Genomic DNA, 1,153,433 nt, shown 5'->3' with positions numbered 1-1,153,433 from the left:
AAGGGAAAACAAATGAAAATTATTCTATAGTCGAATCCTCCCCTTCAATATACTTCCCTCCCCTTGCCACACACCTTTCCATATGTTTTTTCCATTGGTAGAAGCAGTGCTGGAAGTCTTCTTTGGTGATGGCGTTTAGGAGCCTTGCCGTTTTTTGCTTTACCGCTTTCATCGATTAAAATCGGATCCCTGAGCTTTTTATAACCTTTCCAACTTTTCAAGGAAATTTGAGTAGACCCTTCAACGCAAGAGCTTGGTTGATTTTGGCCACTGTTTTCGGAATTGAAACAGTCACAGGGCGAGCTGGGCGCTGGTCATCACCAGTGCTCTCTCGGCTCCTCACTAAAGCTCTCACACCAATTAAAAACACGCGCACGAGATAGAGAACTGTCCCCATAGGCATCTTGTAGCAATTTATAGCAATCGGTGCTTTTCTCTCAATTTAACGAGAAATTTGAGATTGATACGTTGCTACTGTTTTTCGTCTCACATGGTTTTCGGCACGAGAAAAAAATACGTTATTTGCAAACCGCTATTGCACAAATACTATAGTAGTGACGGAAACATATTTTAGGAAGTGCACAGACAAGATATCGAGATACCCAACGCACTACTCGCTTTTTACCCCACTCGTCTAGTACACCCTTTAGACGCGCAGACTCGTTATTTAATAGCCAGTCCTCGTATTATCAAAAAAGTTCGAATAGTGGTTAAGATTATTCGAGATTCGCCAACCAAAGATGGTATGTGTTTGCAAAAATATGTGTTAAAAGATACAGGGGAAGAATTAAACTTGATTCTAGACTTCCGCACTCGCTGGAAAAGCTTATATGTTAGACAGGTCTTACAGTTTTAAAGCCTGTATTGAGAAAGCTCTCATCGACTTGGCATCTCAGATAAAATTTACAGATGAAGAATGGTAGAAAATAAAAAATATTGTTGACAGCCTACAGCCCTTTGAATTGAGTGTTGAAGCACTATGCAGAAGAGAGTCTACCCTATTAACTGCAGACACTTTTCGATTTATTTTGTAGAAGTTAAATTACTGCTATGTTGATCTACTTAGACGTAGAAATCTCTGGAAAATAATTTAACTTCACAAAATGAATTAGGAATGTATCTAAGAAAACCAATGAAGATTACACTAAACAGACGGCAACTACAACAGAGCAAAACTGATGAAATATTGAAGAAAGAAATAGCAGCATTTGAAACTGAGGGAGTGAGAAGAAAATATTTGTCTTTGTTGCACGACTATTTATGTAGTTCTATAAGAAGTAGGTTGGGAGATGAAATCATTGATGCCATTTGTTTTTTAAGATAATATTTTCAAAAAGAGAAGTGACTGATTATTCAATTAATCCATATATGTAACTGATTAGTTGATTATTTCATATTTGTGAATACGAAAGACTGATTATAACTATTACCAATTACCTTAAAAAATATTAGAAATATTATTTCTAGTTAACTGGTATTCTATATTCTATATTCTATCAAATATTGATATTTTTTATGTATCTGGACCTTTTATTAATAAATGATTAGCCGAACTGGTGAAATAATTAGCCAATTATTAGTAGGTAGGCGTTATTGATTTTCAATAAAAAGTTGATTATAACCATAATAAAGTTTATTATTTTAAATTCCATAAAAAAGCTATAAACTACGCGGAATTCTACAAAATAACAACGGGCTATTATGAAGTCAATCCAGCAAAAATCCCGCAGGATTAGAAACAGTGCGCGGGATTGCAATCCCTAAGAACATTGTATAATATTCATTTAGAGAATGTACAATATATTCTGAGGAATCGAAAATTTTGTATCATATGAATTCTAGAATACTAGGTAGTGAATTCAGTTTAGTAGTTCAATTAGTACGATCAAAAACGAATTGATTGACAACGAAGATTGTTTCAAGAGAAATCGAATACAGTAGAGTCTCGATTAACCGCTAATCGGTTATCCGCCATTCTGTGTTATCTGTTGCACTCGCGGTACTTATTTAAACTAATTAATATAACAAAAAACTTTGAAAATAGTATGCCGATAGCTGGAGATGACCAGTATGAAATTACCGACGAAGAAATTGTCACACTTGTTAACAGTGACGATGCTGAAGATGTTGAAGAACCTGAGACTGTTGAGCCCCATAAAGTAGTACATAAATAAGGGGTGAAAATTTTTGAGGCAGCCATTAGATAAGCTGAACAGCAAGAAAAAGTCAGAGTTGTCGACATTATTATGCTCCAGAGATGGTGAGACTTGGCAACAAAGAAGAGGGATACATCAGGACGGCAGTCAAAAATCATTAGTTTTTCAATTAATCCTGAACTCTCTTCTAAATTGTCTATAGAGAACATAAATCAATAACATTAAATTGGTTCAGTATTTTATATTCCATTATTGATATTTACAGGCCTGTATGTAATTTCTAGATCTGTAGATTTAGCGTATACGGTAATGTATACATTCTTTTTTTTCTAATTACTTCAGGAACAGTACTTTTTATGTACAACTGTTTTTTGTCCTTGTACTTTATTTGTTTTTTTTTTCCTTTCTATTGTATTGTACTGCTGCAAAATATCATGTTTACTCATTAAATGTACAATAAAAATAATACATTAACAGTGCAATACATTAAATCTATTTTTTATTGAGCCCTCCCTATTATCTGCCATTTTAGCTTATCCGCCCTCCCGCCGGCCCGTTTATGGCGGATAATCAAGACTCTACTGTATACTCAAAAATAATACGAGGATGTATTGATAACTAGCTAGCCTAGACCAGTTCCATGCATAAACAAAATATGATATACAAGAGAATATATTGAGTAATAAAATTTCTGACATTGAAATTTTGTTTGGTTCTATAGTAGGCTGGTAATTTTTCAATATATCCTCGTATTGAACAATTTATCTTCGGATTAAACTGGATTTTCGTTGTTTTCCAAGGTTTGAGATTGGTTCCAGGGTTAGAATACCTCGCGTTCGATAAATACGAGTATTCCGAAATGTGAAACTGGATAATTGATTGAAACATTGACAACATAAATACGGAATACTGAATTCAAAAGGACTGATAACTTTGAAAATAATAGAATTTACAGTGAACAATATGATGCAATGAGACTTTGAGAGTTCAACGAAAAAAATTGAAGTAGGACTTGAAATAGGCATATCGTAAAATGCCATACATACAAAATTGGAGATGAGAAAACGTGGATATTTTCAATTTGACTCTAACAAGAGTTGTTCATTTTTTGTTTTAGTATTTACGAATGTAATGTGCCATTGTATTGGAGAGAATAACTAAAAAAACTGTGATGATATCTTTATGTTGGGAATAAACTCAGGGGCAGTAACAGAATATAAGTTTTCAAAATTTCTGAAGTTTGTGGATTTTGTTGAGACATTACCTTATCAAAATCAGTATATATAGCATTTTGTGGGTAGTAAATCATTCAACTTACTTTGATTGATGATAATAGCTAATAGATGTTAATACATTAGGAATAATAATTCATGTTTCTATATCATTAATACATCTACGCTAGAACAGGATTATAATATCATGAATGAACTTGTTAACACACGTTCTATAGACTAAACACAGATTGATCGATTTAAGATGACGTGTTTTCCCAGGTGCGTCACCAATAATCAATTTCTATTAAGACAAATGAGTTGTCAACAATAGTAATTCGGATATAATCCAACATAATTAGAAGAGACAGATAGAGGTATGTTTAAGTCAAATGATTTAATTAATGATTCAATTAAAACGCACCGTAGAAATAGCCAATAGAAGATAGTTGAAAATTCATTTAGAACGAAGGTGTCAAACTCAATTTAGCAGACGATTAAATTTTGAATTCGTAGTTGAGTCAGATTGAAAATAGAATAAAAAAAATGAACCGATTTATTATAACATTTTATTTATTGAATTATATAAGTATGTAATATACGGTTGTTAAAAATCATATCAAAGTTATAAAAGATCGTAGGTAATTATGTTCATTCGTAAGTCTTGTGCGATGTTTATTCTTATTAATTTCCATGACAGAAAACATCTACTCACATAAATAGGTTCTACCAAATATGCAGAGAATGTAGCATGCTTTTTTAATTCCGAGTAATTATCCAAACTCTTGAAATATTATGTATAAAATGTGAGAGCGTTAATCTCATTGAATTTTTGATGAACTGGTACCTGTAAAGCTTCAAAATTGGAAGGATTGTTGAAAATTGGAAATTCCATTTCATTCACTTAGTGAAAATCTTCAAAAAGATTGTTAAATTCCGTCATCAAATTTTGCAGAAACTGAGAATATTCATCCAATTGTTCAGGTTCCCTAATGTTAAATGATTTTAAATGGGGTAAATGGTCAAAATTTTCATTTTTTACTTGATTCTCCGACAGCTTCAACTTTATTTCAAAGGCTTGAATATATGAATACATTTGAGTGATAATTAGATTATTACCCTGTAACTTTATATTAAAATCAGTCAAGTACTCAGTACCAAAAAGGCACAATAAATCCACTAGTCATTGTCATAATCAATTGATTTGCCTTTTTCTAACATGAAAGCTTGAATAGGATCACGTGAAGCAAGAAATCTTCCTAAGGCAGGTTTCTTCACTTCCTAATAAAGTCCCTACTAAGTATTATTTACCGAATAACCAAAAATTAGTTTTTCCACTTTCCGATAAATTGAACCTCCGAATAAATCGAGTTATTTGCCGAATAAGTTATTAGTCATTCAGAACTGTCAATTGAAGAGTTTGGTAGAAACTTAACCTAAAATATCATACATAAAAAGTGGTTTGTTTGTTTATCATATCTATATTTAATTAGTTTATTTTTGGAAATATTCGACAAATACAAAAAATTGAATATTTAATATGAATGCTTTCCAAGATTTAGAAGATTTGTTTGATGAGCAATTGATTGAGGAAATACAGCAAATTCTAGAAGAACGAGTTTATTCCTTTCGTACTAAAATTGATCATTACAATTTTTGGTCCGATAATGGAATTTCTTTATCGTCTTCTTTCTCTTTTTCTATCAATTATTTTCAATATAAACTATAATTTTCGGACCAATACAACTTTTTCCAACCAGCGACTACTTCAACATTAACCTTAACAAAACACGTACAAATCATATATGACTAAGTGAAACAAATAGAGTATCATTCTTTTTCTGTCCTCCGAGCGCTTCAGTTAATTCTGTGCATCTTTTGCGCGCATGAAGCATGCGCAGTATAGTTAAAACGTCTCGGCACCAAAACCAACTGGCCATATAGGAGTCTTAAATATATTAAGCAGAGATCATGGTCACAAACACAGATCATAGGAAACCGTCAATAGTAGGTGGGTTTTTCGATTATTTTTTTCCTTATTCAATACATAGACGATTGATATATAGGCATCTTTCATGGTGTTACCGACAGTATACTAATGGTTGAGTACATAATAAAGTGACAAATATTTATTAGTTGGTTCGGATTTAAGCAAACTAGGGTGAAGGAACGATAAACATTTATTCGACAATTGAAAGTTTATACTAAAGTTATGTGGCTAATAATTATTTGATACTTCATTAGAACGTCCTTTAGTGTTTTAAGTGTTCTATGGACAGAAGAATACGAATTTTCATAGAAGAAAATTGTGGTATTATTACTTTCATTACGTTTATGTAAAAAACAAAACTCGTCGAACTTTATCAAGGAAAAAAACTAGTTCTTTATTACTGTAGTTTAATTAAGATTTTATTGCCATAATCTTCCATTCGATTAATCCGCTTTGTAATCATAATAACCGTATGCATTCAATTCGACGCCACATGTACAGTAATTCATTTTTCCGTGGAGATTCTTTTAAAATAATTGAATGTTCTATATATAAACATAGATATGTAAATTGCGATGTAACTGAGAAATGAATTTCAATTAAAAATGACATAAAATTCGCTGAGACCCCATCATTGAATTCATTACCAAAACGATCCAATGATATCAAACCCTCATCACTTCTGTCCGTCTGAATAACAATTTACCTTCCATCAAAAGAAAATATTGATATTAATAATTAACGAACGAATATCATTTATGGAACAGAGCTCTGTAGGATTTCGCTGAAAATTGTTTAACGGGAACAAATTATATCTTTTTGGTTGAAATGTATTTGATAAAAAAGTAGATCAGTCATTTTTACAGTTTAATACTCCTCATTGTAGGTTGCTGCTATATTTGGAATCACAGGGACATGTCGTAGAATCAATATTAATTATAAAAATACCACCATCAACTGATAAAGAGCGAAATTTTTCCATCAGATGTGAGGTATGAGAAGAATTGAATTCGATCGAAATAATCATACAATGAATACACGAAATAACATCCACAGTATAATTCACATGAAATTAATTACTAAAATACCTAACAGTTCGCCAAAATGCCATATTAAATTACAACATATACACATTTGGAATATCAGCATATTGCATGAGAAGATTTTCTTCAACAAATCCTATTGGATAATAAATATTATATCGAAACAATTAACGGTAAAGAAATAACAAATATTAATTCAAAATCATTTACGGTGTATAACTACCAAGTACTATCATATTTAGAGAAGTTACAATAAGTAGAATCGAGAAATTATTCATTACGAAATAATAATTCGGAGATTTGCACATTGCTACGGACTCGCCAACGGTATAAACCATGAAGCCGATCCTGTTCGATTATGTTAATGGCATCTAAAATTTGGTGAATGCGCCGGTACACATTTCCTAGAACAGCAAATATTTGAATTCTTTTCATAACTTATTCACTATATGTTATGGCCGTTGCTTTAGATTCAATTTCTATGGAGAATCGAAATAGTTGGATGTGATAGTGAACGGATCAGAATAGTGAGATGAGAACAATGAATTTAATTTATATTTATATGAGTTAATGCATAGTTTAGTGTTTAGTGAGTAAATATACAAATAAACGGGGTGAGTGAGAGACACTGAAACACCTCACCGTTAAAAACAGTTTAAATAAAAAAGAAACTATAATATTAGTAGTTGAAATGAGGATAATCAATTATGATATAAGTCTTGGCTTTTTTTGACGATGCGCTCTATACTGACGTTCTAGAAACGCTTACAGCTCCATACAATTTCTCACATGGATGTTATGGTGAATAATCAGGGTATTCAATTATCTATAAGAAAGTCCATAGTGAAGACAACTTGTATAATTCGAATTCAACATTCATCGTTAAGACAGCGTCTGTTGAGTCAGCTAGAGTAAAAAATAAAATTTCTTCTAAATACTGAAGTGAGATGGCTCAGCAGAGGTAAGATACTTGAGCGGTTTATCATGCTTTTGCCACAAGTAAAGGAATTTATTGCACCAAGAGGTCAATTTTACGAGCAATTAGAAAATAAGGAATGGTTAATCGACCTCGGATTTGTGACAGATATAACGGCAAAGTTGAATGAATTAAATTTAAAAATACAAAGGAGAAATCAGCATATCGCTGACATGATTATTGCAGTAAATCCATTCAAATGCAAGTTAGCGTTGTTGAAATCCAATCTATTGAAAAAATCACATTTACCAAATATAAAATATACTGTTGAGAGTTTAAATTTGAATAATGAAAATTTTACTGCTACATCATATGTAGAAATGTAGAGTTTTGTTTCGAGATTTGAGGATTTTGCAGCATTAGAATCCTTTCTAATATTTTTCATAAATCCATTCAATGTTACTGAAGATGATGTCTTTGAAATAGTTCCAGTGTATTTCGAGGTTCATAATAGCAGAAGACCTAGAATTAGAATGAATAAACTTGCAAAGAGTTTTGGTCAATGAAAATAAGTATCCTATTTTAAGGAAATGTGCACTGAAAATTTATTCATATTGTGCGGCAACATACAATTGCCAGTCTTTGTTCTCAAATATGAAATCAAAATACCGAATAAAGCCGAATAACTCAAATTTAGATTGTTTAAGGACCGGGAACTCTAAATATATCCCCAATTATAAGAAATTAGTTGAAAATATGGATACCCAAGCTTCACACTGAATTATGTGTACAAACAGGTTGCCGACCCCTGTCTTAACTATCACCTTATTTGAAGAAACAGGTTAATTCCACCAGGAAAGTTGGTTTAATATTGTTAAGTGGAATGGTCGTTACTTGTTCTATTTAATTATACCTGTTCTCATTCAGTTGTTAAATTTCAAGCCAGGTTAGTTGTAATTGCACTTTCAAAACTTCCTAAAAGTTGTGAATAACCGAACACAATTGGAGAACAACTGAACCGATCCAGTTCCGCTAGCCACTTGGAAGCAGTGCTCTCGAGAAATAAAACTGGCTGATTATTTCACAAATAGCCCTTGCAGTAATTAGCTTTTCCCTCTAATTATGTTAACCTGTTCGTTTTTATTTGAACAAAAGTGTATTTTCAACTCTTCTGGACAAAATGTACAAGATATTTTCGTCGTACAGTGAGTGTACGAAGCCGATGAATAAAACAAATGAATCACAGCTAACAGTCCAAGTAAAAATTTGGTATTAGATTATGAAGAAATACTGGAACTTTCGACTTTAATTCTAATGAGGATTTAATTTTACCTCACACACATCTGTTATTTTTTTTAATAGGAAGTATATTATTTTTGTATATTAAGAACAACCTGTTGACAATTGATGCAACAACTAGAGTTTGCTTACGAGGATGTATTGATAACTAGTTAGCCTAGACGATTTCCATGCATAAATAAGATGTTGCGTTACCATAGCAACGAACAATAACTTATTGGAAGTGTCAGTGTAAAGTTTGACGTCAAAAAAATAAACCAGAATTACGCAAAAGATTAAAAGGAAAAAAATGCTCACCAAAATTGTACAAATCTAAAAATTGGAATATCGAGCCATCATCATGTACCTGTATTTAAAAGGGTTGAGAGGTAAGCAGATTTACGAAGATGCTCAATACCCTTAGTGATCAATGTCCTTCGTATGAAGCCGTCAAAAATTGGGCTGCAATCTTCAAAAGAGGTAAATTTTCCATGGAACATGATGACCGATTGGGAAGGCCGGAAAATATCGTTGCAGCTCATGACATAATTTTATCAGACCGTCGAATTGGGCTGAAACGAATATTTGAAGCACTGGCATTTCATACGAACGCATACATCATATAGTTCACGTCAATTTGGACATGGGAAAAATTGCTGCAAAATGGATCCTCAAATGTTTTAATGTTGACCTAAAGCGTGCAAGGGTAGAAGCATTGCGTTCGAACTGTGCTAGATTTAAAACGATGTAGACTTCTCAAACCGAATTGTTACTCAGGTATATTTCTACGATCCAGAAACAAAGCAACAATCGATGGAATGGCGACACTCTGGTTCTCCAAGACCTAAGAAGTTTCGTGTTCAAAAATCTGAAAAGTTCTTGCTCCAGTTTTTTGAGAGTGCCAAAGAGTAATCATGATTGATTTTTTGGATAAGAGTAGAAAAATAACTGGAGATTACTATTCGACATTATTGACCACTCTAAGGGAAAAATTGGGGAGAAAAGACGCGGAAATCTATTCAAAGGTGTTTTGTTTTTGCAGGACAATGTCCATGCACACAAATCTTATGTTGCCATGCAAAAAATTCATGATTTAGGGTTTGAAATAATAGAACGCCCTCCTTATTCACGAGATCTGGTTCCGTCCAACAAAGTTTAAAAGGTTGTAAATTTTCTTCCAACGAGGAAGTAATAGAAGCTGTGGAGGTCTGGTTTGCAGAGCAAGAGGAAACATTTTATTTTGAAAGGTCTAGAGACGTTGCAGGTTTGCTGTAATAAATGTATCAAATTTAGAGGAGAATATGTTGAGTAATAAAATATTCTGACATTGAAATTTTGTTTGGTTCCATAGTAGGCTAAGAATTTTCCATTATATCCTCGTATGTGTTCTCAAAATAAATTACTCTTATGAAAAATCTTGCTGACATAGTCGCAGTAAAAATATCTCAGATCTACATCATCTTGAGCCCAATATTCTTATAATATTTTCTTGTCTAGTTCGTACATTTCTAGGAGGTGTATGTCTGAAATTGTTTGAAGCATCCCATATTTTATGATATACTGAACTTCATCATCCTAGATTATAGTCATGTGAATATTTTGGGGTTTCTCATATATTATTGTCTAGTCCTATTTACCAACCAAACGTGGCTTTAACTTCTAGCCGCCAGATGGAAGTTACAAGACTACATGACAGTGGTCAATTACGATGAATTTATCGAAAATCAAAGTTTCTGTTTTAAAAAAATATTCACAAAATACTTTTTTCCATGGTTTTGACAGGTACTGGAAACCCTAGATTTCTATAAATCATCTGTTTATATAATACAGCCCTACGGCCAGTATCTAGTTATGACAGAATATCGCCGTGCATCGGAGTGTTATCGATTTTGCATAAACAAATCCACTTTGTGATCCTTCTTCAAGGTAATTCTATAGTTTAGTTGGATGGACATGATATATCATACAAAATATCGCCATTATATTTATATTAAGCCTATGATGATATATTTTGGAATTAAACGGAAATTGATGATAAATAATTGAAAGAAAACAGTTTCTATCGTATAGAATCTACCTAACACATTTTGTTTGTGAAATTTTTTTAGTAATAAGAGTGCTTTTCATGATGGATAGAATAGAACACCATATTAATAATTCAATACATTATTTCACATACTTTTTATTTGAATAGAAATATCGCGAGAATGAGAGTTGCTATTCAAAGGATCCATTTTATGCTTAGATTTTCTTTACCGCGATATCTTTGTGTTCCCATATTTATTTCTGATACTTCAGCATCGTAATTTTTACCCTATCTTGTAATACACGGTCTATAACCATATAAATGGATTCGACTACAGTCATGTGGAAGTATGAAGCCAATAGAGAAGATTGCATTTTTGTTGAATACCTCTCAACGACCGACTACAGCTATAGCAGTCAATTTATAAAATACATTTTTCGTTTTCAACAATAAAATTCTTTGAAATTGTTGTTTTTCTAATTATGTTTAAAGAGCTTGTTGGTCTAGCAAAAATAATTTGATACGAGGTATTGGCAATTGAAAAAAAATTAATAGCACTTCGCCCATATCTCTCTATCTTAGGTGGTTCCGTTTATCAGTTTATAATAAATCAGATTTAAGATCAAAAACACGTATGCTAAATTAGTAGATTCGATTAGTATGACATATGACAAGCAATGTACGTCTGAATCTAGCTAAATTCGCTCGAAAATCTTCCATAAACTGCAGTTGATGTATGAGAAAACAATTTAATAACGAGGAAGTGAGTCATTAGGTAAGAGTACATCAATTTGGAATCTTGTAACCACTCATATCGATATGAATGTCACCAGTTTGGGAACATCCATTATTTGATGGGCAACTAACCATTCGTCTCTCTTCTGATCAATTTGGATTTCGAAAAAGAAGCCGTTGACTAGCTGTTAAACGAGAAAAGAAATATCTATTAAAATATCTAACACTGGACTTAAAGCAAATGCGAAATCGGAATGTGACGATTGAAAGCAGTGTTAGGAGTTGAATGAATCGGTTCTGGATATTAGAATATGATCCAAAGATTTGTAAACAGAAACACTATGTATGTAGGAATGTATGTGCGGGTATTGGGATATCATATACACTGCGACCCAAATAATCAATTGTGTTCTTCTTGCTCCAATACTGGAAAACACATTGTTTACAGCTGTTCTTTAAACCCTCTTCCTATTAGTGAGTTCCGAATGTGGGTTGGCTATAGCTGAGATTTTCTATTTCATATACTTCCAGGAATAGTGCTCTGGAGTTCCGTAGTATTTCACACCTGCACCTGCACCTGCATCCAAACCTGCACGCTGCATTATCGGCTAAGTCTTCAGGTGTCTATTGAAGACTCCTCTTAGTATTCGTAGATTGTTGTTACGTAGGTTTATACTTCTCTGGTTATAGCTCCCCAGGAGAGTCTTTGCCCCAGTAGGTTGACCCAATAATTGGTTTTCAGGGTTTGGTTTTTTCAGGGCTCGTCTGACCCGAATTGAACGAGCTTATCATTGCCGTTTATCCCGAAATCCATTGTAGGGTAACTCTATTTCTCTTACCTAGCTTGTTCAATTTTTCTAGACAATCACGAAGGGGTTCGGATTCCATGATATTGAAGCTTATAGCTCTAACGACTGCTTTGCTATTGGATGCTGCCCGTTTGCGATAGTTTCTCTCTAGATTGAGCAAGACACATTTTTCAATTGCATAAATTCCTGCTTGAGAAATGCTTGATGTGATGTCCAGGATTTAAGAGTGTTCGATTGTTTGTCCGTACATTTCTATTTATAGAGTAGTAGGTAAAAATGTCCAACGACATTTCAAATATAACAAAACAAGATAGATCTGCAACTTCAAAAACGCACATGCTCATAATCCACCTATTTTCCGAAAATATTTGGCATTCTAATTACGTCCGTAGTCCCTGCAACTTTTTCATTTCTCTCGATGAAATGAAGTAACTCACGTTAAATAGTGAATATTTATGATAACCGTTGTCTACTTTTCCACCTTCTATTGTTTATTATCATAAAGAACAAATCAACAACAAGGAAATTTCATGAGACAACTCTGAACATATCGCCATGAGTTGTTGATATGAACTAAGTAATTAAACTTCAGAAAATATCATTTTAGAGCAAAGTTATTATTATATATGAAGATCAATCTTATAATTTGTGTCATACTTTTGAAATATACGAGGGTGGGTGGATAATTTTTTCCAGATCTGCTACCTTACTAGTTTTATTGAATAATAACTACAACAGAATAACTGCAAAAACTCATTGAGAGGAAAGAAAAACTTCTTTGGCAACCACAATATATCACATTTCTATTTGAAACGCTAAGTTGGAAATATTCTTTCCACAACAAAGAATATTTTTCAGTACTTCCCTTAGAAACCATATGAAGTTTAGTGGTTTTGACAGGATCTTGAGTGGAATAAAAAAATGATATAATATCTCCGGGAAAGTTTGAAAGTATTGCTCTGCTAGACCCCAAGAAATTTTCGGAAAGTAGAGAGAACATGTGAAGTAAAATAGCCATTTATCAGAAAAGTCCACAAGACCATTTGAATTGTCGAATTGTAAATCCCACCCTAAAAAAATAACGCATGAAAAAAGAATATTGACAAAGAATATTTTTCAATCTAGTTAACAATATTGGATGATATTTTTTATCAGCCTCTTCGAGATTATGGAGATGGAATTTGTCCAGGAAATTTAGGAAAAATCGCTTAGTTTTTCACGATATGTTTGAAACTTTGTAGTTCAGCGGTGGAAAGTGTGTACAATGACATATCTTTACCCGTGGTCTGAAATAATTTTTTATCATTGTTAAAATCACCTATATGTGTCGAATTTTAAGGCAATTTCCCATTTTTTGCTTATAGTTTCGTTCCTGGCGACTTTTCATAAAAAAAGTTATCGATTTTTTCTTGTCATTAAAAGATCTATAAAAGTAGATGTTGCACGTTGAAAAATATTAATTAGTTCGAAAGATAAACAAAAATAACATTGACTATTGTTGTTTTCAAATAAACAATTATAAGGGAGTTTAGTTATTGTCATTGAGTCATGTAAATGTGGCAAAATATTTTGCAAGATCGAAAAATGGTGTGTGCAAAAGCTGGAGATTGTACGTTTAGTGGTTCATGACTTATGACCTTATAAACAAATTAACAGCAATAACAAAAAATATGGTCTATACGTTGAATGTGGTTGTGCTGATTTTTTGATGAGTAGATTTCATTATTTTATATAGGATGTCGCCGTTCATTTATGAGAAAATGGAATTTTGCAATCAAGGGAATTTTTTTTCGAAATCCCCGAAAGCTACGTTCTACATACATGTCTGTGATCAATTAGTTTCTCATATTGAGTAGTTTTTAGCTATGCAACTCGATTGAAAAAAATTATCCTTTTATCGCAATTAGTCTCCGAGAAAAATACGGCTAAACATTTTTCATGCAATGATAGTACTGGAAATGAAAAATTATGGTTGTTTTTTTTTTAAATGAAAGCTATTTTTATGCACTTTCGCTCTATGTAACAGAAAGTTATGAAGAAAGACGTATACGCACGAGATTTCATTTTGCAACTGAGGGGATTGCGAAAAATTCCATTGATTGTAAAATCCTATTTTTTCCTACATATTTCGACTTCCTACATAGAATAATGAAATCTACTCATCAAATCAAAATGACCACAACCACATTCAACCCTTTTTTTGTTATTGCTTTTAATTTGTTTATAAGGTAGTAGGTCATGAACCATTTAACGTGTAATCTCCAGCTTTTGCAAACGCCATTTTTTAATAGTTCGGAATATTTTGGCACAATTACAAGACTCAATGACAATAACTAAACTCCTTCATAATTGTTTATCTAAAAACAACAATAGTCATTGTTATTTTCCTCTATCTCTTGAACTAATCAATATTTTTCAACGTGCAATGTCTACTTTTATAGGTTTTTTAATGACATGAAAAAAATGATTCAACTTTTTTCATGTAAAGTCACCAGCAACGAAACTATAAGCAAAAAATGATAAATTGCCTTAAAATTCGACACATAAATGTGTTTTTTACAATGATATAAAATTATTTCAGACCACGGAAAAAGATATGTTTTTGTACACACTTTCCACCACCGAAGTACAAAGTTTCACACATATCGTGGATAACTAAGCAAAATGATGATTTTTGAGCTATTTCCCCTGGACTATATTACTAATTTCATATCCGTATCGACTCTTGGTAACCACAACGCTCCTGTTAACTGTTAACTAACCCGAAATTTTTATTTGAAACCAACGAATTATCGGTGCGATTGATATATTTGTTGTTTTTATTAATTCTTGCAAAGTGTTCATAACAAAAGATCAAAAGTCGTTTGAAGGAAAAAAATTTCGTAGTTTGGGAGCGAAGATGAAAAAAATATGACAATTTTCGATGTGAAAAATGATTCACCCGACAATAATATTTTATGTGGAAGTTAAAATAGAGATTTTGTTTTGCTTTGTTTTTTCAAGAGTAGCACCGAAAAATTTAACCTTGTGTCTTCTCATAAAAAAAACTGAAGATGAATAATAAGTGGAAATGTATTCTATTTATGATTAATGTTCAGAGGAATGAGCTAAAAATTTCAAACGAAACTGTAAAAGAATCAACGACATCGGGGGAAGCCGAGATTCCTTTGGAGCTAGGAGTTCCTGTGTATCTTTTTATTTGATCCAAGATAATCTTAACAGGTTGTTAAAATGAGTGGCGATTTGTTCAAGTTCCTTTGAAACCTGAAGAGAAAGTTTATAATATGGTTGAACATCTCATAAAATCAATCCAAAGCAGCAACCTTCGGGTCAACACCAAGATAAATTTACAACACCCAAAACTCTCTCGAAGATAATTAAACAAAAAATTGTGTACAAACGGAAATTGGGGAAAGTTTAATAAAGAGCAGACGACAAGAACAAGTTGAATCAGGCGACTTTAGAACTGAAAACCTTACTAAACAATAATAAATATGGTGAAATACAGAACTACCTCAGGAATTTAACCGCAACAGAAGCAACTAATTCGAACTTCAACTTCAACTAGAGCCTACCCTCGAAAAATTTTGTGTGAACCAGGTAAAAAAATACTACAGCTGAATCCCAAAAAATCTCCCAGATATAATCTAATTACTGCCACAATCTTGAAGGAAGTATCAAATAAGGGGCTGAAGTTACGAACACAATTGTTCAATGCAGTATTGATAACGGGTTATTTTCCATTTTTTGTATGAGATAGACCAAATTATACTCAGCCCTAAGCTAGGAAACCCAGTTATGTCAAAACTTCTTGAAAAACTACTGATTGAGAAAAAAAATCCTTTTCTAAAATCCAGCAGACTAATATCTAACCACCAATTTGGATTTAGAGAACAATGTGCCTCTGTAGAACAAGTTAATAGAGTCACAAAAAAGTGTACCAATTTTTTTATGATCCAGAATACTGTTCGGCTGCCTTTTTAGATATTGCATAGGCTTTCGTCAAGGTCTGGTGCACTATCATAAATAATCAGTAAAAACCTCCCGCACAATCTTTTCCAAATCCTTCATGGAGAACAGACACTTTCAAGTCAAAATCCAAGATCACAGAGAAGTGCACTTGACCATATCATGAATTTTATATACACAGCTGATATTCACACATACAAAACAATGTAACTACCGCAAAATAAGCAGATGACACTGCCGTACTAGAATGTCACCAGTTCTTGGACGCCATTTCCTTACGGCTAAGAATTAAAGAGAATGTAAATAAATTTGTGTGTAAAACTCCCAATCTCCTTATTCTATTATGATCAATATTTAATAAATCTGAACAGAAATACAACTATAATTATACAATGTTTCGGTCTTCCTATTCCAAAAATTACAGCATTCCAAGGGTTACCATGAAAACAGTTGGGAATTATTTCTCAGAATAATGCCAAATATTTCTCACTGAGTGGAAAATTCTCCATTTTTAACGGAAGGAAACGATGAGAGTGGTGGAAGATTTTATAACATCGGTGATAGCATTGTATAAAGAATAGGATAGTAAGTTAACCTTATGAGGATATCATTTGACGAGGTGGACGCCACCTATAGATGGCAGTGGAGAGTTGGCGTACACAGCACGTCTTTTCTTACTGTACGTGATAACTTGAATCACGTGTTTTTTTTTTCATGAAAAGTGTAGTTATTATTGTTACTTTATTCAATATTTCTGTTCGATATTTTCTAATAAATTCATTTACTGAAACTTTGAGTATTTTATTTAGTTACCTAATATGAAATATGCAATTATCTCAGAGCAAAAATCCGTGATTCCTGACGATTATGCCAAAATTTAACATTTTTTTCATTCACATTTATTTCAATTTATTCATAATGTACTTCATAACTTCACATTGTATTGAAAATACAAAATTTTAACTCCGTCTGTTTACAATTTAAGTGAAAATCCAAGCATTAAGTAATGCCATAAGATGTTTGCCCAACCGACCTCTGACCTGTTAGAACCTTCCTGCTAAAAAATTATCATCTAGGTATCTTTAGAATTATAAGCAACAAATCGATTTAGTAAGTTTCGAATATCGACGACGGCATTTCTTCAAGAAAGGACACATTGCACAATTGAAAAATTCTACAATGTCATTAATTGAATTATTAGTACGATATGATACATTTAGTATATTTCATCTCGTTACGTTTAAAATATTGGTATAGTTAGAACTTTTTACAAGTTATCGTTTTTGATTTTATCAAATATATTAATACAGTAGGAAAGCGGAATAAAATCAAAAATATTTTTCCCAGGAAGAAAGGGGAAAATGGATAAATCACATAAATCAACTGAAAGTAAAAAAAACCATACAAAATAGCCAGGACTTATTTTTTCGCCTCTTCAGAATATGAATGTTTAAAAAATACATTCATAACCGAGGTTTCGAAATCGCAAATTCATATTATTTCAGTCACCAAAAGAAAGTATATATATTTTATATACCTTTGTGTAAGGATCCTTCTTTTTGTCCCAAATTTAAGGAATTAACAGATTAATGAAATTATTTGTTTCATTTGCTACTGCTACACGAACTCATTACAAAAATCTTTTTTTATACCTTGAAAATGGTGACAAATAATTAGTACTGAGATATAGTTAACAAAGACGCTAAGCGGGGTTAACTATCTCGAGACAGGAATTGAACTATCTATCGAGGTTTTTATACTATTTCATTCACAATTATCATATTTCGATCGAAATTAATGAATCTTTGATTCGTTCTGAACATACCTGAAATATTACATTTAATAAAAAATTACCACACATATTGTTACTGTTGCTGAGTGGTAAACAACTGTCATCAATATAAATAAATGTTAAAGTCGGATGGACATTAAATTTGCGAATAATAAATTGACAAAAAACCCTTCGATGAAGAATTTATGGATTGTACATCTCGAAAAATATGCCAGACTGCTGACTTATCAGCATACGGGTTGGTGCTAGAAAAAAGTACCCATCGCTATCTAAAAGCTATTTAATTATATAGGAAGTGGTGCTAAGAAAAGAAAAAGGTGAAGAACACCAGTTCCGGAAGTGTACTCCTGCATATTTTGGAGAAAAAACCAAACAAAAGAAGCCTTCAACTTTGTGGGTAATGTACAGTATGATTCGAACAGTATGATTTGAACGATGCTACAAATTGAAAAAACTGATATTTCGAAACATAGGAAATTGTTGGCCTTCCTAAAATGACAAAATGTGGGCTTCACGCGCAAGAAATCGAACGTATTTTCCAGGAAAAGTATGGAGGATTTTTTAAACAAAGCTTCAAATGAATTTCTACCGATGAAGTTGCACAGTTATTATGGTATTTTATTTTTCTTGTTGTTTTATATCGCTTTAATAATGTCGTCGTCGTCTTCAGGCGGACTTCGTCAATAGAAGATGACACTCTTCTTCGTGCTAAAATGGATGCAAACCTCTTGGGGTGATGGGAAAGGCTACTTGCTCTAGTCTCCATTCTAAATAAAGTGTCATCTGGTGTCGGAGGTCTTCCAGGAACGATATCTGACATTTAACGAGCTCAATTCGCAGGTTCTTATTCGACAAAGTGAACCAGACTGCCGAAGGATCGATTCGGTCACGTATTTACGCTATTCCGCCTCTCTGGCTTCCCGAACGAATCTACCAATGGCACAACATCCTCCCTGCCGGACAAATCTGCTTGGATTGGAGTCTAGTGGATCATTCTTTCTTAGGTCTGGAACCCTCCGACAAGCTCAGTGGTCTGAGTCTGGTATTCGCCTTCTCCTTCGGGAGATGGTTGATATTCCATTAGTTGAGCGCCTTATCGCCGTTGTCTTCAGGCGGACTTCATTAATAGAAGATGACACTCTTCTTCGTGCTAAAATGGGTGCAAACCTCTTGGGGTAATGAGCAAGGCCACTTGCTCTAGCCTCCATTCTAACTAAAGTGTCATCTGATGGCGAAGGTTTTCCAGGAACAATGTCTGACTTTTAAAGAGCTCAATTCGAGAGAGCTCTTGTTCGACGAAGTGAACCAGACTGCCAAGGGATCGATTCGGTCACGTATTAAGGCTATTCCGCCTCTCTGGCTTCTTGACTGAACCGACCAATTGCGCAACAATGATAGGCGTATCTGGAGTTTGTCGGAGCTTGTCGGACGAATGAATGGAAATTTTCATTGTCGCTCCTTTTTGAAGAAAAAATTTCGGTTGAAATTCAAGATTCCAAAACACATACAAGTGGATCATTTTTCATTACTGATCCAGTATGGGTGAAGATTAATCGAGACTACATAAAATTGAGAAAAACATAGAAATCAATAGATTTTTTGTTAAGCCTAGAGGAGGAATAGTGAGAAATCAACCAATTGAGCACAATACGATAGCTAATTTTTCCCAAAAAATTGCTACTTTTTCAAATTTAGAGGCCTCGAAAGGCTTTACAGGCCATGCTCTAAGAAGAACCGCCGCTACGTTACTCACCAACAAAAAGGCTGGAAGGATGAAAATCTAGTACTGTAGCAGAAGGTTATTTGGCTACCTCAATGGAGAATGAAACCAAAACTGCCAATATGCTGTCCCAATGTGCCATGTCTTCTGAAGCTGTTGCAAGTAGTTCTCAAACCTTAGTCATTCAACAGCAAAGTAATTTGTCGACTAAACAGATAACTGTTGGAGACGCCAGTGCTGGTACTGGTTTAAATATTTTTATAAACTCTTATAATAATTCTAATTCAACCATTAATTTCAATAAGTACTCGTAGTTTATTGTATTTATTTCAATTCATTGTTAGCTTTTATTGTTTGTCATTGGATAGGTATTATAAGATTTGTCAATTTTTTATAATTCTAAAGATTAAAAATATTCATCTAGAATAGACGAGAAAAATTTTAACGATCACAATATTTTAGAGAGCGGGAAATTAGAACGGGAATTAAACATTAATAATGACAGAATTGCATATATACTTGTGCATAAAGTTCTTTTTTTACTCGTGTGTTCACTTACCTTTCAGATTTATGCTTCTCTTGCTGCACAATTCAAATTGAATTTATATTGAAATCATTTGCTAATAAAATTTTCGACGAATTATTTTCATAATACCATTTCCGAGGACGTATCCAAGTCACATATAATTTCTCTTTTTTTCAAACAAAACTGAAACTGAAATAGGGAATGCCATATATCGCTTTCCACTAGGGTCGTTATAAGGGATTGCTGTATTGTCTTGACTCTAATTCGTCTGGGGACTGCTCTGGTTGTGAGACCCATTTAATAATGGCCAGGTCATTTCATATGAATCCCTCACAAATATCGGTCAAACAAATGTACTTTTGTATTGAGTATTTGAATGAAATTTGCACATGGGTATTCTGAATTTGTATACCAACGAAAATAATATCCTTTAGCTTTTAATGAATTACTACAATTTGTTTCAAACCTGGAAAATGATTCAATTATCTACACAATCTAAATATGAATAGTATTCGATTTCATTTTTTGATTCTCAATTCTTATGGCAAAATATGTCATGACGAAGCTTTGGACAGTAATTTCATCATTCTTATTTCAGATTCTGAGAATAATAATCTTTCTTTGTAAGTTGATCGTCTCAGTTTGTTTCCCAATTGATGGATGTATTATTGCACCAAATTATAAGCTTCCATACCTCATATCTATGAGTTCGTATATCCATTCTTTCAAGAAAATTAATTAAACTCAGGTGCATTTCGGTGTCCCAAACATATTAAGATATTTCATAAACTTCGCTTTGGATTATAGGAGGATATGGGTATGTGCCGCATTCTGCAAGGACTTCTCTAAACGATTAGAAATTCTGACTCTTTCTTCCTTAATTATCTTTGAATCTGTTTTCCTAATTTGTAAGCACGCTTCTCTAATTTCAGAAAGATCGTTGCACGGCTATCCACTTAGGAATGCGTAGCACGACCTTTACCTACCTACTCACGCTCAGAATTATTTAAGGTCTCAATATTTTACATTGCAAGAAAATCCACACTTACTTGCCAATTGAAATCAAATCGATATCATATTTTCCCGCATACTGCAATAATTTGAAAGTGGAAAGTGCCTTTTAGTCTATATCAACTTCTATTCTAATATTAATATTTAATTCCGGACATGCTGCATGTTTTCTTCTGCGTATTGAATTTTCATTGTTTTTTTGTATCTTCATTAAATTATTTTTATGTTTGTTTTTCAGTTTTTACAAGCTTTTGTCCACAAATTGTAACAATTTTTTGAGAATAAAGCATATCTCTCTCTTTTTCTCTGGCACCGGATCAAAAATACACTAGTATGCAACTTTTTACCAAACATATAACGCTTCAGATAGGATAAAAAAAATTTTGTGTCGTTCTATTACTACAGATGAGACTTGTGGGTACCATCATACTGAATCCAAACAAGAGGTTAACAAGTGGTACTTCGACTACAATTCTAGTTACGGTGCAGTTTTCTTAAATGTAATAGTTAAGTTGGAATATCTAACCTAACTGTTGGTTGTTGTTGGTGATATTCATAGTGAACACACTGTTTACACTACTACTACACCAACACTCACAATTGCACTGTCTGACGCGCGTTTCGATAACCAAGTTATCGTCTTGTTACGTGACCAATATCTACAAATATGCCAATTTACGTTTCCATTAATACAAAAAGTGGTCTCATCGCAAAACATAACATTACCTAAATAATTTGTATCGCTTTGATTGTAACATGTTCAATTCATATAATTATGATATAAATAATTTAATTACCTGTTCCGTGAAATAAGAGACTATTTAAAATATGATTAGCAAAATTATACAATTATTCAATTAAATAATATTGAGTATATTCCAATTATTGCTTCAAGCAAATCCTATGTAGATGAATTAACAATAATCTTAACCTAGACACTTTTCATTATATGGAACTATCATCTTCGAAATAAATGGAACAAACGCAAGCTAAAATTAATAACAAATAAATAAGGGGTATTGTATCCAAATATTTCCAGCCAGACTAAAGCGGATTTTGTTAATAATTCTACAAGTAAATCGACAACAACATGAAATAAGTATAATTATTAAAAAAAAAGAGGAATTGTTTCTGTTTCTTTGATATTTCGATTATTGTCTTTGCATATAGCGACGGCATTATGTACTAATAATATCAAATACTATATTTCAAAACAACATAATATAAGATATGTCAAGTCTATAATAGCCGCTACACTCAAAAAAATATCACAAATACCCAGTAAATACGTTCAATTACAACCTAATCTCAAAGAAAACATTCTGATTCCAATGTGACGTCATGCGCGAAGCGTGTCAAATTTCAATCAACAATTCGGCATACCAATGTTTATGTATCGTGAATAATATTGAATATATTCTAATCCATAACATCGTATTCGGCGACAACACTTCTTTAACATCCTGTTATAGATATTTGTTAAGTGTGAAGAGAACTCAACAGCATTATATTGATGTTCTATCATCAGTTCCAATTCAGGAGGACTGTTTTCTTTCGACTGAATGTAAAATACGTATTTAAATGCTTTGAATTTAAAATGTTGTTGTAGATGAAAGTATGTTATGTAATGGAAAGTGGTAGTAGCACGTGATTGAGAATGTTTACGTATAGAATCGTGTAAAGGCTAAAGCGTAGATAAATTCCACAAGGTCGTTAATGGCGTATAACTCTATCTATACCCAATCGATAGTGAATAAAGGAATTGTAGTTAGTCAAGGAAGGTTGTTGAATTGCGTGTTATTCGAGTGTTCCTTGTAATCTGCTTCTTGTCTATATGATTTTGTTGGTAATTACTATAGTGTTTTGAAGTATAATTAAATGTTTGGATACAATTCAAATCAACCTTCGAGACCGAAGGATTGGTTATAAAAGGATCGTACTACAGGTGAAATAATTTCAGAAAAACGACAAGTCCAAATATACAATTATGAACATTGGGTATATTGATCATTTATTTCTAGAATAGTAAATTGGAACGGTTACTACTATAATCAGTGAATCCAAAATGTTATAATAATAATGATAATAGATAATAACGAATTGAGTTAAAACTATACTTAAAAGTTTTAAATGAGTGCACGGAACTTTATTCGATGACAAAGCTCGATTTCAGTCCATTGTTCATTAGTTCAATTGCATAAAAGAGGAGAAAGTAGTTATAAGGGCGTGTCAACTTCCATCAATAAAATTTTATCTCGTTTGTATGTTATTCAGTAATAATTTATACAATTCCCTAACCATTTGATGATTATATCTAACTAAATAACTAAAAGAGCATTTATTGGACACAGGTAGAATTTTCATGTAACAATGTAACAAAAACAGTCCATTAGGATGTTATCCGGGAGTGAAGAAAACCCAGAGACTTCGTAACAGATTTTGTTGGATGTTCCGGCAATGTGAAGAAATGATGAGAAGTAATGTATGATTTTTGCTACGAGTAATGGACCACATCACAAGAGAAATGACCCATGGAAGTCCTTTCAAAAGAATTGCTGGACCATTTCCAATAACAGAAAGCAGATAGATACTAGTCGTAATAGATAATATTTTAAAGTGGGTTGGAACTCTCCGATAAAAAATTAAAAATAGTCCTAGACGGAGAGGTAGAGCCAAAAAAAGTCCCCAAATTTATTAAGCCTGGTGTTCCCTCAGGTGATCATAATCATAATATACAATACAATGCTGCTGTCAGTCAAGCGGATATTAGAACAGGTGCCTCAGGTGCGCGGTCAAATATGTCGTGAGCACTGACATAAAAAAATCAATTTACTGAGGCTGAAACTTTATGAACTTTTGGTTTCTGTTATGTAAATAAACATTATGATAGTCAGTCAACGTCCTACGGGGATACAGCTGGTAAGTCAGTTGTAATGTACAATGTACGTAGCGTAAATTTTTTTATGACTACTATTGACTATATTATTAACAAATAAAATAGTCATTCTGTAGAACAACGCCGGTCAGTCAGTGAATAAGAAATTGAATTTTTTCGTTCTCTATGGATATGAATAGGTGCTCAGACCCAGACATTCTCATTATTTTCTTAGAAAACATGGAAAATCTATCAAGTTCATCAACAATATGGATAGAAGTTGGGACAGAAAATCATTGGGACATTCTGTTTGCAATGCTCTTCCAGGATTACACGCTTTGACCGGATTTGATGTTAACCTTTTTACAAGAAAGGTAAAAAAACCTTTGCAGTTAATGAAGCAAAGCGAAGATTTTAAAAAAACATCCTCTCACCTTGGATTTGCAGATGAAAGCAACCAAAATAATATGTTTAATAAGGTTCAAGAATTTGTTTGCCATTTATACGACTTGAAAAAAATAAAATCAATCGAAAAGGCAAGATTCGTTTTATTTTCCAAGACGTATAAATGTTTTAGCACCACAAACGATTCATTTGAAATTAAAATGAAGAATATAGATGGGTCGAGTATGCCACCATGCCAATCAGAATTGATGAAGCAGTTCTTAGGAGCGATCTTCATTACAAATATTTGGCGTCATGCTCGCCGTCAAATTCCAACGTAGCTATCTCCTACTGACTATGGCTGGAAATTAGTTGATGAAAAATATGAGTTTGAATGGTCCATAACAGAAAACAAAAGTTCATAAAGTTTCAGCCGTAAGAAATTGATTTTATTATGTCAGTGGTCACGACATGTTTGACCGCGCACCTGAGGCACGCGTTCTAATATCCGCTTGACTGACCGTAGCATTTTATTTTATATCATGATTATGATCACCAGAGGAAAAACCAGGCTTAATAAATTTAGAGACTTTTTTTGGCTCTACCTCTCCGTCTAGGACTATTTTTGATTTTTTATCGGAGAGTTTCAACACACTTTAAAAAATTATCTATTACGACTAGTATGTATCTGCTTTCTGTTATAGGAAATGGTCCAGCAATTCTTTTGAAAGAGCTTTCATGGATCCTTTCTCTTGTGATGTGGTCTATTACTCGTAGCAAAAGTCATACATTACTTACATCATTTCTTCACATTGCCGGAACATCCAACAAAATCTATTACGAGGTCTCTGGGTTTATATGATTATAATCACCTGAGAAAAAATCAGGCTTAATAAATTCAGCTCTGTCTCTTGGATTATCCGCCAAAATCGACTAGCGCAAATTGAATGAAGCCATGATCTATAGGAGAGAGTAAGCTATGTCCAAGATGGTTTGACCTAGCCTTTCGGGAAAACTAAATATGCAGTCACTACAGAGTAACGACAAGATTTGTTCACCATGCCGGAAGATCATTCACTGAGATGTATGGAAAGCACTTCAAAGCCTCCGATACCATGTGTTGAAATCCAATGTGAAGAAATGGGCTTTAACTACAATAGCTGGCTACCAGTTGGATTGACGAGTCTTTGAGAACACGGTAGAGGTGATTTTCCAAGATACCGGTACATATTAATTTGTATTTATACACCTCGTCATCAGTACCTAACGATAATAAGGCCTTGATACTTTAGGTACTTGATAGGTACGATTCAAACATCTAGTCCATGCTATACAGAAGTTTCAGTAGGGTCTTCCCTCTGAGGGGGATTGATGTTACGAATTACGATGTTCTTTTGGTTTATAACCTTCTCATATTATATTATTCTGTAATCTGTTTTTATAGAGACGATTTCAAGAAGGCTTATATGTTTGTTAAAATTGTATGTTTCCAGGAATCGACGATTCTAGAATTTGATAATAATATATAAAACGAGTCCCTAGCAGTCAATGAGTCAATGAAATTTTGATGTTATAATGAACAGGTCAAGATAATGACGAATAGATTGAAGGATGTATTTAAATAAACTATATCAAATTAATAGTTTAAGGCTTAGGGATTAGTGTGTAAATTAATTCCAGTGAAGTAACATTTATAGTGAGTATATAGTTGTATCTTAAGTGTTTTGTATATACTGTTTAATGAGAATAAGATTACAGTACTACAAAATCAGAAACATGTATTGACATGATAAATGTGTCCATTGGAAGTATTCTGTTTCAACTAATGTTATATACATTTCGGAATGTGAATGTGAATCTAAATCGAATACTATATGGTAAGGATACAACCACGGCCCACATTTTCACATTAAGATAAATTAATTCATTCAATGGTCTTAATGATTTCTTCGAACATCACTTATTAAAATAATTTTTCAGTTTATGTCTTCTATATTTATCACAAAATAAAATAAGGGAATAGCCATAATTTGTATTCAAAAGAGCACAGATATTTGATAACATTATGATCAGTGATTATAAAGGATTATTTCATGAGGTCAACTTCAGGATCAGAATATGCGTAAATTTTATTATAACAAATACTTACTTATCAAGATTAGTACTATGGAAAACGAGCTTATGAATATTATTTGAAGGAAAAATAGAACAAAACACAGGATATGATCACTTTATGTTTAAACTTCAACTCCAACTTTTACTAAAAATAAAGGCTTATCGAAGAAGTTAGCAACAAAGGGTGAATAATTCATTTATGCACCAAAAGATGCAGCTAATCTTTATTATGTGAAAGAGCAAATAGTTTACTATCCGCCAAATTTTTCTAAATCATTTCACAGTTAGCATTGCTGTACTACTTCTATCTCTTACAAGTTATTTCATAATAAAAAAGTTTTTCAATATGGTGTCGAGAAAAACACTAATGTCATCAAATCAGAATATCCAGGCGGCTATGATATCAATGTTTCCCAAGTAGCTCTTGATAGTAGACAAAAAAATGAAACAAAAAAAATTTAACAGATGTATGGGACAAAATGCGACATTTTAGACCATATTCTGTGCGCCCAGGTAAAAAGATTGACTTATCACAGGAAAAACAGCGGCTGTAGTAGTATTATTTCCATTAGGTTTATGTCCATCAGTAGAAATCTGGCAGTTAGTTAAGATGAAAGGATAAAAAGATGGGCATGTCGGGGAGCTAATTTCCATTTATGATCTCCTCCGAAAAAATTCGAGCTCCAGAGCTAAGTGTATTGGAGTCATTGTGAGAAAAAATAGGATGATAAGAAAAACTTTGTCAGTTCTATAGTTCATGGAAATACCCTACACATTGCAATAATTTACCAGAAAGCTTGTTATAGACCTTTAAATTGGAAGAGAAAAATTGTTTTTTGATTGAAGAAAATTCTTTGACCACTTGGCAAAAAATTTTCTTTTTGTAATATTCTCCCGATCTTTAAATTTGGTTTTCAAAAAAATATATAAGATCCTTTATGTTGAAACTAATTCCTCCCGGAAACCCTTCTTCTGTTGATGATCAACAGAACTTAGCTCCTGAAAAATATTATTCACGTGTCGAAATATGAATCCGTAAATGCAGGAAGCAATGATAAAATGCCGCTCATATTTTTAGCCCAAATAGCGGCTAAAGATAGCTAAAGTATAAATTAACTACATTATTTTCTTTTTTCTTTAAAATTTAATGAACGTATGATTTTCTAGATTACTAGAAAAATGGAAAACAAGTTAATTTGAAAGAATATCTCTCGGTAATCAATATTTTATATGATATCTGGCATCGCATCTAATAATTTGGCCAGGAACTGTATGAGTCAGTCTTCTCTCCTGGAATACTTTTTTTATTCAACTTAACTTAAAGGAAGTATCTAAAATGACATTATAAAACGAGATATTTCCACTCTATATACATCTCTCTGCCGCAAATATTAAGCATAAATGAAGTCAATATAATGTTTTTATTTTTGCTGTCGTGGTTTTATTTCCATCTATTGCAACAATATTATCAATTATTCCATTTCGAAAATGCTTATAAATTTCAATTGGAAATACTAGAGATCTCGTGACATGAATCATGTTGAAAATAAAGAATTTGTAGGGTATTATATCATTTGTGTATCAATTAATAACGAATTTATGTTTAGCTAATAACTCTCATTTTGTACAATGTCACTGTGGTGTTCTTCACGCTCTTTATAATCTCACTTAGATATTCCCACTGGAGTCGCAGACTCTGTATCGGATTAGTCGCACTAGTGTGATAGACTGTTTTACCTACCAAGACATAATTAATAATACCTAATCCTTGATCTATTTAACGGGAACATAGCCGCAGCACCCCAGTACGTTGAATAATATTTGTAATCTCATGCCGCACAATGGTTTCAAACACCGGAGACGTGATGAAAAGTTAAAAAAAGTTCGGGGACTTTTGAGTCATGAGATAGTTGTAGTAGTATGTCTGGTGTATAAAAAGACTGTTAGAGAGGAGAGGGGGCCTTTAACTGGGTTGGTATAGTACTTCTAATATCAATTGCAGATTATAAAAACCCTTGCCGACAACTTTGTTTGATCTACCATAGGCGTAGATACCTCATTTTATAAATTTATTATTATTATAATACTTTTAAAAATATGTATATCTTATCGTTAAAAGGCAATCAAATCATTATAAATTGAACGGCTTCACACGCCGTTATTTTGACAGATGTAGTTAATTGTAGCCCTACTTGGAACTTGGAAAAAAATCATTATTTTACCTCGTTAACTGAGTACAACTGAATATTAAATTATCAAACGTGAGTAGACAAGTGAATTGTACCTCCTTGCAAGGGAGTTTGGTTTAAACAAAAAATTTGACGCAATGTTTCTAAACTGGTATAATTGTATTCTGGATAATCTGCCTTCTTTTGCTGTATTACTTCTAATGTCTCCTTATATAAACTATAAATTGTCCTACGTATGAAATCTTCATTAGCTTGCTTTATCAACTGATTTCAGTTTTCTTTACATGCTTTTCGGTTCTGTGAATGATCCACAGCAACACCTTTCGCGACTAGTCAATAAATGAAGAATTACTTACTCTAGTTAATTCAGCAATTCTTATTATGATTGAATTATAGGTTCGCTGAATATTTTCCTTTTTTAAACATTCGAATATATTATAAATATGTTTATAAAATAACTTGCTATGTTTGTATATCTAAATCTTTATTATTAAATTCATACTTGTCTTTATTCTCAATACACTGTGCAATTCCATTGTCTCCCATCGCTCATGGTCTAAAGAACGCCATTTTTCTATTTATTTGAAGAGATTATATTAAATTGATCTCACCAAAAGAATCCACTGCTTATCGCAGATTTTGAATGGAATATTTCTAAGAAATTGTGTACATACGCCTTCAGACAGCTTCGGCCAATAGAAATGCATTTATGTTCACGATTCGATGTTTTCATTGGGGAGATAGTGGAGATGATGAGGCCACGTAGGCTGATTGTTTGTTCGATGTTTACCGAATTTTATACGGGCAGTAAACAGTGCCGTACGTATTTATAAAATATTGATTGAAATAAAGCATTCTTCCTCTCCTTTTAGGCGTTCATATTAATGTGTCTGGCCATTCACAATTCTAAAATCAAAGGTACTGAGGAAGCTGGTTTTCATTAAATATGTGTTGTATCTGAAATATAGCATTCTACAAAAAGCCAATAATTGGAATTGGAATATATCATTGTACGAGTTTTGCCACTCAAGTTTCAAGATATGGCAACAAGGATGTGAATATATCACATCTCACATTTCCATGATTGAAATTATTAATGGTGAACGTACTCAAAACGACGTGGATTGAACCAACAGCAGTGTGCCCTCAACTCGCTTCGATTTTTGGAGATGTAGTAACATCTCGAAATAGGTGTTTCGCTGGTTTTTCGAATCCAATCGTGATAGCACTTCGCTATAAAGTTCTTTCATTACGGCCGTACAAAATCGGCCGTTGTGCCTGAAACTAGATACTGTGAATAAACTGCTATTGTAAGATCATCATGTGACATACTTGGGTATTAGTTCTACTTCCATGCATTCGATATTGCAGGATCATTTGACTGTAAAAAGGTTTGTTCGCATTGGATACCGCATAATTTAACAATCTCCCAAAAATAGAATTCAATCGCGAGGCTTCGAAAGGCTTTTATAAGATCATGACAAACAAAGAATATTGGATATATGTATATGAACCCGAAACTAAGCAAAAAGACAGGGGAATCCATCACAGAAGACGAATCATTCTCCACTACGACAATGCGAGCCCTCTTTACACAACAATTCAAACAAAAATCTTAATAGTCAAAACATTGGATTGATGGCTCATCAGCCGTACAGTCCATGTTTGGCAACCAATGATTTTGTCTTATTCTCGCAGATCAGAAATGAATTGGGAGGTCAACGTTTTTGTATACCTGAGGAAACAGTTGATGCGTTCAAATCACATATTTTGAAGGAAAAGAAAAAATGATTCGCCAATTGGTTCAAACAAAAGTGTATTTATCTCAATAGAGAATATTTTGCAAAATAATTAAGCCATATCGAATCTGAATATTTGCTTGTGTCTATCTCTAAACTTAAGTATAATTCTGGGTATCTAGGTGAGCGGACTCTTTACGAACATAAGACTCAAATATAAAGTATCCTCAAAATTATTTTTCATCACCTGCTTACACTAGCTATTAACTGGAGATTCATGAGAGTTTGCAAAGTGTTGTATTTTTGTATATGATTCATATATGGAAATTGGTCCTATTATTAATAAAGTTAAACTTGATTCTAAAAACTTTCTAAGAAACTTTTGGTTTCTGAATTTCTATCAGAGATCAAGCTTTAGTTGAAAAACCGCGTATGTCGGATATGCTTACTATTATTATGATCTGTAATTGATGAATGGAAACATTCTTCATAAAAAATAAAAATAATCTATCTTCATATCTGAGAAAACGAAATTGATATATTTTCCACGTTCCTTGAAAGTTAGTGAAATATAATATCAAGGTTGATCACTCTAGTGAATAAATATAGGGCATCAACTACAGCGAGAACCACGAATGAGGATATTTTCACTGAATTCTTAAGATAATTACCTCGTTTAATTAAACGTCGTCTGCGGTTCTCAAAGTTATGATCGCGTTATTATATTTTCATGAAATTATTGAGCTACGTCCTGGTGAAAGTCCATCTAACGCAATATTTAAATCTAAATATTTCATCCTCGAAAATTCCAACCAACAAAATAAATATTTGATATGCATTGAAATGACAAAGCTTTTCAATTTAGAGAATGACACTTTTGATTATATCTTCTGTTCCTTAAAATATGATAATGTAAACATACACAATATCTCCTATTGCAAGAAATACTCTAAACGTAATAGTCGTCAACATAACATAGGCGGAACCAGTTTTAACTGAACTTGGGAAAGTTATTTAATTTAATCATAAATAGATGAGTGAATTCTCAGTATTGCTGAGAAATCACGTACTTGCGTGTACCACGAAACCGATCATGCCTAATAGAGTATTTCGAATGTTGAAATTTCAGCGAACGGGTAAATTCCCGTGAATATTTGGGTATAAAATGCAGCAATGAGAAGAGTAGAATATTGGAATCACATCATAATACTACAGAGGTCTTACGTGCAACTATAAGAAAAAGCTGTTTGCAAGTTTGCAAGATATATTTTTAATTCTAAATACTAAATATCAAGAACGAATATCAAATATTTTTCTTGTCTTTGAATTCTGGAAATTCAATGAAGTGCTGGCATATTATAATAAATGGGGAGATTTTATCATAGAACTTTCGAGAAAAGAATATTTAAACAACAGCTATTATTCTGAGTGACCTCCATTTGCATGCATCACATCAGCATGTCTTTAACAAAAGTTCTGGAAGAATATTTCTATAGTTTTTGTCACGGATTGTGGTCCTCAACAGCTTTTTTAATAGAGTCAAAGTGTGGCAGTGTGTTCGCCAAAACTTACATTCATTGAAATTGAAATTAAAAAGCTGTTTGCAAGTTCAGAAGTTGAAGACATATTTTTAATTCTAAATACTAAATACCAAGAACGAATATCAAATATTTTTCTTGTCTTTGAGTTCTGGAAATTGAATGAAGTGCTGGCATATTATAATAAATGGGGAGATTTTATCATAGAACTTTCGAGAAAAGAATATTTAAACAACAGCTATTATTCTGTGTGACCTCCATTTGCATGCATCACATCAGCATGTCTTTAACAAAAGTTCTGGAAGAATATTTCTATAGTTTTTGTCACGGATTGTGGTCCTCAACAGCTTTTTTAATAGAGTCAAAGTGTGACAGTGTGTTCGCATTCATTGAAATTGAAATTACATTGATTAAGTCGTCCTTTCGAATCACATTTCTCTATCACGCAGGAGTTACAATTCATAACAGATTTCTCCAGAATATTATGAAAGAGATAAATATTTTATTGTCAAAAAATTTTTCATAATTTGCAGATGAATAAAAACAATGTAAGTTTTTTGCAGCATGTGTTCAAATCTAAAAAATTGAATTTCCACTGAACCCTTCCTTCTCTCGTCTTTAAACAAAAGTATGCTATTAAGAGTGAATTGATTGAGAGATTTTCGATTATGTATCGTTGAAGTTTTATTTCTTCACATCTTGGTAAATAATTTTTTTCTAGTACTCTTATATGTGATTACAAAGAGCGTTTTCACATATCAGCAATGTTAAAAATTGAGTCCTTTTAATGACTTCACGGTAAGAATTATCACTTTTGTGGATAAATTTAAAAAAAGTAAAATGTTTATACTACACATGCTTGAATTAGCAAAAATATCATATAGATTTATCACGTAATCCTGATTGTATGTCACAACAAAAATCTGATAAATAATTATTTTCGAGAGCTTCGAAAATTTTTTTTCTATACCTACTCATTATTCATCCTTCTCAGAAACGCCTCTGTTTGTGGCGTTGTTATGAGACAATATTCCACAAGTCGTGGTGAATATTAAAACCTGAAGAAGTGCCTTTATTAGTTTTAGTTAGCGTTCAGGGTTTATTCAGATTAATGTTGGTAGGGTAGGGTAAAAGTGAAAGCAGGAAAAGTAGGACATAAAACACCAAACAGTAAGCACAATATTCACTTCGTGAATGCGTGAATGAGCTAATGGATCGTCCATTTTTCAGAAAGGTTCCCATCTGCTTATTTTATATTCATCATTAACTACCCACCTCCTATTTATCATCGTAGACAAATGTACAAGGTTACATTATTATTGAAAGGTATGGATTTTTTGCCATTCATTCATCTGAAATATAAACTTCATTCACTTATTTATAATTTGAGTTGTGACTAAAAGGAATGTTGAATTTATTGAGATCATTATTATCATGATTGTAAGTATGTATATGTTACAGACCGTGAAAAATAGATCATATATAAAAGGTCTAGTCCGTATAGAAAAGGACTGAGGATATTAGTCTATATGTGAACTGTCTAGTACGTTTGTGAAAGGTCTAGTCTATTTATATACGGCCCAGCTGCACCTACGCCATCTGTATATTTTATAGATATTTAAACACAATTTTTTTTTATTTGTTCATTCTAGAAATGAGTTATACATAAAAATACGTACGTAAAGAATACAAATCAGGACATTTCATTTTTTTTATTTGTTTATACAACTGAAGTTATTATGGCAGTTAGAATTACATAATACATCACCTTTTCGACAAGCACATTTCTTTGATTGACATTTACCTTTATAATTACACTTTTTAAAACCTTGCCCATGTCCTGTCGATTGAGGAGTAGCCACCGATCTAAGAGGGATTTCCCTGTCCTTGGAAACTTCTTTATTTTTCAAAATGTTAGCAGGGCACGTACTAAATTCTGAAAGGCTAGAGTATTTTGAAATCACTCCTTGTATTGTTCCAAAGCGGTAAAACCCATCTTCTGTGGCTTCCAGTACTACAGCTAAAACTGACCTAGCATCTCCTCTGCCTCGATCGACGTCTGGATCAGGAATTCTTATAGTTGATACAATTTTCGGTTTTGGATGAGTGCTATCTGGTATTACTTTCATTCGTTTTGGATGAGTGCTATCTGGTATTACTTTCATTCGTTTTGCCTGTAGCTGTAATCGTCCTGTACATCACAGAGTCTGCAGTTTCTAAGAATAGCGTCTTCAGGTGACAATTGGGCGGCATGGCCCTGACAAGAATCCTGTTATTAATCGTAGATTATAGTTGCATTGGTTAATATATTCTACAAATATCTCAGATTGGATCATTTTTTGAGAGGTGTCGGTTTACCCGCGGTAATACAATCTTTCAACATTCTATGTGAGGTTCATTCATTTCATATGCAAGTTGGGAGTTTTAACATAAGCGATTCAGTTTGGTACCTTCGAAAGATTAATTTGAGAAGTGTTTAGACCAGATCCTGTACTCCAGACCACTACCTCATAAGTGATGACTGGTTTCAATAATACCATATCTATACACCACAAGATTTTCGTCTACTACGAGGCTCCTCACAAGTGGGAATGCAATTCCCTCTTCGATATACTTTCATTTATATGTTCTAGTGGCTAGTAGATGGTACATTCATCTAGAGATTGTCCTGTTGCTTATAATGCTTTTTTATTGAAGGCGCCTTTCAAGACGGTCTCCGTATATTTCCCTATTTGAGATTGTAATTTTTTTCTTATTATATTCCTCACACATGCTCAACTATTCACAAATAGTCATGTACACACTAAAAATGTATTCATTTAAATGCACTATTTAGTTCACTTGTCCATTGTCCCGATGTATTCACTATGACCACTAATTGTTTACTGACCTTCAGCTGTTAGACTATCTCTTTATATATCAAAAAGCACATTTTAGATCGTCCTATTTAAAGGTTTAGGTTCACCGTAATTTAACATCTTAGATAACATATTAGAAAAAGACCATTGTCCACACAACAGTATCCATATTGACAGGGAGAGAGTGGTTTCCTCTTCAGAGTCTCTGTTCTAATGAATCAGTATGGAGACCAAAACTCTATGCACACTTCGTGTTTTTTTGTTCTCTCTATGAAACAATAACACAGGCATTTTCCGGCATTTACTCAAAATTCTCTTGTTCATGTATAGTTTTCGCGCAAATTTTAGAATACACGTTTTGTTTCCAAATTCTCCAAAAACGTCCAATTCGCTTCGGTTGAGGCACATTATGAACATTCCTAGTCTTCCTAATAAATGAAATATTCAATCAACTCTTCAAAAGCTCCGACAACGTTTTTCACGTAATGAGTAGTTGCCACATATGCCAAAATATGAAACTTTCTTATGGATGCTTTTTCTTCATGAGCTGCGTTAGTTTTTTCCATATATTTTGGCGGTAATGAAAGTTCCAGAAGGACAACTATATACTGAAGAACGACTACGAGAAGATTTCGCCAACCATACCAATACTTTCGAGTTGAACATTGTGTGTCCTTTCAAATACATTTCTGAATTGACCTTCTCGCTTTTCTGAAATTGATTAGTTTGATTATTTACCGCTTCACTCCTGTCAAAAATAAAATATAACTCGTCGATTCCCAATCCTTTAGTGGGCAAAAACTAATTATCACTAAGACTTCCAGTTTCTTATAATATTTGGGTGCAGATTTTCTTGATTTGTTAACTATAACATTTCTCTAGAATGTTCCTTAAATATTTATTATCAATTTTGAATTTTTTGCCTAATTGTCGCAAACTGACTCCAAGTTTTCCTTAAGCCGCTTTAATCAAAGCTTCTCTTTTTTGGCGTTTTTTGTTTTTTTGCTTGATTTTTATTCTATTCGTAAAACTTGGGAATTATTTTACATCGTTTGTTTTCTTTCAGACTTTCCATACTTGAAACTGAACTTCTACTTGGGGCATTTGACAACTGGAACATTCTCAGTCAACGACAATTTTCCTAGTTAAGCTGTCTGAAATTGTATAAATTTTTGGTCCTCACACCCTTAGTTATCGACAGCTTTTTACATCTTAGTGTAAATAAAAACTACGCGAGGTTGATTGATCTGGAAAACTGGAATGTATGGTGACTCTTTTTCCTACTTTTCATATAAAAATAAATCTGTCCCTTCTCCGGAGTTCAGGTGTATATCCGACTAATGCGGCTTAAATGGGATCGGATTCCTTTTTGTCCTTTTTAAGAAGGGGTGGGAAGATTCTATCCACTCCTGGCGACTTGAACGATTGAGAGGTATTCATAGCCCATTTTATTCGTTCACTACTGCACACGTGCTTACGCATTGTTGCTTTGTCGTTCTTACTTTTCGTGAAGCTGCCATTTGGCTTCCTAAGTGCCATTATTTTATTGTTTATCACGAATAAAATTTCATTTTATTGATAATTCATTGAATTTTGGATGCAAACCACTTATTTTATGTGCGGTCAGTATAATCTGATTATTTATCACTTGCAGTCATACAGTATTATGTTATTAATGCATTTTCTATAATTCTATCGATTATAACGATACTTTCTTTTAGTTGTTTTGTGAAGGTTGGAGAATAAGTTAAGAGAGATATTTTCTTTTATAGATGTTAATGTGATATTTCCATTCTTATTTGCACATTAATATTTAACACAATTTACAAAACATCTGCTCTATAAGAGACTTAGTTTCACCTTACTGATAAATAGATGCATGTTTCATTGAGTGTATTACCACATTATTTAAATTTACTCCCTGTTTATTTATTTGTCTGTAGAGTAAGAAAGAAACTTAATAATTGAATTCCGTTCTCACGAATTTTATGAGAATTATTTGTAATATAAAATATTGATACGACCCGTTGGCTAAATGAGGTTTCAAATGTGAGATAGCTCAATTATTCGTGAACGCTCTTTGTAATTCTCAGGTTGGTAGAACAAATATTAGAGACAGATAATTTAAGAACAAACTTCTCTCAATCTACGGACACATATTTAACACATGTCGTGTTATGGAAATTTCTACCTCGTTATTTCGAATAGACCCATACATATTACCATGATACGTTATTAAATATCGAAAGCACGCTCAATCAAGTCACAACTCATGTTTTTGAAGTGACCAGAATTTCATTAGTTATTGCGTCAGCTCATATATTTCTGAGTGGCATAAAAAGCAGAAAAAAGAAGAAGGTTTTGTTTGATCTCCCATAGGCGTAGTTACCTCATTAGTTTTTTTAATAATTTTCGTAACTACTAGTCCAGTTCCCAGAGACCAAAAAAGGGGTTCACCTTACAAAAGGTAGGGTAGAAGATTTTATTTTTTTATTCCGTTTCAATAGGTATAAAAAGTAAAATATAAAAAATGTGACTAAATCTGGGCTCGACACAACTTTTGGTAGCCGAAAAACCTCGAAATTATCGGAAATTTTTTGGTTTTTTCGCAATATCTCGAAAAGGAATGGTTTAAGCGAAAACAGTTCCTATACAAAGCTATACAGCATGAGATTCCCTAAAAATTTTTCTTCTACGACCAATAGGTAACGAGCTACAGCATATCAAAGATGGACCATTTCTCTCAAAATGACAAAAAAGTCAAGTAACGCCTTCTTTTGTGTTTGCTATTGCAACCCATGCATTCTTTTATTCTATTTTTTAATTAGATTTTTTTCGAATAAGATTCTCCAGACCTCCCCCCCCCCAAAAAAAAAACTTCTATTGAACAAGTGAAATATTACAATTAAAACATTGAAAAATTGACCAATGAAAAGAGAAGTCAACAAAGAAGTTTTTTTTCATTTGTTTAAAAATTATTTGTAATAACCTCCCCTTCAAGAAAGCTCCTTTCACTTCATTTCCTTCTTAGGCGTTTCGACGGTGCTTGTTCCTCACGAATAGGTGCCATGATGGGTGGGACCTCATAGAACTCATCCATGGTTGATGAGGTGAATATATGTTCGAATTTCTCACCATCTGTGTCCAGATCGGAGGAGTACAGTGGGAGTACATTGTCGCAGTCGGTGCCTCTGCATTCCTTGCAGATGCTGGAGCATCTCAACCCGACTTTGACGCACGAGTAGGCTCGCTGACATCCAGATCTGCAAGTGCACGAGACACTTTCAAGTAGGCTTTTGGGTGCGTTATTTGGCTTTTTTACCATTTTGATAAAGATGGTCCATCTTTGAGATGCTGTAGCTCGCTCTCTATTGGTCGTAGAAGAGAAAGGTTAGTATAAATATTTGTAGGGAATTTAATTTTGTAGAGAAATTTGTAGAGAAACTGTTTTTCGCTAGAACCACTTCTTTTCAAGATATTGTGAAAAATCCCAAGAAGTTTTTTCAGCTACCACAAATTGTGCCGAGCCCAGAATTAGTCATATTTTCGATATTTTACTTTTTAAACCCATTAAAACGGATTAAAAAAATAAAATCTTCTACCTCACCTTTCGTAAGGTGAAATCCTCTGAGAACTGGACTATACACGGTAAATAGAAAATTTATTTACTTTAGTTAATTCAGCAATAAACATTCGAATATATTCAATATTAATGTCCCGAGTGCATGTCAAATTGTCGATAATTTAATTTTCTCGGGTGCGCGAATGCGCACTCGAAGAAATTATGAGACAATTTGACATGCACGAGAGAGCATTTTGGCAGACTATTTCCTGAGAAAAATTTAATTTAAAATAAACAATAATTGTTCTTTTTCTTAAAATATAAAATTAAAACCAAATGATGTTTATTAATCCTAGACGAAAATTTGGCACTAGTGCAAATTATCGATAATTTGCACTTGTGCAGTATTATCGCTGAAATTTGATCGTTGCTAGATAAACATAAAATATTACAGCTTTTTGGTTGACTTAAATTTTTCGGAGGAAATAGTCAAAATAACTTGTTGTGCTTGTATATCTAAATGTTTATAATTGAATTCATACCTGGCTTCATTCTTACTTCACTGTGCAATTTCATAGTCTTCATTCATGGTCTAAAGAATGCCATATTCCTATAATTCGAAGAAATTGTGTGGTGCATTGACCTTCGCCTGTTTCGACCAATAGAAATGCGTTTATATTAACGATTCGTTGTTTTCATTGGTAAACAGTGGAGATGATGAGTCCACGGGGACTTTGTAACATTTTTACCGAATTTTATACTGGAAATGGACATCATTATACATAACTGTCTTTTGCAATTGATTTGAATGAACTATAAATAATTCTCAAGTACTAATTCTATTGTGTTAAAAATGTTTCAATTAACTTTTTCAAAAAAATAAAAATAGTACAAATCTAGCGACACATTTATAACACGTGTCTTGTTAACAAGTCACGTCATAATGTGACATATCACATATGCCGGATCTATATGTTTGTTATGAAACATGTGTTGAGCGCTGAAGTTCATTTTTTCGGAAAGTTGAAGAGAGAAGTTGTTTGGTATGCGTATTAGCTACTATTAGCTACGGGTATATATTTCTGCTTTTTAATGGAGCCCCGATAGGAGGACATAAATACATCAAGTTATTTCAAATATATTCGAATCTTTAAAAATATTCAGCAATCTGATAATGCAATCATAATAAGAATTGCTGAATGAACTAGAGTAAACGAATTTTCCATTCTTGGAATAGTCACGAAAGGGGTTGCTTGCCGAAAAACATATAAAGAAAAAGTGCAATCAGCTGACAAAGCTACTCAAGATCGTGAAAAGGGCCCAACAAACAAAGAATTACTTAATGTTATTAAAGGTATAAAGTTAGAGGAAATTTATTATATCGACAAACTCTGCTCAGACTACCTCCTTACTATTGCTTATTTAACCCTATAGAGTTAATATGGGCAAACGTAAAATCAGATACGAAAATGTGATCAGTCTCCAAAACTGAGTAACACTTGTAAAACTCGTAAAGAAAGTTCTGCAGAGCGCCAAGAGCTTTTGGAAAACTGTGTTGAACATTTATCAAAGAACAAAATATAAGTATAAGGTATCACCCTCTCTAAAACCCTCAATATTTCAATCAAATGATGACTCTAGTTCTGACGATTCTGACTATCATTATTATTTATAAAGATATTTTGGAATTAAAATGTTTTTTTTCTTTTATTATTTTTAGCGGCCTGATCTGGTAGATCAAACAAAATATTGTCGGCAAGGGTTTTTATAATCTGCAATTAATATTGGAAGAACTATAATTTTTTTGAAAGCCTGTATTAGTTCTGTCATTTTATACTGCTGAAGCGCCCAAGGGGTCGGTAACGATCCACATCAAATTACTCAAATTACATTTGTTCCGAAAAATGTGGCGTAGCCTGATTGTTTATGGAAATTTGAAAATTATCTTGTTGTTTCGAAATGTTTGTGATCAGTTTTGTTCAATTTTAGTTTTTATTGTTAAACTTCTCCCATATTTCAATGTCTGCTTCTTATGTTTGATTACAATATAATTAAAGATTATTATGTAATGTAATGCGTGAAGAACTTGGGGTGATTTAAACGACAATCAAAACCGGTTGATTAATAGAGAAATTTGATGTATGAATTATCTGAAAAAACACGATTTCCATCATATTTTCTATTAAATACGTATTGCATTTATTTTACAGAGTTCTTTGTTCTTATCATGATGTACCTAGAAAATATGCAAGTTTTTGTGAACAAAAAAGATAAATTTTCAAATATATATAGCTTGTTCTTTGGTTTTGACATAGGAATTCGTAGATTAATATTGAAATTCGCACAACTTATAGAATTCAAATATAACAGTTTTTTCTGAAATATGTTAAATCAACAGTTGAGGCTTAATCCTCTGATTTGGATAGAAAAAATAACACTGTCTACGTACAGTGGTACCCAGACATATTCAAAAACGGGTATTATTTGTTTTATTCTTCTTCTGAATAACTAAATAAACTTTTCCCTTCTTCAAGCGAAAATAAGCTTTATTTTCATGTTAAAAAATTAGAACAATAGAAGATATCAATGCTCATTAATTTTTATAATTTATTATGTTTATCAATGAAAAAAGCTTCTAGAAATATCAAGTCGTTAAGAAACCGATAGGATATCCTATTTTTTGCTTTTGTAACGAAAATCCCGGCAACAGAAAAAGCCTGTCGGCTATTTGTAAAAGCTGGTATTATTGACAGATTGTAAGCTGTTTATAAAATAGGCAAATAATTACGTGAAATTATTTTTTCATTAAATTTTCTTTGCTGTAATATATGTATCTTCGGGCTAACCAATGATGGTTGACCATATTCTTTGTATTAAAACATTATAATCTCTTTGAAAAAAACTATTTATTATGCAAGAAAATAATTGATCAAACTTGGTAACAATAATCCGGCTACCGTACTCGACGAATGACAAATTATTAAGAACCTCGTATCTGATCACAAACCACTACAAATACCAAAATCCTATTGTAGACAAAAGTTATAGATAATTAAATTTATGGTAGCTAGAGTCACATCAATAGAAAATAAAACTAAGTAATTTGATACGTTAATTGAACTGTGTTCAAGTGACCCTTGAAAACGCTTAACTATGATGTTGATTCCCATTAAGAGTGGTCAGTGTACAATAAACCTTTTATAGCATTAGACAATTCAGTCGATGTGATGATGACAGGATTTTGTGAAAATTTGCAAAGTGGAAATAGTCTTCTATCTCTTCTGATCGTTTTGAACCGACACTATAGCGTCGTGTGTAAGTGATATTGATTTCTGCGTCCACAGCCAATTTAACGTAATTTAATATCTGCACCTAGTTATGCAGTATTTTTCGATCTAGGGATATTACATTTGGTTCACGTTTTCAAATTCAATCAAATTCAATGGAAATTTTTTGCAAATGATGTCTTGAACAGCTGAATAAACGGTATAATTCACACTCAATAATATTGTAGATGAGCTGTCCCTCTCAAATGTTTGCCTTAATGCCGTCTGATATTATCAACACAATGTTATTCTCGAAACTCCAAGCTGATGAGATGCTTTTCAAACATATCATTCTAATGTATGTATGATTGTAGATATTGGCCAATCATACACACTGCGACTCTATCTATTCTATTCCCTATCTTGCTGTGACAATGGGGAGCCCAGTGTTTACAACTGTTATTTCATTTTGAAGGTAGCTAACAGAGAAATTTATTGTGGAAAGAGGTTTCGTCCTCTGTGCATCAAAGTCTAGTGCCTTCAGGTGTCTATTGAGACGACAGTGCCACGATAGGACTCCTGTTAGTATTCGTAGACTGTTTTTACTTAAGTTGATACATTCAGCAGATCTTCTCTGGTTATAGTTTCTCATGAAAGTCTTTGCCTGTCTCAGCTCCTGCACGTTATTCCAATAATTGGTTTTGCTCCTATTTACCTTCTTTTCTAGTACTTCTTCCATGGTTCTGTATCTAATACCACAGAAGGGCTCAGGTCACATGCCGCTTTGGTGAGCTTATCAGCTATTTCATTTCCCTTCATTCCGGTGTGTCCTGGATTACATTGTAGTGCTTCATTTTTCTTGCCTTGCTCGTTTATTTTTCTAGGTAATCCCAAACTAATTTGGATTTTATGATATTGGACCTTTAAGCTCTAATGATACCCTGGATATCGGACAGGATGATGAACTCTTGTTTGTGATAGTTATTCACTAGATTGTACTTCTGTTATAGAAATGCTGGCTGTTGCCCATACTTTCAGCTAAGTATTTAGGTGATTTTTTTCTTAAAGCTAAACTTTTTGATTATCCAGAGGCATGTCCCAAGTTTGAAATTTGGTCATTATTTAGAGACAGTTTTTTTTGGTGATTCCGTTTCTTAACATTCTAAGTGATTTTTTTTCTGCCAGGCTTTCTACTACTATGTGGAGAGGTGGAAGATTAATAATTACCCCTAGTGCAGCTTTTGGACATAATTTCATGGCCCTAGTTACACATATGCAAGCCAGTCCTTGTACCTTGTGTACATCTGTACTAGGATCTTTGGGAGCTATCAGAAGTGTACAAGTTGATATTCAAATAACTCTATTTTTACACTGGCCCATTCATCCACAACTAAACCGTATATCAGGCTTCATCAGTATTTATTAATCATCATCATTTATTAAAATGTAGTTTAGTCTCACTTACCAATTCACTTAACCTGCCATGTCCGTACGTCTTCTATTCGTACAACCTATAATACAAACAGAAACAATATAAATATATCTAAGAACATAACCTCAATCCACAATAAACTGGTGGACTTACTTTTTCATAAAATTTTAAGGCCTGGTCACTAGAGTCACTGTTTTTGAACGCATTCGCTATTTTATATTTTTAAGGCGTTACATATAACGACGAAAATAATTATTTTTGAATAATATCCGGTTACCCGAGTTTTTCTTTGAATATTACTCTGATTTGAATACTCTGTTATACCCGGTTATAACTGACCCGGGTACCGTAGCCCGAAAGCTCTAGTAACCACAAATAAAATAGCAAAAAACATTGATTAGAACTACCAATTTGCTTTTGTTTTTATGTCATTGTGTATAATCTTTGTCAAGGTCTAAACTCATATATATTTGTATATATCTTCATGATATCGGTATCTACCCTCTTTCATATTTTTAGGACCTGATAATACTTTTCCAACTAATTATTCCAATTGTATTTTCTTCTTTTAAATCAATTCGCGGATTTGTTCTCATAGAAACTGTCGTTTGAAAGCGAGAACAAAAAATATAAAAACTAGTCTAATTAGACAACCAGTAAGATACGTCCATATTTCTGGGTTTAAGAAGGAATATAAAATTTTGAATTATTTGTTTATGATATTCCTAGAACTCGTATATTGTTAGAAGGTTCTAATTTCACATCATCTATTCAGTGAAGTCAAATTGTAATATTCATTTCTGGAACGAAATTCACCACACGTGTGTGAACAATATATTAAAACTTTCACGAAGAATTTCCCTCGGCATCGATTTGGCGGTTGAGCTATGAAACCAATAAAATATTCCATCCACCAGTAAATGTTATGATACGAGCTCTGTATGTCGATCAGCATCAAATACCTTCCTAAACTCCACTTTATTATCGTACGTCCAGTAAAATACTTCGATTTTCAACGGTAGAGATTTATCAGATTTGCGAATTACTCAGATATGGAACTTTGATATTAGTTTAGTAATTGGATATTATTAGCGTTTTTAATATAGTTAAAATTTTACGTTAGCTGGAAAATGCAAATTAGATAGGATAATGTTAAGAATTTCTGCTTTTTCCCGTTTTTCCTTTCTCTCCCTCTCAATTCACGCTTTGGCCCTCACCACGTACAGTTATTTGAATTCAATCTCATGGGCTCTTTATGCACAAATTCGTTTAGTTTTTAGTTTAATTTTGAAGTTGAGTTCGTCAAACTAATTTCCTGAGAATGTTTCCATTTTTCTTAATGCAAGACTAAATAATACAAAAGATATAGAATATTTTGTGGGGGAGACATACATTGATCACTCTGGACTATCAGACACCTTAAGTCCTAGTCCGTAATCATTTTAATTGTTTTGTAATATTGGTAATATTTATCCATCTTCATTTCTTTTCAACTCACATACTGTTAAGAATTCCTCTCCGCCCTGGAGTCACTCCTGCCTGGATATAGTAGAATTCAAAAAGTCGACGAATGCGCCAGCTTTGATGAAATACTCGAAATTAATGCAATTATATTTTTTAGATTTTAGTTCTCTTCTGTTTTAAAATTAGTTTTTTGGAAGAAAGATGATTGTTTTGACTTTTCTTTATAAAAATATGAAATTAATTAAAAAGATTTTCGGTGGTTTTGAATCGTATTATTTCTTGTAAAAATTTTAAATTCATTAGGTTTCAAAATTCAATAATCAAAGGGCTTTGATTCTTTGAATTTGGAATTAAAGATTGAGAAACTAAGTCGAAGGAGTTTGATAACAGTTGGTATGTCTACTCAGCTCTAAATGAAGCTGAAAAAAGGAATTGAGAAAGGACAAAATGACCCTCGAACAGCCTATGTAAGACGATGATGCTTAGCGTGCAGCCCGGAGACCTGCTTGCGAAGACTGACTATTGACGGCTGTGAGAAATGTATGGCACTTACCATTTACGAGGTCTGGATATTAAATAACGAGACTGGTTATGAAAAGAGATTTTATTATAAAAATCATTCTACATTCGGAGGCTCTACTTCAATATACTACCCTCTCCTCGCCACACAGTTTCCATACGTTTTCTCCATTGATCGAAGCAATGCTGGAAGACTTTTTTGGTGAGGGTCTTTAGGAGCTCTGCCTTTCTTGCTTCACCGCTTCCATTGACTCAAATCGGGTCTCATTGAAAGCAAATTTAATCTGTCAAATATGGTGAGTACGGCAGGTGTTCGAGTACTGGAATGTGCTTACTGGCTCAAATACTTTTGGTTAGGAGTCAAATTTTTGGCCCCGACTTTTGTCATATGTAATTCCTCGTGTAAAATTTTTCTAACCGTTTCTTTATCGACGTCTACAGCCTCGGCATTCCAATAATTGATAAATCATTAAAGTACATCGTTATCAAGCTGACAATATCGGACTTCTGTAATTTCTAAAATATACATTGCAGCTATGATATGCAATTCTATAGGTAATAATTTAAGGAAGGACATAAAACTTGTAGCATATTAAATGAATGTAGTCCATAAAATTACTCAGTGGAATTCCAAACGTACTTCCTTATTTCGTTCATTTATTTCACAAAATTCTCACAACAACTGGGGTATTATTATCTAAAATAATTTAATTTCTACTACTGTCTCTGGAATTCTCTATAGATTATTTAAATGGGAGTGAATTATTTAAACAAGCCTTCTCGTTGTGGGATTTTTAGTAACACCCTAAAGGAATTATTTCTAATTGGCAAAACTATCATCGTTTACCTGATGTAGGGAATACATTATTACTAAAGATGATTTATGAATTGAGAAGCCAGAAAGTGGAATTTCTTTAGCGTACACTTTGAGTAATGGTCTAATATGAAATATTATAACCTAAATTGTACAAACATTACAAGTTGGCACTCGTTTTGAATTTAGTGTAAGAAAGTCTAGAAACTAGAATAGTTCAAACTTATTCATCTTATTGTTGTCGCTCATCAACACTTCTATCGAATAGATAATAAACAAGTGATATTATTAAACTATCTTCATGTTTCTTTCAACGTGTGGTTGATAATTTTTTGATATATTATGGGTTGGGTGGACATTTTCTATAATTCTCACGGTTTATATTGTCAGGTATCTCATTTTGTGGAAACATAATATTTGTTATTTAAAATGGATCACCCTGTATTTTTTCCATATAAAAATTCCACAGCTTCTTCCTTATAGCCACATTTGAATTATCTTGAAATGATACATAAAGTTAGCGCATGATGAAATCTACTATCAGTATGGTAGTGTGAAAATTCGACAGTAGTAATAATACGAGAGTTGCTACTTGAAATTGGAGATATGGTAACTCTGATGTGAATTTGTCAAATTTTTATGGTGAACGTACTCAGAACGTGTTGTCATAGGAGTATTTACAGATATTTAAAACATTCATCTTCGTTAAAAAATGGGATTGAATCACGAATCGTGCGATGATTTTCTATGACTTTCGATGTGGATTAAACCAACAGAGTTCCAATCAACGTACTTCTGTTGGTGAAGCACTATCTCAAGCCACCGTATTTGACTGATTTTGCAAATTCAATCGTGGTCGCACTTCGGTACAGGACGAATTTCGTGAAGGTTGTCCAAAATCGACTATTGTGCCAGAAAACATCGATTTTGTGCATTAACTGATATTGTAAGATCATCATACGACATACCATGAAATTAAGGCATACCTGGGCATTAATTCTACTTGCATATATTTAATATCACATGAACATTTGACTGTCAAAAAGATTTGTTCTCGTTGGATACCGCATAATTTGATAATCGCTAAAAAAAACTCGTGGTAATAAATGGTTGCAGAAATTCAATCGCAGTGTCTCAAAAAATGACTATGAGATCAAGACGGGCAATGAATCATGGATCTATGCTTAAGCAACAAAATTTGTTCGAGCACTTCGAAGCAAATGGACGCCAGATTTTTTCAGAAAATTTGGACACTTTGTCACTGTTTCATTATAGCATCGTAAAACAGTCAATTTAGAAAAAAACATCATCATTTATTTGCCAGAATTCTTCGAAAAAAGCCTGGGAAAACTATCGAAGAAACGGTTTTGAACAATAAAAACATCGAAGTGATAGGTCAACCGCCGTACAGTCCTTGTTTTGAACTCAATGATTTCTTCTCATTCCAGAAGATCAAATTATATGTTTTTGAGGTACCTCAATCGCAATGGAAAAAATGATTCGCTTATTGGTTCAAGATCCTCGTAGAATTATTATAAATAATTATAAAACATAAAATGGAAGCGGTTTCGCAAATGCTGAAAACTTTGTCCGTTTACATCAACGTATCGAAAGATTTTTTATTTCTCATCGTTCAATTCCTGAATATAGGCAGACTCAACAGGAAATAATCTGGACGACTGAAATCGGGTAATCGCAACAATCATTCAATAACACCACGTCGTTCAATTATTATTCTGCGTAATAAATTATTTAGGCTTCGTGCATATTAAAGTGGAACTCCAATATTATTTGAAATATTGTTTCTTCCCATATGATATGAAAAATGTAATTTCTGATCTAAAAGACAATTTGAAATGACGAAAATTTGTTTTCTCCTATTGGAATAACTTTCGCGTTAAGCCTAGGTATCCGGTATCATTTTTTTAAACTTCAGGTAGACCGGGGTACCCGGGTATTCCCCAATATGAATAAAAGGTCACATTATCCACATGTTAATGTAAATAAGTATTCCTATATTGTATTCAATTAATCAAATATCTGGTATTCTGGACACGGCAACAAATAAATAATTTGTGCTATGTTTTAAAACTTTACGATTAACATGAAACTTATCGATGTTTGTTCCAATTAATTCTTGTTAGTCAATCTCATGAGCATCGATCTCACGGGTTTCGTGAACAAAGTGCTTGATAAATTCGAAATCAACTAGTATGTGAATCATGAATAGATTTGGGGACCCGGTAACTAACTGTATAATTTAGTTTGGCACTTGGATGTTATGGTCGATAAGTGAAGATGTTGATTATCAACAAAATTGTTATATTCTTTAACCTGCGAGAAAAGTGTATACACAAAACACAAAATATGAACTGGTCCTTCGTAACAGATTCAGTGGACAATAAAGTGCAACTATGAATATTTAACTATGATAAACTATTGAACAAGTACAAATATTATCGAAAATTCAAACCAGTGGCAATACAGTAACCTAAACCGAATATCATCGATACTGCAATATATTATTCAAAAATCAACAACACAACTTGATAGGAAAATTATTCGAAGCTTCTAAGGATCAAGGACAAGTCAAGTAAAACCATAAGGTTGTCCCAATTCCTTTATCCATTTTAAACAAATTATATAAATTTTATGTATTCGTTTTTTTTGTGGTGATTTACTTCCAATTTACAAAGCCCTGACATCGTCCTAAACGTAGACGAATTAAACGGAACCGAATTTATGGTATTAGTGAAAAAACGAGCTAATACAAAAAGTTCAAAACATTCGTTCACTGTTTTTTTGAGGTAGGCGGAGACCGATCGTAAATGAAGTCGATAACACCAATATAATAGATTTAGGAGGTCTTTGAGAATGATTTAAGAATTTTTTAGTTGAATTTAATTGAATACAGGGAGGAATAGAGTTAATGAGTTAATAATTTTTTTCTGTTTAACGTGCCTCGACAGGCACACAAAAAAATCATATGATACATAAGTTGAATGAAGAACTGTTACAAAATCTATTACAATACGTAAATTATTTATATTTTCTCATACAGCTTAGTGGCTTTAAGAAACTATGATTTCCGTCGGGCAATTTATTGTCTCATTGAGGTTGGTTTCCATATCAAACTGCTGGTATGCGCCAGAGTATTCTCTGCAGTTGGTAAGGATGTGATTAACAGGCACAGGAACTTTAGCAGACAGGACGACTTTCTGACGACATCAAATAGCCATGTGTAAGTTTTGTGTGGTTGATGTGGAGTCTTCTTATTGTAACAACTTCTCTCCAATTCAAAAAGTTTAGTGAAAACTGAGATATAAATGTAGAAGATTTTTAAAAGAGAGGTTCTTGAAGTCTTCAGATCATTGGCAGGCTGAACTGAGATTTTAGGAGGATTCTTTGCGGCTTCTTTGGTATGGTGAGTTGCAGATTCGTTTCCAGCAATTCCAGTTAGCGATGGACTATTGGATGGTTGGTGAATATGGTTATAATTGACTGTATGGATGGACCAGAATCGGTACATATGGCGATATGTTTATGGGGAGGAGAGATAGATATGAAATCTTGAAGGATACTGTATAGTTCACGTCTAGGGTAACTGGAAAGAGCTTATAAGTTCGTGGTATGTAGTGACTTGGAGGCATCCTTATAGAGAATTTGGTAGAAAGATTTTTTATGCAGAATTTCTAAGAATGCTTTCTCTACAAGGACGCTAGGGGATTCATCTTTATTTTAAATGGTGAGTGAGGTATCTATCTTTTGGTCCAAGCGGGAGAAAAAGGCAAAGAAAATGTAAAGGTCAAAGAGAGACTGGTATTTTGGAATAGAAGTGCGAGCAATTGAGGGATAGATTTACTGTTGTTCGTGAGTTAGTAGTTTCGGACGTGGTGGTAAGTAGCTAATGGACAGGATTAGTATTAGACATTTTTAATATGAGGAAAGAAAACAATTTTAACACGTATATTTTGAAAATTTTAGCAGGTACAAACGTTTTATTGCAGATTATTATGATCACCTGTTCAATTTATTTCGTCCTCAATTTATTCGAAAAATGCGAAATTAATAATAAATCAACGATAAACAATTTGCAAATGTAAAAAGGTCGCTAGGAGTGATAAAAAAAGTTTTCCGGCCATTATGAACATTTCCTAGAACCCAAATTTGATTCTCCAACAAATCAAAATTCAGTTTTAAGCAATTCTAATAAGTTTCACTACTTAAATGATAGCACATAAGTGCTATCGAATTTTCTTCAGAAAACTATTCAGATGATAGATACACCCTAATACATAGATAGAATAATGGCGGTGTACTGGTTAATAATCATGTTAAATCTATTTGCGAAACTTCGACAGAATGAGAGTGATAGATACAAAATGCAAAATATGATTGCAGGGCGATCTGCAACAATAAGCAAAAATTCTAAAGATTTTAATCACATTCGGGCCTTAAATGAGCAATGAACGTTTTGTAAAGATACTAACCAGGATATAAAATCTTGTTGCAAGTTTTTAGATTCATCAGTTGCGACAGGTTTAAAAAAATTGTTGGTCTTAATTTCTGCATTAATTATTTCCACTCCCAACATATGAGTATACTTTTTTTTCAGAAAATTGCAAAATATTTTGCATAACACACTGTTACAAAAGCAAAATACAAATGCAACAACCATGACAAGCCTTCAAGGTATCCACCTACTTCAGTTCAACCGGAAGTTGATTTTGTAATTAAATTGTTTAACTTTTTAAACCGCGAAAAATTTCTACAGACTGAGTTTTATGTGTGGAACGCTTCAATTTTCTCGGAAACTTATACGATTTTTATAAATTGTTTTGCGCAAAATTCTTGTTATACAGCCGGTATTATGGTGGTATCTACATTGTTGTGATGTTGTGGTGTAATAACGGCCACACCACACCACAAGTTTGTTGCCCACAACAATTTATAAAAATCGTACAAACTTGTTTTGTATTTAGATCACACACAACAATGATCTAATTGCAATTATTTCTAGAAGAAATTATATTACTTATCAGATTTTTTGCGATCGAGACTAAATGCTCTGTTATTTGAATGTATAAGTCCTTTTGGTTGTTATAAGAATAGAAACGTTAAAGTTCGTCCGTACCCAAAAAAAAACTACTAAGGCGATTCCTCTGCAATCGCTAGTCACTGGCGAAAATTCACCATTGTATTTTCCTCAGTAAAATCTCAAAACTAATCGTTTTATCTTCAAAAATATTATAATGTTTCTTGCTCTTACAGTTCAACAATATGTTAACAGTAACTAGGGAGTGATTTTAATGGCTGATAAAGTAGAGGAACCTTCTATCAATTTAATGAACTCTGAAATAGTTTCTCATAAGGATACGTTTAAACGAGAATCGTATTTCACAATTGCCTTGAAACTTGTAACTATGACTACTTGAAGTATTTTGAACAAATTTTCAGCCCTCTAATATTACACTGACAAAATTTAGCGATCCCGCGATCGAGCTACAAGAAACTCACTAATCTCGTATACATACAAAGAACGGAGAAGCTTTGTCAAGCAGTCCTTTGTTAACCATAACAAAATCAGCTTCGGGTTTAAAGCTCATTCCGAGAATTTGTTTATCTGATCCTCGATTCCTTCTCATCTATTTTTTCCTGTGAAATGTGTCTTGAACACTACTTCGACGCTCTTAGTGTTCGAGCGTTATCTTGTAACGTATCTCAAGGATTATTATCCATTTTACTTGCTTTATTTACACTTTCTACCTACGTATTTTTATATGGGAGAAAAAGTAGAAATATCTTACGGAGAAATAGAAAATCCACAAAGTAAGAAATTCTCATAAAAGGATTAACAAAATTTTACGTGGTTTCATTTGAAATTTATGTAATTCAAGTACGATAGGTACAAATTATTATAAATAAGGATGTAATAATATTGACTCAACTATAGGTTGCCATAGAGAGTGATTTTAAATTGATATTTCGATCTATATTGTATCGAATCACTGTTATCTGGAAATGAGAGTTCTATGAAAGCGGAATTTCACATTTAGTTCAATTCAATTATACGAGATGTGATCAAAGTATAAGTATATGAATTGTTCTAAAATAGTTAAGATACAGTCACCATACAGATATCGTATTGAAAAGCATCTGTCTAAAAAGAAGCATCTCGATCTACATATTAATACAAAGTCTTTTTTATGTTGAAACGCTTTGGAGACTGTTCACAAATTATATGAGCAGTTTAAAAAGGGTGTCAGAGTGTGCCTCGAACAAAACCAAAACATTAATGTCAGTATTTTTCCGATTATACGTGCAATCGAAATTTGATCCAAAGAAACAACGTACGCCAACCGAATTACATAAAAATACGTAACGTTATTCTATGAAGTCTAAGATTTTCCTACAGAGCTATACTTGTCGCAGAACTATCAAAGGTCTCGCTGCGATTCTAAAGTTGTAGCACACTCCAGTTTAGGGATGTTTTCAAGGTCTTCGCTCCTAGTAGCTTCTAGATCTTAGTATATTTTGTGCTGGTCTAGGATATATCTGAAATCATTTCTCTGCTTTATAGAAGCTGTACCGGTCATTTCGCTATGTTACGAAATACCTAGTGTTGTCAGATGTTTCCTAAAGGATCAGTGTCCCCTAAGAAGGCCAGCTAAAAGGATTAGCATTAGCAGTATGTTTAGGTAGTTGCAGCTCACTCCAGAAGAGATTTTTGTAGTGATATGAGATGTTGATGAGATGTTCTGAGTTGAACAGAACACCATTATAATTTTATAGTAGCTTCCTCTTATATTTTAGCTGAGACCTTATCTTCTCATTAAAAACTTAATTGTGAACAAGGTTTTTGTGAGTGTATTTAAAAAATAATATAAAATAATAAAATATAAAATAATAAAAATTCTTTCTGTGATCTTTCTGTGACATAATTAGTATCAAAGAATTGTTTTTATTTCTACAACTTATACATACATACATATATATATATATATATATATATATATATATATATATATATATATATATATATATATATAATGTATGATGATGGTGTCTGTAGCAGACTGGAAGAATCGAATCGGTTGTACGTTTTAGGTACCTCAAACCTACCTGTATGGGTAGGACTTATAACATCGCTCAGGTCATCAGGTACCATTGCCTTGACTTTTATTTTGCGATTTTCTATAAAGCAAAGTCGCGGTCACATTGCAGAAAACTATGACCACCAACTAACAACTTGTGCTCAATTGTTTCAAATAGTCCACAGCTTACTAGGAAAAAATAAACTAAAACCATCATACTGTTTGGAATACATCAAGTCACGTCGTGTAGGTTTTGACATTGAAATAAAGGGTGATGCGTTATTTACAGCCACGAGTTTACGATGTAAATGAGAAAGGATGAGGGTTAACGAAGTGTTTTGGCTTAAAAATTAGCAAAGCGAGCTGCAGAGCATGGAGAAAAAAAATTGATTTCTTACAGCAACGCTAGTAAAGTACAAATTCGCCCGATCCTTTTATTCAAACGGCATAGGCTAAAGCCAGAGTGGTGCGAACTCTTACTTCTCATAGCGGAAAAGCAAGCATGAACGTTAAATCATTCAATAAATGGTTACAAGACCTAGGAAAGTATTAAATATCAGAAAACTGTTCACTAATATATCTATTGTAGAAACAGCTGACACATACGACATCTCACCGTTTTGTCTACCAAGTAACACGACCCACGACATCCAGCTTATGGACAAAGCTGTTTTCTAGGATTTTAGAATATTTCTGGGATGAGCAAGTGCTTTTATACTGGACACATCATATGAAAGAAACATGGTGAGATTGAGACTTAGCAGTTTACACCAAAAAATATTTCCTTGGTCCTAAAGCGATTTCCAAGTTCCAAGTACTTCAACAGAATTACCAATTGTAGACTTTACTCCAAAAATAAACAGCCATGAAAATATTTATAATAACTAATAAAAATAATTGATAACTTTTATAGATATGTCACCACAACCAGGAACCCTAAGATCATGTCAACCAAAGAACAATCAACAAGGTTTATAAAAGAAATATCTCCAAAGCTAGCAAGACCACCAAAACAACAAAAACTGAAACCTAAGAAAATGTGGACATTAGAAGCGATAACATATCTTTGTATAGTGACACGTTATATGGAATTGTTACCTCAGAGAAAGAAGGACAAGTGGAAGGTAGGAAGCAAAATGTTAACAAGGAAGAAATAACCCGAGATGAAGATGAAGTACAAGAAAGAATCCTAGTACAAGTGGCACAATCCTTGAACAAACCTAATAAGAATGATTTTACGAAACAACATTTTAAAATGAGAAATTACAAGAAGAAAGTAGGACTGAAAAGGAAGAACATGAAGTACATATATAATTCTTATAAGGAGCGAGCGAAGGGAAGAAAAATGCCAAGAATAGCAGAACATTTGTGGTTAAAAGAGACCTTTTTGTACAAAATAAGAATCCCCATGGAAAAAGTTTAATACAGGCCAAATAAATGCGGAAGAACAGAGACTCTTGGTACTACAAACTATGTGATGAAGATGACCAAAATGTTATGAGGCTGTGCATAGTTTACTTCATCTATGTTAACAAAGAATGCCTAGGTATTGCCAAGAATGATAAAATCAAGTTTGTTTGTCCAGACAGTTCGTAATAAGATTGAGTTAGTTTAAAAAAAATTCCACCTTTAAAGGAGCCACAAAAATGTCCAGTTTTGTTTTGAAACTTTGTTATTTTTACAGTTATATGATTTTTAAAGACCGGAGAATCATTTTGTTTGTCAATAAAAAATGGAAAATACTTACTCTCCTTAACTTTATACAATTGGAATTATCAATGAGCATAATAATAATAGACTTTGAGCATATTACCAACCTATGCTAGAAATATGCTCAGTTGGAAACATTAAAAAAAATACGAATAAATATTCTACTATTTTCATTGAGAGTATATCATGCATTAAGCAGAAAGAGAACTAGATTTTTTCTGTGTTTTATGGAGGGATCATATTCCCTGAACCTATTCTATTGCAGCCATTTGACAACTATAAAGAAATCTCAATAGTACTATGGATAAGAAAAAGGATATAGTATATAAAATATTCAAAAACAGTAACTTTTATTTCACCTTTTCAAGTATTTTATACCATATCTTTCGACTTCGCCTCAAAGTAATATAGAAACGTATCTTATCCCGTTAACAAAAAGATACACAGAACATTATTATAATCTGTACTTAAGAGAAACTGGTGTATGAACTTTCATTCATTAATTTCAAAAGACTGAAAGACTCTTTTGAAACTAAAGGTGGGTAAAACGAACAAACTTCTGAATAGAAATGTTCTCATATAATTACTTTATAATTGAAGGCATGACGATTGAAAATTATAACTGTGATAATTACTGCTTACTTTGAAACTTTGAGAAAAAATAAGAAGCCTATATTTGAACTGAAAACTCCATCAATTTTTTATTAGAGTGAATATTCAATTATCAACATCAAAACCTGATATATTTGTACGAAAGAACATTCATAATCATTAAATTCTAATAATATGATAAAACTGTTGTAAATGATGCGCAAATTCTACAGTGTGTTTATGAAGAACCCTCATTTACTTAAAATGTTTAATAGAGGATCAAACAGAGGAGAAGACTTTCTTCTTTTTTAGTGATCTATGACATCGGTTATCCTGAGTACTTGGTCTATAGTGGAATGGTTAACCCTGGAGCTAACCTAATGTTAAGGTATTAGTCTCCTAACTTCAAGTATGGGACTTAATCTTCTCGGTAGTATTTTTCAAATACTTTTGAAACCATTGGTGAAAGTGATATTGAACTATGATCATTATGACTTCAGCTATTTTCCACATGGTAGGTACATACTAAAGTCGAAAGGCTGCGTTAATTTGATTATAGGTTTTTCAAGCTTTAAAGCAAAGTCAAGAGCTTTCTTCAGGTTAATATTTATTTTAATCATTGTGGATATTTCCTTTGCAGTAATATAAGTTATTTTCAAGCTGTCTTGATTTTATATAAACTGTTAAAGTTGTTCTTCTCCTTCAGTAGCTGTAAAAGTATGTGCTTAATGTTCTGCACATCTATTTGCTTTCTGTTGATTTTTTCTAGTCCAGATACTATCTTGGTTTCTGATTAGAGGATTTTGCGATTTTTCAATCTTTTCGTTACCTTCCATAGTAAGTATTCCGTAGACATACCGAATGTCAATTTTTCGTTACTCACTCACTCAAAGTCCTCCTGTTTTTCTTTTTGTTGTCCAATGAGTACCTGGCTATAGGTCCTGTTTCCATTTTCAGGTTGAATTGTATTTCTATCCACTTTTTCTTGTTATCTTTGTGGTTATTTCGACGAGCTCTTATCATTAATTTTTTTGTTTTTGTTATTGTCATCAATTTTTGCATCTCTTTTTCTGGATGACCTCCACCACAAGGTACACATTTTGGTTCTCCGTTTCTTGGTTTGTCACATGCGACTGTTAAATGTTTTGGAGTGCATCTAACGCATTTCGGTTGTTTTCTGCAGTAGCTAAATACAAATATGAACATATTTAGTGGTTGTTTTATTTTGTATTCCAGCTTTGGGATTACATCAAATATTTTGTATACTTTATTTGTAAGCTTCCTTTCCGGCAGTGACTATTATTGGTCGGTTCCGCTTATTTTCATACAAGTGCTAAAAGAAATTATCATCATTCAATTCCCTAGTTATTACTATGTAGTCTTGGTCGTTTTCGACGTTAATTTATGCGCTGGCATCACTTAGCACTTATGTTGAACTTATTTGAATTATTTCCAATCAATTTATATAATGTTAGGAATCCGAATATTTTTTGAACTGGTTTTTCAGTGGTTTTTCCACTTTTTAAAGAACGCTTTGCGTTGCATCAAATTGACTTATGCAGATAACCTGATTCATTCAGAATAAATGCTATTAATCTATTTTGTCAACCTAGCACAATACGGAATATAAACATCACTTAGAAACCACACTGTACATCGTTAGAAGATTATATCGTTGCTTATTCTTGGATAAAGTAAAAGAACTTCAGTTTTTAAACATTTACATTCCATCTTTGTGAATAAAGATCCTTATATAAATATAGAAAAAATTGAATTTTTTAATATTCAATCCTTTTTTGAAACCAACAACATCCAAATTATGAAATAGTGTGACAGTTTTGTGAAATTCTAATTGCATTGCATTGTCGGCATACCGTTTGAAGTGAATAATGCCTGGAAGACGCGAAGTGCACATATGCATAGGAAAAAAGCAACAAATATTCGAAATTGGAGAACAGAAAAAGAAATTAAACAAGAATATGTGTTTGAGTATGTGATAATTGCGTGCATCTCCATCAAAAGAGGCATCCTCTAAATGAACTCTACAACAATTGGAAAGAGAGGAGCGTTCCAGAGCAAATGACCAATATCCACAAAAAATACAGCGACCCGGCTCGTTTCTCGGTCTCACAATTGAGTACAAGCTATATATTGAATATTTTTCTTATCTGCAATTGCTGATTGTTGCTCTGAACACACATTGATTCAAATCCAAACATTATTTTGATATATTTTGTAATGCCAACGAAGTTATGAATTGTTAAACAGAGTTTTTGCACTAGAATCTTGATTTCCATCAACAGAATTCGTAATAATGTTGTTCGATAGTTTCCGAGACAATACATTTTGTTAATACATAAGCACAATCTTGTCAGCAAATACTAGAAAAATATCGAAGCGGATTTACGCTGGAGCTATAATAGGGATTTCGCTTCAGAATTAGAGACAAAAAGCTAAAAACTCGCATAAACTTCCATTTTGATATTTTAAATGTCGTGAAATCTCGTTTCGATGTCTTAAGAAGGAGAAAAGTTTGAAAACATTGGTTTATTGAAAACCTTCCTATGACCAATTCATGAGAAAATGAATATACTGAACAAAAAAATTCTCTGTTTCTTGTTGCAACATTATTTCATAAATTTCATTTATGAGATAGAGGGCGGATAATGTGCAGAATTTAATTACTTCCTGTATAATGCAGGGTGAAGCTTTAATTTCTTAATGTAATAGAAATATCTTATGTTTGTTTTCCATCAACTATTACATTATATAATATCATATCATCCCACTAATCATATAATGTATTTTAAATGTATATTAAGTTCATACGACACCTCATTTCTGAGTTATAGGCCTGTGAAGTTACGAAATCAGAACTTATACTTGAGAATATTTTCAAAATTATATATTCCAACATTGCGAATTGTAAATGAAATAAATAATTTCACTGAGGGCCAGGGGCGACTCATACCCAATGATTAACAATCTGTAACTTTTACAGGGACAACCTGTACCATTTAAGGATACCAAAAATTAATTTAACAATTGATTTTCTAACAAAAAGGTACTCTAGGAGATGTAGAGTTCTAGATCGTTGTACATGCCAAAGAAACCGTTCGTCATAAAGAGACATTCTGAAGAAAATTATCATGAATTGTAATGATTCATTGGAAATACTTACAAGAGGTATTAAAACACAATAAAACATTTCTTGGAGAAGTATGAAGTATGAATACACTAGTTACTATATACAACTTATAAGTTTTAAAAGATATTTTTTAACACGTGAATAAATAGACAATAAAGAATGCCGTTTCTTGTTTAAAAACTCATCATGTGTTTCACGTGTTTCCAACATCCACTGCAACAACTGTTTATATTTAAAAAACAAATGGTTTCTATCAACAGAAGACATGAAAGCAAAGTTTTCAAATTCTCAAAATAAGAAAGAAATACCTTTTCGCTGATGTTCTTTTTATACGCTAGGGCGTATCTACTTCATTTTTAAAGTATTAAACTACCCACTGCAAGATTTTATGTCCTCTTACTTCAAATGGAATGTTTGATTCAATATCTGAAGACATTTCAAGTGATTACTTATGACTTATTTTGAAAAATCGTTGTTTGCTTCCATAGTACCAATACAAAAGTGGATAAGAGCGAGTCTCGCTGGTTTCATACTACTACTGCGTGCTACTGCGATTCCTGATGATGAAATCAGGTGATAGCTTCTTGTTATTTTCACTAGAAAATCGTGATGCTAACACCATTTGTACTATTAGTATTATCGAGTGAACAGCCCAGCCCGAAACAGGGATTTGAAATAACAAATAATAAAAAAAGTTGTAACGTGAGGTTTCCTATGTCAAAGGTGGAGCAGAATTGAGAACAATTCAACACGAAAACAGCAAACTTAAATTAAATGTTGTACGTGGCCTACTCCGACTTCTATACCTTTTGTAATTCTAGTAATAAAAAACTTTCGGTTGTAAAAGAAGACATTATTCTGTCCCTTCATAAAATTAGTTGTATTCTGTATTTTCCTCGGGAGTTTATTGCTTGAATTAATTTCATTTGCATAAACTTAGAAGCTGATAAGTCCCCAAACATAAATAGCAAGAGTAATTATTGTTGGCTACTCAAAGTGACTCCCATAGTTGAAAAAATATGCCAAAGCCTGGCTATTTCCATTAGTGAAAATCCCTCAGACACTATGAAACTCATTTTTCAAATGGTAACAATAGATCGAATAGTTTTTCGAGGTTTTCTTGATAAATATCAACTTTTAATATACTGGGTGAGTCATGAAAAACTTTACATACTTCTATGATATGTAAAGGGTATCTAGGGGCTACTAAAAAGTGTCAACTCCTCTTTTTATTAATTAACAGGGTGATTTGTGAAGTTGACCATAAATTATAATTGTCTATAGTGTTTGTAAAACTCATTCGATTTATAAAATTTTTTCATGATACAGTACTACAGCCAAGCATTCAACTGGTATAAGCTAAGCTCAAAATTCTAGGACCGGCTGTGGAAAAATCAATTTAGGTATTTGTATTGAATATTGCACCCTGTGTAATATTTTTTAATGCAATAAGAGATATAATGAGATATTAATTTATAAAGACTTCATAAATTTTACGAACTTTGACTGAAATGAGTTCCTACAACATAACCATGTATAAATTCAGCTACATCATAACTGTCACTTTGTATTTTATCCAAAGTTAGAATAAATTGTTCTTCAGCCATGGATATCTAGACAAAAATCCCATTGAGGCATTATTTTTGATAAATAATGAATTTAATTTATTGAAAAGTCAAACCTCGTGTATGTGTTAATGTGTGTTGATTTTAAATGTTTATGTCCAATGAGAAAAAACATTGTAACAAGTGTACAAAATAAAAATAACTCTAAAAAGTTTTAAAATCAAGATTTGCATAGACCGTTTGACGTTCCTTGATATTTTATAGCCATTGTCATTATCCAGAATTATTTATGTGATCAAGAATACATATTTTCTTCTGTGTGTATCTGATTTACTCCTAGTAATCTGGGAGTATCGCTAGACAAATAAGTCGAGAAATCATCTGTACCATTATCATATTCCAATGGTTCCTGGAGATAAAATGGAAATTTGTAACTTATTAATAATCATTGGCGAACTCTGAACAGGACACTAAAGATGAAACCGAATTTTAAAAAAACATGATAAATAATTTCCGTGATTTATATGTGTGAGCGCAAAAGAAAATCCCAATGCTATTCGAGAATGTCGTTTCGAGTTGAGGTTTTCGGTTAAGGTGTGGATTGGTGTCATGGATAACCAATTAGTAGGTCCTTAATTTTTGATGGTCCTTCAAAAGCACAGGTGTATTTGGATTTTCTCTAAAATATTTTGCCGAATTTGCTTGCAAACGGTCACTTTGTTATCCAAGGGATGTCCTTACAGCATGATGGGGCATACTCCCATTTTTAAGTGGCAGTAAGATATCTCAATAATGTTAAAGGCGATAGGTGGATAAGACGTGAACATCCTATTCCATAGTTTTCAAGACCCCATGATTTCAATTTCATTGATTACCATATTTGAGTGAAACGACTTGTTTAGTTACTTTAAATACTCCAAATTTATAACATTCGTTCAAATTCATACCTTATTATGTGATATTTTTATAGTTGTTCTGTTTTGATTTGAAAATAGAATAAAAATTCGACATCTTTGTCGAATATGTCGTTTTCATCACTTGCATTAAAAGGAATATCATATACAGGGGGCAACAGGAATCCTTAAATTGATTTTTGTGAAGCCCGTCCTAAAATTTTATAGTTTATATTATACCAGTTGCATGCTGTATAGGACTGTACTGCTCTACTGACTACTGTCACAAAATCGCTAAGAAATCCTGGTCCACCAAACTTTTGTTTATTGCTACTTCCTTCACTTTAAATTCAATCCAATACTGCTTCCGTTGAAAAGGAGGCGCCAAATCCAACGTTAACTATTTATAATAAAGCGGGACAAAACAATAATTGGTGGATTAATGAATTGTATCAACTATTTATGGAAATTGTTGTTGAAAATGTTGAAATTGCTTAATATGTAAAGATTTGAACGAAAAGATGAAATTATTTGATACAAAGTTATCATATTTTCCATAAATTGGTCTGCAGTCTGAGACACCACTTTTTTGTATAAAAAACAACTATGGATGAATACTCTATTCCATGAAAAAAATAAGAATTCATTAATATGGAATGCGTTAGTTATGAAAACAGTCCTCTTACTAATAATCGCATAAAGTTACAAAATGTTACAAATATAATTATATATATAGTATTAAGAATCATCCTGTATTTTCATTGGATAAGCTTGAGAATAGGTATTACTAGATATAGTAAAAATGGGGTGGTTTCAAGTTTCACGAACATTTTTGCACCCTTTATACCCGTGTAGAATTAAGTTGGAACGGAAACGTTGGTGATATTTAAACAGAACAAAATATTCACTACCATTACACCAACCCTCAAAATTACACCATCGCGTTTCGATAACCAAGTAAGTTAAACTAAGTCATGTTATTGGAAAGCGAGTCACCTAGTCTACCTAATTGTATTATTGAAATGTAGTAAGAGGTGTCTTCATGTCTTCAGTATAGTAAAATGACTGGTATAAGTCGCAATAGATAAATCTGCACTCAAAGCACTTATAGTTCTTCCAATATCAATTGCGGAAGACAGTTATGCGGGAAACAATATTTCATAAACATGCACGGCACTCATACCAAATTAAGAAATGAAAAATAATGTTTATTTCCCGTATAAAATTGCGTCAATCCACTCATTGTGAATTCATTATCTCCACTGCTTACCAATGAAAACATCGAATCGTGAGCATAAATGCATTTCTATTGGCAGAAGCTGTCGGAAGGCGTATGTACACCATCTCTTCGAATTATTCCTGGCACACAGTTGCGTTTTAACGAATACTTTCTCGCATAAGATAAAATATTTTTGAAAGTATCTATAGAAATAATAAATTTATAAAATGAGGTATCCACGCCTATGGTAGATCAGACAAAATGGTTGGCAAGTATTATTATAATCTGCAATTTATTTTGAAAGAACTATACTACATAAATATGTATCCCGTTTTCTAAAACACAGTCGCATGCGAATTTCTAAGCTTTTATTTTGAATGCAGGAAATTATATTGATTTGGAAGATACGATTGTCGTTAAATCTATAGAATTTGTTTCCAGCTTCTGCTTTGTTTGTGGATCTTCTTCCGTTACAAACTAGTAATTCCCAATTTGATATTAACTGTTAACGTGATTATTCGTTCTATATATTTCAACTTTTTCTAGTTTTTCCTCTTCCATTATACTTACAGAAATATTATATGTCCCATCGGTTTTTATATTAATTTAAATTTTTAATTTAACTTGGTGGTGAGCGTTAACCAGTCATACTAACTCAGACAAAGCGCAAAGGTCTAAAATAATTATTGAATTTCGGAATCAAATCGGAACACGATAACCTTTGTTATTTATTGGCCTGAATAATTTTAAAAGTTTTTATTGGAATAAAGACTTAAACTCCAGTGACCCATAAAAAATTCCATTGAGATTGGAGTCCAAAACTATATACAGAGTTGTGAGGAAGTTAAAATATTTTTTTAGCTTGATACACTTTCTCCAGAGATGTTCAAACGATAACCTTTTTATAATTAGGATCGTAAAGCTCCTCAAAATAGTAATCAACTGCCGACATCACCTATCCATTGTTGAAAAATACTTGACTACCCGGCCATTTTTTAAAGTCTCAAAATAGAAAATAATCTGAGAGGACTGAATGAAAATTATCCCAGGCGCATCCCAAAAAAAATTACGCCATGACCTTCCCTGCAGATGGAACGGTTTTTGTCTTCTTTTGCGTTCTTTGAGCCGGTTCTCACTCTCCAGTCTATTGTTTAAATTGTTCTTCTGTTATGAAATATCTTGATGACGCTGTTTTGTTCAATTGTGAGCACCCATCTTACGCACAGCTTTCTCATGTACAAATTTTTAGTTAATATGCGATGTATCGCACTTTTTGGAATGTCTACTATGTCTGCTAGCTCGCCACTTTCAGTCCATGATCATCCAGTACCACTTTGTGGATTTTCTTCTTTCTTGGAGTCGTCACCTCATTTGGTCGACCTCTGCGATTCTGGTCTTCGCAGGTCGTACGGCCTCGTTTAAATTCTGTTACCCAATATTTTACTGTTGATAACGAAGGAGCAGTCTCACACAGAGTAGAATCTAGTTTAGATTTTTTATTGGATGGGCTAAGACCTTTCAAACAAAAGTATTGTATCACATTTTCACATTCTCACATCTCGAGGTAAGATATTGATCATTTTGATTTTGATATTGAGCTACGTTAGAACAACAACGAACAATACAGAATCTAGAATAACATTGCTAGAAATAAGGAGAGTTATGCTTTATTATGCTTCTACCAGTCTTCTCCTCAAGGTTAAACAGTATTCAATGCAGAATTTGAGAGAAGAAGACAAAACTAGAGTACGTACCTCTTCGTAGCCGACTTCCAACTGCGGTAAACATCCGAAGATGGTCGAGAAGAATTTAGAGTGTTACAGACAATTGTTGAAAAATTCTTGATGAGTAGTGCACGGCCACACCAGAAAATCAAAGAAGAGTTATTATTAAATGGTATACCACGGAATGTGTCACAAAATTTTCGATGAAATTGAGAGATAATATCCAAAATAGGTCTTGTTCAAATTACTACAAGAACTCTCAACTTCTTTGCTGAAAAATTGCCACACAATCCTTTTTATTCTCCAGATCTAACTTTGAGTGACTTTTTAATATCCTATCATTGAGAAAGATCCACGTGGTATTTTGTGTGTGTCGTGATCGATTAGGAAGAAATTTGATATTTTACTAATTGTCTTGATAAAACAACACTTTCTTTTAAGCTAAAAGCGACCATTTCAGCTTGATTTATTTGCTCAAACGTTGCATTGAGTTCGTATAATGCTCACCGATGATAGTTTTTCCTTTTTTAAGATAGTCAATGAGAATTGTTCCACGCGCTTCTCAAAAAAATGACGCCATAACTGTCCCTGTAGATGGAACGGTCTCTTTCTTCTTTGGCCGTCTTTGAGCCGATTCTCCTTTTTCAGTACATTCTTTCAATTGTTCATTTGTTCAGGTTGTAAAGAATGGACCAACGTTGCATCCATGGTTATGAAACATCTTGACGACACTGTTTTGTTCCATTGTGAGTAAAAGCGGCACCCATCTTACGCACAACTTTCTCATGTCCTAAGTTCCAGTTAATATGCAATGTATCTAAAACTTCCCACGCAATACTTTTTATTCTCCAGATCTTACTCTGAGTGGCTTTCTAATATCCTATCATTGAGAAAAATCCATGTGGTATTTTGTGTGTGTCGTCATCGATTAGGTGGAAATTTGATATTTTGATAATTTCACTACAATTTGACATTCGTCAGTTTTATATATTCGATTGGAAAAATATCTCAAGAGTTAATTAAGTTCATACCCAGAATTTGACATAACTCAAGATTCATTCAAATCATATACGGTTGATCGAAACGAAAATATATACACAAATAGCAGAGGTATATATAAATTCCTTTATTTTTTCTCACATATAACTTGGATTAGGCTGCCGCGTGTAGAAAAATGCGTATATATTCATTTGGAACACGAATAAAAAGCTGAAATAAAAAGATGAAAATGGAACCACACTTGTTGATTAAGTTTATATTAGTTTATATTGTAGCAGATGGGAAGGCTAGTGTTTTAATTCTGTAGTATTTAAATCCAGAGTGAATATTCAGGTGGAGACTATAGAGACTATACGGATTCGGTGAAATAAGAAGACGACAATGTTGGATCATTTAAGGGTAGATATAACAGTCTATGGAAAATGCGGTTTTTCCAGCTCAATTATTATTGATTTAGATTAAAATTATTGCTCCAATTTAGATTCTGAATTCTGACACACAGTCAGCTTCTCGTTGACGATGTGAGGGGTTTTGTCATGTAATTATTTATAATATTGTATCTGAGAATAATAAATAAGCAAACTTTGAAGCCTTATCTTTCGTTGTCCATTAGAAGAAAAAACTGGTTGATAACAGAAACTCTGATTGGTTGATCGTTCAGCTTATGTTGATTCAGCTATAACTATGAGTTATTTTCAAAAATTTTTCATTGAAAATAACTTCCTTAGCTCATAAAAATTTACATAATATATATCCAGAAAAATATTCCTGAGAACCTCAAGTGAAACAATCTTCAAGTTCTTTGTCAATATCGTTATCATACGATGGTTACAACTCATCTTATGAGATATATGAATGAAAGAAATATTTGTAGTTGTATTTGGCTGTATTGTTCTTCAAAATATTCTCCATTAAGAGTAATACACTTCTGCATGCTTTTAAACCAATTGAACGGTGGCGATTTTTCACTTACTCCGAAAAAATAGACGACTAGTAGCTTCGTACGTGAACAACTTTTGTTGGATTTGGGTTGTCTTGAAAGATCAATACAGTCGATTTTTGTTTGTTGTGAGGCTCATATGTATAGATCCATGATTCGCCCTAATCGACACGAGCTTCTTTTGAGCGATTGTCAGATATTGTGCAATATTTAGGTATGCGATTGGAACTATTACCCAAGTATTTCTCAATCTCCCGGTATATTACATGACGATCTGCAATAGCAATGTGCACAGCATCGATTTGTTATGGCACAAAAGCTGATTTTGGACGACCTACACGAAATTTATCCTGTAGCGAGTGCTAACACTATTGAATCCGGAAAACCAGTCAAACACGAGTTTGTTATGTTATGATGGCAATGTCAGAATTGACATATTCACATCATTGTTGCCATATCTCAAAACATAAATAGAAACCCTCGTAGATTGTTCATGTGGTACATCCCAATAATCTAATAAGCTAAACTTAGTAATTTTTGTTGCAGTGTTTGAATAAATCCAATTCATTGGAAACAAATTCATATTTTACTTCGCTAAATTGTTTAATTTAATGAGAATATAACAAATTGCGCAATTTTCAATTGGAATAATTTCGAATTTGAATGAATTTCTGTTGGAAATTTTCATTATTTCATGATATTTGTAGTACTGCTGTTTATCATTCTTTTCAATTGAAAATTTATGCATAGAACTTCTATTGGTTCGATTCAGTCAAGATTATCAGTTATTCCAGATCCTTTTTACAATGGGAATAGGTAGTTCTTAGTAACGTTCTTTGACGAATTAGTCTGTAGAATGGATTTCTCCAGCTTTAAGAAATATTCTCTGCGTTGAAAACATCACATCACGATCGATCTTAACGGATTTCAACTTGAGTTTTGAAAACATGACCTGTTTCTGCATATTGACAAAAGCTAGAAAGCATAAGTAGTGGGATCCAAATAAACTGCATAAAGAGTGAGTTTTATGCATGGAGCGTCTCAATTATCTCGGAAACAGCTTGTACGATTTTTATAAGTTTTTGTATACAAGCGTCTTGTTATAAGGGAGCTATTATGGTTTTGTTTACATTGTCAGATCTCTCCTTTTTTCAGAAAAATGATGAACTTTGTTATTTCAATATCCCTGACTGATCAATCTCTGTGGTAATCCTACCTTTTAATTCCTGAATATTGGCAGGTTTTGTTTCATGAACGATTTTTCTTAAGTGAACCTACAGGAAATAGTCTGAAGGATTCATGCTGGGTGATCACGAGGCCATTCGATAAAACCACACCTTCCAAAACTACATTTGATATTTTCGACGACACTAAAGCGACAATCCAAATTTCAGAATGCTACAGGAAAAATCCAATTTAATTTATCGATATATCAATAAGATTAAGACGAAAATTGGATGTTACAAATTCAAAAAACGAGAGAGAAAAAGGAAGGAACCGTTAAGTCTTTTTGATTATCAAATATTTATTGAGATTTTTAAAAATGGAATATTGACAGATAGTAAAAATCTAGTGCAGCTAATAGTTATTTTTTGTTATTGGTATGGTGCTTCTAGAAGATATGTCCAGTAATTGCCACTATAACTATGTGTTTTAATTGAAAGAAATGATACTCTTTCATTCCACCTTAGTTTATCTGGAAAAATATTTATAACACTCCGTTATGAGAGTCCTCTACAGGGTATTGTGATTATAACAAAAAAATTCCTTCTACGAAGGATCGTTGGTGATGTAAGTCAGATACGGACGGCTTGCCTTTAACATAATGATAAATATGGTCACCACTCGAGGGATATTGCTACTAAACCTTGAACATATACTATAATTTACCGTTCTCTTGATACTACTTCCCTTGTCGACTTTGATTATGATTATATATTAATATATGAAACAGAGTTGCGCGAAAATATGAAAAAAAAATTGGTGCTGTTTATTCACTAAGTAAACTTTCCGCGTGTTTTCTCTTTAATTTTTTCCCATAGAGTGGCCAGTTAATGTCGAATTGCAATCTCCAGTTATTGTTTTACCCTTATCCAAAAAATCAATCATGATTGCCATGATCCCAAAAAACTGAAGCAAGTGTCACTATTCCATCGATTGTTGCTTTGTTTTGTTATCGGAAAATGTACCCAAGTCTCATCCATAGTAACAATTTGGTTCAAGAAATCTAGATCGTTTTCAAATCAAGCACATATTGAACGTGATGCTCCTACCCTTGCACACTTTTGGTCAACAATCAAACATTTGAGGATTCATTTTGCAGCAATTTTTCTCATGTCCAAATTGACGTGAACTATATGATGAAAACGTTCGTATGAAATATTCAGTGCTTCAGACAACCGGTTCAGCCGAATTTGACGGTCTGATAGTATCATGTCATGAACTGCATTGTTATTTTCATTGACTGACACAGAAACTGGCCTTTCCGATCGATCATCATCTTCAATGGGAAATTTACCTCTTTTGAAGCTTGCAGTCCAATTTTTCACGGTAGCGTACGAAGGACATTGATCACCAAGGGTATTAAGTATATCTCCGTAAATCTGCTTACCTCTTAACCCTTTCAAATACAGGTACTTGATGATGGCTCAATACTCCAAGTTTTGGATTTTCAAAATTTTGGTGGAAATCTCTTTTCTTTAATTTATTGCGTAACTCTGGTTTGTTTTGACGTCAATCTTTACACTGACACTTCTAATAAATTATTATTAGTTGTTATGGTAACGCAATATTTTGTTACTCATGGAACTTCTCTAGGCTAGCTAAATATCAATACATCCTCGTAATTAACAAATTTCATTACTACTGTCTCGGGTTGAAGTATTTCTTTACCAACAGAAGCCAATTTGTGAAGGTTGATACAATGATGTCTTCTTGCAAGCCAATAGAATGTTGAGTGCCCCAAGGCTCAGTACTAGGCCCTATTTTGTTTCTTCTGTTTATAAACGACTATCTAGACATCAGTTGCAGATGATACTAGTTTATCTTGGAGCAACCCTCACCTTATAGCACTGCATAGCACCATATCTAGTAACCTAATTACCCTTAAATCATAATGCGATTCTAATCCAGTTATTTTCATGTTTGTTTTTAGTTTTTACAAGTTTATGTATAAAAATTGTAACAATTTTTAAACAATAAAAAATCTCTCTCTCTATCTAATATATAATAATACATTAGTACAGTAATTGAATTTTGGAACAAACCCTTGACGATGCTATGTATCGTTTCTCACGAAATACTCATGTAAATCAGGGTCACCGTGACTCTAAACTATTTGACGCCTGCGATATCTGAATTTTACCGTTAGTCGAAGAAGTAGGCGATACTGGCAGTTCCGTCGCGGCGCTCGTTTCAGCCACCACGCGCACAGCGTATTATATTGTGATTGTCAAGATTTATACGCGGATTTGCCGAGTTGCTGAAAGTTTTTTATTGGATCGGAAAAGGTAGTCGTAAATTTTTTTATTCCTGAGTTTATTAGAGGACGTAGCACGTTTTCTTGTCAGTACGATTTATTATTTACAAATGAAATGACCCATGACATATGTGTACCACAGAAAAATTGATGGTTTCAGAGCGGTTGGTTTTGGCTGCCTGCCATTAACAAGCTAAATTTGAGGAAATTTCGTTCGAATGCTATTGATCATCGAGAAATTTCGATTTTATAACTATTTGGGATCCAAAAATTTCGAAAAATATCGACATACAAAAATAGTTCTCTCGGAAGAAAATGTTACTTTTCCGGATAAGAAAATGTTAGTTTTTTAGAAAAATTTCATGCATCTAGATATTGTCCACTTAATGAATCTATATTTTTATCTGTTGTTCTTGATAGTTTATTCTTAGTTGAATATAAATCGAAGTTTTCAAAACTTTTCATCCACTGATATTCAACTCGAAAAGAAGTTTTTGATATTGTATTACTCGAGAAGTTGAAAAGTAAATATCATTAGAGAATATCAAAAATATTCTGATCCCTGTTGATGGTATTACCTTAAAACTTTCGCGTACGAAACTTTATTATTGCATTCATAATTTGGTTCCATTTACTGATATGGCAAGGTTAATATTCTTTGAATTCTGCTAATTTTTCCCATTCATTTCGTTATTATTCCAAATCTTTTCAAAATATGTCCATTCTTCGAATATAGATTTTCTCTTATGAATCTACTGTTTATGGGAGTACTGTAAGTGGTTATGGCAAATATTTGAGGAACTAATGAAGTTACTATTAAAATGAATATTATCTTTCAGTGAGTTAGTTAGTAGGACACATTGTTAGATCATAAGTAGGTGAATAAGATTAGGTTTATACATCAATTTTGAGAACCCTACGAATGAGAAGTGATGAAATGAGTGAAATATGAAATATTAATTTAGAAGGAAAAATCCTAGTGCTTATTTTTATTGATGATTATATTTATGGTGAGCTTTTTATATCAAAATAGAATATAAGGAAAACATTGAACATCCATTTTAAGTGTGTATTTGAAGTTTGAGCAGGATTTGAGATGTTTCAGAAATTCAAATAAAAAATTTGTCACTGAATTGTTATTCCAATCATAACCAAACGAATACAACAGAATGATTAGAAGAATGCAATAATAAACTGGAATTGCTCGGAATATTTGCATTCAATTCAATACAAAGAGATTGATGGATATACAAACATAAATATAGAATTATCTGCTATAGCCCAACATTTTTCTGCATACACATTCGATTTTATTTGCTCAAAAATTGATTTTGAATACCTGTATAAGAGAGTTTGTTATCCTCCCTAATTTTCTCCCTTACGTAAAATTCTCCTTATAATTGATGCTCCAGTACTTTCTATATTACTGAAGTACAATAATGAATATTTTTTTTCATGATACTATAGCGGAATACATTATTATGATAATTTATCAGATACAAATCCATCATCAGTTTTGACACATTGACTCATCATCGATTTTATTAAATTGAAATGTGAGTCGTCTAATACCTCATTTGGAAGGTCTTCCAGTTATATAGTCATCAATATCACAATTAACTGCTTTCACAGGGAAAAGAAAAGTAATTCCATTTATGCAGAGACCAATTATACAACGAACAATATTTGCTCGAAGTGCCATTCATCGGTCTCTTGATACTAAAAAAATCTACATATTTTTCTTGCGAATTAAGGGAAATTTCCGGAGTAATTCAATAATCCTTTTCTCTAGTTCGCCTCTTAAAACTCTGTAGATGTTTCGATTAACCCTATACCAAAAAATTTGTGAGATGTGAGATCTTGGGGCCACTCTGTCTGGTCTGCCAATTCATTATCTAGAAAAACACTAGCTAGAAGCTTGTAAACCTCATAATGCAGGGTGCATCCACATGATGCAACAAGATACTGTCATGTGGATTAGAATAGATGGAATTTGGAAACATTTTTGCTAGTACTGCTGTAACTTCACAGAAATTGTAGGTAACGTTTCCCTGCAAGGTAATCTATGAAAAATGGAGACCAATAATTGATTTACCTATTGTATTGAATATGACCTCAGTCATTCGGTGAGGATTATCAGAATCACCATTACTTTGATTATTACCGCTCACGCAGAACGTAACCTCAGTAGAAAACATAATTTATTCAATATGGTGTGCGAAAAGTCACAAAACTGTATAAGGAAACCGGAGTTTCAAAGTCATATATAGTGATTAATATCAAAGAGTTTTCGATAGATGGCATTTGCTAGGCCGTTTGCATTAACACCACTTACGCCTCTTACTCTCAAGCAAAATCACTAACTCTTTAAATAAAGGGGAAAGATTTCAATTTTTTCTCAAAAACTTAAACAAATATTAATTCCTGAACACATAAGATCCTCAAAATAAGAGAAAGTTATCTTGTTGGGAAGGATAGTTTGTTGAAATAGTAACTCAATTTCGTACGGATGGTGATTTTTGTCTTTGAGAATGTATGATTGAGATATGCTTTCTCTGCGCTGTTATTTGGTAAGGCACATATGGATTATCTTCAACATTTAATTCATCAAGTTTCACGTTTTCAAAAACCTTAGGATGCCCAGCATTATTAATATTCCCAATTCCTCTTCTTTTTACTGACTGTGTCTAGATACTTTGGATTGAACAAATCGCATACTTGTTAATTAAGTTAGGATCTATCAAAATTTTGGTGATATTCATAGTGAACACACTGTTTATCCTACCACTACACCAGCACTCACAATTATACTGTCTGACGCGTGTTTTGATAACAAAGTAATCGTGTTCGGAGACCGAAGGTAAACTATTTGAAGACTTTTTATATAATATATTACAATACCTATATTTCGATTTTAGGCAATTAATAACTTCTTCACCACGTGAGAAATTGTGAAATGATGTTATTTAGAAAATTCAAACTTAAAATTTGAAATCGATTTTTTCCAGTCATTGTCTGAAATGTGAACTATGTTCACTAGTGGTGATAAATTATCTATCTATTTTTCTCATTAATTCGGAATACAGGAAAAATCTGAATTGTCCATTTTTATTGCTAAAATGAAATGACTTATTAATTGACGGTGATATACTTAATAATCAACTATCACATTATCTTTGGATTGTAAGTATACTGACTTTTTGATTGAATAATATTGAAAATTCTACAGAAAAAAAATTATTCAAAATTGAAGATATAGAATATCACAATGGAGCTCCTACAGTGAATTTACTTATCATCAATATTGAAGAGCTCGTACAGTCAATATACCTGTTACCAAAACAAAGACATCTACATCATTTACCGTATAAGGTGAATTTATGAAATTTGTAGAAAATATTTTTCACTGTGACTATCTCTTGTCACATTACACTCTCTATTTTCTCATTAACAGAATAGTAAATTGGAATTAATATTAACATTATTATTATGGGTTGGCCACTAAATACTTTCGGTTTTGTAGTATGAAATAAAACACATTTTTGTAGCAAAGAATAGTTTTTAATCAATTATTTATTTTCAATTTTGCTCAATGACTTCTTGCCATCTTTCTTTCATGATTTCGAGCTCATGAAATTTCTGGTTTTTATCAACAAAAAACTGTATCAGGTGCGATTAACGGTCATAGTCGTTTTGACCATTCAAATAATTCTGCAAACTTCGAAATAAATGGTAATCAGATGGTGCCAGATCAGGGATGTATAGGATCGCATATCACTTCCCAGCCAAGCTCCAATAGTTTCTCACGAGTTGCCAAATATGTGTGAGGTCTTGCATTATCATGGTGAGACACTAAACCTTTCGTATTTTATAATTCCTGTCGTTTTTATTTGATTGCTTTATCCAGTTTCATTGATTGTTGACATTAAAAATTAGAATTGATCGTTTGGTTCCTTAGGAGCAGGGCATAAAACACAACACCTTTAGAATCCCACCAAACTTACAGCATGAGCTTTTTTTGTTGTTTTTCAGCTTTCGATGTGGTTTGTGCTGGTTCATCGTGTTTGCTCCATAATCGTTTTCGAAATATGTTACTGTATAGGACCCATTTTTACTTCTTTACTATCCCAAGACATTTCAAGTATTTTTTAATTGTTGTATGCTTCTTCGCAACCTCTCGATGACGATTCTCTTCAATTATGACTTTGATTCGGTCATCATCAATTTCAGTAGACCGATAAGAACGTTGTTCATCTTCCCTTTACGGGAATGAAAGCGTAAAATATACCGAAAATGATCGTTTCTGCACTTCATTTAAAATTAACTTGCAACTAATAGCTTGACTAACAACTTGATCGAATTTGAGGATTGTATTAAGTGATTGTTTAGTTCTAGAGGTTTTAGAGCTCCGTTTTCTCAGTGTTTAAACAGAAACCTTTTGCGTCAGACCAAGACTTAATACTTAAAAAATCATTGCTTATTGTCGAATGTAGAGCTCGTACATCTGGACCACCATCCGCGAATAAAGTGAATTTACCAATTCGTAAGTATGTGACATTGTTAATGAACACTAAAAAAAGAGCTGGATCCAAAATTGAGCCCTGAGGTACAACACTGCGAACTAGCAATTCACTTGAAGCTTCACCATTAGTTCCAACCAATTATTTTCGACATTCAAGATAAAATACAAACCATTTTAAGGGAACACCTCGGATACTACAATACTCTAGTTTGTTAATCAGAATTTCATGATCTACTTAATCAAAGGCATTAGCGAAATCGCAAAAAACGAAGCCGTACAAAATGTATTATTAAGTGAGGTATATATTTCATTGAGAACAGAAATTAGGTAGAAAACCAAATTGTTGAGATAGCAAGATTTTATATTTCAAAAGAACGAGTATTTAATTAGTCCTTGAATTATCCTTGATAGGATTGTTAATGATGCAATAGGAGGTTAGTTACTAGTGCTATGTTTCTCGCCACCCTTGTGCATGTGGACAATTTTCAAAAGATTCGTTGATTGAAGAACATAAAACGTTAATCATTACTTCTAGAGAATTCGAGAATATTATTGATAAAGTGGATTTCCCTTTCCCATCACCCCTGCTCAGGTTCTATATAAATTAAATTCAGTTGTGGAAGCGGCTGGTCGATGATCGTTTTTGCTTAATTTAGCATACTATAGTCTCTCATTTCATATTTTCAATCATAAATTCTTCGCATGCTCCATTTATAACCGCTACAACTGATATTACGACCATGCCATAGGCATAGACGTTAGCCTACACGTGCCCTTAGATCCCTCGTAAACCAATTTGGTTCGAAGGTGAATCAAACTTTTCTAGTAGAAGATATTCTTAAGGTAGAAGTAGATGAAGTAGAATGTAATGAAAATGATTATATTAATAACAAAACATATGAAGATAATGATAATGATTATAATGACGACATTGATAAAAACGATAAGAATAATAATAGTAACAGTATTTATATTGTACCAAGTACAATGATACGTATAATAATTTTCACTAAAATTTTGTCAGTAACGTATAATCTTTCCTTTTTCGTAAGGGTGAACCCTTTTGAAATCAAGTGATGCCCGCCGTATGGAGATGCCTGTGGATATTGATCTGGAACTTCTGTGGGTTAAAGTCTTCAGAAGAGACGTGCCCGAGTAGCTGATTTCACAGGCTTGCACTAGTCCAAAGAAATGGGTCCCGATAAATTGAAGTTCTGGGCATCTACCCTCGGTGTTCGTGAGCCTGTCAAGTGGGTATTGCAAAAGTTACTCTAGGCGGGTTTATGTTCCATTTGGTTTATATTAGACAGCTCGAAAGAGCATTTGCCGTGGAAGTATCGATGAAACTGCTTTAAGTCAGCGACTTTCTTTTATGATCTAAATGTTTGGTCAACTCTTGATCGCCTCTTAGTCTAACTGCTCTCTTCTATATCGAATCGAACAATCGTTATGCTTGGAAGCAGTATGCGAGTAATATTGTAAAGATGGACGAATATGAACCTTGTAGGGGATTAAAAACTGTTGCGGGGTATATACTTGCATACATCCCTTCTGGGGTACGTGTAGTGCGACTCAATTTGAGCGAATCTTCAAACTACTGCTCACTGCAGGGACTTCTTTAAAAGTTTAAGAATTCTGACTCTTTCTAATTCGTAAGCACGCTTCTCCATTTTCAAAAAGGTCGTTACATGGCTATCCACTTACAGACGCAGAGCACGACCTTCACCTACCTATTACACGTTCAGAATTAGTTGTGGGGTTAATATTTTACAATGCAAAAAAATGCACAATCACTTGCCAATTGAAATCAAATCGATATCATCTTTTCCCGCATTCCGCAAAAATTTGAGGGCATGTTTTCTGGAAAGTGCATTCTACTCTGTGAAGGACTGGTATTCTAATAATAATATTCAATTGCATACTGGTTTAATTTTTACTATGGACTTATATTCGACTTATATACTAATTGATACCTATTACTATTACCTATAATTTAGTTACTTATTATGGTTTTATTCTGTATATTGAAATATTATTTAATTTATATCTTTATTTAGATATTCTTATGTTTTTTTTTAGTTTTTACCATCTCTTGTGTATAAATTGCAACAATTTCTTTGACGACAAAGCATTTTTCTCTTTCTTTCTCTCATTACAAAGTGAAAGAAAAATATTCAAAAGAAAAAATGAGTGAAAATACATTTTATCATTTGAATCAAAACACCCTACTCTTGAATATTACAAATATTAATTTTTTTGCTTAGGATTTTCTGTATGAAATATTCACACTTTTGAAAGAATCATCCTGTATGTGTTTACGGGTGTAGCAACTTCCAGAATGAGTAAAGTAATAGCTCATGTTGTTGTTAGGGTTCAGGATTATTTAGACGTTACATTTCCCAAGAGAAACATTGGCGGAAGAGGTAGTATTTAATGGCCCCTTTGATCACCAGAATCCAATTTAAAGATGATTTTTATGGGGAGAGTTTCAGTAATAGTTTCTATACAGAATTCAACAGACGACATCTTGCTAGATGCATTATTGATGAATTTATATCCGTATTTACTGGATCAATCATAAATGTAATAGACTCAGTTAACTATCGATCAACTACTGTCGAATTAACTACGGATCGCACTTTCATCACTCAACTTGGAACTTTCCTTAATTCAAATATAGATTCCGACTGTAAATTTTAGAAAATATAACGTATGATATGTTGACGTTCACGTTGCTCATAGCACTGAAATAATATTTATTCTCATAAATATTCCAGAAGTACATTGTAGTGTAATGAGGAAATTGATTATTTATGAATTATAGTTAATTTTTATTACTAACAAGATCTAGCGTATTCACATACAAAAAAAAGCATTTACATATGTAGTTTGTTTTTTGTTATTTGTTCCATTATGAAAGCATAAAAACTTAATAGGTTTTATTAGAGAAGTTGATAAATTGTATGTGTTCCGATATGATAACATTGTCGATTTCACATAAAATTATAATTTAAATATGTAAACAGTAATTAGAATATATTTTGCAAATACAATCTTAAGAGTGAACTGTCTTTCAAGCACACATAAACTAAAGTATAGAAGGATGCCATTGATCTTAGGATATTTTGACTTACGTAGAAATCCTAGAATATGCCTGAAATTGACAGGTGTATGGGACACAAAGGTTAATAATCAACCAAGAATTATATACTGTGTCCCCGACTCATGGGGGGTCATCCATAAATAACGTCAAACTAATTCCATGATTTTTGCCTCTCCTACCGTTCTTATCACATATTTTGCAAATTACATTTAGAAATTATTATATGAAAACGGCGGTTCAGAAATCAGTTTTATTTAAATTATTTTTTGATACAATAAACCTCAAATCAAACTATCAATGAAACAAAGTTAAAAAAAAACAAAAAATACTAATCAAATATAATAATAATAACATATAAACTTAATAATCCATGGATTTAGAATCCACATCTTTGAATTATTATAACTGGCATATCAGCCACTTCGTTATCGTTTGAGTTGTTATTGTCAGGAACTTTAGTTGTGTCAATATATTTTTCAACCACACAAAGAAGCTTTCTAGTACGTCTAGCAGCAATTCTTTGACGACGAAACTTCGCGATAGGTAAAACTTGTTATAGCCTCTTATGTAATTGTTTGATTAGTGACATTGTATAATGCAAAATATAGTTTACTCTTTTTGTCTATTTTAAACTTTTCGTTTCGCAAGTTGAAAATCACAAAAACTAAGAACTGAGAACGACGTTGTTTTATCCGAGAAAGTAAATGGTCACAGTGCTAAGTGCAATGGATTTATTAAAGGGCGCCTAGGCTGCCGTTGCGTATAACTAGTGGAGGGAGTTGTTGCTAAAACAATTGGTATCTTATATTTACACAGATTTAATTGTATGTCTTTTTGAGTTTATCGTGAAGTAAAAGTTTCAAATTCGTGTTTTAATATTTAGATTATAATAAATTTTGAAATGGGACGTCACGAAATTTAAGACCATTTCCACCCTCTTGTCACACAATGCAATATTTCGTCGACCTCTTTCACCCCCTTAATATGTGACGTAAATTATGTATGGCCTATTCTGAGGAATAAAAAAGGTGATTTGATACTTTTTATTCCTTCTATTTTATACTAATTTTTCTATAAATCTTTGTTTTTACGGCGCATTCACAAAAAAAATTGAGGGAATAAAAAAAATGAAAACTGATATTTGTTTCAGGTCTCATAAAAACACACTCATTCACGTATAATTATTAATAACTTTTTTCCAAATAATCAAATTGAGTTGTCATATTTTTTTCATAATTTACACACAAAAAACGAGTAAATTGAGAGAAAAATTTGTACCAAAAAGTTGATTTATGATGTTTCTACGATTAAAAATATTAATAATTTCTCTTAAAATTGACCTTTTCTCACATATAATCGTTTGTACCTTTTTTATTAGGTAATCATTAAGGTAATATGAACAAAAACATTCTTAAAATCACACTGTCAAGTGTATAATATTGAAAGTTAACTTTGAAAAATTGAAACTTTGATTTTCTGGATTGTTTATGTTAACATTTAAAGTCGGAAAACCATATGAAATTTATAATTGAGATAAAAAATGAATAAACAAACATTTTTCTAATTATTTTTTCCAAAATGTTCGTTTTTTGTGTAGATTAACAGAAAAAATATATGAATTGCGATTGATCCTTTGTAAAAAAGTTATTAACGATTATATGCCAAGAAGTGCGTTTATAAAATCTCAAGGTGATATATTTCCCATATTTTTTTCCATAAATCCAGCGAAAAATTATTCCAATGTTTATTTTCTGATATTTAGCTCTTATTGAGAATTTCTAGCATAATTTAAGTTATTTAATGAAACTATAGTCAATTGAATGTTTGAAATTTTTCTATATATTGCGATGCTCGCAAATGGAAAGATGAAACTATTGGAATGTGCTGCTCCAGTCGTAAAGTTTCACTTCCATTACTTGGTGAACCAGAAGAGCCTTTAAAAACTTAAAAACCTAAACTCATTAAGTGTTACAGATGAGTCAAAGCAATTTTTAAGCAAAATAAGAAAGTATAACTCTTGCTTTCAAATGACATCCTTTGGAGTTGATAAAGAGATAAGAATGCTCGGACTTTCACCAACTTTTACAGTACAAGGGCAAATATATCATGGTTTACAGAAGTCAGGTCTAACTTCCCAGCCTCATGAGATAACAATTAATCTGAATGATGTAGTTAAATATTGAAAATGTATTTGTTCATATAAGTAAAGGGAGAAAGAGACTTGCATATAGACACGAAACTACCAAAAAGAGACACATAAGTTTTATAGGCCATTAGAATATAGAATTTGTAACAATACAATTTTTACCACGTTTTTATTGTTTTCGAAATGTATCTTATAGATGTGTGGTTGTTTTTCTATCATAAGAGCACTTTAACACTTTCTATTGTTCATAGAACAACAAAATTTGTTGTTTTTCTGACTTTATTGTTCACCTCTATTGAAGTTTGAAAGAAAATCAACAGATGTCGCTCACTTCGTAATTTTCGCGAATAAATCTATTTGAATTTTTGAGGTTAGACGTCATTCTCCAATTCCAATTATTCCCTCTGAACTTCCATTCCAATTCAAAACCTAACAAAGCACAAGGGCAGATATTACAGGTTTCGGGAGTACATTTAGAAAATCTCCTTTCTCTCATAGTCAACTATATTTAGCCTATTCTCGTGTGTCTAATGTCCGGAATATACACATATTTGCACTCGTCGGAAAAACTTCTAATATAGTCTACAAAAATATTCTAGATTAATATTCTGCATTTATATCTTTGAAATTGTTAAAATTGAATATTATTTATTTGTTACAGATAAATATGTTTCAATGTTTGTTGTTATATTTTATTAAAGTTAAGTTTTTGAAACTTCATGGTATGTTGTAATTTTTGAAAATTGATAATCCCAGCCAAGCAATAAAATATACTTATCATATTGATTGATTTATCTCTATAATTGCTCCAATGCGATCGAAGCCGCGGGTAAAAGCTAGTCCAATATAAGCATTTTGTTTTCTCTAATCTCATATATCTGCGCATTTTTGAATACGTTCCCGGCAAAAAGTTGTCCAAAAGCTGCCTGTAACTGTTTTCTTCTAACGATCGAACCACGCAAATGATTTTGGTTATCAATATTTCACAATCATTCGGAAGGTGTTGCTGATAAAATATTTGTTTCAACTTTCCCCATACAAACAATCGATTACCGTGAGATCTAAAGATCTAACAGGTCAACACGATCATTCTCCAAAACTATTTCCCTCCAAATTATGCAGCCAATTAGTAATTATTTGTTTAGATTTTTGCAGAATTTGTTAGTTAGTTTACTTAACCAACATTCCTTCAATAAAGAAAGGTCTGGTGATTCTTAGTACTGCCTAGCTTCAATTACGTAATGGAGAATGCCTTTGTTCCAATACCGAAATTTTGGGAAGACGCGAAACCATTTTGGTGTAAGTATTTTTGTCAGAGAAATTATTAATTTATGAAAATTTCTGTTTCCTAAAACTATCTACTCTGAAGTGAGATACAACTACAATCTTCTTGTTTAGGATATGAAAAATCTTTACTTAGTACGAATAAATTCGGTTTGTTTCATATATTCTCTGAAAGTGAATGTTTCTATTTCTGAGTGAAATTGAGCAGCTTATCAGTTTCATCACTTCATTATAAGTTTAATAAAATAGTGTTCAACAGATTAATATTGTCTCAATCTGAATAACATTTTGTCTTTCCACTACATAAAAGGTTCTTTAGAGGAAAATGGATTTTCTGGATATTACAAATGACTTGATCCAAGGATTGCAGTAAATGGAAATTTTAATTGAGAAACTATTTGTTTAATTAGAAGAGAAATAATTAGAAAATTAGTCTTTTTTAAGAGAAGAAGATAAAAGTTCTAGAAGCTGTTCTCTATCAGTAATATTACAGAGGCTTCAAATGAAATCGATTATTTTACAAGTAACAAGATGTAAATTGCGAAAAATCACGAAACCGTAACTAGTTATATTTTTGAGGGATTAGGTCGGAAATTTTCGGAAAGGAGTTAATTGGGTCGTAATTATATTATGGCATCCTTTGTACTCTGATAGTCCAGTGGGTGAATGCGACCAGCTGGATTGTTTCATTTGTTTATGGTTGTTTGAACATATTGAATCATTCATTTCATCATAAAAATTGCTTATTGGTTTGGAATCTCAGTGCATATGCAAATCCATGTGAGTGGGTAAATCGTTGATAACTGCTCAATAATAATTATTAAACATCTATAATCTATTTTATAACTAAATAAATATCATGTAAGAATTGACGCCCAAAAAAGTTGTATTAACAAAAGTTCTTGTGAATAATTTTTTAAATAAAATTTGATGTGATTAAAATCTCGTTCTGGACTAGGATCTCCAATTCAATAGGTGATCTATATGACCCAAGAACATAGTTTCCAAAAAGCTCTACCGAGCTAGGAGTGAAAAATGGTAATCGATTTATTCCCATTGCTATTCTAGTATTCGTTACGATGTTTAGTATTCATATTAAACTCACAATTATTGTAATTATCAAACATAGTTATCTGTCGATATTGTTAGTGCACGACAGCGTTTTTTCTCTCAACCATGTACAGCTGATGCTCATTACTTAGCTTCAAATATAGCTTGGAAGACTTGGTTGAGGAATGACCAGTAATTTGAATTTATTCTTGTAAGTCGTTTCAGACTGTGTCAAATTGCTTACAGTGGAGAGGCGAAGACACCAGTCTCAAAAAATACCTTCCAATTTATTTTTTTTCAAGTTTCTTCAAGAAATTCATATTTTCCTTAATCACAAATACTGTTTCCAAATATATTTCTATCTTATAAGACATTGTTGAACCCAACGCCTAAACTAACTAATACTCTAACTTAACAATACTTGATTTCTTTTAGTCAATTTGATCAATAATTCTATAGTCAATATGTACTATTGTGATTTTTTTTCTATACTACACTATATTCAAGTTTATCATTGAGTAGATCAGAGAGAAGAAGAAAAGACAAGAAGTTCGGATCTACTTCACATCTTCTATCAAATCAAAAATTGCTGAAATGACTCATATTTGAATAAGTGGCTTCATGCAATATTTTACTTACTTATTAATATTACATTCTGACAAGAAACTGATTAGTTTTTGACAAAGAAAGGTAGATAGTTATTTCATGGGTAAATATTTTTTCAGTTACAACTGGGAGTGAACCCAAATCTCATAACATATTTCCTAGCACTGTCAACAATTATTTGAAACTTTGGTTGTTTGCTAAATTAAGCAAAAAAAAGATGAAGTTTTCAATCGAATACTTCACATTGAGTTTAAAACATTTCCTAATGGTAAGAAATTATGAAAAATTGTGAATTTAATTTGCAGCTTTGGGATGGCCATTTGAACAAAATCAATATCAACTTACGCCTTACCTCATCATTCATGGAAGAAATTGAGGGGGTTGATACAAGCACATCCCCAAGTTTTTGGGGTTTCCACCCTTGTTCCATGGCCACCATCTTGAAAAAAGCGGCGATACCTCGAAAAATATGAATCTTACAAAAAATTTTTTCACACATATTTTGTAGCAAATCGCTTTGCCTAGAATTATTCTATGTGACGACTTTTTGTCATAAATTCAAAATTTGAAAAGTTATAAGTGAAAAAATTTCCCAACTTTCTTTCTTTTGATTATACCAAAAAATTATGTAAAAACAATTTAGTAGAAGCTCTTTTCACGAAGATTTTCCTCTATAATTTCTTCAATTTTTATTCATGTAAAACACTGTTACAGTGCTCCAAAGTTCACCGGGTTCGTCAATGCTCATAACAACCCAATCAAAACGACATGTTTACCTTACTTTTTTTTTAAATTTTACTGACTCTTTTCCTCACCACAGAAGTTATTATTGTTTCTTATAATAATTTCTAAGAGGCGTGTACATAACTATATTATAAAATTTGAGTATGACATTCATTTGTGTTAAAAGACATGTAGGAATACATGGTAATGAAACAACTGCTCGATTTTCAAAAGATTCAGTACTAAGTGGAGGTTTTTGTAACATATATACAGGAAGATATGCGATCAATTCAATAAAAGATAAAATGTACGTGTCCTGGCAGAAACGCCGGGATACTGCCTCACGATCTTCAAATAACAACTATTTTCAAGTTTATCCTACTTTACCTTACCCAATAACTATATTTTCAAATACACAACTTCGAAATTTTATTCAGCAAGTCTAATTAGAATAAAGACTGGTCATGGGAGATATCCCGCCCATCTTGCTAGGCTGGGCATTATACAATCATCAGTCTGTATCTCCGATGATAATTCTTGTGATGATCTGAATCACTTCTTTTTCGGATGCAGCAATCACACTCATAAGACAAAAAATTTGTTGAAGTTACTTGTTAAATAAAACTACTCCCTACCTCTAAACCCCACTCACCTTTTAATCATAGATAACCGACAAATTTTAGATCTATCAGAAAACACACACACACACACACACACACACACACACACACACACACACACACACACACACACACACACACACATACTACGACTATTATTAGAATCATTATTATACGTAGCCATCGAAGGATCAGCTGTTTCTTTTTCCTCGTTATATTCTTTTAGTTGTGCTACATAGAGAATCGGCGGGTGCTGGATGTTTGGATTAGCATCGAAATGTTTCCATGCTTTTTCCAGCCAAAATCTTCAGGATTATAGTATTTTCCAAGCCATGATTGGACCTGGTGCTAGAATCGGAGAATGAAAAAATAGACTGCATTCTGTGTTGGAGGAAGCGATGATAAAATGAATGAATTTTTTTATACTGTCTAGGAGAATCGTTTGTATCTCGTAGTGTCTAGAGAATCGTCCTTGTTCCCACCATATCAAGAAATGAGAAAACGTTCGCCAACGAGACTGTGCAAAGGTGGATCAACATTTTCATTCAAGAATACCGCTGTACCACCAGCTAACTAACTAACCAGGATGTTTTTCCAGAATTTTTATGTAGCACAACTAAAAGAATCGAATGAGGAAGAAGAGAAAGCTGAACACGAAGATTTTACAAATATGTTCTGGAATCTTCTAAATTGACAATTTAACCGGACAATAACATCATATAATATTCAGGTCATCAAAGTAGCCAAGATTGGTGAGTAATGGTAGAAGAATTGATCATGAGCACAGATGAGAAATTTGAAAAGAAGTTCCTTAAAGGCTATCAGTTCCATTTGCAGAGCAACAATGAAAAGTGATCGCTGCTCAATTTTTCATCTTCACTTCCTTCAATGTTTACTCTTGAAATATTTTTTTTCAATAATATGGCTAGGGACGTCTAACATATTAGTTCAATTTGTAAAATATCTTAAGAATTCTCATTCCAGATATTGATGAAAATTTGTCATTATTGACTTTTGTTCATTTGTATTATGCAATGATAAAATCGATAGATGTTAGATTAATTTATTAATTTACTTCAGTTATTATCTCCGCTGACTGAAGTGAGATTATTAGAATTGAATTCTAATAATAAGCAACTTCTCCCTGAATTATTACTATAACCAAGAATTGGCAGACTTTATCGCTTCTAATAGCCTGAGTAATCATTTTGCAGTACTCTCGTTTCTTTTCCTTAACCTGGGCACCGATGGCCTTGAAAAAAGATTCTCTCACTAGGTCATAGTTACCTACTCAATTCCAAGAAACTAGAAGTCTGGATCGGCTCCTCTACTTTTCTTTTGCCGCCCAGTCCCCAGAGTCCCCAATAGTCAGAAGTTCACAGTAGCTCTTTGTTCTGTAAGTGTTTTATGTGTTTTGTAGAATTCCAGAACCAGCTTCAATTCAGTTACTACATTTTGCATCGCTATTAGTGCTGCCTTCACAAATATGCACTAATGTGGTTACTATGTCTCCATCTGAAAGCAAATTTATTTTATTTTGGTTCCATTCCTTCTTGCTGAAAAGTTCGATATTTGTGATTTGGTAGTGCAACCTAGAATTCAGCACGCTAATGCTAGTCTAAAAAATTTCATCGAAAATTTAAAACCGTTCCAATATTTAATCACATGATTATTAATTGTGGTCATCATACTGAATACACTGTTTACACCAACACTCACAATTACACTGTCTGACGCGCGTTTCGATAACCAAGTTATCGTCTTCAGGGACTGAAGGTAAACGCGCGTCAAACAGTGTATTTGTAAGTTTCGGTGTAGTGGGGGTGTAAACATAAACAAATATCGCCAACGGTTCCAGAAATTCCAACTTAGTTGTAGTCATCATGACAACAATATGAACAAACTGTAATAGTTTCAATAAAATCACGATTATTGATTGGTATTGAAATCAAATACTAATTAAGTGATTATTGTTAAAGAAGGGGCAATTTATAATTCCGCTTCTGTACTAATGCGAAGAAGTATTCATGAATTATTTTTCCATACATAAATGGAGAACATTAATGCTTTTAGTCATAGTTTTGCAATGTGAAAAAATTTATATTATAATTTGTGTAGTAATTCATGTTAAAATTATTTTATTCAAGAAAGGATGTAGTGCAAAGTGCAGTACATTGCAGTTCATATAATTATCCGGAAATTTCAAATTATATAATGCAAGCTGCATATATTACCATATTTGCATAACAATCTTTTATAACCACCATTGTAATTTTTTTAACTATATAAATCAGTCATTTCTGTCATTTTTCTTCAACTTTATGATTCACGCACCGTTTCCATTTGAGTTTTTTATATGATTAATATATTTAACTATCCAACTAACAGTTGAGGCGCATGAATCAAAAATATAAATGAAGATCTTGAATACGACAACAAAATTTTATAATAGAGAAGTTAATAAAATAAAAATAAAGAATCTGCATCCATAGTTAAGTTATTGAGCGCTAGGGAATCATTGTGCACTACCAAAGGCTGATGTCCTTGCTAACCAAAATCTTAACTTGAATATTTTATCTGGACCTGCCTATATAATGAAGATGACGTCCTAGATAATCGAGACCGGCTAAACTACGAATCATTAGTCGAATTTTGTTTGTGTTCAAGTGTAACAGTTAAATTGTAGCACGTTGTCCCATGACAAGTGTTTCCATGCATCTCTGGGCAGACATTCTGGCGATGTGATAGCTACATTTTGACTAAAATAATCATAGGTTCTGGGGAAGTTTTGTTAATCACAGTATTCGTATAGCGATTGAATCAGCCTTATCATTGCAAATGTTGCCTGAGTGAACAGGCACCTTATAGAAGTGAACCGTAGATATTAATTGCCAGTTCATATAGGACTTCACTGCACTTGAGTACAAGCCTACATTACATCAATTTAGCCGTTATTTTGTCTAAAACAGTATTTTCTATTCAGTATATTGGTTAAGATAGGACATCAAGGAGAATTCTTGATGCCGTATGCATGGACCCTGTGAACTATCCAAGTATATATTCAATGAATGATTTTCAGTGGAAGACTCCATGTATACTCGAAGGCACTTCTGTAAAATAAACAACATGTTGAGCATCTAGTTCGAAGTCGCAATGTACTGAATATTTCGTTTCGTTCTTTATTATGCATGAATACAGCCCAATGAGATCCGTCATTTCAAAGCATCGCACTATTTGATACATAACTATATATTAGTCTTCTGAATAATTTTTGATGCCACCACGATAATCTATGATAATCTACCCAGTGTATAGAAAGAGAAAGAGGGATTCGATGGATAGAATTTGGTAGGATGAAAAAATTTTAATAGGAGAAGGGTTTGTTGGAGTGGATCCTGATATAGGAATTGCTCCTATGCAGGTCTGGTGTTAAGGTGGTTGCATGGGGTTGTGTGTGTCAACTTTCCTGGAGAAGGAAAAGCGAAGATTCGGGATTTTTGGATAAAAGAAATCGAAAAGAGAGCGAATATCATCGGCTGAAGAACCGGTTCACCAGATTGCAGGGAAACCGCAGAAAAAGTACAACACCGACGATCGACTTAGAGTGTTTGGAATGGATGTGAAGGTTGGGTTTCATCCTATGGATATGGGAGAGCCGGCGAGAAGTCTGTCGACAAGGTTGGTTTAAGTATCAAAAAGGGCATTCCTGGAGTTGTGCTCAAGTATGAGGTACTTGCAAAATGTTGATCACGAAAGTGATTGTATCCTATCAACTCAATCTTTTTGCTGTCCCAAAATTTAATTGTTTGAACAGCGGTATAAGAGTTATCATTAATTGAAAAGGACACTTCGTCCATATTTCAATGTTTTATGAACTTCTCTAATTACTGCTGGCAAATAAATGGTCGTGTAAGATTAGGAGACGACCGTTTGACATTCTTCTAATAACATTGTAACTAAACGACAGATGATTCAAGAAAAATTAGCAACAATAATCTCTGATTTTATTCTTCCGTGAGACTCATCTCGGAGACCCACTCTTTGTCTTGTTTTGGGGTGTAGATCCATGATCTTTTAACTGTGGAGATATTATACACAGATTTTAATACACCTCCAATGATTCATTTCATACATTTGAATGCAACAGCTTTCTTTATACCATTGCCCACACCATACGGGATGGAACGAGAACATTTGCATAGCCTAAAAGTCTAACTAAATGTCGTGTGGTATCACATAACGCTTTTATGTAGATACGTTTCTAGGCACGACACATTTTGTACGCCAAACAAGACTTTCGTCCTGATAAGAATATTGGCCATATTTTAGTTCTTTCAATTCAGTTTTTACCTTGGTGTAGAACGGGGCCGCTTCATAATTTATTCATTTAATTGATGCACTTTTGTCGTATCAATCAATCACAAAATTTATGGGAAAAAATTGCACGAAATGTTCACCATGTTTTACTGGGGATTGCACTTTTCAATTAACTTCGACCAACCCGAATAGCATTCAAATGAATAAATATTCACCAACGTACACCAAACGACATTCAGTGAAGCCAAGGCTGAAAATATAATCTTATTCCTGAAACACAACTAAATAACATTTTTTTTTGAAACTTTTTTTTTCATTCTTCGAACTAATATATTCTTTAATGTTTTCAAATGAGTTTTGGATTTTTCATTTACTTTATACATGTATATAGTCTTTCAACTAACAACTGACATTATTCGGAAAATTTTCATAGCATGTATTCGTTAGTTTTATTGACCGGCTCTCGCATATCCATCGGATAAAACCCAACCTCCTACACCTATTTTCTGCGGTTTATCTTCAACGTGGTGAGCCTCTTCTCCAAATAGCCGACGATATCCGCCCGCCCCACTCAAAAATTTTTCAAAAAAAATCGCAAATCGAGAAGATTTGTTTTTACTTGAAAGCTCTTTTTCGATTTCTTTTATCTAAAAATCCTAAATCTTAGCTTTTCCTCCTACAGAGAAGTTAGCAAACACAACCCCATGCTACCACCACATAACCGGCTCTGCATAGGAGCAGCTACTATATGAGGGCCCACTCCAACAAACCCTACTCCTATTAAAAATTTTCCTTATCCTACTAAATTCTATCCAACGAATCTTTCTCTCACTCTCTATTCTTTGGGTAGATTTTTATTGTAAGATCACACATAATATCATATTTGAGAACATTTCTGTACATTTGTGCAACAATCGCTTGTTGTAAACACCATTTTCAATTAAACGTTTACGTTGTTGGGTTTTAAATTTCGATGTGATGGTCCTGAGAAAATGAACTCCAGCTCTCGTACCACCTCTTTGGTGGTCTGCCTACAGGTCTGCGTGTGTTCGGTATCTGACTTTTAGCCTACTTTGCCCATCTGTCTTCTGGAATTCTTTATACGTGATCCCTCCAGAATCGTTTTCGTGCCCTGACCCATCTCACCACATCCTATACGCCCAATTCTTCTCTTATGTCTTCACACCTTATTCGGTCCCTGAGGGTGACTCCCTTGATGGTTCGCAGTATTTCCACCTCGGTGGTCCTGATTATTCTTTTTGTTGTTGATGTCTCGTCTCTGGTTTCTGAGGCATATGTGAGAATAGGTCTCACACACGTTTTATAGATTCTGGTCTTGCTCTGTGAGCTCATCACTTTGTTTCTCCACACTATATCTCTCAGACAGCCGCTGACTTTTGATGCTTTCATCGCTTGTGTTCATGCCTCCTCTGTCAGGTTTCTTTCACTAGATATATTTACTCCCAGGTAATTTAATCTTGATACCTGCTGTATTATTCTTTGTTGACTTCCTCGATAATTTGGTCCATTATAATGTTGAATAGGGTTGGGCTAGAACTGTCTTCCTGTCGAAAACAAGTATTAATCGGAACTTCTTTAGGGAGTCCTACCTTAGTTTTAATTCTTGTTCTGGTTCCTGTATAAAGTTCTTTAATGACATGGGTTTATTGAATTCTATCGACGTTTCTGCCAACTGAAGAACTGTGAATATTGCGTTCACTGTTGATCTATTAGAACTGAATCCTTGTGGTTGTTCGGAAGTTGGTACCTTATTCCTTATTCTATTTGCCAAGTTATATTCCTAAAATTATTCGGATCTCTTTTTTCTCCTTTTTTGTATATTGGTAGGGATATACTCGATTTCCATTCATCTGGGATTGGGCGCACCACACATGTTTTCGAAATATCTAACCATATCTCCTGTGTTATCTCATTCACCTGTACTTCCTCCTTAGCCGGTTTCCTTCTGTTTCATAGCATATCCCATATCTTCCTCTGGTCACCATATAGATCTTCCTCCATTTCAACCAAGAATTTTTCCCAGGACTCCTTTTTTAGTTGTTTCATCCTGTTGTTTATTTGGTTTCTAACTCTTTCATAGTTCTGGTATTCGTTGATATATTTGATGTACGCTTTATTCTTTTCTCTTGCGAGTTCCTTAATTTCGCTGATGAACCAAGCTTCTTAACTCTTTATATTTCTGTACATATATCTATATGAGTTTATTCCAAGTGTTGAATACTGTTTCTCCAGTTTTCGGCGGTTACATTATTATTATAGTATTATAGCTTTCGATATATAGGTCATGTTTGCACAAAAAATATTATATTTCACTTTTTCTATTACTGGAACCTGGTACCTTATTCTTTTGGCGACTATGGTAGTATGCATTATCCATCACAATACAACAATTATTAATTTTGAATCTTCGATAACTATCGCAGTTCTATTCTTCTTCTGACTGTAGAGTAGTTATACTTTCACCTTTAAACAAAGCTTTTTATTCCGCATAACTTCCATGAAGATTGCTTTGAGATAGGTCTTCTTGAAAGGGATCCTTGCACTTTGGCAAACCATTGTCTTTTCATGTTTTTCCAGGAGTTATCGAATGAATTATTCACAATTTCAGGGATGCTCGTTTTCAATGAAAAGTATTTTCCGTGGCCTCCACCTACTAACTTCATGTAAACAATTTTAACTATTATTTTTGCCTCAACCGGAAAATATTTGCGCTGTTTGGTAGACTTTATAACATACACTGTTTCATGCCTCGAAACGAAGCGTCAAAGGTATTGGGACTATACATAATTCGACCCTGTTATGGTCAGGGGTAAATGCATCTCATATATAACTGGACGCTAGTCACTGTCTTAGATCGTGCTTGCTATTATCGGATGTACGTTCATACGAAAAAATTAACATGTGAATCCATAGTAAACAGTATTCGTAGTTATCTAATTGTTAATTAAAAAACTGATTTTAGTACTCGCCTAATATTACTAGACCATTTTTTCATAAAGTAACCCTTGTTATTGATGTTTTATGTGGTGAAATAACAGAAAGTTTAGTTGGCTTCTTACTTTCTTATTTGCTTTAATCTTAATTTTGAGGATGTTATATTCCCGGGCTTAAAACATTTATTCCAGTACATATCGTTATATTTCGTAGTATGATGAGATCATTAAAAGTTCGCTTATCGAAAGGTTTAACTATTCCAAAGATACGCTACTTCGTAATAGTTTGTGTTTGGGTTGTTTCAAACCGGTAATTACAAGGGCTCCGTAAATACGAGAACAAAGGATATTTTGGATATATGGATATATGAGTACATCATACATAGTTTCGAGATAATTGAATCATTTATTTCAGAAACCACCTAAGTACGCTTTTTTCAGCTTTCGGAATACTACTTTTTCAGCTTAAGTCTACTCATCTTCAAATATTTTTTCAACAACTCAAAATATGCTATTGGGACAATTTCTTTTAATTCTGTTTTTGCTTCTAGTTTTTGTTATAAATTCTTGACAAAAATGTACATAGGTGGTTTCTGCAATGAATAAGTGTATCCATAGTGATTTTTTTTTATAATAATTGAAATTGAGTCAAACCATTAATTTTTATCTGTTTTGGTATCAAAGGCAAGTAACAGACACTCTTATGTATGAAAAACTGTTTCCACTAGGCCTAGATAAAAAAACCGTAGTCCTAAGGAGTATCGTGTCCAAAAATCTGCTGGAAAAGTTCTTCAGTTTTTTGGGATTGCTATAGAGTAATCACTGGAGATTACTTTTCGACATTACTAACCACTCTACGGGAAAAAATTGCAGTGAAAAGACGCGGAAAGCTATCTAAAGTTGTTTTGTTTTATAGGACAACGCCCCTGCACATAAATCTCTTGTCATGTCAAATTCGTGATTTGGGGTTTGAATTACTAGAATATCCACCATATCCACCAGATTTAGCTTCGTCTGACTATCATTTCTTTCTTAACTAAAAAGCAGTTCGTTGGGAATTTTCTTCCAACGTGGAGCTGATAAAAGCTGTGGAGGTCTGGTTTGTAGAGCAAGAAGAAACATTTTTTTTTTTGGATTATCTAGAGACGCTGCAGGTTCGCTGTAATAGATGTATCCAATTAAGTGGAGAATATGCTGAGTGATAAAATATTTTGACATTGAAATTTTGTTTGGTTCTATATTTGGCTAAGAATTTTTCAATATATCCTCGTATGTCAAAGGTATACAAATATTCGTTAGAATCTTTAATGCAAACGAGCCCTTGATTAGCATTAAAAAAGCTTAGCACCCCTTCAAATTTTCGATCTAATTTTCTTTATGAGCTAGTTGACGTAATTTTATTTCGCAATTGCTTGGTACAAAAGCAAGGAGCTCTCAATAATTTCTATATGTTATGAGTAGTAAATGAACTAAGTTCAGTGATCATATTTTCACTAGTTAAAGTAGAGAATATTCACAAGAACACACTTTTCCGTTAATCTACCTTGTATATGACATTACATGATTATCCTGGAATTTTCTCTTATACAATTCCACGTTTCGAAACTGACAGTTACATGCGAAAAGAAAAAAAGAATGAAAACCCAACGGGGCATTCCATTCATTCTATTTAATCAGAGGCGTAACTCACTGTTTCTATCAAATGTGGAAATCTGTCAAAATATGCTATTCTTCCCAACTTTATGCAATAATCAGGTCATCCATTTTTTGTCAACCTTTTAGTTGTTTTTGTATTATTATCATATTATAAATCGTTTTTGCCAAACGACCAAAACTCTCAGTTCTAATTCAATATTATTAAAAATAAAATTTCCTTGTTCTATGTTTTTCAATTATCTGAAGTCCATTTCACCAAATTAGATCGATCATTTCCTTGTATAAATTATTATAATTCTGGCATTCAAGAAAAAGAGAAGAATATATTTTTCACTATGGCTTTCAAAATTGACACCATACTTTCAAATACTTGGTATTATAATCAAATGCACATTATATAATTTTATACTCCAAAACAGATTCTAATCCTCTACAAGGCTCAGATTCGTCAATCTGTGGAGTATTGTTCGCACATTTGGACCTAGACTTTTATCTTTAGGGTTCTCGACTTAATGCAGAAGACTTGAAGGACGACCCAGAGTTGACCAGAAACTTGGACAGCTTAGACCAGGAATGGGCAAATACTTTTAAGCTCGGACCATAATGAGATTTTCCACAATTTTCCCGGACCGGAGACTTGTTGAAATGAATATGGTCCCGCGAATATTTTTTCCCTGTCCAAGGAATTTCTTTAACAGAAACTCTACATTTGTCATTTTGAAGCATTCGGATAAAGAAATTCAAGAGGTAATAGATGATAATAAAATAAATTAACTTACATACGAACAATTTGTGCCCTGCATTATATATATGAAATTTTTAAGGAAAGTTGATGCACTAAAAGTAGTATTTCAGCCGCGGCGTACACAACATTTTTAAGACGACGCATAAGATCCAAAACTCTTTCAATTACACTGAGAAAAGAAAATAAATAGAAGAGAATAATAACCATTTCATTTCTTGAGCAATAGAATGTACTTATGATGTTTGCAATGTCAATATTAATTTATAAACTATTTGCAAAAAGTAATGTTGATTGTACCTCCAGGACAATTATTAATATTTATTGGATTGGATGCAGATGGAATATGTATTTCTCTACTAGATGTTGATGGAATCTCTATAGATATGTTTGTGATATCGATACAATTTGTTGATTGATTAATATTTGAGGTGGAAGAAGTATTCTGCTAGCAATTCCAATCTTATTTGTTATTGAGTCATCTATATAAGCTTCTGCACTGTGCTTTAGCACTGTGGTCATAGACAATTGTTTTTTTATGCTGCACACTGCATCTGAATTTCTCTAGATGTCCAATGGCAGCTTAAATGCCGAATGAGCTGTTCTGCCTCCATCTAATAAAGTTACTGCAATGCCAGTAGTAGACGAATTTGTGTTGTTTGTGCAGTTTAATGATGCTTTAGCAAGCATACTGTCCCAATGATTGTCGTCTTCTAGCAAGCCTAGTGCAAGGCATGCATCTTTATACGTTTGATACTGTTGTCCATCTACATTGCGTGTATCTTGAAATGACAATAGTCCGGTGACATTAACCAATAGCAGTTGAAGACAAAAGCACTTAGTCTGCCTTGGATTAACTGTATATACACGACCCAAACTATTTGATTTGAATAAGTCGGGGAACGCATCAACTGGTGTCCCTTGAAAAAGATCGCGATGGAAAAATAGGAGTTGATCGTAGAGGGGTGAAAAATTCAGAGTAATATAATATTTTTTATCCTTAGTCATGACAAACAAAAATAAAATCTTGCCAAAAAAATTAGAGCTTCTAATTGACAAATAAAAAATATGGGTTCATCGTAGAGGATTGAAAATTTAGGGTTTTATGTATAGATGTTGTTCAATTCCCAGATCTACCTGATATACACACAAAATTTCATTAAAATCGGTCGAGCCGTTTCGGAGGAATTCAATTACAAACACCGCGACACGAGAATTGAATATATTAGAAGATGAAAAAAAGTATTTAATTAGTTTCCTATAATGCAGAATATACAAAAATACCTAAAATTGCAAAATTTAAATTTATTAAGTTTTATTTTTCGTCTGTAACTTCGGGTCAAAGTGCATTGCTGTAGGTTTACACTCTTAGCCGACGAGATTGATGATAATGTATACGGGATTTCTCAACGGGCTGAATAAAGTAAGCGAAAAGGCTAGGTCCGGCTCATTGGCTGCCTTCTGCTCAACCCTAGTTTAGACCATAGATCTGAATCTGTTTTAACGATACTAGCACGGCAGATGCTCTTCCGAGCTGTCGAACATAATCCTACCTAAAGCGGTGTTTGCAATATCTACTCGACGGGACTATTTTCTATGAAGAACTTGCTAGAATAAGCTACCAAGACACGTCTTTCCCGAACACTACAACCTACAAAAGTTCCAGACCACTATTTACAGTCAGCTTCAAACGACAAGCACCATTCAAACTACTGGATTATAATGCTATTCACATAAAGGAAATGAATAGATTAGTTAATAGAAATGCAGAACCGATTATTCCAAAATCACGAAGAATTACTTCTGAATAGCATCAAGTTTAGGAAAAATTGAATCTTTGATTCATTTATCTTGTGATCATATCGAGTAGAGTAATCGGAAATAATCAATTATTATTTCTCACTCGATTTTATTCTAGATTTAAGCTATCGTAATTTTATACTGAGTACGTCTCGTTACTCGTGAAATAATCGATTATTTTTAATTTGTGGTGATATAAGAACTGATTATTTTTACTCAGATCATGAATTGTGTGCAGCTCTGATGTTGAGTGTAGAAACAGATGATATAAAAGATACGGAATTTACTTGGATCCATGCTTTCAAGATGCAAATGTTCCATCTTTCCCTTATAATGTTGTTCAAGACATAAATTACTTTAATTTTCTGTTTCCGTCAACATGTTTTCAAGTACAAAGATATAATCCCGTAGAGTATCATCAATTCTCTTCAGATTTGCGGACTGGACGTTTTCAGAATAGTAGAAAGTCTTGTATTTACATAGGAAACGTTAAAAAATCTACAATCGTGTTTTGTTTGAAATTCTCCGACTGGAAATAGAACGTAGATGTTTTGTGCTGGACAGTTAAGTTGGTTCTTGAAATTGTGAGGGTATTATCATGTTAAATATAATTGTTATACTAATTTATCACTTTTTATGTAAATTTTTTCTTATACGTTAATTTTATAATCCAACCTCATTAATAAATGAAATTTGTGCTACTAATGAATAACAATGAAATTGGATTTTGAAAATTGCAGTGAATCCTTATAATGTTCTTGTTTCTGAGTTTCTCTCATTGATATACACAGGTTTAGTATTTCAGGTTGGCGACAAAATAATTTCGGTTTTGTACTATAAAATAAAACAGACGTTAATCAATTATATATTCTCCATTTTGCTCAATGACATTTTGCCATCTTTCTTCCAGCTTCATGATTTCGTGCTCATCAAATTATTTGTGAAAGTGTGACCATTCAAAGAATTCTGCAAACTTGGGAATGAATAGTGATCAGAAAGTGCCAGATCAGGGATGTATGGGGGATGTGGCATCACTTTCCAACCAAGCTCCAGATTAATATTTTGTGTTTGACACTACATAATTTATAAATAAAACAAAATAACAGGATAATTGATTAGTGGGATAAAGTTTAAAGTTTCCTTTGTCGTTTGAAATATAAATTTTAAAATTCGACACTATATGACCATCATTCACCTTCATATTTTAAAATTCTCCACAAGTTTACAGGGTATTCTAGAATGCTACACCATATCAAAGTTATACTTTTTTAAATAAAACATTCTATATTTTATTGCAATTGGAATAAGCTCTCATCGACATTATAATAATATAGGGTATTCGTAACAAGTTCAATACACTGTACAATGTATAAGAGAGATTCAATAGTGAAGAACTGTTGCGACCAAAGCATTCAATAATAGTAATAAAACTTCTAGAAAACTATTTATTAAGTCCATATTCATAGAATCTGATTCAGGGTGAACCAAAATACTAATACATTATTTTCTTAGTGTTTTCAAATGAATCATACTGTATTACATATATCGAAAAGTACTGCCACCATATTTTTTTTCTATAAAGCATACCTAAAATTATTGGTTCTTGAGATATTTCAATTTATTTTGTAAACCAATGATTATATACCTATATTTATTCCTTTAACAATCAATTGTGAGTAGGCTATAATTTATTTTTCAAAAAATTATATTTGACTATGACATGGCATAGCAATATTTACATGATTGTTCTTTGATTTAGTGGTTTGGTATATTTTTGGTGATTTGAAGAATTTTAACTACGCAAAACTGAATGTTAACACTGATTAAATAATTGATATGATCTGGATATTGGGACAACGTTGAAGAAACACCTTACTATCAGTAAGAGTATACCATTAACGTTTTCCTGAAAGGCGGCAACCTACAAAAGCAAATTCGGAGAGATTGATAAAGCGGTTCAATCGCACGAGGTCAGTTAATTATGAGAATAATTGAAAATTTTCAAATTGATATTTCAAAGGCCAAAAGAAGGCACTGAACTCTATCTCACTAATGAATTACCCTTTATTTAGTCTTGTTATAAAAATGTGAACCATCAGTCATCAGCTGCAAGGACACTGGACGTCTGCACTACAAAATTAGTTGATTCCGCAACTCAGAGAATGATATCCAAATAGGAAACAATTCACTTTCATCATGCATAATGGAGCTTTCTGATGCACTACTCGGTCTGTTAAAGATTTCGGCAGAAGAAAATATCTCTATGTTGGATTGGCCCCGATATGAACCCAATTGAAAATTTGTGGAAGTTGATGAAAAGAGCAGTAGCTAACGAGGTGTTTCTCGTCGAAACCCAGCTCCTAGAAGAAATTATTCATGTGTGGAATCAACATCATCAAATGCATAAGACAGAAAATCTCGCATGACAGCATGCCGAGCCCAATTGAAACTTCAATACCACCAACAAATAATTCTAAAACTATAATACGGTAATATAGCTCGGTTACATGAAATCTTGCAGTGCGTCTAATAATTTGGCCAGGGACTGTATTATTTTCAATCCGAGAATAGCAACTTCAAAGTTTTGTTTGCTTGGTTTTCCAGTTGCTGCTATGTCGTTTTTTTGAAACGCAGAATGTTTGAGTCATACATCAAACGATGCGGAAACTATACCGAGTACAAAACTACCGTCATTATTTCAAAAGAATGCCTTTATAATAAAAGTCTCTTTCTCGCCCGATCACATTTCAACGATTACTTAACGAATTCGTAGGTGTTTCAGCGTGATGTCGCCTGACCTTTCTACTTTTCTGTCATGAAACGAAAGAATAGTACGGGACAAATAATTTGTGGTAAATGAATTTATTCATATGCTAAATCAATTACAAGCAATACAAGCTCTAAAATACCCTGTAGTAAAATGAATCAATGTGAATAAATCCTATATTTTTTTATCATCTTCTAATATGAATTATATGAGACAATATGGTATACAAATGTACTAAGGGGTGTATGTTTATTCATCTGGTAATTTTAATCTTATATTAATCCACTATTAATTATTCTTATAATCTTGGAGGTGATCTACAGCAATTAGTGTGAAAAGGTGATATTCCAAGAATGTTTTTTTTTCCTAGAAAATTATTATGAAAAATTTGTCAATGATTATTCGAACTTATTTTCTATCTTGTAGGAATGTTCCCTTGCTATTTATTTCCCTATTTATTAGATTCATATGTTGTATATTAATCAAATTAACACCTGTAGATATAGAACTTGTGTTCGTAAAATGAAATTTCCAGTCATCAAAGATATATACGATATATCCATGAAGCTTACCACTACCGTAACTTTTCGCAAAAAAGTTTTCGAAACTTCTAGCAACGTTGTCATACAACTGACATGAAAATGCTCTCTGGTGATGTGGACTTTGAATGTTCTATATCAATAACTAATCTGGCATCAAATTATTTTCCCATCAGACGTATTAAAAATAAACAAAATAAACTCTGATCCACTAAAAACCTATCACTACACTGCAACAACTTTTTGTGATTTTTTTAAGGCTTCCGATTGTGTTAATCATGATATTTTAATGAACAAATTGCTGTACTACGGTTTCAGGAGAATACCTCTCGTATGGTTCAAGTCATATCTTACCAACAGAAGTCATCTTGTAAGGATTAATACAACGATGTTCTCTTGCCAATAGAATGTGGAGTGTCCCAAGACTCATCCTTATTTTCTATTTTCTGTTCATAAACAACATCGCCTATCTAGACATCAGTGGTGAAATATGTCTATTTGCAGGTGATACTAGTTTCTTTTGAAGGAGCCCTGATCTCACAGCACTTCATACGACCATACCTAGTAACCATTCACTATTCACTATTCACCGTTAAATCGGTGCGATTCTAATCTTCTTTGTCCCATCGCTCCTAAAACCAAAATTTTATCATATAAAAATACATTGCAGCCTTTTTTTATTAGATAACACCATCATTGACGTCGTTTAATCGTTAAAATTCTTAGGGCTACCTACTCCTCGCTCAGAATTAGTTAAGGGCTTAATATTTCACAATACAAAAAATGCACAATCACTTGCCAATTGAAATCAAATCGAATTATCACCTGTTACTATTACCCATAATTTTGTTACTCATTGTGGTTTTCTGTATATTGAAATTTTATTTTATTTGTATCTTTATTCAGGTATTTTTATGTTTGGTTTTTAGTTTTCACAAGCTTTTGTCTGCAAATTGACAGTGTTAACAAGAAAAACAAAGCTAAATATTTGTTTCTTTATATCACTAAGTGATGATCCAGGAATATAACATCGATTTTTTTATAGAAAAACTGTCAAATCAGAAAGATATACTTGCAACTTAAATATTTAAGCAGCTGCTCAAGATTACCATCCGTGTTTCTATTCAACATGTGTATGGTTTTCAATCAGATATTTCTGAATAAATCTCAAATGGAAACTTCGATGTTACGAAACATTCTTACATATCGGAGAATCTGCTCAACATATATATCACTACACGGTTGATACTCGACCAACTAGAGTCGATATCATTTTTTTAATCTCAGTTTGACACGTAAGACTAATATACTTATCTTCTGAAAATGGATGTCTTTATGCATATATTTCTGTCACTATTATTAGTAATTAGCAAATATATTGACAGAGAAGCTCATAAACCACTACTAAGCACAATAATTCCGTATTATTAGAATTTTTATGGTGAGATTGGCAGCGATAAACTCGGCATTGCTGAAAAAGAACTTGTGAATACCTTTGCAGATAAGGTGAAGTAGTTTGTAATGTGAGAGAGTTTTCTTATAACTTTCTGACTTAATCAGAACCAAGACATTTTTCACAATAATCATTTTTATATTTTCATAGTCTCGTTTTAGGTCTATACAGTTCAGTGATGGTCTAACCTTTTTAACGATTCCAAATAATAGTTTTTTTCAACACAATAGGTGTTTGCGTATGCAATTCGTTTGATGCAAATATTTCTCCAGCAAATAAATTTTCAAGGTTAGGTGAAACAGAAAAAGTCACAAGGATTCTGTTCTGGTGAATAAAGTGGGTGGTGCACAAATTCGAAATGCATTTCGTGAACTGTGAAATGGTGCGTTGGCTTGTTGGAAAAGCACATTTTAACAAGTAAGAATGGGTTATACTCTCTTGGTTTTGTTTCACCTTCCTCAAAATAATTGATGATTCACAAAAAAGCGTTGCCATTTATTTTCCGGCTTTTGAAACTGTTTTTTTCTTATAGAGCAGGTTCTTTTGAGAAGTTTAGTGGCTTGGGAGATACTCATTCTAATTTGCTTTTGGTTCAAAGTACGCTAAAGCGGCACACTACGGGCAAATCTTGCAATATCAGTTTACGCACAGCATCGATTTTTTCTGATGCATCGGCCAATTTTTTACGACCTTCACAAAATTAATACTGTACGACCACGATTGAATTCGGTAAACCAGAGGAAAACGTTGGCTCAAGATGATGCTTCATCACCAAATGTCGAATGACGCTCGTACATTCGGACATTTAAAATGTCAAACACTATGATGGTATTATCAGATTTTACATATTCACATATAGGAGTCTCCTGCAACACCCATTTATAGTATAGACCACCTTTTTTAGTTAGACCTCCAAAAAGTTAATAGAATTATGAACCATCCTCAGGATAACTTACTGGCTTCGAATGTAGAGGTCTAATGCTTATATTATGAGAAAGCAGGAGATTTTGGTGATGGTGTATTTTGTTAGGCTTCAAAGTTACACAAATTTGAATTAAGTTGAAATAGACATATATGTTGAACATTAATATACAGGGCTTCATTGGGCAGGATAATCTAAAACACAAATTCTTACAAATTTCCTCGCAGTATGCGTATTTCGCTATTCTAGTTGTCTATGGTTTAATGACGTAGACAAGTGACTTCCTTTGTCTTCAATTGAATTGAGAGCTTGTCGGCCTAGATCTTTTCTAGAATCTCTTATAAAGTGCAAGGACACAATCCCAGTTGTCGTGAACGACGCGAATTGATTGATTCGAACACAGCTTCTTCAGTGTGCACTGTTGGCCGTGTCAATCATCAATAAGTGTGAAAACGATGTCAACTGAAACTTGTGAATCTCAACAAAACAACAGATTAATTTTTTGATATATTGAATATTTCAACTAGATCTACAAAACTCTTCCAGTATAACAACTTTCATAGTATAAACGCAAGTGCATACCAAATAGAAAGTATACACAGATAGGGTAATGTCTTATGAGTTACAATTTAATTTTTCAACACAATGAAATATCTGGAATCTTGAGAAACTACAAGTTGTATCATACAAAAGTCGCTATACGTAACACATTCAAACTAAATTAGCTTTCCAAGATTGGAAAGTTTCCAGAGAGCTTCAGTTCGTTTTATCAACGTACGCGTGTTGTTGACTATATCAGGTATTGCCCCAAGTCAACAGAATGATTATGTAATCACTTTGTTCTTGGAAACTTTTGTTGAGTTTTGTTTCTTCCATTAAATAGAATTGGAACATATAAAGAGGATTCTCTAGTGTGTAGTGGCTGAACTCTTGATTGGAAATAAAGAAAATATGAACAAGATCATTTCAAAAAAACATTCAACGATATCAGATACACGAACACATTTTTGTGCAAAGTTACTTAAATAATGAGTATTTTGAACATATTAGATGAGAATTAGCAATGAAAAATAAATAGCAAGGATATCCACGATTAAAATCAATGAGGGTAGTTGTGAATGAAAGAAATTGAAATTAACCGTATTTGATCACATTATTAGCAAAATATTGAGAATAGTGTCATAAAAATAATAACATCAAATGAAACTATGAGAGAAAGAGCTTTAATTGTGATAATCCAACTAGAAATCAATGAATCATCTCATAAGATTATTTATATTCAATATAAAAAATTATAAGCCGTCGCGGAACACCTGGTAGATGAGAAATATCGAAACTGTTGTGTATAAGCAATAAACATAAAAGAACCGCGAATAAATACGGCATAATGGTAAATAAAACAAAAAATTTCCATACATTATTAGTGCATTGGAAAAGGTAGACAATTCTATATTATATCTACTCTGCTTTTTCTGAAGACCAGTCTTGCCTTTAGATTGTTGTTTTTTTAATGATTGAGAAATATCTGCCATCATTTGTATGTAATGAAAATTTTCGGAACAAGTTCGTTGCTTTCAATTTAATTCTAAGTAATTTAGAAACTAGTTGCTATAAAACAAATTTTCATATGTTATTTCAATATTTGTCAAATTTTAACTTGGTGTGGTGTACAAGCAAGTTATCCGAAAAAGTATACACAGTGTAGTATTCTATTTTTGATCAGTTATAAAACAATAAGTGAATGTGAACAAGTGGAATAGCATCAATTTAATATTTTAAATCATGTTACCGATTAATCTCAAGGATGTGTATTGTCTCCCCTACTATTTAACCTCTACTCTGTGGCAGTAATCAGCGAAGCACTCGAGAATACAACTGTAGGCATAAAGATCAATGGAAACATTATAAAAAATCTTCGTTACGCAGATGATACCGTGGCCAGTAGCCTATCAGAACTTCAATCTCTTATGGATGTTATATGATACGTTCAAGACAAAACTATTGGTATTCTCAAGAATACAAGGAAACGCCACCCTTAGACTTCATGAAGAGATCATTGAACAATTGTCACATCTAAGATACCTGGGCACGCTCGTCAACCAGCTGTGTTACCCAAAACTCGAAATCAAATCAAGAATTGAGCAAGCGCGGATAACTCTGAACAACATGAGAACACTTCTGGCAAACCGCAACATCAGCCTCGAACTCCGGACCTGTTACATCTTTTATGTTCTTTTGTACGGATTTTGGACCATGAATACGACCATAGAGAAGAAAATTGATTCGTTCGAAATATACGTCTACAGGAGAAAGCTGCACATATCCTGGACAAACATAGAGGTCCTACAGCAAATGGGTAAACATGAAGAATTTCTCACGACTATCAAGGAGAGAAAGCTGCAGTACCTACGATATATAATAAGAGGCGAGCAATTCTCCGCCTGATAATAGAAGGGAAGATCGAAGGAAAACGGTCGGTCTGCCGTAGATAAAATTCATGGCTGAAAGACTTGCGCAGATGGCTCGGACTGACGTCTACAGAAATTTTCAGAGCTGCGGTTTCTCGTGCGACAATAGCCATTTGGATCGTCTTACCATGCCGTAGGGAGACGGCGTCGTAAGGAAATTAATGTATGTTTGATTGCCCCTGAATTGAATACTTTAAACTAGTTACCAGTTCTTCGACTATATCATAGGATTAATAAGAAAGGTAAAGATTTTAGCGGTATGTCTAATATTTAACTGATCTTGGTCATGTGTTATATAAAAATTGATTTATAAAACATTGAGTGAATGTGAATAACAAATATCATGTTTAAACCTTCCGAAAAGTGGGCGCCGGGAAGTTTCAACTAATGCCCGGTAAAATAGATTAGTGAATTGTGCAAAAGACAAATGAGGAACATCAACTCGAAGGTTGGCTCGCCGGGATGGGGTTTCCCACATGACCAGTCGAGAACTAAAAAGAAATGGAGTTAAACATCCATCAAATTCATAAATTGAAGACAATCATGGAAATTTAACACATAACATAGAAAATTGTCCCAATGACGTGAAATATGAATCCAAAAAGGAATTTGAAGATAAAGTTTCGATCTGGTGTGACATATCCCATGCTGATCAAAATCTCGCTGGTATTCAAAACTCACACATGTTTGAATATTTCCAAATGTGATTTCTCACAATAAATGAAACTTGGGTACAGCGTTATCAACCAGGAATACAATTACAGTTAAAATAATGTTCATGTGAAGAATATCCACCGAAAAGGTGAAATTCCTGTATTATGATGTTTTACTTTTAGTGTTTTGTTCCATCACGACAATGCACCTGTCCGCTATTGTTGGTTTTATGATTTATTGTCTCATCCCCCACATTCACCCGATTTAGCTTCCTCCAGTTACTTTCTAATTCAACACTCTAAAAATGATATAATATAATTACAGAGACAAACGTAGATTTTGCGTAACTTCTGAAAAATGATTTTTGCAGCACAAAAACTATTCTATTGAAGTCACCTCGTATTTTGCTTGAAAACATTTGTTGATATCTCTAAGAGATATGCCAAACTTTATTTTTTATCCGTTGAAGACAATTTAATTACTTAAAATTGCGTTTACTATTCTATTCAAATGATTTCAATTTATTAATGATTTTAAAAACGATAACATTTCTAAATAGTGTATCATACAAAATAATTTTTAGAGCAATGGAGTTTGATTTTCAATTCGTTTGGTATCGTTTATTAAAGACTTTAGCTGTTATCTGATATAGAATATTAGAGAGAACCGTCAATAAACAAATCCACTTTAGGTATTGAGAACGAAACCTTTAAAAAGATAAAAGATCTAAAGATGAGGTTCTCATATAGAACAATTTTACGAAAGTCTCGATTTATTTTTGGAGATGCCATTTTATGATATAATTATTGTTGTGGAAAGTATATAATAAATTGCAGTTCTGGAGCTTGAATTATTGAATTAGGTGGACTTTTATTTCTAAAATTGCCTCCACTGGAACATCCTCTAGAATATTTGAGTCACGTTGAATCAAACATAATGGTATTGGAAATCGATGCAGTCTTATTCTCCAGGTAGACGGAAGAATATTTGTTAAACAGAATTTCGTGCCAGAATGCAAAATTTATTGATTTCCTCGGACTTGTTCCAGGACTAGAGACAAAGTGATAATATTATTCGAATATAAAAATGTATAACTACTTAGAACTATTCACACATAAAAGAAAATAACTACATGAGATATACAAAATAAATCCTACAAGTACGAAAGAGAATTTTCGTTACTAATGTACATACATTGAAGTTTGTGAACAGCAAAACTATGATAATGAGGTTGTTAAGACGTTGATATGACCATATAATGTTGGAAGTTGAATATTGTGATGTCCTTCTCATTTATTGAAACAGCGGAGTGAATTTATACACGCGATGTATCTTACTTATGGAATTTATTCATACACCTAATACACTAAACTATGGAGGATGTCGTGGCTCCTCAATATCAGAAGCTGGACAGGAATAAAAGCCACAGGAGAATTAATTCATACCACCAGAGATAGTATAAAATGGTCAGAAGTGATCGCAAAGATGAAACTGAATACGCATATTATCAGGTATAGAATATTACTTTTTTTGTTCAAACCCAATAGACGAAACGTGTTTCTTTATAAGATTTTAGTTGATAACTTTCGTATAAAAAATATTTGCAGGACCCGGATGTGATTCCGTTCAATAGTCTCCAAGATCCCCAAACTTAAATCCAGTAGATAACTTTCTTTAGGGATAATTGAAAGGCCATATTCATCAAAATAGTCCAGCTAATATCTGTTACGTTAATTTGAATAAATGATGGTATTACAAACTTTACAGTGTCATTATATTCCTCACGCCCTTTCCGTTGACCCTTGATCCTATAGTATATCTTTGATATTAAACAAAAATTAGGTAATTGCTGAGGTGTTGAGGAAAAAAAATCATTAGAAGCAAATACGTTCAACATCAATTCACGTATTTCTGAACCACCCACAATATTTGAAAGTTATCCACATATTTTGGAGTTAAAGAGAATAACGATAAATAGAACGTTCCAACTTATATCTCACCTAATAATTCATCCAATCCATAGGGATTGGATGTTTTGTTAAAGCGATAGATTTTCGGGTATTGCAAACTTGCAAATTGAGTGCTAGTGCTTCCACAAGATGGAGAAAATATACCCTACGCATCCGCCAAATTTTATATTCGATTAATATACTAGAACAGGATCGACTTCACGGTTTATAACAATGGGCGATTTTCTAAAAATAGCCTTACATCTGTCACATTAAGTCACGGCATTGATTGGATGGAGTCAAATTCACGACGTTCAGATTTTCATCATATTGTCTGATAGAACTCTTAGAACTCGGACTTTCTTTTCAAATATTGTTTTCAGGGATACTAGTCGTAAATATAAAATTTGAATTAGAAATAAAGGGCTTCTAAAAAATCACGTAGAATAAATCTTAAAATATCAAAACAAAAGAAGATTTTGATTCACAATTTTGCTCAACTTTGTATTTATCGATACGGAAAATTTTTTTCTTTTTTTAGTTTTCTATCCACCTTTATTGAATATGTCATTTTGATTATTCCCTTTCAGCTTCCTGTCGTTTGTATGCATGTATAAATTAAAATTACTATTCAAAGTAACTGACAGTCACGAAAGCAAAGAATTTATTCTCACTAATCCATTTTCTTCAATAAAAATGTATCACCCTCAAGTTAATAATTGCGAGTATTTTCCAGGTGATGGAAAAAGGCTGAATACATAATAACTTCTATGAAAATTGCTAGACATATTATTTATTTCACAATTTTACAGTTCAAATTTCTGTCAAGAGTGATTCTTTCCGTCATGATTGGTAGAGCACTAAAGTAGACAAAGTCTTGTAATACTGTTGTGAGATTAATTCCACTAGCTCAAGATTGAGCACAAAAAAGGTGAAAACAGCTGGGTTTAAGCTGCCTCAATAAACATGGGAGGTGATCACTCATGTTTTCTATTCTTCTGACATTCTATAACCATCGTGTAGCCATAAGCTAAATAAGATGTCTTTAGCGGTTGAAAATCTGTATCTTGTGGCCAAAAGTCTTAAACTACGTTCTTTGCAATCTATAATGATGTTGTTGTACCCCTTAGATAACTAGGTTTCACCCGCGGCATCACTGGCATTAGAAGCATTAAATAAGTATCAGAGATCTTTACAAAAGAAATGAATCAATATGATACAAAGAATGAGTTATAATTACTCATTCTGCTTAAAAATTACTTTGACTCATCTAAAAACTTAACAATAAAGTTTTTAAAGGCTCTTCTGGTTCACCAAGTAATGGAATTGAAACTTTACCACTGGAACAGCCCATTCTGATAGTTTCATCTTTCCAATTGAAAGCATGGCATTAGTGACATTTATTCATTCATCGAGCCAATAATATTCAAAGAATAATTATGATATCAAATTGAAGGATCATATTCAAACCCAGTACCATTAAATAGTGACCAATCCTTGCGCGTCAGAGTTCGATAACGCGTGGTCTGCATTTCTGCATTATGAATTTTTCTCGAGTGCGATTTTTCTGGCGTTTCTCTCGCTCTTCTAGCAGCCTGAAGCATAGCTTGTCTTTCTGAACGAACTCGTACTTGAAGAGGAGTTTCAGCTGTAAGATCTGAAATAATAAATAGCATGTAACCACAGAACTGACACCTACCCTCAAAAATTCAAATACTTTTATACTGCATATATAATGACAAAAGAAACAATAAATGAAAAAATCCAAAGAGCTGAAACTAAGTATAGTCAATTGTATTGGATATTGACGTTAATACAGTACCCAAGGCTGGTGCTCCATTACTGGAATGCTATATGGCGTTGAGAAAGCTATATTTTCAGATTTTTGACAGAAATTGGTTTTAAATCTCGTGAAAAAAATTTTTCTTCATAGAAAGTATCCTATGTTATTTCTCATAGCTCCAAGAATATGTGTACTAAGTTTTGATAGTAGCTTGAAGTAGCTTTCGCGTGAAAGTCTAACAAACAAATCTACATTCCAATTTATAATATTAGTAAGGATAAGGATCACTTAACATACTCAAGGTTCAATTCAATAACTTCTTGATTCAAATGGGGACTAATATATTTTTTCATTTATGGTTTATTCGAACTCTTAAGAAATCTTGCGATACAACTAAAAAGAAAGGTTCCTCCTCCACATTTCTCATTTGCCATGCTTGATTATATGAATGCAACCTTGCCTTCTGATGGGATTGGTGGATTTCAGTAGCTACCTTGCTGTGACGAGTGAGATGCATATAATTTCCTTGTTTGTTTTTACATGAAATCTATGTTTTTTTCTAAACCTATAGTATGATGTTATTGGATAAAATTACAGTTGAAGCAATTGCAATAAAAAAATAACTGTGCCCCCTTTTTGAAAGTAGAAAAATACACACATGAGAGATAAATACGTGTAGACCTTTTGGTAGAGGTCATATTGACAATGCTTTGCAGAAGGAAAGGAAGTAATTGAATTCAAATGTTATTAATTACTTCAATCTCACACTTTAATATGCAGGTTAAGGATGAAATACTGAAGAGTACTATTCTGTTTTACTGTATCTTAATTAACTGACATGTCGTTTTTTATGAATATAGATAAAATAATATTTGTATCATTCAATTGTAATACAGCGTGAGTTTTAAGTATGGAACACCTCAGTTATCTCGGAAACGGCTTGTACGATTTTCATAAATTTATGTGCGCAAGGGTCTTGTGATACGACCGGTATTATGGTGGTATCTACATTGTTGTCAGATGTTTCCTATTTCCGGAAAAATAATTTTAGTGCTAATACAAAATTCGTAACAAGTCTAGCGTCTAGGGTCAATAAGTTAGAAAAAAGTTTAGTGGATTCGTATTTGTAAAGTAGAAAAATCACGGATTCTAGAAAACATATATTAAAGGCTATTACATCAGATGCTCAAAATAATGTCCAATTACTTCAATACAACAAGCCATGCGATTTTTAAAACTTTGCAAGACCAAAAAGGGACCAATTATTTTGTCGTCTGTTATTCCAGCCCCTATATTGAGTTTTACTTTAAACACACCTTAAAAATTACTCTCCATATAGATGTAAACTTGATATTTGATATTTTCGTGAACTTATTACCATGATTATAATATTGGTGAGAAGAGTTAGCTTGATAATACCATTTTGGATCAAATTCCATCTGCCCTAACAATCGTTAAGAGATGGAGTGCCGATGAAGGTCTGAGCATAATATATTCCAAAGCCTCTCAAGATTAACGGATTTGAACTAGATCTTGTGTGAGATATTAAATATCTCGATGTGACCTCCGATCAGGGAATAACTTAGAGAGAATACCTTTAAACAGGGAACCACAAGGCACGAAGTGCTTCATACAACTGCTGCAGAATGGTCGGAAGAAAACGAGGCCTGAAACCCAAAATGATTGACTAGATGTACAAATCCATTGTGCGGCCTATAATAAGCTATGCAGCTTTCGTATGGTGGTCAAGAACAAAACCCAACAATAATCCTAGAAGAGCTAGCAAAACGGCTTTTTTTGTTACAACAGAAGTCATGTCCTCAGCATCCCTAATGTGAGATGCCCATTGATATGATTTCAAATCTTCCAAATTATTCTTCATCAAAAACTATGAAGTCTTAATAATGAGTCTACAGCAATGACCAAATAGTTAATGAACATGCGAGGAGGGCAAGTGGAACGAAGTCATTGCCAATAATTTTTTTTCATGCTAAAAGCAAGAGAGTAAACCTTTCACCCTCGAGTAATTCGAGTGGTGCTTGCCGTGTAGAGACGCCTGTGGATACTGAGCTTCTGTAGGGATAGCTGATTACACAGACTTGTACTTCTCCAAAGAAATGAGTCCCGATAAATTGAATTTGGTGTTCAGAATTCGGTTCAATTCAATCATCAGGATAATGTGTGGTGATAAAATAGTAGTCGCCCAATAATTTTTGTTATAATTCTAAGGAAGTCTAGTTTGATGATAACTTTAGGCTTCACTTCCCCGATATTTTATTTCTTAGGTACTTTGAAAAATATCACTTACAAAACTATGCTCCTACGATGTATTTGTGAATTTCATGATTGAAACAGTGATATTATTGCATCCAATGTTCGAAAAAATTTTGTCATTTAATGTGGGAAGTATAGAGTCAAATCGTGGGAGTCACAAAATAATATTGTGGATTAAGTAATAATCTATAATTATCAGTATGTTCAGGAACGCCGCTAAAACTATGAGACTAACAAATATGAACAAAGAATAACTAAGGATATATGAGAGAAGAATAAATAGTGAAAGAAAATCCAATGGAAGCAAAAGGAATACAAAGATACGGACACATTGAAAGAATGGAAAAACTGCAGGGTACAATTACAGAATAGAGACACAACAAGAAAAGATTGCCTGGCTGACCAAAAAATAGATAGGAAGATTAGTTTGTGCAATATATGCAAAATGTGGAAGTACGTCACTGGAAAAAACAGATGCAGGGCAGAGAAAAATGGAGAACAATAGTCGAGGCTTCAAAAATTTGTGGCGAGATGTAAACAGTTTGTTACCAGCAATTATCTATATCTTGAAATATTCCTCTTCCCTTCAGTACAAATTTTTTTCTAGCGATCCTTTAAGATTAATATTCTCTCAATCCTATATAAGTCAATATTTCGTGTATGAAAACTGCTACATGGAACTATAACAAAAAGAGGTGAATAACCTCCATATAATATAACAAAAATTTGATTCATCTTTCGTACTTTGAATTTGGAATCTATTTATTTCTCTGAAAATGAGTAATTGAATGTATACGACTATATACAGCAAATGTGAATTATTCATTGTTTAAGCAACAAACCTTCCAAAAGTTCACTTGTAATGATGCAACTCCATGAGTATTTTGTTCGGAGTTTCATCTTTGCTTCTTAATTCATGTAATCCAGAATGTAGATAACATCTATGAATTTACTACAATCGTTTTTAAACTGAATGCATGGGTTCATGTTCTTTTTCAGTGTGTTCACTGAGATGTGTAGAAGCATTTCCATGTTATTTTCTAACAAATACAAAGAATACACTTTACTTGGCAGATTAAGCGTTTCGAATTAACATTGTTTGTGATAGTGATATATGTATTGGTCGACGTGACTAGAAAAAGATATATTTCATATAAACACCATTCCGTTCTTTGATTCCATCTATTTTCATTTGAGAAACAATTTTATAGAGAAATGATATTTTCCCATCTATCATAATTCGCCTTTTTAATCTTGTTGGTCACTTTGAGAAAATTGAGAAAATCATGAAAATATTTCAAAATTTTATTGAAAAAAATGGTTTACTCTCCCACAAACTAGTCTTCGAATTTGGTACTCAACTAGTATATTGATTGTATGAGCAATTTTTATTTGTCAGGTTTTTATGAAACTGTGATAGATGAGACTAGAAACATGCTGGAAACTAACAAAATAGACTGAGGCAGGTCATGTTGGGGCTGAATCTGCCACTTAACTAGGTGAGCCAAGCCAAGCAGTACTTCGCGCCTTATATCACACATGAAGATGGTAACTTCGGGACCACTGAAATACCCTTATCCCAAAAAAAGGATGTCGCTGCCATAAACAAAATTGGGTTTTTTCGTTTTTTCTTGGCAGTAATAGACTTATATCTACATGGAAGCTTCTGCTGATGTGTCAGATCCGAATAAAGTTCAAATCTTTCTGAAGAAAAATGATATTTTGACATTTCTCATTTTCAAGTCATCTAGGTTCAACAATATGGACTATGAGCTTCTTCTAAAATTATCTTTTTTCAATTTAGACTTCAGATCAAAAATAAATATTCAAGAGTTTGGAAACTGAATTTTATCAAAAAGTTGTATTTGTGCAATATCTTTCCCAATTAAAAACCTTAATTTGTTTTTGAAAACTGTTTCTTTCAAAATCGCCTTGACTCAACCATCATCATATGTCTTTGGAAACTGACTTTTCTCAATAGCATCGTTTGTATTTGCGCGTCTTTCTCAAATACCCCTTCATACAATTACAGGGAGGCCATCGCCCCAGTAGCAGGAGGTGCCATCTCTACAGGTGAACTTGCTGGTGCCTAAAAAATATTATAACATATTTTTATAGCGAAGACGGGACATTTCATTATTGACTCAATTGATTACTCTCAATAAATTTGTAAATGGATCTTAAATTGATGATCGTAGTACATGCTCGGGTCATGCGTTCGTCCAGATTTTGGAGAATAATGGGATGTCGATAGATCAACGACATTGTTGATATTATTAATATAGTGCAGTGATAAAAATGATTTAAACATCGTTGGATGTGCAACTTCACTGATGTCGTAAAATGTTGGCATTATAAATTTGAACTGCAATTCTTTTGATTTTGAAAAACCGAAAGATAATTACTTCATACAATATTATGTATACTTTTTACATTGTCGATTTGATTAAAACTTTCGAGCATTTGTTTATAATTTCATTTATATTACAGTGTAAAATCGAAGAATTGGAAAATTGACTTTGAGAACAGAGGTCAACTATTTAAAACACTCTTGTTTCTGCGAACATAATTTACATACGCTGCAGTGTACTAAGAACAAACAGAAAACCAATGAAAAAATCATACAATGCGCTCAATTGATAATTTACAGTATGGAAATATCATATCCCCCCAGTACCCCTTTTGAATTTTAAGTATCCCCTTCAAAATTTTGAATAAGGAAAGGAGTCGAGTGGTACCAAAGTTGGAAGAGGCATTTTGTTCCTATGTTTTTATTTCAAATTTAGTGCAATCATAACTGAGATTTCAAGATGTAAAATTTTCATTATTGTCTCTATTACAAAATTTTATTTAGAATGAAGATTATGATGTGGCATAATATTTAGAATATATCTTCCAATGTACTTTACAATCAAATTAAACGTTCAAAATTACCACCTTTCACTTATTGACATTAACTAAGGCGATTTTGGAATTCTCGTATATTTTGTATGACCTCAGGAGTTATTTTGTTAATTTCTCCCATTATCAGTATTTCTTCATATCAGCAATATTGTTTGGTCTCTAAAAATCTTAAAACTTACTTTAGATTCCAAACAACTATATAACAAGTAATTGAGAGGATCTAGCTGGATCCATTAAGACATTCGATCGTTCTATGTCTTCCAATCCACATTACGAAAAACCTAGTTAAAATTAAATTAAATTAATAATTTCTATCAATACGTGCAAAATGTGGTGGAAAAAGCCTTTGTGATATTTCCTTGAAAATTGTAAAGAACAGTTATATTTGAGCAATTTTGAAAAATAATTCCTATCATGTCGTTTTCGTCCAATTCACATAATAACTGAGATTAAAGATGAAGTTGATGGGGAAACGTATTGGGCTTCTACAGTATTGTTGCATTCCGGTTATAATGCCGCTGGAGGAAGCATCTGTTCTTTTACACGTTCTTAGATTTCCAATCCGTATGGCATTTCAGAGTTGATTGTGCCTCTAAATTAAGTAAAATAGTTGCAGATTGCTATATGCCGCTCTATCTTTTACTAGGTTGCCAAATTTATCCATTCTCACAGGCAGTTGTATATTTGCCATTATAGTGTCTCGTCCGTGCATTGTCTGGCCTTAACATTTTTCTTGTGAATTTTATCTTCTAGGAATTGTTCCTTCACTATTTTGAAAAAATTCTCGTAGACTTGCAATTCTGATATATTGAATAGCTTTTACTAATTATCTTATGGTACTTCTCAGCATAGAAGACTGGGGTCAAAATGTTGATGGTGGTCATTTTCTTAATAAGGTATTTTTAGTAAAAGAATTCACCATGCCTTATATACTCTAGTTGCTTCAAAGTATTCCATATTTTTGTCTTTATGCGGTTGATGGCAAACTATTACGAATGAAGTAAACTTATTGAATATGTGGATATGAATATTACATACAACTGTTTCACTATGAAAAACAACAATGAAACTAGTCATATTTGGAAAGCTGAGAGCAATAATAATTGTGCAGTGACGTGTGATTTGTGTTGGAGCTACTTACCTCGTTTTTGGTCAAACACAAGACAACAACAATGGACTTACCATCTAAATATTGATTACACGGAAACGTTTTTGTAATTATTTATTTTTTTCTTGGCATTGAAGTTCAATTTGTATATGTAGTCGTTTTTAATAATACTATCAAAAGCTCTATTTCTTTCTCAATTCCAATTTAACCCAAGAATTTGATTATATTGTTGTAGAAAAGTCAACAAATATTTCCATTGCTTGACTACATATTTCGCACAAATCGTTTGCGTTGAGTGAATAAAATGTGTGATATTAATTTGATATGTAACAACACACTATTAACTTGGATTATAATAATAACAGTGAGTTTCTGATTACAATAGCGTAGCAAGTTCTCCGTTTTGAACGTATGAGAATGATGGGAAAAATGGAACATTCCATATCATCTGCCCAAAAATAGTTTATTGATGTCTCTATTTTATACCGATTGAAAGTGTTTGTCATAAACTAATATACTCCGAAGAAATTGCTCTAACACCTTGGAAAGTAGGACGAAAACCTAAACCTTCATTGGGAGGCCGAACAATGAGATGCAGGGTCAAGCATAAAATATCTTTTTAGTTAAAAGTGCAGAAAGGCTAGAAATATGGAGCGACTGTTCAAAAAACATAATATAATCTTGTACCTTTTTACCATTCTGAAGAAATATTCTCAGATTATTCGTTACATTGAATATTATCGACAAATAGTAATTCAATCCATCCAAATAGTACAAGAAATTAATACCGTATCAAAATTAGTCCAATATTTATGAAAAACACATTTTTGTTTGGAAATGATAAACGGCAGAACAACCTAGTAAACAATGAAAAAAAAAACAATTGTCAGGGTTTATATTGTGATATATCAAATTCGACCAGAGGAAAAACACTGTTAAGTGGGAGATAATACTATTAGAGTTGTTTTGTGTAGATGAAATTCATGATGTAACTTAGCAAACATGAATAGATTGTTATTCTAAGCAGTATAATGATACATTTTTAAAATTTAAGTCAAATTTTGGTATAATTTTGTCTGAAATCTTTCGAAAAATGCATACTTTTTGAGTTATTAATTTTTTTTTAAATTTGACCGTTTCGGAACCGTATAAATTATTTTTTTACGAAAATACTCTTGAAGATATGAAAATTACTTCTTTTGGGTTGCTTTTAGGAAAGTGAGACGTATTTTAATATATGTTGAAAAATTCTTCATTTTATACAGGATTTGTATAAAAAGTCTTCAAAGTTTAACTTCATAAATATCTTCATTTTTTTAAATATAACCACCGTTTTTTTCTATTTTTTTCTATTTTGATGCATTCAAGGGTGAAAAATAAGACAAATTCATTCATACTTTCCTATATCCAAACCTTACCGTCCACATATTAAATGTTTTCTGTAAATTTTTAGAGATGCAGGTGTGTTTTAAATTTTGATCCGTTAACTTTTGCTTCAAATGAACCGTATAGCTTCAAATTGTTGAGGATTCTTTTAGCAGAGTGCGATTTTGGTCGTGGTCTATCTAAATATCTTACAGCAAATTAAGTACATTTTCTTGTAACAACTTTGTCACATTCACCATGTACGAAGATTATGTGAGCAAATTTTCATAATCTTCAATACTAAATTGAGCCATTTTAACGATTTTCGAAAGTACCAACAATTCACCAATGATGTTAAATAAGTGTCATTAATTACAAAGCCTTCTAAAAGTATACACAAAAAAATAAAACTTGTTCAAAAATACAATAATAATTTGAAACCTCAAATATCTTGGATTTTTTATTTCTTAGTACTTGTATCAACGGCTCAACGTAAAATTTAGACCACACTTGCATCGCTAAAAATTTACAGAAATCATTTAATATCTGGATAACGGTAAGGTTTAGGTATATGAAAGTAAACATGAATTTTCCTTATTTTTTACCCTTGAATGCATTAAAATAGAAAAAACAGGGTAGTTTTATTTAGAAAAAAATGAAAAAAATTATGTTAAGTTAAACTTTGAACACTCTTTATACAAACCCTGTATGGAATGGAATTTTTTTTAACATATATTTGAATACGTCTCATCCTGCTAAAAACGATCGAACATAAATTATTTCAATATCTTTAAGGGTATTCTTATAATTTATAAGGGTCTGCAACGATCACATTTTTTACAAAAGAATCAATAACTCAAAATGTATGCATTTTTTGAAAAAAGTTTTCAGACAAAAATATACTAAAATTTTACGTAGATTCAAAAAATGTACCAATATTTAGGGTGTTATTTTCAAAATAAGAAAGTTACAGTCAGTTACATTAGAACCGGAAGTCGGCCATCTTGGAAAATATTTTAGTTAAAAAGATCGTATCCGAAAACCCAAACTAGAAATTTTCATGGTTTTACTATAAGTATAGTTTTAGCTCATCGTGGGTCACCCTATTTAGAATAATAGTTTTCTTGTATAGTTATTCTGAAATTGAGCCGTTAAGGGAAATTAATCGCAGAGCTTGGTTAGTGGGAAAGGAAATCAGTGGAATGAACAAAATATTCCTGAAAATTGTTACCGCGTTTATGAAATGTATTAAAACGTGATAAAGTACGTAGAGAATTTTGTGTTAATAATTATCTGTGAAAGCTAATATTTCATTGGGACGGTAAAAGTAATCCAGCATGCGGAGATTAATACATAACCCTGAAAAAAGGGGTGTGCAAAGTCACCATATCGAAAACAAAATAAAGCGAAAATATAAAAGATCGTAAACCTTCAAGAACAGAAGATACCATCTTGCAAAGTTAATTAACTAAGATAATCTATCATGAACACATCACTGAATATGTCTTGCGACTAATAGAGAAAAACGCATTTTTCTCTACCAAAAATCGATTTTATCCAACAATAAACCTTTTTCAAGACAAATGCAAAATTCCAACGCTTCTCTAACTTCTAGATGCCTTGAAGAACTATTTGTCTTTTGCCTCAAAATAGGCTTCAGTTTTAGCAATTGCTTCTTCATTTGAGCTGAATTCCTACCGGAGATCATTTTTTTGGGTTCAGCGAATAGTCAGCAGTCACTGGGCTAGATCTGGACTATATAGTCGATAAGGAAGCAATTCTAAGTGTAATTTATTTAATTCAAACATCGTTGCCATCGACTTGTGAATCGGTGCATTGTCTTGTTGAAACGGTGTTTTTCCTTGACTTTCGAATTGAAACGATTCCATGCGCATCACAAAATACTGAAGTTATAACCTTTCCAGCTGACTGTTGTGCTATTGGACGCTTTGGATGTGGTTCAACGGCTGCAGTTCACTCAGACAATAATCGTTTTGATTCCGAAGTGAAATGATTGATCCATGCTTCATCCATTGTACATATAGACGCAAAATAACTGATTTATTACGTGTAATCTGACCTGAATCATCAACACGTTGTTGTTTTTGATCGATTGTGAGTGAACGCTGCACCCAATTTGACAAAAGCTTTGTCATAGTCAAATGTTCATGCATAATTGTCAACACACTGCCTTCTATATCTTTACGGCCTCGACTACCTCAGGCAATATCAATTTACGATTAGATATAACCAATTTGTTGGTTTCTGGAGTTCAATATCATCGGTGTCTGTACGATCACGTTTAAATTTAGCAAACTAATAACAAATGGGTCTGAAACAAAGTATGTATAATACTTTCGAAGGCATTGCTGAGCTTGTACAGTATTTTTTTCTAACACCCGAAATTGTTTTAAATCCATTGTTTTCTGACTAATCTTCACATAGTCGTTGGCACGTCATATGGATTTGACAATGGCAGCGCCATCTATATGTCAGTCACACTTATTGAGTGGTGGTATAAAAGGACGAAAAGAAGTAACGCACTTTTTTCATCGGAAAGAGAAATATATAGGAGGGTTTTCCTATTTATATGGAAATCAGATATAAAATATAGAAAAAACGTGATAATAAAGAAAAAAAAAATAGATAAGAGAGAATATAAAAATGAGTTCCGAATTATGAATTATGTGAATAAAAAGCTAATATTAAGAATTTATTTTTTCAAAAACAATATGGTATAATAATTGTATTAGATTCTACTCCAAATAAACAGTTCGCTCTATTGATATCAGAATACGATGTTATTGATTATAGTCACGTTCATATACCATGTACACAATTAATGTGTAGTTATTGTGAGTATTTGAAAAAGTCAGAATTCTCTGAACGGATATCCTATTAATACGAGCGACTCAACAAGCGTTATAATTGGAAGCTGCTTTCCGTATAATTAGTTTCCATTTTATGATTTGCTTGTTTTGTTATCAACTAAATAAACGAAATACGAAAGTAGCATCATATAATTAAATAACCCAATTCACCAACTTGATTTTTTAAAAACAATTTATTTAGCAAATTGAGAATTTAATAATATAAAGTTACAAATAGTTACACTAATCTGACTAACGTACTAGACGAATGTCAAATTGAATGAACTAAGAATTTAAAGTTCTAAATGGTTACACCAATCTGACTGGCGTACTAGACGAATATCAATTGAATGAACAAAATATTTCTCTTTTTATATTAGTTCTTATCTTATACCATAATAATTATAAAATTAGATAAATATATTTATGGTTCATTATTGTCACATTAATAATAATTAACTGAAGACGATACTTCAATGTGGTTGAAGTGGAAACTATAAAACTTACAGACATACTAAACATATTCAAAATTTATAGCAAGTTATAAAGGTTAAAGTTCATAATAAGTAATTGATGATGATGCGACGCTGTGAAGAGGATTGTTTTGGATAACTTTACTATATCATGAATTGAAGGAAGGTCATTAGGTTATTTTGAAGGTATTTCTCAAATTAGCAATCTGACACACATATATTTCCACTTGGGTATCAACGGCTAACAACTTATTTCTCTTTACTTCCTTGAGAGATGAGGTTCCCATTGAATTGAAAACTAAAAGATGTTAACGAAGACAATCGGAAGAGAATTCTGTTCTGTCGTCTAGCTCAAGAAGTTAAAAAACGCGAAAAATAAAGATTCAACTCTGAAAATATGAGATATGTTAGAGGGAATGAACAATTACGTTATAGTCCGGGAGCCAACAATCTCAAAAGACCCGTGATCGCGGAATTGCGGAATTTTTATATAAATCGATAGCTATTAATTAGAAGAATAAAATGCACTCGGTAAGCGTCGATTTATCTGGCCGAAAGTAAGGTAAAAAATAATTATTTGAAAAAAAGCAAAAGTGTTTTCCTGTCATCGCGATAAAAAACTGTCTATTCGATAGGAAATTTTGTGAATTAATGAAATCATGGAACCAATCATTCCGGAAAACTTTTTTTTTTAATTTGCTAATTTCTATGTAAATTTTGAAAAATGCAGATGTCCTGTCACGGCTAGTTACTGCGTGTAAAAATAGTACATGAATTTGACATTTTGCAAAAATAGATAAATTGTTTGATGAATTTTCGATTGATGTTGAGCTTTTCCTATTTTTAATAAGGAAAAATTTTCTTCAGTTGGAGTTCGAACAGTGAGTCATACTAGTAAGTCTACATCTTCACCAATAATAATAGGTTACGAAGGCGTATAAATTAAGGGGCTGGGTTTTATTCCATCGAATATTCTTATAGTTATATCTTTTGTATATTCCATATTCAAAGTGTAAGCTACAGTGACCAATAAAAAATGTTATAACATATCGTCTTCACAAACTTAATGTATACTAAAATCTAATGACTTTACTTACCTGCTTTATACTAAATTTTTCCACCAATAAACCTTCTCCCGCGAAAATTAATTCCAGTGGGAAAAAACTCCTTGGCGGGAATCTTCACATTAATACCTTGACTACTAAACTATACAGTGGGCTCTTTGTCTCTATCTAGCAATGCTTCCAGATGCAATCAACAATTTATTATTAGATACATTTCTTAACAATTTCACATAATTAATATTTATATCATGATTGTGACTGGCAGCGTCATCTGCAATATCGGATTTTCCGTGCGTCCATATTTCAAATGACCTATGTGCTCTTTAAACCCGACAAAAACGGATCTTCTAGTTTGCCCAATATTCTTTCCGTCGCTATCACCAAAGCTAATTTCATATATACTATTTTTTTCCAAATTTGGTATTTTATTCTTAGGATTGCCCAACAATTTTTTTAATTTATTGTTGGATTTATAAACCATTGTGAAACCCACTCTGCTATATATTTCTTCCAATCCTTTTGTACGAGTATAAAGTGGATTTAAAGGTATCATAACCGTAGAGTACAGCTACATTCTCAATGAAGGTTTGCATCTGAAGGTAACGGTGTTTTTTCTAAATAGATCAAATTCTAGCCTATTACTATTCTCAATTACTAAAGTATCTAAAATTGGAAATTTTGAGTTGAGTTCCAAAATGAATTCGTCTACGTTTGCCTTCTTCGAATTGAAAATGGCGAAAATATAATCCAAATACCTTTACCATAACCTGGTATGAAGCTCTTGACTGATTTGCTTTTCAAAATAACTCGGGAACAGTTCAGCCATAAACGGTGATAGACAGTTTCTTATTGCAGTTTCTTCGTCTTGCTTGTAGAACTCGTTTTTGTACTGCAAATAGTTTTGTTCCATACATATTTTTGTTAATTGTTATTATTCTTATTTTACCATCTATTAAAAAAATCGATTAATTTCATATACGAATACAAAATTTTTATTTTCGACGTTCTAACATTAAGACAATGTCAATAGCCTAACATATTGATAAGATATACGAGCAGGGAGAGAAAGTAGATAAGATGGGTACAATAGAAAGATTTGATTACAATTGCAAAATAGTAATTTATTCAACAAGTACATAAAATGGAATGGGAAAGCTTGCAGTCCTATGAGTGAAAAAAGACACTATGTACATGCTGAATACATTTTTTTCTGCATCCCTATACATAAAAATTAAATCTAATAAATATTTCGAATATTTTGATCAAGCTCCTTCGAAAAATTACAATTAATAACAAACACATATTGATTTAATTGAAAGTTACAACGATAGTAGACACGTAGATAACGATATGGAGAAAAACTGATAACTAAATGAAATATTTTTGTTTCACTTCGCAATGTGAATATTGAAAACAGACCATTGCTGAATTGACCGATGTGAATTCTCAATTCAGTCACGCTTGTGTCTTTCTTATGACCAGATAAAGCTTCATTTAAGTAGTACATATATAGTAACATTCAAATTGGTCTCTAGATGGTCATATGAGACGGTTGGTTTAAAAAACTGTTGATGGAATTGCTGACATACCCTTCGGTAACAGCAGTGAATTTTTATCCTTTATGTTGTTTTAATTGAAGAATATCTTCAACTGAATCAACTATAACTGATGCCGAAGTACGTCGAAACGTATGATATGTATATTCTTCTAGATGCGGTAAACTCAAATATTGCGCAATTAAAAAAGGAATTGTCAAAAAATTGTTTATATCAAGAACTTGTTATGTATATTTGATATACTTATATATTTGATAAGGTGATTGCTAGTTGCGTTATAGGGTCTCGTATTAGCATATTTTTGATATAAATTTATTGAATTCATGTTTGAACTGGTTTCTCCAATAACTATAAAACGCCGACTTGTATGCGTTATTGTATCTGGAATGGTGATGAGTAGAAACTCTCTCTAATTTTTAATGTCATCACTTTTCATTTTTCACGACTTTTCTCTTCGGCAACCTCCAGCTATTCTCAGCATTAATGTAACCTAAGAATTAATGAATAAAATCACAAAAAACTGATTAAATATTCAAAACTTTTACTTGACACATTAAATATTTGTCGCCTCGAGCATCAAATAAAAACTTCTTTTTTTGTTTCTTTTCTTCAAAGTGTATTAGATTTTTTAGGTATTTACTTAATTTTTGTTCCAGAAATACTTAAATCTATTCTATCACTTATAATTAAGATTGCCTTCCGCTGAAAATAGCTGGACCATAGTGAAGAGGACTTGAATTTTTTAGATCTTTCTTCAAAATATTCTAATAGAGCGCGTACTGTAAAGCTGTGAATATTATTCTGGTTCCGCCAATTCATAAAAGTGTTCTTCTGGATAGTTCTCGTACGATTTTTTCTGCAAGAGCCTTGCCTTTTCTAGGATTTCTTCAGGAGTTCATATTTCGAAGTCGGAATCTTTCCACAATTCCTATCTTAACAATATATGTACCATCACTCAATAGGTCGTGTAACTGACACACAAGTGGCGCTTTCATTGTCAAATCCATATGAAGTATATGAAGTATGAACTTTCAAAAGACTCTGTGTAGAATTTCCTGACATTTCGATTAGTCAAAAAAATGACAGTTATTTAAGTGAAGGTACTTTTGTTATTTTTAAAACAATGGATGCAAAACAATTTCGCGTGTTACTTGATCTTTGCCTCTTGGAAAAAAATATTGTACAAGCTCAGCAATGCCTTTAAGAGTATTATACAGATTCTGCTCCATCGAAAAGAACCATTTGTTATTGCTTTGGTCCTACAATTGATGTGGTTACTCCAGAAAGCATCTAATAAAGTCCTCAAATTGGTTATCTCTAATCCTAAATTGAAATCGCCTGAGGTAGTTGAGGCTGTTAAGAAATCGGAAGGCAGTGTGTTCACAATTATGCATGAGCATTTGTCCATGAGGAAGCTTTTTTCAAAGTGGGTGCCGCGTTTACTCACAGATGATAAAAACAAAAACGTGTTGATGATTTAGACCAGGTTTACATATAATAAATAAGATTTTTTGCATCTATATGTGATAATGGATGAAGCATGAATCCATCATTCCATTCCGGAATCGAAACCATATCCAAAGTGTCCAAAGGCACAACATTCAGCTTGTGAGGTTATGGCTTCAGTATTTTGGGATGCGCATGGAAAATTGTTCATAGATTATCTTCAATAGGGAGAGACAATCAGTACTACATAGAGTTTTTGAGTCATTTTAATGCAAAAATGAAGATAAATTGGCCTCATATGTTGAATAAAAAACCACTGTTTTACCAAGACTATGTACCGGTTCACAAGTCGATGGTAACGATGGTGAAGTTGAACGAATTACACTTCAAATTGTTTCCTCATCCACCGTTTAGTCTACATCTGGCCCACAGTGACTACTAGGTACTCGCTTATCTCAAAAAATGCTCGTCGGAAAGAAATTCAGTTCAAATGAAGACGCAATTGCTGAAATTGAAGCCTATTTTGAGGCAAAAGTTAAATCCTCCTAGAAGCACGGCATCTAGAAGATAGATGAGCGTTGGAATGATAACATTGCTCTTGAAAGAGATTACATTGATGAATAAAATCGATTTTTGTCAGAAAAAATCTATTTTTCTTAGTCACGCGACTTATTGAGTGATGTTTCTAATAATAACATAATGCCACTATTAAATTGAGACACATCGTATTACTTTTTGAAGTCAAATCAGTTCTTGTGCTATCATATGAAAACCAAAGGTGACTAGATATTTGTTTCGAATAAAGGTGTGGACGAATTGCACTTGTCAATTATGCTAGCTTATGGAAAGCGTAAAATGACGTTAACGCTATGGCATCTTTTTTAACGCTTTTTTACTTTTCTAACCATGAACAATCGCTAAAAGCGCTACAAACCGGCGAAATTCGAATACTTTAAAGGTAGGGCGTAGAAAAAATTAAATCTTTCAAAGATTCTTAGAGAAAGCACTGAAGAACATGCTAGATACCTCTTGGTACATTCGTTATAGTGGACTCCATAGGGACAGTAAACCATGAAAAAACTAGGCTATACAGCTCCTTAATAATACTGCGTGTAAAAAACAAATCCATTCAGAAAACTTCAATATGATGTGAAGGATCCGTGTGGAAGATTATTGAAGTGAATAAGTTCGATCTAACTGGTATATATTACACATGTTAGTTTTTAATTCTTTTTACGTGAATTATGGCATTTCCCCAATTCTCTGTGCTGATATTTGTGCATTCTTTCATCATCAGTTCCAAAACGAAGAGGGACTTTTGGATGAGGTGACATCAGTTTTTGTCTTTTTTTCTAGTTGGTACCATATTGATTTAATTAGATTCAAAACAAAATAGCAAGAAAGTGATTTAAACGAGTGTGACCATTCTTCTTGGTCATTTAGTCAACATTATATTGTTTGGCAAATATTTAAGTTTTTAAAATTTAATCTTGTTCAATTAGAAATTCCTGTATCTCTGTTTTGAAAGAATATTTAGTTGGAGTTTCATGAATTTGTCTTGACTGATACGAAGTGTTATCTAACTTAATTACAATGTTTGCATGGAGAGCTGGTAACAGTTTTTTCAACCAAGACTCGAAAAAGGTCGCTCCAATATCCTGGTGCTAACCGAAATAGCTATTCTTAACATGGTTCAAACTAATAATAATACATAATTCACCCAATAACCCACCGAAATGTGATACGCATATGCGTTCACCTCTAGAATGCAGTGCTTTTCGTTTTATGTGTAATGTTGTTAATTACTATACTTTACACTGATTCTGAAAATTCAATATTGTAATTCAGACACCAAAGGTAAACTGTTTATATTTAGTCTCTGAATACTAAGATACCTGAAATTACCGTCTTTAGAGACCAAAGGTACACTGTTAACCTTCAATTTCTGAAGACATCTTCTATGAAGACAATAATTTGATTATCAAATCTTCTATCGAATATTGTAACTGTAAGTGTTGGTATAGTGGTAATATAAACATTGAATGACTGAATTACTTCCTAAGAGAGTGTTCATAAATTACGTAACGCTGAAATTTCATAATTTAATGGCCGGACTGTCTGTCTGTAACGCTACCGTAACAATCATACTCTTCCCTGTCCGTCTGTCTAAAATAACGTAACAACCTCTCGAAAAAGAAAATAAGTTATATAGACCATAATAAAGCTATTTAAAAACGATGCTTTATTTATACATGTTTATTTAACTTAAATATTGCAAACTAAATTATCTAATATCGTATTATATGATTGTTGAAATTATATTTGCTCTGATACATTTTGTGTCTTATTGAAAATAAATGAATTTTGGGCATATCTTAAGTTATACACTCATTTTAGATTAATCAGTACAATTATAAAAATCATTTCGTATCCTCGATAAAAGGATTTTCCAACAATTCTTCAAGATTATGAATTTCTGGAAAAGAATTTTTCTCAATTTCACAATAATTGATTATATTCAGATTTTCTATATCAACGTTCCCTTCGTCCAACCACTCGACTTGCTTTTTTCTTTATTAATATTTCTTCGCCTCGTTTTGCAATAACTTGAAATGGTTTGACTCTTTCTGATAACGACACAGATGAACCATGTATGCTTTGCTTATGAAGTTTGATTTTTTTTTGTAGCGAAATACAAGCCACACGAGCGCAAGTTCTTCCCAACAAATCTTTTTGCACGCTTGGGTAAAAATAGTCATAAGGCATGCTAGTGAATCCTGGATGTTCTGGTTTAATGTCAATACGGCATGGCAATGGTTACGCCGAATTGCCCCAAATCCGTAATTTTCAGGATTTTACGATTGTTCAATTCAAATTTAAAAAATGTTTCGTTACATTTTAAGAAAATCCCCCCTGTCTATCCGTAACACTACCGTAACAGTTCTTCTTAGTCTTTCTGTCTGTCAAGGCGTTACGTAATTTGTGGACAGTCCCTAACTACAATGGATAAATATATGTTATGTTGTTTTTTAAAAAAAACATGTAAACTTTGATTTAACGACTTATTGTTAGTGGTTCTATTTGAATGTTTGAATGTTTTCAGCCTTTATAATAACTAAAATATCGAATTTTGCGAACGAAAATTATGTGATATAATATTTAACTTATCATTTCATCTCAATATTATCAATAATTACGATCAGGTCGGTTATACCGAAGTGACAGGGGCTGTTGGATTCGGGGTCAGCGTGAACGCATAAGTGTGAGATTATCAACGTATTTTTTTATATTTCATGACCAATTTTGTCGTTATCGCTTCAGTGCATGCTATCAGTGGAGAATTCTATTTTCAAAGTATCATACAGATTCTAGTATTAATGTGAGGTACCTTCGCGAGTTTATATCTTGACAATCCAATTCCTCCGGCAACAACTATAAGTAGAGTACAAAATAGAAACAAATACGGATCGATATTTGTTACACGCAGATCTTGAATGGAAAAAAATTCAGCTGAAGAGCGACAGGAACCGAGAGAAATAAGGAAGGAAATGTACTCGCTGCTACATTATGACCGCAGAGTACATATTTCCGGGTCGAATATACTCTTTAAAAGTGTCCTCAAATAATTGAGAAAACACAAATACATTTCGTATGAGATCAAGAATATTTGTTTCTGCAATGAATGTACATTTAGCTAAAGTTATGAAGTAACGATGGAATTATTTGTAGACGATCATTTCGCAGACTGGAATGTTGAATTGTTTGAGGATGATACTAGAGAAATTGAAATATTATTAAGTTACGGTTTTTTACGAACTCATGTATTTTCACGATCTAAATTGTTGATGAAAAGTATTTTTTACAGCCTACCCCTATTCATTCTAAATTGAACACTCACTACAACTTTTGAATTGTACTTTGTATCGTTTCAATCCACTCTACATTTAAAAGGCTTTAAAATGTTTTAGCCTTAGGGAAGGTACAAACCATTACATTATTTTCCCCCAACACTAGTAGCGGACTAAATGCTACTTCGACTTTTGTATATCTTTTTTTGTGACACATTTCAAATAGTAGATAAATCTCCCTGGATTGGGTGTCGCGTAGCACATTTTACAGATTTGTTTGGCAATTGTAAACACTCAAAATTACTTTCATCTTTTTTCCGAGATGTGAATATTTGAAATTGTGATATAGGTGTGAAAACATGAATGTAGGATAAGGTAGTATTTTCTTCGATTAATTATTAAACCTTTTACTGTCTTTGCTTTGTTTCTCGTGAGGAATAGGAATGAGTTCAAAATAATAGAGGGATCTGTAAAATTTTCAATTTCGCTCAGTTGGCTGCAAATTTATTGATAACTATGAAATTTATTCACAATATAACAACGTTCCGTGAAATTTTTTTCAGCAAATGTTTTCAAAAGTAGAACTTTGTGAGCTTTCATATCAGCTTAAACTTCTGCTGGTTGAAAAACATCAGAAACTCCAGCCAATCAATTTATTTTCTTGTGTGAAGGCTTGTTTAGAAATTATTCTATTACTATTTCATCATTTTTATAATGATTTCCAATGGAATAGTGTCCTGCCCTAATTAGATGAGGTAGAGTGAAAAGGCCATGAATCTACCTCGCTAACACTTTGATCTACCCTACCCACCCCAAAATACACAGTTCCTTCCACAATATATATCATAAATGAAGGACTGTTAGGAGTATCAAATAATTCCTACTGGAAAACTGAGGAACTGGAATGATTTTAGTAGAAGCGTTCATAATACTTATCCTCACGACAAAAGTAGTAACATTAACTAACCCTTGTGATGTTGATTTTTTTAACATTGTGGTTTTATTCTGTATATTGAAATTTTATTTTATTTGTATCTTTATTTAGTTATCTTCATGTTTGTTTCTCAGTTTATACAAGCTTTGTCTACAAATTTGGACAATTTTTTGACAATAAAGTATTTCTCTCTCTCTCTCTGCCTCCCTCGAAATTTTTTTTACGAAATAAACTCAACTTTCGCGAAAAAAAGTTAATAGAGGGGGCATATTGTTACGAACAAGTTCGCGAAATGGATCTTTTTGCCGGCCCTGATGGGCTAAAATGGAATTTAAAATTTCGGCGAAGGCGCAGTTTTTTTATACATTGCGGAATTGATCTCAATTTTTTTTGCAAACGGTTTACTTACATTGTTTCTTTTGAACCAATTTCTATTTATTCATATATTTTCTTCAAGTTTGGAGAGTTCTTTTGGAATATTCGGTATTCATATATAAGGAATTTTGTGGCGACATTTAAAATGAAAAGTCGCAGTAAACTTAACTTACTTAACTGCATGAATTTTAGAAAATCGCAAAAAAAATTGAAAAATTCAAAGTAGCTGATCTCACCCTACCTAAACAGATAAAATTTCTTAAAAAATTCTGATTACATTTTTGTCATAATCAAAATAGTTTGATCAATACTTTAGAGCTATCATATTTGCATCTATTTCCTCAAATTCTGGCCAATGCTCGAATCCATCAATACGAACAGCTGTTATTTGTTGGTCAAGGGGCAGCTAAATCTATTCGAAATTATTTCTGAGACACTATTGCTTTGATATTTATGTAACTCCTAACTTGTAACAACTAATTTGTGGCTCCATTTTTTGGGTTTTCGAGGATTGTATTGTCTTAATTTGTTCATCTACTGAAATACTCTCACCCATGGGTACACTAGAAAATTCATTATTCACATGGTCTATGATTATACGCAATTTGAACAGTAGATCTCTAGCAAGATCATTAAGTTGTAATATGTTAGTGTTATCGTTGAAATGAAGAATTGATCGAATGGCTTCAAACTTGTCGATTCCTATAGCTGCTTTCACTAATGCTAATGCTCGAAACACGTGCCACAGATGAAAATATGTATTTTTGCAGCAAATTTAGGGAAAGTGTTATTAGGGTCTTTCTGTACTGAATATAATATAGACTGTTGTACTATTACGTTCATCAAATCATCAGCAAAACAGTATTTGAAAAAATTATATGGATACTGTAACTGTAACAAATCATTGGGAATATTTGAATTTCCTTCAATTTTTTTATGATTGTCTGAAATTCTGAAAGATCCTTTTCTCCAACGAATTCACTCCTCTAATGCTTTCTTTCTATTAATTGTCGGTTTTGAAGGAATTGATTTTGCAGAAATACGTGATTTTGGAGGAATATTTGATTTTTGTTATGCAGAAATTTTTGATACAGGATCCTCTGAAATCGCATCTGAAGACCTAGAAGGGCTAGGGAAATCAAATGGAATTTCTGACGTGCTAGGAATGTCAGCTGCAACTTTCGAAGGGCTAGGAAAACAATTTGAAACTTTGAAATGCTAGACAAGTCAGCTGGAACCTTTTAAGTGTAATCTTCTATTCAATTTTGGATTTCAATTGAAATTTCAATCATTTCATCATCTGAATCGTTCAGGAATTGTGATAATTCATCTCCACTTCCGTGAAGCATATGTAATAAGCGAAAAGCATCTTTACTGTCTTCGGAATTTTTATAGTGTTCCATCTAAAGACAAGAAAATTTTGTAATATAGAATTTTCATTATGAATATATCCACACATTTTTATATAACTGCATTGCATTATGTATCAAATGCGATATCACGTAAATAATGAATTTTTATAAACTTCTTGATCATAAACGGTAACACTGAATATATAAAATCAAACTACATACCTTAAATACCAGAAAAATAATTTTTGATCACTTCTACGATTTTGCACAGCAGAAATTATTCTTAAAAGCACTTCAAAAAACCGGTACATCACAACATACGTAATTGTGCACATCTTCTGTCATAGAAATAAATGATGGTAAAATTCTATATTATCTTCTAATACATGATGTCTTAGCCGCACAACACAATGAAATTCTCACACAAGCCGACAGATGTCAGTGGCAGTATTATAAATGCGATGTATTATATACGATACGCGATGAAGTTAGAGGTTAAGTGATAGTGATAAGTGAGGAAAAAAAAATAATTGATAAAATTGATGATTGTACGATAAGTGTATAACTTTTATGAAGACAATTTAGTGTCAACATTGGATATAGTTTAGAACAAGCTGCCTACGTACCTTAGTAATGACTTTTAATAATGTTTATAGACGTTTAGGTATGGATACTTATCAAGAATTAAGAGGAAATAATATGTAGTGTATTTGGAGGCTGAGTTAATAATTCTTGAAATTATGTCTCAAATACGCTTTGTTGAAGCGAGTATTTTATTATTTTCCTATTAGAACATTTCCCTGTCTGTCTTGCTTTTCAAATTACGTTGCTTGTTTTTTATAAACATCATATTCTTTGAGTATGAATATAACTACTATAACTCTACCAAAAAACTACGCGTCTTTATGCAATCGGTTATAGGTTATCGGATAAGGTTGAGTATGAATTAAATAGATCAAATCTAGCGCAATATTTTTAGAAAACTTAACTGACGAAATTGTTTGTTTTTTTTATGAGAAAAAATCGTTAAATGTGTCTCTAGCTACATGTGTATGGTATAAGTGATATTTGTTGTGAAGAAGATAATGACGATGCGACAGCAGATGCAGATAACAAATTTTTTTTTTCAGAGCCCCCTTCTAAAAGACGTAATGTGTTCACTCCAGAGCCACATATAACCAGGTGAGACATATATACACAAATTTTTAGCGGTAGAGTGAATCTGTATGGATATCCCAATATCAGAAATTAGAAACAAAACTTGTTTCAAAAAATGACATGAAATTGAGATATCATTTCGAAAGGTCAATGAAAAAACATTTGAAATAAGCTCATTCCAAATGCAATTAAACTTTGTGCTTAAATATCTTGTAAATTTAGTAAAATTATTTATTTATGTCAATATGGCGTTTTTCTGATGATTGCAACGAAAATAATTGTGACCCTATTTTATAGTTTTTTGGAGTTTATACCGTCAAAAATCAAATTTTTTTTCCTCGCCAAAATTGGTTCAATTTCTTTTTTACAGTTCGGATGAAATATATTTCAAAATCATTACTTCACATTAATAAAATATTTTATTTGGAATTTGTAACTATTAACTTACTCCCACTTTGTAAACAAGGGCTAGTTAACCCCAAACTTTGCCGCTTTTTTCAATTTATATCGCATGTTCTGTAACAGTTATTTTTGAAAGTTTTGTTTCAGATAAAGTTTTCAGGTTTTACTTCCTCAATTTTTTCTAGGCGAATAAAATATTTTTTACTTATCACAATATAAGCAATGCTGTCATTACTAATGCCATTAGAAGTTAGAAAGAGTTATATTACACACCTCTACTTACCGCCCTCATTTCCCGCCCGCAGTTCTCTCTCCATAAAATATTGTGATCGTTAAAATTTTTCCCATCTATTCTAGATGATTATTTCTTATGTTTTAAAATATAGCACATTGACAAATCTTATAATACCTATTCAATGGCAAACAATAAAAACCAACAATGAATCAAAATACAACAAACTTTTTCTTCTTGGCGTGACGTATCAAGTTTCCTTGACATTGGCGATCAGCGTGGCAAAACTTTCTCTATCTTGAGCTCGTCTAAATAACTGTCCTGCTTCTCTTATCCCAGTCCATTCTCTAATATTCTTCAACCAAGAGGCTTGTTTCGTTCTAATTTCTCTACGACCTTCAACTTTACTCATCATAATCAACTGGAGTATACTAAACCGACTACCACGCATTATGTGTCCCAAATAAGCAAGATTCCTGCATTTAATTTTATCCACCAACTCACGAACCGCATTTGCTCTGTTAAAGACTGCATCGTTTGTTTGCATACCACGGTATCTTTAGCCACATTTCAAAAGCCTCTAAGAGAATAATGGTAGATATTTTTAAAGTCCATGCTTCGGCACCATATAAGAGAACTGATCATATGTAACATTTGATCATCAGTGTCCGGATTTGAAATTTTCAAATTATAATTAGAGAATAGTGATCTCATTTTAAAAAAATGTTGTACCAGCTACGTCTATTCTACATTTTATTTCCTTATCGGGATCCCGTTGATCAGTAATGTAGCAGCCAACATCAGGAATGGAGAAACTACGGCCCGCGGGCCGTCTTCTGCCCGCAAATCGTTGAAATCCGGCCAGCAACCATCAAAAAGTACAGCTTTCTTATTATCAGAAATTACATCCTTTTCAATTGACAGTAATGGTAGTGCACGTCGCCCATGAAACAGCATGTTTATATTTTTCCCTAATATTTTTCTGTCGTCTTCTTTGCTCTATTAAGTCTAGGATATTGTCAATCATTCGTTGTTGTTTTTTTGTCTTAGACTCGTTTTAATGTGTTTTTCTATTAACTTCGAAATGTGATCTAAAATAATTCCAGATTTCTGTACTGTCAACTTCATGTTTTATTTGCCTCTTTGGATGTAAATATCGTTTTCAATTTGTGTTTTATTGTTCTCTGCGATATCCAGTTTCAATTTTATTGGACGTTTTTGTACTTTTTTGAGCTTGATTTTAATATCGGCTATCAGAGGATTATGACGCAATGTCTGCACCAGGATGTTGTTACTTTCCTGACACCATTTTTCTCTTGTTTACTAGAATATAGTCAATCTGGGTTCTAATTATGTGAGGTATGTTATCTCATGGTTCTTTACATGTACAATAAATTACTTATTGAAATTAATGGTTGAAATTGAATTATTATAAGCGTTTATAGAAAAATATTTAGGCCAGTACCAGCGCTGGAGTTTCCAACTGCGAACTACTTGCAATAGCTTCAGAAGACATGGCACATTGGGACAGCATATTGGCAGTTTTGGTTTTATTCTCCATTGGAGTATCCACATAACCTTCAGCCACAGTATTAGATTTTTATCCTCCCATCCTTTTAAATTGGAGTACAATTGCACTGCTGTTGGTAAGTAGCGTAGCGGCGGTTCTTCTTGTAAAGCCTTTCGAGTCCACTAAATATAAGAGAGTAGCAATTTTTTTGGAAAAAATTGGCTATTGTATTGTGTCCAATTGGATTTCTTTCTATTCCTTCTCTAAGCTGAACAAATCCATCAATTTCTATGTTTTATCTTCATGTATTCTTGAATTATTTTCACCCATACTGGATCAATAATGATTATTGATCTACTTGTTTGTGTTTTGGAATCTTTGATTTCAACCGAATTTTTTTTTAAGGAAGCAAAATATAACATTTTCATTTCCACTAATTCGTCCGTCCGATAGGCTCAAGATCATAGATCATATCTAACCTTGACGGTTTGCATCTTGGTAAACTAAATCTAATCTCTTGATAGTAATGAAATTCTCCCCACCTCGGTGTGTAATATACTATTGGATGTTTCCGACTTTTATATTGTTTTTCTTCTCGTGATAATTGCATATAATGTTCCGGTACGTCTTGAATTTTTAATCTAGAAGTCCTATTTCATGCTGCCTTGATTGTAGTTTCTATTTTTTTTTTCATTTCCCTGGTTGCTTGTTTATTCCCAATTTATCTTTTTTCTTAATTCTGGAAAAAGCTTTCGCGTGCTACAACTTTTATGTGGCAATTTTTTAATTCATAGTAAGGTCAATCATTCGGATTTATGTAAGTACTTATGTACTGAATTTATAATACAATTGTGGGTGAGGTGGAAATATTGATTGAGATCAATAATGCAAATAAATGGAACTAAAACTACAGCCAAAACCAATCAAACAATGTCTATACTTGGAAAAAGATTAGATAATACTACGAAAAAGATTTTTCAGGAAATAATATGAAAAAGTCTCCAGTCAATACCGGGTCTGATAATTTTTAATATAATTGTCATAAGGCCGTTAGACATCATGCAATACAACGTGCAATTCTTGATCTCTTGATCAAAAGCGTGAGCGAATGAAGTTCAACAGTCTAGTTACTTCTTTATAGCTCATTTCACTTAACATTATTATTTTTAAATTGGTTTAAACTGGTCAAAAATATTAAAAAAAATTTAAAATTACCAATTTGTTTGGTTTAATTATGTATGTTTTGTTAGTGGCAGTCATCATACTTTGGTAAGAGACGTGTCAAACGACGTCCAATATTAATCTATGGAATATTTTGACTTATAATTTTTGCACGTTCTTTTGCACCATGTCAAGCTGTCTATAGGAATTGAGATACGAAAGTGATCTTAGAAATAAATTTTTCGTTTATCCATTTGTTCAAAAGCTTACATTTTTTTCAAAAATTCCATAATAAAAACGCATGCAACTTATGCCATGAGAATTATATAATACCAGCTTTTATCCGCGGCCTCGCTTGCATCGAATCCATTAAATAAGTATCAGAAATCATAGAAATATATCAATATGATCACTTAAATTTTATTGCTTGGTTGGTATTATCGATTTTTATAAATTACTACATACAATGATGTTTCAAAACATGCTTTATTGAAATACAATAACAAATGTTAAAATATAATTTCCTGCAAGCTACGACAAGTGCTATCGTTTTTCCGGTTCCTCCTGGTGCGTCGAGAAAGAAGAGTCCACCATTGCCGGAATCTATTCTATGTAAAACTTGATGGAAAACATAATTTTGCTCTGGAAGTAATTGAGTGACTAATTCTGTCACTTTATGTTGTAGTCCTATGATATCATAATCTAGCTCTCGTGCAATTTCATTATTATTGACATTTTTTATTCATTGAGCCAATAACAATTAGAGGATCATTGTGATATTCCATTGTAGGGTCATATTGAAATCCAGTATCATTAAATACGGACCACTCCTAACACATGAAATTTCGAGAACGCGTGGTATCTATTTCTGCTCGAACAATTCTCCTAGCCTGTGACTGTTCTGGCGTTTCTATCGCTCTTCTAGCTTCCCGCTGCTGAGCATATCTTTATAAACGACTTTGGGTCTGAAGAGGTGTTTTAGCAGCTCTCAAATCACTTTGTTGCCTTGCTTGCTAATGTCTTCTCAGCTCTGCATTAACCAAAGATTCTTGATTTCGTGCAACTTGTGCTGCACGAGCCCGTGACAAATTTCTAGATAATGTAGATTCACGCTTCCGAGACATACGCTTTCAGTGGCAGACAATTCCAAACAGCTGAAACTATAGTCAATTGAATTGGGTGTTTGAACTTCATTACTGTATGCTAGATTGCGCTGAAGTAGCAAAATGATAATGTTTGTTGACAAATTTCTTTTTATTTCTGTAAAAAATATTTTTTTATATAAAAAGTATATCATGTTATTTCTAGTACCTCCCAGATTATGTGTACAAAGTTTCATGATGATTCGTCACCCATAGAGGAAAGTTCTAAGGGCACAAGCTTGACCCGGCCTTGGCCCTTGCCAATTTTTAAGTAAAACATTACTTACCAGACTGGTTACCAGACTTTGTCATATGTTACAACCTTACTTTCACCAAAAACTAGTTAGAACTATTAGACTAGAGTAGAAATTCTTAGCATCTTAGCACAGCGCACTGTTCAATACAGTTACTGAGCATGAGGGATCGTAACTGAAGTTGAATTCCGAGAAAAAACGATAAACATGAATGTAGAAATGCAAAATGGCGAAAATTTTTTGAAAGCAATTCCAATTTCTAAATTTTTCACACGATACCTTTTTCCTATTTTTCCATGTTTTTGGTAGTGATATATATCTCTAAATAATAATTTTCCATTAAAAAAAGTATATCAACATTTTTAATTCGAAAGTTTCCAAAGGTATGCTAAACTTAACCTACATTTAAAAATGCCATCTTGCCTTCTGGATGGTAATTGTGTTCTCCATTTCATAGGACTAAAACGGATTTCAGCTGTGATAAACGTTCAATTTCACTTGATGAATAAGTCTACTCCAATTTACAAAAACTTATGAATAATGGAATGTTTCCAAGAAACAGTATTTCCATACAAAGGACTTTCTTTTATGAACTGAACAATATTTTTGTGTACTTAAATAGAAACTGAGATTGTCGTGAAATATGTAATATGAACCAGGTAGAAACTTTCATTTATTGAATGGGGATATATTCAATTTCATGGATCAAAGTGAATACAGAAATTGAAATAACAGGAAAAAACCTCTCCAAAAGCCATTTCCATATATTTTGTTGAACTTAGACATAACGTCCTGTCAAGTACGTTCAAGGCTCGAAAATAGTTTGTTAAAACTATTAATTTTTATTTTATTGAAAAACAAACCAGCAGTATATTTACATCTCTACTTCCAGCACTTTTAGATAATTCAAATACCCAAATTCATACTCTTATCTAGACTTGTTCCTATGTTACTTCGAATATTATTCCTGACAGGCACATGAAAGTTTTTTTGCTTCACTCACTTCCCTTAAATTAAACCATGTAATTATTGCTTGAACTTAGTTGCCACCCTTCATACTTAGTCTTGTGCAATCATCATTTTTATTTGAATTATTGGTCGCAATAGATATTTTACACCTATACCTTTGTAAAATATAAAACCGGTCTAATATCAGTATGCAGTATCTTATACTCAGTAGATACATCAAAACGATTGATGAGTTGGTCAAAAATTAATATTTCACAATATCTTCTTCATAATATCAGAATATTACAATTATGTTCTTTTTGGGAAATCGAAGATTAGACCCAAACACTGATTTATACTCTGTATGAATGTAAAAAGCAAATTGTTTTGTATTATTTATATGAAATACTTTCACGAATTTCGTGGACAGATGAGGCTACTTTTCATAGTAATGGTAGAGAAAGTCGCTATAATATGCACTACTGGTCCGAAACGAATTCCCGTTGGATGCAGGAGATCCAACATCCGAGTCGTTGGTCCGTAAATGTGTGGTATGGGATTCTGGACGAACAAATAACTGGGCCATTTGTTTAATGGTTATTGAGCAGAGATATTTAGACTTTCCAAGAAACTAATTACCACTTCTTTCAAAAGTGATGATTCGTAATTATAAATATAAATACACCTGAAAAAGTGAAAATAAGGAAATTTATCAACCAAATATATATTTCTTGAATTTCTTAGACCTTTTATATATATTTATCTTTCTAAATCTTTTTGATTGTAGGTCTCTTCTGTTTTAAAATTAGTTTTATAATTTTTGGAAAACAAATAAAAATTTGACGTTTGGACCACTTTCAGTCTTTATCAAAATATGGATATTGACACTAACAAGTTGAGTATTCAAATTAATAAATAGAATTTGACATTTCGATCTGTTGCGCTCTAATTTTAAATCGGAAGAGACCTGAAATCAAGACGATATCGGTATAATAGATATAGATAAATCTTATTGGGAACGTGGTAATGAAACACCAAAGTGAACTAAGTTTAATATATTTTCCAAGCTTTCGAATACTTATGTATTCATTGTCTGGGAAATAATTAATTAAGATTTTAGGTGGATGGATTTAGGTGGTATTAAACCTATGAATTTGAAATATATATATAATATACAACATACTTCAAATATGAAAATGAAATATCCAAAAAAATTAATGCTTGTGCTATGGGAGCTTCCGTTTCAAGTGTTATAGCACAATTAGTGATGGAAGATTTTGAGAAAACTGTCCTAAGCAAACTTGATATAAATATTGCATGTAGATGCTTGCATTACTGTCGTATGAAATAATCAAATTAAAGACACATCAAAAATTCAAATCTTATCATAGAAAACTTCATTCTACAACATTCTACTACATTCGAAGTTGACGAAATAATAGAATAAATGTTTTTGATATCACATTATATGAAATTACAAATAACATAAGAACAGAATGGTATACAAAACCAACTTGGTCTCCAAGATATTTGAACTTCAATTCCTATGTCACAAAAAAGATCAGTGATAATAAGTTTGGCTGATAGATCTATTCAACTATCAGATTCCCAATTTATATGCTCAGCAATTCAAAAAGCAAAAACTGTATGGAAAGAAAATAATTACCGGAAAAAAAGGGAAGATAACATATTCAAGAAAAGGAGAAACAGATACTGCAATCAATTAAAAATCCAAGCAGAAACGAAGCATCAAAAAATTCTTCTCAACAAATATCGAATTAATACAATAAATATGATATTAGTATAAGTCATAAAAGACATAATACATTATCCAAATATTTCACTAAGTTAGTATCTAAAACACCATAGACCAAACAAGTGAAATTATAATTATATTGAGTGCCTTGTACTAATTGTGACGCATATACAATACGTCTACATAGGGCAGACATCTCAGTATTTAGAAAATAGACTAAAAGCTCATCAATACGATAAAAAAAATAAAATTGCTTCAGTGAACCATGAAATATCGAAAAACATAACTTCAATTATGAAGATTAATTAAAAAATTGTTAGGATGGAATCGAATATACGAAAAAGAAAATTTTTAGAAATGGTCGCATTCATAATAATGAAAAAGCTATAAATGATAAAAAAAAATTCTAAATGTTTTTGATTTCGTAATTTCAGATAAAAATTGACGTTTCGACTAATCGGAACAAACAAGAAAATCGAGAGGTTAAAATATGATTGGACATTACACATACAAAAATAAATTTCTATTTCGAAAATATAACCATACCAAAATTTGTTGTCATCCAAATAAACATGAAATACAAATACAAAAGATATACTAGAAATACAAAATTACTTCATTATTGTTGCCTACGGTAAGTAAATGAAAGAAAACGTTTCGATTTTGCAACTTTCAACTAATCAAAACTGGAATCGAACATGGAATATTTGATGAAAATATAACAGGTAGATTGACATATTGAATATTGTACTTGTCATCCAAAGCTGGTCGAAGATAGTAATTACCTTTTTAGTTTGATTAATGTGGATTTAAACGTGTTCAGGCATATCTCATAAATATATATAATAACTAAACTTTTTAATTCATCTCATTTGAACTTTCCACACTGCGTAAGATCAAATCAAAGGAATTATAAAACATGTTCAAAGGCACTAGATAAGCATGAAGACATAATTATGATCAATCATAAATTCTAGGAGATATCCTTGAAACTAAACAATGTGATGGAGACGATCTATCTGAGAAATGGAGATGATCTTCAACGATATTATGAAATTAGTTAATGCAATCTTTAGGTAAGATTTGTAGAGACAATTCACACTAAACTGGAAAGAAGTGGCTTTTGAAATACTTGGAAAGAAGAAAGAATGAGAAAATTATGGAAATTTAGATTTTCATACAAAAATAACTCTTCGAATAAAATGATATATTGTCATTCTTGGAAATGACCACGAACTGAGTGATGCAAAAAATAGTTTAATAATAAGGTACCAATTTATTCTTAATTTTGACGTATAAATCTCCTTTCGTACAGTAGTAAACTGAAGTTCCAAGTGAAGTTACTGCCTACATATTCTTTTAAAATCTTCTAGTAACATATAAAAGATTTAGTAATTATATATTAAGCTGGTTAATATTTCAATATAGAGGGATAGTTACTGACGTTCAAAGAGATTACGAAAGTGGTGTAATTGATTGGTTTTGTGTTCAAGCGAGGGATATTAATCGTTTTCTTTTAGAAAACTGAATAAAGTTGGTAACCTGGATCGTTGCCCAAACTGCGGGAGTCATGGTTATTACAATGCAGTGCCAGCGGCTCTGTATTATGGATCATAATCATTTTTCAATCAAATGAAGCTAACTGTGAGTATAGTACTTCTTGAAGTATATATCTCTCTGTTGAATCTCATGGGGCTTATGACGTTTATTATAACTACTCATTTAATAATGATAGTAGTTCAATTTGTGTCATTGTGAATAAAAACGAAAGATTATATTCATATTTACATGACTTTCATAATTAGTTGTCTTTGCATATTTTTTCATCACACATTCTCTTACTATGACTTTTCTCCTGGTTGGAGCATTGCATATAGTTAAGTAGAAAGAATGACAACTTTATGTGACACGGCATTAATGGGTCCTAATACGATTTATTTTAGTTGAAAAACAAAATTCCATAGCTGAACTATCACATTATCAGTCATATGGAGAGGTAAGTAATATGGTGCTTTGATTACTGACCAAGATGATTTGGATTCATTTTGTCCTCTGTCGAATATATGCAATCTGATGGATGAATGAACAGTTTTCATACCATCTGTGCTAATCACAGCAGCACATAGTTCAGTGGGTTGAAAGGGTTGAAAAGAGAGTCAGATAATACACTGCTGCTATGTTCATGTATATAAAAGTGTTCTGTGAATCCCATCCTCACTCAAAATCCTAGTTATTTTTGATAAATTACAAAGTCTATGTCTAATTGCAGCGCTAGATATCAAGAAACCATGTTCGAAAAAGTAACCTTGAGAAAATTGAAACTAGGGCTTCTACTTCAGCTTTGAGATCTGGCAACTCTGATGTGAATATGTGAAATCTGACATAACTTCATAGTTTTCAAATCAAAATATTCGGAAAACGGCATACAGTATCGGATTTTATCAAAAGTAACTTTTTAGTGTAAAATTAAATGACGAAGTTCAGTACTACTTGGTACGAACCGTGTAACCAGCACCCTCTATGGAAGTCAGACATAACAACAAATTAATTGAATGTATCAGCTTCCAAAACATATTCGTATGAAATTTCAATACAATGTTTCTAGTAGTTGCGGTAAAATCGTAAGAAATGTGTAGGAGATCACCTTCTCCTGATACACCCTGTAGATTATGTTCTATTTTTCCTAAAAATTTCTTCAGAACAATTAGTGGGAATTTTTTTGGCAAAGTTTTTCAGACTTATAAAATTGTTGTGAAGTATATGAATTATTCATTCTCTAAAATATATTTTGTGAATTTTCAAAAATTAGCAAGTGGAAAACCAACTACGAACCTATTTTGGCAAATTTTAAATGAGAATGATTATATAGGATTATATATATGAGAACATACAAAAATCACTTATACTGATATACTTTTGAAAAGTATTGCACCTGTTATACCAGAGCGTTACTAAACCAACCGCGAATGGGTTTATTTCCACCACATGAACAGCGAGCATATGAAAAGATACATTGAAAAATATCATATTTACTTTTCACTGACTTTTGAATTAATTATAACGGACAATGCAAGTTACCAGACCAGGTAAATACAATCGTCACACCTATATGCAAATTTTTAGGAATATAAATTCCAAATGCTACTCGTATTTCCGAAAATTACTTAAAAATATTATCGAAGCTTTTGGAATATTCAAAATATTTTATGCATTGCAATCTATCATCCATTAAGATTCGTTGCACTTATAATTCTAATTAACCGGGACCAAAATGGTAGATACTCCTTTGTTAAGTAAGATACTGGTCCGCCTTATTAGCAACTGGACTATAAGATTACATTCAGATGACGATCCCTCGAAGAGAACATTTGATAATTATTTGTATTGTACCCATGGAGCACGCTTTTCGGGCGATAAACACGCGCTATTATTGCCTCCCTGTTTCGCAATATTGAAATTGTAGCATACATGAATCAAAAGGCTTGTTCCATTCCATCAAAAAACCGTCTCTGGTACAATGACGATTCTGCGCAATAGAAATTACGTGTTCCAGCCGACCAAGGTATTGTTTCCGAGATGGTCTTTTCGATACTTGGTTCATAGCAAGAATCATGAATAGCCGGAGGTTGCGCAGAAAATATCATTTAATCGTTTCCAAGAACGGTCCAGATTAGCAATAATTTTAACTTGACTATGTTTTGAGTAGACAAGGTTTTTGCGAAATCGGATTTTACAGAGCATTCAATAATTTAAAGTAATGGTGTATCATGAGATCTTCAGCAGTTCTACGTCAAAAATGTTTGATTGAGAAACTGGGTGTTTGTGTTTTGGCGGTTCAATGCATTGTTAAAAGGATGAAAGACGATGGAGAATGAACAATGCAACGTAAAGCTTTCAATTATAAGAACTGATGGTATTGATGAAGAGCACTAAGAACTTGTCCATTAAAATTATAGGTTGTCGACGGATCAACAAGAAACGATCTCATAGACGTCTTTTGAAGCCCCGCGATTCGACTTTACCGCTATATCTTCACACCAATTAATGCGAGCGATTGTCAAATTATGCGTTGTCCAGCGCGAACAAATCTTTTTGTCAGCCATGTTTGCAAAAGGAACTGATTCCTACGTATACCTCAATCTCACGGTATGTCACATGACGATCTTGTGATGCACAGCTTCGATGTATTCTGGCAAAATAGTTGATTTTGGACGTAGCGAAGTGCGACTACGAGAGAATTTTGAAAACCAGCGAAACATGGTGGCTCAAGATGGTGCTTCAAAACCAAAAATCGAAGCGAATCGAAAATCATAGAAAATTTTAGCGATTTTATTCCACATCAATATTCCGAGTAACTTTGAACAAGTTAAATAACACTCGCTTAACAACACATTCTGAGTACGTTCGCTATTGATAATGTCAAACTTATTGGCATGTCATATTTGACATATTCACATCAGTGTTGCCATATGTCAAAGCCGAAGACCTAATACTGAATTCAATCTAATCTAACTTTGTAAAACATTAAAAATGTCGAATTGTATGATGAGAATTTCAGATTTGACATATTCACATGTGTGACTATATCTCAAAACTTAACTAGCTACCATCGTATACATCGATTTAATATGTAATCATGTCGCACTAGCAAAAAATCATAATCTGTTGTTCAATATTGATAAGCTCATATAAATTAATAATTAATTTGTTGCTGAAATGTCTTAATTTCAGGTTTCTTCTGAATGGAAATTACGTTTTATTGATTATGAAAATATTTTGATAAAATGAATTTAAACTCCACCTATAAACAAGATAATTGAGAAATATTTACAAAACTATCTAGCAAATAAAAATCCAGAGACTCATAAACTCATAAAAATAGTTATATATCTAAGTCATAAGTCGTTTTCTCTAGAGAAAGAGTCATTATCATCAGTTTCCGCGATTCTCTAATAATTACTTCTATTGTTTCCATTATTAACATATCAAAGTTCTGGAATTTATCTTTCTCTGCTTATAGCATGAGCCAATTGTCCGGTGTGTTTCACGCGACCTACCGCTTCATTTAAACCGAAATTAGTTCAAGAAGGTTAAACTTAACAGTGATAAGATAACCGCTCCACTTCAACTACATGTTCTTTCGCTATTTAATTTAAACCATATTTTAACATTTTTGTGACTGTTGTTTAAATGACTTTTTTCAGTAAATCTCGGTTTATTAGACATTTAGCGAGTTCTTGCATTTTCCTGGTAGCGTTTTATAATGGTTCCTCCAATCTTGAATAGTAAATGGCATTGGAATATCTATAACATAATTGATCGTTAATAAATCTATTGTTTATATCTCTCAAAAACATCAGCAATCATATTTTTGTGGTATTCTTTCAAAAAATTCTTTACAATACCTAACAAGCCTCTATCAACAAATATATTATCCCTTCCAATATGAGTGATAACTAATCGGTGACCTTCACTATTTGGAAATATCAATCTATCAATCTAGTGAACTTACTATAGCATTAATAACTAATAACTAATTGATCGTCTCAAACATTCCTTACTAAGTTTTTTCCTTCTTTTAGATTTTATCTAAGTGCAAAAAATGATTTCACGCCTGATAATATGCAGAAACTTTGAAAGGAGGAATTGGGGCTGTAACCCAATGATCCTAAGGATGTACATTGTACATGGTAATTGTGAGACTAATCATCACATATGGGGTAGTGGCTTGGAGTGCTGAATACCACAAGGAACAATTTCTCAAAGGTACAAAGACTGGCTTGCTTGTGTGAAATAGAAATCTTGCCCAACAGCTGCACTAGAAGTAATTCTAGAACTCTCACCTCTCCACATAGTACTGGAAAGCGTGGCAAAGAAATTATCACTTAGAATGTTCAGAAACGAACATTAGGACGTTGTATCGTAAAAGTTCAGCTTTGGGAAAAACTTCAACTTAATAACAAAATATGAACACAAATGTCATTGAATGGTATACGGACGGATCAAAAACAGCAGACGGAACTGTACTAGGAGTCTACAGGCTCAGAACCAAACACTCTGAAAGCTTGGGCAGCATAACAAGCATTTCTCAAGCAGAAATCTTTATAATTCTGTCAAGTTCAATCTAGAGAGGAACTATCGTAAACAGGAGATTCTCATCCAAACTCGTTTGGGATTGCCAGGAAAAATTAAATGCTAGGCAAGAAACATGAAATTATCCTAGCTTATAAGCTTGCTAAATCGGAAGCAGACGAGCCCTTCATAAGACCCGAACCCTTAAGTGGTATCAGCTACAGAACAATGAAGAAGGCACTAGAAAAGAAGATAGATAGGAGCAAAACCAATTGTTGGGAAAACTTATAGGAACTGTGACTTCAGTACATTGTTTCAAAAGATTATAAATAGTTCCTTCTAAAATTCGTAATCATATTTGAATACTTTATAAAGTCGTACAAGAGTATAATGTACACTGTACATCTAACAGCGAAGTTGCCATTCAATTAGATATAATGAAATTAAGTTTAAGAAAGTTTAGTTTCACTTTAATGGATATCGATTGTTTTCTAACGCAACTTCGTATCTCAAAAATTACTACTTTTCAAGAATGACAAAAACGTTTTATAATTTTTTGAAACAATTTTCTTATTAGATTAAAAAATGTTCACTCCCTTGATAAATTTTCAAGTTTAGTATTTAAAACATTTAATCATTATTGAGAATCGTGTTTGAAGCAGAGGAAAAAACGTAACATCGTGATTGCGTAGTATTATTTACAAATATGAGTACATGAAAAAGTTTGAAAAATATCATTTTCAATTTTTATTATTCACGTATTTTGAATTTGCATAAAAAAAGTTATAGTCCTTAAGAATTACTACTTTAAGAGATAATGAGTCCATGTATTTTTGCTTAGTTAACGGGATTTCTTTGGAATATAAATCCTTAATTTCAGTATTGACAGAAAATTTCTTGTTCATACGTTGTGGAAGATCCTCCCATTTGTTATCAAGGGATAATTTAAACATTATCTTGTCTTGACTATATGTTAATCCTATCAATTTTAATACTAACTAAAAGACACTGCTGAGAGGGAACTTATTTTTGCGCCATATTGAATTTTAAGATACGAGGTTGCGCATGACTCAGTTTTTGAATTGAGATACGAGATTGTATTTTTTTAAGTGAAAAAAATTGAATGAATATTTTTATTTATAACTTTACACATCGAGGCGACGATATTTAACTATTAATTTTCCGTTCAAATCCCAAAATCGTTAAAAATCGAGTTACGAGGTTGTGTTAGAAAACCATCGATATTGAGTAAATATTTTCTATCAGTAATATTTTATTATCTTTGATCAAAATATCTAGAAAATGTAAGACGAGAATCGAAATAAATTGCTATTCACATGATAAGTAATTAAAAAAACAAAGATGTTGTCTTCAAACAAGTAATGCTAATAATTTTCCTTTGTCCATTATATTGAGGCTTGCTTCGTAAGTTTCATGGATCATGCTATCATACATTTTCACGAACTAGACCTAGAAAATATATAATTTCCAAATCCTTGTTTGCCTTCGCACGTTCTCTTTGGACTTTTCACCAAACGGTTTAATCATCATTTTTCATAGTAATTTATGTCCTTCAGAAGATAAAACATTATACGTTCTATATTCTATATTCGTTCTGTGTAATCGGAAAAATAGAAAATACACACATCAATTACTCAACCAGACATTCTCTTGGTGGAATACAAATCCTTCAGGAACTAGAACTTTCCCCATTATTCATGAAAAAATTGAGAATATTTAGTGTCACTCGAAAATATCCCTGAAATTTGGTGACGACGGAACAGGGTTCCGACTCAGTGTTTCCTCATTTCTTTTCCCTGTTGTGGTCAATCCAAATTAAAGAAATATTGAGAATAAGCTCAAACCTAAAAGTATACTAAAGAAGAAGAAACGTGAGAGAATACTGAAAGCAGTCGCTCGGCGGTGATGCGAGAAATTGAATTCTCCAACGATTGTCACCGTCCGTATCATAGACAGTACTCGAGAATATCGTGATGCGAGCGTAGTGCGGATATGTGTTTCACAACTTTTAAATCTTCCTTTACTTCCAATTCTAAGTATTCAGCTCCTGAGTAGGTATCCTTAAGACACAGTATTCGCTTCTTCAACTCGTTCGTCTACAGATGATTCAGCTTTATTAACTAGAACAAAGAAAGAAAGGTTAAGATCATTCTGTAAATTAAAAGAGGTTGCAAAAAATTATGAATCAAGTATAAATTTGGAGAAAACAAAGAATATAGTGCTAAAACAAAATGGAAATGATTAAAAAGGAATCTATAGGGATTAGAGCCAGAAGGAACAAAACATATTAAATAGAAAAAGTTCGTGATTTCGAAGGAGCAACAATGTCAAAAAATGAAGAACGGGTAGAGGATAGCCAAAGTAACTGAAGCCTTGAGATTATTGAGTAAATTGATAAATTGAAAGGAGATATTTAGAGCAACCAAAATAAGAATATACCGAACAATAATATGACCAATAGTTACATAAAGAAGATAAACATTGGTCTTAACAAATGCTGAAGAAACAAGACTAGTTGTGTGAGAAATGAAGGTGTCAGGGAAACTTGGAGCGAACAAAAACAGGTACAGGATTATGGAGAAGAATGGCCAACAATATTAAGATACATAAAAGCTTAAAGAGTAAGATAATTTGGGCATACTAAAATGATGCCGGGATTGGCAAAAAGGGCTATTGAAGAAGTGGAAGGGGGTACAAGTAGGAGAGGAAGTTAAAAGAAAAAATCATTGGATGCAGTTCTGAAGGATACTAGAGAGGTAGAACCGAATTTGTACGCAAAATAACAGAATCACAACTTGTGGAGAAGTATTGTGAAATCAGTTGAAGACCGATGAGAAAAGTAAAATAAGTCATGGGCCTGAAATGTTTATTGTTGATTAATTGAAATATATAGAAGGAGGCGAATATTTCAATTGATCAATATTTCTATCAACGTCATTTGTATATTAAATTGTGAATCCTATAAATTCAAAGTTTTCACAAGAATACATACAACTCAAAGTATTTACTTTGGTGTTTCATTGCCACGTTCCCAATAGGAAAACGCTCATAATATAGCTGGCAAAGACTTTACGTTACAATTCATTAGTAACTTCAGTTACCTATCAAAGACTTTGCTCATGAGAATTAATAATAGACAGCTATTTAGTTGGGAATAAATAATTTTCAATGTTCAAAGAGTCATAGACAAATGAAATAACCTGTCATCTGATCGCATGTGCCCTCAGGTTTACCAGGGTAGAAAAAAATCCTTATGACTACGATTCGATTAACTCGATCAGTTTTCTAACAATGAACGTAACCCGGGTTAGTTTCCAAATATTCAGATCATGATGAGGTTAAACCGATTATAGTTTCGGAAAAGTCCTGATATGATATGTATAAATTATTATGAATGTTCCAAATTTCAACGATGGCTAGTTTTATAGATTTAGAAAACTCCATATTAATATATAACTTAGTTGGATACGGCTGTTTCTTTGAACCGTTTTCCTAAAAAATGCGAAGAACATAATCAATTTTGAGAGAACAAGGAGAAAAAAGTAATACCATTCCAACAGGCAATGCTTTGAATAATATAATGATGCTGCTGTTTTTTCTAATATTTTCGTTTACAGCCTACAAGAAGAAGAGTATCTTTATAAATCCCTAGAGCCTTGTTACTTGTTCGTTCAGATAATGAGAAATATACTTGAATAATAGATGAAGTTGATGGAAAAAATTGCTCTTTATAAGCAGAAAGAGACTTCACAAATTATTCATCGAATTTGATATTAAAATGAGATAGTTCCGTCTATTTTTGTATATATTATTGCTACTTTGAAAATAGGTGAATACATCTATGGGTTCGAGAAAATTGTAAAACAAACACCCGAAGAAGGAAAAAATCCTATGTAATGGCATCACGATATCTTCGTAGTAACCCATCACATTGCAGAATGGTTATATGGAGAAATCTCTATTACGACTTACGTGCACATGATTTAGGCAGAGGTATTTAAACACGCCTTCATTAGTCTAAATCCTTCTATTGAAACTGTTATGTTAAATCTCCTCTTTGTTAAATATAATAACGATAACAAATTTTATTATTGCAACAAAAATGAGGCTGAATCGTATTATTGTAAAATAAAAATAGAAATTTAGTACTCCGTAACTAGGTGGACTGATTTTGACGAACAAATGAGAATGTTACATCTATTAACTAGGTCAATAATCATTTTGAAAAAATAAAATATGTGAGGGAACCAAAAACTCTAACAGTAGTAACAATTGTACGACTACTCAAAGCCATTCAAAATCAAATCTACCTCATATGGAGAACATTGTTAGTTGATGTTGTCTTCACTTCGGATTAGGCTTCGCACGAGAGGTTGTCTCAATCTGATTAGATACAATAACATTGGAACCAATCAGCTGTTATACATCTCTTCTTGTACGAAGGCTGCTACTCAAGTTTTGAGATATGGCAATACTAATGTGAATATATCAATTCTAACATCGCCATCACAAAGTTAGATATTTTTGGTGAACGTACTCAGAACGTGTTGTCATTAGTCTTGGTCAAAATAATCAAAAAACATCTTCGTGCGATGATTTTTTATGACTTTCGACGTAGTTCAAACCAACAGCAGTGTTTCGCTGGGTCGCACTTCGCTACAGGATGAATTTTGTAAAGGTCATCCAAAATAAGCTGTTGTACCAGAAGACATCTTGCTGTAAGATGTTTATAAGATCGTGACGGGCAACGAATCATGGATTTATACAATTGAAATTGATACTAAACACCAATCGCCTCTACGGGTCTTTCAAAATGAGCGAAATCCAACAAATGGTCGCTTGGTTTTTTGGAATAAATAGGTATGTCTTCACTGTTCCATTAGAGCAAAGAAGAACGGTCAAGCTTTCAAATATCTGGGACGATAACTCGTAGATATGATGCAAGCGTGATGCAGTACAAAAGTCAAACAATGAATTTAGTTAGATGTGCAGGAAAGCGACTGTGATGATTCGAATGCAATATGTCATAAAGAAAATATCTCGAGATTCGTGCAGGATTAGGTAGTACATTTGTCTGTTCAGATAGTTAAGTTATGTAGCACGAATCATATACTCTCAAATTACTGAGAAGATACTGAAACAGGAAACGAAAACCAGATTAAACGAGTTAGAAAACAATTATAGTTGCTTAAAAAACATATACCACACATATAAATTGATATTGACTCTTCGACAATAACCCTCCCATCATTATAAATGATATAATGTATCAAGTATCATTTTGATGATAGCTTTATTAATGTGAAGAAAGAGTTAATACTTTGAATATTCTACAAAAGTTCCGGCAGTTGAGTCCTACTATTCAGTCTGAGTGAATATCTAAGAGCTCTCTTTTGTAGTTTCAACATTTACTCAAATTGAGTGGCACAACACGTACCCCTGAAGGGATAGGAGTATCGAAGATGCGACTTAAAAAGGGCGTAATAAACTGTTGTAGAGGTTGATGACTTTAGTTTCTCAATTCTTAGTTTCAAAGATGAAGCGGTGATATATAACTCCCTTTTAAAAGAATTGTTTAAAACAAGCCCTAGGGATTCTACAGATTCAGTGACGTCAATGTTGGTGTTATTTGTATGTACAGAAGTTTGTAAGCCTTATTTCTTATATAATTCGAAATTGTACATGTTTCTTTTGCAAAAATACGAGAATGGCGTCTATAATTATAGTAAATATCTAAGGCGGCTTTTATTGTCTTATGCTGAAAATTTTCTTAGGTTAGATAAAGATCGCTACATAAAATTAATTTGTTTTTCAGACGCAAGGACTCAGGTAAGGTCAATAAATCATGACAGAAAGTATACACTTCATGTTTTCTATGACTAGAAACAATATAGAGGTTATGGTAGACGATAAAGAATTCGAATACTTTCTTAGACATTGAATATTGAACTGTGTTTTTTCGGAAAAGACTTTGTTTGTGGACATTATCACAGTACTTCCATGACTTATATTAATTCTATCCAATCTGGCTGCTGTAGTATAGTTTTTGACAAAAACGGGCTCATTATTATTTGACCAGTTTCAAGTGAAGCAAAATTGAGTTCCTTTAGTAAAAGATATAATGAATTTGTTTTGTGTCTTGTGGACTGAATAATAAGAAGAAAAGGCTGAGCTTGCTATCGACTAGTTTTTCAGAGTGTGATTGCTCATCTGATCGAGTCATTTCCACTAAAAATTTTTACATTTAAATGGAAAGTTATTGTAACCAAATTTGATGCGACTTTAGCTACAAGTTTTGTATATTTTCTATTGATTTCTGCCAATTTGACGCTACTACCTTGATAGAGCTGTAAATAATTTTTATTTATTACTATTTATTCCTGATTATTCAATAATTTATATAAATGACATTGTTTCTGCCATGAAATTATTATTAAATAATGTAATTGGAAATTAGAGTGAAGCCCAGATGTATAGAAATTTGATGAAATGTATGAAGATTATTCATATGAAACAAATTTATATAAGAGTGTAACACGCTTTTAGATTTTATTCACCTATTTCTATCTAAGATTATTTGAATTTCTTATTCCATATTCAGGATACGCTTCAAGTTATGCTCTAACAAGGATATACATAAAATAAGCTGAGATTATTTTTATCATATATAAAAGGAACAAATGTAGATGGAAAAATGTGACAAACTGTAAAGGAACTTAACATAAATGGAGTCTGTCATAAAGGTAGAAAAATCGTCGAAACACGTCTTGATTAATCCACAAGAAGCCGTTTTAAGTTTTACATATTCAGTGTGTCGGGACTCTCGAAGAATAAAAATAGATACTTTCCACCGTTGTTTCTAGCATGTTCTAGAATTGTTTTCTTGGATTAACATCTATATACCTTTCACTAATAGCATTAAACACATATAGAAAGAATAAAGTCGGTTTAGAAACTGAGGAAAGTTAAACTGTCTTTATTAATTTTATTTTTATTCCGCTCATTTTTCGAACACCATCTTTATATCCGTTTCGAGAATCGGTGACAATTATTTGGTGTGCGAAATATTCAATTAAAAACAAAATAACATCAAATATAAATTTACTACTCATCTCAACGTTAAAAGCATTTCAGGAAAGATTCATTGGGAATAATTTTCACTCGCTTTGTCGTGGCCTTTTCAGTTGTATAAAAATGTTGATTTTCCAGTAGTTGGTATTGTTAGAAACAAAATCTGGAAGTCGCATAGTGGTAAATCTAGTGAGGAAGTTGGATGTGAAGGAACACGAAGTCTCTTGCAATTTCGAAGCCACTTGTTGCACTATGCGTTGTAATGATTGAAAACAGCTGTTCGCCCATTTTGAGGTACTCAAGGATATAGAGAGTATTTACAAAATAAACCAAAATACGACTGGAATATACAGGAAACATTGAATTGGGGCATTATCATCATTCAACTCATCTGAATGGATATTAGCCTCTCGTAATTTTATCCATCGGTGTAGGTTATGAGTGGCATTCATACGCTTCAATTGCTCAATTGCATTTTCTTAATCTTTTGTAGGTGAGGTGAATTCTTATACTCGTACATGTAGTAGAAGATCCGACCCTAAATCGACCTTCACCGGGTTGATAATAGAATCATATTTCATAATAAATTTAGTATATTAGAAAATATGTTAAATCCTGAAAATAATATTTTTAATTATTTTTACAAAAATGATTTTTCACAAAATGTAGCAACATGAAGATAATAATAAAATTTTATACTAGACTTAATGTTTAAAACGTATAGAAAATGGAGACGTAGGGTTGATTAGTTAATATAAATCAGTATGTGTTATTCCAGAGCAAGTGAAAATATGTTGCAAACAAATTAATTAATTAAAAACATTACAATATAATATATTTAATATAAGACAAAAATATTAAATAATATAACATAAATTCAACAAATAAGTTACAACAAATAAACTAACTTATAAGTATAATAATATATCTGAAGAAGAAATTAGTTTGTAACTCAAAATATAATAACGTAATCATTAGAAACATTATTCATATACTTTGAAATGTTTTTGCTCGTTTTGGAAAAAATTAAAGGGAAACAAAGTTGACTGCCAAAAATTCAAATAGAAAAATAACAAAAAGATATACTAAAGATCTTGTATGATATTAAAAAATTTTGTTACAGAACAGCAAAAATACAAAAATAATATTAAAAAAAAAAAATTTAATAAATATTTTCTATTCAATATCTGATTGATCTGAACTTAAATTACGATTCTCAGATTCATCTGACCCTTCAGGATCTTTTTCATTAACTTCCATTTTAATAATGTCCTGGATTTTTGGAGGAGTTTGATCTCCGTCAAAATCTTTTGGTTTTAAAAAACTATCTAAATGCCAACCTTGGCTTAGAGGGTTTAACTTCGCACATATAGAATCAGTTGCATTAAGCCACATAGAATTTACATATATTGTTCTTAAAAGTGAAAGTTACTAGTATTGACATACCTGTTAACCCAGTAATTCGTCCTGGTAAATAATAGTCAACCCTACGTCTTTATGTTTTATACTTTGATTCCAGTATAAAATTTCATTATTTATTTTATGAGAAATCATTTTTTAAAACTTAATTAAAAATATTCTGTCAAGGATTTTTGTTGTCTACCTATTTTTAATATATTTTCTAATATACGAAATTCATTATAAAAAATTTTTGATTCTATTATTAACCCGGTTAAGGTCGATTTATCGTGGGATCACATCCGACCCGCTATTTTCAAAAATAACTTTTTTTTACAGATAATTTAAATATGCATATTATTTTATATTATCATTCAAAATAATAGTTAATAACAGAAAAATAGACATTTTGATTTATTCAACTGTTGATAAATTAATTAATATCGCTTAGGGACAAATAATCTCTAACGAATGAAAAATAAATCAAAATATAAAAGGTAAAAAATTTATTCAATAATCAATATTCACTAAAATAGTTAAATCGAGAAGCATATACGCTTGTTCAGATGCTATTTTTTTGAAACATTGTGTGCTCTTTTAAGGTTTTAAGCATCGATTACTTTCCATGCAAAATGCATTTCCTTCTCTGTCTTTTCTTCGAAGGCATAAGTCTCCCTTTTGATGGTTACTGGGGATCAGCTACTATTTTAGGCTTCTCTATTGTGCCTAAAACCGTGTGTATAGTATTTCTTAGCTCCTTTGGAATTGTAAATTATTCATCACTTGAGGCTTGAAATTGTCGATCTTGATTTATTTGATTTATACTCAAACTCAAGTTCACAGTTTCATTTATATCTCACGAATCTATTCACAGGTAAAATATCTGAAATAAACGCAAAGTCAACGTCGACTATATCATTCAGTCGTTTTATCCAAGTTTGTCGAGCACATCCACTCCTCTTTTGGTGATGTTATAAAAGTACATTTCATCTGGCAATCTTGATTTGCGGTCAATGTATCCCATCGAATACATTGAGGAGTCATAAGAACTTTTTGTCATCTTGATATTTGAAGACTGGAGCTTCCTTTAGACCACGTACTAGCATCGATGGTGGAATATGTGGCTTCTTTTACCAACAAAAGTAAGTTATATTTTAGTCAGTTCATAAGATGCAAGTAAATTGTCAGATCTGGTGTTTTTGTTTGTTCCATGATATGGTTTATTTAGTTCCAATGTGAACTGGGTAGGTAATGATATTCCACTTATTGTTTTATGCTCTTCTTCTCCAACATATAGTATCCCGCCTAAGAAGGAAAAAAGTACGCACTTGAAGATGTTCAGCCCATGCTTATCCATATTACTAGTATTATAAATTTTGAAGTAGCACAGCCCTAGGAAGCTAATAAGGATTTTTCATCTACAGTAATGTATTCTGATAAAGTGTACCATTTGAAACAGTTGAAAACGGAAATGTCCCATAATTCGCGAAAAGCTGCAAACTTATCAGATGATTGACTTATTTCTCTTATAATTTCATTGTCAAACGAAGGTTACTCAGACGGAAATGGAAACGCTTTCTTGGTATGGTACTTCTGAATATTGAAGGACCATATATAGAGGAGAACATCTCTTCAGTGTTCAACCCTGAATCCTCTAGCACTGTACTCACATACAACAATATTATCAAAATGAATATAGTGTCGTTTTTAATTTTTTTCTTTTTTTTTTCGTTCTTTCGATGACACTGTGTCTGGTTGACTTCTTTCAGTCGGAGCCTATTCCATCAGCCATAAATACATAAAAACCATGTTGATATTCCTGTTCTGGCCACTACAGTTATCGATCCAGACAGTTAAGTTTACAACAGGTTTCTCAGGATTTCTAAGTTCTTCATTATTCTTCTTCGACCGGCTATAGTTTCATCCCAGATCATACACCAAGTTTCATTCAAGATGGCGTCATAAATTGTGCTATTTAATGTCCAAAGTTGTCTTGAATAAAGGCTTTGGGAATTCTTCAAATCTGGAGCTGGAAGGCATTTTTGGAGATGAGACATAACAACTCTAAAGCCTTCAGTAGCACAAGCTTTTACTTTGTCTTCTCTTTTTAGTGCAAACCTAAGTAAAGCTTCTTTCAGATGATTTTCTTTTTGTAATTTGAGCTCATTAAGATTTGCTTCATCTTTTTCACTTTTAATTTGGCAGTCCAGTTCGACACAAACATCGTAAGTGTCGTTGTCTGGCAAGTGGAATGATAAGTTAAAGTCTTCATTGAACACTTTGGAATAGACCCATATCTTCTTTGGTTTGATGCTTTCTTCCTCGCATTCATATACATATATTGAGTGCATTATAGAAATATTTAGATGATTCCTTTGTAATATTTGAAACTGGATCTTCCTCACCATTATTATTATTCAAGTTGTTATTATTTTGTAGTACAGATAATATTAATATTGGCTCAATAATAGGTGAGAACTTATGTTCTTAAAACCCTTTCAAAATACAAAAGGGGATTTTTCAGAGGACAACAGTTGTTATGGCTTAATGTAAAACCAAATTTTACATACAATGGTGTATTAGCCTGAAAATTGTAATATATGGACTTACATTCGTCTGGTTCTGAGGTACAGATTTGTTAATGATTTCTTCGCTTATAAAGCTTCAAAATGATCAAAAAATTTTAGACTCTCTTTTGAGAGAAAGAGAAATGTTTTATTGTCTAAAAAATTGTTACAATCTATAGAAAAAAGCTTGTAAAAACTAAGAAAAAACATTAAAAGAACTAAACAAAAATACAATTAAAATAAAATTTCAAGAAGAAAAGCACAATGAGAAACAGAATTATAGCTAATAGTAATAGGTAATAATCAGTATATAAGACGATAGTAAAAATTGAAACCAAAATGCAGCATGCCCGAAATTAAATATTATTATAAGAATAGAAGTTCTTTTACAAAGTAGAAGGCACTTTCCAGTAAATATGCGTGAGGCAAAGATCGCATGTTCTTTGCAGATAGATGTAAGCCTTTAGTGGACCAGGGTTTATTTTGCCTATTTTCAATACGTCTGAGGGGAGAAGAAATTGATTCCACGTGTTTTCTCTTCCGTTCCTGGTAAATGAAGAACAGTATTTTCTGGAGAAGTCCTAGAAAATTTTGGACGTAAAGGTTTATCCGACCAAATTATTTCTTAATCATTTCGTAACTCGAAACTTACAACACCATCTGGTTTTTTTTTTTTGGAGTGAGTTGTGAATCATATTTACTGTCACATTCCAGTGAAGAGAAAATAACTTTCCGATTATCATCATTTATACGAACTAAATCTTCGTCTTTGGAATTTGACTCATCAGACAGAAAAGCGTCATTGTCTGATCTCCAAAACATCTCTATGGGCTAGGAAATATTGAGAAACATTATACTTGTTTTGTGATTGAACAATATCTTCATTTGTAGGATCAACAGTTTTATGAATAATTTCTTCGCTTAAAAAGCTTATAAATAATGAGAAAATTCCTCACTCCAACGACTCACCTCTGATTCCAAGTGCTTTCCCTTTCAGTCCTGGTAAATGAGGAACATTGGAGTTGAGAAATACGTTTTCCTCTCCATTATAGTTCAAATAAAACAAGATCTAAACACTCAAAGCTACTGTCAATATTCAATAAGAAATAATTTATTTAATAATTCAAGAATTTCGCATCTATGACCAATAGAAGCTTGTTACAGGGAAGTAACTTTTTTGAAAATCCGTTCCAGTAAAATGAGAAATAAGTATGACTCATAGGTTACCTGAAGTGCAGTGACCTTCAAAACTTTTGCTTTTGCTATTAACAGAAAACTGAAGGGTCAATATGGTCGGACCATCTTGATTTCCTCTACAAATATTTAATGGAATAATTTATGCCTTTAATAGCTTTTCACAAATATAAGAAATTAACGGAATCAGTATCTTTAACAAACAGTCGTTATACCTAGAAGAATATTTATTTCAATGTTTTGAAGAATCAACAACTCCCATGAAATATTTTATGAATAATTGGCCTTACAAAAAAATTTACTGGACTATTGCCCAATTCAATCCTACGAGTTTCAGTAGTGATAAATTTATTGATTGAAAAAACAAAAATCGGCACAAATGGCATAAAACACGGCGAAAACAAAGTAGTTTTATTTTATATAATTATAATGAAAATAACTTTATAGCTCATTCAAAAATCAATGAGAACAACATTTTTATGACCCGGGAGATAAGCCCGTTTATAACATCTTAAATCATTGAAAAAGAGTTTCTGAAATAAAATGTTTAGTTTTATTTGGTCCAAAATAATATCTTGAGCTATAAAAAGCGATAAGGAGCGATTGAATTTGTGCAATAGAATAATAAAGAATGAAACAATAGGCATCAGAGTGTAAAATAACCGTGCTAAGAATAAAAATTGGAGAGCAAACCATTTAGATATTTTTGAAATAACTTTAGTATAACATCAGCACCTAAAACTTCAACCGGAAGCAAACCGATCCAAATAGACGGTACTATAAAACAACTTAACCAAATGGCATGCAATTCATTTACAATGCTTTGGATAAACTTTCTGTGAACATAAATGGAGGTAGAGCTGTGCCAAAATTGAAATAAATAAACAAATATAGCAAAAGTACACGAAAAAGATTTCATTCGAAAGTTGAACAAGAAAATAAACTGGTCAAAAATACTCGTCAAACATTGCCAGGTCTACTTATTGATTCAAAATTTCCATATAGTGGAGATGGCTGTTCATTTGTCGCTCAATTTTGCTAGAATTTGTTCGTAGAGACTTGTTTGAATTTGTAAATTTCATGGTTCATTCCCGATAATTTATGTAGCAGTGGACACTGTCAATTTCTATTCAGAATTAAAGGAAACAGTACCTAAGTGTGAATGGAAATAGCAACATTTCCTTGAGTGACTGGTAGCCAATAATTTAGTTAAAGTAAAAAAGTTTTTCAAGCCGTGCAAATTCACTTTACTTCACTTTAGTTTAGTCTTTTGACAATATCTTTGAAAACGTGGCATATAAAGATAATAAAAATCAGTCCATTTTCTATGAAAATTGTAACCAATAATTTTAAAATTTAGATATCTACTGAGAAAAATTTTTTTCAGTTTTAACTTCTTTAATAGGCAATAGGCGTTTGATATGAATAGATTTAACACTCGTGGACTAACCTTTCAAATAAAACCTAATCTAAGTCTTATTCTGTAGTTTTTCTTCTATTGTGTCGTTTTTTTTTTGATGTTTCTATATGACTAGCAAATATGTGTTCTTCAATTAGAAGAGCAGCAGGTGTTTCAATCTCTACACTTCACTATTGTCGCACACATTTAATTGATTGATTAGCACATTGGATTGACCTGTCACTATATTTGGCACTAAAATGATGTATGGTTTCTTCTACCGATTCCAGGGGGATATTATGGTGTTACCTCGCTAGAGACATAGTGCGTCGACTATTGCACGTAGTACATTGTCGGAGCGTCTGAAAGACAGTTTCAATTTTCCGCCAATAAGCCAGAATAATTGAAGTAGTTTGATTTCTGGTTGCTTATGCTTTGCATACATATGTTTCCTCCAAGTAAGACGTCTTTCCATGCATGCCTAATCATTTTGCATTCTCTTCTGGTGCAATTTTACAATTTTTTATAGATGCTTGTAAACACTAAAAAATAACTAAATCAAGATAGAAATAAATTAAAATTTCAGAATTCAGAAAAAAACCACAATAAATAACAAAATTATAGGTAAAAGTACTAGGTAATAATTAGTTTATAAGTCCACAGCAAAAATTAAACCGGTATGCAGCATGTCCAGAACTAAATATTATTATTAGAATAGAAGTCGTTTACTGGCGGCGGCAGAATGCTGGAAAAGACGATTTGATTTTAATTGGCAAATTATTGTGCATTTTTTTTGTATTGTAAAATATTGAGCCCTTAACTAATAATGAACGTGGACTAAGTAGGTAAAGGTCGTGCTCCGCATTCCCAAGTGGATAACCGACAACGATTTTTCTGAAATTGGGAATATTTACTGGTGAACATGTATATCGATTTTGATTCGTTGTCTTCAGTCCGCTATGTTTTCAGCCAGCACTGGAGATTATTTGGGCTAACTTGTAGGATGTTGTAGGCCATTGTTCAATAAGTGTGAGATGATACCATATCAGTATTACCAGAAAATGCTGGTACGAGTATCTTGAAGTAGTGAACCTTATGTCTCTTATGACTCTCGTTTGTGGAGCATTTGTTTGTATTGGTTGGATATCATCCAGTTTATTGTCATGTGTAACAGTTAAGTGTTTGTTGATTATGTATGATTTAAGGAGTTGATATTGGGGCGAGAGTTGTTTCTGATGTTTAACTTGCAGTCCGTTATGCGAAATTTTATCAAAAGTTTGGAATATATCAGGGAAGGCTGCAGAACTATATCTTTCATATTCCTATTAGTGCGATTAATTAGCCTATAGATTTACTCTACCGTCTCATGCTAATAGCGAAATCCAAATTGATCGTTTAGTAGTATTATGTAGGTTATCCGATATTTGTATAACCCTTGTAAAATTTGGGATCTTGCAGCTTTAAAAGTATACCAATTTATTTGTCCATATTATCAACCATAATTCAAAATAGTTTGTAATTGAGAGACTTTAATGTAGCATGAAGTTATCCAAGTTATCTTAGTAATATGATAAACGATCTTTGTTGTCTTCTATACCTAAATTTCTTGAAATTTAACTAATTGGTTCGACAAGCCCATGATTAATGGAATTTGTTCAACATAGGTACTTTTAGAAAAGTGTAAAAATTTTTTTTGGTGACTCATTCAATCAGTTCTATCGGTGTAAAAATCGTGGTTTTTTTTGCAGCTCTTGCAGCTTCATATAATTTACCAGATGGATGTTATGGTGACTATTAAGGGTACCTTTCAGCATTAAGTGAAAAACTCAACTTGTAAATCTTGTTCAAATTATTTTGAGTGCGGGAGTACCTTAAAGTTCATTTTGGAGAATTCATAAACAGATGAGGATTTGTTGAGTGGCCTGGACGGTTATATGACCTGAAACTCTGTGATTTCTTCCTGTGGGAGTTTCTCAAGGATCGCGTTTTTGCAAGTACACCACGCACCCTTCTTGACCTCCGAACTGCAATTGAAGAAGAGTTTGAAACAGCTTCACAAGCTTCGCCAGACCTGACTTTCCGTTCAAAAACGTTGCTGTGAAAACGTTGATCGATGGGCATCAATTTTAATATTTACAATTACCCTTTTTCGTATCCTTTTTGTAATTTATTTTCAATAAATTCATTTTTACGCAACACTTTTTTCTATTAGTGCAAATTTGTTGCCTAACTTATACCGACCTCTTCACATAAAATACAATTTTATTTAAAAAGCTGACAAAAGAGTCCCCATATAATCTACAATGATATGACCACAATTTTTAAGGTTGTCAGCAAACAAGTGTAAATATTCCATTAACGCCATAATTAACATTTTCATGTTATTTAATTTTAGTTTACTCAGCATTTTTCTCATTTCATAATACAACAAAAAACGTTTTGTTCTGTCACCATCTGTTGTAGTCATCGCGTTGAAATAAAATATTTTCACTAAAGTATATTTTTACTTTGATTTCGAGTCTCGCCGCTGTAGGAAGGATTTAACATTTAACAAAATATTGCCAAGGATAAAATGTTTCGTTCGTCACTAGATTGATTATTGTGTTCCGAAGGTCTAATATAATAGAAGACTCTTTCTAAATGAAACTGTGAAGGTTTATCCAATATTGTAATCTGATCGTAAGAGCAACCATTAACAATTTCACTCTATCCTAAATGACTATTGAAGTCTTGAAACTGGAAATCTCATTCAGTTTCCGAGTTGTCTTAGCCCTAACACTAAGATGTGGTATTTTGCTCTTTGATAGGTTGTGTTGACCTGTAGTATTGTCTCGAAATCACGTGTTTTGAAAACCGCTGCTTGTGACTCTTGGAGGTAACCTACTTTAGAGGTTTCTATTCTGATTCCGATGGAGGTCGCTATTTCGACAGCAGGAATATTGAAAGTGTGATCTATTGTTTATCTATGGGATGAAAATAGGATTGGATGTCAGATAAAATGAGAAGCAAATATTCCAATTCCTAAAATATCCCTGGCATCCAAAATCATCATCTTGAATACACAGAATCTAGAGAATGAAATGTCATTTCAGGTTTTTCCAGTTTTGTATCGAAACTATCAACGATGTGGCTTAGCAATTTATTTTGGAATCCCAATAGGTGAATTCCGTAGGATCAAACCGGGCTCAGGATTTGTTCATAGTTTTTATATTATAAATTATATATAAAAGAGTGGATTTTTTTCCCAGCAAACATAACATTTTCTTATATCCAATACCTTTTTTTATTTGAGGAATGTTGCATTTGTTAATAGTCTGTTTTCATTGATACATCTGGGTCCATTTTATCTGCAGCATTGATTAAATAAATGAACCAAAAAAGTATAACGTTGATCAAAATAATACAAAAAGTGAATAATAAATAAATAGTTAAAAATTGCTATTCTACGCGACAAAAAATATTTGGGAAGAGTCAGATAAACTTCATAGAAACTTTCTGATGAGCATGATCTTCTAGCTATCGGATTTTTTCGATAGGTAACTCAATAACTAGAAATGATTGACACTCAACACCACTGTCAGAATATAAATGTTCAAGACGCACTTCTTGTTAAATTAAGAAAAAAACGTGTTGAATCAGAAACACAGAGAAATTAACAAACCAAGTTTGTTAAGAAATATTGCTGCTATGTGGGATTAAAATTATATTCTGTACAAAGGTTTTGATATTTGGTTACTAGCATGAATCAAAATTACACAATTGACAAATTACACAATTTGTCAATTGTGTAAATTCAAAAGGGTCTTAGTGCCGTTTCCACAGACATTTAGATTCACTTTCTTATTTAAAATTTTGCCTATAATTCGGAGTGGGTGCTGGAGGGTGGTAATATTTTCATACTGTAAATTGTCAATTCAAGAATAATATCACTAAAATTGAATTTATTCCATACATTTGAACCGCATTGCATAGCTTAATACACCGATTAAAGCGTTCGAATTATGAAGAAAGGAAGTTCATTGCATGATATGTTCAATTAGTCTTTTCTACATTCGGTGGCAATTCAACATTAATAATGACAGAACATTTTATATGAGATACTTTGAATAGCTGCACGCAAAACTACAGAAACTTTACAATGCCATAGAAAAGATTAGAATCAAAAACCTGTATAATGACAGTGAAATATCATTTATATTAAAAATAAATAGCATAACCATTTGAGTTCTGGTTCCGCTCAATCATTCATGTTAAGCATTCCACCTGTCACTGTTATTGAAACCGGATATACAGCTCTGAACTGAATTTAACTTGACATTTTAGGGAACTAATTCAATTTTATGAATATTGATTCCTGAAACTCTTTGTTTTACAAGGCAGTAGAATTCACCGGGCTGTGGTATAAAAATGAAACTATACAGGTTTGACAGTTTGACAATTTGGTAATTCCTACAAGTGAAAAAATGTTACTTTGCTCACGAGTTTCATACAAAAATTTTTACATTACAACATTTAACGAGTTGTTTAAAGAACTAACATCGTATATAGTTATATTAGTACTTATTGGATTGTTGGTAGCATCATGAACATTTACAATGTTGCTTGAAATCGAACTAGTTGTGGGAAATTTTCAATCGGAATCTATTTTGTTTTTTACTGTGTTAGGTACTGTGATAATTGAAACATTTCCGGTATTATTGATAACGTTACACTTCATTTTATATAATTTCTCCCTCTGCAGAGCTCCTGCGATTCCGAATATTAAAGCAACCTGTTACAAATAATATCTAAGCTTACATTGAAATTTTTTGCTGTCATACCTTATGCATGAGATAATGATGGTCTGGAGCTTGCAACAGCAACTTATTAATTTCTTCAAGGACAGATGTTTTAGATTTTTTGGTCTATAGCACTTTTTTTCACGCTTTTGGACTGATTCAGAAATTACACTTTTTATGAATGCAAATGAATGAAAAAAAAAAACGTGAATATTATAACGGACGTAGAAAAACATATTTTTTGAAATTCACCTCCTTTGTTTATCAGTGTTATCACCCATTCATAGACACAAAAACTTTTACAGTATAATATTTAAAGAACTTTTTAATTTGTACAGAACAAGTAAAAAAGTCGTCGCACTCTTGGCGCGATAGACTATAGCGCATTTTATACCGTTAGCAATCAGTGAATATTAACAAAAATCTCAATTTATAAAACGAAATTTCTATGAAAAATAAAACACGGAAAATATCAATAACTTCATTTACTTGATAATTTTGTCCTCATTATTTCTTACGGAATGAGAAATGACTTCAAATGACATGAATTGATGTCCATTGAAGCCAATTGACGTCTATTGTCATTTGATATTGATTGATTTCTTATGATGTCAATTGATGTCGATTCACGTCAATTCATTTGAGGTCATTTGGCCAAAGGTATGAATGGGATCGCATTTTGTTCAATTTAATTGAGTTTTTTCTTAAAAATGCTTGAAATTTCTTAGTTACGGCACATCTACACTATACAGAAATTAAATGCAAAAAAACTCGAGCTAGCTGCATATCTCTTGCTGCTGCTACAGTCTGACGGACGGACGAAAAAAACCCTAGTAGAAGCGCATTTTTTGGTGTGGAGTTTTACAAAGAATGAGGTTAAGCAAACACAGCAGAAAACTAAATCCAATAAAACCTTGTGTTGTCCGAACATATTTACTTAGTTTCTTGATGTACAAAAGAGTATAAATAATTTCTTAATTATGCATCATATACAGGGTGTTTCTATGTTCGACCGACAACGCTCTACCACAGAGAGATCTCATTTCTATTTAGTAATACAAACTCTAGTGGCTGAAATATAGGGTTTTGAAAATTTTAAATCAAAATCAAAAGTTTGCCATACATCAAGAACGCCTTTAAATTTTTAAATTTGGTGACCAATATGAAGGAATATTTTGACATAATCAAATTTAACCAGTAGAGCGCTGTCAGGGTTGCTTGTCACTTTTATCCCCCTATTTTCTACACCACTGAAGCAAATTCTCTTTCTAATTTTGTTTTAAATTGCTTGATTATTTTTAGTTGGAAAACTAATAACTTTTTATGGAGCTAAAATGAACGGTGTCGTAGAAATTTGCCTTTAAACAAAAGTCTGCCACGACGTAAGTAATTTACAAATTAATTAATTATTCATTAAATTTCGAATAATGATTAAGAGTAAGTAGTTCGAAACAAATAAAAATTAATCATAATCTCAATTTCAAACAAAAATATATTACAATAATAACAGAATTGGCAATGAAAATAAAAATAATAACGCAAATTAAATTTAAGCAACGCTGTATTACAACAATAACAAAATTGACAAAGTTACAGTAGTTGTTCAAAGTGATGATGGCTTACTTCATTACACTTATTACACCGTTTTGTTATTGAAAAATGTTTCTTTGAGAATAAATTTGGATGGGATTGAATGATTTCTGCTGCAGCTTGAATACTAGCTATTAGATTCGATGATTGTTTCGTAGACTAAGGACTTCATACAGCCCCATATAAAAAAATCGATAGGACTCAAGTTAGACGATATTGGAGGTCAACAATTTTCCTCTAAAATGTCTGTTTAAGTAATTTCTTGCCGTTGATCATTTACATAAGTGTATTTTTTCACTTCATTATTGCTGCCTATTTTTTCAGTGTAAATTTAAGTATGCTTCAATCTCACTGTACGTCACATGACCAAAATGTAATATCAATTTACGTACAGCATCGACATTTTCTGATACAATAGCCGATTTTGGACGCCCTTCGGAATACCAACGCAACAAGATGGCTCGAGATGATACTTCATTATCAAAAGTCAAAGTGAGTTTATCGAATCACTGTTGTTAGTTCAATCCACGTCAAAAGTCATCGCTCGAAAAGTTCGCGATTCAATTCCATTTTCTGACCAAGAAGAATGTTTCAAGTAACTGTAAACAACTCAAATAGCACTTGTATAACAGCACGTTCTGAGTACGTTCACCATTGTAAATGTCAAACTTTATGATCCCAACACTTAAGTAACAACCCTCGTATGGAGATAAAACAGTGGAGATTAAACAAAGATTATAAGTGGAATGAATAAATATCTATTTCTATTGAAGCTACCAGATTTAGGACGTGATTGACTCATAAAATTATCATGGTCTTTTCTATCACAAATTTCCTCATCGGAGATATTATTTCTACGAGCTAATGAGTAAAATTGGGCTTTAAACTTGAAATCTTATCAATTCTGTAATACTATAAGGGGTTAATATTCTCAACACCTCATTTTTCATCAATTTTTTTTCCAAACTTAATTTTATAAAATAAAAGTATCACTTTAAATTCCCGTTTATTGAAAAAAATTTCAACCTCCAATTTCCATTGTTCTGAATCATTCAAGGCCGCTTGACATAATGCAATAAATTGCATGCAAGTCTCTGTAGAAAGTGAAAATAAACAAATTTCTAACCTCTAATTTCATCTAATATTTTGTACCTAGGTTAACAATGAAAATATTGAAGCTAAGTTTCACGAGCGTCAGCTGATCTTTTAAGCCAAAGTAATTAAATTTCAAATTGCATGAAATAAAAATGACACAAAACCGTTAATGTCAAGATCTTGCATGAAACTATCAGATGAACTTATGTTTTACATTCTTCTTATCTCAATTTATAGATATTCTTGACAAGATAGTTAATTTAATGCATTCACAGCGATTATTTCACTCAATCAATTTTCCATGAATTTTTAAAAAAGAAGTGTTAATACCCTATGTTTATAATTTTAATTTATTTGGGATATCAATATTTCTGGAGACCAGTATTAACGAGTCCAATTTAATGAATGGAAATTAGGTTTTTTTTACGCTCGGAAAATCACTGTCTTCATGTTACAAAAAGAGAAATATAAAGAAATCTAGTTTCCTACTTTGCATAGGAATGATATCAACCAATTTGGGATATGCAATAAAATAAATTCCAACGTTTTATATTCCGATGCAGCATTGTGATATATATTTTTGTGAAATATTGAATTTACGTTCGATGCTTATGTATGCATTCCAAGATCCGTAAACAGCATGTATGGAATATTATCTTTACGATAACTTTTATTCGAAAATACTTGTAAGCAGCTTTAATACAATTTGAAAATATATGCTGAATCAGCTTGGTACGTAAAAAATGATTTCACAACTAGTATAAAATCAGGAATGAGCAAACAATGTCAATAAACTAGTTTCAAACCGAGCTAACAAAACAACGAGTTAGATTCCATGTAGTATATTGGCTCATAAAAAGAAACAACATTTAAACAAAAAAATTCATTTTATTATATCAGCAATAATTCAGTACTTCAATCCTCAGAGGTTGTCTTTGATTTATTACCACTTTCTTTGCGTTATTTCCTTGTTTTAATTTGTTTCGTGTTGATATAATGCCATTTTTTTTCAAATATTGTAATCTTTTTCGTATTTATTCACACTCATTCTACAATATACAATACACTTACCTGCAACAGATCACTTATCACTATCACTTAACTAACTCGAATAATTTAATTGAATTCTTCGATTATTTTCTATTTCGGTTTCTTCACCACGACTATTTGTTATAAGTTGAACTAAACTACGCTACACAAACGCATATATATCCCAAAATAGATTCAAAATTCTCAGAAAAATAAAGAAACATAAAAACTGATATGAAAACAAAGATTAAACAAATTCAGGGAATTTCCTCCTTCGTTAAATTTTAGAATATTTTCTATATCCCAGCAGGACCGGCTTTAGGGCGGAAATGAATTCATAACAATATTCTACCAATGAAATATATCAATAAAAGTGTGCTTATGGATATAAGGCAGTGCCTAGATTGATATGAGATATTTATACAGAAACTTATGTACCTCAAACCTTCTTCCATCATCAACTTTTTCTTGATTAATAGGAATAATGGTTGATAATTTTTATTATATAGTGTATGGTTATGGTTTTTCTAACTTGAAATATGTTGACAACGTTGATTTTGATAAATATCGACACTTTCGTTGTGATAGCTATTTTTATAGGGGATGGTATATTTTATATAACCACAAGATGAACGCTAACAGATTGTGAGTAACAATTTTCCAGAGTTTATGATGAAGAAACGCAGAAAAGTCATAAAACTCACAACAAAAACACAGCGAGGATATATATCATGTTTTGCTGTCACTAGAAGACAAACTTCACGTAACTACAGAGAGAATTGATAGATATAAAAGTTCGAGTGGTTCAAGACGTGAGATATTCATGAGGCATTCTCATGAAGATCCAAATATTCCAATAGTTTCGCTTTTCCAGACAAGGCAACGTTTTCTTTGAGTGGTACAGTATAAATCGTCACAATTGTCGCTACTAGGCTCGAAAAAATTATCATTGGAGACAGTACAAACACACCCAGCGCCTCATAATATATATCTTGATTGAAAAATTGTCAAGGGAAGTTCATTGATCCTTATTTATTTCGGAACATTTTCGTATGGTAGTGCTTCCATACTTAAGTACAACCAAATAATATGGAAACCCTGGATACCTTTATTTCTTCCAGTAAGATGTAGATCATTACACCATGGTCCTAATCTTGGAGGGTTTCTGGTCAACCAGTTTAGAGGAAGGTGGATTGGAAGACGTAGATCATTGGAATGTCCGCCTAGGTCAACTGATATTACTCTTCTTGTTTTATTTTCTGTACAGGCAATCAAAGAGGGGTATACGTTAACCAACCTGACAATTTCGAAGACTGCAGATGATCATGTCTACCATGATTTAATTGGCCTATGTCAGATAGCTGAGCAATTTTTATAAGAAATAGTTTTTGATTCATAGACTGTTCAATTATCACTAAAACTGAGTTTAGATCGATTTATATTGTGACCCATATTTGAACTATTTTTTTAAAATCCAGAAGCTCTATCAAATATTGCTAAAAAATGTAGTTTCATATTAAGAAAAATAATACTGATGACTACATAGCTGACAAATTTTACGTTTATTACTTTTGACTCATACATATATGCATTAACAATTTGATGTGGCTTCATTTTTTTTAAAGCACATCGTTTTATGAGTTTTCCACATTAGTTTATCATAACAATATTCCAATTTATTCGTAGATTCATCAATTAAAAGGAAACGCTCTCTACTAGATTGCTATTACTGTGTAGTTATCTATAATTTCTTCACCAAACTAATATTTAATTGAGATCATTCTCTAGTAATTTATACGAGTGTTATTTGTGTTGTCTACAGATACTGGAAACTTGGTCAAAAATTTTGACCATGACCAAGATTATGACATGGATCAAACCAATAGCAGTATGTCAATAAACTCGCTTCGACATTTGGTTATGAAGCACCATCTTGAGCCACAATGTTCGTGAAGGTCATCTAGAATCGGCAGGCAAAAATGGATGCTGTGCGTAAAATAATATTGCAAAATTCTCATGTGACATTGAGACATATCCGAGCATTAGTTCTACATGTATACAATCAATATTGCGTGAACATTCGGCTATCAGAACAATTTTTCCGTATTTGACAGTTGCTCAAAAAAGATCGTGTGGATTCAGGGTAATAAATGCTGAAAAAATTCAATTGCGGTGAATGGATCTATGTATATGAATCCAAAACTAAACAACAATTGATTGTAGGGGTTTATGAAGACAAGACAAATGCAACAAAAGTTGCTAGCACACGAAGTACTTACCGTTCCATTAGAACAACGTAGAATGATGACACATGGATGATATACCAGCAATTGTTCACCAGAAGTGTCCCAAAAATCAAGAAATGGAATTGATACATCATCCGCCATACAGTCCTTATTTCTTTTTTTTTCTCACAAATCAAAATAATTTGCGAGGTCAACGTTTTTCTTCGTCTGAAGAAGCAATTGATGCGTTGAACCCACATGTTATTGTTTTGGAAGTTTTTAACAATTAGTTCAAACGCATTCAAAAATGTATCGTTTTTGATGGAGAATATTTTGATAAACAATGAAGCTATGTCCAATTATAAATATTTGTTGCCATTTAGCAAAACTTAAGTAGCAACCCTTAAATGTTTGTATTCCCTTCAATTACAGTACCATTGTACGATTTTTCCAAAATAATTAACTTTGCTTATAATCATTGTTCAAAGCTACAACAATAACATTCAATATAAAAACAGCTAATCTAAATATAACCACACATTTTCTCCGCTAACATGTTGATATATTGAGTAACCCTGACAGTTTACCAATCAGTAAGTTTTCAAAGTACCTGTTTAGGGGCTAGGCGGATTTCTTTTGGTTTCTTTCGAAACGACAACAGCAGTCCAGTGATTATACCAATAGCTCTTTTTGGCTCTGCAGTGACTTCTTTAAAAGATTAAGAATCTGACTCTTTTTTCCTTATTCATCTCTGAATCCGTTTGACCAATTCGTAAGCGCGCTTCTCCAATTTCAGAAAGATCGGCTATCCACTTAGGAACGTAAAGCATTTACCTATTCACGTTCAGAGTTAGTTCAGAGTTAGTTAAGGGCTCAATATTTTACAAAAGAAAGAATGCACAATCAGTTGCCAATTGAAATCAAATCGATATCTTTTTCTCTCGCATTCCGCAATAATTTGAGGGCATATTTACTGGAAAGTGCCTTCTGCTCTGTAAACGACTTCTTGATTCCGGACATGCTGCACACTGGTTTAATTTTTGCTATAGACTTATAAACTAATTATTACCTATCACTATATACTATATACTATATCACTGATAAAGACCCATGTCATAGAAACGTAGACAGAAACCTTTTTTTTTAATTAGGTTCTTGAGAATGGTACATCTGTAATTGACCTATTTAGATACAGTGTCATCTGACATACAATTATTTACGTTACTTGTCATTGTGAAAAAGCACTACTTTGGCAATCCAATTATCGTTTGTGATGAAATATATTTATAATGAGTAGGTATTCAAATATGTGGTTGATATCTAAACATCTCGAAATTGAGAATACTTTCCTCAGGTTTAGTCTAATTGGATAGATATAACAGTGAACTACTGTAAATTGTACGTTTGAAAAGCCAGTTGAAAGGTATGTTATTGTCGGTAATTTTCATCATACAACTATAACTTATTTTGTTCATACCTCATTTAATGTACGATAAGGGTCTTTAACTTAATTCGTGCGGTTTGATAAGAGATGGCGTAACTTGTATAATATTACATTGTTCCAATATTCCGAACCTACGTTGGAAAGCCACTGTTATTGAAAAAGTGTTTTTGCGGGAAGTTCTTCATTACTTTAATATGAAGAAAAATGCTGCCGAAAGTTATCGTATTTGGTGGAAGTTTATGGTGAATATGCTCTAGCTGAGCGAACGTGCCAAAAGTGGTTTGAACGATTTAAAAGTAGTGGGCAGCCAAAAAAATTTGAAGATTAAGAACTGGAAGCATTGCTCGATGAAGATTGTTGCCAAACACAAGAAGAGCTCGCAGAATCTTTTGGTGTCACTCAAGCTGTCATTTCAAAACTTTTAAAAGCAGCTGGATATATTCAAAAACAAGGAAATTGGGTTTCTCATGAACCTGTCTAAAATGCTACTGGAACGCCACAGCAGGAAGTCATACTTGCATCGGATTGTTACAGGTAATGAAAAATATATCCATTACGACAACCTCAATCGTAAAAATCATATCTGAAATCAGTCCAATCAGCCATTTCAACTGCAAAGCCGAATATCCACGGCGCGAAGATAATGCTATCTTTTTGGTAGGATCAGAAGGGTTTACTGTATTATGAGCTACTGAATCCGGGTGGAACCATCAATGGAGAACACAATTAATCTGTTTGAAGAGAGCAGTAGCCGAAAAACTCCCGGAATAATAATTTTCCATCATAACAACGCTCGGCCCCACGTTGCTATTCCGGTTAAGAACTATTTGGAAAACAGTGGGTGGAAAGTTTCACTTCACCCGCCTTATAACTCAGACGTTGCTCCTTCTGGCTACCATTTGTTCCTGTCGATGCAGAACGCCCTCACTTGAATAAGGTTCACATCAGAGCAAAATATAAAAAATTGGCTTGATTAATTCTTTGTTGCAAAGTCGGCGCAGTTATTTTGGAATGGGATCCACAAATTGCCAGAAAGATGGGAAATAGTCATAGCTTCAGAACAGCAAAACTTTGAATAATACTATTGTACATGTTTTTCTCAGATAACCGTTCAAATTTTGAAAAAAATTGAGTTATAGACTGATAACTGGAATTTGTTTTATGGTTGAGGGAGACTAATTTGTGTATAAGCCGAGAATGTTTTATGAAGTTGAAGATTGATATAATTTTAATTATCAACGAGAATTGCAGAATTTACTTGAAAAATGGTCATATTAAATAATTTTGTTGGAAAGTGAATACTTTATTAAGAATAATTTTACTTTCATTTGAAAAAGGAAAGTAAATTGAACTTCTGATTAAGAAAATTGTGAACTCGTCACCTTCATACCTTATTATCTAAGAAAGCTGTTGATGTGAATAAACTTGAAATGAAAAAGTATTTGTCGATATCCGTTCTTTTCCTTTCTTCACTCAAATTATCATTTATTTCTTAAATTTTTTATTTCTTAGACCTTTATATATATATATATATATTATTGCATCTATATGTTCTTGATTTTAGGTCTCTTCTGTTTTAAAATTAGTTTTTTTTTCATAAATTTATAAAAGAAAGATGAATTTTGACGTTTCGACTTTTCTTTAAGTCTTTATCAAAATATGATATTCACACTGACAATCAATGAGCAAATTGTGGATTTGCGATTTTTCCAGAATGATTTTCTCAATAATTCACTCAAATTCGTTACAGTAAGTAAGTGTGCAGTTGTGTTTTTATATATTTTTCTCACAAAATGGACGCAATGATTATTCCGAATATACCAAGTGTATGTCCAGAGGTGCTACGAAGAGATTTGGCTCAGCTTAATGTATTTAAATGAGAATATCTAGTATTTCATGTTATATGTGAATTATATAACATTCAACAAAAATTTTTAATTGTATTATCATGGGGATGTACCTACGATAATATAATATATACGATTCTCTGGTCGAGTAGTTAACTACGTTACTCCACGTTACAATAAAGTTCAATGCAAATATTGTGCGTTATCATAACAACAATAACAAACAATGCAGTTTGCAACAATGCAATTACCAAATAGTGATGATTTTCGTGGTATCAACAACTCATTGTCACTGATAGCTAGGAGTGATTCTTTTCAGGGTATTGTGTAATTCATTCAACTATAAAAATTTCTTTCATACTACAGCGTTGGTACAATAAATATAGTTCAGTAGAACAATATAAGGTGGAGATCACATTTTATTCAGTTAAAACCACATAATTCTATATGTAATATTTTTAACGTTACATTTTTTTGAAATTTAAGTTATAAGATAATTAATTTATTAGTATACAGAGTGAGTTTTATGTATAAGAAACGTGTAATATCTTTAATAGTTCATATCCTAACCGAAATCCCATAATAAGATCTACTGGTAAAAAAGTTCAACGAAACTGGTTCAGTAAAAGATTTATCCAAATGAGGGCGCAGAAAAATTGCATCAATTGAAAACCTAAATAATGTGTTTCCCAGAAGATGAATTGGAAGGCGTGGTTTTATCGAATGGCCCCCATGATCACCCGACATGAATGCTTTTAAAAATTGTATGGCTTGTTGTATGAATGAACAACATTTTAAGCACCTGCTCTAATAACATTTACTGTATGTTCTCTAGAATTCGTAATTTTCCTATTTCACAAATATGGATGTACTTTAAACATTTTAAATTTTAGCTTTAATATTTTATTGAACCAGTTTTGTTAAACTTTTTACCAGCTTACTGGCCCTAGACCTTCTAACAATATTTGTATTAGCAGATAAATTATTAAAGAATAATCAAATCAAACGAGTTTATTCAATCGTAGTCATCTAAATGTACAATATTTATTGTAACTTTGGTGAAGATACTGTATATGTAGCTATAATAATCAGTATCTCTTAAAAATTTCTAAAAACAAATTTCATTATTTTTCCGGAAAAAGGAAAGATCTGACAACAATGTAGATACCACCATAATTCCGGACGTATCACAAGATCCTTGCACACAAAAATTTATAAAAATCATGAGATATTTGAGGCGTTCCATATATAAAACTCATTCTGTACATATTATAATCTTCTGTCACGTCTGGTGCGTCTATTATTTGAAAATAAGAGAGAAAAGAACGTTGAGCGCCAATCGTAACGAATTATCGTTACGATATGATACAAAGTAAATTATAAACAAACCAAATGGGAGTATTAAAATAGATAGAGAAATGAAGATATCCTTTAATTTTGGAAAAAAAGGATGGCCATTTGGATTATCTAGGTAACCACTTACATTTTAGTACGGTCAATTATGCGAAAAATATATCTCTGTCCAGTTACTTATTTATCGTTGGCATATTTAAATATTCCAAATTTTGGACGTAATGAACCGTCCTAAAAATTTCAGGGTTGTGCATTTATGATGAGCATTTCTTACTCTACGCTCATTCCAAATAGAGTATATGTATGCCAAATATTTGCTCACTATTCCTATACAAAATAGCAATACTAGAAAAACGTTTGATGGGAACACTTTTTCTCTCCGTGAGTTTTAAAAATAATGTCAAAACTTCATAATAGAATTTTGATTAATGATCCTTAATAGTTATGTTTACTCGAAATGATAATCTAAATCAAATATAAGAAAAATAGTTATAAATTGTCGTTGTTATTGGTGATCTGTTGTCGATGACAGATATTGGATAATAGCATTAAAAATTGACATATTTGTAGATATTATTTCATCAATTATAGAAGCTCTTTACATAAGATAACGACAATTTGTGAAATCAAGAAGAATTTTATCCAAACTCTCATAACTATTATCATGATGTAAATAACAAATGTTTATATTTACGTCGACAGATGAGTCCAATTTGTTTAATTAGGGATTCACTAGTCCATTTATCTTTGATATCTCGAACTGAATCCTTAACGAGTCCATCACATTTAATGATTCGTTTAAAGTCCTTTAATCAATATATTCCGAAATTTTCCTTTCAATTATCTCGTCACTATTTGCGGACTTGAATTTTTTTATTTGGTTCACCAATTACTAATAATACTTCTGAATCCTTTAATTAATTTCGTAACTCTGTTTGGTTTTACGACTACTACCATCTATAGGTCATATAAATATAGAGTTCCACACTATATTAACTTTGCTGAAATAGTGTTCTAATTATGTAAAGGATGCTGTAATATATCTTCGGACTAACCAATGATGATTTACTATATGCTTTGCATTAAAATATTGTGAAAAACTATTTATTATGCAAGAAAACGATTAAAATTATTGCAATCCAGGTTCAACTACAGTTGGATAAAATAACAACAATGCACGAGATTATCAAGGAATTAGAAAAAAAAACATTGCAAATTCAAGAACAGAAGACATTCCAATAGAAGAAATGAACAGTGAACATATAAAATCATACAATCTACAAGCACAACTCAAAACAGAAGTCATGGGCAGTTTTTCTCGAATCAAGACCTCAATGTATAACCGCAAGACACCCTTGACCAATAACGTTAAACAGTTTGAGGCAGTCGCTAGAGTGCAAAGCAATGAACTTAATTATCTCACTGCAACGAGGTGCCTTAGATGTACTCCAGACGATACCACTTGAAGAAACTGATGACTTTGATTAGTTGGAGGAGAGTTTTTGAATGCGATATTGTGACAAACATCTAGAACACCTGTACCAATCGCAGCTGAAGTAGATATTGACCGACTCGTCCAATTTGCGTATCCATCGGCACCAGATTGAATATTTTGGCATCCGGGCCCATTCATTAATGACCTGCGCAATCACGACATGCAAATGACGCTCCGTTAGCACGTCCGAATATATCGATAATCTAGATAGGTGAGACTTGGTACATTGGTGATGGATTCAGTAGAGGATGGGTTGATGGTTCAAAAAATGTTACACTAAAGCACCGTCTTAGTTATTGTTGAAAAATAATTCTACATGCGGGGTCAGAAGAAAAATGTATACCAGAATGTCTGTTTTTATCAGCCATTCCAGATTCCAGCCTAGATTATCATTGCGATACAACTGCGGTAGTTTTCGGAAGATTGGTTTTGAACCAAATTAATGTCGATTATACCATCGAATGGCTGTATTGTGATGGGTAAATGCATCCGTCTTAGTCGCCAAAATAATAAGATAAGGTTCTAGTAATACGGAAAGTGGAATATCAGATTTCTTATGTCAATGTGACTTAAATATCCGCGAAGTTATAATGTTCAATAATTGTTGACACTGTAAAAAGTTCTGATTTATCGAAGGATAGAGTGAGATAATTACAAAGAAAGCAATTCATATAGTAATTCGGCTGCCACCATATTATTGTATTTTTTGATATATGATGATATAGATATAGATGTATATGAACAAATATTAAAAGTTGAAAACCTGTAAAAAAACTTATCGATAATTTATAAGATAGTTATCGAAGAAATTGAACTAAATGATATCTAGTGATAAATGATTGGAATATATATTAATATTTCTGGAGGAGAAGCGTAGGTCAACCCCGGGAAAGATGGAGCGATAATATAACTTAAAAACACAATAAAAGAAAGAAACATGCAGGTTTACCTATAGAAAAGATAGAAGAAAAAGGAATTTTTTGGGCATTGAATTATAATTATATGACACTTGCCTGACAACATCCCTTTTTTAATCAGAGGGGCTAAAAAAATTACACAATACGATTATATTTTTTCTTCAATTACAAACAATAACTAAATAAATTATGATACATTCGACTTCAAAATTACCATCCCTAGATGTACCTACCCGAAACATAAAAAATGTAGAAAAATCAGCGATGAGAATTTACACATAAAGACAGTCACCAGTACATCCTGGATCTCTCTGAGCTGGTTAATTATTTTGCGGATCTTGCACTTTACACAGTTCTTTCAGTCGCATTCTGGGATATATCGATTCAGATATCTATTATTTATGGTTATACGTCAATTAACATTGTTACAGTTATTATTACAGAAAGCGTTCATTTTTGTAACATTCAACAAGCTATAAAATATCACCATGAGCCATCTTCTGAAACAATGTGCTGCATTGTATTGTGCACAAAATTTTTCCTCTTATCGACAAATTTCTCATTAAATTATACTGTTTACTAGATTCGTCATCAACATAATCACCGTGATGCTTAGTTGCGTACATGATAACGTTTTTATTTTCTTCTCGGTTTATATGACACTGAGGTTCCTCTGCAGTCAAAAGCACTAAAACTAATTAGTAAACTTTGAGCTTGGTTATCCTTTTTGCTGTTTCAACTAGGTTAGGCAATTTTATTTAGTTCTATACAGAGTGTACTAGTGACGCTCATGTTCGAATTAAGCCCACAGGTTTTTTTCAGTTTTTAGTTGTAATTACAACTAGTTTGTCCAAAATAGTTCTTCCAGTTCTAGTAGGTATGTCGTTTGTTTAAAATAGTTCTTCCACTTCTAGTATGAATATTTCGTGTGTCATTTCAATTTCAAATCCAATAATGTACATCAAATACTAAAATGTGGCTAATGTTATAAAACTCATATCTCTCTTCAAACTTTACGGAAAATACCAGGTACTATAATATAATAGTGCGTCCCTGTACAATGCCCTTCTATTAAATAGCCATAAATTTACATCTTTTGGGTCTTATCGAGTTTTATATAGGTAGAATATAGTATATGGTAGAAAATTTGTATCGTCGCGTTCTGATAATCTTCCGTAGGGCGCATTCAATCTGCGAAATGAGTAGAATGGCCTATCAAGTTTCAGTATTCCACAACAGAAAGCAGAGCCTCCAGCTCTCTTCCCAACCTTTTTCTAAGTGCGAGAGCTCAAAACTTACAGATGTAGCTGAATTCAAGCAATTTATCGGATTACTTCACCTGGCTGAGTTACTGAGGAGTGATCGGCAATTCTTGGAAGAATCGAGAGGTTAAGAAGGTTATATAGTGAAATGGTTTAACTTTGTTATTAATTATCAGAGAATAAAATTACTTGTGATAATATTAACATCAGACAAGCTCAAGAAAAAGGGTTAGCTGTATACGATATGGTTCAATCATTTGTAGATAACTAGAAAAAATTTTCCCCAGTATGTGAGCTGGACTAAGAAACATTGCTATATGAAGATGTTCCTAATATAGCTCAGCTGTTAAATTCTCACTAAAGAAATATCACAAATAAGTCTTCCCCTGACCATTCCTTTTCGAATAAATTTTTTTCGGTGCGCTCGATGTATTTTGATTGAATTCAGTAGCGAGAATTGTGTCGATTCACTTAAACTAAACGTTGATTCATCTGAAAATACTATTTGTTTTCTAAAATTTCGTAAGTTGAACTTAGCATCCGGATGATTGTCGAGGCTATAAACGATAAAGAAATAGTTAGAAAAATGTTACAAGAGGAATTACACATGACACAAGTCGCAGTTGGAGCCAAAAAATCTTACTCTTGACCAAAAGCTCTTGCTTCAACGGGTCTGCTCAGATTTCCTTGAAAGGTTAGAGAAAGATCTGCTTTGAAATGGACCTGATTTGAATCGATGAAAGCGGTGAAACAAAAAACGACAGAGCTCCTAAAGACACTCACCAAAGAAGTCTTCCAGCACTGCTTCGACCAATGGAAAAAACGTATAGAAAGGTGTGTGGTGAAGGGAGGGAAGTATATTGAAGGGGATTTTTATAATGAAACCCTTTTCCGTAACCAGTCTCGTTATTACCCAGACCTGTATATTTCTCTATGACTTCGAAGTCTTATGTATACCTTTTCTCTTTCGCATAAGATAATAATAAATGTACTTTATCTCTCAGATGAATTGAGTCCGTCCAGGCTACGAATCATAATGTATCTTTTGTATCTTTTTTCTCTTACAAACAAAATAAAATGTCAAATCAATCTAGAATGAAAATCTTGTAAAAAACCGAATACAAATTTTAATAAAACCTAGCGAAAGTATTAATCCCGGACGGGACAACTACAAACAATTCAACATCTGTCAGTGGATTTATATGGTGTAACTGCAGCTTTCTTCTGTGTATTTGCAGACTAATATATTTTAACACCATATTATATGATCAATTTTGTCATTGTATAACAACAACTCATAAATGCTTATAATAACATGTAGTAATAAACAGTCCTAACCGCAAAGCTTTGAACATTCCGTGACGTAGAGATCTGTCTGTATGTGGCGAAAGTTATTACAGTATGATTAGTTTACTCAGTATTATTTGTATGCAGAACGCTTGAAATCACGTACCCAACAAATTACGTTGTATAAATATACAAATTGATACAAAGCAAATAGAAAAATAAATAAACATAGAATTTCCGTTTCTAATAGTGTTTAGTTATTTGTGAATATCTGACTGTATCTATCTAGTACAAACTGATAATAATTGAATACCGAGACTTTTCCGTTTATTTCGTCTTATTTCCTTCATAAGGTAAATCTATCTTCGTTTATATTTGCACAAGCATTATGATCTATCCTGAATTTCTGCCCACAATAAATATTTGTTTTCAAAAGACAAGACACTATGTATGGAGCCTGACTCACTTAAACTTAGAAATATAATTTTTTTAGTGGAGGGGTGCATGTATACAAAAATTTTGAAAATGTGAAATAATTAAAAAATAGTGGACTTTAGGTATACTATGCCTCATATAATGCATAGTATTCCGTTCAAATTAACGAAGTTTGGGTGCACTTCCGGTATAACTGAAAATTTAAAAAAACTGAAATTATTTTAACTGAAACGACCATTTTGGAAAACCCATGCAAGCAAATTTTCAGAACACTAGTCGCAGTACTTTCCCATGTACTCATCGATTTAGCTCGTCGTGAAGGACCCTGTATGTATACGCTATAAACGCGAATAGGTAACTAAGCACTGTTCATCCAATCACTGTATTCTAACTCACTTTATCTAAATTTATAATTATCTTTTGATTTTCTGCAATGATTTAGTGAATGAGTATATCATAATACAAGCTCCAACGAATTTCGGAAAGCAAATTAACTTGATAAAAGTGCAATTGAGGGGTTTTTGAGCGTACTGACCAAAATTCTTACTATTCAACTAGGTACTTAAAAAAGTAACACTAGAATACTGTTACGACCGCGTCTCCACACTAGAACCTACCCTGCTTGTTTCTTCATTTTCAAGAACTTTTTAAATTCTTTCATGATGTATATATGGGAGTTACAGTAGCGCAGTTTCGTTCTGTTTATAATGAATAGTCGTAGTAGACAGATCGAAATAGGAAATAATCGGAGAATTCACATAAATTACATAAGTTAGTTAAGTGATAGTGATAAGTGAATATGAATTAGTTGAGTGTAGTGTGAGGTATTTGAATAAATTAAGAACGTGAGGGACAGTGTCTACTAAGTCACCCTACGAATAGAAATCGTACAAATAGAGGTAGAAAAAAATTACAAAACGTTAATTAATTTCACGTTTGGTATACTTGTTGGTAATAAAATGAGGTTTTGCAAAGTTATATCGTTAGTAGAATCATTTAAAAACCCGTGAAAACTGGAGTCTCACTCTACTTTTAATAATTTGGCTATCGAGATTTTACGAGAAAATCGTGACTTACCGACGCATTAATATAAACAGATGTTGAAAATATTCTCCACATTCCACTTTGCAGTTTACAAGAGTCAGTAAAATCTAATATCGGTAGGTTATTTTCAATTCTGAATTACGGTTTTATTAAAATCACCCAATCCTGGACGTTCATTGAACCAAATTTAATTGATTTATGACATTCATATTTTCTTAGGAACAAATTCCTTGCATGAAGTCCATTGCTTTGTTTCGTTTAAAGATATTCAAACAATTTAATGAGAGCTTTTGATAAGCATTGCAGAATCGCAGCTCTACAGGGATAACCTTTCATGCAAAATATTGCAGACTCGTTCGGTGGAAATATTTACTTTATTAGCTTATTAGCTCACGTACTTTCAGTCGACGATACAAGGACATGGGTTTCATTAACATTTTCTGGCTACTTTTAAAAGCAAAGAACCACTTCAATTTTAACATATTAAAAATATTCCTCTAGGGAGTAGACACATATTACAATTAGAAAAGTTAATAAATTTTGTACCTTAATTAATGATAGCTGGAGAGCTAGTGAAACCTTCGAGTAACGTTCTTTCTATAAGGTTAGAAATTTGTATATTTTCTCTTATAATTTATAGCATGCTAAGGACAATAGCCATGACCTGAGTGGCGTCAGCCCTGCACGTCCTCAGTCCCTTTATTTTTTGAATTTTGAAATAAATAGAATTTAAAATCTTGTTCGAGTAATGTTGAAGATTTATTAGTAGTATAGTTAGTTGAATAGAAATTGATAGACGATTACAATTAGCAAAAGTATGTAACAGGTGAATTGAAATGAGCACAGTTGAGGTAAAAAAAACTTTCTCCTTTAGAGTTGTGACGTAACTCCTTCTACTCGAACACCATTAGCAGCTTTCCTCTCTCCTATCAAAGTCTTACGCTTTCAAAAACCGCCTGTCATTGTACATATTTATTCCAAAACGTTTTCGTAGAACTCTTTTCAACAAGCCTCCTTCCAAGACAAGTAAGCCCAACCAAGCCCAATATGCCTTGAGAGTTGGTGAAAATCTTGACACTTCTTGTCAGGTAGGTTACTGATTTTTTCTTTTCTATTCTGCAGCTTTTTTAGAATCTGCCTTGTTGCAGTGTATGTGCCTTCAAGACAGGAAGTTAGCATTTCGTCGATTAAAGTAGTAGAAGGCAATGCTATGATCCTGGCCTAGCCCAGTCCCTTCGTAGCCGAGCCGACCTGTTCCAGCTTCCCTGTGACTATAGTACTCTGTTTGTGAAAATCCTGGGACGCTAACACAAACTATGTTAACGCCCTAAATTCGCACAATTCCAGCATCTAATCTATTTAAGCTTTTTGTCAAACTTTTATCAACTTGACGATTTGGTCAATTTTGTTTTCATCACTTTGTTTCTTGTATGGTTCCATCTTTATTATGTACCGAAGCCTTGGTGGCTGCATCGTATTTAAGAGCAGGGCATCTACGGTTTCCTAGTTTTGGGATGGACTAAACAAAGCGTGTGGTGGTCGCGGTTGCTTCAAACAAAATTTAATCCTAATTTTCCAATCAAGTCAAAATATTGAGTTCAATGCCAAAGAAGACATAGATTACTTTTTAACTGAACTCTAATATCATCAATGTCATCAAATTTCCTCTAGGAATTTAGTTTTTTTTTTAATATAGTTACCAGTGATGGTTACAAAGATTCAAAGTCAAAAAAGAAAATTGAAGAAATAGTTCAATGTTTGTCGTGATTATAAAAAAAGTGTAATATAAAAATAGGATTGCACCATCTTATTTAATTGTTACGAACTCATTTCTGCCCTGGAGCCGGTTCTGCTTGGATATAGTGGAATTCTGAAGTTTGGCGAGGGGTTGTCTTTGTTGGAATACTCAGAATTAGTTTGATGTTTGTTTATCTACATTTTTTCCTTCGAATAATTTCTAGGAATGTCTATTCATTCATTTGTTTTATTTCTTCATTTTTGTAAATCTTTTAAGAATTATTTTGAGAAATATAAGGAGTTTATGTAGCGCAGTTTAGTTTAGATTATAATAAATAGTCGTAGTGAATAGAACAAATTAGCAAAATAATCGAAGAATTATATAAGTAAATTATTTAAGTTAGCTGAGTGATAATGAATTATTTCATTAGTTAGTATAGTGTCAAGTATGTGGATAAAGTAAAAACGTAAGATACAGTGTTAATTAATTCACCCCACGAATAGAGATCGTATAAATGAATGAGAAAAACATTAAATTATGATAGGTAGGTACCTTGAAATAAATATCGAAAGCTTTCTGCATAATTTTTTCGATTACAAATAAAATTTTTGAAATGTTATGGAAAAAAGAACATTATCTTGACTTATTGATTACATTAAAGTTGCGAGCTTTGAACGCCTAACACAACGGAAAACATACAGTGCTTTTAAAAAAAGTATTCCATCAGCTACAACAGGGATCCAATAATTAATATGTATTTATGAAAATGCCTTAATCTATCAACTCCTATTGAAACTTTCGGAAAAAAATATGTGTAGGTAGCTTCTTCTGCAAAAAATTCACATTGTTCATCGGAAATGTAATTACGAAATACCAATCTGTTGCAGTAAATTCAATGTAATACTCAACAACAACAATTTTAGGAATATGTAGGTATAATATTGTGAATAACTTCTTTTACATTTTAATCACACCACCAATATGCGGCAAAGCGTGTGTTGTATTGAGCGCGTCCAATATTTCCCAGAAAATAAAGTCAAAAACATAAGAAAAAAATCATTCGTTCGGAAATTTATCAATGAAAATTCCAGGATCAGCTCGAATATTTATGGTGTAGAGATGAGAGAAATATGACGATTATTTGCATAATTTCTTGGATTTATAGATCGTTAATTTGATATCGATTTTATAAAATAGTTCAGTAAAAATCAGGAGTGGCAAAGGGCATATTCAAAAAATAGTATGGAATGTATAGTTAGTAGATAACTTATGTTAATATTAACCAAAAAAAAATTGAATATATATATATATATATATATATATATATATATATATATAGTTAGAATATTTCATATCATCTTTTAAATATTTGGAAGCATCTTCTTCAATGGGCAACTGGAGCTTTCGTTTTGTGTTCAACTACGTAATGTGGAAATCAATTTCATCTGAAAATCTTCATTAACTTATATTCCTTTGGCGAAGTTTTGTAAAGATTTTCATTTGCCGTATAAAGTAGATTAATTGTTTACATTTTCATTTTATCTGTTTTCTCTGACATCAACTTCAAAAAGCAGTTTCCAGAACATGGTAGAGTATTAATTAATAATTTTCTCAGAGATCGTAGTAGAAATTTGTTCATACTTCATACAACGTATTATGATTACTCGATTACATACTTTTTACAAAAGAATAATTGACATATATATATATATATATATATATATATATATATATATATATATATATATATATATATATATATCATCCAAAATTTACTCTTGATAAGTATGATGTGAAAGAAATATTGTAATTGAAACAATTGATGAATATACTAAGAGTGAAATTAGTCGGCACGCATTTTGAATAAGATAATATTTAAATTACTAGTTGTAATTTGATGCTGAAAATAAAAGACTTCATGTTTTACGTAACTCAAGGTGAAGGCTGGCGAATATGCGAAATCATTTGAAAATTGATATTGGGCAACTGGATAAAACTATTTCGAATCAGTTTAATTAGATGATGGCAAAATGAAGAAATAGGTATTCATACTGAGATATCTATAAGTTTTGTGTGAATTATTGAGTCTAAAGTAAAACTCAAACTTATATAAGTAATGTGAGCACTGCATCATTTTAATGAGAATAGTAAAATTAGCTTTAACTAAATAGGTACATACCAACACATAAAAAGTTACCTGAAAGTCCCCAATAGAATTAATTTTTTGTTGAACTGCAATTCTCCCCAATTATCTTAGATTCAAGTGTCTGTCGTTCCTTGATAGTTTTTCTCCTTTTATGGATATTGGGAAACGGATTTCTCTTAATATTGAACATGTGTTTTTTACTTGACAGACTTTTAGGCGATGATGAAACGTATCTATGAAATTCCAATTAGCATCAGCAAAATCTTATTACATTCCTTGCAAATTCTGTTTCAATATCGTCAATATATGCAGGCCAATGTTGATTAAATTTTTCTTCCCTATATTCCCAAACAAAGCAATCTAATGGTGTGAAGTCGAAGTTTGTTGGAAGCCATCCAATTCATCATTTTGGTCAAACCAACCAGTGGTTTGTTGAAACCTTTGTGTTTTATTGGGTATATATGGATCAACAACTTTGGAAAACATAACAGCTGGAACAGGTACCAATTCAAATTTCACTATGAAGTGTTAATCTGAAAAGTCTTTCTTGAAGAAAGCCGATATTCTCTTTTAAACGGTAATTGCCTATATATTTAGTTTCTTAGGACGTAGCATTTGTACTTTATATATCCAGTATGGCTTATTCTGACTCCAGAAACAATAATTTACCTACTCCGTTGGCAATCCATTATTGTCAACTAATAACCTCATCATTTCCCCACAAAATTTTATTTACACTTCCAAAATAGTCATTTTTCAGAATCTATTGGATAAATATATCTTGTATAAATAGCGTGATAAATGATGGATCAGGTTGTAATGTATAGAGCTGGATGATCTGTTATTATGGAGAATTTTCATATTTCTATGACGATAAAATGAAGGGCTTAGAGAAATCTGGAAACATTAAGATTCAATAATATATTAGTGATGCTTTTAATTCATCAGTTACTTCTATTACTTCTTCTGGGATTTTGAATGAAGTATATTTCTTCGTCAGTTTTGCTAACAGTGCTGCTAGTACCATTATTTTTGGTATGAAACGTATGTACCAATTCACTCAACATAGGAAGCCTATTATTTCTTTTTCATTCTCTGGTTATGGGTATTTGAGTACCGCTTCTAGTTTCTGAGGATCTGGTGCCACTCTTTGTGCCAAATATTTCACCTTTCTCAACATAAAGTTGCATTTTGTCGGTTTTAGCTTTATTTCAGCTTCTGACTAACGATCAAATACATCTTCCAATTTGTATAAGTAGTTCCCTGTATAATTGAATATATGAAGTAAGTATACCTTGCATTTTATATCTGGTAAACCTCCAAGGGTTGCATTCATAGACCTTTGGAATGTTGCTGGAACGTTCACTAGACCGAAAGGCATTTTTTGTACTCGTAATGTCCTTGGTATGTAATGAAACCTGTCTATCATTGAAAATAACGTTTCGCCTCCTGTTTTGTATCGTTGTAATAGATCTGCTATCTGATAGTCTATACATATTCTTACTTTTTCTCACCCATCTGTTTTACTACAAGCACTACTGATGCTGATCATGGGCTGAAAGATGTCCTGATCACCTTGGTCACTAGTAACTTGTCTATTTATTTTTAAAGTACGTCTCGTGGATTGTAGGATATCATATATGGAGCTTTACAAATGGTTCGACTGCCTGGTTCTGAATCTAAATGATGTTTAACTTTTATCATGCTTCTCAGTATTTCACCATAGTCTGTGAACAGATGGTGGTATTTGTGAATAAGTTTGATCAATTGCTCTTTACAATTCGTTGTTGTATGATTTACATATGAATATGAATATGAAATTTTCCAATGGTAATATGTATTTTTTCGTTTGATACTCAATGTTCTGTGTATTCGTATGCGTTCTCTAGCTTGATGCCTTTTCTCAGAGTCACTTCTTGAGGAGATGTGTTTACTAACCTAATGGGGATGCTCTTAGCGTTTCTTGATATGTTGTTCTCTAATCTTATTGTGGGTTCTCCACTTTCTTTAGTTTCACAAGGAATAACTCTACCTTTTATCGAGTGTCGAGTTTTCTATCCTATGAACTTCACTCAATGCTGATATAACTATATCTGTATACTTTCTCATATAACTTGTTTCTTTCTGGTCTGCGTCGGCTTGTTTTGAAATGCTTGTTGTCTCCGGTATATTTTTCATCAATATAGCTTCATTGCTGCGGAATTTTCTTCTCATATTCCCTATTTCGAGGCTTTCCAGTATTATTTACTTAATCTTTTTCCTTATGATCGAATTCGGTTTCTTTTATTTTTATGCTTCAACGTATCTCCATTATTTCTTCTGTTCTTTATTCTGTGTTATATTTATGCCCTTTTTTAATTGTAGCACGTTCCGTTATTCGTAGCTTATTTATTTTCATTATTATCTGTATTTGTATTTTTGTTCTTTATGTGATTGAAATGTTTACTATCCATTGCTATCAAATTTTCGTCCTGTTCTGCCATTTTGATTTGTTCAAACTTATATTCCACAATTTCTAACCATTTTTACCAATTTTCGTTTTCGGTGTAGTCTTCTTCTCTTCCTATTGTCGCTTGTTGGTTCGCTTCTTCTGTCTGAATTATTTTCCTTTCGTTGTTTAGCATATTTCTAATTTAATTTGTATGAAATTACTGCTGCTTGCTCTTCTACTTAGTAAAATACACATTATGCCATCTTTTATGCAATGACTTCAGTGTAAACATTGTGCTTCATTTCCGTTTTAACTATAGCGAAACACATGGTTTGTTTACGCCGTTTATTCTCAATATTAATAATAAACTGTACTTCTTTGTTCACTCTGAATACTGTTTCATTATATTAAATCGTCCCTGCTTCTAGAATTCTCCCATTTCCTAGATCTTGTTTTATTCCGTGCCTGTAGGCTGTTCTGTGTTTTGCTTTCTGTTTTGTTTAGTCTCCAAATTTTCGCGTTCTGTCGTATCTTGCTTCTATTTTTCTGTTTGTTCCTTGCTTTTTGTCTAGTTTAGTATCTTTTTCTTTATTTACTTAGTTTCCCACTTCTTGCGTTGTTTCGTATTTTATTTTTTGCTTTGCTTCGTCTCTCACTTTTTGCCCATTAAATTTATTGTGACCACGATCATAATATTTCACTAAACTTGTATCCGAGGCACTTTGGAAATTCTGAATAATTCGGGTTTGATTGTCGTCATTTCTGACAACGGCTACATTTGGTCGTTATCAATTTTTCCACTTAATTGGAGAAAATCAACCCAAGACAATTCACTCAAAAAACTAAAGTTCTCGTTTTATTAAAAATATCAGGATCACAGTTTTTTGCCACCTAGTGTTACATTAAATGATAATTTCAGAAAGGAAATAAATACAAAATCGTTTTGTAATGTCAAGAAGGACTTTCTTATGAACAAAAATTGTATTACAACAGTTATATGTATGCCAAGGACTGAAAGTGCTACTTTGTTGGATGAGTTCTATTATGTTTTCTCCGGTTAAAGTATTTGATTTTTTTTGCAGTGTACCCTCTGTTTTGTTTCTTTAGAAAATTGATGACATTTGGATATTTGTTGATGTGAACGAACATCTTGCTTTATTGCGATAATAGTACTTTTAATCATCGAGAAAGTAGACTATAAAGTACAAGTTTCCCAGATTTTTCTGAAAAATAATCGAGCGCTATGTTTGCCAATGGGTTTTTCACCTTTTTCTGGTGACACCACTTTCTCGTACCTTGCACGAGATTTATCCGGCAACGAATTAAGAACGGCTGCATTGTTTTCTTCGGTGAGATGAGGTGGCGTGGAAAAAACTTCGGAAAAACAAATAATTTTAGAAAATTAAAAATCTAAAGATATGCTTAATCATCGAAGTGAAACTGTCAACATTGAATTGGCTAGAGTCACATTTAAAGAAGTTGAAGTTATCTACTCCAGAGCGTCCCGAAAATGTTTTGCAGTACGGAATTGTCACATTCACGAGTTGTTAGCTATTATTATGGTATAGAACGTTTCATCATTGAACTCTATCCTTCTAAATAAGTGCTTTCCATGGAAAAGTTTTGGAATCATACGTCTAATGATGCCCAAATAGAAATGTATGCTAGATAATCCAGAGAACGACGCTGCTACAGAGTTCACTAGTGATTTTTAATGTGTTCAAATTCTTTTAATTTGATGTATCATGTAAACATGAAGGAAATTATGCTGATGGTTTAGATCTCTCTGAAGAAAACATTTGAGCTACTTATTTTTCTTGATAGAATTGTCAATGTAGCCCTCCGATTAAATGTAACCATGTGCAAATGCCAAATGAGTGACACTGGTTCTCTGAAGCCAGTGATTATTATCAATCTCAAAATCTGGCAGTTTTAGATATAATTGAATACTTACTTTTATTGACAATTGAACAATAAAACGATGAATGTCATCGGATTCCAAAACTTTGTACTTCTTAGTTCATAATTTTGCCAAAATATCAGGTAAGCGTGAAGTCTTGAATATTTCGAAATATCAACATTTTTATATAAACACAATCGAGCCTTCAACTTTGAATGAGTGGACCAAAAGGTGGATAATTTTTTGTATAATACGGATTCGGAATTTCAAAACAAGCAGGCATAATATTTTCGGTTATTGTATGCACATTGTTAGCGAGGTAAACGATTTTTTTGAAAGCAAATTATTTATGGTCTTTTAGCCACATAACGTAATTCTAGAAGGATGCAATTGAATTCTTCACCCATTGTTTGTATAAAGAAAATTTTGAATTATTTTATATTTGACGTGTCAATATATAAAAATTCTCAACATTTTCTATTATCCATCTAATTTCTTTATCAGTGTTACTACTCATTTAAAATAAAAAATAGAGAAAATTTAGTATCACACATTTTTATAAGATTTTTTCGTACTCGTTGCTTCATATTACGTCTCGCTGCAGTCGTCGTTCTCTAAAAACGCATGCGACTAAATATTGTTTTATGAATAAATATATAAAAATAAATAGTTATTACGAGAATTAGCCGTCCACATCGTTGTCAACCATGACATACATCCTTCTCTCCTTTACGCACATTTCCATTAATCATTACAACTTCACAATGAACACGCTGCTTATGATTTCAGCAGAACGAGAATTTTTCAGGCTTTGAACTCTAATAAATTCACAGTCGGTGGAATTTCCGATTATTATGGAGTAAGCCGCAGGAGTTCAATTATAGAACCATTACTGGAAAATATGTGAAACAGAATGATGACATTTTGAATAACCAGTAAAAAGCGGCTTTGAAAATGACCCTCGAAATATAATGTTACAGACACATGATTTTTGACACTCCCACTCGTTTCTAGCTGTATCATACTTTTCGAAGTTAGTTGGTTTGATGTATGCATTGAAGTTTAATTAACTTCAGTATTTCTATATTTTTCAATGATGATTGCAATTGTAATTAATTATTTACATATTAGTAATCATAATCAAAATAATCATTCAAAATTAATTAATCAAAAATTGCTACATTATATGTAAAAATGGATTTACAGCCGTGCATCATGATAAAATTCAAAATAAAGTATCACAGAGATTCTACTTGGTGTAATTATTTATTTTTGACTATTTATTGTTTCTAGCGGCAAACCTATATAATACTTTTTCATTAATCTGCATTCATAAAGAATGTAATTTCTGAAGGGGTCAAAAAGCGTGAAAAAAAGTACCGCAGCGGTTCATTTTTTTCACGCTTCTGCGTTACCAATAGTAATGTAAATTCTTCCTCATTTCAAATCAATAATGCTCAAATTGTACTTGTAATAATACTATTACAAAATAAAAATTGATAAAAGTTTTGTCGAATTTTTGTGAGTTTACCAACGTAGAAAATTTTTTGTATAAAACTCGTGAGTAAAGTAACTTTACTCACTTGTTACATAAATAACTATAACGCATGTTTATTAACCAAAACTGAAAAGATAAAATAGTGAATGTAGCACTCCAAACTATGCTGGACAATTTATTAAATTGATGGTGGATGTAATTTCTTTCCCCAGTTTCACACATGGAAATCCACGTTTCTGAATTGTACGTGCTATGAGAAATTTTTAAGAAACCATAAGCTCACGAATAACGAAAATTTGTTACACAGTCAAATAGAATATAATAGTACATATTCATCTATCAATGTTTGTAACTTGGAAGAAACGCGACTTCTGTGACGGCTGGAGATTTATTACGTTATGTTTTCCGAAAGTCCTCATAACTTGAGCTTCAGAGAATGAGTCCGAATTGAAAATGATAGAACAAGCTATACAGTTAGCTGCTCAGATAAAAACACAAAAACGTTGAATGTTGGAAGTAGAAGATGAATTGATTTAATAATAAAGTCACTATGAGTATAACAATAACAAATTGTTTACTATATAAAACAACTACTATGCACTTATGTTCTCGATCTTGAAACATACAGAGTGAGTTTTATGTATGCCTCATCGCAAAACATAAATTTACAAAATTTGGATCGATTTGATTGTAACATTGTTCCATCATTAGGTTGGCTTTTCACGTCTATCAAAATCATCATCTGACATTTCTTGAACCAACGTTACTTTGTATGTAAGTTGGAATTTCTGGAACCAACGTTACTTTGTATGCAAGTTGGAACTTCTAGAACCGTTGGCGATATTCACACACACACACACACTGTTTTCACAACCACTATACTAACACTCACAATTACTCTGTCTGACGCGTGTTTCGATAACCAGAGACTGAAGATAAACTGCCTATCAGTTACTTTGTATGGATGGAATTTAATATCACGTGAAATTTTTATTAAGGACGTTTGTGTAATAACAAGTTCACTGGATATTTTTTTGTACTTAAGTGTGGATTTGGATGAATCTTTTACTGAACCAGTTTCGTTAAACTTTTTTACTAATTTACTGACAGTAGATATTGTTATGGGATTTCGGTTAGGATATGAATTATTAAAAATATAACACTTGTTGACAACTCATTGAAACGTCAAATTTGTTATTGTAGCAGTCATAGCCACCTAAATGTCATATTATAACTTCAGCGGAGATAACGCAAATGTACCTATAACTCAGAAATCATGGCATTTAGGTATGAAGGACAGATCTAACAACAATATAATCGTACAATCCAATACAATACAAGCCGTTTCCGGGATACTTGAGGCGTTCCATACACAAAACTCACTCTGTATATACCGTAAATTTTATCACGGAACTCTTCAATTGCTAGAAATTCCACAAAAAATGCTGCTATGTCTTGTTGAAATATATATATATATATATATATATATATATATATATATATATATATATATATATATATATATATCTTGTTGAAAAAGGTTCAACCAAACAAGTACCGTAAAAACCTTAACTAAATCAGGGTGTAAATTTTTGTCAAATGAAAATAAATCTTTAGTGTTTGTTCGGATTAAGATCCTATTTGAAATCCGATTTTTGGTGTATACAAACTCTATTTCATGTCTTTCACGACCAATCGAATCTCAACTTCGTTGTTCCAATTAGCCTCCTCCGAAACTATTCAAGAGTTCTTACGTTCCTCGAGTGTATACTCCTTTTTATCTTACCCACCAGAAACACGACCTCATTGGCTTCTTTCAATTATCAGCTTCCTACGGACATACAGAGAGATAGAGTTAGAGTTTTGAACGCTATCGAAAAATGGTGAGATTATTATTTTATACTGATGTTTGGGTTTGTTAGGAATGGATTGGAGCATTGCTGACAGCCTTTAGCGTCAGCTAGTTGGAGAATGAAGATTAAAGTTGCATATGAAACATTACAAATGTCAGCAGCTTTCACATTATTCATTGGGTAGTTCAAGATGACTAAAGCTGTACGGCAAGGTCGTAATAGCTTACCTGCTGTACTAATAGGCTACATGCAAAAATACGTATCACTCGATGGTCCTTTGAAATAGTATATTATATATAAGCGTTTTTTTCCTTGTGATTGTGGCGTAATTGAACAGAAAGTGAAAATTTATGCTAGATACTCTTGAAAAATGTGCGCTACGGTATTTTGGTTAGAGGTAGTAGTTCCCATCATTTATTAGTATTTAATTTCACATATTCACTGTTTTCCACTGAATTTTTTGAAAAAGTTATAACTTATGGTGTATATGTATATTTTTTTCTTGCAGCTTTTGATTCTGTGGAAAAAATTTAAAAGTAGAAGACTTCAAGTTTCATATAACTTCATCTTGGAAAAAGTTGCTAATTTTAACCCCGTATAATGTAACAGAAAGATTGAATAATACCCGTGGTTAGTCCTTTGCGAGTGCACGAGAATTACAGAATTTCAAGTTCCCTGCATTACTGCAATTTTAGAACAAAAAACTGGAAACTCAATTTCAGTCCCCACATTTTAAGGGTGATATCTAGGAAAGGGATGAGGAAAGATCCATCTTAATTTCTAAATCCTTTAAAATTTGACGCATTAATTCAAAAACACCCTATATATAATACGTATAAAATAAACTCATCAATACGTTAGAAAAAATAGATCAACAGACCAAGAAATATCCAAAAACACACTTTCAACGAAAAGGAATCCACATCTGGGTGATACGAGGACCTTTTTTTTCAACATCCGATCGATCCGTGCAGACGCTACGCGGGCAGAAGAAAGCCGGCATGCGCTGTATGCGACTGCGAAGCTCTCGCACTACACACTCCGCCATTGTTAACATTCAGGTGTCAGTCGGCGTTGTGCTACAGCCACGTAAACATGTCTGCCATTATTGATGCTCCAGTCAAGTGTGATTTGCGAAGTGTGATTCGTTTTTTACAGGCTGAAGGCCATAATGCTGCAGAAATCCATCGGAGAATGAGTCGTGTGTCTTGAGCGTGAATGGTGTCGAAAGTTTAAAGGGCATGATGTGAATGATGAAGAGGACTAAGAACGCAAATCTGTCGTTTCAGATGACCTGGTTCAACGAGTTGACAGAATAGTTAAAGAAAACCGCATATTTACCATTACTGTTTTGTCTACGTAATTTCCAGAAGTTTTACGGTCTGTTTTGTAATCTATTGTTACTGAACGGTTAGGCTACATTGGCGGCAATTTTCTTTGAAGAGGGTAATGAATAACTTGTTCACAGATATGATAGATATGTTTCAATCTCTTAAGACCAATCTTTTGGTAATAAAATTATTGTTTTATGTGAACTTGTTTTTCATTTATAGACTATCGGAGGTTGAAAAAAAAAACATTATTCATTGGAAGATACCTGAAATTTATTCACAAGATCGTTTGAATTCAAAAATTATACTACTCGGGAAAATTTCTGAAAATCACTACATTTTGATTTCCCACAGTATCATATGACCATGAAATGTCAACCAAGTACTCAAGACCATTTTTATAGATATTTTATTTATTTATATGTGGAAATGGGGCTTCCAGATTGCGATTTATAACATTTCACTATATTTGTGGTAAGTAAATGTTAGAGCCGCATTTCATTTCAACATCGAGGAAGCTTCTATTCCCTTTAGTGAAATATTTCAGTATTTTGAAATGGAAAGTCGTAAGAATCATGCCGCATCAAGGGAAAATAACCATTCGTTGAAGTGACCTGGAAATAAATAAGATTTTCTTCTCGCTTTCTAATAATAATTAATTGTGCTGTTGGCTTTACTAAGGTGAAACTCAAATAGAATACAGAATTATTTTAGTGCTCAATTGACAAAATTAATTTGTTAAAAAATAGTTTTTCTCATGCTATGATGCTTGTAGAGGGACTAGAGATAAGATATTTCACTAACCGGAATTTTTGCAAAATCAATTCATAATTAAACTCACAAAAATACACTGGTGAGTTTTAATTTTAGATTTTTTAATATGAAATGTCATACCTCATATTTGAAAAACAATTTTGGCAAAAACTAGAGAAATATTTATTGACGTTATCAGGTATTTTCGTATCTGTTCTGCCAAACATGAGATTGGGGAAAATCTGCACAAGAAACTCGAGAACTTGCCGCCAAATTGATGTAAGTTAATTATCTATTTTGAAAATTTTGCATAAAGAAAGTACAACCCTTACAACGTTCAGTAAAAAAACTCTGTAAATTGATGATGGACAGGATGAACGCAGATTTGCAGTTCGTAAACAAAATAGTTTTTGCTGATGAAGCGACGTTTCATTCAAACGGAACGGTTAACAAACATAACTGTAGATATTGGAGCAGAGAATATCTTCACTAGATGTGTGAGGCTCACACTCAATATCCTATAAAAGTGAACGTTTGGGCTGGTATCATTAACAATAAAATTATTGGCCCTTATTTTTTTGAGGGCACAGTTAATGGTGAGGTTTGTCTAGATTTTATGATTAACTTCTTAGTGCCTACATTACAAAAATTATCTATTCACTACTAAGCGGAACTCCACCCCATTTTGCACGTAGAGTTAGAAATTATTTAAACGAGGTTTTTCCCAATAGGTGGATTGAAAGACGTGGAACGATCGAATGGTCGGCTAGATCTCCTGATTTGACTCTTCTCCATTACTTCTAAAGTTTTAGTATATTTCAATAGACTAGACAATATTGCTCATTAAAAAGTTAGGATAATGGACGAAATTAACAGAATAAGCCCTGAGGTCGTACAAAATGTTATACGAGAATTGTCAAGAAATGGATTGTGGTCATTTAGCACATTTAATTTAATCGGAAACTACATTCTAAATATCATGCGACAATATTATCTTCATTCTACGTAAAGTTATGGATAGAGATATCATCAAGATTTCTCATCTTTTGGTTATAATTACACGAAGTTTGAAAAACTGAACAGAATCCCTTCCTAACAAGTTCTCACACGACCACATTTATTATTTAAAATTTTTGAGGTAGTGCTGGAGGGGGATGATATTTTCATATTGTAAATTTTCAATTCAAAAATAAAAATTGCACTGTTCCAGGTTTTATCACATACTACATAATAACGTTAAAATTGAATTTATTCCGTACATACAAGCATTTTATAATCCAATTTGGGATTACCGCAAAGAAATTTATTTATACAATTTGTTATACGCGATATGATTTGATAAATTTATTTGTGAAAATAAATGGGATATGAACCTTATACATACAAAAATTATTTTGAGATAAACTTTCAAAATCATTGAAGTAATATCGATTTAAGTATAATTTAGGTGAAAAATAGGTTTTTAAAAAGAAAGTGCTTTTTTCTTAATTTGGAGCTTATTTTCCAAGGTCAAGACTTAAATTTTAAAAACGTGCTTATTTTGAACTTTTTTTTATATACATCAACGCTTTTTTTTCTAACGTTACCTAATCTCAATCATCGTAGTACGAAGTACCCTAACGCAAAATTTATATTTTTTCTGTATATCGCGATACAACTAAAGCGATAATTGGAAGTAATTATATATGGTTTACGGTTGATGTAAATAGTTGTGGGCGGTATATCGCATTTATTGGTAGAAGCTCCTACAAACGCATATATAATTAATTTAGAAGAATTTGGCAAAACAAACAGTCACACTTTATTCAAATTTGTACATGAAGGATTAGCCAACTTTTTTTACCCGAAGCCGTACCAAGTGGAGAAGTACTATTTATGATCTAACCTGTAGCTTCTTAAATGGTCAAGACGTCAACAAATTTGGAAGTTTTTACGGCAATTTAATTCACTGCACTCATGGCATCGTAAATCGGGGTCATATTGGCAGTTTCATTGAAAATAACATGAGGGAGGTATTTGAAAAAAATATTGGATCTCAAAAATTGGTTAAAATATCGTCAATTTCAAGTGTCGCAAGTATTCCAGAATTAAATTTTGATCCAGATGTCATTTCAAACTTTAAATACGTGTTTATGTAGAAAGAAGTTTGTCCAAGTATAAATATCTTTTAAAAGATAGAAATCATAGTTTGACAATGGAGCATTTGAGACAGTATTTAGTAATAAGTTGTTGTCAGGACGATCAGATTGTATTTAGTAATAAGTAACTTTTTTTGTATCCATACAGGAAACCCCAGAGTTGACATAATCTTGTACATAACAATACTACGTGCTGTGCTGCGTCATCTCACACGTACTGTACGTGCCCCAAATAGTACCTTGCCTAAAGATATTATTGTCTTCATTCGCCCATGGTCTGAAGATTGCCATCTTTCTATATATTTGAAGACATTTATGATTTAAATGAATCTCACCTAGCGACGCCACCAGTTATCGCACACTGTCTAGTAGTAATATTCCGAAGAAATTGTGAAATACGCCTTCCCATAGCTTGGGCTATATAGAAATGCATTTATGTTTTCGATTCGATGTTTTCATTGGCAAACAGTGGAGATGATGAGTCCGCGTGGACTAGCGGTTTTTAAGATGTTTACCGAATTTTATATGAGGAGCGCACATTATTTTTCATCTGTTAATTTGGTATGAGTGCCGCGCGTATTTATGAAATATTGATTGTTCCTCGCATAACTATCTTTTGCAATTGATATTGGAAGAACTATACATGAAAAGTGATCAAAATTCAACTGATAATTTTAAACTATATAAATACCTTTGATGTTTTTGACATTACATATTTGATCTTCATTTTCTTTGTTTGTTCATTTGATCTTAAACAATGATACTAGAGCTACTTGAACAGTTTTCTCAATACTTTAAAATGAGTTGCTCAAATGTGAATGTGAATATTGGATGCAGTTAGTAAATATTGTTCATCAAACTCTGACTTTTGACAGTTTCGCTTAACCCTAAAACTTGGGAAGTTTAATACAGTTTGTACCAAATTAAACTTATACTAAATGTTAAAATTGTTTCTCTCGATTCATTTTATGTCTCCCACGATAATCAGACTGTATTTATACTAGGAATGTCACGGAGATTCGATTCCGAAAACTCGGAACTTTGGATATTAAATTTTCGATTTCGACTTCGGGTCCGATACTTTTAAATCAGGGGTTAGAATCGGATGGCAAATTAGGCAGCGCATAGTAAATGAACAGGTTCATACTTGTCACTTTTTCTTGAAACAAATAGTACAGTTTTGTTTTCTTAGAAATTTGAGTTTCTGCTACGAGTTGTGTTTTTATTCAATGCGTGACATTTTATTAGAGTAATAATAATAAAACCAAAAACAAACGTTATTTGGAACTTCTTTAATGAAGTGTCTGCGAATACAACAAAGTGTGAACTTTGTTATAAGATATATCCACGAAAGAGGACACAACTATATCTTTAAAAGATAATTTGAAGTGTGTACATTCTTCTCAATACGGAGAATTAAATAAACAGCCTTCGACTGCAACGCCTTTCCAAGAAGCCTAAGATTAAATTAACTCTTAAAGATACTTTGATGAAGAATCAAAGAAGGTGTAGCTCCAATTTTTAATCAATAGGAATTGATATATTAATTTCTGAAATGATTTCTCTGCAAGATCTTCCCCTTAGTTTTGCAAGGCATTGGATTCAGACGTCTTATGTAGTTCGTAGTGCCGAATCACCAGTTTAGGGAAATACAGTTTTCCAACAATATAACAAACAACAGACATTTGCAGTGATAAAAGCTCAAATGTTTTGTTATTAAGTCAAACAGTCCCTTAATCAATGTAAGACATACCTACAGTACACCTGATTTCAGAAAAAATTTATGGAATGTCTTTTGGAATCTCTTCATGTAATTCAATTCTCAATTTGTATAAGATTCAATTTTTCATTAATCTCTCAGTACTGAAATCGAGAAGGCTAAAAAATATTTGTATATCTTATTTTATTGAACCTGCTCCTAAATGTATAGTCAAAGAAAATTGTTGTTGAGCCGTTCAACATCATTTCCAAATAGATCTTGTTACTATTTGCCGATAGTATAAATCTTAATTTTGTTGAATTTTGTTATTATGAATTCATAATATCTATTAGAATACAAGCAAATAATGAGGACGACTAAGCTGCTAAATATTAAAAAAAAAGTCACATTCTAAGGTAGCTGGCAAATAGATAATAAACCAATGGACAAAGTACATCAAATCTCTCATCTGCCTTCAATGCCGGTTTCAACTCCGACAACTCAAATTTAAAAAGTTCAACTTCGACTTTAGTTCCGATATAACCAATTCCGTTTCATCCCTAGACCCTTGTATATCCTAGATCTCAATTTCATGTAAATAGAGCATGATTGGTGCGATTTTTAGAAACTGTTGTATAGAACGTTTTCTATTTGTTCCGTTCGAATATCAACGGGCATTATGCATATCTGATTCAATTCGTTTTTGAGATGGAGTTCTCTAACGAAACGTAAACTCTCATGTTTCATCGATTTCTTACTTCGTTGCAGCTACTGTTTAGTTTGTAGTACATAAATATCTATTGAATCTTATCAGTCGTTATTTTTGATTCTGTTGTCCGGCTGATTTTATTTTATCGATAAACAGAATGTTCTTTGACTTCAGTAAGATTATTTGCTTGATACTTTGTACACAACATCTTTAGAATTATTATTTTCCATCTTTGAAGTCTAGCTTCATGATGTTCCTTACTTCAAATTGCAATTGTAAAACGAAATTACCAATTTGAAGTAGTTTGATGTGAAATACAGATTTAGTGGTTTAATATGAAGTGGGTAGAGAAGGACATAATCTTGATAGAAATAAAGAAAATGTGAACTATCAGAAAAAATAATTATATCAATACTATCACTCGATCTGCAGTTTTGAAATTTTGAAAATCATTAACTTTAAAGGACGGATTTTTTTTTTGTTTTCGAATAATGCATGATTATTGGCAGTTTTATTCTATGCATATGTATCAAATATTGAATATCAATCCTTAGTTTCTTTGAACCAGGTGCTGCCATATGGGAAAGCTAGTCTCTAGCGATTTCAGAATATTTGATATCTGTCCAATGTAATAAATTGTTCACTTTTAGAGAAATATTATTTATTTAAAACAAAGAACGTTTAAAATTGGGAATGAGAATTAATATTACAATTCAAGTGAAGACCTACATTATATTTGATGCACATAGTACGCATTATTGAATTGAATCTTCTCCAGCACGCTGCTTGTCTCCATTTGGAATAGCTGTAAATGAATGCCGAGTATTGTCAAATCTGATGTCATCTGATATTCTAGAAAAAGAACTGTTAGAATTATTTATACATGGACGGAACACAGGATTGGAGGAATTTCGGGCTCTCTCTGAATAGATTTTTACAATTTTTCTTCTAAATTGAGGCTATATCGAAATAAAAGGAGATGCGGACTTGATATGTAGATCAGTTTACAAGGCTGCTCTTTGTATTAACACTCCATATTTTTTATTCGAATCTTTTGGGTTTCAAGTTTTCTTTCAATTTATCCATATGGGATCGCAATTTAGAAAACTTATCGGGGTACAAATCATCGCTATTTGCGCAATGCAAATATTGAAAAATGGTTAAGAATCGGTCCAGGCGCATAGCATCTTTTACTAGCATGCTTCTACACAACCTTGTCCCAATAAAATTTATTTCGTTGGTTGTGAGATTTGAAGGTGAAGTATTTTTCTGTTGGACATACCTCTCTGTCTCAACAGCCAAGAATTCAAAAATGTTGTTATCAAAAAATAATTGAAAAATTTCGATGGGAATCAAACATTTGAATTTGTATGAAGAAATGGCTTCTCTCCAGCGACCATTCCAGCCTGTGTCAATTCTAAAACATCTATGTTAATTTTGTAAGAATCCTTTATATTATCGGTATGATTCTCAACTGTGTGAGGTACTTGTTTGTGTATGTTTGTATTTTCTTCAACTTCTTGCTCACTTTCGTTCGTAGTGACAAGCCGTCCTCCTTTCCAGAATCCTCTCTAATATCACTGCCATCCGGAGGCTCAATGTAAAACAAAAACACAAAAATCTAATTATCATCTCTAAAAACTACGGCATGTGAAAAACATGGTTTTTTTTTTCTAAATCCACAGTAAGAAGTCCTAGCGTTGCCATATGATAACATGGAAGTTCAGATCATGTATTTAACAATTTGGTTAAAGCTTACAATAATTTTATTAAAAATGAAAACTAATATACTCATTTAAAAGTACAACTTCAAATTATGAGGTAATGGAACAAACTTATTTTACTTACCATATTTTATAAAACTGAAACGAACCATATTTTAAGCGGTAATTCACAACACAGTAATAAACCCCCACTGGTCACAAACAAGCGATTTACTAAAACAAGCCACGTACGGTATAACAGTTTTAAGGAAAGTCCGCAGAGCCATCTCTTAGATACTATTCACAAACTTCACAAACAGGAGCTGATCTACAGAGGTGTTGAGGGTTGAATGAGATAGCGACGATTCCATATATGAATTTTCAATCACTCAAAAATTTATAACAAAAACTTGAAGGTCCAGTGGTTAGGTTGTCATCTTACTGTCAGTTTGACATGAAAATGTGCATTTTTCTCATTTTTGTCGATATATAATAGTAAATTTCTTGTAATTTCTTATTTCTTAGACCTGTTTATATGTTTATGTTTCTTAATGTTATTGATATTAGGTCTCTTCTATTTCAAAATTAGATTTTTTAATAATGTTTTAAAAGAAAGATAAATATTGACGTTTCGACTAATGTTTTGAGAAAGACTTGAAATTAGTCGAAACGTCAATATTTATCTTTCTTTTAAAAAAATATTGAAAAAAACTAATTTTGAAACAAAGAGACGTAACATCAAGAACATTTAGAAAAGTAGTTTTTAACTTTCAAACTATTCTTGGTTTCATATAAAAAATTGTTTTAAAAATTGAAAACAAAAATAGTTTAAGTAGATTGCACTAATAAAATAATTATGTTAAGTTAGATTATATATTTTGATGGAAATATGTTAAAACGTAAAAATATTTATCTATTTAAAAACCAGCTTCAATTCTAATAGCATCAAGAATATATAAATTAAATAAATTAAAATCTGTATCGACTCCCATGAAGATTATAAGTTCAAGACGCTCTTCTGGGTTAGTCCCATGAATTTGGAGTCCCATTATAATGTATATTTCCACTACGACCACGTAGATATTGGTATCGGAACGTGGAACAAATATTTTACTATACTAGTTCCTCGAGTTTCATTGACTAACAGATGTAATTGTACTTTGTGGCTGATCATACTTTTCATTTTATATAACTTTTCTTTCTTTCCATCTGTTAATCATAACCTAGCTTGGATAACATGTTCACATCACTAATATATTGAATATCGTTTTGATACAATTCTAGACGTTCATTTTCTTTGGCTACTGCATATGACATTTTGTGGAAAGTCGCTGATTCTCAATGCTCCAGTAGCTTATTAACATATTATCAAGAAAAAACGCATAAGCTTTCATGTAAGTGAAGATAATTTCAGCTGTTTGTTTAAACAGCAAAAACTATTTTATAAAAAACTAATTTCGCTACACAAAATGATCAAGTATAACTTGTATTCCTGTCCAATTAAGATTATACAGATGTAGCTCAGATGGAAAGCAACCTACACTAGATCTATATATATTCACAGTACTTTAGACTTTTAAAGCACATGATTTATTTTTCTTTTCTCATCGGGATTCAACTATTCTCACAATTTTACTCCATGGGTTGCTATTATTTACTTTTGCGATCCAATTTGATTCTACATCTCTAATATCCTTCAAAACTACAATCAACCATTTTTATAGTTATTCCAATATCAATATCTTCCATCATAACAAGAAGACAATTATGCGAGGATTAATCAATATTTAATAAATACGCACGGCACTCATACCAAATTAAGATATGAAAATGAATTTTTACTCCCCGTATAAAATTCGTTAAAGATCTAACAAATCGTCAATCAACTTGGACTCATCATCTCTACCGTTTACCTAAAAAAACATCGAATCCTAAACATAAATGTTTTCCTATTGGCCTAACCGGTCGGAAGGCCAATGTAGACAATGTCCTCGAAATACTCCAGTCAAAATATCTGCGATAAGCAGAGTTGTGGCTTGGTAAGATTAATTTGAGTCATAAAATCGAATAGTAATGAAAGGGGCTGCCATAGATCATTCATAGAACCGAAAAACATGAAAAGAAAAATCAAAATCAGTTGACAAAGCTACTCAAGATTTTATACGTGGAAAATTTAAAGTTTATATAAGGAGATCAGGGCTGCGACATTATAAGTAATGAAGCAAAAGGTAGCAAATTATTAAGACTACAATTATACCAGTTTTGAATCATTGAGTCAAGTTTTGTGAGAATGTGGTTATAAACACAAAAAAATGAATAAACTAAAAGCAATAACCGAGTGGTTAAGAATAATTTGATGACATCAAGATTATTTGCGTCAGATAAAAGACTACCGAAGTTCTAATAGACAAATGGGGTACAAAATGGCTCAGTTCACGTCTGGTACCCTGTTCAAACCAAACTCCCTTACAGAAAGGTACATTTAACTCGTCTATTCACGTTTTATAATTTAAGATTCAATTGTAGCAAGTTAACGATGTATAATAATGATTTTTTTCCAAGTTCCAAGTAGGACTGCAATTAAGTACCAATTTATAATGATTCGTTTGCCTTCTAACGAATACTTCCTAGCATAAGATATTTCCAAAAGTGTATATATAAAAAAATTATAAATTCATAAAATGAGGTATCTATGCCCATAGTAGATCAAATTAAATTGTCGGAAAGGGTTTTTGTAATCTGAAATTAACACTGGAAGAAATTTTCCCGGCATCCTTTTAATATGTTCTAACCATCTCATTCTCTGAGCATTTATATATCTTGTTATTGATGGGTATTCATACAAATCCCTAAGTGCTTCTCCAAATTCCTCCACTTGTTTTTAGCTCCTCAAAAATTTTCCTCGATACGGTGCTTTCTTGTTGTTGTTCGGTATATTTTGATTTTGGCAGCTCCAGATAACTCTTCCGATCTTCTCAATTTACTTAATGTTCTTAAGTTTTACTTCCTCCGGACATTCTTTTATTTATTTCAGTCCGCTCTTCATTTTTGTTTGACAGTTTTGCTACCAGGTGAACTTCTTCTATATGTTTTGTTCTTTCCCGAAAATCCATGTATTCATTTCTATCAATCACTTTTTGTCTTAGCAGCATATACTTCGATTTCTCTAGGTTTATTCTGAATCTATGATTTTTTATTTATTTTGGGGTGTTATATTTTCAAATTGACACTATATAGAAGGAGTTAACACAAATTACCATAATTTTATTGCATTTTTATGCCTAATATTCAAGTAAAGCGGCAAAAGTTTCCTGATAAATCTGTATTCTCCACACTTTTTTTTGCTCCGTATGTTTAACGTGACGAACAAACTCTCCGAAATACTCTCCCGGGTTTAATGAGATCTCTATATAGAAATCTAGGTGGTTTAAAAGTTTGTAGACAAAAAAACTTTTTCGCCTCGAGAGAAAGTCGATTCTTCAGTTACGAAACGCCAAATCGAAGGGATGAGTTTCGGTTAAAGAATGTACGATATCAGGTAGTTTCCTGTTTAATCAATACAGTGATGTAACGATACACGATGTTACTGTACTTCGTTGTCTTGAGAAGTTATGTTCTTCTCTGTAGCCGAAAGCTGAAAAGCATTTTCTATTGAAGGGGAAAAGTGTTTGAGAAAGAATCTTGGAAAACGTTGCTCAATTTGATAAAAATCGATTAACAAAACTGTATAGAATGTTAATAAACTTGTAAATAATGTCTCTTTATATACAATCCTGGACGTTTGGTTTTTCGTAATGTATACAGATAATTTATTTGCCTTACTCACTTGGGAGAGAGCAACGTTTAGTTGACCGTGTGAGTAGCACCAAGGTCCACCCCTGAAACGCATAGAATCTGACTCTGTGCTTTGTTAATAGTCATTACATAAAAATTTACCGGCAATTAGACTCATTTGTAACGAAATGGTAAGTTGCTTGGAATGAGAGAGATTCTTGGTATAAACACATATTACATATTACCATTGGCATTAGGTAAGCCATTCCCCCCATGGCTTACCTAAAATGGAACAATTACCAATTTACTTTCCACCTATCGAACTTGATATGATATTACAGGCAGTGTAACATAAGACATAATCATTTATGTAAAATTAGGCAACATTGCACGAATGTAACCCAGACAGATATACAACCTCTTGTGTTGGGAACCATTAGAATCTGTTAATCATCTAGTTAAATGATTAAAGGTGTCCCTTGTTTCCCCTTCAATTAACGTATCGTCTCGGATAACTACTTAAGTCTGTGAGGAATCATAAAATCACCTCACTTCATTTTATTATTGTATTCGGTGAATTTATTGTACACTGACTGCTCTTAATGGGAACCAAAGTCATAGTTTAGCTATTCAAAGTGTCCCTTAGACACTTTAAGTTCCATTAACGTATAGAACTACTTACTTTTATTTTATATTGATGTGATTCTAATGATCATAATTTTAATTTTTTATAGCTTTTGTGTATTATAGGATTTTAGTATTTAAAGCGGTTTTTAAACAGATAGGAGATTCTTAATAGTTCGGGATTCAATTTCGGGAATTTCAATATTTTGATGCGAAGAATATGGTCAATCCTCATTGGTTAGTCCGGAGATATATTACAGGCACTTTCTCTAAACGGGAAAAGTTTGAAACGACTTTTAAGAAAAAATAACATTATCAGTATCTCGCAGGTAATTTCTTTTTATGCTCAATAAAATCAGTTGTCCCTCGTATATTTGCTTTCCAGGAACATCTGCCTACGGATTCTCGGACGTTTCGGTAACGTTTATATATTACTCTAAAGGTTGAAGGGCCAAAATCTAGAATCAACGTTGAGAAGCTTTATCACGTCCCGTTGTCTGTTTTGATAAATATCTTTCTCGGAACAACTTGATAACCAGTCAAGTTTAGCATGTAATATATATTTCGAACGATCTGGGAATGAAATTGGATCTTCATATTTGTTTGGTGTTTATGTGTTATGATTCGCAGATAAGTGAATTTCCTGAAAATTTATTTGTTGTTTCGGTTCAACTTCATTCAGAAAAATAAATATATTAGAAGCTAACCACTTGATGAGACTATGTATCTTTAGAAAATATTGTCCTTAAGTGGACGTTAAACATTATTCAACAATTTAAATACTCTTGAATAGATTATAACTGAATAGAATAGAACAAGGATATTATTGGTAATCAGTTGAGCAGTTTCTTTCTCCGCCCTCAATGCAATTTCACTTCATGTGTTGAATGAAATGACAACTATGGAAAAAGCGTATTTTCATATATTCAACTTAACTTTTGACACTCGGACAAAGCTTTTTTGAGGATTATTTATTTAAGAAAGCTACAACTACTTAGATCAGAAATGAATTCTTGACTCACAATATAAAGTGAATAACTGAAATGATTAAAAATACAATACTAATAAGAACTAGTTCTAATGAAAATAATAATGTCTGGTGATTACAAAGCATGACGATTAAGCAGTTTATTTAATGTCTATCGAGGAATTCAAACTATATAACACTTTTCCCATTAGATCGAGGCACTTCTTGGGAGTTGAATTTTATTTTCTTCTAGTTCCACTGGAGTTCCTTCAGTTTTTCTCTTTTTCTGTATTTTTTCAAAAAATATGCAAATAATCAGTACTCTTCAAGCAAACAGAAATACAGTCCAAATGTTGGTAATATGGAGATTTCATTTTCCTTCTATTTATGAAGATTTGAATATTTTTTTTTCAAATTTATTTCCAAAGGCTAGGTGTAAATTTTGTTAAAATGTCTTTGAAGTTCATTAAGTACCAGTGATTGGCCAAAAGTTTTATCTTAAAATATCAATTCTTGATTTTCAAGAATTATTTTTGTTTCGATTTCTTTGTGTTTCGTTCATTTTGATGTCATTTTTTTTCTTCTGGAAATATTCCACGGTATTGGTTTATAGCTGATATAATTTCTAAATGTGTGGTGTTTTCAATTGAAAGTATTAGTTCTTCACATAATTGTGTAGTATTGTCTTGAAAGTTAGAAGCACATTGAAAAGTCTCGCTTCTAGTACAAATGTAGTTTGGAGGATTTATCTCTGTATTAGATTTTAGCGAATACTGAGAAGATTAATTATACAATATAAACAAAAATTAGTTCTAAAGGAAATAACAATGTCTGGTGATTAAACATGTATCGATCAAGCAATTTCTTTAATATCTCTACGAATTTGAACTATGTAACATATATTAACGCATAAAATTTGTTGCACTAACTTGTAACCATGAAAATTCTGAAATTAATAGTATCCAGAAATTATTCTTAGAAATAAATTAATACGAGTATGTGAATTAATTTTCTCACAGTGTTGTTTCATCTTAAGCAATTGAAGAAAATGTTTCTCTCTCTGGATCTTCCACTAACCTATTAAATGAACTAAATCTTAGAGAGATAAGAAACTTCATTAGTTGGAAAAGACCAAACTTCTACTGAGAATTGAATGTAGGAATCTCCTCGATAGCCGGAATAATGTGAATTATTGAAACAACTAGAAGTTTCTGAAAGTTTGTAATTTTATAAAATAAAATGTACAAATTTGAGAACCAAAAATGTATATTTTTTTTGATAATGAAGAAATACGTATGCTAAAAGTCTTCACATCTCTGATGCTTGTGCGTGAAAGAAGGCTACTACTTTTTCTTTAATGATTGTACTTAACTGAACATGTAGCACTTTTCTACTTATCATGCAGCCTGTTAGTTTGACGATACCACTTAATTGGAAATGTGAGAAGGTTTCATCTTCAATTTTTCTCGCTAATTAGCAGATCGAGTTCATTGATTTGAATTGAAACTACCCTGGTTAATTTTTGTTCTTAAACACTCTGTGTCTGAGAATACTTCAAGCCTTCAATAAACATACCATCTCAGTATTAATCCCAATTCACGGGACATTTGTAAAATTTATCGTGACACTTGTTACCTTCTTATTTAATTATCAACTATACTTCGGTGTAGAAACATCGTGTAGTTGTCAAGCGTAATAGAAATTTTGTCCTTAACAAATCAATTTCACGTGTTCCTGTTTGTTAGTGTTCAGGAAAACTGATAGTTGTCAGAAGCGGTTTTGTCGGCATTCATTTATGAGGTAAATGACTCTAAAACAGTCCATTGCTCCGAAAGATATATAAGAAGTAGTGGAAAGATAGTAATCTATATCAATTTAAAGATAGTGGCAATAATTGAAAGCAAAATAATCGGATGATTCAACTGATTAATTGATTTTAATAAATTTCTTACACATGAAACTTATATTACTATTTTGGAGGAAGAACGAAACAAGGTCATCTTTGAGGGAGAAAAAATCACTTTCTATTTGAACTGACATTATGAGTTTTATAGGTAAAAATGATCACGAAACAACATTAGAACGGAACAGCAGAACTAGGAAAACAGCTTCATCTTCCATGTTATTCAAAGATTTTTTCTTACATTCCTCCTCTAATCGTATTCTTGATATAATAATAATGTAGATCAATGAAAGATATGTTCAAGCTACAAAAGCTACAAAACAGTATACGGTTTATCACTTAAGCTACATGTATATACCCGCCAGATATTTAAATAATACGGTAACTTACGGTTCTTATGAAGAGCTTGCAGAATTCATGACGAGATTACAGCAATACCTGTTGATATCCTACGAAGAGTTATGCAGAACTTGGCTCGACTCCATAAGTATTTATGTGTCAACGGAGGACATTTGGCAGATGTAGTTTTCAAAAAAAAGTTTTATATTGTACGTCAAACAGCTACTCTTGTATTTCTCATCAATGTATTATTAATTACAAAAAATATTTTTGCAGCAATAAAATTATTCACGAATTCTTCCTGTTTCCGAACTCTTTATCAGCTGAAACATAAACCAATATATCAAACAAATATCGCATTTTGTTATGATGATTTTGAAGACTCCAATATCTTCTCTAAACTTAAATAACCATTTTAAGATAATTTTCCGGACGATATAAGATTGAATGCTGTATTCTTTGGTGAATTGTTTTGAAAATTGTCTACTCTTGAGGCGATACTATAGATTCGTATGAATAATACATATTTTTTCAACAATAGTCTAGAAATAAAGTTATCGATATGGAGGCGGTTTGGATAATAATATGCATTCGTAATGTAATATTCTTGTCTATGATGGTAGTTCAACCAACTTAAAAGAACAAAAAGGATGCTTCTATAAATGCTGTAGAAAATTCTGAAATATCCACAAATTAAGGAGAGCCTTAACAAAGTTATAACCTTGAAAACTACTATATAATCACTTTCAAATTCACAGCTGGAGAATAGGTGAATAACCTCCAAGTATACTGATATTGTCTCATGAAATCTAGTACCAGGATCCGAGTCAAGGAATGATTGGTTTCGCCATACAATTATAATTGCACCAGAGAAGCTTTGACAAAAATTCTAGTCTTTTCAGAGTTAGGTCTAATTTTACATGCAAAGTTTAAGCCTCAAATGTCACTTTAAGCTACAGATACCGTTTTGTTCACGTGTTATAGATGGCGTTTACCGAAAAACTTCGCTTTAAACGTTACCGGCTTTCCGGTGAAAATTTAAACTTCAATTTAACATGAAACGGAAGATCCTAACCCAACTTTTCCAAATTGTGTCTATTTTGATGATATTAGAGAGGGTGTCGGTAAAAGTATTGAAATTTGCACTTTATATTTGTTAAATTTGACGAGGAAGATGAAGAAATGATCAATATTATCGACGCACCAATAAAACAAACGGTGTCTATTTTGACGATATTATAAAGGATGTTGGTGAAATTATTGAAATTAGCACTTCATATTTGATGAACTTGTCGATGATGATGAAGAAACTATCAATATTATCGACGCACCAATAAAACAATCTGTCTATTTTGATGATATTATAGAGGGTGTAGGTGAAATTATTGAAATTTGCACTTTATATTTGATGACCTATTACACTCGATAGAAGGTAAACACATCAATGAGGTGGAAACAGAGCAGATATAGCGGCTGCGCTGTCAATTCAATGGACACACTTGAATGGTCTGAAAATCGCCACACACAAAACCGAAGTACTAGTGGTTAATGCCCCCCCCCCCAAAAAAAATAGAACCGGAACGTTTAAAGTGGCCATCGCAGGAACGAGAAATAAAATAAAAAGCTCAGAGAAGTGCCTTACTTAGGGTAATAGCTGCATATAAAACAACAGAACTGGCTCAAGTAATAGCCGGTTTCCCACCAATAGACCTAATGATCAAGGAAATATGTCTTTTATATAAAATAGTAGGTAGACTGGCGGGAAACAAAAGGATGGCAAGGCAGAGAACTATTTTATAACTTTGCCCCCATATGTCATTTTCAAGGTCATTTATAAGCTGTTCCCAACAGGTATTTTTTGCAACTAATATTTTATTTTTCAGTCTTCTGGTTACTTCTTCTATATCTTGTCTTTTTTCGGTTTTTTTTTCTATAGTTAGACTTCTGGTTTTTTTATATTCCTCGCTAATCGTTCCACCAATAAGACTTTACTATACTTTTTTCATATTTCGAAGTGGCTTGTAAGACCTCCTGGTAAGTAGCGTTACCTTCTTTAAGATTTTTGACAAATGTTTCTATGTCTAAATATGTAATTTTTTTTCCATTTGGTTTTTTATTGATTCCTTGCGTCTTGATCTTATACTTAATATGCCAATGATATATGAAGGGATTTGTATACACTATTGCCCACTTTGTTACTTTGTTTGCTTTTGTTTCTTGACGCTTGACGCCTCTATATGAGACCTAGAATTCCCCCTTTCAAAGGTGTAATGTCCACTATTCTTAGGTATTCGTAACCTAGTTAGATTTATTTGAAGCTAATTATGATCAGGGCTTTACTCCCGGTTTTACCTAGCGTATTGTCGATTAGAAAATTTGTCACTTGTTTTACACTTTTGACTTTATATCATTCTGCACTGCCGCCTGTCCGTCACTCGCGGTTTTACCAATCACTGCTAGTGTTTTACCTCAATTGTTTTTATGTACAATGTAAATTCCAGTAGAATCTGGAGTGCTATTGGATGAGTGGGAAAAGTTTTATGAATTAAATGGATCAAGTTAAGAGAGCGTGCTGGGAATTTAACTTTTGTTTTTATGCAAATCAATACTTGTAGTGTGCTGCTACGCCTACGTCGTGATTTTGGATGTATCTGTTTATACGGGGTGAAATTGTGAAACCTTATCAACTTTAGAGGCAATTTCTATCCTAATTAGGGTATTGAGAGCTGCTAATTTATTAAATAAGCACATGGATATGTTGGTAGAAGGGATATTGATCTATCGTGAAAGAAGAGTTTTAATTTTGTTGGATATAAGATTGGGCCGTTCTATTTGAATTTCTGTGAGAATTTGAGTGAATATTACAGAAAATTGCTATTCTGTTTTGAAGTTTGTCGAAGAGTTTTTGGCGTACAATATGTTGGAGTAGATTGGATTCTGATAATGGATAGTGCATATGAAGAGGCGCAGTATTTTTTGAAAATCCTGATGACAAATTAAGTGCTGTATTTTCAATGGGCTCGAGTTGCTTTGGGGTTCTTCCTTGTTAGTGGCATATACTCAAGAGCTTCATATATGTTCATAAGGTAGATTCCAAGAATCAAAGTTGAATTCAATGCTTGATGTATAACAATAATTCTAACAGAAACAATAGTTGAGAATAAGATTACGGATTACAATAACTTTGTACAAACCTGATACCTCTTCCTGAAATTCACATTTTTTGAACAAAAGAGAACCATAACTTGATTTGTTATATATCCTCTAAACTGTAGCCACCGAAACCCTGTAAGTATCAGTGAAAAATAGAAGTTCGGAGTAGCATTTTCGAGTAGAATTTTAATATCTAGAATTTTGAGCTACAGTTTTCCAAAGATTAAAGAAATATTTAAACTATTTTTCCATTCCTACTCAGATGATCCCAAAACATTATTGAGAGACCTAATCGGTACACTTCAGAACAATATTAATTGAATATCCAGGAACTCACCTCAGAACCGGTATTTGAAGGCTCATTTTTCTTTCCCAAACTAGTTTGTTCCTTTTCTCAAAGTATATTTTCCTTAGGAGTGTTATAAGTCCAGATATATTTCTTGAAATTGAAGTATTGAACAATGTGAAAATTTACGTATGTATTATTGAATACAAGTATTTGAAAACATATAGAAATGTTTTTGAAATTATTCCACATTTGTAAAGCGGATTACCAATATACAAAACAATTCAGTCAACTTCCGTTTCATTTATCAAATATTGTCACTATTGATTGACAAGTATTTGAACATCAGTTGTGCTAACTGTGGAATATATACCAATGGTGTATTTTTTATGTTTGATCGAGTGAATTCAATTCTATCTATTTATTTTATTCCCGTGAGCTAATTAGATATCAAATTCGTTTAGATAGAATCATCCTAGTATAAAACGAATGTAGCTTCGGTCGTATATTGACATATGGAAGAGAAAAATGCAAACTGCAGTCCTAATATCCTATGGTAGATGTAGGTACATCGCAATCATGAGACATCGAACTTGATAAATAAAAGGAAGGGACTCGACAATGCTCGAAGGCAAGCAAAAGTGTGTCCAAAATTGTAAGAAGGAGAACACCTGATTGTAGGATCCCCGTCTTTCTCTTGAACTTCTAGTTAATGGCGTTATTCGTTAATATTTCATATGATTTCATATTACATACAAAAATTAGTAAAGTAATTGTTGAGAACTTTTTCTTCTTTTTCTTTTAATGTAGATCCACTAATGGATGTTCGCGGTAATATTTTCCATCGCTTCTCTATTTCTTTCGGTGTGTATTAAGGAATGTATATTCTGTCCTCTGCCTGATGTTTCGCAGCCAAGATATTTTCTTCTTCTAAATTCAAATAATTCACGTTGTTTGCCTATGCGTCTGAGAATGTCTTCGTTTTTCAATCTAGCCGTCCAAGGTACCTTAAGAATTCTGTGGTGCAGCCACATCTCGAAAGTATATTTTATCGTATTATTAGCACATATGCAGCTGTTATAAACTTGGGAGTGGTGTTATTTGAAGCTAAAGTACAGTTTTGAGTGTGTGGACATTAGAACTTTCTAACTTATAATGGTGTTGAACTGTGTTGGATATAATAGCAATAATGTGCATTACACAAACAAGGTTCTTTCTTTTCATACGTAAATCAGTTTTTGTAGTTTCCCTTTTGAACGTCCTGAAATTTGAAAACTTTGGATAAGAACAATACGCAGGGAGGATTGGAATCCGTCGGAAATAACTAGATTATGTTGGGAACATTTCCTATCATCAGGTTACAGAGATATACCTGGTAGAAAACGAAAAGTCTTAAAACTTGATGCCGTTCCGAGTGTGTTTAATATTTTAAAATATACACGTAATTAGGTTCATATATTGATTGGAAACGTTTTAATTCTCCAAAACATCTCAACATATCACGGAATCTCGAAAGGAACAAGCACGACAAGCAATATTTTGAATGATTTTCAATGAGGTTCATTTATATTCTTAGTTCTTGCCATTTGTGCAATGAGAAAGTGTGCGACGGGTATACTACAATATAACTATTTCAGCCTCACTTTCGCAGCGCTACGTGCCTGTTCCATTTAATTATCGAGATCGATGTAGTGAGACAACCACATCTGAATTCAAAGATTAACCTGAAGATTGAGTGGAATAGTTAAGCAAAGATTGTCTTCAAACTCAATGCGAGACTGAAAATTTCAAGCAATGCATTTGTTTTGAGTTGTATCATCAAGATGGTTAAGGAGACGTTTTATGCTCTACACGCTAATATGGTCTGATTGTCGGTTTCGTATTCGGAAGATGACTAGAACTGTATTAATTGATCGATCCATACAGTAAATTTTATTGTCAGGCAACAATTGTCATAAAAATTGATGCATAATCAAATTTGAAAAACAAGCTCGCAAAAATCTTGCAACTAATACTTATTGAAATGAGTGATAAAATTTGAGAACTTGTAGTTATTTCCTCATAATCTTGAAACCGATGTGCTACACTGAGCAATGAAAGAGACCAGCATTTTCACCAAGAGTAAAAAGCTTGAATGAGCAAATCAAAATTACAACCACCCATGAGCTATTCTTCTTGTAAGTAACAAATTATTACTTTCACGTTAAAGTTTGTGAAAAAAATAACGATTAGAAATATGGGAAGAAAAGTTAAGTCATTCGGAATTATCTATCAAGAGGTTAAAGTCAAGTCCAGTGTCTTAGTGAATATTATCCTTCAAGTTTGCTGAATCATGTGCCGTGTGATATCTGTCTTTTTTTTACGTAAAATATATATAAGTAGGATTTAGTCTATTGAAGCTGTGAAAGAGGAAACGTTAGACGACCAAAAGGCTACCATCATTTTTTTAAATAATGGGATTTCGCAAGTTTCATTATAAATTTCATAATAACTCAAATAATGAAATGAAATAAGTACATTGTGAGTCCCGTTTTCACACCTCGTATATCTATTACTTGCATTGTACGAGAGATTTTCGTTAAAATAAAGTTATGGTTAGTTGGTGGTACCTAGGACTACTTCAAATGACTGATTTGTAGAAGATGATACGACAGACGATACCACAGACGATACCACGCTAAGTGTAAATGATTTCTGCATTTGGTTCTGAGAGATATACCAGAGCCAGATATTGACATTTTAAGTAATTTTTCACCATATTTTCAAACTCCAAGCTATTAACTAGGCTGTAGTTATGTAAATTCGTTTGTTCAAAGTCCATCCTTTCAACATTGATCATGATATTGTTATAATAAAGAGTTTCTTTCCTTTTTTATATATTTAGTTCTTAATTTTGAGCACTATATTTACCTTAGTGATTTCGTATGAATGAAATAAATTTTCATTTATATATTATAACTCTTTTGGGGAACCTCACGTTTTAAATAGTGATTTTTTTCTATACTAAAAAAACGTATTAAGTGACGTACGATTTCAACCAAGCTTGCTCCATATTCAATGCGACGGGAAAATTTCAAAGCTTTATCAAAATAGAATATGTTGTCCCATCTGTCGGATGTTTTCAGGGATATCACAAGATGATTCATGTGAAATGTGTTAACGTTGGGTATGTCACAAATTCGTTATGAATTATGAAATATCCAGAAATCACTCAGTGAGGATCATCAACTCTAATTGAGAGGAGCGGTTGGATTAACCCACATTACATATTGAGACGTTCTTCATATAAATATTTTATAGGATCATCCATATTATTGTGGTACTTTTAAAAAAAATCATGAATTTCAAATACATTTTTTTTTCTGTTAGATTAACAATAAAAGGGATGAATGAACGTTTTCCCAAATAATTACGGTTGAGTGCATAAGTCGATTAGGGGTGGATTCTGAAATAGCCTTATTTCAAATCTACATTGAACAATTTCGGAATCTGTTAACATATTTGTTAACACTGATACTATAACTTTTAAAGACGACGATTCAGTTAATGAATACGTTCATTATTTTCCCAATTAATTTGGAGTATTAAAAATTATTTTACAATATTTCATTATTATCAACAATTTACGTAATGCGAAAGGATTCTCAAATAATTTCAACTGACATGGCGATCCTGCCTTGAAATTAGAGAATTTCAGGAGGTACAAGATAATAGTGCATGTGGTATAAGTGAAGAGAGGAAAAATGAAGAAATTTAAAAGATGCTGTAGTCAACTTACAACTTGATATAGCAAGATGTTTTGCGGTTAATCCTGCTAAAGAAGTTGCAGATACATAGGAGAAAATTTGAGAAGCGTTGGCAAAATACCTTTACCACTTCTAGAATCACCGTTACAGCAGTCTAGTGGTAAAATTTTCCCCGAATCTTGTGGAACTGCTGTGTATACACAAATAATTAATAAAACGAATAATGCCATTTTGTATGGGTGAATACTTTTTCCTACTCTAGTTGAAAATTATAGAAAGTGAGTTTTATTGATAAAAAGTCTCAATTATCTGGGAAACAGCTTGTACGATTTCTATAAATATTGATGTACAAGGGTCATGTGATACGGCCTCTTTGCAGTGATGAAATTTTTTATTTCAAATGGATCACCCTGTATATTTTTCGCTTTTCGGAATTCTCAAGAAATACATGTTATTTTTCATCTGATTTTATATCACATTAAAAAGTTTTTCCCTGAGAAAAATCAACTTCCATCCATAATTTCGACGACTTTTCCATTATCATTATCACCAGAACCATCAACCAACAGTTTTGATTCGAACCTATTTAAATGTCTAATAAAGATCGCATTAATAGTAGTTTTGTATTTCGTTGTGCTAAGATTGCGATCATTTGACATAGTTAAACCAAATTCATTATTTAAAAATTCAATTAATAGTTGATTTATATCATCTACAAAGTTTATGCTGAAATCTCCACTCCAAATCATTGGCAATTCATTCATTCAAGTTTGTTCCAATTTTTTTATCTCGATACCGCTTAGAATATTCTTTGTTTTTTTTACATTCATTTTCTTTCATCTCTTTCTTCTTTTCATCATCAGAGAAGTAAGGCGTAAAGTGCAGTTCACGAAGATCAATATGAATCCAATTATGTGTATCATTTGCTTCAAAATGACAGACGCGAGTTAGCGAAATTACATTGAAATAGTGGTAATGCACACAAATATTTTGATTGTAAATTTTTGCAAACAATTATAAACAATCCAAATCTTCATATTCATTGTTAGTTGAGAGTATGTTATATGCTTCCTATGGATTGTGGTAGGAGTTTAAATAAGATACTGCTGAGGGGGATACTTCCTCTCCTACCCTGCGCCGGCTGTCTACTCTCCATCCGTCTTACGAATTTTCTATCAGGTCACGTGTCCTGACGCGAGTTTAACATTTTTTACCCATTACAAAAAAAGTGTACAACGCCGCTAAAGAAGTTTTCGCTTCAAAAATAACTTTTTCATTACTTCAAATCAATTATTTATTACAAAAAATTCAATCATCATCAGAACTAGAGAAAAGAGGAGAACAATCTAGATCATCATTATCTTCCTCTGACAAATTCTCTCTGCCTTCACTTTCTTCCGAGGAACCCGTATTCACCGGAAATTTAATTTAGGGCGTCATCAAAGAGATTCTCTTTTTGTATAAATTTATCCTCATTATTTTTGGAAATAGTCTTCTTTATACCTTTCAGTGTTTCGTCATACCAACCCTTTTATTTAACATGACTGCTTCGTATGTATGTTTCATCCGTGTAAATTATGTTTCATCATAACGAAATTCTAATAGTTTTTGAAGAAACCTTATTCTTTTTAGGCTAATATCGTGAGATTCACACAAAACTATTCTTCTATCTGGTATTGACCACCTATAGAGTAAAGTACATATATTATGAAATAACTAAAGGGTATATATGACACTGTCAAGTTGGTACGTAAATAATTATGTATGCTTATTACCTAAATCAAATTTGTTTAAGAAATCGATTCAAGATGGATGATCTTATTGGTTCTGATAATATTTGGCGGTCATTAATTTTTTGCAAAACACCTAAAATTACATATTTGAGCTAACATTTTATAATATATTACATTATTAACAAAAATTTCTTACATTGAAGTCATAGATAATTTCTTGAATTATCTTAATCTTATCAGGAGAAATAAGATCAAGTTTTCTTTTAATCTCGAGTCTTCTTCGGCGATTTAAATGACGTACTTGACCCACTCCATTCAACTTTTTGAGCTTCCTTACTAATTTTTTGATAAGCAGATTGGGAAACACCTGTAGCAGCTAGTATTCTTTCTCTGCAATATTATTCCATACTTTTCAACAAAATGTGAAATTTTCTTATATAAAACTTGAAACACCTCTAGATCAGCTCAGTTCTACTACTAAAAAAGTGCAAAAAATACTAAAACCATTTTTTAAATGCCATTTAAGTTGGCCAAGTAGTAATCACAAAGTGCCCTGTTTATTTTTTAGAAAGCAGGTAAAAAGGAAAATGAGTAATATATTTTAGGGTTTTAGCCTTACATTTGATTACTCTATGCTAAAAGCCTGCCTGCTTATCTAGTAAATCTAGGTGTTTACCTGATATTTTTTGAATTAATGGTAATTCCTTCCTCTGTTTCTTTTTTCATAAAGTTACTAACGTTATGTACAATTTCTCGTCCCTAGCTATGTACAACAACACCTTGTTTTCCGACTTTTTTCAGCGACATTATTCAATTAAAAGATATTATTGAAGTATCCTAAAACTTTTTTTTAACAAATGGTTACTCATAGTAGCAAAAAACAAAACACAAACAAACTCTAAACCACTTCAAGTAGGACTAATAATTGATACCGAACAACAGGAAAAAGACTGCCAATAATAAAGTATTCATGTGAACGAGACCGCTTCTGTTAAACTTCTAATTTAAACCATGCAAAAACCACGCACGTTGCCACTTCATTTAGCAAAATATGTTCCATACAATAAGAATACGGAAAACTTGTGAGCACTCCAATGTAATAAAAATGCAGTACACAAAATGGGTCAGAATATTCTCACGCTCTTTGTCTGGTATGACGGCTTGTGTTTTCCTTATTTGATTCGTACTGTATATGCTTGACGACGTGGTTAAATCACTCAACTTTTCAGTGGATTCAACAAAATCTTAATCTCTCAGTTTATGACATTATCAAGAAAATGAGAAAATACCGCTATCGTGCACTATCAACATAGCTCATCGATAATGTTTCACTAATTACAATAGTTGTTCAATATCAGAACAAAATAAAAGATTCATCATTATCGGTCCATTCATTAACGAATTCCACTGGAGCAATCGATTATAATTTTTCACTCGTTACTCGATGTGATTCTCATGAAAGAAATCTCGTTATTTTTCGTGTATCTTATTTACTTTTATATCCGTTAAATTTCAATTTTTTATTTCAACAATAACATCAAACTAATATGATTCATATAAATCGAACAATATTGAGTAATATGGATATCAATGTTTTCTTTCAAGTTGCAGTAGCACTCTTTGTTTATCTCTATTTCTTGAAATATTGAGACGCTGCTGCATACTTGTTCGCATGTTCAAAAACCTTCCAATTCAAAAATCTTCCAATTTCTGTTAATCAGCACACAGCTTCACGTAGTCGATGGAATAACAAAGCTTGTGATGCTATAGAAACCGGTCAAATCTCTCTATAATTTGATGCGAAAAGTGTGGAATCAAATTAACAGTAAATTCTTCGAAAATAAGGAGGAATTTGATATACCTCACGGGATGTTAATATATCTATGTTCCTTACATTGGTGCATGTAAATGTTTTCGATTTTAGATCTCTTCTGATTTAAAATTGGTTTTTCAATAATTTTTGGAGGTTAAAATTATTAATAGAGCTAATTTTAAAATATACAGAGGAGATCTAAAATCAAGAACATTTATATGCAATCACATATCAAAAAATCTAAGCAATAAGAAATTGAAAAAATTTATTCCTTACATTATAAATAACGAATAAAAGTTATAGTTGAATAAACTAATGAAATCAGTGAAATTCACTTAGTTACAACATATTTATTGAGTTAATTAACTATTTATTTATCCCTTTCGTTCATTGGTAAGAAGTCTCAATCTGCCTACTCCACGCAACAAATCACCTTTTTTTGGTTTATTCCAACGCCTAGATCTGCATACTCCTTGGAATTTGACCGAAGAAATGAAAAGCATCAAGAACACAGTTAGCTAAAGAACTACAGTGATTATGTTAGTGTTCTCGATGGAATTCCAAGACGTAATCAGATTAAGACCACAGAATCGCATCACTTTTTACGAATAACCACCATATCCTCACCCTAGTCTTGTATGATTTGGAACGATGTGTTTGTCAGAAAATAGTTTTTGAGCGTTTTATTTTTCATAGAGATGAAGCTAGGAAGAAATCTCATTGACAAATCAAGCAAAGAAGTTTTATTGAGTTGTTTTGTACATTGAGCAAACTACTAGTCCTGCAGTACGATTCATGTTATACACAATATCATATCATGTATTGCCCCTCGCTCCAATCTGTCGAGGACTCCACCACAAGAAACAAAATTATATTTATGGACATTGAAGCAACAAATACTAAAACTCTTCTTTTAATATGAACTTTTTCCATTTGATCATTAATATCTAGCCACCCGTCTATGCTCTTCACAAGACACTGAACTCCAACTCTCATACCATTCTTTTGGTGCATTATCTAGTGGTCTACAAGAGTTTCGTTTCCACCCATTTTGTTTATCCGTTTTCTAACAATGTTTCTACATAATTCTACATAATATGCTTTCTACCCCATCTCCTTAAATCCTGAATTCCCTATTCACTCCCTTAATTGTTATCAGAGACTTTATTCCTGTGTTCTTTATTATTTTTTTTTCATTTGCTGATATTTCGGCTCCCGTTTGCATTGCATAAAGAAGAATAACTCACGTATTTTTGTAGAATCTTATCATACTTTATGTAGTTATAATATTGTTTTTCCATATCATTTCTTCCAAATATCAGCTGACCCTTTATTGAATTCGTGTTTCTCCTTTCAAATCCCTCTCATTTGATCTTGCTATTCCAAATTGATTGAATTTCGTTGTTTGATGTATTATATTCTTATCGACAGCTAGTATATTTCGAAATCTATTCTTTTTTTGTTATCCTATATTTATTTTCAACTCGTAAGCTTTTCTATAAACTAGCTGTTACCGTTTATATAATATCTTTTCATAATGTAAAACAATATCTGGTAGGAAAGGATATTATATAAACGGGTAATATATTGTCAGAGACAGCAATAAATGCTTAAATGGAACTATTTTCCTGTTGAATAACAGAGTTAATATGAGTGTTTCTCCAAGTATATGATTTTTTATAATCCATTTGCATTTGAATTATATATTTCTTGTGGTCACTAGTTTTTCATTAATAGTTTAACGCAAAGTACTAAAATTTTATATAAAACATATATTTGTTTGTGGTAAAGAGTTTTTCATCACAAATTTTCTTAAATTATTTTATTTCATCAATTCAACACCTTGACATATATTTTTCAAACCGGTCCTGATTGGATATAATAGAACTTTAAAATTTGGTGTTGAAATTTCTGGGAAAGTCTATACATTTATTTGTTTTGTTTTTTCATATTTCTGAAATATTTGGGGAGTTTTTGTAGCGGAATTGAGTTCATTTCATAAGAAATAGTGGTGAACAAATCAAATTATCAGAGTAATAATAATAAAATTCAATTTCTTGATAGTATTTTAAATGAAATTAATAATAACATCAAATCAGAATAGTAACTTGGTCTTCAAGATATTCAAACTTCAATTTATGTCATCACTTGACACAGAAGAGATCAGTGTTTATGAAATTGAATGATTAAGCTATCCAACTATCAGATCCGGAATTAAGATGACTAGCAATTCAAGAAGCAGAAACTGCATCAAAAGAACATTTTTATCCTGAAAATTACGATGAATAACATATTCAATAAAAGGTTGAGCAGTTACTTTAATCAAACAGAAACTTAACATCGAGACGTACAACATTTTTCTTTACCATATTCACAAGGACTTTCAACAACTATCGAATTATATTACTATATTTATTATATATTATAAGTTTTGAAGGACATAATACATCATCGAAATATTCCACTTCATTTTCAATTTTTCACTTGTATTAAAAAACTAATTGTATAGAATTACTTTTTAACAATATTTACTTACACAAACAACAAAAGCAACGTTCTTTATATCAGCATTAAAATCGTCAATGTAAACGCAACTATAATTTTCCACCATTCTTTCAGTTTTTTTTATTGAACGACGACAAGACTCTGTATGATAATGAAAGTACGATGGAAACCGTGCTCGTATCTTGCAGGGAATATAATATAGCCTTCAGAAATGATGATATAACCAAATATATAATCCACTGGGACACTCAATGTTAATTTTACTCAATATTTACTACAATGAAAATTATTTCCTAGTTTTATTTCACATAATTTTTCCTATTTGCTCTGGCTAATCCTCTAACCTCGTCTTCTACATCTCCATAACTGGTTATATTATTACTTCCCACTTCCAAGGTATTTCACTCTCTGTTGAATAATGATCCTTTCAGTTCTAATTTACATCTAATAGGCTCTTTTTTGTGTTGTCATGCATATTTACCTATTCCATATCCTTTGCCAAGCCGAACCTTTTTTAGGATTTAATCTTTTATTATGATGAATAACATGCAACTAAGTGAATATTCTTATCCAATACCTTGACTGGTATGGATTTTGTTTGTTTATCATGATTGTATAAACCAAATAATAGAAAATACAACAAGGACAAACGTCTGCAAAGCTTACTGATGCCAGGCATGATTTGAATCTTGTTAGTTTGTTACAATAAACTTTCGCCATTACTAGTCTTCTTGACAATTGATAAAAGTATGGTAAAATCTGCAAAGGAGTCAAACTATTACGAGGCCTGACTATTAAATAAAGAGACTGGTTACGAAAAAGGGTTTTATCATAAAAATTATTCGAATGCCCCTCATGAATATACTCTCCTCCCCTCACCACACCTTTTCATACGTTTTCTCCATTGGTGAGGGCCTTTAGGAGCTTTGCCGTTGTTTGCTTTACCGTTTCCATCGACTCAAATCGGGTCTCTTTCAAAACAGATCTTTTTCTAACCTTCCTAACCTCTCAATGAAAGCATGACCTTTAACGCATGAGCTTTTGGTCAGGAGTTAGATTTAGTGGCAATAACTTCGAAACAGACTGTGGCATGTGTGATTCCTCGTGTAAAATTTTTCTAACCGTTTCTTTATCGGCGTATGCAGTCTCGACAATGATCCGAATGCTCATTCGACTATCTGCAAACACAGTTTCGTTGATTTTGGTCACTGTTTCCGGAATTGAAAAAGTCACAGGCCGACCTGGGCGCTGATCATCTTCAGTGCTATTTCGGCCCTTACTAAAGCGCTTACACCACTCAAAAACCCGCTTACCTGATAAAGAATTGTCCCCATAAGCCTCTTGCAACAATTTCTAGCATTAAGTAATAGTTTTTTTTTAATTTAATGAGAAATTTGAAATTGATAAGTTGCATTTCGTTACACCTAGTTTTCAAGACGAGAAAAAAACTCATTCTTTTCAAACCTTTCGTTATTCAATAACAAGACCTCGTATCTGTAAAAAACTTTTTCTATCGATAAATTTTGGTATAATTTCGAAATTTGAATTTGAATAATGCAGGTAATATTGAAGTTATGACACCTTCAAAGTGTCATTTTTAAATTCTTCTGCTGGAAGATACTTAGAGCCACTACAGGAACCGAGGAAAATTATGTTAGCGACGTATACCAAAAGGTGCTAAAATTCGTAGTGAATTCAGTATATCAATGCGAATATATTCAAAACCAAAAATACATAAGCGTGTTGGATGTAAATGGGCCGAGGTCGGATTTTCATCAGGCAAATGACATAATAATCAAAGAAAAAAATGTATGACTGGTGGAATCTCACGTGAAGACGTATATGTTTTTTTCTGAGGTTATCAACGTACAAGCTGCATTTTATTTCACCCACTCCAATTTGAATGATGCCTCATTGATATTCAAAACGACCCAGTCTTACATCGAGTATAATTAACGAACGTGCATCGTACTAATTGCGTTAAGGTTTATAATGAATATTATAATTTTTTGGTCACTTCTTTACCCCTTGAATAATAAACGCCTATACATGCTGCGACCCCATCTAATGAACGAACACCTTTTTGTCCTTTTAGTATAAGACTTTACGTGATTGTCCACGTGCTTTTTTGTCTATCTCAATTAGTAAACCTAACATCATAACGCTTTTTTCACGCCTTTTCATCTGTTTCAATAACTATACGCTCTCATGGCTCCACAGGGGCTGCTTCCCCTTATAATTACTCCAATTTCCCTTTCCGTTTTTGTAATGTTGATTGTCCGATGCGATGCGAAAACCAGTTATTATTAACGTAACTTTTGCGAAGATAGATTGACCACTAATTGACCAGTTCCGTCGTAGTATCCAATTTGCTTATCCATCAAGCTGTAAGTTGACAATCACTACAAATACTCCTTCGAAATACGAAAGTTTTGTTGTATTTATGATTGATTGCAACAAACATTAATTGTGTATAAGGGATGGAACGCAAAACTGGTTTAGTAAATTATTCATCCAAATCAGGACGCAGAAAAACTGCATCAACTGAAAACAATTATTTAGATGTTTATATTCTGTAAGAAGTCGATCAACACTTGAGTACTAGACAAGTATCCAGGGAACTTGATAATTGAAAACATCCTTAATGAAAATTGTACGTTATAATAAATTCCATCCATACAGAGTAACGTTGGTTCAAGAGTTGTCAGATGACGATTTTGATAGATATGAAGGGCTTGCAGATCTAGTGATGGAAAAATGTCACAATCAAAACGAAATCCAAATTCCGTTAGATGCGTGAATCTCACACCCACCACGAAAAACTGAATGTATGGGCTGGAATAATAGGCGACAAAATAATTGATCCCATTTTCATTGAGGGTAACTTAAATGGTCCAGTGTATTTAGATTTATTGTAAAATAGTCTTATACCTGAGTTGGCTCGAATATTTCCACATCCAAGTAAGTATTCTCAATCATATTTCAAAAAACCATTATTGGTTATTATTTTCAGACAATAACAGTATTTCAAACGACAATATTTGCCTACAACAAGATGGTGCGTTTGTGGTAAAGCAATATCTAAATAATGTGTTTCCCAGAAGATGGATTGAAAGGCATGGTTGTATAGAATGGCCCAATCACCTGTGGGTTCACTTGAAAAATATCGTTTTTAAATTAAAATCTGCCAATATTCAGGAATTAAAAGATAGGATTACAAAATAACAAAGTTCATTATTGTGCCCGAAAAAGAAAAGATCTAACAACAATGTAGATACTACCATAATAACATTTTCATCACAAGACCTTTGCGCACAAAAATTTATAAAAATCGTACAAGCCGTTTCCGAGATAATTGAGGCGTTCGCTACATGAAACTCACTCTGTAGATCCGATAACAATCACATAAAATATGCATTCGAAACGATTTTAGAGGATAACTTGTTGTTAACGTCCCAAAGTACACGACGTGATTAAATTAAGTTCCAACTAGAGCAATAGAAACCGCTACGGAATTCTAAATATATACGTAAATTACAATAACATCTATATCTAAACATTTGAAACACTACAAATTCAATCAAACTACATTATGAACTTACGATTACCTTCTGTTTATTTATTTGCATCTGTATATTGAAATAACTATAAAACATATATCAGACAAAAAAATTATATGAGATAAGCAGTACATTATTCGAGATAAATTGAATAGTTACTATTTTTTTGTTGAAAATGAAAATATCGCAATCTCTCACAAACAATAATCAATTTCGTATCGGAATTGCGTTGGGTTTAGGATAGGAATTGAGCACTTTGTTTTCAAGTTGAGATAAATGGCTCTATATTTGACTTCAATACACAACAACGTGAAACACCGCAGGGATCAGTAATTAGTTCAAAAAATTTCTTATAGCTTTCAACAACTTCACCACTAATATACAGACACCAATAATCTATGAAACAGAATCTATGCAGATGATCTGGTAATGTACAAAAAAAGTAACAATATGGTAACAATTAAATTAATTCTACAGTCACATATAAATACACTAGAAAAACGGTCCGGTGACTCTCTGCAACGAAAACCGAATGTTCTCTAAAAAAAGCATAAGGTAGAAACCACTGCTACAACTGAATGGTATTTCTCTCGATTATATGTCAAAATTTAATCTGGGAATGATCTTGGACTCACAATTAAACTGGAACGAACACGTTAAGTATCCTGTCGTCAGATGGAAGAATGGACTAAACTTATTAAAAGTTTTTTTAAACATATGGTGGGCATCTGACTTTACTCTCAATCAGTAGGCATCTCATAAGATCCAAAATCGATTTTGAGTCCATCGTCTATGCCTCCGTTAAATAACAGGTACTAAAATATTTAGATGCTATGGGCTAAGCAAGCATTGCGTATAATTACTGGAGCTTATAGAACATTTCCTATAGAAAGTAGAACTAGGATAACAGTCATTAGCTAGAAGAAGACAATAACCAACATTGTTTTATGCCAATACGATTATGAGAAACCAGGTACATCCAAACTACAATAGCACAGTTAAATATATATTAAAATACATTCGAATTCGGGGGGAGAGTCGACTATCTCTTTTATCCGAGAGTTTCTAAATATTACATCAGACAACTAGATATGCAGATTCTCACCCTTCTTCAATTGATATTGATGTACCTGCACCACAGCTGATTAGAACTCCAAGCATTGACACAACTTTTACTACATGTATTTCAGCTTCCATTAATCAAAAGGATTTGGGGTTGCAGTAAACACTTCTCATAAACCTCATTTGAAATATAAATTGCCTAACACAAGCTACACATACACCGATATGCTGACTTGTCACGCACATGACGTCACGCTGGAATCAGAATGTTTTCTTGGTAATTCAGATTGCGCTAGAGTTGTATTTAGTTACTGGGTTTTTGTGTGATATTTTGGTAATTATCTTGAAATATGTTGTAGGATATGTCGCACATGAATTTGGAAATAAATATTCTCTAGGTATTCCCACAAAAACAAATGAGAACTCTGAGGTACCTGACTGGCGGAGAACAGCTTCCAGAGGCTCTATTCGAATGAAGAATTAGGGCAGGTGGCTCAGATATTAGAATCAGAATATGCATGCGGGCATGCAAGAATTTTTCATGTATTGCTTCAAACAACTGTGAGTTTATCAACAAACACATCTATAATAACTAAGTTAGAATTTCTAGCACCGTTGGCGATATTCATACTGAATACACTTTACACAACGACTGCATCAACACTCACAATTATATTGTCTCACGCGCGTTTCGATAACCAAGTTATCGTCTTCAAAGACTGAAGGTTTACTTTCAATATGGACATCTAAAATAAACTTAACAAGATTAGAAAATTCATAAATGTTAAAAACTAAACAGTTTCCTTGGATTATGTTCCAATTCTTGCAATTTTTTTGTAACTAAATTACTTCAACCATGAATATAGTTCAATTAAATAGTTACTAATTTTTCTCGTGCTTTTTTTTAAATTTATTATCTCTTTAACTCCATATAATGCGAAGTGTTTGAAACATTGTTTATTTACCTAATTATGATTCGCTCAAAGAAATAAATGGAATTATACCCATAATACCTATATCAGATATAATATTGAATGAATCCATAATTTTGTTGATAAGATAATATTTTTGAAGAGTCTCTCATTCACGGAGAAGGCAGGAAAGTATATTTTTTGTAAACAACAGGCAGCCTTAAGAATGTGGAATTTAACTTTAAATAATTAAAGTAAAATTTATAGCTCTACTTTGTAAATTCTAATAAAACTACAAATAATTTAATTAATTACTGCTATATATTTGAGATGTGAGGACTAAGGAAAAATTCATTTTTCTTATCACAAGAAAGTTCTAGTTTGATTTTATTCTTATTTTGATATTCATGATGAAGATTATGTATAGATCAATATAAATAAGCAAATTATCAGTGTCAATATCATATTTTGATAAAGACTCAAAGAAACAATTACCAAAAGAATAAATTAATTTTAAACAGAAGAGACCTAAAATCAAAAATATTTAGAAACATAAACATATCAAATGGTCTAAGAAATAAGAAATTGAAGAAAATATGCTTACGTACAAAATAAAACTGTGTACATCAGCAATATCACTTAAAGGATTATAATCAACCGATATGCTAAGCGGTTGAACCTTGTATATATAAAGTTCCTATTACTGGACTTATCTTCTGAGGAAGTTTCAGGAGAGAAATTGATATTACCTGGCTGTCACAAATATTTCAACAGTTTGAAAATGTTTCTACCTCGATACCCTTCAATTTATTTTATTCAATTTATTTTATTCAAAAAAGTTAGTTATGCCGATGGATTCGATTGTAAAGGAATGAATTCAGTACCCTGTATGTCACGATCTAGTTGGGTTAAAGTGGAGGAGATATTGGAGTTTCCTACAAATACCAAGTGTTCCTCCACCAATGAGCGAATGCCACCTTCATTCCAATCATTTTCTGTTGACGACGCCTTCTTCAAAATTGAAGCCGAAACATCGATAAATTCCAAATTATAACGCCGTTCAAGTTATGAAACAAATTAATTTTCTAATTATTCTAAGCGCAAAAACTCACTAATTCAGAGATTTTGAAATTCGGGACAAAACATATGATTGACCAAACATTATAGGAAATCTGAAAATCGGATATTTACATACTTTAATTTTAAAGCAAAAAATATTTTCAGTAAATTTGCTGAGTTGCGTTTCCACTCCTAATTCCATGATGGTAAAAATTCTTGGAAAATTCTCAAAATAAATATTGTCTTAGACAAAATAGTTTATTAATATGTCATTGATGATATTATTGTCCTTCCTAGTATGTAATTTCGAATGGTGTTGCGGGTTAAGGACTCAAAATAAAACTATCCAAGTATTTTTCAGAATGTCAACGTTTCGATCTTTTATTTGATCTTCATCAAGGCTTTTGATTAGACGATGAAATACATATATACATATTTCTTACAGAGACATTTTTCTCCTGTTGAGATAAATCTATCAGTAAATGAATGTTTATTTTTATATTAAGTGGATGAACACGTCTATTTATTTCGAATGTAAATCTAAATCTAAAAGTAGGCATTGTTTTCAGATCAGCAATGTTTGCTTGACTCTGCATGTACACAGTCTCTGGTTTTAATGAATTTAACATGATAACATCAAACAGAGAACACTGCCAGACCATAAATACAGATCTGAATTTCCCATGGGACCCTTATTCGCAGAGTATGTTACACTTGACAATAATTCCCAAGTTAATGCCTACAATTGATCTACTCTTAGTTAATTCATTTTGGATCATCCATACCAAACAACATTTATGTATTTATAAGTCTTCAAATGAAGGAAACATCATATTCATGTAAAGTTTTAATATTAGTTGTTGAGTAAAAATTGAATTGAGATAACTCAATCAATTGCAGAAAATATTGAACAGAAAACTATGATGGGGCTAAAAAATTTAAGGTTACATTTTTTATGATTTGTTTGTGTAAATTTGTTATCTTAGTAGAATACAACACTTTTTTAATGAAAACGTGAGGTTCAACGAACAAATATCATTTTATATGACACCATCAACCAATAGATGTAAGTGGATTCAGAAGAAACTGTTTTGTTTTCTTTTAAATAATCACAATAGCGGTCACAAAATGTTTTTCCTTAAAAACGGTTAATTTCAGTAAATTCAAATGTTATTACTTTTCTATTAAGAAATAATGGTAAAATTAAAAGATTGAAAAAAAAACATTCTATCCAATGGCGGAGATTTCAGGGGTGGAGAAAGGGTTCTTGATCCCTGCCACCTGCCTCTGGAAAAAAACTAGAAATCATCTATTTATCTGAGAGCAAGTAGTTTATCAACCTGATAATCGTCAAAAAGTTTCAATTACAATCGATCACAGTTTTTAGAATCAATCGGCAAAAAATCGGTTTATTTTTAAATATTTAAGACCCTGTACCTTAAAAAGGATAATGAGTATGCAGACTGAAGTTCCCTATCCTGATAGGCATAATTTGGCCCTTGAAGCGTTGGCTGTCGAATTTAGGGACATATATGCAGAATGCTCCAAAAATTTGGCAAAAAATAACTTCTTCTAAAATAAAGCTGATAAAATTCAGATACAAATTCGTCGTTGCGTTGATTAGAGAAGAGACGCAACAGAGCTCCATTATTTAGAGAGTCTACCACATTTAAAAAACAGCGTCCAACAAAACCATGTACCCAAGCAAAAAAACGAGGAGAAAACCATTATTTCTGTCAAGTTTGTGTGGAAGATTGTTTGAATAAGCTCCACAAATAATGAAATATTATTTTATTCCTTTTTTATTTGAATATTCCAATTACTTCTCCATTCTTATCCCAGAAGCCATCTAGCGATATTAGCCCTGATATATTACGAGACTATTTGTAGTTGCACAAAAACAGCAACTTCTAAATGATTGTTACTGTGTTGTTCCTCAAAATAGGTGTTTACGTAGGTAATAACACCTTTGTCTGATGCAAATCTTTCGATTGTGAGTGAAACCACTCGGCTAGGAAACTGCAGAAGGTCCTCAAGAATCAGACCCAGTGAATACGCTAGATGGTCAACCAATTCGAAGTGCAATTCGTAAAATTCAGACATAGCCATATTCAACTGTTTTTTTAATACCAATGAAAACCAACTTGGCATTACCGTCATTTATTTGTAGCTCCTGGGGTTAGTTTTACAGCTCCACTTAAATTTTAAGGTTCAGTGAATTCAATTTTAATTTAGTTTATAATCAGATATTATCAGTTTCTAGCACTGGTTTGACGTTTCGATTTACTTAACTGCGTTTTATTTCAAGAAGATGACGAATAAAAATTTTCAGATCTTGGGCGTATGTTTTCCAAATTCCTGTATCTTTTTCATATATTTTCTTCATCTTCAGCAATGAAGCAAGATTCGATTATCATTGTACTATAATAAATATAGTACTTTCAAATGCTATAAAACTGTAAAATTTAGTAGACTTAGAGTAATAAAAATTCACGTAAACAAAACTAAATTTGAGAAAGAACTGAAACACTCAAGGTTTCTCAATTACATTACAAAAACATTAAAAATTGTAACAAAAATGACAGACTTGACACTACCCATAAAAGATTGATGTTTTTTTTTCATTTTTACCAACCAGTACAGTTCTGAGCCATGATCTCAAAGTTTAATGAATAAAGAAGAAAACGTCTGTTTTTAGAAGTCGCTATAATAATAACGGTATAATAAACAAACAGTAGCTGACAATGGCAAATCGAGAACGGGGTAGGAATATCCAATTGACGTATATTTGCGTCATTCCCTCTTTCCATTGCATAATATGCAGATATAAATTTGACATGTGTAGGTTTTAATGAAATAATTTCCATTAGTTGGATATTTTGTTGATGTCATTTTCACTATTCATTGATGTATCCTTCACTAAAATAAGTAATGGAATGAATATTATGTTTCAAACTGTTGATTGATAAGATCTAATAAACACAATTTCATTATCCTGATTCCAGATAAAATGAGGGAAGGAAAATTCTACGAAAGAAGAGATTGTAATGACTCTAAGGAAGTACAAAAACTTTCCATTGTATCTTATTTCTGAACACTAATGAGAGTAACTGAGAACACCGTTTAAAACTGTTTGTTATTTATCTAGAGAGAATAATTCCTGTACAGAGTAGATTTCAACATTCACATGGTTTCCCTATTTAGTAAATTTATACGGGTTTGTTGTAGCTTTGAATAACAATGAATGTCGTTGGAACTCCCAATTATTTGTTGCCACCTAGGCAACTAATTTGTGTATAATAGTCGATACCTCGGAATTATACGCTTGTTCAAGCTTTCTATATATGGAAAGTACTGAAATGGAATGGAGATAAAATCTTCCATCATTTAACAAAATCTTTTTCAATTAAGAAAGGTCACAAGATGGTAGCATAATTCTAAAATAAAATATGTTTTTTGTAGATAAGATAAATCTGACTACTTTTATGTAAGTTAGAGAGAGAAATGCTTCGTTGTCAATTTGTGGACAAAATATTGTGAAAACTGAAAAACAAACATAAAAATAACTGAATAAAGATACAAATGAAATGAAATTTCAATATACAGAAAAAAACCACAATGAGTAACAACATCATAGGTAATAATTAGTATTTAAGTACATAGCAAAATTAAATCAGTACGCAGCATGACCGAAATTAAATATTCTTATCAGAGTAGAAGTCGTTTACAGAGTAAAAGGCACTTTTCAGCAAATATATCATTAATTTATTACGGAACGCGGGAAAAGATGATATCGATTTCATTTCAATTGGCAAGCGATTTTGCACTTTTTTTGCATTATAAAATATTGAGCCCTCAACTAATTCTGAACGTGGAGTGGGTAGGTAAAGGTCGTGCTCCGCATTCCTGACTGGATAGTCGTGCAACGTCCTTTCTAAAATTGCTTACGAATTAGGCAAACGAATTCAGAGATGAATAAGGAAGGAAGAATCAAAATTTTTTATCTATTACGTCCTAGCAGTGAGCCCTACTGTTCAGTCCGAGTAAATATCTAACAGCACTCTTTTGTACTTTGAGGATTCACTCAAATTGAGTCTCACCATACGTACCCCAGAAGGGAAGGGCATATCGGAGATATGACTCAATAAGGACATAATACACTGTTGAGGAGCTATAAAAGCAGGAGGAACTGATTTTTTTAGATAAGGTGGCAGTATGTAACTGCCATTCGACGGTGGTATCGTTTATAAACAGAATAAACATTTATTTGTTGATTAAAACATGATTATCACAATCGAAAGCCAGGGAAAAATAAAAAAAGGTTGTTGCAGTGGAGTAATGGCTGTTTAGGCTAAAGTACACATTATTAAGGAGGGAGAATATAGCATCATTTGTGCATCTGTTACTCCAAAACTCAAATTGATTGGTACTTAGTAATTCATATTTGAATGGATATGATAAAATCCTCTTTTTTAACCAATCTTTTAATGATCTTAGATAACGTAGAAAGGAGTGTAAGTGGGCGATAATTCTATGCTTTATTTTTATTTCCTCCCTTATGCAAAGGTATAATTATAGCCGTCTAGGCAATTGGAAAAAAGAAAGCTACTGGAATAATATTTACTATTGCTTTCACTAGTATTTTGAATCTGTAGACGTTTCTCCACTGAAAAGAAAGACCTGAAGGCGGAACCGTATGCGTTGTGGAAGCGATAATATTACTCACGCAAGAATCCAAGTAGCTAAGGAGTCCCTATGATACTAGCCTCTGTTTAAGGCTGGTATTCGTGTGCCCTTTGAAGGGTGTTTTCCTATTGGGAACGTGGCAATGAAACGCCAAAATGAAACTAATTTTAATATAGTTTTCGAGTACTTCTGTATTCATCGTCTGGGAATGAAATTATGGTCAAGTACAATATAAGAAGTATGAGTAAATGTATAACAATAATAAAATATCGCTCACAATAATTAATTGAGATTTGTGATGACTTTGAGATGTATAAATTCTTGTAAAAATTTTATATTCATAGGATTAAAATTCAACTTTCAAAGTGAAGTTGATAGAATTATTGATTAAATGAAATATTAATTCCGGTTACTATAAGAATTTCTGTCAATTTTGAATTGATTAGATTATGAAATACGTTGAATTTTCATAGGTTATCCTTATCCTACCTATGAAAATATAACGTCATTCATAATCTAACCAATTAAAGATTACAAAAAATTCCTATAGTAACCAGAATCTATATTTAGTTTAATCAATATTTTTATCAACGTCACTTCGAATATTCTACATACACAGACAGTTTTCCTAACTAGGATTAATATCACCATACTACCTAATTAAGGGGGAGATAACGCAAGATGGCGGTTTAGTGGGGAGATTACAGGAGATCCACATATTCAAGGGTGGTCCTCTATTTCGTAAAAAAAGGTTATGCTTGGTATTATTGATAACGCAATACCTATTTTGGTTATTCTAATTTTATAACAAATATCTAAGAATAATTGAATCGATTATTATCCATAATCTTGGTACGAAGAATTGGTCATTATGAATTCTGAAATTACTTAAACAAAAAGATGTCAAGTAGTTTTAAGCGTTTTTGAAATTTCGAATAGGAGCATTGAAAATTGGATTCAAGCAAAGCCGAAGGTGACGTACTAAAAGTTCTGGCTGAAAAGGTAAAATTTGTAGCATTTTTAAGAAATCAAAAGAGCCGTGAGCTGTGGAACTCAATGAAAAAAATTTTGTTTCCAAACTATTCAGGGATGAAGTCATTAAAACCTGCAAAACAATATAGTCAGTATAGTTGAGACACGTAATGTATGGATTCAGTAAATCATCATCATCATAACAGAAGAGATTTATTCGATCAAAATTTGAGATGAGGAATGTATACATAAGCACATTCAGATATTAATCAATCCAGTAGTATTGATAATTTCAATGGCCTTCATTCTATATAAAGACACTTTTTTCATTCCATTCTTTTCATACAATTGCTCACTGCTTCCTTTCTACTGATTTATTTTTGGTTGTGAGTACTGCAAAATCCCTCCAGTCATCATTTCGTTGTTGTTTGCTGTCAGGTACAGCTGGTTGATCTACCACTTCCCTATAATGTGAAAATAGCTTCATATATTTCACGCAATATTTCTCTTGTAGTGCTTGTTTTGCCTTGAAAGAACCACGGTAAGTTAATATAGAATTATATCTTCCCATACTCTCGATTCAATATTGCTCTAATTTTACATAAAGCGAACAAAGCATTTAGAGCATCCGCTCAAGATTCTTCAGCGTCAAGTATTCAAGGATTGTAGCATATCTAGAGATATCTTCCATCAATTTGGTGATATTATTGGTAATGAAACTATCCAAGGAAACCACTTTCTTGTCTATAATAACCAATAATATTGTCTCCTTCCCAATTATCCCTCCATTGAACTACTCATCTAGAATTTTTATTTCCAAAGATCTCAAAGTTATCAACGTCAATTCACATTCGCCAAATCTTTTGTAAAATATATTTACAAATCTCTTGATATCCACAAAGTAGAATTCAAAGATTGGTGAAAAATATCAGTTGTACACATATTGGTTTATGCAAAATGGAAAGAGTAGAGATAGAAAACCTTTTGGTGGGATAAACTCAGTATCCAACTTACATGAACCGTGATGTCATTAAGTTATAAGAGAGTCGATTCCTTTGATAAGAGTAACGGTTTTGAGTTTTTTTTGCACCTTAAATAGTCCTGTAGAAGAAACTAATGTCGATTGTTCATTTGTATTCATTCTTTTCGAATTTTTATGTATAAGTATAACTATTTTGATAGATACTTGTAGTAGTAGTTGTGCTTTAAGGAAATAACTTCCTATTAATTAACTCACCTCGTTGTTAAACTCCTTAATATATTTCAATTATTCTCGACTACATATTCATACTTGTGGACAAATTCCATACAATCTCTATTAACTATATTCATAACACTGTTCAGTACAGGAGTATAATCATGCACCGCAATTATTTAGACCGCAATGTTATTGTTTAAAACTATATTATAAGTTTATCGGGCACTTTGTTGCTTGTTGGTGGAATAATCTGAGAGAACTTTGAAATGTATATAACAGAATTTAACTCAATGATAATAGTGATAGTAATATATCAATCGGTGATTCACATATCCCAGGAACTCATCTATATCATAATTTCAAGCTCAAATAAATGTTAATCATACGAACATGCCTTTCAACACTGAATCATACATTGGAATGTATATAAAATTGAGGAACTGTAAAGGGTCCTTCTCGACGAGCTGAAAGTACTGGGACTAGTGTTCTAAAAATTTGCCTGCATGGGTTTTCCAAAATGCTCGTTTCAGCTAAAATAATTTCAGTTCTCTGAAACTTCCGGTTATACGGTTAGACGGTTATAGTGGACCCTAACTTCGTTATTTGAAACGGAATGCTATGGTTTTTATTAAATTTTTGAAACCTACGCAAAATATCAAAACAACTTTATATAAGTCATAGTATGCCTAAAGTCAAGTATTTTTTAATTATTTCACATTTTCGACACAAGCAGCCCTCCACTAAAAAAATTATTTAGTTTAAGTGAGTCAGGTCTAATATTTTTGAGATATGGAAAATAACACTTACAGCTTTCAAAATCTATGAAAACCTTGACAAAAACATATAAAGGGTGTTCAGAAAATAGTGTCGAATTTCGCTATCTAAAAACTTTGTTGGAATGGCAACCCCCATTTTCCTCCTTTCCATTGGATTCTACCCTTTAAATTGAGAGAAATTCGTTAGTAAATTCATATATCTCAAATCAACGGTGTCTGTAGAAACTTGAAAAAACTGAAATCTTCATGGATTTTAATTTCATTTCGAACATTTACTTCAGTTCAATTTTTAGTTTTGTTATTTGTTGTTCGCCATTGGCAGGTGACAATTAAAAACCATGAAAATTTCAGGTTTTTCAAATTTCTACAAAACCGTTAATTTGAGATATGTGAATTTACTAACAAAGTCCCCTTAATTCAAAGCGTAGAATCTTATGGCAAGGAGAAAAATGGGGGTTGCTATTTGAAAAAATCTAGTTTTCGAAGTTTTTAGATAGCGAAATCGGCACCGTTTGATGAACACCCTATGTACATTTTTGTCAACGTTTCTACAGATTTTGAAAGCTGTAAGTGTAATTTGTCCAAATCCCAAAAATAATAGACCGCAAATTCTGGAAATTTGATGAAACCATAGCATTCCGTTTTAAATAACGAAGTTTGCATATTTGGAATCAGTTTGGGTTTATACAAAGTATTATGGAAATTATGGAAAATTATTCATTTCGTCAATATTATTTCAAATAAATCTCCCGGTACTTCATTTGAGTATCGAAAAGTACTACCAACATCGTCAACATTTTTGTCAAGTTTTCCATGTACCTAAAATTATTAGTTTTTGAGATATTTTGATATCTTATCATATAACAATTAATTGTGTTACCTATGATTCATTTGTCATAAACTTTAACAATAAAATGACATGACAAGAGGTAAAGTTTGGCAAATACTGGAAATACTGGAGTGAATATCAAGAAACGTACAGGAGGCACGAATTTAAAATGAGAAAGGGACAAAGAGGGTAATATGCTCTTGGTGAATTAGTAGGGTAGATAATCAAAAATGTTTATACACTTCTCTTGATCAACGGCAGTTAGACATACTATTCACTTGGGTAACACAGAGCTGCAACGGCTGCATTTTTACAAGTTTCACTCGAAAGAGGGTAAAACTCTCAAATCTGTTCTCTACGCTTTGTAGATATTTTGCAGCAAGTGGTTCACAGTATATCAGATTTAGAGTCGTCGTGATCTTCTGTAATTTTTTTAGTGCATGCAGACAAGGTAATAATATTCCATAAAATGAGTCATCCCCCTGAAATATGTCCAAAGCGGTTGCAACTGGAGCAGCGCATTGGGAGTATTCCTCATTTTTTATACCAAGTGCTCTAGCTAATTAAGAGTAACTATTTCTGCTATTCAATATATTTTTCAAAGCGTCATAGTAACTATTCCATCTAGTTATGCCAGGTCGTGTTAACTTATATCCAAGTATGTCTCACCTCAGGTGATTTTGGGCAAGCAGCAGCACTCCATAAATAGTTACATTTTTCCATTATTGTGGAATGCATTTTTCCAAGACATGTCGATTTATCAATCAACAAGGCTTGGACGTCCTCACTACCAAGCAGATTTAAAGTGTATTATAACATTACACCTAAAGTGAAATGGTAACAAACTGATTTGTGAATGGTCGTATACTATATTTCCTCCTAACAGAAGATCATCATGTTCGAGCTCCTGTCTTATGCCGAACTCTCCTTCAGTCACTTCGAGTTCTTCTTCACTTAAATCGTTCTCGCTGCTACTTGGACTTGGAAATTCATTATCTTCATCATATTCGATTGAGTATTTCGTATTTACTCCAAATACCTTGAACGCTTTCACAAAATTTTACCCATTGTCAGTAACAAAGCATACTATTTTAGTGGGATCAATATCAAAATCTGGATATATTTCCAGAAGCAAATCTTTTATGTAGTCAAAGGTGTGTGCCCCTTTAAAGCTCCAGAACGCCTCTTATAGTTATTATCAATCCACAGTTTACCAGTTACAGTGCACTGTAACACCTAAAAAACTTCTTTTTTTTCCATTACCATATATCAGCGGTGGTGCACGAATATTTCATTGCAGCTAGGTTTTGTTTTATTTCGAAAATCTGATCGAATGATTGTTTAGGTACTTTTTTTATAAGAGAACATCGCCCAGGTATCTTGATTGCACTATTTGTAACGTTGTCATGTAGATCTTCCATCATCTTAATGAAGTACGGGTCTTCCACGGGTCTAAAAGCAATCATTGAGTTAACGAAATATTTTACTAAGTTACGATTTTTCTTTTGCTTATTGTCTTTCATATATTTTTCACAATCCTTTTCTCTGTCAGCGCCATGTTTCCGTTTTAAGTGTCCTAAAAAGTTGGATGTCGTTTTGCCATAACCCTTAACGTCTTTTCTCTGCTGGTCCGAGCACTTCATACAAACTGCTACTGTCTTCTTGTCTGTGCATTTTTCTAGTAGAATCTTATAATAGGTACCGTCATAAAGCAGAAGAAGAAAGATCCGATTGCAATACCACTGTTGAATTCCCGGAATTATTTGACGACACCGACGGATCATTTGAAACACACTACTATTAGAGTCATTATCACAATTCATGTTTGTTTTTAAGTTAATCACTAAGTGAAACAATATCACAAAATTTTCCAAAATCTGAAAAAACTATCGTCAACCGAGCGTGAGCGAGCGTGTGTTTAGCCAGATAGTTTTAAGACGTGACTAATAGTAGTTTAGTGTTATAAAGTATAAAGTAAATATGCAATAAAAGTATATTCTGTGAATTTCACAGTGTGCAATTGGAATAAGGAATATCAAGATCAACTTTGGGCCCACACTGGTACCAAACACCAAAACTAAAATGTTAGTTTTTGATCACTAAATAATAGAAACTCACAATTAATTGTTGAATTGATGAATTGATTCATCATTGTTTTGCACATAAAAATCAAAATATCTCAAGAACTAATAATTTTAGGTATAGGAATCCTTCATAATATCTTGATGATAATGAATAATGTATTAGTATTTTGACTTCTTAATTTGTAGACTAGTAGTGGCTATAATCCCTCAAATTTTCAATGGAAGAAAGAATAACTTTATCATACTGGTCAATTACCGTCTATTCACAAAAAAGCTAAAAAAGGCGTTTTTATAGTTAAGCAAGCTAAAAAATATGAAAAAATAATATAGGAATAGAATGAATGAACTAATATCACTGTTCTCGAAACGTGGTATATTCAATATTAATCGGTATAAGTCCTTAATAGTTTTAACGCGTGAACCAAAATTTGTTTTTGGATAAAAATATGGTATAAATTCCCCGTCGCTTTTAAACAGTGTCATTAATTTTCTTGTTATTTTATTCTTATATCCAGAACTATTCTTGACGTGTTTTGAATTATTTCGCAATCTATTCATTTCAGTCAATGCTTCATATAATTCTCAGCAACTTATTTGAAAAGCAAAATGTCCACTATTTTCTATTTTTTAAAATATAACTAACGTTCTACCATTGGCCTAAAAATCCACTAAAGAACTAAACACTGTTTAATGATAGGTCAATCATCTCAACAAAACACGGAGACATCTAAAAAAGCAACTACAAAGATTTTCGCTAAGATTCGACGATTGGACATCTCATAAAAACCACCGATATTTGATTCGAAATATTCATCACAAAGAAACTCATTTCAATCTTGGTCCGATTCAAATACACGGTTCATGTAGTGCTGAGCATTGTAGTAAATTAGTTAAAAAGCGCTTAGCGAGTTTTGGTCTTGAATTTGAAATTTATAGGCATGACAACTAACGGTGCAAGTTACCGTTAGAAGTTAACAAACTTGTATCCTGTTATCAATAGTTTTTTTTCACACGATTTACAATCAGCTGTGGTTGATTTTCTATACAAAATAAGGGTCGAAGGAGAGAGACAGCTCACAAGAATGTCGTTGACCAATTTGGATATTGATGATAACGATAATGTGGAGGAAATAAATGATGAACTTCGTTTCACAACTACTATCGATAGACAACCCGCTGAAGTGATTCTTGACTATAGTGATTGAAAAATTTCGAAAAGGGGTTGAGATTTTCCGATGATCGCTAACTAAAATTGTTGCAAAAATATGCGAAAGAATGTACTGGAGAAGAATTAAGCTTGATTCTAGACTGCCCCACACGCTGAAACAGCTTGCTTTATATGTTAGATAGGGTTTACAGTCTCAAAGAATGTATTCAAGAATGAATCAAGAATGGTACAAAATCAAATATGTTGTCGACAGTCCACAGCCAATTAAATTGGGCGTTGAAGTATTATGCAGAAGAAGGTCTGCCCTAATAACTGCAGACATAACATTTCGATTTGTTTAGGAGAAGCTGGAAAAGCAAGATACAGTTTTAAGTGAAGAACTTCCCGTGGCGCTACATGCAAGAATGAAGGAAAGTATGAAAACGCCAAATCTTACATTTATAATAACAAAAAAGAATAAGTTACGGCAAGAAATGGAGAAAATTTTATGCATAGTCATTGGAGACGACGCTAAGAACATAGAACTTGTAGATAACGTAGACGTAGGTGCAGAGAATAGCCAACAATCTTTGGAAAATAATTCAATTTTACAAGAAGAATTAGAAGTTCAGTTGAAACAAGACAATGAAGATTACACTGAACAGACAGAAACTACAAAAGAGTTATACATTCATAAAATATTGCACAAAGAAATGGCTGCATTTGAAACCAATGGAATGAAAGGGAAATATTTGATTCTGTTTGTCTGTGATTATTTATTAAATATCAAACCAACAAGTGTAGAAGCAGAAAGAGACTTTTTGGCCGCTGGCTACATATGAAGTTCAATAAGAAGTAAGTTGGGAGATACAACAATTGATGCCATTTTTTGTTTTAACATCATATTTTTATAAAGAGAAGTGGCTAATTATTTTATTTTTTCATATTTCTAACGTTACGCTTATTTATGTGAATACGAATGACTGCTTATAACTATTACCTATTACTTCAGATCAAAATTAGAATTAATATTTTTGTTAATTAGTATGGTGCGAAAGTACCTACAAAGTTCTACCAAACATTGATATTTTTTATGTTTCTGGATCTTTTACTAATAAATGAGCAGCCGAACTGGTGAAATAATTGGCCAATTATTACTTAGTTAGGCATTGTTGATTTTTGTATTTTGATAAGTTAATGAATTTGATTATAACCATAATAAAGTTTATTATTTTAAATTCCATAAAAAACCTATAAAGCACGCGAAATCCTGCAGGATCTCGTTGTTACGATGTCAATCCAGCAAAAATCCCGCGAGATTGAGAACAGTGCATGATTGCAATCCCTATTTGGAATAGAATAATTATTCAATTTGGTGTCGGGTATATTGCAATAAGTGAAAACATTAATTTGAGTGATTGAAAACTAGAGATTTTAGCATCTATCAGAAGCTTGAAAATACGTACATTAGAAAAATCGTTCCATTGTTAGAACATGATAACTCAATGGTCTTTTGATTGTAGTTATGAAATTCATCAACAATCAAACTCGACTTTTACTCAGCAATTAACAAAGAGACTCCCCTTTTCAATCAACGTCAAATTGATAATTTATTTCCAGATATAAATCAACATTTCTTTGAGTGAATATTTTTGAATAGACGTGAAATACGATTTTCACTAATTATTTAGTAATTCAAACAGAATTTCACTCTTTCATGGTTTCTTTGAATATTTCATGAGATCTGATTATTTCTATCAACTCATTTTTTATTGTTAAATTGTATGTACAAATAAACGTAAAAATGATTCTTTGATTTTCTACTTCTTTGACCTTCTTATATATCTACATAAATAATTGTCTTCGATGTTTGATCTATTTTAATAAATGTATTTCTTCAACTCAAATATTGACCCTTATGAAAACATTATTTAAGAGTACAACCCTGATACACAATATTCTATTTGAAATTCGACCACTCCAGAAAGGATTTTTCAAAAATGGGATTAAATACGTCAAATTTCATAGAGGAGGAAAACAACGTTTACACAAAATTCATAGCCAGAAATTTTATTTCAATTGTGTGGTCGATTGACACGTCATTTGAAAGGTAATTCATTTTTCTTGAAAACAATTCAGATTATTTTATAATTCTTGGGATAACTTCGGTATTTCCAATATAACTAGTTTATTTGTTTAATATTAGTATTAAAAAAAAGGAAATTTACCAAATTGGAGGATAGAGTTGATGTCACTCATCTCCATAATAATCATAATAATGACCATAATGGGGTTGCGCCGAAAACATGCTCTATAAATCCTCTTGTTGGCTTGGATTAGTCCCAATGATCCATGTCTTCACCTTGTGGGGTATGGTTATAAAGATAACGTCTACTTCCTATGTGAACCCCGGTGATTAATGTAAATAAAGACTTATGTTAATCGGAAATACAATGATCGACATGTTCTAGTTTATAGGGTACATAATTACATACTTAATAACAATTTATGGTTAACTTCAACATTGAATTGAATATATTGATTACAACTATCAACTACCAGTATATACGTTATTTCTTAATACATTTGTGTACACGATTATATACAATTCTATATATAACTGTATAAATTTATTAAATTTCTGATTTCTTAGACCTTTTAATATGTTTTTAATTCTAAATGTTCTTGATTTTAGGTCTAACCTGTTACAAAATTAGTTTTATCAATAATTTTCAAAAGATAGATGAAGATTGACGTTTCGATTGTTCTTTAAGTCTTTATTAATTTTTATTTATCTTTTAAAAATTATTTAAAAACTAATTTTGAAGCAGGAAAGACCTAAAATCGAGAACATTTAGAAACATATATTTTTGTATATAACTATTTTGATTAACTCTGACTAGTAGTAAAAAATGCACGCTTTGTTTACTCATACAGGATGTTTGTTCTTATACTTTCTTGTGAATGTTTAACAATATTACGAAGTATTTTGGTTCATATCAACCTTGTCCTAGCGTAAGTTAAAATTAGTTCACATTGGCTGGTAACCACCACAACCTTCTCGCTTATTTCCCTCCAAAACTTCTTATTTCGTATCTTTATTTACCCTTTTATAACTTCTACTTTGCTTAAGTTAAATTGTCCTTGGCCTGTCACGTCTTTTTTATACCACTAAGATTCCATTGCATCGTATTATATGCTGTAACTTGTAACTGATTTTTTTACACCACCTTCGCCGCTGAGTTTGTCAGTAATTTTTCGATTCGTTCTTATCCTATATGCCTCTTCATTAATTTTCACTTGCCCCATTATTTTTTTGATTATCTTTCCGTTCTTCTCAATTTTTTCTCATCATTTCTTGTTAGTGTTATAGTTTCAACTGAGTACATTATTACTGGTCTAATCATCATTTTATATGAATCGATCTTCGTTAGTTTTGTTAGTAGTTCACTTTCCAATAATTTTCTATTAGCATGAAAGGCTTCATTGGTATTAATTATATTCTCCTTGATCTCAATATTCCTCTTCTATATCAGGTGCTGAGGATCTTATATTTCTTATATTCTTTTTCATTAATTCATACTCGCCAACTTTCATCTTCCTCCCTTGACATTGCTTTCCAGATCTCATTAATTTGTTCCGTTTTCATTTATTGTTAAACCCATTCGCTTTCCTTCTGTTACTATCTCATTTAAAATTATCTTCGGAATATATATTCTTTTGGTTACAATAATTATCATCAGTGTAGATCATTGTTTGTTCATCACTTGGTCTTAAATCCTCTTTCTGAGTTTTCCTCATTATATATTCTCCTTTAGGTGTTTGTATGCTGACCCTAGTTACGCTTATAGTCCTATTGATTAATCTTCACAATTTCCATCTATACCTTGTTCTTTCAGTGCAGTAAATGAATAATTACTTTTTATAGATCTTCATAAACTCCTAAAAGCTGCTTTCTTCATATACGAAAACACCTCAATCAATCAATCAATTAGAAATCATTAGAAAAATCGATTATTCTTTGTGAAATATGACACAGAAGATATTATCCAAGCTAGAAATAACTAAAAATAATTATAATCATATTCTAGATTTGCCTATACAGCTAATTAGAAAGACTGAGAATCACAGATTGGATAAGGATTCTAATTTCATTATTATGAACTAATTGTTATATGATCTTCTAGCATTACTCTTTTCTGTATCATCAAAAAATTCTCTTAACCATTCCTTTGATCTAGATCGTTTATTTTTATATTCTACCATGTTTTACCGTTGTGAATAGGATTTAATTCTGTTTCATCATTTCTAGTCCCTCTTAAACATTAAGTTCCATTTCCTTATCTTAAAGTGACTATTCGACATACTCGAATGGTTTTACTATAAAAGCGCCTGAGCTCTTAGAAAGTTCAATCATTTTGTTCACATACACATACCCACAGCGAAAGTTTTAAATGCTTAAGACCACAATGTTATAATGTTGGCCGCCATTTTCTTATTTACTGTCGCTATATTATTTAAAAATTCATGCTCAAGTCTTATTTGCCAAATATCTCTTATTTGTATTCAATTCTATTCTACAATAGAGAAAAATATTATTTTTCAGCACTTCGTCTCATAAAAGTATTTTCAAAAAAAAAAACAGTTTATCTTGTGAGAGATTTTCTATCTTCCATCTATGATTTCCACTTTCATTCTGTATTGAACATAATATAAATTGTAAAGTTCCCATTCCAATGGAAAAAATTCAATAGTGCATGTGAATGTAACATATATAAACTTTTATTTATTTTTAGGAATATCATTGTTTGCTTAAAAACAAACGATGTTTATTAAGAGGAATGAATGAAAACAATAACCGCTATTTCATAGGTAAATTAATGGAAACTGAATGAAACTTTTGTTTTTTTTTCTAATATTGCGGATGAAATGGGAAAACTAATCAAGTGAAAATTGAATATTTGTAGTTTGTTCATTTCGCTGATTGTGAAACACATACAATAATTTTTAACATAAATCCTCAATAAATTCAGAATAATATCAACCACATTGATTGTCCGTCGATAATAATTGAAAAAATTGAATAACGCTCCGAGTATTCGTGAGATTTTGAAATAATTCTGTTGATTTTTGTATTAATGGTAAATATTTTTAAGACACAGATATTTGTAAATCCCATTTGAGAAACTTTTTATGTTCAATATGGAATATAATATGTGTGGAAGATCATTAAAATATTATTTAGAACAAGTAATGAGACAAAATGAATGTCCACAATTTATTTCAATATTCATGCTGTCATTACAACAGTCTCAGGTGCATAATTCTAGTACAGAGAAAGAGAAGCAATTTTCTAACGAAAATATTAGAGTATATGAATTGAACGTGTAGCTGAAATTTATGAAGATTGTATAGTTGGGTCATTATTTTCCACGAAAGTAGACATAATTGATTTCGCTCTAATACGAGACTTCTTTTTTCTTCAACCACCGATGGGCTGTAAAGAAAAGACGGATGAATATACAATTAAGATCTTATTACCATTACAGCTTATTTCTCTACATAATCGACAGTTGATTAAGGCATTTAGCATATCGGTGAACAACCTTTACAGTATTTTCTTCATAAATTGAAATCACCAATGATTGAAAGTGGTGGTGACAGTTTTGTTGACCGTTTGGAAGCGTCGCCCTACACGCCACTGCTCCTGTTCAGTGGAAAGAAGGAAATCACTCGGTGCTAGATTGGAACTGTATACTCGGTACTCAAAAATGTATTTCTTTTCTTCACTTGCTTTTTATAAAGCGTTTCTAGCATCTTTGTAAAACTTCTATCACATACTCCTTTCTACAACTTTTCTTCGCTACTTCTTCCATGTAATTTCTCATTCTCATCTTTTTGTTTTGTCAAATCTTCTTTACTTTGTTTGTTTTGCGACTTGTTCTAGGTTTCTTTTTTGAACTTTATCTTCCCCGAGTTATATCTTCCTTGTTATTTATATTTTCCTCCTTCTTAAGTTTCCGCTTCTGTTGTCTGGATTATGGTAGCTTTGGAAGTATATTTGAAATCACGTTAGTAGTTCCTTCGCTGATATGATCCTGAGGGCAATGGTTGTGCTGGAATATCAAAAAATCCCCTGCTATTGATTTCCGTTGTATTACCGTTATGTAATATCAACCCCCTAATATTGCCTTTTGGAAATATTTAAGCATCGTGGCATACTCAATTCACCTCATTTGCATATGTGATATAAGTGTATCTTCTTTTTCACTTGTCAGTATCGCAATATACTTTCAAGATATAAATACGTCGTCATTATTCCCCTTGTTATTTCTGTTACAATTTATTGCATTTATATGTTTATATATTTCATGATCATTTAATTGGGTAATGGAATTCATATCCATTCCTTCTCATTTCTTTAGTCCATATATTGGAGACTTTCCGCTTTTAATTTCTGATATTTACTATCAATTAATTAATCCATTTCAATTGGCTTAGAATTTTTTTAGATAATCTCATGATATGTACAATATTATTTCAGGTTTTTGTCCATTTTAGTGAAACGTGTCTTCTATGACTTATTCCAATATCACATTTATTGAAATTGTGTGATAATTGTTTATATTGTTGGGAAAAATGCTAGACATCTTGATATTTGTGATCTGTTTCGTTACGTTATTGATTATACAATTTGTAAAATCTTCTTTTAACCTCCTGTCAGGCGTGCCCGAAAAATTTTACAGTCGGGCGCGGTTTATCAAAAGGATCAAAATGTTTGATAATTCAAATTCTGAGGCAATTATTGGAATTATTTAAATTTAAAAAAAAATATTGAATTCAGTCCAGGCAATAACAAAAAAACACATCATAAAACACTCACACAGGTGTTATTGATAATAATATCAAAACATATCATTCAAGTTCTTCCTCTGTTAGTGGTCGTAAACGAGGAAAGTTTTGACTACATTCTGAACAATAGCACTCGATATGCGATAAACAAATGGGTTTGTTGCAGTTTTTGCAACTACGAGTATATATAGTTAACTTTCGATTCTCTTGACACGGTTCACATCTTACTCGTGCAATTTCGTTATTTTCATCCGTTCTTCTACCTTTTTTATCTGCAGTTGCGTATTTTTTCAGGCGTTACTTAAGATCCACAGCATCCCTGAATTGTTAGAACTCCTAGTTGAATAAGGTGCAGTTAGTTCGTGGGATAAGAGTTTCAGGAATGATTTTCTGCGAACAACACTTTCATTTTTTCCAAAATTAATAATTGGGCATTGATACCACTCATGTTAATCATGGAAATCAATGTGACTATAGGCCAGCGTTTAATATTTCTTGCCACATTATACGCATTATATACATTTTATACGCAACGTCTACAGTGCTCTTGATTATAAAACGTGATAATCGAAGGTTTTATCTTAACACCCGCATCAGGATCAATAGAATGATCTTCCTCCATACTTGTTGCCAAAAGCACATATTCACCTGGCTTAGGTACATAGGAAACCAAGGTGTAACCATCTGTGAACCCGAAAAGGCTACTATGAGGGACTCTGTTTTTAGTTGTAATAAACTCTATTTGAAGTTGAGGCTTAGTGTATTCACAGATACAATATATGACAGTTTCTTTTTTCGAAACTCTTCTATCAGCTCAGAACTGTGAAATCAATTCTCGGTAAGGACCTTCGGGCTGCAGTCCAGCGTATATTTCCAAATTATATAAATAAAAGACTTGAGCATCAACAATCGCATGAAACATGAGTGCAATTTTCTCGATTCATTCGGGATGTATTAAACAAGGCTTTCACGAAATACCTGCAATTTTCGTCTACTTTTACGTTTTCTTCTAAATGGAAGGACAATTTTTTTCGAACATATCAAAAACTTGTCGAATGGATGCAAGTTTGTCTGTTAATTTTCTTTCATTGCGATTCATCCGATCGTCAAATTTTCTAAACTTTATTCCTATACAGCTTCAGCATTATAAAACAGTTTTGGCTGATTCAACCCCATCTATTATCCCTGGCAATTTGGGAATAATATTTTCTGATGATGACATTTTTCTCCACTTGAAGTTATTTTTATCTCTTTTTCCCTTACCTTTTCCAACAAAGTAACTATTCGCTCTCACGATCTGAATCTTCCTCATCTGCAGTAGCTTCTCATTCAATTTCTGAATCTCCTTCGCGCTCCTCAATATTATATTCCTCTTCCGTATCTTCTTCATCATCGATATCTTCTTCCCTTTCAGCTTCATCCTCAAATATCAATTTTTGATGTTTTTCATTGCCTTTGAGATCACTGAAATTATATTTCTCATTATAGCCTGCCATATGTGACGTATTTCGGCCGTAGAATGGAAATACAAAATTATTTTCTCATCGAGCGTGAAATATCAATTTGATATATGTACAATAAAATAAAAATTTTTTACTTGAAAAACTGTGTCATATATAAATATTTTATATTAATACTCAACAAAAAAATACGAAACTTGAAAAATTAAATAAACATATTCGGCTTATGAATTTCTTTGTACAAATCATTTTTCTTCGAATGTTTATTTAGGCTCGCTTAGGTTAGTATATCTGACTATTACATTATTTCCATGTTATAGCTATGCAGAATCAACCCCCGAATATTGTTTTTACTGAATTGTTAAGCTTATGCGGCACCCAAAACTTTAGCTCACATTCCGTATATTTTTACAGAACAAGATCAATTGGAAGTATATGAATGATGACCAAGCTGAAAGCTATCACCCACTAATATTGGTTTTATTTAAATTGAAACAAGATTTGAAAAAAAGACATACATCATAGTAGATATTGGTTTATCACTTATACATTAAAAATCTATTGTTAAAATGATTTGATTAAAGAATGAAGATTTCTCATTACCTCCATTTTTCGATATTTTGTAGATCATCTTCCATAGCCTGACTCATTAAAAAGTCTAATACTATTTTATGATACTTTCTGCATTCAAAACTTCTAGTAGATCATCCAAATTCATGTCATAATGAAATTTAATAGTTTGTGGAAATCATAAGTATTCGAAAGTTAAGTTTCTGTCATAACAAAATATTTTTTTATCTCTAATAGACAGTGTGATCAATTAAAGAGTATGAATTCATTCTGTTATGAACTTTTATTTTCCTTAGTAGTGGAAAGCGGAATGAATATCAGCTTTTTTGTTAAATTTCATCAGATAGTTTTCAGAACCTTTTTTGTTCACACCAAACAATTAATTGACAGAAATGACTCGCTCATACAAGATTCAAAATTTGCTTGCATTTTTTGCTTTTCCAAGTCTCAACTCCATTTATAATTATTTATATGAACAGAAAAAACCTCGAAATACTACTTCTCGAGATAAGAGGCGACAGAAATATGAATTTTTTCTTTCCCTATGTAACTGAAGGCTTTTTCTTGTAATGATAATAGCACAAATTAATTATAATTATTCATAATAGAATCTTTTCTTGACTCATATCGTGTGAGTTAAAAAAAATATACACATTTTTCAGGATTTTGTCGCAGCTAATGACAACATTGTATGAAAATTTTATACAAATATGTTTTGGAAGCTGTTACATGCAATGAATATGGTTTTATTCCTAATTTTCATATAGGGCGCTAGTTACAAAGAATACATTCTAGATAACCTAACCTAGCTTTTTTTGAAACACCATGTATAGGATAACAGAGAATTGCTGAACTATCACATTATAACTGAATTTACTGACCTAAATAACCTCAGCATCATGTGCATCGTCTCACATTGCTATTTGTAACATTATAACATCCATTTTCTTTTTGTTCTTTTCAGTCACCTTGGAATTCTGGAACCAATAATGGATCAAATGTATCTCTGCGGTATACGATTCGAAGCTGGAGTGGGCGTTTGTGAATAAAAATGAAAGCTCCCCATATCTCTAGGAACATCATTCACCATTTTTTAGAAAAAGCGGCTATCAATAAACAAATATGCTAAGGAGTGTTCGGATAGAAACGTCTCTTAAAAGCATGCCAAGCGACCTGAATTACTCTGAAAGCTATTGAGTGCACAAACTCCAAAAGTACTAGCTAACAAAAACAAAGTAACCCTAATGTGGCTACCAGGGTATTCTAGGAAATGAGAAAGTAGATAATTTCGTCAAAAAACCGGCAACGACTCCATAACTTTAACCAGAGCCCAACTTTGGCCTCATGAGAGGCCACACCAATAACGAACTGAACTGATGATTAAAGAATCAGATGGAGTCTAACTGAAGAAATACTTCAGGCTTAAGACAATCTGAAATCATTATATCAGCTGAGAAACTTCTCGTGATGACCATAATCGACATGAAATTGATAGTCGGTCTTCTGACAGATCACCGCTCTGTCAAATACCATCTTAAGACAATGGTCATGGCAGAGGACGACAACTACAGATTCTGCGATCAAGTTGTGGGAACAGGAGAGCATCTACTCTGCGAATATCCTATTTTGCTCAAGTACCTTGAAAGAGTGGTAGTAACACCTTGTGATATGGAACAAACCCCCCCCCAAAATAGCTTTTTTGAGAGGAGTCTATATATTTTTGAAGTAGAACAATATGATGTAGTCTTGTACAAAATATCTTCTAGGTATAGGTGCAGACTAACTGTTAAGCCAAAACAATATAGAATCTACAATCTTTTCATCCTTCTGTTCTGCATCTGAGTTTTCAGATAAATTTTTCATTTGAGATTCCTGTTTTTCTTCGTATTTTTTCATATTCTATGAACGTTTCATGTCAATTTATCGGTTTTATTTTCTGTTTTTCCCTCAATTAATCTCATTTGCATATGTAATTATCAGTTATTTTAACCCGTGAACGGTCGTTATTGTCTTCATAACTCGATAGGTCGCGTTCTATATTTTATCTAAGAATTAGAGTTAAAGTCATTAATGTGAAAAAATAAATTTTTGATAAGTTTATTTATGAATATTATTGAGAATCAAACTTTCTAAATAAATTAAAAAAAAATAGTTTACAAAATAAAGCTAAAAAATGAAATCAAAAAGATTCTTTAACAGAATAGAATATATACTAATAACTATTTTCAAGAACAGTTATATATAAAAATATATATAAAAATATAGATTTAAAAAAAATATAAACTACAAAGATTCTTCAGTAGAATCATTACCACATTGAAATACAAATAAAAGTAATTGTTTGATTGTGTTCTTTACATAGTGGAGAGACAGGAGTTGCACACTGATGTTGTGTAAATCGGTTCTTTCTTTTGGGGCAATATTTACATCTTACTTTTTGCTGATTTTCTATAGTCGGCGTTAGTCTTTTGCCAATAATGTTAGATATTTTTTGTCGATAGAATAGACAAGTTTGGAATAGAAAAGTGCCTGATTAGATGAGGTAATGCCAACTGTTTTGAGAGATCTGAAATAAAAAGTCTCCTTGCTTTCATCCCACTCGGGTTATGTTTCTGAATTATTTGAGAATTTATTGTAGTAATATTTAATAGAGCATAAAAAACTGTTAATGGTCAACGATTACTAATTCGTGCTATGGAATATTCGGACTTTAGTCGATATACATCATCTACCCCACCTTTCGTGGAGTTATAGAATGTTATAATTTCTGGCTTGTTTGCTTGTTTGATAGACGGATCTATTGAATCATCATCATGGAGAGTAGATAGCATCAGAACTTTTTCATTACTTCTTTGAATATACGACGCAAGAATACAGTTATTGTCATCTTTCCTGTAAGCAAACATAGTACTGCATACTGGACGATTTTTTACTTGAACAAACTCTCCCGCTTATTCTTTCGCAGTGTACCAACTAAATTTTTCTATTACTCAACTTATTCTCCTCTTAATTGGATACATTTATCACAGTGAAGCTGCAATTTCTCTAGACTTTTTAAAAAAATGTTTATTCTTGCTCTACAAGACAAATCTCCACAGCTCTTATTATTTCCTCGTTACGACCTTTTAAACTTTTTCCAGTTGAGGAAAGAGATGATAGTCGAACGTAGCCAAATCTGGTGAATAAGGATGTTCTAGGGTGTTCTAGTGATTCAAACCCTGAATCACGAATTTTTTGCATGGCAACATGAGATCTGTTATCTCCAGTTATTGCTCTACCCTTATTCAAAAATCAATCATGATTACTCCATGGCAATCCCAAAAAACTGAAGCAAGAACTTTTCCAGCAGATTTTTGGACACAAAACTTCTTAGCTCTTGGAGAACCATAGTGTCGCCATTCCATCGATTGTTGCTTTGTTTCTGGATCTCTTATATCATCGTCTGAATCCATGGGCTCCGAGTCAGTTGGAATTTCGTTATACCATTTCGTCAAACGCCAGTCTGCCATGCGCTAAAGAGGGGAGAGTATTTTAAGCAAACTTGTCAAATTTTATGAGCAAAATATCGAAATTGTTAGACTTTTCCTATGATAGCGACCGATCGCGGGTTAAGGTGTATCTTCAACCCTTCTTTATCTCGGTGGGTCTTCCAACATATCAAGTGTTTCCTTTTTATTACAATTGCATTTTCATAATTAATAATCATTGAATTGGTTGTATTAGAATTCATCTCCATTCTAACGTTTCCTATTTCTTCAGTCAATGTATTGAAAAACTTTCGCTTCTTATTTCTGGTATCCATTATCAATACCACATCTGACTGAATTAGTGAATTCATTTCAACTGGCTTAAGATTGTTGTAGCCAATATTATGACAAGAAACCTGATATTTGAATTTTTTTTCAAATTTTATTCTAAAGGAAGATGTCCTCTATGACTTATTCCAATATCATATTTATTAAAATAATTTGATAGTTGTACGTAGGGCTAGAAACTGTTCTCCACATTTTGATATTTACAATTGTTTTGTTTCCTAACTAATTATTCTATTTGTTTAATCTTCTTTTGAATATGTTAATCATGTTTTCGGAAAGATCATTTTCCCTAAATTCAATTTTTGCTTTTCCGAAAACTCCCCATGTAAATTCAAGATATGATAGTTTTATAGATCTATTAACCAAAGGAATAATCATTGATTCAGTGTTTGGCTGTCACTTATAATTCATCGTAGATTCTTAGTCAGGATGTGATAAATAAGAATAAAAACTTTTCGTATCATGATAGAAATGATGAAAACAAAAATTGAATAAGCGTTATTATGAATATAAATATTTTGTTGTTGTGTTGAGTATCTTTGAACGTAATTTCTGGAAGCGAAATTCATAACAAGTTCACCCTTACTTCCCATGTATTTTTGAATATTTGAATAAATTGAAACTTCACAATCCTTGTTGTATCTGAAACGTTTGTTAAATGCGCTATTCATAAAACGAGCAATATATTCCAGATGTCTCCGAAAGGGTTAATAAAGGACGCTGTTGCCCACAATTCAGAAATTCGACGCAATTTTTTTTTGGAAACAACGCTGATCCAAGGCATAAATTTCTAGGATGCTTTCCTCCGCACCCGTTATCAGACGGTTTCTATTCCTATTGTTTCTCGCAAGTTGATTGTAGTATAAATTCAGCGGATACGCCAAAAATGCTAATATACAAAACTACAACGTCGGATTAAATTGTCTCATAATTTTTCGAGGTGTAAAGGATTCTAAGATGGTATGACTTATAGCTTTTTATTCGTTATACAGTTTACAAATAACAACACCAAGGAGAAAAATAACATTTTTGATTTATTACTAGCAGTAGTTTGGGTTTGGTAACAAAAAAACCCGTCTTACTAAATATATTAGTGACTGATATCTGTAAGAAGATTCAAAGAATAATTCAGAGACGCTTCGTATTTAGACATATATTTTAAAGTAAATCGACATGGAAATAAAGAAATTCTACTTGTAGAATATCAAATATTTTTATGAATATTTCTTTTGTCACTAATTTGTTTTTTAGAAATTTTTTTGTGACGAATTGATTTGGTGACTTATATGAACAATTTTCAAAATTAATCCAAAAACTCTGTACTAAAATACAGAAATATATAATATTACATTTTGTGACTTGAAGAGCAACTCTTATATTAAGATGAGGTGGCTGATAGAAAAGATTTTTCTAGTCACCCTAGGCCCAGGAAACATGTAGATCACAACCAGTAGCATAAAGAAAAAAAAGAGGGTGACCACCTACTCGAGATAAAAGATCAACAGTTGACTCATGAAAAAATAAAGAGAAAAGTGACCCAATCGTAAGTGAAGTAAGGAATCCATTCTAGAATTTACTGTTATTTAAGGTATGTGTTCAAGAAGGAACTAGTTTGGTCGAATACGATTGTGAAGTATACTGATAGAAGAACTGGAATCAACAACAGGTCTTCACTATCTAATCACGGTGATAAACGCTTTAATTAGGGTTTCTTCGAGTACCCAATAGGGCAATATTTATCTACCTACATTAGACAATGAGATGATAGTAAAACTAAAATGAAAATATTGATACGAGTAAAAATATTTGGGTATATACTTTAAAAATTTCTACTTGTTCCCTTTATATGCATTTGGATTCCTCTGTCTCTTCTTTGCTTGTTATGCAGACATTGTATCAACGAATTTTCATATTTTTAAAAGATATAACATTACACACCCCTCCTTTATACATATTTTCCATCTGCAACAAAGGATGATAACATCTTCAAGACGTGGTATAATTAATTTTGAACACTAGCGCTACCTGGTGGATTTGTAGAAAAACACTGAAGAGTGGATATTTGTTGATTTCTCAGCACATTGAAGTTGCCAATTTATGAAAATGCTAATAAAGTCTCAATAAATTGAAACATCTGCTTTTTGAAAATTGACGAATTATTTTTGAAACCAGGCAACACAATTCTTGCTTCAATTTACTTATGCGATTTGAAATTATCAATTTATACAATATATTTCTCAACATGATGCGATCTTGGGCATTTTTGTTTTGAAAAGTTGGATGTAACGTATAGAATACGAGAGATATCACGTTTTCTGCATACCCGGAGAAGAAAAATCTCTCATAAAACACGTCAAACGAAAAAGAAGTGAAAGTTGCCCGTACTGGAGAGTTCTCAGCATTTAAACATATCATTTTACTCGGTTACGCTCGTTTAACGACCTCTAAACATCACGTTAGATAAACGTGTTGGAGTGATATATAGGTGGATACTTCTCCAACAGTCATAAATCTCAAGAAGAATGATCCTAAAAAACTAATACATTGTTTCAAAGTATTTGATTTTGGAAGTGGAATCTTGGATGGTAGTAAAACTGTAGTAAAACTATTTCTCATTGCAATTCAAACCAAATTGGAAAACAGGGGAGAATAAAAAAATGTGATATTTCTAGAAGTATATGCAATGCGGTTATGTATGGAATAAATTCAATTTTAGCATTTTTATTTACTATGTGAAAAGAATCTGAATCAGGTCAATTTTTATTCTTAAATTAACAATTTAAAGTATGATATTATCCTTCTCCAGCACCTCCTCGAAAATTTTAAAAAGAAATGGTGTCGTGTAGCACATTGTTGGAAAGGGATTTTGAGATTCCCATACATTTTGTATTACCTCACAGATTTTGTTGTTAATTTCTTCCTTCATCCTTACTTTTAAATCAGCAATATTCACTGATCTATTGAAAGATACTTTTCATCTCAAATAACTCCAAAAGATGTAATCGAGAGGAATCAAATCGGCCATTCGATCGCTCCACGTCTTCCAATCCATTTATTGGAAGAAATCTCGTTTAAATAATTTCTAATTATATGTGCAAAATGCGGTGGAGCTCTGTCTTGGTAGTAAATAGAACGATCTACCTTTGGATGATTAACATTAGGAAAACGTCTTTGTAATGTAGGCACTAAAGAGCTAATCACAAAATCTCGATAAACCGCAAAATGTCAACTACTTTTATTTATCTTATTTGTGAAATTGTCCATAAATTTTTATTTGCTATAAAGTTGGAGTTCATTTGGTTTCTTGAATTTTCTCATGACTGGTAATAGCAGCAATCTCAGAAATTCCAGGACCGGCTTTGAAAAATCATTTTAGTGATTCGTATTGAAAATTCCACACTGTATAATATCTTTGTCTGTATACAATGACTGATTTCCAGACTACATGAATAACCAATGAAAACGACATGTATAACAAAATAGTCGTGTTCTTATTCAATTTTAGTAAACGATCAAATCTTAACAAAACACGATTACATAATAAAGTGATAATTTAAACAAATTTCATGAATTTCAAGTATTTCCAATGAAATGAGTACCTACAATATAATCTATTTTATTATCACTTTGTATTAACTCTAGAGGCAGAATGAGTTAGTTTTCAATTTTGACAAAACCCCCATGGGGGCATTATTTTCGATAAATAATGAATTGAATTGATTGAAAAGTCATACCTCATGTCAATGTGTGTTGATTGTGAATAATCGAAATTTCATGTCAGATATTAATATATTGTATAAATTGTACATTTTGAGCCACAGCCACTTTTGCAGTTACAAAATATTGTATTGAATTATTCATCTGATACAGCTGGTAAAATAGTCATGATAGGTTCCAGGAATTCTTCAGGCATTGTCCAGCCCCATTCATGGAGTTCTTAATCAGGTTCTCAGATAATTCTCTGACCGTGCGCTCTGCGCTCTATATCTCGTAAACTATTTTTAAAAAATTGAATTCTCTACAATATTGATAGGAAATACAAATAGCGTAAAACTTATATAAAACGAGATATTTGCAAGAAATGTAAAAAAATGGATTTTTGTGACCTCTGACTTTAAAACTTGCAACCATCCAATTATATGTGAATTTTGAGAATATTTTGAGGATGCTATAATACAAGTTTTTACTTGGTAATATACAGGATATGTCGATTTTCTGAGGTCCACCTGGTATAATGATTAGACTATAGGCACTCAAAGGCGACTTTACCCCAAATTTCTATCGACCAATCGGCATCAATGTTTTACTTTACTGCCAATTTCGAAGAACTTCATTTATCTACATATATAACACTTGAATATATATTTCAAATCAACTGGGTGTACTAGGTCTGCTATGAAAATTTTTATTTTTGCCGCTCTTTTAATTCAAGTACTTTCCCTCTAGTCCAATCGAATAATTACAAGGCACGGTTTTTCTGAATTTTTCCGAAATTTCATATATAATCAACGGCGTTCTAGCAGAAAATAATATTGAAAACGAATTGAAAGTTTTTTGAGTGTAATAATCCATCCCCAGTATTAGTATCCAGAGGTGATCCATGATTTACTGAAAGTTGATTCAATATTTCAAACGAAGCGTACCGCTTATTTTCAGAAATTCAAATTTCATGTTCAATTTTAGGTTAATTTTCCCGGATGAATCCCATATCAATATTTAATCGTTCACGAGGTATTTAGCTTTTCATGATATTTCTTCGAAAATTCATGGTGAACTCCCAGGTGACATGAGCTCAGTTAAATTTATAATTAGAAAGCATCTGTTACTGAATTTGATGATGTAAAGTTAATAACCGAAGGCACTGTTACCAATTAATCATGATGTATTCGTTCAATTATACTTTGTGTTCCTATCAACTTGAATAATCAATGCATAAAAAAACTTCGTACATAAAACATTTATTCTTGATTTTTATCAAACTAAAAAAGTTATTCTATGAACTCTTAAGAATGATTTCAATAATATTTCTCATAGTTAGAACTCCCTTTCACATGTTTCAAGAAGTTGTACCTTCTATTGGAGATTCCTTGATTCATATTTTACAATTCGATACAAATAATTATCATTTTATGGGCCTCGGTCTTCCATTAAATCCTATATGTGGCGTAAACGTTCCGATCGACGTCTGAACGCCAGGCACAGCTTCAGCGGACAATACATCTCATACGCGAACGACGACGTCCCGTTCACAACAGTAGTCGACAAACAGTGCTAGCGTATAGTCGTATGATATAAAATAGAAATAAATTTGACACTTTTCATGGCATTTGAAGATGAAGCACACGATAACCGTATACGAAGAAAAATTAGAACAACAAAGCACCGATTATTTATGAAGAGGAAGAAAGAAATAGGTTTCTAGATTTTGATAATGAAACACTCACAAGACAACAAAACTAAATTTATAGAATCGATTAAAACCAATTCAAACATTTTGTACAACCTTTGCGGAAATATTTAAAACAAATGCCATCCAAATGGCGTCCTAGCCCATATCATCTGAAGAAAAAGTTGCTTGTCTACTAATTTTATTGTAAAATGTGTGCTGACGCCAAATATGACGTTTACTATGGTTCGAAATAACTAGAAACGCGGCACAAAGCATTTGAATAGCAACTACAGTGTCCATACTCCAAGGTCAGCGTGTTAAAGAGACCACAAACGTACGTTTCCATAGTAAACATCGTGATTTCAAATTCGAGAGGGTTCAAGTCCGAGCACTGACAAGGGTTCCCGTAGACCTTTATGGGTAGCCACGAAAAAATGGTTGATGTTGATGAAATATTTCTTGGCCTGGAGAATATATTTTTGGGGGTTGCGAGGCCGGCACCCTGGTCAGTTTTTTGTTATTAACAATTTAATTGTTAAAAGGGCCATAATTTATCATCTACCATAGTTACGGGGTTTCTGGTTGAAAATCTTTCCGTTTTTCCGTTTTTGAATATTGAAAATTTCTTTCTCTTTCAATCGGTCGTATAATGGCCTGGGCAAATTCAATTAAAACTTTCGAGAATAAACATCAAAGAAAATACTTCTCCCTTCAAAACGAGCCCATCATACGTACATTTTTAAGCATTTGGAACAGTTTTATAGCACTTGGGAAACAAAATTTCAATAGTAAAATGACACTTTTATTTGTTTATAGGCAATTCGTGCAAAACATTTTCGATAAAAAAAAACAACGCCATTTTATTCCGCATAGTTAAAGACAAGTTTAAAGTCCAACAATACCTAAATATATTACAAAATAATATGCCAGAGCTTCTAGAGGACATACGTTTGGCACAGTGACATCAGATATACGAGGGTCTTTTTTTTCAATCTCCGATGGGCTATAAATAAAATAATAATTTTATCACCAAAAGATTGTTTCACTTACGGTTACTTTTCAACATAATCACCGAAGAGATTGAGATATTTGTCATATATGTGAAAAATCTTCTCAATACCCTCTTTAAAGAAAGTTGCCACCAATGAATTCAAGTAGAGTACAAAGCAGACTTTGAAATTTCTGAATTTCTGAAAATTCCGTAGACAAAACAGTAATGGTGAATCTACGGTTTTCTTTAACCATTCTGTCAACTCGTTGAACCAGCTCAAATGAAACGACAGATTTGCGTCTTTCGCTCTTTTCATCATACACATGCTCTTCAAATTTATTTACGACACCATTCACGCACAATATCATTACTCATGAAGTTTTCCCCATATACACGACTCATTATCCGATGAATTTCTGCAGCACTATCGCCTTCAGCCAGTAGAAAACGAATCACGCTTCGCAATTCACACCTGGCGAGAGCATCAATAATGAAGGACATTTTTACGTTGCTGTAGCACAACGCCGACTGACATCTGAATGTCAAAAATAGCAGAGTGTGTTTTGCGAGAGCTTCGTAGTCTTTTCTGCCCGCGTAGCGTTTGCACGGAGCGATCGTAGGTTGCAACAAAAACGGCCATCGTGTTTCTAGAAAGATGGAGAGCCTGCTCATAATTCAAAGGGTAGTTAAAGAATATTTGAGTGCTAATTTTGGTAGACGCTGGATTGGCACACACGAGCCAATCAGATGGCCCCCGAGGTTACCGGTCTAAATTTAAGCAAATCGGCATAATAATATAGATGAACTCCGAGGCTCAACCGAAGAAGCATTCAGAAACTTATAGGCAATCCTTTCTGATTTCAAATGCCTTAAGGCGAATTGAAACTGTATGTGGTTTATGTGTAAGACAAAATGGACGACAATTTGAACAATTTCATTATATTTATATGTTCTTTTCTTGGTTTTTGTAATTCATTTGATTTTTGTTTTTAATCTGTATCGATATATTTTTTTGTTCTAAGAATTTTAAAGTTTATGCTAAAGAGTGATATTTTGAGTTTATGTTTAGAATATGATTAAATTAATAGGTTTAAATCGTATGGCGGTTTAAGACAGTAATAATTGAATGCATGTGAGAAACAATTTATTTGCCTACTAATGAATAAACGAACATAAATATGGATATTTCTGTTTTTGAAGCCGAAATTTATTAAGGATTAGGTTATGATACATCCAAGTATTCAGAAAAAAAATTACGTTAAAATATATAGGGTGTCATATGCATGTGTGCAATGAACAAAACAGTTTTTCATGCATGTTCCACTTTTATATAATATGTGAGGAAGAATTTATGGCCTTCTATTAAATAAACGGACAGAAATAAGGATTTTTCTAATTTTTGGAATACGAAGTTTGTGCTCAATCTTGGAAACAGTGCTCTGAAATTTTTTTTAAAACGCCACTGACTTTTATGTAAAAATATCTATTATAAGCAGTTTTCATTTTTTTATCTCCAAAATTGAATATTTTTGTTTTCGCCTTGTATTTCAGGAGCAAAAGTAGTAATATTTTTATTTATGGATTCTAAAAATGAGACACATGAGACCTCTAAATTTCTTTTCATTATGTCCTATTTTAGTAGGTTTTCATCGTTACCTAAGACGCCTTCCATGTAAATTTTAATTTTCCATATCAAGCCTCTACTTATTCATCGAAAGCTTCGATTTAGTTATGGTATACTTGCCAATGTTATACTAATAATGTTATGTCATTGTTGATATAATTATCCTTCCTAGTATGAAATTTCGAATGATTGCGGGTTGAGGACTCAAAATAAAACTGCCAAGAGCTTTTTAAAATGCCAATGTTTCAATCTTTAATTTGATCTTCATCAAGGCTCCAACATTCAAGCTACTTCTGTGTTATATGTGTCGTCAATAGTTTAGAGAAACCCAGTTAAAGATGTCATTGTTGATATTGTATTATCAAATTGAAGCCTTGATAAAGATCAAATAAAAGATCGAAACGTCGGCATTTCAAATAACTCTTGGTCAGATTTATTTTGAGTCCTCAACTCACAACACCATCAAAATTTATTTATTATATTATGTTATTTTATCATTTAATACCATGACTTGCGTTGCATTGCGTTGACTTATGTACACTAAAGTACATATTCTCCTCTCCCCTAGACGACATATGAGAGTTTGGAATTAAAAATTAACAAAGGATTGCAAAAGCTGGTTAAGAAATTAACAAAAAAAAATAATTTCACTCTAATCACAAAATTAAAACTAAGATCTTTTGAAGTAGCAGCGAATGGATAATTACTTCTTCAGTAGAAAGACGCCGTAATTTCACACCTCTTTATAACCGAATAAGATTAATCTCACGACAAAAAAGCTGACTGATTTCAAGCTTCTTCGGAAAATCGATTTTTATTTAATATTAATAAAAAATTTCCCTTTGAACTTTAGACAAGCCATGTAAAAACATTATTAGTAGCTCAGTTCAAAGCTACTCCATTCCTATACAACATTGTTATAATTTTTTTGTTGGAGTTTTTACATACGAGGGCTGTTTGAAGGGAATGTAATTATTAAATTAAAAAGTCACGTTATTACAAAAGGAGTATATTTCCAACATCCTTTCATCTCCATAAACTTAAGAAATTTCTTGTTTCTTCATACCTCTTAAAGAATGATCTATCGGAAGTTCTACAAACTACTCGTTTGTCGCTTTCCATTCCGCATCAATATTGAACAGATATCGTTTATCCGCTTTTTAAATAATCAATAACAATTATACCTTCAGAATTTTAAAACACTGTGGCTATTAGATGAAAAAGCGGTTATTGCTGTCTTTTGAATTTTAATTTTCATCTACTGTGACAAATCGACAAAAAAATTTATACAGATTACGTTCAATTTTTTCCGGCGATCTTTTGCATCAAGAAGTCCCTATACAGATTTATTTTTCACATGTAAACTTTCATGTCTATTCAGTAGAAACATTTATTTTATCATATATCTTACTCAGACTCCCTTTTATTCAACGATCAACTAGTGGAAAAGAACGATCCCGGACGTTCAGCATCATCCATGACCACTAACATTCCAGGAAATGATGCTGTTTTAGAATAATATTTACGTACTTTTTTACGGTTTTTTCATTATTTTAAGACGTAAAATGTATTTTCTAGATCTGATAAGTCGCGCTCTCGTCAAAAACTAACTATTAGTCTAGTTATATATGACACAAACAACTAAAGGTCAACTTTGGAAAGGGAAATAATAAGCTGAGATTCATAAACATTTTGACATTTTAAATTTGTTCTCGAGAAGATATTCAGGTTCAAAGAATCTCACCACAATTATCAGTTTTTTTTTTTTCAGGTGAGTTTGATATGTTTCCGATGCACCTATTCGATTGGCTGAGCTGAATTGAGAAACTATCAATTATGGTGGAAACTTGTGAGGAATGTGTATGAAAATGAATTGGCAACCTGTATGTATAAATTGAATCTAGAATAAGCTATTATTTGAAATCATATCATGACAAAAGTGATATTTAAAAAAAAACAATGTAATCTAATTTACTTAGTATTTCCAAAGCTCAGTAATCAGATTGCCTCGAGGGCAAGTTTTCTATCAAATAAGTGAAGAAAATAAAATTCTTTAGGGGTCAGTAATGTAATGACAAATACGCTGAAGCCAGTAGAACAGATTTCACTTGCCTTTCCTGGATTGGTAATCTGGGTATTTGCTGCTAGGGTTACTTACCATGCTCCTGAAGTACGGATTCGAATAGGAATGCGAAACAATGGTTAAAAACAATTTCCTTTATTCGAAATCTACTCTTGGTCTTGTCTTCGCTGTAGACTACGTTGTGGAGGAACCGTTGGTTCTATGAGAACTGCTTTTTCTGTTCTAATTATTAAGATGGCTTCCTGTATTTGACTTCTACCAATCCGCTGGACCTGCGCCGATTTCGGTTGTGAATAAATATTTCTACTTACAATGCTGTTCCTTGGTTGGATTTTTACTTCGAAGAGGAAGGCGGAACGACTTCCCTCTACGAATCCGTACCATCTTTTATATTGCTGCAATCGCCTAACTATGTCTAGCGGTCCAAAAGATGGAGTCACCTACGTTGGCTACAGTACCTTGAGCTGTCGAGCTTGGGGGAGAACACAACCCTTGTAAATAGTAATTTTGGGTGAGAACTATATTCTATCGAGAAAGACTTACATTTTTACGTTGGTGAATAACGAAGATATAAATTTCCACTAAAAATCGATAATATCGTTGCTTTTATCTTTTAGAAAAACAGTAACTTCGTTACAAGATCTCATTCGATTCGTTAATATGGTGAAAATATAAGTTTTTTGTGTTATGTATTCATAGTTCCAGCAAAGCACACCAATAAGTGTGTCTACTTTCAGTTCTTTAAGTTCTATGAATCGGTAGTTATGTCGAAGTCGAAACATCAATATACTTTTAAGCGGAATTTTAATTTATAGATACCTGTAATCAAAATAGTTTATTAACAATCAGTTTTTTAATAATACTGCAGCAACTTCCAAATCATTTTCAATTATAAAACAAATAATAGAAGGTTTCCACTTAATGATGAGATATAAAAACGTCAATACTTTTACCTGTGTGAAAAACCAATTTATAACAAAACAGACCTGAAATCAAGACGATTTATCAACAGAAATGAATATACGCAGTCCCTAACTCAACTTGTTATTCCAACAATTTATTCAAATCACGGTAGACATTATACTTATTTTTGTACGTTTACGATTAGACCCTAAGTTCTGTTTTTTTAAACACGGTGAAACATATTCCTTTTGAATACCTAAAATGCACGTCAAAATTCTCGTAAAAGAAAATATACGTAAATCTTATTTATTGTGGTATAAAGCAATTTTATAGCCGACATATACATTCCGTTATATTGGAAAGTCATCAGTAGAGATAAATGGGAGCGGATGTGCTAGCCCCTTCAGACCAAACTATGCAGACGTAGCGACCTGTGCAGGCTACCGGAGAATAATCGAATTCAGATCTTTTAACTGCGCATATGTGTGTCACACCAGTCTGGTTGATCATTTTTCTGGATAGATCTGGTTAAATAAATTGTCTCTGGAATCATTTCAACAAGAGCTTGTGGTGTTGTTGCGGTAGAAAATACTTCATACTATCGAAAAGTTGCGAAGAACTGTTAATTATTTCTGTTAAGAACTTTTGGTAGACTCTTCCACTAATTCACAAATAATTACATGATCTATAGGATTTGCAATTGAATCTTTCATTAATCATGAATATGTTTATTTCTCTTTCCTTGTGAGGCTTATCTTAGCACTAAGATTTATAATTTTTTTGCACCTAACGGTCACTAATGACAAATCAACTGAAACTATCGCGTCGTTGTTTAGTTTGCTTGCCTTTTCTCTTCTGAACCAAAATTTTTCAGTTTACCATAACGTGTGTGAGTGCTATCCCACAAATATATTCGTTAGATTCACCAACTTGTATTATCATATTGTTACTATTGGACCGTGAAGCCAATCATGTCCGGTTATTATGAAGAGCAATAAGTTTGACGAATGTTTTGTTGTTTTTTCGCAAGTTTTTTATATTTACAGCGAAATTTGTTTATATTTCTCTTAGAACTAATTTCTAGGAAGAGCTTATAATTTGTTTGTTCACTTTATAAAATGATTCGAGAAATTTTTCTGGTATAAATGCGTGCATGTTTAGCAGCAAGAAGTCAGTAAATAATCTGATGTTATCACGAACACATCGGAATAGATAAACAGTGGATTTGAACTAATTAATGTTAATAATCGAATAAGTGTAGTAATGAGTCTTAGCGTATAGTTTAGTGAATAGTAAATAGTGCACTTAGTGTAAGTGTACAAGTTAAACAAGAAAGTAATTGATAAATGTGAGTATAAATCCACCTTATTGTTGGAAATAGCTTGAATAAATTGAAAGATAAAAAAACCATTGCAATATGATGAGTTTTTCTTTTACTACAAGATGATGATGTTTGGTTCAATGAGAATCCAAAAATATTACTATATAGCTTCAATGTAATGTAATATAATATTGAATTTCAAATTTTTCGAATCGATTCTGCGAAAAATGTCGTCAGCTATTAACCTCTTTTTAAATTCGAATGACTCAAGCAAGAAAAGACATGATATAGTATTCGTAATAAGATTCTGCATCACAGCTGATTCTATTCGGGTATATATCCTCAAAGGATTTGATTCGATTATCAGTTTGAATGTATTTGTTTTACATAGGAAAAGAAAAAGATAAATTGATTGTTAAATCTCGGAGGGCTGCTGGTGCCGCACGAGACAAAATCAATTTCCATCCAAGTAAATAAAAGAATGTTCATGCCTCGTTTAATTCACTTATATGAAAGAAGGGCTTTTCTTTTGAGCTATAAAGAGAAATAAATTGTTTATATTTCTCCTTTGAAAAAACATCTGTGAGAAAAATGAGGGTATATTATATTAGAAGCAAAGGGGAAAGTTTGCATATCCCAATTTCTTTCACAAACATTTCCTTAGATAAGCTTTGAAATCATATTTTTACTACTATATGAGATTTTGGAGAAGAATCCATGAAAAAAACTTCCATAGCTTCTAAATTCATGTAGACATCAATCAACATGTGACAATCGATCTTAATCAGCTACTCCTCCTCCCCCTCTTTATATTATTTTCGAAAGGATGAAGTGACACCATTTATATTTGATTCAGCTGTTGTTTTCAAGCTTGCCTATCGTGTGAAATCTTATCGGCATGATGAAATCTCATATATATTTAGGGTTTTCTTTGGTCTCCCTATCTAGTTGGAGATCTGCCCCTTGGGTAAATAATGAACTTATATTGATTGAGATTAAAATTTCATCTTTAATTTCTCTATTCTTCACTCTTTTGGTGAAAAATTTGCTAGAATTTATCAACAAAGTGGTTCAATGGCTATGTTCTCAAACTCCCTGGATCACCATCTGGAAATATTATAATAAGGTTAACAAATGGTTGAAACTATAGGTCTTATAGTTTTCCCAGTTTTGTGAATTTTGAGAAGTCACGGAGCTCTTATAATTTTTGAGTCTTTCTTTCACTTTTCTGATGATTTTATTCAAGATTCTGGTGTTTGTCCTGTTTCGATTAAGCTAAAACTATCCTGGAATAAACCTGTTTGTACATTAAGTACATTTTTCCCTTCATCTGCTTATAAGTAAAACAAGCATTCCTCCTCAAACTCCCGACAATATCCAAATCAAATGTTTTTCTAAATCTTACTCCTGCACGCCTCCTGGACGAAACTCCTAGAATCATAAGAAAGATACTGAATAGAGTTATCATTATATCAAATTAATTCGCCATAGGCATAAACAATAAAACCTAAACTCTTCTTCAATAAGTCCATCTCTTCTGTGTCCAAAGTATAGGAAAAAAGATTTGTTTCGGACGGCGGTTTCAATTTCTCAAATTTCTTATTTTAAATGGACATCTTCTACTTGAATTTAGTTAGCATTCATGACCCTGAGCTTGTTCTGGTTAGTTGGTTTGCAGGAAATCCTCCTTGGCGGAAATCGTTAATTCCTTAAATTACTAAACTCTATATTTCTCGCGCTGCTGTTATATTTATTGGTGGGAAAACTTAATATACAATAGGTGGGTCAAATTATAAATTTTAGTTCATTTTCAGACTCACAAGACGATAACTTGGTGATCGAACCGCGCGCCAGGCAGCTTAATGGTGAGTGTTGGTAGTTTACAGTTTATAGAACGTTGATAGGACGAGACCCTACACTAGGGGAAGATATTTCATACTTTTGCGAGAATACTAAGTGCTGCAATAAAAAAATATGTTTGTAAGAAGATGGGGTACCTGCCCACTTCACATGAACAATTCTTGTGTATCACGATGATGCTATATTTTCAGGCAGATGTAGAGCTAGTAGAGATCCATTGAATGAACACCGAAAATCCCGGATCTCAATCTTTTGGACTTTTTTGTGGAGGTAATGATGAGAAACGAAGTTTTTGAATCTGAATCATCAAATGTTCAGGAATTAAGAGCGTGGATGAGAAATAGTGTAGATTATTTCACCCGAATCCATTACAAACTTCATAATGATTGGCTTTGATGAAATCATTGGAATGGAGCATTTGACTTGTTTGTTTCTTATAAAATATTCCATAATATGTTTCTTATACTAATATGATGTTTGGCAATTGGGTAAAACCTTAAGCAACATCAAATCATTCAACAAAATCAATAATGACGATATATATCTTAGTGGGTCCATACTGTATACATTATTATTGAATAAAGTGTTTCCCAACCACAAATTCTCTGTTTATTTCCTAGATATTTTATCAGTTTGTTCCAAGTAGATCACTTTTATTATTAATCACTACACACAGTTTGTAATCCAGTAATCCCATTCAAATTATCCGTTCGCTAATGATGGTTTGAGGTTCATTATAAATAAAAAGCACTTGAGCAGTTATGAAATTATCGAATAATATATTCAATGGCACTTCGTGTTATCGGATCCCCATTTATACCAATTGCCATAACCGACTATCAGTTACAGCTCTACAAAATTCATTGAGAACAACTCTGCTGCATTAATTTAATGAAATTGACAATTAGACAGGTTGTTATCCTCCCACAGGTGACGCGTTTCTACAGATATTACCATAAAGTTGAATATTTGGGACGGGATGAAATCACTTGGCTGTATTAGACCATTTCAAATAAGGTAACTCATGACCGAGTTTCTCACCCTTTCATAACGTCAGAGAGTCGGTATTAGGCAAGTTACTTACTGGAATATTTGAACTGAAAATGAGTTGTATTCGGAAAAGGGTGGTCGAGAACAAACATTAGAAAAATAGGTCAAACTTCTTTTAATTTTCATAACTTATGACAAATAAATAATTTTTGATATTTTCGATTTCCGATATTTGTATCTCAAACGTAAAAATCAATCTTATAGTCCAACGTTTGTCTGAAAGGTTTACATACAGGTTCACATACATACAATACTTAATTGTTTTGATCTTCTCACCTATACAAACTTCATATCATCCCATTACTTTTGGTTTTTTTGCTGTATGTGTTTTTGTGTAACCTCCTTCTACAAATTCTTTCCAAATGGTATAAACTGCAATACGATGACTGATAATAATGTGTAAATAATAATGTTGTTACCAGCTAAAACAATGATTTCCTCTTATTTCACAGTCCTAGTATATCCTACCTACATTCTATCTTATAGAGTGTGTTTAAAAAAAGTGATTCCGTTTCTGGGATAGATAGATAGATTCATTAGGGAAAATTTCAAATGAACTTGAATATAACTTAATTTTACACTAAAAAGGTACTCTTGGTAAACCTCGAGGTAATTTTTCTTTCGCGGTCCTCTCGTATTTTGGCTCTAGAAAATCGAAAAATCATCCGATTTCGATATGTTTTTTCTTCAAAATCTCCGTTATTACAGCAGATTTATGAAAAAAATATGGGAAATGTCTCACCTGGTAATTTCCTGTAGTTTTATGACTTTAAATGTGATCATAAAAGCACTTCTTCGCATATAATCGATCATAACATTTTTACAAAGCATCAAACGCAGTTCATATCTTTTTTGTCTTAATCTACAAACAAAAATAAATATTATGTATAAAAAAAAAGTTGAAAAATGTTTGCTTATTCATTTTTTATCTCTTACCCTCAAACTTAGTGAGATACTATTTTTTTAATAGTGAAAATTTCCCAATTTTCAAAGTTAACTTTTTATAATGTACAAAGTGATTTTGAGAATGTTTTTGTTTATATAACTTTAATGATGACTTGATAAAAAGGTAAAAATGATTTTATGTGAGAAAAGATCAGTTTTGAATGAAATTGTTGATTTTTTTAATTGTAAAAACATGATAAATCTAAATTTTTGTATAATTTTTTTTCATTTTGTTCCATTTTTTGTGTATATTATGAAAAACATATGTAACGACTTAATTTGATTATTTGGAAAAAAGTTATCACCAATTATACGTGAATGAGTGCATTTTCATGAACATTTGAAGCCCTGAAACCAATGTAAGTTTCCTTTTTTTTTAATCTCATAATTTTCTTCCTAAATCTGTAAAAACGAAGATTTAAAAAAAATTCATCGAAATTGGATGATTTTTCGATTTTCAACAGCCAAAAAACGAGGGGGCCGCGAAAGTATAAAATTACCAAACTCGATAATGTGTACCGTTTTCGAAATATTTTGTTTTGAAATTTGTGAAGTAATAATCCATTTTCACAAATACACAAGTCTATCCGTTCTTCAGAAAAATCCATTAATATTCTTAATGGTTGAGAGTCAGCTTTGAGGTCATTAAATTGATTGAATTTTGTATTTCAAATCTCGAGATGAATTTACTTCAGTAGCATAAATATTTTCTTTAAAATGGGACCAAACTGTGTAAGCATCACCGGCGAGGCCAATGAATCGGACCTTCTTTACCTCTTTCAATCCATCAATTCAAAAAATGGTTACTCAAACAATCACGACACCTTTTATCGAAGTGAGGTGTAGCTCCATCGTGCATAGAAACTAGAGAACTTTGCTCATTTAGCGTTGCATCTTCTAATATCTCGAATAAATTATTACTTAAAAAAACCAGGTACATATCTTCATTTACATTTCCCGATAGAATGTGATAACCTTTTAATTTGATACCTAAAGTAACTTCGAATGAGGGTGGTAATGTGATACCCTTTTGACACTAGACCTTGTTAGTTAGCACTTTGGTGGAGATACTGTAAATGTATCAATAACTGCAAAATTATGATATAAAGAATATTACATGAAAAATAATCTTGAAAGTATGTCTTGAGAATTTCTAAAAAACACAAAATATATATGGTGATCCAGTTGATAAAGCAAAGTTCATTATTTTCCCAGAAAACGGAAAGATCTAAAAACAATGTAGATACAATCATAACACCGGCCGTATCACAAGAACATTTCGCACAAAAATTTATGAACATGGTACAAGCCGTTTCCGAGATAATAAGTAACTTTTTGTTTTAGAGTTTGACATTTAAGTATTAAACATTGATTTGTCGTACATAAAAAAACTCTATGTAATTTTAATTCAATTAAAATATCAATACATTAATTTCCAAAAAAAATGAAAGTGCGAGAAGTTCTTCTGGAAAGAAAAATGTTCAAATATTGAAAAACTCAAAAGCTAGAATATTTGTGAAAGGCTTGTTGACACAAAAACGAATTTTTATATCATTAGATTAAACGTTTGTTTAATACACAAGTAATTTTCTAAAAACTTTCGTAATTGAGTTGAATGAGTACCTTCCAGCCCCTATTCTGGAGGCTTATTATATCAGAGCGGCTCCCCTTATTCAATTACGAACAATTTTAATAACACAATGTTTTCCAATCTGGCCCTCGCTAAATAAACTTCATAGTTACCACGGAATAAATCAATTATAAAGTTTAATCGAAAGTAATTAGTGATTAACAAACTCGTCAAATAGTTTGGAGACTTTGAATGGTATTAGAGAAAACACTTTCATTTAACGTTGTATAAAAATAATTATTGCAGTTGAAATATGAATCGTGCAAATTCAATAATATTTTTCAAATGAGAAATGTTAGTTGTATTTGTTGAATTATCAAATTATATTTGCTCAAGGCAATTTTATAAATTACATGGAAAATGCATGGAATATCAACACTCCAAACTTCCTAGCACCATAATACTAATCATAACATTTGAGAGATCAAGAATAAATAATGTTTTGTTGGAAATATATGGAGGTTTGTTGATGGGAATTAGTGACAAAAATCTCCTTTGTCTTTTTTTCCTATAAGTTCTATCCTTTGCACTACAATCATTTTTTTATTTTACATTATTAAGACAGAAAGACTAAATCAAGATTATAGAGCTCTTCTTTCTGCTACCCATCCATTATTGAATGTTGACGATAACATTTTCATAAGCTTCTCTGCCCGAGGTTGTGTGAATTTGATCTATATTTCTCAGGCCTGCCCACTCTTATGTTCCTCAGCCAAGACATTTGCTTCCGTCCGACTCACCGTTTACTATCTATCCCTTACTAAACTATGAGTTGACGAAGTTGATACTTTGGATTCAATTAGGCTGTTTTTCTTCTTTTTATATTTAGAAGAATTTCTCAGACTTTTCCCATTTTTCTTAGTATCTCTTTATATATCACTTGTCAGTCTATGCTACTCTTAGGATTCGATGATAGGTCCACATTTCCAATTTATTTATCCCTCATTTTTTAAGAGTTCATATTTCCATACCATAAAGTAATACCGACCATACGTAACATATATCCATCGAATTATTAGTTTCAAGCTAATATTTTTGTTGGTGATAATATTCTTCAGCTTGAAGAAACAATTGCGGCCCAACCCAATTCTCACTCTGACCTCTCTCTTATCTTTCCAGTCCTTGTTCAACTTGGTTATCGAAACGTGTGTCAGACAGTGTGAGTATTGGTGTAGTGGTGGTGTAAACAGTGTATTCAGTATGAATATTCCAACGGTTCCAGAAATTCCAATTTAGTTCCACCAACATAGTTTAGTTGGTCGATTATGTGCCATAAATTCTCAATTGTGTCTGCCGTTACAACTACTACTACTCTATCCTCATTTCCCAATGCTTCATTGAAGATGGCTTCAGAGCAGAGGTTGAGTAAAAGTGGAGATACGTTGCATCCTTTTTCGATTTTTCTACTAATTGTTATCTCGTCTGTTGTTAATTCATCTGTTTACACGTGGGCGGTTTGGCACCAGTACAAATTTTGAATAAATCTCATATCCCCTTCATCAACATCCGTTGTTGATACTTTGATTAAGTTGTTGAATTTGCCAAAGGCCTTTTTGTGGTGAAAAAAGCAGAGAAAGACATCCTTTTCTACTTATCGGCCGACCTGGACTAGCCCACGGATACTGAATAAAGTTTCTATTGTCCCCATTCCACTCCTAAAGATGAATTGAGTATCTGTGATGTTAGCTTCGTAAATATAGACCAAGAAGATAATAGCATTTCTAAATAATAATAAAGTACTCGGTAATATCGCATGAATAGTTCTAATACAAACATTAGAGCATTGAGATATCGTATTGCTATCTTATTCTTAATATACAGGGTGCCCCACGACGAGTTAAAACTCTCTGTATATGGCAAAATACTTACAGTAAAATCATGAAAATTTCCTCGTTTGGGTTTTCTGTTACGATCTTTTCAACTAAAATATGTTCAAAGATATAACTTTGTTATTTTGAATAGAGCATCCCGTATGTCTCTACATTTTTGAAATTTGCGTAAAATTTCAGTATAATTTTTTCTAGGAACTTTTTTCGAAAAATGCATAATTTTTGAGTTAATAATTTTTTTGTAAAAAATTTGACCATTGCAGACACTTGTAAATTATGTTTTACGAGGATACCCTTAAAGATATGAATATGGTTTCTGTTCGGTTGCTTTGAGCAAAGTCTGACGTATCTGAATCTATGCTGAAAAAATTATCATTTTATACAGGGTGTTTATAAGAAGTGTTCAAAATGTACCTTCATAAATAATAAATTTTTTCAAATTGAAACCATCCGGTTTTTCCTATTTAAAAATTTACAAAAAATATTTAATATCTGGAAAACGGTAAGGTTAAGGTATGATAAAGTATAATTGAATTTGCCTTATTTTTCCCTGAATGCATTAAAATAGAAAAAACCGGGTGATTCTATTTTAAAAAATAAAAAAAATTTGATATTTATCAAGTTAAACTTTGAATACTTTGTATACACACTCTGTATAAAATGAAAAATAGATTCAAATACATCTGACCTTGCCGAAAGAATCTGAATAGGAACCATTTTCATATTTTTTCGTAGAAAAATAATTTATAAGGGTCTGTAACGGTTGAAAAAATTAATAGTATGCCTTTTTCAAAAAAAGTTTTTAGACAAAAGTATACTAAACTTTTGCGTAGATTCAGAAAATGTATTAATATACAGGGTATTCTATTCAAAACAACAAAGTTAGAGTCGGCCATCTTTGAAAATATTTTAGTTTTAAAGATCGTATCCGATAACCCAAACGTAAAAATTTTCATGATTTTACTTTAAGTATTTTGCCATATACAGATAGTTTTAACTCGTCGTGAGACGCCCCGTATAGGATAATTGTATATGTATATGATATCGTTAATCAAATAAGAAACCCTGAAGTACGTCCAGTAACCGAAGAATTCTCATTTCCTAACAAGTTTACACTAATTGGAAACTGAGGGGATGGAATCAATCACAAGACGAACCTCCTGATATTGAAGCGAAAATAAAATAAACTTAACGTAAAGTGATTATAGCTAAAATTACAATAAGACATCAAAGATTGGAACATACTTATTTTCTATACAAGGATCAAGTATCTTCTATGCAACGTATGCAGAGTTATGTCTAATGACTTTTTTATTTGAATGAGAGTGTACTTGGATGCTGGAATAATATTTATGCTTTTAATTAACTTGTTCTTTCGAGCGGTCATAACCCCAGGCAACTGGCCTAATATCAAAAGGGACTACTATATAAAGGGTCGGGTCAACAATTTTTTGCGTTCGAGTATTTTGGGACTTCTTGTTGGAGTGGATAAAACATTTTGTCAGGGGTGATATTTCAACAAATTGGGTACTTAATTTCAGTTTGGAACTTTAAATTCTTCGCTTATAGGTTTTGCCTGGGAACAAATGAATTTGAAAATCATATTTAGAAACTGTTTGAATAAAAGGAACCTGGAATTATACATCGAAATTGAAGGAAGTTTTTTGTCTCCTTCAATGTTAATTTGAGATTACCAGTTCTTGCACATTATCTAATATGGATAAATTATTTTTCACGAATAGAGTAGAATAACTTTTCCATAGTTATCATCAGTAGAGCAGAAGAGAAAAGAAAATCATTTTTCATAGTATCATAAACATTTTTTTGTTTTAGTGTTAATAATAAAGTGGGACTCCTAAAAATATACTGATCTTTGATTCGCTGTATCCCCAATTGATGGAAATAAATCACATTGAAGTTGAATTAATAATCAAAAATTCAAATATTTTGTATAATATTTGCTTCAATAATGATTATAATGTAATACTCTTATTCATTTAAACTCTTTTTTGAACGGTGGGGTAAATATGTACACACATTGTATCTTACTTTTGTGATTTATTTATAAACTAAAATAAAAAACACTTAACTCTTCAATAAACTATGCACTAATACTAATTGTTAAATACTTATTCAATTTATTCACTTTTTACTATCCTGATATGTTCACTTTGACCTCAAATCTAACCTTGGTTGCTAAACTATTGCTTATTTATATCCGACGTCATTCTAGATAATTGGAATTGTAAACTCCACAATGCCGTGAACAACGAAAATTTTCTCTATAAAAACTAAAACCATTTACAACATAATGTGAGAAGCTTATAAAAACAAGGATTGGCCGCCACATCTAAAGTAGGTAAAAATATCAAGCTTCAGTCAAACTTTAGCATTTATTAACTAAATTGAAAGAGACTGGCGGACTGGCCTCGTAATCTATGTCGATGAATAAGTTCGTAACAATATGATTTTTTTAATGGACATGTTTGTGTGAAGGCAATATTCACGATATTTCAAGAAAAGTCATACACAGTATCCAAATGAGGTACATAAGGACTGGTGCTCTCGAATATGATATTATCGAACCCTCTAATTTATGAGCTTTACTTAAATTTTCTTCGAGACATAATAGAATCTCGATAACGTGATGCTGCTAAATGTTATTCTCTTTCCATGAAACGGAACTCTATCACTTCATTCGAGTTGACAGTGTTTGAATAATGGATTTATTGGCAACAAATTGGTGTGCGGAGAAGCAACAGAATGACCACAATAATTGCCAGACCAAGACTTATTATATATGAGTATCTAAAGTCTCGGGATATAGAAGAATCCATGATAATTTTAAAAGCTCACTTCGGCAGAAGTTATTTTAAAGGTTAGATATGATGTTATAGAAGATTTTATCACAGTCAATGGATGACATTTCGTGAAATAGGTTACTTTTTGGTGAAAAATACCATATATATGAAATATATTTCAAGTTTTCAATTAATAATAACAAAAATACTCAATCAGGTCTTATGTTGCAACAATGATCTTTCAAACGAGTTGAAATAGGTTGAGCAATTTAGTTGGAAACCAAGGTTCACATATTGATCGACTAATGTAATTATTCTAATTATTATTTTCTGGGTAGAATTACAAAAAGCAGGTAGATTGAGGTATTGGAATCAGCTGAAAAGAGGGATTCGTTGCGTGAAGTAGGAAGATTGACAACATGGAATTGAATTATTCTTGACAATGACTTCAAAGTGAAAGACAGAATATCGAGAAATTTCCGAATCGTTTTAACCCGTAATTCTAATTCACTCTCTCTCATTAAAAAGTAACTTGTTTGCTTTTTCAATTAAGCACCGACAGAAATTTATATCAAAATTACTCGATTTTCGTAAACATTCTTTATTAAACTTGAAGAATAGTAGTGAAAACGTAAACATAACTTTCGAGATAAATCTGAAGGGAATACGTTATTTCACAAAGTTTGTCTGAATCAGTGAGAGAGATTGTTTTCTTGCCTTTAGACAGTCTTCAAAATAATCCTACACACATGTAAATTGCTCCCTACTCAGTTGGATTATATTTCTTCTTTCAAGCTATATTACAAATTATTCGGATGAAAATACATTTACCTGAAGTGCCTCTAGATACAAACGACTTTTATATACTTATAATCCACGATTTATTCATGACATACATTTGTCAAAACTTGAGAAATTCATAAATTGTGATAATGAAATGAGAATAGGATTATTCATTCATTCTGAACAGATTCTAGTCAAGATTGATCTAACACAGGTAATAGTAACGAACATGATTGACGCAATGTGAGCACCAAAGGAAACAACAATGGATGGCCTCAGAATATAAGGAATTTTGTTGTGCACTGTATATTCTTGTATAAAGAAAATAATAAAATTACATGTAATAACATAAATTCCTTTTTTCTGTTGAGGTGATTACGAGGATATATTGAAAAATTCTTAGCCTACTATACAACCAAACAAAATTTCAATGTCTAAATATTTTATTACTCAACAAATTCTCCTCTTATACTCCAAAGAGTGTGAAGTAATAAATCAACTTCTTCCAGCCACCATAGCCGTAGTCACATTTAACAACAATTAATTATTTTATTTTATTAAACCTCTGAAAATTTACGACCTTTCAAACTTTTTTTTAAATCAGGAACGAAATGATAGTTTGGCGGATCCAAATCTGGTGAATAATGGGTGTGTTCTAGTAATTCAAACCATAAATCACGAATTTTTTGCATGGAAGGGGTTGTGTGCAGGGGCAAGAAACAAAACAATTTTGGATAGCTTTCCACGTCTTTTGTCTTAATTTTTTCCCATAGAGTGGTCAGTTATGTCGAATAGTTATATCTAGTTATTGTTCTAACCTTATCCAAAAAATCAATCATGATTACTTCATGGCAATCTTCTTAGGTCTTGGAGAACCAGAGTGTCGCCATTCCATCGATTGTTACTCTATTTCTGGATCGTAGAAATGTACTTAAGTCTCATCCATAGTAACAATAGTAACTTTTTCTTTAAGATATGATCAAACTGTGTAATCCAAGGGATTACAATAACATGATCGAGGAGGCGAATGAATCGGAGTTTCTGTACATCTACCAATCCATCGATTAGAAAAATGGTTTCTCAACCAATTACGACCTTCTAATAAAGTGTATAAAAAATAGAGATGCTCGTTCGTTTAGCATTGAATATTCTAATATCTATAATACCATTTAAATTTCCAGTAGATGATAGCCTATTAATTTATTATCCAAAGATGCTACCCAAACAGTAACTTGAAATGATTGTTGGTAATGTGATACCCGTTGAACATGTGGATTTTCATCACACCAGTAGTGTGCATTATGGGAGTTAAACAAACTCTGTTCCATAAAGTTGTTAAAGCTGTCCTTTCTTGTAATGTTTGACAAAAATCCATTCTAAGCAAAGATCGTCTGGCAAGAGCTCTTGGACTTGTCTGTAATCATGAGAATGTAGCTGTTGCTTCTTCAGTATCCTCCAAGTACTTGAAGAAGACGTATTCGTTTGTCTTGCCACAGTCCTCACACTAAATGTTGGATTTGGATCAACTAAATTCAAAATCGTATTTTTCCTATTAATGGTTCTTGTTGGTCTTGGTCTACCAGAATAAATTTCTCCATATCTCACATTCCCAGTTTCTTGACAACGTCGTTCAATGGCTCTAAATATATTTTAACCCTTCCAATACCAGTTTTTCCTTTTCCAAAAAAGAGTAAGTTATGACTTTAAGTGTTAAATAAAGTAGAAATAATAATATTCTACCCTCCTTTAGAAAATTCAGATATAGGATCATTTTAGAGGGTGAGACATGTGAGTGTGAGACACTTGTATTGATATGACGATATGAAATACAGTTAAAAGTTCTCTTTACTAGTTCAAAAAAATATTTATTAGACGACATCCTCTTATAATACACACAGTTTTTGTCCGTGTTTCCTTATTTTGTTTGTCACGGCGAGTACATCTTCTTCTTGTTGGTACTTCCAACGGCAAATGGTCCCCAATATTCATCATGAGTTTGGTTGCATTTGAAGGTCGACCCGATTTTTTTTGGACAGTTGTATTTTCTTTCCCTTGTGCCATAACTAATTCAGCTAAGAGAACAATGAAATGTTTCACTTCTTGAAATATTATACATGCATATACAACTGCCATCATCAAAAGTTTTTTTTTAGCATTTTGTAGATCTCCTGTCAAAGTCATATAAGCATATCTTTTGATTAAACCATGAATCTGTTGTAATCGGCAATAGCAGTGGGACAATTGGTCTTGGTTTTCTCTCCATTTTTCTTCTCACGTTTCACTTGTATGAGGCCTGGGAAGTGGCGGTAGAAAATAATTAAAACCTCCCTTGAATCTTGCCATCTTGCTGCTATAATACATTTTCTATTTTGAAGATCTTCTGCATCCCCTTTTTGCAGTTTTATATCAGAGAATTTTGGTATATCTCTTCTGCGAGATAAACAAGTTCCATTGGAAAGAAAGGATATGTTATCTATTACACTTATTTATTGTTCAGGCAAACTTCGCAAAAAATTTTTCTCCAACTGTCATACCATCACAATGTATATTTATATCTTTTTCTCAATATATATTCAGATTATGAGTGTAACTCGGAAAAGCATCGCATCTTTCCCACGTTTTATTGGTTTTAGGGGAAGGTACTGTTTGAGGCTAGAACGACCTTTGAATTTGGCCATGGATTCGTCTATGCTCTGGATTGGGCTATCTTCCATAGCTTACGAAAGTATATTTTTGAAGTATGCCACAAATTAGTCGATGTGATTATTTTTTGAAGAATTTGCACCTTTTTGTGGCTCATTGGAGTACATTTTTTAGCTAGAGCAATATAAATCTCTCATGAGAAATTGCACTTTTGATAGCTTTATTGACTAAGAATTGTTAGACGAATAATGTGAAATGTGGTGCATTCGATTGTAGGACCTAACAAGCATAACTCCCAAAAGGCGTATTTGTCAGGAATTACTATTTTTTCCCCTCTCAATATTTTAGTACACTGACTGGTAAACTAGGAAATAAAAATCAGAGGACTTGTGGAAATAAAGATGTGAAGTACTCTAATTCATTAAATGATCTGTTGATTTGTGCTGATATTGCAGTTGAACGGTTTTGAAAAATAAGAAGCCGTGACTCAAAATGTGGAGCAATATTTGACCAAATGACATTACCAATAGCTTTATCTATCGGCAGTTTCTTCGTAACCTCGTACTTTCGTTTTGATACCTGTTCTATGTGTTCGGTAAGAAATTATCAGATTCCGAGTCAGCCAATGGTTTTGAAGAATGCCCAAGACACAACAGCTTTCGTCCAGGAACTCTGGTTTGTTTTGAAGCTCCTAGATTTTGTCCCAATTCTTCACAACTCTTACTGTCAGAGCAGCTAGGCACAAATTTTTTATCTGCTTCTGAATCCCTTACTTGAATCTGGTTGATTCAACAATTTTATTAACACTTCGTCAATCCTTTCATACGAGCGATCATCATGATATTTGAAAGCCTAAAAATGGAAAAATGACGTTCCTATAATATAAACCGTTGGGTCACATATGTCCCATAATATTGATTTTTTTTTCGAAAGGTACTCGAAATAATTCGCTTGATTGGGCATAACAATACAATTGGAAAACAATTGCTGTGCACATACTTCTTATTTCGACTTAAATGCTTGCTAGAATGCAAAACTTCCATTCTTCTATGCACCAGCTCTGGAAAAACTACTCACTAGCAGGGAACTTACGCCATCTATCGAGAAAAAAATACACTAAAATATCAAAGTTATCACTGAAAACCAGCGGGACATTTTTTATACTAAGTTACATGCTTATTCAGCACATAGGTAGGGTTGGGAATATCTGCGGGACATATATGTCCCGGTAGGGTTGAAAGGATTAACTTGGTAAGTTTCTTCGAGGAAACTTGCTTATGCTGTTTGAGTTTACACGAAATTTTGCTTAATAAATATAATATTGAAAAAATTTAGTTCAATATTAATTGATACGAACCGTGTAACTAGCTCTCTCTATGAGAGTTGGACATAACAACAAATTCATTGGATGTATCAGCTTTCAAAACATATTCTTATAAATTTCAATACAATGTTGTCAGTAGTTGCGTCATAATCGTGAATAATGTGTTTTTTCTTCAACGACCTTTGTCTTGAATACAGATGGCGTTACAAAATTTTTTTACTGATAAAACCCCAAATATTTTTCAGTTTCTTATCTATCCTAGAGACGGGATCAACTTGTTTTGAAGCACCCTGTATGCTCTTGCAATAATTCTATATTGTAGAGAAACTTTTGTCTAGAACTTTCGGTCTACTTGCAATTAACTTCTTCTAGAATATAGAACAATAGTTTGCAGTGGTTATCCAATAATAAATAAGATCACCCACCAATTCAAATACTCGCGAAAAAAAACCCCTGCAAGAAATTTTATTTTTCTTAGTAACATCTTATAGTATTAGCTTCAAAATGATATGAAGTAATATAATGTTCCTTCCTCTCACACTTCTATACTATGTTATGTTCGGTAAACACACTTTTTATGCTGTTTACAGTAGTGTTAACTAATTCTTACAAAAATTTATTTACCCGACCCATCACTATCAGTTAACCGTCAAACGTTAACCGATACAAATTACTGTTAATTAGAATTCTACCTGAATTTGAACATAAGTGTTAAAGCTGCTCAAGCTCTTACCCTATTATGACGAGGCCAGAGTCAGCGAGAAGTGGCCAGTGCCCTAAAAATAGGCCAATCTGCTATTTTTAGAGTTTACTGTCGTAATTACGAGACTGGTAACTTCCATAGAAGATGCGGGTCCGGAAGACAAAGTTGTACATCCGAGAAAGATCATAGATTCGTCATCAGCAAATAGTTGAGAAATCGGCCCCTCACTGGTGTTGCCCGTCCACATATTACAGGTTCCGTATGTAGATTGTCGAAATTACCGTCATGGATTGGCCAGCACGTAGCCCGGACTTATATCCTATTGAGCATGTGTGGGATGGATTTTAGAGAAAAAGTCGGGCTACAGATACTGTTCCAACCACGACATCGGGCCTCAAAACGGCGCTTACTGAAGAATGGGATTGTATCGAACAAGAAGAGTGAAGAAATTTATTCGATCCATGAAAAAGTGATTGGAATCAGTTATTAGGGCCAGGAAAATAGCACTAAATATTGATAGGTTAATATCAAGTAAATAATCATTTTGACTAATTAAATCTCGAATTTTCTTTTCTGTTAGTTCTAATCCTTTTTTATTGTTTATGATATCTTTTCTTTGACATATTTTCTTTATTAAAATAACAACATAGATCACTCATTATAGAACTGAGATCTATAACTTTGAGACGTTTAATTTTATATTAATTTTAGAAAATAAATTATGATGCTCAAACAATCAACTTAGATTGAGAACATTCCTCCAATATATCGAAATATATTATTTTAAATATGAAACGTTGAGGGTCACTCTTTTAACATGGTAAGTTACGAGAATAACTGAATTCATAAAATTAATAGAAATAGGTCCAGATGGAGTCTATTTGGAAACTCATTCCCTCTGTCACTTCATCTTCTTACTCACTCAAAACTGAGCAGTTCTATCTTCTGTAATAATCCTAGTAGTATCAGTACTTTGCTACATCCTACTCCAAATGTTTCGTATTCGATGTTCACTTAATTTATGCCTCGCTTATATAAAGTACCCAACAACTATCCTACCGAATGCAAAGTATTTTACGTTAAAGTTGAAGTTAATCTTGAGAGATCTAATGCTTCTTGAAAATGAAGGTTATTGAGTAAGTTTCTGAGAATATTGCAATAACCGCTATAAACAAACTTCAAATATCAATGCCTCAAAACCCTAGCTTATGCGATTAGCTCTACGTTTTGTAGTCTAGCCGATTCACGTGCCACACCGACTCGACGCTCATCTCGTTCAATTTGTCGTTCTTCATCAGTTAATGGATTCGCAATATTCCGTGGTCTAATTGAATTAAGGCTCTGTTGAGGAAGATTAGATCTTCTTGGTCGCAGCATTCTCACTAATGATATTACTCTCACACAATTATTTTCAAAACAAAATATTGAATAAAAGAAGATAAAATAATTGAATCACACTTTCGAAACGTAAATATTTATTTATCATACTGACCTCTTGATTGGGACTAATCGGATTTGAACTTTTTGATTTATTCATTTGTCATTTAGTCTTGATCTAAGAAGCTTCATATTTTTGTCAGTTTACAGAGAAATTTGTGGATGCCTACACAGAGGATCTTAATTTTCCAGAAATTATTGCCATCACTGAACATTACTTGAATAATAATGAGCCTGTTCTTGTCAAAAACTATACCACAGTAGCCAGATACTACTACATACTATGATCATTTCCACAAACAACGACTTTTCCGAAATAACACGGTTCAATGATATAATATTCGAGTAAGAATCTATTCGAATTTTCTATCGTCTACCACAAGACTTATGACATCTATATTGTTTGTAATTACAGAACACCTAACGCTGCTGTCACAAACTACTGAACTTACTGGAGTCCTTATCTCTAAAAAACAAACTAATTCTATGTGGCGAGCTCAATACTGATTATTCCACTGTGTGTGCTGGTTAAGAATGTCTTCATTCAGTTTTTGATTCTATTGGTATGGTCATGGATATAACGGCACCAACCAGACTATGCCGTGACATCGTATGCTCCAGAATCTGCCGACTGGACTGTCTTTAATTCAGGTCTCTCCGATTATGAATCAGTGATAATAAAAATTTCGGTAAAGTACAATACTGAAAATGCTTTTCGCAAATTATACCGTATGTTTTAGGAAAAATGTTTCCAAAACCTCAAGCACTATTGTCTAACAACTGACTGGAACATGCTCGCTGATGATGTGATTTTTAAGACACAGATATTTGTTAAAGCTACCCCTCCCATTTCAGAAACTTATTATGTTTAATATGGAATATAACATGTGATTTGCCACACATGTCATCAAAATATGCTTTAGAAGAAGTATTGAGACAATTTATTTCAATATTCATATTGTCATTACAGCAGTCTCTAAGTGCTTAATTCTAGCAAAATCAACGCAACCATTGAGGTTCGCTGATGTATAATTTTTCTGTTACTTTAGAGATAAATCAAAACAAATCTTAAGATTGAATGACTTGATACTGAAACAAATGTTTACAATATTAGTGTCTTCCTCAAAACTGAAACTATAAAGAAAAATTTATCATAAGAAAGCTGCTGAAGATATTTAATATAATAGAAGACTTGCCAATTATCGAAATGTTTCTAAAGAAACATGGTCCATTGTGAATGATCTAAGAAATGAGGCTTCTTCATCGAGCATGATCTCTACATCATCTGATAACATCAATAATTACTTTGTGAATGTTGCGAAAAATTTATCAAATTCGATAACTTCCTCTCATGATTTCATTTCATTTCAAAATGGCACTTTTCCCAATTGCCTTAAGACGTTCAAAATTATACCTCTGCATAAAGGAGGAGACAAAAATCAAGCATCGAATTATCGCCCAAGTGTACTCCTTCCTACGTTGTTTCTCCTGTTTATAAACGACATCGTCTATCTAGATATCAGTGGTGAAGTTTGTTTATTTACAGACGACACTAGTTTCTCTTGAAGCAACCCTGATTTCACGGCATTTAGGACCATATCTAGTGACCTAAACACCCTTAAATCATGCTGCGATTCTAATCTTCTATAACCAAATTTTTATCATATAAAAAGGCATTGGACCTCAGAGTTAGTTAAGGGCTCAATATTTCACAACGCAAAAAAGTTTCACAATCACTTGCCAATTGAAATCAAATCGATATCATTCCCTCCGCATTCCGCAATAATTTGAAGGTGTACTTTATAAATGTTGTGACGTTTTTTGAATGAAGTGTATCAACCATAGTTAACATACTGAACAGTCTGCTTACACCCCCACTACACCAACACTCACAACTACACTGTCGGACGCTCGTTTTGATAATGAAGTTATCGTCTTCAGCGACTGAATGTACACTGTTGACCGCGTGTTAGTCAGTGTAAATGTGAGTGGTAGTGGAAACGGTGTGTTCAGTATGAATATCACCAACGAGAACAGAAATTCCAGCTTACATAGCATAGTTGCTTTGGCCTCTAACCGAGTGTTCAATAGTCAGCACCCATAATAATAAATGATGTTTTGATGTTGAATATAGTACCTCTCATTTTTTTGAGATAATTATTTTCTTTTAATATAGTGTTCGCATTTTCAATAGATCTGCATCTGAATTCAGGATCTGCTGGAATTAAATAACTCTATCATTTAAATATATTTAATGACAGATTCGAATTTTTAATCGATTCAGAAGTAATATTGACTGATAATTAAAAAAACATGAAAAAACTACAATGTTCTAAATACATTAGTTGGCTTGATCAATTGATACAAAAAAAAAATAGAAAAGAGGATTAAAGGTACATATGAGACTGAAATAAATAACACATTACCAAAATGATCCCTACACAGAAATCTAAATAAGACTAAGTTCCATTTCCTTCAAATTTAAACTAGAATAGATTTCTGATGCGGTGGATGCCAGTCAACTATGTAACTTAATAATAAATTGAGTTTGTGAAAATTAAATAAACTTCGGCTTTGTGTTGTTCCATATAAATATCCACAATACATGCTAATTTGAAATGAGAAGCTTTTGTGTATCAGATAGGCTCTAAAATCAGTTGTTTGAAATTATATTCCTATATTTTCGCATATTATGAATCAACTTATTCATCTAGGAACTTCCTTTCTTTCAACCAATAAATTCCACTTCATGTAGTCTTATTTTGTTAATAAATAATAAAAGTTTATCAAGACGTTTGTGAAAAACAGATGGAAAATGAGAAGCGAATGTGGTTGATAAATTGTCTGACGAAGTTGTATATAAAGTTTGATTGTAGAGCTCGTAGATATTTGCCAAATATAACTTATTATAAGAAAATCGTAACTGTACTTGACATGAAGTTTGAGCAATGATAGATAGTCTGGACTATAAAAATGTGAAGGGAGGAACTCCAAAATTGGGTCAAGTCAATTATCTATTCACGTTAGTTCGTACTATGTGAAATATATTCTCTTGGAATCTACTTGATGTTCCAAATGGAAAGTAATTCAGTTAAAATATAAATAAGTGTGCTACAAAAACTTCAAAAAGATTAACAACTCTGGAAGATATGTAAAAAAACTATATACATCGTAAATATGCCACTTAATAATCTGTTAGTTATAACTAACTTAGATGGTGGAACACTTAAGTTGGGAATACAAAATTAGGAAAAATCTGCCGCACAACCTTCTCCAGATCCTAAAATCCTACCTGCAAACAGACACTTTCACAAGATAACATCACCACTCTACGTCCAATTAGGAGTTCCACAGGGAAGTGCACTTGGCCCGATTCTCAATCTTATACACACTGCTGATATTCCCACACACAACTACCGAAACATATGCAGATGAAATTGTACGTTAGCTTCTCAACAGAACCCAACTATAACCTCTCATATATTACAGAGAAAATTGGACGCTATTTCATTGTGGCTAAAAACTTTAACAAAAGAAAGTGCAAAATACCTTGGAATTCATCTGAACCGACGATTAACCTGGTGCATACACATACTAACGAAGAGAAAGCAATTGGGTCTAAAACTTAGCAAACTATACTGGTTAATACGTCGAAAATCAAAATAACAATCAACAACAAGCTTCTAATATACAAAGTAATACTGAAACTATTGATTCTATGGTATTCAACTATTAGGCCTTGCATTTAACTCAAATATACCAATTCTAGTAAGATTTCAATCAAAAGTACTCAGAATGATTGTAAATGATTCATAGTATGTACAAGTACACAAAAGCGTTATCGCTTGTGACCTCCAAATTAAATCATGAGAAGAAAAAATATCTTACTTCTCCCAAAAGTATTCTTACCGCATCGAAACCCATTCCAACACATTGGCTCGACCTTTAATGAGACCTCCCACCCAGCAAAGGCTTAGAAGGCATCTTTCGTGTGACCTGCCTGACAGCTTTTAGTACCATAGTAGTGTTCTGAGGTTATCCCTCAATCGAACGATTTTCATTTAAGAGAAGGAAAATTGCCACTGCGTGATTCTCCCTCCAATGTGAGCTTTAAGAATTCCTGAACCGTTCCATGCATTTTAAGATCGCATACCAAATCAGATAAGAACAATCTTCCAACACCTGTACGTCAAATAAACGGAAAATCTAAAGGAACTTCACCTCTATGTATGAATCTGAATCTGAATACACTAGGGCTAAACGTATTTTTGTCGTTGTCATTTGTCAGTTTCAGTCTCAATTATTGTTTGTTTCATACTAATGCCTCCAATAGCACAGTGCCCATTCTTATTCAACTTTGAAAAACAAGTTCCTATACTGATTAGACTGGATTTTTGTGAAACGTTACTAGAAAGAAAAGCCTTCACTCCCCAATCCCCCAATCAAAATATTCCGAAAACGGTCCACAGTATCGAGTTTTATTCAGAGTATCTTTTTGGTGAAAAATTAAATTATGTTCAATTTCACTTGAAATTTTGTTTGATAAATCTACTATTAAAAAAGTTATGTTCAATACTACTTGGTACGAACCGTGTAACTAGAGCCCTCTATGAGAGTCGGACATAAAAACATATTCTTTGGACGTATTTGCTTCCAAAACACATTTTTATAAAATTTCAATACAACGTTGCCTGTAGTTGCCAGTAGTCGTGAAAAATGTATATATTTTTTATCTTCCATGTCCTTTATCTTGAATATGGATGGCCTTACGAAATTTTTTTACTGAGCAAACCCCAAAGTTTTCTATCTATCCTAGAGACGACATTTCATTTTTTGAAACACCTATATATACTTTTGCGTGATTTCCTGCATAAATTTCCAAATTAGAGTAAAAACAACAAATTTTAATGCCATATTTAGCCAGCTTTTTGCAATAGATTGTGGTAATTTGCATCGACTTCGAAACGCCTCATCCACAGATTCAAATTCACCAATTGTGTAAAGGCATAAACAAAATCATCAATCAGTTTCTTAATAGCAGCCAAATTGTACCTTGATTTGTGAACATAAATATTGTCAAAGCGTAGTGCACTTAACAGCGTATAAAAGCGTGTTTGAAACTTCATGATTCTATGCCATCATCTTACCACAATTCAGAAATGTTCACATGGCTACTTTTTCTACGCCAGCAAGATAAAGAAAGCCTGAAAGAGGATTTAAATCGTCACACGTTTTTTTGCCTTAACCGCAGATATGAGTTAGTACATTCGACCACTTCTTGGATGCATCGGGAAAAAGAGTCTGCAACATTTCAACGATGTCTTTGCATCACGCGCAGGACCTTTCACATCCGCTGTATGTGTTACCAAATTATGTCTCCATGTACAAACTCTAATAACGTGAGCTTTAACCACTTAGTAACTTTGTCTTTGCCAGTATAGATTGTACCATTTTGTTATATTTCTTTGTGTTTCATTAATTCTCTTTTCGTTACTTGTTCTCTGTCAGTGTTGCGAAGGATGGAGGGGTTGAATAACTTCATTTCGGTCCAAAATTATTATTATTATTATGTTATTACCTATATTATTGTGTTGCTCAAACTTCAACTAGGCTAGTTCTAGAATTCTTTTTTTACGTCTTGATGTTGATTGAAAACAACAAGTTGAAATTACTGAATACTCTTTAACTTTAACACGGTTTGTCGCGTAATCAGAGAAAATCTCACAACCAGCGGCATGCCCGCTATGCTATTACAGAGAATGGGAGTAGTTAAGAGATTATATCGGGGTAAACCGCTAAATATTTTCTATCAAAAAATTTGGGCTAGACTTGTAAAAGTGTGATAGAGAATCTAATATTATAGCGATTAACGCTAGGTAAAAGGAAATATACGTTTATGGGACAGTTTTGTTGATATCGGAACAAACAACATTTGTGTATAAAAACTGGTTTAGTCTATGTCACAAACTATCGAAAACTGTATTACAATAATAGTGAATTAATGAACTTTGCTTATACAGAGAAAAAAATGGAGCATCAATGTGAATTTATTAGAAGATATTACAAAAAGGATTCGAAAAAGGGTTACTGTAAGTGTTGATCAATGTATTTACGGCAACGTTTATTAACGGGAAAACAGGTCCGCGAAGCATGTCAAGCTGTCAAATTCTTCTCAATTGCAGTTCCGAGATCGGAAATGGTGCATGGTCCTCTTGCAAAAACGCAGTCGTTGAGAGACCCTCGCAGGAAGAAATCACAGGGTGTCAGATCATATTACCGTGCGGGGCAATCAACGAATTCTCGTCTGCTTATCAATTCTCTAAAATGAACATTGAGGTACTCCCGCACACATAACGCGTAGTGCGACGGAGCACCATTCTGCGTGAAATGATGGCTGATCGTGAGTATTGGTTATTTTTCAATTTGCCTACTTAAATTTTAATAGTGTAATAACTTACTTAAGATGAAATATACAAAAAAAGTTATTATATTTGCTAAGATACATGTTTCTAAAATATTTATACATAGTGTGACAGCATGAAGTAAAGTTTTTTTGAAAAGGACACCCTATTTATTCCTTTACCATCAAATCTAGCGTGAAATTCTGCATCTAGCCCTGTCTTTTCTTTTTCCATAAATTGTGAAGTGTCTAAGTTGGAAACAAAAATATGAAGATTTGACGAAAATTGGTGCACTACAAATGCTGCCCAGTAAACCTTTTTACTGAGAAGTAACTAAACTTTTTTGGTAAGTACGAAGGTAAAGGATGGTGAAATGTCTGAACAGAGTAGAAGTTTTGTTTTGGGTTCGGGGTGTTTTTTAGATAAGCATTAATTCAGGAGATTTCAATTAGCAATAACTTTTCACAGTTCAAGTCAGACAGATTGATAGATTAGTTATTATCTAGAAGTATTACAAAGAACGAGGAAGCAATTAAGATCATAAATTTTCTGATACAAGAGTTGACAGAAATGATTTTTGTACTGGGTGCCAGTGATAAGAACTGTTTACTCACACAAAGGATTTATCAACAGAAATATCCAGATAGAAGACAGCCAAGAAAAGAGACATTGGAAAATTAGTTTCGACGATTTACCAGAACTGGTAGTGTAGTTTACGAAAAAAGCGAAAGGCTAAAGAAGAACAACGAGATGACCGTAATGTTAAAAGTTAGGGAAAATCCTCATATCTCGACACCGGAAATATCAAAACAAACAGACATACGTCGTACTGTGGTCAAAAAATTGTATCTAAGAAAAAAATGCATCCTTACCGTATACAGCGAATGCAAGAGCTATTGGATGACGATTATGAAAAGCGGTTAACCTTCTGTGAGTAGGCTCAAGAACAAATTCAGCAAAACAGAGATTTTTTCAATTTTGTATTATTTGTTGATGTAGCAACATTTCATATAAATGGGTTTGTTAATAGACACAATTTCCATTTCTATGCAAAAGATCAACCGCATTGTATACGGACCAGCATCAGTCAAACAAGGTGGTCATTAAATGTGTGGAGTGGAATAATTGGGAATCATGTCATAAGCACATATTTTTTTGACGGAAATGTTGATGGGAAAGTTAATTTAAATTTCTTACAAAACGAATTACCCCAACTAATTCAGCAATTACCTGCTCATGATAGGTGGCGAATAATCAATTTCCCGGATGATTGATAGGTAGAGGACCCCATAAATGGCCACCTCCTTCACCGGACCTTACAAAAATGGTTTTTTTTTAGTTGCGTCAAAGAACAAGTGTACAAAATACCCGCGACTACTAAGGAAGACATGAAGAATAGAATTAAGGAGGTTTTCCGAACTGTTGATTTCAATATGTTACATCATGCTAGTAGAGCTTCTTTTGAAGATCGCATACATTATTGTATGGAAGTAAATGGTGGTCATGTTGAACATTTAATTAAATAGTTACCTAAAGTTTCAGTTCTTTCTCATTTGTTGTTAGTTATTTGTGTTTAATTTGTTTATTTTGAGCTTTTTAGATACCCTATTTATTTTGTTACAGTTTTTAAGGTATAAAATAACTGGTTTGATTTTGTCACAAAAACTAAAAGTATCTCAAACGTCACAATCAGTGTTTACTTGTTAAAAAGGTGAATATTTTTAAATCATAAACTAAAAATGCAATTTTCTTACAAACAGTTTATTTAAGGGTGTACATTACATAATTTAAACGGATAAAATAGTTTTATAAGATGATAAAATAATATACTGGATGTTTTTCGCTCCAACTTAGCAACGTCGCAGTTTATGGGAAAAGAAAGTACAAAGATGCAAGTTGTTGCACTTCCACTCTCTAATGGGCCACCCTTTGTATAGAGAAATCATTAAATTATAAATCGAAATTAATCATGTAAAATCAGAGCTGTTGGAATTTGACACACTGCTATGAAACCTCTCACAAATATTATTAATGATTATTATTATTTTCATGGAATCACTGAATGTGAACAGTTGCTTGTTGATTCCATATTTTCATGAATTATTTTCAAAATTCTAGTGTGCATTGAAGCACTTTTAGTTTATCTCTAAACTTTCTGGCTATCTACTCTTGGCCGCTATCCAGATTCTCCGAGTCGTGATAGCTTTGACAAACTAATAAACGAAATGACTATCGCAATGTGAATCCTTGCACTATATGACTAACAGCCATTAGTTAGCAAAGAGCCGGAAAGTATTATTGGAAACATTTTCTTTCCACATAATACCAACAATAAATTATAAATGAGAAATATAACTTGCTGATTTGGAACTATAAAAGTCAGTATAAAAATAGATTCTCTATAATATCAATTTTTGGTTTAGAAATTTTTTATGAATTCCGACTAATATGTCTTAGATAGTGTTCCGTTTAAGACTTTTCGGAAACTCATATTGGGAAACTAACCTGGATCACGTTTATTTTATTTGAGAACAGATCGTGTCAATCGGGACCTACTCATATTACGAGGACCGATTTTTTTTCAACCTCCGATAGGCTATAAATAGGAGACAAGTTCATTAAAACAATAATTTTATTATCAAAAGATTACTTACTTACGATTAATTTCGACATCATCACTGAAGAGATTGAGACATTTGTCTTATTTGTGGACAAGCTTTTCAATACCCTCTTCAAAAATAGTTGCCGCCAATGTAGCCTAACCGTTCGGTTACATTAAGTTGTAAGACTATTTCGTTTACGAATGAAAAAATGTCAAAACATGTGATTTTTACTCTAGAGTAAACTACCTTTATTTTGACAATATCTAAAATTGTTATGAAGAAAAGATGTTTAGAATTAAAAATATCTTTCAAATACTCAACACTGTTTATTTACATTAGAAAACTATTTTTTCTGCATTCTCTCTGTGATTATGTTGGAAATTTAAGTTTGCACATTAATGCATTGCATTGCATTTATCGATTATAAATTTGATCAAACAATTCTAAATGAACTAAACGATGCATTTAAAAGAAGTTTGTATGCTTAATTTACTTTGTTACAATAAATACTAATGAATAACCGTATGGGGAGATACATTAAGAGCCGCTTCTGCAAGTATTCTCTCTAAATGATCAAAATTTTGAAATTGCTTTTGAAGATAAACATTTTGCTTCAAGTGATCCCACAAGAAAAAATCGAGAGGGGTTAAATCTGGAGACCGCGGAGGCCAAGGAATTTCCGAAAAACGATGAAAAACCCTTCCAATGAAAATATTTTCAATGTATCGACGTACATCTAATCTGCTGTGACATGGAGCACCATCCTGCTGGAGCTATATTTGCTGACGTTCAAGTAAGGGAAGGTTGTCAAGAAAATCATTTATTTTATTGTTTAAAAAGCATAAATAACGTTCAGCTTCCAAGGTTTCTCGGATAAAAAAGGTTCAATTTTTCCATTTTCCAGTTTTGACTAGAAACTGTCCCATTTGATGAGAATGTCGCTTCATCTGTAAACATAATACACCTTGACATAAATGGGTTATCTACTAAGATTCCCTGTTTGTCACAACAGAATTCAAATCATCATCTCCTGGTCTTAAAGTATGAATTTTTTGAGGTTTGTAAGGGTGATATTTTTATTTATTCAGAATCTTTGAAACTGTACTTTTTCTTATATCCATTGGCAATGAAGATGCCCTTTTTCGCAAAGGATATTTAGGATGCTCAGTTGCAGAGAGCATTACTTGCAACGTAACGTCATTATTTTCTACCATGCTTTGGCATTTTTTGCTAAATTTATTATGTACATCTCCATAAGTCTTAAATTTATTGAATATTTTCCTAACAGTTTAATTTTGAATATTTTTATCTGGATGTCGGGAATTAAAAATGTCTGCTGCTTCTCGAAATATTTTATAGTTATCACCCACTATTAGCACAATCTCAATTTTCTCTTCCAGACTTAATGTTGGTGGCATGCCTAGCTTTTCATAATCAAATACGTTTGTCAAACATAAAACTGTACAATACGGATCTCTAAAAACTGTGAAAAACATTGTTGTACTGCCTAAAATAAGTGCAGCAATTTTTGAAATATGGTGGTTGACGTTTTTGTTTGGAATATTCGATATTGAGACAGTTCGCAAAACCTACTTTAATTATCATTTTTGAAAAATGCCAGTGCATCCTAGATTAATTATGCATTAATGTGCAAACTTAAATTTCAAACGTAATCACAGAGAAAATAGAAAAAAATATTTTTTCAATGTAAATAAATAATGTTGAATATTTGAACGCTATTTTTAATTCTAAACATCTTTTCTTCATAACAATTTTCGATATTGTCAAAAAGAAAGGTACTTTACTCTAGAGCAAAAATTACATTTTTTGGCAAACCTTGTATACGACTGAAAAAATTTGGCATCTGATTATTGAATTTCAGGTTTGTAGAACTTTTTATAAAGAATAACTTTTTTCCGTAAAATTAATAATAAAAAAGTTTCTCATATGCCGCCAACTTACGTGGACAAACTGTTATAATATTAATTGTAGGTGAACAGACCCCGCTCTGTCTACTTCTCAAAATTGATTACATTCTATATCAACATTGTATCCAACATTTCCATCAAAACACCGCGTCTGTTATTTTTATATAATTTCAACAAATCGCTCTATGTATCGGCAACGCTATTCAGTTCCACAATTTTGTTTGATATTCGATGTTCCTGTATCACCTAGTGGATATCAAAATTCTCCTATCACCATTTTAGAACAAGTTCAAAATAACATTGTAATGACACATTTCAAAATTGTATTGATGGGATCTACGAGGTTTGAAACGAACGTGTTTTTTTCTCGTGCCGAAAAAACACAGTGTGAGAAAAAACAGGAGCAACTTATCAATCTCAAATTTCTCGTTAAATTGATAAAAACTACGTCGTCAATACTATGTCAATAATAACTGGTAATTTTCCAAAAAATGATCTGATCGACACTCTGGGGAAGTGCAGCTATGGTCGGATTCGCATCGGATAATCAACATTACAAAAAAGGAAAGGAAAATTGGAGTATTTATAAGGGGTACAATCCCTGTGGAGCCATGAGAGCGTATAGTTATTGAAACAGATGAAAAGGCGTGAAAAAAGCGTCATGATATAAGGTTTACTAATTGAGGTAGACAAAAAAGCACGTGGACAATCACGTAAAGTCTTATACCAAAAGGACATTAGATAAGGTCGCAGCATGTATAGGCGTTCATTATTCAAGGGGTAAAGAAGTAACCAAAACATTATAACATTCATTATAAACCATAACGCAATCAGTACGATGCACGTTCGTTAATTATACTCGATGTAAGGCATTATACTGGGTCGTTTTGAATATCAATGAGGCATCATTCAAATTGGAGTGGGTGAAACAAAATGCAGCTTGTACGTTGATAACCTCAGAAAAAAACATATACGTCTTCACGTGAGATTCCACCAGTCATACATTTTTTTCTTTGATTATTATGTCATTTGCCTGATGAAAATCCGACCTCGGCCCATTTACATCCAACACGCTAATGTATTTTTGGTTTTGAATGTCTTCGCATTGATATACTGAATACACTACGAATTTTAGCACCTCTTGGTATACGTCTCCTACAACATTTTCCTCGGTACCTGTAGTGGCTCTACGTATGTATCTACCAACAGAAGAATTTGAAAATGACACTTCGAAGGTGTCATAACTTCAATATTACCTGAATTATTGAAATTTCGAAGTTATACCAAAAATTAACGATAGAAAAGTTTTTTACGGATACGAGGTCTTGTTATTAAATAACGAACTGTTTGAAAAGAACGAGTTTTTTCTCGTACCGAAAACTATGTGCAAGAAAATGCAACATATCATTCTCAAATTTCTCAATAAAAACTATGACTGACTGCTATAAATTGTTGCAAGAAGCCTATTGGGACAATTGTCTATCGCATGTGCGTGTTTTTGAGTGGTGGAAGCGCTTTAGTGAATGACGAAAGAGCACTGTAGATTACCAGCGACCAGGTCGCCCTGTGACTGTTTCAATTCCCGAAACAGTTATCAAAATCAACCAATTTGCGCGTGCAGATCGTCGAATGAGCATCCGCATGATTGCCTAGGCTGTCAACGCCGATAAAGAAACCGTTAGAGAAATTTTACACGAGCAATTACAAATGACAAAAGTCTGTGCGAAGTTGGTGCCAAAAACTCTGACTCCTGACCATAATCTCTTGCGTCATTGAGTCTGCTCAGATTTCCTTGAAAGGCTAGAAAAAGATATGTTTTGAAAAGGACCCGCTTGAAGTCGATGGAAGCAAAAAACGACAGAGCTTCTGAAGACCCTTGCCAAAGAAGACTTCCAGCACTGCTTCGATCAATGGAAAAAACGTATGGAAAGGAGTGTGGTGAGAGGAGGGGAGTATATTGACTCTTGACCAAGTGCTCTAGCGTTAACGGATATGCTCAGATTTCCTTAAAAGGTTAGAAAAAGATCTGCTTTGAAAGAAACCCGTTTTGAGTCGATGGAAGCGGTGAAGCAAAACGGCAGAGCTCCTAGAGTCCCTCACCAAAGACTTCCAGCTTTGCTTCTATTTATGAAAAAACGTATCTAAAAGTGTAGGAGGATGGTAGGGGAGTATATTGAAGGGGAGCTTACGAATGTAGAATAATTTTTATAATAAAACCCTTTTTCGTAACCAGTTTCGTTATTCAATAGCCAGCCCTCGTATATCATTGGGTAGTTGTATCAATCACTGTGGTTATTATGAATAACATCGTTGTTATGTTTTTATCTTATGCTTGAGTGTCATCACCTGATCTGTATTATTATTTATGTACATTTTGTATGAGATTTTCCTGATTTTCGTTACAACAGTTAGAGATTGGCCCTTGGTTTCTTGAAAGGCAGTTGGACTGAACCAGTTATCGTCAATGGTTATCTGTAAAGGCAGTTTTCTAGGCATTTCTGATATTTTTTCATGAAAGGATCAGTAATACTTCAAATGTGACTCTATTATTATTCGTTTACATCGAAGATCTGATCATGTTTCTTAATTCGGTATAAATTTAAAACATGATATTAATAGAAGCAAATACAAATAAACATTTGATAAACATAAAATTCATAACTACCTCCAGAAGCCAACATCAACATCATTTCAAAGAACGAAAAGTTGGAAGGTGGAAGTTACTTCTCTTATATCTTAAATAGAGAATGGGAGTTTTTATATGACTTTGTGATAAATACGTGGTTTATTCCAAAGGTATGAAGTTTGATATTTATATATAGAATTCACCAAAGTTATCTCCATTTGAACAGGTTCTCTGTAGTGTTTTCACTTTCTGAAGTAGCCCTGGAATCCAGTTTTCGAAATTGTCAATTGAGGTGGTCCTTAATTGCTTTGAGTGGAATTGTGAAGGTGATTATAGATAGCCCCTGATTTATTGAAAATGGGTCATTTGAATTTTATGCAGAATAGTTGCCAGTTTTATCTGGTGTATTCAAGATGGTGCGCTTGTTCACAATACTCCGTTTAAACGAAATCTTTGTTATTGATATTGAATACAGGTAAATCGGAAGAAGGAACCTAACTAACTGGTCAGTTTGGCTTTCCAATTGAACAAAGTTTTTTGATAAATTTATTTCATGAGATTCTCTAGAACTAGAGAGTATTTGAAACAGAATATCAGAACGGCATTTCCATGTATTAACGTTAATATACTTAGAAAGTTATACTTGAACTTTATGGTTTATATATTGTGTACTTTCCAATACTCCTCAATTAGTTGTTCCAATACAGAATCATTTTTTCCCGGACTCAAAACGTCTCCCATGGGTTCATGTGAGTATTTTTCTCCTGAAACGTAAACCAGGTATATCGGAGAGTAATAACTTAATTACCTTTCATTAAAACATTAATGATATAAAAGACAGGTGTCTTGAAATTTTCAGAAGAGAGTTACTTGGAATTCCCGGGGTCGATTGTTTTATTGAGGAATTTGTTCAGAGAAATGTATACTTGTATCATTTTTTTTTAAATGCACCACAAACCAATTAAACTTATGCTGTAGCATTGTGTTAATTTGAACAGTGGACACGTTGACTATTTGGTTCAATATTACCATTAAGATAATAACTTGAAATATTATTTTTGAGGAATGATAAAAAAGTTAATAAATTTGCACAACCACGGTTTCAATTTGTGCTATAAAATTCTCAGTCAGTTCAAGTTTCTATCAATCGTGTATGAAAAACCTCTTAGAATCTAATCGAATACGCAGAATGTTCATGATATTATGAAGGTTTCGGGTAAGATGATTTTTTCAACTTCATTCATTCAAAAACCAAGTTTTCTGTTTTCTAACTGAGTTCTAAAACATTCTATGTAACGATAATTTAGAAATATGCTCCTTTAAGATATCTTGAATTTTTCTGCATAAAAGGTTTTTATAAACATAAACGCGAATCGAACTCTGTATCTATTATTCAAAAACTGACAATATTGACTTTTAACCGAAATTGACGGAAGAAAAAAAAAAGAGAAAAAATGAGATAGTAGAAGCTTCTTTTTCTTATTCTCAAATTACTCCAAGAAATTTTGAATTTTGTACTATTAATCTTCTACGTCTATTTCTATTGGTAACAGATGAGGGTTGTCACATTCTCCTAGCACTAAATCAATATTTTATATTGACAAGAATCTGAAATTCTCATTCCATTAACTTCGGTATGTTCTACTCTTTTCTTTTTACTGTAACGTTATTGGTAAAATGAGGGTTCGTTTTTCATCAAATAACTCATAGATATTGGTATTATGGTATTTATATTATAAAATCTCCCATCTCTCTCATTCATTGCACAAAATTGGCTTCATAAATTTGACAAGGCTATTAAAAAAAATTAGAATAATTTGGCCATGTTTTCTTCTTTTCTTTATTTTTTCATGTGATTGGTAAGATAAGTGTTTGTTTTTCATCAAATAGATCATAGATATTGGAGTCTTCAGGTATTTATATTAAAAAATCTCCCATCTCTCTCATTCGTTTAACACTACATTTACTTCATAAATTTCCTAAAAGTACACATCTAGATATCTACAATAGCTAATATTCGAATTTCACATAAAAATGTTTAACTAGAATAACTTTTCTTCTGTTATAACTGAAAACATCAATCATCATCATCAAAAGTTACATTACTTACATTACAGATAAAACTAGAGAAAACTAGCTTGTTGAAACAATTGTGAAGGTAAAATACTATTTTAGGATGCCATAATACTCTATACGCTATTTGGAAAGAGCGTACAGTAATGAATGCTCATCATAAATACAATGCCCTGAAATTTTTAGTACGATAAATTTTGGTCAGTAATGTTATCTAATTCCCACATTTTTTCTTCCGTTTTGATAAAATGCTGAATGCATTTTTGCCAGTTTTTAGTGCAGTAACGACTCTTAAAGCTTTGTTTAGTAATATTCTAACGTCTAGTAATTTGAATGTTGTGTTTTTCCGAGCTACTTCGCCTTTAACTTGGGCCCATATCAATTCGATCAGATTGAGTTCATATTGATGGGGAGGAAAACGAATAATTTTAATTTGGCGATTTCTTGCAACTTCATCAATATTATATTTTTTGTGGGTGAATTCTTGTGAATTTTTATTTATTTTGACAATTGACAAAAGTTCGTTCTTCACCAAGTCATTGTTGAATGTAATATTTTTTTGTATTAACCAGTTAATAATGTCTTGTTTTCTCCATGACGTCGTAGGTAGACTTTCAACTTTTCTCGAGTGGTAACCGGCGTTGTCAAGAACAATTACCGGCAATTCGGCTGGAATAAGATCTAGCATTTGTATAAAGTATTCTTCGAACAAATCTGCATTCATATCCTCGTGATAGTCACCATCAACAACACCACTCTCACTGCCAATATATGTTTCAATTAATCGTCTTCCTTTCCCCGATGGATAGTTTTTCCTTCCTCCCGGAGTTTATTAATCGTCCTTTAATAAGACCTTCTCCAACATACGATTTCTTCCAAATCTTTTAAATATGAATTTTCACTTTGTTTTTTCCAACAAGTTTTCCTAAGTTCATGTAGAACCTGCCAAAGCTTATTTCTGCTGATTGGTGGCCATCCGTCTTTCAAAAAGGACGCCAAAATTTTATCAATGGTAGGAATTTTCTTTTTAAAGTAAAATGAGTGGACTCTCTATCCCTATTTCCTATTTCCCTATCTCTATTTCCTAGACCTGTCATCTTCGAACACATACTTGTTAGATCATCAACACTCACTGAAGGGTACTGATATTTTAATACACCAAATGCATTTAAAGCCATGGCTTTCTCGTTAACAGAGAGTGCATGCGTCTTCACTTTATGCATTGGAGTATAGTTTTCAAAGGTCGACATATTCACTAAAGTTTTGTAAACGTTTCTGTGATAAACACTGCGCTAGAAATGCAGTTGTGTATTGGCAATTTTCTTAAACTGAGAACATTTCACAAATCGATTTCAAATTAACCTGCCTGGTATATGTATATACTATGAAGGGAGTGAAATTTTCACCTGTCAACATCATTCCTTTCTTAAAATACCCCAAAAGGAATTGTTTTGACCGATAAGTAAACATAGTTGGAAATTTGACCTTGATACAATAAATTTCTATGACTATTTCCTTCGAAAAATTTAAGCCAACCAAAAAGCTGTAATATTTTATGTTCACCTAGCAACGATCAAATTTCAGCGATAATACTGCACTAGTGCAAATTATCGATAATTTGCACTAGTGCCAAATTTTCGTCTAGGATTAATAAACATCATTTGGTTTTAATTTTATATTTTAAGAAAAGGAACAATTATTGTTTATTTTAAATTAAATTTTTCTCAGGAAATAGTCTGCCAAAATGCCCTCTCGTGCATGTCAAATTGTCTCATAATTTCCTCTCGTGCGCATTCGCGCACTCGAGAAAATTAAATTATCGACAATTTGACATGCACTCGGGACATTAATATTGGAAATGATTCATTTGCTAATGTTTAATAAAATGAAATAATAGATTGTTCTTGAATATGACTACGGCTATGGTTGCCAGGAGAGGGATTGATTTATTACTCTACACTCTATATAGTATAGTTTGTTAATAAAAATTTTGAGATCAACGCAAACGAAATCACAAAAAACCGAACTCGTAAAAAATTATCAAATTGGGTATATATTCAATTTAGAATAGAAAACACACCATCTATTGTGCATTTATTAGGTAGGAAACCAAATTGTTGTACTCCCAATATGTTAAGTTTAAAAAGAAAAGGCAATAGACGGTTTTTCATTAGTCTAGAATTATCATGGAACAAATCGCTTATTACCAAGCCAACGACGCTCATTAGTGAACAGATATTAACTATAAGTGAACTGTCTGTTTATGCTTAGCAAATATACAATGCGCTCCAGATGTACGAAATAAATTTAATTTTCTGTAACAGGTCGATTTTTAGACTTAAATAGACAATTTACAGTACGAAAATATTATCCCCCTCCAGCACCCCCTCTAAATTATAAGCAATCAATCGAAAATTTCAGATAAGAGAGGGGTCCTGTGGCAACTTGTTGGAAAGGGATTTCATTCTGCGGGTCAGCAATATATTTTTTTAAATTTGTTGCAATCATAACTGAGAAAATTTAGGATGGGAAATTTTGATAATTTCTCTATCACAAAACTTTAAGTAGAATGAAATGATAATGTCGCATAATTTTTAGAATTTTCTCTTCAATTCACTTTAAAATTGAATTAAATATTTAAAATGACCACCATTCACTTCTTGACAATGACCGAGGCGATTTTGGAACTCTCATACAACATTACCTCAGGGGTTATTTTGTTATATTCCTTCGTTATCCCAGCTTTTGAATAAGCAATAATGACTGGTCACAAATATACTTTGGATTTTAAATAATCCGATAAGAAGTAATCGAGAGGAGTCAAATCGGCCATTCGATCGTTTCATGTCTTCCAATCCACCCATTGGGAGAAACCTCGTTTAAATAATTTCTAAGTGTACGTGTAGAATGCAGTGGAGCTTGTTAGTAGATAGATAAATCTATCTCGTTCGAACATCTGGAAAAAGTCTTTGTAATATAGGCACTGAGAAGTTCATTAACAAATCTAGATAAACCTCATCATTAACTGTGGCCTCAAAAAAATTAGGGCCAATAATTTTATTGTTATTGATAACAGCCCAAACATTCACTTATTTTAGGATTTTGAGTGTGAGCCTCTCACATCCAGTGAGGATTTTCTCTGCTCCAATATCTACAGTTCTGTTTCTTAACCTTTCCCTTGAAATGAAACGTCGCTTCATTAGAAAAAACAATTTTGTTTATGAACTGCGAATCTGCTTTCATTCTGTTCATCATCAATTCACATACATCCTGCCTTCCATCAGGATCATCTTCACTTAACTCTTTTCTTTATGCAGAATTCTCAAAATAGATGATTCACTTACATCATTGTCGGCGGCAAGTTCTCGAGTTTTCTTATGTGGATTGGTAAATTGAACATTTCTACCTGGTTTTCAAATATTTCTTACATGGCCAGTTTCACGAAACTTTTTATCAATTTTGCTAACTGCAGACTGCGAAAAGTGTTGATCAAGGTATTTATTATTGAAAATTTCACAAAGCTCCTTTTGATTTCCTGTTTTATTTCACTAATCATAATTAGATACTTTCATACTTTCGCCGTCCCCTCGTTTTTTGACTCTAGAAACTCGATCAAAATCATCCGATTTTAAATAATTTTTTTTAAATCTTCATTTTCACGGCAAATTTATGAAAATAAAATATGGGAAATATCTCACCTGGAGATGTCATGTAGTTTTTTGACTTTAAATGTGATCATAAACGCACAGTCAACCTTAGTAAGATACCATTTTTATAATAGTGAAAATTCAATTCAATTTTTTAAAGTTAACTTTTAATATTGTACACTCAATTACAATAAGCGATTTTGAGAATGTTTTTGCTCATATAATTTCGATGATTACTTAATAATAAATGTACAAACGATCGTATATAGAAAAAGGTCAATTTTAAAAGAAATTGTTATTTTTTTATTGTAAAAACATGATAAATCAACATTTCTGTATAATTTCTTTTACAATTTGTTCTTTATTTTGTGTTGATTATGGAAAAAAAGTATAACAATTTCATTTGATTATTTAGAAAAAAGTTATCAACTATTATAAGTGAATGATTGCATTTTCATGAAAATTTAAAGCCCTGAAACTAATATAATTTTGAATCTTTTTTATTCCCATATTTTTTTGTAAATACGCCGTAAAAAAGAAGATTAAAAAAAATTCATGGAAATCGGATGATTTTTCGATTTTCCAAAACCCAAAAACGAGGGGACCGCAAAAATTTGAAATTGCCCTAATTTCAAATACCTAAATGACAACAGCCTACTAAATACATATCAATTGTGTATTTGGCATTTTGACTAATATTTCAGTATCTTTGATGATTAAATAATTAGAATCATAGAAAGACACAAGTACAACAACACAGAGTCATTGAAATCATCATCATTTTGTTCAATTTATTTTTTGCAGATACACAAACAACAAATATCATTAGAATTGTAAACATTTTGAAAAAAAAACAAATTTTATCGATACAACACAGAACAAGGGAACAAATATTCACACACCAACGCATGTGAAAAAGTTCATCAAAGCTATCGAATACACATAATTTGACAACAAAATAAAAAACTTAATAGGTCAGATATATTTAACGCTATGAATGGATGACATGACAAACTAACGGTTGAGTTTTTTGTTGTGTTGTTTGGGTTTATAATTTGCTGCTTTAAAAAACCTGTACCAGCATTCTAAGAACTTGAAATTCTCTCAAATTTAATAGTTGTTGCAATATGCAATAAGAATGTAATGTCAAACAAAATTTCTAAACGGTACTTTTTATAAAACAAAAATTATGTATATAGGGTGTCTCATTTTAAAGACATGATGTCATTGTAATTGAAGTATATGAATGAGTAGTTTCAGGTATAATAGGAATTAAACTCATGGAATAAAATATTTAGGATGCTTGCAAAAGGAAATGGTGCCACAATTTTGGAATTTGTTTACCAATCCCATAACATCTAATTATCTGAATAAATATCTATAATTCTGAGTTGTACGCCTTTGCAGTTTGCGATAATTGTGAGCATATCGATAGTGTATATCCAGGAGATATATAGAAGGGTTTTATAGAACAACAAGAACAATTTAGTTCCACGACACCTTTAGGACGAATTCGGATCGATTCAATAACTTCCAAAAAGTAAATAGTTATTCCCTTGATGAGAATAATTGATTTAGAATCGTTTTTCACTCGTTATCCATGACATTGTTCTCTCTAATAAATTAGTAATTGATAAGAAATGAAAATTTTAAACTAAGGAGCTATATATATAATTATATACGCCTTACAAAAATAGCTATCAAAATGACAAAGTTGCTATTCAACAAAATTATAATCACTGATCGACAAGATTTCGATAACACAGGCCAAACCTGTATTTTTAAAATGGAAATACTCGTCCAATGATAAAATAATATCGATTAAGCCTAACACGTACCACTTCTCAATAGCTGTTTACATTAGCAGATAGGTAATTTTACAAAGGAGCGGTTAATGTCGGCAAATTTTATGGCTGAAAAAATACCTGAACTGTATTATTCAGAATAATAAACATAAAAATAATATTAAAAATTAGTATTCTGCCGTCTGCTATACGACCTGTTCCTCATAACGAAGATTTACCAGTACCGATTGCGCCTTTAGAAACGCAAAATATTGTTTTAGAAGATACTAGATCAGTAAGCTCCGAAGAACAATGCACCGACTCTATTTTTACTCCAAGTACCAGTTCCGGCAGGCCACTTTTGATTGTTCAAAGTGAGTTGAATGACTTAGCACCAAAAAGACAAAAATTACGACGAAAAAAAAAATGCTACATTTTCTGCATTCCACAGTATGATTCGTTGCGTACGTGTATGGACATTGATGGTCTAATGAAGGGACTTGATATTGAGTATAATCCCAGTGAATGGCGCCTATTTATTGACTCGTCTTAAGTCTTACAGTTTGAAAGCAGTGTTATTACACGATGGAAATTTAAAACCGTCTATAACAGTTGCTCATTCTGGGTAGATGAAAGAAAAAATTAACTACAAAAATTATAAGTGGCAGATATGTGGAGACCTGAAGGTGATTGGAATTTTAATGAGACTTCAGAGAGGATTTACGGAACATTGCTGTTTTCTTTGTCTATGGGACAGTCGGGCAGTAGAACAACACTTTGTAAAAAACTGGCAAGCAAGAAGTGAATTTCAACTGGGATGTCAAAATGTTTAAACCCCCATCTAGATTCCAAAAATTTCCTCCTGCCCCCCCCTTCACATTGAACTGGGATTGATGAATAACTCTGTAAAGGTTATTGATAAAGAGTGAAGGGTTAAAATAGCGTAGAGAAGTCTTTCCGCAATTGAGTGATGCCAAATCAATGGCAGGTATTTTTATTGAACCACAAATAAGAAAATTGACTGACGATGACAATTTTTGCAAAAAAGCTCACCAAATAGGAACTTGGAGCATGAGAGGCATTTGTTAGTGTAATGAGGGAATTTTTGAGTAGCAACATGGATCCAAGCTACCAATCCCTTGGTGCTCGAATGTCATTGAAGGTTCATTTCCTCCATTCCCATCTGACATTTTCTCCCGAATATTTGGGAGCTTTCATTGATGAGCAGGGTGAAAGGTTCCACCAAGATATCAAAACCATTAGAAATTCGGTATCAAGGACGATGGGATTCGGCCATGATGGGTGATTCTCAAAACGAGAAAGTGCAACACCTCATAATAGGAAAAAGTACAGCTACTTGATATTTAAAGTGATTTGTGTCAAAGTTTTTGTTCTTAATAGATGTGAGGTATGTTTATTAGATATAAACTATAAATATTGTCAATATATACAATTTAAAAAGCATGAAATTATTTTTTCAATAAATATTAATTATTTTACCAATGAATATAAATGTAACTTGAAAATCTTACGTAGTACAATCATTTTTTCCATAATTTCGTATTTGTATAGGTCCATCTTATCACAATTTGCTATTTATTCTTGTGTTACTACAATAAAAAATTTTTGCGGACTATTGAATCAATGCGACCAGTCATTTTCCAAAATGGAAGGATTTAACTATTGATTTACCCCAAATTACAGTTTATTTCAGTTTTAGCAAAGTTTTCGAATTTCCACTATGCACTTAATAAGCAAGACAAGTTTTTGTCTAACTTTTGTGGTGGTAAGCGCTGAGGCACTTCGATGAATACATACAGTGTATTTTGGATCGTTATCCTGTACAACAGATACTGAATGTGATTTTTGACAATCTATCTTGAGTCATCTGAGGACTCTTATTGAAAGAAATAGCGTCCTAATCAGGTTTTAAAGATATTTGAAAATTCTCACTTATGATGTTGGGACAGTACAAAAGTTTGTTACAACATAAAATGCTACGAGGATTGCTAAGTCTTAAGATAAACAAATAAAAACAAATATTCATAATTGTTTTTCAAAATATACTCCACCGGATGCATCGTCTGTCTAAAATCAAGTATCGATAATCATTTTAAATAGTTCACTCTGTATATTCTATTCTTTGCTCAATAGTCCCATCTGCTAGCGATTGATTCAAAAATTTCCATCTATTTGTAGGGTGTGAATGGCAATATTATTTCTCATTGATTTGATATCAGCAGGAAAAATTTTTAATATCATTCCAGAGAGAGTCCAGTCCATATTAACAGAAATTGATGGCATTAAGCAGGTAATTACATCATTAAATGAATTTTTAATTCAAATCAAGTCACTATTTTCCACGAAATTTATTCGTATTTCAAATATGTTCACCAATAGAACTAGTAAGGAACTAATAATATCCCAAACAAATTATGTTTTGAGATGATTTTCGCCCTACCAATTACTTGTGGCAGTTATTAACCCTAAGGACAAAGAAAAGGGTCGTGAATGTAATGTTTATGTGATAGGAATGATAAAGGTTGAGGCGTCTTTACTGTGAATACTTTTTAGCAACGAAGAAACTTTCTACCTTAGAAGAAGAGGTATAGACACAATATTTGCATTCAACAAAAAGTTTTCTGTTGTTCTGTATCCTGTTGAAAAGCTATTAACCTTTTTTTCTTTGCGGAAACTAATGCCTGGACATACTACAACAATAAATAAAACAACAAGTTGTGGGAGAATTATATGAATCACATGATCTTGTAACAGAATGAAGATCGGGTCCAAAATCATCTTGCCGTGCGATGTTCTTCAAATATTCTTAGTTTCGTAAAGGTTCATCATTCTTAATAACCTCTTATTCGAAAATAATTACTACTTTCAGGTCTATTACTTTGAATTTCTCATGGCAGATCTCGCTATTGAATTAGAAAAACTTGAAGAAATGAAATGATAGTAGTACTTATATTTTGGAGTTAAAGTCACCTTTACCTTTAAATAAATACTACAACTCCTACTAGCTGACTGTTAGTTTTGGATCGTGTTGACGCTGTTTTCGGAAGAGAAAGTGTTAAACCTTCCTAAAGTCCAAAAAGATCGGCAACAGACAGCGGATTATGACTCTTTTTTGGTAAATGTGAACTATTGTCGTCAAAAAGATTGATGGACGCCACATTTTGCGAAGGAGTAATTCAATATTCGAATATTAATTAATTAATTAATTAATCGAATCAATATTCAATAGCAAATTTATATAATACCAATTATTGTAGCTTCTATAACTACTATTTGTTATTACCAAGATGTTTCATAAATTTAACTTACATTTGAACTCGAAAATGGAAACTACAAAACAAATAATCCAGATATTTGTCAAGTTATTCCTCCCTCATTATAGTTTGGAACTTCTGTAATTCATTTCATCTATGGATCGTTCATTAGTCAACGTAATATGATGAAATTGGACTTGAGGATTATATATGGTCAAAACAGTTTATTTATGCTCTCAAAGTTCACATAAGTTACTCGTAATTAATTGAATTTGGCTCGCAACTTCTCATATTTCCTGCAAAAGTATTGTATGAAGAATTGAAAATGCCACCATATAGCTCAATTATCACTGTTTACATTAGTAGATAAGTAATTTTATGATGGAACAGTTAATATTGGTGAATTTTATGGCTGAGAAAACACCTGAACTGTATTATCCAGGATAATAAACATAAAAATAACATTAAAAATTGGTATTCCGTTGAGTTTCATAGTTGGAGAGGATTAGTGGCAGGGAAGGGGTCTGATGAAAATTTAGACTATCCTTGAACACCCCTCCTCGCCTCCAATCCTCTCCATCATTGAATATAATTAGTTGCGACTAATGTAATGACCCAAATCAATTTCTAATAATAATCATTTATTTACACGTACAAATAATCATCAATTATAACGAATTTCTCGCCAGAGTCGCTCAATATTTTAAGTATAAACCTAACCTAACCTAACCTAACCTAACCTACCCTCACCTAACCTCTAAATTTTCAACCAATACATATATATATATATATATATATATATATATATCAATTATCATAACTTTCTCTAAAACATACTAAAAATACATGGATATCGGGCGTATATGTAATTTAAATTAATTATCAAAAATGGCGATATTGTTGCTAAAGACCAAGAAACAATTTTAATTCCATTGTCTTTTACCTGAACCAATAGATCCTAGGCATACACGAGGTATGAAAATTAAGGATCCGGATTACATTGTTGATGCCGAAAAAAGTAAAGGCAAAAGTAAATAAATAAGTAAATTAGTATTTTTTTTCAAATATTATTATAGCTATGTCTTTCTACTGAAATAGTTACTGTTGCTTTTGATAAAACTTGTTGGATTTCAGAAAAATCAAAAATTTGAGGATATATGATGTTCCATTCAAGAAACAATACATTTCCAAATTTGACATAAATATAGTAAATGACCCTGTACGTAGTTGCTAGACTTTCTTCCGTAGTATTTGTTATGCTTCTTTTTTTTAATATTATTTATAAGTATCTATTTAGTTTAACATTTTTCTAATAATGTTGACAATAATGAAACTTTTTTATTATAACTATAAATATTGTGTAGCGTAGTCATGTCAAAGATACGGCCCGCGGGCCGCTTTCGGCTCCTGGGCCGGATCAATAAGGCCCGCGATCTCAATGTGTTCGAGCTTCTAGACTTTCGCAAAATGAATGAAATCGAATTCCCAATTTTCAACACTCGAATCAATTTTGAAGTTTCACAGGCCTCAGTTCATTTGCAAATGGATTTGATATATCTTCAATCGGATAGCATTTTGAAAGAAAAATTCAATGAAATTAACGCTCTTATATTTTATAAACAATATTTCAAGAGTTTGGATAATTACCCGGAATTATGAAAGCATGCAGTAAGCATTCTCTGCATGTTTGGTAGCTCCTTTTTATATGAACAGATGTTTTCTTTCATGAGAATAAATAAGAAGAAACATCGCACAAGACTCAATGAACATCTCCAATCAATTCTCTAAATAACTACAACGAATATTTTATAACTTTGATATTATTTTTAATAACCGTATATTATATCCTTACTAATATTATAAATGTGAAAGCGTGGATGTTTGTTATGCTTTCACGCAAAAACTACTTGACGAATCATCATGAAACTTTGTACACATATTCCGGGAGGTACTAGAAGTAACATAGTATCCTTTTTATTAGAAAATAAAAAAAAATTGTCAACAAATATCAACATTTTGCTACTTCAGCGCCATATGTTGACTTGACCGTCGGTAATATCGTGCATCGATAATATAGTATTTAGGGTTTGAACTTCATTACTGTATGTTAGATGGCGCTGAAGTAGTAAAATGTTAATATAACACCGACATTTTTAAAGATGTGCAAGGAGAAATGGGGTAATATTTGTCGATGGATACAATCATGGATACGGAACTAAGTACCTCATATCCTGTCGAGTTTTTAAATTCCCTTGAACTGTCAGGTGTACCGTCACATAAACTTCAATTGAAACTAAATGTACCAGTAATGCTGGTGTACAATCTAGATGCTCCTCGGCTATGTAATGGAACAAGGCTTCGTATAACAAAATTGGGGCAGAATATACTTGGTGCTACTATTTCAACGGGTGTCGGCAAGGGTGTTATCATACCTCGGATTCCAATTATACCAACTGACCTTCCTTTTCAATTCAAAAGAGTTCAGTTTCCGGTCAAGCTGAGATATGCTGTTACTATAAACAAAGCACAAGGGCAGACGTTACAGGTAGCAGGAGTGCATTTAGAAAAGCCATGCTTCACTCATGGCCAACTATATGTAGCGTGTTCACGTGTATGTAATGTCCGGAATTCAGACATATTTTCATCCAAAGAAAAAACTTATAATCTACATAGTCTACAAAAATATTCTAGATTAATACTCACCATTTTATCTTTTTCATTGTTAGAATTCAAAACTATTTATTTTTGTTACTGGAAAATATATTTTAACATTTATTAATGTATTTCAATAAAGCTTGTTTTGAAACTTCATTGTATGTTGTAATTTTCAAAAATCGATAATACTGACCGAGCAATCAAATAAAGTTATAATATTTCTGATACTTATTTAATGGATTCGATGCAAGCGAAGTCGCGGGTAAAAGCTAGTACTTATATAATCTACTGAAAAAAATATGTTAATAATTCAGCTCTTTTTTTATTTTAAATCTGGCTCACTTTTGTTTGATGCCTCTGGTGTAGGAGGTATATTGTAAAGTAAAATAAAATAAACAAAAACATTTATTAAATTTTTATTAGCATGTTTCATCTGTTTCCCAATAATAGAATAGATCGGAATTGTTTTTTCAAAAAAATTTATTGCTCAACACAATATCAACCAAAATCAGAAGAGCGGGGACGTGCTAATCTCGGCCCTCTGCAAACGGGTCTTTCCCCTCAACGGTGCCCGAGCATAGCAGGCTCTTAAATTGATAAAATTGACAGAGGAGTCCTTGTTCACGGTATTAAACTGCGGAAAGCATTGACTGAGAGAGCTAAATGAAAGATTCAGAGAAGTTAGAGAATATAATGTAAATCTCTTTTAATATATTATACTTTCCACTTTGTTTATTATGATTTGAAAGTGGAAGTTTTCCATTTGAATATCACTTGAAGATCACATTATTAACCTTGTGAAAGAATTTATTTTAGTATTTCCTACAAGTGATAAAACCAGATATAATTCCAGACGTAGAATTGACCATACAGACATAATAATAAGTTTGGGGACAATCATATTTAAATCATTATAAATAGTCAGTATTCTCCGATCCTTAAAACGACATGACTACTTCCAAATACTCTAATTCAAATAGAAGACGATCTTCCAATTATTAACGTCTTCAATTATTTTCGCAAATACAACGTTACCTAATCCATAATCCCAAATGCATCTATCAAAGTGGAACACGTAATCTACCCTATACCTTACTAGTCTCCTCTGGAGAATTATCTTCTCATGTCTATGATTTTCCTGAAAATTTATTGATTGGTTCGTAAAATTATTGAATAAAGAAATAGAAAGATCATATATCATATTCGGTATTAGTTAGAGATAAATGAATGGAAACGAGTTCTGCGAAAACCAGATACTACGAATCTCGCCGAAGGATAGTTCTTAGTTGGTAAGGATTATTAAATATTCAAACTTGGTTAAGCTGGAATTTATGAAAACGTTGGAGTTATTCATAATCCCAAAATTATACTTTCTCACGCGCGTTTCGATTACTAAGTTAACATCTTTATAAAACTTAAACTTACTGTCGATAACGTGATTATAGTTATTGATACAGTGTTCAGTTCTAATTTTGTTGATAGGACGTTCTTTATAACTCCGCTTCTCCTTATGGCTGGAACGACATCGGAAAATGTTCAATTTTTTCTTAGGGTAAACGTGAACAATCATAATTCTGTGTAGAAAAACTATTATATTTTATCTTAGTTGGGAGGAAAAACAATTTTATCTGTAATAGACATGAAAGATGGATTCTGGCAAATACAGTTACCAGAATAAAGTTCAGACTTGTGCACATTCAACACTCCATTTGGAATATACAAATTTCATAAAGTTTCCTTTGGATTGAGTAGCATACAAGAAATTTTTCAACGAAAAAATATGGAATTTTTTGGTGACATTCCAAATGTGAACATATATTTTGATGACTTAATAATAACAGGAGTTGATGAAAATGAACATGATTTAGCATTAAAAAAATATTAGAAGAAAGCTTTAAAATTTAATAAAAATTTAATTTTGATAAGCTGCAATATCAAATGATTGAGGTTAATTTGTTAATTCAAATCATAACAAAAATGGAATACTACCTTCTAAACAAATGTACAAACTGTTTTGGCTATTGAAAAACCTTTAGACAAAAAGATTTATTGCGAATAGTTGGACTTTTAAAATTTTTTAAAGAATTCATCCCAAATCTTTCCCAATTAACATATAATATGAGAATTTTTACCACAAACGATATAAAATTTGAATGACTAGACTTCCATAAACAAGAACTAGACACTTTGATTACAAACAAACCAATTTTAAAAATTTTTGATCACATAAACCTGTTGAAATTCAAACTGATGCACATGGTAAAGGATTAGGGTCTTGTTTGATGCAATATGTGCAACTGATAGCATTCGCATCAAGGTCTCTCAATAGTACAGAGGTTAAATATGCAATTGAGAAGAAGCTTTCAAGCATTGAAGCATTCAAGCATTTGAAAAAAACTACATTACTGGATCTACGGTCGAGAAGTTTTGATCAAAATTGATCACAAGCCACTTATTTTTTTTAACTTAAGTATTATGATGTCTTATAATCAAATTCGGTAATATAGAGAATTGATCAATTCAAAATTTAGTTTATCGTTGGAGTTTCAATCTAGGACAGAATATCAAATTGTACATTACATGAAAAGTATAAATTCGATGGAGTTCGCTAAACTAAGAGGCTTATTCATGCAAAAAACTAGCAAACAATGAACTGGAAACGGCCTGTCTATGGAAGGAGAGAGAGAATTAATATCGTGAAAATAAGAGCCACTTCAAGAGGTAGTACTTATAGAATTTGAGAAGTTATCGCTGATCGATTTCAACAAGAAATTGTTTACAGTAAAAGGAATGATATCGTCAGCCTTAAAACCATTTTGTATACTATTGAGTTGTATCTTTGTTAACTAATAAATATTTCCGCTGAAAAGAACAACTGTAGATTTTTAGAAGTGAAATGTTCATTCAACATTGGAAAAGAGACGCAAAAACAACAACAGCTATTGTACCTGGAAAATAGTATTTATTATGTAACTAGTATTTAAATATTCATTTTGAATACCTTTTTTTTATTGATATGTCTAATTATGTTATTTAGTCAATTAGTAATTTAAAGAGCTGTCCTTGATACGCTTTGAACTTCATAATAATACATCATTCACCCAAGCTCGCTCCCCATCGCAATGAAATATGTATATGCGTTTTTATCTGGACTGAGGTGCTTCAGTTTTAGATTTCCAATTATAATTTATCCAGTTTTCACGAACAGTTTCATGGCTGTCAAACCATGTATCATAGAAGTAACAGATTTGTCATTAAGATGCTTCCGAATTTTTGTTATATATATGTTTTTCCACTTTATCAATCGACCATTACTGTTTGCCTTTTATTTACCGTTTCATATCTAAAATCATGTTTTTTTTATGAAAATATTTCCAGTGCTCGTTCCGAACACACCTAAATGATTTGTTTCCTTTTCAGTTGTATGATGTTTGATGCTAGAATACTGTAGAGCGCGTATTGGAGTTAACCTATTGGGTTTGATTGAAAATTTCCATAAACATTCCTATTATGTCTCATTATTACACCTTGCTTAGCAATTTCGTAGATGTAGTTTGGAAAGTATTTGTCAAAAACATAGTTAACTTCATAGCATCTCTTTTGGACATTCCTCGAGTACAAAGTCGATTGGAAACAGTTAAAATCAGTTTTTTAGCATCTGTTGATTGATGTTTGGCTTCTCTCTGTGCTAGTCTATAGTAGCACGTTCACTGAATCTGCAAATCGACTTGTTGATGGTTGATCTTGAAGACTAGTTTGTCACATGCTTTATTCCTCATAAAACGCTCATTCAAGAATAATTTGAGCCTCAATACACTGTACAACTACTACTATTGTTGTAATGTTGTTTATATATACTTCTAAATGATTCACTGATTTTGAAAATCAAATAAAGTTATGCAGACCTGAACAAGTTGTTTACTATTCACTTTGCTGTTGGGAGTCTCTTATGTCTTTTTGTGAAGGTTTCCGCTATTCGATGACTGGCACTATAGTAGATATACTCTATTTGTTGAATACGTGGAGCTATGAAAGCACTAATTTGGAAACATTTGGTACATCAACATTTTTAATATCGACAAATTCAGAGTGTTTAGACTGATTCATAGCGTAACATTGAAATTACTGGGTTCATTTGATTCATTGGAGGGAACTTAATACTTAAATCCAGTGAAATTTGATGTTTTGTAAATTGCGATTTTCATAGGAGTAGTAGTCGTGTCGGATCTTTCTGACCAGACCAGACTGTAGTTAAGATGTCGCAACATCGTGGAGCGACAGTGACATTCAGTGTTTGACGCAGCGCAACTTCATTTTATTTTGGGTTTTAACGTGACGTGACTAAAGTTTCGTATTTGATAGCGCTGAAAACATTTTTTGTTTGGTAGGTATCTTGAAATAAAACGATCCTTATTGTGATAATAAATTTTATTACAAAAATCTTCTTGTGTTGTAGAAACGGTCAGTTTCTGCGAAAAAGAACAAGCACGTCTTTTGCATCTTTGCAAAGATGTTTAGAACGCAAAAAACTTGACAAACTCCTACTGATTCGATTTGTAACAAAAAACGGTCAGTGTAGTTTTAAACAGAATGATATATTGAATTTGGAAGTTAACGTTGAACAACAGCCCGAAGCAACCTACCCCGGCTTAATAATGACGCAAGGAGTATTGTCCTATTAATTATTTAACATATTTCTTGAACGGAAAGTTTTTTTCTTTCGTATGTATTATCATTATGTATTTCATATTATAGATAACTAATAAGAATATGGTTTTTGATTCACCAATTCACTTTGCAATTAGTTTTTGGACAAAATTACTTAAAAATACTATTACGTGACCTTAAATGGCAAAAAACATGGCGCAACTACTCCAGGGTTATTATTAAAAGAAGGGTGTTTGTTTGCAAATTGTGTGAAATTTGTTGTGAATGGAGCTAGTAAGCTTTTATCTCCTATATGTTTTAAGAAGTCATAGTTTCACCTTTATACGACATCAGTGAGTGAGTTCTATAAAATATTAAAAGAAATAGGAGACAGCGGAGTTGTTAAGATACCTAAAAGAAATTTCTGGTGGCAAACCGTGAAGTAATGAAGTGAAAACTTTTATAGAGTATCATACTACTACAAAATTCTATCAAAAATTCACAATGATAGACTTGTTCGTAGACTACTTTAATTTTACAATATAAGCTTATATTGTATTTTTTTATTAAAAGGAAGGAAACTGGTCAGTTAAAAAAAATGAAATCGCACCAAAATAAATGGCAACTAGAAGATTTATTATTAAGATGATACCTGGACGCAGACCATACTTTTATTACAGGATGAGTAGACAAGAACATCACAACTCTCAGAGAATTTGATATTGAAAATATTACAAAAACGAAAGCGGCGGCTGCTGCAAGAACCACCTTCTTCTTGGGCATCTGACTGGAAAGTGAACACTCCGGCTTCTCCCAAGCTTTATGTATCTCTGCTACACGGAATGGCATCAATTTTACTCATAGCCGAAGTGCATCTAGTAGAGCTATATGTAGCTGATGGAGTTATAAATAGCTCATTTTTCATAGCTCTGCAATATAGTAAAGTTCTATAGGTCTCCAGCTATGGAGTGTAAACCCAGAATTACAAGCATTATTTTTATACCTTAACTTAAATTCAGTTATTGTTTGTTAAATCTAGGTTTATAGCAATCGTAAATTGTTTCCAAAAATTTTTCCCGATCTATGCGACTATGATTCACTTATTTTTGGATGAACTAGATTATATACAGAGTGAGTGTGAGAAGTCCCGTCCGCCCTCGGATAAATCCGCGGATGGATGCGAAAAAAAACATTCACCACCCCCTGTCATTTTGACAGGTCTTCATCGTCTTTAGCGTTGCAGTTTCGCGCGTAGACTCCTTGCTCTCTCCTGAGTTCTATGGGAGATTCTGGGGAGTCTTGTCTTTTTGTTAGGAGTTAGTCTGTTGGCTATAGACTCTTGTCTACTTATTCTGGATGTCTTAATATGTGTTCTTCGGCAAGAAAAGATTCAATCCGAGTTATCCTTCATCTTCTTTACAGCTGTCCCCGATTATAGCTTGGTACTTACTTATGAAGTGTGGATTCAACGTGTCGGGTGATGTCCTCTTTCTTTCGTGTTTCTTTGTGTTTTTGTGAATTTTTTTACTAACCTAACTTAACCTAGTGACCTGTTGTCCTCCGTTCTGGTTTACCTGTTGAGCGATGAGTGTTGTTATGAGAGTCTTGATGTTCTGCAGCACACTCAGTAGCTCGAGCATTCCTTGTCCTGCTGAGGCTGGCATTTTATTAGCAGATAATGCGTGAATACTTCTTTCCTTTTTGGGTTATCCGACCAGCCCCTTTAGTTGGCCGGGTGCTCTCCTCCGCAGTTCTTGCATTTTGGCTTATTTCTTATCATCCATGTGGCATGTGTTTTCCCCATCGTGAGATCCTTGGCATCTACAATATTGTACAGGTCCGTCGTACCTTTTCTACTGAACCACAATTATTTTTGTGTGGCATAGATACCCAAGCTTCTTGTTTGAATGCTCTTCTGCGGGCTTCATTACTACCATGTATATAGGTAGTAGTTTTCGGCATTTTTTTGTATATTTATGTCCACTGTGTCTTCTTTTTCAAAGAAATGCCTCTTCTTTTTCTTCCTCTTATTTTTGTTGTTCACTTCCATGGGGCAGTTTTCTATTTGTTTTTAATCAGAAACTCTGGTTTCTGTCGATAGCTTTTTGAGGCTCTTACTTTTATTCTTTGTTCTTTTGTTTTCTTTAGTGGTAGGACGGACGGCTTTCTCAACTTATATTTTCAATCTTTCCTAGAAGTTTTGCCATGTTGGCTTCCATCCGTTGGATTGTTTCTAGCAAGCTGTGAATTCGAACATTTAGAATTTCATTGCCAGCTTCCAATTTCCTATTGTCCTCTTCAATTTTACTATTTTTTCCTCTTGTTCTCAGATTCCCTTCTAAGTTTTTGGTCATTATATCGGCCGACGTTTCTCTGTCATAGGACTTCTCCCTATTTCAATATATGTCTGTAACTTTCTGTTTTGGTTTCCCTATCTTTACCGGAAATAGATAAAAGAACCTAAAAACAAAAGGTGAAGCCGTATTGAAAAGTACGACTATTTTGGATAACGGATAAACTCCGCACCAATAAAGTTGTATTAATAATCACAATTCTTTCATGCGGACGTATTAATATTCATAATATATGAAAGGCTGTCTAAGCACTGAAAACTGTATAGAGAGAAAGTTTTAACGGGGTCTCCCAAGACTACCTGAGTCCGCTTTCACGTGTTCACTCTATGAAGTTTATGGTAGGATTCTATTTTTCAAGAACTTTTTAATGACGGTTCCCAAGGCATATATCATATTTATAAACAAAAAGTTAAGTAACGAGCTTCAGAATATTTTGAGTTACTGGCTGAAGAATAAATTCTATTCCGAACGCTACAACTCTATAAAATATTTAAAAATACACTATTACCAAGCTAGATGGACCTAATCAAATATCTATGTCAGAAAAGTGTAAAATCCACGCATCATAAATAGTTGTTAGTTCTATCTATTAAAATAATGATAAGTTATAATATACAAATAATACAAAAGTACCTCCTATATCATACACCAACTATTTTCTTTTCGAGAAATAACTATTAGTCCATTGAAATGTTACAAAATGAATCTTGCGTTTTATGAGGCCGCAATTTTATTTTATGGATGTGTGAGGGGTCAAGGAAAGGTGCCGCCATCTTAAATAAAGGGGCGAAAAGCTATTTTTGACGATATCTCGTAAACTATTATCCCTTAAAAAAATTCACATCGACATGAATTGTGGAAAATCGCTTTACCTACAATTTTATTGGTGATACTTTTTGCCATTAACTGCAAATTTAAAAAGTTATGAGCCAAAAAGTGCAAAAATTTTGTCAACAATTTTTTTGCTCAATAACTTTTTATTTTTTGAATTTTCAATAAAATTACCTTAAAACAATATTTTAGATAGTTCTTTGAGGATTAATTTTATATGTGAATTTTTTGAATTCCACTTATTCTTGTGGCTCATAGAGCGTTCCAAAAGTGCCGAGCGCGTCTTTGTTCACCACATTGTGCCAAAAACAGAATATTTGTTATTATTTCAATTTTTTCCCATTTTTTCAGTAGGCCCAATCTACAGATAAGTTGTAGGTGGGAGAGATTTGAATAATGATTAAATTTACCTAGCATTTTGTATCTGATTGTGATTCAGGGTCAGTATCTACATCTGTGTCAAAAGTAAAGGTTTGGGGATTGACGGGAGTTGAAATTAGAGTCACAGTTGTAAGTTCATTTTCTAATTCGTTTTCTTCTATTAACTTTGATATTTCCATTATGTTGCTACAAGGTTCGCCAGAACAATGACACATGCTTCCACAATTTCCATTACATCTGCAGAAAATTAATTTGATAAGCTCCGGGGGTGCTGGAGGCTTGGAAGCTTATATTGGCATCCACAGGTTTGTTTTCTTCTTTCAGCCCCAATCTTCAGAACTTTGTTATCTCCCAAGCCACGACTGGACCTGGTGATATACTCGAAGACTGTGGAAATGATCTGCATCTTGGGTTGGAGGCAGTGATGAGAACTTAAATGAATTATTGTTCACAGTTTTAGCAAATCGTTTATATCGTAAGGTGTCCAGTGAATCTTTTCTATTACCGCCATATAATGCTATGAAAAAACGTTTACCAACAAGAACCAACAAAGACGGCACCACCAGCTAACTCTGTATGTTTCTCTATAATTTTGATAAATTTGAGTTTCCTCATGTTATAGGCTGCTGAGAAAGCATGGAAACAACAAATTTTGAGCTATAAGATCTCCATACATGAAACTGATCCATACAATCGGTTTTACAAATTTTGGATCATTCTCTACCTACTGCCGTAAGCAACACGATAATATTAATGTTCTCTGCTACAATAATCACATAATCACAAGATTGAGATATAATAAGCTCAGAAGAGACGATGAGTGAGTTTGCATCTGATACAGCGTTGTTGACACGAAAACCCGCCTCTGAAAAAGCAATTTTGAGAAGATCTATTAAGTTCGATTTGTTTTTTGTTCATTTCCAAGAAATTTTGGAACTAATTCATTTGCCAGATATTGTTCAATTTCACCAATTGTTTCTTTTGAAATACACATCCGTTGAAATAAATAAAAGTAAAGGATTGATGACAACAGAAGATTTTTCGACTTCAATAGTGCTTGTCATAGCACTCAACGGAAGAACCTTCGATTTGCGATTAAGTGATAATCCTTAAAAATCCTATGATGTTAGTTAATAATCCTTCTCCTTTTTCAAAGCACGACGACAATTGATGCTTTCTAAAGCGACTATCCCAATCGACATACAAATTAATTCAGTGCGATCTAAAGTAAAATCATGAGAAGCGAGCCAGTGATCAATTATTGGAGGAAAAAATCATTAAAATCACAGTCGATTGAAAATGATAAATTATATATAAAAGTTCGCAAGATATCGTGAAAAATAGCTTTTCACCTCTTTATTTAAGATGGCGGCCCGGGAACAAGAGATGGAACCCCACAAATACATCTGTAAAATAAAATTGCGTCCTCAGAAAAACGTACGGTGAGGGTCCTAAAATTATAACATTTTAATGGACTATATGTAGAACACAATGTTTATCTCTCTAAAAAATTTTAATGAAAAACTTATATCCCTCATTATTCCAGATAATAGTAGTTGTTTTTTATAGTTACAAAGTTCCAAGTTTTGTTTCAGATATATTTATGCCATGGCATAATAATATAAATTATGTTAGTCAATTTTCATTTTTGTATATATACAAATGCATACATTATTTCTAAAATATTACTTGTCAGATGGAAGATAATAATTCGAGTCCAATATGTAAAAAACCTCGACTGTAAAGCCTATAAATCTTCTAAAATTTCCAGGGTTTAGAGATTTGAATATATATGTGACATTGTGGACGTGAATATATTGAATTCAATATTTCTGGTTCGTGCATGAAATTGGTCTATCAATTGTAGTGATTAAATAATAAAAGTTTACTTCTAAAGTAGACCAAATAAAAAACTTATACAACTCAGCTTGATGCTAGAATATTCGTTTGAACGTTTGCCGGGTAGAAAATTTTCATAGAAACAGATATCTTATTGTGGATAGCTCGTATGAAGAATGAATGGATGAAAACATTGAATCTTCACAGATAAAAAAGTTTATATGAGTACTAAGTTTAAATAATTCATCGATCTCTTCTTAACTCTTCATTGGGCACGCGGTTTTTTTCACGTGGTTTGATACGCCACATCAATATTCACTTACATGACTTCTATTATTAAAATTAATAGTACGAGTATCTATTTTTTTGTGGAAAATATTTCTAAATAAGTTACAGAAAAAATAATCAAAACACCATTCAAGCCAAAATAATCACTATTTTGAAAATACCTGGATGGTTTAATGGCAGTTGCTTATTTTCCAAAAGTTCCCTCAGTAATTATAAAGCATAAAATCGAAGAAACCGAGGAAAAATTACGTAGAACTTATCCGAACTGTGCTTCGTTCTATGTAATGTTATGCCAGGAGTTCTCTACTTGCAGCAGTCTCGAAATTTTTTATTCATTTCTGTCTTTCAATCAGGATCTTTCATTAAGAATGTAACGTCTAGTCATTAAATGAATCAAAAGTGACAAATTAATTTATTAGTGAACCAATCCAGCGATGTTGGATTGCGGCATTCGACATCAATCACTTGCACTCCGAATGAACGAAGAATTGAACGTATGAACACGAAGAGAACGTTCACTCGAGTTCGTTTGACGATATATTCGAGGAAATGAGCAAATAAAGTCCATTTTTTTATCATTTTGTGTGTGTGTTGTGAGCGTGGAATGAAAAAAAAAAGAGAACTTTCACTTGAGTGATCATTCATCCGAATGAACCGTAAAGTGAACCGTCTGATATCATCTTTAGTGATCGTCGAATGGAAGAACGTGAGCTAGCTGATGAAGTGAATATTTGATCTAAACATGTACATTCCGAGATACATTCTGCGATTGTCTAGCTTCCATCAAACGGACTGAAAACACTATATATATTACAACTACACCAATACTCATGATTACACTCTATAATGCGCGTTTAGATAACCAAGTTATCGTCTTCAGATACTTCAGAGAGGAGGTAATCTGTTCACCTTCATATGGTGTGATTGTGAGTGTTGGTGTTTTGGTAATGTTAACAGTGTTGACATTAGGTTTGAAAATACTTTCGCAATTGCGGCACAGATCTTTTAGACAGCTTTTTCATTATTTTATGTAAAATATTACATACCCGTTAAGTTGAGATATTGACTGCTTTAGCTATTTCACGTACTTCTATTTCACGAACATAATAGAAGTGTGAAAAGTTTTAGAAATTCCATGTTTCTACGCGACATAAATGAATTTTTCTATCGATATGTCACGGTAAGTGCAACTTAGGTATAAAATTATAGACTAGAAATAAAAATAAAGTCGAAATATTGCGCTACCAAGAAAGCAAGAAGCATTTTTTCAACCAATAAGGTTATGAAGCTTCCAAAATGTGTATGGATTAAATTCAATGTTAGCGTTTTTATGTACTATGTGAAAAAAACCTGGAACAGGTCGATTTTTACACTGAAATTGACAATTGACAATCCAGCACCCCCTCTGAATGATAAGCATCACCTCGAAAATATTGAATAAGAAAAGGGATTTCACCTTGTTGAAAAGGGATTTCAGCAATATGAAGTTTTTTAAATTTGGTGCAACTGAGAAAATTGAGTTCTAAGGTGTAAAATTTTGATAACATCTCTATAACAAAATTCTACGTAAAATGAAGATAAATCGGGGGATCTAGCCGACCATTCGATTGCTCCACGTCTTCCGATCCAACTGTTGGTGAAAAACTTGTTTAAAAATTTCGAATTGTATGTGCAAAATGCAGTGCAGCTTGGTCTTGTTGGTAGTAGATGGATTGATCTATCTCATTTGGATGATTAACACCAGGAAAAAGTCTTTGTCATGTAGGCACTAAGAAGTTGATTAAAAAATCTAGATAAACTTCATCTTCAACTGTGGCATCAACAAAATGAGGCCTAAGATCACTTTTTTAGTATATTGAGTTTAAAGTGAACGTCTCTTCATTGGAAGAAGCTATTTGTTTATGAACTGCGAATCTGCGTTCATTCTGTCCATCATCAATTCACAGAACTCCTGCTTTCTCTCAGGATCATCTTCATTTAACTCCTGAACTAGCTGACTTTATTTTTTACTTACATTATTGTGGGCGGCAAGTTCTCGAGTTGTCTCGGATTTTACTTAATCTCTAGAAGTACATCTCTTTTTTTCATCAGTAAATTTAACGTTTCACGAAACTTTTTTTCAATTTTGCTAACTGTAAAGTGCGAAAAGTGGTGACCAGGGTATTTATTATTGGAAATTTCATAAACCTCCTTTTGAGCTTTTGTTTTATTAGCACAACCAATAATACGTAAAGTTTTGTGATGTAGACATTATCAAAACTTACATCTTAAAAATCAATTTTCTCAGTTATAATTGCACCAAATTTTAAAAAAAACTTAAGATTGCTGAACAGAGGACTAAAATCCGTTTCCAACAAGGTTTCGCACGACCCTTTATTTCATTATTGGCATTTTGGAATTAGTAGGTTGTACTCATAGCGACAATTATACCCTTGCTGCTAAGGAGCCTTTCAAAGTCAATTTGATTCTGTAAAATTCAATTTTCGAAACCACGTTTGTAAGAGTCATAAAATGGTAGATGGAAAAAACATGAAATTATTTCTAGGAGACGCTGTTATTGGCTATTTCGAAATTGGCATAACAAAAGCCATCTTCAGTGTTGTCAATGATGAAATTAATTCCATTTTCCAGATATATTAGGCTGAATTTTCGTATGAACTTATAAAATATAAATAAAAGTAAGCGGTTTTGAAACTTTCTTAAAAATGTGATAATTCGTCTCGACGGCTACACGAAATTGCTTTTATTTTATATTCTTCCAAAATTATATCTGTCATATTATAAACTGACTGTGAATCTGCCCGACGCGATGCGATCTGATAAGATTTCAATAGAAATTAATCCAAATATTATAACAAGAGAATGTAGTAGAAATAGGTAATAGAAATAATCATTCATTGACCATGATTATTCCATAACGTAATAGTCCATCATACATCACACACAAATTCAGTAGGATTTATTTCTGGTGAATAAACTGACTGACATATTAAAATAGCTAAGGATGAATCTAAGGAAGTGTGCAGTTACATGGAAATTGAATTACTCACAATTAATGAATGAGTAAGAAAAGGTGACCCACTATATGGTTAAATTATAGCGTACGCCGAGGATATAGCTCCAATTACCAAGAAAAAGATGCCACAGAAAATACCTTCACCGACATAGAAAAGCTGAGGTTCAAAATGATCAAAAATAATTCATCCGAAAAAGGAACAGTAGAAACAGGAGAATATGTATGAATAACATGACTACAACAATGATTGACAATAATGGGTGAACTACAGAGGTACCCGAAGAAGACAGAAACAAATAAACTAGACATGAAAAGCAAACCACCAGAAGGTAGATTTAGCAGCTAAGAAAACGCCAGCTCCAGCAAGAAAGGGAAAGCTTTAAGTAATGACTATATTGCAGGATATGCAGATAGTAGGTTAGTGGGAAATTTCTAACTAAATGCAAAAATAATACAAAACAGACAACATACAACAACAAAAATTTCTAGGTTTTTCCAGTCAACCGACAACAGGACACTTCATAAGTAAGTGCGGAGTGTTTAGCCAACAGACTAGACAGAAATATTGATTATATTTACTATCAGACGTAATTTGTATATTGAAATTTGAAACCCATGAATATGATTAAATTAAAGCGTACGCCAAGGATATCGCTCCTATTACCAAGAAAAAGAAACAACAGGAAATACAGCAAATGATAAAATTTAAATGTGCCGCAAAATTGATCAATTATTTTCCAGATGATGAAAACATAAGGAATATGTATTGAATTTAGTCTACTTTGGTGTTTCATTACCACATTCCCAATTAGACAACTCGCATAATCAAGGTGATTCCAATTCACATACAAATAAGGGATATTTCCAAACCATCTCAAGAGCTTATGGCAATTAGCTGTTGAAAATTCGATTCGTGGTCCATAAACAGAAGATAGTAATCAGAATATTTCTATAAAACGTCATTTTGAATATTGAATTCTGAAACCCATGAATGCAATGTTTTCTACAGGTTTTAACTAAATTGAAATCCGTCGCAAAACTTGATAATTTATTTTCCAGACGATGAAGACATGAGTATTTGAGAGCTCGGAATATGTATTGAAGTTAGTCTACTTTGGTGTTTCATTGCCACATTCCCAATTAGAGAAAGTTCTTAATCTATCTCGCAAAGACTTGAAATGTAAATCTGTTCATATTCTCTCAGAAAATCAAATTCAAGAATTAAGCTCCTCTCACGATCACATTGAGTATAATTCAAAGTACAGTTTTATTTGAAAAATGTATGGATAACATAATATCGGAATAATATAGTGATTCTTCTCCTTCTACTGAGAAATAAAAATTTACTAAATCAGTAGTCTAGAGAATACCTTTAAGGTAGGTGAACCATCACTCAAATTGAAGTGATTAAGAGAAAGTGGAAAAAACTGCGAAATACGCACTAAAATTTACTGGAATGAAGTAACGATTGACTATAATTTTATATTGGCGTGTAGGACTTCAATCAATAGATAAATTAATTAATGAACGAGCTATTTTCTATAAATATCCATTGAAAATAGAACATCGGACAATTCTAGTAATAATAAAGAGTATGATGTTACGATAAAGTAACTTGTTTGATACTGCCCGATAACGTTAAATTAGATGGTATCTTTTAATTTCTGCGTTGTGCTTTACTGTTTGAAAACGTGTAGTCACGCAATCTTAATATTGCCATTAAAATAATTTGTAGTGGCGGATGGGAAAAAAACATGATCGACTTGAGTTGCTCGAATTAATGGGCAAAAATAAATTATCAAGGGAATATATGTCGCATAAAACATTTTAATTTTAGCATGATCCAATTTTTCATTGAACGATAAGAGCTGCTATTAGCTGTATTTGCAACAACTCGTTTGCATCAAAAAATTACTCCAATATCGATACGATGAATAATGTATTTTATGTACAAACTTTTATATAAGAATAGTATATTGTGCAACAAGTTAAGTCAACTTTCCTTACGAATATAGGGGTTTGTGGTATGAGACAAATGGCGTCAAAATATGATTCAGGAAATATAGTATTTTATTGAACTTATCGGAAAAGATCTTGTTTTCATGTGTTTTTTACAAAGACGTGAAGGTGCCATTTTCAAAATAGCGCGTCTTGAGTGGGTTTGTCACCTGATTTCAGTTTTTCTTTACATGTTTTTCGATTCTGTTCTGGAAAGTTTGTATAAATATATTTTTTAAACATTCAAATACATTTAAAATAATTTTCTGTGTTTGTAGATCTAAATCTTTATTATCAAATTCATAACTGTCTTTATTTTCACTACACTGAGCAATTTCATTGTCTTCATTCGCCTATGGCCTGAAGAACTGTGGATATGATGAGTTCACTTTAGTATAAGTGCCGTGCGCATTTATGAAATATTGATTAATCCTCGCATAACTGTCTTTTGCAATTGATATTGGAAGAACTATTCTATTACGATGTATTATGATTTCTTTGAAAACAAAATGTTCTAAATTTAATTCTAAATTTTTTTTGTGTTGTTTTCATATGAGTATAATAAAAAGTATCGTTCATAACACGTCCGGAAATGGACTTTTCCGTGCTTGCAAGACTTCTCGTGTTCAACATTATCATTAGGAAAAGAGGATTTTTCCGAGGGTGCGTCACAAATTCTCGGTAAGTTATACAAGCACAGGAAAATCCATTTCTTGACGTGTTATGAACGATATTTTTCAGTATACTCATGTGAAACAACGCAAATAAGGATTAAAATTGAGTTTAAAATATTTGATTCAAAATATAATCATAATACAGTGTAAGTTTTATGTAGGGAACGCCTCAATAATCTCGGAAACGGTTTGTACTATTTTCATAAAATTTTTGTGCGCAAAGATGGTACGGCTGGTATCATGGTGGTATCTAGATTGTTGTCAGATCATTCCTTTTCCGGAAAAATTATAAAGATACTGATTATTTCTCATGTGATATTCTCTATACCTAAATGCCATAACTTCGAAGTTATAGCTACATTTACAGTATCCTCACCAAGACTGCATTAAACTCGTTTAGTTTGAATATTCTTCAAAAATGTAAGTGATAATACAAATATGGTTACAAGTTCTAGTGTCAGTGAGTTAGTGAAAAGTTCAACGAAAATGGTGCAGTAAAATATTAAAACATAAAACAACTGAAGACAAATCTTCAAATGTTTGTGTCATGTTAGAAGTAGATCCATATTTGTGAGGTAGAAAAATTAAAAATGTTATCCATCCACTTAAATACAACAAGCCATTCGATTTTCACAACTTTGGAACACATTTTGCAGCATCCCTGACTGCTGAATCCTTCTTATCTTTGTGGTAATCCTATCTCTTCTAAGTTCCTGAATATTGGCATGTTTTTTAAGTGACCTAAAGGAAATAATCGAAAGGATTCGTTTTGTGGCCTATTATTCCAGCACATAAATTCAGTTTTTTGGGAAATTGGATCTGGGAATCACGCATCCAATAAGGATTGTTACGTGACTAGTATCTACAATTATGCCGATTTACATTTCCATTAACAAAAAACGTGGCCTCATCGCATTACTTGAAAAATATGGATCGTTTTGATTGTAGCATTTTTCCATCTGCAAACTCTTTACGTCTATCAAAATTGTCATCTGACAACTCTTGAACCAACGTTACTTTGTATGGATAGAATTTATCACGTGAAATTTTCATAACGGATGTTTGCGAAATATTTTACATTCTGCAATTATAACTTTTGACAATTATTTTGCCTCCTATTATATTTCTAAGAATAATGGCAGATTGAACTTATAGGATTAAAATGACCACTCTGGCACTTCAACTTCCACCATGTAACTTTCAATCTGTTAATTCCAATCGATATATTTGTTGTAGTGTATCTCTGATTTTCAGAACTCTCCATATCAAATAATATAATAGTTGAATCTACGTTATATGCTGAATAATGAAGGAATGATAACAGCTCTTAAGAACGGGAGAGATATTCGTAAAGGCTCCAGTACAGTCTGAAACTGTTAAAAATCCATTATTTGTAGAATTTGTATTCGTTAACCGAGTATTGATTATGAATGGATTGTGATTGTAATAAAAATATCTCCTGAGGAAACTTTCTCGTTATTTTCATGTCATGACTGAGGGGTTGAAATCTGATTCAGATCAGCAGATCTATAATAATATAATAGTGATCATATTCAATTTCTCCGGTTCAATTTTAGCCAGTTTGTTGTTATAACTAAAGCAATATCTGGGTGTCGCTTTCGTATACTAATCTGAGGAATTTAATTACGTACAGTACAAATAATATAGTGATATCTCTACACGAAGTGCATATCAGCCTTCTAGCGATATTACATCGATTTTAGCCGAGTTACAAACTTTTAAATTAGTTTTTTAGACCCAATGGATTTTGCAGATTGGAAATATATTACCTTCATTGTTATTCGATACACGCTCTACTTTCCATTCAGTAAGATACTTACTTTAAATGAAAAATATGAAACTATCACCATCCAGGAAAACCAACTATTATTCAAATTAACGTCATCAACAATATAACATTCATGGAGTCTGATATAACAATAACTCAACGAAATCTAATTCGGTTACTCTGCCCAACAATTCGTAAATTATATTCTGCAACTTTAATAGGAATTCAACATAGCATATTAACTAATAAGTTACTGTAGCTACACGTTTGCATTTTGAACTATTTCGAACAACTCTTAGTCCCCAGACAATTAAAATTGAATATTTAAACATTAAACAAGCTAGAAATGGTCATGTCGCTGATCATGGAAGTGATCTTCTATACAAACAGGAAATAATTTCAACTCAGATTAAATCCCACTGCTCTTTATTCATGAAGTTTGGAATCCTTCTAGTTTTGAACAACTTGTTTGTTTGTATTCTTACCAATAATCACATCGGTCAATATATTGGAATAAAAGTGTTTGAAGAGTTTATTTGGCCAACTGCTAATTCAGTTCCACTTGGGTAAGACAGCGCTATTAGTTATTGGTGAGTAGGATTCAATTTTTAACCTGCTTATACTTAAAGATAAATAATTCCCTAAATTTCGAAACATATATTCAAAACGACGGCATGGCGATATAAAGAAAAGTAATTACTTACTGCGTACTTAAGGAGTCTAGTTTTAAAAAAATTGACGAATTCTTGAATTTAAAAGAGAGAATTATGGTTTATCAGAGTTTAGTGAAAACACTTTTAAGTTATGTAATCATAGGCTGGGGAGGTGCTTCAAAAACACACTATAAAGCACTACAAGTTTCGAATAAATTACTTCTGAACAAGAAGATTTGGTATCCCAATGATAAACTTTTCATTGAAGTTAAAGTATTGGATATCCTTCAAATATATTATATTATATACTCATACATAGCTAGGGAATTAGAAATATACAAAAGTATGTTGCACCCCTTATGAGTGAGAACATGGGACAGAGAAGTTATGAGTGAAAACATGGGACAGAGAAGTTATTTGCACTCATATAACAACCTACCAGATGATTTGAAAAAAGAAAATACACTAAAAAGGTACAATACTGCACTAAAATAGACCAAGAAAAATTCTAAAAGAAGCTTTATGTTATATGGAAAACCTTTTTACTTCACTTTTCTGTTTTGTTTCATTTCTTATATATAACAGTTAACTTAGAGTTTATGAGTGATTATTTAATTGCTTAGATATGAATTTATACAGTTTCTATTTAATGTCCCACCACGTCCCAATAACAATCGATTGTATAGGTCTTTCAAAACGATCCAAACCCAACAAAAGTTGTTCGCGCACTAAGCATTTAGCAGCAAATAGTAGCCTGTTTGGTAACTGGACATGTCACCACCGTTACAGCATTTTTTTGCTTGATGTGTTCGAAAAAATCAGGAAAACCAATCGCAGAAGAAGAACCATCGTTCACCACGACAATGCGAGCTCGAACACATCAGTTCAAACAAAAAGTTTTTGAAAAGTTGAAACATCGAATTGATGAGTAATCTCAAATGAATTACGAGATCAACGTTTTGCTATACCTGAAAAAGCGATTAATGCATTCAAATCTCATGTTCTGGAGGAACGAAATCGGAATGGAGAAAATGATCAATACATCAGCATTGTAAACGTATTACATACGTTTTTTGTGTCAGTTACTATTTGTACAAATTGGGATTCTTTGATAAAATAATGAAGGAATGGATCATGAAGCGAATCAATACAACAAGAATAGAATTGAACCTGACAAACTGTAGAGAGAATTCTGATTAGCTACAGCAATATTAATTTCTGTTTTCATAACTTTTATACAGTGTCCATTACTCAATTTCCTGTATTTCCTCCAAAATTCAGTAATTTTTGTTCAGATGAATCAATATTATTTTATTGTAATGGAAGAGCTGTGGATCACTACAGAAAATACAAAAAAAAATCGCCTGAAGAAGCAAATTATACTGCCAAATTTTCTTTTCAAACAAAAAATTCACTGCATGAAGAATAATTGACTGTGGAGCCAAAACTTCTGGTGCAAACATAGCCGTTCTCAAGAAGATATTAGGCCCACACCAAATGCTAGGCTATGTAAAGCACCGATCCTGTGTCGCTAGAAGAAATAAATGAAATGAGCTATCTCATTTGAACTACTTGCAGCATTTATCAAATTTTTATATGATGAGGGATCATTCCGATATAATTGCTTTGTTTACCCCTAACGCTGCATGTTGTGGCCGCAACAAATTACGTAGCATTGCAACATATCGTTTAGAACTTACGATTACAGTAACACCATCTTCCTTAAAAACGTAAGGCCCAATGATTATTTTTTCGAAACTTCACACCAAATGGTCACTTTTGTAATGTGCAGTGGTTTTTGATGCAGTCCTTTTGGGTTTTCTGCTGCCCAATTGCGACAGTTTTGCTTGTCTGTATGATAGTGCGCTTCATCACTCATCACTAACATAACATCTTCAATGGAAAGAACATCAAGCATTCTCCCACAAAATATTCTCCGTTGTTTGTAATCGCGTTTATGAATCTTCTGTACGATCACAATTTTATAAGGATAAAATTTTAAATCATCGTTCAGGATGCGCTGCAGCGAGCGTCGACACAAGTTCAGAGTTGGAGCGCGACGCCTAGTGGATCGGCGAGGACTTTGAAAAACCTACGCCGTAGCTTCTGGAGTTCATAAATTACTTTTTAAGAAATATTTAACAACTAAACCGTGATGCGCCATTGCTACTGAAACTGGACGCTCTAACCTACAAAACAACCAACCCCCGCCTCTCCGCTCCGCTCGTGTTTTTAGAATTATTGAAAACATATGTAGCAAAATTTGATTTTGAACTCGAAAAATCCAACATATTAATTGAACTTTTCCGATAGTAGGTAGATAGAAAGCACAAAAAATTTGGTGCTATTTACCCAAATGATTGAATTATTGGGACTTAAAAAATATATTTCTAATCATCATTAGCACAGGTCGTTGGTTCAATAGCTAATCGACCATTGGAAAACTTTTTCTATAACTTCCTATAATAGCGACAATTTGTTACAACACTCATTTCCAAATATGAATTGTAGTTGTCACAATTACATTATTGCATGGTATGGTATTTATCTTAACGTGACATCTGATAATAAAAACTAGAAGTAATCAATTATACTAGGACATTATTACGAAAAATGTTAATTTCATAGAATTTTAACAGTGCACAACTTCGATCTACGATCATTCAAATTAACATATCGAAAGGTATTGAGAAAACAAAAACTTTCTTGCAAAGTACAGCACTTATTCTTCTATATTGTTGGAGTAGGAAATATTATATTTTAGTTATTATTACCACCACCATAATATCCACCCCGTAAGGTGAATTTTTATACACGGAATTTATTCATACAATAACACTAAGTACACCCAACTATTCACTAATCACTTAACTGTCTACTAACACTTATAACCAAATACTTATTTAATTCACAACATAATAATTTATTTAAGAAAATCGTTCACTTTTTGATATTCCGTATTCATGATGACATGACATCGAATATGATGATAACATATTTGAGATGTAAGGACTACAGAAAAATTAATTTTTCTTATTAGAACCAAGTTCTATTTTGATTTTATTCTTATTTTGATATTCATGACAAAAGTCTTATCTATTGATTGATATAAATACGCAAATTATCAGTGTCAATATCATATTTTGATAAAGAGTTAAAATTAATCGAAACGTCAATATCTATCTTTCTTATTAAAAATTATTGAAAAAACAAATATTGAAACAGAAGAAACCTAAAGTCAAGGACATTTAGAAACATAAATAATTTTTATTCGACTATGAAATGGCAAGATAGTTAATCAAACAATTAATATCAAGGAACAATCATGAATTATATTCAGGACTCTATCCCTTTTATCATTCAATCTCCCTCAAATATTTCGTTTCACAAAATGAGATGAGTAGTAATCATGAGTAGAAAAATTCTATTAATGTCCCTTTGAATGTAGGACTTAAAAGATTTTTTCGTAGAAGTAAAAATAATCCTGTGAGCTTGGAAACTGTTTCATTACCGAAAAGGACGGAAATCTTACGATTTTATCGTTCCTTCGTTCCACAAAAGAATTTATCTTGTGCTTATTTCGCATACTATCTAAATTGCAGTTGGTCTTTTTCATTTTTTTAAACCTTTTCAGCTGAATGCTATTTTCACACTTTAAGATAAATCTAAAATAGACGGAAATTTCTCCTCGGAGTTAATAAAACTCTCATTTCGTTTAATGAGAGTGTACAGGAAATTGGATCAATTTCATTCAATGGTTTAGAATATATTTGAGCTTTTGAACTAGATGATTAATTCAAATAAATGGAAGTCATTGAGCTGTATCATCAAGTTCATAAAATTATTCTGATTAAGATTGAAATTATAATACGAGGTATGGTTATAAAATAACGAGACTGCGCGCCTAGAGGGCGCCCTAGACGTGTGGGGTAAAAAAAGACTATTGCGTTGTCTATGCACGTTCCAAAACACGTAGCAGTAGAGGTTTAAAACGAACGTGTTTTTTTCTCATGCCGAAAACAATCTATGACGAAAAACAGGAGCAATGTATCAATCTCAAATTTAGCGTTAAATTGAATAAAAACCTTATGGGGACAATTATCTATCTCATGCGCGTGTTTTCGACTGGTGTAAGCTTTGGTGAGGGCTGAGGGAGTACTGAAGATTACCAGCGCCCAGGTGGCCCTATGACTGTTTCAACTCCAAAAACAGTGACCAAAATCAACCAAATTGTGAGTGCAGATCGTCGAATGAGAATCTGGATTATTGCCAATGCTGGAAACATCAATAAATAAACAGTTAGCAAAATTTTACTCGAGGAATCACACATGAGAAAACTCTGTGCGAAGCTGGTGCCAAAAAATTTGACTCCTGACCAAAAGCTCTTGCTTCAACGCGTCTGCTAAGATTTCCTTGAAAGGTTAGAAAGGCTAGAAAAAGATCTGCTTTGAAAGGGACTCGATTTGAATTGATGGAAGCGGTAAAGCAAAAAACGACAAAGCTCCTAAAGGTCCTCACTAAAGAAGACTTTAGTCGGAAGACCAGCTGGAAAAAACGTATGGAAAGATGTATGGCGAGGAGAGGGGAGTATGTTGAAGGAGAGCATTCGAATGTAGAAAAATTTGTATAATAAAACCCTTTTTCGTAACCAGTTTCGTTATTTTTTATGAACTATTCGTGATTAAACAAATTGACAGTATATTTAATACTACTTCTCTCGTTTATGACTTTATCCTTGGAATATGCTCCCACTGAAGTAAAAACCGTTCTTTCTTAGCCGTAAGGTCATAACCATTCCATCTTCATTGACTATTCAGAAAAGCGAAAAATGATAAAGCTGGCCGATATGATGTTGATTCGTGGACACGTTTTGATACCGAATTTGAGAAAAAATCATTAAAGTAGGCGTTTTCAATGTTATCCCATTGCTTCTATACTCGCTGTATACATTAAAGCTAATTAAGTTTTAACTTCACTTGGTAGCAGATTTTTGAGCTTATTGTTTGAGAGTTATATTTCCTATGTGACCAATTTTCTTCAACATTTCTGTACCTACATTTGAACGAGTCAAAAATTCTTGGCACCCTCGTCGCGAGAAACGATAATGCAGTTTTTACCGTTAGCAATCAGTTAATATTAACAAAAATGCTTATTTATACAACAAAGTTTTCATGAGAAATTGATTGAAAAACATATCAATAATTTCATTTATTTAATAATTTTTCCTCATTATTTCTCAACAGTTCTCATAATAATTGGTTTATGAAATGAAAAATGACCTCAAATGGCATTAATTGACGTCTACTGAAGCCGATTTACCTCTATTGTCATTTGATGAACGGAATACATACTGAATTGTTTACTCAAATTTGATACGCCTTGCGCATGACGTCACGCTGGAATCAGAATATTTTCTTGGTCATAATATATCAGAAATAATATCATTGAATTTGATAATTACATAATTTTGCTAATCATATGTCGAATAGTCTCTTATTTCACAGAAAAGAGAGGAAATTATATTCCTTCTGAAGCCGACACCTCACGATCACGTCCAATGCTTCCAGTGTTAGACGCTGGTATAATTGGTCGTATCGTGTGGTCGTTGTGCGCATGTCATTCGGCAAATGTTTTGCTTCCAACGTTGGCCATGGTAAGTCGGTTTTTTGACCCCTGTCAGAGGAAAACCAACTCTTGTTGTTCAACTACACACACTTTTGTCCTCTTGCTGTGAATGCTACGTGTTTTATATGAAAAACCAAAGTTACCAGTATCATCCAGTTTATTTTAAAAGAATTATTTGCGTCATGTAAAAGACTACCGAGGTTCTAATAGACACATAAGTTATCTAGATGAAACATGGTTTGACAGTCAGGATGTACTAAATTTCGGTTAGGTTGACAATAGTAAAAATTGCTGTTTGAATTGGTCATGATCTGAATGAAAATACATTATGATAGTAGACGCTGTATGTGAAGACGGCTTCGTGCCAAATACTATATTAATATTTCCAAAAAAAACTGAAAACTGTGCGGCTGATTATCATTAAGATATGACAGCAAAATTATTTCATAAGTGGTTTAATGAACAGCTTTTACCTAACTTCCACCACAGTCAGTAATCTTTATGGACAACGCATCTTACCATTCGCGGCAACTCGTTAAGATACCGAATAGTATTACTAACAAAGCTGAATTTTCAGCATTTATGTTTGAAAAAAACATTCCTTTTCCTGATAGGGATTGTAAAAAATTACCCAACAAACAAAGAATTGCTACTGATTTTCTTTTCCTTCATGATTAGATTAGGTTTGCTTTGAAATCTCGTTGTTCAGAAAAACAACGAATAGGTTAGGGCTCAGTTCATGTCTAGTACCTTGTTTAATCCAAACTCCCTTACAGTCAGGTACATTTTAGCCGTCTATCTACATTTTATAATTCAATATTAAGTTGTAGCAAGTTAACGAGGTATAATAGTGATTTTTTCCAAGTTCCAGGTAGGACTACAATCAAGTTCATCTGTCTAAATAACGATTACTTTTTGACGGATACTTTCTTGCATAAGATATATATATTTTTGAAAGTATTTATAGAAATAATTTATAAAATAAGAGATCTACGCCTGTGGAAGATCAAACAAAATTGTTGGCAAGGGCTTTTACCAACTGTAATTGATATTGTTAGAATTATACATCCTTGTACCATGATAAATATGCCGTGGGTCATTCATAAAACAAAATTAAAGAAGGAAAGGAATATTAGAGTCATTGATACTCTGCCAAAAAAATAAGACATCAATACCACTGTGAGCAGAGCGGCTTGATGAACGAAATGGTGTATGCTAATGGGATGTTTTGTTGTCTAGTAAAGAATAATTTGATACTCCTTTCACTTACTTATTACATTTGAATAAAAAATTAGAAACTGTTATCAAGAAACAGAATATCTTGTTAAAGCATAATATGTAATAAGGTATTATTTTTCAGGCACGTGTTCGTTCGTTGAAGGTTGCGAATTGGGTGGGAGAAAATCTTTATGAGGGAGGTGAGGTTTAATTGTTTAATAGAGAAGTCTAGAGGAAAGATATGATTTGATTGTCTAGCCAAAAAGTTCGGTTCTCATGTACGAATCTTATTACAAAGACAATATTCATATCCGTATTGAATAGATAAAGGACAAAAATTATTATAAATTCATATTTGATATAGCATTTATATATAAAGTTGTACGAAAGTACAAAATAGAGAACATGGAACTTAATATATAGAATCCTGGTCATCAGCCTAGTTTTTCAAAATTGAAATATGTTATTTTGCTATAAACAACTATTTTTGCTTGTAACTCAACTTACACAGACATCCTGCCCATTTATAACTTTGAAACATACTGGTAACATGTAAAATCAATGAAACGGTAGATTTATAGATAAGGCTTAAGGAACCAGAAGATATCGAAAGAGTAACAGATCCATTTAACTCACAATTTCAGCTGCTAACCCAAACACGAAACAGAAAAAAGGAAACAAAGATGTCGCACTCGAAATAAAGAGACTAACATCAGGAAAGAGACAGGCTCGGGCAAAATAACTTCAATCGACTTAGTCATAAATTAAAGGTGAAACTTAAAGAAGTAAGGGATTCACAATTTGAAGAATACGTTGATAAATTAACAAAAACAGATAATTCCATTTGGAAGCCAATAAAAATTCAAAGAAGTCCAAGATAACAGCTTCACCTGTACGTATAAACGAACATAAACAGTGGGCTACAAGTGACAAAGAAAAAGCAGATTTAGTTGTGAATTATCTCACCACGAGATAGACCAAGAAGTACAGCAAAACTTAGCAACTGCAATAAATACAAGAAGCTCCATAAAAGCATTGACTCCAAGAAGAAGTACACAAGGAAATAAAATTACTAAACCCGAAAAATGCTGAAAGAATTGCCACAAAAAGGGGTAGTCATGCTAACATACATCTACAATGCAAGTCTGAGACTCGGATACTGGACAAAATCATATAAAGCTGCACATATCATATTGATTGGTAAACCACTCAAAGACCCAACCAACGTGTCATCTTGCCATCCAATAAGCCTTCTACTTACAATGTCCAAACTTGAAAAATTACTCCTACATAGAATAACTGAAGACTCACCTCCACCGAATTGGATCCCCTGCCATTAATTTGGATTCCGACAAAACCAATCGACAGTGCAACAAGTACACCGACTCACAAAGAAAATAAATAAAGCCCTGGAAAACAAAGAATACTGCTCTGCTGTTTTCCTTGATATTGGACAGGCTTTTGACAAAATGTGGCATCAAGGGCTGCTATACTATACAAAATTAAAAGAACCCTTCCCTCAAACTACTACTCACATCTGAAATCTTACTTAACAAACAAAACCTTCCAAACAAAAGTTAAGGAGGAAAAATCCGAAAATTATACTATAGCAGCTGGGATGCCACAGGGTAGCGTACTAGGCCAACTATTTTACATACTATATAAATAAGATATACCAGAGACACAATATACAACAACAGGAACTTTTGCTGATGACACAGTCATCCTCTCTACTGATCAAGAACCACAAACAGCAGCAAAAAATCCCCAGGCTCATCTTGACCAATTACAGGAGTGGCTACAAAAATGGAGAATTGAAGTTAATAAAACTAAATCAATAAATGTAACATTCGCGCTACGTAAGGGTACATGCCCGCTAGTTAAGATTAACAATACGGAAATACCTCAAGCAGATAGTGCCAAATACTAAGGAATCCACCTATACAAGAAACTTAACTGGAATCAACACATCAAAAAATAGAAAACAACTTGATATAAAAGCAAGATAATTACATTGGTTGATAGGGAGAGAATCCAAAGTCTCACTTGAAAACAAAGTCCTTATCTACAAATCTGTCATCAAGCCTATATGGACATATCGAATAGAGCTGTGGGGTTGCGCTTCCAAATCTAATAAAAATATTCAGAGATCCCAATCTAAAATACTCCGTCAACTAATAGATGCTCCATGGTATGTAACAAATCAGACCATTCACAGTGCCCAATGTACAAGAATTTATCCCAGAGGATCATCAAATACAACCAAACTACAGAAACCCATCCAAATCCACTACTAGAGGAGTTGTTAACGCCACGAAACGCGAAAAGACTGAGAAAAAGTTGTCCAATATACCTAATATGAGGTAAAAGAGGTTGCATCACTGGATGATCAATTATTTTGAAATTGTTTTTTTTCCGTTGTTTGTGTCGTAGCCTGTTTAGCCGTAATGCAAATAATATATTAATTTACTATTTGGAAATAAAACGTTTGGTAATATGGTATGAAAATTATTTTTTTTACATCTCTTTTTAACAAATTTGGTACTCTTTGTTACTTCTACTCCAGTTTCTGAATAACAATGAACTTGATCCGGGTTAGTTCCTGAACATTCAGATCGCGTTAGCTCGATCATAGTTTCCGAAAAGTTCTTGACTGATCATATACACTAATTGTTTTCACCCTCGAGTTACAAGGGAAAAATGTATCATTTATTGATTCTTCCGCATCATTGCCTTAAATGTAAGTAATTATAATGGTGTTCTTAATTGTTGACGTCAACTGGTCTAAACTCCTATCTCTGTACTTGAAGAGCGAATCGTTGACGCCTAATTCCATAAACTTTGCGCACCATTATTCAATTTATGAATGAAAATATTTGAACCATTATAGCGGGTGTGGGAGAAGTAAATATCCAAAATATATACATTCGAAGCTACTATTGAAACAGCTTAAACGATACACTTTAAAAACAGAAATATTCATGTTTTTGAGCTTTTATCTTAGAACAATCAGAATAAAGAATCGCCCGTGCGTGTCCTCTGCAGTAACTCACCACAACTTCCATTAAAAATGCGTTTGGATCTTCTGTCATTTAAATCACTGTTTATTGTGACAGAACAGATAAGAAATATTCTGTGTTATTGTGTTAGGTTAGTTTGGTTAGGGCAGGTTAAGTTAGATTAGGCTAGGTTAGGTTAGGTTATTGTGTAATGTTCTTTTTTTGTGAGTTTGAAGCCAACGCGTTCTACATGTAATGCAGCGATATATCTTCTGTTTTGTTCTCATTGTCATGATTCATTCGAATTTGTCTCTGATTGGCATTTTTCTGATTATAAATATAACAATGTATCTTGACTACTAATACCTAAATACAACAATACTTAATTAGTTTAACACAATTACATAAGCTCATAAGCTTATTGTCTGATTGCTTCGTATTGTATTAAATTGATAAATTAAAGTGATCAACTATTTCAGTGTACCTGCTCTTTCCTTCAACAATGGAGTCTTTGATATGATTATTTGTTGATAAACTACTTGATAACTTTTTGCTGTTTGAAAGTTGTTAAATTTGATTCTACTACTCAGAACGTTTCTGATCCTTCTCACGTTGCACTGTCTATTATTTGAGTAGAGCTAATAATACTATAATATTTCAATATTAACAACAATATTGTAACAATGAGTACCATTCATTCAAATGAGATAGATCGATCTATCCACAACCGAGCTCCACCTCATTTCACACGTACAGTTAGACAGGTGGATTGGAAGACGTGGAACGATAGAATGGCCGGCTAGATCCCTTGATTCGCTCCTCTCGATCACTTCTTATAGGGTGATTCAAAGTTTAAAGTATATTTCAATAGACCTGAGAATATTGCTGATTTAAAAGTTGGGATAACGGAAGAAATTAATAAAATAACTGAGGTCATACAAAATGAGGTACGAGAATTCCAAAATCTTTGATGATAGGAGTGATAATCAACATCTTCTTTGGTAACTAGTGTTTTGTTAAATATTCTACCAGTACTGACATATTTATAATCTTTCTCATCCCTCTTAGCTTTCCCTCTTCACGAATTTGTCTCTGTTGCTCCTTAAACATCTTTCATCAATAATCTTCTAATCCTGCTTCGTCTATAGATCTGCTTTTGTGTGTCAAATGGAGTTTTCTCTATCATACACTCAATTCCACATTGTGACCCTTTTCTCCACGTTACTGCTGATTCGTCTTTTGAATTAGAACGCTTTTTAACCGTTAAGACGATAATGTAGGAAGATATCACTCTATCTCCTGCCATTATTCTTATTTCAATCTATCGTCATCAGCTTCTGGGAAATATTATTATCATCATATTATTTATCACCAGATTTACCATAAGCAAACTTCAATTCACCTATCAAAGATCTGTGTCATTGAAAATGAGGCTGTTAATTGTTCATAAGTATATTTTTTCAAGAAAAGAGTAAGCAACCATTTCTATAAATGAATACTAACATTAATTGGAAATATATTTATTATAGAATATTATAGAGTAGGAGTTTTTTCTTCTCACAAACAAAATTGGTGTTAATTGGTAACCTCCTTCTTCTGTCCATATAAGAAAATTCTCTTTTCTATTGTAGGTTCAGCTTCGAAATTAAAGTTTTAAACGAAATTGAATGACGTCAAGTATACATTCCAAAAGCTAACGTGAATTCAATTAATGAAAAAAAATTGTTGATTAAACTTTCACTGCTAAAGTTAGCTTATTAACGTCAAACGGGAAATTTCTTTTTCTCCGAGGAAACTTCCGGAAGTATTCAACGACCTATTAACCATCGTAAATCTTCTTAACAACGCTGTTGCCCCAAATAAAAAATACGGTATAGTTTGTAAAACCAGTTTTATACTGAAATGACTTTTTTTACACTGGAGTATACAATCTAGTATGTATTTTATGACTAGAAGAATGGAATCTTGGAACTGTATCACTTAATTGAGTCAATCTACTGACTAAATTAACTTCTACAGCGGCTATAACGAATTGTGTAGGAGAAAATGAGATCTGCAAACAATTTAGAGGTTTCAGCTTATGCTTATGGTTGAATTCGACCTTCAATGTCCCATAATATATAGGTATATATGTATATTGATCCAGTTACTATGGATATACCGGAATTACGAACTTCTGGATTCAAATTAAATCCGCTGTATATTAAAAGCGGCTCATGCAATGGAATATGAAATAAATGTTTAGGCAATCGTAACGTCGACTTTAGTCAAACAAAAAACTTCGATAATTCGATCTCAACATTTGTTCAAACTGTTCTGATTTAGTTGCTTGTGGTGTCAATAAACAGCTGCCGTACCTGGAAGACCATTCGATAATATCTGGTGTCTTGTCCCATCTACAATTTAATTCAATAAATTTCCTTCTTAACTTAGCAACTAGCTGTATACTCGACTTCTATATCACCTATAAGGATGAGAAATTTCAGAAAAAGCAAATAATTTTCAAAAAAATGATACCTTGCTTTAGAGTGTTAAATTTTATTTTCTTGAGTGATAGTCGCTGTTAAGCAACTATACCCAGATCTCAATCTACAGTCATTTGAAGGAAGGGTTCTTTTATGATCAACATGACATCTTATTTACTTTTATATTATTATCTACAAAATTTTAGACAATGGAAGAAGAAGACTTGTGCTTCGTAAGTGAGGATATTCAATAGGTCTGGAAATTTTAGGTAATGCAACTACAAAGGCATGTTATTAGATATTTGCTCAATACATTCAATAAATATGTTACACTCATTTTGTTGAAATAGATAATGTTCCAATTTTCCAAAATCTATGAAATTAGCAAATTGGAATCACGAACCAGATAATATAGAGGCACCTCTTATACAGGTTGTTTCAAAAAAAGGTGCTCCGTCTCTAGGATTGATAGAATCTACAAACTTTTTACGATTTTGCGGCAACTACTGAGAGCATTGTCTTGTAATTCTATACGAATATATTTTGTAAGCTGATAGATCCAAAGAGTTTTTTTTTATGTCTGACTCTCATAGAGGGCGCTAGTTTCACGGTTCGTAGTAGTATTGGACATAACTTTTTCAATATTAGATTTATTGAGCAAAATTCATTTAATTATACACTAAACTGGTACTCTTGGTGAAACTCGATACTATGTACCATTTTCAGAATAACTTGATTTGAAAATTAAGAATTGACGCTATAAAGTAATGAATAATGTATCAATTAAACAAAAAATCACGATATGAAAATTTGAGAAAAGACTGATAAGTTAAAATAGAGTTCAATTAGAGTAGGTGTTCAAAATGTCTACAGTTTGCACGAATCCATTAATCTTCTAAACGGTTGGGAGACAGCTATGAGGTTATTAAAGTAACGTCAAATTCTTGAGGTACATTTAGCATGGCATGTAGCATAAGCTTTTTATTTTTTAAATCGCTTGACCAAGAAGGCCAATGAATCGGAGCTTATGCACCTCCACCAATCCATCTATTCAGAAAATGATTCTTCAACCAATTACGACACCTTATATCAAAGTGCGGTAGAGCTCCATGAAAAATAGAAATCTTGGCTTGTTTAGTATTAAATCTTCTAATATCTCGAATAAATGATTGTAATGTTTGGCAAAAATCTACTCTAAATGGTAGATCGTCGGACAAGAGCTTTTAGACTTGTGTGTAATGAAAAAGATGTAGGTATTGCTCTTTAAGTATCCTAGTAGTGGTAGTAGTTGAAGAAGATGTATTTGTTTGGCTCTTGTTGTTCTTCACCTACCAGAAATTATTTATTCAATTCTCACATTCATAGTTTCTCGACAACGTCGTCCAATGGTTCTAATGTACACACCTGCACTAATGTTTCCTAAGCACTTGCTTAAACATTTATACCGACATCGGTTTCACACCGTAATTTTCAAATCAAAATATTTCTAAAACAGTACCCAGTATCGAGTTCTATGAAGCGTACCTTTTTGGTGTAAAATTAAATGATGTTCAAGTTCGCCTGAGATTTTCCTGAATAAATCTAATATTAAAAAAGTTATGAGGTACGAACAGTACGAACCGTGTAACTAACGCTCTCTATAACAGTCAGACATAGAAACAAATTCATTAGATGTATCAGCTTCCAAAACATATTTCTATAAAATTTCAATACAACTACAAAATACTACAAAATGTGTATAATTTTTTTTCTTCAACGCCCTTTATCTTGAATACGGATGGCGTAATGAAAATTTTCTACTGAACAAAACCCAAATATTTTTCAGTTTTCTATTTATCCCAGAGACAGGATCACCTATGTTTTAAACACCGCGTATAAATCGATTAAAATGTCAGAGATTAGGAGAACGAAGATATCATCTGCGATAAAGCACCATCCAATTAGTGATAGGAATGAAGGACGTCGAGAAGGCAAAGTAGAATACTCGCAAATCAAAACATTGTCTGTTACACCTAGTTATAAAAATAGATATGGAACTACATAATACAAATTTATAGCTCCAAAAATCAGAGAGTATCGTAATTAGAGCAAACAAAATAGTTAATAGATCACTTTAGATTTGGAATAAGCAGATATAGACGTTTTGTCACATACTAAAAGAAATCTAGCATATGTGTATGGATAACTAGGTAAATTACGAGCGTATATGCAAAACAAGCCAGATTAATATGAATTAAAAGTTTGAATTTTGGCAGGATACTGAAATGCATTTGTAACAGATATGAAAGCTCACTTAATTAAGAACATAGTCCTCAACATTTTGTCATATATGGAAAATTTTCTTTTGAGTGAATACAAAGTTCAGAGATACGAAACGATATAATCCTTTGAACTACATACTATTTTTGCTATGAGAAATATTTTTTGTTGTGCTACAAGTGTATCACTAAGAACAAAGTTTTCCTCTTTGTACTTTAGTGTATTTTTGTGCACGAATAATTTAGGACAAAAACCAAGATCAAAGATTTGATTCAGATTCAAACATATGTCCGAAAAATACACAATAAAACTGTAGATTTAATGGATGCTCTTTTAGAAAAAGACTAATATTTTGTGGCAATGAAATTTTGCTTTCAATACACTATAAGCAAACCAAAAGTGCTGTAGATAGATAACATGAACTAGATGAGAAAATCAGTGAAAAATCAAATAGGTGAGTCATGTCTACATTTAGTCATTTTTCCGATATTGGCGGTACAAATGCATACAAACCTTGAAGAACCGTGAATCCAGACCTTCAAGTGTATTGACTTGATGAGACACCAGAATATTTCTACTTTCCCAGGGAAACGAGATGGAATATAAAAATATAGTTCGTCGATATCTAAACAAATACGAGAGTGATTTGACGGAAGGGTGACTTAATTGCATTTTCGCGATGATTCGTAATTGTAGATAAGTGATTGCTTTTGAAAGAACTTAAGACAGCGAATTAAGTTATACTGAATATTCAACCGAATGAGGACTTGCGTCCTCCCAGTCCTAACTTATAGCGCGGAGACCCCGACCCCTTTATGTCCTTTACAATTGTTCTCTCTTTTAGACTGTCGAATGCTTGTTTGAAGTCGATGAAAAGCATTCGCATATTAATGCTGTGCACATAGCTTTTTTCAATAATTTCTTTAATTGTATGTATCGTATCTACTGTTGATTTTCCTTGTCAAAACCTTTTTGATATCCCCCTATTTCTGGTTCCACTACATTTTTCTTTTATCTTTCATTTATTAATGTTGTTTCTATTTTGTATACGGTATCAAGCAAACTAATATCCTTATAATTGTTACATATGTTGAAATTTCCTCCTTGGGATTGGCATACTCTTTCAATGATCTTGAATATTTTGTATCTTGGGTTATCTTCTTTTATTAGTTTACTCACTATTTCGTCCGGTCCTCCTATTTTATAGTATTTCATTCTGTTTATCATTGTATCATTGTCACTTACATCATATCCTTAGTATTCACTGTCTTCTTCGTTAATAATTTTTTGAAATACTGACTCCTTTCTTTGATTAATTTTTGGTTTAATATTGTAGTGAATTATTTGTTTAACGTTTTTACTGAAAAAATTTTTCAACAACTAATTTCATGCAGCCTCAATTATTGTCCATGAGATGTAGACATCATTTTGATAGAAAAATTTCAAAACATTCCATGTTTCTATCAATAACGTAAGTTTTTACTTCAGCCAAAATATCTAAAAATATTTAGTAAATTACAGAATGCTTACTAGACCACATAACTCCTAAAGTAGTACAATAATCGAAAGTACGATGAATTATTCCGATGGAGGAATTCACAACTCCATGACAAAGCACTCATCTTTATAAAATCTGAGAGGGCGAAACTCACAACTTTCTCCTTATATAGTTGTTAAAAGTGTTTAGTTCTTCGAAATAAGTTCTGTAGTATATGAGGTATTGGAACTGAAACAATTAGTTTCTATGCCTCACGTGAGTTTTGGAAAAAGTGAGTTAAGAGCTTTCACAATAAAGCCGACGATATATAATATTTGAATCAGATAATTACTCAACTTTTGAGGGGTTGAATGCTTGATCGGAAATAAATATCTACTATTAAAGGAGCATGTCCAAATCCAACATATGGTTCATACTGCTTTTATTTGAAAATACATAAAAAACTTCTAGATTTCTATAAAATCACCCAGTTTTGATTTTGTTTAGTATGATGGTTGTTACATTGAATTCAGTTTGTTTCATTCCGACACTTTGATACCCACCTTTCTGGAAGCTATGAATAATGAAGTTGAAATGGGAGGATTTTGTTTTTTCTCCTTTTCAGATGATCCTTTCATACTATTTCTCTCATTGATTTCCAGCTACGTTTATTCCCAATACGAATCGATGAGAGAAATTCTGAGAATTAGAAATTATAAGTATAAGTTACTTATTTCCTTGTTTCAGAGCTACACAGATGTATATCGCCATTTTTCCTAGCCTACCAAGAACAGAAACTCCTAATCTGATACAAGGGTGCATTTAAAATCAGAATATATGTCAAAAACGATATTTGGGGTAAGTTTTCATTTGATTTTGTTCCGAATTTTTTATAAAAAGTGGATGAGTATATTTGAAATATTGAATTCTTCTTAATAATTAGTATAATTGCAGAATAAATAAATAAAAATTAATCTATTACTACGAGAAAAGTAGTAACTATTATTGATAAATCTATGAGTGTGGAGAATTATCTAATATACGATTGATATAAGTTATAACGTTCAGTACCTCCTCTTTCCTTTCAGAATAGATTTGCAAATTTGAGGTATAATAGTCATTATTACTCTTCATATTATTCACATCACACAGTATGTTTCAGAATGTTATGCCATATCAAAATTTCATTTTTTCAAATGAAAAACCCTATATTCTATTTGGAATCAGCCTTTCCTAATACAAAAAGTTACCAACAATTTCCCATAAAAATCCCAACACACTCAATACCCTCTACAATGTGAGAAAAATTCAAGAATGAAAATCTGTAACTACCAAACAATCGAATAGTAAATAAAATTCTGAAAAATCGTTTATTTTGTTAATATTCATTTAATCTGATACAAGTTGAATCAAATTACAAATACATTATTTTCTCGGTTTTTCCAAATGAATCTTCCTGTATTTTTTGTTATTATCAAAAAGTACTACTAACATACTTTCTATAGAACCAACATTCCCATTCTTGAAATATTATGATTTTTCAGTTCAAAACAATGATTATATTCAACATTAGAAATACTTTCCATTCTATTTGTTCTATTTTTCATATAAACATGATACAAATTTTCACGACGCAATTTTGTGAATAGTGTTATGTATGGTAATGTATTCTACTATTAAATTGATGGAACTGAGTCAAGAGTCGACAAATAAATGTCTTTTTGACGGAAACAATAATTTGATATATTATAAACTCACCGGCAAAACCTCTACCAGATGGATCGTTAGCTCTGCCCTGCGATTATTAACAATTTCTTAATGAACTTTCTTATAAACCTGTTTTTATTAGCTTCACTTGATATGAGCTGAAATATCAGTCTCTGTGATACTCTTTCGTTAATACAATTGAAATTAACATTGTACAACTTCACCCAGAATTAATTTCAAGGAGAAATGGTGTCTTTAGTCATCATTCGAATACTAAATTTTGTTAACTGTTCATTATAATAAGTCAACGTGATTATATCTGTTAATATTTCTTATTCTGAATTCATAAATCCTCAGTTGCCAGATAATTTTCCGACATAGCTTTCATTCTATAATTGAAATCGATACTAACTTCAGATAGTGTATTCATTAAATAATAATCTGCAAAATTCACGAAATGATTAGAGAAATTTCCATTAATATAGCATAGAAAGTCACTTGAATATAATATTGAAAATAATCTTGAGTTACTTCTCGTTTCAATAATTTTATTCGTGGAAATACATCAAGCGGATAATTGATGGAAAAAATAAAACTCGGATGAAGAATACGAAACTCTGAGATCAAATTAAATCAACCAAGAAACTAAAGGAGAGTTTATTCTACAAAGGTAATGCATAGACCAGGGATGTGAATAAACTTTGTCGGTTCGAAGCTTAAGCAAAGAAGAAAAGTTTTTTTTTAAAGTTTTTTGTGGAACAACTCACAAGAATAACACAATGTAAGTTAGTGGATATGTTTCAAATATAATAGGAATGAACTTGTACAATTTAGTTAATAAGTCATTCAAAAAAACGAAAATATGAATCGGTTATATGTAGATAACTCAAGATACTCGTCAATATATTCGACTCAAGTTCAAATTATCTGGTAACAGTTCAAACAAAGGAGACAATCTTCTAGAGGAACTTACTTGGTGTGGCTGACGCTACAAAATATTTTATTTTGAATCCTTCTAAATACTTAAATATTCGTTGGAAGTATTACCAAAAATATCCTCTCAGCTTCTTCTGGTTTCTATTATCACAAACTATGATTCTTCACGTTATTATCGCTTTCAATTAGTTTGGGACTTTCTCATTAGGAATTCGTAAACTGAAAGAAATTCTTTTGATAGAATTTGCTAGGATATAGAAAGTTAGGATAGTTTGTTGGAGTGGGCTCTGATATAAAAATTGCTCATCTGATGGAGTGTGGTTGTAGTAGTTGCGAGGTGTTGTGTTTGCTAACTTTTCTGGAGCAGTAAAAACGAAGATTTGGGAACAGGTTCCAAAGAAACGGCAGAAAACCTACAACACTGACGATCGACGGAAAGTGTGTATGCTTTGGAAAGTAGGATTTTCCGTTAACTGTTCGCTAGCTTGCTCATGTAAGATACATAAAAAGTATAAAAACGAAATTGATTTTTTAAATATGAAAGGTAAATAAAGTGCATCTCAATAAAATGTTACCAACTCAGGAGCTCAAAGAAGACCGTTTTAGAAGGAGCACTTATCTATGTAGAATAATAATTTGTTTTCTAATGAGAGCACATATACACTTCACGGGGATGTTAATCGTCAAAATTCCGCTGTAGATTCATGAGAATCCTTACTAGATACGAGAAAAATATACGTGACGTTATAAAAAACTCAAAATTTGGACAAAAATTGTTGGTAATCATATCGGAGGTTCCTTTCACATTGATGGTAACTCAAATATCTAGAATTGCTCTAAAATAATGTCGTGTCAACTTTGAACAACTATCCTAATCCAGCAAGCCCAAAATTTCCTGCGAATATAATATAGTTTCAGTAATATGGTACTCCGCTCAACTAGTATAAGCATAGTTGAAACTTTTAGGACTGATAACTTTGGTTAGTTTTCGAATTCTTCCGATCAAATTTCTTCTTCTCTAATCATTTAAACCGCGACTACAGTTTATGTTCAACCCAGGTACCTGACATGTCCTCATTATGTTTCTTGGTCTAAGCCTATGACTGATAACTCGATCCTAATATCTACCTGAATCCTTCCTACACCACCTAGCTACTATTATAATTGTATAACGAGAATAAAAGCGCTAGTTATAGTTGACCTCTTTATCTATGAATTGACTCACTTATTTAGCTTCGCTAATTTTGTATTTTTCTGGTAAGAAAAAAATTATAAGCCTTTTATTTCCGTATCTATTATTAGATATAATGCCTGAAGAGCCATGTGGAAATTTCCCAACTATTGTATTTGCGAAACTCTTAAGCCTATTATTATTTGGATCATTCGAAGTTTCTAAACAATATTAAGTTGAGCTATCCCATCGCACAATTCACAGAGGGATTTTCGTCTCTTCTCAAAAACGCTTAAATGATAGCATTAGTCCGTTGTCGTGATATTCTCGTTCTCCTTCCTACGTTACAACCTCAATCGCATATATTTAGCATATATTTTCAGTAATTAAACATCTTCTGAATTCCTTCTAGATTCTCGGTTGGTAATTTTAATTATAAGAATAACTTCATTAACATTTCGTTTTGTTTTTCCATGCTTCTTTCCTTTCAATTTTAAGAAAATATAATTTATTGTTTCATTTTCCACATTATTCATTAGAACAATTCTGAATATACTCATCTGATAGGTAGCCGGTTTATTTACAGAATGTGGAGAAATATATTAATTTGGCTCGTTGAATTACAAAGTGAAAGGGTATACTTGACCGTAATATATCCTGATTGAACAGATAAACCGAATATTGAGTACATACTTCTGCGTTGCATGGTTCGAAGTTATTGAGCTGAGCCTATGCATAGATTCAATGTAATCAATAAGTTTCTACATGATCTGATAACAATGGAATAGTCTATTCTATTGGCTTTCGCACGTTTTTCAATGAATTATAATATCAGAATTTCTCCAATGAATCAAAAACAATGTGAATTAGTATATGCGAATTTATTGTATTTCCTCTAAATATAGTTTCATTCGTTAATTTCCTCTTTCGAACGCATTAAAATATTTAGATTATGTTAGTTCTTTATGATTGGACCATTTAATAATGGGACGAGCCTATGCATTTTGTAGACAGAGGACCAATATCTAAATTTTCGAATATTTCCATTATTCCTTAATTAATCTGTTCTTCTTAGTTTCTATCATCACTGTCCATCATTAGTTTTTTTTTTCAATTAAAAACCTCCAGCTAAGATATCTTATTAGAACGATCGATATCAAATCTGAACTTGAATTTATTCTTTTTTCAATGGAAAACATTAGAAAAAATGCGAAACATTCATAACGGCACACTTTCAAAATCGCTTAGAAATCTACCTCCACAGAAATTAACCAAAGGGTTTATAGTTCACATTTCATCAATAAACACCTGCGAGTTCATCCCGATTTAGGAGAAATTTTTTTTTCAATTATTTTCCATTAAGCTTATGACCTTACTTCCCCGGTAGAAGACTCTTCGGCCTTAGTGGAAGTATACAAATAACTGATCAGATGGGGTGAACAATTAATATTAAATTGGATGCCACCACCTATTTAACGAGCGACGTTAAAAACTAATAAAAAAAGACGGAAAAGCTGGAAACACCTTATGAATCAAATTTATAAAAAAAGACAAACTAAAACTATCCCTGGGTACGATTATTGAAATTCATACTCATTGCTGTGAACAAAAAACAAAGTTTCAGCAACAAATAAAAAGTGTCAAAACCCAAAATCCCGCCAATGGGTCTCCTATAATTACAAGGTCCAGGCGACTAGCTCCCCAGTTAGCTCAAGACCAGCAGTATGTTAGTGGCGGTGTAGTTCTTGATGGTAAGCATATTTATTATTTCTATTCCGTTGAGTGTAGTAGGCAGATTAGGACCACGAAATCTGGCCACTTTTTACCAATGAACGAATAATCACTCAATTCCCTCCCTTCGGTTGATAATGGCTCCAAATGGAGCCAAAACGTGTGAACCTGGTTATTTTGTTCATAATCCTGACTGCGGGAACCTGGTTGAAATGTATCTATGGAAATTCGAAATAGTTGCAGCCCTCAACTGGATTCCCAGATGTTTGTATATGTTGCTTGTGATGTTGCACAAAATTGTTCAAACTCAAACCTGGCAGCTGTGGAGCTGCAGAAAAACAATAAAATAAGGAAGGAAACGTGAACACAGATGGAAAATACTAAATATGGAACGGGTAGAAAGTACAGAATAAAATGAGCTTATGCTCTAAAATACGGGAAAAAAAGAGAATTTATATATTTTAAAAATATGACAAAACAGTAATATTTTCCATTATATTCGTTCTGTTTCCCAAATAAATAGAAAATGCGAATTTACACGGAATCTATCATACATAATTTGGTTAAAACTAAGGGAAATCAATAAAGATAACTGGAATTGTTGTGAGCACAATAATAAAAAACAGTGAAGAAGTTTACTAGCGAATATAAAGAATGATTTCACCACATATTTTCCAGAATTTACCTCAATTTAAACTGGAGTTTAGGTAGGTAGAAATCGATTCCGAATGCATTCCGATATTTTATTGAATTTGTCGAATGGTGTGGGAGGTCGATAACAAATTAATTCCTTCAAAAACTTAAATGTTAGTATAAATAAATCAGAAGTGGCTACTGTACCACAATACGTTAACAAAGGAAAATACAAAACGTAACAAGCCGAATGGCATGTTACAAACTCTTGATTTTTCTCAAATATCCCTATAAATTTACGTTTCTTTGAAAAATGACAACCATTAAAGTGAAGCTACTTCTGTTATTTTCAAAACAAGCTCAGCAATGGCTTCAAAAGTGTTATCCGAATTCCTCTTCATCGAAAAAAAAACTATTTGTTATGGGTTTGCTGAATTTAAACATGCTCTTAGAGACTCCGATGAAGGTGAACGTTCTGGTCTTTCAATTGAGATGGTTACTCCAGAGGACATCAAAAAAGTCCACAAATTGGATGTATCCAATTGTAAATTGGAATTATTTGGGATAGATAAGGCCTTGAGGATTTCAGACAGCAGTATGCCTTTTCATTTATGTATGAATTTTTGATCATTTTTTGAAAGTGGGTGCCGCGTTCACTCACAGTCGATCAAAAACAACAACGTGTAGATGTTTCATAGAGTGTTTGGTCATGTTTACACTCGTAACAAATCAGATTTTAGGGTCGATAAGAGACAATGGATGGAACATGAATCTATCACTTCACCCTTGATTCAAAACGATAATCAAAACGATCATCATCTGATTGAATTGCAGCTGGTGAACTACGTTCGAAGCTTCCATAGGCAAAACAGTTAGGTGGGAAGGTTATGACTTCAGTATTTTGGGATGCGCATGCAATATTTTTCATCAACTATCTCTAAAAGCTAGAGACAATCAATAACGAATACTACATAGACTTGTTGGATCGTTTGAATGCGAAAATCAAGGAAAAATGGCCTCATATGTCGAGGATGAAACCACCGTTTCACCAAGACAACGCATATACTCATTATTGCATCATTCATCGTATAGTCCAAATCTGGCCCTCAGTGAGTACTGGTTATTTGCTAATTTCAAAAAATGCTCGCCGGTAAGAAATTCAGCTCAAATGAAGTAATTGCTGTAACTCGATCCTATTTTGAGGCAAAAGTCAAATTTCTTGGAGAAGATTACATTAATGAATGAAATTGATTTTTGGCAAAAAAAGGTTTTGTTCTTAGTTAGTTACATGACTTATTGAGTGTTAATAGCAAACCAATAGTGATATTACAAAATAAACAGAATGAAGTTAAAATTATTCATAATTACAAAATAAAAACATAACTCTTAAATATGGTTTGTTTTCAAGTCCTAGATATGATGGTTTATGCAGGCTGGAGCTCAGCTTAACAATTGGTTATTTTGTTTACCTAAATGATTTTGTGGATTCCTTCATTCTAGATGAGGTATCGGTGACTTATCTTTTGGTTCATTGGCTATTGTTGTTCAACACCTTTCTTTTAAAGCTATGGTAAGGGGGTTAATCATATAATGTGATTCATGAATTTGATTTTTTTTATTCTTTTCATTGGTGTGGTTTTTCTCTTCGTATTGTGTAGTGAATTTTCCATTTTCTCATAGAATTCCATCGAACCGGTTTATTTATTCGTTTCTCTTTTATGTCTTCTTTTCAAGAATTTTTCATATAGTCGGTTAGGGTCCATGAAAATGCAGAGGCTTATCCCCTTGAGTAGATTTGCTAACACGCGGAATCGACTTTAATCTGCCCGTCTTCTGACCTGCTACCCATTCTTCTTCTGAATGGTTTTATTAAACACCTTTGGACCCTTCCTTCACCCTACACCCAATCAGAGGATGGAACATAAAACATATTTTTTCAGATCTTTAGGTGCATGTCTTCACTATTTTGATAAATGCATCATTTTTTTAGAGAAAATGAGCTTTGCTTTCAACTTCTTAACTTCTGCTGTAATTGTTTCCGCTCAGCAGTTTACTGCGTGAATATACGATTAGCTCATGCTCTAACATTTCATAAGCCCATTCTATATCTCTTATCGTAAGTTCGAAGTCAGCTAACGTAAATTTTACAGTATATAATGGTGCAGTGTCTCCGTACAAAGTGTTTCCTTTTTCATTTGTGTAGACGTATTTCTTCTCGAAAACAAATATGCTCAATTTTCTCCATTTTCAGAAAACTTTTCCCAGCAACTTATCCATACGATTGTCAAATAGAAACCAAACATCTAAGATAGCTGGAATTTTAGTGGGATTCACTCAACATCTATGCTAATATATTTTACAACTTATACCCTCCTATGATAATCAAAGCATTGATCCCGTTCAACTCTCTAATTTGCGGAAATTATTTTGTGATTTTATGTTATTTATAAAATTCTGTACGCGTTATGAAGTTGATATTGTTTCTGATAATTTTCTATCGATCGAGTGTCAAAAAAGCTTCATATACAATTCACACAACGCTCACTAATTACTGTAAATTTGAATGATTGTATTCGTAAGCTATTATTATAAAATTTTCCACTAGCGTCAGTTGTAGGGTTGCTTAATACTCAAATTAACTATTCCGTTTTATAGTTGAATTCAAACGAAGCAGTTGATGTATTTTCTACTTTTTCTTTTTAGCTTGAGAAATGGTTATTTCGTTTAAATTCAACCCTCCGCATGTCAGTCAAGTAACTAGCAATTAGATTCAAATTCTTTATCCGGTTTCAAGCCTAAAATATGTCAGTTTTGCTAAGGGAATAGTGTGAGTTTGGTACCAAAAGGGGTCCAATAACAATAAAAAAATAACTAACAGGCTCTTTCTAGTTTGTTTTTCAGAAATATTTATTTTGAAAAATTACATTTTGTCCCATAATATCTTGACTCAACTCCATGAAAAGCATTTCTATGCATGGTTGATATAGTGATCATTGGTATCTCAGAAAATAATCACTTATACACGGTGGTTGCTTTGGAATTCGAGGGATTATAGCCTTAATTATTCTTCACATTTTAACATTATTCACAATTTTACTAGTATAAGATTGCTGGAAGTTACATTTTTCAAATTATATTTGAAAATAATTTTTTGAAACACTTTGGGTTGTGATGATGGTATTTGAGAAGTTATAATTGAGTTTCCATGAAAATTGTTTCAAGTTAAAGCCCAATACCCTGTAAATTTTTAGAGAAATTCAAGAATGGAAACCAAACCATTCGAATAATAGTAAAACTTCTGGAAAATCATTTGTTTCGCTGATATTTATTGAATCTGATACAAGGTGATCCAAAATACTTATAAGGTAGGTGAGAAATATGAGGCCACATTAACAATTGCCGATTTTTTTAAAAGGTGATTCTTCATTGAAAAAATAAAAAATTAGCTGAAAATTATAGTTAACTCCTTCACAATCAATACGCTCCTTAATTTTACAAAAAAAATATTGTATTGATTTTTCACTTCTTTGCAAATTGGCCAGAGGCTCTAAATTAGGCCAATACAAAAAAACACGTTTGGTGTTTGTTTAGGTTGAAAAATGAAATAAAACTAACTGAAAGTTAGTAACTAAGTTTATTTTACCTGTATTCTGAAATTTAAGCAATATAATTTTGAATCATGTGAACAGAAAAACATTTCAAAACTTTGAATTAATTCAAGTGTAAAAGTTTCATCTTGTGTGAAAAGTACATTTTTGGCATTAAATTCGTCTTTGTCCGATTTGATTAGACCACGCATACTGTCCACAAGCGTAGCACATCCTCATATCTCTGATCTGGTCCTAGTCACAAATGAAATAGTACCAACTGTCCTTCTGGGAGACGCATTTTTGTGTTGATGGCTTGATAATCACTCTACTTGTAAATGGAATTAATGGATTAAAAGCTTGGCTGCTTGAAGATTCGGTTTTTATTTACTTTTGGAGGGGTTCGGGCTGTTCATTTTTCTTTTCAATACTTTTCTTAGGTGCAGCTTTGTTTTCATCAGAAGGAGCGTCAAACAAGTTAACTACTAGATTTTGGGCTCGTGAATTTATGGATTTGCTTCTTTGAACCCTTTTTGTTTTCATCTTGGGAGTGGACAACATTTTTGTAGAGGACGTGTTTAGCTTAGATTTGGCGTTTTAAAAGGTGACAGTTGGTAATGGTTACAAACCTTTGTCGTTTGATAAGCTTATGTCATGAATTGAGTCATCGCTTTTAGAGCTAACATCTTGGTCTTTGGTAAAATGTTGAGGAGGTAACGTTTCCCTCCTTTTAACTGAAGATTGAGTAATCGGTTTTACAGAAGAACTTTGTTCACTTTTTGTAGTTTTCTTCCGATTTGAGGAAATGGTTGAGTTTTTTTCATTTTCATCATTTGGATTATCAAGCTCGGTTAGGCATGAAGGTGCAAAAACTCATTCTGGAATCACTAATGGATTTTGAGAGTATATTCCCGTAGCTTTCAACCCTGACATAGTATTTCCAGGTGTCATTGTCTTAGCACATACTTGACAAAATATTTTCTCAAAGACTGTACTTATGATTTTGAAAGAAAACTAGTATTTTCTAGGTAGGCTTTTCAAAAAGTTGATCAACAGAGTTTTTTTGTACTATATTCTATTTAAATATTAATCCCTGTTTAATAAAAATTGTTAACAGGCAAAACTCTCACTATTATTCATGAGCTAATCCATATCACATACAGTCAAACTAGATGGTCATTGAATATATAGGTAGGGATTGTTGATGAATATGTGGTAGGTCCAAATTTTTTTGAAGAACATTGAAATGCTGAGATGTATTTAGATTTTCCAGTAAACCAATTACCTCTTTTATCCACTTCGTACAAGTCAATTGAGTGAGAAAGTTTTACCTGGCTAGTTATTTAGAAATCCAACTATTTTGTAATGTTTTTCTATTCAATTTCTATCCGTGGTGTGAATTGATAAACACTGTCTTTTATGTTCTCTATTTATTATAAACTAACTAAACTGCGCTACACAAGCTCCTCTCATATATCCCAGAATAATTCTCAAAACTTCTAGACAGGACAGAAACAAAACAAATAAATGAATGGACATTCCTAAACATTATCCAAAAGAAACAATGTTGATAAACCGCCTGCTATAATAAAACCATCAAAAGGATTCCGGGTCTTTCCAACATAAATCCAAGGAACCGCGCTTCCGCCGAATCTTAGAATTCCACTACAATCGGACATGACCATCCTCTAGGTTTGTAACACTATCAAGCTCCGTAGAACGTTGATGAGTTATTGTATTCATAAATTCACCGAATGCTCACAATTTAAGAGATTGTCAAGTGAAATAATGTGGAATTTGATTGCTAGAAAGGATATGAAAACTTCTGAAAACAGCAATAATTGAATCAACATAGACCCGATGGCACTGATTTACCCATTGCATTTACGCCGTCCTAAGATGAGCTCGATAAATAAATCAAATCAAATATTGTGAAAACTTCCAGTTATTCATTAGTAATTCACAATTAACATGGAAAAACAGATCACATCTCTCCAATTTACTTATTGTCATTGACAAAACCTACCTCGAAACTTTTAAGAATTAGGTTGATTTGGAGGAATATAGCTTCGAGATAAATCACGTTGCAGGAAATTTAAACGCAGATACTATACCAAGCATAAATGAACTCAAAACTTGTATGATAGTTTATTATTTACGAGTAAATAATAACTCATTATACGCGACTATAATACTATACTATATCCACGACTATTAATATTTTTATTAGGAAATTTTGTTCCATTATTAGCAGTACTTTTATTTTATTTTATTATGAAAATTTTTGCTTCAATATATTATTGTTTATTCGAACATTGTACATAGTTATCGAAAATTATAATAATCGTATAATATAGCTATAACAGTCAACAAAAAAATCTATGTACTAAATTAACAATTATTGGGTATTTATTGTTACAAGTGGATGGTATTCATTCATAGGTATAATAATCCTAGTTGCCTGTTCGAAATTCATATGCCATATCATATACTTTACTTTTCCAGCAATTAATGTAATGAGGCCACTTCAGCAACTACCATAATTTCTGGTAGTGTGTAGTGTTAAATAAAAATTAATTTCCTTTTCTGTACCCATTTTTGGTTGAGTTTTTAACATAATTTAACATTAAATATCAAAACACTGAGAAATTTGAGCACAAAAAAATGTTAGGTTTAAATCAATTTTTTATTGTTTCAGCAAGTACTTCAATTTAGAAATTGTTCTAAAAACTATGGTACATTGAAAAACAGATATACCATAAACACATCCAATGTCTGATAGTTCAATGTTAATGCTCCGTGCCTTTCCTACCTGTAGGTCCCGGGTTCGAAACTGGTTCAAGAAAAATTACTCTTTGAGTTTCACATGATAAAATTATGAAAATCGATTTTTTGTACTAAAACAATATAATATATATGGCTAAATCAGGTTGGTATCTGAAAGCAGTGATAAATGGATTCATCAATCATTGCCGTGGGTAATATTAGAGTAGATAAAGTGGACGTATAATGGTTACATTATTAAACAGTCGTGGATTAAGATAATTAACATGTCTGAGCAATCACGACTGCTCAAACATGAAAAGACAACACTCATAAAAGGTTCTTGATTTGTCAATAAATAAATTTTTCGTATTTAAGACTTCGAATAAATTAAAGTCTCGTTAATTAATAATTCGAAACTTTGGAACAAACCGCTATTCACTTATAAGCGAGCGAGCGCCTCAAATGTAAATTGAAATTTAGTCTCGTAAACATCGTAGAACAAAATGGGGCAGTACAACTTATCGTAGAGAGATATCCTCATCATATGCGTGTAAAACAGGTGAAAAATGGTAGATAACTGAAAAAAAAATAAAGACTAAGACGTGGGAAATATGTAAAGAATTGTTGTGTTTGTCTGATTGATAAAGTAACGCCAAATCACAAGGAAACATTCAGACATAACAATAAAACCATTCGATATTCTGAAAATATGCACAATCTGCCCATTCGTGAAAAAAAAAGAGTGATAACCGTGCAAACTTAACAAAATACGTAATAGCTATGATACACGTAAAGGACAAGGAAAGAAAAATTATATCCCAAGGGATATTCGACAACTTGATACCTACTTGTGGACTTTTGAGAGAAATCAGAGCAGATCGAGGGATAGAATTCTAAATGTAGTTCTGAATAAGCTAACAGAATTGTTAAACATCGAATATATCTTTTACATAGCACATAATCATGAATGAATTGGAAGCTGTGTGAAATTCCGCAAAATATACAAGAAGTATTTATGCTACACATTTTTGAAAGGTGACAAAGCATGGTTGTGAGCATACATATGCTCATTGCCACAATTGCACATAAGATATTGAACAAATGTTTATAGGTATGAGTCTGCTAAGATAATTTCTGACTGAATAATAATTAACAATTGAAAATTTGCGACCCTTCTAATTATTGATTGAACACTTTAAATATTTTTAAAAAATAGATTCATCTCTGTTATACCATTAATATTTGAATTTATACCATATTCGAATGAAAAATACTGTGTAAGCTTGATTGATAATAACGTGAAAAAATAACACAGAATTTGAAGCTACGATGGTTGCTGTGAACGCATCAACGGCTTCTTTTGGCTTAGAAAAACATTGATCTTTAATTTACTTGAACTGTGAGAATAAGAAACAATTTTTGAGTACCAAACACGTAGGATTTCGCACCAATTCGATATTTAGACTGTTCAAAAATGTTTTTACTTGAACTGGTGTATGAGAACTCGCATTGTTGTGGTGGAGAATGATTCGTAGGTTGCAATTGTTGTTTCCCTGATTTTTTCGAACACTACTGTCTGTTGTATCATTCAGAATTGACTGTTCTACGTTGGTCTAAGGAAACGGTGGTGACTTGTCCAGTAATTCGTTCGCGAACAACTTTTGTTGAATTTGATTCGTCTTGAAAGACGGCAGTCGATTGTTGTTTAGTTTGGCGATAATTTGCATACATTCATGATTGGTCGCCGGTCAGAACCTTATAGACGTCTATTGAAGCAACGGGATTGAATGTTTTCATGGCATTTCTTCAAAAGTCGAATCGAGTCGAAAATTATAGAAAATCATCGCACAGAAATATTTGCCCTTTTATTCCATTTTTTGACCAAGATTAACATTTTAAGTATCTGTAAACGAAGTGAAATTATGTCAAACTTCATGATGGTCATATTTGACATATTGACATCAGTGTTGCCATATCTCAAAACTTAAGCAGCAGCTCTTCTAACTACCTTTGACTGACTCAACTCAACGTTGATTCCATTACTGGAATCAGAAGACTTTTACTGGCCAGAAAATCACGAATCAAAAGCTTAGCACGGTGGTTTTTCGTGATTACAAAGAGAGATGTCCTACATGTCTTTACTTTGCAAAAGTTTTCGTATTGAAATCTCCTTATAGAATAAACAGCTGTGTCAACTTCTGGTACATTTTAATCTGTTTTTGAGATCGAAGAACCTTTTCTTTCCTCACTGCCATATTTCCACTTATAAGCTCTAGATCCAATTTTCTCAGTGGAATTTTTTTATTCTTAGCTCTTGAATAGTAAATCGCATATTTAAAAGAACAAGTTTTCCCAGTTTTTGGAATTTCTCCTTTGTTTTGAGATCAGAGGACGATCCGACCCACTTATGAAGACACCAAAGACAGTTTTAACATTTTTTTAGCTTATTAGGGACTTGTGTCAGATGAAACACATGTAGTGCTCAGAGGCTTTGTTTCATCACAGATACTGTAAAGATGTTGTCACTATGTTTACTATATTTTTGGATCCTACCCCATATATCATGAATAAAATAGATCGAAAGAAGTTCAGCTGCATCCTTGAGTGAATTAATTAAATTGAAATATAAAAGAATTGAAACGAAAGCGTATATACCTTTGAAGGTAAATTGTAGATTACGTGGAATCCAACTGTTCCTTACTGAGCACATACTTCTTTTTACAATTTTACCAATACTGATAATATCATTTAATGCCTTATTTGATAACCATATTATCGGTGCCAATGGATACAGAAATCCCATTCAATACAAAATTTCATCTATAAGAATTTTTGTGTTAATTCGTAAGCATCACATATATATTGAATATATAAGATAAAATAATGATAAATAAAAAAAATTATGGATTTTTCATTGGAAAGTCCACAGATACAAAGCTGTAGAAGTTATTTGGAAATGAATTATCATTAGTATAAAGTATTTGCCACCCCGCATTACAGAACTACTAGTAAGTACGTTTCAAAAATGAAATCCATTGCTAGCATATGGATCCATCTACATCTCAAGACACATAAACATTGGATTTGCGAAAAAATGATTCAATATTATCTTTATGAATACAAATGGCTCTTATGATATCAACTAACAAGATGAAAAGTTTAAATACGGATGAAATGACAAATATAAAACAATTTTTAGATAATGATAACGTTTCATCAAAAATTAGCGAAGTAAAAATGTTTTCACGAATTTTTGTTTGTATTCAGCACACTATGAAGAATAACTTTATAAATAAAATTTTCTAGATTATACTTTGACAAAATTAAATCTTTTTGTCTACTCTCTCGGATATTTTCGGAAAGCTTATAACGAGCATTACGGCCAATTAAAATGACTTTTGTTGATGATCAGGCCCTAGAAGTCAAGGGAATAACATTTCATGACCTTTGAAATAAACAAAGCAAAATTAATATGAATTCTGAATAAAGATATTTGTAATTATATATAATTGACTTTATTATCACCATACATTCGATCGTAATGAATGCTGCTTTCAGTTTCCTAGCTACTTTATCTATTTGGGGAAAACAATCATTATATTGCCTCCAAATTATCCTGTGCTCGAATATTTTTCACTTACTGATCATGTTCTGGAAACTAGAAGGACCATTTTGGGAAATTTCAATCACACCAATAGAAATTACTAGAAAAGTTACTAGGTGACATGAAATACTAGTCACACTGAATAATAATTAACCTAATAGACACGTGGTGAAAGAGCTCATGAATATTATTGAAAACAAAACAAATACAATGAATTGTAAAATTGAATCTATAAAGAATTCCTACGTTTGTAATGAGGTTTATAACAGTTGTTAAATTTTGTGACACACGAAGTTTTGAGAAATTTCGTATTTCTTGGTGACACACATTTTTGGAAAATTCTAAGATCTGAGCCGTTTCTGATCAAATGTACATTAGTTAGAATGGACGCACCACAATAAACGAAAATTTCATTATTCAGAGAGCGAAAATAGAAATATGAGAGAAGAACATTAGATGAACAAAAATTGGTTGAATATGATATATAACAAATACCTGTGTGGTGCAAAATTCAGCACAATGATGTGTTTACATTACTTGTTCCATAGATTTTTTAATTGGAATATTTCACATCGGGATAAGGTACCTGTATAGAATAAGAAATCCTCTTTCTAGAAGCAGTAATGTCAGTACTTAGAAATCAAATGTGATATAGAAATTGTTTAACTATTGAACTATATGCATAATTTCTTATTATATTTACTTTGTAAAGAATTATTCACTAAGAATCGATCTCACTGTCATCATTTGAGAAAGAAACAATTATCTGCTCTATAAGATCATCCACAATCTTATCTAACTTAAACATACCATCCTCTTCTTCTTCTTTTATGATATTTGCAGCACAGTTGTGCCAGTTAATGTTGGTCACATTTTCCAAGGCTTGCATTGGAAGCTCCTTTACCTGTTTCAGCTTGAAAGTAGTATTTTTGGCTACTGCTTCATTTTTTTACTATTTTGTCGTGCCATACCATCGGAAAAATATGAATTAACTTATCGTTATACTGTTTAATAATATAATTGAGGCTTTCCATATAAAAAACTCGCTTTATCCATATACACAAATTTTGAGAATAATATAGAGAACGAATCTCGATTTTCACAAAAAATGAATAAGGCTAGTTTTGATATGGAACGCGTCGATTACAAAATCGTCCGGCATTTTTTTCAGAAATTCAGAAAATCATTTCTCAAATATCAATCCACTCATATTCTCGTGATAATTTCCAGTTTTTTCCCGTTTATATATTGACAAATCCATTCCCAGATCCCGTATGATGATGGATCATCATCATCAATCCCGTTTGGTGATGGATTTTTCAAACTTGTAGTCAATTCTTAAAGGAAAATATCTTTTTTATCTATATGAATAGATATATTTAATCATATTTTTCAATTTGTATGATCTCTATCTAGTCTTTACTATTTGACTGATGGATCTTAGGTAATTTCTTCTCTTTTAATATCGTTACGTTCAGAGTGGCATTCACTTTCATGGTTTAAACTAAATCTGGAATATGTACCAATCTTCCCCAACAACGAGGCACCTATGTGCAGTGTTGGGGGTACCTTCGAACTCTGTGGAGAAATTTCGTACGTGTGATTACAACGACAGATATAAAAGCTACTATTTGATGGATTGGTGAATTATTCAAAGCATCTAAATTTAACCTTTATAGTTCATCATCATGAGTTATCGATGGTGAGTTGATACTTTGTTCTGTAGATTCTTGCGGAACCAAGAAAAGCTGTGTTCCAGAGGGTTGGCAGATATCAGAGACACTTGACTGCTGACAAATCTTCAACGACATTTTAAGTAGTAGGTACATGTTCTAAGCTGGAGCAAAATCTACGTTACTAAAGGCTAATTCAATAAGAGGCCATATTCCAGGCTTTCAAAAGCTTTGAAATATCGTAAATTATCATTGCTTTCTCTAGGTTCATTTTATACCAATAATTGAGAATAATTTTCAACTTTGATTAGAATGGTACAAAGACTCCCACATAAATTGGTTGTAGTCGGTGAGATATATTTGATGGAAAAAGTAGGTGAATTATGCCATTTTCTTTGGCGTAGTTCACGGCTTCGAAGGAAATATGGCTTTCATGATTGTGAAACAAGAATATGTATCCAGCCACTATATATGGAGCGCCGAGACTTCCTTCCAGTGCTCCTTCGAGAAAATTATCTTCATAATAAACGCGTAGAAACAGAAAAAGTGGAGGAATGGTATTAACACTGGCAAATATAATGTCACCAAAAGTTACAAGTTCGCCTCTTTCAGATGATACAATTTATCAGATTTGTTTTGATATCTTAGAGCGAAGAATTTGGAAGTGGCTAGAACGGTGGATACTCCTAATTCGTCAAAATTTAATATTCTGTCAGCGGTTAATGGATGTCGCTCCAACACTGTCTTTAAGCTATTTCCAAACTTCCAAATTTGCTGGATATTCTAAACTCAAATACTTCGCCTACTCATATGTTAGCTTTCTGGCATGAATCGTCGTAAGTCTATAATGCATCTCACAACATTTGATCATATAACCATTTAGCAGTTTTCCTCCTTTTATAAAAAAGACTTGGAGATTTGTACATTTAGAGGCAAATGTACGGTTGCTTGAAGATGTGCTGCTGATTGTTCATGCCATCTTTTTAACCACGATTTAAGTGGTTTATGTTGCATAATCTTCGCGGCACATTAGTTGGGAGTCGCTGGTCTATCATGATATATGTCAAAAGTGCTGTGTAAAATAGAGTGCGATTTTAGCAATCAGGAATCTACAGAATTGCCAGCTTAAATTCAGATTAGTCCTTCTAGTTTGAGAACAGGGTATAGTATAAACAAAGTCTGCTTCTTAATTGAACCACAAAGTTAATTAAGAACCAAAAAAAATATCAACCACTTTTTTGTATTTGTAGAGATAAGATGACTCGAGTTTCATTTTACCACAGATTTAATGAAATCAGAGTATATTTCATTTTAACTCTTATTTTATATGAAAATCGGAATTTCTGGAGAAAACTCCTTTCTTATAGCCGAAACTCGAACAAGGTCAAATTACAGCACATTAAAATTAAGAAAATGTAATTACGTTCATTATAAATGATGATATAAAACATAATACAAAAAGTGGATGATTGATGGCGTTTTCAAAGTAATGGATCTTAGAAAACAATATAACGGTTAAATTACAACGCCCAAGGGTATATTCATTTCCGACAATTAACAGAAATTGGATATCAAAGAAGATAAAAGGAAATTGAAAATCTGTAACAGTACAGTATATTTTAGTAATTCAATCTTTGAACATATTATAAATCATTTTGAACTATTTTTAATAGAAACTACATGTTGCTTGCTTTACGAGGAAATAAAAAAAATTGAAATGGAATCATTTTACATCTATAACATAGTCAGTACGATACGCAAACAAGAGTCATATTGAGCTCCAAACGATCTGTCACTATCAAACAATTATTGTTAATTTGAAAGAGATATTTTGAATAAATTCAATGAGTAACTTGTAAAAACAACTTGTAAACAAAGAACGAAAAACTAATCTAGCATATTAATTATAATTACTTTGACGGCATCATTTGCTGTGTATTTTTTTGGCAGTTTTTCAGTTAACACGAGTTTTGCTTTGTCCGACGCTTTGTTCCTCTGTAGCTTCAACTCTATGAGAATATGATTTGTTTGTATCATGTAGAAATGAAGAAAATGATGTTGAGAAATATCTAGGAAGAAAACATTTGAGATACTTTTTACCATTTTTTTCTTGATAAAATTGTCATTGTAGCCATCCGCAACAAATGACTATCGCCAACCTCAAAATAAAGCTCAGAACTTGAAAATTCTAGATATTGAGCAATTGAACAGTTTTCCAATGGTATCTATTCCAATTAGAATATTGATGCAAAAGCCGCTACGACAATTTTATATTGAGCATTTATGTATCAAGGTAGTGGCAGATAGTCTTAACATATTTCTTTTTCTTTTCAAGTATAGATACGATAATAACATGAGGTTTATTTCAAGATTGTCTATAGATATCTTAATGTAATCTTCTCTTAGACAACCTGAAGTAGATGAAGTAGCCATAAAAGTTCATACAATATGGAGATCCAGAGATAATTGAATACATACCTACTTTCATTGCCAAGTGATAGTTATCATCATAAAACGACGTATATCATCAGATTATAAGACCGTCGTCTTTTTAAGTTCATAACCTTGCGCAATTGTTTCTAAATAAACGTAAATTCTTAGATATTTTGAAATATCAACATTTTTTTTATCTACACGCAAGCAGGCATTCAACTTCAAATATAGCCACGCGGGGGATGATTTTTTATCTTTACTGAGAATTTCAGGATAAGCGGATATTGTGTATAGATTTCTGATCGTCTTTTTCGTAAGCGGTGCACGACTCTTTTGAAAGCAAATTATTTATGGCCTTGTCTACCACTTCACATAATGCTGGAAGAATACAATTGAATTCTGCCGTTTTTCGAAGGAGAAAACAAGTTATCTCCTAGCTAATGCCTCGACGAATATTGAATTACAACTCCTCTGAAGAACGTGATGTCAATCGACCCTTCTGTCGATAATAACATTCCCAATGGCTCGTGCAAGTAGATGTTGTAACTAATGACTATTTTCGACGTCATTACGTGTCAACAGAGCAGTTTAACAACCCTCATTCGGGCTTGAGATCAGAACTGAAGACAAAGAGCGTCGCTATTTGGTACATGTACATTGTTAAACATTTCCCAGAGAACATTAAGTGGCGTCATTCTCACTTCCAACTGTCAACCACTGGTAAATGGGGTATGTAAAATGTATCAAAATACAGGATTTCTACTATTCACCTCTGAAATCAAAGGGTACGACAATCTATACAAATAGAGGTTATAAAGATAAGAGCGATGGATGGATGGATGGATGGATGAATTGTGCTCTATATTGAAAAGTAAATAAGATACGATATTGATTTACGACAATCCAGAGATCAAAGAACAGTGAAACTGATGAATGAACGCAAAAAAATTCAAATAGTGTTTGACTAAGATAAAAGCAACGGCTACATTCTTTTTAGAGCATGCTTATTTTTGATATAATGGAACAGGGCACAACAATAACAAAGGTACGCTACTGTTAGATCCTATGTCGCCTCCGAAGAGCGATACAAATCAAACGAAAAGCCATGCTCTCATCTAACTTGGTTCTGTTCCATGATAATGCAAATAGTGACAAAAAATCTTTGAATTTATATAGTCTTGACCCTTCACAAAGTAACTATCAACTTCATCGAAAAATGAAGGCGTAGATGAACGCTTCAGTGACAATGAAAAGCTCAAAAAAGCTGTAAGTTCGTTTGACGGCAGAAAATATAGAAAAGCGAGTAATTCATTAGGCCAAAGCCTACCTCCATGATGACTATGAAATCATAAGTATGACTTAAGAAACTTAATCAACTTTCTTCTAATCAGGAAACAGCCATAGTGTTTTGAGATTTTAAAGATATGATCTCGATAAATCATCTAGAGAAGGGGAGGGAGGATAGTTGAGCAATATTGAGCTGATTTATTGATACATTGTGGCTCCCGATTATTTTCTGTTCCCAAACATGGAAGAATGACTTGGTGGATAGGTTTTTGAGCCAAAGAAAGTACTAATGCTAGAGAAAAGCATATTATGCGAAACGGCCTAAAGATTCATTTTGGGATTGTTACAAAAAATTGAAAATTCACGTAAATTAATTTTTCATTGAAAATTCAATTTGCCCTTAAACTGATTACATGATTATAATTTTTGATTTTCATACTGCATGTTTTATGTCTCAATTGACGTGAATAAATAGAATTTTTGAAAGGCACCTTTGGATCTTTTAAGCCGTTGAACCTATTCTTTAGTGGGCGCACCCGATGTACAAGACGGATTAAAAAAAATAAAATTGAGTAACAACAGTGTGAATACGCTATTTACACCACCACTACAACAATCACAATTACACTGTCTGATGCGCGTTTTGATAACCAAGTTATCGTCTTCACAGACTGAAGGTAAACAGTTTGCCGATATCGTCAACGCTTCCAGAAATTCCAACTTAGTTAAATAAGTATTTTGTTCAACCTTAGATTTTTGGACAGTGAATTACAATTGTATGACATTAGCTTGACAATATCCCTTTTACATTATTTTCAGAACGCTGGCAAAACCTATACAGATACAGTTAATTTTTTTCGTTCGATTACAAAAAATGTATGCATAAATATTCGCCTTCACAGTTATTCTTCAATATACTCGGAGCCATGAAAAAATTGGAACAAGTAATGAAATAACTATACCTACATGTAGCAGAAACATAAAAAACCAGCGATGACAATCGTACCAATTTAATGGTACGATTCATATGCTCTGAACACAAAAAATTTGCACATAGTTCTCAACCATATTGTGTTTTCCGTTTTTTTCAAATTACAGTCACTACATCTTTCAGTTAATCCCGAATATTTCTGACCTGGTTAATTCTCTTGCAGACTTTGTAGATTATATAGTTTTTCCAGTCACATTCCAAAAATTGCTGATATGTCGATTTAGATGTCTTTATGGTTATATGTCAAAGCAAAAGCTAGTTCTGTTACCATTTATAGTCTTGGTTTTATTGAATTAACATTGTTGCAGTTATAAATAACGAACGCTTTCTTTCTATAACATTCAACAATGTATAAAACATCACCATGTGTATACAATTTGTTCACAGTATCGATACTACTTTCAATTGAATTATACTGTAATATTATTTCTGGTTTACCAGATTCCTCATCAACCATCATCGCCGTGATGCATGCATGTTCTAATATATTTTTTTCGTTTTAGTTCTGTACCGAGTGCAGCACTAGTTTATCGGTTGTCTCTGGTGACATTTCTGTTCGAATTATGAAGTTACTGATAAGATCTTTCAGTTATAGCTTTGGTACTATTTTCTATACTGAAGGACCCACTGGTTGTGTCCCAACATAAACATCCATATGACTAGTGTGAAATAATTTTGCAACAAAAGTAGCGAAAATTTTCAAACCATATCTATTAGGTTAACTAGGCATGTACTGGCGGAAAGAACATCTGCTTCTGAACATTAATAAATTGATGATGAGAGAAACTTTTTATTCGATTTTCATCAAATTTTCTCAGTATAGTTCTACTTGGACCTAGTTTGTCTAAAATAAATCAGTTCTAATATGTATATCGACGAAGCGAATATATTTTAACGTTTCTCGTATTCGTTTTCACTCTTCCTATTCGTGGGGTTGATAGATAAATACGGACTCTTAATTCATTAAGAGACTGTGGAATATTTATAATAGTTCACTTATTAATGCCACTCCACTAATTAGTTCTATTCACTAAGATTATTTAAAACTAAAAGAAACAAGAAAGAAATAAATAGACGTTCCTAGTAATTATTTAGAAGAAAAACTGCGATAAACCACCTTCTAAAATAAAAAACGCGTCCGCTATTCATAAAAAAACAGATAGAATGCGCCGCGAATTTGCCGAATTTTGAAACCCATTTCACGAGCTTGTTAGTATCTTAGTTAAACTTTGTCTGTGTCTTATGTCGTTCAATGTTAATCGGAAAAGTTCTATGCCAGTCCCATCTGTGTTTCCATAAGTCTTGTAGTATTCATATGACTGGCTTACCTAGCACTAACAAGTTATAATAAATCAATTAGGGCTCTAATTTCGTCAATATTGGTTGGCAAAATATCTCTCTCATGAACAAAATGTGAACTTTTCAAATCAATTTTTGTGTTTATTTCATCAACAATTATTTGTAGCATGTTCGAATCGAATAGATAACCTCAAATATTATCATTTCAGATTTATTCCTCATATTAACTTTTGGACCTGGTTGCTACATTACTATATTCTCTCGAAAAGATCTAAAGTTTTTAGGAGGTACATGCTGAAATGAGGTCCAATATATCCGGTGAGTTCACTCCCGTTCTTCTCGATTTCTTCTTATGTATCTTCAGATCTTTCTTCTACAACAAAATTTTCGATTGTTACCTCCTCATGATCATATTGTCAATATTGTGCTCTTCCGAATACTTTTTAACTCCGGTATCCTAGGCCGACTGCGCCAACTTTTTTTTCATCATTTCCATTTGTGATTTTCTATATTTTCACTGTAGTACATATTGTATAATCCTGCTTCAACTAATTAATAATTTGAAACAGTTTCATGGAATTCATCAGAATAAATTAGTTTTTCTAACTTGTATGAACGGCCCTCTGATAAATAGTATTTGGTTTGTATTTTGTTTTCAGTTAAAATAATTGAAAACTGGTCGCTACATATTTATAATTGATGAACGGTTTACAATCAATGGCTTTTTTGATGAATTGTTTTAACAAAAACGAGAAATCCATTGTTTTTATGGGTTTTCGGTTTACCTAATTGCTAGTATTCAAAGAGTGATTAAAAAAATAATTACAAATCATATACATCAGAGTTGTGATGTCACGTAAATAGCTAGATTATGAATTGAGATATAATATTATGGAATACCATGAAGGATAGAAAATGGGACCGACTCGGGGTGTGTTTTCATAAGTAACTTTTTTAAAAATCACGGAAATCATTGTTTAAAATTTCATAACACAAAACGTCATTAATTTTGTTTTGCATCCATTTGAATAAAATATTTATAATCAATTCGATTTGATTTGTAAATAGTTAGATAATGAATTGAGATATAATGTCATAGAATACCATAAGGGCTAGAAAATGGGACCTACTCGGGTTTGTTCATAAGTAACTTCATTAAAAATCAAGGATATCGTAGTTAAAAATTCCATCGCAAAAAACGTCATTAATTTTTTATTATTATTCATAATCAATTCAATTTGATTTGAAAGGCAAGTTGTTTCTCTGCAGATTTCTACAAATTCAGGGCACCAAGGCTGTTTCCCTGTTTCTCATTTCTCCCCATGATTTCTTCTCCGATTTTTCACGTTGGCCTGGTAAAACCGAATATTCACCCAATCTCTCTTATTCGAACCTGCCTTGATGACAAAAAGCAGAAATATATGTAGGTAGAAGCAAGATAACGAAAGTTCGTGAGAGCATCGAACCGACCGAAAATTGAAAATGATTACCATCTCCTTATGGAAAATACAAGGAGGGTGGCGTGTATGCAGAAACATTATGATTCCTACAAGGAATATAAACTTCGTTTGCGAACAGAAACTACAGATTCGATTTAGTTTTCGATTGACTAGAATTGTATATAATATTTTTATAACAATTTCTGTATTTTTTCAATGTTCACTGACTTGAAATAAACGTCAATTGGAAGATGGAATGGGTTCTAAAAGTCGAATATCCTGTTATTTATTTATTATGTCTACTGATATACAACTCGTAACATAATTGAGAAATATATATTAAAAACGATAAATCTGAACAACTGGAAATGGGAATCAGTCAGTTTCATTATCTGTAACTAAAAAGGCACCAGTTATCGAGGGATCTGATTTGTTCAGTTGTAATTAAGAATACTGGATGATTGCTTCTACTCATCTCCAATACTAGTATCTTCTATATTCAACTTATTCTGTAATGATGATAATCCTGGTTACAACGATTTAATCTGTTATCTGTCTCTTTTAATACGATAGTTCCTATCAACTCACTTTATCTGTGTTATAATTTTTTTCATATTGCTGCCTCTTTTTGAGATGAGAATAATTATGCTTTGGCGACTATGTTGGAAAGCGTTATTTCTGACAATAATTTTCAGTATTAAGTTCTAAATCAGCAATATTGTCTGGTCCATTAAAATATACTTTAGATTTTAGATAACCCTATAAGAAGTAATCGAGAAGTGTCAAATCGGGGGATCTAGCCACCTATTCGATAGTACCACTCCTTCCAGTCCACCTATTCGGAAAAACCTCTTTTTCACCATCAACTGTGTTCTCAAAGAAATAAGGGCCAATAATTTTATTCTTAAGGATACCAGCCTAAACGTTCACTTTTTAGGATATTGAGTGTGAGCCTCACACGTCCAGTAAGGAATTTTCTCTTTTCCAATATCTACAGTTCTACTGTTACCCGTTCCATTTAAATGAAAAATTATGTTGAAATTCTCGAAATGGAACTCAGCAGCGTCTATACATTTTGTTGCCGAATTATCAATTGAGGATAATCTTGGTAGTTTCTAATAGTATTACAAAAATATATTATTATATTGCTCTATACCTTTCTGAAATAGACTATAACTCGAATAATTGCTGTGAGTTATAAATATTCCCTATGTAAATTAGTTGCTTGAATCGTCCCCAAATATGGTATTGAAATCAAGGTATCTTGAATGCTATGGTATAGGACCTTATCGTCCTATCCACCTGTTGCCATATTTGCCAACATTATTTAGATATTATATTATTGCTGAAAATACATGACTCGGATAATAACGTCTTCGTTGGAAAGCAAATTAGGAAAATTATTCTCTAGAAAGTCCAAATAGACCTGTACTTTTAAAGGAGCATCAAAAAAGTGGGGATCTACTAATTGATCATTTATGACCTATCCACACGTTAAGTGAGAAACTTAACTGGGAGCAGTATTTTCGAATAGCATGAGTACTTTATGCTGCTTATTGATCCCGTCTTTTGTAAATGAGGCTTCATTTGTAAATAGTGTATTGTCCAGCGTTGGTCGATGGTTGTTGATCCATGGACAGTTCCATCCTATGGATCTCATTTCATCTTCATTACGAAAAGGGTAGAGATGATTTTTTCTGTAAGACTATACTTTCTTTTAATCAACATTAAGTTCTGGACTTACTTATCTAGTGCTTAGTGTATAGTTTATAGTAGTAGCTTCAATAATGTCATTCTATTCGACATAAAATGTTAGGATTATAATAATTCCACTCTTTTCAAACCGCAGCTGAAAAAAGCAACCTTTTTGTTACTCAAACAAAATTTTGTCGGAAATCTCGCTAAATATCCTCAATTATTAGTGTAGCAGTCAATTTTGAGCGTAAAAAAAATTAATAACCCTTTTCACTCCTTAAATATTCAATGGAAAGTTGAAGGTCGTGAAAATTACGAAGTGTTGGAGAGAGTTTTGTTACATTACTAGTTAATAAGCTCCTAAAAGCCTAATTAAAAACCTTTTTATCAATAGAACTTTGTCGTTGACATAGTGCATAATGAAAACTTTGAGGACACGAATTTCAACTATGTTGTTTCCGTACAAAACTTAAATTACATAGAGACACTATATAAGATGTTTAGAAGTAGGAAATTCTTGGAAAAATCAATATGTTATACCAGTAGTACAAAAAAGGTTCAAAAAATATTCTGCTTATCTCAATTATCTTTAGAAATATTATTGCTCAGCATCTAATATTTGTAATAATGCAATTATCTATTTTTTCATTACTCATGTGACTACTTTCGATTTGATACACTTAGACAAGTTAAAAGAGCTAGGAAAGAAAATGGATTTCCCTGGAAGACTCGTTAAAGTAGGGGCAGATAAACCCTTCATATAAGCGGAACCCTTCTGTGATATCGGCTACAGAACAATAGAGAAAGCATAGAAAAAAAGGTGAATAAGGGTAAAACTGATTACTGAGACAATCTACAGGGAATGACACAGACAGAGACTCTCCTTTATAATTATAACCAGAGGAGATCTGCTAGATGTATCAGCAGAATTAAGAGCAATCTATGAATAATAACAGGAGTTTTTTCAAGGCACTGTCGATTCAATGGACACCTGAAGACACCAGACTCAGGTAGACAATGCAGCGTGCAGATTCTGATGCACAGAAGATGTAACCTCTATCCGCATTTTCTCGATGTTTGCTGTATACTGTTACATTGTTGTTTATACGCATTCTAGCTTTCTCTCAGTCTTTTATTTAGACCGTGACTATGAATATGGTGACATTATGTGTTGATTCTTAGAATCGTTTCTCTATTTCCGCCGAATCTGTAGCTTAGCCCGTAGAATTAGATAGTTCAAAAATAGTTACGAGCTCTGACACGTGTTTTCCATACGTGATGTTTTTAAAAAAATTCTTCTTGGGATTTTCTGTCCATTGTTATTCTCCCTGTGTATAATTATGTTGTTAATTCCCGCAATATTCAGTAATGAAAAAAATTGTTAATGGCCACCTGCGGCTACTACGAGATACATTATAAGATGCCGACAATTCGTCCACGACATCCACTCTTTTCAGAATTGTTGTCTACTGAAACGTCATGATGAAGTGATGATATTAGCAACACAAGCTTGCTCTTTTTAGGCACATACAACATAGTGTTTCCTCCTGGAAACCAAATATACTGGAGTGTATTTCTCTGCCTTTTGCTTGCACGAACTGGGCGAGCAGATCTAGCTCATTTTTTCTTATGATTCATACAGCTGTTAACTTGTGACGTTAACGTGGATTGACAAAGAGATCATAACTGGTGTACCAATTTATCGAACGTATTGTTGAGTTTTGTTCCTGACACTGGAGCAACCAGTCGATCTACTATGTCTCTCGAACGATTGCTTATATTGAAGGGGCCATCAGGTTGCTTTCCTACATAAACCTACATCTTCAAAACATAGTATGTGCGCGTATCCACCAGGGCATGTACGTTAATAGTTAGATACTCAGATAAATAAGCAGCCTGACAGATTTCTAAAACAGCTCTGATATGAGGAAGCTTATCAATTTTAAGTCGCAATTGCCGATTGACTTTATTGTCAAAACGGAGTCAAGACAACAAAATTAAGAATCGTCGTTGAACACGTCCATGCCTGTCCCGTAAGTGGCCCAAAGAACAGACAAATTACGATGAATATTTCTAAAAGTTCCTTCTAAATAAAGAAGCCCAAATAAAGCTTTCATTTCTGTTATGCATGTCTCTCCATAATGGGACAGGCCATCCAGTTTTTCTGCAATTATTTGATTAGTGTTGACTACTATATCAGAAATAATCATTTCATAAAAAAAAGAGCAAAAAACATTGGAGTGGGGTTTTGACATTACTTCCATATTGTTCAACTCCTTGCAGGTGGGTAATAATATTTTCGGACCTAGTTCTTACGTTCCTCACTTTATATTCCTTACACCATGTCATTCTATTTTTTGACTTGACTTTGAAACGGTCCTATTCACACTGTGTGTCTATGGAACTATGCTTTCAACAGCCACGTATGGAGGAATACTTAGTTTGAAGGTACTGAGGCGCTAGCGTCGTCTGGAGGTCAATTTGAATATATTTTCTGCATTTTTCAAGCGCTGGGGTTTGTCATACCCCACCTGTCTAATGCCGGGTTGATGTTATATATAGTCAGTCATTACTTACCTCTTATCTTTTCTTCTATCAAACAATATACTACTTGGTGATTGTTCATCAATCTTCGTAATTATAAAACTTCCATAGCACTGCTTGAAATGTGTACAGAATATATAAGTTATGTTTCTCTAAATATCTCAGAATTTTTTGAGAATTATAAATCTACATCCCAAGTATAGACGCATACGAGACCTTTCGGAATATAAATATAAAAGTCAGCTTCTTGTTGTTGCAGAAGACTGCCTCACCAAATAAGTTTGGTATTGGCAAATCTGGCTATTGTCAGCCTACGTTGAATTTCTATATATATGTAACGTTTGATTATCTACAACTTCATCGTACCTGTTTAAATTATTAGAACCATTATTCTAATTACTGTCAGTGAAACTTTTCAAATATTTGAGTCAAAAGTAATCAGCATAATTTAACTGCTATTTGCCGCACTGCATTACAAATTTCCTCATTATTTTTGGTGCGGCGTTTTCCACTACTTCATTGTGTGTTTTGATCATTTGCTCCATTTGAGGTTCCATCACTTTTATATTGTTGACTTCATTATTGTGCTTTCATCAGGCTATATCCATGGCGACAATTAATACAATTAATTGATTAAACTAAGCACAGACAACATTGTCCTGGATTTTCTACTTATCTCTGTGCCAGTACACCAAAATACATAGGCATCCATTCCTGGATATTCGGTTCGATATTGTGAGGGGAGAATTAACTTTCTGAAGCCTTCTTTAATAATAGCGATAATGCTTTGGGACTGTACAAAGACTTCTAACTTACATGTTCAAGTAATCTCTAATAGAGGCACTTAATACAGATATTTACAGATTCTTCATCTTGCTATCATTATTGTCAGTCAGAGGAGAATTAGATGCGATTCTTACTACTTGCTACTGTTTTGATTTATTTGCTTTCTCCCAAGTTTATCACGTACATGTCACCTATTCCAACTTTAAATATGAATTTCTTAAGAGCAGCCGATGTTGGTACACATACCCAAAACATAGAAAAGTTCTAACTTTTTTTGCAATCATAATTTGTGTAATAGCTGCAGATTTTTTCGAAACTTCATTTAATCGATCAAAATATTTTCTTCTCTTGGTTATTTCAATGAGGATTTATTAGAGACACATTTTTCAGCACTCGAAAGGTTTTCTTTGAAAATTCATAATTAGATTCAGCTGTCTGCCTCATAAGTTGTTTTACCAATTTAATAATCACAGAATTCCATCTTTCGAAACCAAGATATATGAAATTTTTGATGTCGGAATATACACATTTCCATCGCTCCCTCAATTTGTGGCTTGTGAATTCTATGAATAGTTCTTCTGCGTGTGACAAGCTTTTAGAAGTATATTAACTTGGTTTGAACTACCAATATCTCATTATCTTTATGATTGAACTACAGAACTCACGACACTCCCTCCTTTGTAAATTATGTGAGTGTGACAAGGACAGTGTGATAAAAAATTTATCTCCACAACGGAAAACATACACAATTCATCCTAAAGGATCAGATAATCGATAAACTATTTAGAAAGTTGAATGTTCAAGAATTTTATGTTTCTCATTTCCTTTTCCAATTTATTCTACTTCTAATTTTTTTCTAAAATCAAGAAATGTGTGAATTACGTGTTTTCATTCCCGAACAGATCCTGTTTTTGCGGACAAGTCAAAAAATTCTTAGAAATACAAAATCCAAATGTTTTTCTGAATTGAAGAGGAGTGAAAATATATATGCAAGTAAATATTGAATACTGAAAATGGATTATGGAATAATGATTATAATTGTAATTGTAATTTATAACGAATAAAAATCTTTTATTCAGAACGGCTGCCAATACTATTCATTCTGAGTCAATTAGTCAAAGATCACCAAACCGAATAACCGCAAATATTGTTATTCCTCTGGGAACTATTTTCTTCATATTCCCATTTTTCAGCATTCAAAATGAGTAAAATTCTTCGAGTTATTATTTACTGCAAAATACGTAGTTAATTTTATTAACAATAAAACTCTACATCTCGTTAGAAACATTAAGGATTTAGAAACCATATGCAAGCAACAGACGCCATATTAATACTGCCCGAGAAACAACAATGCCATTCTTCTTCTTCTCATTCCGTCTTTTCATTGAAGGTTGGTGACCACGTTTTTAAATGTATCTCTGTCCCTCGCAACATGTAACAATTCTCCGACGCTGAGGAGCCAGGATTTCGTCTTCCTGCCGATACCTCTCTTTCCCTCTACTCTGCCTGTATTGTGTTCTGTAGCAGTAGGTATTTGTCGTTGCGTAAGATGTATCCTATGTAAGATGTTTTTCATATCTCAATAATTGTCAACAGCTTTCTTTTGCGACCAATGCGTCTTAGTAATTCGTCGTTGGTGATTCTGTCAGTCCAGGGTGCATCTATAGAGCCACATCTCAAAAGCCTCAAGTTTTTTGATCATTTGAGCTTTCAAGGTCCAAGTTTCCACTCCGTACAGCAGTATTGATCACACATAACATTTTATGAATCCTATTCTGACGTGAAGATTTAGATTTCTGTTTGCAAACATTGAGGAGTACTTGACAAATGCCTTTCGAGCCATTTCAATTCTTATCTTGATTTCTTCATCTGGACCCATTTAACCATCTGAACCAAGATACTTGTATTTTCGCACCCATTCATTTGTTTTTCATTCAATGTGCGAAAAGGTTAATATTAATATTTTAGTTTTTACTTATAACCATGAATTTAGTTCTTTTAAGTTGTTGATTAATGCTCTTCCGATGTTGTCTCATGTCTCTCCTCCAGCACTTTATGACATACAAATTGAGAATATAGATTAAATAGTGGTAGAGAAAGAACGCAGCCTTAGCGAACTCCATTTTGACATTTGATTTCGTCTGCCTCCATGTCTTCAGCACGCACTACTTCGATCTGATTGTAATAGATATTTTTGATTAATCGATAAGACCATGGAGCTCCTCTATGTACTTGATTGATGTTTTCTAGGCCACAGTTGCCAACCGTCCCCGATTTCCCGGGACAGCACCGATTTCCACCGATCATCCCGGATTTGTGAGTTAAGCAGTAAAAATGTAACAGGAGAATTGATTCTTTGCTATTAAATCGGAATCAACAATCAGCTCTCAGCAGAGAAAGTTTGAAAGAGTACGTTGAGCAAGCCGAAATACAATAGCAAGAGCTTGTCAAACATGTACCAACTCGGTGGTTTCCATCAAGCTAAGAGAATATTCTATAATTGTATCCTGCTCTTGTTTCGTATTTTTTTGCTTTGGGAGACGATTGTCCAAACGCATTGAAGCAACTGCTTAAAATATTTGGACCAAGATCCATCAAACATTTGTCAACTGGAAATTGATGTATATCTTCATTTTCTTGATTATATATGAAAATGAGAAGAATGATTTCTTCGTTCTAATCTCAGGATCTCAAAGAATCAAGAAGATGTAGTCGTTGTTCAAAATGCAGTTTCCGATTTCGAAATTACTTATGACCATAGACAAAGAAAATATCTTGTCTATCCAAGAAAGAGGTTATCTCTTTTGAAACCTTTTAGAAGCTGCATTAGCACTGGGCATTGAGAAAAAAATTTCCGTGGATTATCTATCCGATAATCAATCTATTGTAAAACCAGTTTTGTTTAATTGGCCAGTGTTCAGCTTTGGCAGTTCAAGAGAAATGGGAACAGATTTTCGTTGGCTAATTTGTAAGCGCTACAAACCGTTGTGTTCTGCGTACTAAATATTCCTCTTAACCCCTATATCGAGAGGGGATTTATTCAAATGCAGTTCAAATAGACGAAGTCTAGAAACCAGTGTCAGTGTCAGTGTCAATCAGTGAAAAAAGTAGATATTGATGAAGAATAAAGAAAATACTGCACTGCCTTCAATCTTTTTGGTTAATTTGTTAAATTTTTGTGTTTATAATATCTAATTTATTGATTTAGTGTCCCGGATTTCTGTCGCGCGGATTTGGCAACTTCGTTCAATTAAATGATGTCATAAACCTGAAAAAAGCGTAGTATAACACATATGAAAAATGGAACAATAAATTGATCAGAAAAAAACCTGTAACGATCATGATCGGACAAGAAGATTATACCATAATTAAAGTGAAATAGATAGGAATAGAATAACATAGAAGTAGGCGATACAATAATATGGAAATAAATGTTTAATTATCTAAATAGCATGGAATATAAAAACTAACAATCTTTGATAAAAGTTTGAAATATTTATTACACTTACTTAAAGTCACTATGCGATAGAAACTAGAGGGAAGAAGACAGGAACTGATTTGGCCGGAAAGGATGTGATGTAAAATGCGCGTCGTGCCTACAAGCACAAGAGAGCTTTGGGCTACATAACCTGAATTCCAAATGGAATTGTTAGTGAAGTCGCACCCCCATGACTTCCGAGATAATATTTCTCAAAAACCATTAAAGTAAATACAACAATGTATGAATATAAGAATTTGATAAAATGAACTCGAATATCAGCATATTGTCCATATTTGTGGAAATAGTTATTTTCCTAACAAGTGCGAAAAGGGATACTCCCGTATGCGACTGCAGTTGTCCCGAACGACGCGGAGCGGAGTTTGGGCAAGCGATCAAGTGCGGAAAAGGCACTTCACGCATGACTTAGGAACATTATTTTTTCTACGACCGTATATACAAAAAAGTATACCAACCCATTTTTTAAAAAATATTTTATTACAACAAACATGATAATATACAAAACTTTAACTAAAAACTATTAATTATTATAAATATTAATATTGAAAACACAATTTGTTGTATTCTGTAGACTAATAAGAATTTCCGTTCCAGTGGAGTTATTTGGTTTCAACTGGAAGGTAGATGACGTCGATGAGGATGGCATCGGTTGCAGGTCGCATAAAGATGACGATGACGGTGACGGTTTTAAGTCATTTGTAGTACAGAGAATTTTATTTGATATTTTTTCTTCTGATTCTCGGAGTCCTCCAAATAGCCATCAGCGACAGTAGTAGACTTCCAGCCAACGAGTCGCTTTAGATTGGTTATTTCTTCGCCGGAGTCTGTTAGGAACGTTGCCGAAGAACGTCTGAAACTGTGTCCTGTATAACGTTTCGGATTAGGTAGGCGTAAATATGCAACAATCTCTGCTGGCATCTTACCAAAAGTGTTTACGCCAACGCATTGAACTGAGCATTTTCCATTATTGTAATGAATAAAAAATCGGCGGCGTGGAGTGGTAGGTGGTCGTAAATCTGCGTACTTTCTGTACAGCGTCAAATAGGTTCCATCATTTATTTCTTCAAATAAAACAAATGATCTTGACGAATGATTTTTGAAAGCAGAAATTTTCACAACAATTAGATTGCCTTTATCTTGAATGTCGTTGACAGTGATATTTACAAGCTCGGATCTGTGCCAGCTAGTGCAAAAATGGTACTCAGTTTAATCATCAGGTATACATTATCGGGAGCTAGCATAACCCTGGATATATCTTCTTGGGAAAAAACTTGCGCTTTCTGTGCTCGAAAACCAATATTTTTTTGTTCAAGAAACGACGTTAGCTTATGGAAGTTTCCTATATCCAAATTTTGTTTTATTTTTACTAAACTTTTCACCATCGAATAGCGGGACCATAATGTATTAGATTTCAAAATCTTACTTAGGTCCGAAAAATACGTCAGAAATATCTCTTCCTTATAAGTTTTGGCCCGTTTCTCCTTACACCATGTAACAAAATGGTCATATTGCTTCTCATACCTTCTATCTGGATTTGGCAGGTAACAGCTCGGAATTAATTTGCAGCCTCCAAAATGGCTTCGGGAAGTTCTTCGTCGGATAAATCCATTAATATTATTGTATCGGATTTGGTTCAATGAGGTTTAATTTAGAAGACGATTGTACTTATTCGGTCACTTCCAAGACGTTTTGAACAACTTTGACGTTTTAGTAACAATTACTCGCCTGGGTTTTCGTAGCAACTGATATCAAACCCGGGTAGTTTGATAGTTGTTTTGTGACACTCCTTTGAAGAATGTACATGGTTATAAAAAAATAATTATTTTATATTTTCAAAAAATTAAAAATGCTACAAAAAGCTAGACAAGGTTTAAATTTTATTTGATGGACTATTTCGTAAATATTTATTTACCTGTAGTAACAATAGTTAAAACCTCTGAAGTAAAAAACTATCTAATAAGGTCAAAATTTGCATAATTTCACTTTCCCGCACTAGTGACAATTTCAAAACTAAAATTCGTGCGGAAAGTGGGTTAAAATGCACGGTCGTAGAAAAACTATTTTTCTACGACAGCCATATAGGGTTACGTGACAAAACATAATATAGATCAAATTTTTTGGAAAGTATTTTTCTACCCCGTAATAAAATAAGTATAGTATAAAGAATACTGGACGTAGGATTTGAGGAAACTTGATGAAAAAGTGAGTTTTATGATTATGGAATAATAGTAATCCGCGTGCCGAAATGTACTTTCGAAAAAAGCAGGACGAATATGGTTATAATAAGAAACTGTGAATTACAATTCTAAAAAATTACAGAAAGAGGGCTATAAAAGCGAAATACAATGATTGCCTGACGTTGATCACGATCATTCGTCGCTAAACGATTTGATTTGTCACATAGTCTCTATTAGCGATGTGATAATTACATAATAGAGTGGTTCGAAAAAGACGTTTTTACAATTTAGAAATTCCATAACCATTCAAAAGATGCAGTTTGAAATTGTAGAATTCAGTAGACTGTTGAAAAACATTCTGAATTGTCGAGTTTATTTCACGCAAAGCTTTTTTATGTCCATTTGCAATAGAACTAAGATATGTAATGGAATTTCTATAAAAAATAAGCGAAACACCAAAGTGGACTGACTTTACGATATTTTCCGGGCTTTCTTATACTCATGTATCATAGTCTGAGAAATAATTAATTAAGATTACCGGTGATTTTTGATATTATCAATGCTTGTAAAAATTTTCAAACTCATAGAATATTGAATTTTAAATTATATGAGTTTAAAAATTTTTGAGTTGATTTTTCTGAGAGATAAACTTTTTAATGTGATATAAATTGTCATGTTTGTGTATGATAGTGTAAAATTATTCCCTAACCATCTCAAAATATCAAAAATCCACAATGTTAATATTCAAGGTTTCACTTCTGCCGGCACTCCCGGAGGGCAACACGACGTTTTTTTTTAATTTTTTAGAACTAGTTAAAGTATAGAACTAAAATTTTCAAGTTTAGTAGTGAGAGGTATTCATTAATTTCAGGATTTTACTCGGAATTGTTTGAGGTAACGACATAAATTTTGATACTACATTGGCAAACTAGTGTTTTAACGCTTAGTTTCTATCTTATAGTCGCTAGTCACTTTGGAGGCTCCAACAGTAGTATGCAAGGATGGTTGGCTACCATTTACCACTACTAACGCTTCTTATAATTCGCAATTTTCTGAAGAAATGTTCAATCACTGTCTCAATCACTTATGGCTGGAAAAAAAGTTAAACTTTACTGTTGGGTGGATCCTAGTTTGTGACAAATAAGCAACCGATAAAACCAACCAATATGTCAACCACGTATTTTTTAAATAGAGATGAGGCTTCATAGAGAAGCAAAATCCTAGCGTAATTCTCTTATTTCAGGACCGATAAAAAGCCTTTTTTGAATATTGCTTTAGTCAGAGCCGTCGGCACCTCGTTTTAATACCTCAATCAACTTCACTCTATATATGCATTTGTCCCAATCCTGACATCAATTCACCAATATTATTGTCATCTCATTCTAGAAAAAAAGTCCATGAGGAAATGTTGAGGGTCCAAGAAGATGTAATTTCAACGACATTTTGCAAAAGTTTCCATAGTTTTGATCTGGAGCCTAATATCAGTTCTCTGTTATAAGGTCATTTAGTTCTGATCAACTAATAAAATGTGGTTCTGTTTTTAATCTCTGAATACCTACTCTAAATAAAAACGATTAACTTGTTGCAATAGAAAATCTTTCATGGAGAAAGTGGTAGTGGTATTTACATTTTTAGTTCACAGTTGATGAACAGGTATAACAGTGATTTAGGGTTCACATTTGTGCACCAAAAGGCATCTGTCAAATATTCATACCAATTTAAACAACACGCTATTGGAACTCACAATTTGTCTTGATTTTTTACTGTTAGAAGTAAATTGAGCTCTAACATAACGAAAAAGCTAGGCGAATCAACAGGCGGAGTTTTCAGCTACCATCAGTCAAGTTTTACGAGAAGTTTATGTTTTGAGACGTGATATTCAAATATAAATTTATTCTCTGTGTTTTACTAATACAAACAATCACTCGAGTTACATATAGAAAAATCTAAATTAAAACGCAAAAGATCTTATTTCATAACTATTTGTCAGCATTTATTTCAATATAGAATAGAAATTGTGGTAAACTTCAATGAATTCAGTTGATTCAATGTTTGAAATTAGTTAAATTCATTCATTTTTGTTGCGAGTAAAGTTAAACTTATAACTCTTAGGATATCGGTGACTTTTTTGATGATTCACCTCATTCTTTAGATCTCTATTCGCGTCTTGGTTAACTATATCTAATCTCTCGACAGTAATGAAACTCTTCCCACCTCTGTGTATAATATTCTATTTTTTCTATGTTATTAATTCGAACTCTCATAATAAAGAGTAGAAGATCCTGTTATCATAACAGATAATAATGTTAACCCGGCGTTACACGGGTCTCTACATTTGCAAGAAGTACATTCGCACGGTGTAAATGACCGCACTCAAATATTCATATAAAAAACTGAAAAATAAATAGACTCCTAGACATTTTAGAAATATAATAGCAAAAGACAATAAAATATACTTGAAAATTATAAAAAAAGTGAAAACTAATTATCAGGCTCTTCCACTTCTCCTCCTTCTGCGCATATTAGCCACAATGGAACAGTTTGTTCTCGGCAAATGAATTTCTGACAGCTTCTGCATTGTGTTGATGTTTTTCGATTTCGTTTATAACTACATAAATAACACCTTCCAGAAACTGATGTTTTCGGTGGTGATTGTGTTTCGGGCACACCCAGAATTTCATTTATTCGTGTGTTTGATTTTGATAGTGTTACGATGTTTTGTCTTTTTATCAAATAATCGTTAAGTAATGACAAACCAAGTTCTTTTAAAAAAACTTTTCCAGCAATATTTAGCAGTGCCTAAAATATTGTGAGGGGCCATCTACGACTTGGACGAGACACAGAGTAACTACCTTTCAGCTCATCCACGACATCAACTCCACTTTTTGTAGAATTATAATTAGTTATGATATCCAGTTTACGTAGCCCTTCACTAGAAACATCAATTTTATCATCATGGTGATAAGTAGACAAACACAATACGTATTTATTCTTCTTAGGCATATATGACAATAATTTCATTTCTTTCAACCAAATATGGTTGAATAAAGTTTTTGGTCTTCCATTTCAGCTATGAATAGTGGCAAAATTTCATTCTTATTTTTTTTTTCATTTTGATGACGATCCTTCGCACCAGGTATGGAGGAGAACCAATTATCTCATGTCACATTTCGGCCTGTACCAGATATAAGTCGAATAAGCCTTTTTACTACTTGATGTGCAGAATTGTCGACTTTGTATGGACCGGGTGGCTGACCTCCCACATAAGGTTCCATATTATATATATAAAAGGATTCTGAGTCAACTAATGCCCAAATTTTTAATCCATATCTCGCCGGTTTATGGCATATATTGGCGGAAGGGACACCTACCGCGAAAAGACTCGAGCATTTCATCAAGAGTCACACAGTCACTTGGAGAATAGTTTGACAGACATCGTTGAAAGAAACCATCAAAAAGATTTCGTGCGTTAGTAAACTTAGCACTTTGTTTTCTTATTTCTCTAACTTCAATATTGTCAAAGCGCAGAGCTCTTAGTAAAATTGCAGCCGATTTATACCCATAGTTAGACGAAATATTTCCACACCAGTATCATCCTGATTGTACAAATCTCTAAGATTTAAATGTGATGATTTTAGCACACCCGCTGTATAGAGTAAACCAATGACGGCCTTTATTTCGCATCTGTATTTTCAGCATCACGTTCTCTCTGAAAACGTGGTCTTCTGATCCGAATATACTGGTTTGTGAATTGAACAATCTCTTGAATTACTTCATCTGGAAAAAGACATTTCCAAAGCTTCTATTGCAGTTGTTGCTAATTTTGCTGGTCCAAGTACCCCTGAAGCCTAATTTACAGTTTGTCCTAGTTTTTTCTTTCTATTGAACGATTCTACATGAAATTTGTTCCATACAGTTTGTTTGTTTTTTCCGACAAATAAATCATTTATTCATTCATTCATTCATTTATCACAATATTATCTCGTTTTTCATCGCATTGCATCGTTGCAATTGCATTTCATCGTCCGAGTGCTCTGATAATGAATCGTACTCATTTACTTCAACTTCATCGACTTCACCATCATCAGATCCATAAACATCTTCATCCTCATCTTCGTGTTCATTATATAGCGCCAGCAGACGTGCTTGTTCTCGTTCATAACTCATTTTCTGAAACAAGAATGCCTTATTGTAGATATGTCTACTTCTGAATTGTTAGCACGTGTGAAAAAATTGGATATTTGACGCCTATGAAATAATGTACAGGCTTTTTACATATAATACAAATTAAACTTGCAATAATACTAATATAATCTCTAAAAACCATAACAATAATACTCACCAAAACAAAAAATATTTCATATTTCCTTGCTTTACTAGTACACGCGCACAGTGCTTTCGACCACAATCCCGATGAAAAAAGCTAAAATGCGGTGTTTTCGACCGTTACGCGTGTAATGCCGGGTTAAATTCATGTGATAGATAATATGTTAAATGTAATGGTTATGCAATACTGTTCTCAGCTTCGTACTAACATTAAAAGGTGAGCGAACTTGTCAAAACAAAAGCCGTTTCAAATGAGATTTGATAATTTAAACACTTCCGCTGTTATATCTACGACCACTGCTCCATGGTGCTTAAAGCTATAAATATTTAATAGTGTTAACTAAAACAACATTTGCCCATTTAGAAAAGCAGTAGAATTGCTATGTATGTGTGAATTTACATGGAAAAGAAATCTCTATTTTGTAGATGGTCGGTGAACTTATTTTGAAACTCTAGTTTGACAAAGGAATTACCCGCTCGAGTGGATGAACAGTGTTTATTTTGGAGATTAATAAAAATAATGTTGTCTCCTGCCCCAATACCTCACACATGAACAAAATAGTTACAGTGGATTTTATTGATTTGCATAATAATCGATATTCAACTATGATGGCTAGTGAACGAAACGTTAGACAACATATTGAGAGTTAATTAGTTGGTGAAGTAAGGAAAGACACATACATTAAGTTGAACAAAATGCTCAAAAAACGGGGAAAAATCTAGAATGCTTGTAGTCAATACACCCCCACATAAGAAATGATACAGAGAAAAACCGTATAGGAAACCAAAATATAATGAATACAAATACATTCCTGGTCAAAAATAACGCACCACCCCGACTTCTGTACATATTTTTTGTTCAATAAATATAAATCAATATTGCTATTGTTTAACTTATTTTCAATCATTTTGACGCAATAAAAAGAAATTTGTAGTAATTTTGAGGGATTTTTAATAAGTAAAAAAATAAGAAACTAATTTTCTTGAAATTAAAACTTGCATTCTAAACAATAATGTTCCTTTTTTAAAACGCTAGTAGCGTGTATTTCCGTATCTGGATGTAATTGCTGCTAACATTCTCCTGGGCATGCTTTCAATTAGATGCTGTATCATTTCTTGAGGTATGTTCTCCCATTCCTCTAATGCCGCTTGCTGAAGCTGAAATTTTGAGTTTGATTTCGACGACGAATGCGGTGTTTCAAAATGTCCCAGACATGCTCGATAGGATTCATATCTGAATTTCTTGGTGACCAGTCCAGGGTATGAATTCCTACTTCGTTTGGGTAATTCAGAACATCTGCCGCAACGTGTTGTCTAGCATTATCGTGCATTAAACGAAAATCATCACCAATAAATGACCCAAACGGAACGACGTAATTTTCAAGAATGTCCGTTATATATCTAGCTGCGATAAGGACGGGTCTAGGAAGAGACACTGTGCGGGCTTCAAAACAAATTTCTCCCCACAACATGATAGACCCTCCTTGGAAAAGCTCCCTGGGAATGGGAATATAAGTCTGCGCAATTATTTCTCCTCGCTATCTTCGAATTTGATTGCATCCATATGGACTTCTTAGACTGATTCATGTCTCATCAGTGAATAAAACTTGGCACCAATTTTCTAAATTCTAAATGTTGCCTTGCAAATCTTAGTCCAGCACAATGCTGCCTGGTTAGCAAAGGTGCCTGGAGAGCTCTTCTGCTGTGTAAACCAGCATTCTAGAGGTGTCGTCTTATTGATCTATCAGAGATATCTACATTTCGGACTTCTCGTAAAAGGCTGTTGAGCGCGGCACTTGTCATTGAGCGATTTCTTAATGAATTCAATTGCAAAAAACGGTCATCTCGAAAAGTTAAAAGTGAAGGACGTCCTTGACCAGGTCTCCCAGAATGTGAACCGGTTTCTTGGAATCTGCCAATGGCTGTGTGGTGTACGCCAAACAGATTTGCCACTTCACGATAACTTTGTCTCTGTCCAGCTAACTTGGCTATTCTTCCAGCTTCTCGTTCACTTAACTGCCTAACTTACTAGTCTCGACTTTAACACACCTTGATTGACTTAAATTACTGCTGTCCACAAGTTGGTACATCAATAGAATGAAAGAAATATCAAAATATGCATTAAATCAAAATGATATAAAACAGAAAAACAGTTCACTGATTAGAAATTTAAAGTTAAATGGACTTAAATTGGAGCACAAAATTTCGAAAATGATTAATTTCTTTGTAACTCTTCAACTCAAAATATAAAATTGATACACTGTATAAGTTTTTAAGCTTTAGTACCACAGCATTTTGCAGTACAGTTGAATTATTTGAAGGAGATATTTCCCAATAGGTGGATTGGAAGACGTGGAACGATCGAATGGCCGGATAGATCCCCTGATTTGACTTTTGTCGATTACTTCTCATGGGGTTATCAAAAATTTGAATATATTTCAATAGATCACACAATATTGCTGTCTTATCATCTAGGATAATGGAAGAATTCGACCTCTTTCAGATTTTTTTCACATATTACATAATAACGCTGAAATAGAATTTGTTCCATACATATGGACAATCATTGAAAAAACATCACTTTCAGAATAGTTTTCTAATTAAAGATAATATTAATTGAAACATTATTACGTAATTCAATAGAATCATATATAATACAGTCAATCTTGTATTTTCTGAATAAAAAATCTCATGGGAATATGATCATAATTCCAATCATTTTTATAATAACGAGCACTTATTATTATTAATTTTTCGATATTTTGAACTTATCAAAATTTGGAACATCAGAATAATTTATTAATTTAACAGCTCCGGGGTCTTGGAATGTGATTACTTAATATTTACTTCTACTTCAAAATATTTACTTCAAAATTTCCAAACTTAATTAGAATCACAATGTTAGAGAGTTTATGAATTTGTGGAAATTTCTGAGCCGAGAATTTTTTCATTATATTTTGCTGGTGTTTGTTCTAAAACTTCGACATATAAGGGAGTTTTATCATCCTCATTTATCTTAAATTGAGGGACTGAGTCATCAGTTGTGCCCCTATTCCAATGCAACTAATTTCGAATTCACCATCTCGTTTTGGCACAGTATAATGAAAAAACGATTAAGCACGAAATTTGAATATACTAAACCAGCTACTTTTTGTGAAAATTCAGAAAGCACAAAAACAAAAATAATTGTGTCGATTGATTTCAAACCTTACCAATTCTTGAAGACTGCTTTTGCTTTTTTAAAATGATTAAAACGATTAATTTGAATTTCACATAATACACAAAGGTTTTCGATCTTGCAAATGTCTCTATAGTTTAAAATAGTTAGAAACATGGACTTTGAAGTCATCTACTATTTTCCTTAATTACATTTCTATGTCTTTTAGAATAACACATATATTGAACCGCCTCATAGAAGTTATGTATGACACTTTAGTCAAGAAGAAAGTAGATCAACTCAATTTTTATCAATATCTACTCAATCATTGATATTTGTTGAATTTCTACATCAAAATCAGACCGCATTTGACAAAAATTATCCAAATCAAATGTCATTTCACTTCCGAGAAATGCTTACTTCCACACAAAGGTTCGGTTAGTTAGTCGAGAACTTTCTTAATTTGGATGAGTATTGTTGTCGAACTATGGTGAGTCGGGAATAATGTTCAGTTTGACAACAAACTATTGATGAAATTAATAATCACCTCTACTGACACGTTTTACGATGCAAAAGACCCCAAACCGCTTGATTAAAGTTAATCATACAACTTGTAGTGCTCAATCAAATTAGTTTAAAGTTACCAAGGTAAAATCTCATTTAAAACATCCATGCTCTGTTGGAATTGCAAATTGGAATTCAACTGATTGTTCAATAAGCTCAAACGTTCGATAAGAGATGGATATTGCCATCTCTTATCGAACGTGTTCGCTATTCCAGTTTCTTTGAGGTGAAGTTATAAAAAGTTAAAGTAAATCGGATGACGTCTATTTTGAGTTGTTCAAAGTTAACGCTTCACAGTATTCTTGTAAAATGAAAATACGAGTGTTGTCTGTCAAATTACCTACCTTGACCTGAAGATATAGATACTTATTAGTATAAATTGTGAAGTATATTTTCGCATATATTGAGAGATTATCTGAGAAAGTTTTCTGAAAATTAGAAGAATTCAGTATCGAGCTGCCAATAAATATTAATTTTCGAAAGATGATACGCCAACGCAACTGAGAGAGGAGCTAGACGGAGACTCTACACCATCGTTTACGACCGTAAGATTTTGGGCTATTGAATTCGGACGTAGCTGTATCAATTTGATTCAAAGCGTTCAAAACGACCAGCGATATCATTGAAAAAGTTTGTCGAACGTTACGAGATGACCGTCGAATCAAATTTAGACAGAATTATCAGCTATCAGCTATATTGGTTGTCATGTTTGCACACTTTGAATCAAAGCTACATTCGAATGAATATTTCCCAGGCATAAGTGAAGCGGTTCAAGTAGAATACGTGAGATTTTCTCATCCACTTATAACTGTAGATAAAACCTGGATCCACCACTACATTTTTGTAATACAAAAACAATCATCACAGGAGAATTCGAATGGAAAACCTGTTCCGAAAGAGGTTAAGACGGTTTCATCGGTCGAAAATGTTAACGATCTTTTTTGGGATAGTCATGGGATTGTGTTCATCATATATCTTCAAAAGGATAAAACAATAACAAGAGATAATTATATATCATTGCTTGTTGAGGAGCAATTGCAAAAAAACGATCGCATTTAAAGAAAAAGAAAATATTTTCTACCTGTACAACACTCATTATCACACGACCAAGAGTGTCTTGGCTAATATCCATGAATTTTGGTTGACCAGCCTTTGTATTCACCAGATCTGATCAAAGCGACTTCTTTCTTTTCCCTTCTTTGAAATTTCAGTTGCATAATAGTGATTTTCAGCATACGAAGACATATTGTTAGGAGAAAGACAGCAACCATTATGTGGAAGGGTTAAAAAGCATCGCTTCGAAATATGTAACTACTGAAATGAGACTTTGTTGGAAAATTTGAATTATTATTAATTAATTAATTTTCAGATAACGCTCGTAGTATACTAATAGAATTTTTGGAAGCTGTAGCATTGAACAATATACACGCACAATTGTTTGTTTTTCTAACTAATGTTGACCTTTAATCAGAATATAAAGAATATAACATCCAAAATTGATTGATGTCAGAGAACATGGCAAACATACAGGATATGATTGCAAGACCGTTAAGAAGCCAAGAGTGATTCAATATGAGTTCTAAACAATTCTTTATAATGGCACTTACATATCGTCGCTTCATTTAAACAATTAAGTTCGGCTTGTTTTCCGCTAAGATCAGTTTCCAACGAACTAAACTCATCAACCTTTATAATAGTTTATTGTGCCCTTTTTGAGTCACATCTCCGATATGCCCTTCCCTTCTGGGATTCGTGTTGTGCCACTCAATTTGAGCGTTGGTTGAGGGCTCAATACTGTACAATGAGAAAAAAAGGCATTTTCATTTGCGATTTGATTAGTATATTTTTCCACATTTAACAAGAATTTAAAAGTATATGTATTGAAAAGTGCCTTCTACGCTGTAAATGTTATGTATTCTGATACTAAAACTCAATTAAATTATATATATTACATATAAAAATTCTCACAATGTATATTATAGAGAGTAATCGTTATAAATTGTATTCTTCGTTTGTATACTTCATTTGTAAATTTAATTCTATTTTTGTGGTTATTCAGTCATTTATAAGTTGGTTTTATAGTTATTAATAAGCTTTTGTCTACAAATTGTGAATGAATTTGTAGTATTTCTCATTCAAAACAAGACAAAAACACACTCGTATTTAAGCGGTTGAGAACGTCTAATAATATATTTGTGTGCTACTTTGGCTTCAAATCAAATTGAAGTCAAAAATTATGCTGAAAAGGTCAGTTTCTTCAGCTTGTGAACAAAGAACTAGTTAATGAAAGGATTAATAATAAGTCGTGAATTCTATATAAAACTCCCATATTTTACGGTACTACTATGGTAATTCACTATTTAACTATTTTCTCACATATTATAACCGTTTGTTGAGTAGTTTTGATTTTATGAAATTTTTTATTTAGTATACATGACCGTGAATTACAACTTTACTCAGTAGCATATTTGTCAGCTAATTATCAGAGAGTAACAGTTTTTTATCAGCATCAGTATCTTTATTCAAATCATTGTCTGCATCGTGAGTACCCAACGGTCTAATTTTTTTCAATTAATACACCTTATTGGCAGTTATTACATTTGCAGTCGAATTGCTGGCGCCATCTCATGGTGATTTTCATGGTGCGGAGACTTGCGAAATGTGCCGTGAAATAATGAAGGAAAGTAACATACTTTTGTATGACTTCCTGTACAAAGAATAATACGACCCCTTTGATTTGATGCGTAAGTGAACTTTTGTTCCATAAATTTCTTGTTTTTATCATTTATTTTCATTAAAATTATGGGAAATCTCAAGACAATAGATTGGTTAACATTTAGTAGTAACTTTCAATAGAGAATTCCAATCGAAGCAACAATTCGAACAAAGACCAGTGGGATATTTTAGACTTAATGATTGAATCGATTTATATTCTCAGTATTATTGAATAAAAAACACAGATCATTCACATGAACTAGAAAACTTCAAATATTCTTTTCTACGCACAAATAAATATAGAATAAAATAGAATCAGGACTTAGCTATTATTTCATTTCAGATTGTTCTGTTGGAGAACTTCAATGTATAATTTAGCAACCGAGATTGTCTTGAGTAGTTTGTTTGACTAGCAGAGTTTATTATTAAAGGATTCCTTTGTTTGAATACCAAATTAAACTATGTTCGTTCAATCAATATTAGTTGGTGAATGAACTAGAGCTATTAATTAGGAAAAAAATAATTATTCAAAAATAAGCAAAAATGTCATCGTATTTTTGTTATATATAAGTCTTCGATCAGTAACAAATACTTTTTGAATTACCAAAATGGTGAATGAACAACTCAAAGAACTGGAATGAATATTCAAATTTACTAAAATGGTAATCGCTGCTTTCCTTAAATTAAGTGGTATTATTACTGCCCTTAAGAAGACGACTTTACACGAAAAAATTGTAGGTTAGGTTAGGCTAGGTTACATTGGGAGAGGCGGAGAGAGTGAAAAAAAAAATTTTTTTGGAAACTTTTTTGAAACATTTGTTTTTTCAAAATTTTGTAAAATTTTGAAAAGTATTGTACTAGGCGGCATTAGTCGGAAATATTCGCGTGGGACTGTATTGTATTTATTTAATGTTTGGGCGGGGGGATAATGTGAGTTTACATCGGTAGATATACAGTAAACGCTCGTGTAGGGAGGAGAAGGGACTAAGGATCGATACATGGTTGGAGGGTACCAGACTATCACTAAAGACCATCGCTCTTTTCATATATGCCTGGTCGCAGGAGTATTCCTCGTGCAAATTTTTAGAACGAGAGTTGGCTATGAGTAGTGAGGCTATGAGCGATTAATATTTTTAAGCTGAATACATATATTTTTTTGTTAATTATTATAATATATTGTATGAAGTATTTTCCAAATAAAATATAATTGTTTTTAATAACGTAACAAAAAAACTTCAACAAAAACAGTAGTTAGTAGTCTTGGATAAAGTATGGTATTCTACTCGCGTATAATAAGTTATTGTTCACTCGGTGATTTATGCAGTAAACTTCACCTCATGAATAATAACATTCAGTATACACTCGTGAACAATATACTATTATTAGTAATTTATTTAATGTATTTAATGTTTTATATGTATAGGCAGACAGAGAGAAAACCTTAATTTTTTCTCTCCGATTTTGTGTAATTGTCTTGGAAAAGAATTACTACAATTGAAAGTTCGCTAGCTAACCCTGAGGAAAGTTACAAATCTCATTATCTCTAGAAACTTATGTTGAAAGAAATCCTGTGGATTCGCACCTTTTCGGAATAACAATTTTGATATTGATTCAAATTAGTACTAGGAGTTGCTGACGCCTTGCGTCTTTAACGTATTATCTCTTAAAATAAAAAAAATTTGAGGTCGATGTATGAATATGCATATATAGATGGATAAATCTGAAAAAGTCACATGAAATGGAAATAATAATAATGTTGCACGCTGCAGATATTATTTTTGTTTTGTAATAAGGGAACTGTTATCTCTTGTAGTATCCATATTTTCATTTATATACGTGTTTGACCTTATGAGCCACGTGAAATTAATATATATCACCATTGTGCTAGACAAAGTCTGAAATAATGCCCTCAATTCTGTACTCGAGAGATACGAGATATAGAGGTATATGAGTCATGAATAACCAACTTTACAAGACACTCCAAAATCCTTATAGCCCACTTTCTTATCAGAGCTCAGAACAAAATATGAACGGTGATTTTTTCTAAAAGTTGTACTTATTGAACATATGAAAATAATTAAGAGAAGACAAAATATATGACCATCGGAGATACACAGAGAGGTAATAGAAGACAAGGAAGTAGAAGAATTAGAACTGAAAGCCAAAACAACTGGAGGAAAACAAAAATTCGGAAGTATTAGATCACTGATGAAGTCAAAAAGTATCAAGAAAAACAAAAATAAGAATATATAAAACGGTAATAAGATCCACTGCAACATATGAATGTGACAATAAAAGTATTGGTGTAAACATATTTGCTAAAATCCCATATGAAATCCCGACTGAATTCCGAGAATCCTGTGCTATACACAGATCAGTGCTTCAGGAGACACTACTTGCAGATACTGGAGCAGATATACTAGAGCTCAAACGACACGGCGGATGGAAATAGTTGACAGTAGGATACATAGAGCAATCGCTTGTAAACAAACTCAATGTTGCAAAACAAATATTTCAAGATGAAGAAAATGACAATGTACAGATACAAAGTACTAGTACATTTAGAAAAGTCATAAAAAATAAGTAAAATTAAAAAATAATTCATTAAGAAATATTAATATTGAAAATCCTAAAAATTACATATTTACTTTTAATATTAATGGTACAAATAATGTTTAAGTTAACTTATTCTTGATTCTTTTTATTTTTCTAGACTTGAATAAAACATTCTTTTTCATGTATGTAGAAAAAATATTGTATGCAACTCGTGAAAAAAGTGTTTATTGTACTCGACGTGTTGTTAAACTAAGCCTTACGGCCCTGTTAGAAAATTTCACGTCGCGTGCAATAAACACTTACTTTTTGCACTAGTTGCATGAATAACTATTTTTATCATTTTATTCAAATAAACATCTCATAGAAATGAACAAAGACAGAATCGACATAACAATAAAATTGAAAAACAAAATAAAAATTAATTGTTATTATTTATTTCACTTGGATATTAGTAGAATTCACTTTTTTATATTGTTATAGAAAATATGATAAGATAATGGTCCTTAAGGATTGCATCTTTTAAAGACTTCAATGCTTTGACTTTTTTAATTTTCAGCTGTTCCTTGTACAATTTCTTTGGATAGTATATAATGGTATTGAGATTTGTCTACGTTGTGGCATGAAATTCTATTCACTTCCATGTATGAGTTTGTTAGAGACTTTACCATTTTCATGAAGAATAGCCCTGATATACCGATAAAAAATTATTTGTAAGGCTCTCAAAGTCTTTAGAAAACGAGTAATCCACATGGTTCATCACATAAGGCTGTTAAATCTCTTCTGTTTTATTCTGCGAACGTTAAAATAGACGCTTTGAAGTAATGTTCTAATAATAGATGTACAGAGTCTATTTCCATCATAGTATGGCCTTTTTTGAGTATGATTTGTTCAGTTCTATGTGATCACCACTGTTTTACCTAAGCACAACGAGATCGCATTCTGTTTAGCTGCACGTGATTCATCTTTCTTCAGAAGATTATACTCTGTCCTATCTATATTTCCAGTAGTGAATTCGGCACAAGTATGACATTTGTCCTTTCTAGGTTTAAAAATCAATATTTTGTCTTTGTCGAGGTATTTATTGAATAATTTCTTTCTACTGCCGTGAAAATATTGCTATGCCACAAAACAATTTTTCCGAACGACCTCCTATTTTTGAGAATTTTTAATGGATGATTACATATGTCCCAGTAGTCTGCTTGACGGAATAAATATTTCTACACTACTATCCAAAGGCCAGGGCCAGCTCATTCCTAATGATTAAACCCATGCCTAACGATTAACATTCCGTAACTTTTACAGGGACAACCTGTACAATCTAAAGTAAGCAAAAAGGAATTCTCAAATTTTTTGCATTAAGTCCCGTAATACCTTGTATAATAAACATTTTACAAAATGTTAGTACTAGACTTTCAAGCTATTAGAAATTAAAGATAGTACTTTGATAGTAGCTAAATTGAAGTTACCGCTAGTACAGATTAGGGTTGTCGAGACAATCTCGGATAGTTCAGATTTGGATTTAGATTTGCTATGATTGGCTATTTAGAGCCAAATATATTTCAACCGATTGTTAACCGCTGAACCTAGTGAAACATGGTGAAAAATTCACAAATATTTTCTGAATTGAATATAGTTGTGAAGCTATGTTTTTGTGGGGCATATTATGTCACAGTCACAAACGAATTTCTTAGATTGGAAAGGTAGCACATCATTTATTTCTCTAAATTATTTATTCCCATAGTAAAGACTTGTCGACCTATTCACAAGATCATTACGTAAATTGGCGGTTTCTCTGGTTTTCTTAGCAAGTTTTCTTGTATAAAAAATTTCAAAAATTTGTCAGATGATTAGAAATTCAACCATAAATATCTATTTTTATCACATTATACATTTATCATACTATAAAGTGTTTTTTAAAGTCAATTTATTGCTTGAAATTTTTAAGAATGAAATTCATTTGCAAATATCCGCAAAATATTTATTGACTCTTTATAATAATTATCTAAAAGAGTATTTAGTTTGTATCCAAATACCCCGTATCAACCCAAATTCAAGCGATCTGAAGGTTTCTAGCCTCATTAAGTTATAATTTCATCCACTTTGAAACAATTGAATAAAAACTCGAGTTTGCTAAATTCTGAGAAAGAATTATCTTAATCATTATGATCGATCCTTCAGCTATAGGTTATATATACGAGGGTTGCTACTCAATTTTTGAGATAGACAAATAAAAAACAAAATCAGTACACATTTTCATGTAGTTGAACCAATTGTGGAAGTATTTTTTCTATTCCGATTGAGGTACCTCCAAAACATGTGATTTTAAGGCATCAACCGCTTCTTCAGGTGTAGAAAAACGTTGACCTCGCCATTTATTTTTGATCTGCGGGAATAAGAAGAAATCATTGGGTGCCAAACAAGGACTGTACGGCAGGTGACCCATCAATTGGATGTTTTGACTGTTCAAAAACGTTTTCTTTTGAACTGTCTATGTTAGAGCTCGCATTGTGGAGGAAGGGAATGATTCATCTCCTGTACTTGGTTTCACTGATTATCCCTGGGAAACAGGCTTCGAAGTGCTTTGTACGTGGACAACTTTGGATTTGACACTTATTGAAAGACCCATACAGTTGATTGCTGTTTCGTTTCGGATTCATATGCATAGATTCATGACTCGTCACCTAGCGCGAACTTATAAACATCTTTTGAAGCACCGCGGTTGAATTTTGTAAGCATTTTTTCGCATCAATCGACACGAGTTATTCTCTCAAAATTATGCGGTATACAATATCATCAAATCGTTTTGACAGCCAAATTTTCATGCAATATTGAATGTATGCGAGTGGAGCTTATGTTCAAGTATGTCTCCAATTCTCGATATATCTCATGACAATCTTGCAATATCAATTTACTCACAGCATCGATTTTTTCTGATACAACACTTAACTATGAAGTGTCTGTAAACAACTCAAATAGCACTCGTATGACAACAATTTCTAAATAAGTTCACCATTAAAAATGTCAAACTTCATGATATCAATGTCAAACTTGACATATTCACAGCAGTGTTGCCATATCTTTAAACTCAAATAACAGCCTTCGTATTATACCAATTGGCAAAAATTTTAATTCTAGACTTTTTTTGCTCACTTTTATTCAACCACGAAACCAATGTCTGCTTATTTCATTTAAGAATTAATTTCCTAATGCCACATTGATACTGGTATCTCAGTAATGCATCTTTAGCAGTCAAGACCTCGATTCTCGGTAAGTCACAACAATAAAACTTCCCAGGATAATAAATAACTCATGTATATCATATTAATATACTGAACTTAAAATAACTTTCGACCAACTCTAAGCGTTCTCCAATTCACTTTCTAGAACATTGGACCTGTAGATGCTTAGATGCTAGAATGTCCCTAGAGTTTCCTCAAGAATCATTTTAACCTCAAATTTAGTTCCAAATTCTAACTATGAGTACCTAATCAATAACAAACAAATTAATTCCAATAAAATTAATTGTTAAGTTGATCAACATCTGATATCCTGCCTTACCATGGTATATCAGAGCCCAGCATGGAATAATCAGAAGATCCGTTCATTTCTATACTTTGAACTTAGTGCATATGGGGTACGTTATTTTTTCCCTAGATAAAAATATGAAATCGTTGTAATATGCCAAGTAGATATTTATTCTGAGCTCAACGGTTTGTTGTGATAATATAAACTGAGGGTTGAGCTGTGTAATATTTATTTGGATCTTCCTTTCGTATATTAAAAAAGTGATATACCTGCTTCAGCGTGTAGAAAACGGAAGTATTAAATGAGAAAATGGGAGAATATCCTACTACGCTGAAAAAGTATCATACAGTTAAGTTAACGAAGATTTATGATGTACTAGTTGGGATATTAAATCGGTCTCTTATCACTATTTACATGGTTATCTGTGTTGTGGAATATATGAAACGACTTTTTGTTTAATCGGTGATATTATAAATTGTATAAAGTTTTAGATGAAGGATGCTCCATGAATTTATATTATCCATTCATTTTGATTTTTCATTCTTTTTATTATGGAATATCTGGGATTTGAATATTCATCAATTCACCATTTGTTATACGGTTGGACTAGAAATTGACATCGTCGTCAGGCTTACCACTATCAGAAATTGAAAAGTTACAATTTTGAATTACATTACAGGAAGTTTAGTATAAAATCCTCTCCAATATTTGTCTCTGATGTTATAGGTGATTAAAATATTTCTTAGGTTATCAATTTTTTCCCAAATTTTTTATATATTATATAAGAAATATGAAATAACTATTTGGAAAATAAAATGAAAACACAAGTAGTAATTTCTATGAAAAAATTATATATTTCACTACAACAATCCTTTATGTTTTCTATACAGAATAGTTGTCTGCTTCTTCTCTTGCAATATCTCTCGTAGCTTCATTTGTACCAGGCAGAATGTTATTAGTGGTATTTCAGCACATTTTGCTACCAGATCTCAGAAGTACTCGATAAATTTTTTATTCATGATCGCTGTTCAATATACTCCTTCAGTAGAGGCAACATCATATATATACTATTCACTCTTCAGTTCTTAGATGTTGTAGTGTAAGGATTGTTAGCTCTACTCATTATAAAAGTTAAAATAACGTTTTCTTGGACAAAATTGGCCATATTTTGGTTCCGCTTGCTACATGAAGAAATTAAAAAGTTTGAACAGCTTGCAAATGACAGATTATCTAGCAATTATGATATTGTACAATTTTGTCAAAACTTCTTGAAAAACTGATTATTGAGAAAATAGAACCGATCCTAAGAGCCAGCAGACTAATACCTAGGAACCAATTTGTATTTAGAGAGCAGCGTGCGTCTATAGAATAAGTTCATCGAGTCGCAGAAAAATCTTTAAATCAGTCTTTTAAAGATAGAGATTACTGTTCGGCGGCCTTTTCAGATATTGCTCAGGCATTCGTCAAGGTCTAGCACGATGAACTACTATAGAAAATCAGGAAAAGACTCCCGCACAACCTTTTCTAAATCCTGACACCCTACCTGCAGAGCAGACACTTTCAAGTCAAAATCCATGATAACATCACCACTATACTTCCAATTATGTCAGGAGTTTCACAGGGAAGTGCACTTGGCCCGATTGTCTATCTTATGTACACAGCTGATATTCACACACACAACAATGTAATTACCGCAACATATGCAGATTACACTGCATTACCATCTCACCAGGACTCAGCTATGGTCTCTCATGTATTGCAGACAAACTTTGACTCCATTTCCTTGTGGCTCAAAGCTTGGGGAATAAAAGTAAATGAAAAGAAATCTGTGCAAGCTACATACACCCTACGGAGAGGAATCTGCCCAACTGTAATATTAAACGTGCATCTTCTGCAAAAAAAAGAGAGTGCCAAATATCTTGGAATTCATCTGGACCGACTAATAACCTGGAGCACATACATACTAACCAAGAGAAAGCAATTGGGCCAAAAGTCAGCATACTGTACTGGTTAATAGGTCGAAAATCTCAACTAACAATCGACAACAAGCTTCTAATATACAAAGTTATACTAAAACCCATCTGAAGCTATGGTACTCAACTATTAGGTACTGCATCCAACTCAAGTATAGAAATTCTAAGAAGATTTCAATCATCAAAAGTAACCAGAAGTATTGTAAATGCTCCTTGGTATGTACCCAACAGCGTTATCGCTTGTGACCTCCAAATTAAGTCAGTTAAAGAAGAAATATCTCACTTCTCCCAAAAATTAAACCCATCATAACACAATGGCTCAACCTCTAGTGAGACCTCCCACCCAACAAAGGCTTAGAAGTCATCTTCCGTGTGACCTGTTTGAAAGATTTTAGTGTCATAGTGATGTGTTTTTTTTTCTTAGGTGAACGGAAATTGCCACTGGGTGATTCTCCTACAAGACAGTTTATATTGCGTGAAACCATTTGCTCATTGTAAAATTTTACAGATTGCAAATAAAAAAGGATTAGAAAAAAGAAAAGACTGACTCAATTTTTTTGTTTGACAGCTTCTGAAGTTTGAGCCTTGCATATTGTGAAAGTACTTTTAAGTGTAGGTGCTATATCAAAAGATTCTCTGTACAAAACTTGTCACCTGAACTCTATCTATCCTTCGTTAAACTTTAGTCGATTGAAGAATTTACCCCATTTTCGCTGTTAGGATATCGATTTCTCAGATAAGTGTAAATTTCAACAGAATCGAGTTGATTCGATTTGAAAATGGAAAGGAATATTATCCACCTGAAATTACGAATTATGCAAATACCACGAACAAAAGGCAGCTGCTGCAAAAGACAATTTACGAGAATTGTTTTGTACTGCTAAGAGATAGGTAACAAGAAAAGAAAATATATTCCAACCACATTTTTAATGCTTCATGGAAAATGAAGATTCTCGACTTTATGGAAAATAATAAATTCTAACAATGAACTTTGAATATGATAGGAAATGAAAAAATACAGCATTCATTTTCGCAATTGTTGGTACTTTGAGGAGTTTCATAAATTGGAATATTCTTAAGATAAGGATTAAGATTTTAGACGTTCCTCCCTTCATTTCATGATAAAATTTAAGGTGAACACGATAAGCTAATGAATATCGACACAACGATTATCTTTAAATTTTCAGTAATTGTAATCAATTAACAGAAGGTTGAGGAATGGTAACTTTCCATTGATCGTGGAAACTTTAAGATAAAGCAAATTAGGAGATTTCTAATTAAGATGCAATTAATTTAGGGATATTTTAATACGGGCGTTTCTGGGGCATTTTGAATACAGTGTTGTGTATATCTCATAAAATGAAAATGCTGATATATATTCCAAATATAAATCACTTCACAAATTCCTCTAAATTCCTCAAATGTGAATGGAACCGGTAGGCAAAGTAGGGAAAAAATCTATGAGGATACAAAAATCAGATATAATTTTCATATTAGGAAGTTACAGTTTCTCGAAGTGAATGAAAGTTTTTTTCTAACAACAACTACATCACTTTTTAACACACTAGTCAGACTTCCAAGTAACTCTATATTGACTTAAATACCTTCAAACACATTCATTTCTGATGGGGTCACATACAATCAAAGTTTCACAAAGCAGATGAATTATATATCATTAAAACTCTCCTTTTTCCCAAGCCCAAATTGGAATTAGACTCATATAACATTTTCTTGATCACTTACTCTGAAAAATGTTGAAAGGCTGTATGAGCTTATAGAAAGAAGTTCAAGTAAACTTGCAAAGCATCTCAACATAGAGCTTTGTCTCAATGAGAGAAGTCCCAAAATAATCCATTATTATCCATAAAAGCTACAGGTAGACTAAGCTCTCGAATTTCTTCATTCACATAAAAAGTGTGTCTCACACAATTTTAACTCAAGGTATCGTTGGCAATGATTTTTTTCTTGGAAACAGCCTCACAATAACATTAAACCCTGAGCGGTTTGTTAACAATATTTGATAAACTGAATGAAATTGGCATTTCTCGGTCACTTAATCAGCAGAAATGACGATACATCTTAGGCTACATGTTAACCAAATTGATGGCTTCTGACTTATCCTACTGGGGTTATTCAAAGTTCCAGGTTTCGGAAGGCAATTCAACCATGTCAATTTGAAAAGTTGATCTAACAAGAAATAAAAAACATTTCGTTGGCTTGTCTTAGGAGAGTCATAGAAACCCTTCCCCCTCGGGACTTGAGGTCCCTATTCCTTATCAATTTTCACGAGATATGATGATAATTATCTTGACTATATTATTCAATAATAATAACTGGAATCAATTACTGCTTAGAGTAGATCCTAATTGATCTCAGTACTTGTCATGAATTCTCATCGGTCCCTTCTATCTATAAATTTTCTCGAATCTCTAATCCCATTAATATTCCATACCATACCATTCTACCGTAACTCAAAGTTACTTTTTTAATTTCTAGATGAATTATTTATTGTGATAATATACATAATATTCCTTTTCGTGAGCTGTAAATCACTAAATCACATTCTTATTTCAACAGTTAATACGTATTATCTATGTAATTAGATGAATAGGTGACATTTCTTGATAACACATATCTGTATAAACTTTCCTGAAATTCAAGATGTGAGTTAACAAAATTTGTGCACAACTTAGATAAATCATCAAAGACACTTTTCGTTGAATCGCCGTATATCGTGACAGCGTAATCTTAAAACTCCAACAGGACATGCGAAAAACTGCAGAATGATCATAAGTTCTTTGGAATTCAGTTCAATTTTAGAGCAGATTTTAAGTGAAGGTACAAAATTGAGCTAATACAAAATTCAGTTCGTAGATTGAAAGATACTGACGCTACAAGTATACTAAATTACGCCAATGAAATGATTAACCTCTACTTTGTTCAACAAGGCTCCTTTATATAGAGACCACCAATTCATCAGGCAACATTGTCAAAAGTTAGGAGGCTGTATCATCGCAAGGTTACTGTTAATTCGGAGTGGTATGGGGTAATGATCGATGACATTTTTCACACAGAGTTACAGAATTTTTCAGGGTTCGATACCCGATTTCAACAGAATAGCATAACTACTTATATCTCTAACACCGGTACGTCTTTTCTCTAAAAAAGTGCTGGCATAGAAGATTGGGATGTGTATCTAACTGAATTTTTCTTTTGGGGTTACCATGAAACTAAAGTCTATGGAACATATCCGCGGTTAATTGATGAACTCACTTGCTGTACACTGATGGAAAATTTCAGTCATGTCACATGTATGAAAATTGAGCGCATTCGAATGGAGTCATTTCTAAAAAATAATTCCCTTTCTATGCTGATAGCCAAACACTAAAAAATTAAACAGTACATAATTTTATTTTCATTAGGTTCCTCTGTAGTATCAAAGGATTTATGAGACACCCTGTAAATCGATAAAGACCCAATAAATGACAAGAAAGGGAGTATGCTATTGATTTATGGTGTTAAAGTTCATTAATACTTATCTACGTTCGTATACTAGAAAAGCTTCTTGTCAGTTTTTAATGGTATTAACTATTGTCCTCCATACGAGAGACAATATTTCCTGAACTTTCTCGGAATAACAAAGCACCGATGTGGATTGCACCTCATTTAGCTAGCCACGTAGCTAACATATAATAATGTCGGTCATGAAATATTTATGAATCGAAAGTGCTATAATTTGAAATTGTGTGTAATTTAGTTAACTTAACAACAATAAATTGTCTTTATTAGTTTTCCATTATAGCATGTGCTACCTGTTTGTATATGAACACAATTAGAAATTATGGAAGTTTTATTTGACCTAAAATTGAACAAGGCATGTCTTACTTTTGTATTAAAATTTCATACGAATATGTTTTGGATGCTGATACAATGAATTTGTCTGACTCTCATAAGGGGCGTTAGTTACTCGGTTCGTACCTTGTAATATTGCATAACTTTTCCTAAGATTTATCCTCAAGATACTTGAAGAAGACTCAATTGTTTGTCTTGCCACATTTCTTACACTAACTGTTTACTTGGTGAGTTTATTTTCTAACGCGTAACAGCTTCCCCAGAGTTTTCTAAACACTCGCCTAAGGTTAATTACATGTCAGTGATTTCAAAATTTGATTAACAATATCTAATTCACCAAATAACAAGGTTTCAGAAATGTAATTATTATTGACTCAACGTCATAACTATCAATAAATGACAGTGTTCCATGGCAAAATGGTATTGCTGTGTAAAATTCATAGTTAAATACTTATGGGTACTCAGTTATTGGGGGCCTTAGTATGAAAGAAACCACAATTTGAGTCCCAGATTCACAATACTCATACATATCGTTACAAGAAACGATAACCCTCAGTCCCAATTTTCTTAAATGTATCCGTTTTATCGATGGGGTCTCATTTAAGCGACAAAAAATGTTCAATTCACATAATGCTTACTAATTAATAATAATCAATCACTTTATCAATACCTACATTATACCAGCATCGGTTAATACTTCAGTTCTCAAATTAAGATATTCCGAAAACAGTACGTATTATCGAGTTTTATACAATGTACCTTCTTAGTGTGAAATTAAATGATGTTTAAGTTCACTTTAAATTTTGCTTAATAAATCTAATATTGAAAAAATTATGCTCAATACTACTTGGTACAAACCGTGTAACTAGCGCCCCTATGAAAGTCGGACATTAAAATAAATTCATTTGATGTGTCAGCTTCCAAAACATACTCGTATAAAATTAAAATGCAATGTTGCCAGTAGTTGCGGCGAAATAATAAATGTGTTTTCAGTTTTCTATCGAACCTAGAGACGGGATCACCTTCTTTAAAACACATTGTATATGAAGGTTAAAGCGAGAACATAGATTTCTGTTCATTTAAATAAAGTACCAATTTTATTTTGTAAGACTCAGCTGCCAATAAAACGTGCTCTTGACTTGATTTTCCTTATTTTGAATCTGAAAATAACAAAGAATACCCCTATCAGTTATTTTCATACGTGAACATCGTATACTATATTTTCTATAGAAAAATATATTAGTTAGATATATTTTTATTCTCCTTCAACGCCCTCTATCGTGAATAGGGATGACGTTACGAAAATTTGTATCTGAGCAAACACCGAATATTTTTAACTTACATATCTTTCCCAAAGATTGATCGAATTATTCAAATGTGAATAGTTACATATTTTACCAATATACTTCTAAACTAACAATAATGAATTAAATTTTTACATTAAAATGATATACAGCGCGTATTAGTTCAATCTAATTCAAAATTTTAAGGTACAAATCGACACATGCGTATTATTTTTTATATGTATCAATAAAGAAAGTCCACTAGCTTTTAATTCATGATTTTTTTAATTGTAGAATTTGTAAATCCCCCGATTCGCCTTCTACGAAAACAAACACACAAACTACATAAGTGAGAGCTTTTCTTTCGTTTCTTCTAGTATTCATGGTTCCTGTCAATCATCCATTTATAACTTTCTCATGTCATGAAAACCATCGAGAATCACTCAATCACAAAGTTTTTTTTCGTGATATAAGAAATTTTAAATCACTGTCTATTTCAATACTTCAATACATTTAATCAATCCCTTAAATTGTTCATATTCTAAATATTCCTTTGATACACAATTTATTATTTCAACTAATTCATAGTCTATGACCCTTATTATTTATATTTTTTACAGTAATTTAACTTATTGTGAATAAACTCCTTTTCAATTTTTTTTCTGAAATTATGAAAAAACCTTATATAACCATTTATTTCTGTTATAGATTCTATAAATTGACATTTGAAATGTATCTACGTTTCACTAGTTTCATTAATTGAATAATTCAATTAATTATTATAAATGCATAAATTCTACACTGCAAAATGTATCAAAATAAGGGATTTCTACTATCCACCTTTGAAATTATCTCGAAACTCAATATTTCGAAAATGTATTCCTCCGTTTTTCAAAGGAGAAAAACTACTTTCCTGGCTAATATTAATCTATTGATTAACAATTCCTCTGAAGAGCGTGATGTATATCGATCCTTTTGTCGATATTAACATCCCCAATGGCTCGCAATTGCAATAAGAGGATGTAACTACTGACTAGTTTAGACGTTATTACGTCTCATCAGTTCAGTTTATCAACCCTCTTTCGGGCTTGAGGCCCGAACTGAAGACAACGTTAAAGAGCGTCGCATTTGGTTCATCTAGTTAAACATTTCTCAACAAACGCTAAGTGGTGCTTTCCTCACTTCTAACTGCGAACCATTGGTCATGTAGAAATCTAGCGTATTTGCCGATAGTATAAATTTCGATGGTATATAAGGTGTGAGGGATGTTAATATTGACAAAAGGGTCGATTTACATCACGCTCTTCAGAGGAGTTGTCGTTCATCGAGGTATTAGCCAGGAAAGTAGTTGTTTTCTCCTTTGAAAAACGGCGAAATACATTTCCGAAATATTGAATTTCGAAATTATTCCAAAGGTGAATAGTAGAAATGCTTTATTATACATATGTTTCTAGATGTTCTTGATTTTAGGTCTCTCCTGTTTCAAAATTAGATTTTTTTTAATAATTTTGAAAAGATAGGAATAAATTCACGTTTCCACTAAACTTTTGTTTTTAGCAAAACATGATACTGACTAATTTTGTTTTAAAATTAGTTTTTTTCTAATAATTATTCAAAATAGTTGAGAAATATGCTTTTCAGCTTTGTGTAGTTTCAAAATCATAAAATCTAGCTCTCAATAATTCGAGTCCCACTTGATACAACTTAAATTTGATAAAAACTCCATTTACCGTTTAAAAGTTTGATGTTTTGTTTTCGCGGTTCAGAAAGTTTCTCCACAAAACTTGTTAACAAACGTAATTAGCACCGCAATTTCCTTGAATACACCACACAAATCTAAATGTGCATTTTGCGTGCAAAGAAGTCTTCGCCTTTGTGTAGAAATAAACTATTATTAAAACCGCTCCTCAAAGGAAAACCATTCAATATTTAAAGTGAATGAGAATCTATGTTTCTCACAAAAGAAACTTCCTTATTTGAATAAAAGTAAAATTCATATGGAACTTACGTGTTATTAAAAATTCAAATTCACATTATAGCATATGGTCATGTTTGTATACAGGTATGTTTTGTGGTTAATAGTGAACTGGAATGTTCAGAAATATTGGGAGAATTTTTTGACGAATCACTTTCTATTAAAATTCATTTTTTACGCAATAAAGAAAGTTTAAGTGATATCTATACTGGTATTTGGATATTCCGCGACGTTTTTCAACCAGTTTCAAAAGTTTTTGGTAGGATTGCACAATAAAATATAGAAGTATAACACTTTGTGAGGAGAATATTTAACACCAGAAGCTTTAGAAAAATTGAACCTTCAGTTAAAAGATACATCTACTTTATTGGAAGAAACCAACTCTTTGGATAAAACTATCAGTTGAAAGTCTAGTAACTCATTCTCTTCAACAAACGTCACTAGTATATCTTCTTCTTATTAAAGTCCAAATCAAGATAACTCCTTACCTGAAGCCACAGATGATGCACTCAGATATATTGCAGGATAAAAGTTAAAAAGGATGAATAAAATTAGGAAACTTCACATATAAAGTTAAGAGTCTCGCAATATTATACACTTGCACTATCCTCAATCGAGCTAGGAAGCAGATTTTCAAATTAATTTGGAGAAATACATCAATTTCCATCCAACCGGATGATAGTTCAACTATTTTACACAATAAAATCAAAGCTTTCCAATCAACATTCAATATTTTCACAAAGAGACGTACGCAAGAGCAGCAAGAAGTTTTGCATTCAACTCGATATATGTTAAGGAAAAAGCAATTCAATAAATTCTATAATACATGTCACTTTCGTAGACATAAAAGGTGCTTTTGACAGTGCCCCAACAGGTTTAATTACGTGTTGATAATAATGGAGATGCTGAGACAACCGATTGCCAACAGCCATTACATAAACTGACAATCCATTTTAGCGAAAATATAACGTGTATTCGAATTACGAGGATAAGATTATTCATATTTGGGAAAATTATCATCACAAATTTTAAGAATGGTGAAGCTTCTTGCTGATCAATCGACAATTCAATTAGATAGCATTGAATAAACAATGAAAATATTATAATTATAATAACAAAATGAAGAATAACAGACAGATGGATAGTGAGATGACATAACAAAAAACTGAAGCCCAACAGAGTAGAAAAGAAATAGGGGTAAAATGATTGACAAATTTGCTTAAGAACGTATAAAAGATATTATAGTTTTTCCAATATCAATTGAAGATTATATAAACCCTTGCCGACAATTCTTTTTTATCTACCATAGGCGTAGATACCTTATTTTATGAATACATCATTTGTATTAGTAGTTCTAAGAATATGTATATCCATTATTTATAGAGATGCACTCAATTGTAGTCCTACGTGAAACATTATTATACCTTGTTAAATTGCTACAACTTGATATTTAATTATAAAACGAAAATAGAAACTAGTAAAATATACCTGCCTGCGAGGGAGTTTGGTTTAAACATTTGTTTTTTTCCTGGAGAACGAAATTTCAAAGCAAAAAACATAAAAGAAAATAAATTCTTTTCAAATAAAATAAAAAAAAAATATTTCAATTCCAAAGTATCTCTATAAATAATAATGGTAGTCAAAATCGTCTGAACTAGAATAATCATTTGATTCAAGTATGAAGGGTTGTAAAGAGGGTGATATCACCTACTCATCTTCTTCTTTGATAACATGTTCAATACAGTTTTTTCAAAGCTCTTGGTAGTCTGCTGCTAGAACTTTCTTCATGAGTTCTACAACCTCTTGATTTAGTTCTAGAGACTGATTAAATTTTCGTGGTTCTAGTTTTACGTTTGCCCAAATTAACTCTATAGAGTTAAATATGTAATTGTAGAATTGTAGAAGAAGGTAGTCTGAAAGTATGACCCTGTTCTTTGCACAGCTTGTCAATATGATACATTTACATAAATACACTGTGCAACTTCATTGTCTTCATCCGCCCATAGAGTAAAGAACGCCATATTTCTATTTATTCAAAGAAATTTATGAATTAAATTAATATCACCAAGCCACGCCAATGCTTATCGCAGACTTTCTCTCAAAAATATTTCGAAGAAATTGTATACCGACAGCTTCAGCCAATAGAAATGCATTTATGTTTACGATTCGATGTTTTCATTGGCAAACAGTGGAGATCATGAGTCCACGTGGACTGGCGGTTTGTTAGATGTTTATCGAATTTTATACGGGAAGTAGACATTACTTTTCATTTCTCAATTTAGTATGAGTGCCGTACGTATTTATGAAATATTGATTGTTCCTTGCATAACTGTCTGCTGCAATTGATATTGGAAGAACTATAACAACGATGATAAAAGGAAAAGAAAAGCACAATGAAAGATAATACCACTGGCGAAGATTACAATCAAAAATAATAAGCGAATAGTAATGACAAAGGAAAGACCATCCGAGAAATTTTGAATAAGTGCAATCATTGTAAGTGAGGTGAGGAGATACTATTTAATATTTTAGTAGACAACTATATGAAGAACTACTTATATTCAAGTTTAATTGGTGAAGGAAAAGGAATAATATTATTTATTATAATAGAGAGGGAAATAACAAGTTCTGAAGAAGCATTAGTAAACATCGTTGAAGATGTGGGAAAACGAGGTTGAGGGAAGGAAATTGAAATAATAAGGAATTATATCAGCTAGAAAAAGCAGAGTTTAATGGAACCATTTAATCAGTAGTTGATGTTTTCCAGAATTTGCGAACAAAAACTAGTGAAAATAACACCAAATCGAAATAATTTTTTCTCGTTTAACTCATCAGTTAATTAAATTAGATTCAAATCAAAAAGGGATCGCGAAATTTCGCATTGACTCAAAACAATTAAACAACGAAGTGAACTGCAAAGAATAATGTTGAAAATGATGTCTCACAAAACTGTATGTATTAGGACAATGAATTGTCATATTTACCTATAATTCATATGGATTGATGTATACGGCTATTTCAACTTGGTAAAAAATTTTATATCTGGATCTACATCGTATTTTCATTATCCTCTCAACAAAAAGCAATAACTCGCCCTCAAATTCTCAATAATATTGTTAGTTTAGTAAATATGCAGCGCTGAGTGTAGCAATTCAATTCTTGCAATTTAGAATAAAATTGAATACAAGAATTGAACAAAGATATTGCAATTAGCTAATCGATGCTTTTCAGATTATTGAACTCAATAAGAACAATGGGAACGAAATTTTTTCCATACTTTGCGAATAATATTTTTAATTGAAACAACATAAGTGAATTATGATGTTTGGGAATAAATTTAATCAAATAAAAAAATTCCAGCATTTTTATTCATAATGTTTTTATCAATAAATATGAAATTTATAGAGGTGTGTAATAGTACTCATAAATTAATTCATTATACTTCGACAAAAACCTTTTTTCGAGCTGTTCAAAGGAAGAAATAGTATCTAAAAATTTCCTGAGCTAATTTTTTTGAGAATATCATGTATCCTTTGGAAAATCTACCAATAATTTTGCAAATTTTAATAACACATACGCCAGATTCAGTTGTATATATAAGTATACGACATTAACAACAACGTTTTTCTTGTTCCTTTCCTTGTATTTCCCTTTTTAGTACAATTAGCAACTTCTTGGCAGAATAACAACAAAATTATGATAATTTTATGAACTTCCTTATTGTTTTATTCTATATGTGGTGTTTCATATTTTCGTTTGATCTCCCTGTGTTTAATTCATATTATCATATTCATATTCCTTCTCGTTATCTCAATTTTCGTGCTTACACATTTTATTATTGGGATTATTTTCTCTCATGAAATCTTCACTTCATTTCATTCACAAAAGAATTAATTTAAACCAGAATCTTAATACTCTTCAACGTGAACGAAACTTTATATATGATTTGAACTTTGAACCAAATAGTTAAAGTTCCATGTCAATTATTTCTGTTTATTTTTGGAATTCGTGCGAATTTGCTTCGTATAATCAAGCTCAGAAATTAACATGATCTTTACAAGTTGTAGATGATTAACTATGATTCATTCCATTTCTAGATTCGAGCTATAAAACAAAAAAAACAGGTCGGTACGCCTAGTACACGTGTAATGAATAAGTACCAATGCAAAATTCCAAATATTGATCTAGGTTTGCCCTAAGTTTTTATTTTCATTCTACAATATAAATAACCCAACATTACTAACCACTATTTGATAAAAATCCAGATCGTATTAGATATGTACTAATAGAAATTGAAAACCATTATCATTACTTTAAATGGAAATGGGATTTATGAACCCTAAAGTGATTTGGTCTTGTAATGGTAATATCATTTAGCATTTATAATTTATCATTAATTCACCGAATGTTCTCAATTATCATTTACAAGCAACATCTCGCTTATTTTTTAAAATATTTGAATACCTTTCAATTCCTTCTTATTCCTATGTATGAAAATATTTTAACAGCCCAGTAAAAACGACCCTCACTACATTAAAATTTTATGAGCGGTTCATAATTACTTCCATTCAAACTAACAAACTTGTTAAAAGCATTATTGTTCTTGTATCGTAGCTCGTGTGGAGGAATTAATCAAACACATGTCAAAACGGATATAAACTGCCCATTTTGTACTTCCCGTGATTGATTGGAAATAACAACAATTACGTTATACAAATAAAATAGACCTGACACAATATTACTGTATAAACAAAGTAACTTAATAATTATGCTAAAGTTTTATTTTAATTACTACACAAATATGTAGTACTTAATAACTTGATGGATGAATCTTGGGTATTGACAGAAAAAGACAAGAATAAAATGGAGCAGCAGAGATGAGAAAACTTAGAAGGGAGACTAGAAATGATAGATGCAAAAATTGGCAGACAAGACATGGAAAGGAGACATCTAGGTGATTGGGTAACCTACAAAGACTGGATAAAACAGTGCCAGTTAAGAAAACTCGAGAAATTAGATTGCCAGGAAAGAACACAACGGTAGCCAGGAAAGTAGTTGTTTTCTCTTCCGAAAAATGGCAAAATATTTTTTTTAGGAATTATATTTCGAAATTATTTCGAAGTATTGAATATTGCAGCGAATTTGGAGATGAGAACTTTTTATTAAACTATAATTCTAAGCTGTCGAGAAGAGATCTTCCCAACATCAGTTCAATTTGAATAAGGTTTTCTAGATGTTGTGTTACCACACCACGGTAGCCCATGAAATGTGAATCGTGAATTGAACCATTTGTCACGTTATATATATATATATATATATATATATATATATATATATATATATATATATATATATATTATTTATTTATTTATTTAATTTATTTTTATTAATTTCCAATTCATTCTAAGTAATGAGATAATAAAATTCTTTTCAAAAAAAAGTAAGGGTTGATCGTAGGAGGGTAAAATTCCAGGGATGTATGTGATGGATGTGTGGATGTGTATTCTCAAATGCTGTTCCATGAAAGATTCTTCCAAAAATTAAAAAAAAATGTTAGGGGTATACAACCATCACCAATTGGGAGTATGAAAAATAGATAGTAGCCGATTCTAAAATTTTATAAAAATCGGTCACATTGGCTAACATTGTGATACGTGAATTTTATATGGAGATCTGAATTATCGGCGACAACGTTTGATTTTTACATGACCAGTGGTTCGCAGTTGGAAGGAAGGTTGACGCCAGATAGCACTCACTGGCAAATGGTTAACTACATGAACCAAATAGCTGCGCTCTTTGACGTTGTCTTTAGTTCAGATCTCTACTCGACAGGTTGTCATACCACTGATGAAACTTTCTTCAGAGGAGATATAATTGAATATTCGTCGAGGAATTAGCCAGAAAAGTGATTGTTTTCTCCTTTGAATCCTTTCGCCTTTGAATAACGGCGGTTTATATTTTCGCAATTATATTCACCAGAATTGATAAGAATGTCAAGTTATTGGATCTAAATGTAATTAGCATTATGGACACTTAGAATAAGATTAATTATTTCATTATTGGAAATTTTCGCTCGTAATTACCAAAATTCACTTTTCGATTAATTAAATTAGGTATTGTTTGAAAATGATTGATTGATGTTCTACACTAGAAAAAGCAGTTATCAATATTTTGTAGGAAAATGCGTTCACAATAAAACAAGTTTTCTACTATATTATGTATATTAAGTCTTAACAAAAAGAACAACGGAGTGAAAAAATCAGAACAGATTAATGTTTTGTTTTATATTAACACCTTGATGGACACTCGTATTCTGTAAACCGGCCCAATTTTGTCACTTACGTTTCAAAGTTACTTTTAAAGTATTGTTATCAAATGGTTTGTGGCATTACATATTGATTCCACAAATAAATAGAATTGGAAAGATATGTTGACTGTTTTTGCCGTCTTGCCCCCCGGGACAAGCCTTTTGTTTGGGTAGGGACGCAGCGGATATTGCAGTCATAGATAAAAACGAATGGACTAAACGATTTGAACTTCTTTATTGATAATAATATATCCAACAATTTTGAAATTAGAAATTAGAAATGCTGGATTGCCTCTTCTATTAGAGCGCAATGTTCCATTTACATGAGTTTGGTTTTGCAGAGTTTATTTGCAAGATTCAGGCTATTGTATTAATTGTTCATAAATAAATGGTGCCCTCTGTTTAGATGAGGTTGTTTTAGTCTTAGCATAAAAGCTTCAAGTTTAGAAAGGTCAATAATATAAAACAAATTATAATGCATTACAATACGTAATGTTGAGGTCCAATGCGAGTAATTGTAGGTTATGTTCCTTCCAGAAGAATATTCTATTTAGAGGCTATGAAGAGCTGCAACACATAATACGACTTGCCTGGTGGGACATATTTCAACTCATTTTTATTGAGTCACATATTTCGTCTATACTTACGACTCGATGAAAACACATGAAAAATTCGATAATGTGAGTTCATTCATGAAAACGTCCAGTTAACACTTTGACTACCATGTGTCCACTCAGATCATTATACGAAAAAACTACAAACTTACTGAGACTAATAAAGATTGCTTTGGTGGACAATTTCGAAATACACGATGATGTTAGATAAATTTCGAAGACATGCGGACGACACCACTATAATAGATAAAGATAGAAATAGAAACATAGTTTTATGGAATTTGGTACCATCAATAGATACTGAATAAATCATAAGAACAAAGAAAAGTGAAAAATTGGATCAAATATAGCAAGAACTCATTAATACGTACCTCGGGTAATTAGTACAGAACTACCGATAGAAAAAAAGCGAACAAAAAAGTTTGCTTTATCACTCCAATTTATGTATATAGTCTTGGGAATATTTTCTAAATACAAATAAATTATGAGAAGTATTTATATCTCTTCAGATCCGTAATTTTTTTCTAATTGATTCAGTTGAGAAAATTCACGAACGTACTGGGTAATTTTGAAAAATTTAAGTCCAGTTCTTTCTAGAAATAAAGTAGCTTTAACTTTATAGTAGTCGTGAAAACTGATTGACTCTAGATTATCTAGTTATTACCTTAAGAATTACACTTTGATTGAAATATCAGTTTTTTTTTCAACATTCACTCCCATCTGAAAGATTGTGCCTCCAGTATAATGGACTTGCATGCTATTTGTACAGTTGATGAATGATGCTATTATATAAAGAGTTCCTTCCTAAGTTGATGTATTTGGTAGACCTTTGAAGTTCATAGCTTCCAAGGAATGTCTACGACCATATACAGAGTCTCATTCGATTGATTGATCAAGGATTTCTATTTACTACGGCTATGATTCTAAGTGTCCCTGTTAGACTTTATTATGTGAGTTAATTTCTCGTATGTATACTTTTTCCTATTAGATATAATCACTATATCTCTTTTCCAGTTATTTCAAGCTGAATAAGGTTTATACTGATTTGGTTTTTGGCCTATAAATACCATGTTTGGAGGTATATGTATTGCAGTATGCAGAGGTTACATTTCCTCTTTTTCCCTGCTCTTTTCCTGTTTTTTTTTAGATATTCCTGATATGTTCTAAAATAATTCCCATATGCTCGATCTTCAAATGTTGCTGCTTAGTCAGATAGTACCTGGGAATAAACATTAATAGTGGCAGAGTTATGATTTTGACACTGGGTGTTTGTTGACTTGTTCGTAGTTGTTCAGATTTAACCTCTTTCCTTCAATTTTGACACCATGAAAACGTTACAACTTAGTATAGAAGTTACCTCTTTCAATTAAACTCTGTTCGCGGAAGAATAATTTTTGTGGTCCGATGTGATGCGGATAACTTTGATATATTGAATTCAATTAAATGATATTTTGTAAGTATTCCTATTAATAATCATCACAGTCGAAACAACTATAAAGAAACGAACTAAATAGTAAGAACAATAGCTAGCAATTAATCTCATCTTCATTGTGAGAAGATTTAATTTTTCTATCAATCTTTGATCAAATTCAATTTTTTCAGCCTTATATTTCATGAGACATACTTATGGTTCTCAACCAATATATTAATTAAATTATTCTCCAACGTTAAGGAGGTTATCCATCACGAGCTTTAGCTTAATACTCAATGGAATCCTTTGATTGGTAGCAGCCAAAGAGTGATTTATACGAATTTCGCATTTTTCTCGTTCTTTTTTGTTCATTTCTAATCCAACATTTCAAAGTGAGGGTGAAGTTTTATTGAAATATTTATTCCAACAAATTGCTTTTCCTGCTAAATCGAGAAAGATCCGCTAATTAATGGTTTCCTAATCCAAAAAAAGAAACGTTGAATCGAAAGATAAAGCCGAATGTATTACAGTTCAGCTTCATCTTCTATATTATAGTCAATTGATCAATTTAATTTGTTTTAATATTATCACTAATTTGTTCAATCCTCTTAGTTATTGTAAATTTCTTCCAATGTATACGAATCAAATGGAAAAATATGTATAATTTGGAAACGCCATATCAATTGTATTCAGATTATTGATTCGAAACTTTTCCACCCTTTTCCCCCAAATTTGTATATAGAGAAATTGAGTTGGTTAGCCCACAACTTCAAAGTTGTGGGCTCAAATAAAAACAAAGAAAAACCGCACTTTCGGAGTCTTAGAGTCTTGAAGGATATTTCTTTGAACTTGGAAAAGCAATCCAAGATTCTGCCTTATAGCGTCACAATGGAAGTTTATTCTATCGATCATTTCGTCCCTTGTACCTTCTTACCTCTAAACCTTCGCAAAGACATGAGGTTCATGCTATATGGAGTCCCTCCTCACTTCCTAAATTCCAGAAATTATTCTTATAACATTCTTCCTAATAGATGGATAAATCGGGGAGGTCCAATTGCATAGCCACCACGTTCTCCCGAATTAAATACAATGAATTCATTTTTTTTAGTAGAACAAAGAGTAATTTTTTGGAAAATTTGATAGAAAAATTCATTTTAGCTATCTTTAGATTGTACTAGTTGTCCCTGTAAAAGTTTGTTTGTTAACCATTGGACATGAGCCACCCGTGGCTATCAGATAGTAGTGTCATTTACTTACTCGAATTTTCTGCATTAAGTCTCAGAACACCCTGTATATACAATACCAATGATCCCATAATAGGTCGATTAACAATAGAGAAAAAAAATAATATAACATTATTCCTAATTGTATACCAATGAAAACAAGTCACCGATACATAGTCGGTTATTGATATGAACGGATTGACCTACTAAAAACTATTTCTTTCACACGGCTCCATTCCATTTTCTCATACAATAAGCTAATTTTTAGTCACGCAACCTCGTTAAGGCGGTAAACAGGTTAATAGCTGAAGTTTATATTTATTGGACCTAACGTAAACGTGAATGAAACACGAAATTTAGGTTTATTAGAATTTTAATTGTTTGAAACGTTATTGTCAATAATAAAGTCTCATTTCTAACATTGTTATCAAGGGCGTAAATAGAAATTTCAAAATTAACAACTGAAACAACCTTTTTTTATTTTCATACAATTCTACAAGTTCCCTCGATAACAAAAAGTGATTCATTTAAACAAATATATTGATACATGAGAATGTGAAAAAGGTTGAGGTGATGGTACAGAATCCAATCAACTTACCATTAGCAAAAAATTAGCTTTGAAAAGACACATAATATTCCATATAGAAAATATTTTCAATTTCTGCCGTATATTTTCGGAAAAAAGCACCGTTATCAAACAACTGACTTGAAAATGCTCTCTGGTGATGTTGACTTCGAATTTTCTAGATTCATAAAAACACTAACTAGTCTGGCATCCGATTCTTTTCCCCTTTGGCGTATTAAAAAAAAACAAAATAAACCCTGGTCCACTAAAGAAGAAGCGATCTTTATCTCACCTAAGGAAATTGTCACATAGTGTCTTCTTTAAAATTAACGTAAAACTATACAGAAAAATTTATCATAAGACAATAAAAGCTGCCAAAGATATTTGTTATAATAGGAAACTCGTAATTCTAGTAATGTTTCTAAAAAAACATGGTCTATTGTGAATGATCCAAGAAATGAGGCTTTTACAATTTCAGAAAGACCGTTGCACGACTATCCACTTAGGAACGCGTAGCACGACCTTCACCTACCTACTCCACGATCAGAATTAGTTGAGAGCTCAATATTTTACAATGCAAAAAATGCACAATCACTTGCCAATTGAAATGAAATCGATATATTTTTTTCCCGCATTACGCTATAATTTGACAGCATATTTACTAATTCTATTCTATTTAGTTATATTTGTTTGTTTTTCAGTTTTTACAAGATTTTGTGTACAAACTGTAAGAATTTTTCGACAAGAAAGCATTTCTCTGTCCTTCTCTCTGTGTGTGATGGTTTTTTCTTCTCAATATAGGGTATTCGAAGATGGTTTCAATCAAACAAAAAGAAATTCAGTACCAACAATCTCTTTGCCTTCGTAATATTGAGACCATCTTTCGATCCACATGTGAGATATAAAAATGATCTGCCTGGTCAGTTTCTAGAACGTTTTTGCCAACTTAAAAAGTATTGATCCAATAACTGCTGTATTCAGTAGAATATATTGACCTCGTTCTCAATAACTCTTAAATTGTTGTCTGTTCTTAAAGGTCAGTTAATTCTGAAATTATTTATGCTCAAAGTTGAACATCGCCTATATAAAATCACGTTTATATTGGAAGTTTTCACAATTTAAAAGCTTGAGGCCAGTCCTCTTTATATTGAAATATGTACGCTTCATCACTTAAAAATAACGCTATGTCCATCATCATTCAACATTCATGACTGTTGTCATTATTTTTAATCGTGTGTCTTTTAGAAATCGTCAAGTGTATGGAAGATCCACAGTAACCACAAGATCATTTAAAATCAATTCGTTTTTGTAAATCCAGTATCAAAAGTAACAGCAATTGTTCAATATAGTACAATGAAGCAATTGAAAAGTTATGCTGCAACATGGTATGAAATACATTATAAATATGTTTTCTTTATATCAAGGACTACCCCGCAGATTTCCATCAATTTTCAGTTTGTCGTTGGAACAAAACCCGTTCCTAAATAATGACTAACCCTGGGACATGCCTCAGGACATTATATCGAAAAAGTTTAGCTTCGAGAGAAGCTGTACCTCAATAATAAAGTGTCAAAGCAAATGGGATCAAAGCACCATACAAGACATTAACAGAAATGACAGTAAATGGTAAACGGACGGATCCAAAATAATAGAACTGGAATAGGAGTGTACGGGAGCAGAACCAAATATTTAGCTACAGATCAATAAAAAAGCACTAGAAAAGGAGATAGATAGGAGCAAAACTTATTGGGATAACGTAAAGGAGCTGAAACAGGAAATGACTCTTCTGAACAGAGTAGATCTACTAAATGTATCATACTGAGTAAGAATAATCTACGCATACTAACAGAATTTCTATCGAGGCTCTGTCGCCCTAACAAACCCCTGAAGATGGTAGACCCCAGATTTTGTTGTACAGAAGACGAAACCTCTATCCACATTTTCTCGAAGTATGAAACACTACGTAACTTCAGAGCACTACACCTGGGAACGCTTGAAATAGAAGACGAAGATATCTGACAATTGAAGTTGTCCAATATTCTAGACTTTTTAAAAGGAGTGAGATAAATGAATCAGCTGTAAATATTGAGTTATCCAATATCACAGCAGAAGATCCTTCAGGTCGTAGTGTTTACGAGACCCCGAATCTATATATACATACATCTATGTATATATTGTGGCATTGTACTGTTTAATAGTAGTGTTTTTATTGTTACAGTAGTTACTGTCCCCAATAATTCCAGCGATGACTTTTTATTGCACTGTTGATTCAGTTCCAAGTCTTGACTGAAGAAAAACACCGATATCGATAATGTAGAGATAATTTACTTGAATAGAAGATAGACTATTATGGAACAGCGGATAGATATAAAGCAAAAGTTCCAAACAATGGATACTGCCAACAAAAGTATTTTCCCACACATATATTCCTATCAAGGAAACAAGAAATGTAAACAACTACGCGCCTGTAGTTGTGGAAGAACATATTATACAAATATTTGAAGACGAGCTAACCACCAGCATAAGATGAATTATCCGGAATATGTATTCATGAAATGGAAAATGTAGCATGTCACGCATAAAATCCGCCTCTTCATATAGGGACTAGAAAAAATAAATCCACTGAGGAGAATGGAATTATTTCGCTTATTACAACTGTTAATAGTTTAAAAAATTTCTCAGGCCCAGATAAATTTGAATTTAAATGAAGAGGTATTTCAATATTACAGAAAAAATTGAATTCTAAATCCACATTTCAAGAGAGAGAAATCTTTTCATGTAAATCTTTTTTGCGTTTATTGACAGTTCTCTAAGCTCATTTAAGTAAACCTAATAAAGATGGCTAAAAGTATTCATAATTTTTCGAAAAGATGTCACCAAATTTGGAGATACTATAGCAAAATTTTTCTTTAGATTGTCGCTTTTCCCAATGATTGTTGCTGAAAAGCGAGGGATCACTTCAATTATATATTTTCGAGATTGATGAAATTCGACTCGTATCATGACTAGCTAAAATTCATAATATCACTTTTGTGGTCTTTCTTTTCTAATTATAGTATAGGAAACTAGATCCAAAAATCACATACTGAATATTTCGAGAATAGTTGCTAAAACCTTTTGCAGTAGTAATCAATATGATAATAGACCAAATTAATAATAACAGGTGATGAATCGAAGTCTAATTTTGATAATTTCTTTCCCACTAAATAATTATAATAGATCCGATCAATCGACTTAACCTAATAACGCACATCACCCGAAGTTGGTTAGTCAGTCCTAATCCCTCTACGTTTCTTGTTTGATGTAATTAAATCTGCAATAATTTGGTGACGAATGTACTGTTCATTTTTTGTTTCCATGTTTATTATTGAGTTGCAAAAGTAGTAGACGGTTTCTTCTATGCTTTCTAATATTTCTGCATCGTATAAGTTGGTTCTAGATTGCAATTTCCTTTAAAAATATGTTTTATAAGCATCATTACCGATAATTTCGCTATAAAGCTAGATTCTATCGATATGGAAACTACAAGTTTCATACCAAACTTTCTCATTATGTTTTCCTCTGGAATGTCACAAATAGAGCTATTTGTTTATCTTCAAATAATTTGAAAATCTGTGAACTCTTTGAAGTTTTTCTCGAAGATATTGTCTGTTCAATTTTATTTTCTAGTTGAATGAGGATTTTAGAATTTTGCCTCCGTAGGGAAAGTCTGTGAATTAAATGATCCAATTTTACTCTTAGGTGATCAATATTGTCATCTAGTAAACAAACAATATCAAAATATTGAGCTTCACCTATTTAATTATTTGAAGTTTGATTGGCAGATGCGAAATAAAATAATGTTTTTCATTCTAAAGGTTATCAGTCACTTAAGCTCACAATTCTGTCTGTTTTCCACGAGATTCTTCCTTTACCGTTTTCTTTACATGTATTCAGTCTTTTCGCCATTTACCATTTGGTCAAATCTTTTTATACCTTTTCCAATCTACTAGACTTCCCCCCGGTACCTGGCTGGTAGTACATTATCGTCTGCATATGCTGAAATTCGATATATTCGTGCTTTCTTTATGATTACCTCCAGTGTGATACTGCAAAGTAAAATGGATAAGGAGTCCCCTTGGTTCGGCTCTCTTTTCCATGAGATCTTTCTGTTTTTTTCTCTAACACCTCCAAAGCCTCATAAAACTTTGTACTCTCTTTTGTGTCGTAAGCTAATTTTTAGGGTAAAAATCTGGTCTGCGGTGCTACGCCCCTTCCCAAAGCTTCCGTGATATTAACCACCTTGGTTATAAATTGGTCCCAGTTTGTTCATCATTTTCTGACTTTGTTAGTCAGATCCAGTAATCTGTACTAAACGTAGTAGGTCTTATCACCACTCTTATAGACATTACAGCGTTGTTTGATAACCGCTTATTCTTATCAATCTGCAGATTCTTTTATGCAGCTCTTGCCCACCTATTTAAAAAATTTCCGCTGTAATAGCATTTAATTCTCCATAGTTCCATGCTATTGGAGTTTTCTTTGTTGTCGTTCAGTAGATTATAGAAATATTCAACCGATCATTTCAAACTCAAATGATGGTCTCCTATGATTACTCCCTCTTTTTCTTTGCATTATCCTACTGCTCTCTGGTTTTACCTTGTAGTCTTCGGGTACATATTTCTTATTTATTCAATCACATAAAATTATAATTATTCGATAGTTTTTGACAAGAAATGATCCTCTAGAGAATGTACGTTGTCTTGATGCTAAATTGTTGATATATGTTGAAGATATTTCCAATAATTTTTTTAATACATTCACTTGTGTATGGATAAATGTGTTACATTTCGGTCCCTATACTCTTTGGTTATTAGGTCCCACAAAACAAGGGGCAGATCTAAACATTTCAATTGGATCGTTCAATTGTTTTTTCGTCCAATTCATGTTTCCTACAAATATTATTAACAAAATGAAATATGAAAATAATAATTGATAGACATAAATAATAACATAAGATGTCATCTAGTAATTTTTAAAAAATTGTGAATATTTTTTGTTGCACACTGTTTTCTATGAATACAAATTTGACTGAAGACATATTAGGAAAAATATTCTCGGAATAAATATTTTCATACTTATATAAGATTTCCATCACATTCAGAAAGAGGAAGTGATGATTCAGATATTGAATTTATTGATCAAATATTATCTTTCCCTGTTATATTCTGATTCGTTTGTATGAAGAATTCATTTTGTGTTTGTTCGAGTTTAACGGAATTTGACAAGGTTAGAATAAAAAAATACTGTAGGTTTTATTCTTTTCTGTAAGCTTGAGAATACTGTAAATATGAAAACGATGGTAAACATTACTATCATTAGGGAAAGTTCGGAAAATAAATGTTAGGTTAGGAAGATAGTTTAAAACTGTAGAGATCATTAGATTGAGATGTATCTTGGATATACTGAATTCAGAATACTTTGAGAACAGAAAAACTTTAATTACATTAATGACATGATTATCGCTCATTATCAATTATAAATTCAGATAGATAAACATTATCGTCATAAAAAAATTCTGAAATGAGAAGAGCAGGAAGAATTAAATTTTTGTATTTTTTAATTAAATTCGCAATGCGCTCTATCACTCAAACCGGAATTGTCAAAATTAGCTCTTTTTTGTAATTTGAAGATAGATTCGAAGAAGAGCAAACTACAAAACCATAGCGAAGATACAATGCGAACAACGAGTAGTAATTTTATGAAGCAGTACAAGAAATGAGCTGTTTAGACATAGTTTATTGGCAAAACAAACAGAAGATAATTTTTTAACCATTGACCATTGAAGGGCACCGTCAAAATGTAGACCAAGAAACTTGATCGAGTTTGAAGTACTTATAAAGTCATTGTTGAGTTTTTAGAGGCTGTTGAACTTCTTTGTAGAATAAAAATACATCTTAGAATGTAAAGCTTGTAAATCTGAACCACTCCAGGTAACACTGGTAAACCTCATCATTAGGTCGTACCAATTGTGTCTATTAGTCTTTCGATTATTTTCTATGAGATTGGTAAGAATGCAATAGAACGCTAGTTATTAGTGATACTTTTTCACCCTTGTCCAGTGGAACAATTATAGATGTTTTCAGATAGCCAGAGAAAACCTCCTTTTCAAAGGATACCTTGAATGGAGAAGATAAAACGGTATTCATCACTTCTGGAAATTTGAAAAACAACTTAGCTGATAACCTATAAATGCCGCAAGTTTCGTTTGGAATACTGAGTATGATTCGCACGATCTCAAATCTATCGACTGGTCTGAGGAAGAGACCGTCAGTGATTCTGAGAAGAAAAAAAAAATTCTAACTATCGTTCGCGAAATAAATGTTTCTCAAATCATTAGCGACAGACCACGCTTTTTTGAGGAATTTCAGCATGTTGTATCATTCTTATAGTATGCGATTCATGTCGCTACAGGCTTCGACGCGCTTTTGTTCGTAAAACAATCTTTGTTGTTTGGTGGAGAGTAATGTAAACACTGCTACTCGTCACTTTTGTTGAAGATTCAAGTTGGAATGGCTCAGAAACGTATTTTAGACTAACGTAACCTCAACATAACAAATCTCAGCTCAACGAATTACTTGATATAACGAATATTTACTTGTTCATTCTCGATTTGCTATATTAAAGTTGTAATGAAATCAATTTTACCCGCATTGATCACATTTAAATTTAAAGTCATCACATCCTTCAATTTGAATTTTAATTTCTCTCATTATCAATAAATACAATATCGCAAAAATATCTTCCAATTAATGCTTGCTCTACGTACGGAAAATATTAAGAGGTGGATAGTATTTAAGATCAATCTGTCCATTATGTATTTCCCCATTAAAACTTCTTCTTTGAATAAGCTATTGGATATTAACCGAAAATTGGCTCTAGAAATAACAGTTCTAGAAGGAATATTACGATATTCAGAGTGATGAGATGTTTCAGCTGAACAAAGTAAAGTTTTGTGGTACAGAAGAGACCAGCTACTCTGAAACTTGAAATGTTCAGATAGAATATGAAAGGCGATAGGTGTGTGGAGGAGAATATGTTGTAGAAGAAAGGAAGTTGAACAGAAGACACCCCCTACACGGTAATTCCGCACTTCATGAGCAAATGTTGTGTTATACATCGGGGATAGCGGTGAAGAAGGCGAAGGACTACCTGGATTAGAAATTTTCTTGCCGAAGAAAGTTAGAAAGGGTTTACTTAAGGCAGTAAAAACACACACACATATTAAAACGTCCAGAATAAGAAGACAAAAGTATATAGCTAACAGGCGAACTCTTTACAAAAATATAAGACTTTCCAGAATCTCCCGTAGAGTTCAGGGAAGAAAAAGGAGCTTACGCGCAAAATTGTTACACGTACGAGGATGAGGAACTTTTATAAGGTTAGTCATTTTTCCAAATACCTGTCAAACGGATTTAATTGTGGTGTTTATATTTTGGGATTGGAATATATCAGGATAATTAACATGTAATCTACTCGGATATTTCTCAGGGTATTTGAAAGTTTGACATACTGAGATATTACACGTTTCTTATATTTGTTAGTTTGCGAGACGTTAAACTGTTAAACGTTAAACTGATAAATATTTATTTAGCAAAACAACAAACATCCACATATCGCAAATCGAACTTTGAGTCTATTTATAAAAGCTTGAATTGATGTTTTGCTGTGACTATCCCGATTACTGAATTCAAATCTCATCAAACATGTGAGGAATATGATGTAGTGTGATTTATCCTATTTTCATCACCCTCCACAGATTCTTACGAAGTCAAAGTTGCTGAGAACAGTTTCTGAAGCTTATATCGACCACCTCATTTTGTAAATAATTTGACTTGGAATATCCTTAGCTATGGGGTCACAAAACAAAATTTCCTGAGTTTAATTGGTATCAATGAAATACTTGCATCTGTTTGCAAATTATAGGTTTTTGGTTATTAATTTTGTGAATTTTATTATAGAATATATCAATATAACTTCCTTTCTTCCACAGTATATTCTCCATTACACACATATTACCTTTCAGAGTAACTGGTCTCTTGTGTACCACAAAACTTTACTCTCATCTAATAAACAGTATATTGATATTGTTCAGCTGAAACATCTTATCACTCTGAATATCGTAATATTCCTTGTTAAACTGTTATTTCTAGAGCCAATTTTCTGTTAATATCCGATAGCTTATCCAAACAAGGAGTTTTAATGGAGAAATACAAAATTCACAGATTAATCTTAAATACTCTCCATCTCTCAACCTTTTCCGTACGTTAGAGCAGCATTGATTGGAAGATATTTCTGTGATCTTGTATTTACTGATGTTGACATAAATTAACATTCAAATTAAGGGAAGTGATAAAATAAATGGGACAGAATCAATTATAGTGCAACTTCGATATAACAAATTGGAAAGGAACAAGTAAATATCGGTTATATCAAGTAATTCGTTGAGCTGAGATTTGTTATGTTGAGGTTACGTTAGTCTAAAATAAGTTTCTGAGCCATTCCAACTTGAATCTTCAACAAAAGTGACGAGTAGCAGTGTTTACATTACTTTATTACTACATTACTACCAAACAACAATGATTGTTTTACGAACAAAAGCGCGTCGAAGCCTGTAGCGACATGAATCACACACTATAAGAATAATACATCTTATATGTATAACAATTACTCTAAATTATTGTACCGGAAAACTATTACAACAAGCTAAAAAATTCCTTGAAAGAAATGGGGTCTGTTATTAATGATTTGAGAAACATTGACCTCGACCAAGACAAAACATTTATTTCGCGAACGTTAGCTAGAATATTGTCTTTTTCCTTCCAACATAATCACGGACGGTCTTTCGCTCAGAGCTGTCGATATATTTGAGATCAGGCAAATTATACTCACTATTCCAAACGAAATTTACGGCATTTATAGGTTATCAGCTAATTTGTTTCTCAATTTTCCAGAAGTGATGAATACCGTTTTATCTTCTCCAATCAATGATTCCTTAGAAAGGGAGGTTTTCTCAGGCTGTATAAAAAGAGCTATAATTGTTACCAGTGCACAAGAGTGGTGTTAAATCTCTAGTAACTATCATTCTATCGTATTCTCGCCAATCTCATCGAAGATAATCGAAAGAATAATAAAAACAACTTGAACAAGCTAATGATGAGATTTACCAGTGTAACCTGGAGTGGTTCAGATATACAAGCTTCACATTCTACAATGGACAATAATCCCAATACTATATGTTCGGGTCTCTCGTGTTTAAACACTGAGAAAACTTTAGTTTTATTCTACAAAGAAGTTCAACAATCTCTAAAAACTCTACAATGACTTTATAGGTACTTCAAATTCGCTCAAGTTTCTTGGTCTACATTTTGACGGAGCCCTTCAATGGTGAATGGTTAAAAAATTATCTTCTGCTTGTTTTATCACTAAAATGTGTCTAAACAGCTAATTTCTTGTACTGCTTCAAAAAATTACTACTCGTTGTTCGCATTGCATCTTCGCTATGGTTTTGTAGTTTGCACTTCTTCAAATCTATCTTCAAATAACAAGAAGAGCTAGTCCTGAAATATATGGTTTCAGTGATAAAACGCATTGCGAATTTCATTCAAAAAATACAAAAAGTTAATTCTTCCTGCTCTTTTAATTTCAGAATTTGTGTGTTTGGTTCGCATTTGCACAACTCAACTGAAAGAAGTATTCAAAGTTACCTAACTAGAAGAAAAAAATTCGATATTCACCTAACAATACCCACCTTTGATCTTGTAGAAAATTCCATCATCTTCAGTGCCAAAAAGTTATTCAGAATTAAAAGGAAATATATTTTCCACAAGTTCCGGAGTTTGACCAAGGCATTTCTGTTTGAAAGACAATCTACCATAGATCAGCATAATTCAATATCTAGTATGAAATAAGATATTAATATTGTATTATTATTATTCATGAGCCAAATTATTATTCCATATTATCTAATTAAAAATTATGTCACTTTGTTCATAAAATTGAAAAATTTTCTTATGACGAAAAAGCTTATCTCTCTCAATATCATGTCATAAATAAATTTCCATCTTCTTTAGTTTGGTATCATTTGAAAATACCATTAAATTGGATAAAACTTAACACTGGTCTGTTTAGTTGAGGTGGCAGTTTGGAAGTGAAACTTTTCTTACGTTTTTCTGTTCTCAAAGTAGTTTGAATTCAGTATATCCAATATTCTTCTAAATCTCAGGATCTCTACAGTTTTAAACTATCTTCTCAACCTAACATTTATTTTTCGAACTTTCCTTAATGATAGTAGTGTTTACCATCCTTTTCATATTCACAGTATTCTCAAGCTTCCAGAAAAGAATAAAACATCCTACAGTTTTTTTTTTATTTTAGCCTTGTCAAATTTCTATAAACTCGAACAAACATAATATGAATTCTTCATACAACGAATCAGAATATAACTGGGAAAGTTAAATATTTGATCAATAAATTCGATATCTGTATCATCACTTTCTTTTTCTGAATGTGATTGAAATCTTATATAAGTATCAAAATGACTATTCCGAAAATATTTTTTCAAAATCACTTGATCTTAGGTTATTATTTATGTGTATTAATTATCATTTTCATAATTAATTGTGTAAATATTTGCAGGAAACATGTATAAGACAAAGAAATAAGTGAACGAACTAATTGAAATGTTGAGATCCTATCCTGCATTGTGGGACCTAATGACCAAACAATATAGGGACCGAAATGTAATACATGTATCCAAATACAATACTATTATGTTCTGGTCTAACGTGTTTAAACACTGAGAAAACTTTAGTTTTATTCTACAAAGAAGTTCAACAACCTCTAAAAACTCAACAATGACTTTATGAGTACTTCAAATTCGATCAAGTTTCTTGGTCTACATTTTGACGGTGCCCTTCAATGGTCAATGGTTAAAAAATTATCTTCTGTTTGTTTTGCCAATAAACTGTGTCTAAACAGCTTATGTCTTGTACTGCTTCAAAACATTACTACTTGTTGTTCGCATTGCATCTTCGCTATGGTTTTGTAGTTTGCATTTCTTCGAATCTATCTTCAAATTACAAAAAAGAGCAAATCTTGACATTTCTGGTTTGAGTGATAGAGCGCATTGCGAATTTAATTAAAAAAATACAAAAACTTAATTCTTCGTGCTCTTCTCATTTCAGAATTTTTTTATGGCGATAATGTTTATCTATCTGAATTTGTAATTGATAATGAGCGATAATCATGTCATTAATGAAGTTTTTCTGTTCTCAAAGTATGCTGAATTCAGTCTATCCAAGATATATCTCAATCTAATGATCTCTACAGTTTTAAACTATCTTCTTATCCTAACATTTATTTTCCGAACTTTCCCTAATGATAGTAATGTTTACCATCGTTTTCATATTTACAGTATTCTCAAACTTACAGAAAAGAATAAAACCTACAGTATTATTTTATTCTAACCTTGTCAAATTTCGTTAAACTCGAACAAACACAAAATGAGTTCTTCATACGAACGAATCAGAATATAACAGGGAAAGATAATATGTGATCAATAAATTCACTATCTGAATCATCACTTCCTCTTTCTAAATGTGATTGAAATCTTATATAAGTATAAAAATATTTATTCCGAGAATATTTTTCCTCAAATGTCTTAGTCAAATTTGTATTCATGAGAAAAAGTGTGCAACAAAAAATATTCAGATTTTTTTAAAATTACTAGATGACATCTTATGTTATTATTTATGTCTATCAATTATTATTTTCGTATTTCATTTTGTTATTAATATTTGCATGAAACATGAATTGGACGAAAAAACAATTAAACGAACTAATTGAAATGTTGAGATCTGCCCCTTGCATTGTGGGACCTAATGACCAAACAGTATAGGGACCGAAATGTATCACATGTATCCATATACAAGTGGATGTATTAAAAAATTTGTTGACAATATTTTCAACATACATCAATAATTTTGCATCAAGACAACGTACCTTCTCTAGAGGATCATTTCTTCAATCAAAAATTATTGAATAATTATAATTTTATGTGATTGAATAAATAAGAAATCTTTAGCAAAAGAACACAAGGTAAAAACCAGAGAGCAGTCACTTGAGCAGCACCATCACTTGAGTTTCAAATGATCGGCTGAATATTTCTATAATCTACTCAATGACAACAAAGAAAACTCCAATAGCATGGAACTATGGAGAATTAAATGCTATTACAGCGGAAATTTTTCAAATAGGTGGACAAGAGCTGCATGAAAGGATATGCAGATTGATAAGAATAAGGGGTGATCAAACAACGCTGTAATATCTATAAGAAAGGTGATAAGACCTACTATGTCTACTACAGAGTACTGGATCTGACTAACAAAGTTTATGCCAGAAAAATTAAAAACAGTCTAGGACCAGTTTATAACCAAGCAGGTGCAGGAAGCTTTGGGAAGAGGCGAAACACAGCAGACCAGATTTTCACCCTAAGAACAATACAGAGCAATAAGCAAGATCAACATCTAGAGCTACATTTAGTGTTTGATATCATCATTATTACAATCCTGGCATATTTGTATCTTACGCTTTGACATTTTCAAATATTTAGACTCGACACGCACATCACAGCGGTGTAGAAATTTCTAACTAACTAAAACAATACCGAAACGCATGAGTCAGCGATCCCATGGGGCAGCGACACATCGGGCAGCGATCCCGTGGGGCATGATCCTGGGTGGGGTAATGCCAGTTCCGACTTGTTCGTGCTTGCATAATCGACTTCTAGTACATACTCGTATGTTAAACATTTTGTAACTTGGCTCGATATTACATAATTTTTCAATTGAGTTTCGAGTAATAATCTATTGTATTAACAAACTATCACTTAAATTTACAAAAAAAAGTAATAAATTCACGTCTCGCGAGTACTTAATGATGATTTCTATTACAATTAGTTTGAAAATCATTCATAAAGTAATTTACGAAGAAAAATAATCATTACAATTGCCGGTTTTATGAATTTGTGTGCTTTCATGTTTACTGCGTATATAAAACAGATGTAAAAATATGTAGTTTGTGGAGTCATTACGGTTCAGCATCTAAATGTTTATTTCTGTCATAAGAATGTGTCGACAGTTGGGTGTAATTGTTGTTGGAAAACTACTGAATATCATGAAATTGCCGCAAGCTTTTATTATTCATGTACAAAGTGCATACACAACGGACTAAAAGAATTAGAATAAAAGCATAAGTTCTATATACTATGCGGTATGGTTACCCGTGGGAAGTGATATCTTATAGCCGTATGGAGACTTAGTGTCTCCTGAGTAATGAAATGACTTTATTATGTAGAAAGCTCTTTGCTGAAAGCTCAATCAATCCTCTTTGGAGAAAAAATTGGAAAAAAATTCGATTTTTGGATATTTATATATAGAGTGTAAGGTAACTCAATGGAATTATTATTATTATTTCATCCTATTTATCACTCGAACATTGAATATCTTGTTCTAATCTTAAATCACAATTACAACAAATCATTATACGGGGTGTTCCACGAAGAGCTAAAAATATCTGTATATGGCAACATACTGATAGTAAAATCATGAACTAACTTTGTTGTATTAAATGAAATTCCTTGTATATTAATATATTTTTGAAATTCCATCAAAAAAAGCATACTTTTTGAGTTATTAATTTTTTTGTAAAAAATTTGACCGTTGTAGACCCTTATAAATTATTTTTTTACAAGGATACCCTTGAAGATATGAAATGGTTTCCATTCCGTTACTCTAAGCGAGGTCAGTCGTATTTGAGTCTATGTTAAAAATGTTTATATTCTATACAGGGTGTGTATAAAAAGTGTTCAAAATTTAACTTCATAAATATCCAATTTCTTTATTTTTTTTAAATAAAACCACTATTTTAATGCATTCAGGGGTAAAAAATAAGGCAAATTCATCTATACTTTCCTATATCTAAACCTTACCGTTATCCAGATATCAAATGTTATCTGTCAATCTTAAGAGATTCGGGTGTGGTCGACATTTTATTTTGACCCGTTGATACAAGCACTAATAAATAAAAAAGTATTTTTCCTAATCTTGCCAATGTCTATAAAAAAATTAAATCAAATTGTATTTACTAATCCTATTTTAACTTTTAGTCGTTTCCTATTTACCTATTTGAGGTTTTAAATTATTGTATTTTTTAATTTTGATTGAAATATGTCTGACCTTGCTAAAAGCAACCGAATAGAAACCATTTTCATATCTTTGAGGGTGACCTCATAAAAAATAATTTATGAGGGTCTGCAATGGTTTAAATTTTTTACAAAAAAACTAATAACTCAAAAAGTATGCAATTCTCGAACAAAGTTTTCAAACAAATGGGTACTAAAATTTTACGTAGATTTCAAAAATGTATCAATATACACCGAAAGTCGGCCATCTATGAACATATTCTAGTTGAAAAATTTTCATGATTTTACTATAAGTATTTTGTCATATACAGATAGTTTTAACTCGTCGTGGAATACCCTGTATGGGAAGGTGAAAATCTAATGTAGATCTATTCAATGATTGGAGGAAAATAATGCTACAAACTTTTTATCTATACTATATCAACTATATCAATCATTTCAAACTACTATGTAGTTAGTCGAGTAGCAGACATAAAAACTTCCTCTACTACTTGCAGCTTGTTGAAAGCAGAAGCATTCATTTCCCAAGATTTTCAAGCATCACTCATTCATGCAAAACGCATTCCTAATGTCATAGAAAAGTCATCTATCAATATTATATCAATCAAAATTGTTCTTGTCAATTCAATCAAGATTAAAGCTTCATCTTCTAAACCTCCTTTTTAATTCAGAAGGTGTATCATTAAGTAATTTTCAGAAACCTCAAGAATTTTCCACAGCAATAAATTATTTTTTTTTATCATTAAATCATTGATCACCGCTAATTCATTAGATATATTTATTTCCAGAAAAGATTATAATCGTCCACTTATTAAGGAGATGTGTTATGGAGTAGTAAAAACTATCCAAGTCTCACTATTGTTGATATATCATATTTTAGTGTCAGTATAATTGATGTACGAACTCTATATTTCAATAAATCTAACAAGCTGTCAGTGTCGTTGAACAAGTTCCAAGCATGACTATAATGGATATATTCTTATTAAGGTTTGACGTGCTGGTTAGACATATGGACGTGACATATTTTTCGGAAATATCCGGATAGTTATACAGCTTTGTTTTTAGATTATCAAGGGAACTTTATTCATATGATAAGTTATGAATATTCATTGTATCCAGAAGTATCCAGAAACATGTAACTTTCAATGAATGTAATATTATATTTGCATATCATTGAAATCCATTATTATCTGATTTGAATATATAATGAACGAATAATGTTATTCCAAATAATACCTGGCGAATCCGATTTGACATAACATAAACACTTATTTACAAACGTGTCGTCAAATAGAGAATGTTATATTCATAAAGAAAAAATGAGTGTAGTTCAATACAGACTATTAATAATTTTCAAAATAAGCTTAAAACAATAATGCTTGTATCGAGACGTAACGTTCATTTTCAACACGGAGATTGAAGGTCCTGTGTCGTGAAAATTTTTATTAAAAAAGCAACTGGCTTCTAGTCCTAATGAGAATGTGAAACAAAATAATAATCTCACAAAAGGCACAGAGCTCGAATATGTGTATTCCTTATTGGTAATGGTCAAACTTCTTGACTTGATTTGTTCTGCTCTCAGTACTCTGAACTTTTTTGGTCTTATAGCCTACAGCCTGGCGCTTTAAAAAACAATAGTTGAATAATTGTAGATATTTTGTAGTACCAGCAATTTCCGTTCAAAGCTAAACAACCGTTTAGCATCGAGAACCGACAAAACAGCAATTGTTTTCAAATATTTTATGTTGCCAGCAATTCCTTTAAAGAGGTGTTTTTAGTTTTTTTGAACTTTATCAAAAGAGTGTTTTTTAGTTTTTTTGAACTATATTCATTTTTTACATTCTAGTTCCATATGCTATAAAAGCGTGTTTTTTGGTATTTATTTAATTGATACCACACTCATATAATGACGTTGCTGCTTATATATCTACATCTCGTCGAAACTTGTATCGAGCCTTAACAGTGTAGATGGTAACGTTGTCGAAGTGTTTAATTTCCAACACGGAAACTGGAGGTTAGAATAGTCTGTCGGAAAAATTTTTATCGAAAAAGCCACTCACTTCTAGTACTAATGAGAGTTAGAAACAAATTAATTAACAATCTCATAAGCCCACATACAGATGAAGCTAATATAAGCTTGTTAAAAACAATTTCACTTTGGTGTACTCATATACCAAACGGTGACAAAAATTTCAAGTCATAAATATTGGAAAAGCCCAAACTAATTCTAGCTTGATTTCAAAAGAAATAAAGACTTAATCAAGTATGAAAAGCTGAAATTATTTCAATAAACTATGTGATAACACTAATTTTTGCTATTTATTATTATAATCCAATGTAATGTGCTTTGTGAGCAATTACTCATTTTTCGCTCAACACATTTTTTAATTTCGGAGATATTTTCAAAGAAGGGATTTATGGAGTTACTTCCAATTATTTATAATGATAATAAAATGCACATTTTCTTGTTATCCCACGTTGAATGTGGGCTAAAATCAGATTACAATTTGAGATTCAGGCTCGCATTTTGGATGGCATTTTGATCTTACGTTTTGGACTATCATCCAATTTCCAGAGATATATTTCCGCCAAATCATTAAATAGATGTAAGTTTCTCTTATCTATAGTCTGCAAGATAATGCAACAGCAATCATAGGTTTTTTTTTGTAAGTGAACATTCAAAAGCTGATTCTTCCAACTTTCGTCTTTTTCAAAAAGTGACATTGATCGAAGATATAGCGTAGTTTGTGTGGTCTAAGCCTTCATTTAACATCCACTGGAAATTATTTGTAAATCATTTATTCTGCCTAATCTCAAATCTGATGCGGAAGAACACCTCAGCCCATGTCTGGTATATTCTCCGGAATTTTTCTAATTCAGGTATTTTGCAACAAGTTTCGGGTTAGCGCTGATGGTATGGCATTCAATATGTTGGGAGTAACACCTATGATTTCTGTATGCAACAAATAGAGTTCTGCTGTCCATATTTTCAGGCAGCAGATTTGCATATTTACGGTAAAGTGCTCAGAGCTCTAATATACATTCCTTATTGGTAATGGTAAAACTTGGTGATTTGATTTGTCCTGCCGTTAGTACCCTGAAAATTTCATATTCTTGGGTTCTTCGATAAAATTAACTGAAAGAAATTCATTACTTACAGTTTCAACTTTTTTAAGGTTTTCCATTACATGAAAAGTTAATACTCGTGTTAATATCTCGACCTAAATTTTGCTGGAAACAAATCAGCACGGGCTTGTGCTGCTAGATCTAATATGTTAATAGCACGTTTAAGACCGCATGCCCACCACATGTTTTACTTGAGTACCGTTTGTGCACTGGTGGGCATGATTCCAATACAATTTATGTACAGCAGCCGATTCGCCGGTCCCTCGAAGAGATACTGTATATAACGGACTTAATTTAGTTAATTTGATATAGCTTCATTTTAAAACGATTTTTTTTTAAATTCAAACAAAATTAATGTGTTTATAAGATTTTCAAAGTAATATAAAAATAAAAAATATAAGTTTTGATATATATTTTATTCAATATTTGTGATATCGCTTACTAAATGTCTTTTATGCAATATATTTTTATAATTTTTTTGGAAACAGTCGATACAAATTGGTATTTTACATTTTTCGCCAATTGTATCAACTTTTTTGGCATTTTTGTGAGCCTATGCAGATCCTTTTCTTCTTTGCCTTTTCTGCCGTTCAAATTCTTTCAATATGTGTACAGTAGACGTTGAGGGAGTTGGAATTGTCGGTGATGAGTCAGTAATTGTCATTGTAGGGACATAATGTTCTTTGAATTTGGTAATTTTTACCACAAAATTTTTTATACAAAATAATGAACATTCACTACAGTTGTAGCAGTAATAATGTGGAATACCACTCGTTTATACTATTTTATAGTTCTTCGTAAATATGGTGTATACGCGGCCATTTAATCCAACAAATATTTAAATGCCTTTCTTTTCTTATGATCTATCACGATGGCTGATTTACAGATTTCTTTGTCCTTAATATTTAAGTTTATCACAGAGCATCGTGCTTTGTACTTAACATCAGAACATCCCTTTTGCCTTTACATTTCAATACTACAGTTTTATCTTGATTTTGTAGGGATAGGGATAGGGATCCGATGATGGTGATGTATACCCTACCCTGTTGTATAATCCTTGTCACTGAAACGTCTCAAAAAAACCAGTCACACTTTCTTCATATGAATCAAACAAATGTTCAATTTCGCGTTCAAGTTCACTCTCAGAAAGCCCCTGTTTTATCATGTCATAATTATATATAACTAGCAATACCCGTCGGGGCTTCGCCCGCGGTTTATTGAACCTCGCGTAATATAGGGATAGTCCAATGAGAAATAACTTATGTATTCTATGCATTAATTCAATTTGAAAGTGTTATAAAGACAAGACACATTATCATTCAAAAATTGCACAACTTTATTATTCATACGATAAATAATATAACAAATACATAAATACATTTTGTGAACCTCTTTACACAACACTTCTGTGTCGTATACTGCATAAGAAATACAACTGAAAAGACATGCACCATCGCCAATAATTGAAATCACCTTATGTGGTATGTTAACCTCATTAACGTTGAGATTATCTAACGACATTTTATAAAAGTAGTTTCTCAAATTGAACTTTGTACAGTAAAGCTACCATTACCAATTACCACTAAAATTAACACTTATAGTAAACCCAACTCTCGAGTCCGTCTGACCTTTATACAACATTAAATTTGATAACAAATTCACACATGTACTTCAACAGGTAAAGATCGTCACAGAATTATCGGCAAATATCACACCTATTGATGTTAGACTTTTTATTGTCCCACAATAAGCAATAGTAAAAGTAAATAAATAGTTTAATTCCTAATTCCTAGTAAATTAGGAATTTAATTCATATTTCAATTCGTAATAGCTTAATTTTTAATCAATAATTTGAATGGAAAACAAATAAAGAACCATTTCCGATATTTCATGTATGCCGCGGTGATAGATATTTTTATGAAACAAAATTATTATGATTATGAAACGGTATCCTTCACATTATGAAAAAATCATATATCTGTGCTGAATTGGCTGCGTAAAACCAATTTCATATTTAATTTTTTTTAAAGAAATCAAAAAGAAATTTCCAAAAACGGTAAATTAGTTTTTAGATATTCACATGCGACCCATTTCTAAAAAAGAATCGCTTTGATATCTCATTTCGTCATGAAGATTTGCTAAATATATGGTTCTGTAATAAAAATTTTTGTTTAACTCTTTGAACCCTTTCCAAGTCGAATTTTGAAAATCGCAGAAATTGGTTTTTAGGTATTTGTACGGAGAATGTTTTAGTGCAAAAACTAAGTGGATATCTAAATTAGCGGACGAGAAAAAAGAAAGAATCTAATTTGCAAACATATCTCGTTTTACCCCTTTAAAATCGAAATTTACATCTTTGGAATCGAAATTTCGCAAAATCCTCTCTTAGCGCACCTTTACACACCGATACAAATGTGTATCTTCATCTTTAATAGTCTTGGCTGGGCGTTGATGAGTGAATGAATCAGTCAGCCAGTCAGTCAGTCAGGACATCCTCTTTCATAGATATAGAAGATAATAATTTTTAAAAATACAACACAGAATTACGCACATCTATCTTATGCCAGTGCACAAATATAACTGCGGATATAAACATGTTCGACAATTTTAACTCGTTAAAACTATGAAAACCGAAGAATGTGCAAAACAAACCATGACTCATCGGTGACTCACGCGGTCCACAAGAGTAGATTTACATGTTGTGACCACCCGTCGTCACTTTCTTCTTCTTCTTCTTCTTCTTACGTTAGGACTAGCTGGGATGCTGAGGACCAGCTTTCATACCACCTTATAGGTGGTCGTCCAGGAGGTCGAGTTGTGTATGGTTTCTTTTCCTTTAGCAATTTTTGCTAACCGTTCATTTGGCATTCTGTCAACATGGTCTCTCCATTCTCTTCTGCGGCTCCTTGCCCATCTTACTACATCCTGAATATCGCACATGTCCCTTATTTCTTCATTTTTCTTCCGATCGAGTAACGTATGTCCTGTTATTGATCTCAGAGTCCGCATTTCTGTTGTTCTTAGAAGCCGTTTAGTGGTTGTTTTCCCCGCTCTACTGTGCTCATGTATTTATTTCGCCAAATTAAATCTCTAAGGTATCCTGATATTAATGCTGCCTTCGTTGTTCGTGCTTTTACTTCTTTCTTTAGATTTCTATCGCTTGTTATGTTTGTCCCTAGATATTTTAAGGACATCACTTGTTCTACACTCGCTATTGGTTGGAATTTATATTTAATTGAAATAAATCTAGGGGTTGAAACATGTCTACCTCAAACTATTGTACACTAAAAGAATATTTGAAAAATAATATATTCAATTAACAACAAAAAAAATGCCGGTCCATATGTGGGACTTTGCAATGCGATCTTCAACGTGATAGGAATATCTGGATTTCATTCCGAGTACAGTTTCTAAGACTCACATGAATTAAACTGAAAGAAAATGAAGCAATGCCAATAACAAATATATCATTGCGCTGGAAATGTTAAACACGTTTGAAAATAGAAAGTATAGATTCTTAACCTTTTTTGCTTTTCGTATCGTTAATTAAACGTCCAGAAATGAATTTTTCCGTGTTTGCATGACGAGACTGGCACGGAAAAATCGTTATTTTCAGACTCCTAATGAAATATACTATTTTGGTGAAATTGACGGGTGAACTGACGTTATAGAAAACGTTCATTTTTCATTATCTACTTGGCATGCTTCCAAGTGATGACTGAATATGGAATTCTGAATAACCTCGGCGAGTATTTTATTTGTTTCCATTGAAATTCAGTTTGTTATATTCCTACATCAGTAAACCGTAAAAGGTAATCAAATGACGTTCACTACTGAAGTTCATCTGAACTTGTTTATTTCCTTAACAGTCTATTATGCCCTTATTGAGTCGCATCTCCGATATGCCCTTCCCTTCTGGAATGCTCATCGGCAAACTACTTCATTAAAGGTATAAAAATGAATATGATACTATCTTGTCAGGACAATTGTGATGAATTCTTTGTTTTCGGATAAATCTACTATTTTCAAAAATGGTTCGATGGATTGGCCTTAAAAAACTCTCCATGTACGATTTTTGGAATTGGAAAAAGAACTTGTGATGTCTCAATTATATGATTGGTTCACGTGTCCCCACATTTGGTTTCGAAAAGATGGTGTCTTTCCATTTCACAAGACCTGTTGATAAGCATTTCGCTCTAATTAAGAAAGCAACCGAAATCGCAAATTTGAGTAGTTACAAACAATGACAAGAAATATAAATCATTTTAAATGTCCAGAACATATTTAACGGTCTTCTGATATTGTTATATAGTCAAAAGATAATATCATGCCCCTGTAAACTGTATGACTTGCTCAACTTCTTATACTTGTATGTATGCGCTAGGCGCTCATCCCTGATGTGATCTAAATTTTATTTCTCCTTCTTGCACCAATAATGGCAAATAACAGTTGATTAGTAAGAGAAGCAGGTGACTCTTTCTCCGCAGAGATTGTCAGAGAGCAGATACTAAAAGATGTAAGAGCTTTTGTCTACACCAAGAACGGGCTCTGGTCCATTTGGTGGTTCTGCTAATCCCAGTCTGGCGAGCGAATCAGTCTCGTTGTTGTCCTTGTTGCCCGAGTGACCAGGAACCCTAACGAACTGAACTTTACAGTCATTAACTACCCAGTTCTTCCTACATATTGTGAGGAATAGATTAGATAGTTAATAGTTATGTACAACTTTCCACAACTTTAAAGAAATGAACGATGAGGTCGTGGGTTTATTATCTATATATCATTATATCATGTCAAATATTGTAGCTGGAAATAATAATCAACAAGTTCAATCATCAAAAAAGTTATTATTCGTACTATCCAATTTATTTAAAATAACGGACATTTTTTTGGAGAAAATTAAATTTATCTACAAGAACTTGTACAAAAGACCGAAACAAATATCTTGTCAGTATGGGAAAAACTTATTGGAAAGAAAAAAAACATTCTTAACAAAAGGAAATCCTCTTCACGCTAAGATGCCCTTCGTAGAGACTTATTTGAGACATTCAGGACAGGTAACAGAAATACAATGAAAATTTAATATGGAGAAACCCAATAAGTATTATTGATACAATTCCCACAATCAGAATTTTCAGATTTCTTGAAATATACTTAACAATATTTGTTCATGGTAGACTTCGTATTAAAGTTTTTCAGAAAATATAATTACTGCGAATAACTGCAATAACATGATTTAAAATTTTTATAAACTTGGTGAGTTGATACACATAACAAATAATACTAGAACATTTCTTCCATAATAAAATCAGTCCTTCTTATAATTAAGATACTTAAAAATATCGAAATGTTGAATAGGACAATTACAAATTACTTTATTATTAAAAAAGACCAAAAGCGTACAAGGGTAGAAGCATTGCCTTCGATCTGTGCTCGATTTGAAACGATGTAGACTTCTTAAACCGAAGTGTTACTATTGATTAGACTTGGGTACATTTCTACGATCCAGAAACAAAGCAACAATCGATGGAATGACGACACCATGGTTCTCTAAGACCTAAGAAGTTTCGTGTCCAAAAATCTGGTGGAAAAGTTCTTGCTTCAGTTTTTTGGGATTGCCATGGAGTAATCATGATTGATTTTTTGGATAAGGGTAGAATAATAACTGGAGATTACTATTCGACATTACTGACCACTCTATGGGAAAAAATTAAAGAGAAAAGACGCGGGAAGCTATCCAAAGGTGTTTTGTTTTGCAGGACAACGCCCCTGCACACAAATCTCACATTGCTATGCAAAAAATTCGTGATTCAGGGTTTGAATTACTAGAACACCCACCTTATTCATCAAATTTTAAAAGGTCGTAAATTTTCTTCTAACGAGGAGGTAATAAAAGCTGTGGAGATCTGATTTTTAGAGCAAGAAGAAACATTTTTTTTAAAGGTTTAGGTTCGCTGTAATAAATGTATCCAATTAAGAGGAGAATATGTTGAGTAATAATATTTTGACATTGAAATTTTGTTTGGTTCTATAGTAGGATAAGAATGTTTCAATATGTCCTCGTATATGAGTATTAGGAACCTTGACAAATTCTGATAGGTACACATAAGATATTGGGTATTTTCACATGAAAAATTTTCTGGGAGCTCTAAAAATTGGCAACTTTATAGATTTAGACGTGCTCTTACCGAATTTCAGCTTTGCTATCTCGTATCTTTGCCTTTCACGCCGCCATTGGAAAAATGGCGCCTAATAGCAGTTTTTTTAAGAAAAACTCCTTCCCGATGCATTTTACAGGAACAATATATGGATACAGAGTGATTGCAGAAAATATCCACTACAATTCTTATCATAACTTTTTTTTCCTAAAATCAATAGCGTCGGCGTACGAGCGAATACTCATTTCCACACCATGACGTCGAGACGACATTCCCCATTTGGCGTAATCCACATCTGACTCACTTTTTCCAAAATTAGTTCAATATCCGTCGCTTCATTGCTGTTAATGGACCAGATGTTGTGCTGTCATCGTCTTCAGTACTCATTGGAATATCAAAAACGGCAGTTTCTTCTGCATCAACGGCGATGGATTCATCGCGGTCCTCTTAGTTCTCGATTTCGTCGTTTATTTACTCGAGAATAGTTTCTTTTCCTTCGATGGTGGAAATTGCGGATTATCACAAGAGCCACCACAGTTCTTGTACAAATTGGAGCACTTTAGCCCTGCCTTTGTCCATCCACAAGCTTTCTGACAAGCTTTCTTACATTTGCAAGAAAAAGTTTCAGCAATATTTCCGGAGTATTGGACTAATGAGCCCGTACTTGTCTTTTTTCCATCCTCATTGTTCTACATTAATATAAGGTCAATAATAGTAACCGTCTTACTACTATTTAGAGTTTAGAAAGGCTAGAGTTTCGCTGGACTAAGTATGTAAATTTGAAAGTATGTTAAAACTATGTGAAAAAATCAGAATAATTATGGAAAAAAAATATCTTGTATTTTTGATATTTTTCCATATACTAATATCATCTACTTTTTCTCCGTTACGTGGGACTTAATTTTGAGCAGTCAAGCTCTCCTATTCGTCTAGGGACAAAATAAGTGCCTCTATGCGTTTATCCAGTTGCAAGCAATTTTTAATCGATATATATTTCAATTTAATGCCAGTTTTCAGCAATGGACATAAATTATCGATTCCTTTACACCGGGAATCGTTCTCGATTCCGTGCTTCCAATGAGCAATTATTAAACCTAATAATCCTCATAAAGATAATGGGACAGGAAAATGGACTTAGTGTGGTGCCTCTCTACAAGGTTGCATCATTTTTAATTAAACAGACCGTCAATCGAATACAAAGTACCCCTTCATGCTATCATGGTGATATTTGTAAGAATAATGTTTGAAAGTGCTTGAAAATGGAGTTAAAAATTCTGTCACATAAATTCATCTGAAGCAGGTAAAAGTATACTAAAAATATTCGAAACCTGAAAAATAGGAAAATAAGTGTGAGGGTGAGCTGAGTAATAAATAAGAAGAAGATCTTTAACTTCATTAGCGTATTTTATTCACTCAATTTGACCTATAAACCCCGCCGCATCATGTTACCATATCCAATGTCCCACCGGTTGCACTTCATTTTTGCCAGGTAATATAGAATTGTACTGTCGTAAAATTTTTGTTTGCGTTATTATTATCGACTGAATTCAAACTTTCTATATCTTATTTACATTCAAATTTATCTATCTCTGATAATGTGTAACAGTTTTTAAGATTGCTTAATTGTGTAAATGGTTAAGGAGTTAATAAAATCCGTGGACTTGTAACGTGTTACAACATGCCCCAAGTTATGATGTAGATACCTAATTATCTTCTTTTCCTTCCTTCTAGAATGAGAGTGTATGAAAAACCAGGCAACATAGAGCCAAGAAGTGTACGAGTTATCTACAGCTAAAGTTTTTGAAAAAAATGCAGTATTCGGAAAGTTAGTCAAATTATGTCACGTCTCTCTTTATAGATACAAAAAGAAGAATAATGAAAGTTCAAGAGTTGTTTATGTGGAGCCTAGACAAGTATTTACTGCAGAAGAAAAAAGTAAGATGGCTTCCTACCTACTCAAGTGCGCCAAAATATATTTTGGACTACTTACCTATAGAAGCTCAATGCTAAAAACTTTCTCTTTATTGGCATCAAATTAACATGGCTGGTACTGATTGGTTCCAAAGTTTTTATGCGCAGAAATCCACATTTTTCTTTAAGAACACAAGAAGCGACGTCTTTAGGTCAAGCGACATCTTTTAATAAAACTAACGTTAATTTATTCATCGAAATATATCAACGATTTCTCCAAAAATGTCAGTTTAATGCTTCTCGAATATGGAACATTGATGTAATAGGATATAGTAGCTGCTCGTGGTCAAAATCAAATTGGAGCTATCACATCGGTTGGGAGGGGAACACTTGCTTCTGCCTGTAACGCTGCCAAGAACACCAATGTTCGTCTATCCCAGGCTTAAATAGTCTGAAATTTTTATCCGTAGTGGATCTCGGCAGGAAATTAGATGCCGCATTGATCACGCAAGACAGGCATTCATTAAATTTACACCGATGTTGAGTAACCGTAATCCTCCTTTGACCTTCGGTATAGAATGGTCAAATGTTATGTGTGGTCAATTTTACTGTACATACATTAAAGATATCGTCCATCAGTAAACTAGAAGCCTTCGAAATGTGGCCCCTTCAAAGAATGTTGCGTATACCATGGACAGACAGAGTGAGGAACGAGGATGTACTAAGAAGAGAGGGGACTGAGAGAGTTGTTTAACTTGATCAAGTTGTGAAAGGTTGGATACTTGGGTTACGTTCGTAGAGGAGAAAGATATACAATACCCCAATCATACAAGGAAAAATCGAAGGAAAGAGAGGCATAGCCGAAAACAAATGACATAGCTGCGCAATATAAAAAACGGGACTGGCATAAATAACACCGGTGAACTGTGTTATGCCGCTATAAATAGATGTCTGACCATAAAATAATCGCCAACGCACTGTATGTGCAAGGCAGTAGAAGAAGAAGGAGAACCTCCAGATGGCATTGGAGCTGGTAATTTCTCTAGATGGATGACCGAAAAAGAATTCCTAATTTTTATGGATCATTTTATCAAACACGCAAAACCCACCAAGGAAGGGGCAAGTTCAGTTGCTACTTGATACCCATACACGTGAATATTGGGGTTGTTGATGAAGCCAGAGAAAATAATGTCATCATGTTATCATTTCCCCCGCACTGCTCCTACAATTTGCAACCTTTAAACATAGGAGTGAACGGCCCTTGTAAAACGGGGAAAATGATGACAATATATGACATCCCAGATATTGAGCTGATATTTTGAGTGAATTTAGAGCTTCTGGTATATGGTCTTTTAATGCTGATATTTTCCAGAACTCCGACTTTACGCCATCTTATGTTACCGATCGTCCAGATCCTACACAAGAACTATATGTCGTAAATGTCACAAAAAATTTATCATTGAATCTTGAAAATCTAGAAATACTAAATTCTGCTCCTAAATAGGAAATCAGCACCTTAAAAATGAGAAGCCAAATTGAAACTGCCATCGAACCAACTCCGAGTTGCTCCAGTCTACACAAAACTTTTTCTCCATCGAAGACTTAATCTCTACCAAATGCGCCATCAAGAAAAACAAATACAAATAGCAGACGCAAAAGAAAATCTACAGTATTGACGGGCACTTCTAAAAAAGAAGGTCTAGAAAAGGAATATAAGGAAAAGATGATGAAAAAACAGAAATAAAATTACAAAATTGTAGGAACAGGTGAAGGAGTGGACAGAAGTGGAAAAAAAAAATTTTATGTTCAGATTCAGAATCTGAATCAGAAGAAGGCATTGTCTGGTATGTTGTGAAGCTTTCACAGATTCAAATAAAGATTGGAACAAGTATATTATTTGTACGATGTGTGCAAATATAGGACGTGCTACAGAAAACACTATATCTTCTATTTTGATCAATTGTAGCTAAGGTGAAGACTGAATTTAACGAAAATGAAACCCACCATATATTTATTTAAGTGGATTTTTGATAAGAATTACATAATACCTAATTTGGAAAAGTATTAATTCTGTTAAAAATTAACAAAGAGTAAATGATAATTATTATTATTATGGTTCTTTGACGTTACTCCTTGCCTCGGTAGACTTTACAGCTTGTCTCAAGCACGGAAAAGAGCTACAGCATCAATTCATCTTTATTTATTAGTAATTTGATCAATGGATCTCAAGATATATTAATTGTGATGAAAACAAGCTTCTCGATCCCATACATGAAAGCTAAGTGGAGAAGGGAGTGAAAAAATGGATATAGACAGATGGTGCTATATAGGCTATATTGGTAGAACGTATGGAAGGAGATTATTGCAAATTATATCTTATACATGTGCCTTCATAACGAGTAATCTTGTACTTTAGATATCTGGGCGAAGAATATAAAACTGTTCTAATCTCGAAAGCTTATGCTACTCATTTTCATCTATATTTTCATAGGGGTGATTATTATTCCTATGGGGTGGACAAGATGGGTGAATAACTTTAACTTTAAATTTTTTAGGATTTTCAATTTGCATTAATAATAACGTAATCACCTCACTGCATAGATGGTATTTCACTTTAAATAATTGAAATTTTCATCTATACATAAAAAGCTTCTGTTTAATTTTAGATTACGCTTAATACGAAACTAATAATCCTTGTCAATATTTACTCAATGAAATAACCAATAAACTCCATTAAGTACGTTACTTGTGTACAAAATGGATGTTCCTTCTGATATAATCCAGTGAAAATTTATTTATAATTGTGAAGGAAATAAATACTTTAAACAAAACAGCGTTAATCTGTTGAATGCATATCATCCTGAAATACTGATTACTTCAGATCGTGCTTTTATATTTCAATATTATGAAGAAACATTTGCGAATGTCTAATTTAGACACTATATTTAAAATAACTTGAGTCCTATAATAACTAACGCTTTATATTCTGTCATAATTCTTGGAATCTAGGTGAGAGGTTAACTTTTCCCTCATAACATTAAATGCTACAAGCTTTATGTAGATTTTCTTGTAAAGATCTTTCAACTGTTTCTCTCGTTCATCGGAAGCATTTTTTGGGCAAACGAACCCATAATAAATTAGATGTGTAGTCAATAAAATCGATTCATGAACCAATCTACAGATTATACGAGGTCTGGCTATTAAATAACGAGACTGCGCACTTAGAGGGCGCCCTAGACGGGTGGGGTAGAAAACTAGTAGTGCGTTGGGTATCTAAATATCTTGTCTATGCACGTACCATATGTATTTGTTCAGTAGCGGTTTGAAGCGAGCGTGTTTGTTTCTCGTGCTGAAAACCATGTGTGAGGAAAAACAGGAGCTACGTATCAATCTCAAATTTCTCGTTAAATCGAAAAAATCCGAATGAGTGCTATGAATTTTGCAAGAGGCCTATGGGGACAATTGTCTATCTCGTGCGCGTGTTTTCGAGTGGTGTAAGCTCTTAAATGATGGCCAAGAGAGCACTGAAGATGACCAGCTCCCAGGTTGCCCTGTGACTGTTTCAACTCTAAAAACACTGACCAAAATCAACCAAATTGTGCGTGAAGATAGTCGAATGACCATCCGGATGATTGACAAAATTGTAAACGCCGATAAAGAAGCGGCTAGAAAAATTTTACACGAGGAATTACACATGACAAAAGACTGGTGAAGTTGGTGGAAAAAAATCTCACTCCTGACTAAAAGCTCTTGAGTCAACAGGTCTGCTCAGATTTCCTTGGAAGGTTAGAAAAAGATCTGTTTTGAAGTCGATGGAAGCGGTAAAGCAAAAAACGACAGAGCTCCTAAATGCACTCACCAAAGAATACATCCAGCACTGCTTCGATGAATGGAAAAAACGTATGGAAAGGTGTGTGGCGAGGGGAGGGGAGTATATTGAACCAGTTTCGTTATTTAAGATTTAATTTAATAAATGTCGGTAAAATTTACATGTTACTCATTGTTTTTCGACAATATTATCTCGATTTTTTCAAGTTTTTTTATCATCGTAATGTTGGAGCACTAATTTAGGAGATAAATAAACTTTTTAAGTTGTCAATGAGTGCCAACGATATGAAGAAACATGCCTATTTCAGTATTCAGTGATAGAAATTTGTTTTCATCTTTCTGATACATTCCAAGCAAACAGTTTTATTTTTTTATATTTATTTCAAATTTGAGATTATTACTGTGGCATTTTGCGAATATAGACAACCTACCGTTGAAAAATAGGAATTGAATTTGGTTATCCACATGTTTCTATGGGGAAAGATTTGACTTCCAAAACGATGAGGCAACAGTTAAAACAGTCGTGTAAAAGAAAAGACAAGTTTGATGTAGAAGCATCATCTGTGTTTTCCAAACAGTTTACGTCAAATAATTATAAGAGACTCAAAACATGAGCTATTAGGTATGTTAGTATATCAGTATTGTATAATTATGATAAATACATAATTACCTTGACTCTTCCTTCTTTATTTATCTTTGAATCCGTTTGAATAACTTGTAAGCACGCTTCCCCAAATTCAGAAAGGTCGTTGCACCGCTTTCCACTTAGAGACGCGGAGCACGACCTTTACCTACCTACTCTACGTTCAGAATTAGTTCAGGGCTCAATATTTTACAATGCAAAAAAATGCAGAATCAGTTGCCAATTGAAATCAAATCGATATAATCTTTTCCCGCTTTCTCGCCTCTTTGGTTATGTATAAGGGTTGGATAAATCTAATTCATAAGTTTGTTACCAAAATGCTAATAAAAAAGTGTTGAAAACAGTTATATTAGGATCATATTTGGAGATTTCGAATTAATTTCTAACCAAATTGATGATGTTAAGTCAACTGTCAGATAGTTTTGAAACTGTTATGATTGTATAATGAATATTGTTTTCATGACAAAGATAGTCGAAAGTACACATTGTTGTCAGCATGCTACTTATAAAGTACAATCCAACGTATTTCTCTCAGTATTCTCTTCTGTATTATGTTCTCATGCCAAAGTATATCAAACAAATTAAAAACTCCTTCCAGCATTTTCATATTTATCAATTTATTATAAAAAAACATTAAGAGCAGTCTTGAGTAACAAATGTTGAGAATTAAAATAAAAACTGAATACTAAGGGAGAAGGAAAAAAAATGCCAGCCATCACTCAAGTTAGGTGTTGGTATTAAGTTAATACCTTCACAAAACCTTCTCTTGGGAATGTCATTTTTGTTTTTAATTTTTAAATTCTTCAGGGCAAACGTCACGATTCTTGATAAACATCGTTTCCATTAAAAATATCGTTATTTTAACAGAAATATATATCGAAAAAAAAATGGAATATTTATATCAAGTTTGGCTAGAACAGTTTCCTCTGCTATAACACTTGAAGTATTAAAGCACAATTAGTAATGGAAGATCTCGAGGAAACTGTTCTAAGCAAACTTGATATGAATATTCCTTTCTTTTTCCGATATGTAGATGATTGCATCAGTGCTCTACCAAAGAATTCAATTCACAATCGAAAAATAATAGAATTAATTTTCTTGATGTTACAATATATCAAATTAACTTTAACATAAAAACAGAATGGTATAGGAAATCAATTTGTACATCAAGATATTTGAACTTCAATTCGTGTCTTCCTATGTGGTAATAAGTTTGGCTGATAGATCTACCCAACTACCATATCCATATTTTGTGCTTAGCTATTCAAAAAGCAAAAACTTCATTTAAAGATAATAATTATCCGAAATAAATGATAAACCACATATTCTAGAGAAAGATAAACAGATACTACAATCAATTGAAAAGCAAAGCAGAAACGAAACATCTAAACATAAACATTTTTGCTTGAGATATGTTCAAGAATTTTCCTAACAACTATCAAATTATCTCAATAAATATAATATAAGTCATAAAAGACATGATATATTATCTAAATATTTCACTTAATTGAAATATACAACACTAAAAACAAAAGAAGTGCACCCTGAAGCAGATATACTTGACTACTATTGTCAGTTCTATTGTGACTGTTAGATAGTGAAGAACTCTGCGTGGGTACCTACTTTCATTGTTTTTACTGGATACCGAGATAGAATATATATTTTATTCTGTGGTACTCTGATTATTTACCGTACTGATTCACCAAGCTCCGTGCCTCTCGTATATTTCTCGACATTCACTTCCGTGTTTGCCAAAATGTGATATCATATATAAAGTGCCTTGGACTAATTGTGACGCTGTCTACATAGGGCAAACATCCCAGTATTTAGAAAATAGACTAAGAGGTCATCAATACGATACAAAAATAGAACTGCAATAACCAACCATGAAATATCAAAAAAAAACATAAATTCAATTATAAAGATTCAAAAATTCTTGTAACGGAATCTAATACACGAAAAAAAATGCTAAAAATACTTCACATTCATAAGAACGAAAAAGCTATAAATAATAGAAAAGATTTTAATAATTTAAATAAAATTTATAGCTCTATTTTGTGAGTTCTAATAAAACTATTAATTTAAATTAATTAAATAATTATTAATTATAAATAAAATAATTATAATAATAATAATAAAATAATTAAATAATTAAATTTAATCAAAATTTAAAATTAATTTAATCAATTACTGCTACATATTTGAGATCTAAGGACTAAGAAAAAATTAAGGATAATTATGGGGAATACAATGTAGTACATGTAGAGATCGCCAGACCATCGGCATACACATTTTATATTGTTATTTTTATATGTATTGTAATTTTGGGAACCATAAACAGAATAAAGAACCTTTTTAATTAATTAATGGGGAATACAATAGACCATTGAATGTTTAAATTGTCATTTTGATAGAGTATGTTGATGAAGAGCTGAGTCTATGAAATCACAACATTGTGTCCTTCCTTATAAAATAATTTTACGAAGATTCTATTATTAATGATCGTGTAAAATAAGGAAAATAGAGAAAAAGCTGTAAGGATTAGGCCTCTGTTGAGAATAGTGTATTCATAATCTGGTTTACGAAGGACATTGGAAAAGATCGTGGAATAGTTTGTTTTTGTAAAGGTACATATCTCGTTGTTGATTAGTAAATATAGATTTTCACGAAGTATTTCACTAAACCTCTGTGGCATTATTATCTTCTGAAACTGATTACAAAAATGATGGACGATAAAATAGCAGGATACTGGAGGTATAATTTTTGTGGATCAGTGGCACAACGAAGCCACAATTATAGGGGTTTGTTATATAAATTTTATTCGAAAATTTAGGATTCTCATATTGGTTTGCTGAATGATGGTGAGCGGTCTAGTCGTCAAATTATTGTGGTCACTCCAGAAAACATCGAAAATTCCACAAATTGTTTACATCTTATCGTAAATTGAAATTGCGTAAGATAGCTGAGGCTGTGAACATATCAAAAGGGAATGTGTTTACAATTATGCATGAATATTTAACCATGAAAAAGCTTTTGTCGAAGTGGGTGCTACGTTTATTTACATTTGATCTCTCTACTCCGGAATCAAACCGATCACCATTTGAATGGACTGTAGTTGGTGAACCACGTCCAAAGACACCACAGTCAGCTGGGAAGGTTATGGCTTCAGTATTTTGGGCTGCGCATAAAATATTGTTCATCGACTATCTCTCAAAGGGAAATAATCAATAGCGAATTTTACGTAGAATTGTTGGATCGTTTCAATGCGAAAACAAGAAAAAACGGTATCATGTGTCAAAAAAACATTTTTCCACCAAGTCAATACACCGATTCACAAGTCGATGGCAATGATGGTAAAATTGAACGAATTACACTTCGATTTGCTTTCTCATCCACCAGATCTGGCCCCCATGGACTACTGACTATCCGTTGATCTCAAAAAAATGCTTGCTGGCTAGAGATTCATATAAATTGCTGGAACTGAAGTCTATTTTGAGACAAAAGACAAATCCTTCCAAAATCACGGCATCAAGAAGTTTGAAAAGCGTTGGAATGATTGTATAGCACTTGAAGGAGATCAAAATGATGAATGAATTCAATTTAACTCTGACTTTATGTTCTTTTGTAAGTATCTATCTTAGTTGTTTAAATCTAGACATGATTGTTGGTTTGATGTAACCGGTTGCGATCTCTAGATCCTGTATTGAATGGTTTCTAGATAGCCTACGCCAGCGTGCTTATCTACTTTTACTAATGTTGAAAACCGCTGGATTAGTTTAACCTTCTTCCAGTATTTTTTTTTATTCAATTAGTGCATCTAGCTAAACCCATCTAGGTATCGTTACTAAAGTTACAAAAAGATTGGTATAGTTCTTGGGAAAATTTAAAACATTTTTTAATTTTTCTGCGCCACATTGATCACCTTAATAAACTTGATGATATATTTTTAGAATTATCTAAGTAGGACAAATCTGCAAACTTAAAAAACGCTGTTTCAATGAAAGAAAAATTGTCAACAGATATCATCATGCTATATAATCATATTTGAATTGAAATCATATTTGAATTGAAATCATATTTTTTAATTCGATTTCAATTTTATTAATAATGAATGTATGAACTCTATTTACGTTTCAGTTTCAGTATAATGAATTCTCAATCAAATTATTGTAAGTTGGGAAAAAAGTAAGCTTGATTTTACAAACTAATTAATAATATATAATTAGGATATGCGATAATTATTAAAATACTGAATAGAATCGGAATAATGATGAAGCTTATCATCAAAATATACTAAATTCCCAGAATAAACATTTTCATTTTCATTACACTCGATGCACAAATTGAAATAATAATCATTAATCATAATAATACATTCAATAGATTTTTTCGATGATTGTACAGAATTTATAATGATCTAATCAACTATTACCAAGTAATATTAATCATTGATTAGCCTAAATATATTTTGGTACGATTCATTAGATACTAATCCAAATTTTCATTTCACATATAAATAGTAAAACCAATCGTAAATTATAGACAGAAGTGGATGAATATCATGTTACCAAAGACATATGTAACATATAACAGCAGCATTATTTGAAAAGTGGTTTAATGAACAGCTTTTACCTAACATTTCACCACAGTCATTAATGGTTATTGACAACGCATCTTACCACTCGCGGCAATTCCTCAAGACACCAAAAAGTAGTAGTAACCAAGGTCAAATTTTAGCATTCATGTCTGAAAAAAATATTCTTGCTAGCGATCATAAAAAGGCCCAGCAAACAAAGAATTGCTTACTGTTATTAAAGGTCTAAAGTTAGATGAAATTTATTATTTTGACAAGCTGTGTAAAGAACAGGGTCATACTCTGCTCAAACTACCTCCTGGGCAAAAGTAAAATCAGACTTACAAAAATGTGATCAATCTCCAGAACTGAGTAAACTCGTAAAGAAGTTCAAGCAATATACCGCCATACTTTGTTTTAAAAAATAAGTCAACGGAACAGGAGATGGAAAATCATTCAAAAGCTTTATTTCTGACCATTGAAATATCCAACAGCTATTGGTTTTCTACCAGAAACTTCATGATATCCCTTGGTGACACTACTAACATCAAATTTTGTTGGTGTATTTTAGTAACCTTGTGCAGCACTGTTTTCGCTTCTATTTCCTTCAGTTTCAGATTTCCGGTTTTTTGTGATCGTCGGGTGATTGTGGTGGCCATACTACTAAACCTTTTTGTCCAAAGCTTCTAAAATTAAATCATTCAGTCACTATCTAAAACACAAAATTTATGCAGTCGAGCGTAATATCATTGGAAACGATAAATTATTTTCACAGCCTAACAAATCAATTATTAATTAAACTTCTAATTCTTAAGCAATTTGAGTATATTTCACCAATATGAATTTTCTCAACCAGAAGACCAATAATATGTCTTCAAGAATACTGGTCTTAATATTTATTTTCATTGTATACATGATATTTCAAACCGTTCGCATGCGAGTTATATTACTGCATTAAGCGAAAAAAATCGATTACATGTCTCTAATGTATGGATTAATTGCAAATTAACAAAGAGGTTTAGCCAATCAAAGCTTGTGGAACGTTTAAGTTCCTCCCTATAGAGTGGTCGAGAGAGCCATTAAAGTATTTAGCTGCTACCGCAGCAGTTCAACGATCAATAAAAATATGCGCCGAAAAACTTTCGAGTACGTTTTGGAAACAAAGGTAGATTCAAAAATGCGGCATTACTTTTATGGTTTTCTCGTCCACTCGGTAGGGAGGAACTTAAGCGTTCCACAAGCTTTGATTGGCTAAACCTTATTGTTAATTTGCGATTAATCTATGCGTTATAGACATCTGATTTTCAATCGATTTTTTTCGCTTAATGTAGTGATATAACTCTTATGCAAACGTTTTGAAAGACCCTGTATAGTAGAAAAATGGCGTATATTCAGTAGGTCAATATCAAAAATTCTGCTTGTTGATAAACCAATATTTGCACACTTTGTTTGATTATTAATGTACTCATATCTGTCTTGCCTAACGTTATTTTTATTTATTTATCAATCTAAACAGTGTCATAACTTACTCTCATCTCGTTTGCGTTTGAGAAGTCATAAAATTCCTCTTACTCGCTGACTCAGAATGAACCCATAAATTGGACAATTTGGCAAACACCATGAAATTTGTCAATGGAAATTAGTATTTATAAATAATGCTTTCTTTTGAAGCGAAGAAGCTGATAAAAGTGGTGAAAAAATCTTATTCCAGTACAAACATTCTCATTGAACATCTTGCTGTGGTAAAGAACAGCTTCGTATCAAAAGGAAGGCCATATTACAACAACATATTACTACGAGTATTTCCGAAACTCCTCGGTAACTATGTAAAAATTTTTGATAAGCCAGATATATATTTCAATCATCAAATTATCCGAATGAATAATAACGTGCGAATTGAAGTATAAATGTATTAGAACCACTACATGATTATTTAGGAAATAAATATAATTACAACTTTTTTGAATAGCATAAATTTCATAAATTCTCAACCCAAATCACTGTCCAATTAACAGCATTATTCTAGTTGAATACTTCCTCACCGTTAAAAGTTCAGTGATGCATAGAAATTGGAGTAGATGCAACTAAAAGTTTCTGTAAAGTTCTACTAAGTTGGTATCCCAACTTCGACGCAGTTATACCGAATTGATTCTCGAAACTCTTCTGAATAGAAAGTAATGTATCTAAAATCAATAAATTTCATCATCAATTCTTTCATTTATCTCACTTGAAAACGAACAGTCATTTATGAGAAATGTTGATGAAGTACATTTTGTTTCTCATATTACATTTAGAAGGTTACCTCTCAATATTCCTTCTCCTTCATATGCATTTTAGTCTTCATATTATAGTGGATCGTGACCAATTCATTGTTATATATCCTACTAGAAAATTTTCTTTGTGTTGTATTTTCGTTTATAGCAACAGTTCATCTGCTTGTTCGTCTTCATACTATATTTAAACTCACGATACCATCTTTCCATCATTTCCTATGATACTGCTAATTCCCTTGAGAGATCCATCAAATATTTGTGAATTTGCTTCGAAAACAATTTTTTTGAAACCAAAGAGGAGATTCTGGGAAGTCCTATCTTTTTGTTGAGAGCTAGCCTGCTATACACGCTTGTCTTTTTGGCCTGTACGTCTTGATGTGTGTGAGCTGCATAGGATAAATCCTTTCTAACCTTCTTAGGCAAGGGAAGATCTAATCCGGGTGATCCTTCGCCTTCTTTCTATCTGTCCTTGATGTACAATTCAGCACTTGCTCATAAAATACGGAGTTAACGTTTTGGGGGTTATCTTCTTGTGAGTTGACTAGGATCTTGGAAATTTTTTTTCCTGTTTTCTTCCACTTTTCATTAGTTTGTACTATTTTGTTTTGTTTTTGTTTTTATTTTGGTGTGTGGTTTTGTATTTTTTCTTGTACTTTTGTTATTTTGTTGTCTTCTCGGCCTCCCGTGTTTCCTGTTGTCTTCTCTAGTGTACCTGTTCAGTTGCCAGTTCCTTTTTGTTGTCCAGTGGACATTTGGTGCTTGTCTCAGCGTTATGATTTGTTTGGCCTGTATATTTTCACTGTTTGATTTGCATGTGTGTCCCCATGCAACCGATGCGATAATCCGAGTTATTATACTCCTACTAACTCTGAGTTTTGTTTCCGTCTTCAGCTTGCTCTTTCTACCTATTAATCTGCATAGTTTTGTTCTCGCTTGTTTCACTTTGTTGACAATGATTTTCATGTGTGGGACCTTGATCCAATGTAACCTACTGGCCTTTTTGTCCACTGTATTTCTTCGTCATTGATTTTTATTTCTGGTCGAGTCGGTGGCTCCTTCTTTTCTTGTAGAGATCGGCTTAGCGTGTCACGCAGTTAACTTTTATTTCCCATGGTTTGTAGTATTCGTCTATATCGTTTGCAGCGTTTTGCAGCCTCCACTTTAAACTTCCTTTGTTTGAGATACGTGCTCAGAAGTTTTATAAGCGGTTTGGTATATCCTGCCTCTTTCATAGTGTAAATCAGCCCCTCGTGCCATACTCGATCGAAAACTTTGCTCACGTCTAGGAACATTACTACTGTGGATTCTTTCTCGTTGTCAAAAGGTTCATACTTATCAGTTTCTAGTGTGATTGATAATGGGACACAAGTGATGTGATGAAAATCGTTGTTTTTAATAAATGAGTCAGGGCAGGGGCAGAACGAAGGGATCATAGAACGCTCACTCTCGTCTTTGAATCCGTTAAAAATTAAAAGTTCAAAAGAATTGAAAAAAATTGGGTTATTTTAATTATGAGAGATTAACTGTATTGACTAACAAGATATTAGTTTCTTGTTTTTTTCGCCTTTATAGGAAATTATGCAAAATCACGTCAATTATTGTTAAGAATAGCTTGTGGTTTGATTTTTAACAATACCTTGGATTTTAGGAGAAGTAAAACCTTTTCAATAATGCCACATACTTTATCAGTTTTGAATTATTTTGTGTTGTTATATAGAAAACCTGATGAAAATGAAGTCTCATTACCCTATTATAGATTTTAAGGGTATGCACTAATATGAAACAAAATTGAAAAAGGATTAAATTGAGTTCAAAAGATTTTGTAGTCGTATAAGTTGAAGCGTGTAAAAACGACCAAGTACACCATTCACCATGAGATTGTGGTGGCTATACTAATGTCTGTCTCACTCTATGTTTACGTTCAGTCTCTGCAGGTAAACGCAACTAGAAATGTGACGATTTTTCCTGAAATTTTCAAGAAGCAGGTACGGCACTTTTTGGTTTGTGACGTTGTTAACCAAATAAAGAAGTGGTGGTCAATGGCGTATTAAAAGAGAGAAGATTTTGAGTAGTGACCTTTCGGGACAGTGACGCATGGTGGTTATTATTTATCTTAAAGTTGTGTACGAAGTAAGAGGCCTCTCTGAAAATTTTGAAACAAAGAGAGGTTCAGAGCACTATCAGACCCACTATCAACAGTGCTATTCATCCTTTTACTAGAAATGATCCTGAAAAGTAGTAGCATCGGAACCCAGAGGATCATTCACAACAACAAAAAACAAATGTGCTTTCGCAAATAATGTGGTATTTATAAGGAGAACTGAAATGAACTACAGAAAATGTTTCTACTCTTTGAAAAGAAAGCAAAATAATTTGGAGTACACATCACTCAAGCCAATTAAAAGGGAAGATAGAGGAAAACAGGTAGTATAGATTTGATTAAGTTCGGGAATTCGAAAAACTAGAAGTGATAGTGGAAAATTGGAGAGATGAAACCAGGAAAATCCAGAAAAAGAATGGCGAGAGGAAACAAATCGTTTGGAGTCCTAGAAGGACTATGAAGGTAAATATATTTCAATAGCCGAGATGAGATATGTGGTCAAATCAAAAAGACTTCTTTGGATTGGGCATATAGCCATAATGGACAAAGATAGTTGGGTGAAAAGATCCTTATTAAGGAAAGAAAGATCAGAAAGGAGGAGATGACGTCCACGGAAAAAATTGATAGAAACATGTAGAGAAGATCTAGAAAGAATTATAGATTATTATATATTATATATATATATATATATATATATATATATATATATATATATATATATATATATTATATATTATATAGAAAGGATTATAGAAGCAGCCATGAATAATAATAAATGGAGGTGATCAGTAGGGCGAATACAAGCCTTTAGCCTATAAGGTGTGTTGAGCTGTTTTATTTATAAAGTTGTATCAATTCCTCTGGTGATAAAAGAGAATATTCTAGTTATAATAGAAAACTGATAAACGGATTCTTGTTAGTTGCTCCGAACTTTCGAGAAGATAGCGATATATTAAAAATATTGATAGAAAAGTCAATTGCAAAAATTATAAAGAAAAACATCAAATTTATTTGACCAGTATATTGGATTAAATTGATGGAATAATAAAATTCAATATAATTCTATTAATTCGAATTGAATTATTATTAGCCTCGGCAAAATCCAAATGATCAATAATTGGTTTGTCACCAAGTTTTACAACTAGCATAAAAAATGATGATATGAAGATAGTTCTCCAAGGAAAATTTTAACTATAACATTACTATAACAGCTGATAAAATTCCACTTTCTACCATGTAATGGGTAATGTGGCAATCACTTACTTGCCTCCGCGTATACACCTTTAAAACGCCAGGTCGTACTATCTAATTTAGGGAGCATATGTAAATTTCTGAAGTTATGCAGAACCAAAATTCCCGAAAATACGACAAAACTAAAACTCCAGATTTTTAAAGAATACTTTAACTAAATCAAATCCCTGTCTTCTATTACCGTAATCTTAATTGATTATTTTCATCAAAACACCTAGCGCCAGCTGTTCGGAAAAATACAATTCCATCGAATACTTCAATATGGAAAGAGCTGTATCGCTAATCAGCATTAAATAATTAGATTGTTTGAAAATCAAAACAAAATTTGTCAATATCAACATCAAAACGTGTGGTGCCGCATAGGACTTAGGGACAAATTTGGATATTTCGCAGTCTAATGAACCAATTTTAGTTCCGTAAACGCAGGTTGATTTTTTGCTATTAGGTCCAGGTTTTATGAAAAATTTTGATTCACCTTGAATGGTCTAATAAAATTTTGGGTGAGAAGTTTGGGAGGAACAAACTTGGCATGTGGCCGTAATTAAAAATATATCTAGCTGAACCTACCTTACTTTGAACTATGGCAACACAGACGGTAGTTATCTCATCGCTTAGCTCGTAAAAAGATAAGACAGGAACCAATATTCTTTGTTTTCTATCCAAAACTGTTTTCCTGATTTATATGGAATAATGAAAGAAAAAAACTATTTTTCAAATGTTAATTAAAATTATTTAATTTGAGAGAATCAACAAATACACTATATACATACTACTATAAACAAAAATATAAAACAATAGATACTATTAAAAATTTTAACCAAATTGAAACATTCTCATTAAACTAATTCATTTACAATAACATAATAAATACACTATACCCAGAGTACATATAACCTTTCAAATTTCAAAGATGTTCGGTTTTTTGAATATTGGAATATAAACAAATGAAATTTTGTACATGAGTATATAATTTGAAGATGAATTGTTACATGTATTTTCTCATTTTTCGGTTTTAACCGGTACCAAATTTGATTTATTTATATTTAAAAATAGAAACGAATCACAGGCGTAAGAAAACTGCTTAGGAAACCCTGTATAAACATATAACAGTACAATTGTAAAAAAAAGCTATGATTAACTTATTCTGAATCTGAGCATTCCTCATCAATATTAAATAAGTTCAGATTTAAATCTTGACCGTTTATAATGTTTTCCACCTTTTTTCTTGATGAAATGAAGGGGTCTTGAGTTATAAGAAGAATAAGCAATAAATCACTATTTGTAGCTTTTTCTGTGATAATCGATGTTTTCTGACTTTTTCATGCCTTGCCTCAAGCGCGTTCTGAGAAAGGAAAATTCAATCGATTATCTCACACCAATGAACAATCACTTTCTGAACTGGGTTTGGCATATTGTACCATTTATAAAGACATATATACAAATTTTTAGTTTCCTATAGCAATACTCTGAACTTATCCAGATCAATAGCATCAAAGGATTTGCGAGTTTATTTCGGGGTTTTAAAAAAATTTTCTAGCTGTGCTCCCGTCATTTGAGGGACAATTCCCTGATTCGGGATTGTCCATAGTTGAAGATAATTTAGCTTTAAATTCCGCCTGGATTCGTTTTTTGATAGCTCCTACAATGATTTTGTTTTCGGAACCTCGAACTTGCCACAACTTTATTGGCAATCGGTTAGCTATATGTAGATGGTATTCCAAGAAACGATTTCCGCAGGTTACTGTTGAGGTGTTCATATCTTATGGTGTGGCTCCATAAAGAAAGTATTTCATTGTTGAATTTGTTTCAGTTAAAATATTACACTGCCTGACAGCTTGGTTAATACCATATCAGCTCGAATTTAACATAAGTTACCTTTTTCAGTTTTTGCTTTGATAGTGTGCAAAGTTGAATTATTTTCATTTATATCTTTTCCAGTACTACGCACAAAATCTGCATTTTCCTTTTTGAATTAAAACTTGATAGGGCGACAGTACAGGGTTGACGAAGGTCGTTGATTAATTCATAATATTTAACCAGTATTTTTATCAATTAATCTTAGTGGCGCCATTCACTACATGAAATAAAAATTCTTTGGTGTTTTCTAAATAAATTTTTTTTCATTGGTTATATCCAGAACTACCATCAAATCCCCATTTGCATATCATTTTAAGCTGGTAATTTCGCCATTTCAAATTTACGAATTTAGTTATGCTCTCGGCTGCTTTGTCAACTTTGTCAACTTTGGCAAAAATTTCAATAATAATAAAATTTTAAGGAAAGATGGTGTAATTGATCATAACTGGAAAGACAGTTCGGGACTTAACCATTAATTACGGATCTAAGCAGAATATATTTCCTTAGAGATATATCTAGATCTTAGATGGACACTAAGGCTGCAACAAAATCAAAACTCTTAGTATTTGTGGAGAGCAGAACTTGATTGTTTCCTAATACAGCATCTGCAGTGTAATTAATTCGGTAATTAATTCGGCTACGCATCTTCTTTTTGTTTTGGAAGAGGCGTCATCAAACTAAGCTCGAGGTCTTCCTACTGGACGACTGCTTGGAGTTGACTTTTCCTGCAAATTTATGTGGGTGCTCAAAATTACTTGCTCCAACTATGTTAATTCACTGTACAAAAGTCGATTGCGAGAGCTTCATCATATCTTTATCTTTTATATCTTTAGAAGGTTCGTACACTTCAATTAGGGACAATATTTTCCTGCACCATCTTTTTTCGCAATCCTTTCGGAGTTTTTAGCCACACAACTATTAGGTCTGTATTTCTAACAGTCGCAGCTGTGACTAAAAATGAATGTAACTTCTATATTCGCAACCAGCGGCAATTAAAATTTTTTCTCAATAATTCTGATTAATTTTTGAAGATCATGTCAAAAAAATCGAAGGTGATCCTAAGAGGGTTTTTTAAAAGCCAAAAAATTGAAATTAAAAAAAAAACATACAAAAGACTACATCAATTTGAAAGCACGGCAAAATTTTTACGAAAAAAAAAACGAAAAAAATAATCTTTTCTGCGAGATAAAAATCGGATATTAGCAGCTCACCAAACAGATCTTGACCTTTCCAAGGTGGCTGCGCAAGATTACACAATACAAAAACAACAGGAATAGTTATTATTTCTCAATATTGTTATGACTCATACTTTGTTAGATATTAAAATAAAAGTTCGATAACTATTATGTTCAAAATTTAATTTGAGGTGGAGTCTATATGACACCACAATGTGTCCAGTTAATCCACGCAGTTCAATTGATTGCATCATCAGACATCAATTACTTTTTTTGTTGATAATTAAACGGGTACGGGAAATACATTATAAATTGTCAAGTGATCACAGCTCCTGATCCACGAAAATCAATTATGTCACTGATTTTCTGGATTTAGATAGTTCTCAGGGTGCTTTATCGATAAATGAAAATTAACATCAAAATTATGGCCGCTAAGCGATATATTTTTGTTCAAATTTTCAAAATTCAGAATTTTGTGAATAACTCGAAATCTATGCCAAATTTCGGAAAAAGTGAGGGGATTAGCAAAGTAGCTTAAGAAATTTTCTATAAAAAAGGTTCCTTGTAACTTTTCCCTAAGATCTGTCATTTCTTTGTAAAATGCGCTCAAACTTCAGGGTCGCATCAACTAAAAAGTTTTTGCGCCACGTAGAGTCTGAGGTAAATTACGTCCCCGGCTCAAGAAGAAACTGCTGTACGAGTATGTCCTCAAAAACTGTGCGGGTCGTGTTTACAAAATTCATGCACGAATCTGATTCCTGCTGACTTGGGGCAAGAAAAATTTTTTTATGGAGAGACCAGTCCTGCAGGAGAAGACACCCTGACGAGCATGGAATTTCTCTTGGAAGAAATGCTCGAGAGTGATGATGAAATCGACTAGATTGCAATTAATTTCTTATATCCGATTTTCAATTTTTTTTTCTCTATTTTTGATAAATATTTAAGTGAATTTCTCACAAGAATAGCGTTTTTAAGGATTATCCCTGACCCACACTTAAGTTTGGAGTACTTACAACAATCATTATTTTAAAAGAGGATCTCTAGCATTTTAGAGTATTTTGTAGGTTTGGAAAAATCATATATGAGCTTCTTCGAGGGAAAAAATGCACTGTTCTAGTAACGAAATTCGCTTTTTGTAAGAGTAATTTTGAGATTAGTAAAAAATCCTAGGGAACCTCGTATGTAATAAATTTTTTGAACTACATTTTTGATACCATCACTTTTTTCGGAATTCGGCATAGATTCCGAGTTATTTGCAAAATACGAAATTTTTAAAATTTGAACAAAAATATATCGCTTAGCCGGCAAAATTTTGATGTTAACTCTTACTGTATCGATAGAGCACAGCACAATCAGCGACAACTAATTTTTGTGGGTTTTCGCTCTAATTGGGCTGTATTCACTGGACTAAAATGAGTTCATAGTACATCGACGAACAATGGAAGAATACTTTATTTTCCTACCTCTACCATTCATACACAGTATATTTTTATGAAAAGTTACATGTTTTTCATGTATACCGTGTATTCAACATGATTCGGATATTCACAATATTCAATCATTTCTGAATTATTTGCACCACTCAAAAGATTTATATAAATTTTCCATCAAAGTCTACTCAAGAAATTCGTTAACGTCATATAACTATAGCTTTCAAAATAAATCCCGTGGATGTTGACAGATATTTAATAGTCTGAAACCGTTGGAATTCACTTAAATTTTACCGCTATTCCTGGATATAATCTTGTTACTATTTAACTTCAACCACCATTTTATTGGATTCGGGCTATGTTAATTTGATGCTCTTTTTGTGACTATATCCAGTGTAGTGAATTGTCAACGTTTTATTTTAACACCGTCGGGTATATAACAATTTGCTATTAATGATGATCATTTCCAGATGCCCTACGCCGTTATATATCCCTTTATCTTATTTATGACTCGCGTATATAGATCCGCAAAATAAAAAAGGAAACATAAAACACATTACTGTTACCTGAGGATTAAATTATTGATATAGAGAAAAATCGCCGAATCTTAAAAGTTAATCAGATAAGAGGAGATATAAATGAGGAAGGAAACTATATTAGTAGATTGGGATTGAGTAAGTTTCTGCAATAAATCGATAAAATATTTAATGATATAACAAAGCTCAATCCCATAAAATTGATTTTTCCATTATATTATATTAAACGTTTCTAAAACCAAAGTTTTTTCATATAAAGATACTTGTTGCCTTTTTTATCAAATAACACCACCATCGACGTCGTTGAATCGTCGTTGAATTCTTAGGGCTTGTTGTAAACAATTCCTTGAAATGGGAGTTACATATTGCCGAATTATCTAGAAAATTGAGTTCCTCCTGCTTCGCGTTTCAAAGAACTGAACTTATCCACCTCCTTAACAGTGTATTGTGTCCTTATGGAGTCGCATCTCCAATATGCCCGTCCGTTCTGGGATAAATATATATCTTTTGTATAACTGTAGTAGTTTTAGTTGTGTAAATGAAAAAAGAAACGTTATTATATCAAAGGAATACGATGGATATTCGACAACATTTAGTTCAACAAGACTCTTGTCAGATTGTTTTATCGTGGTGGTTATGCATACTCTTAGAATCTACGCGTTAATTCGTGCTTATTTTATATAACTAACTGTTTCGGAATAAACCAAAATATTTCAGTACTTTCATCGGACAGATTATGTGTAGAATTAAGATAAAAGGGAATAATAAAAAAAATGTTGATAATTACGCACCAACAGAAGAGAAAGACGAAGACACAGAGAATATACACTGAAACCTGGTTAAGTGGGACCTGGATATGTGAAAAATCTCTATTATTGAGAGTTGCAATGAGGTACCCGGTTCTTTTCCATTAAATTACCTCTGTTAATGGGACTTTTTGAACCTTGTTGAATGACATCTGAATTCTAAGACTTTTTTGATGTTTACCTCTATAATTAAGACTCTATAGCTAAATTATCTGTATAAGTGAGACAAATTAATAAGGTTTCAACACATTTTGACATGTTTGTTCAAATACATTTCACGCCGTCTTTCGCGCATGCTTTTTTGACAGTACTATCTTAGGTTTTGACCTATAAACAAGGGAATAAAAGTGTACAAAATGTCCAAACGTGAAAAGAAAAAGTTATCAGTATCTGAAAAACTACAACTTTTATTAGATTATGAATGTGGAAAGTAGCGCGATAAACTGTGTAGGGAGAATAACATACCAAAATTAACCCTGTGTAGAATTATTAATAACAACGAGAAAATTCGGTCTCAGTGTATTGATGGAAAAGGAAAACTCAATCAAATACGAGCAGCAGAGTATCCTAAAGTTGAAAAGTGTCTCTGTACATGGATAAAGCAGGTACAGAATAATAACATTCCAATAAGCGGACCAATGATTGAAGGGAAAGCTCAAAAATTTGCAGGTAAGTATAACGAATAACGAATGTAAAGAGTGGATCAATAACCTTCCAGCTTCATTACACGATTATTCACCCGATGATGTATTTAACGCCGATAAAGCGGGCTTATTCTACAAGTGTCTACCGGATTGAACATTTACGTTGAAAGGTCAGCCTTGCCATGGTGGTAAATCGAGTAAAGATCGGGTCACTGGACTTGTATATGCAAATATGTCTGGAACTGAAAAACTGCCACTTCTTTTAATTGGAAAATCTAAGAGCCGAAGATGCTCCAAGGGTATTAAAACGTTGCCTGTTAATTATCAAAACAATAAAAAGGCCTGGATGACTTCTGAATTATTTGCAGATTGGTTAAAAAAAAGTGAACGCCGATATGAGAGCCCGATAACGAAAACTACAATACCACAAGTAAATTGCAGTCCATGGATCAGGGTATTATCAACAACTTTAAAGTCCACTACAGGAAAGAAGTTGTTCAGTATGTTCTTAAATCTATTAAGAGGATACAAAGCCAGAAATCAACATCCTCCAGGCCATGAGATTTACAAGAAAAGCTTGGTTTTGGCAAAACCAAAATTAATCATTGCTTCAAAAAAGCTGGGTTCAAAGTGACGAATGTATCTGAACCTGAGAACCTACAAGAGGAGCTGAAGATCTGTGCAACGTTTCCAGAATGAGATAGAATATTTACCACATGTAGGAATGACTTAAATAAGCAGCAAGCGACTTTTCAGGATTTCGTTTCTATGGATGATAATGTACTCATTTCTGAGGAGCTCAATGATGATGACATCATTGCTATGTATTCTTATTTGGACACAGAGCAAGAAGAAGACTGTGAAGAGACTCCAGTGAAAATTTCAAAGCGTGAGGCAGTCGAAACTTTAGTAACTTTACAAAAAATTTGCAAAGTATTCATTACATGAATTATTCCGGGATAGAGATCACAAGAAGTGTGAGACAATTGTCATAAAAAATATATCTTAGTCATTGATTCTGTGACATGCCCATGTAGAAGCCTCCAGACTTGAACGACGGGGATTAGCTTGGGCCAACGCTTGGAAACCCAGCCTTGGCAAACCAATAATGGCTCAAGCCTAGTTGAAGTCTGGGTCACTTAGCCCCGGCCATCTTATATTCATCCAAGCCTGGCTGAACTCTGGGTAATTTGACTTCGGCCATTTTATATTCAGTCAGGCTTAGCAGAATTTTTAGTAACTATACATAGTTTTGTTCCAATATCTTATCCATAATAGATAACTTCACACTAAAAGTAATAATTTTTTATGAATAAAATTCCTTTCTGCATAAAAGACACAAAAAAATAGAATAATAAAAAATAGTACATACAATAGTACATTAATCAGTGGAGTGCATTAATAGAAATTTGTCATAAAACTATGATTTTATTGAAATTATATTAGAGATCTATTTTTACAAGCAACCAGCCTGGCCCAGGGATGCAGACCAGTCTTGGGTTTCTCTAGGCAACCAGGTCTTTAAGCTTGCAAACCAATCGAGGGACATTGTTATCTTTTCAGAGTCGCACCAAGTTTGGGCCAATAATGATTTCCTTGCTAGGGCCAGAGTTGTACATTCTTGGCCCAAGTGTGGGCCTATACTGGTCCCTTCGTAAAATCCTATATGGGTATTTTGTCCTGTAGGAACCGTCCAATCGATCTACCAATGTTTTAACGTTGACTATCAATCACAAAAAGATAAGTTGAGCAAAAATATTAGCTTCAATTTATTCAATAAAAATATTCACGTATTTTTCTGTAGATTGAGAGCGTTATGCTAAACTCTTGGTCCTTCGATAAGAGCTAATCCTTACGGATAGCACGTAGTGAAACATCCACAACAGTTTCTCAAAAAATAAGTCTTACCAGATTATAAGTATAAGAAAAACACAAAGGATATTCGGGTTCCTTGAAGATCTGAGTTTCCATATACAAATGTTTGCTGGCACAAAACGAGCAGTTAGAGTGAATCAAAGGTCGTGATTGAAGCCAAAAAGCTTCACATACGTACGTACGTATACATATGACGCCAGTACTAACATGACTAGTAGCTATAATTCCACAACTCCTTTGAAAGTAAAATCAAATTTGATCCTCATATTCCTCATCTATTTAATTATTGTTTCGTACTTTCAAAATTTAAGTTAATAAAGATAACTGGCTAAGGACAACACTGATGTGAAATGTGAAATATTCATCTTGTTCAAAAAATGGAATTAAATCGGGAATATTTTCGTGCGAAGATTTTTTGTGACTTTCGAAATGAATTGAACCAATGATGATGGAGGTGATGAAGCACCATCTCGTGTCACCGGTTTTCCGAATTCCATGGTAATTCCACTTGGATGAATTACGGCTGTTGTGCTAGTAAGCATCGTTGCTGTGCGTAAACTGATATTGCAAGATCGTCTGTGACATACTGTAAGATTGTGGCATACTTCAGCATTAGTTACACTTAAATACATTCAAATATTCAAAAGATCTCTATAGGATCGTGACAGGCGACGAATTATGGATCTAATCATATGAACACGAAACTAAACAAAAGTCGACGATATGGGTCGCTAAAGACAAGCCAATTCGAACAAAAGTTATTTATGCACAAAGCATTTCGAAGCAAATGGTTACCTGTTTTTTCGAAAACAGGACTTGTCCATATCGTAGTATATTTTTTTGCCAGTACTGTTCAAAAAAATTAGGAAAACCAATCGCATAAGACGAATGTTTTTTCGCCAAAACAATACGAGCTTTCACACATTAGCTCAAACGAAAATGTCAAAAAAAAGAAATAAATTGCGAGATCAACGTTTTTCTACACCTGAAGAAGCGGTTGATGCATTCAAATCACAAGCTTTGTATGTACTTCAAATATACTTGCACTGTATTATTGTTAGTTAAATCTATAAAAGTTCAAGTTTCTTCGTAAAAATGAAATGGAACTAGTGCTTCATTGTCTGACCTTATTTTGAAGTGTTCACAGTAGACTATAATTAAAAGTTCCTCGGAACTCCAAATTTTAATACATGTATTTTTAGCTAAAACCTCTACCATGAAATTTCAAAAGTAGTTAGGAAGATATCAAAAAACGTTAAAGTTTTGAGCAAACTTTGAAAGGGAATTTCTGTTTAGACATGGCAAGAGAAATAGTAATTGGTTTAAGCACGAAAATGGAAATCTTGTATCTCATAACGAAAACAATTTTGATTGTGAGTGTTGATTTCATATATATTCTAGCAAAAAGTTTATACAATAATATTTTTATAGCTACCTGAACTATTTTACTTTCTCAATACAACGAAATTATACAAATATATTCATGGATATAACGAGATAGTTTATCCTATGTTAAAATCCGAGGTATTTACGTCATATTAGTGGGAATATTTGCAAGATAATGTTGTAATGGCACGACACATTCTCTATCGAAATATGCTTTAGAATTACAAAATATGTTCACTTGCGGTGGAAATAGACCTTTTTAGGGTAAATTCTGCGAATGGCCCGAATATATCACACAAAGTTCCTTCTAGCACAACATCCGAAAAGTTGGTTGGATGAAATTATGATTCTCAACGTATAAATATGCTGTCCTATTTGAGCTCACAGGTCGCGTAATCCTAAGACTTAGTTTTTCTCAATATATCTACTGATTGGACATAAAATTCGAGTTAGTGGTAAAGATATATTACTTTTGTTTGACACATTTTTCTGTATTTCCTTTCAATAAGAAATATAGAAAAGTGTAACTTTAATGAAAAAATCCTTCGGACAGTCCTAATTTAAAGTGAGGTCACAAAACATTTTTATTGACAACCGTCATACTCGTATACCTCACCTAAAATCATCGCTACTTGTCACAAGTCCAGCCACATGGGCCAAAAGAGAAAATAATCATAAAAATTATTTGATTTCGAACGTACGGTGAGATATTTCAAATGGACTACTAGATTTCGAGGATAATTAAACAGACGAAATATTATTCCTATTCAAAACAAATGTAGTATAAATAATTTGGAAGGAGCGGTTTTTATAATTGCTATGAAGATTACCAAATTATAGGGTTTCAGATTATCTTATTTTGGGGAATAAGTTTTGCGGATGCGTTCAATTACATATACAAATTCCAAGTTAAAATGATACAAGTTTTGCATGATACAAGGTCCGTGTTTTTTTTCAACCTCCGATCGCTCCGTGCAGACGCTACGCGGATAAAAGAAAACGGGCATGCTTTGTAGGCAACTACACACTCCGTAATTGTTGACATTTAGGCGTCAGTCGGCGTTATGCTACAGCCACTTAAACATGTCCGCTATTATTGATGCTCCCGTCAAGTGTGGATTGTGAAGTGTGATTCGTTTTCTACAAGCTGAAGATCATAGTGCTGCAGAATTCCATCGGAGAATGTGTGTATGGGGAGAACTTCAAGAGTGATGGTGTTGTGCTTGAATGGTGTCGAAAGTTCAAAGTTAGCCATAATGATGATGCATGATGAAGGGAGCTAAGGATACAAAACTGTCGTTTCGGATGACCTAGTCATCATTTTACGAATAGGGTAAAAAGTTATGTATTTTAGCAAAATTCGTTGAAATGATTTTTTATTTTTTATTAATAATGTCATTTATATAGTTCCTTCATCCTCTCTTAAATATTGTAATATGTTTTCAATATCGTCTTAAGTGATATTAATTCTTGTTAAACTTATGTAAGCTTCAAATATATGATATTCTAAATACAACAGAAAACGCTATCGGAATTTTAGCTGTTACTCATTCAGATAGAAATATCACTTTCGGTACTACATTCCGTACATAACTGTGAATTTGACCAAACATAACTATAAGAACCTATGCACACGGTGTTTTTTATCGATCTAACGACGCGGCGTGTCGCTCTTTCAAAGAAAATTCAGACTCAAACGGTATACTGCGTTCAACAATTTCGTTAGCCACGCCGTTAGTCAGGGAGGAAGTTGATCCGTAAATAAGCTAGTGAGGAGGTGTAGTTAGGATTCACTAAGATCCAAATACTTTTTGAATCTAGTGATATTAACTTTCCCAGAAGAGCACTGTCTGAGCGCTTGTTTTCCGGTTTTTTCATTCGTTCTACACTATCTAACATAGGAACATGCTCCCATACTGCAGAAAGGCTCTGGACGTATGAAAGATGTTCGTGCCCTTGGCGTATTTATTAGCTTCTTTATTTCCTTCGTTTCTTGTCTGTCAGAACGAGTTAATGTATCACATTTCTGATTATTTTTGCCTGTAAGATGCTCGGAAATGAGTTTGGCAGTGCTCCAAATACTCCAGATTTAGTTGCTACGGTAGTTTGGAAAATATCTTTGTACCATTTATTGGTGATTATGCCGAAAGATTAGGTAATGTATCATTTTTCATAGTCTCCCACCTCACTTAAAATTTTGGTAACATTGATTTGTTTTCTTAATGATTCCGTCACGGAGAAGGTTCGTTAATCAAATTATGTATTTGCTTAAAGCGAACCAAGATTCCTTTTTTATATCCTCTATGAAATGTAATAAATAGGTTTCCAAGTTTTTATAACATTTTTTGATGATAATAGAATCTAACATCTCAAGATGTCCATTGAGGCGACAGTCCCCCGATAGGACTTCTGTTAGTATTCGTAGGTCGCTTTTAATTATACTGATACATTTAGCTGGTTAGTTTCCCAGGAAGTCTTTGCCTTTATCAGTCTTTATAGGTTGATCCAATGGTTAGTTTTTCCCCTATCCAACCACAAAAACGTTCAGGTCCTATCAAGGGTTTGTCTGCCCCTACTTTAGCGAGTCTATCAGATATTTTGTTGCCCTACACTCCGGTGTATCCTGGTTCCCATTTCAGGGTAACTTTATTCTTTTTGCTTGTTTTATTTGCTTGTTCAGTTCTCGAACAAGATTAGATCTTATGATTTTGGAGCTTAGAGCTGCAATGGCTTCTTGGCTATCGGACAGGATGATTATGTTATGTTTGCGATAATTCCCTTCTAGATTGAACTAAACAAATTTTTAAATTGCCTTTATTTTTACTAAGAAAATGCTTTTATTTCATGCCCAATTACCTTTACAATCTCTGGTGTGTACCCCAGACTAATCAAGTATGGCAGGATTTCTTCCTTTCTTCTTCGAAGAAGGTTTGGAAGGATTCCGTCTACTCCTGGCGATGGTTTAAAGGTGTTTATAGCCCTTTTTATGAATTCTCTGATGCAAACCTGTTTGGCTATTGCTGAAGTTTCTCTCGTTGCTTTGCTGGATGACTTAAGCAGACTTTTAAAGTCAAATAATATTTCCAAAGTCAACTGTCAAACATGAATAAGTGCTACCTACGTAACGTTGTAATTTACCTAATGTGTATTGATCAATTTTTGTGTGAATAAATAATGTTAATGATATGACAGACGAAAAATGGAAATTCCTGAAGCTGAAATTCCTTCCAAACTGTCCTAGAAATGAAAGTCATTCTCTGTTTGTACAAACATGTTCGAAAGATGTCTACGTACAGAGCATTATACTAATAATATAATGGAATAATATTTTGAGCTTCACCCTGGTGTAGAGAGAGCTCTGCTCATATTGCCATAACTCAAATCACCAAACTCCAATCTCTTTTTTACCTCTGGGTTTATGGTGGACCTAAAGTGCATTACATTACATTAAAGACATTGGGGATTATATTTATAAGCAGAACCTAGAGGAGAGAGCCTTCCGTTTTTTTATCTTTTATCGCTAATCAGGATATTTTTATAACATTTTCTTTTGTGTTTTATGCTGTTCTTCCCTCATTTATTTAGTTCTATAATCTACACCATCTGTAACAGCTATTAGGTAAAAGCCAATATATTCGCGTCGACTCATTAAATAGTTTCATTCTTTAAGCACTGTTCTGTCACTGATTTACATATTCAGAGTAAACTGCAGAAAACATTTTTTTAGAAAATACAAGTGTAATTTTGTAAAAGTCAATTTTTATGCCACATTCAAAATAAATTTGAACAAATATTGTAGAAATAATGACAATTATAGGTTGTGACATACTAAGTTATTTTACAGAAAATATCATTAATTCGAACTAAATTAATGAATTATTGGATGTTCACGATGTTATATATACATTTTCATACAATCGTGCATTCGAAATTAAGTCGAACATTTCAAAGAATTTCAGAAAAGAAATCTCGTCTGTGGATAGGTAGAAAACTAAAAAATTATTGGAGTGTGCTTTGTAAGGAATCCATATTCAGGATATACGGCATTGAAAATAAAAATTCACATTTTTCATTACACTATTGTCAACATTGTGATGAGATTTTATGCGATTATATTTTGATACACGGTTCGTACTAAGTAATATTGAAACTAACTTTTTTGAGGCTAGATATATGAATCAAAATTTCCAGTGTATTGTACCTGAATATCATTCAATTTCACATTAGAAAGATAATCTTGGTTAGGTATACTAATTTTTGATTTGAAAATCATGAAGTTCGATTTGATTTCAATTGGCAAGTGATTGTGCATTTTTTGCATTGTGAAATATTGTGCCCTCAACTAATTCCGTCGTGCTCCGCGTTCCTAAGTGGATAGCCGTGCAACAACATTTCTGAAATTGGTGGAGTATACTTGCGAATTAGGCAAATGGATTCGAAGACAAAGTCCCTGCAGTGAGCCTTGCTGATCAGTCCGAGTAAATATCTAACAGCTCTCTTTTGTAGTTTGAAGATTCGCTTGAATTGAGTTGCACTACACGTACCCCAGAAGGCATGGGCATATCGGGTATAATAAACAGTTAAGGAGGGGGACAAGTTGAGTTCTTTGGAATCTGATTTCAGCGCAAAGCAGGAGGAACTGAATTTTTTAGATAAGATTGCAATATATAACTACCAATTTAAGAATTATCCACAACAAGCCCTAAGAATCTTCGTCAATGGTGATGTTATTTAGTAAAAAGGCGTCAATGTATTTTTATATGATAAATAAAACCGACTCTGTGAAAAATTGGGGTTGAGGGTTCTCTTTTTATTTGTAACTTTTCACAATAATCTATTAATCTATTAATCTCGACGTTTCCAAGTTATTCATGGAAAAGTCTTATTTATTCATAACGATAAAATAAGGATCAGATTTTTGGAACCTTATTATATGTAAAATTAGATATTTTTCATGAAAATTTACCGAAATACTGGATACACTGGAATGTTATCAATCTTAGGAATGTTTGGGAAACTCGTGTGCAGCTATTTTCCACTATGCAGAAAAAGTTTCCTAGAAGAAACGTAACAAGTAAAAATACATTTAGAGCCATAGAACTAGAAACAAGGAACGTGAGAGTAAAAATAGTGAGTTCTGTTGGACCATAACAACAGGAACCATTATTAAAAAATATTATTCCAAATTTAGTTAGTCAAAGCAAATTGAAACATTGTGCGCAACGAATATGGTAAGACAAATACGTCCTTTTCAAGTACAATGAGCAGCAGCTACGTCTCCCTCATTATAGACAAGTCCACAAGTGAGACGATTTATCAGAACTGGAAGTGGAATTTTGTCAAACAGTACAAAAAAGGACAGCCCTCAATGAAAATTTTTCAAAATGTATTCTTACGGCTGAGGCCACCTTGGAAGTTATTGTTGGGGCATCAGCTTTAGGTAACAAATTAATTGATCCATTCCATTATAACTGGAAAATGGATTCTTTTGAAAATCACTAATTTGTAATATTAGAAGATTTAACGTTAAGAGAGCACAGATTTTTATGGACAATGGAGCTCCACTACCTTTTGATAGAAGGTGCAGTAATTGGTTGAGTAATCATTTTCCAAATCGATGGATTGGTAGAGGCGCAGAAGCTCCGATTCATTGGCCTGCTAGGTCATGTGATTTAATCCTTTGGACTACACAGTTTGGTCATATCTTGAGAAAAAAAAAATTCCAAGCAACGGAGATAAATCACGTCAATAATTTGAAGAAATAATATAAGAACCCTTCAATCAACTTATAGATGTATTCGTGAAAACGAAATAAATTTTCAAAATTACTCTAATTGAAATCTATGTTGCTATTCTTTATTCTGAATTCCTTCTGGTATTTTTCTATTCAATCACTTTTTACGAACATCCGTTATTAGTTTATAATTTTCAAATCAAATGTTTCGAATACGGTAACCAGTAGGTATACAGCTCCACCAGGAGGAACTTTTTCGCAAACAATTTTATTATTAATCGTGAAAAATGTGTATACATTACAACAATAATAAGCAAATTTTAATGAGCAAATCACAATTATTTTTCAGCTTTTCACCTATCCTCAATATAACCGAACTCGCTTTGTTGTAAGAACTAAGAAGAAATTTAATAAGCTTTGAAATGCTTTGAATCGTCGACTGTTGCAAATGCCACTTTATGATTATATGGAAGTGTATAGAGAGCAATTTAATATCTAATTTAATCAGTGGTATAAAAATTGAAACAGTAGCAAGATATTTGTTGCCTACAAAATCGTTAACCAAGATATCACATTGAACCTATTATTATTTTCTATTATACCTGTGGCAGTCGCATCCATAGGTTCGTCTAATAATTCGAGAAATGTTTTTTCGTTGAAAATTCCTTCAAAAAAGTTCACCATCCCAGCTAAATGACCTCTTAAAATTCTTAAAATTGACTACCATCGTTAATTAAGGAAGTTGAAAGATGTATTAGATAGGAATTTTTGAATAAACGCGTGAAAAATTCAGTATCTTGAAAATGGCTGCACTAGATGTTAGACTGGTCTGTTACGAAGCGTAGAGATCAGCCGGGATCGCGTAACACACACACGGGTGCATGAGAAATCCGTCGAAGAACATTCCATCACCTCCTATCATTTCGACAGGTCCTTCTCCTCATTAACGCCACAGTTTCGCGCGTAGACTCCTTTCTCTCCTTGGAGTTTCATGAGAGATTTTGGAAAGTCTTATCTTTTTTGTTAAAAGTTAGCCTGGTAGCTATTCACTCTTCTCAGCCTGGACATTCTAATGTATATGTGCTTTCGCTACCTCGGGTAAACCCTTTCCAGACTTCTTCGGCAAGAAAAGATCTAATCCGAGTGGTCCTTCGCCTTTTTTACAGCTGTACTTGCTTATAAAATGCAGAGTAACCGTTTCGGGGTTGGCTTTTTTTGGGTTGACTAGAAAAACCTAGGAATTAGGAAGAAACATTCTTTCTGATTTTTCGTATTTTTGCACTTTTTTATTTTTTTTCTGGTGTGTGGTTTTGTGCCTCATTTTTCCCGTAATCCTCTCTGATGGACTTGATGAGTTCCCTCGATTCTTCGTCAGAATACGTTGCCAGCTTCTTGTTTTCCAGTGAAAATTTATTGCTAGTCTTAGCGTTATTATCTGTACACCCCGATGAGAACATCAGCGCTGTAGACAAACTTATTTTGGGAGACAGACCTAGTACTATACTCGAATATTCACCACAGACGAGATGAGATTTAGCTTCACCACTATATTCCAAAAAGGTACGTCTATAGACCAAGGCGCGCCTGTTAAAACGAAGGTTACACTGTCAGCGTTGGAGGTGCCCTATACCGTGCTTTGGGACATGAACTAAATAATTGCCGTTGATTTTTTCACTGGACAACGAACTGCGACCGCGCGTTATCATAATAACTCCTAATAAACACGGTGAAACATGTCTACTGATCAAATATTTCAATCCGTAGTGCGATATTGACGCAAGATAACATCAGACCGCAAACAGCTCAGCTTACGATGGAAATGTTGAACGAATTGGGTTGAGAAACACTATAATACCCTTTTTAAATACCCGATTTGTCATCATGCAAATTTAATATATTTGGTTTATTGAAAGGAGCACTTGGCGGAATGCGATTCTAAAGCAATGCGTAAATGGTTACATAACAAGCCCAGAAATAGGCAACCGAAAGCTTCCACAGAGTTGCCAGAAGTTTGTAATGTGTGAGGAAGACTAACAAGAGAAACTGTAGAGAGTTTCAGCTTTGTAACTTGATAATAAAATTTTTCATAACAAAATTCCCTCGAATAACAAAATATTTATTGATTCCACCATTTATCTCAGTCACCATGTACCTCATTTATGTAAATTCCAATGTATCTATTGAGAACTCATAATCTGATTCATGTTTGAAAGCACATTTTTCTTTTTTGTGAATTGATATCATAACTGTATATTCGGTAAATTCACTTCAAATAATTACGGAGAAAATATTTTCTCTTGAGGTATTATGGATAGATTTATGAACATTTTCAAGAATAGATGTGGCAAAATTCAATAACAACGTGGTTCTATTCTTATATTTAATCCGATCAAAATATCAATACTCACAACGAATGTCACATAAGATGAGATTATGACAAATTTACTGATAATGCGCATTCCATGATACTCCGTACAATTAGCACTGTGAATCCAAACGAAAAAATTCGTCATTCCCAGCAGCTGAAGTTATATTCTACTACTTTGACGAAAGGATCTTAACTTAAAAAGTTTCAAAAATCCACTTGTGTAAGAGTTGATGTTGAATGACCATTGTAGGCGCCGCCGGTCGACAAATGTGCTGAAGCACAAAACTATATCGATTTCCCATTTAAAATTTCATCATGAGGTGAAGCTCCTTTTCGATTGAATGAATACGTGAATGAGCATACTTGTCACATTTAGCGTGAAGTTTAACCACATGCTTCCATCAAAACACCATAACATTCATAGAAAATTACTGTTTGATGCGCTTTATCGGTAAACGGATTCATTGGTCCATATATTTTTAAAACAGATAATCAGTAGGAAATAGTATAAGGACATTATTAAGTATTTTATCATACCTCAATTGACAATTAACCACCAATATTGCGCGATTTATCTCCTTTGGATCAATTTCTTTGAGGTTATGTATAGAATCATTCGATAGGTTATTCACAACTAAGACAGCATATCTTGTGAAAAATTTCTTAATATCAATGTCTTTTGAGAGTATATTCTTATGTTTTATTATAATTTAATCCTCCATAAAAAACACCCCTTATAATAACGGTTATTTGTTACAGGTTACCAATATGAAGCTGGCTACGGTTCTAGCAGTTTTATGGATAAGTGAAGTTTCTCTTATAGAGCTTCGTTTGCGGAGTAAAGGCAAACTAGACACTGTTCCAACTAACATATGTAATCTAGAGCCAACACACAATGACAATATCCGGTGTTTTTGTACAAAAGACATCTACCATCAGATCTCTTCTGCTGAATGCTGGATATTCGGAAAAGTCACTCGAGACAGTTTTATGTGGAAGTTACTAGTGGAAAGTCAACCTTATCTTGCGGAGTTTAATGTTATTTCCAGTAAAAATGGCGATTTGAGCAGTATACCTTTCGATTTCTCCTCTAAGATGCTGTTTTTGAGAAATCTAACCATAAATTTTGGTTCAATAGATACAATAGAGAGATTTGCATTTGGAAATTCAACATCATTACAAAAACTTATTCTATCAAAAAATCAGATCAATTACCTAGAGCAATTCTCTATATCTAATCTGTTGTCGCTAGAAGAATTGGATTTAAGTGAAAACAGAATAAATTTCATACATTCTGCTGTTTTTTTGAACTTACCGCAACTGAAGTACGTACGTTTGAACAAGAACAATATGAGTAAAATAGAGGATAAGGCGTTCGCTGGTTTGAGTAGTGTCTTGGAATTGGATTTATCAGAAAATTTTTTGTGCGATATAAACAATTTGACTTTTTTCGGTTTATCAAAGTTAAAAGTGATAGATTTGAGTACGAATAAAATCATTGGCCTAACTTCGTCGGTTTTCCTGGAGCTATGGGATATTGAGGTGAGTCAGAAACTAGCAAATTTTCTCAGTTCTATTACAACTTTTGAATGCGTTATCACAATTAATCATCCCAATTTTTTTCTTACAAACGTTGTTCTGCCATATAAATTATATCTACGAAGTATTTTTCTAGTTCAACAAAAATAACTTACATTCTATAAGTGTATAGGGATGTAATTATAATAGAAAACGTTGTATAGACAATGGAAGTATACTTTATTTAGGTTAATGAAGTATTCTCCATTAAAGAAACAAACAATTTTGAATAAGAGTTCTTGATAGCTGTCTAGACATTAAAACTAATTATTATTTTTTTTACTATCAATTGGGCGAGAATATGCCACACATAGTTGTCCAATAACCACTTTGAAATGAGCCTAATATTTCACATCAGGCTCATACTGGAATGCTAGTCGAAGAAATAAATCTCGTTAATCTCGTGCCTCTTGTGACTTTGATTGACATAACTGCGCCGTGCTCACATGCACATCTGCATTGTTTTGTTCGCCCGATCTTCATGCTCTTATATCTTGCATGACTCTGGATTTGATTGTTCAACGACTCAAATTGGTCCCTTTAGGTCTTAATGGCATTGCTGACTGTACATGTAACACATAAATAAAAGTTAAAATAGTTATTTGTGAAAAATGGTGAATTAATATTGTATTCGCTTGCTTATTATTTGACTCATCTTTCACAATAATAAAACACGTATATTTATTAAACACGTACCCGCTTCTGTTTTGATTTAAAATTATTTGCAAAAATATTAAGTACAATATGTACAGGTACGATAATAGCCGTTGTTAGCGGGAGCTCATAACAAGTGTTTATTTACATGAGAGTAAAAACTGACTTTTCAGTTTTTAATAAATAATTATTGCACTTGAACTTAATGATAAATTAACGATGAGAGTAAAATTAACATGAGAGTTGCACAGAAAAATCAAAATGAAACGTATGACACTCACTGCAACGATCGATACAACAAGGAAATTGAAATTGTAAATAAGAATTTATCGTACTCTAATTATTATATCTGATTGCCATCTTGCAATCCTATTGCGGATATATGGATAAAATAAAAAAAAATAGGGGTCGATCGTAGAAGGGTGAAAAATTGACAGAAATATGAGTCATGATAAAAAACAAATAAAAATCTTGCCAAAAAAATTTAAGTTTATAGGTAAAAAATCAAAAATAAGGGTTGAATTGTGGGGTTGAAAATTTAGGGTTAGGTTAGGTTAGGTTAGGTTAGGTTTCTGGTTGGGGCACTTTATCTACACTATGCATACTTTAAAATTCCCTAAAATATCAATAGTAGGAAAATAATATCCAACTGAATACTGGAACATCTTCCACTTATAGAAACTGTCCATAAAGGAGTATTACATATTTTGCATTATCAATTTATGCACAGCATCGATGTTTTCTGGTACATCAGCCGATTTTAAGCAACCTTCACGAAATTAATCCTGTAACGAAGTGCGACCACGATTGCATTCGAAAAAACAGCGAAATCCGGTAGCTAGAGAGCTACTAAAAGTCGAAGTTAGTTGATCGACAGAAAGCTGTTGGTTTAATCCACGTCAAAAATCATACAAAATCATCGCAAGAAAATTTTATGCAATTTAATTCGACTTTTTCATCAAGATGAATGTTTCAAGAATCTGTAAGGAACTCAAATAGCATTCTTATGAGTTCTGAGTACGTTCACGAATAAAAATGTCAAACTTCATTATGACAATGTCAGGTTTGACATATTCAGTGTTGCCATATCTCAAAACTTAAGTAACAACCCTCGTAACAATGAAATCATTGCAAAAGTGATATGTTAACAATAATTATCTATCCTCATACAAAAATTCTACTTGTTCAGGAAATCGGTGTGGTATAGTTCGAAGTATCAATCCCTTTTGTAAATAAAAACCCTCTACGATATCCGACGAATAAATTACTATGAATTGTGAAAAATTGTTTTGCACAACAGAATTGACATTGTATGATATATATATATATATATATATATATATATATATATATATATATATATATATATATATATATATATATTGTTATGGTATGATAATGTGTAATGTTTATTTTTATAAATTTTTTTTTTTTAAATAAAATCAGATTTTAATTTGGGCGCCATTAATAATTATTTGAATTTCTTTATTTTATTATGTTATTATTATTTTTTATTCTCAGGGTATTATATTGTGAGGTCAAATTGAAAAATTTTATTGCGATAAATTGTTATGGTTATAAGGTCAGATGATAATAGTCTTAAGACCGGGTCTGTTCTTTAAAATGAATAAAATATTCAAAATATACAATTTCTTAACTAGCTATTACAATTATTTTATTTTACAAACATTCATTCATTCATTCATACTCGTAATTACACTCATAAAACTAAATTATATGGAAATGTGAACTTAAATATTATATACTAAAAGAAATACTTAAACTTAATAGAACAGTACCTTAAGTGCTTGTTATGTTGTATTTTTATTTTTATTTTTTTTTTAATTGGTAATTGTTACGGCCTTGCAGAATAAACGGATACTTCGCTGTAGTTCCACTCCTGTTCTTTTCCTTTACACAACTTCTTTATCTTGGAAATTGTCCCTTTGTGAGTATTCTCACTTATTTCACTTTATTTAATTGTTTTCACTAATTTCTTATTACTACACTTATACAATTATTAATTATCAATCCTTTGAATATTTTATGCCTTTTTTATCAAGATTTTAATTTTTTAAATTTCAATTGAAATTAATTTACTCTTTTCTTATCTTGCCAAAAAATTTTTTTTTTCCCGTTGTTGATTCTCCTCTTCATTCTTTTTTTTTATTCATTTTTTTTTTATTTAACCAATGATATTTATTTATTAATTTTATCATTGCAGTTGTCAAAATTTTTATATTTTATCATTTATAACCTTAAAATTTATGTTGGTATGTCACACAAATTTTTGAAGTTGGTGCTCCTGTTTTTATCTGTCAATTTATGGATTGAATTCTTTGATTATACAGGATTTGTCAAAATTAAATAATCATTTAGAATATAGTGTTGGCCAAAACTTAATATAAAGAATGTTATTTATTTTATTGTCATAAACTGCTCTAAATAACCGAATTACAGAACTGAACTTATTGCTTTATTTATATCTTATTATTATTTAATAATTTATTTTGGATATATTTATACCATAACAATATATATATATATATATATATATATATATATATATATATATATATATATATATATCTCAATATTTTCGTATTGTTTTAGGAGCTTTATTTGGACCACAACTACATAGAATTCATCTCTAACAGAGCTTTTGATGGATTAAGATTCTTAAAAATTCTTAGTATGGGACATAATAGACTCTCGAGATTTCCAGCAGGTTTATTTACGAGTGTGTTCACGCTTGTACATCTCGATCTCAGCTACAATCGCCTAGAAACTCTCGTTTTTGATTCGATAGAACAGTTCTACAACAATTTACTTCTCAATGGTACAGTACAACTGCAAGGTAATCAAATTTCACTATTTATATTATTCTTGTCGTTTTTTAATAATCAAATATCTATGCAATAAAGTGTATTTTTGAAAAAAATCACGATTATTCTATTCTTCGCCAAATATCGTCAAACTTTATAAAACAGAATATATTGTTAGTTTGCTTTCATTTGTGGAATGAGTGTAATAAATATATTTATTTCTTTTTAGCTTTATACACTTCTTCCAGCGATGTTCAATAAGTTTAATACCCTTTTTATAATGAGAATCGTCAAGCACCTCAAAATAGCCATGAACTGCCAACATCACCTCTATTTTGTTGCAAAATTTTTTATCACTAATCCATCTCTTCAAGTCTGAGAACATAAAAGAATCCGAGGTGGCTAAGTCTGGCGAATAGGATGCATGAGGTAGCTATTCAAAAGTTAATTCAATAATTTTGACCATTGCAATAACGGATGTGTGGACTGCATTGTCTTCATGGAACAACACGTTCTTTATTTAAACGTTACAATAAGTTCGCATAATATTTGCCATTATAGTTTTTTCTTTTTAGAGGTAGCCAGCGAACGGTATTGGCCTTTTTTAGAGCCGGTTCTCTCTTTTCAGTCAATTTTTTTTTATTGTTCTTTTGTTCTGGGTGTTCTGGGGGTTCTCATTTGATCGACCAACGCGTTGCTGGTCTTCGCAGGTTGTACGTCCTCTTTGATATTTTTCATGCAACTACCACCACGTCTAGTCAAGCCAGGTACTTCAGAAATAGACCTCATATATAGTCAATAATTATTAATTGTATTAAATTTTGTGGAGCATTTGAATGGGCTCTCCGTGAACAAGATGATAGCGATACTTAGTTTAGTGATCTATCTCTATACATGGGACCATACGATGTTCAAGTTGTTCAGGTCTTTTTGTCCAATGGAAACATTGCCACCGTTTTTTAAGAGTAATAGGGCGGTAAATATGTGGAGTAGCGCTTAGTGATTTATATTTTTTTGTTTAAAGCCCGCTCAAACAATCCATAATTTCAACAGAGAAGTCGATAAATTCAATAGAAATTTAACACATATGAGAATCTTCTAGCGTAGAATTTTTTTGCATAGTAGCCATAGTACCTTCAATGTTCCATAACCAGCCATCAAGGGTTAACTAATTATTACTGATTTTGAGTTATGACCGATTCGAAAACGAGAGAGAATCACTTTTATTAATCTATTTAGAGTTAGAATTTATTTATTTAAATAAATACAAACTTACCATTGGCATGGTACTTGAAACCATATTTTATTGAACTAGTTAAATACTATTTCGTAATAAGAACATGAGATTTCAAAAGGTATACTGAATATAATTTTGATATCGATTATATCTTTTTCTGCAGATATAAACTATTGATATTTCCATATAACATTTATGGGGTTATAGTACAAGGTAATGTATAAGGAATATTAAACACTCACTTCTCGTAAAGTGGAAAAAATTAACATTCCATTGACGTTTCGGATGAAGGTTATCCATTTTCAAAATGTTCTCAATTAAAGTCAAATCATTTCTCTTCCTCTAACTTCCAACTCTTACAGATCCCTATGCATCAAACATTAGAGAAAATTGTAAAGTAAAAAAGATTTAGAATCCATATATATTCTCTTCCATCTTTTTGTATTTTAATCTATCAATGAACTTTGAGTTAATCTCTCATTTGCATGCAACGCTGTCATTAGTAGAAACGCTTAATAGCAGACTTATCAATGGCCATCATAATACAGATTTTGATCGATACGATAGTTCGTATTTTAGACTTGGGAGCTTAGTAGTGCTAATTAACTGATGATTTGAATTAGGAAATTTACCAGTTGTTAGTATTTCCATGGATAGACTCCAAGAAATATCAAATAATACGTAGTCCGATGTATATCTGTAAATTATCGACAACATTCATATGCTGTATGACATTAGACTGTTCCCTTTATTTATATAGTCGTGTAACTTTATTATCACGTTGTATCGTTATGAGAATATTTTATTTATAAAGGGAGGGTATACAGAAAATAGTAAGAAAACAAACTGAAGAGATTTTTATTGGAACAGCAGAAAAGTATCTAATCAGAATTCGGAAGAAATGCCGTTTTCAACTACCAAATAACTTCAAATGATGCAATACAACGTGCATTGCAATGCAAGACGCAATATTTCTTGATCAAAAAGAGGAAGTTCAGCTGATTGTTTAATGCAAAATGTGCCATCACTTGCAAGTTGTAATCCTTGAAAGAAGTCTAGTTACTTTTGGCGTAACAACAAACTTGTCCATCAGGCTCCAATAGCGAGGCAGCAGCAGATATTATTATTGCCAGTTATTTACTGACCACTTCTTTCTTGTTAATTGTACTCAGCTACTTTATATTCAATTTTCAAACCGGTCACAGAATATTAAATAAAAGTTGACGTTAGGAATCAATGGAATAACTTTGTAAAACATGCTTGCAATTGCTTGCACGTTGTCTTGCACTATGACAAGCTACCTTAGAAAAAGACTGAAAATTTAACGTGCGTTTTGTAATTTACTTTGTCCCGCTTCACTCATGTTAACTTTCATCAAGCTCACTTACTTTCATATATCGGATCCAACTTGGAAAATTGGACCACAAATCGGACGACAAATTGGAAAGCGAATGCCCTGCTTTACAAGTTTTGTTTTTGATTTGAAAGCTTATAAGTTTATAACTTTGAGAATGAGGTGATTCTTTGAATTCTAATAGTATCTCGAATTGAACTTGCTCTAAAGATACCTTCTATATGCATTACTTCATAGTTTGCAATAAATCTACATAGACGGTTTCCGAACGCCATCGCTAACATAATTGTGGACTCATGTTGTTAGAATCAATATTCGTATATATTCTGTGAAATGTAATAGATGGGTTATGAATTTATAAACAAACATCGGTGTCAAGTTGCACTCTCTAATAATTCAATGATAATAATCCCGCAAATAGAGTTTATGTTGGAATTTGAAGCAAATAGTGATTGTGAGAGTAGATAAAAAATTATATTTCGATATATCACTCAAAAGACATAAGAAAGAAATCAAAACACTGATATTTTGACAAAAACGTAAAGATTAAATGTACGTAGAAAACTTAATTGGTATATGCAGGAATATACCGTGAAAAAAATGAAATAAAAATTGGAGGGTCACTCAACAGTGGGTTTAAGAGAGAAAAATTAGAAGCTTGCTTAATACGAGAGCTGCTACTAAGTTCCGAAATCTGACAACACTGATATGAATATGTCAAATTTGACAATGTCATCATGAAGTTTGACATGTTATCATACTAGTACTATTTGAGTTATTTACAGATACTTGATACATTAATCTTGGTCAGAAAATCGAAATGAATCAATAACATTTTCGATGACTTTCGACGTGGATTAAACCACTAGCAGTATACCAATTAACTTGTTTCGACTTTTGTTAATGAAGCACCATCTGGAGTAAGCGTGTTCTGCTGGTTTTCCGATTTCAGTCGTTGACGCATTCCGCTACAGGAAGAATTTCTTGAAGGTCGTTCAATATTGATGTTGTATCAGAATACATCGATACCGTGCTTAAAATGATATTTCAAGATTGTCACGTGACATACCGTAAGATTGAGGCATACTGGGCATTAGTTCACATTCAATATTGCATCAACATTTGCAGTCAAAAATATTTATTCGCATTGGGATACCACATAATTTGACAATTGCACAAAAGAAGCTCGTGTCGGTTGGTGTGAAGAGATGCTGAAAAAATTCAAGCGCGGTGCTTTAGAGGGCGTCTATAAGACACGATGAATTAATGGACTATATGGATCTCTCAAGAAGAGCCAAATCGAGTTATTTCGACTCAAAAATTCTATAGCCGGAAATTTTCACTCATGGCTTCAATAATTGTTTATATCCTTATGCCGCGAAATACCTTCTTAACGTACCCAAAAGAACAGTTATCGCCGAGGCAATATAATCTTAAGTTCGTTGCTCTAAAATCAACAGCACCTCAATTTATTTAACAATGTCACCGTTTGTTATGGAATGTTTCAATACATACAAAATATTTCTACAGTTTTTGAAAAACGTCTGATAATAATAGCGATATTTCAGTACCTTCCGCTCCTCCTGAACTCAAAAGCGTTGTAAATTCGGCGCTTTCCGTTTTTAGCCCGAAAAATCTAAACGGCAGTACAAAAAATGTTATGGCGAGTTTAAAGATTGGTGTGACGAATAGAATAGTAAGACGATGTCTGAAAACATTTTATTGGCTTACTTGATGCAGAAATCAAAAGTTGTAAAAATTTCAACTTTATGAAGCATTTATTCCATGCTGAAGTACAAGCTGAACATACGAGACAACATCAACATCAAGCAGTTTCCAAAATTAGTACCATTTCTAAAAAGAAAAACAGTATGTGATCGAGCAAAAAAATCTGATGTTTCAACGCGTGAGCAATTTGATACATTCCTGAAAAAAGCTAATGAAAAATACTTATTGTTAAAGGTAATTAATTTTTTTATTTATTGTACTGATTTTTGTAGTTAGTTTTGATAATGGAAATATCTGGTACCTTGCGACGAGATGAGTGAGTAAAAATGGTCAATGGAGATATTCAGGAAGAGAATGTTGTAATAATAGTAACCATTCCTGATACCAAGACGGATAAGAAGCGTCTTTTCACTGTTATTAATATTGAGAAACGAGTACAAAATTCCGTGGTGCCTGGAATTTTGTAAATCGACCCAGAATAAGTCGAAAATGGAGAATAAAATTTTTTTATATCTCGCTTCGTTTTCAAGATATCCATACTTAAATTTGGAAAAATTTATTTTTATTCAATATTTGTCTGTATCAACCTAACGTAACCTAACCTTCTCGAGGTGCACTTTGAGTTGTCTAAAACAATTTTTTCGCGTGAGTATTATTTTAGTTTTATTTTATCATTATTTTTTTTTTCTTATGTTGGGCTTCGCTCAATCGCCCCAACGAACACCGGACCCTGGTCTGCCCAAAAGCCACAGGCCCCGAGAAATGGGTGAGAAAGGGGAGATTGGGGGCAGATAAATTCGGAGAGGGTAGATTTGGAACGATTTTTTACAGTCAATTTTCCTATTCGGTTGATTTTGTCGTTAAAAATAGGATAAATAATTGCTAGAGAACTTTGTCAGGATAATTGTGAAATACTGTAGTAGTGTGACTTATCAATTATGAAACAAACCAAAATAATTAACTTTTGAAAGCATTCAGAACGTACTTTTTGCTCGAAAGAGAATATTTTTACATTAATTTACTAATTAAATCTTCAAACTATCATTAAACATTATTTTTATTTTATAAATGATGAAAACCAACCGAAATTCTTTATGAAAAACATTAAATTATTCATGTATTTATAGTATGTTAAGTTATATTTATCACAGACTGATGAAAGTTATCAAAAATGGCTCATTTTGCTATAAAAATCTGTTTTTTTTTCAATATAGTTTTGGAGTATCGGGGTAAATAATATGAAAATTTAATAAAAAATCTTTTGTTCATTGATGTATTGTTTATTGGAGTACTGAATGCCATCTGTTCAATAAAGTGAATTTTGAACTAACGTTTCATTATAACTTTAACTATGAATATCTCGAAAACGAAGCAAGATATCAAAAAATTTAAATCTTTATATTCGATTTATTTCGTAAAATCGTAATCGAAATCGTAATCTCCCCAATATTGATTTCATAATTTGTTGGGTAACAAATTGATAGGTTATCACATTCTACCTGGAAATTCAGATGCTGGTATGTACCTGGATTTTTGAGAAATCACTTATTGGACTTACTGAAAGATTTAACGCCAATCGAACGAAGATCTTCATTTTTTATGCACGTTGAAGCTCCACCGCACTTTCATAGGAAGTGTCGTAGTTGGTTGAGTGACAATTTTCCAAATCAATGGATTGGTAGAGGTGCGGAAGCTCTGATCATTGACCTTCTCGGTCATGAGATTTTAATCCCTTAGATTACAGTTTGGTTGGATCGTGAAGAAAAAGTTTATGCTACAGAGGTAAATTCACCTCAAGAATTAAAAGACAGAATTCAACGTCACTTTAATGACCTCATAGGTGGCTCCCAACTTTAGAAGATCAATGAATTCTGCAGAAAAACAGGTTGGACAAATGTATTCTTGAAAACGTGAGACATTTTGAACACCTTTCCCAATTGAATTTTATTTCATGTTATTAACCTTTTTATCGATTTTTATTTTGTGTGTTTTTGTTTAATCAATACATTTACAATTACCTCATACCAGCATCGGTTATTACTCCATTTTTAAATGAAAATATTCCAAAAACGGTATACAGTATCGAGTTTTAGCAAGAGTAACTTTTTGATGTAAGATCAAATAATGTTTAAGCTCATTCGAAATTTTGGTTAATAGATTTAATATTAAAAAAGTTATGTTCAGTATTACTTGGTACGAACAGTATAACTAACGCCCTCTATGCGTGTTAGACAAAACATATTCGTATGAAATTTCAATTTGTTGTGAAAAATGCGTATGGCGTTACAAAAATTTTTTCTCATTTTTTTAAGCACCCTGTATAGTGATAAGTCCTGGGCACATAACCTGCTGTTTCAGTTGTTTTTAGTATTATTAAAATGAAGCTTCGCTGTGTTTTATCAAAATTTATTTTTATCCTTTTTATCATTAAAGCAAGTTCCTGTGAATTTTTTTGGTTATCATTGTAATTAATTACTTCTCTAATATTGGCATATTACATATTGAAGTTTGAATCAATTATAACAGAGGATAATCAGATGTCCTAAGCACTCCCAGACCACTTGTTCCTTTCTTCATTATTCTTTGTTCATTTCAGGTACTTGAAAATGTTTATTACAACATAACTGAATTGCTGGGTTATTCGGTCCAGAGAATACCTTTGTTCATTTATTAGCTCATATAAATCCGCCTCATGTTTTAAATATTCCATTTCAGCTATTCAATTCTAAATTATATCCTTTTGAATTCAACATAAATCAGACTAAACTTTCATTACGTTTGGTTTGATAATACAATTTAATTCATTCATAACAGAATGCAAAATAAACTGATCAAATTTAACGAAAATAATATTATTTCGCTTAAATTATGGTTGGGTTTCAAGTGATGCTAGAGAAATGGATTTTTTGTATGTGTTTTTCTTTGAGAACTGAAAATATAATTCAAACAGAACGTGATTAAATTTAGAATCCATTATAACATATCAACAATATATAGATGAAAAAACCACTTCGGAGTTTTAGAAGTATGTACGGAGCTGAAGCCAGAGTCAATAATGGGAAAAAGAAAAGCGTCACGTCTTGTTTTCAACAGATTGAGGCGACATTAGATGTAAAAATAGAGAGAATATTCACTTGCTGAAGTGTCATAATGACGTTCTTAAAGTCAAAGTCAATTATTTTCGTGGACTTTCATAATTCCATATTTCCTTAAACGTAGGTTTATTGCTTTGTACAGATAATAAATTGTTTATTTACCCATTCTATAATAATAAACAAATAATATGTTGGAAACTATCAATATTATATGTTCTTAGTAAAATTAAAGTTTAGAAAAAAACAAGTGAAAGAGTCGTCGCCATCGCCATCGACCGTAATTTATAAATTTGATGATCATGAGGACTCACATTTTGGTTAATTTTCTAAATTTTTTCCATATAATGCTCAAAATTTCTTTATATTTCTCATATACAATTATACAGGAATTAAATACAAAAAACTCAAGCTCACTACATGCTTCCTGTGACGGGATACATACAGACGAACGGACAAAACACTTTACAAAAAAATACACTAATAAATAAAGGGTAAACAAATTTTTGAAACTAATCTTTGGTAAACGACGAAACTCAAATTTTCAAATTCTTCATAAAATACAATTTGACTAATGTTTTCCAAATATGCCTTTCCACAAATTTTTCGGATGACAACGACGTCCTCTAATTTATTAGGTTGATATGGGATTCATGCTGGCTTTCCATAGTACTGATCTAGATAATTTTGTACAACTCACACGAAGTGTATTGACTTGGATAAGAAAAAAGTTTGACCCGCAAATAGAGTTAACTGGTACATCGTAGTCTTCCAGAATATCAACTATTTGCTAATCAAATTATTAATATTTACAACAACTGAATCTTTGCGCCCTTGGAGTGTGAATCCTTCCCATACCATAACTACTATTCCACCATATAAAGTGGTACTCACTTTACATCATCATAGTTGTCTGGACAACTTTGTAATGAAAACGCGATTCCAGTCACTTCTACAATGTTCTGCGATCCCGACTAGGGCTCAGGATGTTATAAGCGTCGCTTAATGAGCTTATAGAAGACGTTGTAGGACTGCTCCACAAATTCGAATCTTGTGCATGTCAAGAATCGCCTATAAACTATGGATAACGCATGCCTTGCCAAAATTTTTGGAGTTACTACCAGATGTTCTATACCTTCACATCGTTCGAGATATAGCGATAACCTCAACTTTCTTAGAATAAAATTACTGCTTGAGCTCAACAATAAAATATCTAAATCCATGCTGCATAAAGTTCAAGAATCTCTAAAAAGATCAGAAATTTTTCAATAACTTGCACAACAAACTAGAACTATTACTGATATTCTATATAGTTATGAGATTTAAAAAGAGTACTTGTTACTTCAATAAAATATAAAGTATTATACAAATGTTGACCTTCAGAAATTCTTCTAATCTAGATAGCAAATTGGCCCGAATCTCTTGAAATTGCTATAATTGCTGAGATGATGTTTTGTTTCAATTACATCCGATTATTTCCATGGTACTAGTTTCAAACTATCGCATACGAAATAGTCAAGTAGGTTTGAGTCAGGGTTTATGGGAGTCTAGTTAATGGAATAACATTATTATCAAAAGTCGATAAAAGCTGTATTTGATTGCTCCAATCTGTGGCAAATGGACTTGTGTCTTATTATAACCAAGCTCTTGACTTTAAGACCTGAAACCCGTTAATCTTCATTAAGACAACAAAGCGATACACACACAATTGTTATTAAACGGTACGGTAGAGTCGCTCATACTTTCGTCTGGTCTTTTTCTTTGCCAAGAATCAACAACTGAACAGTATGTTCTCAAAGCTATTGAATTGCCAGAGTATATCATTCAATAATTCAATCGATTTGCGTAGTCCGCATCTTGGAATTCTTATAACAAAATTTGATCGCTTCTTCATATAATTTTTTCATCAAAGATGATTTTTCAGTGTTCTTTATTTGGCTTTCTAATGGGTAAATATGTATTGTGTATTATTACCTTTCCATCTCCATTTGAAAAAACCTAGATCAGTTTTCTAAGTTGATTATCACTTGGTGCATTTTATATTATAATAAATTACTTATTGGAACAAAGTCTTTGTCAGTTGGATTATGATCGTTTTCTTATTAGGAATGTGGCAACAAAACACTGAAGTAGACTTTCTTCAATTTAAATTCCGAGCTTTTGAATACTTGTAAAGTGTTCAAAAGCTACACATGTCAACCGTGTAGAACATAACATGAATTATAAATTCGCCAAAGTTTTGACAATTGACAAAAAATACGATAAACGACTATTTTTAGAAACAACATAAATTGCCCAAAATGATCAATGCATTAATAAGAAAACTAGAGAAAGAAACTAAGAAAAGTAATTTAGGCATATCCTATAGATTTTCAGAAAATAAATTCTATGAAAATTCAATCCTATTAACTACCAACTAACATATGAAGTTCAGCTTTATTTATAACGACCTAAGCTGTAAAATTCAATGTCATTAATAAACTAACCAATCAATATTCAACATCATTCACTTCAACCTAGCCTTATATAAAATGTAACTGTAACTGTAAACGATTTGTATAGTAACCAGAATCAATAATTGTATCGAGCGTCATTTAGAATATTCAGTTTTGAAGCTCAAAAAGGAAATAACAAAGAAATGGATTCAATGTTTTGTAGAAACCTCACAGAAAAAAATTGGGAGAGGGAATTCTGAGGAAAAATATCCTTCTTCGGTAGACAGTGAACCCAATTACCGGAATATGGGATACGATGGAGTGAGAATTTGTATAGACTTAGAATGAAGCATCCCGAATGCTTCTAAAAACCTTCAATCCCATTCAAAACGGAAATTAGGGCATGCGTGAGAAAATCCTAGTTCGATATAAAAAAAGGCGCTAAGCTTTTCTGTAATTAGATACAAAATTGGACATACTCATTAAAATAGACAGGTATTAAATAATAACGCTATTCCAGGGAACCAGGAGACATAAAAGAAATGATAAACCAGCAAAAAGGACCTAAACACTCTTATGGAGACCAGAAACGTTTAGTGAAATGGGCATAGATAGCAGCTACTACCAGAGGAGATACAAAAAATGCAATACCCATAAGAAATTTGTACTAAGAAATCCAACATAAGCTTCAAAAGGATATTCCTGCCTGAATGAATTCAAGCAAGTTGAAAAAGAGGACTGGAGACCTAACCATATACTCTCTTAATTCAGGGTACTAAAGGATTCCTGGAGCTGACATCGGGTAGCATACTGGACAGAACTGAAGAAGACTCACCTAAATTGGAGAGGTGGATATCCTAAAATTCATCAAAAATCTAGATTAGAAGGAATGATAATTTCTGGGAAAGTCAATTTGTAGCTTACACTTCTAGCTCTGTAGCTCTGGTAGATGTGGTATTCGGCCTCAGTCAAAGTATATGAATAACTAGTATTTAGTTGGGGTGAACGCCACCAGCGTTTTATCGAATGAAGAAAAAAGTGAATGAAAGAAAAGGCGAAAAAATTGGAAACACCTTATTAATTGAGTTAATAGAATCTAAACAAACTATCCTTGGACACGATTCTTCAAATTAATATTTATTGCTGAGAACAATTCCGTTCTAGCAAATAATAAATGTATTAGAAAACTGACAATATATGCATCAACTGCATACCCAAAAAAGCAAACGAACAAATTTATGGAGTTGCAGCCCTCAACTGAATTTGCTGGAGCTGAAATTGGTGTGTTTATGGTGGTGCACCTATTGACTTCTTTGTGGTCAAACTTCAACTTCACAGTTGGAAGAGCTGCGGGAGAAAATGAAAGAAGGAAAGAAACTAGAGCACAGACCAAAATTTATGAAAGAGAAATGAGTAGGTAGAACAGATTCAACTGAAGGAGTTTATGCTCTCACGTATGAATAATTGTATTTATATTTTAAAAATTATTATTATCATTATTAGTATTATTTCTTCAAAATCACATCAATTTTCACCATGTCTCCAGTGGCTCTTCTACTAAAAGATCTCCAATTCATCACTAAGCCTCCACAGTGTTTTACAGTTTACAGGGATTACACATGGATCCGTTCTTCATTTGACCTACGTACAATCACTCTTATCTCAGTCCAAGAAACCTCATATTTTCACTCATCACTACGTAAAACTCTCTCCTCTTCTCTTCATACGTACAATTTTCCTGTTATAGCCCACTACAACCTCTAAATGTTATTTTGACATCTCCAAAGGCCAGCTTCCCTTAATTTTGTTTATCACTGTAGTACTCAAAATCAGATTCCTACATGCATTGATCTGAGCTGCTATCTCTGAACTTTTCACGTTGTAATTTACGGAACATCGAGGTATTTTTAATTCGGTGACAATGGTACCCATTTTAAAACTTGGTTTGAATTTGCGAGAAGGAAAACAATTCGTATATGAAGTTCAAAAAAAGATCAATAGGACAAAAAAGTCTCGCAGGGCTACTTTGAACTAAGCTGAAATCATGCACACCGAAGAAATGATTCACAGTGCAAAAATAATGGAAAAAAGTTTAAACTTAACGCATTCATGACAAAATATAACAATGTGCTCGTATAAAGTAAACAAACAACGGACATTTTGGTTTGTAAGACACATTTTCGAACTTCGTTTGACAATATGAAACAGAAATTTATTTGAGTATATTATTTTTAAATTCAATAAGTGGTTTTAACCGGTAGTGTATATGTACGAAAAAATACTGGAGGAGTATGGATCAAAATTATTTCTCCAGTCCTTTGAAGGGTAATAAATCAGAATAGATTTCTTGAATATGATATAAAGCTACGAGACGAGAGAGATAGAGGAAGAGAAAGAAAAGAAGGTGAATAGAATCAAGAATACAAATAGAAAATATAGTCTGTCGTATATAAAAAAAAAATAACAGGATTGTATGCTACAAAACAGTGAAGATGAATATGTCGAAAGAAAATTAGAATATGAAACAATGTGATAGGAGAAAAATTAGCGAATACTAAATGAATAAAAGTGGTTACGACTTAATTGGAATTATATAATTAGACCTAAGGAACAAACAAGTGAAAGACATCTATTCATAATTTTATCGTGTTGGAAGTTATTACCATTTCCTATTCAATTCATAATTCATTTAACAACAAAGAGAATCATTAGGTTCAAATGTTCCAATTTCTGATAGTGCTGGCAATAACGATAATCATAATATTCCATCCGTATGATTATATATCTTACAAAAAATAGATTATTGATCCTTTCGGGTAATCTTGGATATTTGTGATTACTCTTTTTTCCAATTACAAATTATAGCGCAGTCATTGAACTTTTCATACATTGGATGAAGCCAACAGTATGATTCGATGAAATTTCTATGAATAATAAAACTTCAAAAATTTTAATTGGAACACATGAATTGAGAGGCAGAGAATTAGAAAAGAATGCTGATTCAGTAAGTGAAAATGAGATCGGAATAATTTTTAAAATCTATCAATAGATGACTTAAATATAACAGCTGCCTCTAGTTCTTTGGAGTAATGTTTTTATTCATATTATGAATTCCAAAACTGATAATGTTTATTGATATTTATTTAGAACCCGTTGTCATCGTCTGTTTCTTAAGCTTAGCCAAGTCGTTCAGATATTTCTTTTATTTTTATTTCCGACAATAACTTCTAGCAACAACTTTTTGAGCACGATACTAAGATATGAGAACTGTAGCTATACACTGACATTAATACAACCTTTTTTTGGACTACTCCAACCGACACGTGGCGTGTTTTCCAAATTTTCCCATAAAGCATTAATATTCACGCTTTTTTATAGATTCATCTCTTTATCGCGCAGATAATCGACTTTTGTGAAGCAATAAACTTCATTGCACTCTCTCATATGTCTGCATTGTGGTAGAAAATTTCACGATATATAGTTTAAATCATAGTTTCACTCATAATGTCTGTAATTTTAAATGCATTAACTTATACTCACCCATTTTCATTTTAACAAAAATCCAACGAGATATTTTTTCTCATAACATTATTACTTTACTCATAATTATGGAATCAACATGAGGTAATCAGAGATTATGATATAATTGTTCAACAAACCTGTTAGACTTAGTGACGAAAATAGTGCAGTGAAGTAGAGGTAAAGCAAAAACTCTGGTAAACCTAATCGAAGAGCGCGCGGAATTCATTACAGATATAATACAGACAGGACAGCTGATCAGACTGCCGCTTCTGTAAAATAGAGGAGGAAACTATTATTATTGGCGATGGTCAAGCCTTTATGAACACATGAACCTAAATTCTAGGATTGGAAGAGTAGAAAGAGCCTTACTTTGAAGCGAGTGACGACTGGAAGATCTACAACCCTGGCAAGCCTCCAAAAACCAGAGCGATAGAGACTGAAAAAGAATTGCCCATGTAATAAGCACAAACAAATTATAGTAATATTTGTACTAAGAAAATTATAATGATGATTAACAAAAACACAGACGAATCATATTAATTATCGACATTTGAAACACTTGCCATTCAAATCATATATCGTAATTAGCCCAGGAGCGATAAAGAACGTGAAAAATGGTAATAACCGGAAATTAGAAGATGTTCATAATCACTGTCCATGTTTAAACAAAAATAACAAACTGATGAGACAATAAAATTCTGAATTGTCATGAAATATTGAAAGATGTCTTGAAATCAACAAATGTGTATAGTATACAGCTTAAAACTAAGACAATTCACGTATTAGAAAACCCCGAGGTGAAATTTTTGGAAATATCATGGGAATTTATTCCAGAACTGAGTAATTATGATCGAATATTTAAATCATCCGATTTGCAATTTTCTGGAATTCTTCTAAGAGAAAATTTACTAGTAACTTGAATGCAAATATTCAGAGCCTTCTGTACGTTTCTTATGTGTGAAGATAATAATCTCGCGCTCTCATCCACAGAGATATTAAAATTTAGTTTAGGGGTCTTCTTTTAAAAGGTTTCAAAATTTATATATGATGAATACATATGGAATGAAGCATCTGAATTCACGTGAAGTTAATTATTTATTATATTATAACTTTTCCCGTTGGGCGTATTAAAAATAAGCAAAATAAAGGTTTGCGTATATCTGCAAATCTTTATCTCACTCAAGGAAATTCTTGGATAGTGTCTTTTTCAGAAATTACGTAAAACTTTACAGAAAAATTTATCATAAGACAATAAAAGCTGCCAAAGGTATTGATTATTATAGGAGACTTTGCCAATTCTCGTAATGTTTCTAAAAAAACATGGTTTATTGTGGATAATCTAAGAAATAAGGCTTCTTCATCAAGCATAATCTCTACCTCACCTAATAATCTTAATAATTAATTTGTGGGTGTTTTCGCGTAAGCAAGATTGAACATTAAACACCTTACCACTTTAATTGACGTTTCATTTCAAAATTACACTTTTCCCAATTGCCTTAAGACGGCTAAACACTCTTTTATGCCTTTATTGAGTCTCATATCCGATATGTCCTTTCCAGCTGTTAGAAATTTACTCGGATAAATAGCAGGGTTCACTGCCGGGATTTCTTTAAAAGATTACAAATTCTGACTTTTTCTTCCTTATTCATCTTTCAATACGTTTGCCTAGTTCGTAAGCACATTTTTCAATTTCAGAAAGGACGTTGCAAGGCTATCCACTTAGGAATACGGAGCACGTTCAGAATTAGTTAAGGGCTCAATATTTCACAATGCAAAAAAATGTACAATCACTTGCCAATTGAAATCAAATCGATATCATCTTTTTCCGCATGCCAAAATAATTTGAGGGCATATTTACTGGAAAGTGCCTTATACTCATTAAACTTAAATTCATTTAATTCCGGACATGCTGGTTTAATTTTTGTTATGAACGTATATACTAATTATTATCCATTACTATTATCTTTAATTATTGTTATTTATTGTGGCTATTTTCTGTATATTGAGATTTTTTCCATTTGCATCTTTATTTAGTTATTTTTATGTTTGTTTTTTAGTTTGTACAAGCTTTTGTCTACAAATTGTAACATTTTTCTGACAATAAAGCATTTCTCTCTCTCTCTATTTCTTCTGGGAGCTTAAAAGCGTCTGCAAAGAAATATGGCAGACTGAAGGTATCTGGGAGTATTGACGACTTAGACATTATTTAAAACATACGTAAAAACCATCCACTAGCATTTACGCGCAATAAGATCTTCATGTACCTTAATCACCTTATACCTGGAAATTGTCTATTTGACCATTCCAAAAGGTAGGCATACGACATACTAATATTACTCAATAATCCACATTTCGTCCGTGACGTCTGGTGGCCATGGGATCTTGGGATTTACAAAATTATTTCTGACTTGTACGGAAGATTTTGATCTTAAATATGAACCAATTTGGACAAATCTTATATCAAGGCGTGATTTCTTTGTGCAACACCTGTTAATTGTTCAACCATGTGGATAATAATACCAAAATTATGAGAATAGTTTTGGACCAAATATATATCTGAATACCTATGGAATTAATACACGTAAGTCCATTAATAAAAACAGTTGTATCTCTAACCCAACTCAGGTTATGTGAAATATTGTTTAAAATAAAAATCTTACCTCTTTTTCATTCCAAAATATATTTGTTAGACCCATTGCACGAGAGTTCGATTCATTCATCGTCCTTTTTATTAATTAAAAATAAATACAATTAATTGAATTTTTTTAGTTGATGTATTTTGTCAAATGTTTGCTTATAATGAAGGAATGCGATTTTATAAATCTGTCATCTTTAAATCAATACTTTTACATTGTTAGTTCTCCATCTATTGTTGACTCGTCTTTTCTTCGACCAAATTGGTTTGACATGTTATAAAGTGATAGTTTAAAGAATAATTAATTGCTGTGTAAGTCATGCGTTTTCCGATGTCCCCTTTTATTAGGATGAGCACTAACTATTTTATTCTAAATTTTGAATGACATTTCTCCTTATATCATATAGATAACCTCAAATAACTCAACATGCTGGCAATATGAACCTATTTCAATACTAAATCGTGTTGTCCAGTGTTATTTTAATCAATAAAAGTTACTATGACTATTTGTCATAGTATATTCACTGCTTCAATAATTTTTTGTGTGCGTAGATTGCCATCTAAAGTACGAATTATTGTAATATTTTTTTATTTTGTTTTCTTCTTGATTCACTACTTCATTCCATTTGAGTGTATTTGTTTACATGTAATATATCAAGATGTTTTGTATTGCTGAAAAAAAACGTTCAAAATAGTCTAGAAAAACCACTAATCAACTCCACTCCATTATAATCACAAAAAATGAGTCCGTGACTCCCGATCCATCCACTGTAGAAACCAAATTCCTCATTCTGTTTTCTACATTGCTTTTTTGTGTTTTTATCTTTCCGGCTAATTTCGTGAAAGATAGATAGCCTTAAAGGCTTTTGCATTAAAAGAGCAAAAATACATGATTTAACGGCCAACTCTCTCAGACTTTAATTTCATTTTTAGGAGAGTCATTCTCCTAATATCCGACATAAGAAAATGGCGTGTTTTTAGAGGCTTACCAAAGTTGTTAAGCACACTCGTGCATATTAGACGGACTTTGTGAATAATGATTTTTTTATATTAAGATGGATTATATACAAAGTTTATAATAAATGAATATCTCGAACTATCTGTAGTTCAAAAATTCAATACATCTTAGAAAACATTTGGAAATCAATGATGACCGTGAAACTTTTTTGAAATAACTTAGCAGGCTATTTCAATAAAAAATGTCGTATTTTCAGGAATTATATTCCAGAAAATTATAATTATGATGTAGTGTCAGTCACTTATATTTACATTGTTTCTAGAGAACAAACGAATATATTTGTTAATTTTTTTTCACATAGCTATATAAACATCAATTACAACTACAAAAACTGTTCACAGGATGTTCTAAAACTAGTTGAACAATACGAACATCCCATAGAGTAAATTTCCAAGGGCCTAAGCTTGGCCCAGGCTTGGCCCAACCATGTAGAACTCTGGGCCAAGCTTGATCACCAAGATTGGACCATGCTTTAATGCCAGCGCTGGGCCAACCTTAACCGTCAGGACTGGGCCAAGCTTAGCTGCCAGGACTGGCAAAATTAAATACCAAGACTTATTCATTACATTACTTTTTCTTCCTCGTCTTTATTTCATTTCTTTATTTATTTTTTATATGATTTTTTTGATTTTAAAAATAAGCAAACACAAATTTTTATATCCAATCTTACTCTTACTTTGATGAACAATATAAAAATATCAGTTAATTAGTTAAATAAAAATATTAAACACTTGTAGATTGCACAAGTCTGTACCACTATAGTTAACCTCACTCACAGAGCTGATGTTCACACTTAATAATTTAAGCTTTACGCTTCCACAATTGGGATTTTTTTTCTCTATCCAAGGTACGCCATCTTTGAACACTTGAACACACACACTGAATAAACTAAAGATCGGATCGATCAGACCTAACCTAACCAATTAAAAAAAGTGTGGCTGCCGACGGGCGAAAATACTCGAACCACGCCGTACGTAACCGAACAACCGAAGCTTGGGTCCCCAATGAATGGCCAAGGCTGGGTTAACCAGGATTGGCCCAACCTTGATCCAAGCCTGGGTTGTCAACGAATGGCCAAGGCTGGAATATCCAGGCTTGGCCCAAACTTGGGTAATCATTGGTATGGCCAAGGCTGGGTCAATAAATCTTGGCCCAAGCCTAGGTTGACAATAAATGGCCTAGGCTAAGATACCCAGGCTTGGCCCAAGCTTGGGTATCACAGCATTGGCCAAGCATTAGAAAAGACTCAGGTGTTCAGATAAGGGGTGATTGCGCTCAGGTGAATAATTTCTTGATAAGAAAAGCAAGACCGTGTGCTTAGAAATATATTTCACTGTTTTATTAGCCGGTGAGCACAAGAAATGCACAAAATTCATAAAACGTACAACGTTCACCTAAAAAAAAAATGCAAAAACACCTCTAATTGCTAGAAGAACAATGAGAAGAAATGTTAAACAAAATTTGATGAAACGGGAAGCGTGAATATGCTTCAAAATCTTGAAGACCAGATTTAGCGATAATTCAAAGTTAAATGTATTCCTGCCATTAAAATACAACCCTCACGCAACTAAAACAGATATTGCTTCACAAAAAATTGCGCAAATTACCTTCAGTCTCTGAAGACGATAACTTGGTTAAAGAAACGCGCGTCAGACAGTGTAATTGTGAGTATTGGTGTAGTAGTTGTATGGACAGACCGCGCTTATTTTTGAAATTTCTGGATCTCAGCGGAAACGTAAACTTTACAATGTTAAACTTGATGATGTCATTAATCATCGATATTGATTCTTCTTATACTAAAATACCTCGATAATTCGTAATGATTAACAATTTTTATATGATTTGTGAAATATATATCAATCTACGACCTATAGGAATGACAACTATAGATCGAAGATAGAGAAAATACGAAAAGCTTGTACTGACATCAATAAATTTGGTAAATTGGTTCAATTGTCTCTGGGAATCTTCTGGCTCTGAAATGCCAGGGTGAATGGCAATCCAACGTAATTACCGAAGATTATGTGAAGATTCAAACACTAAGAAGATAGAAATCTCTTAAAATATTGTAGAATCTGTAGGATCTTCTTATGTACCTACCTAAGTCACTCACCACCATTTTGGGAAACTACAGCATCAGAAAAATGAAATGAAATTTTGTATCAACTGAGGAAGATGAAATGATCAACAACCGTCTAAAAGCACTACTTGATGTTGAAATCTTTAATTGAAAAAATAAATTGTGTTTTTCTATGCTTTTCGAAAAATATCGTGTATAACACGTATTGAAAATTCGATTTCACACTCGTTTGCTTAAGCCAGTTACATATGGCTCATAGGTCAATTCTGCAAACGCCTTTTCCATTTTCAGCGCAACCTGTGAGAAAAAGCTAGTTTCCTATTTAAGAAAAAGATTGATGTTATCATAATTTCCACAAATTTGACGTTTTATTTTTTGACAAATGCCGGAATAGCACAAATTTAATTTGGAGAATTACTTTATAAGAACAAAACGGAATATTCTGTATTAAAAATTCTGGTTCTAATGACTGGGCTAAGAATTACAAACTGCGAGAAATTGAGTTTAAATGGGGAGTTTCAATTTTTCATGACTACTGAACATTAAACATGGACTGATAACGGCTTTGGAAGTTACATTAAATCGTGCAAGAATTGACTGAACTGTATGTTCAAATACCTTAATTATATGGGCGTACTATAACGTTCCATTCACGATTTGTAATAAAAATTAGGTGATTGAAAAGTATGAATGAAATAATCACTGATTAGTCCTAATTCTTAAAGATGGTAACGATTTTAAAATATTTTCCGGTGCTTTAATTTTTGTTGTAAAATCCTAAACTCTTAAATATATAATTGAAAAACTGGTTACACAATTTTTATTTTTAAAACAAAGAATATTGCTATTCGTATCATAAAACAAATAATGGAGAGAAACAGGGGAAACTGAATCACTTTTAGAAAGTTTAAAGCATATGCACTACGACTTCTATGTCATCTTACATTGCTTGTTTCACTTCCGTTTCCGAAAGGTGACATAAATATACACGATGCAGACGTCTACTTCTAACTTTGCCCATAACTTTAGCAGAGTTTGTTTCAATATGTTGTTCAAATTCAAACTTATATAACGACAGTATACACCTTCAAAATTCCTATTAAAAATCGTTATATTTTCAATAGTGATTATATATAGAGGGTTTTAATTGTTCACGAAATGAAATTAGTGTATTTGTTCTTATTGAGAAAACTGAAATATACAGTTTGAATTAGAAAGTAGTAGAAAATTATAAAATAGAGAAGATTAATGTCATATAAATGGGGCGGAAAATAATATTCGCGAATGAATCAATAAAAAGTTTCACGAAACGTTTGAACGATTGAAATGGAACAAATTTTGATTTTTCGTGGGTGGATTTTTCGTACAAAAGTTCAAGATTCCAGTATAACAGAGCATCAGTTAAGTGGAAAATGATTAGAACCTGAACATTTTACTGATAACGAATTATAAACTAAGCACGTTTGAATTCACTACCTGAATCCATTGATGTATGAAAATAATCTCTTCACAATGTCATATTTTAATAGAAACCGAAATAAGTCGAATTGTCAATTTTTCACTTATTTTTACAACTAATTTACATTTAGAACAGACCTGAAATCACACGATTTGGTAAGGAAAACATATAAAAAGGTTTAAGCACTTAGAAATGGAAGAAATTTGATGTTTTCGTATATTCAATTGGAATGTTGTCTTTGCTATACAGTTTTGAAATTTTTTTGTGGGATTGTGGTAACCAAACATCAAAGAGTAATCTTTTTAATATATATCGCCACTTCTCGAATACTTATATCTCTATTATAGGGGACTGAAAATATGGTCAAGGTTAATGTAAAATCATGTAAATATACAGCAATCAACACACTCTATATTTATGTCAAATGTCATTATAATTATTTTATTTGGAATCACACGAGCTAAGTAATTTCTAAAAACGATCATTCTCGATATATTAATGTATGTATGTATATATAGATTTGGAGTCTCGTACACACTGCGACCCAAAGGATCTATTGTGTCCACCTTTCTTGCTGCGATACTGGAGAACCCAGTGTTTACAGCTGATCCATAAATCACACTCTTTTTAAAAAGTCTAGAATGGGGAATGGATTTAATTACCAGAGATCTTCGTCTTCTATTTCAAGCGCCCCTACGTGTAGTGCTCTGAGGATCCTTAATGTCTCACACTTTGAGAGAATGTGGATGTGTGTAACAAAATCTGCACGCCGCATTATCTGCTGAGTCTAGCGTCTTTAGGTGTTTGTTGAGGTGACAGTACCGCGATAAAACTTCTGCTAGTATTCGTAGATTGTTCTTACTTACACAGTTTTCAATTGCATTAATTTCTGCTAGAAAAATGCTTATTGTGCTGCACAGGCTTTCAGAGAGTTTGGTGCTGGGCCCGATACACTGCTATTCCAGCTGCATCTGCTGTTTTTGCTCCGTTGAAAATGACCTAACCAAATAATTGGATTCGAGTGAGTTTAGCTTGAGTAAGCTAATAGGCAAGTCAAATAAGCAAGATATCGATCTAGAAGAACATATATGACAAAACAAAGCTACATTTATATCAGATTGACATTAGACCGAGAGTACTATACGGAAGCAAAACGTGGATGATAAATTTCGAAATGTATTCACGATTTTCAACAAAAAATTTAGCATTGGTTTTATATGCTAAAAAGGATCAGAGTGTATGAGTCCCACAAGAATGCTTCTGCAGAAAATATTGAGAATAAGTACAAACAACACCAACTAGGAAAAGTACTTGGTCGAAAAGAGTTCATCGTGACAGCCAAGGAGTAAAAAGTCCTGTAGCTAATGACATCCAGGGAGTTGTACCGTTTCCAAGTCTGGAGAAATAAAGATGCAGTTACAAAAATTACTCAATTGGTTTTAGCTGTTTTTTTAAAAGAATATCTTTGTCACCTAAAAAAGCGGCATATTAAATGAATTATCTGTTTTTTGTCTATCTTGTAAAATTTGTAGAATCCGAGTTACTGGTATTCACACTTTATCCATCATTGTGTAAATCAGGAATCAAAATGATGGAATTCAATAGTGACGTAGGCATGTATATGTGCTCTCAATTATAAATTTTGATAAAAAATCAAACGTAGTACTAATAATCTCTCCCAATATCCTTAATTTTTTTCATAATCCCCTACTTACTATTAAATTGTTTTATATTTCTCCACACAATATTTTTCACGTATTATGACACAGAAAGGAAAACTTTAAGTTTAGGATCTCTGTACATATGTATTAGTTAGATACTTTTCAATTTTCCTCCACTGTATTTTGACAAAATATTGCAAAAGTTTTCCTTTAGTAGCACCCCGCATCGAAAGCGTAGTAAAACTTTGGCTAAATTGGTTAAGTTTTGATGTAGTTTTCTAATAGTATTCGTTGTTGTAATACCATACATGTAACTGTTTTGTTTAATATTCCGTTTCCAACTTAGACGTCTCATTTTAGGGTCGATTTAAATGTTGGTATTGCGGTACTAGAAACATTCTCAATGGGAGTAGAAATAACCAACTCATTTAAATTTCCATTATGCTGAAAGACCGGATTTTTTGTAAAAAACAATCATATACAATCAAATTCTGAGGGCAGATCGTCGAATGTGCATCTGGATAATTGCCGAGCCTGTAAACGCCGATAAAGAAACGGTTAGAAAAATTACACATCTCAGAAGTCTGTGCGAAGTTGGTGCCAAGAAATCTCACTCCTGACCAAAAGTTCTTGCCTTAAGATCACACGAATTCTGAGTATTCTATCAAAGCAGGACGCTCTCCAGGACGGAAATGAATTCACCACAATATACAAGAAATAATCTCAAAAATACTGAATAAGAACCCGCAAGCCACAGATGGAATCCAGTTTTTTTCTAACCTACGCCAATGCCCTACCGAGTCTAGAAAGTTTAAGTCAGTCTAGAAGCACCATTGTAATTAGAAATTTGTTGTTAGAAACAAAGATAATTTTCAGAAATATCTATCGGTTAATTGAGTCAAGCTAGTTTAATAGAATTTCTACATTATATATTTGGAAATTTTTCTGAGATTTTAACGTTAAAAGTTTATATCCATTATAGTCTTCTCCCCTACCAATGAAGCGGATGGTAATTCGTATCCTCATGTTATTGGCCTGTAACAGCTAGGAACCCTTTTGTGACCTATTTTACAAAGACAAGGCATTCTTTCTTTCATGTACGAAAATCTCTAATTTGATATATAATAGTAGAATATGTACGTCATCAATTTGTTATGACACAATACCAGTTCACACCTGGGTGAAAAGAGTTTGGAGCCATGGCAACCACAACCCTTGACATCGATTGCTGAGAATGGGATTACAGTTTATTTCTATAACAAGTGAACTAATAAAATTATTGTCAACGGATCAATTGATTATATGAAGTCGAAGTGAAAAAGTGAATTATTTTAACAGAGAAATTGATTGAATATTCTACAAAGTATTGTTATTATTATATCTTTCACACTTTCATTACAAATATGCCAATATTTTGAAATCTTTACTTTCATTAAAAACATTTTTAACGGAAGCGCTTGGTTTGGTTATTTAAAAAATTGTTCTATAATGTTGATGATCTCTATATTTTCGATTTGACTTGTAATTATGCCAAAAAACAGGTTCACTGGAATGTCCTTTTGAATCTTTCAATTTTTACCAAGCTAGGAAATTGTTATCTGATTTTTTATGTAAAAGTTCCAAAGTTACCCTTCTTACAGGCACAGAAACAATCAAATCAACACTTTTATTAAGTATTCCACTTTCGAGAAACATTTTCAGCCGTCAAAAATCAAAAATTCGACAAGAATACAATTTATATTACCTTGTAAACAAGCATTTGTTAGTTACCGAATTGTTGGCATTGTTTGCTGTTAACAAGAACCCTGTGATAATTTGAATATTAAAATGCATTTCGAGTTTAATGTCGTTACAAAATTTATTATCAAAATGAGGCAGTTCTACAAACAACATTGCATGACATTTGTGTTAAAAGTGTTTTTATTTTTTGCGCAAATTGTTCTTTTCGCTCCGCTCATTTCACCTCACTTCTAGCAATAACATCATCAATAACTGAAACAATATGGCTTGTTTTGATCATGAATTACTCATTTAGCCGTCGCTAATCCAAAAATATATACAGGGTGTGTCCTAAGTAATCTAAAATATTGTAATGGACGCTTAGTCACTCCATTTTAAGACGAAAAATTCTTATAAATATGTGTGCTAAGTCTTGTAGTTAATCAGATGTTGAATTGTTCCATTATTTTCTTAGAAGCAACAGCTTGTGTTGAACATAAAGGGAAAATAGTGCATTTCAGAGCATATGTTCAAAATGAGCACCTGCAGTCGAAATGCAAACATCCGCGCGCACAAAAATCCATAGCACCGTGTTCAGTTGTAGAGATCCTTTTCCGGGAAAACATTAATCAAAAAATCGAGTACAATTACTGCAAAATGTGGAGTAATACTGTCATGAGCAGGCCTTCAAGTACATCTTTAAGAAGAACGGGAAGTTCATTTTCTAGGAAATGAAGATATGTCTGATAGGTCAATCATTTAGGAAGAAAAAATGGTCCTATTAAATATTCTTCGATGATGCCAAGTCATGACCAAAAAGGAGTATTGGGAGCGTGCTACAACTGTTGCAAGTGGATTATCATCTGCCCATATGTGGTCATTATGAAAATTCATAATGCCATAGTTTGAAACATAGGATTCATTTGTCAACAGAATATTCGCAGGAAAATTGTAATTGTTTGCAATTCTATTTACAATTCAATGGCACTTTTGTTTAATGTTGAACATGTTAAACGTGATATGGATGCAATAAATCACCTTTTCGAATATTCAATTCTGTTACTAATATTCGCTTCATTAGCAATTTTTCTGAAACTTGTTTCTAGTTGTTGGTCAATAAATGAAGTTTTAACATTTCTGGGTCGTCCAATACTATTCTTTGTCTTAGCAGTAGTTCCAGTCTCTTGTAAATTTGTATTTCAGTAAACGTATCAGAAGATGATTGATCATTATTTGGATAACGCTGTGCATACATACTTACTTCTAGTCTCTAGGGCATTATAATTGGCTTATCAATACAAAAAGTGCATAATAGCTATTTCAGTATTATCAAACGCCAGTATCGTTGTAAACAAAAAATTCCTAAGATAGAAATTTCTCATTCGTTTTTTGCGTTTTGCGTTTCTATTTCTTTACAGTGAAAGCTCATTTATTACAAATAATTCAACAACCTGTATCTCATTTACAAAACTTATCACACATACTTAATATACTGTTCACACCACCACTACACCAACATAACACTGTCTGATGCGCGTTTCGATAACTAAATTATCGTCTTAAGAGACTGAAGGTAAACTAAAACGTAATGACTTGACTGACCTGTTTTATATTAAATTTTACCCCCCATAAACCTTCTCTCGCGAAAATCCATTCCAGCGGGAAAACCTCCTTGGCGGGAATCATCACATTCATTTCTTGACTACTATGGAGTAGGCTGTAAGGAACTGGCCCTTTGTCCCTATTTGTCCTTTGTCAGCAATACATGATAATAACGGAACTTTTAGTCTGCCCAATATACTTCCTGTAACAATCGCCACAGCTAGTTTCATATATACCACTCTTTTCCAGATTTGGTATTTTATCTTTAGGATTGCCCAACAATTATTTTAATGTATTGTTGGATTCATAAGCGAATTTGAAACTCATCATCATCATCAAGCCTTTCAATCCCATGTGGATTATGGCTATCGCTTTTGGTGCTTTAAATACTCTTTTTCTTTTTGAGGTGGATTACTTCTCGTTTTCTAATTTTTATATCCTTTATAGTTTGTCGTTTATTTTAGCTGCTTTGGTTATTATTTTTCATTCTTTTTCGGTTCCGGCATTTTGCTCTCCAGTTTTCTATATCGAGTACTTTTATATACTTCTCTATTTCGTTTCTCCAAGTTTTTCTCGGCCTGCCCCTTCTCCTTGGCAACAATGGGATCCATTGCGTTATTCTTTTGATCATTTTAATTGGTTTTCTTCCATTATGTGCCCAGCTCAGCTGAGCCTATCTGCTTTTATGTATTTCATCATATTCTCCTTCCCGCCTGTTATAGTTCTCATCATCTTTCTTTCGGTTATTTTCAGTTCTTCTTCTCTTTTGTTAATTACTGATGTTTCCATCGCATATGTAATTACTGGTCTTAGTAGGGTTTCGTACATTTTTATTTTGTTTTGTTTGATTAGGTTTTTCTTTTTTAGTAGGTGAATGAAGAATGACCATCTACACAAGAGACGGGTTTTTTTGTAAAAAACTTACGGGAACAGGCATTTTTGTTTTGAATATGTTCAGGGGTGTATGAAGATCATTATTGTAGATAATAATATTTGCCATCTTTTTTATTTGATACTTTTTTTTGTATAACGCATAGGTTTCCAATGGAATTCACAGAAAATGTTATGCTCTACAATTCAGTTACCACTATTTCTAATTTATCATTGAACATTAAATATTTAGCAAAAACCATATTGAAAAAAGTTTGGACCACTGTAATTAAAAACCTATGCGTTATGCAAAAAAAAGTAGTACCTGCAAGTAGATGTGTTTTTCCTAATATATCCTGATAACTAAAGTATCTAAAAATGGTAACTGTCCATTGTTCTCCATTTCATAGGTGAACTTTATAGATGGATATTTTGAGTTTAGTTCCAAAATGAATTCATCTATGTTTGTCCTATTCGTATTAAATATGGCAAAAATATTATCCACGTACGTGTGACATAACCCGAGAAAATACTAAAACTCTTGACTGATTTCAGTATCATTTTGAAAATGTATATTATTATGAATATCAGCAATGGTTCCAGAAATTCCAACTTAATTTATTACTCAAATTCATAGGAACTCTTTGTCCTAAAATGTGATGAAAGTGATGAAGCGCCCACTACAATATTCCAGATTACTGGAAAAAATCGCAGTATTATCTCTATATTATGATTGATTTTAAAGACTTCCTCGGCATCTGAATTGAGTATTTTATCAAGCTTTACATTTCGGAAGATAGACGTATGTTTTAATTAGAATCATTCACTTTGTGAATAATGTTTGAAAGCAATCAATACAATGTTCAGGACTAATACTAAAAGGAGTTTTATCGTTTGTCTAGTATATAGAGATTACTAAAGTTATTTTGTTGCTGTTTGGTAACATAATCTCCCATTCAATGCCCATTATCTAACGTAATTTGATAATAATTGGAACAAATTACCGGTAAAATTTCAGCTTTCATCAAATCGAAATATAGTATTCATACCAATTTACATAATATACAACCTGAGAGTAGAAAAAATTATATACCTAATTATTTGCTGCTTTAATAATTCAAACTATGGTTAATTGAATTAACTAGTACATTCATAATACATGGATGATAATAATTGTCGCTGTAGTTAGAGAGTTGCAATTGAATTAATATTGAAAATGAACAAACATTCCACAACTGTTTTGTATTATTCGGTAATCAGATAATGGTTAAATCAATTCCCAAACTACGACAGTAGCATAATCCATGGAGACTAGAAGCAATCATCAAATATTATAATACAGTTTACGGAAAACTCAAACGGCCCAATGGAAATACAAACTGTAAAAGATTTCATGCAGGCATAATCAATTGTTCAATGAGAGGGGATGTACATTCAACAAAAATTAAAATACTGGATTCTATTATTTTTTTCATTCATCCATACGAAACTTTGAATTTGTATTATGGGCTATAATCGTTGAGCTAGAGGCTCTTCGGCACAAGTATGATGAACCACCCACAATCATCTTGAAATCCCATACATAGACTATCGATATTACGAGAAATCGATTTATCAAATCTATTTTAGGCGGAAACATTTACTTCCGGAGATACCGGGAGTGACCATTATCTCAGGAAGACGAACAGATACCGAAACATGGATAACTCAGTTCCATAGATCTCATCAATATCAATATATTATGAGAAAAGTAATGATGATTGACGCATGCGCAGAAGAGTTTCTTGTAAGGTTAGGTTAGGTTGTACTAGAGACTGAAATAAAGGTAAACAGAAATAATTTTCTTCAATCAAATATTTTAATTCGACTTGAATCTATATCGCAAAATCAACGTGTCCGAGCATTTTTGAATTTAATCACAAAAATTGAAGAAAAACTAGGTACAAACTTTTCGTTGGACCACTCTATATATATACACTCCTAAGTAATTTTAGCCATCATATTTATTGCAGAACATTTTTTACGATGTAGTCTTCATAGTTATTAATAGGTCTCATTTCTAAATACATATCGTTACAAGTTTTGTCAGTAGCTATTTCTAACTCTGTTTTCGTATTGTAGGGTGGATGGTAGAAGTATACGAGGGCTGCTGTAGTTTCCAAGGATAATATCTATGAAGATCAATACAGTTTTTATTGCGTTTGAACAAATTGTCGAATCATTTTTTTCAATTCAGAATGAGGTACCTCAAAAACATGTGATTTGAACACAACAACTGCTTCTTCAGGTGTAAAAAACTGTTGAACCCGCAATTTATTTTCGATTTACGGAAATGAGAAGCTCATTTGGTGCCAAACACGGTGGTTGATCTATTAATTCAATGTTTTGACTTTTTATTTGAGCTGATGCGTGAAAGATGGAGAATTATTCGTCTTTTGCTATTGGTTTCCCTGATTCTTTCAAAAAAATGCTGGTGTACCATTTAGATTTGACCGTTCTAAGTGGCTCTCATGGAACAGTGGCGACAGGGCCAGTTATCTTGAAAAAAAAGGTGACCATATGATTAGAACTGCTTCGGGAGCGAATAAATGTTATTTTGTTATACCGCGTTGGAATTCTTAGTATTTCTTTTCACTATTGGGCACGAGCCTTTTTTGACGGATTGTTAAATTATGCGGTGTACAACGCGAACAAATACTTTTGTTAGCCAGATGTTAATGCAATATTGAATGTATGCAAGTGGAGCCCAAGTATGTCTCAATCTCACGGTATGTCACATGGCGATCTTACAATATCCTGCTTGGGTGACTACAGGATGGCCGAGGGTAAGTTATCCAGACTTCAGCCAGACTTGGGCCATTATTCGTTTGCCAAGGCAAAGTTTCCCAACGTTGGCTCAAGCGAAGCCCCGTCGTTCAAGTTTAGTGGCTTCTACATGAGTTTTTCGTTTCTAGAATATTATTATCGAATGAACAGGATTGTAGGAAGTCAGGTACTGTTTGTTTTATCCTCGTCGAAAGTCATAGACTCCAAGCGCCAAAAATTACCATTTTTTGACCAAGATGCATATTTAAAATATCTCTAAACAACTCAAATATTACTTGTATGACAACACGCTCTGAATACTTTCAACATTAAACATATCGAACTTAAAAGTAATAAAAATCGAAAGCAGGTGTAAAGTTGTATGTGTATTATCAATTTTCTAGATTGAAGAAAATGCCTTGTCATAAAAAAAGGATTCAGCATATTATGATACAAACAAGATTGTACAAAAAATATAGTGTTTCGCATGACGGAATAATTCATTTTGGCACTCTTAAAATGATATATTATTTCTGGTTAAAACAAGTAACTCGTAAAATTTCATCACAACAAAAGTCTTGGAAACGTTCCAGGATATTAGTAATTTAGTTAAAATTCCGAAATACCAACCACTGATCCTCATATTTATTGCAAAGTCCAAATGCATATACTATTATGTTCGATTTCATTTTGTGCAGAAATCTAAACGTGCTAATGCATTAGCATGCTAAATACTCAAAATTAGTTAAAACACGTTAATTAATAATAATAACTCATTAGAAATAAATGCCTGCTCATATAAAATCGGCGATTGCAGTAAATTCGTTTTTCCGAATTCAACTACCACATCCGCTACATGGAAATTCATCAGCTCCAAATATCTATTAATAATAAAGTCAAATAAATTTAATTGTGAGCAAATCCACCGTTAAGCTGCGGAAGTTATGAATATTCAACATTGTGAGTAGAAAACCACTCGGCCAGTAAAATTCGATAACCATGTAAGAGATATAATCTAGATTATTTGAAAAAATATGGAGATTTGATAAATCGAATATATTTGGACCAGCATTTTTGAAAATTATCATTTCGTTCAAGTGAATGTTTTTCCAATAGTACATTTCAATTTTGTATTGAATAACATTGAATAATTTTTTAATCGCTTCCATTCTATATGAACCCGATAATATTTTTTTATAAAAATGTGATGTATTTGATGGCAATGAGAAAAAAAATATTCAGCACTCCAACAAAAACGCTTCAAACTGTCAAGTTTACTGAGCTCAAGCGAAAAAGTTTAATGAAAGCCGTTTTGCGAATAAAGTACTTTGTTGATGTGACAATAAGAGTTTAACAGAAATAAGTATTTAATATAGAGTGTTAAAAATAACGTTTCATTTTGTGAGTGAAAAAGTTTGCTTAAAGAGCAAAGCAAGAAAAGCAATTTACTCTTAACACAAACATCATATTAAGTCTTCCATATTCCAACAGTACATAGTTATTTATACGACAAGTGGGTAACGTTATATTTTTTTCCACGAGTATGAGTGAGAAAAAGTTGCTTTGCTCACGAGTTTCATATTTTCAGTTTCATTTTTTCCACGCCCGTAGCCTAAAAGGAATCAGAAATCAATTTTTATGTTGGTTAGGTTAGGTTTCAACGATTAATTTAAATATTACAAACACTGAAAAATCATTACAATTATTTGATTCTTTAAACGCAAAAAGGGATGATTCCGCGCCCTATATATATATATATATATATATATATATATATATATATATATATATATATATATATATATATATATATATATATATATTCAGCGTAATTTTCTTTATAACATATTAAAATCGGAGGGGTGTAACGTAATCTAGTTAATTACCTTATTTGTATGTTTATTATTCTCAATAATACAGTTTAGGTATTTTTTCAACCATAAAATTTACCTATATTAACAACCACTTTATAAAATTACCTACCTGCTAATGTAAACAGGGGTAATTAAGTTATTGAAACGTTGTAGGTGTTAAGACTTGATAAATATTTTTTCTGTTATAGGGTATTTCCATTTTAAAAATAAAGGTTATGAGTGTGTTGCGAAAATCTTGTCGGCCAGTGTAATTATCCAACTTCAAATACTATGTATCGTATAATTTTCCATTCTATATCCATGTCACTCTGAAATAAATGTCAACCGGTGAGAGAAATATGGATGCATTGTTCATTGACAATACAGTTTGTTTATGGCGATTACATTGAATACTAACATCCACCTATATCCAATCAGTTTGAGATCAATGCTGTGACACAAGTTGAATTTATGGACGAATCGGAGAATCTCTCGAACGAGATTTAATGCGAGTTATCAAATCTATTTGTGGATATCAGTAAATCGATTCGATACTATAAACAAAAATAGATGGTATATTGAGCATTCTGGCTTTCAATAACCTGTTATTATATACGAGTATACGTGAAAACGACGGATAAACGACGGGTATAAATCTTATATCGTACGAATTAACTTACCGTTCAAAAAGAAGAGGGTGGAAGTAATTTTTGAGACGCATGTGCATCTAGGATTAATTAGAATCAGAAGATAGGACACTTAAATATAATTTAGTCGCATTTAAGCTATTAATTGATAAGTTATAGTTCAAATTTATTGTTTAAAGTTTAATATGGTATCTGACATAATCAGAATCTCAAGTGGAGGATATGAAATCGTTTTATCCATCGTTAAATTTACACTTATTGAGATCTGATGCTTCTTCTAATGCTTGGTCTATAAAAAATTATATACAGGGTGTTTCGACAAAAAGGTGATCCTGTCTCTGGAATAGATAGAAAACTGAAAAATATTTTTATACATTGTTTACGATCTTGTCGCAACTACTGGCAACATTGTTTTGAAATTCAATGCGAATATATTTTGAAAGCTGATACATCCAATGAATTTGTTTTTATGTCTGATACTCATAGAGGGCGCTAGTACCACGGGCCTTATCGGAGAGTATTGAACATAACTGCTCATAAAATTTCATTAAACTTGAAGATCATTTACGTTTACACCAAAAAGGTACTCTTGATAAAACTCAATACTGTTTACCGTTTTCGGAAAATTTTTATTTGGAAATTATGAAGTAGTAACCGATGCTGGTATAAAGTATTAATAATGATATCAATTATTATTATTAATAAGTGAGCATTATGTGAAATGGAGATTTTTTGTGGCGTAAATGAGACCCCATCGATAAAACGGATACATTAAAAAAATTGGGACTGAGCGCTTTTGTTTCGAAAAAATCCAGTCTAATCAGTATAAGATCTTATTTTTGAAAGTTAAATAAGAATGGGTACTGAGCTATAGGAGGTCTTAGTATGAAACAAACAACAATTTGATGATCATGTATTGCGGTTCTGGGACTTAAGCTGTTGTTTGTTTCATAATTTCCAATAGCACAGTGCCCATTCTCATTTAACTTTGAATAAAAGGTCCTATACTGATTATACCGGATATTTTTGTAACATTACAAGAAACGAAAACCCTAAGTCCAAAATTTTTAAAACGTATCCGATTTATCGATGAGGACTAATTCACGCGACAAAAAATTTTTAATTCACATAATGCTTACTTCATAATTTTCTAGTTTTGATTACTTTTTTGTTGTAAAATTGAATTGAAACTTGAAATTTTGCTAAATAAATCTAATTTTGGAACAGTTATGTTCAATACTACTTGATACGAAGCATCTAACTAATGCCATCTATGAGTTTCAGTCATAAAAACAAATTCATTGGATATATCAGCTTCTAAAACATATTCGCAGGAAATTTCACTACTGTGTATTTTTTTCTAGCTCGCTTTATCTTGAATATGAATGGCGTTACGGAAATTTCTTACCGAGCAAATTATTTTTCAATTTTCTATCTATCCTAGAGACGTGATCATCTTTTTATGAAATACCCTGTATATACCATTCTTTGTATTCAAATTTCTCCTAATTATATAGTGAACTTCTTTTGTAACCACCATCAAAAGGGAGTGGTTGGTCTACTAGGCCCATTGAAACATATACCAATATGAGAAAGCGGGTGTTCAGTACGAATACGGAAATTCCAACTTAGTTATTAAACCACGAAGCACAAAAATTGACTGTTCGCTTAGGTAATCGATGTCAAATAAATTAATTTAAGTTGAAATACTAAATAAAATAACCCGTTATTCACTTTCAATTGAATGAAATAGAATGAAAAGACTATTCATTTCGTATAATTCAATTAAACGTGCTCTGATAAAACGTTGAAAATACTCAATTACTTGTACAATATATTTTTCACTTCATGCAGTTGGAAAACGTGTTGATAAAGCCAGAAATGCTCATATTCGCAACTATTTGAATGCTAACATGTTTCCCGGTCACCAAAGTGCTATTCAAAAACGAATTTGAATAACTTATGCATTGAAAGAGCGTCGGTATGCTGCTATAAATATGAATGAGTTGAAAATTACATTCAAGAAATAATGTTACTGTTCAAATGAAGAGATACTTATTTTTTCACTTATTTCTTAATGTATAATTCCACCTTTATCAGATGCTATGTGAATCCATTTATAACACGAAAATCATAGATAGATAGAGTGAGGAATATGACGAATATTTTGTGGAAAAAAATTATCTATGCCGATCGGAATAGGAATAGAGGGAGAAACAATAAAAATCGGCCAGGTCATAGAAAAATAGTCGAAAGAAAATTTTTGAGTACTTCAGAGACTTAGTCAAACGTGTTGAGAACACATATCTTCAAAAGCAGAGAAATGAGACCCATAAATAGATTGAGTGGTGTAATAGGGGTGATTCTGGGAAATTTAGACAAAAAGAAGTCATTTTCTCGGGCTTCCCAATCATATCTGTACATAAAAAAAACTTCGAGTTATTATACAATTTTCATGTTGATTTCATGTTTTTGTTCAACATTTTCAGAATAGAACTGTGCAGCGTATTTTCTTGTTTGTGATTTGTGTGTGCCCAAACGAGAGTTTGCAGGTGCGTATTTTTATTATTTACCACTCCATGGAGTTCTCTAAAATTTTGTAAAACAGTAGAAATTTTCTCGTAACCACTCACCAAAAAGTATTTTTCTGTGCTACATGGGATTCTTCACTTGTTTTTTTTTTTATGAAAACAAATTCATTCACTAGTTTTATTTACTAAAATTTCTACTTCAGTTATCCATGGAGTATAAACGTGTACATGGAGTAAAAATCCTAGCGTTATTCTGATCCATTTTCTTCTGTTTCTTATACTAATTGTAAATGTGGCCATAATAAAAAAACAGTTAGAAAAACAGAGAAAACAAAAAGGAGAGTGTGAAAAACATCGCAAAGAGAGAATACGCAGCGATCGTGAACAATATGAAAAGGCGAAGCAAGCTGAAAGAAAAAGGTATCACAAGTGGAAGAAACAAGGGAAAATTAAATTAATTGGCGACGTATCAGAACGTAAATAAAAGAACTTAAGTGAAAAATGGAGAGAATATAAAAAATATTACAATGCAAAGAAGAAAATGACCAGAACAATCATCATCCTGAAAGACAATAATCCTCGGTTGCATAGATAGAAAGTTTGAAGTTCGTTTGAAGAACGTGAAGAATTCACCAACAGCAGTAGCTGAGAAATCATTAGTTTATTTCAGAAAGGTATGGAGTGATAAAACCTCATAAGGTGTGCAAAGGGACCACAAGTGACCCAACGAATATTTAAGGCAATTTCATAGTTTGGTATTAATTTCACTGTAATTTTTTTTATCAAGTACAGGTAGTAACACCCGGGCTGGGGTCAAAATATGGGTTTAGCCTATTGTTATCCATTCACAAACAGTGAAAATAGTTTGACAAAGGCGTGCCGGTAGGATATCCTTAAAAAGGAAAGCCTAATCTGAAATAGGGTTGGAATTAGGCAAAGGCCCTATAAGAAGGTTAAACGCAAAACGTAATTGTATAATCTACTACCTAAGTAATCCCTACACAAAATTTCGATATTGACACTTAAGGCCAGAAAACATACTTTCCCTTATTCTCTTATGCAATTACTTGAAATTTTGATATTACAAACAAGACCTACACCTATGGCCGACACCGAAATTGAACCGAACTGGATGGAATTCCCCATTTTATTACTCTATACCTTTCTGAAATAGACTATAGACGGCCAAAGCGTTACTCCAGAAGTTGTCAGTGATACTAAATAAACAGTTACGGACTACGGTGAATGAAAAAAGAATATAAGGCCAGAAGGAAATTTTTAACCATGGTATCTGGAAACATAATCAAGAAATATAGATTTTTTTCACATTTTTTGCAAATAACTTATTTTCTATGGGTTTTATGCTATTTATATTTTCTATCAATATTGTAGAGAACTAAATTCTCTAAAAGTTTACTATTTAAGATTTTTCATATCTTGAACTGTTTTCCAGAGAGAGGGCCTAAAGCACGCGGCTAGATAATTATCTGAGGTCAACTGGTAGTCCTGTTTAAAAACTCGTTATATTAGGATTATAATCTATCGCTAAATATATAATTATCATTTTATATCAACTTTTAGATTAAATTCAATTTTTCTTTCAAATAATTCTAAAATTTATCAATTCAATAACACTCTTAAACTCTTTCGGTAATTGAATAATTACTAAGCGACATACTTTGATTACTTTGTAATTAAATTCCCATTTACACAAATAGCATTTGATGTAGAAAATAATTAAGTACATCTTATTTCAAATCCGTAAACTTGCTGCAGCATTTGAAGAAGAAAACTGTCAGGTTCAAAGATTATTTGATAGTGGAATGCAAACCTTATTAGCAGTTTATAATACTCTTTGTGGATAGTGGATAGTATCGATTATCTCTGTTATGCACTATACGTCAACTCAACAAAGTCTAATAAATCTGTGCAATTATTGAAGATCCCACCAACAAATGGAGCAAATCACCAACATTTCAATCGCATTTATTATCAAATTTAAACTTGGTAAGGGCATGGTTTAGTACCCCAGGAATGGGGGTGACAATGCGTAACGAATTCGTGGAACCTTTTATGGCTATTTTACTACCTGCACCAGATGAATTACTCAATGTACAATTTTCTGTACAGTGCTTTTTGCTTGCGGCCAGTGTAATGGATAAGCTTGTCTCAATGCTGTACCATTGTATCAGTCCGATATTAATGATATAAATTTTGACCCAGAAATCATGAATAACTTGAAGACAAATGTCGTTAAAAATATGTAAAGAAATAGTTTTTCTTTATATTTTATGTGGTTCACTTTATTCACTTACAATAAAATACTAGAGGTTAATTAATGTAGGTCAAAAAATATTGCTTATTCAAGAATGAGCTGAAGATATAAACAATAAATGTCGTTTTTTTTGTTTTTTAGGTGAGATTTTGTTATGTAATATAAAACAGTTTATTAATATCACTTATGTAGTGTATTTGTCATAAAAATAAAATCTTTATGTGTTTATTTCAATTAATTTGGAAATCATCTTATAAATATGTAAATAAACAAAAAAAATGAGTTTATTCCAAAAACTGGTAAAAAATAATCATTATATATCTAGCAATAAATTATAATCTGAATAATTTTTTATCGGGAAAAAATGTTAGATACAAAAGTTTTAGAGAATTGAATTCTGTACAATATCGCAATAGAAATAGGGTGGAATCCATAGAAAACGAGATATATGCAAAAAATTTTAGAAAAAACCTTTAACCCCTAACTTTAAAATTTATTACCATCCAATTATATGGGAATTTTGAGAAGAGTTTTAGGGTGCCAAAATAAAAGTTTTCACCAGGTAATATAATAGTTATGTCGATTTTTCCAGATATTCACCTAAAATAACCTAAGATGGATGGACTACTAAGTGCAAAGGTTTAGTAAAAGTTCTGAAGTTCAGCATCATTCGTGGTCATATGATCACTCTTAAAACCAGTGGACCAATCATAAATCTTTCAATGGAATGTAGCTCTTCCATATTAGTATTTTCGTCACTTTTCCTCAGTTTCCTTCATCAATTTCTCACGTAAATAATAATTTTTATTTGACATTCGTAATTTTATTTACAAATTGTAACGAACAAAGAAAACAGTTTCCTTTATATGAGTGTTTAATCTAATATATCTGTCTGACAAGTCTGAAATTTTAACAGATGACATCAGAAACATAGTAAAAACCTTAACGTTTCCACCGTACCGAAAGTGGTGTCAATATCTGTGCTGCGTCATATTGCGCAAAAATGTGTCTTGAAATGTTATATAATTCTAGACTTATGAATTTAAACATATGTTTTAATCAAATTTCTACCTCATTTTCAAACGAAACATACTCTGAAATAACAGAGTTTCACCTCAGACGATGAGAAAACGTCAAGGATGATTTATAAGCTGTAACGTGAAGTACACTGAAACTTAAAGTAGGCGTACATCAGTTAAGACATTTATCAAAGTATGTCTACAAAATATAGTCGAAGTTGATAGATTTGAAACTCCACTAGAATGTAGAGACTGAAAGGAATTAGTTAATCCATTTTTTGCACAATTTTATAAAACGTGTTGATGATTCAATCAATATTTTTGATACTTAAGTAAGAAAAAGAAACACCTAACAAAATTTAGAAGTCCAATCTTCCACTATTCAATGAGATAATAAAATGCTAGAAGTAAAGATTTGGTACGCGCGTGGTAAATTTATTTTCGGTATTGTTTTATTTTTTGTCAGATTAATTCATGTTAGTTTGAAAAAAATGTACTCGGAAAGAAATCCAAATAATAAATAGCGTATTAGAACTAGCGATGTAAGTCAATGCTATTTTGAAATTAGCAAAATCCGAGTTGAGATATGAATACGAATATCAAGTTTTGATGATATTCTTCCAGTTTTATTTTTGTCGAAAAAACTAAGAATATGGAGTCATTTCTCCATGGTAAACAGTTGTTCAGCTATAAAAATAATTACTAGTAACACAAAATATCCAATACCTAAGTTGACTCAGCGATTTCATTGAGTGAACACGTGTATTAGTGAAGTGCACTGAAAGAGGGCTTAGGTGGTCAGATAAGAGCCTGATAAAACTTTTTCTCTTTTTGCAAGTGGTTGTGATTAAGCACAGCCTTTTATATATTATGAATAATAATAATTTTGCATGAAAGAATTGGGTTTGTTAACACAAATGTGATTGTCCGTTTTTCAAAATATCTGTACTTCTCAGTATTGCTTAGTCTTCATTTTTAGGTATTTTAGGTGAAGATGAAGAAATTGGGACAAAAAATTACAGGAATTAAGCCTGAAAACTCTAGAAATAGGGTGGAAACCCTATGACAAAGGCCAAGAGGAACATGAAAAATCTAGAAGCTATGCTAAGTAGCCAAGAAGAAAATAGGGAAAAGGATAAGGAAAATAGGAAATTAGAGGATTAAATTGAAATTCTTAACGCTAGAATTCAGAAACAATGCAACCGACGGACAACAACATGGCAAAACTTCTAGAGAAAAATAGAAATGGAAAATCACAAGATAAAAGAAGGAGAAAAACGTCCTTCCTACCACTATAGAAGACAACATAACGAAGAATAAAACCGAGATCCCCAAAAATCAATCGAAAGAAGCCAGAGTACGAAGAAAATGGTAGACTGCCCCATGGAAGGAGAATATAGAGGAGTAAACAACAAGAAAAACAAGAAGAAAGCGGAGAGACAATCCTCTGAAGAAGGAGATACAGTGGACACAAATATACAAGAACTTGAAAAAAATGACAGGGGAAAAGAAAAATAAAGCAATACCACTGAGAATGCTAATAATGATGAAGTTGTGAACGGCAATACAGGAATCCAAACTGAGAAGATAACAACAGCAGCAGAAGAGGATTTACTCAACGAAAAGAAGGAAACGAAGGACTGGTTTTAAGCATCCCCTGCTTCGGAAGTCGAAAAGGGAAAATGGATTGAAATTAAAAAAAGTATGACTAAAAATCGCCAATAACCGAAAATTACTACCGATATTCATGGTAGAGATAGAGCCCGCAGAATAGCAATCACACAAAAAGCTTATGATACACGTATGGTTCTATGGTTGAACAGAAAAGGGCACAACGGACCTGTACAATGTTACAGATGCCAAGTATTTGACCATGGGCAAAGCACGTGCAACATGGGCGTGCACTGCGTAATTTACACGGGAACGCACAGGGCGGTAGACTGCACCCTACTACAGGGGGATCCAAGCAGGAGACAGCTACGCACTAGCTGCTAAGGAAAACCCGTCCCCAGCAGGATAAGAACGCCGGAGCTACAGAGTATACTGCAGAACATTCATACACTCATAGCCACATTCATCTCCCAATAGGTAAAGTAAAACAGAGGGCAGCAGTTAGTTAAGTTAGTGTAAAAATTTCGAAAAACGAAAGAAAACAAAAAAGAAGACAAATCAGAAAAATATGTTTTCCATGATCCTAGGATCATCGAGACAACCCACAAGAGGACACCCCGGACTCGGTAATTCCGCACTTCATTAGCAAGTCGGCACTTACATCAAAGACAGATGTTGATAAGGCAAAGGATCACTCGGACTGGATCTTTTCTTGCCGAAGAAGGTTGGAAAAGGTTGTCTCGAGGGAGCGAATAAACACACACACATACACACACACACACACACACATTGTGACATTCTGGCTAACTCTTAACAATAGACAAGACTTAATCTCCCATAGAACTCGGGGGAGAAAAAGGAGTTTACGCGTAAAACAGCAACAACGCGAATGAGGATAAGGACCTGTCGAAATGACACTGAAATATAGACAGTAAAAGATTATTTATTGCATACCGGAATCGTACGTCCAGCATTCTCGATGCCATATCATCAGCACTGTCTCGAAACTTTTTGCAAAACATTTGAAACTGAAAAATTTTGAAGAATATAACAAACATTGACTAAAGCGTTTTTCGGCAACCGAAGGGACTAAAATTCTGCAATAATACAAATTGTAGAATGTTTGTTACTATCAATACCGGCGATGTACTAATTATATTGTTGATGTTTCAAAAAAAGAATTATCAATAAATAAATGTTTTTTCTTATAAATAATTTTAATTTAGTTTTTGTATTTAGCACATGGAAAAAAATTTTCGTACCCTGATCTGAAAATGCCACATTTATGTCTTTGTAACATATGAAAACTTGGTGTTTCCATATAATTATATTCACACAACATTATAAATCAAATAAAAAACCTGAAAGTGCAAAGTCGTTTGGAAAATTAGATGATATGGAAAAAGTGAGTATAAATTGATATAAACAAACTAAATATTTTTTTATATCAATACTGATCTTACTGTTACAATCAGAAGTAAAATGAGAGAAGAATTGAACAAATTTTTCATATTTTCCTCCATATCTTTGTTCATTCCGCTTAAAAATTAATTAGTAATTTATCAAAATATAGCATTATAACAAATAAGTCTCTTCCATTCAACGTTATTAATCAAGAATTTCACGTTATAAATTATTCCAATTCTTCTAATAATTGTGAGGAGAGTGAATTGTGATGAATTGCACTTACAGGAAGTTTCGTGATTAACAAGGGACACACTGATTTTCCTTGCTTACGTACCGGAAATTGTTTGCCACGCTTATCCGCTATATCTAAGGAGATTCTCATTTCCCTCGAAGATGAGATTCAATCCAATAATACGGAGTGGGACAATCAAATGGTACATGACACTTCTTAGTAGACCTTGCGTTTACATCAGAGATGAGAAATCACATCAACCGACTGAATATCAAGGTGCAAAGAAAAATAGTTTGGGTAAATAAATAAAATCTTCAGTAGAAAAATATGGAAAATGGTATTGCTCCGGATGGATATGGAGGGAGTTCAAAATCCAAATCACATAAAAAACACAGACTTTCCGCTTATATCTTCTGTTGGCACTAATAGAGAAAGTAGAATAGACCTCCAACTGTAATTATGGTTTACAATTGAATTATTATTAATAGGGAAGAGGTAAAACTGTAACTAACTCTCTCAAGTTAATGCCATAGGAACAATAATTCATCTTACGCAATTAGGGCTCACAAATTGTTGAGAAGACTTTTTTTTACTGGTAATGTTGGATACGTGGAATCTTATACTGGAATCTCCCATCTTATTTTTACTTGGCATAGGAGTACTTGAAGTAGGACAGTCCAGTCCAGTATAACCGCTGAATTCTAGACTTTCCACTCATACCTTCTGTTGACAGTAATAGAGAAAGTAGGACAAACCTTCAGATATAATTGTGGTTTGCATCGTTCTTATTGATAAGGAAGGAGTAAAACTGTAAGGAACTTTCTCATAATTTTCTCATTTTCTCATGATGAATTCTACTCCTTTTTTTTACTTGACATAGGAGCACTTGAAGTAGGACAGTCTAGTCCAGTATGACCGCTGGATTTAAACGTTTCACTATTTTAAAATCATCCAAGTATACGACAGCTGATCAGTTTGGTTTGCCCCTGCTACACTAACAATAAAAATGCAATAACCAAATTTTAATACGGTGGATGCTCAGCTTACTTGAAGTATACCTGAACTACTGCTGTTTTGCAATGACAGAACTGTCAGTGGGTGCGTTATCCTGATTCAAAAGGACACATTTGCGCATTTTTCTCTGATGCTTTTGATCTCCCCAAGGTGGACTTTGAGCTGGATTATCATAATATACACCAATTGTTTGGATAAATTCTATATTTTTTTCAGTGTATTCCGTATTATAGATAACGAATTGAGCATTAGTACTATAAAATCAATAAAAACTTTGTACATAAGTAAAATGTCGGATCCTATCACCATTACTTCCAGACCTAGCGGTCTATCAGCACGTATAAATAGATCTTATGTGTACAAATGGAGAAAGAAAATTTATCTGCCTTCTAGGTTTATTGCATTACATTCCAAGTATATACGGCACATCTAGAAAATTGCTTATAAATTAGAAGTTGTTGTAAAATGTTATTACACTCCATATAATGGACAGAGTATTTTATTTTGCTGTTTTATTATGGTTGTCATTTTAAATTATTTCACAGTTTGTATACCCACGAATATACACAATGTTGTTTTAAATGATTTTTGAAGTTTTGAAATCAAATGGCTCAATAGGACCAAATATACGTAATAAATATAATCGTAGTTAAAGTTTTTTCAGCATAGCACTCATCACTTTCAACAAAACCTTTTGCTTCGGAAATCGTTAAAAATTTTTATAACTCATTATTAATACTAAGTATATGTATCAGAAAAAAATTGTTCAAGATCATCCCATACAAAAAAAGGGGAAAAGATGGTTTTAAACAACCACCGCTTGCTTTAGTTCCAGCCATTGCCAAGGTCGTGGGGAAAGTCGTGATCTAACAGATCTTCTCTTCGAATATCTTAAATCTGCAAACAGCATCAGCGACCATCAATATGGCTTTCATAAACATAAATTAACCGGGGATATCCTGCTTTATGTCTACAACGTATGGACTGAACCTATAGAAAAAGATGGGGCATCCAGATAAATCGTACTGGACATATCGAAGGCTTTTGACAAGGGTTTGGCATGTCAACTTTCTAAATGATTTTAGATTCTAAGTTTTATCGTCCTCATTCATCGACTGGCTCAGTAGTCTTCTCAGAGACCAATCCATCCAGGTTGCTACCGATGGACAACCTCAGAGAGGTTCGAGGTCAACGCTGTTGTTCCTCTGGAATGCATCTTGTCACATATTCTCTTTCTCCCGTACATCAACAATCTTATGGGCAAAACTGTAAATCCGATATATAGCTTCGACGACGAGTCATCGTTTATATAAACCGACCCAATAAATATGATCCTCTACAAGGCCCAGACTCGTGTATCTTTGAAGTATCGCTAACTTATTTGGAGCTCATATAGAAGAAGACTAGGAAGACCCTCAAGGACCTGAGAGGAAGAAATTGAAAGAAATATGAAATACTTTGTTATCCAGGAAAACGAGTAGATAGATAGAAAAGTGTAGCGTACGAAATGCAGGATGCGGCAAAGAAAGCTGGAAAACCCGCCCTGTATATATAAATTACCTTGGCTTGAGCTTTCTAGGTCAAAGAATTTTTGGTCTTAACGTACGTAGTAGCAAATTATCACAAACAATATCTGGATGTCTATTTTTAACCTCTAAATCTATTTATTTCATCATTTCCGTTCGATGTTTAACAAATCAGAACGATATAAAAACACTTATTAATCTATTTCCGTTTAGAAGGTTGACAGCATTAATAATTGTGTTATGACAACGCCGAATAATTTTTCATTCCTTTCTTTGTTAAGTAGATTTCATACGCTAATTGCCAGCGATGCGTCATAAACGTGGGAAATGTGACTTATAGAAAAATTCATAGTTTACTTGGGCTATTCCTTTTCACTGCATTTGAAATTCTCCATTTTTAACGTATAGCATACGTAAAAAATATATTGAACCATGTTTTTAAAAGTGTTCCCATAGTACCAAATATGATTAAAATTTCCATAGCAGCTATATATTACTTATTGGCATGTTAGTTTTAAAAAATTGATTGACGGAAAATCCAGATATTCCCAAGAACATATTGGAGCTAGCGGCACAAGTAAGTGCTGATTTGTTACCAGCAAAATCCATGTCAAGATGTAATCAACTTTTTATGGAGTGGCGAGATCTCAAAAAAATTAAACTGTAAATGATGATATTCCACCTTATTGGTGGGAATAGGCGCTGATTTGGTCACTCCGAGAAGACACGGCGAAGGGTGTTTTTCCAACGTAGTAAAGTACATAGAAAAATTCACACAAAGAAAAATAGTATTACAAAAACTGTTTCACCCTTCTCATTTGCAAAATACAAGATCTGCGACATTCCATCAGGAAAATCGAAATATTTGCGCACCGTCTGGTTTAACATCTTTAGTTCTAAAAAATAAAGTACTGAAGGGACTAAACTTCTGCAATAATACAATAATACAAATTGTACAATAAATATCAATATCTCTATCAGCGAATCCTTCATAAATTAGTATTTTATTGTTGTTTTAAGAAAAGTGTTATGAATATATAATTGTTTTTTGAAATAATTCCTATTAATTTTTTTTATTAGATTAACGGAAAAAAATAGGAGATCGGAAAAAAATTTTGTACACTGTTCCTACGCTGGCTCCTATACGCCTTTGTAAAAACAGATAAAAACAAGATATTTTCATAGGGATATAATGTAAAGAAGTTTTCCGAATATCAATATATATGATATACTTAAATTGTGTGTATCATCAATTAGACTATTAGACATAAATATTAAAAAAAGTTTGACGTAAATTGAGACCGACAGATAAATTTCCAGACTTAAGCCTTTAAAGTGGTTGGTGACAAATACCAGTAATTCGAATTTGGTCGAACATATAAGCATTCATCAAGAGAAAAAAATGTTATCGTTTTGTTACGGAGCTATGCAACACTCTGGTTAATTCCACATAATTTCAAAATATAAATTTCAATTGTATTATTGGTAAATGCTGTATATTCTAACATATATGTATACATTGAACTGATATTTTAAGAATAAATAAATGATAATGTTGACATAGTGAACATCATGTTCTTGACTGGATCAAACAATATATTCCTGTTAGTCGAGAATACATATCTCTAGACCATACAAAATTCACGAATCAATTTCCTCGAAAAATTCGGGGAATACTAATACAACAACAATAAAGAACTGTCATAAAAAAAGCACCGGAAATGTCCCTCTCACTTCGCCAGATATTCATAACCTTGAATCGAGTAGAAAAGAGCTTCAGATCTCCGCATAAAAATATATGGAATCAATATAGTTGTAGAAAAGTATTCAAAATATATCATTCGTATTTTGGTTCATAGGTTATCAAATGTCCATTTTGCACAGATTTAGCTCTTATAAGATATTCTCAAATTGTCGAAAGGATATTGAAATATTATTAATTCTATAAAATATTTCGAATCAGTACAAATAAATACAAAAAACAAGTTCCAATAGAGGTCATACCATATACCACTCTTGGCATTAACTACATAACTCGATGTTTCTATTGAAAGAAAGAGAGAAATGCTTTATTGTTAAAAAAATGTTAACACTTTGTAGACAAGAGCTTGTAAATACCTAGAGAATGAACACACATATAACTGAATAAGGACACAAATAAAATAATATCTAAATATAAAGTAACCACAAGAAAACTAAAATGAATAACGGAAGTACATTTTAAAATGTACATGTAGAAATTCTAATATATAATATGCATAACAAATATATGTTGGAGACAGATAGCGAGTTCTGCCCGCGACCGAAGACTAATAACTAATTATTGCCACATCTCTTTAATCAACAACATCGACAAGAAGGACTGAGTTGACTCTTTCATCAACCACCATGGTGTCAAGTATCGTAGTAGAGTCTAAATTTGTCATTTTCGAGCACCTTCTATGGCTGGTACTTGTAATCTGGTGTATACGTATTGAGAAGACCGAACTTGATCGTCAGTATCTGGAGGATGATGTTGCACACATGATTATGTCGGTATTAGCTACCCCCCTACATACTTAATGGTATCTGATGTTTGCTGGCACTTTTTCATTTGTCAGATTGAGTGATCGGATCCTTATAACATTTTTCTTGCTCTTGGATAGCCATCATGAAGCCTTCAGTCACTGTAAAAAGATTACCGATAGTTAGCCATCTGTTTGAAGTTATGGTTGGTTGCGGTCGTGATGATGTCTACCGTGTAGAGCTTTTCGTGACCACTGTTCCAACTTCTCGCGATTTTGGCGATGCGAGGTTAAGAGGAGAATAATCTTTATCCGCCTTGGATATAATCCGGTGTAGGGTTGAGAATTCTGATTTCCTATGAATGAATTTACGTAGTTGTATCACATGTTGAGAGTGCAGGTTAATAAGGTCGATCAAGGCACTCCCATCCTCTTTTCGGGGTAATGATGTTCTAATAGTGTATAATTTCGGGTGGTGGTTGTTGTTCTACGTCATCATTGTTCATGTCAAACTTTGAATACCCTCTAGCTCTGTTTCCGTCCAATTAGGATTCCAAACGAGTACGTAAAACAGGCGTGGCTGGACTAAGTTGCCTGCATTTAATTTGGATTTCATAAGTGACCTAATTCTTTCGAAGTATTGATCCTTAATTCTAGTTTTGCTTGCTGTTTAGCCCGAGTAAATATCTCTCAGCTCTCTTTTGTAGTTTGACGATTCGCTCACATTAGGTACTCGGCATATAGGAGATGCGACTCAATAAGGACATAATAAACTGTTATAGAGGAAATACGTAAATGAATAATAAATATTATGTCAAATTTGAAATAAATGGTGGTGTTATTCAGTACTCGTAAAAATAGCTGCATTGTTAGGTTAGACATATTTTACCACTGATGTGGTTTTTGTACTGTGAAAAAGTTATATCGAATGAGGTTAGGTGAGTAAAGTAATTGGTCCAGCACTTCATTTGTCAGAAAAGTATCTCATACAAACGACGCATTGAAAGATACAGAATTTGGTCTTTGTTTTCTTACACGTTAATATAGAGCTGTAAAAGAAGATTCAATTACCAGGAACAATTAGACTACAAAGCTGGATAAACAATCAGAATAGTTCCAATATTGCATAAACAAGAGAATCCATGTCTGAGCAGTTTCCAAAATGTTACTAGTGAGTAGATTCATAAGACCGCTTACTCTTAAGGAGATATCAGACGGTTCACTTTTTGGTTCATTCGGATGAATGATCACCCAAATGAATGTTCTCTTTTCTTTCATTTCACGCTCATAAGACACACACAAAATGACAAAAAAAATGAACGTTCTCTTCTTGTTCATACGTTTCATTTTTCGATTTTCCGTTCATTCAGAGTGCAAGTGATTGATGCCTAGACGTTTCATTATTAATGTAAGATGTTGAATGAAAGACAGAAATGAATAAAAAGTGAACCGTCTGATATCACCTTTACTAAGGAATCGGCTGACTTGTTAAGCGAGGTCAGGTGTAGGAGTGGATAACTAGATACAGTTATGTCCAAACATATAGCGACACATTTGGTGTTGGCTAAGATAAAACGACAAGTAATTGAATAGAAATACTTCGTTTATTATGATTCATATGAATGTGTTTGTTAATTTGACGATTATTCACACTTCAACGGTTTTATGTAAATAACTTTATTTTATATTAAATCCAATATGCATCAGAATAACATTTCTATGGAAAAAAAAAACAAAATCGTCATCCTCATAACATTTATTCCCTATAACCAATACAAATAATAATAAAAAAATGTGTCTCTCGTTTCTGCTCGAGCTCAAAAAATAACATTTCTTCAAACAAAATTCAAGTGGTTCGATTTCAAACCAAAAAAAATATTGAGATAAAAATTTCACGAAAAGTTGATTCCTATATTTGAAAATTGAAATGTTTTAAGAGAAAGCAAACTTTTGAGTGTAAAGTTTTATCTTAAAAATATATTTATAATCTTTATGGATAATTAACAAAAATTCCATGATATAACAAACTCATTAAACAAAAATCAATTAACCCAATATGCATTGCTCGATAATAATTGAATGGACAAAATCTCAAAGACGAGTATGAGCGTCAAGACCTCAATTTAAAGCATAATAACAATAAATTGGAACTAAACAGTTAAGGATATAACATAATGCTGTTGAGGACACCCAAATACGATAGGGAAAATATATGTAACCTGAATGGTCTACGAGTACCTAATAGATGGATACGGGAGGTCCAAGTCTAACAAGGAATGTAGATTACTTGCCCTAATGATAAATAAGGTCTGTATATCAAAAACGTGAAATATTATTGTAAATTGAGTGAAATTCAACGTATCAATTTGGACAGTTTATTGTATTTTTCCAATGCTTGAGCTTGAACCATAATGAAATACAATTAACATTACAAGTTCATAAAATTTGCATAGAAAAAAAGAGGGCAACTCAATCACCATGTTATTATCCCCGTAGAGCAGATGTGTCAAAATCAATTTTGCAAAGGGCCATATATTAAATTTTGAATTCGTTTTTGGGCCAGATTGAAAATAAAAAAAACATAAACGGAATTATTATTTTATTTAGACAGAAAAACTCTGCACTCACTATCAACTTTACGTTTTTCTGACGTCGTAACAATTATGGAACTCGACACTACAATGGATATCGCACGCGCACGACACAAACAAATGTACAATACCTTCATAATCACTATTTCGCAGTACAATTAAAATCCTTTTCCAACCGTATCGCTTCGATTACTAGACTCAACTGACTCACATGCGCCGACGTGATGGTTAAGGAAGGTTCTAGTCTAGACTCGAAGCGCGTGGAAGATTCTATCTTTCTCGACAAAAATATAAGGATATTTCTGCTTGTTGCTGAGAGATGGCGATACTGTCTTTCTCTCTCACTTGTTTAGGCACACGTTGCCCTTGAAATTACTTATAAACATTTGTAGAATTGAACGTACGAGTACTTAAAATATCCGTAGAAGAAACAAATGGAGTCTAAAAGCTCTTAAAAACATGGTTCTTCTTTCTGTGATACATTGCGATCGCGAGCCTTATTGATACATGACTGCCGTAGAGTATATTATGGGATTTCTTCTTTATTTGTTCTGAAGAACCACTCAACTTCCAATGAGGGTTCAATCAATTGAATATACTATTTAAAATCAAAATTTTATATAGAGTAAACTACCTCCTCTCATAGCTATAATTTTATTACTCATAACACGATATATGATATGACGAATAGAAAGCACCCTTATTAACAAGTATGATGGATTATTCTATTATCATAATACGTAGATGGAGATTTAGAATGAGAATCCGTTAGTGTGTGGCATTGGTGTAATTTCACTTGGGCATATAATATAGTCTCAACTGTCATAGTTATATAGTATTACATTATCATACAAAATGAGAATAATCGAGTCAGTGTTGTCCTATTTATAGTAAACAGAACATAACAAAGAATTTTCTCTATTCTCTAGTTCTCTAGTTCTCCAGTTCTCTATTTCCTTTAGACGTATCGTACAAATTTTCATACACTATTTTTTCTTTAATCGCAAACTCACATTCTTCCGGAATATTCCGAAAATGACAAGACTAAGGAATTTAGAATGATAAGAATAAAGCTACCATTCCTTCGATCTCTACCAAAGTTTTTATGAATAAGAATAAAGCCGATGTCGATGGAAAATAGTAATTTATTTAAGAACAGGGAGCAAAAAATCCACAATGTTTATATAATAAAGTCTCCATCACCTACTGCAGAATGAATGACTTGGCCGTTGACCGGACCACATTTCCTGTGGTAATGAAGTATCTGCTGTGATTAAATACAGTGGGCTCTACTGAGTCGACGCCAAAGATACACACTAATTTCAATCTGTTTAGACCACAGATGCTATAAAATCCATAGCTGCTGAAACGATCTGCTCTAAGCTTTCATTGGAATGTGAAGAAGACCTATAGGAAACGGTCAGTGATAAGGTCGAGCTAGTTGTATGGTTACTCAGGCAACAAGGGCAACGACGAGGCTACTTCGCTCGCGATGCTGGGATTATAAAAACCACCAATGGGCCCAGAACTCATTATCAGTGTAATTAAAAATGTCGCTATTACATCGTGTGCTCGGACGACAACAATATCTAATGGTATACATAGATATTTGGGCCTTCTGCCTGTCTGGTCAACTAACTGCTGGTGCTTGGAAGGTACATTAATGCGTGCAAAGCTAAAATATTTGGACAAGCTTCACAATCAGCATAATGACATTGAAAGGTTCAAATCAAGGTGCTGGATTAACATTTCAAAGGTTTGGGTGGTGAGCCTGGAGGATCAATACCTGTAAAAATTTTCGCTATTTCAGTTCTTAAAGATGATCTAATCAGAAGTAAGTCAGAATCAAGTTTCTACTATCGTTTATCAAATAACTCTCAAGATTTAAGAAAAATTAATTGCTTTCGATATATTTTAGAGGAAAGTAAATGAAGAAACAAATTATATTATAGCTTCATGGGAAAAGTGTAATATAAGGTGGATTATTTTTAGAATTTTGGGTTCACCACTAAAAAGCGATGTGATTTTTTTTCTTCTCAAATTTTAGTAGAAGCAAATAAGTTGTCTATCCCGACATATCTTGAGACATTTGTAAAGGACGAGAATGTTTCTTCAAACGTCTACTCGACTGATACTACTAAAAATGAACACAAATCATTGAATAAACCATATAACAAAGCTATTAATATCAATCATAGTTTCTCTTCTCTCTTAGTGTAAACGAGATCTTTCATTCAGTCCCAAAAATAAAAATTTTAGGAAAATAGGTCTGGAGATCTAGGTGGCCAAATTAATAGACTTTCACGTCCTATCCACCTATCAGGGTATGTTTGATCTAAAGAATGCAACCATATATGTGCCGGGCAACCATGTAGAAACATGCTACGACAAATTGCTGATTATACGTCTTTACAAAGAAGTGTATCAAGTCGTTTCTCGTAACGTCCAAATATCTTTCTCCAATAACTGTCCCATAAAAAAATGGTCCAATCATAAAATCCCGAATCACAAATTCACGGAATACCGACCTAGATGTTGGATATCCTTGATTGACTCTGAATACGTAAAATAAAAACAATATTTTCCGCAGTTTTACTTCTGCATAATCTTCGATACCCAGGAAGATTCACTTTACTGTAGTATGCACACGGTGTGAGGAAAACTTTTTTCTGCAGCTTCATTTCTCATACATTCGAAATAAACGGCTAACATATCAAACACTTCTTTATTTGGAAGGACCTTACTTTTTCAACAACAACAAAATGCTGGCCGGTAAAGAATTCAGCTCAAATTAAGGAGCTGAAACTGGAATTTATCTTGATACAAAACACAAATCCTACTATAAGCACAGCATCTAAAAGTAAGAAAAATATTGGAATGATTGTATGCTCTTGAAACAGCAATTGATTGATTGATTTTTGGCAAAAAACATATGCTTAGTCACACGAGCGGTTATAAATAATAGATTCACTTTTCAACTGGTAGTTAATCGTCACGACCAATGACATTTACTACCACAGACAACCAATCAAAATCTATATATGAGTCTAAATACGAGGGTTGCCAGAAGAGTTCTAGCAATCCAATGATAGGTGGCGTTAATGAATTGTGGCAGCACTGTTTTCGTGGCTTTTTGAAAATTCCCTGATTAAAATGTTGTGCAAAAATGGAAATCGCTAGAGAGACTTATGTTGGATGATTTTTCATGATTTTAAAAAGTCCTTACTCATCAAAAATACATAGAATCGCTTCGTGCAATTCGTGAAACGTATGGTAACAAAGCATTATCAGAGAACACTGCTTAGAATTGGTTTACAGAATCTTGCCACGGTCAGTGATGATTTTTGACAAGGTCCTCCAGAATCGTTAGTAATTACAGAAAGCATGGATGCTGTGTGCAACATAATTAAAGAAAATAGTCACGTGACTAACCGAGAGATTGAGGCGTCCTATAAAATACCGCAGAATGCAATACAATCGATTTTGTATGAACGTTTAGGTGTGAAAAATATATGTTCCAAATGGGTTCCGCATGCCAGTTCCTATATAACATGTCTAACAACTGACTATTTGAAGGAGAAAAACATTGAACTATTGTCTCGTTGCTTTTATTCAACTGATTTATTGCCTAATGACTTTTTCTTGCTCTCCACTGTCAAACAAAAGATGCGCGTTCTGAAAAACATTCGAATGCAGCAGGACCAACAGGTCGATGTCATATTTGCTGTTGCAAAAATCGCCCCAAAAAAAATTTATCTTGTGGTACTCATTCCCATAAGTCTTACGTGTGTGACGCTTGCTACAGTAATTCATAAAAAATTGCAATTGAAATTTTCTTCACTTTGTCTAGAAGTATGTATTTATCATTGAAATGAAAATTATTTCTTTTTAATTGTAGTTCTCTTTCAATAAATACGTTTCATTTGACGATTTTGTTATTTATACATAATATTTTACTACTTCCTACAATCTATAAACAGCAGTAGTACACACTGAATAGTTGGTGGCACTTTTTATCCAACCTTGGTACAACATGAAACCAAAAATAGCTTGGTCTTCCGAGGGTTAATGAAGTGCATTAGAAGAAGAACAATGTCGCTGCTAATTAAAGTTATTGGTAACAACGCTTATTTAACAGTTAATTTTTGTCAGATTCATACAAGTGCTGTCAGGTTTCGTAAAGTAGAAACCGGAGTTTTTTTAGTATTATGAGAAGGAAGCGTTTTCACGTTTAGTTTCTATTTTACTATATTAACATATGTTGAGTAACAAATAAATCGATGTTTCTATACCCAAATTACGTGTAGTTGAGAGGACATGACAGTAATTCGTTAAATACGAATTTGAAATATGTAGAAGAGAACCCGGGTAAACGGATATTGATAAAATGATTAATAAAATCAAATTGAACTACAAAAATTTTTTATTGAACGATAGATTCCCGGTTTTTCACCGTATTTAAGTCTATTAATCATAACTGTGGTAACTTCAACTACATAAATCTCTTATGGGTCAGATTCAAATATACTCAACATTCTCTTTTTATCTTACATATATTAATTTCTCTTCAAATTATACCAACATCCAAATACTCCAATTTCAATGTTGGATCTACAGTCATCCTTGATTAATCAATATTGTATTATAATTGATATGAGCATCCACATCATGATAGTGTATCAGAGTCTAGCATGTACGGGTTTATCAGTTTTCATATTAACTCAATCGAATGTATCTAGTAGATCTAGTAGTAACAACCTCCTTAAATTTGTCAGATGATTGGATGTGAGGCCCTTGCATCTTATCGATGATATTGATTTCTAACAATCTCCGGAAACGGAATATAACTGATAATTGATTTGAGATGGAAGCCAGGACTGAAGATACAGTTGTAAATTGAAACTAGTACAAATATATTATTGGACATCAATAAAATAGGTATGATGTATTATATCAAAGAGATCATATATCTCCTTCGATGTTTCTCAATTATATCTTTGTTGATCAATTAGATTATGAGAACTTTACTCACAGTAAAGTTCTCATAATGGTTTTTCTCATGATCAATGTTCTAATTCACTGCTGATAATTTGAGGTGTGTAGTACTGGAAAGTTACCACTAAAATGTTCTGTCGTTTAGACAGAATAAAAACAGTGTTGATGTAAATTCTTGTAAAACCATAAAATTCATGGTAATTCAATATTGAGTATTCAAATTGACGCTTGATAGAATTATTTGATTGGAATATTCCAATGTCTTTATTGCTTTTTCGAGTGTTCATAGTAATGACCATTAATTTGGAGAATTGTCTCCGAGTATAGTTTGTTTTTTTGTATTAATTCTATCCGCAATGTCTTTCCAGCTTTTCCACCTATTTTTGTCCACTTTTTACGTCGCTCTTGGCGTCTAATTTATTATTAATTGATCATCTGAGTAACAGTTATTCATAAACTTCAGCTCAGACCGAATACCATTTCTTGAAGAAGAGTTTCCAGCCAGGGAAGTGAGGTTACAACTCAATTGTATTATCGCGGAAGTTTATTGTAAAATTTAATAACTGTCAACAAATTCGAAGATAACATCAATAATTGTTTGAAATTGTGGGAAATTTCTTTATAATTAATTATTGTGGATAAATTACATTGGGCAGTAGAAATTTACAATAATACTCATGATAGTAAAACAATATAATATAAATTGTAGGAATGATTAAAAATAAATTTCGAAAGAAATATGGAGCCATGATAGAATAAAGATACTAAGAATAATTAGATGGTATCAGTAGGAGTGAAAACGATCATATTAAATATGAGCAAAACTACAGTGGCAAGCAGTGTAGAGTCTACAATTTAGAACCATAAAATGACCTATTCCACTACAATGAGATGTTGAACAAAGGTTCCAGTTTTGCGCTTTCATCCAATATTAATTGGAAGATAATAAATTCATAGTTAGGTTGAAAATTTTTAGTGAAATGTTTGAAAAATTGTCGATGATGTAGCGCAAATTTCATATTGAGTAAAGAGATGCGTATTGATTTAATAATTGATAGAGACAGAATTGATCTATCATAGTGAGACTTTTCATGATGAGTTTTCTAAATTTAATGATACACTATTACCTAAAAAAACCTGAAAAAAAAGAGAATAGTGCTAGCAGATGGAGTGGAATATGACTAGAACAAAAATGTAGTAAATTCGATACTGGGAGATAATGGGGGTGGTGAAGTAATGAGACAAATAGATTTACTTTAAGGTTCCGGGTATCTTTCCTCTGTAATTTTCTTGTGAAACTATTGAAAAAACATCCACCTGGAGATGAAATTGCCAAACCTTGATTGCCTTTAAAAGGAACTATAATTTCATATGTGGGTGGAAATATTTTATAGGATTTATTCAAAGAACCAACACTAGTTTAAAAAGTGATGGAACATACGTCGAAGTTTGGTACTTTTAAAGTATTTTAATTTGTTTTTTAAAGAATTTTGTTATCTACATATGACCATTGATCTTCATAACAAATATACGAGGTCTGGCTATTGAGGCCCATGAGAACAATTATCTATCTCGTGCGCGTATTTTTGAGTGTTGTAAGCGCTTTAGTGAATGCCGAGAGAGCACTGAAGATGACCTGCTCCCAGGTCGTCCAGAGACTCAGCTCCGGAAACAGTGACCAAAATTAACCAAATTGTGCGTCCAGAGCATCCGAATGATTGCCGAGGCTGTGAAAGCCGATAAAGAAACGGTTAGAAATATTTTACACGAGGAATAACACATGACAAAAGTCAGTGCGAAGTTGGTGCTAAAAAATCTGACTCCCGACCAAAAACTCTTGAGTCAACGGGCCTGTTCTGATTTCCTTGAAAGGTGAGAAAAAGATCTGCTTCGAAAGGGACCCGATTTAAGACGATGGAAGCGGCAAAGCAAAAAACAACAGAGCTCCTAAGCACCCTCATCAAAGAAGACTTTCAGCAGTTCTTCGATAAATAGAAAAAACATTTGGAAAGGTTTGTGGTGAGAGAAGGGAAGTATATTTAAGGGAAACATTCGAATGTAGAATAATTTTTATAATAAAACCCTTTATCGTAACTAGTCTCGTAATTTAATATCCAGACCTCGTAGCACCATATCCTCAATAAAATTAGTAATTAATCTTGGAAAAAATCGAGAATAAGAATCATATTATATTTGAAATTCACTAGAAAATTAATTTTCATCGTAAATCTTCGTACCATCTTTAAAAGTATAGATATTTAAACTTGGTCATATCGGAACTATACTTTTCAATATTTAGGTGAGAAATCCGCTATTCAGTGAAGCTAGAATTCTCCTTCATGCATACTTATGTACAATGTAGTAAAGTTAAAATAATTCAAGATTGTGTGAGAGATTAATTCATGAATAAGTATTAGTATCATAAGTGTGGGCGTTTAAAATTTCATCCCACTGGTTCCGTGTATACCTCAAACGCATCCACTATTCTTTCTCGTATAACACAGATTTTTCAATTATTCAATCTCATGAAACTGAAAAATCTGCATCCATGATAATGAATTTTAAGTTCAAAGTAATAATTCCCAACATTTTTTATTGGCGTCCTCAAAGAGATCCAATATAACATCACTTCGATTGTGATTCGCATTCAGGAGTGATCGATAACATTATTTAAAAAAAAATCGTTATAAAAGTTGTAAAATCGTGTCTTGCTTACTAACTTAATTGCTTATCTGCAATTTTTTCTATCATAGATATGAAGGTGATATTCCTTCCATTTAATTCTATGTTTTGCCTCCTGTTGAGTCCGTCTCCAGTTCATTCCTTCTTTTCCAGGCTCTTTCATTTCTCTATTCCATTTCTTTCTAGTCCTACCACTCATTTTCGTTTTGTTTGTTTCAGTTTCCATATCACTTTCTGTTCCTTCATTCTCACTATGTGTACAAACCATCTCAACTGTTGTTCTATTTCTAAGAAAAATACTATAATAATATAATGATTAAACATATTTCTCATAAAAATCAACAAAAGTTGTAAAGATATTTGATTTAATTAATAATATATGACAGTTAATTAAAATTTGAACTAAGCCAATACTAGTAATCGAATTAATTATCGTTTTCATTTTAATTATTTTATAAATAAATATTAATTTGAAATTAGTGATGACTTTTGGTGGAATTGTGGATCTTCTTCGATTTTTGTAGCGCCATCGATCAGTGATATTATAAAATTTGCATCAAAATTTCTACAAAAGTCTCGGTTCATTTCAATGTTGTAAGAAAAGTTTACTGCTGAAAATATATTGGAAAAATCATTAAATACGACAAAGTATTGATACGACAACTGAAAGTTATTTCATCATTTGAATTAACAATTAACTTATTAATATTTTGATTCAATAGAATTATGAGATTTATGAACCTTGAAAACAACTTTATTTAAGACACAATTATTCACTGGTCTATTTTCTGGGTGAATATTCTATTGATCTTCTTATCTAATGTTAATTTTATTTGACGCTGTGATATCTAAAACGCTAGGCCCAGTATGTTTTCTAGAACTCTTCTCTTATTTTCTATTGAAATCTCGGCTACACTGATGGATTTCCATTCTCCGTGTTGCTTTATTTTCAGAATTTCAGCTCCTGAGACTATCAGGAGAGACGCTGATGAACGTCTGAAACAATGTACTATGTATCTTTCAACATTAGGTAGACCCAGATACTGAGCAATCTTTGCTGGTAATTCCAAAGGTATTTATGCCCACGGGTTGTATGTCACATTTTCCATTATAACATCGTCTGTCGTGCTTGGCAGCAAGAAGTCTAATATTTCTATAATACAAATTCGAAAATAATGTTTGTTTTGCTTTTTGTAAATGTTATTTGAAAAAATTTGCCTTCATCAAATACGTCTCCTCGTAGGAACGTCAGCTCAGCCTTCTTGCAGGCTCCCGCATATTCAATAATAAGTTAAAAATATATCTTTCACATAAATTATGATTATCACATTTGCTTGAAATTTGAAATTCAAAATTTTGAAACAAGATTTATGTTGATAAATTTTCTCTGATAAGAGCGTCTCTATTCTGCAAGAATAAAATATTTTTATGAATCCCCCGAGCTCGTTCTTTGCTCTAACACAATTTAAGTTTTAATAGCAACTGCAGCGTTTGTAAGTAAATAAACGACGTCAACTTTTCTATTTGTGATAATTTTTACTAAAAAGCTGAGTTTTTATGCTAATACAAAGTTCAGTCTTGCAAAAGTTTCTTATGAAAGCATCAATTCGTGTAATAAAATGGTTAAGAAGTCAAAAAAGAATTGTCTGACCTTTATTTTCTCTTCAGAAGCGATCGAAATTATCAAAGCTCTTGAATTCATTGAACGATAAAAATCTATTATAATATCGAACTCCTTTTCAGTTCTTATAAGCATTAGTTAACCTTTTGATATAAATGACACTTCTGGAAATCAATTCTAAAAATCAAACTGAAAGCTAATGAGCTACTCATTAGAGAATTTTTGTAGATAAAACACACTCAGTGATAATGAATACGTAGACAATCTAGTAAAAGAAACCATTAAAAACGAATTGCCAATAAATAATAACATAACTGTGGGAGGAGTTATTGATGAAAAAAATAAGTTGAAAAAAAGTTGGAAGCACTTTTGGTAGGAATATTGCATTAATAAACCAACTAGATACACACAATTACATCCAGAAATTCCCGATCAACACTGGCATAGGAAATATGAGTTAGCTCGAAGTAGCTTAGTCACTATAAGATGACTCAAGTTTGGACATGCATGCTATCCAGCACACCTTAATGAAATAAATATAGTAGATTGATAACAGTGATAACAGATGAATGTTCTAAACAGTGACTTACTCAGCCTTTGCTCTTTGGCCACAACAATGTATACAGCCTTTACCACAGATGACTTATTACCATACGCTATGCAACTTTGTCGGTTTGTACAAATTTTGTTATCAATATCACTCCGCATACTTACCTACTTCTGAAGAAAATATATGAATAAATACAAACATCCAATATTTCATATCGAGAATCTTACTCCTTATGAATTCACCAATATATGCCCTCAATGGACAAGGGTTCTCATACTTCATTCTTCCGACTCATACCACATTTTTATTGTGGTCTATAACTTAAATCGTGCGTTTTTTTTTAAATTTGAACGTTTGTTTAAGAGAAACAGGTACAATAGCATCATTCAAAGTATTACCAATTTGAAGTTATTACCTTTTCCCATCTTTCTGGCAAAATGGTAGTCAGAAGGGGCAAGGTCTGGTCTATAAGGCGAGCGAGATAAAACTTACCATCCACTGTTTTCAAAATAGTTCTTAACCAGAATAGCAACGTGGGACCGAGCGTTGTCATGATGGAAAATTATTGCCTTGTGTCTGGTCGCATATTCCGGCTCTATTCAAACGGTCGAATTTCACATATGATTTTTTGCCCTTACGGTTGTCGTTATGGATCCATTTTCCATCACCAGTAACAATCCAATATGAAAATGACTTCATTCTATGGCATTCCAGCATCATTTCGGACATGCAAAACCGCCTTTAGACGACTCTCGACTTGAGCTCATTTGGAACCCATTTTCCTTGCTTTCGAATATATCCAGCTGCTTTTAAATGTTTTTAAATGGCTGCTTGAGTGCTAACCAAAGATTCTGCGAGCTCTTCTTGTGTTTGGCACACAACTTCTTCGAGTAATGCTTCCAGTTCTTCATCTTCAAACTTTTTTGTCTTCCCAGGACGTTTATCGTCTTTCAATCCAAAATCACCACTTTTAAATCGTGCAAACCACTTTTGGCATGTTCACATGAACTTCCACCAAAATACGATAATTTTCGACAGCATTTTTCTTCATATTAAAGTAATGAAGAAGAACTCTCCGCAAAAACACTTTTTCATGAACAAAGCTCGACATATTTGAGTGAAAAAAAATTATTGTTGTTAACTCTTCAAATAAATGACATATACTGAAAAGACGTACAAAACAGTAGCTTTCCAACGCAAGTTCGGCTTATTGGAACGATGTGATATTATACAAATTACGCAATCTCTTATCAAACTGCAGACCAATACAATTATTATTAGTATGAAATTCAACTTTCTTCAATTGAACATTAGGGAGAAATGTGTTAAAGATACTTTTTACAAAACCACACAAGAATCAGAAATGCATTGAAACGTGAAAAATAAAGACGGGCTTGGGATAGTGGTGAACAAGGTTGGTACATACGACACCAGAAGTTATTGAAATTGCATCCATTTGTTTTCATATTACTTCATCCTATTATTACTTCTAATATAATGATCAATTGGTTCATATATGAGGATATATTGAAAAATTCTTATCCTACTATCCTACTATAATCAAACAACATTTCAATGTCAAAATATTTTATTGCTCAACATATTCTCCTCTTAATTGAATACATTTATTACAGCGAACCTGCAACATCTCTAGACCTTTAAAAAAATGTTTCTTCTTGCTCTAGCAAACCAGAGCTTTTATTACCTCCTCGTTGGAAGAAAATTTACGACCCTTTAAACTTTTTCTCAGTTCAGGAAAGAGATGATAGTCAGACGGAGCCCAATTTGTTAAATAAGCGGGGTGCTCTAGTAATTTAAACCCTAAATCACGAATTTTTTGCATGGCAACATGAGATTTGTGTGCAGGGGTGTTGTCCTGCAAAAACAAAATACCTTTGGATAGCTTTCCGCGTCTTTACTCTCTAATTTTCTCCTGTAGAGTGGTCAGTAATGTCGAATAGTAATCTCCAGTTATTGTTCTACCCTTATTAAAATAATCAATATTGATTATTCCATGGCAATCCCAAAAAAAATGATGCAAGACCTTTTCCAACAGATCCGTATTAGCCTAAGTCGACGGTCTGATAAAATCATGTCATGAACTGCATCGATATTTTCGGTCATCATCTTCAATGGAAAATTTACCTCTTTTGAAGCTTGAAGTCCAATTTTTCACGGTCGCATACGAAGGACATTGATCACCAAGGGTATTAAGCATAGGTTCGTAAATCTGCTTACCTCTTAACACTTCACTTCACAATTTCGGAGGACATCTTTTTTCTTCTGATTTATTGCGTAACTCTGGTTCACTTTTTTGACGGCCAACTTTACACTGACACTTCTAATAAGTTATTGTTCGTTGCTATGGTAACGCAATATTTTGTTTATGCATGGAACTGGTCTATGCTAGCTAGATATCAATACATCCTCATATATCGCCTTGTTTTACTTCTTTTCCCACTTGTTATATCGGTCGGAGTCATTTCTATATTTTCAAGTGCTTCATTCAGTCTTTCTCTATGTATCGAGTAGTAAGTAGCCCGACAGTTTATTCGTAGTTGTCGTTTGATATCAGTTTGATTGTAAATATTTGGTCAACTGCTGATCGATCTGCTCTTTTTCCTCCTGGCTATTCTCCAACTATTTAGACTTCATACTACCACAATCTATTTTGTATCGATTACTTCATGTATTGTGACTAGTAATACGTTACCCCTATAATTTTTGCACCCGGCATTCCCTTCTTTTTCATAAATTGAGCATATCAGTACTGTCTTCCCTATATCTTGCCTTTTTCTGTATATGTTCGTATATTTTATTTTGTAATTTTTTTCCATCATATTTCTGGATTTCTTATTTATACTTCTTTTTTGCTACAGTTTCTTCTTCATCATTATGGTCCTCATTAACTCTTTGCTCTTCTTGTATATCTTCATTGTCACTTTGTTCCTCGTCTTTGCAACAATTCGTTCTTGTTGTCATATCTTTGAATTGTTCTTAGTATGTTTTTATATAAAATTTTATTCACATAACTAGTTATGAAAAAAGCGATATTGTTCAAAAAGCGTAATACTTGCCAAAACAAGCGCCGCCAGAGTTTAATACCTGGAATATCAAGAAGTAGATACGCCCTGGTCTACTAAAAAAATGGTGCGTTTTGAAAAATAGAAACAACATCAACGAAAAGGTACTACTTGCTTATTTTGAAACTTTGAAATTATTAAAGGTTTCAACTCGTGCAAAAAATCGAAGATTTTGATCCAAGAGTATATAGAAACATTTATAAAAGCGATCGAAGACGAAATATTTCTATTTGTAAAAGTACGACTTAAGTTACGATATGTGTATGATTTATCATTAAATAAATCTGCTTGAAGATTTGTGGAAGGCACTTTTTTTATAATTCCAGAAAGAAAAACATATATTATCCGCGAATTTGTGGTGGACGAAATAAACTCTTGTTGTACCAAAAGGTCATTATAACTTCGTTCAAAGGACAGTATATTTTGAATGGAAGACCCTAGCTGATGCGACTCAGCTTAAGAACATAACAGTCCACAAATCGGTGAAAGAATAGTTAAGGATTTGTTTCAAAACTTCAACCTCTTATTATTTCAATCAAGTCTTGAATTTTTGCCAATATCAACTATCAAACCCGTGCAAGCAAATTTTCAGAAAACTAGTCGCGTACTTTCCCATATTCATAACGATTCAGCTTGTCGTGAAGGACCCCGTACAAACGGACCGATTTACGATTGCCTACATAATTGTCTCTGTGTACATTAAATTTTTCTAATATTTATTCAATATGCTCAATTATTTTAGATATGTTAGTTGCTAAACAACTTTGATATGATTATTTGATCTCATTTCTAAATGGATTCTTTTGAAATAATTTATATTCAATCAATCACAAACAGAAATTCCGGCAAGGAAATGTACAACTCAACCTACCCTTCTTCTTTTAGAAAGTGAGAATTCATCCTCAATTATTTAATAATTTGCAATTACTTAATGGTTTTCGTAACCTTCCTTATAGCAGGATAAACTGTTTTGACCTTTTTTGAGTGAAGTTTAACATTACAATTCATGCCATATATATTTGTAATTTTATTCTCTTTATTCTCCAGAGCAGCTTTACATCTTACATCTTGGTTTTGCGCATGCTTAAGAATTTAGCTTGAACATTGAATAAGTTCAAAAGCATTTGTAAATAGGCCTCAATATTCTCAACATAGTCTATTGTCTTTATCGTTGAAATTAGCTGCAAATGAACCATAAATGAATATTGCTATTCATCTATCTATGGACTTGATATCTAGACTATATTATTTGTAAAAATTCATCTGATAGAATCTAATCCATAACTTTTTTTTAGGTAACAGATTCAGTTGTGACTGCAGATTGGACTGGATTTACGTACTTCATCAAAAATCTACTCAATCGCATATACGTAAAGCATTGGATGATCTGGAATGTTCATTTTATTCTGATAGAGTTTCTTCTAAGGATAGAGTTGAAAATTTGGTGTGTCCCCCGGATTTAGACAACAACAAATACGCTGAAGACATAAATGTACAAATGAATGAAATTGGTAGTCAAAAAATGAATTTATTGAGCATTCCCGTAAAGCAGCTACCTTGTCCCGCAGAATATAGACCCACACCCATTACAGTCAAACAAGGTTCACCGCAAGGAAGCGACATGTCTACAAATATTGGTGCACAATTCACATTAAATGTTCTTTTTGTTATCGTTTTCATCTTATTTGTGTAAAAAGCGTTAACCTTTTTCAATAAGGTTAGTCCAAAATGCAAAGACTGAATTCTAACGATATTATTTACAGTTCAATGGAATGCTATCATTCTTTAACAGGTGTTTGATATGTACACAATATGAAATTATCTTGTATTCAGAAAGGCACTGTCATGTTAGTGAGTAATTATGTATGTGATATTATTCAGCATTCAGTTTATTCGGAAATGCCGAAAGAATGAGGAAAATGGGAGAATTCGTACAACGATCGCATCTTTCGTAGAAGGAATGTGAATTAAATTTCGAAATGAACTTTTTGTCAAAGAAAACGCTATTCCAGCAGTTATATGCATCAGAGATTCATTTCAACACAATACTTGTTCACTTTAAACGAATCAAATGAGACATTTCGTAACTACTTGTTATGTATGATATTAAAAAGTACCTTTACCTTTCTCAACTTCAAAACTGTTATATATAAACACGTAAAATTTATGAAAAAATTGTCAGAAGTTGTGGAGTTGTATACTAATAACCAAAAATGGGTAAGGCAATAATAGGAAATGATGTTTATGATAGAGTGAATCAATTTTTGAGCTTTTATTACTCCCACCAATAATCAGGAATCATACAAAGCCAACTCTTAACAAAACCACAAAAATTCTGGGTTTTCCTTCGTTTGCAGTATTTGCAGTAGCCTCTCTTGTTTGGAAAGGGATCATGTAGATGTCAAAAACTAAAAAAAAAACAAAAAATACTAGTCCTCATCGATTGGTTTCCCATGCTACAGTATAGAATATCATCATTCTCTCCACTACATCAACGTCGCTCTTTGCACTGCTGTATAAAGTAATAATCTCAAGTTGCTGCCTATCGCCAGCATTATAATCTATGTTATCATCTCTGTTCAATGAAGAAATCATATTAACAAACTGAAAAAGATGTGAGTCTGGTGTCCATAGTTATAATTATAGGTGGAAGCTCTCTCTTATAACGTTTCAATCTACCTACAGCTGTAGGACTGTATTCAGTCTTGAATCAATTGTATTTGTATAAGTGAAGTATAAAATGTTTTGGCAGTAGAAAATACTTTCATGCCCTACTTGCGTGGCTTTTGTGCCATGTACAAGCGGAATACACATCTACCGCGGAATGCACATCTTCGGATTGCTAAAAGAATTTCGTCCAGTGTCACGTACTTTCCAACTGAATATTTCGAAACGTTTCACTAATAGTTTCAATTTTGTTGGTTGCTGTTCTGTTCTCTCTTGTATCCGTATTATCAAGCGTTATAATTTTTAAGCGGAGATAAATCTTCTTCGATACATGATCGCAATAAAAATTCAACTGTGCAACTCTCAAAATTACCAAATTCCCACCATGATCTAGACCAGCTAGATACATTAAGCCCAAAAAATTCTACTTTATATGTTGACATGCATCGTATTTGTATTTGTAGCTGGTTGCAATTTTACGTATATACAAATTTGTATATTGTTCTAAATATCGATATTATCAGAAAGAGCGTTCCAAGAGTTAATTGGAGTTACTTCATTCTTTTTTGTTCACTTTGTGTTGTCTTTAGCGGAATAATACATACGTCTGTCATTGTGTTCAAGAATTTCATGAGGTTCTGTAGCTGCCTCTTCCTCTCTATCATAACCAGAATCGTTAATTTTGTGATTTGGATCGCATCGAAATCAAAGGTATATTCGTCATCAGTCGTACAGACTCATATAGATCGTTGAGGAGCTGAATCTCCATCGTACACAAAACTAAAATAATGTTACCACATAGTGCGTATGATAATGAACCATCAAACTGAACTCACCAATTCCCAATGTATTATCTTCAAAATAAAAATTATCTTCATTCAATTCAAGATATATAAATGCTAAACATTCACTTCCTATCACAAAATGACGGAATAAGTGGGAATAAATACAGAACTTTTTAATTTTATGTCATTAAGAAGCGCGTTTTTCAGTTTTTTTGAACTATATTCATGTTTCAAAAATAGATAAACAAAACAAATTCTGATTGAGATGAGATGATAACATCGAAAACAACCAAATTCATGATAATAATATACCTGTTATAATTCTACAATATTACTTAGACAACAAAACATTATGATACTATTACTCTTCTTCACTGGAAGTTGAACAATAACTGGATGGTATTTGGAATAATTATTTTTTTCATGTTCCTTTTTAATACTTCCCGTATAAAATATTTACGCGCCACAGCAACGTCATAATCATATTTTTCTATGGCCCATTTGACTGTTTTTACATCCGCGTTTCTTAATTGCTTCGTTACTTATATAACTACATCTCGTCGAAACTTGTATCGAGCCATCACAGTGTAAATGGTAAGGTAGTGGAAGTGCATGTTCAAAAACACTGCATACAAGTGGAAAACCTTTTTGGAGAAAGTACGGATTATTTAGGGGTAGTACAAATATTTATGGAATATACATTTTCTCCCTGACAGTTTGGAAGCTCTGTATCGACTACTTTCACAAAGAGGACGTACATAATCTTCTTCTTCCTCTTCCAATAGGACCAGGTCATGTTCAATCCTGTACGTTTAGCCCTCTTCTTGGATCTTCCTGAGAAGCTGAACTCCAGCTCTCGTACCACCTCTTTGGTGGTCTGCCTACAGGTCTGCGTGTGTTCGGTCTCTGAGTTTTAGCCCACTTTGCCCATTCTTCTGCCATTCGTTCTACGTGATCCCTCCAGAATCTTTTTCTTGCCCTGACCCATCTCACCACATCCTGTACACCCAATTCTTCTGTCATGTCATCACTCCTTATTCGATCCCTGAGGGTGACTCCCTTGATGGTTCGCAGTACTTTCATCTCTGTGGTTCTGATCATTCTTGTTGTTGTTGTTGTCTCGGCTCTGGTTTCTAAGGCATATGCTTGTCAAAGCAATGGAAACATGTTATCCACAAGAAAGAAAGCGTGTATGCTTGACTCGTGAATGAACGAGTAAATCTATGACAAGATTTCAATCGAAACAAAATATTTGTGCTTTTTGTTCAATTCCCAAGAATCTCCTTCTACTTTTAAGTACTTTTCACACTTTGTTTTCAACTCCCAATGGAGTTGAAAACAAAGGCTAGATTTAAAGAACATACAGAACAAGAATAATTTCATTGATCCATCTGAAGTTTTAACAACAACCATCTGCAGAATAAGCTAACCAAGGTTCAGTCTTTGATACAATCAAACCCGTTTCTCTTACCCATTGATTAGTTTGATACTCTCTCCCTACAGGTTCATACGTATTGCCATGGCGTGTAGCATCAGTTGAAAATTCATCAGGTCAGAAATACCTTCTTGCTTTATCAAACCAGTTATTTTGAGCGTACGTAAAAATGTGCACCTGGAATTTGATACAAATTATTATTATTATTACATTATTTATTACATCATTATTACTTAACGCATAGCTAAACCGCAACATGACAACATACCTGCTCCCTGTTATCCTTAATTGTCTTTATTTCAGCTTGGCAGCAGCTTTGCATAGGTATGTTTATTTTAGCTAATGCTTCCACAGTTTAGATAAAACTTTTGCTTTAATACTATTTCCGGGACACTGTCTCTTGCGATTGCTAAAAAATACATGAAATAATTCGCTAATCGTATGGACGTCGAAGCCTTGTCGCAGCCATATTTGTTTTGATGCAGCAGTGCCCCTTTCCGCGCGATGGACGTCTTCTTCGCCAATAGCAGCAATATCAAAATTTGATTCATCATACATGGAATGATTTTTTTATATGCACTGGAACTTTTTTAGTTAGTCGTTATTGAATAAGGTTTTCTACACGACGAAAATTTGGTGAATATTACAATAATTCTTGTAATTTGGCAGTTGTCAAATGTCCTATGTATAAACATTACGTCTCTGTTAGAAGTTCAGTTTTGGAAAATTTGAAAGAAAACGAACAACGTAAAATAATTGCCAAATTTTATCAACAAAATCAAGATCTGAAGAAATAGTTTAAGGTTATTTACTTTGTAAACATGGAAATAGCCATAAAAACAATTTACGATATATATCAGCGATTGAAAATAGATATTTCGATAGAAAGAAAATCAGACTAACTCAGAAAAGCAAAATAATTCCGAAAAAGAAATGGAAAGCATTTGTTAAAACATTTCAACTAGAAGTCAATTTTCGGAAAGTGGACAGAAAATTCAAAATCAATAAGAAATATGTAAGCAACATTCTAAAACAACAGAGTTTAGTTCATAAATGAAGAATATCGGCACCCAAATGATCACTCCCTTTTGCCGGGAGTGAAACGGCGAATAATGAAACCCACTGTTATCAAAATGGCGAGGAAGTAAATGCAGAAGTGTGTTTCAAGAGACATTGTTGGTATGGTTGATGATACTTTCTCGTAATCATTTCTACCATTCATTTATCCTTCTGAAAATTCTATAACCGCCAAAAATATGTATGTCAGTTCTAAATTAATGCAGTTAATATAGAAAAAGTAATGCAGAAATGTTCATTATGCAAAAGACGTTTACATAGTTGAATATTTAAAAACAAAAATTAAGATAGTGAGCCGACTGGGTGCTGATTAGAGTACACATATAGAATGTGTGTAATTATAGAGTGAAGTCCAAATAATGGAATTAAATTAAACAGTAAGGATTTTTTCAACCCAACACCCATAGTTCTGTTCGTCTTATCCTTGTTCTTAGTAACAACATATAACAATATTTGCTTTCTAATTTCACTCCACATATACTCCACCTTCTAAAATATAAATTTAAATTCGAACGCCAATGAATGCTTCTGCTGCAGTGTTCAGAAAAATTATGGTCAACCGTGTAAGAAAAATTAAATTCTAAAGTTGTGATTTTGTGATATTTAAGACCCCTATTCTCAGTTTCATTTGTTACCTGATTTATTAGATTAGTCTTTATTGATTTTTGTATTAAGCTCCATATTTCAGCATATGCTGGAAATAGCACATATTTTTTTCTATTATTTGAAGTACTTGATATATTTGTGCTCATATTCCTTTTGTGATGTCAATAAATGAATTATTTCACTGCGCATATGGTCTTAAAGCAAGGCACCCCAAGCGTGGATTTTAGAATTTACTCAAGCACTGATATTAATATGTAAGACAATATCTTAGAGATTCAAGCAAATACACGATTCGGTGCTTCTAGAAACAATGATTTAGATTTCTCAGTATCAACAACTTGAACTAAAAAACGACATTTGAATTTTTTCACGATTCAACTTTCTACGAGGACGGTTTCCCAAAATAATGACGGCTCTGAAAAAAATTACATTAAATTTTCCATGTTTACATAATTAACAAATTTTCGATAATCCAAAAAGTTGGAAATCACGCATTTTTCTGAATTCGACAACAAAAGCAATTGCAGGCAATCAAGAGTCAAGAATTTATTACCCGATTGGGTAATAAATTGTAACTCAAATCAGTGCTTTATCGTATTGGAACCACACACACACACACACACACACACATTTCACTTGAGACGAGCCCGTCCCTCTAGGCATCCACCCCCGGTTAAATCCGCGAGTGGGTGCGAAGAAGAACATTCCAACCACCCCCTGTCACTTCCGACAGGTCCTCATCCTCTCTCACGTCGCAGTTTCGCGTGTAGAATCCCTCCTCTCCCCTTAGGTCTATGGGAGATTCTGGGATGTCTTATCTTTTTTATTAAGAGATTAGCCTGTTGGCTATACACTCTTGGCTTCTTGTTCTGGACGTCTTCGTGTGTGTGTGTGTTTCGCGGCCTCGGGTAAACCTCTTCCTACCTCATGCCGATAGGAAAAGATCTAATCCGAGTGGTCCTTCGCCTTCTCTATAGCTGTCCCCGATGTATAACTCTACATTTCCTTGTAAAATGCAGAATTACCGTGTCGGGGGGTGTTCTCTTGTGGTTTATTTTTGTTGGGCGATAAGTGTTGCTATGAGTATCTGCATATTTTGCAACATACTCAGTAGCTCCGGTGTTTTTTCTTCTGTCTTTGTTGTTTTCTTCGCAACTTGTGCGTAAGTGCGTCCTGTTTGCGTGGTGTTCCTTGCTTGGTTGTTCTCCGTCTTTTTCGGGTGTTTCGGGCACCCCTTGTAGTTTGCGGGGTGTTCTCTTCCGCAGTTCTTGCAATTCGGTTTTTCCGTCTTGCTGAGCGTGCATTCCGCCGGTCTATGCGCTCCCGCGCATCTCACGCAGTGCACGTCCATGTTGCACGTGCTTTGTCCGTGATGGAATCCCTGACACCTGTAACATTGTACAGGTCCGTCGTGCCTTTTTTGTTCTACCACACTTATTTTTGTGTGGCAGAGGTATCTCAACTTCTTATAAGTTGGTTCTTCTTTCGGTTCTATTACTACCATGTATATAGGTAGTAGTTTTCGTGTGTTGTCCTGATTTCTTTGAGTACGGCTTGTCAACTGCCATACTTTCTTCGGTCTAAGTCCATTTTCGTATTGGAACCAAACTACGAGGACCGTTTTTTATTTCATCCTCCGATCACTCCTTGCAGACGCTACTTGGGCAGAAGAAAGCGAGCATGCGCTGTAGGTGACTTAGAAGCTCTCGCACTACACACGCTATTGTTGACATTCAAGTGTCCGTCGATGCTGTGCTAGAGACACTTAAACATGTCCGCTATTATTGATGTTCCCGCAAAGTAGGAATTGCGGAGTGTTATTTGTTTTCTACAGGCTGATGGCTATAATGCTGCAGAAATTGATTGAAGAATGATTCGTGTGTTCATTAGTGATGGTGTTGTGCGTGAATGGTGTCGAAAGTTTAAAAATGTGCTTGATAAAGTTGCAAGGCCAAGGGCGCAAATCTGTCGTTTCAGATGACCTGATTCAACGAGTTGACAGAATGGTTTAAGCAAACTGCAGATTCACTATTACTGCTTTGTCATCCGAATTTCCAGAAGTTTGAAGGTCTGTTGAAAAAACAAATTTGGATTTCTTCATGAGCAAATGTTTTAGATTTTTTGGGTCTACAGCCAATTTGTTCATTTCTCAAATATGTTACGAGTTTCAGGTATTTACTGATGTCTACGTCGTTATTCACCATTGGGGTTCCTTTCTGTTTTGAATAAATCGACCAATGAGCTGAAGACTGTTTATGCCTTTTTCAGCCTTTTTATGCCAATCCATAAAAGAATTATATTCCTTCAAATATTGTTCCCTGGATTTCCCAGGGAGAAGATTCATAGTCGCTGCAGTTGCCGATTCAACAACATCTTCAGTTTAAACAATATTCACCATTACTCTCCATCACTAATAATAATACTACACTCCTTATAATTAGACACAAAACGGATTTTCTTAAAAGATTATCAAGAAATAAAAATGAGACAGTTCATCGGAGAAACCAATTGACATGGGAAAGGAAGCGTAAAGAAGTAAACGTTAAAAAATAATATTATATATTCCAATTTGATCAGTTTTTCATTGAATTTCCTACGAACTCGTGTCACTTTCGAATCGTCAGCTTTCTTCAAAAGAATATTTTTACGGCTCACTAAGTTACTAAAATCATATCTTATTATCATAAATTCGATGAAGTTATTATTTCCCATGATCAAATAGTTTCATGTGTTTTTACAATTTTGTGAATCTCTCGATGCTTTTCATATCGCTGAAAAGTAGTACTATATTGTACAGCAAATGAGTAAATTTATGTTTCTCCTGAGCACATAAGATTTTTGATACAAGCAGAAGGAGTTTTTCTACGGATTCGTTGATTCTATAGGTTCAAAATTATTGAATAATAGTTCTAAATATAACATAGTTATTTCACACTTAAGAAGACTGGAATGATTAATTGAAGATATCATTTTAATGTGAAAAAGCGTGGAGTGTTTGAAGTCCATAGGTGTAAATTTTTACCTGATACAAGTAGATTAATTATAAAATTATGTTAGAAAGTACCCCTTACTTTTCTATATTGAAATTGATTATTCTATTAAACATTCTACCCTATCATTTGGAATACATTATTTTATAATTTTTATGTGGTTTGTTATTGAAACGTGTTTTGCTAGTTCGGTTACTTATCCAAGACGTAGACCTGCTACATATTTTGATAAGATTAGTAGTTCTGTTAAAGAGCATAATACATATTACATTCAATGACTACATTAACTTCTCATTTAACACAAATTTTATACTGGAACAATTTTGGGAAGTAATTCCCAGTAAAACGTGGCACTTTTTGAAAATTGAGATACTAGCAAAGATAAGTGATGAAGGTGAAATGTACTGAGCTTCCAGAGTATCTTTATATTCAGGTTCTCGTAGCGCTGGGGGTTGAATCGATTTTACTATACTTTTTGATATATTTATCTTAGTAATTATGAATCTATCGATTTAGGATCTAGCAGTAATTTTTAATTTCCCATGGCGTTTTAGAGCTAAAAGATCTGCTCCTACATTAAATGAAAATAATAGCAAATAATGTAAGATCGCTATTTTTGCCATGCTGCCGAATTTATTAAGTATCAGGTTGTTGTATTAAAATGGCAGATTCAAAAGTTACTGGGTTATTAATTTTCAATTTTTAAAGTTAATAACAACAGCATGTCCCAGTGTGCCCAATACCTTCATTATTATTGAATTATCAATGTATTTTCAGAAAAAAAATTAACATTGGCTTGAGTTTTTCGGTTCATGAAGTTACTGAGAGTGATTGTGCTTTGTAGCAAATGGTTACAAATATCGGATGCATTTTGAACAAAATCTGGAAGGGTATTCTCAAACTTTACATCTTCAAATTGGCATATGATAATTCAATAATCTAAATTCTATGAAATTTGACAGTATATATAATAATGTATAATATTTTGGTTGTACTTTTTTGGAAATACCGCAAATTTTCTTATAACTTAAGTAAATATTGTACGTTAACCTCCGGCATTACCTTTTCACTATTTGCAAACATGCTGTATTAATTTGACATGTAACAATTAATGATTGACTTTGGTTATCATGATATAACAGTGATATAACAGAGGATACGTGTCATACGTGATAAATTTTCCGTTTTGATCATATGTGAGATGAGGACCATGTGTAAGTGGATGTAAGAACATTTTCATCCTTGAAAATACATTATAACCTTTTATTTTTCTCATAATCTGAATTTTGTAATACACAAGGTCCGATTATGCTCTAGTGAATCCTATTACAGCATTTGGGACTCTATTACATTCATGTAATTTTTAAATTCTCATATTAAGTAAATTATTATGGATAGTAAAAGTTGATCTATTTTTGATGCTGCAATAACAACTACTCATTGAGAAATTGTTGAAATTTAGTTGGTACTTTACTTATGAACTTTTACCGTTCATTTTTCTTCCTAATTCAAATATCTATTAGAAATTGTGGGAAAAATTAGGGAGTAAAGGAGCAACTAGTAAATGTGACAAATATACTCATAATTTCATTCACAAAACTTTCAACGAAGAAACTTGTAAATAAATAAAAAAATATTGTAAAAGTTTTTGTTGAATATTGGGTAAAAACAAGCTCAAAGACTATTTGAATATCTAGCACTAAAGTTGAGACTTTGTTTCATTGTAAATTTGAGTCTGATTTCGTTTTGTTAGTACTTTGAGAAAAAAAATAAAACTGTTTTTAAAGCACGAAATATTCGTTCATTTCTATCCCAAACCTCTAGCATGAACTACAGATACGTCGTATAACAATAAAAGTGTACGTCTCCTCACGCTCAAAACAAATATTTTGTTTTGTACGTTTTCCTATAAATGCTGCACGAACTTCTGAATTTTCATTTGTTAAGCTTAGAAATTGTAGAAAACGGTAAAACTTGATGTGCTATGCTATGATGGTTTTCTCCTGAAATTTTCAATACATTGAAATGTACTGTGGGCCCGATTTGATGAAGGAGACGTCAAACAAGCCATGGTCTGTCAACAGCTTTTATGACCAAATGTCGCACTGAGAATAGTGAAGAGTCCGTATCTTAGTTAATTGAATAAAAAACAAATTTAGAGAAAAGTATCTTTTACCTATCTACTAGTGACCTAATTGTAACATGAAAGTGTTGTGATTTTGTAGTATGCATGAACTAAAGAAAAAGGTTTCGGGTAAAATACTGACACATAAAGTTACGGGATGTCACAATTAGACAATGGATATGACAATCAAAGATAAAAAACCTTCGTAAGGTTACGAAAATCGTCCTTTAGCCACAGAGTTTTCGAATTATTCAACAACAACGTACCAGGATAGTAATTCTTATATATTTAAGCATATTTGAAGAGAGATTTTTTTTTTATTTGATTTCTTCAAAAATAATAACTGTAATAAATTATCAGACACAAAAAAATAAATTCCTTTTAGCTGCATACACTTTTCTCAGCGATGTTCAATAAGCGATAAGAATCGTCAAGCTCCCCGAAGTTGCCAAAATAATTCGAGGAGGATGAACCTCACGAATAGAATATATTAAGTAGCAATTCAAAATTTAAAATTCATTAATTTCAGCATTTGCAATCACGGTTGTGTGAGCTGGTGTATTCTCTTGATGAAACAACACTTTTTTATTATCCAAATGCGGCGATTTTTGCTTGATTTTTTCGCTCAACCGTTGCAATAAGTGCGCATAATACTCGCTGTTGATAGTTTTTCCTTCTTCAAGATAGTCAATGAAAATTAGCTCACGTGCATTCCGAAAAAAAAAAACGACGTCATGATCTTGCCTGCAGATGGAACTGTCTTATTCTTCGGTTCTCCCTTTTCAGTCCATTGTTCTTTTGTATCGGGTGTGAAGCGATGGACCTTTCATCCATTGTTATGAAACGGCGCAAAAATTCTCCTCTATTCTAGCATTGCTAGGAACTCGATGGATATATCTGCACGACGCTGGTTTTGTTCTATTGCGAATAACTATGACTGAATTTTTCCATGTTTACAAATTCACTGGAAACGTTCACTATTGATTGCAGCCAAAAAGTACAAAACTACGTGGCATCTTCAAACTTGAAATTTGTTGTATAAATTGTTTACTTTCTACTACAGTGGTATTTTTCAAGCAGCTACCGCCATCTCTAGATTAGGCCAGGTTGGCAGAATATGATTGAAATAAAAATTAGAGTTATCATAACTGCTACGGAAAATAGAAAATATTATTTTCCAATAATCTTTTTCATGTTATGCATGTGGCACCCTACTCCAATCAGTTAAACAATGAAATATTTCCCGGATGTCAAATTGAATTCCAAAGTAGGTGATAGTTATTCCTCCTCCAAATATTTGTTAGTATTCACCTTTGTATTCCGATGAAATGTTATTTTTCTATCCCTTTATGACTTTATAACTTTGACTGATGTTAAAAATTTCACTTTTCTTTCGAGAGATACTAAATAAAACTTGGATTTGGTATCTACTATATTCAATACAAGCTATTCCACTGATAAGAGATCCAGCTCATCTGCATTGAATTATTTTCTGTCCACTCTTCCTAATAGTAGTTTCTCTTCATGTTTCCATGAGATTTGATCAATTTCAGCACGAAATTATCGATTGTTATGAGTTCCAGTATGACATGACTTGATAAATGGTTTACACAGCGTTTCATAATTTTTCTCAATGGTACCTCCAGTATATTTGTGATTTCACAATGTTCGCAATTGTAATTTTTATTACAAAAAAAATATTCTTTAATCAATGAGTTGTCCTCCAACCACTTGAATACCTAAATTAGCTCCAAAGCGTTTGATTGTTTTATGGCAGTACTCTACATAGTATAGTTAAATTTTCATAGTTATTCTCAATGGCTGGTAATTTACTAATAAAATGATGCCTCTTTCCAGTTATACTAGATTTGTAAAATGCATTGTCAACATGATTTAAAAGAGCACGATATCTTTTATCCAATTGTTGTTTGAGGTTTGCACTGAATGGAATATTCACAATTTAAATACATTTGAAGGAGTAGATAGAAAAACTCCATTTTATGACTAAAACTGAAAAAGTTGTTCGTTATAAAATCGATCGATTCACTGACTAAAAACACGTTTTAAAAATAATGCTTTGCATCAAAATGCGAGTTCTTCTCAGTATATACGTGACTATCATGAAAATTCTGAGAAGAGCTTCGGTGTCGATATTGTTGATCCCTCCTTTACTTAATACGTGAATCGTTGAAAGTTTTACATAGCATGAAGTTGAAGTAGTCTTTGCCATGTGCTCGTATAAAAATAAAAAATCGTCAATAAAAATCTTTTTTAAAAGATATCAAACGCTCTTATCGGATTACTACGTGGTAATAAAAGCCGCGTCTCGATTTCACACACGCATGATTTTCTTTGGTTGTATTCTGAAAAAAAAAACAGAAAACGTTACATGCTAATATATTTATAAGAGCACCTAAGAAAATGGATCAGTAAGGTTCAAAAATTATATAATATGATAGGGAATCTTAAGGATAAAGCTCTAGTTCGGCCAAAGATAAGCATTTTGTCAAAGAATAGTTGCCTAAATTTATACTATAATTATGTTATTCTACTTCAAATCTTACCATTTCTGGTCAACAGGTTTGTTTATCGAGAAATTATCAATTGATACCCAGTATACATATCGAAATGTAGCTCTCGCTTCAGACGTTTTCCCGTAGTTATTCCGTTTTATACGGTCATAATAGGTACATACAAACAATTAGTATAACCGATAAAATGAATTCTTGAACACTGTCATGCAGAGCCCACGGCATTGAAAATCTAACCCATACAAAATCGGTTAAATGGTGAATATGCAAGCGGCATATGAGGTGAAAGATTCATTCTCTTTTTTATGGCTATTTGGTAATTCATTTTAAATCTGAAATCACAATTCACAAGTATAAGAAAAGTTCAAGTTGGTGTAGCTGGACAAAAGATTATTTTATTAATGTCGCTGACCTGACTTTGTTCTATCAATACTACCAAGGCAGATCCTCTTCTGAGCTATCCAGCCCAGTCCCACATGTTTGTAACATCCACTAGACAAGCAGACGGAACTCCTTGCTTTGGAGAAGTGGAAGCTTGTGGAATCAGTTACCAAGGTACATCTTTCTCGAAAACTACATCTTACGAAAGTTCAATATCAATATTCACAGAAAATTATGTTCACTCGAACGCAGTTGTTCATGAAAAAAATAAATTTCTGCAGATTTCGGCAGCAATTTGTTAGAAATTACACTCTCCAGTAATAGTTTTCTGCTAGTTACTTCAAATAAGAAATATAGGCAATAATCAACTTCTATGTCATCGAGCAGTGATTCATTTTAACACATTCGATTCCATCAAACTATAGATGTAGCTGATGACTCGAAACAGAGAAAATGTTAAACAACATTCCACCGGAGCTAGTTACAGAAATACAGAAAAGAGGCTCGCAATTTAGTAGTCGTATGAAATTATGGGGAAAATATTGAACAGTTGAAAGAATAATAGAAATAAGAACCTAGACTAATAAAATCAGCATTATGAAGTAAACGGAGAATCATACTCATTATAAGACACTCAATCAGGCATTTCAGAATAGTAATCGCAATCAGGTGAAGTAGATTTATATGGAGAAGAACTCTATGGAAAATGTCGACTGGATCTAATGTATTCCTTGTAGCCAATAGCTTCAGAAAGAATGCACTATATAAGGACACTACTGCGCAGGTTCTATTGAAAAATGAAACTCAATGAATTATCTCCCATAATTTTAAGTCACCATCTCACCTGTATAGCTGGGTAAGATGGTATACATTCAGGAGTTATGTTCTGATTTATATCATTTTAGCTGATTTATTCTAAATTTGTTCATTAAAAGAGACCTAAAATCAAAATGATTTATCAATAAAACATATGAAAATCCAATAATTCATTCAAAAGAGCCTGCAAATACTCAACAAACTTTTTTATAGAAACTCATATACTTCGTACCTCACATATGCTAGTTTGCTTCACAAGGTTTCTATGAAGGTCATTCTATGGATTATGAATTCGCAACACCTACTTTTAGAAATAAGCTTAGCTTAATCTATCCATATCGTTTAGATTTTAGAAAGAAGTTCTATAAAAAATTCAACGTCATCAGTAACCAAATCAACTTACATAATCCTTAAAATTCAGCAACATCCAGATTGTCTCAACCTAATTTAACCTATGAAAATTTGATTTCATTCATAATCTTACCAATAGAAACTCTCAACAGTTTGTAAGCAACTAGAAACTTAATATTTATGTCGCGTGTCTATTTGAATATTGATTTTTTCAATCTTTGATAATTTTTTTGATAGAAATCTCAATACTCACAATCCTCAAATAATTTTTGATATTTTTAGTACTAAAACTCTTCTTAATACATATTGCGTTCATTCGAATAGTTATGTACTCATTATCAAGGACTAAAATTATGGTCAAACTACAATCTGAAAATTTGTATTATCATTATGATTACATGATTTTTCGAAATCTTGTACCAAATAGATTTGGTATTTGATTTGCCACAATCTTACTAAACTCAAACGTTGAGAAATTAACCGAAAATAGTGATATCTTAATTTTGTTACCAAATATTTGAATTTTTATTACATTCAAATATTTGAATACAACAAAAATTCATATCCACTGACACAAGTAGTTGTTTCAATCATATGAATGCAACATTTCTTTAAAATATCAAGATACCACAATTCTCTTACTCCTAAGGTTCTTTTCTTGAAGAATCAACTTCTTCCATTTATAATCAAAATATAGCATCAAAAAAGGCCACATCAATCGTCACACTACGTTTCAAGCTAGCAAAATTCGCAATAACTAAGATAATCATAAAAATTATATTCCAATGTATGATTCAAACCTTGATAAAACTGGTTTTTCGGTGATTCTCAATCAAATATTTGCTATTCCAATTAACCCTCATACGGATCATGAAACTAGCAGGATAATTTCTACCGAAAAGTTCAAAAATGATTTCTCCGTTCATTTAAAGTACGTTCGCCTTTTATATAAATGTGGGATGATTTAGACAACTACTTCTGTTTGTCGTTGGTGTCAATTCACTGTTTTGATACTATAAACGACGAAATTTTATAGAGGGTGTTCTGTAGCTTGATATAAAGAATTCGGGAGATGACCTGAAAATAATGTGATATAAGAAAACTTTTGTTAAATGACCCCTCGTTTCTGTGTTATAGGTATCTAAAGCTGCAAACTCAGAACTCATATTTTGGTATATTTTCTGACATATACATTCCAACATTATGAAAACTGCACAATCTAAAGATAGCAATAATTATTTTTTCAATAGATTTTTTAACAAAAAGGTACTATTTGTTTAAATTGGAATAGGAGATATGTATATTTTTAGATCGTTGTACATCCCAAGGAAACCATAATCACCATAAAGATACAATTTGAAGAATAAACAACTATAATGAATGTTAGAAGTAGGGACCTTGCAATTCTACACACTTCCGGAGTCTACGGAGGATATTTCTTTGAAATTGGAAGAGCATTTCAATATTCTGGCTTATAGCATCACAATGGAAGTTGATCATTTCGTTCCTTGTGTTTACCGGTGCACCATAAACCAGGCTTTCAAGATATCCCCAAAAAAATTAATCCATCGAATTTATTTCAGGGGATAGTGACCATTCAAATGAACCAATCTACCTATTAGGAATGAAATGGTATTAAGATATTTTTTTACATCATTCAGGAAGTGGGAAGGGGCTCCATTATGCATGAACCACATGTCTCTGAGAATGTTTAGAGGAATATCACATAACATGGGTGGTAAATGGCGAATTATCGCTTACCATTCAGGCTATTTCCAAAAAATAAAGATCTACTATTCTAACTATTCCGTTAATGTGTGAGCATCAACACTATTCCTGTCCACACATTAATACGAAAAGAATTAATTAAAAGAGAAGGCTAACCAACTAAATTTTTCTACATTTCACTTTTTCCCTTATGTAAGTAACATGATATTCGACAGTATACAGTTCTATTGGAAATGTTTTATTATGTTTTAATACTTCCTGTGAGTATTTTCAATAAATAATAACAATTAATAATAATTTTCTTCAAAATGGTGAACGGTACCTTTGGCATGTATTGTACAACGATCTAAAAATCTACATATCTCCTAAACCATAAATATTATCCAGTTAAACAAGGTGAACCTTTTTGGTAAAATCGATTGAACATTTTTTTATCCCTGTAAAATTCACGGATTGTTATATTTAAGTATATTTATAAAATATACGTCCCGTATAGTAAAGATAATCTTGTATATCACAAGTATAATCTAACATTTGGTAGTTCTGCAATGATCCGACCCCGGTAGTTTAAAATTGATTGAAACAATCAAATGTTTGTGACCTCTGAGAATGGGTTGGGGTAGAAAACTAAACATTAAATTTTGCAAACTAAATAGATTCGAATTAGAAAAGTCGGAAATCGACAAATTATTTCTTTTAGTTTTGGAAATAACAGTACAACAGATATGACTATGGATCTAAAATAATTAACGAACTACGGAAACTACTTGTACGATTTTTATAAACTTTTGTACGCAAGAATCTAGTAAAACGGCCGGTATTATGGTGGTATCCACATTGTTGTCAGAACGTTCCCTTTTCCGGAAAAATAATGAATGTTGTTATTTAAAATGGATCACCCTATACATTTTGTATTTTTAGAAATCCTTAAGAAAGACTGATTATTTTTCATGGAATATTTTCCATGCCATAAGTTCGGAGTTTATATTTATGTTGTCTTCACCAAAGTTATAATAAATATTGTACATTTAGATGGCTAGGATTGAATAAACTCGTTTCATTTGAATATTCTTCAATAATTAATGTGCTAATACAAATCTCGTTACAAGGTCTAGTGTTAATAAGTTAGTAAAAAGTTTAATGAAACTGGGCAGTAAAATATTTATCCGAATCTGAAAACCTTCAATAACTGAAGACAAATCTTTGAATATTTGTGTTAGTAAATCCACATTTGTGAGGTAAAATAACTCAATAACTGAAGACAAATCTTTGAATATTTGTGTTAGTAAATCCACATTTGTGAGGTAAAAACATTACGAATTTTAAAAAACATACCGTAAAGGCGATTACAGCAGATGTTCGAAGTGTATTCCATTTACTTCAATACAACAAGCCAAGGGATTTTCAACTTTTTTACTTATTTACTGACAGTATATCTTGTTATGAGATTTCGGTTAGGATATAAATGATTAAAGATATTGTTTTGTTCATTAAACTATCAATTCTTTTTTTTTTCAGATCCATTGTTACTTTCAATAAACTTAAACAATAATAATTTATTGTAACGTCAAATCTGTGATTGTAGAGGTCATAGCCACTTAAATGTATTATTTTAACTTCAGTTGAGATAACATAAACGTAGCTATAACTTCGAAATTATAACATTTAGGTATAGGGAACATTGAATGAAAAATAATAAGTATTTCTTAAGGATTTCTAAGAGCGAAAAAAAGGTGATCCATTTGAACTAACAAAGTTATTATTTTTCCGGAAAATGGAAAGATATGACAACAATGTAAATACCTTCGTAATACCCTTGTATACAAAAATTTATGAAAATCCGTTTTCGAGATAATTGAGGCGTTCCATACATAAAACTCACTCTGTATATTTGAGAAGAAACTTATCAGATCGATTGACAAGTTATTGTTTTAAGTATCTATTGTCTATTTTTAGTTCATAGTATGTGACTTAATTCACGTATACTATGAACGTTTTTGTCAATTACCATTATTTGGCCTTCAAAAATATATTATTGAACGATTTCTGTTACTGTTTTATTGAGAGTAATCTTGACTGAAACTATTTGTCTATCGAGAAGAAAATTCATTTCGCTCCATATCTCAGTACGGATATATTGAATATGGCAGACAAGACTGCATCATTTCTTTCTATGATAAATAGTGAAGGAGAAAGAATTTTCAATAATTCAATATCGAATAAGCTGAAATATATCAAAAACAAAAAATATAGCGAGTGGTCAACAATGCAATAAGGGAAATATTGCATATCGAGATATTAATATTTCAAAAGAACAAAAATAAGGAGGAGATGGAGGTCAATAACAAATCAGTTTTTCAATAACTTCAATGTTAGAATAAATAAATCCGAACGAGTTTCCGTTTGGGAGAGACTTGATCATGACATTCTGCCATTATCCTGGACTATGAGGAACTGAATATAATTTTATTAGAATGATATCACATGGTACTATTTTCAATTCAATTTCAGGCACAAAGAATAATATGAGAATAAGAGAATCTTATTTATTTTAAAAAATTTCATATCTTTTAGACACTGGAATTTATCAAGTATCCCTTATTTCCATATCATTTTTCTTTCTTTCCTAGAACAATTTAGTGTCGTGAAATAGCATGATTCAGCTTTAAAACTATTTCGTGGCTTTCCCCAAGCTAAAGAAGTCCTCCATCATCAATACATTACCTATCATTTTTCAATCTTCCCAACATATTTATATTAATCCAAGTAAACGGTTGAAATCCGTAGGCTTACATAAACGTCGAAAAGGGAATGATAGATTGATTGATTATAATTTCAGGCCATTCGATGTCAAAGGTCCAAGCGATCCAATTGCTAAACGGAGCACGCAAATTGAAAGAAAAAAATGAGTTTGATCAAGGTTTAGAACATTGAACGTTGAATTTTTTACGACGGAAATTACGCGCAGGAATTTAATTGGTGTTTTCAATGCAACGTGAAATGTAGTAATCAATCATTCAGGAATCCTGCTCAATTATGAAAAGTGCATTTGATGTACTCACCAATTATTGATTGCCGTAAAATCTATGTGAAGAAAATATATAATCGTGCGTGAAATTTCAAAGATTTCAAAAATTCGACAATGCGTTGTGATTCTAGACTTTCTCGTTTCCTATTTCATTTTATCAATTGACTTAATGAATTTATAAAGCACGAATAATAACAATAAAATCAACTTGTAACAACTAAAAGTTATCAAAAAATATATGTAAAAGTATTACATTTCAATTCAGGTTGTAATTTATTTGGTTGTGTAATTAAAGAGATTTGTAATGGAATAATATTTTCAATGTTAAGGCCAAAAATTTATAGAATGATATCTTTTTCAAGGCAGATAGTAAATTAGAGATATAAAATACGCGCCAAAATAGAGCCAACTGCGTTCGGAGCGCGGAGATCGAAGCTTGTCGCCATGCGCTGCAACGTTGAGAAAGCGCTTAATTATCAATCGCGATAAATGCCAAACGCCGGACCTGCGTTAATATCGAACTATACCAATTTGTAGAGTAAGGTTCAAAGAACAAGTACGATTTTTCAATTTTAAAAAATGTGCAGATAGTCAAAAGTTATTAACATCGAAAGTTAATAGAGGAGACCTTGTCTTCTTAAAATGGACTATATTTGCATAAAAAAATTATCCGAACCGAAAAAACCATTTGTTCATAATTTCTTTAAGCAATTGCGATCTGAACAATTTGGGGCATATTTGGATTCAGCGGCCCATAATATATAAGAATACCACTGTTTTATCCTTGGCCCTATGATTGCACTGGCTGCATTGACCGCCTCCGGACTAATTGTCTTCTCCAACATATAATTTCTCATAGATCTTCTCCCAAACGGAGTATAATTCATAGGAAATTTTCCACAAATTATATCTTCCAATGTTTCGCATTCTCTCCATAAACGTCTACTCAAAGTTTATCCAAATTATGTACCTTTTTTATAAATAAAATAAATACTTTTCTCCGTATCAATTGTTTCCATGTAGATGATTTTTCCCCCAGTTTACGTTTCAAGTGCTACTGTAGCACTTTATCCTCTATTTGCACCAAAGGTTAAACTGTTTCTCTAATCTTGGTCATATTGGAATGCTTAGAAACTAAATTCTAATCTGTACTGTCGAAATGATTATGTAAATTTAACAATAAAGTATGTTTCAATTGGATTTAACAGGAATACACTTTGCATCATTTTCATACTAATTCAATTAATTAATATCACTTCTATTCATAGGTCACAATCATAAGAATAATGTAATAATCTTTGTCAAAGTAATTCACAATCTGCTCAGGGCTAATAATTAAATTTATGCGAATTTCTAATTTCTTCACTTACTTCCTTATTGTTTATCAAAATATATGAGTATTAGAATAAATTATATTTAACAACAAATAATAAAAATGATGACATGAAACATTTTCCGTCACTGATTAATAAGTATCTTATTAGTTTATTTTTTGACTTCCAGGTCATAAGAATTTGAATATCATTGTTTTACAATTGAAGAATATACAACTGGTATTTCTAACGGTAAACAATACAGTTTTTACAATTATATATCAATATAAGTTGAACTTTTTATAGATAAATTAGATATAACAACCTCAAGACTGTTTCACCGTTTGCTCCAAACTGATCTTCTCATGTGAATATCTACTACGAAGGCTGCTACAGAAAAATTAAACAAATATGCGTATTTGGATATGATTTGATTGTTCTCCAAAATATTTTCCATTTAAATAAATACACTTTTATACACGTTTGAACCAATTCTCAAAGCATTTTTTCTATTCAGATTGAGGCACCTCCAAAATATGTGATTTGAACCCATCAACCGCTTCTTCAGGTGTAGAACAATATTGACAATATGATTGATTTGTGAGAACTCGCATTTTCGTGGTGAAGAATGATTTTAGAACATTTCTGCTGCATTATTTCAAAATTGACCATTGTACATTGCTCTGATAGAACTGTGTCAAGTTATTCCATTTGCTTCGAAGTGCTTCGTGCACTTGCAACTTTTGATGGATTTCGTTCGTCTTGGAAGACCCATACCCAGACGATTCTTTGGTATGCGTCACAATCTCATAGATGTACCGCGATTGAATTTTTTCAGAATTTCTTTGCATCATTAACACGAGTTTTTTTCTGAGCTATTGTCAATTTATGCAGTATCTAACGGAACAAATGTATGTCACATTACGATATTGCAGTGTCACTTTAAGCACAGCATCGATGTTTTCTAGTACACTAGCCGATTTTTTAGCGAAGTTCGACCACGATTGTATTCGGAAAACCAGCGATACATAGTGTCTCGAGATGATACTTCAACACCAAAAGACGAAACGATTTGATCGGCAACTCTGCTGTTGGTTTAATCCACGTCGAAAGTCATAGGAAAGATTTACACGGAAACTTTCGCGATTCAATTCTATGTCAAACTTAATGATGGCAATCTCAAATTTGACATATTCACATCAATGTTGCCATATCTCAAAACTTAAGTAACATCTATCACATTCGATCAACGCAAAGGGTTTCACATTAAAATATATATGATCGAGATACACAATTTTGGAATTGCAGAAACCAATTGACAATAGATATAGTAAGAAAAATTTGGGCTGCATATAATTTTTCTTCCTTGGGTGCAGTGCAAGTTTCAGATCTAGAAAGTTCCTCGTTTACCTCTGGAAAGTTTACCTATGACTTTTCCTTTGATGATACTCAGTTTCTCTAATAACATTAACCAAGCATTATAGTTAGAGCTTTTCCACTTCGGAAAAGATCTTTGATTTCATTCTTTTAAGGATTCCTACATTTGAAATATTGTCTATATTTCGACCGCTTATAAAGTTCACGTACTGGAAAGTGAAAACTGTTTTGAGTTTGTCAATATTAGATTCAACTAATTGTCATATTCAGTTCTCCATTGTGATCTTCTGATGCATTTACAGATGTTCCTATATAATTATAACTCTGCATTTCTCAGCCCATACAGCATGAAAAATTGTTTCTGGATGCGTTTTTTCATATCACATAATATTTTTTCTTGTACTCAAACCGCTTCCTCTGTGAACAAGAACAATTTCAACTTCTTCATCTTCAACTTCGATTTTCATATGATTTTATTTTAGAAAATTGTTTAGAGGTGATTATCTTCATATTTTTGAAGTGAAAACTTCTTTAGCGGAGTTGTACACTTTTTTTGTAATGGGTAAAAAATGTTAAACTCGCCTTAGGACACGTGACCTCATAGAAAATTCGTAAGACGGATGGAGAGTAGACAGCCGGCGCGGAGTAGCACAACCAAATACAAAACTACTTTTGTTGCGGTCTTTATTAGACATTTAAATAGGTTCGAATCAAAACTGTTCGGTTCTTACTTCAGCTATCATAAACCGATCGTATCAATTTTAGAAATTGGCGATGATGGTTCTGGTAATAATGATGGTGAAAAAGTCGTCGAAATTATGGATGGAAGTTGATTTTTCTAAGAGATAAACTTTTTAAAGTAATATATGTAAATTGTCATGTTTGTAGGACAGCGCAATAAATAAATATTTTATCCTACCACATAAATGATATTACTTTTATATTGATTATTGAATCAACTCGTGCAAAATTATTCCCTAACTATTCTAAAATATCAAAAATGCACAACGTCAATATTCAAGTTTTCACTTCTTCCGGCACTCCCGGAGTGCAACCCGTCGTTTTTTATTCAATTATCTTTTTCGAAGAAGTCTGACAAAACTGGATCCAAACCATTCTGTCACGACTATTTTTGTTTGTTGCTTACGTATCGTGTGATTTTTTCACTTCAATTAAACAAAGAATTTTCTCTTCTTACATTGTTGCAAGAGAACTTATAATGCATCTAAGAATTTCCTGGAAAATGTATAGTAATGAACTACGGATTGTCAGTCCATTTTGCGTCTCTTACATAATATGATTAATGATATCTTTAAGACAGAGTATTTTAGGTTTTTTATTGATCTAAAGGTGGGCTATTTATTTAGTCGATATTCGTTAAAACCTTGAATAATACTGAATATTTGTTGACGACTACCATAAATGATTCTAAAATGCCCAGAATTTATAATTACATCCTTATAATCGTTAGTATAGATTGTTTCAATTTCATCTAGAATAACCATGTTCATTACGTTTGGATTGTATTACAGTTATTTACATGACATGAAGCAACCATAATTGTGAATGAGGAATTGATGACATCGAGTTTATCATATATATTTGGAAATAATCAGATTATGTAGTTTGAATTGTTTGAAAAAGAAATAGTATAGTAACCAGAAAAATATAATTAAGAACACAGTAGTCAATAAGTTGACTTAGTTAAGATGTAGTTGAGAAGAAACTTCACAATCCCATTAACACGTACTGGAGTTTTTCGTAAGATATAGTAAAGTGTTAAGAAAATACTTGTTCATATTCTAATTTTTAGTGAGGATTTGCCCCATGAAATATGCCTTCACTCATACATCTTTTGCTTATGCGGCTAACTTCAAACACGTTATCCCGTTGAAACTTCTCGCCTTCTCATGAAGCTTTTCAACGTTTGCGATTCATATTCAATGAATACGCATTTTTTTTTCGAGTTATCGAGTGCATAAATCCGCCGATCAATTATCATATTTAATAATTCACATCATCCTGATTAAAATCATGAACTTAATTGATCTGATTTAGTGATTTTGTTAGATCTATTAATATAAGTACTTTCGTACGTGTACGAATTCGTATGAAAAATTCCGCTCTGCAGATGAGAAACCTTCTGATAAGCCTACTGAAGTTGTTGATGGAGACACACAATCGAAAAGCTGTTAAAATGTCTTGGGCTAGCTTGATATTTGGGAATTGGAAGTAATTTATTCAACACACCGAATCACCATTTGCGATATTTTGCGATATGTACAGGTGAATAAAATGGGTCCTGTACAGTTACATAGTTCGAAAACGATCATGGAACAAACATGATAAACAAGCACAAACCACATCGAAAGCTGAAAAACATAAAAAAGCTCATGCTGTCAATTTGGTGGGATCACAAAAGTGTTGTATATTTTCAGCTGCTTCCAAGGAACTAAACGATCAATTATGATGAAGCAGTCAAAGAAAATTGGCCAGAATTGTCAAATCGGAAAGGTTTAGTGTTCCACTATGATACTATTGGACTTTGGCTGGAAAGTGATACCACATCCCTCAAACAGCCCTCATCTGGCACCATCTGATTACCATTTATTTCGGATATTGCAAAATTCTTTGAATGGTCAAACTTTCACAGATGTATAATGACCTTTAATGGCACCTGATTCAGTTTTTTTGCCGGTGAGGACCAGAAATTTTATGTTTTACTTTATACTACAAAACCGAAATTACTTTGTCTAACCAATAGGTACATGCTAGTGAAATCAGTGCTTAATAAAAATCAAATCAAAATTAATCAAATCAAAAAGATAGACCTTAAACTGTCAATAGTAAATTCAGTTAAGTGCATAAGTACCATAAATGTTGAAGACTACCAAAAAAATAAATAACATACTTCACTAGCTCTGAAATTAGAATTGATTTGTCAAGTGTAGATCTTCTACTTGAAACAAATCCAACACACATTTAGAAACAGCTAAAAACCTTGCTAAGAAAGACCTCTTGACAGTCACAAAACTTTATTGTGGAAAAATGATTAAGTGAAGATTTCGTTCGTTTTTTCAAATAGTTGCACAATCAAAACCATGAGTATGAATAATTCTCGTCAACAGTATTTATAACATATTCTAATGACTGGGTCAATCTAGGACTCAGATTTTTGCTACTAAATGATATTCACTACTAAGTGCACTGTGACTTAAGCCGGTGCAAATTTGTTTCTGTATTAACTGATGCATCCGATCACAAAGAAATAAAGCTATTTCCAATGTTAGCAAGTTATTCTGACTGGAAATCGGGAATGAAAGTAAAAATTTTGGAAATGAACTCATTGCCAAACAAAACATACGATACAGTCAGTAATTATGTTCCTGATTGCATAATAAAAAATAATTTACAATAAAAAGTTGTTGGACTTTATGCAGACAACACAAATTCTAATTTTAGAGGAGCAAATAGGAACAATGCTTTTATCAAATTGTATCAGAAGCTGAACCATAATTTAATAGTTGGGTGTGCGGGTCATATTTTCCACAATACTATTAGAATAGCTGCCGATGTATTACCGATTGACGTTGAATTAATTGTTTCGATTTTATATTTATATTTCAAGTCTCAATCGCAAGAAAAGTACCCTGTATTTCTTTTTTAACTTTTTGATAATCTTGTTTCTGAAGCTTGGCTGCACTTCATACATTGTCAAGAAATAGGATTTAGAATTTAGAAAGAAAAAGAGACAGTCAGTGTCTTCGATGTTATTGCAGCCATTGAGAGTTTGTAAACCATTTTGATGAGCAGGATTCAACATTCCTTTATTTCTATAGAGGTTTGTACTAAATTAGATAAAATCAAAGAAGAAGAAAAAGTATCTGGAAAGCAGATTATACAGTTCAGAGCCGACGCTATTTCAGTTTATCAGACTGCACTCACTTATTTACAGAAACAGAAAAAGATAAGTTTTCAGGACCTGGATTCATATAGCTGGGTGTTTTCTGTCTGGCACAAATGCTTCTTCGGAAAAACTATTTTCTTTACTGAATAGGTTTTGAACAAGTGAAAAGTCTCGACTTGAAATAGACACACTAAAAGCGATATTACTTACTAAAGTTAATTATGAAAAAAATTGTACAGAATTTTATACAACGCTTCAATGCAAAAAGGACCTATTGAGAAAGATCCGTAGTTCATAAGAATACAGAAAGATATGTACTCAGTAGTTCTTATTAAAAAAATTAATTGAGAAAAACACTGATTTTTTTAATTTTACTAAAAAATAATTAAAAAATGATATTCAAGTTATTCAACTACCCCCACTACAAATTCCCGTCCTGAATTTGAAATAAAAAAATATGGTCACCTTATTAAAAGTTTTATTTTATTCGCAATAGCTGAAAAGCTTTATCAAATTATAAATAATCTTTGAAATCCAATATCCAAAACACACCGAAAACTGCTGATCAAGTTTTATGTATGGACCGCCTCGTCAGATCTTTCCCTTTCCCGGAAAAATAATGAGCATTGTATTTCATATGGATAACCCTGTATAAGTTTATTGAAAGTCACAATGGATCGTTTATATGGGAAAGAATGAATTGATATTTGAATGATATTAAGATATGGTGAGAGGCGTAGAAGTCAACAATATACGTATAATATATCTAATAATAATTTATATCCTAACCGGAATCCCATAGCAAGATCTACTATCAGTAAATTAGTAAAAAAGTTTAACGGAAGTGTTTCCGAGATTATTGAGGCGTTCTATACATAAAACTCATTCTGTATGGAGATCATACAGTGTTTTGGTCTATTCATTTCTGGTGTTATCGTAAACTACTAAAAAATATATAGAATATAAAAAAATGTCGAACCTCAGAAGTTATCGCTCCTGTTTCTTACCATTATGTGCGAATACCACAAAAGCAACTTCCGAAAAAATATTTTTAAACGTTCCTCAGGATGAAAAATGACGAAGTTAATAGTTTCGAGCAATACGTTAAGAATATGAAAACAGAATCGATTTTTCTTTGTTTTGTAGATCATTTTGATGTTAGAATTTCGTAATAATGTTGTAATTAATACTTTTGTATGGAAATGTTCAAATTGAATAGCTAGGATTCAGTAAATAAAATGCACGTTTAATTTTGTATCAGATTAATAGTATATTATACAATGAGCGAATAATGATGGCTATTACTAACGAGGATTATTTTCGCACCTCGAGTATAGTGAGCTGCGTAATTCGCCCGCATGATTAATAGCCATTACTCTCGAATAGAATACTGTACTTAATCTACAACTAACAGAATTAAAACAGAATATTATCAACATAATAATTACAATTAATATAAATATTACTACAGCTAATGAAATATATAGTAGTCCAGTTAACACGTGAAATTTTGGAATTAAGTTCTATTTATCTTCCACTTCAAAATTAACCCTATGCCAATATGTGCAAATTATTTTGAGGAGTGATACAATCAAAATTCAATTAAATCAAAGTTGAAGCATTCATGGAAAAAATTGAGAAAAAAATAAAAACTTTCTGTTTTCTGATAGTTTGAACGATCTTTTATCTTTTTGAAACTATTTGGTATCCATAATTCCAGAATCTCGCTATTCAAATCATTCAAACTTCTTCATTCTATTATTTGTATTCACTTAAAGTGATTTGCAAATTTATAATATCTTATTTTAATTAGGGAATGTCGTTTATTTTCCATGAAATGAAGGGATTTTTTCTAATTTTCATGATAACTCGTTTCGTCATTTTTCAAAGTCTTATAAAGACCCATTTGAATGGTTTTGTGAAATTATTTAAGTAGAATTGATCGTTTTCCACTTGTTTAATTTAAAATTATTCAAAATCTTCGGTTCACTGAATAAGTTCCTTCTTTAATAAATCGGTTTGTATTAGGTTTCTAACCAAGAAAAAACATTATTTTTTTTGTAAGCTACATTCAACTTCCTAGCAGTTTTTCCGATAAAATTGGAAGTTTCGAGTTATTTTTGAAACATCGATCAAAAATATGCTTCTCTTGTAACAAAAATTCATAATTTCAATCACGAATATGTCAAATTGCATCGATTTTTTGAAAATACATGGAATAATTTGTACTTGAAATGCAATTTCAAAAAATATCACCACCCTCAGAGTAAAAAGACATTGGCTTAGGTAGACTTTAATTTTCAAGGTATTTACTATCTACTGTTAAAATTTCGAGCAAATCGATGCGTCTTCATGGAAACTAAGGTGAAAACCATTGTTCATTAGACTATGGATAGATTTTCTTTACACTTCATAATATCATTAAATGTATCAACATCGTCGTCTTCATCGTACGTTAGGACTTAGTGCTGTGTTGGCATCAATGGTTGCCTAGCTACAGCTGGAATGATGAAGACCAACTTTCGTACCATCCTGTAGGTGGTCGTTCTGGTGGTCGGTGGTCGTCCGCCTATTATTGCGTTGGTTGAACTGAGTAGCCCAGTGCTTCCATAGCCGGTCCCAAGCCCGGATAAAAGAGAAGGGTTCCAAGTTAGGCCAGCGACCTGCTTGAGCAAAATAAAAGTACTCCTAGTGTCAATGGCATAGCCTCAAAAAACATATTCGTATAAAATTCCAATACAATGTTGTCAGTAGTTGCGGCAAAATTGTAAAAAATGTGTATGAAAATTTTTAATTGATGAAACCCCAAATATCTTTAATTTTTCTATCTATCCTAGCGACGGGAAAACCCTGTATGTTGATGATATCAGTTATTATATAATAATGAATAAATAAAAATTAATTAAAAGTGTTAAGGCGTCAATCAAAACTACTCATGCTATAAGCAAACACTGACCTGAATTTAGGAATGTTTGATTAACCGATCACAATATTATCTAAATATAGTGGGGAATGGAATTGAAACATATCTTTTAATGTGTTAATTACTACATCAGCATATCGTTGACGCTAAACGCTTTGTATAAATTGCCAACTTCCTAATTCCACGTAATTTGCCTTGGCAGTAATTATTAACTATTTCATCCTTGCAAAGGGGAACGTTTCACAGTGTTCGTGCGGTAGATTCATTGGAAATCACTTTGTTATTCGACTTCGTGTTTTTTTGAGTCAATTTATTCAAGTTCCTTTTATTGGAGCAAGTGTCGTCGAAGTAAACAACTGAAATAGTAATCATAAAACCGCGGAAGAGAATGAGTGCGAAAGAAGTGGTTGTTCCTTTAGTTTCCGCGCAGATTGTTCTGTTGATTTTATTTTGTGCCTTTGGGAAATATGCAAACAATATTTATTATTTGGAAAAATATCCAAGTGAGTACATAACTGGAGTGTAGCAAATTATTAGTAATGCATCACATGGCTAAGTAAAATACATCGAATTTTTCCACGAAATGATCAAATACAATATCCGTGGTTTTTGAAAAAGTGTAGAACAGAGGTGTCAAGCTCAATTTTGTAGAGGGGTGGACCAGATTGAGAATAAAAAAATAGAACTGAATTATTATAATATTTTATTTATTAAATTATTATATAATTATAATATATAAGTATATAATATTCGGTTGTTAAACATCAAATTAAAGTTATAGAAGATTGTAGGTAATTATATTGAGCTCGAGATACCTGTTTTTGACAAGCTCATTGATGTCAAGTATCATATTGGTTGTAGTTATTTAGAGAATTGATTGGAGATGTTCATTCGTAAGTCTTGTGCGATGTTTGTTCTTATTTATTTTCATGACGGAAAGCATCTGCTCACATAAATAGTTGCTACCAAACAAGCAGAGAATGCGTGCTGCATGCTTTTTTAATTCCGGGTAATTATCGAAACTATGGAAATATTGTGTATAAAATTTAAGAGCGTTAATCTCATTGAATTTTTCTTTTAAAATATTGTCCGATTGAAGATCTATCAACTCCATTTGCAAGTGAACTGGTTCCTGTGAAGCTTCAAAATTGAATGGATTGTTGAAAATTAGGAATTCCATTTCATTCAATTTGTGAAAGTCCTCAAAACGATTGTTGAATTCCGTAATCAAATTTTGCAGAAGCTAAGAATATTCATTCATTTTTTTTATCCACTGTGCCAAACGATTTTAAAGTTTGATTTTTCAACTGATTTTCCCATAGCCTCAACTTTGTTTCAAAGGTTTGAATTTCTGAATACATCTTCGCACACTGTATTAGCTTTAGTAAACATTGATTGTTGACCTTGAGGTTTAGATTTTAAAGATGACATTTTTTCAGTACAACAATCGAATTTTGACTTATGATTCGTATCATAGTGTCTCGCCACAACAATTATGGATAAAGCGCGCGCACGACATAAACAAATGCACAATATCTTCACAATCACTACTTTCCAGTACAATTAAAAGCGTTCGCCGTATCGCTTCGATTACTCGACTCAACTGATTCACGTCACGCCGACTCACTCATTTTATATGGTTAACGAAGGTTCTAGTCTAGATTCGAAGCGCGTGGAAGATTCTATCGTTCTCGACAAAAATAATAGGATATTGAAATTACTTATCAACATCCGTAGACTTGAGAGTAAGAATATATAAAATATCCATAGAGAAATCGAATGGAGTCTAAAAGCTTTAGATTTACCCCGTGCAGAATTGTGTTTGACATTGAATGAATTTAAACGCAATTGGTTTCAAATATAGTTATACACAGATGATGGAAAAGGTCTTTGCCGATACCCAACGGACCTCCACAGCATAACTCTTGAGCAGAATGAATGAACAGAGATTAAAAGCGTCTACTGCTAAGCCAGAACTTTGATAGGTTCCCTACGTGAGACTTCTATTACTCTAGATGATGTTTTTCTTTTCCACAAATTACTCGAATAGTGTTTACAAAATTTAAATACAAACCGATTCGGGGTTCCTCAAGGACCACATAAAAAAAACAAATAAAGATATGAAATAAAAGGACAGGCACCTTTTTAAAAAAGGATTTATGTCCTCTGCTCAGAAATATAAAGTTTTGTTAAATTTGGTGCAATTAGAACTGAGAAAATTTATTTTTGAATATTGATTGGAAAGTTAGCTTTAGTTGAATGATTACACAACATCTACATAACTAATGCTTCCGGTTTATTATGATAATCATATACACGGATCACCTGCATCCTTTCTAATTTTCTGCAATTGCTACTGCTTTTTGAATGGGAAATTAGGGTGTCTTGCCATTTAGCGCAAATACCAATTGTGTAGAGGAATTTTGTTTTCAAGGGTCTTCAATGACAATTACTGGAGAATTTGCTACAATCTTTTCTAAATCTATAGGCAGAACTGGACGGCATCCTACACCCATGATGGTAATCTGATTTTTTTGCTTTTGATTCGGTGGAATATAACAGCAGTAGGTATATTTTATGATTGATATGCTTGTCTACAAGTTTTATTTTTATTCAGTACTTCATTAATAGTACTGATAATATCTTCTTCAGTATATCGCTGAAGATTCTGTCGTTTTTTTATTCAATTTGTCACATATTGCTTCTGAAAAGTTTAAATGTTTCGAAAATCGAGTCCCCACAATTACATATTTTGGAGCAAATCTACGTCTTATATTTTAGTGGGGCATTTGTAACACTTCTTTTCTCGTGAAACATAATCTTAAAAATTTCAGAAAAAATTTCACAAATGCAAAAAATGGAAAGTTAACGGTGAAAACTGTTGGAATTATGCTAATTATTAGCAAAATATGGTAATATTGAACAGCAGAATTGGCCAAATCCGTACAGTTATTACGGGTTTTATGTATATTATTTTGTGGATGGTTCTTTTTGCATAGTTATGTTCAATATCGAGAATTTTCACATAATAAAAATTAAAAATGTTGCCATGATTGGAATGATGTTGAGGCAGAGCTGTTTTTTTAGTTCTCGACAATCATATTCATGATGGTATATTCTGGATTTCAAATACTGTTTAGTCATACCAATGTAACTTTTATTGCAGTCTAAACATTTTATTTTCTAAATCATATTAGAATGCTGGAGTTTAGTTGTTTTGTCTTTGATATGTGTGAATGTGTTGCCAACTACTTTGTTCATTGGGTAGAATGCCAGCTCAAAATTATTTGACAAGTTTCTCCGACAATCCTTTAGAGTACGGGAATTTACAATAAATTTTATTTTCATTTCGAGGCACCTTTATCACGTTATGATTGCTCTCATTTATAATTTCATTGACCAGCTCTCTTGGGTAACCATACCCGTATTTGTATGATTTCATTATTATTATCAGTATAGAATTAAGGCTACTTAGACGTTTAACCCCGTGTGTAAGTCCTTCCATTGTCCTTAATTTACGTCTCCAAGGATGGTTCAAATAAAAGTTGAAGAGTCGGTCCGAAGCTGAAGGTTTGGAAAAGCGAAAACCAATTTACCAATAATTTACCATTCGCTCACTCCTACGTTGGAATTTATAAAACAGTTGGCGATATTCATACTAAATATACTGTCAACGCCATCACTACACCAACACTCACAACTACAATGTCTGACGCGCGTTTCGATAACCAAGTTTCGTCTTCATAGACTGAATGTAAAATCTAATTACTTGATTCACCTGTTTCACAGCCCACTCTATAGTTTAGTAGTCAATGGATGAATGTGAAGATTTCCGCAAAGAAGTTTTTTCCCGCTGGAATTAATTTTCGCGGGAGAAGGTTTATTGGTGAGAAAATTAGTATAAAACAGTTGAGCCAAGTTATTAGATTCAAGTTTCCCTTTAATTTATTATTTAATTGATCAATTTGTTGCTTTGGAATGACTAAAATGTAATCATCAACATACATTTTGAGGAAATTAACTGGAAAGGGTAGTTTTAAAAAAAGCAGATCGGTCATTACCAAATTTACCAAAATTGGGCTAAGAGGATTTCCCATGGCTGTCCCTTCTAGTTGTTTGTAGAGTCTGTCATTAAAAGAAAAGTAGCTGGATCCAAATAAGTAATCAATTAATTATATTATCACATTGTACTGTATATCAGTGTATGCCGATATGTATCTTCAGTGTTTTTAATGACGTTATTTACTAAAATTGTAGATATTTTAGTAAAAAGCGATGCTACGTCTAAAGATATCAAAATATAACCATTGGTATATCTTTTCTTGATTTCACTTCATATGCGTTTTTTACATTGTGTACAAACGTCGTGGTTATTGGCGTTAATTACTTGTTAATAAAAACTGCTATGTTATAGGATGGGGAATCAATATAATTCATTACTAGCCTCATACTTACATTTTTGGTACAACTGCATTATTTTTTATCATCGTTATGCTTTCAGCTCTTAAGACTATTCCAGTTTATGTTAATTTGCTAACTACGTACACTAACAGAAACCGAGTTTTCAAAATCAATCGTAACGACCGTGACATAATGAAACTAAGTAGATTGGAATCAAAATTTTCAATCCATATAAAAGAAAACTTGGGTACAGAAAGATTTAGAACCGCTCACGAACTTTCAATTCAAATCAAGTAAAATTTGTTTAAAGAAATTAGTAGATTTTGATACTGTGTCTTAGCAAGTCGCTATTTATATTTTTTTTTTGAAGTTAATAGAAATAATTAGACCAATTTGATGTCAGAAGAAAATCGAATACAATAGAAATAATATAAAATATTCTTTGTTTTCTAGGGATTATAAATCTTCTATGTCTGGAATATTCCATTCGATTCTAAATTGAGCATGACCAGTATCTAGAAATCACGTAGACACTTCTCGTATAAGATGTGCGTGTGTTATATTAACACAAAGACCATCTTCACAAAATTAAATTAGTCCAAGAGCGAGTCGAGAAAATCGAATTTGCTAAAAAAGGAAGGGGAAAGTTGATAAATTTGATTCAACTTATCGTTAGTTTCTGTTAATGATCTAACCAGTAGACTACAATCGATTTAACTTATACAGAAACGAATGAAAGTCAATTTGAACATAATATGAAAGAAGTTTTTACGGTTATACTGGTTTTTTGAAAATGGAAATCTCTCTTTTAGAAAATTGAAATGATCCGCAGCTTCCGATTGATTTACCCACCCTCACTTTTAATGGTAAATTACTAAAATATGTTTTCGGCGTCTTACTTATGCGAGCGCACTTCTTACATTTCCAAGATTTCAGCGGATAGAAGTCAAGTTTTTACATAGTTCTTGCATTTGGCGCCTATCAAATAATTTGAAGGTTGAAACATTAAGTTTCCTAACAGATTAACTATCTATTAATATTATTCAATATAAGTAAATATCAGTTTTCAACTACGTATCGGGTAGGCAACTAAGAACGGCCGTGGGTCATATCTCAGGAATGGATACCTTAAATCATGGTGCGATTCTAATCTTCTCTGTCTCAACGTTTTTAAGACCAAAGTTTTACCATAAAAAAATACATTGCAACCTTTTTTATTAAATTACAACACAATTGACGTCGTTGAATCTGTAAAATTTTTAGGGCTGGTTGTGGACAATTCCTTGAAAGGGGAGTTACGCCTTATCTAAAAAATAAGTTTTTCTTGTTTTGCGCTGAGATCAGTTTCCAAAGAACTAAAGTTATTCACCTTCCTCACGGTCTATTATGCTCTTATTGAGTCGCATCTCCATTATGCCCGTATGGGGTACGTGTGGTGCGACTCAAAATGAGCGAATCTTCAAACTACGAGTACAAAAGAGAGCTGTTAGATATTTACTCGGGCAAAACAGCAAGGCTCACTGCCGGTACTTCTTTGATTAAAAATTATGACATTTCTCTCCTTATTTTTCTTTGAATGCAATTGCCTAATTCATAAGCACGCTTTTCCAATTTCAGAAAGACCATTGCACTTAGGAACGCGGAGCACGACCTTTACCTACCTATTCTCCATTCAGAATTAGTTAATGGCTCAATATTTTACAATGTAAAAAAAATGTATGATCACTTGCCAATGAAAATTTGTATGTATGTTCTTCACATTTTACAAGCTTTTATCTACAAATTATAACAATTTTTTGAGAATGAAGCATTTCTCTCTCTCTCTCCTCTCTCTTTCTCTTTCTCTCTCTAATTTTGCCCTTTCATGTATTTTGTTTGTAATATTTGTAATCATTTTTTTCCATTTGAATTTGAAATTATATTTGTTTCAATAACCATCACCTTTCTCGAACCCAAACTGCGTTGTAATGGTTGTTTTCATCAAAATATATTTTTTGGTGTAGTAATACATCCTAAGAATTAACTGAAAAAAAAATAAAAATATTCACTATATTGAAAAAAGGCATATTCAATGTATTTATAGTAAACTGTTGTTTTATTAAGCAAATTATGACAAATAAAATAATAAGCTACTCTCATTTTCAAAAATAAGTTACAAAATCTTATCTCAAGCAGCCCTTGTTTATGATACTATATTTTGGAAAAATAGTGAGATGCCCATTAAGATTAATAAGAAGTTAGTGAATTATCAGCTCAATGATAAATTCATATAATGCAACATGAAGTCGACGTATATTGCTTATTACATATTTAGAAAATACTCCTTTCTTTCATGAAATGTTATTTCAGCCGATTTTTGTTGAATATCATAACGTGGACTTCCAGGAACATTGAAAAATAAATTTCAGGAAAATTGCCAGCAGTAAATAAGGATCCACTGGGAATTTCAATAAGCTGTCTCTTGCTAAACCTCTTTACACAATTTTTTATCGACCTTATGTGAGAGGAATACGAATTACGCCTTTTCAATAAAATAAATATGTCTATACTGAGAAAATTCAAATTCAGTATAACTATATATTTTTTAAAAGTATTTGTATCATTTTTATCTAATTTATAACTTCAATATATCATCTCTGTGACTATAAATTATATGAAATCATATAAAATAACCGAGTTGTGATAATAAACTTGATAAACTGTTATTTTCCATAACAGTTTTATGATTAGGTAAACTTGGATTTTTTTTTAAATTGAAGTTGAATATTTTCGTGAAGTTTCTATAAGAGGAGTGCAATTTTCTCAAAATTACTGCGGTAATTCCATTGAGCAAATCGTATCCCAATTTTACATTTTAGACAAAACATTAAGGCGTGTTTTGGTTCTTGTCAAATATGAAATACGATAATTTCTCACAACGTATAAGACTTAGACGTTCTAATACGAATACGCACATGAATACCAACATCAAACTAATGCTAGTATCAGAGGGAGCCCCCAGCGACGTGGATTCCTTACGTGAGTTTTATTATCGTTTCCACAACGCGTATGGTATTGGTTCAGCCGAATTTGTAACAGATCTTTCTGGTATTTCTTTTTATCGGAGAAATGCCTACAGCTTCAAAAAATTGAGGAAGGCCACAACAAATATTATTCTAAAAGCTCTCTAGGTGAAAGTGAAAATTTTTAGTTAAAATCAGTGAAGCAAGCACCCTCTGAAAGATAACGATAGCATTCTCGGCCTGCTTCTGATTAATATTTAATCTCTAAGACAAGAACACAGATGAACTGTATCTCAATTTTCCAGAAATTTTTGCCATCACTGAATATTGGTTAGATAATAATGAGCCTGTTTTTGTCAAAAACTGAACCACAGTAGCCATATTCAATAGAACTAATTCATCTCATTGAGGTACACCGAGATACACCGGAGCGAAAGGAAATGAAATAGTTGATAAGCTCGCCAAAGCGGGGGCAGACCTGAACCCTTCTATGGTATTAACTACAAAGCAAAAATTACTAGAAGAGAAGGTAGATGGGAATAAAACCAATTATCGGAACAACCTACAAAGGCTGAGACAAGCAAAAACTGCAGAATGTAGTAATTAATAAGTAAGAACAATCTACGAATACTAACAGGAGTTCTATGGGGGTACTGTCGCCTCAACAAACACCTGAAGACGCTAAGCATAGCAGATAATGCAGGTTTTGTTGCACAGAGGACGAATTTTCTATCATCTACCATAAGACTTATGTCCTCCATATTGTTTGTATTTACAGAGCACCTGTAAATGTCTGAATACTTTCTTTCACAAACTACCGACCTTACTGGAGTCCTTACCTCTAATTCTATGTGGCGCACTCAATATTAATTATTTCAGTGTGTATGCTGGTCAAGAATGTCTTCAGTCAATTTTTGATTCTTGTGGTATGGTTATGCAAATAACGGCACTAACCGGAATAATTAGAATAGTTCTAGTACTATAGACTATGTCGTGTCATCGTATGATAAATGAGTGGTTATGGAGATAAAACACGGACACAAATGGAAGCTGCTTATTTATTTCCATTCCATTCCGAATTTCGCTTGCTTGGTCATTTAAGGCAGACAGAACGTAACTCCCAATGCAGTAACTAGTGATACAAAATTAGATTGCCTTGAGTTTTAAGAAAACACACATTATTCTGGTCGAGTTAGATGTTTTGTTTCCTGACGAGAGCTCATTTAAACTTCACGGTCAATTTAGTTATCAAAATTATCGAAAATGGTCCAGTGAGAATCTTCTCTGGATGAGGGACTAACATACGCAATATCCTAAAAAAGTTAATTTTTTGAGACAGGAAAAGTTGGAAATCATGTCATGGGTCCCTTTTCCATTTATGGCAACTTGAATAGAGCTGAATATTAGAACTACTTCAAAATAATGGCGTCCTAGCTTTGACAAACTTATATCCTGATCCAGCAAACCCACAATTTCCTGTGAATATTATATAGTTTCTCATTGGATCAGCACATTGCCAAGATGCCAAGAGGTTCGCGGCGAGCATTTAGAACATCTTCTAGATTGACATTGAGGTTTTTATGTTTTTTTGCAAACTGTTAAGAAATAATTGATACTAATTATTTTTTTTTCAGTACAAGGTGTAATAATATAGTGCACGTAATTTACTTTTTGTAATAAATCTGAAAACACTTATTATTTCCGATGAATTGAAGAAAGGTGTAGGACATTGTAGATGAATTATGTTCTGGATAATAGAAAGAAAATGAACAATGTACATGAGTTGCACTTAAAATAAACAAGTTGGTTGCGGCCACGTTCACATGACACACCCTATAATTTTTTTACAAATGTTTGTTTAAAAAAACAAAAAGACGTGTCCTAGCGTTTGTTTCAACAAGCCCTCATTCATTTATTGACGAATGTATTCTTTTTGGCTGTTTCACACCGTATAAATATCTAGAAATCATCTTTGTTTTGTTTTTGGCACCAATCCAATGAAATCAATTAATTCGAAGTCATATGATTGAATACAACCAATCAGTACATTATATTGAAAACAGATCCATGGGTTATTTTCACTTTATCACGTTGTCATGGATACATATTGATTTATTCCAATTTTGACGTTCCAAATATTTATTATTTCAAAACGTCACGATTTGGTTGGAATACGAGAATATCAATGGAATTTTACAATCAAACATACGAAAAAATACTGTTTGCAGTGGAAAATTTGCATGCAAATCTTTTATGGACTTTTAAAATGATAGAAAGTGGGCGGTGAAAAAATTGATGTTGATTTTTAAGGAGTGGGCTCTGAACATGAGAATGAAAGATGATGAAAAAATTGAAGAATATACGGTCAAAACCATGTAAAACCTAACAAGTAAGCTCTTAAAAGGAAAATATAAAGAAATGAAAGCTATTATCGACCCATTTAAAAGTGTTATATTTGAAAAGCGCGAGCTGCTTGCGATTCTATACAATAAGATCACTGAAACTCAGTTCAACAGCATTAAGTTCCGTATAAATAACGAAAATGATACATTAATGAAATGAAGAAACCCTGAAGGGCTGCATTGGAAATTCCATCACATAGCCCTGGTAGAATTAGATGCTGCTACCTCGAATGACTTTTCTTGTATCGAACGAAACAGCTTTGGTTCTATAACAAATTGCCAAGGAGGTTCAAAGATGTGTACTAAAAGAAATTTTGATAGAAAACAACCAAAATGAAGTTTTTCCTGTCAGATTATTTGTAAACTTGGTGTCAAAAAGGAGCCCAAATTCCAAAATTACTGTTACTGGAAATACGAAAATAATCTCTGGTATGATAATATGCCCATTGGAAAAAAGTTGACTCAAAATTTAACAAAATCGTCTGTTGAAGCGATTGGATTGAATACTAAGGAAAAAAATTGCAGTCACTTTAATAGATCGACCGCGGTTAGTCGATTGGCCAAAATTGGTGTACAAGATCAAGAGGTTATAAAAATTATCAGCTCAATAAGACCCTACTTGAATATTGACGCTATTTCAAAATCTAATTGATCAATGGACGGAGACTATTGTTTATAGCTGCGAAATTTTTTCCAGCAATCGGAATTATTCAACGTTTTTTTGAGTTCTCATTATTCAGAGAATAAGTAGTAAGAATTCTTTCCACAAGCTTGCTTAAATAGAGTATAATCTGGTAATATAAAAGAATATGATATTAAGGTTAACGATTAATCCATTACACCAATACTGGTTACATCTATCACGAAATATCAAAATAAATTCGTCTTCCAGATAAATATTCTTGAGACAGGTGTGTTGTGATTATTTGATACTACAGAGGGTCTCACAGACCAATTTTTCAAACAGTACAAATGCTTCACCTTCTAATTATTCTATCTTCGCTTATTGACGCGCTTATTCGCGGGATTAAAATCATCAGGTGAGATCTATGAAAATCGACTAATGCCACACGAATTAATCGAGATTCAAGCGAAACGTCCATTGGAGGTTTGTAAATAGATCCTTGTCTTACTGATGCATAATTACTTGTGAGAAAAAACCAGAATCTGTCGCAATGAAACGGCAATTCTTGTTGTTGTAGAATTATGAGCGTTGAGCGTACTTCTAAATAATTCCAGATGGTCGAGATACCAATGCCGAAGTATATAGTGAACATATGATGCAAATGTATGAGGTTTTTTTTGAAGAAATATAAGAAGGTTTCGTTAACCTAAAGCGAGTTCTCTTACAACAAGGCTATGACAAACTCTCTCTCTCTCTCTCTCTCTCTCTCTCTCTATCTCTATCTATTATCCTTCAAAGGATGAAGTGACACCATTTTTATCTGATTCAGCAGTTGTTTTCATGTTTTCATGTTTCATGTTTTGTTTGGTCTACTCATCTAATTGGAGATCTGCCTTTTGGGCGTTTGCCTTCTTTTTTCCCTTCTATGATGAATCATTCCATTAGTAGTCTATAAACCCACATTTTGAAAGCCTCTATTGCTTCCATTCAAAGCGGTTGACGCCATGATCAGTGTGTAGTGGGCAAGAAATTGGTGCTGTTGAATTCCTATCATATCTAGTATTTAGTCCGGACTTTGTAAGTATTAATTAATATCCATGGCAAAATTCTTGCATGGAAAAAATAGAAACTAAAGAAAATTTTGAAAATGTAGTGTGACAATTTTACTATACATTGCAATAGAATTCGATGAATATTAAGGCATTCTTTCTGTGTGATTATTCAATAACAAAATTGAATATTGTTGTCATTATTCATGAGACACCTTCTCTATATCCAATTGCAAACAAAGGAAAATTTACTTATAGGTGCCATATATTCGATGGCTGAAATTATATTAGTATATTATCGTTTCCAATAGTAATTGATTTGGAAGATTGGTCTCTATCTATTATTGTAAGTATCTTTTTTTTATGAATCTTATAAGAGACAACCTCTAAACTATCATTAATAAAAAACTATTGCTGCATTTTGTTCTCTATGTTAATTAAAATGTTGTTTACGAACATATTTGTGACTAATTAGCAATACATCAATTCATTGACCAATCTGTGCGTCGATTTATAATATTCCTACTGATTAAAACAAAATATTGCAAAGAACGCTTTGATGCTAGCCATTCATTCCAATATATCACGGATTATTTTAATCCGATTTATGTTACAAATAATCTGATTCATCCGATTCCGAATCATCAAAAGACTTATTATTCTAATTACTTAAACTGACATTTTAAACTGATCGAATTAAGTCGTTGTTGAGATCCGTATTAAGTTAAATTTAATCAAAAAATGAACTAAATTTAATATTAACATGAAAAAATAAAAACAAATATTTGCATATTTCTTTATTGTTTTCCAAAAATATTCTCCATTAAGATCAATACACTCTTGAATGCGTTTGAAACAATTGACGAAGCATTTTTGCATTCCAATTGCGGTATTTCCAAAACATATGATTAGAATGCATCAACCGCTTCTTCAGGTGTAGAAAAATGTTGACCTCACAATTTATTTTTATTACTTATAACTTAATTCGTACGGTTTTTTTCAAAATTTAAGCACTTATTTAACCCTTCATCACCCAAGTCGAAAAACTGCACATTATCACCCAGGTGGGATCTGATACATCCCATAATTAGAAACACGAAGAAAAAAAAGGTATTCTCAGTTTTGTACCTGAAGTAGGTTTTTAGATGTATTTACTACAGAATTACAAGCAGAAACTTTTTATTATAAGTTGAATTATGATATATCATAAAAAAATATAAATTTGGAAATTCTCCCATAAAAAAATCACGACATCTATGAAAACTGATGAATTTTTCAAACACTGCCCTTATAGCGGCAAGTTTATCCACTTGAAGTCTTGCTTGTCTATTTTCAAGGTTATCAAAACGCAGGCATAGAGAAAGAAATGAAAATCTATTGAAAGCAATTACTATTTGGAAAATATCAATCCCAGTTCCATTTGTTCGCCAGAGATCTCGCAGATGGCGATGGCAAGATGAAGAATACCAAACAAAGCCTTCATTTCAATAATATTGGTTTCGCCGCAATAGTACGTCTCTTTATATGCTGTGGCTTTTTGGCGTATCACGTATTTTTGACACAGGATTTGGGTCCTGGTAATTTCGAAATTATATTTTATGATCTGGTTCTGACTTTGTTAGCATGATGTTTATTCCATTTTGTTTTATTGTCCTTACATAAATAAAACGCATTTATACTCTGACCAGCGTCTTCTGTTACATTGTCTTCACATTCACTATCGGAATGATAACTTTGAACACTAAAGTGATCCACCTCTTCATCATCTTCATCGTCATCAATTACTTCATCCCAGAGTGCCATAAGCCGCTCTTGCTCTTTTTCCAAGTGTAGTCCGAGGTATTTGACTTCTGTTTTCACTAGAATCGGCATATCGTTGATAGATAGACACCTCGTTTTGTGATGAACGTGATTTGTGTGGATTTGTCAGTGTTGACTTTCATTCTCCACTGATGTAGCCATTCTTGTAGAGCATTTTAGTGGGATTGTAGCTTTTCTCATGCTCTTGTAGGGTCTGTATCTGAAGACATTATTGCAGTATCATCTACAAAGGTAGCGATGAGAGTATCGTCAGTAGTTGGAATATCGGCAGTACACATAAGGTACAGATAAGTGCCGAGGGTACTTCCTTGGGGAACGCCTGATTTTATGGTTTGAAAATTGGATAAGGAGGTTTGGATTTCGACTTGTAAATATCCACATTTGTGAAGTAGAGAAATTACGAGTTTTAGAAAACATACAATGAAGACGGTTAAAGAAAATACGCAAAGTGTTGTCCATTTACTTCAATACGACAAGCCATGTGATTTTTAAAACTTTGCAATACTTTTTGCAACATCTCTGACTGTTCAATTCTTCTTATCCCTGTGATTATCCTGTCTTTTAATTACTGAATATTGACAGGTTTTGTTTTATGAACAATATTTTTTAGGTGACTCCACAGGACATAGTATAAAGGATCAAGTGATCGCGGGAGCCATTCGATAAAACCACGCCTTCCAATCCATCTTCTGAGAAACACAGTATTTAGGTATTGCCTCACCACACACGCATGTAGGTGGAGCACCATCTTGTTGTAGCCAAAAAATACTCGTTTGAGATATTGTTAATATCTGAAACTTGTTTTTTGAAATGTAATTGAAAATACTTACTTGGATTTGGAAATATCCGAGTCAACTCAGGTATAATACTATTTTCCAATAAATCTAAATACACCGGACCATTTAAGTAACCCTCAATTAAAAAGAGACCAATTATTTTCTGGCCTATTATTGCATTCAGTTTTTCGGGATATTGAGTATGGGATTCACACATCCAATGAGGATTGTTACGTGATCAGTATCTAGAATTATGCCTATTCACTTTTCCATTAATACAAAAAGTGCCCTAATCGCAAAACATAACATTACTTAAAGAATTGGATCGCTCCTTCATTACGTCTGCAAACTCTTCACGTCTATCAAAATCGTCATCTGACATCTCTTGAACCAACAGTACTTTGTATAGATGGAATTTATTATCACGTTAAATTTTAATTACGGATGTTTGCGAAATGCCTATGACAATCTAATCTGAATTTCTTTCTAGTGTTTCAGGATGTACATGTTATGATTTTCATCGGTTTCGGATTTTTAATGACGTTTCTGAAACGTTACGGATATAGCAGCGTGGGATTTACATTATTATTGGGGTCGTTCATAATTCAGTGGGCTATACTGTGCCAAGGATTCTTCGAACTCAACTCAGACTATAAAATTGAAATAGGGATCGAAAGGTAAGAGGTTTATGTTAAACATGGATATAAAAAATCTCATATTTCTTAAGGTGGAAACGAAAAACGTAAAGTTTCAGTTATCGCGTTGTCGCGATGAAAATGTAATGTGCAGTAATATCGTCGACTACTGTTGAGGTTCACATTTATGGAAATGTTGAAAGTAGATAACGTTTTGCTATCCTATTGTTAATTTGATTATCAGAATCCTTCCTTAATGCAGACATTCCACATTTCCTCCGTATTTATTGAAAAAATAACACTTCTAATACAATTACTTGGTTGAAAAAATAGAGGTTACCTGTAAAGTTTTACGGGAGTTCTTAAAATTGGCAATTTCATAGATTTTGACGTGCTTTTTCCGAATTTTAACTTTGCCACCTCGTTTCTTTACCGCTCGCGTCGTCATATTGGAATAATGGCGTCGAAAAATAGTTTTTTGATGATAACTCCTTTCCGACACATTTTACAGGAAAAACATATTCATACTAAATAATCGAAGGAAAAAATTCCTACAATTCCTACGAATCAATAGTTTTGCTGTAAGAGCGCTGTAAACCATTACTCGCTAACGTGTAGTTAATCGCTGCAGCGGAAAGCGATGGAACGACTTCTCAAGTACAACTGCGATCTACGCACCCAACGTTCCCATTAAAAATTCATTGTTTTTTATGTACAACTGAGATCACAGCAGAGTTTATATCTATATTTATGATTTGGGAAGATTTTTTCATTAGAATATCACGAAAAAAGTTATCTTTTGCAGAAATTGAAAAAAAAATGTAGAAAGGTATAAAACTGCTTGAAAATGAAGTGCTTTGATATTTCATAATATCTAAAATTATTACTAAAAAATATAGTTGAATTTGTAAACTATGTTCAGATATATAGTCATGTCCACCAAGTTGTTACTTTTTCCTGGAGTAGGTAGGGTAGACACCATAATGTCAATCAATAAATGAATACATTGAAGAATGAAATATATTCAAAAATCTGATATTGAAACTCAAATATTTGAAAATATCATAAATGGGGAGACCGGAATTAATATACACTTACTTAGTTTTAGAGCAGATGCCCAGTATTTCAAACATCGAAAAGGAAAATGTTTGATATCTGTCGTCGATTTTACGTTTCACCTGAATGTAGGATATAAAGACATTATTCAGTAATTTCAATGAATTTATCTTTTGTCAATAATTTTGGAGATCAGTGGTTATGTTTTAGATTTTCTGTCATGGCTGAAAGTTTACAGTACTAATAACATGCTGTACTTGGAGATTTGAACTCAAAATTTCAAACGCATAGTAAACTTCGTGCTTCATTATTATATAAAAATGAAAGGAGGAGTATTCCTATGACTAAATATATAGAATAAAATATTTCATAATTTTTTGACTATCAACAAACTCAACAAACAAGATGTTCTTTTCAAATACAACGTATTCATTGCAAAATCTTTGTTATTAATTTTGTGAATGAATCTCATATGACATCTCTAGAGGAACAATCTAATACAAAAAAAGAGTAAAAATTATGAAATTGCATTTAGTTCAATAGCAGAAATTTCCTCAAAAAATCAAAACGGGTATCAATAATTCGGTGCTTCCACTTCTAAAGAAAATATAGAAATTTTTTAGTTATAAAACACATCGAAAAGCAACTGAAATGATCCAGAACATACATGAACAAAAATATGGGAAGATAAGCATAATAAAATGTTGAAAATAAATTCAATAACAACCATGAGAAGTCATTTGCAAGTGAGCCCATTAAGTCACAGGTAATTCTATGTAAAATATTCTCTAATATACAAGAATAATGACACAATAATTGAGATATTCAACTTACAATAATTTCCACGAAGGTAGTTTCAATGAAATAATTTGGAAGTTATAGAAAACAAGTAAACAAATAAAAGAATTTCATTTCTACATCGAAGCAAATACTCATGTTGTCAATATTTTCTAATCGCTTTTGAAATTTGTTCTCTTTAATACTTTTTGTCGAAATTGATCTATATCCATATCTCATTCGTGCTTTTGTCTTCTCAAAATGTACCGATTGGCTCCTTTATGTTTGTTTCCAAATACCGCAAGGATGCAATTTATGTGTTTTCCATGTTTTCATCAGAGGTTTATCGGTGAATACTCTTTTACATAGCTATTCGACCAATTTCGAGAAAAAACAGTTGTTTACCTATTGAATGTAATCCCAATCCAGTCTTTTCCAAGTAACGTAACAATACTGTGATGTTTTTCTTGTTTCCTAATTCATTTGAACTGTTTTTTAACGGTAGGGTAAATTTATACACACTTTCTCTTACTTACTTAATTTGTTTAGACAAGATTTAACTAACAAATGTATATAGTATTTAACTTATCACTACTTATATAATTAACTATCCACTACTTTTATAACTACTTTTCTAATTTATTTATTATTATTTTCTATTTTTTTTTTCATTATGATTTTTGATTATATACTAACTTTCGTTGATAAAGAAGCTCGAATATATATCAAAAAAGAATTTATACAATTCTCGAAAATGAACAAATCGAACGACTTCTAATTATAATAATAGAAACAATTCTTCGCTGTTCATAAAAAAACATATCAAAGATATCGCTATGATAAAAATATGTGTAGAAACAAACATCAAACGAACCGCTGTATTTGCCAAATTTTAGGCTTCCATTATAAGCGAACAGAACCGGCTTCAAGATCCATTTCGTGGACGAGGTCATAATAACACCAAAACAGAAAATGGAATTTTTGTGCACTTTTCTTCTTGATATGCTCTTTGTCCACAAAGACATCGGGAAATATCGTAGGGAAAGAATAAGTGTGAAGAAGACTTTCAGACATATTGGGATCTTAAAATACTACAGCAAAGTATATTGAAAAAATTATTTTTCCAAAAAGTTGAAAATAATGATATTTCGACCTAGAATAAAGTTAATTTATTAACAAAAACATAATAATACCTTTTTAAACTGGGTAAGTTTAAGAATTTTCTATTGGATTTCAATTTCAATTCAAATATCAGTAAAATCATTATTTAACAAACATCTGTCATTTCTCATTTTTCCAATATATACCAGATTATGATGGAACAGTGATGGAACTTTTGTTTTCTCCTCCCCAATCACGTATATTTTTCAGTTTTTGCATTTAAGTCAATTCGTTATTTGACCTATTTATCAAAATTTACTGGTTGTGGTTGAAATGATTGTTGAAACAACAGTGAAAACTAGTACCGGAAATCGTCTATATATTCCATTTGAGAGTTAATCAATTTGGCCTATCAACGTATAAATAGTTTAACCTACAATTTCTGGGTGTTATTGCAATCAATAGATACTGTTATTTTTACCAAATTGTTGAGTAAGAGCTCTTTCGAAGTAATGTAGTATTACCACAAACTCAGAGCCCGAAAATATGTCCGAATGTTACAACTAGTAGCTACAACTCGCTTTAATTTTTCCAACTTTTGATGATCCTAATACGAGACTCTCCTGTTCTATAAAATGAAAATTATCCATTCATCAATTTTATCCTCAATGGATCACAATGGAATAGTTCAAATTTCAGACCACCCGACTCCTACATTTTACATTCCTTGCCGAAACATTCTACCCCGTTCACATGATTCTTTTGTGGTTATTCCAACCCGTAGTTCCGTGACAGAAACCGTATTACTCACGGGTGAACTTAACATATGAAACTAACACTTCAATTCATTTGAATTTGAACAAAAATAATACTGAAGTTGAGACGAATTATCTCCCCTTTCTAAACGACAAAAAACGAAGTCAGAGTCGAATTTTGTTATTTGAAAACTCAATGCAATTTGCATATGTGTGACGATCATGTACAGTTGTTATGTAGTTCGTATCTTTTGAAATAAGTTCTCCATTTATCACCGCAAATGACGAGAGGACAGTTTCCACATTATTTGCGTTCAGGTATTTAAGAACATTTTTTCATATTATCAGCAGACATGTGTAGACATCCTGTTAACTAAATAATTATCAGATATCACATTATATCTTTTGTTACTTTATTCAGCATTCTTGTTTCCTTTTTATTTGGTAAACAATTTTAGAAAAAACCAGTCTTTGTTCTAATCACCAACTGTTCAGAATCATTAGTTTCGGGGGAAAACTATAATTTCATCTGAACTGGACTATTTTTCTGGTTAAAATTGAAGAACTAAATTTTCATCAGTTGAAATCGGTAATATCGTTACTTTTAAGTCGTTGAAAAATGATTTGAAGCAAAAAATATCATTTTTCAATAAACTGAAAGTGAAAATTAACAATCATAAGGAATATGCTCACACCAGAAGTTTGTTGAAAATCAAGATAAATTGTAGACATTTTTGAGAAATTACTTCATACATTCTGTTTGTACTTTTCACTATTTATTCTGTAATGTAAAAACTGATAATTGCTTCTTCAAAATCTTTTGAATTTAGTAGAATTTATTCATACAAATTACTTTTATATTCATCCTCTGTTATTGGAACAAATTGAATTTACTGAGTGCCTTTTAAATCGTACGTTGTTGTTCTGTTTGATACAGATTAAAAAAAAAGAATTCAAGTTTTCCCTTTTTTCAATTTAGAGGCTTTTAGTAACGAGAATATAAATCTATACGTTTAAAAAGGAATTTTCTTTTTCAATTAGATTTGTACAAAAAGAATTCAATATTAAAGACCTGACCAGATCAATTCAAACAGAAATTCAGAATACATGATTTCCAAAAATTATTCGAGATTAGCAACTAAATCGAAGGACGGTGTATTTCCACAACTACGTAGATATAAAACACAATTTTGTATTGATTTGTCGCAAAGGTTGATATGATAACATCAGCATTTTTGCATATGGGCTGTACATACATTAGTTTCATTGCTTTTATACCTTGAAATAAGAAAAATAACTGAAAATAGTTCTGAACTTTAAGGAGACCTCCCGAGAGATGGTACGAAAGCTGGATAACACTGAATAGTAGAAAATAGAAAGGAGAAGAAGAAACATTCAAACTCTAAATGTTAAAGTGATTTCAACAACATGTAAGGCTGATAGAAACCAGCTTGTACGACACTAGCCGGACTGGACCAGCCTCAACTTTAGGATGTGTATAGTTATGCTTAAGATCTAATAATTTTACATTTCACATAGAAACATTTTAGTGGGATTCAAATTCCAAAAATTCTCAACTATTATTTCAATTAATTTTCGAATTTTGTTGCGATTACTTTGATAATCTTACAGAGGACAAAGGGAACTTATTTGTCTGCTATAAGTAGAATCAGTACACTTTTCCTGTATTTCGGCTTCTTTAAGATATTTTTCTATATCCACTCATTGTGAATTGATATAATATTAGTTCAAAACAATACATAACACTCAATTCTTCACTAACATAATCAAGGTTATTCCATTCATTTTCTTATGTTACTGAATGACGAACATTTTGATGCAATGCTGCGTCAGCTTCTAACACGGATTTTGACGTCTTATAACATATTAAAAATGAACAAATATACTTTCTAGATATGCTATAATTATAAAATAAAATTGAATGGATAAATAATAAAATTATCATTTAACTGTGATAATTTTCTCATACTAACAGGTTTATATAATCACAACTATTGTATTACGATTAAATTTCCGTTTTGGAATGGAGTCATTTTGTTATATTAAGATAAAACAAAAAAAAGAACATTTTTTCAATCAAAAGCTCAAATAGGTTATTTTTCTCTTACTACAATGTGATCATGAAGATGCAAAAGCAGTTTTCTAACCTAACTTAAGTAACAAGGAAATTTGGCTATAGTTTGGTTAACAGTTTTTACATCGCAATGGAGATCAATGGTACAACAGTACCAAGGTGCATCAATGATGCTTCTCAATATTATATTTTGGAAGTGTATCAATGGAATGTTACTTTTGCTGGTACCATTTGTCCAGACTGGTTTCAATATATGTTTGTAAAAAAGCATTTTTTTGTATGTAGTTAATTTGGACCTTCTTTCTGGGAGTCAGTACATATTTTAATATTTCATATCTAGCTCTTCTTTTCATCCTTTTCACTATGACGCTCTATTATAGTTGGGTCCATGAAGCTTTCCCGGCTTTGCCCCATTTTAGTAGGTCTAGAAGATGTTTATTGATTGCGGCCGCATAATTTTCATCATCTGACTGCTGAAACTGATTAAAATAGTCCTATAAACGCATTCTAGTGGATTTCATAAATTATTGATAAAGTAATACCAGCAGTGAAAAGGTTAACGTTGCTAGAGAGTCCCAGCGAGGTCTAGCGCCAAGTGTCATTACCAAATACTTTAAATTGTTAGTATAAAGAATTTGAGCATCAACTTGATACCTCATATAGTAATCGAGGTGTTGATCAGGCCCATGACCGCTTCTAATTCCATATTTGCTTATTTGTGGTCTTTCACGAAGACCAAAATGTTAGTATCATCAGCAAACTTTGAAATTGTATTATTTTCAAGACCTTGCTTACCACTGATATACGTTAGAGACTACAGGGTAGTACACTACTCTGTGCTCGTTCTGCCTTAATTTATGTTAGATAAGAGTTTCCTCCTTCCTGTTTTACTCTAAAATATCTATCAAATATATAAGATTTCAGTAGTTTTGAATATCATGGTACTCACATAGTTAATTTGTAATTCAGGCCTTCATGCCAAACATTATTAAAGGCCTGAGCCACGTCTAGGGAAGCGGTAGAGTACACCTATCTTAGTATAAATAAAGTTGGTTAATTTGACTATAGCTCTACGTGGAAGTTGCTTCAGGATTTCCTTGATGAAGAGGTATAATCAAGGAGTGTCAGGATTTATGTTTGTTCCAACTTCCGTAGAATCTTCATTTGAAGAAATAGGTCTAACAACTGAATCCTCATGCTCTGGTTAATTCTAGTGTTGTGTTTTTTCACCTTCGTTGGTCTGAAAACTTTTTCCTTAATATTCCATATGTCCATTCGATTTTTGCATATTATCTCTTTCCCAACTTCCATCTCCCTTTATAATTGGAGGGTTACGTAAAATGAGTCTGATCATAGCCAAATAAAAGTAAGTTAAAATTAATTCTCTATATGTTAGAAAAACTGCCAATGAGTCATATTTGAATTTGATACCATAAATTTATTAAAAAATATTAGAAACAGAAGCGAAGAAAGCATAAGCGCTATCAGTGACCATACGAAACCACTAAGTCGGAATTTCTGGAACTGTTGGCGATATTCATTCTGAATACACTGTTTACACTACACCAATACTCACGATTACACTGTCTGACGTGCGTTTCGATAACCAAGTTATAGTCTTCAAAGACTGGAGGTAAACTAGAATCTAAAGACTTCACTAACCTGTTTTATATTAAATGTTTGGATAAGATAAAATACCAAATTTGAAAAAAAAAATGGTATATATGAAATAAGATGTGGTGATTGTGATGGAAAGTATATTGGACACACTAAGAGATCCGTTATTGTCTGGTTTAAAGAGCACATAACTCATTTAAAATATGGACGGACCGGAAAATAAGCCAGTCACAATCATGACATAAATACTAATAATGTGCAATTTTAAAAAAAACGTATCCAATAATAAATTGTTGGAGGTTTTCCCGCTGAAATTAATTTTCGCGTAAGAAGGTAAGAAAATTTAGTATAAAACAGGTAAGCCAACTCATTAGATTTTAGTTTACCTTCAGTCTCTGAAGACGATAACTTGGTTATCGAAACGCGCGTCAGATAGTGTTATCGTGAGTGTTGTTGTTAAGTGTTTTCAGCATACGAGACCAATCAGAGTGTGCTTTAGGATTTCACAGAATCGCTATCTTCACTCATTTGCATCCGTCTTTGTGTGGTTTCTTTTGAGGTGTTCTTTCAAGTTATTTGGTCATCAAACAAAACTGTAAAGTTTCTCCGTATCTAAGAATTTTTTTATAGTAACTCGCGATGGAAGTTCCAATAACTGCATACGAAGAATGCATATGTTTCATTAGCCGTGATTTCTCCACAACCCCACAATATATTTATTGCATAATTTCATTGTAAAAAAAAACAGTTGAAATTAGTGGATATTAAATATATTCGCTTAATAGCCCTGATGTCAAATGGGAACTGTAGGAGTTCAGCTAAAACTTCGTACGTAATGCTTATTTTCCACTATTTAACAGTTCATGCTGTGATTATCATATTCTTGGGAAATGAGAAGAATCCTTCTTCTTATTTAAAAACTTCAACAGACTCAAAACTTGTTATTGTATGTGCTGATATAATGGTAGTATAAACCGTCGGTTAAGCATGAAAATCACCAAAATTCTAACCTAAATTTAGTCTAGCACAGAGATACTGAACTTTACTAGAAAATTCTTGTCTCACAATGCTTAATAAACCGACGCAATTTATTGATGGAAAAACTATAACTTTTCCCTCAATACTATTATTTCTATTTATTTTCTCGCGTTAAAGTGATAAAAAATCTATTGATGATAATGTGATTGATAGTTTGACTTCCAGAAATAAAGAAAATTTACACAATCCTCTGAATAACGAAATAAACATTAATATTTGATCGCTGTCATCTTTAGTTTGTTCATTCGAGCTTTTTTTGTTATCAGTAAGCTAACCTAACCTAACCAAAGTTTCCAAATCATATATCTTGAATATATTTCATTTCTCTACAGTAGCGAAAGGCACTACATTCATAACAAAAGATTTCCCGATTGATAGAGTATGATGCAAGCGCTCTTATATTGTTATTCTCATTATTTACCAGCTAAACCTCGTACTGTTTCAAAAGTATGATAGAGAGAGGAGGGAAGGAAAATATGATGATCATTGCAGTATAGTCTCACTTATTTAACTATTCATATCATCGATAATCGCTTTCCACTACTTTCCACTATATTAAGTTATTTTGTTACAGTTTGTATAAAGCTGACATCGCAGCAGCCAGTGTTCTTATATCAATGGGGGTGGTACTAGGCAAAACATCCGTTCAGCACCTCATTCTCATGGGTTTTATTGAGATAATAATATATTCTGCCAATTCTCACTTAGGATCTTCAATTCTCCAGGTAATAATAAAACTGTATAATAAAATAATTATCTATATTAGGTTACACTCCTTCGATTTCGTTAAAATTTTAGTATGTCGTAATCAGAAATCATGCCTTCGGGTACTTTTTTGCGTTTAAAGAATCAAATAATTGTAATAATTTTTCAGTGATTGCAATATTTGAATTAATCGTTGAAACCTAACCTAACCTAACCTAACCTACATACTTTTCTACAAAATGAAATCCAATCACAAGCAAGGGCTGCTGTTATCGAAAACTCTTCCAGGATTTTTTCTTGATGAGGTGGACGACAATAAATAAAATGATTATTGTGAAAGTGATTATTCTACATACAGTTTGTTTATCTATTCGAATTTGATTAAACCATTTATTGCACTTATTGCCCAATTGTACCACAATGTTTTTTCTTCTGTTTTCGCTTAGCATTGAAATATATATATAAGTACAGTGAAATTTTAACGATTTAGTGAAATCATCCAACCACATTTACAACAAATAATTTCACTTCTTATCACTTTACAATCAATTAAATAATTTATTAATTGATCACGATCATCAACAATAGCTAAAAATTCGTACAGCTTCATCTTTCACAGTGTCACAATAGGTTAGGTTAGGTTAGGTTAATTAATGTAAGTTTAGGTTAGGGTGGGTTAGGTTAGGTTGGGTTAGTTTAGTTAAGGGTAGGTTAGGTTTCAACGATTAATTTAAATATTACAATCAGTGGAAAAATCACAATTATTTGATTATTTAAACGCAAAAAGTACCTGAAGGGATTATTTCTGCGCCCTTGTTCAGCGTAATTTTCTTTATAAAATACTAAAATTTTAACAAAATCGGAGAGGTGTAACCTAATCTAGATAATTACCGAAAATAATTTCCAAAACTAGCATTTCATTCAAGAATACTTGAAGGAATTCATAAATATAAATACACATTCAGAGTCTCAAAGTAATTTAATGTAAAATCCTAATCTTTATAAAATTATGTTGGGGAGATAAGCAGCCATGATCGATATAAGCAACAGCGTATCGTTCCTTTTATGTTCGAAGCTAAATTATAGAGGGTGTACAAACATACCAGAAACATATTTTCATCAATACACGTTTTTGAGAAGCACGGTTTTAAATTATATCAATACAAATAGTAGTAAATTAATGAATAAAGAAAAATTCAATAATTTAGCTTCTGTTTCTTTATTATAGTCATTGTTATTATTTTTTTTTTTTGGTATTCAAAAACACAATGAAAATATATCATACAGGATTTGCACATTATGCAAGGTTTCCACCAATCGGACAGAATAAAAATAACACACGAACTCCGTTTGCGAACTGTTCTAGAACTATTGGAACGAACAATGTGTCCCGGCTAATCTAGGTAACTTTGAAAGGTCCTCGTATCCTAGGAATGTTTGTCAGCTTGGCGTTAATTGAAATTAGAACCAGTTTGTTGTTGTTTTCGTTGTTGTGATCGAGTGGTAGTCTGATTTGGTGCGTATAAAAGCTATAAAGCACCCATAATTTTAGTTCTATATTATTATTACATACCTTCCTTAACCGTACATTCCAAGTCTGATCAGTGCGTTACTTACTTCTGGTACAATTCTTGATAAAGGTGGTACCCGAGCTTTGAATAGATACAGTAAAATATGGCACGAATCTCCTGCTGCTAAGAACCTCAATGTGATGGCAAAACGTTCCTGCGCTGGAATGAACTCATTGAAGTTGGTGTTGTTCTTAAAACTTGATCGAAGGTCAACTCCGATACTTATATTAGTTCGTCGGTACAATGCTGAAATAACTAATGTGAAAAATCGCGTTTTTAAAATTCGATCGTTTACGGTAGTACTAAAAAAGGGCTACCTACCTACTGGTAAAATGATGAATCTGTTAGATGGTCGTAAGCCAATGTCACTATTACGAATTCACAGCTTTAAGTTATGCTATATTTACTAATATGATATTCAACAGTTTACACAGTTGAACAAATAAGAAAATTTCCCAAACGTTATATTCAAGCTAGCGAAAATGCCAGTTTCGTTAGTTTTCATTACCACTAAGACAGTTGAATGCGGATATTGCACCATTGTAATGTATCAAATATGACACATTCGTATACGTGGTGATTTTGTCGGTGCATAATTATTAATGAAAATGAATGTGTCATATTTGCTAATTAGAAACAATGTTTCTCTCAAATTCAGAGAAAATTCAAAATTTCCCCTTTCTCTCAATATCCTATTTTTGGACCAACCAGTAAGTTTTTATATTCTCTAAGAGAAGCCGTTTTAAACAAACAATCAGGTAAGTGTCATTCATTTCTTCATAATTATCTTACGTAAACAGAAAATAACCTACTTTTATTCGGAAATTTGTAGAATTGTCATTAGTATTAAATTCAATACATTCCTTTTTAGATAAATGTGAACCTTCAGTCACTAAAAGTCTGTTGTAAGGAGGAACTCCAATACGTCCACAGCATGAACTTTTTTCGGCCGTTGAAGCGTTTAACTTGTATTTGTATATCGGAGGTGAAAAGAAAAAAAGATTTATTGCAACTATGCAATCAATGGTTAGTTTCCACGGCATACAGGTCTTTTTATGAGCAGCTTCCAAGTTTCAAATCAGTCCGCGATTCTATAACAGTACCCGATAATACCGAAATTGAACAGTAAATTTATTTTATGTGTTTTCGATGAATCGTTTGTAAAATGTAACTAAATTACTTACCTGATTATTTACTTTCCATTATTTATATTATAATTTTAAGGATTTATTGCATTATCTTATGTTCAATAAAAGTTTTGTTTTTTATCTTTTCATCCAATATTATTAATTTTTATAACAATTTGGATCCTACATGATTGTAAAGTATCAAAAATGTATGCCATGGAGCTTCATTGCAAACTTCAATTTAGTGACTTTCTACGAAAAATGTCCATTTGGTGAAGTGGCGATTATTTTTAAACAATTATTATTGATAATTTTACAAATAATTAGAATTAAAATGATACCTTTGAACGATATTTTCATACTTGAATATATCTATAAAAATGGAAAATAGCAAACGCGTCAGTTGGGAAAAAATTATATTCATTGTTTTGGCTTTCCTGAAAAGCCAATTTTCACATTTGTAATTTTAGCATGGTGCCGACGTTATCTTCACTAAGATCTTGCAATAGTTTAGAAGTCATATTCCCTCCCTTTTGCTTTGAAGGTGGAGGTTCACTTTTTTTTATCGTGATATAGAAACTCCTAGGAAAAATAAATCCTCGTCATCTTGTTTTCTCAAATTGGTTGCGAGCCAAATTTTCACAACTGCACGTCCGAAGTCTCTATGTAAACTGAATAGAACTTGAACAGTTTTTATCGATTTCTGTTCATGACAAAACTTCCAAAACAAAACAATTCAAAATTCCTGTTCATATGGGCAGTTCGTGTTTTCTTTTTGTCCTGTACGCTTGGTGGAAACCCGGCATTAAGTATGGAGTAACCTTCCGTGTTTTTTGATATAATGAAGAAAAATTTTTATTACTAATCAAGTCAAGCTAATTTGCATGATAAAGAAACACAAGTATGTTTGATTAATCGAAAAAATGTTATAATTTTTTAAAAAATGCGATGGGGTGATGACCATCCATCCAATTGGTATAATATTATCGTTTATCGAGTAGGTCAGGATCAGAACTAGTTTAGGGTCTCTTCCAGAAACGTTGGCTGAAAAGTTTTCTGCCTCAAGATATCAGCAATCGTATAAGTAAAACGTTGAGAAGATTTTCCTCGAAACGGTGAACACTGATTATTGACACAACATTAAATATTTGTTTTTGAATGGTAATACGTGTATGCGAATGACAGAGGAGCTGGACACTGAATACAGAGACTATGAACCATCATTTAAGTATGTAACATTTTTGGCAGATGTATTTCACAGTTACCATATCAACTTGAATTACGACGAACGGTCGGGAAGGTCAAAAGCTGCGACAACCAGCGTTATCATAGCAAAAATTCATTATATAGTAATGGAAGAGTATCTGTTTAAGATTACATAGATAAACGAGGCTATCTACATATCAGAAGAACGAAGCACTTCATACTGACTGAGAATTGTACACGCGTGAGCTAACTTCTCGTGGTATCAAAGGCGCATTCCAATTAACAATTATTTATGATTTCCTGCGTAGACGAAATTTGATCAACCGTACACTTCTGAAAAGAAAAAGTGGGTTGCAAAAGATGAACGCGACAAGGCGTCCCATAATCAAGCGCGAATCCAGGGGGAGTCATGGGAGTCATGATCTTCCCCCTAAACCCTGATTAATCAACTTGGTTTTTTGTTTTTTATAAAAGGGCGTAAGTAGGAATATGTAAAATTATTTTATTTTATATTATTTTACTCCGTGGATAAAGGAGCCAATACCCCCAAATATTTCGAATATCAAAACAATACCTAATAAAAGAATAAAAAATAAAATGCTCAGGAAACTCAATACTAAGAAGTAGAAGAATCTGACATTAACTAATTAATATGAATGTCAAAAACAACGTAACTAACTTGTGGGTAACTAAAATGCAATGTCTTTGGGGGAGGACTCGTCCTAATATTAATGACCCCGCCTTTGTCAAGACCCTGGATCCGCCTTTGCCCATAATGCACATTACTGGTCTTATGGTGAAGTAAATGTTTGGGCAGTAACTTTAGGTAACAAATTGAAAGGTTATCACATTGTACCTGAAAGTTTAAATGGAGATATATATGTGGATTTTTCAAGCAATCATTTATTCGAGATATTAGAAGATTTAACGCTATTTTATATACAGGATGGAACTCCACCGCACTTTGATAGAAGGTGTCGTAATTGGTTAAAGAAACATTTTCCGAATCCCTTGGATCAGTTTGGTCCTGAGTTCATGCTACAGAAGTAAATTCACCTCAAGAATTAAAAGACAGAAATCAACTTCACTTCAATGACCTCATAGAAAACTTCCTGTATTCGTGAATAGAGACATTTTGTACACCTACTCTAATTAAATTCTATTCTATGTTATACGCCTTTTTTCAAATTTCTATCTGGGGAGATTTTGTTCATTTAATATATTTATCATTACTTCATACCACCATCGGTTATCACTTCATAATTTTCAAATCAACATCTTCCGAAAACGGTACACCGTATCGAGTTTATCGAGAGTACCTTTTTGGTGTAAAATTAAATGATGTTTGAGTTCATTTGAAATTTTGCTCAATAAATCTAATATTGAAAAAATTATGTTCAATACTAGAGAGAAATGCTTTATTGTCAAAAAATTGTTACAATCTGTTGGCAAAAGCTCGTAAAAACTAAAAAGCAAACAAAAAAATAACTAAATAAAAAAATTTCAAGATTCAGAGGAAAATCAGAATGAGTAATAAAATTATGGGTAATAGTAATATAGTAGTAATATAGTAGTAATAGTACTATCACTTTTGTGATGTGTAGTTCGATTGGTGAGTGACCTTTTAGATTGACTAATATATTAATTGTTTTTCTGTTGTTAACCATGCTCATCTATAAAAGTGATACTATGTAAAAATATTATCCAAATAGTCTCAATTACATTATGCCCTTTTAAAATGGAATAATAACGCAACGAAGACTGAGAGAAAATCAGCTTCTGCTAGCGTCGTCAAGTTATTGGTGATCTACCCTGTATAATTCTAATTGAAAATATGTTCTTAGGTCGCAGATGCAGGTGGTTCAATATTCGTTCACGCGTTTGGCGCTTACTTCGGCTTGGCAGTTAGTTACGTGCTGAACAGGAAAAAGGAAAATAAAGAAGGAAACTCGGAAACAGCCGTTTCCTTACAAGAAGCCAACTATACATCCGACTTGTTTGCCATGATAGGTGAGGTAAACTTTTTCTGTTTACAGTAGATGTTTCGATTCGATTGAATCGGATTACTGAATACGTGCTTTTTCCATTTTTGATACAATGTTGAAAGTAAATAAAAAAGTATCACATTTATCAATCCATGAGGATTTACGGTAGTTGCTTAAGTGGGAATTGGCACTAGAGACAAGTGGATTGGGAGATATGTATAATAAAGCTTTGCGATACAAACAGACATAGAGAGAAATGCTTCATTGTCAAAAAATTTTCACAATTTGTATGCAAAAGCTTGTAAAAAATAAAAAACAAACCTAAAAATAACTGAATAAATATATAAATAAAATGAAATCTCAATATACAGAAGAACACCATAATGAGTAACAAAATTGTAGGTAATACTAATAGGTAATAATTATATGGTTTACAGAATAGAAGGCACTAGATGTGCTCTGAAATTATTGCGGAATGCGGAAAAACATGATATCGATTTGATTTCAATTGGAATGTGATTGTGCACTTTTTTGTATTGTAAAATATTGAGCCCTCAACTAATTCTTAACAAGGAGTAGGTGGGTGAAGGTCGTACTCGGTATTCCTAAATAGATAGCCGTGCAACTATGTTTCTGAAATTGGAGAAGCCTACTTACGAATTAGGCAAACGGATTCAAAGATAAATAAGGAAGATTCAGAATTTTCAATATATTAGAGAAGCTCCTGCTGTTTAGTCCAAGTAAATAGCTCTGTTTGTTAGTTTGAAGATTTGCTTAAATTGAGTCGTATCCCAAAAGGGAAGGGCATATCGGAGATGCGACTCAATAAGGGCATAATAGACTGTTAAGGAGGTGGATAAGTTCAGTTCTTTGGAAATCTCAGCGCAAAGCAGGAGGGAATTTTTTAAATAAGGCGGCAATTTTTATCTATTTGTATAGATTTGACGTGAAAAAAAAATATAAGTATAACTGATGCATTTAAAGTGGAATGGGTGCTTGTAAGTGCCAACTTCACCAAGTTTAGAAATGATCATAAGATTTTATAGTACAAAAATTTATATCAATAGTCAGCAAATAAAATTGATGCATTTGAGAATTTATCTTATAAGTAAAATGGAATATCATTTGATTGCCAATTGTCAGTTTTCGGACAGATGATATGCATATGCGCACTTTTTCTGTACCAGCACTAGTCTCGTTAATTAATAGCCACATCCACATATTTACATAAGTATATAAGATTGTTTCTCCTTTAAGGCCGCTTGACATAGTGCAAGGCAACGTGCAAGAAATTACATGCAAGATTAAAATATTGCATAGACGAATATTGCACGTCGGTTGACATTATGCGAGTCTCTTGCCATAGCATCATAGCTGCCACTAAAAAAATTTTGTGACCAGTTCAGAAATGAAAATAACAAAACTAAATAAGTAAGTAACGAAGTGAAAAAGTGGTTAGTGGATCACTGTCAATAATCATATCTGCTGCCGCCTTGGTTTTGGAGCCTGATGGACAGGCTGGTTGTTAAGCCAAAAGTAACTAGATTTCCTCCTAGAATTGCAGTTTGCACGTGATAAAAATAGCGCCAAACCGATGATATTTCAAGTACGAGATCTCGCACGAAACAGTCAGCTGAACTTCATCTGCGCATGCTTTTTGTCAAGAAATATTGCGCCTTGCATTGAATTGCACGTTATATTGCATCATATTGCAAATACTCCTTTAAATTAAAGGAGAAAACATATATCAAAATTTTATAAATAATGTTTGAATACTAACAATTTCACTCAATAATCACTAAATTCAACAATGTTCAAGAAATCATGAAGATTCTTCGTATTGCTACGAACTCGTCCATGACATGGACAGAGACTGGTTTGGTTGATTTCAATATTGTCGAAAACCTGGTGGGCGCCCCGGGTAGGGTATCGTGGAAGTGAGACGGAAACCGTTTGTTATTCTTTTTCTACATATTTTCATTTACATCGTATACGCTACTTCAGATAGAATACAGACTAAGCAACTGCTTTGGTACGGCATGTGTTGAGGATGGAGCATTTATGTATCAACCGCAGAATAGAAGAAAACAATGAAGACCCTCAAGGACCTGGAAGGGAGGAATTCAACAGACCATAAAAGACAGAGCTGTCCAGTAGAACAAATTGTAATCGGTGCTATGAACAAACCATGCCAACACTGTCAAGCTCTCAAATACAAAGGTGAATCGGTCAGTTTCCGCTGCGTATCTGAAAAAGTTGTATTACCACCACTTAATTCGCCACCAGAATTATTGAAAGCACTATTGGCTGCAGCTACATCCTCAGGAATTGACTTAAAATATTGTTCATCAACTCGCATTAGAATAAAATTAAATAAACATTATTGATAATAACGAATTGTTTTTAGAAAAATGGATGTTATTTGAAAATAAAGATCAACAATGTTATTATATTATTTCATTTCTTACTTTGCTCAATATCCTAATTGCTTGGTATATCATGCAAGACAACGTCTATATTTCTCTTAAACCTCATTTTAAATATTGAATTCTGAAGCCCATGAATTGATTTTTTTACAAAAATTAACAAAATTTGAAGCCACCGCAAATCCAAAATAATTATTTCCTAGACGATGAAATTATAAGTATTCGAAAGCTCGGAATATATATTAAAGTAAGTCTACTTTAGAAATTCCTTATTTCGAAAATGAATTTTGCCGTTCTTAAACGATTACTTTCCTGGCTACTACCTCGACGAATATTGAATTACAACTCCTCTGAATAGCGTGATGTCTATCGTCTCTTTTGTCGATATTTCGAAAATGTATTCCTCCGTTTTTCAAACGAGAAAAAAACTACTTTCCTGGCTAATATTGATCTATTAATTAACACTTCCTCTGAAGAGCGTGATGTATATCGATACTTTTGTCGATATTAACATCCCCAATGGCTCGCAATTGCAAGGAGAGGTTGTAACTACTGACTAGTTTCGACGTCATTACGTCTCATCAGAGCAGTTTAACAACCCTCGTTCGGGCTTGAGTCCCTAACTTGAAACAACGTCAAAGAGCGTCTCTATTTGATACATGTAGTTGAACTTTCCCCAGCGAACACTAAATGGCGCCCTCCTCACTTCCAACTGCGAACCACTGCTCAGGTAGAAATCTAGGGTTATCACCGATGATATAGATTTCGATGATGGTAAATGAGGTGTGTAAAATGTATCAAAATACAGGATTTCTACTATTCACCTCTGAAATCACTTCGAAATTCAATATTTCGAAAATGAATTCTGCCGTTCTTCATAGCGACGCTCTTTGACGTTGTCCTCAGTTCGGTTGTCAAGTAGTCAGTGGTTACAACCTTTCTTGAAATTGCGAGCCATTGGGGATGTTAATATCAACAAAACGCTCTTCAGAAGAGTTGTAATTCAATATTCGTTGAGGCATTAGCCAGGAAAGTAGTTGATTTCTCCTTTGAAGAACGGCAGATTCATTTTCGGAATATTGAATATCGAAATCATTTCAGAGGCGAATAGTAAAAATCCCGTATTTTGCATTAATTGCAAATGATATCCTCGTGTTACAATAAACCTTGAATATTTTGTAAGCAAGCGTATTACCGAACAAGCGTGAGAGAAACCACGAGATTGAAACCTGCCCGCCAGTAAATTCGTTAGTAGTGGATATTCGGCGTCAGATTGGCAAACTTAGAACATGTTCTGAATATTTTTAAATCAATGTACAGTATCAATTTATTTCTAACAATCAATAGGTATTTATATTCAGAAGAATTTAGAAATTATTTATAATATTCATGTCTCGTTATCCAAGAAAGAATAGTTTAAAAATTTTGTACCAAGGGAGTTAAATCTTGAACTGTCATGTAAACCGTAAACATATACTTTAAAAATAAATATACGATGAATATGAAACGTCTGCACAATAAAACTTTTCATGTCTTGGAAATTATCTCAATTGTAATAAAATATGAAGGAGAAGATCGCGCGATCAATATAACATTTATCCGTTGAACCCATTTGCATATTCTATTACACATTTGAAATCGTTTTACAAACAGTTCGTATGTATAAAGTGAGCATTCAATTTATTCCGATTTCATCTTCGACATGGTTACGATCATTATACACAAAATCAAGCTGAAAAATAACTTTCAAAATATTCATCTACAGGAATCTCTCCGTCTATAACGGAATGATGAATTTCAAATCATTTTCTGTTGGTGGATGTGATAAGTGTTTCTTTTTATATATGTTTGAAATCCAGTGATAAGCAGACATAACATATTTCACTTTCAGAATATTATACAATGACGTTTTCGATATACAAAGTGGCGACTAGCAGGTAATAAAATTAGTTGAAAATAATTGAGTGAAGCTGCTATTCGTTTTTTTTTTGGAAATTCAATTATTATTATAATTGAAAAAAAGATATCAACTCTAAGTTATTTCATTAGTAAAGCAACATACATTTTAGTATATACTAATATTAATATTAATGTTGAAGTAATCGTTAGTTAGAGAAAGATGTGTTGGTCGGAAAATTATAGTTTATATTGAAAATAATTGATAGGAAAGGAAAAAGTAAACGGTCAAAAAATTTCATCGTCGGACCAAAAATTGTAATTGGATCTCCTCAATCAATTCCTGATCAAACAAATTTTCTAAATCTTTAAAAGCATCCATATCAAATATTCAGTTATTTGTATGAAGAATATTTCCATAAGTAAACTAATCTAATATAGTTATACCAAACAAAAAAACAGTTTTGATGTATATTAAAGGTTAAGTTTCAACTAAACTCTTTAATTAACACTTGTGACTGCCTAATAACTTAGCAAATAACTCGATTTACTCGGAGGTTTACTTTATTAGAAGGTTAAGACACCGAATTTTTCGTTATTCCGTATATAAAAGTTAGTAGGAACTTTATTAGGAAGTGAAGAAACCCGGCCTAATGATCATAGATACCTCTTGCTTATAAAGGGAAAACCGTATAGACGTGCAAAAACCTAGTTTTAAGAAAAACGGTTTTAATATTAATTTTTATGCCTTCTAGTTAATTCTGAAGGTAGCATTATGATTTTTTGACCAAATATATATCCTACCTCTGGGAAATTGACGTTAGTGATAAATTTAATGTAAAGGGTCAATTTACATAAACACATAAACCTTTTAAACGGCTTTCCTTATTATTCCCTTTCGGTTTGGTTTTGATGTTAACATGAAAACAAAATAAATTTGACAAGTACTGTTTTACCATTGAAAAAATTGCAATTTTCTACGTTTGCATTAATAAAGAATGTAATTTGTAAATCGGTCAAAAAGCGTGAAAAAAAAACCGATAAACTGTCACACTTTTATTTATTGATATTCGTTGAAGAATATCCGTGTGTCTAATTAAAAGAAATGTAGTATTATTATTAGTGTTGGAGAGTAATAGTGAAGAAAGTTTGAACTGCACACCAGAAGATGCTGAATCGGCAACTGCAGCGACTATGTATCTTCTCCCTGAGAAATCCAGGGAGCAGTATTTAAAGGAATATAATTCTTTTATGGAGTGGCGTACTAAGAAAGGCAGAAACAGCTTCACAGAAAAGTGATAATAGTTTACTTTGAAATTAAATCCAAAATGGGGAAGTCTTTAACACTTTGTTCGACTTACTCAAAACTGAAAGGCACCGTCTTTCTGGTTTCTTTAATATTAGGAATCGCAAGAGCTCTGCGAGGAAGGAATTATATAAAATGAAGTGTAATGATTTAATAATACCGGAAATGTTTTAATTATCACAGTACCTAATACAAAAACTCATGTTCAACGTCGAATTACTGTTATTAGTGAAATATCTGACAATAGACTAAACTTGATACACATAAATAAAATATAAAAAGCAATGATGCAAAAATTTCAAAGCAGATCATTTCTTTTTGCAGTATAGAAATGGAATATGTAAAACCCAAGTTGTAGGTATCAATACCCTTTCAAAAAGTCCCTAGGTTATCGCAACATATTTGAATTTACCTAAAAACAACAAAAAACTACACTGGTCATACAATTCGGTGGTGATATGATTCAACTAAAGAAGCACGGTGGGTGGAAATCCAAAGTGGAAAAACAACAAACTCAATAAAAAACAAAATGGATAGCGTAGAGAAACTTTTAATGGGAACAACTAGTTCGACTTCAAGCAACATTGTAAATGTTCACGATCCTACCAACAATCCAATAAGTACTAATACAACTATAGACGATGTTATTTCTTCGAACAGCTCGTTAAATGTTGCCAATTCAAGTACCAATAGTAATGTAACTTCTTCTTCACTTCGAATTAATAATATTATTACTAATATGACTATTACAAAAAAAATTTATAAGTTTTGTCGAATTTTTGTCAAGAAAATTTTTTTATGAATTTCGTGAATACAGTAACTTCTTTTCACTCTTAGGAATTGCCGTGTCATACTCGTGAAAAAAAGTATTACTTTACTCACTTGTTGCAATAACTATTTTTTTCATGTTTTGTATAATGAAATAACTTCGTATAAGTTATTAAACGTTTTCTTCTAATAATGTTTTTAAAAATTAATTTTTTGCTCCCAGTTTCATTAAAACAGCATCTAGGTTATATTACTTATCAATGCAGAAAGAATTATATAAAACTTTAGAACTCAATCTTAATGTACAAAGCCTATTTTTACTGCTAATTTAATCACCTTTTACAAATATAAGGCTGACAGGTTTTTCTTCACGTAGTAGAAAATAATAAACGTTGAAAAATAAAAATTTGAAAATATGTTTATTTTTATTATGTTTAAATGATAAGAAATACATAAAAAATATAAAAACATACAAACCAAGTTAGTTTCTCTTAGTGAAATGTATAATACCAAACAAAAAACTAACAAAAATAAATAACATTATCTTTCCATTTTTGTCGATTGATTATAAAATGGAACTACATTTGACTTATGAAAAAATCTAAGCTGTGTGTAAATATTCAAATGTTTTATGTTTTTAACCTTCTGTTAGATGCGCCAATTTTTATACCATCGTTGCTCGCATGGCGTCCGTAAGACTGGTATTTCATTTTCGCAAATAAATGATTTCTAAAAGGTCATTAAAGTTTTCTCTTACTAAGAAAAATTATCAATTTTAAACAAATTTATTTTCCCTTTAAGTCATAAATAATAGTTACCTTAATTTCGCACACTAATTTGAACTGTTTCTCGTGACTCTTTTCCTGTATTAGAAAAAGTTTCTTTGTAGAAACCGAATGATTAGGAATCGCTTCAACTACAGTTTCCGTCACAAAAACCTAACACCGAAAACAACTGTAAAACTTTAATTACTAGTAGAACTGAATTGAAAATTGTCCAATTTGTATAAGTTCGTAGCCAAATCCTGACTTTTTTCTCTTTTTTAATGACATTGTTGGAAACATGTTTATGCTTATTTCCTTGAAAATGGAAGATTTCTCAATCGTTTTAAATATAAACAATGTAAAGCTGATTGTAAGAAAGAGAATTTTTTCAGTTTGTTGTATCTCTCTTTCCTGCCTCGCGAACTATTTGCTTGTTTATAGTGTAACTAGTCTGGCTAATCTGACTAAATTTAGACAAGTATGGTAAAAGTACGTCTTGTGCCATTTGTAATATAACTGAAAAAATGGTAATTTCAAGTTTTTTGGAAGACTTGAGGATAGTTACCATGAATTCCACCTTTTCCTAACTACAATTTGTCTAGCAATTGCAATATATTCTGTATTCACTTCCAGGAAAATAAGTTTCTAGTAAAAATTGTGTTTCATTGTGATTTCCGTCAATTTTTTCGATGGTAATATTTATATATCAATAAAATTTCCTATATCTTCTTCGATTATCCACTGTTACTTCTTTGTGACGACTACCAATTTATTATCAATTGTGCTCCAATGAGAGTTTGCATTCTTAATTATGACGCATTTAGATCTTCGAGGCCCAACTCTATTCCAAAGTAGTGTCTAGCAATTAGTCTGTTTTACGTATGTGCCGAGTTTCTTCTAGTGTTACGTTTTCATGTTTTTTTTTATATTTATCTAGGGTTCGCTCAGTTCTAGCATGGCGATAGTTGGTAAGAATTTTCCTGGTCACTTCCAATCTATAAAGATATGTTTCAGGTCTGACAGGGCAACCAGAGTAAAAAGGTGATTAAGATCGGGTATGACACTGAGTGCTTTTCTTGGTTAGTTCATACTTTATTGGAATCACTCACGCATCTAACGAGATCCAAATTTTCACTTAAATTTGATTTTCTTTATTTCAGGTACCGTTTTTTTGTGGTTATACTGGCCAAGTTTCAATGCGATCGAAGTCGAATCCGAAGGAAGAGGGCGAGCGGTTGTTAATACATATTTAGCTTTATCTTCTTGCACAGTTACTGCGTTTGCTACATCTGCTTTGTTGACACCCGAAAAAAAATTTGATATGGTTCACGTCCAGAACTCTACACTAGCAGGAGGAGTGGCTGTCGGAGCAGCGGCTAATCTAATGATACAACCATTGGGGGCCATAATAGTTGGGATTATTGCTGGTTTTATCTCCGTTTTCGGATATGTTCGTTTAACAGTAAGTGTTAACTTCATGGTATCATAATAATCCCAGCAATTGATTTATCATATAGACTTCTTTGTTATTTGTTTTCATTGTTAGCTAGTATGGTAAGTTGCAAATTTGAAAAGGATTAAGCTTGTCTTGTCTAACTTAGAATTTTCACAAGAATCACTTCAACTCATTAAGTCCCAAAGTTGCAGATCACATTTCACTGATATTTTCCAATAGATGAGGAAATTGTACTATTGAGAGACATTCAATGTCGTTTGTGCAATGCGAACGGTTACTTGTACAGTATTTTTCTTATGGTGTGAGCCAAAATTACTGCTTAAATTTTATTTGAACATATAGTTACAGATCTTCTAGCAATCCTTGGATCCATACTGTCATCGTATATTTCTTTTCCTCTTATAAATTCTCTTCTGTCAAAAACTCAAGGAATTGTTGCAGCTGATACATTGGAGAGAACAGTACCGCCAAGTTTAATTTGCAAGCTATTTTTACAATAAAAAAACTGAAACTGTGACTTCACATTTGAAGATAATTGTGGAGGAATGATGATATAATGTTAGAGTACTATTACAGTAGACAACGGTACCATGAAATCATCAGCAAATGTCAAATAATATGAAATATGTATTTTGGTTCAACTAGACTATGATACACAAATGGTAGAGATTGATTCGCACGAAAATGAAACTGATTAAGGAAGCAAAAGGAAAAACTTAGTAGAGGTCGCTCTTCACAAATGTGTTTGATAGCGTTATCAACGCCTGAAAAATACAAAGAACAGCCAATAATATCTTAGATAGTACCTGAAAAAAATGCAACTCTTAGTGAAGGCGTTACCATTATTCCTGCGAAGTAATATATTGAAAAATAAAATTATGGTCGATCTTCAATAATTCGTTCATCCGTAGAGGTAGGAAAATACTTTTACGTATGGTCAGGACTTGCTGTGATAAGTTGGTAAGTCTACCTTCCCTTGGTCGAGATTTAACAGCGATCAATGCTATTCCTGCGCTCATTTCTCCTTAGCTTTATCGGGATCAGTGTGGTCGATCTTCTCTGCTGATAAAGGGATCTACTGAACTGACACATACTGCATCCTCGGACACTGTGCTGAATGCGATGAATGTGATCACCGATAAGACTACCGACGTCAGTAAAGCTCTCCTGCTCTGTTTTGGTCCTCTTACCTTTGGCATAAGTCGAGATAAGATGTTCTTTACTCCAGAAGCCTTTACACCTACGGACTCTGCTTGCTACTTGAAGTTCAGACTGGCATCGATCATCACTCCCAAATAACGTATAAACTGTTGAAATGTGATCTTATATCTCCCAATTTGTAGCTCGATTCTCTCCATGTGTTTCCTGCTTGTAATTAGTACCACCTCTGTTTGGTGTTCAAGCAACTGACAAATGTTGTTCAATTGTCATTTGATAAAATGCGGAATAAAATTGCGCTGTTTTTTTTTTTTTTTCGAAAACGTTTAGTCTTCACACGAATAGCCTATAAACAAATAAAAGTGTGATTTTCCTATCAAAATTTTATCTTCCAAGTGCTATAAAACTGTTGCAAATGCTTAAATTTGTACGTATGGGATGTCTTTTTGAAGGAAAAGTATGTCCTTTGAAATGGATCCTCAAATGTCTCAATTGAATTTACCAAAGCTGAAATACGACCGATTGAAAGAGAAATCGGCACATTTTTGCATTTTTTATACACTACTTTGCCTTTAAGTTTGGTTCTAATGAATAAATAAATATTTTCTGAGAATTCGAAATTGGAAATATTTGTTAGAAGATTTGCAACAAGACTGTTTTATCAGAAGCCCCATAACTATTGTAGATAATAAATTACGGCCGTTTAAACAATTAAATTGTTAATAATAAACAGCTGAACAATAATTTCTTCGTGGCGACCCATAAAGGGCTACGGAAACCCCTGCCAGCGCCCGGACTAATACAGCCTCTTCAGTTTTCTTGCACTAAAGAAAAATTCGATAAGTATCACCGATCGATACGTTGTCGCAGCTGCAAAATAGTGACTGTGGAATACCTAATTTATGAAGGTGTATCTAAAAACAACCGTGGTTCAATTTTAGTCACGTTATAGTATTACTGTGTATTTTTTACTATAATCAAAATTTGTTACATATGGAGTGGGACACGTGATAAAGAATAAAACAAAAAGAGAAGAAAATCTGAATTTTGTAAGAGTAGAACTCTTCATAAAAGTGAAACACGTGATGTCTACCTATATTTTCAGAGATTTCATCGTCAAAATGATTATAGTATCGTATAATGCTCAGATTGAAAAATATTCCTCATATTTCAATACTTTGTCCATTGACAAGATTGAAAACCTGTTTATCTGAAAATATGAACCCTCTTCCCATAAAGTTATGTAGTACAATTTATCAATTAATTTTATTAAAATATTCTAGCCGATCATCGAAAAATCATTGGGTATTTCTGATACATGTGGTGTACACAATCTCCACGGAATGCCAGGGATTTTATCTGGATTATTAAGTATCCTTATGGCAGCTATTGCTACAGAAAATATGTATCTCAACGATCTCCACGAAATTTACCCAAGTAGAGGTATGAAAGCTGAAACAGTCCGTAGTGCTGGAACGCAGGCTGGATATCAATTACTTGGATTGGTGGTCACACTGGCAGTTGCAATAGTTACTGGTCTAATAACAGGTTAGTAATTTATTGAAAGATATAATTTCATTCTTTTTCCAGTCTCTATAGATTCTTTAGCTCTCCCATCAACGCAATAAGATATCTACGAGTTGAATTGTTGTGTTGAAAGCAATGTGCGCTCGATGTACGCATTAGTTTCCATGTTCCGTTTCCTCGAAATCTTATGGTATACACTCCTGCCTCTCTTTGTGGGATTCATTCACAATATATTGGATGATGCGTGATTTATTATGGAATGAAAACATAATCTAGTGAACAAATAAGTTCTGTTATTTATTCACCATTCCTCATTTGAAAATGCCTATATTTTGAAAAATGTTATTTTTAAAAAATGATTCTGAGGACCAATAACTCTTTATGTATTTATGTTTCTTCGCATTTGTTTCATTTTTTGTGACTACCATCTTTAAAGCTCTTGAGGCTTCAAAGTCCATATCAAGAAATTCTACGAGTATTGCACAATATCCAAATAAATATTAATCATTCGCCTTCCAAAATGATGTTAACATTCAACATATCAGTCTTCCCTCGCCAGTTCCTTCATAAAAAGAAGTTGTAGCTCCAGAGCGTGATGTTGATGCCACACGAGATATAATTTAACTTGTTGTCCATAGGTCTCCTCTGGGTCCTAAAAAAATAAATTTTCTACCGGGCATACGAACGGCACACAACAAACGTGATTGTTTAAAAAATCTTTTTAAGGTTTGTTCATTACTTTCCTTTAATATTGCATCCCATATGGAAAACGAAACTGTAAATCATTATTTCGTCAGTGGGAAAATTTAACGATTTTAGACAACATGGAGTGCCACAAGTTTCTTCTGATTTGGCTTCTAAAAGTCAACTTGTATGTTCAAGTATGTATTACTTATTTGATTTAACACCTTTCAAAGCCGTAATATTTCTATTTCTATATAATATTAGTACTTTTGATCAATGTTTTTTCCAAAAAACAGCTGAGAAGTTGGAGGTTTCACTGTAGTTCGATAACTCACCTTCTACTCGTATTTTTGTCTCGAAATTCTCTGCACAATGGCATACTTCTCAACAAAAGGGTAGATATTATTCCAGAGTTTATTTTAAACACAAAACATATTCAAATTGTTAATGAACAACTTCAGCAGAAACCAATTATTCGAAGATTAATGCGGGTAAAATATTTTCTGCCGAGGCATATATCGGTATTACTCTGACGGTGGAATAGCAATTATTTGGACGTAAATCTCCATGAATTTTGTTTATTCAAACAATGGGCAGGATGTTAAATATAAATTAAATATTCGCAGCAGTAAAAGGGATTAAAATTCACCGACCGAAAATCATGAATTAATAAAAGTTTTGTATGAAATTAAGGTACATATGAATTGTGATCGTTCAAATGAGTCCTTGGAAATTAAATTGTTTCGGATAAATTATTGTTATTCATCTTTTAGGAATTTTATATTTTTTTAATTATTTTCATAAATTTATGTTCAGTTCAGTTCGCTACCAAGTTATTTTCTATTTTTATCAATATTTCATAAATACGCACGACATATTAGGAATGAAAAATAATGTTTACTACCCGTATAAAATTTATCTAACAAACCTTCAGTCCATTTGTCAAAATACATCAATACAATTTCTTCAAATTTTTCCTGCCAGAAAGTCTGCGATAAGCAGCGGGGTCGTTTGGTGAGATTCATTTGATTATTATTATGAATGCTTTATTAATATCTGATAACATCTGCTGCTAATTATCATGAAGATATGATAGCAGAATTATTTAGGGCGGAAATAGGGCAGAAATAGGGCGGTAAAATTCAAGTTTGGTAAAAGGAAATGCTATTTAGTCACTTTTCATTCTCTAAATAATTTGAAAGAAAAGCTAGAAACAGGATTTCAAGTGATATGGAAGTTTATATAAAAAGATTGGCAGACCTAGTAAAAGAAGACAAGGGAAAATAGCTTAAGATTTCTAGGATTGTTAACAGACGGCGTAATCCCTATCTTGAACCATTAGAAATGATTGTTCACTTTAAGTAAATGTTACCGGAAAATATATGCATCAACAAAGTAGTGAGGGTAATTCAATGTTTCTTTTCAATGAACAGTTATAAATGTTTAACTAATGAACGTGTGGATCTCGTTGGAAGAAGCAAATTAAAGAAAGAAATTCTGGTTGATATTTATTAGTATCATATGAAATTGGAAAATATAAAACGCCTTGATATTGAAATATTTTTGAATCAGAGTAATTTGCGTTGGCTGCATTCACTATTAAGATCTTCAAAGTGGCATTAACCTTTTCACGTCCTACTATAGTCGGGCCAGTGAAGCTTTCCCGGCTTTGCCCTATTTTAGTAGGTCTAGACGAACGTTCTGTACTTGCCGACCATCCCTAAAGTCGGGCGCAAGATTTTCAACATTTGACTGTTGCAACTGACTAAAATAGTCCCATAAACGCATTCTAATGGATTTCACAAATTATTGATAAAGTAATACTAGCAGTGGAAAGGTTAAAGATCATTTTATTTTGAATTCATACATATTTTTTATAACAGTGCTGGAAGTCTTGTTCTATCAGCCTATGAAGACACCGCTTTCTCTTCCATTATTCAAGAATTCAAGAGCATAAGTAAAAACCCATAAATTGTCACATGTGTTAATGGAATTCAAAATATCTCTGCACGATTTGGCCATCAAACTCAAAATACTCAAGAGACAATCTGATTACGGATTTTTTTGATATGAACATATGTTTTTTGTGAGCGACCCGGGCAGCATCATCTGCATTTGAAACGTCACTAAAAATAGTTAGTTTAATGTAATTCCAGTGATGAGAGGCACTCATAACAGAAAATAACATAGAACAGCTAACAGCTGCTAGAATTTGGAACATGCTCACTTCTGTAACATCGTTATCCTCATTGTTAAATACGCACATCTCGTAATCACGTTTTTCTCTTTAAAAACGATAGTTGATATGACGAATTTGTTAATTCCTTACTCTCTCATCTCAAGACGTTGTTCAAGAACGCCAAAAATGTGAAATTTCGTAGATAACAAAAAATAGTTTTAAAGGATTGGCAACGTGGTATCGAAATGACAAATTTGGGATTTTTTATGATAAATAAATCACATGCAATATTCAGATGTCCTACTTAGTTAGCGATTTTGATACACTTAACAAAAAACTAGCTATTCATCAAAAATAAGATTTCTGGGTAAGTAAACAGGTTAGCTGATAAAATGTATAAAAACTATCAGTAATAACTGACCTAGTCTGGATTTTATATTTTCGGCGTTGTCGTATTGTGTGAAAAATACAGAATTTGAGTACTAGCTGAAAGCGAATCCTCTGAATTGTTGGAAGTGGAATATGCTTTTTACGCCAGTGAAAAATAATTAATAAATATAATATGAATATGAATAAACAAATTTGAAAGAAACAGAAGAACATAATGCGAATTACTAAAGGGAAGAGTGCAAAAGCAAGATGTTAAATTTGCCTTTCTAGAACAGGAAATGAATACGTTAGATATCAAGTAAAATATAGAAAAGGACATCGTTGATTTGAGAATTGGAGAATCCAAAAATGTGTGAAAAGCAGCAAGAAAGTGGAGATACCTATACAAAGTAAAAAACTAAGTGGAATTCATATATGGATTGACGGAAATAGTCCTAACGTAAATTGTGAAGAAGTTAAACCTATTGAGAAAGGAGTTTAATTGTAAAAATGATTACAGGATATGAAAAATGGAGGGGACGTAAAAAACAATAGAGAAAGTTGATAAAGTAATGGAAACTTTAGATATCAAGTTCAATATAGAAGAGGACATCGTTGATATGAAATATGGAGAGCCCAAAAATGTTTGAAAAGCAGCAAGAAAGTGCAGATACTTATACTAAGAGGCACTCATATATAGATCAATAAAAATAATCCTAACGTACATTGTGAAAAACTTAAACCTATTGAGAAATGATTGTAATTGTAAAAATGATTACAGGATATGAACATTGAAGGAAAAGAAAAAACAATATAGAAAGTTGAGAAAGTTACGGAAACGTTAGATATCAAGTTCAATATAGAAGAGGACATCGTTGATATGAGAATTGGAGAGCCCAAATAAGTGGGAAAAGCAGAAAAGAAATGGAGATACTTATACAAAGTAAAAAACTGAGTGGCACTCATATATGGATTGACGAAACTAGTCCTAACGTACAATGTGAAAAAGTTAAACCAATTGAGAAAGGAATGTAATTGTAAAAAAATAGTTCAAGAGTAAATGAACATAGTGAAATTTCATATATATACAACAATCGTCTTCTCCTCATATATTATTATTTTCATTTACTCTTCAGGTATTTTTTTCCACACATTATAACCATACAAATGTAATTTAATAAACACAATTCAGTGCATTCCCAAAAAATAATTGTAAATTTTTGATAATAATATTTTCTTCTCATATTTCTTCTCGGAATTCTTGAAAATAAACGCGACATCGCGACGTTTAAATGCCAATTTCTAAAATTAGTATTCCAATATGATAAAAAATATCTAAAGTATTCTATACATGAGCGAAGCTAACAAATAATTTTGATTTGTATTCGATATTCAAGAAGAATATATAATAATTATTATTATCTAATAATGTTCTTCAACGTGTTCAACAGAATCAAAATATGAAAATATACGCAGTTATTTATTCAATTATATAATTCAACTGAAAAACCATAGAATCTACAAAACTTTTTCCATAAAAACCCTTAACAAAAGATCAAACATTTAACTTTAACTTTGAAACATTGGGAAACATATAATTTCAAATAACTTTTTCGCAACTTGCTCGAAGGACTCACTAAATACTTTATTAATTCCATTTTCCACGTCGTTGTATACTAAATCCCAATTGTCATTTACCGTCTTCAAAACTGTATCTGCAAGTATCTTATCACCATTGAACAAATTTTTGAAATCGAATTTAACAAGTGCAGGCTTTAACGTCAGTACAACTTTTTTAATTCTGATACAATGAGTACCATTTCCATCTCCTATATGTATTTCTATTCTCATTATTGTGTCAACTAAAACAAAATAATATTATAAAAAAAAGTTGTTAGGTAGAAGAACTCCGATAGTTTTCTTATTTTCTTAGTCAATCAACATTATAATAAAAAGTGAGATATCTTATGCAAGTTCCACAAGAACGATATAAAAATGTCTACGCAAAAACGTTTAATTTCCTCAAGAAAAAGCATAAGAACAATCAAGAATCTATGTTTACCATTATGAGATCGGTACAAGTATAATCTCCATCAAAACTGATACAATGAAACAGAATGAAAATTCTCCCACATGTCCTCAAGATAATTGAAAATGAAACCAGCAGGAAGATTCAGATATTTTACTTTAAAAAATCTTAATCCTAAGTACTTTTGACAAAAACAAATGCTATTTTCATCTTTATAAAAGCACACTAAGACTGTTTCAATTTTATGTAGATCAGTATTTTATTGCGAAAATTGGAACTGAAGAAAGACCTATAGTTGTTGAAGACCCGTTCATCAATGTCGAACAAGTCATGATCGTTATTTTCTTGGCCGCTCAAATTCTCATTTTTTGTCCACGTTTTCCTTAATCCCATAAATCATTACGATACGACTCCTGGATCTTTCCTTGTCAGAGTAGAAAGAAAAGACACCGATGACTGGAGATTTTCTGGAAAAGAGAGTATATGCTGCTAATCAGCAAGCATTCCAGTCGACCACTATAAGGAAAATTAACCTTTCCAAGGCTATTTCTCTCATTATTTCTAGATGAAGATCTGTAGCTCAAATGACCAGCTCTAGCGAAGGACGATCATTTTAGATCGTAGTGTATTTACAAAGAATCGTATCTAATCTACTATTAAGAAATTGTGATTGATTGGTATTTCTAAGAATACCAAAAAGATGTCAAAGGACTTATTTTGATTCAAATAATGCTAAATTTTCAGGAATCTAAGTAAATGATGGTATAGATTATTTTCAAAATCATGGATTAGCTGGTTCTTGGATATTAGTAAAAATAATACTCACAAGTTGTTATCACAAAATCTCCTTCTCCAAAGACGGATAATACCAATATATTTCCTTTAGTTATATATTGACCCTTCAGAATCATTCTGGGATGTTCAGAAACAAACGAAAGAATATTCTCTTTTTCATTGTAACTACGGAAGAATTGATTATTTCAATAAAAAATTTGTACCATATTAAGCTCTCGACATCAGCCGCGTTGCTTTGATTGATTGAAACATGTATGAGTAATAAAAAAAGCAATACATACTCAACAAGAAAACAATAGATAAACTCATTCCTGTAATTATTTAGTTTAGATTGCATACGCTCGATTTCCTTAAAATTTTAGTATGTTGAGGAGAAAATTATCTTGATTAATTTAATACATACATATAGGGCGCGGAAATTATTCCTTCACATACTTTTCCGAAGTTGAATATTTAGATAGGTTAGGCTAGATTAGGTTAGGTTAGATTATGTTAGGCTCATACTCAAAATATTGAGCGACTTTGACTAGATATTCGTGATAACATACTTCTTTATGGAACAACGAGAACTCGTTATCGTCACTATTTTGGGGAATTTCTATTTAAAAGACATTATTCATATTCAAATAGAATCGAAGCATCTATTAAAGAAATGTCACAAATGTATCCAATAGAAATTGATGATTATTTGTACGTGTAAATAAATGATTATTGTTAGAAATAGATTTGTGTCATTACATTAGTCGTAACTAATTATATTTAATGTTGGAGAGGATTAAGGGCGGAGGGGGTGTTAAAAGATAGTCTAAATTTTTAACACTAAAAACTATGTGAAGTAATGTTGTCCGCGCCCAACATATATACGAAGATATATTGAATAATTCTTACCTACTCTAGAACCAAACAAAAATTCCATGTCCTCCTCTCATTAGGATACATTTATAACGTCTCTAGACTTTTCGAAAATAATGTTTCTTCTTGCTCTTCAAACCAGACCTCCACAGATTTTATTACCTCCTCGTTAAAAGAAAATTTACAGACTTTTAAACTTTTTTTTAGTTGATGAAAGAGATTATAGTCAGACGGAGTCAAATCTGGTGGTTCTAGTAATTCAAACCCTAAATCACAACACGAGATTTGTGTGCAGGGGCGTTGTCCTGCAAAAACAAAACACCTTTGGATAGCTTTCCATGTCTTTTCTCTTTAATTTTTTTCCATAGAGTGGTCAGTAATGTCGAATAGTAATCTCCAGTTACTCTTCTACAATTATCCAGAAAATCAATCATTATTACTCAATGGCAATCCCAAAAAAGTGAAGCAAGAACTTCTCCAGCAGATTTTTCGACACGAAACTTAGGTCTTGGAGAACCAGATTATCGTCATTCCATCGATCGGTGCTTTGTTTCTTGATCGTAGAAATGTACCCAAGTACATCCATCCATAGTACCAATTCGGCTTAAGAAGTCTACATCGTTTTCAAATTGAGCCCAAATAGGACGCGATGCTTCTACCCTTGCACGCTTTTGGTCAACATTCAAACATTTGGGGATCCATTTTGCAGCAATTTTTTTCATGTTCAAATTAACGTGAACTATATGATTCGTTCGTATGAAATATTCAGTGCTTCAGATATCCATTTTAGCCCAATTCGACGGTCTTATAAAATCATGTCATGAACTGCCTCGATATTTTCGGAGACTGACACAAAAACAGGCCTTCCCGATCGGTCATCATCTTCAATGGAAAATTTACCTCTTTTCAAGCTTGCAGTCCAATTTTTCACGGTCGCATTTTCGGTGGACATCTTCTTTCTTCTAATTTATTGCGTAACTCTGATTTACTTTTTCTGACCTCAAACTTCACACTGACACTTCTAATAAGTTATTGTTCGTTACTATGGTAACGCAATATTTTGTTTATGCTCTGTACTGATCTAGTCTAACTGGATATCAATACATCCTTGTATATCTTCATTTTCAGCATGAAAAACTGTATAACACACTAAAATTTCAAGGAAATCAGGCGTATGTAACCTAAACTAAATAATTACCCTCCATCCTAATAATGCTTGTATACGGAAAAATAACTATATATTTGCTTCTTACAAATATTTGTTCAGGTTTTCTAATTTTTGGATATGTTTGATATGTAAACATCAAACAAAACAGAAAACCGTATTAAGACATAACCAGTGGTCGGCAAAGGGCGATTCAAAGTGTGGCCTTGGCACGAACATCCACACAAGATGGAATAAAATTTTCATTTAAAAAAACTTGGTTAGAAAAGAATCACATTTCCATTAATTAAAATTCGTCTGTAAATCGAAAATATGTATTAAATTCCACCATATTCCCCTCGATAAAATTGTGTCGATTTTAACATATGGGGCCAAAAGTATGACTATTTTGAAAGAAAACATTAACACAAGATACTTGTTAACCATTGTATCATTCTCCAAGAACCGCTTTGTGCGCAAAAATTTTCGGAAGAAATTTGGAATTAGTGATTTCCATTATCAACTAAAGCTCTAAATGCCCGTCAATTCAAAGACTTGGTTACCCAGAGAGAACATTTTCCATCCTTTTTCCGAAATTTAAAGCACTTCTCCTTAAGAAGGGTGATGCTTCAGGACATTTCATCGAAAAAGTTTGAGTAGCTTTGAGAAAAAATAATAAACTGTAAAATCAAGTGGGATCAAAACACCATACAAGGAATGAACAGAAATGCCTTTAAATGGTATACGGATGAATCCAGAACCAAACACTCTGGATTCCGGGACGACAAACCTGAGCGTAGGGAAATGGAATAGCTGATAAGCTCTCTAAAGCGAGGGGAGACAAGCTCTTCATGGGACCCGAACCCATTTGTGGTATCAGCTACAGAACAATGGAAAAAAGCACTAGAAAAGAAGGTAGATAGGAGCAAAACCAATTATTAGGACAACCTACAAGGGCTAAGACAGGCAAAGACTCTTCTGGGAAACTATAACCAGAGTGGATCTGCCGAGTAAGAACAATCTACAAATACTAACACGAGTTCTATTGTGGCACTGTTGCCTCAACAAACACCTGAAGATGCTATACCTAGCAGATAATGCGGCGTGCAGGTTTTGTTGTACAGAGGACGAAACTTCTACCACTATACCTGTGCCTGGTAATTGAAGCCATACCACATTCTGGACTTTTTAAAAGGAGAGGGATTAATGGATATATATATATATATATATAAATATATATATATATATATATATATATATATATATATATATATATACATATACAATAGATCCTTTGGATCGTAGTGTATACGAGATCCCAAATCCATACATACATACATTTATACATAAGAAGGGCGATCACTATCCATAATTAACAGAAGATCGGTGGATCCAGAGTTAGTTTAACCAAGTCAGCGGCTCTCTGAGAGATAAAGTGTGGAGAAACAAAACGATGAGCTCACAGAGCAAGACCAGAATCTATAAAACGTGTGTGTGACCTCAGAATAATGAGAACCACAGAGATGAAAATACTGCGAATCATCAAGGGAGTCAATCTCAGGGATCGAATAAGGAGTGATGACATAATAGAAGAATTGGATGTACAGGATGTGGTGAGATGGGTCATGCGAGAAAAAGATTCTGGAGGGATCACGTAGAAAGAATGCAAGAAGACAGATGGGCAAAGTGGGCTAAAACTCAGAGACCGAACACACGCAGACCTGTAGGCAGACCACCAAAGAGGTGATACGAGAGCTGGAGATCAGGTTTTCAGGAAGATCCAAGAAGAGTACCAAACGTACAGGATTGAACAGGATCTGGTCCTATTGGAAGAGGAAGAAGAAGAAGAATATATCTAACTAAATTGAATCATTGACCTCGTTCCTTGTTCTATTGCTATCGTGAGTAGTACCAAATCTAACATACATAAGATTTTGACGTTATTCAAATCTTCAAGACATTCGTATTCTTATTATTTCCATTTTAGTTCAAAATTAGAGTCCACAAATTATTACAACATGAAAATTCAATGACTAAACTCAAATTATATATTAGTGTCACGGCAAAGTGATGTAAATCCATAACAAGATATTTATAATAATTATTGTTGTAAAAGTTGCTATGTAGAATTAGAGACAACAACAATAACTGCAATAGTAGTTATTTCTATTCTAGTGGAGGTAAAAGAAGCAATTTCCTTTTTTTGTTCAAGGGCGAAAGAATAATTTCAAGCATTCCTTAGGATATTGTAATCAAATATATGGATGCGAAACGAAAATTATACTATCATTCAATGTTAACTTACTCGACTCGTAGTACTGTCAAATTACTAAAACCAAAAACTTGCACATTGTTAAATTTTAGATCTAATTTCACTGAAGTTTTAGCAGTATCGAGTACAATATTTTCCACAAAAAAAGGATCACTTGAAGGAAGATTCATTCCTGAAAAATTGATGAAGTTATAATAATGATAGATATTATCATTTAGATAGAATCCGTGCAAGAATTAGAGTAATTAAATTTTCAATGCAGATAGAAAAAGGAAAATTGAAACTTATTGTTGATTATCAAAATCAGTAGCATTGTCTGTTTGTAATAACCGTTTGCCGCGTACTCTCTGATTGGACCTATCAGAGTCTTTGGCTTTCCTATTTGCCACTCTACTTTTTACGTCAATCCGCTTCTGAGGGAATCCTACTGCAGACTTGAATCCTTTCAGTGGATGAGTGGCTCCAAACTGATCAAGAGGTCAATAGCCAATTCATTGCTCGTTCAAGGATTAAGACCACCTGAAGTGTCGTTTCATTTGCCAATATAGGCACTTTATTGGATTCCACATTCAGCTTTGATTCGGTGGTCATGTTTTTGCAGCACGTTTAGTGCATTATCTGTCTACAATAATGTTGTAGTTTCTTGTACACCAAACTAGACTGCGGTAAGTACGACCACTAGCTTTTTATTGCCTCCAGCTACCTGGCAATTTTTGGTTCTATCCATGTGGTAGACGTCACCATTTGAAGTTAAACAAACTTTATTTTGATCCAATTGCTTCCTGCTGGGAAGGATGCCATTGAATTTCAGTGTCGGTGCGTCTGTTGCATCCTATTAGGACACATTTTGAGGATTCCCACTTCCTCCTGTCTCTGTGGTCCATGTCATCTTGACAGTTTTCTCCAATGTGTGTCTTTTATTCGATAGTGCAAGTTAACATCCTGCATGCTGATAATAATTTGTAAAGGCTCAACTTCCAGGGGATCCCTTAGAGTAATCGTTGATGTTGCCCTTTCCGCATGTTCCGCTTCCCTCTGCGCCAATGATTCTCAGGTTTGATATATCTTTTTTTATCAGTCCTCTTCTACCAGATCTGATAAATATAAGTTAGTTTAGGTAGGAGAATATCTCGAATATCCACAACATAGTATTAAGAGAGAGCCCTTATCTGCCGTGGGCCTTTGCAAACTTGTTCCATATAGGCCGTCCAGTTCGCTGTCCAGGATGACTTCTAGATATTTAGATACAGCACTTAGTATACAGTTTTAATTAGTATACACTTTTGAGCACTCAATATTTTTGAAATTGACTGAGTGCTCTGTAACTTCCTGAGTGATTCATAGTAGGCTATCGTGAAAGGGTCTACGGGTGTTGATTGAAAGATTATCGGCATTACTCACTACATTGCACGCCATAGCCCCTATTTTTTCCCAGTAGTTCCCATACTAGGTACTAGACTCCACTCACATATATACATTTTTAGTCTTTTTCATATTCTCGTGTATGAATGATTTGGATATAAGGTCCCGTTCTTTACAGTTAGAAAAAGTTCTCTGGGATCTTTCTAAAGAATGATACAGGTATTAAATCTTTGTTTATTCTTCAAAAAAATACTCTAATAAATTTTTAGCACCTCAGTTTCGTACCATCAACATAGTGCTAAGAATCTTTATTATCTGCTCTTTTATGCAAAAATGATAATATTTCCAATCCTCATCCATTCCGTTCACATTATTAATTAGAATATTTCATTTTCTCATTCTTTTATTTCAGATGTTTCAGCGTTTCTGGTACAAGTTACTAAGTTCATTGCTATACCAAATTCTAGGTTGATCATTTTGTCAATTAATTTATTTGATATTAAATGCCTTCATCATATATATACTTCTTCAGGTTGTTTTCTTTCAATAAGCTCCTAATTTTCTTGAAAATATTCAAATTTCTCTTCTTCTCATAAGTTTTCCATCTTTCGATACTCCAACTGTTCCTAATTCTAATTTTACAGCATTCATTTATTATCTCCAAATACTTTACATTGATTATCAATATTATCAGTATTGTTTATATCATGGAAAATATAATTCATCTCATCTTCAACTTTTCCTTCATATAATTTCTTTGTATCCTTTTCGTTTCGTTTATGTTAATTCTTCCTTTCAAAACATCACAATCTATCAATCAGTCAAGCGGAAGTGATAATTTATCTGGAAATATGTAGATCAAATATAATTGATAACATCAGGAACTCAGAGCTATAGGCTGATGAAAATATATGACTCAAAAAAGAAGAAACACGTCAATCATAGTTACTCATATTATCTCTCAATAGACGTATAAACGACAATTTTCAAAATGATATTACCATCTTCCCAACTAGATTTATAACGTAGAAATCTTAATGAGATAATTAAGATGACTCCAAGTCATTGCAAACAAATTAATTGCTCCATTTTTGTTATTGATTACCAAAAAACAAAAATATGCATGTAAAAATCTCATAAAATCTATATAAATTGGAATAGTTCAAATATAGATTGAAGCGAAATGATTCAAGCTCACCATCTCGATATCTTAGTGATTCTATTCCTTGTTGAATCGATTTTTCCAAGCAATCCTGCAATTTCGGATCTGACCAGTTGCAAAATCTGAAGATTTCAGCTGGAACAAATAAAAATACAAAATGATACTTCTAATTCTATTAACGTTAAACTAACTGAACAATCAACGAATTCGCTAAAAGCGGCTAGTTAGTCTATAACGAAATGAATCACTTCACTCTTCACTTCAATCAGTTCAAATATAGGGGAAACTCCAAAAGGTAAAATAAAATTTCTCTCGCCCATACAGCGGATTTACACTACAACGAATAGTTTCTAGTTTCTACATCAAGGATTTTAGTTGTATACTCGAAGAAGGTATTCATAATGCTCATATTAGCCTCTCGTAAATATGCAAAACAAATTCTTGAAAAAAATTGAAAGATAATTGAAACAACACAATCAAACACCATTTAAGCTTGTTTTACAAAAAGATTTTGAACCCAGAAATGACGACCCAAATACCAAAGAAAAAAAATTACATGAACTTTCAACATCTAATAAAAAAAATTGAGAAAATTGCTCAGGCATTGAAGCAACATTAAACTTATTGCGACTAGAAATGACGAACATTGGGGCACGTTAAACGGCAATTATCGGAAAAAACTTTTCAGTTTACTGAATGATGCTTGCATGTATTTCTTGTGGTTATTTGCTGATATTATATTACATATGTCTGATATTGAAGATTTTGCTCAAGCTTTCTTCATGGTTCGAAGTGTAAACAAATATTTCAAAAACATAGAGTAGGTAGCTGATATTCAGTTATGGAGGAATGTTAATGGAAACGAAATTTTCATCAAGATTATTATAACCTCCATTAAACTTGAACTGGATTTCAAACGTATGAAAGATCTACAAATGAGGGAAAAAGTATTTCTGGCTCAAAATCCGAAGTAGGTGGAAACAGCTCTATATTTTATACTACATTATTTACCAAAAATGTGGAAAATATTTGGACATAGCTGAAATCATGAATTCAGTTGGCAAACAGAAAACTTCATTCGACCAAGCTCTCCCAAATTTGAAATCGTAGAATCTTTCTTGTAGAAGTTGTTTTACCTTCTTTGTTAATATCAATACGCAATAACTGTGAAATTACAAGGCGGAAAACCTCTTCTTTGTGACAGAACAATAAATGTTCTCACTTTTTAATAAAAAACCTCAACTCAGATTGAGTAGTCGAAACTTTTTAGTTTTTATTTCAATAGAAAAAATATACATTCCAAAAAATATACTTACATGACTGGATTTCGGAAAATGTACAAAGTATTATTAATAATATTCCTGCATCAATGTATTTCATGATAAACTTGATTGATATCTACAACAAAAATCACTATATTAGATGATTCGGAGTATAAATAATGTTCTCTCCATGTAATTATTTAATTAAATAAACAACCAATTAACATTAATAAACAGTGAATGTCAAAAGTTTTTAGTCTAAAATAAGTTTGAAAATGATGTAGCCTCTTTGACTCCTGAAATGAGAATGATCTGACATTTGAATATAAACAATCTTTGTGAGTTGGCTCTCGTAGCTGATGATTTGTTGTAAGAGATGTGATATAATTTTTGACCAGTTATTTATATCTCAATACATCAAAAAGTATCATAACGATCTTGGAAACCGAAGTTGGGTTATTATGTTATGTGAAGGGGTACTTTACAACTTAAATTGAGTAATTTAATTAACAAAATTCGAATGAATACATCCCTCTACTCATTTTCCATGTAATGACTCTGCAGATGAGCTACGTCATCAGCGCCGAGAGCCATATTCATTTATGGACCAAAATGAGAGAAAATACGGAATCATTGGTGTAATGCAATAAATTAAAACAAAGCTCTTTCGAGTACATTTGATCGGTTTTGTTGTGAAGATCACTTAGAAGTAAGTTAATTTTTAATCAAGTATCTCATACAATGATATTTTTGGTGACTATATTAGCACACGTGTGACTTGACTTCTTTTTCAACGATCGTTAGGCCTCAGTCCTGTGTTTCAATCAATGGTTGCCTAGTTGCAGATGGGATGATGAAGACCAGCTTTCATACCATCTTGTATGAATGATGCCTTTGTTGTATAAGCTTTCACTTGATTCTTTAGATTTCTGTTACTTGTTATGTTCGCTCCTAGATATTTGAATGACATCACTTGGTCTACACTCTAATCATATATCGAGAGTTTTCATCTTCTCGGTTCTCTGGATACTGTAAAAGATTTGGTTTTTTTCAGGGATATTTGCATGTTAAAAGCTTTCGCTATTTGTTCAAACACCTTGAAGGGTCTTATACTACTAAATTTAAATGTCTCCTAATGAAAATTAAACTCAAAGAATGAAAAGTTACTTTTTCATATTATTTTCAACAGTAAAACAGAGCAATAGGTTTACGTGTAAATTTCAATAAAAATCTAAATCAAAACGACGGATTTACAAAACTTGGTCTTTCCTCACTACTATAAACGTATTATAAAATATATCATTACATATTATGTAAATTTTTTATCTATATTTTGGATTCTTACGGAAAAAACCTTTAACAAAATTTTCAGAACATACAAAGCCCGGAATCTAATAGTATTCTAAGATATTTGATGCCAGTTTAAAACTGATATGGAAAAGAATTTTAAGTTGAAGATAATGGGCGGGAACGTATGACTCAGAGAAGGTGGTTTGCCCATATTTTTAAGCAATCATATTCCAAGTCTATCAAACTTGAAAATGGTACTGCAGCGAATACACGTTGCATAGAAATCCTCCAAATTATAGAGTCACACATACTTCAAAAGCATGGGAGTCTTGCTTGTGAAGACGACCCATTTGACCTTTCTGATGACGGACCTACTCTTGCTCCCAGCAATGATCGTATGAGACATAGAGAAAATACCAGTGAGAAGGAGAGACTTCTCACGATCCAAACAACCGCAAACTGATAACACCACAAACACACCTGATGTACCATGTTTTCAAATAAAAAGAGAAGTTTTACATGTGAGTACTTCTCCTACTAAAAACCAAGAAAATATCTGATATACAATTTATTACCTTGTTGTTTTTATTCCCGGATTTCAACAGTCATAATGTTTTACAAAATAATTAGCCATTGCAAAGGAATCTATTTGAGACAAATGGACCACGAATAAACCCCTGCCGCAAATTTACCAACAAATTAACTCTTTGTCATCAAAATAGCGACAAGTCACTCAATCCAGTAGCATTTTGTAACACACTCTCTCCTACGGCGCTGATGACGTAGTACTTATTTGGAACGGATCTTGGGCGATACAAAATATATCCAGACTTCTAGACACGATTTATAATATATTCATTAGTCAGCAATGTCTCAATATAATCAAAATGAAAGATTGAAGATACTTCCAAAAAATCCATTGTATCAAAATCCAATTGAATGAAACCAGACAGATTCACTCATAGTTCTTGGTCTGGAATATAGGCCTTTCAATAGGCCTGTCGTGTCCCGCTTAAAACTACAAAAAGTGATGTAAAAAACTATCAGGCTCCTTGGCTTGAACCTTTCATTAACACTAGGTCAACTGTAAGTCTTGCCCAAGGGTTTGAACCTCGACAATGAATGCTGGGTATTTACTGATGATATTGTGAGCAGTTTGTTCCTCCTTCATGCACCAGTGGCATTCCGGATCGTTCCTGATTGTATGGAGGAAGAGTCTTAGTAGATGATCATGTCTGGTCAAATTTAGCGAGAAATTCGTATAGATATGAAATAAACACCATTTCCTTTTAATTTTCAAACCTCATTATGTTTTGTTTATACTTATATACTTGCTTGCATCAAATTTGTTAATTATTTTTTCAACACAATGCGATGTCCAAATAAGTTGGCAATTGTGATTCTTAATAAGTTCAAAACAATTAATACACATTCTTCAAATCAAAAATTTGGACAATTATGTAACTAGTCAAATATATAAGCACTTTAGATTTGTAGATTTAGTTACTAATTTTAGATAGAGTAATTTAGTCTGGAAAATTCATTCCAATAATGCCAAAAAGAATCATTATCCTCCGAATAGAACATTTCGAAAGAGATTAAAAACAATCAGCTCAAAGATCTACTTTGATGCCTTCAGACGACAAGATCAAAGGAAAAAATTTATTAATGAATTTTTAACTACCGTTAAGGAATTCCGGAATCTTGATAGCAAAAAGTTCATCGCCCTAATAATTTGAGAAACGGAAACAGTAGTTTTTGATTGGATGCTTCCAAATATGGATACTTCCAGATTAATTATCCTCATATTTCATATTTTCGAAGGACCAATTTAACTTTTATTCTAATCGATGTGTACTATAAAGGGCCTGATACTGATCATTGGCATTGTTCATTATTGCATCTTGCTGAATATTTATATTGCTTTAATTCATGAAGCAAAATGCTTTATTATAATAATTTATTAATTATTTGTTTCTAAATGTTCTTGATTTTAGGTCTCTTCTGTTTCAAAATAATTTTTAAAAGATAGATAAAAATATGATATTGACACTACAATTTGCGTATTTATATTAATCAATAAATCATCTACATCATGAACATCAAAATAAGAATAAAATCATTAGAAAATGTTCTAACAAGAAAAATTGATTTTTCCTCAGTCCTTTCATCTCAAATATATAGCAGTAATCAATTAAATTATTTGTAGTTTTATTAGAATTTGCAAAATATAAATTTTACTTAAATTATTTTGGTCTTTTTTATCATTCATAGCTTTTTTGTTCTCATGAATGTGAACCATTTCTAAAAATTCTGTTTTTTGTGAACTAGATTCCGTTTCATAAATATTTGAATCTTTATATTTGAATTTATGTTTTTTTTTGATATTTCGTCAATGGTTCATCAATGCAGCTCAATTTTTTATCGTATTGATGACCTCTTAGTCTATTTTCTAAATACTGAGATGTCTGTCCTATATTGACAGCGTCACAATTAGGACTAGGCACTTAACATATAATTATTATCAATTATTATTATAATATACTGTACACTAAGATAGATTTGACTAGCAAAACTGTTTCCTATTGAAGTTAGTTGTGAGATATGATAAAAATGAAAACAAATGTCCTTTAGTACTACTCTTAGCTAGAGATTCGCCTAGGAATTTGTACATTTTTTCCGCGCAGCTTATCACCAGCCCGACTTAGAGAGAAGACTGAAGAGTACGAAGCCATTTGAGGTAGTTATCTAAGTGCTTCGTCTACAAATAAGTGTTAATTACGATAATTGTATTTATAATAATTGTTTAGCTTCTACGAGTAATATCCTTAGCTCCAGACATTTATAGTATTTAAGGAAAAAATAATTTTTCCTTGATCGTGATAATTATCAGATCACAATTATAGGGAAATCGTTTTTTTTTTAATGTATCACCAGTGATCATAGAATGGCGAGCGACAATTGCTCAACTATCAATTAGTAATGAATTATTTTGGAGAGCATTTTAGAGTGAAATTTAGGAATTGGGAGGGCTGTTGCAAAGTTAGCTTCCCGAGTTTTGACGGATAATCAGAAAGTAAGAAAGAAATCGAGCTGAAAAATGATGATAGTTACGGTGCTATAATTGTTAAAGGTAACAAGCACGTTACTCCATTGAAAAAATATCGTCAAGTCAGATCACACATCAAAACAATGTGCTGGTGTGTTGCCAAGGGCCTAGTCCAAACAGAATTTTTCTTCTATATCAGAGCATGAATCATACGTTAAATTTCGAAATGATGATTAGATTGGACAATACCGTTCTTCAAAAAAGCTTTGATTTGCGACAAAATGTTCCACAGTATGACAATGCATCTATACACACAGCTATTTGCGTTAAACCGTTTTTGGCTGAAAATAACATGGTAATAATCCTCCACGCACATTACTCGTCTTGACCTGGTCTCGTGTGAATATTTCTTATCTACAAATATGAAATGAAATATGAAACACCATTTCTACATATGATTACAAATATGTGTTTCGTATAAAATTTAGAATTCATTTTTCCTTCAATAATTCCATTTATAGTTGACTGAATGACTGTAAGTATGTTTTTCAGACTGACTCACAACTGTTCGAAACCTTCTCAATAATGTCAAAACGTTTCTCTTTTAGCAGATTGCCCATTTTTGGGGACTCGTGGTACGTCGTCGAATGCTTTTTGAAGATCTATGAAACGAAGGTGTAACTTTCTGTCGTATCTTCTTATTGTTTGTATCTATTGTTCCTATGTTTGTTCTAAATCCTTGTTGTGAGTCTTCTATGGTTCTTCCTAGATCGTCTCTTATTCTGTTTTTTACTAATGTCATATATATCTTGCTTACTGTACTTAATAATGTGATTCCTCTATAATGGTTACAGATTGTTGTGTCTCACTTCTTATATATACCCACTTGCCAGTCTTGGCGCTTCTCATATGTCGTATATTTTGTTGAGTATGAGTTCTAGTGTCTCTGTTATTTCTTTACCTGTCATTATTTGATCTATTTCTGGTGCCTTTCCTACTTCTGTTTTGCCTGTTCTCTTGTTGCTTGGGTTTCAGTTAATCCTATTGTACTTGAGGCATAAGTAGTACAATTCCTTTCACACGTCGTATATAGTCAGCACCACTATTCTCCAAACCTGCTCTTTGATATGTTGAAAATGACTTTAGATCAACTTGTGGCTTATTATATTTGAGAATACAAAAACTAGTGGACGACACTGAGAAAAAAAGATTTAGAGAAAATGAGAATATGAAAGAAAGTGATAAGTGAAAAAGAATGATGTATAATCTTAAAACTTGGAAAATAATCACAAAACTGTTGTGCCATTGGAACCACATACACTTGCCTACACCACCTCCAACTACATATTTTCCATTTTGATTATGCAAGGATTATGCAATAGAATTACCTGGTTAGTCAATTTAATAGTGAGGATTTGGTGAATTAACGAAAGAAAATATAAACCTCTCAATGTATATATGATGAATGCGTTTCGCTCAAAGCAATAATTTTGTGATAATTTCAATTACATATATTCCAGAATTGGTCAAATACAATTCCCAAATCCGTATCGAAAATCGTCCGGAATTTCGGGATGAAAAATTTAATCAACCTAAAATTAATCCAATAAGGGATTCAAACTATTGAAATTAAACTTTTTTCGTGGATTCTATAAATGAGAAGATTCTACAAGTCACACATCATGCATCTATTAAATCTACTTCGATAACAATCAATGTTACCATTATTTCAATTTGCACAGTGAGAAAGTGATGAATCATATTCAATTATATCCTTATCTGGTATTCCTTCACCAGCAGAGGCGTCTAATGCACTGTGTCAGGCAATTATATTTGGGCAAGCAGGGTTTAGTGTGTAGATTCCACAAAAGCAACATTTGGTGTTTATATTTGATTTTCCTACAGCCTCTTTTGGCCTGGAGATGGTGGGTTACATTGTGCGGAAGCAATAAAAAATTTATAATGTTAGTTGTTAAGTACCAAAACTTTTTATAAAGAAAAATTGTTGTAAAATATTTTTATAAATATAGAAATAGGTTCAAAATATTCAATAGTCGCTTCCTTCAACTAGTCAATATTTGGATCCAACCACTCAGTCATTTCTGGTTGTTTAATAAAAAAATCGAAGAGCTCCTCTCCTTTGGTATATTTTCTACTATTCTTCTGTTTGATTCTTTCTTAGTATCTATTGATTATAAACAGAATACCACTTGTATATACTGGGTATAGCTGTCCTACAAATTTTGACAATCCTTCCGCAACCATGTCTTATCCTATATTACATTGTACTGTTCTTCTGGATGTCTCATACTATTTCTTCATTCTTTCTACAAAATACGATTTTAGAGCCAAAGTCGTTGGTATACCAACGAAATAAGATACAAAGCAAAAAACGATCAATTTTTCTTGCTCCGTAAAATATAAATATTTTTTCATACATCACGTGGTCTGGACTGGTTTTTAATGTTTTGATTTGAACTCACCCATGAGTTTAAGAAATGTAGATTGGAAATATGTGGAAAGAAACTTTAATAAAGAAAAAAGAGAATAGATAAAATAGGTTAAATTAGAGATTGACACTCTTTCGAAAGCTAGGAAGATCAAAATATTACGAAGTTCTATAAATGCTTGCTGATTGTACATTGTAATGTATGATTAATTTATAATGAATAAGTTGTTAATTTGAGGAATAGCATGTTACATAGAAATGATTGAATAATTACATAAAAGCTTTATCTTGTTCCTCGTGAATCATAATTATTGTGATAATGCGTTAAAAATTAGAATTTAAATAGAATTATCTATATTTTGTATTAAATTAAGCAATGTCATGGTTTTCTCTCCAACAATCCACCATCTAGATAATTTCCTCACATGACTTTCCAATTATTCCATTTATCGGTCTTGTCTTGTTCAAACATTTTGTTCGATTATTTCTCATGGAAAAAGTCTAAAATTATTAGACCTCGATATTTTTCTTTTTAGTTTCTTTCTGCAGCGTCTTTCTGAATAATCCACTGTTGGTGTGAAGACTCGTTTGTCGAATCCAATTTCTTTTTGCTCTTTTCCGGAACATTTTATTCTTTTACGAGCTGTCCCATATTTTAGCAGATATTATAGTACAATCTCTCTTCGGATTTCGTAGTATGTCAGTTGTTCTGCTGATACTCTTTTTCAACATCCATGCATTTTAACATGTTGCACCCAAGTCGAAAAGAAATAAATGGAGCCACCACATTGTGTGCACTTTTCTTATAGGTGGCTAGCAGACCCGGCCTCGCGTTGCTGTGGCTGGGTGATTTAAAAAGGAAAATGTGTGGAACCCATTTTCTTGAAATTTCCACACAGCATGTAGTATGCTCAAATCTTAGCAAAGTTGTCGCATTGAGGAAGGTCATAATTGTCGCAAATATGTAAAAAGTTTTGGATTTCTGAGAATCTTTCATGACGCAAAGATTTAGAAACAAGAGCATTATTAGTGTCACTTTGTTTTTCCCACAACATTCTGATATATTTTAGTTGCATATAACCTGTCAAAAAGAGAATGGCAATATATCAAAGTAGAGTTCATTTATAGAGCATACAAATTTGACATTTTTGTTATATAGGCTATTATTTATTCAGAGAACTTTCTCTCAAAACATTGAATGGAAGACAATTCATTCCCTTCGTATTCTGTTGACTCTTTTTCTAAATCACCTCTCCCAGTTTTTCCAGAAAAATTCTCTTCGACATCTTACCAATTACAATTCAGTTTTTTGGGTTTCGTTCTTTTATTTTTCGATTCTGGGACTGCAGTGGAATCCACTGACTTACGTGTTCTTCTTCTCAGAGGGGACATGTCACTTCGTTCTGAGGTGTCATGTAAGATGGACAGATGAAAAGTAATAGGTTGTAAAGGAGCAGATGGACAGTCTCCGTTTTAATCTTCGTCATCTGTGTTATCAGAAAGTATGTTGTACATCAATTTCAGTCCTAAGAACACTGGTTGGGAGATGATTCATATCGAAATCAATTTCGTCTGCACTATTTTCCTCGGTAATGTTTCGAGTTTCTCCTGGAGGAACATCGTTATTTCTACTTCCCTATACTTGAACTATTTTCAATAATTAAACAAATGGAATTTTACGACATATTTATGACATTAATTTGTTATTTACATTGGTATTTTCATTAATTATGGAATTGAAATATTATAGGTGAAAATACGCGTTGAAGGTACTGATAGCGCTATATTGGCTATGCTTATAAAACCAGAATTAGGACTTTATAGCTTCATTTTTGCCATGTGGAATCAATGTTATCTTTTATACTTTATTGCATATGATATCAAAAAGAGCTCATTACCGCTAGTTTGTCTTTCTTTTTGCACTTGCCATAAATTTCTCTACATCCAACTAATGGTTGACGTCTATCAGGATGGGAAACATATCCCGTAGCCAAAATGCGTGACAACCATATTGGTATTCGTGCTTTGAATATATACTATCGATCAATAAGGCGGTCTTCACATATTACATTCTTAGCCTTTTGAGGATTTCATGTAGTGAAAGTAACAGTTCCGTACTACAAAACACTTTCGGGATGCTCTGGAGTAAACAACTTTAACTTCCTTAAATGTGACTCTAGCCACTTCAATGTTGACAATTGACTTGATTGATTTTGCATAACCTTAAATTTTTAATTTCTTGAAATTATTTGTTTTATCCGAAGTTGTATCTAAATTGATGAATAACAATGAATGATGATGAAAAAGAAAACATCAGCGATGAAGAGATGAAGCGATGAAGAGATCTCACCGAAGAAAGCAATGCGGCGGTTCTTTATTCGTTGCCGGATAAATCTCGTGCAAGGTACGAAAAATAGTACGAGTGGTGTCACCAGAAAAAGGCGAAACGTATTTTCGCTTATTTTTTAGAAAAATCTAAAGTCTGGAAAAGTTCTACTTTATAGTCTACATTCTCGATGATTAAAAGTACATTCTTATGCGTCGTCTAAAAAATGTTGTGTACACCGCGGCTGAACTACTTTGTTGGACTCGTCTGTTGCTCGCCTCGCTTCGCTCATCTCACAATTTTCAGACGCGTCCAACAAAACATGCAAAAAGCTCCGAAAATCGTTATAATAACGCGAAAGTTGAGATTAAATCTTTTGAAAGTACATTTTACGTTTACACATAATAGAACAAAAACATCAACGAATCGATGTTTTCGAGCGGTGTTTGCAGCTATTTGCTATTTGAACAACATAACAAAAATTCTTTGCAATCATTTCTGACCATGGATGTTGCCTAAATCCATCTCTGTATATTTACATCAAAATAGTCACGTGAGTAAACTAGACTAAGCAAAAACCGTCAGGAGTAAGCAATTACGCAACACGGTTAGTAAGGTTATAGCCTCCTATTGTTCTTTATTGATATGCTTCACGAAGAGAATTCTAGTAAAATTCCAAGATGAAAAAAAGTTCCACCCGTATGCACCGTATTAAAATTTTCATGAACGATCGTCAAATTCAATTTCCACCATACTTCACAGAACTCGCACCCAGCGACAATTGGAAGATTTTAGAATACGCCAAAGAAAAACTTTTATTTTGCTTACTAGACTAGGAGAATATATTGGGTTGGTGACAAAATAATTTCGGTTTTGTAACATAAAATAAAACACTTTTTTAACAAAGAATAGTTTTTAATCAATTATATATATTTCATTTTGATCAATGACATTTGCCATCTTTCTTTCAGCTTCATGATTCCGCACTCATAAAATTTCTGGTTCTTATCAGCAAAAACTTCAACCAGGTGCGATTGAAGGTCGTCTCCATTTGTGAAAGATTAACCATTCAAAGAATTCTGCAAATTTCGAAATAAATGGTAAACAGATAGTGCCAGATCATTGTTGACAGTAAACAACAGAATTGATCGTTTGGTTCCTTGGAATCAGCTCAAAAAACACAAATTTTGTCGCTTCCTTCATGAACATTTTTTAGATAATGAAGCTCTCTCTCACAAACACACACGTTTATGTAGTGTGGTATAAGAATATCTCGATAAAATATTGACATACCGGCTAGATATTTTTCAATAACCTTCCACAAGGTATTTCGTTGCATTCAACAAAAATTGATATGTTAAGGCGTAGAAGAAAAAGAAGTTCAATTTATTGGCTAAGAAGACATCCAAATTTGAATAAATTCATGTTTCAGGGTTTCTTTTTATTATTTATTTGAAAAGCATAAATATATTCCGGTCTTTCACAAACCTTTATACGAGGATGTATTGATATCTAATTAGCCTAGAAAAGTTCTATGCATAAACAAAATATTGCGTTACCATAGCAACGAACAATAACTTATTAGAAGTGTTAGTGTAAAGTTTGACGTCAAAAAATCAAACCAGAGTTACGCAATAAATCAGAAGAAAAAAGATGTCCACTGAAATTGTGAAAATCGTAAAATTGCAGTATCGAGCCATCATCAAATACCTGTATTTAAAAGGGTTAAGAGGTAAGCATATTTACGAAGATATGCTTAATACCCTTGGTGATCAATATTCTTCGTATGCGACTGTCAAAAATTGGACTGCAAGCTTCAAAAGAGGTAAATTTTCCATTGAAGATGATGACGATCGGGAAGGCCAGTTTCTGTGTCAGTCCTCGAAAATATCGATGCAGTTCATGACATGGTTTTATCAGACCGTCGAATTGGGCTAAAACGGATATCTAAAGCACTGAATATTTCATACGAATGCGTTATTCATATAGTACACGTCAATTTGGACATGAGAAAAATTGCTGTAAAATAGATCCCCAAATGTTTGAATGTTAACCAAAAGCGTGCAAGGGTAGAATCATCGAGTTCGATCTATGCTCGATTTGAAAACGATGTAGACTTTTTAATCCGAATTATTACTATGGATGAGACTTGGGTAAATTTCTACGATCCAGAAACAAAGCAACAATCGATGGAATAGCCACACTCTGGTTCTCAAAGACCTAAGAAGATTCGTGTCCAAAAATCTGCTGGAAAAGTTCTTGCTTCAGTTTTTTGAGATTGCCATGGAGTAATCGTGATGGATTTTTTTGGATAAAGGTGAAACAATAACCTGAGATTACTATTCAACATTACCGACCACTCTACGGAAAAAAAATTAAAGAGAAAAGACGCGGAAAGCTATCCAAAGGTGTTTTGTTTTTGCAGAACAACGCCCCTGCACACAAATCTCATGTTGCTATGCAAAAGATTCTCAATGTAATCTCAATGTGAAATTCATGAAAACAAATATAAACATAATCTCTATAGCATCTACAACTCCTCTATTGGTTTATGAAGGTTCCGGATTGAAGTTTTCATAACTTTGTTATTGATAATTATTATTATGGTAGAATTTTAGAAATATTCTCAATTGAGTGGATTGTTTCACTATATATTCTCATAAATTAATTTTTTTGATAGATTGGTGCTGATTTCTCTGCAATTATTTTTTTTCAATGTTGTGTTTTTTACATACGAGATAATTTTGAAAATTGGATTTAAAAAATCAAACTGTAGAGTAACATTAGAGTATTTTTCATTGTCTGTTTCATAGCTATTGACCTTCCAGGATACCTCTTTACCTCATATCTACATCTATCTTTGTTGTTTTCTTATTAACTAAACTCACTCATCAGTTTTTCATAATTCTTTGCAGCTTTTCCTTTAGTTAAATTTATGATTTCACAAAAAATATTCGAACAGATTCTCTTCTTAATAACTCTCTTCTAACTTCTTGAGGTTGCTTTTCTCTCACTTCCTTAAGAAGTTTTTCCTGCTTCTTTAAATTTTTTTAAACAACTATTATCTCCATTTGAACTTTGTGAAAGTATGGTGATATACCATGAAAATTTGCAAATTAAAACAAGTGACAACAATTATAATTTGTGTTTCAGGATATTTTCTATCACGAATAGACGAATATTTTATTGATAATTATTATTTCGACGACAACTTTTCTTGGCGTTTACCCAGAGAGAAAATATTCAACCCTCCACCTCTACTTATTTTCCATAAGTGTCACAAACAACGACCAGAGGTAAATACTTTGTCAATGCACCAATAGAAGCCTAAGTGACACACCTGTAGTTGTAGTGTGGATTGGTGATTATTTATTATTCAGCCAGATCACAACAAATGATTATTATATAAGCTTTTAATTCTGAAACAACTATTTGTACTTGGTAACTATTCATTTCAGATCCGCAGATTGTTGTGTGGTTGCTCTTCAACCATATTAGGTGAACTGGAGAGTTCGTAAGCTGACGCATGAATAGAGTAACTTTTGTTTGAAAAAGTCTATAAAAATGAAATGACCACCAAAGACGATGCGGCTACCACCGACGAAGTCATCAAAGGTTCATTAAATATTTTCGGATAATCATAATATATAGCTGATAACCTAACAATATGAAATGAACGTGCTAGACATATCGTGAATGAATATTTTGGTATGCGAAAGCTCTGTTAAAATTGGATACCGCACGAGTTCACAGTGGAGCTAAAAAACAACAAAATAATGTGTGTCAATGGATAAAACATGACTATAATTTCCTGTCTTATGGACAGCAAGCCTAATGGACTGCATGTGTGGAAAATCGTGATGTGAAAAATTCCTTTTTCCAAGATAATCGTGTAAAAAATAATGTGACGACAGGCAATTCAGAAGAAATGGAAATAGTTGATTTTGATTTAGTCATTGAACAAATGTTGAACAAAAATAAAATAGATCTAGTAGGATTTGTTGAATTAATCAATGGAAATGTTGAACATAAATCAAAAATTTCAAAGTATAATTGCTTTTTTTGAGATAATCGTGTAAAAACAATATGATAATAGGCAATTTAGAAGAGAAGAACACAAATACAATAAAATATCATGGTACATTACCTTTTCGCAGATAGTTGTATGAAAAAACGTTGTGAATATGTTGTGATAACATGTAATTCATAAGGATTGAGCTTAATAAAAATCCACAACACAGATGAGGAAGGAAGTTATTAAAATCAATCTACGAAAGAGAAAGTTCTGAAGGTGCAAAAGAAGTATGAGTGAAGAGCTGGAGAATTTTATTAGATCTCATTAGAGGGCAAATGGTAAAACAGCCTTAATATGATGAAAAACTACATAATGATTGGATGCCAAAATTGATAAAGAAAAAGCTATAGGCAAATAGAAAGGAGACAGTCAAAGAAAAGGACGGTACGACTGCGTTATAGAAGACCAAAAAGTTGTTAAAATTCAAAATTAGGAAGACGAAACTCTGAATAGAAAAAGCTATAGAGAGATACAATAATGAATTGAATTGAAGGAATACAGTACAATCCATAAAAAAAAATTTTTAATTTATATAATTCTATACTTGCACTCATGATCTATAGAATATAATGAAATAACTAATGATATAGTTGAAACACAAATTTTTGCAAATTTTTGATATAAGTTTGGTTAGATAAGTACGTTTATCGAGTTTTTTGCCACAAAGCACAATAAATCGGAGTTATGACATATTTTGTCAACATATCTCTATAATCTGAGCCAACTTCGTGAACTGTTAACTTGATGTGTATAAGTTCGTTTCATATGAAACAAGATATTGCATGCAATTCATCGTAATGTCAATATATTGACATATATATTTACTCACAGTAAAGAAACGCCAGTAATCAAAATTTTGTACCAACAAGAAGATAAGATTAACAATAAAAAAAGAGAGTGCTACAGTATATCAGCTGATTTGATGTCCTAGCAGTACAACTTGCATGTAATAAAAATGGCACCAAACTGATGAAAAGGGTCCTTGCATACTTTTTTTATACCTTAACTGCGTTTAGCATATCGTTCTCAATCACACACTATTTCTCAATTTTTTCTAAACAGTATATTAGTTCATAAAAAAACTAAATTTAAATACATAAATGACGCGCCAAAAGGCATTTGTTGTCACATGACTGAATGGGACGTTGTGTGACGTAGAAAGTAATTAACAGACTTAAGTGAGATTGGAAGTAAATACAAATTAATGAGAGTTGTTGGGAATCTTTTAAAAAAACACTCGCACGGCTCTACAATTTTGTAAAATACAAGATGAGGTATCGTCAGAAAAACTTGTTAGTCTTTACTGTAGTTTGAGACAGGTTTGGAAAATTATATGATGTGGAAACTAACACAATGCAAAAAAATTCCAAAAAAAATATGCTGTTCTAACCAAAGTCGATTGATAATATGGCCGGAAAAGGGCATTTCGTGAAACACCTCGTCCATTGGCATTAAAACGACAGAAAGCTATCATCTTTTTGACTACATTTTAATAAAGTTCATGCAAACAAATGTAATAATGGTAATAATGACGTTACTATAAGAAAGTCTAATTAGTAGTACTTACGTATCTGCTTTTACTCCACGCCGAAATAAATAATTAATTATTAAGAAAGAACGTATCAACCATGAATGAATCTATTTTAGTTACATTGTCCGATCTTGCTTCGATAAATCCTATTTCGGCCATCATTTCAATAAGATTAGTCTTTGAAACCCTTACAAAAACCCAAATCGCACTCAACAACCAATTACCTCCACTCACAATAACAGAATGACGTTTGAAAGGCGACACGCAGCGACCACGTATCAGTATTTACTTACTTTCTACGTCACAATCGTGATATATAAATTTTTAAGTATTTTAAATACCCAAATTACCGACCACCGCAAGAACCTATTGTAATTCAGAGATTTATTATGTGCAAGATATATTGTGACCTGTAGACATTGCCATAGAGTAGAATATTAAAGATAGCAGGAACGGCTTGTTAGTGGAATCATACCATTAGAATAGAGAGAGAGAGAGAGAGAAAGAGATCATTGGCTTACCACTCTCTATCTTTCTCTTGTCACCATTAAAATCAAAGCTTATTAGTGTCCACCTTTGACGCTCCCACACTCTTAACTTTCACATCAGAGCGATATAATCAGAATATAGTGGATAGAGAAAGAGAGTAGTATACCGATGTACTCTCTCTCTCTTTCTATCATATGATAATATAATATTAACTCTATATCCATTGTCTTGCACCACGGAGCCTTTACAAATAACAAATGGCAATCAATAAATATTTATTCAAAGAAGATAACTTTTTAAAATTTTCTTTTGAGCTATCTAAAGTTGTTGCAATACTTTTTGTATGTAGAATGTTCCAAAATCCAACTGAGTATTTCACAAAATGAATAAATAAATTTTGTTTATTTTAGGGTATATTTTAAGTTTCACAAAACGAATACCTGCACAATTAGAATATAACGACGCCACCCATTGGGAATTACCGAAAGAATTATCTGATGTACACGAAATGAAGAGTAGCAAACATTACGATAATCCATCCTTTGAAATGGTTCGGGAAGATGGCAGCACAATAATACAAGCAAGAGGAAACTAATATTGAACAGATACGAAATAAAACCTTAATGTTTTATTTTATATAACTTCAATTATCTGTACAATTTGTATATTATATTGTTTAAATAAAATATTACCCTCCATTATTTGGAAATTTTTTTTTTGGTCAGAAATTGAAAATAGAGCAAATATTATTTTACAATGGTAAATTTGAAAAAATAAATTGGATTAAATCACACAATATACACAACTGAAAAATCATAAAATAAAAATTCAGTTGATGCCCTAGTTGACATGAAAGATTGTTATAACAGTACAAATTTACTTTATTTTTGTCAAATGTTAAGAAAAAAGCAAGGGTGATTATTTAGAACTGGGGCTCCAGACAATAAAGGTTCAAAAAAATTTTTCACGCATTTGGGGCTGTTTCTGAGAACCAATTCTAAATAATTACCATCTTGGTTGGGTTAGGTTAGGTTAAGTATGATTGATTTATTATATGTAAGCTTCATCATGTAATGCCTAGAATAATAGAAATAATATGTCTCCTCCGCCTTAAATTTACTATTTGTACCCTCAGAAACAACCCCAAATGCGTGAAAAACTTTTTGGAACGATTTTTGCCTGGAGCCCCAACTCTAAATAATTACCAACGCATGTTATAATTTATTTAAAAAGATTAATGTAATAATGATATATGATGATTGTGGATATGGGGGTATAATATACACTACGAGTAATAGGATCTACTGTGTCCCTCTTTCTTGGTGAGATACTTAGGGGCCTAGTGTTTATAGCTGATCTGTTGATTCCACTCCTTTTAAAAAGACCATAATGTGGGATGGCTGTAGCCACTGTGAATTGAAGTTTCGTCCTTTGTGCAACAAAATCTGCACGCTCATTATCTGCCAAGTTCGGGTATTTGTTGAGCCGACAGTGCCTCGATAGAACTCGTGTTAGTATTAGTAGGTTGTCCCTAGAAGAGTCATTGCTTGTCTCAATCCCTGTGGGTTGTCCTAACAATTGGTTTTGCTCCTATCTACTTTCTTTTCCTTGTTCGGTAACTGATATCACCGAAGGGTTCAGGTCCCATGAAATACCAGAAAACTATTAGCTATTTAATTTCCATTCATTTCAATGTATTTCGGAATTCATTGTAGAGTAACTTAATGTTTCTTGCCCAGCAAATTTAATTTTTCTAACCAATCCCAAACGAGTTTGTATTTTATGATATTGGAGCTTAGCTCCTGTTTGCGATAGTTCCTCTCTGGTTTGAAATGAACACATATTTCGATTGCATAGATTTCTGCTTGAAAAATGCTTGATGTGCTACCTAGGCTTTCAGAGTGTTTGGCTCTGGACCCGTACACGTTTTTGATACATCTTTATACCATTTAATGGCATTTCGGTCCATCTTGTATGATGTGATAATGCCACTTACTTCTATAGCTTGATATTGAGATTCAAATTTAACTTTAAATTTCAATTCTTCCAAATATTTAAGTTTTTTCATAAGTCACATTCAAGTTTATTTTGTTTTTCATGAATTTACTCAGTTTTTTCTTTTGTGACGTGTTTGTCCTTGTTCTTTTATAAAATGAACGTTGTACTTCTTCTTAGCGTGCCGTATCAAGACCCCTGGACGTTGGCGATCAGTATGGCAAAACTCTCTCTATCTTGAGTTAGTCTAAATAATTGCCCTACTTCTCTAATCCCAGTCCATTCTCTATTATTCTTCAACAAAAAGGCTTGTTTCCTTTCATTTCCTCTACGACTTTCAACTTTACCCATCATAATCCCAAACCCATAACTACTGAATCGATTTCACCAAATCGGCTGTGGAAGCAGTCTGCGAAGCCGGTGTGGGCTCAAATTTGTAACTGCCTCTCTTATCACTTGAGGGTTTTAGACATACCAGACTATTTCGGAATCTGAGATGATAGCCATTAGCATTTTAGTACATTCGCGCATTTAGACCGTTTACTCGTATTCGCCGAGATATACTCATAAATTTTATTTTAAAACTGTGATATTTCAGAAACGATTCGTAATTTTCAAACAAAGAAAAAATGCGCCCATACAAAGTTCAACTTATTGACGATCTCTCAGGAAATCATCCAGATAGACGTTTGGAATTTTGTTATCATGAGACATTTCGATGAAAATACAAATTCTCTTAATAGTGTAGTATTTTCAGACGTAGCAATGTTTTCGTTCAATGGTCAGGAAAGATTTATTGGTCTTCATTTTTTTTTTTTCGCTGGAATGTAACAGCCGAGCGATATTAGGAACATCTTAGTAAGGAAATGCTTCCGTAACCAAATGATAGGGAAAATTTGGATATAAGTATTTGGTTTCAACAAGATGATGAACGATCACATTATGATTAATTTGTTTGGAAAAAGTTGGATCGAAAGGGAGGTATATCGGTGGAGTGGTTACATAGATCACCTGATTTTTCCTCCCTGAACTGTTTGCTCACAATGTATCTTCAACAACAGTGTATTCAGTAGTTCATATAGAGATTGATAATTGTGAAATAAAATACTATTATACCTGGTAATACTAATCCTGTGAACTACCAACTCAATAACGTAAGGCATGAAGGGCAAAATTCAGGCACAAAAGTTTATTACACTATGATCCACCAAATACAATATTTTGTAACTATATCTAATCAATTAACGCTCAATTGTGAATTGGGTATAATTTATTTATCAAAAATCGACATTTTATCATTGCTTTTCAGTACTGTATCAGTTGAATTGCAAATACAAAGAAAAAACGAGTAAGTATATTACAAATAAATTACAAATAATGAGAAACTATTATTATATTAAACGTTTACGTCTTCATTATGACAATAGATGTTCGAAATCATCTCAAAAGAAATATATGCATATTTGAAAGCAATCATTATTGCTGGAGGTATGTTTTACACTTCATTCTTAATATGCCCGCAGAAAAATGAGTCCATTTATAGAAATCTGGTCACCTTGGTGGCCACTGTACTAGTAATTAGTCACCATTGATTAATTGATTAGCGTCAGCAGGTGCACCATCACGCAGAAACCACATGCTCTGACGGTTACTAAGGGGGACTTCTTCCAATTAGAGAGGTATTTGGTTTACTAGAAAATCTAATTATTTTATGAAAAAAAATCATAACCAACTCATAATTAATTGTTAAAGAATGTTAAATGATTACATATAGATACATAATCAGTGTTTGGCACAGAAAAAACAAAATAACTCAAGAAATGACTATTTCAGATAATTATTTTTCATACTTACATAAAATACAGGATGATTTATTTGAAAAAACCGAGAAAATGTATCAGTGTCTTGATTTACCCTGTATTAGATTCAATGAATATTAACGGAATTAACTTTTTAAATACCCCGTAAAACACATAACAACCCATTACATAGAGTGAGTTTTATGTATGGAATGCCGAAATTATATCAGAAACGGATTGTACGATTTTTTTTAAAGAGTCATGTGATACGGCCATTGTTGTCAGACCTTTTCTTTTTCTGAAAAAATAATGAACTTTGTTATTTCGAACGCATCACCCCCTGTATATTTTTCGCTTTTCGAAATCCTTAAGAACCACGTATTATTTTTCAATTAATGTTCCCTATACCTATGAGTAAATGCCATAATTTCGGAGTTATAGCTACATTTGCGTTAAAATAATACATTTGACTGCTACAATAACAAATTTAACGTTTCAATAAATTATTATTGTTGAAGTTTATTCACAATTGATCGTCTATCTGAAAAAGAACGAATTGATATTTTGATGATAGTGGAATATATTGATAAAAGTCAGCAAGAAACGTGTAATATTTCTAATAATAATTTATATCCCAACCGAAATCCCATAACAAGATCTACTGTCAGTTAATTAATGAAAAAGTTTAACTAAACTAGTTCAGTAGAAGATTTATCCAACTCAGGGCGTAGAAAAACTGCATCAAACGAAAACAAATCTGCTGGTGACCAGTTAGAAAACGATTCATATTTGAGTACTAGACAAATATACAGGGAACTTCATATTTAGCAAACATCCCTAATGAAAATTTTACTTGATAATAAATTCCATCCATACAAAGTAAAGTTGATTCAAGAGTTGTCAGAAGACGATTTTTATGGACGTGAAAAGTTTGAAGACTCAATGATGTAAAAAAATCAAATCGATCCAAATTTTTTAAGTATAATTAAGTTTTGCGATGACGCCACTTTTTGTATTAATGGAAACGTAGATCGGCATAATTGTAGATACTGGTCACGTAACAATCCTCGTTGGATGCGTGAATCCCACACCCAATATCCAGAAAAACTTAATGTATGAGCTGGAATGATACGCAACAAAGAAATGGTCCCTTTTTGATTGAGGGTAACATAAATGGTCCAGCGTATTCAGATTTACTGGAAAATAATATACCATATACCTGAGTTGGCTCGGATATTTCCAAATCCAAGCAATTAGTTTCAATTCTAATAAGACAATAAAAATATCCCAAATGACAATATTTGAGGCGTTCCATACATAAAACTCATTCTGTAAGATAGTGAATAATTTTTAAATGTTAAGACTGATGATGGCTATAATCTCTTAAATTTTTATATTGATATCTCAAAGGACCAACGAAGAATTTTATTACAATAATCAATCTCCCAGTACGTTAATTTTTTCCTTCTATTTGTAGTTTACTTTTGTTAATTAATAGTATGGAACGCCCCTCACAACTGGTCATAATGAATATCGTATTTTTAGGAAAGGAAGGTGTAGAGGATAAATTGCATCGCTCAGTGTATACTTGTTTATCAATGAATATCTATTTTTAAATTTTGCAATATAAACCAGGTCGTTATACTTTTTAGTATGATTTATTATGATTACGCCGTACGTTTATTAATTGGTATCGAAGTGCCTAATACTCAATCATTCAATAAATTCCTTTCAAATGTTCGACATGGTAGGTAATTGCATTTATATTATCTCATATTTGAAAATTGAATAAGTTTCTTTTGGGAAGAGGTGAAAACTTTCTGCCTCATTATTATTCATAATTTTTTATAATTTTGTATCTCTCTATTATATATTGTATCGGGTGCACTAACTAGTACTAATAAGTAATAAGTAGGTTTATTTCTTAACACTTAACACCTATTGACCTGCATTAGTGAATAATCATATTGACCTATTACTTGAGGTAATCACATGCAATACAAATTATTAACAAGCGAAAATCAGTTTTAACTAGAGAGAAGAATCGTAAGATATATCAATTTAATTTTCCACAGCCAAAGTAGGTTTCACTTAACTTTTTTTCTATGCGAACAATATTAGGACAGCAATCAGTTGAAAATTCATTGTCGTAATGGAGAAAACCGGATCTAAAAATATTTGCAGAGCTCCACTGAAAATTGAATTTTTTGGTTATTAATGTGATCTTTCTATGGGACTTCTGATCGTTGTGATAAAGAAGTCTTTACAAACTTTTATAATTATTCTAGGGTTGTGGCGAAAAACATCGAAATCTACTTTTTTAATATTTATTCTAGTCTTTCGTATAACTATATATTCATCGTAAAGAACAGGAAATATGATTTTTAAGTATAAATTAAAAATATGAAATTGTTTACATAGTAAATGATAAAAAATTAAAAATTACATCTATTAATTAAAATAAGATTAATGGTATGAAATTTTATAATAAAATATTGAAATCATATAGTTTGAAAAACAAGTTTCAAAATGCGATGAATATTTATTTTGTTATAGGCCAGGAACTAGAATTGTAGAATTGTAGAACTGTAGAATTTTGTTAATCAACGTCGATTTATTTAAAGATTTGGATTCAAGCTTTACTTGCCCCCTCATTCAAAATCTACCCTGTTTCTTATTTTCTAGGACTACCTTCCTCTAAGGGTAGTCATTTTGGAAAGCTTTTTTAAAGATACTTATTTTAATCTCGATTTTTATGAAAGTTTGAATTCAAGCTCTATTTACCCTCTTACCGTGACCAAAAGGCTAATTGGAACTTATTGAGAAAAATTATAATCGACGAGTGTGTATTTTAGAATTTTGCACCTAAATTTCATCCTGTTGCTACAGGAAATAATTAAATATCTCGAATGATATCGTTTTATATGCTTTATACAAAAATGTCCAATGAACTATTGAAGTATATACAACTAACAACTCCATTGCGTTATAATATAATTTCATATCACGCTATAGTAAAAATTACGTTTTTTTTTATGACAAGCAACCAATCCGTTCACGACATGGACTGAGAAGTCGACCCTGTTCAGTTATGATAAAAGAATTTAAAGTTTGGCGCATGCGGCGACTCTAGAAAAGACTGTTCAAATATTTCTGTATGTTGTTTTTATAGAATCAATTTCTAGGAAAGCCATTTTACTTTTTTGTTCACTTACTAGAATCGGAAACATCGGGATACACAAGTAGACCGTATATTTAAATAATTGGATGAGTGTTAGTACTTAGTTTACTAAATGGTGACTAGTTTGGTGTTCTTAGTGTAAGAGTATCAATAAATTAAGTGAGTGAGAAATACCGTTGAAAAATTGTTTAAATAAATCAGAAATAAGAAAGATATCACAATAAAGAAACATTGAAAAGAACTATAGTAGTTATAAAACTGACCAAGGTATTCCACATCTGATGATGCTATAAAAAATTTACGATTCGAATAGCAACTTTAGTTTGACATAGTTCTAAAGTTAAATAAATTATAGATTATAAGTAAATAAGAGGAGGGTAATTTATAATCCGGTTAACCTTACTATGATCTTGGTCATTGTAGTTCAGAAATGAAACTAATCGATGAAATCAGGTCATAGTCATATGATAATAGCTGGGTCTGTGATCGCAATCAGCTGACGGTTTGTTTGATGAAACCACCCGCCTAAAAAATGACCAAAAAGATTTTATGAATACCCAGGAGGAACTGGTCAAGACATGGAGGGATTACGCTTCATCTCTATTCAGTAATGACAGACCAGAATATCCTGGCATAAGCCTACCCACTGATTACTTATCTGGCCCTCCCATTATCCGAAGTGAGGTAGAACACGCCATAAAAGTTGCAAAGCTGAGTAAAGCTACTGGACCAGATGAGATTCTCACCGAGGTTATAGAGCTATTCGAAGACAATAGCATTGACATGTTTGTAAATCTTTACAACGACATCTATAGCACAGGTCACATTCGAAACGATTGGCTCTACTCAACTTTTATAACGATTCCTAAAACATCAAAAGCGGTAAAATGCAAAGGTAATCGACTCATTAGTTCAATGAGTCATATGATCAAGCTATTCCTCCGTATCCTTCAAACATGGAAGTGGAGTGACCTAGTTTGGTTTCAAAAGCAGTATGGGTACACGCGAAGCAGTTTTCTGCCTAAATACCCTCGGTCAAAACTGCATTGACCAACGACGTTTATATCACATACATCGACTACGAGAGGGCATTTGATACCATCAAGCATGACACTATGATAAAATCGCTGCAGAACGCGAGATATCAGAATTATTCAAAACCTCTACTGGAACCAGAAAGCGCAGGTTAGGCTGAATCAAACAATCAACACAGAAGACTTCAAAGTTTTAAGAGGGATACGCCAGGAGTGTATTTTGTCTCCTATGCTGTTTAACATCTATGTAGAGAATGTCTTTGCTGAGGCTCTTAAGAGCTCTGATGATGGCGTTAAAGTTACTGGATACCCGCTGAATAATATCCACAGACAACGTACTCAAGATGCAATTATTACTGGATAAAATAAATAATATTGGGAAATCATATAGCTTAAAAATAAATGCAACAAAAACCAAGTGCATGCAATAAGTAGCAATGCAACGTTAAGTGCCCAACTGCATATAGATAACAAGCTTATCGAGCAAGTGAAGACATTTGAATATCTAGGGATAACTACAAATGAGAAATGGGACCGTAGCAGGAAATTAAATGCCGTATTGAACACGCAAGGCAGGCATTCATTAAATTTAAACCGATGTTGTGTAACCGTAATCTCTCCTTTGACCTTTGACCCGCTATAGAATGGTGGTCAATTTTACTGTACAGCATGAAAACATAGACATTACAAATATCGTCGATCAATAAACTAGAAACCTTCGAAATGTTGACCCTTCGAAGAATGTTGCGTATATCGTGGACAGACAGAGTGAAGAACGAGGATGTACAAAGAGCGGGTACTGAGAGAGACTTGACTTGATCAAGGTATGAAAGGTTGGATACTTGGATCACGTTCGTAGAGGAGAAAGATATACAATACCCCAATTGATCATACAAGGAAAGATCTAAGGAAAGAGAGGCGTAGGCCGAAAACAAATGTCATGGCTACGCAATATAAAACACTGAACTGGCACAAATAAATCCGGTGAGCTATAAATAAATGTCTGACCTTAAGATAATCGCCAACGCACTGTAGGTGCAAGGCAGTTGCAATGTGTAAAAATGGAGATCTGAACATGGGACATTTCCTTTTCCTCTTCCTTTAATTCCTAGAATAAAGAAAGAAAATATATTATCTGAAAGAAATTGAGGTTAAAGTTCAGTTAAGCACAAAGCATGTGAAATCTCTTCAATTAGTTGTGGAAGGTTGACTTGATTAGAAGTTCGAACAAGAAAAAGTCAACTGATTTGCATGTTGAAAGAGTTCCAGGATTTATTGATGGTGTATGGATGGAAATGGAAACATTGACATACTCTTAACGTTTCGAGTTAAATTCTACTGTGCTTGTTTAGACTAACTAGAACTTGCAATTATTCAAAATATTATTAGTTATGCAATGAACAATTAATATTTCAAACATCTGAAAAACTGTCCACGTGGACTCATCATCTCCACTATTTACCAATGAAAACATCGAAACATAAATGAAATTCTGGCCGAAGACGTATGTACACAATTTCTTCGAAATATTACTACCAGAGAAAGTATGCGACTAGTGGTTTCCGTTTGGTGAGATTTATTTAATTCATTAATTTCTTTAAATAAATGAAATTACATAGTGTAGTGATATTAAAGACAGGTATGAATTTAATAAAAAAGATTTAGATATACAAAAACAGCAAGTTATTTCAAATATATTCGAATGTTATAAGAAAGGAAATATGGTAATACCCCGGACTTACGCGGTAGGTGAGTCAGAGCGATTGCCGTGTAAATCGAATCCGCGTTCCACTTTGCTTATAAATATATATAAAGTATGATTAAATGGGACCAGAGTTTAAAGAAAATAATAATTGAGAAGAAAAATGTTTAATAAAGTGTAAGATAATGGAACAATTTACATTGTTATGAATAAAGTAACCTAAACCGAAGTTATTTTGATGTAGAAGGCTTCATATATTCTAACAATGTTGCCTGACGAGTACAGTTTTTCTTCTTCTCACGTAAAATTTTGAATCTATTTTTTCTAAAATTTGTAGATAACCCCTTTGAATTGAGTCCTTTTGTTAAATTTGCAATTGTCATTTGATATACCGATTCAACTGGTTCTAGTGAATCAGTTTGTTCAATATCTTGCTCAAACGCGCATTTCTATACCCTCGTCAATTGTTAGCTCTTGATTGTGTGAATCTGGCAATTCTTGAACGTCATCATTATCGAACTCTAAATTTAATTGTTTGGCGATATAGACCACTTCTATTATGCTATCGATTTGTTCAGGATCTGAAACTGATTCTCTTTGGGTTTCAGTGGTGAAAAAAAATATACACAGTATTTTCCAGACACCATGGAGAGTTTTTTGTGAAACCTCATTCCAAGATTGTCCAATAATTCTAACAGCATCTAAAACATTGAATTGCTTCCAAAAGTCTTTAACAGAAAGCTAATTGTTTTGTCTAATAACTTCATGCAGATGTGCAAATGATCGCCTTGTGTAGTAAGCTTTAAATGTTTTAATAACTCCCTGGTCCATTGGTTGAAGCAACCTGGTAGTGTTTGGTGGAAAAAATGCTTTCAGTTGCGGGAGGATGACATGGTGGTAACGTTCCACCTCAGGAATAAAATAATGGCCAAACGAGTCTTCAAAAAGAAAAGCTGTCACCCCAGCTTTCGCATTAGATTTCCAAATGAAAGGCAAACCAGCTTGGGATATTTATTTTTTAAGGCTCTTAGATTTTCTGAGCGATAAACTAAGAGAGGATTCGATTTACAATGTCCAGCTGCATTCGCACCAACCATTACTGTGAATCGATCCTTGGCGGCTTTAAAACCTGGAAAAGTTTTCTCTTCACGCGAAATAAAAGTTATTTTAGGCATTTACTTCCAAAAAAGACCGGTTCATCTACGTTGAAAATGGTTTCGCGTAGCCACCTTCATCTATCATTGTTTTGAGTTTTTCTGGATTGACAGATGCGTTTCTTTATCAACGCTCGCCGCTTCTCCACTCTCTGCGAAGCTATGCCAATTACAACGACTCTTAAATCGCCAGAACCAGCCGTTACTAGCTTTAAACACTCCCCGACTTCTTGTTGTAGTTTTTCAACAATCTTACTTGATGACCACACCATGACTGTAGCAATATTTCCGTTTGTTGATTTCAAAGATTGAGTGTCTTTCACAGCGTTCATAATTTTTTCTTTAACCTTTATAACTGTTCGGACTGTTGAATCGATAGGTCAAAATTCTTTGCCAATTCACAAATTTTAATTTTTGCTTCAAAGACATTGTATTTTTTTCCTTGTTAGGCTCAAATGACTCATTTTTCGTAAAACAATTTCAAGCGGAACACGTTTAAACCTGTCGCAAACTTAACACTGAGAGGACAGAGAGAGAGAGCCAATGCGCGCGGAAATCAAAATTAAAAAAACGCGAATTCGCATAAAACGGGGTAGCGTAAGTAGAGATTTTACTGTAAATAAATAATAAGAATTCCTAAATTAACTAGAGTAAATAAATTTTCCATTTAACAAGAATTCACGAGAGGGGTTGCTGTGGATCATTCAGAAAACCGAAAACATGTAAAATAAAACTGAAATCAGTTGACAAAGCTACTCAAGATATACCGAATCGTCAAGGATAGTTCGATGACGACAAGATTGTTTGCGAGTAAAGAAGTTCTAATACACACATAATTTATCTAGATAAAACTGGTTTAATAATCACGATGTAGTAAATTTCGTGTTGGTTGACAATAGTAAAAATTTCTGTTTGGATGGGCCAAGTTCCAAGTGGGACTACAATTAAGTGCATCATTAAGTGCTAAATAACGGCGTATAAAACTGTCCAATTAATAATTATTCGAATGCCTTTTAACGAATACTTTTTTGCATAAGATATACATATTTTTAAAATTATTTATAAAAATAATAAATTTATAAAACGAGGTATCTACGCCCATGGTAGATCGAACAAAATTATGGGAAACGGCTTTTAAATAAGTTTTTATAATCTGCAATTGATATTGGAAGAACTATACTAGGTATTGGTACTGTAAAGAGAGATAAAAATGGGGAATAAAATTAGCATCAATTGGATCGATCATTTTACAACTCTGTAAATATTGTTTAAATCAAACTCATAGTAACACATAGAGTGAAAGTTGTTATGAATAAAATGAACTCTTAATTCATTCATATGCACGTACAAAATCAATATATTCCAGTTTCTATTAAATAACTTCACGTTCACTTCTGTTTATGAATGTAAATTCTTGGTATAGTTACGAAAAAATTCTGTACACCAGTGACCGAGTAATATTATTTTTCTATGTCCGTTATAATAGTTTTGTACTTTTAATATCACTATTACGAAATAAAAATTGATTACAAAACTTTTATCTAATTTTTTTAATTCTACGGACTTCAAATCGTCCTACTAGTGAAAAAAATTATTACTTTACTCACTTGTTGCGTAAATAACTGTTATAAGGTTATTCTATATATTATTTCTCACAATTTTCCATTGAATTCTTCCATTATAGTCGGCGTTTAATATTAATGGAATAGAAATGATATTAAGTCTCACCTTGTAAAGATTTGGTCTAATTATGTGTTAATAAGCAAGAACCAGAAAGTATTTTCCCAAATTATTCCACTCCAGATAATTGACACTATTTATTAGGCGCACGCAATTGAAATTATTCTGTTTCCTGTATTTTAATGAAAATAGTCCTAACTATTATGCATAAGTTTGTTTTTCTAATATTGAGGAAACATAAATTTGCTGTTTAATTAGTAGCTCGAATTTATAACTCGTAACAATTTTAACTTATAATTTATTGAGTTTTTTATTGTTCAATTAATGTCCTCATACGTACTAGCACATTTCTAACAATAATATCTTAACAGCTTTACACTTTATGTGGGTGAAACGGTTGGATAGAAAGAGAGAAAGTACAAGGTTATTGTTAAAAGTCAGGGAGAACTGTAATAGTGTAGTTATTGAAGCGAAAAATAGGGTCTTACCTCTGAATTTTTTTACTGTGAAGCGATTTGCAAGAAATTTTGGAATTCATCTTACCCTTAACTTCAAAAGTGAAATTGACCTTAGCTCCGCCTATTATTTTTAAGGGGTGTAAACAACAATTATTCATAACGATTTAGAAATTATATGGTCATGTCAATTTAAATTTTTCAAATTAAATTATATGAATTATTGTATATTAAAATCTTAGTAGAATATAAACGAGTTCCTCTGGTTAAAATATTATTTATGTAGGGCAGGACTAATTAGTAATAAGTATTTATGTACAAAATACCCCCAAAAAATATGCTGAATTGAAAAATTGTACTTTACATAATCTAACAGTTAATTTGGGGACAATTTCTCACTTGAATATTTGAAAGAAACTGATTAATACGACAATAAGCTTAAAAATCTACCTAAGACAATCCGAGCAATACACATACTTACCTTCATTCATATGTGTTATATATACATAAATAAACGTTGGTATGTATTATTGACTACGTTTCTAAAATGGATGTGCCATAATATGTACAGGGTCCTTCACGACGAGCTGAATCGATATGGTAAAGTACTGGGCCTAGTGTTCAATTATATCGGAAGTGGACACAAACTTATTTTAAGCGGAATGCTATGGTTTTTATTGAATTTTTGGAATCTAAGAGAAATTTCGATATAACTTTATATAAAGCATCGTATGCTTAAAGTCCGCCATTTTTTAATTATTTCACATTTTCGAAATTTTTAGACACTTGCAGCCCTCCACTAAAAAATTATATTTCTAAGTTTAAGTCACGCAGGTCTAATATTTTCGGGATTTTAACAAATAATACTTACAGCTTTCAAAATCTGTGAAAACCTTGACAAAAATTTATATCGGGTGTTCAGGCAATGGCGGCGAATTTCGCTATATAAAAACTTCGAAAACTTAATTTTTTCAAATGGCAACCCCCATTTTTCTCTTTAAATTGAGGGAACTTCTTAAGTAAATTCATATATCTCCAATTAACGTTTTTTGTAGAAACTTGAAAAAACTGAAAGTTTTGGTCTTTATAACTGTATACTTTCACTTCGCTTTATTCACACTCCGAAATTTTCAGTTTACTAAGAAGAAAAAATACGTACGTACAGTATTTTAAAGTAATTAAAAGAACTAAAACATTTTTCATTACAATATATAGTGAAAAGCCTTCGGTTTAGATTCACAATTCGATCAACTAGATAATGTTCTATCACATATTTTTAAATTACTGTTGATGCCTGAGACAGCTCTCCCTAAGCTCTGCGGTCTATTTGACGCCTACATTGCATTTTCTTACTTTCCTCAATGTTGGAAATCCGCCAACACAGTTCTCATTCCCAAACCTGGCCAAGACCCTACCAAACCAGAATCTTACCGCTCATCAGCGTCTTGGGTAAAGTCTTTGATTGTTTGATTAAAGACAGAATCTTGGACTTCTGTACAGACCTTAATATCATTCCACGCAAAAGTCATCATCAATCTTCAAATAATCTTGACCAAACCAATGAACCAACACCAGTGTGCCTCCGCCATTTTCATGGATGTTCAGAAAGCTTTCGATCAGCTCTGGCATGCCGGACTTGTTAGGAAGCTTCTAACTAATCGAATGCTACCTCCTATTATAAAATTGATATATTGATATCTCACCAACCACTCTAAACTCCCAAAAAACTCAAGCCATCGTCTTCATACATCCCAAATACGTGTGCAAACATCAACCCCAAAACCTCCACTTGAGACTTTGGGGAGAGAGGCTCGAGATCTGCAGAGAAGCCGTTTATAAGGGTGTGAAATTCACTCACACTCTCAATTGGACGGCCGATCTGAGTGACACTCTAAACAGAGTACGGAAACATCAAGGCACTTTGTGGAAATTTCGGACGAACCCACCCCATTACTCTACTTCATACGTATAAAACATACATCCACCCCATTAGCGAATATAGAGCAAACGTCTTTAGCACGAATATATCCTCAAAAGACTCCTGACCTGCGAGCAGTCTATTCTTAGGTACTGCCAATACAAGTGTAGGTTTGGTGCTAGCAACACCGTTTATGTCAATATTGACATAACCCCCATTCCAAGCCGCCTAAATGACCTCCAAGTCCGCTATGTGATTCGAACCATCGAATCAAGTAATTCTGCTGCGAAAGAGACACTCCCCATCCCTTGGGCCAACAATATGCGGCCCCTAGGCTCAAAACCCAAAAACAAATTCCCTTACCCGCCACTTCGACTGCTAGCAACAGCATACGAGGATTTCCCGGAAACCTACCTCAATTTTCTCGATCATTTCACCATATCAATCAGATAAATTCCGACCCCCAACACCCACCCACATTGTTCGTCGATCGTCGGAGTTGCAAGTTTTCTGCGGGTTCCCTGCAACCTGATGAACCGGTTCTCCTGTCAAATGGCCAACGATAGGGAATAATACAGATGCAGCTGTATCCGCCCACCGCAAATTTGATTAGGAAAAAAACACAAAAACACAAAAAAAAACAAAAATAGAACCGTTTTTACTAACAAGCCTCACTCGTTGTCTCGGTCAAAAAATAACCCCGCTAGAAGCAGTTGAACAAACACATCCCAACAAAACCACAAAAACCCCAGCCCTGCAGAGGAAAAAATTCCCATATCAGGGCCGAATCAAGCATACCTGAATTCCCCCCCCCCCCCAAAAAAAATCCTCCTTCTCTTTCCAAACTCTATTCAACGAATCTCTGTCTTTTTAAAAAGTTTTGCAAATGCGGCACGTTTAAGTCGACATTTTCGTCTTAATAATCACTTTTTGGACTATGAACAGAGAAGCGCTTACTATGGAAATCAACAGAATACTAATGCTTAATGTTATTTTTATGTTTATTATTCTGAATAATACAGTTCAGGAGTTTTTTCGGCCATATAATTAACCGACCCTTTATAAAATTTCCTACCTACTAATGTAAACAGGGATAATTAAGCTATTGAAAAGTGATGCGTGTTAGAGCTTAATAAATATTTTTTCTAATATTGCACCGGTATTTCCATTTTAAAAATAAAGGTCTCGCTTGTGTTACGAAAATCTTGTGTTCTTATTCAATAACCTTATTTAGCTGTAACGTACATTTTCTTGTTCCAAAATAGAAATTATCACGTCCGAGATTGAGGTTATATTATCGTTAGAAAGAAACAGAATGGATTCTCGGGGAGTCGAAAATTGTAAATGCTCTTAGAATTTTTAGGTTTATTTGTTAAAGTAAGCGTATTATTTCGGAAGAAGTTTGCGTTTCGATAAGCTAAACATACTTTGCGAGTCATTGTTCAACATATTACAACACTATTGGTATAAAAAGAACATTTTATTTCTAAGTCTATGCAGCTTTTATACCATATAATCGTAAGGTAACGCAATTTGTAATATTTCGATTTCTGTTGGGTTTAGAAAAAAATAAAAGTTCCATAAAATAATTATACTACTACTACTACTACTACTACTACTACTACTACTACTACTACTACTACTACTATACCCTATATATATTTCCAGTTTTTATTATGTATTAAACAAAAATACAGTCGTTAAGACCACGCAACTCTAAATTTAATGGTTCCAAAGTTACAGTTACTGAATATTATAATTATTAAAAAAATGTTTACATCAAAAGTAGTAGGTATTTTTGTAATTAATTATGTTGAAATGTCATATTTGTTTTCCATTATCATAAGTGAAAGGCATTCAAAGTAATTAGGTACTACTAAAATTTAATTATGTTTACCTACAAGGAAAAATAAGCATTATCGTAAAAAAGATTGCACACAAATGATCAAAGCTGCAGTATGGTGGATTGTGAAACTTTTTTTAAAAAGGGAGTTCAATTAGAAATCGTCCTAAAACTGCCTGACCAAAGACTGTACCTAATTTTGAAAAATCCTTGGACGTTATGCAAAGTTTTGTAAGAAATCTCTAAGCATGCAAGAATAAACTGAAGTTGGTTATGCGTTGTCACTGTTTGTGAAACATGTTTTGCACATTTACAAAATGATAAAACAATCAGAAACAGAAGACCCTTCCTCAAGAAGTGGTATTTGGCCTTAGTTGAAGTATTTAAATACGATGGAGTGAATAATCAATATTGAATAGGATGCCACCAGCTTGTTAACGAACTACTTTAAAAATACATTTAAAAAAGGTGGAAACTTTGGAAACACCTTATAAATTAAAATCAATATTAGGAATTAAACAAATGAAAACTATCCCCGGACAAGGTTATCCTAATCAATATGTATTGATAAAAACAATTTACTGGAGTACGCTAGAAAGAAGAGATTTTAATAAATCAATCAACTGAATCAATATTTTTTAAAATATGACCAACAGGAGTCTGCTTTATTCTATTTTTTTTTGTTCCTCAAATAAATAGAAAATACGAAAACACAAAATTTGATTAAAATAAAAGTAAATCCATAAAGATAACTGGAACTTTTGTGAGCACAATAAAAAAAAAGCAGAGAAAAAATTAATTTCCTCAAATTTCGAATGTCAGAATAAATAAATCAGAGGTAAATTGTGTATCATAATATGTGAACAAAGGAATATTCAGAATGTTTGAAGAAAAACGTAACAAGTCGAATGGCATGTTACATAACGATATAATAAAACAACGATTATCTGATTCAACTTGTATGAGACTATCATAAATTTAAGCGACCAATGTCATTCTTATACACGATCTTCTGTATCTGGGACAGTAGAACAAAGCGACTGTAATAAAATTGTTTGGATTGGAAGAAATTCTTTTATAGACACTAAAGCCAATATGATGAAGAAGCCGTTGGTAAGCAGAGACATAATTCATTCTTCCATCATTACATATCAAGTTGGGACATTTATCAATTTATCATATATCATTAAGATATATAAGTTTATGAGCAGTTCACTATTGTGGTCACTAACTATCAAACTAGATTATAACTGTCACTTTTCACACAAATTCAAAAGGCTTGATGCGTTTGAGCCTGCGGACTGTGTCTTGATTAAGACGAGGTGCCACGAATTCGATGTTTATGTGCTTATAAAGTCGTTTTTCGGACTTTTGCAAAATAATTAATTTGATTAATTAGTCATTCAACCATTGCCGATGTCCATAATTGAGATAAGGCACCTTAAAACATAAATAAACCTCAGTATAGTTACAGATAGGTAGGTATAGGGAGTCCTCATAAACTATGATAGAAAGCTGCTATACATTGCGTTGAAAATATAAAGTTGGTGAGTAATTTCGCATTATACTGCGTTGCTTCATTTTTTGAATAACTTATGTTTGTGCTGTACTTTGCCGTTTGTCACGTGATACTAGTCACATTGACGTAACTTTAGAAATAATTAGTGCGTGATTTTTTATTAAAGCTATTACCGACCTTGGTGATAAAAAATTGGTTCTGTACTGTAAAATAGTTCGAAAACGATCATGGAGAAAATACGATAAACTAGCACAAACCACGTCGAAAATTGAAAAACAACAAAACAATCTCATGCTGTCAATTTGGCGGGATTACCAAGGTGTGGTGTTTTCTGAACTGCTTCCAAGGAACCAAACGATCAATTCTGGTGTTTATTTGAACAATTAATGAAATTGGATAAAGCAGTCATAGAAAAACGACCAGAATTGTCAAATCGGAAAGGTTTAGTATTCCACCATGATAATGAAAGGCCTCACACATCTTTGGCAACTCGTGGAGAACTATTGGAGCTTGGAAGGGATGCCACATCCCACATACATACATCCCTGATCTGGAACTATCTGATTGCCATTTATTTTGAAGTTTACAGAAGAAAGGTCAAACTTTCTCAAATAACGATAACCTTGAAGCGTACCTGGTTCAGTTTTTTGCTGATAAAGATTAGAAATTTTATGAGCGCGAAATCCTGAAACTGAAATATGGTAAAAGTACGTTGAGCAAAATGGAAAAAATATAATTGTTTGAAAGCTTGTTTTATTTCACACTAGAAATCACTCTGTCGCTAACCAAATAATAGTAATAATATACAGAGTAAAAATAAGTAAACTTGCACCGAGTGACTTCCTATAAAAATAGCGTACTTATGCAGTTTAACCCCCTCACCTCCGATCAACTTGAAATTTTAATATGCTGTACAGTTTTTCACACTGTACAATAATTTATATATAAATGTTGGGCGCGTTATCTTACATAGTTTTTATAAGCTGAAAAATGTAAAAATTTAATGGTGTGCTACAGAGACTGCCATTTCACCGGCACACCTCCCTTAATTACTACGATATTACTTTACCCTTTTATCTCTCTATCCCCTTTTTCTTTCTTCTTCATTACTACCGTCATGAATTCTGATATATTTAGCCAATTAAATTAAGAGCTTTTCAAGTATTCAACTATCTCATTCTCTCTCGGTAATATTCTCTTGATCTTCTTTTCTACTGCTCTTCTTTCTTGATCCCATATCGCACATTCGTACAAGACATGGGCCAGGTCGTCCTTTTGTTCACACATACCGCATGTGTGATTTTTCTTCTTTTTAATTCTTTTGGTAAAGGTACCGAACGACCCATGTCCCGTAAGAATCTGCGTCACTGAGTCAATGTCCTTCTGAAATTCTGCGAGGTCTATGTTTGGTGATATATGTACAAGTATGTACAGTTTTTATGACCATGTTCTATATGTGTTCTTTCAACCTCTAGACTTATTAAATATAACTGTCGCAACATCCTCCTTTTTTTCAGTTATCCATCCTTTAGTTTTAATACAAGCAATTTTTTATTTGGTTCGGATATTATCCTGACATCAGTGTTGTTGTTACTTGCCTCAACGAACGCTATGTGATGAGTTAATCTAGATCTTCCCAGATTCATCTGCAAAATCTCAATTTGGTTTCGACTTTTTTCGTTCTTATCCCCTTCCATTTTTATAATTTACCCTTTTAACCATATTATCTTAGGTAGAGTATATGTGAATACGTATCATGATATAACTTAACCTAACCTAACCTACCCTAACCAAACCTAACCTAACTTAGCCTAACCTTACATTACGAAAAACTTCTCTTAAAAAGGAATTCAGCCGAAGGCTAGGTTAGGTTAAGGTTGGTTAAGTTATGTTATGTTAGGTTAGGCTAGGTTAGGTTAGGTTAGATTAGGTTAGGTTAGGTTAGGTTAGGTTAGGTTTGGTTAAGTTAGGTTAGGTTAGGAACACTCCCCGCTGCCTCTACTTACAACTTTATTTTGCATAAAACATCATAAAGTATAAGTAAGACACTATTCAATTTTTACATTTTTCAACTATGTGAAGATGACTTTTCCACGCCCTACATATATAAATATATATTCTTATTCAGCGTGAAAAACATATTGAAATTTCAAGATGATCGGAGGTGAGGGGGTTAAATTGCATAGTTACCAAAAAAGGAAACAAAAAATATGGCTATTAATAGTTCAAAGTTTCCAAAGTTGCAAACTTCACTTGTGTAACTAAATCATTTGTTTATCTAATTTTGGGACATCCTGGATGATCGGAAATAATAGATGGAAGTAAAAAAATTGTAATTGTAATTTAAATATTAAAAAATACATTTCTGTTGTTTATGAATTGAATAAAAGAAACAGGAATATCTCACAATACGAAAACGCTATTCCGATTGGAAATATTTACTATAGCTCATTATTATGTATTATGTTATATCTGCGTCTGGTACCAACGTCCTTGATTATGTTTTACTCACACACATTTATCTTGATCCACGAGAATATAAAACTACCGACACTGCGCACCACGAGTAGTATTCAAAAAGTATATATAACTCAAGTCATAAAAATTCATTGTTGCCGTTAATACACTACAAGTAGTATAATTGAAGTAATAGACATTTTGATACAATCATTGGTAGAAATCGGTTGAAAATTCAATCATGAAAAATTTTTATTATTAAATATCATGAACCCATAGAAGGACAAGCCAGTTCGTGTAAATATCTATTGAGGTCAGTATGATTACAATGATAAACTGTAGAATTCACAGATAAATAAGTTGAAAAAAATACAAATTATAAAACTGCTTATACAGGGTGATCCAGAGTGTGAGTAGATGACGTGTGACTTTTCTAGATCTAGTTATATTCCTTTAATGTTGCGAAATCAGAATTTATATTTTCTAAATTATACATTCGAACATTATAAATATAGTGAGTTAGACAGAATAAATAATACTATACTAGTATCTGAAGATCAGGGGCGGCTCAAGCCCATTGGTTAACAATCCGTAACTTTTATAGGGACAACTTGTACAATCTAATAGCAATCGATTTTTCAACAAAAACGTACTCTTTGTTTAGCTCGATAAAATTTATGATTGATAGAAGGTATGTAGATTTATAGATCGTTATACATCCCAATGAAATCGTTCCCCAAGAAAGAGACATTCTATAGAAAATTATCATAAATTGTAATTATTTATTGAAAATACTCACCTGAGGTATCAAAAGACAATTAAACATTTCTTTGAGAACTTCTTCTTAGCGTGCCGTATCAAGTGCCCTTGATGTTGGCGATCAGCTTGGCAAAACTCTCTCTATCTTGAGCTAGTCTAAATAACTATCTTGCTTCTCTTATCCCTCTCTATTCTCTAATATTCCTCAACCAAGAGGCTTATTTCCTCTACGACCTTCAACTTTACCCATCATAAACAACTAGAGGATACTAAATCGACTACCAGGCATTATGTGTCCCAAATAAGTTATTTTCCTGCATTTAATGTTATCCACCAACTCACACCACTCATGATTTTATTATTATTGGCATAAGGGAAAATTTGACTTAGTTTGCTTATGTCATTCTGTCATTATGGCATTATATCATTTCAAAACATGTCATCAATAATAATCACATCGTATCTAAAGTTTCAATTAGATAGAATTTACTTTTAGTGAATATGACAACATGCATTTGATGTATGATTTGTCTTCTGGTAACTCGCCAGAAGGTTGAATACTGAACGCTTTCCTGGCAGAAATATACCCGACTGTAGAACTTTGATTAGGATTGATCGCAACTTAAGGGAAACAGGTTTGTCTACATAGATTAAATAAATTAGTTTCCATAATTTTTTAATAAATGTAATTTTAGGAAGTGTCCCGCCAAAAAAGGCGACGACGAACTAAACGAACACCAGCTTTGGAGCAAAATGCATTAGATGCAGTGGATGCTGATCAATAATATCCTGAATGGTCAGCGATTCTTCAAATTTTTCCAAATTGATTTCCAATCCATATTATGTGATATGCCCCCAAACATTCGCAGATACATGTGGTTCATGCACGATGCAGTCCCTCCTGAATGATGTAAAAAATCATCCTACTAGGTGGATTGATCGAGGAGATCCATCAAAAATTCATAATGTTCGATTTATATGATTTAGAAAATAGTTCTGATTTCGCAACTTCAAAGACCTACAACTCAGAAACGAGAGGTCGTATGGTTCATTTATTCACAACCAAATTTTTTGCATCAAGCTCCTGTATGGTTGTCTAAAAAGTACGCAGTACGCGCAGTAGACAAGTGACGGCACCGGTTTGTCACAGCTGTGAATTCGTTAGTTAGAAATATATTCGTTTGTATAGCCAGATCAGCAAGCATTAACACACATCCTCACAACTCGAATATAATGTTAGTGAGGTTCTGTTTGACATAAAAATATTAAAAAAAACAAAAATGTAAACATAATGACGTAGCTGGTGGTCTAGCAGCTGATCGTTTGTTTACAAAAACAAGCGCATGTCACATACCTTCTATTATTCTAGTAACCTTGGTTGGTAAGATAAAAGAGGTTATCATCGGCATATACTGAGTGGAGCATAATGCATGCTGGAGCTATATACGCGTTGGATCTCCTGTTTACTCACATTAAACCAATGAACGTTTACCAGGGTTTATTGACACAGGTTAAGCAAATTGAGTTGGATTTTTAAGTAACCTACATCCACCGCCACGCTTCTAACATGGAAAAGTGGATTGCAACGGGTGAATGTGCTTCAAAGAAGGCAAAGAGATTCTTCAGCCTGGAAAGTGACGTGGACGGTTTTATGGGATAGTTATGGATATATTTGTATATATCAATCTAACCTCACTTAACCTAATCTAACCTAACCTTCTCGTGGTGCATTTTGAAAGTTCAAATATCGTAATTTTTTTACAGCCAAAATTGTCTGAAAAAAATTTTCTTCGTGTGAGGATTATTTTAGTTTTATTTTATTATTATTTTTTTCTTATGGGAGGCTTCACTCCATCGCCTCCACGGGGCTTCGCCCCTCAACCCCGGATCCTGGTCTGCCCAAAAGCCACAGGCCACGAGAAACGGGTGAGTTTGGAGAGGGGAGATTGGGAGCAGATAAATTTGAAGCGGGTAGATTTGGAACGATTTTTTACAGTCATTTTTCTTATTCGGTTGATTTTTTTATTAAAAATAGGATAAATAATGCAAAAATAATGGCTACCGAACTTTTTCAGGATAATTGTGAAATACTAGTAGTAGTCTAACTTTTCAATTATAAAACAAACGAAAATAAATAACATTTGAAAGCATTCAGAACGTACTTACGATATTTTTACATTAAATTACTAATTAAATCTTGAAACTATCATTAAATATTTTTTTTATATTTTATAAATAATGAAAAACAAGCGACAATTCTTTATGAAACACATCAAATTATTCATGTATTTATCGTATGCTAAGTTATAAGTTTAAGTATCGATATCTCGAAAACGAAGCGAGATATTAAAAAATTTCATTCTTCATTTTCGATTTATTTTGGTCAAATCCGCTGTTAAATCGTGGCATCGGTTAACAGTGATTTAGAAAGCGAAGAGTCAAATCATTCAAAATTCAAGTGAGTTCCACTTTAACCAATTAGTAATGTTCATCTGTTTTTTTAACAAAATATTAACATCTATAAATCAAGTTTAACCATTAACAAGTCAGAAAAATATCTCTCAAAAATAAAAGTCTTCTACCACCGCTACGAAATTTTAATTATATTTTTTCTCAATAAAACTATGAACAATCTAATTTGGATATAGCTTTTGCAGGTAGATGTTTATACCTAGCAATTATCTAAAAACTTATTTTAACTGTTGAATCAGTCCATTAATTTTGAGTAATATAATCACTCAGTATATACCAATCGTTTACTAGTTTCTTCACAACAATTAAAAGATTGAAAGTTGATTTTCGAATTTCCCGTTATTTACTGAAAATACATCCATCATCTGACAATGCTGTGTAAGGAAAAACGATTTAATGGAATTATGACAACGTGTACGCAGAATCTAAAACTGATTTCGTTGTACGCCACGCCTCCGCAGGCATCTAAGAGTTGTTTGTTGATATTAAACAGTTTCCCGCCGAACGTTGAACGTTGAGTATGAGACAAGTTCATGTATTACGGTTTCGACGATTATGTCTCGTATCGTAATATTTATATTCACCTTACGGTATTTATATGGATACTGTAACATTTGCGGTAGTTTAAGTCTAAGAAATTCTGTTACACAGTTAGCAAAATTAGAAAATTGTAGTGAAATAGCTGGTAATTTAGAAATTTTTATAATGCTCGAGAATACAGAAAGTGATTTTGAGAATGTAGTTTTTCCCAAATTAAGGACAATATCGGGATACTTAATTTTTTATAATATACCGTATTTGACTTCCATTGGACAATTGTTCCCTAACTTGTATCAAATACGCGGAGTGAATTTGTTTAAGGATTTTTCTCTGATCATATTCGAAATGCCGCATTTACAACAGGTAAACATTAATTTGAGGTTAACTTCTAATGTTGAATATAACATCAATAAGTCATTAATAAACGGGTATTACTCGCTTTTAAATATCTCGAGGTTTTTATATATCGATATAAAAAAGTATTTTTGTTGTGTTTGAATATTTGAGTTTCGTAAAAAATTAACAGCGAACAATTTTTTTATTCTCAATTTTAGAAAAAAAAGTTATATTTCTTAAAAAACCGCATTTCCCAAAATACAAAATACAACAATCAAATATCTTTAAAGTCCTATACAAGATGCGTCAAAAAATGTGAATTTTGCTTAAGTTTGTTGATTTTTTGGAAAAAAGTTATTTGAGAAACTAATTTGGAAAATATTAGTTTATAGAAATTTCAAAGTTTTATTTTTCGGGCATTGGAACAAGTGGAATTGTACTTTTGAACAAATTATGAAACATAATATAGTAATGTAGCAGAATTCTAGACATTTTATGAAGCTTGGTTTATAATGATATAATTCATATTAATAGTTGAAAAACACTGATATGGTACTTGTAGTTCATGCAGAAAATTAACAATAAGTTTAACTTGAAACTAAACTAAGAGTTTGCCCATTTTTAACTTTTGAGTTTAATTCCTTAATTTTGTGAGGTTATGAACACAGAATAGATAGGTCAGTCTGTATTGGTAGTATTTTTTTTGTTTACAACATCCTTGTTCTTTGGTTATGGAAATATTATTCCTGAAAATGCGCCGATTCCGGCCGTGGTGTTTTATTTTTAAAACTGATTTAAAATAAGAAAATAGGAAAAAGGAATAGGAACTTTCCTCATTTTCATGACAATAAGTACCCATACAGGAACTTTCTATTGGTTTACCAGTAAACTAAATTATCCTTAATTTCCTGCATAAACCAAAAAATTAACACCAAGAAATTTTAGTTGAATGTTTATAGATTTAATTTTGGGTCCATAAACTAAGCTTCAGTGTCAGGCAAGTAACACTTTTAAGAGCTTCGTAGAGCTATGGATTTGGTAATTTAATCACAACTTGTTAATTAAAGACGTATTTAACAGATACTTATAAATATTATACGTCTCAATTCTTTCCAAGTAGGGTTTTCATGTCATTTGGAAAACTACATTGTTGCCTTCTCGACGCGTAAAATGTACATTCTAAAAGTATATGTCTTACAGTAAGTTCTCAGTTATAATTTGTACACATAGATTTGTTACTTCTACATAGGAAATATTCGTGCGTAATTTTAGTGTGACCTTTTCTTAGTCTATTTTTTGAAATAATCTTTGCCACTCAGATTGCCATTGAAGATAGACGAGTAAAATGTACTTGCCTGTAAGGGCGTTTGGTTTAAACAGCGTACCAGACGTGAACTGTTCCCTTTTTGTACCCCAATTGTTTTCTTTTTTCTGGAAAATGAAATTTTAAAACCAAGAACCATAAAGGAAAATAAATTCTTTGCAAATAAAACAACTTTCATTACCATCATTAAATGGAGTAATTGAATTGTGAATGATTTTATTAATTACCTTTTCCTTCATACATACCCTATCCAATTTTTAGCCCACATTGAAACAATAAAAACTGCAAGAACCTTAATCATCGATATCTATTAGTTTAGTATTTGCTTAGATAAAATGAAAATTGGAAATCAATTATTTGAACGTCAACAGTAAAGGTTATTAGCTATATGTCAGTTCACAATTTATAATACAATTGAGTTTCTTTTAGATACTTAATTATGTTTGCAATATTCCTATTTTTATCTTTAAGAAAACTGATCAACCAGTAATGCGACCCAAAACACGAAACCAGATCAAGAATTGAGCAAGCGCGGAAAACTCTGAACAACATGAGTACACTACTGGCAAACCACAACCTCAGCCTGGAACTCCGGACCAGAATGCTTTGCTATTATATCTTTCTTGTTCTTCTGTACGTGATGCGAAATTTGGACCATGGATGCGGCCACAGACTAGAAAATTGATTCGTTCAAAATGTACGCCTACAGGCGAATGCTGCGGATATCTTAGAAGGAACATAAGACAAACATAGAGGTCCTACAGCAAATGGGTAAACATAAAGAACTTCTCACGACTATCAAAGAGATAAAGTTGCAGTACCTAGGACATATACTCGTAATGAGAGAGATTCTCCACCTGATAATAGAAGAGAAGATCGGTAGGTAAACGGTCGTTGGGCCGTTGACAAGATTCATGGCTGAAAGACTTGCGCAGATGGCTCGGAGAGACGACTACAGAAAGTTTCAGAGCTGCGGTTTTTCGTACGACAATAGCCGTTTGGATCGCCAACCTCCGTAGGGAGATGGCGTCGTAAGAAGTAGAAAGATTGCTGTACAGTTAAAAAGTATTCTCCCGTTTTTGTACTTTCGGCAGTTCCACAATTGATGTTTCACGTTAAGGTTCTAATAACATCACAAATTGGTGGATTTTCTCGGTTAAATAGATATGACTTCGACCACAATTGCTATTTCGTTATTATCTACTGCTTCTTTGACACATTAATGAGTTTCTTCAGTTCCTTCGATGGTAGGTAGGTCGCAAAATGATTAATGACGTCGGAATTTATCGCAAAACGCATTAAAATTTGAAAGCGGAAGATGTCGAGCTCCAAAGTAACTGAGCTTCTCTGGCGTAACCTAAGAGCACACTTTTGATCATTGATTTGAGGCACTTTCTATGCATCTTGAATTGTTTTAATGGTGTCGCATTCTATCGTAATTTTTATCCTTTCATTAAAGCTTTGCTTGAACCCAATCGCAAAAAGTATGTGATTCAGAGTTATCATCGTAATGCAGCGACGGCGTCGCAAAATAATTTATAACGTCGCATTTTATCGCAAAACGATTGCAATTAAAATTTTTGAGAGCGGAAGATGTCGAGTTCCAAGGTAATTGAACCTTTTTGGCGTTACTTTGGAGCACACTTCTGACTATTTATTTGAGGCACTTTCTGTGCATCTCAAATTGTTTTGATGGTGTCGCATTCTATGGCAAAACGTCTCCTTCCTTTTATAATTTGGTAAAACCCGATTGCAAAAAATCGGAGGATGTCGTGTTCCAAGGTAAAAGATTAGTAGGGACGTCTCTTTATGATGAATTAAAATTGATTTAGGAGAAATCGACAAACCTTTGAATGAGAAAATTAAACTTGAATAACAAGCAATATAATTTGTTTTTTTTTTCAAGGTTATCTTCAAAAAAGTCTATTAAATCGATCAACTATATGTATGTGTACATTAAATATTTCAAAAATCTAATATTTGGTAATTCAATTTACATATCTTATCATTTGTTTTGTTCGTCGTGTGAGTTTATCTCATGAAATTTGTGATTGCCAAAATTATTTTCTAGTTTATCGTAAAACTTTTTGTTGACAATATGTTCTTATCAACATACAAAAAATTTGACCGCTGGTACCAGTCCGTTGAAATAGTTCAAATTAACAGTGAAAATAATATTTCAACTGCAATAATTTGTGACTTTTCGACCGTTTTATTTATTGTTTTATCGATTGTGTTTTGTATTATAATCAAATATTTATAATCAAATTTATACATTGTCACAACTAGATCTAAAAATGAATTCACCTCGGGATATACATGAATACAAAACACTGTTAACTTCACTCACAACGCGCCTGCATAAATATGAAAATTTGTTATAATAAGCCGGGTTGTCACATCTCGACTTCGTACTCACCCCCAAACTAATTTCGCGATTATGTTTCGAAATGAGTCAACGCCAGCCGATTTTGATCGCATATCAAAGAATTTCGTCTTTCGTATCCTTCACCATGTATATGGTGAAATCAGGCTGCAATTGGTATCGTCTAGTCGACCGAAGACATTTTTACGCAGTGACAACCCAGCTTTTGACACATATGCGGAATTCGCTAAAGAAAATACTCAATTATCGAATTGATCACAGCAAAATAATCAATTGTCGAAAATCACTCGATAAATATATAATTATAAATTTGGATAACGTTTAAGACAAACCGGTTCTGTTCAACCAAAAAGAATTCTACTTGGTAGAAAACGGATATAAATCTGTCGTGTGACGGATGGCGCTGCCATTTTCAAATCCATATGACGTTTTTGGAGTGCCAACTGTCAATTGACTAGTAGAATTTCATGACGTTAAGTCAGAAAAGAGTAAAAGCCATTTAAGTGAAGATACTTTTGTTATTTCAAAACAATTTCGTGTGTTAATTTATCTTTGCTTTTTAATGAAAAAAAAATTACTGTACAAGCTCAGCAGTGGCTTTAAAAGTGTTATCCGGACTCTACTCCATAGAAATGAACCATTTGTTATTGTTTTTTTGAATTCAAACGTAGTCGTACAGACACAGATGATGGTGAACGTTCTGGTCGTCCAATTGAGATAGTTACTCCAGAAAACATCAAAAAAGTCCACAAATTGGTTATATTTAATCGAATATTCAAATTGCGTGAGATAGCTGATACCGTAATTATATCAGAAGGCAGTGTGTTTACAATTATGCCAGGCCAGGTTCACACATAATAAATCAGAGATTTTGCATCGTTATGTGACAATAGATAAAACAATGATCCATCACTTCTCTCCGGAATCAAAACGATCATCATCTGAGTGAACTGCAGCCGGTGAACCACGCCTGAAGCGTTCAAATGCACAACAGTCAGATGGGAAGGTTATAGCTTCAGTATTTTGGGATGCGCTTCGAATATTGTGCATCGACTATACCCAAAGGAAGAAAATCAATAGCGAATGTTACATAGAGTTGTGGGATCGCTTGAATGCGAAAAACAAAAAAAAACGGGTTCATATGTCGAAGAAAAAACTACTGTTTCACCAAGATAATGCACCGATTCACTATGATGGTAAAATTGAACGATTAAATTACACTTCGAATTGCTTTCTCATCCAACGTATATTCCAGATCTGGCCTGTACTGACTATTCGCTGATTTAAAAAAAATGCTCGTTAGTAAGAAATTTAGTTCAAACAAAGAAACAATTGCTTAAACTGAGACTTATTTTGAGAAAAAAGACAAATCCTTCTACAAGCACGGCATCGAGAAAATAGATAATCGTTGAAATGATTGTATTGCTCTTGAAGGAGATTAAATTGATGAATAAAATCGATTTTTTGTTAAAAATGTGTTGTTCTTAGATAATCACATGATTTATTGAGTGACGTGCTATTTTCAATACACTGAAATAGTATTTTTAATGTTGGCAGTACTTCCTGTTTTGCCAAGAAATTTATTTCTATTTATTTTTCTCAAAAATGCTTACATTCCATAACTAAATGATTATTTAATCGGAAATCAATTGGAAAACAAAATTATGATGATATTTTTGTTGACGCAATCAATCTCTTTATATACACGTCATTCGAGATAAACACCGACGATACAGATCAGTTTGCCGTTTCCTGAGAGACTTTTAGTGCTTATTCAATCCTTTCAAATCTATGTGTAAATTTGTTATTAGTCTATCGATTTTAATTTCGTAATCTGTCTTAACACAATATAAATGTCGTTCGATTATTATTTCCAGTTTAGCATTTCTCTGATTGTGCAATTCAGAACCGCTCAAACATCCATTGCAATATTTGCTGCTCAAGTATGCTATATATCAAAAAAATTGTTTTTCAAAATCAACTCAGTGCTCAAATATAGAATAGAATTATTGTCCACTTATTGCGAAGTTACCTTCGACAGATTTACACTTTTTATTTTGGTATTATTTTTAGCAATCAAATCTTATAAATTCTTTATTGGACCTGGTTTCCTTAGCAGAAATCTTTATCATTTAAAGTGAAGTCTCTGTATTGAAAAGTCTGGACACGAGCTATTGGGACATATAGTCAAAGTATAGAAGTTTTACTAAGGAGATAACATTTATAGACATGAATAATAAATAAAATTACAAAAAGAGACGAGTTAAATGACAATCTTTAAGTATTTGATCAATATATTGTTATAAAATTACGAATTCATGTGTGAATTATACAAATAAAAGACTGCAATATTATGATTGTTAACTAACAGCTGTTAAAAAACAATGGAAATAATTTGAATTTTTTTATTGAATAAGAGATTGGGCTAAGGCTCTTCGCGTTTTTTTATCTTTTTCTTGTAAAAATTGAGTAACATTCAGAAATAGTTATTTATGCAACAAGTGAGTAAAGTAATACTTTTTTTCACTAGTAAGACGGTTTGACCATACGGGTAATTTCTACGAGTGAAAAAAAGTTACTTTACTCACGAGTTTCATACAAAATTTTGTCTACGTTCGTAGACTTGAAAAAATTTGACAAAACTTTTATCAATTTTTATTTTGTAATAGTAATATTGAGACTACAACTGAGAGCATTATTAATTTGGAGTGAAGAAATTAGGTTACTATTGGTACTTGAATTGGCAGCAATTAACGAGTTCTTAGAAATAACACCGTCTATAGTTGTATCAGTAATTAATGGATTGTTGGTAGGATCGTGAACATTTACAATGTTGCTTGAATTGGAACTAGTTGTTCCCGTTAAAATTTTCTCTGTGGAAACCATTTTGTTTTTTATTGAGTCGTGTACGTAACCCTCCACTATTTTGTTGGATTTCCACCCACCGCGCTTCTTTAGTTGAATTATATCACCACCAAAATGGGTTTTGCATTTTCCAATTCTATACTGCAAAAAGATATTTGTGGGTCGTTGGTTTTTATATTTTTTCTAAATGTTTACCAAGTTCAATCTATTTTAGATATTTCACCAATAACAGTAAATCGACATTGAACATGAATTTTTATATCAGGTATTATGATAATTAAAACATTTCCGGTATTATTAATATCGTTACACTTCATTTTATATAATTCCTCCCTCTGCAGAGCTCCTGCGATTCCTAATATTAAAGCAACCTGAAAGATGTTACAAATAATATCTAAGCTTACATTAAAATTTTTTGCAAGAGATAATGATCGTCGGGAGGTTGCTACCAAAACTTATTAATTTCTTCAAGGGCAAATGTTTTAGATTTTTTGGGTCTATACCCAACTGATTCATTTTTCAAATATGCAATGAATTTCGTGTATTTACTGATGTCTACGTCGTTTTGGATAAGTCGACCAAAGTGTTAAAGATTCTTATACATGAGCGATATAGCTCGTGTCTAGACTTTCCCTTACAGAGACTATAATTGAAATTAACTATGATGGAACATCTTCTGCTCTTAAAAATCCACTTTGAAACAACTGCAAGTACATACATATTACCAATTTCAAACTGATTTGTAGTATTCAGTTTCTTCAAAACTGAACTTAATTGCTAGGGGTTGCGCGTCCTCTGTCTTCCTCGATAATTTCTATAATCATATTCTGTTCAATAGATACCAAGACAAAACGAATAATAAAGGAACATAGTTGAAGATCGCGAGCACATACAACATAGTGCGCAAGGTTGTTAAAGCAGTGTTAGTGCACAAATATTGTTTCATTTAAACTTAAGTATATACATTTTTGCCAAATGAAGTAGTATGTTCCTCGAATTCTTGGCATCCTATAGTAAATACAGTGGGTTCGCGAAATTCTTCATGCACGTATCAGTCTTAACAAGACTTACACAAAGTTTCAACTAGCTGCTTTGATCCATTTTATTATAGTAGACTTAAACTACCACTCAGTCAAGTTGTTTTAAAGAATAACTCAAATTGAATTTCTTGTTTCCATCATTTTCATCAATTACAAATGGGTGTAAGTTGTTTCGCTGGGGACGAGTAAAGATGATCCACGAGAGAGATGTAAATATGATAAAAATTAGTGCTTCGAATTCTAAGTGCAGTGCAAAGTGCAAACGCAGCATCGACCTTTGCCGGAAGTACCAAGACAATGTAATCAGATCAATTGTACCGGGTGATCCGACATTCAAAAGAGATTCCAGGGAGTAGCATCGGAATGGAAAATTCATATCATACCAAAGAAGAAAAGTCACGAAAAGCACCAAGAAAGTGATGGGTACAATATTTTGAAACTGCGAGGGTATCCTATTGAGTAACTTCAAGGTATCAAATATAACCTTGAACGTGGTATATTACTCTGACTTACGAAGACAGTTACGTCAAAAAAATCTCCAATTCTTCATAACAATGCTCCAACTCATACTGCTTGGCTTTCCAAAGCTACTGTACACGGATGCGGCTTCACAGAGATTGAACACCCACCATATAGCCCTGATATGGCGTCGTCCGACTATTTTTGTTGGCAAAGCTAAAGATTGAGTTAATGGATTAAAAATTTAACAGCGACGATAAAATTAAACAAGCAGTATACGAATATTTTCATTCAAGATGCATCATAGAAGTTTCTGCCAGATGTTCTGAAAAAATAATAACAGTTTTTTTTATTTCTAATCTTACTTTCTGTGATAGGTTGAGAACTGATGAATCGGACTACGTACAAATAACAAAACTTTTAGAATTTTATCTGAAACAGGAACTCCCTGTGATTGGTGACGTGACATTCGATTAAATTATTACGTTTTATGTTTTGTGCGTGTGAGAATTGGATCTGCGACTTTTTTCTAAAATACATTTCCAACAATATCATGAATAATCTGGCGGAAGTTTTTAATTCTCATTTTCAGACGTTGAATAATCTATTTTTAATAATCTCCTTTCTATTATAATGATATTTTAATGTTATAATTTCATTTAATATCAGTTTATAAACCTTGTTCAACAAATAATCTTATTTGAAGAATGATTTCTTTGTAGAAATTTCAGTGTATGGTTAAAAAAAATGAACTTAAACATAATAGAATAGGAAATAACAACGTTTGGAAAACAAAATTTTCAGGTCTGCTGATGCTTTGTTATGTTGCTTGTTTCTAGCTTTTTCGGTTAGAGCCTGAGCTACCTGGCTGGCGGTAGAGGTTGCATTGATTAGAGAACCTTACCTTTTCAGGTAATAATTCTAAATCCTACCAGACATATGTATCACTGCTAACTATGTGTCATATATTTAACTTACTAGTCATTAATTCTGAATACACTGTTTACACCACGACTAAATCAACACTAACAATTAGACTGTCTGACGCGCGTTTCAATAACCAAGTTATCGTCTTCAGAGACTAAACTGTTTACATTCAGTCTCTGAAGACGATAACTTGGTTATCGGTACGCGCGTCAGACATTGTAATTGTGAATGAATATCGCCAACGGTTCTAGAAATTCCATTTTAATTAATTTAGTCATTTATTCAATTGTTTAATTTTGAAAGTAATGAACAACATGGCAGTATGATGCTAGTAATCAGAGGGAGACACTAACAGAAAGTATTGCTGTGAATGAGAAAGATATCCATTTCAAAAGTACTACCAGTCGCCATTGAGGGACAGTTTAGAGTGCAAGAAAAATAGACAGCGATGGTGACAATTAGGCAATGTAACAGCTTATCCACGTCAAAATATTTACCCTACGGACGTAGGTAAACAATCGACTTTGTCTTATGTATCCGTATTGATTTTTCTTGGGTGTTCCGGTAGTGAGAATTGCTTTGAATTGTTTATCTGTTTTATGGTGTTAAGAAGATTTCATAGATACCGTTTCAGTGAAATTAACACAGCGTCAATTGAATTTTTTGCAGTTTTTTAGTATGCTTCCAGGCAATTAACAAAATATAGGATACCTACTGATTTTTTAAAAAAGTAATTTCCATTTTTGCGTTTAAGTTTACTAAACACTTTTTAAATTCGCGAAGTGATAACCCAGTGACAAGGACAAACTTTAAGCTTTAGGTGGAGTTAACTCCTTCTCATAAGATGAGGAGTGCTTTAGTCAAAATTCTGCTCATTTTTCATCAGTTTCCAATATAATTGCATTTCAGACTATATTTATGGCTTACCTATACTAACCAGAACACTGCATGGTAGAAAATAAAGCGACGTAATCAAATTCGTCAATGAAGCATCGGCAAAAACATCGATATATCGCTCTTATCGACGATATTTTTGCACATCGATATTTTTCAAAATATATCGATGTTTTAAGATATCGATGTTTTTTCAGAACAATATTGTATCACTATGTACGTTGAGGTATTTTTAATTAAGCGATAATGGTATGTCTACTTTCACCTAGACTATGAAGACTTGCGATTACTGCACGAGTTTCAACTGACAGTTTCCAATTTAAAACTTGCAAGTCTGAATTTGCGAGACAGTATTATACGAATCTTCACAAAAAGAAGTATTTGTCCAAAAAGAATAAATCAATGCACAACAAGTTTCAATTTATCGTATTCACCGACCGAAATATAAACATCCGCTCGTATATACAAATAATGAACATTATTGTTTTTAGCTTCTAAGACACCGTTTAGACCTTCACTTGACAGAGAAATTAGGTTTTTTTTTTGACTTTAGAAAACCGAAAAATCATCCGTTTCGATGATTTTTTTTAAATCTTCGTTATTACGGCGGATTTATGAAAAGAAATATGAAAAATATGTCACCTGGAGATTTTCTATAGTTTTATGACTTTAAATGTGATTATAAACGCATATAATCGTTCATAACTTTTTTACAAAGCATCAAACGCTTCATATATTTTTTTGTCAATCTACACAAAAAAAACGATTAATATATAAAAACGTTTGTTTTTTGATTATTTGGAAAAAAGTTATCATCAATTATACGTGAATGAGTGCATTTTCATGAACACACAAGCTCTGAAACCAATATAAGCTCTAATTTTTTTTATTCCCATAATTTTTTTCGTAAATCTGCCGTAAACACAAAGATTTAAAAAAAAATCTTTGAAATCGGATGATTTTTCGATTTTCTAGATCCAAAAAACGATCGCGAAAGTATAAAATTACCAAATACTTTCGACCAGTAATATAGATACTAAGCTAAGCATGCTAAAAAGTGTGAGTTTCAAACATTTTCATTGGAATAATTATTACTTATTATGGTTCGGACGGTATAGATACGGAACGGATTTTAATAATTATTTATGCAAATGGAAAATAAATACGTCATGGCAATTTTCGTGTTGTGAACGATATTCAAGTTTGAATAGTTTTATAATTGCCACAGTATCATCGGCGTAACCCTATGGAATTTATTCAGTCCCATTTCAGCAGAAGTAGATTAATCCGATTCACAGAGGTTTTTTTTATTATTATGCAAAAAAAGCACAATAGATATTTTAAATTATGATTAGAATATCCTCCTCGACTGGCGTTTGAATTAAAATGTTTTCATGTGGCGGTAATGTACCTGATTAATTTCATTTTCAGTTTATTATAATATATATATATATATATATATATATATATATATATATATATATAGAGAGAGAGAGAGAGAGAGAGAAATGCTTTATTTTTAAAAAAATGTTACAATTTGTAGACAATAGCTTGTAGAAAATGAAAAACAAACATAAAACTAACTAAATCTTTAAATTATTTAAATATTCATACAAATAAAACAAAATTTCAATATGCAGATAACCACAATAAAACACAAAATGTTAGGTGATAATAATAGGTAATAGTTAGTGCTTCTAAATGTTATTGATTGATTGGCAAGTGACTGTGCATTATGTTGCATTGTAAAATATTGAGCACTTAACTAATTCCGAATGTGGAGTAGGTAGGTAAAAGTCGTGCTCTGCGTTCCTAAGTTCCTAAGAAATTGGAGAAGCGTACTTACGAATTAGGCAAATGGATTCAAAGATGAATGAGTAATGAAGAGTCAGAATTTTCAATCTTTCAAAGAAGTCCCGGCAGTGAGCCCTGCTGATTGGTCCGAGTAAATATCTAACAGCCCTCTTTTGTGGTGTGAAGATTCGCTTAAATTGAGTCGCATTACACGTACTCCCAGAAGGGAAATGCGACTCAATAAGGGCATAAACAGGAGGAACTTAATTTTTAGATGAGGCGGCAATATGTAACTCTCATTTCAAGGATCTGTCCACAACAAGAATTTTACAGACTTCAATGTTGGTGTTTTTTAATAAAAAAGGCAACAATGTAGTTTTATATGATGAAACTTTGGTTTTAGAAACGTTGAGACGGAGAAGATTAGAATCGCACCATGATTTAAGGGTGATTAGTTCACTAGATATGGTCCTATGTCCAAATAGACATATTTTACCACTGATGTCTAGATAGGCGATCTCGTTTGTAAACAGAAGAAATAGAAGACATCCTTATATCAACCCTAACAAGCTGACTTCTGTAAGTCCATCAGTTTAAGATGAGTATTTATTTTTGATGTCATTAATTGTATTGCAAAGCTCTGCGAAAGCTATATTTTTCCGATATATTTTCAATCGGGTAGCTTTTTTGACAATTCGTTGGCACGTAATGTATTATTTGTTTAATACTGAATCGTATATTTGAAAACTCTTTGATGCTAGAAATACGATTTTTTCAACTTTAATCACATGTAACGTGAATATCAACGCACTTCTATTAATACTATTGGTAAAAATAAACTGAGAGAATTTGGGGAAAATTCATATTGGATTTTATATCCAATTCAATAGATTCATCAATAATTAAGGAACTCAACTAATGAGAAACTCATGTTGAACGAATGAAGACGTTAATATGGATTTTATGGAAATATCAACAATTAAATGAAACTTCGAACATTCTTATTATGTGTATATATAAAATTTAACCGATGCTAACAACTACTCGATAATTATGAAACATTTTGGATTCGTGGCTAGTACAGGTGACTGCAGAAAAATAATGCAGCAAATTCAATGCGTAATGCGCGAAAATATCTCAATCCCAATATTTCAAGCAGTTTCTATCCATTACTGGTTATATTAAGTGTATTTAATATAAATAGTATAATATGTTTCATCTAAGGCTGTTTAAAGGCTAAAAAACTCTAAATGAACACTAACCGAGGAAGCAGATGCAAATGATTTGGTGAGAAGATGCCATATCATTCAATCTAATATCTATCAAAGTAGTGCTTATTAACTAGAAATGCTCTTAAATTAACTATAAATCCATTGAAGGCGAGCGATTATAGAAAACTGAATAAATTTCCAGCATTTACTTGATTGTCGTCTTTAATTGATTTCAACATTCGAACGTACAAAATGGGTAAAATTACTTGGTTAGGCTTGCGATTCGTTTGCATTTTTACAGCCATGGCGTATTGGAAAGGCAAATTAATCGATTTCAAAGTGCTCTTTTAATGACTTTATTCAATAGTTAAGTGAGTCATATCCATATAGTTTTAGCCGAACTTTTATGTCCTCTTCACTCAACTCATGAACTTGGTTAAACTTGCGATTCTTTTGCGTTTATACAGCAATGGCGTATTGAAAAGGCAAGTTAATCAGTACATTTTAAAGTGCTCTTTCAATGACTTTATTTAATGAGTTGAGTGAGCCAAATCCGGCTAGTTTCAGTTGCTGCCGTTTATTTAATATTTATATCGCTGTAATGACTATCGAACAGTCAGCTTTGTCATTTAAATGTTGCAGTTGTTCCAGCTCGCAACTTGCAATATCAAGCTCGCTTCTTTTTCTGTATCTCGTCCCAGAAGTAACACTCTACCGTTTTGTTGCCTTTCATATTAATATCTTAAATAGCTTGACATGAGTTTCTCATTAGTTGAGTTCCTTAATTAATAATGAATCTATTGAATTGGATATAAAATCCAATTTTTCCCTAAATTCTCACAGTTTATTTTTACCAATAGTGTTAATAAAAATGCGTTGATATTCACGTTACATGTGATTAAAGTTAAAAAAAAATTGTATTTCTAGCATCGTAGAGTTTTCAAAGATTCTATATAAAATAAATAATACTTTATGTGCCAACAAATTGTCAAAAAAGCTACCCGACTGAAAATATTTAAGGAACATATAGTTATAGAGGAATTGTGTGTCCCAAAGCTCAATATTAGATCCTATTTTGTTTCTTCTGTTTATAAACGACATCGCCTATCTAGACATCAGTGGTGAAATATGTCTATTTGGACAAAGGACCATATCTAGTGAACTAATCATCCTTAAATCATGGTGCGATTCTAATCTTCTCTGTCTCAACGTTTCTAAAACTAATGTTTTAGCAAGCATGGCAGCATTTTTTATCAAATAACACCACCATTGGCGTAGTTAAATCTGTAAAATTCTTAGTGCATATTGTGGACAATTCTTTGAAATGGGAGGTACATATTGTCACCTTTTCTAAAAAATCAAGTTCCTCCTGCCTGGCACTGAGATAATTTTCTAAAGAATTGTACTTATCCACCTCCTTTACAGTTACGTGTGGTGCGATTGAATTTGAGCAAATCTTCAAACTACAAAAGAGAGCTGTTAGATATTAACTCGGACTAAACAGCAGGGCTCACTGCCGTTACTTCTTTAAAATATTCAAAATTATGAGACTCTTCCTTCCTTATTAATCTCTGAATCCGTTTGCCTAATTCGTAAGCAGGCTTCTCCGTTTTCAAAAATTCAACAACTATCAATATTTTTGATACAGGGTTAACTACTAATTTGTTTGGCCTATAAAATCGCCCTACAATCTGAGCTACTTACAAGTTATGACGTATATAAAGATGCTAAAAAAGTAGATTGTTATTTTGATTTTATTATTTGAATAAACTTCAAACCGAATAGTTCTCGACTATTCTACGTATATTTACAATTGGCTCGTGAGCCTTCACAGAGCTTTCGCGTGCGGTATCGAATACTTTTCGTTCCAAAAAAATATTTATATTTCGTGCCGGTGCGAAGTCGTAGCGTGGCGAGTTGCTAGTAATCATATAAATTATTAATAGCAGACTTAACTCAGAATGAGCATGCCAAACAGGTCGCAATATATCTTCTTATTCCCACAGTAAAATTCGGCCATTGCTAATTATTCTTTTCCAGTAGAAGGAAACTAAGATAATACACAGAATTGTTTTTTGGATATATTTATCACATATCTAAATTTCTGACAAGTATGGGCACGTGTACTAGGTCGAAGGTGCAACACAATAATCAAGGTTTGATTAAATATGTAAAATTCATATATCAAAAAAATACAAAGGAAACCACCGTAAATCAAGTAAATACAAAGTGTAACATAACTTAGTCAATGCCCTTCGCACCTGACTAACATCTACCGATAAAGTAGCTCGGTCAATATCGAGTGGACGATTAAGTCGATCGTCCCTCGGATCGAAAGCATCCCCGTTGGGTTCGTGTAACCAAGTAGATAGGAGAGGGTGTCATGAAACAGTGCGGAAGGTTGTGGGAAGTAGTATATTGGTTTTATCTGAAACGTACTAAAAGGTATATCAGGAAAAACGATGGAAGTAAGAAGTATCACTACTTTGTGAGATAGTCCGCCACGATGTGATGTGAAATGCTCTACATTCAAGTGCCTAACACGACGCAACCAGTTTCCCTAAACATATTTGTGAATCAAGTTACTATACGGGTATCTTGCAATCAACATTGTTTTTTTTGAACAATCTTTATAAATGTTATCATCTCAAGCCTATTTCTTTCTTTTGTTGTGCTTTTAAATTATATTATTCCTCCATCTTTTCCGGGGTCGAACGACACTTCTCCTTCCGGCTGGCGATTTGTCTCTTGCGATTTTTACTACCCTATCATCTGTCATTCTACTTATATGGTTGTTCCATTCTTTTTGTCTGTTCAATAACCACTCGTTAATCTTCTCCACATTACATGTTGTTCTAATGTAGTCGCTACTTACTCGATCTCTCAGTGTGTTCCACGTGATTCTCCTCAGTATTGTATTCTCTCTTTTCTGCTGTGTATATTTATTGGTCTTGTAAATTCTAGTATTAGTTTGCCTAATATGTTTGTTTCTCCATATTATATTATTGAGGCATTCTGTTGCTCTATGGGCTTTTTTATTTGTTTTTTACTTCTGATTCTATATGTCCATAGCTTGATAGTGTGATGCTTAAGTAGTTAGCTTACATAATTTGTTCAATGCTGGTGCCGTCAATTTCCGTCTTACATCTAATCGGTTCTTTGCTAATGACCAGTTTTTTTTACTTTTTTGGGATGAAATTACCATGTTTAGCTTCTTTGCTACTATGTTAAACTTGTGGACCAATCTTTGTAGTCGTCTTCACTTTCTGCTATGAGAAAATTATCATCTGCATAGCAGAGAATTTTTATCCCTCCATTTCCCATCCCAATAAAAACTAACATTCTAAAAGCCGCAAACGAACCTCTCGGCGAGAAAACAGTGGAAAAAAATAAAGAACTCAAAAAGAAAACGCTATGGTTCTGTAGGGAAATAAAAGAGAAATGTGAGGAAAAGAAAAAAGCGTACCTAGAATATATGACAAACAAAACACCACCCTCATATGAGAACTATAAGAGGATTCGCAAGGAGAGGCGTAGGCTCGTTAGAATGAAAAAAATAACCACTGGGGGCGCTTCTCAAAAGATCTAGAACATGACTTCTACGGACTGTGGAGATTTATAAGAGGACATAAGCAAAATGTGAAAGAAAGAGTAGAAGTAAAACATATAGGAATAAAAACCTGGATAGACTACCTAAAAAGGTTGTACTCACAAAACCAATTCACAACAGAAGAACCGGAAACACCAAAAATCACAACTGATGGAGAGACCAGAATAAGTACAAAGGAAGTGGAGGAAGCTCAGAGAAAACTAAAAAACCGAAAGGCTACAGGCAGTGATGGAATAGCAAATGAACTTTTAAAAAATTGTGGGAAAGCAATGACTGGGCAGTTGGCAAAAAATAACAAAATATTAAAAAACAAAAAAGTATCTGAAGAATGGAAAACAAGTAAACTAATTCCACTATTTAAAGAAGGTGACAGAAAAGAACCGGAAAACTATAGAGGAATCAATCTTTTAAACACTACTCTAAAAATGACAACCAAAATTTTAACCCAACTAATATATCAAAAAATATCTTTTGAGGATGAACAACAAGGTTTTAGAAGTCGGAGATCATGTACTGATGAAGTGTTTGTAACTAGACAAATAACAGAGACAGCTCTAGAATATAATCAACCGGCATTCATTTGCTCGATTGACATGACAGAAGCCTTTGACACAGCTAGATTAAGAGACGTGGTTCACCTTTTATACAATAGACAAATACGGTTAGACATCATCAAAACAATCGAAGACATATAAAGGACAACAAAATACAGGCTAGAATAGACGTACGACTTACAGAGGAAATAAACATAGGCACGGGTATAAGACAGTAAAATTCCTTAAGCCCCCTACTTTTTAATCTCATAATGGGTGAAATAATAAAGTCAGTGACAAGGAGGAAAGGCTATAAGATGAGAAAATTTAGTTTCATACGTTCTATTTAATTATAATAATATCAGCAAGTATATTTGAGACCAAAAGCTTGTTCACAGTTTTCATCAGATTCATGGTGAACTGTTAAAAATAGGTCAAGTATGTAGTAGGATTGATAAGGTAGGTAGGTAAGGACAAATTAGCAACAAATTTTGGTTCACTAGTTGACTCGATGTTCATTGATTTATCGAAATTTTATTCTTAAGCAACAAAATCGGAGTTTCAGCAACTAAATAGCTTCAAAAAAGCTACAAAGTTTGCTAATTTGACATTGCTACCTTGATAGAGCTCTATTACCATGATTCCAAAGAAAAACTTACAAGATCGAGACCTGTACAAAAAAATTAAAACTTAGATTCAACTAGAAACGTCTACTAATATAGATTTCACTAACAAAAAGTGAACCAAATTCCGATTCAAATTAATAATGAAAAAATATATAAATATAAAAAAATCCTTCGAATACTTTGATATATATATTATTTCTACACAATAAATTACTATACGGGGTCCAGTTATGCCCCTTCCTGGGTCCTGAATCCTTCTATGGTATCATAGATCTTCTAAATGCATCAACCCAAATAAGAACAATCTACGAATACTAACAGGAGTTCTAGCTAGGCCTAGCAGCGTTTTAAATAGAAGACTAAGATCCTTGGCAAAGCTACAGTCATTCTGTGTTTTCTAGAAGATATAAAATTAATAGATCAGCCGTAAACACTGGCTCCCCCAGACACAATAGATTCTTTGGGTCGTAGTGTATATGATACCCCAAAAGATACATATATACATATGTGGATACACAAGTAAAACAATGTTATTATCATGAAAATTTTTAAAATAAATAGAAATATGAATCAAATAATGCTAGAAGATATGACATAACAGATTGATGAAGCTTTAGAAATCTTATTTTTCATTAACTGGACCGGAAACTTATCGATCGATATGTTAATTGTCACTGTGCCTTTAATGTATATATACTGTTTTCATAAAATTAATTATTGACATTCATTTGAGTATATTCAAGCTCTACCCTTTTATGTTAAAGCTGATAAATTGGCTAAGCTATAATTAAAGTTAATGAGACAATTCATCTGCTGTTAAAATACGAAAATTGTCCTGAACATTGTATTTCGAGATTCTTTCTCCATATTCAAAAACTACCTAACCCCTTTCACGTAAATCTCGAAGTATCGAATTTGTAAGAAGTTTGGAGAACATTATGAGCTTCTTGATTAGTTTTAATCGATATTTGTAGTCTTAACAGCCATATTTGTCCTTCCAGCAATAATGTTTTATGAAAATTTCGATTCTTTTGTAATTTATGTTAATATATTTTGTTTTTTTTTAATATCTTATTTCTTAGACCTTTTGATTTGTTTATGTTTCTAAATCTTCTTGATTTTAGGTCTCTTCTATTTTAAAATTAGTTTTATTTGATAATTTTTTAAAAGAAAGATAAAAATGGACGTTCCGACTTTTCTTTAGCAAAATATTTTAATCTAGATCCCTAATATCAAAAATATTTAGAAACATAAATATATTTTTTTCATTATTATCAAATTACTTAACTTAATTCGGTAAATATCGATCAATAGTTTCACAAGCTTAGAAGCAGAGTTGTATAATATATACGCAAACGTGCACGCCGTGCGCGGATACTTTTGCTTTTTTGCAAAACATCATTTTAGAGGGCGGAGAAAATAAATATCGGCAAGCGCAGCTATCGACATCGCATAAAAAGCTTGTGTTTAAGTTGAAATCTGTTGATACTCTTCTGCTGTAGTTCCAATATAGGACATATCGACTCAAACGCATTCCATTCGTGACTTCTTTAGATGAGTAACTCTTAATGGCTTAAAAAACTTCTGTCCAATAGCTGGAGAGTCTGGAGAGTCTGGATAGTATGGAATACAAAGAATGACATCAGTATCCAAATGCATTATCTATGAATTGGAATGAAAAAAATGAATATTAAGAAAAGAAACGTCACAATCTGACTTCCATTTTATTAATGATATGTTATCCAGGTAAAAAATAATTTTAATCTGATCCAGGTAGTAGACTATCTGAAAATTCAGGTTTTCTGTATTTGACCCTCGCAATCAAAACATGCGGAAAAAGTGTTAACACGCAATAATAAAAATATTTCCATTTTCTTCGGTTCTGGGGGTCTTCTTCGTTATACCACCACCACCAAAATAATAATAATATTAATAACGACGAAATACAGTGTTTAAGAAGAGAAGCAATTAAAATTGAGACGGAAAACGTAAAAAAAATTATATTTTCAAAAAATTCTACATGCATAATCCCATCCCTATATTTCCATAATAATTTTTATTTACCTAGACCTCCACATGAACTCGCACAGATACTAAACGAACTTTTACCTACTTCTCTTGGTATTTCGCCATATGGATTCAACTCGCTGCGTGTGAGTTCCGGTTTAAGGATCAACAAAATTTTCGGAGTGATTGAATGTATAGTGCTGGAAAGTTATGCCTGGTATTGTAGGAATCGCCCCATAGGCCTTCCATTTATCAGATATTATCGTTGTACCTCTCTCAATATTTTCACTAAAAACTGTCATAAGAGTAGCTTCTTTTCTGCCCGGGACCGCGTATAAAAAATAGTCACCATCTTGACGGCATATTCCCCCAAAAACCCAATCTCCACAGTCATGCCGGGTCTCCCGACCTTCTTTTTATTAAGGAGCACAAATTTTCCTTAAATAATTCCTTCAATAGCTCATAACCTCATTACTCATAGCCAGCCCTCGTTCTAAAAATTTGCACAAGGATTACTCTTGCGACCAGGCATATATGAAAAGAGCGATGGTCTTTAATGATAGTCTGGTACCCTCCAACCATGTACCGATCCTTAGTCCCTTATCCTCCCTACACCAGCGTTTACTGCATATCCACCGATCGTAGTTACTGCTGAACGTAACAGTCATAGGATATTTATTCCTGCACAGACGCACTTTTTTATTATACCACGGGCTTGAAAGAATTTTACTGCACCTTCTTTACCTCCTACACATTCCAACACACCGAAAATGTTTAAAATGGACATGTCTTTGTTATAAACTAACATCATCTGAAGAATAATTCTAACCGATTACCAAATATTGAAACGAATCCGAAATTCAATCAACAAATAACAATAACAATTATCATCAATCGAATGTAACAATACCTTTCAAAATTTTACTAAATTTTGATAACAAAATTTTTTCAAAAAAAATTCCTAAAAAAATAAAAAAATCTTTCACTCTCTCCGCCATTTTTTTGTAAAATAGTCTTCCACCCCAGTCAGACACTTTTATTATTCATACTTCGCAATTTACGTGGAGGTGGTATAACGAATAAGTACCGTTTCTGGTTAGAACACGTTCAATTTTAATCTTAACTTGGATACCGCTTTAAGATTCTTTTCGAATTATCAATCAAATCATTATCAGTACTTTTAACAACATTATAAAATATTAAATAACATCCTGTATATCCATACCATTAGCTCTCGTCAGCATCAGACCTCCCTCTTTTCGTTTACTTGATTTGAGTACCTTTTCAGAAACCCTTGAAATGAATCCCAGCTAGCTTGTCTTTTCTCATTATAGAATCAATGTTCCAATCTTAGTTTATTTGCAACATCATAAGTTCATAAACCCCAATCTCGATTGGTCCAAAGGAAATTCGATAGATGAGAAACTTTTAATGTATGCCACAAGTCTCAACTAATTTTCATGTCCTAATTCAGAATGTCTTCCAATTTTCTGTTTGGTTTCAAATTCCCTGACGATGTATCTGCGTATGGTTTGTGTTGGTATGACGTATGTTCAGCTCTCCTCATTTGCTCCCATTTCGATAAATCTTCAATAGATACTTTCTATTTCTCTCTATTTATGTAGTTTTGTTATCATTAGGGTACTGCAACGAGCATACATTGAGGCAGATATTTGCGAAAAAAAATTATTATCACGTTTCAGAATGGAATGGATAGATTCTTTTTCTGTGCAAAACTGTTATCCTTTGAAAATTTATTGCAAAAGAAAAATTTTGAAAAATAAGTCGCGTTACCTTTTATATATTTAACAGTATCAAACAGAATAACTATAAGGTGAGATATACACTCGTGGTCAACAATAACGCACCACCCCGATATCTGAAAATATTTTTTAGTTTAATAAATTTAAATTAATATTGCTATTGCTTAACTTCTTTTCAATTATTTTGACGCAATAATAAGAAATGAGTAGTAATTTTGAGTCATTTTTAATGAGTAAAAAAAATGTAAATGCGTTAAGGGGTCTAGGAACAGATACTAATTCTGTGCGAGCATCAAAATAAGTTCGTCTCCAAAACATGATAGACCCTCCTTGGAACAGCTCCATAGGAATGATCCAATTCTGCGCAAATCTTTGTCTTCGAATTTGACTACGTCCATCTGGATCTCTGATTCTTGCTAATCAGTAAATAAATCTTAGCACCAATTTTCTAAATTCCAATCTAAATGTTGCCTTGCAAATCTTAGTCTAGCAACACGATGCAGCCTGGTTAGCAAAGGTGCTTGGAGAGCTCTTCTGCTATGTCGACCAGCATTCTAGAGGTTTCGTATCATTGATCTATCAAAGATATTTACATTTCTGACTGATAGAAGAAAAAAAAAAAGAAACCCAAAAGATTAACATTTTAGGTTTTTTTATTGAAATAAAGGGTGGCACGTTATTTATGGCCACGAGTTTATTTACAAAAAAGGGTTACACCCACGTTTTTATTATCTTTTTCTGGTCACAACTTAACTTATTATAACGTCATAGAAGCTGTTATCTTTCACAGTAATGATCTCTCCTGTCTTTAGAAATTCATATTTCTATCACCATTCGTTTCTTATTCATAATTCAATAATAAATTTGTGATTCCATAAATTTCGTGTGTTCAAGTATCATATTTTCGTCATTATTTGTTTTTTCTTAAAGTTATATAGTTTGTAAACGAACAGAGTTGTTTCATAATTTTTGCGAATTGTATTTCATTCTGTATTCTACGTGAAAACTCCAAATCTTTATACATATCTTATAATAAGCTTCTGCTGTTGAAAAAAAGCTAAAATTATTGAGACACATGTCAATTTTTATACATTCTACTTTTCTTCATCGTACGTTAGGACTTGTGTTTGTATCAATGGTTGCCTAGCTGCAGCTGGGATGATGAAGACCAGCTTTCATACCATCTTGTAGGCACAAGGACGACCTGGTGGATTTTTCTTCTTTTGCAATCTTTGCTAACCGGTCATTTGACATTCTGTCCACGTGGTCTCTCCATTCCCTTCGCCCATTCCCTTATTTCATCATTTCTCTTGTGGTCAAATAATGTGTGTCCCGCTATTGATCTCCATATTTCATCTCTCAGGTACCCTGATATTAATATCGCCTTTGTTGTTTAAGCTTTCACTTCATTCTTTAGATTTCTATTACTTTTTATGTTCGTTGGTTATATCGAGAGCTTACATCTTCTTAGTTCTCTGGATACTGTCAAATATTTGGTTTTGTTCAGGGATATTTGCATGTTAAAAGCTTTCGCTATTTGTTCAAACCTATACAGTAGCCTTTGTAAGTTGTCTTCGTCTTCTGAGATGATCACTGGATCATCAGCATAACATACTATTTTTATTTCTTTATTCTCCATTTTATACACTATAATATTAGAGTCTAATTTTATTATTATCTATAACAGTGATCGTACAAATCATGGTTATGAGATCTAAAGCCGCGCATATCCAAAAGAAATGCCGTGAAATTATTTGTAATTTAATTTATACATAAGAAAAAATAGACTAGTGTCTACAAAATTTATCTTTTTTCTGTTGTCGATGATTTGTTGTTGATAATGTACATTTATTAATTGTTTTTGTGGAATCAAAAATTTTTTGAACATTTACTATTTTCTTTATCACATCTTCTATCGCTTTAACTTTTCCATTTCCTAAAATACAACAATTAAATTTGTAAAAATTTATAGAAAAAATTAAACAAAAATAATCCACATATGGTATATGATACTCGAACCAAATCAGGGCACAGTAGCTAATGTGCCCCACATGATTGTGACAAATTTTTCCAATATTTTTTTAGAAATTTTCGAGTTAACAATGTTAACAACGTTGGATGATATACAATTTCCCAACTTTTTCCCAACAATTTTCGCTTCACTATTTCATTATTTGGAATCCCATCCATCAGTGCACTTAAGTAGTATTGCTCGGAATTTCCTAACTAGAATTTGATGCTCCATTGCTTCTTAAGTGTTATCGATTTTTGAGATAATTACCAAACGTGGGAGTTCACAAAGACTAGAACGGAAACCAGGTCGGTATAAAATTGATTATTATTCGCAAGTAATTATCAAATTACTTCTAAACGATACTCAGTATGAGAGATCGGAAGTTAATGAATAATTCTCTAAATTTTCTGAATTGTAATTATTCATTTCCAGCATTTACTGTAAATAAATATGGTCTACAATATGTTGAAATATTCTAATTTGATTGTAATGGGTAGTACAAGTTCCAATCTTTCAAAGACGTGTTATAAAAAATATTTTTCTGCAAACTATGCAAAAATGGAAGAGTAACAAAAGTTTTCAACTCGAAATTACCTAAAATCTTGTGCTTGTGGTAAATTGTAGTATCGCAAAATAGATGGAACAATGATATGAATGATAACCAAAACAAACCCACGAACCACATAGAAGCGCCGCCGTTTTTGGCGGTATTAGAATTTCCGAAAGGAACCTATTAAACCGCTCTGAAGAGATTCAACGAAAACGAAACCGGTCATTTGTCTCTTCTTACCTCGATATCGACAAACAATTCGTTAGGTATCATGTTTATTAGAGATATAATTCTGCCCGGAAAGCGTTCAGTGCTTCTAACGAGTTATCAGAAGCCAAACCATACATCAAATGTAAATCCTACCATAATGAAACTTGAAATACAATATGATAATTATTAATTTTTTTCAAGTATTTCTTCAGCTCGGTAATATGATCTTCGTTAGTATGTAGTACAAATGTTTATTTATTTATTCACAAGTTCTCCAAGATATTTTTTATTGTGTTTTAAAACCTCCTGTAAGTATTTTCAATAAATAATTACAATTTATGATAAGTTCCTTCATAATGTATCTTTATGGAATGTTTAAGAATCTACATATCTCCTAAACCATAAATTTTAACAAGTATATATAATTCAGAAACGAGGGGTCGCATGAGAAATATTTTTTGATGTCACAGCATTATTCTCAGTCCCGAAATTTTTGCATCATGTCCACCATAAACAATGGCAAATCGCTTTGCCTACAATTGTCTAAGACACTTTGTTATGAGCAAAAAAGTGCATAAATTTTGTCAGCAATTTCTATTTTCGCTAAATAACTTTTTATTTTTTATTTTTCAATAAAATTACCTCGGAACAATATTTTGGATCGCTCTTTGGGGATTGATTATATATGTGGATTTTTTGAATTCAACTCATTCTTGTGGCTCATAGAGCTCTCAAAAAGTGCCGGACGCGTCTGTGCTTACCACATTGTAGCAAAAACAAGATATTTATCATTTCAATTTTTTCTCATTTTATTATTTTCACAATTTTTTTTGCATATTTATATATTATTTATTATTTTTAATCAATTCTTCTCCCCGCCACCTATGAGGTAGAATACGTAGGCGCCTTTTTTACGTGGTATCCACAGATAAGTTGTAGGTAAGAGAGATATGATTAAATAATGAATAATGAGTAAATTTACTTGCCATTTTGTACTACCTAGTCTATTTTAGTTCTTTTTGATGGTCCAGGTTGTGTTTCAGGGTCAGTATCTATGTCTGTGCCAAAAGTAAAAGTTTGGGGAATGACGGGAGTTAAAATTGGAGTCATAGCTGGAAGTTTATCTTCTAATTCGTTTTCTTCTATTCACTTTGATATTTACATTATGTTGTTGCAAGTTTCCCCAGAACAATGAAGATATACTGCAGAGTATTTGAAGCCTGCTTTTCTGCAACCACATATGCTTCCACAAGATCCTTTATATCTGCAGAAAATTAATTTCATAAGCTCCGAGGATGCCGGAGGCTTGTAAGCTTGTATTGGCATCCACATGTTTGTTTGCTTCTTCCAGCCCCAATCTTAATGACTACGTCCGCACGTAGTAAAATATGTAGCAAAACTAAGAGAAAAGGTTAAGGTAGAAGAAGAAGAAGATTTGGACCTTTTCTAACTGCTCCGAATTCTCATAAATGTACACTCCTCTCAGAAATTATTAGAGGAAGGACAATGACGATTAAAATCATAGTCGATTAAAAATGTTCAGAAAAATCTATAAGAAAAGAAAAATGAAAAAATTGATAACAAATATTTTGTTTTTGGCACCCTGATACTGTTGGAGCGCTGTATGAACCACAAGAATGAGTGAAATTCAGAAAACCCACATATAAAATTAATCCTTAAAGAACGATCTAAAAAATTGTTCCTAGGTAATTTTATTGAAAAATCAAAAAATAAAGAGTTATTGAGCGAAAAAAGAAATTGTTGACAAAATTTTTGCACTTTTTTGCTCATAACTTTTTAAATTCGCGTTTAATAGCAGAAAGTGTCTAATACTAATATCTATTTTCCCCATTTCTCCTATCTTTCAAAAATATATTTCAGTCTATCTTGTGATTTTGGAAAAATATAATTCCGAATATCGGCTACAACCTACTTTGTCTAATCGTATTTTTACTAACTTCAATTTATTTATCTCACATTTCAATCGAGTAAGTTGTTATCTTCACGTGTCCCTATTTTGAATAGTTTCTAAACATCTATTCAAAAGCAAATTATCCTCATATATTTGTTAATTTGATGGAACAAAAGCGAAATGTATTCATTCCGTTAAAAATTCTCAACTACTATTTGCATTTATAGGATCTTTTGAGTTGTATCTAAAGGTTAAAAGTTTACATAGTTATCAGATAAGTATTTTTATGGAGTGTATTATGTTTTTAAAATATTCATTTACAATGTATTCAAAATTTGAATGATAATTTGTTGCTATTATCGCAAATCCATTATGATGAACGCATAACTTCAATTTATTTTTTTGAAGTGAATGGATAATCGAGTAATTGAATCATCCATGTAATCTGAGGTTATCGACGTGTGTCAATAAATCAATATGTCTAACTAAATCCGCTAATACACGATGCGTCTCCCAACGTTTGCGCCAACATCCGCGCTCCAACGTACATTGGAAGGAAGGCGGAATTCAGTGCTGCAACTTCACGATGCGTCCAACGTTTGGGCCAATATTCACCTTCCAACGTTGGCTGAACATTGGGCGAAGGCTGGAAACTTACTTAAAGAAATAAGTACGTGTGTTGGCTCCACCTTTGTTCCAATTTTTGGTATTCCTTTGACGTCGCCGCCGACTTTCCAAGGTCAACATTCCAACTTTGAACACTTTTTATACACACCCTGTATAAAATGAAAATTTTTCAACATAGTAACAAATACGCGTAACCATGCTAAAAGCAACCGAACAGAAACCATTTTAATATCTTTAAGGTTATCGTCGTAAAAAAATAATTTATAAGGATCTGCAACGGTCAAATTTTCTGCAATAAAATTAATAACACATTTTTGGAAAAAGACAAAAGTATACTGAAATCTTACGTAGATTTCAAAAATGTATCAATATTCAGGGTGTTCCATATAACCTCTTGTGGAAGCTGCTTTGAACAGATTCATTAACAGTTTAAATATTTCGCTTTCTTTGAGTGTCTGGTGTTAATCTTCTTTTGTATTTAAAGCTGGAGTTTTTATTTAAACGATGAATAATGATAAATTAGTTCTGTTCCTTTCAATTTATACGGCATCATTTTGCATATCAACTTCCTCTTATTTTTCAATGTCGCAGTTGTTCATCAATCTTTTAAACAATTACAATTATTTGATATAGTTCTTCCAATATCAATTGCAGATAACAGCTATGCGAGGAACAATCAATATTTTATAAATACGAACGATACTCTTACCAAATAAAGGAATGAAAAATAATGTTTACTCCTCGTATAAACTTCTAACAAACATCTAACAAACCGTCAGTCTACGTGGACTCATCATCTCTACTGTTTAACAATGAAAACATCGAATCATAATCATTTCTATTGGCTTAAGGTGTCGGATAGGATATGCACACAATTTATTTGAATTATTCCTGCTAGACAGTCTGCGATAAGTAGTGGCATGGCTTTGGGAGATTTATTTAATTCATAAATTTAATAATAAAAATTTAGATATACAAACACAGTAAGTTATTTTAAATATATTCGAATGTGTAAAAAAGGAAAATAATCAGCAATCTGATAATGCAATAACAATAAAAATTACTGAATTAACAAGAGTAAATAAATTTTCCATTTATCGAGTAGTCACGAAAGAGGTTGCAGTGGATCATTCACAGAACCGAAAAACATGTAAAGAAAAACTGAAATCCGTTGACAAAGCTACTTAAGATTTTAGGTAGCAGATTATCCAGAATACAATTATACCAGTTCAGAAACATTGCCAAAAATTTTGTCAGCATGTGGTTTTAAATAAAAAAAAATAATAAACGGATGGCAATAACCGAATCATCAAGGATAATTCAATTATTTGCGTCAGATAAAAGACTACCCAAGTTGTAATAGACTAATGGGATACAAAAAGAGCTCAGTTTACGTCCGGAACCCTGTTTAAACCAAACGCCCTTACAGGCAGGTACATTTTACTCGTCTTCTTATGTTTTATTATTCAATATTCAGTTGCAGCACGTTAACAAGGTGTAATGATCTGCATCTGTCTAAATAATTATAAGTATTTATAAAAATAAAAAATTCATAAAATGAGGGTTTTTATAATCTGCAATTGATATTGGAAGAGCTATACTCCTATTCCAGTTATCATTCTCAATAGATGTATATGAAGTAATTTAATAAATAACTTGCTTTTGTCGTTGATATTTAATGCGGTCTAACAAGTGGATCTTCAATAAAAAGTCAAAAACCTCCTGCGGCTTCCAAAATAGTTGAACAAAGCTTTAATTGCGTTCTATTATTGTCTTTTTTTGTTAAAAAGTGTCTCCATATCGAAGATGGCACTCCACTTTTTTATGGTTTACATAGAAATATCCATCGAAAATTAACATCATAAATAGATCAGCTGACAAATCAATTGTTAATACGTATTGTTTGCAATTCCGTGAATTTTGGGATTAGTATTACACTCTCTAAATCCTCGGCATATAAAATCGTCCGGGATCCCGAGACCCCGGGACTCAGGATCCCGGGATCTAATCATCTAATTGAGTGTGACGCTTTTTACATAGGACAGACATCTCAGTGTTTATAAAATAGATTGAAAGGTTATCAATACGATGTTATTAAAATATGTATTCCATTTTCGAATAACTATTTATTTATCATCAGAGGATTAATAAATCAAGAAGTAATCTTATTTAAAAATTAATGTGTTTTGCCATGGCTGTTTTTTTAATCAAATTTATTATTTTCTAGAAAATTTGTAATACCGCAATTGTCGATTAATTATTTTCCTGATCATGAATACATAGTTATTCAAAAGCTATATATTAAAAAAAGTGTCTTGTTTCATTGCCACAATGCCACAACAATAAAGTTTATATATGAAAATACCTATAATAATTCCATCATCTTGAATTAATAATACGACCAGGATCATCCATATGAAACAAAATTTGGTTGTTACACTTAATTACTGCAATTATTGATGTTTTTCATACAAAAATCTATTATTATATCGTCTATATCGTCATGGCATAGTTTTTCAACAATATCAATTCTAAATTGGTTTCATTTCAATTGATAATACCAGAAGTATGAATGCTTCATGTTATGTAGGTATGATGAATTACATAAAGCTGAACTAAGTTATAATTATTAAAACTTGATTACTATCACTTTAATTTGGATTTATTACCAAGATGCTATTGATGTTAATCACGATTCATGTCTAGAACCAAACTATTCAATGACAAAATAATTATAATAATTGAAAATTGAATATCAATAATTTCAAATAATATTTCAAAGATGAAAACTAAACATAGAAATATATGTTTTTACAAAAAGTTTGTTTCATGATACCAATTTTTCAAATTTGTTGTGAACAATTATTTACTAGCCTACTAGTTCCATAAAATGATATGTATATAGTAGAACCGATGGAACACTTCAATCACGTGATTCAGTGTACGATTTATCGAACATATCTCCCACGCTTAGATATAGGAGGGGAGTATGTAGTCTTAAGCTGGCCAGTCACGGTACTGCAGCGTCGTACAATTTCGTTGCATCCAACTTAATCGAATGCAATTGGATCGTGTGCGGCCTTGCATCCAACTAAATCGTTCGATTTGACTGCAGACACAAAAAGCTGACTGCTGCATTACAGCAGTGTCGATTAGATGAACATTTTAGCCTATGACCGATTTGTTTTAACTTTTCTTGTTTTAAAATTTGTTTTCTCATAAATGTCGAAAATTGCATATGCGGAAAATTTTTTAAGTTGTACAAGGAACAAGAGTGTCTATGGAAAGTTAGAAATGATCTATATTACGATAGAAATGCACGAAGAAGGGATATGGACATTTTAATTGAAAAATTTAGAGTGATTAATGAAGAAGCAAACGAAGATTTTGTAAAAAAACTTGATAATTTTAGAACATCTTATAAAAGAGAACTAAAATTAGTAAAGAACTGCCATGGGACAGCTCCTTCATTGTTAAAATATAATATAAATAAAATTTTCTCTTGTTATTTTTGAAACATGTGAATAATTTTTGGCACTTGAAGACTTTTGTAGGTCAATTAAATCCGAGCTAACTCGAAGCCCTAATGTGAATGTTCCAGTTTCTGTACCCTCATTATCCAAATGTTGTTGAGGGCTTTTCGTTCGCAAATAGTTATGTAGAACGCAACACACCAGTACTAGTTTTTCAATGGCGTTCGGATCAACATTTAATGTCAGTAAGGAATATTCGAAATCTAACTGCCAAAATTCCGGAAACGTTTTCAATTATACGACTCGTTCTTGACACTCTGTAATTTCTTCGCTCGAATGAGAAAATAGTTTCAGTGAATTTTCTCCTAATGAAAAAGCGTCATCTCCAATAAAAACATAGGGGAAAGTTCGGTCGCTGTGTTCTATTTTTTTTTTGGCTTAGGTATATTTAATATTCCATCAACTTTACATAAAATTTACTATCTTTTAATACACGTCCATCCAAAATTCTTCATTTAGTTCCAAAGTGGCAATAGAAGATTTCGTAATTGGCATTTGCTATTGCTATAAGTACAATACTATGGTATCCTTTATAATTATAATAGTAAGAGCCTGAAGTGTTTTCCATCTGTAGTGCCTAGACAGTGGGGAAAATTCCACATTTCTTTGAACGAGTCTGCAATCCAATCTTCTTCTGTTGTTGTAATCTTAAAAAAATATTTTAGAAAAAAACATGTTTATCTGCAACATAATATAAACATTTTTTAGATAATGGAGCTCGAAAAGCAACAAAGCAGATTACATTTTATCTCCAAGAACCTCGGAAACCGAAGAAGATTCACATATGTCTTAAGAGTTGACAATATCAGATAACACGGCCACTCTTCAAATATCACAACGCCGTCTTTGCGTAAAAAATGAACGAGAAAAGCAGAAGATCCCAGAGATCAACTGCTTCGTAAAATAAACGAGAAATTACAGTAACCAATATAAAGTGTGCATGAAAAGGATAGATACGGGGACAATGTCGCTATAAAATTAAGATCCCTTCCCAACAATCAAAGGATCATGGCTAAAAAATTAGTAAATGACGGGTTCTTCGAAGCTGAAAGTACTGGCTTATGCAGAGAATGGCAATTGACACCGCCACTAAGTGTTGTTCATAATCAGTATCGGGGCTCCAATAATGTTTATGAGTGACAATTCCAACAGTTCTTTATAACTTTTACTGATAATTCTTAATAATAAATAAAATAAAATAAAAAGCAATATTACATATTTATATATGTATTTTTTTTTATTTATTTAAATACCTTTAAATATTCCTGACGAAGAACTACACGGTGAAGATGATTTTTAACACTTCTAACCGCTCTTTCCCATAGCCCATCGAAATTAGGGGATTTTGGTATTGGGTGCCAAACAAACGGATAACGCAACAATTCGATGTTTTCACTGTTCAAAAACGTTTTTGTTTGAACTGATGTGTGAGAGCTCGCATTGTCGTGGTGGAGAATGATTTGTCTTCGGTGATTGGTTTTCCTGATTGTGTCAAAGACTTCTGGCAAACTAATGCTGGTGTCCCATTCAGATTTGATGATGAGAAGACTTCCAGCACTGCTTCGACCAATGGAAAAAACGTATGGAAAGGCGTGCGGCGAGGGGAGGGAATTATATTGAAGGGAGCATTCGAATGTAGAATAATTTTTATAATAAAACCCTTTTTCGTAACCCGTCTCGTTATTTAATAGTCAGACCCCCTATAGAGTTTCATGATGGTAAGAGTCGTCCCACGACGATCATCATACACTGTAGTCTAAACTAGTTAATTTAATACGATAACTTATAAAGATAATTCTTTATTATTTATCTAAATTAAAATTCTCTTCAAAAATGTACGTAGTTGCCTTCCTTATTTATATAGATAAAAAAACTATTCTTAAATCAATTCAACATATGTCTAGGAAGGCCATTATCATTTGTCCTAAAATAATTGTCCTCTTATAAATAATTTTTGATCAATCAACCAAATGTTTATTTTCGAACACTGATGTATTCAAACATATTTAACTAGCTCAAATTAACATTTTACGGCCTTGAACGTAAAAATTATGTCAAAACATCATAATAAACAATTGAAATTATTGCCCTCGTTAAAATTCTGACTTCACGATGTTTAAAGATTACGATATAATGATCTAATAACTAATTTTCGTCAACTGATGGTTATAACCAACAAAACGAGACATGACCAGTGGGTGCTGATGGCGCTATGCCTGGGTCTGTGTCAGAGAGAGAAATTATTCGGAAAAAGAAATGCAAACTATGCGTGGCATTTGTGCGTTATTCACGTCTAATTGTAATAATAAAATATTCGAAAAAAGTAGCCTACTTAGCGTCATTATCATCGATGTCCTTTCCACTTATTGATTCAGAGTAATCATCCGGATGACTAAAAGTGTTTGTTACTGCGTATTTAAAGTGCCGTGTTTCTTTTCCAAATTCAACAACGTTTTCATTTTTCATTGTCACTAATTAATCAAAAATTCATCACATAATTGTTGAATATTTCTAAATTAAGAGATAAATTCTCACATTGTTCAACCATTCATCACCTGTGCCCCAAAAAATGACGCAAACCCTCGCGTGTGAGAATATCTGTCACACGACTATAATATCGGGATATATTTGATTTGATCTTTTTATTTTCTTCGGAAATAACGAAAGTATGAATAATGTTGAAGAGTACGTTTTATAATACATGAAAAAAATTATATTATGGTGGAAACAGCAAAAATAAATACCTATACCTTAATCTTTTAAAGGCAACTCTATATAAAAATTATCAACATGGAGTATAAATACAAATTACTTGAAAAAATAAATTGTTATCCGATGTACCACTGTTTTGTTCGGAATATAAATTCTTTCTGTCACTTCTTTCCATCTCTCCTAGTACACAAAGCACGAAAATTTTGAGATACCACTCTGTTCTATTTACTTGAACTATTCACTTAAAATACCTGGAATATAAATTAGCAAGTACCTAATAGATGAACGCTCAACTTAACAGTCTATCTGCTTAATATACAGGGTGTTCCAAAATTATCTTTACAACTTCAAAAATTCATAAATTCCAAAATAAACAAGATATTTATATTCAGTTTTTGCATGTATGATTGCAACTAATAAAGTTTTTTTGGTACATTTCAATTTGCGCACCATAGGTGGCCCTAAGCACATGCAGTCTTTAATCAATTTCAAACCAGGTACGTTGTAACATGTCGCCAGTGATTGTACTAAAAGTTTGTGTAATGCGGCGATTCAAGTCATCAATGTTATTAACCGGTGTCTTGTAAATAATCTCCTTTAAATAACTCTACAAGAAGAAGTCGAGGGGTGTTATGTCCGGAGACCTTGGTGGCCATGGAATTGGGCTATCCCGTTCAATACATCGGTTGGGAAAAGTTTCGTTGAGGTGTTCCCGAACTGCTGTTAACCAGTGTGGTGGTGCACCATCCTGTTGGAAGTAAACAATCGGCTGTAATTCTTCCAACTGAGGAAGAGCAAAGTTTCGAATCATATCCAGGTACACGCAGCCAGTAACTGTGGTTTCTATAAAGAAGAAAGGACCAATGATTTTGTTGTGTATAAGCCCACAATATTAGAAGAACATGTAAGTTTGACAACGTAAAAGAATAGATACTGGGAAGAACGAGAGAGTGGAACGAACTTGAATGAATGACGACAGAATGGTCGAAATAGCTAGAAGACAAATCGCCCTTAGGGCGCCGAAACGTTGGAAGACCCCGGAAGAGATGGAGCGATAACCTCTCTAATAATTAAACGGCAGAGGATACGAGGAAAAGCAAGCATTTTGCTTACATTGAAGAAGAAGAAGAATTCACTATAAACACCTAATTTATATGCAGCACTTTTTCACGAATTCTATTATAGAAATAAAAGTTGAATTCGACATAATTTGAATATTTTAAAAGTTTTAGGGATCAGGCCAGTTCAAGGCCTACAGACGTATGTGATTGCGTTACAATGTGTGCCCAATAGGATTGCATTGCTTGCTTAAAGATAGGAGAATATTTAACATAACATAAAACTATATCTAGTTGTAGTCATGTATGAATACAAGTAATAATAACAATCATTCACGAAAACGTTTTTGTGGCATGCCAAATGCTGTTCTAATTTATTTCCTTCCATTCCAAATGTGTCAATTAACCAAGAATTCACTCGCCCCTTGAAAGTTATTTTAATTAATTATAATACGTATTTTAGGTAATTTATTACGTTGTCGTAACTGTATAAATTATATTGGAGTCGAAAAAAGCTTTATTAGTTATTCTAGCATATGATTATTTATTACAATTTCAGTTAAATCCTTTCACGAAGTAAAACTAGATTATAAATATTGTATAGTCATTTTAACGGCTAGTTACACGTAAATAATGGACTAATTACCAAATAAATTCATACAAAATACCCAAATAGCAGAACTAGTTTTATTAAGCAAAAATAACCGTTTACGTAGCAATTTTCGGAAGCTGAACGATGCTATAAATAGTTAGGAAAACTTTCATATACTATTTAAACAAATCTCAATCACCTGAATAGGACCGTTTTACTCGACCGTTTTATTGGGGTGGTCAAAATATTCACAAAAGAATAATTATATAAAGCTACTATAGCACTACAAGAGAACTTTGTTGTTGCTATTCTACATCAACTATAAAACTATTTTGTTGTTCTCATTAGTTACTACTCAGTAAATATAGTGTTGTTGATTTGAGATTTGTATAAAAGTACATGCATATAACATTCTGTAATGTTTTTCTTATTCACTTGTATTATTTCTATTCGTGGGGTTAATTTACTCTTAGATTCTTAATTCATTCCAATATTATACACGACACTTAACTAACTTATAATAATTCACTTATCACTTAACTAACTTATAATAATTCACTTATCACTTAACTAACTTAATTAATTTATCTATATTAATGTAAGTCATGAAGGACATAATACATTATCCAAATATTTCAATAAATTAAAATCTAAAATACCAAAAAACGAAAGAAGTAATATTATATGTCAAGTGCCTTGTACTAATTATGACGCTGTCTACATAGGACAGACATCCCAGTATTTAGAAAATAGACTAAGAGGTCATCAATACGATAAAAAAAATAGAACTGCATCAACTAACCATGAAATATCAAAAAAACATAAATTCAATTATAAAGATTCAAAAATTCATGAAACGGAATCTTATACACGAAAAAGAGAATATTTAGAAATGGTTCACATTCATAAGAAAGAAAAAGCTATAAAATAAATGATAAAAAAGACCTAAATAAATTAAGTAAAATTTATAGCTCTATTATGTTGCTACGATAGCTTGTCTATAGGGTTCCATAAGTGCTGGCGTAAAGCTCAACCTTTTTTTTGATTTATGGAGACTATTACGGTTCTCTTTCTAAAAAATCTGTTCACAATTCGTGCTCTATGTCATCATCATCTGTCATTTGACGCATTCCGAGAGCCAGGAACAATTTCTATAGAATCTTTTTGGAACGACTCAAGAAATTTGATCGAAATCGTGAACAAAAGGATGGTCATGTTCAGCAATAGCCTGTCTTTTGGGTTCCATAAGTGCTGGCGTACAGCTCCATCTTTTCTTGTTTTATGGAGACTATTACGGTTCTCTTTCTAAAAAATCAGTTCACATTTCGTTCTCTCTGTCATCAGTTTGTGGAGATGGTGAGGTTATTTCATCTAATGTACGTTGTGATACATTCTGAGAGCCAGGAACTATTTCAATAGAACCTTTTTAGGATGACTAAAGATTTTCTATTTTATTAAGACCGATTAATGAATGTTGTGGTATGATGGAGTGAGAGATGGGAGTATTTGGATGGTTAATATCCTGTTGAGCGTTGGTTTTTCTTGGGCAGTATGTTCAGGAGTGTTTCTGATTGTACAACAGGTGAGTCGGTGATATTGGTTCCACTATTTGGCGTTATGGACTTGATCACAATCGCAGAATTGGCTATTAATTTTTGCAAGCGTAACATATTAAAGAATCGTCTTCGAGAACTATTCTATAGGAGATACTGTCGTGTGTCACTAAGATTGATTCTTGTGGGTTTATCAATACTTGTCTTCTGAAACTATAGATCTGATTGTATTAAGAAAAATTGGAGATTATTCTTGAAAAAATTCAGATTATGAAGAATTGTCGGGCTTACATTTAATAGTATAAGCCGGACTGTTGGTACAACAAATCTTCTTGCTTATAAATTTGGACCTTTATTTCAATTTGTCCATCATGTTCGATATATTTCTTGACTTTACTGGTACTGATTAAGTATATTCACATTCGGTTATGAGATAAATTGAAGGTTTTGGTTATAATAATTATTCCTAGTGGTATATTAATAGGAGTTTTGAGATCTTCTTCAGTCAGAAGTTTCACCAGGTATAATTTCCATATCTGTTGTTAGGAGCCTGAATGCGAACCTGTCTTCAAATTTGTATTTTTCGTAATATCTCACTTGGAAAACTGTAGTTTTAGCCGGTTTTATAGTTAAGTTGACGAATTGATACAGGTTTTTTACAAATAAAAATGTTTATATGGTATGAGTCAAAAACTGCGAGTGCGATGATGAAAACACTAATATTCACTATACTGTTTATAATCAAGTTTTCATTTATCAAAGAACATTGTTGAATTAGAAAATTGTTAACAGCCGACACAAATTCTTTTTAAACATCTTACTTGATTTGGAATATAAGAGAACTGATGTCTTTCTCAACCCCTACCAAATGTATAAATAAAAACAATTATGTATCATCATGTCAGATTGTAACTTATTATGTATAGACTATGATACAAACTGACAAGTCTGAAAATGCAGTGTGCCTATAGAAGAAGTCCGAATTCAAGATTCATATCTCACCATCCTGTAAGAAACGTGTGATACCTACGTCTAAAAGACTTCCCAACGCATAGTCACAAATATTTGCTGTTGTCGCGAATTCAAATGTTGTATACGAACGAACATCAAACCGCAACCCCACACGAAGATGAATGATGAAAGCCCATGATCGCGTGTTGCAAGATCGACGTGTGACTATTAAACACTTAGTTGAACAAGTGGTTTCTAATAACTTGTGAGATATGATACAAACGCGAAAAGATATTTGAATAAAAAATAAAATTATATGTGCCGTCATTGAACGGTTTGCAGAGGTTGAACAATTTTGCTTTTAAAACGCATAGGAAACGAAAATATGTTAATAAAGAGTAACCTAAAATAAAAGCAAGATTCAAATTTGCCGCCCTTTATGCTGTAAAGTGTTGACATCCCTTAATTATTGAACAATATTTCAATTTGACGGCAAAATTTCAAATCGGATATTTTCGGAATATTGTTTTAACTTCGTCAACGGTGAAGATATTAATTAAATCTTGCAGGCAGGATCCAGTGGAGATGCTGAATATACTCATAGTCCAAAAACAAATTGTTGAAATGTCGATATCTAAGCAGTGCGGGAAAGTGTCATGGATAATCTTGGAACCTCAATTCGGCGTCGTGGACAAGAAGCTCTACAGCGTATACTCTCTATTTGCGTCTTCAAGACTACAAAATTCAATTAACACAATAACTGGAGCCTAATGACCATGCACAGCGAAGAGAGTTTGCTTAATGGATTATCCAGCATCAACAAATGTAGGCAGATTTTCACCTGAATGTCTTTGTTCATCGCCAAAATTGCCGCTTTTGGGGTTCTAAGAACCCACATGTGATTGTCAAAAAACAAATGTATAATCAAAACATTGAATGTCATTGAATACTAATTTTTTATTGTATTTTTTATCGAAAGGGTGGTTATTAAGGATTGAAAGAGTATGGACAATTAAAAATTACTTCAAATAGAGACAATTTTTTGCAAAGGGGTAATATTTGAGGGTTAAATAATAAAAATTAATAACCAATTAAATTTTATTAAAGTGCTATGATTTTTTCACAGTAAAAATGACATTGCAGTTTTTATATCGTTAAAAGATGTTTTCCTATATTATTTTCATCAAAAGGGTAGTTTTAAAAGATTTTCAAGGGTTGATACTTCAAAATATATAAAATTTCTATTATACAATATGTTAAGATATTTATGCTGCATAAACGAAAAACATTTAAATTGAAAAAAAGTAGGAAAAAATATAATATTGGTATTTTTCGATAAGGGATGGTTTTCACCAATTCAATTAATGATAGAATTTATGCAATGGTTAGTTATGTTTTTTTATTCGGCCCATTCCAACATATCAACTTTCGTTACTCTAATAATGAAATAATTAAAATCACTTAATGAATTTCAATACAACCACGACAGGTGTTTTATATGTTAATAGAGAAACTTGGATAATAAATAGAAGCAAATGGCAATGAAATTTGATATACTTGAGAGTCAATGCTTTCAGTTTCTAATATCTTCGTAGTTCATGGTATATCATTATTTTCTGGTTTAACATATAATACATTAATATATAAACATAAACAATGAGTGTGCTGATTATGAGTTTTTTTTTTAATCTTCATTAAATGATTATGAAAGTTGAAAGAAAAAACTTACTAGCGAACAAATTTATTCGTAAGATCTAATTATTGTTCCGCTCAGAACACAGTAAAGAATTCAAAAATAGAATTCTGCCGCGATTCAAATAGCGAGCTGCTAATTTATTCGGTTAACTTTTTTGCCCACTTCCTTTTAGGATGCTTCGTTATTCGTCTTCCCTCATGGAAATCAGGTTATCCGTTTCAAAATTAAAAAGCCTTACTTCACATTAAAGCAACACCTTCATGATGTTTCCCCAGTTTTCAAGACCTTGTCTTCGGAGAACTTGAAATTTTCAAACTTTCATTCTCAGTAACTGACCATTCTCACTTCAAAATGAATGAACGCAAATTGACAAGAAACTATTTATTTCTAATTTGATGTATACAGGGTGTTTCAAAAAAAGGTGGTCCCGTCTGTAAGATATACATATATAAATACACGACAAGTTAAAACTATCTATGTTTATGGCAAAATATTCATAGTAAAATTATAACAATTTCTACGTTTGGGTTTTCGGATACGATCTTTTTATCTAAAATATTTTCAAAGATGGCCGACTTCAGGTTCTACCGGGAGTCGATTGTATCTTTGTTATTTTAAACAGTGTATATTGATACATTTTTGTAATCTAAGTTCAATTTTAGTATACTTTTAACAAAAAACTTTTTTCCAAAAATGCATACTTTTTGAGTTATTAATTTTTTTGTAAAAAATTTGACCATTGCAGACCCTTATAAATTGTTTTTTTACGAAGATACCTTTGAAGATATAAAAATGGTTTCTATCCGGTAGCTTTTAGAAGGGCTAGACGTATTTGAATTTATGTTGAGAAATTTTTCATTTCATGTAGAGTGTATTTACAAAGTGTTCAAAGTTTAACATCATGAATATGAAATTTCCTTATTATTATACGAAGTATTAACAATTGACTAATGGCAGTAAAATAAGTGTCATTTATTACAAAGCCTACTAAAAGTACATATAAAATTTAAAACTTACTCAAAAATACAATAATCATTTAAAACCTCAAATATCTCGGAAACGACTAAAAGCTATAATAGGATTAGTAGATACAATTTGATTTGATTTTTTTTACAGACCTTGACAAGATAAAGAAAAATACTTTTTTATTTAGATCACCCTGTATCTCTAAAAATTTACAGAAAACATTTAATATCTGGAAAACGGTAAGGTTCAGGTATAGGTAAGTATACATGTATTTGGCTTATTGTTTACCCCTGAATAAGATATGAAAACCGGGTGGTTTTATTCAAAAAATAAATAAATTTGATATTTCTGAAGTTAAACTTTGAACATTTTCTATACACACCCTGTAAAAAACGAAAAATTTTTCAACATAGATTCAAATACGTCTAATCTTGCTAAAAGCAACCGAATAGAAACCTCTTTAAGGATGTCATCGTAAAAAATACTTTATAAAGTTCTGCAATGGTCAAATTTTTTACAAAAAAATTAGTAACTCAAAAAGTATGCATTTTTCGAATAAAGTTTTTATACATAAATATAATAAAATTTTATGTAGATCTTAAAAATGTATTAATATACAGGGTGTTGTATTCAAAATAACAAAGTTACTGTCGACTTCTGGTAGAACGGGACGTCGGCCATCTGAAAATATTTTAGTTGAAAATATCATATCTTAAATCCAAACAAAGGAATTTTCGTGATTCTCCTATAAGTATTTTACCATATACAGATAATTTTTACTCGTCGTGGGACACCCTGTATAGAAAACTGAAAAATATTTGTAGTTTCCTTAGTAAAAAATTTTCGTAGCGCCATCCGTACTCAAGATAAAGAGCGTTGAAGGAAAAAATACACGTTTTTTACAATTTTGGAAGCTGACACATCCATTGAAATTGTTTTTATGTCGCATTACCAAATATTTTACTATCGGCGCAAAAGATATTTTGATTTTAGTTTAATATAAATCAGTTAAGCACTCCACTAATAAATTCAATAACTTACAATCTATAAGAAAACTTCTTAAAGCTTTCGCTTTATATTTTTTGTTTTGCCATTGGTTTATATTTATCTCAACTCTCAAAACGCCTCGTAAACCATTCCACTCTAGACATAGTCGAACGGCAAGATCGTGGTCGTGATTGTCGTGAGTGCTTAGTGGAATGCACCCACAATAGACAACCGGAACGTTTCGTCACGGTCGTCATATTGTTATAGTTCACTTTCCAAACAAAGCTTGTGAGGTAGTGTGTGCTCTTTAAAGTTATTTAAAAAGTGTTTAATTATTTTACTGTTGTATTAGATGGTGTGTTGTGTCAGAAGGTATTTTTTTGTAAAATTTAACAAAGAAAATACAAGAAAATCACAAATCACCTAACATATATACCATCGTCAACGCAGTTAAAATTTTGTTTGGGAAGTGATCTCTGACCTATCTTAATAATGGCGGTATGTGTCTGTTAAGTTACAGTTCCTTCATATCAAAAGTACTTGAACTATTCGGTACAACAAGGGAATTTTCTTGTCTTGAAATTATATTTCTTCCTTCAATCACGACTTCCATTGATGTACTTGGTTGCAAATCAAGTATTATTTCAACACTCACACGTTTTAAAGACTTTTTTAACTATGTCTTTCCCGTGTGCTATCCACTCATCAATATAACCTTCAACGACTGTTGATGACTCGAACCACCATGCTTCTCTGGTGTCATAAAGTCAGATTGAACTAAAAGTGTAGCAGGCGATCTTCTAAATGAATGACCTGTATATGAGTCAGCATTTTCAAATTGCTGCTGGACGAAGGGCTATGTATATTCGATAAAATTTAACATATTTTTCAGTAATATTTATCACTCATTTTCTGTTTACATAATTCGTTGATTACTTTAGTTTCATAATTAATAACGTTCCGAAATATAATCATCTAATGTTACCTAACTGATTTCACAAATTCGAGAAGCTCCTTCAATCCCAAATACAACCTTAATCATCGGGAGCATTATTTGAAAAATTATCAATTTGTATATTCGTAAAAATCGTAGCTTTCTATTCTCAAGATTTTTCTCTCAAAAATATAGCTACGTTCTGGTCGACCTACTAAAGTTGATGATGACCAAATCAGAGTCATAATTGAAGAGAATCGTCATATAACTGTTCGAGAGGTTGCGAAGAGGCTACATGTATCGTACACAATAATTGAAAAACACTTAAAATGTTTTGGTCTAGTTAGGAAACTTGATGTTTGGGTTACCTCAAGAAATGAATGAAATTCATTTAACAAAAAGAATCAAAACATTGACTATATACGACTAAAACGAAATGAAACCCTCTTTCTAGAAAAGAATCATCATTGGTGATGAAAAATGAGTCCTATACAGTAACATAATTCGAAAACGATCTTGTAGCGAATAGGATGAGCCAGTACAAACCACATCGAAAGCTGAAAAACAACATAAAAGCTCGTGCTGTCAGTTTGGTGGGATTACAAAGGTGTTATGTTTTTTGAGCTGCTTCCAATGAACTAAATGATGAATTCTGAAGTTTACTATCAACAATTAATGAAACTGGATTGAGCAATGGAAGAAAAACGGGTAAAATGTCAAATTGCAAAGGTTTAGTTTTCCACCATGATATTACAAGGCCTCACACATCTTTGGCAACTCGTTACATCTCCCATACAGCTTTGATCTGGTGCTATCTAATTACCATTTATTTCGATGTTTGCAGAATTCTTTGAATGGTCAAACTTTCACAAATGCCGATGACCATCCATCGCACCTGGTATCGCTGATTAGGACCAGAAATTTTATGAGCGCGGCAACATGAAGCTGAAAGAAAGATATTAAAAGGTCATTAAGTAAAATGGAAATTATGTATTCGATTAAAAAATATTCTTTGTTAAAAAAAGTGTTTTATTTTATACTAAAAAACCAAAATTACTTGGCCGCCAACCAATAGTTTGAAATCATTGAATAATTCAACTGCATTGTTGATGGCTTTTGTTATTTTTGCGATTTAGAAAGATAAGCCCACAACACCAACTTCGAGAATGAACTTCATGTATTTTTCTTCTTCCATCCCATGAATTTTGAATTCGAGGCTTCGAAAATTTCCCGCGATTTAGCTGACAATTTTTGTGACGCTACTTTTTCTAGTTCTTGAGTCAAAGAAAACTCGGAATCAGACATTTTTCAGTTAATAGTATTGAAAGTAACTCATAAACACCCAAAGAGTTTGTAATTTTTAAATAAATAACAAAATTATATTGACAGCTACTTGAGTTTTCTGAGCAATGCAGGTTTAACTGTCGCAACATAGTTTAATATAATTTTCTTTTCCAATATTGAATTATTGCTTTGCCCGCCACAGAAAAAAATTATGTACTCTACACAGGAAAATACTAGATTCTAGCTCTCGGTTTGAACTTTCAAAAACTATTTATTAATATGAAATATAAATAAATAAAATGGTTTCGATAATCAGACTACTGTTCTCGTTTTGATGTTAAGATTATATATGACAATCTATGCAATTTTATTCTCTCATAAATACTAATTCTATTGTATACAAAAGCTATAATCAATTATATTTATGGTAGTTGGGGTCACATCAATAAAAAAGTAGGAGTAAGTGATTTCATAAGTTAATGGATCTAAGGGACATTGGAACCGCTTAAGTAAGACATTTATGACGGACAGTCCACAATAAATCTCACAATAGAATACGAATATAATAGAATGTAGGTAGATTTATGATTCTTCACAGTCACATTAATATAAGACAAAAATTAGGTGATCCGAGATGGTTAATATAGTTAACAGATCTCTAATGGCTCCCATCAGGAGTGGCAAGATAATTTCTCCCTTTGAAAATTCAACTTAGAGGGCTAACAGGAATTTTTTCCGTAGAGTGGTCAGTAATGTCGAACAGTAATATCCAGTTATTGTTCTACCCTTATTCAAAAAAATCAATCATGATTACTCCATGGCAATCCCAAAAAACTGAAACAAGAACTTTTCCAGCAGGTTTTGGACACGAAACTTTTCCAGCAGGTTTTGGGCACGAAACTTCTTAGGTCTTGGAGAACCAGAGTGTCGCCATTCCATCGATTGTTGCTTTCTTTCTGGATCGTAGAAATGTACCCGTCTCATCCATAGTAACAACGCTTGCACGCTTTTGGTCAACATTAAAACATTTGGGGATCCATTTTATAACAATTTTTCTCATGTCCAAATTGACATGAATATGATGAACGCGTTCGTATGAGATATTCAGTGCTTCAGATATCCGTTCTAGTCTGATAAAATCATGTCATGGACTGTATCGATATTTTCCGGGACTGATACAGAAACTGGCCTTTCCGATCGGTCATCATCTTCAATGGAAAATTTACCTCTTTTGAAGCTTGTAGTCCAATTTTTCATGGTCGCATACGAAGGACATTGATCATAAAGGGTATTAAGCATCTTCGTAACTCTGCTAACAATTTTTCGATTTTCACAATTTCGGTGGACATCTTTTTTCTTTACACTGACACTTCTAATAAGTTATTGATCGTTGCTATAGTAACGCAATATTTTGTTTATGCATAGAACTTTTCTAGGCTAACTAGATATCATTACATCCTCGTAAAATGGTCTCCACTGGGAAAGAAGTTTCTTGCTAACTATGGTTCCTCCACTGGGCCTTGCGTAGATTTTCTTTTGGTTTTGGAAATTTAATGTAATTATTACTTTGAAAAAAAAAATGGCAATCCAATCGTTTGTTCCTCTAATCGTTGTACAAATGGATGATTGATGATGATTCTTATTTCGTGGCGAGATGGCAATGTCTGACAAGTTTTGATGCTAAACTTGAAAAGTAACGACCATATTTATTCAAAATAAAAAAAAGTTATGTTTCATTATACGTTAGGTTTTTTTTTTTCTTATCAGCTGAATTCACCAAATATGGCTCTTTACAATTCCAAATTTGAGAAAATGGCAATTGCGGAATAATGAAGTTGTGTTGGCAGAGGTAAACACGTATTTTACCGAATTTAAATTGCAGAATTCACAAATTCTTGTCTTTTCTTTTCTATCTTCCAGATGTAACTACAATTGAGAAACCTAATTGAAATAATGTGTTGTCAGCTTCTGAAAATTCGTTCCTCTGTGAAACCACCATCGTACAATAACGATTCGTTGTCTATTACGATTCTGTATACGAGTATTGTGGTGCATTATAACTTTATTTTTTGTTTAATGATACGATCATTGGTTGAGCACCTGTGAACTGATATTTCTGAATACTCAAATATTCGTAAAGAATCGTGTATCGACTAATATTTTACGATCTTTGTTTATCACTTTATTTAGATATATAAGTACTTTAACTCTGGATCGATTGCATGCGTATCAAAATAATACAAGATCGCCAATTTTCAATTTTATTAGAGGACTTTAAAGTGGGGAGATTCCTCACTAATAGAACCTTCCTATGCCGCATTTGTCTATCGCTCAGTAGAGACACGGTATCGAATAGAAAGTATCGATGCTGACTCTTGAGTAGTATCGAATGAAAAGTATCGTACTCATAAATGTATCGATACTTCAAAGTATCGAGTACTTTTCTTGGACCCTAATGACGTACGCGTCAGAACATCAATATCAGTCAGTAAATAAAAATAAAAAGTTTTGGCACACAAATTTATACCAATAATAAAGATATTACAATAATAAGACGACTGTAACTTTACAAATTTTGAACTTTATGAAAAAAGAACTATTAATTAAGGCACTAGGCTGAGGCAAATATAGGGAATACGGTTCTATACACGTCTGAATTCTTTGACGGAAGGAACGAACGATTGTAATGTTTTAGATTAGAAGATTCAGAACGATTGGACTAGATGACGTTGTCATAAACATGCATGGCCGTAACCGTACGGTCCCAAGTTTCAAGTGGGTAATTTCTGATTTAAATTTAAAGATTTAAATCGGAAATGGACAGGAGATTGACCGGCGTCGCCTTTTTCTTCGGAAAATGGGTCACGGATTAGCCTTGACACAACTACAAAATAGATCTTATGACATAAGGTATGCCACGTTCTCTTTCTGAAGGTCTGAGAAGATTCAGACCAACGGAAGAAGCTGGACTAGTGGCTGCAGAATATACAGTAGCTCCAACAAAGTGTCGTCGCTGTGCTTTATGTTACACATCACAAACAACCAAATTGACCAAAACCATTTGCAAAAATTGTAAGCGATATATTTGTGGCGAGCTTACAACTCCAGTGTGGACACCATGTCACCATGTCACTGAAGGTTGCAAGAAAAAGAAGACTCGGGTGAAGACTAAATAAAAGATCGCCGCTATAAATATTTTTATTTGAAATGTTTCTAAGAATATATATTTTTTGTTTGTGTCACATAGGAATACCAGATTTTATTTGTGTTACCAATCTACAATGTAAGAAATAAAATTATTTTATATGAGTACCTACCTACTTAGGTTATATTTCTAGGTAAGTTACATAAATATTTCGAATCATACTAAAAAGTAAAAATAAAAACACAACAATCAAAACCATTTTACAATCATGTATCAAACAGATACATGGCGACCATTGCTGTCAATAATTTTTTGCCCGTAAATCACGTCTCCGAGGATTGACAGAAATAATTTTTCTTATGATCACAACATAGTTAAACAAACAAATAAAAAGGTGCAGAATGAATTATTGGATTTAATCTACAACTAAGCTTGAAACAAGAACTAATGCTCTTAGTGAAATTCTAAGCTAGATGTATCAATTTGATACATTGCGACAGCTTTTCACTAGAATAAGTTGCGACCGACGCCGACGGAGGGTTAAGAGCGATTTATAGTTGCTTTGGATGATGCTTTCCACCGCAAACATTTGATTGAATTCCTTTATTGTGAAACCATCTGTATATCCTTTAAAATGTCAAATATGCCTCTGGAAAAACCGGTTTGTTACCCTCGTATAATTTCTATATGCTGGTGTGGACATTAAAATAATGAAAGCCAATATATATAAATTTCTATATGCGCTACAGGTAATTAAATATTCAAATTGGTTATTATGAGGGCAGGAAACTAAAATATTTTAAAAATAATTGGACTTCAAGTGGAAAGGTGGAAACATTAAAGTATCATGATACCGATATAAATTTTCGTGAAAAAATGATCTTGATTTCAGGTCTATTTTAGTATATAATGGTAATTTGTATAATTAAATGAAAAATATATATTATTAAGGATGAATGTTTTTAATTCAAATAAAGTTTCATTTATATTACCCCGTCTAAACCTAAGAGAACATAATTATGTGGTAATACCAATCAAAAGTTCAATTATTTGCAGAGAAGCCAATAATAATAATTATTGTACGAGGATGGTCCCAGAAGTACTTGGTCTGACCTAGAGATGGCAGTAGTTGCCTGAAACATGACACTGTATTAGAAAGTTCACAATCTATACAGCATATGTTTGAGACGCCACGTTGTTTGGTATTTGCGAGCTAGCTAGCATTTCAAAAAGTGTGGTACATAGTGTTTTAACTGAAAATTTGGACCTGAGAAAGCTGTGCTCAAGATGGGTTCCGCGTTTGCTCACAATAGAACAAAAACATCGTCGTGAAGATGTTTCCATCGAGTGTTTGGCAACGTCGCTCCTGAACAGAAAGTACCGACTCCAATGAAGGCAAAGAACGTTCCATCTGCAGTCAAGGTCATGGCGTCGTTTTTTTGGGATTCGCTTGGAATAATTTTCATTAAATATCTTGAAAAAGAAAAAACTACCAACGGCGAGTATTATGCTAACTTGCAACGTTTGAGCGAAGACATCAAGCAACAACGGCCGCATGTGGCTAAGAAGAAAGTGTTGTTTCATCAAGACATGTTCAGACACATTGCTATTCCACTTAAATAATTTGGGTCCTCATGTACATTTCATTATAGAAAGAATGATGAACAATTCTTAATTTTTCTTGACACAAATTTATTAGAAACGGAGGCAATAAAATATTAAGTTCTAAAAGATATATCATATATTATTCATATCATCCACGTTACAGTAAATAAAATAGAGATCTTGAAATTTCATGAAAAGAACCTTTTTATGAAGATTAATATCCTTCATATTATATTTCAAAACGAATTCTATATAATACATCTGATTGTGACTTTGCCATCAGACAAGAGAGCAATAATAAATCTGACAGTATTATCTTATGCACTTTTATAACTTTACCATAAATAAACACAACTACGGAATATTTCAACAATATATAATATACAAAATATGACGACAAGATCAATAAACCAAACTAACATAATTGGTATAATTCTTCATTCAGATTATGATTAAAAATACATTGGTCAATCAAAGAGGTCACTCACCAATCGGATAACCTCTCACAGAAAATTATACCCTGAGAGATGTTCGCTTGCCTCACACGTTTTCTATAAAGGTCATTATATGGATTACGAATCTGCCAAAGTTTTGACAACCGGAAATAACTGCAAAAACTGAACATACTACAACTACACGAACACTCACCATTACACGTGTTTCGATAACCAAGTTATCGTTTTCAGAGAAGGTGAACTGAAATTTTCAACAAAATACGTTGCTGAGAATGAGGACTGTATTAGTAGATGAACAATATCTACTGGAAAAGTACTTTTAGTGTTTGAGATCTTTATCGCCTGTCGTAGATATAATTTAATACGTTTAGGTTTAGACAATGGGGAAGATAATGGGCGCTTTATTGTTGTGTTTCTGCAAGATGGAAAAAATCAGATCTACGGCCTAATATATGAACAGTAAAATACCGAAGAATATATCCGACATTAGTGCAGTGGCAAACTGCAAAAAAGTGGCAATTAATGAAGCATGAAAATTAGTATGTTGAGAAGTGATGGCAAAAAAATATTAAGAGATCGGAAGCCCCTCGAAATTCGCCATAGGAGGGGCAGGGGGTCGATTTTTGAAGTTCCACCCCACCCGTGAAAAAGTGGAGTGAGCAATTTTGAGGTTCTTAGGGTCAAAATTGCGATTTCTCTTCAATAAACCGAATTCATTTTTCAGGATCGAATTTTCAATACGATATTCGAGTAGTAGAGGTCAAACATGACATTACGTATATATACGTAATATGAGATTGATATGTCGAGATGGGGGAAACAGAAGTTACCCAAGTTGCCTAGATTTTTCATGTTTTTTATACGTTTTTTGACTATTTTCTTCTCTGTACAAAATGTGAGGAATTTTGAAGCATTATAAATAGTAGATATGGTGACTAGAGACCTCCTAACAATGAGCCTATTTGTTATTGAGCCATTTACTACATTTTGTTTAGCATTTGAGGAGCCACAATTTTTGTTCTTAAAACAATAATTCATTGTTGAGTATTATACTGAAGCGAAATCCTTTTGACCACTTCACAGGGGCGTGGGGAAAAGCTCTGCGAAGCGTCAGCTTCAACATCTTCCGTTCTAAAGAATGAAGTACCGAAGGGACTAAACTTCTGCGAAGTACCAATGGTACAACAAACGTTACAATTAATACCAACGATTCCCAAATGTACTAATTAAGTAGTTTTTTTACAGAAATAAATAATGGTTTTTACTTATAATTAACTTCAATTGTATTTTTGTATTTAGCGCAAAGAAAAAAATTACGTCGGGAAATTCTTGTGCACGGTTCTATGAAAACATGTGGAAACAAAGTTATTTTCAGACAAACAAAAAGCATTCTAGTTACTAAAGAATATATGACAAATTATTTATGCATTTCTTTTCTAAGCGAATCCGTATAATCGAGATAGTTGTTAACAAGCAATTAACACAAAACTAAGAAAGATTAATTACGATTTTTCATCGATCAAGAAACTTTCAAATGTTTCTTACTCTAAAAGTTAAATTTGCACATTCTGGGTTTGATGTTGTATACGCGTATTGTAGATCAGTTAACCGCCTTCATGGTGCGATCGTCTTTTTTACGTATGGTGTTTTCAAGTATGGGGCGGAATAATGTCTTTTCATGAAAAAAGTTACTTCATTACAAAAATTATTTATCAAGTAATCGGAAAAAGACAGATTGATGACCTTTTAGTCTATTTTCTAAATACTGAGGCACTTGATATATAATATTACTTCTTGTTTTTAGATTTCAATTTAGTGAAATATATGGATAACGTTTTATGTCCTTTTTATTACTTATACTAATATCATATTTATTAAAACAATTCGACAATTGTTATGTTTTAATGTTTCTTTTCTTGAATATTGAATAACAAAATCAGGTGAATTGACATGAATATTCCCTAATGTGAGTTTGGTTTTTTCTGCTAAAGCTGTTGATTTGATCGGTTTGTTAGATTACTATAAATGTGTAACTTTTCCTTTCAAACAACTGGCTTATAATAAGTACTAACGGTCTTACTTCGTATGTTGAAATATCTTTCATTCAGTTTTAATTTTAAAAATATCAATTGATAACAGAGATTTGTTGTAGCTCGTGAATAACCAATATATTCCTACTCTTAACTTGACAAATATACTTATCGCTTATCTGCACACATTCATATAAAATTAAAAAACTCTCCATTATCTTGACAAGAAATTTAGGTCAAGGCTGTCTTTAATTAGGAGTCACACTGTTATTGACTGAATGATAAACTCCATCCGGTGAAAAATATTATATAATAATAAAAACGAGTATAAGATTTATATTTTTCTCGCTACAATAGAAATTCAAGAATGTCTTTGCCAACTAGAAACTGATTTGAAATGTATGTAGCTCACAATAATTTTCAAATTATGTGTTTTCCTGTGAATTCGTATAACATGAGTTTCGATAATCTCATTTACGACGAACTTGTAACATTTAAGTAAATTATTATTATGTAACCCGGTTTCTGCATAAAAGAATCTCTCTCTCGCTCTCCTTGTAATTGCGAGAGATTAGGGATGCCAATTTCGATGATATAGCGTTCTTCGGAGAGCATGTAATTCAGTATTCTTCGTGGTATTAGCCAGGATAGTATTTGTTTATCCTCTGAGGAACAGCAAGCCAACATATGTTTTTGAATTACTGAGCATGCCTCATATATCACATCATATTTTAATTCATGTTCAGAAAGATTTCCGCGACCAGGATTATTAACAAAAAACTATGGTAGCTTTTTGTTCCCACTTTTGAGCCATTATCAAGAGAACGGCGGGGATAGGGTGGTTATTCGTTCATTGGTAAGAAGTGATTCGATTCCGTGGTCTTAATCTGCCTTCTCCACACAACGTATCACCCCTTTTCTTAGTTGATTCCAAGGCCTCAATTTGCCTACTCCTTGGAATTTTACCGAAGAAATGTCGAGTCAAACGGGCCGCAGCTGCAAAACTTCTTCTGACAAATTTTGCTATATTTGTGGAGAATTTCTGGTGAAATCGCAATCCAGGCCATTTTCCGAAAATGTAAAAAATCCTATATCAAATATTTTAGTATTTTAATTGGAGACCAAGACAAGCAGTGGGCCCAGCACGCGTGCTGTGTTAGGTGTAGCGTGTTATTAGTGCAGAGGATTAATGGGAAGAAGTATGCTTTTTGCAATTCTAATGGTATAGCGGGAATCTACTAAGCATTTTGACGACTGCTATTTTTGTCTAACAAAAACTGAAGGTTATTCTAAGAAAGAAAAGTACAATATCGAGTATCAAAATTTGCCGTCTGCTATACGACCTGTTCCCCATAACGAATATTTACCAGTATCGATACAATATCTTCAAAAATTACGACATTTAGAAAAAAAGCTACATTTTTTGCTTTCTACAGTATGGAAAATACGTTGTGTGCGTATACGGATATTGATGGTCTAATGAAGGAACTTGATATTGAGCATAATCCCAATGAGTGGCGCCTATTTATTGACTCATCTAAATACAGGTTAAAAGCAGTGTTATTACACAAAGGAAATATAAAACCGTCTATACCACTTGTTCATTCTGTGAATATGAAAGAAACTTATGAAAATATTCGCTTGCTTTTAAACAAAATTAACTGCAACAAGTATAAGTGGCAGATATGTGAGGACCTGAAGGTTATTGGAATTTTAATGGGACTTCAGGGAGGGCTTACGAAATATTGTTGTTTTCTTTGTCTATGGGACAGTCGAGCAGTAGATCAACACTATATGAAAAAAATTGGCAAACCAGAAGTGAGTTTCAACCGGGATCTCAAAATTTTAAGTTTATACCCCTTGTAGATCCCAAAAATGTTCTTCTGCCCCCTCCTTCACATTAAACTTGAGGATTGAGGAAAACTTTGTAAAGGCTATGGATGAAGAGGGTGATGGATTCAAATAACTTAGAGAAGTCTTTCCCCAGTTCAGTGATGCCAAACTAAAGGAAGGTATTTTTATTGGTCCACAAATAAAAAAATTGGTAATTTCGCAAAAATTAGACAGGAACAGAGTATGGAAGGCATTTGTTAGTGTAGTGAAGGGATTTCTGGACAACAATATTGATCCAATACTACCAACAGTTAGTTGATGAACACCTACAAATCCCTTGGTGCTCTAATATCATTAAAAACTCATTTTCCCCATTCCCATCTCACATTTTTTCCCGAAATTTTGGTAGCCAAGGACCACCTCTACCAAGATATTAGAATAATTAAAATTCGGTATCACGGACGATGGGATTCGCCATGATGGGTGATAACTGTTGGTTTTTAAAAAGAGAAAGTGCAATCCCTCGTAAAAGGAAAAAGTAGAGCTAATCTATATATAAAGTTTTCTATTTTTAATAGATGTGAGGCATGTTAATTAGATGTTAACTATAAATATTCTCAATATATACGATTTAAAAAACGTGAAATGATTTTTTTAATAAATATTAAATATTTTACCAATGAATATGGTTATATAAATATAATCTAAAAACCTTACGTGTTACAATTATTTTTTTCATATTTGAATAGGTTCATTTTATCACAATTCACTATTCATTCTTGAGTTACTACAAAAAATTTTTAAAATATAGAATTAATTCATGTTTTGGTTTCAGGTAATCAGTTCCTCAACCTAGTATACACGTAAGTAAAATATTCAATGTTTCAAGAAATTCCTTTAATCATTATTATAAAATATAAATTATTCTTCTAATTCTCGTTGAACGAAGAAAATTTTTATGGCTGAATGATAAAATACGAAATTTTAATACGATTGAGCTGTTTTTCTATAACAGAATGTCATGGAAATTCATCTTTTAAATTGGTACTAAATCTGTTTGTTAAATTATGTTTTTTTAAGTTTAATACTGCAGAAACCATCAATAACAATCTTAATGACAAACTTAGCAGTAGTAAAATCTCTTGCATTTTCAATCCAATTTAAATTCAATTAATCTAAGTAGATACTAAGATTCCGAAGACCTACGAAATAATAAATATTCTGACAAAAGCTATATAAACCATTCAAGGTAAAAAAATATCTTTATCAAAATTCTAATAGTATTTCCTTGAAAACATTATCACATATTGGACATTACAAATATGAAGAAAACTTCTAATTTTTCCTTTTGAATTCTCTAGTGCACCGGAAATGTATTTAATATCCATTTATGAATTTCCTCTATCTTTTCCTATCTTGTGTCAATATTGTCATTTGATTTATTGTCTGTTGCCTTTATTGTCCTATATCTGCTACTTGTTTGTTTCATGTTATTCTTGGTAAGCCCCTTCTCCTTCTTCCTATAGTTTTTGCTTTCCATATTTGCTTTGTTGCTCTATCTTTTTCAATCCTTGTTAAATGTCCAAACCGGTTTCAGAATCTTCTTTGATTGTTTTCTCTTCTTTCTCGAAACTATTAGATTCTCCTCCCATTCTTGTGGTATTGTTTCTGACCCCTACGCTTCCTTCATCGTCTTCCATATCCATGACTTGCCTTATTCACATAGATATTTGATCATTTTTCCAAATTTCTATCTTCTTCTTTTGCCACAGTGTATGTATGGTCTGCTTCTCTCTTTTATGTCGCAATAAATCCCGGGCTCAATTTTCCGCAAAATTTCCAGAGGGTCAGGCATGGTAACAATCTAGGAGATGTCCCGCCAACATTTTTAGTTCCATTGATATTTCCATTTTCATTATTTTTAAAAGACGTTTTCGAAATATATTCAAGTAAATTTGCGGTTACTTTCTCCTCTAAAATTGAATTGATTTTTTGGTATTGGTATTGATTTATAATTGGAAATGGCATTATTGCTTTTCAAAAAACATATTATTTGACAGCATGAACTGCTTCTTCGGGTGTAGAAAAACATTGACTACACTATTTATTTTTGGTCAGTGGGAAGAAATAATTAGGTGCCGAGCAATGACTATACGGCAGATAACTCTTCGATTTGATGTTTTGACTGTTCAAAAACGTTTTTATTTGTGAGTTAAATGATTCGTCTTCTGCGATTGGTTTCTCTCATTTTTTCAAACATGTCTAGCAATAAATACTGATGTTTTATTCAGCGTTGACCGTTCCACAGTCCTCTAATGGAACTGTGGTGAAATTTGCAGTTATTCCGAGAAAACAGGCAATCATTTGCTTCAAAGTGCTTCGTTGTTTGCCTTTGTTTTGTTGGATTTGGCTCATCTTCCTTCATATGCATAGATCCATGATTCGTCGCCTGTCGTGATCTCATAGACGTCTTTCGAAGCACAGCGATTGAATTTTTTCAGCATTTCTTCGCACCAATCAACACGAGATTTTTTTGAGGGATTGTCAAATTATGTTTCATGCAATATTGAAGGTATACCTGTGGAACTAATGCCCAAGTATGACTCAATCTCACGGTATGTCACATGACGATCTGCAGCATCGATGGTTACTGGTGCAAAGGCCGATTTTGGACGCCCTTCACTATATTCCTTCTCTAGCGAAGTACTACCACTTTTGAATTCGCTAAACCAACGGAACACTGTCGCCAGAGATTGTCCTTCATTACCAAAAGTCGAAACGAGTTGGTCGGCACAATGCTGTTACTCCACATCGAAAGTCATAGAAAATCATCGCACGAAAATGAGGATTGACTCCATTTTTTGACTTTTGACCAAGATGTCAAGAAATGTCAAACTTCATAATGGCAGTGTCAAATTTGACATATTCACATCATTAAATATAATGTGCCAATTATCAACACATGGAAATACACTCGCCAATCCATAATACAAAAATGACCCAAATTTCCTGAATTTTTCCAAATAAATTATTGCTGCTAATAACACTGTGTATGTACGAGGTATTGAATGAGTGCTTTAAATTGTTGCATGAGGCCTATGGGGACAATCTCATGCGCATATTTTTGAGTGGTGTAAGCGCTTTAGCGAGGGCCGAGAGAGAGAGCAACTCAAAATTCGGGGCAATGTTGATCGTTTTTTTCGACATTAACGGTATCGTGATGACTGAATGGGTTCCAGAGGGCCAGATTGTCAACCAGACTAACTATTTTTCAGTTTTTGCAACACTGCGAGAATGAGTTCATAGAAAACGTGAAGCTGTATTTGATCAGTAAGCGCACTTTTTGTTTCCGACGATAAAATCTGCTATGTAATGGACCCAATTTGAGTTGATGGAAGCGGTAAAGCAAAAAACGTCAGAGTTCCTAAAGGCACTCACCAAAGAAGACTTCCAGCAGTGCTTCGATCTATGGAAAAAACGCATCGAAAACCTTTTTTCGTAACCAGTCTCTTTATTTAATAGCCAGACCTCGTATAAAATGATATATTTCAATTGACCAGATCCGTTAAAAATGATAATTGAAAAACGCTACAATCAGAATTAACAAAATTTTTAGGCATGTTAATAAAGGAGATAGAATGTTATGCTGCTCATAGTACATCACATGGAGTAAAGAAAATTAAACGTCCCTATATGAATGTGGCCTATTTTATATAGCAGAAATAGAGTGAAGTATCAGAACAACTCCGTGACATACAGCGAGTGAATTCAAGGATTCATTTATGAGGTTAATCCTTTCTTTTATAGATCAGTTTTTGTAAGAATTTAACCGGTTCTGGATACTCTCGGCCACATCTGTCTAACACATCCCAAATATGTTCCATGCACTTTATATCAGAATTTATTTGTGGCAAATTCATGGTTTCATTTTTAAGGAGAACTGTAAAAAGTATCGAAGAATTGCCATCGCAAAACTGATATATTAGAGCTAGTTTCAAAGATGCGCCTATAGTACCCAATTCCACGACAAAAGTCGCATGGTTACTTAAGAAGTCGTCTCATTATTTGCATTAAATAAAATGGTTTCGAATGCTGGCAGTGGCGGTTCACACGTTTGTATTTAATAAATATTATAATTATTTTAATTTATTGTTCGGATCTTAGTTTACATCGCGATTTTTGTAATTCATTTTAGTATTTTGTTCATAATATTAAAAACTATTTAAATCCATTGAGGGTGATGATATTTTTGACTACTATTTAAGGTAGACGAATAGGTTGAATAGTGAATAAGGTCAAACAAGAATTTACACGTTCAATATCGAAAATTCATTTCAGATAAGTGTGAGTGCCTGAGACGAGAATATGGAGGTCATTTTGAAAATTCTATTAACTAAATGGAATGGTTTTATCCGCTAAAACCATTTTCCAATTCTGTGCGGATTATCAGAAAGACATGACCGTGGCATTATTTTGAAAAAGGCTCCTACCAAACATTCCGCCAAATTGATTCATAATAATGGATAACAGAATTATAACAAATTTCCACAAATAACTGGTGCATATACTTTATTAAGACTGCCTTAGGATGATTATACCTTCAATTATTTAAAATTAGTTTGAAATAGATTAAAAGCAAATATAATCGTTTACCTACTTTAAGTACAATATTCATTAGAACCAACAAAACAACGTGTTATATACAAATTTGATGAATATTTTATTCTATCAACCGTAATCGTTAATCTTGACAATTTCAATTTCGAAATGTCTTCCTTTCCAGATTAATACGTTGGTATTTTTTTTAAATTTCATAAAACGATATATACGATTATTGGATGTATATTTTCTCTCTAAAAAAATCATTGGTGGTGAAAAAAAAAACAATCAAATCATAATGCGAACCTATAAAGACTAAATCAATCCCTCTTGTTTTGAGCAAAAAGGCAAAAAACCATATTTCTCCAACAAAAAAAATCATATTATGATATTATTATTTATTATTATAAAACTTATTCACTTTTACGCATCGAAGGAATCTTCATCATCGTCTTCTTTCGCTGTATTCTTTGGTCTCATGTAAGATTAGAACTACTTTAAAAAAAAATTAAAAGCGAATGGTTTAATATGCTTTCCTGAATTAAAATTCTCTTTGCGCAGTCTGGCTATTAAATAACGAGACTGGTTACGAAAAAAAGTTTTATTATAAAAATTATTCTACATTCGAATGCTCCCCTTCAATATACTCCCCTTCCCTCGCCACAAACCTTTCCATGCGTTTTTTCCATTGATCGAAGCAGTGCTGGAAGTCTTCTTTTGCTTTATCGCTTCAATCGACTCAAATCGGGTCCTTTTCAAAGCAGATCTTTTTCTAACCTTTTTAACCCTCCAAGGAAATTTGAGCAGATCCGTTAACGCAAGAGCTTTTGACACCAACTTCGCATAGACTTTTGTCATGTGTAATTCGTCGTGTAAAATTTTTCTAACCGTTTTTTTATAGGTGTTTACAGCCTCGGCAATCATCCGGATGCTCATTCGACGATCTGCACTCACAATTTGGTTGATTATGGTCACTGTTCCCGAAGTTGAAACAGTTTCAGTGCGACCTGGGCGCTGGTCATCTTCAGTGCTCTCTCGGCCCTCACTAAAGCGCTTACGCCACTCAAAAACACACGCACAAGATCTAGAATTGTCCTCATAGGCCTCTTGCAACAATTTATAGCACTCAGTCGTAGTTTTTTCAATTTAACGAGAAATTTGAGATTTATAAGTGGCTCCTGTTTTTCGTCACACATAAGATATCTAAATATCCAACGCACCACTCGTTTTTCACCTTACCCGCGCTCTTTAAGCGCTCAGTCTCGTCATTTAGTGGCCAGACCTTTCATAATAAACCAACATAATCTTTTAAAACGACATCGATGTAGCATTCAGTGTTTCTAGTCCAAGACATTTAGATCCAAATCTAGAAGAATAAAAAAAAATGGTAAGCAGTAGATATCGAGATGCGATATTTGCAGTGGCGTATTTTCTCGAACAGTTATTGATTGGAAACCCGAAAATTCGCTTGAAAATCGTATTTCATGGGTTATCGGGAATGCTGAATCCACTTCTGGTATTAAAAGTCTCCGAGATTGCACGGGGGTGGATCTTACTGTGATATAAATGATAAAAATTAAGTCAATCTATAAATGATTGATTGAGAATAGAAAAATATAGTTTCGTAATTTTTCATTTACCATTTTCTATCACGTTTCTCCTTTCAGCCATCACTAACCTCATCCTGTGTCCATTCAACTGAAGGATCATTCAATAGGGTACTTGCATTTCTCAAAAAGTATTTATTTTTCTGTTTATTCCATAACTTCTTGATTTGAAATAATGTCAGAAAGTAAAATTCAATTAATAGTGTAAAAAAAGTAAAAATATAACAAAACGATTCTCATTGGTTTTCAGTTGTGACATCATAGGTTTAATAAAAACATTGAAAAAGTTGTCTGCTTGATGATCACGAGGTTATCGTTGCCGGCAATGTAGCGTGAGCTGTTATATTACAGTTTTTATTTATAAGTTACGTACAAATCAAATATTTTTCAATATATAATAATAAAGTAAAGAAACCTTTTATAGGTCAAGTTCTTACATTATTAGATTATTATGTTAAAAGTTGAAAGCATAATGAACTTAAGTACTATAAAATATTAAAATAAGTTAAATTTGAATCTTGTAGAATTTGAATACTCATATAGGAACCTTGGAATACTTGTTTTTGAGCTGCCAATCTGTGTAGGAATTTCTGTTATTCTTATGCGCTGGTCACTAGAAACAATTTCTTCCATTGATTTAATATTCTCTGGATTAGTCACGGTCACAGGAGCTTCCGCACGTGGTTCATCTTCAAATGATTCTCATCTTCAGCGACACAACATAGACCAAGTTTTATTTGTTGTAAATGATGGACATAAGTCACCGTAAACAACCTCAGACTTTTCACTGACGCGTGTCTAAAGATTTTTGCGAACGCACTTTACTATAAGATACCAACAACTCGTAGACCGCATTAGGTACCTGAACATGTCAAAGAAAGCAGGGACAAAAGTACATTCTGAAAAATCGTATACATGGGTCAAAAGTTGAAATTCCGAAAATTCAACTTTTGAAAAATGAAATTATTTGTTGGATACTTATAGGCTTTTTTACAAGCTTGAAATTTCCGAACAGTGAAGGTCGTCGCTTAATTATGACTTTTATTGGAGGAGAAGGAGGAGCTTGTTAGAATGTATCTCGAATTGTACGAAAATGATGATAGGATGACTAATGTTTTTAAGAAATATTCTAGTCAAATTGATAGATTTATGACTGACCCATTCTGTAACAATAACAATAGGAAGAACTGTCCAATCAACTCTTAACCAAAGAAATAGTTGCAGAAGATGATTATTCAAACAAGAGCTGTTGCAGTTATGTAAGTGAAAACTTTCACTAAAATTGAAAAAGTATCATGTGGAATTAGTAGCAAACTAATGTGGTGTTGAAGTGTTGTGGTCATCATGTCAACCATCATGTAGCTCCATATCAAAAATTTCACAAAAATACAATTGGCAAAACAGTATAAGAACTCATAATTCTGGAAACTTTACATGTTAAAGATGTGACATTAGAAGCATTTATTATTTGTTTAGGAAGAGAGGTAACTGATGGTGATATTTTCTTGTCGTAATAAAACAACTTATCTATTGATAACAGGACTAAAAAGAAGTGGTTATACTATATTACTAATAATGAGGAGATCTCGGTACTAATTCCGAAGAATCTCTCCACAGCTGGAGAATCCTTGAAGTCGCTGGCTTTGAACCAAGGCTATTCTACTATGTCAAATCCTATAATTCTTCTCCCTGTATTAATAACAGCATGACATTTGGCAGGGGATCTGTATCTATTATAGCCATGCCGCTTTGTTTATTCTTCTCCGTTTGGGTTATGTTTCTTAATCTGAGTGTACTGCAGGCTGCGATCTTTCCAGTTTGTCAGAAGTTTTAGACGCCTTTTTACTTTGTAGCATTTCATAAACAGCTTTGATTTGGTGTACTTTGCAGTGCTATTAGTGCAGATGTGTACATTAATATGGTTATGTTTTCCATAAAGGTGGGTCGCGACGGTTATGGTTCCTAGCTTGGTTTGCAAAACAAAAAAGTGAGTTCTCAGGAGAATGATGTGCTCTTCGCTCTATTAGGTTTGTATACTCCTGCCATAAAATAAGAAGATATCAACAATTATTCCCATTTTATTAATCAATGCAATATGAATATCTAGTTAATATTAAGCTTTGAATATCTCACGTCACTTTGTTAAGAAGATAATTTACATCATTACACCTGATGTCAATCCTGTTGTGCTCCGTTTCTCCGTTGAATTATGTTTCTAGCCGTAATTACTTCATAGCCCCAATTAATTTAGTTTTGTTTATAGGGTTAAGACACCTGTTAGACATTGTATTTCCAATGCCCATAAATTATTCTCTAATTTTCATGAGCTCCATAATTGCGAGTGTCAAACTATAATAACATTAAATTAATTCTGTAATTGGGTACGAACAATAAAATTTAAATCAATAGCATTAAAGTTGGTCATTAAAAATTAAAAATTCAAGTACGACTTATAATAACTATTGCGATAACTTTCCTATCACATAGTTCATTTTTATATTGAATATTTACGTGAATTTTTACCAAAAACTCATTTCTACTTTTAAATTTTTTATGCTTTGCCAAAGAAAATATAGTAAATTCTCATATAAGGACTTGTGTCTATCATTCTAATATTCTTGTATTCTTTTCCTTTCCGTAAATCCAAAATTTGTTAAGAACATTCATAATTATATTTCCTCCATTTGATCACAATGGTTAATTTAATGGCAGTACCCTCTTCGAAGAATCTTGCCGCCAATGAAGCCTAACCCTTCAGTAACAACAAAGCTCAAAATAGACCTTGAAACTTCTGTAAATTTCGTAGACAAAGCAGTAATGGCGAATCTGCGGTTTTCTTTAAGCATTCTATCAACTTGTTGAACTAGGTCATCTAAAACGACAGATTTGCGTCCTTCGCCCCCTTCATCATGCACAACTTTGAACTTTCGACACCATTCACGCACAACACCATCACTCATGAAATTTTTCCCATACACAAGCTCATTCTCCGATGGATTTCTGCAGCATTCTGGCCATCAGCCTGTAGAAAACAAACCACACTTCGCAATTCCTACTTGTTTACGTGGCTGTAGCACAACGCCGACTGACGCCTGAATGTCAACAATGGCGGAGTGTGTAGTGCGAGAGCTTCGCAGTCGCCTACAGGGCATACCCACTTTCTTCTGCACGGAGGGATAGGGGGTTGACAAAAAAAACGACCCTAACATTTAATAATGTCATTTGAGAAATAATTTCGTCTGAAATGTACTTTCCGGACTAAGTAAAACAGTGAAATAAGTCATCATGCCGATCCTACATCGGCATGATGACATGATGATGACAAATCGAGTCATTTTATTAAAATCAGGCTCTTCGCTTTTTTAATTTTTTCAATAAATACCTAATGTGGATTAGACCCACAAAATTACTAGTGGAAACTGGAATATTTTATGGAAATACATATTCGTGTATGCTGCGGGGAAAAAAGCGTTTTAATTAGAATAAAGCACATTTATAAAGAACGAGGGTGTTTCAAAAATGAAACGGAATTTTTGAATAAACGCACCAAAAATTTAGTATCGTAAAAGTGACTGCACTGGATGTTTAACTGGTCTCTGTGTAGAGAGCAACCGGGACCGCGAAATCTCGCTTGTTAGTATAATTATAGCCATGAACAAGAGGGATGTATCAATGTCCGTTTCGCTATGAATCATTATTCGTTGTTTGTTCAAGAATAATATAAAATCCGTGGAAATTTATCGAAAATAACTCGAAAAATTCCGAGATGAGTGCCTCTTCTTAAGTGTGTGAATGATGTTACGTTTCCGAAAAGGCCGAGGAGTAATGGTAAACTTACCATATTCGCGGTGCCCCCGAACAAGTAGTCCACTCCAATTAGACGAAAAGTCGCGGCTTCAGAGAAATTTTCTCCACAGCAACGAGACCATTCAAAACTTCTATAAGGCTGCCATATAACTTTTTTCCCGAATAGTTCCCAAATAATCAGAAAAACTGATTTTTAAAAATTTGTCGCGCTTCCTAGTGGTGAAAATATGCGTTATTCAGAAAAAAGTTTCTTGTCAGGAACTTGGTATATTTCAACTTTGATATTTACTATTTTCCTCGGAAAAGTATAGCTTTCCAGAAAATGCAAGAAATGAGTTTTGAAATCGCGTAGCGGCTTAACTATGCAACGTACGATAAATGTCAATATCTAAGCCCCCATTCCCCATTTTCGAGACTGCGGTAACTCGAATTCGGTTTCAGACTGTCAAAATACATCGTATTTGTCTGGTCTCGTTGTGGGGAAAATTTCTCTGAATGTCTAATTTGAGTGTAGCAAAGTGTTAACGATGTACACAAACTCATTTTGTGAGACCGACGCAGTACTGTACGCGGTATGGCTGAAGAATTAGACATTAGCGTAGTTACTATTGAGCTAATAATTCGTGAACGACTTGATTATCTCAAAATTACAGATGGATACCAAGACTACTGAATTTTTAACAGAAATTCACACGCTGGGAGAGAAGAGAAAATTTAATGTACTGAATATTCACCACAGACGAGACTTGGGTACACCACTATAATCCTGATAGTAAACGCGCGTCTAGAGTGAAGAAAGAAAGACAAAGATGCGCCAGTTAAAAGGAATATTACACTGTCAGCGTGTAAGGTATTCTATATCGTGTTTTGGGACATAAAGGGGATAATTGCCGTTGATTTTCTCACGGAACGACGAACCGTGAACGCGCAATATTATAGTAACCTTCTAACAACCATGTTAAAACTTGTTTACAGATTAAAACGACGCCATATTCCAATCCGTAGTTTAAGACAATGCCAGACCGCATAGAGCTCGGCTTGCAATGGAAACGTAGCACGAATTGGTTTGGGAAACACAGAAACACCCTCCTCATAATCCTGATTTGTCTCCGTGCGACTATTATTTACTTAGTCCATTAAAAGACGCACTTGGCGAATTGCCATTCGAAAGCAAAACGGAGGTAGAATACTTCGTACGCAAATGGATAAGTGACAAGACGAGAAATTAAAAAAAAAAAGGCTTCCGAAGAGGTGACGAAATTATGAAGAGTGTGGTGGAGGCTATCTAGAAAAATTATGTATATGTCAGCTCTGTAATTTGCCAATGAAATGTTTCATAGCAAAATTCCGGTTTATATTTGAACCACCCTCTTATCTTAACTTTAATATTTGGGTCGGTTATATGATTATTGTGTACCCTGTATACTTCGAATACATTGATATGGTTGATTTGCATTTTGTAATAAAACTTGTATTCAACATTACGATATCTGGCTATAAAATAACGCGACTGCACGCCTAGATGGCGCCCTGTCTAGATATCTTGTCTATGCACGTCCCAAAACACGTTTCCGTCAGTATTATAGTATTTTTACAGTAGCGGTTTGAAATGAAACTGTTTGTTTCTCGTGCCGAAAGCCAGAGCAACGTATCAATTTCAAGTTGAAAAAAACTCGGACTAAGTGTTATAAATTGTTGCAAGAGGCCTATAGAGACAATTATAGATCTTGTGCCTGTGCTTTTGAGTGGTGTAACCCTACCCTCGATGAGTAGTGTTTACACTGGAGAACTATACACTATCCTTCAAGCTTCATGACATCTACCAAACTCTCATTGCTCTTGATATAACAGTCTCTCTCATCACAAAGAATCATCCTGAAATGCAAGTTCACCTGACCAATGATCTGAAGAACTTCAAACACCTCATTAAAAAATCTTGACGCGATACATGGAGCAAGAGTACTACAGCACTACATCACATCCACCCATCTACTTCTCACTTTTTAAATATGAGAGAAGCTGTGACAATAAGAAGACTTCGCATTAACCACACGAAACTTAAGGTTATTTGATGTCGTCAGAAACTCGTCCTGTCTGCTGAACTTGTCAAGTTCATGTGACTGTTAAAAACATCGTCACCGACTGCAGAGAATATTCTACCGCATATCAACAGTTTGATATGAAAACCAAACTTAAGGAGACACTTAACTGCCTGACGGAAATAAGGAAAATCGTGGAGTTTCTTACAGCCACCAAGCTGTAGATTTTGTAACAGTCTTGTATTTAACTTATGATTGTTTTTGTGTGCCAATGACCAGCGCTGTTGAGGCACTGTTTTTAGTCTTTATAACCACGAAGAGGCTTCAATTACTATTAAATAACCTAGTTTTGAATACAGACATAGACACGACATGAAATGTCAATTAGAAAATGTAATAATATTCTATTCAGTGTGATTTAATAATCTACAATGAAAATGATTATTTTTCACAGTCTAATTAGTTAGACTGGAGCCATAACTACATGATATCCCGAATGCTGCCTCTAACTTGTTGAGGAGTCGATACAAAGGGTGGAAATGGTTAATAGATATGTATACAGAGTGAATTTTATGTATAGAATGCCTCAATTATCGCGGAAACGGCTTGTACGATTTTCATAAATTTTTGTGCATAAGGGTCTTGTGATACGGCCGGTATTATGAAGGTATTTACATTTTTTTCAGATCTTTCCTTTTTCCAGAAAAATAATGAACTTTGTTATTTCAAATGGACACCCTGTATATTTTTCGCTTTCGAAATCCTTAAGAAATACTTATTATATTTAGGCTACAATAATAAATTTGACGATTCAATAAATTATCATTGTTGAAATATATTAAAAGCCACAATGGATTGTTTATTGTCTAATATCTTTAATAATTTATATCCTAACCGAAATCCCATAACAAGATCTACTATCAGTAAATTAGTGAAAAAGTTTAAGATTTGTCCAAATTAGGGTGCAGAAAAACTGCATGAACTGGAAACAAATCTAAAATATTTGGAGATTCTATGATTTTTAAAAACAAAGAGGGACAACTATCATATGGTCTAGGCTACCAAGGTTATCACCTCCGATTTCCATGAACCTGCATTTTGATAAAATTTTGACAGCGTGTAGGGAATACCTCAATAAGCAGAATCTATCCTACCCTATGCCGATGTGTACTTTTGCCTTAGGAGTTCCACCCCAACTACGAAGTGAATATATTTTTATGTTGAAAATAACTGCGGAAATTGATAGAGCTCCAAATTCTAAGCAAAAAATGTTCTTAACATTTTTTTAAATCAATAGTTTTTTAATTATGCCCGATTAAAAATTTTTCTTGTAGAAACCCACGTCTTTATCGATTTTTCACGACTAAGAGACAAAAATGGAGCTTATAAAAAAACAAAGAGAATGGTTCTCTTATATTTGCTTTAGGCCTAATACAAACCGAGTTATGATTTATTGAAGGTTGAATATTTTAAAAATTCAACGTCGAGTAACGAAAAAACGGTCAATTTTTCAATATAATTGCATATAACCTTTTTCAACGTACTTTTGAAAAGCTTTAAAATGGGAGTTAGTCAAACTCTCTAGCATAAGAACCAAGAGTTATAGCCGAAATAAGATCGATTTATATATTTTTTTATAAAAAAATTTCAATTTCACCCTTAGCAATAGTACTCAAATTGCAATAAAAATATAACCACGTACTAATAATGATATCTGGAATTTTGATTTTAGAACGCATAATTTCGAAAAACATTGTGTTTAAACGCTGAAAATGACTTACGAAATTTTTAATTATTTCTACTTTTCTTAAAATTTTTGAAAAACTATGAGACCTACATAAAAAATAATGATGATTGAAAAGTCACTTTTTTTAAACATTTTGCTTTTTGCAAATTTTTTGTAACTTCGAAAACAACTGAGATTTGACCTTACAAATCGTACTTTAACGTATGACTGATACCATTTTCGAACCATTTAAATGTTACCCTTCAAAAAATAGAGGGCTAAAGAGATTTAAAACTTTATAAGTTTATAAACTTATAGGTTATAAAATTCCCTATAAATCTACGTTATGAGCGACAAATTTGCTTGAAAATTAACCGAGATATGGTCAAAAAACTAAATACACTTATTTCAAAATTTTGGAGCAGATAGATTTTGGAGCATAAGTGAAAGTATGCATCGGAGATGTAAATAATTTTTCCATTTTTTTGGTACAAGAGATAATTTATAGAGGTTGATAATTTTAAAACATAGTATTTAAGTGAAAAGAGATAAAAAATGTCAATTTTGAATAAATAAACAAAAAAATTGTAGTACGTCTGTAAATATTTTTTAAAATTTTTTCCGAATTAGGGGATGATTTATAAGGATGTAAAATTATAAATACAAAATATTCAACTCAAAACATATGAAAGGATGCCCAATTAAAATAAAAAAGAAGAATAAATACCTCTATAAATTTTTTTCAATTTTTTTCGAAATAAGGGATGATTAATAAGGGTTGTACATTTGTGATGCAAAGTATTTGAGTTGACACAAACAAAGAGAGTCAATTTAATATAAGTAAGTTACATAAAGTGATTAAATAATATTTTTTTAATTTTATTCCAACTGGGGGTGTTTTATAAGTGATAAAATACATCAAGCAGGGCTGAAAAATTATAAATATTATATTAAAGAATTAAACAACTTTAATTCAAACTTTAAAAGTAATTTTCTACTCATTAAATGCTTATACTTATAATTTTATTGATTTTTTGCAATAAGGGGTACATTTCACCCTTAAGAGTAATAAGTACATATCGTCTTAGGGTAGATTTTGAAGATAAGCTTAATTCCAAATTTTCATGCAAATCGATGCAGGTTTATGGAAATCGGAGGTAATACCTCATTTTTTCCTTGGTAGCTTGGACTAATAAGCACTTTTTGGCCCAAATTTTGAATTTATTCGAAATCTGGAACTTTAAAATTGTATTTAACTTTAGGTGATAATAAAATAAAGGCTTATTTTCTTATTTCTATAAATAATTACTATTCTCGAAACACAAAAAAAAGAAATCAATGAAATGTAAATTAAAGTACGTTTTTATGTTAACTGCCGTTAACATCAATTAAATAATTCAAAAAAAAAATGACTACCTTGATATTGTAATGTTGCACAAAAAATTTATACGTGAAATTAAATTCATTAAAAATGCACATCGCCATGTCATATTGCAGTTTCAATCTATTTATGTATTTTGTTTTTAAACCAGCAAAGTAATAGAGAATGGTAGCAGAGCCTTCTCAGCTCCATTCTACAAATAAATCCGCTCAAAATGTTGCGAAATGAATTCTGACAAACATTTTTTTTATAGCTCATCAAACACAATTCAAGCAATTCTTCTTGTAATCTAGTCGCCATTACATCTACTTCAAATGTCACTAAAATCTTCTAAAATCAATTTTCATTCAAGAAGTGCTGCTAATTTGGTGGGGCTTTGTATCTCAAGATAGAACTTTTACTAAAAATCTTTTTCTTTGAATTTGGGACAAAATGCTTTGCGATACCCTATCATCGCTTGTGCAGTGATAGTTACAGATAGCTTTTGCGAAAAAAAATCCTCAAAAAAACTTTTGTTCAACATCTTACAACACAATTTTTCTTCCTTATTTTCTTCCTCCTCGGTAGTATAGTGGTCCGTGTCCCCATCTGTCACGAGATAGTCCGGGGTTCGATTCCCTCCGGAGAGCCAAAAATAAAATGAGGAAGAAAATGGGAACACAGATGGAAATTACTGAAAAGGGAACGAGTAAGTAGAATAGATTTGAATGAAAAGGAGCTTATGCTATAACTTATAATAAAAAACTGAATTTATATATTTTTTAAAACTAACCAAATGGAATCTGTTCTATTCTATTCGTTCTGTTACCCAAATAAATAGAAAATACGAATTTACACGGAAACAAAATTTGCGTGAGTGAAAAGGAAATTGGAAAGGATAACTGGAATCCTGCGAGCAAAGTTGAGAAGATATTTAAAAAACTTACAAGTGAACAGGAAAGGTAATAAATATCACCACAAATTTTACTAAATTTACTGATATATGTTGTAGAGAGAGGACGATTTAGAATACATACCGAAATTTTATTGAATTCTTCGAAGGAAGTGGGAGGTTGATAATAAATCAAAAACTCAAATGTTAAAATTAAAATAGAAGACACTACTGAGCCATGATACGTTAACAAAGGAATATTCAAAAAAATATAACAAGCCAAATAGTATGTTACATAGCAATTGGTCAATTGTTTTAAGATTTGGTATTGATTGTTTTAAAATATCTAAAGACATCAAATGCATTCTCCTCTTCACGGCACGGCACAGTTTTCAGCTTTCTATCAGTTGACAAAGCTACTCAAGATTTTATACGTAGAAAATATATAAAACATTACGTCAAGTTTTGCCAGCATGTGGTTTTAAACAAAAAAACTGAATAAACGGATGGCAATAACGGAATCATTAAGGATAATTCTATAGCGACAAAATTATTTGGGTCGAATAAAAGACTACCGAAGTTCTAATAGACGAATGGGGTACAAAAAGGGCTCAGTTCACGTCTAGTACATTTTACTATCTACGCCTATGGTAGATCAAACAAAATTATCGGCAAGGGTTTTTATACTCTGCAATTGATATTGAAGGATTTATACATATAGAAAAGCCATATCCGAGGTGGGTACTGCGATTGTTTAATGCTTATCAAAAGCACAATCAATTCTAAAATGAGGTTATGGCAACAGGGTTTAAGGACACCAAATTTGTAATATTCATCAATTCAATTTTGATCTCGAAGGACCGTATCTGTTGAGAAAAACCTAAAAACCTAACTCGCCCAAACTAAAAAAAAAAGTGTGATTGAAAGCAATTTCCAACAAAAGGAAAGATGATAACGGAGACAAACTCATACTAAGCGAAACATCTAGATATGGTGAAGAAAAAATTTTAAAATTATTATAGTGTTTGGTCGAGTGTTTCTGAACGCGATCTTGAAATTTTTATGTTAATATGATTTGGGGCAATTTTCTGTCAGAACGTAGACATGATAAGATTTCAAGAAATCGTATTACCACTTACTTATGTTACATAGGATTTATGAACTTCTGAAAATAACTAATGTGTAACAGTCAACTTATTAACAAAACGCAGAACACTCGATTTGCCAACACGTTCCTCGTTATTGCACATGCATGAAGAATAAAAGTTAATAGAATTGAATGAATAGATATTTCCAGACAAGAAACACAAAACGGACTGTAAAGAACAGTCAGACAAGGTCACAATTTAGTTCTCGGAATGAATTCGGGACGAGACAAAAAATTCATAAATCAACTTGGCGAAAAGTTAAGACATCACTAAGTGTTGCTGAAGGTAATAGCTACCCAACATCCTGAATACCTAACTTCACCTTTTTTGCTTTATTTCTAAGTGTCTGTTTAGTTTTTAGTTTCTGAATCTAATTAGTTTTTTGATTCGCACTCATACTGGAATGAGATAAGATCATTTGCGAGCTCAAATGATTCCTAGTCTAACTTTTCCTCAAAATGGTCTACATGTTAGCTTGGTAGGTATGTATTGTGTAGATTTAGTTCACTTCAAAACGGTATTTATTCGAAATTTTGCACAATTATTAAGGACCGTTGAAAATACAATAATTTCATAAATACCTGTCATAATCCTGATAGAGACATCAGGTTTAAGGAAGAAAAACGCGATGTTTCAAGACAGTAATCTTAAGAACTACTTCTCATATCAAAGGAATGTAGCAGGCACAGAATTTATCCATTTTTTGAATAACTTACCGATTTTGATTGAAAATTCATAAAGAGTTAAAAAAACTAAAAAAATACAAAACCAAACGAAAACTAACTGAAAAATAAGTAATAATTGGAAAAAAATAGACAACAATTGAAATATGGTTAGAGTGATTAATCAAAAATATTTTAATGTCAAAAACGTGTTTTTTATACCATAGTAACGACCAATAACTTATTAGAAGTGTCCGTGTCAAGTTTGACGTTAAAAAAGTGAACCAGATTTACGCAATAAATTAAAAAAAAAAGATGTCCAGCGAAATTGTGAAAATCGAAAAATTGGAGTATGGAGCCATCATCAAGTACCTGTTTTTAAAAGGGTTAAGAGGTAAGCAGATTTACGAAGATATGCGTAATACCCTTGGTGATTAATACCCTTCGTATGCGAAAAATTGGACTGCAAGCTTCAAAAGAGATAAATTTTCCATTGAAGATGATGACCGATAGGGAAGGCCAGCTTCTGCGTCAGTCTTCGAAAATATCGATGCAGTTCATGACATGACATCAGCTTCAGCAATAATACGATGAGTGTCATCAGATTCCAAAACTGAACTTTTTAGGTTCAAAACTTTCATTTAATATAGTCGCAAAAATCTATATCACTTTTATTAAAATGACGGTTGAAAATCGATCTGAATTCCTTGGGAGTCATGAAAATAATTCAAAACATATTAATTTCTGTAAAAATCTCAAAAGAATTGGAGATGATTTTCTATTCTTTTTCTCTTTTATTCTTTCAATTATTTTAGATGTTTTGCCACTTTTTTAGCCAAAGCAGTAGTCCGTTCTCTATGTAATACAAGCTTGAATTGAACAAAATTTAGTCTCATTGAACCAAAAGTACATCTGCAACTTCATTGTTCGGATAGAAAAGAATTGGTTCATAGGAATTGATGTGATAGAGTTTTACCTGCGACAGTTATATTTCCAATACAGATTTTACGAAAAAGAAGTTTTACCTTGTCCTGTTTGTTTTTTTTAAATGTAAATGGTGATACGTTTAACCAAATCCAAAGCTTGTTGAATATAATATCGAAGAATATGCTCTAGAACTTTAATATACGAATAAATTTGTTTTGGCAGAGAATAATATGATATTCAAATCTATGAATATTATATATTATACGTTGACCTCAATGAAATATATTTGCATACGAAACACGTGGGTTAGTGACGTAATAACTGTACGACACTCAGATCTCAAATTGCGATGTTTTGTTATTTTGAATATTCCGTAACTATTTAAGGATATATCAGGTAATAAATTCATCTGTTTTCCGAATAGCTGGAATTATGTTAACAATTATTTTGAGATAAAATACCGTTATCTTTTTTTTTTTAATTTTTGAACGACATAACGGAACCAGAAAAAATTTTGGAATGGTCATTAATATTTTTCAGTTTTTGTAACCAGGTACTAGTTCAGTAGACAATTTTCAAATTTCCGCGTATAGCAGAATTTTTAATTTAATTACGATGAACCTGTAAAAAAATATATTGGTTACACCCTGTCGATGCCTACTTTCCAACTTAATATAGGTTAACTATCATATACAGGGTGATTGATTACTGTGACAAAGTTCTCGGTCTCCTTTGTCCTTTGAGATATCAATTATAATCCTGAAATTGGGTTCCAGCAGGGTGTACCATAACATAGTTACTTTTTTACAAACAAAACACCCTACATTTTATTGCATATTTGGAAATAACTTTAAAATTTAAAATCTTAATAACCTGTACGAGGATGTATTGATATCTAGTTAGACTAGACCATGCATAAACAAAATATTGCTTTACCATAACAATGAACAATAACTTATTAGTGTCAGTGTAAAGTTTGACGTCATAAAAGTCAACCAGAGTTGCGCAATAAATTAAAAGAAAAAAGATGTCCACTGAAATTATGGAAATCGAAAAATTGGAGTATCGAGCCATCATCAAGTACCTGTATTTAAAAGGGTTAAGAGGTAAGCAGATTTACGAAGATATGCTTAATACACTTGGTGATCAATGGCCTTCGTATGCGACCGTGAAAAATTGGACTGCAAGCTTGAAAAGAAGTAAATTTTCCATTGAAGATGATGACCGATCGGGAAAGCCAATTTCTGTGTCAGTCCTCGAAAATTTTATCAAACCGTCGAATTGGGCTAAAACGGATATCTCAAACACTAAATATTTCATACGAACGCGTTCATCATATAGTTCACATCAATTTGGATATGAGAAAAATTGCTGCAAAATGGATCTCCAAATGTTTGAATATTGACCAAAAGCTTGCAAGGGTAGAAGCATGGTGGTCGATCTGTGCTCGATTTGAACCGAATTGTTACTATGGATGAGAATTGGGTACATTTCTACGATCCAGAAACAAAGCAATAATCGATGGAATGGCGACACTCTGGTTCTCTAAGACCTAAGAAGTTTAGAGTTCAAAAACCTGCTGGAAAAGTTCCTGCATCACTTTTTTGGGATTGCCATGGAGTAATCATGATTGATTTTTTAGTTAAGGGTAAAACAATAACTTATTCACCAGATTTGGCTCCGTCCAACTATCATCTCTTTCCTCAACTGAAAAAAAGTTTAATAGGTCGTAAATTTTCTTCCAACGAGGAGGTAATAAAAGCTGTGGAGGTCTGGTTTGCAGAGCAAGAAGAAACAGAAAGGTCCAGAGATGTTACAGGTTCGCTGTAATAAATGTATCCAATTAAGAGGAGAATATGTTGAGTAATCAAATATTTTGACATTGAAATTTTATTTGGTTCTATAGTAAGCTAGGAATTTATCAATATATCCTCTTACATTGTAAGAGAAATTCAAGAATTTTGCGGCCAAACAATTCGAAAAGTAGTAAAAATTCTGGAAATTATCTATTTCGTTAATATTCATTGAATAAAGGGTGAATCAAATTACTAAAAACATTATCTTCTCGGTATTTTCTTCTTGAGATATTTTCCGTGGAAATTTGAACTAGGACTAAAATAAATTTCACTAATAATGAAATGATTGATATGATATTGATAATGTTAGAATGCAATAAAACTCCTCATTATCAGAAAGAGTATACCATGAACGTTTTCCTGAAAGGCCGCGCCCTACAAAAGTAAGCTTGAAGGGATTGATGGATTGATTCAACCGCTCGGGCTCAAGTAATTATGAAAAGCGTGAAAACTTCTGTGACAAAGAAAATGAATTTAATGTTTTGCTGCCAGATACTGAAAACCCACACACAAATGCAAGGATTATTTCCAGCGAACAAGAACTGAGTTACAACGGTGTGCAAAGAATCCTTGACAAAAAATACGCACTTAAATTATTTACTTGCAACATAAATTAAATAACGTCGAAACTAGTCAGTAGTTACAACCTCTCCTTCCGAGCCATTGAGGATGTTAATATCGACAAAAAACTTGATTGGCATCACGCTCTTCAGAGGAGCTGTAATTCAATATTCGCCGAGGCATTAGCCAGGAAAGTAGTTGTTTTCTTGATGTTGAAGAACGGCAGAATTTATTTTCAAAATATTGAATTTCGAAATTATATCAGAGGTGAATAGGAGAAATTCCGTATTTTGATACATTTTATACACCACATTTACCATTGGATTCTATATTATCGATGACTATGCTAGATTTCTACCTGACCAGTGGTTCGCTGTTGGAAATGAGGATGGCGTCGTTTAGTGTTCGCTGGGAAATGTTTAACTATATGCACCAAATAGCGATTCTCTGTTACGTTGTCTTCAGTTCGGATCTCAAGCCCAAACAAGGGGTTATTAAACTGCTCTGTTGAGTCGTAATAATGTCGAAGCTAGTCAGTGGGTTCAACCTGACAATATGATAATTAATTTCAAATTTACTTGGTAGCAGATTTATCAATTATTGAAAAGGAATTGTTACTATATCACTTTCATTACCATTTCTGCACCTATTTATTCACAATAAACTTCTCCAACTTAGTCATTATCAGCATATATTGTTTAAATCAGCCTTAAACATCAATCGTACATGATGTCAGAAAAAATATTTTTTATTGTTTAGTGCATTTTTTATAATCTGCGATTTTTGAAAATAAAGTAACCAGATAGAAATTTCATTTACGTATTAAAGAAGGGTTTTCTATAATTACTATAAACTAGCAAACCCGGCCACGCGTTGCTTTGGCTGAGTGATTTGATTTGAAATAATTCTAATGACAACACAATTGCTCTATCTTCTGTTTGTTCAGAGAAATTATACTGGCATCGAGTTATTACACGTTCTTCACAACTGCCCATAAAATAGATCTGAAGAAAATTTGGATCTTCATTGGATGTTTGGATGTTTGGATGCTCCAAACGACGTCATTTGGAAGCAATTTTCGTGTCTTACGCAAAAATAATTTGAAATGCCAGAAAGAAGGGATTTCAAAGGTTCAGGTGGAGTAGGGAGTGTTGACAATACAACTTTTCCTGATGCCCAGCACATGCCGGGTGTTTCCTTGCGAAATTTTAACGCCTGACAATAATTGCATATTTTGTCCATCGCACCAATAGTAACTTTGGAATGAGCCGAGCAATTGATTTCTGGTTCATAATTAAATGCAAGACGAACAATTGATCCACGTGTTACTGCGCGTTTGATTCGATGATTTTCTTGGTTTTGTTCTCTATATGAATCTATACTCTCTGTTCGTCTGATTCATGAGCTCTTTCAACACATGTAAATCGAGTCTTCTCTACGCTACGGGCATTAAGGTTGGATTTTTTACTAAAAATAGTAATTTAATTTTTAATGTGAATGAATTTTGCTGTTTTGTTTTGTTTGAAGTGAAAAAAAATATATGAAATAAGACATGTATAGTATGTAGTCTAAGAAAATATATCACATTAAAGTGTGGCGCCATTTATGAGGTGCAAAGGACAAAACTACGATTAATAAAAACAATCAACCTTGATGATCAGTTTATTATTAATTATTAATTATTGAGACCATTAATTTAAATAATAACTAACCTATCATTTAAGTTGGACCAAATTACATATATATGCCAACTTTCATGGATCAGTTGACTTGTTTTTGAGTTCATTCGAAACATATACACGGACACTGAATTTTTATATTTTAAGATTGACTAAAATAATAAATTATAATCCATTCAGTCTCCCTACACTGTATGATTTGTAATGGTTGTAATTTGTAAATTTTATTACTAAAATGTTAATAAAACCCAGTTAGCTTAGAAAATGTTTTTGTTTTTATAAGAGACAGTATCTTATGACAAATGATATAATTTAAGAAGGTAAGTTTTTAAACAACAAAGTCTCTAAGTCACAAAAAGTTATTATGAGAGCTTTTAATTTTTTCTATGTTTAAGAAAATTTGAAACATTTTTGAATTTTTGAAATATGGCGGTAGCCACGCCGTTTGCATTAATGTTTGATTCAACACCACTCAAGCATCTTATTTTTAATCGAACATCAGTAACATATCGTATAAAGCAGGGGAATATTTTAATTTTTCTTTCAAAAATGAATTATTAATCATAACACAACATTCTTATATCCTCAAACTCTAAGTATGTCAACTTGGTGGGGAGGGATAGTTTGTTTTGGTGTAGTGACTTTATCTCTTATTGTTGTTTTAGTTAATCAAGCATGTTGTATTATATTTTACTCATGTGGTCTTTTAATCCCTATTTCTTCCACTCTTCCACTAGAGCCTTCATTATGGATTCCAAAATAAACATAAATTATAAATTCTTGTACTTTCGAGCTTTCCATAAATTTAATATTTTTAGTTTAGTAATAATTTTAGTTGATATGCAATACAATTTTTTTTCTAATACAGTGTGAAAAAAGATATTTTTAATTGATATCAAACACCGCCTAAGTGCGAGCTTATATATATGCTCAAGATTTATTAAAAAAACAGTTTTTCGTGCCATAAGCCCAACAGTGTGTATAGTTCGTCCAATATCAATTGCATAAGACATTTATGCGAGAATCAATCAATATATTATAAATGCGCACGGCTCTCATACCAAATTAAGAAACGAAAAATGACATTTACTCCCCGTATAAAATTCGGTAAACATCTAACAAGCCGTCAGTCCACGTGGACTCTTCATCTCCAATGTTTAGCAATCGTAAACATAAATGCATTTCTATTGACCGAAGACGTATGTACACAATTTCTTCGATATATTCCTGCGAGAAAGTCTGCGATTAGCATTAGCGTGGCTTGGTGAGATTTACTTAGTTTATAAATTTCTTTAAATCAATAGAAATATGGCGTTCTTTAGACCATGGACCAATGAAATTGCACATTGTAGGGAGAATAAAGACACGTATGGATTTAATCATAACGATTTAAATATACAAACACAAGTTAGTTTAAATATTCAGGAAAATATTCAGCAATTTGATGATGAAACCATAATAAGAATAGCTATTTTAATAAGGGTAAACAATTTTTCCATTTATCGGGTAGTCACGAAAAAGGTTGCTGTGGATTTATTTTCCTTTGTGGTTTTCCAAAAAAAAAAACGAATGGAATACAAAAAGGGCTCATTTCACGTCTGGTACCCTGCTTAAACCAATCCCCCTTACAGGCAGGTACATTTTACTCGTCTATTCAGTTGTAGCAAATTAACGAGGTATAATAATGATTTTTTTCTAAATTCCAAGTAGGACACCAATTAAGTAGATCTGTCTAAATAACGGAGTATAATGCCATCCAATTAAAAATGATTCGATTGCCTTTTAATGTATACATATTTCTAAAAGTATTTATAAAAATAATACATTTACAATATGAGGTATCTACGCCTATGGTAGATAAAAAAATGTCGTCAATGCTTTTTATAATCTGCAATTGATATTAAAAAAAAACTATAACATCATGCGTATCAAACCAAGTTTTGTCTAAATATATTACAATTATGTATGATTGACGGTACCATTTATTTTTTTTTCCTGTCAAGTTCAACGATTCGCCGAGAGTTTATTAGTACCATTTGATTATCTGAATTTAAATCTACAATTAAACCAAATTGAGCTAAGCGTTTCATAACCAGTACATGATCCATCGAAGTTGATTTCTGATAGCGTTATAAATCCTACTAAATTATTTATCTGATCTATTTTGATCCTATAAATCGTAAACCCAATTTTTGTCAATTTTTGAATTCACTCTATGACCTCATTATCAGAAATTTCAAAATTTTCTATTTTTAAACGCGCATAACAAACGGTGACATTGCACATGTACATCATTCTTTTCAAATTCGACGCTATCACCAGTATCAACAATTATCGATTATTTTGAATGTGGTGTCAAATCTAGTATTCATGCGAAGTTCAATTAATATCTATAATAAAAAAGTGAAACTCTGCAAAGATTGCCGTATTGCCGTTGGGCTAGAAGATTTTTTTTTAGAACTTGACTCCATGACTTTCAAGGAATCTAAGAATTGTAGAAGACACTCGATCTTTGAAAGCTTTCAATTAACTAATTGATCGTCGTAGTATACCTGAAGGACGTGATTCAAGAAAACTTCTCCATTAAAGAAAAGTCCACAATCCAATTATGTGCCTCTTATCGTCTTCACAAATTAAGGAATATTTCATAAAGCCTGTTTTTTTATACACATTTGTGTCTTAGTTTATAACTCGTGGGACTTTTAACTTATCATTCTACAATTTTCCATTTTGTGTGTTTTTCCGTCTGAACCATGTTGACACTTGAACTTGAAAACATTTTTTATTTACTATCGTCGATTTTGAATCGGTGTCAGAATATGGAACTAATTGGTTAATATTGTGATCGCTTCGTTGATTCTATAGGATATAATGGGAATTGTTGTGATTCAGTCGTATTCACTATTCTAAAAACCACATTATTGTTATTAATGTCCTCATCTTGTTCTTGGTCAGTGGTTTTCTAAATGCTACAATAACCGAGTTGATATTTTCTCTTTTTGAAATTGACATTGGTAACTTTGAAATACAATTGGTGGATTTTGAAACAACAACAATACACGAGTGGTTTGCTTTGAATGATCTTTGATCTTTGAGTGGTTTGATGAAGGAAGACATGATCATTTTCAACGCTTGGAATAGTATTCCTGACGATCAGCTGAAAAAGCTTCCGTTCTTTCCCTTTTTGATTCTACATATATATGCGATCAATCTTTTTCAAGCAAGAATATTATCCAGAGTAAACTGAGAATTCGTCTTATTGATGAGAACTTGGAATCATGCCATAAAAAAACATACAAACTTGGCTTACTCAAACTTTCCAAGGAAATGCAAGCATATTGTTATCATCAATACCTATATATTCATTAAGAATGAAATTTAGTTTTATTTAGTGTAATAAAGTTGGTTGATTTGGCCCCGATTTTTTTTTAAATTGTCATATTCATATTTTGGCTCTTTGGCAATACGTTATCCGACCCAGTGTTCTAGGTGGATCTTTTCGTTCTTTTATTTTGATTAAATTCTTAAAGTGTGAAATAATTCTACTTGTATCTATAGTGGGAAAACATTGGTAATGTTTGTCTAGGACGTTTTGAGTTGACATATTGGAAATTTTTAATGAATCACCCTATAAAGTAACAAAATATAAAAATTCGCATTCTTCGCATTGCTAAAATCATGTGAATGAGCTTAAGTGACAGAAATCTAATTCCGTATATATGGTTATTGACCTTAGAATAGAGAATTCCATAGTTTACAGTATATTATCAAGAAACTAGCAAAAAGGCGTGGTTTGCAAATGTTTTGTCCACCAGGATTACTACGTATCCGTTCCTAATAGACCAGGTGTTATAACTTTACGTAAGCATAACATATACTGTCTTTATTTTGCATTTTTTTACCATGACAAAACATGTCCAATGTGAATAATCGATTAACGTAACTTGATATAATAAAATCAGTTTTATGACAACATAAAAACACTACGTCTAGTTTATATACAAGGCCTAATGCTGGAATATGTTTTTTAAACAAAGTTATTTGAAAAGTTTCATAAATAATAGGCGTACAATCGAATAAATACAGGGATTAGAATATATAAAAACATGATATGAACAAAGATAAAATAAAAAAAATTATCTGATAGTTATGCATGAAAATGCACAAATAAAATTGAAATTGTATGTTTCATGGGATCTGTTCGTCACACTGTTAAATTCACAGAAATTAGGGAAATAAGAAGAAAAAGAAATATCAACAGTTTAACTCAAAATAAAGTTACAAGTGAACATTGAGAAAATTGAGCTGAAAGGAAGCTAAGAAGATGGCAAACATAGAAAAGTCTTTTCCAAGAAGAACTTTAGGAAACTAGGATTTTTTAATACATTGACTGCCAACTACGAGATAACTCGTAGATTGCTTTCTTTTCTAGGACTCCAACTACAAGTTATTTCGTCCGGTGTTTACTTGCCATTTTTGTGCAGCTACGATTAAACTCGGAATATATAAATGCTAATATCGATAGATGGCTTCTGGGAAAGGAACAAAAAATCAATTGCAGCTTGCATGAACAGAAAATTTATTTAAAAACGAACAAAAAATATTAGTATAAAAATTAGTACAAATCTACGAAATTAAATAATATTTTATTGTTGGTGGAACTTCTTAAAACAATCTTCTACACAAGTGGGAAGGTTTTTTTTTACATGTTGGACGTGCTTCTCTACGTTTTTTTGCTTGGGTACATATACAACATGGCTTTATCGGATGCTGCTTTTTTCGGTAGGTGGTAGACTATATAAATAATCAAACTCTTGCAATTTCATTTTTTTTTAAACTGGTTGAATCTCTGCTCCAATTAAGGCGACGACGAATTCTTCTCTGAACTTGATCAGTTTTATTTTAGAACAAGTTACTTTTTGACAAATTTTGTGAGTATATATATATATATATATATATATATATATATATATATAAATATATAAATCTACTCCATCTTAATAGTCGTTCTTAGATATGAATAGTACGAAAGCATCGGTCAATGCTAGCTAGACATTCTATTATTGAAATCTCGAATAATATTCGGTTTCATAGAAAACTTTTCCATTGCGATTGAGCACCTCTACCATTTCAACAGCATGCATGTTTGAAATGCTAATGACATTTCCTTTGTCTTTCCATTTGCATACAGTAACAGGACCATTTTGCTGCCAGATACACTCCCCTTTTTTCAGTTTACGATTTACCACATCTCTGGGGTTTCCTTTTCTGTCATTTCGTAGGGCTCCGCACACATAAGTTTTCCGTGTATCAGAGTGAATCAGAGTAACTGAATTATAAAAATTATCCATGTAAACCGTGTATCGTTTATCGAGATAGTCCTCAAGTAAATGTAAAACAACGTCAGTAATGTGGCCTAAATTATTGCCAGTTTCCTCTGATTTTGGGTTATAAATCTTTATTTTCATTACAAGACCGTCAGACTCACATAGTTGATACAGTTTGATACCATACTTGAGTTTTTTATTTTTACGTCAATAGAAAGATTTTTATGTGGTACATAGTTTTCACGCATAATATTATTGAAATGATTTAGTATTGGTCTCACCTTGTATGATCTGTCGTCAGATGGTATTGAGTTATCAACCAAATGAAAACAACGAAGTAACAACTGGAATCGATTTCGACTCATATGTGAACGCCAAAAATTTATTAGCTTATATAGCTTGTTGGTGCTCCAGTAATGTTCAATTGATGGAAAAGTACAAGGTCCCATTTGCAATAAAAGTCCAATAAAAACTTTCATCTCTACAACACTGACGTGTTGCCACTTTGATAACCTAAAATATATTTTTATTTCATTGCGTTTTTCAATTTCTTGCGCAGCATATAAATTAGTTGTTTCCACAAGAAATTCATCCGAAAAAAATAAGTCCACCAACGTTTGTACTGTAAAGTTTGTCGTATCCAATTTCATACCAACATTTTCTTGGAAAATAAATAATTCAGGATTTTGTTGAATTTCTGTCCACAAATTATCATTCGCATTTGATGTTGTTGTTTGGGAATCATCGAAATTATTTTCAGATCAGCTTCAGGTTCGGAAACGACTTCATCTTCACTATCAATTGAATTCTCAGAAGGTTCATAATCTCAATTGTCGTTACCACCCTCGCCAAAAATCCCGTCTAATTCGGAATCACTCAGATTTGCGTAGTACTCAATTTCATTTTTAGTCAGTTGTCTTTTCTTATCCATATTGGATTCTTGATAATTTAATTATAACAATAATTATAAAACAAAAGAAAGACGTAAATGTAATGCACTCGACAATATCTGAGATACTAGTAACTAGGGATGGGTATCGATGGTTCGATGTTATCAAAACATCGATGGTTTCACGAAAACATCGATGTTTTTTCAATCGATGATCTTCTTTCGATATTTTGCAGTTATCGATGGTTTTAAATAAACATCGATGTTTTGGTGATTTCAATAGTTCCTAGTTGTTGAAAAGCTACTTCAATTAATAAATTTCAAATTATCCAAGACTAATTATTTTATTATTTGAATCCCCTCCCATGAATAAAGAAGGTTGTGGAACACGGGTGTACGTTTTGAGTGAATTCAGAGTGCATGGCAAAAAAAGAAACAATCGATAGAGAAATCAATTCCTGAAAAATTCCAGCAGAACCCTCTGGCTTTCTGGAAAATGATGAAGGACTTACCCTACTTTTTCAAGTAGTATTCAAATATGTGCCTGAAATAGTCACTTCCGTTCCATCTGAGCCTCTATTTTCCCAAGCAAGTCTGAGTTTGAACTCTCTCAGAAGATATGGCTACGAAACTTATTTTTCTTCATGAACTAGATGACACAATTTGGGAAATTTAATACCCAATATTTTTATTTCAAAATTTTTGTACTTTAAATATTAATTGATCAATTGTTCTATATTGTTTTTTTGTTTTCAATCATTATTACAACTTAAATTGTAACATTTATTTCTTTTTAATAAGGTTTGTTTTGAAGCTCGATTAACTTGTTTTTCTCCTAATTATTTTTGTGTAATAATGAGTGAAAATACAACCAAATACATATTAAAAATAACTAGGTTTCATTTTCGACTTTCAGGATTTTATTTACCAATAAATTTTAAAGAAACTAAAACTTGTATTTATCTATCAGCTATTACGCAAAATCAGTTAATTTACAAACAGAAAAATTAGTTAATTTATAACGTTTCTTCCATATTTTCATGAAAATATGATCTTAATTTTTTTCACTCCTTTTTTGTTCTTTTAGGAAAACATCGATGTTTCAAAACATCGACCATTTTCGACCCCCTAATCTTGTGAATTAAACTAGGAGTCTGTGTTTCTAGTAACCAAGCAAGCATTGTATAAACATGGTTGATTTCAAATTCCATTTTATTGAAACTACTCTACTTTTCTATAATGTATGAGAAAATAAAATAAATAATTGAAAACGTAAAGGTTGATCCGGAAAATACAATTATAATTATATAATAATATAATTATATAATAATATAATTATATAATAATATAATTAATTGAAATTATTAATAGAGCTTATTTTTATCAGGAACAGTTTTTCATGTGTATAGTAAATGCTACAACTATACACCAAAGTCAGGTCTTAAGTCTCAATAATGGACTGATGGATATTGGTTCTGCAGTATTCACATCCGGTCAAGCTTACGTGACACTTTCGAAAGTTACAAGTCTGGGTGGGTTGCATCTAATTAATGTCGACTTTGGAAATATTGAAGTGAAGATCTTTGTGAATACAGATTTGTCAAAAATTGTAACATTAAAGCCTACGAGAAAAACCCATAAAGATAGCGACTGGGCTGTAGCTGAGCTCGAGAAATAGTACCAAGATATGAAAAGAGAAAGATTACCTACAAAAATAAGGAAAGCTCATAAGACAGAGAGTGGGCTTTAAGAAAATTCGTTGCTGATATCCAAGAAATAAAGAAAAAAATGAGGTCTATCTACAAAAAGGAATGAGATGCCATCAGAAACAAAACTTCTGAAAAAAAAACAAGTCTCGTGAGATCCATATAATACCAAGTCGGTTGATTTATTCAGTACTCAGTATTCAGTCAAGGAACCTTCTAATAAGTAGAGCATAATCTCTAACACTGCAACAACGTTTTATGATTTTTCTAAGTCTATGCCCTTATTGAGTCGCATCTCCGATATGCCCTTTCCTTCTGGGGTACTGTGGTATGACTCAATTTGAGCGAATCTTCAAACTACGAAAGGAGGGTTGTTAGATATTTACTTGGACTAAACAGCAGGGCTCACTACAGGCACTTCTTTAAAGATTCAAAATTCTGACTCTTCCTTAATCATCTTTGAATCCATTTGCCTAATTCGTAAGCACGCTTCTCCAATATCAAAAAGGACGTTGCACGAATATCCACTTAGGAACGCGGAGCACGACCTTTACCGACCTACTCCACGTATAGAATTAGTGACGGGCTCAATATTTTTCAATGCAAAAAATGCATAATCACTAGCCGATTGATATCAAATCGATTTAATCGATTCCCGCATTCCGCACTAATTTGAGGGCATATTCACTAGAAAGTGTCTTCTACTCTGTAAACGATTTCTATTCTAATAATAATGTTTAATTCCTGGCATGCTGCGTACTGGTTTAATTTTGCTATGGACTTATATACTAATTATTTATTACCCATTCCTCTTACCTATAATTTTGTTATTCATTGTGGTTTTCTTCTGTATATTGAAATTTTATTTTATTTTTATCTTTATTTAGTTATTTTTATGTTTGTTTTCTAGTTTTTACAATCTTTTGTCTACAAATTGTAATAATTTTTTTACAGTAAAGCATCTCTCTCTCTATTACGTAATTAACTAATCTAACAACATCTCATAGTGACCTCATTGATATTAAAAATTTTTATGTAAAATTAATATAATAATTATAGTAAATAAGATTGTTTAGTGCGATTGTAAATGATAATTACTATTTGAAGAAAATAAATATCAAGAAACTATGAATTGATAATAAAAATAAATTTTAATTATGCAAGTAATGGAGGAGACTACTGTGTGACCAGGATATCAACCGTTCGACTAAGAATGTGCAGATACTGAATTTTTATATCAAAGCTATCCAAGGTCAATAATCTAAGTGCAAATTTTTATTATCGTTATGGTATTACTTATTCAGAATTAGGAGTTTATCAGACAAATTTTATTCATAATATGTACATAGAAAAACGTATAATAACTTCCGTTTAAAATAATTTCTATTAATAAATAATGAATGAATCAAATTCTACGCTTATTCACAATTGACTGCAATCATTCAAAATCAAAATAACGTTAAATTAATCTTATGTAACAAAAAATAAATGGTTTCATATTGACAGCGACAAGAACCTCAGAAATCATTGAAATTTCCCATTAACTGAAAAAACATTTTTATTGAGGTATTTTTGAAAGAAGCTGCGGGATTTATTTCTCAGCAAATATTTGAAGAAATTTGGAAAGCAACTTTGAATTCATTTCCTTGGTTGATGGATGATGAAAAAAGTAGTAGCAGATTTAGATTTCAATAACTGTAAGAAAAAAGTGTAAAGTAGTAATAAACGGCGACATATTTACTCTTAGAATATTTCTTCAACGTTTTTACTATAACTAAAGAAATATTTTATATTGACAAGAGCCTCTAAAACTTACAGAGGGTCACAGAAAACTATCCGCTCCAATACTTGATAGTATTTCAAGGAAAATATGTTGATTGACGGACAAATTTTTACGCTACAGATAACTGTCATTGATCAACAACTTAATGTGGCACATTATTAGTAAGCCTTGTAAATAAAGTATCTGGATGACCTTTTAGAATCTCCCATAGAACTCAGGAAAGAGGAAGGAGTCTACGCGCGAAACTGTGAAGCGAATGGGTATGAGGTCCTGTCGAAATGACAAGGGTCTGGTGGAATGTCCTCATCCTTAGAGGGACGGGTTTTATCGCGCGCACGTGTGTTTGTGTTTATGGATATTGTCAGCGATGTTCTCTCGATTTTTAGTTTTCGCGTTCTAATTAATTCAAATTGCAACGAAATGGCTATAGTTTCATTTTTTCTGTTACATCGGAAATACATACTTCCAATTAACAATTGGAAGAGAACAATTATCAGAGATTCCACTCACTGCCTACCTAGAAATGATGTTTCTAGGTAGGCAGAGGAGGTAAAAAGAAACCAGAGTTACCCAATAAATTTAAAGAAAAAGGTGAAAATCGAAAAATTGGAGTCTTCAGGCATCATACCTATATTGAAAAGGGTTAAGAGGTAAACAGATTTACGAAAATATGCTTAATACCCCTTGTGATCAATGTCCTCCGTATGCGACCATGAAAAATTGGACTGCATGCTTCAAAAGAGGTAACTTTTACATTGAAGGTGATGACCGATCGGGAAGGCCAGTTTCTGTGTCAGTATCCGAAAATATCGATGCAGTTCATGACAGGATTTTATCAGACCGTCGAATTGGACTAAAACGGATATCTGAAGCACTGAATATTTCATACAAACGCGTTCAGTTGCTTCAGTTTTTTGGGATTGCCATGGAATAATCTTGATTTATTTTTTGGATAAGGGTAGAACAATAACTGGAGGTTACTATTCGACATTATTGACCACTCTACGGGAAAAAATTAAAGAGCGGAAAGCTATCAAAAGGTGTTTTGTTTTTGCAGGACAGCGCTCCTACCAACAAATCTCATGTTTGCCATAAATTTAGGATTTGAATTACTTGAACACAACCCTTATTCACCAGATTTGGTTCCATCCGACACAACTGAAAATAATATGTCTAATAATGTAACAAAATTTCGTAACAAAAAAACTTTAATAAAAATATTGAGTGTTCGTGGATAAAGTATAGATAAAGTTTGAACAACTAAACAGGGGCTGGGGGGGCGTTTTCTTAAAACTATTTTGTGCTCTTTATCTAGTATTATCTGTATTTCTCTTGTAAATCTGTCTTTATACGGTTCATAAATTTAAAAATTTGTACTAATCTTGAAAACAATTTTCAAACTCATAATACTTTATACTTATCCCTATTTCCTTAACACGTTATATTTTCCTGGTGCAGAGCACGTTGCTATATCCACTTTCCCCAAATAAAAACAACTGCTTCAACTTATTATCTCCCCTTTTTAATTTGTTTCATCCTATTATCCTTTTCAATATACCCCATACGAAACCCTTACTTCTCTTTTGAAACATTGAATTGCAAATTCTTTAGGGTAGTTAGTTTAACAGCATACACCATGATGCTTGGAAATTGATCAAATTTTTTTAACATATCTTTTATTGAATATAAAATTTAGACGTCAGAAATATAACCATTCATATCTATTATAGTATTATTAACTAAAGAATTGACCTAATAAAATAGTAGTCCTTGGGTCCAACGACGAATTTTTTATTTATAACCACACCGTTGATTCTTTTTGTATCTGTTATTTGGGTGAAGTCCGAGAAATTTCGAAGGAGGCGCAACATAGTAGACGTGCGATTGCCTGTCAAAAGAGGCATGTGTGAAATTAGTGTCTCATATGTTAGCGTTTCATAGTTTCAAATGAGGTCATAAATATAGCGTCCAAAAAACGGCATTTTGAAAAATAGTGAAACTGATAAATCAAACAGGAATGGTTCATAAACGAATAGTTCTATAGTTCTAGTTAGTTAACATCGAAAAATTCTGTAAATTCATGAATCAATCCCCATAAAATGATTTCTACTAACAAAAAAGAGAATTAGTACAGATTAAAAACAGTCTAATTTACCGAAAAGTATCCAAAGAACTGATGCAAACAAATAAAACTGAACAATAATGAGACGTTACCGTGCTCGAAAGAGTTCTGGATTACACAGAGTTCTAAGCACTGTGTAAAGTTCAGCAACGTTCTAGGTTCTATTGAGAATATTTTGAGCAATTAGAAAGAACGAAGAATCGTTAGATAGTAACGTGATTTTTTTGAGTGAAAATAGCGTTTTCTACTTCCCAGTACTGCAAAAAATATAAAAAATATCTCTTTTTGATTAAATTTTCTTTCAAATGATTTGGTAACGAAATATAATGTTCACCGCCCCTGGAGATTCGCCGGCTTGTTTATGAATATTTTTCAGTGATAATTTTTTCTGACAAATTTAAAAATTTGTACCGGGTGTCCCAATAAGAATGGCTCTCGGTTATATCTCGGGAACCGTTTATAGTACAGCTTCGGGAAAAAAATTTATAACAAAAGTGACCTCGAGAAAAACCTGGAAATTATTTACAGAGTTGTAGGTCCACCGCCAGAGGGCAGAATTAGACACCAAAAATTATAAAATGAATCATTTACTAATTTTGCCCAATTAAGACGCATTTAAACCATGATTATCGTATTCTTCAAAAAATTCAGCGTATATTTGATTTTACAAGTTTTATTCTATCTTATCAAATAAGAGGGGGGTGAGCGGGAACTTTATTATGAAAAAACGCCTGTAAGTCCAGTTCTACTTAACCTATATATGCAAACTAACTTAGTCTTTTTGAAGAGATCTCTTTTCTACCAATGTAAGAGTTATAATTTCGAAACAACCTAATGAGTAACGTATACGTTAGAGGGCGCTGTTTATTTATATTTTTAAATCTAGCTATCCTTGAAAAATGTTAAATGGAAGCATGCAGTTTTAATTAAGGAATATAAAACTAGACCAAATTAGCAACAGAATAGCAAAAACCGCATGATGAGATACGGCCGAAAGCCATTCTTATTGGGACACCCGGTACAATAATAGGTAATTGAATTTAATAAAATTATATTAAAAATCTCAAATATATGCTTTTTTTCACTTTTAAAACCTTACCTCCTCCTTAAATCATGGTTTTACCCGTCACAGAAAAAAATTGGGTATTATACATGTGAAAAATACTAGATTTTAGCTTCAACCTCAAGCTATATAAATATTATTGCACCGATCGGCATTTGGAAATATCTTTTTATGTAAATTTCTATATTCCAGATTTAAACAATTTAAAACATTCAAAATTCCGTTTTCTAATAAAACAGTAAGAAGCTTGAACTTTATTTACCATGCAAACCAAATTTTTTCATTCATTCTGTTAATTGTAAGAATTTGTAGATTTAATACACTGAGCGAGACCTCCTTTCACACAGAGTGAGTTATCCGTGAAACGTACGATTTTTTATGCGCAAGGGTCTTGTGATATGGTCGCTATTATGATGGTATATATATTGTTGTCAGATCTCTCCTTCCCTCTTTCCAGAAAAATAATGAACTATTCCAAAAGGATCACCCTATATATTTTGTGTTTTTAGGAATTCCTAAGAAATACTGATTATTTTTTAGTTAATATTTTGTCGCTTATTATTCCAGTCCATACATTCAGTTTTTCGGAATATTGGGTGTGAGATTCACGCATCCAACGAGGATTGTTACGTGACCAGTATCTACTATTATGCCGATTTACGTTTCTATTAATATATTAAGTGGCCTCATCGCAAATCATTAATCAAAAAATTTGGATCGTGTTTCCATCATTAGATCTGCAAACACGTCTATCAACATCGTCATCTGAAAACTCTGGAACCAACTTTACTTTGTAAGGATGGAATTTATTATCACGTAAAAATTTCATTATTATTGGGAAATATCAAGTTCCCTGGATATTTGTCTAGTACTCAAGTGTGGATCGTCTTCTAACAGGATACAAACATCTAAAGATTTGTTTTCAGTTGATGCAGTTTGGATTTGGATAAATCTTTCACTGAACCACTGAATAGTAGACCTTGTTATAGGATTTCGGTTTTTCGGTTAGGATATAAAAGATATTACAATATCAATTCGTTTTTTTCAGATAAATGATCTATTGTGACTTTCAATAAACTTCAAAAATAATAATTTATTAAAACGTCAAATTTATTATTGTAGTAGTATTTCTTAAGGATTAAGGAAAACATACAGGCTGATCCATTTTAAATAACAAACTTACGAGATAATTGAGGTGTTCCATACAAAAAACTCACTCTGTATAATTTTGTTCCAGTCGTTCACCATATAATTCATTAGTGCGTTTGTTCTTCATTATTTTTATCACATTAAGTGCTAAGATTATCCAAATGAGATCTCTCCATAATTCTTCTATTGAAAAATTCCATGGAGTTTGGATCTTTCATATAAATTAGTGATAAGTAGTTTTATGAAAAAACAATTCTTGATGCTTTTCTTGTACCATATAGAAAATTCCCATTTACATTCTCAAAAGTTTTTATAAGGAAAGTGTAGAACAGAACAAATGCCCTATGATCACAGCGATAACTTCCAATTAAATTAATCAATAACTGAAAATCATTATGTTGAAATGTAGAAGTTGCTTATTAAATAATTCTACCTATAATAAATTGAATGAAATTTTGCTAACAGCAAGTACATTCCTTCCAGTAATTATAATTTTATTCAGTAATAACTAATGTTGATATGTAATATGCAAATATTGACTAAAAAACAATTTAATTACAATGTTAAATAAATTTTCAATAACATATTGGTCATTAAATCATAACAGTTATTCTCTTTTTTTCCTGAAGAGAAATTAATGAGTGTCCAGTTCTAAGAACATTTAGCGTGCAAAGTCATTTTATTTATTAAAAAAACTAAAGTTAATCTTCATAAACTATAAGCAGTCGGTTTAATAACATGGAATATATACAAGGGCTCATCCCTTCACTCCTTCGCTTATCACGTACAATGGTACAATGGAAAATTGGCAGTCAAATCAAAGTTAACACATTTTTCCATGCATTTTTGTGCTATTGCTACCATGATGATGGCGGACTTATGATTGTGTAAGTTATCCTGATACCAGAGAAAACTTTTACACAACTTCCATAGGAGTTTTTTTCATCCTTCTCACGTAATATTGGACGTTCACATAATAAGCACCCTTTTACAGATAATCTACTAAAATTGGTCCTTTTGTGTCCCAAAATTGCGTGAACATGACCTTCCTCTAATTTCGGCTTCTATTGTCCCCTTCAACAGAATCAAACTTGTAAGTTTCTAACATAATAGATTGAAATTTGAGATAATTATATACAATTCACGTAAATGGCCAAAGGCGGAGCAAAGAGATCATGATGAGAATTTTAGTTTACTCCAGGTTTACTGATCTGTTTATCAAGGAGCATCAGTCTATTAGTATCCTTTTTCTTTTTTTAATAATATTGCAATTTCTTGTACTAATTTTCTCCATAAGTGTCTTCCTTCTCTTTCTTCTTCTCACCATATTGTTTTTGGTCTTTTTCTTGTCTAGAATTGATCTCGACTCGGACTAATTTTATCCTTTCTTCTTTATCTCCTACTAAAAGGAAACCCAAATACTTGTACTGAATATATGTTTTTAACTTTTCAATTATATTGCTTTGCGGATCTGTTATCGCTTCCAAACACATACGCAAGATGTAATCAAAGTTTTAACAATCATCCATGAATCAAAGATATTTATTGATTTATTTAGTTGATATATCATAATGATAAAGAAGCACCAGCAAGAATATGAGGATGGCACAACAAAGAAAACACCAAAGTTTTTTGAAAAAATATATTTAATTTTTAACATAATCTCCTTTTAGCTCCATACACATTTTTCATTTTTTAGTCTTCCTCTCAAAGGTAACGGTTTGCACACAACTGTGTTATATAGAGTGTACCACAGGAAAGAGTCCGCGCTGATATTTGGTTGCATTTATTAAATTTTCTGCAAATATTCAAACACGTCAAATTTCTTCAAGAAAACAAGCAACTTCTCACGTATTAGAGCTGAGGAGAAAACGTTAACTAATAGAGTCAATAGTTAATGAAAAAAAGAACTATGAAAATAGTGTTTGGTAGAAAAAGTAGCAGTTTTGTGTCAGAATACTCGAAAAGTATTAATGACGTGCATTACTGTTCGTAGGGTTTTGAAACATCGCCAATTCCAAGATACATTTGGTGAAGGAAATGAATGAAAACTACTTGGACTTATATTTTCAGTTTTCTTTTGATTATGGCTAACCAATTAAATAATAATTAAAACTTTTTTATTCAATATTCAGAACGGATCAACATCCTCTATTTCTAAATCGATATAATTGTCATTGCTGGGCTGACGAAAATCCAAAAATATTTTTCATATCATATACCCAACATCCTTTTTGAATTAAACGTGTGGGCAGGAATTCAATGAAATCATATCTTTGAGCTATTTTTCTCCACAAAATTTAAATGAAGGATGCCTTGAATATGTAATTAGTTCCGCTCTCCCAGAGATGAAAATGCTTCTAAATGTTAGACAAGCAGTGATTACAAATAATTGGAAATCGATGGACACTCAATTCTTTAATATACGAGGATGTATTAATATGTAATTAGCCTAGACCAGTTCCAAGCATAAACAAAATATTGTTTCAGTGTAAAGTTTGACGTCAAAAAAGTAAACCAATAAATTGAAAGAAAAAAGATGTCCACCGAAATTGTGAAAATAGAAAAATTGGAGTATCAAGCCATCATCGAGTACCTGTATTTAAAAGGGTTAAGAGGTAAGCAGATTTACGAAGATATGCTTCATAACCTTGGTGATCAATGTCCTTCGGATGCGACCATGAAAAATTGGACTGCATGCTTCAATTTTCCATTGAAGATGACGACCGATCAGGAAGGCCAGTTTTTGTGTCAGTCCCCGAAAATATCGACGCATTCATGACATGTTTCCATCAGACCGTCGATTTGGGTTAAAATGGATATCTAAAGCACTGAATATTTCATACGAACGCGTTCATTATATAGTTCACGTCAATTTGGACATGAGAAAAATTGCTGCAAAATGAAACCCCAAATATTTGAAAGTTGACCAAAAGTGTATAAGGGAATTGTTACTATGGATGAGACTTGGGTATATTTCTACGATCCAGAAACAAAGCAATAATCGATGGAATGGCGACAATCTGGTTCTCCAAGACCAAGAAGTTTCGTGTCCAAAAATCTGCTGGAGAGGTTCTTGCTTCAGTTTTTTGGGATTGCCATGGAGTAATAATTATTGATTTTTTGGATAAGGGTAAAACGATTACTGGAAATTACTATTCGACATTACTGACCACTGTATGGGAAAATATTGAAGAAAAAAGACGCGGCAAGCTATCCAAAGGTGTTTTTTTGCAAAACAACGCTCCTGCACACAAATCTCTTGATGCCGTGCAAAAAATTCGCGATTTGGGGTTTGAATTACTAGGACACCCCCCTTAATCACCAGATTTGGCTCCGCCCGACTATCATCTCTTTCCTTAACTGAAAAAAAGTTGTGGAGGTCTGGTTTGCGAAGCAAGAAGAAACATTTTTTTTGAAAGGTCTAGAGAAGTTGCTGGTTCGCTGTGATAAATGTATCCAATTAAGAGGAGAATATGTTGAGTAATAAAATGTTTTGACATTGAAATTTTGTTTGGTTCTTTAGTATGCTAAGAATTTTTCAATATATCCTCGTAATATTAATTGAAAATGTTTTATGTAAGTTGAATTTCAATCTAGTCCATTTTTGTTACATACTTTACATAATTATTTGTTCTGATTTGCTTCTGAACTAATCATAATCACAATCATGTAAAAATACTAATCATTAATGCACTTTTTACATGTTGTATGTACAATATTTTTGTATTGTATATTTTCCATATACATGTGAAAATAATGATCGCTCATCTTTTTTTTAAAGCTGTTTTTCTTAATATTTGGGGTTATGTTCTTCTGCTAATTGGAATAGATATTTTGTTCTCTTCGAAGGTTCCCTCATATAAAAACATGCATGTATCCTAACTAAGTCCTCACTGTTAAAAAATGCATTGGTTATCTTCCGAACGGTATGTCTACCATTGGGTTTATTGCATACACGCCAAATTTATATAGACGCGAACGCAGATTTGTGAAAACTCTTGTCAGTAAATCTGGGGCGATTGCTGCCATTTCTTAGCAGATATTTTCCTTTAACTGATTGATGTTCCTCGGATTGTTTATGAGGACTTCATGTTTTGAGGTGTCCGTACAAAAATCAAGAGGCGTCAAGACAAGGCTACGTGGGGATATCACCTCTTTTGGAAATTAGTCTTGCTGGAAACATCTGCCTCACAGCTACCATAGAATCATTTGATGTATAATAGTTCGCTCTGCTTGATCTTGCAAGTTCTGGAGCCAAATATGCCTCTAATATCGTAACATAGCAGTGATGTTTCGCCCTCGTGAATCTTCAAAAAAATGAGCCAAAATGTGTCGTATTCATTCGTTTTCATCCTTTTTTGTATGGTGCTCCTTGGTATGTTGAAATTTCGAGTTACATCCCGGACAGACCGACCATTTCTTATAGCAGCAATAGCAGCCGTAATGTCCAGGAACCCTTGATTGGTTCTCATGTTGTAAAGTCAAACCAATCCTAACTCCAAAAAACACGATTCGCGTTTCGATTACCCCAATAAAAAGAATCATAAAAAAAGATATTTACCTTCACTCACGATGAACAAAAGCATCAATAGCAACTCTCCACATGTTTTCTGAAGCGTACATACTCTTGGAATTCACAAATTTCACACTTAAAACCGACATGAACCTTACATAAAACGGTTCTTTCTGAGATTTACTCCACTGCCATCTACAAGTTCTACAAATTTCGTTCGGAAGTTACGCTACTAACGAACAGAAGGCAGCACATTCAAAATATAATCGAATTAGCTGGGAGCTCCAATTACCTAGGTGTCCCCTATTACCCTGACTTCCCCTAAATACTCAAAAATTATTCTCTGCATCATATATTTGAATATAAATTCAACAAAAAAAGAAACAATAAAACAATTCTTCATATAATTCATTTTGTAAACTCCTATACAAAATATTAATACCAATTATTTACGAGGGGATTAGAATCTGATAGTGATAAACACATTGGATTATTCCACGTATATATCTTCATAATTATTCATCACACAGCTATTTATGAAATGATTAAGGTCATAATGAGCAAAGAGCATCGTAAATGCATTTGTGTGTTTATAGGAAGACCAAATGTAGACACTACATCAGCAATTGATTCATATTAAATTGTATGCATTATGCTCAAAATATACAATATTTGTTTCTAATGCTAAAATAAAACTGTTGCAGTAATCATAAATTCAATTTGATAGGTCATAATACGGAATACGTCGTAGTAAGTTAGTTTGTTGATATCAAGTCTTGTCTGATTCACTTAGTCAGTCATGTCAGCGAAATACTATTTTATAATTTACTAGCACACCCGGCAACGCGTTGCTGTGACTGAGTGATGTGATTTGAAATAATTCTAATGACAACACAATTGCTCTCTCTTCTGCTTGTTCAATGAAATTGAAATGGAATGATCTGAAGAAATTTTGAATCTTCATTTAGCATTGGCATCAATGATCCAATTTTATGATACAACAGGCCTTGAATTTTGAATGTTGGATGTTCCAAACGACGTCATTTGAAAGCAAGAATTTTCGTGTCTTACAAAAAATAATTTTGATTCATTTGAAATGCCAGGAAGAAGGGATAAAATGAAAATAATGCCGTGACATAAAAAAAATATAGTTATAGGTGAAATCAAATATTTACGTATGAATATTTTTTTAATTATACATTCAAACATTATTAATTTTTAATAGACTTTGACAAGGACAATCTGTATAATCTGAAGGTAGCAGAAATGAATTTGCCGTTTTACATCCAGAAAGTACATGCCATGGAAGTAGAGAGTTATCCAGCAATACTGGCAACGCTCGTTGGTTTTTAGATAAACAAGTTAATAATACATTTATTGGAAAAGTTCTGTTTGTTGATGAAGTTGGTTTCACACGAGATGGTTTCATTAATTCCCATAATTTTCATTTATGGTCAGATGAAAATCGTCACGGTACAATTAAAACGAACAATCAGATGATTTTATGTTAATGTATGTGCAGGAATAGTGGATAATAACTTAATAGGTCCATATTTTTTTGATAATAACCTGAATAATCAGCGATACTTAGATTGTCTCTTCATGGTGGATTCTTTCCCTGGCATATACAACGATCTAAGAACCTACGTATGTCTTTAATCATAAATTTTATCGAGTTAAGCAAAGAGTATATTTTGATTACAAAATCTATTGAATAATTCATTTTGCTATCTTTAGAATTTACAGTTTGTCCCTGTAAAAATTACGGATTGTTAACCATTGGGCATGAGCCGCCTCTGGCCTTCAGATTCTGATTTCGCAAGTATAACTCAGAATCGAAGGGTCGTATGAAAGATTTTTTTTTTGAGTTATAGTATAATTTTCACGTCATCTACTCTCGAATCTATTGCATCGAGTCCCTGAACACCCTTGTAATAACTGTAACTAAAAAAGTTAATAACTTGAACATAAAATCTTCAATTGAACGAGCCTGAGGTAAATTAAGGGGTTATCTGGTTTTGGTACAGAAGTTATTTTAATGTAGCAAATTTTAACTTAAATCCCAATTACAATGTAGAAACTAACGGCATTTATTTTAAACTTTTTTCTAATTGGTTTCAGAACATTTTACAGTTTTTTCTATATAATTGACGACTTTTCCAGAAACATTTCGTCAAGCCTACTCATTCTTGTTTCACGGACTAAGAGCTGAAAAATACTTGAAAGATGACAGAATTCGTCTTGTGTCAATCTTAATCATATATTATGATGCATTGCTAACTCTGCTTCGATTTCTCTATACACTTTTCAGTTCAAAAACAAAAATGGAATCACTACCTCCTTTTAATTTTTTCTACAATCCGTGGACACACACACCTGCTTTCATACAAAACTTCTATTATCATCCGGCTGAAATTTCGACAGCAGCTGTTTATGATACATAACTTTTTAAAATGTAGTGAAGATAATAAATTTAAGAGTTAATCAAGTGTCTAAATGGATCCTTTGACGAAAAAGTGGAACGTATCTAAATGTATCGTGAAATATAAAAGTTGTCACTTCGAAAAAGAGAAGAAAAATACTTTATGGATAGCGATAAATTCCGGGCGACAAGAAAATGAATCAAGGTACTTGATAAATTATTTCCAACCTTCAGTTCAATATAAGTATTTACAAATAAATATTCAAATTTTTTGCAATAGAAAAATGAAATTATCTGAAATCACCATATATGGATGAGATTCAATAAACCAAGTTCATACTTTCAATTAAAGATATACAAGTTATGACACATTTGAGTTAAATCTAATACAATACAATTACTTATTGTAATATCTCTTTAATATCTTTCAATACTGTTCTTCGACAATTTAACCATGATTTTCTTACTTTTATTTCATGTATCTTCTTGAAAATGCTCCCAATAGGGTCACAGGTCTTGTGGGATCCAGGGTATTTCATATTTGGGTGTATCATTGGTCATATTACTCGTAATATCCCGAGCAACTGATGTAAAGTCCCAAATGCAGATAGTTACAGGCTTTTACAGGTGGGTCCGGATAGAGGTACTCAATAAATGAAGATTACTTTCTACGATTTTGGTTTTTAATAGGTGATAGGTAAGTGAATTATTTTATGGTCTCAACCTCTGATTGCGCGTAATTGAGCAAAAAAAATGTCACGTATTCTACTTTATTCCCTCCAATAATTTACTAATAATAGTTACTGAAAACACATGCCCTGGAGTTGTAAATTGAGCTTTTATTAGAGAAGAAAGTCCATCGTAACATTTTCGTGGTAATAATAAACGAGGAATGGAAATTAAATGATGAAATTTTCAATCCAATCAGTAGATTGCACGTAGTCATTGTTTTTGTGAAATCGTTTTTACGAAAAGTTGGAACAATGGTATGCTTTCAAATTTTGGTTTAGTCTTGGGCGAAGTGCAACAGAAACTTCATAATTCCTACGGACAGTATTTCTGGTGTTTCTGTGGTTAAAGGGTTTTAACAGAAAGACAAGAGTCGAAAGTAGATGAACAACGAAACGGATGATCTTCTACTGCATAAACTATCTTGATAATATCAACGGAATACCAAAACTTTTCCGTTTAAATCATTCGTTAAGGATTATAATAATTCAAAAACAATCTAAGACACAACAGCGTTCATTCGACCAATTTCAATACACAATTTTTTTATCAATAAAAATATGCTTGTGGTTCCTCAATCTCTTTATTCATCTGGATATGATCTCCTCTTATCTCATTTGGAAACTCACCTAAAGGGACATTTTAGGATATTATAAAACAAGCCGATCCCACTATAGGAGCTCGAGCATAGCTATGAAAAGTGGAAGAATCGTCTCAAACGCTGCGTGATTTCCTGAGGGAACTAATTCGAAAGACACAACATTCAATTGTCTCCTCACTTAATGTTCACACCTCGTCGAATCTATCATTTTTCGACAACGTTCGATAACGTTCATAAAATATTCTTTAAACTCTCCAGACAAAGCTGGCAATGGAAAAAACAAAATAAATAAAAAAAGTGTTAGTTACTATTACTTCATATCAACTTGAATAAGTTTCGAATCAAGTGACCTTTACTTGAATTTAATTGATCTATTATCCCATGCAATTATCGAAGGATACTACAAAACTATAATCTCTAAATGTCAACAGAAATAAATTATAGGTCATAAAACAACAAGCGGGTATTTAATATGAGATAATAATTTTGTTTACACTCTTTAATCGTGATATAACTACATGACAAATGTTGATGAAATTACAAAAGTAGTAGACGGAGCTACTAGGACTGTAGCAGAAGATTGAAGGCTTCATATGTAGTTTTAGTGGTTCACCATCGTCCAGAAACTGAAGTAATTGGGTCATAGATATAAGAAAAAGGGCCTAGAATCCTTTTTACAGATGTATCTAGTAGATTAATGAGATGATCTCAAGGATTTTTGTATTTTTTATTTAAATTTAAAAACTATTTCCAATATGTGTGTGTGTGAAGGTCAAGAATGTCTTCAGTCAATTTTTGATTCTTTTTGTATGGTCATGCATATAACGACACTAACCAGAATAATAAGACTAGTTCTAGTACTATAGACTATGTTGTGTCATCGTATGATCCAGAATCCACCGACTGTACTGTCTTTAAATCAGATCTCTACGATCATGAAGCAGTGGTAACAAAATTTTCGGTGAAAATACTAAAAATGTTTCTTGCACATTATGCCGTATCTATTCGGAAAAAATTATCAAAACTTCAAGCACTGTTGTCAAAAAACCGACTGGAATATGCTCTCTGGTGATGTGGACCTCGAATTTTCTAGATCCATAAAATCACTAACTAGTCTGGTATCCTTTTTTTTTCCCTCCGACGTATTGAAAATAAGCAAAATAAACCCTGGTCCACTAAAGGTTTAAGTATATCTGCAAAGAAAATGGGATCTTTATCTCACATAAGGAAATTCTTCTTCAAAAATTACGTGAAACTATACAGAAAAATTTATATTAAGATAATAGAAGCTACCAAAAATATTTATTATAATAAAAGATTCGCCTCAATAATTACTTTATCAAATTCTATAACTCCTTCTCATGATCCGCTATCATATCTCCCCGATGCTAATATGCTAACTTACCTCCCTACTCCACATTCGGAATTAGTTAAGGGCTCAATATTTTACAATGCAAAAAAATGCACAATCACTTGCCAATTGATATCAAATTGATTTCATCTTTTCTCGCATTCCGCAAAAGTTCAAGGGCATACGTGCCTTCTACTCTGTAAACGACTTCTATTCTAATAATAATATTTAATTACTGGCATGCTGCATACTGGTTTAATTTTTGCTATGGACTAATATACTAATTGTTATTTATTACTATTATCTATAATTTACTTACACATTATGGTTTTATTCTGTATATTGAAAGTTTATTTTATTTATATCTTGTATAAGGATGGATCTAAGTTTAATCATCTAACGTTGCCTGTAACTTTTACACGTTACGGTAAAATGCCGCATCTAAAAATATGATTGTAAAAATAGTCTACGCAATGAGAATAAATTAGAATATTGATTTATCCATCAATAGCAATCTATGGAAATTTACCCAGTAAACCGATATTTCCTTAAGCTTTCTTCACTTTACGGGCTACTTTAAGAAATTATATAGGAAACGGAAACTAATAAATATGATTTTTGAAAATACATATGTAATAATTGACCACTTGTAGAATGGCATTGAAAAAACATAAATTTTTCAGTTGGCTGACTTGTAATGAATTGTTATAAGTATATTTCAAACTTATCAATGTGGAATAAACTGACAAACTAAAATGTCCACCGATGAAGCTATTTATCAGGCTTAACATACAGAGTGGCTTAATATACAGAGTGTATGTGTAGAACGCCTCATTTATCTCGGAGACGTCTTCTACATTGTTCTATCCAAATCAGGGCGCAGATAAACTGCATCAACTTCAAACGTCCTGCTAGAAGACGATCCACGGATATTTCAAATCGGAGTATTACATTTAAAAAAATCCTTATTAGATATTTTTAAACAATAACAATATTCCAAACAATATGGTGGTAAAGCAATACCTAAATAATTTGTATACCGACATGAATCCTTTAGACTATTTTCTGTGGGTCACAGAGATAAGAAGAATTGAGCAGTCAGGGATGTTGCAAAATGTATTGCAAAGTTTTAAAAATCTCATAGCTTTATGTATTGAAGTGAATGGACAACATTTTGAGCATCTGCTGTAATCGCCTTTACTGTATGTTTTCTAAAATTCGAAATTTTTCTACTTCACAAATTTGGATCTACTTCAAACATGACACAAATATTTAAAGATTTGTCTTCAGTTGTATGTTTTCTGCGCCACATAAATATTTTACTGCGCTAGTTTCGTTGAACTTTGTTCTAACTTACTGACACTAGATCTTGTAAGAAGATTTGTATTCGCTCATAAATAACGAATTTCATATAGTTTTCTTGGTCCACTAGGTAGTAAGTTTGATGTCGCTATATTCATATATTACTCATTTTTAACTCTTTTTTAAATTTTTGATTGACATTTCCAAAGCTCCTGAGTTGCATAATGGAAATCATAGTAGTCGTATTAGCTTATTTTTGAGGCATTTACATTTTTGTTTATAAATTGTAATCATATGCATTTTAAAAAAAAATTCATTTTCTAGTAATTTCGTAATCGAGTACATAATAAATATGATAATAAAATAAAATCCGCATTTCTTTTAAACGTATTACAATCTCAAAGAAAACGGACTCAATAATTCGCTCATTTGAATATTTATGTTTAAATGAGTGCAATAAATATTTATTGCACCAGTGCAATAAAGATCCACTTTTTCCAGTGAATATAGTTCAATAAAGTAGAAAAATATCATTGTCGTGGTGTTAATTTAAAAAAATAATAAGGCTAATATCATTTTTCTATACACAAATATACATATGCTTGAAATACTGAAAAATTTTTCCTCTTTTGAAAGCATTTAAGTAAAATGAAAAACCATATAGGAAACACATGATAAAAAACTTAGCTGCTCCGAAGCTAAAGCTGCGTTCGAAGATTTACATCTTCATTGATGCGATTGTTCATCTGCTTTTGAGTGTGGAGCAGCGGGGAAGTCATTTTCGGCTGCTAAACGTGTCAATTCACTACATTCATTTAGACCTAAAGGATAAATTTAACAGAAATTATGCGGTCTGAAATCAATTATAACTCCGAGTTTGTTAGTAATGGATAAGAAGTGAAATATTTTGAAACAAATAAGAAAATATCTACTAGCCATAAAAAATAGTCGATATCATTATTCTTCTGTATAATGAACTAATTTCATTATTCTACTAGTTGAGAGATTGGTCTGATCCCTTCGCTCCGTTTCTGACGCACTTACCTTTGAAAATTTTTATTTTTTTAATATAGTCTTTTCTCGTTATTTGAAAAAACGTGTTCACAACGTAAGTATTTTTTAGACTTTGAAAACCTCGGTATTCGCTTATGGTCAAGAGTAGAAGGCACTTTCCGGTAAATATACCCTCAAATTATTGTAGAATGCGGGGAGAGATAATATCGATTTGATTTCAATTGGCAAATGATTGTGCATTTTTTGCATTCTATAATATTGAGCAATTAACTAATTCTGTGGAGTAGTTAGGTAAAGGTCGTGCTCCACGATCCTAAGCGGATAGCCGAGCAACGATCTTCCTGAAATTAGAGAAGTGTATTCACGAAATAGGCAAACGGATTCAAAGATTAATAAGGAAGAAAGAGTCAGAATTTTTAATCTTTTAAAGTAGTCCCTGCAGTGAGCCCTGCTGTTTCGTTCAGAGTAAATATCTAGGTAGTAGAGGTTAGTAAAAAGTTTTTTAAAAAATAGGCTTGAGGTGAATTATAAACTTGATGATCATCTCTTCTTATTTTAAGTGCGTTTTCTTTTGAGCTGAACTGAACGGTTGGCCCCTCAAAGCCGTGTCTTTACTTACATCAAGTTCTTCAGTAAAAAACTTTTGGGAACTTCATTTCTCAAACCATTCATGGACATAACTACGGTGTCAACTACCTGCACTACTTTATGAATGTATACGTGATGATTCTGTATGTACTTGTTTTTTAAAAAATTGCTTTATAACATTTAATACAAAAATAAATTCAAACTTGGTAATACATGTGATCAATCGGTGAGCATCCTCACCAGTTTTTGAGTCAGAGGCTCCAATATTTACCAGAGTGTACGGTATATTTCTAAAGTGTAGTTGAAGTGCTCGTCAGCTTCCATATCTGCTGCTAAACTTTGTGACACTTAGTGCTTTCAGAGATAAGATAAAAGAAAAAAAATTAACTTTTACCCTACAGCCAAGCTACATTTTCATTCTGCGTTGTTTCTTTAGATCATTTGAAAATCTTAAAAAGTAGAATCTTATTAATAGGTGCATGATAATATATTATAATAATAAAATACGTACAATAAAATAAATATGAAACACTGTTTTTCTTTTGTAAATATAGGTTCACATGATATAGAAACAAACTCGATTATGCAACTATAAATAGAGGAAACCAATTAAAACTAAAAAAACTTTACTACAAATTCAAAACATACTGTGTATACGTTCCAATAAAATAAATCCTTGCTACTAATAACACAATAAACAGTGGTGAACAAATATTGACGAAATGTTACTGATATTTTTTATGTTTGCTAGCTAAAATTGTTGGGTACAAGCTCCTTGTTTTAGGGATTTTCATCTAATCTCTCATATTAATGAGATGTTTTATACAACATTTTAATTCCTGAATATTGGCAGGTTTTTGAAGTGACCCCACAGGAAATAGCCTAAAGGATTCATGTCGGGTGATCGCAGGGGCCGTTCGATAAAACCACGCCTCCTCTTTTGGAAAATACATTATTAGGTATTGCCTCACCACAAATGCATAGTGAGGTGGGGCACTATCTTGTTGTAGCCAAATATCGTCTGAAAATTTCTAATAATAATTTTTTTTAATGTGATTGTAATGAATTATTTCAGCCACATTAAGTTATTCGAGATATTGGATGTGGGATTCACGCATCCAATGAGGATTGTTACGTGACCAGTATCTATAATTATGTCGATTTACGTTTCCATTACATCACACGTTATTGGGTTGGGAGGGTATCACCAAAATGTGACAATATGTGACAAGGGGCAGGGGGTCAATAGTTTTATGACGTACTATTATCAATTATATTAGTTTTTTAACTAGACGTTTGTTTTTTTTTTTGGTTTTTTTGGTTATCTGAAATATTGGACTGCTGATTTTATTAGGTTATTCAATAAAACTATAAGTAAAAAATGTTATCTCTCGATTATTTTTTAATAAATGCATCAATTTGAAAAATATGTTACGTCACATCAGGAGGGAGGATTATAAAAATGTGACAAGGACGAGAGGAGATTCAAAAGTCCTACAATTCGTGTGACATAATTTATTGATGGTCCCTTAATACAAAAAATAGCCTCAACGCAAAACATTACTTAAAAAAATTTGGATCGATTTGATTGTAACATTTTTCCATCATTAGATCTACAAACTCTTCACGTCTATCAAAATCGTCATCTGACAACTCTTGAACCAACGGTGCTTTATATGGAAGAAATTTATTATTACGTGATATTTTCATTAGGGATGTTTGCGAAATATCAATTTCCCTGGATATCAATCTAGTACTCAAGTGTGGATCGTTTTCTAACAGGACTGAAACATCTAAAGATTTGTATTTAGTTGATGCAGTTTTTCTGCGCGCTGATTTGGATAAATCTTTTACAGAACCAGTTTCATTAAACCTAAAAGATGCATATAACATAAGAATGAAAATTGGCAAATTGTCCTTTTTCTGATGGAACCAAAGTAGATCTTAGATCAGAATTTGAGGAAAAAACTATAACGGTTCTGGGGAGAAACAGTCAAATTCAAACGGTGACACAAATTCTCTAACTTTGAACCATAACTAGTGATTAGGCATTGGAGGTTTAAAATTGGAGATATATATTAATTTAGTTGCTTAATAATTTCTGAACTGAGTGGTTTTATAACTTTTATTTGCTAAAGAAATACAATCAAGTTTACTTTGTCAATATATTAATTGCCAACGAATTTTGATTATTTACTAAAAAATAATAAGTGTTTCATGTATATTACAATATAATATGCGATTCCGTATAAGTTTCATTGTGTGTATTTTAATAATAAAAACCACGTTTACCACAATCTTACAACTTCCTTTTGTTCCAGGTATGTTAAAAATGCAATCAACAAGTTACGTAAGTCCATATTTCCATTTTTATATCGAAATATTTGTATATGAATTCATTTCTATTGATCCACAAATAACTATACGATTTGTTTTGGATATTTAATGGAAGATTATGCTTAATTTGAAAATTTTGCAGCGTTCCAAATTTCAACTCAGCAAATACATTATATTTGACAGGGTTTTTGTTGAGACCACATAGGAATTTATCGCCCGACTTTTAACGGTTCCGCTGCCGCATTTCAGAATAGAAACCGGATTCTCTTCCACTCGATGGGCGTGTGCAAACTTTTTACTCTTCGAAAAAAATCGATTTATCGTATTGTACGTAGATTAAGTTACACCACATCAACATCCGCTTCTAGGTCAGTCCTTCCGCGCACACCACCGCGACCCTCCTACACTTCAGAGCTTCATGGTCGCGCCCAAAATACAAACCGCACATGCCAATTAGAAGCACGACGCTTCAGCTCCATCTATTCTCAGGGCTAGTAACTTCGGTAGGCGAGTGGTCACACACTCTTTGGTAGTCTTTGACTACCATGGTTACCGTCCTGCTATTCAACGTCTTTCAGGATATCCCATAATCGTCGATTTTGGAGCTTCAACTGCACGTTTGATTCATCCCACAGCGCCAAATCAACTTACCAAAAATAGGCCCGAGGGACATTTCAGGCGAACCAGCTACTCGATAGTTCGATCAGTCTTTCGCTCCAATACATAGTTCCGACAATTTGCACATCAGAATCGCTACGTACCTCCATCGGGTTTTCCCATGACATCGTCCTAGCCAGGCAGAGTTCACCATCTTTTGGGTCCCAATATGTACGCACTTGGTGCGCCTCTTTTCGTTATGAGAACGGGATGCCCCGAAAGTGCGAAGTGATCCCGCTTATAAAAGCAAATCGCTCACCCTCCTTTGGTTTACGGTTATTTCCCAATGGACCGCACATATGCTAGACTCCTTGGTCCTTGTTTGTTAGATGTATAATCAAGTGAAGCGGCGAGTGTAACTTTTGAAGAATTGAAATAGGCCTACAAGGTAAAAATGTTCGCTTCCACCATGCATAAAATTTTTCTTCGATATTTCCGGCATTCTTACCAAGAGTGAGAAAAGTGACACCGCCTGTGTATAGCTGCCTGAAGTACAAAATGACATTGTACAAAAAATTACAAACTTTGTTAAATGAAAAATCAGTCCCATTATTTTTCTCACAGATCTCAATCAATTTGTTATGCGTAACTCACTTTTAATGACTTTTTCTCAAACTTCCACATACCCACTTTGGATTAAATATAAATATTGTAAAAATTAAAGCAGTTCAGAAGTTTCATGTTCGTTGACTATTTCTTTATAAACGAGAAGATGTTCATAACGTAATATAATTTATCTATACTATTTCTATCGGTGAATTTATAAACACTTTTTCTTATTCACTTGATCTATTTAAATTCACTTGTCATTCCGTTCATTATGACTTCTAATTATAAATTAACCAGCTTCGCTAAACAAACTCCAAACCAAAAACGAATTTCTCAAAAATTCTAGAAAATAAACCAGACAAACACATAAATAAAAATACCTTTCTAGCAATTAGTTATAAAAAAAGTATTGAAAACAAATCGCGGCTTCACGGCATATGTCCTGGACGAGCTCATGACAGTAATATATTACGATTTTGCCTCAATTCCCAAATTCATATAGAAATATTGAGAAATTTCAGAATAATTCGGAAAGCTTTTTAATTTTCGATATCGATTGAATTGTTTAAAGCTTTAGATTCCATTCTTTTCGGCTTTTTGTCAGCTCTCGGGTGTGGAAATTTCATTCTGCATGTTTATTATTCAGTAAGTTGCACACTTCCACTTCTGTCCCTTGGGTTTGCGCATAAAAGTATACTACTATTGAGTTCATCGATTTTTCTTTGATCTATTGATTTGATGGTGTCTCATTTATTGATCAGATTCCAGCATATATCACATTCCATTTAATTTTATTAGCTCCAATTTTTAGTTCCTCTACTTTAAGAATTATTGTTATTTATATCATCATTTTCTTCCTCTTTATACTTTTTATCAAATCTACTGTTCACTCACTATTTATATTTTACTTTATTATCTTCTCCCTATGTAATAGTGTTCTAATAGTTTTTTCCTTCTTTTTCCCTTATTTTTCTTGATTGTTTCCACTCTTTTTCTGCCTCAGGAGCATCCACTCCGCTCCGCTATCTTTGACTTTTTCCTCAACTTTTTCTCCAAATTTGTAGAAGTTACAAACGAAAATAATTGTAATTTTGAAAGAAATATGCTTCGTGATTATTTTTACAACTAAAAAGCATCACAACCTCATAGAGAAATCTGTACTGTTTACTGTGAGGATGCTGTAAATGCTTGTGCTGTATTGGATTGAACGTTTCTGAGGAGAATTGAATATGAAAGCTGTAATGAAGCCATTCTAGCCAATATAAAGAATTATAAAATAAAATATGACATCGTTAAACGCTACCGTGGAAGAAACGATGGATTGCGAGGAGCGCACGTGCATCGAGCGCACAGGCACATTTAGAAAACATTTCGTTTATCTTGCGCATACTACCTGTGTCGAATCTGAAAGATCGCTCGATAAGCGAACAAGAAAATTTGATTTGCCGAAGTGAGTCCTGGAGATGGGCAAACACACGAACTTTTGAATAATTATTATCATTAAGAGAAAACGAAAAACCATCAGCAACATCTAAGATTTTGTATAATGAGCAAATGTTCAATATTATATAAAATATTGAACAGAAATTGTTAGGTTAGGCTAGGTTAGGTTAGGTTAGGTTAAGTTAGGTTAGGAGACAATGACTATAATATTTTATATTTTTCTTCTTTTACATACGGTAATAAACATTTCAAACTAAATACAGTAATTGAAGAACCGTCTTTATACCTGCAAATGTGCGCTCGATTCACCCTCCTATATAATCTGTAATGTAACATAATTTATAATCAGTGATTTTTTAAGAGGTATAGGATTTGGTTTAAAAAAAACACAAAAAATTTGTAAAAATTTATCAAATCTTTATTGGAATCGATAGAACGATCAGTATAATTTAATGCTTGAAGATGATTTCATGCAAATGTTGGCCATGGTTCCACTTTAGATATCTCACGCGCAAGTTCCAATTTTGGCACACTCTCTCCAACATATCGGCTGGTATTTCACGAAAAAATGCTTCAATATTGACTTCTCGTGCGTCAATCGTTGCTGGTTTATCCCTGTAGTCATTAGCCTTAACATGGCCCTACAAGAAATAGTTCAAAAGCGTTAAATCACACGATCTAGGCAGCCAATTGACGGACCCCAAACGTAAACTGTTTACCGAAGGCGGCTCTTAATTTGACCATTGTTTCGCGTGCCGTGTAGCATGTTGCCCCGTCTTGTTGAAACCACATGTTAGGCATGTCCAATTCTTCCGTTTTTGGCAAAAAAATCGTCAATCATCACAGGTAGCGCTCGCTATTCACAGTAACGTTCCGACTTGAAGAAATACGGCCCGATGATGCCATCGGCCCATAATCCACACCAAACAGTGACTTTTTCGGGATACATTGGTAGCACTTGCAAAGCTTCTGGCTGGTATTCACTCCAGATGCGGCAATTTTGCTTGTTTACGTATCCATTCAACCAGAAATGTGCTTCGTCGCTGAACACAATTTTTCGATAAAAAAGTAGATCTCCCTCCAACTTTGCAAGCACCATTCAACAAATGTTAGACGTTGTGAGAGATCGTGTGGCTTTAATTCTTCAAGAAGTGCGCGATGTACTCTCTTAACGGAGCAAGAATTCTGATAATAAAATTCAATAAATTGCCAGCGTTGTTCGAAGTCGATTAATGATTAAATTATAGAACAAACTTAACAAGTTTGACAATAACACAAGACACGATTCATGCGTGATTTGTCAAAAACAGTGTTGCCAAAAAGATACCAGCAACAAAATCACTCGTTAAAAAGTTTCCAATAAGAATTTGTGTTAATTAATAGTGGTCTATTTTAGACCTCGTCGTCAATTAATATTAGTTTTTGTCGTTTGTGTCGATCCCTCGGTAACCAAGGGATCTACCACTTTGGGAATAACTAGTGTAGATACTGTAGAATAAATGTTCTCTTTTGTCTGCATTACTCAAAATACAACTAACTTGTGTTAAAATCTTATCACAACAATTCAAAAGTTTCCCTTTAAAGATGAAATTTGAACCAGGAAACAGAGACTAACCATATTATTCTTTGTAATATAAAATTTATGAATAAAATATTTCCTTAACTTGCTACGCATATAAATAAGCAGTGCAATTACCAGGTAGTGGAAATGCAGGATTTACCTACTATAATTGAGGTCGTCCTATTCTACCACGGAGGAATATATTCAACTCAAAAGTTTAATGCGAAATTCAACTGCAATCTCAACTTTGTTTGAATGTTCCAATTAATATTGCAACTCTCATAACTCCACTAAATTCCTATGCCAATACAAAACTTATTTGACTTTAACTTAATTTTCAAATTTTCCGCACAGGAAGTTTACTGAGCTTATACGCTTTTGTTTTTTATTTGGAATGTCACCAAGAATAGGTCTGCTTCAAAGCACATTTATTTATAAAACTACAGTCTTCCATTTCTCTAGAACTCTCTATATCCTATCTAGTCCAGTCATTATAGTAAGTTCACCTCGGAATTCGAGGTACCCAGCTGTAAATACTTGTATACTGACTCCCTAAAAGTTGTCTCAAAACCTATATATGGTAGGGTGTACGCAACTATTAAATTTCAAGGTCAAAGGTCACAAAAATTGTTTTTTTGCGCTTTTGTTGTAAAGATCTCATTTCCTATGAGATTTTTGCTGTTTGTATTTATTATCAATATTGTAGAATACAAAATTCTCTACTAAATTTGTTTAAAAAAATTTTTTATACGGTGAACCGTATTCGAGTTAGAGGGCGGAGAGCGCGCGGTCACAGCATCACTTCAGGTCAACCAGTGCCCGACCACGGGAAAAAATTCTACAAGTATCGTGATTGGTAAAGAGCTTCGATTACCAAGTGACTTTCTGTTTGGTACTCCATCTAACTTGGAACTTGACGTCGAAGATAATTGCCGAAGAAATTTATCGAAGATTGTAGATCATTCATGCTGTAACTATGTAAGTATTGAGACTGATTTCTCAAGAAGCCGCTATGATTTATAGATCAACTGTCATTCCACGACGAGAACAGGATTTTTCTTTATAATTCTATGAGAGAAAAGAGGAGGTTCCCGAAGCTCCAAAATTAAGGGAATAGCCCTTTCACGGATATGTAGTAGAAACCAAGGTTACTAGAATAATAGAAGGTTTGTGACAATAATAAGATGCGTAGTAGACAAGTGACGTCACCGGTTTTTTACAGCTCTAAGAACGGCAACAACGCTTGCATCTGTCAAAATTGTAAAAGTAACAATAGTATTGTTGTTTGTATTAATTGATTAAAAATGGTTTTCCTGCAATAAAATGCCTTGTTTTGTTGTGAATGGATGCAAAAATAGTTTCAAAAACACGAAATAAAATCAAAAACATGTATCCTACCATCGTTTTTTCGAAGGAAAAGACTTTATTAAAGAATTGGATAGATATCTGTGAGATGCGATCGAATGTTAACGTCAATAGGCTAGTCGACAAAATTTGGAATAGTTTAAAACTATAGCTTAGAATCTATTTCATCCTTAAAATATATGATTCTAAAAAATATACGTTTTTTACGTTAGTGTTTTTATTTTTAGAAATGAACTTGAATTTGACCGCGAAAAAGGCCAAGACTGTCATGGCGTCTTGAATGACGTCAAACCTCGCCAAACAGCTATGTTTGTTTATGACAGTCAATTGTGTTTTTTAATAAATAATTAATTCCTCGTATTATAAATACTGTATAGTGCCCCAATGTGAAAGAACAACTATAAAAATGCCAGACAAATGATTCATATACGTTCCAAACAATAAAGAATTAAGAAGAAAGTGGTTAAAATGGTAAAGAGGCAATATGCTCTTATTTTATCAACTATTTCCACAAATTATGTCTGTGAAGATCGTTTTGATGTAAATATCAAACAAAACTTGATGTATCTATTTATAAATGTACAAAATCTACCATAAGATACCACACATAACATATAAAATGTTGTGACTTTGTATTCGCTAACCTCAAAATCAGATAAGAATTTTCATTCCACAGTGGGTAAATGGTACTCTATGACTGGTAAACTGCTAATTAAATAAGACTTTGTTTGTTTTTCACATAAGTTTTAACACTGCGGACTTTCGATGAACAAAAGTAGGTTGTTCAATGCAAAAAATTTGTCAAGCACAACTGCGTTAATTTTGGGCAGATTACTGCAGTTTGCTTTGTTAAATCCTGATTCTATGGCAAATTATACCTGTCTTTCAAGATTAAACTAAAAACGAACTTTATTAATTTAACAATAATTGCTGAAATCTCGAAATAAACTGATCACTTTATACGAAAATGACAGCTACAACATAGCGTTTCGCGAGATGTGACGTCACGCTTTTCTGATTGGTGTTTAATGTCACGTGATTAAACGCATTATTTTGTCGATTTTATTTTCCAAAAATATTGTTAATCTTTTATTATTTCTGTAGAAAAGTTATTTTTTTATATACATATATCATGGTTAATCATTAGAAACTCAAAGCCATCCGATTTATTCTTAGTGGAAACAAGCCTATAGTATACGGATTTGTTCGGTCCATTTTTCAAAGAAAGATTATGTGCGTGATTTGAAGGCAGAACTCTTGAATCTCAAACCGAAATTCATTTTAAAAACAAATGCAATTTCTGTTTTAAATACTCCAAGTTCAAGGAAAACAAATAAAACCTATGAAGTTATGCCTACAAACAAAGACTAAGGAAAATGATCGACAAAGTCCGGAATAAAAAAAAAAGTGAAAATTATCATCCAGACTCATTTACTTACTAATAGCATTTTTTCTCGACTATTTAAAAAAGGACGCGATTAGATTAAACATAATGACGTAGCTGGTGTTCTAGCAGCTGATCGTTTGTTTACAAAAAAAGCGCATGTCACAAACCTTCTATTATTCTGGTAACCTTGGTAGAAACTATTATGATGGCTGATATTGCAGGCAACCTGGGCGATACGAACTGATGTATAAAGAAAAGTTATCGTTACTTAAGGATTGATAGTTTTATTACTGGTATAATAATTAAACAATTATCCGAAAACGTTACAATATGTTCAATATTTTTATGCTGTTAATGATATTAAAGATTAAAGTACATTTGGATTGATCATAATATTAGCAAATTAATGCGAGATATTTTAGATAACTGAAATTACTAAGATATTTATGTCTCTCTATGTTTGACATATGATCAAAATATAACTTTTCGCGCTCACATCGAACTCTTGCTCACTTATAACTATGTTGAAACCCTCAAGGTGTTATTTTTAAATAAGATAGGAGACATAATCTCAATTGCTTGACGTCCTCCTTTTTCATACCATCTGTCTAGAGGATGTTCTATGAATATATTAAAAGTTCAATTTCGAAATAATATGATTTCAATCGAGAAGCAATTCGTTCTATCCCTATAAGCCGTAGGAAAAATCACGGTTCATTTCGTGGTTGGACGTTGAGTCTTGAGCCTTTCTCGTCGACTCTGATTACCACATAAGTTGCCTACGCCAAATAACACATTAATCAAGTAATAATCTATGCCAATATGGAGTTCCACTTGCGTTATTAATTTGCCGGGTGTCCCTCGTAGTGAAATGTTGAGGGAAATTATTATTATTAATAGGCATAAAATAATGTTTATCTACAGCAATACCAATTAACAGGTGGGAGTCACACCTACGCATATGTCCCATTCTATATTGTTCTAGAGGTGCCTTCGCATTCAGTCAGGTTGTTTTCAGAATCAACGTATGAGCAAATAAATACCTGAATATAGCTACACTGAAACATCAAATTCATATCTATGAAAAAAAAAATGTTTTCAATAAATTTTATTGACGTTTATTAAGGATTAGAAATGTAAAACCGAAGAAATATACAAAGTTATTATTAACAATAAGAACCCATATAATTAATCGGATATTATTGAGATGAATAAGATACTTTACGTTGTAGAATATGTCTGAAAAACTGAAAACCATCAAATTTAATAAGGTAATTTAATACTTTCGCGGTCCCTCCGTTTTTTTGTTCTAGAAAATCGAAAAATCATCCGATTTCAATGAATTTTTTTTAAATCTTCCTTTTTACGGTGAATTTATGAAAAAAAAATATGGGAATAAAAAAAATGGAAACTTATATTGGTTGGGTTAAGGGGGGTGTGCTAAAAGCTCAGAACAAATTTTCACATTTGGTCCGCTTTTCAAACAACCCATACCCCGCCCCTCGCCCCACTCTCAATTGTCTTTAAAAGTCAACATTAGTACGATACCATTTTTTTAATGGTGAAAATCTTCAATTTTTCAAAGTTAACTTTTAATATTGTATAGTTGATTACAATAAGTGATTTTAAGAATGTTTTTGTTCAAAAAACTTTTAGGATTAGTTAATAAAAATGGTACAAACGATTATAAGTGAGAAAATGTGAATTTTAAGAGAAATTGTTATTATTTTTAATTGTAAAAACATGATAAATCAACATTTTTATATAATTTTTTTTTTCAATTTGTTCGTTTTTTGTGTAGATTACGAAAAAAATATAACAACTTTGTTTGATTATTTGGAAAAAAGTTATCAACAATTATACGTGAATGAGTGCATTTTCATGAACTTTAAAGCCCTAAAACCAATATAAGTTTTTTTCCCATAATTTTCTTCGCAAATCCACCGTAAAAACGAGGATTTAAAAAAAATCATCGAAATCGGATGATTTTTTGATATTCTAGAGCCAAAAAACGAGGCGACCGCGAAGGTATAAACAGATGTCAAAGCGAAAAATTATGTCGTCTCTGTAATTGTTGGTTCGGTACCGTCCAGAACGAGTTGTGGTCGTTTTTTCACTCAACAAATATTTTCTATGTTTGGGCGTATCATATACATATTAATCGATAATTGATTATCATATTTTCATTATATTAACTAAACATTTATCTATTTAAGGATTTCTGTAGATATTTCAATCATTAATCTTAGAAATGAAAAATGCTTTTACATAAAACATAAATTAAATTTAAAAATAGTAACTACTCAATATTTTATGGCTAATATGGCTGCTTCCTCAATTGCGATTTTACAAAACAATTGCGTCAGCAGCATGCAATATAATAGAGAAAATATAATTGGATTTGGCGATAAACTGCAAGTTGTAGAAACAGCGGTTTTAGTTATTTACTATCAGCTATGAAATTAAAAAAAGTCGTAAATATTTTACGATGCCTTGAAAAACAATTGTTATGTGCAAAAATAGGTCGGAGTTTACCACTGTATCAGCAAATTTATACTTTAAAAAATGTACATAACAATAATTTGCACTTATAGTATAATGAGTTATTGCTAATTGAAGATAAAAATAAGTAAAAGGTGCTCTGTTAATCGACGATTATGAACCAGTAACATTTTATACCTAAAATAAGGTATATTTTTGACGTTGAGGTCGTTTAAGTAGATCAAGCCCCACGTGAAGTACCTCGCGGATTTCTTGTAGGTTTAACGTACACTTGTTACTCTAGCAAGGTTGAAAAGAGAAGAAACCGATTTTCATTTAGTTGCGGTTTTTTCTCTAGAAAAAAACTAGAGAGAGAAATGGTTTATTGTCAAAAAATTGTTACAATTTGTGGACAAAAGCTTCTAAAAACTAAAAAACAAACAAAGAAAGAAACAAATAAACTAAAATTTCCAGAAAAAAAACCAAAATCAACTGAATTTTTCTACATTTCAATGTTACGTAAGTAACACTAAGTTTGACAGAATGCACTTCAATTAGGAATGTTTAATTGTGTAAGTATTTTCAATAAATAATTAATATTCATGATAATTTTCTTCAGAATGTCTCTTCATGGCAAACGGTTTCCATAGCATGTATAAGTTCTAAAAAGTTACATGCACCTGGCATTGAGATAATAGTGTAGAATTATTCATTCCATCATCTACTCACTCTTGAATGTTTTGCATCAAGTCCCAGTATACCTTCTAGAAGATAACCAGTAGATTCGCCTTGTAATGTACAAATTGTCTCCAAATCAAATAATTTTAACTTCAATTTCAGCTATAATAGCACTAGATAAAAGTAATTTTTATGAATAATTTTTTCAAATAAATTGGTTGAACAAATTAAATTCGCCTTTCTCATTTTTAGAAAATTTATTGACGATTCTTATCGTGCAAACAGAATGACTGTTTAAGGAATTAATCTCCTCTCCAAACTAAAATATCAGATAATAAGAATTCCGTTACTTGACACGCAATCTAAGTAAAATTAATCCTAAATATATGATATATACGATAGGGCCTTTTTTATCTCAGATCGCTACGCGGGCAGAAGAAAGCGGACATGCGCTATAAGCGACTGCGAAGCTCTCACACTACACACTCCGCTATTGTTGACATTCACTTGTCAGTCGGCGTTGTGCTGTAGCCACGTAAAGACAAGTGTGAATTGCGAAGTGTGATTCGTTTTCTACAGGCAGAAGGCCATGGTTCTGCAGAAGTCCATTGGAGAATGAGTCGTGTGTATGGGGAAAAACATGAGTGATGGTGTTGTGCGTGATTGGTGTCGAAAGTTTGAAGATGGCCGTAATGATGTGCATGATGAGGGGCGCCAAGGATGCAAATCTGTCGTTTCAAATGACTTGGTTCAGGAGGTAACAGATTGGTTATAGAAAATCGCATATTCACCATGTCTACTTTGTCTATGGAATTTCCAGTTTTAAGGTCTGTTTTGTACTTTATTGATAAGCTACATTGGCAGCAACTTTCTTTGAAGAAGGTGTCGAAAAGTTTGTCCACATATATGACAAATGTCTCAATCTCTTCGGTAATTATGTCGAAAAGTCACTGTAAGTTATAAGCAATCTTTTGGTAACAAAATGATTGTTTTATATAAACACATCTTTTATTTATAGCCTATCGGAGACTAAAAAAAACGGCCCTTGCATATTAACTATCAAATAAAGAAAGTTCAATGCGAAGCCTTGAAAATTATAGTACCTATTTAATTATTGTGGCTAAAATGTATTTTTCCAATCAAAATAGAATATTATGATTGAAGAATACATACATTTTAAGTGAGTTTGTAAGAATATTTGGTGTTAATATACCACAAAAAATTGTGTCACGAGATTGCGTATTCACTCACAAACAAACAACGAATACAAGAATTTGCAAATGGTCACGTAGATGTCGCAATATATTAAAATTATAATAGTTAAAAAAACGGCATTAGTTAATTCAACTTATTAGAAAATATTTCTCGATATAAGACTAAAAAAACTGAAACATTTCACTATTCTAATAACGAGGAGATCATAAATTTAATCGTTATAATTTCTTAGCATCCACATTCAATATAAAACATTGGTTTCAACTATAATTAATTCCATTCAATGCCTCACCGTTATATGGGACTCTATTGATTTGAACAATGAAGTTCCCCTATTCGTGACCGTCTGAGGATTGTGGGTGGTTTCTAATGAACTGGCAAGGATAATTGTTCGAATTTATGAAATTATTTTATCATTCTCTTTTTTTGGCAACTGTCCAAAATTTCATATTTGATCATTTTCTATGAGTAGAATAACACGAGCTCCAAAACTCTGTTACATGGTATGTCAGCATTGATAATGAAACAAATTTATGAAGGCACCTGTCTTTGTGACAACTGCAAAATTTGAAATTTGTCCGATCGTTTAAATTGGGAGAGTGTCGAGTTCAAAGAATCAGTTACATACATACAGGCGAAGCTAATAAAAGCTTGTTTACAACATTATCTCTAATCGTCGCAATTTATATTAAACAATAAAAAATATAAGTTATGATGGAAGTACTCAAATTTAAGTAAGAATAAATAATAGATCCCACATTCTTGTGAATAACTATTTAAATTCCTGGTGAACTTAGTAGTAGCCAAAAAATTGCATCACATTTATTTTTTGAAAAGCATCACGTAAATAAAACGTTTATAATGCAATTTATCATTACGTATCAAAAATATTCCATGAAAAACTCATGCGATTAGAAATTTATTAAAATCACTGTTCTAAATTGAGGTTGAAACAGCGCGGGAATACAAGGTGTTTCCGTCTCTATGATAGATAAAAAACTGAAAAATATTTGTGGTGCGCTCAGTAAAAATTTTCGTAGCTCCATCCGTATTCAAGATAAACAACGTTGAAGAGAAAAAGAATATATTTCGAAAGCTGATACATTCAATGAATTTGTTGTGTGTCTAACTCTCATAGAGGGCGTTAGTTACACAGTTCGTACCAAGTAGTTTTGAACATATCTTTTGCAATATTAGATTTATTAAGCAAAATTTCAAGTGAACCTAAACATGATTTTTTATTTTACAACAAAAAACTACTCTCGATAAAACTTCGGAATTTTTTTATTTGAAAATTATGAAATAATAACCGATGCTGGTATTGTTAAAGTTATTAATAATAATTATTATTAATTAGTAAGCATTATATGAATTGAAATTTTTTTTCGCGTAAATGTGATTACATCGATAAAACGGATTAATTAAAAAAAATTGGGACTAAGGTCTGTCTTCTTGTAAAAGTTCGAGCTATTGGAGGCCTTAGTATGAAACAAATAACAATTTAATGATCAAGTATTGCGGTTCTAGGACTCAAACTGTTGTTTGTTCCATGCTAAGGCCCCCAATAGCTGAATATCCTTAATTATTCAACTTAATTTTAATTAATTTTAGAAATGATAATTCAGCGGAAGAATGTATGTATGGAAATATTTATTTTCATTATATTTCAGATTATGGAAATTTACATTCAAAGTTGAAAGGGTGGAGCATAAGATAAAGTGATTTATAAGAGAACTTGATATATTATGACTTGATATATTATTTAATAAATAAATTACAGTAAAACTCGTTTTAATAATTCATTAATAAAAGTGTTCAATAATTATATATAAGTGCCTGATAAGCGATAAGCAAATCAATATCACTCTGTCGATAGCTTAGTTGGTTTGAATAAAGCCCTACAAACCACCTCATCCTTTTATAACACCGACATTAATTTTCTGGTCATTGTATTCCTATATCTCAAATTATTTTCTAGTTGTTAGTTGTATTGATTATAAAAGAGTGTTCTACAGTTTTTTAAAGTAATTCAACATTATTTGTTGTTTATTTTCGGAAAAATGTAAGTGCAGTTCCAAATATGTATTGTCGTTTAATTACCATTATAGTCCGGCAGCCAGCAACAGAAATACACGACCAAGTTCCTATTAAGACATAATTAGTAGAATGCCTTAGAAAGTTTTATAATAAAGCCTAGTGAACGTCAACTGCGGCTCGGTGGGTGGGATGAGATGAGAAAAAATAAAAGAAATTTAGTCATTTTCTCCCAATTAAAAATTTGTGAAACTGTAACTATCCCAATATCTCGAGGAAACAAAATAATCAGCTCACTATACTATAGTGCATTATACGTCAGTTATAGCGCTTCGAACATTATATTTTCAGAGATTTCCTCTCAAATGAAAATTTTATTGATGTTAGTTTATATGTAACTGTGAATAAATATAGTCCGCTGTCTATATCTCGGCGGAAAAACCGTCAGTTGATACTTTGGAAGATATTAGCTAGGAGTTAAGCGGAAGCATCTATTGCATCAGCTGAGCTCTACTTCCTATGTCTAACCTAACCTAACCTAACCTAAGCTAACCTAAACAAACCTAACCTAACCACTAATTTTAACTAAGAGTATTGATGGAATATCAATCAATAAACAGCAATACACAAAATTTCATTGAATTTTATCTTTTTCATGGTCAAACACGAAAATAAAAAACAAATATTGGTAGATTCTCTGCAAATTTTATGATGCATGAAGTCATCTATGGAGGTTAGAGGTATGGAGAACCATCTCTGTGTTACAGAAAGTAACATCATTTACGTTACGCTACTATAGCATCAGTTTAAAGATAATGACTTCGGCATACTACTTGAGATACTTCTCATTTTACTTCCATTCGGACAACTTTTCACTGAGCAAATTTGATGATTACATTGTGTATTAAAGTTTTGTGATAATTGTCTTTATAATTACTTACAAAATGCAAAAATTCTTACAAATTCACTATAATTATTTAACATTAAGCGTTATCTTACAGTAGGATTTCTAGGTTATATTTTCAAAATTATTTTGAACTACGTGAATAGTTTAGATTTTGTATACCAATACTTAATTAACGACTCTAGTCATTTGAAATATTGAATTTTCTAACATTGAATACTTCACTCCATCTAAAATAACTAAGTTTATATGATATCTCGTCTGACAAGAGCGCCATTCTAGTTAAATTTTGAATTATAATTTACTGTCTACAAGCGGACAGTTTTTAAGCTAAGGCCCCATATGAGTTGGTCTTCCTTACCTCTACCCTCCATAAAGACATCATTAGGTAATGAAGACATGTGAAGCTAAACTATGATGTATAAATTATTTTTCTTTTTCTGGAACTTCATAGTTGAAAAACTAAGTGAAGGGATGATTTCCGCGCCCTACATATACATATCAAATTTTTCAGCATAATTTTCTCTATAACATACTAAAATTTTAACGAAACCGGAGGGGTGTGACCTAATCTAGATAATTACCGATTTTTTTTATATATCACAACAGTATATTATCAATCAGCTCTCAAATTTTCAGCTGGGAGGAAATAACTGAATTTCTTTTCTTTTTGTCGTACGTGGGAGGCTACTCCTGCTCATCCCACCCACCGAGCCGCACCTGACTATCACTAGGTTTTATTACATAACTCTCTGATATGTACTCGTATTACCAATTATATTTTCACCTGACTCCCGGACTATTAGTCCAGATGATATAGGCTACCAAAATTCTCGTCCGACTGTTAACGGTTTAGATATATAGAGTTCGTACAGATGTTTATTTTCCCGTTACCAATATCTCACGGTTGACGAATCATGTTCTATCTATCGAAAACGTAATATCCATCAATAAATAATATGTTTTACGTGCAAATTTCACACGTAAAGTGTATATTTCTCATTTTAAACATAGATCCAGATGTTAAATTTCGTGGCGCTTACCCACAGCAACGGCCGCCAGACCAAATATTATGTCACCTTCAAATTTCAATTTCAGAATTTCTGAACAATAATTTTCAAACTATTATGAATACAGTCTTATACGAGTGTTGCGACTTAAGTTTTGAGATAGACAAATAAAAATAAATATTTTGATAAAATATTTTCCATTACAATCAATACATTTGTGGATGTTTTGAACCAATTGTCGAAGCATATTTTCGATTGAGGTACCTCCAAAACGTTTGAACGCTTCTTAGATGTTTTAATTGTTCAAAAACGTTTTTATATTAACTGATGTGTGAGAGTTCCCATTATCGTGGTGGTGAATGTTTCGTCTTCTTTGATTGGCTTCTCGGATTGTTTCGAACACTTATGATAAAAAAATGTTGATGTACCACTCCGAATTGATCTTTCTACTTCCCTTTAATGGAAAGGTGGCACATGTCAAGTTTTTCCGAAAAAACAGGCATTTCTTTGCACTAATCAACACGAGATTTTTTTGAGCGATTATCAAATGGTATCAGTTTTCTAGAACAACTTTCGATTTTGGACGGCCTCCACGAAATTCATCCTGTAGGGAAGCTCGACTACGATTGAATTCCCTACCCCAGCGAAACAAGGTGATTTGATATTGTATTTCATTGCCAGAAATGGATCGGCACCCTCTTCCTTCTTCCATTTATCTCCAAACTATGAAATGACACCATTTATATTTGATTTAGCAGTTGTTTCCATGCTTGACTGTCCTTGCAATCTTTTCGGCACGATATGGAGATCTGCCTCTTGGGCGTTTGCCTTGTACTTTCCCTTCTATCCTTCTATGATTAATGGTGAAAATAAGAGCAACAACTAGACGGAGTTTCGTTGTCAGACGACGGCGTATTTCGTTTTCGGATTTCCCAGTGTTGGTAAATCGTTCGCTACTTACGAGCATTTCCATTGCAATCTGATGATATATAGTAGAAACATAGAATTAATATTGAAGCTCTGAAAATTTCTGTAGGACCTCTATGTTTGTCTTAAGCTCCGTCCAAGGTATCCGCAGTATTCGCTTGTTGGCGTTCGTTTCGAACGCATCAATTTTTTTCTCCGAGGCCGCATCCATGGTCCAACTTTATCATTCGTACAGAAGAACAGGAAAGATGTAACAGCGAAGCATTCTGGTCCGGAGTTCCAGGCTGAGGTTGGGGTTTGCCAGAAGTGGCTCATGTTGTTCAGAATTTTCCGCGCTTGCTCAATTCTTGATCTGATTTCGAGTTTTAGTTCGCATAGAATAGTATAGATAGATACAAACAGTGCTATACCGATGATTACCGTTTGCTCTACCAGCATTTCGAACCTATTTCAATTAGCTTCAATATCTGGCCCTCTCTATATTTAATATTAACTCTATGAGTAGGAATCCATTAGAACAGTTTATTAAAAATTTTCGTTACGTTTTATCGAAACTTCTACTGGTAGATTGTAATTCGTTACACTGAAAATTTTACATCTTTCACAATATTTTATTGTTTCTAGAAAAAATCAGCAATTTATAAAATGAATTTCATTATTTTTGAATCGTAATAATCTCCGATGCTCTATACGCAAAGGACTTTTATTCAAGTTTGTGTTAATAAAGCGTCCTACTAGAGTTGAACTTTGGAATTTACAAATTAAAAAAATACTAATCACACGCCTTCGTTTTCCTTGGTGTACGTATTTTGTCTTGTTAACTGCTCTGGGTAATATTCTTCTAGCCCGTGTCTCCTTATATTATTATAAATAATTGATTTACAAGATAAGAATATGTAATCTTTCAGTAAAAAAATATAAGAATTCAGTTTACGAAAGTTTTACATCAAAGGGTAAAAAAATAGAACGTTTCAATATAATTTTTGATGACAAATGTTGATACGATAACAATTACTACTGAAATTGGATGTGGAGGGAAATGTGATGAGGGACATTTTCTGACATTTACCCTAAATAACCAATTTTTAAAACTAATTGACCCTCGAACGATAAATTAGAACTTGATACTACCATTGTATAAAGAATAGGATAATAGAACAGTTACAATGTTAAAACCATTTGAGGCAAGTTTGCACGCCATCTATTTATTTTTACGCTCGTTCTTCATAAAAATGACCCGTAGTTTAGTGCCATCTGAAATAAACAGCACTATTTTCAAAAACTAATTTTTTTTGGAAAGATCCCAACTAAATGTGAAGTTTTCTTTATCTTCGAAATTCGAACCGACAGTACATTGTTGCCGATTTTACTTTTTATTACAAAAGTGACACAAATTACCTATTCGATAGGAATCTTTAGAATAGATAGATAAGGGCGTATTTTGAAATATATTTCTAGTAATGTTATAGCATGTATTCATCTCGAACCGAAAATATACTTAATCTCAGTACTAGTACAGTAGTAATTATATGTCACCAACCAATTTCAACGTATAAAAAAATAGATTTTTGTAATGAGTTCGTGTAGTACTAGCAAATGAAACAAATAATTCTACATTAATTTGTTAATTACTTAAATTTGGGATAGAGAGAAGGATCCTTGTACAAAGGTATATAAAATTTATATACTTTCCTTTGGTGACTGAAATAATATGAATTTGCGATTTCAGAACCTCGGTCATGAATGTATTTTTGAAACATTCACATTTTGATGATATCTTGAAGAGGCGAAAAAATAAGTCCAGGCGAGTTTGTATGGTTTTTTTAACTTTCAGTTGATTTATGTGATTTATCCATTTTCCCCTTTCTTCCTGGGAAAAATATTTTTGATTTTATTCCGCTTTCGTACTGTATTAATATATTTGATAAAATCATAAACAATAACTTGTAAAAAGTTCTAACTATACTAATATTTTAAACGTAACGAGATGAAATATACTAAATGTATCATAATACAATATCGTACTAATAATTCAATTAATGACATTGTAGAATTCTTCAATTGTGCAATATGTCCTTTCTTGAAGAAATGCCGTCGTCGATATTCGGAACTTACTAAATCTATTTGTTGCTTATAATTCTAAAGATACCTAGATGATAATTTTTTAGCATGAAGGTTCTAACAGGTCAGAGGTCGGTTGGGCAATAAACATCTTATGCCATTACCTAATGCTTAGACTTTCAGTTAAATTGTAAACAGACGGATTTCAATATAAATAGAATAGGATGAGTTCAAATTTTGTATTTTCAATACAATAATTGAATTGCAATAAATGAATGTAAATAAAAACAATGTTAGATTTTGGCATAAACGTCAAGAATCACGGATTTTTGCTCTGAGGTAATTGCATCCTTCATATTAGATAACTAAATAAAACACTCAAAATTTTAGTAAATGAATTTATTAGAAAATATCGAACAGAAATATTAAATAAAGTAACAATAATAACTACACTTTTTATAAAATTGTTGATAAAAAATTATAATTATTATAGACTGAGCGTTTGAAAAAATTATCAGAAACTACAAGTAGTACGGTCCTGTATATATTCCTTGTACATTTTACAGCTACACATTGTTAGTGGGAAATTCGAATGGCCAACAAATTCAGTAGATTTATTGTAATTTTAAAATTTTTACAAATTCTCAAAATGTTAAAAAGTATGATAGTGTTGCTTCGGAACATTATTCACATTCTAATATTTTTGTTTTCTGGAAATTATTTTTTTTATAACCAGTACCCGACCCATTTGGTCTATGTGTATACAATATATACAAAGTAGCTCTTAATTTTGATCACAGAAAAAAATGGACAAAACCCACAAAACAACCTGAATCTCCGTTAAGAAACTGTAAAACCCCAAAAATGTAGTACATGTAGAATCTACTCGCGATCACTTCTAGATATTCTTGGTCCAAGTAATCACATTTACTATTGAAACACCTACTATTAATAAAAACGTTGATTATTATTGGTTATTCATTATTCTTTTTGTAGTTGAATATTAGAAATCAAACCACAATTCTTAAAAATATTTCAATATCCACCTTTTATCGAAAATATAATCTACTGTGAATGGACCTTGAAAAATGTACGACAATTTTAAGCGTCAATCTTAAACCATCTTATTATATATAATAATATATAATATTATTGATGTTCTAGTTTTCGAATTTTTTGAAACCAGGCTTGCAACGGAAATTGGCAACCCATCATTTCACTGTTGATATTGCTGGCAAAATGTCTTAAGTCCTTTATAAAATAATGATAGGGCAGTTATCTTTTCAGATAGTAACCATGGAGATTTCATCTCATGTCGTAATTGCATATTCACAAGAGATTTTGTAAAATTCGTGAGAGTTCCTTCTCCATACAAAACGTTCGCAGAGAGTTGCGTTTTCATAATCCTTTTTTTTGTAGCTCTGAATTGAGTATTCAAGTTATTGACTTTTTTCCTAGCATTGGTTAGCTCCTTTCTCAACCGTTCATGTTCTTCTTGCAATGACTGCTTCCTACCTCCAATTCCCATAGAACAAGATGGAAGGTTCTGTAACTCTTTCAACCACTCTTCATCTTCATGGTTTCTGATAGAACTATCTGTCATGTCAATGTTTCTGGAATGAATCGGGGCAATAAAATCACTATTTGAATATGGTTGTGGATGTGAGGAAACATTCAATTGGATTATTTATTGATCCAAATTTTCCCTATCCGATTCACTTTCTGAACCTTCATCATTTTTGTAGCGGAATGGTACAGCAGTAGTAGACAATCTTTTAGATTGACTAATATTCTCACTGAAATGTTTGCTGCAGATCAGCTTATTTCTTAGTGATTTCTGGCTCAGGTTTGCCAAAACAGCATTACCTGAAATAAGAAACATCAATGTTAACATACATATTTATTGTCATGGTTATGGTAATGTATTTTTTTATGTTCAAAAACTTGAATTTATTTCATTTCAATGACGGGCATAAATGGAATAACGACTAGCAGTACCTATATTTGGAATTTCACTAATTGTATCTTATATCATCGTCGGAATAACAGAATTTTCCCGAATTGTGTTAAGATAAATCCATACCTGTGTATCATTCTCAAAAACAACTACACATCATTGAAATTTCTGGGTATGCTCACAACAACGGTAAAAACATATTTATCTTTAATAAGGGTTTCTAAAATCAAACAAAAAAGGTCATTCAAAAGAATTATAAGAAAACCAGAAATAAAAAATAAATCAATAAGTATATACGTACCAAAGATGTTTAAATAATCTAATTTTAATATAAATATTATATTCATTGGCTTTGTATTGAAAGTTACGGATCAATGCGAAAATTTAGATAAGACCAATAAATAAAAAAAACTCTTTCTAATAAAGAAAAAAAATTTGTTCTATCAACTACTACTAAAATACCTATTTATAATAGTTTTGTCAGTTTTATCATTGTGTGAAGATATTTATGCAATGGCCTCATCCATTTATACTTTTTTTATATTTTTTATGCTTTTTAGATTGACCACAAAATGATATGGAAAGGTTAAAATTGAGCTCAATGTTGAGTTAAATATATTTATATTACTACTGGTACTAATTTAACAAAATGATGACTTTAATTAATTAAAAACCTATATGTTTGCCTCGTGAAGGCACGAAACGTCGTATCGAAGATTTGTTGGTATATGTCTATAGTAAATTTGTATTCAAATAAAACTAGTATTTGATATTATTTCATTCAAACATTCTATCCTGGACAAAACAAAAGCATAATTTTCATGTATAACTAATTTGAGAATGGAGGAAATTATAATTTTTTCCATAATTGTTACTATTTTGTCAATCTGTTATGGCATAGAATATAGTATTATAACCATATGATAATATGTGATAAAAAAACAGTCTATATACATTTGAACAGGTGAAATTTTTGCCTCATTGACAGGATAATTTCCAAATATAAACACACAGACACACTACCTTATTATTATGTGCTTAGTTCATAAACATAAAAAAATAACAAAAACTACTATTTCAATTTTTGTAAAATATTAAAGTTCAGTCTTGTTTTCGGTTATTTGTGGTTATGTATTAGTTTAAAATATTTTCAAAAATGTTGTATTCTATTCTGTTTGTCTTTACTATGTGGCTTTTAAGCTTAAATTTAGGTATGATTCAAGAATTTTTGAAAAGTTTGTAAGATTGAATGGATTTGGAATTTGTAGTAAAACATTGTACTCGTATAATATGCAATGCGACCATAGTACAAATAAATTTATTATCAGAAAAAACTATTGGACGAATTATCTTTTATTTGACGATAATTAAATACTTACTTATGTTTAGTATTGAACATTTGTAAACAGTAAGTTATTCACATTCACTATTTTTTATTCTTTTATGAAAAATAATTGTCTTAAGAATAACGCACCAACGAGTGTATGATACATATGGTACATTTTAATTGTAGGATCTGATCTCTTACTTAGTCCACACTTGAAATAAACACACTTATTGACAGTCATTTCTAAAAAATTGAAAAGAAGAAGTGATTATTTCTTATATAATTACATTTTAGTAAGTAGTTCGCTAAATACACATTTTTTTTTCGAAATTGTAAGCTGTAGCATTTATACATCTAGCGCCTGTTATAATTTGAATATATTAACTAAGAGAGTAGTGATGTATATTATGTAATTATAATAATATCCACTTACCTTAAAAATGAAATATATATCCAAGATCAAATATTCTCAAATAAAAAAATAATCCAAATGCACAACCAACGAAACTCAACAATAACACAACGAAAACAATACAATAATGAACTCAAATTGCAATTTTGCTATAGGCACCGAAAATAAGAAGCTTAAGGGTTGAATATAATATTTTAAATAATTTTGGTGTTATTGGGTTAATTCGGCAACCAAAGCTAAAAAAACACGTAATTCAAGCTACGACGTACAGTAAGAAAAGACGTGCTGTGAACGCCAATTCTTCACTGCCATCTATTGGTGGCGTCCACCTCGTCAAATGATACACTCATAAGATTAACCTACTATCATCCTATTCTTTATACAATGTTACTACTATATGCGATCGTCAACCAAAACGACAAGGAAAAATGTCATAAAGACGTATTTTACGACCACTGCAATATTTACGAGCTTTATCTTATAAAATAAAACTACAATGTTGATTCATTTGTTATTTAGTAGAACACTTCATTTACCCTACAAAATTGTAATTCATTCTACATTAAGTAACATATTTTTTCATGAACCTAACTAACAATGAGAGTACTTCTCAGCATGAGCCAGAACAACTTCTTTAAAACATTTAGAAGTGTACCGCAAACAAATACATAAAATTTTTACAATTTGAACCGTTGAGAAGGTATGTCCAGGTTCATTCATTAGAAATTTCCCACCATCTATGATGGTTATTACTCAGAATGTTAGAGGCTTTTCGCTCCTAGTCCCTTTATTCTTGGAGAGTATATGTATCATATTTTCCTCCCCATCTTACATAATCAGCAGTTCAGATCGGAGGCCCTGCTCACGTTGTATTATGATTTCCTTTTCCTTTTGATTAGGTCTACAAAGTTTTGTCGTACCCTCTACCTAGAATTTAATCCTTCCAGTCTGAGGTGTTTGTCTCTCTTATTAAGGTTTTGGTTTGCCTGCCGCAATACTACGTCCTCAGCTTGTTCTCAATTCGATTACCCTTAAATCTAGAGAACCATACCAGCTTTATTGCTCTTCTTCCAGCCAGCTCATTGAGTGCCTTGTTGTATTCCAAATTAGCTTTAATTCGACGGTCATACTTTGGAATGCCATTAGTACTGCTGCAGGTGTGTACATTAAGCCAACAAGCTGGACTGTGATGAGTTTAGCCACTAGGTTTGTCTGTATAACATAAGCGTATATTCCAGGACCGTAAGTCCTTCTTCTTCTTTGGGCTTATATACAACCCCTGTTCTACCCAGCTTGCTTTTTTGAAGCCATCCACTTTTGGATCACAATTTGGTTCCATTTCTCTCTACCTGTAAGCATAACCTTAAAATTTCTGTCAAGTAGATACGTGCCTTGGATCTTGTCATGAGAATTCCCTTCCACCCATCTATATTAGCAGGGTGTATATTTGATCCCGTAGTATGCATTGGGAACATGCACATTGATGCTAATGTACAAACGCTCGATATCCAGGAGTTCCTTCAAGCCAGCTGTCGTTGTTCACCTTACTACCCCTGCTTTTTTTCCAGCTTCAGTCCTCCAAGTCTTTCTAGCAACACCATAGCTGTTTTATAGCATTCCTTTTCTTATAGAAAAGTTAGTCTGGGCTTAAAGATGACTTTGAATATCTATATCATAGTAAAAAGACTACATGGTTGCGATAGGGCTTCTGCAGCTTCTGTGACTAAGTGCGGTTTCAGATGATTGGTTCTGGTTTTTCAAATTTTCACTTAAAAATAGTGATTATGTGAAAGAAGGGTGAATATCAACAAGTATATTCTTAATTAAGAGATTTGTGCTGAAAATAATTGATATTTTTTTGTTTTAATATTAATATGAAATATTTCCAATAGTTCCGAAGGCTTATTCCATTGTAGAACTTAGTTTTCATCATGAGATCGTATGTGTGTCGTGTGGTTGCAAAACCGGTCGTCTCAACTTTTTCAGGGGAGCCATATCCAATTATTAATATTTGTTTTCAATTGTAGACTTCTTTCTAATATAACAACGATATTCCTAATTAAATTCACCACATTGTTGGTGAGAATATTATCTCAATTACAAGTAGAAATCAATAAAACATTGTTCTAATCTGAAAATATATAACGTAAACTAAATTCAAATACTATTTAAAGGCATAACCTTGATACGATATCGTTTTGTATACGTTTAAAACGTTGAATAGTGCGTGATTTTCAGTGAATTATAATAGGTTGTTGGGAAACATTTGTAAACTAGCAGTAGTAGCCAATCATTTTAATTGCCTTTTTACAATCAATGCTGAATAGTACACTTGAGGTTTCACACGATTTTGAATACTAAATTAATATTCAGAATGTCTCACAATAACTTATATGATAAACGGAAATTGATATTTCTAGTTTAAAGGATTGTTAGCATAGTATTTTTGATTTTTTTGATGAAGATGACTTTGAGAAACGACGTGGATGATATCATTATTACTGCATTTATCAATAACTTTTATTGTAGTCTAAGCGCTATTAACTTTTTTAAGTCAGACTTTTTATAGATAATTTTTTTACGTATGTACTCAGCTTTGAAGATAAAGTGAAAAAAAGCTCATACGAGAAATTCGATTCGTTATTTTGTTTTTTTTTTACCCAAATCAGTAATTTTGTCGTAATTGTTCAATACAATTGAATTTTATCCAAAATGACAGAGTTATCTAATAAGATAGCTTATAACTTATAACTTGCATATGTCATTGGAAAGCTTATGAAATTTACTAATTTTTCAGCCCTATGCAAAATTATTTCTCGATTCACCGTTCTCAAGATATCAGCTGTAGAAAATATATTTATTTTCATCAGAAACATTTAGCACCAAAACATAAAAATTTTAATTTACTTCTTTGGCTATAACTGTAACTGGAGGGAAAAAAGAGATCGAAAAATCAAATATGCCTCTGTTAAAGAGGATTTTAAAAAATGTAGTCATAGAAAAAAATTAGAATCGGTCGTACCAAGAAAAATTTTCATCGTTTTCATTTGATAACATTAATTATTGACATGTCATTTACCATCTCTCCAAATAATAAAATAATTCAGCTTAAGCCAGGTCCACATTTCACATGAATGTGTTGCCCAACATTCGGCAAAATAATTTGAGACGCACATTATTTATGTGTAAGTGTAGACATAGTGATGCGCAAATTTCCTAAGCAAAAATTTTGTCACTCACCTATCACGCTATTTGACAGTGTTCGGTTTTTCAACGAACGACAAAGAATTTGTACCACATAGTGATGTACAGGGTCCTTTACGACGAGCTGAATCGATATGTATATGGGAAAGTACTGAACAGTGCTACAAACTGACCATGGATATTGTTGCAACCACGCATACCCTGCCAGAAGTTGATTTTTTTACTTTAAATATATTATATAACATAAAGAAAAAGTTTCAGCCTTGTGAAAGTACCTTGTGGAAGAGGCGAGACAGCTCTCCGACTAATACTACCACGTTATATTTCTGAGCGTGTTTTTTATGTATGAATCAAAATTCTTTCCAATCAGAAGAATTTATGTAAGTAAAAATATATTAAATGAAAATTAGATAATCAAATTTAAAGTCTTAGACCTTTAGAATATTCATTAAAATCATATTACTATAACAATTTTTTAAATATTTCAACCTTTCATTATTTCTAAATAGAATAAATAGATATTCAACCAAGAGAAAAAATAAACAATATGTCGAAGAATAAAAATTACTTGTCCGTCTCTGGTGGAACAGTTTCAAAAATTATTAATGGCAATGTATACATTTCTCTAGAAAAATTTCCCTCTTCTGATTGTCGTGTTTATTTTCATCATAAGATTATTTATTATTCCCCTGTTAATTTACATTGTTTTTGACGAGAATGACCATTTTTACCTAATCTGGACACATTATTTAACTCTGATTTTTATTCCATTGAAAAGAGCACATCAAAATACATAGATATGGTCTTGACTAGTGGAAGGTTTCATTGAAAAAAACAGCTAAATTGACTGAACTATTATTATACAGAGTGATTTGGATCGCCTCAATTATCTCGGAAACGGCTTGTACGATTTTATAAACTTTTGTGTATAAGAGTCTTGTAATATGACCGGTATTATGGTGGTATATACATTGTTGATAGATTTTTCATTTTTCCGGAAAATTTTGAAAAAAATTATTTTCCATGTCATACTCTCCATATCTAAATGCCATGATTTGGAGTTTTAGCTACATAAACATATATAGTACATATACAGTATTTGTAAATGTATTATTTGAACCTCTGTGGCATGTAGGTATGGGGAAGAAGAGATGAAAAATAATAAAGTATTTCTTAATTATTGCGAAAACCGAAAAATATACAGTGTGATCCATTTGAAATATTTATAAAAATCGTACAAGCCGCTCCTGAGATGAATTAGGCGTTGCATATATAAAACTCACTTTGTATATTCTATACTAATACACTGAGATACTTTATTTCTTACTAGAGTTTATCGCAGTTTGCACACGTTTTAATGAATTTATTGATTCAAAAAATTGTTAGCTGTATACTTTTTGTTTCTGCCACTTCAGCTTTTACTAAGAGTCTTTTTAATTATAAATGCAACGTGGCGGCAAGGGAGAACACGGCTTTCCTTGAAATTGATAAAACATGAATTTACAAATGTATTGTGCAGAGGCGTAGAACTATTTAAACCCTCCGAAGACCAAGCTATTTTTGGTTTCGTGTTGTACCAAGGCTGGATAAAAAGTGCCACAAACTATTTAGTGTCTACTACTGCTTTTTATAGATTGTATCAAGTAGTAAAATATTATGTAAATAACAAAAACGTCAAATGAAAATTATTTCTTGAAAGAGAAATACAATTAAAAAAAATAATTTTCGTTTCAATGATAAATACATACTTCTAAACAAAGTGGAGAAAATTTCAAATACAATTTTTTATGAACTACTGTAGCAAATACTTACACACGTAAGACTTATGGGAATGAGTCCCACAAGAAAAACGATTACATTTACTACAAATTATTGTAGTCTTTGAAATGTTTTTTGGACGATTTCTGCAACAGTAAATATGATATCGACCCGTTGTTCCTGCCTCTGAAGCTGCATTCGAATATTGTTCAGAACGATTTCGCAACTTTTTACCAAGTATTGACTCCATTTCAAGTATTATGTACGTAGAAATTTTATTTATATTTTCTGATCTTTGCTCAACTAATGTTTTACAAGACTAAGTCCTAGTAAGCGTTCAATGCCGCAATATCAATTAGAGTGAAAAATACAGACATGGGCCATCTTCTTGTTGGTCTTTTTGTAGAGTGCTTTCTGACCATCTGGTCCACCGTATCGACTCCTCCCTTAGTTGATTCATGAAATAAATTAATTTCACTCTTATTTTTCAAATCAGCATTGATTTTTACGCCGAAATGTTGATTAGATTAAAACAATAAGCACCTTTTTTGGTTTTTCACGAGGGATGTATGATTGTTTTGTTAATTTCAACTCCTCTGTGATTCCTTTTCGGTTTGCCTGTATGGTGCCTATAAGCGTAATCCCAAAATTTTGGTACAAGTCTTCTGCTAATCCAACAGATGTATAAAACCTGTCAGTGGTCAAGTTGCGTTTAAATTTTCGAAAACCCCTTATGCCCTTATTGAGTTGTATCTCGATATGCCCTTCCCTTTTGGGGTACCTGTGGCGCGACTCAATTTGAGCGAATCTTCAAAGTACAAAAGGAAGCTGTTAGATATTTACTGAGACTAAACAGCAAGGCTCACTGCAGGAACTTTCTTAAAAGATTAAAAATTCTGACTCTTCCTTCCTTATTCATCTTTGATTGCCTAATTCGTCAGCATACTTCTGCAATTTCAGGAAAGACATTGCACGGCTATCTACTTAGGAACGCAAAGCATGATTTTTACCTACCTACTCCACGTTCAGAATCAGTTAAGAGGTCAATATTTTACAATGCAAAAAAATGCACAATCACTTACTAATTGAAATCAAATTTATTTAATCTTTTCCCGCATTCCGCAATAATTTGAGGGCATATTTACTGAAAAATACCTTCTGCTCTCTAAACGACTTCTATTATAATATTCTAAATATTTAATTTCGGAGAATGTTTGATGTTGCATACTGGTTTAATTTTTGCTATGGACTTATATACGACTTTTATACTAATTATTACATATCACTATTACCAATAATTTTGTTACTCATCGTGCTTTTCTACTGTATATTGAAATTTTATTTCATTTTTCTCTCTATCTGTATAAATTGCAATATTTCTTTCCATTTCACCTATTTTTTTCTCTTTAGAAAGATAAACCTCAAGTATTCCTAGCATCTTCTATATGGTAATATATAAAAATTCCTTCACCTCCTATATTACTTGAAAAGACTTTGGCATCGGTACTTTGGCTTGATTCTAATAAATATAATCGGTTTTGGTCACTACGTCGAAGTATATTATTATATTAGAAGTAAATCAATTCCATTTATGTTTCTCAAAGCATTCATGTTTTACGTTCCCTCTATATTTGAGTATTATAAATCTTGGATATTAATTGTTATTTTGGCGGAGCACTTTGGTTAGATTCCTCAATCCTCAAATATAGGGCGGGCCAGAAAGTTTTGCCAATTTAAAAAATTAGTAATAAAAAAACTAAATATAATATACATACAAGATTTTATTTTATTTGGAATATACATTCCAAATTCATTTCATAAAAAGAACATAATCTTTGTTTGCACCATTGCGCTGAAAACATTCCTCGAATCTAGATCTCAAATTGGTTGACACATTGCGCAGGGAATAGCTGCTATTCTTTCTCAGTTGCTGGTCTTCCAATTGATTAAGCGTGGCTGGTTTATTGGAGTAGACTCTACTTTTGAGGTATCCGTGGTGGCCATGCAATGTCACCTTGGCGAGATATCAGTTTCCCAGCAAACATCTGGTTTACGACCGCCAAAGAGGTATAAAGTTTCGCGTCATCTTGTTGAAACCATGTCGTACGATTATAGGCTTAAAATTTTTGCAGCTGCGGAAAGAAAAAATCCCTTAACATGGCTATGTATTGTTCAGAATTTACAGTGACAGATTGCCCCTATTGATTTTGAAAGAAATAGGGTCCGATAATACTGTCCGCTGATATGGAATGCAGAGGCATTTGATGTTTTGCACGTGGGTTTTCTGCAGCCCATTAACGGCAATTCTATCTATTGACATGCCCATTTAAGTAAAAATGGGCTTCGTTGGAGAAGAGAATATTGTTGAAACTCTGAAAGCGTTTCAACATTATTCCAATAAAAGCTCGTCTTAAAATTAAATAATTAGTCTGTAATTTCCGCACAAGTTGAATTTTATACAGGTGAATTACGTTGAACTGAAGCTCTAACTTGTTAAATTGTGTCTTCTGCTGTTGTTGATCTTGAACGACCCGTGGGCTTCTGATTGAGAGTCGAACAAGTAGCTTTGAACTTTCTGACCCACGATCGAATCACACTTTCCCTCGGACATTGATTTATGTAATGTAATCCAAACTCACGTCGAAACAAAAATCGAACAATAGCGCACAAATTGCCATTTTTGTCATAATGTTTAATGCAGAATGCACGTTGCGCTCTGCGACTAAATTTCCGAGAACCGAGCTAGTCATCCCAACCACCCGCGCAGCTCCCCTCTCATAACGTTCAAACGCAAGAAATTTTATAAAAGCGTTTGCCTTTCTGGCCCACCCTATATTATTACGAAGTTCTGATGGTATGAATTGAATTGTTTGTTGATAAATTTGGTCCCTAATTTGAACGTGCCAAGTTAGGAATCCTGTTAACATTATTCTCCACGTGTGTCAGTAAAGTTTACGGCAGTATCGCAGATACTATAGGTATAATTATTAGTAATAGAATCAGTTTCATTTTGATATTATTGTGTGATGTTCTCATTTATCCCAACAGTTTTCAATCACAAATAGGATAGGATAAATTTATACACACGTAATTTATTTATACACAAATTATTCCTTAACACTTACACGATTAACTATTCACTAATACTCAACATCCAATACATCTAAATAATCCGTTCAGTTTATTTGTCGCTATATCGATGTATTCACTGCTTTAGCCTCCTTTTATATATAATCATCACATTCTAGAATTTTCGGTTCCTGGAAATCTTTAGTACGTCAAGGTTGTATATTGTCGCCGCTCCTGTTTAATATATACTCTGAAGCCATCTTTCGAGACTCACTTGAAGATAGAAACATTGGGATCAAAGTCAATGGAGTCTGGGTCAACAACATACGTTACGCCGATGACACAGTGCTGATTACAGATAATATAGATGACCTACAACAACTAATTAATATAGTAGGCGGACATAGCCAAAACATGGGATTAAACATCAACATCAAAAAAACTAAATTCACGATTATCACTAGGGAAGCGAATACGTTTAGAAAATCTAGAGTAACATATAATGGAAAACCTATAGAACGGGTAGAAAAATTTAAATATCTAGGAACATGGCTCTATGAAGAATGGTCTTCGGACGGTGAAATAAAATGGCGAATTGAAAAAGCTCGAAGTACATTCTTAAAATTTAAAAATGTATTTACTGTACCGACTTTAATCTTGATCTTAGACTGAGACTTGTGCGGTGCTACGTTTGGTCAGTGCTTCTTTACGGGATGGAGGGTTGGGCCCTTAAGGTAAAAAACATCAACAAATTAGAGTCATTCGAAATGTGGGTATATCGTAGAATCCTGAAGATACCATGGACTGCCAAAGTGAGGAATGAGGATATTCTCAGGCGTACCAATAAAGACCGTGAACTCTTTAACATCGTGAAAAAAACGAAAGATTGCATATATTGGCCATATAATGCGAGGCCATAAATGTCAATTCCTTCAGCTGATAGTCGCGGGCAAGATTGAAGGTAAGAGAGGATTGGGAAGGAAGAGAGTGTCATGGTTGCGGAACGTGAGGCAGTGGACGGGTATACAAGATATTCAGACATTGATCCATACCGCTAGAGATAGAGAAACCATGAAAAATGTGGTCGCGAACATCCATTAATGGATAAGCATTAAAAGAAGAAGGAAATCTCTAGTCTACCGTAAACAAACATAAGTTCGTTTTAATAAAAATAGATTAGAAAAACATGATGTGCATATACCAAACCTAGCTAAGATTAACATATTAGAATAGGTCTCGGTCCATATCAGTGGGCGAGTTCGTGACATTATATTATATCATTGAACTTTAACAAGTGAAATTTGTTTATAGGGACCGAAAAAGCTCCTCTTATTTCATCCAAAAACCTCTATGGGATAAGTTTGATCAGTTACAAGAATTTGAAAAGAAACTTTTGCTTTAACAACTGCATTTATTTGTAAAACACTTCATTTTGCAATGACAGCGGGTATAGCTTCTCGAATTAGCTTCAGCTGCTTCTTTCTGCGAAATTTCTTGAAAATACCCTCATCTATGAGAAGTAACTTTTCTTTAAAAATTACGAAGTAATTATGTGTGTATAGCTGGTTATATGTAAGACTACGGTCGACATCATATAATATTACCAATTGAGCAGGAGGAAATTGTTTCTGTGAAGCTCGTAAAATTGTTGTTGCTGACACTAGAAGATTCTTTCTTACAGCAACTCTTTTTGTTGAAATTAACTCGTGTTTGTCAGTCCTAACTTATAAAACATTGTAAATTGCAAGTCCTCTTCAATATTTTCCTTTGGATTAAACTGTTCAATTTTAAAAGTATTAGCAATTTCTTCAAGTTGTTCTTCAGTTTCGATACATGCAATTTATTTGCTATGTTATGCTTCTTGTCGTTTTAATGACAAACAAGGTTTCATAATGACGTATTTCTTTGGTACGTAGTCTTATTGGTAAATTGAACACAAGGTAAACCAGTTAGAATATTCTCTTTATCCGGGTTAGATCTTTCAACTGAGCCTTGTGTTTGAATGTGACGAAGCTTTCCACATATTTTCACATACCGTATATTTCGGATATAATTTGATTACTGAATTCTCCACAATTATTATTGCAATATTGCTGGAGCACTAAATGCTGAAAATAATGGAAGAGCGTGATACGCTTCTTCTTCCTCCTTGGTTTTCAAAGGTCGTAGCTGGATAAACTCAGTTAAATGATCAAAGATCAACTTCACATCTTGAGTTTAACTCAGAACTGATTATTTGGTTTTACAACAATTTTTTTATTAGGTGCACTGTGTTCCATTTGACACTATTTGTATAAATTTGAATACAACATTACAATTTTGTATGTAATATTTTTGTATTTATTTTGCAGCTCTTTAAGCAGACGTATTATTGCTCCGTGGCCTACTAAGGAGTGAATTTCATACGTATACTAAACATTTCCTAATTGGTAACATAATACTGTATCTCCTGATTCTAATGGTACAATTAACTTCTCCTCATCATTAATTTTCCAGATGTCAAAACGTTTTAATCTTCTGTAATCCGAAGATGAGTGACACTTAGTTTTACCAGAAACTACTTCAGAAAATATTTTAGATTTCTTTTCTCAAGAAAAATCAAAACAATTGTCTTCTCGTTTAATCTCAATTAAGGCATTTTACTTTCCAAGAAAAATATCACAATTCACTGCAGTCTCCATTTTGGATAAATTAGGATATAAGAAAAAATAATTAATAAAAAGTGGCAGTCACCATCAAATCTTGCATGAAACTGGCGAAGATGATTGGCTCCAAGCAGAACAAATGATTTGGCGGTACACAGCCTTTCTTTTCGACCTCCACCAGACCATAACTGTGAATGTCGACATACACCAATGAGGGTTCGAATAATGTTCAAGACTGTAATGAAATATTCTATCGTTATCCGACGTTTTTGGTATATGTCTTCAATTTCGGTCTTTCATGGTAACATATATACCACAATAATAAACAAAAATGTGGAAATTGATCACGTTTAAAGGATACTTTGAATTTTGAAAACTTGATTGTTCAAAAAATGTTATTACTTAATAGAAATAGTTCATATCAAATATCTCTTTATCTAACCCCTCTGTAAAATGTATATACACAGTGAGATTTATATATAGAAATCCTCAATTATCTCGGAAACGGCTTGTACGATTTGTTTTCAGTTGTAGGTGTTCCATACGTAAAACTCACTCTGTACAACTGATTTTCAATATAAAATTTACATTATTTCACATTGAAATTTCGATCAAATAATGACCAATGATTATTTCTATTGAAACGGTTTGAGATTTGACAACGTAGTTGAAGCCTTCAGATATTTAATGGAGGTATTCGCATAGTTGTTTTTGAAGGGGGTTTGTAAAAATAAAACAATTAGGATAATTGATCTCTTTTTGTCGGTTTGTAATATATTTATTGGTCTTTCTGGTAATATATGCTATCGAAAGTATCTCAAATTAAAGGATGAATATGGAGTGTATTAAATGAAAAATACTGAGAAGACATAGATCCAGTGTATAAAGATTTTGCAGTATATGTGAAACTTGCTTTATTGGGAATACGAGGGATAATTGATTTGATGTCTGAATTGGAGAGTTTTTGGTATGACTTGATGGTTACCAAGGTTGTGGTTTCGAAATAATTTTGTGCTATGGGATTTGGTTATAAGAAAACAATCTTTCCCGCTGAGTTGCCTGAAATGTTCATAGAGGCTAGAATTATGAGAAACTGGGTTGAACTCTGCTGGACATTTGGAATTACTTTTGGCTTTCATTTTGAAGTCTTTAACAAAATAATGGAAGAATTCCAAGGAGTACGCAGATTGAGGCCTTTGATTCAGCCGAAAGAATTGATTCAATGCCTGGAGTAGACACATTAAGACTGTCGTTTGATAGAGACTCTATGTAGTTCAATTGATATCAATCTTCAAACTTTTTCGACTAAATAGAGAATGTGACGTGGTTTTACATGTGTGATATATATTTTTTTTAGAAATCAAGGATTCATACAAAATTATGGATATTTAAGATGTACTTCGGCAGAAATTGAGTATTCGTGACACTCAACAATCTACTATACCTGTAAGACCAATAGACCTATATTTTCTTGATTTTACAAAATGTTTTGATCATATTGATACTCTAAATTAACTACACAATATGAACTGATTATTCAATATTCTACAGAAGATAATTTTAAGTCAACATATCGGCATCAAAATTGAATCTTCATAATTTTGTACAAATACTTTCAAAAAAAAACATGCTTGCTCCCCGTTACGCTGTAAGCTACATAATCTTCGTCCACATTTCTTCTTCTAACGAGAATGTATGTGATGAAATCATCATTTTTGTTCCTAATGCGAAACATACCGTTAATAGTATAAATCTTCATACATATTCAATAAAATTTCATATTCTAGGAATAATTTATATTTATAAAATCGTATTGAAATAAAAACTATTAGAATTTGAAATTTATATGAGTAAAACTAATTGAATTCACAAAAATTAACCTTGGCAGCATCGCCAAGTTAATAAAATAAACGTCAAAATAACAAATTATAAATTTTCAATCCAAATATATCGAATAGTAGTTAGGTTAGTCACCAAATTTAATTAATATTATTTGAACCAAAAAACGAAACTAACAATTTTTGACAAGTAGACCTCTCTGCGAGTGGAACTTTGAAAGAAGTCTTACAGCTTGGCAACCTTTTTTAAAGAGATAAGTAATGGTTTAGATAATTCTCTCAAGTACTTTCATTTCTCACAAATAGCTGTTAGCGTACAAACATTTTTCAAATAGAGTGCTTTTTCACTGACAGATCTCTATGGATAATAGTGTAGGAATATCTTTTGCATAGACTTCTAGAAATGATAGTTTAAGAAATTTTTAAAAGAGCTCTATGATTGATAGTGCAGAAACCTCAATAAATAGAATCATTTTTCAAAAGAAGACCTCTTGTTCAATGCAGTAACTTTTTTGGAAGAGTCATTCCGCATAAGTAAACCTCTACGATTGACAGTTTTGGAATTTTTTTTAAAAAGAGGAGTTTTTCAAGAGTAGACCTCTCTCAGTTTGGAAACCTATTTCAAAGAGAATCAGTTTTTACAATTAGATCAAGCCAAATTTGTTTTGATTTGAATTAATACATAAGACATCTACAGCGTTGTTTTTTCAAAATGTTTAATTTAATTTACTGGAACAAACATTTCATATAATAAATAATTTCTTCAACTTTTCACTCTCTAGACATATAATCAGGACGATTTATCAACAGAAAAGTGATAAAAAATAAACATATTCAAACCGTTGAAAGTGAGAAATCTTTTTTAGCGAGAATACTATTCAGATCCCTTGAACTCTCGCTAACCCAGGTTCAACTATATTATAAATTATAATTGCTAAAGATTATAGTTGTTTTGAAAATGTCCTCGAGACAATTTAAGGTCGAATAAGTTATGGTGAAATTATAAAATCAAAAATGAGAATCCTAAGTAGTATGTGAAAACTGTGCAATATATTTATTACTTGGGTGTATATACAACGAATTGTTTGGTATATTAATTATGTGGAAGGAATCACTAAATAACGCTACGCACGGTATTCGGTATAAAAAAATAACAAGGAAACATTCACTTCAATGTTGCATTGCCATAAAAATACTGTTCCATCATAATCATGATTCAAAAGTCCACTTTTGATATTCGTGATATTTGTGTTCAATGTTGTTTGGTTTATATAATTTGCAGTTAGCAAAAGATACTATTGCTAGGCGCCTTTCAGTATGAAATACTTGCCAATCATAGGTGTACCATCACGATAATAAGATTGCTATCAAAGCTTTGAGTTCCCAGGACATTGATTCAAACCTTATCAGAAAGTGCTGCAGGAAACTTGATTCCTTAGGCGAGTATAATGAGGTTTTTTGGGTTTGCGTTCCTGGTCATTCGAGAATTTAGGTAACGGTAAGAAAAATATAGTTACCAACAAATGAACGCAAAATTCCGACTGGACAGGTGCCTTTCTTTCGTATGAAAAAGCCCCAAAAGAATATGGAATAGAATTACTCTGCCATATTCTTCCAGTACTGGATCACTTCAAACAGTTCTTTAGAACTTAAATGTTGTGAGATTAAAGAAATAACTGGATATCAGCAAAAATATGCAACTTCTTGTTACTGTCTTCATTATAGGAAATCTTTCCGCGTCAGGAGGGACCTGATAAACCTATGTCTAGAAGAATTTGTCGTGTACAGATTTTATTTGGGAAGGCAGAAACTTTGGATGACCTCGTTACAAAATATCTTACCTCTACCAGTTAACGGAGAAAATGATTTGGGTAGGAAATTTTGTGGTCTCGTTCAGGCCGGCGCAGATACTAAAGTTTAGGAGGTCTCTGGAACTAAAAGGCGAGCTAAAACTGGTCATCGACAACAGCAAGCAAGTATGATGGTAGGATACAATAGACCTTGAGATGTGGATCATTATCCTTGTACACTCTACAGTTTCCGATATGCGAAGCTTCAAACAGGTAAATCGGGTTTGCTTGATTCGAGATCTCAGTAACACTTACTACAGATTCACTGTAGACGTAGTCGCCAAGGTTCTATTTATTCTGATTTATTCTGATTAACATGTTATCAATATGGTCTGCTGTTGTGTCTTTTCATGCGTATACACAAGACAATTGCTTCTTAATTGCATTATTCATGTTTCTAAATCGTGTTGATTTCAAGTCTCATCTTATTGAAAAATTTTACTTTCACAGGTAAAAATTTGATTACTTGACATTGACAACTCAGAAAATTGCATCGATTAATAGATCATCTACAAAATGAGTATTAAAATAGAAAAAATCGGTTTTAATCTCGATCATCACCATCGAGAACATCTATTCCCATAACCAAGTCCAAGCCAGAATTAATAACAAATTGACTTATTAAGCCCCCTTTTATTAAATATAATAATGGACGAAGTTATAAGAAAAGTACGACAGGGCAAAGGGTACCAGATGGTAACAAATAACTCAAAATACACATCTTCAACACAGTAGGTAAACAGTACAATATGATAATTTCAGCTGAAAAAACAAAATGCGTGGCAAAGTCTAAGGAACCTATACGCTGCAAAATAGAAATTGATGATCATGTAATACACCAGGTACTAAAATTCAGATATTTAGGAATAGACATAAGGAGCTACGAAGATGTGGAGAATGAGGTGCAACAGCAGGTCGTCAAAACAAATGAAATAGTAGGATGCCTCAACAGCACTATTTGGAAAAATAAACATCTTACAAAAGAAACAAAAAGAAGATTATATAAAATAACAATTAGACCTATAATGACGTACCCAGCAGAGACAAGACACAATACAACTAAGACAAAAAGACTACTATAGACGACGGAAATAGAAGTAGTCAGGAAAATAGCAGGGAAAACATTTTTAGACAGAGAAACAAGTAAAAACATAAGAAATACGTGCAAGGTAGAAAATGTAAATGACTGGGTACTAAAATATAAATCGCCAACAGGCAGAAGTATTGGTCGAGCGAGAAAGAAATGATGTGACAATCTGGAAATAGGAGGTTGAAACTGAAAACTAAGAAAAAACAGGTTTTAAAGCTACCATACAAGAAGGAAGAAACAAATTTTGAAATTAATGTTTCTATTTTTGCTCGATTTCGTCGCTGGAACGTCGCAATAATGTCACATAATATTCGCACTTGATAGTTTTTCCGTTTTTAAGGTAGACAATTAAAATTATCCCACGCGCATTCCAAAAAATCGACGCCATGACCCTGTCTGCAGATAGAACGATTATTGCCTTCTTTGGAGTCGGTTCTCCCTTTTCATTCCATTGTTTCAATTGTTCTTTTGTTTCGGTAGTGAAGTGATGGACCTACGTGTCATCCATGGTTATGAAACACTCGATGAAAACATCTTCACGAAGCTGTTTTTGTTCCGTTATGATCAAATGCGCACAGCCTTCTCGTGTCCAAATTTTTAGTTAATATGCGCTATACCACAATTTTCGAAATGCCTACTATGCCTGCTAGCTCGCGCACTTTTAGTCAACGAGCATCCAGTACCTCTTTGTGTATTTTCTTAACATTTCTGGAGACGTCACCTCAACTGATCGACCACTGCGATGCTGATTTTAGTAGGTCGTACAACCTCGTTTGAACTCTACTACCCAATATTTTACTATCACATAACGATGATCATTTTTCATGATTACAAATTCACTTAAAACGTTCACTATTGATGGCTGCCAAACAACGAGGCCTCTTCAAATTGGAAACATATGTTGTATAGATTGTGTACAATGGTATTTTTCAAACAACTACATCTCTAGGTCAGGCCAGGTACTTCTGGGACCATCCTCGTACGTCAAAAAGATGTCTCTATGAGGAATATGGTTCCTTTTTTAACTCAAAATGCCACGATAGTTTTTTTGTCATAACAAGTAGAGATCGTTTTCTAATTTTAATGCTGTTTGATTTTTTTTTTATTATATGTTAACAAATGTTTTCATCATTATTTTCACTAGGAACTTAATTATGTGTCCTAGATCTTTCTAATTGATAGTCATATTGAGTATATCTTTCTTTTAATCCCAAATAAGCTTCCTTATTGCTAATTGTAACTAACTCGGAATCAGAACAATCGGCAGTAAATTTTAATTTCAACTAGGTATTCGGTAGAAATTTGTTTTAATTTCAAAAAAAAAAGTTCTAACGCTAGAGGGATTTCAACTGTAACATAATATATTTTAAACAAAAAAAGATCTGCTTTTGGGTATTCAAAAGAAAGAAATGTTTAAAGAAGAAACGCTGCAACAAAAAAATCAACCTTTTTGAGTAATTTGAATTAATTTGGATTCGGAGGAGGAATTGTTTATGATTTGTAAATCCCTAAATGGTGTGCCGGTGTATTTTCATTTTTTTATCATTGAAACCTGAAGTCAATCTATTTTAGCCACGTCTGCATTGTAAATATCATCTTGGGGTTCATGACATAAATCAAGGTCAAATTAAGGCGTGTTTAACAAACAATTACGTAATTTTTACAAGAAATTGTAAGAATATTTGTATGTTACAATAAAAACATTTGATCTACTACCCAGTGAAGCTAAAGGAAAAATTGACTAACTTGGATACTTACAAAAAGTCGTTAGATAGGAAGAAACTCTGGATAGATACGATTTTTATCTATTTAAAGGACATTAACATACCATTATAAAGAAAAATATGTTTCACTCAGTTAGTTGTGATTGTTTATGTATACTACCTTCAAAAGTTTGTGCCCAAGCCATAATCTATTCATTAAATTTGGAAATAATACACTTTAAACAATTTCTCCTTCATATTGTCAAGCAAAAGCGAGGAGTTAAAACAATTATTGTCGTTCCAATGTCAATTGCAGATTATAAAAACCCTTGCCAAAAATTTTGTTTGATCTACCATAGGCGTAGATAACTCATTTTATAAATTTATTATTTTTTCAAATACTTTTGAAAATATGTATATTTTATGTAAGAAAGTATTCGTTAAAAGGCAATCGAATCATTATAAATTGGAAAGCAATATACGCCGTTATTTAGATAGATGCACTTGATTGTAGTCCTACTTGGAACTTAGAAAAAAAAATCATTATTATATCTTGTTAACTTAACTTAACTTATATACTTAACTAAAACTGAATATGAAATTATAAAACGTGAATAGACGAGTAAAATGTACCTACCTGTAAGGGAGTTTGGATTAAACACGGTACCAGACGTGAACTGATCCCTTTTTGTACCCCATACGTCTATTAGAACTTCGGTAGTCTTTTATTCGACCCGAATAATATTGTCGCCATCGAACGATCTTTGACGATTCGGTTATTGCCATCCGTTTATTCAGTTTTTTGTGTTTCAAACCACGAATATAGGAATTGTTTTTGTTCTCGCAAATTTAGTCTTGTGAGTTTTAAAATGGGTAGAAAAAGAAACGATCAGTTGAAACTCGTGCATTAATCGGAGGTCTCCGTAGTCTGAGCAAAAGTAACTGAAATTTACTTCGACGTACCGTGGACAACAACGTAAAAAAATCAAGGCTTTGGCGATAGAAAAACGTTCAGAGTGGCCCCAAAAAATCACATCTACTGAATATAAAAGTATTATATTGATTAGTAAACATGATAAACGACGCACGGGCCCAGAGATATGAGTTCAGATCAATGAATCTGGGATCTGCCTTTGAGTACTTCTACTTTTATGAGACGTCAAAATAAAATTAAGAGGTTGCAGTGGGTTAAATAACATAAAAATTGGATTCATGAAGAGTGGGAGAGAATTTTATGGAGTGATGTGTCAATTTGTCGGGTTTCTGGGTATAAGAGAAAAGTATACGAAGATCAAAGAAAGAACGGATGCTAGATCCATGTGTAACCTCGGCTGTAAAACATGGCAAATGTTCGGAGATGGATTGGGGATGTTTAGGAGAAAAAGCGACTTGAGACCTGGTAAAAATTCAATGGTGTTTGAAGAATGAAGGCTATGAAAAATATTAACGGAAAATGTACGTTTTGGTCACATATTGATTGGCAGAAAATCTGAAATATTAATATAAAGTATTTATAATAAAATAAATGCTTTCCATTGATTATTTTATGATAGATTAGCGTTTTCCAGGTCAGTAACTATTCCTTCTGTTTTATATCTAAAAGTGGGTCTACCAGGAATCAGAATAGATTTTCCATCAGTTCGATAAGACCTTTTGACGTAATACAATATAATATATATTTTTATATATTTAGAACCATAAAATTTGAAAAGTAATCATGAGACTTTCGAGATAGATAGAAGGGCACCTGAGATCTGAAGATATGAGTTTTTGAACATCTTTTCATAGAGGAATATTCACAATGACCTGACCGGTCTTGGAATTACTAAACCACTGACATGATCCGAACCTGAAGTGACAATTTCTTACATGCGGATTGAGGAACACCCTGAGCTGTTGTAGAAGGAAAGAATAAAACGGCATGATTCCAATAAAATCGTTGCAGAGAGACCACAAGCTTTGTATGTGAGACAAACCTCACACAACACACACACACACAAACTATAATGCACATTGTCTGCAACTATAAAGTTGTTATTAACACAAGGAATATTTACTCAGTGAAAGAACCAGCGACGCCCGTATGATTCCTCTGCAATATTCAGAGCAAATGAATTAACCAGGTGATTCGATTAGAAATTTTTAATATTAATAATATCGGGTTCATAGGAAGCAAATGCAAGTCAACAAGAAATATATCAACAAGTCTCAAAATCTCACTTTCCACCGCGTGTTGCAATAAGTTCATATTTTACTAAGCTGGAATTTCTGGAACCATTAGCGATATTCATACTGAATATACTGTTTACACCAACACTCACAATTACACTGTTTAGCGCACGTTATCGTCTTCAGAGACTGAAGTTTAGATTAGGTTAGGTTATTGAAACGCGCGTCAGACAGTGTAATCGTGAGTGTTGGTGTAGTGGTGGTGTAAACAGCGTATTCAGCAAGTTCATATTTTGGTAGAAAGAAAGTAAATATCCATCAATGATAACGTCATATTCCTAAATTGGAATACTCTGTATACATAATGACAGGCCCGAATATTATTCAAACTGAAAAAATTAGAATTTGAAATATCGAATTTCTTTCAATTTACAGATTTTTCAGTGTACCTAAAATGTTAATTTCTATTTTCATCGACAAAAATAAGATATTTTTGTTGATTCCCTATTTGTATTCAGTCAAAATGGAAACAAGATTAGAATTATAATGTTGTCAGAAAAAATTTTAAGAACTAGAAATTTATTGCATTTTCGTCATTTTACAATGCGACGAAATCTCGTAGTAATCTTCCGGGTCTCCACCGCTTCCTTTTTATACTGTCTCTATACTGCATTTTTCCTTGACATGAATCGATAAGTTTCCCATCTGCGTCCCCGTTCTCCTTGAAAATGTCGAATCTGTTCAGAATATGCGACTAACGCGCGCGTTGTTTAACTGTAAGGGATTCTTGATCAAATAAACGGTTTCCTAATTCTGAGAAATAGCTCAAATTTTTGATTTAATTAACTGTATTAACCCTAATTTTTACAAAGATTAGTATCGTACTTTTTCAAAAATTAAAAGTTGCTATTATATAAAACTAATTCCCTCCAAGTTGTGTTATATTTAATCAGTTTATTGAAATGAGAAACATCAAGAAGAAGAAGAAAACAATTTTTTGAGTACGAGGGCTGATCTTTTTGTTCCTCTCATTATTCTCAAAAAAATGGCGAATGTGTCATTTTTATATTTCGATATAGTTAAAACCATCCATCTTATCGATGATTTATCATTTCTAACGCGTCTGTGAAGAAATATTGTCAACTACCGTAATCCACAGATTTATCGCAAAAATGACTTCATTCTCCGAAGAAAATTGCTTCTCATGCAAGTTCTTTGAACTTTGTTAACAACTATTATATAATCGCTGGATGCAAATATGGAGAAAATGGCGGATGCTCAACTAATTGCCTCCAGATGCGTTAACCTGATGCAAGAGAATACCTTTGCTCAACTTCCCCTGCATTTTTATAGCCTCACGTAATTTTGTCAGCTTCCCTGCTGAAGGTCACGTCTTAAATTCTCGTTACTCACAATTTCTGTGTGTCTACATCATAGTAATTATCCATGATTCATGCAAGAAAAAGTTTTTCTCTTGTTAAAAACGACTGAAACTATCATTTGAGTGTAGGCATCTGTTAACATTCGTAGCAGACAATTTATTATGTTCAGTTGGGTATTCAGTATATTATGTAGCAGATGAGAAGCCACTATCTTTAATTATTCGTATAATAGTTATGTTCCCTTTTTCTGCAACAGTACTACTGTCTACCACATTACAACTCACGACATCCCCTTTACACTATGTCATATGTTACGGTACATTTACATAGGGATCATCCGTTTCAAACACAAGTATCTAATCATCATGCATCACTTTGTTGCCTCTTTAGAATTCGAGCTTCTACTGTTATATGCTTCAGTAGGTTTAGATTTGTCAGTTTCTAGCAAGAGCAAAGGGATAGGGTCTCGTTTTAAATACTGGGTGGTACAATCACTATCGCATAACACGTTGAGCCCCATCAAAAAATGTTTTTGTGCTTTAAATGGGGTGTGGATCTAAGGAAAAATTTATTTGAAATAAAAAGTTTACTACTAAAACCGTAGCGGTCCTATGGAGAGTATACAAAAAACATGATAATTTGCACTTTTAACCCGAAATAATCATATTTCTTTAAAGTACCACCCGACTTGCAGTATGGAAAAACAAAATTTTCTTTGCTTTTATATCCTTTGAACGATGGTTTTATGTAAAGTGCACAAAAATGTGCGATGAGATCAAGGTAACGTGAAGGTGACACAAATGGAAAATTTCAAACAAATATAAATCGAATTATATTGAAAACAACATGAAGCTCAACTATTTTTCAGTGGAGTTGAATATCATGCAAAAAAATCAAATAGACCAAGTGTAAGGTAATGTTTCAAAAACCCAAGATGGTCCAATCAAACTGTATAACACATATTGCACGGATAGAACTAATAGAGTAAAGAGAAAAAGCTATCTGATTAAGTTCAATGCAACAAATAACCAGGCTGCTGTTTTTACAAAGAAAGCGAACACTGCGGCTCAGGATTTGGTCCTGTCTGGACATAAAATATTACCATTACCACAAATTCTCTTGTTGGATGTTGAGGTTAAGAGCCATATGTCTTACATTACCTCGGGGCTAAATTCGCTTCACTGAAACTTGCAGAACTCTTTAAGACCAAAAAGCTTATCACTCCACAACAACTTCTAACTCTTTACAAGGCTCAGATTCGTTCATATTATATTTGGAGTATTGCTCGAAAATTTGGAGCTCGGTTCCAAGGCATATCTTGAGGTTCCCAGGCATATCTTGAAGAAGCTCGAGCCAATACAGAAGAGAGCAATTCGTCTTATGGGCAATCCAGAATTCACCAGAAACTTGGACAGAAGGGAGCCTACAAGAAACGTTTTAGACGTGACTCTGTTTTACCATTACTGCCAGGGTACATTTTCTTCTAAGCTGTTCAACATAATCTCACCTATAGCAGTATCTATGATCACTAAGTTCACTTGCAGGCGCCCAGAATGGCAATTTATCAGGATTCCCACGGATTTCATGAACTTTATCACCAACTTTTATTACTTTTTCGTGCTTTTAAAATTCATTATTGACGTTCCTCTAAAATTTTCACCAATTTCTAAAAATCTAATGAGATCTTCAAATTTTACCATTTACCTGTCTCATTCGCACTTCTAAGCTCACTATATAAATTACTCAGACAAACATATAAATATGAATTTTTCAGAATAAAGTTAATTTTAATTTACATAATACCAATTTTTCGATTGACCTGTCAGATCCTTGTACTCATTGAGTCAATTTTTTTAACTTCTCATCAAATGAACCAAATCGACTTTCAAGCTTACAGCAACAAGTTTTTTTCCGGATTTTATTTATAGTTTCAAGGGTTGGTGAAGTGCAATGTTTTTCCTCACAGACATATCGTTACTCGGAGGATTTAGATTTTTTAGGTCTACACTAATTTGTAGCTACAGAAGTAAAAGTGCGGCAACGGCCCTCCGCATGTGAAAAATGTCTGATATAAATACTAAAATTAATAATTGCGTGACTTGGAAGTTGTTTAGTGAAAAAAGTTTTTTTAAAATTCTAATCACGGTATAAAAACCGGTCATATTCACCGGGCGTCTATGTTAGCGTGTTTGTTAAAAGAAACAAAAAGATATAACCCTATAATTTCGCAAATGGGTACATTCCTCGACTATTTTGACGATCAGAAAACGATGATAGGTCCCGACGACTTTGATAATCCGTTACGTGCAATGGTACTTGAATTAAATTATTGAATTTTTTTTTGTATTGATTTCCTTCCCAATTTCGCTATATGTTTCTTCGTAATTTTTAAGACCAATATAAAGATTTCGATTTATAATGACTAAAAAATGAGATACAAAATTTTTTGACATAACCATATATCAATTACGACTACCATCTAAAATTTTTGAACCAAACACGATGTCCCAAATGTATATAAACAAAAGAAACATCTGATTCTTTGAATTTGAATCAAATTTTTGAAATCTACCTTTATAGAAAATTAGGTATCATCAAATTGGTTCTTTAATGCCGATTCAAAATTTCTGCAAAACTATTTCATGGGTGATGAGAAATAAACGCTGCCAGTACAACCATATCGAGCAGATGGAAGAGCGAGAAATTGTGAGTATTCCACAATCAGATGGTCCAGTTGATCAATACCGTTTCAAACAGACTGTAAAACGACAACTATACAATCGTCATCAAAGCAGACAAATTATAGTTCCTCTAATATCAATTGCAGAAGACAGTTTTACGAAGAACAATCAATATTTCATGAATACGCACGCCACTCATTCCAAATTAGGAAATGAAAAATAATGTTTACACCCTGTATAAAATTCAGTAGACATTTAACAAACCGTCAGTCTACGTTGACTTATCATCTTCACTGTTTACCAATGAAAACATCGAAACGTAAACATAAATGCGTTTCTATTGGCCGAAGACGTATGTACACAATTTCTTCGAAATATTCCTGCGAGAAAGTCTGCGATAACCAGTGGCGTGGCTTGGTGAGATTTATTTAAATGATAGACCACGGGCGAATGAAGACAATGAAATTGCATAGCGTAGTGAGAATGAAGACAGGTGGGAATTTAATAATAAAAATTTAGATAAACAAACACAGCAAGAAATATTCAGCAATCTGATAATGCGATCAGAATGAAAATTGCTGAATGAACTAGAGTAAATAAATTTTCGATTTATTGAGTAGTCACGAAGGTTGTTGCTGTGAATCATTCACCGAAAAACATTGTAAAGAAAAACTTAAATTAGTTGATACAGCTACTCAAGATTTTGTACGTAGGACAATTTATAATTTATATAAGGAGAATAGGGTTACAACTTTAGAAGTAAAGCAGCAAAAGGTAGCAGATTATCCAGAATACAATTATACCAGTTTAGAAACATTGCGTCAAGTTTTGTCAACATGTGGTTTTAAACACCAAAAACTGAATAAACGGATGGCAATAACCGAATTGTCAAAGATAGTTCGATGACAACAAGATTTTTTGCTTCAGATAAAAGACTACAGAAGTTCTAATAGACACATTATTAGTAGATATAAGTTTCTATGATTGATAGAGTATTCTTTAAAATAATTTTTGCTTGTGTGAACCTCTTACTCCCATATGAACCAGAAGGAAAATATGTTAGGTAATCGTCATTATAGCAGTCCAACGTCATCCTGATGAGGACTGTAATCCTGACCACAACCTTAAAAGGTAATCCTCATAAGGATCTGATTAGGCAATCCTGAAAAGGATCTTTGAGGCAATTCTGATCAAGACAATATAAGGTAAATCTGATCAGGACCTCATTACTGATCTGTGTTACTTCCTCATCAAGTCCTTGTCAGGTTATCCTGATCTGTACCCTACCAGGCTGCGTAATTGATCGTTGTTCTATTCCAAAATATAAAAGATGTTCCATTTGAAGTAATAAAGTAATTGATGTTTGAAATTGGACAAATTGACCTTCAATATTTGAACATGCTATTATGAAATTATTAAACAGAAAATATTACGATTGATATTTCGAGAGTAAATATCTTAAAAGTAAAAGAAAACTTGGATAATAAAGAGATTGATGAATTAAAATCTCTAGGATTTATCATCAAGAAGAGAGCAACAACAAAACGAGAAAACAGAAATAGATTGGGACAGACATGAAGGTGCATGAAACAACTAAACCCTTTGGCCTATACTATTGAATACACAAAATACAAAAAAGATAAAACAGAGAGTATACACCACAATGGTTACAAATTTTTTTCAAAATCTCAGCAGTGGAAATGAATATTGGCGTAGAAGTTGATGATTGATGAGACAGTATAACGAAAAATGAGATACGTAGACGGATGAACATGAGTAAGGGTGCTATTGAATACGAGTTGTTGCTATTAAATAACGAGGCTGGTTATATAAAATCTTTTATTATGTATATTCATTTATTATCACCCTCTTCTATCCTCGGGCCGCTTCATGCAAATCTTCTATTGTTCGAAACAGTGCAGGAAGTCTTTTTCTGTGGTATTTGTATACGTAATTATTTTTTATTTATTTAACTACCTCTAAATATTCCTGATGAAGAACTGTATAAATGGCATAACAAGTTTTGGGTATTATTCTGCCCAATGATTGAGCGGAGATGATACTGGTAAACTTTAAGTCTTCATAGCTCCTTCCGGTGGACAGAAATCTAAAATATTTAAACCAAACTTCTCATATTTATAAGAACATCGGTTTCATTCATAAAACCTATTATTGCATTTTCACAAATTTTACTTCAAACTTGCTGAAAGCCGCTCATGTGGTAATATTGATTGGCGCATATTTGTGTCTTTTTTTTTCATACAAAGGAGTTACCTATCTCATCTGGATGCAGCTGTTATTAGTCCAATTAACGTGATTCAGTGAACACCTTTTCTTGAGCCAATCTTTGCACCAAAATCTGCGGTTCGAATTAGTTTTAGTTTTATTTTTGCTTAAGCATAGAGTGAGAGACGCTATAGTTTATAAGATATAGAGTAATAAAACCTCATTAGGTATGAATAATGACCCAAAGAATATTTAAACCACTTTTATAGTTTGGCATTGATTTCATTGTAAATTTTTTTCTTTTTATCAAGTACGGGTAGTACCACCTGGGCTGGGGTTATATGAGTTCAGCCTATTGCTATCCATTCACAAACACTGAAAAAATAGAAGGTTAAACGGTGCCTGTTAAACGCAAAACGTAACGTATAATCTACTACGTAAGTAATCCCTACACAATATTTCGATATTGACACTTCAGCCCAGAAAACATACTTTTCCTAATTCTCTTGAGCAATTACTTGAATTTGATTTTAATATTACAAATAATACTATTTCAAAACCTACACCTATGGCAGACACCGAAATTGAGCCGAACTGGACGGAATTCCCCATTGTATTACTCTATACGTTTCCGAAATAAACTAAATTAAAATTAAAGCATTTTTAACTAACATGACTGAAAGCGAAGATTCTTGACGTTCGATTCTGTCGAACGACGCCGCAGTATCGTGAGTGGCCAGCTTTAATTTCGTATACTGAACTAAAAACCTTGCTATGAGTGATTGTTATTGTCGAGTATAATATATTTTTTGCTATGAGGAAATGTCAAGGACCTGTACAGTTATACATAATCGTTTGTAGTGTGTGTATGTGTATATAGTATGCCAGCGGCGTTGCAATATTTTTATTTTTCAAGTTTAAAAGAAAAAGTTACACAATATTATTTTGCTCTTGGTACAGGTTGTTTCAATAATAAATTCTCAATAGATTCAAATTCTTTATCGACATATTTGAACTAAATTAGATTATTATAATGATCATCAACGCTGAGAAAATTCACCTCATAAATTTTAAAAAACGCCAATTAATAATGAAGGAACAGATGGCAATGAAAGATTGAACAAGACACATTTCATACGAATGAAAAAAACAGAAAAAGACTAGAATTATTGACCTCAAGCAATGGACGAAAAAGTCAACCATAAGCGCTGTTATACCATGGTGTTTTAACGAAAGTGTGAATTATTTCAAGGAAAAGTTATTTTTCTGCGAAAAAATCTCAGTTTTTCTTTATATTCTCCTTTTAACACTACTTACTCAGTCCAGCAAGTTTCCTTTTTTATAAAACTATCCTATCTGACAATCCAACCTATTAAATAGGTATAGACAACAACATAGACAACAAAAAATAGATATGTTGGAAGCATCCATAACAGCTCAAGAACTATTATCTGGTTCAGGAATAGATGACTCAGTGTTGGTAATTGAATAATTCGTATTAATGTAGATAAATCAAAAGTAAGAATTCAAATAAATTTTTCTCAAAACTATCTTTTTTGAACTAGTGACCACTGTAACTCAAAAATCTCTGGGTAAATTTCGTTGATATGATTTTTTATCAATAATCAACTATTGGTTTTTTCCTTTTTTCTTTCAGAAAATCTAGAAATAAATTTCTTTCGATCAGGTACTCAGGTACTAGATTATCTACTAATGAAACTATTTTTTTTGACTGATGACTGATGGGGACCGTAAAAAGCTTCTGTTGGAACTAGATTAACAATTATTACTTCAAAAATCATTAATTTTTTTGTTTCAAATATTAGTGAAGTTAAGTCATGATGTAATAATGTTGTATTTTTACTTTTGGAAAATAAAATAATTTAGTGACAAAAGAATTTTTTCAAAATGCCATTTTTAAATGTTTCTGAGTACCCCTAACCCAATACTGATCACTGGTCGACAAAAAAAATTTTTGTAGTAACACAAGAATGAATAGCATATTGTGATAGAATGGACCTATACAAAGACAAAAATATGAACAAAATAATTGTAACACGTAAAATTTTTATGTTATGTTACATTACATGAAATCCACTTACTATGAAACTCATCAGTTATTTGTTATTTCCATGATTATTATTCTGAATAATACAGTTCAGGTATTTTTCGGCCATAAAATTTACCAATATTAACCGCCCCTTTATAAAATTACCTTACTACTAATATGACCAGGGATAATTAAGCTATTGAAAAGTGGTACGTGTTAGGGCTTAATAAATTTTTTTTCTATTATTGTTGGTGTTACTAACAATTCTATCTGCCATTTCTCTTTTTAGAATGCTGCTGCAAGTTCATCCAAATTATTATTATTTTGATCGGGATTACAAACGGGATTCTAGCCGCGCTCGCTATGCCCTCTATCTCAGAAACAATTGACGACAATTCGAATCGAATTTTTTGACATTTGACCCCCGATTTTCAAAGTTGCTCACATCGAATAATATGTGAGTGTTGAGAGGAGTTCTAATATGTCAAATGAACAAGTTTAAACGACTAGCTAGGTATCTCGATTTTCCTAGGCGAACTAACTTAAATGACTGGACTAAGTCATTGGTCGATTGAAAATATACACACTAGATGGCCATATATTGTTGATATGATTGATTGATTAAATAAAATTGCTTAACATTCATATCATTCTATCTTCATATTTGATTCTTATTTATAAAAGCTGTGCTCCTTTTATAAATTTTATTTTGACGTGTCGTTACTCCCCACGTTGATTTATGGCGGCCCATATGGGTTTCCCAGGTTAAGAAATGCTGAAGTAAACAAATAATTACACTTATAGAAATATGAAGCTAAAACATGGAAACTGCTGGATTAGATACTTGACATCACAATTTAAAATAATTTATGATTATGTGACAACAAAAGTGTTGAATTTACATCAAAATCATGAAACAACTAATGAATGACAGTGGAATAAGATTGATTAATAAAAAAATTAATCGGAGTTATATGTTATATAATTATATATTGAAGATAAATTGATGAGAATTTCAAAGTAGAAACTAAAAATTTTTAATATAGTGAAGACGTTTTTTGTAACTGGACATTCCTACTTTATCATTACTGAAGTTTCCTAAATTGACATTTGAACTTTCTTTGGCTTTTGTGTGAAATCGTGACAAAAATTATGAATTACAAATAAAAATGTTGTATCTAGTATATAATTAATGCCGCAATTATTTAATTTGTTTTCTCCACTTGATTTTTCTGATGTTCAGACCAATCATTTGTATTAAACAAGGTGATATACCATCTCCCAAGACTTGTTTGTATATAAATCTTGATTGTGGATGTACTTAAAAAAGAAAGATTAAAATGAGCACAGACAACGTATGAATGTTGAAATAAACGAGGAAATGAAGGAGAAGATATGATATGATAAAATAAAAACTATGAACTATGGAACTATGGAACTATGGAACTATGAAACTACTATTGAACTATGGAAAGAAAAGTCACAGTCAGGTTGAGTAAGAAGTGAGGTAGTGATAAAAAATAAACCATGTTAGTTTTAAATTCATGTCACAAGTCAGAAAAAAAAAGTAGTGTAGAAGCAATGGTTACCATGAGAGAGTTTTCTAAACTTTCTGAAAACTCTCGTCGAGAACTTAATTATCGTGGTTTGTTATTTCTATTCCATAAACGTACTTTTCATTCCGACGTAAGACAACTTTTAAGCAGACATGGTTTATTTTCTTATGACTACTTTTATTACATGCTTACTCAATCTGCCAAATAGCTTGATTCTAATTTTACTCAGGCTCTCATGTACTTTTTTTATTCATATTGATATTGGCCTGTTCACAAAACTTCTGTATCGACTTATGAGATACAGAACAGACTTGATCGTCGATTTTCATCAGGTTTTAATATAGCCTTTCAACACACCATACAACTCTTCTATTTACTTTACGTTAAATTAAATTAAATTACATCTAACCATTTAATGTGCACGAAAGTGCATTTTCAAGGCAGTTTCCAGACGGGGCGCTCTATTATATTACTATCGTGAACCTGCAAATTGCTGACTTCGAACCACTTTGAATAAATTAAATAACTCTTTATAAGTATAAATAAAAGCTGAACTACATAAGATTTCCTTCAAAAATCTTTTTTATACGACGAATCCCTGTCTTTTCCTTGACTTTGAAATAATATTCTCGACGTCAATTGATAAGAAATAAACATTGCCCATGGAAAAGTCAACGAATCGTTATTAGGTATATACATACTTTTGTTTTCCGTTTATGCTTACTGAAGCGAAAATTTATTGCCAACATATTTGATGATAGTAAAAGTTCCTATTCCTATTCCTGTGCTACAGAATAAAATTTCCTTTATATTCTAGGTATAAAAACTTTTATTGTATTCATATTTCGGTCGAGAACTTAAACGTGAACCACCGTTGATAGAGTCAAGAACACTCGATAAAATGCTAGGCAAGTATTTTCTCATTGCTTGAAGAAGCCCTTGAATTAGTCGCTTTCAAAATAGAATCTGTCTTTCCTGTATAACTGCCTAGAAAATACTTGATTTATAAATATATAAAGGTATCATAGTTATAAATGTTGTATGCATGATTTAATACGAACTTATCTTTTCATAATATTTTTTTTATGAAATTTCGTAGAAACAACTTGAGATGAATCTTCATCATTAAAGAAAGATGTTGGTTGTATGCAGTTATTTGGTGCAGTATCTCCCGACTTTTCCATTGATTGTGAAGTTTTACTAACAGTATATATAAAACGACCTTCATCGAGTTGGTTAATGGACCACATATTTTTTATGTAATTTATTATATCAAAAAATTGATTGCATATGGGTTTTTTAGCAAATTTCAGTCCAGTATATTTTTAATAAATTAATAAATTCTAAGGAATTAAGGAATGAAACTTAAATAAAAATAGAGTTTATTTCATTACCAATATAGGTTTGCGAAAAATCAGTCCTAAATACCGGTTGCGACTGAGAAGTCCCTACCAACCATCCCATGCGATAGGAGAGGATACAACATAACAACTGTTTGTAGGCCTTTTAAAGAGAGTAAAAAAAATTAATTATGAATGTTACCACGAAGAGACAGATACACGGATTATTTTTCATGCTTCCAAAGCGGAACCAGGCTCAAGAATTTTAATTAAAGCCTCTGATCCTGACGTTTTGATGATTTTGTTAGGAAATATGCAGAAAATTATTGAATTAGAAATTTGGCTAGCTACTTCAGTAACAAAAAATACTAATAATCGACCTGTAAATTGCATTAATTGCACCGATTTATCGTTGAAGTTAGGAATAAAACTATGCCAAAGTCTTCCCGCCTTCACGCCTTTACAGGTTGCGAATTCATGGCAGCATCTATATTTAAAGAAGCTGTCCTGACTGACTGACTGACTGATTCATTCAATTATCAACGATCATTTAAGGCTATTAAAGATAGAGACATTAAATTTTGAGGGTATGTTTGTATCGGTGTGTAGAGGTGCGCTAAGAAAGGATTTTGTGAAATTTCTATTTTAAAGGGGTATGTTTGCAAATTCGATTTTTTCATTTTTCTCGGCCGCTAATTGAGATATTGACTTCGTTTTTGCACTAAAACATTCTCCGTACAAATACCTAAAAACTAATTTCTGCGATTTTCAAAATTCTACTTGGAAAGGGTTCAAAGAGATGAACAAAAATTTTTATTACTTATTACCATATATTTAGCAATTCTTCATGAAATCAGATATCAATGCGATTCTTTTTTAGAAATGGGTCCCGTGTGAATATTTAAAAACTAATTTCTCCGTTTTTGGAAATTTCCTTTTGATTTCTTTAAAGAGGTTTAAATTCATTTGATGGAGAATGCATGGAATTTCGATTTATAGATTCTGTGTTACAAGTTGATAATGCTGTGTAATACCCATCAGATTTCCTAAACATGCTCAATCTTAAACTATATATAATAGGAATGAGTAAAACAAATAAAAATATAACACGGAGAAAGGCTATAGTTCCTGAAGAAAATCTACCATTTACATTGAAGTGATAAAGTACAAAGATATCAATGGTTTCAATGATGTAAGTACGAGTATTGTTTACAATACTTGATGATAACTTCATAATACCGTTTCATCAGTGAATCTCGGTGACAGAAAACCTGGGAGAACTAGCTCTGGAGAAAAAAGCGGTAAACATAATATTGGAAGCACTGAAAGAAGTTAGCTGATGATCCAGGCAGTGACTAGATGACAGAATATTGCCGAAGGATAGAGAAAATTTTTTTTCTCGAAAATCTCATCACCTTTCTTCTGTTACAACGAGGCTCATATATTCATTTGACTCGAGAAATTATTAGTACTTGAGTTGTTGGTGAGAAAGCTATCAAAATGGATGCATTTTCTCTGTTGCTCTCTCTATCTCTTAATCTAACCAGATTTGATTTTTGCAAATCAGTCACAAAAAAGTTATCTGTTTCCAATATCTCAATTGTGGACATTTAGTAACCGAAAACAGCTGTATTTTCTTTCATATAGAATTTCTCATGGGAGCTGTAAAATGCGAAAAATTGTCAAAGACACTTGTTAGTAATAATTTAGAAGTTGCAGTCTGTTTACAAATCGATTCGATAAAATTTTATGATCGTAGTAATTTTCCAAATTGCAATCATGTAAGAATAAGGAGGTTAAGATTTTCACAACTGCAAGAAGGTTTTTCTGGCTTTGGTTGATACGGATTATTGTTTTACACAAAATATTATGGTGAACCCAATGATTTCACTATAATTACTCGTAATACTTAATCTTTTGTCGAACCTAAATAATTAAACATTCTGAACGAGAACATTGCCTCACGATGGAAACAGCGAATGTAAGCCTTTTGTCATTGGAATAACGAGGCTTTTGCTTTAATATACCAAATGTTAAAGCAAACTACAGAATTTAGACAACCGATGTTTCAGGCTGGAAGACGCTACGTTGTTTTGTAGCCATCAATAATGAAGGTTTTCAGTGAATTTGTAAACATGGAAAAAATTGGACATCGTCATGTGATACAATAGTTTTATTTGGCTTCAGCACAACCAATATAAAAGCTGAACCAGATTCTACTCTTGTTGAGACTGCTCCTATCGCAGTGGTCGACCAAATGAGGTGACGACTCCAGGAATGTTGAAGAAACTCTTCAAAGCGGTAATGGATGATCGTCGATTGAAAGTGGGCGAGCTAACAGATATATTAGGTTTTTTAAAAAGTGCGGTACATCGCATATTAACTGAAAATTTGCACATGAGAAGGCTGTGCGTAAGATGGATGCCGCATTTTCTTAATATGGAAGAAAACATCGTCGTGAAGATGTTTCCATCGATGTTCTACAGAAATAAAACCAAATTTTTTCGCCGCTTCATATTCATGGATGAAACGTGGGTCCATATTTTCACACTTAAAACAAAAGAACAATCAAAACATGAGATTGAAAAGGAAGTACCAACTCCAATGAAGGTAAAAACCGTTCCTTCTGAAGGCAAGGTCATGGCGTCGCTTATTTTTGGTGCGCGTAGGATAATTCTCATTGAATATCTAAAAAAAGAAAAAAACTATTAACGGCGACTATTATAAAGACTCTTTGCGTCGCATTTGGCTAAGAAGAAAGTGTTGTTTCATCAAGACAATTCACCAGCTCACACATCCTCTTTTGGAATAGCCAAAATTAATAAGTTATAGTTTGAATTGCTACCTCATTGCTACCTTTGTTCCCAGACTTCGAAAACTGGCTCCGTGGTCAAATATTTTCCAACAATAAAAAGATTATGTCATCAGTTAAGAGCTATTTGGAGGAGCTTGACGATTATTATTATAAAAAGGGCATCGAACTTATTGAACATCATTGGAAAAAGTGTATGGAGCTAAAAGGAGATAAAGTTAACGTTGAAAATATAGTTTTTTTCAAAATGTTTGCCAGGTACTGTCCTCTTTTATGAAACAACGCTGTGGTGCTATATTAATGACAAACGTTGGAATTGTTGAAATTTTCGTTATTTTAAGACTACTACTATAAACACTCGTCATTTCTACGGCTGTTTATTATTTATGTAGTTGTTTATCAAACTCGTATTTTTCTTCTGGACAATTTATTGTTAATAGTTTCATATTCTATTTTTTCCTCACTATTTTTACAACCAAGATAAATTAGGTACTTTAAGAACCATTCCGAACGTTTTAAATCATAATAAGATTGTTTTGAATATAATAAATTGAATAATAAAGTGAATTGAGGTTCGCCCACGATTATGATACAAACTTAGGTTGTATAAGAATTTCAAGGTTTTTTATCAACAGCTTTGGTACGTTAAATTTTATATTGACAACTTACGTGCGGGTGGCGTTTTGCCCATACAGTATTTGAACTTGAATTAGAAAACGTTAATACAGGGTAATTTACAGAAATTATCTAAAAATCATCCCCCACCCCCTATTGACTTAAAGTTGTGGGGAGTAATAAATAAAAGTGTACTGAGTGTACTGAACACAAAAACAATTATTTCAGTCGTCGGCCAACCCATGTTAAAAAAAAAAGACGAAAGCTACTCAAGATTTTTAAACACAAAAAACTGAGTTCGAGATTATTTGCGTCAGATAAAAGACTACCGAGGTTTGACAGTCACGATGTAATAAATTTCGGTTGTTTGACAACAGAAAAAATTGCTGTTTGAATGCGCCATGTTCTAAAGGGAAACGCATTATAATAGTACACCCTGAAAGCAAAGACGGCTTCGTGCCTAATGCTTTATTATCATCTGCTAAAAAAATTGAAAACTGTGCAGCTGATTATCATATGACATCAGAATTATTTGAAAAGTGGTTTAATGAACAGCTTATTTTTTTACTTAAAATTCCACCACAATCAGTAATCGTTATGGACAACATGATAACAAATAGTAGTAGTCACAAAGTTTAAATTTTAACATTTACAAGAAGGAAACGTATACATACACGAAAGTTTCACCTGTTAACACAACTGTTTTTATTAAACGTGACTTCATCTCCAAATAGAACATAGTCGAAAATGTCTTTCTATCGATTAACATTTCTAAACGCCCACTTACAAAATGCTAGTTAATTCCTGATGCAAGTAAATGTAGTAAGGATGCATTATGTTTCTGTCACGGATTCTTTGCACATTGTAGTAGTTCAGTTCTTCTTTAAATTAATTTTCTTTTTTCACAGAAGTTTTTAATCGTTCATGTGTTCGATAATTAACTAAAGCCCTACGATTGAACGCCCCCAAATGTTTTATAGGTTGCCGCCTTTCAGAAAAAGAATTATTGCAGTTTTCATCATTTCATCTGTAGTGAAATATCTAATTTTCGATAAATAAATCTTAACCAACTCACAATTAATTATTGAATGATTAGATATCGGTACATAATAATTATTTTGCACAGAAAAATTAAAATATCTCAACTAATGATTTTAAGTGTTCATTTGAAAAAAACAACGAGAAAAGAATGTATCAATATTTTGATTCACCCTGTATCAGATTCGATGAAAATTGACGAAATAAATAATTTTCCCTAATTTTTACTACTATTCGAATGCTTTGGTCGCAACAGTCTTGATTTTCTCTTACATCGTATTGAACCTGTTATAATTTTTTTGGAAAATTAGTTATCACTGTTTAAATACCCCATATTCCAAGTTAGCAATAATATATAAAATGTTCCATTTAAAAAATGTAATTTTTATAAGGCGAAGCATTCTGTAAATTATTTTAAAATGTGAAAACTAATAATGACTATAATCCCTCACATTTTGAAATTAATATTTCAAAGGACAAAGGAGTTACTGAACTTTATCACACTAATCAATCACCCTGTATTTATTTTATCATGTATACTGGTATAACCAAAGTTCCAAACTTTTATCTTCATAATTTTTTATGATATAACTTCTTTCTATCAATATTCGTTTTCTTTATTGCTATGTAGGTTGTATGAAGTATGAAGCTTCGAATGGAAGTTAGACAGTAAATAGAAAGCTTTTCGTCATAATCTAAATATCAAAACTTATGAACCTTTCTAAAGGAACATCCATATTCACCAGTCAAATATTAAATTTGTATTTCAAAACATTTGGCAAACAAATCCATTTGGAAGTAATTTCAAAACGAATTTAGAAACTGTTTGTTGCATTAGTTAATTTAGTTTGCATGTTATGTTTCTGTCTCTAATAAAAAAATTTCATTTTTATATTTGTACGCGTCTGATATGTATAATGTACTATACACAGTGTTCCAATGAAAACTACAGAAACTCAGAAACTAAGATTTATATATTTCATTTGAAGGGGAACGAACCCCCATACAAAATTTATGCTTTAAAATGTGGATTCTGCAGATATTTTGGAGTGAAATAATTATGAATTAAATATTAGAAATAACCTCCGTTTTCTATTCGTTATCACTCGCTAGTGATGTATTCTAATTGGCTTCTAAAGGCGTTTAATATACAGGGTGTTTTTATATTCGACCGACAACGCTCTACGATAGAGAAATATAAATAAATGATTCATTTTGATACAGGAATACGAATCCTTACGGGGTGTTGAAACCATATATATTGTCTAATATTTAACGGTACATTTTTCAACAATTCATCCAACTTTTCTTCTACAAAGCGCGTATAAATTGCTCCATTAAATTTATTTGGTGAAATGTTTTGTTTAGAAGCAAACACCGTTCATTTAAGCTCCATAAAAAGTTATTATTTTTTAACTGAAAGTAATCAGGTAATCAGACAAAATTAAAAATATTATTTTATTAAGTAGCCTATTGGTCACCATATTTGAAAAAAAAATTTAAAGGCGTTCTTGATTTATGGCAATTTTTTTATTTTGATTTAAAATTTTGAACGCCCTATATCTCAGACACTAGGTTGGGGTTCGTATTTCTATATCAAAATGAATCATTTATTGAAATCTCTCTGAGGTAGAGCGTTGTCGGTCGAATATAGATACACCCTGTATTCTAATTGGCTTCTAAAGGCGTTTAATATATATAAGAATTATTAGCGACTGATTCTTTGAATAGATTATTTTGCCAACGCATAAGAAAATGCTACACTAAACCACCGAATATTAATAAGAGGGTCATTCTAGTATCTTCTTCTTGTTGTACCTATCTCATTTAAATGTAGGATGCTTCTCTTTTACGATCTCTCGAAGAGGCCTCGGAGTAAAATGTATAAACCGGTTTTTCACCACCTCACGTCGTACAGAACTCTGCATAATTATACCGATTGTCCTTATTTGCCGGGGCTACAGAAATTCTTTTTTGGATTAAACCAAACAATCACTCAGTGCTTTAAGTTTGCTCTGGCAATAGAATGTCACGCATGTGCTATCTAAATGGATATTCTTCCATAGAATGGACAAACATATCTTTATTTCATTATCTAAAGAGAATGTTGTTTTAAAAAGTGAAATTCTGGAATTTTTGGATTTCTATGATCATCTAAAGGTACGATAAAGCTGTTATTAATATTTTTAGATGCCAACGTTGTAAACATTCATATTAATGCCAATATGACACCTGAACATTTTAGTTACAAGTTAAAAGTTTAAAAAAAAACAATTCCAGGAAGAACCTGCAATAGAACGCTGTCCCGTACTTTATATTTGGATGTGGCTCCAATATTATCATCAAATGTCCCAACTTAAACAAATATCGATGAAGAAAAGCTGAATAATCAAAATTGTAATTTTTAATTGTTTTATTTCATATTCAAAACTTATTTTATGCCCTTTAATTTTTTAGATAATGTTTGTCCAGCCTGGACCTATGTTTCTTGCCAAGCTGGTTTACAATTTTTGTAGTACCTTAAAAAAATATTTATTTTGAAATATTCCAATGAGTTTGAAGATGTAAATTGTGTAAAAGATATCAATATAGGTCTGCTTAATATAACTTTTGGTAATGGAAACTAATTATCATGATTCTATTTTACATACGACTACAGAAATCTTTAAAGTACGAATAGCAATACTTTGGTCATATTATTGCCATTTTTTCAAAGCATAAAGCATATTCTAAAAACTATGGAGGTCTGAATTTACCTCCAAGTAACATCGTAGAATATGTCAAACAATTAGAAATATTCTGTTGAAAATACTCAATTCTGTAAAGGTCTTGGTCCTTGGTTATTTAATAAAAACATATTTTTAATTCTATAAAATGTTTTCAATCTTATACTTTAGTGTAATAACAAAAAAAATTAAATTTACGTTACCAAGAATATACAGTAACCCAAGAAACGGAAAACGTGCAAAATATTTTGAGAAAAAAGATATAATGTAATAAAAAAACAATAGTTTGTATGACTGCGTTTTCTTGCAATCAATTAACCAACGCGTCTCGGCATCCCGCGAATCAAGTTTTTAATAACATGGTCAGCCATTATGTCCCACTATTCTTGAACGGTATCAGTCAGGTCCTAAAGAATTTTTTGGATTGAATATTGTTCAAACAATATAATCCCACACATGTTCAATGGGAGTCATGTATGGTGAATTTGCTGGCCAATTCATTATTTGGATATTCTTCTGGTATGTTTTGTACCGTATACGTGCGATGTGGTCTGGCATTATCATCTTGTAACAATTATCTTGAGCTTCTGTTGTATCAACAACTTGTATTAATCCTATTGTTAAATACCATAGATTGCACCCTAAGAAAATAATATTAGTGTCCGACCAATTTAGTGATTAATTTTGTGGAATATTGAATAAGCAATATCGATTGTACAAAAATTGTTTTCCTGGAGAGTGTACCTTCATTTTAAATGATGAAGTTAATAGACATCACTGTAATTATATTAAATAGTGTTTTTGCTAATTCAGCAAAGTGAAAGAACTGTAGACAAAACATTTAAAGTTGTGTCAATATTTTTTACATAAATTAACCAAACCGAAATTATATAACTCAGCTTGACTTAAATATAAGTTTTGTTATATTGTTAATTGTGTATGTTTTTTCAAAAACATATCGACTCAGGATCATTCTCTTAAATTTCCTAATAAATATTGCTTAAGCTGACGACGCAGCTTGCAAGTACGGTTTAGCCAAGTAGTACCAGACTCAAAAAAAAACTAATTATCAATCAAAATTTCGTTTAAAAACATATAATATTAACTTTTCGACTACTTTGAGTCTTTCTCAAAATATCAATCAATAAATCACCAATTGAAATTCATGATTATGTATGTGAATCATTTCTAAAAATTCTCTTTTCCATGTATTTAATGCCGTTTCAAGAATTTTTATAATTGTATGTTTCTTTGATATTTAGTGGTTTGTTGATGTATTTTTATTTTTTTTTTTTCATGGTATTCATGACCTTTTAGTCTATTTCCTAAATACTGAGATGTCTGCCTATATAGACAGCGTCACAATCATTACAAGGTACTTGATATATAATATTACTCCTTTCGTTTTTGGTTGTTTTAGATTTCAGTGTAGGGAAATAATTCGATAATTGTTTTGAAAGTCTTTGTAAGGATAAATGTTTTATGTTTTGATATTTGGTTTAACTTTTGTTTCTTAATTGCTTATAGTATATATTCTTGAATACCTATGTTATTTATCATTTTTTCCGGATAATTATTTTCTTTCAATGCAGTTTTTGCTTTTTGAATAGCTAAGCACCTAAATTCAGGATCCGATGGTTAGATAGATCTATCAGTCAAACTTATTATAAAAAAATTCAATCTACAATAGAATTAGAATAAAATAATATAATTAATTTTCTTGATGTCATATTATATAAAATTAACAATCAGAACCGATTGGTATACAAACCCAACTTGATCCTCAAGCTCATCCTTTAACACGAAAAAAATCAGTGATAATAAGTTTGGCTGATAGATCTATCCAACTATCAGATTCCAAATTAAGATACTATTAAATTAAAGAAAATAATTACCCGGCAGACATCTCATTATTTAGAAAATATATTTAAAGGTCATCGATACGATAAAAGAAATAAAACTGCATTAACTTGCCACGGAAAATCAGGAAAACAGACATTCGATTAAAATAATTCAAAGATTTTTGAAACGAAATCAAATATACTGAAAAGAGAATTTCTGGAAATGGTTCAAATATATGAAAACGGGCAAGTTATTAATAATACAAAAGATCTGAATAATTCATAGATCTATTTTATAACTTTTACTACAATTACGAATAATGATGGCTGCTACATACATACATTTTGAATTGTAAATACTAAGGGAAAATAAATTTCACGTAGTTTATACACTTTATTTTCATTACTTGGGTGACATCAGTCGATTACTATGTAGTGAATAACCGCCTTTAGTAGAAACTTTAGAGAGAAGTGAATTGAGTTATATATAGTTTCTGTAGTTTCCGTTTGGCATGAAAGTTTCTGAGCACCCTATATAACAGTCCAAATTTTTTCACTCAGTGTAAAAACTTCACGAAGCGGTTATCAACCGTGAAACGAATGACCGTGTTACGAGAATAACTTTATTATAGTGACATTAGAATTTACGATAATTTTTCAAAATTCTGGCAAAGTTTCAACGCTTCCTTGTTTCTTATTGTACGTTATTCACGTTGGCATTCAATATAACACCTGATCTTTAATATTATAATACGTGTCAAATATTTTTAAACAGTAATTTCTAGAAATACTTTAATATTTATTTTTAACCCTAAAGTGCTTTGACATATAGCCATGTTTACACTCTGTCAAGGTGAATATTTTAATAACGTTCCAAAAATTTCATTAATTGGCAGATGAAAATAACTTCCTCGATATTCGATGGCGAAATATAAACTGGTTTTGTTTTTATTAAACTATAAACATATTAACACTCACTAGCGTATTTTATACATTTATATTTTCCTATTTTTGTTATTATTTTCGATTATTCAAATATTGTGTATATATTTTCAAAATATAAATCAATATTATAAAAGAAAAATGATAAAGCTAGGTTTACACTATGTAGCAGAGCTCTATATAGCAGGGCTACATTTAACACGCAATAATTATTTTTGTTTTTCATTTTATAATTAAAATTCCGAGTTGCATAAACTTCTGTCATGAAATGTCTAATATTCATGATAGTCGGATAGCCGGCTGTATAAAAGTCCTATGGATCAGATATAAGAATCATTTTTTGGGGTATAAACAATAAAGCCATAGGTCTAGAGGTCCCTGAAGTTGCTTGATTTTGCCCGCATGCAAAATTATGACGGCACATCCGGTTTTTATTTTAGGTAATTGTAATTTATGAAATACATCAAGGAAATTTATGTCAAACGAAAGTTTTTGATGAGTAGAATAGAAATGTCGGGGGTCGACAAGCTCTATTTATTCGCTACCCTGAGTTGACCCCCATTGAAAATATTTTTTTTATAATTTATCCTAAACCATCTAATACACGGATTTGTTTATGATTTTCTGAAATAAGAACCTCTAAAATAAATGAAAAAAATTGGTGGACACCTTTTATTTACCCACATACAACTGTCGACTTAGTTCAAAGAATCAATGAGTTCTATCTCATTACGTTCCGTGTCTATGTATATTCAATTATCTAAATATCTTTTCCAAATACATTGATAATTTTTTTTCAATCAATTCTAACATTACTATAATTTTTTTCAAAACTTATCGTACATTTTCTCATTCTTTACCACATATATTCTGAGTTTTGATTTTATTCATTAATTCCAGTGAGATAAAACGAAAAAATTGAAGTCTCAGATGAATGAGATTTATTACATATAAAAATGATATACAATGATTAAACATTACATTACATATAACTATCTATATCATCTTTTACGAGTACATCATCACAGACTTTAAATATCACAACGTTCTTGTACTTTAAATCTTTCTTGATTCGATACTTGAACGTATCATGACACCCTTTTAATTTATTTTAGTATTTTCAAAAGTTCTGAGCACTTACACACAAAAAACACGACATTTTAAATAAAAAATGACTGCCATAATATTGCAATTTAAAATTCACTCAAAAGAAAACGGACTGAACACGTCAATGTTTCACACAATAATGACTTCGTAGTTAAACCCACTGTCTCAACTTTGGACAGAAAACATCGGGCTCTCCCTACCTACTCGTAGTAAAAAAAGAGAGAGTGATCGTTGGTAAAGTTTGCTAGGATAAGGAGAATTTTTGTAAAGAATGTGGTTTGTTTGAGTAGTCCCTGATATAGGAATAGCTAATAGTTTCGTTGGGATGTGTTTTAATAACTATTTCTAACGGGGGATTTTGGCCGAACAGAAAATTCTGTGTTCTAAGATATTTATACATAACTCATTCTCATGAGCATTGACAAACCCGTTCAATTTTGGAGAGCTGTAACAAAAGATCATCCCCAACATTGGTCTGAGGTAATTTTTATGTAAAAGTTATAGAGCAAAAAGGAAATTTCTATGAAAACTTTTTACTTATTTCTTCTTTAATTACAAATTTGTAGGCAAATCAATTTGCAACAAATTAAGTCTCTACGAATTTTCGTAAGACGCATAGTTTCAGAGATATCGCGAAAAAGATGTTTGCACCCCTTTTACTCAAGATGGCGGTCGGGGGACAAGGGTGGCGACCCTACAAACTTATTACAAGTTTCTATTCACCCCCCACACATCCTCATCCCACCAAAACAATACCCAACTAAACTCTCTCTATATAATAATAATGTGAACTTTATTCATTGTAACATTTTGGCTAAAAGTAGGATTAAAAGTAATCTTGAGGCAACTTTATTGGATTGAATTTGAGAATGATAAAAAAACTGTTCCAATTCCAATTTTTGATCATTTTTTGACACAAAATGTATTTAAAATCTCGTATATATACATATATAATAAAAATCCCTTCTTCCATATAGTATGGTGTTGGGAGGTATTTTCCTCTTTTCCATGTACGAATTTCCATCATTCTTTTTTATTTTTGCTTTTTCTTTTGCTTCATTCCACGTCAGATTTCTCTCTTTAAAAATTTTCGCAATTGTTTCGTCCCAGGTAATTTTTGGACTCCCTCTTTTTCATTTGTTCTCTGGTCTTGCCTGCCATACTTGTTTCACTACTCTGGTATTCTTAATTCTGTGTAAGTGCCCCCTCCTACTCAGTCGCCTCTTTTTTTATAAAATTTAATACGATTTCTACTTTAAACTCAGCTCTTACTGTCTGGTTTCTAATAAGATCTTTCCTGGTTATCCCTTTCACTCACCCCCTTCACGTATTTTATCTCCGTCGCCTCTTCTGTCTGTCGTTTAAGACCCTTGCCTCGCATCCAATGGTGAGTATTAATCCTTTCATTTTTGTTGTCCTACATATTTCCTTTCTGTTGATAAATTTGTTATTCATTGCATAATAACATTTAATGGCTTTGTCAATTCTTGTATTAATTTCTAATTCCTGCCTGCCCTAACCCCTAAATATTGGTAATCATTTACTTATTTTATCCCCGATTTATTTATACATATGTTTAGTTTCTAATGATCTTCTGTAATTGCCATCACATTTGGTTTTTTCACGTTGATCTTCATTCAATGATTCCTCAGCGAATCATTCCATATTCTTTTGTAGGTTTTTTCTTGTGTTTGCCATTATGACGATGGCAAATTCGCATTCTCATACTTGTATTTTTTGCATATTGTGGTATCCGACATATGATATTTCGATGTTTTGGCTACACTCTTGGATGATATCGTCCATAAATATAATAAATAGTGTTGAGCTTAGCCCACCTCCTTGCTTCATTCCCTCGTGTACCAAAAATGTATCTGAACTCATATTTTTACTAATCATATAATTGTTCGTTCTTTTATACATTGCTTTAATTTTTCTAATCAGCTTTTCGTTTACATTTCTTCTATATAGACTTTCCCCTATCTGCGTCCTAGGTACAATGTCAAATGCTTTTTCTAGGTCTAAAACGGCAAGATACGAATTTTGTGTGTTAGCTGTTTCCTTCTCGATTATATGTTTTAATGTAAAAATTTGGTCTTGGGTGCTGCGTCCTTTCCACTCTGTGCTTCTGTTAGTATGTGTTCTACTTTCTCTTTCAATCTTTCATTTAGAATTTGCTAATATTAGACCCATTTCCCAATCCTTCGGTATTTCCTCTTTTTCCCATATTCTATTGAATAGTTTTCTAATTGTTTCCGTTTCTTGATGTTCTCTCTTTTTAATCACTTTAGACGTTATGTCCTAGGGTTTTTCCATTTTTCAATAATTTTATAGCCTCTTAGTTATTGATACACATAAAAATGGAATAGTAAAATAGCCGCATGTATACTTTAAGCAAGTAGGTATTACGAAAAATTCTCCAGTAACAATGAAATATACTGAAATATTCTCTAATCAATTAGAATGTGATAGTTTCCTGTGACCTATACTATAAGTATTATGTAAAATCCCTAACAATGTATGTTCAACTTGAACTTCAATTTGTTTATCGCAATGTCAGATGATATATACACCTTTTCCTGTTTATTTTTATTACTTTTAACTACTAAGATATGTTCCTTGTCAAAGTTCATTACATACATTGTAGATAATTTGTAGCCGTATACTTCGATTGTTGTAAATATTGTAGAAAAAGATTTATTAGAAGTTTTCAATTTAAGACATTAAATGATTGTAAATGTAATAATTGGCATCAAATAAGTCAGTAATTCAACGTAGTAATACATTGATTGTATAACTCGAATGGAATTTATGTTGTCCTGCTCAATATATGTAAATGAGATAGAAGGATTTATCGTAAGAATAGAATTACGTTTCTTAATATTTATCCAATCAATATTGAGTTTTGAAATATGTCTTCATTAGTCTATAATCATATTAGTGAATGGAATGTGCATTAATTTCCTTCAAAGTTCTTAATTTCACTAGTTATACACTTATCCTAACGTTGTCCTGAGAAGAGCCAAAAGTCGTATAGTGCTAATTCCGGATAAGGACCGACGAGGCGTTTGTAGTGGTCAATAACCTGTTGATCCAAAGTGTTATTACGATAATAAGGAAGCTATTGTCCTATTTTGTAGGTTCCAGTCTTCCAAACTTTTTTGTAGTAACACAAGAATGAATAGCATATTGTGATAAAATAGACCTATACAAACACGAAAATATGAAAAAAATAATTGCAGCACGTAAGGTTTTTAGCACTATATTCATGCATGGACAATATTTATAGTTTACATCTAATAAACATGCCTCACATCTATTAAAAATAAAAATTTTAAAAAAATTAAATATTAATTAGCTTTTCCCTTTATGAGAGGTTGCACTCTTTTTAAAAACCAACAGTAATCACCCATCATGGCCGAATCCCATCGTCCTTGATAACGCATTTTCGTTGTTCAAATACGAGGATGTATTGATATCTAGTTAGCCTAGACCAGTTCCATGCATAAACAAAATATTGCGTTACCATAGCAACGAACAATAACTTATTAAAAGTGTCAGTGTAAAGTTTGACGTCAAAAAAGTAAACCAGTAATACCCTTCGTGATCAATGTTCTTGGTATGCGACCGTGAAAAATCGGACTGCAAGCTTCAAAAGAGGTAAATTTTCCATTGTAGTTGATGACCGATCGGGAAGTCCAGTTTCTGGCCATATATTTCACGTCAATTTGGACAAGAGAAAAATTGCTGCAAAATGGATCGCCAAATTTTTGAATGTTAACCAAAAGCGTGCAAGGGTAGAAGTATCGCGTTCGATCTGTGCTCGATTTTAAAACGATGTAGACTTCTTAAATCGAATTGTTACCATGGATGAGAGTTGAGTACATTTCTACGATCCAGAATCAAAGCAACAATCGATGGAATGGCGACACTCTGGTTCTCCAAGACCTAAGAAGTTTCGTGTCCAAACATCTGCTGGAAAAGTTCTTGCTTTCAGTTTTTTGGGATTGCCATGGAGTGATCATGATTGATTTTTTGGATAAGTGCAGAACAATAACTGTAGATTACTATTCGATACTACTGACCACTCTAAGGGAAAAAATTAAAGACAACACACGCGGAAAGATGTCCAAAGGTGTTTTGTTTTTGCAAGACAACGCCCCTGCTTAGAAATCTCATGTTACCATTCAAAAAAATTCGTGATTGGGGGTTTGAATTACTAGAACAATCCCCTTATTCACCATATTTGACTCCGTCCGACTATCATCTCTTTCCTCAACTGAAAAAAAAGTTTAAAAGTTCGTAAATTTTCTTCCAACGAGGAGGTAATAAAAGCTGTGGAGGTCTGGTTTGTAGAGCAAGAAGAAACATTTTTTTTGAAAGGTCTATGCATGTTGCAGATTGCAAAGCTGAGTAATACAATATTTTGACATTGAAATTTTGTTTGGTTCTATAGTAGGCTAAGAATTTTTCAATGTATCCTCGTATCTTGGTGGAATCTTTCACCCTGCTCATCACTGACAGCTTCCAAATCTTTGGAAAAAAATGTCAGATGGGAATGTAGGAAATGACATTCGAGCACCAAGGGATTTGTAGGCCTCTAGAACTTCATCAACTAACTTTTCTTGGATCTGTAACTTGGATCCATATTGTTGCCCAAAAATCCCCTTACTATATTAACAAATGCCTTCCATGCTCTATGTTGTCATCGTTCAGCAATTTTCTTATTTGTGGCCAATAAAAATACCTTCCTTCAATTTGGCATCACTTAACTGGGAACAGACACCTCTAAGGTATTTGAATCCATCATTTTTGGGATCTACAAGGGGTATAAACTCAACTTTTTGAGATCTTGGTTGAAACTCAACAAATTAATAAATATGTGTGTTTTATGATGTTTATATAACATTAAAAACACTTGAGTTTTAGAGACCATAGTAAAAGTCGGCAATTATCGATTACATTTATAACATACATGTATAAAACAAGAAAATTAAAGTAATAATTTCATTTTCAGATTGGAACAACAAATCTCCTTTCAATTGCAAGAGGAGCAGTGAAAATCGATAATTGTCCAAATGTATGTTTTGTGAATACAATTAATTGGCAAAATTTGGGAGTGAATACAGTAAATTTCACAAAGACTACAACTAATGTTACGTGCGAAGAATGTCCTGAAAGATGCAATGGTAAGTTAGTTTACTAAAATCAATCAATTTTTAGCTGTTCCTGTGATCTTTGATCCTTAGCAAATTTTATAGAAGTCAGATTCTTTTGCCCCGTGCTGACCAAAACAGATATTCATCATTACGTCAGATTGAAACCCATTATGTATAAACTGCAGCTAGAAACTGAAGCTTGCGAAGATCGATCACAAATTTTCCAAAAATTAATGAATACATAAGATGAATCTGTAGTATCATAGGGCATATTGAAAAGATGGTGTTGTGAGAGTATTTAACAAAATTGTACAAAGTGGGTTCCATGATATGTATGTTATCTGAAAAACATCCTTTCAACCACTCTAAATCAGGTGCCGTTTTTCTTCTAAAAATAAGCGTTTCTGTATGCGATAACGTCTGATAAAAATTACGACACATTCATTTGTTTTCTGACCGAAAATATTTTACATGGACTCAACACTGATTCATCATTATTGAGTCAACTAATATGCCTTTTATAGTTTTGTTTTCCCTTACTGTTTCTGTTGCTCCGAAATTTATCTGTGTAAGTTCATCTATCAATTTCATTGAGATAAAAAAGTTATTGAAATATGATGAAAAGATATAGTTTGTGAAAATTGCAATTTTTGCACAACATATTGCCTAAGGACCTCGACTTTCTATGGTAATTTCTTGGTTTTTCCTTCCTTGATAAATTGATTCTTTATATTCAGGGGTGTTATGTATGTGCCGTGTGGAAGAACTAGAGAACAATCTAGTCCAAATTTTCGGCTTCCTCTAGCAGTTTAGCAACAGTGAATAAATCGATAGATCACTGAGGGGCCATTGAGTGAACAAAAACGTTCTATCATTCACGTATATCGTACTCAAATAAAATATATTATTTACACCTAATAAAAATATAAATATTAATATATGAACAAACTAAGCTACTTAACATTGATAGTTTGAAAAAATTATTTATTTTTATATTAACGTTGGTAATTCGCAGCGTCCACAAACACGTGTTCGCTTTCGCGAATCGCGCTGGAGTGAGAATCCGAAGATACAAGTTTGTTCCTCTAGACTCTAGAGGGACGTACTTTCAGGGCCATCCTGCAAATGACACTGCATATTAGGCCTTAATGGGTTAAGGCCTAATTTTCAAGATAATTTTGATTTTGAAAAAGTAATTAGTGGGAAATTTTCAAAACCTAGTTTTCTCTACAGTAAAGTTGATTTTTTATAGCAAATTATACGACAAAAAGTTATTATAGCTACAGCTATTTATTTGATTAATATTAATTAGTGTTAGGACACTGGTAACACGCGTGAATTTCTTATTATAATCAAAATTCAACATTTCAGTTGGTTGATAACTTATTTCTAAATTTGGTATATGGACCTAGACAACTCTTTGCAATAATTTTTTTCATATTTGCGACATGAAACACACTTTATCGAAAAATATGTTTCTTAAAAGATTTTCGTGGCCTATTTGCTTTTTCAAAACTTAACCTTTCGCAAGTCCTCTTTACATCTAGGACATGAAAGGTCGCACGCGGAGTCTGAATCCGCCAGTACAAAAGACGTTTTAAATAGAAAAAAGAAAAGCAATAATAAACTCATAAAAATAAACCATGTTAGTGAAGAAAACAGGACTAAGCATTATGTCATACGAGGTCTGGCTATTAAATAATAAGACCGCCCGTCTAGAGGGCACCCTAGTTGGGTGGGGTAAAAAACGAGTAGTGAGTTGGGTATCTAGATATCTTGTCTATGCACGTCCCAAAACACGTTTCTGTCACTATTATAGTATTTGTGCAGTAGCGGTTTGAAACGAAACGATCAAACTCAAATTACTTTTACTACTGTAAAAAACTATGACTGAGTGCTACAAAATGTAGCAGAAGGCCTATGGAAACAATTGTCTTATGTCGTGCGCGTATTTTTGAGTGGTGTAAGCGCTTTATTGAGGGCCGAGAGAGCACTGAAGATGACATGTCGCCCTGTGACTGTTTCAACTCCGAAAACAGTGATCAAAATCAACCAGAAACAGTTAGAAAAATTTTACCCGAGGAATTACACATAACAAAAGTCTATGCGAAGTTGGTGCCAAAAAATATGACTTGCGTCAAATGGTCATCTCAGACTTCCTTGAAAGGTTAGAAAAAGATCTGCTTTGAAAGGGACTCTATTTGATTCAATGGAAGCGGTAAAGCAAAAAACTGCAGAGCTCCTAAAGGCACTCACCAAAGAAGATTTCCAGCACTGCTTTGATCAATGAAAAAACCGTATGGTATGGTGTGAGGCGAGGGAGGGAGGGTATATTGAAGTGAAGCTTTAGGATGTAGAATAATTCTCATAATAAAACCTAACCGTAAACAGTCTCGTTATTTAATAGCCAGACCCCGTAATGTTATTCGCTTTTCTCCTTATTAATAGTGCGACAAACATGTAATAAATGTTCCAATTTTTTTAAAAATTACACAAGAAAATAGTATTTATTTCTCTTCCTGTCCCAAAATTTATGCGTGCCGTATCCTATAACGAGGGAGGAGGATGTACTACCAAGTCCCAAGACTTGCCTAATCTGGTTGGCTTATAATATTGGTATATTCTCAGTAATTCCACCTTGAAGATACCCTTCCATTAGTTGAAATACCGACTTTTTTAACGAATATTCCAAGTGGATTTGTTTGTTGTATTGACAACAAAAGTTTTAATGCCATCAACGTTAAGCAACGAATAAAAAATTACCATTGGGTATCTGCGAGAATTTCTTTACATACATACGCCGCGGACAGTTTATCAACACAGTCATTTCCTCATTTGGTCTCATAGTAAGCTATAAGTATTTTGGGTTTGTTTGTCTTTCCGTCTAGATTGTCATCGTAATGAAAACCTGTTACTAGTAAAACATTCCTGCCTTTCTTTGGTATATATGATACTAGCGTAGCACACATTATATTGGAAATTTCTCCCTTGTCAAGCAAGGCCATAACCTCAGTTCCCCAGCAGGAGACTTGACCTCAGGAAGTGGTATTCGGCCTCAGTTAGAGTATTTAAATAATTGGTACTTAGATGGGGTGAACAATTAATATTAAATTGAATGCCACTAGCTTTTTAGAGAACTACGATAAAAATCATGGTTAGAAATAAAGGATTAGAACAATAAACAAACTTTCAGCAACATTTAAATTTATTGAAAATTGAAAAGAACACAATAAATAAAAACAGTTATAAACTAAGAAAAAACTCAGATTTATATATATTGAAAAAAAACTGGGACTTATCTATGGAATCCGGAATGGTTGCAGAGACCTCAACTGGATTCCCAGTTGTTGGACTTAAATTTGTTTGTGGTGTACCGGTCCGTTGGTTGTGATTGATACTCCAACCTGACAGCTGAAGAACAGCGAATATAAAAAATAAAATCACCACATATTTAAAGATATTTACTTCTATTTAAAGTGTAGATAGGTAGAAGAAGAATTCGAGTACATTCCGAGGTTTTATTGAATTTCTCGAATGAAGTGGGAGGTCGATAACAAATTAATTCCTGCTAAAAGTCGAATGTTAGAATAAATAAATCAGAACTGAATACTGTGCAACAATACGTGTACAAAGGAATACTCAAAATGTTTGACTAAAAAACGTAACAAGCCGAATGGCATTTTACAAGTACCTCAAAAAATGAAAATTGGACTCGAGAGTTTTTTATCCTTCACGAAAGTCGTTTCTTCTATCCGGACACACATTGTATTTTCAGAGTACGCCTTCTTAATAAGTGCAATTGTCACATTCAAAATAAATTAAAATATAGACTTCGAATTCATTTAGATCAGCTTTCTGCGCCTGAGCCGTATCAATAAGGCCCGCGATCGCCATGTGTCACAGAAAGAAGAATAATGTTTTTTAAAGCTTTTAGACTTCATTCGGTTCCTCTACGGATGTTTTGAATACTCGTACTCTCAAGTCTACGGATGTTTATAAGTAATTTCAAGGGCAGCGCGTGCCTAGACAAACGAGAGAGAACCTTCCTTAACCATATAAAACGAGTGCGTGGGTGCGACGTGCGTCAGTTGAATCGAGTAATCGAAGCGATACGGTTGGAGAAGCATTTTAATTGTATTGCGAATTAGTGATTGTGGAGGTATTGTGCATTTGTTTGTCGTGCGAGTGCGATATCCATGATTGTTATGTCGTCGAGCTCCATAATCGTTACGTTTGTGCAGATTTTTTTAGTCTAAATGGCAAAAATCGCACTAGACTTACGAATGAATATCTCCAATCAATTCTTAAAATAACTACAACGAATATGATACCTGACATCAATGAACTTGTTAAAAACAAGAGAAGTCAGATATCTCGATCCTCGAGCTCAACATAACCGTATATTATATACTTATATAATTTCTTAAATAAAATGTTATAATAATTCAGTTAATTTTTTTTTATTTTCAACTTGGCCCACCTCTGAAATTTATTATATGGCCCTCTGCAAAATTGAGTTTGACACCTCTGATTTACATAAATTATCAAATTGGACCCCACACCTTTGCCATAACTTTAAATATGGTGTAATTCTAAACAAGTATGAAAAAATTATTGATTAACTCTCTAAAGATTTGATTTAGCTCCGTAAATTATCAAATTATTCTATTACTCCAATAATCTTGATTTAGAGTCAAATAATAGTGCACTAAAACCCCCTATAATTTCATATAATTTAACCTGTTATATACAACCCATTATTTAGAGACGATCACAAATACGCCCACTTACACATGTTCTAACTATGTAAATAACACGTAATTAGGCTCCCTCAAGGGTAAAGTCTACACTGATAAAACTAATTATCTGTCTGATATCATACGCACACTGCAGAATGTTGTTGCTATCTTTTGAAAATCTGGGAAGTTGTTTTCCCTCATTTGAATTTCCAATTTTATTTTGCATTTTAATTAAAATTCAAAGATTCAGATGTGGTTATAAAAATTACATTTCAAATGCATTTCCATAGAGACCTAAATAAAAATAGGTCAATCAAATTTTTTTAGTAGTGCAACTGGAGATTCACATCCTCGTAATTATAACTCATAATCCGGGAAATATATGAAGATATCAATTATATAAGATAGATATCATGCGAATAATTGAATTGAATGTGAATTCCTCTGATATTTCGTATTGCTAGTATTTTTTTACTATTCCCTTGCGTTATATTATTCACTTTTCAATAAATTATCCAATAAGACTTAACTATTCAGTAAACTATGCTCTAATTTCCTACTAAACAATTATATTACTCCACGTTCAGAATTAGTTAAGGGCTCAATATTTTACAATGCAAAAAAATGCACAATCACTTGCCAATTGAAATCATCTTTCTCGCATTCCGCAATAATTTAAGGGCGAACTGGCAATGCCGCAATTATCCTCAATTTTCGTAATCTCTAATTTACCATGAAAAAATAGAAAAGCTTTTCCGTACATTGACTGTAAAAAAAGTCTACAATATACTGTAAACAGGTTATAAAAACTATATAAATAAATTTCCGCCGTATTTATATTATTACATAATGTAATTGGTCCTAGTAGGAACTGTCCCCGCATCCACCACCACTTTAGTTTTTAATCATATAATAGAGGTCTAGGGTCAGTGGACAAATTAGCAACAACAGTTATGGTTCTTCGAAATGAAACAAAAACTGCAGTCATACATTGATTTGTACTAGCATTTTGCAACTAAACGTTTCCTAATGAAGAAAATGTGAGGTTCGCAACTTAAATAGTCACACATATTGTGAACCAGAGAAAAAGTCAACAAAATACTTGCCTTAAAACATTATTCAAACTTTATAGAGACATTTATCTTAATCAGTACTCGATTTTTCATCATAAATCAATCTTTGTTTATAAATTAACAATTTCTAAATAATATTATTCCCCTATTCCTTCAAGCCTTCATAGAAATTATTTTGTGATGTTGACTTTAGAGTTTAGTTTTGAAAAATGTCGAACTATATTTTAATCTGATTACTCTATCACATAAAAAGAAACAACCTGTTTTCTAATCACTAATGTGACTGAAAAGTCTGATTAAGGTATTTTAAATTTGATTTGGTTAGCTTGGCGTCATAAATAATTTTTAGTCTTCAATCCTACAATCAAAATTTCGAAACATTGCTTCACAATTTTTAAAAATTAACATTTCTTAGACTCAAAGATTTGATATATAATATTATATATATTTGATAAATAAAAATTAAATAACAAAAAGAAACCCACAGAAATGCACAATGGGAGCAGATGTCATTCATATGAAATTCAACTTCTTCTAAAAATTTAATTTAAAAACACCTGGCGTAAAATGATTCACCTACATACAAACTCACCTGTGAAATGTTTAAGTAGTGAATTGCTAAGACAATGACAATATTCTCTTCCGAATCTCTATCAGAGTATCGTCGGAATTGAGGTCAAAGGCTGCTAGCATAACGAAAAGTTTTCATGGAACGTGGAAAATCTCTAGCAACGTGAATTTCGTTTTAGATTTCGAGTTTTATATACTTTTTCAATTAGTATCGCATTTTTAAGACATTCAAAATAATATGACGCAATAATATCGATAGCTTCTTTATGAAAGGATTTCACCAGAAAAAACTATTTTTTTTATAAACTGCCAACCTGCGTTCATTCTGTAATCTTCATTTAATTGCTGAACCAATTGTATTTTGTAAGGGTAGTATTTTTCTTCATGCAAAACTATCACAAAATATGATTTAATTACATCATTGTCGGCGACAAGCTCTCGAGATTGTAAAAATTTTACATCTAAAAAATTAATTTTCTCAGTTATGATTGCACTAAATACAAAAAACTTTACATTGCTGAACAGCAAACTAAAATCCTTTTCCAAGAAGGTGCAACACGACCCCCTTTCTTATTCAAAATTTTCAAGGGGGTCCTCATAATTCAATTGTCAATATTTTTGGTCTACGACTTTCAAGATACAGCTCTCTAAATTCTTATCAAGATCTCTGGACTTTTATAGAATGATCTGTTTAATTTCCAAAAACACGGTGTTCCCCATTATCAATTCCTTCTCGTCCGACAGTGGTTAAATGGGAGATTCCCGGATAAATATGTCAGAAAAGAAGACGTCGGTTGGCCTCAAAATCACTGAATTTAACTTCTTTGTTCTCGTTCTAAATCTGTTGTTTATAAAATCCAATTTGCTGATATCTGAAAAGACTTGATGAAGTAGTATTCGGTCAATTTCCGGGGATGTTTTAAAACGCCTTAAAGGAATTTCGTAAACAGACTATTCATATAAAACTGGACAACATTCTGATTAATTTAAAAGTAAATTCCTTGGTCGAGAATTTTCTTAGTAGAATAAAAAGAAAAAGGAGAATAATCTATAGAAAAAAAACGCACATTTAGAAAAGGGTTGGAATCTAGTCTTTTAACCATTTTTATCAATGCATACTGATGTAGGCAAGGTAGTTCTAAATTCAAAATGTGATTTATAATAATAATAATCTAAAAACATTGTAAACAGAAATCTAAATTCAAGATTTGAGTTCTATCGAACATTAAATATTGCCACTTATCAAATAAAACGGATTTATAAGTGGAAATATTTCAAATTGTCATTCTGTATAATACAGAACTTATTGTTTACTATTACCAACACTCACAATTACACGTTTTCGATAACCAAGTTATCTTCTTCAGAAACGAAGCTGAAGTTTACACGTCAATATGAATAATTGAAATCCAAAAAACTCAGCTAGAGATAATTTTATGAATACGAGTGTAATAAGTATTCATTTCTTTCTATTCGTTGAAGATGAATCTGTTTTAATATCATTTATTTTGACAATATTCACGCGAGTACAAATAGATATAGAAGTTCCATGGAATTTTGAAAATACAAAACTATGAATAAACTTATGAACATTTACTCTGTTGAAATGCTGTGGGAAAATCAATGTTTGTCCAATTGTCCGATTTCAACTACTAAACAAATAATCGTGATTGTAAATAATTACTTTATCTAGTGCTAGCGAATACAAAACCACGACTCTACTTTTAAAGTAATCAGTTGGATCAGAATCAGTTTCATGTTTGAGTTGAAAACACCAAGCGGTAACATAATCAATCCATGCTACGTTTTCAGGCTCGGCTTATGCCAATATTAACGGCTAGTAAGAAATATCTGATGTCAATGTGGAAATTATCAGATGTATTTTGTAAAGCTGCTTTAATGTTAATGTCATTATACAGGTTGTACCACGACGAGTTAAAACTATCTGTATATGGCAAAATACACACAGTAAAATCATGAAAATTTCTTCGTTTGGGTTTTCGGAAACGATCTTTTTAACTAAAACATTTTCAAAGATGGCCAACTTCCGGTTCTACCGGAAGGCGAATGTATCTTTGATAATTTAAATGGAAAACCATGTATATTAATACATTTTTTTACATCTACGTGAAATTATAGTATACTTTTGTCTAAAGACTTTGGTCGAAAAATGCGTACTTTTTGGGTATATAAATTTTTTTGTAAAAAAAATTAACCGTTGCAGACCCTTATAAATTATTTTTTTACGAGGATATCCTTAAAGATATGAAAATGGTCTCTGTTCGGTTGTTTTTAGCAAGGTCAGACGTATTTAAATTTATGTTGAAAAATTTTTTATTTTGCACAGGGTGTGTATAAAAAGTGTTCAAAGTTTAACTTCATAAATATCAAATTTCTTTATTTTATTAAAAAGAACCACCCGGTTTTCCCCACTTTAATGCATTCGGGGATGAAAAATAAGGCAAATTCATGTATACTTTCCTATACCTAACTTTACCGTTATCCAGATATTAAAAGTTTTCTGTAAATTTTTAGAGATTCAGTTGAAGTCTAATTTTTTTTTATCTTGTCAAGATCTGTAAAAAAAATCAAAATATATTTACTAATCCTCTTCCAACTTTTAGTCGTTTCCGAGATAATTGAGGTTTTAAACTATCTAAAACTAACAATTTTTTATGTATACTTTTAGTATGCTTTGTAGTAAATGACACTTATTAGTCAATTGTTGATACTTTAGAAAATCGTTAAAATGGCTCGTTCTCAATTTAATAACGAATAAATAAAATTTAGACCATTCCTGCATCTCTAAAAATTTACAGAAAACATTTAATATAACGGTAAGGTTTGCGTATACATGAATTTTTCTTATTTTTCAACCCTGAATGCATTAAAGTAGAAAAAACCGGGTGGTTCTATTTAAAAAAACAAAGTAATTTGATATTTATGAAGTTAAATTTTCAACACTTTTTATACACATGTATGAAATGAAAAATTTCCCAATATAGATTCAAAACAGAAACTATTTTAATATCTTTAAGGATATCGTCGTAAAAAAATAATTTATAACGGTCTGCATCGGTAAATTTTTTACAAAAATATTGATTACCCAAAAAGTGTGCATTTTTTGAAAAAAATTTTCAGGCAAAAATATACTAAAATTTTGAAATATTTTAGTTGAAAAGATCGTATCCGTAAACCCAAACATAGAAATTTTCAGAGTAGGACACCCTGTACATACAACTATTTTTTCAATCACTTAGTTCGAAACATTCTTGATGGTAAGTTTGGAAATATTCAGAAAATGACATCATCGTATATTTATTATTTGACTAAAGGGCGTGTTTGCAATTGCTGGAAAAATAATATTTGAAATAACTATACTGAAGACAATTTTTGAGAGCTGATTACGGGCCGAAATTCACTGGTTATGTAGAAAAACTGAAGGTACTAATTTAATACGCCCACAAATATTATACTGACCTCTTTTAGTAACTTTAAAAACCTAAATGACAGCAGCCTACTAGATTTATGTAAATTGTTTACATATTTGGCTTTTTGACTGATATTTTAGTATCTTCAAAGATCTTTTCCTAGTGTTTAGCAGGACAGATACGAAAATACCGGCGGGTGTAATTTGGGCGCTAACCATCCTTCTTTATCTGATCGACCAAGAAGGGTAGATAATCCGACATGTATTTTCGGCGCTAAGAAGTGTAGGTAGGCCGAGTCATAAAATAACCCAATAGAGGGAAAGTTGATAGATTTTTAAGTAGGTTAGGTTAGGTTATGTAAATCTCTTATTTTATATGTAATATGTACTTAAGTACTAAATAAAAATATAAATAATATAAAATTTACTTTATTCTGTAGAGTGTTGCAAAAATGTTGTGAGGAAACTTTATTAAGGGCAGATTTTTCATTTAAAAAAAGTGCAAAGTAGCCCGCTCTAACGGTAAATTTTTTCAGACCTTAAGTGATAATAGGTCATTTCTCTTATAGAAAAATCTAAAAATACAAAAATATATCTTATTATAAATGTCGGTGATTTAATAAATAACTTTATTTCAAAAATCATGTACTTCAGTCGGTTAGCGCCCAAAATACACATAGGATTAAAATGACCCTTCCGTCTTGGCGCCTAGTTTACATGTTGTAAAAAGTAGATTAATCTTTTAGCGCCCAAATTACGTCCGCCCAAAAATACCTATTGATTTCTAAAGTATATTTTAATAGAACTGATAATTTTGCTGATTTAAAAGTTAAGATAACGGAAGAAATAAACAAGATAACCCCTGAGGTCATACAAAAGCTGTACTAGAATTCCAAAATCGCCTCGGTTATTGTCAAAAATTTGAACATTTATTTTAAATGTAAAGTACATTGAAAAATACATTCTAAATATTATTATCTTCATTCTACGTAAAGTTTTGTGATTAAAATTTCAAAACTTAAAAATTAATTTCCTCAGTTAAGATAGCACCAAATTTAAAAAACTTTATATTGTTGAACAGAGGACTGAAATCCCTTTCCAACAACAACAAACCTCTTTTCGAGGTTTTTTTTCACAAAGTACAAATTTGATTAAATAAGCGAACGTCACCGAATTTTCACTATAAAAATATACACAATTTTTTACCCCTAAAGTCATGTTTGTCGTATTATAATAAACATAATTTTAATTCATGTTCTACGTATTTCCAAAACACAATTGACAAGTGTTATATTTATATTGTATATAATTGTTAAATTATTTAAAAAATGGAATGATTAATCAGAAGGCTTACACTAAGGCGGCCCCTAGACAATCAATTTTATTGCGCAGTATTACGAATTGTGCAATGTTATTGACCGTTTGAATTTTTTTGAGTGTATTTCTGTCTTTTCGTGTAACAATTTTTCGACCACCAACGTGTTCGATTACGTTTACGTTTAGCCACAAGTAACAAAACTAAAGCAGCAGATAAATCTAAGCTAAAGCAGTTCGTTTATTGTTCAATTTAATTGATCGTTTGGATTCTAAGTGCCTTTCAATCTTATTGTACAATAAAATAGATCTAGGGGCCGCCTAATAAACTTTTGGCGTAATATTATGAAATGCTCGAACGAACTATTTGAACATCGACAAGAACAAACTAGTGCGTAATATTATTATGATTTTGGCCGAATCCTCCCCAGCTGGATCTTTGTATTCATACACCACTAATGATATTTATTAATTAAAAGTTGGTTAAAAGTTTATTCACATGACAAAGCATATGGTAAACACCAGCTTACATTAACACTCTTGTGTTGTGAAATTATTTCAACCATAAAAAAATTAACAATAAAAATTGGCAGGTTCATATTTTATTGAGAGAAAGTATTGAATTATTTTACTTATATTGATTTACTAATTACCTCAATGTTAGAGCAAGTTTTTCTCTCGTGAAGGAATAGAGTTCTCATTTTGGTATTTTGATGTTGGATTCCCCTTTTTCAACTTCTCATGGAGTTCGTCAAAGGATACATAGACATTCAGAACTTTCATCGTAATATTTTGAAAATATTCTGTTGGCACTAATTGGCAATTAAACGATATTTTAGGTTATAACAGAAATATTCGTCGTATATTAGTAATACTTTTGCCTTTAATATATTGTTTGTCATCTACATTCGTCAAATGATGCAAATTTTTTTTATTTCCTTTCATTTCTGAGAATTCGTCCCTTTTAAGCATTCAATTTCGGAACTAAACAATTTGCAAATATTAAATTCAACGCATGTTTACGTGGTTGAATTATTACATCAATTTAAAGAGAGAAACTCAAATGCCGTTGCTGATTTGAAAATAATGCGACGCGATGAGCCAAAATATTTTATTATAATCATATTTCACAAACTTTTATTAAAAAATCAAAATAGTCCAGTAATTAAAGAGGGTTGACCTCGGAAAGTCGACATACCCAGTATATTACCATGTAAAATTCACAAATAATTTTATGGTCGGGACAATTTGAAAGTCAGGGGTCGAAGGTCACAAAAATCAATTTTTCTTATATTTTTTACAAATATCTCGTTTTCAATGGGTTTTAGGCTATTATCAATATTGTCAAAAATTAGATTCTCTACAACTTTTGTATTCAAAATTTTCTTATATCTTGAACTGTTTTTGAGGTAAAGTGCGTAGAGCTCGTGGTCAGAGAATTAATTGAGATCAACTGGTAGTCCTGATCGAAAACAGTAATACAGACGCCAAAAGGAAGATTTCCGGAGGAGCAATAGTATGACCACCACGTTCACTTTACTAGCCCATAGATTCCTTGCTATGGAGGCATATAGAATCAATTTTTTTATAAAACATAAACGTAGATTTAGACGTTGAGAAAAAATAAAGAGCTACGTCTACAGAGCTTCGAATAAATTATTTCAATTTTGCAATGATTATTCAATATATAATTCAATTCAATTCAATATAATTCAATTCACAACCAGTCTACAACCTGCGTTGTCAACAGAGGTAGTGATTAAATCGATTCCCTCTATATTTAAAAAAATACCTGACACACAGAAAGTACTTGAAATGTCGTATCTCCTAGTTGATGATAACAAATAGGATTTGTGTTATGATATAATTTATGTTGAGACTTTATCATAAACGTTTCTATTTAAATTCAAGAAATCTGTAGTTAATGGTTATCCACAAATCTACAATTTTTAGTATACACATGTCTCAGGATTAGGTAAGTAGGTATTATAATTTATTAGACATCCACGATGTCTTAAGTACACGGAAACACGTCTAGGTAAAAGCATATGATAGATTCCCTCTCTATTGAGGTGTCTCGCAGCAGGTTCTATGTAAAGTGCCGCAAGACTCGAGGCTAAACGAAGTGCCGCAAGATAGGCTAAACGATTAATGTTACAAACAACCTCTGTCAACGTAATTTTGTTTACATGTGATCGTGCTCAATATGTTTGAAAGGTGGTTGGCTAGCGTCCGAATATAAGGCACAACATGTAGTTCACAATCTCTTGAATGTAAAACACCGCGATAATACCAGGATATATTGAAAAATTTTTAGCCTACTATAGAACCAAACAAAATTTCAATATCAAAATATTTTATTACTCATTATATTCTACTCTTAATTGGATACATTTATTACAGAGAACCTGCAACGTCTCTAGACCTCTTAAAAAAAATTTTCTTCTTGCTCTGCAAACCAGACCTCCGCAGCTTTTGTTACCTCCTCGTTACGACCTTTTGAACCCTTTTTTGAGTTGATGGAAGAGCCAAAATCTGGTGAATAAGGGGGGTGTTCTAGTAATTCAATTACTAAATCACGAATTTTTTGCATAGCAACATGAGATTTGTGTGGAGGAGCGTTATCCTGCAAAAACAAAACACCTTTGGATAGATTTTCTCTTTAATTTTTTCCGTAGAGTGGTCAGTGATGTCGAATAGTAATCTCCAGTTATTGTTCTACCCTTATCCAAAAAATCAATCATGGTTACTTCATGGCAATTGGCAATTGGTGTTGGATCACCAATGAACCACGTTGGTTTTAAATTTTTCAATCAATGATTGAAGGGATACAACTTGGCTTGGAAATCATAAATATAAACACTAAACAATCTTTAATGAATTGAAAACGAAGTGTTCACCTTTCGTAACCGAGACAAAGTAGCGTGCTCATCTTTTGTTAACTACGAAATGCCTAAACTGCATATAAACTGTATAAGTGTCGCAGCTTTGTCCTTATTCATCGCACGTAACAATGCGTGCATCTTCTCTCTTGCGCTTCCACTTACCTGGAGCGAGAGTCGTTCACAAAAATCATGGCATCCTCTGTTTGTGGCGATTGTGCAACTGGTAACCATGGATTTTCATGTTCAATGTATATAAAACTTTAATTTTGCATGAAACTTTAAAACAAAACGGGTGAATGCAGTTAATCGACAATAATATACCTGTTTACACCTGGCAACCCTAATGCTGCGGCCGACTGAGAGCAGGCAACCATTTTTATGTTGATTTGTGACATCATTTTCGTTCAAATGCTATAAGATTGCCTGAAAAAACATATAGCTTCGGGTCATATTAGTATATTAATGACATTAAAATTAATTACAGGTAATTGCGGCTAATAATACCTACAAGATTGATCGGTGGGATCTTAGACTATAACATATATATAGTAATTTTAAGTAGTTACCGTACTTTTTATGCTCCACCTTCACAATTCTCGACCTTAAGACTAGCGCCCATACAGTATTGTTTCTACCTCTTTTTCGAATCAATCAAATATTGTATTGTTTAATATATTCTAATAATATTTGTAATATAAAGGGGTATAGTGGCTATAATTGAACAAATGCCGTGCCTCAGGATTAGATTCGGGAATGTAAACCTCATCGCTAAAAAAATAAGTTCATCATCGTACATTATTTCAACGTGGGTTAATCAACTGAAGCAAATCTTTCATTGAGCAAATCAATAATTTTTTTTTTAGAATACTAGTTTCTCCAGTAATTTTTCTACTAACATTAAGAATAGTTTGTACAATATTGAATGTCACGGAAACCATGTTACTATTATTAGCATAGAATGCCTTCAAATAACAAATTGGTCTACTCCACGTTGTTACTAATACCGTCTTAAGCATCATGGTCACATCTTTCATATAATTTTATCCTATTCAATAATAAGAACGTCAACAAGTATCGAACTTTGATGAATATGACAATTTTTTCATTTGTTTACTTATTTGTTCCACATACTTCCTTGTGGATTAAGCTAAAGTTGAAGAGCTGATGCTATGCGATTCACCTGCAAAGGTTGTTTACAAATTCTCTTCAATTTAATTTTTCTGTCAGTACACAATACGAAATTAATTTAATTATTCTTACTATTACTTTCAAGTAGTTACCAAAAAGTTTATATCATATTTAATAGCCAGTAAAATTTGTTTCAGGTTATTGTTGGAATTCTAACGAGTGTCAGAAGCCAATCGAGAGATGCCATAGTGAATGCATAGGCTGTTTTAAACCTAATTCACCTAAACATTGTAAAGTGTGTAAACATTTTGAAGATGATGGTGTTTGTGTTAATGAGTGCCGACCAGGAAAGTAAGTATTTCATAATATTATCATCAAAAAGCAAGTGATTAAGTGATGGTCGGTGAAAAGACCAATAATGTTAAAAGACATTTGAATTAAACGAATAATTGTAGTGGAAAATATGTTTAACTGTGCTTAGATTACTTATATGAGCTTTAAACGATACCATGTAGGATCTAGAGATTCTGAGCAGACGAAAAATAGATTGAACTTGCAATATCATCAATATCACTCAGATCATTTAACTAGTATATATTAAATTTTTCCTCCAGTGAATCTTTCTGTTTTTCATTTTAATTTTCTTAAAACTTGGTTTCACATATGAATCTCTTGATTTCTCAAGCATATGATGGTTAATTCACCTATTTACAAATTTTTTGGCATAACTGTTCAGTGTAGTTCAGCTACATCTTCAATAAAAGTACTTTTCTTATGCTGCGGGGATCCCAGTGTTTACAGATGATCTGTTAATCCCACTTTTTATAGAAAATCTTCTTATAGAAGATCTTCATCTTCTATTTCATACACTCCCAGGTGTAGTTCTCTGGAGTTCCTTACTTTTCGAGAGAATGCGGATAGAAAAAATCTGCTGGTCGCACTATCTGCTAAGTCTAACGTCTTTAGGTGTCTATTGAAGCAACAGTACCTCGATAGGACTCCAGGTAGTATTCGTAGATTGTTTTTACTTAGGTTGATACATTCAGCAGATCTTTGGTTATAGTTTCCCAATAGGGGCTTTTGCCTACATGAGCTCCTAAGTTCCAATAATTGGTTTTGCCCCTTTTTGCCTTTTTGCCTTTTTCATATTGGATATAGTGAAAATATCATTCCCGTACCTGTACTATAACCTGGGAACGTACTCTGAAATTTTTGCCTAATTTGCTTTACAAAATGACACACGAATAGTTCAGCTGTAAACGGTAATAGCCAATTGTCCATAGCTGTTTCTTCGTCTTGTGTGTAGAATAATTGAAGGCGATAACTTGAAGGGGTTAAAGTTGACAATCTATACAACTGACAGTTGTTGTGCCGATGTGAAAAGGTTTGTTTTAGATTACTTAACTATATAAAATCACAAATAAACAAGATACTACCCAAAACACAAAATCAATTATTGCAATCCATCAGAAAGCGAATAAATTATTTGCATACGATCAAAAAATTTACATCTAAGATATTTCAAGACAATTATGCAGTGACAGCATGTGGGTAATCAGTCTTAATTCATACTTAGTCGAAAAATATGATTCGGAGTCGTTTGAGGCTGATGGAAGACGTGATTTCTGATCAAGAAAATGCCATCCTATAGTCTCAGGAACATTCGCTATTACGTAAGAAGGCCCAATGCTCATATTATGGTAAGCCTATCGATCGATGCCACTTGCCTCATCCATTTTCAAAAAGAGTAGAGCTCATAGCAGCGTCAGATTCATAATTGAGGGGCATAAACTATCCTTAAGAAGTATGTACAATTTGATGTACAACTCCTGTTCTTACTGTAGAGAAGTTATTACAAAGGAGTACCTGAATCAGCAGAGTGACGGGAAAAGGATTGAAGGACCAAGTTCCAAAAGGACGAGCTTTTGAGGGCCACTCATTGTTGAGGATGTCCGCAGTGCAGATATATTATGAGGGGGACGATCGAGGATAGCTCAGAAGATTCCAGGTTAGAAGTTTGTCCCGACAATCGCTGAGATGAAGAGACATTGATCTCACTTATTCTAAAATATGTGAAAGAAGGTACCAAGATACGCACTAGTGGGCAAAAACAGGTGACCTAGGTGGCCAAGTGTTTCAATCCACCTTTCTACAAACTTTCGAACATTCAGATCACATTGCAGTGGTACATCATCTTGTTGGAACTAAATGCTGAGATCCAAGTTATCCCTATTATTTGGATCCGTAAATGTTACAATTAAGTCTGGAAGCAATGTCATACGATGATCGTACAGCTGTTTAATTCTCGCGAAGGAAATAGTGAGAAATAAATAATCTTCCCCTGTCAATTCATACCGACACATTAATTTTTTGAGAACTCATTTTGTCTGAATCCAGAGGGGATTTATTCGAGCCCAGTATCGACAATTGTGTTGTGTGTTGTTATCTCAAAATTATCTCTAAAAATACAAATACGTTTCAAAAAACTAGTTTGGAATCGTTATTTCATTCTCTGTGAAGAATTTTGGGACGATTCCAAGTAAAGGGCAGTTAATCCAAAGAGAAACATATTCGAGGAATATAAAACATCAATAATTTTAATAAGATTTAAGTTAATGGGATTTCAGCTCGGTCAAAGAGAATTTTTTTATAATCTACAAAGCAAATTTTCTACAGTTCAATTACTTTAAATGAACTAAATCAATTTCAATTCATGATTTAATTACACTATTTATCAGCAAGAGAAGTTTAAAAGAGTTCTGTGATTGCAAACAAATTCAATTTTCACCTGACCAAAATAATTGAAAATATAAATTGATGCCAGAGGCAGAGGTAATTGTATAACATGTTAAATCAATTCTTTTGTGGTTATGGCTACGATAATGAACTATATCATATCTATCTTCTGTTTTTTTTTTCAATTGTGCTTATTCTATAAATATAAATAGTTGATAGAATTGGCTATCCTTGATTGTGTAATCAGTACATTTTGCCCTGTAGTTGACCAAGTATTTTTCAATATTGTGTTTAGTAAAGGCACAACAGAGCGAATCTGAATCAAAACATCGTTGGGATCTAAAGGGAACTTTCTGTTGATAAAAATAATCTTTATTGGGAATCTTAACCTGCAAAAATTAGTTGCAAGGAGCACTATTGTCCGGTCCGATCTAAAAACTGCGTTTTTGATCACAATATCATCGCAAGGGTATGGTGTTAGACATAAATAGAGGATCGATGCCACTAACCCCATCAATCTTCAAAAAGAGTTGCGCTCAAGGCAGCATCAGGTTCATGGTTCGAGAGGCATAGACTACCACTAATAAGTATGTACAATATCTGTACTTACTGTAGAAAAGTTATGACATGTACCTGAATCAGCAGAGTGAGGGGGAAAAGATTGAAACACCGGGTACTGTGGTGCAGATATATGAGTTTAAATTTAGAGGGGCAAGTTCCATAAAGGACATGTTTTTGAGGGCCACTCGTTGTTGAGGTTGATCTAGGATGGCTCAGCTAACCTAACCCCACCATGTAGTTGAGCACCAATTGCAACGTTGGTGCACGAAAAAAGAAATAGATAAGTTTCAAGATATATAAGATGTAATTTTAGTGTTGTATAAATGGTGAGATTGTAAATAGGTTATGTAAGGCTAGATTAGGTTAGTTTAGGTTAAATTAGGTTGACTTAGATTAGGTTAGATTAGGCTTATTCTAGGTGTCAAACTCTCTGAGTAATTGCAAGCAATTCCTTTCAAAAGTACACGCCATTCATGCAATTTGTTCTTCTCAATACCCTTTTTTATATAATTACATCTGTGGAGTCACTTTTTCAGAACTCTGTCCCTTTCCAATAAGTGGTTGCATATTTTGAGTCCAACTCACATACCAAACTTCATCCACCGTCACCAGAATGATAAAAACGTCTCACCACTTTATTTACTTACGCTTTAACAAAAAAAAAATGATAACTAAAAAATCAATAACAAAAATCATCACAGTTTATAAGAAGATTGAATGCCACACCAGCCTCTTATATTCCGTAGCCAGAAATATTGTTCACGCCCGGAACCTCTCCTTCCGTCGATCTTTCTCGTCAGTACGAGCTTGAGGAGTTGAATTTTCGGTCCTCGCAGGATGTCTCCCAAATAAGATTCTTTGTTTGTTTAGTTACCGCGAAAAGTTCTCTCTTCACACCTTCTGTTTTTAGTACTTCTTTAATCGTTATGTGCTGGGTCCATGGCATCCGTAGAAATCTGCGCAACAGCCACATTTCCATTGCTTCTATTCCGTTTAAGGATCTCACTTTCAGGGACCAAAGGATACAAAAGGATTGAGCAAATATAACATTTTATCACACCAAATCTAAGGCTTATAGAGACTTCTAGGCGGATTAGGAACTTACGATACTTTAAACTTCCTTGTCGCAATCCCATTTTTAATTTAACATACATCCAAGGTATTTAAATTTATTGACTCTCTCTATGTTATTTCCATTGACAAGTAATTGAGCTTCGCCGTGTTTTTGTCTACTTATGACACAGACCTAACGTAACGAAAAAAGCGACAGAACAAATATCTTACGAAAACCCATATTTCTATATCCATTATAAATGGCTTTCCTTCATGACATACAAATATTTTTGAAAGGCTCGTGTTACCTTATTTGACAAGTTGCGATATGAATCGTTTCAGTGAGTGATGGGATAATAACTAGTAAACGGTTTTTTGCTGTACATATTGGAAATGAAAAATACCTACAGGATTGGTTGAAAAAAAATTACTTTTGAAATACACATTTTATAGGTATCTGCCTTTTTATCATTGTTAATTGATCAAAATGTGGGTATTTGGTACATACTTCTTGGAAATTGGATAACATAATCGATAAAGAAAGGAAACCATTTATTAATTAAGTAATTTTTACATTAAACAAGATAGATTTAAGACGAGTGGAAATAATTTGTAACATATTAAATAATTAATAATAAATTGTATCCACAGTTTTTCATAATTCAATTCTGTTGGCTGAAATTTCTAGAAATAAACGTCACTAATGAATTTGTTCAAATTATTTTAACGGTTATGGGTAAAATATTGTTAATATTGGTCTTTATTTTTATTTTTTGCTGGTTCCAACATATGTTATAAAGTATTCTGAATAATCAGTCATCTCTGAAAGGGACGAAAATCGATCATGCATATTGCCCTATACTTTTATCATATTATCGTTATTAATGTTACTGTTCATGGCTCCAACACGACTTCCCTTAAAATAATGAACCATCTGACGTTCCATTCCACATATCGAATCACTTGCTCATTTGTTATGTATACGACGGTTGCTACTTGAGTTTTGAAATATGACAACGCTAATCTGAATATGTCAAGTCTGACATCTTAAAGTTGGACATTTTAAATGGTGAATGTACTCAGAACACGTCATTCATCTTGGACATTAAATGAAATTAAATAGCGAACTTTCTCGTGCGATGATTTTCTATGACATCAATTAAACCAATAGCATCGACCTTTGGTGATAAAGTACCAGCTGGTCGCTGGTTGTCCGAATTCAATTGTGGTCGCACTCCTTTACAAGAAGAATTTCGTGAACGTCGTCCAAAACCGTCTGTTGGACCAGAAAATATCGATGCTGTGCGTAAACTAATATTGAAAGATCTGCACGTAACATGTGAGATTGAGGCATACTTGGACATCAGTTCCACTCGCATACATTCAATATTGCGTGAATATTTGGCTGTCAAAAATAATTGTTCGCGTTGGGTATCACATGATTGATCAAAAAAAGCGATTGGTGTGTCGATTGGTGCAAAGGCATGCTGGAAAAATTAAATAAAAGACTTCTGTAAGATCATAACAGACAACGAATCATGCATCTACGCATTTGAACTTAAAACTAAGCAACAATCGACTATACGGGTCCTTCAAGTCTATCCAACAAAAGTTGTTCACACCTGAGGCACTTCGAAGCAAATGGTCGCCAAAACTAGATATGTCGCTACAGTTCCACTAGAGCAACATAGCCGGTCGATTCTCAATGGTATAATAGCATTTGTTTCCCAGAACTGTTCCAAAAAATCAGGGAAACCAGTCGCAAAAGATGAATCATTCTCTACCACGAAAATGCGAGCTCTCGCATATCGGTTGAGACAGAGAAGATTAGAATCGCACCATGATTTAAGGGTGTTACTAGAAATGGTCCTATAAAGTGCCATGGGATAAGGGTTTCTCCAAGAGAAGCTAGTGTCGACTGCAAATAGACATATTTTACCACTGGTGTCTAGAAGAAACAAAATTAGGCCTAGTACTGAGCCTTGGGGCACTCCACATTCTATTGGCTTGCAAGCAGACATTGTTGTATCAATCCTTACACAGCTGACTTCTGTTGGTAAGGTATGACTTGAACCATGCGAAAGGTGTTTCCCTGAAACCGTAGTACCGCAAATTGTGATGATTGTTAAGGCTAGAGTAGACATTATTTAGGAGGGAGAATTTAGCATCATTTGTGGATTTGTTACTTAAAAACCCAAATTGATGGGTAATAGTAGTAGATGTCATTGTGAAGAATAATTTCAAATGGAAACCTATGGCAGGTGACACTCCTTTTCAGATGTATTCAGTGATTCTTTTTTATCCTCGTTCATTCAGAATGGGAATTTCAATTTTGTTCATTATTATTGTTCCGTTGAATAATCTACGAAACAGGTGTTCTGTAGTTTCACATACTTCACCTGTAGTAACTCCTCATGTTCATTAGAAAACTATCAAAAAATTATTACCTATTACACATTTTTACTTCTAACAAAGATTTTATTTTGATGAGAATTGTGGTGGTTGACTCAGATTCCAGAGATAGACAATAAATATTTGAGAGCTACCAATATTTATGGCACTTACGGTGTTTTAGGATTGCGTGATGTATTTCTCAAATTCTGTTGGGATTTAACTTGGAAACTTGAAATGTTCAATGAGAATATGTCTAGAAATCGATTTAGATATACCGGGTATCCCGTATAAGAACCGAAACACAATAGTATTGTGGGACTGTGGTAATCAAACACCAAAGTGTATTCTCTTAATAACCTTATATATTTTCAGAACTTTCGAATACTTATGTATTCATCGGCTGGAAAATAATTAATTATTGATTAATCAATATTTCTATTTGAATATTGAATTTTGAAATCTATGAATTAAAAATTTTTTAGATGAATCAATACAATTCAAAACCGAAAATCTTAATTAATTATTTCCCAGACGATGAATACATAAGTATTCGAAAGTTTGGAAAATATATTAAAGTTAGTCTACTTTGGTGTTTCTTTATCACATTCCCAACAAGAAATCGCTCATAATATAGCTGGCAAAGTCGATTGACATCACGCTCTATAAAGAAGATATAATTCAATATTCATCGAGGCATTAGCCAGGAAAATCGCTAAGCAACGCTTCTGACTAGAACAATTATCAATAAAATTTGTAATTAAAATTATTATAAAATAATTGAAAATGTAATCTAAATTGGATATAATATTAAATGAAATTTTTGTTAAAATTATCATTTTTTTTAAATGTCAAAAAATAATGTCACAATAGAGAGTTTTCGCAGCGGGACTGTGGCAAAATTGAAAGTGTGCTAACTCTAATATATTTCTGAATGTATTCATCGGCTATCACTGAAATTATGGTCAATTACAATTTAAAAAAATATGTATAAAAGTATAAAATTACATTGATTAGTTAAGATTTGAGGCGTTTCAAATTTCGTTGATTATTTTAAAAATTATTGAATTTATCGATTTCAAAATCAATATTCAAATTGACGCTTGATAGAAATCTTGAGGTTATTGATTATGGTTGTTATTGAAATTGTTGTTAATTTTCATCAATCAGGATATAATTTGCTACTGCTTTTATGACAAGTTAAATAAAATATATTGCCGCCTTATCTAAAAAATTAAGTTCCTCCTGCTTTGCGATGAAATCAGTTTCGAAAGAACCGAACTTATCTACCTCTTTAGCAGTCTATTATGCCCTTATTCAGTCGCATCTCCGATATGCAATCCTTTAAAAGATTAAAAATGCTGACTCTTCCTTCCTTATTCATCTTTGATTCCGTTTGCCTAAAGGTAGTCACGCACTTGTCGTCATCGGACGGAGCACACGCATGTATCGGACGGTTCAAATGGATCTGCGCGTACAAATTCGCATCGTACGTATCGGAGATCGGCAATGCCGACGAGAATAAGAATAGGGTCATTCATTCCGAATCGTCCGTACGGAGTGTCAACAGTATCAGGAATTCCTGGAATATGCGCGCCCCATTCTTTCTCTCCGTATAGAGCCTATTGTAGTTAGAATATTCAGTCTGACGTTTAGCACGTGTTGAACCCCGTGTCGTCTACCTATATATTATTTATTACAACTCGATTGTTACCTAAGATGGATGCAGCTCAGTTAATTGTGATCGTGCAGGAGTATGAAGACTTACATAATCTGAGGAACCCTCAATACTCAAATCAGCAACGCAGGGACTATATTTGAGGAGAGACAGGAAAGAGAATGAATAATAACAAATAAATATGTGTTTTGATGAAAACTATTTTGCTTGCTTACCTGCTAGTCTCTGTTGAAGATCAATAGAACATATGTATGCTATATTCTGACTCTGTGACTCTGTAAATGTGGTACCAAGATGTTCAACAGTTCAAAAAATTTGACACTTTAAGTTACAAGTATGTAAAAAATCAGATCAGGAATTAATGTGTGGTATTCTTCGTACTCCTGTCTTTTCTGATTGATTTGATTAACCCCAATTTTGGGCTTTCTGGCCAGTTTATAGTCTTTCTCTTTTTTTCCTCTAGCAGACAAGAAACTATTTTAACTTCTTCAATATCCATACTCTACATTTCACAAAAATCAAAATTTTTATAATAAACGAAGTCAAAAACCAATTGCATGAGACTTCCACAGTGACAAGATGTCACTCAAACACGACTAGCAAGAGACCTCGTGTGCGCGGCCGTCGTAATTAATCAGATCCGTCCGTTGCGAACGCTCCGTCCGATGACGACAAGTGCGTGACCACCTTAATTCGTAAGCACGCTTCTCCAATTTTATTTTATTCATTTTATCTTTATTTAGTTATATTTATATTTATTTTTTAGTTTTCACAGGCTTTTGTCTACCAATTGTAACAATTTTTTGATATTAAAGCATTTCCCTCTCTCTCTTTTAAATATATTTTATCTAAAGTGATATCGATAATTCTTAAAATTCTCATTTTCATTATTTTTCTCAAAAACATATTGTTTATTGCAGGTACGTTTTTCCTATGTTGAATAAATGTGTTACCAAAGAAGCTTGTCAGAACATTCTACCCGGAATATGGTGGATCAATAACGGATACTGTATATCCGAATGCCCGGAGTATCATCAAGTTGGAACCGCTCGGGTTTCAAATACTGATCAATTGGATTATACATGTGAATATTGTGGAAATAACTGCACTAAAACATGTAAAGCTCCAGAGGAAATTGACGCTCTGGGTACACTACAGAAACTTTTAGGATGTACACACATCAATGGCTCTTTGATAATCAAAATGTCCAGTGTAGAACCTGCGGATCTATATAAATATTTAGGTATGTATTGCAGTTTCAACAGTATCTATTGCATTGATTTGCTGGAATATTATTTATTTCAAATTGTTCTTTCCTGTTTCTATTATTTATTTGTCAACATGTCATTTTGCCTTATACATTATCTGATCGGCTTGTACGATTCTCACAAATTTGTGTCTACAAAGGTCTTGTGATTTGACCGGTATTATGTTGGTATTTGCATTGTTGTCAGATACTTCCTTTTTCCGGAAAAATAATGAACTTTGTTATTTCAAGTGGGTCACCCTATATATTTTGTGCCGTTTCTTAGATAATTGAGACGTTCCATACATGAAACTCACTTTGTATTCATTGAACTATTCTTGAATAATTCTAATGATTGATTTAGTCCAGGTAAAATTCTCATGTTTATTAAAAACCTATCTTAACAGTCTTTAATATTAATAATTCGAGTCGCAATCTGACATTTACTAAACCTTTTGTTATTTATCTTTTTTCTTCTGCCTCACTCTACATCTTCAGTAGTGCCCATACTGGCAAGCAAATGATTTTTTTAATTTCCCGATAACTGTTTCCCTGTCTGATTCAAACAAACCAATATACATTTTCAATCGCTTCAAATAGGTCTCCAGTTTTTAAAATCTCAATCATTATTAGCGACAACTGATTTTAGATCTACTTTTAGTTTTCCCTTTAACCTATTCATTAATTATAGTTATAGTATAGTCATGTTAGTGGGCTGCCACGGAGCGTTGCAAACATCTGATAGGCACGTCCCACTGAAAACTATCATAAGCCGATGTCCTTTAGAAAGCTACTTAGGCATCTTTGCTTGAAGCTTTTAACGTCACTAGATCGTTTGATTAATTAACCCATTACTGCATAAAATTTGTTATAATACATACTTAATTCGATTACTATGATAAATAATGGATTTTTTTGGCCAAATTAAGGATTTATATAGTCGATAAAAAACGAAGCATTGATTTATATTTATGATGTTATGACCCGTCCGGTATGTCGGACGTACGCACAGCGGACCGTACAAATCAGTTAAATATAAATCAAAGTTTATTAAAAGTGATCAAATGACTGAGACCTGTATCTTATGATAAATAACCTACTACTTGGTAGCCCATAAAACACTTAGGATCCACGTTTACATCGCATTTCAGGCACTTGAACTTTGCATTTCCTCTACATTGATTTGCACAGAGACGTTCTATGCTAGTGGGTATAATCCAATGCAGTTTGCTGTCATACAAGGACAAGGGTTTTGTAGGCTTTTGTCCTTGGTAAGGTGCAGTTCCATGACATTCCATGGCAAGCAAACTTCGAGAAACAATGCAACAATCGATGGTATGGCGACACTCTGGTTCTGCAGTTTTTTGGGATTCTGCAGTTTTTTGGGATTCTGCAGTTTTTTGGGATTGCCATGAAGTAATAATGATTGATTTTTTGGATAAGGACAGAACAATAACTGGAGATTACTATTCGACATTACTGACCACTCTACGGGAAAAATTGAAGAGAAAAGACGCGGAAAGCTATCCGAAGGTGTTTTGTTTTTGCAGGACAACGCCCCTGCACACAAATCTTGTGCTGCTATGCAAAAAATTGGTGTTTTGGGTTTTGAATTACTAGAACACACCCCTTATTCACCAGATTTGGCTCCGTCCGACTATCATCTCTTCCATCAACTAAAAAAAAGTTTAAAAGGTCGTAAATGTTCTTCCAACGAGTAGGTCATAAAAGCTGGGGGGGGGTCTGGTTTGCAGAGCAAGAAGAAACAATTTTTTTGAAAGATCTAGAAACGTTGCATGTTTGCTGTAATGAATGTATCCAATTAAGAGGAGAATATGTTGAGTAATAAAATATTTTGACATTGAAATTTTGTTTGGTTTTATAGAAGGCTAGGAATTTTTCAATATATCCTCGTATATTGAAATTTTTATTTTGCATCTGCAAGCAATATTGATTTGAAGTGAAGAAGAAGTTACTATTGGTACTTTTAACGAGTTCAAAGAAATAACATCGTCTATGATTGTGTCAGTCTCCGTCCGATTTATGGAACCTTATGCTGTAATGGGTTAATTATGTAATAATCTCTATGGGAATTGTAGCTTCCAAAATCTTCTAATTTCCGGGATAGGAGAAACTAAAGCCAATCATGTAATTTAATATTTTTCAATTCGAAATTAATATTTTCTAATAAAGAGTGATGGGTATTTAAGAGAACAATAACTATAGAGTACATTTCTCTGTATACCTATCTAAAAATTGATCAAGTTCTCAATCACTAATTGCCATAATAATAACGTTATCTGAATTATTTTTTGAAGGATATAATTTAGGGTATCTTGTTTTTTTGTGCAATAACAAAAAGGCAGTAAAAGAATCTTAAGTGCCCTTACGGAGAGTAGGAAAGGTCAATGTGGAAAATTGTGTTTACATAATTAATGAATACCCCCTTTCTATAACATCAAACTATTCATTTCTCAGGACTTATTATGTTGATACGAATAGTATTTAATCAATATCCTGTAGTCTATTTTTTCAACAATTACCTTGAAAGTATTAGTTTTATAATTTGCGAGAATGTTCGAAAGTTGCATTCTGCTCTGCTTTTCAAATTATCATCTCCAGAGACCTTACTGAAAATTAATTTGTTCTACCAACGAGGAATGCCTGAAAAGTTTCCGATCTCAACCTAAAGATGTCAGCAGTTATCAATATAAGCTAGGAAATATATTTGCGCATGCGTTGAGACCGTCTTACTAAAAATTCGGGCATTTTTGAAATTTAGTTTCTGTGTGTGACAATCATATAAGCGAGTTCGATGTGAAGATTTTTCAGAGAAAAGTATGGAAAATGAGCATCGAGTTGTCATAAAATTTTGGTTTTTAAAATGCAATATGCCTACGAAAATGAAAGAGGAGTAAAACACTGTGTATTCAGTATCTACACCATCATTTACGACCGTAAAATTTTGGGCAGCTGAATTCCAACGTAGTCGTATCAGCTTAACTGACGACGAGCTTTGGGACGCCTAAAAACTGCGACAACCATTGATATCCCCAAAAAATTGACTCAATGGTACTGGACGACCATTAGGTTAAGGTTAGCGAGGTAGCAAAAGATATCGGCATATCAAATGAGCGCACTCGACTATCTCCAAAAATTTAAAGCGTGAAACCTCCTCTTTGTCTCCAACGAGGTACACTGCGGTGGGTCGATGACCTCAATTTTTTGCAAAGTAGGTGTTTGATATGCAATCTTTAAATAAGACCCGAGCTACATCCGTAAATGCATATCACCTATTTTTGTGATGTCAATATGAAAATTAGTATGGAAATCATTGTTCTCTAAATTTTTTTTGCACAAGGGTATAACGATCGGTACCATATAAAGTATAGTGATTTCTCGAAATTAAGATGTCTCTATAAATAAAACAAGGAAATGTGCAGGAAATAATATTTTGATAAGAGCTCATATTTCATTTATTTTGTTCACCCTTTTATATAACAATATATTAATTTACCGAACAGTTGTACTCCTTAAAAATGATGCTATAATTTGAAAAAGAGTTCCTAAAATCGGCGAGAAGATTTTCAAGAGAAAATGATCTACAAACTAAGTTGAAAATTTGTCTTTCCCTTAAGATAAATTGGAGTACTATGAAAAATTCATTCGATAACGGAATAAGCGTTAACAAAGTGCTTGATGGAACAGCACTTCCTTCTTCTTCAAATGGTACAATTTCATTTTTAAAACTCTCACTGTTTATGTTTTTTACCTTTTTATCATAGTTGCTGAATGTTACACCATGCGCATCCCCATACTGATACCATAACTTTGCCAACCGATCTCTGCGTCTTTCCACGCTTTGTAGTCGGTACTTCACGCAGTCCACTTAGTTAAATGTCGATTAGTCTGTTGTGAAAAGATGTTTCGTCCATTGTCACATATAAACATAAAAATTTGGTTTTATTACCATTGAATAGCACTAAACACTACTCGGAATCATCAATTCATTATAGTGTTTTGTCGACTGTGAAGTCGACCAAAATATTCATTAACGATATGCCCAACACGTTAACTCTAATATATTTATGGTCTCAACTTCTCTGCACGGTCTTCCGAGACCATTTTGTGGACTTGTTTGATGTTTTTGACGGAGACGTCTTTGGGCGTACATTATCCACGGTGCTTATTTCGCCTTGTTTAAACTTAGAAAACTATTTCTCAATGATTAATTTTTCCGTGTCATTCCATTGGTTATTCATTCTCTGATAAAATTATTTCATTTTCTCTTCCATATTTGTATTCTCGAATTGTGATATATCTTCTTATGAAATATTTCTTTTTTTATTTGGTTTTTGTTCTTTTCACTCTTGAGAATTCCTATTTATGTTTTGAGAATAGAAGAAACAAAACGAATGTATATAATTGAAAATATGTAAATTGTGTTTCAAAATTATATGTACAATATAAAATTTCAAATTGGCAATTAGACAATCAGGTGGAAATATGTATGTTGCCTGGAAACAATGAATAAATACATAATCATTTTCGAATTTACCATAATGTTTCAAATTTTCAAACAATTTAATCAATTCTGAATACCAAACATTTTCCACTCTATTTTAGTATAACGTAACTAAGAACTTGTTTTTTTATTGTGTTTTAGGTTCTGTTAGGAATATCAGTGGTATGTTTATGATGACCAGAACCGTTAGAGTTAGTTCTCTAGATTTTTTAAAAAACCTAACATATATTGGAACTGACACAAGCGAAGAAATGAAAATGTATGCCAACTACAGTATATTTATGTATGGGAATCAAAATCTTCAGCAGTTATGGAATTTTACTTTACTTAATTTGACTCTTAAAGGTAAGCGACTTCTATAGTTTTTTATATCGATGCCACAAAATGATCAATTTCCACAGTTTTTTACCGTAACCTTTACCTTTACAATATTTACATCCATTTACAATGCTTAAGGGATCCACCCATATTGTGAGGAATAAAGTAGTCGACCAATTTTCTACCACCTAAGAGAATCTCAATAATAAATTCAAAGTTCCAAAATTGGGCATCGGTCAACTGATTGCTTGGTTGATTAAGCTGAAGGCGTCGAGTTCAAAATGAAAAAACATGGGGTTTTAACTGGAAATTTCTGTGCTATTGCTAAAAACAAACTAATGAAGCACTGAGGTTACGATAGCCTGTCAGTTTGAATAATAATCTAAACATTTCCTCGACCATTTCAAAGAACTTATTCTTAGACATTCGTGCCCGTTAAACTTCTATGAACCATTAGTGCTGGTCACACTGACGAAATGTCCACTACTACGAATTTTACATTGTTTCACAATTTGAATAATACACTAAACATTTCCTCGACCGTTTCAAAAAAATTTTTCTCACACAATCGTGCCTGTTAAACTTCATTGAACTATTAGTGCTTTTCACACTAACGAATCGTCCAATACTACTACATTTACATTGTTTGACAATTTGAATAGTACACTAAACATTTCCTATACCGTTTCAAAAAACTTATTCTCAGACATTCGTACTCGTTAAACTTTATTGAACCATCAGTGCTTTTCACACTGACGAAATGTCCACTATTACTACATTTACATTGTTTGGCAATTTGATTAGTACACTAAACGTTTCCTCGACCGTTTCAAAGAACTTATTCTCAGACTTTCGTGCCCGTTAAACTTCATTGAACCAATAGTGCTGGTCACACTGACGAAATGTCTACTACTACGAAATTTGCATTGAAAATTTGAATATTACACTAAACATTTCCTCGACAGTTTCAAAAAACTTTTTCTCAGACATTCGTGCCCATTGAAATTCATTGAACCATTAGTGCTTTTCACACTGGCGAAATGTCCACTATTTCCACATTTACATTGTTTGACAATTTGAATAGTACACTAAACATTTCCTCAACCGTTTCAAAGAACTTATTCTCAGATATTCGTGCCCGTTGAACTTCATTGAATCATTAGTGCTTTTCACACTGGCGAAATGTCCACTATTTCTACATTTACATTGTTTGACAATTTGAATAGTACACTAAACATTTCCTCAACCGATTCAAAGAACTTATTCTCAGATATTCGTGCCCGTTGAACTTCATTGAATCATTAGTGCTTTTCACACTGACGAAATGTCCACTATTACTACATTTACATTGTTTGACAATTTGAATAGTACACTAAACATTTCCTCGACCGTTTCAAAGAACTTATTCTCAGATATTCGTACCCGTTGAACTTCATTGAATCATTAGTGCTTTTCACACTGGCGAATCGTCCAATACCACTACATTTACATTGTTTGACAATTTGAATAGTACACTAAACATTTCCTCAACCGTTTCAAAGAACTTATTCTCAGATATTCGTGCCCGTTGAACTTCATTGAATCATTAGTGCTTTTCACACTGGCGAATCGTCCAATACCACTACATTTACATTGTTTGACAATTTGAATAGTACACTAAACATTTCCTCAACCGATTCAAAGAACTTATTCTCAGATATTCGTGCCCGTTGAACTTCATTGAATCATTAGTGCTTTTCACACTGACGAAATGTCCACTATTACTACATTTACATTGTTTGACAATTTGAATAGTACACTAAACATTTCCTCGACCGTTTCAAAGAACTTATTCTCAGATATTCGTGCCCGTTGAACTTCATTGAATCATTAGTGCTTTTCACACTGGCGAATCGTCCAATACCACTACATTTACATTGTTTGACAATTTGAATAGTACACTAAACATTTCCTCAACCGTTTCAAAGAACTTATTCTCAGATATTCGTGCCCGTTGAACTTCATTGAATCATTAGTGCTTTTCACACTGGCGAATCGTCCAATACCACTACATTTACATTGTTTGACAATTTGAATAGTACACTAAACATTTCCTCAACCGATTCAAAGAACTTATTCTCAGATATTCGTGCCCGTTGAACTTCATTGAATCATTAGTGCTTTTCACACTGACGAAATGTCCACTATTACTACATTTACATTGTTTGACAATTTGAATAGTACACTAAACATTTCCTCGACCGTTTCAAAGAACTTATTCTCAGATATTCGTGCCCGTTGAACTTCATTGAATCATTAGTGCTTTTCACACTGGCGAATCGTCCAATACCACTACATTTACATTGTTTGACAATTTGAATAGTACACTAAACATTTCCTCGACCGTTTCAAAGAACTTATTCTCAGATATTCGTGCCCGTTAAAATTCATTAAACCATTAGTGCTTTTCACGCTGACGAAATGTCCACTACTACTAAATTGACATTGTTTGACGTCTATTTTGGTAACAAATCAAGTATTTGAGAGAGTTTTCGGTTGAAAAGCTGTATTAGGTGAATGATATAACATTCGAGGACGTTTTAATTTTTTTCTCGATTATGTGCATAATGTCTTTTATTGGCATCAATGATAAATTTCCTGAAAATGTACTAGTTCCGGAAAACTAGCGGAAAAATGATTATCATGACAATAATATGACAATCAACCAAAATTGTTACTTGCACTATCATTCAGTATTATTTTACAGTAAAAGATTATTTAGAGGTATGTAGGCCACACTACATACTACATCCTTAAACAACGTAACGATCTAATGCGAGCTCATTATTATTTTATTCTTAGTAATTTTCTTTGTTAACAGTTTGATAAAGAAAATCAAATGATACTACCACTAACTTGTTTTTGAGATACGGTGGTTCTATAATTGCCTTTATTGCCGTATTTAATATTATTAATCGATCAACTGATTTAGAAAGAAAATGGAGAATATCGTAATGTCGTATACAGTAGATATACGTTAGGTAGATGGAAGCGTCATACTACAGATATTACAAAGTTGAAAAGATATATTCAAACTTCAATAATTTTTGTCAATTCATTTGTTCTCACGAATCTTTAGAAAGTTATAAGAATAGTTTTACAGGCGGTATAAAACTACTCATAGATCTCTTAACGAGAAAGCAGCTTCTGTGTATGTGAATATAGTCCAGTCATTTTAGATAGATTTAGGCAAGATCGGAAAATCGAGGTACCCAGCTATAAAGTCGTTTAAATTTGTTCATTTGACATCATAAGAATCCTCTCAAAACTCACATATATTTCGATGTGAGCAACTTTAAAAATCGGGGGTCAAAAGTTAAAAAAATCGATTTTTTGCACATTTTAGCAAATAACTCGTTTTTTATGGGTTTCACGCTACTTATTTCCATTATCGATATTGTAGAGCAATAAATTCTCTACAACTTTTGTTTAAAAAATTTTTTTCATGAGTTGAATCGTTTCTGAAATAGAGGGCATAGCCTACGCGGCTAGAATCCGGTTTGAAATCAACTGCTAAATATATAGTTATAAATAATTTCCATTCTTTATCAACAATTACATTGTATTTATATATTTTTTGCTTAATTATTTATTTACAATCAAGTATAAACTCATTAAATAGTACTCACCTGCCCGTGTATTTTCAAAATCGTAGAGAGAAAAATTTTAATCATATTATAATTCAAATTTTTTTCTTTTTGTCCCCCGATTTTTAAAGTTGCTCAAATCGAATTAAATAATAATAAAATGAACAAGTTTGAACGAATTTGCAGCTGGGTATCTCGATTTTCCTATGTGAAATATCTTAAATGACTTGACTAATAACGGAACAATGTAAATCTATTAAATTAAAGCTTGATGCTCAGGTGGTATAAAGGTTTATAAAAAATAGAGCTACAATAAACCAATACCAAATTACCCTTAAAAACCCTTAATGTTTCTCACATAGCAGTTATATGATATTTATGAAACAATTTGGTAATAAATAACTTATGTTACTTGAGATTACAGATTACATTGGAATTTTTGTAATAACCAAAACAAAATAATGACGTTTTCTTGTAATATAAGTAGATTTCTATATATGTACAAACACTTTTTTGTATTGAGTAATTAATTTTTGGCTATTACCAATGAGGGCTTTTTAGAAAGTAAGGGATGTTTTAGGAACAAAAACATACAATGTTAAATTTATTATCTACAACTTAAATAGAACTATTTACGAGGGTTGTACAAAAATGTCATAATGACACAAGACTTTTTCCATGATTATTTTTATTTTTCATTTTTTTCACCATTATAAATAATAGTTGCGGTCGTTCTCCTCAAAATGGTCGTTTACGTATGCGATAACGTCCTCTTCTGATGAAAATCTCTCTCCTACTTCTGAAACTTTAAGGCTAGGAAACAGAAAAGTGTCGCTTGGGGCCAAATCTGGTGAATACGGTGGGTAATAAAAAAATTCGTAAATTTTAGAGATGGCGATCACCGACTTTTAAGAACGGGGATTGTCCTGACGAAAAAGTACTTTCTTTTTCTTCAAATGAGGTAGCGTTTTTACAATTTTCCCCTTTACCTAATCAAGAAATGATTCCTATTATTATTATACCTATTTGAACATAATCGATGAAAACAATCCCGTTACAATTCCCAAAAACTGTCGCAATTACTTTCCCAACCGATGAAACCGCCTTTCCTTTTTTTGAAACAGGTTCGCTTTCTGCAATCCACTGTCTTCGCTATTTTTTGGGAGGTTAGTGTAGTGATGTAGTGATTCCGCCAAACATTGTGCAGCCAGATTTCTCTTTAATCTGGAAAATAAGTGCAAATCACTAGGTACCAGATCAGAACTATAGAGCCCATTTCAATGAATTTAGAATTTTTTCTGAACAAACTGTTTTATCTAATCAAGCAATGCTATGCAGAAAATCAATTTTGGATATCAAATATATCCTCAGTTGTTTTAAACTGCTTTTCTAATGGTGGGTCCATACGTTACAGACTTCTATAAAATTCTATAGAATTTTGTCGGTGCGAATTAGACAGTACAGACAAATGTTGGTGCGATCCAAAAGTCGGAGTATGCATGTAATTCTGCGTATTTATCGTAGCTAAGAAATTTAAATTGTATTTTCGAACGAAAAGTCTGTACAGGCATTATATCCAAATGTCGGGTAATTTTGTCACTCCGACTTCATAGTCTATACAGATATCTGTACGAACAAAAGTCTGTATAATGTGGACCCACCATAAGTTTCAGTAAAATTTGATAGGATCATCGCAGGCTTTATTGTAGCACTACTTTTTAGAAACTCAAACAGAAGAATTACGCACCCTGCATATTCCAGGAGATAGTATAAAATCTTCCTTAGCGACACCTGTAACTGCCTCGCAACTTACGCGTCCCTTGCACGACTTATCGCTAGCTTAAGCTAGCCCCATTTGCTCACTTTTATAGTGATTTGTAAGCAATTTCAATGAAGATTTTATATAAAATTTGTGGTAGCCTAGCTTGTACTTGACAATTTTCAAACAAAGAAACAATCAGAACGTTTTGTCCGTGTACTTCACACACTAAAAATTCCTATGTAATCGGTTGTATGCCAACAAAATCCGTCTGACAGTTCGCATCTCAAAACTAACGTGATATTCAATTGCAGCACAAAATGTCGGGCACGTAGACACCGAATTATACGACAGTGTGACCACCTTAAAGTACCCGCCATGTTTAACCCAAACTAGAACCCAGAGTTCGTCTCGTTTCAATCGTAGATTGATCAAAAATAATCGAATGATTGTTCATAACGTTAGACAAGAAATATTCAATAGAAGCGATCGAAAACATATTTTTCTTTTCGCTGCCAAATTAAAATCACAAATTCTTTTTCCTATGAGATGTCAAGGTTTCAAACTCATTTCAAACCAACTTCGTCAAGAGCCATTGGCAATTTTCGTTAGAGTTGATATATTTACCATAAATTTACATGGAAATGGCTTATGTACCCCAAAATTCCTGTCGTGCTATGTTTATAATACTTGTGCGTTGGAAATTGAAGATGCTACGAGGAATGCCAGTAGATTAAGTCCAATGTTGAAAACAAATCTATTGCAGATAGAGCAAAGATATTGATTACATAAAAATCTTACTCTTACATTGTTTTTCAATATAGCTACCTTGATATTCCAGATGTTTGTCATCACATTGATTGAACTCATCGTTAATATAATCTTTTAGCTAGTCATCAGTGTTTCCTTTTAATTTCGAAGCGCATATGGACCGAAATAGTGTGTGAAAGGGAAGTGATAACAAAAATCGACGTTCGAAGGTCGGGCGTCTGTTTATTATTGATGAAATTAAATGAAATTATATCAAAGAGACATTGATAACCAAAAGTTGATCACATTTTTTTATATATAAGCGTTTATGAGTAGTTTCCGACCTAACAAAGAAACAAGAAAGTTTTTCCATAATTTTGTTAAGTTATTCTCGAAACTGTTTAACCCTTCGAAAAAATAGTTGCCGTCTTTCAAATGTGCGCTGACGATAAGATGAAACTTTAAGGTATGAAACAGGATAATTCGCCGGAGGAAAGATCTGGTGGATGCGATGGGTGTTCAATTAATTCGAATTGTAATTCGTGAATTTAAGTCATGGCTATCATCGAAGTATGTACGTAGTCAGTCAAGCTGATATAGCCACGAATTATCTCGCCTCTCCTGATGGGAACCATTCAATATTTCAGTCTTATATTAATGTTACTGTGAAGAATCATAAATCTACCTATTTAACTTCTACTTACTATTGTATTCGTTAAGATTTATTGTAAACTGACCATCCCCTGACGGGAACCATCCTCGTAGTTAAACGATTCCATATACAATAGGATTAGTATTTAAGAGAGTATATATACGCATAATATGTTCTTAATAGTCTTGACATCCAACGAGTACAGTAGTCAGATTATTGAAACCACTTTATTTATTCATGTTTTACGTTAATAAGTAGTTTTCACAAAATTGTGAAGATATTTAACTCACGTTTGAATTTATTTGGCCAAAATTTTACGGTCGTGAGTGATAGAGCAATATTTAATGACAGTTTAACAGCAAATTTTTTTCATTTTCATGAAAATCTTCATGGTGACTTACTTATATGATTGTCAAACAGAATCGAAACGTCAAAATGGCTGAATTTTTACTGCCACTGCTGCCGACAAACGTTAAAACTGCTCTATAGATTTTGAAACGTACTGTACGTTGAAATCAGTATTCGTCTTGGAGTATAGTTCTGTGGATTGAAATTCTCCCTTTTTTCTCTAAAATATATTTTATTTCGGATCTATAAGTAGCTATATGCTATAAGCGCTTTTCAATAGGTGAAGAGATTCAAACATGGGCGTGAATCATTAAAAGACGATTCATGTAAAGAAGAAGCTCCTGTTATCTTTCGTATCGACGACGAGTTTGCGCCTAAGCCAAGAGCCGTTTTTTTATTTTGTAAAAACCGTACGGGAACAGTTTTTTTAATATGTTCAGGGGTGTCCCACGAATGTAAATCCAAGTGGGTGTCATGGGGGTGGGCTTCACTTCAGGGGCCATCTTGAAAAGCACGTTTTATTAAATATATCGCGAACCGCGCATCCTATGATAAAAATTGTAGGGATCATTATTGTAGATAATAATATTTGCCATCTTTTTTATTTGAAACTTTTTTTTGTATAACGCATAGGTTTTTAATTATAGCACTCCAAACTTTTTTCAATATGGTTTTTGCTAAACATTTAGTTACACTACATCGTAAGAATTGTTAATGTTATTCTTAATATTATTATTATTAATTAACGTTATGCTTGTATTCTGCTATTTTATATTGTACAATATTTTTTTAAATTTAACGTGAATCTGAGGTTTTCGAAAAATCGCTAAACCGTTTCAATTGTTGCAAATTTTGTAAAATACTGTGTATATTCGTCTGCAATTTATTTTCTCTGTCTAAAATTGTTGTCACTAAAAGAAAAAGAATTTTGCAAATGTTAATTCAAAAAACGGATTTGTTATAAAATAAAAAGTGGCGCATTTAGTTTACGGGGGCGAGTCTTATTTTTTTCGATGTCGACGGAAGACACTTATCGCCTTGTGAATCTGTCTTTTCTGCCTCCGCAATATCCGAAGGAGACGAATCGAAGGTTGGGTCTTCTTCGATTTCGTTTCCGATGGCATCTAATATATCTGGCACGTTGTCGCATGTTTGACCACTGCAACTGAAGCAAATAATGGAACATTTCAGACCACCTTTTCGGCATATCTCCGAGCCACGGAAATTTCCGTGGAGGGTGCCAATAGTAGCACCGAAATTTTAGTTTACCTTCAGTCTCTGAAGACGATGACATGATTATCGAAACGCGTGTTCGATAGTGTAATTGTGAACTTTGGTTTAGTGGTAGCTTCAACAATGTTTATTTATTGTTAGGCCAGAAATATAAATAACAAGTTATAACTAATATTAAAAAGCATACACATGAATAAATTTATACTGTTCAAATCCCATATTATTAAATTTATGAACAATAGTTATATCAGATTGTGTTATTGCGAATCAACAGTTCCCACTTGATTAGAACGACGCGTGTTCATGAATTCATTCGTACAATGTTGTTTGTTTACCTGCAAATAATCGGAAAGCAAAATTTTCAATGTTGGTAACAATGGATCTTGACAAATATTTTAATCATAACACGAGGATGTGCTGTCCCTATGGTAACAGAATATTAACTACTTATTTCGATTAATAATGATAAAACAACATATATGTACAAATACTATACACTTTTATAGTTAGTTTTCAAGATATAGGGTGCCCCAAGTTTCCAAAATTAATAAATTTTAGGTTTTGTGAATGTTTAACATGAAATATCATCTCATGGTTGAAATTTCTAGAAGTGTTGGCGATTTTCATACTGAATACACTGTTTACACCAACACTCACAATTACACTGTCTGACCTGCGTTTCGATAACCAAGTTATCTTCTTCAGAGACTTAAGGTAAAGTTCAGTGTAATTGTGAGTGTTGGTGTTAACAGTGTATTCAGTATCATCTCTTGAGAGAGCTGGCTAGAATATTTGATTATAAAACAAATTATGAGCAATTACCTATAGTGAAACCATAAATGAATTAGAGTTCAATACCACTTATTTCTTAGACACGAAAAATAAGAGGTTTGAAAACTATCCAAAATTGATGGTCAATAAATAACAAAAAATTTAACACTTTAACAAGTTCAGAACTAATACGAGAGCTGCTACTTGAGTTTTGAGACAAATAACAACAAATATTTATAATTGAATATGTCTTTATTATTTTTCAAAATATTCTCCATTAATATCAATACACTTTTGCAAGTGTTTGAACTAATTGTCGAAGCCATTTTTTCAATTCCGATTGAGGTACCTATAAAACAATTAATTTGAATGCATCTAACGCTTTTTCGGGTGTATAAAAATGTTGACCTCGTAATTTATTTTTGATCTGTGGGATCATTGGGATGTACGGGGGTTGATCCATCAATTCAATGTTTTGACTGCTCAAAAACATTTTTGTTTGCATTCATGTGTGAGAGCTCGTCTCTAGAATGGTTCGTCTCCTACGATAAGTTTCCCTGATTCGATTTCTAGCAAACAAATGCTGGTGTACCGTTAAGAATTGACCTACTTTACTCTAATGGAACGTCTAGTTATTCCGAAACCACAGGCCACCATTTGCTTGAAAGTGCTTTGATTTAGCTCGTCTTGAAAGACCCATACAGTTGATAGTTCTTTAGTTTCGGGTTCATATGCGTAGATCCTTGATTCGTCGCCTGTCCCTATCTTATAGACGTCTTTTGAAGTAACACGTTTGAATTTTTTCAGCATTTCTTTGCACCAATCAACACAAGCCTTTTTTGAGCCGAATAACACCTTTTACATAATATTTCTCTCAATAATAAGAATTGTTTCACCTTTTATATCATAACTGATGAAATTTAGAAAACAAAACATCTCCAACAATGTTTTTAATTTTTTAAATACGAAAATAAAAATAATAACATTTAATTTTGGTGAAATTAGCTTACCAAACCTCTGTAGAAACATAAACAGAGTGTGTTTTATGTATGAAACGCCTCTATTATGGCATTTAGGTATAGAGAACGTTAGATGAAAAATAATAAGTATTTCTCAAGGATTCCGAAAAGCGAAAAGTATACAGGATCATCCTGTAGACAAATAATTATAAAAACCGTATCAGCCGTTCCATGAGGCGTTCCATACCTAAAAATCACTCCGTATATTGATTTATGGTCTAGCTGGTTTTTTTGGTGTTCTGAAAATTTACTTTTTTGGGTGAGAATTTGCTAAGTAAGCGTCAAAATATTAGATCTGTAATTATACTAAGGGAATTCGAAATCGAATGAAAGTTCTGAATAATTTCCAGAGTTGGAACTTATCTGCTTATATTAATCGTGGATCTTCTGGCTGATAAATCCTATTACATTTTCATCCTTTTCACCAAATGATCTATCACTACATTCGTTTTTTTAACCTTGTAAATACTGGCTATTTTCAGCTTTCGTCAGTTGGGAAACATGAAAACTATTTAATTAAATTCTTTACGAGATACTGACAATTGCACAAGCACACGTGTTGTTTACACAGAAGTACCATTAAAAATGATTCATTTTCCTCTACGAATCACTCTATTGAGTGTTCAAACTGATTGGACAATAAGAAAAATGAATAATGCAAAAAAATTGAATTGAATTAAAGGTGAAATAACAATAAAGTAGAATTTCCATCATGGTGGGTTTAAGGGGACAGGGAATCGACAAGTCATAAGCGTAGAATTATTATCAAAAATCACCTTTATCATTTTCAAACGAATTATCTTATTTTAAATAATAAATAATTCAGCATAATCAAGTATCTACTTCCATAGATAAAAACTAACTCACTTCTAATATGATTCGTTTATATCATCTTCAGCTTCATCAATAGTATCTTCCTACATGCTCGAGTTTTCAAAACTCATTAAAATGCTAAGTTCACTAAATCTATGTTCAATTTTGGTTCATTGAATTCTTTTCTGTGATCTGCAGTTTTTTTGTATCACCTTTTTGTAAATTGATCACTGTTCTACACGCCGGATATGGTATGAAATTAATCGAGTTTCAAAACAATATCAGAATATCGTTCTCCATAATGTTTGCGTCCACTATCTAATCACAATCTTCTATCGTTTTAGGAACAAATGCGTTTAAACCTTCTTCCAGACATCCCTTTTCTCTACAAATATGTAAGATAATAAGGCATTTGCCTCTTCTAAATTTACTAAATCCTGTCGAATGTTTACATGTCCGGTAGAACCGAAAGTTATCTGTAACTTTGTTATTTTAAATGGAACACCCTGTATATTAATACATTTTTGAAATTTACGTAATATTTTAGTGTAGTTTTGTCTGAAAACTTTTTTCAAAAAATGCATACTTTTAGAGTTATTAAATTTTTTGTAAAAAATTTGACCCTTGCAGACGCTTATAAACTATTTTTTACGAGGATATCCTTAAGGATATGAAAATGGTTTCTGTTCGGTTGCTTTAGCAAGGTCAGAAGTATTTGATTCTATGTTGAAAAATTTTTTATTTTGTACGGGGTGTGTATAAAAAGTGTTTAAAGTATAACTTCATAAATATCAAATTTCTTTATTTTTTTAAATAGAACCATCCGGTTATTTTCTATTTTAATACATTCAAGGGTAAAAAATAAGGCAATTTTATACTTTCCTATATATAAATCTTACCGTTATCCAGATATTAAATATTTTCTGTAAATTTTTCGAGATGCAGGTGTGGTTTAAGTTTGATACAAGCACTAAAAAATAAAAAAGTATTTTTCTTGTCGTCAGGGATCGTTCGATGGCGACAAGATTATTTGCGTCAGATAAAAGACTACAGAAGTTCTAATAGACATAAGTGAAACATGGTTTGACAGTCAAGATGTAGTAAATTTCCTTTGGGTTGACAATAGTAAAAATTGTTTTTGGATGGGCCATGTTCTAAAGGGACGCATTGCTAACAAAAGTGGTTTAATGAACTGCTTTTATCTAAAATTCTACCAAAGTACCAAAGCCAAGATCTTTGAAAAAACTGTGCTGAACATGTTATCAAAAAAGAAGATGAGTAAGTGGTATCACCCTCTTTACAACCCTTCATAATTTAATCAAAAGATGACTTTTTTGATGTTTTTCCTTGATTTTTGCATTCAAACGATCCAAAACATCTATGTAGTATTATTCGCTATTGAATGTCTCTCCTTTTTGGAGATAATCGATGAACAATATTCCATGCACTTCCCAAAACACTGAAACAATAACCTTCCCATCTGATTATTGTGCCTTTGGACGCTTCGTACGTAGTTCACCGACTGCAGTCCACGGAGATGAGGATCATTTTGATTCCGTAGTTAAGTGATGGATCCATGTTTCATCTATTGTCACATATCGTCGCTAAAAATCTGATTTATTACGTGTGAACATGGCCAAACACTACTCTTAATCATGAACACGTTGTTGCTTTTGATCGACTGTGAGTAAACGCGACACCGAATTTTCGATAGAGCAGCTATAAATAACATTTTTGAAGCTATTGGTGAGCTTGTACAGTATTTTTTCACGAAGAATCAATTACAAATTAACACACGAAATTGTTTTGAATGCAATTTTTTTTAAACAAACCAAAGTAGCTTCACTTAAATGGCTGTCATTTTGTTCTGACTAATCGAAATATTATGGAATTTTAAACATAGTCTTTTGAAATTTGGTACTTCATAAACGTCACATGAAAGTGACCAATGGCAGCGCCTTCTGTGTGTTAGTCACACGACTTACTGAGTGAATTTTATCTCATTTGGAATGAAAAAAGCATGCAAAACTTATTGGAGAATATTTTGAAAAACAATTTAGCCATATCCAATTATTAATCTTTGTTTTTATTTGTAACTTAAGTAGATTAAGACTGCTTGAGGACCAATTTAAAACATGTTGTAGGCTGCTCCAAAATCAATCCTGCATTTGGCAGTTAAATTTCATTAATAGATTACAATAATTATTTCATATGCACATGCGTGAACTTGACAATTTTTATGATATTCTTCTCCAATAACTCTAATCAATGTTATTGCCTAGCGGTGAGATAATAAGTTTACCAAATAGTTGTGTCGATTTCACAACTAATTCTCGAGAAGAAGCTCGGTTATTTTATGTAATAATTGTCCGTACGCTCATGAGGCATACTCATTCGGTAATCTTGATGCGCCATCAACTTTAACATGTTCATTTTTTTTTAATTACGAGTGGAACATTTTAATTTTGAGCAATGATATGATTATAATGAAATGAAATTGCTGAAATTAGTAGATAAGCACTTTCCACCAATCATTTTTAAAATGTAATTAATTTAAATAATTCAACCAATGTGTCTTAGTACAATTTCTATGCGTCTGGCGTGATATTGTAATGAGAAGCTATACGTACAGATTGCAACTGCAAATGGTTGTTTCGAAACATACACCTTTTGTTGAAACCAATTATCCAATTGATTTATTATATTCCAACCCTTATGTTGTGACGTAAATGATGATGTCAAATTACATTTTTGATAACCGTATATCGTTAGGTAGGAAAACATCGAATGGAAGCGTGAATTACAAAAACAAACATGATTGATGCTTTTGATCGCTTGAATAGGTGATAAAACTCAAAAGGAAAATGATTTGTGTTTTTTGTGGTTTCAATTAGCGAGGCATGAGAGTAAAGGGGAAATTTTTGTATACATTAGTACCATATCCATAAATTAAAATGTAAAAGTAATACATGGAATATCACACAGGGACGGCTTCAATTTCATATATATACTCAAACACATATTATTCTCAAGTAAAAGTCAAGCAAAGCAATCGTAATTAAGGCTATTTCAGTTATCTATTACAAACCACTTTAATGCGCAGGCTTAAAACACCTTCAAAAGGAAAGCTAATGTCTAAGGTGTGTCCCTCTATCCCCAATTCAGCTATCGAAACTGCACTCAAGAATTAACACAACTAGCCTCTCTCATGTCCTTTACCTGATGTAAATCACCAGAGGATGAATATTCTCATAATTTCCGTCGCTGCACTATGTAATACCTGATAAGGAACTCTTTGATATACAAATTTTAATCGAAACTGTACTTTGAATGGTTTCTGGACACACCAAAGATCTCTGCTGACATCCACTAGAACTTCAATCAATCTTTCAGTCCTCCTCAATCAACTATTAGACTAGAAACTAGTGGATCTCCATAATATTTATCTCTATCTCTATCCTCGCGCCCAACTGATGGTCAGTCTTTAGATAATACGCCTTCATCTACAGAGCTGTCTTATTTATTCTTCTAGTTAACTGAAATGAATACTGTGATTTATGCCTCCGCTGTGTGAGGTCCACACCTCGTAGGGTATGGACTCCAGACTATCAAGATAACCCATCCCAACACCGCACTCCAAAAATTTTATGTCTCGTCTTTGTCTAGTCGTCGTTGTCATCCATTATCATAGTTTCCCCCAATCATTTATCCAGCTGATCATTCGTGTGTCTGTAATGTCAATGTCTGAGGATGGGTATGTCATCTGTTTTTGTCTTAGTATGTCTGTTAAAATTCTTCTAGCATCCTGTCTGTATTGTATTGAACAAATTTTTATTATATGTTGTTGGTCTTCTGTGGTGTTGCAGTGCGTGCAGTTCCCGTCCGTGTCTCGTAGGCGAAATCTTTTGTAAAACGCATTCATGTATCCGTGTCCTGCAAGTAGTTGTGTCGTTTTCCATGTAAAGCCTGGTAATTTTGTTGTTATTATTCTGATAATGTTATATATCTTAAGTCCTATCGTTTCATTGTCCCATTTTTCTTTCCATTTTTCTAGCACTAATTTAGATTGTTCTGTTCTGATGTAATGTTTGGTTTTTATTATTATTACGTCGTCTGGTCTGTTGTGTGCTAGTCTCGCTAGTCGTTCGGCTTCCAGCATTCCTCTGTGTCTCCTGTTTTGTTTAGTTACTTGGCACTTAACGTTGTTATTTATCTTTAGTTCTAATCTCTTTTTTATTTTTATTATCGCCTTGTATTTGTTATTCCCGTTATGTTTACTTATTGCTATATTTTCTGTTCTAATTTATACGCCAATAGACTTACTATTGCCTATATTGCTTGCGTCTGTAAAACATCGATGTCAGTTGGTGTCTGGTGTTCAGTATATTTCATTTTTAGGTTTCTTGGGTGTGGTAAATCTGATGTTCTTATCTTGTTTCTTGTTAGTTCTTGTCTGTTGTCTGTCTACGTCTTGTAGATTACGTATGCAACTATGTCCAAGGGTGGCATCCCCGCCAGCACGCCCAGCGTAGACGTTAGGGTTTTTTTGTAAGCTTTTGTGATGGCCAGCAGAAACGGCCACTCTACTGCTGCCAGTTACTTGTTGACTCTGCTGTCCCTCGCTCGCCTTCCCCATATATCCGACAGTAGCATGAGCTTCACCGCCTTTCAGATTATTTTCAATATTTCTGGCTTTCCACCCCAGTTTTTTCCCACAATGATAAATAGTTTGTGTCCAATGTCCGTTGATTTCTATCTATTTTGTTTGACGTGTTGCATCCATAAAAGTCCTGTGTCAATGGTAAGTCCCAGGTATGTTAAACCATCCTTCATTGTAAGTGTTCCATTTTTTATTCTAAGTCTTGGTGGTCTTGTTGGTTTGTAGACAATAAAAATTGCCGCTGTTTCTATCTCATTGTACGTCAATTTGTTTGTCTTAGCCCAGCTTTCACAGGATGACGACATAGCCTGAACTATGTCGTCTTCTTTTTTTTTACATAATTGTTGTATATTGTCCGGTGTATCTGCTTCATTCAGTCTTTGTATAATAGTCGGTGTCCAGGCAGCGTTGATTGCGTTCTGTAGGTCCAATGTTATTATACATGTATGTTTTTAGTCTCTTTTATTGTTCATGATTTTGTCCGTTATTTGTCCTATTGCATCAATTGTTGATTTCCCTTGCCTGAATCCGTATTGTCTGTTGTTTATCTTGTTTTCGTTTTCCATGTAATGCATCAGTTTCGTCGTCATCGGGAAGAGACATATCGGCCGTTTTCCCCCATTTTTTTTTTGGTAGCCAGACTATATTTTCAGTAACTCGGAAATTGTTTGTCAGTATAGTGGGGTCAGCTTGATGTAGGAAGTTGACTGATAATCACATTGTTCATGATCGTGACATGTAATAATATATCATGACATGAGGCATCAAATGATAGATAAATCGCAGCAGAACAATGAATTTCATCCCGAAGCTTGACTTTGTTACAATGATAGTAACTTTTTACTCTATCTTCAGACATATGAACTTTTTGTACTGACCAGGTCTTCTTATTCCTCTGCGCTCCGCTCAGTCGTAAATTTTCTCTCAAAAATCCAAGCTTTGCCTTATCCTAACTTCAACATTTATTTTTTTAAGCGTTTAGTTTTTATGAAACTCAATACTTAATCATAACTAGCAGCCCATAATATATATAAAATTTTTGTTTCAGGTACAATAGGTTTTCACAACAATCCTCTTCTTTGTCCATCGGAAATAGAGAAATTAAAAAACGTTACCAACAGTAGTTACAGTGAAAGAGACGCCCCTTATCTGTCTAACGGTGATAAAGCAAGCTGCGTTACCAAAGATGTCAACGTGATTGTGTCGCCCTATTCAACAAAAGCCGTTCTTTCCTGGGATCCTCCCCCATTAGAGAAAGATGAATCGTATGTGGGTTTTACAGTATTCTATAAGAAAGGCAAAGATGAAAACGCGACCACATTTGACAGTAAAGATGTTTGCGTAGTAAATGAATGGACAAGCGTGTTTGCTAATACCAATTATACCACTCTGACCAATTTAATCCCAAACTCAACTTATTCTTACTATATAAAGCTATATCTGTCGTCGAATTCGTCTAATACAGAAAATTCTCAAAGTAGTCTTAAATATTTTCAAACTCTATCCGACGATCCCGATGGCTTTGAATATTTATCTGTAACACCTATTGACCATCAAAGTGTTATGCTCAATTGGGAAAAACCTTTACTACCGAACGGGATTTTGGCTCATTATATACTAGATTATGATGAGTTGGCCGATGAATGGATTTTTGAAAGAGATTACTGCCAATACCCTAAAACGTAAGTATAAATCAGTACTTCGGTATTTTTATTCCATGGTATAAAATTAACAACTCGATCAGTGGACATTGTAGAAAAGAGTGACAAATTTCATACGAACCAAATGACTCAATACACGACTATAAGAATGTTTTCCATCGAGTTGTGTAAGTTTTTTTCTCTACGAATATGTTTTTTGTGAATATTGTGTGTGGAAATGTATGGCGACAGTTGACATTATGGTGAGATTAGTTTTTTAAAAGAAAAATCAAAACTTCAAATTTTATCTTCGAAAAATTATTAAAAAAACTAATTTTAAAACAGAAGAGACCTAACATCAAGAACATTTAGATGCATTAATATATCAAAAGGTTTGAAAAATAAGAAATTAAAGAAACAAAGATTATTTATAGCATTGTTAGTGATTATCAAGGATTATATTCTTAGCGAAAAAGTTTTTAATTTGAGCGTTTGGCTCTCGGGCGGCTATCGGCTGAAATGTCAATATGACGCCCTGTAATTGCACGTGAATCATGTCACGTTAAGTTTACGATGAAAAAACACAGATGTCGTCTAAAAGAATTTCTAAACACCACTTTTCCAAATATGTTGCACTTCCCTCTAAAAATAGAAAAAAAAATTCGAGAGCTGATTAAACATTATTTTTCATGCGAACAAATAATTGAAACCGAGGAAAAATTACTACAAGTGTCCATCCAATAGAATAATTTGTGGTTCTTTGCTTCTAAAAGTGGCCATATGAATACTAGCTAGTATTTTACTTTAACCAAATGCTGTTATTGCTTAATATTGATTAAAAAATGGCTCGCTTTGAAAATTCAAACAATATTTGGATACCTTCAAATGTAATCCAAGGGAAGCATTGGTGCACAATTATACTCTAGAAACAGAATTTCAGTTGAAACAATGGACTTCATCCAAGGAACGTGTTCGTAAGAAAGCAAAAACTGTTTTTTCGGCCAATAAGCCGACATGTTACTGATTCAAATGGTGTAATCTTAATTAATTATGAAGAAATAGGAAACACGATAACTAACCAATATTAAGCTGTTTCGCTGATGTAAAAAACAATCGCATTCGTTCTCTATTGTTCCAGAAAAATTAGCAGAACTGCGTTAAGACAAATTGTCTCAGCTGCCATATTCTCTCGCTCTGATAACCTTGTATAAATAAAAATTGGTTTGGTAAGAAACGAATTAAGAAAAGTTTCCATTTAGAATTAAAGTAATACCAAAACCACAAGGTTTTTAAAAGTCAAAGAAGAATACAGATAACGAGAAAATTAGAGACATCTGTGTTGGAAGATGTATAACTTAATGAAGATAAGAGACCGCCCAAATTCGGTTACAAACATTAGAACAATAAAGGTTTTTTTCTTGTGAGAAGAAGAATCGCTGTAATGAGATTTTAATATATGAAAATCATTTTATAATTATTATATTTTTTTCAGCACAAAAGGAGGAAAAGTGGATGACGACGAAACTGAAAGCTCCTTCCGAATAAACGGGAAAGGATTTGACAGGACCAATTCAATCAAACTCCAAGATGATAATTGCTCTTGCGCTGTACCGAAAGGAAAAGAAAGTAATATCGATTACACAATTATTACAACTGATCGTTTATGTCATACTTTAGCAAATTTTGGGATGCAGGCATGTAAAAATGTACAGTACTATTCTGATGATAGTTATCCGGTCAAAGAAAAAATAGAAAAAAGAAACAGCAACAATCAACATAAAAAAATAATTCCTGCCAATGAGACGATGTTCAATGTAACACATCTCCGTCCATTCACTTTATACATTTTTTACTTTTCGGCTTGTAATTATCCCATAGAACAACACCGTTGCAGCGGAGTATTACAAAGATTTGCAAGAACTAAGAAAAAACCAAATGCGGATGATGTTGAAGAGTTAACTGTAGAACGTGTAACTGAATCTTCTGTAAAAATATCTTGGGTAGCACCAAAACACCCAAATTCTCACATAGTAGCTTACCATGTTAGTTTAACTACATCGGATTCTACAATAATAAATAGCGAATGTATACCAGTAAACGCATCCCAGAAAAATTGGCGACAGTTTGCAGTAACTTATGTTTTATTATCAGGAGGATACACAGTTTCAGTGAAGGCGGAATCGTTAGCCGGACTATCGGATACAAGTAAATCACAAGCATTCGAAGTTGATTCTGTTAACAATCATGTTCTTTTAATGGCAGTTACTATTACTTGCGTTATTTGTTTTGCCGCAACAATCACGCTTTATTTATGTTTTAAAAAATTCAAAAGTTCTCAGTTACAACGTTTAATAATACAACCGAATCCCGAATATGAAGTATTTACATCCTATGTACCAGACGAATGGGAGATGAAGTCAGAAGATATTGAAATACTCCACCTTTTAGGTCACGGAACATTTGGTACGGTTTATCAAGGAATAATTAAGAGAAATAATTATCCTTGCGCAGTTAAAACTGTCAATGAAAATTTAAGTCCTACAGAAAAACATAAATTCTTAACCGAGGCTTCTGCCATGAAAAGTTTCAACGGTTGTCACCATGTAGTTAAATTGTTGGGAGTGGTATCTACTAGGGATCCTCCTTTAGTTGTTATGGAATTGATGGAGAGAGGTGACTTAAAAACTTGGTTGAGGGAAACTCGAGATTCGTCTCAAAATTTAACCTCAAACGAAATATACCGTATGGCTGTGGAAATAGCGGACGGTATGGCTTATCTCGCTGCTAAAAAATTCCTTCACAGAGATTTAGCTGCTAGAAACTGTATGGTAGCTGCTGATCGTACCGTGAAAATAGGAGATTTCGGTATGGCTAGGGATATTTATGAGACTGATTATTATAGAAAAGAAACCAAAGGTCTGTTACCTGTTCGATGGATGGCACCAGAAAGTTTAGCAGACGGAGTTTTCACTACAGATTCTGATGTATGGAGTTATGGAATAGTGTTATGGGAGATAGCAACATTAGGCGAACAGCCCTACCAGGGTAAGCAGTAACGCATTTAATTAAAGAATTTTTTTTTGTTCTCCTTTATTATTTGATCGCTACTTGAGTATATCATAACCCGACAGGATCGGCTTCACGATCCATGACGTAGACGGGTTCCGAACAATATTAATTCTAAGACATAATTTTTAGGTTTGTCTAATGAACAAGTATTACAATTTGTGATATCCAGAGGTCGCCTAACTCGTCCACAAGAATGCTCCGATTTACTTTATGATATTATGAGGAGTTGCTGGTCATGGCGACCCAGTGATCGACCTTCTTTCTGGGACATTGTAGAACTCCTAGAAGACAAAGTAAGTAATATTTTTGTTATATTTTCATTTCATACACATTTTCATGAAATTCAGTAATTCTCTTTCCAAGGATGCTTTCTTGATAATGCGACTTATCAAAGAGAGAAAGAGATAGAGAAATGCTTTATTGTCAAAAAATTGTTAAAATTTGTGGACAAAAGCTTGTAAAAACTATAAAACAAACATAAAAGCACAAATAAAATAAAATTTCAATATACAAAAAACAACAAAATTATAGGTAATAGTAATAGGTAATAAGTAGTATAATAATCCATAGCAAAAATTAAACCAGTATGCAGCATGCCCGGAATTAAATATTATTAATAGAATAGAAGTCGTTTACAGAGTAGAAGGCACTTTCCAGGAAATATACCCCCAAATTATTGCGGAATGCGGGCAAAGATGATATCGATTTGATTTCAATTGGCAAGTGATTGCATTTTTTTCATTGTAAAACATTGAGACCTTAACTAATTCTGAACGCGGAGTAGGTAGGTAAAGGTCGTGCTGCGCGTTCCTAAGTGGATAACCGTCCTTACGAATTAGGCAAACGGATTCAAAGATGAATAAGGAAGGAAGAATCAGAATTTTCGATCTTTTAAAGAGTCCCTGCAGTGAGCCCTGCTCTTTTGTTGTTTGGGTATTAGCCCAAATTGAGTTGCACCACACGTACCCAAGAAGGAAAGGGCTTATCGAAAATGCGACTCAATAAGGGCATAATAAACTATTAAGGTCAATTCTTTGGAAACAGATTTCAGCGCAAAACTCCATTTCAAGAAATCGTCCACAACAAGCACTAGGAATTTTACAGATTCAACGAAGTCATTGGTGATGTTATTCAATAAAATAGGCTCCAATGTTTTTTATATGATAAAACTTTAGCTTTAGATACGTTGAAACACACAAGATTAGAATTACACAATGCTTTGAGGGTGATTAGGTTACTAGAAATGATGTAACAACTCTACTGAAGAGAAGAAAGATTCACCTCAAAATAATAAAAGTAATCGAAGACCCGAACACCAATAATTACACATATATCAGAACAAAAAGAAATAAAAATGGTATGCTATGCTGATGACGCAGTGATCATCTTAGAAGACGCACTTAAAAAAGATACTGTATAGGTTTGCACAAATAGTGAAAGCTTTTAACATGCAAATATCCCTGTAGAAAACCAAATCTTTCACAGTATCCATTACATTATGTGGCCACAAGGATAATGATGAAATAAGGGAGATATGTGACATCCAGGATGTAATGAGATGGGCGAGAAATCGGCAAAGGAAGAAAAACCGAATACATCCCGACCACTTGGACGACGACCTACAAGATGATTGTGGAATTGTTTTGAATTCTATTGCCACGGTTTGCTATGAAAGCAATACGACTGGTGGGACTAAAAATTCATTTCAGTGCATCCTCTGATAATGAATAGTTAAAACCTTCGGTGTATTAAAAGTTAAGCGAGTGATTGATCTTTTATAGGCAGCAACAACGCCCAGTAAAAAACAAGAGCTTCCTCAAGGGCTAGATTCAAAGTGGGAAGTGTCATTATGCAAGATCAATTGGTCGGTACTGCTAATTTACATCTATTTACCGGTGATTTGACGTTTAGGAAGTTTCTCTTAAATTTATCGATGAAAATAGCAATGAATGTGACTGTTCAAGGAAAAGAAGTAGGTCCGAAAGAGGGTATATAATGGGCAAGTGGTGAGAATGGTAACAACTAGAGACCATACTTCAAGGATTGATTTAGACTTTTAACGACAAAGTATTACTACTGACGTGGACAGGCCTGGTAAAGATGCAAATAGAGAGATCATTAAGTCATTTATCTGAGATGTCTTGTTCTGTAGTAACATTATTTGGTGTGTGTCTGCAAGTAAGCCAGGTGAAGTTGCTGGTGGAATCGATTTGAGGTTGTAAAGATTCATCGTCATCGTTGAGGGCCGGTAGTCTTTCTGTAGGCAAGTAAATGTAACGGAATCGAGATTGAAATCGTTTATAAAGCGACCAAAGTCTTATATATGGTCATTCTAGGAGGACTAATTTTAAGCAGGGGGCAGTGCAACAAGGCTAGATAGTTTATTCTTTTTTCTCTGTAACCTGATAATTTTCTATATAAAGAACTTGCCAGAATTTTCAATTTGACTCGTTTTAGCTACGAAAACCGCGTTCAGTAAGTGAGAACGGGGCTTATACAATTGAAGTTATAAACTTTGATTACTGACATAAACAATTTAAAGTCAAGTGTAGGTATCCCAATATTTTATAAACTATATTATATCTATAATATATCATTGATCCCAGAACAAAACTTAGAGATTAAAACAAATGTTGTGACACTTTGCTTTACACGAGAGACACTTTAATATATACAGTACTTACTCTCAATGTAACATAAATTGGCAAAAAATTATGAATTAATTACTAAATATCAAATTTATTCAATACTGTTAATTTATTTAGGTATCAGAAGACTTTAAATTAGTATCATTTGTGCATAGTCGTGAAGCATCTTTATACAGTCGCCAAAGAGTGGAAAATCCTCCGGCTTTATGTGTAGAGCCCAGAGAAGATCTTCTTTGTCATTATAATGCTGATGATGAAGAAGTTAGTTTACATGTTGGACGCGTTCCTAGACGACCCAGTTACCTACAAACTTCTTTGAACCAAAGGAGATTTTCACCGACTGGTGAATTTTACTGAGGTAAGCAGATATTCAAATTGTTATACCAGATTCGTTTCTCATTTTTTTTTCTTCCAGGAATATTCTTCATATTTGATGAAGGACAAACCATCATATCTTACAAATATAAGCCATGTGTTCCGTATATTAACTCAATGTGATATCTAAATGTTAGTCATTAAAAATTACCTAATTGTAATAAATAATAAGGACGTTGTTAATGGAATTAAATTCAAAACTATTTTTTATAAATGTTTCAAATATTGTTGTAGGTATGAAATAGTTCCTTTTAAAACAAGAAACTTTATGAAATAGTGAATAACATATCATCAAATTTCAAAAGTAATCAATATCATACTATATTTTGAAAAAAATATTTTGCAGATTAAATAAATTATAATTATGCTATATAACTGATATAAGTACAAGAACCGCTAGTGTTATACAAAATCAAAGTTCAGTTAAATTTATAATGTTGATACCAAAGCATTCTTCTTCTTAGTCGTTCGCTCCATTTAAAGCATCGTCATTTCAAGTACTTCCATTCCTTCTGATCTTCGGCCAATTGAAATTCTAGGCTGATGGTTTTGCATGCTAGACTTGTTACACACACTTTCTATCTTTCTCTAGATCTTCTTTCCATAATTGTCCATCCAGTCTTTCAAGACCGTTTCTTTTGAAAACATACCGAAAATGAGATCTTCAACAGAACTACTACTCACTCTTTTTATTTGAATTAGGTTTAGAATGAATTGATTTACTCTCATTCCCATTTTCTACTCCGGAAAGCATTTTCATTATATCTGTATCCTTACTGTCTAGCACTCCGATCCAAATATAGAAGCTAAAAACAAGAAACCCTGTTGAATCTCATTATAGTTTTGAGGAGTATTTGTGGCGTTTCCATACTATAGTTAGTTTGGATATCGAGCTTTTCCTCTTTATCTGTTCAATGGATCAATACTGTGGAGCTTAATTAAATGAAAAAGACTTCTGCGTTAATTAATAAACTTTTAACGCCACTTCTTATATAACTTTGGAAATCCATCCAAATATTCCATCACTGGTTTTCTCAACTTTCTGTATAATGTTGACCAATTTTAGGTCTGATACTGCAATTAGAGACGTATCATCAGCAAACCTTAGTAACTGATATCTTGATGCCATAGACAGTTATTTCTCCTTGCTGATAATCAAGTTCCTTTATCATCATCCACTAGCTATTGATGTTGAAGATTAATGTACTGAATATTCATCCCTGTCTTATTCCCTTGCTTACTCTGAAGGGATTAATTCTAATTCTTGTGATTGTGTTGTTGTACCAAGGCATGTACAAACGAGAAAAATTAGATCTAATCCTAAGAACCAGTCATATTATTTTCAAGTCAATTAACTATTATAAAAATCGTATCAAAAGAAAATGGGATTGAAGACATATTATTTAGGAAATACATGATTTTATATATTTTAGGGGGTAGTAATGCTAATATTCTCTATATTTTTTATACTTTAATAGCCCAACAAAATAACGTGACTTGTTACCCTAATAACAACCAATTTATAAAGCCGCTACCACACGATGTGTCCAATGCTTCTAACGTTGGACACTGGTATGATTGGACGCATCGTGTGGTTGTAGTGCGCATATCATTTTACGAAAAGTTTGTTTCCAACTTTGGCATTGGAACGTTGGGCATGGAAAATCGATTTTTTTACTCGCATCAAAGAAGTACCCAATATTGGAATGAAGTTGGATCGAACACTTGTGGTACAGCTACACACACTTCTTGTTCTCTTGCGCGTGAATGCTACGTGTTTCGTTTGAAAAATCAAAGCTTCCATTATCATCCAGTTTATTTTAAGATAATTTATATCTGTTTTATGCTGTTCATCAATTTTTTGGCACGTTTTTATTTCTATAAGTAAGTTTAGGTATGGTTCCAGCCTTCGTCCAATGTTCAGTCAACATTGGACGCATTGTGTAGTTGCAGTACTGCATCCAGCCTTCCTTCCAATGTTTAGGCGTATGTTAAAACGCGAATTTATTTTGGTGCAAACGTTGAACTCCTCGTATAGAACCGGCTTTATCCAAGATAGTATCGATATAAGTCATAATAATTGAATGTTAGAAGTTTATGATCATTTCAAAAAATTCAAACTTGATTCGTAGAACTAATCGGGGTTTTCTGATGAATGAATCAATTCAGTTTTTGTATGTACTTATTTGCCGTAGGGCTTTTTGATATTTTTACATTACGTTGAGTATTACAATTTTAAAAACTTTTCAAAGTGATTATTTAAATTTTCATAGAAAAATCAAAATGCTGCGTTGATATTCCTGGAAACGGAGGATACATCTACTTTTGTCATCTTCTATATACACATGTATTTACAAAACAATTAAGAAATTATAAAGCCACAGCATACTTAACAAATTTTTGAAAATACTGAACCTCAGTACCACCACTACACCAACACTCACAATTACGCGCGTTTCGATAATCAAGTTTTCTTTTTTGAGAGACTGAAGGTAAACTGAAAACTAATGACTTGACTTACCTGTTTTATACTAAATTTTTCCACCAATAAACCTTGTACCGGGAAAATTATTTCCAGAGGGAATTTTCACATTCATTCCTTCGGTACTAAACTATAGAGTGGGCTGTAAGGAATTGGCCCTTTATACCTATTTAAGCTTTCATCAATGCTTTCAAATGCATCCAACAATTTATTATTGGATACATTCACGACAATTTTACATTATTAATATTTGTCATGATTGTTACTGGCAGCGTGATCGACAATACATGATTTCCCAGTCCGTCCTTATTTCAAATGAGCTATGTGCTCTTTAAGCCGGACAATCACGGATCTCTTGGTCTGCCCAATATACTTTCCGTCACAATCACCAGAGCTAATTTCATCTATTCCACTCTTTTCCAAATTTGGTATTTTGTCCTCAGGTTTGCCCAACAATTGTTTTAATGTATTGTTGGATTTATAAACCAATTTGAAACCCACTCGAGTAAATATTCCTTCCAATACTTTTGTATAAAGAGACAAGAAACAAGAAAAAATTGCTCTCTTACCTTTCAATCCTCTTAGGATTGCCCAACAATTGTTTTAATGTATTGTTGGATTTATAAACCAATTCCAAACCCACTCTGCTAAATATTCCTTCCCATCCTTTTGTATAGAAACGAAAAACAAGAGAAAAAATTTTGGTCTGATACTTTTCAATCCTCTTAGGATTGCCCAACAATTGTCCAAACGTATTGTTGGATTCATGAAACGACTTGAAACTCACTCTGCTAAATATTCCTCCCAATCCTTTTGTATAAAGAGACAAGGAACAAGAAAAAATTTGCTCTGATACCTTTCAATCTTCTTTATACAAAAAGATTGGAAGGAATATTTAGCATTGGATGCATTGGAAAGCAGATTGTTAAATGTGAGAGTAGCTTAAATAGGTACAAAGGGCCAATTTCTCACAGTCCACTTTATAGTTACGCAACGGTTATGATAAAAAAATTGTAAGTAGGTTAATCAATTTTTATAGCTTTAAGAAATCTCTATGTGAAAGCACTTTTTTCCAAACCCAAAATGAAAAACAAGGAAAATTTGCTTTGATACCTTTCAATCCTCTTTATAAAAAAGGATTGGAAGGAATATTTAACAGAGTGTGTTTCAAATTGGTTTATAAATCCAACAATAAATTAAAACAATTGTTAAACAATCTTAAGGATAAAATGCCAAATTTGGAAAAGAGTGGTATATATGAAATTATAACCGATCACGGTTGTAATATATTAATAATGTGAAATTGTAAAAAAATTTATTCAATAATAAATTGTTGGATGCATTCGAAACCATTGAAATTGCTAAATGTGAGAGTAGCTTAAGTAGGGACAAAGGGCCAATTCCTACAGCCCAGCTTAGTAGTCAAGAAATGAATGTGAAGATTATGTCAAGGAGTTTTTTCCCGCTGGAATTAATTTTCGCGGGAGAAGGTTATTGGTGGGAAAATTTAGTATAAAACAGGTAAGTCAAGTTATTAGATTATAGTTTATCTTCAGTCTCTGTACTCGCGTCAGACAATGTAATCGTGAGTGTAGGTGTAGTGGTGGTGTAAACAGGATATTCAGTAAGAAATAGGTGTTTTAGCCTCGAGGGTTGAAATATTTGGTAATTTTCCGGATAAATGGGAATCCATATAACTAATAGCAAAATAATTGAGTTTCCACTGTAAATATAAATTAAGTCGGTGTTGTTATAACCAGGCTATAAATAACACAACCCCTTTAAATGCTACAGAATATTACTCCCGCTTTCATGCTGTTCTTCCATTAATATTTAACTTATTATGCACATTACACTAAACTTATTTACTACTATTTACTACTACTAAATTGATTTCGTGCAGTGATGTAAGTAATTAGAGATAAATATAAATTCGCCTTAGAATGTGTTAAAGTTCATTTTAAAATTTTTTCTGATCAGTCTAAATATTTCTTAGTATTCCAACTCTTATTTTTCTCGTATAACGTATTATACCAACTATGTACCTGTCGTTTACTATAAGATTTGTATGTACAACCAAAATAAACTAATTAATTCCTACCTATTGTATAATGTATATTTAGATATAGAGTTTTTATTTTTTTAAGATACATTGAATTTAAAAACAATAAAAAAATAATTTTCACAGTAATGTTCTGTGACTATTTTATATTGTGTAATTTGAAAAATATATTTATTATTAATACTAAATATTTACCAGGTAAAGTTCATATTTCTTGTTTCGAGAAGATAATTAATCAAATTTCCAAAAATTTCTTATGGATATTGTTAGTGATTAGTTCGGATAAAAAGGAAGGGACCAAAGTAAAATAAACATGTTAATTGTGCTGTTTCAGATGTATGTAATAAAAACTATTTGTTTTTCATTTCAAATTTATTATCTTCATACCTTGTAATTGATTCCTTAAAATATGTTACCGTTAAAGTATATACTTGTAATGCAGTTATTTCATAGAATACCTAGTTATTCTATGAAATAACTGATCGTGTTCGTTAATATGTTATTGATTTGACACTTTAACCAGTTATTACATGAAATAACTGATCATGTCCGTTAATATGTTATTGGTTTGACACTTTAACCAGTTATTACATGAAATAACTGATCGTGTCCGTTAATATGTTATTGATTTGACACTTTAACCAGTTATTACATGAAATAACTGATCGTGATGTTATTAATTTGACACTTTAACCAGTTATTACATGAAATAACTGATCGTGTCCGTTAATATGATATTAATTTGACACTTTAGCTTAGTTATTCCATGAAATAACTGATCGTGGTGTTATTAATTTGACACTTTAACCAGTTATTACATGAAATAACTGATCGTGTCCGTTAATATGTTATTAATTTGTCACTTTAACTTAGTTATTACATGAAATAACTGATCGTGATGCTATTAATTTGACACTGTAACCAGTTATTACATGAAATAACTGATCGTGTCCGTTAATATGATATTAATTTGACACTTTAGCTTAGTTATTCCATGAAATAACTGATCGTGGTGTTATAAATTTGACACTTTAACCAGTTATTACATGAAATAACTGATCGTGTCCGTTAATATGATATTAATTTGACACTTTAGCTTAGTTATTCCATGAAATAACTGATCGTGGTGTTATTAATTTGACACTTTAACCAGTTATTACATGAAATAACTGATCGTGTCCGTTAATATGTTATTAATTTCTCACTTTAACTTAGTTATTACATGAAATAACTGATCGTGATGCTATTAATTTGACACTGTAACCAGTTATTACATGAAATAACTGATCGTGTCCGTTAATATGATATTAATTTGACACTTTAGCTTAGTTATTCCATGAAATAACTGATCGTGATGCTATTAATTTGACACTTTAACTAGTTATTCTATGAAATAACTAGGTATTCTATGAATTAACTATTGATCTGTTTTTCGTTTAATGTCTTTATTGATTTTAGAGTATAGTTTTTTACTTCTTTCTTTGTGGTCGTTGATGTAATCATTAATAAGGGTTTTTTCAATATCCAAATTAAAAGGATCATCAGAGTTTAAATGACCATTAATTACGTCTATAGGTTTTCTTTTTGTCGTTGAGTGTATTGAATGGTTACAAGCCATAAAGCATTTTTAAATTAATTGGTGTTTTGAGGGATCTTTGGGTATTTAACAATCTAATGCGTTGTAGAATTGTTGAATGTAGTTTTTCAACTGAACCTTGAGATTGGGGATGATACGGACGAGAAAAATGAATTTTAATTTCATGCATATTCAAATCTAGCATTACAGAATTTTTAAATTCGGTTCCATTGTATGTGAATATTTGTTCGGGAATGCCATGAAGAGAAAAAAAGTTTATTAGATTATTGATGATTTCATATTTTGAAAATGTGTCAATAATTGTGAGGAATTTATTTCCTTCAAGATCTGAATATAAATATTGAAATGGTCTCGTTGCTGTTTGGGTTTGATTCATTCTAATTGCTACGAGGTTCCTCTCATTTTTGCTATGCTGCCAAATTTCGTAATTATTTATATAAGTTTGTATTGAATTTTTCATGTAAGGCTAGAAGTATTTGTCTTTAAGTCTCATGTAGGTTTCGTCTATCCCTCTGCGGTTTGTCTTACCTTCATGATAAGTTTATAAAATTCCCTTTACGTCGCTTTCGTTTGTAATATCTATTAGTTTATTGGTACACATTTTAAATTTTATGAAAAAATATTTAAAATATGTTTGCAAGATTACTAGAAATTTTTCAAATATGTGAAGATTATCGAAATGAGGCGAATGACATCTGATTCAAAATTGATATCAGAGATTTGAGCAATTGGACTGAGTGGACTGCAGCCAGTGAACCACTGAAGCGTCCAAAGGCACAACAATCAGCTGGGAAGGTTATAGTTTCAGTATTTTGAAATGCGCATGCAATATTGTTCATCAACTACCTCCAAAAGAGAGAGACAATCAATAACTAATACTACATAGAGTTACTGAATCGTTTAAATGCAAAAATCAAGGAAAACGGCCTCATCTGTCGAAGAAAACAGAGAAATTTAGCTCAAATGAAGAAGCACAGTTGCTGGAACAGAAACCTATTTTGAGACAAAAGACAAATCCTACTATAAGCACGACATTGAGAAGTTAGAGAAGCGTTGGAATGATTGTATTGCTTCATAGATGAATGAAATCGATATTTGGCAAAAAAATATATTTTTCTTAGTTAATCACGCCAAAAATGTAGGAATCTAATTGTAATTAGAATATAGAAATATCTGTATATCGTATGGAAACACATATTGAATTTATCATATAATCACTTTTGAATTAATGATATTATGGACGGAAATTTATAAGATTTAATCCAATTTATAAGTATAATAAGTGCTAAATAAGCATAAAGTTAATATTATAGCTAGAGATAGCGATATATATGGGCATATTCAAGTAGACCCGAACTGCTCATCAGAAAGAACAACGGTATACTCCATATATCTCCACTCTATTCTGATTGGTTCGCCGTGATGTCGAAGTTTTCATTGATGGGAAAAGCAAAGGATGATAATAGCAAGTTTCGATTTTAATAGCGAGTAGAGAGATGTAAACGGATGCTCTTTTTTTTATTTTTTAATAGTACAATTCTACTTATACGCAGATAATAGAGAAAGCCTCTTTAGAGATGATTGCCCATTAGCTTTCATTCATTGTCATCAGGTAATATTGTTCCAATCCTGTCTACTGCGGCATCGTTCGTTTGGAATTTGGTTCTATCCGCTCCGTTCTTAATATCCTCATCAGTCGTCTTACATAGTCAATTTCTGTAGCGAGATTTCGTTTTATATCTGCATGTATGGTCCAGACTTCAGCTCCATAACAAAACGCTACCTCTATTAATGATTTGTCTGTTCTTTGTTTAAATATACCCTTCCCACCATATGGAATTGAGATAACGAATTACTCTTTATTCAACATAAACTATAGGTCATCATCAGCTCAAGGTAAACAGTATACCATCACTATATGAATAACTATTCTATCACTTCTGAGGTTCCAGCACCTAAGAACTACCTCCACATATATATTAAATAAAAATGCGATAGGTTGCACCTTGGCCTTTAAGCTTTGTTACAATTAAAGGCAAAATTTTCTACTTTCGCGTTATTTTTATAAAGCTCTGCGAGGTCTTCATTTACATCAATAATTACCAAACCTTTCCATAATTCCAGAATCAGTAGTTGTAAAGCAAACATATTGTCAACACATGATCTATCCGATGCGAATCTTTTTATGGCCATCATTATTAGCTGATAATTTATGAAAGAAGATTTTGCCCATTGATCAGTTGGTGCTTTGTTTGTATTTCTTTTTGAATATAGATTCTAATTGGGAATACTTTCATCCCTTTGGTACTGTATTACTTTTATTATCATTAATCACAATTTAGATTCATACAATACAAATTCACACAAAATTTCTCTGGTTATTTAATCTACGGGAGTGCTTCTTCCATAAACTTTTGCAAATTGATGGTGATGTACATATGAAAATAAAAAAGGCTGATAATATAAATTGAAATTTTATTAATTTGTTTCATAAAAATATATATTTATCCAAACAAATAACTAGCAGCGGTTTCAATGATTTTCTCTACAAGGAATTTCATAATTATCCTACCAACTCTTTTGAAAAAACCAAGGGTTTCATTATTTTCTTCTTCAGCTGCATCTCTCTTCATAACAACTTTTTCCGTTAATTCCGGATCTTCTAGAAAGATATTTTGTAAACAAACAAATTATTAGTTTAATGAAAAAAAGAGAGATATAAAAAAAAACAATTCTGATAACCAAAAATCGTGATAATAAACTTTTATATAAAAAAAATGAAAATTATATTGCAAAAAGATAAGGAAAACCTTATACAAACAATTATCGCTTGTATATCCCACAAAATGAACTACTGGGATTGACCGGAAGTTAATTATGGTCAACAAAAAATATACCTTTGATCTAAAATTAAAACCAAGTGGGTTAGATGAGGATTTAATTTTTTATACGAGGTATATAATTTCGGAAAAAATTTTAACTTAAGCCTGAGATTACAAATAAATAAACATGTGATTTAGGAAAAGAAATAAGATTTTATTTGTACATATTACAATACATCATAGTGAATATTGATTTTAGTTATCTGAATTGACCCATTTAAGGAATCTCTGCAGTAGATCGACAATGAACTTAGCTGCTCTATCAAAAAAACCATCTTTAGGAGGAACATCTTCTACATCTTCAGATTGATCGATGTCCATTTCTGGTACTTCAGATTGTCTCTTTTGTCTGGTTAAGGGGCCATGTCCTTCATCTAAAAAAGTAGTCGCTTGATTTATCAAGAATTGGATTACTGAGATACTATTTAAACTAACATAATTAAATAATTTTTATAAAATAAATAGCCCTATGGCGTATATTGAGTGTATTGGGGGGAAAATATTTTTAAGCGCAAAGTTCAACGGATCTACTGCGTAATAAAAACATATTCTCGATAGCTTTTCAGTAATGTATAACTTTTATGTATAATATCACATTTTTCAATTAAAAAGTGACATAGATCATACAAATACACAATCTATAGTTTGTTTAGTATTTATTTGGTAGCCATCGATAGTGAAGGTTTTTAGTGGAAATTGTTAATATAGAACAAAATGCTGCTCATCATTATGTGATAAAATACTTTTATTTGAAAGGCATTAGCCCAACCAATATAAAAGCTGAAGTAGATTCTACCATGAATGAGCCAGTTTCTTCGTTATCAACTGTAAAGTATTGGGTAGCAGAGTTCAAACGAGGCCGTACGACCTGCGAAAACCAGTGGTCGACCACATGAAGTGGCGACTCCAGAAATGTTGAAGAAAATTCACAAAGCGGCACTAGATGATCGTCGACTGAAAATGCGCGAGTTAGCAGACATTTTAAAAAATGCAGTACATCGCACATTAACTGAAAATTTGGACAACTGTGCGCAAAATGGTTGATGCGTTTGTTCACAATACAAACAAAAACAGTGTCATGACTATATTTCGAGTGTTTGGCAATGTTTCAAAGAAATAAAAACGAGTTTTCGTGTACTTTCGTAACCCTAGATGAAACGTGAGTCCATCATTTCACAACCAATATAAAAGAACAATCAAAACAATAAACTGAAAAGGCAAAGAAGTCAAAGACCGTTCCATCTGCAGGCAATGTCATGGTGTCGATTTTTTGAGATACGCGTGGGATCATTTTCTATGACTTTTGTCGATAAAGCACTATCTCGAGTCACCCTATTTTGCTGATTTTCCGAATTTAATTGTGGTCGCACTTTGTTACAGGTTGAATTTCGTGAAGCTCGTCCAAAATTGGCTATTCGTATATTGCAATATCGTCATGGTTGACATATCCTGAGATTGAGGCATACTTGGGCATTGGTTTCACTCGCATATATTCAATATTGCATGAAAATTTGACTATCAATAAGATTTGTTCGCGTTGGATACCGCATAATATCGTTCTAAATTCATACAATACAGACAGACATTCAGCTCCCCACTCCGCCTCATTTCAAAAGATTTGAGGATGCCGGGGATAGCCTCACATGCAGAATGGAAAAAAAGAAATAAGGAAGTTGTGGATATTTACTTGTAGCATGTCATTCCAAGCAATTTTAACTTGGTGAATATCCTTTGCCAGAGTTTCTGGAGAACTGCAGTCAATTTCAAGAAAAAAAATTCATTTATATGGTGTCATGCTGACAAGAGACTTGCTCATAATGGTAGTAACAGCTGCTTGTTGCCTTTGTACAGCCATCATGCGCACCTAGAACCACTTTTGTCGCGTGATAAAATATTGGTCTCCAATTGCTGCCATTCTTTAAGTCAGCTCAAGCATTGAAGATTCTAATCCGTAGTTGAAAGAAGCACTACTCTTAAATGGTATGGAATGAGAGGAAGTTGCCTGGGACGCTTATTTTGACACTAGTTGTTATGCAACTTGATTTTTTTAGTGCTCCTTTGACAAACTCGCTGAGATGTTCAATGTCAAAAACAAGATCAAGAAATTCTTCTATCTTGGCATAACACTTCTAGTGCCACGAGAATAAAACACAATATTTATTAAACAATATTAGTATTTATCAATTCACTGCCTCATATTGAAAAAATCGATTTTTCTTTACCTCTTACTTATACAGAAAAGTAAATAAAGCTATCAAATATATGTTTTTGCAATGAGGTGTAAAATAATGATCCTCTTCTTCTATTAATGACCGCAAGAGAATTGATTCAATCATATTTTTTATTATACTCCTCACAAACAAATTTTCATGTCTGAAACATTTTGATAATAGTTTATATTCAAATGTATCTAGGGTAGAACTTAGAAATGAGTTAGGTACATACTTAGGTTAAAGAAGAGTCACCTACATAGTGATTGGACAAACCCTTTTAAACCTACAATCTCAAATATTTTGTACTAAAAACGATAGAGTAGATAGATCATATGATAAGACGTACGTCTTAAAGTTTATCCATTACCTGGCAGTTAGTAGACATATAGAGAGGAGATATCAATGTTCTAACTCGACTAATTATTGAATTTAGTCCAACCTGAGACATAAGAAAACGGCCATTTATGCTTCAGAGGTGTTTGAAATCATCACACTAGATAGTAAAACGCTCATCTGAGGTGAAAAGTATAAATAGGACTGGAATCTGTTTTACTCGATGCTATGAACTAGCAGAAAATGATACCATGCCAATAATCACCAGAAAAGGTAATCCACAGGGCACTAACATCGTTAATGAGTAGTAGGGAACAAATTGAAACAAACAAGGGGGGGGGGGGATTTGAAGCAACTATAAACGACGTCATTCAGTATTTAGGATTGAGACTGAATCCAAAGATAAGTGAAATCATTTCAATACGGAAAATCAAATGCATAGGAAACACAAATAACTTTATTGTATCTGTGAAATTGATTGAACTAGTAGCAAGGGTAACAACTGCTGCTGGACCCCTCGCGAAAGAAAAATCCATCTATTTCTGTATACGTGTAATTTTTTGAGTGAAACTTTTCTTACTTAAGCAATCCATGTTAGATACTTAGTAATCCACCGTTTCTTTGACGTAGAACACTAAATTTTATACGTTAAATGCGTAAGGTACACATCGTTGAAGTCTTACTTTGTTAAAAGGCGCAAAGGCACTTTTACGTGGTTTCACTACTAATAAGTAAGTTGTAGATACCATTTCCAATAATATAGATTACACGGCTGAGTGTCGTAATCAAGCTTCATTTCAAAGATGAATAAGTTTTAAATTGTAATTACGTGGAATGAAAACATAGAACGCGTGCAAGCGACAAGTGCTTCGTTTCGATAAGGAATACACCCTTTATAATTCACTACATGGATGTGTCCAAAGAATGCGATCTATATTTTCAAATATAGATTGATTATACCATTTTCCCGAAAATCATCTTCCTGAACTGCTTGAGGTAAACTCACTAAATAGAACATGTGGTTCATGAACAATGATGTTCCACTACAATTTCATTTCAATCATCTCAACCGTTGAATTGGTCCAAGGGATCAATACATTGGCCTCTTCGATGCCCAAACGACTTCTAGTTCTAGGGTAATCTGGAATTAGTAGTTTACCACACCGATACTTGATATTAACAATGTGATGAATTGTATTAAATCATTAATACTATAAGAAATACACCTCAATATTTGAACGCGTTCAGCAATCGATTAAGCGTACACATGATTTATATATTATAACGCCGTATGGCTATTTTTTAACAATTAAAATAAGATGATTCGCATTTTTCATCTTTATTATTTTCCACTCTTAATAATAAATGAGATAAAGAATAAAACTTCTAATGTAACTATTGGTTTCAGAAGAAAAAACTTAAGTGAGTTATACCACCAAGCATTTTTAATAACATGTTTAGTTTCTAAGACTAAATTTCAAAAAAAAATTATAAATAATCATGGAAGGGTTGTAAATTTAACCCCTTTATAATGCAATACAAATGTGTACGAGCGATTGCACGGAATCCAAAAATTCTTTTATCCACTTTTTGAGAACAAAAAAAAATCTGAACAGGGTGTAGATACTTATCATGATTTTGTATGGGCAATTACCTTCTGAATTTTGTCGTTTAAAATTTACTGTATCTTAGAGTTTTAGAGGAGTGGTAGGCTAAATCTATGACAATAGAAACATCTGTTTAAAAAGAATTCCATGAATCAGCTAAAGATTATATATTGAATTAATTAAAATAGGGTTTTTTTGTAAACTTTCCCAAAACTAAGTATTTGGTCACGGAAGGTTCAGCGGAACTGAATAATGTCATTGGTAACATCTTGAGTTGGAATACGTTACACCAATTACCAAAAGAAATTTAAAAAATTAATATTGATGATATTAATACAACAAGCTATAATATACAAGATATATATACAAGATATAATACTATAGCCACCTGTATTTTCTTGAAAGCAATTGAATGTGGATGGATTGAATCCAATAGACAATAGAACTACTTTGTTAAGTTTACCAATCGGCACTGTTAATTTTGAATAATAAACAAAATGAATAAAAGAACAAAGGATCAGAAAGCAAAATTGACGATTGGAATAAACTTACCTATCAAACCCGAATGCTGCAAAGCTGATAAAAATTGTTTATCGTGTGACAAAAACTCAACCACACTTTTTTCGAGATCTTCATCATTTTTTATAGCTCGTGGAGCCTACGAGAAAATGAAAAATTCGAATATATTTAATTTCTATATTATCGAGATGGGAACAGCAAATTCAATTAATATTAATTAAAATCAATTTATCTTCTATAAAATTATTGGTACGGACTTACCCCCAAAACAACGCCAAGTGTTGTCGCTCCCAAACACAGAAAAAATAAATTATTTGTTACCTTCATTACTAAAATCACTATCCTCCTTTCGATAGAAGATCTAAATTGAACTACAAATTAATTAAAATTATTCATTTATACTCAATTACTAGGCAGTGTCAGTGGCGCACCATGAATCGTTTTTTATTAACATAATTAATTTAAAATGGATTTGATTTTTTCAAGATATCCTGTTTTTAACTTATAATTCAGTCCTTTCCAAAGTCATTTTCTCCAAACCAATGAATCAAGTGTAAGATTTTATAACCTCAATTCCTCGGCAGGAGACTCTTCCTCAGGAAGTGGTATTCGTCCTCAGTTTATTCTGATTATTATCCAATAGACACTTATCGAAAATTTTTTTACTAGTTTTTAGATAGTTATGATCTGATCTCAATTTTATTCCCCAACGAATCACTTCTGTTTTCGTATTTGTGAGAGTGGGCTACTTGTGGCTATCAATAGAAGAAAAATTCTTTTAAAACAAAAACATTAATATCAAAGATTTTTGTAGGTTAGATTTCAACAGAATGGCCAAAAAAAACTTAAATATTTGTCTTATTTGTTGTCGTCAATGAATTCAAATGGGCATTGACGTTATTTTAGAGAACTTTTTGATAGCATAATCTCCCTGATCACATCATCTGGAAAAAGATAAAAGTCGTTGATGATAAGTCTGAATTAGCATCGTTATAAATTAGCTCTGTTCATCGCAGTTCTTTTATATTGCTCATGAAGTTTACCAAAGTGCATCCCTGCTTTCTGCAGTTATAGTACCATAGCGTTTCTTAAAACTCCATTATCGTTTCTTTCTTCAAAAGCTACCGAAAAACTAAGCTTCAGTTATTAGTTTTTCATGTCTCCTGAAGTGGAAGATTACTTAGTGCCTGATCCTATAGATTAATGTTTGAGTAGCTACCCATGCATAAGATTTCGTAAAGTTAAATGATATTGAAACGTAGAGTGCTTTATCTATCGCCCATTGGTTTGACTTTGACTTTTCTAGGTACTCAAAATTAGTGTACCTTCAGTTTGGAAACCTTTATTCTCATATATAATTTGATCACTTTCTTGAAAAAATTTCAAATACATTTGCCATACATATTCAGCTCCAAATAATTGTAAACAGCTAGCTGACCTTCCATCAAATATTTTAACCTCTTCTTTGATTTCTTCTAGATGTTCTGCTTGGTGCTGAGTTTACTTCAAGGTGCCATTTGTTGGCAACAAACATATCACATAATTTTTTATTTTAAACAAAGCTCTACAAGGTAACAGACAGTTAAGTGATATCAGCTGACTTGTTGGTGAGACAAAAATCCGGAAAAAACGTATAATATTATTCTAACTTTCATAGAATTGTGTGTAGTTAGTTTAGCTAAGATTTGTATTTAAGTTTAGCGACTACACTTACTACAAGATCTATAGAGAGGTAGCAGCAAGAAAAAGCTTTTACTAGCATAAAAACCATAGTAGAACCTTCACATCCAGTTTTATACACTGCTCTAATGTTGAGAAATTTTATCCCCGGATAGAGAAGGAGACGATGTTGTGATAGGTTTTTTGGCTATTCAATGTGGCTACATACAAAACTAGACGCTGATCATCATCCAGTCCAGTAAATAAGAAAGCAAAATCAAAACAATTAATTTTTGAAGATTTACTATGCCACAGTCTTATACAAAAAGTTTATTGATCTAGCACAAGATATATTCTAAATGTATCTTCAGGATTGCTTGTTCCAGAACTACTAGGATATCGTGGTGAAGTATGATCTACTTCGAGAAATCACTATCATAGTCATCCAATCCGTATTGGTAATATATTTTCATGAAATGTACCACGATTCAAGAGGTCAGAACTAATTAGACGTCCAGTTCTTAATACGGAAATATTTAATACATTATGGTGTAGGTAACTAGCTAAACAATCTATATGATGGGCTTATATATAAAAGTATATGGAAAAATTGGTACTGGCGGTTATCAAATACATGATGCAAAAAAGCAATAGATGGGAACCTCTCATAAAAACAGAATTTCCGAAGATATCATAACAAGATCTTTGAATTGACTTGAATATGATTCATGGTACTTTTGTTATAACTTAAATATATACGTACAAAATATGGCATTATAGAAAATATTACAGCCGATAACAGAAACCAATTCATGGAACTAAGTTCAAACTTCTTGGTGAAGAATATAGAATTTTACCCATTTAGAAGAACCTGAAAAAAGCAACCGATCCGTATCAAGCTCCACTCCAATACAAAAAAGATTCAGACCGTGAGAGTTGTGAGTGAGAGAAAACTTGAGGGGATTTATGGGAATTATGAGTGAAGAGAAAGTTAATAAATGAACAACAATGAAAATGCACAATATAGGAAATTTTTAGATCCTATTAAAATTTGGATATACCGGAAGAAACTGAACTACCAATAACAATGAACTATGATCTTTAGAAGAAATAGAAGGGGAAACTAGACCAAATTCAAGGAAGTACTAGTGCTTTGAAGCTAATAGAGCGACTAGATCTTCAGGCAAGAGCCATATAGAAAAAAAAAGAAGACGGAAAGAAGTATATTGCTTGGTAATCCTAAATCGAATTAAAATGAACTTATTGGGTATGAATAAATTTTTAGCGATGTTTCTGCATGCAGTCGGCCGACATGTGATCTTACCAATCTTTAATTCTCATTTTTTTGTCATTTCTGCATGCTGTATTCTCGCCAGTGCTACGAATTTTGGGAACTTTGATTCCATATTTTCATTCACACGTATATGAATTTCCAAATCATTTCATTTTACATAGGAGGATAATGGAAGAAATCTTATTTTCTATATTTTGCACAAACTAGAAATTCCGTTTTTCGATTCGGTTTTCACGTTTTCATCATAAATACTTGCCTACAGAAATCATCTCATTTTCTGAATCATGAATAGAACGATTTGTCGTATAAAATTTCCTATCCATACAGCCCTAGTCTCCGGATAGAACGAAAACATGTTTATATCATATATAAAGAAGAATTTCAAGGTATCCTTTTGGCAGAAGGTAAACATTCATTGGTTTCGTTTTCATTTTTGTATTGTCCTTAATATGGAAAACAATTAAATAACACTTAATTGAATTAAAACTTTAGTGGTTTGTAAGAGAAGAAAAGATCTATTATGCCCATGGTTACTATAATTGAGTATACTCAAAACATTAATATACTATTATTTTCGTCAGATTAGGGACGGTTAATTCTGGACGCCGCGCCGTTCCATCTCGTGGTATACAGACCTTTCCAGACCTTCATTTCAAAAAGTTTCAAATATCAAAGACTTTGCATTCGATTGCTTCAGTTCTATGTCCGTCATTTACGCTTTTAATTAATTAGCATTTAGGAAACAGAAATGTTGTGGTCCAGTGAAACGGATCTTAGCTCCATTCTCTCAAAATTATTCTCCTTATTGTATTTCATACTGTGAGCTGGTAACTATATTGAGATTGTTTTTTTTCCCTTATTCATTTATGATCTCTATAACAAATTTATAATCAATTATTTGTGAGGTGATCGCTCCTATGGTTGCTTGTTGATCGGATAAGATTGCTGTTTCTCTTTCCTAATAGTTTCTACATCGAATAGTAAATTTCTTCCGTTTTAACCTGGAAGTTTTCTATTTTTATGTGTATTTGATTCTTGGCTCATATACCATTCCTATCGCTTACTTGAAAGAATCAGTGTATCAAAATATGATATAGTAACGTATTTTCATGTGTTTTTATACTGAGAAGTTGATTTTGGTAAATCTACTGTTTTCGGTGGGGTATTTTTGCCTCGAATGACTTCCATTCTCTATTTTCAAATCCTCCTCGACCATCGTAATAATAGACGTATTGGTACTTCTTCCTAAGATCCTAAGATAACCTGGAATGTAATTAAGTGTAGGAAAATAACCATTGCTGCTTTTTGGCAGGTCTTTGTCCAAATTCTAGTCGACCATCGTGATAATAGATGCAGCTGCTAGAGCTTTTGCAGCCAAACAATGGCTCCATAGATTATTATCGTACTTACAATTATTGTGTTCATGCCTCATAGTATGCTACATCTCTAATTTAACCCCTACACAAATTCATAATGTGTTTATTCATCTCGGGTGATTACCTTATTTGACTTCTTATTTTGAGTTAATTTCCTTTTTGTCTAGCTAATTTTTTTCATATTTCGAGGGTCTACTATGAAAATCGATATCTATAGGAAACAATTTTAAACTGTGACTCTTCCAATCTAATATCTTAAATTGAAATAACGAAAAACATTTATACAAGGCGGAGAATCAGAAGAGAAAATTATAAATAGTAATTTTTCCATTAGATAAATATCACATCTTTCAATTTACTGATGTCTACATCTTTATTTACCATTAGTATGCATTTAAGTTTTGAATAAGTCGACCATAGTGCTGAAGACTCCCACGTTTTGGATTTAGTTTCAAAGTAAGCCAGTAATACTCTTTCTGTGAAGCTGTTTATGTAGTTTTTAGTACCCCACTCCATAAAAGAATTTTATTCCTTTAAATACTGTTCTCTGAATTTTTCTAGGAGAAGATTCTTAGTCGCTGCAGTTGCCGATTCAATGACATATTCTGGTGTGTAGTTTAAACTCTCTTCACACAAAAGCGTGAAAAAATAAACCACCACGGTACTTTTTTTCACGCTTTTTGACGGATTCAAAAATCACATTATTTTTGAAAGCAAATGAATGAATAAAAAAACGTGAATTTTATAACGGACATAGAAAATATGTTTAATGACGTAACCATATACACCAGCTATCAAACTTCTATCATAAAAAGGGTTGTAATTAACCCAATTAAGTTGTAAACTAGTTTACATCTCAGATAGTAACGACGTTGTTCTTTTCTATAAAACTGAATATATGTTTCCTGTTCTTCATACTTTATATAAGCAGAAACCACACACGCGTATTTAACCTAGCTGGAGTTCTTAAAAACGTATTTCATTTACTATAAACACATATGGTGTACTTATTTAATACTTAGTTTTTAAAATATTATTTGGGTTATAAACCACATGTATACCGCTACTATTTGTATTGGCAAAAAATCACGTGTCACAAGATGGCTCTGAATTTGTCTTCTATAACGGAGAGCAACAATTCAATATATTATAAGGGTATTTGATGATGTTTAGTTTCCGTTATTTCCTAGACGTGTTTGTGTGGTTAGAACAAAAAATTGTGTTTAAGTATTGGAGTCAGAAGACCACTAAAAAAAGTGAAGCGGTTTTTAAAGCGGCACATTAGTATAATTTGGCCTAAAAGGAACAAAAACCTTTAAAGTTCGTGTCTACAGACGTCAGGTCCAACTTCCCAGCGTCATGACATAACAATTAGTCTGAATGATGTAGTTGAAGATTGGAAGAGACTGGAATATCTGCACAAAACTCCCAAAAAGGTTCACAAGAGTTTCATTGGCCACTAAAATGGGATTTTAACAAGCAGTACAACTTTTATCACGTTTTTATTATTTTCCAAGTGCACCTTATGGATTTGTGGTTGTTTTTATCTCATAAAAGCACTTTTAACAGGTATACTATGTTACTATTTAGACTAAAATTTCAAATAACACTTTCTTTTGTTTATAAAACAACAAAACTAAAACGAATTCCAGCTTTATCGTTCACTTCTTGAAATATGAAAGAAAATCTACAGATTCCGCCCAGTGCGTGGTTTACGCGAATAGCTCGAAATAAACAGTAATAAAACTGAAATATAGATGTCTCTATGTACACGCTATCGTTCCCAAGTTAACTAGTATAGATCTGTACAGTAAGTTTTGAAAAATTAATCATTAGGGCCTAATTTTTAGATGAGGAACAGAGGAGAAACTGTATCTGGTAGAGCATTATTTTCGCTCATATGAAATCAGCCGACATGATAGTACAAGCGATACGTGTGTAATCAATTTCATAACGGTTTAATAAACATTCTCCAAGTAATGCTGTAATATTGCGCCAGGATTTTGGTGATACAATATGAAGATCTTGAATTTTTGAAAAATGTACGATTTTCGGACCAAATACATTTCCATTTCCTCTTATCCTTCATATTCTCCAGATCTCATATCTCCAAACGCATACATTTGGCTCATGACTACAACGGGCACCACAAATCATCGATGAATTAAAAAATGCCCTTAGAGCATTCTTCGAGGATCTGGACAACTCTTATTCCTTAACATGACAGGAAGCTTGAAATATGTCGTGAACTAGGAGGACTACATATTTAGGAGATGCAGATGGAAGCTAGTAAACATCAAGAAAAAATAACAAAAAAAAATCTTATTCAAAATACCTTGAGTCGAGTTTTGATGGTTATAACAACTACAGAGATAATTGGATTAGGCTTGTTCAAGACTTTTTCTTTCATTTTCTAGTCGAAAGTACGGTCCTTCCAACCAAATTCCGCTCTGGAAACAACGATTTCCAAAAGTGGTTCGTATAAAAAAAAATCAATCAATGTTTCAGACAATATTGATGCAGTACAAAACAGATTTGAAGAAATCTAAGCTTTAATCACAAAGACATACTGGTAGGTCTTCGTCATTGAAAATCATGAACAGAATATTCATTGCAATAAGCGTATTAGAAACTATACAAGTCGTTTGGATGAATTACCTATACACTTTTATATCTATAATTTATAATTAACCGGCTTCGTTCATGGGATTGTATGGTAATTGGAAATAACCATAAACATCCAAATTTAAGTACAATTTGAGAACTTTTTCTACGGTACTACTCAAAATAATAATTATCACTCATTTAGGAAAAGGTGTACAAAATATTTATTTGTGAAATTATATACTGAGTACTAAAAACTTTAGATCATTTTCATACAAACTGCTAAATCTTTTACTTATCAATGGAAAGACTGTCCTAATAGTTGATCATAGAGCTTCGTAAAAAATCGTTAATTTGTCTCAATTAAAAAAATGAACCATAACAACAGAAATCTTACTTAAAATTTTAAGGCACAAACGGCTGTTTCTCTGTATACTGGTGAATGCAGTTACGTCCCAACCGTACAACCTCAGTTAAGAATTTAGAAATTGCCCTAAGAAAAACTTACCAGGGTACGATCTATAATCAGATGGTTAGAAATAGATTGAGAGAACATGAATTAAGGACAAAATCAGTATTGACCAATCAGTCAACATCGCGTTCACAGATTGGCATTCGCCAAGTCTGGAGAACTGGAAAGCAGCTGATTTGGGAAAAGTTTTGTTAAACGACGAGTTCAAACCTACTTTTTCAACAGATATATAATAAATGTCGTGTATATAAATGTATTGAATATTGAAGAAATAGATCCCGATTTGTATATGATCATATGAGTCAGTTACATACAGCAAGCACAAGAGGGCAATCCCTTTTATACTCAAGTGATTCGAATGTTACCTGCCGTATGGAGATGCCTGGGGATATTGATCTGTATGTTGTAGTATTCGGAAAAGACATGATTGGTAGATGTATCCACAAACTTGCACTTCTCCCAAGAAATGAGTCACGATAAATTGAAGTTCTGGGCGTCTGCATGCAATTTAGGTTTTCATGAGCCACGTCTGCCTGTCGAGTTTTTGTGAAGCTACCTTGGCTAAATCGGCCACTATACCAGGACATATAGCATAACTGAAACGCATCCAAAGGCGTATACAATGTATGAAGAATAAATGATCCAGATCGAATAGGCAGATTGGCAGTTTGGGTAATTCAGAGTCGAGAAAATCCAGCCATGTTTTTCAATCTCGAACAATAATATATAAATTACAAGAAATAAACAAGTATTTGAAAGAACTCCCAGTTTTGATTTGTATTTATTCCCACTAATTGAAGATAAATGGATTTGGAATGATTTTCATCGAACGAAGGAGCGATTTAGGCGTTCAAAATGCTTGTTTCGAAGATATTATCAATCAAAAAGCGATGAAAATTATTAATTTTGTTTTTATCGTTTTAAATATTAATACACAAACAGCCTCAAGTGGAATTTAGCTTCCCGTCTTATAAAAATTATCATTAAAATAAACCGAAATTGAAAAGTATCATTAATATTTACAAATTTCAAAATAGTTCTGATAAACAAACTGTGTCTGCGGGAGTTGAATGATTTTTTGTTCATATGACTAGAAATAATAGGTAATTCTAAGATTGTATTTTTTTAACAGATGTTTGTAATTTGCTTTTGAAAAAATGTAGATACGCCATTGACTTCGCATGTCACCCTGGCCGTGAAAAGTTACATAAGAGCACAAAATAATTCAACTTTTTATCCTATGTTTACTAGATATTAGCTGGAGGTATGTACCGACTCTTTCCGGTTTATTATTAAATGCGTCATCATCAAATTGACATTGAATTACCAACATCATTACTTGTTAAATACAATGGAAAGTAATTACGAAGAGTAGATAACCAATTTCCAGGTTTTCTCTTGTTTAATTATCTTTTTGATTTTTTTCATTTGAAATTGATACATATCATCAGCTCCACGAATTGGACGCAGATTCAAACGTGAATATAAACAATCGATGATTATTTGGTTTCACGGATTGTTAATTTGAATAAATCGGTTACATTAAATTTTTTATAATGTGATTACTGCAAAATGATAAGCTGTTGAATTGAAAAAATAGGCTTGTCAATTATGTATAACAAAATTTCCTGTATTTTTTTGTTCAATTAAACCCAAAATTTTGATAATGTTCTAACTAAAAGGTATTCCGAACAGCCATGAGGATTTCATAGAACACTTTATAAATTAGAATTATACAGGTTATTTCAAAACGTTCACATGCGAGTTATGTTACTGCATTAATGGAAAAAAATCCATTAAAAATCACCAAACAATCACATGTCTATAACGCAAAGTTTAATAGCAAATTACCAATAAGGTTTAGCCAATCAAAGCTTGTGGAACGTTTAATTTTCTCCCTATCTCTATGACAAATTTATTTGTAATCCTTTTTATTCAAAAAATTCTAAAAAAAAGTATTTACAAACGAATGACAAACCCTTTTCCATAAATGAAGTACTTTTGTTGAAAAATAATTATCATAGAGCTTGTAAAACAGAAACATGCAAAGAAAAATTCAAAAATAAAAATAATTTCTGCACTTTCTCCTAAGAAAAAAATAAAAATGACGAAAGAGTTAAAAAACTTTCGATTGCGTTTTAGAAACAAAAGTAAGTTCAAAAGTGCGGCAGCAGCTAAATACTTTTATGGCATATTCGACCGCTCGATAGAGAGGAACTTCCACAAGCTTTGATTGGCTTAACCTTATTGTTAATTTGCGATTAATCTATATGTGATTGTTTGGTGTTTTTAATAGATTTTTTTTCTTAATGCAGTGATATAACACGCATGCGAACGTTTTGAAAGACCCTGTATAATATGTTTCCCATGAAAAATATTCTCTTGTGATAGATTGGCACTGCGTTTCCTCTTCTATCTATTCTTTCTTGCTTTTTCCATGAAATGTATTCTTATTTCCTCAAAAGTTATTTTTTCTTATTTCTTAAATCTGGTTTAGTTATTGCCTGATTTGTTGGCGATTGCCTCGTAACAGGTCACTCGGCGTCATCTAACACAGTAAGTCCCAGTAAGTTCACAACAAATAATATAATAATTATTGTAAAATCGTCAAAAATAACTTCACTCACAAGACATATCAAAATAAAAATTTATTGAAATACTATATAATCTCTTTTATTATCAAAATAAAATAATTGTACGAAAACTCAAAATTTTGTATAATATTTATGTGGAATAATTATTTATAATACGAGTTTTGTAATAGTGTATTGAGAGGTGATCCTTAAGAAGGATCTAAAACCTAAGGATATGTTATTATATTTAAAATACTTTCACTTTGACACACACCAATTTTTACTATAGAATGCTATACTCGTATCTGCATAAATAAGAACATTGGGATATAATCATGTCATTTATAGATATGAAAAATAATAACGGCCCAAGAACTGAGTCCTGGGGCACTTCAGAATGTGCATTATTTCATATGGAGTTGAAACCATGGTAAGTAAGGATTCAGTTGTGCCAATGTTGTATGAAAAATGCCATGATCCCAGTGATCAAAGGCATTGCAAAAATCTGTATGGATAGCATCATTTTGATTATCGTTATCTATATTGCGTTAAGCATATTAAATTCGAGATTGTGAACTACGAGGATAAAAACCATGCTGTTGACGTCATATACGTGGTTTTACGTGGGCCCATAACCATAAAAATTTGACAAATTGTTCCAGCTTTCTATATATATCTTCGAAAATTTACCACATTTTCACGAGAGGTTAAATAAACAACACAATGATTCAGAACAATATAAAAAGTTTGATTCTAATCTTTTAACGCTAGATGAAACTTTTATTTCACAATCAAGGCAAAGGAGTAGACATGGCAAGTAATTTTCATAAGAATTAAAATTGTCAAAATTGGTAGATGAATAAATAGCAAAAGCATTCACAATGTCGTCCGCCTGGTTAAGAGGTTCGCTCTTAAAGAACATTCCAGAATTTAGATAGAATCAAAACTTCTTACGATCTTAGAGTTATCAATCAATCGCGGTCTCGGCTGCAATGATCTTTTTGTTTCAAATTCTATTTCTAAATAAAATTATAATGTAAATTTTTAACCTATTTATCTTCGGCTATAAGATGCAAACCCATTTAATGGTATCATCAAACGAACGACGTCAGAACAGTTAACAGTTGATTTTCCTTTTGTTGGTTTCCTCTCTGGTTTCTATTCCGTATGTCATGATTGGCCTGATACAAGTCTTATAGATCCTAACCTTGGTATCCTTTCGCATGTATTCGTTCGCCCATATTATCTGCCTTAAGCAGCCCGATATGGCAGTCGCTTTGTTGATCTGGCTTCTTAGGTCCTTCACTGGGTCGTGATAACTCGACAGGTCCATACCCAAGTATTTAAATTGTGAGACTTGTTCGATGATTTTGGCCTGAACTACCAGGTTACATCGTACGGGCTCTTTAGCAAAGGTTATGCTTTTTTGGCTTTTGGCTGACCTGGCAGAATTTGTGTAGTTGTCTCTGTAGGTCGTCCTGAATTTCCTCGAAAATAGCTGTATCGTCGGCGTAGCATACCATGCTGATTCTTCTATTCTGTCCCATTCGGTATCCCATATTTAGTGATGATACTTCCTCTATAATTCTGTCCATTAAGAGATTGAACAGAAATGAACTGAGGCTGTCGCCCTGTCTGATACCTCATGGTGTTGGTACCTTCCGTATAAGCATTGTATAAAGAATAGGATGATAGTAGGTTAACCTTATGAGGGTATCATTTGACGATGTGGACGCCACTAATAAATGGCAGTGGAGAGTTGGCGTCCACAGCACGTCTTTTCTTACTGTACGTCGTAGCTTGAATTACGTGTTTTCTTAGCTTTGTTTGCCGAATTACCCCAATAACAGATGGCGCCAAAATTATTTAAAATGTTATATTCAACCCTTAAACTGTGTTGTAAAGTTTCTTATTTTGGGTGTCTATAGCAAAGTTGCAATTTGAGTTCATTATTGTATTGTGTTCGTTGTGTTATTGTTGCGTTTCGTGGGTTGTGCATTTGAAATTATTTTTTTATTTGAGAATCTTTAATCTTGGATATATATTTCATTATCAAGGTAAGTGGATATTATTACAATTAATATACATTACTACTCTCTTAGTTAATATATTCAAATTATAACAGGCGCTAGATGTATAAATGCTACAGCTTCGAAAAAAAAACTGTATATTTAGGGAACTACTTACTAAAATGTATTTATATAACAAATAATCACTTCTTCTTTTCAATTTTTTAGAAATGGCTGGAAATAAGTGTGTTTATTTCAAGTGTGGACTAAGTAAGAGATCAGATCCTACAATAAAAATGTACCGATTTCCTACCAGATGTCAAAAATGAATCATACAATCGGGTGAGTTATTCTTAAGACAATTATTTTTCATAAAGGAATAAAAAATAGTGAATGTGAATAAATGACTGTTTACAAATGTTCAATACTAAACATGAGTAGGTATTTAATTATCGTCAAATAAAAGATAATTCGTCCAATGGTTTTTTCTGATAATGAGTTTATTTGTATTATGGTCGCATTTCATATTAAACGAGTACAATAATTTATCCATTCAAACTTATAAACTTATCAAAAGTACTTGAATTATACCTAAATTTAAACTTAGAAGCCACCTTTATAGTAAAGACAAACAGAATAGAATAAAAATTTTTGAAAATATTTCAAACTTATACATATACACAATAATAACCGAATACAAAGGACTGAACTTTAATATTTTACAAAAATTGAAATAGTAGTTTTTGTTATTTTTTTATGTTTATGAACTAAGCACATAATAATAAGGTAGTGTGTCTGTGTGTTTATATTTGGAAATTGTCCTGTCAATGAGGCAAAAATTTCATCTGTTCAAATGTATATTCACTGTTTTTTTTATCACATATTATAATATGGTTATAATACTATATTCTATGCCATAACAGATTGACAAAATAGTAACAATTAGGGAAAAAAGCATTTATGGTCTCATTATAAAATATAATTTCTGAAAGTTGAATGTAGCAACAAGCTCCCCAAGTACATTTATCCAGTTGCACATTATGAATGAATTTATCATCCCAACAAATATTGATGTTAGTTATTTGTTTCACGATTTATCTATCCATAACTTCCTACAGTGATAATAGAAACTATTTAAAACTATAGAACAAATTAATTATTTTTAAAAAATGTTACGTATAAAAAATCCTGGAGAAGAGCAATTTATATTTTTAGCTGTAGTAGTTGGTGTCGTTTTTGTAACGTTATAACTATATTAAATATGAGGCCTTGGATATATTTTTTTTATTGCACTTTAATACGTTATAATTACAAAAATATATGATTCATGCTTGATTTACCTATAACAGATTTGTGAATGAAATCATTTTGTTAAATTAGTACCAGTAGTAATATAAATATATTTAACTCAAAAATGAGCTCAGTTTTAACATTTCCATGTTATTTTATTATAGTCAATCCAAAAAGTATAAATAGATAATACAATAAATAATATTTTCTATTATTATAAATTTTGGATGAGGCCATTCTATAAATATCTTTACACAATGATAAAACTGACAAAACGATTATAAGTAGGTATTTTAGTAGTAGTTGATAGGACAAATTTTTCTTCTTTATTAGAAAGAGTTTTTCTTATTTATTGGTCTTATCCAAATTTTCGCATTGATCCGTAACTTTCAATACAAAGGCAATTAATATAATATTTATATTAAAATCAGATTATTTAAATATCTTTGGTAGGTATATACTTATTTGTATATTTTTTATTTCTGGTTTTCTTTCTTTCATTCTTTTGAATGGTCTTTTTTGTTTGATTTTAAAAAACCTTATTAAAGATAAGTATGAGATTGTTTTTACTGTTGTTGTTAACATACCAAGAAATTTCAATGATGTGTAGTTGTGTTTGAGAATGATACACAGGTATGGAATTATCTTAATACAATTCGGGAAAATTCTGTCATTCCGACGATGATATAAGATACAATTAGGGAAATTCCAAATAAGGGTACTACTATAAAAAAATACTTTACCATAACCATTACAATAAATATGTATGTTAACATTGATGTTCCTTATTTCAGGAAATGTTGTTTTGGCAAACCTAAGCCAGAAATCACTAAGAAATAAGCTGATCTGCAGCAAACATTTCAGTGAGAATATTAGTCAATCAAAAAGATTGCCTACTACTGCTGTACCATTCCGCTACAAAAATGATGAAGGTTCATAAAGTGAATCGGATAAGGAAAATTTGGATGAATAAATAATCCAATTGAATGTTTCCTCACATCCACAACCATATTCAAATAGTGATTCTGTCAGTAACCATGAAGATGAAGAGTGGTTGAAAGAGTTACAGAACCTTCCATCTTGTTCTATGGGAATTGGAGGTAGGAATCAGTAATTGCAAGAAGAAAATGAACGGTTGGAAAAGAAAGTGATTTGACATCTCGCAGTCCAGCTAAAGGAGCCTTGTTTACTGCAGCTCACAGAAGACGAAGATTTTATTTAGCTCGTGAAAACAAGAATTGGACAGTGGACGACTGGAAAAAGGTATTGTTCACGGATAAGTGTAGAATGTACAGAAGAACTGGAGAACGATATGCTGCCTGTATTCGGCTACCACAGGTTGCATGTGGGGGTGGATCAGTAATGTTATGGGCAGGTATTTCTTCTGAGGCACATTCGGATCTCGTCGTGATTGACAGCACGACGATATGCTGCAGAGATCTACCATATGCTGGATTTGCCATCCAGTATTGAGGTGGCAATACGCCTTTATGAAAAACTCCGTTACTTTTTGTGTTATAAATTCTCCAATTTTTGCTTACTTCCTAATTGTACCCCCTATAAACATCATATAACATGCTAAAAATATTATTGAATAAATAACATCATACATTTATTACAACAAAAATTTGGATAATTTCGCAAATTTTTGGGGTGGTCCGTTTTCTCTGACGCGCAGTGTAGTACCTCCACAAATAAATATATTTTTTGTGCAGTCCGTAAATCCGTCATGTCATTAGAAAACAATGGGTACTAGAATCGGGACATTTTTAATCAAATTTTAAAATAGTTACTATAAGATAAAAATTCGACATAAATCACTTTTTTTCAAATAGTTTATATATGATTTATATGTTGCCTATTTAGTAGATTAAGCTTTGCAATTGTCTAAAATTATTGTCTTCCGTAATCTTGGTTGCATAAGTAGTAGTTCATTTGATAGACTTTTATGTTTACAATATAAAAGTGAAAGATTTTGAGATGCGCTGACATCTAAACATTTGCGCATTATTACGTGCATCTAGCTAAGACATACTGTTACACACCGAGACACCCTATAACTAACAAAGATAGCAATGGTAAAGTCGGTCTATATTAAATCAGGTCAAGAAGACTGAGTAATGAACAGTGGCAAAAAATACCATTTGGAAGTTGTTGTCGTTAGTGTTGGTGTCGGCGTTTGACTAAAATTATTGTCGGAACTAGTGACAATTGTGAAAAATGCAATAGATCGAAAAGTATATGTTCCTGTTTGTTTATTGTGTTTTCCTATTCAGTGTTTGACGTGTTTTATTTCTTTAATAATGGCTTTGGGCAATGGGAGCACAACTAATGGGGGTGTTACCCAAGAAAAAGCCCCAGTGGTCAATGGGACTAACATGGAAACTCTGCCCAGGACAGGAAAACAGGTAATCTATTACATGAAGTTTTATTTTGTTCAAATGTTAAAATTGTCTTGTAAATCGAGTATAACCTTAAATGGAAGAAAATAAGTGTTATGTAAACTGCTAAGTACCAGATTTTATTTTAAACCCCAATACGTAACTACATTAACATATAATTGAACTAATTACTGGTATAAATATGGTTAAAAAGAATCCGGGAAAACTTACTTCAATCTAAACTACAGCAACTTAAAAGTATATTATTTACCAGAGCAATTAACGCTGCTTTAAACAATTAGTCTTTTCATTCATTTTTTCTATAATTACACAGAAAGATTAAGATGAATTTAATATTTTTGGCATTTTCTGTTTAATGATGTGCTTAAACTTTTCTTTAAAATTATTAATTGTAAAGTAACCTTCCAAAATAGCGTGTTACTAAATCAAACTGCGGTAATGTTTAGAATGTTTTTTTGTTAGTTATATCTTCGTAATTATTATAAGACAAGACTTAATACTTAATAGAACAAATGAAATATTTGAAAAAATTGTTGCGGAACGAATGATTACACTTCTCAACTAATATTAGTGGATTAAATATACACAATTATTTATAATTTCTAAATGAACTTGAAATTCACGTTATATTTGATTCGAAATCGTATATTCAGTCTAGAAAATATCAGGGACTGATCAATTGAAAAGCTATCCGTAATGGTTTCACTTGGAAGTTTGTTCTTTATACACCTGCATGTTGGGAAAGTGATCTGTATTTAATTTGTTTACAGTATTTTTCATTTCCTTACAGAAAGGTTTTCCGATCTTTTCAATTGGTAAATACTATTAGCATAGAATCTGTCACCAATTCCAGTGAATTGGCTTTATCAATAACACGTGCGATATCAATTGCAGATTATAAAAACCCTTGCTGACAATTTTGTTTGATCTACCATAGACATAGATACCTCATTTTATAAATTTATTATTTTTATAAATTCTTTTAAAAATATGTAAATATTATGAGAGAAAGTATTCGTTAAAAGGTAATCGAATCATTATAAATTGGACGGCAGTCATGTCTCAACACTTGAAATTATGAGACATATTAGTTAATATAAATTGAGTAATTAGTATTACGAAACTCATCTTCAGCTAAACAAAAGATAAAAAAAACCTAAACAGATATATTTTTTTAAGAAATAATTTACAATAGATGCGGAATAAACTTCGATTATTGGTGTCAGTATCAATTTTTTTTAAATAAAACATTTCTTTTTATTAAATTTGCGGATCAAGTTAATCAACTAAAATTTGCGTTTCGAAGAGAATTGTTCAATTTAAAAAAACGCATTCAATCTTAAGTTAAAAAATGGACACGCTTTAAGAATTCTAATTAATTATTAACTATTATTATTAATTTATTAACACAGTTTATATAGCAGATAACTGCTAGTTCCATAAAAGATCTTTAAAATATTATATTCTCACAATTGGCAATTGAAAGCATTGAAATTGAATTCAAATTGATGTAGAGTTTGAGCTTAAGTAGCAAAAAATATTGACTCCAACATTCGACATTGCTGATAAGCACCTCTTTCATCTGACTTCTTATGACCCCTATGACATAGTGCATATTCAGCAGGTTCAGATTAAAAAGCATGAGAATATGTTGAGCTGATAATTTTTTATTATCTTTTTGTTAATGTCTTGCTGTTATTTTGTCTACAAACATAAAATTACTCTAATTCAAAAATAAACATAATATTTATTTTAGATAATTGCCTTGACAGAACGAGGTGTTTGTTCACTAGTGGACTAAATATAATTTTTTGATATTATGAATATGTTTACTTATTTAAAACAAATTTTGACCCAAAATTTTTTATATTTGTGCATATACACGCAATCAGAAAAACATATATGTCACCAAATATTATGACACATCATTTTTAAGATAATTTGACAGAGATATTTAATGCAGTTTGACGCGATTTATTAAAATGCAACTTATTAAATATAAAAATCGATGTATTAGTGGCGGTATTTTATACTAGGGTTGTTTGAGAAATTGCCAGCCTCAAATTAAAGATGTCACTAAAATTTCGGCCATTTTGAATGCTTAGTTTATTCAAAAATCGTATAGAAGTGAGTCGTTGCAAAATTTTTTCTGAAAATGGTAAGAATTGAATAGCCAGTTATTATTAACATGTTGAGCACCGGTGCGGTCCATAGGCCCGCAACTAAACCTTCCCCACAGACCAGAGCGATCCTATCGACCGCAAGAGGTATTTTATTTTAAACCTTCACGGCCCGTGGTACCCTATTTAAATGTGTTTCACAGTTTGGTTGGATTTGTCTTGGATCCTTAGTACATTACCCTGCACTTGGTCCACTTGATTTTTTTTCATGATTTTTAATTTCATTGTGAAACAGAAAACCTTAGTTTCCATATTTTTTAATAACATTGACATTTTTAATTTGTACTACCTTTACATTACATGTACCTATTTTTGTTAACTTTTTAAGGGTATAAAAAACATGACAAAAATTTTATAATAAAATATTACAATATAAATACAACAAAAAATATTTTTCCGCAAAATACGGAATACTATAAAGTGTGTTTTCAAAACAAACGATGAAAAATTTCAATCATTTTGTCATTTTCGATTTTACAGTAATTTTGTTTTGTTTTATTTTACTTCATCCTACATAATCTCTTCTTACTTTGTAATTTAGACCTTCTTTCTTTACTAGGCAATGGTTTTTTTGGTTTTGGCGTCTTTTCATCTGCAACATCCGTAGTTTCTTCTTTGATTTGGAAATCAGTAATTGGATTATTCTTTTTTGTTGTACTTTGTAGTGTTGTAGCTTGCCATTAAATCAGATAGATGCATAGAAGATTTGTCTCAGATCTGTTATAGTCGACTAGATTTGATGCTTTATAACCACTGATTATCTTTTGTCGATGCTTACTGTCTCATCAGTTTTAGTGGTAAAGTACCCTCGGGCCTATGGACGCACACAAAAAACATTATTTTTATATATATTTTTTCGCACTTTTGATTTCAAATAACTTTTTTTTTCTTTTTCTCCTTGGACCTACTTACAATACCTTATATGGAGTGAAAAACAAAAAAAAATTTTGGGCCCAGGGAAAAAACATTTCAATTCCAAAGTATCTTAATAAATAATCATTTTAGCCAGAACCTCCTGAACCAGAGTCGTCATTTGATTGAATTATGATGGATTGTAAAGAGGGTGGTACCGCATACTAATCTTCTTCTTTGATAACATGTTAAACACAGTTTTTCCAAAGCTCTTGGCGGTCTGCTGTAGAACTTTTTTTAATTCTGATTTTACCTGTGCAAATACTAACTCTGTAGGTTTAAATATGCAATAGTAAGGAGGTAGTCTGAGAAGAGTATGACACAGCTTGTCAATAGAATAAATTTCCTCTAACTCTAGGCCTTTAATAAATGCTAAAATTCAAAGTTTGAGTCTGAAAAATTTTATAAGCAAAAGAAGAAAGTATTAAGTATCATAAGTACAGGAAGAAACTGTAAAAAAATCTTGAAAAAACGTGAACCTTAACATTATTTTTTATTGATAATACAATAGATCCTCGAAAATGTTGATGTGAATTTACGTAATGAATAATAATATAGAACAAATTATGAAAATTAATCAAATTATTATGTGCTTAACGAACAATAGCTACAACTTTTTTTCCATTTCTACTTTACATTCGATATAAACGGATGATGACAAGTACCACTTAAATGTATCGGAATATTATTTTTATTTTCTCAATATTGATTTCTACAATATTCGGAAATAAATTTGGAATTTGCTCTTTTGACTTATATTTGATAATTTATTCTATTCAATATTCCATCAATACAAAAAGATAGGTAACAGTTAGCCTGCACGCATACAATAGCTTCCGTGAGAAGTTTCTCGTACCCTAAAAATATTTTTGTAATCTCCTTTCATCCCCCTACTGGTTAGAAATAATGCGGCACATATATCTCAAGAATAATGGTACGTATTATATTTTTTGTTAATATTTAGATATGTAAACCCAACTACAAATCCCCCTTTACAAACGAGAGTCATGATTCTTCTGTCTGAATGCAGCTGGTTTCTCTATTGGTTACATTAGATTACAGGGATGAGTCACATCAAATTATAATCTTTGATTAATTAGTATATCACATTCTTGCGCCCAACCCTCCATTACAAAATATTGAGAATGTTTCAAAATTCATTGATTTATTTGAGGTGCATAATCTTTATAAGCTAGTCGTTTAGTGGACGAAGCAAGTTAACTGAATTCAATAACAACAAGGCATCACAGAGTAGTTCGACGAGGGTTGCTACTTAAGTTTTGACAAATAAAAACAAATTGTTTATCAAAATATTCTCCATTACGATCAATACACTCTTCTATGCGTTTGAACCAATTGTTGAAGCATTTTTTCCATTCCGATTGAGTTACCTACCTCCAAAACATGTGATTTTAACTCATCAACCGCTTCCTCAGGTGTAGAAAAACGTTGACCTCGAAATGTATTTTTGATCTGCAACCCATCAATAAGATGTTTTGAATGTTCAAAAACGTTTTTGTTTGAATTGATCTACGAAAGCTCGAATTGTCGTGGTGGAGAATGATTCTTCTACGTTTGGTTTCCCTGATTTCGGAAAAACAAATGTACAATTCAGAATTCACCGTTTTTACGAAAAAACAGGCTACAATTTGCTTTCAAGTGCTTTATGTGCGAAAATATTTTGTTAGATTTGGAACCTCTTGAAATCTTCCATCCTCTTTCATCTCCATAAATCCATGAGTCATCGCCACTTTAACTCCACGTTATTTTGCAATTTCACTTACGCTAAACTTCTCGAAATTCATTCACTTAACAGCTCTTATCTGAGTAATTCCTCTTTTTCCTCAATTCCTTTCAATCTTATTCAGTTGGAAAATTATTGCTTTTTCCATTCCGTAACTATTACAGACTTGGTCGGTAATAAATCATCCTGTAACTGGAATATTTCTCAACAACATTGAAACAGATTCTAACTATCCTTTATCAACAATGGAAATTCTAAACTAATGGACAAACCTATGGTGGGTGTGTGTATATTGAGAATAATACTACGAATATCATTGACAGATAGAATCGCAAATGAAGAAGTTTTACTTAAAGAGAGACAGAGACAACACAAAATTTTCCCATGACCGGCCGGCCCCGCAGTAACACATGTAAAGTTATCGACCATACTATGAATATATAATTACATTATAGAAATCCATAGATAACTTCGAGCGGGTCCCGAAGCAGCTGCTGCTGTTGTTGCCAACATGTCGAAGAATAGCTCGAAATATCGCCCAGACGACGTGTTCCACATTGGGGCATCAGACGGCGATCCCTACGCAAAATTTTTGTCAAATATTTGAAAATGGGCCTTTACAAATTACAAAAAGGTCATAGCTTTTAGCTATTAACCGCCAAACGCGTTCAACTTATGCTCAAACCATTTTAAATTTTGAGATGGACGATTCACGTTACTATAAAAAACAAAATAATTGTTTCTGAGACACGGAAAATCCATGTATTTCCCACGAATCCCAAGATTCATCGCAACTGATCAAAATTATGTTAGAGAACTCTTCGGGCCATTTATTTCGAGAACGCCGTGCTGCGGGTCAAACGATGACTGTGGACGGCGAGCGTTACGAGTCACGAGTGCCAAAATTTTTATTCCTCAATTGGATTCTCTTTGAGACTGGAAAATATGTGGTTCAAACAGACATGGTGTACACTACTCGAGCCACATCCGATATTCTGAAGGAAGTACTTCCGGGTTGCTTAATATCTCGTTTTAGTGATTTGCGCTGGCCGGCAAATTCATCCAATTGAACCGTTCTAAATATCTTTCTGTGGAGTGTTCTTGAAGTCCCTTATTTACCTCAACAAACCTCAATCTATCGCTTGAAGTTCAGGCAAGAGTTAGTTGGCGTCCATAAATTACGTGAGGTGTTCAAGGAGGGAGGAGGTCAAGTTAAATCTTTCAAAATCTCACTTGGGGAAGAGGGAGGGTATTAACAAATATCATGTAATTTTTTTCAATACAAATTGTAAAATTGTGTGAAAGTAAAGTTAAATTAAAGTAAGAAATTTTTCTAGAATAAAAACATGATGAAATTTTACACAATTGTGTCGTTTGGAGTGGAAACAACAGTTTGGAGTGGCTCAATCAGAGCGAAGTTGAAGGAGCTGATTATTTAATTGAAAATTATTTGGATATGTTGGTTCCAGTAGTCCCTCTTGAAACTGTGCACGAATTTCCATGGACTGAATTAGAATAATCTTTGAAGTAGTTAAAGAAGTATTTATTATTTAATTTCATCAGTGATTTTAAACTAAGGCAATATTCTCAAATCACAATTGTATATTGGTCTTTGCAAGTCTTTAATAAAAGTGATTAAAATAAACAAAACACTTTATAAAAAATCTTACGTGAGATTGGGGGAGGGGGGAGGTAAAGGAAAATCTTACGAAATATCATCAGGTGGGGTGTCGAAAAATCCTTAAAAAAGGCCTCACGTAATTTATGGACGCCCCCTAATTGAAAATGTCATAAAACAAGCCCGTATGGCATAGGCCGGATTTGACCCTTTTGCTTACTTAATCCGACCCGTTGAGAAATTTTTTTAATCTATGATGTTTTTGATTGGCAAATATAATTATAAATAGGAACAGTGAATTTTATGAAGTATCTTTCGTCTATTGACTTTCTTTAAAAATTACTTATATATTATACAGGGCACTAATAGTTCGCATGTAAGTAAGAAAGACAATTTATTAATACTATTATCTATTAAGTATCAAATTTATTTGCCCCAACGCTTTAAAATGACACTTTTGTCAAAAATAATTCTTGCACAGGGAAAAAACTCCACCGAAAACATTCGTATTTTCATAGCACACAGCTCGCGCTTAGAAGTATTTGTCAACTTCTGCCGTGTGGTTATCAATTCTGGCAGCGGCCCCTTGGCTCTCTCTTATCTTGATGAAATAATTTATAATTAAATAAATAAACAAATTTCATAAGCAGAACCAATGTTTTTCATTGAAAAACTTTCACCTCATGTACAATATTTTTTCTATTTACCAATAAATAATAATCGTCATCTGACAACTCTTGAACCAAAGTTACTTTGTATGGATGGAATTTATTATCATTTAAAATTTTATCAAGTTCCCTGGATATTTGTCAAGTACTCTATTTTATATCAATTGTACATTTCTGAAAATACTAAAAACTTAATTTTCAGATTTCAAGTAAGCTAAAAGTTCTGATTTGAATTTATCATCCTGTATACATTTAAAAGATGGAGCTCTGGGACACTTTTATTCTTATTTCAAAGTGTTGAGACTACGGTTAACTTTAAGAGGGTCACTATGCTTGTAGAATGAATAGTTTCTTCCCAAAGCAATCTCTTTCAGGCGTACACATGTCTATCTGCAGTGTTGTTTTTCAAATAATTTATGACCTAGTTGCAACCCTTACAAAAGGTTGATGAATAAACAAATTAGAATTAGAAGAAAAGATCTACTTGGGCATACTAGTTTATATAGAATGTCCTTGGTCTGAGTAGTATTTTGATTTTAGCTTTTAGAATACTTGTACAACCACCAATATGAAAAAAATTACTCGTACGTTCTATGACTTTATTCTAAGCACGTAAAAAATAATATGAAAACATCTATCCTAAATTTATGAATCAAATAAATCTCATCGAACGACGCCACTGCTTATCGCAGTCTGTCTGGCAGGAATATTTCAAGGAAATAATACCTTAAAAATAACTTTAAACAGATCTCGATCATAAACCTAATTTAACAAATATTTATAAATAAAACACTTAATTTTACTGAATCGCTAATAACCAGGTTGATGCGAATTTTGCAATAAAAAAATCTTTTCATATCTTAAAAGCGGAATAAACTTACAGGTGTGCAAGCGAAACGAGTACAGGGGGAAACTGAAACTCATCTAATTTCTAATAAAAGGATTTTTTGTTAATTCTAAAATTATTCCTAATATTCCTGCTATTCAATGTCATTTGAATTTGATTAAACGTTTTTATTGAAATGATAATAATCGCAAATTCGAATACGGTCCTATTCTCTGGATGAATTTTAAACGAATATGATCTGAACCTCCCCAATTGTTCAATTGAAGAATCGTACTTCAATAACGTCCTTCCTTATTAGCCCCTGCATTCCAAAACAACTACGATCTTCGCAAGCACATAAATGAAATCAACATGCATGTTTCATAATCAAATTTGCACGTTACCTCATTGTTTGAATTATATCGCAATTGACAGGATATACTGGATGACTGATTTATTTGTATAAACTGTTTTGTTTCATTATTATCAAAAATTCTATACATCATAAAATTCTACAACATATTTACTTCAATCATTTTTTTATAATAAATTGATTAAAATTAGGAAATGTGTGAAAAAATACTCGAAAAAAACTTTTGTAACCACTCATTTTGATTAATAAGAAGACGTTCTTGAAACAACTTTTCCTTGTGCTTTGGATTGATAGAAAAGCAATCGGACTAAGGCTTTTGACAAAGTTTGGTATGCCAATCTTCGAAACAAATAAACTGCTTTAACAGCTTTCTCAAAGATCGATTTATCCAGGTCGCACTATCAATGGACACACGTCAAAAGTTAACGCTGATGTTTCCCAAAGATGCATCTTGCAACCTACTCTCTTTTTTCTATAAATCAACAATGTACGCGAGAAAACTGGAAACCCGATCTATAGCTTCTCCAACGATAGCATGTTGTTGTTCAAATCCTAAGATCTCCCACCATTAATACCGATCTTGAAAACATTCTAGAGTGAAATGGAAGCAATTTGATGGAGTTAAATACAGCAAAGACCAATCATGCTGTATTTACAAAGAAGGCTGGCATTGCAGCTTGGGATTAGGTCTTATCTGGACATAAAATGTCACCATCACCGCAAATTCGAGTCGAGGTTGGGAGCAATATGTCCTGGCATACGTAGCCGAATTAGCTAAGGCAGCTTCACAAAAACGTGCAGACCTTTTTAAGACCAAATAGCTATATTTGGAGCTGGGCTCCCAAGCACATCCTGAGGATTTTCGAATCAATGCAAAAAAGAGCAAAGCGATTCAGAGTTAACCAGGAACCTAGACGGCCGAGAACATAAAAAAAGGTGGCTGACTTTATCGATACTACCACGGTAGATGCTCTTCCTATCCTTCCAACATAATCCCACATAAAGCAAGATTTCCAAGACACACTCTACAGGCAGACGTGGCTCATCTGCAGACACCCAGAACATCAATTTATCGGCACTCATTTGGAGATGTGGAAGCTTGTGGATTTAGCTACCAAGGCACGTTTTCACACTTCAACTTACACAAGTTCAGGATCAATATACACAGACAGCTTCACACGGCAGGTAAGACTCGGAACTACTCGAGTGTAATAGAGTATAACCTATTGTACTTGCTATTTACTTAAAAAATGGAGTGATTGGGCAACAGATCTGTCGCATTTATGTCGCAATACGTGTGAAACCCCGAATGAGCGCGCCTGCAAGTTCTTAGGACAAGAAAAAAATAGTTGGAAAGCAGTTCCCTTTGGATGATTAAAGTTATTAACTTAATCATTATTGATCAAGAAGTTAAATGAAGACCTTTTCACTCAAATATTATTAATACCAAAGTAGTCTTACAAAGTTTAGTGCTTTCAACATTACGGAATTAATAAGGGAACTTTTATATTATATCATACCTCAACAATGACAAGCAATGACCCAGAATGAACCTTAAAGAGAAATCGGTGTGAAGGAATGTAATCGAATCAAGTCAATAGTTGTTACTCTACCATGGTTTGATTTATTCGAGTGAGCAACGTTTCGGTTAAAGATTTACGGCTAACGGCCGATATTCACCTTTGCGATTAATCGTATAAATTTTTTACCCTTTTCTGGCATCTTTACTATATTTCGATCAAACATTTATTGGAAAATAATAATTTCGAAACTAAGCTTTCATATAAGAATCTAAATGTTTTAAAAATTGAGCTTACGGTTTAAGGCCGCTTGACATGAAGCAAGACATCATGTAATGCAATGCAAGACGTAATATTTCTTGAACAAAAGCATGCGTAGATGAAGTTCATTTAGTTGTTTCATGCAAGATCTCGCACTTGCAACTCTGTCGGTTTGGTGCCATTTTTATTGCGTGTGAGTTGCAAGATTAAAATGAGTTTCTAATCAACTGATATTATGTTTTATTTTCCGATGTTTTTTCATCCATTTTCCTCTAATTTTTCTATGTTTTCTTGTCCAATTCTCTAGCTAAACTGTCTATTAGTTTCCAAAACAAAGCAGCAGCAGATATAATTATTGCCAGTGTTGCACTGACCTCTTTTTTTGTTTCCTTTAATTAGGTTTGCTATTTTCATTTTAAAAGTGCCCAAAAATATTTAATAAAATTTAGGTTTAGAAAATTGTGTACTTTTACTGTGGAAATATTAAATGCAAAAATCCTAATCTTTTAAGACATTGTACTTTTATAATAATGATTTTAATATTTTGGAAATAAAGTTTTCTACTTTAAAAAATCTGTATATAAACCAGGTATAGGTTTATATATAGAATAGATAATAAAATCCAAAGTATATTCATTTTAGGAAGTAGGTAGTCAGTTCTCTCGGATCCTCAACATTATAAGGACATACCACCGAAACTCTAGATGAAATAAAATAATCTTCCAATTGATAACGTATACACCGTTAACTTGTCCATTTACTCATGGAATTTTGATTAGTGGTAACCATGATGCAATGGGAAGAGACTTACATAATAGCAAACGACGTGCAATTTTCGTCTATGTAAAGGCCGCTTCACATGGTGCAAGATAACGTTCAATAAATTGTAAATCAGTAAATTTAAATCAGAATCACTGTCGTTTAAATCAATTGTAAGTCTATTTAAAACTGGTACATATATTAATTTTCAACTCTTTTATGTGATTTATGGCATTTCTCCAATTCTCTGTGCTAATGTTTGAACATTCTTTCGATATCATTTCCACAAAGTAGAAGGAATTTTTGAATTAAGTGTTATTCGTTTTTGTCTGCCTTTTTAGTTGAGACCATATTAATTCGGGTCGATATCTGTTTCTAAAACTTGGTTCTTTGTATAATGATCTTCAAAATACTTGGAACTTGGAAAAAAATCATTATTATACCTCGATAACTTGCTACAACTGAATATTAAATTATCAAACCTAAATAGACGAGTTAAATCTACCTGACTGTAAGGGAGTTTGGTTTAAACGAGGTACCAGACGTGAACTGATCCCTTTTTGTACCCCATACGTCTATTAGAACTTCGGTAGTCTTTTATCTGACGCAAATCATCTTGTCGCCATCGAATCTAAATCTTTATTATTAAATACATACCTGTCTTTATTCTCACTACACTGTGCAATTTCATTGTATCCATTCTCCCATGGTCTTAAAAACGCCATATTTCTATTAATTTAAAGTAATTTATGAATTAAATGAATCTCACCAAGCCACGACACTGCTTATTGCAGACTGCCTAGCAGGAATATTTTGAAAACGTTGTGTCCATGCGGCTTCGGTCAATAGAAATGCATTTATGTTTACGATTCGATGTTTTCATTGATAAACAGTGGAAATGATGAGGCCACGTGGACTGAGTGTTTATTAGATGTTTATCGAATTTTAAACGAGGAGTGAACACTATTTTTCATTTGTTAATTAGGTATACCATACTTGAATTCTAAGAGTTTGTATTGAATGATACGAGGCGTTACCTAAAACAATTACACTGGTTGTATGCATAGTAATGATAAAAGTTTTTCTTTTAACCAAGACTTAGAAAGGATATGCGTTTACCTCTGGAATGGGGTGCTCTCTTTTATATTTTCAATTATCATTTTCCAGGCTTTACAAACAGTATCGTGGTTGTTAAACCATATTCCTTTATACTGTTTAATATCTAAAGCCATGTTTTTTAAATAATCTTTCCACTGTTTTTACCAAACATTCCCCAAGGACATTCCAGCTCTGCAAAAATACCTTCAAAATTTTCCTCGTTTTTAGAAATCATCATTAGTTCCGGAATGCATTCCTGTCCAAAAAGGGAGAACCGTATCGACGTTCCGAGGTGTTCCAGGGATTCCTATTTTGTGTAATGTTGTTGTTTATCTATACTTTTGAATGATTCACTGATTCAAAAGTTGTTTACTATTTAGTTTTCAGTGGTGCGTCTCTTATATTTTTTTGAGATAGGATTTTTCGCTATTTGATATCAGTTCGGTGAATTTAAATTAACGAACCCAATGGTGCCATCTATTATAGAACAATCAGTTTTTAGTCATTTTAATCTGTCGATTTTCCTCTATTGGTGTCGAATTTAACTAATGTAACAAAGTAGTTCATAGCAAATTGAAACTATCTAAATAATTATCTCTTAAGCTCAGGATAATAATCATATTTTCACACTTCCAGTGGTGAGTCATCACCATACCTAAAAATTGTGAAACAAAACAAAAGAGACAACAGACGTACGGTTAAGCTATAGTAGTAGATCGACGTGGCTTTGAAAAAACGTAACAAAGTGCATTATATTCTTCTAGCGTGAAGAGGTGAACGAACGTATCAAAAAAAAGAGAACTACCATTACATCAGTTACAGTCGGCGTTATAATATAGCTTTGTCATTTTAAAGTAGTTTAAAGTGAAGGTGTTGCAGAGCCGTATTTGTGAACTGATTACTGAATTCAATGGATCATCCAATTTTGAGAAATATAACTTTATATATTTCAGCATAGTACACATAGAACCAAATAATAGTATTTTATCAAAAAATAATTCTTTCCAAACAATCATGCAACACGTTGAGCCCCTACCCAAAATTGTTAAACTTTTTCTTGGGTCCAAAAGATTTTTTTGTGTTTTTACACTCCATATGAGGTATTGTAGTGCGAGAAAATGATGCTTTTTGTGTGTCTATATGCCCGCTCTGGGCCCAAGGGAAAGTTTACCGCTAAAACTTTCCCCAGGGCCCAGCGTATGGTGTTGATACTTTCTACATAGCATGCTGATAAGACAGTAAGCGTTGACAGACGATAATCAGTAGTTGTAAAGCCGCCAACCTAGTCGACTATAACAAAGACTAATCTTCTATATATCTATCTGATTTAATGGTAAGTTATAACACTACAAAGTATAACAAAATAGTTATTCACGTTAAAGTCCAGGAAGTGAGTTAGTACGGTACGAGATAGATGTTTATGGCCGAGGCGACGAAGGAGCCGAGTCAAGAATATCTAATTGCGTAAGAAAAATCATTAAAATATGAAATGTCATATTTGACAATTGAAAACTAAGGTTTTTTGTTCTACAATGAAATTGAAAATCATAAAAAAAATCAAGTGGACAAAGTGTAGGGTAATGTTCCAAGGATCCAGAACGATCCAACCAAACTGAAAAGCACATTATTTAAGTATAGTCCCTTGGGCCGTGGAAAAGATTTGAAACAAAATATGTCGTGCGGTCCATAGGACCGCTCAGGGCTGTAGGGAAAGTTTAGTTGCGGGCCAAACCGGTGCTCAACGTGTTAAAACTCTTAATTCATAGCTCTTAACCATGTTTTTTGAGGTTTCTTAGAATGATTAACCAATAGTCATCAGGTATTTGAAAAATTGTCCTCGTCGTGCAGTCGCAGTAACCGGTTTATCAAAGTCAAAGTTTGGCAATTTTTTTCTAATGAGTCGTATATATGAGGAAAACTTCATGAATGATGGTGTTCTGCGTGAATGGTGTCGAAAGTTTGAAGATGGTCGTAATGATGAAGGGGGTTAAGGACGCAAATCTGTCGTTTCATATGACCTGGTTCATCGAGTTGACAGAATGGTTAAAGAAAACCGCAAAATTACCATAACTGCTTTGTCTACGGAATTTCCAAAAGATTCCAGGTCTGTTTTCTACTGTACTGTTACTGAACGGTTAGGCTACATTGGCGGCTACTTTCTTTGAAGAGGTTATTGAAAAGCTTGTCCACAGATGTGAAATGTCCCAATTTCTTTGGTGATTATTTCGCAAAGACTACCACACTTTTGGTAATAAAATTATTGTTTTATATGAATTTGTCTTTTATTTATGGCCTATCGGAGGTTGAAAAAAAATGGCACTTTTTATAACCCTTTACTTTGTTCAATCAGGCAAGTTTTTATTTTCGAGTTTTATGAAAGTCATTTATTTTCGAAAAAACTACTTTGTAAGCGAGCTAGTTTTTTTTACTTTAACATAATTTTTCTTTGGATTTACATTACTAATTTAAGTTTGTTGGTCGAATTGTAAAATGCGCTAGATTAGTAAGAAAAAAAATTTGTCAATAAATAGTACACATGCATTATGCATTATGAGTAACACTTATAAAGAACTGAAACGTAAAGGAACACCCGCTATTCGAAGAGCCAACACAGGTAATTTTAAATAACCTAAATTTAGCAAATGTCTGTACCATTTTAGCTTCTTAAAGTTTGCCAAGATCAATATACAAGTTTATCCTTAATGATAGACGGTTTTGTTTTATGGTAACTGGAATAAGTGACCTTTTTAGATGCCGCACAAGCAGATGTTCACCAATAATTAATTCACACTCGTTTCTATCACATTTACTAAGTTCCTACGTAATGTTTATGCTTACACAATTAATAGTTTATTTCAGTTTTGAACTATCGGAATTGTTTCGGATACAAATGACAAAAAAAAAGTTTACCCCGTGGGACGCAATTTATTAACACAAATTTTTGCTTAATGCGTTATAAACAACAAAAGATCAATATTTCTATAAACAAAAATCGCTCAAAACTAATAGAGTTACAAATGTGAAAATTACATGATTTGTAGAGTAAAACTTCCTAAAAAGATTGAGCACAACCATCAAAGATTGGATCTCATAGTTCGGGAGATATTCGCAAAAATATGTAGTTATAACGTTTTTATGAAATGTCGATTTCGAAAAATGTTATCAAAGTTTAACACCCTTATCTCAAAAACTAACAGAGTTACAAATGTTAAAATTTCAAGTTTAGTGGATTGAAACTTCCTAAAAAGATTGAGCACAACTATCAAACATTGGATATTATATTTTAGGAGAAATATGCGATTGTCACATTTTTATGAAATCTCGTTTTCAAAATTTCATATCCTGTATGTTTGGAACTAATGACATTTGGCATGTGAAATTTTTATTTTGTGTTATATTTCAGTAGGTATTTACAAATATAGTTGGTAGTAAAACTTTTATAAACTTTAGATTTAATCAAAAGTTTTCGAAATTTGTCACCTTGGATTTTGGAAATCGATTGTGTTAAATAAAAATTTTGCAATTTACACAGTCATTTTAATGGAAAAGATTTAATATGTATATCAACTTCTGTTTCTAATACTTCAGTAATTATTCATAAAAATTGATTATCATAACATGTGTCCAAAAAATTCAATGTTGCTGTTCCATTCAGTTAAATATATTTCCCACGTAGGAGGATCACGTTTCGAGGATCAAATTGTAGAAGATGATTTCACAATTAAAACTTTATTATAGTTCTTCCAATGTCAATTGCAGATTGTAAAAAGCCTTGTTTGATCCACCATAGGCGTAGATATTTCATTTTATGAATTTTTTATTTTTATAAATACCTTTGAAAATATGTATATCTTATGCGAAAAAAATTCGTTAAAAGACACCGAATCATTATAAATTGGAAGGCATTATTCGCCGTTATTTAGAGAGGCACTCAATTGTAGTCTTACTTGGAACTTAAAAAAAATTATACCTCGTTAACTTGCTACAACTGATTATTAAATTAAACCTAAATAGACGAGTAAAATGTACCTGACTGTAAGGGTGTTTGGATTAAGCAGGGTACCAAAAGTGAACGGATCCCTTTTTGTACCACCTTCGTCTATTAGAACTTCGGTAGTCTTTTATCTGACGTAAAATATCTTGTCGCCATCGAACTTTCCTTGACAATTCGGTTATTGCCATCCATTTATTCAGTTTTATTTGTTCAAAACCACATGCTGACAAAACTAGCTTGGTCAACTGATTTCAGTTTTCATTTACATGTTTTTCGGTTCTGTGAATGATCCACAGCAACTATCGTGACTACTCGATAAATGGAAAATTTATTTACTCCAGTTAATTCAGCAATTCTTATTATGATTCTATTATCACATTCCTGAATATTTAAAATAACTTGCTGTGTTTGTATATCTAAATCTTTATTATTTAATTTATATCTGACTTTACACTGTTCCATTTCATTGTCTTCATTCTCCCATATTTCTCACTAAGCGACGCCACTGCCTATCGCAGACTGTCTGGCAGGAATATTTCGAAGAAATTTGGTACATACGTCTTTTGACAGCTTCGACCAATAGAAATACATTTATGTTTACGATTCGATGTTTTCATTGCTAAACATTGGAGATAATGAGTCCACGTGGACTGACAGTTTGTTAGATGTTTATCGAATTTTATACGGGGAGTTTACATTATTTTTCATTTCTCAATTTGAGATGAGTGCCATACGTATTTATGAAATATTGATTGATCCTTGCATAACTGTCTTCTGCAATTGATTGTTCCTTGCATAACTGTCTTCTGCAATATTGTACACTGATTAAAACACTAAAAGCACTCTAATAACTAACATTGTACTACGATCTCATTTCTTTTCCGCCAGGTTTACTTGGGATCGCTGGAACTAACTCACTTTATACGTGCTCTAGCAATAATTCTAGAACAACTTCTAAAGTATCCAGCAATGGACATCTTGCGTGGATGTGCCAAAGCAATTGATGGATTTGGTGATAAACTTACTTTTCTACAGATCATATAGCTCTACAAACTACAGATCTATTTATATCGGATAGGCCAAGAGACTAGTGGTAGGAAAAATGGTCCCAAGACACCAACATGATCTTCACCAGTTCTCTGCTCTCGGGAAAATATGGAGCTACTTTCACTATCCATAGCTATAACACCGCATATAATAGCTAATATAATAGTGTTTCAATTTTGTCCTTGGCAGTTTGAATACTGCACATTTTTCACTGATCTGTAGCGCTTCTGTTACCCGAAATATCAAGTGTATAGGCCTACATTTCTGGTTTGTCTAAACATAACTTTATTCCTTTTACCACAATTAGAAGTGTGAAAATTCTTTTTCTTTTAAACATTGAATAAAGTATTTTGGAACTTCTCTGGTACTGACAAATTCTATTGTTCAAAAATCATTCTTCATTTATGAGTATATTTAAACACTATTGAAATATTTATAGTTATGGATATGGCTCTATTGGTTTTCAAAATATTCTCCATTAAAATCAATACACTTGAAGCATTTTTATCTGTAGAAAAAAGAAGAAATCAATAGGTGCCAAACAAGGACTGTACGTTGGAGGACCCATCACTTCTATTTTTTACTGTTCAAAAATGGTTTTGTTTAAACTGATGTATGAGAGCGCGCATTGTCGTGGTGGAAAATGATTCGTCTTCTGCCATTAGTTTCCCTGCTTTTTTCGGACACTTCTGACAAAAATACTAGTGTACCATTCAAAATATTGTTCTAATCGAACTGTGACAACATGTACAGTTATTCCGAAAATACAGGCGACTATTTCCTTCGAAGTGCTATTGTTGCATTTGGCTCGTCTCTGTCGCGGTCGAGCTGCTTACTTTCGAGTTCTTATGCATATAACCATGATCGTCGCGCCTGCCACGATCTTATAGATCCGCGATTTAATTTTTTCAGCAGATCCAGCAAATGTCAAATTATGCGGTATCCAACGTAAAGAAATCTTTGTTAAAGCCATATGTTCATGCAATATTGAATGTATGTGAATGGAACTAATGTCCGAGTATGCCTCAATCTCACAGTATGTCACATGGCGATGTTTCAGTTTACGCATAGTATCTATGGTTTTTGGAGGACATTCAAGAAATTCCTCGCGTACGACCACGCTTTTATTCTGAAAACCAGCGGTACACGGTGGCTGGAGATGGTGCTTCATCACCAAAAGTCTAAGCGAGTTGATGGGCACACGAAGTTGTTGCTGGAAAATTTACCGATCTGCCTTACAATTTATCACTCTATCCACTATATCCAGTTGAACTTGCTGTCTGTTGCCGAGTTTAAAGAAAAAATTGTCCGAAAACAAAAACAAATTTTGAATGATTGGAAACTCGTTAATCTAAGCGTTTAACCATGAAGGGAGATTTAGTAAAAAAATTTTCAAATAAGATTAACTTTTTCATTGAAATATCACTCTTCCTTCATATTCCTCTCCTGGTTTAGCGCTTTGAATATTTTGTAGAAAAACTGGACTAATGTGAATAGAAATATTGGACAGTGAATTTACAATGGTTTTCTATACCATTATTAACGCACCTTCATGTACAAGTATTATTATAGCACGATTATAACTTGATATTAAAAATTTCGTTCAGTAATCTGCGTAGGCAGTCATTACAATTTGCATAAATTGTAAGATTTACGGCTTTTATAAATAGAATTGAATATTAACAAACGCTGGCTCACTGCCTTCGTACCAGTAATATACACCGTCTAAAATAGTCCAGGAGCCACCAGTCGAGAATTTGGTGAGGAAAATGCTTTACACATTTAGATGAACGATATGCGCTTCATCTTCGAATCCGTTTGCCTTATTCGTAAGCACGTTTCTCCAATTTCAGAAATATCGTTCCACTTAGGAACGCGGAGCACGATCTTTACCTACCTACTCCATGTTTAGAATTAGTTAAGGGCTCAATATTTTATATTGCAAAAAAATGCACAATCATTTGCCAATTGAAATCAAATCAAAATCATCTTTTCCGCAATAATTTCAGAGCATATCTAGTGCCTTCTATTCTGTAACAATTTTTTGACAATTAACCATTTCTTTCTCACTTTCTCTCTCATCCTCGTACAAGCTGGCTATATCGTGTTATGTTGCGCTTCTTCGGTGGTCTTCACAAATGTATTTGTAATATAATGTATATATTACTTTAATTTCTCAATTCCTAGACCTTTTGATATATAAATGCATCTAAATGTTCTTGATTTTAGGTCTCTTCTTTTTTAAAATTAGTTTTTTTGAAATAATTTTTGAAAGAAAGATAGAATTTGACGTTCCGACTTTTCTTCAAGTCTTTATCAAAATATATTAATGACACTGACAATTTGCGTATTTATATTAATCAATAGATCACCTACATCACGAACATCAAAATAAGAATAAAATCAAAATAGAAAATGTTCTAATAAGAAAAAATTAATTTTTCCTTAGTCCTTACGTCTTTAATATGTAGCAGTACTTAATCATTCAAATTATTTGTAGTTTTATGGAATTTACAAAGTAGATCTATAAATTTCACTTAAATTATTTAGGTCCTTTTTAATATTTATGCATTTTCGTTTTTATTGTGAATCACTTCTAAAAATTCTTTTTTTCGTGTATTAGATTCCGTTTCAAGAATTTTTGGATCTTTATAATTGAATTCACGTTTTTTTTATACTTTGTGTCTCGTTAATGCAGTTTTATTTTTTTTTATTGATGAACTTTTAATCTATTTTCTAAATATTGAGACAACTATGTAGACAACGTCACAATTAGTACAAGGCACTTGATATATAAACTTCTTTTGTTTTTTGGTTTTTCAGATTTTAATTTGAATATTTGGATAATGTATTATGTCCTCTATGGCTTATACTAATATCATATTTATTAAAATAATTTGATAGTTGTTGATAAAGTCCTTGTACATAAAACATTTTTCCTTACCATTTGTACAAGGACTTTCCCAACAACTATCAAATTATTTTAATAAATATGATATTATAAAAAGGACATAAAACGTTATCCATATATTTCACTAAATTGAAATCTAAAATACCAAAAAACAAAAGAAGTAATATTATATATGAAGTGCCTTGTATTAATTGTGACGATGTCTACTTAGGGCAGACCTCTCAATATTTAGAAAATAGATTAAAAGGTCATCAATAACGATAAAAAAAAAATAAAACTGCATTAACGAGCCACGAAATATCATAAAAAACATGAATTCAATTATGTATAAAGATTCAAAAATTCAATTAAATATAAGGTGGACAAATCTGTTCAAAATAGTATTTACTTCTTCTTAATTTCTTTTTCTACGGTCAAAGATAAATCGTTGGTAATTTATAATGAATATCCCTGTAAAACTTATATTTTATTTAGTCTCCTCCTGTTATATTGATGGATGATTCATAAGATTGAACTTTCATGTACTAGTTTTATTCGATTAGTAGTTGAGAAGTTAATACAAAAACAACATAACATAAACAGTAAAGCTAATGAAAATTTCACAGTTTAAAATAAACCTCGTTTCGTTGGTCTTAAAGAACATAAACTGTTAGTGTTAGTAGATGCGCGAAAAATTTCTTAAATTCGCTTATGTGTGTGTTTCCACCACATGTTGGCTAACAACATTTATGGAAACAACTCCACGGCGATTATTAAATTCGCTGGCTCCAGATTAGTTGAAGAATAAATCATATAGAAATCAACTACTAAGTTGGAATTTATGGAACCGTTGGCGATATTCATACTGAATACACTACACCAACACTCACAATTACACTGTCCGACGCGCGTTTCGATAACCAAGTTATTGTCTTAAGAGACTGAAAATAAACTGTATTCAGAATAAACTACTGATCATTTGAATGAAAAAAAAGATATTTGCAATGGAATTAGTGTCATAATCATTGAAAGTTTCAGAAGAGTTATTTAGTTGGAAGCCGAAGCCCAGAGCTCGAATTTATACGTCAAACAAACTCGAAAGTAACCAAAGATCAGTTATTTTTATTTGTTAAAGGTAGCTCTGATATGAGACTGTTTTATCCAAACATGCTTCTTCTATGACATTCCACGATACTTCACTTTTATTGGCAGGCAGATGTTTTACGATTCACATGTGTCAATTTATTTTAGTTGATTCCTATATTTAATTAGTCATAACTGGTTCTGGAAAAAGTATTTTCGTTTACAATGGAAATTGAGGCTGCGAAAATTGCAAATGTGGCTACAATGGTAGATCACCTGTCTAAAGACATTAGGAAGACACTGTCCTAAGCTACAATTGTAGTTATAAAGTGGAAATATCCAAACATAATTATCAATTTGTACATCATTTGAGATGCCATATTTTGTGGAAAGTTCGCTTAATATCAATAAACGTCGCAGAAGAAATTTTTTTTGCCTTCAAATCTAATAGGATTCGTTGAGCTATTGAATGGATTTGTTGAGATGTGGGTTGTCTTCTAAAAAAGTCTCTAAAAAAACTCAACCTGATAGATTATAGCTAATGGGCTATGTTATTATTTCTTCAAGGATTTAACTAGTTTTTTTTGCCTTCAAATCTAGTGGGATTTGTTGAACTATTGAATGGATTTGTTGTAATATGAGTTGTCTTCTAAAAGCAAATTGTAAGTTGTTTTTAAAGTTGATAGGAAATTATAGCTAATAGGCTAATAGGTGGGAAAATCTTCGAAAGACCCCTGGGAGGGTGTCCCAAGTGTGCTGGATTCGTCCGCTAGCCGGACGCCTACCAGCTAAAAACCCACCCTCTTCTCCACCGACGCGTGCGGTACCACTCTCAGCGAGCATCGCTTCACACGCGCCGGCTGCACCTTCTTCACTCCATGTCCTCGGCTCCGGGCCCACGTGTGGGCAAGGAGTAGATATTAGAACCCTCCCACCGGTGTAAAAATTTGTATTATGTATCTGAGATTTTTGCTCTATGTGCAAAATTTTACATAATAAAAACGAGAAAAAATAAGACTTAGACTAAAAAATTGTATAAATCCAACTTAAAATGTATATAAAAGGTTAAAAACTTGTTTATATAAAATTTGTTTAAAATTACTGTATAAATAAAATTTCTTATAATTAATGTATAGATAAAAAACTTAAACAATTTTTTGTATAAATAGAATATGAGTCTAACCTAACGTATAAATAAAGTTTCTTAAAATTAATGTATAGATAAAAAGTTGAAAAATTTTGTATAGATAAAATATGAACTTAGCCTAACGTTAAAAAGAAGTTGTATAAGTAAAAATTAAAACTTAAAACTATTGTATAAATAAAATCCTATCATAGTTGTATAAACAAAAACCTAAAAACTGTTATATAAATAAAATGGTTTAAAATATTGTATACTTAAAAGATAAATAAATAAATTAGGACAGCACAAACACATTAAAAACCAACAGATTTATTCGTCACGTACTCTTTCTTTTTTTCTTCGGCCTTCATTATTCCCGTAACAATTTCGATAACCTGGTCGTAAACCTTTTTCTTTTTAATGGCTGCGGTCATCATGCTCTCGCAATCCAGGGTGCCGCTTATTTGGTTTTTTTATTTTTTCCTGTTCCTGTTTGTGGACTCGGCACTCTAATACCACGTGGCATGGGTTCTCCGTCACACTACAGCTGGTGCATAGGTGATCTCTAGTTTTTTTATTCCATAGGTGTATTTTCTGAAAGACCCATGTCCCGTAAGAAATTGTGTAAAATAGTAGTTAGTTTTTTACGTCCGGTATCAGAGTTCTTGTCCACACGGCCTAGGCACCCTCTTCCTGCCATTGTCGCAGCCATATGTCCAAACTGCCCTCTCTTTCCTCTTTTTTTATTTTTTCCACTTCATGGCTGTCAGTTTGAACTCTTTTATAAATCCTGACCCTATCGTCAACTAATCAATGCGATTATAGTCAGTCTCCTAACCTAACCTATCCTAACTAACCACACCTAACCATTCTTAAATTAAAAGGCTTTCTGTGGAAAATACCAAAAATTCATTCATTCTTAGAAAAAATAATTTTTGTCTATCAATTTTTGCTCAATATTTTACATAATTTTTGAACATTTGCTTATTTTAGAGAATCTTAGATGTTGCTGATCGTTTTTCGTTTTGTCATAATGATAATATTCAAAAGTTTGGATGCTCAGACTTCGGCATATCAAATTTTCTTGTGCCCTCGTCGAACGATCTTTCGGATTCGACACAGGTAATGTGCGCTCCTCACACCCCACCGTATTTTCGCATAGCTGGGGGCCGAAGAAGTTATAATAAACAGCCGTTTTTTACATTAAACATTTGTAAATAATTTTTGTATATTTAATTATTGTTACTTTTATATTGATTAAATTTTTCACCTTACCATTGAATTTGATATTGTTAAACCGTAATCCGTCAGAGACACACTAAATCTGGTATCAGTAAATTCAGCAGTATCATTTCTATTAAAAAAATTACGAATACAGTATGATGCATTTAAATGATTACCCGATTACATTATATCTCAAAAAATGTGACATAAACAGGTTATGTACAAACACAATTAGATAGTATACTAAATATACAAAAAATATTAATTTTTCATAAAATAAAGCCACAAATTTGGTACTTGGTAATTCCATTTCTAAACAAGTGGTGATCAGAAATTTTTGTAATATAGAATATTTTTTTTATTTGCAAATTTACAATCTACTCAAAAAAATAATACATGAGTAGTAAGTAAATGATATGGGTCTCCGTAGATCACTCTACGAGGTCTTCTGGCCAGCGTCTTTTCAATATTCTCTGTTCCATTGGATCAGCTTGGATATTAGTGGATTTTGGTGGTTTCGTTGCAGTTTTTGTTTCTTATCGCGGATGTCTGAATAACTTCATTTATGGTTGGTATACCGAGGTCTGTGTATAATGTGTGTTTGCTTATAAACCACGGAGCATTAGCTATTATGCGAAGAATTTTAGATTGAAAAGTTTGCAGTATCTTGGTGTTCGATGGTTTACTGCAACCCCATAGTATCTTTTCCATTGTTAACTGCGATTGTCTGACAATTAGCCAGTTCATTTTGAAGTTCAAACTTCAAAATATAGAATATGACATTGTTTATAGCAAGTACCCGATAATAGTTGAAACAATAATTTTCAAAAGTTTGTATTATTCTCAATTACTTGTTTACAAAATTACAAATGACTGATTGTTAGTTTATAAATACAGATGCGAATTTACATCATACCAACGTAAAAAGTTATTTTTAGAATAAATTAAAGAGATAATTGAAAGCAAAAGTACTTAATAATAGCATTCATTGAAAATTTTACTGACTGACGACGGTTGAAGATTTAAACATTTTGTATAGCGATAAATCACGGAACTTTACTTTACAGTTATATCGGGCATAACCAAATTTACACATAAAACAATCGATTCATTGACGGAAGTTATGTTAAGAATAAGAATTTACTATTACTATAAGTTGGTTTGCTGTATTCCAATATGAAATTACGTCGTCAAACGTAATAAGCATACAAAACACATTTTATTTATTGCGAAGTGTCCTAATTTTATCGTTTTATAAACGAAAACCTTCCCTGGTCATATGTCTCAACAGCTAGATCTAAGATTTTGAATATTAAATATGTTCTTACCAAAACTACTGTTGGGATATTGAATGAAAAAATCCTTTTATTGATTTTGAAAATGAAGTTTTCTACTTTAAAACATGTGTTGAACACATTTTAACCTTGTCAAAAAATATATTTTGGTATTTTCTACAATAAAGAAAAAAAGGTTTTCGAGCTACAGGTATAGGTTTATGTATAGAATGGATAATAAAATCCAAAATGTATTCATTTTAGGAGGTAGGCAGTTCAGTTCTCTCCGTTCCTTAACATTGTAATGACATACCTCTGAAAATCAAAGTGAAATAAAATAATCTTCCAATTGATAACGTATTTAGTTTTTTTTTCATAAATACACTGTTACCTTATCCATAATCCCAACAACGACAATTCATTATAAGGTAGCAAAATCTAACTCACTTAAGATAATATTTAACTCACACTATTTTCATAATACCGCGATCTCTCTGGGTATATATTCTTTGTAGTTTCTGCAGTTTGACTCCAAAACTATATTCAATTAACCGATGTAAATGACAAAACGTCACCAAAAAATATGAGTACCTATAATATATCTACCACGATTGCGTATCATTTGATTGAAATTGTTAAAAAAACGTATTATCATGCTTCATCACGAAAAGAATGATCAATGCTACTTGGTTGAAGGTTCAGGATGATAAGTTAGGCTCTTCTTGTTCTTCGTCGTCGTCGATTGGGTAGGAACCAATCTCCTATGTTTCCCTACTCAGTGCAGGAAGGTTGCTGTTACATAGCCTAACGCCTCGCACTATGTCAGTTGTTAAACGTCCTACTTCGCTTTTTGTATCCCAGGTCCTGAAGAACTTTTGTAGTGAAGGTTGTCGTTGTATCCCATTTGCCTTTAGAGCCACACGTCCTACTTCGCTTTTGGTGTGCCAGGTCATGAAGAACTTTTGTAGTGAAGGTTTTCGTTGCATTCCATTTGCCGTCCTATTTCGCTTCTGATATTCCCAGGTTATGAAGAACTTCTGTGGTGAAGGTTGTCTTTGCATTCCATTTACCTTTACAGCGACACGTCCTACTTCACTTTTCGTGTCCCAGTTCTTGAAGAACTTCCGTAGTGAAGGTTGTCGTCGTTGCATTCCATTTACCTTCAGAGCTACACGTCCAATTTTGCTTTGAGTGTTCCCAGGTCATGAAGAACTTCTGTGGTGGAGGTTGTCGTTGCATTTCCTTTGCCTTCAGAGCTACATGTCCTACTTCGTTTTTCGTGTCCCAGGTCCTTAAGAACTTCTGTAGTGAAGGTTGTCGTTGCCTTCAGAGCTAAGCATTGCCTTGACCAAGGTCTCAGATGTGATGCCTTGAACCAGCGTGTGTGTGTTTGTAATTGAATTTTTTAGTGAATGAGTATTTGAATGTTTCGTGTTTTCGTGATTGGGATTTGGAGTTTTCGAAGGTATTAGTGATGGGTATTGGATTGTATGTTTTAGTATATGCGTAACGAAATAATAAAGTGGAATTTACATGGATATAATAAGAATAAGGCAACAACGAAATTATGGAGATGTGTTAACCAAGGAAAAATAAGAACGAAAACCTAGAAGATGATACCTTGAACCGATAGAGACAAAATGACGAAATAAGAAAAGAAATCTGGTTGAAATCATGGCACCTGACAGGGCAGAAAATCGTGGAAAAAAATATTCGACTCCTTAATAGGTATATATAGGAAGAAAACAAGATGAAGTAAATGAATTATGTCTTCTACGTATCTGCTTAATAATAAATATTCATTAAAATAAAATTTACTAGACAAAAAAAGTATTTAATTACTCTAAATAAACTAATATAACTTTAAAATATTAGTGACTTGAATAATATATCTCATGGACTTACAATGTTGTTAACTAAATTTGTTGATGTTGTGCTATAATTTTGGAAATGTTAAGTACGATTGAAATTGAAGGTACTTTATTCAACTTGAGGCGCCGCAACTTTATTTTCAGGGTACACAGTATGATATGTAATGTCCACAGAACTTTTGAACTTTTTGAAATGCTAATATAAACTTCAATAGTCAACAAACGGATTTAATTAAAGTTTTATCTTCTTCTTGGTTGTATTTAGATAATAACATAACTTATTTAAGATGTAAATTACTTGGGATAGGTACCTGTTCCACTTTCATATCAAAATCTGGAAAAAAAAATATATATTCCACGTCAGCTAATTTCCAATTAAATACTAATAAACCCATAAGCTCACATACAAAAACATACAGTTAAATGTGTATAAATATGCAATTCCATAAACTAGTTTACGATGGTACCAGTTTTCAAGGTTAATCGTCGTTTCATAAGTGATTACGTCATTTTGTTGTTACTAGATTGAACAACTTGGTTATTTTTGTAAGTTGATTTCCATATTCTACTACATAATATATACGTGGTGGATCGATTGATTATTAAAATATATAATGTGCCACATTTGCGAAATGTACTCCAAGAGTATTTCCCGATCCCGAAAGAGCAATAAAAACAATAAAAATAAATGAAAAGCAATTTTATTCCACAAAAATTTAGTCACTTTACTCATCTTCTTCCATTGGAGGTCGATCATTCTTTCCGGGATAGAAAAATTTTATATTTACGAAACATTGGATTATGTAATAACTACTTACATTTTTGGAAGTATTCCTTTTAATTTTAATTCAAAAAACAAAGCACAAAAAATGTTCCAAGCTTGCAATATTTTATTTACCACTAATTCAATGAACGAGCAAAATTACTCCTACTTACCTGCACGCGAAAAGACCGCGATTTTCGACCTTGCGAGGTCAAGGGAATTTCAAAAATATCGACGTCATAAATTTCTTTACCATCATTTATAGACGGCGACTTTTCATTTCTTCTTTTTCTCATGCCGTCTTCTCATTGAAATTTGGCAACCACGTTTTTAAATACGTCTCTGTCCATCGCAACATTTGTCTATTCTCTCATGTTACGGAGCCAGGATTTCTTCTTCCTTTCGATGCGTCTTAATACTTCGTCATTCGTGATTATGTTACTCCAGCGTATCTTCAGGATGCGTTTATGGAGCCACATCTCAAATTCCTCAAGTTTTTTTATCATTTGAGCTTTCAAGGTCCAAGTTTCCACTCTGTACACCAGTACTGGCCTCATATAACATTCTATGAATCCTATTCTGACTTGGAGGTTCACATTTCTGTTTGAAAACATTGAGGAATACTTGACCGAACCATTTCAATTCTGATTTTGATGTTTACCTTCTCATGTCTCTCCTCCAGCACTTTCTGAAATACAAACTGAGAGTATAGATTAAATAGTTGTGGGGAAAGAACACAGCCTTGGCGAACTCCCTTTTGAATTTCGATTTTGTCTGTCTCCATATCCTCAACATGCACTACTGCCGTTTGATTGTAATAGATATTTTTGATTGTTCGTATATCGCTTGGATCTATGTTAATAGTTAAATTCTCTATAAGTTTATCGTATTGGCCTTCTGGAAATCAATGAAACAAACACTTATATTTTCGTTACATTCTCTGCAGCAAATAATCCTTCCCTAAAGCCAAACTGCGTTTCATCCAGTTGTTCTTCACATTTTCGATATATTCTCTGTTGAATTATTTACTTTTAGTGTGTGGCTCATCAAACTGATCATCCCATATTCGTCACAGTACTTAAGGTTATTCTTTTTGGGCAATGGAATGAATACTGATTTAAGCTAGTATTTTGGAATTTCCCCTGTTTTGTAGATTTTGTTGCACAATTTTGTAAGATGGTTCAAGTTCCAATCGTCCAAAGCCATCAAGCATTTTATTGGAATGTTGTTTTCTACCATCTACCAAATGTTTTACCCAAACATTTGGATAGAATGTCTGTATAGACCTTTCGTTCGAAAATACAGACTTACATGCATCTCCGACTTTTGGATCGCACCGACATTTGTCTGTACTGTCTAGTTTGCACAGACAAAATTATATAGAATTTTATGGTCTGTATCGTGTGGACCGACCATAATGTATACGTTGACTCTAGTTGTAAATTCCGAGTGATGTTGCGTAACAAAAATGATCAATTAAATAACCAAATATTTCGATATAATGCAATAAAAACTAAACAAATCATTTTTCAAAAACAACAGATGACATTGGGTCAATAAAATGATCAGTAAACGCATAAGGTTATGACAATGCTTAAAATCCATTAATTTGTTAATTACCTTTAAAAGTAACAATTAATGAATAAAAACATTATCGCAAAATGGTTTTTCCGGTGATTGTAAATTACAGGCGGTGACGTGGAAAAGTATGCAGATTGCACCGGCTTCTGTCGACTATAGTAATTGCAGCGTTATCAAAAATTCCAGTCTATAGTTTATAAAATTTTAAATTATTAGTATTAGTGTACCTCTAAAACTAATACTGTTTTACTAGTGTATTGGTTTAAGTTTTCGCACAATTGATCTTAATCTTATTGTCCAATGGTTGAATCTAATAAAGAGTAAAAGGCGATTTTCCATAAAGATTAAATTGGGTTGTTTTCTATAAAATCAAGATCAAATCACTTCAATTCACTGACCGACAAAAAAATTTTTGTATTAACACTAGAATGAATAGCATATTGTGATAAAATGGACATATACAATCACCCTCTTTATTCATAGCCTTTACAAAGTTTTTCATCAATCTAAGTTTAATGTGAAGAGGGGCTGAAGGATATTTTTGGGATCTACAAAGGATATAAACTCAACGTTTTGAGATCCCGGTTGAAACTCACATCTTGCTTGCCAATTTTTTTACATAGTGTTGACCTACTGCCCGACTGTTCCATAGACGAATAAATGTTTGGTAAACCCTCCCTGAAGTCCCATTAAAATTCCAATCACCTTTAGGACCCCATATATCTGCCACTTATACTTGTTGTAGTTAATTTTGTCTAAAAGCAAGCGGATATTTTCATGTTTCTTTCATCTTCACAGAATGAGCAACTGGTATAGACAGTTTTAAATTTCTATTGTATAATAACACTACTTTTAAACTGTATTTGGACGAGCCAATAAATAGGCGCCACTCGGGATTATGCTTAATGTCAAGTTTCTTCATTAGGCCATCAATATCCGTACACGCATACAACGAATTTTCCATACTGTACAATGCAGAAAATGTAGCATTTCTTTTTCTAAATGTCGTAATTTTGGTCTCTTCACCTAACAAGTTCCATTCCCTAAGACGGGAAGAAAGAAAGTCATATTGTTGCTTTGATAACCCCAAATCACGTGCTAAATCATTAAACTCACTTTGAACAATCAAATGTGTCTCGCCGGAACTGGTACTTGGAGTAAAAATAGGGTCGGTGCATTGTTCTTCGGAGCTTCCTGATGAGACGTTGTCTCCAGTATGTTCTAATAATATTTTGCGGATCTAAAGGCGCAATCGGTACTGGTAAATCTTCATTATGGGGAACAGGTTGGATACTCGATCTTGTGCTTTTCTTTCTTAGAATAACCGTCAGTTTTTGTTAGACAAAAATAGCGGTCGTCCAAATCGTTAGTAGATTCACACCATACCATTGGAATTACAAAAAGCATTCTGTCCATTCATCCACTGCACAAATGATACTCTACAACTAACAGCACGCGTGGGGGGACCACTTCTTGTCTTAGTCTCCAATTACAGCTCGACCAATGTTGTTGCACAGACAGAGAAGAGAGCCGGAAACGAAAAATAATGATAACAGTATTATGCGTGCGTGCTGGCTGATATGGAGAGCGGGGAGACCTACAGCGTCGTCGCATTGGTATTTTTGTAACAAGAGTGTTTTGAAGACAAACACTCCGAGAATTTATAGCAAACATTATTAAAAATCAAAATATCGACGAAAGCTAAATATGTTTGATGCGAAACAAATTGTTTTTTGAAGTCAGCAAGGCATATTTTTTCAATTTTACTTGAATATAAATCCGGGCTTTATATATCAGGTTACTCTTGTAATTGACTTGAAAGCTGAATAGCCAGTAGGTTCAAAAATCCTAAATAAAAGTCACTAAGTATTTTTAATAATAATTTGTTTAAATCTCTATTTAATTTTAATTAAAACTTAATATTAATTTGTAATGCGTTTCGCTAAAACAGTAGCTTTGTCAAACGAGTGATGGTTTAATGAAATTTTACCAGGAAATTAAGTCCTTGAGATAAATAAAAGCAAATATTCTTACTTATTAGATCCCTACTCTGACCGCACAAAACTTCATTTTTGAATTTACTTACTAAACTCCATGTTGAATCAAATGTATAAGAGTACAACAAAAATGAATAATTTCACGCCGAAATTTTTGCTACGGCCCTGGAATAGCGGCGAGGTGTGCTTACTGGCACAAAATGAGCTCTCGACATATTTCGACCCGCATGACTATCGCGCATCCATAACTCTAGTCTCAAGCTACACTGGTCGAGTTATAAGTACCACATTTTCTGAAAATGGCCTTGCTTGCGATTTCATTATAAACTCTCCACAAATATAGCAAAATTTGTCAGAAGTTTTGCAACTGCGGTGCGTTTACTTACTATGAAACTCAACAGGATACAAATTTTTAATGTTATTTTTATATTTATTATTCTGAATAATACAGTTCAGGTACTTTTGCGGCCATAAAATTTACCGATATTAATAGCCCCTTTTCTAAAATAACCTACCTACTAATGTAAACAGTGATAATTAAGCTATTGAAAAGTGGTACGTGTTAGGGATTAATAAATACGTTTCCTATTCTTGGAGGGGCATTTCCATTTTAAAAATAAAGGTCTTAACACTGTCCTGTTTCCTAAAATGTCACAAAATAGAAACGCTACGATTTTAATATGCTGTTAAAAATTATTCATGTTACTCCACTACAGTTTATCCCGATTCTCTATTTCTGATGTTTCGACCTAATTATAACCTAAAGTTAGGGCTTTTCGGAAACTATGACCCGACATTAAGTACATCAACTATCAGCTATTAGCGGTTCCTAACCCAAAACCAGATTTTTATCAGCAAATTCGATCGTTTTGTTCAGTTTTCGATGACAATTTAAAAAAAAAATCTCATCCACTAAAACTTTCCATTATCATTACTCCAGTTACGCGCAGTTACGCACCTCAATTTATAACTTTGTAGTTATTAGGGAGTAGAAAGGATCTTATCACACGGTTATGACTTAATTACTTTAGTTATCGATTGACAGTAAACGGGATTCAGATTAATTTGCGAACATTCAGATAATTATGGGATGAACCCGATCAATGTTTCCCAGAAGTTCTCTTAACAATTCTGATAGTTATATAAATTATCTAACACATGATTATCAAATATACAGAATGCGTTTTAAGTATGGAACTTTAAAACTTGCAATACATTTTGCAACATCTCTGACAACTCAATTCTTCTTATGTCTGTGGTAATCCTATCTTTTAATTCCTGAATATTGGAAGGGTTTGTTTTATAAACGATGCTTTTTAAGTGACCTCACAGGAAAAAGTCTAAAGGATACATGTCGGATGATCGCGGAAGCTACTCGATAAAACCACGCCTTCCAATCCATCTTCGGGGAAACACCTCACCACCACCATCTTGTTGTAGCCAAATATTGTCGTTTGGGATATTCTTATTGTCTGAGCCAACTCAGGTATAATACTATTTTCCAATAAATCTAAATACACTGGACCATTTAAGCTACGGATTGTTACCGATTGTAGACCACTGTCTACAATTATGTCGATTTACGTTTCCATTAATACAAAAAGTGGCCTTATCGGAAAAAATAACATTACTTAAAAAATTTGGATCTTTCTCCTATCATTAGGTTTGCAAACAACTTTTTGAACGAACGGTACTTTGTATGGATGGAATTTATTATCACGTAAAATTGTCATTGCAGATGTTTGCGAAATATCAAGTTCCCTGGATGTTTGTCTAGTACTCGTCTTCTAACAGGACACAAACTAGTAAAGATTTATTTCAGTTTTTCTACTCCCTGATTTAGATAAATCTTCTACTGGACCAGTTTCGTTAAACTTTTTTATTAATTTACTAACAGTAGATCTTGTTTTGGGATTTCGGTTAGGATATAAATTATTAAAGATATAACACGTTTCTTGTAGAAAGATACTGTAAATGTAGCTATAACTTCGAAATTATGGCATTTAATTATAGGGAACATTACATGAAAAAGTATTTCGAGAAGCGGAAAATATACAGGGTGATCCATTTGAAATAACAAAGTTCATTATTTCTCCGGAAAAAGAAAAGATCTGACAACAATGTAAACACAACCACAAAAATATCTGAAAAAGTGTACGTTTCCGAGATAATTGAGGCGTCCCGTACATAAAACTCACTCTGTATATGCTTAATTGTCATATTTCAAATGTTAGTTTAAGAAAAAGATTCAAATAATTTACAAGGAAATTTATAAAATAGAATTAATAATTACGCTAAAATTGTTTAGATCTGTTTTATGATTATTGAATAACTCATTGTTATACAGGGTTAGATAGATCTGAGGTCCAAACTAATAATTACTGATATTTTTAAGAATATCTCCCGAAAAGAAGATACAAATATGAAAAATTAAGTACAAAAAAAAACAGTACAAAAACAAAGTTTTCTCGGAAGTTACACGCATAATTTTGAGGTTTATGTTCGCATTATCAACAATATTATAAAAAACAACATTCTCGTGTTGTAATAACACTGGAAAATCTCATGAAGATCAAATTTTATATACTTTATAAAAGTACCATCAGCTTAAGATCTACTAGATAACTAACCATACTTCTGGCACTGTAAAATCAAATAGAAAGTATTTGCTTCCAGAAGCAGGGAAATGAAAAAGAAAAGAGGAAGTATTTTTAGTTTCAGAAATCACCGAGGTGTTAAATTTAAGAAGTGCACCGATAAAAGAGCAGTCGCTACGACATACCTCCGTTATTTTTTTGCTATTACTGCAACGGCAAATTAAAATCCGTTGTTTGTATTAGAATATAATAATACCATGGAAGAAGTTTATCTTTCATAGTCCCGCTAATAAGAAAAAACTATTTAACGATGCAAAAAATTATATGTATTCACCAACAACGGGAAAATAAACAAATTGAGCAATTAAAATTTAGGGAAGAGAGTGTTGATCAATTGCTAAATGAGTTCTTCTAAAGGAAAGATCACAAAGAAACCGCTCACTGCGGTCGTACTGTCTGCACCTATGTTAGGGGTGGCAACGGAACAACGACGGTGCACTCCGGTGTTAACGTGTTTCATATCTTGAGGACCAAATTGGTTAGGTTTTCTCAATTTTATGAGTGCTAGTCTTAGGGTCGAGGATGGTGATGAGGTAGCACAATAAACAAAGTTAGAAAACTAGTTACACTTACTATATTTACTTCAACAAAACAATAAACTATACTACTGTGGCTAGTCAAATCCAAGTTGATTTTTGGCCTCGCCAACAAGTTGTCTCCATAATTATCTATCCTCAGCCATGTCTACTTCTCCACCAAGTCTCCTTAAATCTTCACCCAGTTGGTCTTCCCAGTGGGCGCCATCCTTGTGGTTTACCTCTCCACACTCTTCTTATTGTTGTCTCTTCATCCTTTCTTCTTACACGGCCACGTAATTCTTCTACTTCTTATCACAGCCATATTATCTGGTCGTCTGTACCTATTTTTCAGTATTCTTCATACTCCTCCTTCGAAGACTGGCCGATATTTCTTCCTTAATATTTTATTTTCAAAGATTATCAACTTCTTTTGGGTGTGTTTTGTTAGTGTCCACACCTCAGCTCCATACAATAAAACTGGCTATATTATGACTGTGTATATTCTTATTTTCGTGTTTTTTGACAGCAGTTTACTTTTAAGTAATTTCGAGCATCTACTGGCTGCATTTAACCTCATCTGTATTTCTTCTTCTATTTTATTGTTGCTGTTCAAAGTAAATCCTAGGTACTTAAATTCTTCAGTAATTTTAAAGCTATATCCCATAACGTCCAGCGTTAAATTATTGAGCTCTGCAACTCTTCCCACTTTCATATATTCAGTCTTATCTTCATTTACCTCCATCCTACTTTTCGTGCTTCTTCTAAGAATACTTGTGCCAGTATTTTCAGGTCACTCTTACTGTCCGCTATTGAAGCTATATCATCAGCCTAAGCTAAAATATTCATTTTCCCTCCAATATTTGCTCCTCTTGGAATAGCTTCAGTTGCTTTCAAAGCTTTTTCTAGAGAAAGGCTGAACAGAAGGTGAGACAACCCATCTCTTTATCTTACTCCTGGTGATGAGATCGAAGGTATCTTTTTTTCTGGTCTGACCTTTCCTTTCCTGATCTCCATGTTTTCTTAATCTATTTAATATTACTTTAGACAAAATTCAGTACAGAAGAGCTTCATCATTGGTCTCCCACCTACTTTATTAATTCCACTGGTATTCCATCTTCTCTAGCAGCCTTCCCATTCTTCATTCTCCTAATTACATTTTCAATTTCTTCCGTAGTTAGCGTCGGTTCTACTAATTCCTGGTCTTTCAGTGTCTTCTTGATCCTTTTCATTGTTAATATTCTCAAAGTTCAGGAGCTTTTCAAAATATTCTTTCCATGTGTTCAATATTAATATATACCAACTGAATCAAGTCGCGCGTGCCGAATTTCTTGGAGCAGCGTTACTCCACTGAGATGTAAGCGTTCGAGAACTGCTCGTTTGGCTATCCCGAGACAGAACTAGGTTTCTGGAATATGTCGGTTTTTTCTAAAACGTGTACAAGGTATATCGGAGAGGATTAAGGTTAGAAAAAAATAGGAATTCCCAAGGGGACGTATCTTGGACTTCCTTGGGTCGAAGGATTATTGTTTTATTGATGAAGTTATTCGGAGAAACATGTATGCGGCATGTTCGCCACAAATTCGTTTATTGATTCAGCAGAAAAGCAACCATTCACATAACTGAAAAAGTATGAAATATTCATGATAAGTTTGGTCAAAACGGTTTTCTCAAGATATTTCATTGATAATTGTGAAATATGTAATCATTAGTATTTGTCTTGAGTTATGTCGTGCGTTTTTGAATATCTTTCCATTTTTCTCTTCAACATCCAATGAAATAAATAGATATTCATATTATTTATCAAAAGAGACCCTAAATCGAAAGCATTTGTCTATATTATTTTTCTGTTCTGCAAATATTCCATAGGGTTTGGTCATAGATACAATTTCAATTGATAATATTATTTCGCACAAACCCTCGAGTATCTTCTAATAGATAACAGTCTATGGGTGTGTCGTCTTTACACATGGGTGGAGCATTCGAAAAAGTTCCAGATACACGACATTTGATAAATTCTTTTCATATATATAACGCGTGTAGTGTAGGCTTCATCCATAATTAATTATTATACTCGCAACCAATTTATATTCAGTAAAGTATTCCTCTAGGCGTGTCAAAAAATTGATACACAGACAGATTCGTACTACATTATTTATGTGAATATTTGATGTGCTACACTTTGCATAACATGTAAGCAAAGAATAGACAATTTTGAAATAGAATCGAACATTTTTCAATAGTAGTTTTATCAAATATGCATCAAATAATGAACGAATAAATATTAAATTGAATTTAGTGTGCTGTATTCTAACCCGAGGTAATTTAGACAATATCGAAAAATAAAATTCGGCGTATCACTTGTCTTAATTGCTCACTAATTTTCTCGCTCAAAACTGTGCATCCATTTTATAGCCTAGTTCTATGGACGATACACATACACCGGTATGCGCATGCGCGAAATTTCTCGCACAATGTGAAACTTTGAGGTTAGGTTAGGATGTAAAACTGTTATGAAGCTTTATTTTGGTTCCAAAAGTAATATTTGTTACAAAAACATGTATGGTTTATATGATTATTGAATTTACCAGTTAAATTCCATGTTCTTGAGGCCGCGAGTGGTTTAAGTCGGTACTATACACGATGCGTCTAACGTTTGCGTCAACATTCGCGCTCTAACATACGCCTGAACATTGAAAGGAAGACTGGATTTAGTGCTGCTACTTTACGATGCGTCCAACGTTTGGGCCAACATTCACCTTCCAACTTTGGCTGAACATTGGACGAAAGCTGCAACCTTACTTAAACTTAAACTGAAGAAAGGAAAACGTGGCAAAAAAGTGATGAACAGATATAAATTTTTCTAAAATAAACCCGATGATACTGGTTTTTCATACAAAACAAATACAAGTGTTGCTTCCAATTTTGTTCCAATGTTGGGTACTCCTCTGACGAGGGTCAAAAAAATCGACTTTCCATGGTCAACGTTACAATGCCAACGTTGGAAGAGGAATATTCGTCAAACGACATGCGCACCATGACCACACGATGGGTCCAATCATATTAGCGTCTACCGTTGGAAGCATTGGACGCATCGTGTCGTACCGGCTTTACAAGAACTGGTAAAAAATGTGACGAAACGTGGACTTTTCTATACGATGCTGAAACAAAGCGAAAATCGATGCATTGGAAGACGCCTGATTCGCCCAGAATCCAAAAAGCGAGGATGTCCAAATCAAAATTCAAGGCAATGTTGATCGTTTTTTCCGACATTAACGATATCGAGATGACTGAATGGGCTCCAGAGGGTCAAACTGTTAACCAGACTTCCTATTTGTCAATTTTTGGCAACAATGCGAGAACGAGTTCGTTAAAAACGGCCCAAGTTGTGAATTTTGCACCAGGACAACTCACCTGCCCATAACGCGCTATCTGTAAAACAGTATTTGGCTAGTAAGCGCACTCCAGTGCTCGAACACCCGTCTTACTCACCAGATTTGGCACTGTGCGACTTTTTTGTTTCCGAAGATAAAATTTGCTTTAAAAGAGACCCGATTTGAGTGGATGGAATCGGTAAGGCAAAAAAACGGCAGAGCTCCTAAAGGCACTCACCAAAGAAGACTTCCAGCATTGCTTCGATCAATGGAAAAAAACATATAGAAAGGTGTGGCGAGGGAAGGGGAACATTCGAATGTAGAATAATTTTTTTGATAAAACCCTATTTCGTAACCAGTCTCATTATTAAATAGCCAGAACTCGTAATGTGCATTATATGGAACTATCCTACCATTCTGATTCCAACGTGATGTCATGCGCGAAACGTGTCAAATTTGAGCCGACAATTCAGCATACCCGTGTATGTGAATCGGGTTACTATGTAATAGGGTCAATGAAGCTATCACGGTTTGAATGGTACGCTTTTGGGTCAAACATAATTTCATTCTAATAATTTGCTTAAAAATTAATGATAACATTTTTACGACTCTACAGATAAAAAATACATACAATTCAAGAACAACTTTCTTAGAAAGGTTTAAAATACGTAATCGGTGAAAGTTTTAAGCAGGTTATTTCAATTAAGATTCAAATTTATGTTAGTTATATAACAATAGTCGATAAAGGCGATCTATTGAATTTGTGCAATAAAAATGTTATAAACGTCTAATTATACTACCTTGAAATTGGAGTGTAATGAAAACTTCAGTATCAAAGGTACAAGAACATTTCAATAGTGTAATTCAAAGTATAATTTTTATATGTTCAAGTATAGATGGAGTTGGAGAAGCACTAACACCTAAAACGTTAACTGGGAGTAAACCAACTCAAATAGAGTGTATTCTAAAGTTTTTCTTATTTATTTATTTATTTATTTCTATTCGTGGGGTGATTAATAAACATTGTCTCTTATGTTCTTAATTTATTTAAACACTTTACACTACACTTAACTAACTCATAATAATTCACTTATCACTAAGATCCATAAAAATAAAGAAACACAACAAATAAATAACAAGACCTTTCTAGAAATTTTTTGAAAAAAACAATTTGAATAAACCGCTTGCTATAAAAACAAAGATCAAACGAATTACAGGTATTCTATCAAAGGAGGCGTTTTCGCTGAACTTCAGAATTCCACTATCTGCAAGCAGGACCGGCTCCCGGTACTCAGGTATCATCTTTAGAGAAACTTATGGAGACAATACTTCAAAAGACAGATGAAAATGGCAAAATAAACTGGTTCCAAATGCTAATAAACAAACAAATAATGAAGTGATGTCCAAACTTTTGAACCTGTGATCTCGCATAGCATAGTGATATACCAAAGAAGATCGGACGAAAGAAAAGACCCAAAATGAAATTGAGTTTATTGCATACAAAAATCGATTTCTAGTTTTAAAATGTAGATATCTTAGGATAAGTGTAACAAAATGTGCATTTCAGCGAGTGGAATGAAACTCTTTATGATCAGATCAGATCATTTTCTTGAAGAATATTGTAGCAGTCGAACAAATGTTCATCGCTCAGTCTGTTTCTATGTTTGCTTATTATGAACTTCATCTTGGGAAAAATTGTAGAAAGGATCTTTACAGACAGATATTGATGAAATCGATAAATTGAATTTCAACTGCAGCATCATCTCAACCAAAATGCTTTACAACAAAAGCTGATGAATCTTCTACATCTTGAACCTTCGCCATGGAGCTGCAATTTGAAACCATTCAACTTTTAGGTTATGTCAGTGAGAAAGCAGTGAGGCAGTAGCCGTGTGAGGTTTAGAAGTTCAGTGAAGTGCCACTCCGTTCTTTCATGACAAATCCAGGAAGCAACTTTTTGAAACGTTATTATATCTCTTCAGTAGGTTCTCTGAACAGTCATAAGTGCACATGCTCTATGATTTAAATGAAATTGGTCATATTTAAGAACTTTCCACACAATGACCGATGGTATATTATGCAATGATAAGACACAGTATATCACAGTTTTGTTGACAATATTGGCAATAAAACCCTTCTCCATGACTCCATTGTAGAAACTCCATTCGTAGCTGAGCCCATCAATATTTTAAATGCTGGAAATGGTAACATTTCCATTAGTAGCTTTACCAGCTCTTTGGTTTCTAAATTTTCAAATACCAGTCTACAAAAACGGTTAACTGAGTTGTATCAACTACAACGGCTAATTCGTCAAGTTGTAAGGAAAGGAGAGGAGAAATAACGCTCAAAGACAGTTTAAAACTGAAAAGTTGCAATAGAGCGCATAACTTTAACACTTTAAAAACAATTACAAAGCAAAAACTTGTACAGAATTTTGTAAAGTAAATCCAAAAAAAAACAAAATAAAATCTTTTTTTAAGAAAAAAATGTGAATACTGAAAATAACATAACTTAATAACTTGTGTTTCCACCTCTTCTTGTAATTAATTCTCAAACGCGTCTTGGCATGCTACGAATTAGCTCATCAATAACATTATTGGGCACATTATTCCACTCTTCTTGAACAGCTGCAGTTAGGTCCCGGAGAGTTAAAGGGGGGTTTTCTCTATTGGATATTGCTCTGTGAAGATAATCCCATACATGGGATTCATGTCTGGCGAGTTTGCAGTCCAGTTTAATCTTTGGATATTTCCCCCTTGTAGCATATTCGGTACCCTTAGTACGCGATGTGGTATGGCATTATCATCTTGAAACATGAAATTTGCTCCATATTTGTTGCGCAAAGATTGCACGATTGCTTGGATAATGTTTTGAGCGTATATGGCGCCGGACATTGTTCGCTCAATAAGAATAAGTGGAGTGCGACGACCATACATTATACACCCCAAAACATAACTGATCCATCTTGATAAGGGACAACACCTCTTGCGAAAATTAATCGCTCTCGGCTACCTGGGCCTCTCCAAATTCTTTCCCGGCGACATTGGGGTAAAAGCCAATTCCGATGCTATTCGGCCCATTGGCGACGTTCAGCTCTATGTCGAGGTAGAAGTCTAGGTACCCTTAAAGGTCTTCTTGCCCTGAGATTTAAAGAATGTAACCTCCTTCTTATGGTACTTCTCGAAATTACTCTTCGGAAGATATGCGAAAAATGACTTCGAAGGGCTGTTACCGTTATTCTTCGGTTTCTTCGAGTGAAATTATCGATATACTGATCTTCCCTCTCTGAAGTCACTCTAGGTCGACCAGACACCGGCCTTCGTGTAATGCCACCAGTTTCTTGAAAAAGGGCCACTACCCGCTTTATCGAAGTTCGCGGCATATTTAAACGCCTAGCAATCTCATGATTTTACAAAATTCTGAATATTTTCATACGAAAACAAGTTTTTGCTTCCTAATTGCTTTTATTTGTATGATAAGATAAGAAGGTATTTGTAAACAAAAAATGCTGAAATCAAAATAAACAAGTGACAAATAAACAAGGGGGGCCAAGACTTTTGGAGGTGTGTGTATTACTTAAAACTGAAAAAGATTTTTACATGTAGCAAATGCCCATAAGTAGCCCAGTATTTAGATATATAAAAACCAAAACATCACTTTGAAGTTATAGTTTCTTACTTCAATTGAAAATATAATAAGAGAGAGAGAGAGAAATACTTTATTGTCAAAAAATTGTAACAATTTGTAGACAAAAGCTTGTAAAAACTAAAAAACAAACATGAAGATAACTGAATAAATATACAAATAAAATTTCAATATACAGAAGAAATCCACAATAAGTAAAAAAATTATAGGTAATAATTAGTATATAAATCCATAGCAAAACCAGTATGTAGCATGGCCGGAATTAGAGAGTAGAAAGTACTTTCCAGTAAATATGCCCTCAAATTATTGCGGAATGCGGGGAAAGATTATATCGATTTGATTTCAATTGGCAAGTGATTGTGCATTTTTTTGCATTGTAAAATATTGAGCCCTTAACTAATTCTGAACGAGGAGTAGGTAGGGAAAGGTCGTGCTCCGCGTTCCTAAGTGGATAGCCGTGCAACGACCTTTCTGAAATTGGAGAAATGTGCTTATGAATTAGGCAAACGGAGTCAGAAATGAATAAGGAAGAGTCAGAATTTTGATTCTTCTGAGTTCGAGTAGAGTAAATATCAGCTTTCTTTTGTAGTTTGAAGATTCACTAAAATTGAGTCATATCACACGTACCCCAGAAGGGAAAGGCATATCGGAGATGCGACTCAATAAGTGCAAAATAGACTGTTAAGGAGATGGATAAGTCCAGTTCTTTGAAGTACCGTGAGATCAGGATTGCCCCTATTCAAACTAATGTCGTCTGCAAATAGACATATTTTACCACTGATGTCTAGATAGGCGATGTCGTTTATAAACAGAAACAACAAAGTAGGGCCAATACTAAAACTTGGGGCACTCCACATTCTATTGGCTTGCAAGAAGACATCGTTGTATCAACCCTTACAAGTTGACTTATGTTGGTAAGATATGACTTGAACCATGCGAGAGGTGATCTCCTTAAAACCGTAGTACTGCAATTTGTTGATTAAAATATTATGACACAATCGAAAGCCTTAGAAAAATTACAAAAAATTGTTGCAGTGGAGTTATGGCTATTTAGGCTAAAAAATACGTTTTGGTGAAAACAAACTGTCGACAACGTGAAAAAATGAATAGTTCACATTCTCAAAAAACATAAAATCAAAATCTCTTTTCCAATTTAAGCTTTTGATTCCATTTTGTTACTAAGTAGCTAAGCGCGTTCATGTCTAGATACATAAAACCAACAGAATATCGTTAAAGGAATACTATTAAAATCGATTTGGCGTGATGAAGTGAGTGTGTTAGTGGCCTCGAGAGAAGTTCCCGTCCTGACCTACTTCTCTTTCGCAGTCTCATTCGTAACCAGTCGCACACATAATTAAAGTTCTGTTGTGAAAATTAAGGCTCAATGATCAAATCGATTAAATCTGCAGAAGCTTTTGAAATTTTTCTTTGGAATATTAGACACCATTTTAAACACTTATGTTATTTATTTATAACTGATTTAAAGTGTTTTAATTTATATAAACCCTTATTAAATCGACGTACAAGCATTATATACCAATCATATTTATTTTTATATGAATGCCTTCACTTTAATCTACTTCAAAATGAAGGCACTTGTCATATCGTTCAATTAGCTGAAGAGTCCCGTTATTGTCAACCTCTCCAACACTGCTACACTGCTGGTTTAACCACGATGTCATGGCGCTTAGAGGTTAGTTGTTTCTTAAAATGAAGAAACCTGTTATAATCACTGAGCGTTAGATCGGTATTGTGATGAACTGATTTGGTTGTTCTCAATCAAATATTTTCATCACAAAGTTTGATTAACTGCATGTGGATGGGCATGATGTGGAAACAAGATGATATCTTTACTCAGCTTACCGTGCCTTCTATTTCATCGTACATTGTCACCACAACTCAAAAATCTACCAGCAACCCTTCCCTCCTTTTCCAAAATAGGACAAGGACTTCATTTTTAACTCCTCGAGATGACCGTTTTTTGCAAGTAAATTCATTAAGAAATCGGTCAATGACAAGTGTCGAGCTCAACAGCCTTTTACGAGAAGTCCGAAATGTAAATATCTCTGATAGATCAATAAGACGACACCTTCAGAATGCTGGTCTATACAGCAGAAGAACTCTAGAACCTCCAGGCTAACCAAACAGCGTCGTATCGCTAGACTAAGATTTGCAAAGCAACATTTAGATTGGAATTTAGAAAATTGGTGCTAAGTTTTATTTACTGACGAGATAAGAATCAGTCTAAGAGGTCCAAATGGACGTAATAAAATTCGAAGACAACAAAGGAGGGTCTATCATGTTTTGGGGAGGAATTTTTTTTGATGCCCGCACAAAATTAGTGTCTCTTACTAGACCCTTAACGCAGCAAGATACATTCTAGAAAATCACGTCGTTCCCGTTGGGTGATGATTTTCGATTAATGCATGATAATGCTAGACCACACGATGAAGCAGATGTTCTGAATTACCTAAACGAGTAGGAATTCATACCATGGACTGGCCATCAAGTCCAGATTTGATTTCTATCGAGCATATCTGGGACATTTTAAAACGCCGCATTCGTCGTCGAAATCCATCTCCTCAAAATTTAAATGAGCCTGAAGAAGTGATGCAGCACTTAATTGAAAGCATGCCTAGGATAATGTTAGCAACATTCACATCTAGAGGCGGAAATACACGCTGCTAGCGTTTTTAAAAAGGAACATTATTGTTTAGAATGCAAGTTTTATTTTAAAGAAAATTTATTTTATTTATTTTATTGCAATGTTTTTATTATTATTTTTTTACTGATTAAAAATCACTCAAAATACTACACGTTTTTATATTATTGCGTCAAAATGATTGAAAAGAAGTTAAACAATAGCAATATTAATTTAAATTTATTAAACAAAAAAATATTTTCAGAAATCGGGGTAGTACGTTATTTTTTACCACGAGTGTATTTATGTTAATCACTTTTATATACACAGATTAATAGAGATAAATTTCCTTTTTCCCATTTTTCCTTTTGCCCTACCTAGGGAGTCGGAAATGTATTTATTATCCATTTACATATTTCCCCCATCTTCTCCTGTCCTGTGCCAATAGCATTATTTCATTTGTCTCTTGCCATTGTTGTCTTATATCTGCTATTAGTACGTTCCATGTTTTTCTTGGTCTGTCCCTTCTTCTTCTTGCTGTAAATCTCGCATTCTATATTCGTTTTGTTAATCTATTCTATTCCAACCTTGTTACACATCCAAACCAGTTTAAGATTCTCTTATCTATTTATTTCTTCGATTGTCTCTTGTAAGTGGTTTCTTATTATTTCATTTAATATTATATCCATCCTCGTTGTTCCTTCCATTTTTCATAGATACTTCAAATCGAATGCGTTTACTATCAATTTTCGTTTCACTTCCATGTAAGTTTTGGATCTGTTATTGTTTTGTACACGGTCAGTTTCACTTTCTTTGATGTCTCCTTCTAATTGAATGTTGAACGAAAGTTTATTAGGATCATGCTTACGTATCCTTTGTTCGTTTGTAGGTGTCGTCTGCTTCCTTACATTTTTTAGTATTTCATCCATTGTTAGTATGAACAATAGTGGATTTAGACTGTCCCCTTATATTATCCCTTTTTCCATCATTAAAGCCTTCTAATCTTTGTCCATTCAGTTATATTTCATATGATTCTTGTCTTAGTTATCATTTTTTTATACTTCTATTAATAATTCTTGAAATAAATAAAAAGAAATACACAGAAGACATTGTGCAAGCCATTACAGAAAAGCCATATGATGCTGCTTCAAAAAGAAGTCACGCTTGATTTTCTTGGGAGTTCAGTAGCCTAGGAATTCTCACTGACCATTATTTTCTTTATTGTGGATAGACGAAAAGACCAGTTTCACTTGATCCACTACAAATTTCGGTAAAATACTCATTAAGTTTGCGTTCACATTGGCGACGCTCAAGCGGAGAGCGTCGGGCGATGTCAACGCGCGCGATGTCCTGTTCAAATTGGTTAACCGTCGTTTTAGTTATTTTCTAGCTTTCGAACCAAATGGACGTAAGGAATTTGATATCCAAACGATTTTTACACAACTGCGAAGGCTAATTTTAAAGAAAAGCAAAAAATACAAGGCGTTCATGAACTTAATAGAAATAGACTTGCTTATGGCGAATTCCATCACCTTTATCATAAACTTCGCAGTGATCCAATAAGATTTTTTCAGTTTTTAAGAATGTCGTTGGAAACGTTTGATTACATACAAAGGCGATGCCGCTCTAAAAAACGAATTAGATCGAAGCTCGAGCTGCGCGATGCGTTGCATCGCGCGACGTCGAACGGGGGTCTTTTGCAATAGGAATGCATTCATTTAAAGTCTAAAGCCAGAAAGATTTTTTAACACTTATCGCTCGACACTCACCGCTTAAGCGTTGCCAATGTGAACGAACACTAAGTATTCAAAAGTTACTGTTAAAAAAGAACTTAATGGAGAATAAAAGGAAATCTAAGCGACCAAATGGAAGCCGATAAAGAGAAGTTGCGGCATCGGTCTTTTATATTTATAATTATTATTTGGATAATTTCCTAACTTAATAAACTACTTACTTTTATCAACAGATACCATGAAACTATCTCAAGATAATTATATCTATATCAAACTTACTTATAAATGTTTTGATATCCTTTATATTCTTCATCATACACAAGTGAATATTCATTCATTATCTTGTCATTTATTTTTCATTTACGCATACACCGTTTGCTTCATAATTGACCTTCATCTTGGATTTTAACATAATAATTAATATTGTTTATTGAGTGTTTCGTAATCGCATTTAACTATTCACTTGTCGCCGACAGACAAAACAAATTGATCATATACGAGGCTAATTTGACGAGAGCCATTTTTATTTTTCAGTTTCCACCATATTTTTGATATTATCTGTCAAAATTTCACATCAATATCTGCAAGATAGGTACCGCGATTACTTAATGCTGATTATAAGCCTGCTCGCCTTTTTCGGATAACTTCGAAAATATATTCTAAACAATGAACTTTATCCAAGAACGTGCTCCCAAGGGAACAAAAACCTTTAACCCGTTTAATTAGGTCATGATCACAGAGCTTTGGAATTTCAGGAAGGCGTAGTCTTTAGAAGAAGGGAAACGAAGACAGACCAAGATTTAATTGATAATTTGCTTCCAATCTGATGAGTAATCGACCGCATTTAAAAAAAAACAAAAATTTTCCTCTATCAAGATATTACGCTTGTCTCTTGCCTCACTTCACATATTCACCTGATCTGGCCCCCTCTGATTATTTTCTGTTCTGACATTCAAAAAAATGGATTAATAGTAAGTGGTTTTAGTTAAAGAATAATGGGAGAAAAAACGAGGAACTTCCAAAAGATTATTTTTCGGATGGTGTGAAATAATTGAAAACTCGATGGACTGGGGGAGTGGAGACACAGATATTGAGAAATAATTTCGTCAAAATGACCTCGTATAGTCGGGAGAGATGGTTAGATGTGTGGGTGTGTTAGTAAAATGAAAATCCTCTGGGATAATTTGCTTCTGTTGATTTTATTGATTATTAAAAAAGGTTAATGAGACAATAGGAGGAGGTATATTTATCATAATCAATAAATTTTAATTAGTGTTTTTAGTCTATGGAAATATAACGAAATTGAGAACATTGATTGAAGAGTTTCAGAATAGAACCCGGACTGTAATAAATATCTATAACCAAAGTTGGCTAGAGATAGACTGAACACTTCCCGAGAATGGATGCATATAAATGAAGAAAATAAGAACAGATCTGAACTCATAAACAGGGAAAAGACTGAAAGGGCTGGAATAAAATGGAGGAAGTGTGGATGTCAGGTGCTAAATTAATAGAGAAATACAATATTTTTGGAGCAAAGTAATGATATTAGTTGCTAGCATTGTTGAATTTATTCTATTAAACTTTAGTAACTTTCTTCTTTGAATAGAAGAATAGAAAATGGTACTGCCGTCTTACTTGTTCTAGTTGATAGATTTTAATTGGTAGTCAGATATTACGCACGTGTGAAATGAGAATAAGAAAAAAAACTCGTATTGGCCTACTATTTTTACAAGAAGAAACGAAAAAAATAGAAAAACGTAAAAGGTCATTGTGGGTGTATCCTATATTACTATGGGTTTTGTCCCACCCTATTTTCAACTAAACTTATGTACTCACGTCCATTATAAATTATATACCACCGCGAATCCGACAGAAAGCACGATCCGTTTTCCGGTGAAAAAAAACGGACCTCTACAAGCGCCCTTGGATAAAACTTCCTTCCCACTTTATAAGATTTCATATAAACTAGTGAAATTTCAAACTAAATATTAAGGGTCGTGAAGTTTAATACTTTAGCAGCAATATTCGGTGAGTAATCTGATAATGCAATCATAATAAGAATTGCTGAATTAACTAAATTAAATAAATTTTCGATGTATCGAGTAGCCACGAAGGGAGTTGCTGTGGATCATTCACAGAACCGAAAAACATGTAAAGAAAAACTGAAATGAGTTGACAAAGCTATTCAAGAATTTATACGGGTTGCGAAGTTAGAAGTAATACAGCAAAAGATAACAGATTATCCTGAATACAATTATACCAGACATTGCGACAATTTTTGTCAGCATATGGTTTTAAACACAAAAAAACTGAATAAATGGATGGAAATAACCGAATCATCAAGGATAGTTCGATGGCGACAAGATTATTTGCGTCAGATAAAAAGCTACCGAAGTTCTAATAGACGAATGGGGTACAAAAAAATGAAGTACAGTTCATGTCTGGTACTCCAGGTAAATTTTTATAATCTGCAATTGATATTGGAAGAACTATACCAACTGCCCCGCTTAAAAATAAATGCGTCGTGGCTTTGTATATTTTTAAATTTTCTATGGACCGAAATATAGAGTACGTTCTTAAATTGATACCTTGTACGATATATTTTTATGAAATGATTATTAAAAATAATGGAGAACAATGGCTTTGTAGCATAAAAGTTGTTTCTTTTTTTAAATTCATTTTAATTTTATCGAACAATGTTTCCATTGTTATATAAACGTTAATTGTTACACAACTGTCCACAAATATGAGAAGGATGCAGTGTTTTATCCGTTCTGGTGCAGTACACATTTTGAAAGCATTAAAATTTCATTCACTGATCTATGCACTAACAATCCGTTATGTTTCTTGCGTTTAAAATAATATTGTTTTTCAAACATTTTTTATGTGTATTAAATTCAGGTTTTGTTCGTTACCTATATATGTAACTGAATAACCACTAAAGACTAATGTTTCACCTAGACAATTCATTTCTTATTTCCTTTTAACAATTCTAGACGCATGTGTTTTTGCGCAATAACCTAAAAGAGCAATTTGAATTTGATACATTTCTCACTTTCGGTGGCGTTTTAAGAAATTTCTTCAGAACATGAGTGGAAACGAGTCCAATTCTAGTGATTCTCACTATTTTCAGCCCGAAAACATTTCGTCAGAAGATCAACTATTCAGAAAACATATTTTCATCATATTATTATGACGATCAACTACATATAACCAGACATTTTACTACAGAATGTACCCAATGTTTAATCTAAAACAAAGAAGCTGGCCTATTTCAATATTTGTAGAGATGTTAAGGGGAAGTAGAAGCTATACTTGTACTTTGAAAAATATTCCTCAGTATAGAAAATTATTTTACTTGTACGTTTTCGGTTGTAGCAGCGTTTGGATACAAATTGATGCACCTGGTAATATGATTTTGCAACATTTTATTCACTTTTCACAAGATGGAATCCCACTGCAATACTTCCCTGCAATTAGACAGTGGCTAAATTATAGATTTCCTGGCAGATGGGTGGGTTGAAGAAGAGCAATAGGATGGCTAGCACCATCGTCTTCCTATGAAGAAATTGAAGAGAAGAAATAAAAGCTACGTGTAGAGAGTTCCAGTCAGAAGTCCACGTGGACTGATTATCTCCACTGTCTACAATTAAAAACATCGAATCGTAAACATAAATGCATTTCTATTGGCCGAAGCTGTCGAAAGACGTATGTATACAATTTCTTCGAAATATTTCTGCCAGATAGTCTGCGATAAAGATAGTTCGATGGCGACAAGATTATTTGCGACAGATAAAAGGCTACAGAAGTTCTAATATACAAATAATTTATCTAAGTGAAACATTGTTTGACAGTCACGATGTAGTAAATTTCGGTTGGGTTAACAATATTAGAAATTGCTGTTCTAATTGGCCATGTTCTAAAGGGAAGTGCATTATACACGCTGGAAGCAAAGACGGTTTCGTGTCTAATGCTTCATTAATAACTGCTAAAAAACTAATGGGATACAAAAAGGACTCAGTTCACGTCTGGTACCCTGTTCAAACCAAACTCCCTTACAGTCAGGTACATTTTACTCGTCTTTTTACGTTTTATAATTTAATATTCAGTTATAGCAAGTTAACGAGGTATAATAATTCTAGATTTTATAATCTGCAATTGATATTGGAAGAACTGCAACCTCTTTCCCACAATTTTGTTAATGGTTAGTTTGGCCCTCGAAAAAGTAACAGGTAATAACATCAACGAATGTAGGTGGATGAGCAAAGTAAGAAGTGACGGTCGTGACGTGGGATGATATAAACGAAATTACGTTAATTTGATAGTATCTGCACACGAAATATTACTATTTGATTATTTTCATAAAAAATTCCGGTAAATATAATTTTAATTTGTTTGATTCTCGTGATCACAGGAAAATTCGAGATAAAAATATTACATTGGCATCTAGCCAGGTTTTTCCAATCGTAAACACTCTACTATATATATTAGTCGCAATACCAATAAATACAGGTTGTATCATATTTGAAATGAATGCATGTTTTGTATTGACTAGCTTAGATTGATTGGCATTTTTCATTAACTGTAACTCTAACATTAACTATAATTTTTGTCTAACTCAACCAGTACTTGTTGATAACGTTTAAAAACTAAATATACTCTGATATTTCGGTATATTTTTATTGTTCATGGGTGAAAGTTTGCTAATATACTTTTAATTACTCTTATGTATATATACAGGCTTATATGCAGACCATTTAAGTCCATAGCCTTGTAATTTTTCTCCACTTCTTTCGGTCCCTTGCTTTTTCTCTCCAGCTCTGGGTGCCTCTTTCTCTAAGGTCTTCTTGCACCGTTGCTTTGGTCTAACTCTTTTCTTCTTGCCCTCTGGTATCTTCCATGCAACTCGTTTCAAGAGCCTGTCTTCGTCCTTTAGTTCTAAGTGACCTAGCCAAACATATTTTCGCTAGTTTTAATTTTTCTCAAAAACATTTAAATATGTTACTGATCACCAAGGAGATATGAACATGTATGTATGCTTGATAAGGCGTGGACTCACTGAATCCTGCACAATCTCTTTTATCTAGTATATCACAATTATTGAGCTATGGGATTCTGTGAAACCTTGCATACTGCATGTACACTACCAGTCAAAAGTTTTTGTCCACCCCATAATCCAATAAGCAAATTTCAAAATAATACTCTTCAACAAATGTCTCTTTGTCGAGGATGTGACAAGTTGGAATATGCAAGTACCGGCAGATTTGTGTATTATTCTTGATCTATGAATGGTTTTTTCGGTATTTATGATTGTAGTTATTCCTGAAAAACGCAAAAACGCTGTAATTTATATTTTTTGGACTAAGACATTTTTTTGTAAAGTTCGTTTACGAATTGTTTTAGTTCACGCAAATTCAGTCATTTTTGCATTGGATTGTTACTAGTGATGAAAAATGGATCCATTACGACAACCCCAAGCGCAAAAAATCATATGTGAAATTCGGCCAACCAGCCAATTCAACGGCAAAGCCGAATATCCACGGCGCGCAGATAATGCTCTCTATTTGGTGGGGTCAGAAGGGTGTGCTGTATTATGAGCTGCTAATCCGTTTGAAGAGAGCAGTAGCCGAAAAACGCCCGGAATATGCGACCAGGCACGAGGCAATAATTATCCATCATGACAAAGCTCGGCCCCACGTTTCTATTCCAGTTAAGAGCTATTTGGAAAACAGTGGATTGAAAGTTCTACCTCACCAGCCTTATAGTCCAGACCTTGCCCCTTTTGACTACCATTTAATCCGGTCGATCCATAACGCCCTCACTGGAAAACGGTTTACATCAGAGCAAGATATCAAAAATTGGATTGATTCATTCATACAAGAGAATAATTTGGAATCGGAAACTTACTTTCTTCATTATCCAATAATCAATAGTTTAGCGTTAGATCACTGTCATCATCAGCATTCCATATATTAGCTGGCTTCTAAATGCAGCTAAAAAACTCAATTTCCTAATAAGATACTCATACCCCAAGAGCTACAACATGCTTTTGTCTCCCATTGGACATGTATGGGATACCATCAATAGTTGACTGGGTAATTTATCTCTAGGTAACTTCACACGATCTCTAATTACAGATTGAGGAAATTTGGGGGGCAACACATTATTAGAAAAACTTTTTTCTTATCATATAAATCTTATAAAATAGTTAAACAAATTTTAGGTGTTCTTATAGGAATCAATATGACTATATGCCTAGAAAAAAGTTTGCGAAAGTGAAATGTATTTATAACAGAATCTGAATAATATTATTCATTGATATTTTTTTTCTGTTTCAGACTGATCCAAACACAGCATTCCTCAGGGCAGCCAGAGCAGGACAACTAGATAAAATTATAGAATATCTAGATTCTGGTACGGTTAGGGATATTAATACGTCAAATGCTGTAAGTAGATTTCGTACTGCCTCAATTGATAAATCAAAGACCTGAATTTAAAACAAACAAAAGGGATCCCTTTCTATTAAAATAAAAAAATGCTCGGTATAAATGAAGTTTTATTATTATTTTCGATTAATCACACATGATTGCTTACTTACAAAACAGAGATTTCCTGCATTACTGGCTATTTATAAGGTTTCAATTTGAGATTGACAGAGCTTTCTGATATAATATATTTTTGTTTTGTGGTATGTAAATAAACAAAGATGACGGTTTTCCGACGCGCGAACTCGCGAATTATAATTGTCTTCGCAAAACAGAGAAACTCTAAGTTGATTCCGTCAACTTCCAACGACTGGCCTGAAATTGTAAACGTTTAAAATCGAATGGTAAATCTGTTGGAATCATCGGTATAAATGGGATCAAAACATCCTCTCCTTTGTAATTTTCCTTTATGGTTTTTGACTCAAAGACGTTATTCATCCATTTTTAGTAGTATGATGACAACTGATCGTATTTTTAATTGCAAATTGTGAGGTGGTAATCTAGGCGATTCCAGTGAATTTAAAAACTCCATGGGATAGATGACTACATCATCCTCGATCATAACGGAGTCGAATGATTTGAAGGAAACCAACTGTCCAGGAAGAAAATTCTGAATGGTCGCATTGAGATCGTCAATATCTTTTTTTTGCCACCAATATTTCTCGTTCACCCAGCCAATTATGATTATTGAACTGTTGCGCTATATCTGGGAAACCACGCTGAATAAGCTCCTCTTTTGAGTCTGTGATATGACAGAAATCTATGGGTAATGTGATGATTCTGGTCGAGGTATTTCCAATGTCTAACAACTTCTTCACAAACACATTTGCAGTTTGTATCTCAAGCGATTATCAAAAAAGAGCACATAACGTGAAATGTCATTATCACAAAGGATCACCGAAGTAAAGAAAATTATCGCGCACGTAGCGGTAATCGTCACTCACAAAGATAGAAGGATGCACTCTTCGATATAGATATCGAGAAGATGGATCGACATTTTATTTGGTTGTCAAATGTTAAATATTACGGTTGCGTTCACAACTTTAATTTGTGACAAAACATCATCATCATTGTTTTCATTTAATTCAGAGCGTTTTCATATTTAACACGTTCAGGAACGGCACCAGTACATCGATAAGGCGGGCGCCTGTCGTGTCAGAACGACAAGCTCTTTGGCTCTTTGTCCCTTTCACCAACGGTTGGGAAGTTTCCATGACGACATTTCTACCTAAAACTCTCCCACTGAACTGTACATTTACTCAGTATACCTTTGGCTTTCGAGAAGTCTGATCCTTCTTCATTCCATTATTTGACAGGAACCAAATCGGGGGAAGAAAAGCTCAAATAAGATCCATTAAACAAATTAAAAAAATGACCACATATTTTTGTGCTGCCCAGAATGGATAGGACTATGTGTTGGGTACTTCAAAGTGTACCATGACTAGTACCATATAAATATAAGTACGTAATTTTAAATGTTAATAGTATTTTTGCAAATGAAAAGTGTAAATAAAAAAACTAAATTGATTGTTGTTCTTCTAAAATAACCTTTTTTACTAGCGGGCGCCCGTCGTTCTGGAATGATAGTACTTTTTTTGAAGTAAATATTAAAAAAAATTTTAATCATTTTTCCATTCATCTCTATTAAAAACGTGTTAAACCTTTTCTAGACTCCACAAATAATTCAAAACCAAAATTAGATAAATCGGTCCAGCCGTTCTCGAGTTTTAGCGAACATCAATCAATTTTTATTTTTTTATTTATTTGGAACGGTTTTATAAACGATGTTTTTTAATTGACCCCAAAGAAATTAGTCTAAAGGATTCATGTCGGGTGATCGCGGGGGCCATTCGATAAAACCATGCTTTTCAATACATTTTCTGGGAAACACATTATTTGATATTGCCTCACTACACACGAGGTGAGGCACCATTTTGTAGCCAAATATTGTTGTTTGGGATAATGTTATTGTCTGAAAATTTATAATAATGAAGTTTTTTTCAAATGTAATTGACAATACTTACTTGGATTTAGAAATATCCCAGCCAACTTAGGTAAAATACTATTTTCCAATAAATGTAAATGACCATTTAAGTTACCCTCAATGAAAAAGGGGCCCATTATTTTGTCGCCTATTATTCCAGCCCATAGTTTCAGTTTTTCGGGTATGGGATTCACACATCCAACGAGGATTTTAACGTGACCAGTATCTACAATTATGCCGATTTACGTTTCCTTTAATATAAAGTGGCTCCATCCCAAAACATAACATTACTTAGAAAAGTTGGATCGTTTTGATTGTAATATTTTTCCATTATTAGGTCTGCAAACTCTTCTCTGCAAGTTTATCAAAATTGTCATCTGACATTTCTTGAGCCAACGTTACTTTGTATGGATGGAATTTATTATCACGTAAAATTTTCATTAACGATGTTTGCGAAATATCAAATTTTCTGCATATTTATTTAGTACCCAAGTGTGGATCGTTTTCTAAAAGGACACCAACATATCAAGTTTTCAGTCGATGCACTTTTTCTCTCTCTTAACCAATTTCGTTAAACTTTTCCACTAATTTACTGACAACAGATCTTGGTATGGGATTTCGGTTAGGATATAAATTATTAAAGGTATTACATGTTTCTTGTTGACTTCTACACCTATCATTAAAATATCGATTCGTTCTTTTTCCGATAAACAATCCATTGTGATTTTCAATACACTTCAACTATAATAATTTATTGAAACGTCAAATTTGTTATTTTAGTAGTCATAGTCACCTAAATGTATTATTATGTAGCTATAACTACCAAATTATGACATTTAGGTATCAGGAAGATTAGATGAAAAATAATAACTAAGTATTTCTTAAGGGTTTCCAAAAGCGACAAATATACAGGGAGATCCATTTGAAACAACAAAGCGCTTCCTTTAGTTTTTCAAATTATAATTTATTTTTTTTTTTTAGTTCAATCAACTAAGAGTTTTCAGTTTTTTAAATCAATTACTATACTGGAATATTGACTCGCCTTATGACTCAATTCGTAATCAATCATTGTATCTACTGCTTCATCGTTATATGAGACTCTTGACAGTTAAATACTTGCGTTCTTCTTTTCGTATACCGTCTAAGGATAGTATGCGAATAAGTGCTATAAATGCTTCCAGCCGCTAACAACCGGAATCATAAATAACCGATAGCATTATCATTCATATAGCCCTGTTTTTGCTTCATATCTCAGAATGAAAATTTTGATTATTGATTATTTATTTACTCCACCGGTTCTAAAGCCGCGTCTCCGGAAGGACATCGGTAAACCTAATGTACTTGAATGAGACTATTTTCCAAAATTATCAAATTAATGTATTCTCATCGATATTTGACAAGTGTACAAGAGCAAGATTTTGAATTCACGTGAAAGCCCAAAGATTGCATGCTCTCCTGATGAACCCTACAAGAATCAAGGTATTATTCATAAGTATAATTTATGAATTTATCATATTGTCATCTGTCCTTAATAATTGTGTAAAAATTTCTAATTAATATGGCGTGGAGGCGATGTGGAGGAAAATGAAGTTCAAAGATTCCGTTACCCAGGTTAATACTTATTTACTCGAAGTTAATAAGAGCGTGTTGAAGTATTTCCAATTACTCCTTCGAATCTTCTTGGTAATTGGTTGAGAGATAAAAGCTTTGAGACCCAAACTGTTTTCCAATCGTTTATAGGTAGTAGCACACGAATTGTATGATGAAAATTCGATAGTATACAGGAATAGGCACAAATTCTAAATTGATGAGTTATCGATCCAAACGGATAAATTTATTTCTATACGAGAGTTGCTACTTAAAGTTTATACTTGGGCAATAGATCCACTCGCATACATTCAATAATGCATGAACATTTGAATGTCAAAAATATTACTTCGTGTTGTATACCACATAATTTGGCAATCGTTTAAAAAAGCTCGTATTGATTGGTGTAAAAAATGCTGAAAATATTCAATTACGGAGCTTTAACAGACGTGTCTGGTGACGAATCATGGATCTATCGATATAAACCCGAAACTAAATAACAATCGACTGTATGAGTCTTTCAAGACGAGCCAAATCCAACAAAAGTTATTTGCGTATGGAGCACCTCGAATCAAATCTTCATTAGAGTAACGCAAAACTGTCAATTCTGATTAGTACATCAGCATTTGTTTGTCAAAAATATACAAAAAATTAGGGAAACCAGTTGCAGAAGACGAATCATTCTCCACAACAGCAATGCGAGCTCTCACACATCAGTACAAACAAAAACGTTTTTGAACAGTCAAAACATCGAATTAATGGGTACTCCGCTGTACAGTCCCCCAATAAATTGCGAGATGAACGTTTTTCTATACCCGAAGAAGCGGCTGATGCATTTAAATCACATGCTTTGGAGGTACCTCAATCGGAATGGAAAAAATACTTTGACCATTGGTTCCAGATGGAGAGGTAATGGAGAATATTTTGAAGAACATAAAAGTCATATCCAACTATAAATATTTGTTTTTATTTGTCTACCTCAAAACTTGTAGCAATACACGTACATAAAACGAATTATAAAAAGAGTAGGAAAATCAAGAATAAATGAGAAGTAAGTGGAAAATATTTTCCGGATTATAATCGTAATAAAGAAACGGTAATTTGGGTCTTCGGAGGATTTATTTATTGAGATCTCTGATTTATGAAATTAAGACTTCCTGGTTTATCATAATTGGATTGGTTGGCTTTAGGTTTGACTTTTTCGAAGTGGATTTATGAATTCCATGAAAAGACAGTGATTTATTATAAAAAGATCGCATTCCAAAGAAAAATATATTTTTATCGGTCAAAAAGAAGTAAACCTAATATAACTAGAAAATGGATCAGTTCTTTGGTCTGTCTAACAACACCAATTCGAATAGAAATGATAACAACAATTGTTTGAGACATTTCTTACTGTTGTACGTCTTTCCCCTCTTCAGCCAAACCCCCAAAATCAAGCTTTTCGTATAATTCATTAATCCATTCCAATTATCGAAGCAAGTAAAAAAAGAGCTTATGCATCTGAAGAGTTTGTTGGAAACGGTAATCCTGAACCAGAGAGATCACTTATCACCTGATTGCGTATCCAAGACCCGAACGAGATTTTTATCGGTTTTTCAGTACGTTCAACATACGAAAACCTTTCATTCTCATTACATTAATTCCATGATTTAATTTATATATAAAAAGCATTTTACGACAAATTCCATACCAGAAAGTTTGTATGTCAAAAAACTGCAAGCCTCAGCAACCACATCCAATGTGGTGCTCATAATAATAATAAATAACATATTCGAGGAATTTATAACTTTTCATTAAAAAAAATATTCACTCAATGGCATACTAGAGTAGACTCGTTGATTTCCGAATGTGAATCTATTCATTCAGATCATGAACAGGAAATCCCATCTTAGTTTCAGAAAAACATGAAGATGAATAAAAGTACAAAGGAAATTACAGCATATAATTTTTTTTCTAGTAACTGTTTTTGAAATTATTTACCCTGCTTACTTTTTGTTAGTTGTTGTATGTGTTTGTTCATGTTACTTTTAAAATAACTTCGGCGCACGTAATAAAAACTAGTTTTGTGAACTAGATGACCTACAGTCTAATCTATTTAATCCAAACACCCATAATTTAATTGAATAAAATTCCTTCAGTACATTTATTCGAATTCATTACGCAACAGAAGGAAGTGGCTTCTTCATCTTTTAAAACTGAACGTATAATTCTTTGCCTTTTTGAACTTGATCGACAGTGGGCATCTTAAAATAAATTCGCATCATTTTCCTTTTTGTACTCAATGAAATATGTGGTTAAAAGCTTCTTCTAGAAATATAAATTGAGGTAAAATCACACTCTTAAGCTCAAACCACTTCAAAAGAGCTTCAAAAATATTAATTCCAATGAGTTTTTGATATAAAGTGAGCAAATACAATCTGCTACCTCTGCAACCTTGATTCCATGAACGTCTTCTACCATTTGATTAACTTTTGCAATGTTGGTTATAGCAGCTTTGGTCTTTCCTGGACACTCTTCATCAGCCAAACTGGTACGATCCCAATTAAATTACGTTAGTGAAAATTTCACGATCATAAACGATGTGATCCAATTATAATCGTATCGATTGAGCTAGATAGATAGAAACGTTTGAATATTAAAAATTGATCAATATTGCAATATTCCTGAGTGGTTTATCTCCATTCTGAATGTTTTAGTCTATCAGCATACATATAATACAGCAATGTCTCTGAATTTTTTCCCTCTCTCATATCTTAAAGTGTACCTTAATTTGCGATTACGGGTTACTCACCGCAGGTTCTAGCCCTGTTAGCAGTTAAGTATCTCCAAGCTTTGCTAGGCCTCGACAATTTTATTGCCCCTGGATTTCATATGTTCATAGATTCAGAGCAGTTCTACCACCCTTTTAACCAGCTTACTATGTGCCATAATCAGTTTTGATTCGGGGACAATGTCTTTAGTACCGCTTCGAACTCTGCATAGATGTGTGCAATAATTTTTTTATTCTTATTTGTAACAGCAAGCTTGGTGCCGATAAGAATTACAACTAGCTCGGTTTTCACAACTGAAGCGTAATTTACTAGGGAAAGTAGTAAGGTACGCAACCATTTTACCATTTTGTATACACCGTCTTCAACCAGCTTACCTCTTTGGATCCATGGTTGACTTCGCCTTGGTCCTGCTGGGAAGCTTGACCTTTAAATTCCTGTCTAGTAGTTTTGCAGCCATTTGATCCTGTCAAGCCGTATTATGAGAATTACCTCCGCCCTGAGTTTCTTCGGCCCGTGCTGTATTGGTAGCTCATTTCCATATATACCTTCAGCATCAATCCACTTCTCCCAGACCAAGGAATCGTAAATCTGAAGATGATCTCGAATATAGATGAAGGTAGAAGGTTTGAGCTTCAACTGCCTCCAATGGTCCGCCTAGCTACAAGGCTGCTCCTGCACATCTTTTCTAAGTGGGACTTCCAGGGCAGCTGGCTGATCAGCAGTTAACATTATTTTTCGATATGTTGCTTTGCATATAAATGCGATCGGATTAGCGAATTGAGTTTTCGATTGCTCCTCATGAGCTAATGCAATTAAAAATACAAAAACTATACGTACAGATTCCACTCAATTACTTGCCCATCTAACTTGATGGGACTTTTTTCTTCCCAGGAAGGGAATCGTTAAGTACCTCATTCGTAGTTTATAAGACACCCTAATTGTTGTGATCCTTTTGGCGCTGGAGCTTAAATTATTTTTTTTTACTACCAATAAGATAACTAATTTCTTTTTGTTTATTAAACTGCAGAAGGATTTGATATAAAACCAATAGCTTTGTTATCTGATAATGTTCACTCAAGTAAAGTTGATAGGCTGGTCTATAGTAATAGATAGTAATTAGTAACTTACTATTATTACTAAGATTCGGGAGGTCTTGTGGGTCATATTCACTTCAGTCATTCTTTTAGAGTCCCTCCTTCGCTCTAGCCCATATAGGTTTTTCAAAACTAGAGAATCCTTGGGGTATCGGTAGCCTGAATGGTCAAATCCTGGGATTTTGCTCCGTGTTTTTATAACATTTCTATTCCACAGAACCGACAGTCCAGATCATTGACCCTGTATCTATTGTACCTGTAATAATAGACTTCCCCGTGTCTTTTGATTAGATCTAACGTCTACTTAGCTGCAGCATTACCAGGTCTGATGGTCATATGATTGGAGCCATGCCTCTTTTCCCTTATCCACAGATTAAGCTGTTTCTTAAATCGCGGAGAAGGGATTGACGTGTAAGTTAGCGATTGAGTAACTCCAAGCTTGGCCAATGGCAAAAAATGTTATTGCCTCTGGGACAAATAAAAGTTTAATGGATACCCAAAAACATACAACAGATCAGCTGTAAACTCTGGGTTCCTCAGTATCGCTGTGTATATGATACCCCAATATTCACATACATACATACCTAGAAAATTATTTCTGGGGACGACTTTGTATTTTAATATGGATATAATACGTACAGTATGATGTGAAAGCTTTAAATGAATAGTTATCTTATTTAAACGTTTAGTTTACCGCCGAGATACATATGGAAGTATTCAATAGAAATCTACATTCAAGTAATCTTTGATCATTTAAGTATACTTAGATAATCAAGATGTTATGGTTTTAATTCACTGGAACTATGTTCACGGAAACGTAAAAACTTATGAACATATGTACATGAATACTTACCAATCCTATATAGAAGTTTTCTTCGTCATGCAAGGAGTGATATCTAATTGTATATTTTTTTTTAAATAGAAACTTTCTTTTATAAATCTACTTATCAAACCTAATTTTAGGAAACTTTAGTTTGTCCTAGGCCAAATCAGTGCGATAGGATTATCCGTACAGATTACTCTAAACCAGTGCGTCCTATGGCCGATAGAAGAAACTAGTTCAGCCTAGGCTGAACTGGTTGAGTCCATTATGAATAAGTACACTTGTAGGATAGACCTGTGCATACTGAAAATCCCCTGATCGTATATTTCATGTCCTGTCCGCCCCCGCCGTGCTCACTTTTAAATCCTCATTTTGTTTTTAATGGAAGACGTGTTAGTTGTTACTTGGTATTTTTATAAATATTTATTAAAGAATATAACATTATACCGTTTATTTTTGTGTTACATGGATGAACCTCATACCATTTAGCAGACGAGCCGATCAAAACTAGTGTAGAGAAAATCCCTTTAAGCCAATTCATTTAATGTTCCCACAATAAATTTTTTCATTCAATCTCTCGATATTTTTTCGGATGCATAAGAAGAATTTTCGGATAAATTTATGAAAAACGCCAAGAGGAATTGGAAGGTAAGAAAAGAAAAATAGAAATACGATAGTAAACACACCGGACCTAACCTGACCGAATCGACAGCATCGACGTATTTCCCGATCCCGAAAAAGACATAAAAACAATAAAAATAAATGAAAATCAATTTTATTCTACAAAAATTTAGTCACTTTCCTCATCCTCTTCCATTGAAGATCGATCATTTTTTCCAGGATACAATCTACAATTATTGCATCGAATGGATCTACATTTTTTCGCCGGTTCGCCGTCTCCAGAGAAAGTCACAAAGATACAGGTCCAATTTACTTTCGATTCCCCCCCCCCCCGCTTGATATTCTTCTTCTCATGTGCCTGCAGCTGGATTCATTATTTTGGGTGTAGGCTTCTGTTTCAGGGTCAACAAAGTGCTTTTGATGGTTGACTGTAAAGTGCTGGTAGTAGTGCTTCACTTTCTAGCGCCAGATATCCTTTCCAGCAGTCAGTATAATGTCTCGACTTTGACATGCTTCTTTATCAGCTCCATTAATGTTTCGTTACTTCTAGAGTTATCAGGACATATTTTCAATCGGTAGCCGTCGCCGCCAAGCTCGACGGCTACCGGCTAATATCCAATGACCCTCCACCATGCGCCCTTTATTGTATTTTCTTTGTCCGATTTTACATTCGTCTGTTTCAAAGACGCAACCATCCCCACCAATTTGGCCTTCATCTTCATATGCTCGATCTAAACTGGTCACACAAACTTCACGGGCATAGTTGAAGATGTCGCTCACTGATACTGACGAAACTGTTTCCAAGATTGATGCCTCTTTTATCGTCTGTTCAAATGAAAGTCCTTGTGAAAATCAATAGGTGATGATTATTTTTTGGCGGACGTTAGTGTGCAATCGTTCGAACCATGTGTCATCTGCCGCTGAACCTTTATCGTCGAACGATCTGTCCTTGATTTTTCCGAAACATCTGTGACCAAAAATCATCATACCATTTAGCAAACTGGTTCTGCTTGCTGCACCATTGATTGACTAGCAGCACAAGATTATTATTAGTGGACCAAATTTTGCTTGAGCCTCTGTTGGTCTAAATGTTGCTATTTTAAAAAGGTTCCATCTTTTTGGGAGGGTCTGTGTCTGGGATGATGTTATTTCCGAATAATATGAGAGCCTAAAAAAAACTTGCAATGTTTTAGTTGCCACTAATTCAATGAACAAGCAAAATGGCGAAAATTTCTGCTCCTTCTTACATGCACACGAAACGACCGCGATTTTCGACCTTGCGAGGTCGAGGGAATTTCAAAAATATCGACATCACCTATAAAATTTCATGTGCGCTTTTCGGAAGTTCAGCCGAATTTTCTCTTTAAAAAATTGCGAAAAGTTTTGAATAATTAGAAATCTTCATATTTTCTTCAATGTTAAGCAAGTATTCTTTTGAATATTAAGACCACAGAGAGACAGCTCGCAGATATTTTGATTTTCCCGAAGGAGTATCGCAGCTCTTGTATTTTATAAATGAGAAAAGTTCAACAATTTTTGTAATACTTTTCTTTGTATGGATTCTTAACATTTTGTGTTAACAGCAATTTCTATATAAGTAAACAACGTTTTAGCATTGAGAACTGACTTTATAACGTGGAAGATTTCATATTCTTCGATTTTTAGACAAAATAAACTAGAAGAATATCATCATTCCATAAAAAGTTGATACTCGACCTGGATTTTGCTTGTAACGAATCAGCTTGGGACCTGTGCTACTAGCTCTAATATGTTTTTAGGAATATATGGATTTTATTCCGAGTACAGTTTCTAAGACTCACATGAATTAAACTGAGACAAAATGAAACAATGCCGATAACAAATATATCGTGGCTATGGAAAAGTTTATCATTATTGGTACTATTACAATGTATTATGATTAATTTGAAAATAAAATCTTCTAAATTTAATTATTATCCTTTCGAAATGCGTATGATTTTTTTACAATAATTTTTTGCAATCCCTACCATCAGCAAAAGATTATGTTTTATTCACTTTTTATTAGTTTTAGAAGCTTAAATTTTTTGAAACACGTGTATTCGTGAAAAACATGCTATAAGAGCCTCGACATAAAAGTGTTTTGATGTCCGGATCCACTAAATATCTCACTTTTCTTTCATAGTGCATCATTATTATTTTCCCATTTCCCAATAACCACTTAACTAAAAGAAAAAAGGGTACGGATCCATTCTATATTTTTGGAATTTTCAATAGCCCTAAAGCGAAGAAGAAATTTTAATGACAACAAAGACGTTCAACATAAAGTAAATTCACATGTTTTCGCGGTTTTATTAGTCAAATTGCATAGTAATAATTTTCTGCTGGACTTTGTGTACAGTATAATTTGAATAAATAACGTTATTTATATTCATTGCTATTGTTTGAGGCTCATAAATTATAAGGATTATTAATTTAGGGTTTATGATCTGCTAATATTATTCAATTACAATTGTGGTTCTTGAAGTTTGATAATACAGATGCAACAGATGTCACGGACAAGAAACATAACAGCTGCATATATAACGATCCTATGTGGGGCGTGTGACAAATACTTCAATGGTTCGGGTTCAACGAACATCATTAACTCACAATATCGTCTACGGTTTTTTTAACCGGCACATTTTATGCGGTGTTCATTTGGTCTTAACTGTCAGAAGGAAGAAAATACACAGTTATTTATTGTTTTATTTCATCTACGATATATGAATTCATTAATATATTCATTGCTTATTTGCGTACTTTGTTTCAGAATTAATATATAATACATAATTTTTTTTAAATAAAGTTAGGCTTAATATTTTTATTGGATTTGATGCCTGTGCTCCTCCATCGTATAATTTCAGCTCTGTCCATCAAGATACGAGGATGGTCCCAGAACTACCTGGCATGACCTAGAGATGGCTGTAGTTGCTGTTGTTGCTGCACTGTGCAATAGAGTACACAATCTATACAACATATGTTTGAAGAGGCCACGTTGCTTAGTATTTATTTTAGGGATGGGTATCGGTAGACAAAACATCGATGTTTGCCATCGATGTTTTTTCATTTAGTGAACATCGATGGTTGATAATCATCGATGTTTTGAAACATAGATATTTTCGTAAAAGAACAAAAAAGGAATAAAAAAACAATTAAGATCATAGTCTCATGAAAATATGAAAGAAACGTTGTGAATTAACTGATTTTTCTGTTTGTAAATTAACTAATTTTGCGTAATAGCTGATAGATAAATACAAGTTTTTGTTTCTTTAAAATTTTTAAAGTCGAAAACGAAACCTAGTTATTTTTAATATGTATTTGGTTGTATTACCTAATTAAAAATCATCTGTAATTTTTTAATCATTATTACACAAAAATAATTAGGAGAAAAAAAAGGGTTATGAGCCTCAAAACAAATTTCATTAAAAAGAAATAAACTTTACAATTTAAGTTGTAATAATAATTAAAAACAATATAGAACAATTGATCAATTAATATTAAAAAGATAAAAATTTTAAAATAAAAATATTGGGAATTAGATTTTCCCGAAATTTGTCATCTAGTTCATGCAGAAAAATAAGTTTCGTAGCCATATCTTCTGAGAGGCGATTCTGAGAGAGTTCAAATTCAGACCAGCTTGGGAGAATAGAGGCTCAGATGGAACTGAAGTGGCGATTAGGGACACATATTTGAATACTACTTTAAAAATAGTAGGTTAAGTGTCCTTCGTCATTTTCCAGTAAGCCAGAGGGTTCTGCTAAATCTTCTCGTTTGGGGAATTTAAGTATAACGAAAGGTCTTCGGGCATTGATTTATCTATCGATTGTTTCTTTTTTTGCCATGCGCTCTGAAATCACTCAAATCGTACACCCGTGTTCCACAACCTTCTTTATTCATGGGAGGGGTTTCAAATTATAAAATAATTAGTCTTGGCTAAATTGAAATTTATTAATTGAAGTAGCTTTTCAACAACTAGGAATCCATCGATAACTGCAAAACATCGAAAGAAAATCATTGATGATTTCGTGAAACCATCGATGTTTTGATAAAATCGAACTATCGATACCGATCCCTAATTTTTTAGCAGCTATCAATAGTGAACATTTTCAGTTAACCTGTAAACATGAAAAAAACATAGTTATGTGATACTATACTTTCATTTCAAAGGCATTAACACAACCGTTATGAAAGCTGAACTAGATTCTACTCTGAGTGAGACTACTCCTTCGTTACTAACAGTAAAATATTGGGTAGCAAAGTTTAAACGAGGCCGTACGACTTGCGAAGACCAGCATGGCAGGTGACGACTCCAGAAGAAAATACACAAAAAGGTACTGGATGATCGTCGACTGGAAGTGGGATTGGATATGAGAAAGCTTCACTTAAGATGGATGTTGCGATTGCTCACAATAGAACAAAAAAAGCGTCGGTAAGAAATTTTCATTTCTAGGTGTTTGGCAATGTTTCACTGAAATAAAGCCGATTTTACGCGCCGTTTCATAACCATGGATGAAACGTGGGTCCATCATGAAGGAGAACCGGCCCCAAAGAAGGCTCAGATCTTTCTATCTGTAGACAAGGTCATGATGTCGGTTTTTTTAGGATGCGCGTGTTATAATTTTCATTGACTATCTTGAAAAGAAAAAAACTATCAATGGCGATTAATATGCCAACTTATTACAACGTTTGAACCAAGAAATCAAGCAAAAACGGCCGCATTTGGCTAGAAGCTCACACATCCGTTAATGCAATGGCCAAAATTAATGAATTACAGTTTGAATTGCTACCCCATGCACCCATATCGCCAGATCCAGCCCCTCGGATTATAATCTTTTTCTTAGACTCGGTGGTCAAAGTTTTTCCAAGAATGAAGCGGTGATGTCGGTCAGGTCAAATTAAACATTCATAATTAATTCGTGAATGAACACATGCACTGACCATATTTTGAACAAAGCATGCGCATATGAAACTGGACACGAAATTGTATTTTTTTATTAAAATCTTAAAGCTAATGCTTATGCTTGTTTTTAATAGTGCCAATTAGGGACAACTGACCCTAATAAAAGATTATCTACCCTACCCATAACTATCATCACAACAAGTGATAAAGCTTCTTAAGCTTCTTCACCGTTTTGCGATAAGGCCAGAGTCAGCGAGAGGTGGCAAATGCGCTGAATATGAGTCAGTTTGCTGTTTCCTGTGTTCACCGTCTTTAAAAAGAGACTGGTAACTTTCATCGAAGACGCTGTTCCGGAAGGAAAAGGTGCACATACGAGAGCACATCGCTTAGGAACCTCACCTTCACTGGTGTTCTAGTCGAAAAAGAGCTCAGAGAAACGCGATAAGTGGCTGGATACTCAGACGAAGACTTGAGCCAAAAAAACCAGCTAGTGGCTCCAAATTAACCCCAGCCAGACCACGATTCGCCAAAAATAACGTCAATTGGATTGACGAACAATGGGGCTGCGTTAGATATAAAATGGTGTGAAAAATTATTGAACAGATGGTATGTCAGTGTAAAGTTTGACGTCAAAAAAGTAAACCAGAGTTACGCAAAAAATTAAAAGAAAAAAGATGTCCACCGAAATGGTGAAAATCCAAAAATTGGAGTAAGTAGGCATCATCAAGTAGCTGTATTTAAAAGGGTTAAGAGGTAAGCAGATTTACGAAGATATGCTTAATACCCATCTGTGATTAATGTCCCTAGTATGCGACCGTGAAAAATTGGACTGCACGCTTCAAAAGAGGTAAATTTTCCATTGAAGACGATGACCGATCGGGAAGGCCAGTTTCTGTGTCAGTTCCCGAAAATATATATGCAGTTCATGACATGACATTAAAACGGATATGTGAAGCACTGAATATTTCATATGAACGCGTTCATCATATAGTTCACGTCAATTTGGACATGAGAAAAATTACTGCGAAATGGATCGCTAAATGGTTGAATGTTGACCAAAAGCGTGCAAGGGTAGAAGCATCGCGTTCGATCTGTGCGCGATTTGAAAACGAAGTAGACTTCTTAAGCCGAATTGTTACTATGAATGAGATTTGGGTACATTTCTACGATCCAGAAACAAAGCAACAATCCATGGAATGGCGACACTCTGGTTCTCCAAGACCTAAGAAGTTTCGTGTCCAAACATCTGCTGGAAAAGTTCTTGCTTCAGTTTTTTGGGATTGCCAGGGAGGACTCATGATTGATTTTTTGGTTAAAGGTGAAAAAATAACTGGAGATTACTATTCGACTTTATTGATCACTCTACGGGAAAAAATTAAAGAGAAAAGACGCGAAAAGCTATCTAAAGGTGTTTTGTTTTTACAGCACAACGCCCCCACACACAAATCTCATGTTGTCATGCAAAAAATTCGTGAATTAAGGTTTGAATTACTAGAACACCTCCCTTATTCACCAGATTTGGCTCCGTCCGACTATCATCTCTTTCTCAAATAAAAAAAAGTTTAAAAGGTCGTAAATTTTCTTCCAACGAAGAAGTAATAAAAGCTATGGAGTTCTGGTTTGCAGAACATTTTTTTTTTGAAAAGTCTAGAGATGTTCCAGGTTGAGAATATGTTGAGTAATAAAATATTTTGACATTGAAATTTTGTTTGGTTCTATAGTAGTCTAAGAATTTATTTGTCAATATATCCTCGTATGATACCATGCCCGTCTAAGCGTTAATTGATTTGAATTTGGGCGATAGATGGACGAGAGCCATTCTTATGGTGATACCTGACACAACTCATTATCACACACTCCGTATATCGGCTTAGCATGCCAATTTAAATGATTGAAACGAATTTATAATATTATGAATAAATTGTCCCCAACGCGGTGGTTATTTTCTCATATCTAAATTAACCGTTACTAGAGCAGTTAGAGGCAAGGTAAACGCTATTTTCCAAACTACAAAAATTCTTTTCTAGGTAATTATTTTTTTGTAATGGATAAATTCACGATTTTACTCTATGATTACTTTCTTATGTGCATCCAATTTAACCAAAATAACTACTTAGCAAAGCGGTGGAACATGACGTACTAAATCTTTAATAAATTTTTTTCGTGGAATACTCAATTTGTGGTTACCTTATTTCCATTTAACCACTCACTGTGACATCGTTTTTATCGAAATTTAAAATTATTATCGAAGCAAATTGTTACGTAGCTACATATGACCTCATTGTACATATCTATATATGTACAAGTTGAATAATATTCAAGGTTTGTTATTCAGTATGGTGCAAATGAAATTTGTTATTTCGTAAACCGGCGACTATAAGGAAAAATCCTGAAATCTATTTTCATTTTCAAATAGGCTATTCGTAAGGATACTTCTCTATTTTTGTCGTTATCTATTTGAGCAAGATGTCGTCGTCGCTAAAATTTTTAATTGGAAATGTGGGGGCTGTAATCCATTATTTGAAAGGTCTTCTAAATACCTATTTAGCGATATCAATATGTACAGTAATTGTGCTACTTTTTGGACGAGTCTGAAAATTGCGAGGCGAGCAGCAGACTAGTCCAACAAAGTAGTACACAACATGGTTAAAGTTTTTGATTTTTTTGCAGTGTACCCTTTGTTTTGTTTCTTCAGGAAATTTATGAGTTTTGGATATTTGTTGATGTGAACATCTTGATTTATTGCGAGAATACTTTTAGTCATCGAGAATGTAGATCAACAAATAATTTCAGAAAATTAAAAATTATGTTATGAAGTGAAACTGTCAACTGTCAACATTGAAGTGGCTAGAGGCACATTTAAGGAAGTTAAAGTTGTGTACTCCAGAACGTCCCGAAAGTGTTTTGCAGTACGGAACTGTCACTTTCAGTACACTGAACACTCAAAACGTAACTTTCGGTATGTAAATGAATACAGAACGAACAATTTTCAAATGGCGTCGTCTAAAAATACTCTTGATGATACGAGTATTTCAACATATTATAAAACGAATTAAATATTGGTGTATAAATAAATTTTGAAAAGGCCGTCACTGACGAAGAAATGTCTTATTAACCTACTTTGTACCAATATGAAAATAAACAACTAGATGTTCTATCAGCCATTCAAGATAATCCCCATACAAGCTCATGTCAAGTAGCATTATACGGAGTTACGAGTTAAAACTCTCTGTATCAGGCAAAATATTTATAGTAAAATTATGAAAATTTCTACTTTTGGTTTTTCGGATACAATGTTTTTAACTAAAATATTTTCAAAGATGGAAGACTTCCGGCTCTACTTTTTTTTGTTATTTTGAAAAGAATACCCTGTATATGAATACATTTTTGAAATTTGCGTAAAATTTTAGTAGACTTTTGCCTAAAATCTTTTTTTCGAAAAATGCATAATTTTTGAATTATTATTTTGTAAAAAATTTCACCGTTGCAGAAGCTATTAAATTATTTTTTTACGAGGATACCCTTAAAGATATGAATATGGTTTTTATTCTGTTGCTTTCAGCAAGGTCAGACGTATTAGAATCTACTTTGAAAAACTTTTCATTTTATATAGGGTGTGTATAAAAAGTGTTCAAAGTTAAACTTCATAAATATCAAATTTCTTTATTTTTTTAGAACCACCCGGTTTTTTCTATTTTAATGCATTCAAGGGTACAAAATAAGACAAATTCATGTATACTTTCCTATACCTAAACCTTACCGTTATCCAGATATTAAATGTTTTCTATAAATTTTTAGAGATCCAGGTGTGGTCTAAATTTTATTTAATCGTTATTAAATTGAGCCTACTAAAAGTATACATAAAAAATTAAAACTTGTTTAAAAAGTACAATACAATACAATTTAAAACCTCAAATATCTAGGCAACGACTAAAAGTTAGAATAGGATAAGTAAATACAATTTGATTTGATTTTTTTTACAGACGTTGACAAGATAAGGAAAATACTTTTTTATTTCTTATTGCTTGTATCAACGGGTCAAAAAATGGATTTTTATTACCTGCAATTGATTTGGAAAACTATAATGACTGATAAAGTGCATTGTTGATAATTTTTAAATATTGCAAAAACCTATTCAGACCTTTTATGTAGATCTTTTAGAAACAAATATTTCCTTCATATATCTCTTTGTTTAAGAGTTATAGCATTATAAACACTTAAATAAAACAAAGGAAGATGCTCTAAAATGGAAATATAAAAGGGCTAAGGGACCCCCCTTGCTGCCGTACTAATAATATAATTTGTAAATGTTTAGTCAATGTATTATTTACAATTTGTTTCAGAATGGTTTGAATGCCCTTCATTTGGCGTCAAAAGATGGTCACATAGAAATTGCTCGAGAATTATTAAAACGGGGTGCTATTGCAGACGCAGCGACCAAAAAAGGAAATACCTCATTACACATAGCTTCTCTCGGTAAGTTAAAGCTTACTGACGCGCAACAATCGAATAAGATATCACTAAATTGTTTATTGGTATGTTCTATATGTACGTAAAAAAGCGTGAAGTAATTATAGCTCGATACATTAGAATTTCAATAATAAATTATTCAAAATTATAATCTGCGTGGTATATAGTCTTGACAACATCGTTGTTCTAAATTAGGAATAACTCATTAGTCGTATAAACTTGAATATATGAGATAATATTCTACAAAATACATTGTATTTGGGCTCTCTGGAAAGTTTTCGACGTAACAAAGAAACAAGGCATTTTTCCTCATAATCAATTCTATCAACAAAGTCTTCTTTAAATCTACAGACTTCATCCAACGATGCAAATAATAGTTGTAGTTTTTGTGCCCAAAATAGGCGTATATGTTTGCGATAATTCCTCTCCTGCAAGTGAATCTTCAAGGTTGAGAAACAGGAAAAAGTCTCCGGGTGGAAGATGTTCCAAATGTCGCGAAGCTGCTAAATTCCCGCGAATCAAAAAAGGACCAATAAATTTGGCCTGTCCCCTTTGTGGATTTACTTCAAAATTTCTCGAATCGTCATCTCAATTAGTCGACCACTGCGATGCTGGTCTTCGAAGGTCGTACGGCCTCGTTTAAATTCTGTTACACAATATTTTACTGTTGGTAACGAAGGAACAATCTTACCCAGAGTAGAATCTAGTTCGTCTTTTATATTGGTTTGGCTAATGCCTTTCAAATAAAAGTATCATAACATCACAAAACGATGACCAATTTTTTCCATGCTCCACTGAAAACGTTCACTATTGATGGCTGTCAAACAAATACCAAAAAACGTGGCGTCTTCAAACTTGAAACATATTTTCCAAGCAACTATCGCCGTCTCTAGGTCAGGCCAGGTACTACTAAGACCATCCTCGTAGCTGCGTGAAGGTCGTCTTCTAATGACAGCAAATTATCTAACTTTACACCGTCTCTTAGTCCTGGTCTTCCAGATTTTGAACATCTTTGACCTACAATAATTCTACTTACTGAGCGTCGTTAGAATTTTCATCCTTTCTATTTCGGTTAAAATAAAAATAAATCTACTTTCAGATGAATTGTGTCCGACCAGGTTACGAATCATAATGCGCCTATCAGAGGGTTAAAAATTTGGCCGGCTACAAGATTTCAGATGTAAAGATAATTTGACAAATATTCAACATCTCGTTTGAGTATTAAATATCAAAATGGTGATACGTTTGAAATAACAAGGTTAATTGTGACAACATTGTGAGTACCGTCGTAATATCCATAATATAACACAATTCTCAAATACAAAGATTTATAAAAAGTATGCAAGCCGAGTATTTTTTCGTTGATAGATTGGATAACCAGTTTTTGTCCTAAGTTTTATTTAATGAAATTAGAATTCAAATCGTAACAAAATTTAACAAATATTGTTCTCAGTTTATATCACTCTTATATAAATGTGATATAAACATGTGACACTCCCCAATCTCGTAATAAAATGACATGACAAAGCACAATTACACTGCATTGGCCCAATATTTATTTTTAGCTGTTTTAATCATATTAGTGGCTTCATTATTATTTTTTTAATATTTTCCATGCAGGTAGCGGCAACACTGACACAAGGGATATGTACGAGGGTGATTTGGTGGAGACGTTCGTTTCCGCCACATTTCTTATGTCATCTGTCAAAATTTCGCATAAAAGTAACAGATAAATTAGTTGTAATAGTTAGACCGAGAAAACTTTCCCTTAGGTAAAACGATATAAAAGAGAATTTTGTGTATAACATAAACATTTTCTAACGTGGAAAAACAATTTGAAAAAACTCGCAATAAGTTAAATAAATAGTATCCTTGAAGTGCTCCATCCCATGCAAAGATGTGTAAGTAGTTTTCTGCTTTTAAAAATGACCATATGAATACAGATCTCTGTATTGAGATCTCAGATAATACATTTTCAAAACTTCAAGCACCGTTGTCAGACAATTGACTGGAACATGCTCTCTGATGATGTGGACTTTGAATTATATAAATTCATAAAAACACTAACTAGTCTGGCATCCAATTATTTTCCCCTCAGGCGTATTAAAAATAATCCTGGTTCACTAAAGGTTTACGTGTATCTGCAAAGAACATGCGATTTTTATCTCACCTAAGAAAATTTTCGGATATTGTTTCCTTCAAAAAATTACGTGAAACTATACAGAAAAATTTATCATAAAATAATAACAGCTGCCACAGATATTTATTATAATAAGAGATTCACTTCAATAATTACTTAGTGAATGTAGCCAAAAATTTATAATATTTAATAACTCCTTCTCATTATCCGTTTTCATATCTTCCTGATGCTAATTCTAACTTACACAGTTTCTCCTTTATGCCGTTAGTTTTAGCAGAGCTTCGCAGTACACAAAAATAAATACTCATCTTGAACTGATGAACTTACATTAAAAATGTTTTCAAGTCTGCCCGATTACACATTAAATCACCTTACCACTTTAATTTACGTTCCATTTCAAAATGGCACTTTTTCCAATTGCCTTGAGTCGGCTATAATCATACCTCTGCATAGAGGAGGAGATAAAAGCATCGAATTTTCGCCCAATTAGCCTCCTTTCCACGTTATCTATTTAAGACCATAGAAAGATTGGTCAAAAAGAGGCTTTTATCATTTCTGTTGAAATATAAAATACTTATTACCTATCAATTTGGATTTTTAAGTAACAAATGCACAAATGATGCTACATTCTCCTTCATAAATAATGTCTACTCTAGCCTAGACTTTTCTAAGGCTTTCGATTGTGTTAATAATATTTTAATTAACAAATTTCAGTACTACGGTTTCAGGGGAACACCTCTCGCATGGTTTAAGTCATACCTTACCAATAGAAGTCAGCTTGTAAGGGTTGATACAACGATGTCTTCTTGCAAGCCAATAAAATGTGGAGTGCCCCAAGGCTCAGTACTAAGCTCTCTTTTGCTTCTTCTGCTTATTAACGACATCGCCTATCTAGACATCAGTGGTCTATTTGCAGACAATACTAGTTTCTCTTGTAGGAACACTGATCTCACGGCACTTCGTAGGACCATATCTAGTAACCTAATCACCCTTAAATCATGGTGCGATTCTAATCTTCTGTGTCTCAACGTTTCTAAAACTAAGGTTTCATCATAGTATCATAATAAATACATTGCGGCCTTTTTATTAAATAACACCACCAATGACTTCGTTGATTCTATAAAATTCTTATTGTAGACAATTCCTTGAAATGGGGAGTTACGTATTGTCACCTTATTTAAAAAATGGAGCTCCTCTTGTTTTGCGCTGAAATCAGAATCCAAAGAACTGAACTTATCCATCTCCTTAACGGTCTATTATGCTCTAATTGAGTCGATATGCCCTTCCCTTCTGGGGTACGTGAGATGTGACTTAATTTGAGCGAATCTTCAAACTACAAAAGAGAGCTGTTAGATATTTACTCGGACTAAACAGCAGGGCTCACTGCTGGGATTTCTTTAAATGATTAAAAATTCTGACTCTTCCTTATTCATCTTTGAATCCGTTTGCCTAAGCACTCCAATTTCAGAAAGATCGTTGCACGACTATCCACTTAGGAACACAGAGCACGACCTTTACCTACCTATTCCACGTTCAGAATTGGTAATGGCTGAATATTTTAATACAATTTATTAATACAATTTTAATGCAAAAAATGCACAATCACTTGCCAATTGAAATCAAATCGATATCATCTTTTCTCGCATTCCACAATAATTCCGCATATTTACTGGAAAGTGCCTTCTACGACTTCTATTCTAATAATAATATTTAATTCCGAACATGCTGCATACTGGTGTAATTTTGCTATAGATTTATTTAGTTATCTTCATGTTTGTTTTTGAGTTTTTACAAACTTTTGTCTACAAATTGTAACAATTTTTTGACAATAAAGCATTTGTCTCTTTCAAGAATAACAATTCACTTTGGCTTAGAATGTCTAGTTCATAGTTACTGTAAGCGATTTTATATTTTTTTCTTAATGTGCTTGGAAGCAATATCGGTTTGTTTTTGACAACATCTAGAGTCGTATTTCCAAACTCTGAATCTGAATAATCAACAAAACTGAATTGTTAGTATAAATTTCAATCATAAATCTATTCCCGTTTGGAAAATTAACATCAATAATAATTGTGTAGCGTTTTGGTCTTGTTGTTATGGAAACGCCGGTAAATGTATTCTTCATCAATTTAACATATATACGAGTAGTAATTCATGGTTGACTTGGTTTATCATACTAATAGTGAGATATTATTGCTCACTATAATGGCGGATAATTTTCATTTCCCGAGAAATCGTTTCTCATTATACTGTGGTTGCAGGAAAACGAGCCAATCATTGGCTCCTTTCAATTACTTTCTGTTTCCAAACTTATGTATGTTTTAGTAGAAAGCGATGTCAAACAAATCTGAGAAGATACACAAACGCGTATTTGGCATAACTTCCGAAATATTATGTTTAGGATTGTTCAAAAAATTCGTTAGATTAAGTATGAGGAGTTGAAAGACTATGTTGAAAAAGGAAATATTCTATTCTCATCTAAGTAACTTTTTAATTTAAAAGTGACCGTTCCAGTAGAACGCACTCGTATACAGGCATAATTTTTTATTGAACCAAAATTCGATTTTGATTACGTTTATTATTATAACTATCTTGAAATGTCATAGGTTATAAAAACCCAGAATGTTTTCTAGTAATTTTGTTAAAACGTGACATCAGTGAATGACTTTGTTCTTGTATTATGTAAAGGACTATTTTTAAACACTTTTAATTTTAATTATGGAAAGACTCATTACACTGGTCGACATAAGTTTCGTAACACAGGCGAGATCTTTATTTTTAAAATGGAAATACCCGTCCAATGATAGAAAAAATATTTATTAAGCCCTAACACGTACCACTTTTTAATAGCTTAATTATCCCTGTTTACATTAGCAGGTGGGTAATTTTATAAAAGGGGCGGTCAATATCGGTAAATTTTATGGTCGAAAAAATACCTGAACTGTATTATTCAGAATAATAAACGTAAAAATAACATTAAAAATTTATATTCTATTGAGCTTCATAGTAAGTGCTTCTCATAGTGCAAAAAGTGATTATAAAGACGAAAATTTCGGAATCAAACACGCCGCAGCTGCAAAACTTCTGACAAATTTTTCTATATTTGTGGAGAATTTATGGTGAAATCACAAGCCACAATCGGAAGCGGGGATTAATGAAAATTTATTCGGTTTCGATAGTGAAGAACTAAAATGTCGGCCACGTCTAAATAATTTTGTGAAAATTGATTGGTTCTTGTGCTATGAGACAATGTAGATTTCAAAAAAGTAGAGCTACATGGAGTCATGGGCAGTTTTGCTTTTTTGGTACTCAAGGTACAATCAATTAAAATTTAATTAAAAATTTGTTGTGTTGATTTTATTATCAAATAATTAACCGTATCAAGCAATCAATTCTAAACTGTTTTTTTTTTCGAAAACTGTTAATTATTGTTGAAACTCAGCTACAGAGATAGATCTAATCTTCACTTTTTTTCGAGATTTGGAAATTGGTAGTAAGGTAGCAAAATATTCAAAAGTAGTTAATGAAACAAAAAAGTTCGTAAAACAATGGTGTAAACGAATACAAACAGCGTGAATTTCCACATTAACATTCGATATTATTTTTAAGAAATGAATTTACAAACACTATATTTTGATGATTATTTGAAGATATCTTATTTTTGAGTTTGTCGACTGAAAAAACATAAACTTTCTGTTTGAAGACCTCGTATTTCTTATTTATTACCTTCATCTTCTTCTACAAGTACCATACACTGTGCAACGTGTAGGTGTTTTCTAAAGGCACCCCTCTTCTGCATTACGAATAATAATTGTTGCCGCACCCTGAATGCCACACCAGTTTCTTATATTTCGTAGCTAGTAATATTGTTTACGCATTGGTCCTCTCCTTCCGTCGATCTTTCCCGTCAGTATGAGCTTGAGAGTTGAATATTTCGATCCTCGCAGGATATATCCCAAATAAGATACTTTTCGTTGATTAATTATGGAGATCAGTTCTCTCTCCACACCCGGTCTCATCAGTATTTCTTCATTCGTCATGTGCTCGGTCCATGGGATCCGTAGAAGTCTGCGCAACAGCACATTTGTATTGCTTCTATTCTGTTTAAGGATCTCACTTTCAGGGACCACGTCTCCACACCATACAAAAGGATTGGCCAAATATAACATTTTATCACCCTCGATCTAAGGCTTAGGGGGACTTTTCCATTAATTTTGAAGCTATCACATCCTACAAAAAACCATTTTGAAGATAATTTTCTGGGCTACAAGCCTAAGAATGTTAGATGGGCTTGAGACCCTCCACATTTTCTTAATAAACGGTCAAATAAGCAATCCTCGCACTATAGTGACAGATTAATTTGGTTATAACTCCGTCAATTTTTATGCTACAAAAAAAATAAAAAAAGCAAATTAATCGTCATAAAAAATGTTTCAATTTGACTGTTTATTTGTTTTTGTATCTCTTATAGTTATGGAGAAAAAATGAACAAAAACTTTTATTTGAAAAATCAAATAAAGAAGTATTATTTAATACTCATTTTTTTTCAAAATTATGCATTTCTAATGGGCCAAACTTTCAGATGTCGTAAATAACATCCAAATAAAGTATTTAGTACAAGGGATAAGTTTAATTTTGATTTCTAATGAAATGGCATTAGTTTTAGTGCAATTTTTTTTTAGCTTTAACTATCATATCTCACTGAAATTTCAGTCGAAACGACTTTTATCAGTGGTCATATGAAAGGTCTTTTTAAGCTCTTTTCTTTTTAAGCTCTTTAAAAAGTATCCTCTGACTTTTTGTTGAAAAATGTACCCTTTTCCCGTTATTTGAGGTTAAATGCTCAATTACGTAAAACAAAAGCTATTCAAGAATCTATAACTTTCTTTAGGTAGAACATTAAGATCTTAAAATATAGCTTGATTTCTTTGTTTTTTTATTAGCTTCATTTTTGTTCGTATCGTACTTTTCAAAAACTATAGATCTGGCGAAAACACTTTATGTGACATTTTTTACTTTAAATTTGCTGATCTTTTGATTTCTGGGTGAAAAATTTTCCACTTCCAAAATTCGGCATCATATAGATGATCTCGTTTTTTGGATACACACCTATCATCTGTCAAAATTTCAAATAAATTGGTGCTACATTAAAGAATTCGGAGAAAGAGAAATGCTCGAATACCTGGCCTATTCCATTTACTTTAATGCCTTTTCGATGGTTCTTTAATGCCAGCTGAAAAATTCGTTCTACGTATATGTTAAATAGCATGAGTGAAAGAATGCATCCCTGACGGACTCCTCTAAGTATCTGAAGGTGTTCTGTAGTTATAGAGCCGCTAGATTGCAGTTACGCTATTTAATCTGCATACAGCTTTTGTATGATCCTGATGTCTTTACTATCAATATTAACATCCTAGGATGCAAAACACCAAGTCATCCGAATGAAGTCAAACGCTTTTTGATAGTCTATAAAGCAAACGAAGAAATATTTTCTTTGATCATGGCATTTTTTAATTAGTAACTTCATCTAATGATTCTGAACTCAGCGATAAATTTCAATAATATCTCTCTATTTGATTGGATTGAAAATTTCATCTGCTACGACAATGAAAATAACGGTTCATTTAGTTCGACCAAATTACTCGTTGACTCACATTTTTTTAATACATTTCAGCCGGTCAAGAAGAAATTGTTCGACTGCTAGTTCAACATGGTGCTGCTTTAAATGTTCAATCCCAAAATGGTTTCACTCCACTATATATGGCAGCACAAGAAAATCACGATGGCTGTGTACGATATTTGTTATCTAAAGGAGCTAATCAAGCATTAGCAACGGAGGTAAGTTTTTTCATTGGGATTCTGTGTAAATGTAAAATACAAAAAAATGTGCTACGAACCGCAAATGAATCATTAATAAGCCTTAGAAACTAATGAATGAATTCATTCAAATTCATCTACGAGTTCCTAAAATATTTGTTTTTGATTGAAAAAAATGTAGAAACTAAATAAATTATTATAGATCAATTAAACATTGTGTTAGAGCGGAGTGTCTCAAATTCGCTCATAGGTATTTATTTCAAGCTGAATTCATCAAAACTGGGTGCTTATTTTGGTACGTATTAGAGATGACCCAAAGTAATTTTTCATAGACATGGAGAGACTGCTTCGACTCAACGTTGTAAGCACGTTATAAGCACCAATAGTCAGAAAAATAAGTATTCATTGGAATGTACATAACTCGCCTAAAAGTAACTTTACCTTCTCTCATTATTTAATATACTACTGTCAGTAATATAAATATGATGAAATGTTATTTTTTCACGTCAAATATTCTGTTAGTTTTATGTGTGATATATGTATGATATACTTGCTTCAGGATGGATTTACGCCATTGGCAGTTGCAATGCAGCAAGGTCATGATAAAGTGGTTGCTGTACTATTGGAAAACGACACTCGGGGCAAAGTCCGTCTACCCGCCTTACACATCGCTGCCAAAAAAGATGACGTCAAAGCTGCCTCTCTTCTCCTACAGAACGAACATAACCCCGACGTCACTTCGAAAAGCGGATTTACGCCTTTACACATCGCAGCTCATTACGGAAACGACAAAGTTGCTTCTCTTTTATACGAAAAAGGTAATTACACATTATATTTAGTTTGCATTTAATTCATTCAATATAATAAATTCTACGGGGACCGTGCGTTGTACGTGCGTGAGGGAGAATGGCTCGTGAAGTTTGAAGACACCGGATCAACACTGAATAAAGCAGATTCCGGACTTCCGAGGTCTTCTAGAACATAGATTGTGTTGCTCAGTCTGTTCGTTACGAGCCTGACGTCTATTCGGTATCGTGCTGTTGCTTTAAACGTGCATAGATCATCATTAATACGCATGTCACACAAAGATTTGAAGTTGCACCCTCACAAAATTCAATTGGTGAAAGAATTAAAGCCTGGGGATGCTGGTGAAGTGCTTGACTTCGTAAACCAGATGATTGAGCGTTTTTCAACGTTTACTAACATCTTGTTTTCGGATGAAGCTCTTTTTCATCTTAACAGACACGTTAACAAGCAAAATTGCCATTAGTGGAGTGAAACCAATTCAAAACACAGGCATCAGAAATCCCTACATTTGTCTAAGTGACCGTATGGGCTGAGATGTCACGGACAGTTAAGTGAATTCGAAGAATTATGTGCAAATGTTAGAGGACTTCTTCGCGCCTGAACTTTAATAGTTAATAGAATCAAAGAACATGGTTTCAGTATTTACGAAGCAACTTCACACACGTCCAATAGTTCTCTGCTACATGTTCGTGAAATTTTTGGCGGTAAATTGATCTCCAGGAGAGGTGTAATAAGTTGGCCCCTACGCACTCCCGATTTAATAACTGTGACTTCCCTGGCACAATTGAAAGAAAATGAATGTCGTGAGCGCAACGGATTACATTTGGACGATGTAACAAACGTTACATTTGTCTATAAACTCCTTACTTTTCTTTAAATTGTTTTTCTATATGTGAAATACTCTCTTCGTGTACTTTCAACTGGTCGGTTACAATCTTTTGAATGGTTTTTAGACTCCCAAATGTCGTGCTTTGAATAGATATTTTAATTTAGAGAAAAGAAAGGAGGCACGACGCACATGTTTCTTCGATTATTTTTCTGTTCATTTTTGTGGTTTTTGCAAGCTCTCTAACAAAATTCGATGTATGGTGAAAGTGATTAAATGTTCGCGCATCATTGTTAACCGACGATGAATTTGCAAGAGCTCTCACAACAATCCGTATCTTAACTACAGAATTTCATCGATAATCAAGGTTTCAAAGACACAGTTCAGTTTTAATTTCAAATGACTTCCCCGGGAATATAGAACGATTTTGGTTTTTGTTTTAGTAAAAAATTTATTAGCCTTCTATATGCCCAAATTATTGCTTCTTTATTCTCCTGTAAAGCACCTAGATTATGAAAATATTATTTTTTTGCTGAGTTCATTAGACGCGTCTAGACATTTTATAACCAATTTAGTTTATCCGTTACATTTATTGCTCCTGGAGCTACTACTAGTATTGCTGAATATCTTCTTCGATAACTTATCAACAATGGAGGAGAAGACTTCCGAAAGGCACTAGAATGAGTTCCTATTTATTCGAAGTATTTGATTCTTGGTCTATACTTAGCCTCGTTTAGGTTTGAATTTTGGAGGGTAATAGTATATAATGTCATCTTCTTTCCAATTCCTCTTATCACTCAGCAATACTAAGAAGCTTTTCTCGAGATTACCATTAGTAAATCATCTAAATCCTTCAAGTGCTTTTCATTTCCCTGAGTTTGTAATCCGCATTTAAACATCGTGATCACAGGAGAGCTCCTACTGATAATATTGGATAAGTTTTAATGGCCCCTGTAAGAAAATACACGTTATGTACACATTGCTGAAGTATCACTTCGTTGAATATTTGCTTGAAGTTTCTCTGTCAAATAATTCTACCAAAAGTTTTTATTTATGGTGTACATTTGCAGAGCGGGTTTTATGGCTTTCTTTGAAATATTTCTCCATGTAAGTCTACTGTACTAATTCCCAGATATTCCATTTCTGGACTAACTTTCCTTTTTCCCATGCATAGGTTGTTTTCCCATGTGACCAACTGTGGTTTTCTTCCCGTTTTACAGATTGGGCCTAACTATCATTTAATCGTTATGTATCCAGAGGGGTTGATGTCATACCTTCTCATTTGTTCAGTCAAAGTCGTCTTCATATTCTACACATTTTATACCTTCTATTATTAGTGGGTTTTGTAGCTCATATATTATTGGGCTCCGCAATAGTAGTTACATTCCCATGTAGGGTACTGTTTTTGGTGAGTTTCTTCCATTATCTTGGTTAATATCATCTATTACCAATATATTACACTCTATTCAATTCTCTCAGCTAGTGAGCGTTTCACACTCTCGAACTCTGAAAGATCAGTTGATTGAAATGCAAATTTTGGTCTCCTACAAAGGTCAACAACTTTTGGTTCGGTCCTTACCAACAGAAGTCAGCTTGTAAGGGTTGATACAACGATGTCTTCTTGCAAGACAATAGAATTTGAAGTGCTCCAAGGCTCAGTATTAGATCCTATTTTGTTTCTTATGCTTATAAACGACATCGTCTATCTAAACATCCGTGGGGGAATATTTTTATTTGCAGACGACACTAGTTTCTTTCACAGCAATCCTGACCTCAAGGCACTTCATAGAACTATATCTAATGACATATACACCCTTAAATCTTGGTGCGATTCTAATTTCAAAGTTTCTAATACTAAAGCTTTATCAGATATTAATATACATTGCAGCCTTTTTTATTAAATAACACCACCATTGACGTCGTAAAATTCTTAGGGTTTGTTGTGGACAATTCCTTGAAATGGAAGTTACACAATGCCGCCTTATCTAAAAAATTAAATTCCTCCTGTTTTGCGCTAAGATCAGTAACCAAAGAACTGAACTTATCCATCTCCTTAACAGTCTATTATGCCCTTATTGAGTCACATCTTCGATATGCCCGCCCCTTCTGGGGTACGTGTGGTGCGACTCAATTTGAGCGAATCTCAAAACTACAAAAGAGAGCTGTTAGATATTTACTCGTACTAAACAGCAAGACTCACTGCAGGAACTGTCTCTTCCTTTCTTATTCAGCTTTGAATCCGTTTGCCTAATTCGTAAGTACGTTTCTCCAATTTCAGAAAGGTCGTTGCACAGCTATCCACTTAGGAACGCGCAGCACGATCTTTACCTACCTACTCCACGTTCAGAATTAGTTAAGGGCTCAATATTTTACAATTCAAAAAAATGCACAATCATTTGCCAATTGAAATCAAATAGATATCATCTTTTCCCCAATTCCGCAATAATTTGAGAGCATATTTACTGGAAACTGCCTTCTACTCTGTAAACTTTGTAATTCCTGGCATGCTGCATACTGGTTTTTCTATCGATTTATATACTAATTATTACCTATAATTTTGTGGCTTTCTTCTGAATATTGAAATTTTATTGTATTTGTATCTTTCTTAAGTTATCTTCATGTTCGTTTTTGAGTTTTCACAAGTAGTTAGTTAGTAACAATTTTTTGACAATAAAAAATTTCTCTCTCTCTCTCTCCTGTTTTCAAGACAATATTAATGATGACAGGCGGGGGAGAGACAAAAGTTCAATTACAATGAGGATTATATAATACTATTTAATTTATTTATTAGCAGGTACATAAATATTTCAGTCAAAATAACGTACCAAATAAATTATGTAAATTACATTTCCGCTTAGTGAACAGGTCCGCTCCAACTGTTCGTTTGTTTTGTTCTTTTTACAATTGAATAACTTCTGCATAGTAAATGATTGTATCTTCATTTACTATCACTTTATCGTTAAAAAACTAATTTTTTGAATTATTTACCATAAAAATAAATATATTATCCTCACGTTCTAAATTCTACATTTGGTATATAATTACTGAAAATTAAATTTCTGTTAATATTCACGAATCCTGCGACCATTAAGGAAAACGTAGTGGTTCGCATTTTTTCACACTGAACTACACAATAAATAATATGAATCATATAAGAAAAAAACACCGAAGACAATAAATCAAACAGCAAAGATCAAATTTCAAATAATAAGAACCAGGAATTTTTATTAAATAATGGGACACATAACAGTAAATATTCTATTCTGCAAACGTATAATAATTTAATTATTTGATAAATACATCCCGTTTTAATATACAGGATGTTCCAGGACTTCGGGAGTGGAGTAGATAACGTGAAAATAGGCCATGTATTGGTTTGACGGTATAATCGTAACTTTTACAGGGACAACCTGTACAATCTAAGGTAGTGAAAATAAATATTTCAATTGATTTTTTTGACAAAAAGATACTCTTTGTTTAACTCGATAATATTTATAGTTAAGGAGATATGTAGATTTTTAGATCGTTGTACATTCCTAGAAAACATTCGCCATAAAGAGATATTCTGAAGAAAATTATCATAAATTGTCATTATTGAAAATACGTATTCAAACACAATAAAACATTTTTTCGAGAAGTAATGAATAAATAAATAAACATTTGTACCACATACTATCAACAGATCATATTATTACTGGCGTAACAAAAAAATTAATATTTATTTTTCATCTAATAGTCTATTGTCAAATAAGCTACTACGTGATATGTCAGGTTGCTGTCAATCTTTTCAAAACCTGTTATCAATAATGAGACTAACAAATACAGACAAAGAACAACTAAGGATAGGGGAGAGGAGAATAATTAGGAAAATTCATGGACCAGTAAAAGTTGGAAACAATGACTATAGAAGACTTATGAACTATGAAGTTAAGAATATATTAGAGAATTAAGATATAGTAAAAACAATTACAGCAAAAAGAATACAATGGTACGGAAATATTAAAAAATTGAAAAACGGCAGGGTACAAAGAAAATCACAGAATGGAGACCGAGCGAAAAAAGATTGCCTGGTAGACCAAAAAAAATGAGTAGATCAGATTGTGAAAGATGTGGAAAATCTGGAACTGGAACAAACACATGCAGGACAGAGAAAAATGGAGAACAATAGTCGAGGCTTCATGTGATAAGCTGTAATTAAATAGGGTAAAATGCTGACCACCCACAAAAATACGGGGTCAAAAGAACTCAATATGAGCAGCCACAATTCTTAATAGAATGTATAGCCTTGTAAATATATATTTAAAGTTTCAATATGGTAGAATTTAATTATAGTGAATATGCCAACATACATTTGTATGTATGGTTTGGCAGAAGGTTGAACGCTTTAAGGACAGAATTTTAATAACCTGAATAGTCTGCGATACTTTTCTCCAAAATGATTTCTCACTCATGTTATGTGATATTCCTCTTGATATTCGCAAATATATGCCCGATGAAACCTCTTCCCACTAATGTAGTCCTATTAGGTGGATTGTTCGGGGAGGTTCATTTTCATGGCCACCATGTTCCCCATCTTCATTTTTATGGGGATATCTTGAAAGCTTCGTATATCCAACACCGGTAAACACAAGGAACGAAATGGAAATCGATAGAATAAACTCCCATTGTGACGCTATAAGGCAGAATCTTGGAATGCTCTTCAAGGAATATAAAGTGCAAGGTTTCCACTTCGAACGTTTATTATAGTTTTTTTTTTGTTTTTATTATATTTGATAAGTTGTAGGCTAACCAACAAAATTTTTCTAAATTTCAATTTTTTCCCTATGTAAGTAACACGATGACCGACAGAATGCAGTTCATTTAGAAATGTTTAATTGTGTTTCAATATCTCCCGAAAGTATTTTTAATAAATAGTTACAATTTATGATAATTTTGTTCAGAATATCTTTTTATTGGGAACAGTCCCTATAAAAGTTACGGATTGTTAACCATCGGGCTTGAACCGCCTCTGGCCTTCCGATAGTAGTGTAGAATTATTTATTCCGTTAAATATACTACATGGACATACGTAATCACCCAATTAAAATTCATGATGTTCGAATGTATAATTTAGAAAATATATTTACATATAAGTTTTGATTTTTCAACTTTAACGTCATCCACTCACTCCCGAATTTTTTGCATCAAATCCCGGAACACCCTATAGATTAAGCTACAATTTCTGTGAAATACTCCAAACTTCAATATGGTAAACGTTGTCTATTGTTAATAATTCCAATTTTTTTGGTTTGCAATTGACAATCTTGTTTTGCTTACACAGCTTAACCATCTATAAAAAATGTCATGTATTACAATTTTTTGCATCAAATCCTGGAACACTCTGTATTTATCTACAACGGTCACATAATCTATTAATTACCATGAGATACATTTTGTGAATTGCGATTTCTTTTGTGCTTCTCGGGTATTTTGCTAAATTAAACAAGTGATTAGGGCCCAACCATAACGTTGCAAGTACCAGATAATTGATTTCACATTACGACAAAATGTTCAATGGCAAAGTTGGAGGAAATTCAAGTATCTACAACTCGTCCTCAAGTTTTTCGCTGGGACGCATAGTTTTCTCGCTAAATTGTGAAATTAGTGCAAAAACAGTGATTTTTCGTATATATATATATGTCAATATATCCGCCCGCCTCCCATTTTCGAGACTGCGCTAACTTGAATTCGGTTTCTGACTGCCAAAATACATCGTAATTTACTGGTCTCATTGCTGTGGGGAAAATTTCTCTAAAACAGCGTTTTTTCGTCTAATTTGAGTAGACTACATGGAATATTTGTGTCAAATTTAATTTATTAGAAAAAAATTGAAAAAAAAGTTTTTAATGGTTTTTAAAGTTATGATGAAGAGTGTCATTGAATTTAATGAGGTTTTCATAGAATATTTTAGCGCCGTCTTTCAAATAAGCCAACATTGCAACAATGCCCTTATTTTTCTCGACACCTAGAAGAATTGGAGTTTCCACCATTTCAATATTTGAATTTAGGAAGTTTGTGATTGTTACTCCAAGGTTAAGGCAAGCAGTTGATATCCATGGATTTAACCAAGAGTATGTTCTTTTTGTCAAAGAACTGGCTTGACCCGTATCCTTATAGCAGATACTTTCATCAGCTTTTTCTTTAGTATCAAGCATTTCTTTAGAAAGATCCATCCAATTATAGAAAGTGGTAGCGTGCACTACTTGAAATGGTGATTTCTTAGACGCATTGGCGATTATCTCGATTTAATTTTTGTGGAACCAATGGACTTTTTGACGTTTTAAATTTCCCAGTAATAGCGGTCACGAGACAAAAAAGTGTGTCTTTTCACTGGAAACTTGTACTTTGTCAAATTAACCTTTTGTTATTAGAGTTATGATCATTGCTAGTAAACCTTCGTTTTTATTTTGGCTTCCACAGTTATCTGACCAAAGAATAAGCGCCCTCCTACGTGAAACAGTCGATTTTATAACAGCATAACTTTATGGTCTACAGATTCATACCAAAAACCCATAACACATCCTCGAAGTGTAACCCCAAGTTTATATTTGAAAGCTGACGGCTATGATACATTTGTGATTGCGTTCAAAATGGTATTTGCTGCTGAAAGTTGAATTGCATTACTTTTAACATCTGAATCAGGCTTCCTACTATCTAATAAATCCTTTTGATCCCTTGCGGATTCCGCCTGTCGATGATGTAACTCTGAACCACTGGCGAGAAATAGGTGGATCGTTTGGGTATTTATCAAGACAACCTCGATACAGTTTTGTCACATTAAGGTCAGTAGACAAATATTTCCTGTCGGGGTTGCTGTTCCTGGATTAATAACTTTTTTTGGCCGGGATCTAGGAGATTAATTCTATGATTTCTTCTTACATTCATCATCTTGTTTTAGTCGACAACCTTTCCGTTTGTCTTTTACGATAACGTCTGCAACTTTTTTGTCACGAAGCTGCTGAACTTACTTCGAAGATGTCGCAGAATGTTTTTGCACACCTATGGATAAGAAAACAATATTGATGAAATCTTGAACCACACCAGGGTGGTAGTAGGAAAAGCGTTTTTTTAAAAGAATAAAAATTCATGAATTTCGACTTGAATTTTTCATTTTGATCATGTGAATTTTCCGGACGATGTTTCAAAATTCATGAGTAGTTATAATAAGATGCTATATGTTAATTATTCTAACCTGAACTTCAGACATCCCTCTTATGTTCCTGTAAGTTCGTTATTTAGTTCAGTTAAGACATAGGATTGAATTATAAATAATAAGGAACTCAAGGTGGATTTTGAATATTAATTTGTAGTATAATCTATTTATCTGTATCAATGACAAATGAAAGATTATTTACAATAAAGACACTTTTCCATTAAAAGTTACTCTTTCGGTAAATTGCTCCCGTATTTGTTAGGGATAAAGCCCAATATTGATGGTAGTCTACTAAACTTATTCGTATTCAAAACAGCTGGTGAAGTTGAAATTTGACGATTATGGAATATAAACTATGAGTCATACTTTTCGAATTACGTAATACTGATGGTAAGATAGACACAAAATTCACTAGAAATCAATTAACGCCGTGCAATTCAGAACTTGTCGGTTTATCATAGGTATCAGGTGAAACTAAATGTTTACGACAACTCGTTTACATTCAGTCCTATTCAGTAGGTCAAGGGTAAACTAGATGTAAAACTGCGACACAAATAAATGCAAATGTAAATAAACAGGCGTTCTTTGCGATATAAAATGTCTCTGCCCAATGGTCCCACACCAATACATGAACATATTAATTTTGTGTTAACTAATAAATTATACATTTAAGTATTTTCGAAATTTATTATTCCTGACAAAAATATATCATTTACAAGTGAATTTTGCTCACTTATTTTGACCTAAGTCTTTTTATATTTGATAGTGTAGGGTCGACGTACGATGTGATATCACTTCTCCAAACTATCCTCCATTCTTTTCTATTCATAACTTTTCGTCTTATTCCAATCCATTCAATATTTCTTTTACCTGCCGCTTCGTCATTCCATGCTTTTCTTGAACTTCTTTTTTGTTGTATATACTCTTCTAAGTTTGAGTAGAGTTTGAACAATATTTCTATATGTATAAGAAATAAACATCCTCGGAAAAAATAGGTCAATCTAAATGGAGACTATAGAGGAAGTTAAATTGATATATTTACCAATTTATTGTTGTAAGCAATTGTGTAATAATATTAACAACATCCTTGTTGTAATTGGAGAACGTTCACTAAAGCATTTTTTTTATCTAGAATGTCGCTTTGACCGACAGTTCATTCCACAACCGTTTAGATTTATGACGAATTCTTCTATTTTTTGGTTGTATTTGTATTTGTAAATGGGTCCAATTTATCATGAATGGATATACAACTATATATGATAAACTAGACACTCGAGCTTCTATATACTTTGCTTAAAATATTTTACTTTTATAGGAGCTGACGTAAATTATACTGCAAAACACAACATCACTCCCCTTCACGTAGCCAGTAAATGGGGTAAAATTAATATGGTATCCCTGTTAGTGGCGAAAGGAGCTGATATCCAAGCAAAAACTCGAGACGGTTTAACACCATTACATTGTGCAGCTAGAAGTGGACATGATCATGTTGTTGACTTATTATTAGAAAATGGAGCTCCCATGCACGCTAAAACAAAGGTAAGTCTAATAGATTCGGATTATTAGTTTGATCTTAAAACATTAGATTGAGACATGATCAAGCTCTCGATATTTCCCGAGTGGATAAATGTCAATCGGGTCCGTTCCTCCTTGATCGCTTTGCTCATGCTCTGGAACGTAACGTCGTCTGCGCGGCCAGCAACTTTATTGTTTGAAGAACATAACAATAAAACAATCTTTGCATGTGAAGGACAGTCGATTCACATTGGGAATTCTGTGACACCATCAACAAGTGTAACCGCATTACTTAATATAGCATCAGGTGCCAGTATTACCTGTTCAGATGATGGATTATTGAAAATGATTCCTGCAAATTTACCGAGCACAAAAATCAACGAAAAAGAAACAGTTAACAACAAAAACCAGATTTTCAAAACCAACGGATATGGAAAAAAATCATTTAAAGAAACAATGGATGATCATAAAAGATCTAGTGAAGTGGTGCATACTGAATTCGAATACAGTTACCACTCTAGTTTACCTGAATCTACAAAACCAAAAAAAATATGAAGTTATAAGTTAAGTTTTATATGAATAAAATTATTTGTAAAACAAATGTATCACTATATTCGTACAATTTATTAATATGTTAACATTAAGTACATTTTAGAGGGACATTTAGCAGACAGGATTAACATTCATTTAAAAATTCTTATATTTATGGTATTTATCGTTCATCAGCCTTGAACCCAGAACGCCGCACTTTTCAACCTCTCGTAATTTCATCCCCGAATTATATATATATATATATATATATATATATATATATATATATATATATATATATATATATATATATATAAAACAACGGCCACTACCCTTACGGCAGGAAAGTTTTTATTAACCGCGCGAAATTTCACCCTTTCACCCAAATATTAGAAAAACCGCCACTACCACTATGGCCGAAAAACCTAAGAGTTTTAAATCCTCAGAACACCTGCTTTTAAGCTTTGCAACCTTCTCAACCGCCCCCCCCCAAATATCTATGATAAATAAAATATAGATGGAGCTACCTCTGTGGCAAGAAATTTTCCCGTGCGAAATCCTAAAAATTCCGTACCTTTGCTTTGAACCCTCTCTATTACTCGTTAATTTTGGGAATAAATGACTAGTTATGTGCACCGTCCAATTGTGGAGACGGGCATTTGAAATACTATTTCAAAAGTACCCGCCGAGACGCAGCGCATGCGCAAAACGAACAAGGAGGAACGGACCCGTTTGACATTTATCCACTCGTGATATTTCGTATAAATTTGTTATTTTGGAACTGGAAATATGATCTTTACCTCCATCTCTAGTATTAATATTATATTATTTAACGAGCGGTAATGCAGATCACTGCGGTCGTCGGTGTTACAGGTTTAATCCGGTTTCCCTGCATCCTGGCGAACCGGTTCTCCAGCCAAATGACCGACGATAGGGAATAATACAACCACAGCTGTGACCGCCCACCCCAAATTATTAAAAAACAAAAAAAAACACAGAATTCAAAAAAAAATATAAAAAATAATAAAACCTCTCAAAAAAAAAAAAAAGTTTCTTCGGCCAAAATACCCAGCTAGAAGTAGTTAGACGAAAACATCCCAACGAAACCACCACAACACCAGCCCTGCAGAGGAGCAATTCCTATATCAGGACCTACCTCAAATAAACCAAATTCCTAACAATAATCCTCCAATCCTACCAAACTTTAACCAACGTATCTCTCTCTCTCTCTCTCTCTATCTCTTAGGTCACCGCGGCACAAGCCTGTGGGTCGTAATGTTGGCAGTACAAAATGGCGATTCTAACTACTTGGCAGAATGACTTGACCGTCTTGTGTCTACGCCATTACGTCCTGACAACAATAATTATGTAGTGAATGCTTTAAATGTGAATTTAGGATGTTTGTAGTGAAACACAACATTCATTTACATTTGGAATTCATATTTTAATACTCACACATTAATAAATACCCCTCCTCTATCCCTACATGGCACCATTCGAATCTTGGTCACAATATTGGATTGTATGGAGTATTAACCTCAAAATATAGCGAGTCCTTGAATCAACACAACATAATTTGTATCAAATATTTAAGAATCTCGACAACTAAATAAAGATACCGTATAAATGCAATGAAAATAGAAAATGAAAACGTTCTAAAGATAAAACCTGTTCGAGATAAGATATATGAAGCACAATTGAGATGGTTTGGGAAGTCCGCAAACAGAATACCAAAAAAAAAAACGTTCAAATACAAAAAACCAGATAAAAATAATAGAGCAAGACCAAGAAAAAATTTGGATTTACTATTTGAAAGGAGCAGCTGAGACAACAATTGATAGAATGGGAAAGAATAAAAGAAGAGAAAATATATATTTCATAACACCCGTTCAAACAGATCAAATACCTCACAGAAATATGGCTTAGGATGGAATATAAAAATTTTTTCCAAATTATTATTTCATAAAGAAATCTAAATATAATGTTTTTATTCTATTTGATAATTGAAATGCTAAAAGAATAAGAATGCATGAGTTTGATTAGATTTTTCAAAATTTGAATTCATATTAAGAAAGCGAATCGAAAAGTTCCATCAGTTAACGTTAGTCTTAATAGATGTCACTTCTCTTTGCTGGAGATAATAAGTAGAAGTCCATGTCACCGTATGGCACAAAAAATTGCAAATTCTCATCATAAAATAATATTAGTTTCAATATTGACCCACAATAATATTTTAGAGGACAACTTCCAATTATGAAGAAACATCACATTATAATAGACGCGTAAGACAGTTTTTGACCTACGTTTTCCAGTGCTTTGGATTGACAGAAGGGGTCCAATAGAGTAGCCGGCTAAATGACGTGATCTATCGCTTTCGGATTTTTATGTGGAAATATATAAAATCAAAAATATATGCTACTCCACAGATTTTTAGAGTTACGAAAAAGTATTGTGGCAGAATGCCGATAACTGACATCGTAGGTATTTGTAAATGTAGAAAAAGGCTTTAAAAATAAGATGCAATATTGTATGTAAGTCAGCTGAGATATTTTTGAACATTTAATTTGTTTATTTGGTGTAATTTTCATTTTTTTGGGTTATTACTGATATTTAACATATTTCATTTCAAAAAAAATATGCGGTATATAGATAACTGGTAAAAAGGAAATTACGTGAAATTTTCAACATACTTGCACAAACAAATTAATTGTATCATTCATGCAACAACTGAAAAATTGAAATTGTTTTTACACGAAACTAAAATTGATTAGCCTATTAGAATGATCATTGCAATGATTTTACATGTCGTGATTCATCACTCTTGCCACTAAAAATGAATTATAATTGAATTATAGTGAGTTTTATTACTTTTTTATCAATGAAGTACCGCTAATCTTCATTTAACATAAAAATTGTGTACTTAAATGTATTTAAACAACTTTAACTGTTTAAACGTTTATATGATGCAATTAATCCGTTCATTTAAGGAATTTAACAAAAAGGCTTCACTCAACCCTCTCACTAATTTATATTACAAAGTTGTCAGTAAACATAATCTTCCAGAATGTTATTGAAATAATTACCAAAATCATCTATTGACGTAACTACAGCTGTATTAATGCTGTAATCTGGAATTTAACTACATAATCTTAAATAAAAGGTTCAGGTTGAATTTTTCCATTAAAAAACGTAAATAAACGATAACATCATCATCATCATCTATCAGCCATCTTCCATTCAATGCTGGATGTAGGCCTCCTCTAGTTTAAACCATCTGTCTCTATCTTGAGCTGTATGTATCCAATTTCCTACAATTTTCTTTACATCGTCACTTCATCTTGTTGGTGGCCTGCCTCTACTTCTCTTATCCATTCTTGGCCTCCACTCCAATATTCTTTTCGTCCATCTATTATCCGTCATTCGGGCTACATGGCCTGCCCATTTCCATTTCTTTTGGGTTATAATTTCAATAATGTCCTTAACGTTTGTTCTTCTTCGTATGTTCTCATTTGTAATTCTATCCCTTCTCGTAATTCCCAACATTGCCCTTTCCATTGCCCGTTGCGCCACTCTCATCTTTCCTGCAGTTTGTCTCGTGATACGATAACATACAAGTACTATAAAAATGATAATCAAAACTTTATAACTATTGCAGTCGTTGTGCAATATAATTTGGCTGACCAGCCACCGAAAGCGGAGTCGGCTTGAGTGGCTGGATTCAGAGATTTTTACTGGAACGTTTGCCAACAGATACACATTCTAACAGAAATCTTTGTATTACCGTCTTAATGAAAACAGAGCATTACGCATAGGAGGCATATGGCAGCTAGAGTCATCCCATATCCTGAGATTTCTGAAAGGAGGAAAATTAATAGATCAGCTATAGACACTGAGAGGAGTCCACAGTACCACAGCAAGAAAGGAGACACACTAGATCCTTTCAGCCCAAGTTGAATCACAATAAGCTTCAAATGATGTGAATATGTACTGTTTCCAGTAATTCTAAGAAATTCTCCAAAGCTCTAAACATTGCCATAATTCTGTAATAAATCAATCATATAAACAATAGCTGCTGTCTTTCTGCCCAAAATATAGTTGCGTTGCAAATGAAAAAAGTTAGGAAACAGTATAAAGTTGCTGAGGACCAGTTCTGGTGATTACGGTGGGTGGTTAAGCAATCACCGAAGTGTGAGAAGCTGGGTTGTCCTAACGGAAAAGCACTTTCTTTTTCCTCAAATGCGGTCGCTTTTTGTAATTTTCCTTTAATCTGATCAAGTAATAATGCGCAATACTCTCCTATTACTATTTTACCTTTTTGAAGATAGTCGATGAACACAATCCTACGACTATCGTAAAAAACCGGCGCCATCACTTTTCCGACCATTGAAACCATATTTGCCTTTTTCAGAGCAGGTTCACTCTTTGTAATCTACTGTCTTGACTATTTTTTTCTATTCAGGAACGTAGTAATGGACCAAGATTCATCCAAAAATCGACTCATTTTGCTTGAACCGCGTCAATACCTGGAATATCTCATTGAATTGTGGTTTTGGTCCAAAGTGAATAATCGCGAACCCAATTTCTTCAGTCACTATATGGCAAAAGCGTTCTTTTGATATGCTTATATACGAATAATTATTTCTATTTATTAACTTTGAATTAACAATATCTACATTCATAATGATATTGAAAAATGTTTATTCAAAAGATTATAAGAATCGAACCCTATTCGTATGAGTTCAGTAGTTTTATAGGTTATATTCACTAAATTACATTTTACTATGTAAATTACTGAGACTTTAAATACTGTATATTTTTCAACTGCACAAGTCACAAAAAATACTAAATTTCTATTCCTCACACACTTCACTCGATTATTAACTGCTTAATTTATATAATAAGTTTTTGAACAATAAGTTGCTACTTAAAGATGAGCACTTTTTCAGCTTGCCCCATATATAAGACGGTTCTTCTGGCTTATACAATCCATACAATCGAAACAGGTACAAGTAATACAGAGAAGACCCTCCCCAAATACGACTCCCAAAATTAATTGCTGAAATAAATTCAAAAGTTTTAGTAATAATATATTTATTGTAAAAAGTACAAATAGACTTATCCAAGACTCAAAATGAATACCAGCAGCTATTTAATAAAAACATAAACTCTAGGATCATATTTACTGGAGATAAGATAAGGGAAGTTATCTGAAGAAGTACTGAAACAAACTACTACTACACCCTACAACCAAGTTATCGTCTTCAGAAAGTGAAGATAAATGAAGAAGACTGGGTTGTTGCACACAGGAATAGTATATCGGTAATCGTGCAGTAGTCTAGTGGGACCTAGCAACTGCCGCGGAAAGAAAAGTAATTGAAAAGAAAGAAGAGAGGAATGACGAAAGAAGCTCAACACTTGAGTTATATTTTCAAGAACCAAATAGAAATCTGTTCTATCCAAAAGATACAAAATAATAAAAGTCGGTTCACACTATGAATTTTCATAGGTAACTGTTAGCTCAAGAGCAACAGTGTTCTTGATGCTTTTCATTTCCTCGGTAGAATTCCAAGGAGTAGGCAGATTGAGGCCTTGGAATCAACCAGGATAAAGGGGTGATTCGTTGCGTGCAGTAGGCAGATTGAGACCACGGAATCGGATCACTTCTTAACAATGAACGAATAACCACCCTTCAATTGATAATGGCTCCTAAGTGGGAGCCGAAAAGTCGAGAATTCCAACGCGGTCAACCCGTGAAACTAGTTCTTTTGTTCATAATCCTAACCGTGGAAACTTTTCCGAATTTATATTTTTAAGCAATATTATTTCATAATTAAAACAAAAAATTCTTACCATAAATATATTAAAAAACTACTAAGGTACTTGATACAAATCATGCCTACCTAATTTCAAATACTTATATTTCAATAATGGAAAAAGATAAACAACTTATCATTTACTAAATGGTAACAAAGAAATAATTTTCACTTCATATTATTACTAATATTGTTTTTTTTTCAGAATGGTCTCGCACCTTTACACATGGCAGCTCAAGGTGAACATGTTGATGCAGCTAGAATTCTTCTTTATCACGGTGCCCCAGTTGATGAAGTCACCGTAGATTATCTGACAGCCCTTCACGTTGCAGCTCATTGTGGACACGTTAGAGTTGCCAAACTATTATTAGACAGAGGAGCAGATCCAAATGCTAGAGCGCTTAACGGTTTTACACCTCTTCATATAGCATGTAAAAAAAATAGAATAAAGGTCGTGGAACTACTGTTGAAGCATGGAGCTAGTGAGTTTTCAGTCCAATAGTTTATGTCATTGACTATATTAATTCACATCTCCATTTACAATTCGTTGCAATTCTTTATCTCTTTAAGCTACTCATTTCGGTTTCTTTCAACACATAGTTCAAAGATAGCTAAAGAAAAAGTTCATTTTAAATATTAACTATGTTTTTATGACAAAAACTGCCAAAAATATTATTGATGTAGGTGTAGGTAAATTTGATTCATGTTAAGGTTCTCTCCGAGCTTCTCTTCTTATAATTTTTATTATTATTTTCCATATAAGAAACAGATATAGCTCTTGAAACATCTTTATTTCGTCAAAAAAATCAAAGCAAGATCAATTAACTTCCAAATAATATTTTCCTTTATTTTTCACATTCTTTGTTAGAATGTGAACACTCTCTAACAGGATGTTTTCCAAAGATTGTGAAAGAATAGGGTTATTGCATGGTTTGAGAAAAAATTAGTTTTGGATATTTTATATACAACTTTTATTATAATTGTTTTCTATTCTTTGATCAATATTTATAGAGAAAAAATTATTGAAAATTCAACATTTTTATAGGTAGTTTAAACATTTTAATAAGGCCGCCATATTGCGTGACGTCTTAGGTATAAAATAAACACTGAACATATGATACAAAGTAATTACGATAGTTATTCTCTCGCTTATTCTAAAACAAGTGTTATTATCAAAATTTGAAAGAAAGAAAACAATTACTTTCCTAACTATATGCCGTGACGAATATTGAATTACATCTCTTCCAACAATCGTGACGCCGACCGAACCTTTGTGAATTTAGATGCAATACTATTGGGTCGCAATTAGAAATACAAACGAATCAAATAATGTCGATCGGCATCTAATTTTTCGTAGGAAGTGTATATCAATATTAGTCCCAACATAGAGCCAAGACAGCTGTAATGTAACGATTTTTTAATATATACAGGTATTGGAGCTACAACAGAAAGTGGCTTGACTCCTCTTCACGTTGCTAGCTTTATGGGATGTATGAATATTGTTATTTATTTACTACAACACGATGCTAGTCCTGATATACCCACTGTTCGAGGAGAAACTCCTCTTCATTTGGCAGCTAGAGCTAATCAAGTAAGTACTTGACATCTTTGATTATACTGAATATAGAAAATAATCAAAATTTCCTTATTTCAGACCGACATAATACGTATACTTCTTCGAAATGGTGCCGCTGTAGATGCAAAAGCAAGAGAAGAACAGACACCACTTCACGTTGCTTCTAGATTGGGAAATGTTGATATTGTTATGCTGTTACTTCAACATGGCGCCCAACCTCAAGCTATGACAAAGGATCTATACACTCCACTTCATATAGCTGCAAAAGAAGGACAAGAAGAGGTAATCAAAGAACAAAAATTGTTTTATAATAGAGCAAAAAAGATATAAGATCCTAAAGAAAATATTATTTCAAATATCTTCAGATGATATTATTTGCGTTACATATTGAAACCTGAAATATCATATGTATATGTTTATTATTTACTAATTATATTCTAGTCCAAATATAGTGTAATCGACACTATTATGAAAAAAATGTAAAATTGTAGAACAAGAACAACTAAAAGTGCTTTATTGATACCTATTGTTATTTTCTTATAGGTCGCTTCAGTTCTCCTAGATAATGGAGCAGATTTAACTGCCACAACTAAAAAAGGCTTTACTCCTCTCCATCTCGCTTCCAAATATGGTCATCTCAATGTTGCCAGGCTTTTATTGCAAAGAGATGCTCCAGCTGACGCCCAAGGAAAGAACGGAGTAACTCCACTACATGTAGCAGCTCATTATGATCACCAACCGGTGGCACTTTTATTATTAGATAAAGGTGCATCACCACATGCTATTGCCAAAAATGGACATACACCTCTACATATAGCTGCTCGTAAAAATCAGGTACTTATAACAAGAATTAATCAATTCTATTGTTTTCATCACATTTTATATAATTCATAATCATTCATATAATTTTTAAACATCACAAAATGTCTGCCATTTTGGTTTAAATTAATTTCATGGTAACAAGCATAGCTCAACAAATTCTTACGATATGTTACTAACCTCGTGTGGTCGTTAAGATATGTTAAGATTATCTGTGACATCAGGCAATTATTATGACTTTACTGGTGAACCACCTACCGGCTAACAGATCGAAAAACAACACCAGATCTACTGTATTTCTTCATTTCTAAGGAAGAGTCATGGAACTTCAAATAAACTGGAAAAAAATTGAATTACTGACTGGTTCAAAAATGACAAGAAAAATCCAACTTTAATGTCAACATATGGGAACTGAAACAGTGTAATTAATACAAACACTAGCATTAAAAACCCCAAATAACTATCCACTGAAAATGAAAAAATTGTAATTGAAAAAAGAGAAGCCAGATGAAGTCAATAACAGTCAGAAAAAATAATAAGAGTGAACAACATACACTCAAAATTTCAAAAAAATCCTCACTAGAAAATTTAGCAGAAAGCTAGAGAAGAGCAGACACCATTTCAACTTGCTTCCGGATTGGGAAATGTTAAAGAAGGATAAGAAGAGGTAAATAAAAAACAAAAACTGTTTTATAATAGAGCAATTTGTCTTTAAAATAAACCAAAAAGTTTGAAAATATCAATGATTTTATTAATCTTCCGTGTGATTAGATGACAACAGTCAGAAACAAAACAAAAGTGAACAACAAAACATACACTGTAAAAGGAAAAAATCCGAGAGGGAGATTCAACATAAACCTACTAAGAAAATTTAAAACACAAGTAAATACAGATTATTCCTTGTAAAGAATCACTTGTAAAAAATTTGAAGAACAGTAATGTCCAATCTACCCATTAGAAAAAAGTTGATCTATTTGCAAAATATTTGATTGAACTTTTTACCCTACATACAAAAAATTACAGTATAATTAATAGAAATTAATGAATTAATGAAAAAGCAGACAATCCACTTAAGTCACATCAAAAGAAGTAGCAGAAGAAATAACAACAAATATAAGAACACAGAAGGAACCAGGAAGTGATCTTATCACATGAGAAATTCTAAATAATCTGTTCAGGAAATAAATAGTTACGTTTGCTTGAATAATACAACCTTAAGGTTAAATTATGTATCCTCCAGTTGAAGAGTGATTGATTTAACAAACTAATTATAAAAAGTAATGAATTAATCCGAGATGACCACTTCTTCTTTATGTCCGTAGTTTTAGAAGAGCTTCGCAGTACAATTGAAGATATCAAAAATAAATACTCTCTGGAACTGATTGACTTACATCAAAAATGTTAAATCACCTTGCCACTTTAGTTTACGTTTCATTTCAAAATGGCACTTTTCCCAATTGCTTTATCACGGCTATATTTATACATCTGCATAAAGGAGGAGATAAAAATCAAACATCGAACTATCGCCCCTTTCCACGTTATCTAAGATCATAAAAATATTGGTCAAAAAGAAACTTTTATCATTTCTGTTTAAATTTGGGTTTTTAAGTAACAAATGCACATATGATGCTATATTCTCTCTCCTAAATAATGTCTACTCCATCCTAAACAATTTGAGCAAAAATTTCCAAATTACAAAAGAGAGCTGTTAGATATTTACTCGGATTAAACAGCAGGGTTCGCCTCAAGGACTCCTTCGAAAGATTAAAAATTCTGACTCTTCTTTCCTTATTCATCTTTGAATCCGTTTGCCTAATTCGTAAGCACGCTTCTTCAATTTTAGAAAGATCGTTGCAAGACTATCCACTTCGGAACGCGGAGCACGACCTTCACCTACCTACTCCACGTTCAGAATTTGTTAAGTATTATTAATATTTTATTATGCAAAAAATGCATAATCATTTGCTAATTGAAATCAAATCGATATCATCTTTTTCCGCACTCCGCAATAATTTGAGGGCATATTTACTGGAAAGTGCCTTCTACCCTGTAAACGACTTCTATTATAATAATAATATGTAATTCTAAACATGGTGCATTTTAGTTTAATGTTTGTTATGAACTTATATATGACTTCATACTAATTATTTGTTTTTTAGTTTTTACTAGCTTTTTTCTACAAATAGTAACAATTTTTTGACAATAAAGCATTTCTTTCTTTCTGATTACCCAAAGCCATTATTGTTGAGATACAGTTAATGTATTAAAGGGTACAAGGATAACTATGCCAGTATAGAAAATTATTTGACAATTTCGATACTAAATGTTATTCATTGTTATAGATGGACATCGCGACGACTCTTCTCGAATATGGAGCTCAAGCAAATGCTGAATCTAAAGCTGGTTTCACGCCTTTACATCTGAGTTCTCAAGAGGGTCATTCTGATATGTGTTCTTTATTATTAGAACACCAAGCTAATGTAAACCATATGGCCAAGGTAATGGTATTAACAAATTTTTTGTTAATTAGGGCAACTAAAATTCTGATTCTATTCAGTCATATTGTACCAGATATCTTCTCCATGTTTGTTCTACACATGTACACGATATATTGCGTGTTGTTTACAAAGAATATAATTTCCTACTCGTTCCGTGAATAAGACACTCTTTAAAATATTATAAGCAAAATTGTGGATTCCTTGAATATTATTTCTGATATAGGTATTAGGGTCATATTTAAGTAAATAAACATTGTTCTAAACTCAGACACTTTGCCTTATATGGAATTAAGCAGATAATAAATTTAAAAAAAATAACTAGTAGGTATCTAATTAAACTTTATTTATGGCTTAGGAACTTAAATAGTAGAACTTATAGATTCAAGTGAGTATATTACTTACAAAAAAATTGCAAGAATCAGAACATAATTATTCAAGGAAACTTTATTTTTTAGCATTTATAAATTTCGAAATTTTCTTATCAAGTTTTCTTTGGCAGTTATTGAAACTAATTTTTCAGTTAAGATCCCTCAGCTTTATATATGTCCTTGTTCTACTTAGCTGTACCTAAGCATCACCTAATCACCTCAGATGGCACGGATTTGTTTGGAAATGAACTCACAGTTTTTTCAGCCAATCCAAAAATTCATTTTCTTTTGCTCTTAAAAAATTCTGATTCTAATATCCGAGCTACCTGCCATAATTTTTCATTCGGATATAGAAGAAAATATCTGGAAACTGTTTTCACTCAGTCAGGTGCCTCAAATGTCTCATTTGTTTTTGAGAGAATATCTAGAGAATATTAATTTTTAAATTTATATGCAACATAACCTTCAATATATTTGAAGCATTCGATACCTATGTTTTCTTTGATTTAACAATTCTTCATAACGTATAAAACCTTTTATCCTCTGACAACAAGTTCCTATCCACTGTTTTGCCAAGTTTTCATTTTTTGAAAATCAAAGCATTCAATCCCCGAATCGATTGGTGTTTTTACATGTAACCAAGGCACACCCCCGCATCATGATTTTATAATAGAAAGTTCAATCTTTTAAAAGAAAAAAAAACAGTTATGTCAACTAGTCTTGATACTAGCTAAACTGATAAGTACAAAAAAATATTACAAACACACCAAAACCTGGTAAATACATAAAACTCTTAACGTAATTTGAATGGCTAAGAAAATATTGTGATTCAATTCAGTTCAATGATGAGGTTACATTTTATTCATATAAATATTTTTTAGAATGGACTCACTCCTCTTCACTTGTGTGCTCAAGAAGATCGAGTACCAGTAGCTCAACTTTTGCTTCGAGCTGGAGCTCAAAAAGATGCACAGACTAAACAAGGATACACGCCACTTCATATTGCTTGTCATCATGGTCATATTAATATGGTGCGTCTTTTAATTGAGCAAGGAGCTGATGTAAATCCTGCGACTTTGGCAGGTTATACTCCGCTCCATCAAGCTGCTCAACAAGGACACGTTTTGGTCATCACTTTACTATTGAAGAATAAGGCCGATCCTAATGCATTGACAAACGTTAGTATTAATTTTTTACTGTAATTTTATCGTTGTGCTTGCAAATACTAGACATAAGCAACTTTTAAAAACATTCTAAACTAAATGTACGCATAATTTCGATTTTTTAATTTTTAAAAAATATTGCAATTGATTTAAGCAAGAATTAATATATGGATATGGACTAAAACTTTTTTAATTTCAATCATTACTATTAGTAATACAAGAGTTTAACAAGAAATATGTACACAAATGAGTTTGTGCAAGAAGAGGACCTCTTTTAATGATAACCATCTTGATGGTGTCCTGCATATTAATCCAACCACTTATAATTTCTGTTATTCCGATACTACATTTACCTTGGTTGCATGTTACATTTCGCACACCTTTCATTCGCTCTACTGTTTACTAGGATACGTCTCATTGATAACTTGTAGTCTAGGTCTAGCTATGACTCATGAAGATGCCGCTGTAGGCACTCTGAGTTTCAAGCTGAAATTCCTAAATCCTCCCCTTATCATATAATTTCTTATCATTGATAGCGCGATAAAAAAATCTTAACAAGGTATATGTCATGAACCTTTGTCCTAGTGCTTGAAGTCACGGACTGGCATCAATTACAAATTCATACGTTATTTTTAAAGCTCTAGAAATTGAAGATTGTGCAAGTAAAACCTTTGGGATACTTGTATCTATGAGAAACCTTTAATGAAAGCATTAGTTGTTTCTTACAGCACCAGAAAGTATTGAAAAGTCTTGTTAATTGAGCGGTAACAAAATGGAATCAGTGTTGAAAGGGCTGTTTTAAAAAAATTATAAATTATGCGTTAATTTTGTTGGGGAGTCTAATTTTGGTAAATCGAAACAACTATTTAAAAGATAAATTTACTATTTTTTAGAATGGGCAAACTGCCTTAGGAATAGCAAACAAACTGGGTTACATCAGTGTTGTGGAAGAACTTAAAGTCGTTACAGAAACAAATGTTACAACGATGGTAACAACTAATATTGAAGAAAAATATAAGGTTGTCGCACCTGAAGCAATGCAGGAAACGTTTATGTCAGATTCTGAGGATGAAGGAGGTTTGTATGTTTTTTTAATATATACTCCATTAACAGTGAGGAAGGTATTTTTTGTTCAAAAGATATCTTATTAATTATTAATATTTGAAATGTTAAATGTTATCAAATATCATATATTTGTCACTTTACTGTATATAAGCAAAACTCACAATTTTTTATTTATGCAATTAGAATGGTGACCATAAATTAAGGTTTGATGGATGTGCTCGGTGCAATAAGGTGCCCAAATTACATTTACAAAATCCAAATCCTGAAGTTAGACTTATTAATCTACGGATGTAGCATGTTTTGCCAAAAGTGTAAAAAAGGAGATAATTATACATTTTTAAAGAAAAAAAAATATTTTTCGAAAATATGTGGTATAAGGAAGATCTACATGTCTCCATATAAAATACATTTTATAAGAAAACTAACAAAGTGCATCATTCATCTTCTACCTCTGTTTTATCCTCTTCATCCCCTATATTTTCGGAATCTACAGGAACCATACTTTCTTCTATACACTCTTTGTAATTAAAACTATCACCAAGGATCTCCGCAAAACATTTTTGGTAAAAGGGAAGGATATAAGGCAAACGTTTTTTTATCTCTTCTATTTTTTTGTTATTTCATGGAAAGAAGACATTATATTTTGTTGTTAATTATTGATTTCGCATCTGTTGGTCACCATTAAGTTTTTTTCTTATAGCATCTCTGTTTGTTTTGTGTTTTTGATCGCTGAACCTAGATGAGTATTTTGCTTATTGTATGTTTCCAAGCCCCAAATAACTTCTTCGGTACATTGTACATTGTAGTAATTTTTTTACATTCACAATGTCCTTTGATAATTCTTGCCTTATTTGTTTTACCTTTTAATGTTGTGTATTCATATTCTAAATTTCCATGTGATTTTGCTTATAATAATAAATATATTATCTATTATAAAATCAATACCATTTATTCATATCGTCGAATAATAACCAATAGATGGTGAGTCAATTCGTATGTACGTATCAGAATCACTTGAATCAGAACAGTTCTTCAATGTTCATCATAGGTTACACGTAGAAAAGAAGTCCAATCAGATCCATCCTTTTATAAACTCCAGGACAAAATTAGCGCACAACTTAAATTAATCTAAATATTTACAATAAATATACAAGATAAAACTAATTTATATTGAAATAATAATGAATAAATCAGCCGAATATGATCTCAACATAACCTTAATTTGCCTTATTTTTTACTGGAAATGCATAAATAAGCTATCATACATCCTAATTAGAAAAAAATTAGTAAAACAGAATAAATGCATATATGTGAGCCCTAATACCGTGTAGGCCCTCCTCTACTTTTTATCACTGCATTCATGCATCGCGGTGTGCTTGATAGCAAATGTTCAACAAAAACTTGCGATATATTCTCACATTCTTCAATAGCCTCTATGAGTTAGTTGTGATTAGAAACAGGGGGACTATGACTTCGAATCCTGTTTTTGAGATAGTCCCATAGATGTTCTATAAGATTCATATCCGGATTGTTAGGTGGCTCAATAATCCAATAATTTGCCTAGCCACGTGGCGACGAGCGTTGTCCTGCATGAAAAAAATATGGCCCAACAAACATTACATGTTCGACAAAAATGTTGTCTGAGTAAATTGAGCATTCATAGACCTCGTATTTATAGGGACCAATTCCGTACGAGCATCGAAGCAATTTCCTTTTTTTTGAGCCACCATAAAAAAGCAGGAGAGATATTACAGCTAATAAACCTTTCTTCTTGCCTTCGCCAGACACGCTCACGTCCATCTGAAAGCTAACTCTAGTGTCATCGGAGAAAATAACCCGTTTATAATCATTGATGGTCCAATTCTGATATAGTCACGCAAAATTTAATCTCTGAACTTTGTGTTCTCTCGTAAGCAAGGGTTTTTTTTGGCTGGTCTTCCTGTTGCTTAACCCTGCTTCATGTAAACCTCTTCTAACCGTTTTAAAAAAACGATCATCAATTTGATAAGTGCAACGTTTTCGCTATTGTCCTGATCCTCGATGGTACGAACCCGTTTCATTATGTCGATTCACTATGTGACTGATGCTGGAATTCTTAACAAATCTGTAACATATAACATTAAATATTCTTTCTACAGGAGAGTCGATGCTCGCTCGGCCTCCTCCTTTCACAAATTTCTTTGGTGGTTAATTTTTTTTTATATACTCCCAAATGAACCTCCAAACATGCATATAATAAAAACAATTACAATCAAAAGCTTGCTTCTAACAAAAACTTCTCTTTAATCAGCACTTTTTTAGAAAATGTTAACACAGTTTTAGTCTAAAACGAAGTTTGATACGAATTACTGTCAAAACAAGATTATGTGATACTATAGTTAATTTGAATAACAACTGTCACTATCAAACAAGGTCCCTGGCCTATTTGTCGTACATTAAGTTATCAATAAATAAAGAATATCGAGGAAAATATGAGTTGTGGGTTAATTTTATTCAGGGATTTAGAAGGTTAAAAATTGTTTTCAGACTCGAAGATATTGTATATACTGATTCAAATGTGGCCGTATTTCGTGTGGTGAAGCAGATAAATAAGATTCCATAGTTGGTTATAGCCCCAACTATAAATTTAACTATTTTTGAATATTCAATATAATAATTTATAAAATAGAAATAGTTTGCTTTTGTTGTGTCACACATGGCAAAAAGTGATATTTTGTAAACTGGTATCTTTTGAATCCAAAAAATTCTTTAGGTTTTTTAACATTTAGAAACAACTATTAACCTTTTTGTTTTGGTGTGTTGTTGGTAGACTTAGAAAAACGCAAATTTCATCACTCTAAACAATTTTTGACTACAACATTTAGTCAATTTTTTGAATTTGGATTTATTTTTTTATAGCATATCTTGGGATAACAGCCAAATAAAGTTATCGAATGAGGAATTATATTTTTCATTGTGATTTATGATCTTGACATCTTCCATCTTGTAAAATAAAGATATTCAACGTGTCTATTATAATAATATAAGTAATGTATTTACAAAATGCCTGACAGATATTTCAAATATCAAGTATCAATCATCAAAGGCGAAACTATTGATGTAACTGAGTGATTGGCAGTTGATCAATTTAATACATCATGCAATAAGTCGTGTGACTAATTAAGAAAAATACATTTTTTGCTAAAAATCGATTTTATTGTGCTTGTAGAAGGATTTGTCTCTTGCCTCTTGAATTTCAGCAATTGCTTTTCCATTTGAGCTGAATTTCTTACCGTCGAGCATTTTTTGGATATCAGCAAATAGCCAGTAATCACTGGAGGCCAGCTATGAACTATACGGTGGATGAGGAAGCAATTTGAAGTGTAATTCGTTCAATTTAAATATCTTTGCCACCGACATGTGAATCGGTACATTGTATTGGTGAAATAGTTTTTTTCTTCGACATATGAGGCCATTTTTACATAATTTTTGCATTCAAACTATTCAACATCTCTTTTTAGTATTCGCTATTGATTGTCTCTTTCTTTTGGAGATAGTCGGTGAACAATATTCCAAGTGCTTTCTAAAATACTGAAGTCATAAACTTCTCAGCTAACAGTTGTGCCTTCTTATGCTTTCGACATGGTTCAATGGCTGCAGTCCACTCAGATGATGATCGTTTTTATTCCGGAGTAAAGTGACGGATCCATGATTCATCCATTGTCACATATCGATGCGAAAAATCTGATTTATTACGTGTAAACATTACCAAACACTAGTCTGAATCATCAATATGTTGAAGACTTTGAAAAAAGCTTTATCATGGTTAAATGTTCATGCATAATTGTAAACACACTGCCTTCTGATATCTTCATGGCCTCAGCCAATCCATGCAATTTCAATTTACGATTATATATAAGCAATTTGTGGACTTTTTTAATATTTTCTGTAATAACCACCTCAATTGGACGATCAGAACGTTCACCATCATCGGTGTCTTCACGACCACTTTTAAATTCATCAAACCAATGACAAATGGTTCTTTTCGATGGAGCAGATTCCAAATAATTTTTGAAGCCGTTTCTGAGCTTGTACAGTATTTTTTTTTTCATCAAGAAGCAATGATAAATTAAGACAAGAAATTTATTTTGAAAATAACAAAAGTAGCTTCACTTAAATGGTTGTCACTTTTCTCTGACTAATCGAAATGTCATGAAATTTTACACATAGTCTTTTGAAAGTTGTCACTTTACAAACGTCATATGGATTTGACAAGCAGCGCCCAGTGTGTGTGTCAGTCTCACGACTTATACTTATAACTGATTTCCTTCTATCAATAACGTTACAACAGGTGATCTATGTTTTTAAAAGATGATTCAATTATCTACCAAAATCGAATAGGGCAAAATCAGTGGCGTATCTAGTCGTAAACGGAATAGCGCTGATGCGACTTCGTCTCCGTTTACATTACCGTACATCATGTTTCTAATCAAAATTTTGATTCTTCCTTGTTATATATAATAGATTAAATATTAGTTAACTAGCTTTTCATAAAAATAATTGAAAATTTATTTTTGGCAGAATTTGGCAGAATTGTATATCCATTGTATTTAGAAAAAATGTGATAATCATTAAATTTGAGATTATGCTCCTAATCTTATGTATTCGGCATAAATTATTTAGAAACCGACTTATGGTTAGGTTAGGTTAGTTTAGGATAAGTGAATAATTGCATCACGATTGCTAATAAGCTGGAAAAATTTATACTGTGGAATCATTCTGATTTCACTTTTGTGACTAATGAGTTACTCCAAATGTATATGCAAAATATATCATACAAATAGCATATATTCGACAAATGGAAACAAAGACTACTAAGTTTTGCACAAATTCTTTAGATAGTGATGTCATTTTGATTGGATAATCCGTTTCTGAGAAATACTGCATGGAAAGATATCAGTATATTGATTCAATTTTCAACATAACAAAAACTATGTGGAGATATGATTTTCGCGCCTCATATATGCATATCAAATTAATTAGTATGGTCACCTCTACAACATACTAAATTTTCAAGGTCATCGGAGCTATAAGGGTTAAACGATACAATTACCAAAAAATTTTTTTATAAAGATATTTAATTAATTGTTAATTGTACTAAATGCCTTAATCCAAATTTTTAAATTGCTATAAATTTTTGTTTCAAATTATTCATTTTTAATATTTTAATTTATTCTTTGCGTTCTTCTATCGCCGCTTGTACCTTCATTTTTAATAATTTTTACTAGTAGATTGTATATTAAACAAGCTAGTGAAAATAATGTATGAACGTTTTTATAACAATTTATTTTAGTTTTGTATTTGTTGAAGTTGTTTGACTAATAATAATAATGAGTAATAAATTTTGTTTACCCGATAAATTGAACTGTACGCTCGAAAAATTAAGTAAACATAGTAAAAGTTTACAATAGTGAAGTATTTTCTGTTATTCAGGTGAATTGCGTTTTCGTGATATTTACGAAATTATTTCCAAATCTCTTTTTGTTTTCAATGAGTTAGTCTTATGATTTATTTTGTTGGTAGTAGGTGAGTCATTTTAACAAAATAGAACGTGTATGTCTCGAAAATTCTATAATTGATGCTTTAGATCATTCTAATTTTACAACTTATATACGCCTCAGAATATTTGGGTATTATTCAGATAGAATTCATTCCTATAAAATGTTGGTTAAGGTTGAAGGTTCGCTCCGCCACTCGTTGTGGGTAATAACATCATCTATGAAGGGAATATTGTGGTCTGTACTTAGGGATACCTACCTTTGTCATTATGTTGTGGGCTTCTGCTAACATTTGAGTGCTTACAAATAGCAATGGTGATAAAATTCTAGTTTTTTATGGTTTCATGTACATGTTTCCCATTTTGGATGAGGTTGCACTATATCACAGCTATTATCAAATATATAGACATGCGGTTTTCGCGACCCTGTATCACTTTTTTGTAAAACTTTCAAAGCAACAAACAGAAATATTCCAACTACTTTTGTTTCTGACACACAAGGCGAAAACAAAGTTTCACTTTTGGAGATGTTATTATTTCTCAGGTCCTGTGTAAGATTTAAAAGAAAAGTCAGTGGCGTTTTTAAACATTTTTTTAGACCACAGTTTTTAAGATTGGGCAGAAACTGTATATTTTAATATAAATCTTTTTCTGAATACATTGATGTATCGGAATCTTATTTTCAATCAATTTCAGTTTTAAAAATCAGAAAAATCCATAATAATGTTTGTTTATTTACTATGCACACATGCATATAAGTTGAACATGCACAAAAAAAATGTTTGGTTATTACACATATGGAAACTAAATCATAAACAGAGTCAATATAAAACAATAATGATGGCTGACGGTGAAAACAGGGAATTTAATAATTTTTAAAAGTATATCATAAAATATTTAAAACTTTCTAACGGAAATATCGAAGCAGCGCTGCAATTATATTTAAACATGGAAAGAATCGGCTTATTTTATTTTATTACACAATTCAAAGAATAAAAAAGGTCTTATTAGGTTTCCAGAAAGACGTCAGCTCTCTCAGGTTACGGTATATAAAATCCAATTTTTTAAATTATGGCTGCTGTTCAAAACCTAGGCAACCTCATGTTAAAAGAATTTAAGCTGTCAAAATTAATGTTTTAGCGTGAGTGGAAGCAAGATCTCAACTTTCCTGTAGAAAAATAGAAGAAGGTGTAGGAGTTTCAAAATTAAAAACGCAAAATTTTTTAAAAAAGCATAAATTTAAACTGTATAAGGTAAATATTTTTCAAGAATTGCATCCTAACGATCCATTTAAACGAGTTGAATTTTCAAATTGGATTTTGCAAAAAGGGGTAATATGGTCTGACGAATCCCATACAAGCAGCAGCGGCGTATTTAATAGGCAAAATAAATGAATTGGTATCGAAAAAACCAACTTGTGAACGACAGATACAAGGCCGATTTGGTTTTAGTATTTCATGTTTTTTATTGGGCACTAAAATTGTATATACAATTTTTGAGGGTAGTTTAACTAAATATATTAGAAAACAATATGTCAGAGTTGCTGGTACAGCGACATCAGATATATTTTCAGCAAGATGGAGCGCCCGTTAATAATTCAAGGGTAGTTAGAGAATATTTAACTGCTCATTTTGGTACACGTTGGATTGGCATACACTGAGCAATCAGATGGCCCTCGAGGTCACCGGACTTAAGTATTATAGACTTCTTTGTATAGTCATACTTAAAAATAAGAAGCATTCAGAAACTTACAAAGGCAACCCAACGACAAAATGGATGAAAGTTTGAACAATTTTATTAGATATATATTTTTTTGCTTTTGTAATTCATTTTCCAATTTGATTTTTATAATTTTTAAATACCCCACTGACTTTTATGTACTATAAGCAGTTTTCATTATTTTTTTCTATCTTAAACAGGACCTGAGAAATAATAACGCTTCCAAAAGTGATCATTTTTATTTTCGCCTTGTATTTCAGAAACAAAAGTAGTTGGAATATTACTGTTTGTAGCTATAAAAGTTTTACAAAAAAGTGATACAGGGTCGCGAAAACAGCATGTCTATATCTTGAATAATAGCTGAGATACAGTGCAGTCTCAACCAAAATGAGACACAGTGTACAGCTCGATACTGTATGTTCATGCTGATTCAAGTAATGCCTTATAAGTGGTTAGCTGATTTTTTTTATTTTCTGTTGATATTTTTCGTTTTGTTTTGAATAAGTGCGTAATTTTCAAGTATATTTTAATCTTAATCATGGTGTGTTATGATCAATAGTTATTTGAAATATAATTTTAAATATAAATTGATTTCATAGAAACGTTTCAAATGGCATTCATAAAGTTTTCATATTTTTGAAACTTATCTAGATTGAGGGGCTCACCAGCTTAATAAATCTGTCTTTATGAGTCGGTAGAAAGAAAGAATGGAATGAAATGAAATCATAAACTATAAAAAATTAGTATTGTGACAGAAAAATGCACGCAAATTTATAATAAAACTCAAAACCTGCTTTCTACTTTTGAATAATTCTCAAAACATGCTCCATTGGTAGCGATACACTTTTTTATATGATCGTTGATGTCAAAACGAGCTCATCTAATCGGCAATTTGAGTTTAGAAAGCAAGATCAGGTCAGTAAAGCGGATGATCGATGCGTTGCGTGCTACAAAAATTCGATCCTAAAATATCCTGAAGTAATTTTCGAAGTAGTTTTGTTGATGAAGGGTATGACTCTCATACCTAGAAAACATCTCAACGTCCAAAGCAATAGACTTCTACTACAAGATTTTACTCTAACATTTAGAGAAGTTTTTTATTTTGAAGTGCTTCTCGTACTCCCAATTAGAGGGCTCATCTGGCTGCTACTTTGGACAGAGTGTGAAAACCAGTAGATTTAATCAAGTTACCGAACGGAAAACCTGGGTGTACCTACCTCTATCTTAATTCATATTTCATGTAACTCTTGATCAAAAATAAAGCCAACTTCTACTGCAATATACGTACTCACCAAAAAAATATCTTGAGGTCGAGTGGTTAATTCTTGGGTATGCGAATACAACTTCCGCTTTCTCCTAAGCAATACCGTATAATTCATTTTATACATAATGTCAAATCTAAACGACCTACAAGAATGATATTGTATTGCAATACCAAAAATACCCATCTTACTGATGGATTCTTTACTCAAAATACAAAAGAAAATTGTTTCATACCTCTTCGATTACCGGCCTACCAAGATTTTCCCAACAATTATCTAGCTGTTTTGGAGGTTCTTTTATCGGCGTCGGATAATCGTTACATCTTCAAACGCCTCCTAATCAACCGTAGGCGTTGCATGTTCTCTGCGGCTTCCTTGTAACCTTTTGCACTTTCACTTTCATCAACCAACGCTGCCGCAGTTGTACCGATTTCTCCTTATGCTGAATCTAATTGGTTCACACTCCGGAGAAACTCAATGCAAAACATGTTTTTCCATTGTAAATATCACAAAAATGCCAAGTAGGATGCAGGAACATGCGCCGGATTGAAAATCTTTACTCAAGTCCGAGAATGCATTGGACGTATTCAGAACACGTTCTGATTTAGAAATCTGTGCTCCACGGACACATGATTTTAAATCATGAAGATGTTTTATTACCACCGCGAATGCACAATTTAAAACTGTGCGTGAATCTGGTGACAGAACTTGTTCAGGATATCTATTGCGAACCAAATTATTGTCACGTCAAAAAAATCATTTACTAACGAGATACATTAAAATTTGATTATATTTAAACACGTTATACAAACATCTCCATGTAATTTGTGTGAAAAGTAAATTTCATTTTTTTCGCCAAATTGCTCAATTCACTCGCTCTTTTTTGGCAATTTTTTTAATTCATAAATAAAACGTTAATTTTATCTTTTATGCCTCTTTTCCTTCCGATTAAGTTTGGGATCAATAAATTTCACTTCTTTCTTTTTGTTTTGAATAATGTTTCCATTAAGTTGTCTGGTAGGTTCGCACTTGATATCACTAAAACGATTATGTGGGCAAATTTAAAAATAAGTCCAATTTTTATGGATTAAATTGTGCTTTCCAAAATTAAAAGAAGGGTAATAAGCTTTAGATGCGTATTGTATAAAGTCAAAATGTAGAAATTAAAAAAAAAAAAACAAAAACAAAAGTAAGCGTGTGTCCGCTAAGGGTGGTGGTTGATTGCATGCAGGCGGAGTGGACGAGCATCCAGTTGCTTATGGCCGACCAACGCATGCTCAGCACATCTATCTACCCTTCTACCAAGGACACATGACCTATACACGTAAGTCCGAGTGTTATTTGTTCTTTCTATAATTAAAATTTGCACTTTATATGTAGATGCTGATTATTGCATGAACAGTAACATTGAAGTTTCTTGAAATGGTTTAGTGATCACAATATGAATTTTCTCATTGATTAACATTCACAGTACTTAACTTTATCTAAAGCACGTGCTACACGAGCATAGAATAAGTGATCTATTCGTTAAAACAACGAAGCGATAATGACATTAATGAAAACGCTAATCACAATGATACGGTAGATACGTTTTTTGTATACGCAGGATATCTTTGTTATTAGCAGTTATATCACAAATCAATTACATAAAAAAGTCGCGACGATCGAGGTTACAAATGTCTTTACTTGGAACATACAATGATTCCTAATTACAAAGTTGATATTAAGAAAAATTGATATTTTCTCGTTTGTAATCTTAATAGCAATAACGTAGACTTTATTTGTAAAAGCATGATATGTACTTAACACACTATTAATCACTACGCTACACCAGCAGTTGCAATTGTCTGAAGTACGTTTCGATGACCAAGTTACCGTCTTCGGAGACCAAACGTAAATTAAAACTTGTAAAGTTGATGTATCTATAAAGAATAGAATTTACTCGCGTGAAAACATGTATAATATGCTATAAAGTTATAATAATAATGACAATCTACTGGACAATACTGAATGTTCCGTCTATACTTTACATGAGTTAGGTGCTCTTCCAATCGGGCACTTACAGGTCTGCTAGTTTGTCCAACACATCACTGGAATCTAAATTAATATTTTTCAAACTTATACAGAAGTTTGACTGTTTTTTTAAATCTTTTTAATCAAGGTAAGATTTTCCATCGTCGTTGTTTGTAGTACGATATTTTTCTTAAAAGTGTTTTGTCCAAATTACCAATCGCGTGGTCTAATTAATCCTACCGGTTGATTAAATTGAAACAAATATCTGATGTTAATTATCTTAAATATGGTTACAATTATGTTGATTTTTATTAATTATATGTGAAGTCAAATAAATATAGTTTCATTTAATGCAATTGTTGTTTGTGTTATTTTCAAAGAAACATTTTAAAACAGAATTTTTTAAAAAATGGTCCAAAATAACAAACTCCTTCCTACGTGGTAGGTACGTCCTTCGGAGCAGCAGATTCGCCCGTAAAAAATCATTTTTTATCGATTTTTAGAGAGTTGCAAATAGAAAATTTGATATATTTAGATGGTGCAAATATAGATGTTACAAAATAAAGCTATTAACTCATCGATTTAATCGAAAGCTTTCAAGTTTCTCGCAGAAACATAGGTTTTCCGAGAGCCTGTATTTTGGGGGGGATGCAAATTATTTAGTATTTTTTCTGGTTGTAGAAATAAAAACAAAGCTTACCATGCGTGATTTTTCTATAAAATCATTCATTATTCAGATCATAGTTTCTGAAAATACATAATTGTTAGTGTTGGTTTAGTGATAGTAATAAATAGTGTGATTAGTGTTAGTATTATCCACGACTTAATTTCTTCTTGAAAAATTATCTGAGGCATAAAGGAGTGGGAAGATCACAAAAAAAAATGGTGCATTGACTTTCTGGAGAGCAATTAAGTTGTTTCTCGCACACACTGCGACGATGATTTCTCCGATTAAGATAATGATGAACTTTTTTTTTTCAATTCTATTTAAAAACTTATATTGAAGTAATGAATTTAATTATTGTTAAAACAAAACAAGACAAACTCCCATCACTTAATTTCCAATATCAAATCATTGTTGACGTGTTTCATTAAGGAGTCACATAAAACATAAATAGGTTAATTGTCCATGGGTAATGGGTACAAAGACTACTTAGCTTTTTGTTGTTTGTTATATAGTGAAATGGAGAAGTAAGAAAATTGGTTTTGATCACTAATTCCGATTATTTTTATTACTAGGATCAACATAATATCATTAATATAAATTTATGATCTAAACAGTAAAAAAATAATAACTCTCATTAAGTATAATCTAATTTATTTCTAATCTTTCAACAAAAAAATAGTTTGAAATTATAAATTTATTTAGGTCTGCTTCATAAAGTTTGGGTATTGGGTATTATTTTTTTCAATACCCGGGTAGACTCGGGTAGCCAGGTATCGTCAAATTTAAATAAAACTTTGATTGCGTTCATCGAGCGCACAGAATATATAGGAAAGTGCATCGAGCGCACATTTGCAGGTATAAAGACGGTATCTTGAATCACTGTATTTAGTTTGAAATGTTTATTATTGTACATAGTCTCCTAACCTAACCTAACCGAACCTAACCTATCTTAACCTTACCTAACCTAACCATGTGTCAGATCAAATTTTCTTGTGCGCTCGTCGACCGATCTTTCGGATTCGACACTAGACGCACGAAATGTTTTCTAAATGTGTCTGTGCATCCGATGCACGTGCGCTTCTCGCACCACACTAAAACTTTATATCCACTTGTTTCGTTTATTTCACTATTTATTAATAAAAAAACTTTAATTCAAAGTTCTACTAAATAATTAAAATAAACTTTTTCTAATTCTATTAAACAAAAATTAATTTTTATATTAAACAAGATTATTAAACTTATATTTTGTATAAAACTTATTAGAAACAATCAAATACATTAATCGATGTTTATTAATGTACATTTTTAATGTAGCTTTATCAATGAAAGTTTTCAAAAACATCAAGGCGTAATAAGAACGTTCGAACAGCCTATTTTTAGCTTTTGTAACGAAACTTCCGATTACAGAAAAAGCCCGCTCGATAACTGTGAAAGTTGGTTTTATTGGGTAAAAAACTTTGTACAGCAATTTTAAATAATGATTATGACTATTCTTCACCTCGTAGATTTAAAACAAGAATAACACAAAAACATTAACATAGCCGATCGCTCACTCTGCAACTGTTTTGAAACAAAGGTTACAAACCAGTTGATCTTGCAACAGTTTTGCAATCGAAATAAAACTTTTGAACGCACTCGTAATCAGTTGATGCATCAGTGAAACGAAATTTTTCAATGTATTCAGACAGATGAAGAGGACATCATTGATTGATCCATACCTAAGTCAAAATGTGAACTCTAGACTAATCGCAGCAGCACAAGAACTATCTCAGACAAATAGAAAGTTTATAACTTTTTATCGAATGCCGATCAAAAGCTGTTTTTCTATTTCTCCCTCAAATTGGAGGTTCAGTTCTTGATCACTCATATTGTAAAAAAACAAAACAGAATAAACATATGATAATCAAATGAAACAACACCTGCAACGCTACTGGTACCGCAGTATCATGGTCACGTACAACCGATTGCAAACTAGTTTCATTGGAGTCATGACGCTGTTATAAGTTGCCGAGGTTGCCAAACCGTTGCTAGATCAACTGGTTTAGAACCTTTGTTTCAAAACAGTTGCATCGTGGGCGGTCGGCCTTAGGCAATTCACTTGATATGAAGGTGTGAATATGTTCAAAATGAAAATAGTCTTATATCTCTTCGTTTTGTGATTCTTTCTTCCAGTGCTGAATACAATTTAACCAACAAAGGAGTTCGAATTCTACGGATCGTTTTTCAAAGAACCGAAACTAAAGCCTGTTGCCTCTGTTCGGCTCAGCGCTTTCACTACCAATGTGACGGAAATCAATATTTGTACTGCAACGCTTGATGCCACCGGCCCATAATCCACATTAAACAGTGACTTTTTCGGGATGCATTGGTAGCTTTCGCAATGCTTCTGGATGGTCTTCACTTCAGATGCGGTAATTTTGCTTGTTGACGTAACCATTCAACCAGAAATGAGCTTCGTCGCTGAATACAATTTTTCGATAAAAAAATGGATCTCCCTCCAACTTTGCCAGCGCCCATTTCGAATAGTTCCCTCAGTATGCCGACCAAACTGCCTATAAATTGGAAGAAGTGCGCGATGCACTCTCTTAACCGAGCATGAATTTTTATAGTAAAATTCAATAATTTGCAAGCGTTGTTCGTTCGTAAGTCGGTTCATCATTAAATTAGAGACCAAACTGAACAAGTCTGACAATGACACAAGACACGATTCACGCGTGATCTGTCAAAAACAGTGTTGACAAAAAGATACCAGCAGAAAAATCACTCGTTAAAAGCCTCAAGTTGCGATATTTCTGACTTCCAACTCTTCTAACTTGCTTTTAAACTCTGCAAAGTTACCATTCCAAAAAGCTTTACTTGTTAAATCAATCAATTGCATTTGCATCCAGTTTCAATTCCAAATAGCTCAATGTAGGTTTCTTTATTATTTGTGTTGAAATGATTTACTATGAATGGTGGTTTTATTGGTTTCGAATTGGTCAAATCTGTTAGCAAATTCATTTTTAATTTTTTTATAATTGTGCATAAGTAATTTGTGTCAATAGTGCTCTGTTTCTACTGCAATATTGCTTTAAAAATTGACAATGGAGTAATTTACCGCTCTCAATATCTTCTGCAAAAAGATGTTTCTTCAAAACAAAACATACGCCGGGTTTCCTTTTCCTTGCGATTTTAATTTAGTTCATTCAATTTCGCTGTGATATCCATCATGAGAAACACTTTTTGTTTCTCATTAATTCAGTATTATATGTGTCTCTCTTATTTAGAAATGTATTTATTCCATTTAACCACAAAGCAAAACGTTTTAACACCTTACCTTTGGGAAGCCATCGCAGTTTATTATGAAGAAGGAGGTCGAAATACATTTCGTTTAACAATTTTTTAAAATGGTGATGATAGAATGAAGATGTTTAAACAATTTTGATGACATTCATTTATTCATAACATCAATTACTTCGGCCGGAAATGTTTGGACACAAGCGCTCCTTTGTGTATTATGCAGGGAATTTTCAGAATTTCCTGATTTATTTTGCATTGAAGAATCGTTGTCGTCCCTTTATTTTTCCTGTTATACTTCAGGTTCCATTAGTTGCTGTTGAAACCTTTTTATTCGAAATGATTCGATTATCTTCTAGGCAATTTTTGCTCTGCATTCGCTATATCTTCCCCTCTAGTTTGTCTCGAGAGCGGTAACAAAACTAGTTCTTTTTTGGGACATATATCTGACATAAAAAGCAACTTGCGCCTTGTCATTTATGTCGCAAGTGATAAGGCAGAAGAGAATTTAATGTTTTCCATCTACAAATTTGAAGATATTTTAGCTATTTTATATTGTACTGTTTTGGCGGATTATGGCAAATTTTTGATCTTTATCAAGATTTCTGGTTTGTTTTTGAAATCAAGAACAGTTTTTCAGATGCACGTATGAAGCAATCCTTGAGAAATAAAATCGATGCCTAGTTTTCGTTTATAGATTCAGAACGATTATTACAAATTTTTGCGTAGAGGCCGCATGTGGCTCGCGAGCAGCAGGTTGCTGATCCCTGGTCTAAAATGAGAGGTTATGTACGTAGCTGCGACTGTCATACCTTCGCGGATACTTTACGAAGTAATAAAAAAAATATCATTGCGTTGAAAAAATGCGTTATTTTTGAATTAAATTAATCTTTATCATTGGAATATCCCGTAAATAAATATATTATAATTAGCAAATATCATAACTGTTAACGTATTTTAAAAATAATTGGATTGTAAATGTCTAATATATCTTTCAATATTTTGAAGGCGTTTTTTTGCAGTTTAACTTTTATCTAATCGAAATTACTAATTATTCAAATTCACTATAAAACAAACAATAATGCAATGTATTACGACACCTTCCACATTATAACGTTATCACTAAATAAAATAATGAAACAACTTTATCAGTTTATTAATACTTTTTATCACAAAACCATCGATATCTGACCGAGAGTGTATATTATCTTTCATGTTTTCATAGGGTTTTATAAAGGTAATATAAAAATATTTTGTGAATTTAGGTGATGATCCGCTACTAGACCAACAGCAATACAAGTATATGACAGTGGACGATATGAAGGGTTTCGGTGATGAATCTATGCGACTGGACGTTACTAGCGACGAAAAGAGCGAATATAATAGAAATTCTGTAGGTAAGTGGTTTATCAACTTTTTGATTGTTAATTAATATCTAATTTCCATCGTCACAATCACTATAATTGGTATTAAAATCTTTTAGCTTTCTATTTTCTACTGCAAAATTCCATATAAGTACTAAACCTACAAAATGCATACATAGTTTATACAGAGTGAGTTTCATGTATGGAATGCATCAATTATCTCGGAAACGTCTTGTACCATTTTTATAAATTTTTGTGCGCAAGGGTCTTGTGATACGGCCGGTTTTATGATGGTATCTACATTGTTGTCAGATCTATTCTTTTATTATTTTTCATGTAATATTCTCTATACCTAAATGCCATAATTTTGGAGTTAGGTTAGCTACATATCTAGTATCTTGAGGCGTTCCATACATAAAACTCACTCTGTATAACATTAAAAACTTATATTGTAAAGTTACTTTGTAAATAATAATAATATAATAGTTAAGCTACATCTATCTTTAAGATGTGTTCACTTCAATATGAAATAACCGCTAAATAACATTCGTACTGAACACTAAACCCATACTCAACAAATCGTCTTAAGAGCCTGGAAGTGACCTAAAACTTTATCCTACATACTTATATATTAAATTTTCCGTGCAATGTAACTTCTCCTGTGAAGAAAAATTTCTCATTTTAACGGGAAAATTCATATCTAATTCCTAATTGATGAAATCTAAAGTGAACTATAATAAAGTCTTTTGTATCTATATGAACTATTTTTATATGCAACAATTCATCTATTGATATATACAGTTTTTGTGTGATTGAGATCATGCTTGGCAGTATCCGATTTATGTGTCCTTCCATATGAAATACACGATCCTTAAACCGAAATTCATCAGTTTGTCTGCCTGAAATATTATAATCTTATTTTTTCACCTTTATTCACTTTTATCTTGTATCGAATTCATTCACACTATAAATAATTTAAGTTTATCTATACTAATTTGTATTCACTGTTCGCAATTCGAGTTCTCGGGCTGATTTGAATAATTTACTATTCTTTTGACTTTCATTGATACGTATTTATATGCTCAGGTCTTTCTGGAATATTATATTCTTAAAAAACAATCGAAACGTGTTTGTTTGACTCCCATTGATCCGTATTTATATGTTCAAGTCTTTCTGGAAGATTATTTTCTAAAAAAAAAACAATCGAAACATTTTTTTGACTCTTATTGATCCGTATTTATATTCTCGGGTCTTTCTGGAAGATTATATTCTTAAAAAAACAATCGAAACGTTTTTTAAACTACCATTGATCCGTATTTATATGTACAAGTTTTTCTGGAAGATTATTTAAAAAAAACAATCGAAACATTTTTTTGACTCCCAATGATCCGTATTTATATTCTTAGGTCTTTCTGGAAGATTATATTCTTAAAAAAACAATCGAAACGTTTTTGTTTGACTCCCATTGAACCGTATTTATATGCTCAAGTCTTTCAGAAAGATTATTTAAAAAAAAAATAACCGAAACGTTTTTTTGACTCCCATTGGTCCGTATTCAAATGCTCAAGTATTTCCAAATTCAAAGTATAAGCGAAATCTGCACGTATTTTGAACTCAATTTTTTTTGCCTTCTGCTACTCATTTTCTGATAAACCATTTTTTGCCCTTCAAATACTTATAATTATGAAAATGTGTGCCAATTTTGAGTTTGTGGTAACACTTATCCAAAATTTCATTTTACTGTACTAAATATACTTTTTCAACTTTGTTATAAGCATATATTATTCAAATTATTCTCAAAGATCAATTGTATTCAAAAAAGTGGTTTTTAAAAAAATTTCACTTAATTTTTATTGTTATATCAACTTTTATTGTATCATCTATATTTTGTTTTAGCTCCATCTCAACACAGTAACGAACTGATCATCACTCCGCAACATATTAAAGAATATTATTCGTCCAACATACATTCAGCTCCAGATAATGTTGATATCAATCGTCAACCGATTACAGTTGGGTAAGTTTTCTGGTTTGAAATCATTTTTAAGCTTATCGAGTATTAAGTGGAAATAATATTGGAAAAATCATTAACTACTATGCTAAGCTGACGAACTTCATATGATTGTTATCGTTTTTTACAGTGATTAATTCTCTTAATTGTTCAGCTTAGTAAGGGGTTTGTTTTATGTGTTTAACGCTTTACTGTGAATTTAACGAAATGGAAAGAAGATTACCTCATTCGATGAAATCCCACACTTAATTTAATACATTTTGCTTCCTATCACATTATCGATTTATGTTTAAACATTAGTGCATCTGAAAAAAAATTCAACTGATATATTAGATACAATTATTGACGATATCGAATTTTATAGCTCCAACCAGGGGTCTCCAAATTTTGAAGCGTTACGGCCAGAATAATTTTTCGGTATCCGAGGGCAAAAACAATTTTAATTTTTCTTTGTATGTATTGTGGCAAATAATGATACTATGTATGGCTAGCGAATATGTCTACTTTTTTTTATATGTGATTTATAAGTATGGAAAAGAACCGAAAAATAGACAAAAAATGTAGGGTGTTTCAAGATAAATGAAACTTTCAGTATTTTGTGATTGAGGGCAGTTATAAGGCGCTATGTCTAATTTGTAATGAAACCATAGCTGTTCTCAAAGAATATAACTCCACTAAGAATCAAGACATCATCAAAAGTACTCTAAATATATAGGAATTTTGCAGATGGAAAAATTTGAAGCTTTGAAGCGCAGACTGAAATCGCAATAATCTTTGTTTACAAAAGTAAATACTGAGCAAGAGTCTGCAACCAATGTAGAAATGATAAAAGAATGCTTGATTGCAGTAGCTGAAGAAATATGCCACGAAAAGGTTAATTTATTGGGTGTCAGTTTGTCAGTAAACACCGTGGAGGGTGCAAGACATCGTAGAAAATATATCATCTCAACTGTATGAGTTGGATGAGTCAACGGATGTGTCAGATACTGCAGAAATGTGTCAATTGTTAACTTCATCATATCCACAGGGTTGAATCACCGACAATTCAGGTAGTTTATTTATCTTAATCTTCCTGATTTATAAACCAATATTAAATTCAGGTTCAGGCCGAAAATAAAACTATTTCAATCCAAAACACGTTAAAAATGTTTAATTCAGCCACACTACTGTGACTGAATTTCGATACTCATTTCTCAGACTTTGATGTAGTGACAAATGAAATTAATCTTTTTGATTGTGACATTGAAACCCTGGCTCCGGAACTCCAAGAGGAAATTATAAATTTACAGTGCAGCGATATGTTTAACACGTTGAGCTCCAGTGCGGTCCATAGGCCCACAACTGAACATTCCTAATAGCCTATGTCTTATGGACCACTCGGCGTGTTTTCTTTGAAATCTTCTCCAGGGTCCAAGGGACAAAATGTGTTGTTGTGACTATCCAAAATTTGGATGGGTCATAAATCAAACTAGTTTCACCAACCCTTGAGAAAGAACTCAGGTATAAAAAGTCACACATATTTCTAAATGTTTCAACACAAAAATAAACGTAGCAGATAAGTAAATATGACCTCACCCAAAGGCATTATTTTTGATCTTTATAATATTTCTTGAAACACGTTATAAATATTTGTTCACTCTACATAAAAGCATAAATTCAAAGGATAAAGAAACGAACAAAATTTTGGTTTTCCAAACTGCAAGTAGGACCACTTGTGGAAAGTTTTAGTAGTGTAAACTTATTTCTTAAATGGCCAGAATAAATTAAAATAAAAACTTTTTCAAAATGATCTTTATTTTTATTGTGTTTACATCTATCTGACGCAAGTCGGTGTTACCAACCTAACCTCTCAAAATTCCCTTTTTAGAGCGCGAAATTGGAATTAAAATATAAAAATGCTTACAGTAATAAACTTTTCATCGGGCCCAGAGTGGGCTCATGGACCGGACCCAAAAAATATCATTTTCCTGCACTTTTTATTTCAAATAAATTGTTACTTCATTTTTCCTAGTATCCACACCCCATATGAAGTGTAAAAACAAATATAATTTGGACTCAAGGAGAAGTTTATCAATTTTTGTTAGGGCTCAACGTGTTAAGAACAAATATCAACATTTATTTCTTCTGCTGGTACAATTTGATAATTTGCATGAATTTGCTCGTGGGATGTCTTCTGTTTTTGGTACTACATACTTGTGTAAGAAAACGTTTTCAAGATGAAATACACAAAGAATGTTTACAGATCTAAATTGACCGATGAGCATCTTGAATCTCCTTTAATAATTGGTGCAAGTTAAATTAATCCCCAACTACAAACACTTGTCGATGAAAAACAATTTTTGTTTTATTAGTTAGTTGGTAGTTATAAAAGTGCTTGAGCTTAGATACTTTGGTTAAATTTTTCATTCTCTTCCATTCAACTTATGACAATTGTAACAGCAGTGAAACATTGATTGATAACATTAGTCTTGAGCTGTCGCCAGCTGGATTGATGGCACTGGCGGACCGTAGTTTGGAGACCTCTGGTTCCAACAATTAAGACATTAAGAAAATTTAAAGCGGAATGAACCGATAAGTCAATACTTATGGTGTATCTCATCTTTTCGTAGGCTTAACAATTTATCAAAAAAAAAAAGGTTTTGATGTAAGAATACTAATTTTATCGGTATGGGACAGAAAGCAATGTGTTATTTAAGTATTAGTTTTTATAAAAATTATATGGGCTTATTTTTTATTGATAGGTTAATTTGATTCTCAGATATTTCTAAATAATTATTACATACAAATACCTTCCGGGTTATATAAAAAATTAAGACATCAATCTCATTGGTAATGCGTCCATTTGCTTAGTTGCCCTCTAGGCTTTCCTCAAACAAATCATATAAAGGATGGCATATATGAAACCAATTCATGAATTTCTTATTACTTTCTCAATATAAAAGTTTATTGTTACATCAGTATAATTGAAATTATTAACGATAAGGATAATAAGAAATGTAAATATAGTTCATAATGTTTAGAACATAAGGTATAGCTCTTCCAATACAAAAGACAGTTATGCAAGGAACAATCAATATATCTTAAATGCGCACGGCACTCATACCATTAAGAAATGAAAAATAATGTTTACACCCCGTATAAAAATTGAGTAAACATCTAACAAACCGTCAGTCTACGTGGACTCATCATCTCCACTGTTTACCAATTAAATCATCGAATCGTAAACATAAATGAGTTTCCATTGATCGAAGCCGCATGGACACAATGTCTTCGAAATATTCCTGCCAGAAAGCCTGCAATAAGCAGTGGCGTGGCTTGGTGAGATTTATTTAAATGATAAATTTCTTTAAATAAATAAAAAGATGACGTTCTTTAGACCATGGCGAATGAAGACAATGAAACTGCATAGTGTAGTGAGAATAAAGACAGATATGAATTTAATAATAAAGATTTAGATAAACAAACACAGCTATTTATTAATAATAAATCATAATAAGAACTGCTGATTTAGCTTAACGAGTAGTCACGAAAGGGGTTGCAACATTAGAAGTAACACATGTGGTTTTAAGCACAAAAAACTGAATAATCGGATGGCAATAACCGATTCCAAGATACTTTGGAATTGAAATATTTTTTTTTTATTTGCAAAGAATTTATTTTCCTTTATGGTTAGGTTAGGCTTGGAAACTTCGATCCCCAGAATGGAGTACAAAAAGGGATTAGTTCACGTCTAGTACTCTGTTTAAACCAAACTCCCTTACAGGCAGGTACATTTCACTCGTCTATTTATTGTCGTCAAGGGTTTTTATAATCTGCAATTGATATTGGAAGAGCTATAACCACAGAATTATTCGTTTTGATTTCTTATGTCATTGTTAAATATATTAAACATTCTATCAAAAAAATTAACATGAATTATTTACTCACAGAAATTGGTTATTTTACTAATTATGCATTTGTAAGTTTAATGTACAAAACAATTTTTATGAAACACTTATACTATTATGGAATGTGGTTTCACTATATAATATCCTTTATATTTTCATCCTTTACCCTTTACCTAGGCGATAGTAGTTAGTGTGTATGTATTTAAGCTTGTGCAGAGGAGACTTGGCGCGACTAGAACACACTTTGAGTCGATTGGGTGTCAAAAGCCACGGATCTGGCCTGTGCAGAGAAAGGTACTTTTCCAGTAATACCAGATTTTATCGGTATTACTTATATATAAGCACTGAATGATGCACAACCAATTAACCTGCGTTATAAATATATAGATATCAATATTAACCGTTTCCCAAATGTAATATTTTATTAAAAGAACAACAGAATTAAAATTTTTTACTAATATATATATATCCCATACAAACATTGAAATCTGATTTCTCTCATCATAGTAGGGGGAAAAGTATATGATCATTTCTTTCTAAGGTTTAAGTTATGTGTTTTCTTAGGTAGATATTCTTTAGGCTGTTTTTCAATTTTGATATTTTGGTTAGGTTTTGGTTTGGTTAGGCTTGTATTCCGATGACATTGATACATAACCATTTCCTTAGGTATTAAATTGCTCTTACTAGTCCCAGCTACAGTAAAAAAACCTGATTTTTCTTTGTCAAACTACTAAGTTAGTCTGTAACAATGGAATCTGAAAATTCACGATTGCGATTGCTTCGTGTGTTATTGTGTCTGTTCCCTACTTCTTTTTAGGATGTCATGTGATTTCTTATGTGGATGACAGATAAATACTTTTTTGGCATTCTATGTTCTTTATTTGTTGATATAATAAACCTGTTATTCCACAAAGTCCATCGTTTTCCTGTACCTTGTCTACGAATATTTCTTAACTGCGAATAAATGAATTCTTTCGTTACATTATTTAAACTTTCTTCTATACACTCAAATGTTCCAATTACACACATCTTCTTCAATGTCTTCAACTGCTCTTTGTTATTTTTCAAACTGTTTTTCAATTTTGTTATTTTGGCTTTTGTATTCCGATGAACTTTCTTTGTCAAAACTACTAATTTCCTCTGTAAAAATGGAATCTGAAAATTCACGAACGCCTACTGCACCCTGCCCAACCATCAACTCAAAAGGCTTTTGTCTTATAAGCAGTCATTTCTCAGGTACTGTCAATACAAGTGGTGAATCAACTCCATCAACACTGTCAATGTCAATAAAGACATAACCTATATACTAAGCTATCTAAGCGACCTACAAACCCGATACGTGATTCGAATCATCCAGTTAAGTAATATCCTTGTAAAAAACATCTTCTCATATCTTGGCCTACGAAATAATAATTAATTCATTATCTTCTGAATATGGTCATTTAAGTCTCTTTTCAGAGACTAAATTTGATGAATTTTTAAATATTTTTAGTTTACTTCTGCATGTTTACATTCTAAGCATTTCCATAATATGAAAAAGTAGTTAATTTTTTTGACTTTAGTCGTTTGTTCCATTACGCTCTTCAATTAATAATTGATTTTTCTATTTTTTACCTATATTATCAATAAAAAAATTAACTGTTTAATTTGACTGTAAATATTGGGAAACGGTTGCTGTGATTACCCATTGTTATTCAATTAATTATTTAGTTTGGTGGTATTTTGGTGTAACCTTCAAAATGCACAACTTGTAAATTGTATGATTGTAAATATGTAGATAAGTAATCACTTCAAATATTTTGTGTGTTCAGCTTATCAGAATAGAAAAACCTAGTTCCGATCAAATAAGAAAGTAAGTTGGAATTTCTAGAACCGTTGACGATATTCATACTGAACACACTGTTTAGACCAACACTCACAACACAATACCCTGACACGCGTTTCGATAACCAAGTTATCGCCTTCAGAGACTGAAGGTGAACCATCAGTTTCTGAAGATGATAACTTGGTTATTGAAATGCGCGTCAGACAGTGTAATTGTGAGTGCTGGTGTAGTGGTGGTGTAAACAGTGTATTCAGTAAGTAGATGAAAAGTAAAATTCCAAAGTGAGAAGAAAACTGGCCGCAATTAAACGAAATGATTCATTGAAACCATTTTTTTCTCTTGAAATACAGGAAATTAAGGGATTTTATGTCATTGTACATTGGGGTCATTGAGATCGCCAGTGATCTTAAGGTTATTTGATTCATTTTCCTTCTTTTTTTTTTATTTTGATATTCACGGACTATGGGGAGTGAATAAAAACTACTTGAATTACTATAAACAGGAGAAAAATATACTTAATTGCTTACGTCAAAATAGGAGAATATGGCAATATGAGGTGAAGCATTCATAAAGTTTTAGGAAGGGTGCTTTGTTCAAATGAAGACTATGTAGGCATTAATATGAATATTTTTGATAATTATGCTACATTTTCTCGTGCCTTCCAGTGCTATTATTTACTCCTTGGTTAAGTAAAAAGTGGACAAAACCCAACACTACTATGTTAAAGTATAACAAACTAAAAAAGAAATTAGTCAGCTACAATATCGTTACTAAAAACATTTGATTTCACAGCGTATTAGTGTTTTCATATTTTTTAGATCAAGCTCTGTCCCTTGTTGTTCCATGGGGACCGTCATAACACACCAACCATTTTAATTGACTGTGTGGACCTCTGAACGACGCTATATCTTACTGTAGTATGGTTTTTCTTGCAAAGGCACTTTTTAAATCCTTGGCCGGTTCCCGTGAATTGAAGGTTAGCAACTGACCGTAGTGCCATCTCCGTATTCGATACATTCTCTGCATCAAGAAGAACTTTTGGACACACATTAATCTGACATCGAGAATATAATTGTTCTAAGATTCAGTTCTTGGTACCAATTTGATAAACCTCATTATCTAACCTAACCTAATCATCTGTCACCACGTCCTCTGTCAACCTCTGGAACTGCAATACTTACAGAAGTGCCAATAGATACAGGAGCAAACCTTTATTCACTAGATTTCAGCATTATTTTTAACCTGTTTTTCTTAGCACTTTGAGGAATAACTTGTAGTTTATATTTTTTTGAACATAATGGACACAAAACTTTAAGAGTTACTGTAAACCAACTTTTACTTTACACTGATTTTAGTTTTTCTTTACATGTTCTGTGAATGATCCACAGCAACTCCTTTCGTGACTAGTTGATAAATAGAAAATGTATTAACTGTTAAGTTAATTCAGCAATTCTTGTGAATGATTGCATTATCAGATTTCTGAATATTCTTATTTTTCAAAAATTCGAATATATTTAAAATAACTTGCTGTGCTTGAATATCTAAATCTTTATTATTAAATTCATACCTGTCTTTATTTTCACTACAATATGCAGTTTCATTGTTTTTATTCGCCTATGGTCTAAAGAACACCATTTTTCTATTTATTTAAAGAAATTTTTGAATTAAATGAATCTTACCTAGCGACGCCACTGCTTATCGCAGGCTGTCTGGCAGGAATATTTCGAAGACATTTTGTACATACGACTTCGATCAATAGTAATGCATTTATGTTTACAATTCGATGTTTACATTGATAAACAGTGGAGATGATGAGTCCACGTGGACTGATGGTTTATTGGATGTTTACCGAATTTTATACGGGGATTAAACATTATTTCTCATTTCTTAATTTGGTATAAGTGCCGTGCGTATTTATGAAATATTGATTGTTCTTCGCATAACTGTCTTCTACATTTGCATTCGTACTTATTAGAATCACTAATAGTTTCTTTCCGACTATATAATGGCTAATCGACTAATCGACATATACATCGTCCCCGCAGTTTATTAACGTTTTTGGGAACAAAATAGAAAATTCACTACTTAGACCAAATATGCCTAAATGCTGGATTTAATTTTGAAAAAATATCAATTAGAAAGCAAAGAACTAAGTCCTCTAGTGAATCATATAGGAAGTGACAGTAAGTGACTGTGGCTGAAGTTCGTCCTGAAACGTTTCTGACATCAATCTTTGTTGTAATTGTTCTATCATAGTCGCCGAATTTACATATCAAACAGTCGAATATTTGAAATGCAACAAGGCTACGTGAAAAAAAGATTTTATATTTGAGTTTATTGCAAATATCAAACTACTTTGAGCCAAGAACATTCGACACGTAAATATAATATTACAGGTTTACGACTGCCATCGTTTTATTACGAACTGAATCGTATAGAATTTATTTGGATACAAAGGGTTACGCGAGGCGCGATTATAAATATTTCATATCCCTTCACTAGCGCTTGAATTGAATGCTTTTAACCGATAATGTAGCTGATTAATTTCTGTTTTAGTTTGTTAGACTATAGTTGTGGAGTCTGTTTTATGAAACTTAAAAAAACCCTGACAAATCTTTAAGATACAATTTAATCACAAAAAAGTTTTAAACGATTTCAAACGCTTTTTACTTTGCTTGTAGATCCTGTTTTACGTGAACTCATATTTAAATACTCGTATTTCGTATTTGATTGAACAACAATTACAAGGTGCATTTATTATAATAATTCCAGTTATAATCGATACATAGTAATATAGCATAACATACCAAATTACTAAAAATTATATTGTTTCATACTGCTGAAATCAAAAAATCTTCAAACCGTACCACAACGATTTTCACTACTATTTGTAACTGTATATATTTTGAGTATTTATGTTTCAACATTAAATTAGTCAATAATTTGAATTTGTCTTGTTGAAGAGTGAACCGCTTAAGAAATTCTTGAAAAAAGTGATATACCCTCTAAAGTGCTCACACAATACTGAATCTTTCCCTTCTAGATATGTCAAAAAGACAATTTCACTGAAGTTTCCCTAGATGTCTTTCATTCCACAACACTTAAAGAAAACTAGAATATGCAAAATCACATTACTGATTCTTTTTTCGATTCTAATTCAAATCTAGCTCCTCTTTTCGCTGCCTTAATTATTGTTACAACGTTAAAAAATAATTCAAAAATTACTTACACGTCTCATTTTACAACTTTATAAAACTAAGAGAAGTGTTCATTAAATGAATTATTTTTCCAGCGAGCCATAAGTTTTCGTATGCAGACAACAGATAGACAAACAAGGCTGGCACTTCAGCTCAGAATTTGGTTCGGTCGGGACATAAAATATCACCAGCACCTCAAATTCGCCCGTTGGGTCTTAAGGTTAGGTGTAATATGTCCTGGTATAGTCACGTGGTCGAATTAGCTAAGGCTTTTTCACACAAGCTTGGAGCCCTCTTTAAGATCAAAAAGCTATATGCCCCCCGACAGCTTCTAATCCTCTACAAGCCCTTATTCGTCGATTTGGACCTTGGCTCCCAAGTATACCCTGAAGATGCTCGAAATACAGAAGAGAGCAGTTCGACTTATGGGTGATCAAGAATGACGAGAAACTTGGACAGCATAGAAGAAAGGTCTCTCACGTGACTCTATTTTATCGATAATACTACGGCAGAGTCCAACATAATACCAGTAGCAGTATTTGCAAGATCTACGATCTATTCGGCAAGCAGACGTGACTCATAACACCGAGTTTGTCTTCAGACGCCCAGAACGTCAATTCATTGGGACTTTAGCTTAAGATCAATATCCACAGGCACCTCCACACGGTTAGCACCACACGAACTACCTGAGTGTAATAGGGTTTGCCCTCTTGTGCTTGCTTTTTACATAAAAAAGCTTCCTCAAACCGATTAAAGTTTGGGAGGAAATGTATTCCAGAGTCTTAAAACTCAACCTGTTGATTATTTCGATAATGTGCTGAGCTGGGCGTTGACGTGCAACAACAAAACTTTCTTTGAGAGTGAACGGCGATTGTGTAGAATCGCGGCTTGTTGAGCAAAGAATCATTGTACTTCGCACTATTTATGGTAGTCCCTTTCTTTGATGCAATCTTTCTCAGAACGCCTCCGATCTTAGTTGTATAACGAAAAGTATACGTAATTTTTTACTTAACGCAGTAATTATTGTTAAAACGTCAAAGCTGTCAAGAGAGATAATGGACTTTTATTGGAAAATTCTTTCCATTTTATTATACAACAACTTTGTATGTTATTTCTATTGAAAGTGAAGTTTATTTCGTTCGTGAAATTGCTCCACTCGCTTCATTCTCTTTTTCACTCACAAGTGTTACGTTACTTGTAACAAATAACACCCTCTTAGTAAAAATTACTAACAATTGACCTTGACTTTTTGGATTTTTTTAGAAAATTTTTACTCTTCGGGAATTCTTTTTCCTATCGTTTATGATCTATAATTTTCCGACTTATTCAACAAATTTTCGCATAAAATTCACTTCTCGATTAGATCATACTTTCTTTTTCGATAAATTCAGCCAAAAATATTTGTTGTAGAGAGGTTTTGAATAAAAAAGGAAATAGTTTCATTGTTATTAATATATTCCATTAAAATAAACCACTTTTCCATGCGATTAAACTAATTTTCGAACATTTTTTTGCACCCCAACTGTGTAAGTTTGGACAGCCCATCATTTTGACCTTCTGACTGATTAAAAATTCAATCAAAACAGCTGTGTGAGAGTCGAATTTTCGTGACGAAGAAGTATTCGGTTCTTATTTAACGATTTTCCAATTTCCAAGAACTGGTTATGTACTATTCAGAGTTGACAATTTCTGACGTTACTTTTGAAACATGAACGATAATACAACAAGCAACCATTTGCTTTGATGTTCTTTTAAATATCGTTGGATTAGGCTAATCTTGATGTTTTTTCAGTATCATGTGCTTAGACCCATAATTGTCAATATTTCAATGCCCCAATTGAACTTTCTTTCGAACGATGAGCAAATTATGGCGGATTCAACATATTTTTACGTCCAAATGGTCATGTACTATCTTGTTTATGCTAGACATACTAATGGACAAATATGCCTCAATTTCATGGTATGTCACATGATAATTAAATTTATTCAGTTCAAGTTCAACATAGATATTTTTTTGTACAACAAAAAATTGGGTGCACTCCACGTCGAAAGTGCCACAAAGTTTTTAAAAAATTACAAAGACAAAATGTTGGGGTTGAGATTATGTACAACAATGTCAAGTTCATACCAGAAATGACGGTGACAGTCAAAATCAATTAATCTTGACAAATCAAAAAATATTAATAGAAACTATGGTATTAATAAAAGTTTCTTACTTCATCTACACACTACATCTTAAACATATATAAGATAATTGATTGGATTAGTTGAAATAAACGTGTAGCTCTTAAAACAAAGAAACAAATTTCATTACATACATATATAGTTCTTCCAATATCAATTGCAGATTATAAAAAACCTTGCCGACAATTTTGTTTGATCTACCATAGGCGTAGATAGCTCATTTCATAAATTTATTATTATAAATACTTTTGAAAATATGTATATCTTTTGCGAGAAAGTGTAAGGTAATAGAATCATTATAAATTGGACGACATTATACGCCGTTATTTAGACAGGTGCACTTAATTGTGGTCCTACTTGGAACTTAGAAAAAAATCATTATTTTACCACGTTAACTTGCTACAACTGAATTTGGTTTAAACAGGGTACCAGACGTGAACTGAGCCCTTTTTGTACCCCATTCGTTTTTTTCCTGGAAAACGAAAGCAAAAACCATGAAGGAAAATAAATTATTTCCAAAGTATCTTTATAAATAATCATGCTATTCAGAACCGTCTGAAGTAGAGTCATTATTTGATTGATTATTATGGGTTGTAAAGAGGGTGATTCCACATATTCATTTTCTCTTTTTATAACATGCTCAACATAGTTTTTCCAAAGCTCTTGGCGGTCAGCTGCTAGAACTTTCTCTACGAGTTTATAAATTAAATTAATCTCACTTAACAACGCCGCTGCTTATCGAAGTCTGTCTGGCAGGAATCTTTCGAAGAAATTGTGTACATACGCCTTCGACTAATAGAAATGCATGTGTGTTTAAGATTCGATGTTTTTATTGGTAAACAGTGGAGATGATGAGTCCGTGGACTGACGGTTTGTTAGATGTTTTTCGAATTTCATAAACATTATTTCTCATTTTTAAATTTGGTATGAGTGCAATTAATATTGGAATAACTTTAATATTAATAGACTACTTTTACACTTTAATTAAATCTTACTTAAAAACAAAGAAACGACTTTTAAACTTTATTTCTTCTATTCGTTCTCAAATAAGAAATTATTCTTAAAAATAAAACTATTCACATCTACCAACTTATTTAACCTCTATATTTTATCATCATCGAAACTGATAATAACCGAAAATGTCATTGTGACATTCACGACAGTTCTACCATAGACTAGACCATAACCTATAGATAAGTAAAGCAAACCATGTTTCCAACTAAAGGAATATAATTTCTTTACACATATTTTGTAATAAAATATATTATATAGTTATAGTTCAAATATTAAATTATTTATGAAATATAAAAAAAAATCGTTGGGGTAAATTGAATAAGCAGTATTTCAATTTAAATTTTAAATGAATTCCACTGACGTAGTTATAAAATAGTATTACAATTAACATGATTTTTGTGTTGTCGTGTGTCAACAGTGTCTCCAATTGGAAAAAGTAAGTTTTGTATAAAGTATCTTGTAGTATACATGTGCTTGGAATTTACGCGTGTTTTGAATATATTTTTGTGTGTACTAACACATTCTGCTTTTTTTCTTAGTTTGTGCTGCTTTTCATTTTTTTATTCCTAAAAACAACACAGAATATAAAATGATATAGTCCGGGAAATAGCGTTACATTTTACATGGTAATTTCAGACCCATCAATTTTAGATTTTATTGATTAATTTATATAAGTTTGATAATGGAATAGTGGTTTAGCAGAAGCACCCAAGGTGGGTGGGTGATAAACAAAATTTTGATAGTTTAAATTATATTATGTGTTAGTAGTCACTATACACCTTATTTAAAAAAGTTACCTTCGATTCATTTCAAATAGTGTGAAATTAATACAGATGCCTCGTTTTATTAATTAATGTCAGCAAGCTATTTGATGGCTGGAAGGTCGTCAGCAGGGGGAGTGGGGTAAAATCTGCTGTAATGCTGTAAAATTAAGCGACAATCATTACACCATTCACTATCATGCTCTGACCATTTTTGTTATTCACTATACTGTTTAATCTACCTTTATTATTAATTTGAAGTAATCTGAAATTGATTTTATTATTAAAATCATCGTTTTTATCATTCTCTCTTATAGCTTATGAGGTATCAAGGATTTTTGCGAGCTAATTGATAATTATTCCACCCTTGAACAATCTCTTGAAATTTTTTTTTAAATAATATATTGTTTAAACTAACTCTTTAATTAATTTTAAATGACTTTCAATGGAGAAAAATTATTATATATACATTTTTACGTAGAAATTAAAGTTCATTATATATTATGTTCGGAAATTTTTAATCAATACAAAAAACGGTTTCTCATATTAAATATTACGTTTCTTTTAATCTTCAGCATCAGAATCTACACTCGTTTCTGATTCATAGTCGTGGGCTTTTTCGTCTCGTTCATCAATGTGTTTTCTTCAATATTACCTTGAAACAAAAAAAATTATCATTATTATTCTTCACAGTAAACTATTACTATTAATTACTATTATTACTACTAATGCTCGCACGGCCTTAGGACTCTGGTCCTTTGCGTTTAATTTCAACTGCCCCCCGGCCCACATCTTGGCGACGCCCTTGACTCCAGAAGTGAGAACTGTATGCTGAACGCAGGACTTGTTGGTATAATTCTGACCTACCTACCTACCTTGTGTTTTTGAAAGTTAAAACAGTTTTATATTCATTTTGTATAATTTTTATTATTAATTATTTTAAAAGCGTATATCCTACATATAAATTCTCCAATGTTTGTCAAAGTTTGTTCTATATTACAGCTGTAAATATCAGCAAGATCTGAGGCTTTTGTATAACAAGTAGAATTACTCAATATCTTATATGCTGTAAGAGAAAATGATAAAAATGATGATTTTGATAATAATTTCAGGTTACTTAAAATCAATAATAAAGGTAGATTAAACAGTATAGTGAATAATAAAAAAGGGTCAGAGCAGTATAGCGAATGGTGTAATGATTGTCAGCTTAATATAACATTCGATTTCCTTTGCCGGAGATTGAATCGCTACTCCGCAGCTTTTACCCCCCTGCTGACGATCTTACCATCATCAAATAGCTTGCTGACATATTTTTTATGAATTAATTGATTAAACGATGGTGTAATCAGGTGTAAAACGTATATGCATTTGACTATTTTAGTAGTTTTTTATACTATCTTTACCATAATTCAATGAATTATCGAGTGACCTGAAAACGTTTTTTTAATTTTTCTATTTTTACACGATGAAAATTTTGTAAACTGCCACCTACCCTTCCAGAGCCTACAAGCTTTCATATATGCTTCTAATAAATATTTATGTATATATGAATTGTATCTTTTGACTAAAGTTCAAAAATTTAAAAATCCTTGATAAAGATCAAATAAAATATCGAAACGTTGGCATTTCAAAAAACACTTGGACAGTTTTATTTTGAGTCTTCAATCCGCAACACCATTCGAAATTATAATAGTACAGCCATTCAAGCTTAAAATCGACGGAAACCTTGCAATTTTAAAGCCCTTCATCGATCTTCTTGAAAATTTGGAATTAAGTTCATCTTACCCTCCTCTTCAAACTTGACGTGGTGGCAAAGTATGCTTTTTATTTTTAAGGGGTGAAGATCACCCCTTACTCCAATAAATTGAAAGCTGATGAATTAAAGCGGTAATGGGCTATAGTTATGTTCAAATATAATGAATGTTGATTGTTTTGTATCATGACTTTAATATTTTGATATTTTACAGTATACCAACCCTTAAAAACAACCCCACATACAAAGATTATTTAAAAAATTTGGTAAAATGAATTTGAAATTTTTTTTAATTTGGATCGTAATAGGACAATTTCTTTTCTTCAAGTATAAGAAATCTGACCCTCGATATTTTTAATAATGCAACCACCAAAAACCACCCCTCAGAATGGAAAAAATTGCAAATTACTAAATGGAAGCAGTTATAGGGCTCATTATGTTCAAACATGTGAAGTAAACATTTAATTTTAACATGAATTAATCGACCTGATGTGATTGTGATTTGCAACGCTACCTCCCGGACTAATATACGGTGAATATTTCGGAATTACAAGAGTCGACAGTTTCGACATGTAACTATTACTATTAAACTCGCTTTAGTGCGTTTATTTAAGGTGTGTATGCTCACACATTTTCACTTGTTTACTTTTTTTTGGCGAAATAACATTAATCATACCTAAACTACATACATACATAACTAAACTTTTCCTTGCTAAATAAAATATCTAAGAGGTCACTGTCAAGGGTAATATTGTAGGTAATTGTTGAAAAATTATAATCGGTCACTTTAATATTTGTGCACAACATGTAATATTTTGTGAATCGATACAGATATTTTTTTGTTTTCACCAAAATTAATTAAAAAATGATAATAATAAACAATATCTGTTTTCTGAATAATGAAATTGCACGCACAGAATGTCTAATATTCAAGTGGGGAAAACCGTTTTGTCGCTGTAGTCATATTCTTCTATAGAAGCTAGATTTTTTTCTTTTTATCTGGACGATCGATCAATATTAAATTAATGCTAGAAATTGTTGAAATGGGTCTATTGTTGGAATTCTTTATCTTTTGGATGTGTTTTCAAATGGTATTAATGGTTTTTTGTAGACCAGGAGAGCATCGACAACGTCGCTCTGTCTTTATGTCAACTGCGCAAACCATGACGGAAATTGATGAATTTATTCGTGGTGATTCTAGTATTATTATCCCGAACAGTGCCGAAAAACAAACTATCAATAAAATTTTACATGAAGAATATCTGTGATTCCGAAAAAGATCTCAATGCTCAATCTGTCTTTTTCTTTTCGCCAAAATCAAGTCTGCCTTAAAGGAAGTGGTAGATCGAGATCAAAGCTTCTAAATGATCTTATAAAAGAAGAATTCCACTATTGCTTTGACTAATAGAAACTAGAAGAGGAGAGTACATTAAAGGGGTCATTCTAGCCCCTTTATATAATAACTAGACCTCGTATGTGATTCCACTAACATAAATTATTTTCGATGCTCGGATTTGAGAATAGAATTTGGTAGGATGATGTGATCTAAAATTCAACAATGAATTTCATGAAAAATTTGTTATTAGCTGACATAAACTTTGGTATAAAATAAACTTAAAACAAACAAATGGAATCCTTTTTTATTAAAACAAATAAAAAAATGTTCGGTATGAATGAAGTTTTCGATTAATTACACATGATGTTGCTTACTTACAAAACAGAGATTTCCTGCATTACTGGTTACTTATAAGGTTTCAATTTGATATTAACAGACATACAGAATTTTCCCGCTGTTGCCACAATGACATTATTTATCACCTTTTTCATAGCTAGATTTGTTCCATTGCACAGTCTAAGTTGATTAATGTTACTGATCCTACTATTAACTGCAAATTGTGAGGTGATAATCCAGGCAATTTCATGGGATAGTTCACTACGTCATCCTGATTAATAACTGTGTCGATTGATTTGAAGGAACCCATCTGTCCCGGAAGAAAATTTTGAATAACAGCAGCCTACGGATGGAGCAACATAAAATTAGGGAATTGAGGACAACGATATTACGAAAATTGAAACAACTGTAAGGAGTGTCGATCTAACAATAACGAAAGTCTAGGAAAACCAGTGTGGAAGGGGCAAAAATTAGTCTTAGTTCATCCAGGATACATACTTCTTCTTCTTCCTCTTTCATTAGGACCAGGTCGTGTTCAATCCTGTACGTTTGGCCCTCTTCCTGGATCTTCCTGAGAAGCTGAACTCCAGCTCTCATATCACCTCTTTGGTGGTCTGCCTACAAGTCTGCGTGTGTTCGATCTCTGAGTTTTAGCCCACTTAGCCTATCTGTCTTCTGGCATTCTATCTACGTGATCCCTCCAGAATCTTTTTCGTGCCCTGACCCATCTCACCACATCCTGTACGTCCAATTCTTCTCTTATGCCATCACTCCTTATTTGGTCCCCGAGGGTGACTCCCTTGATGTTTCGCAGTATTTTCATCTCTGTGGTCCTCATTATTCTTTTTGTTGCTGATTTCTCGGCTCTGGTTTCTGAGGCATATGTGAGAATAGATCTCACACACGTTTTATAGATTCTGGTCTTGCTCTGGGAGCTCATCGCTTTGTTTCTCCACACTATATCTCTCAGACAGCCGCTGAATTTTGATGCTTTCATCGCTTGTGTTCGTGCCTCCTCTGTCAGGTTTCTTCCAATAGTTATATTCACTCCCAGGTAATCTAATCTTCTTGATACCTGCTGTATTATTCCGCTATCGACTGCCAATTTGCATCTAATAGTATTTTTTGATATTACTATTAATTGTGTCGTGAAAAGACGATATAAAACAGTGATTATGGTCTAAAATATTTTATTTTCTGATTTATACAATACAATATTATGAAGATGTATAAGCCGATATTTAGGAATTATTAAGTTGACAAAATATTGAAACATTGGTGATGAGCAAATGCTAGATTGAGACCATTAGACAGATTCGTCTTGGTCCTGGACTTGCAGTGTGATAAGTGGTCTTGGTTTTGGTCTCAGAGTTAACTTATACTTTTTCATTTGATGGAGTATACCTGAGTAGGCAAAGAAGATATGTTTTTTCCTTAGCTGTCCAATTTTTTCTTCAATTTCTTCCACTAATTTATCGGTGCTGATACCATAAAAGTTCTGATTCCGGAAAGAATTTGAGCACTATTTTAATAATTTCTTAGTTATCTTTTTTCCTTATACTGATAATCTGATAAGTTTTTTGCACTTTTATGTGTTGATTTTTAAACCTTAAGTCATTTAGTCAATGATGAATAACAACAACACAAAATTATGTTGCCAATCACAAACATCTAAATAACTGTATACTTGTAAAGCGTTTAAAAACCTAATCATTTTAATATATCTATTGAGACAAGTTTCGGGATCATTTTTACCTTTTTTTGTTTACTATTCTCTTCACTGTGCAATTTTGTTTTTTAATATTTGCCGTTTGATTCGTTTTGTGCAGAAGTTTTCTTATCGGCTAGAGAATGTTGAAAGTTTAAAAAGAATTTGTATATAACCAGAAAACAGGATAATGCAGGACCACGGCATATTCTTTAATAATCTTTGACTCAAATATCAGTATGTACTGACCTAACCTCGATCTAAATGTTCTCTAATTGGTCAGTACTAGAAGGTAATTTTAATCTTGATCAGAACTAAATAATGAAAGTTCAAGTTTTCCTTACATTAACATTCAAACATCTATAACAACAAAGGCTTGAGGTATGATGAAGTAAATTGTGTAGCAAACAAATAACAATTTAATAGGTAATTTTATACTTTCGCGGTCTCCGCGTTTTTTGGATCTAGAAAATCGAAAAATCATCCGATTTCGATGATTTTTTTTTAAATCTTCGTTTTTACGACGGATTTACGAAAGAAATTATGGGAATAAAAAAATGCAAACTTATATTTATTTCAGGGCTTTAAATATTCATGAAAATCCAACCATTCACATATAATTGTTGATAACGTTTGATGCTTTGTAAACAAGTTATGAACAATTATATGCGAAGAAGTGCGTTTATGATCACATTTAAAATCATCAAATTATATGAAATCTCCCTTATTTTTGTCGTAAATCCACCGTAAAAACGCAGATTTTAATAAGAAATTCATCGAAATCGGATGATTTTTTGATTTTCTAGAGCCAAAAAACGAGGGGACCGCGAAAGTATAAAATTAATAAAAAATATGTTTGATTAATTCCAATATAAATAATATATTTTAACATTATCTAGCCGTATCGAACGAAAATTGAAATATATAGCATTAAAAAACCGTTTTTCTATAGTTTTTTGGTCTCATTTATCGTTGATGCGAGAGGAGGTGCTATGAGAGGATGTCGTCATTCGGGTGTAAGAGTAATCGTACCTCCAAGATGTGCTTCTAGCCCAACAAGAATTACTTGCCGTTATGTTAGGCCTCAGAGAACGCCAACTCCTCCACCACTAATGGAGGGCGAAGCATTGGCTAGCAGATTATTGGAACTAGGTCCTGTTGGTGCTAAATTCTTAGGGTAAGAAAGCGTTTATAAAGTATATTAAAAAGCGAAATATAACCCAGAATGAAAAGTGCCATAGTTTAAAAAATTATTTTTTTTTGTATATTTGTTACCATGTTAAGACACTTTCATTTTTACAGACCTGTTATAATTGAAGTGCCTCATTTTGCTTCTTTAAGAGGAAAACAAAGAGAAATAATCGTTTTGAGGTCTGATAATGGTGAAACTTGGAAAGAACACACATTAGAGGCTAGTGAAGAAGCCATACAAGATGTATTGAATCACAGTTTTGATGGAGAAGGTATGTCAACACATATTTAGTATACTGAGGAAATATACAAAAAATAATTATAAAAAAAATACAAAATTATCCCTAGTATGAATCATCTTTCTTCAAAGTATCGTATCCCGAAATTACGCTGTTGATTGCTCGAGAAAATTATCCTTTTACTGATTTCCAATGATAAAGCCAAAATACTTGTGCTTTGAGGGTTTCCCATATATTCTTCACAACAAACTGAATTTACCCAACTTATATCATTTACTAGCAGACTCTGCAGATCGCGTACTTTGTCACAGCTAGACTATTCCATGTCGCGTTTTATTTCCCGAGTAAGATCCATTTTTACTTTCAAATAACTTTCTAAATATTTGAAGTTATCTTATCTACTTATTTCACCTGTACGGGGTCGATAAATAGGTTGGTGTATAGATTTGAGGTTTCGTATACACTGCGGCCAAAATGATCTATTTTGTCCCATAAATCCTACTCCTTTCCAAAAATGTCTCGAATGTGGGATGGCTTTAGTTGCCAAAGATTTCCGTTTTCTATTTCATACGCACACAGGTGTAGTGCTCTAGAGTTCCTTAGTGGTTCACACTTCGATAGAACGTGGATAGAGGTTTCGTCCTCTGTGCAACAAAATCTACACGCCGCATTATCTGCTAGATCTTCAAGGCTTCGAGGGTTTGTTGAGGCGACAGTGCCTCGATAGGACTTCTATTAGTATTCGTAGATTATTCTTACTTAGGTTGATACATCTAGTAGATCTTCTCTGGTATAGTTTTCCAGAAGAATATTTACCTATCTCAGCCCCTGTAGGTTGTCCCAATAATTGGTTTTGCTCCTATCTACAATCTTTTCCAGTGCTTTTTCCATAGTTCTGTAGCTGATATCGCAGAAAAATGGAAAAAGCACTGGTAGATTGGACTGAACTTTAATAATGATTTTAAAAAATGCACAAAACTAAAAATAACTAAACTTATGATATGTAGTTATTCATACTTGTAAAAAAATCATATTCATATTCTTCTAGAGATGTTTTAATTCAACAAATAATATAAATTTTGAAATGATTTTTCAATATTCGTTTTTTTTTTTCTCAGAATTAAGTCAAATAGAAGATTTACACACCAACAGAATAACACGCATTCTAACAAATGACTTTCCTCACTATTTTGCTGTCATCTCCCGTGTCAGACAAGAAGTACACGCAATTGGTCCAGATGGTGGTACAGTCTCTAGTATTGCGGTACCACTTGTTCAAGCAGTCTTCCCTCCTAACGCTCTAACAAAGAAAATCAGAGTTGGTTTGCAGGTAATCAACTAAAATTTTATGAACAAAATCTAAAGAATGTTGTTTCAGATAATGAATCATAGCAATAAAGTTTGGCATTCTACAAATATTTTACAAATATATTCACATGTTTTAGCATGAGTAATAGTTCACAATTCTAATAATTGAATAAAAAAATTGTCTAATAATCTATTCGAACATTCTGATTTTTTAGGCACAAGCGATTGAACCTGAACTTGTTTCCAAACTCCTCGGCCATGGAGTGGCAGTATCTCCAATCGTGACTGTAGAACCAAGAAGACGGAAGTTCCATAAAGCTATTACTTTGAGTATGCCAGCTCCAAAAGCTCACACTCAAGGCATGATCAACCAATATCAAGGTGCTACAAACGCTACACTTCGACTGTTGTGTTCTATTACAGGTAAGTTTTTGAAATTTAAAATTCCTCTAATTTTGTATCTTCTATTTGTCACTTGAATAATTTCCAAAAGCTCACTCTACCCTAGACTAGGAAGTCTGCGTTGTGAACTCACTTATATAATACGAAATTAATGTTTCAAATCTATGTGATAACATACAACTTGTTTCAAACAAAAATGGTTTAATTTCAACAAACGAAATTAAAATCATTACAGGGACTAATATTATTCAATACATATTATATATAAATCCAGAAATATAGAGGAATCGTGTAAGAACAAAGGTCACTGGAAATATTTTCTTTGAATAGACTGCAACATCATATATATACAGTTCAGATTTATACATATTAATTTAGATCTAATAGAAAGTTCATATGTATGTACACTTTCTTCTAAAACTAATAGCCCAGTCGGTGGCGGCAATTTTTTTCCAAAAGAATAAGTTATAAACAAACGGTTGATTTTTTTTACAAGTACTTTAAAGTATACTAATTGATGCAAGAAAAACTTCAGTGGTTCATCGATTTTCGAAAGTAAAAAAAAATCGAAAATTTCCCATTATTTCATTTTGTGATGAAGATAAAGGAAAATAAAAAATACCACGTTATAAAAAGATCCCCTACATTTTTTTGTAAAAGCTATAGTTTTCCCGGAAAATATTCGTAAACCTACAAAATCGTTATTCTAAGGCAATCAAGCTAATAAATACCTCCTATAGACGCCAAAATTATCAATTTTCATTTCATTATTTATAAAACTACTTTCGTAGAAATGAATATCTCTGTTTTTTTAAGCAAACAACTATCAAATTGGCGAATAATTTTTTTTGATCTTATTTGCTGTAGTATTTTTGATTAACTCTGTATCTATTATTGTTGCTATTATTAAGTAGTAGTTTGTTTCCCCCTGTATATGATCTGGTGTCCTTTACTTCTGGTAGCTAGTATATGGTCTATTTGATTTTCTATGCTTCCTGCCAGGTGTCTTCTAGTGCCTTTATGTTTGCTAGGATGTTCCAAGTTTTGTTTATAATATGATTATGTTCAGCGCTTCTGCTAATTGGCACAATCTGTGTCCATTGTCATTTGTTGAATCCTATATTGTTCCTCTTTCATTGCTCACCACTTCCTGTTGGTATTGTTCCTACCCTTAATGAGCATAAGCATCTCCCATCAAAATTATTCGATCTTTTTTGTTTTGGTAATTATTTACAAATTTTACTGAGAGTTTCCTAGACTTCCTACTCTTCCTACTCTTTTGTTCTGACCCCTCTGAAGGTACGTAAACGTTTAGTCCTTTATACCCAACTCAATAATTTATGTAAAATTGTAAATAGGAAGAAATAGTCAATTGCTCGTTATAATTTCATTACAGGTAGCAATATTCTCTTGAATTTCTCGGTCTAATATTAATTTCATTTGAAGCTGTGTTATCATGTATACCAGGAGCTTGGACGCAACATAGCCTTCCTACACTGTCGGATTTCCACCCTCCTGCTTTATTTTCTGAATGTCTTCCAGACAAGCGTCTGAAACAATGACCTGTTTATCCTTTGTCTTTAGGTAGATCCAGGTACTGAGCAATCTTTGCCGGTAATTTTCCAATGGTATCTATGCTCTTGGGTTGTATGCCACATTTTTAATTTTAATATCGCACAAAAAATCTGTCGAGCTTTACAGCTCAAACCGTTCGACGTGCAATGTGTGGATTTCATCCATGGCAATCACCGAACTGTGGAAAGGTGCGTTGTTCTTATGGAAAGGCATTTTATTTTTCATTGAATGCGGTTGCCTCTTCCAATTTCTCCCTTTACCTTATTAAAAATGATACCCAATACTCTCCTTTTACATTTTGGAAGATAGTCGATAAGCCCAATCCCATGACTGTCTTTACTGTTCTTTAATTTCAGGATTGTAGTGGTGAATCCAGGTTTCATCTGGAGTTATGAATCGATGCCAAAGAATATTTCTTCTTTCGACTTTGTTCAAACCGCGAATGTGCTTTTAGTCCAAATTAAGCAAACTGGGATAGCTCTAATATTGCTAGGAGGTCAACAAGATTAACACCAGCAATATTTCTAGCAGTGACCACAAATTCGCGAATAACGTATGTTTTGCTACCTGGAATTGTACTTTTAAGAAATGTGCCTTCATCAAATACGTCACTTTCTCGTAGGAACTTCAGTTCATCCTTCCTGAAAGCTCTCGCAATCCCTATTATAATATTTCGACTTCGGCCTCTTTTATAAATCATTGTACATTCTACTTCGTCAAAATTTTTTTGCATTATATCGTGGTGACCGCCTCTTCAGCCAAACCAAAAGCATAGACTTCTTCATATCGACATCTTTGCACATGGTGAGTTCAGATCTCAACATTGAATATGTAGTCCACAAAGTTCTTAAATTTTAAAAATAAGCAATTGATATTTTTTATATTTTTCAAATCACACCATTTTTCAAATTTTTGGTAGGCCAGGGCGTATCTACTTCTTGATTTTTCAGGTATTAAACTACCCACTGCAGCATTTGCAGACTTTTTTACTTCAAATGGAATGTCTCATTTGCTATCTGAAGACATTTCAAGTTATTACTTCTGGATTTGTTTTGACTTATTTTGAAAAATCGTAACAATTTGATTCCACATTAATATTTTCATTGTAATTGAAAATTCTATTAAATATTATAAAAGCGCAAAATTATATAAAACGTTGTATGTAACACGTTATGAAAAGAAAGATACTATTCAACTTGCGTAATTTGCAAAACTCGATTGCGATCCTTTTGGCAAATACAAATTTGAATAACTAGTTACGGAAATAACTATAACGGAACAGTTTTGATTTTCAACGATCATAAATTCTACTGAAATGAGGATAATTAATTTCTTGTCACCATCTTTCCAATAATTTTAGATTCTCTTGTATAATATTGCTCATGCGTTTATTTTTATTTTAACTTGTAGGAATAATCTCGAACCAACTTATGTGTTTCAAATCTTTTTTTAACAAATCCTCCCTCTTAAAACCGTGGATTTTTAGATCTCGAAAAAAATGTTCAATAAAGTTCTTACATAAGTGAGTTCACAACTGCTTATTTGTTAGCTATCATATATATGTGTAACTATTTGAAAGAAACATTAAATTTAATGTGAAAAAATATTAAATATATATATATAAATAATATTTTCAGCTTTTTGCGTATAACTTACATGAAAATGATTAATTTTCGCCGTAATATATTTTAGTAACTTAAACAGCATACCCAAACATTTATTCCACATAGCAACTAATTAGTTTAGTTTATCAATTATTCATAAAAAATACGAGGTGGTCCAAACATTTGAAAATTAATTTTTGAAGTTGGTACCTACAATTAAAAATAGCTGTACTGTTTTGTGTCCACTTTTTCTAAAACTAAATAACAAGGGAAAATATCTTGTTAAAAGGGTTATTCCAATAACTGGTACACTATTTTCATTAAGGAATTCATATTTTGGAAATTATTATTAGGAGACATTAGGGTAATTAGATAATTTCATATCACCATCTACTCCATTGTATATGAATAAATAGTTTTGGAGGATAATGAGGTCACATTTTGGAAATATTATTTCTCTGGATTTTTTCATGCATTCACACATTTTTATCGTATAAGCCATAAAGGACATAATACATTATCCAAATATTTCACCAAACTAAAATATAAATCACCAAAAAACAAAACAAGTAATATTATAATTATATCAAGTACCTTGTACTAATTGTGACGCTGTCTACATAGGGCAGACATCTCAGTGTTTAGACAGTAGACTAAAAGGTCATCAATACGATAAGGAAAAACATAAATTTAATTATAAAGATTCAAAAATTGTTGAAACGGAGTTTGATACACGAAAAAGAGAATTTTTAGAAATGGTTCACATTTATAAGAATGGAAAAGCTAAAAATGATAAAAAAAACCTAAATAATTAAAGTTAAATTTATAGATCTATTTTGTAAATTCTATTACAACTACAAACAATGTAATTGATAACTGCTACGTATTTCACATGTAAAAACTAATGAAAAATTAATCATTCTTGTTAAAAAAATTTCATATTTTGATAAAAACTATAAAAAATCGAAACGTCAAAATTTTTATCTATCTTTCAAAACTTTAAAAAAATACTAATTTTATAACAGAAGAGACCTGAGATCAAAACAAGTGAAAAACATTTCCTCATATGGCATAGAAATTTAGAAAAATAACGCTTCACTTATCTTATGAAACTACCCTGTATTTATATAGGATGGGGTGGGTGGCGATATGAAATCAATGATCTTAATGTCTCATAACCTCTCCCAAAATATGAGATGCCTAATCCAAATCATTGGTACATTAAGGTTCCAACTTAACTGTGTCCATTACCAATAATAATTTTTTTAAACGGAAAAATTAATGTAAAATTAAACGGAAAAATTAATGTAAAATTAAACGGAAAAATTAGTGTAACATCAATGAAATAAAAACATTATTGATAATAAAACTGGAAATATTACTATTGATATCATGATCAGATCAGAAATATACGAGTTGCAATAAAAAATACGACGAATGAATGTTTATAGCATCAATCACATATGAAACTATTTCAAATAGTATGTCTCTCACACTCATGTGTTGATCTGTGACAAGTTTGAACCCGTTTAGACGTGTCAGTATTGATTTTGAACAACATGTTAACATCAAGTTTCATTCTAATTTTTAAAAAGTACTACTACAACAAAATATTCCTCATTAACATCAGTACACTTTTGCATACGTTTGAACCAATTGTCGAAGCATTTTTTTCAATTACGATTGAGGTACCTCCTTGAACGCAACAATTGCTTCTTCAAGTGACCATCAATTCTAGTTTTGACTTTTTAATTTTGAACTGATGTGGGAGAGCTCGCATTGTCGTGGAGGAGAATGATTCATCTTCTACGTTTGGTTTCTTTGATTTTTCTTCAACTTCTGGCAAACAAATGCTGCTGTACTATTGGAACGTTACTCTAATGGAACGGTGACAGATGTCCAGTTATTCCGAAAAAACAGGCTACCTTTGGTTCGAAGTGCTTAGTGTGCGAACAACTTTTGTTGGATTAGACTTTTTGTTTAGTTTCGAGTTCATGTCCATAGATCCATAATTCCTCATTGATAGAAATCAACACGAGCTTTTTTTTTGAACGATTAATTTTTGCGGTTTCCAGCGGGAAAAATCTTTTTACCTTCTAAATGTTTATGCAATATTTAATATCATTCATTGCACATCTTGTAATATCAATTTACGTACATCATCGATTTTTTCTGCGGATTTTGGATGACCCTCACAAAATTCATCCTGTAGCGAAGTAAATTGAATTAGTAAAACCAACGAAATACGGTGGTTCGAGTTGGTGTTTTAACACACCAAAAGTCGAAGCGAGTTGATCGGCACACTGCCGTTGGTTCAATCCACTTCGAAATCATCGCAAGGAAATGTTTGCAATTTATTTTCATTTTTTGACCAAGTTGATTGTTTTAAGTACTCAGATGCTCAGTATGCTCAGTAGACAAGTGACGTCACCGATTCTTCACAGCTGTAAGAACGGCAATAAATTCGTTAGTTAGAAATATATTCGTTTGTATAGCCAGATCAGAGATAACACACATCCTCATAACTCGAGCATAATGTTAGTGAGGTTCTGTTTGGCATAAAAATATAAACAAAACAAATATGTAAACATAATGACGTATCTTGTTTTCTAACAGCTGATCGTTTGTTTACAAACATTCTATTATTCTAGTAACCTTGGTTCTGAGTACGTTTACCATTAGAAATGTCAGATGGCAATGTCAGATTTGACATATTCACATCAGTGTTGCTATATCTCAAAACTTAAGTAGCAACCTTCGAAGACAAATTTGACAAAAAGATAGATGTGTATAGATACTTTCCTTAGAAAAATAGTTAGTCAAATTCTTATACAATATTCTACAAGATAATAAAAAACTAAGGCAATTTCGTATCGAATACAATAAGAATAATGGAGATAACAGTGACACCATATTTATGTTTGATAATAATTTATTAAATTGAATATATTCTCAGGTTTCACTGTTGATTTATAATATCTGCTTTCAGTCTAATAATATAGTTGTTTTAAATCGGGAGCAATAACGCCATTACAAAGATATTTTCATTCAAATAGTTTTATTGAGGTTATAAATTTATTAAAAATTTGTTGCATTAGACTCACATTAGATTAGATTATAGAGATTTAAATAGGAAATACAAACCGGCTTTTCTCGGTATATTTAAATAACCTTAAAATTTTAGCTTTGTTTCATAACTTTTTACTGCACTACCTTATAGTACTTAGCTTCAAGTTCAAATTCCTAGCATGTTAGATATAAATCAAAGGATATACCAAGAGAGAGAATATATTATACGTTGTTAAATGCAATAATCACCAATTGAAAAACAGGAAAATTAGTTAAGAATTAATTTCATGAATATGCTAATAAACTCACTTGATGTGAACTCTTAAGGTGAGACATTCACAGTACTGAACATCCAATTAATCCATTTAAAAGAAAACAGTCCGCGATAATGTCCCTGGAGCCGGCTCTGTCTTGTTGTAGTGGAACTCTAACATTCGGCGAAGGCGCGACATACCCGGAATTCCTTTGATAGTTTATATTTTTTCTTTTAAACTAATTTCTAGGAAGTTCTATTTATTTATTTGTTTCTTTATTTTCTAGAATTTTTGAGAACTTTTTTTTGATATATAAATGAGTTCGTTTAGCGCAGTTCAGTTAGTTTATAATAAATAGTCTTACTGAACAGAACAAAATAGAAAAGTAACCACATAATTTAAATAAGTTATTTAGTCAAGTTTTAGTGATAAGTTAATTATTATGTAAGTTAGTTAAATGTAATGTAACATATTTAAATAAATTAAATAAGTGTTTATAAATTCAGTCCACCAGTAGTAATAGTGTAAATAAATAAGAAAAACATTACATTGGTGTCAGTTGTGGGGTATTGTAAATAAATAGTTACAAAACATGGCTAAGAGACTTTGCTATAGTCCGCCAAACGATAACAACTGAAAATTCCCATGACCGATAGTTAGCAATAAAGGAGTGACAATGGATCCAGAGAAAATTGCCTTCATACAGCGATGGCCGCCACCAAGCGATAAACATCAAGTTACAAGTTTCCTTGGACTTTGCACGTACCGTCGAATATTCAGAGATATTGCCAAGCTACTAACTCGATTCATGGAAGAAGCAAGAGCTTTCTCCTGGGAATGAAGAAGACCAGGACGACCGCGTTACATCCACAATAAGATGGAATGGTCGAGAGAATGAACAGGACCATTGGCAGATATCTGTCCCAAGTAGTTTCTAGCCACCAGAAAAGTTTGGATCAGAATCCCTATTTGCGCAATGGCTTATCGATCCGCTATAATGAGTCCACCGGGAAACACCTACGAAAATCCTGTTTGGACGTGAAATGAAGCTTCTTTGTAACCTAGAATTTAGCTGTCGACCTGGAGAAGATCGATCCAATTGAGAAAAAAGAATCGACGACATACACGAATTGTTTCGCTCGAATCTTCACATTGCCAGCGACAAAATGGTAAAAACGATACGTCATGGAAACCACAGAGAGCGGTTTTAAAGAGGGGGATAAAGTATGCCAGCACAACCCGACGAGTAGAAAGGGATTTCCGAAAAATTACAAAAATCCATACTTATTCAAAAAAAGTATCAATGATGTCATCTATTGCATGAGCAAGATCCCCTATGGAAAACCGAAATAAGTTTACCAAGGTCGACTAGCGCCAATTGAAGGAGACCATCACTCACAGGAAGAAGTAAACCAGTTGCGAGATATTTGGTCAATTAGAGAAACTTGAAAAGTAGATCTCAGCCCCCGGCAAGACGCTGAAAATCAAACACGATTCGCAGTACATCTTTTACCTGGTAATCAAAAATGAATTTTAAGATCAATCCACCTACCGCGATGAGTATGGAAAGCTTTAGAGCATCCGCGATCATGTGTTGGAAGCCAACGTGAAGAAACTGGCTATGACCAAGATAGCGAGTAACCAGTATCCACCCCATCATCAGTACCTGGTGAAGATGGTGTCTTGTTATTTCCATATGACCGGAAAGTGCAGGAATGGGTCCAGTTGCCGATTGAAGCATCCAGTCTCGGCTATCCATAAGTTCCAGGAGAAACTTCCATCTAAGGAGGGGGTAATGTTACGAACAAATCCGCGATAGAGGCCCTGGAGCCGGTACTGTTCGGTTGTAGTGGAATTCTAATACTCGGCGAAGGCGCGCCATGTTTGATATACTCGGAATTTGTTGTTTGTTTGTTTGTTTGTATATAAGTTTTTATAACAGCAGGCGATATGTTTACGTTGTTTCTTTTGAACTAATTTTTAAGACGGTCTATTTATCTATTTGTTTTGTTTCTTTATTTTCTAGAATTTTTGAGGATTTTGTTTGGATATATAAACGAGTTCGTTTCGCGCAGCTTAGTTAATTTATAATAAATAGTCATAGTGAACAGAACGAATTAGAAAGTATTAGCGATAAGTTGATTATTATGTAACTGAATATTAGTTAAGTGTAGTGTAAAGTGTTTAAATAAATTAAATAAGTAAGAGACAGTTTTTATAAATGCGCCCCGTCAATAGTAATAGAGGAAATAAATAATTACGTTATTATAGGCACTAAATTAACTTATATATGTAATTATTTGTATTGTATTTTTTATTTATAATAATTATATTTTCTCTTCATTGTTTTAGTATGTATTTTCAAGGTGAAACGAGACTCAGTATCAGAATTGTTGATGCTGAAAAGTGTCCCTATAATGTTGGAATATTTTTATATTAATTACAGTATATTTTTTTATAAAGAAATTCTTAACATATCCCCTCGGTCATATTATATGACTCAATTCAACACATCATCCTAGAATCGAATAATGTTTACAGGTTCATCGAATATAATCCGCATATTAAAACTCTTATAAAACTGATGTAATTTTTAGAAAATCTTTTAGAAAAAACAATCGTTAACTGAACTGAATTTGGAAAAGTGGTAAATATGACCAATTGCGATTTAAAAATTATCAGACTATTAAGAATCGACTAAAATTTGAAGTAATTTGCTAGAATTTATTGACCATATTTTTTATAAAATACCAACTGAATTTTACTATAATATCATTGATTATATTATTTCATCGATTTACATGTGATACAGATTGGTATTTCATTGCATGATGATAAAACGATTTGTCTCTTTTGGATGTCCTTAGTAAATGGTACTTAGTTACTTGTTATCAGTGTTGTCTTTACTGTTGCAAACTATTATTTTCGTATTCATGCTTCGATAGGAACTAAATCAGGTAAATTTAGTTCCGTAAATGTTATGTGATTGAAGTGTGCTTGCTCTTTGTTACAATTATATACTGCAAAGTTAACGATCAAAAATATACTTTCTGAAAAACAATGATATTTTGAATTGTAAATGGAAAAATAAATTTTTCTGTTGAATATTAGCGTTTATTTTCATTTTGAGAGATGAAAAAACTACTTGAAAAGCATTTACTTTTTATTTGAGATGACTTCTATCATATAGTGTTTCAGATTAAAACAACTTAAGTAAGTAAAGAAGTAATTCTTATTAATATTTTAATACTAATATTAAAATTCTTTCTCGAATTGGATTTATAAAGCAAAAAAACAACATATAATACATATAGAAATTCTTCTGTTTACATATACAAATGAGGAATATAGATATAGTTCTTCTAATATCAATTACAGATTATAAAAACCCTTGCCGACAATTTTGTTTGATCTACCATTCATCAAGTCCACGTGGACTGACGGTTTGTTAGATGTACCGAATTTTATACGGGGAGTAAACATTATTTTTCATTTCTTAATTTGGTATGAGTGTCGTGCGTATTTATGGAATATTGATTGTTCCTCCCATAACTGTCTTCTGCAATTGATATTGGATTGATCAGTTTGTATTTTACGTATTACCTTTTGGCGAAAACCAATGTACTAAGTAAATATCGTAATTTGAAATACTTCTTTTTAAGTTGGCTTTATACAGCAAATAAAATTACATATAAATTGAAGGAATTGTGGTCAGTTTGCTTATTATACCAATGGAAATATTGACTTACTTTTGGAAAATAACAAAAATACGTTTTATAAGGATTATTTGTACTGTATAGCAAAATTGAAAGTATCTAAATAAATAATTTTTTGTTCAATATTATTTTATTCACAATATGAATCCAACACTAAGTATGGTTAATGTTATTTCAACAATAAAAGATAATTTGTGAAATGTGCTAGAAAATCCTATCTAACTCTTCACATTAAATAGTCAATTTATTCTGAAACACTATATGTATGACATGTACAATGACGTAATTAGTACATTCTAAGACTATTAAACTTTACTGTGTGACATTACTATGACAACAAATTGTTTTGTTCTCGTTCTTGTGCAATAATTAAAATTAGATTCGATTTCAAAATTACTAACGTGAAGATCCTGTATACGTACCATTAATTTTAATTTGAACGCTCCAAATAAAAGTTGAGTGAATGGTAAATTAGAATGCTAACTAAGGGGTGTTTTATTTGAATTATCGAAGTATAATAAATGATTCCATATATAATGGGTTGAAATCAATCAGCTTAATTAAAGGAGTAATCATTATTAATCATCATAAATAATCATTTTCAATGGGAAATTAACTGTATAATAGGATCTTAACCTTATATATAAACAGCTCAACAGGCCGTATAGGCACAAGGCTTGAAGTCGCTCTACTGCTTTCCTCATCTATTTTTGTACTTGGCTGCTTCACGGTAGTTCTCTATTCCTATTCTTTCTAAATCTTCTTCACATGCTTCTATACATTTTTCCTTTTCCTTTTCGTTTCTTCTCCCCTTAACAAGGATCTTTCCGCCTAACTGTCTTCGTCCATTTTAGCTATATGTCCCATCCAACGGAGTCTTTTTGCTCCGACCACAAATCCCATGTCAGCTTGACCATACAGTATTTTGATTTCTGCGTTCGTTCTTCTTCATCACTCGTTTTTCTCTCGCACTCCTCCAAAAAATCCTCCTTTTTCTCCCACATGTTTATTTTGTTTTCTTCTTTTTTGTTCATGATCCAACTCTCACTGCCATACAGCATTGTTGGTTGTATAACTGTCTTGTAAATGCGTAACTTTGCGGCTATTGAAATATCTTTTGATTTTAAGAGCCCTCTCCTAGAGCTCCTTCTCGCCAGTCTTTTTTAGATTTCCCTGGTTTCACCTCCTTCGTTTGTCACTGTCACTCCCAGGTATTCGAACTCCTGAACTTTATCAAATCTATACTCCCCGGTTTGCTCTGTCGTTACTTTCAATTGGTTGCAGCTATTCAGATCCCTTCCCATCTCAATATATTTGGTATTTTGTTCATTTATGCGCAGTTCATATTCTTCTGCTTTCTTTTCAAATAGTAGGAACATTTTTTTCTAGATCCTTTGTCGTTCTACTTATAACTACCACATCGTCTGCGTAGGCAAGGATTTGTGTTTTCTTATTGTAATTCATTCTCTGGGTCCGGAGGACACTATTTCTCAGGATCATTTCTAATACAAGGTTATACAGCACGTTTGATAATGAATCTCCTTGATTTAAACCTCTTTTTGTTTAAAATTTTTCGGATAGGCTTCCTTCGATAGCTACTTCATTCTCGGTGGTATTCAGTGTAATTTTTACCAAATGTATTATTTTCCGAGTGCTGCTAGCGCCTGGAACAAATGTTTTCTACTTATTGAATCCTGCTTAAAATCCAAAAAGAGGAGCTTCAAGGATCTCCACTATGAATAACTTAATACAAAAATATGATCCATACATAACTGATTTCAGAATTTGAAATTTGACTAAGAGAAAAAATGAAGACATGACATTAACGTGTTCATATTTTTACTTGTTTATTTTTTATCTATTAAACAATGGGGGAAATTCTTCTCAGAATAGACGAGACAAATAATAAAAAATGTCTAAGCTTTTCATAAAAGTGTTGGTGTTTAATACATAACATACAGCGTATTCAGGAACTTAATGCCAAAATTACGTGGGGAGTAGAAAAAATGAACATGCTTTTAGAAATTCAAATAAAATTCTCAGATTTACATTTTATATCTAAAGTATTTTGATTCATTAGTAGGTATAGTTTGTTTATGTCGTATATAGTTATAAAAAATAATATTATAAAATAGCTTATATAAAAATACTTCATACAAATCCTCCTAAAACTATTTATTCATCTTACTATAAAGAAAATAGTTTCAACTTCCCCGTAAAAATCCAAAAAATGTTACGAAAAAGTAGAATGTTTTTGCCCGTAAAGTGAATTAAAGAAGTTTATACAATGAAAAATGAAAAGATTATAGCCATTCGAATTGCATGCGCGTCTTATTAAAATCTTATTTATTGAGATATAGATGGAAAAGGATATGGAAAATTATCTGAAATACAAAATAGGTAAAGTCAAAAAACATGAAAAAGAGGGTACGTCGAAGTTACCATGTCAATAAGTCCTTTGTAGGAACCGAACAAAAACTAATCTCCAATCCTAGTATTGTTGTCTAAATCGTGCACTTTTTACACAAATCAAATAATAGTAGACTTTTAGGTCATCTGGAATTTTTAGACTAAAAGAAGTTCTTCGAAACATATTTCAATATAGTCAAATAGCCAATTGGATTGGAAGATATACATAATCAATTACTGATATTTTATGTATTTATGTGTATGAAATCTAAAAATAATATCTTAATATAAGATTTATTTTCAATTTAGAAGCTCGGATGATAAAATATTGAATTTATAACATTATTTTGGTATTAAGTTCCTTTGCACCCTGTATATTTATTTATATAAAATTAAATTTGATGTAGATAACACATACTGAAAATATATAAAAAGATACGATGTCATTTAAAGGTATTAGTTTCTATTTCAATCTTCAAATTTTAAAAAGTATCCCTGTTTGTTTTTGTTGACATTTGTATATACAGAGTGACCTAGAAGTTAACCGATTAATTCATCGAATAGATGCATGGAAGAAATTAGTTAAGGATTAACAATTCAGAATAACTAAAGTAAGAGAAAAAAGCTTTTCCATAGTAAACCTACAACACCGTATATGTACGAGGGCTGCTCAAATATGATCGAAACAAACGCTGTAGATGGCGCGCCTGTAGCTTATGTTCTAGCTGAGTCCCTTAGTGTCACCGTGATATAGTTTTCGTCGTGAAAGCATGTTTCACGCGCGTGCTACGACCACGAGAGAACACCAAGTACCGACCGCGATTGCGCAACGTATTGTCGCAGAAATTCATCGGCGCTTACGAAATCAATTCGGTAGTGAGTGTCCGAGGTATGCTGTATTTAATTGGCCCAAAGCGTTTAAAGATGGCCGCGAAAATGAGCCGTATGATCACTGACCGCAAACCAGCATCACACCAGACAACATTAGCCACGTAGAACAACTCATTTTGAAGGACCGTAGGATGAATTTTTAAAAACATTTCATCTAAACTCGGCATAAGTATTGGTAGTGTAGATTCTATTATCCACGAACACCTTCATTATCGCAAAATAACGACGCGATAGGGTTCCAAACTGTTGAACTTCGAGCAAAGATTAATGCGGTTTGTTGCTGCTTTCTGAAGTAATACGAAGCGAAGGGGGACGAATTTTTTACACGACACACGGGTACAGTATCACACTCCCTTAAGCAAGTTGTTGTCCAAAGAGTGAAAGAAGAAGGAGGAGGGCGCCAGTCAAAACGAATACAACAGGTCCGCGGGTAAGATTATGTGTACTGTATTCTTGGCCTGACGCGACGGAGATTGCTATACGTTGACTTCCTGAGCACACAACGTTCCATAAAAGCTGCATATTACTCTAACTTTCTCAAAACACACGTAAAATTTGCTTATCGCTCGAAACGGAGAAGCATTCCAGCGCGAAGTGCGATTCTCCTCCAGAATATTGCGCGCCCTTATACCGCGCGTCTCACGCTCGATACAATATCAAAACTTAGGTGGGAGATACTGGGACATCCCCCTTAACAGTCCGAAAGTCTTACCCTACAACTACCACATTTTTCGACCAGTGAAAGAAGCCTTCGGAAGTCAAAAATTCACCAACGACGAAGTAGAGAAGTTCATGCGCGTTTGGCTATCCGAGTTGTCCAAGAAATTCTTCGATTTAAGTATCAAAAAGCTTCCGGAGAGGTGGCAAAAATGTGTAATTTTCAAAATTACCTAAAATAATTGTGAATAAATAGAATAAATAAAGGTTTAAGATTAGGTTATGTTAGGTTAGAGCGTTTGTCTCGATTACACTTGAACCGCCCTCGTATAATAATGTCAGATTGTAACTCTTTTCACAACTCTAACAATCTTTAGAACGTATCATTATTTTATGTTTTTTCGGTAATCATCATGGAATATCTTGAAGATTTGACGATTTGTTCAGAAATGGATTTCAACTGTCCTCATACCTTTTAGGTGGTTTTTCAGAGAGTCCGTTTTTCTTGATGGTTTTTCTCTAAAATTAAGCGTGTGGAACTGAATTCTTCCTTACGTTTTACAAGCGCGTACCACTGTCATCTTTTTTTTTAAATTCTTTTCCTGATTCGATCTTTTCCAATCATGCTTCTTAGATTTTTCATTTATGTATTCTCTCCGATCTTCCTCAATATGTCTTTTAAATTCTAAATTTGCACATGTTTTGATTTGTTCAAATTATTTACTTCAAATATCGTAAGAGAGCCTTAGCAAAGATTGCACACACAATTTAGATTTTTCTGGCAAGAGGTTCATGTTGAGTTCTTAGCATGCTTGATAAAAATCTTTTCATGTTTTGGCGATAGTGATTATATCCTCCTTTATTCATCGAAGTCGCTGTCTCTATCATCTTTTGGAATATGACAATTTTTCAATAAATATTTTATCAAACAGTAACAACTTCTCATTATTATAGTGTAAATTGTGAATATACTAAGAGTTCTTATAAAACAAACGTCCAGATAAAATAATAAAAATCTTACTTGCGAATTTGCTATTGCATACCTCCTTATTTAAATAATAAATTTATTTATAAGACCATAAATTGCTATCTTAAGCAACGCATTAACTTCTAGGGTACCCTGTAGAGCAGTTGTGATCGTTTTTGTTAGGTTCGACACATTTTATTTTTTTATGTGAAGGTATTAGAGTGCATATTTTGAAAAATGACTATATAACACTTGTACACATTCAAAAAGTTATTCTTCAGAATGTTATACACACATAATAGTCCAAGAGATGTCAATCTAAAAATTCCCCCGTGCATATAATTTTTTCTTCTGAAAATTGATAGTGCCAAAACTATAGAAAAAGAAAACGCGAGGTTTGCAATGATTTGCAAAGCCGGAAAATGTTTAAAAAAATTAATTATTAAAAAAATCGAGAAATGTTTCTCCCTTATGATTTGCCTAAAGTGTATTCGATAGAAAATTTCATTATCTTTGAGAAAGATTTTATGCAAACTATTTTTTTGACCGGGCAAGCTTTTTTTAAAGTGTGTGATGAGGGAGGAAATTTCTTCCACATTACGTAATATGATTTTTGGAGTTTACTCCTCAAGAATCGATTTGCATATATAAGGGGCCCGGTATGAGAAAAATGTGAGGAGTAAAATCTATCGATGAATGACCTCGTTACGTTTTTGGTGCGCACCCTATGATGCGCAACTTTCTAATTTGTCACTGTCAACATACTTATATTGCTGTTTTTATTATAAATGTCAATAGTTAATATTGTTATTGTGGCGTTTTAATTTTTATCATTGTGTTCCGCTAAAGCGAACTGAAAGTATTTTCAAATAACTATGGCAGAAAGAGGTGTAGATGATATTGCCGGAACATCTAACAAACACGTGGTTGCAAGGTACGTTATAATTCATGTATTATATATATATGAGCATGTGCAATTTGTATTTATTAAATATTTTAATAATTACCGATGTAGTTCATGTAAATATGTATTTGAAAACAACACATAAAATTAGATAATCAACCCAATATGAATTATCGAGATTATTGACTATTGTAAAAAGTTTAATGTAAAATATTTCGTCGATTAGTTATAATAAATGTATATGAAATGAATAAATATATATTTATATATGTATATTATTGTCATTAATTAACAAATTTACCCTTTTATACAGTATCAATCTTTTTTAAGTTAAATAAACTCTTTTTGCGTCTGGTTAGACTATCGAACTTAAGGAGTAAACTCCAGTCGTGCATCGGAGCTGACGCACACAATTTTTTTTTTTAATTTTGTTCTTTTTAGTGTCTACTTTAAGATTATCTTAGTTTGTAGGCTCAGAAACGGCCCGAAATAGTCAGCAAACCAGATTAAAATCTAACGACTTAGCTCGGAGTCAATAGGTTTTAAGCTGGTTTGCTGAATATTTTCGGCCGTTTCTGAGCCCGCAAACCAAGATAATCTTAAAGTAGACATTAAATCGACCAAAATAAAAAAAATTATGTAATTAAGGAGAAATTTCCTCCCTCATCACACACTTTAAAAAAAGGCTTGCCTGACTCTACCGGTCAAAAAATTGGCTTGCGTAAATTCTTTCTGAAAGATAATGAAATTTTCTATCGAATACACTTTAGGCAAATCATAAGAGAGAAACATTTTTCGATTTTTTAATGATTTCAATGTTTTTGAACATTTTTCTGTCTTTGCAAATCCTATAGGTTTAAACTATCAATTTTCATAAAAAAATTACATGCACGGGGTTTTTTTTAGATTGAAAAATTTTGTCCAATAATGTTAGATATATTAATTCTCTTTTATCCTAATATTAAATAATTTTTAGAAGAGTAAACTAAATCAAACAAAAAATTTGATAATTACAATTATAAGATTTGAGCTAGAAGTTCCAGTTTGAAGAGAATGTGTTTGCGGTAAAGAAACATTTTTCAAAAATTGTATCAGTTACTGTTTTTTCTTTTTAATTTAATTACAAACACCAAAATATTTCAATGAAATTTTACAAATGGAATGCTTAATTCTAACGTGTAGATTTCGTACAGGTGGTCAAAATAAAGCTGTATGGGAAGACGTAACTGGCTCAACACCTTTGACTTTCGTAAAAGATTGTGTTTCATTTACAACAACTGTCTCCGCGCGATTTTGGCTCATGGATTGCAGAAATGTTACCGATGCTGCAAGAATGGCCACAGAACTATATAATCAGGTAAATTTAACAAATGTTTTCGCTTATCTCTTTCAACATCAAATCAACCATAGCCTCTTTAACAGCTAGTGGCAAAAACAAGAAAAAACTTCTTTTTCTTGAAAAACGTAAATTGAATAATAGAACGGATGCACTTTTACCTATCATAGCTTATCAATTATCTTCAATGAATTTCATTTTTTCAGTCATTACATGACGACTAATTCCTTTGGTTTTTAATTTTCTTCCCTCGAGGATCTATAGCTTGGCATATCTCTTTGGTAAATCTTTTTGTAATATCTCAACTTACATTGTTCACGAAGAAACTTTTGCATGATAAGATTCTACATTATATTCATTCCAAAATAAAATCTCATCCTCTTCACAAATACCTGTTAATTTAAAAATGATTTTCCAACTGTAACAAATATCAAATTAAGCTGTTGCTTTGTAAAACACAAATAATCTTCATCCTTAAGTATGGTTAGGAAACCTGAGCAGAACTGACGAAAATCTGCTATTGATTATGATATATCATTCAATACATGGTCTGGCTGTTTAATAATACCCTCCTCCCTCGCCACACACCTTTCTATACGTTTTTTTCTTTGATAAAAGTTTTCTTTGGTGAGTGCCTTTAGGAGCTCTGGTGTTTTTTGCTTTATCGCTGCCATCGACTCAAATCGGGCCCTTTTCAAAGAAGATCTGTTTCTAATCTTTCAAGGAAATCTGACCAGACCCGTTGACGCAAGAGCTTTTGGCCAGAAGTCAGATTTTTTAGCACCAACTTCGGACAGACTTTTGTCGTGTCAAACAGTTTCTTCATCGGCGTTTACAGCCTCGGTAATCATCCGAATGCTCATTCGCCGATCTGCGTGCACAATTTGGTTGATTTTGGTCACTGTTTCCGGAGTTGACACAATCACAGGGCGACCTGGGCGCTGATCATCTTCAGTGGTCTCTCGGCCATCACTAAAGCGCTTACACCACTCAAATACACGCGCACGAGATAGATAATTGTCCCCATAGGCTTCTTGCGACAATTTATAGCACTTAGTCGGAGTTTTTGTCAATTTGAGATTAATACGTTGCTCCTGTTTTTCGTCACACATGGTGAGAAAAAAACACGTTCGTGTCAAACCGCTACTGCACAAATACTATAATAGTGACGGAAACGTATTTTTTTATTTTACCCCACCCGTCTAAGGCACCCTCCAGTCACGCAGTCTCGTTATTTAATAGCCGCCCTACCTCGTAAGTATCAGAAGTAGGGGCAGGTAAAGATTAGGATGGAATAATGGGATTGTGGAAAATGCTGATAAGATGTTTCCAACTTGAAATAGGAATCTTCAAACAGATGTTAGTAGCAGAAGAAGCTCGATAAAGTCAGGCTTATGATGATGAATATTCAATTAAAAACCATGTATAAAAAATGAAATTGATAGATAATTTTTACATTTCAGGCAATGCACGTTCCATTCATGGCAAAATTCGTTGTATTCGCCAAAAGAGTATCACCAGTGGAGGCAAGGTTGAGAGTATTTTGCATGACAGATGACAAAGAAGACAAAACGTTAGAACATCAAGAACATTTCACTGAAATTGCAAAGAGTCGAGATGTAGAAGTAAATATATTCTTCAAAATCGTTACTATAATTTGTTTAAATATTATAAATATTAAACCATACTTTTTAATAATTTTTAAATTAACGTAAACCTTTTTAGGTATTAGAAGGGAAAGACGTGTTTATGGAATTCGGTGGTAATGTAGTTCCCGTATTACAATCAGGAGATCAACCAAAACTGGGTTTCAAAGCATTTAGAGAAAATCGTTTGGCGTTTACTGTGAGACTACGAGATCAGGTAAGATAAATAATGAGTAATGAAGCAATTGTAACAGAATGTCACCAAGAACGGAAAGTAGGAAGCTCACAAAATGGCATTTCATTTTTTAAATCAATTATTACGAGAATTCTAGTAAAGATTTTATAATAACAATAATGTGTAAGCTTCTCCTTATTGATACTAGCTTTTAACTGTTGATTTCCAAATTTTTATTTATTTTCATTTTACTTTTGTAATTGTATTAATAAGTACTTTTTGTGTTAGAATAAAATAAACTGAAAGAATGTTTCAGTTTGTCATTCTATTTGACCGACCATATCAAAGTCACAACAGATGAGCTGATATCATCAGCTCAATCTGAAATAAATTAGATCATTTACAAAAGGAAAACTTTGAAATAACGAGACTGGTTACGAAAAAGGTTTTTAGTATGAAAATTATTCTACATTCCAATGCTCCCCTTCCATATACTCCCCTCCCCTCGCCACACACCTTTCCATACTTTTCAATTGATCGAAGCAGTGCTGAAAGTCTTCTTTGGTGAGCACCTTTAGGAACTCTGCCGTTTTTCGCTTTACTGCTTCCATCGACCCAAATCAGGTCCCTTTCAAAGCAAATCTTTTTCTAACCTTTCAAGGAAAACTGAGCAGATCCGTTGAAGCAACAGCTTTTGGTCAGGGGTCAGATTATTTGGCATCAACTTTGCACAGACTTTTGTCATGTGTAATTCCTCTTATAAAATTTCTCTCCCTTTCTTTATCGGCAATCATTCGGATACTCATTCGACGATCTGCACGCACAATTTTATTGATTTTGGTCTGTGTTCCCGGAAACAGTCACACGGCGACCTGGATGCTGGTCATTTTCAGTGCTCTCTCGGCCTTCACTAAAGCGCTTACACCACTCAAAAACACGCGCATGAGATAGCGAATTGTGCCAATAGGCCTCTGGCTTAATTTATAGCACTCAGTCGGAGTTTTTTTTTAATTTAACGATATGGTTTTCGGCATGAGAAAAAAACACGTTCGTTTCAAACCGCTATTGCACAAATATTATAATAGTGATGGAAACGTTTTTTGGGACGTGAATAGACAAGATATCTAGATACTCAATGCACTACTCGTTTTCTACCCCACCCGTCTAGGGCGCCCTCTAGGCGCGCAGTCTCGTTATTTAATAGCCAGACCTCCTATAAGAAATTCTCACCTCATATAATTGCCGTTCTCAAATACTCCCATTGGTACCCAATTATTTGGCAAATAAATCAGCTTTACTTGATTTTTTGTTTTAAATTAATAATATATTCTACTCCTCATTTCTCCAATATCTTCAAAAGAATGAAGTGTCACCATTTATATTTGATTTATATAGTTGTTTTCAAGCTTGCCTATCCTGTACAATCTTTTCGGCATGATGCAGTCTCATATTTATTAAGGGTTTTGTTTGGTCTACCCATCAAGCTAGATATCTGCCTTTTGGGCGTTTGCCTTCTACTTTCCCTTCTATGATAAATCGTTCCATTGTTCCTGATTTTCTGGCTATATGTCATAGGTACTGTAGATACATGCGGTTTATTCTGGTTAGCAGCCTTGTACGTGGACCAATTTCTTGTAATAAGGATACGTTGGTGCGGTATTCTGCCCATTTTATAAACATTTTATAAACATTTCGAAAGCCTCTATTCGGTTTTCATCTGCTTCGTTTAAAGACCATGTTTCAATTGCGTACATTGCAATGGGGAAAATAAGAGCGTCAACTAGACGGAGTTTCATTGTTTTCGTGATAGATTTGTCTTTCCATATTTTTTAACTTTTTAACTAAATTGTTTACCATTTCGTACCATGCAATTTCTGATGTTTGTGGAGAATTGTTGTTTTCGCAGAGAGCCGCTTGACACTCGCGAGTGACGAGCTATTGACCTCTGGTGGAGATAGAAAAAAGGTTGATCAGATTTGTATTAATACAACGATATTTTTTTCTTTATTTCAGGATGAAGAATCTTCTGGGCGCATTATATTTATGAGCGATGCTAAGGTAGCAAGAGGCGAACCTAATCAAATTCCGCTTTGCACTCTAAACCTCGTTCTACCGAAAGATGTTTTGCCTAGTAGAGACTCTCAATCAGATCTACTTTCCTTGGATAAAGATCACAGCTATCTCATGCACGGAGGCATCAGTAAGTTTTTTTAAACTATTGGGATTTACTGACTTAATGGAGTCTTTACAGTTGAAACCAGAAATCTTGAATTTTTCTGTAAATGTAACTGTTCATTGTTTCTTATACCAGTTTATTAATTTTATTCAGGCAAACCTGATACAATTCATAGAGCCGATTTCAGATTAACTGATATTTGTAACTTGCTCGATGACGATTGGGAAAAACTAGCTTTGGAATTGGATATTCCACCGTCGGATATTGAACTTATCAAAGAAGAATATCCTGAAAATCATCCCCAACAAGCTATGATTATGTTCCGGCTATGGTTAAGACAAAAAGCTAATAAAGCCACTGGTATGAATAACATTAATTCTTTAAATTTCTACATATTTCTTTAATAGAACAGTTTTTTTTTATATTTTTGAATTTGAAGGTTAATAAGAAAAATTAGAATATACAGAACCAACACAAAGTAGAGGCGTATAAGAAGGTCCAAAATATGACAATTGGCGGCTATTTATTTCAATAATAAATTACATCCCTTAGAAATTAGATATAGGGCCTCAAAGAGGGACTCAAAAATTTTGAAAAGAAAAATAATTTCTTTGCAAACCTCCAACTAAAATATAAGAGTATTAAGTAATGGTAATTAAACGGTGGGTTGTTTTATTAGGAGTGAAGTTTTTTATCTGTCGGTTGATTTAGAATCTTCTAATTCCGTACTATTGATGATTTCATTCTAAAACTCCTTTTACTCTCGCAATTTTTCAAAAAACTTTGTTATGTTCAATCGAATAACCGAAAACATGTTTTTAGATATGAATTTATACTTCTACTTGGATAATTCGCTATTAATTTTTTATAGTAATTAAATTGTGATAATTTTTTTAATGAGTGGAAAATTCTCATTTAGCTAACACTTCAACAACTCAACTGTAGAATAATATTGGAAGAGGTTCTCCAATCATGTGATTCTTCACAGAGAAACATTCTAGTGTTGAAATTGTAATCATCGCCAACTCTTGACTTTTTTGTACCTATTTAAATAATATATCTTAGGTTATTCGACTTGATCTTGAATATTTTATGACAAATTACAAGAGTAAAAAAACTGACAGACAAAAAACTTCTGTAAAATTTCAAAGTTGGATCACTCCTAATTAACCCCCAGAATGGCCTTTTACTTACTATTACTTAATGCCCTTAACAGTCTCGTGCAGTGTACCAAATTTGGTTTTTTCAAGTTAAAGGATTGCAAAGAAATTTTGGGCCCTACTTTGAGATTCTATAACCTCCAGGGAAGCAACTTGGTATTGCTCTCTATCGTTATATTTTGGGCTCTCCTATAGACCCCTGTTTTGTGTCGGTTCTTAGCATGTAAAAATAAACTATATTCGTCCATATAGAAATGAACTTAGTTCTCGATACCACCGATTTTTGGAAATTGGTATCTATATCGAGAATCGATCGCAAAAAGTCGATACCAGTAAATGGACGAAAAATTATTTTTTAATCCAGTTTATATTGTTATCAAAATAAAATTATCATATTTTGAAAAATCATTTGTTAAAATATTTGTCTTTGGCTGCCTCGATACATTTATTGCGCCGACAAAGTAGTTCCATATCGTCTTTAATATATTAGGGGTAGAGTATAGAAAAATCTTGCTTTTAAAATAACTTTGATAATGATTTTGATTTTTGATACAATAACCCAAAAACCAAAGAGCTTAACGTAGACCATGTGCTTCCCTCTGTTAAGGATTGGTCCAATTTAATTTCAGAATAAATGTTTATTAAACCATTTTTTGTTTTTTATTTGCGAAATTGCCTCATTTATGCCTGTATAGGCATAGATATTATAAAATTGGTTTGTAGGTTATTCAAACAAATTATGACTATGTTTTTCGCAAGAGAATTTTTTTATAAGGGGCTATTATACATCGATGGTATAGGTATCGAGAATCGATTTTTTAGGAATCGGTATCGAGAATCGAAAAATTTTGGTATCGACACATCTTTTACTTTTGATCAACTCTTTAACCCATAACATTTTCCCGCTTGAAAACATAACTTGTGTAACATTAGAAAAATCTTTAGGCAAGCTTGACCAACAAATATTTAGAATATAAACTTTGGTCTTCCTATTTTGAGCAATTTTGGACCCGTCTATTTACCAAACAATCATTTTTCTTTTCAATTTTCCATTCATTCGTCTCACTTGGAGTTATATTATATTTTCACCTTGAAAAGCAAAATTAAGTTTTGTTTTTATATGATATATGAACTATGTTGATACTCATAAATAACCTTAGTATCTTCTTCTTGTGTCATGTCCGTGATTGGATCTTATTTCTACCTGTTTTAGTTTGCCAAGTTTTCAAAAATAGAAGAAACCTACAGTTTAACCATAGATCAGAATGTTATATGCAGAATACTAATCGCGCTCTGCCTTTGCCTTCCTCGATTTTTTTCACCTCTGGTCTTGAACTTTGATTGTTCTGGTTTACAACAAAATACTATTTCGCTAAACTACAGCGACCACCTTACTACTATGAAAGTTGAATACACTGGAAAAGTGACCCTATTTTGCCAGCAAATATTTTTATTCTTACCTTGTTTTATGTTTCAAGGAAATAAATTGGAACAAGCTTTAAATAAAATAGGAAGGCAAGATATTGTCAACAAATGTATATGCAATGTGGAATTAGTGACCGACGATATGGAAAAGGCATTAGCTAAACTTCATTTGGATCAATCTGGATTTGATAATTTGAAGGAAGAATTGGGACCATCCCGCGATGCCTCTCTTAGACGTGATGCACATGTGGATAAAACTTTCGGAAACAGTCAAGATGAATTGGATCAAAGTGCTAAAATAGGTGAGTATCCAATGTTAAATTATAATTTAATTATTAGAAATATGTATAAAAATGTTTGAGGTATGGTTTGAATTATAAGTTATTTCCTCTTTAGTCGAAGAATTAATAAGAGTAGTACTCATTTATATTTAAATTTATTATTTTATATGCTAAATGCATTATATTAATAACAATTTAGAATTATTGGAATAAGTAAAATAATGATTATGAATATTAAATTGGTGGCTTCAAAACAATAAAACAACTTAGGCTTAGGAGGTACTACCAATTAAATGAACACCTCGTGAGAATAGAAATAAAAAAATGGGTCAGTCCATTTTTTGTCGATTTTCGGGTTTTGGTGGTTTTGTAATCTAAACATAAGAATACATAAATCAAATCAGCATTTTAATTTTTTGGTTTAATTTTAAAAGGGCGCAAGTCCAAAAGAGTTTTTTTTAAAAAGGCGTAAGTCCACTTCCTCTATGGATTCTTTTGTTTGATTTCTGGACTTTCGCCTATTATCAGCAGTCGGCTATTACTGATATTTATCTATTGTCATTGTAACCTCCAAAATATTGTAGTAAATGTTACTAAACATCCTTGTACAGTCTTTGTAGACTTACTTTATAGTTTTTATAGTTTAGTAGTTGTGGGTGACAGGCTAATGGATGAATATATCTTAATGATGAAAAACATATTTTGTCGTTAGCATTTGATCACATGAAAACTATATCTATTCCTAAAATTCCCGTTCAGGTACATGAGACAGTTGTCAGTTAATTGCTTTGGAATACACAATCTTAAGGGTAACGACACAAAATTATTCTTGTACCACGAGGGTGTAGCACGAAAAAGCCCTAATGAGGTTTGCTCTGAATACCTAAAATCCGTACCAAGCCAATACACTGAGCTTCGTCTGTTCAATAATAAATGTTCACGCTGAAACAATAACCAAGCGATGTCAAGGTTCTGCTTATACCTGTCAGATTCAAGTCATTTCCAGAAGGTCACTCAGTATTTCCCTGTTCGCGGCCATAGTTTCCTTCCGTGTGATTTCGGAAGAATATCTAAGGCTTTGAAGAAACATGACCGCATTTGTGATGTTCATGAAATAAGTGACATAATTTGGCAAAACTCATCACGGTTTAATAAGTTCACTGTTCATGAGCTTACATCATCTAACGTAATTTTAAATTTCAAGAAATGGCAAAATAGGTTTTACAAAACACCGTGTATATCACAAGAAACGAAAGGAAAAAACACAGATAAGAAAGATTAAATGTATTTTCAGGTTAGTACTCTCTTCTTGTTCATTTATGAATCTAAGTTAAAAGGATGAGTTAAAGCCTATCCTACAATAAATGGTATTATTCATCATAACTTTTTACTGGCTAAGACAAAGCTGATACTCTCTCCCCATCTTCGGTTAAGGCTTACCAAGGTCGAGTGTCAATAAAAACTGCTAGGATAAAAGATATTAAAAAACTGAGATGCAACATTCCAGACGAGCATCGAGGATTTTTCGAAAAAATTTCTGACTGGCTAACTGATGACAGATCTCAAGAGATTACTAGCGATTTTGAGGTTGAAGAAACCAACGATGAACCATAAATCAGAAATATGGCCTCAAATCTACATCTTTGATTTTTTCCCTCCATCAAACTTCTTTAAGTAATTTTACTATCTTTTTAGTAGATTGTAAACATTGTCTTAGAATCAAAATAACAGTTTTTACTTATATCTCCTTGCAACTTGATAGTTTCACATTTTTAGAGCTTTATAACTAAATTATGGATAAAGATACAAGTGTAAAATTTTAAATTCTGTTGTAAATTGAATTTTTTTACATGTTGACATATCTTCAAAAATATTTTTAAGAGAAATATTTTGATTTAAAATTTTTTTTTAGTTTTTCGAAAGTTTACTTTTTTGGACTTGCGTCCGCTTAAAAAAACCGATTTAAATATACATTTATACATTAGAATGCTCTACTTTCAGAAATTGTTGAAATTCAAAACGCCGCCAATAAGACACCCTTGACGAACGAACATTTTGTTGACAAAATCGAACATTCAACTCCTCTGAAATCTGAGCATAAAGTTATCGAGGAAATTGCCCAGCAACTTAACGAATTACATCCAACCCCAAAAATTAGTGATCCCCTTGCTATTACTCCTCCTCCTAGTCCTGCCGAGTTCGGTATCAATGAACCAATTTTGAATAATATACAAATGAGCCAAAATGAGGCCGTCGAAGGTATGTATTTTAAAAAAGTTTTTGATCTATTTCCATTTATGTATTTTTTTCTTGGGTGCTTTTTATTTTAATTTTAGCTAAACTATAATTCGTAATGAACTTTTTGAATTTGTTGAAAAATAACATTTTCGAAAATTTTAACAGGCCGAATTATAAAAAAACTAATAATCTAATCAAATTAGAAACTATCAAAAAAAATGTTGAATCAGGAAATAATATCAGTATGAATTTCTTACCATATCTATATACTTACATAAACTGAAATTGAAATTTTATAGTTATATTGTGGGAACAATTTTTTTAACAATTGTTTTTTTGTGTCTCATCATCATTGAATAATTTGTTATTAATTAATCAGTTATTTATGCTAATATTTATATTTTCATTAAATTCTAGAGTATGATTAGTATGTACAAAATAAGAGTATTGCTTGATTAATACCGCTCTTGAACTGAATAATAAAAAGATACAAACGGGTGACTATAAAACATGACACCCCCTACCTCATTCTTATGATCAAGGATATAAATTAAATATCCGATGAAAAAAGAACATTTTGAAAATTTGTGGGAAACATTAATAAAATCTTGATCATTATTTTTGTTTTTCATTCATTTTCATTGTTAACTACTTTGTCTATCGCAGTAAAAGAAATAATAAAATGAAGGATGTATCTACAGGATTATTGAAAAGCACCTTTCTTGTAGGTTGACAAATTGTTATTTGAAAAAAAAATTGAAAAATTTATTATATCTTCAATCAGTCATCAATTGATGCAATTTGATACCCCTTCTATATATAATAATGTCAAAGTTTCGCTATTTACAATTTTATATTTTTAAACGGGTGAGTGATTATTCCCTTGTTCTTTTATAGGTCAAATTCGTTCTTTGACCTTTTTCTATATTGTTGAATTCCTCTGTAGCTCTGGGTTTGTTCTTTGTAGCTGCACTGGAATTGGACCAGTGCAGGCCAGTTCATGAGCATAGAATTAGTTCGACAAACAAGAATTTAGTGCAGAGAGTAATTTGTTGATTGTTGTATTTGATGTGATTCAGGCCTTGTAGTATTTATAATAATGGACAACGATTATAGTACTTTTTGATATTTTATATTCGTCCTATGAGGAATATGTAGTGTCAACGTTTCCAGATTATACTGTCTTGCACTGAACTGGCTGACCTGACTCTAAATCCAGTGCAAGCAGTACAGTGAACTGGGGGAACTAGTTCTCTTACACTGCTACTAAGAACAGCAACACTAGCGCTGGTTATGCTACAAAGAACGCTTTAGTGTACACTTCCCGTGCCAGTGCAGCTACAAAGAACAAACACATATCATAAACAATATACTTTCCACTGTTAAAAATAAATATTTAAACTGAATCATCAAATACTAATTGATTGTGATATAAAATATATTTAAATTAAATTAAATTTATACTTTCCAATTGAAACTTGCTTTGATATGTCTGATATTTCGTTAAAATCGTTAGTATTAAATGTTTCACGTGATTGATGCACAATTTTTATTTCTACGACGTTCTTTGTTCTTATAATAGATTCATTGCATTTATTGTGTGTATTCACGTTTTTCAATCTTGTCAAGAGGTATCTTCGAATACGATATCCGCTGTCACCCACTAAAAGATGTCGTCCAAAGTGTCCTTCATCTAACTGTCTTATCAAAGCTCTGTTATTGAATATTGTTTTAAAATTAAGTAATCAGATTAGTAATTCAGAATCGTTCGACAAAATTCAAGTTGTTATATATTTCCAAATAGTTTTTTCATATTTTTCGTCTTCGGATAATAATATTTTCCTCTTCAGATGAGCTTAAGCTCGAACTTGATGTTGCACGATATCTAGCCATTATGTCATAAACCTTTTATTTTTTTAAACTTATTAGAAAGACGTCTGGGTCATTTAATGAGAATATTTTTTTCCAGTTTCATTTGGAAGTTGCTACTAAAAGAAGTGCAACATTTTCTTCTGAAAACGTAGCTTTGTTTCCTTTTTTCCACTATGCTTTGCTTTACGTAGTGTTGGCAAGCGGTAAATGAAGTATAATGGAAACTTGTGAAAAAGAAAAGGTTTCTCACTAAGCTCTTTTCATGGTAGAAATAGGGGTTAACTCCACCTGAAGCTTTATTATTCTTGTACCTTTCAGCTGCCACTGAGCTATCACTTTGCAATCTTGAAAAGTATCACTCATTTTCGATAAACTTCAGAACGCAACAGTTAAAACTTATATCCTAAAAACTCCCGTAATTTAAGAACAAATCAACCATAAGCTGTAGATTACTTGAAAGCTTACTTATAGACTAAAAAAACTTCAAAAATACTCAACTTCAACTTCTATGGAGTTCTCTAACTCAATAGAATAAATAAACAATAGAAAACAACTCTCACTATTAGAAAAACCAAGAAAAATTAACAGGAGTACATATGGGAAAATCAATTGCTTACCACACGGCCGCCAATTTGACGTATATCAGCTATTTTCTTAAATTTCTTAGATAAACTGACAGAGACATTGAAAAATCTCATTTGAAAAATTTTATGCTTTAAAAGAAGTAGTGGTACGTCAAGTACTAGCCTATGACCATTCTACGCTATGAGGGAGACACTAACAAAAAATATGAAAATGAAATGAAATAGTGAACAGTGTTTAGTGATTAACTTAACGGTGCCAGTGAATTTAATTGAACTGCCTGGACTGAAGTAAATGATTCTAACTCAAAATTATAGTATAAAAAATAAATTAAATTTATAAGGCTAAGTACAAAGTATAATTATAAAGTTGACTAAAAGCTATGCAAACAGGGATATCATACTCCTTATCACAACGAGATATAAGAACCTTTCTATTGTCAGCTCTCAATTTCATTGTACTGTTAGCTTATTAAATCAATATGAAAAAATTCAAATAGTTTATTAAATTATTTAAATTAAAACATTGCATAACCAAACTCACTCATCCTTACAATTGCTCAACCGAATTCCAAACATTGTAAAAAACCTATAGGGTAACCAAAGTTGCTTCTGGGTACCTTACATTTTTTGAGTTTATTATATATCCAAAAATCTTTGCATATGTAATAAAACATTTGTATAAGTTATTGTGATTAAACTTATTATCATGAAAATATGATACAAATATCAGAGGCTCAATTTTTGTGAACAAAGTACAAATTAAGTGTCAATAATCAACAACAAATTTTTCTATTTATGAAAATATATTGGGTTCCTATAAACAGAAATATTTCCTGTATTGGTATTGCACTATTTTGCTTAGATTATTAGTGGCCTACAAGTAATTAACCAAGTTACAACCTTTAGTATACTGGTCTGATAGTTTTTAACATACAATAAGTAATCATTTTAACAAAAAGTAGGTCATGCCCATTTTAATATGATGCTTTTTAAAAGTTGCAGCTGGTAGAGGGGAATTATTTTTAAATAATTATTTATCTCTAGTAGTTGGGTTAGAGCTTTTTAGCTTTTTGGGAACTTTTGGTTTTTTTGCATATCACATAGCGCATGTTAGCTAAGCGTCACATTTTTCTAATCTATCTGTAGATTGTATTACTCAATATTTTCAAAAGGCACACCAAAACCACAATCAAACGAAACTGTCTCCGCCACAAGCGATCCGTTCAAGATAGAACCATCAGAGGAAAAAAGGATAGCTACTCTAAGAAAAAATGTTCATGATACTTTAACTTTCTTACATCAAGAAAGAAATGATTTTCTATCTGAAGATGATATAATCATTCCTAGTCGAAAAGATGACCACATCTCTAAACAAATTAATCTAGATAGTATCCATTTGAAGACTCCTAAAAGGTCTTCTAGCGATTATGACGACAGTTTCCGTGAAACGGTAGAAAATGAAGTAGATGATGTTATTAAAGAAGCTGAAGAAATCGTTAACAATAGATTAAGTAATTCTGATACACTCTTAGAAGATAAATTTAGTAAAAACTTTACTAATAAAGATTTAGACGAAAAAGCTGATAGTATATTTGACGATGTAAGAACAAATACCGAAGATTCGCTAGATAATTTAGAAAGCCTTAAGGAGGATTCAATTTCTGTAATACAAGAAAAAAGCGAAGAAGCTTTTAGATTTTTAGAAAATGAAGCTTCTAGCCCATTAACCAATAAATTTGAGGATAGTAGATCATTCATAGAACGGGAAATAGAATATTCATTGTCAGATGATATATCTCAAAAATCTCCTAAGACTCCTAAGAGCTCTATACCAGTAGCGAAACCGAGAAAAAGTGTACAAAATGAAAAAATAGAAATTATCGAAGAAAGGGCAGTTTCACCAACTGATTCAGAATTACTATCCAAAATACCTATAATTAAAGGAGGAAAAGTAAAAACTATAAAAAAACATTCAAAAGATCCTTTAAAAGAATTTGTTAATCTATCTAGAGACGTTAATTGGGATGATGATATTGAAACAAACAAAATGATAGAAACGGTAACAACAGATCCTATAGTAAAGACGACGGTTACAAGAATAACTACTGAAACGATACCCGACAATGCAAAGAGTAAAATACCTATCCCACATCCAGATGTATTACATTTAACTAATACGACTAGTGAACCATTAGAATTGGAAGGATCACCAAAAAGTAAAATACCCGTATTCGTAACTGAAACAACTAGACTTACATCTCCTGAAACAGTACAATTAGAAAAATCCGTGCTATCGCCAGATGGTGTACGAATAGTTGAATCGACTACTTCAGTAAACTCTCCAGGATCAAAAGTATCGACGAAGAGTAGCACATTAGATTCCGAATCAGACGATGATAGCAGGCGGAGTCCTTTGAAGGGAATACTTAAGAAAACTCACGTAAGAACTATCGGAAGCTCGAGTGGATCTGATATAGCTCTGCACGAAGAGGGAGCTGAACTGAGCGAAGACGAATCAGGTAATTTCAAATATATTTGAACTTCTTCATTTCTTCTTTTCTTAATTAGTTGCTTCGTGCCGAACATATACACATTACATTGTTTTTGTGATTTTTTCCTACTTTCGAAAAATGATTAACAAGACTTCTTACCAATAGTAGTTACAAACAAACGAGGTTATTTATAGACATATCTTTTAAAAATTATATTAGTAATATGTAACATAAAATTTTTGTGTCTAAAAAGCTTTCCAATCTCAGCAATACAGCACTTTTTGATTCTATACGTTGGTGATAAGAAATTTTCTATTTTTTAATTTAGATAATAATTAATGATACAGTAGGACAAATTAAAGTGATATAATTAACAATCGAGTGATATGGTTAAACTGCTCACCATTCATTTCTTGAAAAAAAATTAACGGTTGTTGAATTTTTTGGTCATCGTTTTGGATTGTCTTGATTAATTTCACGCTCTATTCGTCAATATTTAGTTTGTTTAATTTTCCAAATTTTCGGTTTTAAATAGCCTCAGCAAATCCAGTATTGTCGGATCGTAATATTTGGGTGACCATTGAAATTCGCCACGTCCACCATCTATGTGGAAAAAGTAGAATGAGAAATTCAGTATTAGTGCTATGAAGTAGCTCCATTGAAAGCGTTAACATCTAGCGAACTGAATGAATTCAAAATACAAATTATTTTAGAAAGCTATGATAAAAGCAGGGACGGGTCAACTTCTAAAGTGGGCTTTTTAAACATAAATTTTATCGTGTATGATATAGTTCTTCCTATATCAATTGCAGAAGACAGTTCTACGAAGAACAATCAATATTTCATAAAAATTAATATTCACTCTCTGTGTAAAAGAGCAGCAAAGACGGTTTCGTGCCTAATGTTTATTAATATCTACTGAAAAAATTGAAAACTGTGCATTTAATTATCATGAAGATATGACAGCGGAATTATTTGCTAAGTGTTTAATGGACAGCTTAAGATACTAAATAGTAGTAGTAACAAAACTCAAATTTTAGCATTTATGTCTGCAAAAAATATTCCTATTCCTGTCAGAGATCATAAAAACAAAGAATTGCTTACTATTATTAAATGTCTAAGGTTAGAGAAAATTTATTATATTGACAAGCTGTGCAAAGAACAGTCATACTCTTCTTAGACTACCTCCTTACTATTGCATATTTAACCCTATAGAGTTAATAGGGGCAAACGTAAAAGCAGGATAACGAAAATGTAATCAGTCTCCAGAACTGAGTAAAGAAGAAGATGAGTATGTGGTATCACCCTCACCTGGTATCAAATGATGACTCTAGTTCAGACGATTCTGACTACCAGCATTATTTATAAAGATACGTTTGAATTGAAATGTTTTGTTTTATTTGCATAGAATTTATTTTCCTTTGTGGTTTTTGCTTTGAAATTTCATTTTCAGAAAAGTTGATGTCTGGTACCCTGTTTAAACCAAACGCCTTTATATTTTATAATTCAATATTCAGTTCTAGCAAGTTAATGAGGTATAATATTGATTTTTTTCAAAGTTCCAAGTAGGATTACAATAAAGTGCACCTGCATCTATCTAAATAATAGCGTATAATGCAGTCCAATTTATAATGATTCGATTGTCTTTTAACGAATAATTTCTCGCATAAGATTTACATATTTTTAAAAGTATTTATAAAAATAATAAATTTATAAAATGAGGTCTCTTCGCCTATGGTAGATCAAACAAAATTGTCGGCAAGGGTTTTTATAATCTGCAATTGATATTAGAAGAACTATACCCACAAATCTAGAATAGTCCATACTTTTTATTTTTGATTAAACACCCTCTATATTTTTCAGGGTTCTTTAATAACTTGATTTCAACGAACTCTTACAATAATATTTATTGGACATTGTATTAGATATTAAAAGCAAGTTTTGTAGTGTTAAGGCTACTGATATCTGTCTTCTGTCAGTTTGATTTTCCTATCATAGGAACTGTTCTCAGAATTTCGACATCATTATTTGTTCATGAAAAATATGCCATTGAAAGTTTTTATTTGATAAGATTTTAGGTAAAAATCAGTTTAAAATAACAGCTGGAAATTTTACGTTTCGACCTTCAACAAAATTATATTTCATTAGTAAAGACGAAGTAGATCGAAACATCACATTTTTACCTGTTATTTTAAACTGATTTTCATAGTAAAAAAAAACTAAAATCAAGACAAACCCTGAGGAAAAACTATTATTATTTTATTTTCTGAAATGTTGAAAAATGTATTAATTGTTCAATAATCTTCTAAAGTGATTGTATGAATCTATAAATAACCTAGAGGCTTTTTTAAAATATAATGTGTATGATGTTATTTTCCGTATATGTTAGTTACTATTTTTTCGGCTTCTGCAAACTTGCTTTATAGTTTGAATAGAAATGAATAACTTCACAAAAAATTGAAACAATACTGACTATAGTTTTGATTGATATATTTGAAATTTTAAATTAAATATAATGTATATATCAATAATCAAAATTCACTTTGGTAATAAATAAATTTTTGCATGCAGTCTTTCAGATTTGTGATTTCAATTGATATTTTCAAATATTTTCCTAACAAGTTGTTCCAAATTATAAAGTTTTTAGTTAATTTACTAATGAAATATAATATATACATTAACCTTGTGTATTTGTGTTTGAACTTTTTTACCAAGATTTTGCTTGTAGATTTTTTAATAATATAATTGTGTCGTTTTTCTTTTATATACATTAACCATTCAAGTTAACATTAACTTACTTTATAAATAAACTAAAATAATTTGAACTAACATAAAGCATTATACTAAAACTTATTAACTCATTTTTCATTGTTTTTTTTTTAAATTATTTAGTATTGTAAAATGTTTCTAAAGGACGTGTAAATAAAAAATGAGGTCGGTTTTCCACTAATATAAAACAGAATTAAATTGGCTCACGTTAAACTAAAGGTCGATCACGTTAGCGAGTAAGCTTAATAGCTTAGTCGGAGAACCAGAAGCACAGAAACGACAACTTTCTTATAGAATGATTGGGTGAACGGCCAATATTATTATTTTGGAAAAACATTTAAATGTAAAAGATCTCGATTTTCATCATTGAACATTGTAAGTTAGATGTTTCATATTTCTTTGAAAAACAACTTCTAGAGAAATGGACATTAGCAATAAAAGGCTTAAATAAAATCAATTAGAGGTATCTATGGATAAGAACCACATAAAATGACTGTGATAATGAGGAAATTTATTTACCAAAACTGTGGCTTCAAATATTCGTAACTAGTTTACTATCAACTATGACCAAATTAAGGTTTTTTCATTAGTTAACGAGTCTAATTAAATAATGTCCACTCCAACCTAAACAACCATCACTCCAATCCAACAACTTTTTGTAATTTTTTCTAAGGCTTTTAATTGTGTTAGTCATATTATTTTGATCAACAAATTGTTGAACTACAGTTTCAGGGGAACTTCTCTCGCATGGTTTAAGTCATACCTTACCAACAGAAGTCAGCTTGTATGGGTTGATACAACTATGTCTTCTTGCAAGCAAATAGAATGTGGAGTGCCCCAAGGCTTAGTATTCGGCCCTATTTTGTATATTCTTTTTATAAACGACATCGCCTATCTAGACATCAGTGGTAAAATATGCTGACGACACTACTTTGTCTTGGAGCAACCCTGATCTCACGGCATTTCATGAGATCATAATGACCTTATCACCCTTAAATAATGGTGCAATTCTAATCTTCTCTATCTCAACGATTCTAAAACCAAAGTTTTATCATATAAAAATACATTGCAGCCTTTTTTATTAAATTACAACACAATTGACGTCGTTGAATCTGCAAAATTCTACATTCAGAATTAGTTAAGTGCTCAATATTTTACACTGCAAAAAAATGCACAATCACTTGCCAATTGAAATCAAATCGATACCATCTTTTTCCGCATTCCGTAATAATTTGAAGGAATATTTACTGGTTTAATTTTTGCTATAGACTCATACCTATAATTTTGTTACTCATTGTGGTTTCTATCAATTTATTTCTTGGCAAGCCAAAGTGATGAATTTATTATTATACAGTTCACTTAACGTGATCGACTCTTTAAAATCTGTTCTAATTTACTACTTAAAAGTTTGTAATATACGAATATTATCTGTTTTCGAGTATTTAGATACTTAGATCTAAAAAAAGTGTATTTATTATCAATCATATTGATAAATTTATACTATCTGCTGTATCAAATGTTATTAAATTACAACCCGTTGAAATTTTTGTGTTTATTGTACTCAACTTATTTTTTAATCGTTCATTGTACCTACTTATTCCAAATTTTAAAATGGCATAATACTTTTCACATATTTTTACCCAGCTCTAGAGCCTTCTTGAATATTTTCACTTTCTTGTGAGGGTTCAAACATCCCTTATTCTAAATAGTAAAACAAAATGTTACTTAAAAAATCTTCGTTAAATAATACCTTGACAAGAGAATCATCTCGATTAAGACTGTTATTTGAATTATATAATCAGCGTTAAAAGGTTAGGTTATTAAAAGTTACAGCCGTTGAACAATTTCTATTTCAGTTTTATTGAACAGAAGATTAGGATTTTCAGGAATGTTAGAGCATTTATCTCTACTGGATTATGAGTTTGTGATCTTCTTTAATTGAAGGAAGAGATTACACTTCAGGAGTGGAATTAATATCTAATATTCTTAGACGGTAGAAATGTCAAATTGGAAATTTTATCCCAAATTACAGCTATTATCCAGGTTTGCCCGTAACTTCTTAAATATGATGGAGAAAAACTGAATAAACATATTCATCAACTAATAGAGCAGATATGGAAACAAAACCAAATTCCAGACGAATTATAGAGTCATTACCCTGCTAAATACCTCCTACAAAATAATAGCAAATTTATTAAACAAAAGATTAAAATAACTCGCAAAGAAAGAACTAGGGGATTATTGAAACGGCTTTAGACCAGGAAGATCAACTATCCATTGAGATTCCAAGGCACAACAATAGAAAAGACACACAAATAAAGGCGTTAAACAGGGAGACCCAATGTCACCAACGCTTTTCAATTTAATATTGGAAATCATTGTGAGAAACGCAGGACTACAAAATAAGAACATTATAACAGATGCAATACAAATAGTAGCATACGCAGATTATGCCACCATCATAACAAATGAACAGAGGAAATTACAGACTGGAAATAAATGCAGTAGAAACAAAATATATGAAAACAGGGAGGAAACCATAAGAGAGAGCAAACCAACTTAAAAGTAACAAATACAATTATTAAACAGTATCGACCTTTAACTATCTAGAAATAACGTTGGGACAAACAACCAGAGACAGGATAAAGAAAAAGATACAAAAAGCTATCAAGCCTATTGAAGAAACAAAAACCTATTAAAAAACAAAAGCAAACCAAACAAAACAAAATAAAAATGTACAAAACCCTAATAAGACCAGTTATCACATATGCAATGGAAACATCAACAATCATCAAAAGGAAGAAGAAGAACTTAGAAGAACCGAGAGAAAGATAATGAGAACTATAACAGGTCCAAACATAACAAAAGAGGGAGAAAGGAGAGCACAGAAAAACGAAGAAATAGAGAAAGAGCTGGAGAAGAAAAGGAGTTACATAAAGACAAAGATTCAACTGGGCTGGATAGATAATGAGAAGAAAACCAACTGAAATGATCGAAAGAATAACGCAATGGACCCCATTGTGGCCAAGAAGAAGAGGCAGGTCGAGAAAGACTTGGATAAGCGAAATAGAGGAAGACATAAGAACACGTTATATAGAGAACTGGAGGGATCGAAAGGAATGGAAAATAAAAGCAGCCAAGACAATGGATTAACTATAAAGAAATCAAAAATAGAAAACGAAGCGTAATCCACCTAAAAAAAGGATGTTAAAGCGTTAAAAGCGATAGCCACAATCCAAAGGATTGAAAAGCTTGATGATGATGATGATCCAAGATTGCTAGAAAATATTATGTTTGTAATAAATTCCCCCAAAAATGTTAGTCCAATATATATATATATATATATATATATATATATATATATATATATATATATATATATATTGGAACTCAAAGGTATTATATTAATTGATTTCTTTGTAATATTACATTAATTGCCAAAGAAATAGAATAAATTGCCACCGATTATTCTCAGATAAATTGACGGCTACCATTCTTTCACCATGACATTACACCAAACGTTCATTGAACTAAAAAATAAATTGTAATTATTACCGCATCCAACATATTTCCCAAACTTGGATCCAAATGACGGACTGCAAAGCTTTCGGAACATAAAGTATCATAGAGTTAAGAAAGAATTGTTAGGAAAACATTAAAAATATATTAAAAATTGGAACATCACAGTTTGTTATGAAAATATAATTTAACGACCTCATTTTTTAAAACGTACCTGAAAGCCTCATTTTAAACTATCATAGAAAGTACCAAAAATTTCGATAAATTTTCAAATAAGAGTAAATTAATGTTAATTTCCAATGGTTCATCGTTAAAATTTGAACATGCATCTTGACAGTGTCTTATTGCCCAGCATCAAAAAATCCAAAATCCTTAGAGACCTGGCATGTTCTTTACCCTCTAGTGTGGTCGTTTATCGCATTGGCAACAAGCATGATCGTGTTGGCACTGCTCGCACAAAATTGACAATGGTACGCAGATATTTTTGCATTTTATTAATTACACCATTCAATATATTTATTGAAATGTCACGAATTGAAATGACATAACACAAACTAAATTATTCAACGATATACTTCACTGAATTGATTATCGAAATTATTTTAACAAACAAAATTTCAAGTATCTTCGTCACCATATAAGTGGCTATAGAACTATCGAGAAAACAACAAATTATTTTCCTGTAGACGAAAAAATTTGAAAGAAGTACGCAGTTTTATACGAAAAACATGAATTATTTCATACATGTATGTTGTTAAGATAAGATCTCGATGACCCATGAAATTACTTTCCGTAATTCATAAAGTCAAAGTTTTTATGTTTTAACAATTGAAACTATGGACTAGTCGAACTTTTTAAAATCTATAAATATCAAAAAAATGTTTTAGAACTTATAGTTTTCAAGAAAAAAAGAAAATGAATAGCCAAATGTAAAAAATTTGATTTAATTGTTGATTGAATTGGAAAATTAATTACCTTCTCTTGGTAGACCCTGGACAACAGACCTAATTACTAAGAATTGTGCGCAAAAGCGTTTAATTTAAATAGTTTATTGAAGAGAAGTGCAAGAATTTTAAAGCGAAACAAGAGTTTATAACTCTAAAATAGTAAATCAAAACAATGATCAATGCGTGCTCAGCACGGCTGAACGCGACACAGCATTGTTATTGGTCCAAATCAGTGGCACCATAATATACCACAAATAAAAAACCGCGTGGGAAGGATAAGCGCCGCATCGCTGAAAAAATCGTTAGATCAGATGTAGTACAGGGATGGGATCGTATTATCGTACTGCAGTGAGATTGTTAATATTTGTCTATTGCGTAATATTCAATATTAATGTCCCGAGTGCATGTCAAATTGTCGATAATTTAATTTTCTCGAGTGCGCGAATGCGTACGAGAGGAAATTATGAGACAATTTGACATGCACGAGAGGGCATTTCGGCAGACTATTTCCTGAGAAAAATTTAATTTGAAATAAACTTAATTCTGTGTTTAAAATTTGTTATTCTTTAAATTATACCGTAGTTGACGATCATCATATTGGCATTGAATTGGTATCTACGGTAACTTATTGACAACAGTTTTGTTCGTGAAAAAATATTTCAAAATAAGTTTACGTTTTGGGCAGAATTCCACGCAAGTAATAGACGCCGCAGTGGATAAACTAACTCTACTGAATACGAAAAAGTCGAGAGATTCTGCGTGGCGACAGTTTCAACAATTTTGTGATGAACGAAAATACACTTTGAACAAGGAAACTTCTGTCGCACAGCTGGCCGTAATTCTAAGAGATTTCGCTTTCATCATGAGACGTAGTGATGGGGAAGAATATAAAGAAGGTGTTGTCAAAACACTTTGGAATACAGTAGCGAAAATTTTGCAACAAAAATGTTATGAAGAGTTTAACATTATTTTCGATCCTTTTAAAGATGTAACGTTTGAATGCGCCAGAACTGCGAGAGACGCAAAAAGGAAGCAGTTGCAAAAGTGTCCTGAAAAAAGAAAAACAAGTGCATCTAGCTTATCAGGACAAGATATTGATAAAATGTGTGCCATTTGGGACGAGTCGATTCCGGACGGACTTCAACGCAAGTTCTTTCATATTGCTTCATATGAACTGGTGTGGAGAGGAGGAGAAGCATGTAATTGCCTTTTGAGTTACTTTGAAGAAGAATTTGACAACTACGGCAACCCTACAGGACGCATAGCTTATAATTCTATTTTTTCTAAGACAGCGCAAGGAGGGAGTCATAGGTTAACAGAAAAAAGATGGTTAGTCCAAAACATCACCGAGCCTGATAAGTGCCCAATAAGGTATTTAATGTAAAGCATGATATCAAACAATCTATCATTATAATTTTGCAGGCTTTTTAAAATGTTGAAAGAAAAAAGAGGAAAACATATTACGGTCGATCGTCTTTTCTTAACTGTAAACCCATCATGGATGAAAGAAACATCAAAAGGTTTTTTTAAAAATTGTCCAGTAGGACGAAATGAAATTTCAAAGTGGACAAGAGATGCAGCGGAAGCTATAGGAATTGACACGAAAAGAATAAAAGTGACAAATCACTCGAACCGTGCTGCGGCAGTTACTCAGCTTTCCAAGGTTGGGGTTTCAGAAAATCAAATTATGAAGGTTACCGGACACTCAAATCAGGCCTCGATAAAGAGTTACCTCCAAGTAAATAGTGAACACCACGAGGAAATTGTACAAAAAATGCGAAATGACAGTAGCGAAGTAACAATAAGAAGTGGTAGAAGCAGCATAGAAACACCATCGTCGGCCTCCAGTAAAGTTGTATATTCTAATTGCATTTTCAATAATTGTTCCTTTTCTTAAAATATAAAATTAAAACCAAATGATGTTTATTAATCCTAGACGAAAATTTGGCACTAGTGCAAATTATCGATAATTTGCACTAGTGCAGTATTATCGCTGAAATTTGATCATTGCTAGGTAAACATAAAATATTACAGCTTTTTGGTTGGCTTAAATTTTTCGAAGGAAATAGTCAATATTAATGTCCCGAGTGCATGTCAAATTGTCGATAATTTAATTTTCTCGAGTGCGCGAATGCGCACGAGAGGAAATTATGAGACAATTTGACATGCACGAGAGGGCATTTTGGCAGACTATTTCCTGAGAAAAATTTAATTTAAAATAAACAATAATTGTTCCTTTTCTTAAAATATAAAATTAAAACCAAATGATGTTTATTAATCCTAGACGAAAATTTGGCACTAGTGCAAATTATCGATAATTTGCACTAGTGCAGTATTATCGCTGAAATTTGATCGTTGCTAGGTGAACATAAAATATTACAGCTTTTTGGTTGGCTTAAATTTTTCGAAGGAAATAGTCTTAAATACGTCTGACACAGACACAGATGATAAAGTTGCTTACATTAGCTATACTCCGCCTAAAAAGAGAGCGTGTGGTCTGCATTACTGCAATATGAATTCTTCTCACTTTGTCGATCTTTGTCTCTGCGTTAACCGAAGATTCTTTATTTCGTTCAACATTTGATGTACAGGGTTTTTGTTTCCGAAGCATTTTTAAAGAAGAACAGAGTAAGAATTGAAATCAATGAGTAATATCTAAAATAATGAATAGCATGTAATCACAAAAATGACACCTAACCTCAAAAATTCAAATAGTTCTATATTGCATACAAAATGACAGAAAAAAATAACAATAAATAAAGAAAAATCCAAAAACAGCTGATATTATAATCAATTGGATAGAATATTGACGTGACCGTTGGTAATACAGTGCAACAGTACTACAGGAACTTCATTATTGGAATGCTAGATGGCGTTGAAGAAGCTAGATTTTGAGTATGTTATTTATAGTACCTTCAAGAGAATATGTGTACACGGTTTTATGATGATCGGTTAAGTAGTTTTCGCGTTAAAGCGTAACACAACAAACTTACATTCATGTTTCTAATATTATTAACGATAATTTCGATAGCGTTCAAATATAAAATAAACACAATTAAAGGCAGATAAAAACTATTTTGGATGTGTCACTTGCTTTTTTGCATGTACAATAGTAAAATGAAATAGTCGATTTTTGTTATGTCATTTTATGCACATATTTGCACATTTTAGGTTTTTAAGTAATTCATAATCACGACCATCGTCAAATCAATATCTTATTTTTTAAGCCGAATGTGTTGATCAATATTTATTCTGAGTTTGTCCGCATGGTGTTTATTTATCTACGAAATTATTAAAATGAGGCATGAAATTTACATTTACACAACGCTTGCACCTGTCACACAAATCTGTATGCAAAGAATAGATTTAGTTCTATTAACGCTTTCCTAACTATCTTTATAGGCCTATATTGCTTATCTCTTGTTATGTCAAATTTTGTGTTCTTTTCGTACAGACTTTCGTACATTTACTTTACTATTTACTTATACATTGATTAAACATTCTATTATAATCAAAATTTTATTTTTATTAACCACTTATTTGAATTAATCAAGATATTTGATGGGTTTATTAATAATACATATTTTCACACAAAGAATTGAATCATTAGAGTGACATTAGTATTTATCGGAGTTCGAGATTTTGTAACAAAATAAAAGATTTATATAAGTAACAGCTATTGAAATCTGTTCCAATTTCCAATGAAACTTTATGCGGTAAATAAATATTAGGTGCTTTTATTAAATATTTACTATTTGAGTATTGGCTGAACCGGTTACACGAGTTTCTGAATGTTCCGGAATAGATTGATTTGAATAAAAAAATACATTTTATTTTTTAAATATATAACACTTGTTCAAAATTTGAAAATATTACGGAAAAGATTGACGAATTTGTCATCACTGGAACCAGTGTGCCGCGAATATTTGGCCAAGTAACTATTTACAAATTGTTGGGCTTTGCTTTTGTCCCGCAATTTCGTATTAGCAAAAGGACACAAAAACACGAGCACAACAAAACTTCACAATATACAGTATGGTGCAAATAAAAGGAATAAATTCGTTATTTTGTAAATCAGCGACTTTAAGGAAAAATCCTGAAACCCGTCGATTTTTATTTTAAAACGTATTTATTACGTAAAACGTAAATATTTTATTCGTAAGGATACCTTTTTATTTTTGACGTCTTTTAAATACCTATTCAGCCATATCAATATGTACAGTAATTGATTTTTGTATTTGTTTAAAAAAATTAATAAAATTCTATTATTACAAGAAATATTTAGTATGTATTGCTCATTAAATACAACGACATCTAAATTAAGTGCTCAAATTGTTTACCTTTAGCTAAAATACAATGAGGTACAATAATACAATACAATAAAATGCCGCGAACTCTTCTTGAACCTTCTCTGTAACTTCCGAAGTTATTTGTGCAATCTCAATACGTATCCTTTCTTTGAGTTCAGCCGGTTCAATTCAGGTAGCAAGAAGTTTTGAAGAAATTCTAAATATCGAGGACCTATTAAAGTTTCTTCGAAAAAGTATGGACCAATAATCCTATTATCTATTATTCCCGGCCAAACATTAACTTTCTCTAGGTACTCTTGCATCCAGTGTGGATTTTCTGTAGCCCAGTACCGATAAGTTTGACGATTGACATGACCGTTTAGTAGAAACGTAGCTTAATCCGAGAAAAGAACCTTTTTAAAAACATCGGATCTCTGTTATTTTGTTCCATCAAAATTTCACAAAACTCAATTCGTAACAAAATCATCTTCCATAAACTCTTGTACTAAACTTAAAAGGCTAACAGAAAATCTATTTGTTTATTTTCTAATATTGGTTTTCTACTACTTTTATGGAGGTCTGAATTTCTTCTCAGTTTTTCTTATAGTGGATTGTGAAATTGGTTCTCGGTTGGGGTATTTATTATCAAATAACATACATACTTTTTTCTGCCTACCTACGTGCTTTATCTCCACAATCAATCATTATTAAGATTTCGATTCTTTGCGTTTCAGTCAGCTTCATGTTGATAAATACAAAGACTTTTTGAATTCGTCTAATACAATAATACTATCATTTGACAGAAAGTTAATTATGTCCAAGTGTTAATGTTGATGTAAAGGTAAAAAGTAGGTAGATTAGACATTTCATTATCAATGACGGCCTTTACAAAATTTATTTTTGTGTGTCAATAAATACATCATACCAATACTTAATACATTTTATTAAGAAATCTGTTGATTTCATAAATAATATTTGTGATAATACGCAAATGAATTACTGTAAAAAATAAAAAGGTATCCTTACGAACAGCCTGTTTAAAAATAAAAATCGATGGGTTTCGGGATTTTTCCTTAAAGTCGCCGGCTTACGAAATAACGAATTTATTCCTTTCATTCTCACTATACTGTATATCAACAAGTCATCCAGTTTTGTGTCAAATTCGCCAACTAGATTTCTTCTGTATGCTGCTAGATTCATCTAGGGCTCTGAAGTTTAATTACAAAAATGATTCAACCTTGGACCATCTGTGTGAAACGTTATAAAATAGGTAGTTTGTTCTCTAATAATGTTTATTAGCACCTTCCTCACTATATAGCCCAAAAGCCGTAAAATTTGCAAAACCGAACAAATTTTTTTTTAAGTTGAACAGTACCAATTTAAACCCGAATGCATTGAACGTATTTGGTGCGTATAATGCTGTGCTGTACCATATGAATTGACACTATCAAATCGAAAGATCGATCAAAAAGAGCCAAGAGGAGAATTGAATGATTTATAAATAATTCAGAAGGAATCATTCAAATTAGGTATCACAAAATAAAAAATTTACACGAGAAATTTCGAATGAATGACGTATAAAATATTATGTTTATTCATATCTGTACATTTATCCAGTTACGAATTATTATTTTCTTTATTTAATACAAAAAATATGTTACCAGAGACCATAGTCAATAAAAATTTAGGTTGGATTATTAAATATTAATTTAATCGGTTCAAACATGAAAATCATGACAATCCATGAAAAAAAATTTATTGTAAAATTTTTGTTATTCAACGTGCCTTTTTTTAATTTCATAATTCATAAATTATGAAAGTATTTTTTTTTATTTTTTCATAATATTTTACAGTATGCTGCTTACTTCTAGAAATTTAGTTTTGTTTAGTAATCTAAAATTACAATACTGTGTTGTTACAAAATCTTCGAACATAACTGTCGAATTTATTTTGTGGCTTAAATCTCATATATCTAGTGATGTAACATATTAAAAATATTATAATCTCCTGGACAAAATTAACGCACCATTTTAATTAATCTAAATATTTACAATATCAACACAAAATAAAACTAAGTTTCATTGAAATAATAATGAACACCTACAAATTAGTCGAATACGACCTTAACGTAACCCTAATTTGCTTTATTTTTTCCATAAAAGTTTATTTTTGCTTGAAACGCACATACTTCCAAAATGAAAAAAAAATCAGTAAAATTTGTTGTGATTAGAAACAGGGGGACTATCACTTCGAATTCTCTTTTTGAGATAGTCCCACAGATGTTCTATAGGATATATATCCGTACTGTTAGGTGGCCACTCTAATAAAAGGAGAATTGACAACATGACAACATGTAAGTAGACATTAACCTGTCTAGCCACGTGGGGACGAGCATTGTCCTGCATGAACAAATAATTAGGCAGCAGAAGGCATTAGATGTTCGACAATAATGTTGTCTAAGTAATATTGGCATTCATAGACCTCGTACTTATAGAGACCAATTCCGTACGAGCATCGAAGCAAATTCCTCCCCAAAACGTTTTAGAGCTACCACCAAAAAGTACTTTAGAAGCGATATTACAGCTGGAAAACCTTTGTCCTTGTCTTCGCCAGACACGCTCATCTCCATTTGGAGCTTTAAGGCTAACTCTAGTTTCATTTGAGAACAGAACCCGTGTCCAATCATTGATGGCCCAATTCTGATATAGTCTTGCAAAATTTAATCTGTGAACTTTGTGTTCTCTGGTAAGCAAGGGTTTTTTGCCTGGTCTTCTATTGCTTAACCTTATATTGATTTATCGAACAACTGATAATTCATTTGTTAACAGATTGCTGGGACTCTCCTGTTTTTGAGAGCAGTTTGTCTCAAAAAACGATCATCAATTTGATTAGTTCAACATTTTCGCCCTTATTGTGGTCTTCGATGGTACAAACCGTTTCATTATGTCTCCTCACCATGAATTCCTAACAAACCAGCAACATATCGCATTGAATATCCTTCATTCAGGAGAGTCGATACACAAACTGCCTCCTCCAGTGACAAATTTCTTTGACACTTCATTTTTTTACTGGATATATTGCCAAATGAACTTCCAAACAATTACAATCAACAGCTTGCTTCTAACTTTGCTTTGATCAGCACTTTTTGAGAAAATGTTAACACAATTTTACTATGGTTTACTTGTCGTACAGTAAGTTATCAATAAATAAAGAATATCGAGAAAAATATGAGTGGTGAGTTAATTTTGTCCAGGAGTTTATTTGTTCTTTAAAATTCACAATAATCACTTTTTTAATAGCGAAGTCATAAAGTTTTATTTCTCTAATTTAAAAAAAATAGTTATCAATCTATGTTTACCCTAAATACTAGACTTTGAAGTAAGTAAGTTGTATTTCCACGAAATAAATTCTGTTAAACTTATGTCATTAAACAAACATTCTATGGGATAATTTAAATTATTGCTGAACTTATAGTACACATTCTATAATTCCATTGAATTTGCATGATTAGTGTAAATATTAAGTCAGTGTTTCAAGAGACGATATGGTTCCCAAAAAACATTTATCCAAAATAAAGTTGAATAAATATGCTGAAAATAGCTTCATTGGATCAGCTCTATTTCTTATTTTTAACAGATCAATCAATCGACCCTATTTTATATTTTTCTGGTTTTTAATAATCTTTAGTTTCATTGTGAAACTATACATTGAACAAATCATTTATATGGAAGATCGAGAAGGGTAGTTTTGTTAATACATACTGTATAATAGATGTATGAATCTATTTTCTATTCAAATCATTATGTGGGTCTACTGTATACCGAATATGGGATACTATCTTTAATTTTGAAATTTTATTCCTTTACTATTAAAAGTTTCAAACTCGCCATCAATAATTAATATAAATATAGTATGTGGGCTTTTCTATGCATCTATCAGCTATATAATAATGAAATTAAAAAGTAATTGGAAACATTTAAACCGACTTCAGAATTATGATTTGCCTAATAAATAATTTTTGAGGTGTATACCAGTCTCAATACCATTTAGAACTAGTTATTAGTTACAAATTGTACTTTTCTCAATACATATTTACAGAAGTTCATTTTAGTTATTGATTTCTCAAGTTTGGTTAGTAATTATGTAGTTTCATACCTCCTGTGAAAATATAACATTGTTCGTATATTCAAGGAAATATTCTTTTTAAAATAAAGCATGACATTGAGATTAAAAAAATAGTGGGCATATTTAAATAATTTGAAATATTCAACTTTTTTTTCGTTATTAATTAATTAAATTAATAGTTTTGAAATTGGTTGAATTTTTCAAATCCTGTCTAATTTTTTTCATTTTCTAAGTTCCCGTAGTAATTAATGATAACTACTTACCTATTAAACCGCTGTGAAGACAGTAAAAGATACATACTTAGCTCTTTATCTCAAAAACTACTAATAGTCCAGGCTACCAAGGTAAAAATGAGGTATTACCTCCGATTTACATGAACCTGCATCGATTTGCGTAAAAATTTGGACTCAAACTTGACTTACCCTTATCTTTAAAATCTACAATGTGCCAGTAGGTGCTTATTACTCTCAGGAGTGAAAACTACCCCTTATTGCAAAAATCAATAAAACTAAGTATAAGCATTTAATGTGTAGAAAAATACTTTTAAGGTTTGAATAAAAGTTGTTTGATGATTCAATGTAGTATTTATAATATTTCAACCTTGCTTGATGTATTTCATTCCTTATAAAGCACCCCCGGTTAATATAAAATTAAAAAAAATATATTTAATTACTTTGTGGTAGTTTACTTATATTAAATGGACTATTTTTGGTTTTGTCCACTCAAATATTTTTCATTCTAAATATTCAACTCTTATAAATCATCCCTTATTTCGAAAGAAATTGGAAAAAAATATTTATGAACGTATTCGTTTTGATGATTTATTTTAAATGGATATTTTTTTATCTGTTTTGACTTGAATATTTTGTATTTATAATTTTCTACCGCTATAAATCATCCCCTAATACAGAAAAGATTTTAAAAAATATTTACAGACTTATACAATTTTTTGATTTATTTGTTTAATACTTTCACTTATACTACAAAATCCGCCTGCTTCAAAATTTAAAAAAAAGTGTATTTAGTTTTTTGAACTTATCTCGGTTAATTTTCAAGTAAATTAGTCTCTGGAAGGGTATAGGGTATAGGGAATTATATAATCTTTAAGTTTATAAACGTTTCAAATTTCTTTAGTCTTCTATTTTTTAAAGGGTTCGAAAATGGTATCAGTCATATGTTATTTTCGAAGTTAAAAAAAGTTAAAAAAAGGAAAATATGTGTTAAAAAAATGCTTTTTGTTGCTTATCAATTTTTATGTATATCCTATAGTTTTCCAGAAATTTGAAAAAATGGAAAAATTTCGAAAAAGATTTTTGGACTTTAAACATGATTTTTTTCAAAATTATGCATTCTAAATCGTTCAAACTTTTAGAAATTATTATTAGTACGTAAATAAAGTGAATCATCACTGGATTATATTTTTATTGCAATTTGGATACTATTGCAAGGGTGAAATTAAGGTTTTTTCTACAAAAAAAATATAAATCAATTTCTCATTTTAAAGCTTTTTAACAGTATTTTGAAAAATATTATATACAATTACCTCGAAAAATTGACCGTTTTTCCGTTACTCGAAGATGAATTTAAAAAAATTTCCGTTTGATAAAAATATTCAACCTTCATTAAATCATAACTCGGTTTGTATTATACCTAAAGCAAATTTTAAAAAAAACAATCTCTTTGTATTTTCATAAGCTTCATTTTTGTTTCTCACACTTTTTCTAATAAAATCAAAAGCATTTGAGTTATTCATGAAAAATTGATTCAAAACATGCTTATTGTTTAAGAAAAATTCAGTTTTTCATCGCGTATAACTAAAAAACTAATGATTTCCGCGGTTATTTTTAACATAAAAGTTTTCACCCTCTAGTTGGGCTAGAAATCACCCCAAGACAAAAGTATACTTCGGCATAGGGTAGATTTTACTTGTTGAGGTATTCCCTATATGCTGTCAAAATTTCATTAAAATCGATGCAGGTTCATGGAAATCGGAGGTGAAAACATTGGTAGCCTGGACTATAGAATGTTATGATTAATCTAGTTTTCCTGAAAAATACATGTTTTTAGGAATAAAAAAAGAAAAATTTGCTATAAATATTTCACTATATTTTTAGTAGAGATAAAATTTTACTTTCTTCAAGTTTTTAAGTATCGTGAACCAGAATACAGTAACGCCTTATGTTTTTTGAACCATATCATCTTTAAATCACTGAACAAGTTTTTAAAGTAGTTTTAGAAACGTGTTGGATTGTTATGAAGTATTTCAACTCATTACTGTATAACATATATTAATTAACTAAGCTCGGTAGTAATATTTGTGTTCTTCTCATTGGCAATCCAATATGTATGTATATAGTTCTATAGACATAGACTTAGATATTTAGAACTTATTACTAACTATATTGTAGAAGACTTCTATCAGCAAGAACCGCAGTTTACTGTCGTCACACAAGAGGTAGTTGATCCTGTTACAGGTGCAAAGTAAGTTAATCCATGCATCCTAACCTAACCAATAGTTATAGTTTAGTGACAGTTTTTAAGTTTATAGAAAATTATATTAGTTAAATGCAAATGGACTCTTCTTAGGTGACTAGGAACATCTTAAATGTATCCTGAATCGCAGGATTGAGAAAATACCTGTTGCTTATCATAATTTTGTTTTCAATTTGTAATTGTAAAAATGCGTATGTGATTTTTCCCACATATTTCCATTTGTTATACAAATATTTTCTCATATTTTAGAACTAAGTCAATTCAGAGAAATCAAAAAATTTTTATCAAAAGTTTATGCAAACACTTTAAAGTTAATGTAATGGGTTCTGTAAATTCTTCACTATAATTTTTCAATTTTTCAATCAATCTCCGCTGCATATTCATCTACTCGTATTTGTTTTTGCTTGAGGAATTGTTGTGGTATTTGAATTGCATTGAACTTTATGTTTGACGCAATTAGGTTAGGTTAGTTATTTTAACTATTGACTATATGGATATAAAACATATATAAAAATGTTGTCATTAAACATTTATTCAAATAATTAGTGTTGTACTACTTTGTTACCGAATGATTTTTAATAAGCAGCATTATATTACGTGAGCTGACGTCTTCTAAATCTAAAATAATTTCATTCGGGTTCTGGCTATGTCAGATCAGCCACAACGCGTTCTGGCAAACGCAAGGCGCGTTGTGGGTGTTTTAAACGGTCACTGACCACAATTCTCAATATATGGCAAAAAATGTGGGTAGAAAGTAAATTTAAACTAGAGAGGGAGAGAGATTCGTTGAAAAATTTTTAGGTAGAATAATGGAATTTTTTTATAGGAGGAAGGTTTCTTGGAGATGACACTGGTAAAAGGAATTGCTCCTCTGCGGAGTTGGGGTTATGGTGGTTGCGTGGACTACTTGCTGATAGGAGGAAAAACAAGACAATTAAAAACGGCTCTCTTCGTTTTGGAGATTTATATATATTTTTTTTGAACAATTTTCCTTGAAATTTTCTGCTTTTTAAGGTCTTCAATGCTTGGTCGACATCTTGAATGGTGATGTTATTCCTTATGTGCGGTTTGTTGGTTTTCTTAGTTTTACCTTCTCCTTTAAATAACTCTGTTATGTAGTCCATCCATTTGTCTTCTGATATTTTACTTGAATCGCAGAATTCAGTTTTTTCTTTCTCTTGTTCTCTTATCACCCGCCAAATTTGTTTTTGGGCGCTGTTGAAGTTTCTCGTTTTTGTTTACATTTGTGATTAACTTCTTGACGGAGCCATGTTCGTATTTCTATTGTTGGCAACTATGTGTGTGCTTATCGCCTCCTATGTTCTTTCTGATTTAAAGAGAGAGATTGGTCGGAAAATTTTTAGGTAGGATAAGGGAAAGTTTTTATAAGAGGATGGTTTGTTGGAGTTGGCTCTGATATAGGAGTTGATCCTCTGCGGGGCAGGGGTTGTTGTGGTTGCGTGGGGTTGTATTTGCAGACCTGGCTGGAAAGGAGGAATAGCGTATGACCATTGGCCATTGGCCAATAGAACGAAAAGAGAGTTCTGGTGTAAGTCAAAACAGCTCTTCATAATTTTGTTTTTTTTTTTTTAATTTAACGCAGACATTATTTCCTATACCTATTACAGGACTCGTTTTGGTTATTTGGTAAAGAATCTTGGCCAACACTAAAAACTATAATCGAGCCCGTTAGATATTAACTTTAAGGGTGCACAAACAAATCGAACAGAGAAATCAATCCAAAAAACTTCACAAGATACTGACAACTGACAAGAAGATTTAAAAGTTTTTTCACTACATTCACTTTTAGAACCTCTAAAGTTTTGATTGCTAGTAAAGAGATAATAACAAATAGAGATTTTACAGCGCGCCGCAAAATTAACGCATATTTTAAGGTAACGCTCAAGTGTTGTGACTTAAAATGGTCCAAAATGGACGTGAAAGAGAAATCTTTCGCGTTGTTGCTGTCATTTGACTTGAATAGTCAAAATCGGTTTTTGCGAATGTAGGCATTATGAAGTTACAAGCATTTCACTGCGTTAAATATTTTCCCGTATCTACGAGGTCTGGCTATTAAAGAATGAGTCTGCGCGCCTAGAGGGCGCCCTAGACGGGTGGGGTAAAAAACGAGTAGTGCGTTGGATATCTAGATATCTTATCTATGCACGTCCCAAAACACGTTTTCGTCACTATTATAGTATTTGTGCAGTACCAGTTTGAAATGAACATGTTTTTTACACTTGTGACAGGAGCAACGTATCAATCTCAAATTTCTCGTTAAATTGAACAAAACTTCGACTCTACCTCGTGCGCGTATTTTTGAGTGATGAAAGCGCTTTAGTGAGTGCCGAGACAGCACTGAAGATGAGCAGCGCCCAGGTCGCCCTGTGAGTGTTTCAACTCCGGAAACAGTGACCAAAATCAACCAAATTGTGCGTGCAGGTCATCGAATGAACATCCGGATGATTGCCGAGCCTGTAAACGCCGATAAAGAAACGGTTAGAAAAATTTTGCACGAGAAATTACACATGACAAAAGTCTGTGCAAAGTTGATGCTAAATAATCTGACTCCTGACCAAAAGTATTTGCGTCAACTGGTCTGCTCAGATTTCCTTGAAAGGTTAGAAAATATCTGCTTTGAAAAAGACTCGATTGGAGTCGTTAGAAGCGGTGAAGCAAAAAACAGCTGAGCTCCTAATGGAAAAAACGTATGGAAAGGTGTGTGTGGCGAGGGGAGTATTCGAATGTAGAATAATTTTTATAATAAAACCCTGTTTCGTAACCAGTCTCATTATTTAATAGCCAGACCTCGTATAACTCAAACTGTCACAAGCAGCATCTTCAGTTTGCTTAATAATACCAAAACTGGGGAGAATATTAATGAGGCAAAATTTTATTCAGTGAAATGGAATTTGCAACACTAGCTTCATAGTAAGTCCTGAATTTAAACTCATTGTGAAACGACATGAATCGTAAACATAAAAGTGCTGGTAGAAATCGTATCAGTCGCAACTAGAAATCTGATTTCAAGTACATCTAGATGATGTGAACAAAGCAACGCAACCCATACTAGTTTTAATTATAATAACACACTTTTTTATAAAGTATGTAAACAAAAATTATGCCTAATTTTTGATATTTTCAGTAAAGTATTTTTTTAAAAATATAAGAAGGATTTTGCAGAATTATTCGTTAATTTTGTGGAACTGTGTACTTAAGTAATAGAGTTTCTCAAAAATGTAATGAAAAACAATGTTTCAATTATGCTCTTTGGAGTTACATATTTTATATTTTGTTTCTAGTATGACCCTAGTAAAATTTCCGGACATTGCATTGGCGTACAACCTAATCGCTTATCACGTCTTTTAATTAATCTAAAATAAACTCCAAGGGATTAAAACAATAATCAATTGTAAATAATTATTATAAATGTTTCTAATGTTCTTGACTTTAGGTCTCTTCTGATTTAAAACTAGTTTCTTTTATAATTTTTTGAAGACAGATTAATATTATAAAAGAAACTAATTTTAAATCAGAAGAGACCTAAAATCATGAAGATTTAGAAGCATAAAAATATCAAAAGATCTAAGAAATTAAAAGTTATTATAAATTAGAACTTTAAGAAAGAATGTTTTCAAAGACATTCAATTTTTTATTGAATAGATGTTATATACGATGACAATAATTATTTATATTTTATTATCCCTTTTCTATATAACTCTATTCGATAAATTTATTTGATAATGACTACTAAATAATTATTTTAATGCTGTAATAAAATTAATAGGTACTTACCTTCATTTTCAGAATTACTCGAACGATCAAAACAGCTACACAATTCATCACATCTCCACTGACACAAAGTGAAACGGACTTGAGACATTCAATGCAAACTACTTTGGATCAATTTATGGAACAGGAGCGGAATCCACATTAATTTTTTTCTATTATATTCGTTTTGCGACAATATAATGGTTACTTAAAACTTTCAAAAGCCACCGAAAATATTTCAATGAAAAATATTCACACAAGTGCATGTGTGTATTATATAAGTTCCGCTTGAAGATCATTATGCATATGAAAAATACAAAGGAACTAAACTTCATCGGTAATCATTTAAACATACAGGGTTTGTCCGCAAAGTAAGGACTGAGTCGATTTAAAAAAATTTATTGAGCCAATCGTTACAATTCTTTAAAAATTTTCAAAATAGGCTCCTGCTGCCAGCACGATTTCCAAGCATTGAAGGCGTCACGGAAGGCATTCTCCGGAATATCCTTGATAGCCGCGGTGCATGCTGCTTGGATCCCCTCTGTCGTCTCGAAATGCTTGCCTTTCATCGGCCTTTTCAGGCGAGGAAACAAAAAAAATTCCGGGGGGGACCACATCTGGGCTGTAGGGCGGCTGCGGAAGCGTTGAAATGCCGGCCTTAGTCAGGTAGCTGTTCACAAGAAAGGCGGTGTGAGCCGGGGCGTTGTCGTGGTGCAACTTCCACTCTGCTGCGATGTCTTGTCGGACCCGATTGACCCTTCGTTTGAGTCTCTTGAGCACTTCCACGTAAAACTTTGCGTTGACGGTTTGTCCAGGAGGAACAAATTCATGGTGGACGATGCCTTTGATGTCAAAAAAGACAATGAGCATCGTTTTCACTTTGGATTTGCTCATTCTTCCCTTTTTTTGGGCGAGGAGACGCCGGTGTGTGCCACTCGGAAGATTGCCTCTTTGTCTCGGGATCATACTCAAAGCTCCATGACTCGTCACCTGTGATTACGTTATTCAAAAATTGGGGGTCACTTTCACACGTTCGAATTTTCTTGGCACACTTCCACTTGGCACGCCGCAATTTCTGGTCGTCAGTGAGCACTTTTGGGACCATCTTCGCGCACACCTTGCGCATGTTCAAATGCTCCATCACAATGTCATGAACCACAGATTTTGGTAAATTTAACATCTGGGCAATCAAACGAATACTTAGTCGACGGTCTGTGTTCAAAACTTTGCGCACACGAGTCACATTGTCGGTGTTTGACGAAGTCGAAGGTCTTCCAGCACGGTCTTCATCGGCGACCTCTTCCCGGCCCTCCAAAAGACCTGGTGCCACCGAAACACACCACTTCTTGCTAAAGCAACATCTGGGTTCAAGCCTGCTTGATCATATCAAACGTCTCTGTCGCAGATTTACAGAGTTTCACACAGAATTTAATCGCGTACCTCTGCTCTAACGAACGCTGCATTTTCAGCTTGCACAACTCACAGAAACACGTCGCGCGAAAATGCCTGTCCTGGCTCTCCAGGTGCTCAGAGACAACTGACCAGCCGCTCGTTTGTTAGCTAGGAACGCCCTCTATCGAATCCAGTCGGTGCGCGCACGCTCTGAAGTACAATCGCGACGGAAGAAAATCAGTCCTATTACTTTCCGGACAAACCCTGTATATCTCAATTACAGTGGATTAAACGGACTAATTGTCGTCGTTAGGGATTCGGATAATCGGATTTATGAAGAAAAGCGGGTTTTGTGCGTTTTGTCCGCCTGCAACGTGCCGTAGAAGTAAAATTCCTGCGTCGGTCTGAGAGACCGATATTTAAAAAGTCAAATAATATTGTCAGTTGTTATTTTTTTTGCGGTAACGTTATACATCTTTTATTAAGCTTCGCTAAATTTTTGATACATTTTATTATACTTTTGTGGCACAAAATAACCATGTAATTATACATACCATAGAACAGCATTATATTTGATAATGGGCATACATAAAACAAAATAATATTTTTCAGTTGACAAACGTCTAGGAGGATTAATTTAATGTACAAACTAAACAGAAAATATGTTTTATTATTCATATAAGTATATTTAGACTCACATTCATAACTGGAACTACTCATCGGTATCTTCCCCTGTATAACAGTCATGACAAATTTCATTGAGGTGTTCTAAGCAAAGGAACCGGCTACATTTTAGGCATTTGTACCTGGTTTTTCTATTTTTCTTGGACAAATATAGCAGACATCGGTCATAAATTTGATTTTGGTTATCAAGAACATTTTCAGCTTCTTTTCCACATATTTCCCGGAGGCGCAATCGAATTGTACATGAAAGTCTCTTATTTGTAGATCTTCTTAAAATATGATCCTGTACAAGCTCATATCCTAATTGCTCTTAAAATTTTTGGCGTCGAAGTGATGATTGGTTGTTGCTCTTGAAGACTATACATGAATTAATACCTGCCACATTCAAAAGTTCATAAAAAACAACAAGTGGCCATCTACGAGTTGCTCGTGCACAGTTGTAAGCTTCAAACATTTGGTTCACTACATCGATACCACCTTTTGTGTGATTGTAATCTATGATTATTTCAGGCTTTCCCGTTGTTGTATCCAATTTATCACCATGGTGCATCGTTGACAAAACAATGACACATTTGTTCTTACTTGGAACGTAGGACGCTAAAGTGCACGTTTCGTCAAAGGCAAACATTAAACTCTTCTCTGGTCTTCGGGTCATAAGTTCTGAAGGTATCTGTGGCTTATTCTTACGCATTGTACCTATTATTGTCAGATGATAATCACGCAAAAGTGTGTCGGCAACAACGTTACTTGTAAAAAAATTGTCCATTGTTATATTGCTTCCACGGACAGGTTCACATAACCGACAAACTAGTGCAAGATTCGTATTGTCAACAGCAAGAGGTCCTTGTGGTTGTTATCCTAAGTATACTTCCAACTTGATTACATAAAATAATTTAGCATCATCTAAGGCATAAATTTTTATAACTTACCGATTTGGCTTGTTTGGTATGTATACCTTGAATGTATAACGACCTCTAAATGAAGCTAATACTTCATCTATAGTTAGATAAGCTGAAGGAATATAAATAGTTCTTGGGTAAATTTGATACAAACTCGTCAAAAATCTCACAAAATGCAGCAAATTTCTAATTTAAATATTTCCATCGCCATCTCGTTTCCTCTAAATAAATCGTCAATATTTTGCCGGCCACTTTTGTTAGCACCAGAAATGTATAGTAGACCAATAAAGGCTTTCAGTTCTATTGGATCGGTGGTGTTATGAGTCCTTAGTGTCATATAATTTATGTACTCATTCGAGTAAGAAACTATTTTTTCTAACATAGTGCTCGTCATGAATATTCCCATATTTCAGATGCTTTTTTTCAATTTAATTTCGCCCTTTGTCATGTCACATTAGGAGGCAAAAATTTTACTTTAAACTTTCCATTTTCTCTTTCTAACAATTCAACCGAAGGATGTGTTGGATCATTATCCAATAAAAGTAGTGCAAGTAGTGAATTGGTAACTGAGAATTGCTATCTGGGGTCGATATTAAGTAGCACTGTGGCAATTGATAATTCTATTTCCACTAGAAACAGATTGTTCCTATATTTTCATATATAGAGGAATGAAACTAGTATTTTCAACAGAGGTGTTTAAGAAAGGAATATATGCACATGCACTTATCAAAATTACTTTACCTAAAATTCGACTTTGTTGAATTACTGTTTTCGGTAAACTATTATTTTTTCAATATTCGATTCTAGAATTTTTATATGACCAATTTTCAAAGTTGTGAGATTTTTAAATGTTTATTGTATAGCAAGTTATTAATTAAAAGTAATTTAGATATATATTGTATATTTTACTATTTTAAAACACTTTAATATCTATTTATTAACAGGAGACAGAGATTATCATAGTTAAAGTAATTTCAAAATTTAATGATCAAAATGTATATTGAAAAATTTAAACTTTCTAATTAATTTCTAGTAATTGTGATAAACTCTGCATTAAGTGTTCAGCTTAAATAAATTCCAATTCGAAAATGAGTAATTTTTAGAAGGTTACATAATATATAGCTCATAGATTACGGTTTTTACTTAAAATTATTTTAGGTAAATGATTCTTTTTCAGTATCCTATCTCATTAGGGAGTATATAGGTGCATTCAGTTTATTAAATCGAGGGGTACTAATGTTTCTGTCATAGTATATAGGTGTAAAAGTTTTATTGGTAGTTATCTAGATTACCCTCAGATTTCGTTAAAATTTTGGTATTATAGAGAAAATAAAGCTGAACAATAGAGCACGGTACCATCCCTTCAGGTACTTTTTTTCGTTTAGAAATGAAATAATAATAATAATAACCTAGCCTAACTTAAAAATTATTACAATTTTTAGGTTAGGTTACTATTTGATTCTTCAAAATGAACAAAGTACCTCAAGGGATGGTTTCCGCACCCTATATATATATGTTTATTTAGAAGCATTATTATATCAAAAGGTCCAAGACATAAGAAATTTATAATTTTCTCTATAACATACTAAAATTTTCACGAAATCGGAGGGGTATAACCTAACCTAGATAATTACCGTTTTATTATATAGATATTAATATATATTAGAGAATTATGCTTTAAAAATTGAAATTATTGTAGAAATTATATCTTTCTGTAATATATATATTTTTTTTGGACTTAAAATTATTTTTTATTTCACCACCCTTTTATTGTAAACGAAGGGATCCACTTTATGTATGGCACAGTATTCATACCTACATGGTTCGTCTGTTGTATAGTCGCATTATCACGATCCTGTCGGTAGTGTAAGACTTTATTTTCGAGCACTTTATTTTTATTTTTTTTTTTCGATATAATCTAAGACGCACATTTAAATTATATGCTTTAAATGGTTACAAAGTACACGCAATAAGTTAGACTAAAATGGGAGATTTGTACGTTAACTGCGACCACGATCGACAAGTTTACAGAAGAAATGGGATCACTGAACTATCGAGGTTTGAACTGTTTTTGTTCTTGCATGTGTCCAAACATATATAAAATCCAGTAAAAGTTACGATTGTAGGACCGGAGGATAGTAATCCTGTCACATTACAAGATATTACTAATTTAATTGATGGGGAAAGGAAATCAATTTACAATACCATATACAGTTATATACTCTGAATTTAGTGATGATGATATTACGTCAAATCAACCAGGATTGTCGAAAGAAAGTAAATTTGATAACAACTTAATTGAGAAGGAAAATATTCATCCAAGTAAAATCATAAAAGGGTCTATGTCTTAGTAAAAAAATGCAGTTCTAAAAACAAATACATTTTCCTTAGAAAAGCATTAAGTGAAGTAGACGAAGACGGAGGAGAATAGTTTTCTTAAGGTCTTTGATGATACCGGAAAAACATTTAAATTGTTCGAAAGCGATGTATCATATACGTACATGTTTGTTTTAAAGTTTTGAAGTCTAATTGTTATAAAAAAGAAAGTTTTATGATCAAAGTTTATAAATTACTTATATAAGTACAACTATGTTACTATTACTTTTCTATTCCTAATTTTAAAAGAGTATAGTTAGTTTTTTATAACAAGTTGGTACTTAATCGTTTATTTTATATGTCACATATATACTACTTTTATTTACAAACAACAACTTAGTTATATTTCTATAATTTCTATGAATTTAAGTAATTTAAGGAGAAAATTATTTCATAAAACATACAAAGTAACTGAGGATACAAGTTTTACTAATAATTAATAAACAAAACCATGATGTTGCATGTGGAAAATGAAAAGAGAAAAAGAAGAAGAATAACAAAATGTTTTTGTAGCATGAATACCTTTACATCTAAATTAAACATAATTAATTTTATTAAAAAATCTAGATTTATAGTAATGATTTTCTGCAACGGATTTTAGAAGGTTTATGTTTATACATAACATCCACACAATATATTGAAATATTTCAAGAAATAGAGACATAATATTTAATTTAAATATAATCGAAATAAATGATATATTAAGCTGATGCCACTCTACTACAAACAAAACATGTAGGAAAAATAAGTAATTTAAGTGGTTGGAAAATAAATGAACAGAAAACAGTCGTAATAATTTGAATGTCTTATCATGTCTATTGATTTCTAAAAAACCTTGCAAAACACATCACATAATCACCAAAGTCATAGAAAATCATATATTTGTAGAAATGAATCATTACAATACTTTATAAAATTTTTCTACAATTAGAAATGTAACAAAAAAGACCAAGTCTCAAAATGAATCTAACTTTATTTATAGCTTCACATGTGTATTTAGGTTGACAGTAATTCTACCAAAATCTATACTGTTTTTTCACTTGTTCTAAAGATCAACTTAAAAGCAATGTGGACGCGAGTTTCAATGATTACAGACAAATTTTCATTCAGTAAACAATTAAATAAGATAACGTGCAAATTAGAGTTAAGCAATTTAGACAGTTTAGCAACATTGTACTAATATTATAAAATTATGAGTAAGAAAATATAATGTATTATTTTCAAATATTCAAATGAATCAATTAATAAAAATCAAAAATTTTTATTCCATTTTTGAAAGAATTACTGTATACACATACAAAGAATAAAATAAATAATTATCATTTACCCCCAAAGCCGCCCATAAGATTACCTAGACCACCCAAACCTCCAGCCGCACCGGCTTGGAGCTGTCTCATCATATTTTGTAACCCTGCCATGCCACCCATTTGTTGAAGTACCTTCGGGTCCATCATTTTTGCCATTTGTTGGTTAAGTTTTGCCATTTGATTGTGGTTAACATTTTTGGCCATATCGCCGCCCTTGAAAAGACCTTTTATGCCACCCATTTTTTTTACTACACCTGCGAATTTTGTGTACTGAGTGATCAGGTCTTTGACCTCTCTTTCTGAAAGTATATTGAACATGATTAATAAAATGTAACACAATCAGAAGATTTTATCAACTAATAGCATTATGTATTATAACATTATTTAAAAATATGAGAATATCAGTGTAAAATTTCTAATCAATTCACTTAAAATATACCGGCGTTAATTTTAAATTTAACTATTCCACTGGATTTCCATCTCACTTTACTAAGAGTGTAGTGGGAATGTGTGAATAAAGATTTGTTTTTGGCTTGCCTTGTTCTTTCATATTTCCACTGTACACTGAGAATAAATAATTTTCAAGGAAAATAATAAAACTTTACAATGGTACTGTACCAACAAATAATTAATTCATTTATATATGCTTATGCAGAATTTACAATGCAATTTACAGAATGCAAAACAGTGATATACATCGAAAGTCAATCAAATAAATTCAAATTTACTGCTACTACTGCAACCAATGTTCCTTTTTCAAGCAAACAAGTAAGTGTTATTAGAATAGCTCTGAGTATTTTGAAATAATATGGTTACTATTGATTTAAAGCACCATTAACTTAGGAAATATTTCATGAGGACAATATGAAACGAATGGCATTTTGTCAATTTATGATATAAAAATTAAAGGTTAAAAAAAACATATTTTTTTAGATGAAACTATGTTCTTGACACAAGCATAGAAATAATTTGTTCACTGTAAGATATTGATCAGTATAAACTGAATAACCCATAAAAATTAACGTTCAGATATGATTTTAAGTGGACTGCATGAAGTACCTCATGGTCTAAAGGGAATTTAATGAGAAGTAAATATTTGGGGCTTGAACAAATTCAAATTATTACTATGGTTCCTGTTAACTTTAATTATTTGGAAAACGGTCTTCCACATCACCAGATTTGTCTCCAAATGATATTTTTCTATGGGATTACTAGCCATTATAGCCATTCGGCTTGTTACATTTTTGTTCAAACATTTTGAATATTCCTTTGTTCACGTATTGTGGCGACTTCATTCGAAAAATTCAATAAAACCTCGAAATGTATTCGAATTACTATCTACACTTTAAATCCCTGTCAATTTTAGTAAATTTGTGATGATTTAATTCTTTATATTCGCTGGCAAGATCTTCTTTTTTGCTTTTTTATTGTGCTCATCTAAATTTCAGTTATCTTTATGTGTTTCCTTTTGTTTTAAGCAAACTTTGTATGAAAAGTTCTCATATAAATTCGTATTTCCTATTTATTTGGGGAATAGAACGAATAGAATAGAACAGATTCTTGTTATATTTAAAAAATATAAATTCAAATCTGTTTTTTTACTCATCCCTTCTTCAGACGCAACTCCAACAACTGGGAATTCTGTTAAGGGCTGCAACCATTCCGGATTTCCATAGATAATTCAGAGTCTTATTTTTAATATATATAAATCTGAGTTGTTTTCAATTTTTAACAGATTTTATTCGTTTTGGCATGTAGGTCTGTTAAATAAAATCTTACTCAATCTACCCAATTCATACTAAACTCTGCTTCAGTCATATCTGTCAAATAGAGCCTTCAGAAAAAAAGTTAGTGAGGAGACATCTAAATTTCAGCCTATTAAAGCTGGAGTTCCACAAAGCAGCGTCCTAGGGCCAGCCTGTACCTGATATAAACTTCTGACATTCCAACCTCAAACTACACTATGAAATGAGCATTTGCTGATGACATCCAATAATAATTTCTGCCAATCTCCAAGCACTTATTCCAGATCAAAGAATGGAGAATAAAAAATAACGAAAACACATCACAGCACATAACATTTTTCAATTGATTCAATTGACTTTAACTGTATTTTAAAATAGTTGTATGTTATTTTATATAATAAATATTATTTTATAATCTTTAGTTATTTGTGATTCTGCAATTGAATATAGATTCTATACCTGTTACTCCTGAGCCCTGGGCAACTCTGACAGCTCTTCCTGGTTGTTTTGTAAATAACTTTGCTCCGTCTTTGTTGTCTAATTCATAATCATTCATACTGTCCATTATTGTCATTAATCTTTTTAGTCTCGCCATTGACTCTTGTTCACTACCTTTTGACATAAAATCTTGGCTAAATCCTGGTATCATACCCTGAATAATTATATAGGTGTGTAAATACAAAATACAGGATTTTCTTAAAGATAAATTGTGAGATGATTTTATGGCTGTCAGGTCAGTTGTTGGACCTACATTCGAGGCAGAAAAAATGAGATTTACAGGAAGTTTGCTTAAATTAAAAATAAATGATGAAAGAAAAGATTCTAGACTGATAATACAAACAAAAAGATACTTACTATGTAGAATACGAGAGGGAGAAATGTCAAGATTAACGAATTATAAGGAAAAACAGTTGAAAAGACATAGTGAAATTGATAAAAGCACAAAAACTGAAATGGTATGGACCCATATTTAAAAAGAATAACAAAGAGGATGAATTATAATACTGCCAGGACAACCATTGTACCATTATTTCCTGCAGAAGGAAGTAAATGAAGATTGTTTCAATTAGTATGAGCTGATGATAGAAGATATTATGACTACATAGTATTCACAGGAATGCACACCAAGACAATTAAACCTTTTACTTTCAGTGTATGAAAATGATAACTTGGTTATGGAAATCCGCCTCAAACAGTTTCGTTGTGAGTGTTGGTGTAGTGGTATTTTAAATAGTGTGTTCTGTATGAATATCACCAACGGTTTCAGAACTTCCAACTTACCAGTGAAGGCGATTGTTTTTAAGTTTGTTATCTGCCCAAATCTCACCTAAACTTCAGAAATTTAGACCAGCAAACAAAAATTAAGACTGTACACTGTTGATATGGAATGCACGAGACAAAAGAAGGCAAAATCAGAAGAAAAGTCTTTCGAAATTAAAATATCATAAACTTCCTTAACATTGAACCCATCTTGTTTGCCATTTTAATTACTAAGATGATTTGGACACCTAATCAAATTTTGTGACCAAAGCATATCAAGTCAGATTTGAGACTGAAGACCACGAGAAGACCAAGATATACATGAGATGCATCACAGAGGTAGTGAGTGGGAAAAGAGAATTCTGGAAAAAGTAGAAATAAACTGAAGTGGTAGCTGCCAATATTTCACGCCTCTCACACCAATAGAAATTTATACAAATTGTTGTTTAAAAATAGAAAATTTCAAAATAGCGTCTGAAATTTGACAAAAGAATCAAATATGAGTTAGTATTGTTATAATCTCAATTCATTGAATTATTATACAAAAGTCATTTTCTAAAAGTCGTTTTGTAATGGAGTAGGAGAAAATTCAATTCTGAACGTATTTGTAATTGTACTTTGTATTATTAAAAATTAGGTTTTTAGGTTTCAGTACAATCACCATTAACATTTGTCAAGTCATGGCACCAGCTTTTGGATCCCATCATCAAAAAACTCTGTTAACTTACTGTTAAACGAATTAGTAACAGTTTTGTTGAACTTGTGATCATTTTCCATGGGATATAAACTTCAACTGAATTTCTTTTTTTTGTATTTGTAAATTGTGAATAAATAATTGCAATATATTACCATAATTTGTGAAAACGGTCCCATTTTCATTATATTTTGAAACTGTTCATACATATCTCTGAGTGTAAATTGTCCATGTTTAATTTTTTCTAATAATTCTTCGTTATCTTCCAATTTTAATTCATTTACTTTGTCAATCAAACCTTCAATGTCACCCATACCTAACAATTTACTAACAAACGGTTTGGTTTTAAATGGTTCCAAATCATCTATGTGTTCTCCTGTGCCAATAAATATAATGGGACTGTTAGTAGCTGCAACACTAAAAATAATCAAATTATTATAAAAGGAAATTTATAACAGTAGTTTTATATTGAGTTTGAAGTAATATAAGACAAGATAAATTTTTTCTTATACTACTCTTCATATGAACTTTCTGCATACTTACGCACTAAGTGCACCACCTCCTTTTGCATGTCCATCCAATTTTGTGATAATTACTGAACCTACGTCAACTTTATCTTTGAAAGCTTTAGCTTGAGACTCACAAGCTTGACCAATAGTAGCATCCATGACGAATATAATGTTATCAGGATTCTTAAAATAACACATATAATTAAAAAATTGTCTTTATATTAAATTTCTTTATAAGGTTGGCAACTAAGTACTTTCGCTTTTTACTGATAGAGCCTTGCTTCATTTTTTGAATAACTTATGTTACTGCTGTACTTTGCAGTTTGCCACATGATATTGGTCACTTTGACGTAGAGGCATGTAGTGCGCACATACAGCCCTGATCTGGCATCGCACCTGGTTCAGTTTTTTGATGATAAGGACCAGAAATTTTATGAGCGCGGAATCATGAAGCAGAGGAAAAAAGATGGCAAAAGTTCATTAAACAAAATAGACAATATATAATTGATTAAAAACTATTCTTTGTTGACAAAAAGGGTTTTATTATATATGACGAAACCGAAATTACTTTGTCGCCAACCCAATATAAATACATGATACCAAGGTTATGTACAATCGAATATTATATTTTTATAAAATTTTTGAGTGCACATCATTGCTTTAAAAAAAGCTATAGTGAGAATATATAGAAGGATACATTTAATTAGGGGTTACAGTACCCTGCAACTTCCAGGTTTCTTGTTACCAACTACAGCTCACTTTTCAATACCATGGTTTTAATGAGCTACAGTATCTGTGATGGTTTCAAGGAGGTTATAATCTCACTCCTACATGTTTCTTGTTCAAATAATATTTTTAATATTCTTACAATGGCAAGGTTACCTGGAGTTTCATATTCCTCCCTACAGAATTTACAGCCATCATTGTTTGTTAATCCCAATGTCATAAAGTGCTTTGTCAGGAGACAGTGCCCTGCTTACTTTTGCTTATATTAAAATATATTTTGAATTAATGTCTAGAAAGCACTTTTTGGAGTGATTTGACATGGGAAACTACCCTCCACATCTTCAATTTTCTCTTTCATCCAAAACTCTTTCTTATAGGAGCATTTTTCTATCCTACAGAATGGCTCTGGGCCAATAAAAGAAAATAGTATTCCTTTTCTTCCGAGTATATTGGAACCTTAATTTCCTTCTATTCCTTATTACCAGGAAACCAGACCAAATAGAATCTGTTATTCTTGCATATTTCATCATGCCACCTTTAAATTAATAACAAGGGTGCTTTATGCTTTTATCCAGGCCCTTGTCATCATAGATATAAGGTATAGATGAAATTTGTAGAGATAGAATGATAATTGGTTTTAAAAAAGTGGAAGTTGGTGGTAATGTAGGGGTACACTTTAATTGATTGAGAGAAAACTTATACACTTCAGTGGACTGAAACTCTTTTATTTTAAACATAAAATATAATTCTCTGGTACAGCACCCTACTTCAATGATCATTTGTGGTAAACTGACTTTTATTTCTAAGCGCTGTTGCCGCTGTTACAAACAATGTTTTATATACATCAACAGGTAGTTATATGGATGTCTATCCAGGAATTTTGATTATTAATTACATAAATATTTAGTTATATGTTTGATATTGATGCAATATCATGTTATAATAACAAAAAAAAATTAAAATAATGGTTAATATCAATTTAAATTAGAATATTAGAGAAAAGTGTTTTATCTAAAAAAAAAAATGATATCATATGTGCTATTTGATAACAAAAAACAACTATGAACACATTCTTACCACAGCATTTGATACTGCCAACATTTCTTCAAATAAAGATTCTTCTTGTTTATGTCTTCCACTAGTATCAACAATTATAATTTCAAATCCTTCTTTTTTAAACATATCAACACCATCTTGAGCTATAACTACTGGGTCTATTTCAGTGTAACTGAAAAAAATCAATCAAAAATTAATATTGAGATAATAATAAAAAAGATGATATTATTTCTGATCTTTGCTTTTGTATGCCTTAATTTTCAGTTATTTTTTGACACTTAAGTATGTTCCTGGTAAGTTTCTAATTAAAATGTATTTTGGGTGTAGATGTAAATTTAAGCCATGACTTCAGTCCCCAGTAAGAAGTAGAAAACAAGAGAGAAAAAAAATAATTTGCAAAAAATAACTAGAATAGATATAAATTTTTTGTAGCATTGTTCTCATGGACGATACTTTTTATTATACTTATCTGAAAACAACGCAAAGAAGGATAAGAATTAAATTTAGGACATTCTATTTTCATAGTAATCACAATACATAACAACAATATATTTATTATCGGCATTATTTTATTTTCTATCAGTATATATAATGTTAGTTTTAAAATAATGTACTTGAAAGAAAATCCAGATATTCCTAAAAACATATTAGAGCTAGTGGCACAAGCCAGTGCTGATTTTTTACCAACAAAATCCAGGTCGAGATAGGAGCACATGTATCAAAGTTTGATGAAATGGGGACATCACAAAACAGTTAAAACTATAAGTGATAATATTCTTCTAGGTTATTTTGTTGAAAAGGGCAAGAATGTGAAATCTTACACGTTATGGAATCGGTTCTCAATGCTAGAGTTGTTTAGTTATACAAGAAATTGCTGCCACACAAAATATCCAAAAATGATTGCTTTTTGAAGCATCAGGCTGTGGGCTATGTACCAAAAAAGTCCAGGATACTAACGGCAGAACAAGTAACTACATTTCCACATTTTTATGTGAAACTTCAGATGAACAATATTTAGTGTTTGGAAGATGATAGGCGCTATATTTTTGTGTTTTTGCGAGCTGGAAAAAATCATATGTCAAGAAGTTTTGTCATGTACTGCTAAACATGTTGTCTAAACTGTCTAAAACATGTTGCAAAATACCTGTAACTGAAAAATCCCAAAGAATATACCGGACATGGCCTGAAGCGTTCTTCTGCAACCATGTTAGTGAAAAACAGCTCACTCTGAAAATATACAGAGGATGGCGTTATCCCAATGCAGCAGAAGGATAGATAGAAGAATTCATAATAAGAAAAATAAAAATATCACAAAAATTGTTTAATCCTTCCCACTGCAACATTTCATCAGGAAAATCAAAACATCTGAAAGACGTCTGCTCCACATCTTTAGTTCTACAGGATAAAATACCAACAGGACTAAACTTCTGCAATAATACAAATTGTACAATAAATGTTATTATTAATTCAATTGATTCCTAAATATACTAATTATGTTGTGTTCAGATAAGTGTTTTTTCCTATAATTATTTTTTTTTCTTAGCACACCGAAAAAATAGATTTGTAAAAAGAGATAAAAACAAAGTGTTTTCAGGTAAGTATAATAAAAACAGATTATAAAAAATATTTTAAAAGAAATTTGTTTTATTTATAAGTGATATTTCTAATTAGCTTAGCAGATCTTGTGCCACTATCTATCAATATAATAAGATAAGATTTTACCTTCCATAAAAGGGTATTCTTGCTTTTGTACAATTTTGTTTCACTTGATCATAAGCACCAGCTCTGAAAGTATCAGCACATACAAGACATGACTTCCAATTTTTTTTCTGATAATGATAAGCTAATTTTGTACAAGTTGTAGTTTTACCAGACCCTTGCAAGCCAACAAACATTATTACATTTGGCTTTCCTTTAATTGGTTGATAAGGCTTTACTCCAGGATCTACAAGCTAAAAATAACATCACAATAAAAAATTTGTCTAAAAAATTATTCTATCTAAGAAAATTTGATGAAACATGCACATTATTCTATTCGTCTGTGATAACCTCAAAAACTTATGTTTGTGTAAATTGGTTGAAATAAGATGTGTGTTGGCACTTTCAGAAAAATTCAAGACACCTGGGATCTTTCATGGAATATTTCATTTACAAAATATTGAACTTCACTTAAAAATAGTCTTACATTTAATTCCTATTAGTCTTTAGATAACACATCTAAAACTTATTCCTGCAGAATGATAAAATAAAATGATAAGTTGGTTATTAAAATGCGTTTTTCTGTGTATTATTGTAACACCAATTATTAAAAATTGCTTAGTAAAAATACTAGATTCATAAACAAACTCTTTCAAACTGTATAAGTTGTCAAATATAGACAAAACAATGAATATTGTAAAATAGGTATATTCAAATTGGAATAATTACTTTAACAAGTTCTTTAAAAACTGCACTTTGAATCATGCGTCTCTTGTTGAGACCTCCAGCCATTTCATCAAAGTCAATAACAGATTTAACATTTTCTCGTAGTGATTTGACTAACTTTATATTAACATCAGCCTCTATCAAAGCTCGACAAATCTCACTAAGCATTCCATTTAAAACCTAAAACATGAAAAATAAATAATATTATAAATAATAGGTTTCCATCTGGATTGACAAACCTCTTCGTTTATAATTGTTGCCTTGCTTAAGGACTGCAAGGCAGTCGTAATCTTACGACCTAAGTCCGCTAAAACCATTTTGCTTTAATATCTGTATTGTATTTTGATTTTATGAAATTATATTTTCATATCTTTTGAGTTGATGCGATTAATGTTTTGCGTTGAAAACATGAATATAGGTTATATCTTTAATTTCATCTTTCACTTGTCAGAGACAGATGATGAGACGTGGCCAGGGCTGACGTTTCGATGCTTTTAAATAAAAGTCCCAATAGAGATGTAGATAACCGACACATGAAAATGAAAAATTCCTCACCAATTAATTTTATATTATAACAAAAAGTGTTTCCACATTATTTTCAACTATATGCTTTAAAAAAAAACAAATATTTATCAAGAAATAATACAGTTACATAAAATATAAAATTGTTGTAACAGACAATGTTTATTATTGTTTCAGGAATATAAACAGAAACTAGCAATGCAATATTGCTTATATAACAATCATAAAATAATAATTCAAATGGATTTTTATAAATAGAAGCAGCAATATTTGTCAATAGATGCTAAACAAAAATATTTTTCGAGGACCACATTTGCATAAGAAATACTATACAAGTATAAGAACCCCCAAAAGGGTGGAACAATTACGTTTAAATTAGAAATACAAATAAAACTGTTAATTAATTATTCAGTAAATTTTACTACGCTGCTGTCTTGTTGACATTACAGATTTTTTACAGAATGGTTGGTTGCCCTGTTAAAAAAATTCTGATTTTGACAAGAGATTTCTGTTTAGAAATGTCAAAACTTAATAACAAAAATAGTAATTCTACATATGGGAAAATAACTTTAAAGGGCACAATTATTAAAATTGCTTTTTGATTTTGGAGTTTAGTAATGTAATATGATATAATTGAAATTGACTGAAAGGTTTGTTACATATGTTATATTCTAAAAGGCACAACAAATACTTGAGATTTTTTTAGATGCTTCAAAATAAATGTCGTCACTCTGCTGTATTACCAAATGAAATATGTCCATTTTGTAATACGACAACACCCGAAACTCTACTGGATATATGTTTTGATTACATCAATAAACACCCTGAAACAATATGTACTCCAAGTTCAGAAAATTTACAGTTGATGGATGGTTTGTCTTTACCAGTGGAAATTTGTGAACGTTTGTTAAATGTTCGGAATAATAGCTTGACACCAGTCGATTCAAGTTTTATTAATATCTTTAAAAATACAGACTGTACTAGATTAAAAAGAGTTAAATTACGACAAACTGAAATACAGGATCAGGATTTAGAAATGCTTTTAAAACATAACTTGATTGAATTAGATTTATCACTCTGTCCAAATTTAACATCAAATTGCATTGAACATCTTAGTAATCATAGCTCTAGTTTAATATCACTTGGTATAGGTGAAGATACAGATATTTTTCCAGTTCGACTATTTGGTAAATCTCCTTTAGATCAAGAATTATATCAAAAGAGATACATTTTCTTAGCGCCAAACCTCAAAAGATTAACTTTGAAAGGTTTGCATTCACTACAGTCTGATTTTTATATGATTTTACTATACCCCTTATCAACACTGACTCATTTAGATCTGTCAAATTGTAGCTCGTTAGGTAACTTTTTATATACACATCATCTTGTTAATTTAACTTCACTAATATTATATAATGTAGATGCAATTGAATCTAAAATAGCAGCAATTTGTAAATTAACAAATCTAAGGCATTTAGATATATCCCAATCTAGAGATGATCAAGGGAAATATAAAAAAGGAGATCAAATTTTAAAGACTATAGTGGAGTGTTTACCTAAATTAACTTCTCTGGATATTTCGGGGACAAACCTAGCAGGTAGAGGTGTAGCTGAAACTATTAATGGAAGTGTTTGTGACATCCCTGGATTAAGTTCAAGGGCTAATAATCCATTCCAGTATCTGGGTTTATATGAGACATCCCATGACGCTTGCTTAAGACATGACATCCCTGCAAAATTGGTGAGTATATTTAAATAGTAAGATGAATAAAAATTTTCCACAACTCTCAAATGAGTCAAGGGACAATGATTCTAATCGGCTCTACAAACTACAATTTTGAAAGTGCGCATGCGATCGGTCCCTAAACTGATTCCGAATCAGACCTGAGAACAAAGTTAATGTAACAGAGAGAAAATAAAGAGAAAATGGAGTGTGATCCTGTCTCAACTTGACTGCAGCAGACTCTGTTGATTGTTATTTAGGAATGTCTCCTTAAAAATTCTAGAGTAAATCTATAATCCAACAAAAACTGTTGTAGAGTAGACCATACAAGATAAAGGTACACCAAATCATCTCTCAATCCTCCCTTAAGGAGGAATTCCATCACTCTCCATTGCTTTGGTGATTTTTTTGTCGTATTTTTCTCTTGTTTCTGATAATAATTATTTTCTTGTAAAATTCATTCTTCCATATAGTTTTATTCTCATAACTGACAGAATCACTACATGCCTTTAAACTATTATTGATAACTTAATTATGTTCAAGAAGCCACTTTTCATTCAAATCTATTTTTTATATAGTTTTAATTTTTTCCATCATCGTTTCTCATCCCCATAAACATTCTGTAATATTGGTATTGGACATTTTATGTTGGCAATATTAATTTGAGTTATGGGATGCCATAATTTCTTTAGTAAGTAGGTAGTAGTTGTACACTTCATGATGTTTTTGGTTCTATTGATCCACAATTTTATTCAGAATTTCTACTTATCTTCGCACAATTTTTAAAAACAATTACTATATTTAAAAAGTACAGTATTTTTTTCTGGTTTTTCTTATGTGTCTAAATTTTAAAATTTGTCTCTAATTGATTGTGTTTGATAAAGTAAAACCAAAATAACATTTCATCCTGATGTATAATTCTGTTCAATATGGTTTTTTATATCTATTTATTTTTAGATTGGTGGAAATGCTAATGAGGAGCAGATATTAGTGGCTGCTTTAGCGTATTTAGATAGAACTGATATGTTACAAAAAGTTATGAACGAATTATTTCATTTATTTCGATTAGAAAATATTGAATACCTTGGACAAGCACTGAATATTGTTTTAGAAGCAATGAGTAGACATTTACATGAAAGGCATATTCAGATATCTGGCAGGTGAATAATTTTTATTTATGATGTACCATTGTCTTTACACTGTGTCCAAGTAGAATAGTTTAGGTTTAGGGTATTAATAGTTAAATTTGTACAAATTTCCTACATTTATTCTTATTCTGAGCTAGGTCCTTTGTTTCTTTCCAATTTTTTCCTCCTTTATCAAATATTCCGCTTATAACTTCATCCCACGATTTCCTTGGTCTACCTGTCTGTTGGTTTTTGTCAATTTTCTTTTCCCATATTCTATTAACAGGCTGTTCTTCATTCATTGATTGTGAGTGCCCCACCATGGTAATTGTCTTTTCTCTATATAGTCTAATCTAGGTTGTCTATTTAGGTCTTACATTTATTATTTTTTAAATATTCCATCTCTGTCGCTTTAATTTTACTTTTCTATTGTTCTGTCATTACTCAAGATTCACATCCAAATGTTACAATTGGTCTATATATTGTTTTGTATATTCTTACTTTAGTATCTACTGTATATTTCTTTTTATTTATGAATTTAGTGTATATGACATAATATAGTTCATTGGTTTTCACAATTCTGTTATTTATATCGGTATCTTGTGTTCACTTTTCTTCTATTATTGTTCCTAGGTATTGGTAATGTTTAACTTCTTCCAATGTTTCTATATCGATTCTTATATTTATCTTAGTCTCTTCTCTCCCAGTTACCATTGCTTTTGCTTGGTTTTTGTTTATTTACATACCCATGTCTATTACTGCTTTGTTCCACACACTTTTTTGTTGCTATTAGTATAACATTGTCTGCAAATGCTCCTCCACTGATGTTAATTGTTTGTAGTTTTGAATGTCCCACACATATTTTTTTACTTAAAACTGTTCTCGTCCATGAATATGATGAATAATAATTAAGCTTAATCTTCTCCCTTGTCTTAATACCATATTTGTAGTGATATTTGGTTATTTCTTATGATTGCATTCACATTATATTCAAAAATATTTTTTATTATCTTTATAATATTCATGTTAACTCCTTTTTCGACCAGTGTCTACCATATTTTCTCTCTAGGTACCCTATCTTTTTCTAAGTCCAAGAAGAAAACGTACAATTTCTTCTTGTATTGCTTTTTCTGTCATCTGTTTTATTGTAAATACATGATTTTGGATGCTTCTTTCCATTCGAAATCCATTCTGAGATTCTTCAAGTGTGTCTTCTACTAATTATTTTCTCTAATTATTATATTTTTCCATAATTTTCATGGTTGTACTAATAAATGTTATTCCTGGGTAGTTGTGGCAGTCTTTCATATAATTTTTTTTGAAAATTAATTCTATTAATGACTTCTGCCAGTCAGTTTGGAGTGTCTTATTCTACAGCTTTATTGGAAATATGAATGTCTCTTCCTTTTTGGTCTATATTGTTGATCATTTCTGGAGTTAATTTGTTATATACTGGTGTATTTCCATTCTTTAGTCCTGTGAATACATAATCTATCTGTTCTTCACTAATTTTTATTTCTGATTCTTTTGTTATGTTAGTTTGTACAATTTCTTCTGTATGTTCTGCCTCATTATTGAGTAGTTCCTGGTATTATTCTTTCCACCTTTGTATGATTTCTATTTCCTTTTTTAATATTTCTCCATTCTTATTTTTAACAAGATATGTATCCCGCTGTTTCCCTGCTCTCATATTTTTTAATGTTTTGTGCAAAAGTTTTTGATTCGCTTTTACCTCGACCACCACGATGTTTGTTTCACTTTATGTTTTCTTCTATTTGTTCCACATATTTCTCTTACTGCATTCTTCATTCTCTTCATTCCAGAATATTTTGTTATTGTCAATTGTATCATCTTTGTTTTTTTATTTATTACTTAATTATAAAAAAACAACAAAATGTGCTTCTAATATAGGAACTAATATAGGAAATGTTTTTTCAATTGAAAATTTTAAGTTATAATTATTTTTATGCAGCCTATTTTAGGGGTGACTAATGAAAAGGCAGTTGAACTTCAATATCTTTATCAGTCTTATTCATCAGCAAGCATTTTACGTCTTCTTCTAGGATCTTGGATAGAAGAAAAAGTTTCATTAGCTAATTTATAAAGTGTAATAGTCCATTACTAGCATTATTTATTAGTGTGAACTGCTTCAAATATTGTGACAATAAATGTTTCATAAAACTCTATATTGCATTACATATTTCAAACAATATCTTTTTTCTTTAGCTCCCAATGCTTTTATTGTTTCATCTGAAGCTTTATGGTTTTCAAGCTTCCCAATAGAACTTCTCAATTAACATCTTGAAAAACTAAGTTGTTCACGTTCGTGGTACAACATCATCCTTCCTTATAATAGGAGCCCAATTCTTTTACCATATTTTTCTTATCAATTACAACTTGCGACTGATATTCACTTTTTGATTTATGTAATTAATGTTTTAGTGCAACATTGTTTTATATAGTAAAAGGTACAGGACCTGAGTTGCATGATGATGTTAGAGTAAAGAGAAAAATAATTACAACTCTACTAAATGGTATGAGCGTTCATAAAAATGATGATACCATGATGAGGAATGGGTGCTTAACGTTGTGCCAGTTTAGGATACCAACAGATGTGGTAAGTTGATGTAATTAAAGGCTCAACAGTATTAATTCGGTAATGGAAATTGTACCCATAGTACTAGTGTCTTAGTATCACTCAATAAGTCGTGTGACTGACACACAGATGGCGCTGCCATTTTCAAATCCATATGACGTTTATGAAGTACCAACCAAGTTGTTTCTCGATGAAATAAAATACTGTACAAGCTCAGCAATGACTTTAAAGTGTTATACAGATTCTGATTCATCGATGATGGTGAACGTTCAGGTCGTCCAATTGAGGTGGTTACTCCAGAAAATATCAAAAAAGTCCACAAATTTGTTATATATAATCATAAATTGAATTTGCAGAAGATAGCTGAGGCCGTAAATATATCAGAAGGTTTACAATTATGTATGAACATTTAATTATGAGAAAGCTTTTTTCAAAGTGGGTGTCGCCTTTACTTACAGTTGATCAAAAACAACAACGTGTTAATGATTCAGAGCAGTGTTTGTTCATGCTAACACGTAACACGTAATAAATCAGATTTTTGCATCGATATGTGATAATGGATGAAACATGGATCCATCACTTCACTCCGGAATCAAAACGATCATTATCTGTGTGTTGCGGTCGGTGAACCACGTTAGAAGCGTCCAAAAGCACAACAGTCGGCTGGGAAGGTTATGGCTCCAGTATTTTGGAATGGGCATGGAATATTGTTCCTTAACTATCTGCAAAAAGGAGGGACAATCAATAGCGAATATTACATAGTGTTTTTGGATGATTTGAATGCAAAAATCAAGAAAGAACGGTCTCATATGTCGAAGAAAAAAGCAATGTACCGATTCACAAGTCGATGGCAACGATGGTTAAATTGAAGGAATTATTGCTTCCTCATCCATCGTATATTCCAGATCTGGCCCTCAATGACTACTGGCTATTCGCTGATCTCAAAAAAATGCTTGCCGGTAAGAAATTCAATTCAAATGAAGGAGCAATTGCTGAAAATGAAACCTATTCTGAAGCAAAAGACAAGTCCTTCTACAAGCACGGCATCGAGAAGTGCTGGAATGATTTTATTGCTCTTGAAGGAGATTACATTGATGAATGAAATCGATTTTTGACAAAAAATGTGTTTTTCTTAGTTAGTTACACGACTTATTGAGTTATGTGTTAATTAGTGATTAATAAATATTTTTTTAGCTATTTGATTATGAAAGACTTGTCAACATACTTCTATATTCTGTCTATGGAATGGCACAAGAAAGTTTTGTACAAAGAATAGGAATTTATTTACTTAATTCTTTGGCTTGTCAAGTAGATGGCCAACAGAAAGTGAAACTGGGTGAATTAGGAGCTATAAATGTGAGTAGTTATTTATAGCCAATGAGAGTTTTTGTTATAATAAACTGTTTTTCATCCTTCTGTACCATCTAATACGGTGTTTACAGAAATTGAGAAAGTCTATTAGAATCTTGTATATTGTGATAGTGTAGTGGAGTGGAATTTTGCTCTATTTACTTACCACTTAAATGATTTTTTATTGTTTGCAGAGAATGATTTGGCTAATTAAAGATAGACTTGAGCGAGGGATATGCGATGATGTCCTAGAAGTAGCATGGTCTACGATGTGGAACGTTACAGATGAAACACCATTAAACTGTAAGAAATTCTTGGAACAAAAAGGGATGCAGCATTTTTTGCAATGCCTAGAAGTAAGTATTGTGAAAAGTAATCTTAGTAATCAATGATATGTTTATAAATAAATCATTCGATATAATGATGTTAACTTTTAGAAATTTCCTGACAGAGAGGAGCTTCTTCGCAACATGATGGGTTTACTGGGTAACGTTGCAGAAGTTCGGGAACTTAGACAGTATCTTGTAACATCAGAGTACTTATCAGTATTTGCGAGGTTATTGGATTCTCAAAGTGACGGCATAGAAGTCAGTTACAATGCAGCAGGTGTTATTTCACACATTGCGTCAGACGGTCCAGATGTTTGGTTAGTTATGGAGCCTTCTAGAACTCATGTTTTAAATAAAATGGTGTCGGCTATAGAGCGTTGGGATATTAATTCTCTTAGAAACATCAATTATAGATCATTCGAACCTATATTATATCTTGTGCAGGTGTACCATACTCCCGAATGTCAGCATTGGGCAGTGTGGGCTTTAGCAAATCTAACAAAAGTTTACCGTAAGTATATTTCATTTAAAGTTTAGTAGCCCACTATTCCAGAGAAATGAAATTTAGAAGCTTGAAAAATTTTATACTTTCAAGCATAAGCTTTGTTAGTGATATATATGTCTTTGTACATTGCTACTGCTCATATACAGTATTGAAAAATATTTTGTGGGATACAGGAATTTCAATGTAAAATAAGTAAAACGTCTGAATTGATTTATTTAGGTCTTTTTATATGTTCTAAAAAATAAGAATCCAAAATATTGATAGTTCTAAGATTCATTGAAAAAATTGAAAAATTCATCCACCTCTTTCAATTTATTAATATCCAAATCAGTTACTTACTAATTTGAAAAAAGATTTGATTTCACCGACATCGATGTTATATACAGTTTTTCGTCTTTAAGTGTCTGGTCAAAATTTTAAGTCAAAACAAAAATTGAAGATTGATTTAAATGTTGAAGTTAATAATTACAATGGAAAAGATTTATCGTTCGATAATTCTAAATCTGGTATACTAATTAATAACCAGAACGGGTTTTCAAATAATCCGTAAATGATGCAGTTTTTTACTCCTAATTATCTTTTAACGATAATCGATTAGTTCGAAAAATGTATTTTAAGATGGATTTTGAATTTTGTCTGAAATTAATACTTTTGGCTTTCAAATTTAATTTTCGCTTCCTACATTATGTGAACTACCTTTGTTGTCACTCTGAATTTCGACTTTAATGATAATCCATTTTCAGAGGAAGTGTGTTGTTTAGATCCTTTTGAAATGACTCGTACTAATTAACACATCTTATAAAATAAATGCTGCATTTATATTGAATAAGACCCAGGATGTGGAGGTAATTATGATACTAAAATATTTTTATCAATTAATCCCATTATTACTTGGAATAAGTATCAAAACTATTAAAAAACCTTCTTAGAAATTGAGGACAAGTAAATAAGAAATGTATATGCACTGAAAAGATACATACTTGTGATGAATGGGGATATGATCTACAAAGACTATTACATTGATTCAACTGCTTTGTTAAATCACTAAATATGATAATATTAGCCAAAAACACCCTTAAGGTAAAAACTGGAAGCTGAAGGTAAAGTTATACAAAAAGAAATGGAATCATAGGTACAAAGATCTTATGTTAGGGTGATGAAGTTACAGAATAGACTACGAAGACCACAAGAATAGCTGGATGTTTAAATCACACAGTATGGGAGAATAAAGATGTTACAATAGAAACCAAATCAAAAATTTTCAAGGCAAGAGATGCTCTGATAATAAGAATGTATTCAGACTAACTGCAAAAACGCTCTTGATAGATACATAAGAAGAAGTCTAATAAGAATATGAAAGCTAGGAAGGAATGTAGTGAACATCAGTAGAATGGTTAAAGGACAAGTTGCAAGAATTACACGTATTAATTACCCCCGCAAACGTTGGAAGAACAACCTAGCAGTATAAATATAAAAATGACAAAACAAATAGAAAATTGTCATAAATTATACAAAAAAGAATGAATTCAGTAATAAAAAAGTAACAAATTATGTAGATAGTCTCACATCTTTCAGCATTTCACCTGCAATTCTACCACAAAGCTGAATAATTTTCCCATAGATTTGTTTAAATGTTTAGCTCTTTCACAACCATATCAATAAAAATTTTATTTCAGTTCAGATAGTGAAGAAGAAATTGTAACTGATGAGAGAATTAACAATAAAAAAACTTCTTTTAACGTTTTGCTGTTGAATAGAGTCAAAAACCTTCGGCGAGGAGTTTTCCTCCCCTCATGAGTCCATTCTAAAATTTATCAATGAGTAAGCATTGAAATATCACTTTCAATTGAAATTTTCTTATCACCTTATTTGCTTGTCTACATTCCTCTATATAAAGAGTAGTAATGATCACAGATATATTCTTCCTATTCGTAATGTTCACTAGATGCTGCCAGATCCTGAAAAATCCAATTATATTTATATTTTACGTTACCCTTATTTTTTACATTGGCTTTTAACTACAATTAGCCTCCATGAAGCTGCTATGTCGATTTTTCTTGATTTAAAAATGACCAGGAAACCAAACTAAAGACCTTATAGCTCTTATCTAGGACTTCTACTGGTAAATAGATTATCTAGAAGATCCTCCTCGTACCAATGTATCTTATTCAACCAGAATGAATCTTCCTGAAGCTGGTATGTTGTCTTTCTAGTTTTTCTTGATTTAAAAATGATCTGAAAATAAAACTAGAAATTGTATTGTTCTTCTCTACGACTTCTAATGGTAACTAGATGATCTAGAGGTATCTCCTCGTACCAATTTATCTTATTCAACTAGAATTAGCCTTCCTGAAGATGGTATGTTGTCTTTCTTGTTTCTCTTGATTTAAAAATGATCTGAAAATAAAACTAAAGATTGTTGTTCTTCTGTACGACTAATAATGGTAACTAGATGATCTAGAGGCATCTCCTCGTACCAATTTATCTTATTCAACTAGAATTAGCCTTCCTGAAGCTGGTATGTTGTCTTCCTAGTTTCTCTTGATTTAAAAACGAACTGGAACCCAAACGAATGACTATTGTTCTTCACTAAGACTTCTAATGGCACCTTGATGATCTAGAGGCTCTTCCTCGTACCAATTTTATTATTCAACCAGAATTAACTTTCCTGAAGCTGCTACGTCAGTTTCCTGGTTTCTTTTAATTTAAAAATGACCTGGAAACCAAACTAAAGACTTTATTATTCTTCATTTCAGAATATTCCTAGCGGTTCTAACACTTATGTTGACTCGTTCAGCAATTTGGCTGCTTGAACGCTGCTGATTTCAGCCGCAGCCCAAACAGTTCTTTTTTTTGGTTTTAGAAGTCACCTCCAAAATAACATTTTAATATTTGTATTTTTTCGTCTTTTGCGTACATTTTTTCAAATTACAGTATCTCAGCCTAGGGCTCAAATGCAAATGAACAGACAAAGCGAGTCAAAAACATCTCTACTCACACATTTCCACTACAGTCTGGTAAAGTGGAATTGCTGTATCTTGCGAAATACTTTCGAACACTGTTGATAAAATTTATCTATTCTCAATCACGTGCCTAAACTAATAAATTTAGTATGAATAATTTGAAAAACTAATCAAAGTTTGTTATCTATTCCAGCCGAAAAATATTGTACTTTGGTGGAGAGGGAAGGTGGTTTGAGTTTACTTCAAGAATTAATTTATCATCCAATAGTGCCAGCGCGAGTAAAGGATCTAGCAGCCATTGTCATAGAAAACTGTCGAAAATTTCAAGCATCTTTGGAGGGATAAGTTACATATGGTTTGTGTTCTAAGACATTGAAGTACTCGTCAAAACAACTCAATCTTTTTTGTAGTTTTGATATGGGTCTTTATCAAAGAATTATTTTATTAAAATGTAGCTGCAGTGAATCAGATACTTGAAATATCTTGATTAGTGTAGAACACTGAAGAGTCGTTGCTCTTTTTCTAAAAATTTTTATACATAAGGGTTTCAAAAATGGTATTTTCATTCTATAAACAGTTGATATGAAAGGTGATTTAGAATTCTGTATTTTTAGAGGCACATGTTTGAATACACTCACTGACCCTCCAAAACTATCTTATATTTATGTAGGAAGGGGCGAATAGTAAAAGTAAATTAATTATCCTAATATCTTAGAATCATTCCAAAAGGTGAACTCTGTGATCAAAACAATTTGACAGAAAAAATTATGATCTCAATTCACTTTTTCAAATGGTTGTATCGCCTTCAATTTTACTTGTATCTCTTTTAGTTTTAAAAAAATTTTGGAATATTATTTTGGGCAAGGCCGTTTTTTCTTTAGTTTGAGTAAATGTGTGATCAAATCTAATGCTAACTTAAAGGCCATGCGCAGAGTACTTTTTTTGCAGAGTTCTTGTGTACGTTTTTTTTTGGAATATGTTCAGGGGTACCCCCTGAAAAGAAATGGAAGTGGTCGTCATCGGGTGACGTCCGCGTTAGCCGCAAAATACTGAAAATCTCGCGAACCGCGCATATATTTGAGTGTTTCATTCCTGTTTGTTTTATGTAGTAGGTATCGTAGTACAGACGCACACTCAAAATATGGCGTTGATTTGAATGATCTAGCTTGAACGGTTTCTTTTTAAGACAGGGGTAAAGTTTAAAATTGTCTCAAGTGACCCAACTTGACGTTAGGTTCATAATGCAAAATTCTAGAAAACGGATTTTTTTGGAATATGTTCAGGGGTACCCCCTGAAAAGAAATGGAAGTGGTCGTCATCGGGTGACGTCCGCGTTAGCCGCAAAATACTGAAAATCTCGCGAACCGCGCATCGTACCACGAAAATAGTTCAGATCATTTTTTTAGATAATTTTTTTTACAGGGAAGCCCCTGAACATATTCCAAAAAAATCCGTTTTCTAGAATTTTGCATTATGAACCTAACGTCAAGTTGGGTCACTTGAGACAATTTTAAACTTTACCCCTGTCTTAAAAAGAAATCGTTCAAGCTAGATCATTCAAATCAACGCCATATTTTGAGTGTGCGTCTGTACTACGATACCTACTACATAAAACAAACAGGAATGAAACACTCAAATATATAAAATTTCTTTTTTGGTGTCTCCTCCACAGGGGCGGTAACTTGAGACACGGCCTAAATTGTGTCGAAACTCAAGTAAGCCAATCGAGTTTCAGATTTTCAAACGTTTTTAAAAAATAAATCGAGAATTTGAAAAAGTAGGGTATTTTTTTTTAAGAAAAACTGCGTCGTTTAGTACCACTTATGTACAGAAGTTTTGTGGATAGATATAAAAACTGAATAAAAAAAACTTCCCAAGGAACTGAAAAAATCAACGACTAAAATTCTACTGGAAAAGTATACCTGCCGCGATGGATAGATACAGGAACTAACTTTGTGTATTCAACATCAGAAAAATGAATATTTTTTTGTAATTTGCCGACTGGCACGTGAATACGTAATTTGGCTCTGTGGCACTTATTTTTCCTGTAAACATCTTTGAAATCTTTTGTGAAGCTTGGTATTAAAATACCACCAAAACAAAGTCTCCGGTCTTTAGTTCTGCTGGATTTACCACATTACCATCCCTGTCAGAAGGATCTTCATTAAATTCGAGATCTTTATTATGTGACGAATCATCAGAATCTTTGTAGGTGCTGACTCTTTTAGAAGTCTTGGAACTTGATGGTGCTGGGTTTACATTCTGAGTAATTCCTCAATGTTTTTTGGATTGTATGGCTAATATTGACATTTTTTTCTTTTTACAATGGTGGAGTTTTTTTAAGAATAGATATTTTAAAACCATTATCAATTGTAATATTGTTTCCTGAGTTTTCAGATTCTAGGGACTCTTCTAAATTGGGTGGCAATTTTCCCAACATTTTTTGTCTGTTTATTGGATGAATTCCAGAGGCGGCGCGGAACCCCGATATTAGCTTGTTTTTGTTCTATTATTCTCGTCTAGTTTTTCTAAACTTTGTTTCAATAATCTGGGAAATCTATCTTTTGGCACTACATCCCTATTTTTTAATTTCAATTCAAAAGCGTATTTCTCCAAACTCATTTTAAAGGCCTAAAATAGGCTACATCTAATGGTTGACATATGTGTGTGCTATTGGGGAGCAGTAAGATAAGTTTTATCTTATATTATTTGCATAACTCTATAACAGAGCTGGAGATTACCAAATTATCGCCAATAAACGCACTTGGAGAATCTTTGTGAATTATGGCAAGGCAATAGTTCTAAACAAATCCTCGAAAATAGCTTCATTAAATCATTAAAAGATTTAGACCTATTATATCTAGCCTCTATTGGTCCATTTTTAGTCCAACTATCGTACAGATTTTCGGTCTTATAAACAATATAAGGTGGTAATCTGATGCAGATCTGGCAAACAGTATTGAATATTTAAGAACTATCCATTATTCTGTGGGCATGCTTGGAACCTCTCCTTCGTAGTTCACGATGGCATTTAGTGCAACTCCTTGGTGACTCCTGTCCGAACTTTCTTGATATTTTCACACCATAGGTTAGAAAGTATTTCGCGGTGTCTCCTAATAAATTCTCTGCCTGGCAGTTTATTTATAAATTTTACCACATTTCTACCAGAACTGTCAAGATATGTCTTAATTAACCTCACATCTACTGAAGTTAGTCACTGCTTAGATGGATATTTTCAATTAATTTAGCCTCTTCAGCTGCGGTCAAAACTGTTTGTCCATCTGGATTCAACAAATAACGATTTTTCACCCTATGGTCTATAGTGTCCTTTGGTATTCCGTATTTATTTAGTTTTCTCAATGAAACTCCTTTTTTCCTTTCTTCCACTACTTTTTCTAAAATTTCCAATATCGTATCTTTAGTAATTGACCCCAATTTTGCGACTATAGCGTCCCATTATCTTTTTTTATACTGAGTGCCTTATGGTGACTTAAAATATGTCTCATGTCACCATCTTGTACGACATATTTGAATTGTTTTGTGAACAAAAAAATTAGTCCATTCCTTTTACAGAAATTCCACGAAGCCTGCTCTACGTCATTGTCAGATGATATATCTGAGGGGCGGCTTTGTCGAATATTTTACATAAAAAAGTGTCTCACATCAGCAAGCAGTCTCAAGTGACCCGACCTGGCGGTACTTTTTTTGCTCTAGCGCTTTGCCTATTAGTCATTATATTTGTAGACAATAACAAGAATGATTCAAACAATGAAAATGAGGTTGAGGTATGAATAAAAAAATTATACGATGTAAATATACCTAAAACATCACTTGAAAACAGATTTGATAGTGTCATTAATACTAGTTGTTAACGCATAAAATTTTAATCTGAATTCTTTGATATTGACCTAATATTGGATTGTAAATTGTTTTCAAATATTGTAGCAGGATGGACTGTTATGAATTAATTTAATCACTCCCTTCATTTTTGACAAAAATTTTAGGGTTATATTGTCTATTTATCTTTCTAAATATAGTAAGATGTGATTTTATTTATGCAATATAGATATATTTATTGATCCAGTTTGCTTTTTCATTTCTTATTTCCGATAACATATGAAGTTGTTGAATAACAATTTTAACAAACTAAAAACCAAATTAGTCAGCTGTATATATTATTGGTACATAAAAACATTCGGATTCGAGTGCCAGCGACGGAAGGAGCGGAACTATATATAGGTGATAGGTGTCCTTTGTCTTTACTATACTACAAAGTGTTTAAAAAAAAAGGTGATCCCGTCTCTAAGATATATAGAAAATTGAAAAATATTTGGAGTTTGCTCAGTAAAAAAATTTTGTAACGACATCCGTATTCAAGATAAAGGTTTTTGGAAGCTGATACATTCAATGAATTTGTTTTATGTCTGTTTCCCACAGAGGGCGCTAGTTACACGGTTTGCACCAGATAGTATTGAATATAACTTTTTCAATATTAGATTTTTTAAGCAAAATTCCAAGGAAACTTAAACATCATTTAATTTTATACCAAAAAGGTACTTTATATAAAACCCGATTCTCTGTACCGTTTTCGGATCATGCTGCCTGTCACAATCAAGACATAAATATTAATAATGTAAAATTGTTAAAAAATGTATCCGATAATAAATTGTTGGATAGATTTGAAAGCATTGAAATTGCTAAATGTAAAAACAGTATAAATAGGAACAAAGGACCAATTCCTTACAGTCCAGACCTAAATGTGAAGATTTCCGTCAAGGAGGTTTTCCTACTGGAATTAATTTTCCCGGGAGAAGGTTTAATGATGGGAAAATTTAGTATAAAACAGGTAAGTCAAGTCATTAGATTTTAGTTTACCTCAGTCTCTGAAGACGATAATTTGGTTATCGAAACGTGCATCATACAGTGTAATTGTGAGTGTTGGTAAAGTGGTTGTGTAAACAGTGTGCTCAGTAACTTCAATTCATATTATCGCCGACTGTGGGTCATACAATACAATAACAAGATAACGACTGGAGCCCTTTTTCGGAGGTTACACAGATTAATGACCTGGTGTATAGAATATAATAAAGCCCCAAAGTGAAGATGAAAGTCGTTAATTTATAACTCTTTGTGAGTCAGTCGGAGAGAGTAGTAGAAATTAAGCAGGTGGTAGGTGACTTCATTAGTTATTGGTAAGCCGAGTGTTGAACTAGTGTTCCATTTGTTTACCTTCAGTCTCTGAAGACGATAAATTGGTTATCCAAACGCGCTTTAGACAGTGTAATTGTGAGTGTTGGTAAAGTGGTTGTGTAAACAGTGTGTTCAGTAACTTCAATTCATATTATCGTCGACTGTGGGTCATTCATATTGAATACCACAACAAAATAAGAACTGGGCCCTCTTTCGGAGGTAGCACAGATTAAAGACCTGGTCTATGGAATTTAATAAAGCCCCAAAGTGAAGACGAAAGTGGTCGTATAAACAGTGTGTTCAGATGATAATCACCAAGGATTTCACAAATTCCAACTTAGATGAATTGAAGTTGTTGATGTACGAAATGCGTCTAATATATCAAATAGCCTATTAGGGCTAGATATAATCTGACTGATGGATTTTAGTGATTTTGATGTCGACAAAAAGGTCGATGAACATCGCGTTCTTCGGTGGAGATGTAATTTAATATTCGTCTTGTTGAAGCATCAGCCAAGAAAGTAATTGTTTAATCCTTTGAAGAACGGCAGACCCCATTTTCGAATAGGTACATTTTTTAAAATCACTCCAGTTATACTAAATGTTTTGGAATCAGGTTTTGTAGATCACTGTAATTTTATTCCAACCGCTTTGGAGAGCATTCTCATATGATATACATAGAACATGGTGTTTTAGTTTTCATACATTATTATTCAAAATATGCATGAAACTTTGATCTATTTATTATTTAAGTTGCAGTAAATGAGCGTTTCTTGTGTAATAATAGATATTGTCAGAATAATTGATCAGCATTCAAATATGTATATTTACGTATACGAGGATGTATTGATATCTAGTTAGCCTAGACCAGTTCCATGAATAAACAAAATATTGCGTTATCATAGCAAAGAACAATAATTTATTAGAAGTATCAGTGTAAAGTTTGACGTCAAAAAAGTAAACCAGAGATACGCAATAAATTAAAAGAAAAAAGATGTCCACCGAAATTGTGAAAATCGAAAAATTGGAGTATCGAACCATCATTGAGTACCTCATGGTACTCAAAGGGTTAAGACTGTTAAGAGGTAAGTAGATAATATAATATAAAAAACGATGATGACCGATCGGGAAGGCCAGTTTCTGTCCAGTCCCAGAAAATAGCGATGCAGTTCATGACTGATTTTATCAGACCGTCGAATTGGGCTAAAGCGGATATCTGGAGCACTGAATATTTCATAGGAAAGCGTTCATCAAATAGTTCAGGTCAATTTGGACATGAGAAAAATTGCTGCAAAATGGATCCCCAAATGTTTGGATGTTGACCAAAAACGTGTAAGGGTAGAAGCATCGCGTTCCATCTGTGCTCGATTTGAGAACGATGTAGACTTCTTAAACAGAATTGTTACTATGGATGAGACTTGGGTACATTTCTACGATCCAGAAACAAAGCAACAATCGATGGAATGGCGATACTCTGGTTCTCCAAGATCTAAGAAGTTTCTTGTTCAAAAATCTTCTGGAAAAGTTCCTGCCTCAGTTTTTTGGGATTGCCATGGAGTAATAATTATCGATTTTTTGGATAAGGGTAAAACGATAACTGGAGAAAAAATTAAAGAGAAAAGACGCGGAAAGTTATCTAAAGGTGTTTTTTTTTGCAGGACAACGCCATTGCACATAAATCTCATGTTGCCATTCAAAAAATTCGTGATTTAGGGCTTGAAATACTAGAAAATCACCCTTATTCACCAGATTTAGCTTCGTCCGACTATAATCTCTTTCCTCAACTGAAAAAAGGTTTAAAAGGTCGTAAATTTTCTTCCAACGAGGAGGTAATAAAAGCTGTGGAGGTCTGGTTTGCAGAGCAAGAAGAATCATTTCTTTTCGAAAGGTCTAGAGACGTTGTAGGTTCGCTGTAATAAATGTATCCAATTAAGAGGAGAATATGTTGAGTAATAAAATATTTTGACATTGAAATTTTGTTTGGTTCTATAGTAGGCTAAGAATTTTTCAATATATCCTCGTACATACCCATCTGTAAATTACGAGTTATATAGATCACAATTTGGCGCAGTTGAATATTCTAAAATAAGTACATGTTTGATAATATTAATATTTCATTTAAAATTACGTCACGATCAAGAGTACGTATATAAACTAAATATTTCCATCCAGGACATCACGATATTCTAATTAACTACGATCTTTGTCAATTAATTGTTGAAATGGAATCAAAATTGTTGAAAACATTACTAGTAATATTGAATAAGATCGGTTTTCTTAGAAAACAAAATAAGTTTGACAGAATCGTAGCACTTTTATCTGCCCTGTTCGCCACAATTAATTTTATTTTAGTATGGATGTATTTGTTTTACAATGAATTCAATATACTTAATATGTCTATTGTTATAACAGGTGTTGGGTCTTTTGCGGAGGTAAGAGGATTTTAATATTCACTTTGATCTCAACCAACTATAATATACGATAATGTTTTTAAAACTAATTCTGAGGGCAGAAAATTCAAAATACCTCAAGACAGCTTTAATGCTTTTGACATCTTTCTATAAGCTTCATGATTCCGCGCTCTTAAAATTTCAGCTACAAACTGAACCAGGTGCGATTGAAGGTCATTTGTGAGAGTTTCATCATTAAAAAAAATCTGTAAACTTCGAAATAAATGGTAATCAGATAGTGCCAGATCAGGACTTTATGGGGATGTGTAATCACTTCTCAGGAAAGCTCCAATAGTTTCCCACGAGATGTGTGAAAAATGTATTATTATGGAGGCCTAAGCCTTTTCGATTTGACAATTTTGTCCGTTTTTCTTTGATTGCTTCATCCAGTTTCATCAATTGTTGACCTCAAACATCAGAACTGATCATTTGGTTCCAGGAAGTATCTCAAAAAACACAACACCTTTGTAATCCTGCCAAACTGACAGCATGAGCTTGTTGGACACATACAGCCCTCCACTAAAAAAATTATATTTCTAAGTTTAAGTGAGTTAAGTGTAATATTTTTGGGATTCTGGGAAATAACACTTGCAGCTTTCAAAATCTGTTAACACCTTGACAAACATTTATATAGGGTGTTTAGAAAATGGTGCCGAATTTCGCTATCTAAAAACTTCGAAAACTTAATTTTTTCAATTGGAAACCCCCATTTTTCTCTTTACCATTGGATTCTACGCTTCAAATTGAGGGAACTTCATTAGTAAATTAATATTTCATATCTCAAACTAACGGTTTTTGTAGAAACTAGAAAATACTGAAATCTTGGTTTTTAATTTCATTTCGAACATTTACTTTAGTTTTATTTTTCGAAGACGTTCGCTCATGCTAGTTAATTAATTATTGGTGAACTGAATGAACTTTTTTTCCCACAACAGTGGCTACCAAATTTCAATACGATGGACTCATTTTTATGGGGTCACACTAAGAATGAAGTGTACAAAATACCTTCAACAACAGGGGATTATATTTCATGAATATTATTATGACAAAATTGATTATTTTAATAACTCAAAATACTTATAATTAATGTCGTTTTGATCTGATATTTTGGTTTCGATAGAAAATTATTAATTCTATACTGTGATCAAAATTTTTTTTACCTATTGAATCTTGTCCCTGATTTTGGAAATGATTTCTCGTCACCTTAGTGGTGAAAGGTTATAATAATCTATGTCTTGAGTAAACTGCATTTAAAAATTTTGTTTTATTTCATTATGAAAATATTATTCAAATTCCAAAGGTTTTAACTCAACTATAATAATCTCAAATGTATTGCAAAATATTTTATCGTACAAAAAATCATGTTTTTGCTATGAAAATGCTATTATGTGGCTTTTAGGGCTATTAGAACTTTTCACTCAAGAAATTTTTGAACCTGACTTTGCGAGTTTTGAACTTAGCACTCTCTATTAAGCTTACTTAACTTATTAAACTAAACCCAAAATTAGTTCAGTCAAATAGTATATTCGTCATTTGAAGAACTTAAATAGACTTCTTTGGTAGAGCTCTAAGTTTCTTAAAATGGATGGTAAGCTGTAGAAGAACACAGGTGATTACATAGCTGGAGCAAGCTTTGAAGTTTATTTTATTTTCTATGTACAAAAGCTCGTCAACATTATCCCTTAACCCGCTGGAAGCCCTTGTGGAAATATTTTAAATAAAAATAGATTGGAAAGTTTTTCTTTACAAAATATTAGGGTGGGATCTGTCACATCTATTGCATAAGAAATAAAGCTGTTAACAAAGCTGTTATTTACTTTGGATCATTTTTTTTTGTTTTTTATGATCCCTTTTTGGTTTCCAATGTAAATCGTACATTTCTTGAAGTGAATCTTGAATTTCTTTTGGTTGTGCTTCGACAATAGCGTGAGGAAATTACAGGAATCGATTTGTTAAGTGAGAGAAAAATAAAAACTTTTGCACGTTCTCTTTGGATAAAGTTGATTATTGAAAGCTATTCTGCATGTTAATTAAGTTTTTTCTTCGACGACAATCTCACTAAAATTAAATAGAAGAATATCGCCTACTACAAGGTATTTTTTAAGCAGGAATTTTCTAGAATGCAAGTCTGGTTTAATGCTAGTATCAGAAAGCTTACTGACTGCTGTTCTAACTGTCCTACTAGAGATATTAGGAGTGGAGAGAAACATTTCTTGGCAAACACCGTTTTATTATAAAATTCCATTACTCTTGAGATTTTAGTTTAAGGAACTTTGACGAAATTCCTTCTTGCTGATCTTTTGCGAAATATTATTGACACTTATAATGACAGCAATACATAATATCTCCCACATATTTAGCGAATTATCTCGCCACTCCTGATGGGAACATTTAAGATCTCTTAATCATATATTAAGTCATACAATATGTCTTTTATATCATGCTCCATTTAAGTATCGTCTCGGATTACCTAATTTCTGACTTATAATCAAGTGACTGTGAAACATCATAAATCTACCTATTCAACTTCGTCTTACTACCTTAGACACTTGTTTCATCAACTTATCAAATTACTTACCCTTATTTATGTATCGATGTGACTCTAACAATCATAAATATAATTAATTACAGCTTTTGTATGCAATAGGATAAGTATTTAAGATAGCATAAACACGCACACAGTGTTCTAAATAGTCTTTCTTGATTCTCTTGTCGGTACTTCTTCGCATTCTTAAGGTTTATATGGTTTATAATAATTATCTTCACTTTCCAAATCAAAATTCTCGTCTTCGACATCGCTTCTAATGTCAGGTAATGTTAGCGTAGCAAAAGTCAAATCAGAATCATTACCTAAATTGCATTCATTGCTTTTCTGGTTCAGTACTAGATGAAATATTAATTTGCTTCTTATTCAAATTTTTAATTGATAAGGACGGCGCACCTTATTCGCTCCGAGTGTGACTGCAGCGCCACAGTAAATATGAACTACGGGAGGCTGTTAGAGCATGTTAGAGCAAGTAAGTATAATGATAAAATAGAATAACAGAATGCAGGAAACGTATATAAGGTTAAGTTGCTTCAAATTTATGTCAAAGTCACGTAATAATAATTAGGAAAATATTTAAATCAAAAAAGAAACTATTAAACAGTTTTTTCAATGGAATAAGTAAATATTTGCTCAATTAATTAATTTTGTTATTTTTAGTTGAACCAAACATGGATATTATTATAAAAACAGGATTTCATGTATAATAGCCTCCCGTAATGCTCAAAGTGACCACTGCTAACGCTTCAGTCGATTTAATTTCCCCTACCATGCCTTCCCTCATAGCGAATAGATCAAGAGTCAGTCTATGGAGTGTAGAGAAGGAGGAACGTCTCTGGGTTAAAAAATGTGAGCTGATTTTTGATGGGTAAATAGGTGGCGCTGATTATAGAGGGTATTGGCTTGAATTTTACGCGCTGATTTGAAAACAACTGTATAGTAATGCTTTAAATAATGCACCGTGATAATGAAATTAGTAGTATTAAAATAATGAAACGATTAACAAAACAGAATCTCGTTAAATTAACTTTATTATTTAGCTATTTATTTGGTTTAGATAATACATATATTCTAATATGAAACTCTGCCAGTATGGCCGTTGGGCGGATTGAGTAGCTCAACGACCATGCTGCCGGTCCCAAGCCCGGATAAAAGAGGAGGGTTGTAAAGCAAGGCTAGCTACCTACCTCATGTAAAACAGCCATTTGCTCAGAGAATGAAGAAAGTAGCCTCGGATAGGACTGATAAAACTTATAACGACCCGGCAAAGTTAAGGAAAAAACGATTTTGGAAGCGACAACAATTGCGAATAGCCACCTGGAATGTTACATCAATTGCTAACAAAGACCAACAAACCATAATAGAGCTTAAGAAACATAAAATAGACATATGTGCCTTGTCTGAGACGAAAAAGAAAGGAGCTGGCAACTTTAGAATCGCGGAGTATACATTGATATATAATGGGAAACCAAAAGATGAAAGAGCAGCATCGGGAGTAGGCCTATTAGTGCACGAGAAATACGACAAAAACATAAAGTATATAAGCGACAGACTGCTACAAACCACGTTTAAATTTACAGAAACAACTAAAACCCATATATTAAGCGTGTATGCTCCTGATACGAGTAAAAGTCAAGAAGAAACAGACTCATTCTATGATGAACTGCAGATCACCATGGATAAGATACCGAAGCAAGACGAAATTATGATACTGGGAGATTTTAATGGAAGGATTGGTAACGAGGTTATTAGTGGAATTAAGAATCGGTTTAACGAAAAAACACTCAACAGCAATGGAGAACAACTCATACAATTCTGTGCACATAATGAACTACGCATTAACAACACGTTTTATCCCCATAAACAACAGCACAAGTATACGTTCGAGAACACAAGAGGACATAAATCGATTATAGACTACATTATTACAAACAGAAATATTCATCCCTCAAAAATATTAGATGTCAGAACATTAACCTCAGTAAACACAGGGACTAACCACCATATGGTGCTAGCTATAATGCGGAACTGCGTACAATGGAAAACCCAGAACAAACCGAAAGTGACAGAAAAGCTGAACATAGAAAGCCTTAGCGATGATACCACAAAATACCTCTACCAGCAAAGACTAAGGAAGGCAATAAATGAAAACAAGATCTTGAAAGATGATACTGTAGAACTAGCACGGAAAAGATTAAGTACTAATATAAGGACAGCTGCAGAAGAGGCATTAGGCAAACGAAAGGTGAAACTAAACGGAAAGCCCAACACGAAACCATGGTTCACAAACGAAATCAAATCACTTGCGGAAGAAAAAAGGAAAGCATATCTTCAATATAGAAGTCAAACAATTACATATGCTGATTACAAAGTCGTGAGGAATAGGACAAATATGGAAATACAAACGATTAAGAGACAATTCTGGGAGAAATACTCATCAGACATGGAAAACGACTTATATGGGGGAGAAAAAAAGATCTGGAATATGATAAGGAACATCAAAAGACCAATCAATTAATACATCCACACGAAAACAATAACGTTAAAAGAATGGGAAAGGTATTTCCATGAACTCTACGGTGACATAATAACAAGCCAATCCACAGAACAGAAACAAGAAAATATATCTGAGGAAGGAGAAGACATCCAACAACAATTAATATCAAAAGACAAAATTGAAGCAACAATGCGCAAGATGAAAAATAGGAAATCACCAGGGCTGGATAACATTAATAACAAGCTTCTTAAATATGATGGCAATGAATTAATAGACCAAATGCATGTCATGTTCAACAAGATATACGACCAGAGAAAAGTACCAGAGGAATGGAAAATAAGCATAACGATCCCCGTCTTTAAAAAAGGGGAAAAGAAAGATCCAAATAATTATAGAGGGATCAGCCTCCTAAGCACGACTTCAAAATTACTAACAAAAATTATTGCAGAAGAAATCTCAAGTAGCGGCATGAGCGAAGAACAACAGGGATTTAGAAAAAATAGATCAACCACAGACGCTATATTCATCTTAAGACAGATTGCCGAAAAGTGTGCTTCATAGACTTAACAAAAGCATTTGACAGAGTGAGATTACATGACGTCATTGAGCTACTAAAAAACGAAGCGTAAACCAAAGGACAATAGACATCATTCGGGACATGAACAACGGAAATAGCACATATGTAAGAGTAAACAACGAACTCTCCAGTAAAATGCCAGTATCAACAGGGATCAGACAAGGAGATAGTCTCAGCCCAATACTCTTCAACATTATAATGGACGAAATCATAAAAGAAGTCAAAACGGCAGGCAGAGGATACAGAATGGGAAAACATGAGTTTAAGATAGTTTGCTACGCTGATGACGCGGTTGTGATATCTGAAGATGAGGATAATTTGCAAAAACTGCTACACAGATTTGAAACAGTTGCAGGAGAATTCAATATGATCATATCGAAACAAAAGACTCAATCCTTGACAATAGCGAGAGAACCAAGAAGATGCAAATTGGCAATTTATAATAAAAGTGTAGAACAGGTTATGTCTTTTAAATATTTAGGGGTTAACATCACGAGCAATAGGAACTTGAAACAAGAAGTCAAAACGCAAACAACAGCAGCACCTAGGATATCAGGATTCCTTCGAACCGTGATATGGAGGAATAAATTTTTAAGTATCGAAAGCAAAATACGGATATATAAAACTTGTGTCAGACCAGTAATGACATACGCCATAGAAACGAGGGCGGAGACTGCAACTACTAAACGGATTCTTAGAACAACCGAGATGAAGACATTGCGCTCAATCACAGGGAAAACACTAAGAGACAGAATAAGGAGCAATGACATCAGAAGAATGTGTGACGTTCCGGATATAGTGAGATGGGCCAGAACTAGAAGAAGAGCATGGAGAGATCATGTCAATAGAATGAATAACGATCGACTGGCGAAAATCGCAAAGGAAGAGAGACACAATACAAGTAGACCGCCTGGAAGACCACCAAAGCGCTGGTATGAGAGCTGGTCCTCGCAGTCACAACTTAGGCTGCCTCTTTGAAAACACAAGACACAGTCTTAAAATAAGAAGAAGAAGAAGAAGATTCTAATATGAAAAAAAAGTAGAATCATGTATCAATAATGAAATAGTATAAAAAAACCATTTTGGTTGATTAAAATAAAATATTGAATTTTATCCGTAACTAATATAATAATTATAGCGATATAATTAGATTAATAAAAATAATAGAATAACAAAAAAATATTTCGCTTCATAAAAATAAAATATTGAACTTCATTAGCAACTAATATAATAGTTATAGTCATATAAAAATATCAA

At 32.5% G+C, this 1,153,433-nt stretch overlaps 10 protein-coding genes across 18 annotated transcripts; 6 read left to right on the top strand and 4 right to left on the bottom strand.

Annotated features, from left to right (window-relative positions):
• Positions 1-69,213: 69,213 nt before the first annotated feature.
• LOC130446916 (connectin-like) lies at positions 69,214-545,002 on the top strand. 2 transcript variants are annotated; one of them, XM_056783437.1, is made up of 6 exons: positions 69,214-69,329; positions 130,056-130,107; positions 342,303-342,413; positions 472,233-473,015; positions 476,319-476,562; positions 539,184-545,002. In XM_056783437.1, the coding sequence occupies exons 3-6, from the start codon at positions 342,393-342,395 to the stop codon at positions 539,579-539,581; spliced, it is 1,446 nt and encodes a 481-aa protein (XP_056639415.1). In that variant the 5' UTR covers positions 69,214-69,329; positions 130,056-130,107; positions 342,303-342,392; the 3' UTR covers positions 539,582-545,002. The 2 variants fall into 2 exon arrangements, with proteins under 2 accessions (XP_056639415.1, XP_056639416.1); XM_056783438.1 differs by lacking the exons at positions 69,214-69,329; positions 130,056-130,107 and adding an exon at positions 286,319-286,450 and having other exon boundaries at positions 539,184-541,958.
• On the bottom strand, positions 295,896-296,405 carry LOC130446867 (uncharacterized). The gene has a single exon (XM_056783374.1). The coding sequence runs from the start codon at positions 296,403-296,405 to the stop codon at positions 295,896-295,898; it is 510 nt and encodes a 169-aa protein (XP_056639352.1).
• A 23,126-nt stretch (positions 545,003-568,128) lies between the features above and the next one.
• On the top strand, positions 568,129-638,993 carry LOC130446540 (ammonium transporter Rh type B). Its single transcript, XM_056782858.1, has 7 exons — positions 568,129-568,431; positions 582,495-582,681; positions 591,653-591,803; positions 597,532-597,697; positions 605,993-606,294; positions 608,730-608,994; positions 638,703-638,993. Exons 1-7 carry the CDS (start codon positions 568,317-568,319, stop codon positions 638,885-638,887), a joined length of 1,371 nt encoding a protein of 456 aa, XP_056638836.1. The 5' UTR covers positions 568,129-568,316; the 3' UTR covers positions 638,888-638,993.
• Positions 613,685-623,257, bottom strand: LOC130446541 (protein takeout-like). Its single transcript, XM_056782859.1, has 5 exons — positions 623,138-623,257; positions 621,858-621,956; positions 619,331-619,469; positions 615,061-615,194; positions 613,685-614,067 (listed from the first exon to the last, which is right to left on the bottom strand). Exons 1-5 carry the CDS (start codon positions 623,199-623,201, stop codon positions 613,775-613,777), a joined length of 729 nt encoding a protein of 242 aa, XP_056638837.1. The 5' UTR covers positions 623,202-623,257; the 3' UTR covers positions 613,685-613,774.
• Positions 638,994-662,729: 23,736 nt separating the features above from the next.
• On the top strand, positions 662,730-893,669 carry LOC130446598 (insulin receptor-like). 2 transcript variants are annotated; one of them, XM_056782959.1, is made up of 11 exons: positions 663,156-663,163; positions 766,969-766,997; positions 835,612-835,783; positions 851,090-851,243; positions 860,232-860,554; positions 865,224-865,427; positions 882,080-882,713; positions 884,164-885,716; positions 885,870-886,033; positions 888,506-888,746; positions 888,804-893,669. In XM_056782959.1, exons 2-10 carry the CDS (start codon positions 766,971-766,973, stop codon positions 888,743-888,745), a joined length of 3,471 nt encoding a protein of 1,156 aa, XP_056638937.1. In that variant the 5' UTR covers positions 663,156-663,163; positions 766,969-766,970; the 3' UTR covers position 888,746; positions 888,804-893,669. The 2 variants fall into 2 exon arrangements, with proteins under 2 accessions (XP_056638936.1, XP_056638937.1); XM_056782958.1 differs by lacking the exon at positions 766,969-766,997 and having other exon boundaries at positions 662,730-663,163.
• Positions 893,670-897,919: 4,250 nt separating this feature from the next.
• Positions 897,920-902,820, bottom strand: LOC130446516 (uncharacterized). The gene is made up of 3 exons (XM_056782827.1): positions 902,720-902,820; positions 902,492-902,597; positions 897,920-898,160 (listed from the first exon to the last, which is right to left on the bottom strand). Exons 1-3 carry the CDS (start codon positions 902,783-902,785, stop codon positions 897,982-897,984), a joined length of 351 nt encoding a protein of 116 aa, XP_056638805.1. The 5' UTR covers positions 902,786-902,820; the 3' UTR covers positions 897,920-897,981.
• A 15,054-nt stretch (positions 902,821-917,874) lies between these two features.
• LOC130446929 (ankyrin-3-like) lies at positions 917,875-1,118,560 on the top strand. Of its 7 annotated transcripts, XR_008910193.1 has the most exons (32): positions 917,884-918,143; positions 969,850-969,957; positions 988,141-988,273; positions 996,082-996,245; positions 996,784-997,042; positions 1,006,365-1,006,588; positions 1,013,114-1,013,390; positions 1,014,339-1,014,499; positions 1,014,563-1,014,766; positions 1,015,028-1,015,318; positions 1,017,646-1,017,801; positions 1,019,051-1,019,347; positions 1,020,226-1,020,409; positions 1,030,146-1,030,238; positions 1,036,136-1,036,267; positions 1,038,131-1,038,251; positions 1,050,771-1,050,788; positions 1,057,199-1,057,423; positions 1,057,549-1,057,709; positions 1,058,795-1,059,006; positions 1,059,200-1,059,407; positions 1,076,626-1,076,789; positions 1,078,232-1,078,393; positions 1,078,494-1,078,631; positions 1,080,603-1,080,789; positions 1,080,919-1,081,125; positions 1,083,404-1,083,652; positions 1,085,633-1,085,890; positions 1,089,498-1,090,844; positions 1,097,458-1,097,575; positions 1,108,875-1,108,947; positions 1,112,767-1,112,822. XR_008910193.1 is itself a non-coding variant. In XM_056783457.1 (31 exons), exons 1-31 carry the CDS (start codon positions 918,039-918,041, stop codon positions 1,112,894-1,112,896), a joined length of 6,648 nt encoding a protein of 2,215 aa, XP_056639435.1. In that variant the 5' UTR covers positions 917,875-918,038; the 3' UTR covers positions 1,112,897-1,118,560. The 7 variants fall into 7 exon arrangements, 6 of the variants coding, with proteins under 6 accessions (XP_056639435.1, XP_056639437.1, XP_056639439.1 ...); XM_056783457.1 differs by lacking the exon at positions 1,097,458-1,097,575 and having other exon boundaries at positions 917,875-918,143; positions 1,112,767-1,118,560; XM_056783459.1 differs by lacking the exons at positions 1,050,771-1,050,788; positions 1,097,458-1,097,575 and having other exon boundaries at positions 917,875-918,143; positions 1,112,767-1,118,560.
• A 385-nt stretch (positions 1,118,561-1,118,945) lies between these two features.
• Positions 1,118,946-1,128,749, bottom strand: LOC130446930 (signal recognition particle subunit SRP54). Its single transcript, XM_056783464.1, has 8 exons — positions 1,128,042-1,128,749; positions 1,127,806-1,127,982; positions 1,127,101-1,127,330; positions 1,125,400-1,125,550; positions 1,123,631-1,123,779; positions 1,123,243-1,123,504; positions 1,121,593-1,121,785; positions 1,118,946-1,119,687 (listed from the first exon to the last, which is right to left on the bottom strand). Exons 1-8 carry the CDS (start codon positions 1,128,117-1,128,119, stop codon positions 1,119,401-1,119,403), a joined length of 1,527 nt encoding a protein of 508 aa, XP_056639442.1. The 5' UTR covers positions 1,128,120-1,128,749; the 3' UTR covers positions 1,118,946-1,119,400.
• Positions 1,128,750-1,128,814: 65 nt separating this feature from the next.
• Positions 1,128,815-1,142,995, top strand: LOC130446793 (protein zer-1 homolog). The gene is made up of 8 exons (XM_056783261.1): positions 1,128,815-1,128,974; positions 1,129,031-1,130,065; positions 1,131,005-1,131,207; positions 1,133,617-1,133,791; positions 1,134,965-1,135,126; positions 1,135,315-1,135,476; positions 1,135,558-1,135,960; positions 1,139,111-1,142,995. Exons 2-8 carry the CDS (start codon positions 1,129,031-1,129,033, stop codon positions 1,139,260-1,139,262), a joined length of 2,292 nt encoding a protein of 763 aa, XP_056639239.1. The 5' UTR covers positions 1,128,815-1,128,974; the 3' UTR covers positions 1,139,263-1,142,995.
• Positions 1,142,996-1,150,318: 7,323 nt separating this feature from the next.
• On the top strand, positions 1,150,319-1,151,620 carry LOC130446866 (craniofacial development protein 2-like). The gene has a single exon (XM_056783373.1). It carries the CDS (start codon positions 1,150,319-1,150,321, stop codon positions 1,151,618-1,151,620), a length of 1,302 nt encoding a protein of 433 aa, XP_056639351.1.
• Positions 1,151,621-1,153,433: the final 1,813 nt, after the last annotated feature.

The sequence above is a fragment of the Diorhabda sublineata genome, chromosome 7 (assembly GCF_026230105.1).
Source record: "Diorhabda sublineata isolate icDioSubl1.1 chromosome 7, icDioSubl1.1, whole genome shotgun sequence".
Lineage (NCBI taxonomy): Eukaryota > Metazoa > Arthropoda > Insecta > Coleoptera > Chrysomelidae > Diorhabda > Diorhabda sublineata.
Note: the sequence above shows the minus strand (reverse complement) of the source record. Positions and strands in the feature narration are given on the sequence as shown.

What these genes read in the sequence shown, in the direction of transcription:
- LOC130446867 (XM_056783374.1), bottom strand. Translation starts at nt 296,405, where the DNA reads ATGAATGCAGATTTGTTCGAAGAATACTTTATACAAATGCTAGATCTT.
- LOC130446916 (XM_056783437.1), top strand. Translation starts at nt 342,393, where the DNA reads ATGTCAAAAACGATATTTGGG. An exon ending in TGTCAAAAACGATATTTGGG is followed by an intron (nt 342,414 to 472,232) that starts GTAAGTTTTCAT and finishes TATTTGTTACAG; the next exon opens with GTTACCAATATGAAGCTGGC. An exon ending in TGGTACAGTACAACTGCAAG is followed by an intron (nt 476,563 to 539,183) that starts GTAATCAAATTT and finishes ACTTTTTTTTAG; the next exon opens with GTAACAGATTCAGTTGTGAC.
- LOC130446540 (XM_056782858.1), top strand. Translation starts at nt 568,317, where the DNA reads ATGAGTGCGAAAGAAGTGGTTGTTCCTTTAGTTTCCGCGCAGATTGTT. An exon ending in TAGGATCTTCAATTCTCCAG is followed by an intron (nt 591,804 to 597,531) that starts GTAATAATAAAA and finishes ATATGTTCTTAG; the next exon opens with GTCGCAGATGCAGGTGGTTC. An exon ending in TCGGATATGTTCGTTTAACA is followed by an intron (nt 606,295 to 608,729) that starts GTAAGTGTTAAC and finishes AAAATATTCTAG; the next exon opens with CCGATCATCGAAAAATCATT.
- LOC130446541 (XM_056782859.1), bottom strand. Translation starts at nt 623,201, where the DNA reads ATGAAATACATTGATGCAGGAATATTATTAATAATACTTTGTACATTT. An exon ending in ATCACTAAGATATCGAGATG is followed by an intron (nt 619,470 to 621,857) that starts GTGAGCTTGAAT and finishes TCAATTTTTCAG; the next exon opens with GAATGAATCTTCCTTCAAGT. An exon ending in TTGACAGTACTACGAGTCGA is followed by an intron (nt 615,195 to 619,330) that starts GTAAGTTAACAT and finishes ATTCTTCCGTAG; the next exon opens with TTACAATGAAAAAGAGAATA.
- LOC130446598 (XM_056782958.1), top strand. Translation starts at nt 662,816, where the DNA reads ATGTCTCGTATCGTAATATTTATATTCACCTTACGGTATTTATATGGA. An exon ending in ATGTCCTGAAAGATGCAATG is followed by an intron (nt 835,784 to 851,089) that starts GTAAGTTAGTTT and finishes AATTTGTTTCAG; the next exon opens with GTTATTGTTGGAATTCTAAC. An exon ending in TAGAACTCCTAGAAGACAAA is followed by an intron (nt 886,034 to 888,505) that starts GTAAGTAATATT and finishes TAATTTATTTAG; the next exon opens with GTATCAGAAGACTTTAAATT.
- LOC130446516 (XM_056782827.1), bottom strand. Translation starts at nt 902,785, where the DNA reads ATGAAGGTAACAAATAATTTATTTTTTCTGTGTTTGGGAGCGACAACA. An exon ending in CACTTGGCGTTGTTTTGGGG is followed by an intron (nt 902,598 to 902,719) that starts GTAAGTCCGTAC and finishes ATTTTCTCGTAG; the next exon opens with GCTCCACGAGCTATAAAAAA. An exon ending in GCAGCATTCGGGTTTGATAG is followed by an intron (nt 898,161 to 902,491) that starts GTAAGTTTATTC and finishes CTACTTTTTTAG; the next exon opens with ATGAAGGACATGGCCCCTTA.
- LOC130446929 (XM_056783457.1), top strand. Translation starts at nt 918,039, where the DNA reads ATGGCTTTGGGCAATGGGAGCACAACTAATGGGGGTGTTACCCAAGAA. An exon ending in CCATGCACGCTAAAACAAAG is followed by an intron (nt 1,006,589 to 1,013,113) that starts GTAAGTCTAATA and finishes TTTTTTTTTCAG; the next exon opens with AATGGTCTCGCACCTTTACA. An exon ending in CAAAAGAAGGACAAGAAGAG is followed by an intron (nt 1,014,767 to 1,015,027) that starts GTAATCAAAGAA and finishes ATTTTCTTATAG; the next exon opens with GTCGCTTCAGTTCTCCTAGA.
- LOC130446930 (XM_056783464.1), bottom strand. Translation starts at nt 1,128,119, where the DNA reads ATGGTTTTAGCGGACTTAGGTCGTAAGATTACGACTGCCTTGCAGTCC. An exon ending in TTTTTAAAGAACTTGTTAAA is followed by an intron (nt 1,127,331 to 1,127,805) that starts GTAATTATTCCA and finishes TGTTATTTTTAG; the next exon opens with CTTGTAGATCCTGGAGTAAA. An exon ending in TGGCAGTATCAAATGCTGTG is followed by an intron (nt 1,123,780 to 1,125,399) that starts GTAAGAATGTGT and finishes TGTTATTTTAAG; the next exon opens with AATCCTGATAACATTATATT.
- LOC130446793 (XM_056783261.1), top strand. Translation starts at nt 1,129,031, where the DNA reads ATGCTTCAAAATAAATGTCGTCACTCTGCTGTATTACCAAATGAAATA. An exon ending in ATGACATCCCTGCAAAATTG is followed by an intron (nt 1,130,066 to 1,131,004) that starts GTGAGTATATTT and finishes ATTTATTTTTAG; the next exon opens with ATTGGTGGAAATGCTAATGA. An exon ending in CATATTCAGATATCTGGCAG is followed by an intron (nt 1,131,208 to 1,133,616) that starts GTGAATAATTTT and finishes TTAATGTTTTAG; the next exon opens with TGCAACATTGTTTTATATAG.
- LOC130446866 (XM_056783373.1), top strand. Translation starts at nt 1,150,319, where the DNA reads ATGAAGAAAGTAGCCTCGGATAGGACTGATAAAACTTATAACGACCCG.